Source organism: Panthera onca, chromosome D1 (assembly GCF_046562875.1).
Source record: "Panthera onca isolate mPanOnc1 chromosome D1, mPanOnc1 haplotype 2, whole genome shotgun sequence".
In the NCBI taxonomy this organism is placed as follows: domain Eukaryota; kingdom Metazoa; phylum Chordata; class Mammalia; order Carnivora; family Felidae; genus Panthera; species Panthera onca.
In genome coordinates, this window is record NC_138348.1 from 15860998 (window position 1) to 17002897 (window position 1141900).

General features: G+C 45.4%; 25 protein-coding genes, 6 long non-coding RNA genes, 3 other non-coding genes and 4 pseudogenes across 162 annotated transcripts in view; 22 read left to right on the forward strand and 16 right to left on the reverse strand.

Moving 5' to 3' along the window:
- Positions 1–12779: 12779 nt before the first annotated feature.
- On the forward strand, positions 12780–23365 carry RAPSN (receptor associated protein of the synapse). Of its 3 annotated transcripts, none has more exons than XM_078433452.2 (8): positions 12780–13177; positions 13711–14034; positions 19631–19789; positions 20303–20401; positions 20478–20600; positions 21107–21160; positions 22399–22598; positions 23055–23365. In XM_078433452.2, the coding sequence occupies exons 1-8, from the start codon at positions 12986–12988 to the stop codon at positions 23125–23127; spliced, it is 1224 nt and encodes a 407-aa protein (XP_078289578.1). In that variant the 5' UTR covers positions 12780–12985; the 3' UTR covers positions 23128–23365. The 3 variants fall into 3 exon arrangements, with proteins under 3 accessions (XP_078289578.1, XP_060462615.2, XP_060462614.2); XM_060606631.3 differs by having other exon boundaries at positions 12781–13177; positions 13696–14034; XM_060606632.3 differs by lacking the exon at positions 21107–21160 and having other exon boundaries at positions 13696–14034.
- Positions 23366–24494: 1129 nt separating this feature from the next.
- On the forward strand, positions 24495–30597 carry PSMC3 (proteasome 26S subunit, ATPase 3). The gene is made up of 12 exons (XM_060606633.3): positions 24495–24787; positions 25054–25137; positions 25714–25839; positions 26339–26443; positions 26557–26619; positions 26885–27022; positions 27592–27735; positions 27857–28005; positions 28821–28917; positions 29140–29285; positions 30151–30232; positions 30412–30597. Exons 1-12 carry the CDS (start codon positions 24713–24715, stop codon positions 30520–30522), a joined length of 1320 nt encoding a protein of 439 aa, XP_060462616.1. The 5' UTR covers positions 24495–24712; the 3' UTR covers positions 30523–30597.
- A 2199-nt stretch (positions 30598–32796) lies between these two features.
- Positions 32797–41202, reverse strand: SLC39A13 (solute carrier family 39 member 13). 10 transcript variants are annotated; one of them, XM_060606624.3, is made up of 10 exons: positions 40631–41202; positions 38845–39153; positions 36804–36937; positions 36385–36524; positions 35882–35986; positions 35679–35768; positions 34882–34932; positions 34451–34583; positions 34173–34272; positions 32797–34043 (listed from the first exon to the last, which is right to left on the reverse strand). In XM_060606624.3, exons 1-10 carry the CDS (start codon positions 41185–41187, stop codon positions 33968–33970), a joined length of 1695 nt encoding a protein of 564 aa, XP_060462607.1. In that variant the 5' UTR covers positions 41188–41202; the 3' UTR covers positions 32797–33967. The 10 variants fall into 10 exon arrangements, with proteins under 10 accessions (XP_060462607.1, XP_060462609.1, XP_060462611.1 ...); XM_060606626.3 differs by having other exon boundaries at positions 34455–34583; positions 36804–36917; positions 40631–40866; XM_060606628.3 differs by having other exon boundaries at positions 34455–34583; positions 36385–36509; positions 36804–36917; positions 40631–40862.
- Positions 41203–42191: 989 nt separating this feature from the next.
- LOC132661734 (uncharacterized) lies at positions 42192–56252 on the forward strand. The gene is made up of 4 exons (XR_013550216.2): positions 42192–42454; positions 43533–43629; positions 50136–50276; positions 50907–56252. It is a non-coding gene; the product is annotated as an uncharacterized LOC132661734 (long non-coding RNA).
- Positions 56253–63706: 7454 nt separating this feature from the next.
- SPI1 (Spi-1 proto-oncogene) lies at positions 63707–79197 on the forward strand. Of its 4 annotated transcripts, none has more exons than XM_078433447.2 (6): positions 63707–63990; positions 66887–66986; positions 76843–77030; positions 77134–77253; positions 77877–78039; positions 78465–79197. In XM_078433447.2, the coding sequence occupies exons 1-6, from the start codon at positions 63946–63948 to the stop codon at positions 78782–78784; spliced, it is 936 nt and encodes a 311-aa protein (XP_078289573.1). In that variant the 5' UTR covers positions 63707–63945; the 3' UTR covers positions 78785–79197. The 4 variants fall into 4 exon arrangements, with proteins under 4 accessions (XP_078289573.1, XP_078289574.1, XP_078289575.1 ...); XM_078433448.2 differs by having other exon boundaries at positions 63709–63990; positions 66890–66986; XM_078433449.2 differs by lacking the exon at positions 77134–77253 and having other exon boundaries at positions 63714–63990.
- A 2118-nt stretch (positions 79198–81315) lies between these two features.
- Positions 81316–99526, forward strand: MYBPC3 (myosin binding protein C3). The gene is made up of 34 exons (XM_078433451.2): positions 81316–81447; positions 82526–82792; positions 83336–83449; positions 83539–83631; positions 83722–83870; positions 84702–84819; positions 85329–85377; positions 85560–85589; positions 85747–85800; positions 86746–86766; positions 86990–87153; positions 87656–87788; positions 88061–88063; positions 88202–88326; positions 88415–88520; positions 88616–88782; positions 89212–89377; positions 90088–90194; positions 90284–90313; positions 92508–92647; positions 92917–93000; positions 93700–93859; positions 94130–94234; positions 94324–94512; positions 95832–95966; positions 96149–96316; positions 97011–97099; positions 97234–97429; positions 97588–97727; positions 97952–98111; positions 98225–98361; positions 98649–98835; positions 99024–99060; positions 99211–99526. The coding sequence occupies exons 1-33, from the start codon at positions 81423–81425 to the stop codon at positions 99032–99034; spliced, it is 3822 nt and encodes a 1273-aa protein (XP_078289577.1). The 5' UTR covers positions 81316–81422; the 3' UTR covers positions 99035–99060; positions 99211–99526.
- A 1099-nt stretch (positions 99527–100625) lies between these two features.
- On the reverse strand, positions 100626–140539 carry MADD (MAP kinase activating death domain). 50 transcript variants are annotated; one of them, XM_060606570.3, is made up of 37 exons: positions 140375–140539; positions 139463–139547; positions 136798–136943; positions 135577–136173; positions 134784–135087; positions 134254–134385; positions 133697–133810; positions 132672–132752; positions 130954–131132; positions 130427–130662; positions 130083–130239; positions 129245–129348; positions 128963–129153; positions 128323–128579; positions 127939–128078; positions 127033–127134; positions 125665–125724; positions 125203–125305; positions 124648–124834; positions 124401–124551; positions 123893–124099; positions 122128–122181; positions 121044–121144; positions 120365–120445; positions 119872–120030; positions 117456–117564; positions 117111–117173; positions 116760–116880; positions 116555–116660; positions 115288–115398; positions 112612–112719; positions 106684–106848; positions 106363–106435; positions 106116–106222; positions 103892–103961; positions 101945–101991; positions 100626–101611 (listed from the first exon to the last, which is right to left on the reverse strand). In XM_060606570.3, exons 3-37 carry the CDS (start codon positions 136857–136859, stop codon positions 101507–101509), a joined length of 4944 nt encoding a protein of 1647 aa, XP_060462553.1. In that variant the 5' UTR covers positions 136860–136943; positions 139463–139547; positions 140375–140539; the 3' UTR covers positions 100626–101506. The 50 variants fall into 50 exon arrangements, with proteins under 50 accessions (XP_060462553.1, XP_060462566.1, XP_060462565.1 ...); XM_060606583.3 differs by having other exon boundaries at positions 120374–120445; positions 128452–128579; positions 140375–140538; XM_060606582.3 differs by having other exon boundaries at positions 120362–120445; positions 128452–128579; positions 140375–140538.
- Positions 140540–140728: 189 nt separating this feature from the next.
- NR1H3 (nuclear receptor subfamily 1 group H member 3) lies at positions 140729–149359 on the reverse strand. 8 transcript variants are annotated; one of them, XM_060606557.3, is made up of 10 exons: positions 149268–149359; positions 147770–147849; positions 147067–147255; positions 146320–146586; positions 145868–146076; positions 145583–145762; positions 145336–145435; positions 142595–142708; positions 142286–142380; positions 140729–142095 (listed from the first exon to the last, which is right to left on the reverse strand). In XM_060606557.3, the coding sequence occupies exons 2-10, from the start codon at positions 147810–147812 to the stop codon at positions 141949–141951; spliced, it is 1344 nt and encodes a 447-aa protein (XP_060462540.1). In that variant the 5' UTR covers positions 147813–147849; positions 149268–149359; the 3' UTR covers positions 140729–141948. The 8 variants fall into 8 exon arrangements, with proteins under 8 accessions (XP_060462540.1, XP_060462537.1, XP_060462538.1 ...); XM_060606554.3 differs by having other exon boundaries at positions 149184–149304; XM_060606555.3 differs by lacking the exon at positions 149268–149359 and adding an exon at positions 148857–149177.
- On the reverse strand, positions 146735–146859 carry LOC132662680 (U2 spliceosomal RNA; annotated as a pseudogene).
- A 6313-nt stretch (positions 149360–155672) lies between the features above and the next one.
- ACP2 (acid phosphatase 2, lysosomal) lies at positions 155673–164402 on the forward strand. Of its 4 annotated transcripts, none has more exons than XM_060606564.3 (11): positions 155673–155895; positions 156483–156578; positions 156883–156969; positions 158044–158196; positions 158305–158403; positions 158482–158571; positions 159063–159153; positions 159941–160023; positions 160155–160261; positions 160376–160551; positions 162535–164402. In XM_060606564.3, the coding sequence occupies exons 1-11, from the start codon at positions 155782–155784 to the stop codon at positions 162666–162668; spliced, it is 1230 nt and encodes a 409-aa protein (XP_060462547.2). In that variant the 5' UTR covers positions 155673–155781; the 3' UTR covers positions 162669–164402. The 4 variants fall into 4 exon arrangements, with proteins under 4 accessions (XP_060462547.2, XP_060462546.2, XP_060462549.2 ...); XM_060606563.3 differs by having other exon boundaries at positions 155674–155895; positions 159021–159153; XM_060606566.3 differs by lacking the exon at positions 155673–155895 and adding an exon at positions 155986–156126 and having other exon boundaries at positions 159021–159153.
- Positions 163541–183988, reverse strand: DDB2 (damage specific DNA binding protein 2). 2 transcript variants are annotated; one of them, XM_060606551.3, is made up of 12 exons: positions 183590–183988; positions 183337–183493; positions 182062–182198; positions 181479–181670; positions 168164–168309; positions 166747–166846; positions 166482–166659; positions 166014–166156; positions 165696–165785; positions 164439–164603; positions 164249–164294; positions 163541–163937 (listed from the first exon to the last, which is right to left on the reverse strand). In XM_060606551.3, exons 2-12 carry the CDS (start codon positions 183461–183463, stop codon positions 163891–163893), a joined length of 1371 nt encoding a protein of 456 aa, XP_060462534.1. In that variant the 5' UTR covers positions 183464–183493; positions 183590–183988; the 3' UTR covers positions 163541–163890. The 2 variants fall into 2 exon arrangements, with proteins under 2 accessions (XP_060462534.1, XP_060462535.1); XM_060606552.3 differs by lacking the exon at positions 165696–165785 and having other exon boundaries at positions 183590–183982.
- A 12307-nt stretch (positions 183989–196295) lies between these two features.
- Positions 196296–205092, forward strand: PACSIN3 (protein kinase C and casein kinase substrate in neurons 3). Of its 2 annotated transcripts, XM_060606548.3 has the most exons (11): positions 196296–196490; positions 199924–199996; positions 200253–200342; positions 200482–200638; positions 201381–201616; positions 201715–201870; positions 202662–202837; positions 202983–203103; positions 203242–203378; positions 203797–203918; positions 204542–205092. In XM_060606548.3, the coding sequence occupies exons 3-11, from the start codon at positions 200289–200291 to the stop codon at positions 204655–204657; spliced, it is 1275 nt and encodes a 424-aa protein (XP_060462531.2). In that variant the 5' UTR covers positions 196296–196490; positions 199924–199996; positions 200253–200288; the 3' UTR covers positions 204658–205092. The 2 variants fall into 2 exon arrangements, with proteins under 2 accessions (XP_060462531.2, XP_060462532.2); XM_060606549.3 differs by lacking the exon at positions 199924–199996.
- Positions 205093–205731: 639 nt separating this feature from the next.
- On the forward strand, positions 205732–216386 carry ARFGAP2 (ARF GTPase activating protein 2). 3 transcript variants are annotated; one of them, XM_060606544.3, is made up of 17 exons: positions 205736–205867; positions 206039–206157; positions 206722–206794; positions 207320–207451; positions 207540–207620; positions 208459–208540; positions 208833–208889; positions 209552–209593; positions 209972–210024; positions 210458–210594; positions 210696–210827; positions 212754–212882; positions 212962–213096; positions 214083–214209; positions 214370–214463; positions 214584–214702; positions 215153–216386. In XM_060606544.3, exons 1-17 carry the CDS (start codon positions 205796–205798, stop codon positions 215171–215173), a joined length of 1605 nt encoding a protein of 534 aa, XP_060462527.1. In that variant the 5' UTR covers positions 205736–205795; the 3' UTR covers positions 215174–216386. The 3 variants fall into 3 exon arrangements, with proteins under 3 accessions (XP_060462530.1, XP_060462527.1, XP_060462529.1); XM_060606547.3 differs by lacking the exon at positions 214083–214209 and having other exon boundaries at positions 205732–205867; XM_060606546.3 differs by lacking the exon at positions 209552–209593.
- A 45-nt stretch (positions 216387–216431) lies between these two features.
- On the reverse strand, positions 216432–413349 carry CSTPP1 (centriolar satellite-associated tubulin polyglutamylase complex regulator 1). Of its 4 annotated transcripts, none has more exons than XM_078433438.2 (9): positions 413184–413349; positions 365689–365791; positions 328887–329017; positions 241942–242026; positions 225236–225321; positions 223032–223227; positions 222253–222362; positions 218861–218924; positions 216432–216602 (listed from the first exon to the last, which is right to left on the reverse strand). In XM_078433438.2, the coding sequence occupies exons 1-9, from the start codon at positions 413227–413229 to the stop codon at positions 216443–216445; spliced, it is 981 nt and encodes a 326-aa protein (XP_078289564.1). In that variant the 5' UTR covers positions 413230–413349; the 3' UTR covers positions 216432–216442. The 4 variants fall into 4 exon arrangements, with proteins under 4 accessions (XP_078289564.1, XP_078289563.1, XP_078289566.1 ...); XM_078433437.2 differs by lacking the exon at positions 216432–216602 and adding an exon at positions 217831–218588; XM_078433440.2 differs by lacking the exon at positions 216432–216602 and adding an exon at positions 218480–218588 and having other exon boundaries at positions 218850–218924.
- On the forward strand, positions 263049–282585 carry LOC132661721 (uncharacterized). Its single transcript, XR_009602385.3, has 3 exons — positions 263049–264183; positions 268644–268715; positions 282532–282585. It is a non-coding gene; the product is annotated as an uncharacterized LOC132661721 (long non-coding RNA).
- On the forward strand, positions 293589–293692 carry LOC132662601 (U6 spliceosomal RNA). The gene has a single exon (XR_009602624.1). It is a non-coding gene; the product is annotated as a U6 spliceosomal RNA (small nuclear RNA).
- A 34-nt stretch (positions 413350–413383) lies between the features above and the next one.
- Positions 413384–422423, forward strand: LOC132661720 (uncharacterized). Of its 2 annotated transcripts, XR_009602384.2 has the most exons (4): positions 413384–413473; positions 414430–414504; positions 421305–421442; positions 422102–422423. It is a non-coding gene; the product is annotated as an uncharacterized LOC132661720 (long non-coding RNA). The 2 variants fall into 2 exon arrangements; XR_009602383.2 differs by having other exon boundaries at positions 421305–422423.
- A 424-nt stretch (positions 422424–422847) lies between these two features.
- LRP4 (LDL receptor related protein 4) lies at positions 422848–474420 on the forward strand. Its single transcript, XM_060606541.3, has 38 exons — positions 422848–423121; positions 436462–436608; positions 437739–437855; positions 438132–438245; positions 438640–438756; positions 439073–439201; positions 439449–439568; positions 439976–440101; positions 440660–440785; positions 440977–441111; positions 441515–441640; positions 441977–442207; positions 443267–443423; positions 445520–445737; positions 445898–446074; positions 446449–446571; positions 448216–448424; positions 448617–448698; positions 449254–449359; positions 450698–450899; positions 452194–452383; positions 452472–452603; positions 453777–453917; positions 454262–454348; positions 454455–454626; positions 455429–455591; positions 455714–455939; positions 456290–456593; positions 457624–457842; positions 458007–458141; positions 458972–459080; positions 460947–461091; positions 461389–461502; positions 461962–462097; positions 466185–466252; positions 466819–466906; positions 468444–468585; positions 471023–474420. Exons 1-38 carry the CDS (start codon positions 423070–423072, stop codon positions 471353–471355), a joined length of 5718 nt encoding a protein of 1905 aa, XP_060462524.1. The 5' UTR covers positions 422848–423069; the 3' UTR covers positions 471356–474420.
- A 5886-nt stretch (positions 474421–480306) lies between these two features.
- Positions 480307–592793, forward strand: CKAP5 (cytoskeleton associated protein 5). 3 transcript variants are annotated; one of them, XM_078433422.2, is made up of 44 exons: positions 480307–480417; positions 520881–520974; positions 521471–521664; positions 523370–523576; positions 528707–528878; positions 529515–529647; positions 529880–529980; positions 531741–531854; positions 539400–539504; positions 541997–542086; positions 542199–542363; positions 542928–543056; positions 543612–543794; positions 546514–546627; positions 546918–547028; positions 547984–548076; positions 550740–550925; positions 551848–551942; positions 554617–554674; positions 554764–554889; positions 555505–555644; positions 555836–556010; positions 556775–556888; positions 557955–558083; positions 562209–562403; positions 562781–562916; positions 564225–564313; positions 566786–566911; positions 568161–568310; positions 568589–568792; positions 569003–569138; positions 569581–569774; positions 570944–571116; positions 572312–572485; positions 572708–572828; positions 585126–585305; positions 585786–585973; positions 586724–586799; positions 587513–587701; positions 587790–587927; positions 588423–588506; positions 588602–588761; positions 591826–591977; positions 592081–592793. In XM_078433422.2, the coding sequence occupies exons 2-44, from the start codon at positions 520918–520920 to the stop codon at positions 592324–592326; spliced, it is 6102 nt and encodes a 2033-aa protein (XP_078289548.1). In that variant the 5' UTR covers positions 480307–480417; positions 520881–520917; the 3' UTR covers positions 592327–592793. The 3 variants fall into 3 exon arrangements, with proteins under 3 accessions (XP_078289548.1, XP_078289550.1, XP_078289549.1); XM_078433424.2 differs by lacking the exon at positions 480307–480417 and adding an exon at positions 505147–505265; XM_078433423.2 differs by lacking the exon at positions 480307–480417 and adding an exon at positions 505362–505524.
- Positions 569265–569376, forward strand: LOC132662658 (small nucleolar RNA SNORD67). The gene has a single exon (XR_009602673.1). It is a non-coding gene; the product is annotated as a small nucleolar RNA SNORD67 (small nucleolar RNA).
- On the forward strand, positions 576160–578057 carry LOC132661715 (10 kDa heat shock protein, mitochondrial pseudogene; annotated as a pseudogene).
- A 2679-nt stretch (positions 592794–595472) lies between the features above and the next one.
- Positions 595473–611992, reverse strand: F2 (coagulation factor II, thrombin). Its single transcript, XM_060606521.2, has 14 exons — positions 611859–611992; positions 611322–611485; positions 610590–610614; positions 610254–610304; positions 608719–608824; positions 608474–608610; positions 606777–607091; positions 606325–606450; positions 606115–606241; positions 605258–605425; positions 604558–604731; positions 604156–604337; positions 595874–595944; positions 595473–595731 (listed from the first exon to the last, which is right to left on the reverse strand). The coding sequence occupies exons 1-14, from the start codon at positions 611935–611937 to the stop codon at positions 595588–595590; spliced, it is 1869 nt and encodes a 622-aa protein (XP_060462504.1). The 5' UTR covers positions 611938–611992; the 3' UTR covers positions 595473–595587.
- A 109-nt stretch (positions 611993–612101) lies between these two features.
- LOC132661714 (small ribosomal subunit protein bS21m pseudogene) lies at positions 612102–621049 on the reverse strand (annotated as a pseudogene).
- An 843-nt stretch (positions 621050–621892) lies between these two features.
- Positions 621893–626731, reverse strand: ZNF408 (zinc finger protein 408). The gene is made up of 5 exons (XM_060606520.3): positions 626335–626731; positions 625758–626035; positions 625045–625106; positions 624549–624808; positions 621893–623469 (listed from the first exon to the last, which is right to left on the reverse strand). Exons 1-5 carry the CDS (start codon positions 626381–626383, stop codon positions 621941–621943), a joined length of 2178 nt encoding a protein of 725 aa, XP_060462503.1. The 5' UTR covers positions 626384–626731; the 3' UTR covers positions 621893–621940.
- Positions 626732–626786: 55 nt separating this feature from the next.
- Positions 626787–647021, forward strand: ARHGAP1 (Rho GTPase activating protein 1). 3 transcript variants are annotated; one of them, XM_060606534.3, is made up of 15 exons: positions 626826–626890; positions 627098–627139; positions 630439–630608; positions 630836–630931; positions 632320–632349; positions 638114–638201; positions 642199–642330; positions 642939–643025; positions 643228–643326; positions 643664–643771; positions 643856–643932; positions 644145–644222; positions 644699–644827; positions 645008–645111; positions 645251–647021. In XM_060606534.3, the coding sequence occupies exons 3-15, from the start codon at positions 630476–630478 to the stop codon at positions 645437–645439; spliced, it is 1350 nt and encodes a 449-aa protein (XP_060462517.1). In that variant the 5' UTR covers positions 626826–626890; positions 627098–627139; positions 630439–630475; the 3' UTR covers positions 645440–647021. The 3 variants fall into 3 exon arrangements, with proteins under 3 accessions (XP_060462516.1, XP_060462518.1, XP_060462517.1); XM_060606533.3 differs by lacking the exon at positions 627098–627139 and having other exon boundaries at positions 626787–626890; XM_060606535.3 differs by lacking the exons at positions 627098–627139; positions 632320–632349 and having other exon boundaries at positions 626789–626890.
- A 2408-nt stretch (positions 647022–649429) lies between these two features.
- On the reverse strand, positions 649430–702116 carry ATG13 (autophagy related 13). Of its 9 annotated transcripts, XM_060606524.3 has the most exons (19): positions 701796–702107; positions 701284–701399; positions 675580–675661; positions 674535–674615; positions 673981–674100; positions 671139–671185; positions 669845–669985; positions 664441–664481; positions 663578–663674; positions 663135–663233; positions 662255–662348; positions 658605–658703; positions 657522–657632; positions 656974–657110; positions 655571–655685; positions 654923–655000; positions 654599–654715; positions 653912–654040; positions 649430–651821 (listed from the first exon to the last, which is right to left on the reverse strand). In XM_060606524.3, the coding sequence occupies exons 3-19, from the start codon at positions 675646–675648 to the stop codon at positions 651744–651746; spliced, it is 1653 nt and encodes a 550-aa protein (XP_060462507.1). In that variant the 5' UTR covers positions 675649–675661; positions 701284–701399; positions 701796–702107; the 3' UTR covers positions 649430–651743. The 9 variants fall into 9 exon arrangements, with proteins under 9 accessions (XP_060462507.1, XP_060462508.1, XP_060462510.1 ...); XM_060606525.3 differs by lacking the exon at positions 701284–701399 and having other exon boundaries at positions 702008–702116; XM_060606527.3 differs by lacking the exon at positions 701284–701399 and having other exon boundaries at positions 654599–654673.
- HARBI1 (harbinger transposase derived 1) lies at positions 702108–712956 on the forward strand. Of its 4 annotated transcripts, none has more exons than XM_060606538.3 (3): positions 702108–702195; positions 703510–704340; positions 711047–712956. In XM_060606538.3, exons 2-3 carry the CDS (start codon positions 703671–703673, stop codon positions 711424–711426), a joined length of 1050 nt encoding a protein of 349 aa, XP_060462521.1. In that variant the 5' UTR covers positions 702108–702195; positions 703510–703670; the 3' UTR covers positions 711427–712956. The 4 variants fall into 4 exon arrangements, with proteins under 4 accessions (XP_060462521.1, XP_060462520.1, XP_060462519.1 ...); XM_060606537.3 differs by lacking the exon at positions 702108–702195 and adding an exon at positions 702373–702446; XM_060606536.3 differs by lacking the exon at positions 702108–702195 and adding an exon at positions 702453–702554.
- Positions 712957–718410: 5454 nt separating this feature from the next.
- On the forward strand, positions 718411–896956 carry AMBRA1 (autophagy and beclin 1 regulator 1). Of its 8 annotated transcripts, XM_060606517.3 has the most exons (20): positions 718411–718608; positions 742637–742747; positions 750028–750281; positions 750697–750755; positions 751255–751438; positions 752067–752239; positions 753184–753250; positions 753804–753950; positions 754221–755257; positions 786584–786670; positions 790881–791060; positions 803294–803374; positions 803800–803900; positions 854920–855030; positions 864980–865168; positions 866014–866168; positions 880198–880337; positions 887903–887995; positions 889516–889709; positions 895364–896956. In XM_060606517.3, exons 3-20 carry the CDS (start codon positions 750147–750149, stop codon positions 895867–895869), a joined length of 3639 nt encoding a protein of 1212 aa, XP_060462500.1. In that variant the 5' UTR covers positions 718411–718608; positions 742637–742747; positions 750028–750146; the 3' UTR covers positions 895870–896956. The 8 variants fall into 8 exon arrangements, with proteins under 8 accessions (XP_060462500.1, XP_060462494.1, XP_060462501.1 ...); XM_060606511.3 differs by having other exon boundaries at positions 753804–755257; XM_060606518.3 differs by lacking the exon at positions 786584–786670.
- LOC132660666 (cell division control protein 42 homolog pseudogene) lies at positions 737247–738058 on the reverse strand (annotated as a pseudogene).
- Positions 846181–846287, reverse strand: LOC132662698 (U6 spliceosomal RNA). The gene has a single exon (XR_009602698.1). It is a non-coding gene; the product is annotated as a U6 spliceosomal RNA (small nuclear RNA).
- A 3179-nt stretch (positions 896957–900135) lies between the features above and the next one.
- CHRM4 (cholinergic receptor muscarinic 4) lies at positions 900136–908337 on the forward strand. Of its 3 annotated transcripts, XM_078433435.2 has the most exons (3): positions 900136–900571; positions 904874–904932; positions 905505–908337. In XM_078433435.2, exon 3 carries the CDS (start codon positions 905534–905536, stop codon positions 906968–906970), a length of 1437 nt encoding a protein of 478 aa, XP_078289561.1. In that variant the 5' UTR covers positions 900136–900571; positions 904874–904932; positions 905505–905533; the 3' UTR covers positions 906971–908337. The 3 variants fall into 3 exon arrangements, with proteins under 3 accessions (XP_078289561.1, XP_078289560.1, XP_060485518.1); XM_078433434.2 differs by lacking the exon at positions 904874–904932 and having other exon boundaries at positions 900137–900571; XM_060629535.3 differs by lacking the exons at positions 900136–900571; positions 904874–904932 and adding an exon at positions 904942–905076.
- On the reverse strand, positions 908110–910425 carry MDK (midkine). Of its 2 annotated transcripts, none has more exons than XM_081790268.1 (5): positions 910407–910425; positions 909779–909855; positions 909447–909614; positions 909166–909327; positions 908110–908452 (listed from the first exon to the last, which is right to left on the reverse strand). In XM_081790268.1, exons 2-5 carry the CDS (start codon positions 909852–909854, stop codon positions 908427–908429), a joined length of 432 nt encoding a protein of 143 aa, XP_081646394.1. In that variant the 5' UTR covers position 909855; positions 910407–910425; the 3' UTR covers positions 908110–908426. The 2 variants fall into 2 exon arrangements, with proteins under 2 accessions (XP_081646394.1, XP_078289562.1); XM_078433436.2 differs by lacking the exon at positions 910407–910425 and adding an exon at positions 910172–910289.
- A 1023-nt stretch (positions 910426–911448) lies between these two features.
- DGKZ (diacylglycerol kinase zeta) lies at positions 911449–954553 on the reverse strand. 7 transcript variants are annotated; one of them, XM_078433427.2, is made up of 32 exons: positions 929392–929564; positions 924111–924866; positions 923659–923767; positions 923109–923204; positions 922742–922819; positions 921635–921691; positions 921201–921269; positions 919932–920003; positions 919710–919826; positions 919538–919609; positions 919170–919265; positions 918825–918907; positions 918663–918723; positions 918447–918560; positions 918205–918345; positions 917533–917611; positions 917282–917337; positions 917061–917123; positions 916884–916957; positions 916684–916795; positions 916115–916314; positions 915812–915912; positions 915635–915714; positions 915473–915542; positions 915289–915329; positions 914667–914806; positions 913845–913876; positions 913592–913635; positions 913010–913130; positions 912880–912913; positions 912555–912654; positions 911449–912248 (listed from the first exon to the last, which is right to left on the reverse strand). In XM_078433427.2, exons 2-32 carry the CDS (start codon positions 924845–924847, stop codon positions 912132–912134), a joined length of 3366 nt encoding a protein of 1121 aa, XP_078289553.1. In that variant the 5' UTR covers positions 924848–924866; positions 929392–929564; the 3' UTR covers positions 911449–912131. The 7 variants fall into 7 exon arrangements, with proteins under 7 accessions (XP_078289553.1, XP_078289555.1, XP_078289558.1 ...); XM_078433429.2 differs by lacking the exons at positions 924111–924866; positions 929392–929564 and adding an exon at positions 953778–954553 and having other exon boundaries at positions 922742–922816; XM_078433432.2 differs by lacking the exons at positions 924111–924866; positions 929392–929564 and adding an exon at positions 944665–944855.
- A 9350-nt stretch (positions 954554–963903) lies between these two features.
- Positions 963904–999180, reverse strand: CREB3L1 (cAMP responsive element binding protein 3 like 1). 2 transcript variants are annotated; one of them, XM_060606510.3, is made up of 12 exons: positions 998634–999180; positions 979823–980051; positions 976379–976563; positions 973507–973585; positions 971649–971806; positions 970828–970977; positions 970617–970675; positions 970350–970418; positions 968436–968535; positions 967393–967519; positions 964798–965065; positions 963904–964619 (listed from the first exon to the last, which is right to left on the reverse strand). In XM_060606510.3, the coding sequence occupies exons 1-12, from the start codon at positions 998733–998735 to the stop codon at positions 964583–964585; spliced, it is 1563 nt and encodes a 520-aa protein (XP_060462493.1). In that variant the 5' UTR covers positions 998736–999180; the 3' UTR covers positions 963904–964582. The 2 variants fall into 2 exon arrangements, with proteins under 2 accessions (XP_060462493.1, XP_078289547.1); XM_078433421.2 differs by lacking the exon at positions 998634–999180 and adding an exon at positions 992358–992377.
- LOC132677482 (uncharacterized) lies at positions 984186–993992 on the forward strand. Of its 2 annotated transcripts, none has more exons than XR_013550209.2 (5): positions 984186–984308; positions 986811–986924; positions 988305–988361; positions 992982–993098; positions 993855–993992. It is a non-coding gene; the product is annotated as an uncharacterized LOC132677482 (long non-coding RNA). The 2 variants fall into 2 exon arrangements; XR_013550210.1 differs by lacking the exon at positions 984186–984308 and adding an exon at positions 984978–985094.
- A 27757-nt stretch (positions 999181–1026937) lies between the features above and the next one.
- Positions 1026938–1031796, reverse strand: LOC132677499 (uncharacterized). 2 transcript variants are annotated; one of them, XR_013550208.1, is made up of 3 exons: positions 1031155–1031796; positions 1029751–1029894; positions 1026938–1027039 (listed from the first exon to the last, which is right to left on the reverse strand). It is a non-coding gene; the product is annotated as an uncharacterized LOC132677499 (long non-coding RNA). The 2 variants fall into 2 exon arrangements; XR_009609311.3 differs by having other exon boundaries at positions 1029751–1029891; positions 1031155–1031788.
- On the forward strand, positions 1027035–1098771 carry LOC132661704 (uncharacterized). Of its 3 annotated transcripts, XR_013550206.2 has the most exons (6): positions 1027035–1027654; positions 1048450–1048500; positions 1051610–1051856; positions 1052054–1052178; positions 1084179–1084325; positions 1098591–1098771. It is a non-coding gene; the product is annotated as an uncharacterized LOC132661704 (long non-coding RNA). The 3 variants fall into 3 exon arrangements; XR_013550205.2 differs by lacking the exon at positions 1084179–1084325; XR_013550207.2 differs by lacking the exons at positions 1084179–1084325; positions 1098591–1098771 and adding an exon at positions 1070797–1071293.
- Positions 1098772–1134557: 35786 nt separating this feature from the next.
- PHF21A (PHD finger protein 21A) overlaps positions 1134558–1141900 on the forward strand; it is a 184071-nt gene continuing 176728 nt past the window's right edge. For 5 of the 12 annotated variants that reach the window (XM_081790269.1, XM_081790277.1, XM_081790279.1 and 2 more), the window contains exon 1: positions 1134559–1135112. The gene's annotated coding sequence lies outside the window, so the exon portion shown is untranslated. Of the gene's footprint in view, positions 1135113–1135941; positions 1136343–1136852; positions 1137343–1137376; positions 1138154–1141900 lie in introns of those variants that run through there. The other 7 variants (XM_081790273.1, XM_081790275.1, XM_081790272.1 and 4 more) reach the window with 6 other exon arrangements.

Consider the following 1141900-nt stretch of genomic DNA (forward strand, 5'->3'; position numbering starts at 1 on the left):
CTCGGGAACATCTTCAAACTTTTGTGTAAATCTTCATTTTTGTGCTGCTTCCATTTCTAGTAGCGGCTGCCACGCTGCAGAATTGGCTAGACCAATGAGTGCAGATCCCCTCTCTGGGCTGTGGAGTTCCTGCGCACCAGGGAGGCAGCCAACCAGCACCGAGTCCCAGAACAGGAGACCCGTACTTTCTGGGCCTTTAATGCTCCACCACAAAGTGATTCAGCTCCTGTCCCCTTCATTCTGACCTCGGAACAAGGTCACAGAAGGGCATCTCTAGGATTCCTTGCGTTTGCTACTAATTCTAGATCACTCTCTGAGACTCTACAGCTGGGCCTCCTGAGACATCCAAGGGCTGCAGGCTCAGCATTGGACTGGGAGGCTAGAGGCCTGCAGCCAGCACAGGGGCTGTGGGTGGGCCAGGCCCCGACCTCATCAGAGTCTCTGTTTGTGAGGTGTATCTGGAGGAGCATTTCTCAGTGGGAGTTAACACTGAGTACTAGCCCATGAAATGTTTGATGAAGTAAGAGTTTGGAACGCAAATAAATTTGGGAATAGTGCTTTCTCCTCGTTTGTGTTCATTAAAAATAAGTTTAAAAGCGAAAACTTTGTATTACTCTGCCGTAATTATCCTAGCTAACTTCATTGACTGTTTACCACAATCCAAGTGCTATGGGAAACTCTTGATACATGTTATATGTTCCAATCTTTATAACATCCCTGGGAGGGAGCTACTGTTCCCGTTCTCGTTTTGTAGGTGAGTCAACTGGGGTTCAAAGACATTGGTTCGGGCCTCCTGAGTGTCTTGACTTCAGCTCAGGTCACGATCTCACAGTTTGCGAGTTCGAGCCCCACATCAGGCTCTCTGCTGTCAGTGTGGAGCCTGCGTAGGATCCTTTGTCTCCCTCTCTCTCTCTGCCCCTTCCCCACTTGTGTGCACATGTCTGCTCTTTCTCTCAAAAATGAACATTAAAAAAGCTTCAGTAAAAAGATACTGTGTTGTCTCCCAGAAGGTGGTGTGCACTGAGAACCAAGCCAGGTCTGCCCACCTCCTGAACCCTTTCTCTAAACCACTGCTGAGGAGAAATAACTCCAGAAGAGCAAATAAATGTGCCTTAGTTAAGCTGTGCCTTCTCCTCACACGTGCTTGCACGCTGCCCCCTAGACTCCAGTGGAGGGCACCTGGGGGGCCTACAACTCTTGTGGTTCCCTCAGGTGGTGAACTGTTGCAACCTGGCCCCCACCCACCCCCACCCTTAGAGCAGCTATCTTGGTGTAGAAGGGATTTGCTAATAACTCACTGCTCCCAGACAGATGGTCCGCACGCTTGACAAGGCACCGCTTCCTTGGAGGACTGGGGCACTTTCTGCGCCAGTCCTGCCACAACTGTTCTCTACCTAATGTTTTGTTTCGTTGTGATGAAATATACATACATAACACCAGATGTTCTTAAACCACTCATAAGTAGATAATCCAGTGGCATTCAGTACATTTACAGTCCTGTACAACCATCACCACCTGGTGTAAGTTTGATATTTTAATTCTGTTTTTAATGTACATTGTGTGTTTATTATTATTTTTTTTTAATTTTTTTTAACGTTTATTTATTTTTGAGACAGAGCATGAACGGGGGAGGGTCAGAGAGAGGGGGACACAGAATCCGAAACAGGCTCCAGGCTCTGAGCGGTCAGCACAGAGCCCGACGCGGGGCTCGAACTCACGGACCGCAAGATCATGACCTGAGCCGAAGTCAGCCGCTTGACCGACTGAGCCACCCAGGCGCCCCTACATTATGTGTTTAAATACACATTAAACTACATAACCAGTATGCCCGTAAGGTGTCTTCTCACAGAGGGCGTTTCACACATTGGAAAATGGGGCCAAGGTAGAGAGGGGCTTCCTTTGAGGACTCCCTTCCCAACTGGTTTCCTCTGTAATGAGAGGGTGATTGAACCTGAAGTTCTCTCCCATCTAGCTCAAATTTTTCTGTCACTCAAGATCAAGGTGGCAGATCTTGTCTTTTCAAATCTTTGCCTTAGGACTCTTGTTCTCCTGAGATAGAACCTGATATAAAAATAGAACGTGAAGTACAACTTAACATCTTTCAATTTAACATTGTCCTTAGGATATTGTTTCTCTTGAAAATGTGCAAAACAGAATATGCCAAAGGTAGTTTTGTTTACCTTTTTTTAAAAATGTTTATTCCTTTTTGAAAGTGCGTGTGAGCACACATGTGAGTGGGGGAGGGGCAGAGGGAGACAAACCAGGACAGAGGATCTGAAGCCAGCTCTGTGTTGAAGGCAGAAAGCCCACTGTGGGGCTGGAACCCACTGACCTGAGCCCAAGTTGGATGCATAACAGCCACCCAGGTGCCCCTCAACGTTTTTTTAATGTTTATTTTAGAGTGAGAGTGTGAGCGGGGGAGGGGCAGAGAGAGAGGGAGACGGAAGATCCAAAGTGAGCTCTGCCCTGACAGCAGAGAGCTTGATGCGGGGCCCAAACTCACAAACGCTGAGATCACGATCTGAGCTGAAGTTGGACGCTTAACCGACTGAGCTACCCAGGTGCCCCCAAAAGTACTCTTTTTAACCTTTAAAAGAATATTCAGGCTTGAGATGCCTGGGTGGCTCAGTCAGTTAAGTGTCCAATTCTTGGTTACAGCTCAGGTCATGACGCACGGTTCATGGGATCGAACTCTGTGTTGGGCTCCACGCTGACAGTACAGAGCCTGCTTGAGATTCTCTGTCCCTCTCTCTCTGCGCCTCCACCCCCCCCCCCGCCCCTTTCTCGATAAACTTTAAATAAATAGATAATATAGAGGCTTGTGCACCTCTGTAATCATATAGCTGTATCTTAATTAAAACTGTATTCCTTTTTAAAACCCACACGCAGACACCTTTTATTTTTTAATAGGATCCTCGGACCTAGGTGTTGCCACACTCCTGGTTCCCAGCTCCCCACAGAGGCAGCCTCTGCACCAGCTTTCTCAGCCAGCACACTGCCCTAAGGCTCCCAGGTCCTTCACCTAGTGTGCTCACCTGAGCGTCTCAGTCCCTGATGAAGAAAGGCATTAGGAAGGAAATGAGACCAGGTTTGTGACTTTACCTCTGGGAATGTCATACTAATGTCTGATGGCATTGCCCTTCCAGGAGGGATCAGAGAGGGTTTTTTCTTGGCACCTTCTGCCTCTCTGAAGCATTTTCCTTCTCTCTCAGGAGTCCTTTCCAACCCCCACCATCTGGTGTTTAATTTCTTCTGCATACGTTGACTTTCTCTTCCCCGGTAAAGGCTTCAGCTCTAGGGATGGCTCTTGCTTTTTAAATCAGAGTCAGAGTCTTGGGAGGGGAAATGGAACACAGTTCAACTGAGAAGAGCCATCCTGATGCTCCTGCAGTTGAGGCTCCAGGACTTGAGCCGTGCCTGCATCCCCACCAACACCCCCTCCACCCCCAAGTCGGGGTGGGGGGGCGGTCCCACTGACCTGAGGCCTCCTGAGGTTTTGGTATTTTTAAATAGCTTGATGGAGATAGAAATCTCATAGTCTACAATCCACCCACTTAGCGCGGACAGGTCTTTGGATTTCAGTGTTGTGCAACCATCACCACAGCCTAATTTTAGAACATGTTCATCCACCCCAAAAAGAAACCCCATACTCATTAGCAGTCACTCCCCTTCTCACCTCCTCCTTGTCCCCAGTCCCTGACAACCACTAATCTTTCTGCGCTATAGATTTGCTTATTCTAGATGTGTCCTATAAACGCAGTCATAGAATATGTGCCTTCTGTGTCTGGCTTTCGCTTGGGCTACCTCCCGAGGCCTGTTCTTTCCTCCCCCTGCTTGAAAGCAACTCAGCATTAGGAGCCACCTGCTCCTGCCACTCCTGGTCCTCCTGAGCTCTCCACACAGTCCAGCCACGTGTCTGTAGCCCCTGTCGCTTCCATCTCTCCTGGCTCCTCTGGTTACCTGCTGTACATCTGCCTCCCCCTGAATCTGGCTGTCTTCTGGGCCTGTCTACACTGTCCAGTTCGATTACTCACTAGCCACGGTAGCTGTTTAAAATAAATTTCATTCCTCACTTTCACTCTGAAGCTACATGTGACCAGTGACCCCTGCATTGGACAGTGGAGGGACCTAGAACATCTCCATCATGGCAGTTAGTTACAGTGGTCAGGACTGTTCTAGATGTTACTTTGCATTTCTTTATATATATATATATATATATATATATATAGAGAGAGAGAGAGAGAGAGAGAGAGAGAAATGAGAATAGTGTGAGCTTGAACCAGGAATGGGTACAGAACGGAGGGGAGAAGAATGCCAAGCAGGCTCTGCATTATCAGCACACTGGGCTCAAACTCACCAACTGAGATTGTGACCTGAGTCGAAATCAGGAGTCAGACGCTTCACCAACTGAGCCACCCGGTGCCCCAGCATTACTTTACCTTTAAGAAGACAAAACAACTCCCAAGGTGCCTGAGTGGCTCAGTCGGTTAAGCATCCAACTTTTGCTCAGGTCGTGATCTCACAGTTAACGGGTTCGAGCCCCGCGTCAGGCTCTGCACTGACAGCTCAGAGCCTGGAACCTGCTTCGGAGTCTGTGTCTCCCTCTCTCTCTGCCCCTCCACCACGCACATACACTCTCTCTGTCTCTTTCAAAAATAAATAAACGTTAAAAATAAATCTTAAAAAGATGACAAAATAATTCCCATTTATGGATTGTATCTGTTCTCCTCCACCCAGCACCTGGCAGCATAGGAAGGTGGAGACTGAGGCACAGAGAAGCTACAATTGTCACATAGCTCTAAGTAGGAAAGTTAGGTTTTTAACCCAGGTCAACCTGACTTCAAACTCCCTGTAGAGCATATTCCTTTGGGAGGGTCTATGGTGGACCGTTGTTTAAGTTCCACCTCAAGGGGCACCTGGATGGCTCAGTGGCTCCTTGGAGCCCCAAGGGCTAGCAGGTAAGAGGTAATGCAGGAAACATGTAATGAATAGATGAACAGATACCAAAAGGTGATAGTTGATTTTGGTCAAGAGCTTCTTGGTGTGCTCCCCCTGCCCCCAATTACATTAGAGTTTGATTTCAAAATTTCCACCCACTCCAGAAGAAAGGGGATCCTTTCCTTTCATACCTTGTTTATACATCGCTCCCAGCCAGTACCTGGGTTCAACGTAGGGCCTCAGTGGCCTTGAAACAAATGACAGCCAAGTCCCTTAGAGCCATTTTACAGGGACCCTGCTAATACAACTCCCAAGGCAGCCCCCAGAGGCCCTGTCCCACAAGAAAGTTGGTGCCAGCACCTGCTTGGCCCTGTGCTGCTGGAGAGCCCCCGCGGCAGTCTGGGAACTCCGAGAGAGGGGAACCTACCTGCAGTCCTCTAGCCTTGAGACTGTCCCCGACCCAGTCATCCTTGAATGTGCCCAGAGCCTGACACAATGACCTTTTCAGTTTTTTTTAATTTTTAAAAAATGTTTATTTATTTTGGGGAGAGCATGAGCAGGGGACGGGCAGAGAAAGGTGACAGAGGATCCAAAGCAGGCTCTGCGTTGACAGCAGTGAGCCCACTGGGGGGCTCCAACTCACAAACCGCAAGATCATGACTTGAGCCAAAGTTGGACACTCAACTGACTGAGCCACCCAGGTGCCCCCACAATGACCTTTTTAAAAAATCATTTCAGGGGCGCCTGGGTGGCTCAGTCGGTTAAATGACCGACTTCGGCTCAGGTCAAATCTCGAGGTTTGTGAGTTCGAGCCCCTCATCGGGCTCTATGCTGACAGCTCGGAGCCTGGAGCCTGCTTTGGATTCTGTGTCTCCCTCTCGCTCTGCCCCTCCTCGCCTCATGCTTTGTCTCTCGCTCTGTCTCTCGGAAATAAATGTTAAAAAATTTTTTAAAATCATTTTAGGGTTCTAGTTTTTTTTTTTTTTTTTTAATTAAATAGTTATATAGAAGAAGCTTTAGAGTATGGTGGGAAAAGATTTGTTCAGGAATCTCTTAATCTGGTCGGACCACTAGTCCTGGGACCTTGGGCAAGTAAGTGACTTGATTGTCTCAGCCTCACATTCCTCATGTGCCAAATGGAAGTGAAGACACCCACCCAGCAGAGCTGGGAAGATGAGAGATTGGCACAGGGCCGCCCCTGGCAAACACTTGCTCAACTTGCTAAAAACCCTAAGTATATAAAAGTTAGAAGTGAGCGTTTCCCCATCCCACAGCCCATTGATAACTGTTAAACAGATGGGGTAAGTGTGCTTCCAGAAATTTTCTCTCTATATACAAAAAATATGTACATATATAATTTTTGTTAATAAAAATGAGATCGTGTCATAATGTACAGAATGTTCTGCAGCGTGCAGTTTTTCGTTTACTATGTCACGGGCACCCTTCCATCTCAGTATGTACTCCACCATCTACAGCTTTCAGTTTTAGAGGCTACAGAGCATTTCATGGTTTCTTCACCACTTTCCTACTGGACATAGATTATTTCTAGTTTTTCCACTCTTACAAACAGTAAAAGCCAATTCCAGGAAGGTTCAGTAGGCCCGTTATAGGGGTGTTAGTTCAGTGACTCGTTTTCATAGAAACTACCAGAGAGATGATACCCCAATTTACAACCAGGAAAATGAATGTGTCGAGAGGAACAAACTGCCCAAGGATCCCACAAATCCCGGCAGAGGGGGCCTGAGACTGTCCCCTGTGGTTACATTTGTCATGCTTCTGCAGCAGGGGCCAGGCAGGCAATGCAAGTGAGTGAACAGAGGCCGACCTAACATGACAGATGACACCCGGCCTCAGTGTCCAGGCAAAAACAGTAGGAGCGAGGTGGGGGCTGTGGGTGAAAGAGACATTCCTGGTCTGCCTACCTGACTGGTTGACCTGCAGAATACCAGGACCGAGGGTGTTTGAGCTCCTGTCTCCAGGAGAAGCAGAAAATGCCGAGTTTTATATAAAATCTCCGAGGTAACAAATGTAGCCAACCAACTCAGAGGTCTCCAGCCTTTGCATGCCACATTGAGACCCCTGCTTCAGCCCCAAACTTAATATTCTTTTTTTTTTTTAATGTTTATTTATTTTTGAGAGACAGAGACAGAGTGTGAGAGTGGGAGGGACAGAGAGAGAGAGAGGGAGACACAATCTGAAGCAGTCTCCAGGCTCTGAGCTGTCAGTACAGAGCCCGACTGGGGCTTGAACTCAAGAGCTGTGAGATCCTGACCTGAGCCGAAGTCAGAAGCTTAACTGACTGAGCCACCCAGGCACCCCTGATTCTACTTTTGATTATAATTTTTTTTTTAACGTTTATTTATTTTTGAGGCAGAGAGAGACAGAGCATGAACAGGGGAGGGGCAGAGAGAGAGGGAGACACAGGATCGGAAGCAGGCTCCAGGCTCTGAGCTGTCAGCACAGAGCCCGACGTGGGGCTCGAACTCACGGACCGTGAGATCATGACCTGAGCCGAAGTCGGACGCTCAACCGACCGAGCCACACAGGCACCCCATCTACTTTTGATTGTAAAGCAGGGGTCTAGCATGTGAGGCACGTAGCTTGTACCTGACACAGAAGGCACTTGGTAGAAGCCTCCGTGCCCCCGTGCCACACCACCCTGGGAGGTTAAGTGGCTCCGAAAGGACCATTTCAATCTGTCCTTTTGACTTCCAGGGGCCATTTGTCTGCCTTCACTGCCGTTCATTGGTGAGGAAGGCTTGACTCTTGACCCTCTCCTGAGCCGCCTTTGTATACATTTCTTCTGGCCACCCTGACCAGAGCCTCTGTTCTGTTGTGATTTCTGAAGACGGGTGTCCAATTCCCCTTTACTTTTCTCCCTCTCCCTCCTCCTTCCTGAGACAGTATCATGGTTAAGAGAGGGACTGCTGGGGGGCGCCTGGGTGGCTCAGTCGATTAAGCGTCCGGCTTCAGCTCAGGTCACGATCTCGCGGTCCGTGAGTTCGAGCCCCGCGTCGGGCTGTGGGCTGATGGCTCAGAGCCTGGAGCCTGCTTCCGATTCTGTGTCTCCCTCTCTCTCTGCCCCTCCCCCGTTCATGCTCTGTCTCTCTCTGTCTCAAAAATAAATAAAACGTTAAAAAAAATATTTTTTAAAAAGAGGGACCGCTGGGGTCACACTGCTCAGATCCAGTCCCTTCTCTGTCTCTAGCCGTGTGGTCTTGGGCAGGTCAAGTTACCTCTCGGTGCCTCAGTTTCCTCATCTGTAAACTGAAGGAAATGTTTAGCTCAGGAAATTTTAGTTGTCGTTCTTCCGTTGGTCTCACTTTGCCAGGGGCTGTGCAGGTGCTAAGGGTACAAAGACAAACCACAGCCTTTGCCCTAAAGGAGCATGACCTTGACATAACTGTGCAGTAGTCCGTAAAGGGCTGACTGGGGGACAGAGGGAAACTTTCTCCTGCCCAGTTTTCAAGTTCTGAGATCATGTGAGTTCCCAGGGACCCAAAAGGTACCCAGACTCCTTTGGGGCAGATGTAGGCTGCCCATGTCCTTTCCTTCCTGCCAAAGACCAAGATGAATTCAGGTCTAGACTTTTGAGCGGGAGTGAATCTGCTAGGTCTTTCACTTTCCCTGTGGGCCCAGTTTCCTTCCCCTCTGGAGGTTAACTTTCACCAAGGACCCACCTTCCCAGATGAGAGGAAGATCCCAGCCAACACTCCTGTGCGAATGGCTCCTTGGCTGGCCACCGAAACTTCCTCTCTCCCCCTTTCCCAGGTTCCGTGGTGGGGATTCAAGAGCACTTCCCCCTGGGGAGTGCCCCTGACCTTGCCTGGCCCCATGGGTCTTTTCCCTACATCCTCTCCACCCTCTGCTGCGCTGTGACCCTGGGGCATGGACTCCTGAACTGGCTGTGAGCCCTCCTGCTCCAGATTGCCCCTCTCTGGACCCACGTGCCTCACAGTAAAGAGGAAGCCAGCTCTGCCCACACCTCGGTTTCCCCAGGATGAGGCAGGACATGGCAGATTGGCTGTGAAGCCTGCAGCGGTTGCTTTGAATTTCAAAATTAGACTTTTGTTCCTCCCCCTTTTCCCATTCATTCATTCAGCATGTTCATTGAGTGGCCATGCCTGGCCTGGCCCTGGAGATAGTCAGCGGTGGATGAGACAGAGACATGCCCACACATGTGAGTAGGGAAACAGATGTTAAGCAAATAACCTTATTGATGAATATAAAATTATAGAGGTAAGTCTTGTGTCAGAATGGAATGTGATTCTCCACAAGAGCATAATAAGCTGATTCACCCTAACTAGAATGTAACTAGGCAGAATATTGGGGTAAGGAGGAAGAAAGGAATCAAGAGGTACAAAGGCCCTGGGGCAAACGGGTTGGCAATTCCTCAGAAGTTGAACACCACAAAAAATGAAAACATGGGAGTATGTTGGTGGCTCAGTCAGTTGAGCGCCCAACCCTTTTTTTTTTTTTATGTTTATTTATTTTTGAGAGATAGAGAGCGAGTTGGGGAGAGGCAGAGAGAGAGGGAGACACAGAATCTGAAACAGGCTCTGAGCTGTCAGCACAGAGCCCGACATGGGGCTCAAACTCGGGAACGGTGAGACCATGACCTAGGCTGAAGTCAGACACTTCACCGACTGAGCCACCCAGGTGCCCAACTGTCTGACTTTTGATTTCAGGTCAGGTCATGGTCTCATGATTCATGAGTTCGAGCCCTGCATTGGGCTCTGTGCTGACAGTGTGGATCCTGCTTGGGATTTTCTCTCTACTCCTCCTCCCACTTACTGTGTCTCTCAGAATAAATAAATAAAGTTTAAAAAATTTTAAATAGAAAATGAGAAGATTTGTCCATGAATGTTCATAGCATGGTTATTCTTTACAGCCCAAAAGTGCAACAACCCCCAAATATCCATCAACTAATGAATGGTTAAATAAAATGGTATGTCTATCCAATGGATACTATTCAGCTGTAAAAAGGAATAAAGTACAGTATGGATGAACCTTGAAAACATGATGCTCTGTGAAAGAAGCCAGTCACAAAAGGCGGCTTGTTTTATGATTGCATTTATATGAAATGTCCAGAATAGACAATTCCATAGAAAGTAGATAGTGGGGGTGCCTGGGTGGCTCTGTCAGTTAAGCATCTGACTCTTGGTTTCGGCTGAGGTCATGATCTCACAGTTCATGGGTTCAAGCCCTGCATCGGGCTCTACTCTCACAGTGTGGAGCCTGCTTGGGATTCTCTCTCTCCCTCTCCCTGCCCCTCCCCTGCTTGTTCTCTCTCTCTCTCTCTCTCTCTCTCTCTCTCAAAACTAAATAGACTTTAAAAATTAAAAAATATAATTTTTTAAAAAGACAGTAGATAGTGGTTGTGGGGTGTATTAATTTGCTCGGTCTGCCATAACAAAGTACCATAGACTGAGTGGCTTAAACAGTAGGAATTTATTTTCTGAAAGTTCTAGAAGCCAGAAGTCAGAGATCAAGTGTTGAAAGGGTGGGTTCCTCCTGAGGCCTCTCTCCTTGACTTGAAGGTGGCTGTCTTTTGTCTATGTCCTCACTTGGTCTTACAGTGTGTGTCTGTGTCCTGATCTCTCTCTTATGACACTAGTCATATTAGGTTAGGGCCCTCCCTAATGACTTCATTTTACCTCTTTAAAGATGGTGTCTATGGGGCGCCTGGGTGGCTCAGTTGGTAAGCGTCTGACTTCAGCTCAGGTCATGATCTCACAGTTTGTGAGTTCGAGCCCCGCATTGAGCTCTGTACTGACAGCTCAGAGCCCGGAGCCTGCTTCAGATTCTGTGTCTCCCTCTCTCTCTGCTCCTCCCCCACTCACACTCTCTCACTCCAAACTTAATAAACATTAAAAAAAAATTGAAAAAAAAAAGATGGTGTCTCTAAGTGCATCCCATCTAGGGGTAAGTCTTCAACATATGGATCAGGGAGGGCACCAATTCAGCCATAATGGGGGGGGGATAGAGTGACTTCTCATCAGTATGGGGCTTCTTTTTGATGTGGTAAAAATATTCTGGAAGTAATGGTGATCAATGCACAAATTTGTGAATATACTAAAAACTCTGTTCATTCTGAAAGAAGGATTTTTGCCTTGGGGCAAGAAAGAGCCTGGTGTGCAGAGAAGAACGAGAAAAATCAGGGGAGACGAGCTGGTGGGATTGGCAGGGCCCTGTCACCTAGAGTGTCTCAATACTAGGACCCCCAATATTTCAAGCGTCTGCTCTCTATTTAAGACGTTCTGCTCTCCAAATAGATCTCTATATAAGACAGCTCTACATAAGGTGCCAGGGTGGCTCTTGGTTTCAGCTTGGGTCATGATCTCAGGGTCCTCAGGTCAAGCCCTGTGTCAGGCCCCACACTGGGCACAGAGCCTGCTTGGGATTCTCTCTCTCCCTCTACTGCTTGTACTTTCTCTCTCTCTCTCTCTCTCTCTCTCTCTCTCTCTCTCTCTCTCTCTCTGAGAACCTACTTCTTTAAGTAAACTTATATTCAAAAATTTTTAGGGGCGCCTGGGTGGCTCAGTCAGTTAAGCGTCCAACTTCAGCTCAGGTCATGATCTCACGGTTCGTGGGTTTGAGCCCCGCGTCGGGCTCTGTGCTGACAGCTCAGAGCCTGGAGCCTGTTTTGGATTCTGTGTCTCCCTCTCTCTCTGCCCCTCCCCAACTCGCGTTCTGTCTCTCAAAAATAAATTTTAAAAAATTAAGAAAGAACATTAAACTTATATTCAAAAATTTTTTAATCTAAAAAAAAAAGAAGGGCAGGTGGCTTGGGTGGCTCAGTTGGTTGAGTGTCTGACTCTTGGTTTCCTCTCAGGTCATGATCCCAGGGTTGTGGGATCGAACCCCACATCAGGCTCTGTGCTGAGCATGGAGTCTGCTTAAGATTCTCTCTCTCTCTCTCTCTCTCTCTCTCTCTCTCTCTTTCTCCCTCTGCCCCTCTCCCCCCTTGCATGCTCTCTCTCTCTCGAAATAAAAAATAAAATAAATTTTAGAAAAGATGTTGCCCTTCTCCACAGTGTCTGGCACTAAAGCACATTATTAGGAACCTTTCCAAACTGGGAAGGGGATTGGAATTGGGACACTTTTTAAATGTTCAAGGGTCAACTCCTGTCCCTGGTGGGTAGTGCGCCATGGAGCAGGTGGACACAGCTCGGGATGACCTCTTGCTTTTCTACAGCTTCTTCAACACTGAGTTCTAACAATCCACCGCGGTAGGTAACGGTACTCTTGCCCAAAGTCACACGGCCCACACAGCTAATAAATGGCAGAATCAGCCTGACTCCAGAGTCCACGCTGTTCCCCACTACCCTATGCTGCCTCCTAACAACCCTGTGAGTTAGGGTTTATTAGCCTATTATTATCCTCATCTGACACGAGGAAGCTGAGGCGCAGGGGTGAATCACAAGGCTCGGGTCATACTGCGATTAAGCACTGGGTGTTGGGGACGGTGTGGGCATGTGCGTGTGTAAGAGGCCTCGGTGCAGTGCCCGGCGAATCACAGAAACAAATCCTGGGGGACGGTGGGTCTAGGGGGAAGGTTGCGATGGGGAGGGGCAGGGCTCGGGGCTGGTCAACCGCCTCACTCATCCCTGCTTCCTCAGCCCACCTCTGGAGGCAGCTCCTTGGCCAGCCTCCGGGGAGGGCCTGTCCTGCCAGGGGAGTTGGGGCCAGTTTCAGAGGTGCCGAAGAGACACCCACGGGGCTGCCCAGGGAGCAGGGTGCCTGCATCCCTGGGCAGCCAGCTCCCAGCTTGGGGTGGGTGCAGCAGAGGCCCGCATGACATTGTGGCTGACATTCCTCAGCGGCCACGTGGCCCCAACTGGCAGGGACAGCTGCGATCAGGGGCCGCACCAGCTTTGTTCCCAGGGTGGCGCCTGCTCTCCATCCAGGCCCTGCTCGCCTCCTGCCTGGTGCTGCTTTCCTGCCCGTGGCTCCGTGGGCAGCCGGCACCGTGGTCCCCGCCATGAGTGCCTAGAAGCCCACAGCCACCAGGATCTCTCCGTGTGCCGGGCAGGGCTCTGGAAGGATGGGGCAGGACCAGACGAAGCAGCAGATCGAGAAGGGGCTCCAGTTGTACCAGTCCAACCAGACAGAGAAGGCGCTGCACGTGTGGATGAAGGTGCTGGAGAAGAGCGCGGACCTCGTGGGGCGCTTCCGCGTGCTGGGCTGCCTGGTCACGGCGCACTCGGAGATGGGCCGCTACAAGGAGATGCTGAAGGTGGGCCTGGCTGGCTCCCCCCCACCGCCCCGGCTCCCGACCCTCCCGCCTCCTCAGACTCCCCCGCGTCCCGTGGGCTAGCAGCACGGCCCCGTGGGGGGCTCTGAGTCCCATCTAGGGCCCTGTGGCCTTGAATTTGGGTGTCTGAAACGGAGACCGAACTTCTTAGCTTCAGAGTTCGGGGATCTCCTGGCCAGGTCTGAGAAGGCTCCAGACTTCCCTTTTGGGATTCTGAGTCAGAACCCCAGGGGACGTGGAGATCCAGGTGGAGATCCAGGTTTGGGGCCGGGAGTGGGAGGCCCATGTAGCCTCGGGCCGAAAGGTGAAAGCTATGGATCTGAGTTTGGTTTCAGGGCTGACACTTCTCGCCTATGGCTGGGGAGCAGAGAACTCGTCTGAGGCCGGGCTGGGTCCGAGCCGGGGGCTGGGTCCTAGGCCTCGGCTGTGAGGCAGGGAGGAGGTTTGGGTCGGAGGCTCAGAGTCCAAGTGGAAGACACCTGCCCCCACCCTCCTGGCAGTTCGCTGTGGTGCAGATCGACACCGCTCGGGAGCTGGAGGATGCTGACCTCCTTCTGGAGAGCTACCTGAACCTGGCGCGCAGCAACGAGAAGCTGTGTGAGTTTCACAAGACCGTCTCCTATTGCAAGACCTGCCTTGGCCTGCCTGGCACCAGGGCAGGCGCCCAGCTCGGAGGCCAGGTCAGCCTGAGCATGGGCAATGCCTTTCTGGGCCTCAGCCTCTTCCAGAAGGCCCTGGAGAGCTTCGAGAAGGCCCTGCGCTATGCCCACAACAACGATGATGCCATGCTCGAGTGCCGTGTCTGCTGCAGCCTGGGCAGCTTCTATGCCCAGGTCAAGGTGGGCCTGGGCCCAGGGGGAGGGAGGGCGGCGGAGGGCTCCGGTCCCCTGACACCCTCGCACAAGCCCCGCTCCCCATTCAGGACCTCGCTGAGTCCTCCCACGTAGGAGGGTCTGAGAGGGATGGTAAAGACTCACCAGGAAGGGCAGAGACAGAATTCAAACCTTGGTCTGTCTGCCTTCCTGGGAAATGGGAGGCTCCTGTGTGAGGACAGGCCAGGAAGCCGCACTGCCGTGTGTTTTGCTGTGTGATCTTGGACACAGCACCTTTCCTCTCTGAACCTTGGTAGATGCAGCTATAAAATGAGGGAGAATAGGGCCCACCCTCCAGCATGGTTGTAAGAATTCATTCATCAAATATGTATTGCCGGGCTCTGTTGGCTTGGGATGTAAGCAGGGAAAACAACAACAAAGCCTCTGGCCTTGTAAAGGTTGCATTCTAGAAAACGACAAATAAACACCATCAGTAAGTCAATCATACAGCATGCTAGAAAGTGCTTAGGAGAGGGGCGCCTGGGTGGCTCAGTCAGTTAAGCATCCGAACCTTGATTTCGGCTCAGGTCTTATCTCTCAGTTTGTGGGCTGGAGCCCCACGTAGACTCCGTGCCGACAGTGCAGAGGCTGCTAGGGATTCTCTCTCTCTCTCTGTTTCTCTCTCTCAAAATGAATATGTAAACATTAAGAAGAAGAAGAAGAAGAAGAAGAAGAAGAAGAAGAAGAAGAAGAAGAAGAAGAAGGAGGAGGAGGAGGAGGAAGAGGAGGAGGAGGAGAGGAGGAGGGGGAGGAGGAGGAGGAGAAGAAGAAGAAGGGGTAGAAGAAAGTGCTCAGGAGAAAGGAAAGAAGGAAAAGGGGGTGGGAAGCGCCAAGGATGGAGTGTTGCAGCTTCAAATAGGGTGATTGGAAGGCTTCATAGAGGTGGCATCAGCCTGGTGATTGGAAGCAGACGAGAGGGTGAGCCGTGCAGAAATCTGGCAAAAGCATGAAAAAGGAGACAACAGCTAAAGCAAAACCCTGCTCTGGGCAGGGCAGGAAAGGGAAATAGCTGGCATGTTCCAGGGCTGATGGAGGCCAGCATGATGGCAGCAGGTGTGTGAGAAGGAGGTAGGAGGTGGTGAGGTCCAAGAGGTAAGGAGGGGGGAGGGGAGAAGGCAGATTGCGAATGAACTGATGGGGGCAGTGACCACAGGCTTCTTTCTGGTCCAGTGTTGGTTCTCCTGGGACCCCAAGGCATCCAGGCTGCTCTTGGCCCACAGGGGCGGGGGAGGGGGGGCGTTGATGCCTGGCATACAGTAGATGCTTAATAAATCTGGGGGTAACTGGGTGTGTAAATGCTGAAAAACTGGAGGTGGGGTGTGAGGAGATGAGAGTCAGCCAGGACAACACCGAGGATTTTGTTTGCAGCAACTAGGTGTATGAAGAATCCATTCAGGGCCACCTGGGTGGCGCAGTGGGTTAAGCATCAGACTCTTGATCTCAGATCAGGTCATGATCTTGTGGGTTAGTGGTTAGAGCCCCACATGGGGCTCTACACTGATGGCTAGGGGCCTGCTTGGGATTCTGTCTCTTCTCTCTGCCCCTCTCTGGCTTATACTCATGCTCTCTCTCTCTCAAAATAAATAAACTTAAAAAAATTTTTTTGAAGAATCCATTCAGTGAGATTTGATAGGATGGGAGAGGGACGAGGTGTCTTAAAACCTTTTTTATTACAAAGAAAAGTAACCATATAGGAAAATAGAATACTATAATGAATCTGCATATACCCACTTAGATTTAACAATTATTAATATTTTGCCATAGTTGACTTACATATTTTAACTGAAGTGTTATGATATGAAATTAGAGATATCGTGGTATTTTACCCCAAAGTAGTTCAGTATGTATCCCTGAAAGAAAAAAAAAAAGACATTTTCTTATATAAGGACACTTTCTTACATAATCACAATTATAAATTTCTCTGCTTATGCTGAAAACACGCCTTTACCCTCAGCTTCTATAAATTGGAACACAAGTAAAAGGCACATGTGCAGCAGGAATTACGTCCCTTAAGTCTTTTCCAACAGAAAATTTCTCCCCTTTATTGTCTATGATTTAAAATGTTTAAAAAAGTTTTATTTATTTTTGAGACAGAGTGGGGAGGGAGGGGGAGAGAGAGAGAGAGAGAGAGAGAGAGAGAAGCAGGTTCCAAGCTGTCAGCACAGAGCACGATGCAGGGCACGAACCCACGATCCGGGAGATCGTGACCTGAGCTGAAGTCAGATGTTTAACCGACTGAGCCACCCAGGTGCCCCTTTATAATTTTTATCGAAGAAGGCACCCATTGCCCTGTAACACGTTTCATCTCACTGTCCCATTGCTTCCGCAAGGAGTCCTTTGACTTGGTTTTTTTCTCTCCTTTGCCCCCTGGGAACTGGAACTTAATGACTTGGGAAGAGTCAGGTCACACGTTTTTGGTAAGAAGACTGTGTAAGCCCTGCTGCTTACCTCGTGTTGTATCAAATCCGATAGAGGGGGCGACAGCCTGATCCCTCTGTTTGAGGGGTCGCATTTCTCTTTTCGTGACCAGCAGGTGAGCTTGGGGTGTTGACACTGTGGCTCCCTGTGAATATTCAGTTCTGCAGTAACATTTCCCATAACGGTTTTAGCATCTAGTGATGTTTGTTGTCTGAATCACTTCTCTTATTTCAACTGTAATGAAATGGCGATTTCCAAGCTCTTACCATTCCTTCTATAATTGCTGCCCGGATTTCTCGGGAAGGACGAACTCTCCCCCTTCGCGTGGGGTAATTGGCTCCTCCAAAACACAGTTCCTACAGGAAAGGTGGAATAAGTACCTTCCTCTTTCCTTTCATTACCACTTTCGTAATAAGGAATTGTTGTCATAGCTGCCTTCAAGGATCAGATCACTTATTTGTTTTGCTTTCTTCTTTTGGAGTATCATTATAAAATCCTGGATTTTAAAAAATATTCAATAGTCTTCAGTTAATTTCAGTATTGTTCTTTGCAATGGTCAAATTATCTTTTTTTTTTTTTTTTTTTTTTTTTTTTTGAGACAGAGAGAGACAGAGTGTGAGCAGGGGAGGAGCTGAGGGGAGGGGGACACAGAATCCGAAGCAGGCTCCAGGCTCTGAGCTGTCAGCACAGAGCCCGACGCGGGGCTCGAACTCACGGACTGTGAGATCATGACCTGAGCTGAAGTCGGATGCTTAACCGACTGAGCCACCCAGGTGCCCCTACAAGGGTCAAATTATCTTAACTTTAGTTACCAGAATTCCTTCACTATGGCTCCTGTGTCCTTTTGGCAAGACTTCATTTAAACACTGAAAGTGTTCTTGTTTTCTGGAAGAATAAGCTGTCTCAGGCTCATTTTGTATATTTGCTGCCCCAGACCTGGAATTAGCCATTTCTCTGGGCTGTTTTTAGTGGGAAATTGTATTAAAGACCAAACATGGGTTCTCAAGGTGCTCATTGCAACTGGGTTGTCATGGCTTCTAAATCTTTTTAGTTGCCAAGACAACTGAAGTTTATGCTAATATTTGCAATTCAAATCTAATGTTTCAGGATTTTCCGTAATTTATTTTAATCTTGATTTTCTTTTCTCTTAGGCTGAAAGTGTTGTCTTTTAGCAACATAATTACGTATTTTAACATACAAAATACACAAAGTACTTTCAAAAGACAATACCAATATTACTTAAAAGAAAAAGACAACTGAAAGATGTTTAAGATTTCTTTGCTGTTTGGGGCGCCTGGGTGGCTCAGTCGGTTAAGCGTCCAACTTCAGTTCAGGTCATGTTCTCGCGGTCCATGAGTTTGAGCCCTGCGTCGGACTCTGCTGACAGCTGGGAGCCTGAGGCCTGTTTTAGATTCTGTGTCTCCTCTCTCTCTGACCCTCCCCCGTTCATGCTCTGTCTCTCTCTGTCTCAAAAATAAATAAAAACATTAAAAGAATTAAAAAATAAATAAAAGATTCCTTTGCTATTCTTTTGTCTTTATCATATATTCTACTGTGGATGAACTGTCCAACTACATATATACCAAGGTCATCTGAAATAATTTTTTCTGTGTGGTTATGTTAATATAATACATTATAATGTAATAATATATTATAGAATTATATTTAATATTATATTGCAGTATCATTATAATAATAGTATAATTAAACATTATAATTAATTAGAATATTAGTATGATGATACGCAATTAGGGTCATTTATTTAAATTTTCTTTTTCCTTTTCTTTCTTTTTTTTTTAAGAGAGAGAATGTGAGTGAGGGAGAGGGGTAGAGGGAGAGAGAGAGAAAATCTTAAGCAGGCTCCACGTAAGCACAGAACCCGATGTGGGGCTCAAACCCACGATCCTAGGATCATGACCTGAGTCGAAATCAGGAGTCCAACGCCCAACTGACTGAACCACCCAGTTGCCCCCTTTTATTTAGGATTTAAACAAAAATAAAAAAAATTTGAAGCTGTAAAACATTTACATGGCTTCACATTAAAAAGTATCTAACAAGGGGCACTTGGCTGGCTCAGTTGGTGGAGCATGTGACTCTTGACCTTGGGGTCCTGAGTTCCAGACCCATGTTGCATAAAGATTACTTAACTAAATAAAACTAAAAAGTATGTAACAAATTTTGTGAGGAACTGGTTTTTATTGGGGTTATCGAGAATTCTCTTTCAGTCATATTAACTGGGAGATGCTTGTTAGCTATTAAGCGAGAGATCACACAGATTTTCTATGAGAAAGGACAGAGCAATGGGGCTGTAGCTGAAGGGGGACATGAGGTCAAAAGAAGGTTGTTTGATTTTGATTTATTTTCTCTAATGAGGTAAGAAACACCAGAATGCGTTTGTACACCGATGGGCATGATCGAGTTGAAAGAGACAGGGGATTTGTTCCAGAGCTCCATGGAGGGACTGACATCTGTGGGAGCCAGGGACCCTCCTCCACGGTGGCAGGAGGGAGGCAGAGAGTGGTCGATCTCGCGGGTTTGGTGGAGAAGGTGGAGAGGGGAGAGTCCTTTTTGACTTTCTTCTGTTTTCCCTGAGGACATTGGCATCGCCTCCTGATTTGGAGGTTGGAGGAGCAAGAAAGGACAAGGGAGTGATTTCTTTGCCTCAGTGGTCTGTTCTTCGGAGCAGACTGCGCTGGCAATCGGTCACTGAGCTTTCGGTGAGCACCTGCTCTGGGTACCAGGGGGCAGATGCTAGGGGTGGGGTGTCTGGTACTCTCCCTGCCACGTGTCTCTGAAGCTAAGGGGCCCCACTGGGACCCAGTGAGGAGAATGAGTACCTTCTCATTCATTCCTTCACTCAACAATAGTCATGATGTGTCTACTAAGTGCCAAGAACTGTGCTAGGCTCTTGGGATCCGTCAGCAAACCAGATGAAAGTTCACGGAGCCCACACATTTGCACCGGCTGTTCCCCCTGCCGGGATCACTCTATCCCTGGATTCTCAAAGGAATGACTGAACGCCGGTGGGGCCTGTGGGTACCCCTGATTCCTGGAGAAGCCAGACCCTGGAGCCCTTGACTTAGAGGCAGCTCCTGCCATTCGGTGTGTCCCATCTTGTCCCACCTCCTCTCTGTGTTCCCCGCAGGACTACGAGAAAGCCCTGTTCTTCCCCTGCAAGGCCGCAGAGCTCGTTAACGACTACGGCAAAGGCTGGAGCCTCAAGTACCGGGCCATGAGCCAGTACCACATGGCCGTGGCATATCGCCTGCTGGGCCACCTGGGTAGCGCCATGGAGTGTTGTGAGGTGGGGCAGGAGGGAAGGGCGGCAGGTGGAGGGTGGTGGTGTGGGCCAGGGTGTCCTCCTTCCACATCAGCCCACTGAGGGCCCCAAGATCTGCCCTTGGCCTCGCTTCTGTAAGAGCCCCTGAAGGATGCATTTATTCCACCATCCCCAAACCTCACTCCCTTCCAGGCCCTTCCCTCTGCCCACCCCATACACACCCTCTGTGGGACACTTTAAGTAGGAAGAGAGCCAGTCACTGGAGGTCCACTGACCTGGGTTCAAATCCTAGCATTGCCACTTGCTAGCCGGGTGGCCTTGATCAAATCACTTCTGCTCTCTAAGCCTCAGTGTCCACTCCCCTGGGTGTCGCGAGGCCTCCGTGGTTCAGCGCGTGGGGCCTCAGCACGGTGCTAGGTGTACTGGGCTCTGAGGATGTTGGCGATCCCTGGCCACCCTTGTCAGCGGGGCCCACTGAGCGATGACACCCCAGTGGTGGGCAGATGAGCAGGCCTGAGTGACCAGCCTCCCTCACAGGAGTCTATGAAGATTGCACTGCAGCATGGGGACCGGCCACTACAGGCACTCTGCCTGCTCTGCTTTGCTGACATCCACCGGAGCCGTGGGGACCTGGAGGTGAGGTCACTGGAGAGAGGAGGGAGGGGTTGTAGGCCTGGCCCAGTCCGACTCCACCCTCCACCTGGCTGTGCAGACAGCCTTCCCAAGGTACGACTCCGCCATGAGCATCATGACTGAGATTGGAAACCGCCTGGGGCAGGTGCAGGTGCTGCTGGGCGTGGCCAAATGCTGGATAGCCAGGAAGGCACTGGACAAGGTGAGGTCGATCTCCTTCCTACCGTTCCCGGCTTTCCCCACTGCCCCTATTTGGAGCCGGTGGGTCACCCAGAAATCTGTGGGGCTGGTTCTGGGCAGGACTCTTTCGGACACTTTGTCTGACGTCAGGCTCACCCGAATCCGATGAGGCGGGTACATTCCAAGTCATTTTCCCGACTCAGAGAAGGCCCATGAGGTGCCCAGACCCACAGCTAGTAAAGGGCCAGAACTGGGTTTGAATTCAGGATGCTTTAACTGCTTTCATGATTTCACGACACCCAAAGAGACAGAAATGTTCTTCCTATTCTGTATCTGAGTAAACTGAGGCAGCAGGTGACTTGCCCATAGAGCTCTGCGACTGTGCTCCAGCCTCCTTCTGCTACATGCACACACAGGGCAGCTGCCCAGCTCCCTCCCCAGGCCCACCCCTCCCTAGCCCTCCCTTTCCTGTGAGCCAGGGCCTCTGTCAGACAGCTCTGCCTGCGGCCCTGGCCCCGTGTCTTCCAGGCTCTGGATGCCATCGAGAAAGCCCAGGACCTGGCCGAGGAAGTGGGGAACAAGGTCAGACCTGATTCTGTCTTCTGGGTCTGGAGTCAAGAGCCCAAGGTGGGATCTTGGGTGTGTGGGGAGGGCTGTCCTGAGAGCCCACACATGCCCTGAGCCCTTTTGGATCTCCAGGAGTTGCCCCACCCGTTCCCAGACCCTGGCTGTTTCTCTTCCACACAGAGAGCACTTTAGAGGGCAGGGCAAGAATTCCATAGCTCAGAGGAGATCAGAAGTCCTCAGAGCTTGATGGGCATTAAAACCCCTAACAGTGGGCCCCCCACCCACTGAGAACTGGGCACGCACAGGTTCTTCTGGGTATTGATCCCAGTCATCACTATCTCCCTGCAAGGTGGGTACTGCAAGCCCCATTTTACAGCTGAGGAAAGTGAGGCTCAGAGAGGTGCTCCAGGTCCCACACTTGGGACCTGGTCAGTTGTTTTTTTTTTTTTGTTTTTTTTTTTTTAATGTTTTCTGTATTTTGAGAGGGCATGAGCGGGGCAGGGGCAGAGAGAGAAGGGGACAGATGATCTGAAGTGGGCTCTGTGCTATCAGCACAGTGTGAAGCTTGAACTCACGAATCGTGAGATCATGACCTGAGCAGAAGTCGGACGCTCAACCGACTGAGCCCCCAGGTGCCCCGGGACCTGGTCTGTCTTAACTCCAAAGCCCATGTTCCTTCCATAGTGCATGTGGCCTCTCAAATTTAATAATTGTATCCAAACCTTTAAATGTTGAAAATAGACTCAGTGTTTCTTCAAGTCTTCTAGAAGATGTGAAATCCTCTGGGATCCGGTGTACATCCCAACTAAAATGCCAAATATCTTTGGTTTTGGCTAGATTACACCCAGTTTTACCCACATATCTCAGGTTGGCCAGAAATGCTGATGAGGTGGTGTATATATTTAATTAACAAAAACAGGACAGCAAATCAATTATTACAGAGTCCTTGCAGCAGATTTTGTCAATAAAATGCTTCAAAAACATGGGATTCCCAGCTAGTTCTAGGGGTGAGGACCACCTACTTCATCCACCTGCTCATTCTGCATGAGGGGAAACAAAGGCCCAGGGAGGGCAAGACGTTTTTTCCTGGGCCCATCAGGAAGGCCAGAACGCAGCCAGGACCGGGCCCTGTGGGTCCTGACTGCCTGGTGGTCCCTCGGGGACAGCCTCCGGGGCTGGACAAGGAGGGAGGCTCTCCAGTAGTGACTTGGTCTTGTCCCCTACACCCACCCTCCCGTCCCTGCCGGCCCCAGCTGAGCCAACTCAAGCTGCACTGCCTGAGCGAGAGCATCTATCGCAGCAAGGGGCTGCAGAGGGAGCTGCGTGCGCACGTAGTGCGCTTCCATGAGTGCGTGGAGGAGACGGAGCTCTACTGCGGCCTGTGTGGCGAGTCCATAGGCGAGAGGAACAGCCGGCTGCAGGCCCTGCCCTGCTCCCACATCTTCCATCTCAGGTGAGGGCTCCTGGCCGGTGGGCAGGGGGCACCCAGGGTCCCTTTGGGGTACGCTAGGGCCCCAGCTGGCCTAACCACGATAGTGACACTGAACATAGTGCTCTCTGCATTCCAAGCCTGTTCTAAGTGCTTCCCCTGTTATTAACTCAGTGAATCCTCCCAGCAGCCCTTTGAGGTGGCCATTATCCTCCCCAAAGAGAATTCAGAGAGGCCTCTCAAAGGCCATGAGATTCAGACACCCAGGGCTACACAGGTACCGGCCTCCATGCCCATCTCCTGACTCCTGGCCTTCTGGAAGGCTCGGGACAGAGTGCCAGGGGCAAGCAGGATCCAGGGGGCCCTACCCTCTGCCTAGACACCTTCCCAGATCCTACAGAGGGGAGGGGAGGAGAGAGAGCCCAGGCCCAGGACGGAAGCATGGGTTCAGTGAGTGGACAGAGCCCTTCGCGTCCCCAGGTGCCTGCAGAACAATGGGACACGCAGCTGCCCTAACTGCCGCCGCTCATCCGTGAAGCCTGGCTTTGTGTGAGTCCCACCGGCAGTCTCGGGCTTCTGCTTCACTTCCCCATGCTCCTTCTCCACCACCGTGCGGGGGTCCCCTGACTGGCCATGCCTTGGACCCTCTTTAGTCCTGGGGCAGCCGCCAGGGCCTCCTCCAACCTCGGTCAGGCCCCAGGGCCTGCCCACTGTTGCTCGTCCAGGCTCAGCTGCCCTCGCTGACTCTTTGTACTTTGCTCTTTATAGAAAAATAAACTGTTTGTACTTGACCCCAGCGATTCTGACTCTTTGTGGGTGTGCTGTGGCCAGCACAGACAGGACAGCTTCTTCTTCTCCAACTGGTCTTCTTGACCCCTGTCAGGCAACTCTGACAAGTGTGAATTTGGGGTCAGCAGCCCCTGTGCTGACACTGACTCACCGAACAACCTTGAGCAAGTCACGTAGCCTCTGTGATCGTCCACACATTTATCTAAAGTGGAGAATGATAGGGGTGCCTGGCTGGCTCAGTCGATGGAGCCAGCAACTCTTGATCTCCCGGTTGTGAGTTCAGGGCCCACATAGAGTTTACTTAACAAAATAAAGTTGAGAACGATAAGCCAATCTGTCCACGGGGCAGAGCTGTTGAGAGGATGGAAGAAATGCTGTTATTTGCAGAGGTGGCTTGCCAGCCTGAGCAAGCAGCTGCAAATGCTGTTATTTAAAGAAATTTCTGCCTTCAACTGCTTCCAAGAAAACCATTACACAGATTCTCACTGTATAGGGTTACTTGTGATGGTTTGACTTAAAATATACGCTTACATGAAGTACATTTTAGCGGTGCCCTGGGTCTCACCTCATGGTAATAAGCAGAGATCCTCCACAGCAAGGGACCCAGCTACAACAAATGGGTCTCATAAGATCCAGAGGTCTGCCCTACTCCTTGAAATGACAAGAAACGATTACAGACGTTGAGTCATAATGTTTTTAATTGTGGAGACTGTTGTCAATTGAGCTCTTTCCACGTGGGCAGTTCTGTGGCACCTGCTCAGAAAAGCAGCAGCGATTTCTCTTTAAAACTGATGAATGATTCTCTCAGGTGACCCTGGGCATGCCCTGTTTTTGGCTCGTTGCACACGGCTAGCCTATGTTGTCTATGGTTTGGGAGGCAGAGCCATCGCGCGAATCCCCTAATTCCTAGCTGCGCCAGATTCTGAGGTCAAGTCACCCCTTTGAACGTGCCCTTTCAATTACCGGCCAGATTAACACTACATTTCCCAGACACCCTGCAGGCTCCTTTCATTGCTCCCTCCCCTTCCGGTTTTATATCCAGGCCCCGCCCATTGCGCGCGCCGACCAATAGCGCACCCACCTTTCGCTCCTGGTTTAAACAGGACGAGGGCGGTAACGTTCCTGGAGCAGTAGGGGGAGTGAGGGGCGCGTCCTGCGGCCCGGGTTTTGTCTTTTGAATCGGAGTAGCAGATTCGCTCTGGCCGTGGAGGACGGAGCTAATTCGGTTAAGAGTCAGGACTTGGGGAGAGAGGCCCGCCACTAGTCAGAAGCAGGCCTTCAGAAAGAAAGTATTAATCTCTCGCCGCAGTTCCTGTCCAGTCCGATCTTCGGTCTTCTCCTTTCAGAACATGAATCTGCTGCCGGAACTGGAGAGTCCAGTGACTCGGCAGGAGAAGATGGCTACCGTGTGGGATGAAGCTGAGGTGCGCGCTGGGAGGGTTGGGGCTCCCGGAGCTGGGGCCGGCGGGAAGACGCCCTTGGCGGGAGGGTAGGAAGTGGCTGGGGGAGTCAAGATCTAGCCTGGTCCTGGGGTCAGGGCCGCTTGGGATGTGGGCCAGGGTTTCGACTCCTTCATTCTGGTTTTCTGGGCTGGGAAGCTGAAGCTGTGAGTGGGCTCGGAGGACGCGGAATCCTTGCCCTGAGTTTAAATAAAAAAAAAATTTTTTTGTCTCTTTTTTTTTTTTAACAGCAAGATGGAATCGGGGAGGAGGTGCTCAAGATGTCCACAGAAGAGATTATCCAGCGCACACGGCTGCTGGACAGTGAGATCAAGGTGGGCTCACAGCCCCAGGGGCAGCGAGGCCCCCGCAGGGCAGACCCTAGAGATCCCAGCAGCTTCTTTCACTTTGTTCTCGGCCTTGCCAGGAGGACTTCGGGCCCGCGGATCAAGAAAGAAGAACTAAGCCTTAGAAGGGACTCGAAGAGGGTCAGGGTGGTGGGAGGGCAGGTCAGACAGGAGGAATCATCAGAATGCTCTTTCCAACGAGGTCTTTATTCCTCTTGAGAATCTTTCTCTTAGGAAGTCCCCAGTTTACAGATGAGGAAACAGGTTTCTATTGTGGTGAAGTACCCAGCCCTTAATTAGCAGCAAAAGCTAAAACCTGTATTTGCTTGATTCAGGGCCCTGCTCTTTTTCCTCTGCCACAACTGCCTCAGGAAGTTTCCACACTGGCCTGTTTTGACCTCTGCTGGATGTGGACACAGTCAGGTTCACCTTTCAGAGAGCCTTAGAGCTGACTGAATGGGTGCGGGAGGTCCCCTTGGGCAGCCTGGGCTTCACCAGTTACAGGGTTCTAGGGATAAGCTGAGCCACAGCTGAACATTTTGCTTCCACTTGCCCTCATCCCAGATCATGAAGAGTGAAGTATTGCGAGTGACCCACGAACTCCAGGCCATGAAGGACAAGATCAAAGAGAACAGTGAGAAAATCAAAGTGAACAAGACCCTGCCGTACCTTGTCTCCAACGTCATCGAGGTGTGTGTGTATGTGGAGGGGAAGAGAAAGGGTTAGCGGGGCTTGGAGGCAGGCAGCCTGCGATGGTGCCGTTGGAGAAAAAGTGGGTGAAAGTTTTGAGGCCTAACTTGCATGTTAGAGCTGTACCTCGTGAGGCCCCCTCCCTAGTGTGCACTTCCGGGGCTCTACACACACACACACACACACACGTGTGTGTGTGTGTGTGTGTGTGTGTGTATGATATATATATGATATATATAATATATGATATATATATATATAACCTGAAAAGGCCTCAGAAGCCTCACATGTATCCTCTTTACTAGGGGGTAGAGAGCTGTGTGCAGAGAAGCAGAACCTAAACAGATCTTACCAGTCCCCTGGCTTATCAGCCACACCTTTGCTGGGCTTGCGGCTAGTCTCAGGAGTGGGGTGGATTGTCTTGGCCCCAGAAGCACTGGGCTTTGGGGAGTTCAAGGGCTGAGCAGGGCCTCTTGACCTGAGTTTTTTCCCTTCCTAGCTTCTAGATGTTGATCCCAATGACCAAGAGGAGGATGGTGCCAATATTGACCTGGATTCCCAGAGGAAGGGTAAATGTGCAGTAATCAAAACCTCTACCCGACAGGTGAGGCCAGCTCAATGCTAGGAGAACTGAGGAGGGTGAGGAGTGGATGTGGGACAGGACTAGGGAGTGTTCTTGAGGGCAGTAACAGACTGCACCTGGAATTTTTCATACAGACATACTTCCTGCCTGTGATTGGGTTGGTGGATGCTGAAAAGCTAAAGCCTGGAGACTTGGTGGTGAGTGGTGTCCCTGAGCCCAGGCAGGGCTTTTCCAGTGAGGTTTCTCCCACTGGCTAGCTGAGCCTCTGCCCCAGGCCCAGTTCAGTGTTGGCCCTAAATCTCAGCAGAACAGCCCAGAGAGTCCGAGCTTTATCTGCCTGCTCTTCGGTTCTTGTCTTTCCTAGTCCTGTTTTTTCTTTTCACTCTACAGACACCTATCACCCAGCCAGTTAGTTAGGCCTTGAGCTGGGACAAATCTGAAGACTTTGTGCTCTGTCCCTAGGGTGTGAACAAAGACTCCTATCTGATCCTGGAGACCCTGCCTACAGAGTATGACTCACGGGTGAAAGCCATGGAGGTGGATGAGAGGCCCACAGAACAATACAGTGACATTGGGGGCCTGGACAAGCAGATTCAGGAGGTGAGGGAGGCACCGGCTGCCACTAGTAGCCTCGCCAGCCTTTTGTTTTTCTGATTCATTGATCAGAGCACTTAGTGCCAGTGTGCCTCCTATCTTCCATCCTACGGTGGTAAGAGGGTGGGTGCCCTATGACAGTTTAGGAGGCTGAGGTCCAGAGAGATTAAATGACTTGTCGAGGGCCACAGGAAGGTTAGGGCCAGAGCCAGGACTGGAACTCAGGCTCCTGGTTCTTGTCCCAGTGCCTTTCTACCATATCCTGCTATTTCTGGAGCGACCATAGCCAGCCCTGGTGGGAGTGAGCATTCTGCATCTATTTTTTTAAGTTAATTTATATATATATAAAAACTTGAACTCACAAACCATGAGATCATGACCTGATCTCAAGAGTTGGCCACTGAGCTGAGCCACCCAGGCACCCTGATTCTGCATCCTTTTGATGCAGGGAAGAAGAGAGCAATGTCTCTGAATAGGAGGAGTAGGAGGGTTGCAGGTTGGGGTTGAAGTCATTAAGTGTTAGGCTCGGAGCCCTCAGGGCTTCACTCTCCTCACCCAGGACTTCTTCCTGGCAGCTGGTGGAGGCCATTGTCCTGCCAATGAACCACAAGGAGAAGTTTGAGAACTTGGGGATCCAGCCTCCAAAAGGGGTGTTGATGTATGGACCTCCAGGTACGGGGAAGACCCTGCTGGCCCGGGCCTGTGCTGCACAGACCAAGGTGAGTGCTTTGGGAGGGATGAGGAAGAAAGGGGCAGAAGCTAAAGCGTTACCAAAGGGACTCAAGAGGGACCTCTCTTGGTGCCTTTGGCCTGATATGGATCACCGTGCCGCCTCATCAGGCTACCTTCCTGAAGCTGGCTGGCCCACAGCTGGTGCAGATGTTCATTGGGGATGGTGCCAAGCTGGTCCGCGATGCCTTTGCCCTGGCTAAGGAGAAAGCTCCATCCATTATCTTCATTGATGAGCTGGATGCCATCGGCACTAAGCGGTAGGGGGATGCTGAGTGCCTCCAAGGAGATTGTTCTAAATCCTGTTTCCCCTGCTGTCCCATTCTTCCCCTGGAGCAGTGGCAGCTCTCCTCTCGTGGTTTTGCTTCCTGAATTCTCTTCTAACTGGCTTCCCTGCTGCTTTTCTCCTGACCATCTATTCTCCTCACGGCTTCCAGCATGGTCCTTTCATACCTGCTTGCTTCACTCCCATGTACCCCATCCCTCACACAAACATCCTACTTAAAATCCTCCATGGGCCCTGCATTGCTCCTTGGGATAAATGCTGGACTTAACCAGTCCCCTGTGTGGCTGTCCCTGCTCCTCTCCACCTCATCCTGGACCTGCCTCCGCCCCCACCTCTTCACAGCATCCTTCGGGTTTATAGGCCTGCTCCAGCTCTGTGCTGAGAGAGATTTTGCACTTACTGTTCCCTCTGTGGAATGTACTTTTCCCCTGGTGTGTTTTCAGCCTGAGGGATACTTCCTCAAGGATGCCTGCCTGGGTTTTCCCTTATGCTCCAAGTCTGGATCCCATATTTCTGAGCTATAAGCCCAGTTTGCAGTGGCACATTCATTGGTGGATAGCCCAGGCAGTGGCTAGTTTTGCTCACTGTTTTATTCTCAGCCTGGCTGATCCTAGGAGCCTCTCCAGTGTCTGACACCTTCCTTATACCAGTCCTGGGCTGGGGGCCCCCAGTTGAGTGAGACCTTTCTCTGTCCTGGATGGTTGGGTTAGGCTTCCAGTGGGTGGAGGAAGGGAAGGCTGTCCTCGAGTTGTGGCCTCACCAGTGTCTCGGGCCTCTTGTGTGCCCCAGCTTTGACAGTGAGAAGGCTGGAGACCGGGAGGTACAAAGGACAATGTTGGAGCTTCTGAACCAACTGGACGGGTTCCAGCCCAACACTCAAGTAAAGGTGGGTATTGTCATCATGGATGGAAGAAAACAGGGTTTAGAGGGCAGGGGACCTTCGCAGTCACATAGCTAGTGCAGCTAGAGTTAGAATTGAGATTTAACACACTTGTTGTGTGATCTGGACCCTGGGCTATCTCTCTGCCTGTCATGGCCTTGAGTGTTGTCTGTCTGTCTGGGAGCCCCATCTTCCTCAGTTCAAGTTGATGCTTCTCCTCTTGCTTAGGTAATTGCAGCCACCAACAGGGTGGACATCTTGGACCCCGCACTTCTCCGCTCAGGCCGTCTGGACCGAAAGATTGAATTCCCGATGCCCAACGAGGAGGCCCGGGCCAGAATCATGCAGATCCACTCCCGCAAGATGAACGTCAGGTGAGCAAGGGCATGAGCAAGGTGCTGAGACCTGAGGGGAACAACAGAGCGGTCTCTGTGGCCTTCGTACAGTGTGCCCAGGTCTCTACCCGCCCCTTCTCCCCTCCCTGTTCACACACAACTATTCCACGTGCTGGCTTCCATTTCTCCCCGGAAGCCTGAGATAGAATCTTGCTGGGGTCCAGGCCCTGATTCTGGGTGCTCTGCTCCTTACAGTCACCCTGCCTCCTCCTCCCCCATGATCTGAAGGTGCACAGGCTTGAGGCCCTCCCGTTTCCTTGACTCTCCTGCCCCAGCAGACGAGCACAGCTCAGAATAGCTTGAGCACAGCACAGAGTAGCTCAAGGGAATTCAGCCAGGGGCCAGATGGACTTGGATTTAGATCTGTGTGACCTCTAGTAGGTGCTACCATCTGTCTAAGCCTGAGTTTTCCTCTCTCGTACTTGGGGGTAATGGCACTGCCATTCACTTCCTGCCATTCATTTCCTGGCACCTGAGACTGAAAAATGCTGTGCTGATGCAGGGCTGATGCTACCGGAAAGAGAGGGAGATGACCATCCTTTGTCTCTACAACCTCTTGCTCCCCTGCCGCAGGCTGAATCAGTCCCTGGAATCTCAGGGACTGAGAAATCTCAGATTTCTAGAAAGCTAGACCCCCAGAAATAACCTGGTCTCTGCTTTGACCTACCCTCTTTCCTCCTGTATCTTGTACTGAGAGGAGAACAAGGCATATTGGGGAAGGGACTTGTCGACGTCACCAGGCGAGTGGGCCTTGCTGCCTGATGGGGAGTGTGGGAGGACATCTCCCACCCCTCGCCGTAAGTAACTCAGTCCTGTGGAATCTCTCCTCCACCCCCACACCCAGTCCTGACGTGAACTATGAGGAGCTGGCCCGCTGTACGGATGACTTCAATGGGGCCCAGTGCAAGGCCGTGTGTGTGGAGGCGGTGAGTGCTGGGGTGCGGGAGTGGGTTGCTTTGAGCCTTCTTGCCCCCTTCCCTGAACAGGATGGGGCGTTTGACTGGTGGAGACCGCTGCGGGGAAGAGGCTCAGAGGGCTGAGGCCTCTCAGAGCCGGGCCAGGGGTGTGGGAAGGCACCCTTCGAGCCTGTGTGTCCTGGGTGCAGGGCATGATCGCGCTGCGCAGGGGCGCCACAGAGCTCACCCATGAGGACTACATGGAGGGCATCCTGGAAGTGCAGGCCAAGAAGAAAGCCAACCTGCAGTACTACGCCTAGGGGGATGCCTGCGCACCTGCTCCCTGGTCTCACGCTCGTTACAGTTCATAATAAAGGAAGGCTTCAGGTCCCGGGCACCTGTCTGTTTTCCCTTCCCGGGCTCTGGGTGGAACGGTGGAGCGTGTGCTCGAGGCTCCTTCCCCAAGTGCTGCTGCCTGGAAACCCGAGACCGCCGTGGGCCTCACACCAGTTGTGAGGCAAGGCCCTCCGGGAAGGATAGCCTCGTGCTACACCTGCTGCGTGGGGTCTTCTGGCCCCCCCACCCCCCACCATGTCCCTCCAGATCCTGTTCCCATTCCCTGGCCCCTGTCAGCTCTAGAGGTTGGTGCCTTGCAGCTCCAGGACAAAGGTCCTGACAGAAGCCAGCCTTTCCCCTTTTACATTTTTTACATTTTGGTGCTCTCATCCCTACTCCCAGGTAAAGCCAGGCTCTAGGTGTTTCTCCTTGAAAGTCCTCCCCTGCTTCCTGGCCCCTGAGCCTCCTGTTCCTCCACATGTTCCCATTAGCTCTTTTGGCCCATTTTTCTCTTGCTGAAAAATGAACCTTGAGCAAGAGCAGTGAGAGTCCTTCTAGGCCTAACCTCTGGTTCTGGTGTGTTCTCCCCCAGTCCTCAGTTCTGCCGTCAGCCCCACTCCCCATCAGGCCCCTGTCCTGTTTCCTTTAGGATCTCGTTGGTCCTCTCCTGTTCACTCACCTTCCAGCTCCCCCGCATCGTAGCTGGCCTGGTGTGGTTCGCTGAGGGCTTGTTCTGGGTCCCGTGCCGAGCAGGTCTTGTGCATGGTTTGATGCAGTTATCTTAGCATCCACCGATGGGATAGTCTCCTTTCATAGATGTGTTTACACACCTGGGCCAGGGTTGCTCTTAGGTGGTAGCATAGCTGGGATTGGAACCCAGGACAGCAAAGCCCTTCTTTCCGCTCTGCTGTTAGCAGTTTTGCTGGGCCCCAGAATGCCTTTCCGAATAAGAGCCCCTCGGAACTCTTGTCAGCTCTTGCCCTCTAGCAAAAGCCCCTACATGCACCTTTTCCCTGTACTCTCCCCTGGTGGGGGTTGGGGGAGGCCTACCACAGTGGGCTACTGACTGAGCTGGCCTATCTGAAGGGCTTGGCTTCCTGCTAGCTTCCTCACCCTGGCATCCCAAGGCTTCCACACTGCCTTCTAGAGTGCTGATGCTCCCGGTGGCAATCCCCTTGACTTCTGCCTCCGGCCTGAGGTGCTCCCAGTACAGCCTCTGAGAGCTTCTGGTTTCTGTCCCCTGTCCTGGATTTGGCCACTTGGCTTCTGCACTCTCTGTCCCTTCTAGCCAGTCATGGCATTCACCCTGTGGCACTGTAGTGAACCCACAGGAACCCCCTCCCACCCCACCTGCTTCTTCATCTATAAATGAGGCCCAGCTGCCTCTCTGGGCAGGCTGAGTGCAGTGATTGAATGTGCACCTGCCACCCGCAGGTAGGAGCCCCAGTGCTGCTGAGGAGAGGATGGGGGCTGGTCAAAAAGCTCTGGATTCGCTTCCAGGCCTGGGCTCCCCACACCCTGGATGTGTCACAGCCAGGTGGGGCAGCTCCCTTTTTGCTGACAGAGCTACTGGGTCAGAGCCAGGCACTCCCGGCTGAGGTTGCCACGAATTTGGGCTTCCCAGCCCCCGTACTGGACTCCACGATGGCACAGGCACCACTGCTCTCAGCCAACGGGCTACTGGAGGTTGTCCTGCTTGGTGTGGAGAGGAGAGGGGACTCCGTTTCCCCTCTTCTGCTTTCTTGGGCTAGCACTGAGGGGAAGGAACACCCCCCGGTGCCTGATGCTGTCCTTACATTCAGACATCCAGAGGAAGTGAGGATGTGTGGTTTAGAGTAAGGACCCCCTAGTTTTTCTTTTCTAATTTCATGGAAGCAAAGCTGGAGGTGACCGTGTGGATGGACGTCCCTTTAGTTAATTTGCTCAAGGAACAGGCCAGGGAAAAGCCCCTAGCTCTGTAAAACGAGGACAACCACCCTTGGGGATGACGTTGGCTACAATGGCATACTGCCAGGCTTATAGTGTCGGGATGAAAAGCTAACGAGCCAGGGATAGCATGAGAGGCTATACCCTGTTCTAAGAAGTACTGCAGAGTAATAGTTCAGAGATGAACATGAAGCAGAAGAGCTGAAGGTGGGGGGGAAGGGGATAAGATGCTGAGCTGGGACCCACACAGCCACCAACCTGGCTGGAGCAAGGGACTCCTGGGAAAGCCCTGCTTGACCATGGACTCTGGTGTGCAGAGGAGAGACAACCAGTTTGTATATAATTATTTATTTGCATCTTATCTATAGAATAAGTATTTACAGATAGAAACAGAACCACAGCAAAACTGCTGTAAAACCATTCGGACCCTCTTGACGGCTGCTTCTCAGAACATCCACGGTTGAGCAGCAGGGCTGAGCCCGGCTGTGGAGTGGGCCAGCTGAGTACCTGGGTGTCAGCCAAGGGAAATAGCTGGGGATTATGGCTTCAGCATTCTCCCAGAGCACATTCCTGAGTGCTGACAACGCGGAGCCCTCACCACCCCCAACTCCCCCTCAGCCTACGTGGGACAGGAAAAAGGGGCCTGGAGCCGGGGGGCAGCTGTGGCACCCTCTTCCTGCCCCCAGGATCTCTGCCTGGATCCTGTGCTGGCGTGAGCATCCCTGAGCTGGCCTCAGAGGCCTCTCTGGCCCAGGGCTGCTCCCTGCCCCGCAGGCTGCTGTTTGGCAGCTGGAGGTGGCAAAAGCCGCCGGCGCTGCCAGGGAGCGTTCACCGGGGGGAACGGGAGCCGGCCTAGGGCTGGCAGCCACGAGGAAAAGGTCTTGGAAAGCATCTGCCAGGCTCCATCCTGGGCTGGGTAGGGCTGTCAGTGCTGAGTGGGGTGAGGGGCGACACAAGCACCTGCCTCTCCTTTCTTTGGCCTTAGAGCTGGCAAAGGAAGGGCCGGGACAATGGACACGGCAGAGAGAAGGTGCCCCAGCCTCAGCCCCTCAGCTGCCCAGGGCTTGGTGCCCGAGCAGAGGTCAGGGACTCCAAGGCCCCAGAAGGAGACAGCTTTGGGCCCCCTGAGCTCCCTGGGGAGCAGCCTCTCACTCCCCCTGCAGTCTTGTGGGGAGAGGCCTCCACCTGGGACCAGTGCTGCTTGTCCTCACTGCCCTTTGTGAGAAGTGCAGGGTGACAGGGTGGTCAGGAGAGAAGACCACGGCGTGGCTGGGGGCCGGCGCGGGCATCGGGCCCTGGGCCCAGCGCATGATCACAGTGTCGGTCTCACACATAACTGGTCACACGTGTACGTGTACACACACGCACGCATGCACACACACACACACACCATCCTCTCATCTGGTCAGAGGTGTGCTCTCTCAGGCACTCGCCCTCTGCCTCACACACGGTCACAGAGTGAATCTGAGTCTCTTATTGCAGTGTGGGGGGCATCAGGGACCGTCAATCCACGAAAAGCGAGAACAGCACCATCACCACGATGCCTGTGCAGAGCAGCAGCACTTGCTGCAGGGAGCGCCTGTGGGGAGAGGGGGGCGGCTCAGGGGGGGGGGGGGCGGCCACTGGCTGACGAGGGGGCGGAGCCCAGAAGCCCTTCCCCCTCGAGCTCCCATGAACCCTGTGAGTGGCGGTGGGGAGGGTCACTCACCACGGGTCATCTTCCTCCAAGAGGTCCGGCAGCACGTTCACCAGGGCGATATAGAGAAAGCCACCAGAGGTGAAGGGCAGGATCCAGGCCACGGTCTCCTCTGCAGTGGGAGAAGTCCCGACTGGCTAGGAGCCCAGGGGAGCCACGTGCACCGCACCCACTCCCACAGGGTAGACCGGGCAGATCCTGGCCTGCACACTGGGGCGGGGCAGCTGTGCCCTCTGGCTGGGGCCCCTCCACTGACCGCCACCTGCCACCCCCACCCACCATGCCCGTACCTACTCCCTTGGGGGACTGCGTACAGATGGCGAAGCAGGCGCCCAGCAGGCCCCCCAGTGCCGTCGAGAGCTGCAGCTTGGCTGCGCTCCATCGGTCAAAGCCGGCCCGGAGCAGGATGGCAAAGTCGCCCACCTGAGGGGAGGTCCAGATGATCACTCTGGGCCCCAGGGGTCAGGTACGGACATGCACACCGAGCCCCCTGCACCGGCCTTGCTGCTGGGCCCCCCGCCAAGCCCACATCCCCTAGGCTGGGACCCCAGTCCCCAGGAGGCTGGAGCACAGCTGAGATGGAAGCTGCAGCCTGGTGGACTGAGAGCTCCAGGCCTCCGGAGCCCAGCCCCCAAGGCTGCTACTGCTGGGCTTCCTACCCCCACCCCCTCTCTGAAGCCCCACGTCCCCACTGCCGCCATGGAGAGCCTCTGGCACACACCTCATGGGGGATCTCGTGCAGAAGGATGGCCATGGTGGTCAGGAGCCCAATCTGCAGGGAAGGAGTCTGTGGGGTTCTGGGCCGAGGGCCAGGCACCCACTTGTCCACTCATTCTACAAATATTTACTCTGCTGAGTGCTCTGGCCGGACACCATTTGGCTACTAGAAATACAGCAGTGAATACAACACACAAGGAACCTGCCTTCACGAAGCAGGAGGCAAGGACTGAATGAACACACAAAGAACTGCATGATTACAGTGATAAGTACTGCAGGAGAAGAGATGGACTGGGTGTCATAGACACAAGTGACAGGGGCCTAATTTAGATGAGGGGTCAGCAAAGGCCTCTTTGAGGAAGTGCATTTAAGTCGAAGCCTGAAGGATAAGGAGCCAGTGTTTCAAAGAGTGGGAGGAAGAACATTCCGGGCAGACGGGGTAGTGTGAGGTGGAGGCCATGAGCGGGGAAAGAGCTCGGCCAGTTCAAGAGTAGGCGGACCACTAATGTCAGAGCTCAGAGGACAGAGTGCGGAGGTGGGTGAGAAGCATCTAGAAGCAGGCAGGGCCCAAGCCTAGCAGCCTGGCAGAGGTATGTGATCCCAAAAAGGAGTGTTTGGCTTGGGACAGAAGGCGGCCTCATGCAGGAGCCCTTGGGGCTTAGATGGGGGTGTGGATGGTGGAGGGAGTGGGAAGGACAGAAACTGGAAGCTTATTTTGGGAGGTAGAACCACCTGGTCTACATAGGCACCATCATTCCCCCCAGAAATGCCTGGGTCCCCGCTGTCGCAGCCGCCACTCACCTTCTTGCTCACAAGGAAGCTGGCAGCTACAGCCAGCCCATGAGTGAAGTTGTCTATGGTGTTGGCCAGCAGGTTGAGATAGCCACTGACCTGCATGAGGGGAGAGGAAGCCAGGCTGACCCGAGTGGGCAGGGCTCAGATGGGCCTGCCACTTGTGGGGAGGAACAGCTGCAGGGAGAGGGGACCCTGAGCGGGCCACTCACTTTGATGGTCCGGACCACGGCGCTCACGCCGGGCTCTGCAGCCGGCTGGGCCAGATAGCGGCCTCCATTGAGCGCGGCAGCAGCGGCAGGGTCTTTGCTGGGGGCCTAGGGCCAGGAGAAGGAGGGAGAGGTGACATTAGATGCTCCCCCACTTGGCCAGGGTAGACGCAGGAAAGGAGCAAGAGATGGAGAAACAGAGGCAGGGAGACCCTGGCCCCTTTTGTCTAGCTAGACTTCTCTGCTGCTCAATAAGCCGTGTGTACCCAGACCCAACTGATCCTCTGCCTCCCACACGGCTGCTGCCATCAGTCTATGATAACAAGCCACAGCAGGGCCAATGTCGTCACTCCCCAGATCTTCCCAGTTGGCCCAGCCTCCCAGAGCCCCCAGGGAATGGCCAAGAGACCCACTTTTCAGGGTTCAATTCAGAACCTGGGCCTGCAGGCCCTCAACCACCACAGAATAGAGGCCAGCTTGTCCGGACCCTGGGATGTGGAGCTCACCTGGCTGGTCTCCTCCTTCTCCTTGCTGTCCAGGAACATCTTCTCCAATGCCAGAAAGGTCAGGAAGCCAGCAATGACCCACAGTCCCAGTTGCTGTTGCTGCTGCAGGCTCTGCCCCTCACCACCTGCAGGGGGCAGCACTGACAGGCCAGGCCAAGCCAGGGCCACAGAAGGGGGGCCATTTGGAATGGGATCTAGTCAGGGGCAGTGACAGGGGAAGGGGGACAGGAATGGCTGGTGGGAAAGCTGGGCCCCAGGGACTCCCACAGGGGCCAGGGGATTGGGGCCAGGACACGTTCCCTGCCAGACGCCCAGAACCCCTCTCCCAGTCATTCTGGCAGAGCAGGTAGGGCCTAGGCCAACCTTAGGCATGGGCACCAGCTCCCTCTGCCCTCCTGCCCAACTGCGGCCTCACTCACCAGGGCTGGCACTGCATGTGTAGGCCCACGCCTCAGGCAGCAGGTGGAGAAACACATTGCCCAAAAGTCCCCCCAAGGCAAAGCTGAGCAGCTGTTTCAGACGTCTGGCCCCAGCTACAAAAGAGATTCGGGGCCTGGGGCTGATCTACCAGAACCGCTGGCCCGACCTCTGCCCCACCCAGCTTACTGGGCGCTATGTTTTTCCAACCAGACTGCAAGCCTCCAGAAGGCTGGACTTGGCCTCCTGCCCTTCCTGGAGCACCGACCCCACCCCCCCACCCCCACCCCCAGGCCCAGCACTGGCTGGGTGCTCAACAGGAAATACATCACGACCTGCTGGATGACTGTGGAGCACTAACTAGTGCTTCACAGTTAGGAGACTGGGCTTGGGAGTCCGAAAGGTCCCAGCTCCCCAACCCACAAGCTGGTGACCTTGGGCAGGTAACTTCTGGGATTCGTTTTCCCATCTGTAAACTGGGGATAATTATATCTGATAGGGATCTTGGGGCAATTAAATTGCAATACATATAGCAAGTGCTCTTCAAGTGGGAATTTTTCTTTTCACAGCCACGGTCACTCTTGGAAAAGTGGCAGAGATTTGGGGACTTTTGCAGACTTGCAGCATCCAGAGTTGGAAGTGCCCTAAGAAGTCTATGTCCAAACTCTTGGTTTATAGAGAAACAGGCCCAGAGGGCAGAGGCAGCTTGGTGATCGGGTGGAATCCCAGGAAAAGCTGCCGCTTCCAGGCTGTGTGACCTCAGCCTGATCAAAGGACCCCTCTGTGCCTGTGCTTCCCCATTTGTGAAATGGGGCTAATAATCCAAGTCCTCCCTATGCTGACTCACCGGGACACGGTAAGAGGGGCTGAGAGGATGCACGGGCACAGGCATGACAGCAGGGCCCCACATCGGCCCCATTCACAGCTGCGGCACCAGCCGTCAGCCTGGCACAGGGCATAGATGTGCTCATAACCATCTGCTGAATGAACAGCTCCTGAGCCTCGCAAGCGGCAGAAACCCTTGGAGCAGGCATTTCAAACAGATTCCAGGAGTCTGGTCCAGACCTAGTATGTTGCACTCCTGGGTGGGGCAGCAGGCACCTAGTTTTAGCAGCTACCCATCTAGTCTCTTTAGTTTTCATCACAACATGTCATTTGTGGACAGTATATGTACCTGTCACAAAAGGGCAGCTTCTGCCCATGCCAGTGCCCTGCCTCCCAGATCCCCTCCCCAAAGGCAGGCTGGCTACCTGGGTAAGGCTGACCCAGAGGCCCTTGGTAGGAGGGTCTTTTGCACTATGAGCAGAGACTGAAGGGCAAGGCACCGCATCCCTGTAGCCGGCACAGGGCCCGTGAACACGCTGCCCTTTCCCCTGCACCAGGCAGCCTTCTAAGTGCTTTTACCAATATTAGCTCATTTCATCTTCACAGCAGTACCCATGAAGTACATACTAGGATTATGCCCATTCTTAAAAAACTATTTTTCAAGTTTATTTATTTTGAGAGAGAGACAGAATGAGCAGAGGAGGGGCAGAGACAGAAGGAGGGAGAGAATCCCAAGAAGGCTCCACACTGTCAGCACAGAGCCCGATGCAGGCTTGAACCCATGATCCATGAGATCATGACCTGAGCTGGAACCAAGAGTCGGATGCTTCACCGACTGAGCCACCCAGGTGCCCCGCATTATGCCCCTTTTTAAGGTCAGGAGCCTGAGCCTCAAGTAACTTGCCCGATGCCACCCAGTTGGAAAGTGGCAGGGCCAGGGGTTGAACCCAAGCAGCCTGGCACTCATATTTCCAACCAGTGTCTATACTGTTTCTTGGTGAACGTCTGCTGACTTTGATTCTTTTGGAACAAAGGATGAACGAAGGAAAGAGCATGGCACACCCTGGTCTCACAGGACCAAGGTGAGAAGTTACATGTGTCCCCGCCCTCCACCTGAGACACAATGAAACCTGGGACGTGAGGCCCCACTCTACCAGGGAGAGCAGCGATGTTTTCCACGCTGCTGGCTGCCCTGGGCACCAGAGGAGGGTCACCTACCTTCTGAGCGCAGCGTAGTCCCCATCTCCAGGGGAATCACGAGCAGTGGGAAGACCCCACTGAGCCCCACCATGAGTGAGCCCAGGAGGGAGCAGATCCAGGTATCCAGCCTCTCCCCACTCAGCAGGGCCCCCCAGGATTCGCTTTCTTTGTTGTCTAGGCGACAGGCGGCGGCAGGCCCCCGGCTCCTCAGGGCCTGCTGGGAACCCCCAGCCCCTCCCAGGAGCTCTAGGACAAGAGCAGTGAAGAAGAGGAGCCTCTGGCCCGCCATGCCACAGCCAGGGCAGGGACATCCAGGCATGCCACGTGCTGAAAAACACAAAGGCCTCTTACGTGAGCTGCCACCCTTGGCCGCACACCTGCTTAGCAAACGTGGCATCTTAACCCTCCTCCCTACAAGCAGCCGTGGCATCCACTCTCCTGCTTGCCTTGCCCAGGGCTTCTGATCCCAGTGATGGGTTCACAGAGTAAAGGGGCTCTACTCTTCTACACCCCACTCCCAAGGACCACACATTGTTTCCTTCTGAGCCAGCTCCAGACTGTGTGTCAGCACGTCTGCCTGGGGCTAAACTTTCCCTAATGACGGGGTGAGGCGCTGGCTGGGCTCCCTTCAGCCACCGGCAGGCCCAGCCCAGTCGGGTGTCTCTAGCTGCCAGGGGAGGCCCCGCCGCCAGGACATGCCCCAGTGAGGACGCCCCAGGGGACTGAGGCTGGCACTGTCTAGCTTGATGGGTGACACTGGGAGGCGCAGGTGGGGAAAGCGAGCAGCTGAGCTAGGGCAGAACCGTCAAGAGCTTCTCCCTAGGCAACGAGCCCACTGTCCCCAGGGCACAGAGACAGACAGGACGTAGGGCTGAAGAGAAAGATCCTTCAGTTAGGAACTGCCTCACAGCTGTGCAGAGCACATGCTTCGGAGACCTGCCCTAAACTTTGTGCTCTGCAGCTATGGCTTTTTGAGTGTAGGCAAAGTCCCTGCAGCACCTGAGCCTCAGTTTCCTCCTCTGTAGGATAACAGAACTGCCTCCCGCACAGGCTGCGAAGGCCACGAGCTTGCTGATGCAGGTGAACTGTGCCCGGCAGGGAGGGGGCAGGGAGAGCCCTCCTTATATTGCAGGAGACCTGGGGCACCGGGCAGCAGGAAGGTTCCCAGCCTCTGGATCACAGGATGTGGATGTGAGTCAACTAAGAGAGAAGTTCAATCTGGAAACTCAGGCATGAGGTTTAAATGCGGTCTGCCCTGCCTCATCTGGCCGTGACCTTGAGCTGGCGATGTCCCTGCCTCAGTTTCCTCATCCCCTGATGGCGGTGGGAGGCTGGAAAAGATGCCCGCGTCCAGGACCTCCAAAGGCCCTCACGAGAGACTGAGGAAACCCGCTGGGCTCCACGGGGTCCAAAGGCAGGACTGGGCCGGGCCGGACTTGAGGCCAAGGCAGGGCACGCAGAGGTGAGGGGACCACAGTCTGGGCAGAGGGGAAGCGGAGGACGGAGAGCCAGAGAGCAGAGGGAAAGGAGAAAGCAAGAGAAAGTCAGGAGTGAGAGAGCCAGAGACTGGGAGACGGACACGGAGGAGGAAAGCGAGGGAGCGATGGGCAGCGAGGGAGCGATGGGCAGCGACGTGCAGGGCGACAGGGGAGAAGAGAAGCCCTAGGAAGTTGAATTCCCGGGCTCTGCGCCAGAGGCCCGGGTCTGCCCGGGAGCGGCAGGGCCGGGGTCGGGGTGGGGGTGGGGGGATCGGCCGAGGCGTCCCGCCCGGGGCGCGGGCCCCGAGGGTCGGGCGGTCACTCACCGTGCGGCAGCGGCGGCGGCGGCGCTCCGGGCGGCCCCAGCCATCCAGCTGCGGCGCCGCGCCCCGCCCCGGGTCTGCCCCGCCCGGTCCGCCGCCCGGCCCCCAGCCCGGAGCCGCCCCCGGAGCGCGGCCACGTCACACGGGACTTGTCCGGAACCCGACGCGCGGCGCGCCGCAGGGTCGGGGGGAGCGGCGGTCGAGGAGCGCTTCCGCCTCGCGGCCGTGGGGGACCCGGGAAGCCCAGGCGCACTTCCGCCCGGGAGGATCGGGGGCGGAGGGGAGGGCCCGGCGGAAGTGGGAGCCCCAGGAGCGAGGCGCTCAGCCCCCGCTGGGCGGGGCGGAGAGGGCGGCCCCGCAGGGACCGCGAGCCGCTGGGTGGCTGGGCTTGCGGCTCTGGCCGCCGCTTCCTCTCTCGGGCCGCAGTGTCGCCCACGGCCGCACGAGGGCGCGCTCCGCTGCCAGCCCTCGCAGCCCGGAGCCCGGAGCCCGGCCGGGGTCGGGGTGGGTGCCTGGCTTGGGCGCTCCTGCTGTGAGTCAAACCGGCCTGGCTCCTCCATGAACAAGGGAAAGGGGAAGTGCCCGCCGCAGGGAGGGGCCTAGCCTCGGGAACCTCAGAAGAGGGAATTTTATTCTTACTCATCGAATTATTTTTATGCTTTGGTTTTTCACTGGGAACCTCAGGCCTTTGTCTCCAGGGCTTGTAACCCTTTGGGGTCCAATGCGTGGTGGCTTGACACTTGCTTGGAACCCCAAACCTGGGGTAGCTCCCTTTTGTGCTTGCCTCACCTGGAGGAAGGTAGGCCTAACCTCAGACTAGGGCAGCAAACAATAAAGAGCATTATTATATCTACAATTTACTGGACACTATTGCGTGCCATTCACTCCATCTGCATTATCTCACTGAATCCTCATTCTGCCCCACTGAGGTGGGTACTGTTAGCCCCGGGGTCACGCAGTGGCACAGATGGCAGAGCCAGGTTTCCCCCTGGGTGTCCCTGAGCCCAGAGCATGTGACAGCACCTCTCACTTCCAGGGAGGTGGGAGTCTGGCTCGGAGGTTCCACATTGCATCTTTTGCTGGGAATCAGCCAAGACTGTATAATATTCAGGATGGGGCACGTGGATACCCACTTGGGCAGAGATTGCGACAGGGTAGGGGTCTCCAAACCTCTGACCCTCATTCGTCACCCATGGTAGTTCCCTTCAACTGTCCTGTGTTGCTCTCGCCTACTGGGGGCTCCGAGGGCACATGACTCACATACTGCACCTGATGCCTGTTGACCACACTCCAATGTGTGCCTTTCTTGGACCTCCAGCTCCTTCCAGGTGGGATCAGCTTTCCTCTGAAAGCCCCGTGTCTGTCTCACCACACCAAGCCCATAGGCGAGTTCTGAAGTGAAAGCCTTGGGTTGGTTTTTTTGCAAAGGGAGGAAGACGCCCAGGGATGCTGCTCTGGGATGTCAAAGATGCACCCGCCCCCCCATATGCAAATCACTTAATCATATGCAAAGCACTTCACAATATACAAATGATTTCACAATAAGACAGTCAAGTTAGCTTTCCTGCCTCTGGGGGCTGAGGGCTGCTGGCCCCCAGCAAGAGGGTAAGGCAAGACCCAGCCAGAAACGTCACCTGGCTGCCTTCTCACTGTCCTTTCCTCTCACCTGGCCTGGAATTTCCACCATCAAACTCCCTAATGGAGTAAAGAAGCACACTGGGGGGCTCTAGAAGAGGACCATGAGCAGAGGGGACCAGGTGGAAAGACGGTGTGTGGACTGATGTGTGCTGTTAAAAGCAATGAATTAGATCTGCCAGGGGCTTCCAGGTGAGAAAAGAAAGATGCAGAAATATTTATTTAATACGATCTTCTCTTTTAAAATAATGACAAAAGGAACCCTGTCTAAATATATGTGATTATAGGCATCAGTATATAGAAGACTATGTATAATTGTGAATAATAAAAAATATAGAAGATCAAACATTGAGTGATAACATGGATTCCATGGATGGGTGGGGAGGAAAAATATAAAAGGAAAATTTAAAAGCACGTCAGAACATGAATATGATCACATTTATGCAATTATGTACAAATGTATATACATGTGTACATAAAATCTCAACTTATTTATTGATTTATTTGATGACCTCATAGCTTTATGGTTAAGACAGCCAGATTCTTGTACCAGACTTCCTGGAGCAAATTACTTGACATCCTATGCCTCAGTTTCCTCATCTGTAAAGTGGATTACTGTGTCAGATTGTAAATGAGTGAATACACACAGAGCATTTAGAACTATGCCTGGCATACGACAAATTCTCTTTAAGGCTTAGGTATTATAATTATTTGCATGTGTGGATATATGGGTATAAAGAAAATGTTATAGCAATGAACAGATAACTTAAAGACACAAGGTGGGGACCATCCTCTGTCGTCTCCTTGCTGAGCTCAGATGACGGATGAGTGTTTTCCAACACATTTATCAATCGGTTTGGAGGCCACAGCGACCTCCTGAGTCGTGGCCCTGGGCAGAAAAATTTTAGCAGGGTGGATGGGCCTAGACAGTGCTCAGATCTGTGTGGCTGGGAGGCCTCTGACTGGGGGGCTGCAGACCCGTTTTTCTGACCTCACTGGGTCTGACTTTAACACGTCGTTCCTGACTTTGGTGTCTTTAGTGGGGGCCCTTTTCAACAACAAGGTCTCAGCCCTCTATTTCCAGAAGGGAGGACTGCCTCTGGGCCTGGGCCTGCTGACAAGGTGGGGGCTGCAAAACCATCAAGGTCTGCCATTGTCAATGTTCTGACAACCTCCCCTCCTCTGGCTGCACAGGGCTAGACACTCTAGGGTGGGGGTTGGTGCACTTTTTTTTTTTTTTTTTTTTTTTTTTTTTTTTTTTTGCTTCCAGAGGCCTTCTCCTTTTCAGGGCTTTCTTTGGGTCCACAGGCTGGCAGCAACCTCTTGTAGAGAAGCTTCTGAGGCTCAGGGTGATGAGCTCCTTGCCCGTGAGTACAGCTGTGAAATGAGGCCTGTTACTCTTACAGGGGCTTCAGGCTCAGCCTCTCCCAACTGAATCTGCCCCTCAGGAACCCCTGGCCTTAACCCTCTCTCAAGTCACCCTTCCTAGAGCAGCCTCAGCCCCCTAGTGAGTTTCTGGGGTGCTTTACCCCCCAGATCCTGAGCCCTGGCCAGACGAGGCACTAGCAGCTTCATAGCACAACCCTTCCTGGGCAGCCAAGCCTCACTTCTTTCTGTCTGGTCTCTCTGCCTTTATAACCCACTTTGTAATCGCCATCCCACCCCCTGGCAGGCCTGGCATATTTCTCCCCTTCTGCCATTTCTGTTGATTGAAATTCAGCCCTTTTACAAGCCTTCCCTGAAGCCTTCTGGATCTGTCCAGGCTGAAGGCCCTCAGTGTTGTGTGTCTTAGGGTTTTTTTTTTAGCCCTGTCCCCTGCATGCACAGGCCTTTCCCCCCATTCCATATGGGCTTCTGGAAAGAAAGACAACCTCTTGCCTATACCCTGAATAAAAGTCAGTCTAAATGGCTTTAATGTCTCCCTTTCCCCTTCAGGAGCACAAATGCAGATACTTCTGCATTATGCACAGCCATCTGGGCCTTTGCAGGCCCTCCTTTACTTAATTTATGTGTTTATTGATATATTTGCTTACTTGTCACTCCCGCCCCCGTCCCATCTCCCTGTCTCCTTCTTGGGGGAACCTGAATTTTGTGATGATCAGGTTTTCAAGATCTTTCCTTTTCAAGTTTTTTTTTTTTTTTAATGTTTATTTATTTATTTTGAAAGAAATTGTGCACGTGCAAGCAAGCAGGGAAGGGGCAGAGAGTAAATCCCAAGCAGGTTCCACACTCAATGCAGAGCCCCACAGAGGGCTCCATCTCAGACCATGAGCTCCTGACCTGAGCTGAAATCAAGAGGCAGACGCTTAACTGACTGAGCCGCCCAGGTGCCTTTCTCTCTCTCTCTCTCTCTCTCTTTTTTTAAGCTTTTATTTTTAAGTAATCTCTACACCCAATGTGGAGCTCAAACTCACAACCCGAGATCACGAGTCACATGCTCCACCGACTGAGCCAGCCAGGCGGCCCTTGGCTCTTTTTAAAGCTAAGGAAAATAAAAGTTGTTCTAAAGTTTTCTTTTACTTTCTTGTAAAAGTGATTACAAGTGATTACAGTGATTCTTACAATTGTTTTCATATAGGCCCTGCATAATTATTACTAAGTTTACTTTAAGATATGTTGCATTTTTTTCAGATATTTTGAATAGGATATTTCCCATTACATTCTGAACGATTCGATGATAGCTGACAGGAAGGCAAATTATTTTTATGTATTCCTTTGATACCTGGTAAACCAACTATATATTTTTTATAGGTTCTCATAATTTCTCAGTATTACTCTTGAGTCTTTTGTCATCTCCTAATAACAAAAGTATTAGAAGGAAGGAACCAACATTGCTATTTGTAGAGATATGGTTTGCCTTGGTCTTGAACTTCACAGGAAGGGTATTTGTTTTCTGGGACTGGCTTTTGCACTCAACAGTATGGTGCTAAGATGCATTTATGCCATTATGTGAAACTGGTTCATTTGCTTGCTTAACTGCTGAACTGCCTTATCGCTGCGTGGATGTATCCACTGTAATTTATTTACCCGCTCTCCTTAGTGTTCACTTGGGTTACTCCCAGAGTTTTGCTATTAAGAACAGTGTATCTTTGAACGTTCCCGCCCAGGTCTCTTGGAGCACAAGCCAAGGTCTCTCTTGATTTGATGCCTGGGGGGTGGGGATCTGCTGCGTCTCCGCATTACAAGATAAGGCCAGATTGTCTTCTCCAGTGGTTACACAGAGTTGCTGGCTAGCGATGCACCGGAGATTGTGCGGCTCCACCTCTTCTCCAACACTGGGTGCTGTCAGGCTTAGTTTTTGCCCTTCCAGTGCTGTAAAATAGCATCCCACCGTGGTCGTCGCTGTTGTTCCTTCACTACCAATGAACTTGAGCATCTCTTAAGATGTTCACTTGAACACGTGTGCTTCCTCTTCTTTAAAATGCCTTTTCACGTCGTTTATCAATTTTTCTGCCGGATATTTTGTGTTTTTCTCCCCTATGGATTTGCAAGAGTTCTTTATGTATTCTTGATGCCTAACCTTTGCCAGTTGCACGTGGCGGGCGTCTGCTCCCGTTTGTGGCTTGCTTTTCACTTTCTCTAAGGTGTCTCCACTTCTCTCTTCCCTCCCACATCTGTGCCAGGGACGCCCATGGGCGTTGCTAGTGTGTGCGTGTGCACTTGTGCGTGTGTGTTGGGGGTGGGGGGGGAGTGGGCTCGTGTCCCTCCGAACCCGGTGCAGACCGATCCCGCCTCTCCTCCTGCTTTCCGGCCTTTAGGGGACCCCGCTCCTCTTCCCTCGCAGCCTCTCTCCCAGCTTTGCCCAGGGGACCCCCGCTCGGCCTGGCTCGGCGGGCTGGAGGCAGGAGGCGCCCCCGCCCCCCGGGGTTATTGATCACTTCCGGCGCCTCATCTGGGGGCCGGGCCCCTCTCCGCTCGGCCGGGCAGCGCCCTGCTAGCTCGGCGCTCCCTGGGGGCGGGCGCCGGGGGAGGGGCCCTCGGGCCGGCCCTCCGGAGGCGGGGGCGGGGGCCCGGGCTGCGGCGGGGGCTGGGGTGGGGGGCGGAAGCTGCCCGAGCAGATAAGCGCCGAGGTCGGTCCTGCGGTGAGACAGTGCGGGACGCCGCCGCCTCCCCACTGCCTCCGCTGCGCCGTCCCCGCACCCTCTGTGCCCTACTCCCTCCAACCCTGGCTCGGCATCCTGGGCGGAGCCCCCCGGGGCCCGTGGGGGAGAGGCTCTGGCCTGCACCTTCTGTTCCCGGCCTCAGTTATCTCAGCTGGAAAACGGGGGTAGGAGGCTGCATTTACTCCGCAAGGCTGTTGGAGATGCAACAAATGCAGGCTGGTGAAAACCCTCTGCAGATCTGAGCCTTTTGTAAAGGATAGGGACCCTGATCCCTTCTCCTTGCCCCTGCTGTACCCGCCTGTCTCCCGGCTTCAATCTCGTTGCAGAGATGGGAAAGTGGGGGTCTCGCTTGCCTCAGAGCCAGGGAGCCAGAGGAGGATGGAACACTTTCCACTGTCCTCAGCGTGGGGACAGAGCTAGGTTGTGTAGAGCCTGATGCTTTTACCAGTTGAGGTCCTCGTTAAGAAAAAGACTACAAAATCACAAATATAAATTTGCAGAGGCCTCTGCCAGGGCCTTGGAAGGTGCTTAAACCAGAGAGAAGCTCAAGTCTGGTTTCTCTGTTTCCTTGCCTTGCCGGGAGGGCCCCTACAGGAACTTATAACACCCCTCTGCAAGAGACAGTCAGACACCTACCTGATTGCAGGGTAGGATGGCCGCAAACAATATGGCTGGGGAACTGCCTGGAGGAGTCCCTGCTGCAGCTGGCCCCAACCCCTTGCGTGCCCAGGAAGCCATCCGCAAGCCCAACCCAAGAAGCAAGGGCAGTCAGGCATTTGGGGACTGCACCACAGCTGGGCAGGGCCATCCAGTCATGGTTCAACTCGCCACTCAGGGCCCCTGACCCTGAGGGTTGGTGGTGGCAGAGAACAGTTCCTAGGAGAAAGGAAGAGGAACCTCTCTGAGGCAGTATAAATGCATCTGACTTGTAGTTACACAGGATTGGGGTTCAAGCCCCTGCAGGGCTGTGTGATCTTAGGAAGACTCCTCCGCCTCAGATTTCTCATCTGTAAAATGGGAGTAATAGTACCGACCTGTCAGAACTGTTATGGGGCTTAAATGAGACCATGCATGAAGAGGGGCTGAGCTCTTGGCTTTTAGAAAGAAACTTCCCTTCTGTGAACTCTCCAGGCCAGGAGAGGCATTTTTCTCTCCATTTTAGGGTTAAGTCACTTAGCCAGGGGACGGTCTCTGTTGCTCTACACCAAGGTCTGGCACCAATGTCTTGGTTCTAACTAGCAGGGAACACGGCTCCCTTGAGGCTTTCTCCCTAGGGAGTTAAGTGCCACTGCTGGGTGTGAATTCCCAGGGCAGGGAGCCAAGGAGAGCCCTTGATTCAGCAGACTGCTCACCTTTCTGTTTTTATAACCTCTTTGCTCTCGTGGGCACTTGAGGCCGGAATGTGTCCAACTCTGACATCTTACAACCTGGACCAGGAGAAGCAAGAGACTGTGGTGATGGGGACAGGGCAGGGGAGCCGGGAATGGGCCAGGACCATGGGCCTGGGCAGCGGTGACACCCCAAAAGACCTGCTGCTTTGCTTCATGGTTTGCATAAGATTTCCACTGGGTTGGAGGACAGAACCAAGTTCTCACCTCAGAGCTGTTGCTTTTTGGCCAGCTGACCTTCCTCCCCGCTGAGCCTCAGTTGCCTCATATTTGAAACGGGGATAAGAATACCTGTGAGGATTCTGACCTGTTATGTATGTAAAGCGCCTAGTGAATGCCACCAGTTGTTAAAAAAAGTGGATGGGGCACCTGGGTGGCTCAGTGGGTTAAGCAACGGACTTTGGCTCTGGTCATGATCTCACAGTTTGTGAGTTCGAGGCCCGCAATGGGCTCCCCACTGGCAGTGCAGGGCCTGCTCAGGATTCTCGCGCTCGCTTCCCCTCCCCTGCTCGTACTTTCTCTTTCTCTCAAAATAAATAACTAAATTTAAAAAACAAAACACAGTTGTGGCTGTCTGAGGATGAAAGCGAGGTGTCGTGCGAGGGCAGGAGGTGTGAACAGAAATGGGGAGTCCTGTCAGAGCAGGAGTTTGGGCCTTCAAAGTCTCATCTCACAGAGGGAGCCCCTTGGGGTAGGGCTGGGAACCTCAGCTCTAACACTCTCCCAGATCAGGACAGGTCAGAGCGAGGCCAAGGGCCCTGGGGGGTGGGGGTGCAGAGAAAAGCAGGGAATAGAAGTTCTCACCCCACCTCAGGCAGGTGAAAGGGAAAGGAGGGAGGAAATAGGTGCTTCTGGGAGGAGATGACAGTGTCAGAAGCCACTGTGTGATGCAGGCCCCACGTTCACCCTGTGATCTCCTTTGTCTTTCTTTGCAAATTTTCTAGGTAGGCATTTTCCAAGTGGGGAAACTGAGGGTGGGAGTTACGGTCACACCCTGCATGCTCTTGGATCTGTCTGGCTCGGCAGCCTGGACTCCCAACAGTCACTGCCAATTTCTTATCTTATCTGCCTGACGAGGTCGTGAATGATCTTAGAGGCTCAGAAGGATCCTGGGCCCTGCCAGGCTCTTCTGTTAGCCTTGAGCTCCAGGCTGGTAGCTGTCCAGGAGACATCGTGAGCAGACCCAGGGGTGGGGCTGAGGAGAACTTGCTCGCAGTGAGAGAGAGACCCCTGGAGTCAGGGAGTGAGCACACTGTCTCAGGAGGGCTTCAAGTGGAGGCAGCCTGAGTCTCCACAATGCACCCCAATGGCACTGGAGGAGGGTCTGCTTGGTAGCTGGGTGCATGGCTCATAGAGGCCCCAAAACTAGCAAAATGTTTCTGAAATTCCTTATTTTATCTTAAAAATTCATACAGATTTGCATCTTCCTTTTTTAAAAATTTGTTTATTTATTTATTTTGAGAGAGAGAGAGAGCAGGCAGAAGAGGGGTGCAGAGAGGGAGAGAGAGAGAAAGAGAGAGAATCCGAAGCAGGCTCTGCACAGTCAGCCCAAAGCCCCAAGCGGGACTCAATGTCACAAACCATGAGATCAGGACCTGAGCCCAAATCAAGGGGCAGATGCTTAACTGACTTGGCCACCCAGGCGCCCCTCATTCTCCTTTTTTAATATGGGAGCTTTCCCCCTGCCTGAAAAAAATGTTTCCCCTCCCAGTATCTCTGTTGAGTGGACACTTCAGGAAGACATGATGGGGGGAGGGGACAAACAGTGGCCCCCAGGCCCCTGGGCCCCTTGGTCTGGTTTGAGAGAGTGCAGGAGTTGAGTTGAAGTCAAGGCCCTGCCTGCTCTCACAACACAGGGCTCTCCCCACCTCTGTTCCCTACTCCTGCCACTTGCCTTGGCCTTCCAGTCCCCTCTCACAGACGTTTGTCCTGCTGAGCCCGACTGTCCAGCAGGAATTCCCAGAATGCCTCCCCTCCCTCCCTTCCCCTCTTTCATTTCTTCATCCTGTCCAGAGGGGCACTACCCATCTTCAGCCCTCTCTGCTGGGCAGCCTGACCATTCACTCTCCAAGCCAGCACCCCCCCGCCCCCCCCTCCCCCATGGAGTTCTGAGTCCATGAGGAGGAAACTGAAGCCCCACCTAGAGGTGCCTGGATCCAGGCTGCACAGCAAGAAAGGTTGTTGGGCGCCCAGGAGATCTCTGGGCAGGTGGGGCCCCGAGGCCTGAGAGCAAGCACCAGATCTGGGTCCTGGCCAGGGAGGCAGAAGGGAGGAGGGAAGACCGTGGGGGTGCCGGGGGCTGCTGCCTGGCAGGTCCCTGTGCCCAGGGTAGGGAAGTTTCTTATTTCTCCTGCTCTGACTTCCCCCTTTGATTTATTATAGCCATGAAATGCTCTGCTCTCTTCTCTTTTCCTTGCCGTCCCCGGGGCTGGAGGAGCACAGGCCTCCCCAGGCACCGGGCCTCAGCTTTGCTGCACTCCCATCTCCTTCCAAGGGTTGAGGCCGGGTGGCCAGAAATGGGAGGTGAGTCGGGGCAGGAAGGGCGGGATGAGGGGCGCAGGTCTCCTGAGGGCTAGCCTGGGCAGGACCCCAGGGGCCAGCAAAGTCTCGGTTGGGAAGGGCCGGGGCTGGGCAGAGGGCGTGGCAGGTGTGGACTGGACAGCACATGGCTCCCTGGGGTCGTAGGGGCAGTGGGATCTAGGCCAACTGGGTCAGCGAGGCTTGGGCATCAGGCCCTGTCACGGTCTGAGGGACAGGCACAGAGTCCTCCAGTGCCACCCACCGAGTCAGAGAAATGGCTTCCCTGTGACCCCTGACCCCATATTCTGATTTAATGATGGCCAAAGCAGGCCTAGCCTAGGCCAGTCTGGGATTAGGCTCTAGAATCCAGAGTCAGGCATGAGGCCTGAACCCTAGGGGACCCTGGGCTCCTCAAGGCCACGGCTGGACATTCACCCCGTGGCCTGGCCCAGGCAAGTGAGGGCTGGAGTCTGTCTGTCCGGTTCTTCGGCAGTCCTGGCGGCCGGAGCGTTTCTGCCCGCCACTGTGTGGTGCCTGTGGTAATGGGGCTGTTGGCGTTTTGCAATGGGCCGGGGGTGGGGAGGCTGCGCACACATGCTTCCTGTGGTGACTGGGCGCTTCCTGTTTTCTCAGGCCCGGACTTGCTACTGCCGATGTGGAAACAGGGGCAGCTGCAGCCCGGGCGGCTCTGGGCTGGGCACCCCGACCCTGCCCAGAGGGGCCTGAGTAGGCCTGCCAGGCCAGGCCCCAGACCTGGGCAGTGGATGGCCTGAGGTACCCCCACACCAGCAACCCGTCCTTCCCATACCCAACAGCCTTTGCCAAGTGTGAGGGGCCAGGTGGGGCCATCACTCAAGGCCAAGCTGGGGCCCAGGAGGTCAGAGGTCCAGGGATGGGAGCTCCAGGCCAGGAGTCAGGGCGCGTAGTTTTGGTCTCAGCTCTGTTCTTTGCTCACTGAGTGCCTTTGGCCATCCCTGTCCCCCTGCAGGCGTCGGCTTCCTCTTTTGTGTAGTGATTGTGGCCCCCACGATCTAAAATCTCTCGCCCATTTCTGCTCCAATTCTGACATCCCCCTTAAATTTCATATTTCAAGAGCCTCTGCTTTGGGGACAGGTAGGCACGGAGGCTGGGACCCTCAGAGCAGGGCTTGGCGTAGGCCTTGGAGAGACTAGGGGGAAGGAAAGGGCATGCCAGGCCGGGGGCCAGACTGGAACAAGGCTTGGAGGTGGGAAGGCCAGGACCAAGTCTGGGAGACGAGGTGTTGATGGGACAGAGGGTCGTAGGTGACAAGATTGATCCAGAAGGATTCGAAAGTGGGAGAAAGATTTTAGGAGCCTCTTTATTCCCGCAGACCTTAGGAAGGGGTCTGACACCTCTCCAGAAGTGGTCTTTTGGAGGGTGGGGGCAGGGCCAGTGCTTCCTGTCTAAGAAGGAGATGGATACCCGTGTGGTGGGACATGGGAGCCTCAGGAGGGAGCCACATCTTTCCCCCTCTGTCAGGTGCCTGGAGTGCCACCATCAGGGCCAGGCCTCAGGAGTTGGCATTGCCCTCTTCCCGAACGCATCTTGTTTTGTTTTTAAGCACTGCTATTGCAAGAATGGGAGGGGAGATGACTTTGCTTCTTGTTGACTTTGCTGACAGTGCCTGACCTCTGCAGGAAGAGTTTCCAGGAAGGCCAAGGCATGAGCCCCCTGGGAACCGACCAGTCCACTGAGTTCAGACACCCTCTTGGTCTAGGAGGTTCTGAGGTGCCCACCTCACAAGTACAAGCCCTAAATCTCAAGGCCTGTGCAACACAGCACAAGCACTGGTTCCAGCCAAAGAGGCCTTGGGGATCCCAAGACCCCGAGGCCCAGACTGAGGGACCATCGGCCTGGCCTGGCCCCCACTATCCTGTCCCGGCACCAAGTGCTGAGTTGGCGGTTCAGCAGCTGCCTCTGCCCACGGAGGCCCAGTTATAAATAAGCTCAGTGTGGCCAAGTCATCAAGTTCTGCCCCAGCTGCATTACCTCAGTGACCACAGGTTGGGGCTGCCCAGTGCTGGGCCCACCGAAACCTGCCCACCCAGAGAAAGGCCGGGCCAGCTTCCATGCCTCCTGGGGTCCTCAAATGCAGGCTTTGAATAGCTGCAGCTACTCAGGCCCGGGCCTCCCTGGACACGGGCCACAGAAGGGGCAGGGCCCATCCCGCCTGCACGGAGCCGGCAGCTATTTACAAACCGAAACCGGGAGAAGCGAAGTGGCTGCGGCCAAGTGGCTCCAGGCCCCCCAGCCCCCACTCCCACTCCATCCCCAGCAGCCCATCCCCCTCTCCCCATGGCTTCCTCTTTCCTTCTCCACACAGCTCCCCAGCCTCCCGCTGCCCGGCCAGCTCTGTCTGGACAACCTGCAGGCACCTCACGGTGACGCCCAACCCCACTGTCACAGGCCGATGGGTCCCTTCTCCTCTGCACCCCCCGGACCCCATCAGTCTGGACTCCTTGGAACAGCCCCTCCCACCCGGGCCTGGCCGCCCACCCTGGGCAGGCCCAAGGCACATTCCCACACTTCTCAGTTCCCCTTCGTGCTTGGAAAAGCTCCAACGCCAATGGCTGCCACCATGCTGCCCATCCCTCCTGAGGGTGGTTTCTCTGGGCGTCCTGCATCTTCACAGGAGCCAAGGAATCTGGGGTGGATGGTGGAACTTGGGGCACCTGGGGACTTTGGAGGGCATGTTTCTGCACAGGAGGACCCAGCCACTGCTCTCCTTGGGTTGGTGTGGGGGACAGGCCCTCGTGCGGTGCAGAGGGACACTGGGCCTGAGGCCGCGGCACACCCGGCTTAAGAAGTGGCAGGCTGGATGGTCTTGCAGCAGGAGACCGCTCCGAGGAGAGACAACAGGCCACATAAGTGACACTCATTACTAATAACAGACCAACTCCCTCACATTGGTGCAGAGGTTTCCAGTTGACATCAGTCAGATCTTTCCATCCCCAGAACGAGCCTATCCCATGACCACCATCATAAAGTGGAAACCGAGGCTCAGAGGGGAAACCACGTGTACGGGGCCCCATAGCTAGAGAGCGTCTGGATTGGGATTCAAGGTTTCTTAACACCCTATTCCCTCTTCTCCCTGACTGCCTTTGGTTCCATCTTGTACCCCAGTCTCCCTACTGGCAGGACCAAAGTCTCCTAGCACTGTGACAAGAGCGAAAGCAGGGCTGGTCTGATGCTTGAGAGAGAAGCAGGCTTTGGACGGCATAGTTGCCAGATGGCCACCCCTGGTCAGGTGTCAGTGCCCAGTGCCCCCGCCTCCCGCCAAGTCCCAGCTGAGCAGAAGCCCTGGCCTGAGCCCCGCTCTGCCATAGCCAGCTGGCTGGTTGAGTTTCTCCTAACCTCTCTGAGCCTCAGAGCCCCCTCCTGTGAAATTGGCATTTCACAAACACCAAACACCTACTTGGTGCCAGCTCTATGCTGGGTGCAAGCTGCCTCTGAAGCTACAGCATGACCCCTGGTTACAGTCCTGGGTAGGAGGCAGATGAGTTACAAAATTCTGGGAGCTCCCAGATGGAAACTGAGGCCTTGGGACACGGAAAGGGAGTGATGGTGCTCCCAGGGTGCGGAGGGGTATCACTTGGGATGGGCCCAAAGGACAGGAAAGAGTTCTCCAGAAAAAGCATGGGGGACAGACTCTCATGCTGAGTCACACTCCTGTGCTTTGTAGTTCCCACGGCCTGAGTGCCCTTCCTTCCTCTGGGCCTGGTGAACTCCTACCCATCCGTCAGGGCCCATGGGCACACTGGAGAATGACCAGGCCTGCCCTGGCCTGGTGGCTCCTTACCTTCTTTCTCCCACCCAGAGCCTAAGCAGAGCCTGAGGCCAGGAGTCTTTGGTCACAACACCCTCGCCGGCCCCACCCGGGCAGGCGTCTGCTCCCGGGTTCCAGCCCCCGCCGTCCCCTGCTCCGAAAAGCACCATTTCCCTTTTCTGGGTGACCACACGCCATGCACAGGGAATTTCCATCGCAGCCTGCGGAGCCTCTGATTCACTCAGGCCCCTCATGCAGTTAACTCCTTCCAGGCCCCGCACCTTTAGCTCCGCACCCTGGGTGGTACCCCACCCCCACCCAGGGCCCCTGGGTGGCCTCAAACTGGCCTTGGGCCACAGCTCGGAAGTCGAAGTTTCTCCCTAGCCCTACGCCTCAGGATCCTCCCGTCATATGCACAGAGACCTCTTCCCAAGGACTCACGGCATACACACTGGGCAGCCTTGGGCCCAGAGCACAGGCTTTGGGGTAAAACAAGCCTGGGTCCAGTGCTGAGTCTGGCTCTTTCAGTCCCGTGACCTGGAAAAGAGTCCGCTCTGAGCCCCATTTCTCATCTGTGAAATGGAGATCATCCCTGTCCCATAGCCTCGCTGTAAGGATCCAATGTGCTGGGCCCGTGAGGACGGTTGTATAATTATTACCTTTCCTTTTTCTTTTCAAAGGGCCCCTCTCATCCAATCTCAGGGTCCCTGCTCCAGTCCTGGGCCCCTTTTCTGTCTGGCTTTCCCCTCCTGAGAGCTGACTGCTCACACAGGGAGGGTGAGAGAGAAGTGCCAGGGGGGGCAGAGGAGGGAGGGGTGCTATTGTCCTGGGGCTCTCCTCCAGCAGCTTCCTGGCTCCCCGCATTTCTCTTTTCCCAAGGAAGCTGTGAAGAGGACCTCTGCTGGGATCTTGAGCCCGCAGGGACAGGGTGAGCCTTCCTCCCTCTGGAAGAACGCCGGGTGTGCCCCCCCACCCCTCCCCGCACACGAACATCATACATGATGTCTTGTGGAATTCTCACAACCTCGTGAGGTACAGCCTGTTATTGCCCCCATTTTAAAGGTGGGGACACGTAGGCCCTAAGAAGGGACTTGCCCTCAGCTACACAGCGACTAAAGGGCAGGGACAGGATTCAAATCAAGGTCTCCAGAGCCACACTCCTAAACCTTCACAGGTCCCAGTAAGCGTGTGTGGAGGCCAGTGAGGGAAACGGGCACTAAATGAACCCCTCCTGTATATTAGGTAAAGACCGACAAATTATCCTTTCAGTCCTTTGAACGATTCTGGGAGGCGAGTCTCGCTGACCCCTCTGTGGAATCGAGTTGTCTGAGCTTCCCTAAGGGGAAAGAACTTGCCCAGAGGCCACACAGCCAATCGTGGGGAAGGATCCAGGGGTACCTAGGGAGAGAAGGATGGTGGAGGGGCTGCATGGAGAAGGGGCCTACACCTGGAGGAGAAGCCATCCTATCTTCAGAGAGCAAACGGGGTTGGGGGGGGTTGCTGGGAGGTGCTGCCGTGGTGAGCAGAAGGAAGTCACTGTGGGTGGCGGTGGGTTTGAGGTGCCGGAGGCTGAGTGATGTGGCCGGGAGGTGAGCTCCCAGGCTGCAGGCCTGGTCAGCAAGAGTCAGGGGTGAGGAGGGATGGCCGAGATTTGGGCCTTAGAGGAGGTTGGGCTACTCGGTGCTTCTTGGTTGCTGGGGCTGGGGAGCTGGAGGCAGGGGTTGGTGCAGAGCAAAAGGAGTGATTCAGGGGGGCTGGGGAGAGACGGAGGTAAGGGGGGAAGGGTGTGTCTGGAGGGCAGCCTGGAGGAGGAGAGCCCACAAAAGACAGAGGCCTTAGGGTGTGGAAGGGGTGGGCCTGTGAGCAAGGCCTGGGAGATTGAGAAAGAGGTTCTGGGAATGTTGAGTAGTGTCTTCTGGTTGGAGGTGGGGGTGGGGCTGGTCCACGTGGATGGGAGAGGGTGCAAAGGCGGGCTGGACCCTGGGTGTTGGGGGCTCCAGCATAGGCGACAGAGCTGGACTGCACCCTGTGGACAAGCAAGAACTGAGGAGGATTTTTAGGCAGAGAAATATCCATGGGAGAGACTTGAGGAAGGGACAGCAGCCCCAGGACCACTGCAGTCACCTCCCACCCACTCACCAGCTGTGCGTCCTTGGGTACGCCCCCCCCCCCCCCCCCCCCCCCCCCCCCCCCCGCCTCACCAGAGGCTCTGGCCTCATTTCCCATGCCTGCCTCATAGGATTATGTAAGGGTGGAACCAGTTAATGCCTACTCTTTCCCCTTGCCTTTGTCTTTTAAAGTTTATTATTATTTTTTTTTTATTTATTTTTTTTCAACGTTTTTAATTTATTTTTGGGACAGAGAGAGACAGAGCTTGAACGGGGGAGGGGCAGAGAGAGAGGGACACACAGAATCGGAAACAGGCTCCAGGCTCCGAGCCATCAGCCCAGAGCCTGACGCGGGGCTCGAACTCACGGACCGCGAGATCGTGACCTGGCTGAAGTCGGACGCTTAACCGACTGCGCCACCCAGGCGCCCCTATTATTATTTTTTTAAGTTTATTTATTTTTGAGAGGGAGAGAGCGTGCAAGCAGGGGAGGGGCAGAGAGAGGCAGACGCAGAATCTGAAACAGGCTCCAGGCTCTGAGCTGTCAGCACAGAGCTGCATGTGGGGCTCGAACTCACAAACTGCGAGATCACCACCTGAGCTGAAGTCGGACGCTTAACCGACTGAGCTACCCAGGCGTCCCTCACAAGCACTTTCTGAGCGCCTGAGAGAAGGCACCCTTCGCGGGCACCTCCTTTTCACTCAGTCACAATGAAATTTCACACAAGGTCTGCCACTAAGCCCTACCTGCCCCAGCCCCTCACACTCTCCCCTCCCGGCACACCAGCCCCCTGCTGGTCCTGGCTCATACTTTGCAGGGCTGGGGTCCCTGCCCAGAGCTCTTCTCCCAGAGGTCTGCTCAGCTCACTCCCTCACTGGCTCCCAGAGTTTGTTCAGATCTCCCCTTCTTGGTGGGCATGGCCTGCCCTGCCTTAGCCAGCTGGCCGCTCTTTTCCTATAGTGCTGTTACCTGCTAACCTGCAGTGAGATGCCCTCAAAGATGTGCTCAGCCCTGTCTTTCTTGCTCCAGAACAAACCCCACAAGGGCAGGAGTCTTTGCCTCTTTGGGTCTCCCGGCCCACAGAGGCCCTGAGTAAATATTTATTGGAGGTTCTCAGGCCCTAAAGAGCCAGCCCAGTGCTGGGGAGCTCTGAGGGGCCCAGGCGACACAGACTGGGGCCCGAGGAGCCTCCCCCAGTGTCTCAACCATGAGAGGAAGTTGCAAGACGGCCATTTCTGTACACGGGCTCAGCTTTTTTTGGTCAACTTTCCCAGTGCTTGGTCTGAGGCCTCAGTTTTCCCCTATACTCTGTCAGTCCCCATAGAGACCAGTTGCTGGGACTGTGGGGACGGGGCGCCATTCCCTTATTTTAGAGCTCTTTTGGGATGAGGTTAAGGGATCTGCAAGTTCAAGGTCTTGTCAGCTTCGAGGACGCAGCACCCACGTTTCCTGTTGCCTGCTCACCCTGAGATTGCAATAGTCCCCAGTCTACCCCCTCAGCAGCCCAGTCCAATGAGGGCAAAGGGCCGCCTGGCCCTCCACCACCCAGGCCCGCCTGGCCTCCCTGGCACTCCACAGGGCTGCCCACGTGTCCTATGGAGTGGGTAAATAACACTGTCATATGCTGCTGGTAGGAGGGAAAGTTGTTACAACTTTCATCGAGGGCAATAGGACGTATCTCTATCTCAAAATTTAAAGTGCGGTACGACTAGGGGCACCTGGGTGGCTCAGTTGGTTAAGTGTCCAGCTGGCTCAGGTCATGATCTCACTGTTCACGGGTTCGAAACCCACATTGGACTCCGTGCTGACAGCCTGGAGCCTGTTTCCGATTCTGTGCCTCCCTCTCTCTCTGCCCCTCCCTGCCCCCCGCCCCCACTCATGTTGTCTCTGTCTCTCAAAAATAAACATTAAAATTTTTTTTTAAACGTTTATTTATTACTGAGAGACAGACACAGAGCGTGAGCAGGGAAGGGGTAGAGAGAGGGGGACACAGAATCGGAAGCAGGCTCCAGGCTCTGAGCTGTCAGCCCAGAACCTGACACAAGGCTCGAGCTCACAAACTGTGAGATCATGACCTGAGCCGAAGCTGGTTGCCCAACCAACTGAGCCACCCAGGTGCCCCTAAAAAAATTTTGTTTAAATGCAATACAACTAAAACTAATAAAGTACTATGCATCAATTAGGACTCGATAAAAAAACAACAACAACAACAACAACAACACATCTCCTTTGACGTCAAAAGAAGGGAGTCAAAAATTCCTGTGCACCTATGTTATAGAATCTAAAGTATCTGGTTTTTTTTTGCAGTGAGTTAGAATATGACAGATATGTCATTTTCAATATTACTTATAATTGAAGGGCTTTTAATTTCTATTTTAGATTTTCTGATACTATTTATTAGTGTCTATAAGGAGGTCACGGGTTTTTGATTCAGCTTCCATTTAGTTGTGGTGATTTTCTTTTTCTTTTTCTATTTTAAAGAGAGACAGGGAGAGAGTGCACAAGTGGGGGGAGGGGCAGAGGAGAGAGAGAGAGAAAGAGAGAGAGAGAGAGAGAGAGAGAGAATCTTAAGCAGGCTCCATACCCAGCATGGAGCCCGATGCAGGGCTCGATCCCTAGACCCTGGGATCATGACCTGAGCCGAAATCATGACCCGGATACTCAACAGACTGAGCCACCCCGGCGTCCCGGTTGTAGTGATTTTCTTTCCAGTACCAATCTCTTAACCATCAAGATTAACCTTGAAAAATTAAATATAGAAAAAGGAGAATTTATAGCATTTAACTTCCCTTCAAACATTTACTTCCACAGTAGTGGGCCTTTCTCCTACATTGTTTTCATCGAAGGCAGAAAGTGACGTTCTGTTATTTGTGTTGAACGGTGCTTTTTTAGAGACAAGCAAAAAGCATAAGAGCAGACATCCTGAGTCAGTGTTACCAGTCCATCCAGCCCAGGAAACGTGTAACTCAGATCTTCCCTATATTCCCTCTAGCTTCCCTAAAAAAAAAAAAAAAAAAAAAAAAGACACACACTAGGATATGTGCAAACTAGGAAATTTTATAGACTGTATTATGATTTGTAATAGGAAAAGACTGGAAACAACCCAAATGTCCACATCAATGAAAGACTGTTTAAATAAGATTTTTAACCATGGAATATTATACTGCAATGAAAACAGACCAAGGCTACATGCAACCTGAAGGTAGGAAAGAGAAGCAGGACCCGAAAGAATATTTATACCATTATTCTTTTTATATGAGGTTAAAGTCTGCTAAGATAAAAGCTAAACTGCGGAGATGTTTAGGTAAGTGGCAAAACTAAAAGGAAAAGTGAGGAAATAATTACTAAAAAAGTTAGAATAGTGTTATTTCTAGACACAGGGAGAGATCTGTAAGGGGACCTTTGGAGGATGCTTCTAGAGTGCTGGATAGGTTTTATTTCTTGACTTGGATGGAGGCTACATAGCATATTTTTGCTCCTTAAACTATACAGAAACGTTTTGTGTACTCTTTTATATGAATGAGATCTCTCGTGATTTAAAAATATCACAGTCCAGGGGCACCTGGTTGGCTCAGTTGGTTAAGTGTCTCGCTCTTGATTTCGGCTCAGGTCATGATCGTCGTGGTTCGTGTGTTCTAGCCCCATGTCATGTTCTGCACTGACAGTGTGGAGCCTGCTTAGGATTCTCTCTCTCCCTCTCTCTTCCCTTCCCCTGCTAGCATTCTCTCTCTCTCTTTATGTCTCAAAATAAATAAACATTAAAAAAATCACAGTCCAGGGGTGCCTGGCTGGCTCAGTTGGTAGAACGTGACTCTTGACCTCGATATCATGAGTTCAAGCCCCATGTCAGGTATAGAGCTTAATTAAAAAAAAAAAAAATTAGAGTCCATTCAAACAGTGAAATACTATAGTCATTAAAAAGAATAAGACAGCTCTCTATGTCTGGGCGTGGAATGGGTTTAGGGGAAAAATAGAACCAGAGGTAAGTACAATGTGTTTAGGGTGCTACCTTTTGTGTAAAGTTTTCAAAATAGTATACCTGCCTTTTTGTGTCTCCTCAGACTATCTCTAGAAAAATTCACAAGAATCAGGTAACGGGGAGGGTTGCCTCTGGAAGGAGAACTGGGCAGCTGTGTCCCTTTTTTGTGCCTTTGAGTTTTGTACCATGTGCCTATGTTACCTATTTAAAAAATAAAATAATTTTTAAAATGTGGGTTTTTTTCCTCTCATTCCTTGGAGCCTCCAAGATTTTCGGTTTCAGATCCATTCCTTACTGATGAGAATGAGAGCCACAGCCCAGGTACAATGCATCCTGTGGACCTCCAGCAAGTCGGGGACCCTCTCTGGGCCCATTGCTCCCCTGCAGGAGGAGGAGGCTGTCCCCTCTCCTCTCCCTCTCCCCTCTGCCCTCCTCTTCCACCCCCTTGCCTATTCTCTTTCTTATCTCACCTCTCTCTGCTTCCTTCTTTTACTCTTTCTCCCCTTTTTTCCCCTCTTCCTTTTCAATCCTCCCTTTCCCCCCTCTCTGCCCTCTTGCCCCCTCCGTGCTTGGCTTCTCAGCCTTTTTCCCTTCTTCCTTCTGCTCCTTCCTTCCCCACGGGGACCCAAAAGGCCGATCTGATGCCCCAGCTCTCCACTCACACACTTGACCCTGGGCAAGTCACTGACCTCTTGGGCCTCAGTTTAACAGATCGTTGTCTTGGTTACGTCAGATCACAAGGGTGGAAGACCCAGCACAGTGCTGGGCACTCAGAAAAGTGTCCTCCCCACCCTTTTATGAGATCCTAGGTGGTTGATTATCAGACCCTTCTGGGTCCGAATTGCTTAGAATCTGGGTGCTACTATTCCGAGGGCTTTGAATAACAGCGGATCCCTGGGGGTATAACGTCTAGGGAGGAGGCCTCTGGTACATTTTGGGAGGAGGGGAAATGGGAGGAAGGGTAAAGAGGGCTTGCTGGTATTCAAATGGACACAGATATTGTGACTTACTACACAGAGAGTGAGAGTCATTTTCCCCACTTTTAGAGATTTGGGCCCTGGATCTTTTTGGGGCTTCTGTATCCAGGCCCCTTGGGCTTGGCCAGACTTGGGATAATGGAATCTCTTTCCTCTCCTGGGGCCCCTCAAGACTCAGGCCTCAGGAACACATAGCTGACACAGCATGTTGTCTGCACCGATGGAAATGAGCAGCACACTCCCTGCTTACAAACAGCAAAGGCTCCACGTCTATCCCTGGATGCAACCCAGTCTCCTTGGCCTGACACTCAAGGCTCTTTGCTTTCTTGTCTTGTTTCTAGTCACAGGACGAAGGCTCACTGTTCCTTTGTTCTTTTCCACCTTCTTACCTTTGCCCAAGCTGGTTCCTCAGCTAGACACTCCTCTTCCCTTGCATGCTTCCCTACCTGTCGTCTAGACCAAAATAATCGCTCCCCAATGCACGTAGCACCTCTCTCTTGTTCCCCCACCCCCTGAAAGAACCATACTATCTGTTTAACATGTGTGTTCTCTGTGTGTTCTCTTTGCAAGCCTGTGGACTCCTGGGGGCCCAGGACGTGCTCTCTTCATATTTGTGCCCCCTTGCCAGGCCCAGCACATAGAAGGCCTTCAATAAAAAGTGATGAAATGAAAGAATTAGTAGACAAATAAACATATAAACAAACCAAACCAAGACATGACTGAATGAATGAAGAATGAACACGTCAAGCAGGACCTGGTTCTCATGAGGTAGACCCACCCCACACACATGCAGTCAGCTGGGACGTGGCCTTCTTGATGGGGAAATGGGGAGTAGGAATGGAACTCCTGTCAAGTCAGCCGCCTGTCCCCTACTCTTGGGGAGGGGCCTTGGTCATGTTCCTAGGGAGTCCTAAGGACTTGTGACCTGGACCTCTTGGAGAGTCCCAAGTACAGATGCAAAAAAAAATCAGTGAAGAAGGAAGTGAAATAGATTTAACGGTGAACCTAGACCTTGTGAATCCCTGGTCTTTGCTGCCAGTGAAGAAACACTTGGGGGCTTGGGATTCCACTGATGGGAAGAGGCAGGCTAGTCTCAGTGGGAAGAGGATATAAAGCGGAGGGTAAGACTACACGTGGGAGGAAATAGAATGCTCAAGAAGTTCTTCTGCAGCGAAGTGGACTCACCAGAGGTCGATGGATCAAAAAATGTCTCTATTCATCCCTGGCTTCCAGACTAGATCAGGAGCTCTCTGAAGACAGGGATCTTGTCCAGTACTTACCTACTTTCCCATAACTCAGGATAGAGCCTGGAGCTTAGTTAATACTGGCAGGATGCATAGATGGATGGATGGGTAGATCGGTGGATGGATGGGTAGATGGGTAGATGGGTGGACGGGTGGATGCATGGACCGGTGGACGAACAGATTGAGAGCTGGATATACAGTGGATAAGCAGATGAAAATATAGGGGTGCCTAGGAGGCTTCGGTTCAGGTCATGATCTTGCGGTTTGTGAGTTTGAGCCCTGCCTCGGGCTCTGTGGTGACAGCTTGGAGCCTGGAGTCTGCTTTGGATTCTGTGTCTCCCTCTCTCTCTGTCCCCCCCCCCTCAAAAATAAATGAAGATTAAAAAATTTTTTAAAGATGAAAATATAAAGTGATGGGTCAATCACAGATGGATGGGCTAGCAGATGAGCATATGGATGGCTAGATGGACAAATAGATAAACAGATGAGTGGATGGATGAATAGACTAACAAGTAAATGGAAGAATAAATGAACGGCTAGATAAACTGATAAATAAATAAACATATGGTTGGCTTGATGGGGGGATAGATGGATGGACATATAGACAAAAAAATAGAATGGTAGGAAAATGAATGATGGACAAACAAGAAAGGTTTGTAAACTGGGAAGACTAGACTGACATTCAGGCATTGGCAGGGAGTGGGGAAACTGAGAAATCTGGGCTGAGAATAGAGCCCCTAGAGATTTGGAAGAAGTGGTACTTGGGAAACTGGGAGGGGAAGGCGTAAGGACCCAGGACCATCCTCTGATGGAAGGGGAGCTGGTGTGAAGGAACTCAGAGGGAAGGGACAAATAGCACTATGCTGAGGACCTTGCCCTAGAGCCCAGCCCCAGGCTGGATAGAACATAAGTGTTGGGGACCCTGGACCCAGAAGAGCCAGGCCTGGCACTCTGCTAGATCAGAGCTCTCAGCCAGCCAGGCTGACCCCAGAAAGTGAAGGCCCCTAGTAGCCACCACCACCAGCTCTGACCCCAAGCAAGTGACTGATGGCCACATGGGGGTCTCAAGAGCACTGGGCATTTGTGGGGTTAGGGGTTAGGGGGCGTCAGCAGGGCGTGGGGGCAGCAATGGCCTCCCTGTGGTAGAGCTGGCCTTCCTCCCTCCCGCTCTTTCTCCCCACCCCAGCCTCCAAGACCGCCCCTCACAGTTCCAGCTTCCTCTGGGCAGGGGGCCTGGCCCCCATAGCCTCCCAGGCCAGCCCCTGGAGCACCACCTGCCCCAGCCGGCCAGAGACTTCCTGTCGCGCAAGAGATTTATGCAAACGGGCTGGGGCGGTGATGTCACCCCAAGGGGACTATCTCCCAGTGGCAGGCCCTTCGATAAAATCAGGAACTTGCGCTGGCCCTGCAATGTCAAGGGAGGGGGCTCACCCAGGGCTCCTGTAGCTCATGGGGCAGGCCTGAGCCCTGAGCCCGCCCTGAGTTCGTCCCAGCCCCTGACGGGGCGCCCCATCCTGAGGGGCTCCGCACTGGCCCCCACCGAAGCAGGGGACCTGACCGGCTAGGAGATCGGCTGGATGTTACAGGCGTGCAAAATGGAAGGGTTTCCCCTCGTCCCCCCTGTGAGTACTGGGACTCCTCTACTGGCTCGACCCTCGGCCCTCAGACGCCAGTCCGCCTGCCCTCCAACCCACCAGCCAGCTGCCCTCCCGGTTAGCTATCAGTGGGAAATTGGTGTTTCCTCCCTGGAGCTCCTAGTCTGAGATCCAGCGAGGGGGCCATTGGTTTCTTCAGAGCATGCCCTGGCGGGCTGAGGGCTGGGCTCATGGTGGGGCTGTGATCGGTGGGGCCTGAACGGTTATTTATAGACTTGGGTGCTTTAGGGGCTTGGGTGGCAGGCCGAAGCTCCTGGGCAGGGTGTCGGGGTGGGGATGGTGAGGGCAGTGGCAGAGAGGTGGCAGAGGAGGAGATGGGGAGACTGGCGTGGGGGGAAGCCAGTCCCCAGGACAGTAAAGGCTTAAAGGACAGGAGGCAACAGGCCAGATGTCTCAGTCCACGGCCCCAGGTGCTCTTGGAGACTAAGGCCGCCTTATGTCTGGGTTCCCGGTGCCCAGTCTGGAGCCTGGCACAAGGGACATGGTTGTTGACCCAAAGACCTGGGCCTTGGACCGGCTCTCCCCAGGGGCTGGGGCTGGGGCAGGGGCAGGGGCAGGGGCTGGGCGGCAGCAATGAGTAGAGCGGAGACTAGGACGGCAGTTTGCTTGGTGCCTTGGCCAGGGCGTGGGAGAGGAGGGCAGGCGCTGGAGCTGGGCCGATCCTGGGGCTCAGCGCAAGGGTGCCGGGACAGGACCTGGTCAGTGGATACCGGAGTTCCGGGCGGGGGCTGAGGCTGGGGCAGAGACTAGAGGTGAAGCAGCAGGAGTCCCAAGGGACCCCTGGAGGGGAAGGGCAGGTCCCCACCACTCCTGCTGTCTGTGACAGTTAAAGCCTCAGGCAGATGCAGACCTGGGCCCCTCAGAGAAGACCCCTCTCTCTCTCACACCCCATCCGCACTCAGCGAGGGTGGGGAGCCCTGGGAGAGACGGGAAGGGTTTGGCAGGGCCTGCCCACCTGACTCAGCTTTCCCGGCTTGGAGGCTGCTCCCTCCCCCCACCCCACCCCAGTCAGGCCTCGGGGCCCAGGGAGGCACCCCAGGCCTGACATCCTGCTGTTGGGCTGGGCTGCCTGGAAACCCAGTGCTGGGCTCCTGGCCTGACACAGACCACCCTGGCCAGCCGGCCCTGGAGCTGGGCCCGTCCCACCCTCCCCCGCCCATCACCAAGAAGGAGAGGAGGGGGCAGGCAGGGGGTGACGGAGGTGGTCCCAGGAAGAGCCAAGGCCGCCTCAAGAAAGCCACAGGCCCAGGAGCTGGACCGCAGCGTCTCTGACCCTTGACCTCTCAATCCCTGAACTCCAGACACAGCTAGGCGGGAGGCACAGCTTCTTGGTTTGCTATGCCAAACCCCTCAGAGAAGGGAGCACTCCTGGGAAGGTGGGCTCCCAAGGCAGCCCTGGCCCCCAACCCAAGCTCTGAGGGCCTGAGTAACTGTTGTGCAATCCCTGCACGCACACTGCGGGGGTGGGGAGAGGCCTGAGGACTGTTGTAAAGACTCTGCGTGTGCGTGTCCCTGTGTTGCACCAGGATGCAGAGGAGCGAGGGCTGGAGGGGCAGGAGGGGGAGGAGGCCAGGGAGGCGTGGGGGGGAGGCCGAGGACGGATAGGGGTAGAGAGGAGGACAGCTAAGAGTGAGGTATGGTATAGGGGGAGGAGGGGGAGAGGAAAGAGTGGAGTGGAGGAGGGGGAGAGGGGGATAGGGAGGAGTGGGGAGTGGAGGGGGAGGAGGAAGAGGGAGAGGGGTAGAGAGGAGGACAGCTAGGAGTGAGGGGTATAGGGGGAGGAGGGGGAGAGGAAAGAGTGGAGTGGAGGAGAGGGAGAGGGGGATAGGGAGGAGTGGGGAGTGGAGGGGGAGGAGGAAGAGGGGGAGGGGTAGAGAGGAGGAAAGGGAGGAGTGAGGGTAGAGGGGGAGGAGGGGGAGGAGTAGAGAGGAGGACAGGGAGGAGTGAGGGGCTAGAGTGGGAGGAAGGGGAGAGGAGGACAGGGAGGGGTGGGGGGAGCAATGAGGGGTGAGGGGAGGGAGGGGAGGGGAGGGAAGGGAATATCCCAGTGGGTGTGTCAGGAGGAGGACGGAGGAGGGAGAGGGAGAGGACCAAGGCTCTAGCTGGCCCATGGCCCCCGAGCCTGCCTGGAGAGCACTATACAATCCGTGAGTGTGAACGGCCACTGGTCATCATGAGGGTGCCTGGGCCCGGGCGTGGGCTGTGGAGACTGGCCGGAGGACAAGCATGTGTGCTATGGGGGTGGGTGTGTAAGTGGAGCGTGCGCGGCCATGGCGGTGCGGGTACGAGCCTGAGTTCAAGGTGCCTGAAGGCAAGTGTGAGGATACGTGCGGTAATTCAAGTGACTGCGTGTGCCTACAGGGTGAGTGCGCAACAGTGCGTGTGAGTGTGACCACAAGTGTGTGTGAATGTGAGTGACCTGTAGAATTAGGGCAAAGGTGAGCGTGGGTAGACTGTGGGTGTGAGTTCACACGTGGGAGTGTGCGTGTCACGGGAGCGTCTGTACATTTGGAGGTGTGGATGTGAGAGTTCCCGTGTGAGATGGGGACCTGGGGTGCAGGTGTCCGTGTGGAGTGTGGCTGTGCAGGGGAGGGGGTGAGGGGAGGCCATGCTCTCCTCTCAGCCTTGGTCCTCCTTTGACCTCTGACCTTGGGGGGTCCCTGTCAGCCCCTTTCTGCAGGAGCCGAGGGTCTTGCTCTCCTGTCCCCACTGCGGCCTCTCCTAGGTCAGGCAGAGAGAGGGCTGAAGGCCTGATGCGGTCCCTTCAGTGTGAGAGGGTGGTGTGGCCCCAACATACCGGGGGCTGCCAACCTGACTGCGGTTGTCCCGCCACCATCCGAGTCCTGACTGCCTCCTCTCTCAGCAGCCATCGGAAGACCTGGTTCCCTATGACACGGACCTGTACCAACGCCAGACGCACGAATACTACCCCTATCTCAGCAGTGATGGAGAAAGCCACAGCGGTGAGTACAGGGCCCTCCCCCGCCCCCGCGTCCCCAGCCTGGCCTGGGCACTGAGGGAGAAGGGAAGGCTTCTTTGGGATCCTGAGAATTGGATTAAACTAGCTTTCAAAGGACGTGAGCTTACTACTCTAAACCCCCACGCCCCACACCCCCAGCCTGCATTTATTGAGCATCTTTGGTGTGCCAGGGCACGAGGGTAGCTTCGCCCACGTTTATCGTCTGGTCCAGTCCTTGTGGCCTTTCACAAATGAGGAAACGGAGGCTCGGGGAGCTAAGTGACCTGTACAGGGTCACGCGGCCGGTGGGTGGAACCCAGTCTGTCTGCTCCAGGTCCAGGGCTTTCTCCTCTCCCCCTCCCCCCAGGCCCCTTCATCCTCTCTGTTGTCCTCACCCCCTTGCCCCGAACTCCACGTGGGGCGGCTCTGCTCCCTGCCGTGTCCTTAACTTCCGTTGACATTCGGGGCTGGAGAATATCTTTGTTGCGGGAGCCTGCCCTGTACATGGTAGGCTGTCTAGCAGCATCCCTGGCTTCTACCCACTAGATGCCGGAAGCACCACCAGTCACGACAACCAAAAATGTCTCCACACGTTGCCAAATGTCCCCTGGGGGGCAGAATCACCCCTGTTTGAGAACTGCTCACTAAGGGAAAGGCTCTGAGGTCCCCCTCATTCAGCAGGGGCTGGAGCCCCAGTTTGCTGGGGTGGGAGTGACGACGGAGTACGGGCCAAGGGTCCTTTTGTCCCAGTCTCGCTGCCCATCCCCCGGCCCAGCCTCGACCCTGGAGCAAATTCAGGGTAGACGGGGACAGGCATTAGGTGGCTGGCACCTGGACAGGGCACTGTGAGAGGACACCCAAAGGGGATCTCGGTGTCTCCATGGGACCCCTGAGCCCAAGTGAGAAGGCCTAGTTAGCAGGTCTTCATTGGGGGATTCTCTAGGATTCTGAAACCGGGGCAGGCCAGGCACTGGGGTGTCCGCAGCCCCAGAGGGAGAGGCAGGTCGGGTGCCACAGCGGAGGAAGGTTTCACACTGCCAGGCCACACCTGGGGGCCATGTCCTGGAAGTAGGTGGTAGATATGCCTCCAGCCCTCATGGGGGAACACACAGACTTCTTTCAGAATCCCAGGGCTAGGAAGGTTGTAAAGCATCCTTTTTTTTTTCATCCTTTAAAGCTCATTTATGATTCTGCAAGCAAAACGATCTCTTTGTGGAAAAGCCAGACAATTTAGAGAGAAAGTCTCCCTCACCCACCCCCTCCTCCCATCTCCCCCAGCCAGGATCAAGGGTGGGTCTCTGTGACCTAGAGACCAGCACTGGTGACCCCTGCCGCTAGCAGTTCAGGACCCGAGAAGGTCCCTCTGGCCTTGAGGACTGGCTCCCCCTGGTGGCTCCAGGCAGCAGGACGGCCAGGTCTCAGCAAACTCAGCGCGGCCTGGGACTGCTTCCAACATTAGGGACCTTTTCCCCTCTGGCCTAACCTCCAGTCAGTTTCACTGGGTTTGGGGTCATTTCCTTTGGGCCCGCTGCAGCCTCAGTGTCCCCTCTTGTAATATGAGGGTGTGTGCACGCATCTAGAAACCAGCTAGACCAGGGGCTGGGGCTGATGAAGTGAGCACTTTAGAGAAAGTGCTTGTGCTTTCCTGGCTCGGTGCCCAGGCAGGTCCCTTATATCAGGGCTGGGGCTCTAGGAATGACTCTTGATGCCCGAGCACCCTGTTTTGGTCATGCCCGATTCCTTTGGAGACTCCTCTGGAGTCCGTGGGTGTCCTGGCCCCTACTCCCCACCCTACACCCTACTCCCCCCACCCCCCACACACCCCCTGCCCCATCATCGCCCATCTGGGCATCTCTGCTGATCTGTGCACCTGTTCTGTCCTTTCCTAATGAAGACCCAAGAGTAGAGACACCCCACATTCTTCACTAGTTCCTGCATGTCCTCTGGGTTTAGCCTTTTTTTTAGGTGGTTGAACTTATTAAAAAAGCACTGGGGTTGGACCTGGGTCTGATCCCGGTTCCATCACTCACCAGTGTGTGTGACCTTAGAGCAAGTGACTTAACCTCTGGGAGCCCCTGTTCCCTCATATATGGAAGTGAGAGCATGGAAACACTGACCCCGTAGAGGTGTAATGATTCACTGAGTTAATGCACAAAAGGTGTGAGGGGCTGAGCACAAGGCCCAGTGAGCTTTCGGGTCAGAGTATGTTAGCTTTACTCCTTCCCCCAGCTGGGGGAGAGGAAGCAGCTGGGAGAGTGGGAGACACACAGAGGGCTCTGTGACAGATCCACTGCGTCATTTTCAACTGACCTAGGTGACAACCAACCAGCCACCCACCCCTTCCACCACTCACCCCTGCGGCCACCCACTCATCCTCCCAACACTTACCATCTTTCCTCAGGCCCACTCATCCCCCATTTTTCCATCTACCAAATAGCTTCTGATTGCATGCCATGGGCCAGACACCATTCTAGCCACTGGAGTTTCTGTGATAAGCAAGCCACACAAAGCCACTGCTCTCACAGAACTTACATTCCAGTGAGGGAAAAGGCGGCAGTCAACTAAGCAGACAGGCAATAAGCAGTCTTCTAAAAAGCAAAGTAACATAAGGCAGAGTGCCTGTGTTAGGGGCTACTTTCGTTCGGGTGGTCAGGGAAGGCCTCTGAGGAGGGCAGTTGAGGTGAAATCTGAGTAAAGAGAAGGAACACGCACGCAAAGGTAGAGAGAACTGCAAATGCAATGTAGCATTGACCTTGAGAGAGGGCCTGGGTGGCCGGGGCACGCAGGGAGTAGTGGAGACCCAGGGAAGCCGGAGGGACCTGCGGAGGACAGATCACACAGTGCCTGAAGGCCATGGCAGGAGTTTGGGTGTTATCCTACAAACAATGGGAATGGGAAGCCATTGGAGGGTTTTGAGCAGGGGAATGACATGATCTGAATTGTGTGTGTGTGTGTGTGTGTGTGTGTGTGGTGAAAATCTAAATAAATTTTAAACCCTTAATTTTTGATTATTAAAATAATCAACAACAGCTTTATCAAGGAAAATATTTCCCTCTTCCCAACTTCCCTCCCCACTGATGGCACCTTAGTCAATCCCTGTAGACATTTTATTCCACATTTATGTTCCTGTACATCTGTCAGTGCAGACATACACATATGCACATTCTGCTCACCCCACAATGGAATCGTAGCCTCATGCTATTCTGTAAGCTGCTGCTTTTTACTAAAGCTTATCATCGGCACTTCTTCATGACATAGTGGCCCGGCGGGGATGGATGAAAGCTAGTTGTCCAGTCTTTCTATCACAGCACTAAGTAAATGTGCACACAAAGATATGAAAGAGAGACTTAGCACGTTATTCGTTTATTCACTCATAAGCATTTAATGGGTTCCTTCTATACGCTGGGTGGAGATGAGTCTGGCTTGAATTTTTCATCTTGTCCTATGAAAGATGAGACTTTGGCTCTGTAGTCATTCAGAGCATACACACACTCACCCACACTTCACACATACCCAAATGATTATACAGTAACTTTGTTCCATTTTATTGATGTAATTGATGCACAATGCTGTGCGGGCTTAAGGCGTACTGCATAATGAGCTGACGTATGTAGATATTGTGAAATATCCTTCACCTCATATAGATACAAAAAAGTTTTTCTCCTTGTAATGAGAACTTTTAGGATCTATTCTCATAGCAACTTTCAAATGCGGTAAAACCTTGGACTGCAAGTAACTTGTCCTGCCAGTGTTCCACAAAGCGAGAAAATATTTCTAATACATTTTAACTTGATATACAAGCGATGTCTTGCAATACGAGTCATACGTGACACTGAATGTCACATGATCTTGAAATTCACTTTGATATACAAGTGCTTTGGATTACAAGCATGTTTCTGGAACGAATTATGCTCGCTAACCAAGGTTTTACTGCCTACCATACAGCATTGCTAGCTGTGGTCACCATTGCGACCCAGTACTCATAACCAGAAGGTTTTTTTTTTTTTTTAAGTTTTATTTATTTAAGTAATCTCTACACCCAGTGTGGGAATCAAACTCAGAACCCCGAGATCAAGTATCACATGCTCTTCCAATAGAGCTAGCCAGGTGCCTCTTATACGTAGAAGTTTGTACCTTTTGACCACATTCCTCCAATTCCCATGACCCTGGCCCTGGCCCTCTAGCAACCGCAAATCTGATCTCCTTGTCTATAAGTTTGGGGTTTTGTTTTTTGGTTTAGATTCCACATATAAGTGAGATCATACAGTATTTGTCTTTCTTTGTACAGTAACTCTTGTTACATCAGTATCTGAATTTTCCAGGAGTATGGCCATGTGAAGATTACTCACAGCTGAGCCATATGGTGTTCTTTGACTACCTGTACTTGCTCATCCTTGAAAAAGAGAATGAGGGGCAGGCTAGCAAGGAGATAGTGCCCTCTTCCTGGAGCCAGGCTACTGGGATTCACACCCCATCTCCCCGTTACTATCTGGGGTGATCGTGGGCAAGACATTTCACCTCTCTAGGTCTCAACTTCTTCATAATGATACCTACTTCATAGGATTGCTGTAGGGATTGAATGAGTCACTGTATGTAAAATCCTTAGAACCGTGCCTGGCACATAGCGAGTGCTATGTAACATGGATAGGAGTTGTTATTCTTTCCCCCCCCCCATGTTTATTTGTTTATTTATTTATTTTGAGAGAGAAAGAGAGAGAGGCAGAGAGATAGAAGGGAGAGAATCCCAAGCAGTGTCAGCACAGAGCCCGATGCGGGGCTTGAACTCACGAAGCGTGAGATCATGACCTGAGCCGAAATCAGGAGTCAGATGCTTGACTGAGCCCTCCAGGTGCCCCAAGAGTTGTTATTCTTCTGACAACAGTCTCCTAAGAGACAGTGTGTGGGAGGTACGGTTTTGTTGTTTGCTTTTTTCTCATATCTTTATGATTAACAGGGTATAGAAATCTAGGCTGAAAATCTTGTTTCCCTTAGAATTTGAAAGCATTTCTCTATCTTCTGGTCACTAGAGTTTTTCTTTTGAAGTTGGATGCCTTTTTATGTCCTCTGTTTTGAATGTAGACTAATTTGTTTTTGTTTGTTTTTCTGCTTGTTTACTTTAGTTCTGTCTCCCTGCAAGTTTTCAGTGCCTTCTTCTCCTAACACTTACTGGTTCCACTGAATAAGCTTTTTAAAAATTCACTCTGGCTGCTGTGGGAGAATAGATGGAGAGAAGATCACAATCAGAACAGCGAGAAAGCACTGGGAGGAGACTACTGGCATAATCTAGGCAAGAGATGGCGGTGGCTTGGCCAAAGGTAGTGGCAATAGAGAGAGAAAGAAGTGGACAGATTCAAGATAGATTTTGAAGGCACGGCTCATCAGGTTTACTATTTATTATTATTTTTAATTGTGGTAAAATATACATGATGTAAAATGGTAGTTCTATTTTTCACTTTTGAGGACCTCCATACTGTTTTCCACAGTGGCTGTACCATGCTGTATTCCCACCAACAGTGTAGAAGGGTTCCAATTTCTCCACATCCTCATCAACACTGGTTAGCTTCTGTTTCTTTGATAACAGCCATCGCAATGGATATGATAGGATTTGCTCTTTGCAGTGGGGTTGGTGAAGGAACCAGAGTTCCAACGTATGACTCCTTCCCTCCATCTTTCCATCTTTCCATGTACTCTTCTATCCTTTCATACCACGCACCGTCCACCCATCCACCGATGTGTTCTCACACCCATCTAATCTTCCACTCGTTCAGCTTTCCGATCGTCCTTCCCTTTACCTGTCAAACCCTCCATCCATCTCTCATGGACCTATCCATCCAATAAATGTATACAAAGCATCTTTTGTACACCAGGCACATTGCTAGGTGCTATGGAATCAATAAAACACAAGTCCTACCAGATTTATTATTTTAACAGGGGGAATAACGAAAACTTTAATAATTAGGATACAAAGTAGAGAGTGACAAGTATGATGAAGCCTGGAGCTCTCCACTCTCGGGGCTTCCGGTTCCCTTAATCTGAACAATGTGCGGGAAGGCTGGGCTTCAGGACCACTTGTCCAGTGGTCTGTGATTTCCTAAGAAGGTTTTTGTTTGTTTGTTTTGTTTTATTTTGTTTTTATCAGCCCTTGTCTTAATTCCTTATCTTCCTTCTCTGTCTTGATCTTACTTCTGCTCCCCTGGGGAGAACCCTGGGCTTAAGGCTGGGATTCCTGTTCTGAGGAGATAAAGTCAACTGAATGACACTTAAGGCTTTGATTTTGAGTATGTGTGTTGTTTTGAATATGACTTTATTTTTGTCCTGGTGACGTACAGGTATTAGGAGCACCAAATATACTGAGGAAGAATAGAGATGGGTGGGTAAGACTTTGGTCCCAGGTAATGAGAGGTCAAGATGAATGGGGTCACTGCTGGCAGGTTAGATGATGGATGGATGAATGAAGGGAATGATTGATGATGAATGGATAGCAACTGGTGAGTGCATGATGGATGGGTCGATGACAGACACTGATGGGTGGATGGGTGAATATGGATGAATGAATGCATGATGGATGGGTGGAAGACGGATGATGAATGACGGTGAGGGGTGGATGATGGTAGACAGGTGCATAAGAGCAGTCGATAAAGTCGGCGCCACCATCGGTCTTAATTAAAGCTTTAATTAACAGTCTTGTTCCTCAGAAGTTGTATGGTATACTGGTAGTTCAGGCCCTGGAGGCAGACACAGGTGGGTTTGATCACGACTTTACCAATGGCTGTCTGTGGACAAGGGACTTAATCTGAGTCATTGTTTCCTCGTGTGCAAAAGAAAGATCATACTATAGTGGCCACCTTGTCAGAGTTGGGGTGAGGATTCATGAGAAAATGTGGATTAAGTACTTAGCATAGTGCCCAGTACCTAAAAATACATGTTAAAAGCTAACTCTTATGGATCATTTGATCGAATATTTATGGAGGCCTACTGTGTGCTGGGTGGCCTAATAGGCTATAAAAAGGAGGGTCCAGAACTAACTCCAGATATGCAAATGGAATTATATTCTTTTGAGGTGCAGTGTGGTGCTAAGGAGGCATGGTGCAGGATGACCCGGGGAACCCATTGAAGGGACAAATAGGGATAAAGCAATGCGTTCGTGAAGTCATCTATAAATGAGGTCCAAAGAGCCCAAGAGTGCTGACTTTCGCACTATGAAGGCTTCCTTGTATTGTGTCCCTTCAGAGGCCCCCATACTCAGAACGTTTCTGTCTACCAGACAGCGTTTATTACATAATTGCCTGAACACCCAAATCAAGGGTAAAGGCGAGGTTTCCGTTGGGCCTTTTGAAACTAATTGTAGCTCAAGAGTCCCATTTGCAGCTTTCAGAGGACCCTGGGGCAGGGTTCCAGAGTGTCAGTGAGTGCAAGAACCTCCTTAGGGCCCGTTAAATTCCAGTTCCCAGCGCTTTTGATTCACTGGATCTCTAAGGAGGGACCCAAACCCCCAGAGCGACTCTGGTGAAGGTGTACTGAGACCTCCATGGGAAATGCTGGCCTCAGGCTGGGATTCCAAGAATGAGCTCATGGGTCTCATGCGAAGCTAGAGCAGAGGTGGGGAGCAGGAGGGAAAGAGCAGTCGGGGGCCCCTCACTCCACACCTGGAAGGTTGCAGGCATGCGGGGTCCCCTGAACCCTGGAACCATAGTGGGTTTGAGGGTGGAGGTCGGTGGGCAGGATAAAGCATTGTGCCAAGATCTGGACAGTTCAGCCCAGGGTGGGGGAGGTGAAAATGGGAGGGGCCAGAGTGGGGCCGGAGGGCTGATCTGTCTCTAGAGAGGAGCCTGGATTGGCTCACCAAATCCCAGAGCCCCCAAACAGCCCATCTCTAAAGCACAGAGCCAACTGTCCTGGGCAAGGGGAGAGCTTCTGGGTCCCGTTTACTTGCTGCAAGATGAAAATACAAATTAAGTGTTGTTTTGTTTTCCCTTCAGGTTTAGATAATTTTGTGGAGGAGAGTCAGGGAGAGTTCTCAGGAGGCTAGAATTCATTCATTTATTCATTCATTCACTCATTCAGGAAATGTTCGTTGAGTGCCTGCTGTGTCCAGGCACTGGGAATAAGGCGAGGACGAAACCAGTCACTGTCCGCATGGTACAATGCTGAGGCCCAGCTCTGGCCTCTGGGAGACGGTGGCAGCCAGGCTCACCAAAACTATTTCTCTGGGCCACTGAGATGGCAGGGAACAGGAGGAAGAAGAGGAAATAAATAAATATATATGAAAGTATCTGCCACTTGCTCAAGTGCTAATCCGGGTTCTTTAGAATAACACATTAATTGTATTAGTAACAGGTAATGTTTATTGGATCTAATTTCGTGCCGGGTTCTATTCTAAGCACCTTGAAGGCGTTTGTTCATTTAACCCTCACAACAAGACTATGAGATGGGTATAATTATTAGCCCCATCTTACAGATGAGGAAACTGAGGCTTACAGAAGTGGAATGACCCCCCCAATAGCACACGACAGAAAATGGCAGAGGCAGGATTTGAACCCAGCTCTGTCTGGCTCCCAGATCGTGTACTTTCTCTCTTCTGTGCCATGTAGCCTTGTAGAGGCGGGAGTGTGGGCTGCCTGGATTGTGGGTTCACTACCCAGTCGGGTCCCTACTTTTAGACTGGGGAATTGGAGGATCAGGGAGATAAAATAGCTTGTCTGGGGTCACGCAGGAATGCCACCACAGAGCAAGATTAGAAAGCAAGTCTTCTGATAACCATTCGAAAGCCAAAAAACCACATATTTTTGGGACGTGTGAGTAAATAAGTATGTGCTTGTATGTGAGAAAAAAAGGACGAAGATAGACACACACACACACACACACACACACACACACGGGGCTGGTGGTGGTCCCCATGTAGGGCTGTGCACTTGTCCCCGAGATGCTACTCTGGCCTACCATCTCTTGTCGCTTTATCACCACATCTTCTTTTGGACCCCAGACCGTACCCAGAAACTCCACAGACATGTGGCAGGTTTTTGGTTTTTTTCCTGGAAAAGATGCCCAGAGAAAACATGTCCTAGTCCCAAGCTAGGGCTTCCGATGGCATGTGGCTGTTCCCCAAACTCAAATCCACCCCACCACAGACTCTGAAAGCACCTATGGGGGAGTTTCCAGGAGAGCCCTTAGTCCTGGTAACCTCACTGGAAGACAGACGCAGCTGTCCAAGGGCATGGCTTTGAAGGGGCAGCACCGTGGGCCTGGGCAAGTTCTGGTGTGTGAGGAATGTCAGCCTTGTGACTTTGTCATCACACCTGGGCCATGTGACAAGACCCGTGTTTGTGTGACTATGGGCTCAGGAACCACCGGTTTTCGCAGGAGCTGGGAGGGAGGGAATCAGCACCCCCTGAGGGCCTGCTCTGGGGCTGGGAGTTTTTACAAATGTGAACTCATTTGTATCCTCCCCGTCACTTTTATCCCCATTTTACAAGTGAGTCAACTGAGGCTGAAGAGGCCCATGCATGTGCCTGAGGTCACACAGAAAGCGAACGGCAGAGCCAGGACCCGTGTCCTTGTGACCGCCTGGACACAGGACAAAAGGGTTGCCGGGAATGCCGGCTTTGGCTCAGGCCTGCCATCGACGGGGCCTCTGACTGCGGGCATGTTAGGCGGCCTTGCCACACCTCAGTGTCCTCCTCTGTAAAATGGGGATGGTAAATAGCGAGGTGGGGGTGGGGGCGAATGAATGTCAACCCGGAGCCCGGCCCGGCCTGTGCTAACAGCCCCCTGTGGCCTGACGTCGCTTTTTTCTCCACTGTGGTCGCCTCTTCCCGCCCCGCGCCCTGCGCTCACGGCACGCCGCCCGGCCGTCCCTGCAGACCATTACTGGGACTTTCACCCGCACCACGTGCACAGCGAGTTCGAGAGCTTCACCGAGAACCACTTCACGGAGCTGCAGAGCGTGCAGCCCCCCCAGCTGCAGCAGCTCTATCGCCACATGGAGCTGGAGCAGATGCACGTGCTCGACACCCCCATGGCGACGGCCCACGCGGGCATCGGCCACCAGGTGCGTGCGGCCGCGGCTCCCGTGGGACCCGGCCTGTGGTGAGGCCGGCGCTTCACAGGAAGCTGACACAGGCTCTTACTCAACTCGGCTTCCTGCCCCACAGCGCCAACGGCGGCCGGAGCCCCAACGGCTGCCTCCTGACCCTCTGACTGACCTCGTGACCCCACACCCTTATCTCCTCCGGCTCCGCGATGGACAGAGCCCCGATAATTCCCACCCTCCAGTGAGCTGCCTGACCTCAACGGCCCTCCTGATCCCCACTGTGATCCCCATCCACCGGCCCCTCGTGGATCCTAGTCGCTGGAACTGACCTCCGCTGGCCTCCACCGACCCCCTTTATTGACCCTCCTCAGCCCCACGGACACCCCCACCCCGATCAGTGACCTCCGTTAACCTCTACCACCCCTAGCTGACCTCTGCTGGCCCTTCTCTCACTGTTCACCCACTTATTAAATCCCGGTCGCTCCCATCCCCGACCATCCCATTGGCCCCTCTTCACTGCCACCTCTGATCCCAAGAATGCCAGGCCATATGGCACCTTTGCGCATATGAAGAAAGGGTGCCCTTTCCCCTGGCCACGAGGCCCTGAACTGGGAGCCCAGGGAGGGCCTGATTCCAGCAGCCCCTGGTCCCCCACAACCCACTCCCTGTGTGTAGTTGACCCTGCCTGACCCCTGTAACCCGACTGACCTCCAACTTCCCCAGCCTTCTCCCAAACTTTTCTGCCCCTTGCTGGCCTGCCCCCCTCTTTACTCCCACTTCTCTTGCTCAGATGGCCCCTCCTCAGCAGCTCTGAGCTTTGAACCGGCCCTCACTGACCTCAACCCACTTTCCCTGCCTTTCCAGGTCTCCTACCTACCCCGGATGTGCCTCCCATACCCCTCCTTGTCCCCGGCACAGCCTAGCTCGGATGAGGAGGAGGGCGAGAGGCAGAGCCCCCCGCTGGAGGTGTCTGACGGGGAGGCTGATGGCCTGGAGCCAGGGCCCGGCCTCCTGCATGGGGAAACAGGTAGGGCGGCCCCGCCGTCCGGCCCAGCCCTGACCCTGGCCATAGATGTGCCCCATGCACCCCAGCCAAGGGCACAGCAGTCACACCACAGAGCTGAGTGCGGTGTCCGTATCTGTGAGCGTGTCAACGTTTGCTAAAGTGCGCACTGCATCTGAGACCATCTGTACCTCTCCGTGTGTCGATGAGAGTGCATCTCTGTGACCGAGCCCGGGAGGGTGTATGTGTGTCTGAACCTCTCCGGGCTGCGTGTGAACGGGTGTGAGCGGGTGTGAGTGCCAGGCGTGGGGTGAGGGAGCCCACTCCTCGGTAGACCACCCCCCACCACCAGTCCCTCCCCAGTGACCAGCCACCCCCAGGGGGACCCACATCAGGGGGAGGTGAGGGCGGGAGCCCGTGTTAGGGCACTGACCACCTCCCACCCACAGGCAGCAAAAAGAAGATCCGCCTGTACCAGTTCCTGCTCGACCTGCTCCGCAGCGGGGACATGAAGGACAGCATCTGGTGGGTGGACAAGGACAAGGGCACCTTCCAGTTCTCATCCAAGCACAAGGAGGCGCTGGCACACCGCTGGGGCATCCAGAAGGGAAACCGCAAGAAAATGACCTACCAGAAGATGGCCCGCGCCCTGCGCAACTATGGCAAGACGGGTGAGGTCAAGAAGGTCAAGAAAAAGCTCACCTACCAGTTCAGCGGGGAGGTGCTGGGCCGCGGGAGCCTGGCCGAGCGGCGCCACCCGCCCCACTGAGCCCAGGCCCACAGAACCCGCTGGGCCCGCCAGGCCTCCCCGCTGGCCATAGCATTAACCCCTCGCCCGGCCCGGACACAGGGAGGCAAGCTCCCAGGGGCCAGGGGCAGGACTGTGGCGGGCCGGGCCTTGACTCACCCGTCCACTCCCTCCTCCAAGCCCGCTACCCACGGCCTCTCCTCACCTCCCACCAGGACTCCAGCCCCAGCTCCAGGGGGCCACCAGGGCGTCTGACCGCAGCCAAGGGTCAGCCTTGCTTAGTACAACCTGGGGTGCTTCCTTGGGAGTTCAAAGTCATCAGATTTGTATAAATTGAACCCTCCTTCTTAAGCGTTTCTCCCTTCCCACACCCCTCCCTCGTTAGCTTCCTCAAGGAACAGTTATTAAAGTTATTCTCAGTGAGTCCTCTCGTAGCACAGAGTCTCCTTTATGATTTTTTGGTGCATCTTGTCTGGGCGACCCCGTCTGATCTCTCTTTTTCTCATACGTCCTTTGGGCATTTACTGCCAGTGCTGGGTAGGGACATCAGGACAAATGACACACAGCGCCTGGCAAGGGGTCAGGGCTGGTGAAACGACAGGTCCTTGTTTGTTATCAGGGGAATAAATCATTAAAAAGTCCTCCGCACCTGATGAGTGGCTTTTTAAAAAATTTTTTGTTTAATGTTTTTATTTATTTTTGAGACAGAGAGAGACAGAGCATGAGCAGCGCGGGGGCAGAGATAGAGGGAGACACAGAATCCGAAGCAGGCTCCAGGCTCTGAGCTGTCGGGACAGATCCCGACGTGGGGCTCGAACTCACAAACTGTGAGATCATGACATGAGCCGAAGTTGGACGCTTAACCAACGGAGCCACCCAGGCGCCCCGATAAGTGGGCTTTTAAAAATGCCCCAGTGAGGCTGAAACTCTTCAGGTTATGGTCCCAATGGGGACGATTAGTGATAATGGCTGCCACACTGGATTTTCTGGCCACTTATTACATGTCAACCTTGACAAGCAGAGTCGGATATCATCCCATTTTATAGATTGGGAAACTGAGTCTTGGAGAGGTCAAATGATTTGTTCAAGGTCACACAGCTAGGAGAGGGGCGGGCCAGATCCCACTGCACGTGGGTGCTAGGTCAGCGTGGAGCAGAAAGGCTCAACGTGTCTGGAATGGGGTGCCGTGGAGCACGGCCAGGAGCAGGAATTAAGCCCCAAGGCGTCCTCACAGCATCCATGCTGGCCGGACCCTAGTGCATAGCTGCTGTCTTGTGCTCTCTGGCTTCTAGTCCACAACAAGGGAGAAACAGAAAAAGATGAGCCTAGAAGCGTCTTGTTTGCAACCACAGCAAGATGGGGGGAGCAGACCACCTGGGACTGAGTAAACGGCCCAAAGCAGCCAGCAGGCCTCAGAGAACCCGGACTCCGGGGCCATTAGCATCGGCGCAAACACCCCCAAACACATCCTTGCCCCGAGAGCGAAACTGTGACCTCCCTTCTCAGGGTTCCAAGCCCCAGGAGAGGGTCAATGGTGTTCCGTCCTCTTTAAGAAGGCCAAGGGGAATGCAATACAGTTTAAAAGTAGTTAGAAAGCACTCCACAGAGGCAGAAAAGAATGGATTCCGTGTCTACAGGAATGGTAAGTTTGGACCACGTGGCAATGCTTGTGTACGAATTCCTCCCATGAGGGTCAGAAGGGACAAATGGCCTTTCCTGATATTGGACCTTGTTTGGAGAAAGTCACGTGTAATTTGCTTCTTTCTGTGTAGCAACCGATACCCCTGAGGTGACGGGGTGGGGGGTGGGTGGGTGGGTAGGAAGGGGGGGCAGTCACAGACGGCCAAAGTTCATAGAGGAACAGTGGGGGTGGGGATGGGAATTCAGAATATTCTGGCAGTATTTTCCCTGTGAATCCTTGTGACTTTAGCAAGAGCCATCTCTGCTTCTGGCTTCCGCTTTGAGGTTTACCCCAATACCCTTACCTGCAGACCCCGCCCAGCCCTTCCCCTTGGGTGGCACCAGCCCCCAGTACTGCTCTCTCCCCACATGGCCCTGGACTAAGCCCACCCAGGACTCTGCAGCACGAGGCCAGCCCAGGGCCCTGTGCGCCGCAGTAGGAGAGATATTTTCATTCAGCACTTTCTGTGTGCCTGGCCCCGCTCTCGCCTTTCCATTTATAAACCCACTTAGTTCATGGAACAGTCCTACACAGTGGATGCTGCTTTCATCACCCCACTTTATAGATGAAGGAACTAAGGCACTGAGGTTAAGGAAAGGGCAGCGCCTGGTCTCAGGGCAGCCCGGCCCCAGGATCTGGATCTGTGCCAATTCACCATACAATCTCCCTGTCAGATGAACATATAGATAGGGCTTGGGGTGCCCCTGAGGCTTACCAAGGGTTAGAGGGGCAGAAGCCATCATATTGGACCCAAGGGGGAAGGGACAGGAGATAGCCGGGAACAGTGTGGCCCTGCCATCGCCCTGGAGAGCCTTGCTCTCTGGAATTTGTCTATATTTAGCAGGTGGTTGGGCAAGAGGCAGATAAGAAATCCTGGGGAGGGGGAGGGCCCCTTATATAGTGTGGGGGGACGGGTCCTGCTCAGATCCTCCTTGGGTGGCCTGTGACTGCTCAGATCCTGGTGTGATCTCTCTCAAGATGCCTGAGCCGGGGAAGAAGCCAGGTAGCCGCAGGTCTAGGGTTGGGGCTGGGTGGGGGGCCAGGAGGGCTGGGACATCTATAATTGGGGGGTTCCTGAGTGAGTTCCTGAGTTCCTGAGTTCCTGAGAGTGGGGGCTGTCTTCTGGGTCTTTTTCTGATTCTTGGTTTCTCCTTCCCATCCTTCTGATGAGAGTGAGGGTGAACCAGGGCCAGGGGGTACAGAGTGGGCCATCACTCCAGTCTCAGGACAGAAGAGGATCCCTTCCCTATCCCCATCCCATCTCCTTCTGCAGCAAGATTAGGCCTGGGCTTGCCTTTTGGGAAAAGGCTGCCACAGGCAGGGGCCCGAGTCTAGACTTGAGCCAGTCTCGCTGAATGCTCTTGGGCAAGCCCTTGCCCTCTCTGGGTCTCAGTTTCCCTATCTGTATAAGGAGGAGTTGAGTTGGCTCTCTCCAGTTGTGATAGTCCCTGCTTTAGGAGCCTACATTCCTTTGGCCCTCACACCTGGCGTGAAAATGCCAGTTCTTCTGTTCTGCGAGAGAATGGTCGAGAAGCCCTGATCCTGGGCCAAGGGCAGAGAAAGTCACAGGCCAGGGACTTGGTCCTGGCTTGTGCCCTTACCAAGGTCATTCAGGGCAGGGACCCAGCCCCCCAGCCCCCGGCGCCTCCCAGTCCAGCTTTATCTCAGTTGCTGATTCTCAGCCTGAGGCCCTTGGAGAACAAATTTAGCCACAATTCAAGTGGACAGAGTACCTGCCCCTTGCCAAGGGCCCCAGATGGTGGGGGAGAGAGGGAGTTGGGCTTCCCCAGGAAGGAAGGGTCAGGTATCCAAGGACATACCTAATAAAATTCTTGTGTGGAGGTTAGGACCACGGCCCTGGCTCTTCTGCCTACTGGCTGTGTGATGTTGGATAAGTCACTTGAACTCTCTGAGCCTCAGTGTCCACATGTGAGAAATGGGCATAATAATTGCATCGGTCTCATAGAGCCACTGAAGCATTAAATGAGGTGATGCCTTAAAGTGCTTTAGGAAGAAGGGATGCAGGGATGGGGTGCCTGGGCCAGCCAGTGGCTCCTGCAGCCTCCATTGGCCTATCTCAGTCTCAGCCTTCAGCAAGAAGCCAAGGTCAGTGGAGGTGGCAGCCAGCAGCCCTGCTGTGTTCGAGGCCGAGACAGAGCGGTCAGGAGTAAAGGTGCGCTGGCAGCGGGGGGGCAGTGACATCAGCGCCAGTGACAAGTATGGCCTAGCAGCCGAGGGCACGAGGCACACTCTGACAGTGCGGGACGTGGGCCCCGCCGACCAGGGACCCTACGCAGTCATCGCTGGCTCCTCCAAGGTCAAGTTTGACCTCAAGGTCATAGAAGCAGGTAAGACCCTGGTCCGCCTTCCCTAGGTTTGAGCTTCTGGGGCAGCCTGGCCATCTCTCCCTCACCCAGGGTATAGGAGGAGCCTTCCCACTTTCTTGCCTTTGCTTTGGCTGAGCCGTCTGCCAGGAATTCCCTTCCTCCCTTTTCTGCAGCAAGACCTCACTGAGTGTCCCCATGTGTCTCCCTGGCCTGGTCCAGTCATTGTGGAAGTAGGGAAAGTTCTGAGATGGATAAGGCACCACGCAGCCCTCCCTCCAGACGCCTTCTCACAGATGGGGACTCGGTGGGCTGCGTGCGCTGGCAGGGAAGCCCCTGGTTGCTGCGGGTGTGGAGGGAGCCCCTGGGGAAAGGAGGGGAGGAATGGAGCCTACAGCCGCCCGGGCTGACCCACCAGGGCGTGGGCGTGCAGTCTGCGAGGGTGAGGAGGCCAGATGCACACGCTGCAGTATGTGACCAGCCTGCAAAGACTGAGGGGGACCAGGGGCAAGAGGAGGGCTCTCTGCTTAGAAGCTGCTCCACGACCCCCCACCCTTTCCCTTCCAGAGAAGGCAGAGCCTGTGCCGGGCCCTGCTCCTGCCCCTACTGAGGCTCCTGGAGGCTCCGGAGAAGCACTGGCCTCGACCACTGAGGAGGGAGGAGGCTCCCCAAGTCCCAAAGGTGAGCCGGTGCAGGGAGGGCGGTGCAGGGACGGTGAAGGCCAGCGGATGGGGTGTCCCAAGGCAGGTCACAAAGGCCTCTGCTCACAGGGTCAAGCTCAGCAGCCCCCGATGGCTCTGGTGCCTCTGATGACCCCATCGGCCTCTTTGTGATGCGGCCACAGGATGGCGAGGTGACCGCAGGTGAGTGTGGGCTGTCGCACCCCGGGGTGGGGTGGGGCAGGGCACAGCAGGGCACCCGCCCAGGCCCAGCCTGTTGCCCTTTCCCTGCAGGTGGCAGCATCACCTTCTCAGCCCGCGTGGCAGGCGCCAGCCTCCTGAAACCGCCCATAGTCAAGTGGTTCAAGGGCAAGTGGGTGGACCTGAGCAGCAAGGTGGGCCAACACCTGCAGCTGCACAACAGTTACGACCGGACCAGCAAGGTGGGGCCTGTGGGCACGGCACGGTTCAGGGGCCCCCTGGAAAGAGGGCATGGGAGCCCCTGGGAGGCACCGGGGGCACAGGGGAGCCTGGGGGTCACCCTGAGACTGAAGGCACACAGGAGGTGCCAAAACGAGACCTAGGGAAGTTGGGAAGCAGGTTGGATAGCCAGGGGCACCCGGGGAAAATGGGGAGGCCCAGGAGACCTGTGGGACATGCCGGGCTTGGAGGGCGTGACAGTCTTAAGGGGGCATAATAAAACTTGTGGGGGCAGGGGGCCCAGGAAGGCTGAGGGACCTCATGAAGCATGGGGGAAGGTGGCATCAGCCAGTGAAGATGTGAACCCTCTGGATGGATGAGGATTGGAGCTCAAGGGGCCCTTCATTATACAAAGAAACCGAAGCTTGAGAGGTTGCTGCTGCTGGTCTGATGTCACTCAGAGCCAGGCCTAGAACCTGTGCTTTGATTCCCAGCTTCCGCTCCTCCCACTCTTCCACAGTCTTGGCCCAGGCAAAGGCTCCTCTGGCAGGGCAGGGCCAACACGTTCAGTTGTGTGGGTTGTGCACTTCACAAAAGTGCCTTGTCTTAAGTGAAGGTCATTTGCCTCGTAGCCATCACAGATTTATATTTTATTACCACCTTGTGCCAGCAGATGGCAGTCATGTGTCTTGACAAGGGGCTCTTTTTCCTATTTACACAAAACCCTTACCCACAGGTTAACTAAACCCTGAGGGGTGAAAATGTTGGTGGCCATTAGCCACTCCCAGTCTCCTTTAGGAGTGAAGGGCCTTCTCTTCCGGTCCCTGGTCTCCCCTGATACCTTCCTTCTACAGGTCTACCTGTTTGAGCTGCACATCACAGATGCCCAGACTACTTTTGCAGGTGGCTACCGCTGTGAGGTTTCCACCAAGGACAAATTTGACAGCTGCAACTTCAGTCTCACTGTCCATGGTGAGGGGAGCCCTGGCGTCCTGGGCTCAGGTCCCCATGGGTCTCATCCCCCACATCTGCCTCCATTTCCCAACACTAAGGAGGATGCCTAGTCCCAACCGGACAACCGCTGCCCACATGCCCAGTGCTGCTCATGCAGGGGCACGAGAGAAACCCATGGAGGTTCCCAGGGTTGGGGTGGGGTCTGACAGCCAAGGCCAGATCTCACCTGGATGGTGAGATGGTCCAGGCTCCTGGCACAGGTGAACAGGTGAAGGGTGAGCTGGGAGCTGAGTGGGAGATCAGCCACTGCTAAGGGGCTGGGGACCATCAACTACCCAAACTCCCTGGTACCTCAGTTCTGGAAAGGCTCAGAATGTGGGGTCCTGGGGCAGATGCCCGCTCTCAAGGGTCATGGATGGGCAGGTCTGTAATACTCGGAGACTCCGGGGTGAGCGAGGCTTCTGGGGTGTACCTCGCCCCAGGCTTCTGAAGCCTCTTCCCTGTCTCCTCTCCCTCTCTGAACACAGAGGCCGTTGGCCCTGGAGATCTGGACCTCCGATCGGCTTTTCGCCGCACGTGAGTGGTCATCTCTTCTCAGGGACGGCAGGGAGGCCAGTGCTGGGATCTGAAGCCCCTCGGGGTCAGGGCTGGGAATGATGTTGGGGGGGGGGGCTGTGGGGGGACAGAGCTGAAGTTGATAGTGATGGGGGACAGCAAGCTCCCCTGGGCAGCTGAAGGAACTGGTTCTAACCCCACAGGAGCCTGGCTGGAAGTGGTCGGCGAATCAGGTACCCCTCTCCCAGCCCATGCTTGTCAGACTTTGGGGGTCTGAGATGGAGCCCCCCATCCAGACAGTGTCCCTTCTTCTCCCAGTACCTCTCCCCACCCCCACCTCCCCAAGCCTCTTCCAGTTGGGGAGGTCCTTACTGGGGTCCCTCTCCGTAGTGACAGCCACGAGGACGCTGGAACTCTGGATTTCAGCTCGCTGCTGAAGAAGAGGTGAGCCCCTGGGTAGCAGCTCCTGGGCAGATGGTGAGGCCCCATTTCAAATCCCAGCAATGCGGTTTTCCGGCTGTGTGGCCCTGAGCTGGTTACTGTACCTCTCTAAACCAATTTCCCTGTGTGTCAAATGGGATAATCCTAGGGGTGCCTGGGTGGCTCAGTCAGTAAAGTGACGACTTTGGCTCAGGTCACGATCTCACTGTTTGTGGGTTCGAGCCCTGCATCAGGCTCTGTGCTGATGGCTCAGATCCTGGAGCCTACTTCGGATTCTGTGTCTCCTCTCTCTGTCTCTCTTCCCCTTGTGCTCTGTCTCACTCTGTATCTCAAAAATAAATAAGCATTAAAAAAAAATTTGGATAATCCTGGTGTTGGGAAGAGTCAGAGGGCTCTGCAGACATGATATCTTGTGAACTAAGATCCTCCCAGGGTCCCCCACGACCCCTGACGCTTGAGTCCATGAGAGCTTGCCTCAGTAGGCGCCGGGGACTCACAAGAAGCTGGGAGGGGGCGCCAAGCTGCAGGGATTTCTCCCCCAGCCCCTCCAGCTGACTCTGTGTCCTCTCCTTCTCTCTCCTGGACCCTGCGTTGTGGCTGATGCTGCCGTGGCCTAGAGAGTAAGCATCGGGGGCCGGTGTTTGGGGGCAACAGGGTGTTGGTGGGACTCTGTACCCTGGTGACAGACAGGGCTGGGAATCAGACAGACCTGAGTGTGGATCCCCACTGCCTGGGGCGTCTCTGAGTTTTGGTTCTCCAGATACTCACCTGCCAGAGCTCAGGAGGAACAAACAAGGCCCTGTGTGGGGAAGGCCCTGCTGTGTAAATGGAGGGACACGGGCGTGGGGAGAAGGGAGGGGTGAAGGCCCATGGGCTGTGGCCCCGGGGCCTTTGTGGGCAGGTGGCCCATGCCTCTAATGGTCCACTGCCTTTTTGTCCTGCCCGGAGCAGCAGTTTCCGGAACCTAAGGTGAGTGCCTGATGAAGCCTGCGCCCCCGTCACCCCCAGTTCCACCAGGACTCCCCCATACTGAACTCGAGGTCCAAAGCCAGCCCAAGCGGCACCACCAGAGGGGTCCTGGGCCCCAGGAAGCCCTACCCCAGGGGAGGGCGGGGGGCAACAGTCCTGCCCGCCGCCCCCCCCCCCCCCCCAGCCAGAGGGGATTCCCTTGAGGCTTCTCTGCTGGACGCAGGGACCCGAGGCTGGAGGCGCCAGCCGAGGAGGACGTGTGGGAGATCCTGCGGCAGGCATCCCCCTCCGAATATGAGCGCATCGCCTTCCAGCATGGCATCACCGACCTGCGCGGCATGCTCAAGAGGCTCAAGGGCATGAAGCGAGACGAGAAGAAGAGCACAGGTTAGCCCTCTGCTGCCATGCAAGAGGAGAGGGCACACGCACACACTCACATGCGTGCACACACACACGAAAAGGTAAGAGTCAGCTTAGACCAGAGACACCACAAGAAGAGGACAGAGCACAGCTGGGCCCTCCTCACTGAGTAGAAGCCTGGGGTGTGCTGTAAAGCAGAGTCAAGAAGGAGAGAAGGTCCCTTTGGCTGCTGTCTCCCTCTCCGGCCAAGCTTCTGTCTCTCTAGGAGCCGCTAACCCTGTCCCTGAGCTGAGCAGGTGGAGGGGACCCCAAGGAAGGCAGAAGGACAAAGAGAGAGGAGACAGACACGTAGAACAGACAGAGATAACAAAGAGACAGGCACAGTGGAGATAGAGAAAATGGGGGACACAGGCAGAGTGTGGTGGGAGGACTCGGCCCAGCGGCACGGCCACCAGCCACGGTGATGCGTGTGAGCCTTCTGGGGCAGCAGGGGTGGCAGGGCAGTGGGGGTGCTGACGGACGTGCTCAGCCTTTCAGAAGAAGCTGGAGCCCGCCTACCAGGTGAGCAAGGGCCACAAGATCCGGCTGACCGTGGAGCTGGCCGACCCCGACGCCGAGGTCAAGTGGCTGAAGAATGGACAGGAGATCCAGATGAGCGGCAGGTGCAGTGGGGCTGGGGGTGGGGGGGCAGGTGCAGCCCCGGGAGCAGTGGGGGCAGGGAGGCTCCCAGCCTGCTCTCCGTGCCTCTCACGGCCGGCCGCTGCCGTGTTCTCTGTCTCTGTGTGGCTTCTGCCCTGCGTGTCTCTCCCCATTTTCCTCTCCCTGGGTCTAATTGCCCATCTTTCTGTTTCTGCCTGTCTCTGTTCCTCGCCCTTTTGCTCCGGGTCTCGCTTCCTCCCTCCTGGATGCTCCCGTGGCCCCTTCTGCTCCACAGCAAGTAAGGCCCAGCTCCGGGAAGGAAGGCTCGGGGGTGGGGGCACCGTCCGACGGGAGGAGGGGGTTGGACCGGGCACCTGGGACACACGAGGTGAGTGACGGCTGTCCATCCATGCCCCGCCCCCGGCCCCCGGCGCAGGTACATCTTCGAGTCCGTGGGTGCCAAGCGCACGCTGACCATCAGCCAGTGCTCGCTGGCCGATGACGCGGCCTACCAGTGCGTGGTGGGCGGGGAGAAGTGCAGCACGGAGCTGTTCGTCAAAGGTGGGCCTGGACCGGGGCCCCTGGGAGGCTGGGACCCTGCGGGGAGGGTGCACAGGGCTCGGCCATCTACGTTCTCCTTGCTCGCCAGAGCCCCCCGTGCTGATCACTCGGCCCCTGGAAGACCAGCTGGTGATGGTGGGGCAGCGGGTGGAGTTCGAGTGCGAAGTGTCTGAGGAGGGGGCCCAGGTCAAGTGGTGAGTGCCAGAGGCACGGGGGCGTGGGCAGGGCTGGGGGGCCTGCGGGCATCCCCAAAGGAGGCCTCGGCACTTATTGCCCGCCCCCCGGCCAGGCTGAAGGATGGGGTGGAGCTGACCAGGGAGGAGACCTTCAAATACCGGTTCAAGAAGGACGGGCAGAGACACCACCTCATCATCAACGAGGCGACGCTGGAGGACGCGGGGCACTACGCGCTGCGCACCAGCGGGGGCCAGGCGCTGGCCGAACTCATCGTTCAGGGTGAGGCCCCGGGGGGTGGGGTGGGGGGTAGCACAGGAGGCTTCAAGGCCCTGGGCACCCTCGGCCCCAGCACCACCCCCGGCCGTGTTTGGGAATCAGGCAAACCCAGGATGGAGGCCTGTGTGACCTTGGGCAGGTCACTCTGACACACCGAGCCTCGCCATTCTCATCTGTAAAATGGGGGTGCCGAGGTGGCCACCTCAGAGAGTACTGGGAGGGCCAGATGGGCCTGGTTAGTGTCGCCCCGCACCACACACACACTTGAGCTTCCTCGTGCACACCGTCCCATCATTGTAGGCACACATGAATCACACTCACGCGTGCACACGCGGGTTTTCACATGCCTGTGTGATCTCCACACGGATTCGCGCCCACACCCACACACACCCTCCCCGGCTCACTGGCTCTGCCCTGTCCTCTGCCCCCCAGAGAAAAAGCTGGAGGTGTACCAGAGCATTGCAGACCTGACCGTGGGTGCAAAGGACCAGGCAGTGTTCAAGTGTGAAGTGTCCGATGAGAACGTGCGGGGCGTGTGGCTGAAGAACGGGAAGGAGCTGGTGCCCGACAGCCGCGTAAAGGTGTCCCACATTGGGCGGTGAGTGTGCAGAGCTGGGCCCCAATGCAAACGGGGGCAGGCAGATGGGGAGAGCAGAGACTGAGACAGAGAGAGAGAGACAGAGGGAGAAACAGACAGACACTAGAGACACATAGGGAGACAGGGAAAAACAGGGAGAGACAGAGAAAGAGAGAGATAGAGACAGTGAGACAGAGAGGGACAGGAAGAGACACACGAATAGACACAGGACACAGACTGAGATAGAGAGACAGAGAGAGAGGGAGAGACAGGAGCATACAGAAGAGAATCCTGCAGAGGCAGAGGACAGAAAGAGAGAAGTAGGGAGAGAGACAGACAGGCTGGGAGTTCCCCCGGCCCCCTCCCCGCAGGTCATGGCCAGGGCAGGGCAGCAGGCAGCCAGGCCAGCTCTGGCCAAGGGCCCTCACTCTCTCCCACTCTCTTACTCATGCCTCGAGCATCTGCACTGGCCCGTGCTGGGTCCAAGGTCACAGAGATTAGTGACAGCAGCCCCCGATCAGTCTCTAAAGGCCCAGCCAAGGGGCACTTGTACATTGCCTACCTCTGAAAACACGCGAGGGAGCTAGAAAGCCAAAAATAGAGAAAGAGAGCATTTAAAATACCAGCACCCCACTGAGCTAAGGCGGGGCAGGGGCCCTCTGGAGCCCTGACTACCACGAGACTGGGGTGTGTGGTCCAGTGGGCTCCCCTGAGCCACTACATCCCTGCAGAGTCCACAAACTGACCATTGACGACGTCACGCCTGCCGACGAGGCGGACTACAGCTTTGTGCCTGAGGGCTTCGCCTGCAACCTGTCAGCGAAGCTCCATTTCATGGGTGAGCGGGCGCCTGGGCCAGGTGGGGGCCCCGTCGCCGGGCTCTGCCTGTGCCCAGCCCCGTGCCTCACGCTCTCCCTTCTCTTGCAGAGGTCAAGATTGACTTCGTGCCCAGGCAAGGTGAGTCGCGGGACCTCCTCCCCATGCCCACTCCACCCATGTCCCTCTCCACTCACAGAGGGAAGAGCAAGGAAGCTGGAGTGGGGACCCCAAGACCCAAGCCCCAGCTCTGTCAGTCAGAACCATGGGCCAATTATAATCTCTATGCACCTCAGTTTCCTATTCTCTGAAGTGGGAATCCTGACGTGCCTCCTCCACAGGGTGTAGGAAAGATGAGACGAGAAGATGTGAGATTTCATTATTAATTTTCTGCTTTTAGAAGTACCCCTCCTTCTTTTATTTTTATTTATTTATTTATTTATTTTTTAATGTTTATTTATTTTTGAGACAGAGAGAGACAGAGCATGAATGGGGGAGGGGCAGAGAGAGAGAGACACACACAGAATCGGAAGCAGGCTCCAGGCTCTGAGCCATCAGCCCAGAGCCTGATGCGGGGCTTGAACTCACGAACCGTGAGATCGTGACCTGAGCTGAAGTCGGACGCTCAACCGACTGAGCCACCCAGGCGCCCCACCCCTCCTTCTTTTAGATTAAACATCAAGCATCTATCCTAACTTCAGGAGGGTAGTCCGGGCTGAAGCATGCTCTAGGTCAGGGCTTTCCAAACTAAGTTCATTCATTGAATAGGGATACTCCATTTAAAAAGGGTTCCATGCTCTTGCACTGTTGGTGGGAATGCAAATTGGTGCAGCCGCTCTGGAAAGCAGTGTGGAGGTTCCTCAGAAAATTAAACATAGACCTACCCTATGACCCAGCAATAGCACTGCTAGGAATTTACCCAAGGGATACAGGAGTACTGATGCATAGGGGCACTTGTACCCCAATGTTTATAGCAGCACTCTCAACAATAGCCAAATTATGGAAAGAGCCTAAATGTCCATCAACTGATGAATGGATAAAGAAATTGTGGTTTATATACACAATGGAATACTACATGGCAATGAGAAAGAATGAAATATGGCCCTTTGTAGCAACGTGGATGGAACTGGAGAGTGTGATGCTAAGTGAAATAAGCCATACAGAGAAAGACAGATACCATATGGTTTCAGTCTTATGTGGATCCTGAGAAACTTAACAGAAACCCATGGAGGAGGGGAAGGAAAAAAAAAAAAAAAGAGGTTAGAGTGGGAGAGAGCCAAAGCATAGGAGACTGTTAAAAACTGAGAACAAACTGTGGGTTGATGGGGGGGTGGGAGGGAGGGGAGGGTGGGGGATGGGTATTGAGTAGGGCACCTTTTGGGATGAGCACTGGGTGTTGTATGGAAACCAATTTGACAATAAATTTCATATATTGAAAAAAAAACACTATTTCCAGCAAAAAATAAAAAAAAATAAAAAGGGTTCCATGGTTGGAGGGGCACCTGGGTGGCTCAGTCGGTTAAGCGTCCGACTTCGGCTCAGGTCATGATCTTGCGGTTTGTGAGTTCAAGCCCCGCGTCAGGTCCATGTTGACAGCTCAGAGCCTGGGCCTGCTTTGGATTCTGTCTCCCACTTTCTCTGTTCCTTCCCTGCTTGCACACGCGCGCGCTTTCTCTCTCTCTCTCTCTCTCTCTCAAAATAAATAAATTAATTAATTAATTAAATAAAATAAATAAGCATTAAAAAAGGTATATGTAAGTGATGAGCCATTGGATTCTACTCCTGAAGCCAAGGCCACACTGTATGTTAACTAACCTGAGAATTTAGGGGGAAACAAAAAGGGTTCCATGATGAAGTCAGTTTGAGAATCACTGAACACTCGGGCCACCTCCTGCTGACTCAGAAGCATCTCAAAGGCTCTGGAAAATCCTGTGGTGAAGAAATGTGCTTAACTCTGTTTCATCCAGGGCCTCCTCATCGATTTGGCCGTGGAAACTTCTTTTTCTTTTTTCTGGCAAGACACTGGTGTTCCTCCTAAACGCAGTCTGAGAAATGCTACAGTAGGCGACCCGGTGTTACAAACTTCCCTGGAACTTCCAGGGGGGATGGAAAGGTCCTAGATCTTGACCTGGTGGTGGTTGCACAGGTGTATACAATTGTGACACCTCATCGAGCCGTATGCTCAAATCTTGGCATCTTCTTGAATGGAAATTATATGTCAGTCGAATTGATTAAAAAACAACCACCAGGGGCATGGACTCCTTCCAGTTTCTGCCTCTTTCATGACGCTTGGGCCCCTGCCCCTTTTTCTGACCTATGCCATCTCCCCCCCCAGAACCTCCCAAGATCCACCTGGACTGTCCGGGCCGCAAGCCGGATACCATTGTGGTTGTGGCTGGGAACAAGCTACGCCTGGATGTCCCTATCTCTGGGGACCCCGCTCCCACTGTGATTTGGCAGAAGACCCTCACACAGGTACTGTGGATCCCTCCTCCACTTCCCCATCTGTAAAATGGGTGCGTGGGACCAACGGGTGTTGGCATCGGCTCCCCATCCCACAAGTGCACACCCTACAACTGGCTACCCGCTGGGAGTGCAGAGGCTCAGCTGGCTGGGAGGCGGGCAAGGTGGGCAGCAGAATGTGGGTGGGCAAAGGGGGGCCAGAGGGGCCGCTGGGCAGGGATGATACCCTCCAGGCTGAGTCAGCCCCTCTTCCCCCTGCTTCCCTCCTGCTCTGTTCCCAGAAGAACAAGGTCCCAGCAGGGCCATCCCTGGATGCCCCAGGGGAGGATGCAGGTGACAGTGACGAGTGGGTGTTTGACAAGAAGGTGAGTGAGGCTGATGGTGGGATCCAGCTCGTTTGCCTCCCGTGATTTTCTGCCTACACGGTTTCCACCCTTTGGTGAGGTCTCCGTGAAGCCACCATGTCTGGCCAGCTGTGTTCCTGCCCCAGGGATGGTCTACGTGGGATCCTCATGCCTCGGTCAGGCACAAGTTCCCTGAACATTGCTGGGAAGCCCTCATGACCAGGCTGTTCCCAAAGCTCCCGTCTCCCGGGGCCGACCTTGACTTTGTACTTCTTCCCGACTGGAGAGGGGGTTTCCCTGGCACTTTTCTGTCAGAGCAGCTGCCTGGGCACCACTCGGGTCAGCTCTTCCTCCTCCAGGCACGGTTGACCCCTCCACCCACCTGAGGTCTTTTGGGATCCTCAGCTCTGTAAGGTCATGTGATTTCCATTTGGCAGATGAGAAAACTGAGGCACAGAGAAAATCGGTGATTGCCTAAAGCTCCGTGATAAAGCCAGACCTAGAGCCCAAGCCCCTGGCCCCAGTGCTTTGCCCATGGCGAGCACTAAACAAAGCTGTCTGGACTTGGTGCTCACAAGAGTGCAGTTTCCACTCAAGCTATATCTGCTCCCGGGACCCCGTGCGGAGTTCTGTTCCTATCTCTGGCCATTGCACGGGCTGTCAAAGCCTGTGGTTCTGACTTGGCCCTTCTCCCCCACTTCCCCTCCCCCCCCAACCCAGCTGCTGTGTGACACCGAGGGCCGGGTGCGGGTGGAGACCACCAAGGACCGCAGCATCTTCACTGTCGAGGGGGCAGAGAAGGAAGACGAGGGTGTCTACGTTGTTACGGTGAAGAACCCCGTGGGCGAGGACCAGGTCAACCTCACAGTCAAGGTCATCGGTGAGGCTGGCTGGCCTGGGGCCACCAGGGAGGCCCTTCCATTTACCTCGTTTAGCCACGTGACAAACATCACGGGCATGCTCTCAGCTCCATGGAGAGGATTGGGATGAGGACATGGGGTGAATGTGGGCAGTGGGGAGCCATGAAAAGCATTGGTCACAGGCTGGTGACACGATCAGAACTGCATTCTGGAAGCATCTGTGGGGTGGTGGGGGCAGGCAGCCTTGGCCCTGGGCCCTGGGCGGGGCTGATGTGGGTCCATCCCTCCAGATGTGCCAGATCCTCCCGCGGCCCCCAAGATCAGCAATGTGGGTGAGGACTCCTGCACCGTGCAGTGGGAGCCGCCTGCCTACGACGGGGGGCAGCCAGTCCTGGGTGAGTGCAGGGCACGGGGATAGAGCTCAGGGCCGGGGTTGTGGGGCAGGCTGGGCCCCAGACCAGAGCTCCCGTCTCCCCTTCATCAGGCTACATCCTGGAGCGCAAGAAGAAGAAGAGCTTCCGGTGGATGCGGCTGAACTTTGACCTGCTGCAGGAGCTGAGCCACGAGGCACGGCGCATGATTGAGGGCGTGGTGTATGAGATGCGAGTCTACGCGGTCAATGCCATCGGCATGTCCAGGCCCAGCCCTGCCTCCCAGCCCTTCATGCCTATTGGTGAGCCTGCCTGGCCTGGCACTGCCCCACGCCCTCCCTGGTCAGAAGCAGCTGCTCTGTGGGCGGCCACCGCACTAGGCATTTACATCCGGGTCCCTTTTAAAAGGCTCCCCCGGGGATAATCCTTTTCATTTCACAAAGGAAGTGAGGCTCTGAGAAGTTAGACTTGCTCAAGGTCACCTAGCTGGTAGGGGTGGAGCTGAGCCTCTCACCACTCTGTTGGTGCCTCTCAGGCCTCACTCTCCACATCTGTAAAATGGGGATAATGACAGTATCTACTTCATGGAACTGAGGTTAGGGTGAAATGAGATAGCGCAGGCAGAACATCTGGCATACAGCAGGTGCTCAATAAATGTTAACTGTCCCCTCTTCCCCACTCCCTTCAAGCAGGGTTTGTCATATATGGGATAGGGTGAGGGCACTGGGCGCCTTGGGGTCTAAGAGGCGTGGGTCTTTCTCCACCACCCCCAGGAGGGCCATCTGGGGTCACTGCCCTGAAGTCGCCATTTCCTCATCTGAGTCATGGGGGTCGAGAGGGTGGAAGGGATGCTGACAGGTGTGTCAGGCTCTCAAGGACAGCTGTCCCTACCAGGATGTGGGAGCGGGGGTGGGGGGGTGGCTGTCTGTGGCATGGGCAGAAGCCACCCCCTGCCCAAGGACCCAGCATGGCTTGGGGAGATGGAGGCAAGGGGTGGGGGTGGGGGGGACTGTGGGGAGAAGGGTCCAGGCCTCTCTCTTTAGAGACTGGCTTCCAGTCAGTCAACTATTAGCTGTTAGTCAACTCGCCCGATCATACAGTGCCAGGAAATCTCGTTTCCAGCTAGTTTTTCTTTAACTTACATTTATAGCATTTCCTGTGTTGTCTGACAGAAGGGGCTCCTTCTAAGCATGTTTGTGCTCTTTTGGGTATCTATTCCTATTTAGCGCTCTATTTTTTTTTTTTTTTTTTTTTGAGAAGGAGAGAAGAGGCAGGGAAAGAGAATCGTAAGCAGGCTCCATGCCCGGCGTGGGGCCTGAAGTGGGGCTCAGTCTCACGTGAGACCATGACCTGAGCGGAAATGAAGTCTACCGCCTAACGACTGAGCCACCCAGGCGGCCCTAGGCTCTCTTTTGTAATTGCTGTGTTTGTTTGTAAGCCTATCTAGAGACAGGTCTTTTAGTGGGAGCTGAAATAATTCTGACACCCCTCGAATAAGCCAGACTAAGGGCAAGTGTCCCTGCGTGACCGGTGGCCCGTTGAGGGTCTGGGTCAGAGCCCTTCCCTTTCCCCCAGTGGTGTAGGCTCACTCAGACCCCTCTCTGACTCCGCCTCTGCCTAGGCCCCCCCAGTGAGCCCACCCACCTGGCCGTGGAGGATGTCTCAGACACCACCGTCTCCCTCAAGTGGCGGCCCCCGGAGCGGGTGGGAGCCGGAGGCTTGGATGGCTACAGCGTGGAGTATTGCCGGGAGGGCTGTGAGTGCCCCTGCCCAGCCCCGGGCCCTCACCCAGCACCCTCCTCTGAATTGCCCCCCTCGGACCGGCACCTGTCACCCTGTTCGACCCCTCTTTACGGCAGAAGCCCCAGACAGCCACCGGAGGGCGGGCAGTGGGGCGGGCCCTTGATGTTGATGCTGCCCACGGGCTTCCCCGGCCAGGCTCGGAGTGGGTAGCTGCCCTGGAGGGGCTGACAGAACACACCTCGTTGCTGGTGAAGGACCTGCCCACAGGGGCCCGGCTCCTCTTCCGTGTGCGGGCACACAATATGGCGGGGCCCGGGGCCCCCATCGCCACCAAGGAGCCCGTGACGGTGCAGGAGATACTGCGTGAGTGGCCCTTGCGCAGTCACAGGACAGACCTGCCGCTGACATCCTGGCCGTTGGGGTCGGTGGAAGTGGGGACATCCCGGGAGACCCTACTGGAGAGAGGGACAGGAGAGTCTGAGCCTTTATTCACGCCCCAGGCCCAGGGAAAACATTCGGAGAGGGTTCCCTGGGCTTTTTTGCATCAACCCCTAGTTCTGGGACAGGGAAAATGTAGGCCTTTGAGCTTTGTTCTCTGAGCCTCTCAGTTCAACAGGTAGGTATTGTCCTCGTGTTCATAATTTAGCGTCATTGGGCCATCTGGGATCCACTCCCCATTCCTCTATTCCCAGCAAAGGATCAATCATGTAAAGATTGGTTCTCAAAGCGGAAAGAGGCAGCAGACTGGGGCAGAAACAGCCTGCAGGACAGGGATAGAGTCCAAAAGTCTACATTTGCATCCTGGCCTGTGACTTCCTAACTGCGTGACCTTGAACAAGTTGCTCACCCTCTCTGATCCCTCCCTCTTACAGCGGTGTGGTGAGGTGGAGATAGAAGCAGGGGTTCCGTAGACCATCTGGGGCTGGGATAGGGGGAGCTGAGGGCGGGGCATTTTCCTCAGCCATAGCCTTCTGGGCCCTGCCTCGGGAGGGGAGGAGCTGTAGGGCTCCCCAGGGCTGAGCCCTCCCTTGCTGAGCTGCCCACTTGGCACCCGCAGAGCGGCCACGGCTCCAGGTGCCCCGGCACCTGCGCCAGACCATCCAGAGGAAGGTCGGGGAGCCCGTGAACCTCCTCATTCCTTTCCAGGTAGGGCTGGTCCCCCTCTCTGTGCCCTGGTGTGTCATCCTTGCCTAGTGGGTAGAGGAGTTTCAGGGGCTGACCAGACCCTGAGATGCCACCCAGTCGTGCCAGGCTTGGGGGTGAGCTGTCCCTCCCTGCAGGGCAAGCCCCGGCCTCAGGTGACCTGGACCAAAGAGGGGCAGCCACTGGCAGGCGAGGAGGTGAGCATCCGCAACAGCCCCACGGACACCATCCTGTTCATCCGGGCTGCTCGCCGCACCCACTCTGGCACCTACGAGGTGATGCTGCGGATCGAGAACATGGAGGACAAGGCCACGCTGGTCCTGCGGGTCGTTGGTGCGTGGCACTGGGGCCCCCTCTCTGAGATGCCCAGAGACCCTGCAGAAGGTGGCAGGCCAGGTCCAGGCTGGCGGGGGTGAGGGGGCCTCCCAGGGCCCTCTGTTTGTACTCCAGCAGCCTCAGGAGGTCTGTTCCGGCTGGTCTCTCTCCTGCAGACAAGCCAAGCCCTCCCCAGGATATTCGGGTCACTGAGGCATGGGGTTTCAATGTGGTTCTGGAGTGGAAGCCACCCCAAGATGATGGTAACACAGAGATCTTGGGTTACACAGTACAGAAAGCTGACAAGAAGACCATGGTGAGCCTGGGTTCTGGGCCCCCCATATGTACCCTCCCCAGGGCCAGGCACACCCGGGCCCCAGCTTTCTCCCCTGACCTTAGAATGGGTCTGCTTTTCATCCTTCCTCTCTGATCTGGTTCCCTCCACAGTTGGGGTACAGACACCAGGGGTACCCAAAAGAGGCCCCTGGCAGGGAGTAGGGCCTGACCCCCAGAGACCCTCCCTTTCCTCCACACCCCCAGGAGTGGTTCACTGTCTTGGAACATTACCGTCGCACTCACTGTGTCGTCTCGGAGCTCATCGTTGGCAACGGCTACTACTTCCGGGTCTTCAGCCATAACGCGGTGGGGCCCAGTGACAACGCGGCCACCACCAAGGAGCCTGTCTTTATCCCCAGACCAGGTGCTGTACCTTTACTCCCACCCCCAGGAGGAGCTGGGGCAGGGAGGCGGTAGGAGCAGGGAGGGGGCCTAGCGTGGTGTGGCACTCTTGGTGCAAAGTCTTATCACCCACAGGCATCACATATGAGCCACCCAACTACAAGGCCCTGGACTTCTCCGAGGCCCCGAGCTTCACTCGCCCTCTGGTGAACCGCTCAGTCATTGCTGGCTACAATGCTACCCTCTGCTGTGCTGTCCGGGGTAGCCCCAAGGTAGACAGTTTGGGATCCTGATCCAGGCAGACTCAGGAGGCAGGGTTTGGAGGCTCCAACCTCCATCGGTCCTCTCCCCAGCCTTTCCCTGCTTTCTACTGCCCAGGGGCGCAGGGCCGGGCTCCTCTCCCTGAGCAGGGCCTCGGCACTCTCCATTGGCTCCCTGTTCATTCCCTGCTTAGGCATAGTTTGGATTCCAGCGGGAGCCCCTAGAATACAAACAGGTTCCTGCCAGGTCTCCTGTCAACCTGAGATGGTCTCCCTCCCTCCCATTACCTGATTTATAGCCCAAGGTTTCCTGGTTCAAGAATGGCCTGGACCTGGGAGAAGATGCCCGCTTCCGCATGTTCAGCAAGCAGGGAGTGTTGACCTTGGAGATCAGAAAGACCTGCCCCTTTGATGGGGGCATCTATGTCTGTAGGGCCACCAACTTACAAGGCGAGGCACAGTGTGAGTGCCGCCTAGAAGTACGAGGTGAGGAGCCCATAGGGCCAGGGCCCAGGGTGGTGGAGGCAGGGAACCAGCTGGGACTGTGCTGGCCTGGGCCATGCGGTGGCTCTGAGAGCAATGACCCTGTCTTGTCCAACACGTGTACTGGTTTCTGGGCTTTGCTCTCAGAGCTGAGAAACACACATGTGACGTGGCCTCCTCCTCCCCTACAGTGCCTCAGTGATCCGGCTGGCTCCCGGAGAGGGCCAGGTATGTACTCCAAGTCACCCCGACACCACCACCCAGGTCAGAGGCTGAGCCCTGGCCCTTGGTTCAGGGGCAGCCATCAGGAAGTGGGGGCGCAGGTGCCTCCATGCAAGATTTCGGTGCAGCTCATTCACAAGGGAACCTGTGTTACAGGTGCCACAGGATGCCAGCCCATGTACTGGGAGCCTGGAAGGAAGCTGGACAAGCCGCCTTCTGCTGCTGGATATGTGTGTGCAAGTGTGTATCTTAGGGTTGGGCTAGTGGAAGCATCAGTAGGGCAGTGCAATTAAGGTGAGCGGGCCTGGGGGGCTCGGCACACGGACTGAACTGAGCTCCCACTGGAAGCTCTCAGGTCTTTGGGACAAATGGGTGGTAGGCTCAGCAAATGGTGGTTGGGGACAGGCCTTTCTGGCCTGCCATGTCTTCTCAATGTATAAGGGCAATAAAAGATCAGTGCGGTCACAGGGAACTGACTCTTCTTGTCCAACGCATTTTTCACAAAAAGCACAGGGAAATATACTTGACCTTCAGAGCAAAATCCCAGGTATTCTGTCTCATGAATGAGTTGAATGAAGCTGAGAGTGGAATCCTACATTCATAAAACACTAGAAGAAACCTCAGCCTTCCCCCACTTGTGTATGTCCTTCTGATGAGGAAACTGAGGCGCTGTGATGGAAGGAAACCCGGGGCTCTCCCGCCTGGTCCCCTGTGCTCTGTACTGCCTTTGTCCTGGGGACCTGTGGTTGCAGCAGCCTGGATGTGGGGCAGTGCTGAACTTCCATGTGGTTCTGTGCCCATAGGGTCTGGGAAGGAGCCGCGCCAGGCTGCTTCGGGGTCCCAGTATGCAACAAGTCCACGGCCCTTCCACATCTGCTTCCAGTGGGAGAGGGTGGTCCTGTCCGGTGCAAGATATTGGGAACCAGGGGCCTCCTCTGCTCTTCCTTTCCCCGTAGGGAGCCTAAATCCAATTATCAGTCTACTTTTGGGAGGAAGAAGCCAGCCAGCCGGTCTCAGAGTGCCCTGATAGTGTGGATGGTCTTTCTTGTCCAGGTAGCACCAGAGGATTTTCCATGGCATAGAAAAAAAAATTCCAGGAAGCCTGGTCCTAGGGTTGCTTCTCTTAAGAGTTCCACCCAACCTAAGGCACTCCTGGCCAAGAGCCCTGAGCCCAGGCTCCAGGCTCTGTGAGACGCCCTGGCCAAGTCATGCCACCTCTCTGGACCGCACCTGTGAGGGGCAAGGGGGGCCCTGGTTTTTTCCTTCACTGCTAAATGAATCTCTCTGCTCAAATGTCTAAGCCCAGTTTGGCTGCTTCCTCCAGTGGCCAGTCCTTAGCAGGGCAGCCCTTGGGGGGCTGGGCGGGGGGCATAGGGCAGGAAGCCCCTCCCATAGCCTCTTCCTGGAAGCGGGGTGGGAGGCTGGGGCTTCAGCATGCCAGGACTCCAATGCGCACAATCTCATCTCCCTCCTTCTAGGCCTGAGATGCCTCTGTAGAGTCCAGGGAAAGCCTTCCTCAGGCCTGGGCGGAGAGGAGGCGTCATTAAATACAAGGCGGTCAGGAGCCCGAGGAGAGTTAAGGACATTTATTTCACATTCACACATCTGTACATTTTTTATAAATAATGTAGAGCTGAAATATGTACAATCACCTCTTGCCCACTCCCAGGCCATCCCTCCCTTCCAGCACCCAGCTGCCTGCAGACACGGACGTGTACACTGAGCTCACCTCTCCCCTACCTGGTTCCCGGGCATGGTAGCCAGTGGTCTCTGGGACTCTCCCAGCCCAACCACTCTGATCTCTCATGCCGAGGCAAAGCAGACCTTAGGGAAATTGCTGCTCAGCGAGAAGGAGCCCCTCGGTGCGGCTCCACTGCAGTGGGAAGCCGTGGCAGGCAGCAGCTACGGGCTTGGGAAACGCGTAAGGAAGGAGTGAGGCTGCCACTGACTCTGCTGCCCCGTGACTCTCCCGGCCTTTCCCTGCCCACCCCTTCTCTGGAGGACAGGTCTCAAACTCCCCTCACTCTGCACCGAGTGGGCCTTCGCCCAGGACCCAGTCACGCCGGATCAGAGGAGACGGACAGCCAGAGTCCTGCACTGGAGGGTCATAACACCAAGGACGAGGAACCACGACACAAATGTCTCAGGGACACGCAAGGTTGGGCTCGTACTGTACTCAGAGTTCTTACAAGCCATCGGCCCAAAAGACAGACAGACATCACTCTTGAGCCCTGAGGGGACAGGAGGCTGGTCTCCTGGGAGTGGAGAGGGAGCAGGGGGAGGAAACCGGCTGAGTCCTGTGACAGACACTAAGACACGCTGAAACACACAACTCTGGACCGACTAAGCCACGGCTAGGGGCTCGCAGAGGACACGCGCGCGCGGCACGGTGCGCTTGCGGACGGCAGACGCAAGCACATCCCCCGGGCTGGGGGGCTCTCGACCCCTCCCATCAGCTCGAGACGGGCCGGGGTGGGGTCCTGAGATCTTCCTCACTGCTACGGACTGCGGCCACATACGAGAAGAGACACAACACAGAGTAGCAGATCTCATGGGCCTAGAGGGAAGAGAAAACCAGACGGATCAAGTTCCTGAGATTCCGGCATCACCACGCGTGGAGGTCTGCCAAGCAGGAAACTCTGCCCTCACACGGGGCTCGGGGCTCACAGCTGGCCGGCGGGAGAGGGGATCTGCGCGCGTGTCTCTCTCTCCCAGGGCCGAAGACTGGTTTCGGCTTCAGCTGGACCTGTGGCATCTCGACCAAACTCAGCTCTCAAACCATTCCTAGTGCCCCGTACCCCATGCTCTCAGAGGGCCCACCCACTCCTGTCTGAAGGTCCCCAGGGAGCCCTGCGCACACTGGCCTGCCGGGGTTGGGCGGCACACTCACCATCGGTGTCTTGTACTTGTGGCTCACCACTTCTTTAATTTCAGGAACTAAAACCGGACGGGCAAGAGACAAAACAGAAAGTTCAAAACTAAGAGCGGTAGTGCCAGGCTCTCCCAGGCGGCAGCGCCCGGCACCAGGGTCCCCTTCCCCACCGTGGCATGTCCCAGCGGCTGTGGCGGCTCAGGCCATGCCAGCTTCTGTCCAGCTGCTGCTGGATGAGAGGCCGCTGCCCCAGACTCCTCAGCCAGACCTCTGAGGCCTGCTGTGGCTCCCTGTGCCATGGCTGTGACTCTACCCACTTCCTGGAGAGCCTCAGCAGGGGAGCGGGCTGGCCTCTCACCAGCCTGTTCACTGCCACTGTCCAGGGCCCTGCGGAGCTGCGGTGGGGCGTTCCCATGTTTTGGCTGAGAGTTGTCTCTAGCCTGTGCCTCTCGCCGTGCTGAGATGCCCGAGAACTCATCCCTGTGACCAGCCCGAGACTGTTCATGTTAAGCATGGTTCCCTGCACTCCCAGCCTCTACACAGAGGGTCCTTAGGCTGGATGAAGAAGCGGCATGATACTCAACCCACCAGACCTGTAAGTTTCCTTCCCTGAGTGGCAGGAGAGGCCCAGGCCTGCCTGTGTGAGGGAGAGCGTCAGAGGGCTCTGGAGCAGACACACCGAGCGGAAGACAGGCGAGTACAGCACCCGGGGAGGGAGGTGACAGGGAGCATCAGGCAAAATACACACATGTTCACAGCCCAGAATGCAAGACTAAGAGTCACCCCTGCCCCAGCCATGCAGGGGTTCTGCTTGGCCAGAGGAAGGAGTAAGGCCCCCCCCCCCCCGGGGCACAGCCATCCTGATGGCCCCTGGAGAGGGGAGCAGGGGGGCATGGCATCACCCTGGGGGCCAGAAAAGGTAGCAGGAGAGTTGGCCACACCTTCTTCCGACCCTGGGAGGTAGAACTCAGGGGGACCCAGGGTTAACCAGGGAATAAACTCATCATAGGTAGAGCAAGAAGCCCAGGTCCTTCTTCTGAGTTGAAAGATTCCCCCAAATATCTCTCTGGCAGAAGAGAGGAGGGAGCACACAGGGGAGAAAACTCAGAACGAGTGAGCCAGCACGCGGGTGGGGGGAGGCTGAGAGGAAGAGGGTGGGGAGAAAAGGGATGAGACAACTGGCAATGGGAGCGGCTGGTCTGGTTGAAGGGAGCCCATCCCACCCACGGCAGGGCCCAGGCAGGGGCCTGGGGGGAGGCAGCACGAGCCGAGGTCACTTTACCTGCTGGAGAACGAAGGTTTTCATAGCAGCGATGGGGGGCACAAAAGAATGAAGCACAAACACAGCAGGAACTCAAAGCCCCAGGGTGAGAACCCACTACACCACTTCTCAGAGCCTGGCTGCAGGGAGGCTGGCTCCCAGCCTCCAGCTACAACTGCCCTGCCTGCCTCTGAGGCCCACGAGGCTCCCTGCCCTCCAGAGTGAGTCTGCCGGTACCACCATGCGCCCTCCTCCAGCGCAGAGGCTCAGGGGACACCAGAGCGGCACCAGGTGGCTACACGGAGCACTGGGCTGTCAGGAGAATCGCAGCAGGCGACATGAACACAGTAGAGCTTGGAAACTGCCCGTCTGCTCTGCCCCAGAACTTTCTGATCACCAGCTGGCCAAGCAAGGGAAGGTGGCACCAGCTCGCTGAGCCTTTGTAGGGGCATCTCTGAACTCTAACCCTGTCTAAGGCCACTTGCTCTTCCGGGACCCACTCCCTAGCAGCTCTGGTCTCTCTTTTCTTTCTTCCTCCTTCCCTTTGCTCATCTCGGGTTCCCTTTTCTTCCCTATCGCTCCTAATCCTCCTGACCTCTCTGCAGAGGTGGTTCTTCTCTCTGCCTCTAGTCCCTCCTCTGGAGCTCCGAGGTTTGAGTTACTGCCATGTGAGTCCAGACCTAAGAGCAAAATAGTGTAATTACCAAATTCCTCCAGGACAAAGACGCCTCGAACTGTATTGCACTTTTTAATGTGATTCAGCTCTATGAAAACCTGCAAGAGAGGGAGGGAGGGCGGGGTAAGGCCCAAAGGCTCTCCCCCTGCCCCACAAAGCCCACTCTCCCAGCTCTAGCCCCACCCACACACGGAAGACCTAGTTCCCAAAGGGAGGACCAAAGAATCCACACACACACAACTCAAAAGCGCTAAGAAGCGAAGACAGCAGAAAGGGCATGTACCTTCCGCTCCTGGCCGGAGGAGAAAGCATGGGAGAAAAATGAAGGCGTTAGTTTTAACGGTCAAACCCAACCCGAAGGCCCCTCTGCTGTCCTGGGCTGCCCGCCCATACCCTCTGCCCAGGGCAGCGCTTGGAGGACACGGTGCCCCAGGGGTCTCCCCGCTCAGCCCATCAGCTCTCTACCCTTCCATGCATCCTCCTCCGGCGCAGAGGGCTGGCACGGGCGCAAAGCTCCCCTCAGATTGTCCTTGGGGTGGGAGGTGTTGGTATCTTCCTTGAAACAAAATCCAGCCTCTCCCCAGAAGTACACGGTGATATAGTAACAGCTACCTCTTAGGAGCAGCTACTAGGAGTTCCACAAATACTATTTGTTATCCTTACACCTGTGTGGCCCAGCATGCAGTAGTGCCCTCGTTTTCGAGCTGAGGGCAGAGGATCAGAAAGTTTGTCTGCCCGTGAGTACTGAAGCTGGGCTCTGAATCCAAGCACATCCTGACTCCAAAGGCCCACTTGTTACCCCACTCTGTCGGACTCTCCCAGAGGGTCCAATGCTTCAACTCCGAAGGACTGTTAGGTGGTGGAAGACGGACCCCAGGGCCATTATCTCGTTATCAGTCAGGGTCTGACTCCCCCTATAGGCAGGATCTCTCTTCTAGGGCGAAGCCTTAAACTACAGACCAGCTCGTGCATGCGGTGCTAATGGTTAGACATTAGGTTGGTCCAGAGGGGCTCTGCTGACGCTGGTACCCAGAAGAGGGCATCTGGCTGTTGTTTAACAAGATCTCTTCTTCAGAAGGTAAGGCATCGGGGGAAGCCTCTAAATGCAGTCAGAAGCCCGCTTCCCCAAGAAGTGCTGGCACCTTCATGTTCCAGAAAAGTACTTCAGTGAACCTCTCTTTGGGCTGGCCCTAAGGTCTCAAGTATACTATTCAATACATTAATGTTACTGATAGTAAATATACTGCTGACAGTACACTGCCTGAGCAGCTGTTTCCCATCACACCAAAGCTGCCCGGTTAGATTCCTAAAAGAAGGAGAACTAAAATGGCAGTGGAGGAAGAAAGTCTCAGAGTCCAGATGTTCACCTCCCCTGAGTATCTGCTGCCTGGCCAGGGGCTGTGGTGCTTCACACATTCGGACCTGGCTCAGAACCTCAAGGAGAGGAACCAGTACGTCAGGGAAGGGGTGGGGAAGGCACTTGTGTGAAGAGGCAGAACTGGGAACGGACCTGGGATGATGCGCTGGCCTCAGAAAGGAATTAGCTTAAGGAATGTCCACTGAGAGAAAAAGTATCACTGCGTTAAAAGACCAAGAGAAAAAAAAAGTCAGCTCCTATAGTGAATCACAATGAGAGAAAGATGTATTCTGATGTGCTCCCCAGTCAAGGAAAGGGAGCGGGGCCTGCGGAGCAGGGGGCAGAGTGGGGACACTCAGAGGCACGAAAAGAATAGGAAGAAGAATCAGCAGGAGAAATCGGCAAATAAACACACATCCTCCAGATAGGACAGACACAAGCTACTCACACACACACACACACACACACACACACACACACACACTTCACGCACACCAGCAACACGCGAGGAGATCAGCTGGCCTAGACTCTCAAAAGCAAAACCACCAAGCAAAAGCACACCCTGGGAATAAGGGAAGGCAGACACTGTGCGAAGAAGGGCCAAGTGAGACGCTCCCACTCACACTGTGCTGAGTCTAATGGACGGAGGCAGCCTAGCCACCAAGGCTCCCCCTCTTTCCCAGCCCCCCACATGGGCTCCCCCCTGCACCTTCAAGGTGGTCACCAACGTCACTGTGCCCTCACTCTGATTTCTCTCTCTGGTCCAGCTGCTCCAATCCTCCCACTGGCCCCAAAGGCCCTCAGGCTCACTGGGAAAGCACTGGGACCCGGACACTGAGCCTCACAGCAGATGGAAAAACAGGGCTAGGAAGCCTGTGCTGCCACTGGCACCTACCTGGTTGTGCATGAACTTGAGGTTGATCCCTTCTAGGGTGACCTGCAGCAGGCCACCCTCACCCGTCTTCATGTCCTGCACGGGGAACTCGCCACCTAGTTCAGGGCCTGCGGTGGGGGAGGAGGTTATCAGCTGACTGGGGAGATGGGGAGCCCCACGCCTGACTTCCTTGTCAGGCCTCGGACACGCAGGAGCATGGGTAAAGATAAACGGGAGGCACTTGCTCGGGGGATCATTCTCTTCTCACCGGGTTTGATGCTTTGCTGTCGGGCAGCAGCTCGCTCCATGCTATCCTTTACACAGTAGTACAGCTCCCGACACTGCAGCACACGGGGGAGAGAGCTGTCCTGCCGTCCGAGCCTTCCGGAGTCCCCCTGCTCTGCTCTCTAACAGCTGCCAAGGGCCTGGGCCGATGCCAGGGCGCCACAGACAGCTTCATGTGTCCCACACGACAGCCAGAGGCAAGAGTGGGGCTCTGACACGGATTGTGGAATTCTAACTTCCCTGAAAGAAACTCCAACCTCCGCCCTCAGTGCCCACCCCCAGCTCAAACAGAGCTCACGGGTACCTTCTTAGTATAGAATTTGTTGAGCTGAGTCTCAGAGCCATTTCTACGCCACAAGCACAACACCTTGGTCTTGGGACAGTAGGTCATGTTGATGAGCTTCTCGTACCACCAGCGCTCATACACCGTCCCGATGTTACTACGCAACACCACACAGTCATCACACACCTGCAGGAGTGCACAGAGCGGGGTCAGTGGCGCTTGTCTCTTAAAGTCTCCTTCAGCCCAGGCCACGCTACAGGGAAAGGGTGGGACGGCTGGTCCCGGGAGCATCCCCACGGTCAGGTTTTCTGCCTTCTGTTCACAGTCTTCCTTTGGTGGAGGCACAAACACTGAACTGCTGGGCATACTGTCCACTAGAAGGTTTACTGGAAGAAAAGGAATCACTGGCAGGAGCCTGTGAGCAAGGAGGGAGGCTCAACCAGAGTTTCAATTTTCACTTCAACCAGTGTCTGTTACCTCTTAGATGTTCTAGGCTTAAGAGGGTATCTCATGCCGCCATGTTCCAACCTTAGGAATCATCTCTGTTGACGAGTGCAAAGGCAGAGGATTATGGCAGACTTAACCAAGGAGAAAAAAATGGAACCAATGACTTTCTAATACTGCCTTGATCCTAGTTCTGCATAAATCTTTTATCTTAATTAATTAATTAATTAATTTATTTATTTATTGATGTTTACTTATTTTTGAGAGAGAGACAGAGACAGAACACAAATGGGGGAGGGCCAGAGAGAGAGGGAGACACAGAATCTGAAGCAGGCTCCAGGCTGTCAGCACAGAGCCTGACATGGCGTTCGAACCCACAAACTGTGAGATTATGATCTGAGCCAAAGTCAGACACTTAACCGACTGAGCCACCCAGGCACCCCTCTGCATAAATCTTTTAAGTAATTAACCATACAAGTGACACGTGGGCAATGCTTACTGCAAAAAATATTATACAATTCAGGAAGATATAAATGAAAGTGAATGTGAAGTCCTCCTTCACATTCTTTTCTTGTTCAACATTCTCCAAGATCTGACTGCATTAGGTTTCTGGCTGTCCCATTACTTAGCTGTGTCACCTTGAACAAGTTAGCCTGCATCTACATTTCTACGTTTCCTCATGTGAAGATTAAATAAGTTAACGTGCACAGACTTTTTAGAACAAAGCCAGGCACACAGGAAGTACTCTAGAGTTAGATGCTGTAACGATAATAATAATTACAATATAGAAAATGTAGCAATGATTATTATGACCCCATCAACGGTTCTCAAGTCTTTCTCCACATGAGACCATCTTCCTGAGTTCCTGAATCCCTCTCTTCTGGATGGCTCGAGGCAGCACCTCAATCTCATCATGTCCAAATCTGAAGTCCACATCTCTTCCTGGGTAGATCCTCCTTCTGCGTCCCCTAGTTGAGTAAATGGTGTCACCATTCACCCAGCTGCCCAAGCCAGACATGAAGGAGTGATGCAAGACTCCTTTTGCCTCTCACTACATCACTGAGTCCTATCCATTCTGAGTCACCCTGGAACTCTCCCCCTCCCCCGCTTCAGCCATTCATTCCTACTTCTTCTAAGTCTAAACTCAAAGGTCACTTCTAAGGGGTCACCCATGACTCCTAGACCCTCTGCTATGTTTTCCCAGACTGCCTACTCCCCTGAGCATCTTCTTTCATAACGCTCATCATACTTTATGACACTGTTTCATTAGCTGACTTCCCTGATGGCTTGTCAACCCTGGAAGGGCAAGAGGAACGATGTCTCCCTTATTCACTGCTGTAACCCCATACCCAGAGTACCTGGCATATAGTATGTGTTCCATAAACATTAAGTGAACAAAAAAGGAATACACAGGACTACCAGGTTTAACCTACTATGTTAAGAGTTACTGAGGCTCTAAAAGCCTTATGAAGAAAAAGATGACAGGGGCACCTGGGTGGCTCAGTCAGTTGAGTGTCCAACTCTTGATTTCGGCTCAGATCATGATCTCATAGTTCATGAGTTCAAGTCCTGCAACAGTCTCTGCTGATAGCATGGAGCCTGCTTGGGATTCTCTCTCCCCACCTCTATCTCTGCCTCTCCCCCGCATGCTCTTTCTCTTTCTCTGTCTCAAAATAAACTTTAAAAAAAAAATATTTAAAAAAGAAAAAAAGAAAAAGGTCATAAAATAGTTGAGTTAGAAATTAAAAATTTGAGTTCTGGTCCCAGTCTGACTCCAGGTGAAAAATGAAGACAATTACCCTGACTTCCCATAATCCTTTAAGAACACAATGTCAAGGAGACGGGCAGGACAGGTATTTATAAGAACATAGGATTTCTAGGCTTGAAAGATGATGATAATAAAGTATCATACTTGCCTATGCTGCTGGTGGAGGTGTAAACTGGTATAGTGTTTGGAATGGCAATTTGGCAGAATCTATAAAAATTTTATTTATTAAAAAATCTGTTTTTAATGATTATTTATTTTTGAGAGAAAGAGAGACAGAGACACAGAGTGCGAGTGGGGGAGGGGCAGAGAGAGAGGGAGACACAGAATCCAAAATAGGCTCCAGGTTCTGAGCTGTCAGCACAGAGACTGACACGGGGCTTGAACTCACAAACCATGAGATCATGACCTGAGCCAAAGTTGGACACTTAACCGACTGAGCCAGCCAGGTGCCCCTATAAAAAATTTAAATGTATATAAGCTTGATCCAGAAATTTTCACACTAAGAATCTAGTCTGTAGAAATTCTCATGTGAGTGTGCAAAGACATACAGTCAAGCATATTCAATGAAGCATTATTTTTTTTTAAGTGGGAATTGAGTAACTCGTGGTATACATCCATATAACGCTTGATAATTAAACATCCATTAAAAAAATGGAGACAAGGGCATATGGCCAGCTCAGTCAGTGAAGCATATAACTCTTAATCTCAGGGTTGTGAGTTCGAGCCCCACATTGGGTATAAAGCTTACTTAATGAAAAGAAAAGAAAAGAAAAGAAAAGAAAAGAAAAGAAAAGAAAAAAGAGAAGAGGAGAGAAGAGGGAAGGGGAGGGGAGGGAAAGGGAGGGGAGAGGAGGGAAGGAAAAAGAAAAAAAGAAAAAAGAGGGGCCCTTGGGTGGCTCAGTCAGTTAAGCATCCAACTCTTGATTTTGACCCAGGTCCTGATCTTATGGTTTGTGGGTTCAAGCCCCACATCAGACTGCACGTGCTGTCAGCTTGGAGTCTGCTTGGGATTCTCTCTCTCTCTCTCTCTCTCTCTCTCTCTCTCTCTTTCTGCTCCTTCCCCGCTTGTATGTGCATGCTCTTTCTCAAATAAACTTAAAAAAAAAGAGAGAGAAGAAAAAAGAAAAAAAAGGAAAAACAGATAGATCTATATAATATGTAGACATGGAAAGATGTCAGTCATAAATTAAGTGAAAAAAATCAAATTATGTAACAATATATGTAGTTTGATACCACTTTTGTAAACACTAAACCAAATTACATATAAGTAAATTGTATTTATAGAAATATGCATTTTTAAAAATCATCCCAAACTCTTTTACAGTGGTTACTTCTGAGACCTAGTACTGAAGGAAGTGAAGGGAAACTTTCACTTTTTATTTACTTCTACATGGTTTGAAACTTTCACAACATATACTGTTCTACTTCTGTAATTAAAAAAAAAAAAGGGTAATAGGATTTTTTAAGTCTTTGCAAATTGCTCTCCAAGTGATCATGCGGCCAGGAGGCTGTGCAGAGATGAGAAAGGCTAAATTAGTAAGCTAACCGTAGTGGGTGACAGAGTGAGTGAGGTACAGTCTTATTTGACACTTTAAAGGAGAGGGATCTGGGAGGTGACAGATCCATTCCATACTCCAGGGACTTTGTACGAGGCTCCCCTGTATGGTGGGGAGTGTTAGTCCTATATTTCAAGGGATCTTCTCTATTTATTTTTTCAAAGGAAGAGGGAAGGGCAGGAATCACCTGCTACCTGCATGTGGTACAGACGTCCTAAGTTAGCCCTCAACTCGAGCAGACACCTAGCCAAATTCTAAAGTTTCACGGTGGCATGACAATGACTCCCTTCTCAGCTACACCAACGCGAATGTTCCTGCTTCAGGGCAGAACTCCTGCCTCATGTCTGATAAACTATTTGCTCCAAAAGCTGTGGATGTGAAAACCCAACTCAACTAAACCAAAAGGAAGAAATACTTGTAAAAATTAGTTGATTTCACTACTTTATATGGGAGTTATACTTGGTCCCTACGATTATGTAGAAGAGATTCATTTTAAAATTAAAAATACAGAAATAAAGGTAACATAGGCAACTGCCTTTACAATCCTGGAGTAAGGAAGGTTTTTCTTTTTTCTTTCTTTCTTAATGTTTATTTTTCAGAGAGCGCAAGCAGGGGAGGGGCGGAGAGAGAGGGGGACACAGGATCTGAAACAGGTTCTGAGCCATCAGCACAGAGCCCGATGCGGGGCTCGAACTCACAAACCGTGAGATCATGACCTCAGCTGAAGTCCAATGTTTGACCGACTGAGCCACCCAGGTGTCCCTAGGAAGGTTTTTCTACCTCTGACTCAAAATCCAGAAACTATTAAAAATCAATAGTAAACTTAAAAATTACAGTTGATTAATTCAACCACATAAAACTAAAAAAATTCTGCATGGCAAAAAAAACAACATAAGCAAACTCAGAAGACTCATGAGGAACTTCACAGTGGATGGAGCAGGCTGCCCACATCTAAATCCACTAATCACCAGGAGGGAGATGACCATATGGCACAATAGGCAATATACAGCACCACCTACGAAGTATTCTTGCCAAAATACTGAATCTGAAACTCATCAAACCTCAAGATTGAACTACTGGTTTATAAAAAATACAAGTGGTGGAAAAACACGTTGACACCAAAGAGATGCAGTCAGATGCAATCAGCAAAAAAATCTAGAATGTGAGAATGTGAGATACTCCATATGGCACATTGCTTCAACAAAATAAATGGCAAAGTGGGAAGGGAACTATTATACGTTAGGAGATACTTCAGAGTCAGATCAACCAAGATCATTAATGCATTTTTTCCTTTGGTTCAGTGATGCCACTCTGAGAGTTCTTGGATAACTTGCACATGTGTGAAAGGAAGAAGGCATGGCATCACGCATAGTAGCACCATTAGCAATAGTACAAACGTGGAAGAAAAGCAAGGGCACATATATATTGACTGCTTAAATCAACTATGGTACAGTCACATCATGGAATACTACGCAGCTGTAAAAAGAATGAGAACCAGAGGGAATAGAGTCAATAACATTGTAATAACGTTACAATAATGGTGACAGATGGTGACTGCACTCATCATGGTGAGCCACGCATGATGTACAGAACTGTCGAGTCACTGTGTTGTATGCCTGAAACTAATATAACCTTGTATGTCAAATCTTCTTCAACTAAAAGAAAAAACCCATGAGAACCCTCTGTTTGTACCGACAGAGAGATCTTCAGGATATGTTCAATGAGAAAAGCAAGGTACAGATCAGTGGATATGATGCACTACCTTTCTGTAAGAAAGAAGAAAGATCAGAACTGATGCGCACATCCTATTGTGTGTGTGTGAAGTACCCCTGGAAGAAACAAAAGAAACCAATACAAGTGGTTACCTATAGGAGGGAGGGGCCAAGTGGATGGGAAATTGAGACGGAGGGCTAAGAAAGAGAACAAGGCTTCCCCATGCCTACCATTTTAGTTGTCTTGACTTAGGAACAATGTGACTACATCATCTATTCAATATATATTTAAAAGAAATGATGGGGAATCATATATTATATCATTTGCATAAGAGCCTGACTATTAAATGGATAAATGGGTCACGAAGATGAGTAAGTGGGAGAAATATTCTGGTATCAGTTCTAGAAGTTCCTTGTGACTCCTAAATGTTCCTTTGAGACATCTGAACTAGCATGAACTAGCATTTACCTCCATGAAGAAGATATCTCCATTTGTGTCTGTCCCCGCATGTACCACAAATGTCTGCTTCTTCATGTGTCGGCTGCCACTGGACCGGATACAGAGGTCACGTCCATTCTGAGAAAAGAGAGATCTGTTAGACACATCCATATGTCTCTCTCACAGAACAATCTGGGCCGAGAATTCCGCCCCCACTCCACCCTCCCCCTCCGCCCCTCCCACCCCTCCCACCCCAGCTTCAGCAATTAAATTCCTATCAGCTTACTTAGCACAGTGCCATCTGCTGGCTATAGGCCACTAGGGACATGTTCTCAAACTTTTTGGTCTTGGGACTCCTATACCTCTTAAAAATTGACAATCCCCAAGAGCTTAGGTTTATGTGAGTTAAATTTGTAGATATTTACCATACTAGAAATTAAAACTGAAAATATTATTAATTCATTTTAAAGTAGTTGATCATTCATTAATAACACATCCATTACATGGTAATATAAATAACTTTTTAAAATAACAACCATATGCCCGCCCCCCATCCAAAAATGAGAAGACTGGCACTGTTTTACATTTTTGCACATCTCTTTAATGTTTGGTTTTAAAAAATGGCTGGATTCTCATATCTGCTTTTTCATTCAATCCATTGTGACACATTGCTTTGGTTGAAGTATATAAAGAAAATCTGGTCTCGCAAATATGTATTTGGAAAAGGGAGGAGTATTTTAAGAGAGAGACAGCGAGAGCACAAGTGGAGGAGAGGGGCAGAGGGAGAGAGAATCTTAGGCTCTATGCGGAGCGTGGAGCCCAACATGGGGCTTGATCCCACAACCCCGGGATCACAAAGTCAACTGATAAATGGATAAAGAAGATGTGGTATATATACAGTGGAATATTATTTGGTGATGAAAAAGAATGACATCTTGCCATTTGCAATAATGTGGCTGGAACTGGAGGGTATTATGCTAAGCAAAATAAGTCAGTTAGAGAATGACAGATACCATGTGATTTCACTCATATGTGGAATTTGAGAAACTCAACAGATGAACATAGGGAAAGGGAAGGAAAAACGAAATAAAAACAGGGAGGGATGTAAACCATAAGAGACTCTTAAATACAGAGAACAAACTGAGGCTTGCTTGAAGGGCGTGAGGGTGGGTAAATGGGTGACGGGCATTAAAGAAGGCACTTTTCAGGATGAGCACTGGGTGTCATATGTAAGAGATGAATCACTGGGTTCTACTCCTGAAGCCAAGACTACACTGTATATTAACTAGCTTGAAAATAAATTAATAAAAAAAGAAAAAAAGAGTTGGATGCTCAACCAACTGAGCCACCCAGGCGCCCCTGAACATTTTCTACTTTGTTATATTAAATCCATTTGTCTGCCTTACATTTTGAGTGTATCTTTACTCATACTTGAAGTTGTAACACAGATTCCACACAGTGGTCTTTTGGAAAATACTGGTTTAAGTTATGCAGCTCTTCCAAATATTGACACATTTCATTACAGAATATAAAAAAGATCACGTTCATTAATATCAATCCCATTGCAGCATCTGGATGGCTCAGTTGTTTGAGCGTCCAACCCTTGATCTTGGCTTAAGATTCTCTCTCCCTTCTGCCCCTCTCCCCCTCTTGCAATCTCTCTCTAAAAAAAAAAAAAATTGGGGGCGTCTGGGTAGCTCAGTTGGTTAAGTTTCCGACTTTGGCTCAAGTCATGATCTCGTGGTTCAAGGGTTTAAGCCCCACATCAGGCTCTGTGCTGACAGCTCAGAGCTTGGAGCCTGCTTCAGATTCTGTGTCTCCCTCTTTCTCTGCCCCTCCCCTGCTCATGTGCTCTCTCTTTCTCTCTCTCTCAAAAATAAATACATATTAAAAAAAAAGAGTGTTTAAAAAAATTTTATTTAAAAAAATGTCAATCTCATTAGAAAAGTCTTTAAATATCAGGAAAACTCAAGCCTAAAAGCCTGCCAAATAAATACCCAACTCTGAATAACCAGTTAGTCATTCTTTCAAGTAAAAATGATGTCCCATGACCAAAGTTGACAGTTCACCTTGCAACTCAAACTGTCACAAATTGCTTTTCCTTGAAACAATCATCGTTTTGGTTTGCAACACAAACACTTTCTCTATATTTCTCATTTTGTCACATAAAATATTCAAAAGGTGTATAATCAATGATCAGATTTAATAAAATTAATGAATTTTAACTCTTTCATCAAGAACACTCTTAAGTGAAACTATTATTCATTTTTCTTTCTTTTTTTAAACTGAGAGGGCCCTCCGTGGCTACCATCACACTGCCTCACGGTGTGAAGGTATCCAGGAGTTGTAACTATCACTGCTTTTGTACCATCAGTACAAATGTCAACCTGGTAAAAAAGGCAAAGAACATTTTAGTATTATTATGAAAGTAGTTTTTCAGCTTGTGGATCCTCAGGACTCCACAGACCACACGTTGAAATGGCTGCACTAGGATGGTTTTAGGACAGAGAATCCTATCACAGATGAACAGAAAGACTAAAGCCTCATCTAGACTCAAAACCCTATTTTCAAAACTCTGTTTTCTGAAAATATACAAGCCAAGAAATGACCTATAGGGAAGCCCGTGCACTCGGCGACAAGGCCCAAGCCTGGGAGGCGACAAGTGCAGTGGGAAGGGAGCCTAGGGAACAGCCTGGCTATGCTTACCAGGTTAGCCAGCTGATCAAGCACTTCATTGATTTGCTGGCTGTACACAAGCCCAATATGCGACTTTCCCATCAGGCGCCTCACCTTCTTCCGGATGTCATTCTTATTTACCTAGAAAGTCAAAACAGGATCTTAACGAGGGATCTGCTCTTGCAAATGAGGTAGAGGGAACATACAAGAAAGTTTCCGACCATTTGAGACAATTCAGAGTCCACATCACTGAACAGGAGAGAAAATATTCAACTGTCTATTCTGCCAACAGGCTGGGAAGGAAAACCTTGGTTCTGTGTCTAGATGACTTCTGCAGAAAAGTAGCTTTTAGAGCAGGTCTGGTTCAAGTGGACAGGCGTTCAAGAAGACACCTCCTCCCTATCCCCAACCAATACATAATGTTCACCCCTAAAGGGGCCCTAAAACCCCCTGGGGCTCCTCAGAGTATAGTTCAGAAATGATGCCTTAGAGTAGTGACATTCTGGCTTGGTTGTAGCAGAGACACCTTCCCAGGGTTCGGGATCATCACTCTTTCTCAAGCAGAGTTAACTGGTACCCCTGGAGTTCAATAGAATGGAGTGAACTTACAGCAGAAAATGAAACAAACTAAGTCAGTCTATAGGGTGTTCTCGTTCTCTGCATCTGATCAACCCATCCCTTCATCTTCAGGAGGGGAGAACAGGAGGAAGAGAAACCCAGGGGCTCACTCTCAAAACAACTCTCTTCTACCCACCAACCCCAAACTCATGTTTCCCTTTCAAAACAAGACCCCTCTATTTGGTAACATTCTTCTTCCACAGGTATAACAACTAAGTACAACCAAGTCAAACTAGAACATACCATTAATTTTTTAATGAGTAGCTCTTTTTACATCTATGGAAAATTCTATATGATAAAGGGCTAGTGCTAAAAAGTGAATTCTGACTATCCTTTCTAAGGTTTTAGAAACTAATACTTAAAATTTTTTTTTAATTCATTGTATTCTGTGGGGCGCTCTACTGGGATCCTAGAACTACTAGCAAAGGAAGCCCATTTAAATTTCTAAATAAATAAATGGTATAGAATCACCAATCATCTTTACCACATTCCTTAGCACAATAGCCTGGCAGCTTCAGACAAATGGATCATGTGTGAGCTAGATCTCAAACACTCAATCAGGAAGAGCTCTAGTAAGATGCTCAGAGAACTTCCCAAATGTCCCAGAACTTAGGTCATAGGAAAAAGCCTTCCCCTTCTAACATCAGCAGTAGCTGGACACAAGCAAAATCGACGTTACCTTCATCAGCAGCATGTAGGAGATGAGGTTGTGCAAAAGTGTGGCCAGCAAACGATCTTCATCATCCTCCAGACGCTTCCGGTCATGTTCTCCCAGGGACAGGTACCTAAGCAGGAGACAGGGACAAGTCAGCCCTCAGATGGGAGACCACAGAACTCGGAAAAGGCTGAATTTGCATTTCCCAAGCATTTGCTAAGTCTCATACCTGTCGATCATTTCCTGGGGACCCTGATCCATACCCATTCCTTCTCTCTCCAACATCACAGCATCTAAGAATGCATCTTCCCAGAACTGCATTTGGTCCCACAAAGTAGAACGCTCTTTGCCTGTGTAGAATAGAATTTTTCTAGAGGCTTATTTAACATATAAAGAATATAGCTGCCAAACCAAAATGAAGAGTAAACTCCAGATAGAAGGGACAAATTCTAGGACAAAGGAAACATGAGCCTCTCCACCCCAGAACTAACATCCTGCCACCAGCCCCAGCTCCTCCAAGTGAGGCCCAGCCCCTCCCGAAGAGGAAGGATGCACACAGCACACAAAGAAAGGTGGTTACTTATAGAAAAGGTCTCCATAGCCGCATCCTCTAACTGGTCCCACATCGATCCTTTGTCCCTTCCTGCCAATTTGTGAGCGGGAAGGACCATGGTAGCAAGAAAGGAAAGACAGACAGACAGAAAGACAGAGGCTGTTGATTAATACCAAAATCCAGTCTCTTATAGTGCTCACCTACTGCTATTTGCAGACCTGGTAAGTCACCTGCTTCAGATATAAAAACGCCCTCTAACATCAGCACTGAGATCGGCTTAAAGCTAAGCAGCTAGTTCTTTGGTGCTACCCTCTTCCCCAGCTGAGTCCAGCTTTCTTCCAGGGCAAGAGGCCTCCCCAGTCTGTTTCTCACCTAAGAGTCCCTCGTAGAGATAGACTCGCTGGCTTACATCTTCAGAAGAGCGAACTGGGCTGCCCACCAGCTTCTCCTTTACACTTGGCTTCAAGCTGTGGGCTTTCCCCTACAAAGAAGAGGTACCAGTCAGCTGCCTGAGGTACCGATGGATAGGGTTTGCCACCAGCTCACTAAGAGGCTCACACACCTGTTATCTTCCATTAGCAACATATATTCTAGGAGTCCTGCTTTTGCTACTCTGCTTGCCCCAAGGATTTGACCAGAAGTCAGTCTGATAATGCTGCTGTTACTGCCTCTTAAAACATGCAATCACATTTTCATTTTGCTTATCTTTACCCTTTAGTCTCTATAAAAGACCATTTACTCTAAAAAAAAAAAAAAAAAAGCAAATTCTCTGTAGCAGCATGATGCAGTAGAAAGAACACTGGTTTTGAAGTCGGACTGACCAAGGTTCAGATCGCTGTCTCTCACTAGCTGTGTCACCTTAAGCATAAAACTTAGCTTCTCTGAGTCTCATTTTCCTCACCTATAAAAGGAAGGTATGTATCATCTACCTCACAGGACTATTACAGGAATTAAATTAGAAAAAATATATGAAGCACTTAATCAGGCCTGGCACATGGTGTTGATAAATGTTTATTTTCTCTTTCCTACTGTCTCTTAGAAATATCTGCCCCTTAGAAATATCACTAACTTTATGTGCCACTTCCACAATAGTCGGCTTTCTAATCATTCAAAAAAGATTTTTAACTGGGTCAGAGGCAGGTTTCATGCCCATTTCACAACTCCTGCAACAGCATAAGCAGAGAAGCAACCAATCAAAGATTATTAGGCAATACCTAATTAGTGTGTCTAAATGCCAGTCTCCAGATTCATAGCCCAATTCTTTGTTCAATGGACCATACTGACTTAATCCAATTTATTTCTTACTGTTTAGCCTTTTTTTGAGCCAAGAAATTTAATTGCTCTCAGCAACTCAGCTGTACAAAAACAGCCCTTGCCCACCAGCACAGAACAAGTAAGAATTTGTCCCAGGAAGGTGCCAGGAAAGGCAGCACACAGCTGAAAGGCTTTTTGCAAGACTGCTATCCCATATTATCTATCTTAACTTCCAGAATGGAGACACACGGGAAGGATTTAAAATACTCTCATTAAAATGGTCTATTTAGACTCAAGGAAAGTTAAGGTCCATTAACTTGAATGGCTCTGCTGACTTTCCATCCCATTTGCCACCTTCACTCAGGGATGTCACCTGCTCTATCAGAAACACACACAACAGAAAGCCCTGAGGGTGGGAATGATCACCAGTGTTAAATATTTGATTGCATTTAAATTCCATCTTCCATGCTCCCCACAAAGATAAGGACCTATAAGCTCCTGTAGAGACTATCCATTCTCGACTCTAATAAAGTGACAAGCGTATCAGAGTGCTTAGTGCTGTTTAAAGAGGCACGTATACACCAAAAAGTAGGGTGTCTAAAGGCAAGAACTAAACAGAATTAATTTAATTCCAACTGATTGCTGGCTTTTTATATGATGTAGGGCAAGTTCTTTTTCCCTAAGGCTTTGTTCCCATCAGAAGAGATTAGTCACAGAAACAGTGAATTGCAAACTTGTTTGAGAGTGAGAATCATGCCTTATCTCTCTTTCTTTAGTACAGAATATAGCACTTAGATCACTTAATAGATACTTATTAATGAATGAAAACATCAAATAACTGTTAAAAATATACTAAAATAGGGGCGACAGGGTGGCTCAGTTGGTTAGTGTCGGATTCTTGGTTTCGGCGCAGGTCGTGATTTCACGGTTCATGAGTTCAAGCCCCGCACTGGGCTCTGTGTTGACAGTGAAGAGCCTGCTTGGGATTCTGTCTCCCTCTCTGCCCCTCCCCTGCTCGTGTGCACATTCTCTTTCTCTCTCTCAAAAATAAATAAACATTAAAAAAAAAAAAAACATACTAAAATAAAATAAAAATGAAATAAAATGCTATTTTAAAGCGCTGTATAAATAGAGCAGTGACCAGCATAAAACCAAACTATTCCATAGCAACAGGCTGACTGGTACACACTATAACTGCCCTGACATTGCCACAAAGTACCCATCACCTTGTCTATTGTAAATGTGGGGATTACTGCTACTTAGGATTTGAGGCCCTTATCTGAGTGGGAGGGGAGCCCAACTCCTCAGTGATTCTTGAGAGGATCCTAAAAGCCCCAGATCATGGAGTCAAATAATTCTGAAAAAAGATTTGAGAAACATTTTCTTTGAAGCCAGATATATCAGGATTATTCATTCCTGACTGATTCCTGATATTCTCCTTTCCTTCTAACTGCCCCCTAACTTTTCATTCTTTTCTAATCCACTGCCCTCCCGTGAAAGAGCTGATCTCCTTTTGTTAGTAAACAAAACTCACAAAGATGGTGCTGGTAGCGGAGTTGGTCTCAATTTCACTATCAGACAAAGTGCCCCGAGAGCTGGCCAAGTGCGCGCTGCCCTCACCACCTGCTCCATCACCTGCGTTGCTGCTCAGGTCACTGTCTGCTCCAAGGGTCTCTCCAGAACTATTACTCACCTGGAAAGGAAAAAGGGGTAGTAAGGGATATTCCCCAGGGAAAGGTTCCCAGAAATGCCCAGCTGTTAGAGCTCTCCACTGCCATAGAGAAAGCACTGAACTTCAAAGGTGGGTCAGATAGCCTCTGGAAGTACCTTCTTTACAGGATGAGGTGCCCTGGGTGCAATCTCAGGGTCTGATCCCATGCATACAAACCTAGGACAGGTGAACATCTCCACCATGAGAACCAAGCTGACATGAGACTAAGAGCCTCCATGGGAGAAAGCAGCCCCCTTTTCCAGAGGGAAGCTCACACCCCACCCACCAAGATGCCAGTGTGGTGTTCCCCTACCACGGTGCTAACTTCAGAGTCCTGACTTGAGCTTCGGATCATAACAGCTGGACTCACACCAATGACAGAGTCTGGATCAGTCCTCTGAAACGACACGGGGACTCAGACACATTAGAAGGGGTGTCCCATATAATCCTGGTTTCTCTAAGAAATACTGTATCTTCTTCCTTCTCCCCATCCCCAGCCTACTATTACCATCCCTAAACAGGACATGAGAAATTTATTTTTTTCCTGAATATAAAATATACATAATAGAAAATAATAAAAACTATGTAATAAAAAATAGTAAACACTAAAGAAATACATACTCACTATAGAAAATACAAGAAAGAATAGGTAAACAAAAGCCATAAACCTACCACTGATATTAATCACTGTTAAGGTTTCAGTACATTTCCTTTTAGTCTTTTCTACATACATTTTAAAAATAAAATGGGAATCATACTACATGTAGCTGTGTAAAGCATTTTCCCATGTCACTACATTTTTAAAAACAGTCTTCAATGATGTTAATATCATAGTACATGATGTATTATACTTATTTCATCAGTCCACTATCACTGGGCAAGCATGTTGCTTTGAGGTTGTCTTTTTTTTTTTTTTTTTTTTTTTTTTTAACTTAAAGAAGTATTCTGAGAGAGCAAATTTAATTCTCGCAATTCTTAACAAGGTCGTCACAAACCTGGGAACCAGATGTCAGGCTCACACCACTGTCCGCGCTGATCTGGGACTTTTTCTCTTCTGTCTCACCAAGGTCAAAGACGGGTTTGATTACTTCAGGCCCTGGGTAGGGGAAGACCTCTGTCACCCAGTGCACACACACAAGGGGCAGGCTGGTGAAGGGAAAGGGACAGCAGCACAGCCTGGTCCCAGACCTGTTCAGCGTGTCCCAGTCACCTTTCCAGGGACTGCCCCCACCTCGGGCCCCATTGGAAGAAGTCCCCAGATGCCTTAAGAACCAAGTAGGACAAATTAAACCTGGTCTCAAGGGGTTCTGCAGCCATCTTCACAACCTGAGAAAATTCTGAGCAAATCATTCTAAAACAGAAAGCTCCACAAACAAATGTCTAAACCACATTCCACTACACTCAGAGTCAGAGCTTCACTGGTGTGTACAACCGGTTATGGGTCCCCAGGTCACTCGGTGCTTCCCCAGCAAATGTATCTAAAAGGGGCTAGAAAAGGATAGGCCCAATGCGATACAGAAACACCAGCTGTTTCTGTGGACACAGCCTACCCCAACCCTACTTCTACATTTGAGATAAAAAAAACAAACACACTGTCATTTTTCCCCACCCACCCACAGTAGTATGGCAGAAGGACAGAATGACAGAAAGCAAGAAAGCGTGCCTAGGCAAGCCACCAGAGAGAGCTGGGAAGCTACAGACTCAACACGGAGGGACAGCAACCATCTCTGCCAACTGTGCCCACAGGCCTTCTAATGGGTGAGGGAGATCTCAGCCAATGAGGGGCACTGAAATAGGCGACCATTCTCCCCACCAACTCTGAAGCAATAGAGAACCAAGGTCTAAGGGACTTTACTCGATAGACGCCCTGATTACAGCCTGATTGCTAGGAGGAGCGGGGAAAGAAGCAGCCTACAAGTCACGTACCTGTGAATCACATACCACCTACCTGCTTTCATTCCAAATACCCCCCAAGAGCAAATTTGGGGTGGGGCTGACAAAGAGAGCCTGCCCCAACTGGGCCTGGGGAGTTGGCAGGTATGGGAGATTTGGGAACAGGAAGGGGCATTTGTTCCTTACTCTGTTTTTCCAAAGCTTTTTGCTTTTTCACTTCCTGGTGCTTGTTCCACAATTCTACCCCAGATGCAATGTAAGCAGGAGAGAAAGACAGACAGAGTCAGAGGCTGGTCAGACAGACAGAATGGAAACCCACCCAACCCAAGCTGATTCAGTCTCAGGCACAGGATTACATATTAAGAGATAAAAAGAGATCTTCATTTTGGGAGGTTAAAAAATCAAGAGATCTAATGCCTTTCCCCCACTCATGAACTAAAGACTCTAAATTCCTAACCCAAACCTTAACGTGGTAGTAAAAACCTTGCAGAACGTGAGAGATGGAACTGCCTTGGACCAAGCTCTTTCCTTTTGGCCTGAGAAAACTGATCCTAATGAGGCCGGAGCACTTGCTCCAGATCATGTAACTTAGGATCACCTGGGACCATGCTTTCTCTGCCAAATGAGCTGGGAAACAATTTTTAAAGATTCTAGACAGATGATCACCGCAAGCAGCCAAAGGGGTTCAGAAGTGTGAGCACAAACCTGGCTGATTCACACGACTGGATAGAGGCCACTCATGCGGGTGGTTAGCATCCTTCCTTGTTGCTACCAAAAAATCCAATTCACCCTCAGTATTAGCATCTGCCCTGCCAAGTGACCCGTTCTCAGCTAGTCATCTGGAAAAATGCTTTCAGTAAAGGTGACAGAGAACACTAAATGGTCAAGAATAGGATCTTCATTAGGGTAAAGAAGAGAGAATACTGATCACAGCATTCTTTTCCTGGAAGAACTTGAGTGCCTACTTAGTCCAATCTCTTCATTTCCCAGATGAGGAGACAGAGACCCTGAAAAGAGGAAGTGCTTTGCCCAAAGTTTCATTCCTAGCTGGGGGGCAGATACAGGACTAAAACTCCGGACCTCCAGACTTGCAGGCTGGTGCTTTTCCTAGAGCATCGCATCATGTGGGAGAAAGACTGGGTTGGCTGCCTCTAGGACACTATTCTGCGGGCTAGAGAAGTGCAGTTCCCCAACAAAGGAAACTGGTTCCTCCTCCCCACTTTTGGGAGCATAAGACAACTGCTAATGGTGTGGCAAAGAAGCATCAGCTAGAAGCAAACTGCCCAGGGAGACAGAACCAGAAAAAGAAAGACACAGCCTAGATGGCTCTAGGTCAAGTGAGTCAAATGGAGGTGACACCCAGAGAGCTCACTAAGGCATTGCCTCAGTGGGAACAGAGAGACACCAAACGTAAACAAGCTCTTGGTCGAGTCCAGTGAGAAAAGGTTTGAAGAAAAGCCGATTCAGAAATCTATACCTTGAGGTCCAGCGCCCAGGGAAATGGGGTTGTTGGACACACCCCAGGAAAGCAAATTTGAGGGTAGTGTAATGGTTGGATGGGAGAAAACTGGCCAGACAATTATAATTTTATAGGCCAAAGACGCATCTATAAACTTTCTTATAGCTTCCTGGACCTCACATCTGAAGAAATCCAGATGTAAATAAAAAGTGGGACAAGGAATATAGCTCAGACTCCCTGCACTAAGCCTCACTGGCCCCTCGAAGCAAAACTTCCATTCTTCCTCTAAGATGTAGGTGTGGGTGCCTGTAAAGGAAGCATAAGCGATAAAGAAGTACAAAGAAATTCCATTAGAAATGGATGCAGATCTATCTCCCTCTCTAGAAAGCAAAGCATGGGGAAAAGAAAGGCAGGATTCTGAATGAATTGAAAGGAGGGAGAGGTATTTTAGAAGCCCGAACCCTCCACCACACCAAACACGGTGATACATACCAATAGACGCTACAAAATTCTCTTCCTTTAAACTTCTGGTGTCTAGCTCTTTAGGACCCTTTCCTGCAGCACTTGGTGCCCGAGGTCCTAGCTGGGGAACTCTCAGCTGTGCCATAGCCTTTGGGTCCCCCCGCCCAGCCAGGCCAGGATCCTTGCCAACTGGTGTATTTACGCTCTCTGTTGGACTTCTCTTCCGCTTGTCTGGTTCTAGGAAAAGAGGGAATACAGGAAGAGGTCAAGAGAGACAATGAGTGGGAATCAAGCTGCGGGAACGAGGTGGGAGAAGCAAGGAGGATGCAGAATGGAAAAAGTGCAAGGAAAGAAAAACAGACATCTTATTTTTCATGACAGAAAAACACCCGGTACGTATAAACACGCATTAAAAAAGGAAACCCCGAAGCCTGAGGGGAAACAGCCTGGCACCGGGAAACCTGTGAAGGAACAAGCCTTCTTTGGAGATGAGTGGAAGAGTTGTGGACAGCGCCCGCCCAGCTGGTGCGATCCCTACCTTTACTGTAGTAGTGGGTCTGGGCAATCTCCAGAAGCCCAAAGGTGCTGGCCATGCCTCCCAGGCCCGCGTGGGCATAGGACTGCTCCAGGCTGAGCACCGTGCACTTGAGCAGGTCTAGCATCCCCTTGTACACCTTTCGACTGACCTCCTGCAACAATAACCCAGGGGCTGGAGTGGGCAAAATTGCCTTCGGGGTCCAGGTCCCTCCGGCAGTTGATTCCAGCTCCTCACCCCAGACACTGACCACATCAGGGATGACGTCTTGCCGGGCGTCGTCCTCCGACTGCACTGTGCGGTTCAGCTTGCTCAGGACAAAGACGCGCAGCTGCTCACTCTCCAGCAGCCGGCGCACCTTTTTCATGTTGAGCCAGCCAACGCCCTGGCCGTCCAGCACACTGTGCACCACCTCCTTCAGGAACTGCTGGTTCTCACTACGGGGTCCACACACAGCTTCTGTGGTCATCGGCTTCTTTGCAGAGCACCCCGCCTCTTTCACCAGACTAGATGTTTGCCTCCAGGGGCAAAACGCAAAGCCAAGTCTCCAGGGGTGCAAGTCCCCTGCACCCCCCACCGCTCCGGATCGCCTGGTGTGCCCACATACCCACCACTGCTGTTTCATTCTTCTCACCAGGGTGAGCTACTACTGTTGCATGGGAAGTCAGAATGCGCAGGGCTCCCGAGAACTGATTTCATCCACCCAACTGACAGGTTCTCTCCCACTCCTGAGCCTCCCTACAGTGTGGTACAGGAATCGCTACCTCTATCAGAGATCTTTTGTAATAGCTCAGCCATGGATTACCTAGAATTGCTGGATCGACCCTGAGGTGATGGAGGCTCTCTTTTCACTGTTGGGCTGTGTTTAATAACAGATGACTTCTGGTCCACTAAGGCCCTCCTGTTTCCTATAGCCAGGAAGGTAGGAATGAGAGACATCACTACTGTAGTCCAGCAGCCTTGTCAGCACAGCCCTGGGAAGCCACGTTCCACACCCGTTCCCCAGAAGGGCCGGGTGAGGGTGACCCCAGGGCATCACACATAGGTAGAAACCAGCCATGGCAATGTGGAGGAAGTGGGGACGGAGACTCAGGCCACTCCACATGCACCAGCAGCATGCCCCACGGGCAAGCACGGGCGTCACGGGGGACAGGGCAAGGCAGGTCACCCATGTGGTACCGCTTGCTCCATGAGGAGGATGGCCCTCAGGCAGGCACAGAAGATGCTAGGAAAAAAAGATCATGCACAGCTCACGGGCAAGACCCACCTTCACCACTCCCGGGGCCGGCTTCAGTAACAATCTCCATTAGAGTATTTAGCCCAAATACTGGGACACAAAATACACAATTAGTAGGTGCACCATGATACCACAACCCCTATATCCCTCGATGGAGCTGTAAGTCAGATAGTCTGAGGATTCTCCCAAAGCTTAGTGCACATAACCTTAGTTCTCAGGCACCTCAGAGCTGGAAGCCAAGAGATCAGGAATCAACCAAGGCTCTAGGAAAGACCATTCTTAAGACTATGGCCTCTCAGAGCCAGGGGCAGGGTACATGACACAAGGGACCTTCGGGTACTAAACAGGCACATGCATGAAAGAAGGACCGCTGGTTTTCATGAAACATCTAGCACAGGGTCCACAGGGCTTGCTGGTATGCAGAGAGAGGAGACCCATCTTGCAGATGCTGTCATGGGACGTGGGGTTGGGGTGTGAGGATGGGAGGTGGATGGGAGTGGGAAGTGCACAAATGAAGCATCAGCATGCAATGAAAGCGCTTCAATTGCTCCCCTCCCCAACTGTATCAAATGAAAGCTGGTGACGCTAACACTTTTCTACCCCTAACCTACAGAGTCAGGTGCAGATTGACGCCACAGTGCTAGTTAATCCCCTACGCCACTAGCTATTCTGTCCCTCTGCCCATCTATCCTATGTTCCCAGCCCCATCAAAGAACACTCCTTAGATTCCTGGGATTTTTAATCACTGGGAAGAGAAGTCAGGTGAAAAATATAGGGAGCTGCTTCTCACTATGCTTTCTAGTGTAATTAAATAGTTCAGCACAGTATCTAGAGAAAACAAACAAAAGTCAGAGTAAATGCAGAAGAGCTCTTCAAACTCTCAGCGATCACAAATGAAAATCAAATAAGGTCTTAAATGCCCGGAGAAGCCAACCGATACTACCTGGCCCACCCACAGGCCCTACGTTGACAGGAAGCCAAAGAGGCTTCCTGACGCTGTAACACTGCCAGGCTCTCTATGAGCATCCCTCAGTGGGCCAGCTAATCGGGATGAAGCTTGTCCTACATTCATGCAGCAGGAACCTGGCAGATCACTGGCAGCAGCTGACGATCCCTGTGTTAATTATGTACACCTGACAAAGCTCCCCCTAAGAAGCAGCGGTGATCTCAGTTGCTGTTATCCTAAATGATACGACAGGGCCGTCTCTTCAGCTACAAAGACACTTTCCATCTGAAAACGAGTAGAGCCCATAATGTGCAATGAAAGCCATGAGAAGCGGTATGAGGGGCAACAGCCAGATCAAATGATTCATCATACGCAGGGCTCCTGACAAGCACCCATAGGCCTGAAATATCTTCTGGAGAATCCCGGTATGGCAGAAGGAGGGCTGTAGTTACCTTTCAGACTGGGGAAGGGTGTGGTCTTCTCTCGGGCACCTTTGGTGGGCAGCGTGAGGTTTGAAAGGCTGAAGCTTGTACTGTGGTTCCGATATAGGCTGCCTATCAAGGGGAGGGTGTGAGAGCGAGGAGTTAGGAGCATAAGTGTATCATCATCTCCATCTTCCTCCCTTTCAAACATAATCCCAGTACCTCTGATCTACCTTAGAGAGGACCAAGTCTAATTCAGGGCAAACATGGGGGCCACTGTCAGGATAGCTCAAAACCCAGTAAGAACTTTCTCTGACTACCTCCCATGGGGACGGACAAGTGTCCCATCAACTGCTAACTCAGCATGAAAGCCAGACAGTTAATGCACTTTTGGTCAAAAGTTGGTGCTGTCCCTGTCTGGCTTCTGAGAAAAACTCACAATCATAATTATACCCAATGTTGGCTTTCTCTGGCCCCTGGGCTGTCCTCAACCTTTAACTGATACCACCCCTCATTTCTGGAAATATTCTCTAGGCACAAAAGTCACCTCATATAGATTTCAAAGCATGTTCATGAAAAAGTCCTTCACCAGGCAAAAAAGGTATTAGATATGTACCCAAATCAAATATGACCAGAATATTTCCACAAGATATATGTACAAGTGTATGATTTTTAATATAATGACTATCTTTCAGTTGACCAGCTGTCTTACCCGAAACAGACTGAAATCTCTGGGTATAAAGATAGTGACTACTCTGTCTCTGTCCTTTATTGACTTCTCTTGGAAATACCTTATTCACTATCACCGCAACAACCTGAACTGGGGCTTGATAATGCCAACCCAGTTCTACCTCTGAAGTTCTAAGCAGCATCCACCATAGTCAGGCCCCACTGCATAGAAAACGGGACAGAGGCATGAGAGCAGAAGGCACTTACTGGCAAAAGACATGATGCCCCCGAAGCCCTCGGTGCTGTTGTTGGAGACGGTGGAGGTGGGAGAGCTCGCTCGAGAGTCTGATTCTGCGTCTGAGTCGCTTGCCAGTTTCAAGCTGTTGGGCCGCAGCAGCTTTTGAGCCCTTGAATGCACAGTGGCACCTATGAGCCCCAGGCAGGGGTACCTACTCTTGGAAGTGTGGGCCCTATGCTACACTGTAGTCACTGCTCCCTTCCCACAATTTCTATATGCCTAAATCAAGGCACCACCATGGGATGGCGGGTCACAAGAACATTCAGACTTCTCTTTCTGATTAACCCTCACCCGGGGTCCTCTGTGGTGAGGTCCTTCAGTCACCCACCTAGAAGGAATCCCCAGGCTCTCACCGATTGCCATTGACATGTTGGCTGAATCGGGGAGTGTAACTTTCCCCCTGCTCATCATCATCTTCCTCAGGGGGAAAGCCATATTGGGGCTCGAAGTATGGATTGTCATAGGTTCGCCGGCGCACTGACCCCTCTCCAATTTCTGTCTGACGCCTGTCCGCGGTCGATTTGCCAATGCTGGGAGGCGTGGTAGGGAGGGGCTTGGAAACGCCTACTGCTGCCTTATCATCGTCCACCTCCGTTGAGTCAGCAGGTTCCTAAAGGCCATATTAAATAAAAACTGGTCACCTGGTGCCCAGTGATACCTACCTACCTCAGTTTGGCAAGGCCAAGCCAGGTCTATTAGATTCCCATCTCCTATCCTAAGGGAATGTGTGAGAAAAGATCTCTATGACACTCCTGCTCTCTGTCCCCACAAACCATGCAAAGGGGACCTTAGCTAAGCCCTGAACAAAGCCCGACGAGTTCCTTCTGGAGTCAAAACTACGTCTCTTAGGCTCTAAGCTATGGGATGTATAGAGAGGAAGACAGGAAGACTATGAAGAGGCAAATTAACAGCTTCAGCCTCGCCTTCCTAATGGAGGTATGACCCACATAAGTAACAGTTCTCACTTATCCGCCCTTCCAAGTCCTCACGTACAGAATTAGCTCCATGGACGACGGTGCTGGGGCTACTGCTGGCGGTGGTGCTGGAGCTGGAGCGCAGCGGGGGGTTTTCCTGAGGGTTCTCACTGTCTGGGCCAGGTTCCTCTGATTCCTTCTGGTTCTGCAGCTCAGCAATCTCCACCTCACTGGCATCCCCCAGGGCTGCATGCGTCAATGGATCCACATCTGCCAAAACCCAAGGTGGCAGGTACAGACCACACCATCCCAGAGCCTCCAACCCCTCCCAGAGCTGGCCCATCTCCTCAAGTACACTTACTAGGGGTATCACCATTGATGTCACATTTCATCATTTCACTGACAAAGTCACCAAGGGAGGAGTAAGAAGAGCTTGAGTCATCATAATCCATGCTATCACTGCCACTGCAGAGTGAAGAGCACAAAAATAAAAATAAAAATAAAAATAAAAATAAAAATAAAACAGAATGAAGGGGCAGGAAAAGTACCAGCAACCAGCATTAGGAAAAATAAAAAGGGGAGCATTCTCATACACACACACACACACACACACACACACACACTGGACTATTATTCAGCCATAAAAAAGAATGAAATCTTGCCATTTGCAACAACATGGATGGAGCTAGAGTGTATTTTGCTAAGCAAAGTCAGAGAAAGACAAATACCATATGATTTCACTTATATGTGGAATTTAAGAAACAAAGTAATCGAACAAAAGAAAAAAGAGAGAGACAAACCAAGAAAGAGACTCTTAACAATATAGAGCACATTTGGCTACTGGAGGGGAGGTGGATGGGGGGACGAATGAAATAAGTGATGGGATTAAAGACTACACTTATCATGATGAGCACTGGCTAATGTGAGAATTGCTGGATCACCGTATTGTACACCTGAAACTAACATAACACTGTATGCTAACTATATTGGAATTAAAATTAAAAACTTAAAAAAAAAAAGAGGAAAACTCTTAAGGTCAGGGAACAAGATAAAATAAAGAAGCTAACACAAAACAATCAACCAAAATATCATCAAGGCTTCAAACACTAATGTTTAAGTCCTATGAGGTTCTGCCATAGTGCTCAATAAGGACTAGCGAGAGCCTCTCGGCCTTAAAAAGCGGTTTTGCTGCTGCTCACCTGTCATCAGTAGGGTCCGAGTCAGAGTCACGCTCTGGTGGCACACTCAGTGCCTCCGCCAGCTGGGAATTGCTATCATAGACTCGATAATGGATAGGCTGCAGCTGATGAGCATACCACTTTGGCTTGTCACCAATCAGGGCTGGATCAAACATATCTACCCACAGGGAAAAAAAGAATAGAGTTAGCAACAAGGAGGAAAAAAACCAAGCAAAACATAGAAGAAAGGTAGGGAAATGTCTAAAGCAAAATAGGAATGGAAGGGGCAGATCAAAGATGAGAAAAGGGAAAAGCAAAGGGAAGAGCCATCAGGAGGACAAAGAGGCAGGGGCAGGTGGACTCACTGTTGTGAATTCGCTGGAAGGCATAGTTGGTGGGGTTAAGGACCCATTCGCCAAAGTACTCCACAGCCTGAGTCCTGGCCAGCTTCTCAGCAAAAGGAGTCTGTCGGGGACGTGAGGCTAGAAAGGAGCCAGCTTGAAAAGCTACCACAGGCCGAGGGAAGAGGCGCAGGGTACGCGTGTGCATCTGAAAACCCTGCAGCACGTTGGGGGAGTTGAAGAAGCGGACCATGGCCACTCTGGGGAAGAAGGGGATGGTGAGATAATTCAAGTCCCACACCCTGCGCTAGAAGGATTCCTATGATCCAAGGTGTCAGACCACCTCCCCAAGTCATCATTTCACAGGCTTCCAACATCAGAGGGGAAGGGATCTTAAAGAATCATCAATTTCTTTCTTCACTCAAGGCCTAAAACGCCTGAGAGTACGATGAATTAATTCTTCTTTGCTTTTACTAAGGTGACAAATATACCTAATGAGAGAGCAGAACCCAATCTAAGCACCTGTGATGATCTAGTCGACTTGGTCGTACCTGGTTGCGACATCCACAGAATCTACATCATTGCCATAAATGAGAGGGTTGAATTCAGTGGAAGGTGTGGACTGCAAGTCGTTAGAGGGCCTTCCCAAGAGAAGGGGGATCTCTTGGCCTTCATGGAATTTCTCCAGATTGAGGATGGGCTGGGTGTTGAGACTCATGCTGGCAAGGGCCTGTGGAACAACAAGAAATCCCCTATAGAAGGCAGATTCCTGGGCAGCTGGCCAATCTCATCTCCTAGGAAAGAGCCTTAATCTTTGAAATCAGAATCCAAATACCGTACTTTAACCTTTAGAAGATGATCTGAGTTATGTAGCCTTGCAGTTTAAGCCAGGTTGGTTCAAGGCAACCTGATCAAATCTGAAGTCCAGGGCAATAATTTTCAAATTTATTTTAGCCATGAAATGTTCTTTTTCAACAACATGTTGAAATCTGTATGAAAATATAAACAACTGAGACACGTAAAAGTGAAGCTTCTCTGAAGGACATAAGGAACCCAGAACCTCACGTGCTCAGTGTTACCAGCCTAAATCAGCCCCTATGAGGCACCATGGGGCAGTTTGAAAACCACTGGTCTAGACCAGCAGGGCTTCCTTAAATATTCATGAGCATTGGAGTCATCGGGAATGTTGTTAAAAATGCAGATTTTTCTGGTTCAATATATCTGGGGTGATTCTGCACTTTTAACAACCGCAGGCAAAAGTAACACTGCTGGTCCATGGACCACACTTCAAGTAGCAGGGGGGAAGGACACAGGATTAAGGAGCCCAAGGATCTTAACTCCTACCAACATTTAAAGTACCATTCTATATATCAACCTCTCCATCTCATTAGTCATACTAAAGTAACCATCAAGAATGAAAACACTGCAAAGGAAGACAGAGAACTTTCTCAACTTGCAATCCTCACAGACTCTGCAGTAACAAGACACCATATTACATCAGCAAGGATGATGAGAGGGATGCTACAAAATGACCTATTTACACCAAGCAGAGGTACTGCTTAGCAACTAAGACAACACAGAGATTCCTGAAGACCCTGAAGATGACAACAAGGATTCCTAAAAATAAATACAGAGCTATCTACTGGTGGTTCTACATAACACATACAACAGGGCAAAGGGATTCCTAAAAATAAACACGGAGCTATCTACTGGTGGTCCTACATAACACATACAACAGGGCAAAGGGATGGGGCCTTGTCATATTTTACCTTCAGGTACTGTGTTCAGCATGCAGGAGAGGAAGAAAAGCAATGAAAAAATGTATTTAGGAGATTATTCAAAGAGAGGAATTTTTGAAGAAAGCATTCTTCAGGGACCTAGAGGTCAATTCAGGAGGAAAATATAAAAGGAGCCAGACTATCCAAACAACTAGTTCTTTCCTTACAGGACTGAGAGAACTCTCTAAGCCACAAAGAATGGTACACGTGACAAGAAACAGAAAATGAAGGTTGTTTTTTTATATATATATATATAGTATTCTAAGTATTAGAGGGTGGGAGGCATACAATGAATTAGAAGATATCTAATAGCCTTTTTGAGAGTCATCCTGCCATCCAGAAATGTGATACACCTCTTCTTAAGCCCACCCGAGGCTAAGAAAACCTATTCCACCTGAGGTCCGAAGGGAAACGGGCTCTCACAACAGCTACAGCCTCTGCAGCCACCCTGGAGTAGCTACCGCTCCTTCTCCTCTTCATTCTTCACTCACCTGCTTCAGATGCTTTTTCAGCTCCAATGATTCCGGTTCTGGCAGGATTGGTAGCACTTCTGCATTGGTGGGGGCAATCACCTACACCAGAAAAAAGACAAAAGGCACGACCTTAGAATTAATCGCTCAGGAGTTACTCTTACGTAAGGGTAAGTGGAAGTTATATACACAGTATTTTCACATATATGTGAACATGTATATTATGCATACAAATATATTACATATACACGTGTATTAGGGGCACACATATACATGGCTGTGATATATATACACACCTGAAAAGAAATATACCTCAATGTTATGGGAGACTACGTCCAGACAATAGGACTATGGTTTTTCTTTTTTTTTTTTTCAAAGTTTATTTTGAGAGAGCGAGTGTGCACGTGTGGGAGGGGAAGAGTCAGAGAGAGAGAGTGGGGAGGGGGAGAGAGAGAGAGAGAGAGAGAATATTCCAAGCAGACTCCACAATGTTAGCATGAAGCCCAAAGCAGGGCTCAAACCCATGAACCGTGAGATCATCACCTGAGCCAAAATCAAGAGTTGGACCCTTACCCGACAGCCACTCAGATGCCCCTGGTTTTTATTTATTTATTTACACTTATTTGTATTTTCTAAACTTTTACTATAAACAGATATAAGGGCTTCCTGCTGAAATTTGAGTATATTCACACCACAGAATATTACTGTATATTTTAAGCCTGAAAGGCACTGTCTTACTAGAAACCATACCCAGGAAAACCATGAGATGACCTACACCATAGGCAGTGGTCCCACAACCACAACTGCCTACTGCTTCTAGATGCAGGGGAGCACTTCATTCTGGCAAAACTAAATCTTGTACTCGTTTGGGTCTTAACCAAGGGCCTATTAGCCAATAAAGTAAAAGCTAAGCATTAAAAAAAAATGGTATCAATGAGTCACACAAGACGAATCACCCACCAACTGAGGACCTTCTTGGGAATAACCTAGAAAAACAGAACACAATCCTATTCTGGACTCTATAATATCTCAGTCAAGAACCTCACCCTATTGCTGTCCAGATCCACCAGCCATACATCATCAGGCATTTTGAAGTCCAGTTTGTAGAGGAAGAAGCTGGCAGGGACCCCAATGATGTATGGAGTTGGAGCCAACAGTAGCTGTAGAAAAAAAATAAGAGGGTAAGAAACAAAAACTAAACATATTTCGATCACTTATCACATGAGGATTTTTCTTGATGAGGAAATGCAAGTCCATAATCTCTTTTCCAAAACTCTTGAGCCTAGGTGTGTTTTAGTATTCATAATTTTTCAGATTTTAGAAAGGCGACAGTGTATATTCTGTATATTATGTAACACCTGCAGGAGCATGGCCAGTAACCTATAATGATTAACATTCACTTTGATAAATAAAAACCACAAATAACAAAAGTTTTGCCATCAAATCAGTTCAAAGTTAGGTCATGTTTTGCAGACAAAGAAGTTAGAGTAAAGGATTGAAGACCAGTACTGATTTACAACTTCTTGGCATCGGGCGTTCTCCCTCAGAGCTGGCCAGAGTTGGAAGACAGAGGTGACAAAGCCAGAAAACACCTGAAACTCACCTGTTCTGCCGATGCCATGCAGGTGGGCAACAGTGGGATTACAGGAAACATATACTCCAATGGGTAGATCATCGCCACAAACGCCATCACAGACATGGAAAGGGCATTGTAGTCTCGGGACTGTAGCACCACCTGCCACAAGCCATACCATAAGGATCATTCAACTGCCTAAATAAGGTTTATGGGGAAAGTTTCCAATGCTACAATTTAATTTCCATTTCACCATGTGTAGGGCTCCATGAGCATGGCTTCCACAATTATCCCTGCCTCATGCCTTACTTTTCTGGTTCTTGTTCGCCCAATGCCAGGACCACTCATTAGACTAGAACTACTGATACTTCCAGAGAATTAGTTCAGTCTAGCTAAGGATAATTCACCTAAGTGGCAAACCCTCTGAACACATCCCACTTAATTCAACCCACATCTACTGAGTACTGCCGTATACCTGGCACCATGTTACCTCCTAGAGACAAAAAGATGAAAAAGATGTAGTCCCTGTCCTTAAAGATCTAAAAAGCTGGCTCTCTCACCTTGTGCTCTAACAGGATGCAGGTTAGCACCTGAAGACAGGCATCCACACCCAGAAGTTCCAAGGGAAGGTGCAGTGGGAAATCCACTAGGGTGAATCGAGAAGGGTCTGGAAGAGCAAAGGTCAGAGCTTGTTGGAGCTCCTGGGGTAGGACTTCAATGTCTACTCGCTTCTGCCCAGAAACAGGCACTGGGGAGCGCAGCAATCGATAGATCCAGGCCTCAATCTCTCGAAGGTCATGAAGAAGGGCACTTGACTTCTCCTCCACTAGCAATGATCCAGTAAAGATGCGCCACATAGTGTCCCTGAGGAACAGACAGCAGGAAACAGATGCGTAAGCACCAGGAGCTGATACCCCAAAGCAACCCAATGCAACCATAGAGAGTAAAATGCTGACAACTGGAAAAGCCCACCCTTTGGGCTCAGCTAGGACCAGAGAGAATATACAAGGGTGAAACAAGTATAAAAATGTATACACAGCAGGACTTACTGTCCTGCCTGCCATGAAATGTTGAACTCCAAACATTATTATGGCAGGAAGTTTAACTCTGCAGCTGTCTTTCGCTTAGAAAGGGCTAACACAAAAATGCTTAAATAGGTATGAAAGACCTCAGGCTTTTTTTTTTTTTAAACAAAAGTTTATTCTTAAATATACAACAGGATATAAGACAACACTTCATTCTAGCTATCTGAAGGACCTCAGGCTTTAGAGGCAATTTCCTGCCCCTCACACACCAATTATACCTCATCTCTAACTGCTTCCCTCTCTTCTGACCATCAGTGGCAAAGTGTACCTTTGTATGCCTCGAGGGATGCCTAGTTTCTTGCCCAGCAGCCGCTCACTGCAGCAGTCCACCAGACGTTTGAGGGTGTACAGACATTCTCGGAAGGTGGAGAAGAAAGGGTAGTGGCTGAGCACACACAAGGATGTCAGAGTACTGTTGCGGGAACGGCTTCCTGCCCTGGCCCGGGGTTTGCCCCGAGGAGACTGATTCACCTCAGGGGCAGAGTCAGCATTGGGAGGCTGCAGGGACAAGCCACTCTCCGAGCTCTCAGTACCAACTTCTTCTGAGGCACAAGTGGCACGGGGTCCTTCCTTCCCACGGGACCCTCCCCCACCTTCCCCCTTCTCCTTAGGCATTCGCTTCTGGAAGGAGCGATAGAAGTTAACACAGATGCCGTAACGCGTGACTCCAGTGTCCTTGTCAGTGAGGGTGAAGACGAAAGAAGTGTCATCCCGCAGGCTCATGCGTCGCTGCCTCACACTCAGACAGCCCTCTGGTTGGCAGAAAAACACAACGTCTGGGGGCAGGGGAAACTCAGCGTGGTCCTCCAGCGGGTATCGCCGTAGCAATTCGGGAGTCTGGGCCACACTATCACTGCTCGGGTGCCTGAAGAATATAAAGACAAATTCAGCAGCCTGGAGGGATAGGATGTTGTTTCAAATTTTAACCACAGTCCAGAAATAAAGCTCAAAATGCTATTTTGGATAAAGTAACCTAACTGCACGACCTTGGAAAACTTGGGTGCTGCTTGCCACATTTAGCTGGGGGGCTAAATGAGGTCTGCACTGTCATGAAGATACCCATCCTGAAATGCAAGGAAAATCGCAGCAATAGAATTATCACTAATACATTAAGATGATTAGCACTTTTAAAAGGTGTATTAGCTAATGAATTACCAAAAGAGCATATGTAGGTTGAGAAAGAGCACAGGGTACTTTTTTTTTTTTTTTTTTTTAACAAAATAAGGAAACTGAAGTATACAGGGTATATTTGCCCAAGAACACAAAGATGCTAGATAAGAGCAATTCTGTTCTGTCTCTGTTCCTTTGGGCCAATGCTCTCAATCCACCTGACTGCTATTTTCACTAATGGCATCAATGTTCCTATGAGGGTAAAATAATAGAGAAAGAATGAGATATCCAAAACAATGTGGGCATGGGGAAAGGGAATAATTACAGATGTTGTGGTTATCCCAAAAGACAAGACAAAAACCAGTCTCTTCTTGGTTACCTGGCCCCTACGATCACTAGATAGTCAAGTAACCGAGGACAGAACTTCTTCTTTTGCACCATGATTCCAATTCATCAGTTCATCTCAGAGAAACTTCAAGGCACCGCACAAGGAGTCAATGTTCCCAGGAGGATTTCTGATATTATCTGAAAATTCAAGTCCAATAGGAAAAAAAGTACTGATAAGATCCACTGCTGGGTGTAAGGGACTCATCTCTCTCAGCTTCATTCCAGCCAGGGTCATAGGTCAGAAGACCTTCCATTTCAGTAGTAAAGATGGGGAAACATGACACTTTTCCTAGCCTAGAGCTTGGTCTAAGCTTTTGAACTCACAGGGCCAAATGTCAAGAAGTAGGAGAGGGATGCCTGGGTGGCTCGGTCAGTTAAGCGTCCAACTCTGGATTTCTGCTTAGGTCATGTGGAGCCTGCTTGGAATTGTCTCTCTCTCTCTCTCTCTCTCTCTATCTCTCCCCATCTCTCTCTCCCCCTCTCTCTCTCTGCCCCTCCCCTGCTCATGCTTACACGCACGTGCGCTCTCTTTCAAAATAAATAAATTTTTAAAAAGTAGGATAAATAATGGCTCACTTCCCCATCCCCACAAACCAGCCCATTTCCAGCCTCACTCCTGGTGCTCTGTTTCTGAAAAATAGAGCCCATTAGTCTAAACGGGACTGTCATTATGATAATAAAAACTAAGTCACTTCTAGGACAGCTCCAGGCAGAATCAGTATCAAACCAGACTCTAATCAGTACTAATCTATACTCCTAGCTCTATATGAAAACCTAATTATTTCCTGAACCAACATTCTGCATTCAGCTTCATGGGAAACTACCATATAAATTGTATACTTAATGCACTGAGACAACAACAGTGGGCTACTGTACCCTGTGCAATCTCACATGAGGAATATCCATGCTCCAACTGCTCCATCTAAACCATTTTTCTTCCCTCTTCAAGCAAGAAAGGGGCTCACTGGCTATCGCTACTAGCTCTGCCCTTGGTGCTGAATCATAGTCTTTTTTTTTTTTTTTTTTTTTTTTTCCTCTACTCTAGTCCCAAGATTGGAATCAGTGATACAAAACACACAGATGAGACTTTGTCCTTCTATCTCTAATAGAAATTAAGAATTAGATGCAGAAATAATAGGATTTCTGCAAGGACAGGAAGAGGTGCTCAGTAATTTCTAAACCACAGAGCAAAAGTTAGGAAAAGCTTACGTGGTCTTAATTATAATCTATATCCTGTTGGGTGTCCATACACTTCCCTAAATAAAATGGTTCACTCCACTACAAGCTACCCTCGGTGCATACAGAAATGTACCTCTGTGCTCCACACATGGCCACACTAGGACCTTCTTTACTGTACACACAGACATTCCCATTACACTACACACACACCACTCTCTTCTCTGCTGCTGTGTGCACTTCCATACATAGACATGCACACTCCCTGTATGCTTAAGATTCTATTTGATTTAGATAATGAGAAGCTCTATCTTTTTTCTTCCCTACTTAATAATAAATAGACCGCTCTGCAATACCTCTCAAATCCTCAAAATTCTGCTCCCTCCCTTCTGTTGCTCCCAATAGAGGACCTGCAGGTAATAGGATTCGGGTTTGTCTCCATGGCGACTCTGGCTCCCAGAACTATTTATAGCATAGCCACAGCCCCTCCCCTGCTTGGTGACCGCACAGTGCTAGCAGCTGCTACTCCAGAGTCAGCCACGGCCCATAACAATTCATTCTCTTTGAACCTAGAGACACTTCTTCCACTGACAGCACCCGCTAATTATTAGGTTATCTTCTTCCCTACCTATCTTTAGTTTGCACTTTGTCCTACTTCTGGATTTTGAGAGATTTCTTCTTTCTACACAACCAAAACCAAGTTTCTAAAACATGCCATATGCTCACTTCTAGGTATCACTAACACCCAAAAATCCTTTGGTTCTCTCCAGTGCCATGGAGTCATGAGCAAACCGCAGTAGGTGGGGCACTACTATAAAGTTGATTTCAACTCCTCCCAAGCAGAGTAAGAAGGGAAGGGAAATAGAGAAATGAAAAGGGGCATAGGTAAAAGCATAATTTGTTCTATAAGTATGTGCAAAATACTTAGGATGAGAGCCAATGTATCTCAAAACAGAATTTACAGAGCCAGAGCTCAAGGCTAAGCCTTGAAATCTATTTTACACTGAAAATCAAGAGCCCTTTCCTGCCAAAATCTCAAATATCACACCTGAAGTATCTTCTACTGACATATTAGGGCATCAGGCCTCTAGCCTTGATGAGATCCCAGCCCTCCCACTTGAGAAGCATGTGATAAAACTCAAATCATTATCATGCTCTACAACGTTCATGTCCCTCCAGAGCCACGAGGACCCCAAGATCTTGTGACTATTCTAGTACTAGTGATAGGATAGATGCTTAGCCACACTTCATGTCTCATCAATAGCCACTACCTCCCGTTATTCAGATTGCAGGGATAACCAAGGCTTTTCTCTCCATTCTCCCTCCTCTCCGTAAAGCCTCTAACATCACCTATAACTCACATCCTGTCTTCATACCAACCCAGGCTCAGACTCTGCCTCTTGCTTCAACCATGTTTACTAAGGGGGAGTCCCTGGTTTCCAGCTCCTATATTCCAAAGGCATCAAGCCTTAAACGCATACCTATCTGCTGAAGTCCTCTATCACCATCCACTCCAGATGCAGATTTGGAATCCACAGATCTTTACGTTCTCTATGTCTTTTCAGCCTACAAATGGTAACGTTAACCAACCCTTTGGATTCGTCCCTCGTTTGGGGCAGAATGTCATAGTAAAACCACAGGAACCGGAGAGCGATATGACATCTTTGCTGACGTGAGCACAACAGGAGGCTCTCTCCCCTCCTACCCAGGCAGTGACCTTGCAAGCGCATCAGCACAGACCGGTCAGCGTGGGGGAGAACGAGAGCAATAAGGCAGGCAATAGGCAGGGTTTGGGGGGGGGGGGGGGGAGGCCGGGCAGGAAGAGGAATTTAGAGATGCACGAGGATAGGAAGGGAAGCAGTTGCGGCAAAGATTGAATGGTGTCTCGACCCTCCAACAAGCAGTTTTGAAACACTTCCTCCCCCACCCCACCCCCCATTTTTTTTCCCCAAAGAACCAAACATGGTCTCCAAATCGTGATCAAATGTAAGATGCACACACACATACACACGCGCGCACGCGCCAGGTGCTTATCCCGGCTCGGCCCCCGGGCTGGACAGCTCTGCCCGCCCCCTCACCTGCTGGACAGTTCTCACCCGCCCCTGCCCGGCCGGCAGGAATCGAACCCAGCCGCCGCGAGCGGCGCTGGGTCTGGCAGCCCGCACCCGGTCCGCGGCCCCGAGCGCTCTCACTCCTAGCCCCGCCCCCTTCCCTACGGACTCCCCTTCCTCTCCAGACCCCACGCCCCCCACCTCCACACACACGCCTCTTAGGGCCTCCTCAGAGGCCGCTTCCCCCAGAACCCCTGTTTCCTGTCAGAGCCCGTTCACCCCCGCGAGGAGTTCCTTCCCAAATATCCTTCCAGGGCCCCCGAGTGGCCCGGACCTTCCTACCTCCCGAGCCTGGGGGAACCGGCCAGGCCCAGTCAGACCGCCCCTGGCAGCTGAGCTTCGGTCGCTTGCCGGCGCCGCTTCCAGCGCGCGCCAGTTCCGTGTCTGCCCGGGGGGAGGGGGGGGGCGCGTACCACTCCGAGCCCGAGAGGGAGGGAGACGTTGAGGGGGTCGGGGGCTGTACCATGCACCACTGGGGGGGACAGAGCTGCACCAAGCCGAGCGCTGAAGGGTGGAGCCAACCTCGGGAGAAAGGCGGCTACGCACACACCTATCCGAGTGGGAGTGGGAAGGCGATGGGGAGCGCTGGGCCAGCCCAGCGCCAAGCGTGCCATGGGGAGGACTCAAAGGAATACCTTTTGTTCAGGTTGCACAACGAGATTTTAATTTGACAAGGTAATAGCGTCCATTTCGACGAAATGTAGATTAACCTGGGAGCGACTTCTCAAGATGAAACTGCTCTTGAGACTTTCTGAGCGTCCCCCACACCTCACGCTTCCTCCCCCTGCAAGCGGCTTGGAAGTGCCCAGCAGCCGGGGCTGCAAAGCCGCTGCCCTGGAGGTGGAGCCTACCAACTCAGGGACGGCGGGGGGGACCGAGGCCGGAAGGCGCGGCCCGCTGTCTCACCTACAAGGGAGCGCGCAGAGCGAAGGGGACGTGAACGGTGCCGCGGTGTCCGGTGGGAAATGGAGTCCAGCCCTTCCCACAAGACAAACCTGCAGCAGGGCAGCCTACACCCTGCTGTCAGGGCACTTTTCTTCCTGTCCCACAAGGCCTGAGGCCCTAGAGGATGGGCTGTTGTACCCTCTTTTTTAGGTGCCAACGGAACACCCGAGGCATTATGAGCGCGCCCACGAAGACAGGTGCATGACTGGGGTGTTAGTTCTGAAACTTCAACCTCCTACCCCGCCCCCCCCCCCCCCCACCTTAGAAAGACAACACAATCCCACCTGGGTCACTAAAAGGGAAGGGGGCATCTAAGCCTCAGCATTTCATTTATCCTCATGGGGTTGGTAGTCCCCTCTCACTGCCCAGGCTGTCACTTGTGACTTGTCTCTGTTATGCGTCTGGAGGCGGATCCTAAAGGAGGGTTTCCTCCTCTATGGTGGCCGTGCCCCCACCCCCAATCCAGAGATTTTTTTTTTTTTCTCTCGTTCTATCTTCTTTTTGGTCTTTCTGTACAGACAGCGCCAGACCTATCAGTGAGGCAGCCCCCAGGCATTTATGGCCAAGCCGCAGTGACAGTGGAGAATTTCTCTTGGGGCCCTGTGGGGAAAACAGGAAGTGGTGGAGGCAGGAGGGGCAGGGCCCTGGAGAACCTTGTGCAAAGTGGCCCCCAGGTTCATCCATTTGGTTGGGTCAGTACGATCTTCAAATGGAGCACACTTCTAGCAGGACCCTCACTGCCCAGCAGCCACAAAACTCCCAACCCTTTGACTCTCCTTTAATGCCACACGAGGATCTCCTTTGCCCAGCTCCCAGGAATGTTTGCCCTTCTCAGACAGCTCCACCTGTAGGAGGCAGCCAGGCGCCTCAGCCATCCAGCCCAGAAAACAGAAGATATGGGGGAAGAACAGTCATTCGTGCACATCCCAGATCTCAGAGAGCAGCGGGGGAAGCTTTTTGTCCTGCAGGCGCAGTGCAAACACTTGCTCTGAATGAACACTGCTCAGGGTCCGGAGGCTCACCAATTTCATTAGCATCCTTGGGAACATCAGTCGGTCCTAGGGGAAGAGAGGGACAAATACAGGTTCTGTCTCTCCCCAGGGAAGGGGCAAGGGTAGGGGAGTTGTGAGAGAGGTACCAAATTGTCTGTGCAAGATGTAGTCAGGGAAGGAGTCTTGAAGGGAAAACAGGTGTGTCAGGGGATAAGCCTGTGGGGAGGAGGAAAAAGGGCACCATCGGGAGACTCACATGGGGGTGGTGGATGGAGACGTAGGCATGCAGAGCCTCCACGTATGTGTGTTGTAGCCTCTCTACCTGGAGCTGGTCCTGCACGTTGGGCCGGTCTACAGGTCACCAAGAGAGTCGGGGAGCAAGTCTGGCCACGGTCTTAGTTCCATATCCCAAATCACAACCCCCAAAATAGGGACATGCCACACCCAACATCTCCCAAAGTAGCACGACATGGGCTTCCACCCCCATAATTCCTGCCCCATGGGGCCTGCAGCCCCCTCTTGGTGCAAGTCTCTTGCTCCCTTTCCCTCCTGCCCCTCCTCACACCTGCAGAGAAGATGCTGATGGCGATTAGCAAAGCAAACTCGGCATCATTGAGCTGCAGCTCATTCATGGCTCTGGAGAACTCGAAGATGGGGTTGATGAATTCCACCTGTAGCCCTGGGGAGGAAGAAGGGAGGCGGGGGTATGCAGCATGAGCCGTGGGAGCTTCCTTCTCTCCTCCAACTCCTCAACTTAGGGGAACTATTGGGAATGCACGAAGAAGTCTCCAGGGCTCTGCTGTGTAATGTTAGGCAAGTTTCTTAACTTCTCTAAGCCTCATCTGTGATATGGGAAGCTCATCTGAACTTGTAAGACTGTTGAGACGGCTAAATGATAAAGCATGCAAAGCACACAGTGCTGTGCCTGGCACATAGGAGGTGCTGAATTGAATGACAAGGATAAATTCTTCTATTATTGGCATTTAAAAAAAAATGTTTATTTATTTTTGAAAGAACGTGAGCAGGGAAAGGGCAGAGAGAGAGGGAGACACAGAATCCAAAGCAGGCTCCAGGCTCCTAGCTGTCAGCACAGAGCCCAACTCAGGGCTTGAACCCACAAAGTGCAAGATCATGAACTGAGCCGAAGTTGGACACTTAACCGATTAAGCCACCCAGATGCCCCTATTATTGGCATTCTGGAGGACCCCACATTACTAGAAATAGAGGCAACTCTTATTTTTGTTTACAAAGAAAACTTTTTCACTGGCAATAGGCCTTACTTGTTTGAATACCAGAGATAACATGTTTCACATCCCAGCAAGAACACAGCAATAAGGTTGAGGGTATGGACTATGACAACAGACTGCCTGGGTTGGAGTCCTGGCTCTACCATTTATTGGGTTGTGTGACCTTGGGTAAGTTATTTAAGTTCTCTGGGCCTTGGTTTTTCCATCTGCAGAATGGAGATAGTAATAGTACTCATCTCATGATGGATCCTTATTATAACGTGGCACATACTATATAAGTGCTTGTTAAATAAGTAATAGATTAAAAAAACAGAGCCAGATTTCTTGCTGAGGAGAGTGAAGTTCAACAAACCATGACCTAAAGTCGTGACATCTAAAGAACACTTCTCCCATCACACAGTCTCCCCCACTCCACCCTATCCCCTAAGCTCTCTCAGATTTCTTTTAGCAACCATCTGCTAACTTTTCCATTCAAGGCTTCTTGGTTAGTCACTTCCTGTACTTTCACCCTGATGTTTATCAAGTGTGTGCTAAGACATTTAATGGACAAGCCCCATTTTATAAAGCCTTTCTTGTTGAGGTGTTGAGCCTCCAATTGTGCCGAACAGCCCCTTTGTACAGAGAGGAGGCGGAGGTTCTGGAGATGGTCTGTGCACCCTTGCAGGGTCTGCTCATGTTATCAGGCCACATCATTAGTGGCTGCAGCATATAGTAGTGGGTGTAGAGAGGGATGAAGACCTGACAAAAGAGGGCCCCTGCTCCTCCTTCCCAAGATCTCGCTGACAAAAAGAAATGAAAGGCAAATGTGATGGCATCACAACCGCTTATATAAATGAATCTATAAATAGGTGCAGATTCAGATGGCACAAGCCCGCGAGTGCTGCAGGAACACCCGGACATGAGAATGGCGAAGGGTTCAGAAAGGAGGAGGTTAGGAAGGAGGAGGAGGCCACGCTTGGGAACGACCTGGATGATAAGCATTTAGGGAAAAAGGCAGAGAAAAGGAGCAGGGCTGGGTTTTTAAAGCTGGAAAAAAGTCCTCAAGTTGCCCCCATTAGGCGCCTATACACTCCAGCAGCACACAGGGCACTAGAGAAGCCAGGAGATGTGACAGATGTGCCATGCTCTATAGTTAAGGGAGGCCTTCCTAGAAAGCTCAGAGTGGCCTGTATTGGACAAGAGGCATATGAGCTGGTCTGAGTCACCAGAAACCAGACAATGAGCTCTGTCCTGGAAAGCAGGACCTACCAAACCCCAAGAATGGAGTCATAGCATTGGCCCTATTTTACAGACCCACTCACTCAGGTGTTAAACTACTCGGTCTCCCGTTGAGCCGAAGTTCCAGTCCCTCCAAAACACCCTCAGCCGTCCATTCTTGCCCACCCCCACTCCCATGACACAAACATTACCAGCAACTGAATATGAGGAAGCCAACACTGCTTAGCCTACAAGTAAGGATCAAAGAGCAGCGCTGTGAACGAATTCTTGGAGAAAACATTCCAGGTGTAATGCAGCACGGGGAAGGGAGTGTTCACTCTTAACCTAAAATGGCCCTGAAGTTGCCACGTTTCAGCTTCTGTTCCACAACTCATCAAAAAAAGCATTTGAAAGATAGGGTGAAGTCAGTCCACACGTTCCTTAAAGGGCACCACTGAGTTCCTTATTAAGTACTAAAAGACTCGGTGCAAAATCTTTTCTTTAGGCAAAACATCATCCAGAAGCACAATATTACACGGAGTTTCTTGTTTGGCTCAAGGAAGAAGGACATTCCTCTGCCTCTCTGACCTTCCTCCAGGGTGACAATTCCCCAGAACCCCACCTCAGATTCCTTAGAACACTGTTTGAGAACCACTGGCCAAATGCAACAGAGGACAGGGGTCTATTTGGAGCAGCTGAGAGAGGCCGATCACCATTCCAACTTTCTATCTTGGGAAAACAAGAGAAGCCTTCCCTGAACAGCCACCCAAAGCCTGGGCCTGTGTCTCTGTAGCCACTATGAGCCCAATGACCAAAAGTGTCTCTCCATCCACCCCAATCTTTTCTTGATCTCAGTTCTCACCTGCCTTGGCAAAGTCTTCCCGGTTGTAACTGAAGTCCTTGAGGAAGGTGATACTCTCACTCCCAGGGTTGTACCTCCGAGACGTCTCCAGGAGCATCACCTGCACACAACAGCAGACCTCAAACAGGGACTCTGCAGGCTGGTCTCGGCATGAGGCACTTTCAACTCCCCATGCGGCTGTCGTGAAGCCCCTGCCAGAGACAATCCCGCCCCGGTCCTCCCGTCATCCCTCAGCCTTGCCAGCCACCTCAATCGCAGAGGTCTTCAGTAGGGCGATCTGGTCCTCCCGGCTGAGCTGCAGGAAGCCAGGCAGCTGTTTGGCGAAATCAACGATCTCCTGCACAGAGACGATGGCCAGCTCCGTGAAGTGGGCAAAGCGCTGCTGACGGGCCTCCCGGCTCTGGGGATCTGGTGCCATGGGCCAAGGCTATCCAGAAGGGCAAGGACGGAAGACACAAACTATACTGAGTCGGATATCAAGAAGCCAACCATGCCCTGGGCACAGCCACCTGTCCCCAGCTCCCTCAGTTACCGTGACTCGGAGCCGGTCAGAAAAAGAGCGTCTGTTACACTGTTGCTGGGCAGCCACCAGTTTCTCAATCATGCCCCGCTGTTCTGGGCTGAGCTGGGGCAGGACTTGGGGAGGTGAGGACACCCTTGGGGGCATGGATGTGGCCTGAGCCTGTTCTTCCTCTTGCCGCTTCAGTTTCTTTAGGCGGATCTGCTCTTCGGACAAGACACCTAAGGACGGGGCCGGACGTGAGGAGGGAGGAAAAGGGGGAGACAGGAAGCAAGGATGGGGCACAGGGGTAGTTTGAGGCTCCAGAAAAGCAGAGAGCATTGAGTAAACATAAGGAAGAGATTTTAATCTATACGTAGGGACCACGTAGGAAGGCCCTGTAGGCTCAGCTGCCTGTCTACCCTCACACCCTGGCACCCCTTTCCCAGAAGCCTCCTCCCCCACTCCTGCCCCCAGACACTCACACTCTTCCCGCATGCCAGCCTGGCGGCATTTTCGAAGGCGACACTCCTGGCACTTGCGACGCATGTAGGTGTCCATGGGGCAGTGGCCCCCACTGTGGCAGACATAGCGCGCTCCTTTGATGACGCTGCGGCGGAAGAATCCCTTGCAGCCCTCACAGCTCAGCACGTTGTAGTGGAAGCCAGAGGCCTTGTCCCCACACACACTGCACAGCTCATTCCCCAGCATTTTGGGGGCTGGCCCCTTTTTCCGTTTTTGTGGACGGAGCTCTGGGTACAGGGAAGAGCCTTAGTGTTCTTCTCCAAGAAAAAAGCTTGGTGCCCAGTTGGCCACTGCCCTGAGCACTCAGTGACCTTCATTCCCTTCCTAGTCGGTTATGAGAAAGTAGCTCTCATATACCAAGTGCTATTATGTCCTAGGTATTGTCTGAGCCTTTATATGCATTGATCCATCCTTACAACAGCCATAACAGATAGATACTATTATTAAACTGGTAAGAACAGATGTTACACTTGCTCTTAGCCAAAAGGCCAAGAAGCGATAATACCATTATTACTTCCATTTTACAAATAAGGAAACCGAGACTCGGACAGGCCTAAGGTAGAGACAAAATTCACACTTAGATCACTCAAGTCTAGTTGAATCCAAAGCCTTTGGACTTAACCATGATCTTATGAGGTAAACGGCCCTAAGGTACCTCTCCCAGATCCAGGGAGCCCCTGCCTCCTCCAAATCCAACAGCTCCTCACCTGTAGACTCTGGAGGGGTATCCATCCCGGGGAGCAGGACTATGGGCTCTGCTGCCTCCAGCCCTGCCCCCAGGGAGTCCCCAGCCGACTGGGGCGTGCTGGCTTCCTCCCTGAGGACGCAGTTGCTGACTCCCAGCGCCTGGCCACTTGCATCTTGTGCATCTGGCTCCCACAGCTCCACTGCAGAGTCTAGCCCCAAAAGAGAGGCACAAGGGGGGTCTCTCAGGTCCCTCCCATCCACTTCCTCTGTGTCCTTCTGGGAAACTGCAAACTTGTTTCTACCCCTAGAGGGCAGCAAAATGTTGGCTCAGGCTTCAGGCCCCTGGGGTTCATGTGGGCTCTAGGGCTAGTCACTTACAGTCCCCTGTACCTCAATACCTTAAATGAGGATGTTAACCTCTGTCCCCTTGAGGGGCTGATGTGTATCAATTTCAGAGATCAGACAGAACTCTTCAAAGCCAGTGCTGCTAAGCCCTGGACACGCCAGCTGTCCCCAGCAGCAAGCCCAGATTGGGAGGGAACAGCACCAGAACCAGTGTAGATAGAGGTAGTCTGGGCAGAAGGAGGCAAGCGATACCAAGAACGACTCTAGACTGCTCTCTGGGGTATGGCAGAAGGCAAGTAACGAAGGAGGCTGATGCCTGAGGGAGGAGAAGGGCTGAGATGTGGGATCAGGGGAGAGGGCTGGGATGAAGAAGCTTACCAGGAGAAGCATCAGGCACAGGGGCCTCCAGCCACAAGGACATCTCTTCCTGGAGCCCTGGACATTACCAAGGGACTCTCCTGCAGGAATGATCCATGTTACAGTCTTCAGAACCGGGCTCCTTTCTGGCCTCAGCAACTTTCTCCTCCTGATCTTATCAGTACTGATATATCCGCTAACGTTCACTTGCTGTATACGTACATATCAGCCTGTTCTAAGGCTTTATATGCCTTGCTCTCAATATTCCTATGGATGTCGTTACTATTCTTTCTTTTTTAAGTTTATTTATTTATTTTGAGAGAGAGAGAGAGACAAACAGACAGCACAAGCGGGTGAGGGGCAGAGAGAAGGAGAAACAGTATCCCAAGCAGGCTTCGCGTCATCAGCACAGAGCTCCTTGCGAGGCTTGAACTCACGAACCGTGAGATCATGACCTGAGCCGAAATCAAGAGTAGGACGTTTAACCGACTGAGCCACCCAGGCACCCCAATATCATGACTATTCTTAAGCTCATTTTACAGATCAGGAAACTGAGGTTCAAAGAGATTAAGTAAATTGCCTATGGCTACACAGTTAGGCAATGGTAGAGCCAAGATTCCAATTCTGGTCTGACTCCAAAGTCTTAGCTGTTGACCACCATGCCACCTCTTCTCCCCAAGGACCCCTCCAGGCCATCACAGAGTGTTTGGGCACATCTGCCCAGCTTCTGTCAGAGCCCCTTCCTCTTACTCCAAAGTAAGGACAGCAATGGGAACAAAGTTGGCCAGGACCAGCTCACTCACTGCTCACTCACACAGTAAAACTCACTGCTTTTTAGACACCCTCACTACTGTCACTTTCCAGGGTCCCGGCACAAACCTCCTGCCTGTGGGAGTCACTCCAGTTCACAGCCAGGACCCCCCTCCCCCAGAACCCTTCAGAAGTTATTCTGGGACCTAAATAGAATCCTGGTGCTGCCTGGGCTGCCATCACCATTATCATCCTTCAGTTCTCCCCAGAGACCACTTTCTAAGATCTACAGGGTAACCTCCCTCCCACCCCAGACTCACACACAGAGCCCCAGGCCAGTGCTGAGGAACAGACCCACCGAATCCCCAGGCCACCGGACTTCCAGGCTGGGACAGTCTCTGGAGCCCCCTTGCTGGGAGAGGAGGATGGTGCAATCCCCTGTCCAGAGGCCTCGCTGGCTGGCAGAGGAGCCGGAGCTGAGCAAGTGAAGGACCGGAGCCCCAGAAAAGTAATGTGGGGAGAGGCTGAGGGGAGGGACTGGTGAGGGGTCGGGCCACTTCTCCTTCCTGCTAGGCAGACTGGAGACGACTGACCAGAACCCTGGCCGCCGTCCCCCACACCCACGGAGCAGCTTCCCTACCATGCTGACTCCTCCCCAGCCCGCCGCCCCTCAGCCCAGCCTCACCCCTGCTTCCCTTCCCCCAACCATGACAGTCGCATTTCCCTGTAGACCAGCCCAGTTCCACGTCTCTCCCCTTCCTCTCCTCACCCCGGTGCCTCTTAGCTGCTCTTACAGAAAGACGGCCTCCCAGGCACCCCCATCCCAATCCCGGCAGCCTCCAGAGTCAGTGTTCCCTCCCCTCCATAGACACCTCGTAGAGCAAAGGTCCCTGCACTGCCCTGAATTGCAACACCGAGCCCCAGCCTGCTTTCCCAGCCTCCCTCCTCCTCTCCTGCCTCTGGGAAAAGGCCAAAAAGCTCTCCCCACAAGCCCCGGGCCTCAGCCAAGCTGGTATCACTCCAGAGGTGGAAAGGCAGGTGCTTTTCCTTCCAGGGAGGCTTTCTGAACGTGGGTGCCCTGCAGGGGGCCACCGAAATGTGAAGAGGCCAGGAGAGAGAGGAGGAGCAATGGCAGGCCTGGCAAGGAGGTAGGGGTGGAGATGGCAGGTGACTCAGGTGCCAGCCCAGGATGGACCTGGGAAGATACACAGGTTCTCGTATCTGGGAACCGTTCCATCTGAAGTGATGGTAGGTTCTAACCAGGATGTACTGAGACTATAGCTGTAGTTGTCCTGCCCTGTTGCCTGGAAAATGAGATACACCCCTGAAGGTAGATACCATGTTTAAATTGATTTTATCTCCCCTGTGGCCCATGGAACAGGGCCTAGCATAGAGTCGGCAACAGAGGAGGTACTATGTTCCTGTTTCTTAAATAAGAGAAATAATATGATCCTCTTCTGTACTTGTTAACTCTTGTCAATTTCATCTCAACGTGTTGTTTGGCACCTGAGCTCTGGGCTCAGGTTTTGGGTTCAAATCTGGCTTTGCCTCTGCCTCTTATTAGCTGTCTGATTGCGATTAAATAAGTTACATAATGTTTCTGAACCAATTTCCCTACCTTTAAAATAGCGATGATAATAATAATGGTTTTAGCTACATAAGATTGTCATGAGACATAAACAACGTATCACAGCACAATGTGTGGCACATAGTAAGTGTTCAAGAAATGGTAGCAGCGATCATTAACTTCCAATCCTTTCATCTATAGGTCTTCCCATCACCTGGAATCTCACACTGTTAACCTTCCAGTGCTTGTTTCACTATATCTTTTGGGCCTTAGAGCAACCTCAAGAGGGAGGGAGGGAGGGAGGGAGGGTAAATAACAGGAGCACCATTTTACAGAGAACATTCAGAAGAACTAGCCTCAGAACACTGAGCTCATGGGAGAGCCTTTTCCAAGACCACACACAGTTAGTGGCCAAGCTGGGATCAGAATCCAGATGTCCTCACTCCAGTGAGCACTCCTGTGCTCTTTCTCTTGAATTGGAGTCCAGGATGCTCCTGTCTGGTTCTCTCTCAGGTCAGCTGGACCAGTGAAGCACTAAGATGGATGGAAGAAGCTGGGGCTGGTGGGTTGCTGTGGGAGAGACAGAGAGCCCCGGCGATGCTTCAGTCCAGATGTGGGAGGCTGAGGTTACTGCTGGTTGTTCACCCCCTGCCCCACTCCCAGTTTCCTGCTCACAGGCTCTTCCTGTTTTGCTGTGAACTCCAGTTCCCATGGGCCCCACATTAAAGGATAGAAGGACAGAGGGCCAGGGCAAGCAGCCAGGGGGATGGAAACAGATGAACAGGACACCAGGGAAGAGAGGAACGGGGACAGAGCGGGCAGAGGGCGTGGCAGAACAGGATGGGAGAAGGCCGGAGAAAGCAGAAACAGAAAGAGAGCTTGGTGAAAGATGGGAGGAAGCACAGGGTGGGGTGGGGGAACAGGCGGGGGTTGGAGAGCAGAGGCTTGAGAAGACAGCAGGCTGGGTGGTGTTGCAAAATCTGCCCCCGTATTCACTTTCACATTTCAGAAAAGCCCCTCTGACACCCCCCATCTCAAAGTTCTGCCTCCAGCTTTAGCTCTTGTTCCCTCTTATCACAAGGTCATCCCTTCACGAGGCCACCACCCTTGTCCGAACATCTCTGAGTCATGAGCACAAGGCTCTCCATTCCTCTTGCATGTCTTCCTTTCCAGATTTTCACAAGGCCCCAGCTGTCCTGGAAAAGCAGACACCAGGGACTCCAACCCCTGGGAAACTGGAACCATTCTGTCTCAGCACCCACATCATCCACCCAGTGCCCTCCTCCACCTTTCCCCACCCCCAGAAGCTTCAGCGTAGAAGGACAGTCAGAGATGTCACTGAAACACCTGGATACAAGGAACTTGGGATGTAACATTGATCTGGGGCTTGATGACCTACCTTCTGGGAGGTGGGAAAGGCCTCCCTCATCTACTCCTGATCCTCAGCTCCCTCTCCTGACACCCCCATCTCTCTGCAGTCCAGGACCTGAGACCACACACAAGCCCCATCTGGAGCCCTCTTGACCCAGGCTAGTGCCAGCTGCTGAACAAGCAGATCAGGGCACCATCTCCTCCAAGTCAGGGAGTCTGCTCCTTTATCTCAAGTAGAAGGAAGCATTACCAGTGCTTTACTGCCAGAGCTACCCCTTCAGGTTACAGGGCTTCAGGAGCCTCCCCCCTGTGAAGAAAGAAAGGGAGAGGAAAATGGGAAAACGAAAACCTGTTGGCACCATCGCCAGAGTTTCTGCAGTCCCACCACTGGGACATCTCCCCCAAACCAGAGCAAGTAGTCAGGTGATCAGCAGCTGGGGTTACATGTCTCACTTTACCAGACCCACCCCCACAGTAGAGTCCCACTAGTCCACAGGTATTAGGTGCAAAGCCTCCCAGTGTTGTTTCTTTCCCAGTCTCCTATGTTTCTTTGGCTCCTAGAGGATCCTAGAACCTTTGGGGATCTTCCAGGTCACATTTGTGACCCTAGAACCTCCAGAGGATTTTTCCTTGCAGCAATGGGAAACTTGAAGCAAAAACAGAGGAGCATTCCCCAGTCTACAGTCATATGTACTATTCGATAATTCCCTTGAAAGTACTCAAATTCCCATGAAGCAGGCCACAAGGTACAGTTTGGAGAGACAGACTAAGGAAACAGAGTCTTGCTCTCTCCTTCACCATTCTGCAGAGTGTGGGGGGTCATCTTGCAGGGCACTCAAACAACTTCTGCCCAACCTCCCAATCACAAGATAGAGAAGAACCCAGGAATTTCTGCTTCTCAGGCTTATGAGTTTAGAGATAATACAGAAGGCAGAAAGGAGAAAAGTAACATTTACTACTATGTGTTTACCATTTATCTTTACATGTATTATTTTATTTAGCAACATATATAACCCTAAGAGATAGTTACTAGCAAGTGGGTAAATATCAAATTTGAATACAGGCTTAGCTGACTCAGAATCAAACAAAGAAACACCTCACTCCATTACACAAAACCACCTCTCCAGATCAATAAAATGATTAACTCACCTGGATTTAGGTTTACTTCTGACAACACAGTGGAACAGTGGTTTCCAAACCTGGTCTCATTTTCGTGGATTCTGATTTATTTGATCAGAGATAGGCCCATGTATCCACCTATCTATAAATCTATCTACACACCTCATTTTTTGCATCTGTATTTAGGAACAAAGGCATGGAAACTACAGAATCATCTGGTAGAAAATATGCAGGAGCTAGGGGTCAAGAAACCAGGGCTCACAGGGTGCCTGGGTGGCTCAATCGGTTAAGCGTCTCTGATTTCGGCTCAGGTCATGATCTTGCAGTTTGTGAGTTCAAGCTCTGCATCGGGCTCTGGGCTGATGGTGCAGAAATTCTGCACCCAGCCTGAAATTCTCTTCCTCTCTCTCTTTCTGCCCCACTTAGGCTCTCACTCTCTCTCAAAACAAAAAAATAAATAAATAAAAACAAAAAAACAGAAAACAAAACAAGGCTCAGCTCTTGGTTCTACCATGTACTTGTGCTATAATCTTCACCCTTCCTGGATTTGTTTTTTACTACAGAAATGGAAATAATATCTGCTCCATCAATCCCTCCTACATAGGATACTTGCAGGCACAAAGGATACAGGCATACTTGAGCAAGTGGGAAGAAAAGCAAAAGTTGAATTTGCTCTACTCACCAAAATTTAGTGAGCCGAAGATTTACATTCCCCCCCGCCCCACCCAAGATTTACATTCTGAAATCACAAAGGCCTTGGGTACAAGGCAAGGCTATGTCCTTGCAAGAGTAAGGGGCATTTAGCCATGCCCCATTCAACCCAACCAATGTGAGAAAGTTTCATTAGAAATCTCTTTATTGAAGGCATTTGGGGGCCACCAAATATGGCTTAGCAATGCAGTTTGAGTAGCCTGTGAGAAATAGCCCATTATAAAGACTATCTGGGAATCAGAAAACTTGAGTTTTAATCCCTTCTCCTAAACTCTGTGACCTTGGACAAATCACTTCCTCTCTGTTTTCTTATCCTTTTTTTTTTTTTAAGAACTTTTTTAATGTTTATTTATTTTTGAGAGAGAGAGAGACAGAGTGTGAGTGGGAGAGGGGCAGAGGGAGGGGGAGACAAAGAATCCAAAGCAGGTTCCTAGTTGTCAGCACAGACCCCGATGCAGGGCTTGAACCATGAACTGGGAGATCATGACCTGAGCTGAAGTCAGACGCTTAACTGACTGAGCCACCCAGTTGCCCCTGTTTTCTTATCCTTCTAAAGTAAGGGGACTAGGTTGGATCAGGGATTCAGAGATGCTGAATCAAGAAAACTATTGATGGTCTTCATGAACCTCTTAAGATTATATACAAAATTCCATTTGTGTGTGTGGACATTTTTTTTGGAAAACAGGGCACTAAATTTTCATCTGATTCGTAAAGGTGCTTATGACTAAATAAGTAGGTTAAAAACCATTTGACTACCCATCTTTCAGCTCTCAATTTCTATTCACTCCTCCATAACAATTTTGAAAGGTATATTAAAAATAACTGGATCCAGGGGCGCCTGGGTGGCGCAGTCGGTTAAGCATCCGACTTCAGCCAGGTCACGATCTCGCGGTCCGTGAGTTCGAGCCCCGCGTCAGGCTCTGGGCTGATGGCTCAGAGCCTGGAGCCTGTTTCCAATTCTGTGTCTCCCTCTCTCTCTGCCCCTCCCCCGTTCATGCTCTGTCTCTCTCTGTCCCAAAAATAAATAAACGTTGAAAAAAAAAAAAATTAAAAAAAAAAAAATAACTGGATCTGGAGTCATAGGGTAAAATGATCCTGCTTTCTCCCATAGTTTTTTTTAACGTTTATTTATTTATGAAAGACAGAGAGAGAAAGAGTAGGGGAGGGGCAGAGAGAAAGAGAGGCACAGAATCTGAAGCAGGCTCCAGGCTCAAATCCATAAACTGTGAGATCATGACCTGAGCCGAAGTTGGACGTTTAACCCACTGAGCCACGCAGGCACTCTAAGTTTTGTTTTGTTTTAATGTTTCTTTACTTTTGAGAGAGGGAGAAAGCCTGTGAGCAGGGGAAGGACAGAGAGAGAGGAAGGCAGAGAATCCCAAGCAGGCTCTGCACTGTCAGCACAGAGCCAGACATGGGGCTCAAGCTCACCAAGCATGACATCACAGCCTGAGTGGAAATCAGTCAGACCCTTAACCAACTGAGCCGCCCAGGCACCCTATTCTCCCATACAGTTGTGATCAGGTTTTATTTCTCCAACCATTTGAGGTGATTTGCTTCCAGTGGGCAGACCTGAATCAAAGCATCCCAAGGACCTGTGATCCTGGAGTCATTCCAAGCTCAGTCACAAAGCACTAAGGCCAAATTGGCTGCACCTGGATCCCAATGGCCAATGCCAAGAGGGTCTCCGATTCTGTGGAAACTACACCTACTCCACTTTATGATACACTCCTTCCCCTTATCCTTATGTATCTCCCCATTGGTCTGAAATTCCTCGCCTGTGGACTCGCTGCTTTGATTCTGCAAAGTCTGAACACACTGTCCAACATTCCTTTCGGAGGAGGCATGACATCTTAGAAGACCTCTAAAATTCGGAAGTGGACGGGTGGGAGCGCAGGGAAAGGACTGGAAGGGAAAGTGAGAGGTCTTTTGGAGCTTTGCTCAAAGGCAGGAGCAAGTAGGCTACACTGGGACCAACCTCAAGGACACAGAGAGTCCAAAGAACTGTTGACACTCTGTGCCCTGCACCAAACAGGGCCTCTCCCGGGAACAGGGCCAAGGCTCAAATTCCACCAGAAGGCAGGGGCGTGGAGAAGGGCGCCCTACACTTCCCAGCTCTCGCCCCAATTCTGCAGCGGCTGTGGCTCTGAGCTCAGGACCGGCGGCACCCCGGCCCGAGGGGGCGCTCGCTCTCCCATACACTGGCACACAGTAGGCGCCACCTTGTTACAGGATCTCCGTGGCAGAGGCCAACCCGAGCTCAGGACTCTCTTTACCAAGACGAGATCTTCAGCTCCTTCTGCCACGCGAGGTCGCGCTACATTCCCACGCTCCTCCGCCGCGGCCGCATCGCATTCCCTCCCAGATTCCTCCTTCTCCCACCATCTCTGCCCCTCCTTTACCAAGATGGCGGCGAAGGCACTTCCGGCGTGTGTCCTTACGGGTGCGTCCGGGCGGCTGCTGTAGGTGCCACGCAGCGGGTTCCAGCCGATTTGCTGCATAGTCTACAGCGGTGATGGCGGGCAGGCCGTTTGCATGGAGCGGGGCAGCTCTTCTCCAGCTCCTTCTTGGCGTGAACCTGATAGTGATGCCACCCACCCAGGCCCGGAGTCTGCGCTTCGTCACCTTGGTAATGAGAGACGGGGTGGCCAAAGGGCTTGCCAGAGCTGGAAGGGCACGGCCGGTTGTTCGAGGGAGGGGCGGGGCTTGTGCTGGGGTCGGGATCTGGAGGAGCGGGAGCCGGTTTAGGACGAGACGACTGGCCTGGAGGGTCGGGGGCCCAGTTCGGAATTGATGTGGAGCCCGAGTTATTTTCGGGGACAGGCAGGGTGTAATTAATTACATATCAGGGCATAGGTCGGTGAGTCTGTCTTGGGACAGGGATGTTGTAGAACGGTAAAGGGACTCACCCTTAAGCCTTTGGTGATTTTTCCCCCCATCCCTTCCCCCATCCCCGGCATTGCTTTCATTTCTCCTTTCCTTTCCCATCTGTATCTTTGGCTTCTCTTATGGTCTCCAGTGGCGTTGGTTGGCCAAATTAGAATCTCTGGAACCTGTTCAAAGTTACTGACTTCTGAGTTGGGGTCTTTTGCAGGGGGTAGAGTTAAGGCTTCCTAGAAGGAGTAAGGCATCTCTCCCCAACAAGGGGCAGAGATGGGCTCTTTGTCCCTGTCGAGGAACTCTCTGACCTGTAGGCAAACCATTTTCTTTCCTCAGCTGTACCGACATGGAGACCGTTCGCCAGTGAAGACATATCCCAAGGATCCCTATCAGGAAGAGGAGTGGCCCCAGGGGTTTGGTCAGCTAACTAAGGTGGGTCAGAAGCCAGCCTCCATTCAGGGCGTGCTGTAGAATGAGTGACCTCGAGAGCAGGCTACAGAACTTGGGGCTCCACCAAACTCTCATTTGCCATGTGGGTGCTGACTTTGACCTTAAACTTACTTTCCTCTGTGTCCAGGACAGATGCCATATACAGTCAGCCACTTAGTAAATGACTTCTGTGATCAGATTAACCCACTCCTACTTCCAGACAGGGTAAATTTGGAAAGCAATAGTGCCTAAGCCCTGTGGGCTTGCAAGCTGTCCCTTCCCTCTTAACTCTTGAGTTTGCCCACAGGAGGGGATGCTACAGCATTGGGAGCTGGGCCAGGCTCTGCGGCAACGCTACCATGGCTTTCTCAACACCTCTTACCACCGGCAAGAGGTAAGGCTGGGAGCTCCAAGAGGCAAGGGTAGTGGAATCTACTATCCTCACCCCCTGCCCTCGGGAAGCCTGGGGCACTCTGGCCTCCTGCCATGAGTTTTTGGTAACAACTACAGGACACGACATCCAAGAGCTGTGTAGAACAGAGTCCTAGAGGCCGAGTTGCCCCTCCTTGACTTGGAAGGGGCAAAACTGATCAAGCATCCAATCTCAGACTTTAGGGCCTGGAAAAGTCTTTTCTGATTCTGTGGAATAGCGTAGACTTTCCATCCAAAACACTTACTGAGTACCTACTAAAGGCAAAGTGCTGTGCCAGCACTGTGCATGTAATGGTGCACCACACAGATATGATCTCTGTTTTCATGGAGCTTAGAATGAAGTGGGGGTGACAGACGATAAACCACACAGGGCCAAGACGTAAAGGTAGGAGGGAACACATGTGGAGAAGGCATGTCAGGAAAGATTGGCAAGCGTTCCTGATTCTTGAAGCCCTCTTCCTAGAGCCCGGGGATGGCGATGAATGTTCCTCTGGTTACCATTATCAACCACAGGCTGTGGGGTCCTCAATGTTATTGTTCCCTTGAGGACCATCTCTGTCCTGGTCTTGCCCCTCCCCACTGCTTCCTCCTCCCTTTGCACAAGCAATTAACTGTTCTCTATTTCCTCTCCCTGATCTCTAAGCTACTTTATTAAGGGGTATATGTATGTGGTAGGAGACAGTTTCTGCCTTCAAGAACTCTAGATAGGGAGATAGGCGTTGTTATACAAGCAGACAGATAGACAGACCTGACAGCCTCACTGACTGACAGCCTTATACTTTGGACTGGGAAGGCATTTGAACTAGAGCCATTACAACAGGAGTTCTTCACAGAGTGGTGACAGCTAGCCACTACCTGAGCATTTGGCCCTTTGCTGGGAAGAGGGACAAGGAAGGTCAGAGATGGGGAGCAGGGGCCACCATCTGCTGGGTAACTATCAAGAACAGGTTCAGGTTCTCCCCCTGAGGCCCCAATGAGGGGCCAAAGCTGCCCCACCCCACCCCCACAGGTAAGACTTGTGTTGTTGTCTCTGCAGGTTTATGTGCGAAGCACAGACTTTGACCGTACGCTCATGAGTGCTGAGGCCAACCTGGCCGGACTCTTCCCTCCCAACGGGATACAGCGCTTCAACCCAAATATCTCTTGGCAACCTATCCCCGTTCACACTGTGCCCATCACTGAGGATAGGGTAAGACTGGCCAGCGCTTCCCTGGAGGCGGTGAGAGGGACAACTCTGGCCATGGGCCGGCTGATCCCTGACTCCTTCTCAGCCTGTTTTCCCCACTTTGTTCTGCAGCTGCTGAAGTTCCCGTTGGGCCCGTGTCCCCGTTATGAGCAGTTACAGAACGAGACCAGACAGACGCCAGAGTATCAGAATGAGATCATTCAGAATGCAGTGAGTGGGGCTGAGGTGGAGGTCATCACGCTGTCCTTTCCCCAGGGCAGGACTCATCCCCTGATCCTTTTTTCATAGCAATTTCTGGATATGGTGGCCAACGAGACAGGCCTTACAGACCTGACGCTGGAGACCGTCTGGAATGTCTATGACACACTCTTCTGCGAGGTGAGCCCACTTAGGGTCCCAGTGTGACCTTTCTTCTCTCACACCTCGGCAGGCCCAGGTGACCAGGACAAGTAGGACAGCATGCCTGGATACCATTCCCACTGGGGAGGTCCAGGCAAGCCGCTTCTTGCGAAACAAGGGAACTTCCCTCAAGGGTGAAAAAGAACCTCAGAGTGGGAAATGGTTTATTATCTGTCAGCAGTTCTTGCCCCTCTCCACCCAGAACTCTCGTGCTATCCGAGATTCTGCTGAGTCACGCTTTTCGTGCCTGAGCTTCCTTTCCTGTGTCCTGTCCACCATGTCTCCTGGTTCCAGTCCCTCAGCCTCACCTCTCCTCTCCTCTCCCTCCCTCACACACACACAGGCACCTTCCCGCTGGGGAAGAGAGCTGTCCCCGGAGAGGCTCTGGCCTAGGCCTGGGGAGCTAACCTGCCTGCTGCGATACACAGCAAACACACGGGCTGGTCCTGCCGCCCTGGGCCTCTCCCCAGACCATGCAGCATCTGAGCCGGCTAAAGGACTTCAGCTTCCGCTTCCTCTTCGGGATCTACGAGCAGGCAGAGAAGGCCCGGCTTCAGGGGGGTGAGTGACCAGAGCAGCATGTCACTTCCCTCCTCAGGACCCTACAGCATTAACAACCTGCTCTGGAAGGCTGCTCACACGCTTCCCTCTCCCCCCATAGTCTTCTCTGCCCATTTAGAACCAGACCTCCCATTAGTCACTGAAGCCTTCCCCCGCCCTCCAAATGCTTATAGCTCCTCTGTCACCATATGATCGACCACAGTCAGGTTTGCGTGCTTCTTTCCTGCCATTCATCTTCTTAAGTCACTCGTGTCAGGAGACCCTCTGTCCCCTTAAATGAATACCTCCCTCCAGAAACCCACCAGGGAACGCTTTGCAAGAAGGCTGAGAATAATACACATGTGCCAGTTTCCTGGTCTGAGCACCCAAGGGAGGGCCAGCTGTCAAACCTTCCTGACATCTCTGTAGTTTTCAGAGCCTGCATGTGGCAGAGCTCCCGTATTTGCCACCATCTTATGGGTTTTGAAGCAGTCTTAAGTTTATATCTGTTCCAAACTGGAGTAATTCTTCAGACATGGGCAGGACCTCGTAGCTCACTTATAAAGGGGCAGATCTCTATATCTGTTGAAATGTACATATCTTGTTTTATCTTGCTTCTCTCTGTAAGTTTCAAAGTTCTTAGAGAACAGGGGTGCTGAAGAGTTTCCTGCATGGTTCCCATGCACCTAAAAGTTCCCTGTGCAGGTGATCAGACCCAGGACCAGCAGAGGGTGAAGGGGCTCAGATAGGTCTGATCAAAAGACAGGGGTAGCTGGAGCCACTGACACCAGGATCTCTTCTTCCTTAGGAGTCCTGTTGGCTCAGATACGGAAGAACCTGACCCTCATGGCAGCCTCTTCCCAACTCCCTAAGCTGCTGGTTTACTCTGCGGTAAGCTCCTATACTCCCCAGCATGCGAATGTCGGCCAGAGAGCTGGTTGTCTCCTCTGTTCAGTGCCTGGGGCGGGAGGGGGGTGGGGGTTAGGTGAGGAGGGCTGACAGGGAGCTCCTCTCTGTTACAGCACGACACCACCCTGGTGGCTCTGCAAATGGCACTGGATGTCTACAATGGGGAACAAGCCCCCTACGCCTCCTGCCACATATTTGAACTGTACCAGGAAGATAATGGGTGAGTGGACAGTCTGCCCTCCGGAGGGGCAATTGTGTGGAGGCTGTGGGCAGCCCAAGCACCCAGTTATAGGCCCGCTGAGCAGCTTCCATCGCCTCTCCTGTCAACCCTCAGGAATTTCTCAGTGGAGATGTACTTTCGGAATGAGAGTGACAAGGCTCCCTGGCCGCTGATCCTGCCTGGCTGCCCTCACCGCTGCCCCCTGCAGGACTTCCTTCACCTCACAGAGCCCGTCGTGCCCAAGGATTGGCAGCAAGAATGCCAGCTGGCAAGCGGGCCTGCAGACACGGGTGAGTGGCTGCCTGCCTCCACTAGTAATGTCCCAAAATAACCTTCGTTTCCTGCCCACCGGTCTCCCGAGAGCTGCTGCCCTTCCAGCCATCTCAGTGCATTTCCCTAGACCACCCTGACACCATTGCTCACCTTCTCTCCATTCCTCACTCTCAGGCGATGCCCTCACTTCTCAGATCACTGAGAAAATAACGGTAGCCAGGAGAGCCTGGGCTCATCCTGCAACCAGCAGATCTTCCAGCTTACTTGCTGCTGTAAGCTGCTACCTGAGGCCAGTCTCTGCACTTGTGCTCCGGGTCCATCTCTTCTCACCTCCACAGAGACTTCTGGAGCCTTAGTGTTTTCTCTCTACTGGGTCAGTCCCTCCTTGAGAGCCTTACAAAGACCTCTCAGGGCACCATCTTCCTCCAGCCACCACTGTTTCTCTGTTCCCTATGAAAGTGGAATCCTTCCTGGTTTGCTTTTTCAGTGCCTGTTCTGTCAGACTCCCGATAGAGAGGCTTGTGTCACCTTCCACACCAGTGAAGCCACTTTTGTAAAGGACCAATTACCTCCTCTTACCAAAGCCAGTGACCAATTCTTAGCTTCTTTCATCTCTCTGGGGCATGATGTGATCGGTCAGTCCTTCCTTAGACACTTTCTTGGCTTCTCTGCTTTTTCTTCTGACTTACAGGCAGCTTCCTTACTGGCTTTTTCTCCTGACTAAACAGCGGATGGCCCAGGGCTCACCCTGGCCCTTCCCCATGTGTGCACACTCCCAAAACAATCCCATCCAACCTCATGGCTTTACATACCACCTCCATGCAGAGTTCCATCCTTTTATGACTCAGATTCATGACCTTTTCTCTGAGCTACCGACTCACATATCTGACTGCTGATTGGAGGTCTCTCCATGGAGGTCAGCTAGAACATCTCAAAGCTGCTGTGTCTGAAACCAGACACTCTTGCCCCTAAATCCACTCTTCCTCCAGTCTTGCCCATCTTAGCAAATGCCACATTAGTCACCTAGTTGTGGAGCATAACCCTAAGAGTCATCTTGAATACCCTCTTTCTCACACCCCACATCCAGTCCACTAGCAGATCCCATCGGCTCAACCTTTAAAATATATCCTCTTGCCTCCCTGGTCTGATCTGCGCTCATCTCTTGCCTACACTACTGAAAAGTTTCCCACTGTTCTTTCTGATTCTCTTCTTGTACCTACCAGTCTCACAGTACCACAGAGTTAATTTTTTTTTTTTTTTTGATGTTTCATGTATTTATTTCAAGAGAGAGAGAGAGAGAGAGAGAGAGCAAGGGAGGAGCAGAGAGAGAGAGAATCCCAAGCAGGCTCCTTGCCGTCAGTGCAGAGCCTGACTCGGGGCTCAATCCCACTAACCGTGAGATCACGATATGAGCCAAAACCAGGAGTCAGACTCTTAACAGACTGAGCCACCAAGGCATCCCGAGTTAATTTTTTTAAAACATAAGTCAGTTGACATCACTACCCTTCTCAGAATCTTCCGGTGGCTTCCTATGACATTTGGAACAAAATCCAAGTTCTTTCTCATGGCCTTCCAGGCCCTTCTTGGTCTGATCCTCAGGGCTGATCTCCTACTTGCCCCTCACTCTGCTATAGTGATATTGGCTTTCTAGCTGATCCTAGAATTTGCCAAACTTATTTCCCCATCAGGGCCTTTTGTATTTGCTTCTTGTCGACTCATCCCCTCTGCCCCTGCCCCCAGACCCTCTTCTCTCATATCTGAGCATCTCAGGGACTCCAGGTCTCTGGTCAGATTGTCATTTCCTCAGTGATCCGTTCCCTGACTGACCTACCTTTCCATCCTTTTCCCCTTAGTTTGGTTTGTCTTTCTTTCTACCATTTGTCACTGACCTAGATATATCCCCGTTGTAAGAAGAGCACGTGGTATACGGTAGACAATCAAATATTTGTTGGAGGAACACTGACGTGACCTTTCTGTCCCCCTCCCCAACCTGTGCTCAGAGGTGATCGTGGCCTTGGCTGTATGCGGCTCCATCCTCTTCCTTCTCATAGTGCTGCTCCTCACTGTCCTCTTCCGGATGCAGGCCCAGCCTCCGGGCTACCGCCATGTCGCAGATGGGGAGGATCATGCCTGACAACCACTCAGCCCCCTTCCCTCTGCCTCCTAGGGGAGGTGGGCTGGGCCCTTGCTCCTGACTATTGCTGCTCCCCAGCCCATGGACAGGAGACCCTGGGTTGGCCTCCCTCTGATTATCCTAACCTAGATGAACAAGTGGGGCTCGGCTTGGCCCATGGCACCTGTCGCTCAGCATTCATGTGCCTCCTCTTTACCAAGTACTATGTTGGACTTTGGCTTTCTCCAAACAAGACTTGCCTCCGCCATGCTTCCGAAGGACTAGAAGTGTAGACAAGTATCCAAGTTTCACTCAGGACCTGGGATTGAAAAACTGAAGGAGTTGGTGCTTGATTGCCTTGCCCCCGCCAATCAAGCCTTGCTCTCTCTTCCAGCTTGGAGTCTTTGGCAAATGGTTCAGGGGACACAGTCTTGCCTCTCAGTGCTTATTTTAGTGGGAAAAACTGCACAACATTGGGCGTACAACCATTGGCCACTAAGGAGCTGGATCACCCAAAGGCCAGCCAGCCAAGTTTTCCTTTGTCCCCCTGAAGCCACCATTAGAGTCAGACATAATGCTTCAGGCACCTTTGTCACCCTGCAGCTGGAGCAGGTCAGAAGGGTGTTTGTACTGGGGGGGGGGGGGGGGGGGGGGGGAGTGAGTTGTACAGTTGTGACACTACTATCCCAGTCGGCTAGGCTGGGGTCTCTAGGGACCAGAGTTAAATGTAGGTTGTAAGCTGGACAGCTTGTGGCTGTGGCCCAGAATAGGGCTAAGGCAGCGTCCAGAGAATGAAAGTTTTAGACTCAGTGCTGTTTCTGTGCCTTTTCTTCATTTTGGGGGGCCCAAGGAGCCCTTTGACCAGGTCAGTGCTGTAAAATCCACTCAGAAGCTCAGTTGGGTATGGTTTTATTGGCCATATCAATAGTGAGCACAAACTGAAAACCACTACCTGATCACTCTGCCACTGCACGTCAAAGAAAAGTACCTTGGCCCCAGGCTAGATAATAGCAAGGACCCTTGGGGCACCTGGGGCACCAACTCTGGAGAAGTTTCTGGATCTAAGTCCAGAGCAGTAACATGCCAGTGTCCCAGTCCCACAGTGTCCCATGCCACAGTGTCCCTGCTCCGACCCTAAGACTTGGATACCTTTGGCCCTTTAACACATAGCCGCCTCTTCTCACAGGATTTGTTCTCAGGTGGCTCCAAGCCCTTGCTTGGCCCACACCGTCATTAATGTGTCTCATTTCCGCATCCCAGCTTCCTGGCTCCAAATGAGAATGTGATAACCTAGGAGGAGTGAGACCAGTCTGACTTGCACCTTCCATTATCAGTCTCTGAGAACTTGGGGTTGGCCCAGGGAACCTAGGACTTGGTAAGGAAATACCAGGAAATTGGGACAGCAGCCAGGCATTGCCATGCCCAGGACAAAGCAAGAGGCATGGAGGGCCCAGGCCAAAGAGTCCACGGTCTCCTGGTAGTCTTCTTTACTGACTCCTTCCCTGGGGTGACTGGTAGGGCTAAGCTGAGGAGAGCCTGCACTCAACCTTGGGGAGTAGGATAGGGCTTGGCCAGTCTGAGATACAACCTACTTCACTCACCCATCACAGAGGCCAGCGTGTCCCCCATGGGATTGAACTCATTGAGCTGCAGAGACAAGGGCATAAGCATGAGGAGAGGTTGAGGTACTGGGAGAAGGGCACATGAGGATAAATTTCTGGTCGTTTTTGGTCAATAAAGTAGGTTGAATCCCTGCTTCCTCCCATCATTATTTGAGGGCCCAAACCTCACCGAAATGATACCAGAAGATTCTGGGTCATAGAGCTGATACATCATCTTCCCTGAGCTTCCATCAAACACATCAATGGTCCTTAATTCATGGGGGGTACAACTTTTGAAATTAGGATCTGGGTATCGGCCCACGACAATGAGGTTGTACCGAGGATGCCAGGTTGCCTAGGAGACGAAGAGTTGTCATGAGAGTAAATGCAGAGCACTATCAAGAGGGACATCAAAAGTACCTTTTGTCACTAGCAGTTGTTAGTACAGTTGCCAGCAATTTAATAATGGAGATCAGACCCACATGAAACTATTGTATGTGCGTCTACCATCCCAAATTTTTAATCCCAAATTGGCCTCTCTGGACCTTGGGACACCTTCAGGCCTTCTTTCTCTTTTGCACTTCCTGAGATCATACCAACTGAACAATGTTGTAACATCAGCTTTACCCAGACATTAACCAAAGAGGTAAGCCTACAACAAAGCAAAAAGTCTCTGGTAACCAAAAACCAAATAGGATGGAAGTTCTGAAGTAATCCCTCCATCAATGTGAACGATAAAGAGTTGAGCAGGAGATGGCTCGTGGCCAAGAAAGGGAAAGAAACCTATGTTCCCCAGATTACCCCACTCAAAACAAATCTGGCAGTTAGCTGGAATGACAGGTGGGGTTTTCCTAAGAAATCTCAAGGGAGTTTTGAAGGCGGAAAGACATGGTTAGCGGGAAGGATGAGGTGGTACATGCCACGGCTTGGACATCAGTCACAAGCCCACCTGGGAAGCTAGAAATTGGCCTGGCTGGTTACAAAGTGGGAGATGACACATGGATCAATGGGAACCAGCCAGTGATGAATGCTTGTTCTTAAGAGCTTGGGTTGGATTTGAGGTACGTGGGAGCCTCCCTAATACTAAATCATCACTGTTTATGTAGTACTTACCAGGCACTGGGCATGTGCTTTAGGTATACTGATTCTTCCAACAACCCTATCGGTCAGATACTATTATTCCCTTTTTAGAGATGAGGAAACCAAGATCCAAAATTCAAGCACTTGCCCAAGGATTCTAACCGGAGGTTGTCAGCCTGCCTGAGGCTGGTGCCCCCACCACTATGCTGTCTTGATGAAAGAAGTAGAGACATGAAACCTGGAGGTCTGAAGAAAGGCTGTGGTTCTATAAAAGAACACAAAGCAGGAGAGCAGAGCAATGGGCAGAGCTGAGGCTGCCTGGGGGCATGGGCAGGAAGGAATCAGAAGACTTCAAGACCGTAAAAACCTTGGGGGCTGAGACTGGAGAAGTCATTAGCAAGGCTGAGGTCAGCAGGCACTGAAGTTTGAGGGCAGAACAGCAGGGAGATAGGCTGGGCTGAAAAAAAAACAAAAACAGGAAAAGAGCTTACAGGAGACAGAACCCAGCAAAGTGGGATTGTAGAAGGGGGACAGAAGGGACAAAGAGAGAGAGAGCCAGGGGAAAAGAGACTGCTTTGTGGGTGCAAGATGAGATCTGGGATTAGGGATTCCAGATCTGGCCTTTCTCTACCTTGGGCAGACCCCGTCTATCCCCATGTCATAGCTCCCTGTCTTCATCACTTACCTTGATGGGCGTCAGGTGCTGGAAGTGGCGGTGAGGGTGTGGGATCAGGCTCGGGGGGCAGTCCCACTGGGAGGCCGAGTAAACCCGGAGCTCACTCTTCTGGTCAGTGGTCAGGAGCTGGGCTCCGTCAGGACTGAAACAAGCTGGCGAGTGAAAAGCCCCAGAACTGAAGGAACCACAGGCCCTTGTCCTGGCTGGTACAGGCCTTCTGCAGGGGCGCCCTCTTTCCCACTCCTCTCTAGACCCCGGGTGGAAGGGAGGAGGTGAATCTGGACTGTGAACAAAAACATTCTAGAAACTTAGCAGCTGTTGGGGACCACTAGTTTCAGAAAGTTTCCAAGATACCAACTTGGTTGATGCTATCAGGGTAAAGGGTTTGGCCTAGCAGCTTCTAAATGTTGAGGGGAGACCCCAGAAACGGTTGGATAGGCACCGTGTGCAGGAAGGATGAGGTCTGATATATCACACCTGCGTTGACAGGATGGCTATGCAGCAGCGAGTGGAGGCAGCTGGATTTCCCTTTAACCTGGCGCAGGTCCCAGATTTTCACTGTTTGGTCCACAGAGGCTGTGGCCAGGAGCCAATCACAGCATGGGTTCAGGGCCACATGGGTCACTTTCTTTTTGTGCATTCTCAGATTCCAAAGCTGCAGAGAAGGGCTTGGTTCAGGTGGGGTGCAGGGAGGCTGGGGGTAAGGGAAAGAAAGGGAAGACCAGGGCTCCAGAGAACGCACCTCCCTGCCGTCCATGTTCAGCAGGATCACATGTCCCACATTGTCGCCTGTGACCACCATTCGGCTTCTGGCAGACACATCCAGGCTGCAAAACCAGATGCTGGGGGGAGAGACTGTGCTATAAGATTCTTGGGGACAAAGGCAAGAGCCATTAACTGTTCCAGCTCTAACGTCTAACGGATAGATGTCCAATCAGTATTTGTTGAATAAGTGAATAATTGTCTCACCACGGACTCCCAGTGAGGAACACTCTTACTTGTCTACCTTCCAGAGAGAGGGCACGAGGGTGATGAGGCTCAGAAATTTGTCCAGTTACTGCCGGGGCCAGGATCCTCAGCTGGTAGGAGTCCTTAAGAAGCTGTCCCTTAGAGCCATTAGGCAAGTCCCCAGGCCAGCCTGCCCCCTATAGCCCTGGGTTTTGAGGAAGACATGTTTATTGGTGTCTCTCTTCACTCTCTACCCTCTGGGCCAAAGGAGATGACAAATCAAAAAGGGACTGCCCAGCTCCGGTTGTCAGAGCTGGCGAGAAAAGAACTTCTGCCCTCTTCTGAGCATTTAGGGGAAAAAGCACAATTTAGGAGCTCTGTCTTGCTCTTTTGCTTCTCGGACTACTTGAGGACAAAGGGTTGGGATTGCTTCAGGGATCCTAATGCCCAGCCAGGAGATCTCAGATTCCTATTTTTCCTCTCAAACACTCAAATCCTTGCTACGGTGTCTTTTGTATCCCCTACAAATATCTTTCGGAGGGAGGGTTTCTTGTGGAAGAATAACATGGAGCTGAGTCTATCCCATCACTTGCCCTGATTGCTTGGTATTTCTTACCTCTGTGGGGCAGCCCAGGATAATGTCCAGTGCTAGTTAGAGCCTCCACAGCCTTGATTCCTTAGAGAACAGTTAGAGTCGTGTCTCTGGCTAGAAATCAAACTGACGCGTCTTTTGTAATTTCTCCAGCCACTTGCCCTTGGGGAGTCCAAAGTGCTTTATGGGCACAATTCTATCCCTTTAAGCTTCTATCAAAGAAGTGGTTGGGTCATTACAACTCAGGGATGTAGAGAATGAAATCTCAAATTCTTAGTTCCTGCTCCAACCTTTAAAAGTGGCTTTCTAGGCCAATGCCATGTTAACTAGTGAGAATCAAGGTCTAGTCTAATATATGAATGCCTTACAGAAGAGCTGAAGCCCTTCCCTCTCTGAGAAGAGCTGAGGTTCTAGAATACCTCACCGAAGCAGTAACCCACCTGGAACAGAGAAAGGCAGCTACAGGAAGTCTCAGAAAGAGAGGGAAGGGTGGAAAGGGGCTGCCACCTTGCTGGTCTTTCCCGTGCCAGGTTTGGGTAATACAAACGAGATCCAGAGGCTCTCATCAGAACTACACCGAGAGCCTAGAGGCCCTTTCCCTCCTAGCGAAGCCACTCACTTGCAGGTGTCTGAGCTGGTAAACACTCGGAGCGTGTTGCCTTTAAAGTCTTGCAGCCTAGTTGTTCCCTCCATTGAGGAGGTGAAAAACTGGTTGGTATCAAGAGGGTTAAACTTCAGCCCAGTGACGCTCCCTCCAGCTCCAATCTAACATAAGGAAGAGAAAAACCAGTGAGTGAAGATGGCCCAGGAGAAGGATGAGGCCTGGGTGCACGGAGTCTGCCGACCAGACAGCCGGGCAGGCAGCACGTGCGGCCAGGCCGGCCGAGAGGCCTGGACGCAGGCATGCGCTCCATGGGACTCTTCATTACTTAAGGTTTTAGTTTTAATTGAATTAAAAAAAAAAAATTAACATACGGTACATTTGGTTGTTTTTACCACACACTTCTATGGATGTGAAAACACAAGAGTATAGATTTGAATAACCACCACCCAAATCAGGATGCAGAACAGTTCCATCCCCTCAAAAAAGCCCCCTGTGCTCTCCCCTCGTGGTCACACCCCTTCTCCTCCTGTCACCCCTCGGCCACTGTGGATCTGTTCTCTATCACTGTGCTATGGTTTTGCCTTTAATAGATTGTCGTATAAATGAATCATACAGTATTCATCTCACTCAGCATAATGCCCCTGAGATGCACCCAAGTTACTATGTATACCCAGAGCTCATTCCATTTTATTGCCAAGCATTCCATTATGTGGATGTACCATGGTTTGTTTATTGCCCAGTGCTCTTTAGAGGAGCTTCAGCTCGGAACAGTGCCTGGATTAGGTGGGCAGGAGTCAGATCTGAACTCCTTCCTATTTTTTCCAGATATTCCAGACAATGATGATGAAAATAATCATAACATCAAAAAACATAACCTTATTAAGTGCTTCTTATGTATCAGGCACAGTTTTAAGAACTTTACACCCTCAAGAGCCCCTTCTCTACTTCTTAAGCTGCCGCTATCCCAGCCTCACAGACCCGTACAAGGCCTCTTACACAACATCCACTTGGCTCACTCAGCATGCTAACTGGCACATCCTATCTCCTCTATAAAGGTGACGATGGTCCGCCAAACACTTACTGCTGTGATAATCTTCTGCTTCCAACAGTTGAGTCCTGTGCTCACTAAGGCTTCACCGTGTTTGCTTTTTTTTTTTTAATATTTATTTATTTTGAGAGAGAGAGCGAGCATGCATGCAGGGGAGGGACAGAGAGGGAGGAAGAAAGAGAATCCCAAGCAGGCTCCGCGCTCTCTGTCAGTGCAGAGCCCGAAGCGGGGCTCGATCTCTCAAGCCGTGAGATCATGACCTGAGCCGAAATCAAGAGTCAGATGCTCAACCGACTGAGCCACCCAGGCACCTCCAAAATAAATGTCTTTAAAGAAAAGTTTCTGAAGTCAATGGAGAGCTATCAAGGCATCAAGAACTTGAAGACCAACATCCCAGAGAAAGAAGCAGAAAGATGGACCTGACGTTTGGATGCTGCTTTACCCCTTGAGGTCTATGCAGATTAGAAGGCTGTGGCTTTGAAGCAGAGAAACCAAACTGCAGACAAGCTGATATGAAAGTGGTAGGTGGCTTCAAGGCTGAGAAGCTGGGCTGCGGTTTTACCAGTCTCACACGGCAAGAGAGGCAGAACTGGAGCTCAGACTTGCCAAGAAGGAGAGGTCTTAGAAAAAAACCCCAGCTTTTAGTTAAGATCCTAGACACTCTCGAAATAAGAGCAAACTAGAAATAGCCTGACCCTCACAAAACCTGAAGTCCAGATTCAAATAATTTTAAACTCATTGGATTAAGATGATCTGATGGAGAAAAAAAAATTGTCTCTAGAGGAAAACATCACCACCCAAAACTCAAAATTATCTCTACAAGTTTTCATATGCAATATCTGGCATTACATCTAAAATCATCCGGCATATCAGAAGATAAGGCCAAATAAACAAAAACGAAGAGGAAAAAAACATTTGAAAGATACAGGAGATACAGATATTGGAGCTGTTATATATAGGCTTTAAAATAATTGTGATTAGGCACCTGGCTGGCTCAGTCGGTGGAACATCTGACTCCTGATCTTGGGGTCATGAGTTCAAACCTGATGCTGGGCATGGACCCTACTTAAATACATACATACATACCTACGCACACAAAATAATTGTGATTAAAATACATTTTTAAAAATAGACCTAATTTTAAAATGGACAAAGGATTTGAACAGACATTTTCCCAAAGACATGCAAATGGCCAGGAGCACATGAAAAGATGCTCAACATCATTAGACATCATGAGATACTATTTCACACCCTCTGGGATGGCTATAATAAAAAAGATAGACAATTAGAGATGTCTGGGTGACTCAGTTGGTTAAGCATCTGACTCTTGATTTCAGCTCAGGTCATGATTCAGTTTGTGAGATCAAGCTCCACATCAGGCTCTGCGCTAATAATGCAAAGCCTGCTTGGGATTCTCTCTCCCCCTCTCTCTCTGCCCCTCATGCTCTCTCTCAAAATAAATAAACATTAAAAAAAAAAGATAGACAATTACAGGTGGTGAAAAGACAACCCATAAAATGGGAGAAAATATTCGCATACTGTATCTGATAAGAAGTTAATATCAAAAAATATAAGGAACTCTATAGCAAAAAACAAAACTCTCCCCCAAATAACCTCGTTAAACAATGGGCAAGGGACCTAAATAAACATTTCTCCAAAGAAGACATACAAATGGCCAACAGGTATGTGCAAAGGTGCTCAACATCACTAATCCTGACATCAGGGAAATGCAAATCAAAACTACAATGAGCTATATCACCTTAAACTTGCTAGAATAGCTATTATCAGGGGCGCCTGGGTGGCTCAGTTGGTTAAGCACTGACTTCGGCTCAGGTCATGATCTCATGGTTTGTGATTTCGAGCCCTGCTTTGGGCTCTGTGCTGACAGCTCAGAGCCTGGAGCCTGCTTCGGATTCTGTGTCTCCCTCTCTCTCTGCCCCTCCCCAACTCACTCTCTCTCTTTCAAAAATAAATAAATAAACACGAAAATAAGAAAAAAAAAAGAATGCTATTATTGAAACAACAGAAGATAACAGGTACCAGCAAAGGGGTAGAGAACAAGGTACTCTTGTACACTGTTGATGGGAATGTAAGTTGGTAGAGGCAATGCAGAAAACAGCATGGGGGTTCCTCAGAAAATTTAGAAATACCATGTGATCCAGTAATCCCACTTCTGGGTATATATCCAAAGGAAATGAAATAAGCTTCTCAAAGTGTTATCGTCCCTCCTGTGTTCACTGCAGCATTATTCACAGTAGCCAAGATAGGAAAACAACCTCAGTGTCTGTAGACAGATGAAGAGATACAGAAAAATGTTGTATGTATATAAATGGAATATTATTGAGCCTTTAAAAAGAAGGAAATCCTGCCATTTGTGACAACCAGGATGAACCAGGAGGATGCTATGCTAAGTGAAATAAGTCAGACACAGAAAGACAAATACTGCATGATCTTACTTATATGTGGACCCTAAAGAGATGGAACTCATAAAAGCTGAGTAGAATGGTGGTTGCCTAGGGGCTTGGGGCTGGAGGAGATGTTGATCCAAGGTACAAAGTGTCAATTATGCAGGATGAGTAAGTTCTGGAGTTCTAACGGACAGCACGGTGACTACAGTTATTAACAGTATGTTATATGTTTGAAATTTACTAGGAGAGTTGATCTTAAATGTTCTCAGCTCGTTGCACGCACACAAGGCAATATGTGAGGTGATGAATTAGCTTGACCATGGTAATCATTTGCAAGTACATATATGTTAAAACTTCACACTGTACACCTTAAATATGTACAATTTTTATTCGTCAATTATACCTCAATAAAGCTGGAAAAAAACCCACAAATGTTGTTAAGGATGTGGAGAAGTTGAAGCCCTCCTACGCTGCTGGTGGGAATGTGAAATGGAGAAGTCGCTCTGGAAAACTGTTTGGCAGTTCCTCAAAAACTTAAACATAAAGTTACTGTGTGTCCCATCAATGTACACTCTTGGGCATATAGGCATATACCCAAGAGAAATGAATAAGTATGTTCACATGAAAACTTGAACACAAATATTCACAGAAGCGTTATCCATAATAAAAGAAGGCTAAAAATCAATGATTCAAACATCCATCTCAAGAAGGTATGAAAGTAACAGGAAAATAAAGCAGGAGATTGAATAGAAATGAATGAAACAGAAAACAAATATACTGTGGGAAAATTCACAAACAAAAGTTGGTTCAACGAAAATACTACTAAAATTGATAAATCCCTGGTGAGACTGACCAGACAGAAGTCACAAATAACCAATGTAATAGATCAAAAAAGGGACATCAGTAGAAATCTTAGACATTTTAAACAATAATAAGAGGATATAATAAACAATCTTATGCCAATAAATTCGAAAACTTAGATGAAATGGGGAAATCCCTAGAATTTGCTAAACTGACGGAAAATGAAAGAGAAAATCAGAATAGTCTGATTAAAGGCATTGTATTCACAACTAAAAATGTTCTTGCAAAGTAAATTCCAGATCCTGGTAGCTTCACTGTTGAATACACTAAACATTTAAGGAAGAAATAATATCAGTCTTTTGTTGTTGTTGTTTTCCAACCATCTCAAACTCTTCGAAAAGTTGCAAGACTAGCACAAAGAACTGCTTTTCTGGAAGCATTTGATAATAAATTACCAGCTTGATGTCCAATCACCCTCAAATACTCTACTGTGTATTTCCTAGGCAGAACATTCTCCTATGTAACCACAATAAGACCATCAAAACTTAGGGGTGTCTAAAGCAGTTCTAACTCATAGAAACAGAAAGCATTAATTGTGGTCGCCAAGGGCTGAGGGAAGGGGAAAATGAGGAACTTATCCGATGGGTATACAGTTTCAGTTTTACACAATGAAAAAGTTCTAGAGTTCTGTTATATAATAATGTGACTATAGTTAACACTACTGTACACTTAAAAATGTTTCGGTGATTGGGGTGTCTGGGTGGCTGAGCTGGTTAAGTGTCCCACTCTTGATTTTGACTCAGGTCATGATCTCACAGTTCGTGAGTTTGAGACTGGTGTCAGGCTCTGTGCTGACAGCATGGAGCCTGCTTGGGATTCTCTTGCTCCTTCTCTCTCTGCCCCTCCCTCACTCACACACACACACACACACACACACACACACACACACACACACACTTTTTGTCTCTCAAAAAATAAATAAACTTAGAAAAATGTATGTATATAGGGGCACCTGGGTGGCTCAGTCAGTTAAGCGTCTGGCTCTTGACTTCAGCTCAGGTCATGATTTCATGGTTCGTGGATTCAAGCCCCATGTCGGGCTCCACACTGATCGTGCAGAGCCTGCTTGGGATTCTGTTTTCCTCTCTTTCTGCCCCTCCCCCGCTCATACAGTCTCTCTCTCTCTCTCTCTCTCTCTCTCTCTCTCTCTCTCAAAATAAAAAAACTTAAAACAAATATATATATATATATATATATTTTTTTTTTTTTTTAAATGTTCAGTGATAAATGTTATGTGCTTTTACCATGATTTTTAAGAAGCAGTATTACTTGCTGGAGATGATAAAATTGGAAAGGTTTTAAGAAATGAGAAAAAAAGAAAATTTAAGTGAAAAATTGGAATATAATTAATAAACCAAAACAAACACACAAAATCAATTGGTGTAGCTTATCACATTAGGAGAATAAAGGGGAAAAATCATATGCTGATCTCAAGAGATACAAAAAAGTATTTGATGAAATACAATTTCATTCACAAGAGCTTCTGGCAAACCAGAAATAAAAGGGGAATTTACATAATCTGATAAGGGATATTAAAAAACAGACAATTTTAAAACACAAACAAGCTCCCATGTATATACCCAAAAGAAGTAAAAACAGGTATTCAAACAAAAACTTGTACATGTATATTCACAGCAGTTGCATTCATAATAGCAAAAGGTGGAAACAACCCAAACGTCCATCAACAGATGACTGGATAAATGAAATGTGGCAAATCCGTATGATGGACCATTATTCAGCTATAAAAAAGTAATGAAGTACTGATCCATGCTACAACATAGATGAACCTTGAAAACATTATGCTAAATGAAAGAAGCCAGACCCAAAAGGAAAAATATTGCATGATTCCATTTATATGAAGTACCCGAATAGTCAAATTTTTAAATATTTTTTTAATGTTTATTTATTTTTGAGAGACAGAGATAGTGAGGGGGGTAGGGGCAGAGAGAGAGAGGGAGACACAGAATCAGAAACAGGCTCCAGGCTCTGAGCTGTCAGCACAGAGCCTGACGTGGGGCTTGAACTCACGGACCACAAGATCATGACCTGAGCCGAAGTTGGACGCTCAACCGACTGAGCCACCCAGGCGCCGCAAATACTCAAATTTTTAGAGACAGAAGGCAGATTAGTGCATATAGGGGAGGGTAATAAAGAGTCTTTGTTTAATGGTACAGAGTTTTATTGTGGGAAGATGTACAAGTTCCAAAGATGGTTGTGGTGATAGTTGCACAACAATGTGAAAGTACTTAATGCCGCTGAATTGTACACTTAAAATGGTTAAAATGGGGAGACGCCTGGCTGGCTCAGTCAGTTAAGCATCCGACTCTTGGTTTCAGCTCGGGTCATGATCTTGCAGTTCGTGGGTTTGAGCCCCACATCAGGCTCTGCACTGACTGTGCAGAACCTGCTTAGGATTCTCTCTCTGTCTCTCTCTCTCTGCCCCTCCCACATCTCTCTCTCTCTCTCTCTCTGAAAACAAATTAACTTTAAATTTTTTTTAAAATGAAATAAACTTTTAAAAACTGGTTAATTTTATGTTATGTGTATTTTACAATAGAAAGTAGAAGAAATCATGCTCAATGATAAAATATAAAAGCCTTCTATGATCAAGAATAAGACAAGCATGTCTGCTAGAGTCAATATTCAACAATGTACTAGAATAAGACAATGGAACAAGGCGAAAAAGAAGTATAAGAATAGTAAAGAAAGAAACCCAACTCTTGTGATTTGTAGGTGACAAGACTGTGTAGGACAAAAATGTTAAATCCTCAGATAAACTATTAAAATTAATGGGAATTTCTGTTCCCAACCATGATGGAGTGTCAGAAAACAGGTATATCTTCCTGTCTTAAATAACTAAGAAAATGGACAAGAAAAGTGAAATAGGTTCTCAGAGATTAGACAGCAGGCAGCACAAGACAGGAGGCAAGCAAGAGATAGTCCTACAACTGTCCCAGGTTAGCACTTGGAGAAAGTATCCAGGCAGCAAGACCGAGAGGGAGGACACACACAGCCTAGCAGTCTCACTGAGTTGAGAAGACAGAATTTTAGGAAAGCCAACATAGCAAGAATTTGTGGGCAAAATTCTGGGGAGGAGACACACAGAGGGAACATTCTGGAGATTTTCACAAGGATCCCCTCAAGTCTTTTGGGTAAGTATTAATGTGTAAATGGGTATGAGGAAACTACCCAAGGCTGGGAGGGGAGTGGGGAGAAGCACCATGGATAAATAGGGGAGAATCCTCAGAATAGTCTGTATTCTCACCATCCAGAATGAAAAGACTTAATATACAGAACATTGAGTCTTCAGAAGAGTATTGCCTCAGGATGAGGCCAATTTATACCTAGACTATAGGCTTCCTTAAACCCATGCTGACTGGGGTAGATTAAATAATGGTCCCCAAGATGTCCATGCCCTAATCCATAGACTCCATGAATAATACTCTAGATGACAAAAGGGATTGTGCATATGTGGTTAAGTTAAGGATATTGAGATGGGGAGATTATTTTGGATTGTCTGGGTGGGACTGATATAATCGAAATCAAATGGTCTTTATAAGAGCAACACAGGGGGAGTCAGTCAGAAAAGAAAGCAATGTGATCACAGAAGCAGAAATTGCAGTGATGCACTTTTAAGATGGAAGAAACCACAGCTCAGGAGTTCAGATGGCCACAAGAAGCTGAAAAAAGCAAGGAAACAAATTCTCCCCTCAGAAACTTGAGAAAGAACCAGCCTTGCCAACACGTTGACATTTGTTCAGAAAAATCATTTCAGACTTCTGACCTCCAGAACTGTAAGAGAATAAAATTGTTTTGTTGTAAGATACCAAGACTGTGATAATCTGTTATAGAATCAAGAGGAAATGAATACAGTAACTATATTAACAAAGCTTAAAAGCAAGCCTTGAAGGTATCAAACTGGTTATAAGTACCTGTGTCCCAGAACAAAGCCCAACAATATTTAAAAGAATACAACAAAATCCAACATCCAACAATGTAAAATTCACAATGTCTGGCATCCAATGAGAAATTACCAGGCATGCAAAGAAGCAGGAAAATAGAACTTATAACCAGAAGAAAGCTCAGTGAATACAAACACCCTTACAAGTGACACAGATGATAGAATTAAGCAAAAACATTGAAACAAGTGTTATAAACATATTCTATATGGTCAAGAAAAGTAGAGGAAGTAATGAACATGAAAAAAGAAATGGAAGATATTTTAAAAGGCCTAAATTAAGCTTCTAGAGATGATATACAGTATCTGAAAAGAAAAATACATTGGACGGGATTGATAGCAGATTAGATGTAGACGATCAATGAAGTTGAGACATGAGGTAGAAGCTATGCAAAATAAAATGAGGGGGAGGGGATTATAAAATAAAGTGTTAATCAATGACCTGCAGGACAATACCTAGTAGCCTAACATGTATGTAATTGGAGTCCCAGAGGCAGAAAAAAAAAAAAAAAAAAGAGGGGAGAAACTATTTGAAGAAATGACCTAAAATTTTCCAAATTTGATGACAAACCCATAGATCCAAGAAGTTCAGTGAACCCCAAACAGGAGAAACATATAGAAAAACACACCAAAAAAATCACAATCATTTTTATTTTTATTAAAAAAAATTTTTTTTCAATGTTCATTTATTTTTGAGAAAGAGAGAGACAGAGTGTGAGTGGGGGAGGGGCAGAGACAGAGGGAGACACAGAATCAGTAGCAGGCTCCAGGTTCTGAGCTGTCATCACAGAGCCCAACATGGGGCTTGAACTCACGAACTGTGAGATCATGACCTAAGCCAAAGTTGGGACGCTTAAGCAACTGAGCCACCCAGCACCCCTATTTTTATTTTTAATGTTCATTTATTTATTTTGAGAAAGAGAGAGAGTGTGCATGTGAACAGGGGAGGGGCAGAGAGAGAATCCTAAGCAGGCTCCCCGCTCAGCACAGAGCTCGACAGAGGGCTGGATCTCACCAACCAACAACCGTAAGATCATGACCTGAGCTAACATCAAGACTCGGGTGCTTAACCACCTGAGCCATCTAGGCACCCTCACAATTATTTTTTTTTAAATAAGTCTCTCTGCCCCTTCCCTGCTTGCACGCGCTCTCTCTCTCTCTCAAAATAGTAAGTATACTTATTTACTTGGGTAAGATACAGAATCTGAAGCAGGCTCCAGACTCTGAACTGTCAGCACAGAGCTGCACATGGGGCTCAAACTCAAAAAGTGTGAGATCGTGACCTGAGCAGAAGTCGGACACTTAACCAACTGAGCCACCCAGGCGCCCCAAAGATCATTTTATAATAAGAGTAAAACTAAGTTATCTTCATTTTGAAAATGTAATGTGTTTCCTTGCCAAGGGCCTGAAGATGTAAAGGTCAGAGCCAAGGTCAGAGGACAAAAGAAGTGACAAAATGAGGCACTGCTTCTCCTCCAGTCACTGGTGCCAAATCAACTTTCTGTCAGTATCTGGGAGTAAAGACAGGCAGTTCTCCAGACCACCATACCCTTCTTCTGTTCCAATCTAGCGTCTTGCTAATCCAAAATTCAAATGTCCAGGCCAATCTCCACCATGGTGTGAGGAAACATCACTTAAATGCACATTATAATAAAGGGTGATGTAAACCAAAAGCAGTCTCAGCCTGGCACAAGTTCAAAGCAGATGTCATTCTCCTTTTGGTCAGGTGGCTCTTCCCTGAGGACACCCTTAGGTACTTCTTAAATTTCTCTATTCCCATGTTCTAGATTCCCAGGGGAAAAAACCCAAACAAAACAAATCTCTTCCTGCCTGAGTTCTGGGCTTTGACTTCAATTTAAAACTGCCCCTTCTGGTGGTCACCTGTCTCACCAGCTGGGCAGGAAGCCAAACTCTGGGCACAGCATTTCTCTGGCTGCCTTTCTTCTGGCTTCAAGCACCTGTTTTCTTGAACATCCATCTCATCCCAAGGCTGTCTAACCTGGCCTTTTCTGATGGGCTGCTCTGGAGCCTCCACTTAAGAAAACTCATCCTGGGTTCACCACTGGCCTTGTCTGTCTCTTCTATTCCACTTCTGGGTATATGCCCAAAAGAACTGAAAGCAGGGACCTGAAGAGAGATTTGTACACCCATGTCCATAGCAGCATTATTCACAAAAGCCAAAAGGTAGAAGCAACCCAAGTGTCCATCAACTGATCAATGGATAAGCAAAATGTGGTATACACATGAAGTGGAATATTACTCAGCCTTAAAAAGGAAATTCTGACACCTGCTACAACATGGATGAGCCCAGAGGACATTATATGAAGTGAGATAAGCCAACAGATAAATATTGTATAGTTCCACTTATATGAGATACTCGTGAGAGTGTCAAAATCATAAAGACAGAAAGTAGAATGTTGGTGGCCAAGGACAGGAAGAGGGAAGAATGGGGAGTTAGTGTTAGTGGGTACAAAATTTCACTTTTGCAAACACTTTTGCAGTTTTACCTTCTGGAGACTGGCTACACAAGAATTCCAATATACTTAACACCACTGGACTATACACTTAAAAATGGTCAAAGACGGTACGTTTTGTTTTGTGTATTTCATCACAATTTTTAAAAATCAGAACATTTCATGTAAAAAAAAATATCAAGATTTCAGGGTTCATTTGAAAAAATCAAACCTGATACCACGAGACCTAGATTCTTGCCTGTCAACCATCTCCTGTTTACCACTGATCCCATCATCTATCACTCTTCTTTTTCTTTGGCTTCTTAAGGCCTGTGAGTCTGTGGCTGCTGCTCTAAGCCCAGAGTGTCACTTTTTACAGTAGAGTCCTCCATTTGTCAGCCCCCATCTGGGCAAATGAAAGGTTTTCTCTTTTCAAAAATGAACTATCTGGACCTCATCAAAATAAAAAGCTTCTGCACAGTGAAGGAAACAATCGGCAAAACTAAAAGGCAACTGATGGAATGGAAGAAGATATTTGCAAATGACATATCAGATAAGAGGTTAGTATCCAAAATCCATGAAGAACTTACCAAATTCAACACCCAAAAAACAAATAATCCCAAATAATGAAGAAATGGGCAAAAGACACAAACAGACACTTCTCCAAAGACATCCAGATGGCTAACAGACACATGAAAAGACGCTCAACGTCACTTATCATCAGAGAAATACAAATCAAAACCACAGTGAGATACCACCTCACACCAGTCAGAGTGGCTAAAATTAAGACCTCAGGCAACAACAGATGTTGGCGAGGATGCGGAGAAAGAGGATCTCTTTTGCACTGCTGGTGGGAATGCAAACTGGTGCAGCCACTCTGGAAAACAGTATGGAGGTTCCCCAAAAGATTAAAAATAGAACTACTCTATGATCCAACAATTACACTATTAGGTATTTATCCAAGGGATATAGGTTGCTGTTTCGAAGGGGCACATGCACCCCAATGTTTACAGCAGTGCTATCGACAATAGCTGAAGTATGGAAAGAGCCCAAATGTCCAACAACAGATGAATGGATAAAGAAGATGTGGGGTGTGTGTGTACACACACACACACACACACACACACACACACACACACACACACAATGGAGTATTATTACACAGCAATCAAAAAGAATGAAATCTTGCCATTTGCAACTACATGAATGGAACTAGAGGGTATTCTGCTGAGCAAAATTAGTCAGTCAGGGAAAGACACATATCATATGACTTCACTCATATGAGGAATTTAAGATACAAAACAAATGAACATAAGGGAAGCGAAGGAAAAATAATATAAAAAAGGGAGGGGGACAAAACATAAGAGACTCTTAAATACAGAGAACAAACCGAGGGTTGCTGGAGGGTTGTGGGTGGGGGGATGGGCTAAATGGGTAAGGGGCATTAAGGAATCTACTCCTGAAATCATTGTTGCACTACATGCTAACTAACTTGGATGTAAATTAAAAATAAATAAATTAATAAATAAATAATTATAAAAATAAATAAATAAACTGGCAATATTAGAGCTGAAAAAATAAATAAATAAAAATAAAGGTCTTCTTTTTGGTAGAGGGGCCAACACCTTCAACCCTCAGCAATTGATGATAAACACTAACACGATTAAGGCCATCCCTAGAAAGCGCTATGCCAAACTTTGCCCCGAACACACTCTGCTTGTCCTTTTTCTCTCCATTTACCTAAATATTATTCCTCCTCACTCCCCACTCATCCATGAGCCTTCTCTGTTGACTCTAATTCACAAGGGGTTCTTCCTTCTCTCACATTCTGTAGCATTTAGCATCTATATTGCAAGTTATCTTGTATGTATATATCCCATCTACCCAGTTATACTTCAAGGCCCTCACTCATTCAACAAATATAATAAAGCAGCTACTACTCTAGGCCAAACATTGTTCGAGGCACTGGGGATATGGCAGTAAACCAGAAAGACAAGGTCCGTCTTATCGTGGAGCTTACTTTCCAAAGACATTTGTATGGGCAAAGACACTCAAATAAGTGAAACATTTCAGATATTGATAAACATTGTCGGTGGGGGAAATGAAGCAGGGTAATGAACCAGAGTGAATGAGTCAAGTAGAGACTACTTTAGACAGAGTGGTCAGCGAAAGCTGTTTGAAGAAATACACCAAGTCAAGACCTGAATGGTCATGGCTGAAGGGAGGCAGCCATGAGAAAACCAAGACAAAGAGCACTCCAGTCAAAGAGAAAAGCAAGAGCAATGACGCAGTTTTAGGAATAGAAATAGCTTGTGTGGCTAAAGCATAGGAAGTGAGGAAAGACAGCAGAAGATGAGGGCAAGAGAAAAGAAGGGGCTCGGATTCTGTTCTATGTGATAACTTACAACAGGGTGACCAACATTTTATACCTTCTAATATTTTAAGGGCTGGCACTCAATGAAGATTTGAGTATCATCACCATTTCCTTGTTTGAAAATACCTAGTTACTTTGATCCCAGTCATCTCCTTGTTACTGGATAATTCTCCATCCCTTCAACAAACACTTCTTCAGCACTATTGTCTGGCACAGGGAACTGCTCACCCCTTTAATGAAGGTGGGTTTGTCCTTTATGCCAAAGTTCCAGAGCATGATATCTCCCCCTTTGGAACCCACAGCCAGGGTGCTGGGGTGAGTTGGGTGCCATGCCAAGGATGTGGCCCTCCTGTCAAAAGGGGCAGCCTTTTGGAATATCCGGTAAGAAGCCAGAGAATGCACAAAGGACTGCTGGAGACCCTGACACAGAGAAAAAAGAATTAAGTTGAGTTAAAATCCAAGTCCTGGGTAAACTGTCAATCTCTGCCTCCTCCATAGATGAGCCCTAGAGCCAAGTCCTCCCCCCCCCCCCCCCCAAAGGAAAGTGAACTGCCTGGCTCTGTGTGTGAAAATATTTGCAATGTGCATGAACTAATCTTGGAAAGCAAGGGGGCAGAGTGCATTCCAGATGGGACCTTTACAGCATAAGACTTTTCTACTTGGCTGAATGCCCAGTAGGTCAGTCACCAAGGTAGAGGTGATCTGACCACTCTGACAACCCGCTGAACCAACCGAGCATCTAATTTTAGAACATCCCAATAGTAAAAAGGTACGAGGGAAACTCGAGCACTTCAGCCAGGAAATGCCTCACCTGCTGTAGTGATGGCCAGGCAGCTTTGCCCAGCTTATGGTGGTGAAGGGCCCTGACGATGCTGGTGTATGATGGCGGGACCTGAAGGCTAGCCAACCCCGCCCAAAGGCAGCCTGAGTCAAATCTTCTGCTAGAACCTGCCAAGCAGAACAGACACATATTTTCCTCTCTGCTCTCACGCACGGAAGGGTTTCCTGCTGAAATCTCAGAAAGAAAGCTTTGTTGTTCCATTCTACATAGCCAATCTCTCTCATTACCTCTTAAGGCCTTTCCATGGTCTGCTCAGTCTCAGCCAGCACAAAATATAGTGAGTAGGGATTCAGCCCCTTGCCCCAAACACTCCCCCAGTAGTAATTCTGAAGTGAAGCTAAATATGAAATAATATGAAAACAAACCCTCGCAGGGTTTCTGAGAACGGAACCAAAGAAACACCCAAGAATAAAGTATACACAGAACTCTTCCCAGTAGGTTGGAAAACTCATGGTAGGGTTGGGTGACAATTTAAAAATCACATATCATGTAAAATAAAAAGATTTTAGGGTAGCATGGTAGAAGTGACTGGGAAAAGAAGTATCTTTAAATCCTATATTAAAATAATGTAGAGGTGACCAGTTGTTCGCCCCAAGTCCAATCTGTTCTTTGGGAAACCAGCAGGATCCAGAGGGTCTGGCCTGGCTACTTTTGGAGAGATAGATCCACTTAGAATAGGAATAAAGATGTACTTGAGGATCTGGTTTCTATGAATCCAGCCTCTTGACAACCGATTAATTCCTTTTTCTTAGGGACAAAAAACACTTCATCAACAACACCCTGCTCCAGTGTTTTGTGCCCCCCCCCCCCAGTCCTTATAGCCCCAGGTTCAAGCCCCAATAAACCTCAGAGAATGAGTTTTCTAAGGAAGGAAATTGAAGATTCTCACAGCGGAAACCAAGGACACACAGCTAGCAACCATGACTACCGAAATTCACCACACGCACCACCAGGCAAGGTAGGATTATTTTAAGCAGTCCTCAGTGTGTAAAAATCCTGGTACACAGGAATTTGAAAAGTCCGTTGTGTCTTATGTAATGGAGCTCATCTGCCTCTTCCCATCACCTGAGAGGGGTTAAGCCCAAGCTCTGTGGTGTCAAAGGACCTGCGGAAAAATGCACAGCCCAAGGCATCCTTAAAACTTGGGATAGCCTCAGGAAACCAACAGCACCCACCCCCCACTCCAGCCTCCTGCGTGAGAACCCCCAAAGGCGGAATTATTAAAGCAGCAGGCGCAGGCAGTACCGGGGCCCTTCACACAGAGCTTCTTGGCCTCCGGCTCCAGCTCCCGGGGGCTTCTGCTCCTCCTGCTCTTGGGGCGCACAACCACCTCGGGGGTCTTCTGGGTTTCTGGGCGTTTCCTGGGAGCCATCGCGTCCTCCGTGCGAAAGGGTACTGTGCCCTATGCCGAGATCAAGGAGGGAAGATTGAGAAGCCTCTGGGGAGAAACTAGGCGGGGACCAGGGAACTAAGCCAACTTCCCGCCAAACAGCCTCACCGCGTTCAATCTGGCTTCCTGCTCCGGCCCGCCCCCTCTCAGAGAGGCACGCGAGGGGAGGGGCTCATGGGCTCCCTAGAGAAAGACCCAACGCCTGGCCTCTAAATTGGGCGCGTTGGTGCCCATCAGCTGATCTGCCAGAAATAAAGATGGCCGCCATGGCTAGAGCAGCCAACTTGAAGCCTCTTCAGACACCGCGTTGCCAGGCCTCAGCCAGTCCACAGGAGACCAGGTGCCAATCAAGGCTTCGGCTCCGCCTTCCCTGCCTTTTAATTGGTGATCACGCCCTTTCGGGCTTTAGGATTGGCTGGTCCTGGACATAGGCGGCTTTGTAGAAAGCTCGCCACCGCCCTGTGGTGGAAATCGAGCTCTTCCCGCCCGCCTGCTTTGCCATAGGTGTCCACGCTTCTGTTTCCTCACCTCCCCCGAATGTCAGCTTTTCTGTGCAGAGTGGTTGAAACTTGCAGCTTTCAACTAAATTTTCCCTAAACCTGCTGAGTGTCCGCCTAGGGTGTAAGGGATGGGCTGGAGGGCGTGTAGGCTAATCAGGCTTAGAGGTCTTGTGCCCTGACTTAAGCCAAAGTCCTGGGCATTGGCCCTCGTGGGTGACCCTCCGCACGGCCCCAGAGGAGACAGTTCACATGCATCCTACTTCCTGCGACGATGAGCCAGGCAGGAGCTTCTGTTAGTGGGGGACTGCTGGGCTTTTCATGCTATCCGCCAGGCTCTTTGGAAGGGTGAGAAGAGACAACAATGCATTAACGGCAGATCCTCTACTAAAGGTCAGTTAGGGACAGAAGACATTTCCAAAAGTAACACTTGGGAAGAAATGAATGCTCCAAAAGAAAAATTCGAACATGGTTTCTTAATGGAAAGATGGGAAGATAAAAGGTCAGAGTGTTAAAAAGGGGAAAGGCAAGCTGGTGGCTTTTCCATTGCTGGCTTGTGGCTGTGTTTTCAGAGCTGTGTCACAGATGCAGAGTCGCCCCCTTTATTCACACCAGCCATTAGTTTCACCTCAGCAGGGTGCTCAGGTCTAAGGGGATAGTGAAATGTAGGAAATGACCCTGCCCCTATAAAGATTTGCAACCTACTGAGCAGAGAAGAAAAATACACGTGAAACAAGTCAAACCATTCCAGAGTGAAGGCAGTTGAATACTAAATTGTGGCATGCCAACCAAGACTTTTACATGCATTCAGAAAAGATAATCCAATGGAGAAAGAAGTATTTAGGAAAGCTTCACAGGGAAGATGGAATTTTGTGGAGTTCAATCTGAATTTAAATAGGGTTTGGCTGGAGGAGGGAGGAGAGCATCTGAGGCAGGGGGTCAGCTTGGTAAAAGGAATGGGCATGAGGTTTGAGAAAGAGAGCTGGCCTGGTATCAGTTAGACCTTGATGTTCTGTCGAAATAAACAATTGCACAAAACACCAGATAAGTCCACTCTGTGACCATGATAGATCAAGGCTAAAACATGACCACACATGTCTGACCACAGGAAAAAGTAAGAACATTGGCCAAACCACAAAAATAACCAAACATCTCCCTATTAGTTCGGCTAATATGAAAGCAGCTTCTTGGCCAATCACAGCTTTAGCTTTCCTTCATTCCTTCCACCTTGCAGATAAGATTTATTGATACTCAGTCACAGAATTACCCTCATCTCCTTTAATCCAGAGCAGAGTCCCACTCCCCTGAACCTTATCCAAATCATCCAACACAAACCAAATCCTGTAAGTCCTTCCTAATACCTTCTTACAGCAATGTTTCACCATATGCATTCTCTGTTGCAATGAGCAATAAACCACAAGTTCACCTACAGGGATGTTCTTTTGTTTTGTTTTGTTTTAAGTATTTTTAAGTAGACTTCACTCCCAGTACAGGGCCCAATGTGGGACTTGAACTCACGACCCTGAGATTAAGACCTGAGCAGAAGTCAAGAGTCAGGTGCTTAACTGAATGAGTCACCCAGGTATCCCAACAGGGGTGTTCTTGATGGTGTTTGGATTGGAGGCATTGACATTTACAAGTACGGCAGGCGGCAGCTTGAAGAGGAGAAAGTTGGTCATACTGAGGATCTGTTCAAAGAGAGACCAGATGGAGGGGGAAGTCGAATGGCAGGCAGAATTCAAATTTCATTCATTCTACTGACATTTATCAAAGGTTCTGTTCCTGGCACTATTCCAGTGAAAGAGAATGCTGAAATAAAAAGTGCTCTTTGCCCCCACGGAGTGTGCTTTTTGTTTTTATTATTTTTTTAATGTTTATTTTTGAGAGAGAGAGAGAGAGAAAGACCAAGTGAGAGCAGGGGAGGGGCAGAGAGAGAGGGAGACACAGAATTTGAAGCAGGCTCCAGGCTCTGAGCTGTCAGCACAGAGCCCAATGCAGGGCTCAAACCCACAAACTGTGAGATCATGACCTGAGCTGAAGTCAGACACTTAACCAACTGAGCCACCCAGGTGCCCTGGAGTGTGCTTTTTAATCATGGGGGACACAGGTAATCCTACAACTACAATAGGATGTGATAAGCTTAGTGAGAGAGGAAGCATTAGGTTCTGGTGGGGCTGAGGGTAGGCACAGAAAAAGGACACTAACTCAGCTTGGAGTAAAGTTTAAAAGAACAGTGTCAAAGAAGTCTTCCCAGAGAAGGGGTCACTTAAGCTGAATCTTGAGAGGTGGGAGGGTGGGGAAGGAACATTCCAGGCAAAGAGAGTAGGAAATGGGAAGACAGACGTGGAGGTAATAATTAGCTGTGATGGATTCACGAGCAGAGGAAATGTCCTGCTTAATGCCAGGTTTTCCCAGAATCTGTTTTTAGGTTTGGGGAGCTTTTCCACGGTGAATTAAAAAAACTACGTGTGAGTATGGAAACCTGCCTTAAACATGCCAGTAAAGTATTTCGTTTCAGATTGTGCTTTGGGGTATTTTTACCCTGGGTTTTGCTGTGTTTCACCACAAAATGACTTCCTGGGGACTTAATGTCATCCATTCCCATCTGATGAACCATCAGGTGCAAAGCGGACAAAAATATTTAATAAGTATTTGGGGGGGTGCGCCTGGGTGGCTCAGTTGGTTGAGTGTCGGACTTCGGCTCAGGTCATGATCTCGCGGTCCGTGGGTTTGAGCCCCGCGTCGGTCTCTGTGTTGACAGCTCAGAGCCTGGAGCCTGCTTCGGCTTCTGCATCTCCCCCTCTCTCTGCCCCTCCCCTGCTCATGCTCTGTCTCTCTCTCTCTCTCAAAAATAAATAAGTATTAAACAAAATTCAATACGTGTTTTGTGATGCTGCTAACCTGATAATGAGGTGAATGGTACAGCATTGCTCTGGTTTTATGCCACAGAGAGGCTGTGCTATGAAACTGTTTATAGGTGTTTTGGTCTTATCTGTGACACTACCTTTGACATAAGGCATCACAAGGCAATTCATTCAAAAGCTGCTGCTGAGAGCAAATTAACGTCTCATGTTCACACTGGAAGCCGGGCAGACCACGAGCATGACCCTAAATAATGCCAGTTTCTTTGATCTGCAAAACAATATGTGGCTTATGTGTTTTCCGGAACAGATAATATAGCCCAGTGGGAAGAGCACTGTTCTTACATCATGTATCTTGGGTTCTTCATTTCACTTCTCTATGCCTAAGTTTCATCATCATGAACAAGGAAAAGGTACTCGGTGGTCTTTCAGATCCCTTCCAGTTTTAAAAGCCAGGATCCTGTGACTTGCTATTACAGCAGCGGAAACCAGCGACTGCTTTCAACTCTGGCCTCCTTGTGGAAAATTTCCATCAAGTAGGAATCATTTCTCTGGTGCAGGCCGGTACATGACTCTGATTCTGATCAGGCTGTCTATGGATCCAAAAACTCTGCTGAGTCTGCAAAGCTATCCGTAATCCACAAGGATGGTATGTGCTGGCTTCCCACACACAGTTACTACATCCAGTGGTTTGCAAATGACAGCCTCGAGGATTCTGCAGGGCTTGCAGGGGACCGAGGTTTAAATTCCTCCAAAAGGATTGGAGACAGACGGAATACAGCATCCAGGGTCCCTGTTGTTTGGCATCTCCAAGACGTATTTAAATGCCCAAATATGAATAAATTCTGTAGTAGTGCTAAATGAGAGCATGACTCCTACCCTCTGGGAATAGCATCCATTTTCAAAACTATAGGGGCGCCTGGGTGGCTCAGTCGGTTAAGCATCCAACTGTTGATTTGTGCTCAGGTCATGATCTCATGGTTAGTGAGTTTGAGGCCCACATCAGGCTTTGCACTGACAGTGTGGAGCCTGCTTGGGAATCTCTCTCTCTTCCTCTCTCTCTACCTCTCTCTCTCTCTCTCTCTCTCAAAGTAAATAAATATTTGGGGTAGCTTTGGAAGTGTCAGACAGCTGTGTAAATACCAAAAGAAAGAAAGAAAGAAAGAAAGAAACAAAGAAACAAAGAAAGAAAGAGAAAAAGAAAAAAACCCCACCTTCTGTCTCTGCTGTGGGGCATGAGGCACAGTCCACCCCCTAAATCAATACCCTGTCATGAAATACCATAGATACGGGATGCCAGGAAACTTCTCTAGGCAGCCAGATTTGCAGGGCAACTGCCAGAGTACTGAAATAGTATATGAGAAAGTGCTTTGCAAACTGTAAAGTGTTCTACAAATAGAGCTTGTTATATAATCTCCTGGCGATATGTTATTTACTGATAAGGTCTGATAAAGGTAATGCTCTTTGCCATTAAGCGTTCCACCAGTCAGGTAGCCACCAGTGGAAGAGGGGGGACCAGAGAATCAGAAACCAGGGGTTTGAATTCTGGCAGTGCCTTCTGCTCACTCTCTTCCAAGGACTGCAAAAATCCCAAGTGGCAGGAATAAAAATGATTCTCTCTGTGTTACAGCCAAGCCAGTTGCCTATGGGTGGATGAGTCACATGCTAGTGGGTCTGGGAGAGCTACATCCACATCCCCTTATATTCCCTTCTCCCACCCCAGCCTCCACGGCCCTGCTTTGGCTCTTGTCCCTACTATGACATTGTAACTCCAGGAACATGTGACAAAAAACTGGCCCAAGGAACCACAGCTGAGTTTCTGTCGGGGAAGGCAGTGGGCGGCATGGGGAGCTGTGGTTCTTATTGGTGAAGCCAATAGCCTGGAGGGGATATCGTGGTACAGATACACTCACAGCCTCCCCAACACTTGAGACTTCCAGCGGGCATCCTTGCAGACACGTTTACTGTCCTTTGTGCTTGATTCTCCCTGTGTCATCAAGCCCTGGAGTCTGAAAGTTTTGTAATTATAGGCTGCCTAGAAGACCAAGCCACATGTGTGGGGGCAGCATTGAGGCTGCTGCTGTACTCTGCAAAGAGGCACATTAGTGGAACTGGATGAACAATTCCGAAAGATGGCTTGCTTTTTAAGTTCATGTCACATTTTACAGATTTCCAAGGCTAATAGCTGGCCTGGTGTGGCGGGTCGAGTAGTGGTCCCTGAAAAGAGAAATCCACATCCTAAGTCCCAGAACCTGAGAATGTTACCTAGAGAAAGGACCTCGGAGATGTATTTAAGTGTCTTGAGGTGAGGAGATCATCCTGGATTATTATCCCAGTAGGTCTTAAATCCAGGTCCAAATGTCATTATAAGAGGGAGGCAGAGGTAATACAACATTGTGTGTCAACTCTACTTCAATTAACAACAGCAACAGCAGGGGCTGTGTGGCTCAGCTGGTTGAGCGTCTGAGTCATGATCCCAAGGTTGTGGGATTGAACCCCCTGTTGGGCTCTGTGCTGAGCACGTGGAGCCTGCTTAAGATTGTCTCTCTCCCTCCCTCCCTCCCTCCCTCTCTCTCTCTCTCTCCCCCTCCCTTTGCCTCTCTCCCCAGCTCACACGTGCTCTTTCCCTCTCTCTCTCAAACAATGAAAAACAAACAACAACAACAAAAACCCCACAGCAACAACAACAAACCACAGCATAACGTGTTGAGTTGTGGAATCACTGTGTTGCACACCTGAGACTAATGTAACATTGTGTGTCAACTATAATTCAATAAAAATAAAACGAGTCAAAGAATAAAAACAGTGAGGGGCACCTGGGTGGCTCGGTTGGTTAGGCATCGGACTCTTGGTTTCGCTCAGGTCGTGATCTCACAGTTGGTGAGTTCGAGCCCCACATCAGGCTCTGCACTCTCAGTGCAGAGCCTGCTTCGGATCCTCCGTCTCCCCCTCTCTCTCTGACCTTCCCTCGTTTGTACTCTGTCTCTCTCAAAAATAAATAATAAAGCAGTTATAAATAAATAAATAGGCAAATAAAAACAGTGAGGCAAAGGGGGAATGAGACAGACAGAGAGACAAACACACAGAGAAGACAATGTGAAGACAGAGGCAGAGATCGGAGTGATACACGGTAGGCCAAAGACCACCAGATTGCTGGCAGCCACCAGAAGCTAGGAGAAGGGCAAGATTCTCCACTCCCTCCCCCGCGTTCCCCACCCCCACCTCCAACTCCCTGAGCCTGGGGAGGGAGCATGACCCCGCTGCTACTTTAATTTTGGATTTCTGGCCTCCAGAACTAGAAGAGAAGAAATTTCTGTTGTTTTAAGCCACCTAGTGTGTGCTACTTTCTTAGCTGCAGGAAACTAATATACCCAGTCTCTGCCGTGGGTGTTCAGTCCGCATCACCAAGTGGGAGAGCGACTCACTGGTGGTGGGGTTAGACAGCTCTCACTCTCCCATATCCTTGCTGGGTCTTCGAGAAATCTTAGCACCTCTCTGAGTCTTCTCCTTTGTAAACTGGGAAGAATTAGGCCTCCTGGAGAGGGTTGTTGCGAGGCTCAGAGGCCAAAGCACGGAACACAACGCGTGCCAAGCCACAGACACTCCATGCGCATGCGCATGCCCCCCCCCCCCACCCCCCGCCCCGTGTCCTGCTTCACTGTGGCCCACCTCACCTCAGGCACAGAGCCCCCTGTCTGAGGTTGGCTTGCATGGGTTCTATCCCTTCCCCTGGCTCATGGGTGACGTCCGGAATAATCTGGCTCTGCCTTCCTGACACAGCCACTTGGACATCTCAGCGTCTCAACCTACTGTATCCAAAAGTGAAGTCTTGATTTTCTGCTCTTCCCCTGCCTCGGTCACATTTCCCCTCCCTGGCATTTCTGCCTCGGGACTCAAGGTAAACACCTGCAAGTCATTTGCATTTGTTTTATGTTTAAACTTTTCACTTTGACAGAATTTCAGACTTAACAAAGAGTGGCGAAGAAAAGTTTACAAAGAGTTTCCATTCGCTCTTCCCTAATATCCTGAATGTTACATGAGACGTAACTGCAATACAATGATCAAGATGAGAAAATTACCGGGCGCCTGCCTGGCTCACTTGGTGGACCCTGTGATCTCAGGGGTCGTGAGTTCAAGCCCCACGCTGGGCACAGAGCCTACTTTAAAAAGAGAGAGAGAGAGAGAGAGAGAGAGAGAGAGAGAGAGAGAGTAAGTACTAAAGACACTATTATCTAATCTATAAACTTTATTCCAATTTTCCCAAGTGCCCCGCTAATGTCCTACTCCGGCCCAGAATCCAATCCAAGATCACAGGTTGGGATTCATTTTGAAATGTACTTCTCCCTCACCATCTACATTTAACCCATCATCAAGTTCCATTGATTTTTTCCGCCTGAATACTTCTTCAATCCATACACTGAGCAAGCCCCTGCAACAAGTCCCTATCCCCAGTACCTGGATGACTGAAGCGACCTCCTAATTGGTCTCCCTCCTTTAGTCTCCCTCTAATACAGAGGCCACATAGTTTCTGTGTAAAGGGCTTGATAGTAAATATTTTAGCTTTTTCTGGCCATGCAATCCCCATTGCAATTTACTCCACTCCGCCATTGCAACGTGGAAGCAGCCATAGACAATATGTAAACGAGTGGGTGTGGCTGTGTTCCAATTAAACTTTATGGACACTGAAATTTGAATTCCTTATAACCTCCACATATCACAAAATGTACCTCTGTTGATTCTTTTCAACCATTTAGACATGTAAAAACCATTCTTCGCTCGTGTTCCATCCAGGCTACGGGTTGCTGGTGCCCTGTTCTGTATCTATTCCTCCCACAACATCCAGAAAGACAGTCCGTCACTCTTCTGCTTAAATCCTGCATTCAGAATAAGACAAAGCCTGCAGTGTTTGGGTGCTGCCTGCCTCTCTTACCTCACCCCGGACTTCTCACTCTCTCATTCACCATGCCCTACCCACCTTACCTTCTTTCCCAGAAGGTCAAGTTCCCATTTCAGGGCCTTTGCACACATTAGTCTTTTAGCATAGAGTGCTCTCTCCTCGGTGGTTCCCTCATTACCAGGCTCACTTCCATTTGTCTTTGGGGTCTTTGGAGCCTTTTTTGGGGTAGAGAAGCTGAAACTTCCTGAAAGAGGTCTTCTCTGACCCTCCTCTAACTGAATTTATGTTTCCCCTGTTATTCTCTCATAGCACTGTATCCTAAGTGTTTTTTTTCCTTTAATTTTTTAAAATGGTTATTTATTCGAGAGGGAGAGAGAAGGGAGAGAGAGGATCCCAAGCAGGCTCTGACATGTCAGCACAGAGCCTGATGTGGGGCTCGAACCCATGAACTGTGAGATCATGACCCGAGCTGAAATCAAGAGTGGGATGCTTAACCGACTTAGCCACCCAGGCGCCCCAAATGGGTTTTTTTCCCTTGAGGACACGTATCACAATTTGTAACTATGTATATAGGCCGCGTTTATTTGGTTTTAGTGGACAACCACATGAAGTCAAGGAGCGTGTCTGTTTTACTTGCATTGGGGACCAAGCACCCAGCCTGGTGTCTGGCAGACTGGGTGTGAAAGCTAGCTAAATCAATGCATCCTCCACTAGAATTTCTCTCTGAAATAAGGAGGCCGCCAGTGGTCTTCGGAGTAGGGTCCGAATGAACCAGGGCAGCCTTCCTGAGCAGAACCATCCGCCTACTGAGCTGAAACCTGGACTGGGTATAGTGGCAGCTCCTTGGTACCTTCCAAAGAATCTGCCCCGGGCAAATTCCTGACCCTGGAGAAGCTTTCTCTACAGGCTCCGCTGAAGCCTGCTATGCATTCTTACTCTAATACCATCCATCTGCTGTCCTTCCTGCCCAGAACAGCTTCCCCCACTGAGGTTAACCCCTCTGGATAACTCCAACCAGTTTTTCTACCTGGGCTTGCCGGAGATCTTAAAAACATAGCTGTTGAACCAGAATACTTTACTCAGCTGCCCGTCAGGAATGCTGGGGCAATGTCCAGAGGCCACGGAGAGAAACACAGCAGCCTTCTGAAAAGACAAAGCCTGCCGGCAGCCGTCTCTGCCTGCTCTCCTCTGCCTTCGTGAGGCTGCCTGCCAGAGTTCTTTGGATAAATTTCACCGAGCCCCTCACACGCACACTTCCCACTGCCTATAGGATCAAGTCGGAACCCCTTCAAACCACCTTGCAAAACCTTCACTATTCAATCTCATTTCCCAGCTTCATCTTTCATCTGCCTACACCCCGTCCCGAACTCACTATTCTAGATATTCTTGACCAGAACTGTCCAGTACAGTTGCCACTAGCCACACGTGGCTGTTAAATTTTTAGTTAATTAAATCAACTTAAAAATTCAGTTCCTAACTACAAGTGTGAAATAGCGACAAATAGCGAGTGGTTACGTGTTAGTGCAGCTGTCAAGTGATGGGATGTTTCCATCAGCCTGTCCCCAGAGGGAGTCTGTGGGCCAGGGCCTCTTGGCACCGTTTGGCCGATGCACCTTGGTGACCTGCCAGCCGGCACCCTCTTCATGGACATTAGTTTCCAGTTTTCCCTCACTGCAAACGATACTACATGCAAACATCCTTGTACCTTTTTTGCACTTCTACACATGTTTGTCTAGGGTAGATTCCAAAAAATTGTTGGATCACCAAGTCATATGCTAACACCTCTGGGGCTTGGCACACCCTGGTGTTCCCGCCTAGAATGCCTCTGCATGTGACTAATTCCTGCTCATCAAGATCAATCAAGTGTCATCACCGGGCCAAAGGTGGTCTCTTGCTCTGTTTTCCCAAAGTACTTCCTACCCACACTGTATCACTATCATGCACTTAAGGCTCTGCCTTGTTTATCTCGTATTCTCAATATCTAACATATGGCTTAGCATAGAACAAAAATGCAAATGATTTCTTGACTGGATGACTGAATGAATAAATAAACAAATAAAGGTACAGTGGTTAGCACATTCCAGAAACTCAAGGTGAGTGAGCCCGCGAGGGCTGTGAGCTTGGGCTTTGGACCAATCTGCACCCCCCCAGACCCCCCCACCCCTGGTGCCCTGAACCAAGCTGCCTTTCTAGGTTTCTGTCTATCCAGCCCTCTGATCTAGAGCATCTCATCTTTTTTTTTTTTAAGTTTATTTATTTTTATTTTGAGAGAGACAGAGACCATGCGAATGGGGGAGGGGCTGAGAAGGAAGGCAGACAGACTCCCAAGCAGGCTCCCCCTATCAGCACAGAGCCTGATGTGGGCTCAGCTCCCAAACCGTGAGATTGTGACCTGAGCCAAAACCAGGAGTTGGACACTTAACCGACTGAGCCACCCAGGTGCCCCTCAGGCATCTCATCTTGAACTCCGTTCAAGGTGGGTATTGCCCTCATAGGGCCATGTGAGTGTGCTGGGGCTTTCTGGCTACAGGGCATAGAAATCTGAGCCCTGCAGGCAGCACTAGCAGGGGCCTGGCTTTCCTAAGGCAGCTCTGTCTCCTTTCACCTTTGAAGCAGCTCAGTGTGCTCTGGGTTTTGGTTTATTTTTTCTCCCTGCAGTACCTTAGGGGCATTTAAAATCAGCTGCAACGTTTCTGCTTTCAGCTTCCAGATTTGAATCTAAGGGAACCCAGATGCTTTCCACTCCATATCTCCTTCTCCTTGTGATCTGACGAACAGCCTTGTTTACTGAGTTTGTCTCTGGCCTGGCTTCCCCAGGTGCCAGTCTGGCTTGCAGCCTTTATTTTTAACGGGGTTTTAATAGGCGGTTCCTGTAATTAATTTCATTCTTGTGTTTTCACACTTTCTGTCTAGGTGCCTAAAGGCCTCCAGGCACTAGGTGGGATGTTAACTGATTTAAAATAGTACGGAACACTATAGCTGTCATTATATATTACCCCAGCTCCTCTCATTTACAGCTTTTACGATCATTAATTAGCTAGGGCACATGGCCCATTTGGGAGGTCAGCCGGGTCACACGCAGTGTTTCAGAGAGGTAGAAACAGAAATATGGAGAAAAGTGGCTTTTTCATGCCCCAACAGAGACTAGGTGTTGAAACTGGTTTCAGAAGCCACATCCTGCTGAGTACACACCCTGTGAGCGACAAGGCCAGGATCCACTACTCAGGTAGGATTTGCCAAACACGGTACGTCCTGGATGCCCATTTTCACCCTCCTGCCAGGACTGGGGAGAAACTCAATCCTCAGCGGCTAATACTACCACCTGAAATTACCCTCATTCATTCTCTTCAGGGCCGTTTTCCATTTCATGAGCGGATTTATCTGCGTAAAGAACGCGTCAGTGACTCCTCTCCGATTCAGAAACAACATACTTTTGCTATTTTTAAAGCTGCAGTTTAAAAATCCGCGCACACGCACTCACGCTCCTCAGGGAGTGGTGGAGGGGCGGGGAGTGGGGACCAAGAGTACGTGCTGGAGAGAGAACAGCCTGGCCTTTGGCTTTCCAGAGCACCGCACCGTCCCCCTGGGGGCGCACTCCCTGGAGTCCGAGGCGGCTTCTCATTCCCCGAGGGATTTTGCACCCCCTGGACCCTCTGAGCGCCTGGTGCCTCGGACCCTGCTAGCCCGCCCGTGCCCCCTCTCTTCTGCTAGGGGGAGGGCTCGGTTGCCGGGTCTCCCGGCCCAGAAGGGATCCGCGGGGGTGGGGGGGTGGGGGGGGGGGAAGGGTGGGACCCGGAGGTCAAGCAGGTGGCGATTAGGTCAGCCTCGGAACATTCTTGGACCGCTCCAGTGGATATAAATAACAGACGGGCTGGCTGCGAAAAAATCCCGGGGTGGGGGCTAAGGGGGTGAGGAAGAAGGGACTTATTAAGAGCCGGGTGGTATCGTGGCGATCTGGAAAAATCTACCAAGGCTGGTGACTGACAAAGGGAGTGGAGGGACGAAGGGATTTAAGAATGAATCTTGGTACAAAATCTGGGAATAAGAACACGGAGAGGGAGGAGCTCATGCCTTTTTGCCCCACCCCCATCGCGTGTCCTACCCAGTCCACAGAATGCGCCTCCAGATTGGCAGGCAGGGCTGCACGTGGAAAGGGCACGGGTTTGGAGTTCAGGGTCTTGCCCGACTACAGATCTCTTGCAAGCTGAGGAAGGTCTCTGAGCCTCAGTTTCTGCATCTGTACAATGGGAATCCTAATGCTTAAAAGAGGGTGGTTGTGAGCCTCGCTGGAACGAACTTCTAAGAAAGCTATGCTCAGCAAATAAAATGTAAGGCAGTGTTAGACCCGAGGCCTCCCTCCAAAGGGTGCCACGGCAGGCCCCATCCCTTCCCGCTTCCACGAGTCTCCCAGGCTCTGCAAAGGCCGGTAAGGGCAAAGCCGAAATCTGACTCCTTATAGAGCGACGCGGCGCCACCCTGGGGAGCGGGCCCTGGCGCTTCTCCTGTTGGAGTCGATACCCACGGCCCGCGCTCGAGGAGCAGCCGGTCGCCGCGATGCCTGCAGCCCCTGCGCCCCAGCCTCTGGCGGGTGGGGTTGGGGCCGCGGCGGCGAGGAGAGGGCGGGGCCGGGGGCCGGGCTTCTCGGGGGAGGGCCGGGCGCGCTCCGGGAGGCGGTGGCCCCGGCCCGAGAGCGGCAGGACTCTGGCCGGAGCGTGGCCGGACCCCCAACCTCCGAGACGCCCAGGGAGGACGCGGTGAGTGCTGCCCCGGCGGGAACCACGGGGAGGCGGCGGCGGGAGAGCCCGCCCTCTCCTCCCGCTCCTAAAGTTTGCAATGGGACCGACTCCCGCTCTGGGAACCCGCGGCTACCCAGCTCCGTGCGGGGACAGGAATAGGTGCCGCCGAGTGGAGCGGGCGTCTCATCTGCTGCGCCGCGCACCCCGCAATTTCCCAGGCTGGCAGTGGAGACGGGGACGTCGGGGGTGGAGGGGCACACCATCTCCTGGGGCTTTTCAAAGGCCGCCAAACGCCCTTTGGGGGCCCCGCTGCCCGGGGACCCTTCGCTCTCTGCAAAGAGCCCTAATTCCTGGGCCGCTGTCCCGGGTCACCTTCCGGAGTCCACGGCGGGGCTGGCCGGGCAGGGTGCGCCCCCTCCCCTCAGCGGTGATCGACTGGCCCCACCCCCGCGAGACCAAGTTCAACAAGTTTGGCCAACAAATCCTAAAGCCTCCATGGTTAGGCCTTGGCCCGGCCGCTCCGCGTGGGCTCCACCGGCTCCGAGTTGTGTAGCTCCGGGCCGGCAAGAGGGCCGGTCGAAGGGCGCCGTCCATAAGGGTTGAGGCCAGAGACGGGCAGCCCCTGGGCTCCGAGGTCTGGTGTGGAGGCTCCGGGTTTGGAGTGCGTCATCAGGGAGCAGGCACCTCGGGCTGCAGGTCGGGTTTCCAAAAGTGCCCCTTTGTTATGCCCCTCCCTGGCCCTGCCTCCTCCCCTCTCCCTGCGCCACCCCTTCCCCCACCCTCTGGGGCGGCTCTGGCTGCTGGTCCCAGCCGCTCTAGCCTAGGCACCACTCTCTGGACCAACGGGCCGCCCACTCCTGAGCCTTCACATCTTAGGGCTTAGGGAGGACGGGGAGGGGCTGCTGGGAGAAGAAACCCTTGGGCGCAGCCTGTGACTCAGGAGGATGGGCAGGGCAGGATGGCAGTGCTCCCTCCCAGTGTCATGCCCCCAGCTTCTGGGAAGGGTAGGGGCTGGTCTGCGCCGAGGTGGGGGGTACCTACCTGCCTTAGGTAGGGCGAGTGGGTTCTTCCCTGAGGCTCAGGACTCCCTTACCTTGGCCCAGGCAGTTATGAGGAGGCCCTGCCAAGCCGCAGCAGACTTCTGCAGGCCCAGTAGGTACTGGCTACCCCGGCTGGGAAGCATTCATTATTAGCTTTCTGAGCTCTTGCGGGTGGCAGAGTGTGTTCTGGGGACCAATCTGGGTCTCTGCTGAAGTCAGGAGGCACAAGGTGCTGGCTCTCCTCAACAGGAGCCATGGTTTGCACTGCCCACCCCCACGGCTGGATCTAGCCAGGGCTGCGGGGCCTGGCTGTGCCTGGGACTCTGGGCTTGTGTTTGCTCTGGGAGGCGGGAGGGAGCAGTGCCAGCAAGCACACACAGCTTGCTCTGTTCTGGGGCTAGAGAGAGGGAACGGGTGGGGGGCAGCTCTCCCGGGAGCCAAGCCTGGAGGCTGGAGCAGGCAGGGGGCCCGGGCCCCTGGATACCTCACTGGGACAGCTCCGAAGGCTCTGTGATTTACAGCTGTGGCTCTGTTTCTCTCCATCTGGTTGGCAAGTCCTTTCTGGGTAAGTGGGGCAGATTCAAGAGGAAGCAAGGTGAAGTGCTGAGGACCCTTGCAGACCAGCTGCTCCGTCCCTCTCCTGCTCTGTACCCAGACACCTCTGTCCACTGCAGGCCTCAGCTCTCTCTCTGAGCTATTAGGGCTGGATCCCACTTCAGGCAAGCTTTCTCACAGCTGCTCTAGCCATCAGGTTCCCTGGTCTTTAGGTAGATGTCGTTTGTTTCTTCATTCAACTGCTAACTCCAATGCCTGAACAAACACAAATTGGACCACCTCTGTCAACGACTGGGGACAGATTCTGCCCTGTCAGTCACAATCCAATGGAATATATCATATATAACTGGACTGAGGGCTCACAAGGGGCTGTGTAAATGGGGATGGGGCAGTGGGGTGGGGGAGACTGTGAAGATGCCTCAATTTGAGTTTTGAAGGATGGATAGTTGTTTGTCCGTTTGGAGGGGAGCAGTGTGATAGAGTCCTGCTTTGGGGGCAGAGGGCACATACTGTGTCCTGGGCCTCGTGGTGTCCCTTGGGCCTGCTCGGAGGAGGAAGCAGTTTCCTTCTAGGGGCTTGAGTCAGTGCTAGGGACAGCTGAGACCCTGCCAAGGGTCAGGAGGGGAGTGGCCGCGTGCCATTGTGTCCTCTAACCTCTGGGGTGGTGGCTTTGGGGTTGGTATCCGCCTTGCCCTCCTCTACAATTCTGGAGCACACTCTTACAAGTGCCTGGTCACCTGTCTGACTCCTCCCATTCTGCCCCAGACTCTGGGCTTTTTGAGGGTGGGGCTGAATTACTCATTACTCATGGAGGCTTGTGGGACCTCAGCGGATGCTGTGGAACAGGATGAATGTCCTTTGTGACTGTCAGGCCCTCATATTTCTTGCTCATTGCCTGGTTTGAGTCTTTTTTTTTTTTTAATTAATTAATTTATTTTGAGAGAGAGCTAGAGAGCTCGTGGGAAGGGCAGAGAGAGGGAGAGAGATAGAATCCCAAGCAGGTTCCGCAGCATCAGCACAGAGCCCAACGTGGGGCTCAAACCTTGAGATCGTGACCTGAACAGAAATCAAGAGTTGGACGCTTAACGGATTGAGCCACCCAGGTGCCCCTCCTGGTTTGAGTCTTTTTTTAAATTTTATTTTATTTTAATGTTTATTTATTTTTGAGAGAGAGACAAAGAGCGAACAGGGGAGGGACAGAGAGAGAGGGAGACACAGAATCCAAAGCAGGCTCCAGGCTCTTAGCTGTCAGCATAGAGCCCGACGCAAGGCTCGAACCCATGAACCAAGAGATCATGACCTGAGCTGAAGTCGGATGCTCAACTGACTGAGCCACCCAGGTGCCCCTTCCTGGTTTGAGTCTTAAACCAGCCCTGGCACAGAAGACCAGGAGGCAAAATTTCCATCTTAGGAGGGAGCCAAGGCTTCCTTAGGAGGACAGTAAAATGCACTTGTTCAAGCTTCTTGGCCAAGATAGGATTCGGGCCTCTTGGCCCCCAGTCTGCTCTTGCTGGCAAAGGGAGCTACTGGAGAGTGGCCGGGAACCCTCTGACTTGGCCTTGTCTGGTAAAGGGTCACCTTGTTGTTCAAGCAAAGGCGATGGCGCCTGGCTTGGGCAGGTATCCTCTTTTCTCATCTGTAGTTGGGTGGGGGGCGGGGGCAGCAGGGCCACCTCTGCCCACCACCCACCCCGCCTGCCGCCTAATCCTCTGCTGGATCGTGTGACCCGCCTGGCATTCTCCTGGCTGGAATCTGGCGCTTCTGACAGCAGTTGCTATATCGGGGGAGCTGGGCACCGCCCTGGACTCTCTAAGTCCCTGCCCTCACCCCCTGCTTTGCTTTTTTGCTTTTGTCAGCTTCAAGGCAGAATCACGGTTGAAGCTTTAAGAGTTGGACGCCCAGGTCCCTGAAGTGATCTGTAGGTCCCCGGTAGGTGGAATGAGGCTGGGTGGGGGAGGGGGTGGGCAGACTCATGGCATGAGGAAGAGATTTGAAGCGGCCACCCTTTCTCCTATCCCAGCCCCTCCTGGGGCCTTCCAGACGTCTACCTGCTAAGTCCTAGCTCTGACAGTTCCTTAGATGGTGGGGATAGTAGTGGGGACAAAGCCCAGGGATAGGAGAGGATCTTCTTCTCTCCCCAAAAGTGTATATCTGGCTTCCCTGCTTACCCCTCTGCTCTCCACAGCCCCAGTCCGCCACCATTCCGTGCTGCAGGGACACCATGGCCCCAGAGGAAGACGCTGGAGGGGAGGCCCTAGAGGGCAGTTTCTGGGAGGTGAGCAGCTGGGTCCTAGGTTTGGGGGTACCCACTCCACTCTGGGCCCAGCCACCTGTCCAGGGAGGAGGCTAGCTGTCAGCCCCAGCCCTGGAGGGGGCTTCTCCTGGCGACACTGCCTTTCTCCCGTCTGCCCCAGGCTGGCAACTACAGGAGGACCGTGCAGCGGGTGGAGGACGGGCATCGGCTATGTGGGGATCTGATCAGCTGTTTCCAGGAGCGCGCCCGCATCGAGAAGGCCTATGCCCAGCAGCTGGCTGATTGGGCCCGCAAGTGGAGGGGCACCGTGGAAAAGGGTGAGGCCGCGCTTGGGCCTAGCCAGGAGCAGAGGGCCACTGAGGGTAGGGAGATCAGACAAGGCAGATTCGTTTTTGCACCTCTTATGGAAAGCTTGAGGCTTTCATGTCTGCCTTCCCTTTGAAGAGCGAAGAGCCTCCTGGTTATTCTTACAGTTGTGCTGTTAAGAGTTTGCAAAGTATGGTCATCAGTTATTTTGATATTTGTAACAGCCCTGTGATGGAGACAGTCCTGTTCTATCCATTTTCTAGAGGAGAATCCGGAAGTTCAGAGACGCTAAGTGACTTGCCTGAGGTCACACAGCTAGGAAGAGCTAAAGCTTGAACCTAGGCCTTCTGACTCAAGAGCTTGGATCTTTCCATCCTAACCAGCTGCATTCCTTGAGGGCGGAGGCTAGTTCTTCCCTTTGGGACAATAAAGTATAGTGGTTCATATAGGGTTTGAATCTCAGTTCGACTTGTAGCTGTAATGCTTTGGGCAGTTAACTTCACTTTTCTGGGCTGCTGTTTGTTGTCGGTTAAATGTTGATCACGACATTCTCTGCATGGTGGTGGATAAAGATTCAGTGAGATCTCGTATATCGAGGCACAGAGTAGATACCGATAAAGCAGCAGCTGACATCTTTGTTGTTCATCTCTGCATTCCCTCTGTGCCTGGTGCCCGGCGCAGCACCCAGTGAGAGGGGGTGTGCCGGTTTCTGGTGGTGTCCCTGGCCTGGCCCAAGCCCCTTCCTCCCTGCAGGCCCCCAGTACGGCACGCTGGAGAAGGCCTGGCACGCCTTCTTCACGGCAGCTGAGAGGCTGAGTGCGCTGCACCTGGAGGTGCGGGAGAAGCTTCAGGGGCAGGACAGCGAGCGGGTGCGCTCCTGGCAGCGGGGGGCCTTCCACCGGCCAGTGCTGGGTGGCTTCCGCGAGAGCCGGGCCGCCGAGGATGGCTTCCGCAAGGCCCAGAAGCCCTGGCTAAAGAGGCTGAAGGAGGTGAGCCTGGGAGGGGTGGGTCCCTTCCTGAATCCGCCCTGGGCCACCGGGGCCGGGGCTTGGCGCGCAGGGTCCAGACTTGTCCCCGTGCGTGCCAGGTTGAGGCGTCCAAGAAGAGCTACCATGCGGCCCGGAAGGAGGAGAAGACAGCCCAGACTCGGGAGAGCCACGCCAAGGCAGACAGCGCCGTCTCCCAGGAGCAGCTGCGCAAGCTGCAGGAGCGGGTGGAACGCTGCACCAAGGAGGCTGAGAAGGTACCGGGCGGCCGACATGCCTTTCCCAGCCCTCTTCCTCACCTGCCACCCCTTCTCCAGGTCATCATTTAAAAGAGGACCCAGAGGGGCGCCTGGGTGGCTCAGTCGGTTAAGCGTCCGACTTCGGCTCAGGTCACGATCTCGCGGTATGTGAGTTCGAGCCCCGCGTCAGGCTCTGTATTGACTGCTCAGAGCCTGGAGCCTGTTTCAGATTCTGTGTCTCCCTCTCTCTCTGACCCTCCCCCGTTCATGCTCTGTCTCTCTCTGTCTCAAAAATAAATAAATGTTAAAAAAATAAATAAATAAAAAAATAAAAGAGGACCCAGAGAAAAGATGATGCTTTACCCAGGGAAAGAAGCGGTGCAGTTTTGGGTGTTGGGAGGAGCTTAGCAGTTGAGGAGACCTTCCAGCTCCTTCCACCGCATCCTGCCTGGGACAGGCTCTCATGTGGCCTGCTTTTCCAGAGCACCCGTTCCTCCAGCTCTGCGTATCTGCTGCTCCGTTTCTATCTCCTCCATGAAGCCCTTCCCCGTTCCGCCCACCGCTCCCTATAGGTTGACCCTCACCTCACTCTCCATCCTCGCTCACCAGCCTCTCAAAGCTGCTCTGCCCAAGTGTGACCTCCCTTGTTAGGCTGCCGGGGTCTTGGAAGGCAGGAGCTGGGTCTGTAGAATGATTGCTGCCGGTGCCTAGCCCGGGGTCTCTCGCCCATGGCGGCGCTCAGTAAACACGAGCGGAGTCCTGAGTAGAAGAAGGTCTTGTCCTCACCGGGCCCCTCCTGTCCCACCCAGATGAAAACCCAGTATGAGCAGACACTGGCGGAGCTGCATCGCTACACCCCGCGCTACATGGAAGACATGGAGCAGGCCTTCGAGACCTGCCAGGCCGCGGAGCGCCAGCGGCTTCTGTTCTTCAAGGATATGCTGCTTACCTTACACCAGCACCTCGACCTCTCCAGCAGTGAGAGGTATGGCCTGCGAGGTGGGCCTGGAGGTCTGGGCAACGCTGGGTCTCCTCCATCTCCCCCAGGCTCTGGCCAGGTGCAATGAGTTTGGGGGGGGCGGTGCTGGGGCTCGGGGCTCCCCGGTGTGAGGCTGTGCTTCGGGTCACAGGTTCCAGGAACTCCACCGAGACCTGCATCAGGGCATCGAGGCAGCCAGTGACGAAGAGGATCTGCGCTGGTGGCGCAGTACCCACGGGCCAGGCATGGCCATGAACTGGCCACAGTTTGAGGTATGGGAGGTGTGGGGGGCTCAGCCCGGACCTGAGGAGGGAGGCTAGGGCTTGGGATGAAGTAGGTGAAGGTCTGAATGGCTCCGGCTGCCTCCACAGCCCCACGGCCCAGTCTGAGCCTACGCACTGTCCCAATAGGAGTGGTCCTTGGATACACAGAGGACGATTAGCAGGAAGGAGAAGGGTGGCCGGAGCCCTGATGAGGTTACTCTGACCAGCATCGTGCCCACGAGAGATGGCGCTGCACCCCCACCCCAGTCCCTGGGGTCCGCAGGGTAAGAGCCAGAAACCTGGCTGTGGGAAGGAAAGATCTCTGCCCCCTGCCCTGCCTTCTTTCTCTCTGTCTCCTTCCCTTCATTCCTCTCACACCCAAAGTGGGGTTGAAAATTGGTGCCAGGAACCTCAGGACCTACTCAGTAGTTACAAGGATGCCGGTGTTCATGGTGGTTTAGATTTGCCAGGCGTTTCCCATGGTCCCTCTTGTCTACTGCTCACATCAGCCCTGTGTGGCAGGAAATGCACCAAGCTCACAGGCATGTGTGGCAGAGCTCAGACTGGGATTTTTCAGTTTCTCCCCACCTGCCTCTCCCAGGATTCTTCCAGAGGGTGAGCCCTTGGCCCTGAGTCCTAGGCTCTCTTGCTCAAGGTGGTCCTCGGACCCTGAGCCTGTCCACTTCTGTCTCCTGTCTCTAGCGGTGGGCAGGATGAGGAGTGGTCAGATGAGGAGAACACTCGGAAGGCTGCCACAGGGGTGCGGGTGCGGGCACTCTATGACTACGCTGGCCAGGAAGCTGATGAGCTGAGCTTCCGAGCAGGTACCCAGGGACCCCTTTCCTGTTTCTTTCCAGGCTTCAGCTTCCCCCTTCCTTCCTTTATAACTTGAGCAGGGGTGTGGGAAAGGAAAGCCTAATGTTTACCTCCCAAGGACCAGTTCTCTGATTCTCTCTCTCTTTTTTAATGTTTATTATTGATTAATTTTGGGGGGAAGGGGAGGGGCAGAGAGAGAGAGAGAGAGAGAGAGCGGGAGAGAGAATCCCAAGCAGGCTCCACGCTGCTAGTGCAGAGCCCGACATGAGGCTCAAACTCCCGAACCATGAGATCATGACCTGAGCTGAAACCAAGAGTTGGACAGTTAACCAACTGAGCCACTGAGGCGCCCCAGTTCTCTGATTCTTAAGGCTACTCTGGGTCCAGCCCCCAGGAGTCAGAGTGTCTGCTCTGAGCCCTCACCTGCCTCTCAAAGTCACCAGCTTGGGCCTGCTTGATGCATTCAGGGTCTGAGGTGGAGTGGCTTGCTGACTTTGACCTCCCTTTGCCTGAGACAGGTCTCCTCTTCTAGCTGGGTTCTCCTACTGTCCCCTCTCCCTCAGTCCTTGACCCAGTTGCAGAAGCGAGCTGGGCCAGGGCAATTGGCCGTGACTAATCCCCCTTCCCCCAGGGGAGGAGCTGCTGAAGATGAGCGAGGAGGATGAGCAGGGCTGGTGCCAGGGCCAGTTGCAGAGTGGCCGAATCGGTCTGTACCCTGCCAATTACGTGGAGTGTGTGGGGGCCTGATCTGCCTTGACAGACCTTCTGCAGCGTTTCTCCACCCTGCATCAGAGCCCAGCTTCTCTTGGACAGCCAACCCAAGGACCCTGGACCATGGTGCCCCCTGCTGCCCTTCTGTCCCTTGAGGAGGAAGGAAGTCCTGGGTCCCAGGGAGGGGGGCGGCCTGCATCTAGGAAGGGACTGGTAGGGAAGGGCCAACTGAGTCTAGCCTGAGGGGAAGATAGGGAGGTCAGGAGGTGACAGAAGGGCTCAGGGGTGCCTGGACCTCTCCAGGAATGCATGGGTCTCCCCAGGAGCCGTGGACCCAGTTCCTAGTCTCAGTGTTTTGGGATTCCTGGGGTGGTCTTGGGGTGGTGAGTGTAGTTCTGGGCTAGGAGCACTCTCCTGTGACTTTAGTGTGTATTAAAGTTGGAGAAAAAAAAAAAAAGCACTGTCAGGTGTGTGTGCGTCTTTTCTGATACTCCACCCTTGCCAGACTGCAGAGGGCATCTGGAGAGAGACACTGAGTGGGGAGGTCTGTGGGTCTAGAGTATGTCATGGAAAAAGGTTTGCCAGTTTGGTATCTGCTCTGGAACTTCGGGACCCTAATCTGGGGTGGGAGGTACTCGAGATTGGGTTTGGTGTGAGCCCGCCAAGGCTGGAGGCTGACTACTGAGTTCTGGGGCTGGACGGGGGCCCAGCCAGTTTGTCTTCCCGTTCAGGCCGGTGGGACCATAAGTGCTTGGTAGGGCTGTTAATCATCACTCATCCATCGGGAACTGGCCCCAGCTGAGACCCCTGGCCACCGGCCCCCAGCCTCGCAGCCCTCCCCTTCTGGAAGGTCGCACCACCTTCCGGGGGTGGCGGGGCGTCCCGGTGGCGCTCCGGCACGGTTTGGGCCCGCCCGCGAGCCGTCGCTCCGCCCCGGCTGCGGATTGGCCCCTGGCGTGGCGCGGCGTGGGTCCGGCGACCATTGTAGAGCCCGGGGCTGCTGCGGTCTCCGCTCCGGTTCCGCCGGCCGCTCATTGGTCCAGAGCGGGACAAATCGCTCCGCCCCCGGCGGGTGGGGGCACTGCAGGAGCCGACCCGGTGCCCCGCCTTCCCGGCCGCTGATTGGCCCGCGACAGGACCCGTCGGTCGCGCTGGGGTCTGGGAAGGAGAGAAAATGGCGGCGGAACCGAGCAAGACCGAAATCCAGACTCTTTTTAAGCGGCTTCGCGGGATTCCGACCAACAAGGTGCGCGAGCGGGAGGCGCGCGGGGTCCGGCGCCGGCGGAGATGGGACTCTCCCGTCTCCCCTGGGGCCTGAGGGAGGGAGAGGGGCGGGCGTGGGCTGTTTCCCTGGCGTGTCAGCGCTCGGCCTCGACTCGGGGCCCCTGACCATTGGCTCATCGCCTCCTCCACCCAGGCCTGCTTCGACTGTGGCGCCAAGAATCCGAGTTGGGCCAGCATCACATATGGTGTTTTCTTGTGCATTGACTGCTCCGGGGTGCACCGCTCCCTGGGCGTTCATCTCAGCTTCATCAGGTGGGGTCATCTTGCGGCTGCTGTGCTTCTACTCGGCCGGCCGGGGCTGTGTGCTCAGTAAGGGAGAATAGCTGCCTCGACTGCCCGGCCAGGGAGGGGTCCGGTGGACCAGCACCGGAGGGAGCCGCCTGTGTGGGCCCCTTGTCACATAGGCAGTTTGTCTCCGTGTCTGGGTTAAAATATCCTTCTTTTCTGTTGGTTAAATTTGACACTCAGAGTATTCATTTCGGGGGAAAAGTTAGCTGCACTGACCTTATTGCTGAATGTTGGTCGAGTATGTCTGAAGTGAGACTATGACTGTCCTTAAGGGGAAAGCCAAATCCAAGCTTGAGTGCCTGAGAATTCGACCCCGTTTTGGATCTGGAAAATAATTAGCACCTTTTTGACTAGACAATTGAAGAGCAAACTTTTTCATAGACAAGTTAGAGTGGAGGAAGTAGGGTGGTGGCTGATTAATGTTTCCTGGGCGCCTACTGAAGCTCCAGGCCAAATGACAGGTATGGGTCTGCCAGGGAAGCGTCTCCTGATACCTGCTGGTGGGTGACACGCAGCCCTTGCACACAGGTCCACAGAGTTGGATTCCAACTGGAACTGGTTCCAGCTGAGGTGTATGCAGGTCGGCGGGAATGCCAACGCGGTAAAACTCCTTCTTACCATCTTCCCCGCTCCCATTCTTCTGCTTGGGTACTAACTTTACAGTGTCTTCCTAGGAGGCCCTGTCACTATCTCTTTTCAGAGGATTTTCTGGTCTATACCAATACTGCACACTATTCTCTAAACTTGGAAATTGGTTATTGTTCTTCTCAAATAGGCTTTGGATTCAACAAAACTGGACAGATGTTCTTGGGGGAAAGGCTAAGGGAGTTGGGGCCTCCACAGTCATCCAGATCTTGTGAGCCTAGATGAAGGACGGGCACAGTGGGTATGGCATGCTATCTTCAGGCAGGGTTGAGTGAGGGCTGAGGTTCAGTCAGTCATCTCTGAGGATGGGAGGTTGTTTTTCTGCAGGAATTTCTGAGGAACTTTACCTCTGTGAAAAACTGCCTGTGTCAGTAGGGTGTATTATCATGTGTAAATAATAATTGGACTGTTACAAGGAGGTGCCTCTTTTGCTTTGGGGGAATCACCTCTAGCATACTCTCCTCTCTTCTTTGCTCCCCAGACAGCTTTCTTCCGCCAACATGGATGTACAGCCAGTGATGCCAACACCAAATATAATAGCCGAGCTGCCCAGATGTATCGGGAAAAGATCCGGCAGCTGGGGAGTGCAGCCCTGGCTAGGCATGGCACTGATGTAAGTGCCTGTTCCCTGGGGGCTAGGGTCGTGGGGTGAGTGGGAATATTCAGAGCCCTGTGTTTCAAGGGTGTCTTCTTCCCTCTAGCTTTGGATAGACAATATGAGTAGTGCTCCCAGTCACTCCCCAGAGAAGAAGGACTCTGATTTCTTCACGGAACACACTCAAGTGAGTGCCCACAAGGAATGTTTCTCATGATGTTGGCAGGTGGTTTACTTAACCAAGGCCAAGGCCTTCTGTGATCATGGGCATGGAGTCCATTCACCTTGGTGTAATACTTCAGACAGAGAGTATCTGGGGCCCACTGCTTGGTAGGTCCAGATGTTTCTTTCTCTCATGAGTAGGCGTACAGTATGGCCCTCCTAAGGAATGGACCCCTGTAAACTGGGATAGTAGGGAGGAGGACCAGCTTCTTGAGGGCTCAAAAGATGTCAGGAGTTCCAGACAACTTTTCCTGGATTCTTTCCCCATAAGAAAGCCACTGCAGTTGGGGACAAGGAAAGGATTCTCTCATCAGCAACCTACCCCTGGGAGGAGGTTTCCCATCTACTGGCACTGGGTGCTGAAGTCAGACTCTCTTAGTTTGAATTCCTGCTCCTCCTGTCTTTAGCATTTCTAGGATGGTGGCTAAGTCACTTTACCTGTCAAAACCTGAGTCTCTAAAAGAGATGTATCTACCTCAGAGGGTTTGTTGTGATCATTGAATGTATTTATATGTGAAAAGCCGTTAGACTTGTGCTTGGCATGTGGTAAGTGCCTAATAGTTGTTAGTCGTGAAATTAGGGGAACAGGCTCTGGCTATAAGTAAATAGTGGAAGGGTGGAGGTGACTGTTAATTTCCTGTTTCTTTCTTCCATAGTCAACAGCAGTAGTCATTAAATTCTAGTCTCCTTTTCTCATGGGCTTGGAGGAGAGCCTTATACCCACAAGGTACCTTTAGATTCTTCATACACCTTGCCAGTAGGAATAGCTCATCAAAGCTTCTGTGATCTGGCCTCTTTTTCAGCCCCCTGCCTGGAAAGAACCAGCCCCTGACCTAGCAGAGACCCAGGAGCTAGCCCCTTCTACAGAGATCAGTAGCCTGGCACGTGAGTTCAGTCTGGATTTCAACCAAGTGCCCTAGTCTTGGCAAAGGACTTGGAGCTAAGAATGGGACACCTGGCCAAGGGGATAAAAGTATGTGTATGTGTGGGGTTCCTATATTTCTGAGTGGGCTAGGATTCATTTCAATCCCTTGGAGGAAGTGGTAGGCATTCCTTTCATCTTTTGGTGGCCTCAGCAAGCTGAGGAAAGCCAGTCTTCCCTATTTTTGTCCCATCACTTCCCGTTTAGGGAAGCAAGCTTGTGCCTTAGACCTAATTCCCACCATTGCATCCACAGAGCCGGAGCACGGCCCCAACATGGACCTGCTTGGCACCTCACCCAAAGCCTCTCTAGGTCAGTATGCCACCTGGCGGGTGTGGGGTGACTGAGAGAGGGTGAGCCTCTAGGGCTCTTTTTGGATCTGGTGCTGCCTGGTCACGTGGACTGAGGCCCCAGGAAACTGAGCGTTTGACCTCTCTGGAGTGGGGACTGGGATTGGATTGGTGGCTGTGGCCTCAACTGCAAGGACTTTAGCACCAGGGCCTTTGAATTGATGAACCTGGAAGCTGGTGTACAAGGCCTGGGGTCTGCCTCTGGATTTGGAGCTGGGTCTGGCCAAAGTGTGGGGAGCCAGACTGGACACCTAACCCTGGGGTCTGAGGCAGGATTGGCCTGTCTGGTCCATTTCATGGGATAGGGGTGTAGCTCTCACAGCTGGAGGCAACGCTCCTTTCTCAGCTTGTCCTTGGCCTTTCAGCTCTTTTTTACTTTCCTTAGTGTTCTTTAGTCTCGGTTCAGGTTTGGACAGTATTTGCTGATCTCTGTTGTTCTGTTGACCCTTGGGGGTTGGGGCGGGAAGCTAATGGGATGACTGTGAAACCCCATGAGAAGGCTGGCGTGGCTTGGTCTAAAGTGAGACTCTAGAGCCCTCTGGGAAGAACTTTGGCCTCTGGGCTTGGGAGCTGTATGGAGGCTCTGGGGTGGGCCCCTTGTTAGCTGCAAGTCTTTTTCTCTAGAGTCCATGTGTCTGTCACCTAAAGGGGCCCTTCCTGCCAGAGGTAACCAACAGCTGTTTTGGGGATCTCAGCCCCTTGCATGTCAGCTCCCTGCCGTAGGAGCTGAGGCTGGCATTTAACATCTGCCTCCCTGCCTCGTAGTCTTTGTGTTGGTTCAGGGACTGTGACTATCTCTGGTGCTTTGGGTCTAGGTTCTTGTGTCAGTCTGCTGGGAGTCCGTAACCTCCCCTAACTTTGTCTGTCTTTGGCTTGGACTATCCTAATGCCGTTGGTTGGAACCGGTGGGTGGCAGCTTTGCCTTCCTCTGCCTGAAGCTGTTCTCTGTAGAAGCTCTTGCCAAGAAGCTGCATGGTATGGGTTGAGCTGCTGCCTCTGACCTCCCTTTGTGTTCACTCGTGCCCCGTCTTCTTTCTCACACAGAACCGAGAACCTCCCTCATTGGCAAGAAGAAGCCAGCAGCCGCTAAGAAAGGGGTAGGTGGAGAGAGGCAGTATGGTGGTGGTTAGGAGCTGGCATCAAATAGCTGGATTCACCCCTTGACCCTGCCGCTTACTGGCTGTATGACTTTAGCAAAGGTACTTTTCTGAACTTTCTCTATGAAAGGGCTGTCAAGATGCCTGTCTTCAAGGGGCTCCTGGGAAGAGTCTGTGAGACTGTGCACATTGAGTGCCTGGCACATACTGGGCCTGGTCAGCCCTGAAGCTTCTGCTGTTGTGTGAGCCACCTCATGCCCAGCTCCAGCAGAACCACTGCTGTCCCTCTTGACCATGCTGGCTGGGCTCCTAATTTTTACCTGAACTTAGGAAGGAATGCTTTATTTGTGGGTGTGGCTAGAGGACCCACGCTTGGGAGGAAACCAAAGACATTTTGGTCGGCGAGACCCCCATCCCATGATTCTCCTCCCAGCTGGGTGCCAAGAAAGGCCTAGGGGCCCAGAAGGTGAGCAGCCAGAGCTTCAGTGAGATCGAGCGGCAGGCCCAGGTGGCAGAGAAGCTCCGTGAGCAGCAGGCAGCTGATGCCAAGAAGCAGGCTGAGGAGTCCATGTGAGTGTTTGCCAGAGGGGCCTCAGCTCCCGTGGGGTTGGGTGGGCAGGTAGGACAGGTCAGGATGGGTGTCTGCCCCTGACATGTTTGTTCCCTCCAAGGGTTGCTTCTATGCGCCTGGCCTACCAGGAACTCCAGATTGACCGTAAGAAGGAGGAGAAGAAGCTACAGAATCTGGAAGGGAAGAAGCGAGAACAGGCAGAGAGGTTGGGCATGGGCTTGGTGTCCCGCAGGTGAGGCTCAGCTCTGGGGTGTGGCAGGGAAGCGCCGCTGTTCTCCCCAGAGCAGCTGCAAATTCTTCCCAGCAGTTTGGGTTTTTAGGCTCAGTCTTCCTCCGAGGCTGAACAGATAGATGGTTTTGCTTATTGTCTTAAAGTGGCCTAGTATAATGTTTGTCACAGAGTAGGTATATGCTTAGTGTTTGTCAAATGAAGGAAACACAGGATCAGATGCTTGTTTGATATACCCAAGAGGGTAGGGTGTGTTGTGTAATGGGGGTGCTAATGGCACTTTTGGTGGGACATATCTTTATTTTTCAAGACCTCCCTAAGAATTACAAGGCTTTTAGCATTCTTAATCCCTGTCCACTAAAGGCCATTGCTGCCAGACACGCTAACGCCTGGAAATACCCCCAGACAATGCCCTTTGGCATTGACAATATCCTTCCTATTTCAGGACCACTGGGTTTGTGTTGCTGTGGTTTCTTAAAAACAAAACAAAGACTGCAAACCAGTTCTATTGTGCATTTTGTTTGCTTTACACTAAGAGCTCACGTTTAGAGATTTCGGTAACACTAGACTTTTGATCTCGCTTAAAAATCGGAACATCGGACGGCACTGGGGCCAGCAATCTTGGCTACAGCGGGCTTGTGCTAAGTGCTGGCTCTTTCTTTCGAGGGGGTGTGAGCTCTGCCATTGGCTTTATTTACTTAAATACAACAGTCCTGTGCAGGAGGTATTACTATGTCTTTTTACAGGTGAGAGAATTGACTTATAGCAAGTAAGCAACTTGCCCGAAGCCCATGAATCTAGTAATTGGCACCACTAGATTTTGAACATAGAACTACTGATGGCAAATTCAGTATTCAGGGCCTTTATACTCCACTTCTCTGAAAGAAGATAAGGCTGGCTATTTCTGCTTAATCTTTCAGAACATGTACTAGTTAGATTTAAATTATTCCATTTCAGTCTGTGTGCTGCTTGTGTAACCCACAGCTAATCAGGGAAACATAAAATTTTACTCCCAGGAAGGACTTTAGATCTCCTCCCCTTCCCTGTTTTGGTCACAGGAATTACTGGGTTAAAGGGTATGAACAATTTTTTCAGCTGTTGTTTTCTTTTTTCTTTTTTTGCAGTGCAATAGAATCTTTATTTAAACTCTGCCAACTCTGTTTAATGCCCTATTGTAAAATATTCACTGTTTGGGGTTCTGTCAGCTAAAAGCTATAGTGTTTTTTTGTTTGTTTGTTTTTTGAGATATTTTTTAATGAGTTTACTTAAGTGAAATTAATCCTTAAAATGCCCCTGTGGAGCATGACACAGGACGAAAGTGAGGCATGAAGAGTTAGTACCTCTTGCCCAACTCACTGCCTCTTCTCACTGGGATACCATACAGCAGCCCCAGGGCTTCGTGCATATAGCCAGGCTGTGTACTTTGAAATACTTTCATCTTTCAAAAAAAAGGCGGGGTGGTGTAGGGGTTAGGACAATTAAGGACTCATTCTTTGATGCCATCGGACTCCTTTCCCTGGTTCTGGGGCATTTTTCATCTTTTCCATGTGTATGTGTTCATCTGGGTGAAGGATGCGGCTCATGATACAGCAAGTCTGCTGAGTTGTTTCTAAGGGCAAAAGAGCGCTATCATTTGGTGCACATCCTCATTAAAATTATAACAGGCAAACGGTGCTTTGTGAGGGAAGCCCTGCTTTGAGAAAGCAAAGCTGATGTGTGCACCGTTGAGGGTGTGCTCCAGCTCAGCGGGGTTCCTAGCACTCGCTGCTGGGTCTGGCCCTGTGCCTGTGCACAGGCAGGGGGAGACGGCTCTGGGTGATGCCCAGTGAAAGAGAACCCAGGTTTCTGCCAGCAGCTGGGCATCTTCTCTTGTGTAGTGACACTGTTGCTCACACCTGCCCTTGGGCCTGGCTCTGCTTGTCTCCACAGCTCTGTCTCCCACTCGGTGCTGTCTGAGATGCAGGTGATTGAGCAGGAAACCCCAGTGAGTGCAAAATCCTCCCGCTCGCAGCTGGACTTGTTTGATGATGTCGGTACTTTCGCCTCTGGACCCCCAAAGTAAGGCTGTTGTTGGGGTGCAGACTTGGCCACCATGTTCCTCATCAGGCTTCTCTGAGCTACTCTACTGTCTCACTAGGTACAAGGACAACCCCTTTTCCTTGGGGGAAAGTTTCAGTTCCCGCTGGGATACAGATACCGCCTGGGGTATGGACAGGATGGAGGAGAAGGAGCCAGAAGTGACCGTCTCAAGCATCCGGCCTATTTCAGAAAGGTGGAGTGGGCAGGGGCAACACTGTCCAGTAGGATTTTTCTGTGGTGATGGAAATTCTGTACCTGCACTGTCCAGTGTGATGACCACTGACTGTGTGCCTACTGAGCTCCTCAGATGTGGCCATTGTAACTGAAGAACTGAAATTTGTAATTTAATTTTAATAAATTTAAGTAGCCACATGTGGCTAGTGGCTACCAGATTAGGTAGTACAGGAATTAGGCTTTGGTTTGAATTTTGCTTTATCATCACAGAAAGCCTAGCAGCTTCTTTTGTTCAAGATCTGTTTCTCTGGCAAGAGGGGCCTGATTTTGTGCTTCAGTCCTGAACACTCAGGGGTATGTGTCTCTGGCCACCATGTTCCTTGTTTTTTTAAAAGCCTATTTTATGTCAGTCTGGGCAATGTTTAACAAATTACCCGCACAACATTTGTAAAATGGGGGACATAAGTAATGACTTCACAGGGCCGTTGGAAGGATTAAAAGTAATGAAACTTACAAAGCACCTAGGCCAGTGTCTCTGCTCGTCAGTGGTAGATAGGAGTGACCATACACTTTTAGGTCCACACTGGGATGCTTTTGAGAGTGGAAATGCCAGAAGAGTAGGTATAAACTCAGGCCAGCTGAGACATATGGTCACTGTAGTGTTAGGCCACTTGTAACTAGGAGTAGACTGGCAGTAGTGGTCCTAGGACATCCGAGACTTTGACGAAGCTCTAGTGGTTTGGGGCAGAAGCCTAGTGCTCTCTAAACTGTATTTCCATGCCGCCTAGTAGAGTGAACGTAAGCTGTCTGTGCCTTGGCTTCGGTGTGGAGAAGAGAAGGGCCTTGTCCAGGGGAGAGGGCCCAGAGCCATAGCCAGATGGGCCATTGTAAGCATCCCCAGAAGGCCACTGGTGCTTCTTTTGGCCTCTGTTAGTAATGGGATTAGTAATACTAGGCTCTGACAGTAATGGGAAGGATCAGAGCTATCCCACATCCACCCCTCAGAGTCACAAACAGAAGGGAAGTGGAAAGCCGGAGCTCAGGCCTCGAGTCCAGTGAAGCACGTCAGAAATTTGCAGGAGCCAAAGCCATCTCATCGGACATGTTCTTTGGGCGGGAGGTGGATGCCGAGGTAAGTAGGGTTGTCCACCCTGAGCCTGGAGGCAGCAGGTGGAGTAAGAGTTTCCTCCTTGCCACTGCTTTGGGCTTTAGCACCAGGGTGTCTTGGCCGATAAGGAGTTCTTGACTCATCGGCCAAAAGATCTCCAGGTCTTTCCCTTTCTTCACCACAGCATGAAGCCAGGTCTCGTCTCCAGCAGCTCTCGGGTAGTAGTGCCATCAGCTCTTCTGACCTCTTCGGGGACATGGACGGAACTCATGGAGCAGGTAGGGCCCTGGCGGTAAGGTGCATGCCAGGCAAGGCCCGTGGGCAGAGCTAGAGGGCCCTGTGGGCTGGGAAGGGCTTCCTGTAGGGCTTCCAGACCACCCTTTCCCTTGCTTTTACAGGTAGCGTATCTCTGGGCAACGTTCTCCCCACAGCTGACATTGCCCAGTTTAAGCAGGGTGTCAAGTCTGTGGCCGGGAAGATGGCTGTGCTGGCCAATGGCGTGATGAATTCTTTGCAGGTGAGGCTGGGGCTGCTTGACCTGGGGCGGGAGGGTAAAGCGCTATAGAGTAGTGCTTGGGGGTTGGCCGCCTCCACCACATCCAGACACTGCTGCTGGGTAGCTCCTGAGCCTGAAAGAGAGCCTTTTCTTTTCCTGGAGAGGCAGCTTCCTTCCTTTGAGCTTGGTACCAGGGCTCGGCCTCCCTAAGATGCTGCCATGTCTGCACGGATTTCCACAGCCTTGTCACCTTATTTCTCTCTCTCCTCCCTCCCCAGCTTCGAGATTAGGCAGGGCTTCCCCCTTGGGATCTGGTCACAACCCCTTTCCTGAGTCACAATAAAATACAAAACAGTCTCTGCCATGTGAGATTGGCGCCCGATTCCCCGGAGTACCCTAGTCTTGCAGGGGCGTGTTGCAGGAAAGCTGCAGGTGAGAGACTGACTTTGTTTTTTCTTTCCCCATCCCCAGGATCGCTATGGTTCCTACTGATCCAGGTGCCACGGCTCAGGCATATGGTGGCGACAACAGCAAAACCCCCATGATTCCAAGGCCAGGGGCGCTTGCCTTGTGGAAGCTGGGGAGGAATTGTTACTATATATGTGTTGTGTGTGAGTGGGGTGGCCTTTGAGGATCTCGGGTGAGGGGGATGGGTGGTTCCAGCCTTGACCTCAGCCTGTAGACTGAGCCCTTTTATTCTCCTCCCCTCACACCCCCTCCCCTGTGTGCTAGATTACTGTCCTCTGGTCCTGCCCCCAAGCTGCTGCTCGTCCTGCCACACTGGGAGCGAGGGGAGGAGTTTCCTCAGGAGGGTTTATTCTGGGCCCAGCCCTTCCCCAAGTAGGGAAAGTGAGAAGTGTAAGGCTTTTTGGCCAGCTCTAGGATCCTTCCAGGTTGTCTGGGGTTTGGTCCCCGTCCTCTGGAACCAGTGGGCAGGTCTAGAAAGAGTTCTGCTATAGACCAGCCCCAGGGTAGGGAGGCTGCTCCAGTGGCCTCTTCTGGGTGCCAGGAGAGGGCAGGGGAGGGGAAGGACCTTCGTCTGGGCCTTCTTAAGGGCTAGAAACTTTACCCACTACTGAAAGGTTTCATTTGGGATCAGACTTGAGGCCCGAGTGATCTTCTCCTGTCTCACCACCCCTTTTTACAGTGATCACTTGAGGGATACTTCTCCTGGGTGTCTCGGAGTCCTTCCATACCATCTATTGTGGAGCACAGGACCCTCTGTCCCTTCTTCCCCTGCTTGGTGTGGCCATGGTGGGTCTCATCTGCCCTGTGCCCTGCTCTGGATGCTGTGAGCGTAATGCTGGCCAAGGAAGCAGAGGACATGAGGGACAGAAACAGGCTCTTGGGGCTCAACTTTCTTCTGTGTCATCCTGGTCTTAGGGGGGCCTGGACAGCACCCCACCACTGAGAGCTTGAGGCACCTACAGAGCTGCACGCCTTGCCCCCTGGCCACTAGGCCATGTACTGTGTCATCCTTGGTGCCATCTTCCCCTGCTGTGCTGACAGTCTGGGCCCACCCTGCCCCCTGTGGGTTTGGGGCTGGGCTCCCAAGCAACACAGACCATTCTTCCCTACCTCCCCCCCCCCCCCCCCCCCCCCCCCCCCCCGCAAAGGGACTTGACTTTCTTTCTGGACTGTTTGTATTGAAACAGAGTGGTGTCAAATAAAGCCTTGACAGGGCCCAGGGCCACTGTTGATCTGAGTCAAGTAGTGTCCTCTCTGGATCCTTGCCTCCCTGCCCAGCGCAGGCCCCTGGCCTCACTCTCTGGGCTCCCACCGATATGGGTAGGGCGTCGGTGCTGAAGCTGAGGGCACTCTCTCCAGGGCCTCCAGCTTGTCTCTTCTCTGAAAGCCAAAGGCCCCTGGCTCCTTGGCCCTGTGCTGCCGCGAGGTCCGGTGCAGCCTCGACCTCACCACCCTGTTGCACGCGGAGGAAAGAGCTGGTGTTAGTTGGCCCTTTAACTCATCTACTGAGCCATACTGCTGTGGGCAGGTGAGCAGCCTAGCAGCTCTGGACCTCATCCCAGCAGTCGGCTTGACTGGGGTGTGTTTCTCAGTGGAGTTTAAAGACAAATGAAATGTACAGCCTTAATGGAACCATTTTAAATCCAGGAAGAAAGGGTGTGTGTGTGTATTATCCCCGGGCTTGGCAACTCTTTTCCCTTGTAGGGACTCCTGGAATACATATGGCACCTTAGGGGTCCTCAGGGTACAGGTATAAACCACTGGTCTGGGAGATGGATGATTAGAAAGGATGGGCAGAGGGGGCCATGGGGACTTTTAGTTATTGATTTCCAAAGTGTGGGTCTGGGCCTCCGGCTCTGGAGTCCTCTGGAGGGTTCGTAATCCAGATTTCTGTGCCCCACCGCAAGCTGGAACTTGGTTAACTTGCATCGTAAACAAGCTCCCCATGTGATTCGGATGCACACCAGGATTTCTGAGCTGTCAATCAGCCAGAGGCTGGAGAGGAGGATGGGCCTGGAGAGTTCACGTGACTTGGAGCTTCAGTAGGACTGGAACTTCCAGCTCTGGCCTGGCACTCCGGGGCTCTGGGAGCCAGTTCCTGAAACTATTTAGGGGGGCTTGTCTGGGCAGGGATGAGCCCAGGATAATGTGTGTGCCCAGTGAGATGACCCCTGGCTTAGGAGGCAGGCTGCTCTGCTTGGGTCCCTGAGTGGCTTTTACTTTCTAGACAACTGCCCATTTCAGGAACTTGAAGACCACCTGTCCTTAACCTTCCTCCAGTCTTGGCTGGAAGCTTGTCTTTCTCAGGCCTGTCCACAGCTGCATCCCCACTGTCCCAGTCTCGAGCAGCTGCTTAACAAATGTTTAATGAAACTCTGGCTAGAAGATTCTGCAGTGCTAACCCTTTGGGATCAGCGTCTTTCGAGTTCTGAACCTGGCCTCGAACCCTCTGGGCTTGTTTTTTGAAGGCCCATTCCAGCTGTGAGCATCTTTCCTTTGAGAGGCTGCTGTCCTGTGCCCGAGTTGAGTCCCTCTTGGCTCATCTGAGGCTCGTCTCCAGGCTTGAGTGGTCCCCTGGCCCCTGCCTCCCAGTCCTGCTAGGATAGCTGGGACTCAGCACCCAAAACCCAAACTCGCCCCTTCCCTTCACCCGCTCAGTGTAGTGGCTTTAGACTCACCACTTACTGGATACAAGGGACTTTATTCATTTAACATACTTAACTATTAGACACAGAGGAGACTTGAAGCAGTTTTTGAAAGTGGAATTGTCTTCTTGCCTACCCTTCATCCTATCATGGTAGTGGCTCTTCCTCCAGCAGAAGGCCACCATGTTTATGTCCACCCCATACTTGCATCACTGGTGTTGCCCTTGACCATGCAAGGCCCTGCATGGTTATTCATGGTCTCTCCCCTTCCTGGAGTTGCTGGGAGGAGACCACCTTTATGTGGGGACTGTCAGCAAAAGACTAAAGCCAAGTCACCTCCTGGTGGCTTCAGCTCAGTCTGCTGTCAGCTTGGGGCCTGCCTAAAGCACAGAGGCTGACAGGGCCAAGGAGAGTAGGCCGTTACTTTTCAGGGTCACTGCTTGGCTTGGCTGATACCAGAACCCCTCTGGCTGGTCTTTGGGCTTGGGCGGTTGTTATTCAAGCTTTTCACCAGCAGAGGGCAGCATGGCACAGGAGTGGGAGAGGAGGATGGCTGGGAGTCCCAAGGGCTAGGTAGGTGGGAGCTGGATACAGGCGTTGTGGACAGGACCCTTCAGACTCAAGTCTCGGACTCGTCCGTCTCTTCAGTGGAGCCATCGCTCTCTGCATCCATCTTGCGGGCATGATGGAGGGGTCTCCAGGGGGAGCCAACCCGGGGAGGGGTTCGGGAAGGCAGGCAGCTGGCCTCTGGATTGGCAGTGGCCGAGTTGACCAGGCCTGGGATCTGGACAAGCCTGAAGGAGGGAAGAAGCCCAGAAGGCAGCCAGGTGTTTCCTCTCTAGAGACCAGGACCTCCATGCTCACTCTTGAATCTGGATGAAACCATGGGCTGTATTCCCAAAGGACTCAAAGAGAGGCTACCTCTGGCCTCTGCTGGCGCCCAAACCCTTCCCTGAATGATGGGGATGTTGCGGACAAGCACTGTCACCCACAATAGGACACTGCCAGGTCCGACTGAGGTATAGCCTTCCCACAAGGGGGCAGCCTCTTCCCACCTGACACTTACAGTCGTTCCAGCTCCTCATCCATGGCTGGGTCGTGCATTAGGTCTCCTTTGTCAGGCAAAGCTCCTAGGACAAAATTGGGGGGCACAAAACTTACTCTGAGTGTCTTTCAGGCAGGCTCCAGTCAGCTCCATTCCCAGCAGGTGCCTCCATGCCCCTCACCTTCATGTCTACCTACTCTGCTGACCCGGGGAGGGCTGATCTAAAAGATTTAAGAAAGAGCTCTTTCTAAAAAAAATTTAAAGTAGGTTCCACACCCAGCATGGAGCCCAACTCAGGGCTTGAGCTCACGACTCTTGAGATCAAGACCTGAGCTGAGATCAAGAGTTGGACACAACCGACTGAGCCCCTTGGTGCACCCTAAGGTGTCCCTTAAAAAAAAATTCTTTTTAGGGGCGCCTGGGTGGCTCCGTCGGTTGGGCGGCCGACTTCAGCTCAGGTCACGATCTCGCGGTCCGTGAGTTCGAGCACCGCGTCGGGCTCTGTGCTGACAGCTCAGAGCCTGGAGCCTGTTTCAGATTCTGCGTCTCCCTCTCTCTGACCCTCCCCCGTTCATGCTCTGTCTCAAAAATAGATAAACGTTAAAAAAAAAAGAGTCTAAAAAAATTTTCAAAAAAAAAATTCTTTTTATTTTTAAGTATAGTTGACACCCAATGTTACATTAGTTTCAGGTGTACAACATAGTGGGTCACCGTCTCTACACGTTATGCTGTGCTCACCACGAGTGTAGCTACCATCTGTCACCATACAGCACTATTCTAGTATCATTGACTGTGTTCCCTGTGCTGTCTTTCAATCCCGTGACTTGTTCAAGGGGAAGAGCTCTTAAGAAAAGTTTAAAACGAGAACTGCTGTGGGGGCAGGAAGTTGGGGCTACTAATAAATTCAGTGAACCTGTGCCTACCCTCTCCAACTCGGGACAAGAATCACAGCTATGAGATGTCCCCAAATCTCAAGGTCACTGCACCAACAGGGCAATCTCCTTCCAAGATTAGGTGGTGGGCTGTGAGCCGTGTAGGGGGCTCAGTTCCTTCCTTGAGTCCCCAGATACTGGGCTGAAAAGGAGCCAGAGACACAGTATGGGCCAGCTAATCCCCCCAAATCAGAAATTATCTAGTTTTGTGCCCCCAAATCAGAGTGACCTCACTTTGGAGACAGAATGGTTAATATTGGTGCCTTAGCTCCTCAAGATGGTCTCGGGGGTGAGAAGAGAAGGCTGGGTCAGAATCAGACCAAAGTCTTGCATGGCGGGGAGCTGCCAGGTGGGGGTGGGGGGTGGGGGGTGGGATCTGCCTCATCTCTGCTCAGCCGCAATCTCTCTGAGCTGGTTCCCTCAGCTACAAACCAAAGGAAGTAATGCTTTGATACTGGGGATGGTGAGAGGAGACAGTCTTGGCTATTCCTTGGAGCTGTTAACAGTGGAGGGAAGGGGGAGCTGAAGTCTGCAGATGGAAAGATTCTCGCCAGCAAACTGTTGAGGGGAAAAGCCCACTGGTGGTCAGGACATAGATCTGGCAGTTAACAATGCTGGTGTCCAGAAAGCCACAATCTTAAACTTACCATCTGGCTCCAGTCCAATTCCCTACTTTTCCAGAGCTTTTCAGATGATGCCTCCTGGCCCCTTTTGCTCTTCCTTAGTGGTTTTCAAAGTGTGTCCCTCAGAGCCCTCTCATTTTGTGTGCATGAATGTGTGTGTGGTGGGGGGGGGGGGGGGCGGGCGGGTGCCTTGAGGACTAAGGGAACAGGACAACCCTTCTCCACAACTGGCTCCACCCTGGGGATCTCCAGATCTCTAGTTCCTACACCGGAGATGCAGGTGAGGGCAATGCTTCTCTCCATCTCCCACTCAACCCAGCCCGGCATTAGTGTTGGTAAAAGTGGTTGACTGAGTGATTGCCCCCTTTTTTTTTTTTTTTTAATTTTTTTTAATGTTTTATTTATTTTTGAGACAGAGAGAGACAGAGCATGAACAGGGGAGGGCCAGCGAGAGGGAGACACAGAATCTGAAACAGGCTCCAGGCTCCGAGCTGTCAGCACAGAGCCCGACGTGGGGCTTGAACTCACTGACCGTGAGATCATGACCTGAGCTGAAGTCGGCCGCTTAACCGACTGAGCCACCCAGGCGCCCCTTAGTGATTGCCCTTTTTAAAGGCCCTAGAAAAAGCGAGCACGTGGGGTTAGTCCAGGCTGTGATCTTACCTAGTTAGCTTTTTCTTTCTCTTCCTATGATTGGTGGATTGGTGGACTGGGAGGCAGGGCAGTCAGTTACCTAGGTGTATGAAAGAAACCCTAAGCCAACCCCACCCGCTGTCCCCTTACTCTTGACTTCTGACTCCTATTTGCCTTTCTCCTCTGGTCCAGCCGGTGGTCTTGGCGACAGCGTCACTTAGCTGAGGGGTCCGTAGGCTCATGCACACCCCAAGCATCAACTCAGAATAACGAGGCTGCTAGGGAGCATCACGCCTCAGTGAGCCCTCCATCAGTCCTGCTGTGTGCATCCTGTGTGCATCCCCAGCAGGCTTCATACCACATAAGATCTAAAGCAACTAGTTTGTACTAGGCCTACAATGGCTGGCATTTAAAGAATGTTAAATTCCCTTCCCTTGACCTCATTCCCTCAAGTGGCCGGAGGAAGGGGAAGGTTATGTGTTCTTTGAGACTCAGGAACCTGGGGCCTCAAACACACCTGGATACCTCTTGAAGAGCGAGACAAATAACAATCCCTCCAGCTCTGGTGGATGGTGGCCGGGTGGCTCTTCCCTTGGGAGAGCAGCAGGTGTGAGAGGGAGAAGAGTGGGGTGGGTGGAGAAGGCCAGCCAGTGAGAATAGATGACAGACAGGAAAAACTAGGCCAGTACAGTCCTCTCCCCCCCCCCCCCCCCTTTTTTTGCTCCCTTTCAGATTAATCAGGTTTTTTGTTTTTGTTTTTTCTTTTTCTTTTTTCTTTCCAGCTGGGAAAAAAGGCCTCCCCAGACACACCTTTGCCCTGCTTACAAATGGGATTCAGGTCTCTTTGATATATAATCTCCAAAGCCACCGAGTAAATAGCCCTGTGTCTGCCCAACCTGCAGGCCACTCCCCAAAGCAGAGCTGGGGATTCTCTGGGGAGGGGCCGGCCACACCTCTGCCACGGAGAGGCTGCTTCATGTCGGGGCAGGGCTTTGGGCGGGGAAGGCTGTCCCCTACCATGGGAGTGTGAGAGGCCTAAGAGGGCACAGTCTTTCTTGTGCATGTTCTGGCTCCCTAGGTCTCAGAGTCTGGCCCTGAGAAGTCACGGTGCAGGTGGTGATGTCCCCCCTCCTTCATGGGACCATGTCTGCCAATAGCGGCTGGCTCCTACGTGGCTTAGTATTGGGGGAGCAGGAAAGGCTAGCCATAGCTGGCTCTGGCTTACCCAGGGCTTGGTTGATTCCATGATGCTTTGAAAGAGCCACAAGGAATCCATAGAAGGTCAGTCTCTGAACGTTGCTTAGTACCTCTTTGACAAGTGCTGGGGGTGGACAGCTAGAAGGGAGAATACAGATACGAGATTCAAAGACTAGCAAGTCTGACATCTTTTCATCCATACTTTAAGGCTTAGGAGGATGCCCAAAGCTGGGACTGAGGGACCCTGTGTTCCCTGGGGGTCCTAAAACCCTGGAGGAACATGGCAGATCTCTAGAAGCAAGGCCTTGACTGTGGACAGAAAGGGCTGGCATGTTGCCTAACTGGTGCTTTCACTAGGGGAGTGGGAGGGAGGGAACAGGGAAGAGGCAATGGATGGCAACCACATCTTGGAGGAGACCACAAACTGGCTGCTCTGTCTCTAAGGACACTTTGTGCTACACGGGACAGCTTAACCCTCCCTCTCTGCAGAGTGAATTCTTTGTACAGTGAATGTTTTCCCCTTCTCTCTACAAAGCTAAGGCCAATCTATCTCCTGGCAAGGAGAAGGGGCCCAAGCTGGTCATCTACAGCTTGGAAGTGGAAGTGATCTTCCCTAAGTGAGCCACCTGGGATGTTGTTTGGTCAACAGCCTGGTCTGGGGCGGATGGCACTGTCCTCATTTATATATGACCATCAAGGGCTCTAGAAGCCCCGGATCCATCAGAACATCTGCTAGAGATCTGTTCCAGAGCCAGCAGCCCACAGTCCCTGGGGCTGAGGTGGGGGGTCTACGTACCCATTTCTTACCTGTACTTGTGCCGGTCACACAAGTTCTCCAGGCACTGGTAGAACAGTGATGCCTCCACTCCCTCCAACATACTAGCCTCGCCCAAGGTAGGTCGCTGGCGGTGTTGCCCACTGGATGATGTTGGCACAATCACTGTGTTGGGGTTCTTGCCTGCCAGCAGGTCCTGATAGATGGCAGCCACACTCTCCAGGAATTCTGAGTACCATGATTGGGGGGGAAGGGGGTGGGCAGGTCAGGCAAGGAGGACACACTTTGTCCCTTCACTGGATCCTTCCTTTCCTGTTAACTCAGCTCCTCCCCAGCCTTGGCGCTCAGTGCTTGGTGGCTGGGAGCAGGAGCCCTCAACCTCGTGTGACCACTGCACTCATGAGCAATGATATGAACGTGTGTTTCAGCTCAGTGTCCCTCCTCCGGGGACTTGTTCCTAGACCAAGTAGAGGCCCTATTACATACTTTCAGAGCACCCTGTGCTTCTTTGTAGCGCTTTTCCAACCATGAATTTTCTGAATAATTATTTGTTTGCTCTGCCTTCCAGCTGGAGTGGAAGATCCGTGTATAAAGGTAGGGATTGTGCCTTGTCAGCCTTCCTGCCCCAGCACCTAACATAGTGCTGGGCACATATTAAATTCTATACATACTTTTTTTTTTAATGTTTCTTTATTTTTTAGAGAGAGAGAGAGAGAGAGAGAGAGAGAGCGTGAGCACATGAGCAGGGGGAGGGGCAGAGAGAGAGGGAGACATAGAATCTGAAGCAGGCTCTAGGCCTGAGCTGTCAGCACAGAGCCGGATGTGGGGCTTGAACTCACAAGCGTGAGATCATGGCCTGAGCCGTAGTCGGAAGCTCAACTGACTGAGCCACCCAGGCGCCCTACACGTACTCTTTAAAGAGCTAACGTGTGCACACTTCCACTGGTGAGCCCCATCTCCCTTGCGAGGCCACTTGCTTCTCTGACTCCGGAAAGCATGGCGGAATACCAGGGTGGAAAAGAACGCCACAAGCTGCTCATTTGTTACACATTTGGAAGTGTTTGCAAATGTTAGAAGTCGAGCCAGTGTTAGTAACCAGTGACTTGTGGCCCATTTCACTGCTGACTGGCACACACTGCTGCTGGCCGGTCCTGAGGCATTGCGAGAAGGCCCGGAAGGATCTCCCAGACACAGCTCCTCCTTCTCCAGGGCCCAGGAGCTTCAGGGAAATGGGAAATAGATGCCTGCAGCTGTTAAGAGCAGGTGGCAAGACCCCAGGCTCCAGCCCCTGCCGGTTCAGGCCCTTGGGCTGCCATCAAGAAAACAGAATGTGGCGCCTGAGAGAGGCCAGGGCTGGCTGGGGCCACCGGTTGGCAGGGAGGCCATGTCCAGGCTCCAAGGACAGCCTTCTGTTTACTGGAAGAGCCTGTTTGAAACAAGTTTGTTTACGGACACAGTCAGCAATTTCTGAACCCGACACTCCATTAGATGTCGTTGTGTGCTCTGTGGGAGCTGGTGTCCATTTGTATTTATTCATCTATTTCTATTACACCTGATTCCAGAAAGGATTTAAGGGCACAGCTCGTGTGTATGGGGAGCAGAACGGGCATGTGAGTGAGACAGGGCTGGTGTCTGCTTATTAAAGTTGTGTGGGTGGGAGGATGTGTGCCCACACACGGGAGTCGGGGCCAAGGGAGATCACCGCCCCCTGGCGGCAGTGATACAGCACAGCACCTAAGAGGACCGGCTCTGGAATGGGCCCTCCGTTCGGGTCTGGGCTCCACCACTCACTAGCTTTGAGACTTTGGCTCCTCACCTCTAAGCTTATCTCTGACAGGACCCATCTCTTAGGGCTGTCATAAGGATTAAAGTCAGTGCTCTGCCTGGCACATGGTAAGTTCTCGATAAATGGTGAATCTGTTGCGTACTGTTACAGTAGCGTGCGTTGTTCTAGTCATTGCCATTATCACCCAGGTGGATTTGCCGCACTGCTGACTGCAAACACGGTGGTCTTCCGTGACTTGACGAGGCGGAGAGAGTAGGCTCCGCAGACTGAATCTTGTGACCACCTGTGGGAACTAGACATCCTGCCCGGGCCCCGTGGCGAAGCATGCCTCCACCGAAGGGAGTGGGGGAGGGAAATGTGTGTGCCAGGCACCAGATGGAAAGGGTACCAGGGCAGGACAGGCAGATGTGGCCCTGGCAGGAGCCACATGGGGCCCTGGAAAGCTCTTACCTGAGTAGTAAAACTGGATCTGGAAGGCAAAAAGGAAATCTGAAAAAGACATCAAGCAGTCCATGGCGTCATCCATGAGCACAATCCTGAGGGGGGAAAGAGAGAGAAGATGTGAGAGAATGTGTCTGGGGGTGGGGATGGGGAGCACGTCGGTGAGCTCCTTCTGGGGCTACAGTCTTTCTTGGGGCAGCAAGACACTCGGGAAAGGTCCCCAAAGCCAGCTCCTCCCAGTCACCTCACTTCTCCATCACTTGGGCTCTGCCACCAAGCTGAACTGAGCACACGACCAAGGACAGGCTCCCGGGTCAGTCTCCGTGGCACCAGCTAGCGGATGGAGCATGGGGAGGAAGGAGGCGGGGGGCAGCAAGGAGAGGTGCAACTGTAATACAGCCAAGATTTCTTTTCATATACTTAAGCAGTAAATCCTTTCATCCAGCAGTGAGGACCATTTAGTTCAGAATAAATACAACTGGGCAGAAAAGGCAAAAAGAACAGCCAGGAAGCTTAAAGGGGTCTTGGCAAGTGGCACTGAGATTTAATAAGCTTCCAAGGGCCTAAGCGACTACAGGCACCTCCGTCCTGGGACACAGAAGGCAGACAAGGGAAGAGGGTAGAGAGCTACCGGGGCCTCTGCACTTGAGAGGGTCAAAGAACACACCCCGTCTTGTGACGCTGTGGCGGCCATGCCTCTCCTTGCTCTCTGCTCCCACAAGCGGACCACCCCCTGGGTTCTCATCTCCAGGCCCTCCCACCTCATAGGAAGAAAACCATCTGACTGATCAGACCATGGCCATGTTTATACCGTGCTCAGGGTCTCATCCAGGAGGGCGCAGGAAGGGAAGGAAATTAGCACTTGCTGGGCTCTATCCATGTGCCAGGCAGGGTGCCAAAGCTATCTGCTGATGGGGAGAGGGGCCCCCAACCTGTTTCTGACTGGCCTGACTGGCCCGACTGGCCTTATCTTTCCTTTTTTACAAAATTGTTTTATTCTGCTCTCTTGTGTATTTTTGTTAATCTTTACCTCCTTGTGTCAGAGGATCCCCAAACTGGCACCTGGATCAGCTCCGGAGACAGCCAGCCAGCACTGCTCACCTCGGGGGGGTGGGGGGGGCTTTAGAGGGAACATAACGTAAGGTGCCCCTGCAACTATGCAAGGCAGCTGGCCCTGGTTTCAGATCTCCGCGGAGAGAGAAAATGCTCCTATATCTAGTCTGTCTGTCTGTCTGAATTAATTATTAAGGTAGGCTCCACGCCCAGCATGGGGCTTGAACACACAACCTTGAGACCAAGACCTGAGCTGAGATCGAGAGTCGGATGCTTAACTTACTGAGCCATCCAGGTGCCCCTCTTAGTCTTTAGTTCTAATGACGACAACAATAGAAGCAGCATGTACTGAGTACCTACTTCATAGCAGGCAACTGTGCAAGGTATTTAACTATATTAAATTTTCTCTCACAACATTCCTATGAGGTAGGCCTTGAAATTATGTACATTTTACAGGTGAAGGGACTAAGCAGAGAGGTCACCTTGCTGAGACCACATAGCTGATGAGTTTGCTCGACTCCATAGGCCATGGGACTTTCCATTAGGTCACACTGCCTCTTTTAAAATAAAGGTACAGAATATAAATACTAACATTTTATTCCTTAATTTCTGTGGTTCACTTATCTTCTTTCTTTTCTCCTATATTTTAAGGGCTTACTATTCCTCATGCGTCTCTTGGGGAAGAAAAAGGCTGCCCCAACTACCAGAGTTGAGCATTCAAATTCTAGCTGGAAAAAATTCAAGGCCAGAGGGCGGGAAGGAGCAATGCTGCTGATGGTCACAGGAGGGCGCCCTGGTCCCTCGATCAGCAGCTCTTCGGACCAAATGCTGAGCCACAGACCAGGTAGTTGCCCCCATTTCTTCTAACCCATGAGAACCCAGGCAGGCAAAAAGGAAGCGAGAGGGCACAGAGCCCAGATTCTGATATCCGGATTGGGAGGGAGAGGCGCTAAAGGGCAGAGAGAAGTGGGGTAGGTCAGACCGGGGTTAGCAAAGACACCCAAACTTCAGAGGAAGAGCAAGCTCTCCCAGAGGACTCAGGCGGGTAGAGCCACCCCAAAGTTTTTCCGTCCAGGCTCAGCAGAGAAGAAAAAGGTCCCCGAGGAAGGACGCCAGTGACCTTTCCTTCCTGCCCTACTCCCAGGACAGCTAAGAACCCGAATGGCCTGAAGTTAATTACTAGGGAAGAGCACTGGGCTGAGAACGTCCCCAAGCAGGAAACCACAAAGGGGAGTCAAAGCCTTTGAAGATGTTACTTGGCTTCTCTTCCTTATCATCAACCTGGACCCAGTGCTCCTGTTTATAGCAATTACCTCCACATACTATATCTTTCTTTATCTATTTCTTCATTTATACTGAGATATAATTCAAGTACCATAAAATCCCTTTAAAAGTGTACGGTGTGTTTTAGTATATTCACAAAGTTGTGCAACCACCACCACTGTCTAATTCCAGAAGTTGTAATTCTTGCTAATCAGCATGCTCCCGAGACAGGCCCTGCCACACCAGGGCTTTGAAGCCAATTGCCATAAGCATCGTCGTCTCTCAGCCACAGAGAGGACAAGAAGCTGCAAACAGGCCCGCCCTTCCAGCTTCGGAACTGGCCTGCAGCCTTCTGTCCGCGGCCATTCTGAACTATGAACATTAGCAGCCTCTTCTAAGACAGGCAGCTGGGGAGAAAGGAGAGCAGAGCCGTCAGAGGGCAGGGGACCCACCATGTGAGCGTGTCAGCCTCAGCCCTGTGTGCGCGCTGGTCTCCACCCTGGCTCTTCGGTGGGCTGAAACGGACACCGGTCACGAGGGACCAGCAGGGTGGCTGGGGGAGGCAGACAGTGGCAGGGGCTCTCTTTTTGAGGGACATGTGGCCGGATCCCAGCAGCATGCGTGCAGAGGACAGAGGGGTTTTCTTGACTGCAGGCAGTGCGACTGACTGCCAAAAAAGCCAACTGGATCTCAGCTTTCATGAACGGCAAAACCACCCCCTACTCTGCTCAGCCAGAGACCTGGGAGTCCTCCGGACTTCCTGGAAACTGCCTCCCTTGCCCGACCCACAGCAATCACTCTCCAGGTCCAGCAATCCCACCCTAACATGTCTCTTGAATCTGCTGACTGCTCGCCACCTCCACAGCCACCGCCCGTGCCCGCCTCCGTGTCTTTCTCATGGGCCACTGGATGACCTTCTGCCTGGCTTTCTGCAACTACCCTTGCCTCCTTCTACTTAAGTATCCACACTGTGGTCACAAAAATGTTTTTTTTTTATGTGAACTTGACCACTTTACAATTCTGTTTAAAGCCCTTCATGGGCTTCCCATTGACCTTAGAACAAGATCTGCCACTCTTATCCTGGCTTTTGAGTCCACGTGATCTGCTCCGTCTCCCCTCACCCCCCCCCCCCACCCCTCTAGACGCACCAGAGGCCACAGGCAGCCTCCCTCGCTGTATTCCACACTGACCCTAACATTCTCCCCAGTGCTCCCTCCTTCCTCATGCCCTTCAGACCAGCCAGTCCTTCTACCTGTAATGCTCTGGGCCTTTCATGCCACCCTCCCTACCTATCTGATGCCCACTCATTCTTCACATCACGCCTCTTTGGGAAGCCTTCCCCACTCCAGGCTAGGTAGAGGTTGGCCTCCCTGCTACCAGCTTCCACGGTTCTCTGTGACCTCCTCACACTATTCATGTTTGTCTTTGCCCGCAGACTAGAAGATCTCCAGGTGATAACTCGGTTTCTCAGCTTGTTGCTTGATTCCAGGGTCTGGCGTGTGCAGGGCCCATAGTAGGCACTCAGTAAATATGTGGCTAAACGGAGAAGAGGGGCCTCAGTACTCTTTTCTTTTCTCCTCTCCAGGAGACACCTGGATACTACATTCAGTTCTGGACAGTCCATTTAAGGGGAATAAACTAGAGTCACGGAAGAGGGGGTCAGAGTGCTAGTGAGTCTATAAACCATGATATCAGACAAATGACTGCATTTTGATCCTTCACTTAGAAGAGAACTAGGGAAGAAGCACAGGCTGAGACCTGACTCTTGAAGGCCTGCCCCTGAGGAAGATGTCACAGGGATCGAAAGCTTGGTTCTGGAAGGCCTCCAAACTGCCCGGCTCTGGGATTATGGCTGCTTTGTGAAGGAGCGAGCTGCCTGTTGCTAGAGATATTCAAGCAGAAGCCTGAAGGTTTGTACTACTCAAAAGCATGAGAGTGCTTCCTCCAGCTCTGACAGACTGTGTCATCCCAAGGGTGGCCAGAACTAACAGCTTTGCCGTTAGTGCTGGTTCTGAAGTTTGCTGTTTGGAGGACTGTGGCTGCAGAAAAGTCTGAAAGACTTAGAAAAATGCTCTCAGAAGCATCCTATGTTGCAGTGTCCATCTCCAAACTACTGCTCTGACCCATAAAAATTCTGGGCATCTGGCACTGGAATCTCGGAAGAACTGTGACAAGGCAGGCAGGAGGCTACAGGTCCGTCTTTGCTTTTGGTGACAGGGACGACCCCGGGCTGTGGGCCCTCGGTCCTGTGGGCAGCTCCTTCATCCTGGACTCAAACTTGTCAACACTCCCAGAGGGCTCACAAAGGAATCTCTTGGAAACGAGGTCATCCACATGTGCTGTTCTCCAGTTGATGGCAGTTGGCTCAACACCCCTTCCTGCCAGAGGCCTCCTGCTAACGTGCCAGCTGCTTCTGACACCTGGAGGAGCCGGGCGGCCACTGCTTTGAGGTGGAGCCAACAAGGCGCTGTTGCCAACAAGAGTCTGTACAAATCTGTTGGATCATGGAAGGATCCTTGCAGGCCGTGCCTTAGGACTAGAGAGAGGGACTGTGGGAGAGAAGTAAAGGCAGTCCAGTTCAGGTTGGCTCTGAGCAGAACCATGTGAAGGGTGGAGTCCAGGGCAGGCAACTGGAATGAAGAAAGAACACTTGGCAGGGTCAGAGCTAATCCCGGGGGGCTGGCCCTTCTCTCCCTCCCTTGCTGACTTCCAACAGCTGGGATGGGCTGGCTGGCTGGGCGTTAAGTGGGTGCCAGGGAAGCAATAGCTTCCAGTCTGAATCTACCAACTTGCCAACTTCCTATGCACCCCCGGGTCAGTGTCCCTAGACAAATGACATGAGCTGCACCTGTTTACCTACAGTTCTGGGTTAGCAGCCCTGGGATCAAATCCCAGCTCCACCACTCAGTGGCCACATTACCTTTTCTCTCTGAGCTTCATTATCCTCACCTGAGAAGAGGAGATAATCATAATTCCTATTTTATGGGATTCTTGTGAAAAGTCCCTATGATGTCCTGCGCTTAGTGTATGATGAACACTCACAAGTGTTAGTTGCTATCAATAAGTGTATTCTAGTTGGCTTAAGGTGCTGGAAGAACTCGAAATAGCAAGCAAAAATATAGCTCAGAGGAAGTAAGTGCTACCATCACTCAACCACGCAGAGGCTCTCGGGCGGAAGCCAGCTATCCAGTTTCGAGTCCACTTTGGGGGGAAGCCAGCCCTCGGCCAGGGCCAGAAAGAAGAGCCACCTTCCATGGCTGCACTGCTTTTAGGAGGTCACATGACCAGGGTCTCTCAGGGGTGAGGTGAGTCCCGAAGCCTGTTGGGCTCACAGTGCACCTTGGGGGACTGTCCTTTTGTATCCGGCCATGAGTGAGGTTGAAGCCACACGCTGGCCACCTTCCGCAGGTCGGGGGAAGAAGCTGCTGCCGAGGTTTCCTGGGACACTTCCTTAGGGTTGTGACACTTCCTCTTCTGGACTGTGTGGGATGCACCCCCATGCCGCACAAGCTGCCACAAGTCCAGGCCCGCAGAGGAGCTTGGGAGGTCTGGGTCATTGTTCTCCCCTGGCTCCAGCCTGGGGTACCCCAAACCCCACCTGCCCTGTAGTGCCTAAGCTTGATCCGGGGAGTGCAGACAAGAAAACAACAATGGTTAATATTCATTAGGGGTTTACTGTGTCAGCAATATACAGCCATCATTTCATTTCCTGCTCATACTAATCCTATGAGGTAAGTCCAATGAATATCTTGCTGAGAACACAGAGGTTCAGAAACTTGGCCAAGGTTGCAGGTACAAGTGCAAGAGCTGTCATTCAAACACAGGTCTCTCTGACTCTAATCACAGCTGCACCTGGAAAGAAAACGTAGGCTCTGTGCTCTCGAGTGGCAATAATATCTTCCTGCTGGTGGCGCTGTCTCTTCTCCCACTCCCGGAGTTTGTTAGCAAGTACACAGCGACTGCCCCCAGGAGGGCTGGAAGCTGAGGCCTCATCCGCTACCCCCTGCAGAGAGCTGGAAGGCCCAGCAACAGCCATCCAAACCCCATTATCCCAGCCCCTCCCAAGAAGCCCTTATAGTTAGGGGAGAACTGTTCCTCGCTCTTAGGATAAAGACCAAATCCAACGCATGGCCCTGTGAGGCCCTCATTTCCCCGTCTGGTCCCCAAACTCCTCAAACTCCAGAACCACTGGCTTCTCAAAGCTCCTCTAGGTCAACTGTTAAAAACTGAGAACAAACTGAGGGTTGATGGGGGGTGGGAGGGAGGGGAGGGTGGGTGATGGGTATTGAGGAGGGCACCTTTTGGGATGAGCACTGGGTGTTGTATGGAAACCAATTTGACAATAAATTTCATAAAAAAAAAAAAAAAACTCCTCTAGGTCATGACTGGTGAGAATCTGGCTTCTTTTCCAGGCTGCCGATTTCCCCTAGACACTTTTTTCACCTGCCACTCATCGCTCCCTACCTCAGTGCTACCCGTGCCTTTTGTTTTAAATGAAATATTTAAAGCCTCAGAAAGTTACCCAGAACATCACAAAAACCTGTGTACCCCTGGCCAACGTCATACACCTTAACATTTTGCTCTCCTTGCTTCAGTTTTTAAAGCTTTGTAAAATGTTACACATAACGTTCAAGCCACCTGCGTGCCCTCCCTCATCCCATCCCTCTACGCTTCTTCCTCTGAAATCACCACCGAAACTTGGCGGTTTAGCATCGCTCTACATGTTTCTCAATACTACATGAACTCACACGAATGCCTATATTCTTAAAACATGATCTAGCTTTGTTTTGCTTGTTTTCAAACTCTACGCATCATTCTGGAACTTGACGTTTTGAGACAGATCGGTGTTGGTGCATAGATTTCTACCTGTATCCATTTCTTCAGCTGGTGTACAGAATTCTGTGGATGGTATGATGCTGCTGCACTTTATCCTCTCCGCTGCAGAGGGACTTGCAGAGCGTTCCAGTGGGAGCTGCTACAAATAATGCTGCATATTTCCTTATAACAAGGGACACCTGTGAACTTCTTTAGCTTTGCCTACATTGCCCCAAAGTGATAGTACCACTTTATGCTGCCACCAGCACTTTATGGGAGTTCCACATCCTCACCCACGCTTGTGTTATCAGACTTTAAAATTTTTGTCATTTGATGTGAAGTGGCATCTCAATTTCATTGGCCTTTCCCTGATTACTAGTGAGTTTGGGCATGAAAATATGCCCATATGCTTATACGCTGTTAGAGTTTTCTGTGGATTGCCTGCTCATATGCTTGGGCTATTTTTCTACTGAGGTTCTTCATCTTTTCCTTATTGTTTTGTAGGAGTTCTTTATAAAACTCTTTTTAGAAGAAAAAATTCTGCAGACCAATCTGTTGTTAGACATGCACATAAATCTCCTCTTCTCGTCTCTTACTTGTCTTTCAGCTTTGTTTATGCTATCTTTGGTTGAACTGAAAATTTTAATTCTTTTTTAAAATTTATTAAAAACATTTTTAACGTTTGTTTATTTTTGAGAGACAGCCCGTGCACAAGTGGGGGAGGGGCAGAGCGAGAGGGAGAGAGAGAATCCAAAGCAGGCTCTGTGCTGTCATTGTAGAACCTGATGCTGGGCTCAAACCCACAAAACGGAGAGATCATGACCTGAGCTGAAGTTGGACGCTCAACTGGCTGAGCCACCCAGGTGCCCCTAAAGTTTATTTATTTTGAGAGAGAGAGAGGGAGGGAGGGGCAGAGACAAAGAGAGAGAGAATCCCAAGCAGGCTCCATGCTGTCAGTGCAGAGCCTGATGCAGAACTCGAACGCACAGACTGGGAGATCATGACCTGAGCTGAAATCAAGAGTCAGATGCTTAACCAACTGAGCCACCCAGACATCCCCTGAGAATTTTAATTCTTAATTCCCTGGTAGTCCTGGGGTTTAGGGATGGCTGGGGTTCAATTTGCCATCAGGGAATTCTTGCTTTCTATCTGATAATTCTCTTTGGTCTAGAAAGTCAGCTCTACTGCGGGGCAAGGACTGTATTTTTTCACTGCTCTGTTCTCAGCACCTGGAAGGTACTCGCAATGAATGCTGACTGAATGAATAAATGAATGCAATTTTTTTTTGTGGTCAAGTTGATCAATCTCGTCCACTGGGCTTGGGCTCTTTGTACCTTAAGAATTCTTTTACTACCTGTTGGCCATAAATATATTTTCCTCTATTCTCTTTTAAGAGTATTTTAGTTTTGCATTTCATATTTAGGCTCGTCATCTATGTGAAATTGACTTCTGAATATGAAATTGACTTCTGAATATGATATGGAGTAGGAATCTAACTTGATTTTTCCCTATGTGAATAACCAACTGCCGCATCAATTCTTCTTGAATTGATCCCCTTTCCCTACTGCTCTGCAATATTGCTTCTTTATAGGGGCGCCTGGGTGGCTCAGTTAGTTAAGCGTCTGACTTCGGCTCAGGCCATGATATCACGGTCCGTGAGTTCAAGCCCTGTGTCGGGCTCTGTGCTGACAGCTCAGAGCCTGCAGCCTGCTTCAGATTCTATGTCTCCCTCTCTCTCTGACCCTCCCCATTCATGCTCTGTCTCTCTCTGTCTCATAAATAAATAAAAATTAAAAAAATTTTTAAAAAGTATTACTTCTTTATAGATCAACTTTTTAAAGCTTTAAAAAATTTTTTTTTCATGTTTTTATTTATTTTTGAGTGATACTGTTAGATGGCAAGTCAGAGCTGGGGAAGATATCCAGGCAGAAAGCTATTGTAGGGGAGAGGCATAAAGAAAGACACCAAGAAAGCATAAAGCTGTATTGTCATGCACGGTATGAAGTCTGGCATATAGAAGATGCTTAGGAAACAGCTGAAAAATGAATACAGGAATCAATCCCCATTTACCAGTTATACTTTTCTAAAATAGGTAATATTTTTTGAGGGCTGTGTGACAGGCATTTTACATGCATTATCTCTTTAAATCCTCAAATCAATTTTATGAGGCAGGTGTTGTCATTATTTCCATTTTACAGATGAAGAAACTGAGGCTTAGAGAGACTGCTCACTGTCATAAGCCAGTAAGTGAAAGAATTTGGGATTTGAATCCAGGGCTGTCTGGCTCCAGCACCTGAGTCCTGCCTTTGTGACACAGGGACTAGCTGAAAAGTGAACCTCTTAAATTGGGATGAGTTACTAGGTCTGAACTAGATTCCTTAGGAGTTTGTGTGTTTTCCAGGCATTGTCTGTGTCTAGCACATATTATTACCCACTAGAAATCTGGCCTTCAGGGAGGGAGACGTGAGGTAAATTGTGTTTTAAAATGACAAAAGAGAGAATGAAATGTAAGTCCATTTGATGGGATCGATTCTAAAATGCCAGAATGAGACTGGCTTTCAATGCACTAAATCAATACTCCTCAAAGTGGATGACCATTAGATTAGCATCACTTGGCAAGTGTTTGGAAATATGAGTTTCGGAGCCCCACCTCAGATCCCCTGAACTCTGGGGATGGAGTCTGCCATCTGTGGTTTAATAAGCCCTGCAGGTGACCCTGTGTCAACTTGCACCCTGAACGGGTTACAGGTGTGAGGGTCCTCTTGGCCCAGCAGGGAGGAGGCCAGAGCCTGCAGGCTGATCACAGGCCAAGTCATCTTTACTGACTTTTTGTTATGTGTATATTATTTTCTGAGTGTTCTGAAGTGAAAAAAGGCCAGAAATAACTGCCTTAGGGGGCTGAGAAACTTCTTTTTTTTTTTTTTTTTTAATTTTTTTTAATGTTTATTTTTGAGAGAGTGACAGAGACAGAGCATGAACCGGGGACAGGGGGCAGAGAGAGAGGGAGGCACAGAATCAGAAGCAGGCTCCAGGCTCCGAGCCTCGGCACAGAGCCCGATTCGGGGCTCGAACTCACGAACCATGAGATCATGACCTGAGCTGAAGTCGGATGCTTAACTGACTGAGCCATCAAGGCGCCCTTCTTCTTGTTTATTTTTAAAAATCTGGTAATAATAATAATGCCAACATTATTTTAACGGCAAGAAACTATTACTTATTGAATGTCTACAATGTGCTAATATGCATACATTTATAAAATATATATTTTTTCTAGTTGTTGAAAGTTACACCGTACTCGGAGTGAGTTAGTATTATTCCCCATTTTACAGATATGGACACAAGGCTTAGAGAAGTTATGAGAAATCCCCAAGGTCATCCAGTTAATGGGGCCCCAGTGGCACGTACATCCAGGTCTTTCCAATGTTATGATGCTTGTGCTCTTTATAGGTCAGGGTTAAGACTACTACTTCTAACATTGAAAGTTTACTCTGTGCCAGGCATTGTTTTAAGCACATTATGTACTTCTTCAATTATTACAACTATTATTATTTCCATTTGATAAATGAAGAGAATGAGGCTCAAAAAAAAAACACAAAAAAACAAAAAAACAAAACAACTTTCCCAAGGGCACAAGCTGGTGGACTGTGAAACCAGGATTTGAACTCAAGAAGTCTGGCTCGAATTGCCAGACACGGCAAGGTGCTTCTCACCTTCAGGAAAGCCTTCCGGTCCAGGGAGGAGGGAGACAGAGATGCTGTGGTGATCATTCAAGGATAAAACCTCTTGATGACCCCCCACTGCTACAGGAATGTGCGAGGTGGAGGGCGTCTGGGGCTAGGCCTGTCTTGCAGCCCATTTGCCATCTTTCCTGTGTCTCTGGCTCACACCCGCTGCCCCAGGGCCTGGCCGCGGTGCTTGCCGTCCATGAGTCAGGCACACGTGGAGACGCCATGCCCCCGAACAGGCTCTGCTGTGCAGCTGCGTGTGGATTACATTCTTCCATGCACACATCATCGCAGCCTGGAGCCTCCTTCTGTGGCCTGTCCCCAGACCTCAGGGCCCTGAGAAAAGTAAGCCCAGCCATGACATGGGAGAGTGCGATGCCTCTTCTAGCAACAGTAACTGCCTTGGAGACCTAACCACCTCCATTTGTGACTTTGATCAGAAGCCTGGCCTTGTGTGAGGAAGTTGGGATCTCGATCTTTGGGACAAAGTAAGAATAGCTTAAGCCATCAGAGAGCGCTTTCTGGGATATAGACAAGTTTTGTACCCACACGCCAGCTGGAGTGGAGTGAGCAAAGATTGGCATTGGGGAGGCGGGGTTGACACAAAGCCTAATACACAGGGAGCAAACTAACTTCCCCTGGTTCTGAATTCACCTCTAACTTCCTTTTATTTATTTTATTTTATTTTTTATTTTTATTTATTTTTAAATGTTTATTTTTGAGAGAGAGAGAGAGAGAGTGTGTGAGCAGGGGTGGGTAGGCAGAGAGAGGGAGACACAGAATCGGAAGCAGGAACCAGGCTCCGGCCTCTGAGCTGTCAGCACAGAGCCCGATACTGGGCTCGAACTCATGAAGCATGAGATCATGACCTGAGCCAAAGTCAGACGCTTAAACAACTGAGCCACCCAGGTGACCCTCACCTCTAATTTCATAGCCAGCATCCTGAGGATTGTCCTAGGCCCTTCTGTTGTTTCTACCTGCATTCCCATAATCCCCTCACACTGCTACCAGCATGGACTATCAAACAGCAGGCTTCCTGGAGGGGATAAGCTTTGCTTCCAGCCACAGCTAGGGGGATACCACTGCTGAAGTCTGTTGGTATCAATAATTGTAAGAATCCAAGCATTTTAGATGACTGTGTTACTTCTATTCTTTTTTTATTTAAAAATTTTTAAAATGTACATCCAAGTTAGTTAGCATATAGTGCAATAATGATTTCAGGAGTAGATCCCAGTGATTCATCCTCTATGTTTAACACCCAGTGCTCATCCCAATAAGTGTCTTCCTTAATGCCCCTTACCCATTTAGCCCCCCACCACAACCCCTCCAGCAACCTTCAGTTTGTTCTTTGTATTTAAGAGTCTCTTATGTTTTGTCCCCCTCCCTGTTTTTTATATTATTTTTGCTTCCCTTCCCTTATGTTCATCTGTTTTGTATCTTAAATTCCACATATGAATGAAGTGATATTTATCTTTCTCTAATTTTGCTTAGCATAATACCCTCTAGTTCCATCCACGTAGTTGCAAATGGCAAGATTTCATTCTTTTTGATTGCCGAGTAATACACCATTGTCTATATATACCACATCTTCCTTATCCATTCATCCATTGATGGACATTCAGGCTCTTTCCATACTTTGGCTATTGTCCATAGTGCTGCTATAAACATTGGGGTGCATGTGCCTCTTCAAAACAGCACACCTGTATTCTTTGGATAAATACCTAGTAGTGCAATTGCTGGGTTGTAGGGTAGTTCTATTTTTCATTTTTTGAGGAACCTCCATACTGTTTTCCAGAGTGGCTGCACCAGCTTGCATTCCCACCAGCAGTGCAAAAGGGTTCCTCTTCTCTGCATCCTCACCAACACCTGTTGTTGCCTGACTTGTTAATGTGTGCCATTCTGACAGGTCTGAGGTGGTATCTCACTGTGGTTTTGATTTGTATTTCCCTGATGATGAGTGATGTTGAGCATTTTTTCATGTGTCTGTCAGCCATCTGGATGTCTTCTTTGGAAGAGTGTCTATTCATGTCTTTTGCCCATTTATTCACTGGATTATTTATTTTTTGGGTGTTGAGTTTGATAAGTTCTTTATAAATTTTGGATACTAACTCATCTGATATGTCATTTGCAAATATCTTCTCCCATTCCACTGTTGCCTTTTAGTTTTGCTGATTGTTTCTTTCGCTGTACAGAAGCTTTTTATCTTGACGAGGTCACAATAGTTCATTCTTGGTGTTATTTCTTTTTTTTTTTATTTTTTCTTTTTTTTTTTGAGACAGAGAGAGACAGAGCGTGAGCAGGGGATGGGCAGAGAGAGCGGGAGACACAGAATCTGAAGCAGGCTCCAGGCTCTGAGCTATCAGCACAGAGCCTGATGCGGAGCTCAAACTCACAGACTGTTAGATCATGACCTGAGCTGAAGTTGGACGCTTAACCGACTGAGCCACCCAGGCGCCCCACTTGGTGTTACTTCTAATCTTGAGTGCTTACACATATCAAATTGTTTGGAAGGGTCTGGAAGTTGGGTGGGGCAAGTGTGAAGCTGAGGCTGCTAGGGGTTGAAAATCCTACAGAAGGTCACCCTCATTAACTTGCCACCAACCTTTCAGGAAAGGAGGACAGTAACTGTTCTGGAGTGACAGAAACCAAGGTGAGATGTCACAGAGTGGTGGCAGACAGTGACTGAGGCCCAAAGGGGTCCTCTTCTACACCTAATGTTAAGCTCCTTGAGGGGAAGAACAGCAGCATCTATTCATCACTGTATCCCCAGTGTACATAATCGCTCCTGGCATTCAAGAAATACCTGATGGAATGAAGTTCTGCTACAACATGGGTGAACCGTGAAAACACTATGCCAAGTGTAAGAAGCTAGTCACAAAGGACCACGTACTATATGATTCCACTCATTTTAAATGTCTAGAATAGGCAAATTTATAGAGACAGAAAGTAGATTAGTGGTTGCCCAGGGCTGGGGAGGAGGGAAGGATTGGGGAGTAGTGGCTAAGGACTGCAGGATTTCTTTTGGGGGTAATTAAAATATTCTAAACTTGATTGTGCTGATGGATATGCATATACTCTGTGACTATAATAAAATCCCATTGGATTTTGTTTTAAGTAGGCTTCGTGTCCAGCACAGAGCCCAATGCAGAGCCCAACGTGGGGCTTGTACTCATGACCCTGAGATTAAGACCTGAGCTGAGATCAAGAGTTGGACCAGAAACCCCAAGCTGTTAAAAATTTTTAATGAATATATAAATGAATGAACGAACAAATGAATATAGGATGCAGTGGCTGATGTTTGTTCTTCGAGTTACTGAGAATCATGGACTTTTTCAACTACGTAAAATGCCTGACAAGGGATGTCACTCATATGTTCATTCAATCGGGAGACACTTAATGGAGTGTGTAGCACATATCTAGGTACTGGTCTGGGCAACAGGGATCCAGCAGCAAATAAGACTGGTATAGATCCCGCCTGCCCTCATGGAGCTTACACTTACTTGGAGCTTACTTACACTTACGGTTCCTTTTCTCTGGGAAGATTTTAGTTAGAGATCACAGCTGATTTTTATTATTCAGCTATGTAGAAATCATAGTACCGTCTTTGAGAGTTTTTTTCCCCCAATGTGGGGCTGAATCTTCCTTAAAATAATCTGACCTCAAGGGGCACTATCATTGGAAATCTGAAGGTAACTCCAGCTGGCTGCTCTTAAATTACAAGAGATAATCTCCCACGTTTTATTGTCAACTATGGAAAAAAAAAATCTAAATCTCCTTTGGATAGCAGATCAGTTAAAATGATAAAACCCGAATTGCTGCTTTTACCAGGGGCCAAGTGCCACTGGAAAAGGTAAGTATCCACTGGACAACGCAGGGAAGAAGATTTTGGTTGCGTGACCACTAAACAAGTTTTGCACATGACCAGCAAAACCAGCGTGGGAGCTGTGCACTGCAGAACAGCCCGCCCCGGTGTGAGGCTGGAGTCTGTCGCTGGCAGCGGAGGGGATGGTTGGCTCACCTCAGAAGGACTCAGATGGTTCTTGGTGCAGCGTAGCCAGTGCAGCTGTGGTGTCAGTGGGTCAAACCACCACGCACAAATGATTTCACAAGATGAGCAGGCAGGAGGGTGAGGAGGTTAAGGGCAAAGTCTGTGGATTCAGGCAGCCCTGGGTTCAGGTCATGCCTCTGCTACTTACAAGCTATCAGTAAATTCAGGCCACATACTTGACCTCTTTGAGCCTTAATTTCCTCTTTTTTTTTTTTTTTTTTTTTTAAATTGAGGCATATCAGTTTCCTCTTGAGTAAAATAGGAAGGTTAACAGTTTTTATAAGGATTAAGTGAGGTAATTAAGGTAAATGAATTTAAATGAAATAATGAAGGTAAATGCATACACTATGCTTGAGGTAAGATGGACATTAAAAAATATTATTAAGACTTTACTTTTGGGGCGCCTGGGTGGCTCAGTCGGTTAAGCGGCCGACTTCGGCTCAGGTCATGATCTCACAGTCCGTGAGTTCGAGCCCCACGTCGGGCTCTGTGCTGACAGCTCAGAGCCTGGAGCCTGCTTCAGATTCTGTGTCTCCCTCTCTCTCTGACCCTCTCTCGTTCACGCTCTGTCTCTCTCTGTCTCAAAAATAAATAAACATTAACCAAAAAAAAAAGACTTTACTTTTGGGGTGCCTGGGTGGTTCAGTCAGTTGCGTGTCCAACTTTGGCTCAGGTCATGATCTCACGGTTTATGAGTTTGAGCCCCGTGTCAGGCTCTGTGCTGACAGCTCAGAGCCTGGAACCTGCTTTGGGTTCTGCGTCTCCCTCTCTCTCTGCCCTCCCCGCCCCGCCCTCTGTCTCTCTAAAAAATAAACATTAAAAAGTTAAAAAAGAAAAACAAGACTTTACTTTTTAGAGCAGTTTTAGGTTCATAGCAAAATGGAGGGGAGGTGCAGAGATTTACCACATACCCCCCATCCCCCAACTCTTGCATAGCTTCCTCCATATCAACACCTGCACTGCACTGGAGTGGAACATTTGTTACAATTGATGAAGCTACACTGACACAACATGATCACCCAGAGTTCATACTTTACATTACCCTTCATGTGTACTTTTGGGACAGATGTACAATGACATGTATCTATCATGTGTAGTATAATACAGAGTATTTTCCTAAAAATCCTCTTTTCTGGCAATTTCAGACAACACAATTTTTGAAATTCTTCCATTTGCCACCTTAGGTCAAATTTCGTGTCAAGTAAAAGGTAACTGAGGCACAGTCCAACTACCTCATTTGGTTAAAATGGGAATGACCATGAAATCAAACGCAGAAATAAGGGGGTTCAAACTATTTCTGCCAAGTCTTCCTGGTTCTGGACTAATCTTGAAAATCTTCTTTCAGCATAAATAATATCATTTATCCTTCTCTTAATTGGGCTTTATCACCTCCATACCTTTCCAGTCTCTAACCTCAATCTATGCCTTCATTCACTGGTCACTGCCAACTCTTGCCCCTTCGTTTCTCAGAATATCCTCTAGAGACTTGTGTGTGTGCGTGTGTGTGTGTGTGTGTGTGTGTGTGTGTGTGTGTGTGTCTTCATCTCACCACCCCCCAGCTCTGTCTGCAGACCCTAAGGCCCCCCACAGAAACCACAAAGGATCATTTGGCTTCCCTTGGGAAAGGCAGAAAGTGAGCATTATGTTTTGGGGCAAATCTCAAACAGACCCCTCTCCAAATGCCAGTTTCTCCCTAATGGTTTTGTATTTTTCCTAATGGTTTGCTTGTTTGTTTGTATACATTTCAGGTTTCTCTAAGAAGTCCTGGCCCGCAGAGGGCTGAGTTAGCTTCTAGAGCCCAGGGCACATACCTGGCTGCTTTCTGAGTGAGCTCCAGGGGGAAATCCGGGCACAGCAGTTGCAGCAAACAGTGATATTCTCTCATGGTCAGCAAATCTGAAGTTGAAATGGAGAGGAACACATTAGGTCTCTGCGTGTGAAGTCATTGCTCTTTGTTTGGCCATTTCATGGGTTTCAGACCTAGCCTGGGTAGAGCTGCTCTTGTAAAGGTGAGTTAGTGCTATCTACTAACCTCTGGTAGTGAGATTCTAAGATCAATGTTTCTACAAAGTTTTTCCCGGGTGAAAGGTACCCAGCTACAACATTTTGGCTAACGGAGCTTCCCTGGTTTGAAAAATGGTCGGGTGAGAAGGGAACAAGAGGGATACCTTGATCCACATTCTTAGTCTGGATTTCCTTGTGTATGAAAATCTACAAGAACGAGTCATTTCAAAGCTGGTTAAATCTGCTGAAATTCTCTGGCATGGTAGCATTCACCACAACATGCCCAAAGACCATCCACAGATATCTGGAAGCACTACTAAGGCAAACTCAGTCTTTCAATATATGGAGAAGAATACATCACAGCAACCCACAGACCTTATTACTCTGTCATCCAGTATTGCACAGCCTGGCTTCTTTTGGATGCCTGCACAAAAATCTGGCCATTCTATTACAGGAAACCAAGACAAAGGTTCAAGATATACAATCAAGGCAACCAGATGATTCCTGATATACAGAAGCAGTGCCCTGGGAGAGATGAGCCAGGATGAGGCTCTGTAGCCCAGCAGCAAACCCAGAGATGCAAATCTCAGGGAGGTCTCTCGGCTCCCAAGGGAGAGGAAATACACTGATGTGTAAAGGTTGTTTTGTTATTACATGTACCAAGGCCAAAAGATTTTAGAACAGCCAGGCAATCCGCAAATACTCTGTATACCAAAGCATTTCAAATATGGAAGAACAAGCTAATGGTAAAGCAACAGCAGGCAACCTGGAAGCCATCCTAACTGGGAGAATGAGTGAGACAAGGGAATCCAGAGGGCATGGCCACATTTGGGGAATGAAGATGATGATCATAGGCACTTGGTTTCTTTGGACCCAAGTTAGCCCAAGCCACAGGAATCCAGATCTCCTGCCCTGCTAGTTTGGTTGATGCTTTTCCAAGATAAAAACCCCAAATCTCCAGGGACAGGCCTGGGTTCCTACTACTTTTTCATCAAAGCTCAATTCAAGGTGGGGGCAGAGTTAAACTAACCACACTGCCAAAGTCAGGGTCACCAAAGCAACAGGCTCAGTGCCAGTGTAGGTCAAAGGATCAAGATGGCTTTTGTGGCCTTCGTCTTGGCCACAGTGGGGTGTGCACTTTCCTCTCCTCATTCGCCTGACCTCGGGCACAGCCTGGTAGGAGGTTTTGCTCATCAAAGGATGGTGTAATAGCCACTCACGGTCTTACAGCTTTAAGGTAAGGGGCAGGAAAGGTGAAGAAAGGGGAGAAAAGCTATTGAATATAATGGATTCCCACATTATTTTCACTCCAGAACTCCCCGTGTAAAGAGGAGTGACTTCTGGAAGGAAGTAAATACACGCATACCTTGGAGATACTGTGGGTTTGGTTCAGAACACCGCAATAAAGCAAACATCCCAACAAAGTGAATCAAATGAATTTTTTGGTTTTCCAGTGCATGTAAAAGTAACGGTTACGCTAAGCTGCAATCTATTAAGTGTGCAATAGCATTATATCTAAAAAAAAAGTACATGCCTTAGTTTAAAAATACTTTATTGCTAAAAAATGCTAACCATCATCTGAGCTTTCAGCAAGTTGTAATCACTGATCACAGATGACCACAACAATAATGAAAAGGTTTGAAATATTGTGAGAATTACCAAAACATGACACAGAGACACAAAGTGAGCAAATGCTATTGGAAAAATGGCGCCGATGGACTTGCACAATGCAGGATTGCCACAAACCTTCAATTTGTAAAAAATGCAATGTCAGCAAAGCACAAACACATCTATAAAGGAAAATGCTATCTTTGAATCATCATTGCTTTCCTCGGCTAATTGGTGGATGTATCTGATCATTCTTAGGGGGTCAAAGTGTTTCACAGAAATTCACATTTGTCCCCCAAAGTTACCCATAAGATATCCTTGGGAAGATAAATCAGTGAAGGAATACGGGAAGGCTAGAGGACTGTGTAACTCCCACACTGAGTCAAGAAAGACAAGGTTGGGTATCAATCTCAGCCTCCTGGTTTCCAGACCCTCAGCTCTCTTTAGGTTCTTGATGACACTCTAACTCATGTACTTCAAATAGTTGCTTCCAAAGATAGAAGGATGATTTACAAAAATCATTTTGTATTTCTCTAATGCAACAACAGCTCTTGGAAATACTAAATACATCAGAATAACAGAATACAGCTTGTTCACCACTTCTGGAACTTGACTTTCCCAAATGGAAAATGAGGAAGATAAAGAGATGAATGAAAATCTAGGCAGATAGAGAACTTTTGCCACCTTCATTGTGGAAGACAGCAGTTCTACTTCTACTAATGTAGTGGCTGGATATTTTGAGAGAGAGGCATTTGCTGCTCGGAGATACTCCTCAGTTGAGTAGTGGGTATTTGGGAGAATGGCAAGTGGTCACGCTTGTTCCAAAATCAGAACACTGAGGAGCAAATAGGAGCTGGCCCCTTCCTGTCTCTCAGGCTAGGGTTCAACCCTTAGCTCTGCAATTTACCAGTTACGCAACCGTGGGCAAATTGCTCAATCTCTCTAAATCTCAGTTTCTCATCTATAAAATGGGAATGATGACACTTACCTTTCAGGGTTGAAGTCAAGATTAAAAGAGAGGATGTCTATAAAGTACTTAGCAGAATGTCTACAACATAGTAACACCAAACAGCAGGGGATATTTTAGTTTTGTTTTTAAATGCTGGGGGCAAAGACAGGCGAGAAGAGGAAGGTGTTTCCTGCTGAGTTTAAGTGCTTAAACACCTAGGAGTGGTCTGCCTTGAAATTCTCTGTCAGGTTGCCTGAGCCAAACATGTTTTTAAATACTCTTTGCAGTATTCCTTCATTTCGTATTACTATGGGCCTCCTCAGTTCCAGGCACAGTGTTACAGCGATGAAGAAGCCAGCAGTCTTCTTAGCTCCCGAGACTTAAACTCAGGCACTAGCTAACCCTAAATGCCTACTTTGGGCCCTCTAAGAGCTCTCCAAGATCTCAAAGGCCTTTTCAGGCAACGCTTTGTGCCTCAGGAACAACAGTAACGAGACTAAATAGTCACCGAGCCTTGAATTAGCTCACTTCACCTTCGCAACAACCTTATGAAGTAGACTCCATTATTCCCAGTCCCACTTCACAGCCAAGGACAAGGAGGCTTAGAGAGGTGAAGTAGAGTTGACCCTTGAACAATGTGGGGTTAGGGGCACCAACCCCCTGCACAGTCAAAAATCCATGTATAACTTTTGACTCCTCAACAACTTAACTTCTAATAGCCCACTGTTGACTAGAAGCTGTACTGATAACACAATTAACTTATATTTTGTGTGTTATATGTATTTATATGTTATATTCTTATAATAAAGTAAGCTAGGGAAAAGAAAATGATATTAAGAAAAACATAAAGAAGAGAAAATACATGTATAGGATTGTACTGGAAAAAACCAAACATGTACAAAGGGATCTGTGCAGTTCAAACCCATGTTGTTTAAGGGTTGACTGTCATTTGGTAAGTGATAAAAGAAGGGTTCAGAGCCTGGGGGGACAGGAAGGGAACATGGCTTCCCAGAATAAAACCTGAGGCTGGGAGGGAAAGATGGGGGTCTGAAGGCTGGGTGGGCTTAATGATAATATTAACAGCCGACATTTATTGAGCACTTACTATGGGCCAGGCACTGTTCTTGCAAGGGCTTGTCCTATGTCGTCTCATTTAATCTTCACTATGGTTACCCCCATTTCACAGACACAAAAACTCAGATCACGCACGCGTAAGAGGTAGACCTGGAATTCAGACACAGGCAGTCTGGCTCTAGCGTTTACCCACCTAACACTTTCAGCACCTTGATCTTATCAACCGTAATGTGTGAAGGCTTAGGAGCTTGTTTTTCCCTCCAAACAAACTGCGGGAACTAAATAGCTCCAGGTGAACTGGATCAAGGAGACAATTCAAGTGATTTGGGATTTTTTTCATGTAAGAAATTTAGTCTGAAAGGTCTAATTACTGTCAACAGGAAAGACTTGCGGCTCCAGCAGCACAGCCTGTGCTGGGCCACAGGCCACGGGCGGGCGGGGGATGGGTGCACCTGTGCTCCTGGCCTTGCCGCCATTTCTCATCCCCGCCCACCTGCCAGCCGCTCTTTGCCCTGGCAGGTGCAGGGAAGGTAAGTGGTGTGTACGGACAGACAGACGCCTTCTCTAAAGGAACCCCACACCCCCAACTAGGAAAGCATCAGCCAGCAGGTCCTGAAAGATTAAAGGCGAAGGCACAAGAAGGGTCTGGTATAAGATCAACATTAAAACATTCTCCACAAATTGGTGCTTCTCTTTTTGTGGGTGGTCAGAGCTGTTAAACATTCTTATTCTCAGCATTGTAATAGTCCCACTGACCGTGTGCCCGGCTCTGGACCAGAGGCGTTTACATCCTTGGTTCTCTTCTCTCCAGAGGCAACACAGCGTAGCACCGTGGCTCATAGCATAGACTTCAGAGTTATCCTGCCTGGGTCAAAATCCCAGCTTTGCCACTGATTTCAAATTACTTGACCATTAAGCTCTCTGTGCCTCAGTTTCCCCATCTGTAACATGAGGATAATGACAGTAGCACCATCATACAGTTGTTGTGAGTTAATGTAAAGGGCTTAGAACAATGGCTCATCAAAAGTGCTCTGTTACTATTTGCTATTATTATTTTAGAAATAAAAAAACTAGGGTTTCTTTAAAGGTTGATTACCTTCTCAAGGAAACAGAACAACTTAGAGGAGGGAAAACGGTGATTCGGATGTAAGCCCAAAGGATGTCTAGCTCCAAAGGTCCTTCTAGTTCTCACCAGCAGGTGAGATCCGGCTGGTTTATAGAGGACTTGACTTCTGATGTAGGATTGTTCACACCAGGTGACTGACAGGCTTTCTATTGAAGTTAAACATACAGATACCCTGCAGGTGGGCCACATTAAACTGGGCAGGGCAGTTGTATTAGTGGAGAGCCCAGACTTAGTAATCAGGCGACCTTGCTTCAAAGCCTGGCTCCACTACTTAACCTCTAGTGTGATCTGGACAAGTTGCACAACTTCTCTGAACCTTGGTTTCCTCTTCTTAGAAATGTGAATAACCACAGTACCTACCTAGTGAGATTGTTGTAAAAACCAAATGAGGCAATTTAAATATAAGGTACTTTTCTGAGAAATTATCGAAGTACCCAGTAAGTGGTAGGATTATTTTATAATTATTAACTGATTAAAACTTGAAGTCCTGAAATTAAGGAATCTTTAGACTTAAAGCCCTTAGCACAATGCCTGGCACACAGCAGTAAATATTTATTGAAGGAATGAATGAATAAAAACATGCATTACATACAGACCCAGAGGAAAATTCAGATGGACAGATTTCTGGTCACTGGGTGAACTACCGAGATGGGGACTCCCCAGGCACAGGAGGCATATATACAAATTTAGGGGGCCACGAGGAGATGTTGGAGCTGTAAAGTGCTGAAAATGGAAAACGTCCTGTTCACAGGTACCACAACTCTCAGTGAACACAATACGTCCTGGCAGGGGGACTACACTCCACGTGCTTGTTGACTCCTAGCACCTTCTTATCAATGTTAAATCCAGTCAGCTTGGATATTTGTTTTCATAGGATTATATCACCAATTTTACCATGAAAACCAGAGGAAACCTAAGGTTTACTTCATAATAATTCACTTGACCACTGTTACAACTCTTGCAGGAATACTGTATTTTTCAAGATAACCAGCCCCTGGTTTAGAACAGTCTTTTGTTGGTTATCTCTAATCCCAGAGGGTGACAGGTGAGGTTATTTTGAATAAGAAAATTAGTCTAATCAGAAATTGCTGATGCCCAATAATCAAGGACTAACTTGTTCTCACCTCCTTCTTTCTTGGAAAAGAAGGATGAAGGTCTCCTCTTGTGTTTTCTACATCTGGTCTGCCTTCTTGCTGTGGAAATTCCTGTTTCGGAAGCTCCTGTTTCGGAAGCTCGGGGCAGCTTAGTCATCTCTACATCCTCCTCCAAGACCACCCTGTGTGCCCACACATTTGCTCAGGAAGAACTGCGGTGGTGTGGTTGTAGACTCAGATGCCTTTGCTCTTCCTGGGAAATGGTGCCTTTTCCAGGGTCAGAGCGGTGTCATTCAAGGAGACCAGTGGAGGGCGCCTGGGTAACTCGGTCGGTTAAGTGTCCTGACTTCGGCTCAGGTCATGATCTCACAGTGTGTGGGTTCCAGACCCATGTCGGGCTCTGTGCTGACAGCTCAGAGCTTGGAGTGTGCTTTGGATTCTGTGTCTCCCTCTCTCTCTCTGCCCCTCCCCTGCTTGTGCTCTCTCTCTCTCTCTCTCTCTCTCTCAAAAATAAACATTAAAAAAGAAAATAAAGGAGACCAGTGGAGGAGTGCCAGACAGAAGCAACTAGCGCCATATCTTTGTCCCTCACTCGGAGAAAGCCCAAATCAAGCATTTTTAGCACCAAAAGGATGGGGGATGAAATGGGCTTTAGTCTGGATTTGTTTCTGTGACTGCCTACAAATGTTGATGGCTGGGTGAGCTAGTGCTAGGACCAGAGCTAGAGATAATGAAATGTTACCAAGCGTTGGGGAATCCCAGTGGACTGGACAACCTCTAGTTGGTTGGCTGCATAATCTCCATAGGAGGCCACAGAGGCCAGAGAACACCACAGCCCATGAGTGGACTCTCCAATTTTCAGTTGCAATTGTTTTTATGTTCTGTTCTGCAGGGCTTGTGGATGCTCATTCTAAATGACACTCACCCTCAGCCAGCCTGCTCTGCCAAGAGATGCTCGGAAGGACATGGATAGTTTGGGGCATGACCACACCACCCCTTCCTAACCCCCAGTGCACTGAGGCTTTGGTACCAGTCTGCAGCTGAGTAAATACTACTCTGCAAGAAGGGGGATGGGAGGGAAGGAGAGCAGGGAGGAGAGAAGAGGAAGGAGGCAAGACATCTGACAGCTTCACTCCCCACGTAGCATGTAGTCCCACAAGTCACAGGAAGATTGCTGACATCCTAGAGCTATGTTCCTGTCAAGCAAACCCCGGAAGGAGAGCAGGCTGTGTTCCTAAATTTTATCCCTTTTGAGAGCACTGTTGTTTTATATTATAAATGGAGGGAAATCATAATTAGTTCACCGAAAAGGAAATGATTTCACAAAAGGAATGAGAAGCACTGGCTTCCACTGACACCTGTGGGGTAAAGTAGTTGGGCCATTATTAACACCATCCTTTGCGAGCTCATTATTCCCCAGAGCCTGTTCAGTGTATTTAAACCAGGGCTGAAAGCCAGACTCCCTCTCTTTCTTTCCTTCATTATGACTGAGCCCAACATCAAATGATTATTTCTGTTTGACCAGTATATGCATTCTAGGCAAAGTATTAAATCAGACACGGTAACAATTGCATGGCAATTTTTAGAATGAACAAAAGAACCCCCCCCCCCCCCCGGAATTGTTTATATTAACCAAAGATTTAAAGAAATATGAGCATTTCTAATCAGCGTCTGAAAATCTGCAGGGATCGTGTATGGCACATCATGGCAATCTGGCCTGGTATTTAGGCTACCCACGGCCATCCCTAGCTCCCACAGTGGCACCGAACCAGAGGCCCGGTCTGACATGACAAGAATCCCACATACCGTGTTAGAGCATCTTTTCTGTCCATCATGATGGGGCTGTTGGGAGTTCAAGGACTAAGGCGAAGCTTGGTTCTGGGGGAGGACACTGTCTTAGACAGCTTTGATGACACGAACCACAGCAGGTTGCAATGCCCAGGACGGGCAACCCTATGGCGTTGTGGAAGGAGGCACCAGCGCCAGAAGACAAGAAAGCCTCTGTCCAGTAGCAACGGGGCCAGCTATTCTGGCACGAGCACAGTCTCCTGACAATTTATTGAGGAAGCTCAATAAATTGAGCTTTGGGAGGCAGCTTTGGACACCAAAATGTGGAGAAGGATCTTGGCACCATAAGTTCTTAGAGGGCCCAGCAGCTTATCAAGTTATTTCAAGCTTAGTATCTGCATCCATTCACATGTAAAAAACAATGTGTATTTATTTATTTTGAGGGAGAGAGAGAGTGAGTGGGGGAAGGGACAGAAAGAGAGGAGGGAGAGAATCCCAAGCAGGCTCCATGCTGCCAGTGCAGAGCCTGACAAGGGGCTAGATCTCTTGAACCGTGAGATCATGACCTGAGCGAAATCAAGAGTCAGATGCTTTTCAAGAGTCGGACGCTTAACTGACCTGACTGAGCCATCCACACGCCCCCACCCATTCACATTTTAATTCAGAGACCAATGTCCAGCTCTACGAGGTGTTGCTACTTTTTTTAAATGTTTATTTATTTTTGAGAGAGGGAGAGAGAGAGAGAGAGAGAGAGAGCGCGAGCGCAAGTGGGGGAGGGGCAGAGAGAGAGGGAGACACAGAATCTGAAGCAGGCTCCAGGCTCTGAGCTGTCAGCACAGATTCTGATGTGGAGCTCCAACTCACAGACCATGAGATCATGACCTGAGCTGAAGTCGGCTACTCAACTGACTGAGCCACCCGGGCACCCTCAGATGTTGCTACTTTATGCTTTTGGTTTGGAAACAGGGTGATAGGAAGTGCTCTTTGACACAGAGACTTTAGAGCCAAGGTGTAATTCTTATCCAGGAAGAAGCAAGTGCTGTCTCAAACTCCTGTGACCCAAACCTGCTCTTAACTGGACAGAAATGGTTAAACAGGCATAAGAGCTAAGGTGGAGACAGAACTTCAGGCCCCCCTCATGGTAACTGGAGGTGAGAGGAAACATCCTGCCCTCTCAGTGGTGGTATATCTGGAAAACGTCACTCAATCTTTGAAAAAGAGGCGTATTTTACACTTCCTCACATGGGTTTTTATAACCAGAATGAGGGTTTTCATGTTGTTCTGGAGGAAGGAAAGGTCTGTTCTCCCACAGAGGCAGGTTATAATATAGACAAGAGAACTCAGCCTGAGTTCTGCAAAGAACTAACCACATTATTCTGGGCACAACTCTTCTGGGCCTCCGTTTTGTCACCTTTAAATGAGAAAGATGTGGTACGTGAAGGTTGAAAAAATTTTTTAAACAGATATACTTTTTTTTCAATGGAAATCTTATAAGGAACCTCAATGTATAACAGATAAAGCAAAGCCTTTCTTACTCGACTTTCTCCTCAGTAGCCCTCACCTAGTCTAGAGGTGTGAGGAATGAAGTGGCTGGGAGAGAAGGCTCGAGGCATTGCTTTAAAATTCTAGGGCTCTACTGAGATGGCTTGAAAAGCCCTGGCTCTAACCCCTAAGTGGGTCTTACGCCTGCTTACCTAGTGCAGCCTCCTGGATCGGCCAACCAGGGTCCAAGTCCTGGCTCTTTGGCTAACTAGCTGTGTTGACACTGAGCAAGCCACTTAGAAATGAGAGTGAATATTAATACTAATACTAATGATACTAACAGTATGAACAATACTGTTCCTAATCAGGAGAATCTTTGAGAGGATTAAAACAGATGATTAAAAAAAAATTTTTTTAATGTTTATTTGAGAAAGAGAGAGACAGAGTGCGAGCAGGGGAGGAGCAGAGAGAGGGAGACACAGAATCTGAAGCAGGCTCCAGGCTCTGAGCTGTCAGCACAGAGCCCGACGTGGGGCTCAAACCCACAGACTGCAAGATCATGACCTGAGCTGAAGTCGGACGCTTAACCGGCTGCACCCCCCAGGCACCCCTGGAATAGATGACTTAAAAAAGAGAGCGATTGGTAGCTACTGAACAGAATATAACGTATACAGACGTTGAGTCACTATGCCGTACTCCTGAAACTCTGAAACTAAGGTCACATTGTGTGTCAACCGTATGCAAATAAATAAACAAAAATTAAAAAAATAAAAGAGATGGTAAATTTAAAGTGCTAGTATACGGCCCAGGGTAAGTATTCAATAAACAGTACCTGCTCTTGTTACCACGGCTTTTGAGGCACACAGGTGGGATGGCACCTGCATAACAAAAGGCACAATTCATCCAAGTTCAAGCTCAAGCCAGTGGGTGGCTAAAACAATCTTATTCCTTATCTCATGATTATTTTATCTTGCCTTTGTTCTTATTGATGAGAGAAGAACAGACTTCCTGCCCCAAGGCAGGTGCACACCACTTTCCTTGAGAGTCACTACCCTGCCAATCCTCTATCATCTCACTAGTGAAAGTACTGATGAGTCATATTTATAGACAGACTGTATAATCATGCAAACCATTTTCATACGCATGATCACTTTTGATCCCCATAAGAACCTTGACAGGCGGGGAGAGGAAAACAGTATTATTCCCATTTTTATGAACCAGGAAAATGAACCTCAGTAAGGGACAAAAAGTACCAAGTAAATGGTAGAGCCACAATCTAATCAAGCCTTCTCTTTCCAGGTCAGGGCCTCTCTCCACTACACAGGCCAGTTCCTTATGATGTCCTTGCTTTCTTGCTATATGGTTCCTGGGACTTCAGCCCGCTTTTATTTCTTCCAGGGATGAAAAACACCTGGCATAGTGGATTCCATAATGAGAGTGCAGTAAATGTTAGCTGCAACTGCTGTTATTGTTATTATTACCGTTAATATTTAAAACTGCTGCCAGCTAGCTCATCTCTTCCTATCCTCCTTCTCCTAGACTGGCTCCAGGGTCAGATGTGGTCTACCTGGCTCCCCGCTTCCTTGCTGCCCCTAAAACAAACTGACAGACCCTTTCTAATTTAGGAGACCGCTGTTAATCTCTATAAGAAAACAGAGAAGGAACAACAAAAATAATAAACACTTTAAGCCATTATAGGCCCGTATCTGCAATTTGAATAGGACTAAACATAGATTAGCAAAGTATATTTAATGTACACACAAAAATTACTTCCAACTACCTTTTTCCTTTCCAATTTAAAATCAGGCTGACAGTTGGGATGGGATTTTATTATTATTTGTTATTTACTAAAAAAAATTTTTTTTAGGTAATCTCTATGCCCAACTTGGGGCGTGAACTCACAACCCTGAGATCCAGAGTCACATGCTCTGCTGACTGAGCCAGCCAGGTGCCCCTGGGATGGAATTTCAAAAAAGCGATCAGCAAAACTGATGGCCTGTCTGAGAAAGCAAGCCACAGAAAACAAAAACCAACAGAAGTATTTCTCTGGGCTTTCCACTGTCCAAAGTAGCCATAGAATAAATAGGAAGTGGAACAGATTATGCATTTGATTTGCTTAAAATGCATTTTCCTTTTCTTCTAAATAAACATAAAAAGAAGCAGTGGCTAACAGAGTTACTCACTAGGAGTGATCTGAACCGAGACAGACTAAAAATAAGAAAACAATCTAAGTCCCCGGTTCTCGATGATTGTGTGAGTAGAGGAAGACCGTTGCCAGCACGTAGGCGTATTTATAAAGACCACAGCCTGTTCTCTTGTCAGAATCTACTAACTTCCACCAATGATGACGGATTTATGGCTACCCATCAACTAAAAAAATAGACTTAAGAAACAAAAACAGCAAGAACCAGAAAGAAGGGTGGATATAGATAAACACATACATCTTTTCAGATGAATCCACCTTTGTCTTTCCTGCTGCTTTCTGTCTTTTGTGGGCATATATAATGTACCCTATCTATAATTATATGTATATGTGTGGGTAAGAGAAAGAGGCGGCTAGAGACAGAAGAGTGGTTGACTTTTTTTGGGACTGGAAATGGGATGGGAAAGGAAATTGACATTAGCAGTTACTGTTCCTTAAAGCCATCGACTTTGTTTTTGAAAGTATGGTTTTCCTGTTAAAAGATCCTTTGCCTGTAATGTGAGTGAATCACTCATCTTATTTTAATAAAAATGTGAACCAAATGATAGTGGCTCTGCGTCCTGGGAAATGACACAATGGTTAGGCTTTCTGGACCCTGATCCTTATCTTTCAGTGGGCCTGGCAGGCGTACAAAAAGAAAGGAAAAAAGATGAAAAATATCCCAGTGGCATCAAAGGATGAACCCACCCAATTTCTTTCAGGCACCAGTATTCTAAAAAACAAAGTCTGATCTTACTCACTGGGGTTTGGACAAGGTACCTGGTTTCCTCATTGATGGGTGGCCTTTAATCAGACACCAGCTCTTTCTGTCTCAGTTTCCTCTTCTGTCATGCCTCATGTCTAAATGATCAGGGTGGATTAGATGAAGTTAAATCTACTTTAAAGTACGTAAGATTGCACACCCTTTTGAGCTTTTGCATTTTGTCACCTCCACGTATATAACCCACTTGAAAAATTAAGAAAACAAAAGTATAAGCACCAGGAAGACATCAAAGAGTCTTAAAAAAAAAAGCATGAGCATTCAGAATTATAAAAAAGAAAAGTGCAAACTTCTTGTCTCAGTAATCCTCAGCGTTGTATTTGGGTCTAAGATTCTAGGATTCTTTCACTGTAATTCTCTGCGATTGAGGCAGGAGCACAAAGAACAGGTAGGACATGATTTGGATGCAGGTAGCATGGAACTTGCTAGAAGGGTAGGAATGTTACACAATCCACATTGCTTCATTCTAGTGTGGCACACGTAGTAGCTAAGAACATGAGATTTGGAATTAAGACGGTCTTGGGTTCAAGATGCCTCTGTTACTTCCTAGTTATGGGGCATGGGCAAAATTCTTTAAGCTTCAGTTTTCCCATCTATAAAATTGGATTATACGTCTTCTTTCTTAGACTCTACACGATGGGGGCCCCTGCTATTGCTCTAACTGCATCTCCTTCTACTCATTCCTTGCTCAGACCATTCCAGCCACAATGGCTTTGTAGTTCTTGAATACGTCAAGCATGTTCTTGTCTCAGGCTTTTGTATCTGCTCTCCCCTCTCCCCCAGATCCCTACATAGCTCTTTCCTCCTTCAGGTCTCTTCTCAAATGTCATTATACAGTAAGGCCACCCCTGGCCATGGTATTTAAAACTGCAACGCTCCCCCTACTTCCTGCTTAGTTTTTCTCCAAAGAACTTATCGTTGTATGATCTACTATATATTCTTCAACCATATTACTTGTTTCCTTCCTAGAATGTAAGTTCCAAGAAATCAGAGATTTTGCCTCCTTCATTCAGTGTTGGTTCTCAATAACTGTTAAAGGAGCAGGACTGCTGGGATAATTAAGTGAGCTACTACTTATGAAGCTCTTCACATTCACCGTCTAAGACAGAAATGGCTGGCAGACAGGCTTTGTTTGGCTTGAACTTATTTTTTTTTAATTTGGGGCTGAAACATTAGAAAAGTCAAGACATTTCATGCAATACAATCTAGATTCCAGATATCTCTTTTCTAAAAAAAAAAATCAGAGGCCCTGAAGTCTCAGACCATCACTCCTGGACAATCAATCAGCTGGGGCTGAGGCGGAGGCTATCCTTGTAAGTCAGCCATGGCCCCCATTGCTGTTCACTGAATGACACCTGTGCTCCTTACATTACCTGTCTGGTTTTTGCAGGCACTTGAGTTTTCAACCACAGATGGAGAATTTCTCTCAAGAAGAATTTACAATAAAGATTTAATTCATATGACTAAATGAGTTTCAAACGAAAATACACAAACTTAGGTAACCTCATTACGCTAAGAAGAAAGAGCAAAATAGAAATCGCTGTGTACAGTATGATTCCTTCTTTGATTTCAAAGAAAACAAAAGGAAATAAATTTGCATAGGAAAAAGAATGGAATATACCAAAGTGTTAATAGTGGTGGTCAACTCTGCATTTGGGGATTATGCTTTGTGTTTTCTTACAATGGGAAGAATAAATAGTCACCTAGATTTACAGCATGAAAATTATATCTCAATAGAATAGTGGAAGGAAGGAAGGAAGGAAGGAAGGAAGGAAGGAAGGAAGGAAGGATGGAAGGAATAAAAAGTAGGAAGGAAGGAAAGAAGGAAGGAAGCCACCTACAGAAATGGTCAACTTGGCACCTTCCTTCAAAAATCAATTTCTAGGGGCCACCTGGCTGGCTCAGTCAGAACAGCATGCAACTCTTGATCTCAGGGTTGTGAGTTCAAGCCCCGCATTGGGTGTAGAGATTACAAGTAAATAAATAAATTTATTTTATTTTATTTTATTTTATTTTATTTTATTAAAAAAATTTTTTTAACGTTTATTTATTACTGAGAGACAGAGAGACACAGAGAGTGAGCAGGGGAGGGGCAGAGAGAGGGGGAGACACAGAATCTGAAGCAGGCTCCAGGCTCTGAGCTGTCAGCACAGAGCCCGACATGGGGCTTGAACTCACAAACCGTGAGAACATGACCCGAGCCGAAGTCAGTCGCCCAACCAACTGAGCCACCCAGGTGCCCCAATAAATTTATTTAAAAAAAAAGAAATAGATTTCCATGTCCCCATTCTCAGTGGCTCTATGTTCCCCCTCAAAATCACCTTGTTTTATCTACAATGAAAAGAGGGTGCAAAGCTGATCATCATATTTTATAATACTTTATATGCTTATGGATTTTATAATGCCCTTGGTCCTTCTTTGTATGTGCTCACAGTCCAGGCTTATGGGGGGGGGGCACAGTCAGGTTATACATCCCTTCAAATGAGGATGGGGTGGGAGGAAAAACACTTATCAAAGTCAAGGCTAAAACTGATTTGTTACAATACTAACAAGATTTCATTTTTCTGACTTTAAAAAAAATGTTTATTTTTGAGAGAGAGAGAGAGTATGTGTGTGTGTGCGTGTGTGTATGTGTGCATGTGCATGAGCAGGGGAGGGGCAGAGAGAGGAACAGAGGATCCAAAGCGGGCTCTGCACTGACAGCAGAGAGCCTGACGTGGGGCTCGAACTCACGAACCATGAGATCATGACCTGAGCCAAAGTCAGACACTTAAGTGACCTAGTCACCCAGGCGCCCCGTTTTTCTGATTTTTAGTGATATTTATAAATGGTTTTCCTTCCTTTCCATAGCCCAAGGTGATTCTCTGTTTCCTCCTGGGGACAGTGTGGCTGAGCAGAAGGAAGTCTCAGGAGACTCAGAATCCTGCGTTGGCTCTGCTGGACTACCGCATCAGAGCAAGCTACTTACTCTTTGGGCCTTAGTTTCTTCTTCTGTAAGATGGAGATAACCATCAGTTGTCTACTTGAGAGCAAAACGGCCAGATCTATGATCCTATGATTCCCTAAGCTCTTTGAAGTTGTGGGGCCACAGAATGGACGAACTTCCAACGCTGAGAACAATGAAAATGGTTTCTCCAGGTGTCTGTAGCCTGCATGTTAATACCTAACGTATTTAAAACTTAACTAATAGGCAATCTCAACTATCTAAATGCCAGTAAGTCTCTAAGTAGGCCAAACAGATGTCACAAGGTTCACACATTAAAGCTTATGTGGTTAACTTACAGGCCTCTGAGGTAAGCTCTGATTAGACTCAGTTTTAATGCACCGGGCTGTCTATTTTCTAAGCTCAATGCTGACCAGACACAGTAAACCGAGAGAGGAAAAGGAACTATAAAAGGCAGGTGCAAGATCAGCAGTGAGAAATCAGGCATTAACAGCACTGATAGGAACACAGAAGCAGGAAAAAATATTTAAAATGAAATCTGGATGTATTTAGGGTACACTTCAACAAACTCTTGAAGGCAATGATGTTTTCCAGCATAATAAAATAATTTATGTTTGTAAAGATGATACTTAGATGCTAAGATAAATTATATTTAAGAATGCAGGGAAGGGTAGGAGTGCCTGCGTTGGCTCAGTCAGCTGAGCATCTGACTCTTGATTTAGGCTCAGGTCATGATCCCAGGGTCATGGGATTGGGCCCTGTGTTTGGCTCTGTGCTGAGCATAGAGCCTGCTTGGTTCCATCCTGCTTGGGATTCTGTCTCTCTCCTTCTGCCCCTCTCCCCGGCTGGTGGGCATGCTCTCTCTCCTTCGGTCTCTCTTTAAAATTAAAAAATTAAAAAAAAAGTAATGCAGGGAAGGGTGTTATATATATATATTTAAATATATTTTGAAAAGATTTTGATATAAATTATATTAAAAACTACAACAAAAAATTGGAACCCAAACCCTAATTGTAAAACAGTAGGCTGTAAAACTGGAAAACTTTCCTGAGTTTTTCTATATTTACTGTCTCTAAGCCATTTATTTATCATTTCTTATACACTATAAACTGCCTCCTGGTGTTGGTTATGTGTTTTTTAAGCTACCTTCCTGAGTGCTGTACGCCCTTTATCTCATTTAAGTCTGCCTAACAGTCCTATTGGGTAAATACTGTTGTTCTCATTTACTTGCAGACACTGGGAGGTTAGGTCACTTACCTAGTTATATGACTAGTGGTGGTAGCATGTTCAGGCTTTGAACCATGGGTTTGCCTGAATCCAACGCATGTGCTTTAAAGCACTCTGTGATTTATCAATGGTCTAATTATGATAAATGTATCTGTATCATCATCACCAACACACTGAGTCTTGAGAGTAAGGACTTCATCTTACTTGCTTTTCTATGTCTCAGGGACTGGTACCTAGGGGCACTCCGAAAATGTTCAACAGATTTTATCTTTATGCTTCCCTATGTAGATTCCAAACGTTAAAGGAAATGGAGTATATCCCAATGTTTCCCCAATTATGATTCATGGATCATCTGTATCTCAGGCCTACAGAATCAGAATCAGAATCAGAATCAGAATCAGAATCAGAATTCTCACGGTCAAGGTATGCAAATGTGCACTTAAACAAATAGCCCCAGTGACTCTTAAAGTTGGAGAACTATTGACCTAACTTGAAAGTAAATTCTTCGGAGTTAGTCATTCCCAGCTCTGCTACTTCCTAGCTGAATGATCTGGGGCAAGTTAGTTATTTCAATTCTTTGAGCTCCAATTCCATCATCTTTAAAATGACTCAGTCAGGTGAGTGTCTCACTCTTGATTTTGGCTCAGGTCATCATCCCAGAGTTGTGGGATTGAGCCCTGTGTTGGGCTCTGCACTGAGCGTGAAGCCTGCTTGAGATTCTCTCTCTCTCCCTCTGCCCCTCTCCCCCACTGGCTCTTTCTCTTTCTCTCTAAAATAAAAAAAAATGGAAAAAAATTTTAAAAAATTTATACCTATCTCACAGGGTTTTTGAAGGGACGAAGTTCATTCATTCACCAGGAATTACAGAGCGTCTACAGTGTGCCAGATATTGTTTTTCAGGTGCTTAGGATACATTAGGGAACAAACAGATAAGCTCCTTGCCCTCATGAAGCCTACCTCATGAAGACAGATATTAAGTGATAAATACAACAGACAAGTAAACTAGATGGTAAGTTAGTGATACCTATAATGGAAAAAACAGAATAGAGCTGTTCAAATAGGGAGTGTGACATGGCAGTGGTGGTACAAGTAACACCTAGACAAAGATTTGGAGGAGGTTAGGAAGTAATCTAGGTGGACATCGAAGGGAAGAACATTCCAAGCAGAGGAAACAGCCACTGGGTGCATGTCTACTGGGTAAAAGGAACAGCATAGAAGCCAGTGTAGCTGGAGCCAACAGCATGAGAGAGAAAGGAATAAGACATGAGGTTAGAGAAATACCTGGGGCCAGTTCATGTATTGGCCTTTCAGGCCTGCAAGTAAGGATTAAACAAAACAGTCATGTTAAATGTTTGGAACAGTATATAGCACATAGTAAACATTTAATGGATGGTATCCACATCTGTATTTACATTAATATCTTCTGGTCCCACTTTCTTACACCACACACAAAAATAAACTCAAAATGAATGAAACATAAGACAGGAAGCCATCAAAATTCTAGAGGAGAAAACAGGCAAAAACCTCTTTGACCTCGGACGTAGCAACTTCTTACTCAACACGTCTCCGGAAGCAAGGGAAACAAAAGCAAAAATGAACTATTGGGACCTCATCAAAATAAAAAGCTTCTGCACAGCAAAGGAAACAATCAGCAAAACTAAAAGGCAACCAACAGAATGGGAGAAGATATTTGCAAACGACATATCAGATAAAGGGTTAGTATCCAAAATCTATAAAGAACTTATCAAACTCAACACCCAAGAAACAAAGAATCCAGTGAAGAAATGGGCAAAAGACATGAATAGACACTCTTCCAAAGAAGACATCCAGATGGCTGACAGACACATGAAAAGATGCTCAACAGCACTTATCATCAGGGAAATACAAATCAAAACCACCATGAGATACCACCTCACACCAGTCAGAATGGCACACATTAACAACTCAGGCAACAACAGATGTTGGTGAGGATGTGGAGAAAGAGGATCTCTTTTGCACTGCTGGTGGGAATCCAAACTGGTGCAGCCTCTCTGGAAAACAGTATGGAGGTTCCTAACAAAATGAAAAATAGAACTACCCTACAACCGAGCAACTGCACTACTAGGTATTTATCCAAGGGATACAGGTGTGCTGTTTCGAAGGGGCACATGCATCCCAATGTTTATAGCAGCACTATGGACAATAGTCAAAGTATGGAAAGAGCCCAAATGCCCATCAATGGATGAATGGATAAAGAAGATGTGGTATATATAGACAATGGAGTATTACTCGGCAATCAAAAAAGAATGAAATCTTGCCATTTGCAACTACGTGGACGGAACTAGAGGGTATTATGCTAAGTGAAATTAGTCAGAGAAAGACAAATATCATTATGACTTCACTCATATGAGGACTTTAAGCTACAGAACAGATGAACATAAGGGAAGGGAAGCAAAAATAATATAAAAACAGGGAGGGGGACAAAACATAAGAGACTCAAATACGGAGAACAAACAGAGGGTTGCTGGAGGGGTTGGGGGGGGGGGATGGGCTAAATGGGTAAGGGGCATTAAGAAATCTACTCCTGAACTCACTGTTGCACTATATGCTAAGTAACTTGGATGTAAATTAAAACATGAATAAATTAATTAAAAATATATATCTTCTGGTCCCTAAACAGAGCTAGTCTGGAAGGTCAGGCTAAAGGGACTATAGCACCTTTTATGCACTTTGGTGGGGTTATAGGGTCCTTCAACATTTCCCAAAGCACCGAAATCAGATCAAAGGTGATCCCCAGCAGCAAGTAGAGATGGTTAATTCTTTGCAGGTGCTCAGAAAACTAAACTAACAGAGACACACAAAGTCAACACAGCATCAATAAAAGACGGAAAGGATGGGGTGTGGATGGGGTGGGCTTGGCTAAAGGCTGAAGCCAACAGAAGAGTCATCAGCAAGGTACGAGAAAAAGTAATGGAGCGTAGAAGCATCACCTACAGCAGTTGAAGCCCATGCTAATATCAATGAGACCACAAAGTCATGAGAATAATGACTACAAACTGGTGGGGAGTGAGCCAGGGAGCCCAGCAACATGAATGCACTTGCATGGGGGAGAAGACAAATTAAGAGATTCAGGCAAAACTATTCCCTTTCCTGGTGGAGGTTCTTTAATCTTTAATCTCCCTCTCTTGACACTAGGCACTGATCTTGCCCCAACAAGACAAAGGATAACTTCTGAGGAGCGAAGGGCCTCTCAGGAGGCAAGTGCCCTGTGTCTGCCAGGCTAAAAGGACAAGTTTTCTTGGTCACAGTGTCTCACAATTGGGCAGATCAGAGCTAAGACACACTTACCCACCCTCCATGGCTCTCCTAACAAAAAGAACTGCAGGGCCTCGGAGCTGTGGAGAGGAATGTGGTCTCTTTGGGAACTGGAGGCAGGCAAGAATGCAATGAAGGCTGGATGAAGATACCCAGAGTGGGCTTTAAATTGCTTTAAATTGTTGTGCCAGTTTCTTCTGGCACCTGCCCTACGGAAAGCAACGCCAGGCACCGTCCAGTGGAAATCTGGAAGTGGGCATCCTTTGTGGCTTCAAGTATGCCAGCCTGGCAAGGAAGAGTGTAGTACTTGGTTTCCATGACCCTGACTTAACCTACTCAATAGGGAACAGTTTCATCTGAGTCAGAAAAAATGAAGAGCGACTCAACTTATGTGATCTTTTACTCAATACATTCAATTTATAATTAAAACCATTACGAAAGCCAATTTGAGAAACCTTGTATTTTTATTCCTTTACCTCAAACTATTCAACTGCCTACCTCTACCATCTCCTGACAGCAACCACTTATTAACCTTGGGAGTTCTTTTTTAAAAATTTTTTTTTAACGTTTATTTATTATTGAAAGAGAGACAGCGTGAGCAGGGGAGGGGCAGAGGGAGAGGGGGAGACACAGAATCCGAAACAGTATCCTGGCTCTGAGCTGTCAGCACAGAGCCCGACGTGGGGCTCGAACTCACAAACCGCGAGATCATGACCCGAGACGAAGTCGGACGCTTAACCGACTGAGCCACCCAGGCGCCCCAACTTTGGGAGTTCTTAATGGCTACATTCTTACCTGTTTATTTTGCTAATAAATATTAAGTGCCAACTGTGTCCCAGAGGCCATGCTAGGGTCTGGGGGAATAGCAACAGATGAGATAGACAAAAATCCCTATTTTCAGGGAACTTACATTCTAGTACATGTGTGGGTGGAGAGGTAGACAGTAAACAAGGGGACAAATAAATAAAATGCTTGTAGAAAGTGATAAAGGCAGGGGTGCCGGGTAAAAATGCTTGTAGAAAGTGATAGAGGCAGTCGGTAAGCACCTGACTTCAGCCCAAGTCATAATCTCACAGTTAGTGAGTTCGAGCCCTACATCGGGCTCTGCGCTGACAGCTCAGAGCCTGGAGCCTGCTTCAGATTCTGTGTCTCCCTCTGTCTCTGCCTCTCCCTGACTCACACTCTGTCTTTCTCTGTCTCTTTCAAAAATAAAGATTAAAAAATTAAAAAAAAAAAAAAAAAGAAAGCGATAGAGGCAATGACATGTGTAACACAGCGTGGTGTGATAAGGAATGACTGAGGGTGGGACGTTAGATGGGGTGGTCACAGATAACCTCTTTTAGAAGCTGGCACTTGAGCTGAGACCTAACCCAGAGGAGAAGGAGTCAGGCATGCAATCCAGCAAAGGCAGACCAGGAGGTGGGACCTGGCAGCAAGAATGTTCTGCTTGCCACTTCCCTATTCTGCACACAAATGCAGTTTCTCTGTCACTGGCATGTTACAATCTGCTGAAGAAATTGCTCTCTGAGGCCTGGGAAAGGAGTAATAAATATTGAACGGAACAGGATTCCAAGGTGCACCGACTGCTAGAGAAACATACCGGCACTGGGGGAAGGTGCGAGAATACGCAGGTACTTTGATCCCAGGGTCAAGATAAGGTGAGGGCTGCAGAAACCGCTCCCCCACCCCCGTAATGCCGAGTCTCACTACCATGGCTAATTGGCAGAGCAGTCCTGGTGAACGAGTGCAGGACGGCCAAATCACAGCGCTGTTTCACACAACGTCATTCCAAGTCACCAAGTGACAGGATTTAGCACTCTGTGTCTGGCAGCAACCAGCAGCGAAGCAGAGAGAATTCCACTGGATTATCCAAAGCATCTGACCCGCAAATGAGGAGTGAGGAGGACATTTCTTAAAAACAACTCCTGAGTGGTACAGTGAGCCAATTCGACATTGAACAGAGACACACAAATATCCAGCCGCCTCTGAGGCAAAAGGTCAATTTCTCGTGCTTGGCCCTGTTCTTCAGGATCCAAGTTCTTGATCTATGCTCAGGTCCTCGTTTTCCTAGCCAAAAGGGGAGACGTGAAGTAGACATGGGCCAGATGGGCAGCGCAAGGCCCAGACTCCGTCTCTGACTCCAGAGGGGCATTACAGCTGAAGTGGAGAGCAGGGTCAGTGGGAGAGGAAGAAGGTGCCGTCAGAAACGCAGGCCATGTCTCCTAGAGATAAAGTTTCGATGGGTTGGTTTTTCAGTTGAAGAAGCTGGTATTTGCAGCCGGATCTCGATCTCTGGCAAGCCCACCACAGATCCCCGGTTAGTGACGAGGGGACAGAATGAAGGAAAGAAGCAAATTTCCATTTAACAAGAAGTGGATAGTCCTGAACCGCCCTGCCTTATGGACTTCTGAACTTTTTCTTTCTAATTCTCTTAACCAAGTCCTGAGATTCCCCACGCCTCATCCTTCTCTCCTCCAAGCGCTTCTCACACAGCTGTTAGGTAAGATTTACTAGATGGAATGTGTTTGCAAAATCTGTTTTGTTCATTGGAACATGTTTATCTAGAAAGAAAGAAAAAAACCTGTCCCTTCTCACTATTTACTTTTTGGTGACTGCCTTCTGGGATTTGGAACTGGATAAACAGATGGACTTCGTGGATGGATTCAGGCGGAACGCCAGGGTGTGTATATAGATCTTGGTCTCAGTGTATATATGGCAAATAGGCCTCACCACACAGCTGTGCTGGTTTTGGAGGGAAGTGAGGGGACAGCATTTTCTGGATGAGAGGTCTCCCATTGCTCCAAGGTGTACCTCCGTGGGGAAACTTGGGGCTACGGGATGCCAGATGGTTTCTAGAGTTCTAACCCCAGATATACGACCCCAATTTCATTTTCTGGCCTCTGGCTGTGGTAATTAAGAGGTTTGCCAGATTCAAAGCTATTGCTTATGATTTGTCCTGGATTTGTATGATACATATACATATATATATATATATATATATATATATATATATATATATATATACAGGCGCCCTTAATGTGCTGAGTGTCGCACTGTCTATGGTGATTAGTGAGCTTCGAGCACCTTTGCAATATGCTGGCTGCCTCTGTGTAAAGGCATGCCCACAAGGGGTGTGGTTGTGTTGTGTGTGTGTGCGTCTGCCCACAGAAGTTGTGGAAGGCCTGAAGTACAATATATTCCAGGCCACAGATAAAGTGTAACTGCCAGAGGGAGCAGGGGACAGAGGTCACTCACATGATGGCATGCTGCTGTGGAAAGCGGGTTGGGAGGGGCGGTAGAGAAGCAGGTTCCCTCCTAATGTTTTGACCTACTCCAACATAAATCTTTCCTGCAGAGAGTGGTAGTGGAGGAAGTCAGTTTCTCCTAATTCCATAAATTTCAATTCTAAGATTTGAAGAAATTTCGTTATGTTGTAGGGGAATCTTCTGAGGGCCAGAAAAAAAAAATCTTCCTTTGCTTCACAGAATAGGGTTCAGGTGGATGTTTTCTTCTTTCCTGGCAAAATTCCTTTAAACAGCCATGAAAAAACAAAAAAAAACAACAACAAAAAAAGAGGACAGTACTGCCCAGAGAACTGGTACCAAACAGAGCCAACAGAAACAAAACCAAAACCAAAACCAAACAAAATCCCCCAAACCCCAAACCAACCAACCAACAACAACAACAACAACAACAAGAACAAAAAACCTCCCTGAGATACAGGGGACCATGTTCATTAGGTTCAGGCAGCTCAAAGACTAGAACATTCAATAATTAGGCTCTAACAGACGAAGGTGCTGTAGGTAATGGGACCTCAAAAAGACAGAACAAAAGATCCTGTTTCTAACAAAGGTCCTGCAGACCTTTATACTACAGTGAGCACTGGGCATGAGGGATGCTGCCCAGGAAATGAAAGGACTCAATCGTTCCTCTTCAGTGAGCGGAGCCCAGAAGGAGTGTTCCAGGGCGCTCTCACAAACACTCTTTAATAATACCATCCAGAGCCTTTGATTCAAGGAACATGCTGAAGAATAAACAGCCTATTAATCTGAGTTTTCTGGTGTGCCTGGGTATACAAAGCAGCAATGAACTAACCCCTTGGCTCTCGCAAACATCCCAACTGCACACCAGCCGCGGCTCCACTGCACCGCTCAGCTCTTCCTCTCCACCACTGCATGCAATTTGTCCCTGGAAAGGCTTCAGGGTTTGGGGGCCCTGATGATTTCAACGAAGGATGCCCAGGCCGAGCCCAGGGGGCAAAGAACTGGAAACAGCGCACCCTTGTTTGGCCACAGCAGCATACCCATGTGACTTCAGGCTCAAATGAGAACTGTGTGGTAGTGTGACTGGGTGAGGAGACAAAGTCATCAGTCTGCCTCTTTCTGAGCCAAGTTGACAGCCACAGGCCTGGGAAAGGAAGGCCCAGTTTCAATTGCTTCCCAGTCTTGGTTACCTTGGTGGCAGGAAGGGCTCCTGCATGGGTGGGCTTTGGGTGCCATTCTGTGGAAACATTCCTGGGCGTTTTGCCTAAGTGAAAATTACCAAGTAAGGTCCCTAAGTTTTCAAGGAGGAAAGGAGAAGAAAGATGAGTGACTGTTCCACTCTCAGATGCTTTCACTATGAGTTAGTTCTTTAAATAAACAATCAGGTGTAACTTCTGTGGTAACGACCATTGGGTGAAGCATCAGGTTCTCCTTCTGGCCCCCAATGAAATCACAGATAAGGAGCTGACAGTATGAACTTTAAGTAATAAGTTTCAAGTGTTGAAACTGTGTGATCGAGGCTAGGATCATAGGTTCAAATCAGCCATGGGAGCCAGGCAGTTTCTTTGTGTTGCAGTCACTGACCGAGCACGAGGTGTGTGCTTAACCATAAAAGGAACTGGCTTGACGAGGTGGACAATCAGTATCACTGCTACCAAACACACACAAAATCTCAGAGCACATATCCCACTGACCCCAAATTTATAGACCAAAAAAAACCCCACAATAACAACCACAAACCTCATCTAGTGGCAGTTTCCTTTCTGAAAATAATTTCAAAAATTTAATAGTAAAGTCCTCCAATTCTACTTTCAGAGAACTACTTTGTGTTTGGTCTCTTGAACTGCAGAAGAAAGGGCACGCATCTTACAAAAGCAAAGGAACAGCACAAAGGCTCACATACTTGGCATGAGTGAGTCTGGGATGCCATAGAATGTGGCGATTAAGAGTACAGGCCTTGCAGTCAGTCAGACGGAGGCCTGTTACTTGCTACCTGTGTGATCCTAGACATGTTACATAAAATCAAGGAGCTTCAACTTCCTCACCTGTGAAGTGGATTCACCCTCACGGGATTAGTGAGAGGATTATACAACAGTATCAGAAATGTTTAGTGCACCTGGGAAAAGTAAGTGTCCAAGAGATGATAGCTGTACTTACTACCCTTCGAATCTTCCAAAAACAGGCACGGGACTCAAGTGTGGCTCTGTGGGGGGACCTGATGGGCGGTTGGCACATGAGCTACACAAAATGGGAGCTTTTTCATCTCTTTTTCAGGCAGGGCTTAGAAGATCCCAGATCTTTCCTCAGTGCACTGGCAACAAGAGTTTGAGTTCCACGGGATTACTGAGGAAAGGCAATGAGAGAGCAAATCCTAGTACTCTGGGGACCTGAGTTTTTTTTTTTGTTTTTTTTTTTTTTTTAATGTTTATTTATTTTTGAGACAGAGAGAGACAGAGCATGAACAGGGGAGGGGCAGAGAGAGAGGGAGACACAGAATCTGAAACAGGCTCCAGGCTCTGAGCGGTCAGCACAGAGCCTGACGTGGGGCTCGAACTCACAGACCGTGAGATCATGACCTGAGCCGAAGTCGGACGCTTAACCGACCGAGCCACCCAGGCGCCCCTGGGGACCTGAGTTTTGACTTGGGAGCTGCATGCAGATTGACCTGGAGTTTTCCCACTCCCACCCGAGTCTGGCTTAGCAGATATAGCCTTCTTCCTCTAGGCTCCCACCTGTTGAGACAAACAGATGTGATGTGAACACAAGAGAGGCCTTGCAAACACAGATCTGGTATCAGACGGTCCTTCTCTGTAGCATTCCTGGGGTTGGAAAATGACAAACATTCCAACAGGCTGAATCTAACCCTTCTTGCCCTGTAACTGGGGCCTTAGGAAACCCGTTCTTGTGATTAGAGCCATCAGTACCTCCCTCCAAGGCTGTGAGTTGGACTTCATTAATATTGATGAGCTGCAGCTCGTTAACCTCATTTGATGTTTATTTACAACCATTCTTCTCATATGCTAATGGATGACACTGGGCTCTTCAGATAGAAAGGAGAGAACTGGACCCTCTCTGCCAGCATCTCCTTGGCAAACTCCTGTCCCTTGAAACAGAAGTTTGCACAGAGGGAATGATGCCAAATGGAGGGAATGCAGCAGAGGGGACAAAATGATGTGAAAAGAATGTCTGCAATGTGATGGGGGAGAGAGAAGCCCAGCTGCTGGGGCCACGGTGTGACTGAGGTTTGGTTACACCCACCCAGGGGGTAACAAAGAGAAGCTGAAGGGCGGGGCTCTGCGGAACTATGAAAGGAGCAATATGTTCCATTTTAGAATTGGGGTGGGGGGGTGGAGACGAGTGGGCCCCATGGGTGTCAGGGGACTTGAAGGCCTCTCTCCAACTCATTTAATTTTCTTCTATGATCTTAAGAAATCAATAAACAGGGGGTTGGGGTAGATTTCTGTAAGGCGGTTAAATGCCACAGCAACTAATGCTTAGCAATGCTTGGCTTGGACAAAGAGTAAAGCTCATTGTCCAGAGCGTCACTGGGAAATGGGTAAGCAGGGAGGAATAGTCACTGTTTCTCTTTCCCCTAAGTCATGGTTATGTCTATCAAAGAATAGGATGATTAAGCAAAGAAGAGTCAGAGGCTGCGGGAAAATATTTTTCTTAAACTATGGCCATTCTATCATTTCAGGGCTGCTGAGCTTAATGGAAAATTTCACAGTACACAGCAAGTCAATTTTGGGTTGTCCCACCCATTCAAAAGGTATGAAAGGACTATATGACATGTGAGGGGCTGGAGGCAAACATATTTTGGATATATAAATGCTTATTAATATCAGCAGCAACATCAAACTTAAAATTTCTTAAATATGTAAATGCCAATTCCCATTGCATTTCTTATCTTCACCGCTTGCTTTGCACTTTACATTACTATTTAGATAATTCTTCCCTTCCTGCCTGTGGGGTCCACACCCTCTCCTTTCTCCCAGTCTGGCTTTTTCAATGAAGTACTTTGAAGATCATTCCTACCCTTGATGTGCCTTTCTAAAGAAGCAGGAGAAAAAAAGGAATCTCTTACCCTGAAGATTTAACCACATTTCTTTAAGTACAAAGTATTGGTTCTAACAGGTAGATTTTATGTTTGAGTTGTTTGTCTGAGATCATTACCCCTTAGGGTATAAATTTCAGCTCTTTCAAGTTCTCTATGAACTCAGTTGCTGTTGGACTGAAGGAATCAATAGCAATCTGTATTCAACCTGACAATCTGCAGCTCACCTATGTTTAGGAACAAACATGTCTGGAAGGGTAATTAATGGCAGCAGTGTTTCTCAACCTTTTTTTTCCCCTCCATTTCCCCCCTCTCCCCTGCCCCACCAGCCTTCATAGATATTTTTTCCCAACTGTCCACCCCTCATGAGATTTCCTCTCAAAGAACCCCTTGGGGGCAATATTGCTCCCACTGAGAATGCATGTTCTAGAGACTTTTAAAAGTACATCATCTAATAAAAAAATAAATAAAAAAAATAAAGTAAAATAAATAAAAGTACATCATCTAGGGGCACCTAGGTGGCTCAGTTGGTTAAGTGTCCAACTTTGGCTCAGGTCATGATCTCACCACTCAAGAGTTTGAGCCCTGCGTCCAGCTCTGTGCTGACAGTTCGGAGCCTAGAGCCTGCTTCAGATTCTGTCTCCCTCTCTCTCTGCCCCTCCCCCACTCACACTCTGTCTCTCTCAAAAATAAATAAACATTAAAAATAAATAAAAGTACATCATCTGATTTCATGTGTTCTGGGATTGAACCTAACATTCTCCCAAAGTGAACCATCAAACACAATTACACCTCTGTTCTGATTTTAAAAAAAGAAAATGAGAAAAAAGGACATTTTTGTGTCTATCTAAGTGATAGTTCTTCCAAAGAAGAGATCAAAATCCTTTTTTTCACACTGGACCTGATCTATCCACAGAATAAAGGGCTTCCTTTTTGGCAGTGGATTGGCTTTTTACAATAGTTCTATTTGAGTGTGGGAAGAGGTAATAGATTGCCAGGTCCCTTAGGGACCCCCAAAAAGTTCACTCTCCTAAAAGTCAACAATACATTCCCTTGTAAGAGTAGAATTAAGTTCATTATCTCATTAAATTTCTCCTAAACTCCAGAGGAAGATAGTGATTGGTATTGCTATTCCCCTTTTACAAGCAGAGAGCCGAGGACATGAGCGGTTCAGTAGCTTAATTTAGGTCACAGGGACTGAAGTTTCTTCATATAGATATCTTAGCTGTCACACAAGGTCACTCTGAGGATTTCTAGACCCCATGTCTTTTGGTTCCTGCTTTAATCTAGGATCTTCGTACCCTGCTGGAGAAATGTTTATAAAGGTTGTTCTGCCTCTGCCTGCCACTGTCTCCATCTGACAGCGGAAAAGCAAAAGAAGGCGCAAACAGAGAAGAACTGACTAAGCAGGAGAAATGAAGTGACCTCAGGCTATTGTCCTAAAGGTTCCTGTTTTCACAAGTAAATGGCTTAGGCAGCATAGGACACCATATTGGGGAGTACACAAGGTTTTTCTTTTCTAAGATGAATACCACCATCTTTGCAGGGCTCAAATGAGATGTATTAAACCATGATGCACTCCTCAGAAGATACAAAGACCCAAATCCAGACCTCCCACAAATAGGTCTTCAAGTAACATGAGGAATTCATATTTTATTTAGCAATCATGGAAAGTGACCACATCTTAGAACTATCTATACTTGAAACTCACACTAAGCGAGTGGGAATTAGCGTCTGGCAAACCAAATAAAAAATATTACCTACAGGGCTCTTCTCTGTAAACTGGCTTCGGGCTCATTTAATTTTCCCAATTAAGCTAGTGTTAAAATTCCCACAGAACAAAATAAACTTATTTGTTCTAAACAGTAAGAGACTTCAAGAGATAACTTGTCTATCTCATGCCTTCAAGTAGATCTGTATGTAATCTATTCCTCATAACCAGACTCCATTCTTCTAAAAATGAAACAAAGAACTCCAAAGAAGACTATTCTGCAATATTGCTTAGGAACCCAGTATGACATTAAATAACATCATCTCTAATAAATTTTCCTCATGTGTGACCTCAGTCCTTCACACTGCAATAGAAGTTAGTTTCCTTTTTTTGTTTGAAGAGATGGAGAGGAGCTCATTAAGGGTTAAAGGCTTTAACTTTAATTCAGAATGTTCAGAGCCAAAAAATACACCCTAGATCAACACAAACACATTAAAGCAAAGATCAAAGTATATATGTTTAGCTCAACTAGCTTCTGATACAGAAATGTTATGCTAGTCCTTCTTTTGCTGTAAACCAGGAACAAAACTGAGAACAAATTTATTTGAGAGAGGGCAAAAACAAACAAACAAACAAACAAACAAACAAACAAACAAACGAAAAACAAAGAAGACTTCACAGTTTGTCTCAAAGAAAATGCAACTATAACTATCCTGGACTAAAACAGAAACTAGGTATGGAAATCTAAAAATTGACTTTGTGTTACAGAAGAGGCAGTTAAATGAAAAACCATTTCCTGGGGCACCTGGGTGGCTCAATTGGTTAAGCATCAGACTCTTGATTTCGGCTCCTGTCATGATCTCAAGGTCATGGGTTTGTGCTGTCAGCATGGAGCCTGTTTGGGATTCTCTCCCTCTCCTCTCTCTCTGCCCCTCCCCTGCTCTTGTGTTCTCTCTCAAAATAAATAAACTTAGGGGCGCCTGAGTGGCTCAGTCAGTTAAGTGTCCGACTTCGGCTCAGGTCATGATCTCACGGTTCATGAGTTCAAGCCCCACACTGGGCCATCAGGCTCTGTGCTGACAGTTCGGAGACTGGAGCCTGCTTCAGATTCTGTGTCTCCCTCTCTTTCTGCCCCTCCCCTGCTCATGCCATGTCTCTCTCAAAAATAAATAAACATTAAAAATAAAAAAAGATAACATTCCTTAAGAAAAAAAAGAAAGAAAAACCATTTCCTACTGGATGCCATAAAACAGGAACAAATAGGGGGTGGGGCAAATCATTTAAAGTCTTGGACATCATAGCAAGGGAATTACACTGAAAATACTCCAACTTGGACTAGGTGAGGCAAGAAAGCGAGCCCCACCGAAACCACTGAGCCTACAGTTTACAGCAGCTGTCAGTGAATTGGAATGGGCAGTGAGGAGACATGAGCATCGCCATGGTCCAATCTTGATTTGTTAATGTCAGCATTTGTCTATCTTGTTCTACCAACAGAACTAGTTAAAGAAAAAATCCTAGATTCAGGAAAAGACTAATCTTTTTCATTGGCAGGTGACCAAAGAAAACACATTCTCCAACGAGCAGTATAAAGCAATGAAAACAAGACTGTACTTATCAAACATTTTTATCTGAAGTGCTCAAAACATTTGCCAATATTATACCCAGTTCCCACTTCCCCTTCACCACTTTCCCCACAGCTGTGGGAGGAAAAACAAGCTTTTTGTAGGAAGGATGTCTCCTCTGCACATTGATGTAAGTCTGAATACAACTTTAGGAAAAGAACCTCCCAAAGAGGGTGTGGGTGGGGATTCTCCAGGGTGCCAGGTCCTCTAAGCACCCTGGTAAAAGCTTTGCCCCAGCACTTCAAAGGCAGTGTGGTAAAGTTCGTCTTGGCAGCTCTAGATGCTGTCAAGGAGAGCAATTCTTCATTTGGGCCAGGGACCAAAAGGGAGGATTCAGAAGGAAGAATAAGAAGGTATTTTCCCATCCAGATAGAAGTAAGGAAACAGACCCACTGACTCACTAATCCTTTTTTCCGGAGGTGGTCTTATTATCCTGGTTTTATGCTTAATGAACAGGAGTGTGGAAAGCTGGTGAGGATAATGTGCTGAAAGTTACAAAGTAGATTTGTGACAAGGAGTGGTAGAGAATCCAGCAGTCAACTGAGAACAGTGATAGATGTAGGTTATCAGAAGAGCCCCTGGAGGTTTGAGAACTAAAAGCTAGAATACTTCTTTTTTCTTATAATGGAGAACAGGAATGAGTAGGAAGACCTATCAGACTAATACACATAGTACAGTAGTCCAACCTCAGGGGAACAGACAGAAAAAACAATTTTGCAATGCAAGGTTTAAGTAAGCAACAGGTAGTACTATTTGTTTCATAATTTTGCACAAAACACATCATTAGGTGCTATCATACTATATAACTGATGGGTCAGACATGCTATCAGTCAGTGATGGTGGTGATTATGTTACAGATAGTTGGCCTTAAAAGTTTGAGAAATACAGTTAAAATAAACAAAAAATCATCTCTTTTGTCTGTATTTCAAGTGGTGGGTCTTTCCTGGGCATAGATATCTGATGGCCTACTCCAGACAAGATAAAGGGACTTTTTCCCCAGAGTGTTATGCTGGGCACTGAAGAAGTTCCTTCTTTACTGGGACATCTAGAAGAAGCCAAAAGGGCCTCAGTCAAGTATTAAATCTTGTGGATAAGATGATTTAAAATTTCAAATTTATGATGGCTTTAAGGAGATAAAAGACACCAGAAACTCTTAATTTTTCTTTAACTTGGGAATGATTTTATTTTTTTTATTTTTATTTTTTTTGTTTTTTTTTTCCAATATATGAAATTTATTGTCAAATTGGTTTCCATACAACACCCAGTGCTCATTTGGGAACGATTTTAATAGTAGTCTCCTTATTTCTTTTCTGCTGGGTCTTGATATTGCAGAAAAAGCTTAGAATGATATAATTGAGATGGGATTTTCAAAAAGATGCTTATTAATTTTATGAGAAAATCAGATTGAATATTGACTAATCAGTAACCATTTTGAATGAATAGACTTTATAATAAACACATAGGTCATGTGAAAAGTAATTAGGATAAAAGGAATCTCTATGATTCCATGAAACCAAAGTTTATAAACTGCTTGAGATAAATCTAGTAAATCTGAATGTGACCTTGGCTTGTCACGTCAAGGCACCCAATTAATGTTTGCTTCCCTTCACCCAGACTCATGCCTCTAGGCAAGAAGGCAATTAAACTTCCATTAAAAATCAATTATCAGTCCAATTTTATGGGGTACCTAGAATAGGCAAATTCATTGAAACAGAAAGTACAATAGAAGTTACCAGGGGCTAGGGGTAGGGGAGGGAGAAATGGGGACTTGTTTAATAGGTACAGTTTCAGTATGGGATGATGAAAAAGTTCTGCAAACAGACAGTGGTGATGGTCGCACCATACTATAAATGTACTTAATGTCACTAAATTATACATTTATCAGTGATTAAAAAGATCAATTTATGATGTATATTTGACCACGATTTTTAAAAGAGATCTTTTTTTTAAAGTTTATTTTTTGAGAGAGAGCACAAGTGCATGCACGTGCTTGTGGGTGGGAGAGGGGCAGAAAAAGGGAAAGAAAGAATCCCAAGCAGGCTCCATGCTGTGAGCACAGAGCCCCATGTGGGACTCCGTCTCATGAACTGTTGAGATCACGACCTGAGCCGAAATCCAGAGTTGGATGCTTAACCAGCTGAGCTACCCAGGTGCCCCTAGATCTGTATTGTTTTAAAAAATATCCAGATAAAGGGCTTGTCAATCATTCCTTTATAATAATGTAATCTATGCAGTTTCCCAAATTTATCTGTTCATCAGAATCACTTGAGGTGCTTATTAATTTATATATATATATATATATATATATATATATATATTTATTTATTTGAGAGAGAGGGAGAGAGCGAGGGAGAGAATCTTAAGCAGGCTCCAGGCTCAGCATGGAGCCTGATGTGGGGCTTGATCTCATGACTGTGGGATCATGACCTGAACTGAAATCAAGAGTCAGAGGTTTAGCTGACTGAGTCACCCAGGCACCCTGAGGTGCTTATTAAAGTTACAGGTTCTCTGGCCATACCCCAGACTGGCTATTTGGGAATTATTGGGTCCTAGGGTAGGCTCATGAAAACATGGTTGGATACTGTCTGTACTGGGGGGACCGTGGTGCCAATTCAAGAAGCTTACTAACTCTTAGACTTCTTCCCCTGTCCTGTGTTATCTTTTGTTTTTGCTTTTTTCAATTTTTTTATTGTGGTAAAATACACATAACAAAAAATTTACCATCTTAACCACTTAAAAACAATTTTTTTAATGTTTATTTTTGAGAGAGAGAGAGAGAGAGAGAGACAGAATCCGAGTGGGGGAGGCACAAAGAGAGTGGGAGACACAGAATCCAAAGCAGGCTCCAGGCTTTGAGCTGTCAGCCCAATGCAGGGCTCGAACTCATGAACCGTGAGATCATGACCTGAGCCGAAGTTGGATGCTTAACTGACTGAGCCACCCAGGCACCCCAGCCATCTTAACCATTTTTAAGTATATAGTTCAGTAGTATTAAGTACATTCATATTGTCATGCAACCATCACCACCACCCATCTCCAGATGGATTATCTTGCAAAACTGAAACTCTACACCCATTAAACACTAACTCCCATTCCCACCCTGGCCCTGGCAACCACCATTCTACTTTCTGTCTTTATGATTATGGATACTCTGAGTAACTCATATAAGTGGAATCATATAATATCTGCCTTTTCGCTACTGGCTTCTTTCACTCAGCAGTGATATCCACAGGGTTCATCCATGTTGTAGCATATATCAGAATTGCCTTCATTTTTAAGGCTGAATAAAACTCCATTGTATATGTGTACCACGGTTTCCTTATCCACTGATCCGCTGATAGACACTTGGGTTGCTTGCACATTTTAGCTATTGTGAATAATGTTGCCACGAACATGGGTGTGCAGCTATCTCTTTGAGACTCTGCTTTTAGTTCTTTTGAGTATATACCTAGAGATGGAATCACTGACTTAGTACATGGTAATTCTACTTTTAATTTTCTGAGGAACCACCATACGCCTTCCCATAGTATCCATGCCCATTTTACAATCCCACCAACAGTGCACGGGATTCCTGTTTATCCACATCTTTGCCAATGCTTGTTACTTTCTCTTGTTGTTGTTTTTAATACGAGCCATCCTAGTATGTGTGCGAGGTGGTATCTCATTGTAGTTTGGGTTTGCACTTCCCTAATGATTAGTGATGTTGAGCATCTTTCATTGCATCCTTTCATTTCATTCATGGCTGACTATGATTTATATATTTTCTTAGGAGAAATGTCTGTTCAAGTTCTTTGATCATTTTTTAAAATATAACTTATTGTCAAATTGGTTTATGTACAATACCCAGTGCTCATCCCAACAAGTGCCCTCCTCAATGCCCGTCACCCATCTTCCCCTCTCCCCCACCTCTCCCATCCACCCTCAGTTTGTTCTTTGTATTTAAGAGTCTCTTATGGTTTGCCTCCCTCCCTCTCTGTAACCCCCTTCCCCTCCCCCATGGTCTTCTATTAAGTTTCTCAAGATCCACATATGAGTGAAAACATATGATATCTGTCCTTCTCTGACTGACTTATTTCACTCAGCATAATACCTTCCAGTTCCATCCACGTTGCTGCAAATGGCATGGTTTCATTCTTTCTCATTGCCAAATAGTATTCCATTGTATATATAAACCACATCTTCTTTATCCATTCATCAGTTAATGGACATTTAGGGTCTTTCGATAATTTGGCTATTGTTGAAAGTGCTGCTATAAACATTGGGGTACACGTGCCCCTATGCATCGGCACTCCTGTATTCCTTGGGTAAATTCCTAGCAGTGCTATTGGTGGGTCATAGGGTTGTTCTATTTTTAACTCTTTGAGGAACCTCCATACTGTTTTCCAGAGCGGCTGTACTAGTTTGCATCCCCACCAGTAGTACAAGAGGATTCCTGTTTCTCCACATCCTTGCCAGCATCTATAGTTTCCTGATTTGTACATTTTGGCCACTCTGACTGGTGTGAGGTGGCATCTCAGTGTGGCTTTGATTTGTGTTTCCCTGATGATGAGTGACGCTGAGCATCGTTCCATGTGTCTGTTACTTTGCCCATTTTTTAATCAGGTTGTTTGCTTTTTTGTGTGGTTGATGTCCTTGTATTTTAATAGTTGCCAGATTTAATCTACCTAGAGAAGGATCTGGTTTGAGCCTCCAATATAGAAGGCATTTTTGAGACATCACATGTTATTGTTCAATTAAAGTTAAATAGTGCAATCCTATCAAAATAACACTAGCATTCTTCACAGAGCTATAACAAACACTCCCAAAATTTGTATGGAACCAGAAAAGACCCCGAATTGCCAAAGCAATCCTGAAAAAGAAAATCAAAGCTGGAGGCATCACAATCCCAGACTTCAAGCTGTATTTCAAAGCTGTAATCATTAAGACAGTATGGTACTGGCACAAGAACAGACACACAGATCAATGGAACAGAATAGAGAACCCAGAAAGAGACCCGTTAGTATGGCCGACTAATCTTTGACAAAGCCGGAAAGAATATCCAATGGAAGAAAGAGAGTCTCTTCAGCAAATGGTATCAGGAAAACTGGACAGCGACATGCAGAAGAATGAACCTGGACCACTTTCTTACACCATACACAAAAATAAACTCAAAATGGATGAAAGACCTAAATGTAAGACAGGAAGCCAACAAAATCCTAGAGGGGAAAATAGGCAATAACCTCTCTGACCTCAGCCACAGCAACTTCTTACCTGACATGTCTCCAGAGGCAAGGGAAACAAAAGCAAAAATGAACTACTGGAATATCATCAAGACAAAAAGCTTCTGCACAGCAAAGGAAACAATCAGCAAAACTAAAAGGCAACCGATGGAATAGAAGATATTTGCAAATGACATATCAGATAAAGGGTTAGTATCCAAAATCTATAAAGAACATATCAAACTCAACACCCAAGAAACAAAGAATCCAGTGAAGAAATGGGCAAAAGACATGAATAGACACTCTTCCAAAGAAGACATCCAGATGGCTGACAGACACATGAAAAGATGCTCAACATCACTCATCATCAGGGAAATACAAATCAAAACCACAGTGAGATACCACCTCACACCAGTCAGAATGGCACACATTAACAACTCAGGCAACAACAGATGTTGGTGAGGATGTGGAGAAAGAGGATCTCTTTTGCACTGCTGGTGGGAATGCAAACTGGTGCAGCCACTCTGGAATACAGTGTGGAGGTTCCTAACAAAATGAAAAATAGAACTACCCTACAACCCAGCAATTGCACTACTAGGTATTTATCCAGAGAATACAGGTGTGCTGTTTCAAGGGGGCACATGCACCCCAATGTTTATAGCAGCACTATCAACAATAGCCGAAGTATGGAAAAAGCCCAAATGTCCATCTATGGATGAATGGATACAGAAGATGTGATATATATATTCAATGGAATATTACTTGGTGACAAAAAAGAATGAAACCTTGCCATTTGCAACAATGTGGATAGAACTCGAGTGTTTACACTAAGCACAATAAGTCAGTCAGAGAAAGACAAATATCATATGATTTCACTCATATATGGAATTTAAGACACAAAACAGATGAAAATAAGGGAAGGGAAGCAAAAATAATATAAAAACAGAGAGGAAGACAAACCATAAGAGCCTCCTAAATACAGAAAACAAACTGAGGGTTGCTGGTGGGGTGTTGGGTGAGGGGAAGGGGTGAAGGGGTGAGGGGCATTAAGGAAGACACTAGTTGGGATGAACACTGGGTGTTATATGTAAGTGAAGAATCACTAAACTCTATTCCTGAGGGAGAAAAAAAAGTTAAATAGTTAGTAAGAGTCCTCCCTGTGTCAGGCATTGGGTTATTCACCAGGATTACAAAATTCAATAAGGCATGGTCTCTGTGCCCAAAGAACTTTAATGGAGAAGACAAACAACTGATTTCAAAACATGTTGATAATGTACTGGCAGAGAGCTTAGAACATAAAGGACAAGGGTTAGCCCACTTGGTAGGGGCAGGTAGAGGACTGCTGAGGGAAGGTGTTCTAGAGAAGGTGCTACCAGTAATGAATACTGAAGTCGGGTTTTTTCTGGGTGAAAAGATGGGGTGGTAGTGCTACTGGCAGGGCCTAAACAAAGGCATCCTGATGGGAAACAACATGTGAGATGAGGGGAACTACTGTAATTGAGTTCAGTAAAACTGAAGAGATTTCAAGGCAAGGGGTTGCTGGAAATGAGGCTGAAGAGGGAGGCAGAGATCAGGTCGCAGAAAGCTTTACATGCTTCATTTTGTAGATGATGGGGGTACCTTTAAATGGTTTTAAGTAAAAGAAGAATATTGGCACAGTCAGATTTTCTTTGTATATAGGTCACTGGACTCTGAAGGGAGTAAAATGGGTAAGAGAGACTGTAAAGGTTCAAGTAAGAACTGGGGTGATGATAATGGGAATCAAAAGGAAAGGTCAGAGATTCAAGAACTATTCTGAAGGTAGGATCAGTGGGACTTTTCATTTTTTATTTTACTTTTAATTTTTTAACGTTTATTTATTTTTGAGAGAGAGAGAGAGACAGAGAGAGAGAGAGAGAGACAGAGAATGAACGGGGGAGGGGCAGAGAGCGAGAGAGAGAGACACAGACTCCAAAGCAGGCTCCAGGCTCCGAGCTGTCAGCACACAGCCTGACACGGGGCTTGAATTCAGGAACTGTGAGATCATGACCTGAGCCAAAGTCAGACACTTAACCAACTGAGCCACCCAGGCACCCCTCAGTGGGGCTTTTTAGCTGACTACATGTGAAGGGAGAGAGGAAAGGAGGAGTCTAGAATGAGTCTATAGAGTCTAGAATGATAGAGCGGGGAACCCAAGAGGAGACGCAGATCCAAGGATGAGGGTGAGAAGTTCTGTTTCTGACATGTTGAAATGAAGTGACTGTCAGACATACAAGTAGAGATGTACGAGCCTGATAGGACCCTGGCTGTATGCGACTGGTGCTCCGGGGGTATTCAGGGCTAAAAATACAGACTTAGAGGTCATTTGCCTAAGGCAGTGGGAAAGTCAAGAGATAAGACTGCTCAGTAACTATGTGTAGTGAGTAAAGTAATGAGCCCAGTATAGAACACTGGGCAATGACAACATTTAGGATGAGGAACAAGAGACAATGGGAAGGATTGGTCAGAGAAGAAGGAAGAAGTAGTAGAAAGGGTATAACTTTGAAGCCACACAGAATCAGTTTTAGAATTTCTTCTCCACTACCTATTGTATGTCCTTGAACAAATTAGTCATGAGCCTCAGTTTTCCTGTCTATTATATAGGGACAATACAGTAGTAACCCCCTTATCTGCATAGGATACATTCCAGGACCCCCAGTGGATGCCAGAAACCAGGGATAGTATTGAACCCTATATATGTTTTTTCCTATACGTACATATCTATGGTAAAGTTTAATTTATAAATTAGGCATAGTATGAGATCAACAATAATTAACAAATAATAAAATAAAATAATTATGACAATAAACTGTAATAAAAATTATGTGAATGTGGTCTCTCTCAAAATATCTTCTTGTACTTTCACCCTTCTTTTTTATTTTTTAATGTGTATCTATTTTGAGAGAGAGAGAGAGAGAGAGAGAGAGAGAGAGAGAGAACATGCACGTGTGTGCACGAAAGTGGGGGAGGGGCAGAGACAGAGGGAGAGAGAGAATCCCAAGTAGGGTCCTGGGATCAAGACCTGAGTCAGGCTCCACGCTCAGCTTGGGATTCTCTCTCTCCCTCCCTCTGTCCCTCTCCCCCAACTCATACTCTAAATTATGTCTGTAAAGTAAAGTCAAATAAATAAATAAATAAATAAATTAATTAATTAACAAAATAAAATAAAATAAAATTCTCATAAAAAAGATAATTAAAAAAACAAATAAAAATAAATAAGTAAAAAGTGCCTTTCACAATGCCTACCTCACTGTAGGCACTTAACAAATGTGATTTCCTTTTTTTGTTAGTCTGGCCCTTTTATGTTTCCCTGCCGGTAAGTGACAGGAAGTAGGCTATCCTTAGTTGTTAAGTAGTTTTTAGCCTTATTTTATTTTATTTTTTTTTTGAGAGAGACATGGAGCTTGATCTCACAATTGTGAGATCATGACCTGAGCCAAAATCAAGGGTCAGATGCTTAACCGACTGAGCTACCAGGGCACCCCTGTAGATTTTAGCTTCACCAAGGGTCAAATTGGGAGACAGCCCGGTCTCTGCCAATCTACAGTTACTCTCAACTGAAGCCACAAAGATGCAAAAAAATTCAGGTTTGTAATGGTGCTCTCGATGCCCATAGAACTACTGCGCTTCTTCTGTGTTATTTCTGCTTTTCCAGGACACTAGTCCTTGGGAGCAGCTCCACAATGAAATAAGTGAGCAAATAAGAACATATTTGAAATGGGCTAGGAATTCATAGTTGTTAGAGGTGACACCAGCTTCATTTTTGGCTCACGGAATATAAGGGCGTTTTGTATATGGTAGGCGATGAAAAGGTGCTGGAATGCCCCCAAAATACTAAAATTAGAAAAGAAAAATTCTTCATGACTCAAAGATTAGTGTGGTAGAGGTTTTTTTTTTTTTTTTGAAACTAAAACATGTATTACATCATCCTGGCAGGCCTGTTTTTAATGATCTGTAAGCTTCAATACAGCAAGTATCATTTAAGGCTTTGAAGGGAGAGGAAAAAGGGTGTTTCAAGTCCCTCAAACAATTTACTGCTCCAGTATTTCTAATAATCATGTGAGTATTTTTCCTTTCGACTGGCGAGCAAAGGAAGACGGAAACCTGTGGAAACTGGAGTTGGACAAGAAAACAAAGTTCACAGATGAAATCCTGTCTTATGTTGGCTGCTCAAACGAGACTCACCCCTTAGGGCTTTAAAAAAATTCATCCAGCACAGTCTCTTTTGTTCCCCTCAGTGGTTAAGTGTCACAGAAGCCTACTCAGGCTGATCTAAACAATCATGGGAAAGTTCCTTCAGGAAAAAGAGGCAGGGATTACTGTACTTTGTCATGGTCATTCATGCCAATGGTAGGCCATTTCCCCTCAGAGATGTATTTCTCTAATTAGAGCGATGGGCTGAAAACAAGCAATTTTTAAGTCAATCAATACAATTAAAATGTCTCCAAATAACACAATAGTTTTATTTCTGTGGTAATTACCTCCCTTCCCTTGAAAATGAAACTGTCTTCCCACTATTAGTGCATGGTTAAAACAGATGACCTTCGGGAACCTATAAACTAGTGCCTGGCATACAGCAGGCACTCAATAAACACTTGTTGAAGGGCACCTGGCTGGCTCAGTTGGAGGAGCATGCGACTCTTGATCTCGGGGTCATTGAGTTCAAGCCCCACATTAGCTGTAGAGATTACTTAAATAAATAAGTAAAACTTAAAAAAATACTTCTTGAATGGAAGAAGGAATGCATAGGGCGAAACAAACACCTTCTCTTGAAGGCCTCTGTTCTTTTTGTATTAATCCAAGGCTAATTTAGCTTCTTTAGAGTCACATCATCCTGTGCTCAAGACTCAGTTCAAGTCTCTTGCTATTTTATTGTTAAGGTCCATATTATCATGACTCTTTTTCTCGACCAATTTTTTCAATTGGGCATTTTTTAACTCACTTTTTACTTACATTTATTATTTTATATTTTCCCATTTTAGTTGTAGAATGAGCTTGTTGCTCCAGCCTGGAACACATCTAACTGGAACACAGAGGTAAGAGTTACATATGAACAACAGACTAGCTTCTCGGTCCTCTTGGCATCCTCTAAATCACCTTTCATGATACTCTTATATTACTTAGTCATTCGCTCATTTACTTATTCAACAAATATTTACTAAGTCTTAATATGTGTCAGGCACCATTCTCAATGCTAAGGATACAGCAATGAACAAAAGGGACCGAAATCCCTGCCCCTGTGATATTTACAAGCGAGTGCAGGGAAGGTCAGGCAAAACAAGAAAAACATGTCATGAAAAACAAAACAGTAGAGGATTTATTCCAGATTACAAGAAACCAAAGAGACGTTACCAAGTACAATGTGTAAACCTTGATTCTATCCGGGGTCAGAAAACAAACAGCTAAATATATTTGAGAACAATCAGGGAAATTGTAACTTGCATTAGATGTTAGATGATGTTATGGAATTATTGTTCATTTTGTTAAATGTGATAATGACATAGGGATTATGCAGGAGAATAGGAGAATACCCTTATTGTTAGGAGTATGTAGGGGTAAGGTGTCAGGATTCCTGTAACTTAGTTTCAAATGATCTATCTATCTATCTATCTATCATCTATCTACCTACCTACCTACTTACCTGCCATGCACAAATGTAACAAAATGTCAGCATTTGGTGAATCCAGGTAAAGGGCATAGAGGTGTCTTTATAACTTTCTTGTAGGTTTGAAAATTTTCAAATAAGGAGTGGTGGGAGCGGGGGAAACTTATTCCATTTCTAGTCAGAAATGTGACTCATGATTAATTAGTTTGACTCTTGTTGCTCCACATTTTTCTATAAGTGGGTTGATCCCTCATCCTGAAGTATTTCCTTTCATCATATACCTAGCAACACTTTCCCTTTTCTGTTGTGGCCAGAGGAAAGGATAGGATATGGGATAGCCACAGAATATTCTCTCAAAATATCTCTTTGCTATGACTTTGTTAAATTAACATTAAGTGGAGCACGGGGTGCCAGAAGGTGAGTCTTGGTTCAACAGTAGCCCACAAGAGAAACTGAAATAGATACATGTATTTCTGACAGGTCCTGGAAGAAGCACAAAGCACACTCTGAGGGATCACAGGGGGAGGTCAAGGCAAGGTGCAGACAGAAAGCGATAGGACCTGGGGCAACATGCCTTTATTAGGGTCTGTGGGAGGAGTGCTTTGGGGTCCCCAGGCTAAGGCCAGATTGGTCAATTCAAACCAAACAAGTGAGGCTTTAGTGAGTTCCATGGGGGTCTTGTTTAAGGGGCGCACCAGGGGAAGGCCCTGGGAGGTAGGGGAGACTGCTGATCACAAGGGTTGTTAGGGAAGTCACATCAGGAACTCAATTGCTTGTGGCTCTTCCAGCTGTTATCCAGAGCATTGGATTGCACAAGGGGACTAGTGTCAGTTTAAGGTCCCTGCAGGCCAAACAAATTGGATGCTGAGGCAGCAATACCATGGAGCAGCTTAGCTAAATTCTGTACACTCTTCCTTCAACTTGATCTGAAATAGTGCTTTCACATATCTGTTATTCACACACTTTATAGCTGAATTCAAGCTAGTAATAAAATAATTACAAAGTACAGGAAAAACACAAGGACGAAGTAGGAAGCAAATTAGCCATGAAGCCAGTAATATAGGGTGTATATTAGATTTCTATGGTTGCTGTAATAAAGTAGCACAAACTTAGTGGCTTGAAACAACTGAAATTTATTTTCTTAACAGATCTGGAGGCCATTAGTCCACCATGTGTCTTACAGGGCTAACATCAGCGTGTCTGCAGGGCTGGTTCCTTCTTCTCTAGGGGAGACTGTTTCCTTGGCTTTTCAGTCTTCTAGAGGCTGTCCTTATTCCTTGGCTTGTGGCCCTTTCCTCCCACTGGTTTTGGCTTTCACACTACTTTTTTCCTCTCCTGTCATCAAACCTTGTCTGCCACTTACAAGTGATTATATTATCCAGGATAATCTCCCCCAACTCAAGATCCTTAACTTAATCCTATCTGCAAAGTTCTTCTTGCCAAATAAAATGACATTCACAGGCTCCAGGCATTAGGACCTGGGTATCTTTGGGTGCCATTATTGAGTTTACCACAGCATGAGAAAGGGTCATGTAAATAAGTAAGAAATAAAAGAGAGGATCCTCACTAATTCTTTGAAAATAAGTTAGAAGGTATCATATCATTCTTCCTCAGAAAGGGTATCTCTCATCACCATAAACACTTAGACTGAGAGAGTAAACCGGGATGGAGGTACTCAGACCTCATATTGCTTCCGGGATCTACCACTTATTTAATGTTGGGCAAATTACTTATCTGCTATGCTTCAACTCCCTCGTCTTTAAACCAGAGATGGTAATATTTTCTCAAATGGTGGTTGAGAAGATTCAATACTATAATGCATGAAAAGATTTAACACAGTTCCTGACACATTTAAATAATGCCTGTTATAATTATTTTATTATTCATGGAATAGGACGTGCAACCCTCCTGATGCTGATCAGTACACAGTATTTCCAGGGGCCGCTAGTGACCCCTTCTATGTTCATTCTACAGCATTCTATGTAAGATAATAAGTAAAAAGCTTACTCAAATGTCAATTTTTTTTTCCCAATTTTAAGCACAGTGGATAGGAGTATCTCTAAACTGCATCGCAAACTTCCTTGTCTTATTAAAAAATAATAGTAAACATAGTTACCCTTTGCTTATTAATTCTGACTCAACATTATAAATATGGCTTATTGTCCTGGAACATAATAGAAAGATATCCTCAAGGAGAAAAAAGATTCATAAAATCATTTATTTGACTGCTACATGGTAACTGACCTCAAATACCATTTTTATTTGTTTTTTATTTTTTTATTTTTTTAGTATGAAATTTATTGTCAAATCGGTTTCCATATAACACCCAGTGCTTGCACTGTGCAAACACCCAACACTGTGCTTCTGTGGATCAAATACCGTTTTTAATTTGGATTTTCTCTTCACCGCTTGGGTCTCTAGTGACTCTCTTTTCTGATAACACTTATCACAACTGTCAGTGTGTGGCTGTGATAATGTGATTTATAAAATATATATATATTTGGTCATTGGGATGACCACAATATATATCTCGTATGTATTTGGTCTTCATGCACAGTTCCTGGTTCACAGCTCCCAAAACACTTGGAATTTCCTAAGTGTTCAGAGTGATCAAGGTGTCTTTTGTTATGTGAATGAGTGACTTTTGAAAGCACCTAAGGATGTGGCTGCCAGAACCGACCTTGGGATTAGAGGGTTGGAACTTTCAGTCCCATCCCCCTACTGCCAGGGAGGAGAGATGGGCTGGAGATTGAGCTCCACCTCCAGAAGCCAATGATTTGATCAACCACACCTATGTAATAAAGCCTTCATAAAAACACAAAAGGATGGGGTTCTGAGAGCTTCTGGGTTGGGGAATATGGGGAGCTTCGGGGAGAGTGGTGCAACTGGAGAAGGCAGGCAAGCCCAGCGCCCTTTCCCCATACCTTGCCTTATGCGTCTCTTTTATCTGCTTCTGAGTTAAATCCTTTCAGAATAAACTGGTAATCCAGTAAGTAGAATGTTTCTCTGAGTTCTGTGAGCTGCCCTAGCAAGTTACTCTCAAACCTGAGGAGGAAGTACTGGGAACCTCTGATATATATAGTTAATTGGTCAAAAGTACAGGTTAACAGCCTGGGCTTGTGACTGGCATCTGAAGTAAGGAGGTGAGGGGCAGTCTTGTAGGCCAGAACCCTTACTCTGTGGAATCTGATGCTATTTCCAGGTTGATAGTGTCAGAATTTAGGTGAATTAAGATGAATTCTTGGACACCTTGCTGGTGTTGTGTGGGAAGCCCCCACCCTCCATGTCTGAAATCGGTTCTAGGAACTTAATTGAGTGGCTAAGGCTAGCAACACTTTAGACTACTCTCACTACTTTTTATCTGCAGCTGATGACCTATCAGTATTTGAAGATTATGCATTCATAAGAGGTTCCCTGGGAAACGCTTAAGAGACTTCCTGCCCTGCCTACTAAGACACATGTAAACCCTGTAAACACTAGCTCTTCAGGGTCCATTTTTACTTACTTTCAAATTAGTGACTATATTTTGAACACCTTAGTAGTTTGACCTCTATGTTGTTAAGATATTAAAGAGTTCAACCACGTCAGACACTAGCCTGAGGATCTGTCTAATGTTTAATGCAAATCAAAAGACTAGAAAATTAATCGGCTTAAGGTGTGAAAATATCTTCACTTTAATGATCGTATCTTATCAAAATGACCCAGTAATTGCTCTGTCTACCTGAAGTTACAGAGTTCTCATGTTTTTGTTTACAGTGAACATCAGACAATCCTTAAGGCTACTGACGGACATTCTGTACCCATATAGATACAAATGTATATGTAAACAGAGGAAATCTAGATTACCCAGTGATTTAGCCATATTAATTCTGGCTTCTACATTTTTACTGTCAACATTAACGCTCCTGCTTAATTGAGCCCTTTGTTGATAAAATACTTTTTTTGTTTGTTGGTTTATTTCTCCCCCAAATTGCTTCTTGCCCTCAGGGAAGGTGTGTGAACTAACAAGTCTTATCTTTGCTGTAGACTGGGGCCTCTCTGTCAGTTTTAGCTGTGGCCCATTTTTTGTTTTTTTTATGTTTATTTATTTTTGACACACACACACACACACACACACACACACACACACACACACACACAGAGTGTGAGTGGGGGAGGGGCAGAGAGCAAGAGGGAGACACAGAATCTGAAGTAGGCTCCAGGCTCTGAGCTGTCAGCACTGAGCCCAATGTGGGGCTCAAACTCACGAACTGTGAGATCATGAGCGTAGCAGAAGTTGGACGCTTAACCAACTGAGCTACCCAGGCGCCCCAGTTGTGGCCCATTTTTAAGTGGAAAGGAGACCAGAACCCTCAGACAGACAAGTTGGTATAGTACACAATTAAAATTCAATGAATTCTCAGATGAGCCATACCTATATTTAAGTATAAGTATAAAATTCTTAATAAAACTAACAAAATCAATTTTGGGGTGAACTGTCATTCAAATTATTCATGTCACTGGTATTTGCAGGATGACAAGACATTTTAGGTACACCTATTAAGTGTTACTAAAATGTATTTTTATCAGTACTGTTCTTCATGCAACATAGTCCATTCATGTTAGCTTACAAAACAGATGTAATGAATATAGTGATACATGGTGCTTCTTTCTCTGTATTTGCCAGGAATCTGAAGAATCATGAGATTTTCTTGTCCTGCCCACAATGGCTTTAAAGAGCACATGTATTAGGTGTATACCAATAATAGTATAATAATAGGTGCCATATATGGGGTACCTACTAAGAGTTAAGCACTATATAGAGTGCTTTTTATATTGTGGTGGTTTTCAGATACATCTACAAAATCTTTTGAAGGTGGATCCCAATTCTTTTCCCCTTGAGTATGGGCTAAACTTACTGATTCATTTCTAATGAATAGAATAGAATGAAAGTGACAGTGTGTGACTTCAGAGACTAGTTCATAAAAGGCACTGTGGCATCCTGCTTGCTCTCTCTGAGATCACTTTTTCTGGGGAAGTCACTGCCATAATCATGAGGAACATGTGAACTGCTGAGGCCTCCTGCCAACAGTGATACAAGTGAGCAAGCCTTCAGACGGCTGCAGCCCCAACCTAAATCTTGATTTCAGTCTTATGAGGGAGAACCATCCAAGCAAGTTGATTCTGCATTCCTGATGCTTAGAAACTGTGTGAAATAATAAATGTTTATTGTTTTAAGCCTCTAAGGTTTGGGGTAAATATATCACATAGCAATAGATAACTAATACATACACACACACACACACACACACACACACACACACATTTTATTCTCACAACTACCAGGAGACGAATGGTATTATGAGGAAACAAAGGCTCAGGTGGTTACTTAACTTACTCAAGGCCACACAGCTAGTGGTTGCAGACCCATGATACTACGTCCATATTTGCTCCACTATATTATACTATTTCTTTTCAGATCCTGTTTCTTTTAGGCAGCTTCTTAGCTATCCCTCCCAACTCTGATTAGCTTGCCATCAATGCTCTCATTCAAATAATGGATTAAGAAAGAAAAAGAATGGCTAAGGACAGAGCCCAGAATTCTACTTCTGGAGATGTCCCTTTAGCATGATCGGAACCCATTAATTAGCACATTTTTGGTATGATTTTCAACCACTTATTTATTACCCATCCTCTATTCCTTTTGCTTATTCATAAGGATATCATGGAGAGGGTGCCAAGGTCCTGCTAAGATTCAACTAAACTAAACAAATATTATGAATATAGCCATGCTAAGTATAGTTTTCTCCGGATTTACCAGTCTTGTAATCCCTTCACAAAGGGAAGAAGTTTGCACTGGCTGTGTCATTCCCTCCTCCTTCAATGTTACCGCCATTAACATCATGTACCATTGCTCCTGTCACTTCACAGTTATCACTGATTTTGAGAAATAAATAACCATTTTAGACATATTATTTGATTTAAACCTCAGGACTACCCTATGAAATAGGTTGTTCTCTTATTATTTCTAGTTCACCAATTGGGAAATGTGGCTTATAGAGATTCAGTAACTTGCCCAATGTCATTTTACTAAGAGGTGAAAGAGCTGGGGTTGAAACCAGGTCTTCTTACCCACCAAGCATGGGCTCTCTTGCTTTCCTTTTCCCTCTTCTCTTCTCCCCTCCATCCCACATCCTCCCCCCTAACTTCTTCTTCAATAAACTCTGATAGACTTACAGTTAACACAACTTCCTTTTCTGAATAGGTATAGATATTGATTCTTTTTAATAAATAGTTGAAGAATATCACCCAAGATAGATGTCAAGGTCACCAGGCTTCAGTCTGCTGAAATGACCTTCTGAATATTGGGTCCCTGCCTCTACATTTGGAACTTCTCTCCCCTTCCCTCCCCATGATGGGCACAATTTCCTCTTTCTTTCTTTCTTTCTTTCTTTCTTTCTTTCTTTCTTTCAGTTTACTTATTTTGAGAGAGAGAGAAAGCATGAGGGAGGGAGGGGCAGAGAGAAAGGGAGAGAGAATCCCAAGCAGGCTCCATCCTGTCAGCACAGAGCCCGACACAGGGCTTGCTCCCATTAACCATGAGATCATGACCTGAGCCGAAATTAAGAGTCAGATGTTCAACTGACTGAGCCACCCAGGTACCCTCACAATTTCCACTTTTAAACACTGCTGGCAGTGGTTCAGTCAGCTTATCTACTAGGCCTCGGTACCTTGGAATATAAACTAGATCCAGAAACTTAAGTTCATTTAAAGCAGTTAGGTGATCTCTTATAATCTCAGTTATGTTTGATTTTATTCCCTGGAACTACTGTTCATTTTATCTTTTCCAGTCCAAAGAGCACCCTCTTTAACTGAGAAGAATAAATGAAAATAGGAGGTGAATTTTCTTTTCTTTTCTTTCATTTATTAATACAATACCATCCATCTAGGGTTCATTGTTCTTTTTGCTGCAATGTAATTTTTTTAATAAGGAAGACTTTTATATACGCACCCCTATGTTTATTGCAGCATTATTTATAATAGCCAAGATGTGCCAACTCGTGTCTATCAATAAATGCATGGATAAAGAAGATGTGGTATATATGTGTGTGTGTGCATATATGTGTACCAAATATATATATATATATATATATATATATATATATATATATATATATACACACACACACACATATATATATATACACACATATATATATATATATATATATATATATATATATATATATGATGGAATATTATATAACCATAAAAAAGGATGGGGTCTTGACTTTTGTGACAACATAGATGGACCTAGAGGGCATTATGCTAAGTGAAGTAAGTCAGACTGAGAAAGACAAATACCATGTAATTTCACTCATATGTATAATCTAAAAAAAAATTAATACACAAACAAAAGGCATAATCAGATCTATAAATACAGAAAATAAATTGATGGCTGCCAGAGGGGAGGAAGGTATGGATATGGGAAAAATGGGTGAAGGGGAGTAGGAAATATAGGCTTCCAGTTATGGAATGAATACATCATAGGAATAAAAGGTACATCATAAAATATAATCACTTATATTATAATACTTGTATGGTGACAGATGGTAACTACTTGTGGTGTGCACAGCAAAACATACAGAGATGTTGAATTACTCTGTTGTACACCTGAAACTAATGTAACATTGTGCATCCATTATGCTCAAATAAAAAATTAAAATAAAAAAATTAAAAGGAAAACTTTTTATATTGTCTTCAGTATTTTGCCACAATTCTCAGTTTTCCTAGTCTCTTACTTTCCCTTTAATTTAATGCAATTCAGTAAGTATTCACTTATATATACCGTGAACCAGGCACTTGGCTAGATGCTAGGAACATAGAGTAAGCAAGATAGATAAATGCTTTCCTGGAACTTATGGTCTAATAAGAAAGGCAGAATTTTTTTAATGTTTTATTTATTTTTGAGAGAGAGAGCAAGCACAAGCTGGGGAGGGACAGAGAAAGGGGGACAGAGGATCCAAAGCGGGGTCTTTGCTGACAGCAGAGAGCCTGATGCAGAACTCAAACTCACGAACTGCGAGATCATGACGTGAGCCAAAGTCAGATGCTTAACTGACTTAGCCACCCAGGTGCCCCAAGAAAAGTAGAATTTAAGCAAATAATTATATGTATGAGAAATGTTAGGAAAAGAGCTTACAAGAAGCAGATTGAACCTAACTTAAAAGTTCAAGTCTTCTTAGAAAAAGAGGCACTTAAAAAAAATTACCAATCTTATATAAACCCTTTCAGAAAAGATAGGAGGAAATACTTCCAAACGCATTTTATGAGTTTAATCACAATGTTTTTATGATTAATGATTTAATGTCAGAATAATCCTGACACTCAGAACAGACAAGGATATTACAAGAAAAGAAAACCGTAGCCTAAAATACCTCATTGGATAGATGCGAAAGTAATTAATAAAATGTTAAAGAAATCCAATGATATGTGAAAATGATAATAAATCACGACTAAGGTGGATTTATCCACATGAACATCAGAAAGGGGAAAAATTATATGTCACTCAATACATTCAGAAAAATAAAAGATTGAATACCCATTCATAATAAAAATTCTCACCAAACTAAGAATAAAAGTAAATTTCCTCAACCTACTAAAGGGCATCCATGAAAAACCTCATATTTAATTCTAAAGACTGAAAACTTTCTGGCCAAATCAATGTTATCTGCTCTTACCACTTCTATTTAATATTGTAATGAGGTCCTACTCTGTGCAATAAAGAAATTAAAAAGAAAGACCCTTACCAAGATGGTAAAGGAAGAAGCAAAACTGCCTCTATTTGCATGTGACATGATTTTGCTGCAGAAAATTCTAAGAAATCTACAAAGAAACTATGAGAACTAATAAGTGAATTTACCAAAGTCACAGGATATAATGTACAAAAGGCAATTATATATATGTAATTTTTTTTTTTTTTTTAAGTAGGCTTCATGTTCAGCACAGAGCCCAGTGCAGGGCTTGAACTCATGACCCTGAGCTCAAGACCTTGGCTGAGATCAAGAGTCAGATGCTTAACTGACTGAGCCACCCAGGTGCCCCTATATTTCTATATTCTTAAAATGGAAAACCGGTAAAGAAAATAACTTTAAAAAATAATACTATTGGGGCATCTGGGTGGCTCAGTCGATAAAGCGTCCGACTCTTGATTTCAGCTCAGGTCATGATCTCACAGTTTGTGAGTTCAAGCTCTGCATCAGGCTCTGTACTGACAGTGCGAAATCTGCTTGGGATTCTCTCTCTCCCTCTCTCTCTGCCCCTCCCGTCACTGGTGCTCTCTTGCTTTCTCAAAATAAATAAATAAACTTAAAAAAAATACTATTTATAATGGGAGAACAAAACAAAATATTTAGGAATAACTTTAATAAAATGTGTAAGATCTGTATATTAAATGCTGTAATGCATTGCTGAAAGAAATGTAAGAAGATCTAAGGAAAAATGTACTATGTCCATGGATTGGAAGATTCAATACTGTGAAGTTGACAATTCACCCCGAATTGATCTACAGAGTCTTCAAATCTCAATCAAATTCTTGTCAGGCTTTATTTACTTTTCTTTTTTTTTTTTGTAGAAATTGACAAGTTTATTCTAAAAGTTATATAGAAATGCAAGGGACCTCTAATGACCAAAATAATCTAGAAAAAGGCAAAGTTGAGCTGTGTACACTACCTTATTATAAAGCTAAACTAATCAGACTAAAGTTTAACAAATATATCAATAGAACAGAATAGAAAATCTAGAAATGCACCCACACATATATAGTCAATTGTTTTTGTTTTTTGTTTTTTGTTTTTTTTTTTAACAAAGGAACCAAAACAATTAAGTGGGAAAAGTGAAGTCTTTTCAACAAATAGTGTTGGAATAAACAACTAGCTATCCAGATGGTACAAAAAAGGATCTTGACCTCAACATCAAACCACCCACAAAAATTGATTCAAGATGGATTATAGACCAAACATAAAAGCTAGATTTCTGATGCTTTTAGACGAAAATGAAGGGTAATACTGTCACAAACTTAGGGTAGCAAAGGTTTTTTAACACTGGACCCAGAAGTCATTAATCATAAAAGAAAAAATTGATCAAATGTGGACTTTAAAAACTTCTGCTCAATGAGAGCACCATTAAGGAAATAAACAAGCCAAAGAATGGTAGCAATATTTGCAATAAGCATATCTGACTTACAACTAGACTGGTTACAAGGAGCTCCTACTACACAATAATTAAAACAACCCACCCAAAACTGAGCAAAAGATTTCAAGAGGCACTTCACAAAGAAAATGGCTAATAAGCAATACAAAACTGTTCAGTGTCAGTAATCATCAGGGAAATGCAAATTAAAACCACAATGAGACACCACTTCATATTCACTAGAAAGGCTAAAATGAAAAGTCTGTATTTGCTTTGGCAACACATATATTAAAGTTGGGACAATACAGAGATTTGCATGGCCCCTGTGCAAGTATGACATGCAAATTTGTGAAGTGTTCCATATTAAAAAAAATAACCTTATAGTGATAATCATTTCACAATATATACATATATCAAATCATCACATTGTATATTTTAAACTTATACAATGTTATCTGTCAATTATATCTCAACAAATTATATCTCAATAAATAAGCTAGGGGGGAAAAGAAGACTGACAACACCAAATGTTAGCAAGGATATGAAACAACTGGGATTTTTCAGACATTGCTGGTAGATATGTAAAACAGTACAATCACTTTGGAAAAAGTCTGCCAGCAAATATCCCTTAGATATTTACCCAAGAGAAATAAAAACATATGTCCATGAAGTTAAGCATCCTTTCATGAAAAAACTCGGAACAAGCTGGGTATAGAAGCAACGCATTTCAACAAAATAAAGGCCATTTATGTCCCACAGCTAACGTAATAATGAAAGACTAAAGGCTCTCCCTCTAAGACCATGAACAAGATCACTCCTTTCCAACATAGTACTGGAAGTCCTAGCCAGAGAAATTAGGGAATAAAAAAGAAATGGAAGCCATCCAAATTGGAAAGGAAGAAGTAAGGGGCGCCTGGTGGCTCAGTCAGCTAGGTGTCCGACTTCAGCTCAGGTCATGATCTCGTGGTTTCTGGGTTCGAGCCCCATGTCAGGCTCTGTGCTGACAGCTCAGAACCTGGAGCTGCTTCAGATTCTGTGTCTCCCTCTCTCTCTGCCCCTCCCACAGTGTGTTCTGTCTCACTCTGGAAGATAAATAAACATTAAAAAAATTTTTTTTAAAAAGAAGTACAATTGTCTCTGTAGATGATATAACTTTATGTAGAAAATCTTTAAAAAATCCATCCAGGGACAGCTGGGTGGTGTAGTCAGTTGAGAATCCGACTCGATTTTGGCTCAGGTCATGATCCCAGGGTCATGGGATTGAGCCCTTCGTCAGGCTCTGCACTGAGCGTGGAGCCTGACTGGGACTCTGTCTCTCTCCCTCCCTCTGCCCTTCTCTCTAGCTCGTGTGTGCTCTCTCTCTTTCTAAAAAAAAAAAAAAAAAAATCCATCCCAAAACTGATAGAACTAAAAAATCAATCCAGTTAAGTTGCAGGACACAAAATCAACATACAAAAATCAGTTGCATTTTTGTACACTAACAACAAGTTATCTGAAAAAGAAATAAAGAAGACAATCCCACTTACAACAGTATCAAAAACAATAAAATACTTAGGAATAAATGTAATCAAAGAGGTGAAAAATCTGTACACTGAGAACTCAGACTTTGATGAAAAACACTGAAGAAGACACAAACAAATGGAAAGATATCCGTGTTCATGAATTGGAAGAATTAATGTTAAACGTTCCTACTCCTCAAAGCTATCTATAGATTCAATGTAATCCCTATCAAAATTCCAATGGCATGTGTCATAGCGGTGGAAAAAAATCCTGAAATTCATAAGAAACCACAAAAGACCCTGAAAAGCTACATCAATCCTAAGAAAGAAGCAGAGCAGGAGGCATCATTCTTTCTGATTTCAAACTATATTACAAAGCTAATGTAATCAAAACAGTATGGTACTGGCACAAAAACAGATACACAGACCAATGGAACAGAATCAACAGCATAAAAATAAATCCACACATATACAGTGAACTAACTTTGACAAGAATCAAGAGCATAAAAATAAATCCACACATATACAGTGAACAAACTTTGACAAGGGAGCCAAGAATGCTCAATGGGGAAAGGATAGTCTCTTCAATAAATGGTGCCAATGCCAGGAAAACAAGTTATTCATATGCAAAAGAATGAAATTGGACCCGTATCTTACACCACTCACAAAAATTAACTTGAAATGGATTAAAGACTTAAATAGAAGATCTGAAAACTGTAAAACTCCTAGAAGAAAACATAGAGGAAAAGCTCCTTGACATTGGTCTTGGCAATGATTTTTTGGATGTGATACCACAGTGCAAGCAACAAAGGCAAAAAGTAAGTAAGTGGGACTGCATCAAATACAAAAGCCTCTGCACAGCAAAATAAACAGTCAGCAAAATGAAAAGGTAACTACAGAATGAGAGAAAAGATTTGCAAACCATATAGCTGATAAGTCATCAATATCCAAAATACATAAGGAACTCATATAACTCAATAGCAAAACCCCCAAATAATCCAATTAAAAAATGGGCAGAGAACCTGAATAGACATTTTCCGAAAGAAGACGTATTAATGACCAACATATACATAAGATGCTTGTGTTAAGGGGAATGTAAACTGGTACAGCCATTCTGGGAAACAGTATGAAGTTTCTCAAAATGTTAAAAATAGAACTATCATATGATCCAGCAACCTCATATCTGGGTATAATATCCATAGGAAATGAAATAACTATCACAAAGACATATCTGCACTCTCATGTTCATTCAGCATTCTTCACTATAGTCAAGACATGGAACAACCTAAGTGTTGACGTACAAATGGATTTAAAAAATGTGGTATATGTATATAGTGGAATACAATTCAGCCATAAAAGAGAAGGAAATCCTGCCTTCTGCAGTAACATGGATGGATCTTGAAGGCATTATGCTAAGTGAAATAAGTCAGACAGAGGAAAACAAATGCTATATGATCTCAAATTATATATGGAACCTTAAGGGTGCCTGTGTGGCTCAGTCAGTTGAGCATCTGACTCTCGATTTTGGTTCGGGTGGTGATCCTCAGGTTGTGGGACTGGGCCCTGCATCAGGCTCAATATTGAGCGTGGAGCCTCCTTGGGATTCTCTCTCTCTCTCTCTCTCTCTCTCTCTCTCTCTCTCTCTCCCATTCTCTGCCCCTCTCCCCCACTCACACTCACTCTCTCTAAAATAAAAAAAATTATATATGGAATCTAAAAAAGACAAACTAATTGAAATAGTAGAATGGTGGTTGCCAGGAACTGTGGGGTGGGAGAAATGGGGAGATATTGATCAAAGGGTATAAACTTCTAGTTATAAGATCAACAAATTCTGGGGATGTAACATATAGCGTAATGACTATACTTATGAATACTGTATTATATACTTGAAAGTTGCTAAGAAAGCAAATCTCAAATGTTTTCACCACCCAAAACAACAACAACAACAAACCCACAAAAAAACCAGGTGCTTATGTGAGGTGATGTAGGTGTTAACTAACCTTATTGTGGTGATCATTTTGCAGTATATATATATATATATATATATATATATATATATATATGTATCAAATCATCGCTTTGTATACCTCAAACTTACAATGTTATATGTCAATTGTATCACCATAAAGCTGGGAAGAGATATGTGCACAAAAAGACTTGTAGACAAATGTTCATAGAAGCTTTATTGATAGTAGCCAAGCACTAGATAATTTACCTGTCCATTAACAGGTGAACAAAAACCAAACTGTGTTATATTCATATCATGGAATACTACTCAGCAATAAAAAGAAACAAACGTGTTGATACATACCACAATGTAGATGAATATTTCTCCAAAGAAGTTGTACAAATGACCAATATGCACGTGAAAAGATGCTCTACGTCATTAGTTATGAGAGAAACATAAATCAAAAGCACAATGAGATACTACTTCATACCCATTAGGATGCTTATGATAAAAAAACCGATGATATCAAGTGTTGGCAAGAATGTGGAGAAGCCATAATTCATACCTTGCTGGTGGGAATGTAAAATGATGCAGCTACTTTGGAAAACAGTCAAGAAGTTCCTCAAAAAGTTACACCAAGAATCACCATATGACCAAGCATTCCACTCCTAGGCATGTACCCAAGAGAAATGAAAGCATATGTTCACACAAAAACTTGAATGCAGATATTCATAGCAGCATTATTCATAATAGCCAAAAAGAAGAAACAACTCAGATATCTGTCCATAGATGAGTAGATAAACAAATGTGGTACATCCATACAATGGAATATTATTTGGTCCTAAAAAGGAATGAGGCATGCATATACACTATAGAATGGATGAACCTTGAAAATATTATTTTAAGTGAAAGAACCCAGACACAGAGGCCCACATATTGTATGATTCCATTTATATGAAATTCTCAGAATAGGCAAATCCAAAGAGACAGAAAGTAAATTAGTGGTTGCCTGGGCCTAGGAGTGGGTAGGTGGGGGAAAAGTAGTAAGTAATTAGTAATTAGAGTTACTGCTAATTAGGTATGGGGTTTTGTGGGAGAATGGGGGGAATTGGTGATGAAAATACTCTAAAACTGATTGTGGTGATGATTGTACAACTGTATATGAATATACTAAAAGCCACTGAATTGTACACCTTATTGGTTTTTTTTTTTAGATTTTTTAAAAAAAAGTTTATTTTTGACAGAAAACGCATATGAGAGGGAAGGGGCAGACAGAGAGAAGATCTGAAGCAGGCTCTGCATCAACAGCAGCCTGATGCGGGGCTCGAACTCACAAACCATGAGATCATGACCTGAGCCAAAGTCAGATGCTTAACCAACTGAACCACCAGGCACCCCAGTATTTTTATAATTGATTTTTAGGAACTCTGTATGTAAGGAAATTGGCCCTTCATCTGTAATATAAGTTGCAAATATCTCTCCATGTTTGTTGTTAATTTTTTGTCTTTATTTATAGGTTTTTTTTGGTCAAGCCAATTTTTCATTCTTTTTTATCTAATGAAATACATCAATAGTTTCTTTTATGGCTTCCAGCGTTGTTTTTTTTTTTTTGCCATTCATATTTAGAAAGCCTTTTCTCTCTGTGAGATTATAAAAACATTTTCCTGTGGTTTCTTTGAGTATATTTATGGTTTCAATTTTTACATTGAAATTTTTGATCCATCTGGAATTTATTTTTATATAAGGTATAAGGAAGAAATCCAACTTAATTTTTTTTAAAGATTGCTACTAGTTGAGCTCATTGATTTCACATGCCCTCCCTACCCCAACATAGGTTAATTCCACTTTCACATTTGGGTCAATTTCTGGGCTTCTCGATTCTGGTCCGGTGATTTTTACTTATCTATTCCTGTGCCAACAATGAATGTTTGTATAGCATAGTGATGAAGAGCATGTATACTGGAGCCAACTTCCTGAGTTTAAATTCAACCTCTGCCACTTACTGGCTCTGTGAGTCTGAGCAAGTTCATTGTAATGGGCTGTTGTGAGGATTAAAGGAATTATTTTATCTAAAGGACTTAGATAAAGGAGCACTGACAGTTTTATGATTTTTAAGTCTTCCTTTCCAAGAACATAGTATGCCTTTCCATATGCCCAAGTGTTTTTTTTTTTTTTTTTGGTTCTTCAGTAGTGGTTTTTTAAAAATATTTTTTAAATTTTTATTTATTTTTGAGAGAGACAGAGAGCATGAGTGAGGGAGGGGCAGAGAGAGAGGGAGACACAGAATCTGAAGCAGGCTCCAGGCTGTCAGCACAGAGCCCAACGTGGGGCCCGAAATCATGAACTGTGAGACTGTGACCTGAGTTGAAGTCAGATGCTTAACCAACCGAGCCACCCAGGCACCCCTCTTCAGTAGTGTTTTAAAGCCTTCTTCATATGATCTTGCATATTCTTGTTAAGTTTATTCATAGGTATTTTATCTTCCCTTGCTATTATAAAAAGGGACTTTTCTTCTTATTTGAATATATAAAGGCTATTATTTTTAAATAAATTATTCGTTTTAGTGTATTTTCTCTTATTGCCTTGCTGAAGTTTTATAATATTTATAATAGATTTCAGTTTATCTTGGGCTTTCCAAGCAATTATATCACTTCCAAATAATGTAATTTTCCTTCCCCTTAAAAATTCTATGTCTCTTATTTCTTTCTTATTTCTTTTTCCTGCCTAATAGTATTGACTGGAATCTTCAGAAAAGTATAAATAAGAATAGCAAATAGTAAAGAGTTGAAACTGTTAAAATTTTTTTTTAAAGTTTATTTCTTTATTTTGAGAGAGAGAGAGTGCTAGCAGGGTAGGGACAGAGAGAGAGGGGACAGAGAGAATCCCAAGCAGGCTCCATACCATCAGCACAGAGCCCAATGCAGAGTTCGAACTCACCAAACGTGAGATCATGACCTGAGCTGAAATCAACGGTTGGACGCTCAACAGACTGAGCCACCCAGAGTGAAACTGTTTTTATAATTATATCTAGAACTCCTATCTCATGTTGCCTCCTTCTGAGATAAAGATAACATGAAGGCAAATCAAAGATTTAAAATTTTAAAGAAGAAAAAATAAATAAAATGAAATTTAAAAAGACTTTAGATATATATGAAGATATATATGGGATATGTGAGAATTATACATGAGAAAATGCTTGTACATTTAAAAAAAGGTTATACAAATGTATATTTAGCATAATATGTATTGTGTAAAAACACCCATGTATATAGAAAAAATTAGACCAAGGAGAGAGGCCTCAGGAGAAACCAAACCTCCTGACCCCTTGATTTAGACTTTTAGCCTGGAGACTGTGAGAAAATAAATTTCTGTTGTGTAAGCCAAAAACCCCACCAAAAACAAAAACAAAAACCCCCAAACAAGCAAAAAAAAAAACAAAAAAAAAAACCAAAAAAAAAAACAAAACCAAAAAACAAACCAAAACAAAACAAAAACCCTACTAGGAATAACAGCAAGTATATAAATAAATGGTGAGTGCTGTTAGTAGTGGGTTTGGAGGTGATTATTCTTCTGCTTCATTACACCTTTCTGGTCTACTACATTTCTACAATAAGCAAGTATTCCTTCAATGATCAGAAAAACACAAAGGAATCAAGTATACTGTTTTCTGGCTGAATGTGACTTTGAGCTTATGTCTTGACATTTGAAATCCCTATCACCATACTCTCCTAACTCAGTCCAGTTTTGTGATGTACATCAAAAATGCTTAATCTATACCTTCCATCTGGCTAGGTAAACTACAGTCTAATCCCACGATGATGTCACTTCTCTTCTGCTCTTCTTTTATCTGAATCCAGATGTTCTCCAACATGCCCCCACCCTCAGATGTGTGTCTAGATATACAAGCAGCTATAGATCTTTTTGATACCAAACTGTTTTGCTTCTCTTAAGTCTCTTAAGTATATTTCTTTTTCATTGCCCATGATTCTTCCCACAAGACCTCTGAATGACCCACAGATGGAAGTATCCCACAAGGCAAGTCTGTTCTTTGCTACTCCTGAGCATTAACTCTCCTTGAGCAAACATTTTTCTCAAGTTTTTGAACCCTGGGATCTCCTAAGACACTCCAAGGAAACCCTTCTCCCGCCAAGATGATGACTAATACAACTTTTGGAGATACAGCGTTCTTGGAGGAAGTCCAGAAACCATATTGATTGGCTTTATTACAAATTCATATCTAACCTCAACTGGATGCTCATGGCTACTGGGTAATCCTTTTAGTCATCTCCTTCTGACTTTGTATTACATTCTTACAACAGCTGCCCCAGACATTTTCCATTCTCAAATTTCCAAACTAACCCTTTGCCCCAACTCCCAACCTTAAGCAGATACACTGTTTTATTGTGAAGATCAAGTCACCTGATTATTAAGTCCTTCAATTTCCTTCCCCTATGCCTTAATATTTCTTTTTGTCTTCAGTTATCCTCACCTCTTTCTTTCCTCTCTCAGAGAAAGAATCTTTCCTGTTTCTTACTAAGATTAATCTCTCCATCTGTGCTCTTGAGTCCATATTCTTTGTTTCTCTGGGACCTCGCTCTATCAATTATCCCCTTACACTTGCATCTTTAACCTTGCCTTTTCCATTAACTCTTTGCTATCTACTCACATATGTTTAAGTGATCCCTTAATCTAAAAAAATTTCAAAGACTATTCGCTAAAGCTACTTTTTTTGTGGGGTGGGGGTGCAGAAACGGTGTTTTACTAAAGCCCAGGACAGGACCCATGGGCACAAAGAGCTGCCTTCTCCTTTTGTTTTTCAAAGCCAAATTTCTCAGAAGGGTGTGCTATATTCATTATCTCTTTCTTACCACCCATTCATGCACTCAGTAATCCTTTCAATACTGCTTCCATCACTCAACTAAACTGTTCTCTTGAAAGTTATGGGTGATCACTCAATCACTGTGGATTCGAAGGGTCTTTTCTTAGTTTTCCACCTGTGACAACTGATACTGTTGCTCATCTTTTCCTTGGAACTCTCCTCCTTGGCTTCTGTGATGTCATACTATGCCATTTCTTTTCATACATGCTGACTGTTTCTTCCCTGATTCTTCTTCCTTCTTCACCCTTTAAATATAAGGATCCCTCAAAGTTCTTCCCTTATCTCCCCTCTCACTACACTTTCATTCCTCAGCGATCTCACTCATTCACATGATTTAACTACTGACCATATTTCCTCTTCCAATCTCTGTATCAGTCTTGAAAGCTGCTGGACAAGCTCATTTGAAAGGTTCACTGGCTTTTCAAACTCAGTTGACTCTGAATCAAGCTACAGCAGCAACTCTTAACTAATTCCATTTCACAAACTCACCGAGCCTTCTGTTTTCCACTTTTCATTTTTTAACAATATGTTTATGCTGCTCTTTATCAATTTTTAAGTTTTAGACATCATCTTTGGACTCTTAGTTGAAGATGACAAATTATCTTTCTTACCACCTACGCACACTTCCCATATTCCAATCTTTCTAATATATAGTGCTAATTTTATTATTTTTTATTTTTATTAAATTTTTTAAACATTTTATTTATTTTTGAGACAGAGAGAGACAGAGCGTGAACAGGGGAGGGTCAGCGAGAGGGAGACACAGAATCCGAAACAGGCTCCAGGCTCTGAGCTGTCAGCACAGAGCCCGACGCGGGGCTGGAACTCACGGACCGTGAGATCATGACCTGGGCCGAAGTCGGCCGTTCAACCGGCTGAGCCACCCAGGCGCCCCTATATAGTGCTAATTTTAGCTTAAAATGTTCAGTACTTATATTTTTATGCTCTATAAACATTATTCACAGCCAAGCCACAGAGTATATTATTAGCACATTTTTTCTTATACAACTTTTTTTCTTGGAATACTTACCACTTTCTTGGTTTGCTTGGAGTTTCTAAGTATTAATCATTACTTTTTTTTTCTAATTAAAGATTTTATTTTCAGGTAATGTCTACACCCAATGTGGGGCTCAAACTCACAACCCCAAGAGCAAGCGTCACATGCTCCACCGTCTGTCTGAGCCAGCCAGGCACCCCTAATTGTTACTTCTTTAACTGAAGTATTAATCTCTACTTCTCCAAATGAATGTAATCTAAAAAGTTTTATCAGTTCTATTTTTTATATTCTTATACACATTCCTCTAGGAGTTTTCTGCTCTCCAATCTGAATTGTTTGTTTTCTAGCTCTCCTGCACAAATGGTCGTCTGGGACTGTCATTCATTATCATCCTACGAATTCTCTTTACCTCTGCCCTGTGTTGTTGGATCCCTTGTTCCTAGATCCCATAATTCTATCTTTTTAGATTTAATCCCATTTTTTGATGAAATACATCCTCCAGCAGTTTCATGAGAAAAGGTTTATGGGAGTTAAAATTTATAAGCTCTTGCCTATCTAAAAATCCGTATTCTATCTCAGAGTTGGTTTGGTACAGAATTCTAGGTCAGAAATAATTTTCCCTTAGAATTCGGAAAGCATCGCTCTATTGTTTTTTAGCTTCCAGTGCTGCTATTAAGAAACCTGATGGCATTCTAATTCCTCTGTTTTCTTTTTCTGGAAGCCCAGTTTTTTTACTGTTACACTCCTGGGGTGACAGCAGAGAACCCAATGTGGAGCTCAAACTAACGAACTGTGAGATCATGACCTGAGCCAAAGTTGGACACTTAACCAACTGAGCCACCCAGGCGCCCCCAGACTATGAACTTCTTAAAAAGAGAACTATCTCTATCCTTTTAGTTCCAGCACCTAGAATAACAACCTGGCACTGAGGACACACTCAGCAAATACTGCTGAGTAAATGAAGAGATGAATGAATGAGTTCTCTGCGTGCTTTTCATCACCCAGCATGGCGCTTTGAACACTGAAAGCATTTAATAAATACACGAATTCAAAAAGGAAAGCTTTATGACTGACATTTTGTATTTAAAATGTCAAATATATGGTTCTCAGAAAAACTTGTTTGCATGATAAGTATAGTTTACATAGCTACAGTATTTTGCGAGTTTACTACCAACGTAATGCAATCATGTTAACCAAGTAACTACTGAAAGCGAATCCTGACTCCATTGTTTGGAAGAGTCTCATTCTTAATGTCCTTTTCAAAAATAAACTTTTGTTTTTGTTTTGGCCCCATCCTTCATGTCCCACTCTTTGATTTTTTTAATAGAAGAAGAAAGGGGTAGGAATATGTTAATTACAAATTATAAGGCTGTACAAAAAGCCACTGGCTGAATTGAGAGCAAGCTTCTGACAGAGATGACAGGATTACAGGGTACACATACTGAAGTCTTTCATCCTCAATACACTAACATAATGAAATGTTCCCAGCGGTCCTAGTTTTTATGTCACTTTAGGTCAATATTCAGAATTCAGTTTTCAGTTTTCAATATTCAGAATTCATTTACTCTTCTAGGATCTGCTTTTTAAAATGCTCAAGTATACTAAAATGTAGTTTGTAATAGATCCAAATAAAGATAGCTTATGGAATAAGTTTGGCAAGAGAGTAAATTTCTCTACCACAGATCATATTTGCTTATTACTCCAGATAAGCTGGTTTCCTCACTGTCTTTCCAGATACCTTTATCACCTCAGTGCTCACGCTGCCTAAAATGCCCCTTTCCTTCCTCTTAGTCCTATTCAGCCATCTTTCAAGGTTCAACCTGAGCCAACTGTCTTTAATGAAAGCTTCCACGTGACTTCCTCTTCCTGGTGACCTGTAGCACTTCTTTGAAACACGTATCCTGACACCTGATTACACTATACCACTCTTTTTAAAATTTAAATGTTCTTTATTTATTTTGAGAGAGAGACAGAGATAGAGAGCAAAAAAGGAAGGGGCAGAGAGAGAGAAAGAGAGAGAGAGGGAGAGAGAGAATCCCAAGCAGGCTCCCTGCTGTCAGCACAGATCTCACAAATCATGAGATCATGACCCAAGCCAAAATCGAGAGTCTGAGGCTCAACCGACTGAGCCACCCAGGTACTCCTACACTATACCACTCTTTAGTTGTCTTCCCAACGAGACTGTACGCATCTCAGTGGCAAGGCCACAGTCTTTTTTTCTACATCTAATAACTCCTAGTACCACTTTGGGCATAACAAATGCTCAAACAAACTTTTCCTTTTTTTTCAAAATAAAAATAGCTTTATTTTCATTGTGATTGTGAAAATGTTACATGATCATTATAAAAAAAATTCGAACACTATAGAAGAGTGTGAAGAAAAAAGTAAAATGCCAGCACTGAGAGAAAACCACTAATATTTTGGTAAACCTCTTTCCAAACATCTTGGTATACACATAAACATGCACAGACATAAAATATATATAATTTTATATAAATGGTATTATGCCATTCTGCTGTCCTGCAACTTGAAATAATAAATGTAGATTTTTCAGTGTCTCCCTAGAATCTTATTATTTCCTTGTCCAGCATTGCCTCCTGATTTAATTTTATTTTAAAAGTAGAAATATGCTTGTAAGGAATTATTGGCCAGTTAGCAAGACAAATAAGGTTGTGAAAACTGAAATTATATATTTTTCAGACTACTAATTTTTTGTCACCAGACCCACTGTGATTATAATGTGGCTAAATTCATCTATTTGTAAATATTTTTTTAATGTTTATTTATTTTGAGAAAGAGACAGAGCATATGGGGGAGGAGGAGGGGCAGAGAGAGGGAGAGAGAGAGAATCTCAAGCAGGCTCCGTGCTATCAGCACAGAGCCCAGCACCGGGCTCGATCTCAGGAACTATGAAATCATAACCTGAGCTGAGATCAAGAGTCAGATACTTAACCAGCTGAGTCACCCAGGAACCCCTATTTGTAAATATTTTAAAAAATATTGGTCACCTGGTAAATGTCTTTGTGGACTACCCATTAATCTTTGTATGTTTTGTTACACGTCTTTCCCAAGGTTTCAATCAGGTAATACAGTCTTACATTCCTTCTGCAAGTGACAGAGGTGGTGATAAATACTTTCCGGTATCAGTTTCGTCCCACTTGTATGGCCTCTTCACACTAAAATACTTTTAAATGATAGTGCTGATGGTAGAGCCTACTTTATAATTTGTTCATGTGAAATGCATTAGTATTGGTTTTCTTGAGAAATAATACTTTAAAGCTCCTAAAGGTCCTTTTTGGTTCCTATGTGTCTAGAAAAACAGCATGCAACCCACGAAGTTCCTTTTCATCCATCTCCATGCCAGATGCGAATTTCCAGAACTGTTTTTAAAATCAGGGCAAGGAGAAAAGAACAGGGCAGGGAATCCTTGGCTGCAAGAACCGGCTTCAAAGAATTCAGTGTGCCGGGAACAGCAGCCAACTGGGTGCGACTGACTGCACCCTTGCACCAAAGCCAGAGAACAAAGATGAAGAAGGGTGAGGAAATTAAGGAGATTCTTGAAGTGACTTCCCAGGAGGAATCTTAGACCAGCCACACCCAGTCCCTTCATCTTGGTAAATAACGCAGCAAAACTGCAAATAGGCTTAGCAGAGTCCCTGCCGAAACCTCTCCCACAGAGTGGGGATTTCTTCCTTATTGCTGTTGCATGCAACTTCCCAGACCCGCGCTTGCCTGCAGGGGAAGTGTGTGCTCTCCCCAAGTCATGGCATGTTTATCAGATGAACAAACAAACAGCAGATAGCTCTTGGAGGGTTTTCCCTATTTCTGGCAGCAGCAGGACAGCAGCTGTTGTATGGTTAAACTGGGGATTCGGTCTTTTTAATACAGCTTTAAAGGTTTGCAGTAGAAACCCTACTTTCTGTCCCTATCTGATGGTTAAATGGAGATTTGAACCGTTCCTTCCAAGACATGCTGAACTTATTGGAAATGGACTGTAAATAAGCATGCCCATCCAATCATCCAGCAGGCATTCATGAATTTATTCACCCAACATTTAGAGCACCAAAAACAAGCAAAGGCATTGAATGAGGATTCAGAAATAAGATATGCTGTCTCTGCCATTAAGGGAGTAACAACGATTCTTATCACAATGACACAAGCAACTGGCATTGATGGAGCAGTTATTATGTGCCAAGATTACTAAACGCTTTAATCTGTTATCTCACTTAGTTTTCACAACTTTGAAGTAGTCTACTCTCCATTTTACAGATGAGAAAGTTAAGGCCTGGAAAAAGTAACTTGACCATGGTTGCATAGCTATGTCTAATAAAAAGCCCACCTGAACCTGGGACCATTTAATTCTAACAAGGCTTTCTCTGTAGTGCTTCATGTGAAGTTGATGCTACAAATTTACAATCTAGATAGGGATGTAAGAAGGACATAAAAATCCATGTCTTCTTAATCCCATATGATATCTTAGGAAAGAGATTCTATGTTTGCCACTAACTACGTAAAAGATATGATAGAATAAGTGCCATAAGAGAGATCACCTTTGAACGGAGGTAAGGGAGGCCCAGGGAGAGAGGACGTGGTAATCACAAGGACTTTGAGATGCATCTCTTGAGCTGGGTCTACCTGAGAATGGGCAGGAATGTGAGAGACTTGCAAGAAAGCTCTTCTGCGTTGATAGAACAGTAAAACAAAGGTGTGCAAGGGGAAAAGGATAGGAGTGTGGAGGGGAAAGTGTCTTTGTGTAATGGTTAGGGTCTAGGCTATGAGTAGGAAAGTAGTGGCTGGAAAGGCTGAGGTTAGATCATGAGTGGCCTACAATGTAAGCAGGTGGAATTCATATTTCCTTAGGAGGCAACACAGAACCATGGACATTCTAAGCAGGGCTGAACAAGCCCAGGGCTGTGCTTTAGAGAATTATACTTATAAGAGGTCTTAACAGTAAAGTAGTTCTCAAGCGTCAATGTGTATCAGGATCACCTGCAGAGCTTTTAAAATGTGTGGGCCCCACAAAAAGTTCCAGAGCCACAGGAACTCTCGTAAACTGCACTTAAATGTGGAGAATGGTACAATCACTTTGGAAACCTGGGAATATGTGGTAAAGCTGAACATACGCATTCCCAGCAATTTCACTCCTAAGCGCATACCTAACAGAAATCTATATGCCAAGCACCATATAAAAGTATGCTTATAGCAATGCTGTTTGTACCAGCCCCAAACTGAAAACAGCCCAAATGCCACCTACTGTAGAATGGATAAACTGTGGTTTATATATAAAATGGAATTCTGTACAACAATGAAAAAGAACAAACCGCAGCTAAACCCGGCAACAAAAGAGAAATATAATGTTGAGCAAAAGAAGCCAGACACAGAAGAGTGCATGCTCTGTGATTCTAGCTACATAAAGTTCAAAATCAGGCACGTAAAGGTTATGGTGATAAAAGTTAGACTAGTGATACCTTAGAGGAGATTAATGACTGGAAGGGGGCTTGGGAGAGGTGTCTGTAGTGCTGGTAATGTTCTCTATCTTTATCCAGATGAATACGACATGTTTACTTTGTACAAATCCACTGAGCTGTACATTTATTATTTTGCACTTTTCTCTGCACATGTTATATTGCAAAACTTTTTTTTTTACCTAAAACGTTAAGAAAAGAACAAAAAGCATAGGCCCCAGCCCAACAGATTCTGATTAAATTGTTCTGGGATGGAGCCTAGGCATCACAATTTTTCTCCCTAAGTTAACTTGATACGCAACCAGGGTTGAAAAGCACTGATGGAGAACAAGGACTGGAGCAAAGAAAAAAAAGTTCAAAAGTTATTCAATGTTTCCCACACTTGACTGATAATAAGAATCACCTGAAATGCTTGCAAAAGAAAGAAGGAAGGGAGAAAGAAAGAAAGAAAGAAAGAAAGAAAGAAAGAAAGAAAGAAAGAAAGAAAGAAAGAAAGAAAGAAAGAAAGAAAAGAAATTCCCAGGTCCCTCCCTTGCTGACTCATTTGGTAGGTTGGAGATGGGATCAGGGAATCTGTCTTTTTGACAACCTCTCCAATGTTGGGTTAATTAGGACAACCTCTCCGATTAATCAGGGTTCTAAATTAGGGTCAGGTGGTGGCAGTGGGAAGGAAGAGCAGGTTATGCCAAGCAACATAAAACTGGAAAAGATTAAATTTTCAACACTACTTACACTTGCTTTTATATACTGTCAGCTTAAAATCCACCAAAACAACCAAATTTGAGTATGGTTTATTAAGTTGACATATTTAACCTAAGATGGTTTTATTTTGATTCATAGTGTATAAGTTGAAATTAGTCATTTATTTTTGTTTCTAACAGAACCACGAAATCAAGAGATTTCAGAAGCCTAAGGGATACCATTCTGTCTTCTGGTACACTTACTTTAGAGAATGGGTTTAATACCATCACATAGTACAGTCTCACTTCAGCCTAACTTTAAAAAAAATCCTTGGTTATATTTTCAGAGAACTTCCAGATTCTGTTTATTATGTCCTTCAAAGCATGAGATACATAGTAAAGCAAGTACTATACTTCCCCCAGTAATAAGAATCATGATTTTTAAACTTTAAATACAAAATGGAGTAACTATCTTTTCTCTTGAACACATGTAAAATGGAACTTGAAATTAAAGAATTTGTAGCTACCTATCAGGTCATGATCTTGTGGTTCGTGAGTTCAAGCCCCGCATCAGGCTCTGTGCTGACAGCTCAGAGCCTGGAGCCTGCTTCAGATTCTGTGTTTCCCCCTCTCTCTGCCCCTCCCCTACTCACTCTCTCTCAAAAATATAAACATAAAAAAAAAAAAGAACTTGTAGCTACCCTTCCTCCATCTATAAAGTGATGAAAGATGATCACAGACAAATGCAATACATTCTTATGCCTTAACTCCTTTGATGGCATTTTAGGCTTTCAGCAAATTATACACTGATCTCAGAAACTAAATGTCATATTTGTGTTCATTTAGCATCAGGGCAAGAGCACTTGACTGAGAAAATGCCTGAACTTAGCAACTGGCTGGGAGACATTGGGCCCCAAGTTTTTGGAGGAGCCCAATTTTTTATTAATATGATGGGAGAAGGGTTGATGTACATCAATAGTTTTCTAACCAGAGCCTAAAAATTTTCAGAGGCATTTAGAAGGTTCTATAAATGTTTAATTTTCATATTGTTCTTATTAAAGACATACCTTTATTTAAAATCTATGAGAAAAATAAAATGCATACTAAATCTGTTACATAGTAAAATTTATTTATTTATTTATTAAATATTTATTTTTGAGAGAGAGAGAGTATGTACACATGTGAGTGGGGGAAAGGCAGAGAGAGAGGGAGAGAGAGAAAGAAAGGGAGAGACAGAAGATCCGAAGTGGGCTCCATGCTGACAGCAGAGAGCCTGACGTGGGGCTTGAACCCATGAACTGTGAGATCATGACCTGAGCCAAAGTTGGACACTTAACTGACTGAGCCACCCAGGTGCCTCTAGAGTAAATTTTATTATATAGACACTACAACCTGTGCTTTCAGTTAACTCACTGTGGAGCTTCTTCTGCTCCACAAATGTGTATGTGTATGTATGTATGTGTGTGTGTGTGTGTGTGTGTGTGTGTGTGTGTGTGTGTGCATACATACATACATATAATATATATTATATATATTATATTATAATTATATATTATATTATACTATACATATAGTATACTATATATACTATATATATATACTATACTATACACTAGTATACTATATTATACTACAATAATATATTATATATATTACATATTATATATATTATATATTATATAAATAATATATATAATATATAAATAATATATATGTTATATATATATATATTTGAACCTGTAAATATGCCACTGATTAGAAAGCTTTTTATCTGCCTTGGTCTTTTTCTTTTCTTTTTAATCCAGGTCTATATTGATATAAAGGCTGAAATTACATAAAACCTTTAAATTCTGCTGGGTGAGAATACAGATGTTATCAAGTCCTCCTCTTACTTCCTTCTATGTGATGTGGTTATGGAACAAAAGCAGACTTTTTACTTTATAAAATGTTTGATAATTATAAAACAGAAGGCTCCGAGTGTTAAGATAGTAACAAAGAGGTAAAAAAAAAAACCAAAAAACAGTCATGTTTGTACTGTGACTGGAAGAACAATGGCAGAGAAAATTTATGGAGTAGTGGATCATGCAAAGGCCAGGCCTTCAAAGGTCCTCAGATGCTGTGTAGATAAACACTAGCAGACAAAATTAGGTGAGCATTTTTTTTTTAAAACACTATAGGATAAATGTTATACAAACTGATGGACTGTAAATTTTATTAGGAGAAGGCTTTTGGATTGCAGACCCTTCAGACTTATCAGTAGTGATACCAGAATTTATTCTTTTATACTAAAGTTTTTTAACTGACATAAGGCAGCTGTCAGAACAATAGTCAAATAAAATTAATTGCTATCATTTCTACCTTAAATAAATAAATTCATTAAATATAGGTTTATCAACCTGGAAAGCTTTCTGATATCTTACATAAATCAAATAGCTCAGTTAAGGCTTACAACACTGCCATACTTATGGCTTCCGATAAAATGTTAGTGATAAAATCAAAACGGGTTTTGGGCTCAGCATGCAAAATAAAACTAATTTTTCTCTGCTGAAACTGAGTAAAAATGATGGCCTTGGTATTTGTCTGCTTGGGCTGCCATAACAAAATACCATAGACTGGGTTGCTTAAACAACAGGCATTTATTTTCTCCCAGTTCTGGAGACTGCAAGTCTAGCAGGGTCAGTGTCTGGGGGTGTCTCTCTTTGGTTGAAAAAGGCCACCTTCTCATTGCGTCCTCACACAGCAAAGAGAGGAGGGCACAGGCTCCCTGGTGTCTCTTCTTGTAAGGACACTAATCCCTTTGGATCAGGGCCCTACCCTTATAACTTCATATAACCTTAATTACATCCTTATAGGCCCTCCCTCCAAATATAGTCACCTTGGGGGTAGGGCTTCAACACACTAATTTTGGGGTACACAATTCAATCCCTAGCAGCCTCAGAGGTATCTGATTCTTTAAAGAAATAACACCAGTTATTTCATATATAATGATATAAGACACATTTATTCTTCTCCAAAGAATAAAAATTTTAAACTAACTGAGAAAACTTTTCATTGATTTCTCCAGTGATTACTCAACAATTAGGAATGTGAGCAATTGGCAGGTCCATTGGTTGTTCAGCTTTGACACAACAATTTACTATCACTCCTTTTTGGAACATTTAGACATATAACTAAATGAAAAAAAATTTTTTTGACTGGATGTCAAGATGTTATAAAACAAATCTGTAAGTATCTGCAGCTAATAATCTATGTGAATCACAATTTTCTTGACAAGCTTTTATCTTAAAACCAAATACTGGAAAGCTTTCCATCCAACATCAGGAACAAGACAAGGATGCCTGCTTTTGCCACTTCTACTCAACACAGCACAGGAAGTTCTAACCAGAGCAATTAAGTGAGAAAAAGAAATAAAAGGCATCCAAGTTGGAAAGGAAATGGCAAAACTATCTCTATTTGAAGATGACATCATCTTCTGTATAGAAAACCTTAAGAACTTTCTCTCTCTCTCTCACACACATTATTACAACAGTAAATGAATCTGCAACGGATGGGTGATACAAAACAGCATACAAAAGCCAATTACATTTCCATAAAGTAGCAATGAAATGTGAGAAGGAAACGAAGAAAAACAGTTTCATTCACAATTGCATGATAAGACTAAAATACTTAGGAATAAATCTAATCAGGGAGGTAGAAGACTTGCAGATTGGAAACTATAAAACACTGCTGAATGAGTTCAAAGAAGACTTAAATGGAAAGACATCCTTTATTCATGGATAGGAAATGTTAAGAAGAAAATCATAGGCCCCAAATGGTGTCACTTATGTTAAAGTCCCATATCAGTAAACCAAGACTTAATACCTAACCTAAATGCAGTTTCAACCCCCCCAGAAATGTAACTTTTAACCAGTAAACCATGGGAATTACTGGGTCAGTATAAGGAAATTTACCGATAGGCCCCTTCTGGTCCCCTTAGGAGAGTGAGCCTTGCCTAAAACAATGGATTTTTTGCTAATAATTTCCTTTTTTCTGCTCCCTCTTTACCTTTAAAGACATTTTTTATTTTTTTGTTTTCAGCAATTCAACAAAGCTCCCCTAAATTTGTTAGAAGGGATAATGCCTGATTCATGAATCTATTAATAGAGCCAGTTAGATCTTTAAAATTCACTTAGTTGAGTTTTTGTTAAATAACAGAAGAATTAATATTGTTAAGATGTCAATACTATCCAAAGAAATCTACAGATTCAACACAATCCCTATCAAAATTCTAACAGACTTTTCACAGAAACGGAATAGCTGATCCTCAAGTTCATATGGAATTGTAAGGGGCCCTGAATATCCAGGACAATCTAGATAAAGAAGAATGAAGTCAGAAGACTCAAACTTTCTAACTTTGAAACCTAAAACAAAGCTACAGTACTTACAACAGTATGGTGCTGGCATAAAGACAGACATATAGACCACTGGAATAGAAGAGAGAGCCCAGAAACAAACCTTCACATCTACGGTCAATTGATTTTCAACATGGGTACCATTCATTGGGGAAAGGACTATTCAGCAAGTCTTTCCAGCAAGTGGTGCTTGGGAAACTGGATATCCACACGCAGAAGAAGTTGATCTTATATAAAAATTAACTCAGGGCACCTGGGTGGCTCAGTAGGTTAAGTGTCCAACTCTTGATTTCAGCTCAGGTCATAATCTCAGGGTCATAAGGTGGAGCCCTGCTTCCAGCTCAGTGCTGGGTATGGAGCCTGCTTGGGCTTCTCTCTCTCTCCCTCTTCCTCTACCTCTCCCCCAGACCCCAGCTCTCTCTCTCCCTCTCTTTCTCTAAAAAAACGAAAATAAAAATTAACTCAGAATGGATCAAAGACCAAACTGAAGAGCTAAAACTATAAAACTGTTAGAAGGAAACAACCCAATGTCTTCATAACATTGGATTTGACAATGATTTCATAGATATAACACCAAAAGAGCAAAGAATAAAGGGAAAAACAGATAAACTGGACTTCATCAAAATAAAGACCTTTTATGCACCAAAGGATACCATTAAGAAGGCAAGAATACAAAGGCACCTGGGTGGCTCAGTTGGTTAAGGGTCTGACTCTTGGTTTTGGCTCAGGTCATGATCTCATGGTTTGTGAGATTGAGCCCTGCGTTGGGATCTGCACTGACAGTGTGGAGCCTGCTTCAGACTCTCTCTCTCTTTCAAAATAAATAAACTTAAAAAAACAAAAGGCAAGAAGACAACCTGCAGAATGAAGGAAAATATTTTCACGTTATACATCTGATAAGGGATTCATATCCAGAATATATGAAGAACTCCTACAACTCAACAACAAAAAAACAAACAATGTTATTAAAAAATGGGCAAAGGACTTACACACTTCTCAAAAGAAAACATACAGATGTCTACAGACACATGAAAAGATGCTCAACATCACCCATCATCAGGGAAATGCAAATAAAAACCGCAATGAGATATCACTTCACACCTGTCAGAATGGCTAAAATCAAAAACTCAAGAAACAACAAGTGTTGATGAGGATATGGAGTAAAAGGAACCATTGTGCACCATTGGTGGGACTGCAAAGTGGTGCAGCCATTGTGCAAGACAGTATGCGGTTCCTCAAAAAATTAAAAATAGAACTGCCCTATGATCCAGTAATTGCACTGCTGGGTATTTATCCAAAGAATACAAAAACACTAATTTGGAGGGATATATGTGCTCCTATGTTTATTGCAGCATTATTTACAATAGCCAAACTATGGAAGCAACCAAGTGTCCATCGATAGATAAATGGGTAAAAAAGATGTGGAATATTATTCAGCCATAAAAATGAATGAAATCTGCCATTTGTGATAACATGGAGTTTGAGAGTATTATGCTAAGTAAAATAAGTCAATCAGAGAAAGATACTACCATGTGATCTCACTCATATGCAGAATTTAAGAAACAAAACAAATGAGGGGCACTTAGATGGCTCATTTGGTTAATCATCCAACTCTTCATTTTGGCTCAGGTCATGATCTCACAGTTTGTGGGATCCAGCCTGTGTCAGGCTCTGTGCTGACAGTGAGGAGCCTGCTTGCGATTCTCTCTCTCCAATCTTTCTCTGCTCCTCCCCCTGTTCGCACACTTTCTCTCTCAAAAATAAATAAATGAACATTAAACAACCTCCATTAAGAAAAAAAAGAAACATGGGGCGCCTGGGTGGCTTGGTCGGTTAAGCGTCCGACTTTGGCTCAGGTCATGATCTCACAGTCCGTGAGTTCGAGCCCCGCGTTGGGCTCTGTGCTGACAGCTCAGAGCCTGGAGCCTGTTTCAGATTCTGTGTCTCCCTCTCTCTCTGCCCCTCCCCTGTTCATGCTCTGTCTCTGTCTCAAAAATAAATAAATGTTAAAAAAAAATTAAAAAAAAAAAAAGAAAAAAGAAAAAAAAGAAACAAAACAAATGAGCAAAGGAGAAAAAGAGAGAGGCAAACCAAGAAACAGACTCTTAACTATAGAGAACAAACAGATGGCTATCACAGGGAAGGTGGGTGGGAGGATGGGCAAAATAAGTGAAAGGGATTAAAAGTACACTTATCTTTTTTTTTTAGGTTTATTTATTTTGAGAGAGAGAGAGAGAGAGAGAGCACAAGTGGGGGAAGGACAGAGAGAGAGAACAAGCAGGCTCCACACTGCCAGTACAGAGCCTGACTTGGGGGTCAATCTCATGAACCACGAGATCAAAACCTGAGCCAAGACAAGAGTCGGACACTCAACCAAGTGAGTCACTCAGGCACCCCAAGAGTACACTTATCCTGCTGAGCATTGAGTAATATAAGGAACTGTTGAATCGTTATACTGTACACCTGAAACTAAAATAACACTGTTTGTTAACTACATTGGAATTAAAATAATTTTTTTTTAAATGCAACTCATAAAAAAACCCCCCAAATAACCAACAAGCACATGAAAAAATGTTCAACACCATTACTCACTGGGGACATGCAAATCAAAACAATGAGATACTACTTTGTATCCATTTGGATGCCTTTTATCAGAACAACAGGAAATAGCAAGGGTTGGTGAGAATCTGCAGAAATAGTACCCCTTGTGAATTGCCTGTAAGAATGTAAAATGGTGAAGCCACTGTCGGAAACAGTCTGGCAATTCCTTAGAAGATATTAAACACAGAATTATCATATGAACCAGCAATTCTACTCCTAAGTATATGGCCAAGAACCAAAGACAGGGTATTCACATAGCTACTTGTATACCCAGGTTCACAGCAGTGTTATTCACAATAGCCAAAAGGTAGAAGCAACACAAGTGTCCAGTGACAGATGAATGGATACACAAAGTATGATATATACACACCATGGGTAGGATGGGAAGAAATTCTTTTTTTTTTTTTTTTTTAATGCCTACTTATTTATTTTTGAGAGAGAAAGAGACAGAGAGAGAGAATCCCAAGCAGGCTCTGCACGGTCCGGTCAGCACTGGGCCCAACGTGGGGCTCGAACCCATGAACTGGGAGATCATGACCTGAGCTGAAATCAAGAGTCGGATGCTCAACTGAGGGAGCCACCCAGGTGCCCCAGAAAGGGAAGAAATTCTGACCCATGCTACATGGATGAGCTGTGAAAACATCATGCTTGGTTTAAGAAACTGACACAAAGGAACAAATATTGCATAATTCTACCTATATGAGGCACCTAGAATAGTCAAAGACATGGAGACAGGAAACAAAATCTGGGGCTAGAAATGGGCAGTAATTTCTTAGTGGGTAAAATATTTTAGTTTGGGAAGATGAAAAAAGAGGGAGATGGATGGTGGTGATGGTTGCACAGCAATGTGAATGTAGTTAATGCCACTGAACTGTACACTTAAAAGTGTCACGGGGGCGCCTGGGTGGCTCAGTCGGTTAAGCATCCGACTTCGGCTCAGGTCATGATCTTGCGGTCCATGAGTTTCAGCCCCGCGTCGGGCTCTGTGCTGGCAGCTCAGAGGCTGGAGCCTGCTTCCAATTCTGTGTCTCCCTCTCTCTCTGTCTCTCCCATGCTCATGCTGTCTCTATCTCTCACGAATAAATAAACATTAAACAAAAAATGAAAAGAAAAAAATGGTTAAAATGTTGGAGCACCTGGGTGGTTCAGTCAGTTGAGCATCTGACTTCAGCTCAAGTCATGGTCTCATGGTTCGTGAGTTTGAGCCCCATATCGGGCTTGCTGCTTGTCTGCACAGAGCCCGCGTTGGGTCCTCGGTCTCCCTCCCTCTGTCTCTCTCAAACACAAACATTTTAAAAAATGGTCAAACTGTTCAATTTTATGCTATTTATATTTTATCACCAAAGAAGATTTCCCTATTTAAAAAGTGGTCAGAATGACAAATTTTATGTTATATATATTTGACCACGATCAAGGGATAAATATATTTTAAAACCCTTAGACCTAGTTGCAAGACAAGATGACTGCTAAGGTCCTTTCCTGTTTGAACATCTTTTGAGACATCATGGTAACAAGGAGAAAAGAGAAACTGAATCTAGTGGAGGAATCAGCTCCTGACTCCTCATTCTGAATTAAGCGTGTAACTCTACCTTTCAAGAGGTTACAAATGGACCAAGGCATTGTAGCAATGGTAGCAAACTCAAATGCCTACAGGGGCCAGGCAGGAAACATAAGCAGATGAAGCAAGGCAGCTGGGGATGGCGGTAAATCTGAGGCCACCACATGCCCTGTCTAAAGGCAGCAGCTGCACCTCCGCCCCGGGGAAACCGCCTCCCTGTTGGAATGTGGGCGTGGTATCGGGATGATTTTCCATTCTTTTTTTTCTTTTTTTTTTTTTTTAATTTTTAATGCTTATTCGTTTTTTGAGAGAGAGAGAGAGAGAGAGAGAGAGAGCGAGCGAGCACGAGCAGGGAGGGGCAGAGAGAGAGGGAGACACAGAATCCCAAGCAGGCTCCAGGCTCTGAGCTGTCGGCACAGAGCCAGACATGGGGCTCAAACCCACCAACCATGAGATCATGACCTGAGCTGAAGCCAGACACTCAACCCACTGAGCCACCCAGGCACCCCATGATTTTCCATTCTTTAAGTGAAGTTGAATTGAGATTTTTATGTTAAAGGTTGGCATCTACTTAAAAAAAATATTCTTAACAGTGCAAGCCAAAGAAAATGTAACTGCAGGCCAAAGCTTGTGTAGTCAGATGACCACTAGTTTGCGATTTCTTTCACAGCATAAATGTGACACCCAGAATACAAAAGAAATGGAGGTAGTACTATTAGTTAGATCCTCACCAATGTTTAACGTTTGCATACAGATCATGATCTAAATCTTTGAATCGTTGTTTGGAAGCACCAGAGGATACTGAATATTATTTTAATTAGGTGTCAATTGATATTGTATAGCTTTGAATGGGTCAGTTTTTTTTTTTTTTTTTTTTTTTTTTAATTTTTTTTTTCAACGTTTTTTATTTTATTTTTGGGACAGAGAGAGACAGAGCATGAACGGGGGAGGGGCAGAGAGAGAGGGAGACACAGAATCGGAAACAGGCTCCAGGCTCCGAGCCATCAGCCCAGAGCCTGACGCGGGGCTCGAACTCACGGACCGCGAGATCGTGACCTGGCTGAAGTCGGACGCTTAACCGACTGCGCCACCCAGGCGCCCCGAATGGGTCAGTTTTTAGAGGGGCACTTTGAACATGAAATTTAGTGCCTTGCATATAGTAGGTGATTAATAAGTAGCAGCTATTATTATTTTAAATCAAGGCTCCGATACAAATTTGAAAAGAGTATAAAGTTCTTTCAAAAGCAACCCTACCCTCTAATATAAGAGATGATAATATAATCCATTCAATAATCACAGATTACATAGGGATTGGGAAGTGATGGGCCTTCGTATTAAATAATATAAAAGAAATCATTTATGTATGTTAGGTGCTAAGAGTACAATTACTGGCAAAGCAAACAAGCTTCTTACCCTCATAAAGCTTACAATTTGATAAGGGAGGTGGACATTAAGTAAAGGGCCATTCAAAAAATATTTAGTCTGAAACTGTAATAAACAGTATGACTAAAAGTTACAGGATGATTTGCAAAAGAATAATGAAGGCATCTAATTCAGACCAGGAAGGGAGTAAGAGAAAAGGTCCTTTAAGGAGCTGACCTTTAAACTAAGGCTTAAAAGGATAAAGAGAGTTTAGCAACCTAAGGGTATTATGCATGGAGGGCACAGAGGGTGGGGTACGAAAGGAGGTGGTGACAAAAGCATTCCGGGAATGCTTGTGTGACATGTGTGGTAGCCCCCAAATAATTGAAATAGAAAAAAAAAATAAAGGAACATTAAAAAGAGGGAAAGATGAAAGTTACTAGAGGTAGAGAGGTGAAAGATTTGAGGTGACATCAAATGTCAATGTTCTCCCTGGAGAAAAGGTTTTGAAGAAGGAAGTAAAAATGGAAAAAGAAAAGAAAATCAGAATAGAGAAGAAATAAGTAAAATGGGGGAGAGGAACCAGGAACTTGGGGTTGAAGAAGTTGTTTATTGGCCACATCAGGTTTCTGGGGCAAACATGGAGACGTGGAGCTCTTGGGGGAGCAGGTGCAGAGGACGGGCCAAAGGAAACCACAGGACCGAAGAGATTACATGGAAGGATTTTTATTTGTTTGTTTAAAAAAATGACTAAAGTAACAAATACTCTTTAATATTTCAAACAAGACAGCCACCCACTCGTGAAGTAAACACTGTTAATCCTCACAGGATGGTTTTTAGTAGTGAGGATGAGGATTAGTGACCAGCAAAATCAGGTGGAAGTTTGAGGCAGTTACACAGAGAAGTCAGACCAAAAGCTTTATTTCAGCCTAAGTTGTCTGCATTTTCCCTTGAGATCACTTTGGCCACCATAACAAAGGTATTTTAGGAAAAACAGTTTTTATCATATGATTTATATAGACCGACTGTAAGTCTCTGATTCCCAGAATGTGATCTTCTTTCATGAATGCAGGGATTTTTTTTTTTTTTTTTCAGATCTCTGATTATCAGACCACAAATTCCATGAGAACAGGAATTTCTGTTCCACTCACTGCTTTATCAGTAGCAACTAATACATAAATGTTTGTTGAATGAGTGAATATACCTAGACCATGAAGACAAATCACAGTAAATTCAGGATAAAACATAAAAAGTGAAAGAATTAAAACAAAAACAAAAACAAAAAAAGGAAAGGAAGAAAGGAAGGGAGGGAGGGATGAAATCGGCAACAATTTAGATTCTGGCATTCATTCTTTTTTTTTTAAAGATGTTTGTTTATTCTTTTAGAAAGAGAGAGCATGCATGAGTCGGGGAGAGGGGGAGAGGGAGGGAGACGGGGGCGGGGGGGGGGTGGGGAGAAAATATCAAGCAGACTCCACGCTCAGCGAGCACAGAACCCAATGCGGAGCTAGATTCCACGACCCTAGGATCATGACCTGAGCTGAAATCAAGAGTTGGAAGCTCAACTGACTGAGCCACCCAGGTGCCCCGATATTTTATTTTTAAGTCATCTCTACACCCAACATAGGGCTCGAACTCACAACCCCAAGATCAACAGTTGCTTCTTCTGACTAAGCCAGCCAGGTGCCCCTGGCAATCATTCTTGACTCTTCTCTCTCACACCCCACACCCAATCAGCAAGTCCTGTCAAACCAACCTTAAATAGCTCTTCATCTCCCTTCCACTTCCTGTTCTGCTATACTGGCTCCTAAATGGTCTTACTATCCCCGCCTTTCACTCTATTTTCCATGCTTTTGCCAGTCTCATATGTGAAAATACCACACAAATTGATAAGGCCGTACTGACTGGCTGTGATGATGTTTCTTTCTTAGGCACTAAGCACCAGCCACAATGAATTTCTTACTGCTTCCCAAAGGAAATATTTTGTTTCATGTCATCATACTTTCAGAAACCTTGTTTTTTTCTTGCTAGAATATACTCCTTATTTGCTTAACAGCTTTCTACTACTCCAAGATCCACCCCAACTATCTTTATTCCTTTATAACCTTTCCTAACTTCTGCAGAACTATTTCTGCCCTTGTACCATCACTGAATCTTTTACATGGCTTTAATAATCACTTATACTCTGGGGAAACGATTTCCAGACTATTTTACTGGAATATGAGCTCCTTGAGGGCAAGTATTGTCATTGACTCAGTTGTATCTCAAGCATCTCACACACTATTTGATGGAGAACACATTAAAAAAAAGAGTACTCCTTCTAGTCAGGTTTCTGGCTTCTTCAGCATTGGTTTTTTTCACTTACTAGGTCTGTGACCTAGAACAAGTTCTTTAACTTTCTAAATCTCAGTTTCATTTTCTGTGTAAAAGTGAAAATAAAAGTATCTACCTAATACATAGCATTATTGTGAAGAAAAATTAGATATTGTATATATGAAGCAACTTAATAAATGTTAATTGCTATCGTTATCATTATTTTCATTTTTGATGTTGTATTTTTTATGTCTAGAAAGTCCATTTGGATCTTTTTAGTATCTTCCATTTATCTCCTAATTATATGCATGTTTTCCTTTACATACTTGATTATATTTATATGATTTAAAATAACTATTTGAAGGTCTTTGATTCTGGGTCTGTGTTTCTACTGATAGATTTTTCTCCTGGTTATGGGTCATATGTTCCTATTTCTTCTAATGTCTGGTAATTTTTAATTGGATGCCAGACATTGTGAATTTTATGTTATTGAGTGCTAGATTTTACTGTCTTCCTCTAAAGAGTATTGAATTTTGGTCTGGTATACAGTTAACTTCCTTGCAGAGAGATCAGTTTAACCCCTTCTCTTTTGGGGCTGCTGAGGACTCTATCAAATGTCAATGCCCTGTGTACCTTGAGGTTTCGCCACTTTGGCCGGTAGCAGTGTGAACTATTCTTACCCCTGAGCATACTCCAGGAATTGTTTAGCCTACTGGTTTCTGGTGGTTCTTTTTCCAACCCACACATGTGCAGAGTTTGTAGCCAGAGACTCAAATACCCACTTGTAGCTCTTTGGAGCTTACTGAGCAACTCCTTCCTCTTTGGTTCTCTGCCCTGCAAATTCTGGCCACTTTGGCTTCTCCAAACCCCAATCTCTGCCTCCTCAACTGAGTAAGACTGCTGGGCTCTTTAGATCTCCTCTCCTATACTGCTGCTTGGCAACTGCTTCTCAGAGACCACAGCCCCATATTAACTGTTCAATGTCTCAAAGAGTTGTTTCAGATACATTGTCTAATTTTCTAGTTGTTTATGGCAGGGTGACAATTCCCTTAGTAAGTACTTCCTCAATGGCAGAAGAGGAAGTGCTCCTCATTCTTTTTTTTTATTTTATTTTACTTTTACATTTATTTATTTTTGAGAAACAGAGTGAGACAAAGCGTGAGCAGAGAAGGGGCAGAGAGAGAAGGAGGCACAGAATCAGAAGCAGGCTCCAGGCTCTGAGCAAGAGGTCAGCACAGAGCCTGATGCAGGGCTCGAACCCACAAACTGTGAGACCATGACCTGAGTCGAAGTCGGACGCTCAACTGACTGAGCCACCCAGGTGCCCCCTCATTCTTTTATTAAATGAAATACGCGCGCGCGCATACACACACACACACACACACACACACACACACACACACACACTCATTTGTAAAAGCACAAAGCTCAAAATTAAATTCTAACAAACTGTAAAAACAAACCTTGGACAAAAGCTCTTTTGAGCTAATATCCCTAAGCAGAAGTGAAGATTTCCTTCAGGGAATTTTAATCTTTGCCAGACTTGAAAATTGAGATTAATTTTTCACATTGAAAGAAATACCAAAGTGAGAAGTTGAATTTTAAAGTCTTATTACATATGAATAGATCTTTTTGCTTCCAAGACTCTAAAGTTGCCTTGATAGCAGGAGGTTCACTATAATCTTCATGAGGTTATTTGAATTTCAGACACAGGAAAATTAGCATCATTCAGGACTCAGTCATGCAGAAATGACATTACATCCCTATACTTGCTAAAAACTGGGACAAACTGTTTCTTGCCAGAAGGGATCAGGTCCTTAGTTTTCCACAGGTGGCTTCATTTTTAGATATGTTATGCTGCAACTCTGCTCTTCTTTTGCTGTTTCCCAGAAGAGCTAATTTCTTCTTGATAATGCTAAAATATGTACATGATGTTCTAAGGAAGTTATCTGCAGAAGAACAATAGAGTAGCAGCTCTATCAAGCAGGAGCCGAGTACGTGGCATTCTAATTGAGAAAATGGGGCTTAATAAGTACTTTCTGTTGGAACTTTGCCTCTGAGTGTTTTTGCTCATTCTGGATTAAAACTGGGGACTCACACATTCCAGGACTGAAAGATGTTCTAAAGTTTCCTGGAAGAAACTGAGAATATGTTAAACATGGCTTAACCAAAGATTTTAGGATCACCTAGATGCAAATGTTGCATTTGGTCTTTAAGAACTCAGAGGCTGTCTGATTAAGAAGAAGCATAACAATCGATATCCAGCATAAAATCTAGATCTTGTTTATGGCACAGGAAAAACAGGGAGAACTTGGAGCTGCTTCCTCTTAGCAGCTGGATGAATCACTGGCAGCTGCTATAAGAAAGGTAAAGAAACCCACATCTGCTCAGAGTCCAAATGCTATATGGATCCCTTGTGATAGTAAATACATTCTTGAAGAGGCCCCGCTTCCAAATCAGGAAAAGAATTGAGGATGCCTTAAGACTGCTTTCCATACTTCTCTCCATGTGCCTATTTCACAGAAACCAGCTCTTGCTGTATGTACCATTCTGCAATATAGTGAGTATTGAGTAAATATTTGCTGACCAGCTAAGGGACTGGGAAAGCATTGGGAAAAACGGGTTCTGAGGAAATACTACAGACTTCACCTGTATACTCACAGCTCCCAAGTTTTGTTTATGTAGAGACCAATGGGTTAGTTTCTCTGAGGTAGTTCACTTAAAATCGAGTCCACTTTGATTTTTGTCCACTAGTGCATATCTTCTGTAAAGGAGATGATGCTATTTTCTCAGTACACTAAGTACTTTCTGTACAATAATGTAATTAAGATGGATAATCTTGGGGCACCTGGGTGGCTCAGTCGGTTGAGTGTCCGACTTCAGCTCAGGTCACGATCTCACGGTTCGTGAGTTCGAGCCCCGCGTCGGGCTCTGGGCTGATGGCTCAGAGCCTGGAGCCTGCTTCCGATTCTGTGTCTCCCTCTCTCTCTGCCCCTCCCCCATTCATGCTCTGTCTCTCTCTGTCTCAAAAATAAATAAACACTAAAAAAAAAATTAAAAAAAAAAAAGATGGATAATCTTTTTTTTTTTTTATCTTTTTTTTTAGTGTTTATTTATTTTTGAGACAGAGAGAGACAGAGCATGAATGGGGGAGGGGCAGAGAGAGGGAGACACAGAATCTGAAATGGGCTCCAGGCTCTGAGCGGTCAGCACAGAGCCCGACGCGGGGCTCGAACTCACCGACCGCGAGATCGTGACCTGAGCCGAAGTCGGCCGCTTAACCGACTGAGCCACCCAGGCGCCCCTAGATGGATAATCTTTTAAGTTACATGTCATAGAAGTCATGATTGGAGTAATAAAAATAGCAGAAATAGCATATTAGCATATTTGTAAATCTGGGTTCTATTTCCAACTTTCTTACTTACTTACTCTGCAATCCTTCTGCAAGTTACACAATTTATTTATAAAATGGGAACAATAATACCTACCTTACTTATTTCTTAGGATAGTAGAAATGATCTAATAAAATACCAGGTAGACAGAGTTTTAGGAAAAAAAAGGCTTGGATCTTTCGTTAGGTTTATTCCTAGGTATTTTATGCTTGTTGGTGCAATTGTGCATGGGATCAGTTTCTTTTTTTTTTTTTTAAATATATGAAATTTATTGTCAAATTGGTTTCCATACAACACCCAGTGCTCATCCCAACGGGTGCCCTCCTCAATACCCATCACCCACCCTCCCCTCCCTCCCACCCCCCATCAGCCCTCAGTTTGTTCTCAGTTTTTAAGAGTCTCTTATGCTTTGGCTCTCTCCCACTCTAACCTCTTTTTTCTTTCTTTATTTGTCTTTCTGTTGCTTCATTATTAGTGTATAAGAATGCAACTGATTTCTGTACATTAATTTTGTATCCTGCGACTTTGCTGAATTCATGTATCAGTTCTAACAGACTTTTGGTGGAGTCTATCGGGTTTTCCATGTATAATATTATGTCATCTGCAAAAAGTGAAAGCTTGACTTCATCTTTGCCAATTTTGATGCCTTTGATTTCCTTTTGTTAAACAACAGTGGTGAGAGTGGACATCCCTGTCGTGTTCCTGATCTCAGGGGGAAAGCTCTCAGTTTTTCCCCATTGAGGATGATATTAGCTGTGGGCTTTTCACAAATGGCTTTTATGATGCACCAAGAATCATAAAATACCTAGGAATAAACCTAACCAAAGATGTAAAAGATCTGTATGCTGAAAACTATAGAAAGCTTATGAAGGAAATTGAAGAAGATACAAAGAAATGGAAAAACATTCCATGCTCATGGATTGGAAGAATAAATATTGCTAAAATGTCAATACTACCCAAAGCTATCTACACATTCAATGCAATCCCAATCAAAAGTGTACCGGCATTCTTCTGGAAGCTAGAACAAACAATCCTAAAATTTGTATGGAATCACAAAAGACCCTGAATAGCCAAGTAATATTGAAGAAGAAGACCAAAGTGGGAGGCATCATAATCCCAGACTTGAGATTCTACTACAAAGCTGTAATCAAGACAGCATGGTATTGGCACAAAAACAGACACATAGACCAGTGGAATAGAATAGAGACTCCAGAATTGGACTCACAAAAGTATGGCCAACTAATCTTTGACAAAGCAGGAGAGAACAGCCAATGGAAAAAAAGTCTCTTTAACAAATGGTGCTGGGAGAACTGGACAGCAACATGCAGAAGAATGAAACTAGACCACTTTCTTACACCATACACAAAAATAAACTCAAAATGGATAAAGGACCTGAATGTGAGACAGGAAACCATCAAAACCCTAGAGGAGAAAGCAGGAAAAAAACTCTCTGACCTCAGCCGCAGCAATTTCTTACTTGACACATTTCCAAAGGCAAGGAAATTAAAAGCAAAAATGAACTATTGGGACCTCATGAAGATAAAAAGCTTCTGCACTACAAAGGAAACAATCAACAAAACTAAAAGGCAACCGACGGAACGGGAAAAGATATTTGCAAATGACATATTGGACAAAAGGCTAGTATCCAAAATCTATAAAGAACTCACCAAACCCCACACCTGAAAAACAAATAATCCAGTGAAGAAATGGGCAGAAGACATGCATAGACACTTCTCTAAAGAAGACATCCAGATGGCCATCAGGCACATGAAAAGATACTCAACGTCATTCTTCATCAGGGAAATACAAATCAAGACCACACTGAGATATCACCTCATGCCAGTCAGAATGGCTAAAATGAACAAATCAGGAGACTATAGATGCTGGAGAGGATGTGGAGAAATGGGAACCCTCTTGCACTGTTGGTGGGAATGCAAACTGGTGCAGCCGCTCTGGAAAACAGTGTGGAGATTCCTCAAAAAATTAAAAATAGATCTACCCTATGACCCAGCAATAGCACTGCTGGGAATTTACCCAAGGGATGCAGGAGTGCTGATGCACAGGGGCACTTGTACCCCAGTGTTTACAGTGGCACTTTCAACAATAGCCAAATTATTCAAAGAGCCTAAATGTCCATCAACTGATGACTGGATAAAAAAATTGTGGTTTATATATACAATGGAATACTACTTGACAATGAGAAAGAATGAAATATTGCCTTTTGTAGCAATGTGGATGGAACTGGAGAGTGTTATGCTAAGTGAAATAAGTCATACAGAGAAAGACAGATACCATATGTTTTCACTCTTATGTGGATCCTGAGAAACTTAACAGAAGACCATGGGGGAGGGGAAGGGAAAAAAAAAAAAAGAGAGAGAGAGAGAAGGAGGGAGCCAAACCATAAGAGACTCTAAAAAACTGAGAATAAACCGAGGGTTGATGAGGGGTAGGAGGGAGGGGAAAGTGGGTGATGGGCATTGAAGAGGGCACCTTTTGGGATGAGCACTGGGTGTTGTATAGAAGCCAATTTGACAATAAATTTCATGTTAAAAAAAAAAAGAAATAAAAGGCTCGGTAGCTATATATAAAGTAGCAGTAGCATCATGAGAGCAGGGTGGAGGATGTTGTCAAGTCAATGAGATCAGGGCATGTACCTGTTCACTTACTATACCCCCAGCACCAAGCATGTGGTAAGTCTACCAGAAATATCTGTTAAGTAAATGAGGAAATAGTTTAGGCCTTTCTCTACTCTCAGGTAGGGTCACTACAGAAACTGCTTTATTTAATAGTTATTTCAATCAGTGTTTTTTTTTTTTTTTTAATTTTCCTTGGAATATAATCATAGATGCCAAACCAAAAGTACGCAAATATAAAAATTACTTGTATTTTCTAGTGCATTTAGCTCTTGTCTCAAAGATTATAAGGTGAAATGAAAATCTGGTATTAGTAAACTTTATTCTACTTCCCCAAATCTGTATTTCTAGAAACTAATTTGTATTACCTGCTGCTTCATGGAGTGTTTTCACTGTGTCCCTAGAAATTTCAACTTTTCAAAAACTTAACATGCCATTTCATTCACATTAGTCAAAAGGAGGGAGCAACCCAAGTGTCTGTTGATAGATGAATGGATAAACAAAATGTGGATACATACAATGGAGTGTTCTTCAGGCTTAAAAAGGAAGGCAATTCTGACACATGTCACAACATGTATGAACTCTGAGGACATTGTGTTAAATGAAGTCAGTCATTCACAAAAAGGGAAGTATTACATGATTCCACTAACACGAGGTACCTAGTGTAGTCCAATTCAGAGACAGAACGTAGAACAGGGCTTGCCAGAGGCTGGGGGCAGGGGAGGAAATGGAGAGTGCTTAATGGGGAAGGGGAAGAAGTTCTGGAGATGGATGGGAGTGATGATTTCGGCACAGTGTGAGTGTACAATTACCTGGAAATTTATCAGGGCTCTTCTCACTCACCTTATGTGCCAAAACCAATCGCCAAATCCTTTGGATTTGATCTCTGAAAGCGCCCCTTCCGTGGATGCTGCCTTAGTTTTGGCTCTTGTCATTTCTCACGACTGCAAGTCTCCTAACTAACCACGCTCGCTGCCTCCAAACTCACCCTCTAAGCCATTTCGATAGGAAATGGCCTTTCAAATGATCTTTCTCGAATTCAGATATCATCACACCACTCTTCTGAATAAAATCCTTTAACCTACAGCATAAAATTCAACTTCTATTTTTACGGCAAAAATGGTCTTTCAGGACCTGACTATTCCATTCCTTCGCAGGCTCATCTCCCCTAATGCCCTTCACAAACTCTAGCCATTCTGATCTTCTCAGGTTCTTTTATGCCTCTACATCACAGCACATGCTCCACTAGAATGTCTTCTCTCCTTTATCCATGTGGATAACTCTTACTCTTCCTTCCCACATTAGACCAAACAACCAGTTCTCAGGAGAACCTCCTCTAATCTACTTGCTCCCCTTTCTCTAACCATAGGGTCCCCTCACCCCCACTCAGCAGTTTCCTTCTTTGTATTCGCACCGTTTCTTCAATCTACGGCATGGTATTTTAATATTTACCAAGAGCAAAGGCTCTGGAGCCAGACTGCCTAGGTAGGGATCCCACCCCAGCATGTGCTGTACAACCCTGTCAAGTTACTTAACCCCTCTGAGCCCTGGTTTCACTAGTTATAACGGGGATGATAATATCTACCATGGAGAGCTGTTGTGAAGAATAAATGAATGACCGCACACAAAGTGCTAAGAACTCCACTTGGTTCCTAATAGGTAGCCTTGTGATGACGATGGTACTAGTAATGGTAGTAGTGTCTGTGACACAGACAGATAGCTTCTCAAAAGCAAGGTGTTCCTAGAGCCTCAAATAGCAGTCACTCAAATAGTATTTATGGGAACAAAAGAGAGACAGAAGTTTAGAAGAAAGGAAGGCAAGAAAAGAATTTGGGAAGACTCACCGCCATTTTTGCCCACAGTTCGGAAGCATCTCCAGAAGGCCCGTAAGAATGATGCCCGGTTGTGAGGGGTTGCTTGGATGAAGCTGAATTCCCGAAAGAGAATGTGAGTTCCCTGACACACACTGTTAAAACTGCAAAGAGAAAAATCAAGGAATCATTAGATGAATAGTTTTTGGAAGGCTGGAATCAGAGTGAAAACTCAAGACCAGACAGAACCACTGCCCAAAAGGAGGAAAATCTTTTTTCTCCAACAAACTCTGAACTACAGATTAGATGAAGTCTTTCAATGAGGAAATCTCTTCATATAACCACATCCTTCTGAAAACTCTTGGAGTCCAATTCCTCTGTGTGCTTCCCACCTCCGACATATATGTACTGAGGGACTTTTCATCAGTCACTGGAACACTTCAGATAGAGGGAAATGTTTCATTCTTTAACTGGATGACACTGGCACTTGTATTTTTGGGGAGAATACTTCTCCTGCCACATTTGGAATTATATTTCCTTAAAGATATTGTTTCTGTACTGTCTCTGATCTACATCAGCTGCCATGAGAACAAAATGGCTCACAGGGACATAACTGGATTGTCTGTTCCAGTTTGGGGGTGATGTATACCTCTTTGACAATAACCTCACAGGCAAGTCCATGTGCCAAAGGAAATGAAAGGTTGCAAACAGAACACTAAAGGCAAATAAGAACAAGGGTAAAAAGTGGCCCCTGAATGACAGTATGAAGCAAAGCCCCAGAGCCCAAGTGAGTCATTGTTTAAGCTGGGCCGGGGAAGGGGAAAAAAACATACTCCATTGCTTTTGGGTTCTTCTGCCAGAGAAAGAAAGGCTGTAGAGCCTGGCGTAATCTAAAAATGGAAATTCCACCAAAGAATAGGCAATTATCCAGTAATCATCACAACCAAAGGCAGACTTCAGGTTCCAGAAAACTCCTAAATTCCCTGACAAGTATATCAGGAGTGGAAAATGTGTTAATCTTTGTAGAGAAACAGGCATTAAACTAAAGATGGCAAAGCAATAGAGAGACAGTGGAAATTCCAAATGCCACTTTTCACTTGCTGACCATTTAAGGGGGAGGGGGGGAGGGGAGGGCGCAGGAGGGAAGGATCTGAATCTCTGAACCAAACAGGAAAAAATTTCAGGAGGCATCTGTTCCATTTTCCTTTTTCCTGACCAAGTTCTGAGGGGAACATCTAACCTGTCTTTAATATAGAGTGTGTTATCACTTAAGATAAAATTAGCTTCTTCCTGGTAATATTAATAACACTATGAAAAATCAAATTACCTACTCTTCTCCCCGTGGAAAACTAGCATAGAAATCTACTTCTGAGACACTATGAGGAAGTATGAGGAAAACATCTGGTGAAGGATTAGCTTAGAGGAACAATTTTTAAAAAGCAATGAAAGTGTTAACCTAACCATGCAGTTTGCAATGCTATTGTCTTGAGCAAAGGAAAATGAAAAATAAAGCAAATGAGCTGTTACAGGTAAATGGGGTAGGTCACATTTCTAGCAAATGACGTCTAAAATGATAACAATCTAGTCTAAATTTATGAAGCTATCGAGAAAAGAATTAGTCCCAAAGTATGCTTCATACCCCCCATGGGAAAAAAGCTGGTGTCTAGGTCATAGTCTAGGCTGTAAAGAAACTAAGACTAGTGAAATTATATCCTTAGTGTAGCTTTTTTAAAATATCTTTTTTTAAAACTAGGGAATAATTTATGCATTGAAGACTCTGGCTGAGACTCATTGTACAGATAAGAATTTACATAAGAAGTTATAAAATCAGAATTTTAAAAAACAAACTGATAGGCCAAGGACATATAATACTGAATACAGTAATAAGATTTATAATTGTATTTACATTACTGCCTTTAGATAATCCCTACCAATAAAATTCAGCTGGTCAGTATGGAGATCACAATCACTTTACTTAAAGAGTCAATAGACAATCTTAATATAATCAGTGGAAATTATTTTACATAAGATGGCTGTAACAAAAAAGCAGAAAATACAATATATTGCTCGAGGCTTTACTGTTTCTCTTCAACCTGAAATATCTTTTCCCTATCTCCATCTGTTGAAATTTCTATCCAGTTTTTCAGGACCATCTCAAATGCCACATTTTGCAAGAAGTTTTTTCCCCGATTCTACACTCATGCCCAATTCCCACCACGACTTACTTCTCACTACTGCTACTCACAATCTGCTGCCTTTTTAAAAAGTTATTGGACTGGGGCGCCTGGGTGCCTCAGTCGGTTGAGTGTCCAACTTCGGCCCAGGTCATGGTCTCATAGTTCGTGAGTTCAAGCCCCATGTCAGACTCTGTGCTGACAGCTCAGAGCCTGGAGCCTGCTTCGGATTGTGTCTCCCTCTCTCTCTGCCCTTTCCTTGCTTGCTGTCTCTCTCAAAAATAAATAAACATTAAAAAAAATTTTTTTTAAGTCATTGGACTTACTTCCCCTACTAGACTATAAGTGCTATGTAATAAGCAATTAGGTTGTACTCATTTTAGCCTCCATTACATTATCTAACACATAGTACATACTACTCTATAAATCCCTTTGGCAGTTGATCTAGAAAGATCAGAAAAAAATACACAATACTAGATAGAAATTATCAGATTTATATTTATAGTTAGCCACACTGGAAATACTTAAAAGTTGGCATTTTATAAACTTTTTAAAAGTCCAGGACTTTGGGGGCGCCTGGGTGGCTCAGTCAGTTAAGCGTCCGACTTCGGCTCAGGTCATGATCTCACGGTTCGTGAGTTCAAGCCCTGCGTCAGGCTCTGTGCTGATGGCTCAGAGCCTGGAGCCTGTTTCAGATTCTGTGTCTCCCTCTCTCTGACCCTCCCCCGTTCATGCTGTGTCTCTCTCTGTCTCAAAAATAAATAAATGTTAAAAAAAAAAATTTTTTTTTAAATTAAAAAAAAAAAAAAGTCCAGGACTTTGGTCTGCTATTTGTATTGTAATATTGCGATACTCAACTGTGTTTTGATCAGTATTTGCCTGGCATATCTTTTACCGTGCTTTTTAATTTCCATTCTCCTGGGTCATTTTGTGTCAGATATTTCTCTTGTGAGTAGTATATAGCTGGATTTTTTTTTACCCAACCTTACAGTCTCTGTATTTTAAAAAGCGAGGTTTTTAAAATCTATCTGATTAATTTCTGCCATCTTATTTTATCTTTTCCATAAATTATTCTTCTTTGACTTGTTTTTCTTTTCCTGCTTTCTATTGTGTTAGTAAAGCTTTTTCTTTTTCACTTTTCTCTCTCCCCCCGCCATTAGATCGGAAGCTATGACAGAATCTGTAACTTCTTAGAATTCCTCTTAAACATTAAACATACATATTTAGCTACACATTTTTTTAATTGAAGTATAGCTGACATACAATGTTACATTAGTTTCAGGTGTACAGGACAGTGATTTCGACAGTTCTGTACATCATGCAGTGCTCACCGTGGTAAGAGTAGTCACCATCTGTCACCATATAAAGTTTTTACAGTTGACTATATTCCCTATGCTGTACTTCTCATCCCCATGACTTATTTATTTTATAACTGGAAGATTGTAACTCTTAAACCCCTTCACCTATTTTACCCATCTCCCTCCCCCTCCTCTCTGGCAACCATCAATTTGTTCTCTGTATTTATGAGACTGTTGCCGTTTGTGTATGTCATGAGCACGCTATGAAGGTACACACACGAGTTATGTGTTTCCACGATGTCAGCTTTATTCAGTCATAAAGCAAGGTTAACATGATTATAAAGCAGGTTCAGGATTCCAAACTCAAATGACATTTCACCATGTGATTAACTTGGCTTCTTACACAACACACAGAGCAAAAGGCAAGACAAATCACACAACAAACAACATAGCGGGTAGGAAGTTAACGAACCAAACTTGAAGTCAGTCTGTGGATGTGTCCTTGAGATAAGGCCACGGTCCGGTCCAGTCTGGTCCGGGTCAGCTCTCAGCACTTACTGCTTATTCTGTTCAAGCCTCAGACGATCCCAGTTCTGTTCAGAGATCAATCGGACAGAGCTTTCGCAGATGCTGCCTTTTTAAAGTGGTCAGACATAGAGGGGTCAGTGTCTCCTCAATGTCTGAGGAGTGACATTTTGCTGCAAAAATCTTCCCCTTTTAAAGGGATTTAATCAGTCTTGGGCCCCTGCAGACTTCCTCTGCTTCTGCTTGTTATCAGTTCTGGGGTGTGGTCAGCTGGTGCTGGTCTGGCTGATACCTGGTAGCTACAGTACCCTTAAATGTTTGCATCATTGCTTGACACAGGCCCCTGCTTGACATGAGTGACTCCATCTTACTCTCCACAGTGTATGTGTATTCGTTCATTTGTTTTGTTTTTTAGATTCCACATATAAATGAAATCATACGGTTTTTGTTCTTCTCTGAGTTATTTCACTTAGTGTAATACCCTGTAGGCTCATCCATGTTGTCAGAAATGATAAGATTTCATTCTTTTCTATGGCTGAGTAATATTCCACTATACGTGTATACCACATGTTCTTTATCCATTCATCCATCAGTGGACACTTAGGTTGCTTCCATATCTTGGCTATTGTAAATAATGCTGTGATAAACATGGATGCATATATCTTTTCAAATTAGTAGCTACACATTTCTTAAAATGCCAAATCACTCATCATCTTTGTTACTCTCCAAAGCAAGACAAGAACCAAAGCACACTCTAAATAACCCAGGAGCACTCTTCTCATCTTCTGATATTATTTTCCAGAATTTGACTTCTATCTTTTTAAATTTAAAACTTTTTTTTTTACTGTGGTAAAATGTTTATAATATTTATTATTTTAACCATAACATGACATTTGTCATTTTAACTGTTATAAGTGTACAATTCCGTAGTTTTAATACATTCATGATGCTGTATAACCATTACCACTATCTATACACACAACTTTATCATTATCCCCAACAACAACCCTATATACATTAAACAGTAACTCCCCCCTCGACCTTCCTCCCATACTCTCGTAACCTCTATTCCTCTCTGTCTCTAGGAATTTGTCTATTCTAGGTACCTCTTATAAGTGGAATTGTACAATTTTTTCCCTGTGTGTTTGGCTTATTTCACTAAGTTTTTAAGGTCCACCCATGTTGTGATTTATATGAAATTTCATTCCTTTTTAAGGATGAATAATATTCCATGTATGTATACCACGTTTGCTTATCCATTGATCTGCTAATGAGCACATGGGTCGCACTACTTTAATGAATAGTGCTTTAATGAACATTGGTATACAAATATCTCTTCTTCAAATATCCTGCTTTCAGTTCTTCTAGGTATATACCCAGAAGTGGAATTGCTAGGTCATACAATAGCTATATGTTTAACCTTTTGAGAAACCACCAAACTGTATTTCCTGGTTGCTGCACCATTTTACATTCTCATAGCAATGCACAAAGGTTCCAATTTCTCCAAATCCTCACCAACACTTTTCCTGTGTGTGTGTGTGTGTGTGTGTGTGTGTGTGTGTGTAAATAGTCATCCTAGTAGGTATGAGGTGGTATCTCATTGTGGTTTTGATTTGTATTTCCATGTTGAGCATCTTTTCATGTACTTATTGCCCATGTGTATATCTTCTCTGGAGGAATGTCTAAGTCCTTTGCCCATTAAAAATTTTTTTCTAAATTTTTTTAATGTTTATTTATTTTTGAGGGAGAGGGAGAGAGAGAGAAAATGAGCAAATGGTGGAGGGGCCAACTGGAGAGAGGGAGACACAGAATCTGAAGTGGGCTCTAGTCTCTGAGCTGTCAGAACAGAGCCTGATGGAGGGATCAAACTCATGAACCACAAGATCGTTACCTGAGCCGAAGTCAGACACTTAACTGACTGAGCCACCCAGGTGCCCCTAAAAAAATTTTTTTAATGTTTATTTTTGAGAGAGACAGAGACAGAGCGTGAGTGGGGGAGGGGCAAAGAGAGAGGGAGACACAGAATCTGAAGCAGGCTCCAGGCTCTGAGTTGTCAGCACAGAGCCTGACGCAGGGCTCAAACCCACGAACTGGGAGATCATGACCTGAGCCATAAGTCGGACGCTCAACTGACTGAGCCACCCAACTGCCCTGTTTGCCCATCTTTTAAGAACTTTTTTTGTTGTTTAGTTGTAGGAGTTCTTTATATATTCTGGATATGAATCCCTTATAAGATATATGACTTGAAAACGTTTTCTCTCATTCTTCAGGTTGTTTTCTTGCCTTCTTGATAGTACCCTCTGATGCACAAAAAGTTCTTAATTTTGATGAAGTCCATTTTATCTATTTTTTTATGTTTTTCCCCATGCTTTTGGTTTGCTGTCAATTATAATGCCATGAAGACATTCAGTTATTTTCTTCTCATGGTTTTATAGTTTTAGCTTTTAAGTTTAAGTTCTTGATCATTTTGAGTTAATGTTTATATAAGGTATAAGGTATGGGTCAACTTCTTTTGCATGTGGATATCTAGTTTCCCCAGCACCACTTTCTGGAAGGACTTATCGAACAGTCCTTTCCCCAATGAATGGTACCCATGTTGAAAATCAATTGACCATACATGTGAGGGTTTGTTTCTGGGCTCTCAATTCTATCACAGTAGTCTTTATGTCTGTCTTTATGCCAATACTATACTGTTTTAAGTACTGTAGTTTTTGTATTAAGTTTCAAAGTTAGAAAGTTGGAGTCTTCCAACTTTCTTCTTTTTTAAGATTATCCTGGCTTTCTGAAACCTCTTGCAATTCCATATTAATTTGAGGATCAGCAATTCCATTTCTCTGAAAAAGTCTGTTAGAATTTTGGTACAGTTTGTATCAAATCTGTAGATTTATTTGGATAGTATTGACATCTTAACAATGCTAAATCTTCCTATCAATGAACAATGTCTTTCCAATTTTATAGGTATTTTTAGATTTCATTCAGCAGTGTTTTGTAGTTTGCAGGGTGCAAATCCTTTGCTTTCTTGGTTGGATTTATCCCTAAGTATTTAATTCTTTTAGATGCTATTATAAATAGAATTGCTCTCTTAATTTCCTTTTGATGACTGATTGCTAGTTTATAAAAACACAATGGACTTTTGTATGTTGATTTGATATCCTGCATCTTTGCTGATGTTCATTAGGTCTGGTAGCTCTTTTGTGGATTCTTTGGGATTTTCTACATGTAGGATAATGTCATCTGCAAATAGATAGTTTTACCTTTTCCTTTCCAATTTGGATGTGCTTTATTTCTTTTGACTTCCATCTTTTTAAATGTAAAAAATAATTATTTTTAAAGATCAATAGTTAATTCCACTTATCAACATATCATATTACCTCGCTCACTATTGTTTCTCATTCTGTTCCTTCCCTCTTGGTTCAATTGTTTTCCTGCTAAAGTACACCATCCTTTAAGACAGGTCCACAATCACTTATCACTTTGGACCTCTCTGTTTTGGAATCGACAAATTTTTGGATTTTATAAAGGCAATATGCTGCACAAACCAGATGTGATATAGCACCACCAATGGGGCTGGGGTAGCTGCCCATAGTCAAGCATATTAAAATTTCCACAGCGAAACATATCCTTACACTAAGGACTATAAATAAAGACCAAAGATAGCCTCATAAACTAGTCCAGATCAAGTTTGCCCCCAAATGAGTTTGTTGAAAAATCAGCAAAAACAACTTCAGGTTTTCTAAGCTTTTTTTAACTTCAAATTGTGAATTTCTGAATATTCACAGGCCTGCCGTTTCCACAAAAGGCTGTGGGTGGTAAATGCTCTCAGTTTTCATCTTCTTGAAAATATCTTTATTTTACCCTCTGGAGTAATAGTTTAACCAGGTGGAGAATTCTGGGTTGTCATTTATCTTCTCTTAGCACTTCAAAGATCCTACTCCATTGTCATCTGGCATCTATCATTGTTGTCGAGAGACCATCTGTCAAACTCCTGCCATTCCTCATGGAGTTAATCATTCTTACCATTCATATATGCTATTTTCTTTATCATTAATGTTCTGTGGATTACACCACGTGTCTATCATGTAGGTGTATTTTTAGTTATCTTGCTCAATACTTTAATCTGACTTACATCTTTTGTCAATCCTGGAAAATAGTCTCAGCAAGTATCTTTTAAAATATTGCTTCACTGTCATCCTCTCTATCCTTTTCTTCCCCTAGTAGATATACATTTAGCCTCTCTGTGTCTTTTTTGTGTCCGTTCATAATTTTCATCTTTTATCTCTGTGTTAACCTTAGTATTATCTTCCAAATTATGTACTCTTTATTCTATTATGTCTAGTCTAAAATTTATTCTCTCTGTTGAATTTTTTAATATGTCAGTAGCTTTTTTATTTCTAGAACGTTTAATTGGCATTTAAAAAAATTTTTTTTTTGCTGTTTATTTATTTTTGACAGAGAGAAGGACAAAGCATGAGCAGGGGAGGGGCAGAGAGAGAGAGAGACACAGAATCCCAAGCAGGCTCTAGGCTCTGAGCTGTTAGCACAGAGCCCAATGCGGGGCTCGAACCCACAGACCACAAGATAATGACCTAAGCTGAAGTCGGATGCTCAACTGACTGAGCCACCCAGGCGCCCCTAATTGGTGTTTTAAAGAATTTACATGGTTTTTTTTTCTCTCTCAAGTTTTTATTTAAATTCCAGTCAGTTAACAGAGTGTAATATTAGATTCAGGTGTACGATTCAGTGATTCATCACTTCCATACAACACCCAGTGCTCATCAAAAGTGCCCTCCTTGGGGCGCCTGGGTGGCTCAGTCGGTTAAGTGTCCGACTTCGGCTCAGGTCATGATCTCGTGGTTCACGAGTTCGAGCCCCGCGTCGGGCTCTGTGCCGACAGCTCAGAGCCTGGAGCCTGCTTCTGATTCTGTGTCTCCCTCTCTCTCTGACCCTCCCTCCATTCATGCTCTCTCTCTGTCTCAAAAGTAAATAAACGTTAAAAAAAATTAAAAAAAAAAAAAAAAAAAAAAAGTGCCCTCCTTAATCCCCCCCACCCATCTAACCCATCCCCCCACCCACCCACCTCATTCTGGTAACCATCAGTTTGTTCTCTAAAGTTAAGAGTCTGTTTCTTGGTTTGCCTTTCTCTTTTTTCTCCCTATGTTCATTGGTTTTGTTTCTTAAATTCCACATAGACTGAAATCATATGGTATTTATCTTTCTCTGACTAACTTATTTCACTTAGCAAAATACTCTCTAGCTCCATCAACATCATTGCAAATGGCAAGATTTCATTTTTTATGGTAGAGTAATATTCCATTATATATACATACCATATCTTCTTTTTTTTTTTTTTTTTAACAATGTTCATACGAATACCTGCACACAGATATTTATACTAACTTTGTTCATAATGGCCCAAACTCAAAAGCTACCAAGATGTCCTTTACTAAGTGAGTGGACAAATAAACTGTAGTAAACATGGACAATAGAATATTTTCAATGTTAAAAAGAAATGAGTCATCAAGCCACAAAGACATGGAGGAACTTTAAATTCATATTGCTAAGTCTGAAAAGGCTACACAATGTATTTTTCCAGCTATATGACATTCTGGACAGAGAAAAACTATGGAGACAGTAAAAAAGATCTATAGTTTCCAGGTTCTTGAGGGAATGGGGAAAAGAGAGATGAATAGGTAGAGTACAAGATTTTTAAGGCAATGAAGCTGTTCTGTATGATGTGATATCCATACCATATCTTCTTTATCCACTCATCAGTCAATGGACATTTGGGCTCTTTCCATAATTTGGCTATTCTTGATAATGTTACTATAAACATTGGAGTGCATGTATCCCTTCAAAGTAGTATTTTTGTATCCTTTGGGTAAATACCTAGCAGTGCAATTGCTGGATCATATGGTAATTCTATTTTTAACTTTTTTAGGAACATTCATTCTGTTTTCCAGAGTGGCTGCACCATTTTTCATTTTCACCAACAGTGTAAGAGGGCTCCCCTTTCTTCACATACTCACCAACACCTGTTGTTTCCTGTGTTGTTAATTTTAGTCATTCTGACAGGTGTGAGGTGATATCTCATTGTAGTTTTGATTTGTATTTCCCTGATGATGAGTGATGATAAACATCTTTTCATGTGTCTCTTGGCCATCTGTATGTCTTCCTTGGACAAATGTCTATTCATGTCTTCTGCCCATTTTTGAAATGGATTATTTGTTTTTTGGGCAATAAAACAGATCAATGAAACCAAGAGCTGGTTCTTTGAAAACATTAATAAAATTGATAAACTTCTAGCCAGACTTATCAAAAACAAAAGAGAAAGGGCCCAAATAAATAAAATCACAAATGAGAGAGGAGAAGTCACCTCTCAGAAATACAAATAATTATAAGAGAATATTATGAAAAACTATATGCCAACAAATTGGACAAAGTGGTCCTAGAAACACATAAACTACCAAAACTGAAACAAGAAGAAATAGAAAACAATAACCAGCAAAGAAACTGAATCAATGATCAAAAATCTCCCAACAAGCAAAAGTCCAGGGCCAGATGGCTTCACAGGTGAATTCCGTCCAACACTGAAAGAAGGATGAGGGGCAGCTGGGTGGCTCAGTCAGTTATGTGTTCAACTCTTGATTTCAGCTCAGGTCATGCATGATCTCATGGGTTCATGAGACTGAGCCCTGCATTGTGCTGTCAGCACAAAGCCTACTTGTGATTCTTTCTCTCCTCTCTCTATGTCCCTCCCCCTGCTCACATTCTCTCTCTCTCAAAATAAATAAATAATTAAAAAAATAAGGAAGAGTGAATACCTATTCTTCTCAACCTATTCTGAAAAATAGAAATGAAAGGAAACTTCCAAATTCATTCAATGAGGCCAGCATCACCCTAATACCAACACCAGAGAAAGACTCCACTAAAAAAGAGAACTATAGGCTAATATCCCTAATGAACATGGATGCAAAAATTCTCAACAAAATACTAGCAAATCAAATCCAACAGTAAAAGAATCATTCACCATGATCAAGTGGGATTTATTCCTGGGTTACAAGGATAGTTCAATATTTGCAAATCAATCAACGTGATACACCACATTAATAAAAGAAAGGATAAGAATGATATGATCCTTTCAGTAGATGCAGAAGCATTTGACAAAGTACAACATCCATTCATGATCAAACCCTCAACAGAGTAGGGTTAGAGGGAACATACCTCAATATAATAAAGGCTATATACAAAAAACCCACAGCTAATATCATCCTCAGTGGGAAAAAACTGAGAACTTTTCCTCTATGGTCAGGAATAAGACAGGGATGTCCACTCTCCCCATTGTTACTTAACATAGTACTGGAAGTCCTAGCCACAGCAGTCAGACACACAAAGAAATAAAAGGCATCCAAATCAGCAAGGAGGAAGTCAAACTTTCACTATTTGCAGATGACATGATGCTATATGTAGAAAACCCAAAAGACTCCAGTACAAAATTGTTAGAGCTGATACACAAATTCAGTAAAGTCACCGAATACAACATACATCAATCTGTTGCATTTCTATACAAAAATAATGAAGCAGCAGAAAGAGAAATCAAGGAATCAATCCCATTTACAGAGGCACCAAAGCCCATAAGGTACCTAGGAATACACCTAGCCAAAGAGGTAAAAAATCTGTACTCTGAAAACTAGAAAACACTGATGAAAGAAATTGAAGAAGACATAAAGAAATGGAAAGACATTCCATGCTCATGGATAGGAAGAACAAATATTGTTAAAATGTCTATATTACCCAAAACAGTCTACACATTTAATGGAATCCCTATCAAAAAACCAACAGCATTTTTTCACAGAGCTAAAACAAACAATCCTAAAATCTGTATGGAACCACAAAGGACCCCGAACAGCCAAAGCAATCTTGAAAAACAAAAGCAAAGCATCACAATTCCAGACTTCAAGTTATATTACAAAGCTGTAGTGATTAAGGCAGTATGGTACTGGCACAAGAATAAACAGATAGATCAATGGAACAGAACAGAAAACCCAGAAATGAACCCACAACGATATGGCCAATTAATTTTCGACAAAGCAGGAAAGAATATCCAATGAAAAAAAGACAGTCTCTTCAACAAATAGTGTTGGGAAAACTGGATAGCAACATGCAAAAGAATGAAACTGGACCACTTTCTTACACCCTACACAAAAATAAATTCAAAATGCATTGAAGACCTAAATGTGAGACAGGAAACCATTAAAATCCTAGAGGAGAACATAAGCAGTAACCTCTTTGACATCAGCCATAGCAACTTCTTACTACATATGTCTCCTGAGGCAAGGGAAACAAAAGCAAAAATAAACAATTGGGACTTCATCAAAGTAAAAAGCTTCTGCACAGCAAAGGAAACAATCAACAAAACTAAAGGCAACCTATGGAATGGGAGAAGACATTTGCAAATGACACATCTGATAAAGGGTTAGTATCCAAAATATAGGAAGGACTTATAAAATTTAACACTCAAAATACAAATAATCCAGTTGTTCCCTCCCTCCCTCCCTCCCTCTCCCACTCTCTCTCTCTCTCTCTCTCTCTAATAACAACCATTCCTTCTTTTACTTCCCTGAGGATCCTTAACTTTATTTCAAACTCAATTTAAAATAATTATTAGTCTTATTTTCTCTGGAGTACATTTATATTTCAATTGTTGGGTTTATTGGCTCTTTCTTAGCATTAGTTGTTCCCATATATTTTGGAATTTCAGCGTGTAGACTCACCTAAGTGGGAGGCTATCACTCTCTCCAGCTGTCCTGAGGACAGATCCTAGTCTAGGACCAGATCTTATATTGGATGAGGTAAGGCTCCATTCCCAATGATATTGGGGATATCACAGAGACTGTCACTGGACCCCTGAGTAGCTCAGACCACTCAGGCCTGGTTGCAAGGCTGTCTGCTTCCTTTCATTGTCCCAGGTTTTATATAAGCCACTTCCCAGGTAGCAATCATACTTTTAAAAAAATCTCCCGCCCTGTGTGTGACACAGCTGGTCTCTACTATTCTACAAGAGATGAGTTCTCAGTTTCCTATGCTTGCTTCTGAACCCAGATCACAGGAGGTCTGTGGTTTGAGCCCCATTAGCATTGTGGTTTGTTTAATTCCTGGTCCATAGATGAATTTATATTGACTTTACACATGGCTATGTCCTTTAAATTTTCTCTTCAGAAAATTTTATGTATCATTACCATGTGTTTGTAATGGATAAGACGGCCAAATCATAAACACTGTAAGCCATTACAACCAGAAATCCAAAACAATTTTTCTACCTGCATAAAAATGCATTCTTGCTATTTTTCAGTGTATTTAACTAAACCAAAAAGTTTTTTTTTAATTTTTTAATGTTTATTTTGGAAAGAGATAAACAGAGAGCGAACAGGGGAGGGACAGAGTGGGGGGGGGGGGGAGGCACAGAATCCGAAGCAGGCTCCAGGCTCTGAGCTGTCAGCACAGAGCCCGACACGGGGCTCGAACTCATGAACCGTGAGATCATGACCTGAGCCGAAGATGGATGCTTAACCAACTGAGCCACCCAGGCGCCCCGCAAAAAGTTTTTGTAATAGACATCAATCTTCTAAAATTGAACAAGAATGTTCTTAAAAATATTTTAAAGGCTACACAGAAGTATACTCTATATCTACCTCAAATATATTTCTCCAAAACCAGTATTCAAATTTCATTGAGTAAACTCTTTCATTCTTTAAGTTGTTGGGTTTTTTCTCTTAAGATTTCAATTTTTTTTTATTTTGACATAATTTCAAATTTACAGAAAAGATTCAAGAACAGCACAAAGAATTCCTGAATACCCTTCATCTAAATTACTCAAATATGAATATTTTATTACATGTGCTCTCAAACTCTTTCTCAATCTCTCTCACATACACACATATAAATATTACTATTTTTCAGAACTGTTTAAGAGTAAGTTATAGACATGATGCTCCCTTACCCCTAAAATACAGCATGTATATCCTAAAAAAATAAGGAATTCTCTTATATGACCATAGTATAGTGATCAAAATCAGAAAATTATAATTGATACAATATTGTTATCTAATGCACAAGCCTTATTAAGATTTCACCAGTTGTCCCAATAATGCCCCCTTTATAGGAAAAGAGAATTCAAGATGGATACATTGCATTCTGTTGTCATGACTCTTTAGCCTCTTTTAATCTAAACCATTTTGTTCTTGAGTCTTTGTATTTCATGACATTGACACTTTTAAAGAGTACGGATTACTTTGCAGAATGTACTTTAGTCTGGGTTTGTCTGATGCTTCTTTGTAATTAGATTTAGGTTAAGCCCTTCAGACAAAATTACCACAGAAGTGATGATGCTGAGTTCTTCTCAGTGCATTATATCAGAAGACACTTTCTGTTCATTTCTAGTTACTGGTGATGTTTATTTTGACCATTTGTTTAAAGTGGTAAACTTACCTTTGTAATTACTAAGTATCTTGTGGGTAGATATTTTGAAGCTGTGGAAGTATACTGTTACTCTTTAAACTTTCATTTACTAGTTTCAGCATCTACTGATAATTCTTGCCAGAGCAATAATAATTATAATGGTTTTGCCAAATGGTAATTTTTCACCCCTAATTATGTCACTGCATCTACATTTTTATAGGTTGACTTCCTACAGTAAAGAAGAGCTTATACTTTTCATCAATTCTTTATTTATGTATTTATTTATTTACATTGGTCTGGACTTTACTGGATTCTTTTTATTTTATTTTTTTAACTTACCTCCAAGTTAGTTAGCATGTAGTGCAACAATACTTTCAGAAGTAGATTCCTTAACGCCCCTTACCCATTTAGCCCATTCCCCTTCCCACAACCTCTACAGTAACTCTCTGTGTGTTCTCCATATTTAAGAGTCTCTTATGTTTTGTCCTCCTCCCTGTTTTTATATTATTTTTGCTTCCCTTCCCTTAGGATCATCTGTTTTGTATCTTAATGGACTTTACTGGATTTTTCACTCAATAGGTTATAATCCTTTATTATCATTATTTATTTTGATGCTCAAATTATCCCAGACTTGGCTATGGAAGCCCCTTCAAGCTGATTTTTTTAAAGTAAGCTCTACGCCCAATGTGAGGCTTCAGTTCACAACTCCAAGATCAGGAGTCACATCCTCTATTGAATGAATGAGCCAGCCAGGCACCCCAAGCTGACTGCTATGTCCTTTTGACATGGCCACACAATTTTTTTTTTTATCACTTCCTTACTTTTTAATAGAAAAAGATGTTCCAGATTCATCTTGTTTTTTCTCTACCCAATCCTGGAGCCAGCCATTTCTTCAAGAAGACAGAGTTGCTTTTATTAGAGGACAGTGTTTAGAAACCAAGATCTAGGTAGATGCTGGATGTGCTCCAAATGTATCATTGCTTGTAGGCTCTCTCAGAAGTCAGGGTTAAAAAACAAATGAAGATTTATATATACACACTCTACATGTGTGCATATACACACACACACACACACAAACAGGCAGACACTCATACTCATTTCTATATATCTAGCTATCTATATTTATTAAAACCCATGAGTATACCAGTTCCATTCCAATTCAATGCTACAGGGTACATTCTATCCTTTCCCTTTTTCATGTCTGAAACTTCCTAATTCTCTAGTTGGTGCTATTGGGGAGTCAGTGTTTAATGAGTACAGAGTTTCAATTTGGGAAGATGAAAAAGTTCTGGAGATAAACAGTGGTGATAGTTACAGAACAGTGTGAATGTAATTGATGCCACAGAAATGTACACTCAAAAATGGTTAAAATGGTAAATTTTACATTATATATATTTTACCATGACAATAAAGAAAGAAATTGGGATATTGGTGTCAAATATCCACTATGTAACTTTATAGAATTGTCTGATGGGATAGTTTGGAAACTATAATCAAAACATTTTTTTTTTAGAGTGGTTCTGAAGTAAGATCACTATGGCTTTGCTCCTGGAAGAGTGGACCAAAGATATCAGCATTGGTATCACTTAGAAGCCTGTTAGAATCTCAGGCCCCATCTGAGACCTACGAAATCCAATTCTGCATTTTAACAAGATTCCAGGTGGTTCGTGTGCACGTTAAAGTTCAAGAAGCACTCATTTGGGACACATCCTGCCACTTCCTAGTTTTGCGACTTTGGGCCAGGTACTTAACCACTCTGTGCCTCAATTACTCTTTATCTATAAAATGGTGATAACAGGAATGAAGTTGCCACAGATTATTAAATGTGATAAATAATGCATGTTGTAAAATGCCTGCCTGGCATATCCAGGGACTATACGCTATTATTATTACTTCGCTCAGTAGAAAATCTGTGAAAGTCGGTTTCAGGGACTTTTCTAAAAATAGCAAACTTAGGAAGTCAATGTTTTCAGGAGGATGTGAAGGGTGCTTGGCTTTAAGACATAATTGGGGGAAAGGATATATGGGAGATAACAGTTTTGGCCAAATATGAAGACCCAATATAGTCGAGTGGAAGGGCCACATTAATTCAAAATAGGGCAATTTTTTTCCTGTTATAGTATGGTAGGACCGGACAAACATTATTTACAAAATATAGATGGAATAGAAGCAGCTTTTAATGAGACAATGTCATCTTTTTCAGGTATTTCGAAGCCTAAGTGGTGTGTTTTTCACATGTCTGAAATCCCTGTGCGAGATACAATCTTTCCGCTGAAATATCACTTCTGTTTGACTTACACGATAAAGGACCAGAGTTGGTTAAGAGTGCGAGATGGAGGAGTGTGCAATACTGACAAGGTGGGGAGACAAAAAGACAGCCATACAGGCCCGCATGAACTGTTAGCATTTGGGCCACAGCACCCAGAAGATGTCGTTGAGTTCCTAACCTAATTTCTCTGGCAGGAGATCTTTCCTTGTCCCAGAAAAGACTTTGAAGACAGAGAGGATTAAAAAAAATAATATTGTTAAGAAGTGAGGCTGCTGGGCTTGCACTTTACTAGCCGGAATCCCTTTATCTTTCTTGAGAGCCCCCCAGATCTCTTTTATTCTAGGTCAGTAATTTAACACTCTCAACTCTCAATTCAAAGCCTGTAATGACCTTGCTGTGCTGAATTATTAGCCCAGGATATAGAAAGAGAGAAAGAGAGAGAGAGCGTGCGAGAGAGAGAGAGAGAGAGAGAGAAGGGAAAAAAAAAAAAACCCTTAAAAACAACAGAGGCCTTTTGATCAGAGCACCAAACTGCAGTTCGCTGTAACTCAAGCTGCCCATTCTTATATGGCAAGAATTAAGGACTCCCCCTGCCAGGCAGGACCCTATTAAAAGACAATAGCTGTTTGAAAAGGGTAAGCAAGTTGATATGGATATAATAGGCCACATATGGGGGCCCCTTTCTACTCTGAAATAAAGCTCCTTCTTAAGAGTTGTGAGCTGGGAAATCCAGCATTCAGTAAGGCGGGAGGAGGAGGTGTAATAGAAGAGAGTGAGTGGGTAGCCATGCAGAAATGCTTGAAGGTGCTTCAGGAGAAAGGGAGGAGGGCTTTGGGGAGCCTGCAGAGATGAGCATCAATCACTGAGGATAGAGGCTTTCAGAATGGCCAGGTGCTCGTTGGTCCCCAAGAGGTTTTTAGGAGCAGTGATGACAAAGATTTGGCTGGAACCAATATAGTGGTTAGTTTCTCTAATGGGTTAACAACAACAACAACAACAACAACAAAACAAGCAGGAACCTAGTAAGCTCTTGCCAGAATGGATGCAGCTGGCAAAAAGTAACCGTGTCTGCCTTGTTTTATACAATTTAACATGTCAACATCCTAAACTGATTAATACCATCTAGTGCCACTATACATTCTTGTTATCTTTAGGACGTGATTAAAAAAAAAAAAAAAAAAAAAAAGCCTTGTAAAACAGGTACACTGGGCCCCAAAGAAACTGCCTCTCGCCTATAAACTATACCTTTTCTCAGATAAAGTATAGAGAGGTAACCACAGGACACAGTACTTCTTACTCCATTAGCTAATCCATGTTTGCTCATCTATCACCTACACACTCGGCCCATTAGCAGATGTTGCTTTTGGAGGATCCTAAATCCACAACGCAATTTCCCGACCACTGTTTTAGGTACCTCTAAGATCTTGTTAGTATGTTACAAAACAAGGAATGATTTAAAGTGATTCAAGGTATTTAAACACACTAATCTAGCTATCTATGCCTAAATTCTGAATTCTCAAATTCCTAAGCAAAAATATCAGAGATATTTTTCTTTCTTTTACCACCCTTTGCTAACTGCCAAATGAACAGCTCTCCAGTTCCCATCCACTGCAATTAATGGGCTAGTTGGGTGGAATTTACAACTAAAGAAAAAACACAAGGGATCTCTCTCTAACACTTGCGTGTTCCACTGAGTGGTCAACGGGGCACTAAACTGATCTTTAGCAAATTAAAGGGTTTTGCTGATTAAAGAGAAGGTCTGGATTCCCAAGAAAAAAATCTTGCATCGCTACTCGGCTTCAGACTCCAAAAGAAACATATTATTTTTACAAAAGTCATTAGAGATAATTGTTTCCATAAAATACTGCAATTCTAAACTACTCTCCAGTATGTAGACTCCTTCATTTAAGATGGGGTCATCATGTAGGAAAGGAAGGGTGAGCAATGCAGAGCACCAATATCATGCTCATTCCCCAATTCATTCCTTAGCACATGGCAAACATATTTTCAGAAGTTCAAATTGGGACACACAGTCTAAAAAGTTTTTACTTGCAGAGTGCCTGGGTGCCTCAGTTGGTTGAGTGTTGGACTCCTGATTTCAGCTCAGGTCATGATCTCACAGTCTTAAGATTGAGCCCCAGGAGCACCTGGGTGGCTCAGTCGGTGGGGTGTCCGACTTTAGCTCAGGTCATGATTTCACGGTTCATCGGTTTGGGCCCCACGTCAGGCTCTGTGCTGACAGCTCAGAGCCTGGAGCCTGCTTCAGATTCTGTGTCTCCCTCTCTCTCTACCCCTCCCCTGCTCATGCTCTGTCTCTCCCTCTTGCTCAAGAATAAACATTGAAAAATTAAAAAAAAAAAAAAAAAAAAAGACTGAGCCCCGAATCATCTCTGTACTGGGCATGGAGACTGCTTCAGATTTTCTCTCTCTCCCTCTTCTTCTGCCCCTCCCCTGCTCATGCATGCACACACACTCTCTCTCTCAAAAAGGAATATTAAATAAATAAATAAATAAATAAATAAATAAATAAAAAGTTTTTATTTGGTGTGTGAGCCACTTAAGGGTGTGAGAACACTAGTCAGAGTGGCTAAAATGAACAAATCAGGAGACTATAGATGCTGGCGAGGATGTGGAGAAATGGGAACCCTCTTGCACTGTTGGTGGGAATGCAAACTGGTGCAGCCGCTCTGGAAAACAGTGTGGAGTTTCCTCAAAAAATTAAAAATAGATCTACCCTATGACCCAGCAATAGCACTGCTAGGAATTTACCCAAGGGATACAGGAGTGCTGATGCATAGGGGCAATTGTACCTTAATGTTTATACCAGCACTTTCAACAACAGCCAAATTATGGAAAGAGCCTAAATGTCCACCAACTGATGAATGGATAAAGAAATTGTGGTTTATATGTACAATGGAATACTACGTGGCAATGAGAAAGAATGAAATATGGCCTTCTGTAGCAACGTGGATGGAACTGGAGAGTGTTATGCTAAGTGAAATAAGTCATACAGAGAAAGACAGATACCATATGTTTTCACTCTTATGTGGATCCTGAGAAACTTAACAGAAGACCATGGGGGAGGGGAGGGGAAAAAAAAAGGTTAGAGAGGGAGGAGCCAAACCATAAGAGGCTTTTAAAAACTGAGAATAAACTGAGGGTTGATGGGGGGTGGGAGGGAGGGGAAAATGGGTGATGGGCATTGAGGAGGGATAAGCACTGAGTGTTGTATGGAAACCAATTTGACAATAAATTTCATATTAAAAAAAAAGGGTGTGAGAAATAGCTTAAAGATTTTATATATGTCAGTATAATGATTGGGTATGTTAAAATGCCATATTAATTGATAAATATTCAATGTCATATTTGATAAATCTTAAAGGATAACCAGCCTATGTAATCTGAAAAATAAAAGTTAAACAGAACAACATGTGTAGTATGATACCATTTATATAAAATTACATATGTATGTGTGTATATGTAAGTAGACAGGATGTTTGAAAGAACAGAGAAAATGGAGGGAGGAAAAACTATTGAAGAAAACTTCTCAGAATAGAAAGGCATGACGTTCCCAGATTAAAAGGATCCTTGTAAGCCTAGCACAAAGAATGAATATGGGTGCACATGAAGGCACGTCTCTGTAAAAACTCAGACTCCGTATTTTATCGGGGGCATGGCAAGATCACTTTGTAGATCACATGGGACAAGAGATACTGGTGCAGCTATCTTTGGAAAATATAATCAGCCACAGTTGCCCTCTGGTCACAACAATTTATATTCTTCCCAGATGCAGAATACCCCCTACACACTGAGACCCCAAAAGTCTAATTCCATTTTAGCATCAACCCAAATTCTAGGACCTTGACATATAAATCAAGTCCAAGTATAGAGGAAGTTCCTCAAGTACAATTTCTTGGGTACAGCTCCTTGTATAATTCCTCATTCTGAACACCTATAAACTAAAGAGATAGGCATGCTCTCACATGCCCAGTATGTAAATGGTAATAAAGGGATAGGATAACCACAATAAACTTCCATCCAAAAAGGGGGAGAATGGGAGGCAATATAGTAATCGTTGATTCGTTGCAATTCTGAAATCCATCCACCCACATGTCTTATTTCCTTGATTTAAGCCTAGTACTTCTCCCTGGTAAACACTTTCCATGGCTTTTGATTGTGTACTCTGGGCTTTCGGTTTCATCTTCTGAAACATACTTTTATTTCCACAAATCATAGTCTCTGTTTGTAGCTGAATAGCTTTCTCAGCTTGCTTCCTGCCTGTAGAAGTCTGGGGGTCCAAAGGCCACTTTTTATTTTGTATTATTTATATCTTCTTTAGTCCAAGCTAGTGAGGTTTCCATAAATACAATTCTCTTAAAAACGATGGTGATGGTTTTTCTATTAACTTTATTGGGGTTTACTCCATTAGACAAAAGCTTTGTCCACGAATCTCGTTGAGACTGGCTCTTCCCTATTTGGGCGCCCTATCAGGCTGCTGTGGGACAACACCCTTTAGATCCTTAGGCCTATTGGCCATCTGAAAGAGTCTATGAAGCTCCAGCTAGAACCCTTGCTAAGGTTTTAACAAAGGGTTCATCTTTACCCTTAGACCACATTTCTATGCTACCACTCTGGATTTGATCTGTGTCTTAAGGCAGTTTCTTACTTTTGAATAGTTTTTGCTGGTTTGAAAGATTGTCCTGAGCTCTATTTCCTCTAAATTCTACTTGAAAACAAAATAGTTTATTCTTTAGTTCATCTCTCTCACATTTTACTGTAGGTAGCTAGAAAAAGATAGGCAGTCCACTGGGCACCTGGCTGGCTCAGTCAGAAGAGCATGCAATTCTTGATCTTGGGGGAGAGGGGGCAGAGAGAGAGAGAGGGAGAGAGTGAATCCCAAGCAGGCTCTGCTCTGTCAGCACAGAGCCCAACACAGGGCTAGAACCCACAAGCCCTGAGATCATGACCTGAGGTGAAATCAAAAGTCAGCCGCCTAACCAATTCAGTGACCCAGACGCCCCTGATCTGTATAGGTTTTAGTCCATAGACTCCCTTGCTGTAGCTTCTCATTTGGGTTAAAGCCAGAGGGAGGTATTGGCAAGAGACTGAAGGGTGGGAGGAGACAGAATGAGCTTGGGGTATTGTATTCTCTTCCTGCCAGTCAGCTGTGGGTTGGGGTTGGCTCTGTTCCTCTACTGAAGGTCACAGCTCATGTTAGATGGTTCCTACTCTTTCTAGATTCAAGAAACCACTCCCTCCACTTGTCTCTTCAGGCTTGGGGTAATAACAGATCTTAACTGTTGCTAGCTCTGGGGTAATCCACTTTCCCTTAATCCTTTCCGCACCTTTGTAAATATTCTCTTTTTAAAACTTTCCCCAGATACCCTTCTTTTCTTCCTTTCTTTTTTTTTTTTTTAATGTTTTAATCTTCACTTTTGAGAGAGAGAGAGAGAGAGAGAGAGAGCGAGGAGGGGTAGGGGCAGAGAGAGAGGGAGACATAGAATCCAAAGCAGGCTCCAGGCTCTGAACTGTCAGCACAGAGCCCGATGTGGGGCTTGATAACGAACTGTGAGATCATGATGGACACATAACCTACTGAGCCACCCAGCGCCCCCCCACCCCACTGCCAGCTACCCTTCTTAAATGTATTATCTGTTAACTGCCAGGACTCTGACTGAAGCAAGTACATTGATATTTGTATGTATTCATTCTCTCAGTTTTATCTTCTTAAAGATGTCTACTTGAGGCCCATCAGACTTCCACTGTCAGTCTCCTCAAGGTCCTTCTGGTTTCTGCCTATTGTCTGGTCTCAAAGCCAATGACATATATTTGAGGTTTTTGTAACTGTAGCACCTCACTCCCAATAACAAATTTTGTTCCAATCATCTATTGCTGCACAACAAGCCATAGTAAACTTAGTGGCACAAAAAAAAAAATAACAGTTTTATTATACTCATGGATTCGGTAGGTCAGAAAATATACAGAGTACAGTAGAGATAGCTTGTCTCTACTATACATCTGGACCTGAATTGGGAAGACTTGAATCAGCCATTTATTTTTTAGGGAGAAAATTATGTAGAAGCTTCTTCCTCACATGTCAGACACCTAGACTCGAAGACCAAACTTATAGCTGGGCTTCTTAAAGTTTGGCAACTGGTCAGTAGAATCTTTGGCAACTCCCGAGAGGGAGTGTCTGAAAAGTGAGTTCCCAGAGACCAAGGCACAATCTACATGGCCTTTTGTGACTTAGCCTTAGAAGTGACATAGTGTTAGTTCTCAGCCTTTACAAGGTGCTGTCGTTTGTCTTTCTTCTTATTTCAACATAATTGAGCCTCCCGTAAACCGGCCCTATCCTAATTATATATTTCCTTGTTTGTTGCTTTTCAACACGGACTAGTCCTCCACAAGTCAATTTAGACTCCTTTATGACCTCTTTCTGTGTATATTTTCTACTTCTGCTAATATAATTACATTCTGCTAGAACAAAAGTCCGAAAATACTTCCTTTTACAATAAAGGTAGACTAGGTAATTTAGACCAACATTTCTGGCTGAGGAAAACTAGATGAATTATTAAAAGGATCTGTTTGAAGTATGAGAGAGCCACCAAGGCAAATGAAGAATGACAAGGCCAAGTTATGAGAGGAGAATAAAACCCAGAGAAGTTAGCCTAGCATTTGGTGCCACTTCTCCCCATAAACAGGAATTCTAAACAGAAGAGTCCATGGATTGAATTAAAGGAATACACAAACTTGGATAGAAAAAGATTGCATCTTTATTTTTATAAACCATTAACTGGAATTTAGTATTTCCTTTATATATATATATATATATATATATATATATATATATATATATATATACACACACACACACACACACACATACATATGTGTATATATGTATATATGTGTATATATATGTGTGTGTGTATTTATACACACACATAGAATTAGCAGCATGTGTGATTTTGTCAGTAATACAGACCTCAAACATTTTAAAAATATTTTTATTTATTTTTGAGAGAGAGAGAGAAAGCCTGAGTAGGGGAGGGACAGAGACAGAGGGAGGCAGAGGATCCAAAGCAGGCTCTGCACTGATAGCAGAGAACCCAACGTGGGACTCAAACTCATGAACTGTGAGATCATGACTTGAGCTGAAGTTGGATGCTAAACTGACTAAGCCACCCAGGTGCCCCAGAAACCTCAAATATTTTCATATCACATTAAAGTTAGCCCAGAACCTCATAGTATCATTTATACTCACCACCCCTTCAAAAATAAGATATCATGACACCCACTAGTAGTTTCACGGGCTTCTGCTGGTCCTGAAAGAGGAAGATGATAGACTGAACAGGTAATAGTTTTTAATTAATGTTAAGTTCCTGAATTTTCAAATGACTCTTGAGGCTTGGCAGTCAAAAACCTGGAGCTCAGAACCCAGCCAGACTGGGTAGAGGGACTGTGGTGTATCCCTAAGGATCTGGTTGGCACCCTGAAAGGCTATATCTAAAAATAGATCAGCCCATGGGGCGCCTGGGTGGCTCAGTCGGTTAAGCGGCCGACTTTGGCTCAGGTCATGATCTCGCGGTCCGTGAGTTCGAGCCCCGCGTCGGGCTCTGTGCTGACCGCTCAGAGCCTGGAGCCTGTTTCAGATTCTGTGTTTCCCTCTCTCTCTGACCCTCCCCCGTTCATGCTCTGTCTCAAAAATAAATAAACGTTAAAAAACAAATTTTAAAAATAGATCAGCCCTCCCTGATACTTAAGCCTAGCTTCAAATTATTCCAACCCCTTGACTGGATTGAGGTAATCCAGGATTGCTAGTGTTCAAACCATCTGTCAGAAGCAAATATAAATCCTCTCTGAAGAAAGATAATAGCATTCTAGGCTTTACATTATCTCTAGAATTTTTCATATACAAAGTACAACACTCAACTGAAGGAAAACAGTATGCTACAATTTAAGACAATGGAGTAAAAACTCAAGAGACAGAATAGGTAATAGACACAGACCCATAAGGAATCCAGATTTTGAATTATGGACTTTTAAATAAGCTTGCTTTACCATGTTCAAGAAAATGAAGGCTAAAAATTTGTAAAGAACCATAAAAAAACTGAATGGTAATTCTTGAACTAAAAAATACAATAATTGGGCACCTGGCTGGCTCAGTCAGAAGAACATGCAACTCTTGATCTCAGGGTTGTGAGCTCAAGCCCCACACTGAGTGTAGAGATTACTTGCATAAATAAAAGTTTAAAAATCGGGGCGCCTGGGTGGCGCAGTCGGTTAAGTGTCCGACTTCAGCCAGGTCACGATCTCGCGGTCCGTGAGTTCGAGCCCCGCATCAGGCTCTGGGCTGATGGCTCGGAGCCTGGAGCCTGTTTCCAATTCTGTGTCTCCCTCTCTCTCTCTGCCCCTCCCCCATTCATGCTCTGTCTCTCTCTGTCCCAAAAATAAATAAAACGTTGGGGGAAAAAAAAAAAAAAAAAAGATATTAAAAATAAATAAATAAGTAAGTAAATAAATAAATAAATAGGAAAGGTTATAAACTGTATGATTTCAAGTATACAATATCTGGAAAAGGCAAAACTATGAGGACAGTAAAAAGATCAGTGGTTGCTGGGAATTGGGTGGGAAGACGGGATAAACAGGAAGAACACAGAGAATTTTTAGAGCAGTGAAAATACTCTGTATGATACCATAATGATGGCCATATGTCATTAGACATCTGTCCAAACCCATAGAATGTACAATACCAAGAGTGAGAACACTAAGGTACACTGTGAACTTTAGGTGACTGTGCTTTGTCAATGTAGGTTCATCAATTGTAACAAATATGCCATTCTGGTAGGAGATGTTGGTAATGATAATAAAAATAAAAATAAATGTTGCCTTTGCATTTTGGGGGCAGGGATACATAGGAAATCTCTACCTTCCTCTCAATTTTGCTGTGATCCTAAAACTCCTCTTAAAAAAAAAAAAGCCTCTAATAAACAAACTAAAATAGTAGTTTTAAACTATATAAGGTTTTCATAATAAACTACGGAAAGTAAAGTAAATTAAAATCTTTGAGGTGCCTGAGGTGGCTCAGTCAGTTAAGCGTCTGACTTCAGCTCAGGTCATGATCTCACGGTTTATGAATTCTAGCCCCCATCTGGCTCTGTGCTGACAGCTCAGAGTCTAGAGCCTGCTTCAGATTCCATGTCTCCCTCTCCCTCCCCCTCCCCTTCTCTTTCTCTCTCTCTCTCAATTAAATAAACATTAAAAAAAATTTAATAAATAATAAAATCTTCACTACTGGGAATAAAAAAGAAAAACGAAGATGTACTATGGGAAGCAAGACTAAGAGAAGTATGAGAAACACTAATAAACAAATCCTAAGGTTTTTCCAAGTCACTTTCAACATTCACAGTTTCCCCCAGCTTGCAACTTTCCCCCTCTTTTGTATTTAAAACAGACTGATTAAAAGTATTACAGTAAGATATTTAAAAAAACAAACAAAAATAAAACATGAATTGGAATTAATAACTCAGTACATGGGTTTAACAGCAAATTACACATAAATGAAAAGGGAATTAATGAACTGGGAAATAGGTCAGAAAAAAGTATCCATAAGGAACCATATAAGACAAAATGATGAAAAATGCAGAGAAGTACATAAGAGGTCTAATGTTTATATAATTGGATTGTATAATTGGAATCCCAGAAGGAGTAAAGATAGTGGAACAGAAGCAAATCTGAAAAGCTAAAAATTGAGAACTTTCAAAAACTGATAAAAGACATCAAATTACAGGTTTGAGGAGCACTAAGAACCCTAGGTGGTTTAAATATAAAGAAAAGCAAACCTAGGCACATTATAGTAAAACTATCAAAAACCAAGACCAAGGAGAAATATCCAAGGAGTAGCCAAAGGACAGATTATTTTTCAAAGGTGTAAGAATGACTGATACTTCTCAACAGAAACAGCGGAAATTAGAAGATAATGGAATAGTGTCTTCAAAGTACTAATATAACTGCCAACCTAGAACTTATACCAGAAAAAATTACCCTTCAAAAATCAAGGTGCAAATTCTAATAATGTCCATAGATAGTTAATAGTTTTCAATGAACTGATTTTCAAAATTATACTATAGTTAGAGAAGATGTTAACATTACTGGAAGTTGGGTGAAAGGGATATGGTAACTCTATGTTATTTTTACAACTTTTTTATAAGTCTAAAATTATTACAAGAGGAAAAAAGGTAAAATACAGTTTCAGAATGAAAGCTAATGTCAGAAGGGAAGCTCCATGAAAGCTGGGATTTTTTTTTATCTGTTTTTCATTGCTGTATCCCCCAGTGTCTAGAATACTGACTAACACAAAGGCATTCGATAAATATTTGTTGAATGCCACAAACAACAACAGTGGCAGTAGCTACCATTCATTCAACACTTAGTACGTCACAGATAGAATACCAAGCACTTTATATTCATTATCCTTCCAATAATTATGCAACATGGAACTTTCTATTTTATATATGAGTCTCTCTCTCTTATAGATGAGACTAAGCAACCTGCATAAGCTCACATACTAGTAAGTGGCAGGCCCTCGCACATAGATCTGACTACAAAGTCTGTGTTGTTAACCACTATGCTATAGCACTTTCATGTCACATAAAAATATTTCTTTCTTGGGGGCGCCTGGGTGGCGCAGTCGGTTAAGCGTCCGACTTCAGCCAGGTCACGATCTCGCGGTCCGTGAGTTCGAGCCCCGCGTCAGGCTCTGGGCTGATGGCTCGGAGCCTGGAGCCTGTTTCCGATTCTGTGTCTCCCTCTCTCTCTGCCCCTCCCCCGTTCATGCTCTGTCTCTCTCTGTCCCAAAAATAAATAAAAAACGTTGAAAAAAAAATTTAAAAAAAAAAATATTTCTTTCTTGTTTGCTTATCCAAATTCTATTCACCTTTCCAGGTTGTATTAGTCAGTGTTCTCCAGAAAAACAGAACCAGCAGTAGAGACATACATACAGTTGATGCTTGGCCAACACAAATATGAACTGTGCTGGTCAACTTATACACAGATTTTTTATAGTACAGTACTCTGAAATTGCTCTTCTTTGTGATTTTCTTAATAACATTTTCTTTCCTCTAGCTTTATTGTAAAAATATAGTAAATATAACATACAAAACACACGTTAATCAACTGTGTGATCAACTGTTTAGGCTTCTGGTCAACAGTAGGCTATTAGTAAAGTTGTTCAAGGAGTCAAAAGTTATACATGGATTTTTGACTGTGATGGGGATTGACATCCCTAACCCTGTGCTGGTCAAGGGTAAACTGTATATACAAGAAGAGAGTTAGCTTATGTTTTTATGGAATTGGCTCACGTGAGTATGGAAGCCGAGAAGGCCCATGATCTGCCATCAGCAATGTGGGGAACTAGGTGAGTCAGTAGCGTAATTCAATCCAAGTCTGTAAGCCTAAGAGCCAGGGGAGTCAGTGGTGTTAAGTCCCAGTCTGAGTCCAAAGGCCCAAGAATCAGAGGGACAATGATGTAAGTTCTAGTCTAAATTCAAAGGCACTGATGTCCGAAGGTGGGAGATAATGGATGTCCCAGCTAAAGCCAAACGAAAACAAAAAACAAAAAACCAAACAAAAAATTCACTCTTCTTCTACCTTTTTGTTCTAATCAGGTCCTCAAGGAACAGGGTGATGCCCACCCACACTGATGCGAGTGGATCTTCTTTAAAGTCTACCAATGCAAATGCTAATCTCTTCTGAAAACACCCTCACAGGACTACTCAGAAATAATGTTTTACCAGCTGTCTGGGCATACCCTAGCCTAATCAAGATGACATATAAAATTAACAATCACACAAGTCAAGACACACTCTTCTATGATGCCTCATTTAACTTCTCTAGTACCCATTATTTCTCCTTATTCTCAGACCTCGGAGCACAACTTAGTGCCATTGTATAAGGTCTTGAAATGGCTCTCTAATTGTTTGCTAATCAGTAAGCATTATCTCCTTAAGCAGATTACATCCCCTTCTAGGCAAGGGACCATATCTTACAGTCACATTTGAAACTATAAAGATACTTGATGTTTTGGTAAAGAGATAAGAAAAACATGTAGTTGGAAAAACCATGCAAGGAACAATGTTATGGGATGCTTTAGAGACGGGGTCTGTATGGTTCAAGATTCTAAGCATCAAATTTGACTCAGAAAAAACACTACCTTAAAAAGGTGGTTTTTACATCAAATTTTCTATAATACCTCTTTTTCCTTATGGCAAGTACTATATAGTAGGTGTTTGGGGCATTTTGGATATAGCAGTACAATTCTCCTGGTTAAACCCCCTTGAGAGGGCATATATATTGCATAGAAGGTGCAGTTTGAGAGTGTGCAGATGAGCAATTATCCCCACACATGTAAACTGTAGCTTGTATGGCTTGTATGGTGTAAATATACTCTCCCTGCCTGGAACTGCCTGTGTAACGTTGTCTCTTTGGGCTCTGTGGTTTCTCAATACATTCCAACTGTTGGGAGGCTGGAGTTTGGCTCAGCAAGCACAGATAAACAGCTTCCTGCAGCAGGCTGCCAGCATGAGGAGCCATGACCTCAGCAGAGAACGTCTGCTTTTCATTACCCTGAGCACATCCCTGTACCGCTAGAGCTTAGAGTAGGAACAATGCAAGTTGGATAGACTTGACTAGCTCAGGTCTCCTATTACACCTTGAAGTTTTTCATCTTGGCAGCCAGAGAGAAGAGGGTATAGCCAGGAAGTGAGAAAATGGCTTAGTGGTGGGAAAAGGGAAGACAGAAAAGCTTTCCTAGACCTTTCTCTGAATGAACCAAATGATGAGTAAAGTGGCTAACACTAAATGGCTAATGGTGATGCAGAAAATCATCAAATGTCTTTAATCTCCAAAAAAGCACACAAAAGGCAGAGTAAGCAAGAGGTATTACAGAAGACAAGAGAGACTAAAAAGTCCTCAAAATCTTCAATTCTAAGACCATTTGAAAATAAGAATGAATTCTAGATAGCCAGCCATTTTATACATGTCATTTTACTTCATTTGTACAACAACCCTGTGAGATAGGTATTATTATCCCTAGCATGATCTCGACCTGGAAAATATAACACGAGGACATTAACAAAGACATTTGCTGTTGATGTTATTTAATGACAAAGGGATGAACTCAAGGCTGCTTCTCTGGCCACCCCAGAAACAGCATTACTGACTGTCGCAGCCCCAGAACTCAGCCAGAACTCAGGTCAACGTGTCCCTAACGTAAATGTACATGCTCGTGACATTTTCTGGTAAGATGGTTTCCACTGTGCTGGTCAGACTGCATCTGATAGTTGAAGGAAGGAATCACAGTTATGGCCTTCGGCAGGAAATTGGTTGGACATGACCCCTGTTGAGGGATCCTGAGAAACAATTTGTTTTGTGGGGAAGTCACTGACTGTAAAGATGCACCTGCCATGGGGCTGGAAGCAAGAGACAGACAAACATCTTAGCAAATCATAGTAACAGAGAGAAGCTTCATTTGACTTTCATTTCACTTTTCTCAGGGAAGAAGAATCTTTGTGTGGCTGCCAAAATCCTCACTGTCCCTCCGCCTTCCCTTCCATCCCCTCCACCCCCATCCCAGTTCATTAAAGACCTTCTGGCTAAAGGTGCCAGAATGTGTCATTCTTTCCTGCTCTTGTGCCAGGCCTGTGCTGCCAGCACCACAGATCTTCTAGAGTTCTAAGCAAATTATGGAAGAAATTAGAAACGCTGTTGAATTTAAATGGTTCTGCTGTTGATGAACTAAAGTTTCTTGACTTCTGATGAGCTATTTCACATTTCTAATAGCACTACTGATCTGTTCATTCAGATTTGTGTGTGTCTACCTGATTTCCAGAGAGGGACTCAGGGAATTATCAGAGCGGTGGAATAAGAAGAAAGATCAGCACGTGGATTGGACCAAGTAAAGATTCTTTGTATTACTTATAGATTAAAATAAGTCAAGTAATTTCTCTAAGGGGAAATATTTTTGGGTAGAAAATTATACCTAAATTTTATACTAGCTAGCTATAAAAGCAGCTGCCATGAAAACAGAAATAATATCACTTGTTCTTGAGAATACTTCAGCCAAGGATGGAGTTCCTTCATTTCCTCTTACTGAATGGTTTCACAACAGCTAAGTTTCTCTTAACTTGCAGAAGGGAAGAGGTGGGCAAGTAAGGTCTCTCCTGACAGGGAGAATCTGGGCCCAATTATTACTTCCACAACGTTTGACTCTGACTTCTAAATGAGTCAGGGGACCAGTGGGCTGTGAAATGGCTTCCTCAGTTACCAGGTCAAGTGCTGCTGGATGGTTTTCCTGTAATCAAAACATGAAGGGACTGAAGAGAGTGATGGATTCTAAGCAAGTAAGCAGCTGCTTATATCCTTGATGAACCTGGATTTTTAAGTTTCAAAATCGATTTTGGTGACTCTCTACTCACCACTATGTCTCTCTGGAGTACTTCTGCTATAGGATACCCCTGGTAACATAGAAAAGAACCAGAATCCTCTATAGGTTTTACAAATGACATCTTAACAGAAGCGCCTGAGCCAATAACAGTGAGGACAGGATTGCTCCAGCTCAAGGCAAAATCTATTCTTGGCAATTATCTCAGTCTGTGAGAATCCAGATGCTGACAATGAGAAATGGGTCATTTTCTGTTATAGTGTGTCAACTCCAGCTAAGAACTGAACTATGGAAAAAAGATGGGGGGGGGGGGGTGGTTTGCAGGGAGAAGCAATACCCTTTTGAAGAAGCCTATAATAGGATTAGTCACCATTACTTCACCACAGCACATTTGGCTCAATTTAACAACAATAAGAAGGGAAAACATGGAGCAGAAATGGCCCAGAGAAGTCTCAAGTCCATCCCTCATTCAAAGCTATGAACCTGGAAATCCATGAAGTCCTGATTTGTTCTGATGTGTTTCTTGTTGCTCCAAAACTGCTCCTTTGTTACCATGGGCACAAGAAGAACCCAAAACATTACTTAAATCCTGGATGATGGATAATCTTAAAAAATCTGCCAACTTTAGAACTGCAAGCTTATACTCTGACTGTTCTAGATTACCTAGGAGAGAAGTGGGTCATCTTTCATAGGGCTTAGAGCACCTGTTTAAAAAAGGAAGAAACAATACATATTTTATAATCATGGGTTGTTTTCGTTAGAGTTACATTTTAAGTGATTTAGGAATATGCACTCTTGGAACTTCCTTTTTGTCTCCAGGAGTGAATTAGTGTTCACATTTCACGGATTTATTCTAATCAAAACAATAAAGAAGGGAGGATTTGATGCCAGTGCTTTTTACTGCAAGAGTATATAAAAAGAGGTATGCAAATTGCCAAGTGAATTCTGATGATTAATATATATCAAGATATAATTATTAATGCTCTTTTTCTAAACACTAAGATTTCAATCTTCATATTTCTATTACATATTAGACAACACAGGTAACTTTTATGTCTAATTATTTTATTACTTTCCCTTATGATAAATGATTGATGCATAGGGAAGCCAATTACTTGTAACGTGGCTTTTCCCGGATCACTGCCTATTACGGTTATTCCATTCTGGGTAGCAGGAAATACAATCAATCAAATGATTTTTTTGGAAAGCTTAGATAACAAAGGTAGACAAAAAGAAGGCGAGTCACCTGAACAGACATAACTTATTGGCTCTTCAATGCGATGAGCCAATCATCCCTGGGAGAAGCCCTCAAATGCCATTTCCAAGAGGTCTTCCTGGCTATCCTGTATATCACATCACCCTAGTGACTTCCGTGTTATTTGCCTTGATGTGGCCATCAGCTGTGTAACCTTGGGAACGTTACTTTTGTGCACCTGCGTTGCCTGATGTGGAAAAAAATGAAGAGAATATTAAAACCCCAGCTCATAGTATTGGGAGAATTCAATGAAATAATACCTTTGAAATGCTTCGAACAGCACCTAGCACACAGCAAGTATTTATTACCTATCAGCTTTTGCTATTGTCCTCATCAGTTTGCTTATTCATTGACTATCTCCCTCACTAACCCCTTAGGTCCATGACAAGAATCACCTTATTTATCTTGCTCACTACTACAGCTCCACTGCCTACTACACATAGGTGCATAGTAAGTACTCAAAAATAATTATGGAATGAATTCATGGGTGCATGCTGTCTTATATTCTTACATAGCCTTAAAATAAACCTCTATCAATGAAGGTAATCTGTGTACTTGCAACCAAAACAGTCATCATGAAAGCGTCCCCAAGAAGCTAAAACCATCATTGAAAAAGAAACAAAAACAAGACACTTGATCATAAGAAAGAGCCCTCCTGGGCCCACCAACCAAGACCACAGAGCATCATTCTTTTCTATATTAGTATGTGGAGGTCAAGCTCCCTGATGCCACAGTGTTGTAACTATCAATTTAGCCTGTGAAGAATAGTTCCCAATCCTGATAGGAATTCTCAGATTTCAGCCTGGTTTTCTCTCATCATTATTTTCCAGTGTCTTGAAAAACCACATTTCTCATTTTATCTTTACCACAAGAACCTGGTCACACTCTGCTGTGGTTTCTAAGTTACAGCTACTCTGGCCTCATTTTCTTGGATGTACTTCTTCAGAGGTCCTGACCCCACGCTGACACTTGGTCTATTCTTAGAGTGGCACCTCTTGCTATTAATTCCTTTTACCTTCCACTGGTTGAAAGACAACATTCAGAGGTAGAGGTTGCATACGACATAAAAGAAAATCCTCTGGGATTTAGTATCCTTCTTTCAAGAGTGTCCAGAGGAATATGATCTAAAGAGCTCACAGTCTTACAGACATACACACACAGTACAGCTTAGCTCCTTGTGTTTTGCAGCTTACGCAGATTTGCTGGAACAATCATGGATTTGTTGGAAAACACCACCAACTGAGGAATGACAGACAGCGCAGGTGAGAAGACAAGCAGACCCACAGAAGAAAATCAACAGAAAAGCATTCCAAAAACAATTTGAAAGAGTACTTTTATCATTGTTTATAGGTAAATCATCCATCATTAAGTGCACGAAAATCCCAAGGTATGAACTTGAAACCGAGAGATGGAAGTGTACTGTTAACGTATTTTCTAAAAAATCCTGCTTCCTATTATTTGGAGCCAGTTCCAATTGTATCCCCTAAGAAGGCCAATACTAAACATTTAAATGGCAATGAGCTAAGGTCAACAGACAAGGTTATGTGATAACCTTTGTGGAGTATAGTTCATAAAGGAAATTTCAAAGAATTTGGAAACTATAGCTAGAAGAGACCTCCAAAAACGATCTGGGTAGGTCTCTAGCAATGTTAGGCAGGATAGTGACTTAGAGGCAGTAGAGAATAGTAGCCTTTGAAATACTCCAGACGAGACTTGATTCCCAACGCTGTCACTTACGAGTTTGTGATCCCAACTCTGTCACTTACTAGCTTGTGAATTTAAAGAAGCTATTTTAACCTTTATGAGCCTTGGTTTCCTTATCTATAAAACAGAGGTGATAATAATAGTACCTACTTCAAAGAATTATAGTGGCTGAGACATAATACGAGTTTCATTAAAAACTGCTCATTATAGTGTATAATTGCTACATTGTTATTATTATTAGAACAACAGATTTTATTATACCTATATCATAGCTGTGGCAACTGAAGCCCAGAAAATGCAGAAATTGCCCAAGATTATAGAGTGAGGACTGTTAAGAATAAGGAACTCTTCTTCCTAGGGCACTGCTCTTTTCCCTACATTATACTGCTACGAATTGGTACAAAACCGAGGCCTAAGGAAGAAGGATTTTCACTGGATAAATAAAATTCATAATCAAAGAAAATCAGGAGCTTTTACCACCCAGGTCTCCTTGTCTACCAAATACCACCTTCAATTTCATCGTATGTCTGCACCTTTCAAGTTTTTTGTTTGTTTTTTGGTTTTAAGATTTTTTGGCTCGTTTTTGTTTTTAGTTTATTTATTTATTTTGAGAGACAGAGCACGAGAGGCGAAAGGGCAGAGAGAGTGGAGGAGAGAGAGATTCCCAAGCAGTTTCCATACTATGAGCACAGAGCCCAATGTGGGGCTTGATCCCACAAACTGTGAGATCATGACCTGAGCCGAAACCAAGAGTCAGACACTTAAGCAACTGAGCCACCCAGGTGCCCCAAGAGTTTGGAGCTTTGACGCTAGTTCATTTCTCAAAATAACTTGCCTTGGGCCAATATGATTTCTGAAAAGTGTCAGGTGTGTGCCACTCACACACATCTTGTAAGTTTTAGTTTCCTGAGGGCAAGAAACAGCTTACTTAGCAGCTAGATTTCTATCAGTGCTATGGAAAATCTTAATATATTTTTCAACAGTGTACTGGTGGATAAAAGCTATAGTTAATAGCATTCGATAGCATTTTGAAACAGTTATAAGCTCTACTATTTGCTCTACAGAGTTCAGTATCAGTTATAGAGACCAGCTGGGTTCACTTTTGGAGTGCTACATGTACGGTATACAGCTTCTTATATGGCAGAATAGAGAGCTTTATCAAAAAGAATCAACAAAATAGAGAGAAAAAGCAAGAGAAAGTCCTTATTACTTATTATGATCAAGAATAAGAGTAAATAGTATGCAATAACTTAAAATATAGATACAGCTGTGTATTCAACAAATATTCACCTACTGTCTATTATGTGCTAAACATCATGCCAGGCACTAGGAACACAAAGATGAGGAGGACATGATGCCTGCCCTCAGGGAACCAACGTGGCAGGAAAAAGACTTATACAGGAGATGGTGGGGGTGAGGAGGAAGGTAGAGTAAAATGGGGAAAAACAAAACAAAACAAAACAAAACAAAACAGGAAGAAGCATTGCCCCCAGAAGAATCATATTTCACTTGGCAAGAAGTCTCAGGAGTGCTGGTACAGATTAAATGGCCTAGAAACTTGACCCGTAGGCTTGTCAGTTCTGTAAGAGCAAGCAAAGCTATTCAATCTCAGTCTTTATTCCCTGCCCACCTCATTTGCTTCAGCCCACACCATGGGAACAAGGAAAATTCCTTTCTTGATCCTCCTTTAGAGGACTGGGAGAAGGGACCAGCTCTGTGCCTACAGAGCCTCTTTTTCCTGGGGACTTGAAATTCCAATCCATAAGACATCTAGATTTTATTTGAAAGGCCTATAGCTTGGCAAAAGAGCTAGGGAGAGTCAAGAATTCCCCTAACAGTAAACCAGGCTGTTAGGCTGTGAGAAAAGCTGTCTGATCTTCAAAGAGGCTCTGGAGCACAGAAAGGAAAAAAATCTGTTTTCAAGGAGGATGGACTTGAGCTCATGATTCCTCTGAAATAGAAGCCTGTTAGAGGCTACTCTTCCTTAGAAGACTCCCAGCAAACCATAAAAAAGGGAAGGAGAATCCAAATTATTAGACAAATATGTGATGGCATTTTGGAAATAAAAATAACATTTTCTATTTCTTTAGCACATCCTTTCATGAAGACCAAGGTATTTAAAATGGATTCTCTTTCAGCCTAAAAACAGTTCTGTGATATTAAAAAAGCAGTAATCATTTTGACTTTTACACACTCCAAGCATGCTTTACAAAGAAACACAACCTTTCAAAGACATAAACTATGAAAGCTCTTCTGCCTCTATAAATACTCTTAAATCATTAGCTGATTGACACAGCATCCTGTAGGAAGAAAACTGCAGAGGGAAACCATCCCAAGCGTTTCCATGAGAAAGGCCAGCTACAAAAAAACACGGGCTAAAGGAACACTGACTACAGGCAATCAAGACGGAGTATTCTGAATAATGGAGAAAGTTAAAAATTATAAGAGGGACTTAAAGAAACAGATCTAACTGATCAATTAGTTCTTGAGCTACGATAGTCATGACCACTCATGAGACTTAACCACTGGACAAAACTAGCTGCACCAAAGGCATATTCCAAAACATGTTTGGGCAGCCCTCAGCCGACCTGCCAAAACCAAGCATTCACTGCCACTGCATAATCAACAATTTCCTGCTCTATTCTTCCTGTACCTTGCCCGCTTCCAAGGGCCTTCTCTGGGCTCACCCTATTGACAAAGCACTCAGGTACTTACTATTCAGTGAAGAACCTGGCAATGCCGTACTGGCTAATATCTTCCTTGTTCTCTAGCAGTTGGCACACTGCATCTTCCATGTACGTGAGGACATGTCGCTGGGCTGAAAGAAAAATGAAGATAAAAAGAGAAAGTGAGAGACATAGAAAATGAGTCGTCCTAGTCCTACTAGGAGGCCATAAAAGTCCATCAAGATGTTGGCTCTGCCCTAGAAAGTAGACTGGAATAGGCAAACCAAATTTGTTGGCCCTAACTAAGCTAAGGTCTCACAGGGTAGGATGGGAGACAATGTAGAACGTGACCTATTGCCATCTGATTGGCTATTAGTATTTTTAAAATTTTTTAAAGTTTATTTATCTATTTTGAGAGAGAGAGAGAGAGAGAGACGGGGAAAGGCAGAAAGAGAATCCCAAGCAGGCTCTCTTTGCACTGCCAGTACAGTCTGACGTGGGGCTCAAACCCACCAACCACGAGACCATGACCTGAGCTGAAATCAAGAGTCGGACGCCTAACTGACTGAGCCACCCAAGCACCCCTTGGCTATTAGTAGTAATATCAACCCTTCATTCTTTTCAGTGATGAGAGTGACATTAATGACAGTGAGGAGCTTGAGCACCATTTAACACCATTCTTTTCTTTCTGCCTCTTTCCACCCTCTTCCACTTCTGCATGTCTCAGAAACTTAATCCAGGGAGTAGTGATGCCATGCCCAAAACATGGATGATCTGCTTGCAAAGAAAACTCAATTCTTTAATAATAAAAAAGTTCCCTGAAAAAGTTTAAGGAAATTTAATGAAAACTTCAGTAATGCTTTAAAAGTTACTTTGTTGTTGTTGTTGTTTACTTTTATTTTTATTTTTGAGAGAGAGAGAGAAAGCATGAGTGGGGGAGAGGGGCACATTCAATGCAGAACCTGATGAGGGCTCAATCCCACGACGCTGAGATCACAGCCTGAGCAGAAATCAAGAGTTGGATGCTCAACCAACTAAGCCACCCACATGCCACATGGTATAAGTTATTAACCTTAGGACCATGAAATCTGTGTGGCTCAATTTATCAGAAATCACGTTTTCTGCATTTGTTGTGACTAGAAAATGTGTGAATTAATCATGGGCTTATGTATTAGAATTAGACAGACCTGGGTTGGAATCATGGCTCTGTCTTTTATAGCCTAATTTTGGATAGTTATTTAATCTACATCTCTTTTCTTCTTGATAAAGAAGGTATGGGAAAAAACATAATTTAACCCTTTCTCAAAATATGGTGAATCAACTTCGTGATCTGAAATCACCTCAGATACCCTGTTAAAATGCAGATTTGTAATCTGACACCATACCAGACTAAGTGACCTTAAATTTCTACTTGGAGCCCAGTAATTTTTTTTTAAGTTTGGTTTTTTTTAATTGCAGTATAGCTGACATACAATGTTATGTTTGTTTCAGATGTACAACATAGTGATTTGACATTTCTACATATACTCAATGCTCACCACAGTGAGGGTAGTCACCATACAACGTTACTGCAATATTATTGACAACATTCTCTATGCTGTACTTTTCAAGGAGCCCAGTAATTTTTAACAAGTACCTTGGTGTTTCTTATGTACCCTGAAGTTTAAGAATCTCTAGTTAAGGGGCACCTGGGTGGCTCGGTCGGTCAAGTGTCTGATTCTTGATTTTGGCTCAGATCATGATCTCACGGTTCACGAGATTAAGCCCCACGTTGAGCTCTGCACAGACAGTATGGATACTGCTTGGGATTCTCTCCGTCTCTCTCTGCCCCTTTTCTGCTTGTGTGTGTGAAAGTGCTCTCTCTCTCTCTCTCTCTCAAAAAATAAATAAATAAACTCAAAAGAACAAAACAAAACAAAAAACCCACATTCCTGAAGTCCTGGCAGTCCAGTGAAACTTATAAAGCAAGTAAGTTTACCTACCAAAGCTGTATTCAGGAGAGTCTTCATTTGACCATGGTGACCTAAGGTTTCACCACGTTTGCATGGGCCTGGTGTCCAGATGAATGACATGTTTACATTCTGTGACTTATTTTGTCAATATGAGCACTTCCCAAAGCTAACAACCATCAAGCACTGCAAACATTCCCTCGCCCCCCACCTCCAAAAAAGAAGTGAAAACAAAATCAGTGCTTAGGCAACAGGTCATCCAACCGGAAAACGATTTCTCCAAGAAATGGCCAAAACTGAGAGTGAAGAGATAATACATGCTGATATCTGGCATTGTTTTCTACCTTAATATATACATTAAATTGGGAAGAAAAAGGCCAAACTCACATTAAAATCAGTGACACTGTCACCTTTGTATTCTCCTTCCCTTTTTCTACCCACTTACCGTAGTCTTACAAAAAGATCCCTTCCTTGGACTAGATAGGCTTTTTTTTTTTTTTTTTTAACTTAGATCTACCTAAGGCTAATCAGGATTGGGGTATTTTGGTTTTGGTTTTGATTCGACGGTAAAAATGAAAGAGCTCTTACTTAGTTGAAAATCTTGCTGCTTCGCCTCCTTAGCTTCAGGGACTAAATGTCAATATGAAAGCCTTTTGAGTGAGAAATATTTTCAGAGCAGTTAGAATCAAAGTACTTTTGTCCTGTTTGGGGCAGGGGATTTTCTGGAAAACTACTTTGCACCAAAAAAAGGTGGGGGGGGGGGGAGGAAGAAAGGAGGGAGGGGAAGAAGGAAGGAAGAATGAAAGAAGAAAGAAAGAAGAAAAAGGCCTATATCTGTTTAACATTCATCTACAAATCTGATGTTTACAGATTTTAATAATAGTACATAAAATAACAATAACAACACGCCACACTGCCTCATCATTAACATTTTGTGTAATCCGTTTTCGAGTAAATACGATCTTTATTTTACATACAGCACAAAGGCAGGTGCATCGGTTGATAGCAAAATCATCTGAAAAATGTGGTTTACATGTGTGTGTGTCTGTGTGTGCGTGTGTGTGCATGCCAATCAGCATTTGTGTGAAGTCAGAATTTGTCATCGAATTTCAAAATTTCTTATAAAGAACTGCAAAATATTCACCCCACCTATTCCTAGTTTACAATGTGGAAACAGAAAGCCCTGGTGCTCTTTTTATTTGTGGGTAAAGGGAAGCAGCTTAAGAAGAGCCAGGAAAGGCAGGGAAAAGTTCCTCCGTGCAGAGAATTTCTCACAAGCCAAGAGCGAAGAGCTCTCTTTAACCGCTACTCCCCGGTGGTTTCCTTCACCTGCAGCTCTTATCAGTCCAAAGTTCCCTCTGTGGTTAAGTGCACCACCCAACCCTGGAAGATCCTTGCAGTTTATCAAACTTCAATGAGACAGAAGTTCAAAGCTCTTGCCTGGCAATAAAACATGCAGGGTGTCGTTTTATATTATTTTTTAAATGCAAAGGAATAGGCTTTAATTTATGTGATGATTAAAGAATAAAAACTGCACACCTGCATCCCCAGAGGGCAAAGATATCTGGGCACCTTAGCTGCCCTCCTTGGAAAAAGAAAAACATTTCAGATTGGCTTTTCCTCTTCTGCTTTGCCGTGATTCCTACAACATGCCCGGGATTAAGTTTTCCAGCATGTACCAATGAGGCTCTATTGTTCTGAAATCCACACAAAGGCCAAGGTCCTGTCTTGCTCAGATACCATCACTCTCTGAGATAAGCACTTATAACTTCAACGTGCTGCACTGAAAAATCAAAGTGAAATATATGTAACACTGTATGATTGTTATATGAACCTTGCAAAGGAAGGCAATTGTGGATCAGAAACTTCTTGGTTCTGTTTACTTGCCCCCTGCTGATGGCTTAATCTCTTTATACCACAGTCATTCCTGCTATAAAATGTGTATGATTCTAAGAATGATATATCTAGGGCTGCCTGGGTGGCTCAGTCGGTTAAGCATCCGACTTCGGCTCAGGTCATAATCTCGCAGTTCGTGAGTTCAAGCCCTGCGTCAGGCTCTGTGCTGACAGCTCAGAGGCTGGAGCCTGCTTTGGATTCTGTGTCTCCCTCTCTCTCTCTGCCCCTCCCCTGCTCATGCTCTGTCTGTCTCTCTCTCAAATAAATAAATATTAAAAAATAAAAAAAAAAACAGAATGATATATCTGATAACGAACTACTTCTTTAGAAAATATTTGGTATATACAAAAAGTAACACATTAATGATTATGTCAATACTGCTACATACTGATTCTACAGATTAAAATGACACAGCAATGTTTTGCAATGGTTAAGAACATGGACTCTGAAGTCAGGCTGACTGGGATTTGATTTTTAGCACTGGCACTTATTAATTCTGATTTTAAGTAAGTTACCTAATCTCTCTGCCCTTTTCTATAAAATTGGGGAATAGTACCTCACCTAAGCTTAAAGTGAGAATTAAATGAAATATGTAATAATCTTGGCATAGTGCTTGGCACATAGTAAGTACACAATAAATATTAGCGATTATTTTTATTATTGTTGTTAGCACTATAGTTGTTACTATGTACCACTCCCAGCCATTGCAAAACTCACAAGACAGTAGGTTTTCTTTTTTTTTTTATTTATTTTTATTTTATTTTTTTTATTTTTTTAACGTTTTTATTTATTTTTGAGACAGAGAGAGACAGAGCATGAATGGGGGAGGGGCAGAGAGAGAGGGAGACACAGAATCAGAAGCAGGCTCCAGGCTCTGAGCCATCAGCCCAGAGCCCGACGCGGGGCTCGAACTCACAGACTGTGAGATCGTGACCTGAGCCGAAGTCGGACGCTTAACCGACTGAGCCACCCAGGCGCCCCAAGACAGTAGGTTTTCAACACTAATAAACCACCAAGCGGCCAACTTACAAAAGCCACCCCCACTCACTTAAAGTTCTGTTTGCCCAACCAAGGATGCTTACAGATTATCTTCAAGGATTCCTGGGTTATATAAACCCTACACATATAATAATATACATAATCATATGCCCATTTCAGCTATAACCTTTAAACTTGTAGGAAGCATTCACTTATTAACTGCTAATTACTCAAGAGGCTCTAATTTACATGGGGAAAGTCCAGAACTATTTCTTTTTAACTCTCTTCCCAAGCATAAATACCATCAAAGTATTAGCTTGTTTGTTTTGCAATCAAATAAAGGGTCTCATTTAGAAATTATTGCTTGAGGGGCCTAGAATTTCCACCTACATTAATTAGACCACTCATTTTATTATTATTATTTAATACAGAATCCCTATACTAGAATAAACAAGTCTCACTGGGAAAATATTCACATGAACTACTACATATGATATTAATAGATACACATAAAAGCAACAGCAGTATATGTGAAAAGCACAGTATATACATATATTCAACTTTAAATCTGGCTTTTTCCTCCCTTGCCAGAGTCCTCCTGAGAAACATTTTAGTTTTTGAAGCCTCTTGAGATTCAGATGCTGGCTGGCACACATGTTGAATTAAATTAAGACTGTTTGTTCTCTGAGATAAGAAAAGTAACCCTGTTAACCACACAACTTGTCATGTAAACTGTTTCGAAGCTTCAAGTTCAAGATCATTTATAAATCACTAGCATGATTTGATTTGATCCTGTGAAGTGCAAATAGATGGCTTACTCGTTTAAAATGTTAATAGGCCTCTAAAATTAATTATTTACCATCCTCCGTCTTTACTCAGATGTCCTGACGCAGGGATACAGTATGTCCTGGTGACATATTTTATCACCCAGACAAGACCATCTTTGATCTTAGACCACACTACACCAATTTCCTCTGACCAAAGGAGGTGGGAAATGAGGAAAGCCAGTACATGTAATCCTTATACAACTCAACGAGGTAAGTAATAGACTTTTTTGAAGCTCAGAGAGATTAAGGAACCTGCTAAAGTCTTAACTAATGGCTGATCTAGGTGTGCATGCCAAAGCCTGTACTCTTCCACTATAACCCACGACCTCTCAAAAACAAAAAGCAAAACAAAATAAGAAAAATCCAAAACCCTACAAAGTGTCCCATTTTTTACTGTATTATCGAGAAATTCTGGCTATCCATTATAAATACTAGAAAAGAAGCTTAAATTGGTAAACCAGACACTTAAAAGCATTTGTATGGTCTTTATTTTTTTTAATGTTTATGTCTAATTACACATGTAATTATTTTTAAAGATTCCAACAGTACAGAAAAAGTTAAAAACCAATCCCTGTTCCCATTGACAACAGTTGTTATCAGGTTGGTATGCACACTTTAAAAAATACATAATTTGTGAGCTTGGTTTAGTTTTGTTTTTAAATAAATGACACATATTTTTCTGAACCTTGCTTTTTTTTCACTCAACCATGTCTGGAGATCATTTATAAAATAATACGGAACCAACTTACCCCTGCAGTATTTCTCAATGGCAAATATTTCTCTATTAATAAATATTTAAGTTGTTTTCATATTTTCACTATAGCAAATCTTGCTGTGTTGAACATTCTTGTACATGGTTTCCTGTGCATATGTGGAAGTTTTTCTATGAAATTGGCATGTGACAGAATGCACATATCTTTGTGGGTTTTTTTCCAGTTTTATTAAGAAATAATTGACAAACATCATCCTATAAGTTTAAAGCATAGAGAGCAAGTTTGATTTACATATATTATGAAATGATTATCACAATAGGTTTTGCTAACAGTCATGATATAGGTACAATAAAAAGAAAAGAAAAAACATTTTTCTCCTTGTGATGAGAACTCTTAGGATTCACTCTCTTAACTACTTTCCCATGTATCATACAGCAGTGGTAACCATAGTCATTATGCTATACATTACATCCCCAGTCCTCATTTATCTTATAACTAGAAATCTGCACCCTGCCTCTCCTCCACCTCCCTCTGATTCCCTCTCCCACACTGCTTCTGGCAACCACATGTCTGATCTCTTCTTCAATGAGTTTGAGTTTTCGTTTGTTGTTTTCTTTAGAGTCCATATATAAGTGAAATCAAACAGTATCTGTCTTTCTCTGACTTATTTCACTTAACATAACACCTTCAAGATCCGCCCATGTTGTTACAAATGGTTGGATTTCCTCATTTTTTTGTAGCTGGATAATATTCCACTATATGTATACACCACAACTTCTTTATCCACTCATCCACTGATGGACATTTAGGCTGTTTCCATGTCTTAACTGGTGTAAATAATGTTGCAATGAACATTGGGGTGCAGTTATCTTTTTGACTTAGTGTTTTCATTTTCTTTGGATATATTCCCAGAAATGGAATTGCTGGATCATAGGCTAGTTCTATTTTAATTTTTTGAGGATCCTCTATACTGTTTTCCATAGTGGCTGCACCAGTTTATCATCCCACCAGCATTGCACAAGGGTTCCCCTTACTCCTCATCTTCATGTTTACTTACATATATACAATTGCTTTACAAAGAGTTATTCCAATTTATATTCTTCCCAGCCATGAGAATATCTGTTTTCACTATCCTTGGTCCAAGACTTTGTAATTTTGCCAATTTAAAGTTATAAAATAGCTTTTCACTCTTGTTTTAACTTTAGTCTTCTTAAGTACAAATTAAGTTAAGCATATTTACATGTTTATTTGTATTTCTTCTTCTGTGAATAATCTGCTAGTATCCTTTGCCCATTTTCCTCTCTGGTTCTTCTTTCTTCTCCTTTATTTGTAGTTTTGTTTTGTTTTTTTTTTTTTTTTCTAATTCTATATATGTTGGAAATATCTATCTATCTATCTTATGGCTTTTCTTTTAATTTGTTTGTGGTATCTTGCATTGTACAGACATTTTAAATGTTGAGATAGTCAAAAGTATTTTACTGTGGCTTTTGTGCTTTGTGTATTGTTCAGATAGACCCTCTCTACTCCAACTATTTTTTTTCTAGTATGATCTTTAGTTTAAGTAACTGTGTCCCTTACCAAATCATGAATCCACAATTAACATAGTGAGCATAATATAAAAAGAAATTTAAAATTTACCATAGACAAAAATAAAGTAAAAGTGTTAACCCCAAATCAGGCCTCTTCAAACATTAACTAGCTCCAAATATAAAACAGCTGTGTGTCAAGTTTAACTTTGGGAGCCCAGAAAAAATTATAAGTGAATCACACACTGCATACAAATATCCTGATAAACATCCTTGATATAAATGCAGGAGGCTTCCCTTCTCTAATAGCTCTTAATCATTACATGGTTTGCTTACTGGTAGTTAAACCTATAAATATAATAATAACAACAGCTAACATTTATTAAACTCTCTGTGCAAGACAGCCTTCTAAGCATTTTATGGCTCTTAATTCATTTAATTCTCACAACAAACCTATGAGATGGGTACTTTTCTTTTATCTCCATCTTATAGATGAAAAACGGAAGACTCAGATATGTAACTTACCCAAAGGTTAACGGTCTAGTGAGTAGCAGAGACAGGTTTGAATCCAGGCCTGTGGTCAAGACTGCACTATACCACAGCCCTTAAAAAGCTATCTATCTATGCAGCATGACATGTGTCAAATGGAATTTTCTAAGGACAGAGCTACAAATTAAGAAAAGATCTTTCACATTAAAAGTTCATTATAAAACACACAAAACTAATAAAATGCATTTGGGCATCCAAACCACCACAGTGCTGCTATACAGCTGGTCAAACTCAAATACTAAAAGACATGCTGGGGGCAAACAAAACATCACACATATGTTAACATCACCTGTGACAACCAGAAAACAAGAGGTCACTAAAGATCTTTATGTAAAGTGGAGGACGGAAAACTGAGGTCTATTTCCCTCAACCAATAGAGGTATTGTACAAGTTAACAGCTGTGCAAAGCTGAGTGCTTTGACATTCAAAGAGTCTCTAGTCAGCCATTAATCCTTCCTTCTTCCCTTCTTCCTAAAACTGGTGATTTTTGATATTTGGGGGATGTCAATGAAGGCTAAGTACCTACATCCTATTGTTTCAGTATTTCTAGCCTAAATCTCATAATACAGAATTAGTAGTTTGGAGTCAATTTCATGTGCCAGAAGCTACAGAAAAAAAAAAAAAAAAATTTAAGGAGGCATTTACAGAGATCCAAACTTAAAGTACTCAGCTGACCATAACAAAGTGTACTGAGAACATCAGAGAAATCTGAAGTGGCACTTAAGTTTCCCACAGTTACAATCTATGGGACACATGAAGAACCCACGTAATAATTGTCATGACAACAGCTTTGCAAAAACAGTTACTTATAGAGCAGTATTGTTACCAAATCAACTCCATAAACATTCATAAAACCACAAGTTAAATAAAACCCTATAAACTGACAAACACGGAGTAAATCAAGTGCCACTCATAATGAATGTCATGTCAGGCAGGGAAGCATTAAAGTTACAAGGTGAGGGGCGCCTGGGTAGCTTAGTCAGTTAAGCGTCCAACTTCGGCTCAGGTCATGATCTCACGGGTCATGGGTTTGAGCCCCGCATCGGGCTCTGTGCTCTCGGTCCAGGGCCTGGAGCCTGCTTCCGGTTCTGTGTCTCCCTCTCTCTCCGCCCCTCCCCCCGTCATGCTCTGTCACTGTCTCTCAAAAAATGAATGAACGTTAAAAAAAATTTCTTAAGTTACAAGGTAAAAATTAATTGTGCTGTATAGTCATCAAAGGTTGCAGCCTTTGGGGAAACCCATGCATTTACAGATTATTAGCAATTTTATTTGGGATGCAATTAACTATGAGTATACAGATTAGTGGTTTTGATGCAACAAGGTACTAATGCAATAACTTATCAATTTCTTGGCATTTTGCATTCAAACTATTTCACAGGAACTAGCTGGCACTCACAACAGCTCATATAACAATAAAAGGACCTCATTTAGTCTAATGGCAGAAAGGTACAGAAATAAGTTCTAATTTAAGGCAGCTGAAAACTCATGGGCTTAGAATTCCTAATCCTCTCTCTTCTGCTTGATACTGCCTCCCTATGGAGGTAGGGATTCTCTTTCAAATGAGAGTCTCAAGTGTCAAATCCCCACTCAGAACTCTGTCTACACCCTGCTTATGAGATATGGCTGTAATAATGCCCAATAATCCCTTTGAGTTACTATTTTTGTGATGAAAGTAAAGATACTATTGTAGATATTTATAGAGACTCTAGAGGCTGAGGCCAAAGTGTACAAAAGTCATAGGGTGAATGGAACAGCATAGGCTAGGCCAGCCCTAATTTAGTTTACACAGAAAACTCATTGCAACGCATACCATATCATCTAAATTAATAGCCTAAACACCAAAGTACCCTATGGAAATATACTTAGGGACCTATTTTACCAGACCAACATCATTTTTGACTCATCATCACTCTCAGCTACATTGCCATGTCCAAGCCTCCCTTTCCTGCCAAGCTCAAGTCAACTGCCACCTTTTTCGTGAAGCTTTCCCTGATTCTCCCTGATCCAGAAGTAATCTTTCTTTTCCTGATCTCCCTAAACACCTATTTTAAATATTTCCAATGGCACTTTCTACCTTGATACAGAGTTATTTGTGTTCTACATGTGTTACCTTCTTTGTTAGACTCCCTACTCCTTAAAGACTGATAGTTACCATGACTCATTTATCTTTTATCCCCTTTAACACCCAGGACCATTCAGTGTCTTCCACATACCAGTCATTCAAATATTTACTGAATGAATACATAAACTGTATCACTATTTATACACTGTGGTGTTATTCTTTATTCAACTCAACCATTTCAGGATTGTGCCTCCCAGGTGGGAAACACTAAGTACCAAAACACATTCTGTTACAATATTAGGGTTCTTACAGGAAGCCACTTTTGTCCAGTTCTCAACCCCTCCTTCTGTTGCCTTTTTACTGTTCCTTCCCTCTATTCCAATGAGAAAGCACTTGTTCCTTCCATTGTTACTAAGAGCCTCATTATGTTCAAGGTAAAGTGAAAAAATGCATTCGATGCAATTACCAGTTCCTCACAAATTTGGGGGCTGCTTGTCATTTCAACATCCAAGACTTGAATAAAAGCAAGTCCAAATTCTTTTCACTCCTAAGAACGATTTTCTTTTTTTCTTTTTAGACAAAATGGAAGCACCCAGCACAGGAAGCAGTCCTCAGTAAGCCACCGTTCATAAACAGCTTTGCGGCAAGCATAACAAAAGTTCTGTTGTGCTCTTGCGTGGCAGGGCCAGTGAGCAGCAGGGGCAGATGAACTCTTTAAGAAACAAAGGTTCTGTCTTCATGCAAATGTTTGCATTAATAAAAAATGAAGAAAAAGATATAGAAAATGCAGGCTAGCTGGACATAATAGGTCTCTAAACGGGAGGTTTTTCACATTTTTCAGGCGGAGTCAGCAGGTCTTTTAAAAACTTTGTCATTCTGAACATTTCACAGACATCACAAGAAAGACATGCAAATAACAGAAGCAAATCAAAGGACATCCCGCTGCTCTGCTGGCGCCTCCCTCATCCATGCCTGGTTTGTCATTTTCTGTTAACCCTAGTGCTGGCTGCTGTTTTGTTGAGGAATGGAGTCCCTAGCCCATGTGGCAGTACATGTTCAGCCAGCTGGCCCCTGCACTGATGACATTACAATGCAAGCCATGTACTACCACTCAGGGACACGTGCTGCCAGGCAACAAGTTCCAATGTGGGTTTTTTACACAGCCGGCTTGCAAATCTGCATGGGAAAGAACCTCTAAACTAACCACTTAATAAGACATGATCTTCTTGAGTGTGAGGATCACTGAGTGGTTCTCTGAAGATGGACCAGTCTTTCAGAATAAAATGGACAATAAGGGCCTTCAAATAAATATACAAAATCTAAAACCTGTGAGGGGAGAGGTACTGTACCATGTGCTCCAGCTGTGTTATCTCATTTTACCTTCACAACCACCACTTCAGTTAGATATTTACTATCCCCGTTTTACAGCTAAGGAAATCGAGGTTTACAGAGGTTATGAGCTTGCCCAAGGTCACCCAGCTAATAATGGCAAGCCAAGACTCAAAACTGCCTGATGGCAAATTCTGCTCTACTCTATTCATTTTCCTCACCCCTTACTTCTATGTCTTGTGATTGAAACCCAGCTGACCATATCACAATGACCATATTTACCCACTGCAGGGTCACTGAAGTGTCCCTTTTTCTCCATCTTAATCATTAGGAGTCTTTATCATTCATTTCTAGATTTTCTTCTTTTTTTTTTTAATGTTTACTTTTTGAGAGAGAGAGAGAGAGAGAGAGAGAGAGAGAAAGCAGGGGAGGGGCAGAGAGATAGGGAAACACAAAATCTGAAGCAGACTCCAGGCTCTGATCTGTCAGCACAGAGCCCGACATGGGACTTGAACCCATAACCCATGAGATCATGACCTGAGCCTAAGTTGGAAGCTTAACCAACTGAGCCACAGGCACCCCATTATTTTAAGAGTGAGTGGCTTTTTTTTGGGGGGGGGGGGTTAGGTCATGATAAGAATCTACTTAAAGCTGCAAATACTTTCTCACAGAAAAAATGCATATAATTTAATATGTTCTACATAATTTAGAGCATTTGAGAACCTCCTAAGGTTCACCTATAGCTCCCCTGAGAGTTCGTGACCTACATGTTAAAAAAAAAAAAAAGAAGAAGAACCCAGAACCCACATCTCTCTTCCCAGGAGAACATGGTGGGGATTCTTTCACAATGATGGCCTATCAAATCCCCTGACCTGAAAACTCCTTGTCCTCCTCCATGTCCATTGAACACACTATTCCTCTTCACTAGGACTTGAAATCACTTACGTCCTCCCACAGATTGTCCCACTGGCCTCTCTTGGTTGTACTAAACTTGGAACCAGTAGCCAATCACTTCATTACTATTCTCACCACTGCTCCTGAATTGCACAAGCTTAAGGAGTGGAAGGATTTTAAGATCATACTGTTCAACTCCCATTATTTTATAGATAAAGAAATTGAAGGGATGCCTGGCTGGCTCAGTTGGAGGCGCCTGTGACTCTTGATCTCAAGGTCATGAGTTTGAGCCCCACATGAGACGGAGACATTACTTAAATGGAACTTAAAAAAAAAAAAAAAAAGGAAATTGAAATCCTTCCTCATTCTTTTCACTCTTGATTCAGCAATGGAAAGTACTTGGGCTTGCTCAAATGCAGTTCTGAAGTTCTTCATATTTCCATCTATAACCACATTGCCAAAGTTTTTGTTTATACAAAGCAAGCAAATAAGTCATGGCAAAACTAAATTATTTTCAAATACTTTTTTTCATACTATGGACCCAACCTTCTAACAATTTTTTTAAGTGTTTATTTATTTATTTTGAGAGAGAGAGAGAGAGAGAGAGAGTGTGTGGGGGGGGGCAGAGGCAGAGAGAGGGAAAGAGAGACCAAGAGCATGAGCAAGCAGGGAGAGGGGAAGAGGAAGAAAGAGAATCCCAAGTAGGCTCCGTGCTGTCAGCACAGAGTCTGACATGTGGCTCGATCCCATGAACCTTGAGATCATGACGTGAGCCGAAACCAAGAGCCAGACGCTCAACCTACAGAGTCACCCAGGTGTCCCTGAACCTAACCTTCCAAATGGAATAGTCAAATTATATTATCCTGGCTTCTTTTATCCTACTGATAGTCTGTTGAGATCTCTTGTACCAATTATAATCCAGGAAAAGTTATAAATAAATTTTGTCTTGTTCTGTAAGTGACAAATGATAACAAGTATTACAAAGAAAGTGTTACCTTTATTTAATATAATGGTTGGCTAGAAGATAATCTAAGTACTGATAATCAGACCACTGGATTATACTAAGACCTTAGTTTGGAGACAGCCAAACGAGGCAAATTATTACATGCCTTTATGATAAAGGCAGAAAAAGAGTGCATTTTAGAAAAAGTAAAGAAAGAGGTTATATCAGAAAAAAAAAATGGCTTAGCAATACTGGAAACTTAGGAGAAACAAAACATAATCCTATCATATAGATTTAAAAGAGCTAGTTGAGGGGTGCCTGGGTGGCTCAGTCAGTTAAGTGTCCAACTTCTGCTCAGTTCATGATCTCACAGTTCACAGGTTCGAACACTGTGCTGGGCTCTGTGCTGACAGCTCAGAGCCTGGAGCCTGTTTCGGATTCTGTGTCTCCCTCTCTCCCTGTCCCTCCTCTGCTTGTGCTCTATCTCTCTCTCAAAAATAAGTAAACATTAGGGGCGCCTGGGTGGCTCAGTCGGTTGGAAGTCCAACTTCAGCTCAGGTTATGAACTTGCTTTCGTGGGTTTGAGCCCCACGTTGGGCTCTGTGCTGACAGCTCAGAGCCTGGGGCCTGCTTCGGAGTCTGTGTCTCCCTCTCTCTCTGCCCCTCCCCCATTCACACTCTGTCTCTTTCTTTCAAAAATAAATACAGTATGTGTGTTTTTTTTTTTTTTTAATAAAAGAGCTAGTTGAATAAAAGCAGTTGTCTACAGAGCATACGAGAGGAAGAAAGGGGTAAATTGGGACAGAGTGGGAAGAATTCCTCTCAGTGCATGTCTCATTATATATTTTTTGAACCTCTGAATGTATGACCTAGTTAAAGCATATGTATACATGTACAGTATATATAGTGTATATTAAGTATGTATATATAAGCATATATTAATACTGTAAATGTGCACAGTTAAAAAGATTGCAGGTTGAGACAATGTGGATTCTTTTCTTTTTTCTTTCTTTTTATTATTAAGTGAACTCTTACCCCCAATGTGGGGCTTGAACTCACAACCCCAAGGTCAAGAGTCTCACGCTCCACTGACTGAGCAGCCAGGCATGCCAGTGGATTCTTTTAGTAACAGCTTTATTGAGATATAATTCTCTCACCATAAAATCCACCCTTTTTAACATGTACAATTCAACAGTTTTTAGTTGTGCAGCCATCCCCACTACCTAATTTCTTCATTTCTTCAACCCTCCAAAATAAGTACCCATTTGCAGTCAGTTCCTATGCCTTCTTCTCCTAGACCCTGGAGACTATTCATCTATTTTTTTGTCTCTACTGATTTGCCTACTTTGTCATTTCCTATAAATGGAATCATACAATACGTGGCCTTTTGTGACCGCCTTCTTTCATTTAGCATCTCATTTTTGAGGTTCATCTATATCGTAGCTTGTGTCAATACTTCATTCTTTTTCTTGCTGAACACATTTCATTCTGAGTTTGCCACCTTTTGTGTATCCATCCATCAATTGTATTCACCTTCTGGCTATTATGAACAATGCTGCTATGAATATTTGTGTACAGATTTTTGCACGGACCCTTTTAATTCTCATGGGGATACACCTAGGAGTGGAAGTGCTGATCATATGGTAACTGTATGTTTTATCGCCAAACTGTGTTCAAAAGTGGCTATGTCATTCTATAATCCTACCAGATACGAATGAGCGTGTAATTTCTCCACATTCTTGCCAATACTTGTTATTGCCCAACTTTGTATTTTACCCATCTTAGTTTGAAGTAGTATCTCATGGCTTTGATTTGCATTTCTTTGGTGAATAATAATATTGAGCACTTTTTCATGTGTTTATTAGCCATATGTATGTCTTCTCCTGAGAAAGGCTTAGTCAAAGTCTTTCCTTTTGTTAAATTTTATTTAAGGTTTTATTTTAATTTCAGTATAGTTAACACATAGTGTTACATTAGTTTCAGGTGTACAATATAGTGATCCTATGTAATTCTATATATTGCTCAGTGCTCAGTATGATAAGGGTGCTCTTTAATCCCCATCACCTATCATCCATTCCCCACCCCTCTCTCCTCTGGTAAGCATCAGTTTGTTGTCTGTTTCTTGGTCTGTCTGTCTGTCTTTCTTTTTTACCTTTGCTTGTTTGTTTTGTGTCCTAAACTCCACATATGCATGAGATCATATGGTATTTGTTTTTCTCTGGTTTCACTTAGTATTATACTCTCTAGCTCCATCCATGTTGTTGCATATGGCAAGATTTCATTCTTTTTTATGGCTGAATAATATTCCAGAGACCATGCAGATTCTTATAGGCAATATAGTAGTATTTTTTAAGCTTATTTATTTATTTTAAGAGAGAGTGTGTGTGTGATGGGGGAACAGGAGTGGGGGAGGAGGAGGAGGAGGAGGAGGAGAGAGAGAGAGAAAGAGAGAGAGAGAGAGAGAGAGAGAGAGAACCCCAAGGAGGCTCCATGCTCAGCACAGAGCCTGACATGGGGCTTGATCTCACAACCATGAGATCATGACCTAAGCCGAAATTAAGAGTCGGGCACTCAACTGACTGAGCTACCCAGGTGTCCCTACAGTAGTATTAATAAAGCATTTATACAGTGGGACTTTGATTTCCTCAGAGATGAGAAAAAAACTAAAGTAAAAGGAACTAAAGACATGTATAGATTAAAAGGTTCAAAATTAAACCAATATACCCCTTGTATTTTCTTGGGTTTTTTTCCTTTCTCGTTTTTCTTTCCTTTTTTGTTTACTTAATATTATATTTTTAAAAATTTAATGTAGTACTTTGTTTTGACATTGTAAGTATTCCCTTATACAAACATTACTGAACATAAAAATATGTCCCTAGAATTTTTAGTTTTTCCTGCGCAAATCACTTTGCTATTTTCCCTATTGGAGATATATCTCTGTGATTCCTTCCCTAGTTCCTCCAATTTCCAGTGATCTCTTTTTTTTCTGAATTCCTATTACTTATTACATAGCACTTGATAGCATACTGACTGTGTTACACTTATTTCATCTGTAAATGTCTTCAACTATATTGCAATGCAATTGAAAACATTGCTTTATTTGTTTAATAATTATTTATTTAATACCTAAGTGTTGTCTTTGTCCTTGAGGAGCTTACCATCTGTTGAGCAACAGACACACAAGTTAATGATTATAATATAGTATGATAATTGTTATAAAGGAGGTATATATAAAAAGTGTAAAGAGAAAGAGTTGCTTTGTTGCCTTAGATAAAGAGTTTCAGAGGAGGAATATTTAAGCTGAGAAAGGAGATGAAAGAATTTGCCACGTGAACAAGTGGAGGGAGGATATTCAATAGAGACATATCAGCACATGCAGAAAGATGAAGATATTTTTTTTAAAAAGTTAAGTTAATTTATTTAGAGAGAGAGAGACAGCACAAGTGGGGGAGGGACAAAGAGAGATGGAGAAAGAGAGAATCCCAAGCAGGCTCAGTATTGCCAGTGCAGAGCCTTATGTGGCGCTCGAACCCATGAAGCGTGAGATCGTGACCTGAGCTTGAAACCAAGATGCCACCCAGGTGCCCCTTAATTTTTTTTTAATGTTTGTTTATTTTTGAGAGAGACAGAGCATGAGCGAGGGAGGGGCAGAGAGAGAGGGAGACAGAATCCGAAGCAGGGTCCAGGCTCCAAGCTGTCAGCACAGAGCCTGACGCAGGGTTCAAACTCACGAACTGTGAGATCATGACCTGAGCTGAAGTCAGACACAACCGACTGAGCCATCCAGGAGCCCCAAGATATTTTTCATATTTGCATGGCAGATCTGAAAAACTAAACACAGTTCAGTACTGCTAAGATATAAGCCTAGACACCATCATCATTACAAAAGGCCTTATAAAGAGCACAGATTTGGGGAAACCACTGAAGGATTTTGAGCAAGAAAGTAACAATCAGAATTCTATTTCTGAAAGATTATTCTGGCAGCACTGTGGAAGAACTGGAGGGAGAAAGGTACAGATCCAAGTACAGAGGCACAGATATAACTCAAGCAGTTGTTGAAATGGTCCAGGCCAGAAATAACAAAGACCTGACTTAGGGAAGTTGCAGTAAGAATGACAGATCAAAACAAAAGAGGGATAACCAACAGAAGTTGTTAATTGATTGACTATGAGAAGTAAAAGATGAGAGGGAATTTAGGATGATTTCTGGGCTCCCTTCTGGGGCATTTGGGAATACGATGGCTCCATTTACTAAGATCAAACAAAGGAGGAAGAGTCTATATTACATCCCGTATAGATCTTTTGCAGTATCAAGCATAGTGCTGAGTACACATATAGTCACTTTATTCTGTTGACCAACTGGCTATACTGAAAAAAAACCAGAGAGCTTTCTGCTTACTGATCTCAACTGACCACTCTCCTGAAGTTGGTATTAATCACCAAGCATCAGCATCAGAAAAGAACTTCTGGGCAGAGGATCACCGGAGTGGACTAATTTATCCAGGAAATAAAATAGGCAGTGTATATGTGAATGTGAGAGGTGTGTGTGTGTGTGTGTGTGCGTGTGTGTGTATACACATGTGCACCTGTATGCACGTGTGTGTGTGCATGCATGTGCTGGGGAGGAAAGGGGAGGACAATTTATAACAGAAGACATCCATATATTTATATAAGGCTGTGACAAAGACTGCTAGTTGCCTACCTCTTCCTCTTTAGAAACATACTCCAATTTTTACCTGGGCTCATGGCCACTGGTATAAAAATCATATTTTCTCAGGGGCGCCTGGGTGGCGCAGTCGGTTAAGCGTCCGACTTCAGCCAGGTCACGATCTCGCGGTCTGTGAGTTCGAGCCCCGCGTCAGGCTCTGGGCTGATGGCTCGGAGCCTGGAGCCTGTTTCCGATTCTGTGTCTTCCTCTCTCTCTGCCCCTCCCCTGTTCATGCTCTGTCTCTCTCTGTCCCAAAAATAAATAAAAAACGTTGAAAAAAAAATTAAAAAAAAAATCATATTTTCTCAGCTTCTTTTGTAGCCAGACTTTAGTCATGTGATTAAGCTATAAAATAAAAGTACAATATTGTGTGGGTCTTCTAGATAATACTTAAATGGAACTGATTCAGCTGAAAGATGTCCCTTATTTACTACTCATGGATCGTGAGGTAAAAGATGGAATCTCTGGTTAAGATGTTGGAGCAAAAAGATGGAAACCTGAGTCCCTGATTATACCTTGGAGCATACCATACCAGTCATGGACTCTTTTCCACAAAAGAGGAATAATCTAACTTGTTCAAACCATATTATTTTAGGTTTTTCTGCTGTATCCAGACAAACCTGCTGTTAACATAAAGCATCTATATATTTTCCCAAAAGTATCAATGGAGGGATCAAATTAATGTATCAATCAGAATGCTCATTGGCCTATTCATGGATCTAGGTTAGTGCATATGAAAAAGGCACACAGCGTTTCAGATACTTTCCTAGCATTTGGAGAGATGTGCTTACCATTGCTGCAAACAGGTAAGGTCTTAATGACTTTCATAACTTGAACAGTAATATTTCTAACACCCCTGAAAGTTTACTAAATACTTTCACATACATTATCTCTTTGAACCTTGCAACCAGCCTAGGGGTCAGATAAGACAGGGATTATTATCTCCATTTTACACATGAGCAAATTGCCCAAGGTCACACAGCTTGTAAGTGGTAGAACAAAATTTTGAACTTGAATTTCATGAGTGTAAATATTTTCCACCGAATCATAGAATTAGGGTAATTCTTACAGAAATTTAGAAAGTTTAAAATGACCCCAATTAATACCAAATAAGTGATATAAACATGATTATAAAACAGACCACAAATCAGTGTGTTGGTATTTCATAGAACTTACATAAAGACTTTACTTAAAGTTAATTTTTCCACCTACTGAGGAAACATTCTGTTCAGTTTTAGAACTGATGACACACCATGTCCTTCTGAGATGCTGTATTTTGCAGCAGAGTGAACAAATGAGGGGCTGCACATGGATTTAGAAGTAGCAAAGGGGAAGTAAGCAGAACTTCTCGCTAATGACAACTTCTCTTCGGACAATCTAAGTCAGATTCTACTCAGTTCCACCTGTTGGTGGTATTAAGATGCTTCTACAATTGCTTCCAGAAATTGTTCTTCAGAAAATGTATACGGCTTAAATAACTGGACTCATGAAGGAAAAGCAAACTGACCTTCAGTCCAGCTCTTAAAAAAGTGAATTGATCTCATTCCTGCATTGCCATGCTACAGAATGGCATCCAGGCTCAACAGCACAAGTAAGGGGGTCTCATTATAATCCCTGTCCTACACATGCTTCCTTGGGGTATTATGGAAGGTATTTAACCCTTCAACTTAATGCCTTCATTAGATTATGGGGGAGAAGGATATTTTACTCCCCAGAACTATCTGGAAGGGTGAATAAGCAAAAGTAAACATGTTGCTTGTAGAATGTTTAATATAAATGGACATGGAGAATGAAAGTTACTACATTCTTGGGGCGCCTGTGTGGCTCAGTCAGTTAAGCAACTGACTTGGGCTCAGGTCATGATCTCATGGTTGATGAGTTCAAGCCCCACATTGGGCTCTGTGCTGACAGTGTGGAGCCTGCTTGGGATTCTCTCTCTCTCCCTCTCTCTCTCTCTCTCTCTCTCGCCCCCCCCCCCGTCCCTCCCCCAACTGTACTCACTCTCAATCAAAATAAATAAATAAACATGAAAAAAAAAGAAAGTTACTACATTCTCTTCTTTTTCTCTAAATTTTTATTTTGTCTTTCCAAAACAAAATGACCGGTAGAATGCCTCATTAATGGAAATAGCCCAAGGAGAATGTTAAGCTGAGAAGAATCTGAATGGTACTAGAGGGAGAAGGAAAAGAAGTAAAAGAAACTTTACTTTCAGTTTCATTTTCTTGAGATTATAAAAGCATGGAGCTGATAGCAATCTTATTAGGTCATCTAATACTTTTTTTTTAAATCAGAAGATCAATATGTTATCGCATTTTAAAACATTTAAAACATAAATCAGAATTCCTTTATCTTAAAATAGTAAGGATTTACATATCTTTGTGGTCCATTCTTATCAGTGTATATACAGGTTTGTATTGGAGTTCCACTTTTCCCAAAAAATTCATTTCATATGCTTTTTCACACACATATAAAGTCTTCTTGGGAATTATTTAGTGATATAATATTCTACTGTTCTTTATCTACTTCAGTTTGCTTCTGGATTATTTCCACTTTTTCCTTAAAGATAATATAGCTATAAACATTTTTATACAAACAATTTCTTTTTCTTTTTGAGTTACATCCTTGGGATATATTCCCCGAAGTAGGGCTTTAGGATCAAAAGATATGCTCATTTTAACAGCTCTTGTTATGGATTGCCAAATTGCTCTCCAGAAAGATGTTATCCCCTTTAAGAAATAGAGAATGATTTCTTTGCAGACATCTCAATATAAAGCTTTAACTGACTCAAAAGGGTCTTCATTTTCAAAGCTTAAATTATTGGTGAACCTGAATACATAGTTAGGTTATCTTTCCTTTTATACAGACTTTTAAAATTTAATTGTAAAAGCAACACACAAATATAATAGAATACAGACGGGTATGAAGTAAACAGTAAGGCTTCCTAACTTGTAAATACTCTCTTAATTCAATCTCCTAGAGTATTCACTGTGAAAAGATTGTTATACATCCTTCCAGAACTTTTTCTATATGTGATCATACATATATTTGCAAATGTTCATGATTTTTTTACAGAAATGTAATCACACTGTACTCTGTAACTTATTTTTTCACTTAAAACTTCACATACATCTTTCTGTGTTAATGAGTGTAACTCATTTTTTTAATGCTGCTTAGGAATATCTATTATGTTTATTATACCTATTAATTTATTAACCATTCTCTTGATAGCCATGCAGACTGACCCTAATTTTTCACTTTTGCAAAGTATAGTGCACACGAACAAACTCTTAAGTAATTTCCTTATGCCCTGAAGGGACTTTGTTACTGTAACATAAATTTGTACCATTTATTTCCTTTACATGTCATATATTAACTTTTAGTTCCATATTCATTGTGATTTTCTCTATCTTGTCACTTTCCTTTTATCTTTGTTATTTGTCCTACAGAAATTAAAAAAAACAAATTATATCTACATATCCATCTGTTCTCAAACATTGGTTTATGTCATAAAAGTATGTCAGGGGTATGTATACTTGATTATTTTTTCCTGGATATAAAAGTATTTTAACATTTTAATTCAACTAGGGGTGCCCGGGTGGCTGAGTCAGTTAAGAATTGGAATTCTTGATTTTGGCTCAGGTCATGATCTCACAGTTCCTGAGCTACAGCAATGAGCCTGTTTGGGATTCTCTCTCTCCCTCTGTCTGTCTATCTGACTGTCTCTCTCTCTCTCTTAAAATAAACAAACTTAAAAATAAAACATTTTGGAGCACCTGGGTGGCTCAGTCGGTTAAATATCCGACTTCAGCTCAAGATCAAGATCTTGATCTCACGGTTTGTGGGTCCAAGCCCTGCATCAGGCTCTGTGCTGACAGTACAGAGCCTGCATGGGATTCTCTCTCCCTTTCTCTCTGCCCCTCTCCCACTCATGCTTTCTCTCTCTCTCAACATAAATAAACTTTAAAAATAAAAATAAAGATACAAATAAAAAATAAAACATTTTAATTCACCCAGAATTCATTGTACCATAAGGTAGAAGGTGCGAATCTAAATTTATTCCTTCTATAGTCCTTCCAATGATCTCAACTAAGAAATTTTTCACATTATTTGCTACACTGTTTGTCACAAAGTACATGGATATGTATTTTGGCATCTATTTCTGGGACCTCAATTCTGTTTCACTTTTTTTTTTTAATGGTTATTTATTTATTTTGAAAGAGAGTGAGAGTGGGAGAGGGGCAGAGAGAGAGAATTCCAAGCAGGCTCCACACTGCCAGTGGGGATTCAGGGTTGAAACAAACTGCAAGATCATGACCTGAGCTGAAATCAAGAGTCGGATGCTTAACCAACTAAGCCAACCAGGTGCCCCTATTTCTTTTTTAAGTTAAAAACTAAAATAATTAAAAAAATTTTTTTTAACATTTATTCATTTTTGAGAGACAGAGACAGAGCGTGAGTGGGAAAGGGGCAGAGAGAGAGGGAGACACAGAGCCTGAAGCAGGCTCCAGACTCTGAGCTGTCAGCACAGAGCCCAACGCGGGCTCAAACTCACAGACTGTGAGATCATGACCTGAGCTGAAGTCATATGCCCAACCGACTGAGCCTCCCAGGCGCCCCTAAAATAATTTTTTAAAACATTCTATTTCAGTATGACAATATTCACAAAAGGGTGAATTTGCACTTGTAATGAGCACCCTAGATGATCTCCTGGAGCCTCCTTCCAGCTGTACCCCCTAACCCAGGATAAATACATAGATTAGTTTTTCCTGTTTTTGAGATATATATAAAATCATACAGTGTGCATTTTGCACCTGGCTTCTCCCATTCAATATTATGTTTGTGAGGTTCATCCATAGAGTTGTGAGTAGTTGTTCATTAATTCTTGTTGCAGCATAATAGCCCATTGTTGACGATACCACGATTTATTTATCAATTTCCTTATTGACAGCATTTTTTAAGTTTCCAGTTTAAGCCTATTATGAATGACGTCACTATAAGCATTCCAGTACGAGTATTTAGTAAATATATGCCTGCATTTCAGTTGGTTTTGTGCCTGGGAGTAAATGGTTGAGTCATAGGGTAAGAGTATGTTCAGCTTTAGCATAGACTGCCAAACAGCTTTCCAGAATATACCCATTTACACTCTCACAAGCAGTGCACAAGAAAAAACTTTGATCGTTTATAATTTGTGGTCCTATATTCATCTTTAAAAAAGAATTCAGGTCTTCATATCCAATACTACAAAAAGTAACCATGGTTTGGGGTGCCTGGCTGGCTCAGTCAGTAAAGCATGCAACTCTTGATCTCAGGGTTGTGAGTTCAAGCCCCAAGATGGGCATAGAGCTTACTTAAAAAATAAACAAATAGTGGTGCCTGGTTGGCTCAGTTGGTTAAGCGTCTGGCTCTTGATTTAGACTCAGGTCATGATCTCATCGTTCGTGAGTTTGAGCCCTGTGTCCAGCTCTGCACTGACAGTGCAGAGCCTGCTTGGGATTCTCTCTCTCCTTCTTTCTCTGTCCCTCCCCCACTCACACTCTCCTGCTCTCTCTCAAAATAAATAAACTTTAAAAAAATAAATAAATAACAGTGATTCTAGGATCACTGTTTTGTTCTTGTTTTTTGAGAAACATAAACCTAATTTTTCTTATAGTTTTAAATAAATATTTTAACAGAGGTTAGAAATATTCTATTTTTAGTTGTTTGAGGGTTTATCAAGGTTAGAAACTTCAAAAAATTAGATAATCAATTTTATCAGATAAATCTTAATATCTATTAATATGCTCCTAAGGGTATATCCAATTATATTTAATAAATATTAAAAAAATATTTTTGAGAGATAGAGCATAAATGGGGGGGAGGAAGGGAGGGAGAGGAAGACAAAGAGAGGGGGAGAGAGAGAGAGAGAGAGGAGAGAGAGAGGAGAGAGAGAGAGGAGAGAGAGAGAGAGAGAGAGAGAGAGAGAGAGAATCCTAAGCAGGCTCCATGCTCAATGCAGAGCCTGACACGGGGCTCGATCCTATGACCCTGGGGATCATGACCTGAGCCAAAATCAAGAGTCAGACGTTCAACTGACTGAGCCACCCTGGCACCCCTATATTTAATAAATATTTTAGAAGGAAGACTAGTATTGCATTTCTGCCACACTATTTGCTAGAAATTTATTAAGGATTTTTCACACTTTTGTTTATATCTTAAAATAGTTTATAGTCTCCTCTTTTAGGATTATTTTTGCCAGGTCTGAGGATGATTCAACGTACCATTACCCTTTTAACTGAACTGAAAAAGAATAATAATAGCCAATATTTATGGAGTTCTATGTGCCAGGAACAGTTCTAAGAGTTTTATTCGTTTAATCTTCATAATGGTCTTATTACTATTCATTTCACAAATTAGGAAACTGAGCATAGACAGGACAAGTAATTTGCCCAAGCTCACATAGCTATTAAGGAATATCAAATCATTAAAACAATTTTGAACAAGAACAACAAAATTGGAGGTCTTATTCTACCTGATTTCAAGGCTTGTGACAAAGACAGTAATTAAGACAGTATGGTATTAGCATAAAGATAAATATATCTAGTTACGAAATAGAAGAGAGAATCTACAAATACATACATATAAATATGACCAATTCATTTTCAACAAAGAAGAGGAGGTAATTCAACAGAGAAAAGATAATCTTTTCAATAAATAGTACTGGAACAATTAGATATTTATAGGCAAAAAAAAAAAAAAAAAAAAGAACCTTGACCATTACCTCATACCATTAAAAAAAAAAAAAATCAACTCTAAAAGGTCACAGACCTAAATACAAGAGGTAAAACTAACTTCTAGAAGAAAACACAGGAGACAATGTTAGTGACCTCTGGCTAGGCAAAAAATATCCTAAATAGGGCATAAAAAGCATAAAGCTATTAAAGAAAAAAAATTATAAATTTGACTATCAAAATTAAAAATTCTCACTCTTCAAAAGACACAAATGCAAGGCAGAGGCTGGGAGAAAATAACTGGAAATCATGTATACAACAAAAAACTTACTACAGAATATACAATGAAATCTTACATCTCAATATCAACAAGACAAACTACTAAAAAATGGGCAAAAGATTTGGATACATCATCATACACAGATGACAAATACATGAAAAGATGCTCAACATCATTGGTCGTTACGGAAATTCTATTTATTTTTTTTTTTTTATTTTTTATTTGAAGGACTTTTCTAAAGTTTTTATTTTAATTCTAGTAAATTAACAAACAGTATTATATTAGCTTCAGGTGTATGATATAGTAATTCAACACTTCCATACATCATCCTGTGCTCATCACAAGGGCACTCCTTAATCCCCTTCACTCACTTCACCCAACCCCCAACCCCCACACCCCTGCCAACAATAAGTTCTCTCTAATTAAGAGTGTGTTTCTTGATTTGTCTCTCTTTCACTCTGATTTTTTTCCTTGTGTTTGTATTGTTTCTTAAATTCCACATATGAGTGAAATCATATGGTATTTGTTTTTCTCTGATTGACTTATTTTGGTTAGCATTATACTCTCTAGCCCCATCTGTGTCATTGCAAATGGCAAGATTTCATTCTCTTTTATGGCTAAATAGTATTCCATTGTGTATATATGCCACATTCCTTCCTTCCTTCCTTCCTTCCTTCCTCTTTCTTTTCTTTTCTTTTCTTTCTTTCTTTCTTTCTTTCTTTCTTTCTTTCTTTCTTTCTTTCCTTAAAATAGGTTCCTAACCCAGCATGAGGCTTGAACTCACAACTCTGAGGTCAAAAGTCAAATGCTCTACTGACTGAGCCAGCCAGATGACCCAAATACCATGTCTTCTTTATCCATTCATCAATCGATGGACACTTGGGCTGCTTCCATATCTTGGCTATTGTAAATAATGCTGCTATAAATATGGGGGAGATTCTATGTAAAAACATAATGAAGTATCACTATATACCATCTAGAATGGCAAAGATGTAGAGCAGCTATAATTCTCATCCATTGATGATGGGAGGTAAAAATGGTTCAGTACTTTGAACAACACTTTGTCAGTTTCTTATAAATTTAAGGATACATTTACTGCATGACCCAGCCATTCCACTCCTTTGGTATTTGCCCAAGAAAAATGAAAACATAAATCCATACAAAGATTTGTACACAAATGTTCATAACAGGCTTATGCATAATAGCCAAAACCTGGAAACAATCCAAATGTCTCTCAACTGGCCAATGGATAAATTGTGGAGCATTCATATAATATAATAATAATATCCAGCAATAGAAACAAATTATTGCAGAAACAGACATATGCAGCAATATGGATAAATCTCAAAAGCATTATAAGTGAAAGAAGCCAGACACTAAAGACTTCTTAATGTATGATTTCACTTATAACACAAAACTATAGTAACAGAAAGCACATCAATAGTTGCCAGGGAGCTAGGGGACAGGTCTGGCTATATAGGAATGTATACAGTCAGAGTTCTCCAGAGAAACAGAACAAAAAAGACATCTGTGTGTATATGTATGGATAGATTATGGGCAAGGAGGGGAAGAGATTTTGACAGAAAGAGATTTTGAAGGAAAGAGATTTATTATGAGAAGACCCAGGAAAGCCAGTGGCATAGTTTCAGTCCAAGTCTGAAAGCCCGACAACCAGGAACACTGATAGTGCTCATCCAAGGGCAGCAGAAGACTGGTGTTCCGGCTCAGGAGGCAGGCTGAGAATTTTCCAAATCTTTAAGTTCTGCTTCCTTTTTGCTTAACAATTCTGTCTTCAATTCATTTCTCTCCTCTCCCATTTTACTATAAGCATTCAGGAAGAATCAGGTCACTCTTTCAAAACTTTGCTTAGAACTCTCTTCCGCTAAATATCCAATTTCATCACTCGCAAATTCTACCTTCTACAAAACACCAGAACACGAACACAATTCAGCCAAATTCTTGGCCACTTTTAACAAGGATTAATTACCTTGTCTCCAGTTTCCAATAACATTTCTCATTTTCATCTGAGACTTCATCAGAATTACCTTTTACCATTCATATTTCTGTCCATATTTCCTATTTACTATCCAACATTATGTTCATGACTATGCATTCTCTAAGAAGATAGATGCTCTCTCTCCAGGGCTCTTTTCTTCCTGGACCCTCACCAGAATTCCCTTAAACAGTCCCTTCACAGCAATATTGGCCTTCCCTAGCATGCATCTCAAAATTCTTCCAGCCTATACGCACTACCCAGTTCCAAAGCCACTTCTACCTTGTTAGGTATTTGTTATAGGAGCACCCAACTCCTTGGTACCAACTCTGTCTTCATCAGTTTGAGCTACTATAAAAAACATCATAGACTGGGTGGCTTAAACAACAAACATTTATTTTTCACAACTCTGGAGGCTGGGAAGTGGAATTCAAGATACTGGCGGATCTGCTATCTGCTGAGGACCCTTCTCCTGGTTTGTAGATGGCCACCTTCATGCTATATCCTCACATGGTGAAAAAAGAGATCAACTGTCTTATGTCTCTTCTTATAATCTCATGATGAGGGCTCCATCCCCATGACCTAATTACCTCACAAAGGCCCCACCTCTAAATATCATCACATTGGGGAGCAGAGTTTCAACATATGAATTTGGGGGCAACACAAACATTTAATCTATAGCAGAATATAAGGAAACCTTTTCAGGTGATGAAACTATTCTATATCACGACTGAGGTAGTGATTACATGGCTATCTACATTTATCAAAGCTTACTAAATTTTATCCTTAAAACCATCATTTTTATTGTATATAAATTACACATCAATAAAGGTAACAGGAAAAAAGATCACAGTTTTTTTTTCTGGGTTAATAAACTTTGTAACTTATGAATTATTTATTTCTGAAAGTTCAGACAAAATCACTAGCAAATTTGTTTGCTTATTTCTACTTTTATTATTTAGTTCTATTTTCTATTTTCTTTGGTTCATTCCTTTGTTCCTTTTCTAAATTCTTTAGGTATAGGCTTAATTATATTTTTCTTACTAATTTAGGTATTTATAGCAATAATATTTCTAAGTACTGCTTTTGTAAATGCCTATAGATTTTAATTGTGCCAGGGTTAAAAAATAGTTTGCTGTTTTTCCAATTTATTATCTGACCCAGTTATAAAGGAAAGTAATTTTTATTTTTATATTCATTTTTTTAAAGTTTATTTCTTTATTTTGAGAGAGAAAGAGAGCAAGCAGGGGAGAGAAAGAGGGAAAGAATCCCAAGCAGGCTCCATGCTGTCAGCACAGAGTCCTACTTGGGGCTCAATCCCACAAACCTGTAAGAGGATGACCTGAGCCGAAATCAAGAGTTGGATGTTTGACCAACTGAGCCACCCAGGTGCCCCAGGAAAGTAGTATTTTAAATATCCTTACGGTTATGGGTGCCTAGCTGGCTTAGTCAGTGGAATGTATGACTCTTGACCTTGGGGTTGTGAGTTGGAGCCCCATGTTGGGTGTAGAGATTACTTAAAAATAAAATCTATTAAAAAATAAATAAAATATCCTTATGGTTAGGTACTTTTAAATTATACTTTCACTATCTCTAATTTTATTGCACTGTAGTTTAAGAATATAGTATATATAATTTCTGCCTTTTATTTACCAAAAACCTCTTTGTATCTTGCCTATCTTGCAAAAGATCGATATTTTTAATTTCCAAATTTTCCCATTTTGTCCTTTTCTTAAATGTTTTCATTGTACCTCATTGTGTATAATGTCCAAATTTATCAAAAAGAGATGCTAATCTTTTTCATAGCTTAGTTAATTTAGTTAAGACAAATAAAATAATATACCTCAACATATCTTACATAATAAAGTACTATACAAGTATCAGTTATTTATGTTTTGGTAATAGTCTAATCTATTTAAATGTAACATAATACCTGTTTAGTTTAGGCCCATGCTTCATTCACCTACTCACTCATTCAAACATTATATTGAACATCTAGTAAATACTAGGCACTGAGAAAATGAAAACAATTTAAAATCATGTTCTTTGTATTTAAAGAGACAAGCAAAGTGATAATGACAATAAAGCACAGTGAAAACTATAGTAAAAGATGTATGTATACAATGAAAACCTAATCAAAACATAAAGGACCAAAAAAAGGCTATTTAAAAGACGACATGGCTGAGCTGAACCCTGAACAAGTAGAGACTCACCCCAATACTCATCTGGAATCTCAAGGGACTCTGAACACCAAAACAATCTTTAAAAAGAACACAGCTGGAAGATTCATACTTGCTGATTTCAAAACTTACTACAAAGTTATAGTAATCAAAACTGTGTGGTACTACCATTAAGACCAAAAAAACAAAACAAAACAAAACAAAAAAAAACAAAAAAGACAATAGACTAGAATACAGAGCCAAAAATAAGCCCTCATGTATATGGTCAAATAATTTTTGACAAGGTTTCCAAGACTAAGAATAGGGGAAAGGACAGTCTTTTCAACAATTGGTGCTGGGAAAACTGGAAATCCACATGTAAAGAAATGAATTTGGACCCCTGTCTCAAATCATATACAAAAATTAACTCAAGGGGTGCATGGGTGGCTAAGTTGGTTAAATGTCCAACTCTTGGTCTTGGCTCAGGTCATGATCTCACAGCTCCTGAGTTCAAGCCCCACCCCCACCCTTTTGGCTCTGCACTGACAGCTCAGAGCCTTCTTGGGATTCTGTCCCTCCCTCTCTCTGGTCCTCCCTGCTCTTACACTCTCACAAAAAAAAAAAAAAAAAAAAAAAAAAAATCTTTCTCCCTCTGTCCCTCTCCCCCACTTGCACACTCTATTTAAAAAAAAAAAAAAAAAAGACAAAATGACAACCCAATTAAAAATAGGCAAAAAATTCGAGTAGACATTTCCCCAAAGAAAACATACCAGTGGCCAACAAACACATGAACAGATGCTAAACATCATTAGTCATCAGGGAAATGCAAACCAAAACCCGAGTGAAATACCTTCACATTTGCCAGAATGACTATAATCAAAAAAGACAAATAATAACAAGTGTTGGAAATGATATAGAGAAATTGGAACCTTCATACATTATTGGTTGGTAAAATGGAGGAGCCACTTTGAAAAACAGTCTCGCAGTTCTTCAAAGAGTTAAACATAGAGGGACGCCTGGGTGGCTCAGTTGGTTAAGCATCTGACTCTTGGTTTTGGCTCAGGTCATGGTCTCATGGTTCAAGAGTTTGAGCCTCACACTGGGCTCTTCGCTAACAACATAAAGCCTGCTTGGGATTCTCTCTCCCTCTCTCTCTGCCCCTTCCCCACCCGTGCTTTCTCTCTCTCTCTCTCTCTATCTCAAAATGAATAAACTTAAAAAAAAAAAAAGATTATAGTAAAAGAAAAAGTTATATATAGAGGTTACAACAATTCACTCCCAGGTATATATAAAAAAGGTATTTAAACAAATACTTCTACATAGGTGTTCATAGTGATATTATTCACAATATCCAAAAATCAGAAACAATCCAAATGTCCATCAACTGATGAATGATAAACAAAATGGGGTATATCCATACAACCAAATATTATTCAGCCATGAAAAGGAATCAAGTACTGATACACACTACAACATGGATGAACCATGAAAACATGCTAAGTGAAAGAAGCTAGACACAAAAGACCACATACTGTATGATTCTGTTTACATGGTGTCCGGAAAAGACAAATCCATAGACATAAAATGAAGATTAGGGTTCTCCAGGGGTTGGAGGTATGGGGAAGTGGGCAGTGACTGCTACTTGGTATGGGGTCTCTTTTTGGGATAATGAAAATTTTCTACAATTAGTTTATGGTGGTGGTTGCACAATCTTGTGAACAGAATAAGAAACACCAAATTGCATACTTTAAAAGGGTGAATTTTATGGTATGTCAATTATCTCTCAATAAAAGAAAACACAGACTCATAAAAACAAAGAATTGAAGATAGGAGCAGATAAGAAATATTAAGAAAATTGTAGAAGATGAAAATCAGGCAAATGATAACTATAGTAGTAGACTAAAAGAAGCTAAAAATTAAATGGCTGCATTAAGGAAAAGTGACAAGAAGCAAGTCTACCCTCTTATATATACCAAAAGGAATTAAATAATCGAAAGGTTTAGGAACTACAGGTACAAGTACCTGTGAAGGCATGCATGTCAATACAGGGGTTAGAGTTAGGGACTGAATGTTTGTATCCCCCAAATTCATTTGTTGAAATGTGGCTGTAGGTGGAATAAGAAATTATAGTAAAAAGAGGTCAGAAAGGTGGGACTCTGATCCAATAGGAACTGTGTCCTTTGAAGAAAAGCTACTAGAAAGCTCCCCTCTACACATATGTATCTGACAAAGCTATGTGAGTACATAGCAAGAAGTACATAGCAAAAAGAGTCATCACTAGAAACCAAATCCTGCTGGACCTTGATCTTGTACTTTGTAGCCTCCAGAACTGTGAGAAAATAAATTTCTGGTGGTCAAATCATGTAGCCTGTGATCTTCTGTCTTGGCAGCCCAAGCTAACTGATATAATTGGGTCAAAATTGTACATAAGAAGCAGTTATATTTCTAGAACCTATCCCCAACCTTGTGTAGGGACGTTACTACCTTTCCTCCACCCACATATAATATTAAAGGTTTATTCTCCATTAGAAGGCTGAATCATTAGCACTTTGCACATAGGAACACCAACAATAGTTGAAGGTAGAGGTGCCCTACTAAAAACAAGATGATTGCATTAAAGTCTACATATTGATCTGTCAAACCCTCCCCCACTTAGCACCTGAACTGAAATCCAAAAAGCTCAAAAATCCCAAGGAAAGCTTCTTACATGAAAAACACATTAAAAAATAACAAACTAAAAAAAAAAAAAAAAACTCAGGAGAAAAGAAAAAAATGCAGGAGACATAGATACAAACAAAACAAAAGAAAAAAATACCAAAATTAATAGAAAGGCAAGATAAGATCTTGTATTCCTAAATTCAGAAAACAAAAATTAAGTAAAGAAATTTAAAATATAACAGTAGATATTTTAAAAATTCAGCAGGATTGGAAAGGTCAAAAATATTCACAGTAAGAACAACAACCAAAAAATATGGAAGAGAGAAAGATAAGAAAATTAGAGCATGAAGCCATAAGGTCCAATGCCTGAATAACAACAGTTCCAGAGACAGACATGAGAAAATATCAAACACATAATTCAGTAAAACTTCTCGGAACTGAAAGATATCAATTTCTATGTTGAAAGGATCTCAAGACAATAAATGAAAAAAGATCTACACCAATAGACATCTTTATGAAATATCACAAATCAAAATGGCATTAAATTTCTTAACAGCAATATAAAAAGCTAAAAAGGGAGACATGCCTTAAAAACTCTAAGGGAAAATTATCTCCAACATAGAATTTTATACCTACACAAACTATCCATCAAATGTAAGGGTAGTATAAAGACATTTTCACGGACACAAGATCCTCCAAATCTTATTTTGCATGCACCTTTTCTCAGAAAGCTACTGGAGGATGCCACATAACAAAAGGAAGGAGTATATAAGGAAAAAGGTAAACACAGGCTTCAAGAAATATGGAATATAACTTGAGAGAGATAAGTAATATACATGATAAGGATAGAAGATTTAGAGAGCAACCAGACAAGACTGAAGTAGGAGGACCACTTAGGTGAAGGAGTGCTCCAGGAGAGTTCTCATATAGAAAATAAATTGAAACTTGGAGAACACCTGATGTGTCTGCATAAACTGAGAGAAGACTGACCTTTTGGATGGAGTTTAGGGATAAATTAGAGACAAATTTATACAAAACCGACCAAATAAAAGACAAGGCAATTATTAACTACAGGAAAAAGGGGAAAAAAAACTATGTAAAAAGGGTAAATGTAATCATAGTGTACTACATAACTAATATATACATACCATTTCCATAGTCATAATAAACACTGAATACTGACTTAACCAAAAATCATAATTTTATTAGAAGGATAGGAGAAATGGAAGTTTTGGGGGTATAAAAGCACTGAATCCATCACAGGAAGTCATTAGATCACATCTAAATCTTTTTTTTTTTTAATGTTTATTTATTTTGACATAGAGAGAGAGAGAGAGAGACAGAGCATGAGTGGGGGAGGGGCAGAGAGAGAGGGAGACACAGAATCTGAAGCAGGCTCCAGGCTCCGAGCTGCCAGCACAGAGCCCGACAGGGGGCTCGAACTCACAGACCGCGAGATCATGACCTGAGCCAAAGTCGGACGCTCCACCAACTGAGCCACTCAGGCGCCCCTCATCTAGAGCTCTTCTTAAAAGAAGCGGCTTAAACATGCTATTTAAAAATATGCAGCAGGGCACCTGGGTGGCTCAGTCGGTGGAGCGTCCGACTTCAGCTCAGGTCATGATCTCACAGCTCATGAGTTTGAGCCCCGTGTTGGGCTCTGTGCTGACAGCTCGGAGCCTAGATCCTGTTTCAGATTCTGTGTCTCCCTCTCTCTCTGCCCCTCCCCTGTTCATGCTCTGTGTATCTCTGTCTCAAAAATAAATAAACGTTAAAAAAAATAATAATGACATTGTATTATGTTTTATAAATATATAAAAAACATTTGTCCATATTTGAAGATCAATAAAATTTGTTGGACTCAAATATTTTTTATATTTATATTTCATTTATTTATTTATTTGAGAGAGAGAGAGAGTGTGTGTATGTGTTGTACAAGAAGAGAGGGGGAGAGGGAGAGAGAGAATCCCAAGCAGCCTCTGTGCTGTCAGCACACAGTCCAACACGGGGTTGAACTGTGAGACCATGACCCGAGCCGAAACCAGGAGCCAGACACTTAACCAACTGAGCCACCCAGGTGCCCCTAGGACTCAAATATTTTCAAAGATCTTAAAACAGTTTAGAGATTAGGCAGAATGCCCATAATGCCTAATGGATAAATGTGGCCCTGGTTCCCACCTTCAAAATAACCTTTACCTCTAACGTAAGAGAAGGGAAACAAAAATAATATAAAAACAGGGAGGGGGACAAAACATAAGAGACTCATAAATATGGAGAACAAACAGAGGGTTACTGGAGGGGTTGTGAGAGGGGGGATGGGCTAAATGGGTAAGGGGCACTAAGGAATCTACTCCTGAAATCATTGTTGCACTAAATGCTAACTAACTTGGATGTAAATTAAAAAAAATAAAATAAAATAAAAAATAACCTTCACCTCTGCCCTTGATCCCAAAGTTCCTTCTCACCTCTTCTGAAAACATATTCAGTGAATCATCCTTTCCTTCTCCTAGATCTTCCCTCTGTCCTTCTAAAATGGCTCCTTTTCCTTCAGCCTATACACATATTCCAGTCTCTCTCATCTAAAAAGCTAAAAACAACAAAATCTCTCTACTCTTGCTTTTCCTTTTCCTTCTCCTCTCCTTTTCCTTCCCCAAACAACCAAACTTCTGGGGAAAAAATTTTGAACCTACCTATTGTCTCAACTCATTCGCTCTTCCCCTTTACTCTTCCATCCAGGAAAATCTGGCATCCTGCCACACTGCTCCAATGAAACTTCTCGCCTCATGCCACTAACAACCTCCTTGGCAGCTCTTATCTTGTTTGACCTCTACGAGGCAACTGATATTACTGAACACTCCCTCCATCTTGAAACTCACTCCACCTCCAGTTTCTGTGGCATCACCTTTTCCTCGTTCTCCTAAATCTTCTACTAATCATTCTGAGTCTAGGAAGATTAATATCTTTATATATTGTAAAACAGGCTCTCTGAAGACAAGATTTACACTCCTACAATGGGTCTCTAACTCCCAATTAAAAAAAAAAAAAATGTGGCAGCAAAGTAACCACCAACACCGAGCAACCAACACAATTATAAAGAACTAAAACCCTAACGTTACATATGCTCACGAAAGTGTACAAAGGGACTATTCTGATTAGTTGGAAATGTCTACGAAGGACAGAGAACTGATACAAGAGAAATGACAAGAGACAGAGTTAAGAAAGAAAAAGAATGGAGAACAAGGATAAGGGATGAACTATCTCTGTACTTTGAAAGGCAGAGGTAGGGGACAAAAGTTAAACACCCACCAGTGCATCCATGCTTCAGCTATGAATCAGGGCAATCAGCTACCAACAATATACCTCACTTTCAGTGGAGGAGACATCTCCACTGTACACACTAGGTACGCCAGATTACAGTTTGCTTCCCCCAAAATCTGTGCTCCCATTCTTGCACATGATTGGCTGAATTTCAATTCCCAGGCTCCTTTGCAACTAGAAAGTCATTTCTCACCTATGAAATGTGAGCACAAGGTGTGTTTGTAACTTCTGCCTGACTTGCTTAAAAGGTGTTTACCCTGGAGTCCTTCCTTCTCCTTCGGCTTTCTATTGGCTGGAAGTGGCTACAACGGAGGAGTCCAAGGAAACCTTGTGTCTCAAATCTTACGAAAGTACTACAACGGAAGAAGAGATGTCAGTGATAACTTTGTCATTAAAAAAGAGAGGGGCGCCTGGGTGGCGCAGTCGGTTAAGCGTCCGACTTCAGCCAGGTCACGATCTCGCGGTCCGTGAGTTCGAGCCCCGCGTCAGGCTCTGGGCTGATGGCTCGGAGCCTGGAGCCTGTTTCCGATTCTGTGTCTCCCTCTCTCTCTGCCCCTCCCCCGTTCATGCTCTGTCTCTCTCTGTCCCAAAAATAAATTAAAAAAAAAAAAAAAAAAGATAAATTATTTTCTGGTGTCCCTTTTCTAAACATAAAAATCAAAGCTGTGTGTGTGTGTGTGTGTGTGTGTGTGTGTGTGTGTGTGTGTGTGTTTTACTTGGCTGAGTTAAAGAACTTTCCACTTGAGGAGACTGATGTCAGGTCCTTCAAAAATAATTATTTTCCCTTAACTACTAGGAAATATGATAAGAAAAAGTTCACAATGTGAGACAAGTCAACTACTTCTTTTCCTTGTGAGTTTCTCCTTTAGAAATATGAAATCAAAAACAAATATTTACTGGAAGAGCAAAGGTCAAAACAGTCCCTATGTCCAGACATGGCAACAAAGATTAGCAAGACTTCACAGGCTATTCATAGGCATAACCTTGATGAGAAAAAAGGCAGGACCATTCTCCCTGAAGACCTAACCTATTTTCTTCTACTTACATATTTATAGTTCTGTACACGCCAACCCTTGAAGACGAGGCAAAAGACTGACTGCGTATGTAAGGCTTTGTAAGTTAACCATGAGTCTAAATATCAGGCTTGGTGGTTGACAGACTATCAAAAAAGACAATTTTGGGTCTTATTAAATAGCTTAAGATATTTGATATAGATTAATTCATCCTCTCAGCTCCCTGTGAGGTGGGTTTTATCAACTCCATTTTGGGGGTAAATTTGATCAAGGAGAATAATAGCCTTTTCCATATACAAAATGCCTTCCTTATAAAGAGCTCCACATATTTATTTTCTCAGTATTCTAACATTCCTGCAAGGTAGGTGGTAGTATTACCTTCTCCTTTCTTATAGGTAAAATGCTATGGCTCAAGGAGCTTGATGACTTACACAGTAGCCTATATTTTACCCACTAACTAGAACATACTGCTTGGGATTGACACCAGACCACGGACTCAAGTTTGAACTGCACATAATTCAAAAGTGTCAAGCTTCTAGTTTTCTCTATAGCCATCTTTCAACACATCACATTCCAAAAAGGATTGGGGTCATGCTTGTTGTTTAAGCTCATGTGTGCACTGTTTATAAAGCTTATTATCGTTTCTCTAAATTGAACTATTTAAGTTTTGTCTAAATGCCCAAAAGCTAAATTATTTTTTGTTTACTGTCTGTGCACTAGCATTGTAAATGATGTCATCAGGAATGTACAGAACTCTTAGACAAAGCTGCAGGGCCGATAAAAGCAACTCACTTTGGGAAAAATGCATTTCTTCTTCTTCCTTTTTTTTTTCTTTTCTTCTTCTTCTTCTTTTTTTTTTTTTTTGAAGTAGGCATCACACAAAAAGATGACTCATTAAGCCCAAAAGGGTTGACTCCACCATGTGAGGGCTTCTTATGCAGCCCTCTACAAAGAGACCTGAGTGGCAGCATGAGGCCTCCTCTTCTGTGCATTTCCCTCCAGGCAGAATGTGCATTTGTGTGGCTACATACACAATTATAATCTCCCCTGAAAGGCAATTCCTTCCATATGACAGGCTGAACAGTGGCCTGAGTGCTAGCCTCATGTTGCCTGTGCAGTTAACATGCTGACATTCCAGACACATTTAATCTCTCCTTTCTGAGAAACTAAGATGGAACAGAAGAAGTGAAGCTGGAAAAAAGTCCGCACAGAGAGAAAGGAGGCCAGCCCGAGCGCCCAAATTCACTTTCTCAGGGGCTCAGCTTCTTTGTGTGCTGTCTACTTCCGTGTCAACTTGCAGGACTTTGGGGCATGAGAACCATGGAGCCGAGTGGTTCTGGCAGCCTCTCCATTTGACAAGCAAAGCCAAAGACATGTGGCCTTTGGTACATTTCACATTCAAAAGTGTGATTGTTTCAAACATGCCTATTTTTAAATATGTAATTTTCCTATTTAGCACACGTTGAATATAAGTTGGCCACAGGAGGAATACTGCCACACAATTAAGGGGAAAAAAAAGGCAGTGGCTCTGATGCAGCCCTATCCCTGCCAGATACCTCTGTTTACTGGGGGCAAGTGGGGGCTATCCCAGGTGAGAGAAGTCTGAGTTTAACAAACACCTGATAGGAAGGCCTGGGCACAAACAGATTTCTGTCTGAGATTACAGAAACTGAAGCTTGTGTTTTATCACAATTACCTGTAATCTCAGGGCCAGATAATAGTATTAACAAGACCTTGAGCTACACAATAGGACAGCTGGAAAAAGGCTCTTACTCTCCAAAGAACAGTGCTTTTAAAAAGCTAATTCAATGAAGAAAAAGAAAGGACTCTGAAAGTGCCTTCTCAAACAATATTTACTTTTACTGGGTTCCTACTAATCAAACAAAACTTAGTCAAAAGCTTTTATGAAAAATACATTTGATGATTTCAGCAGTAATTGCTTTGTTCAAAGAAAGGTGCTTAAGAGAAAACATAGCTAATGGGATCAGTAATTTGGTAAGTTCAGATGTGTTTGGGAAAATCCCTCCTCTCTTTGATAAATCATTAAAATGCTGCTCAGATAAATGTGTTTTGACTTGAAATTCCAATCATAGAATGAGCTATTTCCTACAGCCCCTAGGGAAGCAGTACAGGGGCAATCCCAACACAGAGAACCCAGAGATTAGTTTGTGAGGGTAATTCCAGTCTTAATCAAAGCATTTTATTCTGCCCAACTACAGGATGGGATCTCATGGAGATGCCCCAAGAGTGTATAAAATGTCCTTCCTTCTTAAAATACCATTTTTAAAAAATGGGTTAAATCTTACTATTATGTAACCAAACAGTAGAAACTATGGCATAAACCATGAAACTATCCTTAGGGATAATTAGAGTATAAAACCAGAAGGATCCGGGGCATAAAACCAGAAGGATCCGGGGCATAAAACCAGAAGGATCCGGGGTATAAAACCAGAAGGATCCGGGGTATAAAACCAGAAGGATCCAGGGCACATTTTAACCAGTCATCCTTTTTTGCTCATCCTTGGAAGGAGGGGAAAAAAGCCTAGTGTCTCTCCATAGTAGAAATGTAATAACTATTTGTTGAACTGGATTTTTCTCTCTCTTTTTAAGAAAAAAATTATTCTGCTACTTAAAGCAGACCATCCATTTAACAATTGAGCACTTAATTTGAGCCAAGCACTGTGCTAGATTTTCGAGATACTGAGAGAATAAGCCTGCCTTTATCACTTACATTCTAGTAGAACGAGACAATAACCAAGTATACAAATAGATAAGATAACGGTGATAAGTGTAAGAAGGATATAAACAGGATGATGGACTTAATCATTTATCTCTTCTCATCTTTAATTACTTTTTTAAATTTTTCTTTATTTATTTATCTTGAGAGAGAGAGAGAGCATGAGAGAGAGAGAGCATGCATGAGTGGGGACGGGCAGAAAGAGAGGGAGAGAGAGAATCCCAAGCAGGCTCTGAGCTGCCAGTGCAGAACCTGACTCAGGGCTCTATCCCATGAACCATGAGATCATAACCTCAGCTGAAACCAAGAGTTGGTTGCTCAACCAACTGAGCCACCTAGGTACCCCTACTATTATTACTTTTTAAAACTTCACCAACTGTGCCTCCTAAAATTACTCCTTTAGCAAACATGATATTTGTGTAAACAAAAGTGATGTCTAACTTTTGGGACAGCAGTTGGAGGAAAGATTTTAATATTACTTAAATATATAAATGATAAGGTCAAAAGTTTACAGAATTGTTTGAAGACCCCGGAATAACAATGAAATCATCTGCAATTTAGTTACCTTGGAGAAACGGGAGTCGGGGGGAGGGTCAGGAACAACATGCCTTAGAAGTCATTTGCTCTTTTTTTCCCCCAATAAAAACATATTTATCACATTTATCAAATGGCTTACAGAATCCTTGGAAAGGCAGAAGAAACAGAGTCTAGGCTGAACATCCAGGAACAACTCCCAGAGGCACATCCCAGACCTGGGCCACTTAGGGAGCCGCTGCCCTGCCATGACTGAGAAGCTGCCAACCGAACCGGGAAAGCAGCAAGACAGCAGCACACATGCAGCCCACCCCCTCTACAACAGCACTCATGCCACTGTCACCTTATGTTACTGTCATCTGTGAGTATGTCCCATCTCCTATGTATGGCATTAAGTTTCCCAGGAGGGACGCTTTATATTCATGTTTTGCTATATATATAGACAGGGTATTCAGGAAAGAAGGAAAGAAGGAACAATTAGGAAGAAAGGAAAATGAGAAGAGGGGAAAGAAGAAGTGATTTTGTGAACATGTTCGTTACTATTTTAAAGTGATCAGTTCTGGGGCATCTGGGTGACTCAGTCGGTTAAGCGTCAGACTCTTGACTGTGGCTCAGGTCTGATATCAGGGTTGGTAGATCAAGTTCCGTGTCTCCGTGCTGAGTGTGGACCCTGCTTAAGATTCTCTCTCTCCCTCTGCCTTTCTCCCCTGCTTGCGTGTGCACTCTCTCTCTCTAAAAAAAAAAAAAAAAAAACAAAACAAAACAAAAAAAAACTTTTTAAAAACCTTCCAGTTTTTAAAGCAACTAGTTTTATCTAGTTTCTAAAGATTCAGGAAGTCAGTGTAACATCTATAATATTTTATTTCATTTCCTTTCTGCAACAATCCAAGCACTTTAAAGCCTTAAGCGCATTTCTGCTAGTTTATTACAAATAGCAATGTTTCCTAGCATATGGTTGGGTTTGGAAGATTCATTAGTGATATTCAAATAAAAATAAGTTTTCTTATCAGGATTCATCCAAAAGCAAAAAAATTAATTAATTAAAAGTGTCTGGCAGTAAGACAAGTATATCATGTGCTACGATATCAGCAAATACAAAAAACAGTAATAAGATTACTAACACGTAAGAGTCTTCTACATAGAAAGAATTGTATGTCAGAACCTCTGCCAAGGCTTGAAGAAATTGTATTAACCTTGAGGCTGGAAGGGACTATATTAGTGACTGTTGGATGTTGTCTTAGTCCAGGTACTCTGAGAAGCGACACCAAGACAGGATCAGACATGCAAGAGATAATACTGGGGGGAAAACCCACAAGGCAAATGGGGAGGGAGCCACAGGAGGCTGGGATTGCTGACCGATGACAATGATCCTTTAGAGTGAGAGAGAGAGAGATGGAGAGGGAGAGAAAGAGAATTTAGACTACAGTGCAATGGGAGTCTTCCAGGCAAAGTCACCATCAAAAGAATCAGTCACATATCTCATAGCAGTGGGTCTGTCCAGCCCAGCCACTGGCTGGAAGCAGTTTGCGGGAAGTGTGACCTCAGTGTGAACAAGGTGTTGGATTCAGAGCTGGGGTTGAAAGTTAATTATCCTCCCTTCCCCACAGCAGGATATCTGAGAGTCACATTTAATGGCTGCCACAGATGCATTATATGCTTTTATAAAAAGTATAGTTATAATAATTGTTAATATTTATTGAGCACCTTCGCAGGTGCTCTAAAAGAAAAGGTATCTTACTCATCTTTGTATACTCTCTTTTCACAATGTAGACACAATGCAGCAGCCAAGCAGTGCTCTAAAAGTTCACATGTATGGATGCGGTAAGTACTGTTATTATCTACAGCTTGCAGATAAGGAAACTAAGGCGCAGAGAGGTTAAGTAACTTCTTCAAAATCACACAGCTACCCAAAGTACACAAATTACCCTCAATAAAACTCTCCCGAATAGATTACTTTTAGAGGTGACATTCTTCATTGCTGGCCTCTGCGAGATGAGTCTTGTGGCAAGAGAGAACTGGAATTTTACTATTCCCAGACCCATCCTGATTCTTAGGATGCCCCCTCCTGGCAGAAATGTTAAATTAAGCACTTGAAATCACCTGAACTTACTCCAGGATCCATGCATAGGTCTATATGCAATAGTTGGAGCCACAATTTTGGAGTCACTCAAGATATTTATAGCACAGAGTTTAACAATATGGACTCAGATTACTGGGTTAGAATTCTGCCTCCTTGACTTACTAACTAGCTTTTCAATATTTTTATGCTGCAGTTTCCTCATCTGTCAAATGGAGATAACAATTAAAATTATCTTCATGTGCATTAATATATGTAAAGCACTTAAAATGTTACTGGTGCATAATAAATGCTTAATTCCTTTTTTTTTTTAGTGCTTAATTAAGTCTTAATAGTTGCTGCTAGCTGCTGACATTTAGGGTACCCTAAAATAAGATTATTCACATTTGATTTAACATATGTTTGCATTAAGTGTCTACATTGTGAAAGGCAAGTATACAATGATGAGTAAAATACAATTCCTGTTCTCAGGAAACTTATTTGCAACTAATAAACTTTTTTTTTTAATGTTTATTTATTTTTGACAGAGAGAGAGAGAGAGAGAGAGAGAGAGAGACAGAGCATGAGCGGGGGAGGGGCAGAGAGAGAGGGAGGCACAGAATCTGAAGCAGGCTCCAGGCTCTGAGCTGTCAGCACAGAGCCCGACACGGGGCTCGAACTCGCAGACTGTAAGATCATGACCTGAGCCGAAGTCGGACGCTCAACCGACTGAGCCACCCAGGCGCCCCACTAATGAACTATTTAAGAGCTCCATTCTTAACAGAGAAGCAAGTATCACTGCCCTTTGCAGGCAAGTAAATGTTTTGGTTTGTTTATTTGTATCTTGTTGGTGGAGAAGGGAAAAAAAAGGCTAAGGAATCGACAAACGTGGGTTTGAGCCCTGGCTTTGCTATGCATCATCACCTATATGACTTTGTACAAATGAATGAGCCTTTCTAAGCTTCAGTTTCCTCATTTGTAAAATGAGATGATATTAATAACTACCAAATAGGGGCACCCGGGTGGCTCAGTTGGTTAAACGTCCGACTGTGGGTCAGATCATGATGTCTTGGTTTGTGAGTTCGAGCTCCACATCAGGCTCTCTGCTGTCAACACAGAGCCTGCTTCAGAGCCTCTGTCCCTCTCTCTCTCTCTGCCCGCCCCCCTGCTGCGCTCTCTCTCAAAAATAAACAAACATTTTTTAAAAATGTAAAAAAAAAAAAAAAAAACACAACAACTACCAAATGGGACGAACAATACCCACTTTGTGTCATGGTTGTGAAGAATAAGTGAGATAAGGCACGGTGCTAAGTACGTACAAAGTGCTTAAAAACCGTAACTTAAAAAAACTATCCAACTTACTGTGATTCCTCTAAAAGTAGAGCCTCCAAAGGAAAGAGATCATCTCTGATTTCCTAGAATTATCTATTATGCCAACCTAATACCAAACTTAGTGAGAGTAAGCAGTTTCCATGGAAACTGAAGAGGCAACTTGGAGCATGAGTGAAAGCAGGCACCTCACCAAATTAGGTGAAGTAAAAAAGAAACTTCACACCCTCATGCTTATACTCAGGTCAGCACGTAGGTGGTGTGTTTTGCAAACCTGGGACCAGAACAGGCTGCCCTTCGGCTCTAGAGAGTTCTCCACACCCAACCAGATACACAGACACACCTCAGCCTCTGGCAGAAGCTTCCAATAAGTAGATTTCATAAGGCTGGAAATCTTTCAAGCGTTCTATCCTTATATCTCCTTACCAGACTCTCTTCTATTCAGCCCTCGGCATTAACACAACTTCTGTCATTACATTCTGATGACTGCAGGCATGAACATCATTGAGTTGCTTCTGTAATGATGATCTTAAGATCCTAAGCCATTCCAGGCCATGATTACAGGTTCCTAATCCACAAAGTCAGCAGGGAATGGATCAGTTTACCCAACTGATGAAAGACTGTTTTCTTCACTAATAGTCAAAAAGGCAAATATAAGGCCTGGTTAGCAGACAGAAAGGGAAATTTGCAGATATTCACTGAATAGACATCACTGTAATTTCTATCGTAAAATTAAAAAGAGATCTCCCGACACACGTACCAAGGGGTGCTCAGCTTTGGCTTTTCTGTTTCACTGAATGCCTAGAGTTTTCCTGTCCTTGCAATTTTCTTTTCTCTATATGTATTTTCTTCTCTAGGCCTATACACGTAAGTGACTTTATAACTTATAAGAGAAAAAAAAAAAAAGAAAGAAACCAAAAAGATAAAACTCTCTACAGGTATTTAAATTTTTTAAACCAGGAAATATTTTATTAATCCACGAAGAATGTTTTCAGGGCGCCTCGGTAGTTCAGTCAGTTACGTGTCTGACTCTTGATTTCAGCTTAGGTCATCACCAACCATAAGATCTCATGAGACGGAGCCCTGCTTCAGGCTCCGTTCGCTGGGAGCACACAGCCTACTTGGGAGTTTCTCTCTCCTACTCTCTCTCTTCCCCTCCCCCGCTCACACGCTTGCATGATCGTGCTCCTTCTCTCCGTCTCAAAATAAACATTCAAAAAAGAGAGTGGTTTTCAATGGTCATTCAACTGAGGGTGAATACTTCAAAACAGCCTATACGTAAAATAGAGCAAACTATAATGGATAGAGGTTGTTCTCAACTAAAAACAAACGCATTTCAGTTGTAGGGTTTGATGAATCATGAGGAGGCCAGTGAGGAGTATGACTTTGTTTAGGGCAGTATGAATGTCCAGATGCTGAATGGCACAGGGAGTTAAGACACTTGAATATGCAACAGAGCCTGAAGAAGCACTTGCTCAGGGTTCAAACATTAGGTGGACAGGTGGAGAGTGAAGCTTTTTTTAATCAACTTGGGACTTTGATTCTGTTTGTAGATTCATTATCAGCACTGCCACTTGCCACTGAATTAGTCTTCCTGAAAAAGTCACTATGGAGGGATCACCAACTTCTATTCACTAAAGCACTATATATAAAATATGCTAAACCTGTGAGGTATATCATTTAAACAGCAAACATCCAAAGGACTGAACAATGGACCAGGCTTTTCAAATATTATATAGATTCATTGAATACTGGATAAATAAGATAAAATACATAAAATCCTTTGCAAAAGTCTAGGCATTGCTAGACACTGATATTATTATTCATTGGATACAAAATTACCTGTGATAAAACTATGCCCTTTTGACTAATTAATGGATGTGGTCAAGTAACCTTTTTCTCTCTCTCTCCATATATACATACATATACATATGTATATACACATATCTATACACTTCTCTCTATATATACCATATACCTTTCAAGAAACAAAGTTAAACTTGACAGAAAGATGCTCAATTGCATAAAATAAATGCACACTAAATCCACCCTGGGACTATTTGCCACTTAACAGGTTGAAAACGTTCAAAAATTTTATACATTTTGTTGGAAAGACCATGGGAAAACAGGCATTCTTATATTGCTGACAGCCTCTATAAGGGGCAATTTAGTACTATCTATCAATATGTAAAATGCATATACCCCCCCAAATAAATAAAAAATAAGATAAAATGTATATGCCTCTGATCCACCAATTCTACTTTGTGGAATTTATCTTTGTGGATATACTAGTAAAGGAACAAAATTGCAGGTTATTCAGTGGAGTATTTTTAGTGATAGCAAAAGGCTAAAAATAACTTGTCTACCAACAGAGAATTGGTTAAATTATTTAAATACTATGTAGCTAAAAAAATTTAATTAAAAAAATTTTTTAACGTTTATTCATTTTTGAAAGACAGAGACAGAGCATGAGTGGGGGAGGGACAGACAAAATCCAAAGCAGACCCTAGGCTCTGAGCTGTCAGCACAGAGCCTGACGTGGGGCTCGAACTCACAGACCGAGATCATGACCTGAGTGAAGTCGGACGCTTAACTGACTGAGCCACTCAGGCACCCTCAAAAAAATTTTTTTTTAAGAAGGAAGCTTTTGGGGCACCTGGGTGGCTCAGTCAGTTAAGAGCCGGACTTCAGATCAGGTCATGATCTCACAGTTCATGAGTTCAAGCCCCACATAGGCTCTGTGCTGACAGCTTAGAACTTGGAGCCTGCTTTGGATTCTGTGTCCCCCTCTCTCTCTGCCCCTCCCCTTCTTGTGCTCTGTCTCTCTGTCTCTCAAAAATAAATAAACACTAAAAAAAATTTAAAAAAAGAAGGAAGCTAAGACCGACATGTAACTTACTCTAAGATCTATTAAATGAAAAAAAGTAGGCACTATATTCTCCCTTAGGTACATAATAAACTAATCTAGAAGGATACGTAGGAAGCCCGCAATAGTGGTTACTGCTATGGTGCTAAGGGTGGAGGAAAATTGGCATTAGGGGAAGGGAGGTGGGAGGAGACTTCACCATAAACTTCTTTATATTTTTAACCCAATTTCCATATTACCAATTTAGAATTTTAAACCAGAACGTTTTTAATTTAAAAAAATTTTATAATACATCTATATGACTATTATTCAGTGATAAAAAGAAATGAGCTATAGAGCCAGGAAAAGACATAGAGGGCCTGAAATGCATACTGCCAAATGAAAGAAGCCAATCTGAAAAGGTTGCATACTATAGGACTCCAACTATATGACATTCTGTAAAGCTTCAGAGATAGTAAAATAAGATCAGTGGAGGCCATGGGTTGGGGGAGGGGGCAGGAGAAAGGATGAATAGGTAGAGCACAGAGGATGTTGAGGGCAGTGAAACTACTCTGCCCATACCCTCACAGCAGACACATGACATACATTAGTCAAAACCCGCAAAACTATACAACACAAAGAATGAACCCTAATGTAAAGCATGGACTTTGGTTAGGTTCATCAATTATAACAAATGTACTCCACTAATGTCAGATATTAATAATAGGGGAAACCGAGTCAGGGGGAGAGAGTATATGGGAACCGCTCTGTGTATCTACTTGATTTTATGTAAACTTAGAACTGCTCTAAAAACTAGCCTATCATTTTTAAGCATAAGCGTATATATACACATACATATACGCAAACATATATACATCCTCTTTTCATCCAGCAAAGGCCTCACACATCGAAGGTGCTCAATAAAGTACTACAGCTACTGCCTTAGTGGTCAAGAGCTCAAGCTCTGGAGTGGCCAAATGAGGCTCTGATTCTAGCTCTACCATTTTCTAACTGTGTGGCCTTATTTATCCAAGCTACCTCTTCAGCCTCAGTTTCTCCGTCTGCAAAATGGAGGAAAAACATCGTATTTCTTCCTAGGGCTGTTGTGAAGATTAAGTAAAAATGCATGCGAAATGCTTGATTAGCACAGTGCCTGACGTAAAAGAAATGCTCAAAAATGCCAGTGGCGGCTGTAACGGTAAAATGATTGTTCACAGAATGACTGATTTGGCACTTCAGGTTCCAAGGTTACTGCACCACCAGCATTATCTATAAGATCTCCAAAGGGCCCCCAAATTCTCAACTCCAACCTATCCCCCTTTGAACACCATCCACACTGCCTGAGCCCCGGACACTTCAGACATGCTTTGACCCCCAGATGCTGTTTTCCCCGCAAGTCCAGGCCCTGGAACGCGCCCCCTCCCGGCCCCTCCCTACTCCACCCGGCCCGGGCCCCACTCAGGCCCCGCCCCGCCTCCTCCCCCGACCCTGGCCTAACTGTCTGCACTTCTTTCCTTCTGCGAAGCTGAAGGAAGCTCCTACCCAGATACTCGTAGTCCGGTAGGGCTAGGCGCTCTGGACTCAGCATCCTTTGACCACGGTAGCTTCCAAAGCTCTAGCTCTCCGGCTTCCGGAACCCAGGTCGCCGGCTCTCTCCGTTGCCATGGCAACCACGCGGCGGGAGGAGGCGGGAGGTGGAAAGGGTGTCTCGCCAACAGTCTCCGTATCGCAACCCCAAGCTGGCCACACCGGTTCCGGGAGCAGTCGCTTCACGGCGGTCGAGTTTTCTTAGGACTCCCATTCTTGAGGAGCTGGTTTTAGAGGAATTTGAGGTGGAGATTCCCTTGAATCTGTCACATTTCCCGGTGTCGAAAAGTTATTGCCAGCCCTCCGCGTCCGCGATTTCTGAATTTCATAACTGCTATTTCTGCTTTATACAGCTGTTATCCTAACTTGCAGTAATAGCTCCCACCCCTAAATTCCCATAAACACTTAATGCCCCATGACCTATGTTTATCTCTTTATTATTTGCTGCCTTAAACTGCTACCAAGTGCTTTCACAGGCGTATATCTTGGCTGCTCCTTGAGGTCAGGAATGTGTCTTTTCAGCCTATATCCAGGCTGGACACGCAGAAGGTGCTTATTAAATCCTCTAGTTCATTAATATATCCTCTCAAAATCCTATTTATCTTTAGTCCCAATTTCTACTCCTATCCCTTACTATTTGATACCCTTCCCAAGTGTCTTTCTTTTTTCCTACCAAGACATTTCATTTCTTGAGGGGATGGGGTGCACAAACAAGGACACTACCAGATTTTTTCCCCCTTTATATGCCTAATTGATGACTTCTCTTTTAAGAAAGGAAAGCATTCATTGGTGTTTAACTTCCCAGATACCCAGATATTTCTTTTTGCTCCTCTCCACTCCAGCAACAGGTTAGTGGTCTGTAGTTCCTGTCACAGTTGAAACCTGGTAGGAAAAGCCACTGTATCCTCACTTTTTAAGTTAGTTCCCACAATATGAGATTTTTGTGAAAAAAAAAAAAATGAGAAAGAAGTGAATTAAAGAAGGAAGAAGAAGATATGGAAGGCAGGTAGGAAAGAAGAAAGAAAAATCATGCTATGGGAGGAATATCCATGAAGCCAGTGGACCACCTACACTGGGAGGAAAGGGAAAGAGGACCTTCTTCTCTTTGTGTCCGCGGTCTATTCTTAGCCTTCTCCAGCAGGAGCTTCAAACCTCCTAATTCTCCCTTTCCCTTAAAATTGTATATGTGTCTTATTTCTAGGCTCCTGTGAGTCACTCTGAGTTTGGATGTGGTAAGGATCAGAGCCAAACTAGGACCTGCATTTATGATCTCGAGGTAATGAATTTACTAATTTGGTATTTAATGTCAGGTCCTGCAAATTTGATAAAAATATTTGCTTTCTTCCTCGATGCTTGCCTCTTGCCCCTCCCCCCCCGTGCAGCTTGAGGGTATAGAAGTTTCATAACTTTCACACCTGTGACTTATTACTATGCTATTAATAAAGTAATAGGATAGTAATTATTAAGGTTTACAATTTTATTTCCAAGCAACCCGAAGCTATTTGCAGATCATTCATTTGTCCTCATAAAAACTTCCTAAGGTACTTCTCCCTTTTTTTTTAGCAGAGAAACTGAGGAACATGGCAGGAAAATGACTTATCTAGCATCATCCAGCCAATCGGTGAGAGAGCTAGAACTGGATCACAGCTATCCCAACCTCCAGGCTAGTGGTCTGACCACTAAACCACACAGCCTCTTTTTTTAGGGTTTGTTGGCTTGGTTTTTTATTTATTTATTTTTCCTTTTGCTCTGCCCTGCCAGTAACTGGAAGCTCCCAGATAAAAGAAGAGAATTTCAAGTCCAGGCTGAACATTTGACATCCTCTTATTTGTGGAGCATTATCCTGGGACTTGGAGGGTGCTGCTGTTGGGATCTGTGTGGTGGAGCTGGGAACCAGCCCCAAGAATATAGCTTTGTTTGGGCATTAACCCATTTGCGGTTATAATAATGATAAGTTTCAGCACCAGTGGCGCCCGACTGTTAATGACTCAAAGAAAGCTAAATAAGAACAAGATGTCATCTCTGGAGCAATTAGTAGCTTTTTCCTACAGCTCCATCCCTTCCATAAAAATCCTAAGGACCCTTATATTTAAAGTCAGCCTTCTACTCTTAATGTCTTGAACAGTCTATTGAGGAAGAAAAGGGTAGGAGGTTGCTAGACTAAGGCTTCAAGAAAATTTGAGGTTGCACAGAAATAACAGGTAGCCTTACTGGTGTTGGAATTACTGACTGTTTTATTTTTCTTCTTTATACTTTTATATATTCTCAAAATTTTCTATAATAGGTATGTATTATAACTTGAAAACAAACAATAAATGACTTGAAAATCTTCAAAATATTTTTAAAGCAGAAGTGATGACCTTCCAGATAGTATTTGTTTTTCCCAAGAAGGAACAGCTACTTTTAGACTTCTCTTCTACCATAGAGTACATGATAACAGATTTTGGCCACACTTCAGTAGCAGAGGACATTTTTTAGTGAAATAAACACAACATGGGTCTTAAGAAGAGTGGAAATACGCAAGACTTGTTAAAAGCAGATGTAATTCTGTGACCTTGTTGAATGTTAAGGAAAGAAAAAAAATGTCAACTTTCAATTTGGATGGGTTTTCAGATTCTTAAATTATCATAACATACTTCTGAAAAGGTTACCTAAGCAAATAATCATCCCGGTAAACAACCAACTCAGAAGACAGCTCCACAACCTGAGAGTAAGCAAGCGATATGAAATTGATGAAAGCATAGGGAAGGTACCAGATGTTAAAGTCATTCCTACAGCATAAGGAACAGAAACATCAAGGTCAAAGCAATCAGAAAAACACCTACAAGAGATGATATGTGGAGACATTAGTTTATCAGATTATAATTCCTAATTATAAGGAGAAAATTAATAGACATCTCTGGCTCTGCAGAGGACCTATGATGAGACTGACACGGAAGAAATTTCTCCCTTAAATTGAGAACTACAGGAAAGCAAACATGAATGTACTAAATAGTTTTAAACTTCAAGGAAACAATAAGGAAAGAAAAAATGCAGGCTGAATTATTGCTACAAAATAGGTTCAAGAAACTAGGACAAGCTTTTATCGACTCATCAAGCAGAAAAGATGCTAAAGGCAAAGTAGCTACTAAGAAATGCAGGTCATGAAATTCATGCTGAGCTCTTCTTAAAAGACTTATCTTCCGTAAAAGCAAAGCAGAAACTAAGTGTGATGCCACTGTATGGGATTAACATGTTCAAATTAAAAAATGCTATTTACAGACAAGTCATTTTGAACTGCTACAGGTCAACAACCCAGAGATTTGGGAGAATTTGCAAAGAAAAGAAAAAGAAACATTCACAAACTCTTAGTTAAAAATAACTAATGCATTACAAGCAAGTGGTTATGAGGACATGGCTTAAATTGAACCGGAGCTCAAAGGTGATTACAGACTTGAACCTTCTTGTTATATTATATTTTCAAATGCTGTAAAAAGAGTTGGGAATTATACTTTCATACAGTTTGAAAGGGAAAGAGATTTTCTGATCTTTCTTGGTAGTTCACAAAACTTAGCTGTGCCTTCCTCTGTCCTCGAGTATGCACTTGATAAGCATTTATGTCATTAAAAAAATTCTTTGAACTGTCCTACTAGATTGTGAGTTCCTTGAAGGCAAGAGACAATGTTCACTCATTTTTAAGTTTCTAGGACATGCATAGTGCCTGACAGAATAAATACCTGTTAAGTAGACTCCCCCCCCGCCCCAGATTAAAAGCCTAGAAAATTAAATCTATCCAATCCATAGGATTTATGGTTTCCTCATAGGAATCAATTCATGAAATAAATTCATTAAACAAAAAGGCCAGCAAAATGCAAGGCGTTGTTGAGAAGGGCATTAAAAATCAAATAGAGGGGCACCTGGCTGGCTCAGTTAGAAGAGTGCAGGGATCTCAGGGTTGTGAGTTTGAACCCCAGGTTGGGTGTAGAGATTACTTAAATAAATAAACTTTTAAAAAATCAAACAGGAGCACCTGGGTAGCTCATTAATCAACCAACTCTTGATTTTGGCTAAGGTCATGATCTCAGTTTGTGAGTTTGAGCCAGTCTTCGGGCTCCGTGCTAACAGTGCCTGTTTGGGATTCTCTCTTCCTCCCCTCTCTTTCTCTGCCCTTCCCCCGATAGCTCTCTTTCTCTCAAAATAAATAAGTAAACTTAAAAAAAAAATCAAACTGGGGCGCCTGGGTGGCTCAGTCAGTTAAGCATCTGACTCCGGCTCCAGTCATGAGTTCGAGCCCCACATCAGGCTCTGTGCTGACAGCCCAGAGCCTGGAGCCTGCTTTGGATTCTGTGTCTCCCTCTCTCTCTGCCCATCCCCTTCTCATGCTCTGTCTCTCAAAAATAAATAAACATTAAAAATTTTTTAAAAAGCAAACAGAGCATTGGCATATCCTTCATATACCTAAATGTTGTGTGTGAGAGATCACTGCATGTTAAGAAATGCCCAGAAAACAAAACAAAACAAAAAAAACAGCAAACAAAAGGCATATTGAACAATGCCGCATGTGGACAAGCTAAGAGAATTCATTCAGGATGAGAGGGAATATACTAGGAATAACTAAATAAACTTAGGATATGAATTGTAAGTTCCCAAACTTTAGAATCTTAGGACAAAAAGCTACAGTCTCTGCATTTATTTTTCCCCCAGTTCATCCCTAGATTGTTACAAGAGTTTATTGTTCTAAAACTCAAATCTGACCAAGTTACTTCGATACTTTAAAAGCGTTGCTGGGTGCCCGGGTGGTTCACTCAGTTAAATGTCCAAACTCAGCTCAGGTCATGATCTCACAGTTCAGACTCCCACAGTTCAGTTTTCATGAGTTTGAGCCCCTGTATCAGGCTCTGCTGTGAGTGCAGATCCCACTTTGGATCCTCTGTCCCCCTCTCTCTCTGCCCCTCCCCCACTTGCACAGGCGCACGCGCTCTCTCTTTCTCTCAAAAATAAACAAAACTAAAAATAAATAAATAAACAAACAAACAAATAAATAAATAAATAAATTGCTGACTCACCATGACTAGGATGGAGCAAATTCCTAAACATGCAGACAATATATATCCCTTCACAGTCTGGTCCCAACCTATTTTCCCAGCCACCTTGCCATTTACTCTTCGCTACATATGTAATACTCCAGCCATACTTTCCTACTCACTCTTCCCAAGCATACTGGCTCTTTCCCACTCCCTTGCTTTGGTATAAGTTTTTCTTTCTACCTAGAATGTACCTCTCCCACATTTTCTGCCTAGTAAACTTTTGTACATCCTGTAAGACAAAGGCCAATGCCATCACCTCGGGAAACCTTATCTAACCTCCTAAATAAAATAGGGTAAAGGCAGGGAGGGAGAACAAGGCAACTTTAGGGTGATAAGATGAGGTTTCTCTGAGGCTGGTATGCTGTGCTGAGATCTGCCATGGGAGGGCCTGGGGAAACAGTAGAGGAGGTAGCTCATGCAAAAACTCGAAGAAATGATAGCATGTTGCAGAGCTGAAGGAAAGCCAGTGTGACTAAAGCAAAATGAATAAGGGGAGAAGTGGTCAAAGTAGGAGGCAGAAGCCAGATCATGAAGGACCTTGAAAGCCACATGAGAAGTATGGATATGATTCCAAGTGCAATAGGAAACCATCAGAAGGTTTTAAGCCCAGTAATGACATTACCTGATTTATGTTTTTTAAGAAGTCACTCTGGTTTCTGTAATGTAGAGAATGAATTATAAAGGGCAAGTGAAAACGGAGAGGCCATTTGCATAGATGCTTGATATATGTTTGTTAATTAAATGAGTTTTTATTCATTGATCCATCTGTTTATCCACCATTCTAAATTTATCTTTGCTGCTGAAATAAACAAGACGGGCAGAAGTATTTGCTGCAAAGGCTCTACTTATACATGCCAAATACGTGAATATCAAGCTTTCAGGAGATAAAAAAAAAAAAAATGTGCTTAGAATGTCTCACTTTTCAGGGTGGGCCCCATGTTAGGCCAGGGAACTGAATCAGCCATTGTCCCCCAGCCCCTGATGTGAGTACCACCACTGAGTTAGATATGAAAAGTACTGGCTCTAGAAATGGTGGCGTGAAGGTTTGTGATTAAAGAAAGCACAGAAATGCCAATCAGACCCTTTCTTTATACTTTCATTTTTTCTCCCTTTCTCCAGTAGTAGCCCCCTGGACTTAGATAAAAGCACCCATTGCTAACAGTTAATGATACTTTCTCATAAATACTCGGGACTCTTTCCTGGCTCAGGGCCTTTGCAAATGCTGCTCCTTCTGCCTGCAACAAAGCTCTCCCCATCCACTCCCAGCCTGAAGACTCTTACTCAGCTTAAGTGTCAGGGCCTCTAACAGGCCTTCCTTGCATCCCCAATTCTAAATCAAGTCTCTCCTTTCATAGAACTCAGTACTTGTCCTTGAATGTCCTTATCACTTACAGCTTTAAAGTCATTTGTGGGATCATTCTTTCAATGCCTCTGCATTGTGTCCCCTCCCAATGCCAGCCATCAGTCTGTAAGTTCTAGGGACCCCATGTATATACTTACCACTGCCTCTACATTGCCTGGAACATAATATGCCCTTAATAAGTACTTACTAAGTGAGCAAATACCGGAAGTAAGCCTCCCCAGGCAGAAGAAGCAGGTGTAGGACCCCTTAAGCTCCTTTAGCTGTGCTTTTGTTTTGTTTTTCCTTCTACAGTTTTAAGAACTCTTTCCCTCCATTCACACTGCCTTGACAAAAAAGGTGATTCTGGAGAAGAGATGGAGAAGTTCGTCACAGACTCGTGTTCTTAATCTTTCAAAGCAGGGTCTTTCAACATCAGCAATATTAAAATTTGGGGCTGGATAATTCTTTGTCATATAATTCTTTGTGGGGAGGGATGTCGTGATCATTGGAGGATGTTTAGCAGTATCCTTGGAGTCTACCCAGTATTTGCCAGTGGCACTCACGCCCCAAAGTGTCTCCTGGGATCGCCCCGTGGCTGGAAAATCACTCCTGATTGAGAACAACTGTTTTCAAGTGTAAAACTTCAGGCCTTTTACTCTTTCAGATGAATTATGTCTAGAAATGCAGGTTGTTGAGTGATGCCTAGGTTATAAGAGAATTCTGCCAACCCAATTGGATCAAAATAGTGCCCATTTCTATCTGGTTTCTGTAGCACTCCCTGTGTTTCCTTTGTAAAGGCCATTAGTGATGGTCTAATTCAGGGCAATATTCTGATTTTGGAAATTCAGTTCCCTGGTGTGTCCTGGAAGGATGAAGGAAGAAGGTGGTGTTTCTGAGGAAACTAATGCCTCTGAGACCCCTCTGGAATTGGCAGTCCCCTACAACTTTGCTAGGGGCATGTCCCAAAGGACAATAAAAAGGAGACAAACAGCCCATTCTGGCATCCTTTTCAGGATCTCTCACTCCAAACAAGAAAGTCTGAGAGGCCTGGTAAAAATAAATATAGCTTAGCACTCCTGGCATAGGAGCAGTTTCTGACAGCCAAGACTTAACTCACTCTAGGGGGTGACCCAGGCAGGGACTATGCACGAAGTTCATTCGTTTCTACCCATTGATATTCTCAGTGACTCACAGCAGCCAGGGATGGCTCTGTGCACCAGAACCACACTGAACCATGGAGGAGGGGGACTTGGGATGCGCACACAAAATTCAGTCTCTTGAGCCTGAGTCAGACAGGGACAGCCAGCCTCCCCCTTCCTCCCCAATCCCAGGAAAACAACATAAATCATGCCTTCTGGAAAGAAACCTATCCTTCGCATACAGATGTTTATAAATTCTTAATCCCCTGACATTGAAAGTATGGTGACTGCCTGTCCTGGATTTTTTGGGACAAATGTATTCATTATACCACATGTCCTTAGTTTTCCTGTGGAAAAAAAATATGGTCTCCAGAATCATAAGATCTTTCTCAACAGGTCGAAAAGCATATAAACAGCATATATTGAAACCCTGAGACAAACCAAGGTCGCATCACAAACATTGTGAGGTGGGGGAATGTGTGTTGAAAATCAGGCTCTACTTTTCACTTTTTTTCTCCTTGGATTTTAGGCTGAGGTGCCATAGGTCATAAAGGTGGACTGTCTTTCCCAGCAGGAAGATCACAGAAACCTGACCTGACTCGACTGCCGCCTTCAGTCAGCACGAAGAACTACACACAGAGAAAATGCCTCAATATTAGTTACCATGGTGATGCTAGTTCAACCACATTTCATCTGTGTAAAAATTTCAGGCAGAACAGTATACAGAAGTACTGGCTAAAGGACTTAACACTTTACTTTTTGTTGTTGTTGTTGTTGCTGTTGCAAAGTTAACGTTAGCTTTGGTAAAGGATGATAATTTGAAGTGAAATCCTTTGAAAAATTGAAAACAAGCAAGGATGAAATGTCAAACTTATCCATTGGAGAAATCTCCTAATAGCCACTTTTGCACTATACCAAATTACTTTCCCCTCAGCTAACATGGGGCATTTGGGGCTTCCTGATTCTATTTACTAGTAAGAGGAAAGTGGTTTAATGAGATCGCAGAAGATCCAAAGCCAGGAAATGTTGGCATATCAGCTTGGAGGGAAAATTGATATATAGGACCCTAAGGAAGTTAGGGGCTTGGACAAAAGTAACAAGACGAGATTCAACCAAGAAACAAAACTAACCCATGTTACTAATCTGCTCTGGGGAGAGGATAGAGCCTGAAGCTAAGACAAGAGAATTTATAACTTTCTATAATCACCCAAAAGTTAAATACAGCTGGAAAGCCCTACAGACAGAAGCCTGGAGGAGGCTGAGGTCTTTGTGAAAGTGCAACTACAAGTAAAGACTTACTTCCTTACCCCCTTCCTTCCTTGCCAGGATCAGAAAGTCAAAGAAGGTGAAGAGGCTAACACCGCTGATTTACAAAGACAGCGAGGAGGAACTATGTCTAGGCCAATTCTGGACGTCTGAGCTGGGGCGACAGGACCCAGACAACCACCTCAGGAAATGAGTAAATGAAAAGGGGGAGTCGTGGAATTATTTAGCCCTAGCACAACGCTGCCTAGACCGGGGTGGGGGTGGAGCAAGAAGAAAATCTCAGAAAAGGAATTTTGACAGTGAGAATGCTAGTTAAGATACAGCACTCCAGGCCCCCTGATGTCCCTTGTTTGATGTTAATAAAGACCTAGAGGATTATGCATTAGCAAGCCTTGCGTATTCTGAGACATCAATAAAGTCTGGGCTTGGGGCTGGTAGGGGGGCAGGGGTCACGTCCAGGAGACTTGGGTCAGCCCGGGTGCTCCTCTCTGGCACAGAGTAGAGTGAGAGGGATCGAGAGTTGCCGCTGGGATAGTTTTTTTTTTAAATTAGGGACATTTGAGCAGTAGTAATGGGGACACGGAGGGGGGCTCTCTCGAGGACCAGGAATGTGGGGGCGGCCTGAAGAGGAGCGAGGCCAGCGCAGGAGGCGCTAGCGGGTGGGGGCCCGGGGAATCTAGCGGGGGGCGGTGGAGCGGGGGGGCGGGGGGGACGGGGGCCGAGGGCGGGAAGGGGCCGGCCCGGCGCTGGGGGCGGGACCAGGCGCGGTGGCTGTGGCGGGGGCTGCGGCGCGGGGGGCGGGGCGGCCAGGCCCGGGACACCCCCTCCCGGTCCCCTGGCGGGGCGGCTTCGGCTCCGGCAGCACTGGAGGCAGCAGCGGCCGGAGGGCGACTTGCGGGGCGCGCCCGCCGCCGCGGACCGGGACGCTTTCCCTTCGGGACCCTGCGCCGACTCCCTCCTCCGCGCGGTCCCGCGGGAGCCGGCGGGACCCCCGGCCGGCAGGGAGCGCCGGCGGCGGCCGCGGCACCATGAGGCGGCCGTGGGGCGCGCTGCTGCTTGGCGCCCTGCTCTGCGCACACGGTAAGCGGCGCCGCGGAGCCCGCGCCGCCCGGCCCGCCGGGAAAGTTTGTCCGTGGGTCCGGCCGCTGCAGGACTCACCTCCCGAGAGCGGGGCGGCGCGCGGGCTGGGGCCTCAGACCCCGCGCCCTCACTCCACGCAGTAACCCTGGGCGTGCTTTCCGGGGAGGGAAGCAGGAGCTCCCCCAGCCCTTCCAGCGGGAGAGGGTCGGCCGTGGAGGAACTCCCCGGCTCGGATCTGGGCCGGGCTCAGGGAAGATCCGAGGCGCCCGCCGTCTTCCCTCGCCGCTGTTTGAAGAGCTGGGGGCTGCTTCCCTTTCAGGTTAAGACACGGTCTCTGGGTCCTTGGTGCGAATGAATGTGCGCGAAGAAAGGGAGGCGGGGAAGGATGGTTGCTAAACCATAAATTGTAAAAATCCCTCCTTGCAGGGGCCGGGGGTCTCGGGCGGATTGCGGAGCGGGGCTCCAGTGGAATGCTTAGGCTCTGGGGAGTCCTCTGTTCGGAGAACAGTTCCTCGGACTCCAGACCTTGCTCCCACCGAGGGTCTTCGGGTACTGCTTGCTCGCAGCATCTCCCCTTAGTGTGTTTTGGGTTCCCTCTCCTGGCTGCGACCAATCAGCTTCCTGCCCTGGATCCTTCCCGGTGGGGGAGAGGGGGAGGAAACCGGGCTGGAAAAGGGGCAGAGGAGGGACACGGGGAAGAAACTGCTGGAAGGCTCCCGCAGGTCCGTCCTGGCCCGGGTAGTGGGGCGGGTATCACCGAACATCACAAGGCAGCCCCCGTGTCCGCGCGGCGACCCTCGGGGGAGCTGGACGGATAGCAGCAGAAGTGCTGCTTCATCTGCTCCTTATTAATAACTTGTTTGGTGCCCGTGCGCAACTGTTGTGTGTGATTAGGGCTCCACTGGAATCTGTTTCTCCGCAGCCTCCGAAGCACCATGGGTGTACCCCTTGATTTAGCAGCTGCCTCTAGTTTGTGCCCAAAGATCAAAGAACTTTGATCTTTGAACCCCAACCCTATTCAACCCGGGGGGGGGGGGGGGGAATACGAATCTTCTCAGTCTCGCAGCCCGGATGAGGGGGTGGGCTCGGATTGGAAGGGTCTCTAGACCCTGGCCTTGCTTGCACCGATTCTTTTCTTTAACGTACGGGAGCTCGTGTGGAAACAGTGCAGATTTCGGAACTTCCCTGGCATGGCGTGGAGATGCCTGGGCACTCGTTTTAAAGATTGGTTTACCTCCCAAATCCAAAACAGAGTTCTCGTGTCTGTTATTTAAACTACCCGTAGGTTTTAAACGACTTTTTCCATGCCCTCTCTAACGCCCACTGAGCTCTTTCTCTCCGCTCTCGGCTCTTCCTCTCCGCGTAGTAGCCTGGCGGAGCCACGTTCCTGCTCGCGCTGTGCTCTCCCCCTCCCGGGCTCTCTCCTAGAAGGTTATTTGTAGCCTCTTTGGCGTGTCGGGACAGCGGCCCTACTGGGGTAGGAATGTAGCTGCTCTTCCCACCACATGGGCCCCTTAAAGGGACAGCTATGCTTTTTGGGGGGTTTCCCCCTTCGGGCTGCGAGAGAAGGAGATGGAACTTTCCTCTCGGCCCCCTGGAGGAAGTTTTGAAAAAGATCAAGGGAAATGGCAAGGCACTGGGAAAAAAGGAAAAAAAAAAAAAAAAAAAAAAAAAAAAAAGTCTAAAACGGATACCAACAAAACCAGAGAGGAGATTGTCGCCTTCTGCCCTAGGGAAAGGGGAGCTGGAAGGTTCTGGGCTGAGACTGGCCAAGAGGATTTTATTGCTCCAGAGCTGTCAAAACTGCATATGCTACATCTGCACTGACAATGGGGGTAGAAAATTGAGTGTATTTAATGCTTAACAGAAAAAGGCCGAGAGGGTACTTCATAACTCTTTTGGGTTCTTTTTAAGGACAAAAATTTAACAGAAACTTCTGAGCGCGGGAGACTTTCAGTGCACATGCACAAGGACACTCAGTGATATGAAGAATGAAACTTCCCCTAGGCTAACACTTAACCATCCTTGGGGGTGAAGGGGGGAGGTAGGAGAGAGAGGATAGATTCGTGGTTCATCAGTGAGACTGAGCAGTTCCTCAACCAAAAATATCACCAAGAGAGTCCCTAACACAATGTTTAGGGGCTCAGGGAGAAGACCGTGTTTTATAGTAGGTCAATGACCACGACTAGGAGTGGATTCAAGACACTAAGATTTAAGGCGCTTATTTGGATGCTTCGAGTCCTGTGGGCTTTTCCTAGAGCTTATGTCTTTGGCCTGAGCTAAACAGGTTGGGGTTGACACTCCAACTTTATAGATTTTAGAGGGAAATTTGATTGCTGGTGATAGCCCTGGGTATCTTTCTCTTGACGGTTGAGGTGAGGCCTCAGGCAGTCTACCACCATTGGAAGACCGGAAACCATGTTTGCTATGGAGGTCTCTTCCACGTAAGCAAAAAACTGAAAATTCTGCCCAGGGGCTTAGGTAGATAGAAGACTCTTTCTGAGATTGAGCGCAAAGGAGGAGAGCTGAGACTGGTCTCCTTTCCATCTATCTCTTGTCCTGGTGCTTGGTTGACCTTGTCCCTCGTCTCATTGGACTTGTGAAAGATGCTTGGCTTGTCACTGATTTTGGATTTCCTCTTCTGTCCGCTGTTGAATATCGGATGACATCTTTGGGACTGGCACATGGTATTAAGAATGACAGGTGCAAGGGAACCAGTCTGGCTGTGTCTGATACAGAACACGTTGGGCATGTCCATCGTCTGGGCCAGCAAAGAACACAGAAGGTCACAGAGGACAGGGTATTTGATAGGTCTTTGCTGACTCTACTGATTGCTAATCTTGATCCCTAAGAAGAAGAAAAGTGGGAAGGATTGGCTATGTTGTTTCTTCTTGGAAGAGACGAGCAATACGAGGGGCTTCTTGAATAGGGAATTTCGGGAACTATGTGAAGAAAAAGACTTGTCTTTTTGAATGATTGGGCACAACTCATAATTGTGACACAGTTCCATGCCCTTGGTGACTAGGTCTGTTAGCCTATTCCAGCCATAATCTCTAACTTCCTTGATGAATCCTAGCCGCAAGTTTTGCCACAGTTGCCTAGGTGTGGGGCATCTGGGCCCCAGACTGTGTCTGGATTACCATCTCATCTTCAGCATCGGAAGCTCTTCTCCCCTTCTCAGTGTGGTGGGATTCAGTGTCCCAGGAAAGACTTCCTGCTGACTAGTTGGCTGGCAGAGCCCAGGTTTAGCCCTATAAATAGCTCTGATGAATGTCTGTAGCTGCCACTCTCCATCCAGCCTAGAGCTGACAGGGTCAGGTTCTTTCTCTGAAATACACTCAGGAGCATCTCCTAAACTGGGTTCTGCACTCATTCATTTGTTCATTCATTCAGCGAACACACATTTCCCAGGCACTATTCTTTTTTTTTTTTTTTAATTTTTTATTTATTTTTGGGACAGAGAGAGACAGAGCATGAACGGGGGAGGGTCAGAGAGAGAGGGAGACACAGAATCGGAAACAGGCTCCAGGCTCTGAGCCATCAGCCCAGAGCCCGATGCGGGGCTCGAACTCATGGACCGCGAGATTGTGACCTGGCTGAAGTCGGACGCTTAACCGACTGCGCCACCCAGGCGCCCCTCCAGGCACTATTCTTAATCACCACATATATAGTTCAGTGATGAAGAAGCACAGGCACCAGGCACACCTAGGTTTAAATCTGTGCTTCGACACTTCTTGGTGACCCTGTGCAAAACCCTTAATCTCCCTGAACTTCAGGGTTCTTACCTGTAAATGGGGCGGGGGGGCGGGGGGCAGAACTGGAGTAGTAATAAATTTTCATGTGAGACTATTATAAAAATTAAATGAGATAATAGTATATTCAAACCACTCAGCACAGACTGCTCTGTTCTACAGGCTTGGATAAAACGTTAGCTGTTTGTTAGCAAGTCTGCATAAATAGATTAGAGATGGTTCTTCCATCTAGACTATGGGAGACAGGTAAATCATTACACTAACTACAGTGCCATGTGCTGAAATAGAATGAAGTTTAGCTCTTCATTTCAGCTGGTTTTTTGCTTTTCTCTTTTAAAGATCTTGCTCCTTCTTCCCACTACCCCCCCCCTTGAAAACCTAATGAGACCTAAGCATAATTCCCTCCTGTCCACACATCCAGAAAAGAGATCTGTTAAACTATATCATGAGTCCAAGGAGCCCACTCCACCTTAGTTCTCCTGGGAGAGGTCCTAGGAGATGGGGTTTTCCTCTGGGAGCTTCCTTGTTAAAAGCTCTGTGGTCAGGGATGTGGCCAGGCACCTCACTCTAAGGTTGCCATGACCTGGGGCGAGAGGTGCTGGCTGAGGTCTCTTGTAGCTGGAACAGTTTAGAATTCCAAGCTCTCCCTCCCACTGGCCTGGGAAAGGAGTCAGGCCCCAGAGCTCATAAGGTAGTAATTGCCCCAATTTGGGGGCTGGGCTGTTGCGGAGCCGCCTTCCTTCATGACTACCGTCTTCAATCAGGAGTCCTGTCAGTGTGCAGGGATAATTGATGTGGGTCTCAAGCCCATGAGTCGCCCCCAGCCCCCAGCTCCTCCACCCCAAAGTTTGACCCCTGTTGTCTCTTTGTTTCTTCCTTTTAAGTTGGTGCCAGTGATGTCATGTTTTTGGGGGCTGCGGAAAGTTGACCGTAACCAAGAGCAGCCGTTAAGAAGAGCTGATTCACTGGCCTTCCTGGCAGTCGTTTGACTCCATTTTCTGCTCTGTATTTTTGATTTAGCAAGAAAGAAACATCTTCGGTGCCCTTGGGCACCTCTTACGCCCTTTCGAGCAGACTTCGTTCTTTCGCTGCACTTAGGCATTCCCATCGCTGAGTGGATGGACTGTAGGCGTCCCTCACACTCATTCCCTTGCGCGTTTGGGTCGGAGTGAGGCAGGGAGAGGCCCCGCCTGAGACCCAGCTGGGGAAAGCCTCACTGGGATTTGCTGCAAGCCCTGACTTGGCCTACAGGAGTTCCCCCCCTCACCTCTGTGCGGAGCCAAGGATCTGAGCTCCGAGCAAAGCCGGAAACAAAAGACTGGGAGCAAACCTCCCATCTGGCTGGGAGGCAGCGACACAAAGGTGCTGCTGCATAATTTATCACCAGAGGTTTTTCTGGGGCCGGGAAGCTCCCGGGCTCTAGACAGAGCCTTTTTGGAGGAGAGGGACCCTCCCTCCCCCTGTCTTGGTGTCGTGTTGTGTCCTGTCGGGCAGGTAAGGAGTAGGATACTGGGAGAGACACCTGATTAGCACGTGAAATAAAGCTTGGAAATTGTGCCTCTCCAGGCTCAGCAGCTCCATTTCCTGCCAGGACTGCAGGGCGGGGGTGGAGAAAGCGTTCCAAATGTTCCCTTAGTTGGCCCCAGCCTTGGGAGCCCGACTGCCACCACCTTTTGGGTATGGATGAGGACAAGAGATAGTTTCTGTGTTGGGTCGACTAGAGCCTTCTGGAAACCAGATACAGATGCCAGGTTATAATATCCATAAGCCTAGCAAATAAGAAAGGGGAGTTCCCTTTTCCTCTTTCCACTCCCCCTACCCTCCCACACACCAGGCCTTTTAAACTAGACATTTCAACCATAGTCTCAGAGAGGCAGTCAAAGTGAATGGTTCCAAAATGTATCTCCCCCAAATAAGAATTTGTGTTCTTCAGGGAATAATTGCTGGTAACCACAGTTTTACATGTAAAATCCAGTTTTACATCACAAACTGGGACATGTGGTCTAAATACCACAAAGGTACTTTGGGGGGTAGTTTAACATCTTAAAGGCTTTTGCTATATCCCTTTTGCTATAACACTGTGGTGTTGACCTCGTCTTATCACATTTACCCCTCACAGTGTCCTTATGAGGTAGGTACTGATAGGTTCCTGTCTTACAGAAAGGAAACTAAGGCTCAGAGCAGTTTATATCACACAGCTAGTGGGTAACTGACCCAGGATTTGAACCCAGAGCCTAAGCTGTTAAGTTTCCAACCCATACTGTCCCTTAGTATGGAATATTTTCTATCTAAGCTATTAAAAAAGATCTGGGTTGAGACTATCTATATTTTATCTCAGATTGACTTTTCTGTTTTCAGTCTTCATCTCCTCATGTAACCTTAATGCACAAAGAATTACTTTTCTGTGCTTTGCTAGAGGGAGGCTTTAAAAAGCTCCCAGGAGGGGCGATGAGGTTTGTTGCCCCTGTGAAGCCATGTGTTCTTGTGTGGGCCTTGTGTTTTGAGAGGTAGAGGAAAGCAATATGTTGAGCAGCCCCCTCACAGAGCACAGCCACATTTTGGATTTGTGAGATCTGTTGACTGAGCTGCTGGGCAGGGTAAGTAGACTTTTGAGGACCTGGATGGAAACAGCCTGGTATCATAGCTACTTTACAGGGTTGAGAGAAAGGAGACATCTAGATGAAGATGACGGGATTACCAATGAAAACAACAACAGTAATAGCTGCTTACTGTGTACTTCATGTGTATTATTTCATTTAAATCTCCCAGCAACCAGCTACTATTGGTACTGTTACTACCCCCATGTTACAGTAGAGGAAGCTAATCCATTTCTGAATTGCTCTGTGATTTAGGTTCTGCGTGCTCTTTTCTATACTTGCCTCCTAGGAATCGGTTGATGATAAACGGGGCAAGGGTAGAGGATACCGTATGCCTCAAGCTCCTCCAGAGAAGCGCAATAATAATGCAGGACTCTTGCCACAGTACTCTTGTCCACCTCTTCCCGTGGCCATTCACACCTCCAGCTTAACCTTTGGGGCTGGCCCTGTAGCTTGGCCCACAGTAGGGCTTTAAGACATCTCAAGCCCTGAAACAGCAGGGCTTAATCATGGGGTGGCTGGATGAGACAGTTCTGGGTGGGTCAAATTCTATCATAGTAATAGCAAGAGCTATGGTTTACTGAGAGCTGAGTATGTGCCAGGCATTATGCTAAGTGCTTTTTATGAATTAACTAATTCTTATAACGTCCATGTGAGATGGGGGCTATTCTTATCCAAATTTTCCTGGTGAGAAAGGTATAAAGAGATTTGAATAATATGCCCCGCGTCAGACAGCCAGGAACTAGCTTAGTTTTTGTTCCCATGCTCTTAACGCTATGTTCTCTGCCTCATAACTTTGGAGGCTGACCATTAAGAACTTCTTTTCCGGGGCGCCTGGGTGGCTCAGTCGGTTAAGCGTCCGACTTCAGCTCAGGTCACAATCTCGCGGTCCGTGAGTTCGAGCCCTGCGTCGGGTTCTGGGCTGATGGCTCAGAGCCTGGAGCCTGCTTCCGATTCTGTGTCTCCCTCTCTCTCTGACCCTCCCCCGTTCATGCTCTGTCTCTCTCTGTCTCAAAAATAAATAAACTTAAAAAAAAAAAAAAAAGAACTTCTTTTCCATCATTAGGAGTGGCAAGAGAGGGCTGAACTTGATGGGACCAGTAATCATGTGTCTGACGCTACCCCTTAGTGAGGCGCCCACTAGGAGAAGACTTCACTTGGTAGATTTTCAAACTAGATGAGGTTGGCTGGCCTCTAGGGATTTAGGGGCAGAACTAAGTAGAATCCTAACATGTCAGTATCACTGCTTGACAATACAACCAGTGAAAGGAACTCTTGTTGGAGAAGGGAGTGAACTTGACCTGGATAGGACTAGGATGCCACCTTAAAAAGAAGATTCCTATTTTCTTCAGTAAAGATTAGGTAGAAAATAACTATTTTATTTTTGGTATTCTGGGCCTCTCTTTTCCTTTGATTCCAATCTCTCACAAGAATCTAGCTGAACATGTCATTCATTCATTCTACAAATTTGTATTGATCAACTACTACATACCAAGCATTGAACTATGCATGGTGAATACAAACACAAAACTCCATATTATACAGTTCCAACTGCCAGGAGACTGAAGAGCACCTGGTCCGTTAAGCAAACAATGATCCCACAGTGAGCTAAACGCTACCAAAAGAGGAGGCACAAAGGGCCTCTGGAGCACAGACCAGGGGCTTTCAATTCATCTGGGGCCGCATGGGTCCAGGTGGGGCAGCATCAGGAAAGGGTTCGCTTCCTGGCCTCCTTCTACCAACCATTTACCTTCTTTGGTGTTGGTTCTGATGTTTTCTGTGTAAGCCCTGCCCTTTGAAACGGGGGCTGTTTTATAGGCACCCAGAGTTCTCCTGGTTCCAGGTATCTCATGGATGAGGTGAGATTTCCAAGTGGCCCCTTGCTGTGACTCCTTTTAGTGATGCCATTTTTGTCTTGCTACATGGGCATCCCTTTCAGTTAGAGACACTGACCACTGCCCAAGGAGCTGAAATCAGTGGATTGGTCCCTTGATTGGCCTGGATGTGTAGTTCAGGGTCATTTCAAATAACTTATCTTCATTAAATAAGGTTTATATCCTCACCATTGCCACCAGTGGACAGGAGGAGAGAGGAGAGCTTTGGTGTGTTACAAGAAGAACCCTTCTCTGCTATGAATGATGATTCTTCCCTTTCTGTTGTAATCTCTCCCCCACTGGTAACTGTCCTATCCCAGCACTCACAGGACACTCCTTCAGCCTTCTCATGTCTGGTTCAACTTGAAAAAGCTGCTCTGTAGCTGTGTATAGTCACTGTACACTTTGGGCCTCTACGTGACAGGTGTAGTCCCCCTTCAGTTGAGTGTTCTATGGGATGGTGGAGAGCTGTGCCTCTCTAACCTTAGCATGTATCAGTGTCATCTGGGAAGCTTGTTGAAAGTCTGGATTCTGAGGTCCCATTAAAAGAATACTGGTCTAGGGGCGCCTGGGTGGCGCAGTCGGTTAAGCGTCCGACTTCAGCCAGGTCACGATCTCACGGTCCGTGAGTTCGAGCCCCGCGTCAGGCGCTGGGCTGATGGCTCGGAGCCTGGAGCCTGTTTCCGATTCTGTGTCTCCCTCTCTCTCTCTGCCCCTCCCCCGTTCATGCTCTGTCTCTCTCTGTCCCAAAAATAAATAAAAAACGTTGGAAAAAAAAAATTAAAAAAAAAAAAGAATACTGGTCTAAGGGTAAGAATGGGGCCGCCATCCTGGCTGTCCTACTTACCCCATGACCTTGACCAAAGCAGATGACCTCACCTCTTAAGTGGGGCCTGCAGTAACTACTTAGGGTTATTGTAATGATTAAGGGTGAATGCAAGTGAGTATGCAAAAGCAGCTTACAAACTCTACAGAGTAACTGCAAAATATAATTCTTTGTGGTCAGAAGCTCTGTTCCTTTCTGGACCAGCACCACACTGAGGCACTGGTTCAAAGGGCTAGGGCTCCAGACTGTCCCTGTTTCACCACTTCACCTTAGGGCAAGAGACATTGGTCTTTAGCCGGAGCAGTAACCAGAAGGAAACGTTACTGCTTTGAGATCCATAAACTCACTGTGTATTTGCTAATCGAGATTGTGTAAAGGAGAGGGATCCAGACGCCCCAGTGTTATAAATTCCCCTTTTGGACCTCAGGGTTTTGGAAATTCTCATAATAGCGATACCACTTATTGGGAGGCAGGGTAATGAAGTGATGAAGAGCAGAGGCCCTGGGATCAATCTGCCTGGGTGTGAATGCTGGCATCAACCCATAGTACCGGTGTGACCCAATGGCAGACTTCTCTGTGTCACCTCCCAGGGTCGTTGAGAGCATTCAATGATGTAGCATATGAAAAGCAGTTGGAAAAGTATTTGAAGAGCACCTCGTAAATACATACTCAGTAAATGATGCTTGAACTATTACGAAGCTTTTGTCATGTACAAGTCCTGTGCTAATAAGCAGTTTACATGGATTCCCGTTTTATGGATGAGGAAACTAAGGCTCAGAGACCTTAAGCAACTTACTCAAAGTTGTAGAGTTGGCGGTAGAAAACAGGATTTGAACTCTAGTCTCTCTGACTCCAGAATCTGTGCTCTTTACTACAATGATACACTGTACCTGGTACACCAAATGGATGCTTCCCTTCTTTCCTTCACAAGAAAACAATGAGTAATTAATTGGTAAGGTGACTGAGGCAAGGGAGGTGAGGTGTCATAATGGGATTTTGGTTAACCTCCCAGGAAGACCCTTTGAGCACATTCACATGTATCCCAAAAGCTGGACGACTCGCCTATCAAGGGGAGGGAACATTTGGGGAAAGATCTTTTCACTGTTGAGTAAAGGCTGAAGGCTGAGGGAGTGTGGCTGTAAACAGCTTTCAAGGCCAGAAGCATAGCTGAGTACTCTAATTTAACACTTTCCAAAGTGAAGCCTGCCTATGCCATCGCCCCCCCCCCCCCCATTTGTTTCCTTTCTTCATTCATCATTCTTTTTTTTAGAAAAAAGGTTAAAAGCTGTCCTTTCTGCTCACAGCCAGGACTTGACTGAAAAGGCAGAATTCCACCTCCGGGGATCCCGAGGGGCAGTGGTTCTCTAGAAGAGCTGGCTTTCTGGAGTGTGATGTGTCTGTTTACCGGACAAAAGCCCAAGCCAAGGGTTTGCCTGACCTTCACGTGCTGACGTTCAGATGTTGCTCTGACATGGAGGAAGTCCTGGCTCTTCAGCTGCTTGCAACTGACTTGATGCCCACCCGATGGAATGCTTTGTTCCTGAAGTCTGCTGGGAGAAAGCAGGACTTCTTTTATCACTCCGCCAAAAGCGGGGGTGGGGCCCTAGAAAAAATCGACCCGGGTCTGAAGGCTACTCTACCTTCAGTATTCTTTTTGACCTGCACACAACACCAGGATAGTGCTATTCTTTTTAAAAAAAATTTTTTTTAATGTTTATTTATTCTTTTTTTTTTTTTAATGTTTATTTATTCTTGAGAGACAGAGAGAGAGACAGAGTGTGAGCAGGGGGAGGGCAGAGAGAGAGAGAGAGAGAGAAGAGGGAGACACAGAATCTGAAGCAGGCTCCAGGCTCTGAGCTGTTGGCACAGAACCCGACACAGGGCTTGAACCCACAAGCTGCGAGATCATGACCTGACGGACGTCGGCTCCTTAACCGACTGAGCCACCCAGGTGGCCCTGGAAACTGCTATTCTTGATCTCCTAATCCCGGTGCTCAGGTTTTTAAAATCAAGGCCTTTTGGAAAAAAACTAGTCCCTGCATCTCCCACACCCTACACCCCCAGCCTGCATTTATTGAGCATCTTTGGTGTGCCAGGGCACGAGGGTAGCTTCGTCCACGCTTATCGTCTGGCCCAGTCCTTGTGGCCTTTCACAAATGAGGAAATGGAGGCTCGGGGAGCTAAGTGACCTGTACAGGGTCACGCGGCCGGTGGGTGGAACCCAGTCTGTCTGCTCCAGGTCCAGGGCTTTCTCCTCTCCCCCTCCCCCCAGGCCCCTTCATCCTCTCTGTTGTCCTCACCCCCTTGCCCCGAACTCCACGTGGGGCGGCTCTGCTCCCTGCCGTGTCCTTAACTTCCGTTGACATTCGGGGCTGGAGAATATCTTTGTTGCGGGAGCCTGCCCTGTACATGGTAGGCTGTCTAGCAGCATCCCTGGCTTCTACCAACTAGATGCCGGAAGCACCACCAGTCACAACAACCAAAAATGTCTCCACACATTGCCAAATACCACCACCACCACCACCCCCGCCCCCGGAGGAAAGACTGTCCCTGGTTGAGAACCACTGAGTCAGTCTTACCCTTCCTCTTCACCACCCCTCCCTGCACAGGGGATCTACATGTTGGGACGCCCACTGAATGGAGTCCTTTGGAATACCTAGTCTTTGCGGTTTCATCCAGCCAGAGTTCCTGAGAGTGGTGCCTATAGCTGTGATGAGCTGGTCACACTCCAAAAGTTGCTCAGGGTCTGAGTGAAAAAAGCCCCTTCCTTTATCGGTGCTTTCAGGATAGGCCCAAGAGGCTGGGGCTGGGACTGGGGTAGCCGGGTCGTCAGTGCTTCCCTGGAGAAGGATCCTCTGTTCTGCACTTGCAGGGAGACCTGGGCAGACAGGAACCCTGGGCTTGGAGTAAAGCCTTCCTGTGAAGAGATGCTGCACCCCTCAGACAGATTCCTTCGTTTTCCACAGGAAATCTGGCATCTTTTCTAGGGCAGCCAATTCCCTTAGCTTGCGGTGGGGGACAGAGGGGTCTCATTTGAGAATCTGGTGAAATCTGTGGTCCGTTACTCCAGAAATGTACATTTTGCCTATAGTTTCAACAGCTCACTGGTCCCAAATGCCAGCCATCTACCCACCCAACCATCCATCCATCCATCCATCCATCTGCAGGTTAGGAACCCATGCGTTATACTCACATTTACCCTTGGAGATTGAAGTGGAGAGGGAGGGCTCCAGGGCTCTCTCCTTGCTTTGGGGAGTGGGGGGGTGGATGACAGTACACCCTTTCATTCTGGGCCCTAAATCCTTCCCTGTTCCCGCACAGCCTGAGGGCAGGGCCCAGCTAAGGGGAGGAAGGAGAGAAGAAAGCAAGGGGGAGAGATGAGCAATGAGCAGTGGCCCCCTTCTTTCCCAGCTGCAGCAGCCCAGCGGGTTAGATGAATGTGGGGAGGGGGGAAGAGTGACCCTGGCAGAACCCTTTGTTCCAGCTGAGGCTGGAGCAGGGGCACTGAGCCATTCACACGCCATCCCAGGGCATCCTGCTGGGCACGCTGGGGAGGGGGCACAGCAGCCGGTCATGGGACTTGGCCAGGCAGATAGCTCGATGCTCAATAGGGAAGGCCAGCTGCGTGCTGCTGAGGATGGGGGAGGGGCTGCTTCTGCCATCCTTCCTCTAGGCTGTAGCCTGTCCCACAGATGGGAAGGCTCTGACTGCTCCCCTCCCCCTGGAACCCCACTTCTTCTGGTCACCCTCCTTAAAGGTGAGTTCTGACCTGGAGACTCACAACAGCCTGTGTTGCTTCCTGTTCCCCTGTGTGGGTTCCCTACTCCAAAAGGGGCTCCAGCATTTTAATTCCACTATTTCTTGCCCTGCCTGGCTAACAGCCAAGGGCCTGGTCCTGGCCAGATGCAAAAGCGTCCATATCTCAACCTAGCTTTGGAGGGAAGGGTCTCAAGGTCTCACAGCATCACCCTTTCTGTCCCCTGCTCCTTTTCCCCAAAGGCACCAACTCCCTGAGTGGCATCATTCGTCTCTTGTCTCTTGGGGGTACTGGGCAAAAAGCCCTGTCATAGAGAAGGTACTGGACGTGTTATGAACCTAGAGTCACAGGTTGTCTTCTTGACCATTAGTGTCTTGGAGGAGGGGAAAGGCATGATTGCATGGTCTGCATCTCCCTGTGGTATCCCGTGGCTCTCTTGGTAACAGTGCCCCGAGATGGGGCTCTCTACTCTCTAGAATGGGCTGTGGTTAGGCAGGAGCTGAGCCCTCATTGGTTCCTCTCCCCTCTGCACAGGGCTAGCCAGCAGCCCCGAGTGTGCTTGTGGTCGGAGCCACTTCACATGTGCGGTGAGTGCCCTCGGCGAGTGTACCTGCATCCCCGCCCAGTGGCAGTGTGATGGAGACAACGACTGTGGGGACCACAGCGATGAGGACGGATGTAGTAAGCACCTCCCTTCCCAGCCAGGGAGTGGTGGGAAGTAGTAGAAGAGGGGAGGGACCTGGGGATGAGGGCCTGATGAATGTTCTGTACACTTGCTGTATCAGATGCAGAGCATTGGACTCTTGTGAGAGTGACGGATATTGACAGATGAGTGGTTTCTTCGCAATATATAGGGCTCCAGTCCTCTTGTATTTCCATGCATATATGTCCAATAAAACAAACTTTGTGACAAGTATGGAATAAAACACCCTTGAAACTATAGGCAGTCTCTTTAAATGGATCTCTGTATTTACGTGAATATATGTTTGTGTATTTTTGTGCATTTTTTAATGTGCATACTATACGTGGATGCAGATTATTTCTGTGTTTCTTATGTTAGTGTTCTGTATAATCATATCTTTTTTTAATAATACAGGTTTTAGGAAATATTATATTCTCTTTAAACCTTCCTTTCCCCTAGTGTAGTAAGTAATATAGGCACAACAGGCTAGGGCCTCCTGCCTCAGATCTATAGAAATATCACTGCTGAGCCAGCTGTCTGGGTTTAGGGATGCTAGCTGTAGCACCTGTGTCTGAAGGTGGCTAATTAGTCTAATAAGATTGAAGCTACAACCTGGACCTTAACCCTAACCAGTTCAGCTAATTGTGATGATACATGGCTCACCTTTCATGTAGCACTGTCATGTGCATTATCTCAAAAGACCTCTGTGAGCCAAGTATAATTACCCCCATCGTACAGTCAGACAACCTGTGGCTCAGAGAGGGTAACTGACTTGCTCGGCGTGGTAAGTAATGAGTTCTAGAACTGGAAATTGAGCCCAGCTGTGTTAATCATCATTTAACAAGAGGAAAAAAAAATACACTTCTTTTTTCTTGCTCATGTTTCTCTTAGTGGTTTTGAGTTCCTTGGGCTGCCCTGCCCTGTGAATCCCTCGCCGCTGTTCCCTGCTAATACGCTGGCTTCTTAGCTGTGGTTTCTGCCTAGCTCCTCCATCAGGCATGGGAGTCTGTGAGGAAGGACTGTGGCTCACACAGGGAAATGTGGGATAAGGGGTGTTGGGAAAGGCTTTCCGGCCCAGTGGAGCCTGCCTCAGACAGATTCCCTGTTCCCTTCTCTTCCTGGGACTCAGTGCTACCCACCTGTTCCCCTCTTGACTTTCACTGTGACAATGGCAAGTGCATCCGGCGCTCCTGGGTGTGTGATGGGGACAACGACTGTGAAGACGACTCAGATGAGCAGGACTGTCGTGAGTGCTGGTGATGGGCACCAGGCGGGCTCCATCAGGCTCTGTTGGGAAGGGATTTTCAATCAGAAAATGATGCCCCAGACCCACATCGCTTCCTGGGTCTTTGTTCTTTGCCCCTCCTTTCACCTTCCCTCTTGGTTAGATGAGCCTGAGAAACTGCCACCTGCTTCAGATCCCTCTGGGTAGTGTAGAAGTGACTGCTCTGGTCCATGGGGCTTTCTTTTGGGTCCCTGGCCCCCGCTGTCTGCAGCAGCCTGACTGCTCTGTACCCCACAGCCCCCCGGGAGTGTGAGGAGGACGAGTTCCCCTGCCAGAATGGCTACTGCATCCGGAGCCTGTGGCACTGTGATGGTGACAACGACTGTGGGGACAACAGTGATGAGCAGTGTGGTGAGTGGAGCTCCAGGGAGGTGGGCAGGATGCCTGCTGGTGGTCTGGCCATGGCGGGGCGGGAGGAGGGGGGGTTGAAGGGCAGCAGTGGCTTTAGCACTGCTACACCTTGAACTGCCCAGACGTCTGGAGCAGCTGGAGGAAGACGGGAGGGGCAGAACAGTCCAGACCCTCCCCCCACACACTCCGAACCACCACGAGGGGAACAGGAACCCAAGGCCCCATGTCTCCAGGGCTGCGGCTTTCCCCAGACGGTCTGCACCAAATCCGTGGTGTCTTCCAGGGATGGGGTCAGACCCACAGGGGCAGTGTGGGTGGGAGTCGGGGAGGATCTTAGGAGGGCGGCCTGTCCTGTCGGGCTCCCGCAGGATCGCTGTCCCATTGCGTCCCCCAGACATGCGCAAGTGCTCTGACAAGGAATTCCGCTGCAGTGACGGAAGCTGCATCGCTGAGCACTGGTACTGCGATGGTGACACGGACTGCAAAGATGGCTCTGACGAGGAGAGCTGTCGTGAGTGGCCCCAGAACTCGGGCCGGGGCAGGAGGCAGCATCCCGTGGGCAGAGGGGTGCACGTGCAGTGGGCCAGGAGGGCAGGCTCTTACGAAACTGTTCCTCCGAGGCTGAGCTAGGGTGGGAGCAGATTCCTCAGGTGCAGAGGGAGGGTCCCCATGGCTCCAGCAGCATAAGGAAGTCTCACAGGGCTGTCCCACGTGAAACCGGCTTCCCTTGCCTGAACGTCTTCCGCCTTCTTGGAGGAGTCCGGGCCTCTGAGCTCTCTCTGGGCCTGAGCGTGCGCCCCTCCCTGTCCCCCACGCCTGCCTTCCAGCCTCAGCAGTGCCAGCGCCTCCCTGCAACCTGGAGGAGTTCCAGTGTGCTTACGGCCGCTGCATCCTCGATATCTACCACTGTGATGGTGATGATGACTGCGGGGACTGGTCTGACGAGGCCGACTGCTGTGAGTGCTCCGGCCAGCCCAGCAGGGTGGAGCTGGGAGGGAGGGGGAGGCCAGGCCCCAAGGAACTCCTGGGGTGGTAAGGCACAGGTGTCAGCTGGGGCCGGAGCTCAAGGGAGGAGCTTCTGGATTCCCTGGTCCCTGTAAGGCAGAGAGGGAGGAGCCGGGTGCTGGGGCCCGGCTTTCTGCTCTGCTATGGACACTGTGTTCATGGACAGGCTAGAGACAGAAGTCTGTCCTGTTTCCCCAGCCTCCCACCAGCCCTGCCGCTCTGGGGAGTTCATGTGTGACAGTGGCCTGTGCATCAACGCGGGCTGGCGCTGTGATGGCGACGCGGACTGTGACGACCAGTCTGATGAGCGCAACTGCAGTGAGTGGGGCCAGTGTCCAAGGTCTGGTCTGGAAGTAGGGAAACGGCTTGTGGAGCCAAAATGGCCACCGTTGATAAAGACAGATTGGACAGGATTGTCCTGTACAGTGGTGCGGGTTGGGCACGGCACAGAGGCGCTATGTCCAAAGCGATGCCAGTCACGCGGGAGACTTACCTATTCTATGATTATATAGATTTATATGTTCATCGTGGCAGTTTTCTAGCAGATGGTGGTGAGGCATCTTGAGGAAAGGTTGCCTTTTTCTGACTTGCACAGAGATGCCATTCAGAACAACCGTGACAAGAAGACTGGTGTGAATGCTGCCACAAAATGCATTTTGGGGTGGCCGGGTGGAGCTTCGGGCCAAAATGGGGTCAGCCTTTCATGAGGCCTTTGCTCTGCCCAGCCACCTCCATGTGTACCGCGGAACAGTTCCGCTGTCGGTCAGGTCGCTGCGTCCGCCTGTCCTGGCGCTGTGATGGGGAGGATGACTGTGCAGACAACAGTGATGAAGAGGACTGTGAGAACACAGGTGGAGCGCCCCAGGGGTACCCCCAGGCCCTTTAACCCATGATGGGATTGGAGAACAGGGGTGGAAAGAGGATGTTGCTGCTGCCATCGGGCTACAGTGATGCTTTAGTCTGATCTTGCCTGTGGCCTGATTTTGCCCGCCCTTCTCGTTACCGGTGTCAAATCCAGGTGTACCTGCTGCAGCCTTATGGCCTGGACCACAGTAGCAGCAGCCTCTCACGTTCTAGCTCATACATGGCCTGTTGCTCTGGCCCTGGTGAGCAGGGACCATTCTCCGTGGCTGGCATCCCCCACCACCCTAGCCACACTGGGTGCTGGACACACAGGCACACTCTCTCAATCTGTCCCACGTCCTCAACATCCCACCGTGGCGTCCTGGGGGGAGAGAACGAATGTAGACATTCAGCCAGCCCTGTCTGAGCTGTTTCCTGCCTTGGACCCCGACCCTCCCACCTTGAGTCTCCTCTGTCTCCAGCTCGCCCTGGAAAATGACAGGCTCCCATCCTTTTGTTGACCCAAGCCCTGCCCTGCTGTGACCTGCCTCTCACTCCCTCTCTAGGAAGCCCCCAGTGTGCCTCAGACCAGTTCCTGTGCTGGAACGGGCGCTGCATCGGGCAGAGGAAGCTGTGCAATGGGGTCAACGACTGTGGTGACAACAGTGACGAAGGCCCACAGCAGAACTGCCGTGAGTGTCCCCGGTGGGCGGGCCTGGCCCCTGGTGTGTGGCTGAACCCCACCCATGTGGTTCAAAGAGAATCCTCCCTAGGGATTCTTGCAGCCTCGGGAGCTGTTCTTCGTGGTCCAGGTGGAATGCCAAGTTGGCTGTCTGGGGGAGGATTCTGGGCTCAACTCCCATCTCTGGCTTGGCTGGCACAGGGCCCCGGACGGGTGAGGAGAACTGCAATGTTAACAACGGTGGCTGCGCCCAGAAGTGCCAGATGGTGCGGGGGGCAGTGCAGTGTACCTGCCACACAGGCTACCGGCTTACCGAGGATGGGCACATGTGCCAGGGTGAGCTGGGACCTGGTTTGGATCAGGGGCAAGATCCTGGGCAGGGGCAGCGGACAGGCAGCTATGTTTCCTCTGGGTCAAACATCTGACGGACGTAACCTCGCTTCATCATCACCCTAGGAGGTGGGGACTGTCCCTTCTGTTTCACAGATGGGGAGACTGAAGCTCAGAGAGGTTAAGTAACTTACTGATGGCCACAGAGCCGGTGATAGCAGAGTTGGGATTCTAGCCCGGGTCTCCATGCCCTTAAAGCCCTTAACCACTTGTTATATAGCCTTCCCACTAGGCCTGGAAAGTAGATGGGTATGTGGGCCGGGAAGCAACTAGTCAGCCTGGGGGGTTGTCGGGGGGTGGGGGGAGGATGGCAGAACGGAGATCTCCTGACCCTGCTCGGTCCTCCCAGATGTGAATGAATGTGCGGAGGAGGGGTATTGCAGCCAGGGCTGCACCAACAGCGAAGGGGCCTTCCAGTGCTGGTGTGAAGCAGGCTACGAGCTCCGGCCCGACCGGCGCAGCTGCAAGGCTCTGGGTAAGGGGTGTTGGCGTTCGGCTAGGTGGGCAGAGGGCCAAGCATAGAGACATCCCGGTGTTCCAGTACTTGGGCATTTGCTGAGAGGTAGAGAGATTTTTCATCCGAGTAAAACAGAGCTGTGAATTGCATTCTGAGCCCCAAGAAAAACTGCTGGGGAGGGGCGGGTAGGGGAGTATGCTCTGGAGGCTCCTACTCTTCTAGTACAGATGCCAACAGTTCTGGACATGGGCAGGGGGCCCCACTCATCAGCTGAGGAGCTGGGGATGCATGACGAGGGGTGTCAGGAGCAGCTCTGGAGCCCAGTGGTGGCCCCATTTCTATGCCACGTCCCAGGGCCGGAGCCTGTGCTGCTGTTCGCCAATCGCATCGACATCCGGCAGGTGCTGCCGCACCGCTCCGAGTACACATTGCTGCTCAACAACCTGGAGAATGCCATTGCCCTTGACTTCCACCACCGACGCGAGCTTGTCTTCTGGTCAGACGTCACCCTGGACCGGATCCTCCGTGCCAACCTCAACGGCAGCAACGTGGAGGAGGTTGTGTCTACAGGGCTCGAGAGCCCAGGTAGGGAATGAGGCCCTGTGGGGAAGGGCAGGGCCACACCATGTGCAAAGTAACCGTGGAAGGAACAGGATGATGGCTTGTAAACCTTGGGCAGCAGAACGTCTCTTTCTTCCAGTGAACTCTTGGATGGAATTCTAGTAGAGAAAACAATTTTTAGGAGGCGCCTGGGTGGCTCGGTTGGTTAAGTGTCTGACTCTTGATTTCGGCTCAGGTCATGATCTCACAGTTTGTGGGTTCGAGGCCTGCGTTGGGCTATGGGCTGACAGCTCGGAGCCTCATTGGGATTCTCTTTCTCCCATTCTCTCTCTCTCTTTCTCAAAAGAAATAAATAAACTTAAAAAAAAAAAAAAAGAAAACATTGAAAACATTTGTTAGTGTACATTAATTTTATGGGTTCACGTTTATAACATTTGCTCATTATTGAGATGTTTTGATGAATGTAATAATTTGAAATCAGAGATTTATGGATAACAGTTACAATTTGCTCTCAGTCTTAGCATTTGTTTTAATTCAGAATTTTGTTTTGATTGCTTACTATTAAGAATATTCTGCTTGACCCACGTAGATACATCCAAATGTTTACAGATAAAAAAAGAAAGAAAGAAAGAAAGAAACAAGAACTCACTCAGTAATCTCAGGCCATTCTACAAGCCAGTGAAGTGGATTAGAATTCGGTACCATGCACACTTGACTCAAATGCTTATGGCACGTCTCAAGTGCCTCTGCAAAACCTTAAGCCACAGTCTGCAAATTCTGGAGCCAGTGTGGTGGGTGTGGGTCAGGGAGCCAGGATTCAGGATGTGGAATATGGTTGGCTGAGAGGAGGAAATGCCTGACCTTGGACAGCTACTTGACTTCTCTGTACCTTGATTTCTTCATCTCCATGGGGATTTCAGTATCTAGCTCATAGAGTTGTTGTGATGATTATGTAAGTTAGTATATGTCACGTGGTTAGAACACCACCTAACCAAAACCCTGTGCAAGATTTTGCACTTGTTATTGTGGCACAGAGGAGCCCTGGCTGAATCCCTGACCCTTCCTACTGCCTCTTTCCGTCAGGGGGCCTGGCTGTGGATTGGGTCCATGACAAACTCTACTGGACCGACTCAGGAACATCAAGGATTGAGGTGGCGAACCTGGACGGAGCCCATCGGAAGGTGCTGCTGTGGCAAAACCTTGAGAAGCCCCGGGCTATTGCCTTGCACCCCATGGAGGGGTGAGTGAGTTGTGTCTCAAGCTCCCAAATCCCTCTTGCACCCCCTAGAGACAGTTCCCAGGCCACCTGGGCCAAACTTTGCTGGGGAGCCTCTTCACAGTGTGGTGTTAACAGCCTGGGCTCTGTACCCAGACACACCTGGATTTGAGTCCTGGTTCTGTAGTAGTTGGCTGTGTGGTCTTGGGTCAGTCTATATCTGCCTCCATTTACTCACTTATAATTGGTGAGTAAAAAACATACCTGGTGGGGGCGGGGAGGGGGGGCGGCATGGTGGGGTTTGCCTGGGTGGCTCAGTCGGTTAAGCATCCGACATCAGCCCAGGTCATGATTTCACAGTTCATGAGTTTGAGTCCCGCAATGGGCTCTGTGCTGACAGCTGGGAGCCTGGAGCCTGCTTTAGATTCTGTGTCTCCCTCTCTCTCTGCCCCTTCCCGACTCATGCTTTGTCTCTCTCTCTCTCAGTCTCTCTCTCTCTCAAAAATAAATATTAAAAAAAAAAAAGAAAGAAATGAATAAACATTTGGGGCACCTTGGCGGCTCAGTCAGCTAAGCGTCTGACTTCAGCTCAGGTCATGACCTCAGCACTAGTGAGTTTGAGTCCCGCATTGGGCTCCCTGCTGTCAGCGTGGAGCCTGCTTTGGTTCCTGTCTCCCTCTCTCTCTGCCCCTCTCAAGCTTGTGCTTTCTCTCTCTCAAAAATCAATAAAAACATCAAAAAATTTTTTAAAAAAGAAATGAACAAACAGTGAAAAAATTTAAAAAAAAGAACCATGCCTGGACACCTGGCTGGCTCAGTCGGTTGAGCATGCAACCTTGATCTTGGGGTTGTAGGTTCGAGCCCCATGTTGGGTGTAGAGATTACTTTAAAAAGTAAATAAGTACGATCTTTAAAAAAAAAAACCACGCGTACCTTATAGCTGTATGAAGATTAAATGACTCATTTTTAAAGATTGAGGTATAATTGATGTATAACTTTATGTTAGTTTCAGATGTACAACATAATGATTTGTGTATATTGCGGAATAATCACCACAGTAAACCTAGTTAACATCTGTCAATATATAGTGGTTACAACAATTTTTTCTTGTGATGAGAACATTTAAGATCTACTCTCAGCAACTTTCTGGTAATACAATATTGTATTATTAACCATAGTCACCATCCTGTACATTACATCCCCATGACTTACTTATTATATAACTAGAAGTTTATACCTTTTGACCCCCTTCACCCATTTCACCCCCCAAATGAGATGCATTTTAATTTTTTTTAAATGTTTATTTATGAGAGACAGAGACAAAGACAGAGCACGAGCAGGGGAGAGGCAGAGAGACAGGGAGACACAGAATCCAAAGCAGGCTCCAGGCTCTGAGCTGTCAGCACAGAGCCTAACACGGGGCTTGAACTCACCAACTATGCGATCACGACCTGAGCCGAAGTTGGACGCCTAACCGACTTAGCCACCCAGGCGCCCCAAATAAGATGTATTTTAAATGGCATAATATACTTAGATAGTGGTAAGTTTTAGTATTTTTATTATTAGTTCATAGGATTGAGCTGAGTTATAAAAATTAATGGTAATTTTTATTATTAGAAAAAAAGTCTCCTTAAATTGAAGTTCTTCTGGTTTATAAAAATTCAATGCAGTCAATTGAGGGCCGTGTCCTCTAAGTCAGCTGTTTTAAAAACCCTGTGTGAGTGTGAGTGTGTGTGTGTGTAAAATACAAAAGGCAGTGATAGAGATTGTGAAAAAGAAAAAAGTATCTGTCCTAACTAATAATATAATATATTGTTAATTCCACAAGGGTTGGGATTTTTGTCTCTTTTGTTCATTGCTATACTCCTACTCCCTAAGATAGAGCCCTGCAGGTACTACCAAAAAAAAAAAAAAAAAAAAAAAAGGTTAAATGAATAAATGCCCTGCTAGAGACATTTAAATTCAGACATTGAAAAAACACTCTGTGGACTAAACAGAATGTGTCACCTACCAGTTGGGGTCCCCTGGGTTAAATGGATAAAAGACCTCAGTCTGATTGTTATCCTTGTTACTACATGCGTTCTGCTGCCTGTCTCTCAATGTCCTTTCCCTCTTCCTAGTACCATTTACTGGACAGACTGGGGCAACACCCCCCGCATCGAGGCCTCCAGCATGGATGGCTCTGGACGCCGCATCATTGCCGACACTCATCTCTTCTGGCCCAATGGCCTCACCATTGACTATGCCGGGCATCGTATGTACTGGGTGGATGCTAAGCACCATGTCATCGAGAGGGCCAATCTGGACGGGAGTCATCGCAAGGCTGTCATTAGCCAGGGTGAGGCCCTTTCTGCACTCTCCTCCATCTCTCATCCTCCTTCCCCAGTCCCAGCCCCTAGAAGCCTTGGCAGAGGGTGAGATTTGTGCAGTTGCCAGGCCTGGGCCCAGAGCCCATGGCAGGATATGTCTGGACTGAAGTCCTTCTGGACTTTCCCCAGGCCTCCCCCACCCCTTTGCCATCACCGTGTTTGAAGACAGCCTGTACTGGACAGACTGGCACACCAAGAGCATCAACAGTGCTAACAAGTTTACTGGGAAGAACCAGGAGATTATTCGCAACAAACTCCATTTCCCCATGGACATCCACACTTTGCACCCCCAGCGCCAGCCTGCAGGTAAAAAACTACCCACCTGGTAAACCTCTGGTGCCTCTGAGAACCTTCCCTGCACCTGTCACAGTTGCCATGGTTTCTGGCAGGGAAATTTGAGGTTGGCATTGATATGGGCTAATTTCTCCCTCTGCTGGACATTTAGGGTACAACATCGATACTCCTGAAAATCTGCTTCACTGTCATTTAATTCATGCAAACATTTATAGGATATCTCCTATGTCAGGTATTCACTGTGCTTGCAGCTGGGGCAGCTATAAAAAATAAGACATAGTTTCTCCCTCCAGAGAGCTCACACCCTAGCTAAACTCCTACTCACTAGCCTTGGGATGGACTCTGCAACTCTTTCCTGACCCTTTTGCTCTGGGCTCTTTGAACAGGGAAAAACCGCTGTGGGGACAACAATGGAGGCTGCACTCATCTGTGTCTTCCCAGTGGCCAGAACTATACTTGTGCCTGTCCCACTGGCTTCCGCAAGATCAGCAGCCACGCCTGTGCCCAGAGTAAGTGGGTCTGGGACACCTGCCTCAATGGATGTGCCTTGTGATGGTGGGCGGAAGGAACAAGAGATAGGAGTCTGAGGGATTTCCTGTCATGGGGAAGAGCCAGCCTCCTCAGGTAGCCCCTGGAGAGGAAGAACTTAAGAGGCTGATAGCTCTTATATCAAAGCTGAGGCCTGGGGGCTCAGTGGTACTACCCAGTCAAGTATGAATGCCTGCAACCAGGCTCGTGTATCATTCCACCAGGTAGGATGCTTTATCTATAGGTCGCAAGAAGGTTCCAGGCCCTTCTAGAAAGCAGGGGTTTCTATTTTTTTTTAACCTTTAGCCTCACCCTGTTAAAGACTTACTTTCAGCCCCTGAACAACAGAGCCGAGATTAGGACCTCTGGTGATACTCTGCATATGTAGATGCTGGATAAATATGTGTTTAATGAGTGAAAGATAATGGGATACCCCAGTCGCTCCCTGAACTATTTTGGCTTCCACTGAACTGCTGCAGGGTCATTGCTTTGAGATGGTAGCCCTGTCTAGCTCAGAGTCACAGGTGACTTTTCCTAAGAATAATCCAGAGAGGAGTGATCCAGGCATATGACATGACTACCAAGGGGCTGAGGGTAGTTCCTCGTATGTCAGCAGCTGCTCTTATTTACTGCTGTGCACCCACTGACCCTCTTATTCCTGATTAAAATCAAATTTCTCTTGGGGTCTGGGTCATTTCCAGAAAGTGAGATCAGGGAAACTATGCAGAGTAACAAGGACTATTTGTTCAACACTCGTTGACTGAGAACCTACTTTCCTTCAATTCTTCTAAGTGCCCAGCTTTTTCCATATTGTCTCAGAGAGGTGCATGAGGTTTCCCCAGGAGCTCCCCCTTAAGGGTTTCCCTCCCAGAGCTTAAAAGAAGACACTTGGTGAAGTTAGGCAGGAAGTGCCTTTCCAGGCAGAAATGCATAGTGGGAAATACTCAGACCAGAATGGAGCAAGGGACAGAACAGAGCCAGCCAGGAAGAAGCTGTGTAGGGGAGTGTCCAGAGCTCCTTCTCTGGAGTTAACCTGAGTTCAAGTCCCAGCCCTGGTGCTTTCTAGTGAGAGGAAGCTAGGCAAGCTACTTGACGTCTGTTACCCTCAAGGTGGCTCATCTAGAAAATGAGATTAAGAATGACATAAATCACAAAGAGTTGCTATGAGCATAGAGGAGACAAGGCAGGAAGTCATTGTTGGCTAAAGTTGGTGAAGAGAAGAGCAAGAGAGAGGATCTAGGAGATGGAGTGGAGCAGCAGCGGCCTGAAGCAGAAACAGAAGTCCGTGAGGTCGGCTGGGGGCTGATGGTGATCTAGCCAGTGCACCGGAAGAAGCTGAGCAAAGAGGAGAGACAAGGAGATGGAAGCTGACAGATGCTTAAACAGGATGCACTTCTGGGCCCTGGCGAGAGTCTGCTTCCTAGGCCATTGATCCTAAAGTCTGAGTCTGTCAGCATGGGCTGCCAAGGGCTCAAAGGGGACCTGAGGTGTGAAGAGTAGGGGACAAAGGGCACCAGATCCCAGGAAGTGTGATTGAACCAGATGTCACACAGGTGAGCGTCTGTGTCTGTCACTGTTACTGGATTTAGAGCATTAAAAGAAGACCCCTTTCGGCCTTTGATCAGGTCTTGACAAGTTCCTGCTTTTTGCCCGAAGGATGGACATCCGTCGGATCAGCTTCGACACAGAGGACCTGTCCGACGATGTCATCCCACTGGCTGACGTGCGCAGTGCTGTGGCCCTTGACTGGGACTCCCGGGATGACCACGTGTACTGGACAGATGTCAGCACTGACACCATCAGCAGGGCCAAGTGGGATGGAACAGGACAGGAGGTAGGGCCCATTGAGGGCACAGGCCCTTGGGGAGGGCAGAGATTGAGGGGTGGAATCCACCCTGTCCTGGGTAAAGGCTTCCCATACCTTTGCCAACCTTGAGAATTGGTACAGTTGGGTCCCAGAGCTGAGGTACAAGTCCTCAGCTTTGCTTGAACAAAGTTTGGTGATACAGCTTTTCTTCCTGTCCAGGTGGTGGTAGATACCAGTTTGGAGAGCCCAGCAGGCCTGGCCATTGATTGGGTCACCAACAAGCTATACTGGACAGATGCAGGTATGTATAGGGCAGCCATGGCCTGGCTCTGTGGGATTCCCCTTATTAAAATTCTAGTCTCAGGTACAAGGGGCCCAGTGCCCCTCCTAGACCACTTGTCTTGGCCTGAAGTTCTTGGTAGGTCAGAAGTGGTGGGGCTGCTGCAGAGCTGAAGCTAGATGCTCATAGCTGAGGATTCGGCATTTGCCAATCAAATGGCAGCTCCTGCCTCTGTGTAGCTGGTGCTCAAGAATGTTTTGAGGCATTTCAGATAAGGAAACTATGCCCTGTGGTTTTCGTTCTATCACTGTCTTAATAAAACAGGTATTTTCGATGAGCCAGGTGAGTGAGTGTGGGAGGTAAGAGGGATGCCTTATACCAGAGCGCCTCCAAGTGTGGTTCTTGGACCCGGAGCAGCATCTTCTCCAAATTCAGGTCACTAAACATCCGTTGCTCATCTATCGTAAAATATTTCTTGAGTGTTTACTGCGTGCCAGGCTCTGTGCTGGGAGCGGAAGGTAGTCGGGTGAACGACCAAGCATAGAGTTAATATCTTTGCCCCCGATTTCTTGGTAGGTACAGACCGGATTGAAGTGGCCAACACAGATGGCAGCATGAGGACAGTTCTCATCTGGGAGAACCTTGATCGTCCCCGGGATATCGTGGTGGAACCCATGGGCGGGTGAGCACCTGTTCCTTTGGGACGAGCTCCACCTGTCCCACAGCCAGGAGCACTAGAGAGGAGTCTGGAGGTTAGCAAGAGCAGCCAGATGTTATGGGCACACCAAGGCAGCAAGGGCAGCTACAGAAACCACAGAAGGCAGTGGCAACTCTTTCTCCCTGGTGGACAAGGAAACCTTTTACATTTTTTCCTCTCGGAGCGCCTGGGTGGCTCAGTCAGTTAAGTGTCCGATTTGGGCTTGGGTCATGATCTTGCAGTTTTTGGGTTCGAGCCTCGCGTTGGGCTCTGTGCTGACAGCTCAGAGCCTGGAGCCTGTTCAGATTCTGCGTCTCCCTCTCTCTCTGCCCCTCCCCTGCTCACGCTGTCTGTCTGTCTGTCTGTCTCTCTCTGAAATAAATAAACATTAAATAATTAAAATTTCTCTCTCTCTTTTTTTGGTCTGCTTACAAAAGTAACTCATTGTAAATAAATAAAACAAATAAGTAAATAAATCTGTAGGAAGTGAAGATTGCCTACAATCTCACTTTCCAGCAGTAACCATTGCTAACAGTTAACAGTTTAGGGTATTTTTCCAGATTTTCTTTTATGTGCATATATACATTTTGTGGTGGTGGTAGTGATTTTGGATCTACAGCAATGGCATACTGTTTTGTAACTTGTCTTTTTTCACTTAGTTATAAATCTTGACTATCTTTCCATTTGATAATATAGAGTTATCTTGTTCTGTCTTTTTTCAAAGTTTATTTATTTATTTATTTATTTATTTATTTATTTATTTATTTAAAGAGAGCATGCATGTGCACAAGCAGGGGAGGGGGCAGAGAGAGAGAGGGAGAGAGAGAATCCCAAGCAGGCTCCATGCTATTAGCCCGATGTGGGGCTCCTTCCCATGAACTGTGAGACCATGACCTGAGCTGAAATCAAAAGAGTTGGATGCTTCACTGACTGAACCTCCCAGATGCCCTTTGTTCTTCTTAATGGTTATATAGAATTCTGCTAAATTTACATACCATAACTATTTAACCCATCTAATCAAGGAAAGATTGTTTATACCCCATTCTTATTTGCCTTCTTTCTTTATTCCCACATAGACCTTATTTGCTAAACACTCCTTGAGCCCGTAGGCTCTGCCTTTATTAAAACCCCAGGGACCCTTTCTATAGTGATAGAAGATAAGAGACTTTCAGAGACAACTCTGAGCCCAGGATGGGGCTGGGAGCTGAGGCAGGAGGCTGGGGCAGCTATTGCAAGCAGAAACACTGAAACCCTAGGCACCCTGAATCCCTACTGGGTGTTGTTAACTAGAAGGCTGGTAAGACCTTCCTTGCCTGTGCCCAGGTACATGTATTGGACTGACTGGGGTGCAAGCCCCAAGATTGAACGAGCTGGCATGGATGCCTCGGGCCGCCAGGTCATCATCTCTTCCAATCTGACCTGGCCTAATGGATTAGCCATTGACTACGCGTCCCAGCGGCTTTACTGGGCAGATGCCGGCATGAAGACCATTGAATTTGCTGGTCTGGATGGCAGCAAGAGGAAGGTAAGGGTGGCGGTAAGGCATCCCCTCACAACCCAGACAACCTCTAAGACAGCTTTCCCTGGCTGGCAGCTGGGAGGACCCAGGGGCAATGGGACCAGCGTTAAGGCATTTGCTGTTCCTTTGAAGCTGTGACTGCCTTCCAGAACAGAGGCGGGATGGATGGGGGATTATTGCATGATGATGAAGGGAAACTAGGGATTTGTGTAGATGGTGGGCTGGGGGTATAAGTGCACAGATGGTATAACCATCACAGCTAACACGATTTAATCACCAATTGCATTCTAGACCCGTGATCGCTCTCTTTCTTTTTGTTATTGTTTATTGGTATAATTTCAAACTTACAGAAAAGTTGTAAGGATAGTCAAATTGTTGAACCATTCTGTCTATACACACACACATGCGTATTATTATTTTTCTGAACCATCAGAGATTAAATTGGAGACGTCCTGCCCTTGACCCCAAAATACTTCAATTTCCTAAGAACAAGAACATTGTCTTTAGTAACCATGGTGCAGTGATCAAAATCAAGAAATTTAACACTGATACCATATTACTGTCTAATTCACGGTCCATATTCAATTTCACTACCAATTGCCCCAATAATGTCCTTTAATAGCTTTTTCCCCCCTTTTTTCTTTCTTAGGCCAGGATGCAATCCCAGATCAAACTGTTTAGTAATCATGTATCTTTAACCTGTAATCTGGAACACTTCCTCATAATTATTTAACCCATCCAGTCAAGGAAATAAGTCCCTTCTAGGCCTGTCTTGATCTTTGTATTTTTAAAGAGTAAATGCCAGTTATTTTGTAAAATTTCCCTCAATTTGTCTGATGTCTCCTTGTAAGTAGATTCAGATTATGTATTTGGGGCAGGAATACTACATTAAATAAAGTCGTGTCCTGAGTGCTCGGTGTGTCTCATCAGCAGGCACAGATGTCCGCTTGTCCCATTATTGTGGTACTAACTTTGCGTGGTTACGGTGGTGTCCACTGTGAAGTTGCTGTTTTTCCTTTTGTAATTAATAAGTAACTCGTGCAGAGATATTTTGACATTATGTAAATCATACGTGGTCTTTTACAATCATCACACAACCCTTGGAGCCAGGCACTGTCATGGTCCTATCCTAGATTGGCAAACCAAAGGTCAGAGAGATTTTATAACCAGCTCTTGCTCAAGGTCACATAGCAGATGATAGTAGAAGAACTCCAACCTGACTCCACACCTGAGTTCTTGACCACTGTTCTGTGCTATCGGGCCTGGATGGGGGATGACACAAGTGCGGGGGCCCCGGCAGGTGCTGATTGGAAGCCAGCTCCCCCACCCCTTTGGGCTGACCCTGTATGGAGAGCGCATCTATTGGACTGACTGGCAGACCAAGAGTATACAGAGTGCCGACCGGCTGACAGGACTGGACCGGGAGACCCTGCAGGAGAACTTGGAGAACCTTATGGACATCCATGTCTTCCACCGCCGGCGGCCCCCAGGTGAGCGGCCCTTGCCCGCACCGGCTTTTCCTTGGTCCTCCTTTGCCATAGACGTCACCATTGATTCCCCCTCCTTCTCCCTACCCAGTGTCCACGCCATGTGCTATGGAAAATGGTGGCTGTAGCCATCTGTGTCTTCGGTCCCCAAATCCAAGTGGCTTCAGCTGTACCTGCCCCACGGGCATCAACCTGATGCCCGATGGCAAGACCTGCTCACCGGGTGAGTTTGAGCATCACAGACCTGGATAGAGCTTCTCTAGGAGGGGCAGTGGCTCTGTTCCTTCCCTGTAGAGGGACTCCAGTTGGGCTGAGAAACCGTGGGTCCTGGTACTCTGAGAGGCATGGGGGAGACCAAGAAGTTTTACAAAAAAAGGAGAAGTCCAGGGATGCCTGGGTGGCTCAGTTGGTTAAATGTCCGACTTTGGCTCAGGTCATGATCTCATAGCTCGTGAATTTGAGCCCTGCATCAGGCTCTGTGCTGACAGCTCAGAAACTGGAGCCTGCTTCTGATTCTGTATCTCCCTTTCTCTCTGCTCCTCCCCCATTCATGCTCTGTCTCTCTCCGTCTCTCAAAAATAAATAAACGTAAAGAAAAAGAAAAAAGGAGAAGCCCAGGAAGCGGCCCAGGGGACCAGGTAGACAGGATCATAGGCAGAGTCTAATTGGTTCTTATGGTGTCTCTATGCATATTAGAAAAAGATGCTCTGTTCTCAGACACTTTCACTGTTGGAAAATTGTCATAATATACTGGTTTGGTTCGAACAAGTCACTTTAGTTCTATGTGCCCATAGCTGGTATAATACATATTAAAACATATGATCTCTCCAATGTCATGGTACCTCCGTTGGAGGTGGTGCTTTTGTGAGCATACAAGGTATGTGACAACCCTTCTGGAAGGTCCCAGAAGCAGGGCCTGGTGTAGCCGTCCAGATGTTAGCAGTTGACGTTTCTCCCTAGGGGATGCTGCATGGCAGGCTGCATTTGAAACCTAACTTTCTTGGGAATTTGAATGAGAAAGGATCTGTGAATCGGGCCTCCCAGGTTATAGGGAGAGCCCTCTTTAACTTAACATGAAGTTTTTCCAACCTCATGGTAAAAGTTCCTTCAAAGGGAGTCACTTCCACATATTAACAAAGAGTTGTCATTTATGGTATGTGTCAGGCCTAGTGCTGAGTGCTTCCTGTGCATGATCTCTTTTAATCCTGCAGATACCCTATTATCCCCATTCTACAGATGAGGAAGCGGAGGCTTAAACAATTTAAATCACTTGCCCAGGATAACACAACTAGAAACTGACAGGGACAGGCATGAACTCAAGTTTGCCTTGCTTCAGATCCTCTTGCTGGCTACACTAGGGTGACTGTCCTCTTTCTTTTTCTCCCCACCTGGGCAGGCATGAACAGTTTCCTCATCTTCGCCAGGAGAGTAGACATACGCATGGTCTCCTTGGACATCCCTTATTTTGCCGATGTGGTGGTACCTATCAACATTACCATGAAGAACACCATTGCCATTGGAGTGGATCCCCAGGAAGGTCTGTGTGGCCCTGCCCTCTGTCCCTTACCTACTGCAACTGCAATTCTTCCTCCCCCACCACCTGTTTCCTGCTAAGAGCCTGAGGCTCCCTGTTCCCTCTGGCACAGCCCTGCCCCCATCTCCACAACACTTTCTCTTTGGTAATGAAGGCATGGTTTGGGGCCTTCCTTTCCACCTCTGCCAAGAACTTTTACTGCTATGATATTTCCATATTTCCCTTGGTTTCCTCTGCTCAGCAGTATGGGGCTCTCTGACATGCCCTGGTGTCTCAGAGCATGAGTCCGCTGGGGGTGTCCATTGGAAAGGTGAGGGTCCGGGCTGAGCCAAGCCTTTCCTTTCCAGGAAAGGTGTACTGGTCAGACAGTACACTGCACAGCATCAGCCGTGCCGATCTGGAAGGCTCACAGCATGAGGACATCATCACCACAGGTGAGCCTTGCTCCCAGCCCGGGGACCATGTGTCTGGCTACAGAGCTGGGGAAATAGCCCATCTGTTTTAAGGCAGGAGCCAGTGTGTGCTCTTGACTTCCTGCAGGGCTGCAAACCACAGATGGGCTCGCAGTGGATGCCATTGGCCGGAAAGTGTACTGGACAGACACGGGAACCAACCGGATTGAAGTGGGCAACTTGGATGGGTCCATGAGGAAAGTGCTGGTGTGGCAGAACCTTGACAGCCCCCGGGCCATTGTGCTGTACCACGAGATGGGGTGAGAGCCTGGGGTGAGAGCCGGCTCTGCAGTTCTGGGCAGGGGTTGGGAGCTGGCTCAGCTGGGGCCCTGGCAGGTGTGAAAGTGGGCTATGAAGTGCAAGTGTGCCCCACCTTCCTGGGGCTGTTCCACTCCTTGTGACTCAGGGTGGTAGGATGATATAGAGGTAAAAAGCACCAACCTTGGAGTCAGGAACCCAGGATGCATCTTTAACATCTGATCCTCTGTTTCCTCACCTGTAAATGGAGGGGATAATGAAAATGTATATACCCCATGGCTCTTGTGAGACTTAAGTGAGGCAGTACATGGAAAGTTATTTTTTTTTTTTCACTTGTGGTAAAAAACAATATAAAATTTATCATCTTAACCATTTAAAAAAATTTTTTTAATCTTTATTTTTGAGAGAGAGAGAGACAAAGTGAGAGCAGGGGAGGAACGGAGAGAGAGGGAGACACAGAATCTGAACAGGCTCCAGGCTCTGAGCTGTCAGCACAGAGCCCCGACGTGGGGCTCGAACCCATGAACCTTGAGATCATGACCTGAGCCGAAGTCGGACGCTCAACTGACTGAGCCACCCAGGCACCCCTTAACCATTTTTTAAGTGTATAGCTCAGTATAGTAGATTCACCTTATGGTGAAACAGATCTTCAGAACTTTTTCATCTTGCAAATCTGAAACTCTAAGCCCATAAACAACAACTCCACCTTTTGCATAAAATACTTTTTGCAGTGTTTGGCAAATTGTCAGTACTTACAGTGTTTAGGAGCTCTGGACATAACAGCTAGTATTTTTCCTTGCCCAGGTTCATGTACTGGACAGACTGGGGGGAGAATGCCAAGCTAGAACGGTCTGGAATGGATGGCTCAGACCGGACTGTGCTCATCAGCAACAACCTAGGATGGCCCAATGGGCTGACCGTGGACAAGGCCAGTTCCCAACTGCTCTGGGCTGATGCCCACACTGAGGTGAGGATACTGCTCCTGTTGCTTCCCGGAAGCCTGGGAAGACAGGAGAGGACTGTTGAGGATCTCCACTCAGGGCTCCCAGTTGACTCACGACCACCCCCCACCCTCTCCTTCCTCTACAGCGAATTGAGGCTGCTGACCTGAATGGCGCCAGTCGGCACACGCTGGTATCTCCCGTGCAGCACCCATATGGCCTCACCCTGCTTGGCTCCTATATCTACTGGACTGACTGGCAGACCCGTAGCATCCACCGTGCTGACAAGGGTACTGGCAGCAATGTCATCCTGGTGAGGTCCAACCTGCCAGGCCTCATGGACATCCAGGCCGTAGACCGGGCACAGCCACTGGGTGAGAGAACCCCCTAGGGCTGTGAGCCAGAGCTGGCTTTCCGGGAGGGTGGGGGGGGGGTGGGTATCTCAGTGACAGAGATACATCCAGAGCACAGAGATCCTTTTAGAATCTCAGAGACAAGGACCTACCTAAGCCCCCTTCCTGGATCAGGCTTTGTTCCTTCTGGGTGTGGCTGGTGCTATAACTACATGATGCTGTCACACCTTCAAAGGACTTCTTCTACCTCATCCCTGTTGGGTACCAAATTCTGTCACTTAGAACAGCAGAGAATCAGGCAACTAGGGCCCTTGTAGGATTCCCACAGTATTCCAGGCTGGGTGTCAAAGCTCATGTTCTCGCCTCACCAGGTTTTAACAAATGCGGCTCTAGAAATGGCGGCTGCTCCCACCTCTGCTTGCCTCGGCCCTCGGGGTTCTCCTGTGCCTGCCCCACTGGCATCCAGCTGAAGGGAGATGGGAAGACCTGTGATCCCTCTCCCGAGACCTACCTACTCTTCTCCAGCCGCGGCTCCATCCGGCGTATCTCGCTGGACACCAGCGACCACACAGATGTGCACGTCCCCGTCCCTGAGCTCAACAATGTCATCTCCCTGGACTATGACAGTGTGGATGGAAAGGTGTATTACACAGATGTATTCCTGGATGTTATCAGGTAGGAATATCCCTGAAACCTCCAGAGGACACAGATCTGTGTTTGATCCCTGACCGGGTGAGGTTATGGTCTCTGTTGACCTCTAAATAGACTGAGTGATTTGGCAGCTTGGATAGTGAGTTCTGATCCTGACTTGTTTGCTTATCACTCATAACAGAGTTTAAATTTGACGTTTTTGTTTGTTTGCTTGTTTCCAGATTAGCAGAGAAGCCCAGTATGTAAAACGGACATGTCAGGCTGGGGACCTGGAGCCTTTACCCCACCATTGGGCCCTGTGGGGGCTCCAAGGATCCCCTAAAACTCATTGATGAGTAGGCCATGTAACTAAACCATGTATCTGTATTATAATACAGGGGCCCTGGCCAAATGCCAAGGCTTGTGATGGTTTCCAAGGTTGTGTTTTTGTGGTTTTAAAAATATTTTTTGTTTTATTTTACTTTTTATTATTCCTTCCATTTTTTTTTTTACCCCACCATAGCTGAGGAATGTGATTCCTCCCACTAGTGTGAGGGGTTTACCATGACAGAGATTCTCAAGTGAAAGAATAGGGGCATTCCCTGCAGTTATCTCTGAGGGGTGTATTAGGGTCTCATGCTGGGGACAGGTGGGAATACATAGTTTAGAGAAGTCCCCTAAATGTTTGTGACATACCCCCACCCTGGTGTAGGGCTAATGGAAAAATGTACAGGTAGGTTTTGACAAATTTGCCTTTCTTATAATTACCACCTAGCAATCTTTATCCCTAAGGTATATAGGGAATTACTAACCCATCTTCTGTAAGACATGGGCCCAAACATCCACTGTTAATACCAGGAAATACTCTGTCCTCCCAAGAATTTTTTATTCATTAATTCTGCTAATATTTTGAGTACCTACTGTTCTAGATGCTGAGGAATGTACTTACAGAGATGTGGTCTCTGCCCTTCTGGAGCCTCTAGTAGGGATCCAATTATGGGAACATGGATTAAAGGGACTTCAATCTATTTCTGGTCAATCCGGTCAGTCACCCAACCCTGAGCTGTTCCCTCAGGCGAGCAGATCTGAATGGCAGCAACATGGAGACAGTGATCGGGCGTGGCCTGAAGACCACCGACGGGCTGGCAGTAGACTGGGTGGCCAGGAATCTGTACTGGACAGATACGGGCCGAAATACCATTGAGGCATCAAGGCTAGATGGTTCCTGCCGCAAAGTGCTGATCAACAATAGCCTGGATGAGCCTCGGGCCATTGCCGTTTTCCCCAGGAAGGGGTAAGTTTATGGCCAGCAGAAAAGAGACCCAGGGAAGAAGGGCCTGATGAAGGGTCCCTTGGAAGATTCCTCTGTATTCATGGTATCAGCGTGTCCCCTGTATTCTGTCAACCTCTGGTACCATCTTCCCATGCCTTGGTGATGATGGCAGTGTTGTACCTTAGGTACCTCTTCTGGACAGACTGGGGCCACATTGCCAAGATTGAGCGGGCAAACTTGGACGGCTCTGAGCGGAAGGTCCTCATCAACACAGACCTGGGTTGGCCCAATGGCCTTACCCTGGACTATGATACCCGCAGGTGGGAATCCTGTCCCAATTGCTTTCTGGAAATTGGGTGGGCACAGGAGAAGATGGTTGAGATTCAGATAGTGAAAACAAAAGAAAAATAGAAAGCTCCTTGGTAGGTGAGGAGGGAAAAAGCAGTGAGAAGGATGAGGGAACATATTTTTAGAGCAAAGGTTGCTGAATATAGCCCTCAATCCTCAGATGGATTTTGTTTGTGTGGTTTATATGTTTTTGATTTGAGTGTCTTTAGCAGAGCACGTCCTCTGGCTGGACCATACGTCCCATGACCCCTTATTTGTCGGAGGCTGATTTTTTGCACTTGTTGCTTTTCTGATCCCTTTGCTCATTGGAATTTGCAACTCCTTGCCTAGATAAAAAATGCTAAAGGGCAGGAAAAGAGGGTGAAAGGGGATTTGAGGCAGTTTCTCTTTCTGCCCCCAGAAGAAGGGAAAGGAATCTAAGTCACCTGGAGAGTTGGGATAACCTCAATGAGCTCCTTATAGACCAAGATCTCTTCCTTAAAGAGTGTTCATAAGAATTTCGGCTTAGATTCTTGGGAAGGAGCCAAAGGGTGATCAGGTTGCTGAAGATGAGCCTGCAGGGTGGCTCTTCAGAGGTCACTAGGCTTTCTACCCCGCCCTACACAGCTCTGGCCCCCCATTTGAGTCCCCAGCTTCCCCTCTTCAGCATTGGGACTTGCAATGACCTCTCATCAAGGGTGCTTTATGACCGCTCACAGCACCTACTAGTTAGCTCAGGAGGGAACAGATAGCTCCTTGCGGGGAAGGACTGGGCTTCTTGGCAAGCATTTTGAGCAGCCCTCTTCTCACTTTTCTTTCTCAGGATCTATTGGGTGGACGCCCATCTGGACCGGATTGAGAGCTCTGACCTCAATGGGAAGCTACGGCAGGTGTTAGTCAGCCACGTGTCCCACCCCTTTGCTCTCACTCAGGTACTGGCTCAGGAGAGAGGTAACTAAACCTCCTTGATGGGGGGTGTTTCCTCGGGGTTCCAAGTTGGGAGCCTCAACCCTAGTTGCTACTTAACGATCCTGCTACGGAAGCTCATTTTAGGGGTATTTCCTGTACACTGAAGCCTTGCCACCATGTGCCTGCTACTCCTGCAACACCACTCCATGTTCTAGCATTTGAAGGAGTGGCTCTCAAATGTAGGTTCCTGGGCCTTGGCATAAAAAGAATCTACTTCATGAGGGTTGGGTCCAGGAATGTGCATTTTAACAGGGTCCGTAGTTGATCCTAGTGCTGTGTTCCCAATATCTGAGTCCAGGCAGCTGGCTTAGTGGCAGTAGGTTGCAGTGGCTAAGAGCCAGAGTTTTGAGGCAGCCAGCCAGTTGGTACATGCTTACTGAGTACCTCTAATCTGCCAGCTCCATGGGTTCAAGCTCTGCCTGCGTCATTGAATGACTGCGACTTTGGATAAGATACTGAACCTCTCTAATACCTGTAGAATAAGTGAGTTTAATAATAGTGTCCTCCTGAAATATACACAAAGCATCAGCACAGTATCTGGCACTCAGTGTGTGTTATTTTTAATCTTTTTATTTATCACTGGCTATCATTTTTGAGTTCTTATCCTGTAAAATAATTCAGGGAAGGGAAAGAGGAGATCTATCAAGCCTGGAGCCACAACAGGGATTCTCAATTATTTAAAAACCCTTGTTCTTTTTTGACAAACTTCCACTTATCTGTCTTGTATATTATATCCTACCAGCCAATAAAAGTTTGGCTCTACTTAACAATAAGTTCCCCACCCCCGTACTCCAAATGTAAAACTATAGGATGATAATGAATGTGGTTTTTCAATCTATAAGTTTCCCCTGGGGTTTCTGATGTATACCTGGGAGCAGGAGGGGAACCACCTTCATTGCCCTCCCCACCCCTGGTTGAGAATCTCAGGATCACTAAATTAGAAGGCAGCTTCCCCTAGGGACACCTGGGTGGCTCAGTCGGTTAAGCGACCGACTCTTGGTATCGGCTCAGGTCATGATCTCACAGTTTGTGGGTTCGAGCTCTGCATCACTGTTAGCTCAGAGCCTGCTTGGGATTCCCTCTCTCTGCCCCTCCCCTGCTCATGCTCTCTCTCTCTCAAAAAAAAAAATAATAAATTTTTTTTAATGTTTATTTATTTTGAGAGAGAAAGAGGGAGACACAGAATCCGAAGCAGGCTCCAGGCTCTGAGCTGTCAGCACAGAGCTTGACACGGGGCTCGAACTCACCAACTGTGAGATCATGACCTGAGCTGACGTCAGACACTAACCAACTGAGCCACCCAGGGGCCCCTAAATAAATAAACATTTTTAGAAGGTAGCTTCCCCTAGAAGTAACCAGAGGATTTGGGCCAGGGCTCTTTGTGAAGGGCCCAGAAGAGCAGCGACCTTAGAAGGACCCCCTGGCCCTAAGTTACTCCTATTTGCCAGGTACAAGAACTCATTTATTCATTGAGCCACTCAGCCAACTGACTGGGGATGAAGTGTTAGTACTGGAAATTGAGAAGGAAATGAAAGACATTTCTGTCCTTGAAGAACTTAATCTTACATGTCAGACATGTAAACAAATGACCGTGGAGTGCCAAAACTCACTTGTAGAAGGCACAGAAAAGCATGGAGGAACGAATCCCATACGGGCTGGGGGAGATTTCCTGGACAGTGCGATATGGGGGACACACAGAAGTTGGCATGCTGGATAAGAGACACAGGGCATTTCAGCAGAGGAGGTACGCATACCAAAGCACAGAAGCTGTACCTGAGGTCAGACTGTTGAATAATATTTACTCTTTATGGGGTTTCCCTGTTGAGTAGCAGGACAGGTGGATCTACTGGACAGACTGGCAGACCAAGTCAATCCAGCGTGTCGACAAGTACTCAGGCCGGAGCAAGGAGACGGTGTTGGCGAATGTGGAAGGGCTCATGGATATCATTGTGGTTTCTCCTCAGCGGCAGACAGGTGGGCCCCTGGGTCCTGAGCCTGCTTGCTTCCTTACCATCGGTGGGGTGGTTGATCATCCCAGTGACTGTATTAACAGTCCCTGAGTTAACAGACTGAGACATTAGAGCCACAGGAGAGCCTTTTGGTTCCCATTGTAAGCTCTTCGACCTTTTCAGCCCCATGTGGTTATGCCCCTTCTGCCTTACTGTCCCTTGGAGTGAGGTAGCTGTGGAGCTCCTCCTTGAAGAGAGGTAGGTGTCAAATTGGGAGACCCGATTCTAGCCCAGACCAGACACATACCTGCTTTGCCTCCAGGGACCAATGCCTGTGGTGTGAATAATGGAGGCTGCACCCACCTCTGCTTTGCCAGAGCCTCTGACTTCGTGTGTGCCTGTCCTGATGAGCCCGATGGCCGGCCCTGCTCCCTTGGTGAGTTGGACTGAATGACGCCCTGGAACAGCAGGGTCCTTGGAGTGGCAGAGGATCATTAGCCTCGGTTTTGTCCTTCTGGGTGGGATCCCCCTCGGGGAGTCTTACAGCTGAGTGAGAGAACAATGAGTTTGAGCTTTGGAATAGCACAGACCTGAGTTTGTCCAGCTTCTGGCATTTACAAGAATGGAATTCAGGTCTCCTGAATCTCTGATCCCTGCGGTGGCCTGTGAATTGCTGTCTTTTCCTGACCTTTGTGCACCAGCTAGCCCATCCAGAGCTATTGAATATTGGAGTCCAAATCCTTTTTATTTACAGTATGAAGAGCCTCTAATGAGGATGCGTAAGATTAAGGCAGCTATAAGATGGCTCTGTCAGGTAACCCAGGATGCTACTCTTGGATCATACGTAGAGATTTGGGGCTCTAGTGGCTCACTTCAATCCTCCTATTCTCTTCAGTACCTGGTCTAGTGCCCCCAGCTCCCAGGGCTACCAGCATAAGTGAAAGGAGCCCTGTGCTACCCAACACACTTCCTACCACCTTGCGTTCCTCAACCACCCGGACCCACACATCTCTGGAGGAGGTGGAAGGAAGGTAAGTGAATTCAATATGGGATTGAGGGCTCCTTTCTCCAAATCACCATCTTCCACCGGCAGAAGACCACAGTCTTAGCTCGATAATTCCGGCACATGGGAAGTAGGTCACATCATGAGCTACCCGTCCCTGCTCTTTGGAACTGGAGATGATATATAGACTTGTAGATCGTTGTAAGTGGATCTCTTTTTAGCTCTGAGGGCGAGAAGTTTTAAGAGCAGCTTTAGAGAGAGAAATCACTCAGAGGAGTTCCTACATGGCATTCCTCCTTCCTTTTGGTGACATTTGTTCTCATAACACATTTAGTGTATGGTCTTGTCCTACAGTTTGCTTAGAAGCTGCCAAGTCATAGTGGTCTCTGGGCTGTGGCTTTATGACTTGGAACATCCCCAGGGATGTAATGACTTTAGCTTATAATGACCTCAAACACACATGCACGTACATGCACGTGTACACACACACACACGTATACACACACCTTATTATTAAATAAGCAAGCATAAACATGAACAGTTCTCAAATCAAGTATAAAATGTTTTATTTAATTAAGTTGATGGTGCTATCCATTTAAGATGCATCCTGATTTGAGGCGCCTGGGTGGCTCAGTCAGTTAAGCTTCCAACCTTGGCTCAGGTCATGATCTCGTGGTTCTTGAGTTTGAGCCCTGCTTCGGGCTCTGTGCTGACAGCTCAGAGCCTGGAGCCTGCTTCAGATTCTGTGTCTCCCTCTCTCTCTGCCCCTCCCCAACTTATACTCTGTCTCTCTCTCTCAAAAATAAATAAAACCTTAAAAAAAAAAAAAAAGATGCATCCTGATTTGAGAGTTTCAACTGAAAAAATGACCAACCTCAACTATGAGATGCCACTGATTGTAAGACACATTCCTGTTCCGGAGATGTTGGAATAGAGAACAATACAGATCTTAAAATTGATTAAATATGATATTAGATTCAATTTAGAAAAATTCTTATGTTTTTTATTTATGCCTTGCAAAAAATAATCTGAAAATGCAGCCAGGAATAAAGAAGAAATAAGTACCCATGTATAGTTCCTCTTAATATTTTCTATTTTATATATGTATACATTTCAAAATGATTACCACAGTGAGTTTCGTTAACATCCATCACCACACATAGCTACAAAGTCTTTTTCTTGCGATGAGAACTTTTAAAGATTTACTCTCTTAGCAATTTTCGAGTGTATAATACAGTATTATTGACTATAGTCACGATACTGTATATTACTTCCCCAGGACTTATAACTGGAAGTTTGTACATTTTGACCACTTTTACTGATTTTATCCACTCCTCCTACCTTCCACCTCTGGCAAGCAGCAACCTATGAGTTGGGGATTGATGTTGTTGTTGTTGTTGTTGTTTTTAGATTCCATATATAAGTGATAATTGCACAATATTTGTCTTTTTCTCTCTGATTTATTTCACTTAGCATAATGTCCTCAAGGTCCATCCATGTAGTCACAAATGGCAGAATTTCCTTTTTATGGCTGATTAATGGTGTCTATCTTTCCAGACATTTTTCTATTTACAACATTTTTTTCCATTGTAATATACCAGTCTCTTTATTCTTATTATCAACTTTAGCTTAAAAGATAATTAACACTTGATGTCAATTCTGAAAGCAGAAACATAATGATAATCCCAGAGGAGAACTCTAGATTCATGTCTTTAAAATTATAAAATTTGGGGCTTCTGGGTGGCTCAGTTGGTTAGGCATCCAACTCTTGATTTCGGCTCAGGTCATGATCTCACGGTTGAGTCTGAGCCCCACATCAGGCTCGGCACTGACAATGCAGAGTCAGCTTGGGATTCTCTCTCTCCTTCCCTCTCCCTCCACCCCTTCCCTGCTGGAGCATGTGCGCATACGCGTGTATGCTCTCTCTCAAAGTAAATGAATAAACTTAAAAAAAGAAAGTTAAATAACAAATAAAATAATAAAATAAAATAATAAAATTTGTGCAGTGCCTGGCTAGCTCAGGTGGTAGAGTATGTGACTCTTGAGCTCAGGGTCATGAGTTTGAGCCCCATGTTGGGCGTAGAGTCTACTTAAAAAATAAGCTAAATAGGGGCACGTGGGTGGCTCAATGGATTAAGCGGCCAACTTCGGCTCAGGTCATGATCTTGCACAGTCCGTGAGTTTGAGCCCCGTGTCAGGTTCTGTGCTGACAGCTCAGAGCCTGGAGCCTGCTTCAGATTCTGTGTCTCCCTGTCTGCCCCTCCCCCGCTCACACTCTGTCTCTCTGTCTCTCTCTCTCTCAAATAAACATTTACAAAAAAGTAAATAAAGTCTGAGAACTGGAATTGGGGGTATAAAAGTAAATAAAATAAAATTATAACGTTTGCACATGAGCAAATCTGTCCTATTTGCCCCATATTCTCTTTTTAGAAGTTTGTATAGAAAAGCAAATACCCAGACATAAACACGTATTTTTCTCATTAACTTTTAAGTACTATCAATCATGATTAATCTGATTTTCTTTAGGATAGTTTAGAAAACTTTCGAACCCTACTCAGTTACTTTCTTAGGGTCACAGTCTATTTGAAGACTCCATGCATCTTGGTTTCAAATGTTCTTGCAAGTAGCTTTTCTCTAGCCTTTTAGGAGATGCCTTATTTATTTACTTATTTATTTTCTGAGAGAGAGAGCACATGCACACACAGGGGGAGGGGCAGAAGAAGAGGGAGAAAGGGAATCTTAACCAAGCTCCACGCCTAGGCCCAGTGCAGAGCCCGTTGTAGGGCTGTATCTGACAACCATGAGATCTTGACCTGAGCCAAAATCAAGAGTCAGACAGGGGCACCTGAGTGGCTCAGTTGGTTGAGCGTCCAACTCTGGCTCATGTCATGATCCTGCTGTTTGTGAGTTCGAGCCCCACATCAGGTTCACTGCTGTCAGCACAGAGCCTGCTTCAGAGCCTCTGTCTGTCTCTTTCTGCCCCTCCCCTGCTTGTGCTCTCAAAAATAAATAAACATTAAAAAAAAAAGTCAGATACTTAACCAACTGAGTCACCCAGGCACCCCAGGAGATGCCTTTAATTGATTGTTCATAATGTGCCACAAAGAAATTACCTCCTTAGCATTTCAAGTTGGTTCCCTGATCCCTCCCTCTGGATGTCTTGCATATTCTCTTTTGAAAGAATGAAGAGAAGAAAAACAGGGGTTTTTTCAAGGTCTGTTTAGGCCTTGTGATAATCTGTATCCAGTCAGAGGTTTGCTTGGCTGGTAGTTTCTTCCAGCTCATCCTGGTAGCTTAATGAACCCTACTATTGATATCCTTAGTGTTGTCTCAGCAGACTTCTAGCTTACTTCCAGACCTGCTTCTCCTTTTTAGAGGAATCTTCTTTACAGAGTACATATTTTGGGGTGCCTGGGTGGCTCAGTCAGTTAAGTGTCCAGCTTCGGCTCAGGTCATGATCTCACAGTTTGTGAGTTCGAGACCCACGTCGGGCTCTGTGCTGACAGCTCAGAGTCTGGGGCCTGCTTCGGATTCTGTGTCTCCCTCTCTCTCTCTCTCTGCCCCTCCCCCACTCACACTCTGTCTCTCTTTAACTCAGGAATAAATAAACATTTTTAAAACTTGTTTTTAAATTAAAATAAAAATAATAAGCGTACATATTTTTTTTTAACGTTTATTTATTTTTGAGACAGAGAGAGACAGAGCATGAATGGGGGAGGGTCAGAGAGAGGGAGACACAGAATTGAAACAGGCTCCGGGCTCTGAGCTGTCAGCACAGGGTCCCGATGCGGGGCTCGAACTCACGGACCGCGAGATCGTGACCTGAGCGAAGTCGGCGCTCAACCGACTGAGCCACCCAGGCGCCCCTAAGCGTACATATTTTAAAACTCATTTAAACATGATATCGCATCCCGAAGACAGTGACTCACACTGATTTCTCTGTATTTCCTGGTCTGTGCTTCTGATGTCTCCCATCAGGTACAATCAAATATCAGCAAGCCCCACTCCAAAGCCTTTCCCCCTGTCCTTCCCAGGACTTTCCCCCTTTCCTAGAGGAAGGCAAGGTCTTTATCGAATACAAGTAACCTTCACATTCAGTTTTCTCTGCCCCACAGATGCTCTGAAAAGGATGCTCGGCTGGGCCTCTGTGCACATTCCAATGAGGCCATACCTGCTGCTCCAGGTGAGCCCTGAGTGCCCAACTGTTTTAGAAAAGAAGGTATAAGGAATCCGAATTTCCACTGATACCTTCCAAAACCTTCATAGGGACTCTTTGGGGTTGTCCAACCCATTTCTCAGGCTGAATCCATAGAAAAAACAATCATTAGTTAGCCACCACTTACAGAGTACTTTCCATATGCCAACCATTTGTTAAGCTGTATATATGTGTGCCCGTGCACACGTGTGCATGTGTGTATATGTATATATACAGTCACGTGTCATTGCCAGCAGGCTAGGAGCGGTTTATTATCGCTCATCTAACTATCTCCTCTAACTGATGAGAAAACATAGGCTTCAAGTTAAGCATCTCGCCTTAAGTCACATGGGTAGTAAATATTGGAATTGGGATGAGAGATAGGACCATAGATCTCTTCTCAGCCCCCTACCCTTACCCCTGCGGCCTCTTCCCTGGCTATCCTCAGGTGGTGTGGGATCCAACCCCTACCAAAGGAACCCTCGTCTTCCCAGCCCTCACGCCAGCTGGAAGATTGTCCGTGGCCCCCACCTAGTGTCTCTCTGTTCTTCTAGGGGAAGGACTTCATGTCAGCTACGTCATCGGTGGGCTCCTCAGCATTCTGCTGATTTTGGTGGCAATTGCAGCTTTGATGCTGTACAGGTAACCTCAGCCTCGCTGCAGGGGCCACATGGTCACTGGTCCTCATTATCTGTGCTCTCCTGAAGCTCCACATCGTGCTGATCTAACCTCTGACCAGCCTCACGTCGAAGATAGGTCCCTGGTCAGAGCGAGGTAGAACCTGAACTCTGATCCTTCTTCACCATTCACAGCCCAAGTAGGTTTCTCCTATTAGGACCACAGCAGCCCTCGGGATTCTCTTTATAGACGAGGATACAGAGGGCTTTACCCAAGGTCACACGGGAAGAGACAGATCTGGGACTGATGCTGCCATCTTTGCTTCTCCTCTGCTCTGCCTCACCTCAAACCACCGAAGGTGGAAATGATCTTCTCTTCACATAACCACGGCCTTTACCCCAATATTGTTTGATATGTCATTGCTCAGTAGGGATCATCCTGGGAAGGTGGAGTGTGTGTCATTTTCAGTTTAGAATCCTTTTTATGACCCTCTGTATATTTTCTCCAAATGCTTTAAACACAGCTTGCAGCAAAAATACCAGGATTTTGCTATGCTGCTGTGGCTCCTGCTTCCAACAACAACAACAACAACAACAACACTAATAATAATAGTAACCGTTACTATTTAGTGAATATGTATCAATGCTACATAATACAGGTATTATTACTCCTCACTTTACAGATAAGGATCTGAGGCTCACAAAGCTTAGATTATGTCTACCAAGATCCCAGCTAGTAAGTAACAGATGTGGGATTGAAACACAGATCTGTCTTGACACAGTGGATTAGCTATCTATTGCAGATTATTCCCAAATTTAGCAACTTAAAATGACAACCATTTATTATCTCACAGCTTTTGTGGGTTAGAAATCTGGGTGCAGCTTACTTGCATGCCTCTGCCTCAGGGTCTCTCCCAGGCTACAGTCCAGGTATCAGCCAGGGTTGTGGTCTTATCTCAGGGCTTGACCGGGGAGGGATTCCCTGCCAAGCACATGCGTGTAGCTGTTGGCAGGATTTAGTTCCTCACAGGCTGTTGGACCGAGGGTCTCAGCTCCTTGCCAGCTGTTGACTGTAGGTCACTCTCATCCGTTCCCTGCCTTGTGGGGCCTTTCCAAAGGACAACTGGCCACTTGGCAGCTTGCTTCCCCAGAGCTAGCATAAGAGAGAGTAAGGGCAACCTAAGACAGAAGCCACACGTTTCTCTGGAACCTAATCTAGCATCCGTCACTTTTGTATTTTCTGTTCTTCAGAAGTGCATCACCAGGGGCGCCTGGCTGGCCTAGTCGGTGGAGGGTGCAAGTCTTGACCTTGAGATTGTGGGTTCGATCCCCACCTTGGGTGTAGAGATTACTTAAAAAATAAAAAAATAAATAAAAAGAAGTGAGTGAATCATCAGGTGCGACCCACACTCAAGGAGCAGGGATTCAGAATGTGGGAGAAGCAGGAGGCGAGGATCTCTAGAGCTGTCTTAGAGGCTGCCTACCACATTGAGGTTACAACTTCCCCAGATATCACCCCGATAAAGATCTGAACTAATTTCTCATCACCTTTCCTCCTAAAGACACAAAAAATCCAAGTTAACTGACCCGGGAATGGGAAACCTGACCTACAGCAACCCTTCCTACCGAACTTCCACTCAAGAAGTGAAAATTGAAGCAATCCCGAAACCAGCCATGTACAATCAACTGTGCTATAAGAAAGAGGTAAAAATTAAAGTTTATATTCAAGGTGGTTGTTTGTTTGTTTGTGTTTGTTTCTGGAGGGGGGAAGGATACGCTCCAGTTGCCTGAATGGATCAGTGAGGGATACCGGGTGGTCCCATCTACCATTTTGGAAGTCATAGTGCACAGAAGAAATGAATGTGATTTGGGTTTCTGGACAGATGTAGACTCTCTGAGGGACCGGCTTGAGGGATCTTAGTGAGAGCAAGGTTAGAAAGCAGATTCCAGAAGGTCTGAGTCTGAAAGCATGGGAGTGTGCGCCTCCCTGCCAGGAGATATTTTACTAGGCTCATAGGTGTTTCCTCATTTAGTCATCATTCCCCTGCAGTGAGGCCCCTGTGAAGCACCCCAGACGCCTAGACAATACCCCTCAAAACCCAACAGCTCCTGGACTCTCCCTTTTCTAACCTCTGATCCAAGTTGTTGGCACCTATGGCTGGCAATGGCTGGGTTTTTGTTGTTGTTGTTTCTTTTTGTTTATGTTTTTGCTGTTCTTCCTCTTATCACAGAATCTTAAGAGATTTCTCTAGAATTTTGAAGGTTTACATGCTTTTGCTCTCTTAACTCCTTTGTTGCTTCAGTGAAAAATTATTTGCTGAGTGTTTAGGCTTGAAAAATAGTCCCATTTCCACAAGGAATCAGTAGCCTGGGATTTCAGATTTTCCTAGTCTAATACAACCGCTGCTTTTTCTAAAATCCTGTAACCCTTCATCAGAAGTTATATCCTTTATGAAACCCTAATCGTTCTACTCTCTTGGCCTGTCTAGCACAGTCAAAACTTGCCCTCATATCTACAGGGCCACCATGCATAATGAGTGCACTTTACATAATAATCCCATGCTTTCTGGCTCCATGAGTTTCCATATTAAAAGAGCTTCCACTGTAAGCCAAAACAGAACCTGCAGGGATAGTTGTCAGTTTTAGGGATGGTAGATCCCATTCTCACTTAGTATCTTTGAGAGACTCTTGAGTCTTAGGTTCCTAGAGTGTCTGATGCCCCAGAAAAGAACCATAATAAGGTTCACAGGTTAGAACTTACAAGTGTGTGACCTCTTTTCTTCTGTTGTGTGCTTTTCCTCAGCAGCTCTTTCACCCCTCTGACAGTCTTTCACCCTTTCTCTTCTGATTTCCTCTTGATTTCAGGTACCTGTTGCACTGTGTTTGTAGAGGGAGTGGTGTTCTCCTCCCCCCCCCCCCCAAACTGCCAGTGCCGTGTCCCCCACCTCTCCCTAGCTTACCCAGCGTGTCTCTGAGGTGAAGACACTGCACGGCTCTCTCTAATCTTATGCTAATTTCAGCTTGGAGGGTGTGCTGGGGGAATGAGTGTGTGTATACGCACGTGCACATGTGTGCTTGTGTGCTTGTGTGCTATCTGTGTCTGTCTCTGCTCTATTGAGGGAGCTGTCACTCCCAGAGGGCAATCAGCAAAGTATCCTCTTTAATGCAGGGGCTCAGTAAATGTCTGTGGAGTTGAATTGCTACTAAAATAGAGGAACATTTGCAGAGCTCTCGGTGGGAATACTGTCCCAGGACAGAATCTCAGCCATGGTTCGTTGTGTCCTGGTAGAGGTGGCATTTTGGTTGGTATCCCCCAGAAACCAGGAGTAAGACTCCTCTTTGAGAAATCCACAAAGGGAGAAGCCTGAGTAGAACTTAAGGCTGTCCTTGGAACTATCCCAGGTTGCTTGAGAATGGCCCCAAGGCTTGTGGGAGCAGAGCCAGAGTAACCTCCCAGAAAAGGTTATAGGGTCCCAAAGGATTGGCACTCAAAATCTAAATAAGGAGATTTTCTAGATTCCTCCTGTCTTACCTCCCAAAAGTTTTCTCCTTAACAAAATTAGGAAGAAGAGAATTAAGAACAAAAGAGCACAGGAGGAGTTTAAAATCCCAAATAAATGCACATTGAATTGCCTTTGTCAATTACTTTTGGCCATGCATATCAGCTTGGTGTCCCATTAATAACTCACAATAACAATGTAACAATACCTAACATGATTTAACGTATCTTACGTGTCAAGCACCTACTAACTGCATTATGTGTATCACCTCATTGAACCTTCACCGCAACTGGTTATGAGGTATGGATACTGTTATTCTCCCCACACTGCAGGTGTGGAGACTGAGTTTAGAGATGCTGAGTAATTTGCCCAAGGTGACATAGCCAGTGAGTGGATGATGCAGGACTGGAAGCCATGGTTCTCCCTCCTCCCTGTCTTAAGAAGGGTAATAATCATCCTAGCTGCTACTCTCCTTTTAGGCTGACTCATCTGTTTGCTCTCTGACCAAGTCTCCCCATTTGTTTGTGGGACTTTGTACCCCTCACACCTCCTCTCACCCCATCTACTTCCTTTTCCGGTTCACCGTGAGATCCTTTTAGAGAGCCAGCCGACTGACCGTGTCTCCCCACCCTCCACCCTAGGGCGGGCCTGACCATAACTACACCAAGGAGAAGATCAAGATTGTAGAGGGAATCTGCCTTCTGTCTGGGGACGATGCTGAGTGGGACGACCTCAAGCAACTCCGCAGCTCACGGGGGGGCCTTCTGCGGGATCATGTGTGCATGAAGACAGACACAGTGTCCATCCAGGCCAGCTCTGGCTCCCTGGATGACACGGAGACAGAGCAGCTGCTGCAGGAAGAGCAGTCTGAGTGCAGCAGTGTCCATACCGCAGCCACTCCTGAAAGACGGGGCTCTCTGCCAGACACGGGCTGGAAACATGAACGCAAGCTCTCCTCAGAGAGCCAGGTCTAAACACCGTCGTTCCCTTCCCTCCCTGCCTGTTCCCTCTCCTTCATGGACTTCCGGTCCTTGTGCTCACTTATACAACAGGCCCCCTTCCTATGTGCTCGTCCTTCTCCTCCACCTCCCACCCCATAACCGCTCCCGGGTCCTCCGCGGGAGCTGTTTCCACCTGAGTCCATAACTACCTGTGCACAAGAAATGAGGGTGCATCCCGAAAATTTAGACCTGGATTTTACCGCCAACTTCACCTCTTGCACCCCATCCTGAGCCCCCAAAACTAGGCTCAGTAATGATTCCTCCTCAGTACAGAGCTTTTCCCTGGTACCCTGCCTCACAAGAACTGATGATCCAAGACTTCCCTCTCTCCCATCAGAGCCAGCCTGGCCGCTTCTCTAAGAGAACTTGCCCATCAGGGGCTGGGGCAGGGGTCAAGGGTAAAGAGAGAGATGAAGGATAGAGGCTGAGAGAGGAAGGAGGAGTGAGCCCAGCTGGTATGGGCATCTGGGAAGCCTCCAGCCTCAAGTGCATTGGTAACATGAGAAAGCTTTTAGGGTGGTTGGGCCGCGTGTCCTGTCCATTGCTGGCAGTGGATATTATTCTTGCCCTAAGAGCTGCTGTTGTTGTTTTTTTTTTCAGCTGCCGATATTGGTGAGATCTGGGTGTGGCTCAATCTGTTCTTCCTCCTGCTAGTTTGTCTGGAAGCTTTTCTACCTTCCGATGACAGGGTCTTTACCGCATGGCAGCAGCTAATATAAATTCCCCCGCTGGTGCCACTGCTGGCCAGTACCCTTCCTATGTCTTTGACTCTAAGTCACCAGGTTGTGAGCAGGGGCTTGAGGAATGTGGGGCCCCGAGGGCTAAGTCTTTGCAACATCTTACCAGCGCTGTCTAGACCCAAAGCAGCATATCACCTGGACCTTCACGTTCTGCCACCCTCTCCCCGCTCATTCTCTGGGATTCTGAGCATAGAGACCGTGAAACAACTTTTCAAAGAAATGGCCAAAAGTCTTCATAAATGGTCAGGAAGAGAGATTGGGTTATAGACTTGGGGCACCCAGGGCCTAACAGGAAGTATCCATGAGGTTGAACCTCCTGTGTTGTCTCTCAAGTGCTCAGGGATCAAAGTTAGTGGACACAGAACCTGTGGCTGTGGGGTGGTGAAGTTCCCATTCCAACTCTTTTCCCGGCTAAGTGACTGACTTTCCATGCTGTGATGCCATCACTTGGTTCGTGCCCATTCACACAAAGAGCGTGTGTCTCGTGCTAGCATCAGGGGAGTTGAGACCTTTTTCTCTGCCCTAAACCTTCTACATAGCCCCCTCCTTCCCCTCACCCCCCGCCCCAAGTTGCTTTCTCTGACTTAGCCTTGTGGTGGTGAGGAGGGCTAAATCAAGACACAAAAGTAGGGGGCAGGATGTAGAAAGGTAGAACCGCTGATGAAGGGCTCTCAGCCTGGAGCAGATCCAGACCTCCTCCACCCAGGAACAAGAAGCAATAGGAGAGGACAATGGGCTGAGAAGAGAGGCGAGGGCTTGTAGGGGAAGTTTCCTGATTTGAAACCTCTCCTGTGGTTCTTGGTATTGAGAAATCAGCTGCCAAACATGTGAGTAAAAAAAAAAAAAAAAAAAAAAGATACGAGCAAAGTTTTTCTGGTCACTTCTAAGGCTGCTAGAGACAGGTGCCAAGCCCTTAGCCCTGTTGTTAGTAACCAAGCCAGGTCTGGGCCCACACAGGACGGCCTGGCCAGGCCAGCAAGTCTTTTCCAGTACACAAAGTGGGAAAGGCGAGGTGCCACTTATGGGATGAAAGGGGGACATTTCACATTTGACGGGGCAGGAAAAGAGCACTTTGGGTCCTCAGACTCTTGGTTGAGGATGAGGAGAAAGTAGAAAAGTGGCATTTTCTTGATTGGGAAGGGGGAAGGATCTTATTGCACTTGGGCTGTTCAGAATGTAGAAAAGACATATTTGAAGAAATCTCTATTTGAGCACTGATTCACTATGTAAAAAGCAAAACCTCTCTTGTCCTAAACTAATGGAAGTGATTCTCCCGCGCTCATGTGTAATGGTTTTAACGTTACTCACTGGAGAGATTGGACTTTCTGGAGTTATTTAACCACTATGTTCAGTATTTTAGGACTTTATGATAATTTAATATAAATTTAGCTTTTCTTAATCACTGTGCCTGGCTTGGAGTCATGACTAATCATTGCACCCGCTCTGTCTGGCAGACCCATGCTTTCAAAAACCTTCTTGCAACATCACCTTTAAGTCCTTGGGGGACGTGAGGATGGTGAAGAACAATAAAAGGTGTGAGGTTCCTGGTTGAAGGGTCAACTCATCTTGAGGAGACAGGTCAAGACCAGAATTCATTGGCTTGTGAAATCCTCACTTCCTCTAGAACAGGGATGGCAGGTTTTAATCTCGAGTGTTGACTCTGATTGGTTGGCAGTGGCTGCCTGAGGTCCTGGGGAGACTCCAAGGGGAAAGTGTCATGATTATTAGTGACCTCTCCAGGCGCTGGAAGGAAGTATATGACATATATACTATATATCTTCTATTTCTGTTCTAGGTCTATGAGGACTTCATTGTCACAGAATTTGACTTTGCCTTGTGATGACAGTCCCTGGCAAGACTGTCAGATATAGTAAGAAAAGTACTGGGGACAAGGAAGGTTCATTAAGGCCCAGATATGCTACTAGCTCTTTTTGATCTTAGTAAAGTTTCGTAGTTTCGAAGAATGGATCAAATCAACACTAAGATTCCTTTTATTTATTTTTATTTTCTTCCTTTTATTTTAAAAAAGCTTCCTTGTTATAATTTATCCACTACATCTCAAGGCTAGGACAGGGGGTTGGGCTCCCTTCTCAGGTTCCTAATGATGATTAGGAATCATGGAAGTCCCGTGCGAGATGTAGAATTTTATGTCAGAGCCCAGTAGTTGATTTTCTAAACCACAGACCTTTTATAGAATAATGCTTCCGTTAATTCGTTTATCACTTACTGTGGGCCAAGCCTGACCACAGAGCTTAGAATCTAGCAACAGCCTCCACCCCCACCCTACATACCCCCCCCCCCCAAAAAAAGAAAGAGAAAGCAAGAAAGACTGAAGCCTCTTGTATTTAAATGACAAGAGATCTGACACTAATTTTTTTTTTTTTTATTTTTTAGATCTGACACCAATTTACAGTGTGTAACTCTTTCAACTTTGGTAAGGGATATGTGCACCAGAACAGAAATAAGTGGAATAGTTCAAGGACAACTATCCCCTCGCTCAACCATTCTTTTTTTCTTTCTTTTTTTTTTTAATAACTCATACTGAGAGAAAAGCATTTTAAGTGATGAAGTCCAGCCTAAAGTATAAGCCTATATACCTGTAGAAAGTACCCCCTCCCAAAGGCTCGGGGTTATGAGCCAGGCCATGAACAGTGACCACTTGAGCTGAGAACTCAGGAAGAACTTTTCAGATGACAAGAAAAATTAATGCGTTGAGCACACACCGTTTGCTTGAAAGCCTGGGAGATGTTTCTGGGAGAACTAAATTTGGTGACTACATTTTGACACCTTGTGACCACATGAGCCAGTGTAATCAGGTATTCAACACTGCCTGAGCCTTAGAGATCCCACTAATCTGTGACTGTCCTGTCACTTCAGCAGGAAATGGGAATGGGAGAAGAGGCTGGGCCTGGTGGCCCAGGTCTTGACAACAATCTGGCACTGGGCAGATGAGTCAAGGACTAGCAACCTGTTTTCGGGTTATGCACATGCCTTGGCTTTTACTGTCCTGATGAGTAAAATGAAAAGGTTGAGCCAGATGATTGCTAAGGTTATTTCTGGCCTGAAACTTGTTTTTATGTTCCTTCCGAGAAACCTTAAGGATGAAACAAGAGTTGTCCTTATCTGGTTCTCTAGATATAAAACCTGAAGCTGATGAGTAGGGAGAGAGTTAGTCAAATTCTAACCAACTGGACATATTTTTATAAGCTAATTATGTTCAAAACATAGTCACTGCCCTTCTTTCTATATTGCATGAACAGATGATGGATCCTAAGATGAAAAGATCTCTGTGGCCCATAGAGAGGTCTCCAAGGCATGATCTGAAGCTTTCACCAAACCTAAGCCTACAGCAAAGTCAGTGCTACATAGGAACTTAGAAAAGGCATCTGCAAGAGCTGAGGGTGTACAGGGTTCTAAGTGTAATGCACTGACATTCAAGAACATATAGTAAACTTCAGTTATTTCTACCTATGGACATAATGATTACAAATGGAGTTGAGCCCTTTTTATAGCTAAAAAAAGTCTGTATGAGTGTGTCTTTTCTTCATATGTGAAAATGACTCAACTGATCCACTTAATAGGATGTGTGTTTGGGGATGTTTCAGGCAGCCTTTGTTTTGTAACATTCCCTCACTCACCCATTTATTTTCTCTCTAGATCATTCTCCCATTAAGCAGCTGGCAGAGGCTAAGCAGAGCTCAGCTTGCGGAACAGAGTCAAGGCTCCAACTCACAATTTTGGACTCCTTTGACATGATGTTAAAACAGATCCAGACAGCCTAATTAAGGGTCTGAGTTTAAACCCAAGGCTGAAGTTAGCCCCAAGCTACGCAATCTGCCTTTTTCATTTTACAAGACACAGAGAGCCAAGAACTCTCACTTATCTTGCCCTTCTCCGTAGTTTTCCCTGCAGCCCTAAAAGCCTGTTGACAGCCTGCTAATGAGGTCCCTATCTCTCCCTCTGCCTCCTTCCTCTTTGGTGGAGCTGATGCTTCTGTGGTCAGAGTTCTTGGACAGCCTGAATTTGGGGGGCTATGGGAAAATGGGCTATGAGAAAAGAAAAAAGGGTTATTCATTCCTTCATTCACTCAATACCTATTAAATGCAACCAGTGAAACCCGGGATAGGCTCAGAGGCCAGTCAAGGCACAAAAACCCAGAGCCACTTGAGACCTGTGTTAATGTCACCACTGCTGTCTCCAGGGAATAATGCACTAGGTACCTGGACTGAAAGTTGAAAGGAAGTTAATCATTGAAGCCGTTCCTCTTAGGCTGGAAATCTGGGTCCACGTCCCATGGTAGAGCTGTTTCTCTCCCAGAAAGCAGCTTGTGATTACGATGGAATGAGCACTGTCCCAACCCTTGGCAGGCTTTTCAGAAATGCCCAGCACATTTATTCAGCAGCCACTATGTTTGGCATCTGTTTACTGCTTCCAGTTGCAATAATACAGTGTTTGCCTTGATCTCTAATGCCTCCAAGGGGTTCACTGCCCTGTTAATATTTTCCTTATGTAGAACTACTGAGAGGCCCTTGGAATAAAGTAAGCACACGTCACTCTAATAAATACATAGATAAATGCTGTTTGGTGATAATCCTGGACTGCAAAAGATGACTGGCCAAACATTTATTGAACACCTACTATGGAGCAAGATATTATGTTAGGTTTCTACAAGGCCTTACAGGATCTGCCACTCCCCTGCCCTCTGTTGCCTATCAGACCTCATCTCCTGCTACCCTCCTGCCAACTACTCTGCTTCAGCTATACAGGCCTCCCTGTTTCTCTAACCTGAGAGGCGTGTTCCCAACCTAGGGTCTTTGCATAGCTGTTTCCTCTGGCTTGCACTTTCTTCCTCTAGATAAATTCATGGCTAACTCCTTTGCCTTCCTCAAGTCTTTGCTTAAATGTAACCTTCTGAATGAAACCTACTCTGATCACTCTTTATAAAATTGCAGTCTTTCTAACTCTACTTCCCAATCTCTTTCACCGTGTTTTACTCTTTTCGCATTGCATACATTGTTTAATAACATACTATATAATTTATTTATGTGTTGATTGTCTATGCTTTTTCACTATAATGTGAGTACCATAAGAGGGACGTGTGTGTGTGTGTGTGTGTGTGTGTGTGTGTGTGTGTGTGTGTGTATTTTGTGCACTGATTATCCCAAGTGCCTAGAATAGTCCCTGCACATATTAGGTGCTCAATAAATATTTGTTGAATGAACGAACAAATAAATGCATGGAATCAGACATCTAATGCCCACTAGGGCTGCACCTAAACCATATAAGACAAAAAGGGATTTGCCATCTTGTTCTAAAGCTCTCCAGGATCCAGATTCCATACATCCTTTATTGAGCAAATTCCAGTTTACCATCTTGCTCTCCTTATAAATGTAATCTTCAACTTATTTCCGATAATATTTAAATAAAGTAAACATACCAATGACTGAAAAAGACTATTTGTATATGTTCCTAACCCATTTCTCAAAGGTTTCTGTGACCCTTGTTTGCTCTGTTAGGTTCTTTTCTCTTTTCCCTACCGATGGATCTGTTCTCACGTCCCTCCTTTTCACTCTCCACTCTCCCACTCTGTGGTCTCATCATGTTTTCTACTCTATGGAGGTGATTCCTAATCTTTTCTCACAGTCCTTATCCTGTATTTCCTAGATCTACTTACAGATTCTGTTTGGATGTCTCATTGGTACCTAAAAGTAAACAGGTCTAAAACTAAATTCCTTGCCTTCCTTTTGAGACTGGCTTCTCCTGACTTTCTACTTCCATTTGGGCAATGACCCCTCCCAATCCCTAGGTTCAAATCTTGGCATGTTTTTTGACTCATCTCCCTAAATGGGCCCCATCCTCACCTTTGCACTAAGTTGGTTGCAAAATCCTCCACTCTTTCTGGAATCTGTTCTCATCATTCCCACTGCTATCACCTCATATCAGACTCCTAACTGGGCTTCCAACTCTAACCCATTTTAGACAAACAAGCTAATTAGTTTTCCTAAAGAGAAGTTCTGATGTTGTCACTGTCTGATTCAGAAACCTTCAATAGCTCCCCATCACCTACCCGAAGTACAAATTCCTTACCTTTAGTATTCAAGACCCTCCGAGAATTGTTCCTTTCTCTGTCAACCTTGTATCCCATTACTTCCCAACATGAACCCTGTTCGAAAACCAAACTCACACGTTCAATTCCCTACCTATAATGCACTTTCTTGTTTCTGTGCCCTTCTCTTCCCACTACTAGACATTCTCCCTATTTCTATTTTTTTAATTAACATGTCAATGGCAAAAAACAAAAAACAAAACAAAACAGTTGTTTCCCTCCCTTCCCAGTTCCCCTGTTGGTTTCTTGAAATTCCAGGAATGTTCTAATCATTTTCAGGCATGCGTACAAATACATATGCATTTTATAACCACATATAATAAAATGATTCCACATACGCTTTTCTTCAACTTGCCTTTTTTCAATTAAATTTGTGCATTTTTCTATTCCAGTACATATAGCTTAACTACATTCTTTTTAACAGTTGGGTAGCGTTCTGTTGAGTAGATATTCTGTAACTTATGTAATAAGTTCCCTATGAATGGACATGTAATTTCTAGGGTTTGGATGGTTTTTGGTTTTTGGTTTTTCCGTATCTTAAGAATTGCTGCAGTGAATATCTTTGGGCATTTTTCTTTGAATACTTGCATAGATCTGAAGAACAAATTCCTAACAGTGGCATTACTGGGCCAGAGATTATACACACTTTACATTTTAACAACTGCTAAATCATCCTTCTAAAAGTTTGCACCAGTTACACTCTTACCAACAGTGAGTTTGAGTGTCTGTTTCTCAAAGTCTTGGCCAACGGCTGTCAAACTTTTTCATCTTTGCCAATTTGATAGATTAAAAAAGAATCATTTTATTACTTTTTTATTACTTTTTTACCCATCCCCTCTCCATTTTTTAGTCTGTTGGTAATTACGTATCTTTGAATCCCAGATTAAAAGTCCATCCCTTTTAGGGCACCAGGGTGGCTCAGTTGGTTAAGCGTCAGCCTCTTGGTTTCAGCTCAGGTCATGATCTCACGGTTCATGGGCTTGAGCTCTGCACAGTCTGTGCTGTGCATCAGCACAGAGCCTACTTGGAATTCTCTCTCCCTCTCCCTTTGCCCCTCCCCTGCTCACACCTTCTCTTTTAAAATAAAATAAACATTAAAAAAAAAAAAAGAAAAGCCCATCCCTTTCACAGATCCTCCCTTAGCAAATTTCCCCCTTCTGTAAGCATCTACAGCTTTTTATGTTGTTCTCATACTGCCTTGAATTTTAGTGGCTGACTAGCCTATATGTTTTATTTCTCTGACCAAAGCAGTTTGTACATTTCTTGGGAGTAAGGCCCTTATCTTATTCATAGAAACATAGAATTTAGAGATAAGCAAGACTTATTTTTAAGATTTTATTTTTAAGTAAGCTCTACACGCAACTTGAGGCTGGGACAAACAACTCTGAGATCAAGAGTTGTACTGTGCCCTGAGTGGTGTAGCCACCCCCCCCCTTTTTTTTTTTTTTAGGATTTTATTTTTAGAGCTAAACAAGACTTTTAGAAATCATATTAACCAAGCCTGTCGTTTCTATAAATAATAGAAGTATAAAGCTTTTGCAGAATGCTTACTGTTCAAAGGCCTTTCCTAGACATTCAATTAGCTATATTAAATCCTCACATTAAGCTTGTAAGGGAAACATTGTTACCTCGTTTTGAGGAAACTAAGCTACAAATAATTTACTGGGAAAAGTGGTTTACTTAGAACAGGTCCAAGACCAGAATCCAGTATCCTGGCTCCATTCGCTGCTCCTTCCACTATATCCCAGAGCCTCTCTTTTCCCTCACGCACTTAGCTGCACAATCAATATTTGCTGAATGAGAGAGGACTTTTTAAAAAATTGCAGGTGTTGACAGTCGCTTGAATAGCCAAAATTAAATAAAGCAAACACGCTGATGGCCGGAATGCACAGTTCTCCACACATCTATCGCCTTTCTTTCGAGTGTGGGTGTGTGGGGTGGGGGTGGGGGGGTCGCCGGTAGCTTTTGCTCTGGCGACCTTCTTTCTCCCCGCCCGACCAGACACGGCCGCGCGCGGCCCCTTTAAAGCTGCGGGCGGCGCGTGCACACAGTCCTTTCAAATGGACCAATAAACGCGCGATGGGCGGTCCGCCGAGGACCAATAAACAACGAGGACACTGCGGGGTGTGCGGCGGCCCAAGCGGTTTCAAACGGCTTAGAGCAGGCCCCTCGGTTCTGACCCGGCGGAGGTGAGTGGCCGGTGGGCCCGACCCACCCGCGTAGGCCCTCGGGTCCGGGCGTCGCGCGCGCCGAGGGATCTTGAACCCCGAGCGGGGGACCTCCGTGGACGCGCCCCTCCCTCGCCGCACGAACCCGGCGGTCTGAGACGGCGAAGCGGGGCGGAGGCCGGGGGACCTGCGGCTGGCAAGGCGGGGGGCGTGGGCGCTCGCGTGGGGCCGAGGCCGGGATCCGGGTGACCCGAGCGCGCCGTGGCGGAGTGCGGGCGGCAGCGTCCGGGAAATGGGGGCGGCTCAGGGCCGCGCCTGGCGGCCGAGGGTGTTCCGGGACTGGGGCGGGGGCCCTGCGAGCCGGCCCTGCTACAGTGCCCCTCGCGTAATTGTCAAATGAATGAATGAGTGAATAAGAGTCTGGGAGGGTTGTCGTGGTTGTGACGGGCTCCGTCGTCTGGAGCGTGACAAGGACTGCGGTACCGGGGCCTGCCCGCGCACCTGTGTCCCTGCTGGCTTGCTGCGGTTTTAACAATTCCGATCATACCGCTCCGCCCTCACGCCTGGCTTTCTCTCTCAAAAGGTGTCAGTAGAGTTCAGGTATCTTTCTAGCTCTGAAGGTTTGGCGGACCTATACAATAGCCAACCAGTGTAGGTTAGCTTAAGCAGGCCCTGCTACTTTACGGTGGGGGCTCGGTAAACTAGATTCTTACTTTTTAGCCCTTACCACTCTTAAGCTGCTGAGAGATCTACCCTGCAGTGGTGGTAACTGTCAGGCAGGATTTAAATGCATCCTGTTTTGTTTCTCGGATAGAAAACGATGAAAGCGATGTTGCCAGAGTGGCTACTGTGTGTTAGAAAATATATTCGTGTTGATGGATCCTAACAATGAGTTTTTCATTCAGCATCAATAGAGGGTAAAGTGGTTTTTACAGAACTTGCCCCAAATTTATGCTTGGCTCTAATTCTCACGGGGAACTAAGGCATCAAATCTTGGCCCAGAAATGCTGCCTGTCTTATTTTATGCATAATTATAGTAATTGAAAACTCATTTTTAGAGAGGTGAACTCCTTCTTTCTCCATTTTCATCACCCTGAAAAGTCCTTCTTTGACCTAAAGAGCCAATATATTAAGCTAACAATCCTTTGCAACTTTTAAGAAGTCTAAAAGATTTGAACTTTTCTTTGGTGATTGAAGAAACCATAATGTTTATATAAAATTTAATGATACAGAGAAAGGTGAAATCATTTTGTTTTGCCAGCATAAATGAAACTTGGTCAACTTGTGAGAAAATTTTTTTACACAAGTTTTTAAAGTCTGTTCTATGGAATAATGGCAAGCAAAGTATTCCATAACAATTAATATACCTTATACTTTATTATTACTTTTAACATTTTGATCAAGTTTGAATTATGAACAGTAGTATAGCCTTCGATTGACAGCTTAATGTTAGCAGCAGAGCTTTTTAATTGCAATAAATTTGGGTCCGTTAATATTATGAAGCTGTTCTAGACTTTGGGGAGGCAATTAGAAATAATAAAACATCTTTAACAAGGCCTTAGGATATTGTTAATCTTGATGTGGAATGAAAACTTTCCTTTATTTTGAAGTAAAGCCAGGCTCTCGTATGCTCCTTTGACTTAATGGAGTCTCATTGATTGATTCAACACATATTGAGATAGATGCCTACTGTGTGTTAAACACTGTTCTGGATTCTGGGGATACACTAGTGAACCAGAAAAAGACAAAGCTCCTGACCTAAGGGAGTTTGACAGTTTTATCTCTGAAACAATTTGCTGTAGCAAATTGTATTTTCTGTAATCCCTCTGGCCCAACTCTGAACATTGAGCAAAATAAATACTCAAATACTTTTATTAGCAGTAGCTAACGTTTATTGAATAGTCACTGGGTGCCACATTTTGTCTTTTTTAACCCTCACAGCTTTTTATAGATGAGGAAACTGAGTCTTAGAAAAGCTATGCAACTTGTTCAAGATCATACAGCTGATAGAATCTGAGTTTGAACCCAAGTCATTCTGTCCCCAGAGCCTTTGCTTTTAAGCAACCTATGGTTGTGCTTTAGGAAGTAATGAGATCTGTTAGGGAGAATTCAGGAGCAATTTCTGGGTAGAATACCCACCTCCTTTTTTTAACTACTTCTAGCAGAGCCATGATTAAATATGAGCGATAAGCATGGTAGTTTTTAGAGGGGAGATGGGGAAGTCCAAAAGACAGTATTTACTGGACAGCTGTGACTTTGGGGGAGACTCTGGGAGAGCATAAAATTGAGATCTTGAGCTAATTATCATTGATAGTTTCCTGGTGGTTAGTGTTGGAATGGTTCGAGATGCCTAAATGAGTTTTGTATTTTTACCTCTGGAGTTCAGAATCTGTTCGCTCATTCCTATCAGGGCAGTTGCCCTGTTTACTTGAGATGTCTCAGACACATTAAGCTTATTCTTTTTGGCTTTTGCATTTGCTGTCCTCTTTGTATACTGGCTGCACTGAGGTCTCAACTCAAATGTCATCTCCTTAAAGAGGCATTTTCTAAGCTCCAATTAGAGTAGCTGTCTTGGTCATTTTTGCCTCACTTTCATTTTTTATTCACCTCATAGCATTTATTGCTGGCTGATGGGTCATTTATTGTTTGTTTGTGTGTTGTCTGACTTCCTCACAGAAATGAAAGCAGAGCGTAGATTTTTTTTTTTCTTCTATTTTTGAGGTTACCACAATGCCTCGAACAATACTTGGAACAAAAAAGGTAGTCAAAAAATACTTGTTGAACAAAATTGGCCAAAACTGTCATAGTCTTCTCTATGTGATAAAGTGATAAAGACAGTATATAACTAAAGCTGGCTGTGTTACTGTGTCTTTGGATGTGAGCAGTATTTCAGCAGACTAATTTGGAAAGTCTTCAACTAAGAAAACTGGAAAAATGATAGTTTTATGTTTGTGCCAACTGGGGGGAAAGGAAGGTTTGACTTCTCCACTCCTGTCTTTGTTGTTCTTATTACTATTATTATTTAAGTTTTATTTATTTATTTTTTAAGTAGGCTCCACGTCCAACGTGAGGATTAAACTCATGGCCCTGAGATCAAGAGTCACATGCTCTACTGACTGACAGCCCCCCCGCCTTGTTATTTATTTATTTTTAATTTAAATTTTTTTTCTGTGAAAGTTTTTAGGGGTATTGGTCAAGTATATTTTAGGATGTCCCTCTACTGGAATTTATCTGATGTTTTTGTTATGATTAGATTGGGGTTATAGGTGTGATCACAGAGAGGAAGTGCCATTTTCATCATATTAAGGGTTCATACTATCAACGTGATTTATAACTGGTGGTATTGACCTTGATCGCCTGGCTGAGGTAATATTTGTCAGGTTACTTTTCTCCCCATTCCGTACTGTCCTCTTTGGAAGAAAGTAACTGTGCTGCCTACATTTAAGGAATAAAGAGTTATGCTCCCTGTTCTTTGGGGTAGAGTACCTACATAATTTATTTGGAAGTCTTCTGCATGGGAAATTTGCCTCTCTTTCCTCATTTATTAATTTAGGCAAGTATTTACTTCTGTCATTGTGGAATGAAGGATCTCTATCTTATACTTTGAGTTATATTCCAATACTACTTTATTGCTCACATTATTCCAGCTTTGTCCATTGGGAGCTTATTCAGTTGGCTCCTGTACTGTGCCCCTTTAACATACCGACATCAGTGTGTGTATATATATTTTTATGTAATTATTTTTTAACACTCACTCACTTTCTGGCTCTACAAGATGCTCTAGGCTCATCTTGCATATTTCTTGTCACAGTGCTAAAATCAGCTATTTCTCCATGGAGTTCTAGTTCTTTTATTGAAGAATGGTCTGAGAAACCAAGATGTGGACACTAAGTATTATTGCTGCCAGGGTTTTGTTTCTTGTAGGCCCTCTCAGCTAACAGAGCAAAGAGTTAGTTTTATGCTAACTCTTGTATATAAACATGTCAGTAAAATATTTCTGTGTGTAATCATCTGTAACTATATTAAGTTAAACATGAGTTCTTACTGATATCTCCAGTTCGAATCCATTATCACATAGACCATTCTAGCCTTCTCTGTTTGCTGTTCTGTGAATTTCCACATCAACAGTAGAAACCTTGCTTCCACCATCCATTTACTTAACTGGTCAATTCCAATAAACATGTATAGCAGTATCAGAATTGTTCACCCACACTCTCACGGGAAACAACTTTATCAACTACAGTACATATGTATAGTTCCTTTTGCATTCAGTCTTAAAGATTCCATTAATTTCCGAGGTTGCCTAGGTCAGCACCTTCTCCCTATCCCCTTCAGTGAGGTTGTTTTAACACGTTTGTAATACAGTCAGATTCTCTTGTCACAGACTGCATTCTTCTCTGATTCCCCGATGTCTTAAATGACTTTTTGTTTTTAAGTTTTACTTGCTTATTTTGAGAGAGACGGGTTGTGGGGAGAGAATCCCAAGCAGGCTCTGCGCTGTCAGTGCAGAGCCTGATGTGGGGTTCAGATTTCACCAGCCAAACCATGAGATCATGACCTGGCCTGAGTCAAGAGTTGGATGTTTAACTGACTAAGCCACGCAGGCGCCCCTAAATGACTTTTTAAAATTAGCATACATTAAAGTTCACTCTTAATGTTGTAAAGTTCTTTAGGTTTTGACAAATGCATAATGTTACTTATCCATCATTGTAAGAATAGTTTCACTGCCCTAAAAAAATCCCCTGTACTTTACCAGTTCGTTTTTCCTCATTCTCCCATCCCTGGGCAACTGCTGATCTTTTTACTGTCTCCATAGTTTTGCTTTCTTCCAGAATGTTATACAATTGGGATCATACAATATGTACCCTTTTCAGACTGGCTTCTTTCACTTAGCAGTATCGATTTAAGGTTCTTCCATGTCTTTCTGTGGCTTGATAGCTCACAACCATTGTGTGGTTGTGTCACAGTTTGTTTATCCATTCACCTGTTGAAGGATATCTTGGTCATTTCTAGTTTTTGACAATTATGGACAAAGCTGCTGTAAACATTTGTGTGCAGATTTTGTGTAGATACACATTTTCAATTCAACTGAGTAAATACGTAGAGGTGCGATTGTAGGATCATAGGGTAATCAGTATTTACCTTGTTAAGAACTACCAAACTGTCTTCCAAAGTGGATGTATCACTTTTGCATTTTCACCAGCAATGAATGAGAATTTTTGTTCTACATCTTTGTCAGCATTTAGTTTTATCAGATATGGGTTTGTTTGTTTGTTTTTTGCCATTCTAATAGGTGTGTAGTGCTCTCACTTTTAGAAAATTTTGTTTTTTCATGACATTGACTTTTTTAATAATTTTTTTTAATGTTTGTTTATTTTTGAGACAGAGTGCAATCAGGAGAGGGGCAGAGAGAGAGGGATACAGATACAGAATCTGAAGCAGGCTCCAAGGCTCTGAGCTGTCAGCACAGAGCCTGAGGTGGGGCTCCAACCCATCAGCTGTGAGATTATGACCTGAGCCAAAGTCAGACGCTTAACTGACTGAGCCACCCAGATGCCCCATGATACTGACTTTTTTGAAGAGAAAATTAAAGAGTCTTTTAGAGGAATTAATTTAAATAAACTTTTTGTTTTGTAATAATTTTAGATACTCAGAAAAGTTACAAAGATGATACATAGAATTCCTATATACCTCTCACTCAGTTCCCTATTGTTAATGTCTCACATGGCACATTTGTTAAAACTAAGAAACCAACAACTGATACATTACTTTTTGCTAAACTCCAGATTTTGTTTGAATTTCTACAGTTTTTCCATTTGTATCTCCTTTCTGCTTCTGGTACAGTCCAGGGTAGCCCCTTGCATGTAGTTTTTGTCTCTCAGTCTTTTCTTGTCTTCATGACTTTGACAGTTTTGGGGAATACTGGCCAGTTATTTTGTGTAATGTCCCTCCTTTTGAGCTTGTCTGATATTGTTCTCATTATTAGACAAGAGTTGTATGTTTTTGGAAAGAATGCCACAGAATACCATCATTTCATATCGGGATATGTGACATCCATATGATAATCACTAATGATGACTGATCATTTGGTTAAGGTAAGTGTTTGCCATGTTAATATGTGAGGTTACTGTTTTTCCCTTTCTTTTTTTTTTTTGAATATATTTTCCCTTATTTTTTTAAGTTTATTTTTTTTCCCTAAGTTTATTTACTTATTTTGAGAGAGAGAACCAGTGGAGGAGGGGCAGAGAGAGAGAGAGAGACCGAGGATCCAAAGCAGGCTCCATGCTGACAGCAGACAGCCTGATGTGGGGCTCGAACTCATGAACTGTGAGATCATGACCTGAGCCAAAGTCAGACACTCAAACACGACTGAGCTACCCAGATGCCCCAACTATTTTTCCTTTTCTATACTGAATTCTTTGGAAGTAGATCACTAAGTCTAGCCCACCCTCAAAGTGGGTGGAGGACTTAAGTTACACTTCCTGGAGGGAAGAATATCTGCATTTATTATTTGGAATATTGAAAGGAAGATTTGTCTCTTCTCCCCCACTTATTTCTTTATTCAACCATTTGTCAGTATCAGTGTATCTGTTTTGTACTTTAGTTATAATCTAATTCTGTATTTTTTAGTTTTTTGCTCAGTTTTCCAGCTTTGGCCATTGGGAAGTCTTTCAGGTTGGCTCCTGTGTCCCTTTGATATGCCTCCATCCTTTTTTTCATTTTGAGCATTTCTTTACTTTCTAGTACTACAAAATGCCCCAGATTCATCTTATATTTTCCCTGCTCCAGACCCAGAATCAGCCATTTCTCTAAGGAGCCTTGGTTCCTGTCATTGGACAGTGATTTATAGAAACCAACATCTGGGTGCTCCATGTGCTCATTGCTGGGGTATCATTATGCCTAGACCCTCTCAATGGACAGAGCTAGGTAATATATGTATGTTTGCTAACTTATGTATATGTACACACATATAATTGTTTCTGTATCTTTCTATCTGTATTTATATTAGGCTAAGCATGAATACCTACAGTTCTCACCAACTTTTAGAGGAAACCTATGTCCCAAACAAATGTCCTCTTTATAATTGGCTTTTTACTGAGATCTAACTTTTCCCCCCTGATTAACACTTTTTAAGTGCTACAGAAATCATTATTTTTCATGACCTGGTAATAGCAGTTGTTTGACCTGGGATATGATCTTTGGAAATGCATTCAAAGCATAAATTCTGACTTAGATAGAATGGTCATATGTTTTTGGCATCGATATGGTGTCAGATAAACCATGGTGACCTCCTGTCTCTTGACCTTGTCTCTTCAAGCATGATTTTCGTTATTTTATTAAGAAATAAGAGCCCTACTTCTTTGATCTTTTAGTTATATTTCTTACGGATTTGTTATTAAATAAAAGTGATTTTTAGATCCTTTCTATAAAGATGAGGAAAAAAAATGGGGCACCTGGGTGGATCAGACTTTGGCTCGAGTCATGATCCTGTGGTTCATGGGTCAAGCCCTGTGTCACGCTCTGTGCTGACAGTTCAGAGCCTGGAGCCTACTTCAGATCTGTGTCTCCCTCTCTCTCTGTCCCTCCCCTGCTCATGCTTTGTCTCTCTCTCTCTCAAAAATAAATAAACATTTAAAAAATTTATAAAAATATGAGAAAAAATGAATAGTTTCAAGTATTGAAATTTATTTGTTTAATGTGGATGACTTCTTTTTTTCATTTTTCAGTCATAAGACTTAAAGTAGCATTTTATTTATCTGAAAGTCAACTACCAGGAAATAAACCACAAAAGTCTTTTCAGCAGCCTAAGTAGGTATCTCAAATTTTATTGACTTCCCTCAGGTAGATCCTGCTCCCTCTTATGCAGTTTCAGCCTACTTGGTTCTTTAAATCAAGAGCTAAAATTAAAAAGGCAGCACTGCTACAAGCTAACTAGAAGTGTTAGCTTGATTAAAAGAGTTGAGGAAGGAAAGCTACAAAATGTAAAAATTCAAAAAAGACATTGGAACCATTTAGATTTGGTGTAAGAGTCCTTCATATCTCTGTGGCAGTAGTGGATTCTCCTGAAAAGTTTAAATGATTGTTAGTATACTTTAAAAAGACTGGGAAGCTTAGGTGTTTTCTCCGATTTATATGAAAAAAAGTTACACAAAGTAGTTGTTTCAGGGATAGACCTTTCCTTTCTGGCCACCTTGGCTGTCTAGAACACTCACTCCCTAATCAATTTTGTTGTTTTACGTTTTATTTTTCGTATTTATTCCACAGTGTTTTTTAAAAATGCATTCTTTTTTTTTTTTTTTTTTTTTTTTTTTTTTTTTGAGTTTATTTTTGCAGAGAGAGAGCGAGCATGAGGAGGGGAGGGGCAGAGAGAGAGGCAGATGCAGAATCTGAAGCAGGCTCCATCCAGGCTCTGAGCTGTCAGCACAGAGCCCGATGCGGGGCTCGAACTCATGGACAACGAGATCATGACCGAGCCGAAGTCGGATGCTCAACCGACTGAGCCACCCAGGCACCCCTCCACAGTGTTTTTTAAAAATCATTTTGTGTCCTTATCTACTTGCAGTATGAAGTCTCTCATTTATAGATTTTAAGAATGTTTTTTTCGGGGTGGCTGGGTGGCTCAGTCGGTTAAGCATCTGACTTGGGCTCAGGTCATGATTTCATGGTTCATGGGTTTGAACCCCACGGTGGGCTCTGTGCTGACAGCTCAGGGCCTGGAGCCTGCTTTGGATTCTTTGTCTTCCCCTCTTCCCTGCTGCCCGCCTCCACCCAACTCACACTCTGTTTCTTTCTCTCTCTCAAAAATAAACATTTTTTAAAAAGTTAAGAAAATTTTTTCAGTACTGTAATAGCACCCTTCTTTTTTTTTTTATTTTTTTTTTTTTATTTTTGAGAGAGAGACAGAGAGTGAGCAGGGGAGGGGCAGAGAGAGGAAGAGAAGGAATCCCAAACAGTCTCTGATAGCCAAGAGCCTGACACGGGGCTCCAACGGTGAGATCTTGACTTGAGCCGAAATCAAGAGTCTGATGCTTAACTGACTGAGCCACACAGGTGGCCCCCACACTTTTTTTTTTTTCTTAAGGTCTCATGAAAACCTCTTAGTCTAGAACTAGCATGAGTGCTTCATTTAGTAGTAAAGACTAAATCTCCTATCAGAAATCTCTGTGCAGTAAATAAAATCATTTTTTACATTTTAGAGGACTGCCTGCTTATTTTGAGCAATGTTTAATATGGGAAATCTGTCCAAGCAAAATATGGACAGTCCCTTTGAGTATTATAAAATGGCATTTACTTTTTAATTAATGGTAAATCTGTTTTCTATAGGATAAAAAGGAATAGATTACTTGCATACTGAAAGAAGCAGTTTGTTTTAAAACAGAGACTTAATGTTTCTTGGTCCTAAGAGTTCTTTGCTAACTTAGGTCCTTCTTGGACCAGAAGACTGAAATATGGGGTTAAGTCTGAACAGAAACTAAAATCTCTGAATGACTGGGATACACTTACAACAACACAATAATGGTAGCTACCATTCCTTTCTCTCTTTCTTTCTTTCTTTCTTTCTTTCTTTCTTTCTTAATGTTTATTTATTTTTGAGAGACAGAGACAGAGCACTAGCTGGAGAGGGCAGAGAGAAAGGGAGACACAGAATCCAAAGCAGGCTCCAGGCTCTGAGCTGTCAGCACAGAGCCCAATGTGGGGCTCGGACCCATGGACCGTGAGATAATGACCTGAGCTGAAGTCAGACACTCAACTGGCTGAGCCACCTAAGTGCCCCTAATGTTTGTTTATTTTTGAGAGAGAAAGAGAGAGAGGGACAGAGTGTGCACAGGAGAGGGGCAGAGAGGGAGACGCAGAATCTGAAGCAGGCTCCAGGCTCTGAACTGTCAGCATAAAGCCCTACATGGGACTTGAACCCACGAACCATGAGATCATGACCTGAGCCGAAGTCGAACGCTCAACTGACTGAGCCACCCAGGCGCCCCTGGTAGCTACCATTTCTTGAGTGTTTAGTATTTGCTAGGCATTTTGTTAATAGTCTTCCTTGCATAAGTCACTGGGTTTGTATAATATGGCCCTTTTTAGCCCATTTGGTCATTTGAGTTACATTTCTGTACTTTTGTTCATCTCTTTTGGGTTTTCACACGCATGCCTGTAACATTCTCTATTATCCCTGTGTATTATGGCTTTGCCTGGCTAACTCCTATTAATTTCCTTTAGTTCTCAGCCTTAATGACAGGCATACCTCAGAGATACTGCAGGTTCAGTTCCAGACCACTGCAATAAAGTGAATATCACAATAAAGTAAGTCATGAAGTTTTTGGTTTCCCAGCACATATAAAAGTTATGTTTATACTGCACTATAGTCTGTTAAGTGTGCAATGTTAATATCTAAAAAAAACAATGTGCATACCTTAATTCAAATATGTTGCTAAACAATGCTAACCAGCACCTGAGCTTTTGGCAGTCTGTAATCTTTTCACTGGTAGAGGGTCTTACCTCAATGTTGATAGCTGATGACTGATCAGGGTGCTGGCTGCTGAAGGCTGGAGTGGCTTTGGCAGTTTCTTAAAATAAGACAACAATGAAGTTTTCTGCATTGATTGACTTTTCCTTCATAAACAATTTCTCTGTAGCATGTGATGCTTATTGATAACATTTACCCGCAGTAGAACTTCTTTCAAAATTGGGAGTCATCCTCTCAAACCCTGCTGCTGCTTTATCAATTAAGTTTATGTGATATTTCAAATTCTTTGTTGTCATTTCAACACTTTCACAACATCTTCAACAGGGGTAGATTCTATCTCAAGAAACCACTTTCTTTGCTCACTCATAAGCAATTCCTCATCCATTAAAGTTTTATCATGAGATTGCAGCAATTCAGTCACATCTTCAGGCTCCACTTCTGATTCTATTTCTCTTGTTCTTTCTACCACATCTGCAGTTACTTCCTCCACTGAAGTCTTGAACCCCTCAGAGTCCTCCATGAGAGTTGGAATCAACTTCTTCCAAACTCTTGTTAATGTTGGTATTTTGACCTCTTCCAATGAATAATGAATGTTCTTTTTTTTTTTTTTTCCCTAAGTTTATTTATTTTGAGAGAGAAAGGGAGACAGAGAATCCCAAGCAGGCTCTGAACTGTCAGTGCAGAACCCAATACAGGGTTTGATCTCACAGACTGTGAGATCGTGACTTGAGCGGAGATCAAGAGTCAGACGGTTAACCAACCGAGCCACCCAAACACCCTGAATCACGAATGTTCTTAATGGCATCTAGAATGGTGAATCCTTACCAGAAGGTTTTCATTTTCAATTTACTTTGCCTAGGTCCATCAGAGGAATCTTATGGCAGCTACAGCCTTATGAAATGTATTTGATAAATAACAAGATTTCAAAGTCCAAGATACTGCTTGATCCATGGACTGCAGAATGGAAATTGTGTTAGCAGGCATGAAAACATTAATCTTGTATCTCTCCATCAGAACTCTTGACTGACTAGGTGCATTGCCAATGAGCAGTAGTATTTTGAAAGGAATCTTTTTTTCTGAGTAGTAGGTCTCAACAGTGGGCTTAAAATGTTTGGTAAACCATGTTGTAAACAGATGTTGTCATCTAGGCTTTGTTTTTCAATTTGTAAAGCACAGGCAGAATAGATTTAGTATAGTTCTTGAGGGGCCTAGCATTTTCAGAATGGTAAATGAACATTGGCTTTAACTTAAAGTCACCAGCTACATTGACCCCTAACAGGAGTCAGCCTGTCATTTGAAGTTTTGGAGCCAGGCATTGACTTCTCCTCTCTAGCTATGTAAGTCCTAGATGACGTCTTCTTTCAATAGAAGGCTGTTTCATCCACACTGAAAATCTGTTGTTTAGTGTAGCTACCTTCATTAGTAGCTAGAACTTGTGGATAACTCTCTGCAGTTTCTCTGTCAGCACTTGCTGCTTTACTTTGTCCTTTGGTGTTATGGAGATGACTCTCCTTAAACCTCATGAACCAACCTCTGCTAGCTTTAGATTTCTACAGCTTTACCTCTCTCAGCCTTCATAGAATTGAAGAGAGTCAGGACTTGCTCTTGATTAGGCTTTGGCTTAAGAGAATGTTGTAGCTGGTTTGATCTTCTATCCAGACAACTAAAACTTTCTCCGTATCAGCAGTAAGGCTGTTCTGCTTTCTCATCATATGTGTATTCACTAGAGTAGCACTTCTAATGTTTTTTCAAGAATTTTCTCTTTGCATTCACAATTTGGCTAACTGGCGTAAGAGGTCTAGCTTTTGGCTTATCTTGGCTTTGGATGTGCCTTCCACACTAAGCTTAATCATTTCTAGCTTTTGATTTAAAGTGAGAAACATGCGGGGCCCCTGACTGGTTCAGTCGGTAGAACATGTGACACAGGGTTCAAGTCACATGTTGGGTGTAGAGTTTACTTAAAAAAAAAAAATGGATGGATGGATGGATGGATGGATGGATAAATGTATTAAAGTGAGAAACATGCAAGTCTTCCTTTCACTTAAATACTTAGAAGTCATTGTAGGGTTATTAATTGGCCTAATTCCAGTATTGTTGTGTCTCAGAGAATAGGGAGGCCTGAGGAGAGAGTGAGAATAGGGAGGTTCTAAGAGAGGCCAGTTGGTGGAGCAGTCAGAACACAACAACATTGGGGTGCTTGGGTGGCTCAGTAGGTTAAGCATCCAACTCTTTTTTTTTTTAATTTTTTTTAATGTTTGTTTATTTTTGAGAGAGAGAGAGCGCAACTGGGAGAGGGGCAGAGAGAGAGGGAAACACAGAATCTGAATCAGGCTTCAGGCTCCCAGCTGTCAGCACAGACCCCAACGTGGGGCTCGAACCCACAGACTGTGAGATCATGACCTGAGTCGAAGTCAGAATGACCTGAGTCAAAGTCAGACGCTCAACCAACTGAGCCACCTAGGCGTCCCAAGCACCCAACTCTTGATTTTGGCTCAGGTCGTGATTTCACAGTTGTGAGACCGAGTTCTGCGTTGGGCTCTGCACTGGAAATGGAGCCTGCTCTAGATACTCTCTCTGCCTTTCCCCTGCTCGCTCTTTCTCTCTCTCTCTCTCTCTCTCTCTCTCTCTCAAAAAATAAAGAAGAAAGAAAGAAAGAAAGAAAGAAAGAAAGAAAGAAAGAAAGAAAGAAAGAACAACATTTATCAATTAAGATTGCTGTCTTGTATGGGTATGGTTCGTGGTGCCCCAAAACAATTACAATAGTAACATCAAAAATCACTGATCCAGGGGCGCCTGGGTGGCTCAGTCGGCTAAGCGTCCGACTTCAGCTCAGGTCACAATCTCGCAGTTCGTGGGTTCGAGCCCCGCGTCGGGCTCTGTGCTGACAGCTCAGAGCCTGGAGCCTGTTTCAAATTCTGTGTCTCCCTCTCTCTCTGACCCTCCCCCATTCATGCTCTATCTCTCTGTCTCAAAAATAAATAAACGTTAAAAAATAAATAAATAAAAATCACTGATCAAAAAAAAAAAAAACAAAACAAAAAACCAGATTACTGATCACAGATCACTGTAACAAATATAATAATAAAAATGGAAAAGTTTGAAGCATTGTGAGAATGACCAAAATGTGACATAGACATGGGGTGATGTAAATGCTATTGGAAAAATGATGCTGATAGATTTGCTTGATGCGGAGTTGCCACAAACCTTCAATTTGTAAAAACCACAGTATCTGGAAAGTGCAGTAAGGTGAGGTATGCCTGTATCACTTTTTCAGGGAGACCCTCCCTGACCCCTCGGTGTAGATTAGGTGCCTCTGTTACACCCTCATAGTAGCTGGCCCCTGGGCTACTGTATTGTACTACCTGTATTCAGCACATTAGCTGAGTGCCTAACAGTAACCTCACCTGATCTGCCAAGCACGTGTACTTGTGGAGCAGGGGAATAATGTGGATATTAAGGGAGGATTCTTAACATGTATAAGGCCAAATTTCATTTAATTTTTACAACATTTAGTTGGATTACCTTAGGCAAATTTGCTTAATCTCTTTGCCTCAGTTTCTTTGTCTGTAAAATGGAGATAATATCAGGTTCAGAGTTCTAGCAATTTAAATGAGTCAGTAATTTAAATGCTTAGAATAGTGCCTGGCCCATGGTGAATGCTCCAGAAGTGTGTATTAAATAAGGAACCACACGAAGGTGGTACTGTTAGGACAGATGATGAAACTGAGACTCAGCTAATGTGTGACAAAGCAAGTTTTAGAATTCAGATCTAACTTCAGAGCCCAACATGACAGGTTTAGAGACTGGAGCTCTGTACAATTAGATTTATTGCAAACAACTGTTCTTCTGCCCTGGCTTTGCCAAAGTGAAAGATTCTAAAATTAAAATTACCCTCTTTTAATGGATTTTATAATAAAAAAAAAAAATGGGTAACCAAGAAAACAGTGGCAAAACTCATAAAATTTCAAAATTTATCGCTGAGTGATTTCTCACTTTGAAAAAGTTTACTTCAGAATTCCATTAAATATATTGTTTTCCTGACATTTGAAATACACATTCAACATACAAAATTCTATTTATAAATAACTCAAGGAACACATTTATTATATATTTAAGACTTCTATGGTTTGATGAAATGATGCCATTTTAGGAGTTATGTTAGAGTGCCAAGCACTCTGCTAGATGTAGGGTAATAAACAAAATTTGGTTGCTTCTTTCAAAGGAGATATGATGCCCAAAAAATGTTAAGGGGGAGAAGTGAGGCTTAGCTTATGGGATGAGTAGAGATAGAACCAGCTTCAAGGTTCCATGCGGGAATTTTAAAGTTTTAGAGCTTTTAAAAACATTGAAGCTTGTTTTTGTTTTAAAAAGAAATGGCTAGGTATGAAAGTGAAAAGTAAAAGTTCTTCAGCCAGCCCCTTAGATGTGCTGCTTAGAAGTAGCCATCGTTTTAACAGTTTTCTGTGGATCCTTCCAAAAAATGTGTATGTGATTTCAAACATGTACAATGTTGCATTTGTTTTGTATGGCTGCTGTAACAGATTACCACAAATGTGGTGGTTTAAAACAACAAAAATTTTTTCTCTCACTGTTCTGGAGCCCAGAAGTCCAACACAATTTAGGATGAGTCTTCTGGGGGCTACAACTAAGGCAGGGCCATGTTCCTCCAGAGGCTCTCTGGGAGAATCCCTTCCTTGCTCTTGGGTTGGCTGTTGGTATTCCCTAATTCGTGTCATACCACTTCAGCCTTTTCTAATCTTGCTCTTCTCTGCCTTTATGTGGCCTTCTCCTACGTGTGTGTCAAATTTCCCTACTTCCCTGTTACAAGGATGTATGTGATTGCATTTAGGGCCCATTCAGATAATTCAGGATAACCTCCCTATCTCATGAGCCTTAATTTCATCACAGCTGCAAAGACACTGTTACCAAATGAAGTGACATTTACAAATTCTAGGGATTAAAATCTAGTATTTTGGAGGGTCGTTATCAGCCTACTACCAATGTGTACAGCCCTCTATATGGTTTTACTAAATGCAAAAATGACTTCATATACAGCCTTCCAATTTTCTTTTAAAAATTTAATATATTTCTTCCACATGAATATTTATTTAGTCTTCATCTTTTTTTTAATAGTTGCAGAGCATTTTGTTGAATGCATGAGTGTCTCACTTTTTAAAATTTATAAAAACATGCAACACACAAAAACTACCATTTTTAATTAAGTACATTTTATTTTATTTTATTTTATTTTATTTTATTTTATTTTATTTTATTTTAGTAGGCTCTATGCCCAGCACAGAGCCCTGAATACAGAGTCCAACAAAGGGCTCGACCTTACGATCCTGAGATCATGAGCTGAGATCAAGAGTCGTCTGATGCTTAACCAACTGAGCCACCCAGGCACTCCATAATTAAGTACACTTTTAAAAATTTTTTTAATTTATTTTGAGAGAGAGACAGAGAGAGCAGGGGAGGAGGAGGAGGAGAAGGAGGAGAAGGAGGAGGAGGAGGAGAGACAGAGAGAATCCCAAGCAGACCACCAGTGCAGAGCCCTTCTCAGGGCTAGAACCCATGAACCACGAGATCATGACCTGAGCCGAAGCTGGAGGCTTAACCAACTGAGCCACCCAGCTGCCCCTAAGTACATTTTAAATTAAGTACATCCACATTGTTATGAAACATATCTCCAGAATTGTTTTCCCATCTTGTAAATCTGAATCTATACATTCTCTTTCCCTCTTCCCCCAGCCCCTGATAACCGTCCTTCTACTTTATGTTTCTATGAATTTTACTAGTTTAGATACCTCATGTAAGTGGAATTATACAATATTTGTCTTTTTTGTGACTGGCTTATTTCCCTTAGTGTAATGTTCTCAGAGTTCATTCACACTGTAGTGTGTAACAGGGTTTCCTTCCTTTTTAAGTCTTGTATTCCACTGTATGTATGTATTTTACATTTTGTTTATCCATTCCTTCTCCAGTGGACATCTGTGTTGCTTCTACTTCTTGGCTATTGTGAATAGTGCTGCTTTGAACATGGGTGTACAAGTCATGTTGAGACCCAACTTTTAATTCTTTTGGATATATATATATATATACACATATATAAACACATATATATACACATTCAGAAATGGGATTGCTGAATCATATAGTAATACGGTATTCAATTTTTAATGTTTTGAGCAACCTCTACCATTTTCCATAGCAATGGAACCATTTTACAGTCCTACCAATGGTGTGCAAAGGTTCCTATTTCTCTACATTCTTGCCAATTATTATTATTATTATTTAATATAGTAATTATCCTAATGGGTGTAAGTTTATCTCATGGTGGTTTTGATTTGTATTTTTCTGATGATTAGTGATGTTGAGCATCTTTTCATATGCTGTTGGCCATTTGTATATCATACTTGGAGAACTGACTATTCAGTTCTTTTGCCCATTTTTTTTAGGTGGGGTATTTGGGTTTTTGTTGTTGTAGGAGTTCTTTCTGTCTTCTGGATATTAACCCCTTATCAGATATATGATTCAGAGATATTTTCTTCCGTTCTGTAAGTTGCTTTTTTACTCTGTTGTGTCCTTTGATACACAAAAGTTTTTAAGTTTGATGTCCCAACTGTCTTTTTTGCTTTTGTTGCTTGTGCTTTTGGTATCACATCTAAGAAATCATTGCCCATTTCAGTGTAATGAAGCTTTTCCTCTATGTTTTTCTTCTAGAAATTTTATAGTTACAGATCTTACATTTAGGTCTTTAATCATTTCAAATTAATTTTTGTATATAGTATGAGATAAGAGTCCCAACTTTGTTCTTTTGCATGTGGATATCCATTTTTTTCACAGTGCTATTTCATAAGGAGTCTGCTTTGTCCCCATTGAGTGGTCTTGGCACCCTTCTCAAAGATCACTTGACCCTACACATGAGGGTTTATTTCTGGGTTTTCTGTTCTATTGGTCTATTTGTCTGTATACTAGTAACACACTGTTTTGATTACTGTAGCTTTGTAATGTTTTGAAATCAGGAAGTATGAGTCCTCCAGTGTTTTTCTTTTTCAAAATTATTTTGGCTATTCGGGGTCCTTTGAGATTCCATATGAATTTTAAGATGAATTTTTCTATTTCTGCAAAAAAATGCTGTTGGGGTTGATAGGAATTGTGTTGAATCTATTAGGAGTATGGACATCTTAGTAACTAAGTTTTTCAATCCATGGATGTGAGATGTCTTTCCATTTATTTGTGTTTTCTTTAATTTCAGTTTCACCTCCTGGGTTAGGTTTATTCCTAACCAAAAGCATTGTATTCTTTTTGATGCTATTTTAAGTGGGGTTGTGTTCTTAATGTCCTTTGCAGATTGTTCATTGTTAGTGTATACAAACACAATGTGTGTTTGTGTGTTGATTTTGTATCCTGCAAGTTTGCTGAATACATTTATTCTCAGATTTTCTTTTGTGGAGTCTCTAGGGTTTTCTACATATAAAAGTATGTCATCTGCAAACAGATAATTTTACTTCTTCCTTTCCAATTTAGATGCCTTTTATTTCTTTTTCTTGCCTAACTCTTTTGGCTAAGACTTCCAGTACTGTATTGAATAGGAATGGCTACAATAGGTATCCTGATCTTATAGGAAAAGCTTTCAGTCTTTCACCACCGAGTATGATGTTAGCTATGGCTTTTCATAAATGGCCTTTATTATGTTGAGGTAGTCTCCTTATATTCCTTGTTTGAATGTTTTCATCATTGAGGGTGTTAAATCTTGTCAAATGCTTTTTATTGCATCAATTGAGATGATCATGTGGGTTTTGTCCTTCATTCTTGTAATGAGTTATGGTGTATTATGTTGATTGATTTTGGTATGTTGAACCATTCTTGCATTCCAGGAATAAATTCCACTTGGGCATGGTGTATAATGTTTTTAATGTGCTGTTGGACTCAGTTTGGTAGTATTTTGAGGATTTTTGCATCAGTATTTTATCAACAATATTGGTCTGTAGTTTTCTTGCAGTGTCTTTGTCTGGCTTTCATATCAGGGTAATTCTGGCCTCATAGAATGAGTTTGAAAATGTTCTCTCCTCTTCAAATTTTTGGAAGAGTTTCAGGATTGGTGTTAATTCTTCTTTAAATGTTTTATAGAATTCTCCAGTGAAGCCGTCTCTCCTGGGCTTTTAATGTATCACTTTTAAATCCCCTTTGAGTGATGGTTGATAGTAGAATGTTTCACTGGGTGTGGTGCCCTGAGTAGAAGCCATAGGAAGGAAGGCCTGCTCTGAAAGTGATACTGACTTCTTGGTGCCACAAATTGTGCTAGATGTGACTAGATGACTCAGAAACTGTCCTTGCCAGTATTCTGTATATGGAGAAGGAAATATAGTTCATATTCCTGACTTCTTGAATCAGTGTTTTTATCTTTTACCACATTACTTTCTTTGCCAGGCATAAGAGACTGATGATTAAAATTGTGCTTTTTGAGTGGCTTGTGTGAATCCCTTCTTTTTGGCCTGGGGACAAAATCTATTCTACCAGGGTGAGATTGCCTGGAAAGGGAAAATGATGGTAGAATCCACATGTATGCAAACTGTGGTTTTGGATTATCTGTACAACCGATACCATCCCTTTGTAGTAATTTAACCAAGGGCCAAAGAGAATGAGGCTATGAGATTTTACCACTGAAGTAGAAGCACTTTCCAAACATTTAACATTAGCTGCAGATATCTTAGTACTGAAGAACTTGGAATTGCAAGCATGTTGTTTATCATATACAAATAGTGGTTGTGGAGCATGGTCTCAAAAGTTTAGAGGTGGGAGAGCTGTTAATACAAACTCCTTGTCTTATGCATGACAACACTGAAGCCTCCAAAGATTCAATGACCTTCCTAAAGTTTCACAGCTTTATGGTAGAAACTAATGGTAGAACAGGGATTTGGGAATATAAATTTTCTTCTTTCCAGCCCAGTACTCCTCTCATATTGGAAAAAAAAAAAAAAAAAAAAAAGTGCCTTCTTACACTTCTACCTGAACACTATGGAATGTAACTTTTTAAATTATAAAATCCTACTAACAAGAGGCAGAGCTTTTTTTTTCTTTCATTTTTAAACTCCTGGAGTATTTAGTATATTTTAAATATAATATATTATTTATGTTATAAATTTGAAAAAGAAATACCCATCATCCTACCACCCAGTTTAAGAAATAGATCATTACCAATATCCTGTGCAGTCCTCCTGGATTGCATCCTGGGTTTAATTCCCTGCTTTTTTCACTATGCTAAGTTTTCGGCATTATCCTCCTTATACTTTTCTTTTAAATTAAAAAAAAAATGTATACATTCCTAAGCAGTATATTGTTTGGGTTTGTGTAATCATACTGTATGCTCTCTAGTACTAGCTATGGTTTGTGAAATTCATGCAGGTTTTTGCTAATAGTTGTCTTCATTTGTTTTCACTACTGTATAATATCTTTTCTGAATATACCACAGCTTGTTTATCCATTCTCTTGTCAGTGAGTTTTTTAATTGAGATATAATTCACATACCATAAAATTTATCCTTTTAATGTGTACATACAATTCAGTGGCTTTTAAACATATTCACATGGTTGTGCAACCATCACCAGTATCTAATTCCAGCACATTTTCATCACTCCAAAAAGAGACTTCATACCCATTAGCAGCCATTCCCCATTCCCTCTTTCTCATTCTACCCACCCCAGCCCCTGGCAACCGCCATTCTACTTTCTGTCCCTGTGGATTTGCCTGATGTGTGCATTTTATACCAAAGGAATCACACAACATACGGCCATTTGTGCCTTGCTTCTTTCACTTAGCATAATGTGTTCAAGGTTAACTTATGTTAATAGCATATAATACTATTTCATTCCTTTTTATGGCTGCATGATATTCCATTGTATGGATAGGATATTCCACATTTTGTTTATCCTTTCATAAATTGGTGGATTTGGGGGTTGTTTCCACTTTGGGGCTATTATGAATAATGTTGATATTAACAGTTATGAACCAGTTTTTGTGTGGACGTAGTGCTCTCAGTTCTCTTGGGAATGGGTTGTTAATACAAATATTTTCCAAAACGGATGTACCAGTTTCTCCATGCTAACCAACACTTACAAACAAATTCCACACCTCCTTTTTAAAGCATTTTTTTTGAAATAGTAGACAAGTATTTATGGTAAGTTTTAAAATATTTTCTTGAAGCTTCTTTTTGTTTCCTACTCAAGAGAATTATATTTTGATAAACATGTTTAATTTGACTTGTTATGTAATAAGATTGTTGAGGAATTTTACTTAGGCTATGGATAAGCCCATCTGAATGTTGGAAAAACAGTTAAACTGACAGATATATAATATATGCTTTGGTTTGTTCTGCTTACTCGGAGTGCTATTTGTTTAGCCTTGTAGCTTGTCGATCCAGATAAAATGACTAAATTTGACTGCTTTTGGATGGGATTTGAAAGACTAATTTTCATTGATCTACCCCTTTGAAAGTATTAATAAAGTAGCATCTAAGATTCATACCAAATGATCAACGACTGGTTTGTAAATGGAAGAGGACATTACAAACCATTAAAACTAAATTGCAGAAAAAAACTGGCTTTAATTCATAGGTATAAAAATATGGAGCCATACTAGAAATTAGTACTAAGTAATGATACAGTTACACTTGAACTCTTAGACATTGCTGGTGGAGGAAGATTGCAGAGTGGTTCATATAGCCGCTTTGGAAAACATTTTGGCACTTACTTATAAAATTAAACATACATTTACCATACCACTCAACTTTCCCACTTCTAGGTTTTTGCCCAACAGAACTGAAAACTTATGTCTGTATAAAAATCTGTAGTAGTCTTTTTCACAATTGCTAAAAGCTAGACACAACCCACATGTTGGTAACTGGTAAAATTGATGAGCAAAATGTGTTAGATCATACAAGGGAATATTACTCAGCAATAAAAAAGGAACAAATTGCTGATCTGTGCAACAACATGGATGATCTCAATTGTATTATGAAAAAAGCTGTACTCAAAAGACTATACACTGTATGATTTTTTTTTTTTTTTAATATGGCATCGTGCAGAAGGCAAAACTATAGAACAGCATACTGATCAGTGGCTGCCTAGGGGAGAGGAGTTGACTACAAAGGGGGCACTGGGAAATATTTTGGGCTAAGGGAGATGTTCTTGATTGTGCTGATACTCTGTGACTGCCAAAACTCCTAGAACTATGTACTAAAAAGAGTGAATTTTATTGTATGTAAGTTATACCTTAATAAACCTTACTTGAAAGCTCTCAGCTTGGGGAATCTCTCCTCCCTCTCTAAAACTGAGTTATTATCTCTTTCTGACAGCTGGGAACACAGAGAGTTGGGAGCAGTTGATGGTATGCATTTGCTTTTTAGTTTTAAAAGGAATGTGACAGAAAAGGTAGACAGTATTTGTTGAACATTATATTTTTTATTTCTCAAATACTTGTATATAGCACTTTATTATAGGCACTGTCGTAGGTGCTTTATAAATATGATAAACTTAACTGGTTTAATTCTCCTAATGACTGAATGAGGTAGATATTGTTATTTTTCCCATTTTACATATAGAAAACAGAAGCACAGAAAGGTAGCAGCTTGTCTAAAGCCACACAGCTAATAAATGGTTCCAACCAGGATTTGAACTAGCATTCTATCTCCAGAGTCCATACTCTTAGTCACTAACTTGGCTTCTTTCTTTCATTAAATATGATCTAATGAAAATTTCCAGTTAATGCTTAAAACTTCCTTTTCCTGGGGTGCCTGGCTGGCTCAGTCAGAAAAGTATGCAACTCTTGATCTCAGAGTCATGAGTTCGAGCCCCATGTTGGGTGTAGAGATACTTAAATAAATAACACTTTAAAAACAAACAACCCTTTTCCATTGATGGTTATGCACACATTAGTTTTCTTTTCTATGTTAATGTGTTACAGAGAAAAAAACGGTACAGTGAAAAAAGAGATATACTTTTTTATTTTAGAGAGAGAGAGTATGGGGGCAGGGGAGAGGGGAGCAGAGAGAGAATCTTAAAGCAAGCTCCACGTTCATCATGGAGCCAGAGGTTGGGCTCAATCCCTAAACCCTGGGATGAAAAAAGATATTTTAAAAGTACAAGAAATCCCACCTTCCTTTTGTTTTTTTTAAATTATGCTTGTGGATTGAAGTTTTTTTTAAGTTTATTTATTTTGAGAGAGAGAGAGCACATGCACAAGTTGGGAGGTACAGAGAGAGAATCCCAAGCAGGCTCCACACAGTCAGCACAAGCCCCACACAGGGCTCAAACTCACACAGTGAGACATGACCTGAGCCGAAGTCGGTCGCTTAGCCAACTGAGCCACCCAGGCGCCCCCCCCTCCCGCACTCGACCTTCCTAATACATGACTTGTTATCATTTTCCTATGTTCTATATATAATTTTTACCAAATCATTTCCTAAACAGTTTCACATTCCCATGTTATGGAGAAGACTACTAACTGGTAGTTGAATTGTAAAGGTTTTACATGTCCAGTTTACTCTCTTCATGGTATAGTAAAGAAAAAAGCAGTAACCAAAATAAGATGGCCTATATTTAGACCATATTTGGTAAAATATCTAAGAATTATTCAGGAATATTTATATAAAATGTGTATTTGAGACAAGAGATATAAATCTGTATAATAATAATAATAATAATAATAATCTTGAGCTCTCATGTCTGAGATCGAGCTGTACACTCAGTGGATTTCTTTTCTCTCTAAATTTTTAATTCACTAACACGCATAGCACTGGGTGTTAGCCATTTGTGTGTGTGCATGCACACCTGTATTCACTGTGCTATGCTTATTGACGGTTGTCTGGACTCCTGTATCAAAGAAAGCGTTGGTCATAATTTTTGTGATAAATATTTATTGAATATTCATTTTGTATCACACTGGGAGAAAAGGGTGATTAAGATACATTCTAGCCCTTGCCCTTGAGGTGCTCACAATCTAATGGGGAGGCTGATCTGCAAACCATTACCCTCAGAATAGTGTGATATGCTTCCTGGGGATAGAATGAACGGTCTTAATTACCTAATTCAAAAGTATCATTCACAGTTAAATGCACTTTAAAGTGAGATTTTCTTGGCAGTTGAAAATCAGACTATTCTAATCTGAATCCATTTCTCTTACTGGCAGCCTGATCCTAGAATTCTCTAAGACCTTCAGAGACCTTCAGAATAGAAGTAACCTGTCTGTTCCCTAGTAAGCAGAGCAGTCTTGCCTGTCCTTTGGAATCTACATTTTCACTTGAACCCATGTTTGAAATGGAGGATGTTATTAGGGCACTTAAAAAATGGTCTTTTGCCTCACTAAATTGATTCCCATACTTGTCTGGTGGTGGTTTAAGGCTTTAATAAGGTGTGTTTATTCAGCTAATATAGGCTTAATATATTCCTGACAGTACGAGACACAAAATGCAGTCGAACCTTGTAAACTGAGATTGAGGAAAAATTCCTCCTATGAAAAGAAAGTTAAAAGCCACTGATAACCTATGGAGGGCTCAGAGACCATTACTTAACTCCAGAGATATTAATCCAGTTTCTACTACAGTTTTCTCAAGAACTCTTCATATTAAATTGCATGGCTGCACATCACAATTGTATTTGTGTGCAAGATTTCTTCATCTACGTGGACATGTGGTGAATTCTTGGTCAGTTTTTGAATTCTTGTGCCAGTTCTTGGCACATTTTGCTCACAAGAAGGAGAATGTTTTCCATTTCTCCTCCTATTGCCTTCCTACCCATCTTCTATCATTGTCTGGGATTTCCCCTGTGGTAGAGAAAGGGTGAGGTGGTGAAGCAGTGCAGGCTGCCCAAATTCCTTTCTGGTTCTTTCAGTTGCCATTTGAAGAACACTAACTGCTCAAATTAATGGAATAAGCATCTTACATAATGGGGGCTATATATTTACCCAGATACTTTGGCTATTGCCTGCAGCAATTTTTTTTTTTCCATCCCTGGAGGAGGGATTAGGATTGTGATAATAAGAACTGGTCACCTCCTTTGTTTCAGGAACGTTGCCTGTGTTGCCAACAAAAAAAGAGGCCCACCCAACCGGGGAGGAGTCTTTCTAGTTGGTCCTTCTTTTGCCTCATGCCTTGAAAACCCTGTGGGCTAGAAGCAGCACCCTGAGTCCTGCAGACCTCTGGACTAAGATGCGGCTCCTTTAAGCCTTCAGTGGGTGTTGGGAGGGGCACCGAGGTGGGGCGGGCACTCTGACAGAGAGCTCTGGGCCCCGCCCCTGGAGGAGGCGTTTCTCAGCAGCCCTCCGCACCAATGCCGCCACGGCCCGCCGGGTATTCCTGCTGATTCTGCTCGGACCATAGGGCCCCCAGACCTCTCCCTGCCCAGGGAGCGTAAGTGTCAAACTGCGGGCGGGGGTCAAGCATCCCGTGCCCGTGCCGGAAGTCCTGATGGACAGTGCAGGGGACTTTCCTGGCCTATCAGAGGCTTAGGTGGCGAAAGAGCGTAAACAATGCCGGCTGCAGTGAGCTAAAGCCTGGGGCATCTGCTCTACTTCTGGGTGGTGACAGCGGCCCTAGGGTGCTTGTTTGGATATGCAGTGGTTGAGCTGTGTCCACGACCCGGCCTTGCCCCAGCCTGGTTCCTCTTGCGGTGAGGAGAGGTTTGCTTTTACTCGAGTGTAACCCCATTGAGCTGGATGGGTGGAGCTGGATCTAGTGTCCTGGGCCTTGGGTCCTTCGCCTGGGATTTGGAGACCTGGGTAGTTTAGGGATGAGTAAGCATTAGATTTTCAGGTACCTTGGTAGAGTTGAGCAGTAACTCTCCAAGTTGACCTAATTCACAGCCAGGTTTTAGTTTTCCAACTCCCCAGAGGCCTGTGTGGCTGTGGGTCCCTCTTTTGGAGACATTAACAGTGATCATCTGCTCCAGAGAGTTCAGTTAATCTTCTGTCCTGCTGATATGAATAGCAGGATGTGTAAGAGATCGCTCAGAGACAGCTCTTTATCCTTCCCCTTCAGAAGGAATTTATGAGAGGCCACCATCCCAGGACTAGGACAGCAAGCACACCCAAGTTTCCTGAGATAACTGCTAGTGAAGCAGTTCAGATTTCTGGAGAATACTCCAGCAAGAGGGTAACGCTTGTCCTTGGTAGTGGGAATTACCTGAGGGCAGTGAGGTTTTTAAATTTAGGGGGAAGGGTTTGTCTTTTTGTTACTGGTACTTAGAGGTGAGCTTTTGTCTGGGTTGGCCAAGTAATAAAAATCTTAACTTTTCTATGACAGTTACATAATTGTTATGCTTCTTTAATCCATTTGTCCTTTCTATATAAGGTTTGAGTAAAGCTCTCTGGGCTTGCCTGTGTATTGTTTTATCCCTATTTCCCTGTTTTATAGTTCTTTTCTTTTCTTTCTTTTTTTGTTTGTTTTTTGTTTTTTTTTTTTTGTTTGAGTCTATTATCATACTTCATTGGTCATTCAAAGGAGTTGCTTTTGGAGTGGACATTTTCTTCAGATTTCCCTCACACTTATTCTATGCTTCTGCAGTAGCATTTCCTTAACCAGAAGTGAGAGTCCAGGAATGGTAATCAGATCCAGATCTCGTGTATTGTGATAGCGAAGAGCTTTTGTAGGTCAAGAGCTTGGGAATTAGCCATAAAATGGTTTCACTGCCATGGCTTCTTCCCAAGTAGAAAGCTGAAACAGCCTGTTTAGTAGCTTTATGATCATTCTTATAGACTGTCAAGTTAGAGAAACTTAAAAGGATACTCCAGTTGGACCCATGAATGGAACGGCCAAGTTGGTGGACTGAGAGAAAGGAGATCTAGGTTGTAGGCCCAGCTCTAACATTACTCATGACTTGATCTCTTGGTGCCTTACTTTTAGCTGATTGATGAATGAGAAAATGCAGATTGCTTGAGTCTATATGTTATAATAATATATACTTAATAGGTAATTTGTTAATTGAATACTAAACCAAAAAATCGGTTCAAAATTTATTCTAAGTTCTACCTTTAATATGACCTTGGAAACATTTCTTAATCTCTAGTCTAAAAATAAACAATTACATCTAAACCTTTTCAGCAGCAGTGTGGATTATGTGGTATTTGAGCTGTTTGGAAGATGTTTTAGATACAGTAATATGTAAGATTATAATATTTCCGTGGAATAGACTTATTTTAGCTGGCCTCCTTGCTTTTGCTTCTGTTTCATGCTAGTTGTAAAGGCTCCTGAGAGCTCTGAATAATTGAAAGTTATGAACGTTTGTAGTATGACTAGATTGAATGAGCCATAGCAAGCATCATATATAGTTCAAATTAATTTTATTAATGCTTCTCTTTGTTGGCAGTTTTATTTACTCTTAAAGCATCAAACCTTGTTATACAATGACAACTCGGTTTCCTATGTCTGTGTTTATAAAATCCAGAATCCTCTGTTTAATCCTGGTGCCACATTTTCAATCACTTGAAGATCATATTTCTCAAGTCTAAAACTAAACTCATCATATTCCTCACCTCTTCTCCATTCCCCAAAAATAAACAATCCAGAACTCCCGACATTTTTATGTCATTGACACTACTGTTCTCCCAGTCACCTAGACTGGATCCTCCTACTAGACTCTAACTGCTCCCACATCCTTATTTGCTAAGGCTTACGGATTCTCCTTCTTTAATGTAACTCCCTTCAGTCTCCCCTGCCCATCCTTTCCATCCCTAAGACCCCTAATTCTGGCTCCTATTTATCTTTGTCCTGGAGTACTGTGATAATTTTCTAGCAAGATTCTATTTTCTCTTCCTTCCCATCCATTCTACATAGAGTTATCTTTCTGAAGTAGATAGGATTATGTCATTGCCCTGCTGCAGTCATCAGCATCTGCTGCTTAGCTTAATATTCAAGATTCTACATGACCTGACCCTAGTCTACCTCTCTGGTCTTAGACTATGGTAAATGGAGCCATTCATTGTTCTTTGAACATGTTCTGTACTTTCCTGTCTCTAAGACTTTCCCTTTCTTATTCTCTCAGCCTAGAATATCTCCTCTTCTACTTCTGTTTGTCTGTTTTTTTGGAAATCCCACCTTTCATTAATCACTGAGTTCAGATACCATCCTTTCTGTGAGATTTTCGCTGACCATACCTCACTTACTGGTGGTTAATCCTGTCTTAGGGAGGCCTGGGTGGCTCAGTCGGTTGAGCATCCAACTTCGGCTCAGGTTATGATCTCACAGTCAATTCGAGCCCTGTGTCAGGCTCTGTGCTGACAGCTCAGAGCCTGGAGCCTGCTTCGGATTCTGTCTCCCTCTCTCTCTGCCCCTCCCTGGCTCATGCTCTGTTCTCTCCCTCAAAAATGAATAAACGTTAAAAAAAATTTTTTTTTAATCCTGTCTTAGAACTCCCATAATCCTTATTTATCCCTTGCTTAAAGCAGTTTCCACACATAATATATTTTGTATTATGATTATTTGTTTAAACTTCTTACTTGTACTCCTGTGAACTTAGGCACCCATAGGAAAATTCAGTGAATGTGAATGCTTTAGGTAAAATTGGAGTAGACTAATTCCTTATTATTAGAAAGGACTCTTAACCTCTGCAGCCAACATATGCACATGTAAAATGATCAGTAGCTTTAACATATCATTTTTTTAAAGTTTATGTATTTATTTGGAGAGAGGGAGCAAGCGAGAGAGAGCAAGAGCGTGAGTAGGAGAGGGGCAGAGAGAATCCCAAGCAGATTCCACACTATCAGCGTGGAGCCTGATGTGGGGCTTGAACTCACGATTCATGAGATCATGACCTGAGCTGAAACCAAGAGTCAGACATTTAACCGACTGAGCCACCCGGGCACCCCAACAAATCATTCTTATCTCCTAAGGGCTTCTGTTAGTAAACTTTGTTAGTTTCTTTTTTTTTTTTAAACAGTTTTAATGAAATATAATTTGCATATCACTCACCCATTTTGAAGTGTACAGTTTGGTGGCTTTTAGTATATTTCTAGATTTGTGCAGTCATCACCACAGTTTTAGAACATTTTCATTGCCCCAAAAAGAAATCCCACACTCTTGGGGTGCCTGGGTGGCTCAGCCGGTTGAGCGACCGACTTCGGCTCAGGTCATGATCTCAGAATTTGTGAGTTCGAGCCCCGCGTCGGGCTCTGTGCTGACAGCTCAGAGCCTGAAGCCTGCTTCTGATTCTGTGTCTCCCTCTCTCTCTGTCCCTCCCCTGCTCATGCTCTATCTCTGTCTCAGAAAGAAAGAAAGAAAGAAAGAAAGAAAGAAAAGAAATCCCACACTCTTTAGCCATTACCCTTTTGATAGCCCCAAACACCTCACTCGTAGGCAACCACTGATCCACTTTTTACTTCTATAGACTTGCCTATTCTGGACATTTCATGTAAATGGAATCATACAATATGTGGTTCTTTGAAACTGACTTTTTTTAGTATAATGTTTGCAAGGTGATAAAATACATATACCATAAAATTTACCATCTTAACCATTTTTAAGTATGCAGTTCACTGGTATCAGATACCATGTCAGATTATGTTGTACAACCATCACCACCATCCATTTCCATAATTTTTTTCACTTGGAAAACAAACTTTACACCCATTGAACATACCCCAATCCATCTGTTCACTGGCAAAAACCCTTCTGCTTTCTGTCTCTCTGATTTTGACTGTCTCATTTAAGTGGAATGATCTTTGTGGCTGGTTTATTTCACTTTAGCATAATGGCCTCAGGGGTCATCCAGATTATAGCATATGTCAGAATTATTTCTTTTTTAAGGCTAAATAATATTCCATTGTATGTGTAAACCACATTTGGCTTGTCCACTCACCCACTGATGAGCACTTGAGTTGCTTCCACATTTTAGCTATTGTGCATAATGCTGCTATGAAATGAACATGGGTGTACAAATATGTCTTTGAGACCCTGCTTTCAATTCTTTTGGGCATATATACCCAGAAGTAGAATTGCTGGAACATATGGTAATTCTGTTTTTAATTTTTTGAAAAAGTGCCATAGTGTTTTCCACAGCAGCTATACCAAATTACATTCTTTTTTTTTTTTTTTTTTTAAATGTTTATTTATTTTTGAGAGAGAGAGACAGAATGTGAGCTGGGGAGGGTCAGGGAGAGTGGGAGACACAGAATCTGAAGCAGTTTCCAGGCTCTGAGCTGTTAGCACAGAGCCTGATATGGGGCTCGAACTCTCGAACTGTGAGATCATGACCTGAGCCGAAGTCGGACACCCAACCGACTGAGCCACCCAGGTGCCCCCCCCATTTTATATTCTTAACAACAGTGTACAAAGGTTTCAGTTGCTCCACATCCTTGCCAACAATTGTCTTTTTGTTTTGTTTTGTTTTGATAGTAGCCATCCTAATAGATGTGAGGTGGAATCTTAAAATTTTGATTTACATTTCCCTAATGATTAGTGATGTTAAGCATCTTCTCATGTGCCTATTAGCCATTTGTAGATCTTCTTTGGAGAAGTGTCTAGTCAAGTCCTTTGCCCATTCAAAAAATTTTTTTAAGTTTATTAATTTCTTTTGATAGAGAGCATGTACGTGCGTGTGTGCAAGCAAGCAGGGGAGGGGCAGAGAGAGGGAGAGAATCCCAAGCAGGTGTGGGGCTCCACATGGGGCTCCATCTCAGGAACTGTGAGATCATGACCGGAACCAAAATCGAGTCAGACTCCTGACTGACTGAGCCACCCAAGCGTCCCCTTTGCCCATTTTTTAATTGGGTTGTTTGTTGTTGAGTTTTAGGAGTTCTTTATAGTACTTCATTTCTTTTTATTATTGAATAATATTTCATTGTGTGGATTTTCCATATTCATCAATGGATAGACATTTGGATGGCTCCCATTCTTTGGCTATTGTGAATGTTAGTTTGGTTTCAGTTTGCTGTGTATATTGAAAACAGTACTACATTCCTCTAAAGAAATCATTCAGGCCTTTAACTTACGTGACTTTTCATGAAATCGTTACATTTAATTTTACATGTGTTCTATTTTATACTGACTCTGAGGTTCCTCTTCATTACTTCCTGTATATGTTCTAGATGTTCCCAAGGTTTTTATTTTCCTTTGTGACAATGACTAGTTAAAATTTGCAGAGTTCAGCTTTCAAGCAGTGGTCACTTTAAAGACCACTTCCCCAAATGTTCTAGAATTATAGAAATTTAGAATGAATATGAACTATAGCCATTGTAGTCTAGCATCCTTTTGTTTTTTATTAATCTCAAGGAAAGTTTTTTTGTTTTGTTTTGTTTTTTTGATCAGTTAGTAGAGCCATCTCTCAATGGAATAAGAGCTTTCAGGGGTAAGGGTTGGACTGCATGAATAATCCCAAATTACAATTAAAACTGTAGTCATTCCATTCTTCTTATCCAAAGGCAGGTTAACAGTGTTTTAAGGCCCAATTGGGTAGGTAGGCTTGATTATTAGAGGCAGCTGCTGATTAGGGATGATTTCCCCCTTACCAGCTAACTGTATTTTAAATTTCTCTAAGTTACCTATGTCCTTTTGAAAGAGTCAGATAAACTTGTTTTTCACATTATGCTCATTTACTCTTTTTTTTTTCTTTCTTTCTTTCTTTCTTTCTTTCTTTCTTTCTTTCTTTCTTTCTTGTCTTTATATCTTAACTGAATTAGGTAAGGGGTGCTTGGTGGCTCAGTTGGTTAAGCGTCAGACTTCACATCGGGTCATGACCTTGCAGTTCATGGGTTCGAGTCCCCCATCAGGCTCTGTGCTGACAGCTCAGAGCCTAGAGCCTGCTTTGGATTCTGTGTCTCCCTTCTTTCTGCCCCTCCCCGCTCACCCTCTTTCTTTCTCTCAAAAATAAATAAAAACATTAAAAAAAAAAAAAAAAAAAGACCTGGGTTAGGTAATCACCAAAATAAATCATATTATTTATAAAGGTTGAATAGTTTTCACTATAGATCATCTAGAAACCATATGTAGATAAATTTTAAGAAATTCACCAAACTAGCATTCAAGAAATCTCTTCTAGGCCAGTCTCTCCTACTTAAGTGACCTGGGTAAGACATTGAGCCTTTATTTCCATATATGTAAAAAGAGGATAATTACATTTGCTTTATCCCATGTTGTTCTTTGAGCATTGTGAGGATAGAGATTATTAAGACAAAAAGTTCTTGCTCAAGAGAATCTTACAGGTTAGGAAGAAAGAGCTCATAACTTAGAATAATAGAAAAAAGAAAGAAAACCCAATAAGGTAATAAAACAGTGTGCTTGCATTTACATTGTGAAATGCGTAGAAGCAATTAAATATCTTCCTCACTAGATCCTCACATAAGAAAATTATTGTAAAAATATTTGTAAAATATAAAGTATTATTGAAATATAGATTGGTAGTAACTGTTTTAGGTAGAGACTTTGGGACTGTTGTAAATAGTGCCCTAAAGTCTTTGAAAGTAAAGAGCTTTCATGTGACCATAAGATTTAGAAGGTTGTGTAGACCAAGAGATTTTAACCTGGGGTTGGAATTCAGGGACTCTATGAACTTGGAAGGAAAAATAATTGCATCTTTATTCTTACCATCTAACTGAAATTTTAGCATTTTCTTCAGTGAAGAATGTAGGCCATAAGCCACAAGAATGACCTGTGTATTTGTTACCAATAGAAGTAATTTTCATAATCACATTATGTGATATATCAAAATATTTTTGTCCAATATAACTTCAAAATTATAGTAATTATAGTAATACACCTGCTGCTAGATTTTATTTAATGTATGGAGAAGTTCGTTTAAAATGTCATTCACATTTTAAAGTAAATATTTTGATAAAATGTAATTAACAATTATGTTTCAAAATTATTTGACATAATCTTACATATTTTATTTTATGCATTAAAAAATATTCTGAAGAAGGTGTCTGTGACTTTACCAGAGGCCTATGGCACAAAAAAGAACCCCTTTTGTACCCTATTTTTTTTAATGTTTTTATTTTACTTTTGAGAGAGAAACAGAGCATGAGCAGGGGAGGGGCAGAGAGAGAGGGAGACACAGAATCCAAACCAGGGGCTCTGGGCTCTGAGCTGTCAGCACAGAGTCCGATGCAGGGCTCAAACTCACTGAGATCATGACCTGAGCCAAAGTCAGATGCTCAACCGACTGAGCCACCCAGGGCCTCCTCCCCCCACTTTTGTACATTCTTAAGACAAAGTGGCATGTATATGTATTAATTCCATTTTACCTTTAAGAAGGAAAGACGGATAGTCTTGCCATCCTCAGGTGCAGGCCACCATCATCTTTGATTTAGATCACTGTATTCTAACTGGTTTCCCTCCATTGTTACTGCCTTCCAAAGCATTCTTTACATTGCTTTTTACATGTACAACATATGGTCTTCAAAAAATGCAAGTTTGGGGGCACCTGGATGGCTCAGTTGGTGAAGCATCCGACTTTTGATTTCAGCTCAGATCATGATCTCATGCTTCATGAGATTGAGCCCTGCATCGGGCTCTGCACTGATGTCACGGAGCCTGCTTGGGATTCTCTGTCTTCCTCTCTCTCTGCCCCTGCCCCCTTCAAAATAAATAAAACATTTTTTAAAATTTTCAAAAAAATGCAAGTTCGATAGCATATGTAATATTTCCTATTTAGAATTCTTCAAAGTTTCATTTTACATTTAGGATAAAGTCCAAATTCCTTAACATTGCTCACAAGATCTTCCAGGGTCTGATCTTGACTTACTTTCTAGCCTGACTTTATATCCTTTTACTTTCTGTGTTGCATTTTATTCTTTAGCCTTGCTGAACTTTGTTCAGATCCTCAAACCACCATAATAAAAGAAGTTAGGTGCTATGGCAGTTTCTAAACCACTATCTCCATTTCTATACTTGTCTCTGAATGATAACGTTTGTGATCCAGTACAGTCCTTTGTACCACATTTTGAGTAGTTTTGAACTATAGTACACACACACGGATGAATTTTACAAATGAAATATTGAATGAAAAAAGTAAGTCATGGAAGACAACACACAGATAATATTTTTCTACAGCTAACAAACAAGCACAGTTAATTTTGTTGTTTAGGGATGTGTGACTGTGACTATGGCGTAGAACTAAACGAACTCCAGGAAAATGCTTCTGTGGGAGAAGGATGGAGTAGGAAAGAAATGCCCAGGTGAAGTAATAATAATGGTAGTGTTCTGTTGTGTGTGTTTTTTTAAGTTTATTTATTTATTTTGAGAGAGAGCACAAGCAGGGGAGGAGCAGAGAGAGAGAGAGGGAGAGAGAGTATCACAAGCAGGCTCTGTGCAGTCAACGCAGAGCCCAACATAGGCTCAAACCCACGAACCACGAGATCACAACCTGAGCCGAAATCAAGAGTCAGACACTTAACCAACTTAGCCACCCAGGCACCCCAATAATGGTAGTGTTCTAATTTTTAGATTGGGTGTTATGTCAATGGGTCAATTTTATTGTAATGCTTCCTAACTCACAAACTGTATATATTTTCTTATAGATGTAAAAAATTAAATTCTAAAGTTAATTTTAAAATGAAAATAATTAGGGAAGAAAATTAGTGGATAAGGCCTTTTTTTTTTCTTAATATATCAATCCTGCAAGAAGACCAACACAAAGAGCAGGAGTTCCCAGTGCCACATACATAACACTATATCCATTATTTCAATGGCTGGGGAAGTTTGGGTATGAAGCATGCCTTTCTTTTTAATAGAAAGCAAAACCATAAACACCAACTTTTAAAAACTCAGGCAATAAAGTAGTAGAAGCCATTTCAGAATATATAACACAATGTCATCTAAATTTTACATGAGGCAGTTGGGTTAGATATTCTTTTTCTTAATGGTTTCTAAAAAGCAACCAACAAGAAAAAAAGAAAAAGTATTGCAGTAATCTTACAGAATACTGAAAGATACTGACAGTTCACATTCTCTTGGTTAGAAAATGTGTTGAAAGCTTTCATTGAGTGTTTCTCTTTTTAAAAAGTCAGATAGGAGAGATTGCTTTTGCAGCTCAAACTTATGCCAAGAAAATAACTTTAGAAGTTTTTAACCCAGGCTGCACATTAAAATCACCTGAGAACTTACAAATTTTTTTTATTGAGATGAAATTCACATTACATAAAATTAACTCTCTTAAAGTGAACAATTCAGTTGCATTTTGAATACTCACAGTGTTGTGTCAGCACCATCTCTTTCTAGTTTCAAAACATTTCCATCACACCACAGTAAAACTCCTTACCCATTAAGCAGTTTCTTCCTATTCCTGCTCTTTCTCCAACCCCTGGTACCCCACAGTCTGCATTCTGTCTCTAAGGATTAATCTACTATAGATATTTCATATAAGTGGAATTCTACAATATGGGATCTTTGTGTTTGGTTTCTTTCACTTAGCATCATGTTTGTGAAGTTCATCCATGTGGTAGCCTGTATCAGTACTTTATTCCCTTTTATGGATGAATAATCATTGTACTTACACACCAGAATTTGTTTATTCATCCATTGATGGACATTTGGGCTGTTTATTGGCCCAGGTGACTAGTACTGCTATGAATATGCATGTACATGTACTTGTTGGAATACCTGTTTTCAATTCTTTGGGTATATACCCAGGAGTAGAATTGCAGAGCCATATGATAGTTCTATGTTTAACTTTTTACAGAACTACCAAATGTTTTGTTTTACATGGTGCTTGTACTATTTTCTGTTCCCTTAGGGAACTCTAAAAATACACAGATCTAATAATTTTTATTGTATTTTACAAACATATTTGTGTATAATTACTTAAAAATTTTTAAATAATTGATTTATTTTTAAATTTACATCCAAGTTACTTAGCATATAGTGCAACAATGATTTGAGGAGTAGATTCCTTAATGCCCCTTACCCATTTAGCCCATCCCCCTCCCACAACGCCCCAGCAACCCTCCGTTCTCTATGTTTAAGAGTCTCTTATGTTTTGTCCCCCTCCCTGTTTTTATACTATTTTTGTTTCCCTTCCCTTATGTTCATCTGTTTTGTATCTTAAATTCCTCATTATGAGTGAAGTCATATGATCTTTGTCTTTCTCTAATTTCACTGAGCATAATACCCTCTAGTTCCATCCACGTAGTTACAAATGGCAAGATTTCATTCTTTTTGATTGCCGAGTAATGTTCCACCATATATATATATATATATATATATATATATATATATATATATATATACACACCACATCATCTTTATTCATTCATCCATCGATGGGCATTTGGGCTGTTTCCATACTTTGGCTGTTGTCGATAGCGCTGCTATAAACATTGGGGTGCATGTGCCCCTTTGAAACAGCATACCTGTATCCCTTGGATAAATACTTAGTAGTGCAGTTGCTGGGTCGTAGGGTAGTTCTATTTTTAACTTTTTGAGGAACCTCCATACTGTTTTCCACAGTAGCTGCACCAGTTTGCATTCCCACCAGCAGTGCAAGAGATCCTCTTTCTCCTCATCCTCACCAACATCTGTTGTTGGCTGAGTTGTTAATGTTAGCCATTCTAACAGGTGTCAGGTGGTATCATTGTGGTTTTGATTTGTATTTCCCTGATGATGAGTGATGTTGAGCATTCTTTCATGTGTTGGTTGGCTCTCTGGATGTCTTCTTTGGAGAAGTGTCTATTCATGTCTTTTGCCCATTTCTTCACTGGATTCTTTGTTTTTTGGGTGTTGAGTTTGATAAGTTCTTTATAGATTTTGGATACTAACCCTTTATCTGATATGTCGCTTGCAAACATCTTCTCCCATTCTATCGGTTGCCTTTTAGTTTTGCTGATTGTTTCCTTCGCTGTGCAGAAGCTTTTTGTTTTGATGAGGTCCCGGTAGTTCATTTTCGCTTTTGTTTCCCTTGCCTCTGGAGACGTGTTGAGTAAGAAGTTGGTGCGCCCGAGGTCAAAGAGGTTTTTGTCTGCTCTCTCCTCTAGGATTTTGATGCTTCCTGTCTTATGTTTAGGTCTTTCATCCATTTTTGAGTTTATTTTTTTGTATGGTATAAGAAAGTGGTCCAGGTTCATTCTTCTGCATGTCACTGTCCAGTTTTCCCAGCACCATTTGCTGAAGACACTGTCTTTATTCCATTGGATAGTCTTTCCTGCTTTGTCAAAGATTAGTTGGCTATATGTTTGGGGGTCATTTCTGGGTTCTCTTTTCTGTTCCATTGATCTGAGTGTCTGTTTTTGTGCCAGTACCATACTGTCTTGATTACAGGTTTGTAATACAGCTTAAAGTCCAGGATTGTGATGCCTTTGGTTTTCTTTTTCAAGATTGCTTTGGCTGTTTGGGGTCTTTTGTGGTTCCATCCAAATTTTAGGATTGTTTGTTCTAGCTCTGTGAAGAATGCTGTTATTTTGATAGGGATTGCTTGAAAGTTTTAAAAAGATTGTCATTAAAGAGTTTGAGAAGCATGGCATAGTTCATTCTTTTTCATTGCCATATAATATTGCACTCAGTGAATATTCCACTATTATTCATTCTCTTTTTGATGAACCTGTGAAGTGTTTTCAACTTTTGGCTTTTATGAACAACATTGCTATGAATATCTTGTATAGATCTTCTAGTGCAGGGGGCATCCATTTCTAGGGTATATACCTAGGAATGAAGTAGAATACGTGCATCTTCAACTTAGGTAATGCCATACTACTTTACAAACTGCTGTACTACTTTATCTCCCACCATTGCTGCAGAATTGCTATTAAGGTTTGACTCATACTCCAAAGCACACTGCTATTGTTTCTCAGGGTTCTGGGGGTTTTGGAGAGAAGTCTTAATAAAAGTTCCATGTACTCTAATAAACTTAAGTCTTTTGAGTATACAGCTTTCACTGGGATATTCCCTACTTTTTTATGGGAGGGAACAAGTTGTAAAGAGGCGTAGATTTTGAATTTTTAATGTGATCCAGTTCTGTTGTTTTAGGCAAATTATTTAAACTTTATGAGCCTAGTGTGTAAAACAGAGAGAATGTCTTTCTTTCATGTAGTTGTTGTTAGTACAAAGTGAGTCAACATGTTTAAAAAATACTTCACACAGTACCCAATTCATAGCAGACACCATCAAGGTATACATTAAACAAATATTTATTGAAGGTATATTTTATGTCAGACTGGGACTGGGGATGGAGAGATAAACAATATCCTTATACATTATATATAATCCTGAAAAATTGGAAACAAATGTCCACCATCAAGATTGGTAATTTTGGTACATTTATAAAATGGCATGCTATACAACCTTTAAACATCACGTTCTCGGGGCACCTGGGTGGCTCAGTTGGTTGAGCGTCCGACTTTGGCTCAGGTCATGATCTCAGGGCTTGTGGGTTGGAACCCTGCGCCAGGCTCTGTGCTGACAGCTCAGAGCCTGGAGCCTGCTTTGGATTCTGTGTGTGTGTGTGTCTCTCTCTGTGCCTCTCCCCTTCTCCTGCTCTTTCTCAAAGATAAACATTAAAAAAATTTTTTTTTAAACATCATGTTCTCAAACATGGGAAAATGTTCGTGGCTATATGAGAAAAAGATTCCAAGAGGATTATACTTGTCTTTTTCATATAATTTATACATTGCATGTTTGTTGAAAAAACTCTGAAAGAATTCAAGTGGATATACATTTCAGTGCTCATCATGGTTAATAATTGGTGGTAAAATTGTGGAGTTTTTTAAATGTTTATTTAGAGAGCACATGCATGCACAAGCAAGGGAGAGGCAGAGAAAGAGAAGGAGAGAATCCCAAGCAGGCTCTGCGGTGTCAGCACAGAGCCCAGCTCAGGGCTTGATTCCATGAAGCATGAGATCATGACCTGAGTCAAAATCAAGAGTCAGATGCTTAACTGAGCCACCCTGGTAAACGTAAAATTGTGTTTTATTTTTTTTATTAAAAACATTTTTTTAGTTTGTTTATTTTGAGAGAGACAGAGGTAGCATGAGTGGGGGAGGGGCAGAGAGAGAAAGAGAGAGAGAATCCTAAGCAGGCTTTGCGCTGCTAGCACAAAACCCAACTAGGCTTGAACTCATGAAACCGCGAGATCATGACCTGACCTGAAACCAAGGATCAGACGCTTAACCAACTGAGCCATTCAGGTGCCCCTAAAATTGTGTTTTAATACTTTTCTTCCTTATGTAGTTTCTGTACTTTCCAGATTTTCTACAGTTGACATATATTACTTTTATAATCAGAAAAAAAGTTGTTATCAGGGCACTTGGGTGGCTCAGTTGGTTTAGTGTCTGACTCTTGATTTCAGCTCAAGTCATGATCTCATGGTTTGTGGGATTGAGCCTCTGGTTGGGCACTGCTCTGACAGCATGAAGCCTGCTTGGGATTCTCTCTCGCCCTCTCTCTGCCCCTCCCCCACATGCACATACACACATTCTCTCTAGAATTAAAAAAAAAAAAGAAAAAAAGGTGTTATCTAAATGAATAGCATAAAGCTTTTACAGGAATGTTGCATATAAACCTAACTAAAAAGGGATATAAAGTTTATAAAAATATAGTTCATTCAGGGATTTAATTTTTTTTAATGTTTATTTTTGAGAGAGAGAGAGAGAGACCGAGTGCAAGCAGGGCAGGGGCAGAGAGAGACGGAGACACAGAATTGGAAGCAGCCTGCAGTCTCTGAGCTGTCAGTACAGAGCCTGACACAGAGCTCAAACTCGGGAGCCATGAGTTCATGACCTGAGACAAAGGCAGACACTTAACTGACTGAGCCACCCAGGCAACCCTAATTTTTACTACTTTATATAATCATATTGTCTAGAGTTATGTAGAGAGCTGGGTAACATTGAGATTTTTTCATAATGACTATTGTCTGAAAGAATTTTAGGTTAATAGTTATAAGTATGACTTTCTTTGAAACTCTTTTCTCGCATTTTAAAGGCCAAGTAGCTCTTCAGTTTTATTCTGGCTTTGTTATATATCTAGGAGTTTCCCATTTGGGAAAATATATAATCATTTGTGTTTTTTTTGTTTTTTTTTTAATTAAAAAAAAATTTTTTTTAACGTTTATTTATTTTTGAGACAGAGGGAGACAGAGCATGAATGGGGGAGGGTCAGAGAGAGGGAGACACAGAATCCGAAACAGGCTCCAGGCTCTGAGCTGTCAGCATAGAGCCCGACGCGAGGCTCAAACTCACGGACCGTAAGATCATGACCTGAGCCGAAGTCGGCCACTCAACCGACTGAGCCACCCAGGTGCCCCAATCATTTGTTTTTAAAACACATATCCATCCTTTCTAGATTCATTTAGATTTTTTTTTTTTAGTTTTGATTTAGTTTGTTTGCTTGTTTTAAGTAAGCTCTTTCCTCCTAGCGCCTGGGTGGCTCAGTCAGTTGACCATCCGAACCATGATCTCATGGTTCATGAGTTCGAGTGTAGCATTGGGCTCTGCACTGACAATGCAGAGTCTGCTTGGGATTCTCTTTTTCTGCCCCTCCCCCATTGTCTCTCTCTCAAATGAATAAACTTAAAAAAAAAAAAAAAAAAAGCAAACTCTACACCCAATGTGAGGCTTAAACTCATGACCCTGAGATCAGGAGTTGTGTGCTCTACCCACTGAACTAGCCAAGTGCCCATATGTAGGGTTTTTTTTTAATTTTTAAAAATCTTTTATTTATTTTTGAGAGAGAGAGTCTGTGAGCAGGAGAGGAACAGAGAGAGAGGGAGACAAAGAATCTGAAGCAGGCTTGAGACTCTGAGCTGTCAGCACAGAGCCCCACGCGGGGCTCCAACCCAAGAACCATGAGATCATGACCTGAGCCAAAGTCAGACACTTAACCAACTGAGCCACCCAGGCGCCCCTTTGTGTAGATTTTTTTTCTAGTAACTTTTTTCTTTCACTTTTTAAAGATTCTGTTAATGGAATTAAATGGACATTTGACCAAAAAATGAGCTTTTTTACTCTTATTGGTGCATGCATGATAAAATAATAGTCTCAGAAAAATCATTGTGTCTTACAAGACTGCTTGATTGTTAGATTTACTAGGTACTGATTTTTGTCTGACTAGGAATTACTCTTAATTCTGAGGAGAAACTGGAAGCACGATGGGAGATGACAGTGAGTGGATGAAACTGCCGGTTGATCAGAAATGTGAACACAAGGTAAGACTTTTCTAGAGCTCAGATTTTAGTGTCATTGGCTTGTTTTGTGAGCATTCCCACGTTACAGGATAGTATAGAGCTGCCTAATGATTACACAATACAACCGACAAACAACATGCTTTGGAGATTAGGCAGTTTCAGCAGGGTGATTTTTCATTTTTGAATTGTTACATCTTTAATTACAAATTACATATTACACGGAAGTAAAAACTAACACTTGGATACAAAGTGAGATAGACTTATAGTGGCCTGTTAGGAATTCTGGATGGCCTTGGAAGAATATTGCAAATATTAAACACTTATAAGAATGAGTTTATTAGCTAATTCTCTTTGAAAACTCTGAATTTCTTAAACTCCTTTTTTGTTTCTAATCATGGGGTCCTTTGTTCAAATTACTTGGTATAGGGTAGTCCTTCCCCGCCCCTCAACTTCTCCAATTAACAGTAGATAATAATCTCATTAAATTGTATTTTGTTTCAAAATACTTTTCTTTTAGCTCTGGAAAGCAAGGTTAAGTGGATATGAAGAAGCCCTGAAGATCTTCCAGAAAATAAAGGATGAAAAGAGCCCAGAATGGTCCAAATTTTTAGGACTGATCAAAAAATTTGTGACTGATTCCAATGCAGTGGTTCAGCTGAAAGGGTTAGAAGCTGCACTTGTGTATGTTGAAAATGCCCATGTAGCAGGAAAGTAAGTAGTTTTTCCAACTCTTCTGGTAAAAGCCCTCGTCTGGTACTGTGTGGGTTAAGTTATGTATATTTGTGGGTCATTGTCCTTAGTTATTAGCACTTTTGGAAGATAATCATTTTCTTACTTCATAGCTCCTTGATACTTGTTTTTCATTCGGGTTTTATCTGCTCTGAGAAATCTAAATAGTACATGAGATCTCTAAAGAGAAGCAAATTAGAAGTCTTGAGTTTTTTATCTTAAGGTTTGATGAACAAGTGAATTTCCTTTTGAGCCTTTTGTAATGGGTATTACTTTAAACTAGAGAGAAAAATCTCAAGAAGCTTGTAGAAGAAACTGGAAGGTGTTAGGAAAGGAATTACCAGAATTTCACTGAAAACATTTGGGCATTACAAAAATTTCTTTATACAAATCTTCCCGGCTAGGTGATCTTAGAAACACACCTTTCTTTCTGTGGTCATTAGGCATTTTTCTCTTTTCGGAGAGGTGGTGCTAACTAAACTTCCATGGCTCCTGGCCCATTTGACTTGAGTTGTAGATGATAGAGGTTTCTGATCACCCACTCTCTCATACCTCATAGACCTGGTTTTCTAATGGTATCCCGATGTCATTGAAAGGAGCCCTCCGTACAAGTAAAAGGAGGGGGGAACCCTCTACTTAAGTGCACAAGAAATATATACTTGACTTCAAAGATGATACACCATCGATCTGACAGTTTTGTTACCAGCATCACTGTGTTTCCCTTGCCATTAGTGGGACCATTCCTTTTTTTTACTTTATTTTTGATTTCCAGTGGTCTAGGTTTTATTTAATTTAGAAGAGACACACAGCAGTTAAGTTACTATAAAGTCTTGCCAAGGAGTTAGGAGCAGCCTTTTGTTTAAAGGTACATATCCATTCCCTCCGTGAAGAAATTCTCTTGTTCTAAGAAATGTTTAAAATGACCTTTTAAAAATTTTTCAAAAAAGCAACAACTCTGTAATCCTATTTTTGTGAAATATATCTGTATATATATATTCTCTATCTGTCTGTCTGTCTCTCTGTCTGTCTATTTTCTATGCATATATAGAGAGAGAGATCTGGAAGGATGGATACCAAATAGCTGAAAGTAGTTTTCTCTGGGTAATGGGATTTCAAGGGATTTTTGCTTTCTTGTTCGACTTTTCCTATATTTATAAACAGAAACTATGGTTCTGTGTCATTGCCTGGTGTGATACATCTTAAACTTTTATGATTTGCATTAAGTTTATCTTTCATGTTCTTAAACATAAATTTAAAAATTAGAGGGGCGCCTGGGTGGCGCAGTCGGTTAAGCGTCCGACTTCAGCCAGGTCACGATCTCACGGTCCGTGAGTTCGAGCCCCGCGTCAGGCTCTGAGCCCCGCGTCAGGCGCTGGGCTGATGGCTCGGAGCCTGGAGCCTGTTTCCGATTCTGTGTCTCCCTCTCTCTCTCTGCCCCTCCCCCGTTCATGCTCTGTCTCTCTCTGTCCCAAAAATAAATAAAAAACGTTGGAAAAAAAAAATTTAAAAAAAATAAATAAATAAAAAATAAAAAAAAATAAAAATTAGAAACTCATTTACTTTGTTTCTAAACATCTTAAAAAGTATTTGTCATTGCCCCCCGCCCCCATGATCTTTTCCAGCTCTTTCTACTGAAGTGTGTTTTTGTGTGTGTGATGGTGGGGGTGTTTTGTATTCTGTATTACAGAACCACAGGAGAAGTTGTGTCAGGTGTCGTAAGTAAAGTGTTCAACCAGCCCAAAGCCAAAGCCAAGGAGCTAGGCATTGAGATTTGTCTGATGTACATAGAGATTGAGAAAGGAGAGGCTGTGCAAGAAGAGCTCCTAAAAGGCCTGGACAACAAGAACCCCAAGATTGTAGTGGCCTGCATAGAGACACTGAGGAAAGCCTTAAGGTAAGATGTTTTGCTTTGGTTCTGTTAACTAGAATATCTCAATTGCGTTTGAGTTCCTGGCTTAAACGGAAGTGAAAACTGCTGGACTTGGCTTGGCATGCCACACCAGCCAGGAAAATTGACCCGGGAAAGCTAAAGTCATTCCTCAAGTGTGGTGCTTTCTATTCAGTAGTTTTAGCCTTCAAGTGGTGTTGCATAGTCATTTTATCTAAATCCCCTTCTAATGAAGATGAACAGGGAATGTTTCTGACCTGTTCTCCAATTATGAATTGGCCTTTTTGAGGAAAAACTCCTTAGAATGTTTAAGCAGCTCTTCTTTTGTTATCCCCAAGCATATATTTATGTACTTTGGAATATTGGCTAAAGACAGTTTATTAGCCAAAGCAAACCTTTGTTCAGATGCCTTTTTAGTAAAGTAGAAGGAAATGCTATATGCCTTTAAACAGAAGCACAGCAATAACAAATAGAAAATAACTTTTACCCTTATGTAATAAGTTATTTTCAACACTAGAATGAAGTTTTTCATGAATGAGATCTCTTTCAGGAACAAGTGTCTATAATCTGCTATGGAAATCTGAACACTAGTTTGTTCTGATTTGGCAATCCTTCCAATCTAACATCCTGTCTCCAATGCTGTCCACATGAGAAGCTTTAGAAAGTTCAGTTATAGTGAAATCCTGAATGTGTGACCTATGGGAGTAAAGATCATCCCAAGTTAGCTCACTTGTGATTTTGTGTATGACCTACTTCTTGGAGAAAATGCTTCTTTTGGTGTTTATCTTACATGGAAATATCAAAATTCTTAAATTTTGTTAAATGATCCTCAATTTAAAAGTCTTAAATTTTATGTTGTCTTTCACTTGGTTCATAATGTTCTTTTGTAAAGTTAGACTTTCACTTAGATTTTTGTGTGATAAATTTTTCCTCATTTCAAGCCTAGTAGAGTGTATAGTAGGTATGTTTTTATGACTAATAAATAGTGTGCTCATTTTTATCATTTTAGAAATTTAGTGAATTGACTTGGTTATCAAAACTGCGCTTATCTCAGTAAATATGTTGTGGTCCTTAGTAATGGATCTCTTAATAAAGATATATATTGTGCTATAATCTACCTTTAACCAAAAGATTCTAATCGAAAATGCTGTAAATTCTGGTTATTTTACTTTTAAACTGACTGGCAGAATAAGTGTAGAAAAAGAGCAAGTTAGGTATATCTTCTTATGTTTTCCTTACAGATGTAGCTTAGTTCCATCCCTGTGTAGTTCTTTATTTGTCTTAATGCATCTCAGAATCTATATAGTATAATTAGATAGCTCTCTGGGACCTTAAAAAGGCCAAACTGTTCAATCCTGGGTTTTGTTTTGTTGTTGTTGTTGTTGTTGTTTTTAATGTTTATTCATTCCTGAGAGTGAGAGAGACAGCGCGGACAAAGGAGGGAGAGCAGAGAGAGAGGGAGACACAGAATCTGAAACAGGCTCCAGGCTCTGCTCTGTCAGCACAGAGCTGTCAGCACAGAGCCCCATGCAAGGTTTGAACCCACAAACTGCAAGATCATGACCCAAGCCAAAGTCAGACGCTCAACCCACTGAGGCACCCAGGCGCCCCACCCTAGCTGGTTTTCTGTAGTAATATATTTAGTATCAAGGTTAGGTTTTGTTTGTTAAGGTATCTGTTTTCCATGTAGACCTCTTCCATAGGCTTTTCTTACATATTTCAGTAGGCCAGGAGAGTGAAACAAAAAAAAATTCAGATGAAACCATAGTAATGTAAAGGAAGACTCAGAGATCCCAAATGTTAGGTTCTTCAGGCATGGTGATGATTATTTCATAACCCTAAGTTCTTATTTTTCCTTTAGTCTTAAAGGTTAGCTGAAGTTAAATGTTCTTTTCTATTAAAATAAAGGGGATTTTAAAGGAAATCTTGGAGATCTAGTTTATTTTCATGTTATATCTATATTTAAACTATTTACATAACCATGCTGTGGTTGATATACCAGGTTATTTACATAATCTCTTTAAATATAATTTCTGAAGTAGAGTATTTGCCATCTTCTCCAACCTGTTGGAATATGTCAGTAGCTATACTGAAAATTTTTGTAGCATTTGTGTATAGAAGATAAAATAAATAATAGATAAATAAGTTGATCCTTGAACAACACAGGGGCTAGGGGTGCTAACCCCATGCAGTCAAAAATCTGTGTATAACTTTTGACTCCCCCAAAACTTAACTACTAATAGCTTACTGTTGACTGGAAGCCTTACCAGTAACATAAACAGTCAATTAACATATATTTTGTATATTATCTGTATTATATACTTTATTTTTAAAATGAAGTAAGCTAGAGAAAAGAAGATGTTTTTAAGAAACTCATAAGGAAGAGAAAATACATTTACAATATTGTACTATAAAAATTCCATGTATGAGTGGAGCCGCACAATTCAAACCTGTGTTCAAGGTTCAACTGTATATGAGTTCTACTATAGAATGTCAGTGTTCTTTCATAACTAAATCCCTCTTGCTCCAGAATTTGCTATGCAGAAATGTTAGCAATGACTCAGAAAGCTAAATTTGGCCAGTTAGGAACTTAAAAATATAAAATGTGACAGATATATAAGGTTAAATGTGCTACCTTTTTAAAAGAAGTCAGAATGCAGCTTTTCTGCATGAAAAACTAAGCAAAGAGAGATTTAGGTTGCCTGGAGTTACAGGGTGATAGCTTCGAAGTCAGGAGTGAAATACTCTGCCAGGATTAGTAAGCTGTCAATTTTGAGTGAACTACCTTAATCATAAGAACTATTAAAAATTTATCGAAAGTAGATTTCACTCATCTAAATGTGTATAAAGTGATTTGTTTATGTTTTTAAGCTTTTATATGTATACACATATATATTTAAGATATTACACATTTGGTCCTTTATAGATGTGAATTATCCCCAGTATGGTTACCTAGAAGGTTAGTTTAAAATTTTTATATTATTCTGGACCCTAGACATTACATAATACTCTTGGAAGAGTGACATCTAAACATAGATATGGCAAGGGAAACAAAAGCAAAAATGAACTGTTGGGCCCTCATCAAGATAAAATATTTCCGTACAGCGAAGGAAACAATCAACAAAACTGAAAGGCAACTGAGGGAATGGGACAAGATATTTGCAAATGACATAGCAGATAAAGGGTTAGTATCCAAAATCCATAAAGAATTTATTGAATTCAACACCCAGAAAACAAATAATCCAGTGAAGAAATGGGCAAAAGACATGAATAGACACTCTTCCAGAGAAGACATCCAGATGGCTAACAGACACATGAAAAGATGCTCAACATCACTCATCATCAGGGAAATACAAATCAAAACCATAATGAGATATCACCTCATACCTGCCAGAATGGCTAAAATTAACAACTCAGCTAACAACAGATGTTGGCGAGGATGCAGAGAAAGAGGATCTCTTTTGCACTGCTGGTGGGAATGCAAACTGGTGCAGCTACTGTGGAAAACAGTATGGAGGTTCCTCAGAAAATTAAAAATAGAACTACCCTACGAGCCAGCAATTGCACTACTAGGTATTTATCCAAAGGATACAAAAATGCTGATTTGAAAGGGCACATGCACCCCAATGTTTACAGCAACACTATCAACAATAGCCAAAGTATGGGAAGAACCCAAATGTCCATCAACTGACAAATGGATAAAGAAGATGTGGTGTGTGTGTGTGTGTACATATGTGTGTGTGTGTGTGTGTGTGTGTGTGTGTGTATGTACACACACTCACACAATGAAATATTACTTGGCGATGAAAAAGAATGAAATCTTGCTGTTTGCAACAACGTGGGTGGCACTAGAATGTATTATGCTAAGTGAAATTAGAGAAAGATAAATATATGATTTCACTCATATGTGGAATTTAAGAAATAAAACAGATGAACATAGGGGAAGGGAAGGAAAAATAAGATAAAAATAGGAGGCAGACCATAAAAGACTCTTAAATACAGAGGACAAACAGGGTTGCTGGTGGGGTGCTGAGTGGGGGGATGGGCGATGGGAGTTAAAGAGGGCACTTGTTGGGATGAGCACTGGGTGTTAAGTGTAAGTGATGAATCACTAAATTCTACCCCTAAAACATTATACTATATTTTAACTAACTTGGATTCAAATTAAAAAATAAAAACAAAAAACAAATGGGGGAGGCTGGGTGGCTCAGTCGGTTAAGCATCTGTCTTCGGCTCAGGTCACGATCTTACAGTTTGTGGGTTCAAGCCCCTCATTGGACTCTGTGCTGACAGCTCAGAGCCTGGAGTCTGCTTCAGATTCTGTGTCTCCTCTCTGCCCTACCCTGCTCTCACTCTGTCTCTTTCTCTCTCAAAAATAAATAAATATTTTTAAAAATTAAAAAAATTACATGGTTATGAGGTTCCTTTTTCTTCTGTTTTTTTTTTTTCTTGGCCATTTTAAAATAGCTCAACCTGTGTAACTCTGTTAATATATAATAAGTACAGGGGCGCCTGGGTGGCTCAGTCAGTTAAGGGTCCGACTTCAGCTCAGGTCATGATCTCGCGGTCCGTGAGTTCAAGCTTCACGTCCAGCTCTGTGCTGACAGCTCAGAGCCTGGAGCCTGCTTCGGATTCTGTGTCTCCCTCTCTCTCTGACCCTCCCCCGTTCATGCTCTGTCTCTCTCTGTCTCAAAAATAAATAAATGTTAAAAAAAAAAAATTAAAAAAATAAAAAAAATATATATAATAAGTACAAAACTGTGTTTGAGAAGTGCATGGGTGGTTCAGTCAGTTAAGCGTCTGACTCTTGATTTTTGCTCAGATCATGATCCCACGATTTTGAGTTTGATCCTCACATTGGGCTCTTGCTAGCAGCGCAGAGCCTGTTTAGGATTCTCTCTCCCTCTCTCTGTCTCTCTCCTGCCTGCTTGAGATTCTCTCTCTGCCCCTCCCTCGCTTGCACTCTCTCTCAAAGTGAATAAACATCAAAAAAAAAAAAAAGTATAAATAGCTCTTTATAATTTAAGTATAATGGCAAAAAAAAATTAGAAAAAAATGAAACGTCTATACAAAAGAAAATACTACCCAAGTAGATTGCAGGCTGACAAGTTTTTTTTTTACAATTTTTACATCTAGTGAATTTGGTTCCAAAATCATCTTGCTTAAGCCAATTATCAAAGTGTTGCCAAAACTCTTTGAGTCTCGAGAAAAGGCTGTTCGAGATGAAGCAAAACTAATTGCTGTGGAGATTTACAGATGGATTCGGGACGCTCTGAGACCCCCATTACAAAATATAAACTCTGTCCAGGTGAGACACAAAAAAATTTTTTTGGTTGTATTTGCATAAGGTTAATATGAAGATATTTCCTTCCTGTTGCTGATATTCTGTCCTTACAAATAATTATTTTTTCATTTTTAATTTTGAAATCCTTTTTTTTTTCTCTCAGATAACTGTTTCTGATGTTATTTTGTCTTCTCAAGTTAAATACCATGCATTCAGTGATTCTAGTATGTCAGTGTTGAGTCTATAGCAGTTTAAAAGATCCCTTTATCATGCTGTTGGGTAGCAGGACTTAATATCTATTTGGACAAAGTGCATTTTATCTGTTTTTTGGACAAAATGCATTTTATCTGTTTTTTATTACAGTTAGTTTCAGAGACATTATCTAATACAAGTATATCTGAATTCATGAACTAATGAGTGTTCTAAAAAGTAGATTTTTTTCTAAGTGCTTAGTCCTACATCTTAGGTAGTAAATATGTCAGTTTGACTTATGTCAAACACGTATTTGGTATATACCAAATATATACACTTTAAATGTATATCGTTTCTTGTTTGCCTTGTTAGAACTACATAAATAAGAAATTGGGTTCTGATGTTAGTAAATGTTCTGTAATGGTGAGGATGTAGGCATATTTTAAAAATATTTTATGATATTTGTAGTTGAAAGAACTAGAAGAAGAATGGGTCAAATTGCCAACAGGTGCTCCTAAACCAAGTCGATTTCTGCGTTCCCAGCAAGAACTAGAAGCGAAATTGGAACAGCAACAGTCTGCTGGTGGCGATGCTGAGGGAGGTAAGCCAGTTTTTAAAACACCGGTTTCTCTGAAAATAAGAACAGGCCCTACCCCAAGAACATAGGCACGTTTTGTAGGACTGCCATTTAATACAATAGAAGTTGTTTATAGCATTAACAACGGATTCTTCCTATACAGCGATTTCATTAGGTTGTGAAAGGAGTGATAACTTTTTGGTAAGTAGAAACATTCCATCTGTTTTTAAGGTTTGTTTTGTTTTTCTTCTGGAAGGTGGTGATGATGGTGATGAGGTGCCACAGATAGATGCTTATGAGCTATTGGAGGCAGTAGAAATTCTTTCCAAACTTCCCAAAGATTTTTATGATAAAATTGTAAGTAACGGTAACCTTCTTTCATTTATTTCATGTTAAACAGTTACTAGATTATAATTAGAGTGTTCTATGGAGCCCTTGCCCGGTATGCCCCCTTCCACCCAGTATCTTCCCTAGGAGAATGAATCAGTTGCTTCTTTGTTCCCATACTACTTTGTATATATACCTACTGTAGCACTTTCTTTTACTTGTCTTGCCAAAAACCAGAACATTATTTTTGACTTCTCATTTTTCCTCATTGTCTTCCTGGTTTTACCTTTAAATATCTCTCAAATTCATCTCCTTTTCTCCATCCCACTGCCAGTAATTTACCCCAGAGTTCCTTGACCTTGGTACTGTTGACATTTTTTGCCAGATAATTCTTGGTTTTGGGGGGCCGTCCTGTGTATTGTGGGGTGTTTGCCAGCATCTCTGGCAGTTACCCACCTAATATCAATAATACCATTACTCAAGTCAATCACAATGTCTCCAGACTTTACTAAATGTACCCCAAGAGACACAATTACTCCCAACCGAGAGTCTTATCCCAACCACCACCACCATCTCTTGCCCTACGTGCTGCAGTAGTCTTCTTATAAGACTGTCTCTGCTCTTGCCTCCTTCCATCATATTTTCCAATGTAATCAAAGCTGTCATTTTTGAAAATAAAAATCTTCCCATATCATTGCTTCACTAATGTCTGAAATCATCCTATGGCAATTGAGGCAAACTATGACACGTTTGAGGCCCCTGCTTATCTTCCAGCCACTTCTCTAGTTACTGTCTAATTATTGTGCTCCCATCATACTGAACTCCTCCCAGTATCAGATATGCCACACTTTCCCCACTAAACTCTGCACCTTAATATATGCTGTTCTTTCTGCCTATAGCATTCTCTCCGATTCACCCCATGATACTTCTTGATCTTCTAGGTCTTACCTTAAGAATCACTTTTTAGGGGAGATCCTACCTGTTAGCCTAAAGTAGATTAAATCCTCTTGCTGTAACACCAAAGCAGCTTGTACTTCTCTTTTCATAGTGGTCCTGACCTAGGATTGATTTATTTATTGAAGACCTTCCTAGCTCTGCCATCAGCTCCTTCAGTCCCCCATTAACTTCTGATTAACAAATATTTGGTAAATTGAATTCCACTGTAATCTCCTCCAGGGTGACAAGTTTGTCATCTTCTTTATATCCCCAGTTCTTTCAAATAGTGGGTATTCAAAATTATTGAATGATTAATTGATCTCTAGTGAAGTATTTTCTGCTTTATGGTTATCAAACAAAAGGATTAGCATTGTAGCACCAATGTATAAAACTGATCTCCAATATTAGAACAATTTTGGCTGTTGGTTGTATGATGGTCTTTTTCTAATCTTTTTAATGTTGTTAGTATGGACATTCCTTTCACCTGTGAGATATGCTAGAAATGCTTTCTAGCAGTGTTTTCTGTTTAATACTTGTTTACTAACATTTGCCTAGAAAATGAGAAGGAAAAGTCTTTGGTATCCCATTCTTTTACTTGTAGAACTTTTAGGGTTATGAAATGTTATGAAAATACTTATTATGTATGAACAAAATTTTATACGTATATATGAGCAAATCATTCTGATTTGCTGCACAATTTTGCAATTTTATTTTTTAACCAGCTTTAGAAAAAAATTTCTGAAAACAAAAAATAATTATGTATCTTTGAATTAGGAGCATGCAAGAAATAGACTTTTATTTTCTTATTTTGCCTTATTTTCTGTTCTATAAGTGACTCATACTATGTCTTGCAGGAGGCAAAAAAATGGCAAGAGAGAAAAGAAGCCCTGGAGGCTGTAGAAGTACTAGTGAAAAACCCCAAACTGGAAGCAGGCGATTATGCAGATTTAGTAAAAGCATTAAAGAAGGTAAACATGAAGAGTGTCAACATTGGTACATTGGTATCTCAACAACAGACCAGGCCTTTGAATTTCTCATCATCTGTCGTTGTTTTTATCACAACTACATTGCCATTTAAGGAACACTATTGATGGTTTTCTAATTATAGGCATACCCTTTTTTTTTTTTTTTTTTTTTTTTTAATTATGATTTTTTTTTGAGAAAGAGACAGAGCATGAGCAGGGCAGGGGCGGAAAGAGAGAGGGAGACACAGAATCCAAAGCAGGCTCCAGGCTCTGAGCTGTCAGCACAGAGCCCGATGCGGGGCTCAAACCCACAAACCATGAGATCATGACCTGAGCCAAAGTCAGACGCTTAACTGACTAAACCACCCCAGGTGCCCCAGGCATGCCCTTTTAAAGGATTGTTTAAAGTGACTGTCCTATGTTAGTGTGGAGGGATTGTGTCCTATGTTAGTGTGGAGGGATTGGTTTTTATTCTTTGTTTATTATCACTTACTCTAAGTATGCTGTCTGATAGCATATACAGACCTCAAGAAAAAGAGGGTCTTTCTAATATAGAACCAAATATTCCAGTTTTATAATTCCATAGGATGAACTATTTATTTATTTTTTTTTAATGTTTATTTATTTTTGAGACACAGAGAGACAGAGCATGATCAGGGGAGGGGCAGAGAGAGAGGGAGACACAGAGTCTGAAGCAGGCTCTAGGCTCTGAGCTGTCAGCATAGAGCCAGACTTGGGGCTTGAACTCACAGACTGTGAGATCATGACCTGAGCCGAAGTCGGATGCTTAACCAACTGAGCCACCCAGGCGCCGCTATTATTTTTTTAATTTATTTTTTTAATGTTTATTTACTTTTGAGAGAGAGAGAGAGAGAGAGAGAGAGTGCAAGTGGGGGAGGGGCAGAAAGAGAGGGAGATACATAATTTGAAGCAGGCTCCAGGCTTCGAGCTGTGAGCACAGATCCCAACGCAGGGCTCAAACTTACGAACCATGAGATCATGACCTGAGCCAAAGTCCGATGCTTAAGTGACTGAGCCACCCAGGCGCCCCTGTAGGATGAACTATTTAAATTGGCTCTATTTAATGGGACGAATACTAAATATGAGGCATATTTTTCCATTAGATAGCTAATGATGCCACCTTGTATATCTGCGTGCAAAGTAAAGGATGTAGGGAAATGTCATTATAAAGCAGGCAAGTGCTAAATAAGAAAGAAATGTTTTTAACGTTTATTTATTTTTGAGACAGAGAGAGACAGAGCATGAATGGGGGAGGGTCAGAGAGAGAGGAAGACACAGAATCTGAAACAGGCTCTAGGCTCTGAGCAGTCAGCACAGAGCCTGACGCGGGGCTTGAACTCACAGACCATGAGATCATGACCTGAGCCAAAGTCGGACGCTTAACCGACTGAGCCACCCAGGCGCCCCAAGAAAGAAATGTTTTTAGAAAACACTTTGGTGTTTTGGTTTGGTGTTGCTTAGGTTTAACCAAGTTGAATGCTGTTGGTGGATAAATTTATATGTAGTGGCTTTCCATAAAATCTGAAAATATAGATCAAACACTGTGGACATAGGTGTAGAGCTTAAGAACAAACTCTGTGAAGACATGTTCTTAAATATAGAAAACTTTGTTTCATTTGCTTCTTCAGCCTGAAATTACAAAGGATTAGAATGGTGAGAGAGGAGGTTAATTTTTAATTATATGCACATGTAAGTATAGTTATTCTTATTATTCGTGGTACTTATGTTCTGTAAAGTCACCAAAACACTGAATAGCAAATACCAAACCATTGCTCCTAAGGGAACACAGGGCACAGGGCTAGGGTCCTGTGACTCTTTGGTCTCAACATCTCAACAATATCAACCAGTCAATACATAACTTATTTTATTCTGTTTGAAGATGTCTCATTTAATATATATTATTGATGCATTAACGGTGAACTCAGGGCCAGCAGCACTATAACTCATGCCTTGTATAAAGCTTATTTAACACACATAATTTCTGCGTGACACATATCACGGCCTTTTTGTGCTTAGGAGCACTAGACAGCACTTCACTGCCCTTGGGGGCCATTTTAAATAGTGAAAGCAGCAGCGAAAATCACAAAAATGAAAAAAAAAGAAAAAGAAATGTGGCACTAAACAGACCATGAAAAAGATACTGTTTACAGTATGAGAGCTGAAAGAAGTCAGAGTGTTGCTTTGTTCATTCTCAGCTGGGAATGTGCACACCAGGCAACTCAGATTTTCCACAGCTCTTTGCTTGTCTGAATGACCAGGAGAGTGCTGCGAGAATTGATTTTGGGGGTTATAAATAAACGTTAACGAGTAGGTGAATTCGCAAATATGAAACCCGTGAATAATGAGAACGGACTATGTTTTCTCACTGTGAGCCTCCCACACTTTCTTCCAAGTGAGATTTGGAGGCAGAGATATGATTTGTCACAATCTTTTAGTCTTCCATCTTCCAATCCTGAAGAACCCAGACCCAGGCAGGATTAGTGAGAAGGGAGTTGCCCAGGGGGAAAAGATTTCACCAACCTGGAGCTTGGGAGGAAAGAGGAGGGGTAAAAAGGCACTAAGAGAAGGAAATGAAATTCTAATGGCCTTGAGAACTTCAGATTCTCTGTGAATTCCAGCGTATAATTTTTATCAGGAATCTTAGTACTTGGCCCTGAATTCTCAAAGCCTCAGATAAAAGCTCTTATTTTTTCTTATCTAATGGTACAAATATTAGTTGATACTTTCCACATGGATTTCCTTAGGATATTAGCTTTTCAAATAGTGTTCTGTGATTTCCATTGGCATTATGAATATAAATATAATCTTTTGCTGATTTGCAGATAGGATCATGGATTTTATATTTAGGTAGACATAGAGACAATAGATTTCTGTGAGAAACTTCTCCCTCTTCACATGGTAAAGTGGGGGGCAGGGCGATCAAAGGCTACAAACAAATCAAAAGAAATTTAATTTTGTGGTTAAAATATTTAAAACAATGAAAAGTTAACTTCAATTGTATAAATTAACCTGAAACAAGGCATTAAAATTTTTTGTGTGTGATTTTACTTACATGTAAACACAAACTTCATATTCATATTATATTGACTTAAGAGAGACCTATCAAAAACGTGGAAATGGTGAAATAAGAGAATGAGATTGAGTAGGCTACAGACCGATCACTCTTCCCTCCATAGTCTTTTCTCTCTATTGTCTATATTGAGTAATCCCAGTAATTTCCCTATTTTTTGCCTTTAATACAAGTAGCAAAGAACTACTCATTTGAAATTCCTTATGGTATTCCTGAAATTATTTCTTAAGCTGTCTTCTTTCAAGCTGTCATCTGACTTAGCATATTTTATGGACTTTCCTGTTCTCACAAATTATAGGTTCCTTCATTTATAAAGATACCTTCTCCCCTGCCCCTTACTCCTACCTCCCCCCAATATCTTCTTTGACTTGTCAATTACCTATGGATGTTGGTTGATATCTTTAGATTAAGATTTGGGTTTTCAAGGTGTTTTTATTATATACTCTACAGACTTATGTGTTATTAGACTTTTTTCACTTGGTTTTTCTATATTTCCCCCCTTATTGCTTACATTCATCATAGTTTTCTTTTTTTTTTTTAATTTTTTAAATGTTTGTTTATTTTTGAGACAGAGAGAAAGAGAGAGAGAGAGAGAGAGAGAGAGAGAGAGAGAGAGAGAGAGACAGTGAGAGTGGGGGAGGGGCAGAGAGAGGGAGACAGAATCTGAAGCAGGCTCCAGGCTCTGAGCTGTCAGCACAGAGCCCGACGTGGGGCACGAACCCACAAACCATGAGTTCATGACCTGAGCCTAAGTCGGATGCTTAACTGACTGAGCCCCCCAGGTGGCCCCATCATAGTTTTCTAAACACAATAATCATGGTGGATTTAATTGACTTCTCTCTTTGTCAGCAGAATGTTTTTGTTCTGGTTACTGTTAACCAGTAGCTTACATTGCTAGTTAAAGATAAATACTAGATGGTAACTAGAGTTGACCCTTGATGAACAATACAGGTTTGAACTGCATGGGTCTACCTACTTACACATGGGTTTTTTTCAATGAATATAGAACAGTAGTGTAAATGTATTTTCCTTGTGATTTTTTTAAATAACTTCTCTAGCTTACTTTATCACAAGAATATAGAATATAATACATACACAAAATATGTGCTAATCAATGGTTTATGTTATCAGAAAGGCTTCTGGTCAGTAGTAGGCTATCAGTAATTAAGTTTGGGGGGAGTCAAAAGTTATATGTGGATTTTGACTGCATGGGGGGTCAGTGCCCCTAACCCTCATGTTGCTCAAGGATCATCTGTACTTAAAATCTTATTGTAGGCCTAGCTTAAAGGGAGAAGTGACAGCACTTTTAATTATAGAATATTTCCCATTATTTAGGTTAAATTAACATTGTGAGCTAAAGCTTCCTTCCTATAGTCTACAACAGAGTCACAGAGTGTTTTCAAATCTGGAATGGAGTCCTTCCCTGCATATTCTATTTGTCTTAAAAATAAACACTTCCCCACCTCCCTCACTCCCATTTCCCAGTTTAGAACAACTTTAGTCAAACTGGGATGTTTGACATGTGTTGATAGGCAAATAGGCCTGATCCATTATTCACCTATAAGTTCATTCAGTCCTTTACCATCTTGAATTATAGTAGGTTTACAACATCCTCTTCAAAACTTTCCTAGGACCATCAGTGTCTAGGATTCAGCTTCCACTGGTTACTGCTCTAATGGTGGATAAGGAGAACTATTCTCCTAAGAATGGGATTGATCGATGGCCATCTGCTTCTGAATTATGTTAAAATACTGGCTCCAAATCCCATCCCAGATTCATTGAACTAAGATTTCTTGGAATGGGGTCTGGCATGTTTTTGATGACCATTCCTAGAATATACATGTAGATGTTAAATCTGAAGCCTAGCACCTAAATAATACCTGAGAGTTCTTTTGGTTAAAAAAAAAAAAAAAAAAAAAGTAATCCAAACATTTACAAATGTCAATAGTGAATTTATTTTTATTTTAATGTTTATTTATTTTTGAGAGAGAGAGAGAGACAGAGTGCGAGCAGGGACAGGGCAGAGAGAGAGGGAGACACAGAATCTGAAGCAGGCTCCAGGCTCTGAGCCGTCAGTACAGAGCCCGACGTGGGGCTTGAACTCACTGTGAGATCATGGCCTGAGCTGAAGTCAGACACTTAACCAGCTGAGCCACCCAGGTGCCCCACAAATGTTAATAGTGAATTTAATACACGGGGCGCCTGGGTGGCTCAGTCGGTTAAGCGGCCGACTTCGGCTCAGGTCACGATCTCGCGGTCCGTGAGTTCGAGCCCCGCGTCGGGCTCTGTGCTGACAGCTTGGAGCCTGGGGCCTGTTTCAGATTCTGTGTCTCCCTCTCTCTGACCCTCCTCCGTTCATGCTCTGTCTCTCTCTGTCTCAAAAATAAATAAATGTTAAAAAAAAAAAATTAAAAAAAAAAATAGTGAATTTAATACAGAACTGAAGGGAGGGGTGCCTGGGTGGCTCAGTCGGTTAAGCATCCGACTTCAGCTCAGGTCACGATCTCACGGTCTGTGAGTTCAAGCCCTGCGTCGGTCTCTGTGCTGACAGCTCAGAGCCTGGATCCCACTTCAGATTCTGTGTCTCTCCCCCTCTCTCTGTCCCTCCCCTGCTCATGCTCTGTCTCTCTCCGTCTCAAAAATAAATAAAAGCATTAAAAAAAAATTTTTTTTTAATTAAAAAAAAAAACTGAAGGGAATTTTTTTCTCCATGGATTTACAGTAGTTAGGGATTTAACAAAATGTTTATTCGGACCCTGATCTCATTTTCTCATAAGGAAAATGAATTTGCCATAGCATGAGTTTACAGCATGAATATGCTTTAGCAAAGAAAGCAAAGCTTTGGAGTAGAACTGGATTTAAATCACATCATATCACATTTGCTAGTTCTTACCTCAAGCAAATTAATCTATATTTAATTTTTGAAATCTATAAAATTTGCTAATATTATCTACAGGGTTTTGGGTGAAAAATTAAATACGGATTATAAAGCACCTATAAAATTATAACATCTAATTTGTTTTTAATAAATGTTAATCTTAACTCTTCATCCTTACTCCTCAGCATTTAGGGAGTGCAGCTAAATGCCATCTAGAACTTCCTGGCATGCTATCCATTAGGGGTTGTTTAATTCAGGGAATCTGGAAGGAAGCATTCTACTTATGGAATATCAGATCTTAGAAACGAAATAAAATCCAAAGTGGAATGGAAGCATTACTTCTACTTGGGAAAAAAGTGAAGAGTGAAAAAAACAAGGATCTGAGACATGTCAGAATAAAACAGCTTTTGGGGGCACCTGGGTGGCTGAGTTGGTTAAACGTCTGACTTTGGCTCAGGTCATGATCTCATGGTTCGTGAGTTCGAGCGCTACATTGGGCTCTCTGCTGTCAGCACAGAGCTCACTTAGGATCCTGTCTGTCTGTCTCTCTCTGCTCCCCCCCTCAAAAATAGGTAAACATTTAAAAAATAAAATAAAGTAGCTTTTTAACATCCAACTGACTTGAGCAGTACACCGCAGTAAAATCTTAGCAGGAAGGCACCCAGACATAGTCACTGTCTTGCTTAATTGACACAGGTGCAGCTACTACCTCTGAGCTTTGATAATGCTGGGTTTTGTGGGGCATAGTGTAGGGGGATGGTAGTATAAATAATGCTGGAGGAGACTCTGTTAAGAGACTGTAAATGCACACTTGATGATCATCAGGTAATATGGCAGATGCAAGGGGGCTCCTGGGTGGCTCATTCAGTTAAGTATCCGACTTTTGATTACAGCACAGGTTATGCATGACCTCTCGGTTTGTGACAGCATTATCCTTCTTGGGATTCTCTCTTTCCCTCGCTCTCTGCCCATTCCCTGCTGATGTGAACTTTCTCTTGTCCTCTCTCGCGCACGTGCACGCTCAGAATAAATAAATGAACTTTAAAATGGCAGCTGCAAAGCCAGAAGCTCCCTCAGAGGAATGGTTGCAATGGCATTTGCAATTTAGAGCCCCCACGGACTTCTGGAAGGTACCGAGAGCAGTTTCTACCAGTGCTCCTTTAGTATAAATGTTGGAGCTGCCGCCTTGTGGTGTCTTTCCTCTGAGATACACTGTCTTTTGGCTTTTCCTGCCCCAGAGCAAAGTCAGCAAGCCTCCAGCTTCTCTGCTAGTGTCGGAGTCCCCTCCTACACAGTTGTGCAATGCTGACAGCCCAGACGACCACTAATGGAGAGTTAACTATTTGAAGTTGTGGTTTAATGTATGTTATTGGTAGAACTTTTAAGGTAAGAGACTAAACAGAATGAAGGGAAGCCCCCAAATTTGGTATTGTCAAGGAAGACTTTTTCCTCTTTTGCAGGAAGCAAAATTGGCTGTCCATTAGCGTAACAGGGTACAGAGTTCTTTTAAGAAAAACTTTTCAGTCCCCTTCTCCTGAGTTGTGACTATTTTGTTTTCTTTTTTTTCCTCCCTTTGTAGGTTGTTGGAAAGGACACCAATGTCATGTTGGTGGCTTTGGCAGCAAAATGTCTTACTGGCCTAGCTGTTGGACTAAGGAAGAAATTTGGACAATATGCAGGACATGTGAGTAACACTCCTTTTTAGATACAAATCAACAACATTAACAAGAATGACAGGCTAGTTTGCTTTAGGATTTAAAATAGGTCTTTATATATTGGGCAAAGTGAATTTTTCATTAAGTTTTATTAAAATTGAGCATAATTCCTCAAAATATTTCAATAAAGATGTCAGTTATAACTAAATTCATTAGCTTTATATAGAAAATTGGGCATATGACCTAAATATTTAGTTGAGTTGATTTGCTTATTATTTACTTATTAATATCCTGCTTTGTTCTTATAAGATTATGTGTAGTATAACAGGATTAAATGAAACTGGTGATAACTAACACAGAGTAAAATTGAAAGTAGGAAAGGCAGTATAAAGCCAGAAGTGAGATGAATATATAAAATGTATTTTATAGCATTTTCCTATTTGAAAAATAATAATCTACTTACATACTTGAGACATTTTCTATAGATTAGACTCTTGGTAGTGTATCAGTTTAATTTATTCTAAGAAACCTGACTGAAAACATTTGTTGAATATACTGTCTTTGTGTAAATTTAGAAGCACTCAAGTTTGATAACAGTTTTAATAAACTGAGATGTTTTCTTTAACTGTGGCATTTGTCAGTTGGCCTCTAAATCTGGTCTGAATTACTTAGAGTGGTTCAGCATCCTGAAAATTGATCATACTGAACTTTAGGGTTGAACTTGCTAGCCACTTGATCATTTGATTCCCTAGATTGACTTTTTAGAGACTCCTTATAGTTTGTATTTATGTTGTGAAGTTAATGTCTAACCTCAGTTATGGCATTTGGAGCTTGCTTACTCATAGCATTGAACATAATTTCAGAGAACTTAACTGGAAGAAAAAAAAAAAGGACTCTACTAAATAAAAATACATCATGACTAGCTTGTTACCAGGGAAATAAAAATATGGGTCCATAAAACCCTTAACATGTAACCCATGTAAAATCATGTAACATGTAAAACATGCAAATCATGAATTGGAATAAAATGATAAGCAACATTTTCTAGCAGTCAGTAGTATTTATTATGCAATACTTGTGTGCTTATGTGATGGTGTGTTAATTAGCTTTTGGTCAGTTTTGTGCTACTTACTAGAATATTTTAAAAAGAACATACTTTTGTCTTAATAATAACTTTTAACCTAGAAAACCATTTTTAAGATACATTTTAATTTACTAAATCCTAGTTGACTGATTACCTGGCCTGGTTTGAATTCTGATTCTGGCTTTGTGACATTTTGTTATGCAGCTTAAAGTTATAAAGCTTATAGTTCGGAGTATTTCCCCCCCCTAAAAAGTAGATCATATATAGTGTTTGATATCAAACATGTTAATAGTTCATGTTTACTTTCTTTAGCTATTTATAAGCTATTTTTTTTTTTTTGGTAAAAAAATATATATATATAAAAGCATGCTTGAGCTTTATAACCATTAAAACATTTTGATTTTCAATAGTTTATAACTAACTCCTAGTATTAAAAAGTCTTTTATATTTCTCCATGGAAACTGAATTCCTTCTGGTCTCTATCACTTCTGTGAAATCTTAAAAAATATTTTTTGAATGCCTTTGAGCTTTGCTATATCTTTTTGACCTCAAAAGACAACTTTAATTTGCCTGTTAGCACAGTGCCTGGCACTCAATAGATATTAAGTATTCAATAAATATTTAATAAATTAGTGATAGTTTATAAGATAATTATAAAAATTCCAACTTTATTGATCTAAACTTAGTACATCCTTCTGATCAAAATTGCTGTAATTTCAGTTACCATTTCTTTGTCTTTAGTGTAGTGAAAGGGTGGGAGACATCTCAGTCTGGTGAAGTATATCGGAATCTTAGAGGGGAAGAGAAATTACACACTCTGTCTATTCCCGTATCCTAAATCCACCTAGTTGAGAATCTTTTTGTCTAATAAGAGATGGTACTCTGATAAAAATGACTATATGGTTGCATTAAGGTGTAGATGCAGAAAATGGGTTGAGAAGCACTGCTACAGTGGCACAGAATGGGAACCCTTAATTGTTCCAGCATAAGGTTCTTGTGCCCTTAAGAAAAAAAATGACTTTTTATTCAACTTAGACGTTCACTTTGTTTTGGTAGCACCAAACATTGCTTTAGTAATGGCTGTATTGAGATATAACTTAAATACTGTAAAATTCACCCTCTTAAAGTGTATAGTTGAATGGTTTTAATATATTCACAAGGTTGTGTAACTATCACGACTGTTTAATTCCAGAACATTTTCATCTTCCCCCAAAAACCTTTATGCCCACTAGCAGTCACTTCTCACTGGCAGCCACTAATCCAGTTCTGTCTCTATGGTTTTGACATTTCATGGCATCATTTAAATGGATCATACATAAGCCTTTATGACTAGCTTCTTTGACTTGGCATATTTTCAAGGTTCATTCATGTGTCATGTCAGTAACTCATTCATTTTTGTTGCCAGCAAAATAATATTCCAGCTGTTCACTTTCATAGGTTGTGCCAACCATTTTGGAAAAATTCAAAGAGAAGAAGCCTCAGGTGGTGCAAGCCCTGCAGGAGGCAATTGATGCAATTTTCCTTACTGTAAGTGGACAGCATGAGTTTGCACTTTTGTCTAAAGTAAATTTTGTCAGTGTAATGTTTTGATTGTTCTTATAGTTGAGAAAAGCTCATTGACCATGTTTTCTTTTTAAAGACCACACTGCAGAACATCAGTGAGGATGTTTTAGCAGTAATGGATAATAAAAATCCAACCATCAAGCAGCAGACATCTCTTTTCATTGCCAGAAGCTTCCGCCACTGCACTGCTTCTACCCTCCCAAAGAGCTTGCTAAAGCCCTTTTGTGCTGCTCTACTTAAGGTATAGACTCTCTTTGGAACTGGGGGAATTTTTTATGCCTATGGAAGATTTTTTCCCATATTAATTATGTACAATGACTACTTGACTTTCAGACTGTAGATTATGCTCTTTTGAGGAGCAGACCCTCTGTGGCTTTGGAAACTGAATCCAAATTCTTGTACTCTTTGTGTTCCTGTTCTCAAAGAAAAGCACAAGTTAGCTTTATGATTCCACTAACTGCTAAACGTTGTTTCTTATTTGGCCCATATACTGGTGTTCAGCTGGATCTGGCCAAGCACAGGCATACAATTTGGAGTCTTTGAAGATCATTTGCATGTGAGGCATTTTAAATAGAGGGTAGGAGGAAAAGGAAGCACTTATTTGCTGAATGGATTACCAAAGGTTTCCTTGACCCAAAAAGAATTTGTGAAAGAGTAACTGTTGGTTGGCAAGAGGAAAACTACACTTAGCTTCAGTGAACTGTAAAAAGCAAATTCTTTATCCAACAGTCATCAATCTGAATTAAAATCAGTAATACCTAAAATATCTTATATTAAGACCATTTTGCTTACTTCCGGACCACAGCACATCAATGATTCTGCTCCTGAAGTCAGAGATGCTGCATTTGAAGCACTGGGCACTGCTTTGAAAGTGGTGGGTGAGAAAGCAGTAAATCCATTCTTAGCTGATGTGGACAAACTCAAGCTTGATAAGGTAGGTTAGTGACAGATTATAATGCAATTGGACAACAATCTTATCTCTGTGCATTATGGTTTTGTTTCGATTTCATTCGTTCTATTTCATGAAGATAAAAATGATGATATCAGCTTGTGAAATTTATTTAATTTGCCACTGGTGGTTCAGATCTGGAGTGTTGAAAAGATAGCTTTTGAGGATGTAAATTTCATCTTAAGCTGTAGTGGTGATATTTGTAGAGATGGCTTTCAAATTATAAAAACGCAAAGAAAAGAAAGCTGAGTGATCTGTCCCTAGAGAAGGTGAAAAGGATATTTTCAGATAAATTTGTTTCTAATACCTAAAAAGTTACTTTTCTAAATATGAATGTTTTCTATCAAAAATGTGGTTGTTGAATGTTTATTATAATTCTAATTTATGTAGAAATAAAATGTAAGAAAGTAGATTGTTTATTTTTGCTTAAGCAAACTGAATTCTCATAGAGTTGTGGTTTAGATAACTTATTAAGTAATAATGTAGTGATTATATTTCAAAGTTGGGCTTAATGATATTCATTTCAATTTCTTTCTCTAGATCAAAGAATGTTCAGAAAAAGTAGAGCTGGTACATGGTAAGAAAGCTGGACTTGCAGCAGACAAGAAGGAATTCAAGACTGCTCCTGGAAGGACTGCTGCCTCAGGGGCTGCAGGAGATAAGGACACAAAGGACATTTCAGCACCCAAACCAGGACCCTCAAAAAAGGCACCTGCTACTAAGGTTAATAGATGACTTGGAAAATATGGTTCAAAAGTTAGAATTTAGTAAGACAGGGTTGGAGTCTCGGATTCATGGTTATCCTTCCAATATGATTTCATTTGAGAAATGAATGCATTACCACATTTAAAATATAGCAGAACATCCATCAACAAAGAGTATTCCAACAATACGTTTGGTTATGTAAACTTTAATAAAGCTAAAAATGGTAATGAAGGTACAGGAGTGCATTTTGAGTGATCTTAAAGTATTATTAAATAAAGAAATAAAATGGCAAAGCACTTAACATTAATAACATCACTTTGGTCATTTTGCTGATAATGCCGTTGAGTTGCATCACCAAGTCTACATACCAGTCAAGGTCTTGTTACTTTTATACAGTGTGGAAGGGAAATGCCTAGAGACAAATGTGGCATTCTTTTAGAGAACATTTGTCCTGTGGACTCTCTTAAGCATGAAATTATCTACCATGGATGTAGAAAGTTTATTCTCTTTTCTCACCCGGAACACCAGCATGAAGTCAGGGGAGAGAACTGGTATTTAATAAAGCATCATTTGGGAAGCATTTTACCTAAATAATCTCATGTAATCATCAAACAACCCTTGAAATAACTATTTTGAGATCCCTATTTTTCCAGAAAGGGAAATGGAGGCTCAGCAAGGTTAAGTATTCTACACATGCTCTAACAACTCTGATATCTATGTTGTTCATTTGTTTGTTTACTCTGACACCCCCAACCCCCCCACCACCACCATACTGTAAACTTTAAAGGGTAAAGATCTTGTCACTGCTCACTCCCCCATGCATAGCCGAGTTTCTGGCAGACAGCAGGAACTGGGCACACGTTTGGTGAATGGCCAGAGTGGCAGAACTGGTATTTGGACCCAGGTGCTTTTAACTACAGTCTTTGTACTTTAGTTCATCTTCTGCTGTCTCTTCCAGCTTTCTAATGGGGGGTTAGTAGCTAGTCTCTTCTGTCTCACCAGCTGTTGCCTCTCTGGATAATGACGTGGGCACAGTACCTTAAGGCCTTTTCTTATCTGGTTGACTTTCTCTTATGAAGAATTTAAAATAAGTAAGTGGGGAGCAACCTGCTTCATTTTTCTCTTTAATAGATAAGTAGGACAGTATTACCAATACACCTACTAAGCCAATAAACATATATGTCTGTGAAAGAAAAAAAAAAGATAAGTAGGAGATTTGTTAATTGAGGTACCTCTCTATACAGAGAGTGCTATTTATTATAGAAAAGGATCCAGAAGAGGTGTTCTGGTTAGTCAAAAAGTATAGAATTTCCTATTTTGTCGGCCAGAAAACAATTAAATTTCTAACGGGTTGTTATTATGAACCAACAGAATCATACTTCTGATATGAACCAGCAAGTATTAGAGGTTTTCATTTCATTAAAAAACCAGCATCTTAGTTTTGCTAACTATACCTTAAAAGCTTAGATTATGTTCAAGATGACATTAGTTTCAGAAGAAGTCTGGATGTTGAAGACAGTCTGGCCTTCTCTCATTTTATTTTTTCTTTCTGGTTTGGGGCATTGTTTAACAAATACCAAAATAGATAGAAGGAATGATGTGAACAGTGATATGTGTTACCATGTTAATGTTACTGTCAGTTGTGTGCCTTGTGATAAACTGCTATTTTCTTCTGACCTTTCAAAACTGGAGTAAAATAATTGAGATGTTTAAGCACAGTATTAGCAGATAGAAACCAGCAGGTATAATACAAAGTGTGACCAACTGAAGTTTATTCCAGGATTATAAGGATGGTTCAATATTAATATTAAAAAACTTATAGAGATCAAAAGAAATCTAATTTCAGACATTGAAAAAGGAATATAGTAAATTCAACATATCTTCATGATAAAAATTCTTAATACATAGAAATAGATGGATTCTTTGACATGACTAAATATCTAGAAATAGATCTATAGATAGCAGTAGACTTCGCAAACCAAAAGTCAGCATCATGCTTCATAGTGATGAAATACTAGAAGCATTACTGTTAAAGTGAGGAGTAAAGCAAAAAATGCCTGCTGGTACCGTTATTGTTTACTAACTTCATACAATTAAATAAAGGAATAAAGTAAGACCAATGCTAATATAAGGAAGGAAAAGGCACAGTTATAATTTTTGTAGATCATATGATCATATACTTGGGAAATACAAGTAGGTCAAACAATAATAAAAAGATCCAGTAAGGTGGCCATCTTCAACATGGTTAAGCCACTTACTGCCATTGCCATAACAACCACTTTATTCCTTCAAAATTACATGGTTCTACAGTGAGTTAATGTATTTTTCTGTTATTGGGGTGCCTTGTGGTGAAGTATGGGGTAAATGTTAGAAGTTACAAACTGTCCTTTACTAATGCAGGAAAGATTTAGAGGCATTTAAAGGCATCAAATGTTAATTCTCAAATAAAATGTCATATAATTCCAGTCCATTTTCATTTCATTTACCTCATTAGCTCATTCTGAATTGAAGGTTCTTAATAGTGGGGTTCTGCAGATTTCCCCATGAATGGTCTTCAGGAGCTCTATCTGCCCTTGGAAGTGTTAAGTTCTGTGGGCACCAAAAACACAGGGGTTTTTGGTCGGTTGAGTGGTCCCTCATTTTAATCCAATTTTTAGGGAGTCTCTGGCCCAAAAATGCTTAAGAACCACTGTTCTAAATCCTTAAGTGGTTTAACTTTCTTTTAAATTGCTTTTAGGCTGGTGGGCCACCTAAGAAGGGGAAGCCAGCTGTGTCAGGAGGTGCAGGGGGCACTGGAACCAAGAATAAGAAAGGACTGGAAACCAAAGAAATCGTGGAGCCTGAGCTTTCGGTCAGTATTCTACAGGATGCCTCAAACTCAGAAAACCACGGAAAGTCAATTCCTGGGAGAAGACTTGAGTTCTTTGCTGAGTTCTACAACATAGAGTTAATTGGTATTTTTCACTTAGTGAAACTGTGCCTTGGACGACCTTCCTTCCCCTTTATGGTAGTAGAGTAGAAAACTCGGGTACTATAGGATACCTATGGGAGTGTTCATGTAGTTCGGCCTGCAGCATTTTTACATTCTTGTCATCTGTTTCCTTAAGCAATTCTTAATTTTAATGTTTTTGCATCTTACAGATAGAAGTATGTGAAGAAAAAGCTTCAGCTGTCCTTCCTGCTACCTGTATACAGCTTCTAGACAGCAGTAACTGGAAGGAAAGGCTGGCTTGTATGGAGGAGTTCCAGAAGGTAGGTGCATGGGGATGAGTTGAGTGTGAAAGAACATTACATTACAGAGAAGTGATGACATCAACAAAGTACTTGTCCTACTTGCTGTATTTTATAAACAGTGACCATGTTTCAGAGTGTTAACTCTGATGAGCGGGGGGTGAGGGGATGGGGAGGGACTGGTTTTTTAGCTGCATAGTGTATATCTTTTAACATCTGCTTTCTGTGGCTTCTATAAGCTCATAACTTAGTACTTAATCAAGAAAGTTAGGTTTATTCTGAATTATAGGTTTAGATGAATTTTAATATTATGGTATTTAATCATTAAACTTACTAGGCAAACATATAACTCCACTTAAACCACCCCTCTCCCCTTTCTCTGCTTTCCTCTTTGTTGTCATGATTCTTGGAAGAACAGATATTATTCCTTGGTGTGAGAAGCTCCTTTCAGAAATCTGTGTTGGAAGGGAGCATGGAAGTTCCTTTCGGCATATACTCTATGATTCTGATGAGGAGGGTGTGGAGGAACCACAAGAGCACTGGGACTTGAGGCAGGAGACCTCGCTTCCAGGCCTGCATGTGCCATGCATCAGGTTTAGACCTGAGTTTGCACATCTTTGAAATTTAATACTTAACCACTTCTAATCTGTTCTACTTTGCTCTATGTTTTTAGGAAAATCAGATAAGTCAAAATATGTATAAGCAGTTTCTGCCTCAAACTAGGCAAATGAAAACTGTTACTGTTACATTCCTTGGACCAAATTCTTTGTGAAACCTGAAATGTGGAGGGAAAAGAGTATCACTGGTATTACTATAACAACTGTACATCAGATATCCAACTTAAAAAGCACTATAACAAGCTATCTAAGCTCTCTCTATAACCCTCCTTGCTTCCATTCTTCTCTCTCCTTCAAGTCACCTGTTTCCCTCACTAATCATTAAACCCTTAATTCTGATTCTCTTATTTTACTTCAAGGCTGTTGAACTAATGGATCGAACTGAAATGCCATGCCAGGCATTAGTGAGGATGCTGGCCAAGAAACCTGGATGGAAGGAAACCAATTTTCAGGTAATTTTTAATTGGAGATTTTAGTATCTTTTATTCAAGTAATTTCTATCATATCATCTATGGAGTAAGAGAGAGAGAGAATTTTGGTAATGATTTTTAGCTTTTTTTTTTTTTTAAATCACTCAGCCAGTATGTCATCTAACTTTAAATGTGAACAATGGAGTATGTGCGTTTTGATTAAACATAGAACTATACCTTTGTGTAATTGGGAGTTTATATATATGGAAGTATTATCTATATTGTTTGTGTAATTTATGTATATATATTTTTTTCTCCTCATTAGTTAGGCCTGGAATCCCCCTAATCTTCACATATGCAAGGGAGGGATAAACAGTGAGACAGGTTTCTTATTTGTTTGGATAAAAGATAAATGGTCTTTAAATTACCAGTGAAAAATTGCCACATAATTTAATGCATTAACTGGTAATAGAGATGAAATTTTGCAGTGCTGTTATTTAGTCTAAAGCGTCCGTGCAAAGGGAGGTTTAGGAAAGTGATATAGGAAGGAAAAGGAGAAAAGTTTCCTTGTCCTCTTCAGATATTCACAGACCTTGTGGGAAACAAAAGTTTGAAATATATCAGGTTTATTTTTGGCATCCCGCTAGTCTCTTTTTTGCTTCTCTTCTGCCACCTCTTGTTCCCTCTATAGGATCCTTGGCTCCTTCACACACTGTGTTCCCTTAGCACTGTTAACAGCACCTCAGCCATACCGTCCAGTACCACAAAGCCTTCTTCTGCCAAGAGGTTCTCATGCTGGCCTCCTCCCCCACACACCACGTTGAAAACCCCTCTTTATGCAGCTTCTAAGATCGGTGAAAGAAGCATCCTTGATTTGAGCTTATACCTTCCTATGTGTTAGATCCGTAACAAAGGATAATTTTATGTATGTATTTTTCTTTATGACAATTTTATTGAGGGAGTATAAAGCTCACCCTTTGAAAGTGTACAGTGCAGCAGTTCTTAGGATATTTGCATAGTTCTGCAACTCCTACCACTCTGTAACTTTAGAATATTTTCATCACTGCAGCAAGAAACCCCATACCCGTCGGCAGTCACTCTCTCTTCCTCCACAAATCCCCCTCGCCACCCACAGTCCCTGGCAACTATTACTCTACTTTCTGTCTCTATACATTACTTCTCATGGACATTTCATAGAATGAAGTGTCTTTTACTTAACTTAGTCTTTTCAAGGTTTGCCCATATCGTAGCATGTATCAACTCTACATTCTTTTTTTTACGGCTGAGTAATATTCCATTGTATGGATATAGAACATTTTATTTACCCGTTTGTGTTGCTACACATTTTGACTATCTCTGAACATTGCATGTACAAGTGTTTGTGTGAACGTGTTTTTCATTCTCTTGGATGTATACCTAGAAGTAGAATTGCTGGGTCATATGGTAACTGCGTTTAACTTTTTAAAGAACTGCCAAACTTTTCCAATGTGACTTCACCATTTTGCATTCGTACCAGCAATGCAAGAGAATTCTAATTTCTATACATCCTCACCAACTCCTGTTATTTAAATATTCAAACAGGACAGAGGGAGATACTTATGGGCAAAGGCGTCTCAAGTGCCTTACATCTAGCATCTTCACATTAACATCTTTAAATTGTTTTCACAGCTTCTTCATTCTTCCACTTAAAAGTATACACGTTGTTTGAGTCTCTCAAGTTCTGTTGTGTGTGGTGTGTGCATGAGGGTTGTAGTTTTTTGCAGATAACACTAGTGGGAATGCTGAGTTATACGGTTAGTATGATCATTTATTATGTATTTCAAGATGTGTGTTCAGTACTATTGCAAATAACCGTGAGAGGAGAATAGAGAAATTAATTTTTTAAATTCATAAACTTTTAATGTGCTAACATTGTCATTATTTTGAAACATTGAGTATTTGGTTTTTTCTCTCTTAGCTGTCACTTAGCTACTTTAATTTTTTTTAATGTGTATTTTATTTATTTATTTTGAGAGAGAAAGAGCATGAGTGAGGAAGGGGCAGAGAGAGGGAGAGACAGAATCCCCTGTCAGTGCAGTTGACTGGGGGCTCAAACTCACAAACTGTGAGTTCATGACCTGAGCTAAAATCAAGAGTTGGATGCCCAGCCAACTGAGCCACCCAGGTGCCCCAGCTACTTTAATTGATAACAAGGATAGAAATTATTTTGTTTCTTTGTTTAAAATTGTTGTTTTTAGCGGCGCTCAGCTGGCTCAGTCAAGAGCATGAGACTCTTGATCATGAGTTTGAGCCTCATTTTGGACACAGATTACTTGAAAAATAAATTAAATAGGGGCACCTGGGAGGCTCAGTTGATTAAGCGTCCGACTTCAGCTCAGGTCATGATCTCACAGTTCAGGAGTTCAAGCCCTGCATGAGGCTCTGTGCTAACAGCTTGAAACCTGGAGCCTGCTTCAGATTCTGTGTCTCCCTCTCTCTCTTTCTCTGCCCCTCACCAACTTGCTCTCTGTCTGTCTCTCAAAAAATAAATTTAAAAAACAATAAAAAATATTTTAAAAATAAAACAAATAAATAAATTTATTTGTCATTTTTAGTTTGGTCATGTTCTTAGTTGTTCCTGTATTACATCTTCAGGCTGCTATAAAAATAAGTAAATCGATGTCTTTGGCTTACTCATAACTTTATGATGCTTATCCTTTGTTCAGGTGATGCAGATGAAGCTTCACATAGTTGCTTTGATTGCCCAGAAAGGGAATTTTTCCAAAACTTCAGCTCAGATTGTCTTGGATGGCCTTGTGGACAAGATTGGAGATGTAAAGTGTGGGAACAATGCAAAAGAAGCTATGACAGCAATAGCCGAAGCTTGCATGTTACCGTGGACAGCTGAACAGGTTAGTAACAGAGCTCTCTTTCCCCAACTTTTCCCAGATTTTTCCCAAATGTTAATTTAAGGTTCCTAGTTAAATGGTAGTCCTTTTCTTCTCAAGTCAAACCATTTTTATATTCTGCATTTTTATCCTTACCTTTAATAATATACTGTTGTCTGATAATTAGAATTTATTTTGGCCAAGATATTCTGTTTAAAAATGAGAGGGGCACCTGGGTGGCTCAATCGGTTGAGCCTGAGACTTCGGCTCAGGTCGTGATCTAACTGTTCGGAGTTCCAGCACCACATCGGGCTCTGTGCTGACAGCTCAGAGCCTGGAGCCTGTTTCAGATTCTGTGCCTCCCTCTCTGTCTCTGCCCTTACCCCATTTGTGCATGCGCACTCTCTCTTGCTCTCACTCTTTCTCAAGTAAATAAACATTAAGAATTAAAATAAAAAAAGATGAGAATAATTTTCTCCTAAGGCATTATAATCCAGAGTGATCACTAAGGAAAAGTTGTAAAGTCAAGAATGCTTTTTAATACTCCTGTTACAAGGGAGCCTGGGTGGCTCAGTCAGTTAAGCATCCAACTCTTTATTTTGGCTCAGATCATGATCTCACGGTTGTGAGATAGAGCCCCACATCATGGATCCTGCTTAAGACTCTCTCTCTCCCTCCCTCCCCTCCCTCCGTCCCTCTGCCCCTCCCCTGCTCACTCACACTCTCCCTCCCTCTTGCTCTCAAAAAAAAAAAAAAAAAATACTATGTCACTTAAGTCATTTTCTTGTGTGAGTTAAATATTTCATTCGTAAGGCATTCTCGTAGTTCTATCGGCGTTGGAAAAGCCACTCCTAATCCACTTCTGCCTTAATGCCATACCACATTTCTGTGAGAAATATGAGAAAAAGCACATATTTGTTTTTGTTTTTTCCCTCTTTCACTCCAGGTTATGTCCATGGCTTTCTCACAGAAGAATCCCAAGAATCAATCAGAAACTCTGAATTGGCTATCAAATGCAATAAAAGAATTTGGTTTTTCTGGGTAAGTCAGAAAGAAATCAGGTACAAAATAATTAAATATTTTGCTAATCTCTAACTGGTGATTCTGTTTGTTCAACTATCTCTGCTATTTCTGAGAAGCCAGAGCTTTTCATATCCACTAACTTTAGAGTTCTCTAAGTTGTTTTTCCTTAAGTGTTAACAATTGTCCCACAGAAAAGCCAGTTCTGAGAAGACCGAGTCAAATGCATTTGGAAATTCTTACATGTAATCACATTTGTTTAGAGAACTATCATGCACCTTGGTGAATTAAGGGCTCTCAAGGTCAGGCAGCAGAGAAGCTTATCTAACTTATTTGCATTTGAACATACTTGTTTAACAAAATTTTATAGAGCTTTCTTTATGCCAGGCGCTTTCTTCTTTTTTTTTTTTTTAATGTTTTATTTATTTATTTTGAGAGAGAACGTGAGCAGGGAGGGGGGGCAGGGGGGCAGGGAGGGGAGAGAGAGAATCCCAAGCAGGTTCTGTGCTGTCAGTGAGGAGCCAGATGCAGGGCCCCATCCCCCAAACTGAGATCATGACCTGGGCCAAAATCAAGAGTTGGACATTTAACTGACTGAGCCACCCAGGTGCCCTTATGCCAGTCACTTTCTAAATAATAATTCCTTTAATTTCATTCTCATAAAAACTACCTACATGAGGTATTGTTATTCCCATTTTATAAGTGTGGAAATTGGGGCACAGGAAGCTGAAGTAATCTGTCCAAGTCACAGTTCAGAAGTGGCAAAGCCAAGATTTGAATCCAGGCATTCTGTCCAAGAGAGAATACCATAACTGCTATACTGTGCAGCCTTTCTACTATGTGCCATGCTGCTTGTTACAACACACCTCTTAATGTCTTGTAAAGTAGTTTTCTATGTTCTACCAAATGAAGAGTTACTAGTCTCGAAGTTATTCAGGTGTCATTCAAGCAAAGGCTTGTGTGTCTGTATTTATAGTTGAGGGTATTGTTAAAATCCCTTCAAAATTGTATAATTTTTGGTGTAAAACTAATCTCCTGGCATGGCATAAAAGCCAGGTGAATGTTTTCCTCTTTTTTTTTTTTTTTTTTTTTAATTTTTTTGTTTAATGTTTATTTATTTTTGAGACAGAGACAGAGCATGAACGGGGGAGGGTCAGAGAGAGAGGGAGACACAGAATCTGAAGCAGGCTCCAGGCTCTGAGCTGTCAGCACAGAGCCCGATGCGGGGCTCGAACTCACGGACTGTGAGATCATGACCTGAGCCGAAGTCGGACGCTTAACCGACTGAGCCACCTAGGCGCCCCTGTTTTCCTCTTTTTAATTTGTCCATGATCTTTCATTTATTCAACAACTACATATTGAGCACTTTATGGTGTTTCAGTCATTTGTTCTAGTCCCTAGGAATACATTATAGACAAGATTAAATTCTTGCTTTCATAAGACTCATATTTCAGTAAGAGCAGATGACGATATGTAGTGAAAAGAATATCCGGAGGTACAGGGACAATGGAATAAAAATAAAGGATAAGAAGTTAGGTAGTATTACCTAGGAGTGGTTGGGATGGTCCTTCCTGAGAAAATGACATTTGAGCAGAGACCATTAGGACCTGAGGTGGCTAGCTGTGACAATCTGGGAAAAGATCATTCTAGGCCAAGGGAACAGCAATTGCAAAAGCCCTGTAGTAGGAGCATGTGTGATGTATTTAAAAATAGCAAGGAGTGATTGTTTTTCAGTATGTAGCTGAAGGGGAATGAGTTGGGTGGTAGGGAGGAGGAGGAGACAAGATGCAAGAAAGAACAGGGCCAGGTCACTTAGAGCCTCAAAGCTTTGAGTAAGTTCGAAACCACTAGATGGTTTTGAGCAAAGGAGTAGTAGGATCATTTGGACTCTAGTCAGAGAGAACAGATAGTGAGACTCAAGGAGACTAATTAGTAAGCTATTGGCATAATCCTTTAAGAAAATAATAGTGGCTTAGGCATAGTTTGTAGAGATGGAAGCCTTAGGAGTCAGAATATATTTGAGAGAACTGAACAGGAAAATGGGTATAGGAGAGAGAGGAGTCAAGGATGGCCTGAGCAAATGGAGGAATGATGTAGTTCTTTGCTGAAGTAGGGAAGACCGTGGGAAGAATAGGATTTGGGTTTAGGGTGTGGACAGGAGTTTTGACCTTAAGAGATGTGTGACACCTACTAGACATTCTAAGGAAAATGTTTCAAAGGCTACATGGATATATGAATGGAGTTCAGGAGAGAGGTCATCAATGGGATTTAGGAGCAATGAGCATGCAGACAGTATTTAATGCTCACTTTAAATGAGTCTAGAAACAGAATAAGTGAGACTTGGGGACATAGCCAAAGGGAGCCAGTCCTAGAGTCTTGGCTTTATAAAACTGTTGAGTAGCGGTGCCTGGGTGGCTCAGTTGGTTAACCATCCAACTCTTGATCTTGGCTCAGGTCATGGTCTCATGGTTTGTGAGTTCGAGGCCTGCATCAGGCTCTGTGCTGACAGTGAGGAGCCTGCTTGGGATTCTCTTTCTCCTTCTCTTTCTGCCCCTCCCCTGCTTGTGCGCATACGCCTTCTCTCTCTCTCTCTCTCTCTCTCTCTCTCTCTCTCTCTTTCAAAATAAATAAAAATAAAATTCTGTTGAGTATTTTGAGGGTTTCATTTGTTAATTCTAAATGTTATTTCTTCTAGGCTGAATGTGAAAGCTTTCATTAGCAATGTGAAGACAGCTCTTGCTGCAACAAACCCAGTGAGTACATACCAGCATATGCAGGAACATTGCAGCCATCCCTGTGGTTCTGTTCTCATTTAGAAAGTTCTTTTTGCTCTGTCTGCCAGGCTGTGAGGACTTCCGCCATCACCCTGCTTGGTGTGATGTATCTGTATGTTGGCCCCTCTTTGCGAATGTTCTTTGAAGATGAGAAGCCTGCCCTCCTCTCCCAGATAGATGCAGAATTTGAGAAGGTAAAGTTCCCAGAAATGATACAATCCATTGGTAGACATGAGAATGCTCATATTAGTTAAGTGTAAGCTTTTAACCCTTTGGAATGAAGAATATATATGTATTTATTTTTATATGCATAAAATACCCTGGGAAGAGTTCATAAGAAATTGATGGCTTTGTCTGTGAGGCAGCCAACTGGATAGCTGTGGTACAGGAGGGGAGATTTTCCTCTTTAGGTCTTTTGTACTTTTGGGTATCAAACATTTTGAATATGCTGCCTATTCAGAAAGCATACTAATTAACATTTAAAATAATTTTAAATAAAAGAAACTTGACCTTCCTTGAATAAACTTTTTAATTGAAATGGCTGAGTTTGGGCAGACTTGCTCTGTATTTCTTGGGCTTACAAGTCAAAAGACAGCTTTATGATTGAAAAGTCAGATTCTAATAGGTTTGTATAAAAATGCCTTTTGCTAGATAGTCTCAAATTTGGAATCTAGGAATTAAAATACATACTGTGTAAATGTTAAGTAGTATGAAAGAGTAGGAAAGTTTGACATAGTCCCATTCTCTAACTTGTTTGCTCTCATACCCTTCATCAAGTTCATTGGACTCACTGATTTGTTTGTGTGTAGATGCAGGGACAGAGCCCACCTGCTCCAACCAGAGGGATTTCCAAACACAGCATAAGTGGTACAGATGAAGGAGAAGATGGAGATGAACCAGATGAGGGGGGCAATGATGTTGTGGATCTTTTGCCAAGGACAGAAATCAGGTAGGTTTGTTGCAAATGGTTTATTGGATTTTTGTAGCAGTTTTTTTGTTTGTTTGTTTGTTTTGTTTTGTTTTTTGTTTTGTTTTAGTGAATTCCTAATGGTACCTTCTCTTTCTCAGTCAAGAGTACTTCTGTGACATAATTATTTCTTTAGGAGTCTGGAATTAAAGATTCCATCCTTGCTTTTTCAGTGATAAAATCACTTCAGAGTTGGTGTCTAAGATTGGTGACAAGAATTGGAAGATCAGGAAAGAAGGTCTAGATGAAGTGGCAGGTATTATCAATGAAGCCAAATTTATCCAACCGAATATAGGTGAACTGCCAACTGCCTTGAAGGGTCGACTCAATGATTCAAATAAAATCTTGGTACGTAGAACATATATACCTGTTCTTTTTCTCTCCCTCCCTTCTTCTCTGAAGGAAGTCCCTTTTAAATACTAACCTTCATCTGCAAAAAAAAAAAATGGGTGGTCACTTTATTTTCTTTGAACTAGAAATAGCTTCCTTTAATCTCTTAAGTGTGCCTCCAGATAGGTTGGTAGACAGCAGGTTTATTAATCAAATTTTCATGAATCTCAGATTTGCTTTTTATAGGACTCTAATATTAAATATCTTTATATAAAACTGCTCGTAATACATATAAACATGCTTAATTTCTAATTTTTAAATTTGGGTTTTTATGTGAGAATTTTCTTAAGCTAGGCTTTACCTTTAAAATTATAAAATTACCCTCTCTGTTGTAAAATTCTTTTTTTTTTTTTTTTTTTTTGTTTATTTTTGAGAGAGAGAATCCAAATCAGGCTCTGCGCTGTCAGCACAAAGCCTGACATGGGGCTTGAACCCAGGAACTGTGAGATCATGACCTAAGCCAAAGTCAGACACTCAATTGACTGAGCCACTCAGATGCCCCTGGTCTAAAATTCTCGTACTCAAGCTTTATGAACTGATGATGAAAGGCCACCACCTAAAAATTAACCATAAGCTAATTAGAATAGCATCATAACAAACTGACTTCCCTGTCTCTTAAATAGGCCCAAAACTTTCTATTGCAATGACTACTTAGCAGCAAACTTAAAAAACTTTGAACATAGCCTGCTCATGGTTTCAAGTGTTGGTTCTTTCCCACTTAGGTGCAACAAACATTGAATATCCTCCAGCAGCTGGCCGTAGCAATGGGACCAAATATCAAGCAACATGTGAAGAACTTAGGCATCCCTATCATCACAGTCCTTGGAGACAGCAAGGTAAGCCTGACTCCTGACCTCACTCCTTTTTGGAATAGGCCAGACATGTTCGTGGGCTAAGAATAATTCTTAGATGTACATGTAAGAGTACACATACACAGTCTATAAACTTTGCAGGGAAGAGAACATTAGAAGGAAAATAGTAAACATCTTTACCTCCAGGAAATATGAAGGTGAACAGATAGGTCACTAGCTTTGTGACCCTTAGATAAGTTATTTATCTTCTTTGAGGTTCAGTGTTGTTATCTATGAAATTTCATTGCTATAGAACTAAATAATCTGTACCTAAGATACCTATTAGTGTCTCCTATAGTGTGCACTCAAAAAATGTTGGCTATTAGGATTATGACATCGTTGTTATAAGTGCTGTTAAAAAGAGTGAATAAGTTTATGAATTTGGGGGTCCTTTATTTTCCACCTTGTTCTGGACCACTGGAGCAGAATCTTCCAGTACTTGCAGTTTCACAGTCCTAGAATCAGTCTCCTTGAACGTAGCAAGCCTCATATTTAGCCCTAGATTGAATATTTGAATGTGTCTTTATTTTTGTGCAATTCATTTAATGTGATATTTTAATGGGATATTTTAATGGGATATTTTAATGGGATATTTTAATATTTTTCATGTCAGTAAGTCCTCATGCTACAAATGCAAATTAATAGGAAAACGTAAGTGTTCGGGCAAATTGTTAGTAATTTGATTCTAACTCTTGAGTTTTCTACCATGTGGAATTACATTCTTTAGCAGATAACCATGGATATAACAGTCCCAGAGATTCAGGGAACAGAACCTCTGAGTTAATTCCTCTTACATGATATGTTATACCCAGGTGACTGTTTTTGTCTGATTTAACCGACAAGATCTTTACAATGGAGTTTTATGTTTCTACTTTAGATTTTCAGCACAACCATAGAACTAGATTCTGTGTCAGAGAAGTTGATTCCAAGTATGTTCATGTGGACCTTAGAGAAACCTCCATTGTTCATATCCCCAAAGTAACAACCTTTTTCACTCCCTATCTCCAAACCATAACTGATACTATCTTTACTAATTTTCTCCTCCCTTCAGAACAATGTTCGGGCGGCTGCCCTAGCGACTGTGAATGCTTGGGCAGAACAGACAGGCATGAAGGAATGGCTGGAGGGAGAAGATCTTTCTGAAGAACTCAAAAAGGAAAATCCTTTCTTGAGGCAAGAGGTAAGTACTACATATACAATGTGTTTACTCATGTCTTTTACCTTCTTAGGTGTGGACCTGCCTAATAAATATGCGTGTAGAGGTAGAATTGAGTTTCATTATGAAACAGTTAATAAAATGAAACCAAATTCCTGGAGCTTTTATACTCATGTACCTCTTTTTTTCCCCCCTTTCATATACTTTAAAAAAAATTTTTTTTTTCTTTTTTAATTTATTTATTTTTGAGAGAGAGAGGAGACACAGATTCCAAAGCAAGCTCCAGGCTCCGAGCTGTCAGCACAGAGCCTGATGCGGGGCTTGAACTCACGTATTGCAAGATCATGACCTGAGCCAGAAGTCAGATGCTTAACTGACAGAGCTACCCAGGCACACCTCATATACTTTTTTTAACAATAAAAATTAGTTTTTGAGAGAGAGGACACAGTGAGTAAGGGGTTGAGAGAGAGAAGAGGGGTTTACCAGAACTTGTGTTTTACCCAAAGTGGGGCTCAAACTCACCTCATGTGGGACTCAAACTCACAAACTGTAAGATCATGACCTGAGCCAAAGTCAGGTGCTTAACGACTGAGCCACCCAGGCACCCTAAAAATAGAATTTTTTAAAGGACTAGCCTTTTTGTGAAATTTTCTCTTTTCTTGAACTCAAGGTTCAAGAGGTTTTAATCAGAACATAAAAATAGAATTCAACATTCAAAAATCCATCAGTACCAACAGGCCAAAGAAGAAAAATCATATAATTGTATCAGTTGACACAAAAAAAGGATTTGAGAAAATCCAGCATCTATTCATGACAAAAACTCTGAGCAAGTTAGTAATAGAAGAGAACTACGTCTTCTTGCTAAAGTGCATCTACAAAAAACTTATGTAGGTAATGTCATACTTAGTGGTGAAAGACTGAATGCTTTCCTCCTACGATTAGAAATGATATGTTTTCACTACTGTTAATCAGCATAGTCTGGCAAGTTCTGGGCACTGCAGCGATGCAAGAAAAAGAAATGGAAGACGGGGCGCCTGGGTGGCTCAGTCGGTTGAGCATACACTCTTGATTTTGGCTCAGGTCATGTTTCCAGGGTCATGGGATCGAGCCCTGCTTTGGGCTTCACCCTGAACACTGAGTATGGAGCCTATTTGAGGTCCTCTCTCTTTCCCCCTCTTCCTCTTTATCTCTGCCCCTCTCTCCCCCCTCTCTCCCCAAAAAAGGAAAAAATTAAAAAAAAAAAAAGATGAAAGGTTGGAAAAAAAATAAGTGAAACTATCCTTAATTGCAGATAACATGACTGTCTACATAGAAAATCCTAAGGAATCTACAAGTAAACTCCTAGAGCTAATAAATGAGTTCAGTAAGACTGCAGGATACAAAATTAACACACAAAAATCAATCACATTTCTTTATAATACAGTGTATATACAGAAACTGAAATGAAAGACAGGACCATTTACAATCACTCCAAAGAAAATGAAATCCTTACATGTACACTTAGCAAAACAACTACAGAGTGAGTGTGTATACTGAAAATTACAGAATACTGTTGAAAGAATTCATCTATTTAGGAAGACCCAAATAGATGGAAAGACATGCCATGTTCATAGATGGGAAGGCTCAATGTAGCAGGGATGTCACTTCTCCCCAAATTGATCTATAGGTTTAATGTAATTCCCACCAAACTTGCAGCAAGTTTTTTTATAGAGACAGGTTTATCCTAAAATTTATATTCTAGCTAAAACAATCTTGACAAAGAAGAAAAACATGGAAATAATCACTCTACCATATATTAAGACTCACGTATTGTTAACATAATCAAGAAACTGGTATGGGTGGTCGGGGGAGGAGAGGACAGACACAGGTCAATAGAACTGAAGAGGAAACCAAGAAATAGACCCACACAAATCTGATCAACTAATTTTTGACTAAGTTGCCAAAGTAATTTAGTGCAGGAAGGCTGGCCTTTTCAACAAGTGATTCTAGAGCCTTTGACATCTATAGATAGAACAATAAACCTCAACCTAAACCTTTCATTTAACACAAAAATTAACTCAAAATGGATCATGGACTTAAATGTAGAACATAAAACTGTAGAACTTTTAAAGATAACATCAGTGAAAACCTTCAGAATACAGAAATTCTTCAGGCAAAGAATTCTTAGACTTGACACCAAAACCACAATCCCATCAAAGGGAGAACTTGGTAAGTTGGACCTCATTAAAAATTAAGAACTTTTACTGTGCAAAAGACCATGTGAAGATGATGAAAGTCAGCTACAGAGCAGGAGACAATATTTATAAACTTTACATCCAATAAAGGACCATTACTTAGAATATGTATGTAAAGAATTCTCAAAACAGTTAAAAAAAAAAAAAAATCTAATTAGAAAATGAGCAAGGGGGGCCTGGGTGGCTCAGTCGGTTGAGCATCCAACTTGATCTCAGCTCAGGTCATGAATTTGAGCCCCACGTTGGGCTTCACGATGGGCATGAAGCCTACTTAAAAAAAAAGAAGAAAACAGAAAATGGGCAAAAGATGGGGCATCTGGCTTGTTCAGTCAGAGAGCATGCAACTCTTGATCTCAGGGTCATGAGTTCAAGCCCATATTGGATGTAGAGCCTACTTTTAAAAAAAAAAAGGAAAGGAAATGTGCAAAAGACATGAACAGATGTTTTACAGAAGAGGATATGCAGCTGGCAAATAAGCCCATGAAAGTTGTTCAGTAGTATTAGCAATAAGGGAAATGCAAATTAAAACTACAGTGACACATCCCTATGCAACTATCAGAATTACTAAAATAAAGAAAGCAATAATACCAGATGCTGGCAAGGATGTAGAGAAATTTGAACATTCTGTTAGAGGAAATGTAAAATGGTACAGCCACTCTGGGAAAAGAGTTTAGCTTTTTATAAAACTAAATATGTAGTTACTATATGACCCAGTGATTTTGATCTTATACATTTATTCTGTAAAAATGAAAATTTATGGGGGTGCCTGAGTGGCACAGTTGGTTAAGCTCCCAACTCTTTGATCTCAGCTCAAGTTATGATCTCTCGGTTGGAGTGTTCGAGCCCCACATTGAGCTCTTTGTGGATAGTGTGGAGGCTGCTTGAGATTCTTTCTCCCTCTCTCTCTTTGCCTCTCCCCCACTTGTGCTCTCTCTCAAAATAAATAAAAAATATATTCTTAAAAAAAATAAAATCTGTGGTGGCAGATGTACTAACGTGTGATAAAAGTGTACAGAACTAAATGTACACACAGTCACAAATGAGAATAGTAAAGCTGGGGATGTCTGAACAAGATCAGTGGATTGTATCAGTGTCAGTATCCTGCTAGTTATACTATAATATAATTTTGTATACAGCTACTGTTAGTGGAAACTGAGCAAAATGTGCACAGGATCTCTGTATTAACTTCTTATAACTCCATGTAACTATAATCATTTCAATAAAAACTTCAGTTAAAAAATAAATACAGGGGCGCCTGGGTGGCTCAGTTGATTAAGCGTCCAATTCTTGGTTTTGGCTCAGGTCATTCATTCTCTCATAGCTCATAGGTTTGAGCCCCATGTCGGGCTCTTGCATTGCCAGTGCAGAGCCTGCTTGGGATTCTATCTCCCTTTCTCTCTGCCCCTCTCCCGCTTATGTGCACTCTCTCTCTCTCAAAATAAATTTTAAAAAAATTAATAAAGACTTAAAAAATACATACAGATATGAATTATTTTAAAGGAATAGAGAGAAACTGTCGATGTAAGGCTGAAATAGAAGTTGTAGTAGAATTTGTCCTCTTCTGATCAAATCAGTGTTCTGCATCTTCTCTACTGAATAATTCTTAGAAATTTTAAAGAAGTGAAGTGAAAGTTTTTCATCTTTAAAATGCATTAACAACTATTAAAGCTTTATAATTTAATGCCCAACTATGGTCCAGGGAACCATGTTTTTATCTGTAGGAAGATTATCTTCTTTGTGTCTATTATTTAAGTATAGTAAATTTCTTGAACAATAAAAATTACTGATTTTATTTTGGAAAGTTGTAGTGTAAGAACTCATTCAGTGTTTCGTACTGATGGAATCATTAAGCCTAAGATCGTAAGTGATACTTTCCCACTTGAAGTGTGTCACTGGTCTTTGTTTCCTTTGGCAGCTTCTGGGCTGGTTGGCTGAGAAACTGCCGAGTCTTCGTTCCACCCCCACAGACCTCATCCTTTGTGTTCCTCATCTCTACTCCTGCCTGGAGGACCGTAATGGAGATGTGCGGAAGAAGGCCCAAGATGCCTTGCCATTCTTCATGATGCACTTGGGATATGAGAAAATGGCCAAGGCCACTGGGAAACTAAAGGTACTGCTTCCTGTTGTTGCTGCTGTTAAAAGCCATTAGAAAAATATTGAACATGAATTGATATCGGCAGGAGATCATATTACCTCCTAAGAGTTTCACTTGAAATCCCAAGGCAGCAAAAATGTAATATTTAACAGTGTGTAGAACTCAAAGAACCTTACTCTGCAGAAAATTGTGACCTTCTAGAATGGTAGCTAATTTAGTGTGACTTCATAATGTGTGTTATTTCTCTTGCACTGTGTGCCGCCTCCCTTATTTCATTGATATTTCAAAAGTAGGAGCTCAAGGATGTGTTTGACAGCAGCTCTGTTAGTAAGCATAGTATGAGTGTATCATGTCTGTGACCTCTCACCTCTCCTGTTACATTGTCTCCCTAGCCAACTTCTAAAGATCAGGTACTGGCCATGCTAGAGAAAGCCAAAGCTAACATGCCAGCCAAGCCTGCTGCATCTGCTAAAGCAGCTTCCAAACCGATGGGAGGGTCAGCTCCAGCCAAATTCCAGCCAGCTTCAGGTAATGGTATTTTGAGAGGGTTAAGCCCAGGGGAACTCGAAAAAGAAATCAAGCTTTCATTTTTTACCATTTTCCCTAACAGCTTAGATCGTAGGCCTGCCCTCCCGCCCGCCCTCTTTACCCTCCTACCACAAACACTTGAGAAGTTTTATGCTATGAACTATGCTGAAGGTATGAAGATGATTAATTTGGTTTCCAAGTCCAAAAAAGGGGTTTGGAATAATGTATTGAAATACTCCAGAAAGCAAGTGCTCCATCTTATTTTTAAGGTTTCTATACTGTTTTCTGCTATTGGATATTATAGTTAGAGGGGGAACTGGGACCATCTAGTTTAATCCCCTTTATTAACAGATGAAGAAACCCAGAAGATCAAGTGACTGGTACAGGGACGACCAGTCAGTGCCTGAATTCACCAGCATAGAATTCCTCTTTCTCATTCCCAAATGGGTCCTCCTTCCACTGCACTGCCCATTTGTTGATCCATTCTAACATTTACTAATCATTTAGAGAAAATTCTTGGTTTCTTCACCCTGATGTTAAAATTCCATTGTGTATAAATACAACTCTACTCTTTAACCCCTTCTCTACTATTTTATTATTAAATAAAATAATATTATTCTGTTTAGGGGGGTAGAAACTGTTGATGCTACAGAGTTAGAAATCTTACATGTGTAAAACTGTTGGTATCAAAGTATGTATTCAATTACACCATTTGTTGGAATCTTTCTATATGATAAATACCGAGTATCAACGATGACAGGCCCTGTCCTTAAGGATGTATCAATCTAGGGAAAAGGTTTCTTAACTGCTATTTAGAAAATAGTTTTAAAACTTCAGCTTAGGGGTGCCTGGGTGGCTCAGTCGGTTAAGCATCCGACTTCGGCTCAGGTTATGGTCTCACAGTTCGTGGGTTCAAGCCCCCCATCGGGCTCTGTGATGACAGCTTAGAGCCTGGAGCCTGCTTCAAATTCTGTGTTTCCCCCTCTCTCTGTTCCTCCCCCACTCATGCTCTGTCTCTCTCTCTCTCTCTTTCACAAATAAATAAAAACATTAATTAAAAAAATTAAAAAAAAAACTTCAGCTTAAATGTTGGCAAAGCAGATGTAGATTTATTGAGTTAATTTCATAGGGTTATGCTTAAAAAGAAGTCAGGCTGAAAAAAGATTAGGAAAAAAAAATCTAACTGAAAATGCTTGCTAAATTGACACATTTAAAACTGTAGGCCTTCTCGTCATTATATATTTAACCTGCTCAGAACAAAGTGATACTAGAGTTTATATTTATAGTAGATCCCTTTTTTTCTCAAAGCACCTGTTGAAGATTCTGTTTCCAGCACTGTAGAACCCAAGCCTGATCCAAAAAAGGCCAAAGCTCTAGGAGTTTCCTCTAAAGCAAAGGTATGTTAACTCTGCATACTTAGATGTAGAATTGCTTTTAAGTGTGTTTTATGCACAATGTCATTCTATTAGGAAAGATCATATTATGCATGAAAAACATTACCACTCTTGATCTTATCAAATTATAAAGTTAATTATTTATGCCTGTTTCTGTGGCTTGTTTTAAATAAGGCCCCAAAACAGAGACATCCTGCTCTCAAGAGGTGCTGTCATGGGTTTTGTCATGCAGACCTTTGGGGAAGATTTGCAGTAGTGAAGAAAGAAGTCCTATGTAGCTCTGGCAGAATCACTTAGGCTGAGTCTGATTTAAGAAAAGGAAGGTAGTGATCAGCTTCCTTCAAACTTGGCACAGTTAAGTCATCGTGCTAGAAGGTATCCTAATTAGTCTACAAGGAAATACCGTCTGTCCCTGCACCAGTGGGACTTATTTTGATGAATCACCAGTCCCTTTAGCATCCATGCAGAGTTGGACATTTAAAGAAATATATGTTCAGGGGCACATGGGTGGCTCAGTCGGTTAGGTGTCTGACTCGGCTCAGGTCATGATCTCACAATTCATCATTTTGAGCCCCACGTCGGGCTCTGTGCTGACAGTATGGAGCCTGAAGCCTGCTTTGAGATCTGTGTGTGTGTGTGTCTCTCTCTCTCTCTCTCTCTCTCTCTGCCCCTTCTCTACTAGCACTCTGTCTCCTCTTTCTCAAACATAAATAAACATAAAAAAAAAAAAAATTAAAAAGATAGGGGCACCTGGTGGCTCAGTCGGTTGGGTGGCCAACTTCGGCTCAGGTCATGATCTCATGGTCTGTGAGTTCAAGCCCCGCATCGGTCTCTGTGCTGACAGCTCAGAGTATGGAGCCTGCTTCAGATTCTGTATCTCCCTCTCTCTCTGTCCCTCTCCCACTCATGCTCAGTCTCTCTCGCTCTCAAAAATAAACAAACATAAAATTAAAAATAAAATAAAGAAATATGTTCGAATGCTTAACTTTAAATATTTCGGGGAGGGGGCAGAGGGCAGAAATCTCCTGGGAATCTTTTTATTTCATTAAGTTTTTGAATCACAGCAAATTGTCATCAGTTTCTATACCAAGATTCAGAACCTATCACCGTATTCAGAGTATTGATTAAAACTTATATAAGAAAATTGCAGAACTGTACGGTTGGTAGTAAATATAATAGCAAATATACATAGAGAAAACCATCTAATCAATTACATGTAACTAATGAAAAAAATGCCAGACTAAGAACCATTTTATTACCTAGTGCATTTATTATTATATGTCAGATACAATGGGCACTCTGGCTATTCATCTGAATATTACAGTTATTTTTCCATATGCATGGTCCTTTAACTCAATGAGTTAAATAGGTAATTATCTTCTAAGCTGTCCAATGAAGCTGTTCTTTTCCTGTCCTCCCCCACTGTCCTCATCCCAAATTTAACAAGTGCTTATTTTAGTATTTTGGTCACATGTGCTTTGAAGTATTTTTGACTCTGTTCTTAATGCTATACCGCCCCCCCCCCCCCACAAGTCTTTTGCAGTTTACAGTTTCACATAAATGATCTCATACTTGTTTTGACTGAATGACTTCAGTGTTTGAACTAGAAAGAAATTCTGGCCTACTAGAAATACTGGACTCTTCCTACATTTTTGTTAATAATGGTTCCTGTTTTAAAATTAAATATACATAGTGAGGTTCACTATTTTCTTTTCCATCTGATACAAAAATTCAAACTCTTGGATTATTTTTCAAAACCACTTTAATAACTTAAAATGTTTCTAGCAAGTTTCCCTAGAATCAAGTTCAGAGACTCTCAGGTATAGCTATATGATAGAGATATATTTACTTTTATTTTTTTAAGTTTATTTATATATTTTGAGGGAGAGGGAGAGAGCGTTGGGCGGGGGGGAGGAGCAGAGAGAGAGAATCCCAGGCAGCTTCTGTACTGTCAGTGCAGAGCTCAGTGCAGGGTTAGAACTCACAAACCATGAGATCATGACCTGAGCCGAAGTCCAGGACGCTTAACCGACTGAGCCACCCAGGTGCCCCTAGAGATATATTTTATATTCAGAGAAACAGAAAAGCTTTCTCAACTAAATGATGTGAAGTGTGTGAATGTCATTCAAAATGTCATTAATATGGAAGTCATTAATATGGAAAACCATAAATGGTGTTGAAGATTTCAAGAAAGAACTGTCCAATAAACAAAGGCTGTGACCCAAACCAATGACAGGTAATAGAGTTTTTCCAGCTATGTTGCGTGCCAGTCTAAGGACTAACCAACAGTTACCTGAGAATGCTATTAGAAACATTTCTGAAAAACCTGTACAAAAACATAACGTGCACAATTCTGTGACTTATCTGTTTCTGTCATGGAGAATACAATGTGGAGAGTGTATGGTTTTTATAGTGCGCTCTTACTGGGCAGCACCATCACATTCCTAACCAGTATTCCCTGAACCTTGGCTGTAGAGTGCACAAGGAAAGAAAGTGCCCAGCAAAACCAGCTTAAAGGAAGATGAAGACAAATCTGGTCCTATCTTCATTGTTGTTCCAAATGGAAAGGAGCAAAGAATGAAAGATGAAAAAGGATTAAAGGTAAGAAAGGGGTAAGAATCCTCAGTAGGTTTTTGCTTTTTTGTTTTGCTTTGTAATCAAGAATAGCTTTGCTGTCTGGAATTCATTTCATTGTGAACTATGTAACAATGAACTAAATCTTTTGCTTATAAATTATGGCTTATTTCTCTAAGACGGCTCTATGGGAGCATTAGTTCCTACCAAAGGAACTATGGAATGGAGCTACTGCCTATTCTTCCTCCAAATGGAAAGAAATAAAAGTTGTTTTAATTTTTATAATTGAAGAATGGGAAGTATTCATTGATTTTTGTCAACTACACATAGGTAATAGGCCACTCGTTTAATCCTTCTTGTGCCTGATATCATAAAAGCCAGATTTGGTGACTGTATCTGCTTAGTTCGGTCATTTCTCTTTTGATTTATTTTAGTATTAGGCAGTTAAATTTTTTTTGTTACAATATATACATGTTGTTGTTTTTTCTTAATTCAAACAATATGAAATATGCAGAGAGTAGTGTGAGAAGCATGTCACCCCTTCTAGTCCTCCTCCATAGGAAGGACATTATTACCAGTGCTCTTGTGTGTTACTCCAGAAGTGTCAATATTTCATACAATACGATCATATATGTATAAATATATGGCCTGCCTTTTATGCACAGGGGAACATGCCATATTCTTTGTTCTGTGTTTTATTCTTTTCTTTTAATGATGTTCGAAATATCTTAAAGGCTATTCATATCTGCGTGTTTATATGCATTCATTCTTTTTATTGGTACATCATATGTATGTACCTTTCTTTATCCCCAACCTACAATGTAAACATTTAGGTTGCTTCTAGTCTTTCAGTGTTATAAACTACACTGTCATAAGCATCTTTGAATGTAGGCATTTGTGCATATGTGTGAATATATCTTTATTAAACTCCTCCTAGAATGGTGTGTATTTTTTAAATTTTGATAGCTATTTCAAATTTTCCCCTTATTGAAATTGTACCAACAGTGTCTACCATGTTATACAATAATAGAGCATTGGTCTTTGTAGTGAGAACTGCTGAATGTTATTCTATTCCTAGATTTTAAGAGTTAAGCTTCCAGAAGTATGACAGCTCAAGAATACATTTTGCGCTCATATTTAATTACAAATTAATCTTGTTGAATTTTAAAATATCTTATTTAATTGATTTCTGCAGCTGCTTTTAAATGGAGTTCTTCTCTGCCTCATTTCAGTTGAACATCTTACAATCCCTTTTCACTGTTGTTTTTTTTTTCAGGTGCTGAAGTGGAATTTTACTACTCCACGGGATGAATACATTGAGCAACTAAAGACTCAGATGTCTAGCTGCGTGGCTAAGTGGCTACAAGATGAGATGTTTCACTCAGACTTTCAGCATCATAACAAAGCCCTTGCTGTCATGGTTGATGTAGGTTTGCAAGAGATAAATATGATTATCTCAGACCCGTGAAAATACTGAGCCTTGTGAATACCCAGAAATTCACATGACTTGAGAGGGAACTAGAATACAACATGTTCTCTGTTTTTAGAGCTGTTTTATTGTTTGATAGAATAAATGTCTATAATTTTAGGTCCTAAATAGCTCAAAAAGCTATTATTTTCTTCTTGGACTCTAGTAAAATTTATAAAGGACTTACCTAATAGAACTTACATTTTTATACAGTCTTATTTGTCTTTTGTTTTAAGCACTTGGAGAGTGAAAAAGAGGGTGTAATTGGTTGCCTGGATCTCATCTTAAAGTGGCTTACCCTGCGGTTTTTTGACACCAATACAAGCGTCCTAATGAAAGCCCTAGAATATTTAAAATTGCTCTTCACACTGCTAAGTGAGGAGGAATATCATCTGACTGAGAACGAAGCATCTTCCTTCATCCCTTATCTCATCCTCAAGGTAATGCGTTGTTCTCACTCTGGAAGACTGCCCAAGTTCCCGGCTGACCTCAGTTCCTATCCTTTATGCCCTCGCCCTTTTTCATTCATTCTGTGAAGATACCTTCTACCACTTACTCCTGTGCCCCTATTCTTCCAAAAGGTAGTGACTCATGGGAGGACCCTTTGCTACTCAGGAAATGCCTCAGTCGTTATTTTCCTTGTCGACTAGGTTGGAGAACCAAAGGATGTCATTCGTAAAGATGTCCGTGCCATCCTGAACCGGATGTGCCTTGTCTACCCAGCCAGCAAGATGTTCCCCTTCATCATGGAAGGAACCAAATCCAAAAACTCTAAGCAAAGAGCAGGTGAAGCAACAATTTAAATAGAAGCATGAGTCTATGCAGCAGTGATCTCTAAAAGAAAGAGTTTGTAGATGAACAAGGACAATTCTTCAGTGTCTGAGTGATTGATTCCAATCTTCTGATTTGGACTGTGAGAATGATGAGTTGCACACTGGTGGTGCCACAGTGTCCGGTGACACGGGCACCACTCAGTTACCACCCTGGTGACAAAATCAAGTGCACAGGGGCCATCTGACTCACAGGCATCCCTTTCTTCCAGGAGCACTTGCTGTAACATCATTATTGTGTGTTTTATCAGAAGGCAATAAACAAGGAAAAATTCTAGGTAGAACCAGTATAAGATTTTAGTCTTTTATGTATGCCAAGGAAATTTTATCTAGCGAAGATAAGTCTCTATGACAAATGTGTGTTGGGTCTCATCAGTCTAATCTTCCTCCCCCATCAGAGTGCCTGGAAGAACTGGGGTGTCTGGTCGAGTCCTATGGCATGAATGTTTGCCAACCAACCCCAGGGAAAGCCTTAAAGGAGATAGCAATTCACATCGGAGACCGTGACAACGCTGTGCGCAATGCTGCCCTCAATACCATCGTCACCGTGTACAATGTACACGGGGATCAGGTGTTCAAACTGATTGGAACTGTGAGTGACTTTTTGTGGACATTTTTAACATGTTGTGAATTGCAGAATCACTTAGGTGTTCAGCTTTCATGCCATCTCAACTCTAGCTAAGTTGTTACCACTTTTTATTAAACTAAACCCATCAATGTGTCTTAGAGTCCAGATAAACCCTTGAGGGTGTCTCTGACTGTTACAGTACATTTATATGTGCCTTACAGGAAATCAGATTTTCTTTTCTGAGCCTTCTACTCATACAGTTTGCTTTAGAAAATGAAAGCTTTTTTTTTTTTTTTTTTTTTTTTTTTTTTTAAGAGAGGGAGAGCAGGAGCAGTGGAAGAACAGAGAGAGTGAGAGGAGAGAATCCCAAGCGGGCTCCACTCTGTCAGCACAGAACCCGATGTGGGGCTCAATCTCACGGAACATGAGATCATGACTTGAACCAAAATTAAGAGTCGGACACTTAACTGACTGAGCCACCCAGGCGCCCCGAGAGCTAGTTTTGAATCAGGAAATCCAGAACTAGTCTGGGATTTATAGTCTGTCTAGAAATCTGCTCTGTAATTTTCAGTGCATTTACTTTGTAGTGAACAAGTACTCGTGTATGATGTAGAATCTGGTACCTGTCACATCAAAAGAGTCCCACAGCCATAAGCCACATTCTGCAGACACGTCAGGTGCTGTTTCAGATTCCTTACTGCCTTTGAGCCATTTGCTTGTGCTTGTACCTCAGTCCTTCATTCCAGTTACTTCCTAGTATTTACACTGTGTTTATGTATTTTTAGCTGTACTAATCTAATTAAATCCTCACTACAGGTCGGCAAAGGAGATAAAGCAGATGGGAATTTTATAGATGGTCACAGGTGAAGCTTCTTACCTGTAGTTCACATAGTGGTGACACAGCAAACATGAGGAAGCATCATTTAATCTTTGATTTTTTCATTTAGAGTTATTACTGGCCTTTCTTTTTGTATCCTTTCCTTCTTTCATGTATTCTCTTATGATAGCAGGTTTTAACAATAGTTGATTTAAAATGTAGCTAGTATTTTGAAAATGAATTTACCCTAACATGGCAGGTTCTGTTTGCTTCAATATGTGAATGGATATTGACTCTTTTGAGTGTTCCAATCAGGTTTTTAATTCTCCTCATATTCTAGTAGAGTATGTGGTAATAAATTGGCTTCTTCTTATAGCTTTCTGAAAAGGATATGAGCATGCTCGAGGAGAGGATTAAGCGGTCAGCAAAGAGGCCTTCTGCTGCACCAATAAAACAGGTGGAAGAGAGACCTCAGCGCACACAGAGCATAAACTCCAATGCCAACATGCTGCGCAAGGGACCAGCTGAGGACATGTCCTCCAAACTCAAGTATGTAGATGGAGATAATTGTCTAAGAACGTCTCAGTGGACTTTGCCTTGTGTGCTAAGAGCTTATCCTGTAACATAATCTTGAGTTCTTGTAGCCATTATCATGCATGACAGAGTGTCTGGGTAAATGTCTTGTAGCCAAATGTTTAATCCTTCAGTCTTCATTGTCTTTGTCTTTGTCTCAAAACCACTTCTAAATAGTCTTGTGCCTTCTTTCACTGCTTTTCCGTGGACAGAATTATGTATCGCACTTATAGGATGTAAGTACTGCCTGCTAATTTCTCATTAGCAGGGCTCTTATATCTTTCTAACTTCTGACTTGGATTCATCCCCTCTGGAGGGCAATTGATTTAGAGTTTATAACTCTTAACAGGTTAGGGGTGTCCATAAGTATCCCATGTGTCAAGCCTTCCCCAGAAGTCCACTGGCTAGCAGAAGTGGCCACTCAATGTCATGTGGCTAAATTATTGGTTCACCTTCTTCCTTGTGTTATACTTGGTCATATTCAGGATTCTGTTCTTCAGATAAGGCTGAGTAAATTGCATGCAACCCAGAATTGGCTTAGGGACTCAAAATACTACCATCTAAGAAAGACAGCTCTATTTTGGGCTGTATCGTTCGTCTAATTTTAACCAATTTGAATTTGAAAACTTTAAATACCTATTGCTTAGATGTAATGCTGGCCCTGACCTATCAAGAGTGAATATCCCTAAAAAGAGATGACTGTACCTCAAAGTTTAAAATGTACTGAACACTGCATGGATGAGTGCTTATGATTAGAAGAACTTAACACTGGATAATTTATCAGAAAAGAACCAGCCAGTCTAGATTTTTCTTAAATTTGTGACCAAGTAGAGACCTTTGAGTCAGTATAAGTATATTTTATGAATTATTTTCTGCCCCCTCTGGAATAGCAACACAAGGTTTGTCGGCTTTAGTGAACTGGAGAGAATACTTATAATTTGGAAGCTGCTACAAATACAGGTTAAAACCACCAGCTCTGAGGATATTCATGAACATAAATTGCGGCCCATTGAAGGCATTTGCCTTAGACTCAAGGACTCAAATAATTCAGGGGGGCTGAAACCAGAAGTTGAACATCTGTCTTGAAGCTTTGGGGCAACTGGCAGTGCTACTCTTGTCCTTTGTTTCAGAAGTTTCTTTTAGTTCAGGAACCTCCTTTTGCTTCCCTTAGCCAAGCCCGAAGCATGAGTGGGCATCCTGAGGCAGCCCAGATGGTTCGCCGAGAATTCCAGCTGGATCTAGATGAGATTGAGAATGACAATGGTACAGTTCGATGTGAAATGCCAGAGCTTGTTCAGCACAAACTGGATGACATTTTTGAACCCGTCCTTATTCCTGAACCCAAGTAAGTGAATCTCTTTCATTTCAGTGGTGAGCAGTGCATGATCAAAAGAGTGCATATGTGAAAAGAGCTCTCTGTACAATTAGAATGTTTTAGAACTGATCACTGTATGGCTGGGAGCAGTTCTTTCCTAAGACCTGGAGGTAGCAGAGAATTGCATAATCCCAACTCATTGAGATGTCTCCTAACAAAGATTGAATTTTTTCCCTTTGCTCTGCTCTCTAGAATCCGGGCTGTTTCTCCACACTTTGATGACATGCACAGTAATACAGCATCCACAATCAATTTCATTATCTCCCAAGTAGCCAGTGGTGACATCAACACGAGCATCCAAGCTCTGACACAGGTAATGGGGGTATTACACACGACGGTAATTCCATCATCAGCAGAGGCTGTACGAGTGGTGGCTGCATTCTGGTCGCAGATTTGACGGAGGCAGGCAGCGTTCAGCACTGCTCTGATGAAAACGTGCACAGGGACCCCTCATTGTCATCACTGACCTCCCAGAATATGGCTGTCATAGAGCCTTGCTTTTTATTTTACACTTGCATTCATTCGCCAGAGGCTGGAAATAACAGCAGTAAGTAGGAACCAAATCTCATGGAATTTACTTAGGTTTTAGTGGACAGAGAGAAATAAGTAAACAAGAAAATATCAGATAATAGCAACTACTGTGTAAATATAACTCCAATGGGGTGATCAGAGAGAGGAGCTGAATAGTTACTTAGATTGGTGGTCAGGGATGCAGGCAGAGGGAAGAGAGATTACAAAGGCTGTAGGAGAGGAATGAGTTTGGAATATTCAAGGAATTAATGCAAGGCCCCTGTGCTTGGAGCAGAGTGGGCAAGGGGGAGAATGGTACAGAATGAGATTTGAGAGGTGGACAGAAATTGTATCATGTAGACCTTTAAAAGCCCCAGGGTAAGTTTGGATTTTATTTTAAATGTGATGGGAAACCATTAGAGAATTTTAAGCAAAGAAGCTATATATTTTCTAAAAAATCAGTCTCTTCTTCTGCTTCCCTTCCCTAACGATCTAGTCCTAAAGCCAATAAGTTGGTAGAGCAAGGTAGGCATCTACCTTGTGGCAAGGTGGTGGGGGTGGGGAGCCACAGTGGCCCAGAGCGAGGGTCTCAGAGCCCAAGCACTGTGAGGATGGTGTCATACGGGAGAGGTGATGTAGAGTCAGGAGTCAGAGCCTACATGGGATGAAGAGGATGTCCACGCAGGCAGTCAGTCTGGCATGATAGTGGGATCTGAGGCAGGGTAAGGATATCCACGTGTGTTGGAGGGGGCAGGCCAGTACACAGGTGGCTCAGAACTGGGAGTCAGAGCTGGAGTAGGCATCTGCATAGGGAAGAACTGGTGGCAGAGATGGGAGATTGGTTATATGCAAAAAGGTTGGTCAAAGAAATATAAGGAAAATAGAACCCAAATTTCTTACTGTCAGAAAAGCACTACAAATATGAAAGGAAAGCGAAATAGAATAAACTGTGGTGTTGGAATTAGATGTGTCAGTGTGAACTCATGGTTTTCATTATAGAGATGTAGAAATTAATATCAGTGTCAGTGTATATGTATGTATATATGTGGTATAAATGTGTGTTATATGTGTATATAATATATATATATATATACATGTCCTAGTTGAGAGGACCTGAGAACAGCAATACCCCAACAGCAGTAAGCACTCTCAAATCTTATCTTCTGAATACAATTTTCCACTAAAAGGGAATGAGAGCTCCTTGGAGAAGGAGCAGATTCTAGGGCTGAATTAGAAAAAGTACAGGGTAATACTGGAACATCGTATTGTACCAGACAGGAAGGATAGGCTCAAAGAATGATAGGGACATGTCAGAAGGACCCAGGGGCCAACGGGAACAGATGCCTTATGTTTGAAGGGGACAGTTTGAGCATCAAAGTAAATAGTGGTGGTAATGAGGTATAACCTAATACACTGAATAAAATTCAGGAAATTTATTAAATTCAAAAAATAATAGAAATAAAAAATTTGAAGAGAAATGGGATATTTGCAGTTTCATAGTACCTCTCCACAAAATACAAAGGACAAACACATAAGAAGTAGCCAAAAAATAAAAAATACTTTGAGAATTTGACAGTACAGAAGCGTAGCACACACCACCCTGGAAGATAAAATCATGTGCCACCTCATAGGATCCAGTGAGAATTCAGCATCACTTTGTTCACATTCCTAATGTCATCTAATCATGAGGAAATCTCAAATAAATGCAAACCAAGGGATATTTTACAAATGTCAAGGTCAAGAAAGTCAAGGAAAGACTGAGGATTGGTCTACACTGAAGAGAGACTAAGAGACATGACTAAATACAGTGAATGATTCTGAACTGGCCTTTAGCTATGAAGAACGTGATCGGGGCAGTTGGAGAAAATGGAGCCTGAAGATTAGATGGTAGTAACATCCGTCCTAACTTCGATTTTGAGTGTTGTCTCATTAGACATCTCCATGAAGACAGATGATTGGAAATGGTGGAATTGGAAGTCTTAGCACAAGGTTTTTGCTATTGTTCTACAAAGAGTGTCCTGTTAACGGTTTTGGTATTGGAGGGGATTTTGGAAAACAATGACTCGAATGCATGCATCCCTCTTGCCTTTCTCCATCCCTTTCAATCCAAACCCATCTGCCTTTTCTGAGCAGAGTAGCTGCTAGGTCAGGTAGGTGGTGTCTGAAGTATGTATAAATGTCAAGCTCTGTGTTGTATAAGTACAAGACTTTTCCACATACAGGCCTTCAGGAAAACCTGAGGTTCAGTAGTGCAGAGCCCAGGGAAAAAGATTGAGACACCAAAATTCCTGGGAAGACTCTTTTTGTGGAGATCAGCATATCCCCTAAAGAAAGGGCAGTGGTGGTCCGTATGAGTGTTATTAATAGGAGGACCTGGTGTTCTCCCTGGCCCCCCAAGGCACTATAAGTTGCCGAACCAAAAGCCTGAATTCACTGTCTGAGGCTGGAAGTCTCTAGCTTTTGTACCTTCAGAGACAGAAGAGCAGAAATGCCCACTCTTGGTGCTGTGCCATATGACTGATAGATTGCCAGCTGGCATACCACAGACTTAGAAGGGCAGAAACTGCTATGTCTCCCCTGCTCAGATTGCCATAGTTGAGGATTTCCAAAAAGACCCAAGAGTGAATCCTGACTAGATAAAGAATGATAACAAACCACACCGTAAGGGACTCAGTAATTGGGAAAAGGAATAAAACAAAATAACCAGAATGGGAATTTCCTAGTACAGGGAAACTTGAAACTGCTGGAGGGGACTAGATGACCATGGGGTTAGGGGGGAGGGGGTATGTGGAAAGAGTACTTAATGAGGATTATTTATTACATATATTCTCTCCAGCAAAAAAAAAAAAAAAAAAAAAAGTTTTAGAATTTTAAAATTGAGTAGTCCTGAAACCAAATTAAATGACAGCAGTGACAAGACCATTCAGTGGGGAAAGGATAGTCTTTTCAACAAATGATGCTGGGAGAAATGGATATCCACATGCAAAAGAATGACGTTGGACTCATACTATATACAGAAATTAACTCAAAATGGACCAAAGACATACATGTAATAGCTAAAGCTCTAAAACTCTTAGAAGAAAACATGGCGGGGGCAGGGCGGGAGGTGGAGGGAGGGTTCTCCTTGTGGTGGTGGCAGCTCAAAAGCAAAGTACGAACTGCAGCAGCCAGTCATGTCAGGACAGGCGTTTAGAAAGTTTCTTCCCCTCTTTGACCAAGTTTTAGTTGAAAGGAGTATAGCCAAAACTGTAACCAAAAGAGGCATTTTGCTTCCAGAAAAATCTCAAGGAAAAGTGTATGGATGGGGCTCTAGAGAAAAGAGGAGAGAGATTCAACTAGTTAGCGTGCAAGTTGGAGATAAAATTCTTCCAGAATATGGAGGCACCAAAGTAGTTCTGGATGACAAGGATTATTTCTGGTGATATTCTCAGGAAGTATGTAGACTAAAATAAATCATTATTGAAATGGCATCATGTGAAGCTGCCCATTCTAGTGAAGTGAAATCTTCCATCAAGTAAATAATTTCTATGTCTCTCTTTTATAATAACCTAATGGTATCCCAAACAAAACAAATAAAACATAGGGGGAAATCTTCATGATATTAGACTTGGCAGTGATTTTTTGGATATGACACCAAAAGCAATGGCAACAGAAGAAAAAATAATAAAATTGAACTTTATCAAAATTTAAAAGTTTTATGCATCAAACAAAGATCACTATCAAGAGAGTAAAAAGACACCCCACAGAATGAGAGAAAATATTTGCAAATTATATATCTGAAAAGAGATTAATATCCAGAACACATAAAGAATTCCCACAATTCAACCACACAAACAGAAAGAAAATTCAAAAATGGGCAAAGGACTTAATCAACATTTCTCCAAAGAAGATACACAAATGGCCAGTAAGCATGTGAAAAGATGTTTGGCATCTTTTAGACATTAAGGAAATGCAGATCAAAACCACACTGAGATACCACTTCATACCCCAGTAGGATTTTCTTTTTTTTCTAAAAATGGGAAATAGGGCACCTGGGTGGCTCAGTTGGTTAAGCAACTGACTTCGACTCAAGTCATGATCTTGCAGTTCACTAGTTTGGGCCCTTCCTCCGACTCTGTGCTGACAGCTCAGAGCCTGGAGCCTGCTTTGGATCTCTCTCTCTCTCTCTCTCTCTCTCTCTCTCTCTCTCTCTCTGTCTCTGCCCTTCCCCTGCTCTCGCTCACTCGCTCTTGAATAAAAACATTAAAAATTTTTTTTAAAAAAATGGTCAATAGTATTGGCAAGGATGTGGAGAAACTGGAACCTGTGTGCATTACTGGTAAGGACATAAAATGGTACAACCATTTATGGAAAACACAGTCTGGTGGTTCTTCAAAAAGTTAAACAAGAATTACAATAAGATCCAATATTCCCACTACCTGAAAGCAGGGACCCACACAGATAGTTGTGCACCAGTGTTTATTATAGCAGCATTCTTCACAGCAGACAAAAGGTGGAAAACAACTTAAGAGTCCATCAGCATGTGAATGGATCAACAAAATGTGGTATATACATACCATGGAATATTTTTCAGCCATAAAGATGAATGAAATTCTGATGTATGCTATAACATGGATGAACCTTGGAAATCTTATGCTAAATACAATAAGTCAGACACAAAGGGACAAATATTGTGTGATTACACGTATATGAGGTACCTAGGATAGGCAAACACACAGAGAAAGTAGAATAGAGGTTACCAGGGCTAGGGAAGGGCGGCAGAATTTGGAGTTATTATTTAATGGGTATGGAGTCCGATTAGAATGATAGCAAAGTTCTAGAAATAGATAGTGGTGATGGTTATATAACATTGTGAAGGTACTTAATGCCATTGGATTATATGCTTAAATGGTTAAAATGGGCACCTTGGTGGCTCAGTTAAGCATCCGGTTTGTGATTTTGGCTCAGATCATGATCTCATAGTTCATGTATTTGAGCCTTGAGTCAGGCTATAGTGCACAGCCTGCTTGGGATTCTCTCTCTCTCTCTGCTCCTCCCCTGCTCATGCTCTCTCTAAATAAATAAATAAACTTAATAACATTATTTTTAAGAGATAGTTAAAATGGTAAATTTTATATATTTTTATTATAAGAAAATTAACAGGGGTGCCTGGGTGGCTCAGTTGGTTACGTGTCTGACTTTGGCTCAGGTCACAGTCTTGCGGTTCCTCAGTCCAAGCCCTATGTCAGGTTCCGTGCTGACAGCTCAACCTCGGATTCTGTGTCTCCCGCTCGCTCTCTGCCCCTCCCCCTCTTGTGTTCTCTCTCTCTCTCTCTCTCTCTCTCTCTCTCTCTCTGTGTCTCTCTGTCTCTCTCTGTCTCAGAGAAATAAAAACATTTTAAAATATAAATAAATAAAGATTTATGAGAATATTAAAAAAAAGAAAACCGTCAGTAACAAAAACATTTACATAGGAATAAATCAAGCATTTTATATGTAAAACCTTTATAGAGGAAATTGAATGACATTAGAGAATTTCCAAATAAATGGAAATATAATATGTTCACAAGGTTTGGGGTTATCAAGATGCCAATTTGCCTCAAATTTACCTATACAGTGAAAGCCATTCTAATCAAAATCTCAACAGTTCTACAGTTACGAAATTGATGCTGAAATTTATTTTTTTTTTGAAGTTTTATTTATTTTTGAGAGAGAGAGCGTGAGTGGGGGAGAGTCAGATAGGGAGACACAGAATCTGAAGCAGGCTCCAGGCCCTGAGCTGTCAGCACAGAAACCCACGCAGGGCTCAAACCTACAAACCACGAACGAGATCATGACCAAGCCCGAGTCAGTTGCTTAACTGACTGAGCCACCCAGGCACCCCAGCAGTCAGTTTTTTAAGACAGTTTTTTAATTTAAAAAAATTTTAAATCTATGTATCTTTTTTAAATTTTTTTGAGAGAGCACATGCACATAACCAGGGGAGGGGGGCAGAGAGAGAGAGAGAATCGTAAACAGGCTCCACACTAAGTGTGGAATTCATTGCAGGGTTCATCCCACAACTCTGGGATCATGATCTGAGCTGAAATCAAGACTTGGATGCTCAACTGACTGAGCCACCCAGGCACCCCAAGAAAGTTTTTTAAAATTATAACACAGTGCAGAGGTCCTTTATCACTATACATCAACAGTAACTACAGAGCCACTGTAATTAAGATTGTGCAGTATTGGGGGCACCTAGGTTGCTCAGTTGGTTAAACCTCCGATTTCAGCTCAGGCCATGATCTCACGGTTCGTGGGTTCAGGACCCACATCAGGCTTTCTGCTTTCAGTGGTGAGCCTGCTTCAGATCCTCTGTCCCTCTCTCCATCTGCCCATCCCCTGGTTGTGCTCATTCTCTCTCTCTCTCTCTCTCTCTCTCTCTCTCTCTCTCCCTCTCCCTCTCCCTCTCCCTCTCCCTCTCCCTCTCCCTCTCCCTCTCCCTCTCCCTCTCTCTCTCTCTCTCTCTCTCTCCCCCCCCTTCCTCCCTCTCTCCCCCTACTTCTCTCCTCCCCCACCCCAAAAAAAAGGAACAGAAAAGACATTAAAAATCCCTTGGTAAAAGCTGGATTAATCAGTAAATGGTGCTAGGACTGGTTATCTTCCACGGGAACAGCAGTATAATTAGATTGCTATTTCCTACGCCAAAGTATATTTCAGATGGATTAAAGACCTAGATGTGAGAAGGAAAACTTAATAGGAGAACATTTTTTACTTCACATTATGTAAGGATTTCTTTTTAAACTAGACACAAAAAAACATAAAGGAAAAAATAGAAATCTTTTACTACTTTAACATTTCTGAAAACATCTGTTTATCACAAGATACTCTGTTTATAACAAAATGAAAAACCAAGCAGGGCACCTGGCTGGCTCAGTCAGTAGAGCACACGACTCTTGATCTCAGGGTTGTGAGTTCAAGCCCCATGTTGGGTGTAGAGCCTACTTTAAAAAAAATAAATAAATAAAAAGACAAGTTATAGGTTGAGAGAATTGGGACAGATGTAGTAGATGAAAGATAAGGACATGGGAATGAAACAATTCTTAACCAGTTAGAGGTCAGAATGTTTTTTTTTAAAAAAAGGAAAAGCCAGATAGAATAGTAGTAACCCCTGGTGAAAGGCAGGATACCAGCTTACCAGCTTGGAGGGGCAGGAAGAGGGCTTTGGGTGCGACCAATGTCCTATAGCTTGTTCTCATGGCAGATATACAGATGCATATGCATAGAATTTCATTAAGATGTACTGTTAGGATTTGTATATTGTATTATATTAACGTTGTTAAACCTTAATAAAATAGTAAACAGTAAACCGGACTTAATATATGTGTACATAGAATTTTACAGTCTCTGAAAATATCTATATTTTTTTATATCTTAACAACTGTTGTAGTAAAAGATATACTCACCAAATTCTTCATTGGTAACCCAACAGACTTTTTAATAAATAATATCACAAAAAATAATGGCCACTTGGAAAAAGTATGAAACACCCTCCTGACTAACCCTTTGATTAAAAAACCAAAAAACTCTTAATAGTGAATAGTAGGAAAGCATTTCCCTCTAAACCTGTAGTGAAACTACTGAACTCAGAAAAATATATTGCTGGCACAAAAACAGACACTCAGATCAATGGAACAGAATAGAGAACCCAGAAATGGACCCACAAACGTATGTCCAACTAATCTTTGACAAAGCAGGAAAGAATATCCAATGGAATAAAGATGGTCTCTTCAGCAAGTGGTACTGGGAAGACTGGACAGCGACATGCAGAAAAATGAACCTGGACCACTTTCTTACATCATACACAAAAAGAAACTCAAAATGGATGAAAGACCTAAATGTAAGACAGGAAGCCATCAAAGTCCTCGAGGAGAAAGCAGGCAAAAACCTCTTTGATCTTGGCCTCAATAACTTCTTACTCAACACATCTCCAGAGGCAAGGGAAACAAAAGCAAAAATGAACTATTGGGATCTCCTCAAAATAAAAATCGTCTGCACACCAAAGGAAACAATCAGCAAAACTAAAATGCAACCGACAAGAATGAGAGAAGATATTTGCAAACAACCTATCAGATAAAGGGTTAGTATCCAAAATCTATAAAGAACTTATCTAACTCAACACCCAAAAAACAAATAATCCAGTGAAGAAATGGGCAAAAAACATGAATAGACATTTCTCCAAAGAAGACATCCAGATAGCCAACCAACACATGAAAGAATGCTCAACATCACTCATCATCAGGAAAATACAAATCAGAACCATAATGAGATACCACCTCACACCTGTCAGAATGGCTAACATTAACAACTCAGGCAAGGACAGATGTTGGCAAGGATGCGGAGAAAGAGGATCTCTGTTGCACCACTGGTGGGAATGCAAACTGGTGCAGCCACTCTGGAAAACAGTATGGAGGTTCCTCAGAAAATTAAAAATAGAACTACCCTACAACCCAACAATTGCACTACTAGGTATTTATCCAAGGGATACAGGTATGCTGTTTCAAAGGGGCACATGCACCCCAAAGTTCATAGCAGCACTATCAACAATAGCCAAAGTATGGAAAAGGCCCACATGTCCATCTATGGATGAATGGATAAAGATGTGGTATATATATATACAATGGAGTATTACTCAGCAATCAAAAAGAATGAAATCTTGTCATTTGCAACCACGTGGATGGAACTGGAGGGTGTTATGCTAAGTGAAATTAGAGAAAGACAGATATGACTTTCACTCATATGAGGAATTTAAGATACAGAACAGATGAACACAAGGGAAGGGAAGCAAATATAAAAACAGCGAGGGGGACAAAACATAAGAGACTCTTAAATATGGAGAACAAACAAAGGGTTATTGGAGAGGTTGTGGGAGGGTGGATGGGCTAAACAGGTAAGGGGCATTAAAGAATCTACTCCTAAAATCATTGTTGCATTATATGCTAACTAACTTGGATGTAAATTAAAAAAAAAAATTTTAAGTATAATATAGCTATAGTAATTAAGACAATGTGATATTGACATAAAAATAATGAACTAGACTCAATGGAACAGAATTAAAAAACCCACAAATAAATACATGCATATAGGCGCAATAAATTTATAACTAATGTGTCACTGAAGTGTTCAACAGTAAGGAAAGGAAAGTCTTTTCAATAAATTATACGGGGACAATTGGATATCCACACACACAAAAAGTAAAAAGAAAAAAAATGAAAAATATATTGCCTGAAATGCATTTGCTATTAGAAAAAAGCTAAAATGAAGTAACTTAGTACTTACCAGAAGTTAGAAAAATAAAAAATAAAAAATATTTGAAAGGAGATAATAAAGCTATAGTTCATGAGATGGATGTTTATTTTTTCAAAGTTTGTTTATTCATAATGTCTATACCCAACATGGGACTCGAACTCACAACCCCAAGACCCAACAATCACACGCTCATCTGACTGAGCCAGCCAAGCGCCCCTAAGATGGATTTTTAAAATAACAACTCTTTATTTGTTTCTTGTAAAACAAAACAAATTCCTTAATAGACTGACTAGAGAACAAAAATATGTATCAGGAATGAGGAAGGAACCAACCATAGATGTGGAAGAGATAAAAAAAAAAAAAGTAACCCTGTGAAAATTTTAAACAATTCATCACCCCCCCCTAAATATTTAAAAGAACCAGGGGATTTGGGGGAAACATTAAAAAACAAGGAAGGAAACCTAAGAATAAGAAAAGACACATTCGAACATATAAAATTTTAAGATTTTAATCTGCAGAAATCTACCATATACTATCAGTAAACAAGTAGTATATTGCGTACATATTGTGGAATATATTTGCAGCCCAGATGACCAATAAAGGATTAATAGCTACACTAAATAGAGCTTTTATTAACTCTTGAGAAAAGGAGAACCCAATAGAAAAATGACTGAAGGATGTGAATAGGCAAATCACACAAGATATCCAAACGGCCAGTAAATATGTGAAAAGAGGTCCAGGCCCTCCTTTGCCACAAAATGCAAATTAAAGTAACAATAAGGGACCCCTGGGTGGCTCAGTTTGTTAAGTGTCTGACTGTTGATCTCAGCTCAGATCTTAATCTCAGGGTCATCAGTTCAAGCCCTCCTTTGGGCTCCACACTGGGCATGGAGCCTAAAGTAACAATAAGATAGCATGTTTTGCCATCAGAGTGGCAAAAATTAAAAAGCGTAATAACATACAGCCAGTAGAGCTTGTGGAAAAACAGTACTTGTGCATTAAATGTAGAAATGCAAATGCAATGTTAGTGCCTTTATTTTTAATTTGAGAGAGAGAAAGGATGAGTTTGCGTGTGAACAGGGGAGAGGGGCAGAAGGAGAGAGAGAGAAAATGAGAATCCCAAGCAAGCTCCACTCTCAGCACAGAGCCCAACTCAGCTTGATCCCATGACCCTGGGATCATGACCTGAGCTGAAACCAAGAGTCGGATGGACGTTGCATGCCACCCAGGCGCCCCAATGTGCCTTTTTAAAGAAAACCACACAGTAATATGTATTATGCCATCATTTGAAATGTATCATTCTTTTAGAAATAAAAACACAAGTATATTAGGATACATGTACAAAGATGTTTATTGAAACCTTATTTATAGTAAACAAAATAACCAAACCGGAAACACATTGAAAGTTAGTAAGGGAACAATTGAGTAAACTTTGGCACATGCATATGTGGACTGTTAATGCAGTCTTTAAAAATAGAGCTATTCCTATGGCCTTTGGGGAATTTCATAATTTTCTGTTGTGCTAGAAAAGCTAGATGCAGAGAAGTGTATGAACTATAATCCTCTTTAAAATAAACAACCTAAACCTTGACCCCATTTGTGCATGCACATGTGGTTGTATATGACTCTGTGAATGTGAAAGGATGTGGACCAGGTTGTTAATGTTAATTACATTAGAAAAAGGGTAAGCTTCCCCCTGGGGGGAAAAAAAGTATTTTTTATGGTGTCTTTGTTGACACAACGTTGTTAAACAGCCCCAGTTATATAAAATTGTATGTGCCAATGAGGTATGACACGCATAAAGATGCAAATGAAAGTAGGACTCCTGGCTTCCACAACACCAGCAGGCACCACTCCCACTGCAGTCTGTCCAAATGGTGCTCCCTGGGGTTGCACAATAGGACAACCCTGCCGGAAAGTAGGGTCATTAGGGGTGCCTGGGCGTGTCAGTCGGTTGAGTGTCCGACTCTTGATTTCAGCTCATGATTCCAGGGTCTTGGGACAGAGCCCTGAGTTGGGCTCTGTGCCAAGTGTGGAGCCTGTTTGAGATTCTCTCACAGTGTGTGTATGCCTCTCTCTCTCTCTCTCTCTCTCTCTCTCTCTCTCTCTCTCTCTCCCACCCTCCCTCCCTCCCCCCCCCCCCCCATTCTTATGCTCTCTTAAAAAAGATGGGGGAGGGGGCGGTCATTGAAGATTGACATATTTGTCTCTGGGTGGTATTTACGTAATCATAAAAATAAGGTATTTTTACAGTAGTGAATGGGAAATACGTGTTTTACCCACAGTAGTGCATTTTACTGTTAGTGACAACCAATGTACCAAACCAAAAAGAACACCAGAATCAGGATGTGGGAAAACTTGAGTTTTGAGTTTGGACTAAGTAGTCTGATCTTTCTGAGCCTTGCTTTTCTCATGTAGTAAATGGAGATCTTACTAACTTACCTTACTGATTCTCCAGAGCTGTTGAATGGTCAAATGAGATGATGGGTATTCACTTTAATAGATGAGACATTTAAACATAGGGATTATATTCCCTAATCTTCTAGATAGTGAACCTTTTACAATAGGATCTGTGACTAATTTACCTAACAGTATCTTGCTCAGTTAGTATCTGCTGAGTGTTTGAATCCCTAAGGACTAGTTATTTATGTGTAAAGTGACTGGATTTTTTTTCTAGGTTAGATATTATTATAAGTACTTTGCTGAGAAATATTATAGACATAACATTTTCCTGCTACTTCTAAGTATGAAGCTTGGAGACTGTATCTTGGGGGTTGTTTTGTTGTTTTTGTTTTTAATTTTAGTTAACATATCTTGGGGTTTTTGTTACCAGATCGATGAGGTCCTGAGACAGGAAGACAAAGCTGAAGCTATGTCTGGACATATTGATCAGTTTCTGATAGCCACGTTCATGCAGCTAAGACTCATCTACAACACACATATGGCAGATGAGAAATTGGAGAAAGATGAGATCATCAAGCTTTATAGCTGTATCATTGGCAACATGATTTCGGTAAGGCCACCTCTACAGAACATGAGCTTCTTTTCAGTCTCATCCTACCTGGGTTCTAGAACCTGAATCTGCGTAGATGTTCCGTTGAATCCTACATCACTTACAGAGTTTTACTTGCAGACTGCGGACTACTTTCATTAGATGTTGGGTGCCTTATTGTTAGAACACAAAACAGAATGCTTACATACTACCTAGATTTCTGCTTCCTGCCAGTGTCTTCATTAGGCATGGTAGGACCCCTGGTTGCATTGTCACAGATAACTACTCACACAGAAAGTACTTTCACAACAGGAAGGAAGAAGCACTCCGATTAGTTTTGGCTATTTCTGGAGATTTGAGGAAGTCTGATGGTTTTTTTCCCCCTAATACTCTGCATTTTTTTTTAATACAGTGTAACTGTTTACTAGAATGTGCCACCCACATTTATCTTCTTTGTTTTATATATTGGCTTTCATACCTAACACAAGTATGATTGGATAGCTGTTTCAGATAGAAAGCCTTGCCCGGGAGGCCTCCACTGGAGTCCTGAAAGACCTGATGCATGGCCTCATCACCTTAATGCTGGACTCTAGGATTGAAGATCTAGAGGAAGGACAACAGGTGATCCGCTCTGTGAACCTCTTGGTGGTGAAGGTTCTGGAGAAGTCAGACCAGACCAACATCCTGAGGTATATCCATGCTCTCACCATTTGAGCCTGAAACAGCCTCTCTTTTTTCTACCCATGGAAACCAAAGTCACTAAGACCAATTATAACTTTAGGTTTGCCTAATAAGTTTGTTTATTACTCTTCTCTTCCTCATGAACCTAGTGTTCTGACCCGAGACAGCAGCTAAAACTAGTAACAACTTAGTAAGCCAGCCAGCATCAAGACTTTTCTAGAATAGGGATGCCTGGGTGGCTCAGTCAGTTAAGCATCTGACTCATGGTTTCTGCTCAGGTCATGATCTCATGGTTTCATGAGTTTGAGCCCCACAATGGGCTCCAAGCTGACGGTGCAGAGACTGCTTGGGATTCTCTGTCGCCCTGTCTCTGTTCCTCCCCAACTTGCACTGTCTCTCAAAATAAATAAACTTTAAAAAAAATTATAAAGAATTTTCTAGAATAGAACTATCATGTTTGTTGATTACCTCTCCTTTCATGTACATTTCAAGTACATTTCTGTCTCAGCTACCAGTAACAATGAAAAATAGTGACAAGCTTTACCATTTACCAAGTAGTAACTGAGAAAGCTTAAATGATTGATGTTTATTTTCTTTATAGCTGAATGTCAAGTAATCAGAGACAATCCTGATCCATAGGCTCTCAATTTGTTAGATGGATACAGAATATTTACACTTGGCCTTTCAACTATTGGTTTTAATTGGAATGCACGTTTGAAACTTATTAATGTTACCATGTTGGGATTTTTTTTTTCTAGTGCCCTACTTGTTTTGCTCCAAGACAGCCTACTAGCAACAGCCAGTTCTCCCAAATTCTCAGAGCTTGTTATGAAGGTAAAGTTGAAATAATTTGGTCTCTTTTCTTTCCAAGATGCAATACTTGTTAAAGTGTGCAGAGAGGGGAGTTGAAAGTAAGACATAGACTCAAATCAACCAAGGAACACCTGAAAAAAATATACTTGGTCTCGAGTTTATACCCCAGGCTCAGGCCTGAACAGTTTTTGGCCTCAAACAATGAAAAGGGAAAGACGGATTATCCTAGAAGCAAAAGGCAATTAGTTTCATGAGACAAATGTTATACCTTTTTGGGAAATAGTAAGTATAGCCCTGTCCTGTAATATTTTAGCCTCTTGAACGGAAAACCCTAAGTGAACGTATCTGCAACATTATAACATTGTTATTACACTGTAATTGAGTCTGTGTCCTTGGGTCAGGTTTGGTTAAGCTGTATGAACTGCTGTACTGTTGGGTTCCGCACCCGATTCTCCATCCCTTCTCACCATTCAAGGCCCCCGTTTCCAGGGAGTGTGAAGGAGGTGTGGGGATGATTACATGGACGGCTGGTCACACTCTTGCCATGATGTGCTTGAAATGAGTGAAATTGTTCATGTTTTAGCAGCTGAACTCAAAAGGCATGGTGGTGTTCCACACTTCTATCCCTGACCATCTTTTGGAAGTGACCACAGAGCTTGGGACAGGTGAATGGTACCAGGAGTGATCCTCATTCTTCAGCCACTCCTCCTAACTTTGTTTCCTTTTTCCAATAGTGTCTCTGGAGAATGGTTCGACTCTTGCCTGATACCATCAACAGCATTAATCTGGACAGAATTCTTCTGGACATACATATTTTCATGAAGGTCTTCCCCAAAGAGAAACTGAAGCAATGCAAAAGTGAATTTCCCATAAGGACCCTAAAGACGCTGCTGCACACTTTATGCAAATTAAAAGGGCCCAAGGTATGTGAGAACAGCAGCTGGTCCCTGAGGGAGCTTGAGAGAACATCACGGCATTGCTGCCATTTCACTGTGCGTGTGTCTCCCACAGATCCTAGACCACCTAACAATGATTGACAACAAGAACGAATCTGAGCTGGAGGCCCACCTCTGCCGGATGATGAAGCACAGCATGGACCAGACCGGGAGCAAGTCTGATAAGGAAACCGAAAAGGGAGCGTCTCGAATAGTAAGTGTCCTGACTCGAAAGACTAAGGTTGGTGATCCTGTCACAGATGTAAACGCTGGAGCCCATCTTTCTGAGGGTCTAAGGTTAAGGCTCAGGGATGGGGCCACTCTCCTGCTGAGGTGTCATGACCATTTTCCACCCTTAAGTTTTCAAATATGAACTAGTTCTAACCATGTGCCTCTTGGTCCCTAAGAAAGGTTTCTGTACTTGTGCTTAAAGCTTTGGTTGCCAGAGAAATCCACTGTGAGCTCTACTCAATTAGGGAGGAATGGGCCAAGGTCCTTCCTCCTCAAGTTTAGTTGAAAAGCTGCAGCTGGAGGCATTCAGTAACTCAGAATGTTAGTGTTTTCCAGTGTAGACATTGGTGCTTCTGTTAGCCACAGGAACACACCAGTAAGGTCTGGATTTTGAGATATCTTTAGTTCTTATCCAACCATGGGGGGTTCCTAATTAATAACTCGGGTCTAGCCGGTCCTTTGTGCCTTTCAATTTCAGGATGAAAAATCATCAAAGGCCAAAGTGAATGATTTCTTGGCTGAGATTTTTAAGAAGATTGGCTCTAAAGAGAACACCAAAGAGGTAAAAGGGAAAGGGTCTAGCCAAATGGGCTTCTGCTTTATAGAGAAGGACCGCTGACTAATTTCTCCCTCCTCTTCCTTTTTCTTATTAACCAGGGCCTAGCAGAGTTATATGAATATAAGAAGAAATACTCAGATGCCGACATTGAACCATTTCTGAAAAATTCCTCCCAGTTCTTCCAGAGCTATGTTGAAAGAGGCCTTCGGGTGATTGAGATGGAGAGAGAAGGCAAAGGCCGTATTCCCTCATCAACAGGTATGGTTTCCTCTAGTAGCTTCAGGGATGAGTTCAAAATATCTCCCAGCTCAGGAACTGGAGGCTTTGACACATTTAAATTAATGCCTGTGTTCCTCAATATTTAATGGTCACCAGCGATGTTCACATGGCTACAGACAGTGGTCACCTCGGTCACCTGACTTGACCCATCATCAGTGTTTGACAAGGACAGTGTTCCCTGCCCTTGAAACCATTTCTTCCCTGGGCTTCTAGTTGTCCATGCTCTCTTTGGTCTCCTCCTACGCAGCCTTCCTGGCCTCTTCCTTCTTGGTCTCCGATTCTTCCTCTCCTTGAACTCTTCATGTTGGCGCTCCCCAGGCTTCAGTCGGTAACCATCTCTTCTTAACTCTCATTCCCGTAACTAATCCGTGTAGTCTCATCACTTGAGATACCATTTACGTGCCAGAGAAGCCCCGTGTTGTTTTGGGTCCAGCTCAGACCTTCTTCCTAATCCCAACAGATACATCCTGCATGATGCCTCCACTTGGGTCTCTGGTAGGCATTGTAAACTCAACATGTCACTGCTAAGCTCCAGATATTCCTCCAAGCCAGGAGGAGACCTGCTGTTTCCTTCCTTGTCCATCTCAGGTGATGGCAACTTTGTCCTTCTAGTTTGCTTAGACCCAGAGCCTTTGAGTCTTGTCTTCCTCTCTGTCGGGAAATCCTTTTGGCTCTGCCTGCAAACCATGTACAGACTCCACGCACTCTTCTCATGACCTTCACGACCACTGCCCTGGTGTGAGAGTCGTCATCTCTCACCTGGTTTATGGCACTGTTCTTCATGCTGACCCCTTGCCTCCACTGTCGCCTTCCCATTTCCACGCATAGCACCAAAACAGTACTTCTCAAATGTTTCCCAAAGGCTCTCCCTTTCTCAGCAAAAGGCCTTCTAGAGATCTACGAGGTCCTACGCGTAAGGCCACCACTACAGCCGCGTCTTCTACTCACTCCGACTCCCATTCCGAATACTCCAGCCCCCACCAGCCTCCTTGCTGTTCCAGAACACATCAGGCATTTATGTACCTGCTTAGACCTCTGCACCAACCGTTTCTTACATGTAGATTGCTCTTCCACAAGATGGTCTTATGACTGGCTCTCTTTGTTCCATCAGATCCTTGTCCGGACACCACTGTCTCAGTGAGACCTTCCTTAAAATGTCATCTACTCCCCACCCCTTGATCAAGCAAACCACGGTATGTCCATATGTAGACATTCTGCTCATTACACTTCAAGAAAAAACACTCTTAAGGTCTTGGAGAGGCATAATTTAAGGTGTTGAGAAGAAGAGAAAAATAATTTCAGAGAATATAACTAAAGCTTCAGCCCAGCAACACACATGGTGAGAGAGAACATGACTGGAATCTGAAAACCACAAAGGATGGCTTCTCAGCCTTTTGGCTAAGATCAACTGTGAAAACCACAAAGGAACACGGTTTTTCAGGCAAACAAATTTGGGAATGTTAGAGGAGGAGTTTCACGGAACTCACAGAGAACTAGATGCAGGACAAATGTGAGAGCTCTACTCTGCATGGTAACAGAGATCTCTCTTTTGGTTTAATAAGGCCCTTGACAGCTCTTTTCTATAACTGACACCTTCAAGGTCTTCCTTTGTCTCTAGATCCTATGAGCAGTAATTTGCAGATACTTGGCTTTTCCACTGTGGGGAAGTAATGTTTCAGCTTAACATTCAGAGAAGCTTTCGTTCCTATCACTCAGCAAGTACTGTTGTGTGTGCCAGGCAGCAAACAGAGAGAAGCCTCTGCTAGAATTTCACATCCACTGGAGTAGGGCGCCCGGGTGGCTCAGTCGTTAAGCATCTGACTTGGCTCAGGTCTTGATCTCACAGTTGGTGAGCTCGAGCCCTGCTTTGGGTATAAACACGAGCCTCGAATGAGCCCCACTTCTCTGTCTCAAGTACATAAACTAACAAATAAATAATAGATAATAAATTAATAATCCACAAGGGTAGAGACAGACGCCGAACAATTAACCTAGTAGATACTGTGTTATGTGGGGTGTTGGAAGTGGTAAGCGGACATACCATAGTTTGCTTGATCGAGGCAGAGCCCCCTTTTCTCACTCCCAGAGTCCTTTCTGGTGACATCCAACATTTGATACTTTGGGCCTGAACAGCACATCTGCAACACACGTGCGTGTCCCCACTGATGCCTGAGCGGTTTTGTGTGGAAAGCATTCACACGTCCCTCACCGCTCCCTCTCACGTCCTTCTTCGTTCACTCTCCGTCAGAGCATTCTCCTCACGTTTACATTAGGGATTCCTATTTTCCTAGAGGAATCTTGTGTGCGACTCTTCGGTTTACCGTAAGGAAGTTTGTCGTCCCAGGACCTTATCTTTTTGGTTTAGATAATGCATCTTGTAACGCATTATCTTTGGGTGTTTTAAATGCCTGCATTTTGTTATTGTTCCTTCTCGGAAATTTAAGAACTGTGACAGATTTTTTTGGTTTCTCCCCCTCTCCTGCCAGAATATTGCTCTCCACGCTGGGGTGACAGATGCTCCCGTTCCTGTCCCTTCTTTGGGTGTTTGTAGGACACCTCCGTTTCCGCCTCTTCCCCTTGAATACACTGTAGCCTTCAGCTCCTGCTCTCTCCCCCGGTTTGAATAAGCACTTCCTCCTGTGTGTCACCTCGTCCAGACCTCGTCTAATCGTTGCCGACATTTAAAGGCCTTAGGTTCCTCGGCTGGACACTTCCCGTGGCCCCAGCAGTGGCGCGGGCCTTTTGGATGGCCCAGGTCAGCGTAGGGTCACAAGATCCAACCCCCGCGTATCCCAGATGTAGATGGCCGGCCCAACTGACAGTCTGCTCTTCTCTGTTGACTCCTGAAGCTCTCGCTCGGCTTATCTTGTGTATTTCAGAGCACCCTTTATCGCCAACTCCAGATGGACTCTTCTGGATTTTTCAGTCTTTATAATGGCGATATCTAGGTCCCAAATCGTTCCCTGTGGTGGCAGATCAACCAGGCCAGTCTAGAAGTGGGACGTGGGTACATTCGAGTGTCCTTTCCACGCTTCCTCTCTAGGCATCTCCCCTCAGACGGAGGTCACGTGTATGTCTGCTCCCACAAGCACAGTGTCCTCCATTGGTAACACAAACGGAGAGGAGGTGGGACCGTCGGTCTACCTGGAAAGACTCAAAATCCTCCGACAGCGGTGTGGTCTGGACAATACAAAGGTACCGCTCCTTTCCTTCCGTGTGGCTCGGGGACGGAGTGGCCGCTGCCGTTCCAGAGCTGCGCACCGACCCGCTTTACCAATGTCTCCCCTTGTCTCCACAGCAAGATGACCGACCTCCGTTGACCTCTCTGCTCTCCAAACCAGCAGTTCCCACGGTTGCCTCTTCCACAGACATGCTGCACAGCAAACTCTCTCAGCTCCGGGAGTCCCGGGAGCAGCACCAGCACTTGGACCTGGATTCTCACCAGACTCACTCTTCGGGAACCACGACCACGTCCTCGTCCTCCACGGCTAACATTGACGACTTGAAAAAGAGACTGGAGAGAATAAAGAGCAGTCGCAAGTGAAGCCGCCCCAGCCCCCGGCACCCCGCAGCTTCAGTTCACTAAACTCGGAGTCCTCCTAGTCGAAGGGCCTCGGCAGGCCTAGCACACAGACTGGCCGGCTGTACACACCGCGGGTCCGGGAGGAGCCGCCGCGGCGCGAGTCGTTGTACATACTCTGCTTCTCCGCCAGCGCCCTGCCTCTAGAAGACTGTCCGTGTAGTAGTTTAGTGTACAGACTTGTAAACAGCTGCCCTCCTCTCAGCTCCGACTAGTCTCCATAGCCTTTGTCTTTTATTTTTAACTGCTCATTTGTAAAGTCGTCCTGATCTTTCCTAGCTTTTAACTATTAGAAACTTTAATAGTTTTTCCTTTGAGTTTGTGAGCTCTTCTCCCTGTAGCCCTGAAGGGTCACTGTATTCTGTATGAATGCATGGCATGATACAACTAATTTAAGAGTCTTTTATAAATAAAGTTTGCATTAACTAGAACCGTCTCCCAAGATGCTCCGTATCTGGGCAGCTCTGTCACGGTTCTTGGGCCCGGCCGGCAGCCACAGAACGGTTAGGGAGGCCCCCTCACGGAGCAGCGCTGGGGCCGGGTGCACAGGCTTGGGCTTCTGCTCCCTTGGGAGGAGCAGCAGAGCACCTTTCCTGCTTTCCACCTGCAGCCCCCGGGAGAGCAGAGGAGTCCCTTTCTTCCCCATTTTGAGGTCCAGGTCATGACTTCCCTCCCACCAGCACTGTGGTTCCAAGGAGCTCTCGGGCTTCCTGCCACTTTGCACGCGAGATGGGCCCCGTTCTGGCCGGGCCGCGGTGCCTCTCACACGGGGACTGGATTGGGGAGCATCTGACTCAAGGAGGTGGGGGGACGTTCAGGAGTTTCCTGCCTGGTTTCTGGCATCTGAGTCTAAACCCACAGCTGCTTCATGCTCAGTCTGAGGACCAGAAAGGGAACGGAGGAGTCTCCTCTGGGATAAATTCCCCAGGGCCTCCCTCCACAGTCAGAAAAACCCTTTAGCACTAAGAGGCTCTGGATTCACACGGGCAACTTCTTGGGCAGCCAATGGGGTCAAGGAACTTTTTTCTAGACTAACTTTCACTCAGCTGGCGCTCAAGAAATGAAAGGCTGGCGGAAAGTTGCTTCTAGTGTGGTTCTCAGGTGGCCCCCGTGCTGCCTGGAATCACACTCGCCTCTGCCCCCCGCAGTGGGAACGTGGGAGTAGGCGCTCCCTGGAAGGAAGACCGAGGAGTTAGTTTGCTGCTGTGCTAGGACAATGTTTTTGGAAAGAGTGGCTGTGCTTGGGTCAGCAATTTGTATGCTGACAGCTGTGTTGAAGGGAAGCGATCTTGAGAATGTGTACCCTTGTTTCAAAAGCAGAGTTGGGATACTCGAATTCCTAATCCATTTCCCCAATCTGGTTAAAAGCTCTGGGCTGGGGGCACCTGGGTGGCTCAGTCGGTTAAGCGTCCGACTTCGGCTCAGGTCACGATCTCATGGCTCGTGAGTTCAAGCCCAGCGTCGGGCTCGGTGCTGACAGCTCAGAGCCTGGAGCCGGCCTGGGATTCTGTCTCCCTCTCTCTCTGCCCCTCCCCCACTCACGCTCTTTCTCGGTCTCTCAAAAATGAATAAACGTTAAAAAATAAATTTTAAAAAAGCTCTGGGCCATCAAGGTCCTGCAAACTCACTGACTTCCCGGTTTTCCCCCTGCTTTCTGGTCAACCAGAACCAAACAAGGGCAAAGGAACTCAGTCCCAATTCTCTGTTCCTGAAAGTATTGAAAAACGGGAAGGGAAAATAAAGAGGAGGGAAGGGGGCAAAAGTACTTACCTTCAGTCCCTTCCCACTCTAAACCATGAGGTTTATAGATCTTAGTTGAAGGTTCTAGGTCACAAATGGTGATCATGGTGGCATCCATGTTCTTCCCCCAACGAGCTCAGGGATGAGACTTCACAGCACAGACCCCCAGAGAATTATCAAGTGATCGGCATCTCACGCCAGCCGACACTCAGTGTTGTGCCTGTTGCAGGCTGTGGTGCCTCACTCCCCAGCCACAGATGCACCGAACGGGAGTGGCAACGGGCCATGGTGCAGCCGGAAACTCGGTGGAGCCGCGCAGAAGGGCAGTGGTGCGTCCGCCGTGCTCCATCCCAGACCAACGACCTCCGCCAGGAGCAACCTTCGAGAACATGCTGTGACTCTTAGGACTCGGACATTCGTCCAAACCCTTTCTGAATCTACTTATACACCCTCTAGGTCCCATCTCGTAGAGAAACAAATTGCTCGGGTCTGATAACGATGATGTGAGTAGAAATCCCAGGAAGCAACAACCCCACCAACGTGCTATTTGCAGGGGCCAGAGGAGGGGAGTGGCAGAGCAACTCTGATCACACCAGGCAGAAGTGAGCATACAGGCGGCCGTGATTTATGCACAGCTTACCAGGTACTGGGCACTTGGCTAAGTACACCATACACGTTACCTAAATTACTCCTCAAAACCTTACTGAGGCAAGTAATGTCATTGCGCACATCTTCCATGTAAGGAAACAGGCTCACGGAAGTCAAGTGCCTTGTCCGTGGTTCTCCCTTTCCTATCCCAGAAGACTGAACCCAGACAGTCTGACGCTGGGGCCCACACTCCGAACCACCATATCCCACGAGACTCTCAGATGAAGGCACTTCAAATAACTGAGCCTGTTGGGGGCATTAATCTGATGTCATTTTAATGACGTGCAGAAGCACATAGGGACTTCCGAGGAAAGCGGCAGGTAAAGAGAAAGGTGTACCTACTCATCCCTCATCGCTCCGGTCTTCCTCCCGCCTCTTCTCTGGTCCCGGGACAAGCGCTTTACAGACAGCAGAGCGACTGAAAGCACAGGTTTCAGTATCTTCTGTGCTCCAAGTCCAACTCTGGCCCTTCTTAACTGTGTGACCTTGGACAAGACGCTTCTCCTAGTTGATTTCCTCACCTACCTCTTACGACCATGAAATGAGCTAACCCACGAAGGCCCCAAGTCCGGAACATTTTCAGTGCTCCTACTCTCAGGCCACCACCTCCCCATCACCTGCCCCGCCCCCCTTCTGTGACTGGGGGACCCGCTAAGTCCTGTTCATCCAGTCGGACTGGCTCTTCCAGAGCTGCCCACGAATGGCACTGGGAGCGCTGAGGCTTGTTGACAGGCACTTTTATTGAGAACTATACTTTTAGGAACAAAGCACAAAAATAATTCCTCCGACTTGGTTTCTGTGATTTTGCAGCGAGGAGCCTAGAAGGTGAACGGCCCCCTAACTTCCAGACTGATCAATGACCTTCCGTATCCACTTCTTCAGGCGGAACACGTGTGTGTAGAAGCCGTATTTTCCATCCCTGTCACAGCCTTCGCCCCATGAGACGATGCCCATTTGGTACCAGCGGTTGTTAAAGGGGCTCTGAGGAAGAGACGTGGGGATTCCAACAGAGTCAAGTCCAAGGCAGTGGCAGGCAACTCCTCCTGAAAACTGGGTCTGTGCTTACCCCCCCTGCACCCTCAGAAGATCCAGACACCAGCTCCTGGCCTTCAGTGATGCTTACCTTCATGACAAAGGGTCCCCCGCTGTCGCCTTCACAAGCATCCCCTCGCTTCCCTTCATTGGGCTTGTAACCTTGAGAAAGAAGAGTAGAGCTCAGGCGCAGAGCTCGTGCTCCCTCCACTCCTCTGGAAGAGACAGCTGGCGAGTGTCCACTTGACCCTTTGTGGTCATCCTCGACTCCTCACTTCCTCACCCCTCACGTGCAGTCCTTATCACGGCTCTGTCTTCAGCACGCATCCCAGTCAGCTACTTCTCACCGCCTCCATCCCTGGTCACAGCACAGGCATCTCTCCCCTGAACTAGTTTGCCTATCTCACGCACGCGCACACATGCACACCATCATCATCACCGGAATACGGAAAACACCCAAACTTCAAGTCAATTGAGTATATTTAATGGGCATCTAATATTAACACTTATGTGGAGAGGAGAATGTAAATATCTACTAGATAAAAGAAGTGGGTAGAACTGAATTGGAACCTTGTAAATGACACCAAATCTACAAAATGAATGGATGACAACTAAAGAGATCCATACCAAGATACTAGGGAAACAAAAAATAAGAATAAAAAGCACCTTGGCTAATAAAAATTCTCCCCCCAAACAACTATGAAACAGAGGAAAACTAACTGAATGAAATTTCCTCAAGCAAAAGTGTAGGATGTAACAAAATACCTTGAATCAGACATCCAAAAATTTTATTTTTTATTTTTTTTAACGTTTATTTATTTTTGAGACAGAGAGAGACAGAGCATGAATGGGGAAGGGTCAGAGAGAGGGAGTCACAGAATCTGAAACAGGCTCCAGGCTCTGAGCTGTCAGCACAGAGCCCGACGCGGGGCTCGAACTCACGGACCGTGAGATCTTGACCTGAGCCGAAGTCGGACGTTTAACCGACTGAGCCACCCAGGCGCCCCCAGACATCCAAAAATTTTAAATAAATGGACAAATCAGTAGGAAGAAACACAAAGGGACTGAAGTAGAACTCAGACCAAAGAAGAAATCGGAGTCCCTTAAAAGAAAAATCAGACCTTGGAACAAAACTAATATGTATTATATAATCCAAGAAAACTTACAGAAATAAAATAAGATTAAAGGTATACATTGAAAGGATCCACATGGGGTAGCTGGCAAAAATGACCTGAAACACTCAGCTCTGGGACATATCCCAATAAAACTTCAAAGATGAAGGAAAAAAGCCTCCAAGCACAAAAGACCAAATACCTCACAAGTTCTAAAGAATTACACCAGCATCAGATTTTCAAAACCAACATACAAAGTAAGTAAGCAACAACAAAGCTATACTTCTTTTAAAAATTCAGGGAAGGAAAACGTAAGCCACGGATTTTATACACAGCCAATCAGAGCTTCCGGTGTCGAGACTACAGAAAAACAGTTAACAAACACAAACTCAAGAAATTCTACCACCATAACCGTTGTTGAAGAACCTGCTTCATCCAACCAAGAGATGAATGCTTTAGCAAAAGGGCTGATTAACTGTTCTGACAAGTAGAAAAATGAAGCTAAAAATATCAAAGATCCTGAAGAGGAGTGTAAACTCATTGATTGTTGTATAGCCAACAGGTGGGAGTTAAGAATTAATAGGTCATATGAGAAAAGAAGGAACAAAAGGCATTTCAAAAAGGTAGAAGCCCAAAGATAATCACTAGAACAAAAATGCAAACCTTCGTATATATTTAAAAACACAAAGAAAAGATCACATGGGAAAAAATACAGCAAATGAAACATAATACACGTAATAATCACAAACTATGAATACAAATTCAATCATATCGATAAATGTGAATGGGCTTAACTCACTTAAAAAAGAAAAAGATTTCTTTTAATTCTTCCTCTCTTTTTGTTTTTAAGTTTATTTATTTTGAGAGAAAGAGCGTGAGCAGGGGAGGGACAGAGAGAGAGAGAGAGAGAGAGAGAATCCCAAGCAGGCTCCAGGCTCTGCGCAGAGCCCAATATGGAGCTCAATCTCACAATGGTGAGATCATGACCTGAGCCAAAATCAAGTCAGACATTTAACAGACTGAGCCAACCAGGTGCCCCTCCCCAAAAATGACTTTTAATTTGACTCACAAAGCAGGACCTAACTATGCTAGATATAAGAGACAAAACAAAGTGATTCATAGAGGCTAAAGTTGGAGGGATGGACAAAGGTATATCAAGTGAATGGAAACAAAAAATGAGGAAGAAACAGTGATCCTGAAGTTGAAAATAATTTAAGGAAGTAGTACACTTTTAATGCTAAAAGCCACAATTCATAATGAATAAATATCAATTACCACTACCTGTGCTAAACAGCACAACAACCACATTTATAAAGAGACTGTAAGCAATGCGACAAGACAGAAATACATTAATAGAATTTAACACAAACTCAGTAAAAGATCAAGTGAACTGAAAATAAATAAGGATATAAATGACCTAAATAAGAGGGCACCTGGCTGGCTTAGTCAGTAGAGTCTGCGTCTCTTGGTCTTGGGGTTGCGAGTTCGAGCCCCACACTGGGTGTAGAGATTACTTAAAAATAAAATGTAGGGGCACCTGGGTGGTTCAGTCTGTTAAGCGTCCGACTTTGGCTCATGTCATGATCTCAGTTCGTGAGTTCAAGCCCCGTGTCGGGCTCTGTGCTGACAGCTCAGAGCCTGGAGCCTGCTTCGGATTCTATGTCTGCCCCTCTCTCTACCCCTCCCCTGCTCACGCTCTGTGTCTCTCTGTCTCTCGATAATAAATAAACGTTAAAAAAAAATTATTAAAACACAATATATAAAATAAGGTGCTAAGGAGTAAAAAAAAAACATAATAGATTGTAGTACTCTAGAAAGATACAACATAGACTTGAGCAAATGGGCAGACATTTCTTGTCCTTGAAAAGAATGACATCAAAAAGATGTCACTTCTCCCTAAATTAATTTATAAATTTAACACAATCCCAACAAAAATATCCATAGGCTTTTTTTTTTTTTAATGGAGCTAGACAAATCGATACCAAAGTTCATACAGAAAAACAAACATGCAAGAATTGCCAGGAAAACACTGGAAAAGAAAAACAGGAGGCAACAAACCCTACCAGATATTAAAACATACGCTAAAGTCTCTATAATTAAAACAAGACAGTACTTTAATAGAATAGACAACAGACCAGGAGAACCAAATAGAATGTCTTTGAATAGAAACAGATTTGAATACAAATAGAGCCTAGTATGTGACAAGTGTGACATCTCAAATCACTGGGGCAGAGGCGCCTGGCTGGCTCAGTTGGTACAGCACATGACTCCTGGTCCTGGGGTTGTGCATTTAAGCCCCACGCTGGGGGTAGAGCTTACTTAAAAAAAAAAAAAAAATCAAATCACTGGGCAAAGATAGAATTTTTAATAAATGGTGTGGGGACAGCTGGTTAGCCATTTGGACAAAGAGAAGTTAGATCCATACCTTGTATCATACCCAAGAATAGACTCCAAATGACTCAGGGGTCCAAGTGTAGAAAAATGAAACTAAGTACCAGAAGAAAACATGAGTGAATTTCTCTATGACCTGGATGTAAGGAAAGTTTTTCTAACTCCATCAAAATCCAGACGCAATAAAATATTAATACCTTTGGCTACCTAAAGAAAATTTTTAATTAGAAATGGTAAAAGGTTGGGGCGCCTGGGTGGCTCAGTCGGTTAAGCGCCCGACTTCAGCTCAGGTCATGATCTCATGGTCTGTGAGTTCGAGCCCCGCGTCGGGCTCTGTGCTGACAGCTTGGAGCCTGGGGCCTGTGTCTGCGTCTCTCTGACCCTCCCCCGTTCATGCTCTTTCTCTGTCTCAAAAATAAATAAACATTTAAAAAAATTTTTTTTTCAAGAAACGGTAAAAGGTTATAAACGTTAAAAACCAAACTGGGAGAAAATATTTGCAACATATATCACAAAGGCCTATACTGCCAATACATGAAGAACTCTCAACAATTGACGGGAAAGGGACAAAAAATGGGCAAAAAAAACATGAATAATTCATAAAAAATACTATAAAAATGGTCCTCAAGCATCTGAAAAGATGTTCAATTGCAAAATATTGACAACAATCTAAATGCCCCCACACAGGAAACAGTTGAACAAGCTATGGTGCGTCTACATAATGGACTACATGGTGTGGCTTTTTTTTTTTTTTTTTTTTTTTTTTTTAAGAATAAGGAAAACAAGGGGCACCTGGGTAGCTCAGTCAGTTAAGCATCTGGGACTCTTGATTTCGACTCAGGTCATGATCTCACAGTTTGTGAGTTTGAGCCCTGCATCAGGCTCTGTGCTGATGGTGTGGAGCCTGCTTGGGATTCCTCTCCCTCTCGCTCTCTGCCCCTCCCCACCTCAAAAATAAACAAAACATTAAAAAAAAAAAAAAAAAGAAAAAGGAATAAGGAAAAAAAGTCTATAACCAATATGGAGTGAATTTCCAGGATATATAAACTGAAAAAAGCAGGGTGCCTGGGTACCAGGGTGCCTCAGTCCATTAAGCGTCTGACTCTTAATTTCAGCTCAGGTTATAATCTCACGGTTTGTGGGTTTGAACCCCACGTCAGTCTCTGCACCGACAGTGCAGAGCCTGCTTGGAATTCTCTCTTTCTCACTCTCTCCCTCTCCTGCTCTCTCTCTCTCTCAAAATGGTTAAGTATCCAACTCTTGATTTCGGCTCAGGTCATGATTTCACGGTTCATGGGTTCAAGCCCCACATCGCCTGGAGTTTGCTTTTGATTCTGTGTCTCCCTCTCTCTCTGCCCCTCCCATGCTCATGCTCTGCCTCTCTCTCAAAAATAAACAATAAAATTTTTTTTTAATTTTTTAAAGTTTTTGTAAAAAGTGAAAAAAGCAAAATACAAAAGAATGTCTACAGCATGCTACAGTGTGTGTAAAAAGAGGGAAATAAAAGGGGCGCCTGGGTGGCTTAGTTGGTTGAGCATCCGACTCCGGCTCAGGTCATGATCTCGTAGTTCATGAGTTCCAGCCCCGCGTCGGGCTCTGTGCTGACAGCTCGGAGCCTGAAGCCTGGTTCAGATTCTGTGTCTCCCTCTCTCTCTGCCCCTGTCCCCACTCACGCTTTCTCTCTCAAAAATAAATAAACATTTTTTAAAAATTTTAAAAAGGGGTGTTTGGGTGGCTCAGTCAGTTGAGCCTCTGACTTCAGCTCAGGTCATGATCTCAGTTTGTGGGTTCGAGCTCCACATCGGGCTCTGTGCTAACAGCTCAGAGCCTGGATCCTGCTTGGGTTTCCATGTCTCCCTCTCTCTCTATCCCTTCCCTGCTCGTGCTCTCTCTCAAAAATGAATATACAATAAAAAAAAATTTTTTTTAATTAAAACAAAGCGGGGGAATAAAATACATATGTGTCTGCTCATTTGTGCTAAAAGAAACACAGGAAGAAAAAAAAACCACAAACTAGTGCTATGGGGTGACTAACAGCCTGGATGGCAATGGAGTGGAAAGGATAAGGGGGTAAAAGGATAGAAGGGAAAGGGGAGTGTCACTGTCTGAGTTTCAGAAGCATGTTAATACTCCAAAAATAAAAATGACAAAGATGGGATTCAACAAAGTTGAATACAATTAGAAACTAAGCCTAACTGTATTTTAAATAAAAACACAGAGAAGGGAAGAAAAAACTAACCCATGTTACTTGAGAGAGAGACAGCATGAGCAGAGGAAGAGAGTCAAAGGGGGGGAGAGAGAGAGAATCCCAAGCAGGCTCCATGCTGTCCACATAGAGCCCAATGCAGGGCTCGATCCCAAAAACTATGAGATCTTGACCTGAGCCAAAAATCAAGAGTCTGACGTTCAACCAACTGAACCACCCAGATACCTCCCAAGTTACTTTTGAACACAGCATTTCACTATGCATCCGTAGGCTGAAGACAGAAACACTGTGAAGAAATGCTGATCCTTAGTAGGATTGTTTTTCACTGTGAGATGGATGGGTGATTCTGAAACAATGTATTCTAGTATTGATCAAATAAGTTAGTATCATATGAATAATAGGAGTCAAATTTATCCCTACAACAGAGAGTTACAAATATGGAAAGGGAGAAACTAAAATTAATCCTGCTGGATTGCAGTAGGCAGGTTCAGATAGAGAAACTGATAGATGATAGAAAGAAAAATCAATCTAGATGTTGGTGTATGCATAATACACACGTTTTCTAGATCTGTCTGCTGAGAGGACATGGAAGCAATGACATCCCAGTAGCAATGTGCACACCTAGCACCCAGATCTTGGTTTCTAAGCACTGTTCTCCACTAGAAAGAAGGTGGGTTGAATCTGGAATATCTCGCTCTGCCAATGTAAGAAAGTACTCAGGAATGACAGGGACATCAAAAGTCACAGAAGCCAGGCTGAAGGGACTCCCGCTGGCCAAACTTGGCAAATTTGAAAATCAAAATAAATAATGATAGTAGCAAATTATAGCCCTTAGAATAAAGACCCAGGAGTCCACACTGACAGAATGAAAGAAAGGAGAGGGCTCCCTTACAGTGAAATAACTAATAAATGTAGAAGGAAAGACAGAATTAGAAAATCACCATTAGGCAGCCCTCCAGAGTTGGAAGAATGGTTTGATGAGAAACAGAATACATAGTGTCAAAGTTTCTCCCCACAAGATAGTTATTAGCAGAACCTCAGAGTGAGAAACTGGCCAGATGCAGACACTACCTTAACCAAGAAGTCAGAGTTAATCTCACCAGGTATGGGACAAATTGATGTCACACGTCTGCTAACGGAGCAGACTTAGAAGGACACAGCATGGCTTAGCCTGAATCTGATCACAAGGAAACCAAAACCTTAGATAAACTGAACTGAGAGCCAAGCTACAGATTCACTGGGCTGCACTTGCCAAATATGTCCAAGCCATGGAAGACAAAGAAAAAAGATTGACAACTAAAGACGGTGTGTGACCCTGGATTGGATCCAGATGAGAAAAACCTTTTCCCCCTTTGCCTTAGAAGACATTAGTAAGTAGGACAACTGGAAAACATTTGAATAAGGTGCACAGATTAAGTAATGGTATTATATCATTATTAATTTCCTGATTTTAACAATTGTACTTGTTATGTTAGAGAACATCTTTGTTTTTTGGATCTATTCAACTATGTGGGTAAAAAGGCATATGTATAATTTACTGTCAGTGTGTGTATATGTGTTTATATGTCTATAAATACACACACAAAGTGGGGGACAGAATCTTGATGACAGTATACAGGAATTCTTTGAATTATTTTTGTGACTTTTCTATGAGTCTGAAATCACACTAAAAAAAAAATTTTTTTTTTTAAAGTAAGTTCTGTGCCCAATGTAGGGCTTGAACTCATGACCCTGAGATCAAGAGTCCCATGCTCCACCAACTAAGCCAGCCAAGCACCCCTAAACTAAAAATTTTTAATTAAGTTAGACCATCTATTCACCTGTCCCCAACCCTCCAAAACTTCCTATCTCAATAAAAGCCAAAGTCCTTCAAGGCCCTAAAAGAAGTGCCCATCTATGGCTGCCTCCCTCCCTCCCCTCATCTACTGCTGCCCTGCCTATGTTTCCTGCACTCCAGCCACACTAGCCTCCCTGTTGTTCCTCAGACACACTAAGCACACTCCCACCCCAGGGCCTTTGAACCTACTCTCCCCTCACCCTGAAGTGCACTTCCCCTAGACTGGCTCTTCTTCACTTCTTCTAGTTTCTTTTCAGAGATACCTTCTCCAGCCTTGACCAACCACTCTCTTTAGCCTACCCTGTCCCCATCTCTCTCTCCCTTACTCTGCTTGATTTTTCTTCCTAGCAGAGGTTGCTATTCTACATCTGTTTACGGACACTCTCTCCTAGGAAGGGAGCTCTCTGAGGACACAGGCATTGTGCTTGGGTCCTTGTTGTATACTGTAGAATATTGATCACAATAGGCATTCAATAAATATTTGCTGAATGACTGAACAAATGGCTTTTCCTCCACCCATGGCCTCATGCTGTGTGGACTTATGTCTATCAACAACTTAACCAGTGACTAGCACACCTAGTAGTTTATAATATAAATATCACACACATACACACACACAATCTAATCTAACCCTCACACTACCTTACAGGATAGAGACTTTCATCTCCATTTTACAGAGGAAGAAACTGAGCCTCCGAGAGGTTACGCAACTTTGCCCGAAGCCATTTGGCTTGTAAGTGACCAGATCCAGGATTGGAATAGGCCTGCGCCCTTCACATGTCTCAGTCCCCCCCACCCTGAGGCCCAGAAGCGCCCGGGGGACTTGCCAGCACAGAACATGTTGTCCGTCATGCGGATCCTGGTGGACGCCCTGCAGACCCGCTGCTCCACAAGTGGCAAGTTCACCACCTGCAGGACGCTGGGCTGTACCTCACCAACACTGGCCGTCCACGTCTCCTTCAGGTTGCCCCAGCCTGTCACCCGCCCTTTGTATCCAGTCTGGATCAGTCTTTGGGGAAAGGAGAAGGACCTTGTGAGAACTGGCCCCTCCAGGAGCCCCCTGGCCTCAACACTCCCTTGGAGACCCGAATCTAAAACACCGGCGCAGAAAGAACTTCTGGGTTTACTCTGAGCCCCCGAGGCCTGGAAGGGGAAGGAACTTCTGCAAGGCTGCAGTGTCCCCCAGGCCCAGAACCCAGCCCGGAGACCCCCCACCCCCCGAACCCCACCTGGCCACTGTGTCCTTGTCAGGCAGGCACACGGGGTGGATGTAGCTGCTGAAGGTGATGGGCTTCTTGAGCTTCAGCAGGGCAATGTCGCGGTCCAGGTTTTCCCTCCAGTTGTACCTGGGGTGGATGTAGATCTTTTCCAGCATGGAGATCTTTTCAATGCTTCGTTCGTACCTGCGCAAACCCCAACAGGGAGACGGAGAAGCTGTAAGCCACCTGGTGGGGGGCAGCCAGTCCCTGAGAAGAGAAACCGCCTGCCCTCGGGGTCCAGGAAAGGGGCCACCCTCAGGCCACCAGTGAAGGGAGAGCACTGGCTCCTGCCCTGGCAGCATCTTCCGGCCTGAAGCTGCTCAGGGCTTTGGAGTCAAAGAGTCTAGGCAGGTGGGGGAGGAATGCAGGCTGCAGGCCCTGGTCCAAACAGTCTCTGTTCACAGCTCACACTTGGGCCCCGTCCTGGTGCCTGGAGGGGAGATGGAAACTGGCCAGGATTTCATTCTCTGCAAAGCCTTAGTTTCTCTGTCCCCAGCTCCAAACCTCAGCTGAGACATGGCCAAATGGACCTCACAGCAGAGACTGCTGGGTGTTCTACTGTGGGACATGTACAGATATATCCCACATGCCCCAGAGCCACCAGAGCCCCTCACCATCACTCTGAAGGACTCTGAGCCCTGGCAGACATCCATGGGCCCCCATCCTGTACCTGGTGCGGGAGTGCTTGCCAATGCGCACCAGAAGGTCATTCTCGGTGAAGTTCTTGTCCCAAGGCGGGTACAGGAGGCAGTGGGCAGCGGTGAGGACCCAGCGGTCACTAATGAGGCTAGCCCCACACAGCAGTTCCTGGGGACTCTTCCGGAAAAGCATTACCTGCCTGGGAGGGGGAGTGGGCAGCATTAGGAGCTAGGTGGGCTGCCTCTCCACCTGCCCTAAAGTAGAAAAGTCCCAGGTTTAAGAACTAACTGGACAGGGGTGCCTGGGTGGCTCAGTCGGTTAAGTGTCCGACTTTGGCTCAGGTCATTATCTCTCTGCACCTGATCTCGCGGTTGGTGAGTTCAAGCTCAGAGCCTGGAGCCTGCTTCGGATTCTGTATCTCCCTCTCTCTCTGCCCCTCCCACACTCATGCTCTGTTTCTGTCTCAAAAATAAATAAACATTAAACACACACCCATACACACACACACACACACACACAACAACTGGACAGAGCTGCCTGCTAGGCCTAGAACCCAGCTTGATCTGGTTGCCCTTGAGAACTGGAGCCTCCACATGACCCCAAGGGGCTGCCTCCTGATATCTGCACCCTCCCCAGCTTCTGCAGGTCCAGAATTTGCACAGCCTGGCATAGCTCTGGGGTCAGAGAAACTGACTGAAGTAGGCAGACCCCTTAAGCTCTCTGGGCCTCAGCTTCACCCTCTGCGTGTAAGAAGCAATACCCGCAATCTCAGAGGAGTGTCAGCTGTCCTGAGCTGGGAAGCCCAGGCCTGTGAGGTAAGAGTGCCCCGGCGGGTGTCCCCACAGTCTCCCCCCCCCCCCCCCCACCCAGGCTGTCCCCACGACGCACCAGGGTGCAGTGCCAATCTCTGCGTCCCAACCCTCCACGATGCGCCCGTCGATGTAGGAATCCAGAAGCTCCTTTTCTGTTTTGTCCTTCAACGACTTCTTCTCGAACAGAGGCCGCAGCCCACAGTCTGCACAGCAAGCCCGGTGTGAGGAACCGAGCTGTGCCCCGAGCCCCACGCCTCTCCCCACCCCGCCGCCGCCACCACCTCACCTGCCTCCCCGGCGCCGAAGGTCTTCTCGTTAAAGAAGGTCTGGAACTCCTCGGCCGTGGTGCGTCCCTCGATGGGCGCGTCCACGTCCTCGGCCAGCCTGTCGCTCACGTCTTCCACCGGCTCCTCTGCGGAGAGCAGGCGCGGCTGAGGCCGGGCCAGCCTGTGCGCAGCCCCTTCTTAGCCTCCCCAGCACCCCCCACCCCCTCCCCGGGCGGCCTCGGAGGCCCTTGGGCAAGAGGCTGAGAGCCCAGCACACCACGGCCTCGGGAACTCTGCGTCGGGCCCGAGCAGGTTCACCTGCGCGTGGGGCCAGACCGGCCCTGCCGCCGGGAGGAGGCGCTGCCGCGGACCGCGCCCCCTAGCGGCGGGGCAGCCCTGAGTCAGAAGAGGCGCTGCTCGGCTCCGCCCCCAGGCTCCGCCCCCAGCCTCAGGCTCCCCGGCGCTGCCTCACCGCAGTACTCCAGGTTGCAGTACTCGAAGTCACCAGGCTCCCCGGACACATAACACCACACGCCCTCCTCATCCCCGTCCGGGTTGCGGCAGAAGTTCTCCTCCAGCGGCACCAAAGGGTTGAAGTCCTGGTTCTTGCTCAGGGCCTTGGCCTGACTGCTGTCCCAGGCCAGGCAGGGGGACCCATGTGTGGTCACCGCCAGGCGACCGTGGTAGTACCGGCCACGCTCAGGGATGCAGGAGTCCGATGGAGGTGGCAGATTCACCGTGGAGTTTCTGGAGCGTGGGGTCGGCTGTACAGTGACGCCCCCCTGGCCTGGTGGGTGGGGAGGCAGGGGAGCAGGGTGGGTGGAACCACACGTGGAGCCAGACGCATAGGGTTTGACTCCCTGCCTTGCAACCTTCTTCCTATGTGATCTCAGGTCACTTGACCTCTCTGAGCTTCACTTTGCTTGCCTATAAAAGGGGTGACTAATGCCATTCTTGCAGGGGTGTTGAGAAATTTAAACAAAATACATACTGTAAGGGTGGGGTGCAACATGGGCCAGAAATAGCAACTAGGTTTCACCTCCTGGGCTATCTGCCACCTGTTGGTAGTGGCTGCCTGGAGTATTTAAAGAAGGATTCTATTTTTATAGGGGCACAGCAGGAAAGGTAGCTGGGCTGAGTGAGGATGCCTGCAACGTGGGGGCAGGGGGCAGGCTTGTGTAATGGTAGCTGCTTTTGTTACCATGACTAGTAATTTGCTGTAAATCCCAGGATCAAGTATTGGGTCCAACAGGAATGCATGAAAGACAAAGAACACCAATCCATATTTGGTGGACGAATTCTTTACCCCTGCCTGGCTCCACATCCTTTGCCCTGTGATTTTATAGGCAAAGGTGTACTTGTCCACCTGGTGACTTTGGCCTTGATCATGTGGCTCACCCTGGCCAATGGAATGTGACAGACTGATACCCCAGCTATGAGTCTAGGCCTGAGACACACTGTGTGTTTCTACTCAGTTTTGTACCTCTACCGTCATCTTAGGAGATGGTGACTTTCAGCCTCAGCCCCAGGATGAGTAATGTGGAGCAGACCAGGATCCAACCCACCCAAGGAGCCAAGCTCAGGTGGACCCAATGTTTGAAGCCGAACCGGCAGCCAAGCCCAGCCTGCATAAGTGGCTACCACAGACACAGGCAAGCACAGCTGAGATCAGCACAGCACCCAAGCTGACCCTCAGACACATAAGAAATAAATGCTTATTGGTGTAAGCCCCTGAGCTTTTGTGGCTGGTTGTGATTTTGTGGGTGTTTGCAGCTTATGATGGCTAGAGCTAACTGACACATCATGCAAAAGAATAACAACAGAATCATTCTGGGCTGGACATATGAGGCTGGACGTAAAGCACTCTGTAGTGCTCAGAAAAGGGCCCATGGACTGAAATGGTTAAGGAGGGCATCCTGAAGGGAAGAGAGCCTCAAGCAGGAAGGAAAGCATTTTTGGAATGAGCCACAGCCTGGGTCATAAGGAAGCAAAGACAGGGGAGGCAGGTCAGGTCAGCTCTCTCTGGGCTGCTGACTTCACTGACCCACAGGCCCAAATATGTTATAAATATCTAACCCATGCCTAAAGGTAGCCAGGCTCTCACTTCCTGTCCCAGGCTGCTAGGCACCTGAGTCTTGGCCATGGGCTGCCTACTCATCCCCAGCTCACCACAGATGGGGATGCTGCACTCTTCCCTCCGCACGGTGGGGTCTGTAGTATAGCACCAGGGCCCAGTGGTGCTGCCATCTGGGTTGCGGCAGAAATTCTCCTTCAGGTCGGCCCCAGGGTGGGTGGTATAGTTGATTCTGGAATAGGGAATTGCTCAGCAGAGGCCATGCCCCCCCCACCCCCGCCCAATGTCTCCTAGCCCCATATGCTCAGCCCCGCTGGCAACAGGCCTACCCATCACTCACTCAGGCTTATGTGGGTAACGACTCCTCCATAGCTGGCACTCGATGCCTGACCGGGTGAAGTTCACATTCCCTCGGTAATTCATACCCAGACCTTCAGCACAGTTACCTGCAGAGACCCCAGCCCACATCTCTTACCCTGAGGATCTGTCCCCTCTCCCACTTAGCAAAGCTCTGTCTGTCTACCTCCTCCAAACTACTTCTGCTCCACAACCGTTAACCTGCATTTCCTCAGCCACCTCCTCTGTACCCAGCAGTTCACCAATCTATTTAACAATACTCACCTAAAATTCACTGAGTACCCACCATGTGACACCCATGTGACAGACACTGTGCCAGGTACTAAGGACATCGTGAATAGTAAGACATAGTCAGGGTAGGTGCCTGCCCTCGTGGAGCTTATAATCAGTGGCTCCTCAGGGCCAGTAGGATGACAAAGTGAACAAGGTCCTTCTAATCTTGCCCTGGTCTATCTGTCCTGTTATCTTAGCTCCTCATGCATCAGGGCCTTTGCACATGCTGTTTCCTTTGCCTTGGAATGCTCTTTGGTTGGTTCATCAGTGCTTCCCACAAATTTAGGTGGAACTCTGCCTCTTCTGGGGGGCTGTCCCTGATTCTGCCAGCAAACTAAATGTTCCTTCTCCTGGCATTGTCTTGGCACCCGGAATAGAGCTTTTCCAGCAATCACACTGATATTTTGTATTTTTGTTTCCCTACGAGACTGTGAGATCCTTGGCTCTCTTAAAATCCCCAGCACTCAACATAGTGCCTGGTATGTAGCAGAAGCTTAGTAAAATGTCTGTTGAATAAGTTCTTTAACAAATAAAAGGCCAATGGTTAAAGAGTTATTGTTAAGAGCTAGGGTCTGTTGTTATATAAAAGATGTATTCAGAATGCTGTGGAGGAGGGAGGAGGCTCCTTGCAGGCTTAGCAAGGTGATGGCTTTGAACTAGTCCTTGAAGGATAGGCATGTTTTCAGTAAGTGGTGACAGTTGCTCCAGGGGAAGATGACAATGAAAGCAAAGGCCAGGAAGTAGAAACATCTTGGCATGCACAGAGAAGTGCTTGCTGTCTGAGTAGCTGGGGGTCTGGGTCTACGGTTGGTACAGTGGGAGATAAGGCTGGAAGGGAAGGTTAAGGCCAGACCTGCAAAGTTTGCCAGGCTAACAAGCCTGTGCTTTATTCTGGGGGCAATGGGCACCCCTCAACGTCCTGAAGAATGAATGTGACATCATCAGAGCTCTGCCCTGGGAACCTGGGGAAGACGGACTGGCATGGACGGAGGCTCGGATGAGAATAGGCCTTAAATATGAATTCATTATCTATTCATTCATTTGTTCCTCCAACATTAATCATCTAATTCATTGCTGGGTACAGAGCCAGGTGTAAAGATACATCCTTGACCACAGGAACAGAAAGGCAAGGTCAGGTGCTAGAGGCTACCACTGCTAGGCCACAAACCTTAACCCACCCGACCTCGCTCTTCTCCCAGGCTGCTTGCTCACATCCTGCCCCCCACCCGCGCATTAGCTCCTCACCTTCCAGACATTCCACGAGCTTGTCTCGAGGTTTCCTCACTGACTCACAAGCTGGAAAAGACCCAGAAACTTTTGGGATTGGGGTGGGGACAGGATGGGCTCAAGTAGAGGGTGGGTGAGATGAAATGCAAAATCAGAGAGAGGGACAGGCAGATGGTAAGAAGGAAGGGAGGGAGGGAGGGAGGGAGGGAGGGAGGGAGGGAGGGAGGGAGGGAGGAAACAGGCATGGGTGGAGGGACGGATAGGTGCATGACCAGAAGATTCTCCAGAGTAGAACATCCTCTCACTGGGGTCCCCAGGACTTCCTTCCAAGAGCAAGCCCTTCCCAGTGCTCACCTGTGTACTTGGCCCAGAATACATCCTGAAAAATAAGGGCTGGCATGAGGTTGTGGCACATTCTGTTTTGTTTCATTTTGTTTTTCAACAGACTTTATACTTTCTCCTTAAACCTTCTTCTTCCTCTCACCCTGGTCACACAGGGGGCAGGCTCTGGGGAGGTTTGTGGTAGTTTTCCTATTTTTGTTTTCAGAAACACAAGCCCACTAAGGAGAGGAGTATTTGAGGAGAGGGGAGTCCCTCCCTCAACCAACCAAAACCATGGGTGGGCTAGACTGGAGAAAGGGCGTACGTGGGGCCCAGGCAGAGCCCTGGGGAAGGGAAAGGTTGCACCAAGCACCCAGAACCCCGAGGCCTCACCAGAGTCCCACACTCCACAGGCCACTGCTCCACCGCAGAAGAGCTGGAGCTGAGAGGCCATGTGGGCCAGGGCCAGGGCCCCCAGAGACCTCAGTGCACATGTGCAGACAGACATATGAAGACAGAGCAGCCCCTGATGGTCTGGAGCCTCACCGGGCCACCAGATCTTGACACAGCCGGGTGTCGAGCCCTCCAAGAAAGGCTGAGGTCGCTCATCTCCACAACCCAGCGAAATGGGGCCCAAGAGGACCTGAAGTTACCAATAGCTTAACAGCCGAGGTGTCCCTTGCTGCCTCATTTGTGGTCCCAGAGCTGGGCCCGCCTGGATGGCCCCTGCCCGCCCCCCCACCCTGCCGCGTAGCCGGCCTTCACCGTGGCAAAGGAAGACTCCAGGGCCTCAAAGGCCTCCTCGTAGCTGCACAGCTCCTCCACACACTCTCGCTCCAGGTTGCCCTTGCGCACTTCCTCCAGGAAGCCACTGTTGGCACGTCGGACCCGCTGGAGCAGCGATAGTGCTTGCTGAGGGGCCAGGAACACTGCAGGAGGAGGGGCGTGGGACAGCGGCCTCAGCGAGCCAGGCCGTCTTGGCCTCTGTGGTGGCAGGAAGCGAGCCTGGCTTGCCCCGCTGGCTTCCGAAAGGGATGCCTGGGATAGCAGCAGGACCCAAAAGGCTGCTATCAGTAGCCTACCAGCTCCTCTCCATTCACTGGACACCCCACTCCCCATCCTGAAGGAGGGGAGCAGTCACTGGACATCCAGACCTGAGCACTCGACTCCTTCCCTAAGCCGTATGCTGTAGGCTGAGACCCACTTGGGGTTGGCCCTGTGTTCTCGGTCAAGGCAGGAGACCCTGGCCCACGGGCCCATATCCCAGGCTATCAGCCTGTTCCACCTCCAAGCCCCTCTTACCATGCTGGCTGTGCACAAGGCTACACAGGGCAGCTAGGACCAGGCAGCCAGGTAACCACAGGCCTCGGATGTGCGCCATAGTGTGTCAGCTCCTGGAACTCTGAGGGCTTGTCCTGACCCCTCTGGGTTAATGTTGAACTAACATGAAGAAATCAGCCAAGAGGGAGAGGTCACCAAGTCAGGGCCATGGGACTAGTGGAGATAGTCCACCCCCCACCATCCAGGAAGACAGGCCCTCCTGGGACCAGGGATAGATGGTCTGAGAGGAAGTCACAAAGGAAAGGTAGTGTGCCCACCATCGCCCAGCCCCTCCCTCCTGGAGACATGGGCCAACTGGGGCTAGTGGGCACACCAGATCTTCCTGAGGCTCCTTCCAATCCTCACACATGGTGATGGTTGCTTTAATCTCCATGAGCCTCAATGTCTGCATCTGTACAAGGAGAACAGGACTAACGGCAATTATGAATGTAATGCCCATGAAATGTAATAAGTGCTTAATAATCAGCAGGCATTATGTATAAACCCGTGGGAGGTTTATGTAATCACAACACACAGATAAATGAAACCAGAGACAAGGGTGTGGCCAGATGAGAGCTGCCCTCCTTGCCCCAGCCTTTCAACCACTTTCCTGCCTGGGAGCTGAGGAGGTGTGGCCACCAGTAGTGGCTGCTTGGGAGGAGGAGCCGGATCCAGGGCCTTTGGGCCTCTGGTTTGTTTCCTCTCACCTCCTAGGACCGGCTGCTGGCCCCAGAACAGGGACCAGCCCAAATCCTTGGGACTCCTCGGCAGGGCCCCTCCCTCTCCTTCTGCCTATCTGTCCTGGGCCAGGCCTAGAGTGACTGCTGGCCCTACCCTGCCCCTCGCCCAGCCCTACTCCCATCCCTCCCCCATTTTCTGTTTGCATTCCACAAGGTAAATATTAGTCCTGCATCTATGAGGACAGAAGGACAAAGAGCAGGAACACAGGGAGCACAGGTTCCTGTCTTGCCATCCTTCAGGCCTGGCTGTTTGGGTCTAGACTGCCATCATGTAGAGTCTGGGAAGATCACAGGGCAGGGCCCAGTGCCAAGCAGAGCAGAAAGACAGCTGGCACAGAGCTGGGGGTCAGGACTCCCACAAATCAGTTTTATTCGTACACACACACTGAGAGATCATGACCTGAGCTGAAATCAAGAGTCGGAAGCTTAACCGACTCAGCCACCCACGCACCTGTTGATTGTTTTTTAAATAGAGGTTTAACTTATATGCAGCAATGTTAGAAAAAATCTAAGTGTTTAGCTCACATTTTTATGCATGTGCCCATGTAACCACCAGATCAACATTTTTAACCCCAGTCCCTCGCATGCTGTCCCTAAGTGTCACTGTTGTAACCACCATCACCCTAGAACAGTTTCGCCTTTTTTTGAAATTAACAGAAATGGAAACCTACAGCATATACCTCTATGTATCTGGCTTCTCAGATTCATCCATGTTGTGTGTATCAGTGAAGCTGCCATAGCATCTCACTGCCTGAATAGAGCACGTTTTATTTATCCATTCACCTGTTGATGGGCATTTGGATTAGTTTCCTGTTTTGGCTATAATGAATAGTGTGGCTGTAAACATCCATGTACAAGAGTAGATTTGCTGGGTCATAAGGCAGGCATACGTTTTGCCCAAGTCGCTATGCCAAACAGTTGTCCTGCGTGGGGGTACTGGTTTACACTCCCACCAGCAATGCCTGAGAGCTGCAGTCGTTCAGATCCTCACTAACCCTCTATATTATCCATCCATTTCGTATTATCCATCCTGATGGAGGTGCAGGTGTCTCGTTGTGGCTTTAATTTGGATTCCCTGTTGACTAAGGATGTTGAGCCCACTTTTTTTTTTTTTTTTTTGAGTGGAATATTGAAAAGATCTTACTTCACTCATTTCTTTAAAAATTACATATTGGGGCGCCTGGGTGGCTCAGTCGGTTAAGCGGCCGACTTCGGCTCAGGTCATGATTTCGTGGTCCATGAGTTTGAGCCCCGCGTCGGGCTCTGTAATGACAGCTCAGAGCCTGGAGCCTGTTTCAGTTTCTGTGTCTCCCTCTCTCCGACCCTCCCCTGCTCATGCTCTGTCTCTCTCTGTCTCAAAAATAAATAAACGTTAAAAAAAAATTACATATTAAGGGAAGGGCTCTCGAGAAGTGGAGAGAAGACAGGTGTGGCTTCATCCTTCGTGGTTCAAGACAGGCGATCCTCTTTTCTTCCGAGGATCAGCTGAGGCCAGTGCTGAGTCAACCAGGAGAGAGAGAAAAGGCAAGAGGAGAGGGTGTTTGGCCAGGAGGACAAAACACACCACACATAGCAGCTCTTCCACTGAGGGTTCAGAGCTAGGGGCCTGCTGACCGCCCCCTTGCTCCCTCGCTGGCAGAATCTGGACAGACAAGCACTATAACGATAGAAGGGAATGCTGGTTCGGGAGGCCCGGTCTGGGTTTCACCAGCTGTAGAATCTGAATAAGAACAATATTTGCCTCACAAGCCTGTTGCTGAAAAACTCATACTGGCCTCTTTGAAGACTTGCTCAACCTATGGCATGCTCATGTGCAGACATGGCCATTAACAGACAAGCCTTGGGTCACATCTTCCTCAGGCTCTTTGCAGATGATATTCCAAGGCAGAAAACCTTGGTTCTCTAAGCACTGGGAAGTAACTGAAGCTTTCTGCTTAGATTTGGTTCCTGCTTTCCCAGACTTATGCCTGGGTTTACGTGTCATGATGACGAAATCACACACCATGGTACCAGTGGCAAATCCAATTAGCAGGGAGAACTTTGCTGATGAGAACTTCATTTTGTTTTTTGTTTTTTTGTTTTTTGATGGGTGTTTCAGTAGCAAAATTTATTCCAAATACATACATGCTTCCTCTCCTTTTATCTAACAGTTGGTGGGGAGGGACAGTTCAGTAAAGAGTAACAGGTGCTTTTCCAATAATAAGGTCTTGATTTGGGTTTTGTAAGAACTGGGTAAGAAATCATAGATCTATTCCGCTGTATTTTAGAAAAGTTTCTCACCTCTCCTAGACTACTTAAATATTATAGCTAAATATACACAAAATTTGCCATTTTAACCATTTAAGTAAGTGTACAGTTCAGTGGGATTAAGTACATTCACATTGTTGTGTATCACCACCATCTGTCTCTGGAACTTTTTCAGCATCCCCATCTGAAACTCTGTACCCATTAAACAATAATTCCCCCCTCCCCACTAGCCCTTGGTAATCACCATTCTATTCCTAGACTACTTTTTGACTCAGTTTCTCTTTCACTTACTAAAAGAGAGGGTCCATTGGTAACTATGGGATTGCTTCTATACATGCAGGCTTTCTTGCATATACGTGATTGAGTTTATTACTATAAAAAAGGGGAGAAAAAAATGGGGTTGAGATAGGAAGGAGACAGCTGGAGAGGGATTTTCATAGAGGGCCTACAATCCACAGGCCTCAGCAGCCCTGCCATGGGTCTGCCCGATTCTTCAGGCATCAAGAAGTTGCTACTGCAAGCCATTTCCATGTTGTGGATCCGCCAGCAGGTTTCATAGCTTCCCCTCTGTCGTCGGCGACAAGGCTTTTCATAGTACTGCCGTCGCTTAATGTCCTCAATGAGCCCATCCATGGTGAGAATTCCGTTTAGGGTCCTGTATGCACCTTCCACGTTTCCTTCCTGTATCATCACAGTCCTGGCAATGAACTTCAGATGTTTTGCCATAACCTTGGATTTAAATATTCACTCTGCAGGATCCCACGCCCTCCGGAACCAGCTGCCGGGACATGAACTTCGTTTTGAAGAGTATGAGTCCTGGCATCTTGTCATGGCAAATGCTGGACCCAACCAAAATGGCTTCCAGTTTGTCATCTGCATGGTTAAGATTGATGGGTTGGAATGGCAGGCATGGGCTCTTTGGCAAGGAGAGAGACAGCATGAATACTATGAAGGCCATGGGAGCTTTGGGTCCAGGAATGACAAGACCAGCAAGAAGACTCTAGGCCATTCTGATAAATTTGGTTTTGTGTTTGATCTGATCTACACCATTCCTTTTGTCCCTGCAAAACCACCCCCAGCTCTCAGAGCCTGTGATCTTTGGATTTGCTGCAATTCTTTGGATTCCATATACCCCTTGTCTCCCTCTGATCTAGCTGGAGTCACAGTTAAGTTTATCACTGTGAAGTAGATACTAAGCTACCCCTTCAAAGCACATCATAATGTTTGTGAAGCATTACAGTGCTTGCCACAAAGGAAGCGCCCAATAAATGCCACTGTTATACATGATGGTACAGGAAATACATGACGCTGCCTGTGAAGGGCTCTTCCTAAAATAGTGGAACTGAATTAAACGAACCTCTAGCTTTAATTACTAGTTTATAGGAAATATAGGTGATAAAAAGGAGTACCTTGTGGTATCCAGTACCACAAGGAATGATGAACATTCACCAGGACAAATGGCTCCAGTTTCTCTGACAAATTCATGACACAGAAATAAATAGGGTGGGTTGGAGAGACCGTTCAGGATAATAGAAGCCAAGGAGAGACCTAACACCCAAATGCACAAAAGGAATAGAGGGACCATGATTGGTTTAGACTTTTGAACCAAAGAACTATAAAATGACTTTTCCTTGGACAAACAATAATAATATAGATTAGGTATTCAATGATATGAAAGAGTTACTAATTTATAAGTGTTATATGGGCATGTGGTTATATCCTTTCAATCCCTATGACTTACAGTTATACAGAAGAACTTACGACAGATTAAACAAGCATGGCAAAATGTTAGCAATCATTAAATCTGGGTGGTGAGGGGATTGGGTACATCATTCTTTTAAACTTCTAAACTTTTTGTGTTTCAAAATTTTCACAATGAAAAGTAAACTTAATTCTTTAGTAAGTGGAGGCTAGTATTATTAAGTAGGTTCCAGTAGAGCAGCCTCTGTTTTCTTGGGTGAGAGAAGACCACACTTACCCCTTCCATTTTACAGAGATGATCGAGGGAGAGCATCCCCTCTGGGAAAGTAGCTCTGGAAGGATCTGAGAGTTCTGCCAGACCAGGGTGGCACCACCACGGGTGAGCACCGAAAGACCCAGCACATCCTTAGGCTTCAGGGTTCACTACCAGCTCCCCGGGTACCATGCAGCTGAAGGTCCTTCTTGCTTCTCACCCCAAGCACATGCCTGCACATGTAAAGGGGATCGTGTTTCCCTCTAAGCACAAGGCGATGATGAGGGGTTGCGTTTCTCACAAGCTGGTGTCAAACAGAATCATGGGCAAGGCCACTGCTATGTTGTAAAGTGAAGCTCTGTAATCACTGAAAACAGTAAAATTATGTTCCAAGACAGAGAGTTTCAGAGCTGGAAAGAAGGTCAGATATCATGAAACCCAGATGTTTTGAAGCCTAGGGCTCTGGGCATATACTACAGGGTGACCTTGGCCTTTTGTGTATTTTTTTTTAAACCCTCAAAAATTGTAAATTTACCTTAAGACAAAAATATATTTTTTTTTTCCTTTTTGGCTGAAATTATGTCTTTTGAGGTGGCTAATTACCTTGGTTTTTTTTTTCCCCCCTCAATCTGATCAGTGTTTAAAAATGAGTCAATTTCTATTTAATTAAAAGCCTTTAAAATTTGGGTCCATAGAAGAAGCTAGCAAAAGGGCTCAATGTTGGAGCCGAGATTGAGAAGCACTGATCTGGTCCAATTTCCCCAGGTCACTGTAAGGAAAGGGAGTCTCCTAGGTGGCAAGCTAATTGATCAAGGTTGTAGGGTTGGTGATGAGCCAGAACCCCTGCCTCTCAAGACCACTGTTCTTCACCTCGCATGACCTTCATCCCTTGACATTCTGCTAGAGTACAGCCTCACTGTTCTATGAAGCACACCCACTGAACATGCACCTAAAGTACAGAACTACTGGGAGTGATGCTGACCTGCCCCAAAGAAGCAACACCTAAGGGAAACATGCAAGCACCTTAATCTCGTCTTCCAACCTAGGAAGGCTGATTACAGTACTACTACTAACCAGCTAGAATTTATTAACTGCTCACCATGTGCCGGGTACATAGTACTGATGAGGTAGGTACCATAAGTATCCCTGTTTTACGGATGAGGAAACTCGGGCACAGAAAAGTACTTTGTCTGAGTTTATGCAGTTAGTCAAGAGCAGAGCCACAAGCCACACCTGAACCTGTCTAGAGATGGAACTCTTTACAGTCCATGATGCTTTGCATGGTTTGCAGGTCCCTAAACAGGACTCAAATTTTATTCTACTGTAAGATTTTCGCATACTATTAAAGTTGCAAATGGGGATAAAAGATCCTTCATCTCCTGCACCTCCGATTTTGGTTCAGCATCTATAGCTATAGACCCCACTCAGTTAAGCTTGCATCCAGGTGTAAGGTGCCCAAGCAACATTTTTGTAGCACATTTGCCCACCTGGCCAGAAGCAGCATTCGAATTCAGCACTATATACACCAAACTGTTAAGTGACTTTATCTAGGGGTGCCTGGGTGGCTCAGTTGGTTGGGCATCTGACTCTTGATTTTGGCTTGGGTCATGATCTCACAGTTCACGGGTTTGAGCCTCACATCAGGCTCTGCACTGACAGTGCGGAGCCTGCTTGGGATTCTCTCCCAGAATAAATAAATATTTGTTAAAAAGATTATTTTTTAAAAAGTGACTTTATCTGGAAATGGAGGAAAGAAGTAGGGAGTAAAGAGATGTCACCATTAGGATTACCAAGAATTATTTTGACATCAGGGGAAAAGATTTCCCTAACGAGCATTATTCCAGTGATCAATCTTTTCAAGTAGTCACTGCATTTTAACTGGAAGAGCACTAAATTAGGGATCAGACCAGGGCCCTGTCCTTGTTCTGCTACAAACTGGTCTCAGGCCTTGACAAATGACTTGTCTCGAGGCCTCTGTTTCCTCATGTGTAACATGGGGAGCTCAGACAGAGCTCTCTGATGCCCACTCTCCTCTTAACCACAAGTGTTGGCAGCGCAGAGGTTCCCAAATCACGTACCTTTGGATGTATTGCCTTTGATCTGATGCTGCTCTGCATCACTAGACAGGCTTCATGGAGAGAAAAGTTCTCTACCTGTGTGGGGGATGTAGGTAGGGGGTGTGAGCATCCCAGGTTTTGGCCTACGCATCCCAGGGGTGTGGGGTGACAGGCCTCTCCAGCAACCCAAACCATGCCCAGTTTGCCCACATAGTCCACTACGAAGCGATGAGTATGTCCTTCCCTGCACAGGTTGGTATCGAGTGATGAGAAGGTCCCCAGAATACCTAAAAACACTGGTCTGACACTGACTGTTAAGCAGTCACCTGAATTGGCATGACCCTGCCTGAAGCAGGAGCTGGAAAATAGGACTACCAAGCCTCACTCAGGCTCCAAGAAAGAGTTGGCTGACTCAAAACTAAAGTATTAGCTGCTACTTTTCAAGCCCTTGGACTGTGTGATCTTTCCCTCCATAGATTGCCTCGATTTCCTGCTATCCTCACTCCCCATGGATAATTTCAGAATGCTGCTTTATCAAGAAGTTATTCAGATTGGGCAGGTGCTGGGTAAATGCCAGTGGCAAAGCAGGAGACACGGGGCTGCCTGTGATGTTGTTGTCAAGTGCTGGGAAGCCAGAGAACACTCAACGTTTCAATCCTGGCTCTGCTGTTCACGGATTGTGTGATGTCGGCCAGCTACTTACCCTCTCCAACCCCTAGTTCTCCTCAGCTGTGACACAGGTCACAACACCTGTTCTGCAGGACAGAAGAACGGAACAAGAATATAAGTTCTTCCTGCCTCTCTTGCCACCTACTCACTTCAGAACAATCCACTGTGGTTTCCCACTGCCCTCACTCAGCTCCTCAGTGACCTCGCAAACCTCAATCCCCTCAACAGCAGTGGACATTCTTACTCACTTTTTTCGTGAAATGCTTTTCTCTCCACTTCTGCTGACACATAATCTGCAGGGTTTTCTATCTGGTTGGATGCAGATTTCATGTCCCCTGCAGAGCCTTTCTCCTGCAAGTGAACCTGGAGGGCAGCGCCTCTCTCCTCTGCTCCCGCTACTCCCACAGCTTCCATGCCCACCTTGTCACTAGTCTGCTGTGATTCCCTCTACGGCAGACTTTCCTCCCCCGACTCTGCTGACTTCTGGCAGCTGGTTTGTGAGCTCTACTGCAGGCGCTTTAGACTTGGTGCCTTCCCAACCAAAATCCTGTCTCGTTCCCATCTCAGTGCCACTCAACATACTAACTCAGAAACGGGGCGTCAGCTCTCCCTTCTCCCCTCAGTTCATGAATTCTGTCCCTTCTCCCTCTCTGGCAATGTATCTGCCCAAAGTCCTCACCACGGCCTACAGTCCCCAGCCTGCCCTCACCCCTTTCCATCCTCTGCCTTGGCCACTCTGCTCCTTGCTCTTGCTTGAACCCGCTGGGCCTTGCCAGTACTGTTCCCTCTGCCTGGAACCCAGCTCCTTCTACAGACATCAAGCTCGCTCACGCCTCTCCGCAGTTCAGGTTTCTGCTCCTGTTCGTGTTGTTAGAAGCCTTCCCTGACCACCCTCTGTAAAATCACATTCCCCATTTTAACCTCTCCTCCCGCGTGACTTTTTTTCACTGCATTTACTATCATGTGGGATGTATTTGTTGTCTGCCCTGCTCCTCAGGATGTAACCCTGAGAGCAGGCTCTTTCTACACTACATCCCTAACTAGCATACATAAAGTGCACACGTATGTGTCAGATAAATAATTCCATTTCTCTGCATTTCTACTGCTACCACCCCATTCCCCGCCACCTCAGCTGCCTCCTGATTTCCCTACAACCACACCTTGCCAGCCGATCCATTCCTCCGGCGGTCTCTTTAAACATAAATCTAGTCGCGTCATTCCCCTCCTCAAAACCCTTCCAAGAGCTTCTCAATGTTTTGAGAATAAAGTCCCAACTCCTAAAGCAAGGCCTGTGTGACCTGGCCCTGCCCCCTTCCCTCTCTGCTGCAGCCACACTGGTCTGTTGTTCACATCACCGGACTCTCACTCCAGGGCTTTTTCACACACACAGCCCCCCGCACCCCCACTCTCTCTCGCACCCTCCTATCCACCAGATCACAGCAGTGCCAGGGTTAACAGCCTTACTCCAGCACTGGGCCAGGAGGGTCCGAGTCTCAGCTCTGCAGCCTAGCAGCCGTGCCACCTTGAGTAGGACACTTAAAGCAGTTTCCTCACTTGTAAGACCAGAATGCTACCACTACCGACCACACAGGTTGCCACGAGGATCATATAAACTCATAGAACTGGCCCACAATCAGGGTGTTTATTTAATCATTATTATTCCTTGCGGACACTGTCCCCGATGCCCATCTGTAAAAGGCATCGCTTCAGTCTTGCTCACAGCTGTATCCCAGCACCCAGGGTGCTGGTTTATGGTCTATGCACATCAGGATGTGAGTCTGTGAGCAGACTCTTTCTTGGGTGGCCCAAGCCCACAGAAGGGTTCAGATCTGGCCCTAGCTGCCTCCAGTGAGTCTGGTGTCTATCAGCACAGAAAGAAAACCAACTTCACAGCCCCTAGATGGTGAAAATGTTTGCCAAAACCACCTACAGCCTGAGTTAGAGGGAACTATGAGCTGAGCTCAGCCTCTGGCATTTTAACCCTCCAATCATTCCGTCTAGTTCTAGATGAAAGTGCCTGTCCCTCAGGGAGCTCGGGGGGAGCGATGATGCCAGCACTAAGCACCCGGGCAGGGCAGTCCTGCTGCCAGCTCCCTGACTACCTCACTGGGTGCAGTCACTTCCGTTGTGTTTAAAGAACAAGCACCCTGAGCAGTTCCTGGTGAAGGAGGCAGAACATGCTCTACCGGAAGTCAGTAAAAAGCTCTTAAATCTAGAACAGGTTTACCTTACGGTCTTGGGAAACAATGTGGTAGTCCATAAACAGGAAGGGAAATCCCTGACCTGCTTCTCAGAATAGACTAGACTCCGTCGGGCAACCCAAAGAGAAAGACACAGGCGCCCGGCAGCTAGAAAACACTAGCTTTATATAAAACTCTGCTGAAGGAGGTGAGGGGGTCAGGTGCCCGTCTCCACCTCCACCACTTCTGCCCAGGCACTAAAGCCCATGTCCTTATGAATGAGCACCAGGCTGGAGGCGGGGCCTGGCTCCTCAGGCACCACAAAGCACTTCTCCTGGCTCCCAGAAATGGTGACCTCGAAGACGTCCCGGGCTGGGGAGACGTCCTGTTCGCTGCATGTATCTAGCAGTTCTGGCTCAGTCTGCACCAGTACCACGGTGGGCTCGGAAGCAGCAGGTGGCACACTGGGTGGGCTGGAGGGTGCCCCAGGCTGGTGACTGAGCTGGTGCCGCTTGAGGCTCTGGGGGAGGGTGTAGCCCATGCCACAGGTGGGACAGCGATAGGGCTTGTCGGCCAGGTGGGACTTGAGGTGGCGCCTCAGCTTGGTGGCCAGTGTGTAAGCACGGCCACACTGGGGGCACGGGAAGGGCCTCTCCCCTGAGTGCAGACGCTCATGAGCACGCAGTGTATGTGGGTCTCGGAGGGCCTTCCCACACACAGGGCACAAGTAGGCCTCCCCGGTGTGAGAGATAAGATGGCGCCGCAGCTCAGGCAGCTGCGGAAAGGCATCGGCACAGTGCGGGCAGCGGTAAGGACGCTCCCCCGTGTGCAGCCGCAAGTGACCACGCAAGGTGCCCCGCTGGCGGAACGCCCTGCCACAGTGCGGGCACAGGAAGGGCTTTTCTCCTGTGTGGAGTCGCATGTGGTTGCGCAGAGAGCCCTGGTTGGCCAGGGGGCGCCCACACACAGGGCACGGGCACGGGGCAGGGGCAGCCGGCACCTGGTGGGTCTTGCGATGCAGTCGCAGGGAGGGCCGGCGGGCAAAGGCCTTGCCGCACTGGTCACAGGCAAAGGGCCTGGCACCTGAATGTACCACCTGGTGCTCTTTGAGGTCTCGCCGGGTGCCGTAGGCCTTGTCGCATTGTGGACAAGGAAAGGGTCGCACTCCACGGTGGCCCAGCATATGGGCTTTGAAGCTCTCCTCTGAGCTATAGCTCTTGCCACACTCAGTGCAAAGGAAGGGTTTGTGGCCTGTGTGCACGAACGCATGCTTCTTCAGGTGGCACAGCTGCAGGAAGGCTTTGCCACACTCCCCACACCGGTACCGTCGTCTCTGTTTTGGGGGGCTTCCTCCTGGGCCAGGAGGGCTCCGCAAGCATGCAGGGAGGCCGGCCTGTTGCTGCTCCCCAGCCTGCTGGGCCCTGAACTCCGAGGTCTTTGCTCTGGGTGGGCACTGCTCACTGGGGCCACATAACTTCTTGACCAGGTAAGCATGCAGGTGGGTGGCCCTGGCAGAAGACGAGGAACTGGCCTCACTACTCTCTGGGCCCTGCTGGGTAGTGGAGCTGCTCTGAGGTTCAGGTGACATCTGTGTCTGGGGTGGATCCTCCTCATCCATGCTGCCACCCCGAGGGAGCCGGCCAAGTGGTTGGCTCTCCTCGGGAAGTTGATCCTGGGTTTGAGGCTTAGGTCCGGGGCTTACCATATTCTCTGCCTGGATGCTGGGGGGTGACTGGTGACTGGGATCTGCAAGGCAAGAGTGGGGGCGCTGGGGTTAGTAGAAACTGTAGCAGGGGGTGGCAGTGGTGTCACTAGGAAATTCTAAGAATATGTGTCTCCTCCTACTCAGCCCCTGAACCTGAACTTCAGCAGGAGCAATGACACCACTCTCTTCCCTGGAACATGAACCATGTGCTCTGTTTATCTTCATGTTCAGTCTTAGGTGCCTCCTGGGGAAGCACTCTTGGGAACCCCAGTGCCCCAAACCTCTGGATAGTCCTAGAACAAGGCTCTCCTAGGGGCTCCTATTTTCCCTCTGGAGACGCACACTTAGGATGAATTAGGCCACCACCTCCTCGCCTTAGTTCATCTGAAAATAAAGGAACCTCTACACCCACCCCAGATAAAAGAAACATGAGAAATTGGAAACCTTATATAGAGCTTGCTGTCTTCATCAACATGACCTTACTATTCCAGAAGACTTACTCAGGAAGATAAAAGTTGCAAATATCAATACTATTAATTCTAAGGAAAAGACCCAATCACGCTGCAATAAAAGCATCAAGGGGCGCCTGGGGGGCTCGGTCGGTTAAGCGTCCGACTTCGGCTCAGGTCATGATCTCATGTCCGTGAGTTCGAGCCCTGCATCAGGCTCTGTGCTGACCGCTCAGAGCCTGGAGCCTGTTTCAGATTCTGTGTCTCCCTCTCTCTCTGCCTCTCCCCTGTTCATGCTCTGTCTCTCTCTGTCTCAAAAATAAATAAACGTTAAAAAATAAAAATAAAAAAAAAATAAAAGCATCAAATGATAGGTCACACCCCAAGACTCTCTGAGCCTTTTACTGAAAATTCTAGCCTTGTATCTACAAGTCCTAAGCCATTATGTCATGATCCTTATTCAATCTGATCAAGCCCTGTCCCATCTACACTGAAAGATCTACCAGACTTCAAAATTTCAATAAATATCCAGGCTTTGCCCTTCCATCTCAGAGAAACTATTAAAAACTCTGTGATGCTCTCCTTTACCTCCCTGAGCCACAGCTTTGCCTTGTCATATCAAGGTTGATTTGGTGATAATTTCGGAAGCCGGCGTTGTATCTGACACATACCTGTCCAAGGTTCTGCTGCATCCTCCCCAGGGGAGTCCACTTCCTGCTGTGAAGCGGAGTCCACTTCTGTCACCACAGCCATGGCTGCCTCTTCTTCTAGCCTGGGCTGGGTGGGGCTCAGGCCATCAGACCGAGGCTGGGGCCACAGCAGCAACTCAAAGCCTGGCAGCACAACCCGGTACACCTGCAGATGGAGCTTCTCGTTGATCCGCACCAGGGCTACGTTTCCCTCACCTTCCAGCCTGCCCTGCTGCACCAGACTGCAAAGCAGAGGAAGAGCTAGCTCAGGAGACCCTCTTCAAGTGACCCTCCCTAAAGCCCCAGCTCCTGGGCAGTCTGAGTCCTAAAAGACCCCATGCCTTTGGAACACTCACTGCAAACAAACAAACAAAAAAAATCGCTGGGTGGGGAATTACAGTGGGCTTCTGGTTCCAACTCATGCCATGACAGAAAGCCTCAAAGGACCATCTTCACTACATACTCTCCTGTAACTTACCTGATCCAGCCTGAACTCTGCTCACAAGCACACACGTCTCCCCATGGGCCTAGTGACACGTCCTGAAATAAACCAATAAGAGTCCTTCTCCCATGTGTTTGGGGAACCAGAATCGGGGGCGGGGGGGGGGGGGGCGGGGATGTAACCTCTCCTGAGACAGATCTAATATGAAGCCCCTGGAAGGTTAACGGTCTCTGGTTCTTCTTCTACAGGACTGTGTTGTCTGATTTTTCATTCAGTAAAGACCAAAAGACTCTCCCCTCACCTCCCTCCCAATATGTGGAATATCACAAGTTGAATACATTACTGCCTTCCAGTGAGTGTACCAAACAATAAAAAGTTGTAAGAGGTACATCAACTTTTCTTTACTTTTTAAGACTTACTATGCAATGAAACCCTTTACCCACACTATTTCATCTATTGCTCCAAATAACCCTGGAAAGTTGGGGGGGGGGGGGGGAAGGAAACAGCTATTTTTTAATTTTACAAATGAGTTAAATGAGGCATGCCATTTTATCCAGCTTTGGGCACTTTTCGCACCTTGATTCCTTAACTATTGCAAGTGAGGGGAAGAGGCAGTCCTGGAAAGAAGGGGCATAACCATCTCCTATCCCTTGAAATGCCCTGCTTCTTCTAACAAACTGAAGAGCTGTTTACAAATGGCTGAACCTATTGCAAGATCTGTCACGAAGACACGTCCTATCTTTCAATACCTCCTCCAGCCGTAGTTTCACTCCTTCCTCCTTCTGCTCGGTGACAGACTCCTCTTCCAGAGGCCCCCAGAGCAGTCCCGGCTGCAGGGGCTCCCCGACACACCAGACCCCCAAACACGGTTCCTCGGCGAGTGAAGGGCCAAGGGCCAAGCCCCGGGGAAGGCTCTTTAGAGCGAGGAAGGCCCGGGTCGGCCCGGGCGGGAAATCTTTGAGGCCTCGAGCAAAGCCTTGTCCAGAAGGGATCCATCCTAATTCCGGGCCCAGGCGCGGGTCGGGGGCTGCAGGGAAATGGGAAGGCAGTAAGGGAGCCAGTCCAAAGGGTCATGAGGGTGGGGACAGATACGGGGGGAAACCGCAGGTCCAGCAGGCCTCGGCAGTCTGAGGGATGTTAGAGCTCTAACGGAGCCCCTAGGAGGTTTGAGGGTATTCGAGGACTCTTAACCCCCCAGAGACATCTGAGGGCACCGGAGGATTCCAGGCTAGGGAGGAAAAGGGCCTGGGGGTAGAGAGTTGACCAGGGAACAGCAGGTCCATCTAAGGACGGGGCCGAGGGTCAGAGTTGCCGCAGGTCACTAACCGCACTGCAGTCTCTCGCCCCCAGAGAGCAGCTCCTCTGCCTCCTCCATCCCTCCAGAAAAGCCTCCTTCCGCCGGAAGTGAGCGTCTTCTTCTCCGCTCCTCCCGGAAACAACCATTGGCTTCCAAATTTCCTGTCGGGAGAGAATCCGAAGAGTCTGACTCATTGGTGCACAGAACCGGGAGTTGGGGAATACCGGCGAGGCAAAACTCCGTCTGATAACAATAAGAACCACAGGATTCCAGCGGACCACTAGGGATTCGAGCTCCAGGGAAAGCGGAACTAATTGTTCCAATCACCTCCTTTTGGGAGGGACGGGTCGGACACTTATGCTGTCCCTCTCCCAGGCGGGCATTTAAGCCAGCACGTGCAGGAAAGTGGGAGGGGATCCTGGAAAGCCATGTTTGGACCTGGCAGCGAGCCGGAAGTGGGTTGGAGGTGTGGCGGAAGTGGTTGGGGAGTGAGGAGCCCCGGAGGGGGCGGTTCCCGTTCTACCGCGGAGCCGGATGTTTGCCGAGCTTTGACAGGCGTGGCACAGGGAGCAGTGCCCGACCACGGTGAGCTGCGGAGCGCGGGGGTCTTCCTGGGTGGTGGGGGGGAAAAGGGAGGGACTAGACAGGTCACTTTAAGGCATAGGGTCAGGAGGGGGATGATTCGAGCGGATCCTAGGAAGGGAGCAGGAGTGGTATGGGGCCTGGCTTTCCCTCCTGGGTCTGCACCGAGGTGACTTGTCTCCTTTGCTGCTTTCCTCCTGCACTTCCCAGGGCAGAGTCTAGGTCAGATCCCTGTCATCGAGCAAGCCCACGGTAAGGGGAAGTCTCTTTGGTCCGAACTGGCGAAGAGCTAAGAGCGAGAAATTTGGGGGAAGTATCCAGCCTGCCACTAATTAGGCCACGCTTTCATCTCTATTTCTTAATCTCTGAAATGGGATAATTACACCTATTACGGGTTTTGTAAACCACGAAGCTCTGTACAAATGCATTTGTAGTCGAAAGTCTCGCTGTTGTATCATGGGATTTGCATTTTCGCAATTTTGGAGCCCCAACTAGGAGGGCGGTCCCAATGCCAGAGAATACGATTTCAGATTATCTCAGTTCTTCGTGAAGATTAGGGGAGAGGCTTTACTTTGTTTTTTCATGGCACCTCTCTGAACCTTCAGAATCACATGAATGACAGTCATTTAAAGAAGTGTTGAGGGACTGACCTGCATCAAGAGACCACTTTCTACAAATATAGATTAAAATTTTGACTCAGCTGTATGACCCGCCTAAAGAGTTTGCTTATCTTTTCTGGCCCTGACTTTCCTCGAGCAGTAAAATGGGCCTGGTAATGCAAACCTCATGGTGCTGTTGTGAAGTTAAAAGGTAATTTGTCTACTTTATAGCACTATATAGGCTCTCAACAAATATTGGTTCCCTTCTCCATTTAGGAGACGAATTCACTCATTCAGTCATTCAACAAATGACAGCATCTGTGTGCTGAATAGGTCAGGGATTCTTAGATTCTCAGAGGGCCTTAAAATTGCATAGAAGATTTCATGCATGTGCTGAGTTTTCTTAGGGAAAAAGTCCACAGATTTCATCAGAATTTCAGAGAAGTCCAGAGGTGAAAACCTCTGCCTAAAATGATTCTCAAAGATCTTTGTAAAAGTAGATATTACCTGTGGAGAAGAGAAATACTAATCTCAGAGTAAGGAGTATTTTGCACAGAGTGGAACAGGGCTTGTAGGTGACTGGAGTCTTAGGCAGCCAGGATACTTCATGGCCACCCCTTTATATTAGAATTTCCCTGAGCCAGCTTCCCTTACCCTCCCACTGAGTGGGAGCTAAACTTCAGGGTTCACAGGGGAAAGCAGCTGTGGGTTGGAGGCCAGTCTGGCTGGGAGGTGGAAACAACTGTGATTAGTTATGCTGGAAAAGGAGGCTATGGGGTGGGGGAGGGGTCAGTTTTGGAAGAACAGACAAAACAGAGGAGCAGTTACTGGAAAAGAGGTGGAGTTCAAGTTCAACTCCCTTTTAGAGGGTGTCCCTCTCCTTCCCTCACACATACTTCAGCTCGCAGCTGTTCCTTCTAACCCTGTTGTTCACTTCAGTGTATCTTAGAATACTGGAGAATTATGTTTCTGGAAGGAGTCTGTGCTTTTATAGATAAGGAGGTGTAAGTCTAGTTAGGAAAAGACTTGTCCAGCATCTTTGCAACTCATTGGCTCCAGCAGGACTATAATCCAGTTCTCCATATCCCTCATCCCATGCCTTTTTTTTTTTTTTTTTTTTTTTTTTTTGAGTTAAGACCCACTATTGTGCAGAAAGACTTCTCTGGGATAGCTGTGGGCAGGGCTAATAGAGCGCTTGGTGCCTGGTCAGTGACAGAAGAGAAGGCATGAAGAGAAGACTCAGGCCTGATAGGGGTTACTTTGTGCTGAATTCTGTCCGTTACCCAGTGGAGTCCCCTTTGGGGAATCCTCACAGCCATCTGGTTGAATGGGAGGAGTTTGTGGATGAATCAGGAGTGGATTCCTCAAGACTTAGAGTTGCCTGCATTGGAGGCTTGAAGGGCAATGGGAGAGCAGGGGTGTGGGGCACAGCAGCACTCACTGAGAGAAGTGCGTTCCCAGATAAGAGAGGGTCATCTTTCTCTGTGCTCATGGAAGGGATTTCTATTTTGGTGGTAATCAGCAGTAGTGAATAAGTGTAGCAGAGAAGAGGCCAGAGGAAAGGAGGAGAAAGACTTTCTGGATTTTGGTTTTTGTTTTATGGCTGTTTGGCTATTTGGCTGCTTGGCTTTGACTCAGGAGCTTGGAACAGCTTTTGCCACTGAATCAGTGTGGTTGCCCTGGTAACAGGGTGGTTGTTGCTAGGCACAGGGAGCCGGGTTTACCAGCCAGAGTCTTCGGCTGTGATGTGACGTGTGCAGGAGGTTGTCATGTTGCCTTAGAGCCCAGAGGTGTTTGGGGTCTGGATCCTAGCTAGCAGTTCCCCCCTCTTCTCCCTCCCTGTGCCTGGTCTTGTCTGGACTCTATCTGCCCTGCTGATTCTCTGACTATATATGTCATTTTTGGGCTCTAGGAATGTAGGCTGCTTAAGAGCAGCCTCTTCTCTGGGGTTGGACTGAGTGGATTCAATCCCCTCCCTGACCCACAGGGTGAGTTTGGAACGGAAGGGGATTGGCCTCCGTTTAGGGCCAAGGGCAGAAGGTACTGCTCTCGGGCTTCATGGGGCCACATCCTTGCTGCCAGACCTAGACCTGGGCAAGCCCAGCTTCCGAGCTGGCTCTTCTCCCTCTCAGTCTGCTGTGACTGCTGGTCTGTTTTTCGACTCCTGTAGCTTAACACTCTGAATGCCATGGGATTCCCACTTTCCCATCTGTGCTCTCCAATGCTTGGCACTGTCTGTTGACCTTTCCCACCTGGAAACTAGCATTCAGAGCTCCCTGCAGTTTAGAGTGGGCCTGGGAGCCCCCAAGAGCCTGAAGATTGCCCACTCTGACTGGCAGGCAGATTCCATCCCATTTCTTGTTTCTGTCCTGGGGCAAACCCAGCTGGGCACCTTGACCATTGACTTTTTTCTGGGACCCTGTGGTCTCTGGCCACCTCCTGTTCCCAGGACAAAAGTGAGGGATGGAATAGACAAGGCCACAAATAACTTTTCATGTGGAATAGCCCTGTACTCCGTAGATGCTTGCAACATCTCTACCCTCTAACTGCTGGCACCTAGGAAGCTTCTGTGCTCTATGAACCCTGAGGACGGGGTGTAGACTTCTACTCTCTGCAGTTGGGACTGCATTGCTGAACCAGATAGGCAGTGGGCAGCATGGGCCCTGGCACGGCTCATCCCTTATCCAACTGGACGACCTGAGGGCACGCCCTGAGCTGCACCATCCTCTGCCCCAGCTGCCTTTTCTGGCATCATGCCTGTGGAGAGCCCAGGGCTACATGGAGCTCTTGGCAAGGATGCAAAGTGTTGAGGAACAGGAACAGGGGACACTGCGGGAGGAAAGAGTGAGATCAGGAGGGCTCGCTGTAGAAGTCACAGGGGAAAAGAGGGTGCCCCTGACTTGCTAACCACCCCCCCCCCCCCCCCCCCCCCGCCGCCCGGTTTCTCTTCAGGTTCTGTGGAACGAAGCTGTGAGGGACAGGCTTGGTCATGGACCCGCTTTCAGAGTTGCAGGATGACCTGACCTTGGATGACACCAGCCAGGCTCTGAACCAGCTGAAGCTAGCCTCCATTGATGAGAAGAACTGGCCCTCAGACGAGATGCCTGACTTCCCCAAGTCAGGTGGGTGCTGCCGGATCTCAGGCAGCCATACATGCCTTAGAAGGGGAGACTCCCTTCCTGTTGGAGGAAGACCCCAGGAGAGTAGGAGGAGGGCAGGGAGACCAGCCCCAGGGTGGGACTGGTAGCACAAGTCCTATGGTGGAGATGGGGAGGATCAAAGAACACAGGTCTTGGGGAGAACACTTCCAGCACCCCAGATTACCCCCTGCCTTTGCCGTGTTCCTCAGATGACTCCAAAAGCAGCTCCCCGGAACCTGTGACACACCTGAAGTGGGATGACCCTTACTACGACATCGCCCGGCACCAGATTGTGGAGGTGGCAGGTGAGCACAGCCAGCAGTGCACCGTTTTCCTCCTGGTCTCACCCCCGGCCTCTCAGGGGGTAGGGACTGGGGGACGGGCGGGTGCCCACTCTGTGGTCTGACCCCTGACCCCGGGGCTCCTGAGCACACGTACTATTCTTTAAACTCACACACTTGATTGTGATGGCCACTTGGCCTGTTAACCTGCAAGCACATCCTGACCTGTGACCCGGTTGTCTCTATTGGCCAATGGCGTGTGGGAGGCAGTGTGGCTTAGGAGACTTTGAAGTCAGAAAGCCCCGGTTTGATTTCCAGCTCTGCTCTGTGAACTCATGTCTTCCTCAAAGGGTCACTGAGAGGATTACAGTAGTGACCGTCTATCAGGGTCTAGCCTGGAGCCGAAACATAGTTGGCCCTGAATGAGTGGCAGTTGATCCCCCTTCCCTTTGTCCTGATGTCAGCCTTTCCATCCCATCAGTTACTGGGGACCAGGGAGGTGCCAGTTCCTGTTGGGGAAGCCCTACCTCCAACGAAGTCTGGAATGGCAGAGTGTCCTTCCAGAAGTTAGGGACCCCATGACCCCCTGGAGCATCAGGTCCCAGGAAGATGTGCTACCTTCGTGAGAGTGGGTATGAGCCCCGCCTTGGGTCTCAGCCTTAGTGAGCTCCCACTTTCCTGTTCTTAACGCAGGACCCAGAGTAGGGGAGGTCACAAGGATGCTGGTGACCTGATTTCTGCCTGTAAGGTTGTACTACGAGAAGAGGAAATTAGAGTGATAGGATTCTTTGTCTTTCCCCTAATGGTCATCCTCACTGGTGAGGACAGGCAACTGTAAGCTAGCATGGCAGCATGGCTCTGCTCTGAGGCATTGGGGTGGGCAAAGGAGGCCAGGCAGCACATGGCTCTGGAGCCCAGTGGTGCTGGCTTAAGGGGGCCCCAGAGGCATCTGGCCGTAGGGAAGCCATAGGGAGGTCCATATCTCTGAATGCTGGGCTCAGAGAGGGATGGGGCAGTTAAAAGAGTTGCCCCTAATGTCAGAGGCATTTCCATGGCATTTGTGTTCCTGGTGCCTGCCTGGTACCCAAGCCTGGGTTGGAAGCCTTGGCTATGACTTCTTTCATCCATGCAGAAGCAAGGCTGAGAGTTCTTACCTGGCCGGGTCCTTACCTGGGCACAAGAGAGTCACCCAAAGGTTCAGAACTTTCTCTCCTCACTTCCAGAAATGGACCTGATTGGGGCATCAGGAGTATCTAATGTGGTGTGACATAGTCTCTATCCTCCTGGCCTATGTGGCCAAGACACAAAACAGAGCGGGGGGGTACCCACCCCCATTCCCACCCTCACCCCGGCACCTGGTGACCCCCTTTCCCACTACAAAGCAGAGCTGCAACATGTTTCTGTTTCCCCAGGGTGTGATGAGCCTGAGGGGGCCCAGCCAGGTAGGTGTGTTCCTGGCTCTCTGTGCTTGGCCTCTGGGCTGTGGATCAAGAAGGGCTCTTGGTGGAAGCCAGGGGGGGCCAGCTTAATTGCAGCCCCACTTCAGGGAGCTGGGAGCTGGTGGTACCTGGGAGCCGGAAATAGCAAAAGGTTTACAGGAGGTTTGATAGGGTGGTGCCATGTGGGGACACATCCGGAGCCCAAAGGGAAAGGGGCTTCTGGGGAGGGAGGGCCCACGTCCCTGGGGGCAGGAGGCTGGCTGTGAACAATGGCTTGGCCTTAGGGCTGGCTCAAGGCCCCTCTGGTGGGGGTGCCCCCAAGGGTGTGCCTCTCTAACTGCTGAGAAGAATTTGGATTGGTACCATCAGAGCAGGAGTCATTTGATGAGACCACGATGATGTCCTGGGAGGCCAGTTTCCTGGCATTAGAAACTGGAGAAAGAGCCCATGTTGGAACGGAGGATGGATTATGTCCCTATCTCCTCTGCAGCCTGTGTTCTCTGAGCTGGTAGTAGCTGTCATTCTCCACAGTCAAATTTGACTCCGTCCAAGTGGTTCTTTCCAGTGGTGTGCTGATAAACGTTTATCAGTTGGCTCTCTGGGAAGGCGGGGTGGGGGTGGAGGGGAAGGCTATTATTTATTTGTAGCATTTGCAATTTCGACCACAGCAGATTTCAAGCACCAACATGATGTCAACTGGCTACAGTATCCTCATCATTTAACAGTTTAACAAACGTGTGAGCCGGCCCCAGCACAGTGCCCCAGCCCCCACCTCCCATCTCCTTGGCCTGCTCTGCAGGTTGCGGGCGGGTGGTGGCTGGTCTGGCGGTTCCCAGAATGCCTGCTAGAGGACTGCACTGTTGCTGATTGATAGCCTGGGCACGTTCCTGATTGGGATCTGGGGAATGTAGAGTCTCCCTTCTCAGGCCGCTGCTCTTTTCCTGGTGCTTTCCACAGTCTCTGTGTCTTCTCATTGAGTCCTCACCCCCAGTGCCCTGGAGACACCAGACTCCTTCTCCCCCTGCAGTCTCCAGGGCAGAAGTCTGTTCTCTTCTGAGAGCAGGAGTAAAGTTCTTGTAGCAGCAGTTGCCCTCTCTGCTGGCAAATGCCAAGCCACCCAAGGGCTTGAGCAATGGGACTTAACCTCAGGGAAGGGAGGACAGGGGCTAGACCCTGGGGTCACCCACATCTCATTCTTGCTTGTCTGAGAGTCTTGCCTTGCAGCCCCTCACCGATCCCCCTTTTGCTCCATCCCCATTCTGACTTCATTCAACATGCATTTGTAGAACACCTACTCTGGAACAAGCCCTGTAGTCAGCACTGAGGATTCAGTGAGGAAAAACACACATCACCTCCTTCAAGGAGCACACAGTCCAGTGAAGTCGTTCTTAGAACTGGTCAGAGCCCTCTTTAAGAATATGAGTGATGTGGACCTCTTCTCCTAGGGAACATGTGCATGTGTTTGTAATATTTTTCATATCACATCTTGGCCTTGGTAGATGCCCATTGGTGGAGCCGTCGTTGAGAACCCAAAGTTTCCCATTTACAAGGTGTTGACAAGGCCAGCCATGATGGAGCCACAGGCCCCTGGCCCCTCACCTCAGTTGTTTGCTTAACCAGTTACTATCTCTTTAAATTCCAGAGCCCTGTGAGCTCAGACGTCCTGTCCCTCTCCCGCCAAAGTCCCTATATTTACCAACCAATGAGGGCTGCATCGTCCGTGGGGGGGGGGGGGGGGGGGGGTGGGGGATGGTGGTGGCAGGATGAAAAGAATCTTTTGGAACCTCCATGCTCCTCCTTGCATTTTCCTCTACATTCCAGGCCTTTCCTCTGCTTAGAGGGGAATAGGCAGATGTCCCTCCCCTCACGTGCTCATGGCAGAAGGTTCCAGATTGTACATGAGGCTGGATCAGCCAGGCTGATCCTTTGTCCCTGCCCTACCACTTTGCTCTTGCTTCTTCTGTCAGTCTATGGGAAGGGATTGGAACAGGCCTGAGAGCCACCCCCCACTGGACTGGAGGGAACCCAGTACCTCGGGATCTAGGCTAGGGTATGACAGCAGGTGGTCTTGCAAAATAGACCTGTTGCTGGATGAGATGAGGCTGCACCTTCTCCTCAGACTGGCTTGCAGAGGGCTCTCTGCTTGTAAGTTTGGAGAAACTCTGTCCAGGAAACCGTCTAAAGCAATCTCGTAACCTAGATATCATCATGAACAAATTCCAAAATAGAACCATGCATACCACGTAATGCTGACCTATGACTTTATGCAGGCTTCCAACGTTTCTTGAATATCTGCCACATGCTGGGCTCTGGACCAGCACTGGAGTTTCAAAGGTGGATGAGCCATGGCTCCTGCTCACAAGCCAGTAGAGGAGACAAGCACATAAACAATTATACAGAAGAGTCAAAGTATCACGGCAGAGGAACAGCTAACCTGTCTCGGGGAAGGAGGGGAGGACAAAGTCTTCTGGAATGAGTCTTAAGGATTTCAAGGAGTTAGCCTGGAGGAGGGGAGCAGAATTGTCTCAAGGAAGTTCTGTCTGACAAAAGAAACAGCAGTGTCCCAAAGCTGCCTGATGTGGACTGAGTTGCAAGCATGTCTGTGTTGAAAGTGTGTGAGCCTGGAGAATCCTGTGAGTCATTCCAAAGAAGGGGCTGATCTAGAAGTTGGATATGGTAGTCAGACAGCTGGGAGTGAGGTGCTAAATTAGGCCAAAGCACCAAGCCATGCAGCCAGCAGGGCCTGGGGCCATGCTGCCCACATTCCAGAAGCCTCCTTCAGCCCCTCTGAGTTTTGCCCCAGCCCTGGAGAAAAGGGTCAGAGCCTTGGCAACCACTTCGGAAAAGCACTGACTCCTGGGTTAGGTCACTGACCGAGAAGAAGCATCAAGATCATGGCTTACTAAATATGGAGAAGGGCAGTCAGCAAGGCATGGGGCCGGGGGGCAGGGGGGGAGGGTTCCTTAATCCTCAGAGGTAGGTGGAGGACAGATGCAATGTGTTTCATGGATTGTGTAAGTAGTCTTCTCATTTGCCCCTGAAGCAATGGGGATTAGGCAGTTGTGGTTTGGTGTCTCTGCAGGGTTGTGAAGGAAAAGATGTAGGGAAGGTCCCTGGGACATGGGGCAGTGAGGACCAGGCCTTGTCCTCATTGAGCTTTGTTTGGGGTGAGTGCTGTGCTGACCCTGCAAGAGCATCTCACCTTGGAGGGCAGTAGGAGATGTGTCAAAAGCTGCCCTGCTGCTGCTGCTTCTGCTGCTGCTGCTTCTTTTAGTGTTTATTTGTCTTAGAGAGAGACAGACAGAGCATGAGCAGGGAAGGGGCAGAGAGAGAGACACAGAATCTGAAGGAGGCTCCAGGCTCTGAACTGTCAGCACACAGCCCGGCGTGGGGCTCGGACTCACGAACTGCGAGATCATGACCTGAGCTGAAGTCGGATGCTCACCTGACTAAGCCACCCAGGCACCCCAAAAGCTGCCCAGCTTCTTGACAAAGCCAGATTAGACCATCAAATAGTGACCAGTTTGGGGCAAACACCCCAGTGATTACTGCCAAATGAGCATTCTTGCAAAGCATTTCAAACTCCTCTGAACTCCATGTTCTTTAGAATATCCTTAATGAGAGGGACACGTGGGTGGCTCAGTTGGTTAAGCGTCTGACTTCAGCTCAAGTCATGATCTCGTGGTTTGTAAGTTTGAGCCCCACATCGGGCTCACTGTTGTCAGCCTGTCAGCACAAAGCCCACTTCAAATCCTCTGTTCCTCTCTCTCTGCCCCTCCCCTGCTTGCACTCTCCCCCAAATAAATAAATAGTTAAAAAAATAATATCCTTAATGAGAAGGGGTATGATTTTTAGGAATGTCTAGGAGTCAGTCAGAACCAAGTGTGGTTAATAATTCTAGTAATAAAATCAGAAAATGTGATAGTGGTCAAAGATGAGACTGGACCATTAAGTAATCACACCCATTTCCTCAGTGGCCTTGGACTTGCTCAGAAGGTAGTTTCAAGAAGTCTCCCAAATACGCTGCTCAGAGAGGGCACTTCTGGAATGAGCATTGGCTTTTAAGATAACTTGCTAGATAGCAGTTGCTTTGATGGGCATGACTTTCAGTTTTTTTAAGTTAAGGTGACATTTAAATAACAAAATTAACCATTTTAAAGTATGTAACTGGTTTGTGTTTTTTTTAATGCTTATTTATTTATTTATTTTGAGAGAGTGTGAGCAGGGGAGGGGCAGAGAGAGAATCCCAAGCAGGCTGTGTGCTATCAATGCAGAGCCTGACACGGGACTTGATCCCACGAACCTCAAGATCATGACCTGAGCCAATATCAAGAGTCAGTTGCTTAACCAACTGAGCCACTCAGGCGCCCCTACAGTTGGTGGTGATGAATACATTCACAATGTTGTACAACCACCACCTCTGTCTAGTCCCACAATTTCATCCATACCCATTCTAAATCCTATAACCATAAAGAGCCAATCCCTAATCTCCCCTCTTCCCAGCAACTGGCAACCACCAGTTTGCTTTGTTTATGTGGATTTACTTATTCTAACATCTTTTTTTTCTCCTTTTATTTTTATTTTATTTTTTTTTAATTTACATCCAAATTAGCATATAGTGCAACAATGATTTCAGGAATAGATTCCTTAATGCCCCTTACCCATTTAGCCCATCCCCCCTCCCACAACTCCTCCAGTAACAACTCTGTTCTCTGTATTTAAGAGTCTCTTATGTTTTGTCTCCTCCTTGTTTTTATATTATTTTTGCTTTCTTTCCCTTATGTTCATCTGTTCTGTGTCTTAAAGTCCTCATATGAGTGAAGTCATTTGATATTTATCTTTCTCTGATTGACTAATTTTGCTTAGCATAATACCCTCTAGTTCCATCCACATAGTTAGTTGCAAACGGCAAGATTTCATTCTTTTTGATTGCCGAGTAATACTCCATTGTATGTATATACTACGTCTTCTTTATCCATTCATCCATCCATCGATGGACTTTGGGAGAGTATGACATGGACATTTGGGCTCTATCCATACTTTGGCTATTGTTGATAGTGCTGCTATAAACATTGGGATGCATAACATCTTTTTTTTAACCTTTTATTTATTTTTGAAAGAGAGACACAGAGTGTGAATGGGGGAGGGGCAGAGAGGGAGACACAGAATCTAAAGCAGGCTCCAGGCTCTGAGCTGTCGGCACCGAGCCTGACACGGGGCTCAAACCCACAAGCTGTGAGAATCATGAACCTGAGCCGAAGTTGGACACTTAATTGACTGAGCCACCTAGGCGCCCCGGATTTCCCTATTCTAGATAACTCATATAAGTGGAGTCGTACGATATGGAGGCATTTGCATCTGACTTCTTTTACTTAGCATCACGTTCTCAAGGTTCATTCATAATGTAGCATGGATCAGTACTTCATTCCTTTTTATGGCCAAACAATATATCTGCTGCATGGATATACCACATTTTCTTCATGCGTTCATGCGTTGATGGGCATTTGGGTGTTTCCACCAGGTGTGACTTTTTAAAAAGCTGTTATTTTTTTAGACCCCAGCTCAGTAGCCCTGAGAGCAACCTGTCCCTCTTTCTTCAGTGACACATCCTTGAGTGCAGACAGCTGCCCAGAGGTATGTCTGCGTTAGCCCCTCTGGCCCCTGCACTATGTGGTACAGGTCTCCAGGCCCGGCACCTTTCAGTTCCTCAGCCCGCTTCTCTCGGCTGATCTGCCACCCACTGTGCTCCATCTTTCTCCACACCTAGGAGACGACAAGTATGGGCGGAAGATCATCGTGTTTAGTGCCTGCCGAATGCCCCCGAGCCACCAGCTGGACCACAGCAAGCTCCTGGGGTGAGTACCCCTGGGCAAGGTGGAGGGACCTACACCCAGTATCGGCTGATGCCATTCTCCTTACCGTCACTTCCCTCAGTGCCTCTCCTCTTCTCCCGTGGGCGCTATTTTACATTGTGGGGAGAGCACTGCACTAGGAGTCAGACCTGGTTTCTAGTCTGGGAAACTGCAGCCTTAGAAGGGTGTCTTCATCTCTTCAAGCCTCTTTTCATAATCAAGCCCTCCTTCCTTGTGGGAGATACTGCACGCGGATGTGCCTGGAAAAGTTAAATACTATCCACACAGGAGGACTGATTATTATGATGTGGTGCTTCTGATGTGGTTGCAGTTGTTCATCATTTAGGTGAATAATCAGTGAATTTTGTGTCAGATTTGGTGCCAGTGGCTTCTGTACCTATCTGGATTCTGTTAGCCAAATATATGTCATAGCTCTGATTGGTCTAGAAACCTGATAAGTGTTCACTGCTGAGCCACCACTGGGCCCCGGGCATGTGGACCCATGGGGACCGGGGCATGTGGTCCTGGGCGCAGGACCTCCGTGGATGCCGGGCCAGAACGGTCTTCTGAGGTGCCTTAGTGTGTGTCCAGTTACCATCTTGCACTTCTCTCCTGATCTCTACTAAAGCACTCCCTGAAACTGATACCAGCTCTTTGGGATCCTGAATGGTTCTGTGCATGTAGGGGGTGGTGAGGGGTCGGGGCAGGCCAAGGGCGCGGCTGCAGAATGGGAAAGGGCCTGAGTGCAGCATCTGCAGTCCTGGTGAGCCAGGCCTGAGTCTCTCCGGCCTTGTGTGAGTTTCCTCTCTGGCTTCCTGAACCCTTCTCCTGCCGCCCCTCAGCCAGGCAGGCTGAGCCTTGTTCAGGCCCATCACATGGCTTAGCCAGGAGCAGGCCAGGGAGCTCAGCCTGAGGGTAGCTGAGTCACACCCCTACCCTCTGATTTAACACAGCCCGTCTGATTTGGCAGGTGACAGACTCCTGGCCAGATAATAGTCTGAGTGGGAGAAAATCAGAGGAAGGAGATGGGAAAGCACCCAGTTTTCAGGAGAAAGCTTGCTGAGTGAGGCTCCACTACTCAGGAGGCTTCCTCTGATTTCTGGAAGCCCCCTGCATCCATCCTGTCTGTCCTCCACCCCTTCCCAAAGGGGTCTCCCTGCCCCCATGCAGCCTGCACGGCAGCACTTTCAGTGGGGATCAATCACATTATCTCAGCCTTGGCCTTTCCCAGCTGTCCAGCCAGATCTGGGAGGTTGAAATAGAAAATGCCCGAAGCTTGGATTCAGCTGTACTCCTTACTAGCTGTGTGCTTGGGGGCAGCTCTTTTCTGAACCCTATAAAAATAAGAATTGTGCCCACCTCATAGGGTTGTTGTGGGCATTAGGTAAAGGTAATATACATGAAATGTCATTGTATATCATTGTAAAGTATTACAGATTTCAAGAATTTAGAAAAACGTAAGTAGCTATAAAGAAAAAATACAAGGATAAATAAAATCTCCCATAAACCTACCACCCAGAGAGAAAACTAGTGTTAATATTTTAGTGTATTCACTTCTTATTTTTTTCTATAATATATACAGGTGTATAGTCCCCTCTGTATCTTATATAACATCTTCTGAGCATTAAACATTCTTCAAAGATATCCTTTAAAAACATGTTATTGGCATACGTGTGCAGAGAAAAGTGAACAAATTATGTATACTACTTGATAAATTTTCAAAAATGGAATACACCAGGGGTACCTGGGTGGCTCAGTCAGTTAAGCATCTAACTTTGGCTCAAGTCATGATCTCGCGGTTTGTGAGCTCGAGCTCTGCATCAGGTTCTGTGCTGACAGCTCAGAGCCTGGAGCCTGGTTCAGATTCTGTGTCTCCCTCTCTCTCTGCCCCTCCCCTGCTGTCTCTCTCTTAAAAAATAAATAAACATTAAAAAAATAAAAAAATAAAGAATTTCCAAAAATGGAATACACCAGGGGCGCCTGGGTGGCTCAGTCGGTTAAGCGGCCGGCTTCGGCTCAGGTCATGATCTCATGGTCTGTGAGTTCAAGCCCCGCGTCAGGCTCTGTGCTGACAGCTCGGAGCCTGGAGCCTGTTTCAGATTCTGTCTCCCTCTCTCTCTGCCCCTCCCCCACTCATGCCCTATCTCTCTCAAAAATAAATAAAACATTTAAAAAAAGCTTTTTTTTAATGGAATACACCATGTCATCCACACCCACAGACCTCCCTTTGCTCTTCTAGTCACTACCCCAATGGGTGACTGCTCTTCTGACACCTAACTTCACAGATAGGTTCTGTCTGCAGAAACATCTTGTAAGGTTTTCTATTTATAGATATCCTGTATTTTATTTAACCAGTTCCCTGTTTTTGGACAGTTAGCTTGGTGCTCAAAAAATTTTTTTCCATTGTAAAACAGGCCACATGCAATGAACAGCCTTCTACAAAAATGCTTCTGTTCATTTCTGATTGTTTCTTTAGCATAAATTCTTGGGTATATTTTTATAGGATCAAAGAGTATGAACATCTTTCAGCTTCTGATACACATCACTTTACTGCCCTCCAAAAAGGCCATAACATTCATCAAAGAATGACTGTATTTTCACCACAATTTTTGCTATTTTATAGTTACAGAATGGCATCTTTATATGTGACAGCTCTTTGCAGACTGCAAAGTGCTCAATGTGTACAAGGGGTAATTACCATGTAGCAATAAGGATTGGAATCACAGTAATAATCCGGCATTAGATACTTCACATGCCTGCCTGTGTGGGCCAGACCAGCACCCTGGGCCGTGATATAGGGCACCGTGTCTGGGTTAGGTCAGGCTGTATCTGAGCACTTACTCAAATCCTTGAATACCTCCCCCGGCACCATCCCTCCCTCCCCCCCCCCCCCCGCCCCCCCCAGAAGTCCTTAGCCTTCCTGTAGGCCCAGCCTCTCAGCCTGGAGTGGTGTTCTGCTGGGGTCTGAGCATGGTTCGCCAACCAGAAAGAACTTTCCCTGGACTCCTTTCCCATTCTAGAATTCTTATCTGTCCCCTTTGTACTTATCCACTTTAGGTGCTCAACACCTCTGCATGTATGTGCTTCTGTGGGGTGGTAGGTACTATGTTGTGAGCATGGGGAACTTGAGATGTGGCTCTTTGGTCCAAGAAAAGCCCAGTGACTAGAGCAGGGGAGGGGACCCTCTAGTCACCCCAATCCCCTCTCATGGGCACAGTGCTTTATAGACTATGATGGGAGGTTGAGTATATAAGCTGCCCTTTGGTCAACAGGACCAAACATTGGAGTTAGCTCATCTCCAGGCTCCACCACAAGCTGTGTGACTTTAGATAAGTGCTTGACCTCTCTGAGCTTCACTGCCCTCACTTGTAAGGAGGAGATAATCTCAGCCCCAATTATGAGGAAGGCAGGAGATATTGTATACAAAGTGCTTGGCAGACACTAAAAGCTAAATATAGATTTTTTTAATGTTTATTTTTGAGAGACAGAGACAGAGACAGGGACAGACAGAATCTGAAGCAGGCTCCAGGCTCTGAGTTGTCAGCACAGAGCCTGACGCAGGGTTCAAACTCTTGAGTGGTGAGATCATGACCTGAGGCGAAGTTGGACGCTTAACTGACTGAGCCACCCAGGCACCCCTAAAAGCTAAATACTGATGAATGGTGACTGTCGTCATTATTACTGACTCAGGGCAATCCTGCAGAGAATGTTACTGCCATTTTTACTGCGGGTATGTGAGAGGGCTCAGTTACAGTCCCGATCTCCTGATTTCTGGCCTGGGCTGTTACTACCATTCTTCTTCCTCCGTGCAGCCCAACCACTAGCCTGAATCTCCTCCACGACAACACGGTGACTGATTATGCGGCCAGAATAGGCAGTGCAGGAGAGGGGCTCGTGGGGAGGTGTATGATACAAGCAGAAGACTCCTGGGGTGCCGAGTCCTGTCTCAGGGGGCCCCGCCTGTGTCGAGGATGGGCCTGAATGGGCTTTTCTCTTGTAGGTACCTGAAGCACACCCTGGACCAGTATGTGGAGAGCGACTACACACTGCTGTACCTGCACCATGGCCTGACCAGCGACAACAAGCCCTCCCTTAGCTGGCTCCGGGATGCCTACCGAGAGTTTGACCGCAAGTGGGTTGGGGCCTGGGGACAGGTCTGGAGCTAACAGCTCTGCCGGGTTCTGGGCTGCCCTCTGCTTGCTCAGGAGCTTATATCCAGTTCATCTCCAGGCTCCACCGCAAGCTGTGTGACTTCGGATAAGTGCTTGACCTCTCTGCGTCTCCCTGCCCTCACTTGTAAGGAGGGGGATAATCCCAGCCCCAGTTGTTATGAGGAAAGCAGGAGATAATGTGCTTGGCAGACGCTAAAAGCTAAATATTTTCTTTTTAATTTTTTTAATGTTTGTTTATTTTTGAGAGAGACAGAGTACAAATGGGGGAGGGGCAGAGAGAGACCGAATCTGAAGCAGGCTCCAGGCTCTGAGCTGTCAGCATTGGGTAAAAGCAAAGAATCTGAAGTTGGAACGTCCTGGGTTTAACCCCCAGTTTCTCTACTTATTCACCCTGCCCTTCCCTGTTACTTAACCTGAGTCTCCGTTTCCTAATCTGTAAATTGGGACAACAGTGGCACTTACCTCTCAGGTTTTCCATGAGTACTCAAATCAGAAAATGCACACGAAGAACCTAGCTGTGTGCCTCTTCCACCACGCCCACTGCTGAGTTCCTGTTCTGTCTCTGCAGGTACAAGAAGAACATTAAGGCTCTGTACATCGTGCACCCCACCATGTTCATCAAGACCCTGCTCATCCTCTTTAAGCCCATCATTAGGTGAGCAGCTGATGGGGGAGAACAGTGACCTCCCCACACTTCCCTCTCGGCTCTGAAGCACATACCTGAGCAGGCCAAGAATCCTGGAGACAGACCGTTTTGGGGCTCGGCCTTTGACCTTGGAGGGGCTGCCGAGGGGATAGTGGGGGTCTGCCAAAACGGGCCCTCCCCCACTGACCCACGCCCGTTATTTTGCCGGCAGTTTCAAGTTTGGGCAGAAGATCTTCTATGTGAATTACCTGAGCGAGCTGAGCGAGCATGTGAAGCTGGAGCAGCTGGGGATCCCTCGCCAAGTGCTCAAGTAAGGCCTGGGCCCTGTGTGTGCCCGCCGGGCACGGGTGTGCTTGTGTGTCATGTTTGTGGGGTAGGACATGCCAGCCAGGGGCAGAGGAAGCCTTGAGAACCCCAGGAAGCAGAGGAAGTGAAGGTAATGAGTAAGAGACAGCATATGGGGTCAGAGAGTGTGAGGTCAGATCCCATTCCTGTCACTTAAAAAACTCTGTGACTAGAGCAGGGCTCCTATGAGGACTGAATGAAGTGACCCACGTGCAATAGCACAGGAAGTACCCAACACACAAGGTTGCCAACGTGACGACAAAGCCAAGTCGAGGGCCTGACCCTCCCCTCTGCTCTCCCAGGTATGATGACTTCCTCAAATCCACACAGAAGAGCCCTGCGACGGCCCCCAAGCCCATGCCACCACGGCCCCCTTTGCCCAACCAGCAGTTTGGGGTCTCGTTGCAGCAGTGAGTATGCAAAAGGTGGGCAGGCCTGGCACGTGGGGACCGGAAAGGGCTTACAGACCCAGCTCACTGCTCTTGTCCCCACAGCCTCCAGGAGAAGAACCCAGAGCAGGAGCCCATTCCGCTTGTGCTCCGGGAGACTGTTGCCTACCTGCAGGCTCACGGTGAGTGCCAAGGCCACTGGCCGCAGGACCTCCAGGACCTGCTTCTTCCCCTGCAGCCGAAACCGTAGGTCCCTCCTCAGCCCAGTCTCCCAGCTCCCCTTGGGGAGCATCAGCACCCACACCGACCCTCACTGGAACCCCAAGACAGAACAGGTCGAAGAGTCTGCACACTGCCCCAGAGCTGAGACTCACCAGGCCCCACTGTTTCCCAGCTCTCACTACTGAGGGGATTTTCCGGAGATCAGCCAACACTCAAGTTGTGCGAGAAGTACAGCAGAAGTACAACATGGGTGAGTGCTCTGGGGTGTGCCTGGGCCCGCAGTGGGAGGGGCGCGGGGAGGAGATGGGGCACGGGTGTCACTGTTAGGGCACTTCTTTGCCTTCTGCTGCCTGGGAAGCAAGGGACCCCCGTTCTGTTCCGGTCAGAGGTTTCTGTAGCATTTGGTGTGATTACATGGGTCCCACTCCTGCCTGGCTGTCCCAGGCCTGCTGCCTCATCGGTCAGGCTTCCGGGTCCTGGGTTTAGATTCAGAGATGAAGAAGAACTGTCATGTGTCATGTGCGCTGGGGGGCCCCATTCAACCCGGTCCCCTCATCACAGAGGAGGAGGGGAAGGCCTGTGTGAAAGGGCTCTGTGGGAGGAGGGTGTTGTGCAGTGGCTGAGGGTGATTGGGCAGTGGGGTCTGCTCGGCCTCTGGATCGGCCATCTGGGTGGGCCGCCGGCCTCCGTGCTGGGCCCAGCTCCTTCTCCATCCCCACCCCCCAGGGCTGCCTGTGGACTTTGACCAGTACAATGATTTACACCTGCCGGCAGTCATCCTCAAGACCTTCCTCCGGGAGCTTCCTGAGCCCTTGCTCACCTTTGACCTTTACCCCCACGTTGTGGGCTTCCTCAGTGAGTGCCCCTGTCTTCCCTCCCTAGTTCTGTGCTTATTCTGCTGGGTTGGGGTCAGGGCTGCACTCAGAGCAGGTAGATTTGGCCTGTCCTCCAAGGAAAGTCTGGTTGGGGTCTCCCTTCTGGCCTCGTGTCGGCCCAGGCCCGGGCCACTGTGACCTAGGCCCCAATTCCTTGTAGACATTGATGAGAGCCAGAGAGTGGGGGCAACGCTGCAGGTGCTCCGGACGCTGCCTGAGGAGAACTACCAGGTGCTTCGTTTCCTCACTGCCTTCCTGGTGCAGGTGAGACCCGGCCTCAGCTTCTGCTGTTCACCTGGAGGAGGGCAGGGGGGTGGGGGGAAGAGCTGCCACCCTTGCAGCTCTTCGGAATGGGAAGCAGGCTCTCTGGCTTCCTGCTGCAGCCCCCTGATTCCCTCCACAGATTTCTGCCCACTGTGACCAGAACAAGATGACCAACACTAACCTGGCTGTTGTCCTCGGCCCTAACCTGCTGTGGGCCAAGGATGCTGCCATCACCCTCAAGGCCATTAATCCCATCAACACGTTCACCAAGTTCCTTCTGGATCACCAAGGGGAATTGTTCCCCAGCCCTGACTCGGGAGGGCTCTGAGCCCTGCCCCACCACCCTTCCCAGCTTCAGCCTTATGCGTCTGGGGCTCCTGCCCAGGAAAGGGGCCATGAGGCCCTGGGAGCTGGAAGCTGGAGCCAGCCAGTTGGGCAGCTCTTCCTCCCCTTCTGTCCAGCCCACCTGGCCAGCCCTGGAGACCTCGCTGTAACCACGAGACATTTTTCTTCGCCTTATACTTCTCACTGCCTCCTTGGACCCCTGGCTCCTTGCCAGGCTCTGCAGATCTGGCGGCCTTTGGCTCTTCTAGTATGAAAAAGACTGGCCCCAGAAACTGCTGACCCACTTTCTCCTGCCTCTTTTCCTGGCAATTGCAGATGCCTCAATCACTGCCGGCTGGGCTGGTAGCTGGGGCTGATCCTCCCTTTTCTGGCTGCTGGGGAATAAGAGGCCATGCTGGCTTGGGCCTGCCTGCTGAGGCATCTCCCTGGGTGAAGGCCTTGTGTGCCAGCACCTGCTCCTGTCCTCTCCTCTAATGGTTCAGCCTTGTGTTTTTACACAGCTAAGGACGGGCAAGGCTGGGGTCTGCTTCCTATTTCTGCCTCCTTCTCGTCCTCACATCCTGGGTCAGGCTTTCTGAAGTGATACTGCCCCCAGGGTGTTCTAGCCCCCTGTTCTGGCAGCTTGGATGACAGGGCTGAGTCCCAGCATCCATTTGAAATATACACCCCATTCCCGCCCCAAAGCCTCTTGGCAGTCTGTTTGGGCCAGGGACAAGCAGTCTCCTCCCCCCTGCCCCATGCCTTGCCTCTCCTCTCTACCTACTTAGGCAGATCCTCAGTATAGGGCTCTTGTGGACAGGTCTGTTGTGGGGTCACACTGGTCCCTGCTCTGGCCAGAAGTGACTCAGTGCCTCAGGATCTGTGGGTAGGGACTCCCGGAGGGGCTGAGCAGAGACTTTGCCAATTAGATCAGTCCCTGCCAGGGGAGTTCTAGCAACCTCCCCCAGGGACTACAAGCCCCAGGGCCCTGTCATCTTTCAGAAAACATGGACCCCAATGATTGGTACTTCTCATTCCAACTGTGTCCCTTAGAATGATACTCCTTCCTGGTGAACCCTGGGGACCCCACTTCCTGCAGCCTTGTCCCCTGGCAGCAGGATACTAGATGCACAGTGGCCCTGCCCCCACAGCCTTGGCCAGAGCCTGTACTGGGGTGGGGGGCCTTATTGACCAGACCAGCCCCATCTGTGAGGGGGGTGCAGCCTGAGCCCCGACCTCGCTGGGCTCTCTCCTCATGATGCTAGCATGTCAGGACTCCCAGGGCCTGGAGTGGCTGCTGGTTCCCTGATGGTCCCTGCATCTCTAGCCCAAGCCAGGGCTTCCGCTTTCTGCCCTCCTGTGTATATCAGGTGTTGCTCACAGCCCCATTTACTGGGGAGCCTCGTGGATCTCTTTGGTCTTTCTCCTGTCCCCTGTCCCACTGGTCTGTACCTGCGGGGAAAAGGGGGGGAGGCGGGAGTACTGTGAATCAAGTGTTCACATTCACTTAATGACTTCCTTGGCACCAATCATGTATTTCACCTTTGCACTTTTTGTATTTCAATAAAAAAGGAGATGGAAAACTACCCACCTGAATGTTAGGAAGTAGGCCTGGAGTCTCAGAAAGGGGTGGGAAGTGTGGTGTGGTTGTGGAAGATGAGCAGGTAGGGCCTCAGGAAGTTACCTCCCCAGTCCATCTGACCCCTTCCTTCCTTCCTTGTCTTGTTCCTTGGGGAGTGGGTGTGAAGCCAGCTTTCTGACATCTTCCAGGCTTGGACGTGTGAATGGTCACTCTCCATGTTGTAAGTGTGCCCCATTCCAACTGGCCACCAAGTGCTGTATCCTATGACCAAGGCCTCTTCTGTCCCCAGAATGGAGGGGACCGTGGTGAAAGCAGTGTGGGCTTTAGAATCAGACCTGATTCAGTGTGGGCTTTAGAATCAGTCCCATCACCCCTCCCACCAGCTCCAAATGGTAACAGCCATATAATCAGCCCACATGAGACTGTCTCCTTATTTCTCTAAGGATCAGAAATGATGCACACAGGATGTAACAGTGAGTGCTCAGTGGTGATCAGAATGACCGTCATTTCAGAGGAATGAGATGGTCCCAATTTTGTGGAGCAGCTGGGATTGGAAACCTCATGTGACCATTTGCTTCTCTTGGCCCTCCTGTTGGCCTGAAAGACTTGGCTATTTCCACCTGCCACCCAATCCTATAGAGGCTAGGAAATATCCAGTTTTCCCTTCCTCTCCTGAGCAGGTTTTGCTGTGCTTTTAAAGATTAAGATGGTAAAATTTAAGTTATGTGTATTTTACCACAAGTTAAAGATAATGGTTTGTCACTTGTAGGGCAGACCAGAATTTCACTTGGCATGATGGTCAAGGTCAAGTTCCACCTGTCTGCTGCCTGCCTGTTGATTGCAATCAGGTTATGGTGGCCTCAGCTGAGCCTGTTCTTTTTTCTCCTCGTTGCCTGCTCTGGCTGGGGGAGCCAGGGCAGAATTGCAGGATCAAGCTGTGGTGTTAAGATGCTGGTTAAAAACACAGGCACCGAGCTGCAGGAAGCTAGTCCCATTGCACAACTGGCCCTCACCCAGTTAGTCCAACGGAAGGCACTGGCAGCCTCTCTCACTGGCTCTGTTCAGCTCTATGCTGGGTGACTGTTTGGAACAGAGGGACAGTATCCTAGGGAAACTATGAGAGGGGAGCCAGAGACCAAGAGAGTTGTTCACTTGGGCTGGGCTCCTGGCAGGGCCTCTGAGTGACGCAAAAGCCAGTTTACTGCTGCCTTGGCAACAGCAGGTCTCTGGGGGCAGGGTGTAGGGAGATGCTTTAAAGGGGTAGGACACCATCATGAGACATGGGGCAACTGAACGCTTTTAGTTTGCTTTTGGGGGGGATCCCAACTGAAGGTAAAGACACTAGGGACAGCCTTTTCACCATTTCTGATGTGGGTTCGATGACTGTCCCAACTGGCTGCACAGTCAGGTATCATGGCGAGTATCATGTGCAGTTAACTAACAAGCTAGGGCTCCGAGGGCCCATAACCATGGCAGTGGGCAGCCTCATTCTTTTCAGCCATAGTTTGCGCTAAATTTAGAATTTTCTAACCATTTACTGCCCTGGCTTCAGCCTGAAGGGTGTAGGGAGGCAACCCACACAACAGTTGCCTAGGTCTGTCAGGCAGTTAGTCCCTTGCTTCTAGAACCATTTCTGCCTCTGTGATACTGGCTCTACCTCTCGCTCCCATCCCCCAGTGCAGTCACAAGTTAGGAGGCAGGAGCCAGCTTTACCAGGGCTGAGATGTGTGCTACAGAAGCACACAGGGGGCCAGGCAGGAATAATGTCCGCGGGGTTCTTCTACTTGTCATGGCTCCTTAGAGACCACACCAGGGCCTCGCTCAAGCTGTCAGATCGGAGCAGCTAAACAAACTTGACGGGCCCTTGACTTCCCTATATTTCATTCAACCCCTTCCCCTGTCTGGTTTGCTCAGCCACAATTCCTCCTAGATCAGCAAACAGATACCGGGCAGCTTGGGAAGCCCCACATTCCCTGTCTGCTTCTACTGGAAACATGGCGGAGACCTGCCAGCTGTTTCTCACTCTGAGCCTCCAGGCTGAGTGCTGGGCTGGGCTGGGCTGTGTAGGGGGCAAGAAAGAGCTGATAGTGATGCCATGGCCACACTTCAGATGCATGTCAACTTCATGCACGTTACCTCACTGACTATTCACAGATAAGCCCTCAAAATGGGAACAGTACAGCCAAGGAAAATGAGACTCCAAGCAGTTTCCTGACTGGCCCCAAGGTTGCACAGCTGCTCGGTGGCCAAGCCCCAAGACAAAACAGCCTGCCTGACTCCAAAGCCACTCTGCACTTCATATCTACTGCTCTTTCCCCACTTCCATGGAGGGGGCCCGTCAGGGACCAGGATCTTCACAGAAGTGGGATGGGGTGGGTTATCTTTTTACAAAACTTGTAGGACAGGAGGCTGTAAAGTACAGAAAAAATTTATTGGAAATTTCTTGAATACATTTTAAAGTATAGCTCAATATTTCCAAACAAGGTGGGATGGAGGCGGGGGAGGGACTCTGTCACCTGGAGATGGGTGACGGGTCCCAGCCCTGTCCCAGGGGGTGCTGCAGGAGTCAGTCTAGGGCTCATCCCTGTCACTGTATGGGGCTGAGGGGCAAGGGCCAGCCTTGACAGTTGCTCTACTCCTCCCAGGCTCAGCTCAGGTCTCAGCCTCCCTGCCCTTTCACTGATGGGGGTCCTAAAGGAAAGGCTGCTGCCTGCAAAGGCCAACAATTAGGAGCCAAAGAGGAAAATAGCTAACAGGCCGTTCAGTGCTCAGCCTCAGGAGGAGGACAGCGGCTGAGATATTGTGGCAGGATGGGGCTGAGGGCATGGGCAATCAATAGCTTACCAGGGCTTCACCCTTCTCAGCACTGGGGCCTTGGGAGTAAGTCTGGATTGGTTTAGCAGGCCATGGGTGCACACTGGCCCAGATAGGAGGGCCATTTGTACACCACTGCTGGGAACATTTCTTTGTGGCAGCAGAATGCATGCAACAGGGGCAGAAGGGCTCCAACTGCCTGAGACGGCATCAGAGCCCACTCCAGCCCTCAGAACTCAGTCTTGTAGGTGGGACCAGTGTCACATGCATTTACTAACAAGCAGTTAAGGACCACCTGCTCCATTGCAGAACAGCTGCTGCCAATGAATAGCCCAGGTGGGCCAGGAGGAAAGGGGTGGGCCTTGTTTTCCTTGGCCAGGACTGCCAGTTAGGCTGGGAGAGGGACAGATGGTAGGTGGGTGAGGCTAGGCACTTGACTTACTCAAGTAACGATACCTAAAAGGTTAAGTCAATCATATGCCTAGCTTTGGTTTCTCAACAAGGAACCAATCCAGCCAGGAAACCTCAGGGTGGTGTGCAGACCCTGGGATTAAAGAAAGGTGGTGGCCAGGCCCAGGAGGAAGGAGGAAAAGGCCCATAACCCAGCCCTGAGAAACAGGAACAAGCGCCCCCAGAAGGAGGGGCCCCTCCAGCCCTCCCCGTGGCCACAGCGGGGCACATACATGCACTGTATGTGCATGGTACAACTCTAGCGAGTTGTACACACAGAGTTGTACACATTTAGCACCCAAGATTTCCTGGGCTGCCAGAATGGAGTCAGTTACTCTGCAGAAGCTGGGAGAGATTCAAGACTCTCACCAGGCATATGTAGGAGTCAAAGGTAAAGCCTGTCGTCAGTTCAAGTGCAGCAATTCTGGGAGGTTCTGTCGCCCCCAGCCAGCCCTATTCTTGGATCCCACCTTGTGTAAATAGGAAGTAAGACCCTCACAGCAGCAACCCAGAAGCTGAGGAACCTCCACAGGAAGAGGCCCTACTCCAGGAAGAGGCCCTCCACCTTCCCCAAGTGAAAACATCCTAACCTGAAACATATTTTCTCTATAAAATATCTGATTTCTATGAAAGTAATAAATATTTACCATGTTTTTTAACCAAGGAGCAGCAACAGGGGGGAAAAGGAGAGAAAAAATTTTTGCTGTGACTCCCAATGACAGAATCCTGGAGACGCAAGATTCTTGTTTCCATGGAGCTGAGGAGCTGCACAGGCAGCCACCAGGGCTGCTCGACCCTCTGCTGAGGGATGGGCTAGCACAACCCTCAAGGGTGGGAATGGCTGACTTTGGAGTTCTTGCCACCTTGGGCAGGAGGCCTGTCATATTGCCAAAAGTATAGGCACAGGGGCGGAGAGAGGGAGAGAAGAAGACACCAAACCAAAAAGGGAAAAAAAAAAAAAGAAAAGAAAAGAAAAAAAAGAGCCTGAAGGAGGCCTTCCTTCTTCCTCCCGGTACTGTCTCCTTCCTCTTTCTGCCTCCACACCAGGCTCTGGGCCACCAGTTGGAATGTCAAGTGGTTGACAGTAACGGCAGGTGGACAAGGGGCCAGCTGCAGGGTGGACCCAGGGCAGGGGGTGGGCAGGAAGAACGGGATGACAGCCTTTGTGAAGCAGTTGCTGATGGGCGGCGTAAGCAGACGACCTCGAGGGCCCTTTTGTTAAAAAGCATCTTCCAATCTTCAAGACCAAGGGGTGAGTCCTCTCAAATGCTATCACTGGGCTTGACTGCCGCCATGGAGTCTCCAGGAGGTGCAAGAACAGAGACTTCTGGGTCCCCATGGGGGAAACCAGCCTTTCCTCCACCTGGAGCAAGATGAGGGATGGGAGCAGCTGATGAGAGGGAGGCTCTGGCTCCTGGGACCACAAAAAGGGGATGCTGCTGGTACTTGAGGACACCAACTTTTACTGCAGAGTTTCTACAAAGGCATCAAATTCTCGGACATTCTTCTCGTGCACAGCCAGCTTCTCTGGTAGTGAGTCCTGTACCGGGAGGGGAGAGAAGAGCTGCTTACTCAGGTAGGGTCTTGAAGAGGCAGCTAGCCCAGGCACCTGAGCTGAAGACAGGGGTGCAACACAGAGCTCGGCTCAGCAGTGCTGGCCGGTAGAGCAGGAGATGCAGGACAGTGGGGCAGGCACTGGACAGAGGGCTTGTGTCCAGCAGGGTTTGTGGGGGGTCAGGGGCTTTGGCAGAACAGTCTAGAGAATGCAAGCAGGCCACACACTAAATGAGCTAGAAAAGGACCATGCCAACAACAGGATGACACAGAGAAATAGACGTGAAGTATCTTTGGCACAGATCAGACTAACACCAGAATAAAACAGTAGGCTTAGCATGCTACAGATTGAAGCTTACAAGAGGTTTCTTCATGGCCTGAGCTGGGCACCAGAATCCTCTGGGGGCACATGAACAAGGTAGTCCCAATCAGGCTCCCAAGAGATTCTGACTCAGCAGGTCTGTGGTGAGGCCTATGAATCTGTATCTTTACATCAGTTGAGGAAGGGGTGAGTTAGAGAGTTGAGAGAAAACAGTAACAGGAGAAGAAAACAGAACCTGAGGAGTTAAGTTTAACTGCCCTCCAGTATCAAGTATTAATAAAAATTTGACCCTAATCAGGTGCTCTGTCTCCACTGATGAATTTGCATCTGAAGATCGGAATCATCACAGACAGGAGATTTCCTGGCAGGCATGAGGTGCGGTTAAAAGCTTAACATTAGGAGCGCCTGGGTGGCTCAGTTGGTTAAGCGTCTGACTTTGGCTCAGGTCATGCTCTCACGGTTCGTGAGTTTGAGACCCTCGTCGGGCTTGCTGCTGTCAACACAACACATTCCCACCTCAGGCAGAGGGACCCTGACATCTTGTGGCATTACAGTAAGCGGCTAGTTAGGTTTTAACAGGAAACATGGAGACCAGCAAAGGGGGGGTGAGAGACAGCTAGAGGGAGAGTCAGAGGCCTATCCTGGCTGGCAGCATTCCAAAAACAGTCACAAGAAGCCAGGTCAAACCAGACAGGCCAAATACAAAGAAGGCCAGAGTCCCTGGCCAAGGGAGAAAAGGTATGAAACCCTGCTCCCAAAGACATCCTCTTTCCAAGTAATAAATATTCCATCCCTGGTTAACAGCTGTAAGATTAGAGACTCAGAGGTGCCTGGGTGGCTCAGGTGGTTAAACATCTGACTCTTGATCTCAGCTCAGGTCTTGATCTCCAGGGAATGAGTTCAAGCTCTGTGTTGGGCCCTGCACTGGGCCTGAAGCCTACTTAAAAAAAAAAAAAAAAAAAAAAAAAAGCTAGAGACCCAAACCCTGGAGTGCACAGCTCTCCTTTGAACTCGCTCATTCTCACATCTGGAGAGTGTCCTCCAATAAATTCTCCACTTACACTGCTCAACCACTGTGTCTGGTCCATCTTTGAATTCTTTTTTTGCAACAAGACTAAGAGCCTCCAGCGACATCCCAGTGACTCAGTGGAGTCAGGCTCGGTGGAGGCGTCGGGGGCCAGGGGTCTCCCTAGTCCACTGGCAACAGTGGCATAGGGCACCAAGGCATGCCTCTGCCCTTCGGACACAGGAAATACACAAAGCAGAGATGTGGTAATTACAGCCAGTATCAGGACATCTGGCTAAACATAAGAACCACTAGCTGAGTCAGGAAGGAGCTCTCCGAGGAAAGGGTAAGAACACCAATACTCAGGACCTTGCGTTTCTTCTGCCTGACAAGCTGAACAGCCAAATGCAAGAGCTACGGGAGCCGCTTGGCTTAGTGGCAGCAGCAAGCAGAAGACATCAGGCACCGAACGGCAGGAATGTGTAAGTAATGCTGCGCATGCACAGAAGAGGAGGAAGTCAGCGCAAGCAAGTTCAACATAATGACTGCCAGACACAATGCAAATCTCGAGTGTGATCAACAGAACATAATGATCTAAAGTGTCTCTTTCCTGTTACATAGAGGATGGGAGGTGTGGGAGTGGGGGGAGTAACACGAAGAAACTTCTAGGCTTTTGGAGCAGGAATGGCCATCAAAAGAGGAGAGGAGGTCAGAGGATGAGGTACGGCAGGGGAAGGAGTTTTCATACCAAGTCCTCAGCCATGGACTGTGCCCCGATATCTATGGAGAGGCTGCTCAGCTGAGGGGGATTTTGAAATTCACGATAGAAGGTCCCCAAATCCATCGGAAGAATGTCATCTTTAGAAAAAGCCGGTTTCTTCGAAAACAAGACAGACTCAGTTTAGCTTGCCTTAGATCACAAAGGAAAATCAGGGGAGAGAAGCTATGAATGACCCTCTTCCCTTCCAGTAATCATCAAAGAAAGGGTTCCTCCAGGCTCATCTTTGGAAGAGGAATCGTTATACCCTTCTCTTCTGGGCAGCTGAACCCTACCTCTGGTGATAACACCCCTCTCCCCTGGGAAGGTTTATGTCCCCTTCCCTTAAATTCCTTTCCTTAGCAAAAGGCCATCCAATCAGACAGGAATAGGACCTACAGGGATACACCTGGCAAATACCCATTTAGAGTTGAATTTCAACCAATAACATGGCACAAAACGCCTTCTTGTTCATGGACCTTCAAATGTGTCCCCAAGCAGGATATGAGGGCAGGTTCCCCATATGAACTGCACAGCCAAGTGCCCACCTGTCCCATCCCCACTGTCTATACCAGGCCATCTGATCCTTGTGAAGGATGTCCTGTCCAAGGGCCCTGGATGCTTCTAGGTTTATCTACCCTAGGGCAGCAAAGGTCAAGAAAGGTGATGGTAACTTACGAAGTCGATCATAACAAAGTCATCATGGGTATTGCCACTGCTACCCCCACTGGAGCCATCAGAGTGCAGGCTGCCCTGGAGAGGAGATTCAGTCTCTGGGGAATCTGGAGGATTCACCTGTTTCAGAATAAGGTGGAGGTAGGGGCTGGTTCCATGCACAGGTGCAAGTTGTTGTTAATAATCAAGGGTTTTGTAAGAGACCCAACAATGGCTGAAAATGTGTTAAGACCAAGAGCATGGCTGGCTGATGGTCTGTGGAGGAACAGTAACTCGCCCAGGAAGATGATAAGCACAACACCATCTTACCATCAAAGGGGGACTCACCATGGGATCGGCATCCTCCAACTCCAAATTCTTGGGAGCAAACATGGCAAAGGGTATGTCCAAACTGGTCAGGGTCACCTGAAGAGACAGAAATGTTACTGCCCATCCCTGCCCCAGCCTACAGGCTTCCTCAGAGGCAGCCAGAAGCCTGCACGTTCAGTAGATTAGCACACCCACGCTGCCCATGCTGATCTCAGGTTCCTGTCGGAGAACCCCAAATCTCCTCCGCCTCCCACCATACACCCACAGCACAAACAGGGGTAGGATTCCCCAAGACCCCGGGAAGCAACTTTGAAAGCCTGACCCACAGTGACTCAGTAACAACCAACGGTTGTGCACTGGCAGAGCTGGGGAGGAACTTCCTATTTTGAGTAAGGCTGAGGCACGGACACTTCAGTGCAATGTGTCTGTACCAAATGGTGCCTAGTCTCCTTCTCCTTTGGGAGGCTTAAAAGATCACAGAACAACAGTCTGAACTTCTCCTGGAGGGGTGTCACAGGTTATTAACCCTCTTCACAAAAAATTCATACACACACACACACACACACACACACACACACAATTTTAGGGGTCACACAGACCCCAGGTTAAGAGCCCTGCCCCTAAGGGCTCAGACATTCTCACAGGTGGCAGTGCCAGAAAAATCACCTGGTTGATGGGCTTGTTGACAAAAGCCCCCACTTTTCGGACAAAGATGGTTTCCAAGACATCATGGGGGGAAGCCCGGCCCTCACTGCCGTTTGATACAGTTTCAGTATCCTCACTGGAGAAGAAAGATAGTGTTGTTACTCTGGCACAGCAGAGCCTACTTGGCTCCCCATAAACCCACTGTCCAGCATAGGACTGGCCACTGGCCCACCAACATGGGAAATGGCAAGGAGCTCAAGGTGGGGAGGAGAACTGTGCAGTCTAAGCGGACTCTTGGACACCAGCCAGCAAGGAAGACCAGCACTGAGGAAAGGCCTGAGCTTTGACAACCATTAAGAACCCCTCACCTTACAGAGATAGGTTCCTCTATCTCTAGCTATCCCAGACATGCCCCAGGAATCAAGGCTCAGAAAACTAGAGTGTAAAATGACTACCAGGATCTTCCTTTGATTATCTGACAGGGGGAGGGATAAAAGGATGGAAGTTTGGGAAACCAGGAATGAAAGTATTTTTCCTGATGGTGGCACAAAAATATCTTCTCAAATAATTTCCCTCCCACTGCTCCACTGTGGGAATGAAAATTTTTTTTTCTATTATCCCAAAGTTCATTTAGGATGCAGTGGGGCAATCCACATCATCATCTCTGGGGCCTTGTGGTCAAAGGAGGGCAGGGCAGGACAGCCTCATCTTCCCACGGGAGAGCTCGGAGTATAGGAACAAGGAGCTCAGCTTGCGCCCAGCCATTTTGTGAGCTGAGTGCTCTTTGGCAAATCACTTAACCCTCTGAGATCCTCTCATCTTTGAAACAGCAGTGACAGTGGTGATTTGTGCAGAGTGGGATTATGAAAACTTTCATGTTCTACCTAACCAATGTCTCCTTAATTTGAAATCTACAGAACTAATCACTTCTGTGATCAGAAAAGACAAACATTTTAAGAAAATTTTAATGAGGAAAGCAGTTATTTCTAAAGAATCTCCAGGAGATACTAACATAGCAGACAGAAAAAAAAAAAAAAAAAAATCAATCCTAACTACCACCATAGGTACAGTATGGCCCCAAACGTTAGGATTATAGCACACACCCTGCTCTGGTCCTCAGGAAACACTGAAGGTGGACCCCAAGGGAATAAATCTTGGGGTAAAATAAAAAACATATCTGAAAGGTCCCTTCAGTGGATGAAGGTGCTAAGAACTAGGCCCCTGTTGTTGGCTGTAACAGCAAACCCAGGGCAGCTTCCTTACATACCAGCTGCAATATGTTGAGAACTTTAAGAGTTCCACATTTGGGGCATAAATGTCAAGCCCGAGGCAATGGTGAAAGCTACTCTTTACTGACAACGGATAAGCACGTGTGTTGGGGGGATGGGCCCCTACTGACCCGAGCAGTCAACACGTGAACCCACCTGCTGGAAGGTGTGGCAGCACAGCGGGCCCCATCAGAAGGGGTGTAGGTCGCCAATCTCTCCTGGTCGGCCTGAGCACCGTGTGCAGGCTGGTTGGGAGCGAGGGGTACCCCACCTTCCTTCCCAGGAACCATGAGCTTTGGGGGGAAATGGAAAAATACCGCGAATAATGGCAGTGTCAGGCAGAAGGGGATCCAGTCCTAGCATCATGGTAGCTGCTTTTGAGCTTTTCCACCACCAATGCTGCCACCAAGTGGGCAGGAAACCTTGGATCTGTGTCCTCTCTGGGACTCCACTAAGGGGAGACATGCATGGTAAGGAGGACAGAGGAAAGGAAAGAGAGGGAGAAAACACTAGAAGCCCTTCTTTCCTTTCGGAACTCTCGGAGGCCCTTCGTCTCGGAGTCACCTCTGGTCCTCTAAAGTTACAGAAGAGCTTTGCTTCAGAGCACTTAGAATGACACTGGGGTCTCAAGAGGCCCCTCAACTGCCTCAGGGCAGGGGAGGTAGCACAGGAACCCCCAGGGTCTTCCCCATCTTGAAAAATACCTGGTGAGGGTGTGTGGCGTTTAAGCCAGCAGCAAACACTACTGGGTAAGCCAGGTCAGCTGATCCAACGCCCAGGGCAGCAGGCTGATAGGAAAGGCGAGAGCTTGAGAGCTAAGCAAGAGAAAAAACAAAGAGGGGCAGAGGAAAGGAGGAGGAAAAACGAGGCAATCCTAGAGTATGACTAATGATGAAGATCGTGGAGAAGTAAGGAATAGATCCCAGCCCACATCCTCACAGTGCAGGGGGCCTGACATAAGGGTTAAAGATAGACCAGGCCATCACTTTTTAGCTAAGAAAACAGACTTGTTTGCAGTGGGATTGAGATTCCCGGGCCTGCAGCCTTCCAAAGGCCTCAAATGAGTTCCCTGCTCCCTTTTCCCAGGGACTCAGCTGTTTAGTAGGTTTCCGGCCCAGCAGATTGTGGAATATGAGCCCAGGCAGAACCTGCAGCCAGTCATTGGTTTCTCCCAGGTCATTCTATTTTCTCCTTTGTCCTTGAGGTCCCTTTGAAACAGAAGGCATCTTCTCTAATCATACCCTCTATCACCCCTCGGAATGGGAGGGTTCCTATTTATATTGAAAAAGAAAGAATGACACTCTTGGATTGTTTATTTGGAAATAAGATATAAATAACTCCATGTATTTTTTACATCAATGGCAGAGGATGGGCAAACGAGAAATCCTATTTTGGGCTGCTGTGCTATGGCTGCGTCCTGTTAAGAATCAATTACCAAGCCTCAAATAACCCCCAGAACACTTGGGGACTTTTACATAACTATACCCTGTACTTTATTTATAATTTTTAAATAAAAAGATGCCGAGGCACCTGGGTGGCTCAGTCGGTTAAGCATCCGACGTTGGCTCAGGTCATGATCTCACGATTTGTGAGTTCAGGCCCCGTGTCAGGCTCTGTGCTGACAGCTCAGAGCCTGGAGCCTGCTTCAGATTCTGTGTCTCCCTCTCTCTCTCTGTCCCTCCCCCGCTCGCGCTCACTCTCTCTGTCAAAAATAAATACACATTAAAAAATTTTTCAAATAAAAAGATGCCATCTGCTTATATCCCCTTCTCCCAGTATGGACTCACTTGATGGGAAAAGGCCAGTCCTGCCATGGGGACCCTCAGAGTGTCCGTCACCACAGGAGTAGGGGTCTGAAAATGTGCCTTTGTGACAGTAAACACACACTGTGCACAGATACACACAGAGACAGGAGAAACAAAAAGAAAAAAGAAAAGGGACTTGAGAAAGAAGTGAAAAAAACTCCGGAAGGGGCGGCAGCAACAGGGGCTGAAATGCACACTGGAAGTCAGGAATGAAGTGGGGAGAAAGCTGCATGGATGCCTTCCTAAAAGGGCAGCCTGGAAGGGTCTGAAGAAGAGACATTTGTCCCAAGGGGCTCCACTGCATGCTTGTCTCCTTGATGAGCAGGTGGAAAACAAAGTTGAGTCAAGCTGGTTTGACTTGGCAAAACAGGGAAACCTGCACCAAGCATTAGTGTGTCCTTAGTCAAAAGCAGGTGGAAGGGTGTTAGAGAGTGGTCTCCAGCAGGAAAGGCCCAAGAGCAGGTGCAAGGCATGCTGAGGATGAATGAAGATGTTGAGGTTATAATGCTAGACTGAAGGCCTTTTGCTGGGGACCCAGGATCTGCAGGGGCAGGTTGAAACAACTGACATTTGTTGGCTGGAACTTGAAGATGCTCAGGTACCCACCTGCATACTTTACTATACCATCCCAGGCAGGATAAAGGGGTGTGTACAGGTGTTGGCGTGTGTGTGTGTGTGTGTGTGTGTGTGTGTGTGTGTGTGTTTTACAGCCCCAGATGGTGAAGGACAACTTGATGCAGTAAAAGCTGGAGCACTTTCAAAACTCTTAGGTTTCAAAGCTAATTATGATTATTTCGGGTCTTGCTGTTCCATGTCTTACCAATTAGCTAGTCAGTGCTTAGAACTGGAGGTTGGACCTGAAATCACAGTAGCAGGTTCAGGGTCACAACTATTTCTTGACTCAACTCTGTGCCCACATGACACAATGGTCCTTATTTTGTGGGGAAAACAAACACCACATTAACATGCATTTACTGGACTCTAGCAAAAAGCTAGAAGTTGTTGAACAATGACGCAATTCCCTAGGCTAAATCAAGGAAGAAACCATTTCAACACTTACAGGAATGAGACCTGCTGGCAAAGGATTTTCTCTCTCTCTTCTACCATTAAGGTTCAAAATGAATACTGCTGCACCAAACCGTACCAGCCTTGACTAGAGGTACTCAGAGGGTAGTGACAGGGCTCACCCATGGGATGCTCAGTGTTGATAAGAACTTGGCATGATCTACTTTCAAACTGTGACAAGACACAGCAGGCAACTGATACCATGAGAAAGATAGGCTCCTCTTACGTAGGTCAACCAACCGTGCAAAACACGAGATCAGGAACTACTTAACTTCCCCTTACTTTTGGGGTCGGGTCAAATTTCCACTGTATCCAAGAAAGACAAACTGATTTGTTAAGACCCAACCTCACCATCTTATCTCCCAAGTCACAATTTCATTTACTGTTTATGAATTTATCACTTGTACAATAAAACTTCAATGAACACCAAACTTGACATATTCACATTTTGATTATCTAAAAAATAATCTACTTCCATTAATGTGCTCTAGTGGGCCTTCCCCTCTTTTGTGGTCTGTATTGCTCTATGTCAGTAAGTGTTCCAGAAGCTACCCTCTCCCAGAGCAAAGGTGACACTCATGCCTACATACATTTATGGGGGAGGGGGAAGGGAGTAACAGTTCTCACCCCCGCCAAACTTAACTGTCTAGGCAGCTTTACAAGAACCTCCTTAGCTCTAAATTGGAACAGCAGAAATAGTAGTGAGCCATGGATTTCATAATTTCCTTTACAAAAGACATTAATCTAGCTTTTGTGTCTAACTTCTGCTTTTGAAACAGATCAGAACCATAATTTTAATCCAGTATCTCCTAAAAACTTAGAATGAAATAAATTTAAATATTTTCTTTCTTTTTTTTATTTTTTTTGAGAGAGAGAGAGAGAGGGCGAGCAGAGGAGGGGCAGAGGGAGAGACAGAATCTTAAGCAGGTTCCACACCTAGCGCTTCTAAATATTTTAATTAAAAAACACAGGGGGTCCCTGAGTGGCTCAGTCAGTTAAGCGTCTGACTTCAGTTCAGGTCACTATCTCACGGTTTCTGAGTTCAAGCTTCACATCAGGCTATGTGCTGTCAGCACGGAGCCTACTTTGAATCCTCTGTCTCCCTCTCTCTGCCCCTCCCTGGCTCACATGCTCTCTCTCTCTCTCAAAAATAAATACACATTAAAAAAAGAATGGTTTCCAAAAAAACCCACAGAAAATAAAAATTTATGTATGGGTAGTGAATTAATTTGTTGGGCTTCCCAAATAAAATGGTGAAAGGCAGAGGTGCCTGGGTGGCTTAGTCAGTTGAGTGTCCAACTCTTGATTTCAGTTCAGGTCATGATCTCACGGTTGTGGGATCAAGCTATGCATGAGCACTCCATGCTCAGCATGGAGACTGCTTGAGATTTTCTTTCTCTCCCTCTGCGCCTCTCCCCCACTTGTGTGCTCTCTCTCTAAGAAAACAAACAAACAAACAAAACCCTAAAAATATCAATCAATAAAGTGTAAAATAAAAAAATGGTGAAAGGGGATAATCTGGGACTAATTCAGAGGAACACAGAACTGAATTAGGTCTAGAAGTAAGTGTCTAACGTGAGAGTCAGAGAGGAGAGGAGTGACAGAGACGAAGAGAAGGCAGACCAGCTAGTTGCAAAGCCATGAGGTGGGAGATGGATGAGTCGGGTGGAAGGGAAGAAACACACCCTGAAGTTCAGTCATCAGGCAACAAACAACTTCTTGGCTGAAGCAGACTTGTACCACATACATTATACAATAAGGCCACACAGGCATGTCCACTTGGGAAGCTGTGAACACTGGAGCCTGTGTTTCACTGAAACTGGGTTTGACTCAAGTGGAAAAGTTAATGGTTAAAAATGTTCACATAGGGGGCACCTGGGTAGCTCAGTCTGTTAAGTGTCCGACTCTTGATCTCGGCTCAGGTCATGATTTCACGGTTTGTGAGATCAGGCCCCACACTGGGCTCTGCACTGACGTGGAAGAAGACCCTGCTTGGGATTCTCTTTCTTCCTCTCTCTCTGCCCCTCCACCGTGCTCATGCTCTTTCTCTCAAAAAAAATAAACATTTAACAACACCACCACAAATGTACAGATAAAGAATGCAGATAGCCAGAAATTTGTGTCAACCGTTGCAAAAACTGACCTGCTGGCTTCTTACTGGCATTTTATGCTAAATAATTATTGGCTTTTTCTGTGCTCTTTCCATTATCTAGGAACCATATTTATCACTTCAAAAGTGAACTGGCTACCAAATCAACAAGTGTAGGGTAGAATATCTCTCTGGTATTGGAGTGCATTTGGAATCCTGTGACTAATTTTCTAAGGAATTTTAAGATGTCTCCAGGAAAGTAAAGGTTATGTGTAATCTTGCAGGTTACGAATGGTTATAGATCAGAAACACTGAAATATTACCTGCTGGATAAGAAGGCTCTCCCTCACCTCTCAAAGTAATCCTCTAGAAACAATCACCACCACCACCAAAAGAGGCTGTATCTAAATTCCGACACCATTTCATAAGGCCCATATATGTACCAACTACAGCTACCCCAGAACCTGTTTCCCCCTACCTGGGAAGGAGGGGAGGTGGAGAAAGAGGTGGTACACACTTCTTGAGAATCTTCCACAGAAGGATATGTTCCTCCAGTGTCCTCACCAGCAGTTCTATGACGGGAGAAATAAATCATGAATTTTATTGTGATGGCAGTTGATTTTGGAAAGCATACAAAGGGAGGTTAGATATGGATGCAACAGTGACAAGAACTGTTTCAGGCGGAGCTCACTCTGGCAAGAGAGACCATAATGTTGAGTCCTTGATAATTTCAAATATTTAGAGGTTGACCAAGCTTTTTATTTTTAACCCAAACACCTTACCTGACATATCATTTGAGAATATTTTCTTAAGCCTGACCAGTGTGGGGCCAAAGAATTGTTAGCAACAGAGATGCAGTGAAACAAAAGTCTAGACTCAAAAGACAAACTTATCCAACTTCAAGAGTCCTTCACATAAAGGCAGTATCCTTCCTGATACACATCTGTTCCAACCTCTATAGAATTCTGTTTTCTGGGATGTAGGCCTGAAGAATTTGATTCTAATGTATAACTGAACTGTGCCAATGATGACCAGAAAACCATTTAATTTGTGAAGGACATTCTGTTAATTACTGCCACTTTTGTAGTCTCTAAGGAAAATCAAATTGAAAGTCAAATCACTGCCATCAAAATCCAAAATGTCCAAGAATTTTTCCGAGATAGTCTGTATATTCCAAGTCTTGATGTGCCTTACAGGTAGCAGCAAGAAAGGAAGCTAACTGCTCCATTTCTCTCCATGTGGGGTTTCCATCACTGCCTCTGCCCACTAATGAATGCTGATGAAGGTGCGCTATGTACCTGCAAGATGAATACTTCTCCCTAGCTGCAGTTTGGGAAAGTACCTTTCACATTCCTCACCTGTAATTGCAGGGGTGCATGGGTGAGGAGCTGGGATACGGACGGTCCACAAAGTGATCAATGATAATCCCCATGATAGGTGGGGTCCTCTCAAATTGCCTGTAATGCAATAAGGAGATCACAATATTTGTTAGAATGCCTTGACAGCCCCCCTGAAGTTTTCAGAGGACCCCTCACCTTATAGCTATAGGTAGGAACCATCAGAGCCTTACCTATTGTATCCCTAAATATAAACCACAACTCTACATTAGTGGCTCTGACACGCTCAGATTCTCCAGTCAGGAACCTGGGCTCTCTCTCGATTTTATTCTTCAGAAGGGGACTGATTTCAGCAATGGCAAAGCTGAACTGTAGGCTTAGCCATGGAGTTTGGGGGAAAAACAAACTTTAATATCTTTAACATCTTTGGAAGACTCCTTTGGGTTCCAAGGCTCTTTCCTCACCTGGTAGACATAAATGCCAAGTTAATTCTGTAAGCACAAGAAAGAGTGATGGTGCCCACAGGGGTGCCTACTGTCCCAACACGCACTGTCTGGAAACCTAGGAGAAGAAAGAAATAATTAGCTTTTCGCCACAGAATACTGACACTGTCCCCAGTCTGTCTTTCCCTGAATCATTCAGCCTATCATACAATCTCTGGCATTATCTACTTAGTATCATGAGTGCAGCTGCCTCAATTTCTCATATATATATTTTTTTCTTTTGATTTATGTTGACCTAATATTGGAAGGGAAAACAGCATTCTATTTACAGATAAACCTACCTTCAAAGAGACAAAACAACTGTTTGTCCTAAAGTTTGAGCAAATCCTAACCAACCTGGCCCAAATATGTCATGTGCCCAGTGAGACAGTAAAGGGCCCTCGGGGTTTGTCACACAAACACCTTAGTTTACGTAGGTGCAGAAGTAACTGCACTTCTATTCATGTTCCTATCCAGAACTAAGTACAGAAAAGAGGTGGGGACTTGCAGGCAATACTTCCAACAAAGCTTTCTGGTTTTCTTGGTTTCATTTCCAGTTTTTCAAAATTGCTTATGCTCATCAGAAACATTTAACATGCTTATAGAAAATTAGGAAAACAGACAATAGTATAAAGAGTAAGAAAGAATACTGAGTTACTAGAACTTGGGGGAAAATCATTCATTCATTCCCTGGCAACTCTTTGGACTACCTCCATGTTTTTTCCTTACTCATATCACACATACTAAAATCACAAGCTACATATTATTACAGGCAGCATCCAAACCCATCTCTGAAGTCAGAAGGGCTCTGAACACTACAAGTGTTTTTCACCCTTGATACATACCTTCTCCTAAACCATTCAGCTGAACTTCCCCAAAATATATCCTTAGGAAAGAAAGAAAAGGAAATGATTCTTTATTCTAAGGGCCTCTATAGCCCGAACACCTAGAAACAAAACAAACAGAACAAACCCTCCCTTTCTTATTTTCACGAACACCTTTCTTAATGGAGCAATAATATTACTGTTTCAATAAAGCTGCAGGCATAGGAATGTAAACGGACAGAACTGGTTAAGAAATGAGAAAAATAGGGGTGCCTGGGTGTCTCAGTCAGTTAAGCATTTGACTTCAGCTCAGGTCATGATCTCACAGCTCCGCTTGTGGGTTCAAGGCCCGTGTTGGGCTCTGTGCTGACAGCTCAGAGCTTGGATCCTTCTTCAGATTCTCTGTCTCCATCTCTCTCTGCCCCCTCTCCTGCTTGTGCTCTGTCTCTCTCTCAAAAATAAATAAATATTAAAAAAAAAAAGAAATGAGGAAAATAATAAATTGAGTCTGCAATTTCAGTTTCTTCTTCCTGTTCCTGCAATGTACTTTTTAAAAAATTTTAAAGTGTTGGGGCACCTGGGTGGCTCAGCTGGTTGAGTGTCCGACTTCCACTAGGGTCATGATCTCACCGTTCATGAGTTCGAGCTCCGCATCAGGCTCTGAGCTAAGAGCTCAGAGCCTGGAGCCTGCTTCGTATTCTGTGTCTCCCTCTCTCTCTGCTCCTCCCCTGCTCACACGCTGTCTCTCTCTCAAAAATAAATAAAGATTAAAAAAAAATTTTTTTTAAATTTTGAAGTGTTTATTTTATTTTTGAGAGAGTGACAGAGCATGAGCAGAGATCTCACTCACAGATGTGAGATCATGACCTGAGCTGAAGTCGGATGCTTAACCAACTGAGCCACCCAGGCTCCCTTCCTGCCATGTATTTTTAAAGTGTAACTACTGGGAAATAAATACTATAGAAATAAGGTTGGCAAATAGATCTGGAACTACTACTAGAAAGTACTAGACTTTTTTTTTTTTTTTTTAGGTATGTTCAGCATACAAAATTATATTAGTATCAGATGTAAATATAATGATTAAATATTTAGTTACATTACAAATTATCACAGTAAGTCTAGTTAATATCCATCACCATACAGACAGAAGCTTTTTTCCTTGTGATGAGAACACTGAAGATCTCCTTTCTTAGCAACTTTCAAATATGCAATAGAAGGTACCAGATTTTGAAGAGTGGTCTTCAATTAATGGGAGTTCTCCATGCTTGTCACAAGTCATTCCAAAGTGAACACACTAGAACACCATGGGGTGCCTGGGTGGCTCAGTCAGTTAAGTGTCCGACCCTTGATTTCAGCTCAGGCCGTGATCTCATGGTTGGTAGTCCAGGCCTCGCACTGGGCTCTGTATTGTCAGTGCTTCAGATCTTCTGTCTTCCTTTCACTCTGCCCTTCCCCAGCTCACACAATCTCTCTCTCTCTCAAAAATAAATAAACTTAAAAAAATTAGGAAATCTTTTCCACTGTAGAATAATTACATAAGACTATTCTGAAAATATAAAGATAGAAGCACAGCAGAACCTTTCTTTGAATTGCCCTGGGAAGGCCTATCTATATTAGCTAAAAGTGTGAGCTATAAAACATTACAAACTATACTACATAACATTATATTTTTCAAGTAATGTTAAAAATTAAACACAGACATGGCAGTTTGTTCAATTAAACGCTAAGCTCTAACAATGTATAAAGCCCTATGGTTAGGTGTTAGGCATGAGATAAGGAGAATGTAGGGATGAGATTCAGGATAAATCTGAAGCCTAGGACTCACAAATTATAATCTGTAATGGGAGAAAAGAAATGTATATAAATATCTGAAATACATGCACCAAAGTGACAGATACCATAAAACAGGGGTCAGCAAACTTTCATTAAAAGGATCATATATTTTAGGCTTGTGGGCCATATAGTCTGAAGCAGACTACTCAGCTTTGCTGTTGTCCTGCAAAAGTAGCCACTGATAATACACAAATGAAAGGGGTGGCTGGGTTCTAAAATAACTTTTATTTTGCAGTACCTGGCTGGCTCAGGTGAATCTTGGGGTCATGAGTTCGAGCCCCATGTTGAGTCTTTTGTAGAGATTAAAAAAAAAAAAAAAAAAACAACTTAAAAAAATAATAAAATAACTTTATAAAAACAAACAGATGGTCTGCTGCCCACAGTTTGCTGATTCCTGCCATAAAGTAATACAGGAATGATGTCAATGAAATGCTGCAAACATATTTTGCTAGTAACCTTCTAATAAAAAAATATTCAGTACCCATTTGGGGGCACCTGGGTGGTTCAGTCAGTTAAGCATCTGATTCTTGATTTTGGCTCAGGTCATAAGCTCACTGTTGTGGGGTCACGCCCTATGTTAGCTCCCCCGCTGGGCATGGAGGCTGCTTGGAATTCTTTCTCTCCCTCTCCCTTAGCCCCTCCCTGCCTGTGTTCTGGCTCTCTCAAAAACAAAACAAAACAAAACAAAACAAACCCTAAAAAAAACCACACACACACACACACACACACACACACACACACACACCAAAAAAACCTCAATACCCATCTGAATATTGGGTACAGTGTTCTAAGTAACCTAATTATCTAACCTTTTTCTTGACTATATATTTTTTAATGTTTATTTATTTGGGGGGGGGGGCAGAGAGGCACCAACTGAGCCACCCAGATGCCCCTATTATTTTTTTCTTTTTATTTTTTTATTACGTTTCTTTATTTTTGAGAGGCAGAGAGAGACAGAGCATGAATAGGAGAGGAGCAGAGAGAGAGAGAGACACAGAATCTGAAGCAGGCTCCAGGCTCTGAGCTGTCAGCCCAGAGCCCGACACAGGGCTCAAACCCACGAACTGTGAGATTGTGACCTGAGCTGAAGTCGGACATTCAACCGACTGAGCCACCCAGGCGCCCCCCCTATTATTTTTTTTAATGTTTATTTATTTTTGAGAGAGAGAGAGCACGCATGTACACACACGTGTGTACACACACACACACATACACACACGCACAGGGAAGAGAGAATCACAAGCAGGTTCCACTCCACACTCAGCACAGCACAGAGCCTGACGTGGGGCAGGGCTCCATCTCACAACCTCAACAAGATCACAACCTGAGCTGATATCCCCAGTCAGATGCTTAACTGACTGAGCCACCCACATGCCCCCTGGCTATATTCTTTATACCATTCAGATGCTGAGTAAAAATTTTTTTCACAGATAGTAGACAATAATTTACTTTAATTCAGTCTTGATGAACAACAAATTCAGAATGAATTCTTATAATGATGTAATTCTAAACTGACATGATCAAATCTGTAGGGCCAGGGAAAAAATGATAATATAGCTTAAAATAAAGAAAAGGCTATTATTCTTTAATGATATAAGACTATACTGTCACCCTGGGTTTTTTAATTCTTTTTATGTTTATTTATTTTTGAGAGAGAGACAGAGCACGAGCAGAGGAGGGGCAGAGAGAGAGGGAGACACAGAATCTGAAGCAACTCCAGGCTCTGAGCTGTCAGCACAGAGCCTGACGCGGAGCTCAAACTCATGGACAGTGAGATCATGACCTGAGCTGAAATTGGACACTTAACTGACTGAGCCACCCAGGTGCCCCTACCCTGTTAAAAACAGTATAAAAAGGGAGAAAAAAATAGACAATTCTACATCTGAGACCACCGATTTCTCTATGGTTTATAGTTATCGGTATCCAAACGCACTCATAAATGATAAACTGTAAGCAATAAATACTGTATTACTGCAGAGACACAGACTAAAGGAAGACTTTAAACACTGGTAATGAAAAGGACTAGGAGTCCTAGTTAACTAAGCTGATAACTAGTAGTGTAGTATGGCTACTTACAAAAGAACCAAAGTGAAGAGGGCTTAGCATAAGAGTTAGAAAGTGATCTGTTATATTTGACTAAAAGTCCAGTAATTTTCAAATGGAATACTCAACCTGAAACTTGGGAAGACTACAGAGAAGACAACAAAAATATTTTAAAGATGTTAAAAATAAACACAAGTATGATTGCTAGATTACTGCTAAGAAAATTACAGAATGACTTGATAACTATTCTCAGGTAGTAAATTGTTTCAACGTAACTAGTTAAGTCTCTAATCCTTAGTCCTTCCATCCTGCTATACTAATTTCTCCTCACAATCAGCTCTATACATATAAGCCAAAGGCTTACAAATGGCTCATTACTAATATGCCAAAAGAGTCTTGGGTGATTTGGGAACTCCTGGCTTTCCATGCTCTGCTCTCACACTTTCCTACTTACCCGTTTTACCACCACTCAGGTCCATCTGACAACCTGAGTACAGCTCAGATCCCATCCCCCACTTCTATGCCTTGCTATCTTTTGCCCTCCTTACCTGGAATGATCATTCTCTCTCAGTTCTACCAGCTGAAATTCTCTCTGCTTCAAGGTCTAGCTTGAATGCCACTTTCTCCAGGAAGCCTGTCTGGTTTCTCCCACCTGGAACAAACTTTCCCTCCTTGTGTTCACCTAGTACTTTTTTCCTGATACTGCTATGTAGTTTTCCAATCCTGCTTTTTATTAAAAAGCTGTTTCCCCATTAGATTAGAAACACCTATAGGGCAGGGTATCTGTATAATTCTTCCTTGGGCCTAGCACAATGCTTGCATTAAAAAGGCACTCAATAGGGGCGCCTGGGTGGCTCGGTCGGTTAAGCGTCCGACTTCGGCTCAGGTCATGATCTCACGGTCCGTGAGTTCGAGCCCCGTGTCGGGCTCTGTGCTAACAGCTCAGAGCCTGGAGCCTGTTTCAGATTCTGTGTCTCCCTCTCTCTCTGCCCCTCCCCTGTTCATGCTCTGTCTCTCTCTGTCTCAAAAATAAAATAAAAACGTTAAAAAAAAAATTTTTTTTAAAGGCACTCAATAAATATGTGTTGAGGTGAACTACCAAGGGAAATACTCTCAGAACTATTGATGAGTTTTTTATATCCACAGACAACTAATTAAAAACAAATTGAAAAAAACCAAATTGAATTGGCAGGCTGTTAGACAAAATTTAATTCCGAAATGTAGAAGGCTGTGGAATCTTCCCAGGATAGCCTGTTTTAAAGTCTTAAGCTACTTTTTCAGCTTTGAGATGTGCATCAGTAGAACCGCAAAATCTACTCCACAGGACTCATGACTGTGCACAGACAAAAGGACCAAGAACCTGGTAGCTTCAGAAAACGGAGCTTCACAAAAGAGGAGGGATAGATAATCATAGTAAAGCTATAGCATCAACTATCCAAGAAACCATCTATTCAAAATTAATCACAGAATACCCATATGCTGGTCAGACAATGTGCAAAGTGACAAAGCTAATGAGTGAATCGAGAAGGTGAGCAGCTACGTTGTTTACCTGTACAATATGACATATTCATGCCCCTGTTTTCTGGAGAGTCTGTAAGCCGGTGTGACCCTAGTTATGGCAAGGAGGGACTTCAGCAGCAGTGACAGTCTGTTGTACACCGTGTAGGAAACTTTAATCTCTTTATCACACCTGAGAAACACACAGACACTATCAGCATTCACCTATTCAACTAACATAAAACCAAGAAATGCACAGACACAGAGGTGTTAGTTATGTTCTATCTAGTGACTGAGATTAACCTGCTAGTATTATTCATAAATTCTGACAGAATATAACCTGCTTTGCAGTCCAAATATACCTTTCACAGAAGATTGCAGTCAACAAAGACAATTGCAAATTAAGCATGGGAACTGTGTAAGATGAAATTTATCATTAAAATATGTTCTGAACTAAAAGTGCAATTAGAGTTCTATCAGTTTATCAACAGATTATTGATGTAAGCAAAAGTTTTTACTTTCTCATACTCTAGAACTAGGCAGATAGACCTCAAAAGGCACCTACTGTATTTCTTTCCTGATTTGAAGCAGTTATCTAAGAAATAAAGCTACAGACTTAAAAAAAGTAATTCAACACTGCAATTATACTATTGAAGGTGCAAACAATTTCAATATGCTATCTTATGAGCTATCTACCTCTATACATCTAATAGGAATCTGGAGAAAGTGTGTTTGGTATTAAAACTTTGGACTATAACCTGTCAACTGCTTTCTATTTAAGAAAGAAAAATAATGCCCACACCCCACATACTTATTAAGATTTTTCTTTTGATGTGTTGCTATTTCCTCAATTTTCCTATATACTGTTCTAGAAAACTAAAGCTTCAGGCAGGAAGCAAGCTAATCTTCCTTGAAAGAAGAAAATGGAAAAGGAAAATAACAGGCATTTCCAATCCATGACCAACACAGGGTGTAAAAAAAGGAGTAGGGAAGGGAAATCTGCCACACAGAAAAAAAGACAAAACAGAGCAGTCATGTTACAAGAGTTCGCAAGGGATTTAATCAGAGAACTAGCTGTACTCTGGGAAAACAACAAATCTTTTTGAGCCTTTGCTCTGCTCCTTTCCCTGTGGTGTCTGAGTCTGGCCGGACTGACCTCCCTCTGAAGGTCATCTCTGTGCCTGGGCTGGAAGCCAAGCATGAGGCAAACTGTAGCAAAGAGCTATTGGCTTTGTTAAGTGGGAAGAACACCCTCCACAACTGATAACAAAGCCCTGCTTTTCACATGATGTCATCTGTTTTATTCTCAGCTACCGCAACCACGGACCCTAAAACAGAGTACTTACTTTTCATTCATTTCAAGACACCAAATTTCTAGCTCCATGGAATCGCCCTGTGGATGGGACATTGAAAGATATTTCAGTTTTATTTGGTTTTTTAAAATTATTTACTCTTATTACAAAGCACTATACAGTCACTATAAAAATGTGGAAAATATAAATAAAGCAAAAAAAAAAATCAATTTATAATCTAATCAGCTACTTTAATAAATGATGTGAGGGGCTCCTGGCTGGCTCAGTTGGAAGAGCATGTAGCTCTTGATCTTGGGTGTAGAAATTACTTAAACAAATAAACTTAAAAAATAACGTGAGATTATACTATATATGCTATTTTTATCATTTTTATTAATAAATGTAACATGAAATTTCCCTATAATTAAAAATTCCATACCATTTTTAATGGCTGCATAGTATTCCACCATATGAGCATCATTTCATCAAATCAGTCCCCCTGTACGTGGACATATAAGTTATTTCTAATCTTTCGCTATTACAGACAAAACTGTGATAAATATCCTTGAGACTAAAGCTTTGTCCTCACCCTGAATTAGTTTCTTAAGGCAAATTTTCAGAATTAGCGCTGTTAAAGAGCATTCTTTTTTTTTTTTTTAATGTTTATTTATTTTGAGAGAGGGAGGGTGAGCAGGGGAGGAGCAGAGAGAAAGAGAGAATCCCAAGTAGGCTTCTTGTTACCAGTGTACAGCCTGATGCAGGGTTTGATCCCTGAACTGTGAGATCATGATACGAGCCAAAATCAAGAGTTGGACACTCAACCAACTAACCCACCCAGGTGCCCCAAGAGTATTTATGCTTCTAAGACTTTTGTTATGTATATCCAAATTGCTCTTCAGAAAGGCCAATACTTCAAATGATGGAGACAGCCTTTCCCTCCAATTCTACAGGGGATATTTTTAGGTGACGCCCACAGTTAAGGAATACCTTAACAAGCTGCTTGCTTAAAAATCTTTTTAGCTGTGTAATGTCTTCAGCCAAACTGTTCAGTCTTTCTCTGGTACTCTGAACAGACTTAGCCTAGTGGGTGGGAAAGAAAAACAGACTAAAGCCAGAATCCCTCAACCCTGTAACACTCTTGTGTGCCACTCAGTGAGAAGAATAGTCACACACTTTTGAAGACAAGTAACCTTATTACCAATCAACTGGAAGAGAGCTGTTCTTTTAGGTTTGGGAGTAAGCTTAGGTTAGTTTGTGGAATAGCGAACTTGTTCTAGATCAAACTGAAATATGTACCCTTAATATATCCTTTTCATCATACTGTCATTTTTAAATGGCATGATAAATTTTGAATTCCCCTGCTCCCCAAAATCAAGGGATGGCTAACTAGTCGGAAGTATCCAAAACAAGTTGATGCAGTTTGTCTAGGATGATCAGAACATTTTATACTCAGATTGTACCTGGAAAAGGAAAATAATTCTTCTAGAGATTCCTTTAGGACTCGCTATGGATCACTAAGGAAAATAATTCATAGTACAAACTGGCAATTCAACGAAGAATAGGAAGTTTTGTTTTTGTGGGGTGCTAAAGTTTCCATGGAATAAGTACTAACATCATTCATTCAACAAAATTCATGGAGAGGCTACTATGGGCCATCCCAGGCACTGTGCTAGGCATACATAAGAGATGATTTAGTTACATCCTGCTTCATTTCAAAAAGAATTTAAGGGGTACCTGGGTGGCTCAGTCAGTTAAGTGTCCGACTTCAGCTCAGATCATGATCTCATGGTTCATGGGTTCAGGCCCCACATCAGGCTCTGTGCTGACAGCTTGGAGCCTAGAGCCTGCTTCAGGTTCTGTGTCTCCCTCGCTCTCTGCCCCTCCCCCACTCACATTCTGTCTGTCTCTCTTAAAAATAAATAAACATTAAAAAAAAAAAGAATTTGAAGAACTACAAAGATAAATAAGATGTGGTATAACCACTGACCTCAAGAATAAAAGTGTTTGTAAAGTATGAACAGGAACATGTAATGATCACCTACTTTATGTTAGTTAGGCACTTTATAAATAAGTATTAAGTGAGAAAATAGGGGCACCTGGGTAGCTCAGTCGGTTACGCATCTGCTCTTGATTTCGCCTCAAGTCATGATCTAACAGTTAGTGGGGTCGAGCCCTCATTGGACTCTGCACTGATAGCATGGAGCCTGCTTGGGATCCTCTCTCTCCCTACCTCATGCACATGCACATATGCTCTCTCTCTCAAAATATAAATCAATCAATCAATCAATCAATCAATCAAATAACATAGCCTTGTAAGACTATGAAGTGTCATGTTAGTTTGGTGGTGTTGGTGGGGATGGAGTTAAGTAATTTGGCCAAAGTCACTCAGCTAGGATCTGAACTTGTGTCTGTGTAGCTCTAAACTCCAATTGCCTTTTATTATACCATGCAGCTTCACAATCTTATAGTGGAAATAGATGAATAAACATACTAGTAACAATATCTGCCTCGATCCTGGTGTGAAATAAGGTAAAATCACAACACACCAGGAAAAAAAAACCTAGAAAAATCACAATACATCAAGTTATACTTTAGGATCAATGTAAATAAAACACATAGGAAGTCTAAAAAAAGTAGTTACCTCTCCCCCAAGAATCGGGGGGATTTTCAAGAGCATGTGAGTCTTAAAAGATAAGTAAAAACATTCATCTATAGAGGATATATATGAAGGACAAAGAGCCTACTCCAAGTGTTTGGGAGAATAAGTAAAAAAAGCATGACCTCCTCAGAGAATGCTAAGTTCAGAGAGAGAAGGGGCAGGAATGAGGCTGAGTTGAAACTGGAATGTGAAGACCTCTGGTGCCAAGTGAAAACACCACCCTGGTCATAACCTTACCTCAGAAGTCTTGAGTGAGATCTCCACACACATCGATCTCCCAACGGCAGGCAGCTGTCCTGCCAGGGCCTTTTTTGCTTCATGTGTAACCTCTGGGATATCTTTGATTGCTAAATTGAACTAGAAAACAAAAGAGACTGTGTGAAACACTCACAAAAAACATTATGGAACCATAAAGCAGTAAGATGGTTATGTTGGGTAATGCATGCATTGCTTTGAGTGATTGAAGCCATTCATTCATTTCTCTCTTGCCCAGAAGAGACATCCTACATCAAAGCCCTAAAACTCAGGTTGAGAGGGCTAATGACTTATTACAAAGATTAGTTAACAAGATATTTTTGTTCTCTAAAGTCTAAGCTTTTCACCTACTGCAGCAGAAAGCCGAGAACCAAACAAACCTAGGACTAACATTTGACCTAGTGAATGGATCAAATGGAATTACTGTTTTAATGTTATGATTTAGTAATACTATAGATAGTATTCATTCCTACTGCATTAGGATTCCTTGTAACAGACACCATAGTATATCCCTTAACAAAAAACGGGAATTTTACCCAGTCTGAACCCGTCGGGGATGAAGATGAACGAGTACAAATCTTCTCACCAAGTCGAGCCTGGACAATCACTTGGACAGTCTGAAAAAAAGCAAACAAACAACCAAATCAAAGATGAAGAGTCTTAAATTGATTTGGTTCACAATCAGGGTTCACATCCTCTGAATGCAGGGTTAAAAAGATGCCAATGAGCATAACTATACTGTAGGAAAGGGTAGGATTTTAAAATTGAAGGACAGATAGAAAAAACACTATACAAAACTAATACTGCAAATATTCTTGAGGGCATAATGTCACCAACTAGAGGAATTTTAGTTCAAGGCTTGGGATCTATAATATTCTCACATGGCAGAAGGAAATTTGCACATGGTGTCTCTGACTTTCATAAAGAAACAAGTCCAACCATAGGTTTAAATATTCACTGCCGTACACTTATGTAATCATAGTAGATTTAAACCAAGGATTCCACAATTATTCATATCATTTGGCCCATATGGCAAAAGTCTCCCAACTAATTTTACAACCAGAATCTACAGCATGGATTGTTTTTTTACATGGTAATCGTGAGAAAAAGCGATAAAGGTGGAAATGATTTTTAGATTTAGGAAAATATAACTTCTAAAGCATTCAAAATTCAGTTTTAATTCCTCATTTATCCAGAAGGAAATAATAAATGGAAGTTGGACATTTCAGAGTTAGTTGACGGTTTGGGAAAGATGCCCAAAATGATGTCCATTCCAGTCCACAGTCTTTGTTCCCAACCCAAGGGAACATACTGTGCCAATAACCTGGCATAATAGTTTGACATTTCTGCAAACAGCCTTACAAAAAAAAATTTTTTTTTGAACAAGTAGCTGTGGAAAATTGGAAGTTACTTTTTAGTTACACCCCCAGTACCACCCCCAAACTTCACAGTTTGGTTTACAACAGACAGAAGTATCCCTTAAAATGGGCAAGCTGCAAGCTGTTATTCTATATTTCCAAAAAGGGAGAAGCACGGAAGTTATTTCTAACAGTTCTGAGTTCAAGAGAATAGACATATTACCTTGAGGGCAAAAAATTTAATAAACTTGTCCAGGTCCTTTCTGTCCTGGGAATTGAGATCAGTTTCCATTGCCTATAGGAATCTAAAACAGAAAAAAAAAGTGTTGAAAAATGTGACTAATATCTTTTAAATTCAAAGCATACAGAGATGGTATTGTCTAGCTGTGCAAACAATCATGTGGGAGGGGAAAAAAAAATCTCCCCCTAAGATACCAAAGTAAAAAGTATTAAGATACTATCTTGTGAGGAAAATAAATTCCACACAAAGAAATAAATCTAGAGACCTAAACGATGAACAAGACAAGCCATTTTACCTGCATCTGAAACTTTAAGCTTGAAATATAACTTATTGATTAAAAAAAGTTCTACTACCTAGCATACTGAAGATGTTTATTTAATTTATTAAATATATTTTTAATTTTAGAGAGAGAGAGGAGGGGAGAGGGGTGGGGAGAGGAAGAGAGAAAAAGAGAGAGAAGGAGGGAGGGAAAAAGGAAGGGAGAGAGAGAATTTTAAGCAGGTTCCATGCTCAGTGTGGAATCCAACACGGAGCTCAATCCCATGATCCTGGGATCATGAGCTGGGCTGAAATCAAGAGTCAGATGTTCAACTGACTGAGCCACCCAGATGCCCCATGAAGACTGTTTTTTTGCATTTTTTTTTTTAATATTAAAAAATGTTTGGGGCTCCTGGGTGGCTCAGTCAGTTGGCGTCTGACTTCAGCTCAGGTCATGCGCTGTGGCTTGTCAGTTCGAGCCCCACGTCAGGCTCTGTGCTGACAGCTCAGAGCCTGGAGCTGCTTCAGATTCTATGTCTCCTCATCCCTCTGCCCCTCCCATGCGTGTGCTCTGTCTCTCTTGGTCTCTCAATAATAAATAAACATTAAAAAAAAATTTTTTTTTTAATGTTTATTTTTGGGGGGGTGCTGAGAGAGAGAGAGAGAGAGGGATAGGGAGAGAGAGAACTCCAAGCAGGCTCCATACTGTCAGCACAGAGCCTGACGAGGGGCTTGATCTTATGAACTGAGAGATCATGACCTGAGCTGAAATCAAGAGTTGTACACTTAACCCACTGAGTCACCCAGACGCCCAGAGGACTAAATTTTAACAAGATAAAAACTTTGTTAAAACAAAATGAGATCATTTATATTCCTTCAAAGGGCCACTAAATCAGTTGAACTTTTGGGGGTTTATGGACCCCTTTTGATAATCTGAAAACAAGCCTTTCTCCATAAAAATGCACATATATAGAAATGTTTGGATATAATTTCATGGGGTTCTTGGATTTCATGGGGCACACCATAGCCCCCTCAGGCTGAAATTGTTTGATATGGGGCTGGCATGAGGAAAAAAGCATTTAGGGAGAGAAGAACTTGAACGAAGAATATCAGCGACAGAGAACAAAATGGATTTGGGACGATTAAGTATTCCAGTTTTCCAAAGAATTGTGTATGGATAGGGAAGCAGTGTGGCTGGCTGGGGCCAGATCATGAGAATCCTGAATGCAATGCTAGAGCCTGATGTGCACCTAGTACACCAGAAACGGTAGCCTCCTCAAGACTTAGGAGGGAAGGAATTAACATAGTGAGGGTGCTAGCATCCTCTGAATGGTGCTTTAGAAAGATAGCTTTGCTGCCATGTTGCAGAAAAGGTTTGAGTATGAAAAGCAGAGAAACCGTTAATTCCCTGGTAATAATGAAGGCTTGTGGTCATGGCTAAAACTCTACTACAGACATGGTTTCAAATAGTATGGATGGAGATACTTTAAAGGAAGAGCCGGCAGGATTTAAGGACTGACTACAAAAAATTTAACTGGTTTCAGTTAACAATAAGCAAGGAAGCCAGAAGGAGAGCTAGTTTCAAGGAAAAATATAAACAAAAGAAGAGAGGTGAAACAGGAAAAATTTTAAATTGAGGTATAATACCGTACACAAAATTAAATTCAAAATGGATGAAAGACCTACATGTGAGACAGGAAACTATCAAAATCCTAGAAGAGAATACAGGAAGTAACCTCTTGGACTCTGGCCAGAGCAATTTCTCACTAGACACATCAGTAAAGGCAAGGGAAACAAAAGCAAACATGAACTACTGGGACTTCATCAAGATAAAAAGCTTCTACACAGCAAAGGAAACACTCAACAAAACTAAAAGGGAACCTTCGGAATGGGAGAAGATATTTGCAAATGATATTATCTGACAAAGGGTTAGTATTCAAAATCTATAAACAACTTATCAAATTCAACACCCCAAAAACAAATAATCCAGTGAAGAAATGGGCAGAAGACATGAATAGACATTTTTCCAAAGAAGACATGCAGATGGTTAACAGACACATGAGAAAATGCCCAACCTTGGGGCGCCTGGGTAGCTCAGTCGGTTAAGTGGCCGACTTTGGCTCAGGTCATGATCTCTCGGTCCGTGAGTTCAAGCCCCGCGTCGGGCTCTGTGCTGACCCTCAGAGCCTGGAGCCTGTTTCGGATTCTGTGTCTCCCTCTCTCTGACCCTCCCCCATTCATTCTCTGTCTCTCCCTGTCTCAAAGATAAATAAACGTTAAAAAAAAAATTAAAAAAAAAAAAAAAAAAAAAAAGAAAATGCCCAACCTCACTTATCAGGGAAATACAAATCAAAACAATGACAAGATACCACCTCACACCTGTCAGACTGACTAAAATTAACAACAGGAAATAAGAGATGTTGGTGAGAATGCAGAGAAGGGGAAAACCTCTTGCGCTGTTGGTGGGAATGCAAACTGGTGTAGACACTCTGGAAAACAGTATGGAGGTTCCTCAAAAGTTAAAAATAGAACTACCCTATGATCCAGCAATTGCACTACTGGGTATTTACCCAAAGGACACAAAAATACTGATTCAAAGGGATACATGAATCCCCATATTTATAGTTGTATTATCAACAATAGCCAAACTATGGATGTCCATCGACTGATGAATGGATAAAGAAGATGTGGTATATACATGCAGTGGAATATTACTCAGACATAAAAAAGGCTGAATCTTGACATTTGCAACGACATGGATGGAGCTACAGTGTTTTATGTTAAGTGAAATAAATCAGAGAAAGACAAACATCATATGATTTCACTAATATGTGGAATTTAAGAAATGAAACAGATGAACATAGGGGCGAAAAAAGAAAGAGTCAAGCCATAAAACAGACTCTTAACTATGGAGAACAAACTTAGGGTTGATGGTGGGAGCTGGGTGGGGAGATGGGTTAAATGGGTGACGGGGATTAAGGAGGGCGTTTGTAGTGATGAGCACTGGAAGTTACTCCTGAAGCTATATTACATTCTATGTTAACTAACTGGAATTTAAATAAAAACTTGAAATTACAAAAAAATATAAAAATAAAGATGAGGTATAACTTACATGTAGTGAAATGTGCAAATCTTGGGTATACAGCTCAAAAAATATTTTGTTTTCATTTCTATTTCAACACATAATACATAATTTTGTATATATACATGCATATAACCACAAGTCAGATCAAGTTATAGAACATTTCCAATACTCCAGAGGGCTCCTTTGTGTCCTCTCAGTCAATAAACTCACCAAAAAGGAACCATTATGCTTACCTCTATCATCATAGATTAGTCTTATCTATTTTGACAAATTGTTCCATTTATATAAATGGAATCAAACAATATTAACTCTTTTGTGGGTAGCTTCCTTTATTCAAATCATGCCTGTGAGATTCTTTTATAATGTTGTATGTAGCACTTTATTCTTTTTTCACTGCTATGTTGCACTCCGCTTCATGAATATACCATAAACTATAAATTCCAGGCTGATAAACATTTGGGTTGTTTCCTGTTTTTAGCAAGATTTTTACACAAGTCTTTTGGTGGATGTAAACACTCACTGCCATCAGATAGAAACCCAGGAGTGTTAATGTTGGGTCACAGAGTATACATATTTAGTGTTTTTTTAAATGTTTACCTTTGAGAGAGAGAGAGAGAGAGAGAGAGAGAGAGAGAGAGAAAGAGAACGCAAGCGGGGAGGGGCAGAGAGAGTGGGGGACAGAGGCCTACATAAAGCAGGCCCTGCATCCAACAGGCCTGAGGCGGGGCTCAAACCCATGAACTGGAGATGATTACCTGAGTTGAAGTCATTCAACCGACTGAGCCATCCAGGCACCCCCATAAACTTAAACAGACACCGACAGTTTTCTAGAATCTGTACCAAGGTACACTCTCACCAGCAGTGTATGAGAGTTCCAGCTGCTCCACATCTATACTACGCTAATACTTGGTACTACTAATTCTTTAATTTTAGCCATCCTGGTAAGGGTGTGGTAGTATCTCATTTAATCTGTATTAAATGATTAGTGATTAAATGACCACTGAATTTTCCCTACTAGCACCTTTTCATGTTTACTAGCCATTTGGAAATCCTCTTTAATGAAGTACTAGTTCAAGCCTTTTGCCTATTTAAAAAATTAGGTTATCTTTTTCTTACTGAATTGTAGAAGTTTCTAAAATATATATAGTAGATATAAATACTTTGTTGAATATATACTGTAAATATCTTCTCCCAGTTTGTGGTTTGCCTTTCTTACATCTTTTTCATGAGAATCTGAATATACTAACAAAGGCCAGACTACATATATAAAAATAGAGCTCTGACTGACAACCTGCAGAAACCAGCCCAGGAAGGAAGCCAAACTAATATCTCCACCACCTAGTGCAAGAAGCCAACCTACTACCTACAGTAACCAGTCAAGGAAGGCAGACTATCTCTAGCAAGTAGTCCAGGAAGCCGAACAATAACCCTGTAAAGAGCCCAGTCAATACCTGGTTAATAACTGACAGCTTCCCCAATTTCTGTCCCTGCTTCCAACTTAGGAAAGCCAAGTATGCATCCCTAACCAACCACATCCCTAACCAAGCCCCAACTTGTGGTTAGGCTGCCTACAGTGTTCCTATGCCAATAACCCCAAATCAGGACATACCTGAAGCTTTGTCTTTTTTCCACTTTTTTCCACTGGTCTACCTGCCTGTGAGTCTCTGCCAGTGCAAGTGATGGTGGCTAACTCCCCTGCCATGACAAGCTCTGATTAAATGGCCTTCACCTGTTCTTAATCTGTGGCGTTTCTTTATTTCTACATTAAAAGCAGCCTTACTGAGGTATAACTGGCAATAAACAATATCTGGAAGTGTAAGACATGGTAGGTTTTGACATATATTTGTAACTGTAAAACCACTACCACAAAATAGTGAACATCTCTATCCCTAAGTTTCCTCATATTCCTTTGTAATGACTCCTTCCGGCCCCTCCTCAATGCCCCATCCCTAGGCAATCGCTGCCACGCTTTCTATCACTATAGATCCCTATCTGTATTTTCTAGAGTTTTATACAAATTAGACCATACAGTATGTACTCTTTGGCTTCTTTCACTTAGCATAATTATTTGGAGGTTTACCCATGCTGTGTTCCACGTTCATAGCTTATCCCTTTTTATTGCTGAGTGGTATCCTCTTATGGAGTCTTTGAAAGTGATTAAAAGAGGTTCTTAAACTTTTTAAGTCCAATTTCTCAACTCTTTTCAGCACTCCTTTGTGCTCTGTTGAAAAATTTTGCTGATCTCAAACTCATGAAAATCTTCTACATTTTCTTCTAAAAATGTTATTGTTTACATTTCATGTTTCGATTCATGATCCATCATAAATTAATTTTTCTTGTAGTATAAGTTTGGGGTTGAGGATCATTATTTTTAGTCTTAGCCAGTCAGCTCAGACTATATAATAGATTGAATTAGAAACACCAGAAGATCTATCTGAAAATGCCCAATTTGTAACTAATGAAAAGACTAAGACTGAGGTTAAAGTAGGAAGGGAGAAGTAGAAGAAGTAGACATTCTCCAAAAAGAAGAAATAGTTTAAAAACTATAGCAGTACATAAAATTACCATGGAAGATAACAGAAAAAAAAAAAATAAAATAACGAAGGCCACCAGAAAATATTGGCATAAAAGAACCATAAAGAGAAATGCAAGAACTAATCGGAGAAATAGGAGGCAAAAAGACTTCTGAGCTGTTATTACTGAAATCAAGAGGAAATAAGTTTCAAAATTGAAGCGATGGCCAAATAATATAAAGCTCTTGTGGAAGAGGCAAAACTTTACCTCTACCCATCGTAGGTTTTCAGCTGGGCCTCTTTAACAAAAAGACAGATTAATAAGAGGAAAAAAACAATTTATCAACACCTGCAGTGCACATCTCACAATAGAAACCTCAACAGAAAAATAATTCAATACGGTGGCTTAGAACTGTTGCTTATATGGGATCTTCAACAAAGAATGGTAAATTTCTAGAGAAATGATGGGACAAAGGAAAGCAGTTCTTCCAAGGGCAGCAAACTGTAGGAAGGTATAAATGTATGGGAGGAAACTAATGGAGTAAGGGGTGTTGGCAGATTCCACTGGTACCTTCTCTGAGCTGATAAGAGTCTGCCTCCAGGAAAAGGAGAATTTATATCTCACCTTTAGGCAGAAAAGCAGAAGGTAAAGAAAGGTTCTCCTCCATTTGCTGCTTAATTGCCTTAATTTTGATCTGTCAAAATAATTTTTATATCGAAGAGACATATTTTGGAGGGACACATTCTGATTTCCTTTATTCTTGAGGTGAGAAAAAGGACACTGGACTTGGCGGCATGTTGCTAATAACCTTTGAGAGGATTGGTTCTTAGAGTGGTGGTGATTCAACTGGCTTCTGAGAAGTTGTACAGAAAAAGACCTCAAGGTGTTGAAAGGATTTTCTCTGTAGCACAGGGCTATCTGAGCAAATTTATGTGGGGTGGGGGGAAGAAACCAATGAAGGAGAAATAAAATACCTGAGAAGAAACAATCCCCGGACTCAGAAGCCACAGGAGAGTCCACTGGGAACAAGGACAGGTTAAAGCCTAAAGTGATGCAAATTATAAGGGACTTACCTTTTGGAGACTACCATTTGTATGTCTGACAGCGTTTAAAACATACCACCCACCTTCAGACCTTCCTAATTGTGGTTAAAAATAACACAAACAAATGTTATGCTAAAAATTAAAAAACAAAAAACTTTTAAAGGGCTAAACTGCTTACAGCCCTGAAGCAACCCAGCAACAGATCTGAGATAAGAATAGTCCTGGAGGATTGCACTGCCCTTATTTTATACTGAAGTGGGGAACTGTGTTCCCACCACCAGAACTTCAACCAATGCAAACATAATAGCACAATGACTCTTGTGACTTTTTGTACCACTGTAAGCACTAAAAGGATTATGTAGCTAGAGTTAGTTACTGAGCCAAAAGGGTGAGATCTCGACTGGGGAAAAAGTTATCTATCTCACAGGTATCAGAGTTTGTTGTTCCCTCAGGCCTTGTCTATCACACAGTTAGTTCACAGGCTACAACAGGAATGTAATACAAAGTCTACCTAACGTCTTACTTTTTGCAAAATCCCTTGAGTGTTCCAAGGAATACAAAGGGGAAATTTGGAACAAACATTAAAAAGAGACCTACAATTGAATTCTGTCCTTTTTTCTGCCCTTTGTTAATACTAGCCATTACTAAATCCTTCAAGCTCTTGTTTCTGCAAACTCCTTTATATTTGCTACTCTTTCATTTCCAAAGATACCACCTTAATCCAAGTCTCATTTCTTATCTGGAAGAGACTCACTTGGTTAGTTACTCTCCATTTGAAGAGGATCAGGATATGCCATCCCAAAATAAGCCACTTTGGCAAAAAGTTTATTTTTAGCTGAAGACATTTGAGATTCAACAGATGTAGAAAGAAACCTTCTCGGGCTTCCCTTATCTGACTAAAAGCAGAAACTTCAGAGAAATGAGGACAGCCATAAATTCCCATTTCAGGTTGGCATCTATTCCCAAGAGAGAGATCAGGAGTAGACCTACCATAAATCCTCTCTCTGGGGGAAGTTTCATGGTCATGAAGAAAAGGGAAAGACCATTTGCACCTACCTAAACAAATATCATCACAAACTTTATCACCCATTTCTTCTCCTAAAAACTCATTTGTTTTTTCGAAAAAACCTTTTTTGCTCTTCCCATAAAAGCCTCTTCTCTTAGGCACCTTTCTCTTATTCAGTTAGGTATATAAGTCCCAAATTCTAGCCACCTGGGTTATTCATCGCTGAGCACCCCTATGGTTGCTAATTAGTCTTGTGTCAGTTTACGTTGCAGGCCCCCAAGTACTAAATGTAAGAGTGTATAGGAAAAGTTTTCCTCCCCAACACCTTCTAGGTTACACTGTAAACCTCAGGCAAACTGCTAAAAGACTAGTCTAAGCATGATGTCATTATATTGCTCCTATGCTCCAGAAATTTTGACAAACTCCTCAGTCTGACCTTCAAGATTCCCCAAGCAAAGTCAGCAGGAAAAACAGGTGAAGTGATTTTGAAACGGTGATCAGAGGCTTACTGGCACATTTAGGAAAGATCTCGGTCGCTAAAACTACCAAATAAATGGTGATCCAGAACCAGTGTCTAGTCCTTGTATGTACATGCTCAGAAAACTAATTTTGTTAGTTCAGTCGAGGTTTTGAGAACAACTTCAGTTACAAGAGACTGCTTATACACCACAAATCCAATTATTTGAAAAATAAAATTGCTAAGTGGATGGAAAGAGAAGCATCAAGATATCAACATACTGCCTTTCCTAAAAGGAGACAATTTTGCGAAATTAAAATCATGTTGGATGGCTAACTGGTATCATCCCAGTATGAGGTCCATGTATCTTTCTCTCCCTCAGGGACAAGCAAGTTGGAATTCGACCACCAAGAACCAAGAGAACCTTCTCACTTGACAATGTATGTATTCGACTTTCTTTTAAGACACTGCCAACCATGGCTCAAGTTAGTCATTGTCACCAACAGTTACAACTGCCAAAATACATTAAGGGTGGAGGCCCTCTGATAGGGTGGGTTTTAAGGCAGTACATCAGCTGCTAGAGGACTGAGGCAAAGTAGGGCTTTTATGTTATCACTTAGTTCAAGTCAAGGCCATTTTACCAATTAGCATCCTCATCTCTCAATTACATTGCAAACTCTGCTGCAGACTTTTAAATTTCTTATCCCTTTCCTGATAATATGCTGAATATGTAAGTTAATTAGAGCTCCTTACCTCTTTATTAAATTTTTCGCCCTAGGGACATAACCTAATTACCGTATATAATTTCGGATATTTACAAAAAATTCTATGTGGTTCCCACCAACATAAATTTGATTAAATTTATCAAGTGTCATCTTTTACAAAATGGCTTAACTAGGTCAAAAATATATTTACACATCATAATCCTCCAACAATTACTGCTTCCCATCAAGCTTAATCAACACCTATTTTCCCCAGACTCACCACTTACAGCTTTGCCTTCCTGAGAAATAACCTCAGTTAAGGCCTTTGTTCAAGATTTGAAACATTTAAGAAATAACAAAAAATTATTTACCGGGCCTTGAATAGCAATTTCAATTTAGCAACATTCTCTGCACATCATTTTCATTAATAGAAATTCAAAACAACAAATAAGTCTTTGAGGTTACCAAAGTGTTTAGAACAGGTAGAGACTTATACCATAATAAATTGTTTTTAAACAAGTACCAAAAATATAATAAATCAGAATGTGTGGTGTATATATGCCATGGAATATTATTCAGCCTTAAAAAGGAAGGAAATTCTGGGGTGCCTGGGCGGCTCAGTTGGTTGAGTGTCCAACTTCAGTTCAGGTCACGATCTCACAGTCCATGGGTTTGAGCCCTGCATCGGGCTCTGTGATGACAGCTTAGAGCCTGGAGCCTGCTTCAGATTCTGTGTCTCCCTCTCTCTCTCTGCCCCTCCCCCTCTTGTGTTCTCTCTCTCTCTCTCTCTCTCTCTCTTTCTCTCTCTCTCTCAAAAATAAATAAACATTAAAAAAAAAAAAAAAGGAAGGAAATTCTGACACATGCTACAACATGGATGAACTTTGAGGACATTAAGTGAAATAAGCCAGTCACAAAAGGACAAATGCTGTAGGATAGCACTTTTATGAGGCACTTAGAGTGGTCAAAATCATGGTTAGAAAGTGTAATAGCGGTTGTCACGAGCTGGAGAGGAGGAGAGAACAGGAAGTTAGTGTTTAACAAGTATAGAGTTTCAGTTTTACAAGATGAAGAGATATGGGGTTGGACGGTGGGGATGGCTACATAGCAATGTGCATGTATTTATTTAATACCACTGAACTGTACACTTAAAAATGGTTAAGGTGGTAAATTTTACATTATTCGTATTTCAACACAACAGCAACAAAAGAAAATATGCCATTAAATTAATTCTCCCATTGTTATGTAATGGATGTAGGTAATCATCAACCTCCAAATACTAGACAGAAGGTTCTTTATCACTGCTCCAGTGCAAAATATATAATCAACTAAGGGAAAAGCACACTTAATCCGATAGGCAGGTTCTCTAGATCTTTTACTTTCAAACAAATGCTAATTTTAATTTTAAAAAAACTGTTCTACTTAAAATAGGCAGATAAACATTTATCTCAACTATTTTCCCAATCTCTAGTTAAAAACACAGAACTATAAAGGTTGCAAATAAATATTTCCTTTTATAGGAAATAACAAATGAAAGCTATCAACAAAACACTGGGGAAAAAAGTAAGCAGACTGGTTAAGTATAAAGGTTTCCATGCTTATGTTTACTTCTGCTCACTCCTAAAGCAAAACAACAAAGAATGGGGGAGGGGGTGCTTAAAAAGCATACACACAGATCAGAAGATGTGGCATGGAGATATCAGGCATGGAGATGACAGCATCACAGTTCTGGAAGATGGAAACCGGAAGAAACACATGAGTGAGGAGTGCAGAGCTGATATTCCAAGCCAGCCACAGGGCAAATCCAAAACAAAGCAAGTTCATCTGAACCAAAGAACCCAAGAAAGGTTAAGGAATGAGAGGTACCAGAACTCTCTTAATGTAGAATGGCAGATGGGGCTGAAAACAGGAGGATTATCTTAAGAGCCCACAGAAGAAGCAGTCAGACCCTACTCTGAGCCCTACCCTCCTTTCATAACTCCACTCAGGGCAGAACTGCCCTTCCTCTCTAATTTTAGAGGACCGGACATTAATTTTTTTGAAACCATGAATCAGAAAACATGCTGGACTTCAGGGTGATTGGGTGGCTCAGTTACCTAGGCGTTTAACTCTTGCTTTCGACTTGAGTCATGATCTCATGGTTTGTGAGTTCGAGCCCTCAACAGGGCTCTGTGCTGACAGTGCAGAGCCTGATTCTCTCTGCCCCTCGGCCTCTCTCTCAAAAATAAACAAACATTAAAAAAAAAAAAAAGCATGCTCAGGGCACCTGAGTAGGTCAGTCAGTTAAGCATCTGACTTCGGCTCAGGTCATGATCTCGTGGTCCGTGAGTTCAAGCCCCACATCTGGCTCTGTGCTGACAGCTCAGAACCTGGAACCTTCTTCGGATTCTGTGTCTCCCTCTCTCTCTGCCTCTCCCCTGTTCACACTCTGTCTCTGTCTCCCTCTCAAAACTAAATAAACATTAAAAAATTTTAAAAAAAAAAGCATGCTGGACTTCAAGGATCAGATCCATATGAGGCACTCCCACTCCCATCTCCGAAGCCCCCTTCTTCACTTAGCTTGAAAAACACTGGCAGCCATGTTGGAGGCTTTCATCAAATGACTGGTGATCCCTTGGCTGTCCCATTCACACTTGAACATGAAGCACCAAAAAGACAGCAGAAACTCAGGTATATGAATGAGGTTGGTTAACTGGTGGGGCTCACAGAGGATCATCAGGAACAAGCTGCCCCCCCCCCCATATTTTCAATTGAAAGAAACCTCAAGTGTCAGTATATAGAGGTTTGGCCCTCTGAGGACACTGAATTTTCCCCAGAGAAGCTTCTAAGAACCCTTGTCCTGCTGGGGACAAGTTTTCAATTCTTTATATGGTAAGCATATGTTTAATTTTGGGTAGGGGAATGGGTGAAACAGGTAAAAGAGATTAAGACATACAAACTTCCAGTTATAAAATAAATCACAGGGATGAAAAGTACAGCATAGGAAATACAGTCAGTAATACTGTAATAAATCTATATGGTAACCTTGAATGTATATCTCATTTCATGAATGACATACAATGCTAAGTATCTTCTCATATAATTCTTTGCCATTTGTGTATCTTTGATGAGAGGTCTCTTAAGGTCTTTGGTCCATTTTTTTAATGGGGTTGTTTTCTTATTGTTGAGATTTAAGAATTCTTTGTATATATTGAATAAGTCTTTCATCAGATGTGTCTTTTGCAAATATTTTCTTCTAGTCTGTGTCTTGTCTTCTAATTCTCTTGATAACTTTAGTTCTTTTTTTTGAAAAGCAATTTATATATGGAACTAATCTAATATTGAACAGTTAACACTTCCTTGATTTATTTTAAGGATGACTATTATTAACCAAATTCAGTTGTTTTGAGTAACGACTCCTGACAAACTAACAATATTGCTTTCATATTTATATAATGCTTATTTCTATTCACATAAATTACAAAATAGTAACCTCAAAAACTATTTTTTAAATGTTTATTCATTTTTGAGAGAGAGAGCATGAGCAGGGGAGGGGCAGAGAGAAAGGGGGACAAAGGATCTGAGGCGGGCTCAGTACTGACAGCAAGAAGCCTGATTGCGGGGCTCAAACTCACAAACTGCGAGATCATGACCTGAGCCAAAGTCAGATGCTTAACTGACTGAGCCACCCAGACACCCTAACCTTAAAAACTACTAAAGAGTAATGGTTGGGGGGGGGGGGGGGTGGCCCGGGGTGGTTCAGTCAAATATCCGACTCCTGATTTCGGTTCAAGTCATGATCTTGAGGTTCATGAGTTTGAGCCCACATGGGGCTCCACACTGACAGTGCAGAGCCTGCTTGGGATTCTCTCTCCATCTCTCTCTCTGCCTCTCCCCTGATCATGAACACGTGCATGTGCTCTCTCTCAAATAAACTAAAAAAGAGAGAGAGATAATAGTATATTTTGCCTATAATTAAAAAAATAAATTACTGGGGCACCTGGGTGGCTCAGTTGGTTTGAGCAACTGACTTGATTTCGGCTCAGGTCGATTTCAGGGTCCTGGAATGGAGCCCCACATTGAGCTTTGTGCTGAGCATGGAGCCTGCTTAAGATTCTCTCTCTCAGGGGGCACCTGGGTGGCTCAGTTGGTGAACCATCCAACTCCAGCTCAGTCATTATCTCATGGTTCATGAGTTCAAGCCCCGCCCATGTCAGGCTCTGTGCTGACAGCTCAGAGCCTGGAGCCTGCTTTGGATTCTGTGTCTCCCTCCTTCTGTGCCCCAACACCACTCACGCTATCTCTCTCACAAATAATTAAATAAATAAATATTTAAAAAAAAAAAAAAAAAAAGATTCTCTCTCTCGGGGTGCCTGAGTAACTCAGTCAGTTAAGCCTCTAACTCTCGATTTCGGCTCAGGTCATGATCTCAGGGTTCATGAGTTCTAGCCCTGCATCGGGCTCTGTGTTAACAGTGTGGAGCCTGCCTGGAATTCTCTCTCTCCTCCTCCCCTGCTCTCCCTCTCTCAAAATAAATAAACTTAAAAACATAATAAAATGTTAAAAAATTAAACTCATGTTTACATGCAAGAATATGTAGATCTGTGGAGCACTGAAATTAAAACTCACAATTTTATATTTACTTTTCCAGCTAACAGTGAAAGATCAAAGACAATCTTTTCTTGCCAGTCATTTTTTCTACAGCAAGTATTTTCACATTTTCCTCAACAAAGGTTTCAAAGGCAGATGTATAAGAAATGGGTGAAGATTAAATACTTCTTCACAGTAGATTGTCAGGTAATAAGTGTATAATAAATAACAAAATTACAAAAATCACCATTTGCATCTATTATAGAATAAGTGACCCAAAATATCACCAGTGGATGATAAAAATCACTGGGTGAAAGTTTGCTGGCAAATGGAATATTTACACAATCTTCCCACAGATTACTTGTTAGTTACAGAGAAGTCTGGCCGTCAGAATCTTAACAAAGTGATCAAAGAAACATACCAACAATTGAAAAGTTGACATTATATTTTTCTTGATGTGATGTAGTAGGAAGGACATATTACCTAGGTGGCTTTCCTGCTAAAACTATGTAACCTGAATGTAAGCATGAAGAAGCAATCAGATGAGCTTAGGCATTTTATAAAATAATGGGCTTGTAGCTTCAAAAATGTCAATCTTATGAAAGACAAAAATAAAAAAAAGGCTCAAGAACTGTTTCAGACTAAAGGCAATTAAAGAGGTTTGACAACTAAATGCAATGTTTGATTATGGACTTTTTTATTTTTTTATTTTTAATTTTTTAAATGTTTATTATTTTTGAGAGACAGAGAGAGGCAGCATGAGCCAGGGAGGGTTAGAGAGAGAGAGACACACACACACACAATCCGAAGCAGGTCCCAGGCTCTGAGCTGTCAGCACAGAGCCTGATGTGGGGCTTGAACTCATGAACCCATGAGATCATGACCTGAGCAAAGTCAGCACTTAACCAACTGAGCCACCCAGGCGCCCCAATTATGGACTTTTAAAAAAGTTTCTATTAAAGGCACCTGGTTGGCTTACTTGGTAGAGCATGTGACTCTTGATCTCAGGATTTTAAGTTCAAATGTAGAGCTTGAGTGTAGAGATTCCTTAAAAATAAATAAATAAATAAATAAATAAACAAACAAACAATATTGAAACAATTGGTAACATGTGAATGCTGACTATATACTAGGTAACAGTATTGCATCAATGTTAAATTTCCTGGCTTTGATACAATTACACTTTGGTCAATCCTCTTGTTCTTCAGAAATACAAGTAACTTTTCTCAGGGTCCAGCCAAAAAAAAAAAAAAAAAAAAGGAAGGTGTCATATACTATTATATCATACAGTTTATGACACATAGATATATACTGTATGATAAGTAAAGCAATGTGCCAAAGAGTGAACAATGTGTGAATGTATGTGAAAAGTATATGAGAATTCACTGCAAAATTCTTATAATTTTTTTATTAATCAGATAGTTTTCAAAAAAAATTTTTAATTAACAAATAAAATCCATTCTCATCAAATGGTCTATAACAGGGCAGAGAATTTAACTAGCTTTTGCCCAGTGTAAAATTTTCTAAAATTAGGTCTATCTCCTTGTGGGCCTATTTCAAACACAAATTTTCAAACATCTGAAAGACTGCTCTAGCTGTACTTCCAAGATTCTGTCACAGAATATCCTTGCCTTGGAGTAAAGTAGGCAAAGAGTTTAATGCACTGTGCCATGATAGATGTCAGTTTAAAATCTCTCAGGCGAACATCCAACAAGGCGGCTTGAAATGATGTTGTTAGTCCTCCCTCCCGCTACGCATAAAAATGCAGATAAAATATGACAATATAAAGGTTTTGACATACAACTGAATAAGAAAGATTGAGAAATCCCGGGTTCCAGAAAAGGGTAAGTCAACACAATAGATGTAAGGGGAAAAACTGATGTCAGGGAGCTGAGGCCTATGAGCAGCAAGGTCAGGTTCTTCTAATGAGTGTATCAGAACATGCATGGGCATGGAAGATAGGACCTCAATGTTACAGGCAGGTAGAAACCCAGTACCCTGCACAAAACTGCACAGCCAAGTGCTCGTTGATCACAGAGGCCAGAAGAACCCTAAAAAAGCAATAAAGAGGTTTGTCATCTATCATAGCAAGGCTCAGAGGTAGGAAAGTCACTCTCAAAACTTCAAAAGCATAAGCCAGTAAATTACATGGACGTAAGATCCAGCATTATACATGCATAGTAAGGAAACAAAAAGCCAAGAAATTAATCTAAAAACTGGTTTAGAACCATTGTAACCCCTAGGAACAGGCAGAAGCAAGCCTGGGAGAAGCTTTCACAACCTTGGATTATCAAGAGCCTGCTGCCAGGCCACAACGCTCCCTCCCAACTTTTAGCTAGGTGAATTCATAATTTAAAATTTTAAAGACTGGAGCACCTAGCTGGCTCAGTCGGAAGAGTATGTGACTCTTACTCTTGGGGCTGTGAGTTCAAGCCCCATGTTGGGAGTAGAGATTACAACAAAACAAAACAAAACACCTTTTTTAAAATTATTAAAAAAATAAAAATTTACAGTCTGCACATGGAAATAAAACACCAAGAATGCAAAAGAACAAGACAATATAAGAAACTACATATCTGAAAGAGGAGAGTGTGCAAGTTGAAAGAAAATACACTTACTTGTGAATTTGGTAAACACGTAAAAGAGAAAGCTTATGGGAGCTACAGAACGCTAAGGCCCAAATCATCAGGAGTCTGTGTGGGTATGAAAGAACCACAGTTGTAAAGATCTGGGTATAAGGTGCAAGGAAAGGTAGTTTTGGAAAACTACAGAGTGTACAGTATTGGGAATGGAGAGTAGCTTTGAAGGACGGGGACACAGACCTGGAGCTTTTGAACTGGAGAAGCAGGGGTGATTTAGGATGTTGAGAAAGGCAACTGGGTGGGTTAAAAAAATTATTTCATAAGGTTTTTCTTAAAAATTGAGATGTACTGCATGTACCATAAAATTCACCATTTTAAAGTGTACAAATCAGTGCTTTTTAGTATATTCACAAGGACGCACAACCATCACATTTTCATGACACTAAAACGAAATCCCGTAGCTGTTATCACTCACTCTCTACTTCTCCCTCCTCTTTCCAGTCGCTGACAGGGAGCGCTAATGTGCTTTGTAGTTACGGACGTGCTTATCCTGGACATTTCATATCAAGGAAATTATACAATATGTGGCCTTTTTGTGACTTGTTTCTTTCACCTTAGCATAATGTTTTCAAGGTTCAATCTATGTTGTAGGTCTCAGTATTTCATTCCTTTTAATGACTGAATAATATTCCATGGCTACACCACATTTGGTTTACTGATTCATCAGTTGATGAACATTTGAGCTGTCTCTACTTTTTAGCTATTATAAATAATACTGCTAAGAACATTCATGTACAAGTTTTTGTGTTAACATATGTTCTCAATTCTCTATATATACCTACAAAGGGAATTACTGGGTCATATGGTAATTCAACATTTAACTTTTTGAGAAACTGCCAAACTGTCTTCCAAAGCAGCCATACCATTTCACATTAGGTAACAGGTTGAATTTTTTTTTAATTTAACTTTATTTTTGAGAGAGACAGCAAGGGAGGGACAGATGGGGGCGGGGGGAGAGGATCAGAAGCGGGCTCCGTGCTGACAGCAAAGAGCCCAACACAGAGCTCGAACTGTGAGATCACGATCTGAGCCAAAGTCAGACACTTAACCAACTGAGCCACTCAGGTACCCTTAATAGGTTTAATTTTAAGATCAGCACACAAAACGAGCACAAAAGGGACAGAGATAACACGTATTACGTATAGGTCTTCTTTTCCTTTTTCTCCAAGTATTCCTTGTTCTTCACAGTCCATCTCTGTTCCTCCTTTCCATTTTTACCCATAATATATATCCCAGATAAATTTATTATTGCTGTATTAATTTCTTTTTTCTTGGACCTAGAGCTTTATTTTTTTCAAAATTTTACTTAAATTCTAGTTACTTAACATACAGTGCAATATTAATTTCAGGAGTAGATTCAGTGATTTCTCACTTACATACATACCCAGTGTTCATCCTAACAAATGCCCTCCTTAATGCTCATCATCCTTCTAGCCCATCTCCCACCCACCTCTCTCCATTAACCCCTTAGTTTGTTCTCTATCTTTAAGAGTCTCTCATGGTGGGGCACTTGGGTGGCTCAGTTGGTTAAGCATCCAACTCTTGATTTCAGCTGAGGTCATGATCTCACAGTTCGCGGGATCGAGCCCCACATCGGGCTCTGCGCTGACAGCATGGAGCCTGCTTGGGATTCTCTCCCTCCCTCTCTCTGTCTTCCCCTCCCACACTCACATGCTCCCTTGCTCTTTCTCTCAAAATAAATTAAAAAAAACATTAAAAAAATCTTAAAGAAAAAAGTCTCTCATGGTTTACTTCCCTCACTTTCCCCCCTCCTTTTTGTTCATCTCTTTTTGTTAAATTCCACATGAGTGAAATCATATGGTATTTGTCCTTCTTTGACTGACTTATTTCACTTAGCATAATACACTGTAGCTCCATCCACACTGTTGCAAATGGCAAGATTTCATTCCTTCTGATGACTGAGTAATATTCCAGTGTGTGTGTGTGTGTGTGTGTGTGTGTGTATCATATCTTTATCCATTCATCAGTCAATGGACATTTGAGTTCTCTCCATAGCTTGGCTATGTTTTAATTTTTTTTTTAATTTACAAAAACAGTGGATATTTTTTTCTCTCAGAAAACAATTAAATGTAAAATTGTGTGACTTAAAGCTAATTTTTTAAGTTTCTATTGTGAAAAAATTTAAACATCACTATCTCCAATAATGTGGGATAAGGTCTGCCCTTAGCCTTTGCCAGAACCGCATTTAATTTCTCCCTGGAAGAAAATAATGTCACCCTAGCCCACAAATTGCCTCTACAATTTTTCATATATAGTATCTGGCACATATTAAAATAAACTGGGCATTCATGGAGATAAACCCACATGACCAAAATCTAACAGATACAACATTAGAAATACACTAGAAATACATTAGAAATACATTAACAAAGTTATCAAGACAGAGACTTAAATATTACCATGCTTAATATGTTCAATTAAATAAAGCACAAAGTTGAGGATTTTGACAAAGAAATACTGCAAAAAAGAGCCAAGTAGAAATTCTAGAACTAAAAAACAAAAGAAAAAGCCCCCACTAAATTAAGGACTCAGTGGTTACTAGGAATTTATCCACAGGATACAGGAGTGCTGATTTGCAGGGGCACCTGTACCCTTATGTTTATAGCAGTGCTATGACAATAGCCAAATTATAGAAAGAGCCCAAATGTCCATCAAGGATGAATGAAGATGTGGTGTGTACACACACACACACACACACACACACACACACACACACACTGGAATACTACTCACTGATGAAAAAGAATGAAATCTTGCCATTTGCAACAACGTGGATGGAACTGGAGAGTATTATGCTAAGTGAAATAAGTCAGTCAGAGAAAGACATACCATATGTTTTCACTCCTATGTGGAATTTGAGAAATTTAACAGAAGACCATGGGGGAAAGGAAGAAAGAAATAACTTACAGAGAAAGAAGCAAACCATGAAGAGATGCTTTTTTTTTCTTACTTTTTCAATGTTTATTTTTGAGAGACAGAGACACAATGTGAGCAGGAAAGGGGCAGAGAGAGAGAGAGATCTTAAGAGACTCTTAAATACAGAGAACAAACAGACTCTTAAGAGACGTTAAGAGACTCTTAAATACAGAGAACTGAGCGTTAATGGGAGTGGGGAGATGGGGCGGGGAACAGGGAAAATGGGTGATGGGCATTGAGGAGGGCACTTTTTGGGATGAGTACTGGGTGTTGCATGTAAGCGATGAATCACGGGAATCTACTCCTGAAGCCCAGAGTAAACTATGCACTGTATGTTAGCTAACTTGACAATAAATTCTTTTTTTTAAAAAAAGGACTCAGTGGTTGAGTCTTTGGGCACCTAGCTGGCTCAATTGGTAGAGCATACAACCTTTGATCTCGAGGTTGTAAGTTTGAGCCCCATGTTGGATGTAGAAATTACTTAAAAATAAAATCTGGTGGGGTGACTCAGTCGGTTAAGCATCTGACTTCGGCTCAGGTCATGATCTCATGGTTGGTGAGTTTGAGCCCTGCGTCCGGCTCTGTGCTGACAGCTCAGAGCCTGGAGCCTGCTTCAGATTCTATGTCTCCCTCTCTGCACCCACCCCCCCCCCCCCACTCATACTCTGTGTCTCTGTCTCTTTCTCAAAAATAAATAAAACATTAAAATAAATAAATTAATTAAATAATTAAATAAAATCTTTGAGGGGCACTTGGGTGGCTAAGTCAGATGAGCCTCCTGACTTGATTTTGGCTCAGGTCATGATCCTAGTGTTGTGGGATCAAGCCCTGCATAGGCCTCCACACTGAGTGTGGAGTTTGCTTAAGATCCTCTCTCTCTCTCCCTCTCTCTCTGCCCCTCTCCCCTGCTTACACTCTGTCTCTAAAATTAAAAAAAAATTTTTTTTAATACAAAATAAAATAAAATATTGAAAAAAAAAAAAAAAAGCAAAAGAACTCAATGGTTGGGTCTAACAGATGAAACCAGAAGAAGACAGAAATAGTGAACATGAATATAAGCCAAAAGAAAATATCAGGAATGAACTACAGAGAGGCAAAAGGATGGAAAATAAAGAAAAGTATATGAGAGGCCCAGAATGACCATATACTTTTGGGGTATTTTTGAAAGTGAAAGGGCACTATTTAAGGTGTTTTTTAATCATACCATGACAATAGGTACATAATGCGACGTGAGGTTGTCTGAGACATTGAGAACACAGGGAAAAGTCTAACATATGTGTAATTGGAGGCCCAGAGGGAAAGGGGAAAGAATAAGGAGAAGAAGCAAAATTAGGAAATGCATCCCTGAGAATTTTCATGTAAAGGGGTAAGGAAAAATAAAGTGGGTAGGTATGGTCTGGCCAGATTATTGGGGAATGATGAAAGTGAGCAAAAAGAGACTCTAAAAGATTAGTAGGAAGTCAGTGCAGATTTTTCTTTGGATAAAGATTTAGGGACATTAATCTAAATACAGAGTCGTGGGGGATAAAGTAAAGGGACAAAAAGCAATGAGACCAGCTAGGAAGCTACTTCAGCAATCCAGACAGGGGTTGGTGATAACATCGGATTTAAGGTGATACAGGCAATAAAAGAAAAAAAAGGGCAAATAATTTCAAAGAAATAACTGAATAATTTGGCAAGAGATTATATAAATATGACTCCAGATGATATCTTTCGTCCTTAAAATTGGGAAAAGTTAACTAAAAAAATAATCTGTTTTCCAGTTGTTCTTGTTTTTGAGAGGGGGGACACAAGTGAGCGAGGGGCAGAGAGAGAGAGGGAGACAGAAAGAATCCCATTAGGGGCAGAAAGGGAGAGAGAGAAGCTGGACTTACCAAAAGCTCGAACTCATGAACCGTGAGATCATGACCTGATGCTTAACTGACTGAGCCACCCAGTCACCCCTGTTTCCCAGTTTTTGACATGGAGTTTTTTAATATTTTGGATTCAGACTTAAAAACTCAAGATGGCAAATCAAGAACAATAAAGAATAGATAAGTACAAGTACAAACAGAACAAAACAGTAATCTTCCCACTTTCCAGGCATTAGAATTATTATTAAATTGTAGAGATCCTCTTTTCCATTTAGAAAGTTCTTTGCAGACAAATGATGAACAGAACAGAAAGGTTTAAACAACTGAAACAGTCTTCCTACCTAAAAGAGTTACAAAGAAAGTTTGGAAATAAAAAACAGAAATATACTCTGCTTAAACAAAAAGAAAAAAAAAAAGAGGAAGACGAAAGAAAGAAAAGTAAAAGAAAGGAGAAGTAATAATATTTATAACAGGATTCTGGGCCAAAAGTGATGAAATAAAATTAAAAGGGATATTGAGTAATGACAAAATACTCTCTGAAAATATAACAGCCATAAACCTTTATACATAAGCAATATAGTAATAAAATACATAAAGCAAAAGTTCTTAGAGATAGTAGGAGAGCTTGATAAAACCAAAACTGTACCTGAATATTCAACATAACTTTTTGACAGCTCAAGTAGATATAAACAAAAATGTAGAAGAACCGAATAATAAAACCAAGTCTATATGTATGTACTGGTATACAGGGCAAGTCACTCAATCCTTCTGTACCTTATATTTCTTTCTTATAAAATGTCAATAAGTGATACCTACCTCACAGGGTTGAGGATTAAATGAGATAGCTCCTGTAAAGAGTACTTGCTACATATGAGACCCTCAATAAAGCTCTTGTTATCTAACTTAACCATTCACATTCTCTCAGGTTCAAGGAACATGATAAATTAATCATGCTTTTGACTGATAAAATAAATTTTCCAAGATTTTTTTGCCCATAATCCAATAAAACTAGAAATATACATGGGGCGCCTGGGTGGCTCAGTTTGAGTTCAGCTCAGGTTATGATCTCTCAGTTCGTGGGTTCAAGCCCTGTATCCGGCTCTGTGCTGACAGCTCAGAGCCTGGAGCCTGCTTCAGATTCTATGTTTCCCTCTCTCTCTACCCCTCCCCTGCTTGTGCTTTCTCTCTCAAAAATGAATAAACATTAAAAAAAAAAAGAAATATACAATAAGAAGTTAATCATGTATAAATTAAATCATGTATAAATAAACACTTAAATAAAAACCAAAGTTACAATTACCTAGAAATTAACAAAATGGAAAATATCTGATGACAAAAAAGAGATACAGCAAAAGGAGAATTCAGAAGAAAATGTAGAGCATTAAGTAATTGTATAATTAAAAAGATTAAATTTAAGTATTCAATTTAAGAAACCAAAAGTAAAATAAACCAAAAGAAAAGGAAGGTGGGAATAATGATAAAAGCCATGCTTGTTAATTATTTATACCACAGAATAAATAAGGCCAAATATCTGGTTTCTTGCAAATTCCAACAGAAATAGATTCAGGAGTAAAAACACCCTTAAACTTATATTTAAAATAGGACAACTAAATCTCAATAAGTATTTCTCCGTATAATCTCTTTCCTAATGACCTAATAGTTGTGGGCAATACAGAAGAAATTGGAGGGGGCAGGGAACAAACAAACCTCAATATTAGAGAGAATATAAAATGATTTTTAACTCTGTATTTTTCACATTTGTATGAATCGAAAGTCAAAAGTGAAAACAGCCATTTTCCAAAGTAACAATATTAAGTTAACACTTCTATAAATTCTTTATTTACCTTTATTTTACTAAGAAGCTACTACTGACTGATAGTCAACTGTGAGTTGTTAACGGAACTATTTTTCTAAGTATTGGTCCCCTTCTCTTGTAACCAAGGACATATAGGTGACACCACTAGGGCCAAACAAATTTCCTGTAACACCTACACTGGCATTTAGAAGATTTTTTTAAATAAACTGGCCCACAGTTTACTCTACAGTTAAAAACAACTGATTATTTAAAATTAATTTTAAACCTGTTTAACGATTTAAAATCTATTTTAAAGATTTAAAACCAATTTTACATTTCTGTAAGGATTTAAAATCCTTTTAAATTTAAAACCCAAACTCAAAGAAAAGTTTGTTGATGCTCCTTGCGCAGAGAGGACTAGATAGCCTCCTTTGCATTCTTCCTGGCTGCACTGTCCTTATCCTATCAGGGACAACCTGCAGTTTTTACTGGTGTCCACAATTTGACTAAGAGGAAGCAAAGATGAGCAACTCATACACCCTTTCCTCTATTGAACTCATGCTTGAAAAAATGGGGCCTTGCTCAGTTCAACACCCCAAATTGGTGTTGAATTACTTCCAAGTAATCCACACATAAAACCCAGATAACCTTTGTTCAAGAATTTTTAGAAGAAAAAAAAAAAAGAATTTTTAGTAATGTATACATATTTGAAGACTCTCAAGTCAGCATACAAGCCAAAAAAGTCTTAAGGAATATGAGCTCATTCATTAGCTGAACAGGCTGCATTTCTTAGTGAGTCTCTACACATTTACTGCATTAAAAAATAAAAACAAAAAACTACGTTAAATAATAAAAGGTCATAACAATGAGGAATTTTTTAGGTGTACTCTTCATCCTCTAATCTAAGCAGCTCTCCAACCAGTGTTATGAATGCAATTATTCATCTCTTCTATAATAAAGTTTTAAAAAGAAAAGAAATATTTGGGGCGCCTGGGTGGCTCAGTTGGTTAAGTGTCCGACTTCGGCTCAGGTCATGATCTCATGGTTCATGGGTTTGAGCCCCGCGTCCGGCTCTGTGCTGATGGCTCAGAACCTGGAGTCTGCTTCAGATTCTGTGTCTCCCTCTCTCTCTGCCCCTCCCCTGCTTGTGCTCTGTATCTCTCTCTCTCAAAAAACATTTAAAAAGTTTTAAAAGAAAAAGAAAAGAAATATTTAAAAGTGAAGTTTCAGGGGTTTTCAGGTATTGCCAAGGTTAAATAACTTCTCTCCAGACAAATATTCCAAAACAAATACCTTTCACTCCCACTTGAGCAAAATATAAATGCAGAGTATTGGGGATGTACTTTATCAAGTGGGTGCAATAAATTCTACAGTGGGTACTTTTTTTGAGTAGTCAAAATTATCTTTACTCATACAGTAGGACTTGGGACTCTGAAAGCTCAAAAGTCAATGTCTTCTTTTTGCATTTAGACTCTTGGCACCCTACTCTGAGTCATGGAGGTCATAAGCTACTAAGCTAATGCAGAGTGGATGGCAGCAGGAGAGACAATGGAAAAAACAGAACAAAACATTTCTTGCCTCCACCTCCATATAGTATAATTCCATTATGCATATAATGCATAGCTCCACTGTGTCCAGCTGATTCTTAGTCCTTAAGTAAAACACTATAATGGACTGTTGACTAGCTGAAGATCTGCAGTTTTTGCTTCAATTTTAATAACCACTCTTGAGAAAAAAAATACAAATACGCAAAAAGAATTCTTAAATTTAAGTACAATAGTTTAAAACCCAGTGGTTTGCCAATTTTTAGGTAATGTGAATCTCAAAAGTTGCCATACCCTTAACTTTCTATCCAAGGGGATACAATTGGAAAAGAGTGCATGAATTAACTACATTCATCTTATTATACAGACCAGTATGTTTGACACTTGCTTCAACACTTACTCATCATCCACTATGCATTAAAAAAAAATTTAATATTTATTTATTTTTGAGAGAGCGAGACAGGCAGAGCATGAGCAGGGGTGGGCAGAGAGAAACGGAGACACAGAATCTGAAGCAGGCTCCAGGCTCTGAGCTGTCAGCACAGAGCCCAATGTGGGGCTTGAACCCACAAACTGTGAGACCATGACCTGAGCCAAAGTCAGATGCTCAACCGACTGAGCCACCCAGGTACCCCTAAAAATATTAACTCAGGGGGTCCCTGGGGGGCTCAGTCAGTTGAGCATTAGACTCAATTTCGGCTCAGGTCATCATCCCAGGGTCCTGGGATGAAGTCCTGACTCTGGCTCTATGCTCAGCATGGAGCCTACTTAAGATTCTCTCTCTTTCTCTCTCTCTCTCTCTCTCTCTCTCTCTCTCCCTCTTCCCCGCTTGTGCTCTCTCTAAAAAAAAAAAAACTTAAAAAAAAGAAAATTAAAAAATATTAATTCAGGATTCCATTACACATTCATAAGGCATCTGCTCAGCTGAAAATGGAGTTGAAAACAAAAAAAAATTGTAATTTAGTTGAAGCTGCAATATCCACACATAAAAAGGACTAACATTCATGAAACACACAAAAATCCAGATTAATTTAGTGTAAAGGAAGGGTCTGTTCTTTCCTATTATTGCACATTTCCCACTGAAACTGTTCAATAAATTCTATCTTAAGAGATTAGTTTTAAACTAGGTATAATGATCCAGCTTTCTCTCTCTAAGGGGAAGATACTAAAAGTGAAATACTACGCTCAATTGACAAGGCAAACTGGAAACTAACTGACTTGGAAAGTGAAAACGTAGACAAGTTAGTGATGAACCCAAAAAAGGTGCTTAGCCACTTACCCAGAGATTTATTAAATGAGAATAGATCGCAGGTTTCCACAGGTCGTTCCAACGACAGTAAGAAGATAGTCGTGAACTTTAGGTCCCTTTTTTCACTAGTCAACAGTCACCCTCACCTACACGCGGAGTGCATATTTGGCACTCAGCAAATCCTTTTTTTTTTTTTTTTTTTCTTTTTTCTTTCAACAAATCTTGATTGAATGGAAACCTGCCTCCTTCGAACTGGTACCAACCCCGGAGTTACGGTTCCACAATTACCTCAAAAAGCCTTACAACACAACCCAAAGAGCGGAGAAAGTAGAGACGAAAGCTTTGGGGATTTCTGTTAAAACTTAGAGCCATCAAGAGCCAACAGGGCCTACACCAACTCTACTTCCCAAATAAAGCTCTGGTGACTGTACTGCGGCTACCCAGCTGCTTCTTCACAAGGAGGTACCGGAAAGGCCGCAGATCCATAGCCTCCCACCCGGGGGCGCTGAGTGATCTGGGGGTATTCCCACTAAAGTTAGTACCTGCAAAGCTGCGACACAGAGAATGGCTCGAGGCTCTCATTACGGAGGCCGGGGCCTGGGGCCGGCCAGTTGCGCCTCCTGGCTGAGGGCTCGGCGCTCCGGAGCTGCAGTGACAGCAGGGGTCGCAGATAGATACCACACGCCTCAGGAGGCTCGTGGCTCGTGGACCCCGGGTGTTTCACTCCCAGAATTGCGCGAGTTGTCGCACTCACATTGACCGGCGTTCTTCAAGAGTGCCCTCACAGCTCAAGCGATCACTCCTGCCTTAAGCCCAGCAGCCGGTCCCCTCCCGGCGCCGCCATCGTTAGTGTTTGTTTTCATCCGCTCGGATGAAGGCGGGGGGAGCAAGAGGGCTATGGGTGAAATACAGCTGCCTAACCTCATCCGCACTTTCGCTACGGTATGGACGCCCTATTTCATCTCTTTCCTTCGAATTACAAAAAAAGTTGATTATATTTTCATATAAATCTTTCTCACCAATTTTTCCACGTGTCTCTGAAGGAAACAAGGCGTAAAGAGGGGGGTCCTTGAAAGGGCGAGAACTTTTGGGCCGGGGGTGGAATGTGCGCCGCCTTTCCGCACGTAGTGGTGGCAACGGCAGTTGAGATGTGGCGTAGGGAGGACGCTGACGCAAGGGGGGCGGTGCCTATGGTGAGCGCCGTGGCGGCTAGTGCCAGGCCGCCGGTTCCGGAGGAGGGCAGGACGGGGCTGGGTGGGTGGGTGGGTGGGGAATGCTGGTAACCTGGCAGCCGCGGAGAGGTGGGTGATGGGCCTTGGCTGACTTTGAGTGGCCAGCGTAATCAGACTTCTAAGTTTCTGAGGTGCCTTTTAAAAGCGGCAGTGTCGCCTCCCAGCTCTAGCTATTCCAGGATCTTCTTTTTGAGCCTACCTTCCAATCTGTGTGGTCTTCCCTACTTTCTGGTCCTCAGCCTCAAGATTTGGATTTAGTGGGGAGAAAGGAAAGCCTGTTGTTAAAGCATATGACCTGTGTCCACCAGGCTGGGCTGTGGGTAGTTTTTTGCCCCTCCTCTCTTGTTAGACTGGTTTGAGCACCCCTCACGTCCATCTTGTACTTAACAGGTGGAACCAGAGGGCTTGGATAATGAAACCCGCTGGAACCAATTCCTGCCCTGAATAGTTATCAGCTAGTTCGTGACCTGTGTAGTTAGGAGCAGACCTCTTTTACCTTAAGGATAACTTATGCTGTCGCCTCCATTCATTTTTTTTTTTTTTTAAGATCTTATTTTTAAGTAATTTCTACACTCTACCTGGAGCTGGAACTTAAAACCAGAAGATCAAGCATTGCAGGCTGTACAGACTGAGCCAGCCAGGCGCCCCTCCAACATTAAGCTTTTGCTTTAACCAGTTCAAATGCCAGGCATTAAGTGAGCCACCAAAATCAACTTCCATGATCTATCTATCTTTTTCTTTTTTCTTTCTTTTTTTTTCTTTCTTACAAACCCTTGTATTGAAATGACTTTCAATAGATAGCAGTGAGGGAGCTGCTCTGCTACATAGGAAACAACTCCTATTATCTTTCAAACCAAAATGAGCCTATTGGGCAGCCATGAGCTAGTGGAGAAAAACCCAGTTACAGGTGTAGCACCTTTTGCTTGGACAGAATGGAAATCTGAGAAAAGGAACTGTTGTAGCCTTTGAATCACTTTGATGCCTTTGGTCGGTTTCTAATGCTTTTTTCTTCTTACCTTTACAGAGAGAAGATTACAAATGCCAGAACCATTTAACTGATGGATGCTGAACCATTTAGCTGCTGAATGCTGACACTTCTTTAAATACCTTCTTGCACCAACATCTTCACTGGGAGGAATTCAGGAAAAGTAGCAGAGGGAAGGAGAGATCACATTTGCATGTACCATGGCTATACCAATAACAGTGCTTGACTGTGATCTCTTGTTGTATGGCCGAGGTCACCGGACATTGGACCGCTTTAAGCTGGATGATGTGACCGATGAATATTTGATGTCCATGTATGGGTTTCCTCGACAGTTCATTTATTACTTGGTAGAACTCTTAGGGGCCAGTCTTTCTAGACCTACTCAGAGATCCAGGGCTATTAGCCCAGAGACACAAATCCTTGCAGCACTGGGCTTCTATACTTCAGGTTCCTTCCAGACTCGGATGGGAGACGCTATTGGAATCAGTCAGGCATCTATGAGTCGATGTGTTGCCAATGTCACTGAAGCACTTGTGGAAAGAGCCACACAGTTCATTCGCTTCCCAGCTGATGAAGCCTCCATGCAGGCTGTGAAGGATGAATTCTATGGGTTGGCAGGGATGCCAGGGGTGATAGGGGTGGTTGACTGTATCCATGTGGCAATCAAGGCACCAAATGCTGAAGATCTCTCCTATGTGAACCGCAAAGGTCTGCATTCTTTAAACTGCCTGATGGTGTGTGACATCAGAGGGGCATTAATGACTGTGGAGACCAACTGGCCAGGTAGCCTACAGGACTATGCTGTGCTGCAGCAATCCTCCCTCAGTAGTCAGTTTGAAGCCGGAATGCACAAAGATAGCTGGCTGCTTGGTAAGTCTGCAGGTGTGAATGCTTCATTTTGTAGCTATGGAAAAATTATGTAGCAGAGTAGGATGAAATTTGAGAGTATAGACCTGAGTCTCGGTCCTGTCCTTTTTTTTAATGAGACGTCAGGGGCACCTGGGTGGCTCAATCAGTTTAGTATCTGACTCTTGATTTTGGCTTGAGTCATGATCCCAGGATCGTGGTGTCAAACCCAGTGTTGGACTCCGTGCTGAGCGTGGAGTCTGCTTGGGATTCTCTCTCATTCTCTCTCTTTCTTCCTCTGCTCCTCTCCCCGGCTTGCACTCTCTCTTGAAAAAAAAAAAAAAAAGACCTCAGGTGAGAATTCTCTGAGCCTTAATTTTTTTTTTTTTTAATCAACACTTAAAAAGACATTCATGAAACGTCATTTTAAAACATAGCATTTGACCCAGATCTTCACTTCTAAGGATTTATCTTGGGGCATTTCTTCATAAATAAGAACAGTAGTTGGGATGTCTGGGTATGTCAGTCAGTTAAGTGGTTGACTTTAGGTCAAGTCATGATCTCAAAGTTCGTGAGTTCAAGCCCGGCATCCAGCTCTCTGCTGTCAGTGCAGAGTCTGCTTTAGATTCTCTGTTCTCCTCTCCCTCTGCCCCTCCCCTGTTCATTCTGTCTCTTTCTCTCTCTCGCTCTCAAAAATAAAATAAGCACAAAGAAAGTGTATTCAATAAATAAATATGAGTAGCGGTGATGTGAAATAAAATAACATTGCAGCAGTGTTTTATAGTTGGAAACAAAAGCAACAACAACCCTACAAAAACATTCCCCTTAAATACAGCCAAAATATTTAATCAGTACAGATCTGGTTAAATACAGTACACCCATACAACTAAGCCTGAATTCTTATGTGTAAAATGTTAAAAATAATGCCAACAGTAGTAATACCTCTTGTTAAGATCAGGTGATATATACGAGAGTTCACTATAAAGTATTGTGCAAATATAAGATTTGTGTGATATAAGACACTGTGGTGTCTGTATGAAAATGATAGCAGTGCACTTACACAGTTCTTATGGGAACTCACTTCACAGATCTGCCCAAATGCTGTTGGGAAGCCTGACTTAACGATGTAAGTAGGACACGAACCCATTCAAAACCGAGCAGTGCACACTGAGGTGACTGCACAGCTGGGAGGAATGTGGTTGGGTAATAGCGATAATACCCTTGAGCTTGGCAGCTTAGTTCTCTTTGTTTGTTTTGTTTTTTTTTGTTTTTTTTTTTTTAATTTTTTTTAACATTTATTTATTTTTGAGACAGAGAGAGACAGAGCATGAACAGGGGAGGGTCAGAGAGAGGGAGACACAGAATCTGAAACAAGCTTCAGGCTCTGAGCTGTCAGCACAGAGCCTGACGTGGGGCTTGAACTCACGGACCGCGAGATCATGACCTGAGCCGAAGTCGGCCGCTTAACCGACTGAGCCACCCAGGCGCCCCTCTTTGTTTGTTTTAAAGCACTACTCTTATATGAGCAGTAGGACAAAGGTTATCTTCTATACAACATACTATGTGAGAGACAAAAAGAAACCTGAATGATTGGAAGACCTCTCTTTCAAAACCACTGATCATATCTGCACTGCATGTACTTATAACAGTGTTCAACATGAAATAGGCACTCAGGAATTATTTCTCTTTGATATCCTTTTATTTCTCCCATGTTCCAAGTGGGAAGAGACTGCTGTCACGCTGATTGGTTTAAGGCTGCTGGGGTACCACATGCAACGTCTTGGAACTCTGATTTTCTTGAGTTCTTGCTTCTACACACCATCTTCAGTTACCACCTTCTCTTTACCCTACCAGACCTTTATCTTAATCCCACCTTGTGCCTTTTTTGAACTTTCAAAGTTTTTTTTCAAACAAGTCACACCAAGACATGAAAGAAAGTCTGTTTTGCAAGTATCTCATCTAGTTACTTCTGCAGCTGTGAGACTTCTTGGTTCCAAGCTCATTTCTTATGAAATCACTTTGGTACCTCTACTATAAAGCCAGCTAAAACATACTGAGCACTTAGAATTTGTCAGGCAATGTTGTAAGCACTTTGCATTAGATTATCTCACTTAATCCTTATAAAAACTCTTAAGGAGTTAAATACTAATATTACCAACATTTTTGTGGATGAGGAAATTAAGGCAGAGTATCTAAGCCACTTGTGGTTAACTTTTAAAACTAGGTCACATGAAGAATTAACTCTATTCAGCAAATACTCCCTTTGCTAAGGACCTCAAGGTCATGTAGGAATTACTTACTCAATTTTCCTTCACCCTTTGGGACCCCAGATTCAGTTGAAAATATGGCTTTAGTTTTTTGAGGTGTTTACAGGACATAGTTGGAAACAAGGAAAAACTGCCATTTTTTTTTTTTTTTTTTTTTTTTAAGTAGGCTCTACGCCCACAGGGTTTGATCTCATGACCCGGAGATCAACAGTCGCATGCCGTCATGAATGAACCATCCAGGCATCCCAACTCTGACAAACTTTTATATACTTTTCTGATTCCCTTCTTTACAGGAAGAGTGAAAGTGGGAGAGATGGATATGGCAACAACATCGAAAAAATGTTTATTAAGCCGGTTTTGGTACCGGCTACATGCTAGGTAGGCACTAGGGATGAGAAAAATATACCCATGTGGAAATTGATTCCCTTAATACTAGCAATTCTAGCACATACCCCTTGCAAAGCCTCCATGAACTCTAACAAGAAAACTAGTTTGAAGAGCCCTGAACTAGTACAGTGTTTCACAAATTTTCCAAATCAAGAGTTATCCGGAGAATTTATTAAAAATACACATCATGGGGCCACATCAAACTTTGGGAGTGAGAATCTTCAAAGAAAGCTAGATCTCCTTTTTAATAGATCCTCAAATGATTCATACAAATAGATAAATTTAGAAAACACTGGTATCTAAAAGTTGTGGGGATAATATGGGGTAATAATTTAGGGGAAGATTGGCAGGATTAGAAGAATGGCAAGATGTTAAAAAAGAGAAGATGGCTGATTGGAGGGGCACCTGGGTGGTTCAGTCAGTTAAGCATCTAACTCATGGTTTTGGCTCAGGTCATGATCTCATGGTTCATGAATTCAAGCCCCATGTCGGGTTCTGCACTGATAGCATGGAGCCTGCTTGGGATCCTCTCTCTTCTCTCTTTTCGCCCCTCCCCTGCTCATGCTCTCTCTCTCTCAAAATAAATGTATATATATATATATATATATATATATATATATATATATATATATATATATAAGGCTGATTGTATCTTAACGCCATTAGATTTGTGGAATAGTTCTGTTTGCCAAATGTAGAATTAACCAGATTCCTTTTGTTGTTGTTTTTAATTTGTTTTATGTTTTGTTTTTAGTATGAAATCATTTTTATAAAAATTTAAAACCAAGAGCAATATTATATTGCTTAGATACAATATAAACAAATGGGGAAAAATGACAAAATTCAGAATAGTGTTTTCATCAAAGGGGTGTATGGGAGATCCTGTGTGTGTGTGTGTGTGTGTGTGTGTGTGTGTGTGTGTGTGTGTTTAGCATATTTTCACCATGGGTGTCATCCCTTCGTGTCATTCTCATGTCTCCCTTCAGAACTGCATTACCTAATTCCTCTTCTCTAAATGTACTACAAACGATTCAGCCTGAGTTCTTATTTCTTCAGCTCTTGGCCTAGTATTGTTAAGCAGCTTTGGGTAAGATCTGCCAGAATGTCTTGTGGATGACTGATCATGTAAGCAATTGTAATCTGTTTAACAATTCTGATCCTAATCCCCTCCTGAGTGTCTGATTTTCAGTGGTGCTCGGATTATAACCAGTTAATAACGATGGAGCATTTTATGAAAGGTCTGCATTAAGTAGCTTGTTTTTTATGTCTCCACATCTAATGCTCATACTATTTCTTAGAGAAACGTTTAACAAATACCATTTAGTATCTGTGTGCTTTGGCATTCATCTTAATGTTTATCTTACTCTCTTTTACAGCATTACCCCATTGTTTTCCTGACTCTGAGTCTGACATTAGTGTTTAGTGACTAGCTCCTTCTCTTTCCTTTGCCTGGCATATCAGAGGATGGCTGACATATATTTTGATCTTCTCATTTATAAAATGAGTTCAGTAATATCTTACCTGGCAGAGTTGGGATTGGATAATAAGGAATAATACTTTTGAAGTGCCCAGCACGGTGCCTGCTACATAGTAGGTATTCAATGAGTCACTGATACTATTTTCATTATTATTTTCAGCATCAGTTTCTTAAATTCAGTATTTAGTAGGTGGAGCTCAACTAAGATAGTTTGTACTTAAGGAGGAAGTCAACTAAATGTAAAATTTGAAAACGTTATTATGAGGCTTCTTAAATATTTAAAGCTAATCCGGTACACCTACAAATAATACAATGTTGTATGTCAATTATGTGTAAGTAAAAACATTAAAAAAAAAAAATTTGGTGGGGTGGGGCACCTGTCTGGCTCAGTTGGTAGAGCGTGCAACTCTTGATCTTGGGGTTGTGGGTTCGAGCCTCATATTAGATGTAGAGATTACTTAAAAATAAAATCTTTAGGGGTGCCTGGGTGCCTCAGTTGGTTGAGTGTCCGACTTCGGCTCAGGTCATGATCTCATGGTTGGTGGGTTTGAGCCCCGTGTCAGCCTCTGTGCTGACAGCTCAGAGCCTGGAGCCTGCTTCAGATTCTGTGTCTCCCTCTCTCTCTGCCCCTCCCCTGCTCTCGCTCTGTCTCCCTCTCTCTCAAAAGTAAATAAACATTAAAAAATAAAATAAAATCTTTTAAAAAATAATAAAAAATAATTTTTTAAAAGTTTATTTATTTTGAGAGAGAGCTCAAGCAGGAGAGGGGCAGAGAGAGAGGGAGAGAAAGAGAATCCCAATCCACACTGAGAGTGCAGATACAATATAAACAAATGCAGAGAAGTACCAACTTGCACAATAGCTGTGTTCCTGACCCACTATCAGTTTTGGTATGTAGTTACGGACTGTTCAGAGAGTCAGGGCACTGTTCCAAAACATACACAACTCCTTTCTCTCATGAACCATGAGCTGAAATCAAGAGTCGGATGCTTAACTGACTGAGCCACCCAGGTGCCCCTAAAAAATTTTTTTTAAATAAAGTTAATCCAGTTCTTTAAAAGGTAAGCTTCTGAGAGAAAGGAATTGTGTATGTTTTGGGACAGTGCCCCGACTCTCTGAACCGTCCATAACTACATACCAAAACTGATAGTGGGTCAGGAACACAGCTATTGTGCAAGTTGGTACTCTCAAGTTGTATCAGATTTCTAAGGGGTTGTGCCTCTGTGTGAGACATTTCATCCCCCAGGCCGGCTGTAGTGAGTCAGGACAATTAAGCATTATAGAAACATTGTACTGTTGTAACAGGACATTGCATCCCAGCCTTGTATTGTATTTTGTTCTTAGCGTTGCCTGAGATCATTTGATAAGCAAATCACCTTAGGAAAATGCCTTGCATAGGGGCACCTGGGTGGCTCAGTCGGTTGAGCGGCCGACTTTTTTTTTCAGGTCATGATCTCACGGTCCGTGGGTTCAAGCCCCGCGTCGGGCTCTGTGCTGACAGCTCAGAGCCTGGAGCCTGTTTCAGATTCTGTGTCTCCCTCTCTCTGACCCTCCCCCGTTCATGCTCTGTCTCTGTCTCAAAAATAAATAAACGTTAAAAAAAAAAAAATTAAAAAAAAAATGCCTTGCATATATTATTTTAACTGACTTATGATCTGATTTCCTTATTGCTGTTACTATTTGTATCATTGTATTTATGTGAAATTCTACCAGTTTCTGTTACAAAGCACGGTTCTGGCGAATGTAATATCTAGGAACACCTGAGTTCTGATCTCTGCCACAGGTGCTGGGACTTTGATCTTGTTCTTAGCACTGGGAGGATGAATGATTATTGTCCATGAGATATGCACTCTGAAATCCGTAGGTAGTGCTTTCAGACCTGACACTGTAATGGTAAGGTTAGAAATTTTCCTCACAAGTGTTTGGAGCTTTCCTGGAAGAACTCTTTCTCTCTTGTACTTTTTCTCTTTGGAGATTTTGAAGGTTTGCTTGCTATATGATAGTTTTTACTAACCTTTTTCAAAATTATTTTTTAATGTTTGTTTTCAAGAGAGACAGAGACAGAGAGTGAGCAGGGGAGGGGCAGAGAGAGAGGGAGACACAGAATCTGAAGCAGGCTCCAGGCTCTGAGCTGTCAGCACAGAGCCTGACGCGGGGCTCAAACTCACAAACTGCGAGATCATGACCTGAGCTGAAGTCGGACCTTCAACCAACTGAGCCACCCAGGTGCCCCCTAATCTTTTATTAAAGAACAAGATCTCTGAGTAGAAAGTCAGGGATTTTATTTCCTTCAGTGCCTTCACCTTCTTCCCACATTTTTTTCAGACTTGGCTGTTTGTTTGTTTGGTTGTTTGTTTTTAAAGCTGTCAGCCTTTTTCTGTGTTGGTTTAAACCAAGGATATTTCCGGCCAAGACCCATGTCTTACTGCTCGTGATCCTAGCATGCCTTCTTTTTACCACAACATTTCCCTCTTGGTTTTTCTGGGGCATGGTGGCTCCAGAGTCTGTTGCATCCATTCTCTATATATGTTCCTAGATTTTCCTTTCTGTTTGTATTCCAATTAGAATGACTTATTGTTTCTTTGGACCTTCCCCACAGGTGACAATTCCTTCTTTCTCCGTACTTGGCTCATGACCCCCCTTCACATTCCTGAAACTCCAGCGGAATATCGCTATAATATGGCCCATTCTGCTACTCACAGTGTGATTGAGAAGACCTTCCGAACCCTCTGTTCCCGATTCCGCTGCCTGGATGGATCCAAAGGGGCACTGCAGTACTCACCAGAAAAGTCCAGCCACATTATCTTGGCTTGTTGTGTCCTCCACAACATCTCCCTGGAGCATGGGATGGATGTTTGGTCCTCTCCAATGACAGGACCCATGGAACAGCCCCCTGAGGAAGAGTATGAGCACATGGAGTCCCTGGACCTAGAGGCTGACCGAATGCGTCAGGAGCTGATGCTCACTCATTTTAGCTAATGTGAAATCTGGGGGCGCGGGAAACTTTTCCAGGAGGAGTTGGGACAAACTTTCGCCCTCACCGCCCCATACAGAGTCCCATCATCTAGCATGAATGAGTATGCGGACACTCGTCACAAATCGACATTTAATCTGTGTGTTTTAGAAGGGTTGTGGCTATGGCAGGATATCTTGATAACGTTTGCAAATATATTAGCTAAACCAAAAACAAGACAATAAATAGTTCCCTGCTATCCCGTGAACTCCAGGTTGAGCCCCACTCATTTGAAAACTCACTAGTAGTAGACATTCATGATTGTGCCCACAAAATCAAAGCAAAGGGGAAAACGGCACTCAGCCAGATATTTTTTGTCTGTTTCTTAAATTATGTGGAGATTTCAAATGAAAACTATATGTGTTGGTCCTGAATTATTAGGTGGGATTATTAGGTGGAACTTTCTACTTTGCTGCCTATATAGACATCATCTGAGACAAGCGTAAAGAGTAAATGTGAGTTCGGGAATGGTTTTCGGACATAAGTGAGTGGCTACTAATCTGAGTTTGCAGCCTTGTGTTTTTAAGAGGATGCTGGGGACAGTCTGAGACCTCCATCTTTCTGTAGCAGTTGGACTGTGACTTGGAGTGGGTTTCTAGGGAGAACATCTGGATTCCAATCTCCTCTTTCCAACCCAGAGGAGGAGTTAGAGGATAAATGGGTTTAAGACCCCAATCAGCTCAAAGAAGACAAGTAAAATATAGATAAAATAGCAAGTTTACACTTTACAGATCTAAAGACCCTGGTAGATTGATGGACAGAGGAGATTCACCCAGGTTTTGACAGCTCACATCTAAATAGATCACATTTCTTATGTTCATGATGTTAGAATATCCATTTGGCCATTCTGCTCTGAAATTCATTGTACAGAAAGAAGACTTTGAGAATAAAAAGGTACATGAAAGTAGTAAGAAAGTGAAGTAAAAAGAACATAGTTTCTTGGTGTGAAATGAATTTTGGCATTAGACCTATTTGGATATCTTGCAAAATCATGGACAGAATTTCCCAGGAAATGAATAATCCCCACCAAGTCTTATTCTAAAATTACACTGATATAAAAACAACCTAATTGGAATAAAGAAAGTGTGAATTAGGTTCACACATTGGTGCCTCTGCTGGGACAAAAAAGAGACTTTCCTGAGGATTGTCTTGTTCCTGGTTTCTCATCAACTCACCATGTGATACCTCAGAATTGTCCTCTTGGATCATTTCCTACCTGCCTTTGGCAGTGTTAATCTGGTGATTTTCAAAGTAAAGAAATGAACAGCTGATGACAGAAGAAATTTGGAAATAAACTGAGGGTGACTCATCCCCAAGATTAAAAACAATTATGGATTATTATCTGCTGTTTATTTCTACTCCAAATGCTATTTCCCATCATCATTCTACTCTATAAAGAGTGGGTCCATGTGGCAGGAGGTTGAGCTTGATGTGTACAATGATGTCATTGAGATGACAATGGACCGCAAAGAGGTGCCTGAGAATGTTAGTTCTACTCTTTCTGTAGAGGTGTCCTGTTACATATTCTTCCTTTGTAAAAGCTAACCTGTGACCAAGCTTGCTCTGTCCCCTTCGTGAGGCAATATTTTAATTCTTGTGGTCTTTCCAAGCGTCCTGAGATGGGTATTTTTCCCTACAGAGTTTTGGTTCTGTTGTGCATATTGCATGAGGAAAGGGTTACTTGACATCCACATATCATAAGTGCCAAAGTGGAATGTGAACTTAGAAAGTGTCTGGCATTTTAGCCCGAAAAACTACATTAAAGGAAACTTGGGACTTTTCACAACTTAACTCACTAGATGGTAACATGAAGCCTGAGTGGGAGGGACAGTCTTGGAGAGATTTCAAAAGTAATTTTAAGTCTATTACTTGCACACCAAAGATAATTTCTAAGTGCTGAAATGACTGAATATTGGCTAGCAGTGCTTTTCCCTGGGAGCATTTTATTTCCTAATAATTCCACAGAGTAACTGTTCGAATCTATTTATTTAATCTCCTTTCAACCTGAATTTTTACAGGCCAGGATTTTTTCAGTCCTTGGTTACAATTTCCCTAAAATGATCTAGGGGTGGGATCAGGGTCTGTACTTCGATTGCCAAGGGTTTGCCCATAGGGACTTTTCATAAGTGCCTGAGAAGTCTTCTCTTGAGGTCCTTACTGTGGATTTTTAGTATCTTCCTGGTACAGTTTTGGGAAAGAGTCAAGGATTATGCCTGTCTTATGTAAGCTTCATCTTCCTGTAGATGATGCCATCTGGTCAGCCCAGAAGTTTTCCAGATTTGCCCTTAGATGTTTCAAGACAGCAAAGTCCCAGGATATATTAAGATAAAACCACAATATTGGGTCATCACTGGTTTGCCAATTTCAAATTCTACACAAGAGAGACCACAAACATATTCTTAGTTTAAAATGAACTGAACAGAGATGGGTCTCCTTTCCTGACCCTTGGACTGTAAAGGATATCTAGCAAGTTAATCTAAGTTGAGACTAATGGGGTCATATAGTAAAGACATATAAGAGGCGGGAGGGGTAAAATAGAAGCTAGACAGATAACAGACACTGTGATTGTATCCCAACCTGAAATGATAAAACAGCTCTCGGACTGAGCTTAGCAGTTGCTGTCCCTGACAATGGAAGGCAAGTTAGGAAAAAAAAAAAAAAAGAAAGAAATCAAGGATACTTAATCATTGTGTGTACGCATAACATGTCTTCAGGGCCCATATTGCTCTGTAGATCCCACCCAGATTTTACGAAATTGTGAGAATAAGATAACAGAGTTAAGTGAGAGTTGGTTGATCATGAGAATGTCAATGCAAGAAGGAAAGGAAAATACTAGCTGAATGCTGGGAACACTCCAGTTCCCTAACACATAAAATTCACAGGAGTTTTTATTGTTTTCATGACTACACTTTAAACCCCCTTTGTGATAATCAAATGAGAGTGATGAGATCTCTGATACTAGAAAGGAGCAAGGAAAATAAACCTCGAAATCAGAAGCTAGTACATTTCAAAAGAAAAAAGATCCAGGGGCTCCTGGGTGCCTCAGTCGGGTAAGCATCTAAATGCTGATTTTGGCTCAGGTCATGATCTCACTGTTTGTAGGATCAAGCCCCACGTCAGACTCCACGCTAACAGCATGGAGCCTGGAGCCTGCTTGGGGTTCTTGCTCTCCCTCTCTCTCTGCCCCTCCCCAACTTGCACAGTTGCACACTCTCTCTCTCTAAATAATAAACATGAAAACATTAAAAAAAAAAAAAAAAGAAAGAAAAACAGTCCAATTGAAAGCAATCTCTATGTGTGTCCAACAAAACAGTAAGGATCTATCATTCTGTTGAGACTTTAACCCTTACATATATATCATAAACATGTTTATGAAAGGGCTGATTTGCCATTCTAGAGTCTTAACATGTTCATATGATTCAATCTATTGATAAATTGTGCCACTGAAAGCTTATCCTGTATAAATAATTCCGAAGAAGGAAACATCTCCTATAATTCTACTGTGAATGATTTACCCGCTGTTCCGGGATCTCTCTCCTTCACTGGGCTGCTCCTATATCATTACCCTGCTTCTACCTTTACCATCCAGCCCAAAGTGTGTACATTACCCCAGAGTGCCATAAGACCAGGCTACAAAAGAACAGAACAGAATTGCAACTACAACTGGCTTGTCATTTGGCTGCTCAAGTCCCAATTCCTCTTCCTGGAATTCCTAATAAGATGACTCATGGTACTGCTACAGGGTTCTTTCATCCTAGGTTCAGGCCTGATTTCTATTATGCAGAGTGTAGTAGATGTTTCTTAGAGCCCAGAGCCAATACAAGGAAGTTTCCTTCCCTTCTCTCCTTTTCCCTCCTTTCACCCTTCATCCCAGGCAAATCCTCCATGTCTACAAGTGCCAATCCTCTTTTCCTGGCTTAGTCTTTACAAGTTCCTTACGTGTGATTGACATGGATTTACAATCCTTATAAGTGGTTGACAGTGGCTATGTCCATTCTTAGGGTAACCAACTGTCCTGGTTTGCCCAGAGCAATTGCAATTGCAGTGTTAGCATTGAAAGTTCCCTGTACTGGGAAACCCCTTAATCCTCAGCTCATTGGGACAGATGGTCACCCTACTTCAGGAGAAGCGTTATCTTACCTTCAACGGGGTGGCTCCCCCAGGAGAATCCAATCATAATACAATAAGCAATAACCAACATAATAATGAATTATTAAGTCTTAACACTGATATGTAAGTATCAGTGATACATCCCAGTATGATCTTTACTCTTCCCACTTGGTTTAAGTCTCCCTCAATGTGAGGACATTCCTATAGGTTTGAGAATTTCAACTCTTGATCTCTTGTGATCTACTCTTCTGTCCCACTTGACTTTTGCATAAGAGCCAGCCGTAGTTTACCGTCACACTGAATCCTAAATCCACACTTGAAAAGAAACAGTTCTCTAGAGAAATTTATCTATAGAGATGCAACTCTGCCTGCAGAATAAATCCTCTTTTTCATGGTTTCACAGAGCAGTTTAGCCTCAACTTATAAAATAGCTCCATTTTCAGGTGATGGTTTTAGATTTATATTTGCATACCCTTCAGGTGTTTTTCCCAAAATAAAAGTCTCCCATTTTTGAAGACTGAAAACTTCTTGTAGCCTTGAAATTCGTTTCTTTAGTTTTTCTCACTGAAATCAAGGTTTCAAAATAATGTTGTTATTTGGGTCAAATTTGAATGAGGGCTATAGCTTTAGATGCTTATGCCCCACAAGCCTTTCTAAGAAGAAAGCTTCTCTAAAACATGTATTCTGGGAATAGAATCTCAGTCCTGGATGACAGCAAAGGAAAGTCTATTTGTTGCTCCTCATCTGGCTTCAGGAATGTGGCAGAGACTGCTTATTTAGTTGACACTTAGTATCCTTTTGCTCCTGACTTTGAGAACTGCCCAGGATAAAGACTAATTCCCAATTAGGTGTGGCTATGTGACTAAATTCTGGCCAGTGGAATATAAGTGGAAATGTCCTGTGCTATTTTCAAGATATGTCCTTATGGCAGGAGACATGCCTTTCCTCTTTCAGCTTCCTGCTAGTTGGAATGTAGACATGATGGCTAGAATTTGAACAGCTGCCTTGGACCTGGGATAAAAGCCACTTATTGAAGATGTCAAAGGAACAAGATGGAAGCCTGGTCCCTGATACCAAATAGGCACACCTTACCCTAGGCTGTGTATCTCTGGATTTCTTTTACATGATGGAGAAATACACTTCTACTTTGCTTCCTCACTCTTTTTGTTTAGGTGCAATAGGTCCTAATTGTAAATAAAAAGGTTACAATTATCTCTTTCCAAGAGCAGCAATACCTATTACACAGAAAATGTTTGGAGGCAACATACACATCCAACAATGGGGAGCAAGGTCAGTATATCCTCTCAATGGAATATTGTGCAATTGTTAAAAATAACAACTATTAAAGATTTAATAGGGAAATGATACAATGCGAAACAATAACACTTGTATCTCTGCTTAAACTTTAAAACATTATGCAGGCTATTTCTTAGGACTGCATGGGAACATGAACAAATTAAAACTTGGTGGTTTTTTTTTTTTTAAGTTTATTTATTTTGAGAGAGAGAGAGAGAGAGAGTGTGGGAAGGATAGAAAGAGAGGGAGAGAGACAATCTCACACAAACTCCACACTATCAGCACAGAGCCTGATGAGGGGCTTGAACCCACAAACCACGAGATCATGACCTGAACCCAAGTCAAGAGTCAGATGCTCAACCAACTGAGCCACCCAGGCACCCCAAAACTTTGTGTTTTCGAAGTGGATTATTAAATTCTTTCTTTTTTAAGACTTTCATAAATGTTGCTATGTCTCCTCATTTTTAAGTCCCCTAAAACAGTAGTAGGCAACAAAAGCCCGGTGTTTCATCCTCATATTATGGATGCTGATTCTATCCTGCATTATATATGTGAGTTGTCCCTTGAATATTGTCATGGACTTAAAGGAGATTTTTAAAAATTATAATAAATTATAAATAAAGGTAATGTTGTAAGGATGTGACCTTTCACTTTGATTAGATTATAAGCTCTTTAAGGGCTTGGACTATCATTTCTTTTTTATGACCTTACTCTCCCCTTAGGGGGGACTTAGGGTAGCTGTATGATTGCTCACACTTGGTAATCCATATTTGGAGTGATCTATGTGATTTATTGAATTGTACCTAGGATGTACATATTAATTCACACTTGTGCTGAGAATATTAATTTGTCTACTACAAGACTTCAGAAAGGGACTATTGCTGTGATGATGAAAATTTCAACTTTTGCAGGTTCTGAACCCAAGGAAAATTTTGATCATCACGTAAGAAGCACACCCGTGGCTCCAGGCCTTTGAAAGAAAATTTTAAAAAGCATACGTGTATTTTTTTTTCCTGCCTTAAGTTCAGCCTACAAACCCCTGAATTTTTCCAACTTCTTTTTGCTGTGTTTTATGGGACCTAAAGTGGAACTTAAACAGCGTTGACTCACTTTGTTTCTCAGTCTGGATTCTCTCTCATTGTCTCTCTGTGCCTCTGTCATGTACATGTATGTTTATTTTTATGTACCTCACTGTCCGTGAGGGAACTAAGAGTCACACTTGCTCAGTTGGGATAATGTTGGGAGTCCATAACTTAGTTGCTGAACTGGTAAGTGTTATTGTGCTATGCCTTGATCTCCAACACTCAAGAAAAACTCCGGTGCTCTAAACAACTTCGCTGGCAAGCAACACAGAAAATGGCAGAAGCACCGGCTACTTTACTCCGCCGCTTATGATCTGGGTTTGTTTATTCATGCCTTGGCCAGGAGTCGGACCTAGGGTTGGAGCGGAGCAGTTTTTCGGCGCTCGACTGCATCTCCTTGAACGATTGGCTGGGCGCTCATCCTATGATGTCTGGGCCGTTCGTGCATTCGGTGATCTTTTGCGCCGTCTTCTTGCTTGATGTCTCCTGAGCGGCGGCGGCGCCGGGTCGAAGGCTGACTTATCCGCGAGGCCCCGCGCTCAGGCTGCTTTCTTCCGCTGGTCGGTAGAGCGGACCCCTTGCTTCCTTCCTGCCTCTTCTTCTTGTCGGTGGTTGGGTCCCGTCGCTGGGCTGCAGACGGAGCCTCCGCCCGCCTTGCAGGTAGGCCCGGGAGGAGCCTGGGAGGCCCGGCCCGGCATCCTTCCGCTGGCGGGTTGGGAAGACCTTGGCGCCGGCGGGTGGGCGGGCGGCTTGGCCGCGGAGACACGGCCGGAGGAGGAGCTACCCGGCGGCGTTCGGGGGCGCGGTCGGAGAGGCGGCAGGGCACTGAGGGAGAGGCCGGAAGGAGGGAGAGATGCTGGGGCTGCTTTACGCGGTTAGGTAGGGAGGGGATGTTGGGTCTAGGGCGGGTGTTGGCACCCTCAGTGTGGGGGGAAATCGCCTTCCAGGAACGGATAGAGCTTTGCGCGCTTGCCCCTCCTCGGTCTCCCCTCCCGCCTCCCCACCCCCAAGGCCCCGGGTGTCATGACTCAATTGCGCTGGGGACCTCCTCGGAGTCCGACCTTTGAAGGGACCCTCGAGTAGGTGGAAACAAGTGGAACACGGCCCCCTGGCTGCTCTGAGCGAAGTGTCATGTTCTTGCGTTTTGGGGATAGGGAAACTGAGGCAGCGTTCTGGGACTTGACTTTTCCCCACGTCCCAAATAGGTCTTTAAACGTACCATGAGTCGTTTTTTGGTCATTTGCAGGTTCGGGTTTTTTTTTCCCCCTCCCTCTCTATTTACCAGTCACTTTATGTACACAGCGATATGTCGTTTGTGATCTCTCCTACCCGGGAATACAGATTCTGTCACTGGTGACTTCAGAAGTAAAGGGACCATGCTGGTTTTGTTTGTCAAAGTCTGTATCATTTTAGTGAGAAAAGCAATGGCAATTCTGTTTCTTGGATAGAAAATTTTGTTTGCTGACCAGTTTGCTTTCTGGTTGATACTTATTTCTTCCCCCCCCCCCCCCCCCCCAGCTTGTTCTCAATGGAAATCTTCCAACTATGTTGTTAAGTGGTTAATGTCCAAGCATGGAGGATTGGTGAAGATTTTCAAATCAGATATTTGTCCTGAAGAGTTTGCTTTCTAGGAAGAATCCAAAGGAAACCCAAGGAGTCGTTTTCAGAACAATTTTATCATATTCGATTAGTGGTTTAGTTGTGCGTATACTAAACAGCCATTGTGTAGGATTCATTCAAATATTGAGATATTTAAATTTAAAGTTAAAATTCTGGCATCTCCATTATGTTTTTCTTTTCTCTCTCAACTTAGAAACTTTGGGGACTAAGCGTTCTTACTCATTTTATTTTCATTGGATTCAGTGTCACGATCCTAATTTGTGTAGCTTCTTTGTCGAAAAAAAATATTCAGGCTAGAGGTGGTTTTAGGTTGAATAAGTATTTCCATAGTATGTAAAATCAGTAGGACAGTGGTTTTAAAGAGAGAACAGATTAAATTTCTAGTCCTTGGGTGGAAACTATACAAGTATGTGTTTTGTTTTGTTTTTAACAATTTTAGAATTCTAATATGAGTTGTGGAAAGGTTATTGTTCCTCTAATGTTTTTGATTTTGAGGTCAGCAATATCTAAGCGTGGGGTCCTTGGTCATCAGTGATTTCCTAGTTATCAGGACCTCAGAACTTCCAGAAAGGGATTAAAGAAGAGCCACCAGACTGGTGAACCTAGATTGGGAAGTTAGGCTAAGAATGTGTGCTCTCTGAAAAAGTTTTTACGGTAGAAGAGAACGTTTATCAGAGGAGAGCATTTAGTGAAGGAAGCGACGTTATCTCCTGGGAATTGATTCTGCATAGAATTTGTAGTTAATGTAGTATCTCAGTGACTCCTAACGAATGCTAAATAAATAAAGATGGAGTTTGCTAGGAGTGTCACAAAAAATGTTAGCAACATTTTGTTACGTTTCTATAGGAAATAATTAGCAGAGGTTTAAGTTGAATTGACGAAGACAAGAAATTTGGTTGTGGTGCTGGTGGTGAGGTCATAGGGATAGAGCTTATTGGCTTCTACCCTGCTTTGTGATAGAAATTCACTCCACAGTTTACCTTTCTTGGTTAAATCTTGCGCTGTTCTGTCAGTGTCAGATCAGGCTCTCTTCTGGCATTTCCTTTCAGAAATTTATGGGTTCAGGATGTGACTTAATTGTTCTATCTTCTCTTTTCGTGAGAAAGTTCTTGAGGATTATTAAAGATGTGAACTTCTTTGAATATCTTCTATAGCTTGTCCTGGAAGGAGTTATATTCTACCTTGGAAAAGATTAATTATATGTATCACTTGAAAACTACTGGTTATTTTTATTAACTGTAATAATTTGGTTTTATATTGTATAATTTTCAAATTATTTTCAATACATGTTAGGAAGCTTATGAAACTTTTATTCTTTTTCTTTCTCTTCTCTTTTTGTAAGTAAGCTCCACATCGAGTGTGGGGCTTGAACTCACAGTCCTGAGATCAAGAATTGCGTGCTCTTCCGGCTAAGCAAGCCAGGTGTGCCAAAACTTTTGTTCTTTTGATCATGCTTCTTTCTGCTTCTTATTAATACTGAGTCCATACATTTATGATCTTCAAGGATCTTCATGAATGTTGACAACGTATCTCACTATTCCCATTTATCCTGCTATGAAAGCAGTTTGAGAAAAAGTTTTGTTGTTAGTACACTGAAGTCTCTTTTTTTAAAGATACGTCTCAGCCTTGATAGAGTTATTTTGGAATGGGATGCAGATCTTTTTGCCCAGTGGTTTGGTTTACCAAAAAAAACCCCAAACCAACAAACAGAACAAAATAAACAACCCCCCCCCCGGCCCTCAAAACTCCTTAAGTTCCTTTAATCATAGTCATTCTTGTTTCCTTCTCCAATTGTTCCTCATAAACCCAGAGAGAACTTTCTGTTTCTTGTCATAATTTCTGTTTGTACAGAAGTACTATGGTACAACTTGTCCTGTGGCTTGGGGGTGATTTATACTTTATATTTTCAAGCCCCTTCTCCCCCCACCCCAAAGTTAATTAGATCTATCTTTCCCCCTTTTTGCAAAGCTAAAATTAGTTACTGATAGATAAAAATTTTGTGATCAGTAATTGTCAGAATGTATTTATGTGCCCAGTAGTATGTGGCAGTCTGCCAAAATGATGTAGTGTGAAGAAAACAGATTAAGGAATCAGGAGACCTGGATTTAAGTCCTAGGCTTATACACTTCATAGCTGAGAAATCCTTTACAAATTATTTAAGGAGACTGTAGGGAAGGTTGCTCCCCTTTACTGGGCATTTACTATGTCATGTTCTTCACAGGCATCATCTCATTTAATACAACAGTCCTTTAAGGTAGATATTATTTTCCCAGTGGATACTGAACTCAGAGTACATAATTTGACCAAGATCACACAGCAAGCATGTAGCAGAGTTGGGATTTAAAAACAAGGCTTTGAATACTTTTATGAACCTGTGTTTAGAGAATGGGAAAGATAATACTTTTATCATAATATTTCTATTGAGAAAAAAGTATGTGAAACTGCTTTAAAAAGATAAAGTGCGCTTTAGATATTAACTGCTATGCTATCTTACAGCAATGGCGAGCAGTCATCTAAGTTCTTGGACAACTTGTTTCTTTCAAGGCAACATTATGCCTGACAGTCATGGAGGATAGAGGTGACAAACATTAAACCAGCATTGGAGGAGCTTAACTAATATGTGTGTGGAAAGGAGTGAATGCCTGGAAGTGCCAGTGAAAGAGAAGTTTTAAGTGCTGTATGTGTAGATGGGGTGAGGCTGAGAATATTTACCCCCCCTCTTCCAGTTAGTCCTGCCTGTGTGTCTATAGATTAATGTAGTATCTTTTCCATTTTGTTCTCTGTCTTTTCTTAGGGTTGATAATCTCCACTTCTCCACCTAAACTTTTTCCTTTCTTTGTTGAGTATTGTTCTTGTGCTGTGTTGTTTCCTAAGGTACAATGTATTCCTATCAGACCTTTTGGAACTATTTCTTTTCTTTTTTTCTTTCTTTTTTTTTTTTTTAATTTATTTTGAGAGTGATAGAGAGCAAACAGGGGAGGGACAGAAAGAGAGGGAAACAGAATCCTAAGCAGGCTTCAGGGCTTCAGCACAGAGCCCGATGCAGGGCTTAAACTCACGAACCATGATATCATGACCTGAGCTGAGATCAAGAGTTGGATGCTTAACCAACTGAGCCACCCGGGTGCCCCTCTTCTTCTTCTTCTTCTTCTTCTTTTTTTTTTTTTTTTTAAGTTTGTTTGTTTATTTACCTTGAGAGAGAGGGAGAGAGCATGGGGGAGAGGCAGAGAGAGAGGGAGGGAGAGAAAACCCCAAGCAGGCTCCACACCATCAGTGCAGAGCACAAAGGAGGTTTGATCTTACAAACCATGAGATCATGACCAGAGCCCAAATCAAGAGTCGGACGCTCAACCAACTGAGCCACCCAGGTACTCCAAGTTTGTTTATTTATTTTGAGAGACAGAGAGCAGCCGTGTGAGTGGGGGAGGGGCAGAGAGAGAGAGAGAGAGAGAGAGAGAGAGAGAGAAGAGAGAATCCCAAGCAGGCTCCATGCTGTCCGCACAGAACCCCATGTGGGGCTTGATCTCACGAACCATGAGATCATGACCTGAGCTGAAATCAAGATTCTGATGCTTAACCAATGGAGCCGTCCAGTCTCCCCTATTCTTTTTTTTTTTTTTTTTTTAAGTATATTTATTTTGAGAGAGACAGTGTGTGTGGGCAAGAACTGTTGAGTGCATGCATGCATGTGTGAGAGCAGGGGAGGGGCAGAGAGAGAGGGAGAGAGAGAATTCCAGTTTCTGCCCTGTCAGCACAGAGCCCCACATGGGGCTCTATCTCATGAACTGTGAGATCATGCCCTAAACCGAAATCAAGAGTTGATGCTTAACTGCCTGAGCCACCCAGGTGCCCTGGAACTATTTCTTGATTGTTGACTCTGTGTTTCAACCCTTTCCTTTTCAGACTTTTGTTCATCTAGCAAATATTTATTGAATGCTCATTAGATGCTGGGATACAAAAGTAGACATGAATATTCTTACTCTTATGGAGTTTATTCCAGTGGGGAGCAGAGTTGACCAGGAATCTGATGGATATTGAAATTTAGGCTGTGCTCTGAAAGAAACAAGGGCTGACAGCAAGATGAAGAAGTGAGGAGGGCACTGGGTGTTCTTGGGGAGATTGGAGTCTTCAGTCATGGCATCTTTAATCCCGTTAAAAAGTTGCAATCACAACATATCATGATTCAGTAAATTAAGGTTCTCTTTCTGCCATCACAGTGGAAGTCTTCATTTAAAATTGCTACATGTGGGGTGCCTGAGTGGCTCAGTCTGTTAAGTGTTTGATTTCAGCTCAGGTCACGATCTCACACTTTGTGAGTTCGAGCCCTTCACCGGGCTGCACTGACAGTGCAGAGCCTGCTTGGGATTCTCTCTCTCTCCCTCTCTTTTTGCCCTTCCTCCACATGCATACTCTCATGCCTCTGTCTCTCTCTCTCTCTCTCTCTCTCTCTCTCAAAATAAACAAATTAAAAAAAAGAAGATAAAATTGCTCTATGTAATATTTGTTACTTAGTGTTTGGTGACACTGGATATGGGATAATAAAGGATCACTATGACTTAGAAATGTCCAGCATGCTTGGCTAATGAGTTTAATTTTTACTTCTAATGTGACCTGAATTTAATTAGTTTTCATTTGTTAATTTTTTCTAAAATAATTATTCTTTGGAATTTGAGTTCAGTGAATTTAAACACTGGATACATGACTTCAGATTTATTTGTAGCAGAGACTAAGCTGAAGTACTTAGCCTTATATAAGGGGAAAGATTTAGAAGGATTGTAGTGAAATTGAGAGAGGGAAAATGTAGGCTGCTGCTGCTGAGTATGTGTATATGATAATACGTACTTATAATCTTGTTTAGTACCTTTCTTTCAAGATATTAAAGGTGTTTTGTAGCATTTTTTTACTACTGCTTATTGGAATCATATGTCTGTCTGTCGAATTAACTGAGGCAAATTTCACATTTCATTATTTCATCATTTGTTTATTTCTGCTTCCCAGGATAGAACGTGTAGTTTCCCATGAGTTAACATTGTTTTGTTTTAGGTGTATATGCTTATGATATAATGAAATATTTGAAATTTTGTTGGGTTGCAGAGGATTAATATGCCTGTTTGATTTGGGGGAGAGATTTGGAGTATTTCAGCCTAGCTGACCAGTGAAAACAGGATAGAAAAATATGTCTTCCCAGACTCTTGAATAACAGCCTAGTGGCACTGATTCTTGGAGCCAGGCAGTCTGAGTCCAAATCTCAGGACCACTATTTACTAACTCTGCAACTTACGTAAATACTTAATGTCTCTGTGCCTTTCTTCATGTGTAGAATACCATACAATTGTGAGAAATGAATGAGAGAATATATGTAAAGCATTTAGAACAGCAGATAGTGCTATATATGCCACCTGTTATTGTTTTCAATATTATTATTATAACACCTTGAAGATTATATGTTCCCCAAAAGGACAACAAACAGCAGTGATGCTTAGATTGAAGTTCAGTGTCTTCTGAGAAAACTTAAACAGGAAACAGGAAGTTCAAGCAGTGTATTTGTTTCTCCTTTCCCTCAGGGTGCTTCAAGTTAAAGTGAGAGGGTATGTCTTTACTGGGAGAGAGAAACCTAGAAAGCAACAGTGTCTGAAAGAATTCCAAGTAGAAGAGACATGACGGAATTTTGAGGAGTCTGTAATATGTATGGTAAAACAGGCCAGAGCTATTTTAGGAACAGAAAAACATTTCTTTGCCAAACAGGTAGAAAATTTTAGCATCTGAATTTTACCATGTATTTGAACTGTGATTAGTACTTGAACGATTTGGAAGAAGTTGTCTAAAGGCATGGAAGAGAATGATATTTAGGGAAAAGTCGAAGTTACCAAATCAACTTGGGTAAACTTTTGGAAGAGTGAACTTGTATTTCATATAGTGGTACAGGAATGCAGTAGAGTTAGTTTTTTATTCCTCTTGTCCCTTTATGCCATCATAAATTGTGGGTGCTTCAGTCTTTACCTTAACTATCCGTTTTTGTTTTCCTCTCTGAAGTCTGTGTCAAATTCCTGTGCTGTCATTTAAAAAACCTATTTAATGAAGATAGTGGAGTCTTGTTTTTTTAATTAATTAATCCATCCATTCATTCAGTAAATGTTGTCTACCACTGTGGTAGGTGTTACGAATACCATAATAAGAGCTGATCAGAACCGTGCTTATTGAAGTGCTTTGTGCCAGGTACTGTACCAAGTGCTTTGTGTCATTAATTCTTTTCATTCTTACAGTTTTGTGGTGTAGGTACTTTTATTTTCCTCATTTCGTAGATGTGGAAATTGTGGCACAGAGAGAGGTTAAGCAGTTTGCCCAAGGTCTTAGAGCCTAGTTACTGGCAGCACCAGGATTTGAATCCAAGCAGTCTGGCTCCATAGTCTCCTGCTCTTAAGCCCTAAATTATACTGATTCTGAACTACTTTAAATAATTCTAAACTCTCTAAACTACTACCACTGTACTAAGACTAGAGTGACAAAAATAGACTCTGTCCATGCTCTTCTAGAGATTGTTGTCCATAGGGGAGAGAGATGGTAAACAAAAAATACGCTAATAAATGTGTAATTGCAAAGTGTATCAAGTCCTATGATGGAGAAGTAAAAAAGAGATTATAGTAGGGGACCCTGAATTATATTGGAGCCTTGGGAAAAGTTTCCTGAAGATGTGATATTTAAGCAGAGATTAGAAGGCTGAAAGGGAAAGGCAAAGGGAATAGCATGTATGAAAGCCTCGAGGTAGGAAGGAACGTGGCACAGTTTGAGAAGCTGGAAGAAGGTTGGTGTGGTTGGAGTACAGTGAGCAGTGGGGGAGGAAGGAGAGGGGCACAGGATGAGGATAGAGACGTAGGCAGGGTTGTGTTAAGGATTTTGGACTTTTTTCCTAAATATAACTGGAAGCATTGGAAGGTTTTAAGTATGAGTGTTGTGACCCTAATATATGATTTTAAAAGGTTGCTCCAGCTACATTGTGGAAAATTTTGGAAATTTGTGGGAAAAATTTTGGAATTTGGAAAATTTGAAAGAGAAGTGGGGGAAGTATGATAGTTAAAGATGTCTTTTTGTGGTCCAGGCAAAAGATGACCATATCATGGCTTGGACTAGGCTGTAGGCAATGGAGATGGGAGGAAGTAGAAAAATTGAATAGATACATTTTTTTTTTTTCCCAATAGATATTTTAGAATTAGGACAGGCAAGACTTAATGATGGATTGAATATGTGGGAGGAGGGAAAAGTCAAGTATGATTCTCAGATTTCTGGCATGAGCATCTGGATAGATGAAGTTGCCATTTCTGAGATGGAAACATTTGAGGAGGAGCAGATTTTGACTAGAGTTGGGGAGCAGGAGGAAGACCTCAACTTAAGCCCTGCTGAGTGTGAGCTTTCTGTTAAAAACATGTGGAGATATCCAGCAAGGAGCCTTTGAGTGCTGCTGGCAGGGGTGCTGGCAGTAAATCTGATGCTCTTAGTAGAGAGGTGGTATTTACAGTCAAGGAAAATGGTAAGATTACCTAGAGAGAATGTGTGTATAGACTAGCAGGAGAGTGTTCCCAGTCAAGATCCAAAGAATTTGAGGAAACCTCAGAAATCCACTGAAGTGGATTTAAAAAGTGGGACGGGAGGAAGTGGAGATGGTCTGTATATTTTGGTAATTAGCCTGTCTTCCCAGAAGAAGTAATACTTTAAGAAGAAGCAATATAATGTCCATGAAGATAGGAATGATACCTTTTTATTTTCTTCTTGGTGGCCTAGCCTTGGTGTCTTGCCAGGAGGTTGGATTAAAGGAGAAAGAGGTTTAAAAAAAGCTGGGGGGTGGGGGGTGGGGTGGCGAAAAGAGGTCAAGGAATGAGGGTAACTGCAGAATGGAAAGAGTAGTGATTCTCATGATTTGTATATGTGGCCTTGGAATTTAAGGGTTTATGTACTTTTTAGTTTTGCTGTCATTAGCTTCTCTTTTCAATTCCCTACTTAATGTGTCTTTGTATTTTGGCTTTTAAAATTTATTCCTTACTTTTATTTTTTCTTATTGCTTTCCTGTGGTCATTGTTGCTATAGTCAATTTGCTCATGTGCTTGGTTATTTACTTTATCTTTAAAAAAAATTTTTTTAAATGTGTTTATTTATTTTTGAGACAGAGAGAGACAGAGCATGAGCAGGGGAGGGGCAGAGAGAGAGAGAGGGAGACACAGAATCTGAAGCAGGCTCCAGGCTCTGAGCTGTCAGCACAGAGCCGGACATGGGGCTTGAACTCCCAGACTGTGAGATCATGACCTGAGCTGAAGTCGGACGCTTAACCGACTGAGCCACCCAGGCGCCCCTACTTTATCTCTTTATTCAGTCACGTATTTATTGGTTCTTACTGCCATATAGAGTACATATAAATGTGACTCTAGACTTTATTTTGGTTTCTGTTTTGTTTCCCATTTACATATTCTTTGCTTAAGAGTCTAATAGGCTATAATGAGATAATATTAAACGTTTTGGCTACCAGTCTACCTAGAATTTTATATGATGACTTTTCTGGGAAGGGCTAAGCATTTTATGGATATTGTCCCCACTAATTCTTCTAGCCTTCCCTTTTTTTTTTTTTTATTCAGGTGAAATTCATACAACGCAAAATTAACCATTAATTAATTAATTAATTAAAATTTTTTTCTTAATATTTTTTTATTTTTGAGAGAGAGAGACGGAGCACAAGCAGGGAAGGGGCAGAGGGAGAGAAGGAGACACAGAATCTGAAGCAGGCTCCAGGCTCTGAGCTGTCAGCACAGAGCCCAATGTGGGACTTGAACTCACAAAACACTAGGTCGTGACCTGAGCAGAAGTCAGATGCCTAACCACTGAGCCACCCAGGCACCCCTTGTTTATTTATTTATTTTTTAAAGTGTTTATTTATTTATTTTGAGAGAGAGAGAGCATGAGCAGGGAGGGGCAGAGAGAGAGGATCCCAAGCAGGCTCCGCACTATCAGTGTAAAGCCTGATGTGGGGCTGGAACTCATGAACCGTGAGATCAAGACCTGAACCAAAATAAGAGTCTGACGCTTAGAGGTGCCTAGGTGGCTCAGTTGGTGAAGCGTCCAGCTCTTGGTTTCAGGTCAGGTCCTGATCTCGTGGTTGGTGAGTTCAAACCCCTCATCGGGTTCTGTGCTGATGGTGCGGAGCCTGCTTGGGATTCTGTTTCCCTTTATCTCTGCCCCTCACTTACTCTCTGTCTCTGTCTCTCTCAAAATAAACTTTAAAAAAAAAAAATTGGACACTTAACTGACTGAGCCACCCAGGTGCTATTTATTTACTTTTTTTTTTTTTTTAAGTAGGCTCCATGCCCAATGTGGGGCTTGAATTTATGACCCTGAGATCAAGAGTCGCAAGCTATACTGACTGGGCCAGCCAGGCGTCCCTTAAAAGATTTTATTTTTAGGAGTTCCTGGGTGGCTCAGTCTGTTAAGCTTGGGACTTTGGCTCAGGTCATGATCTCACTGGTCCAGAGTTAAAGCCCCATGTCGGGCTCTGTGCTGACAGCTCAGAGCCTGGAGCCTGTTTCAGATTCTGTGTCTTCCCCTCTCTTTGCCCCTCCCCCACCCATGCTCTGTCTCTTTCTCTCAAAAATAAACATTAAAAAAATTTTTTTTTTTAAATTTTATTTTTAAGTAATTCTGCAAACCCAATGTGGGGTTTGAATGTACAACTCTGAGATCAAGAGTCACATGGTCTGCTGACTGAGCCAGCCAGGTGCCCCAGAATTAACCATTTTAAAGTGAACAGTTCAGTGGTGTTTAATACATTCATAATGTTTTGCAACCACCACCCTCTATTTAGTTCCAAAACATTTCGATTACTCCAAAGTAAAACAGTTTCTCTTCATTTCCCTCCTTCCACCAGCCCCTGGAAATCAGCAGTCTGCATTCTGTATCTATAGGTTGATATATTCTGAATTTCTTATACAAGAGGAATCATAACAATATGTAACCTATTGTATATGTATATATCATAATTTGTTCCTTTACCCATTGAAGAACATTTGGACTGTTCCCACCTTTTGGAAATCATAAATAACGCTGCTGGAAACATGCATGTACGTGTCCTTGTTTTCGGTTGTTTTGGGTATCTACCTAGGCGTGTAATTAATTGTAAGGCTATCTGGTAATGTATTATTGTCATGATTCTTCCTAAACCATAGGGATCAAGCCAACATCTGCAGCTTCCACAGAGTGAGTGATTTGAGAGTTGTTGGCTGGGCTTAGATTGGGATTGAGAATCTCTTGCCTTTATATTTAGTTTTTTGAGGAACTGAGTTCTCCTAACATACTGGTTTTATCATTTGCATTTTACTGATGGGGTAATTGAGGTACAGCATCTGCATGGTTTTAACTTCCTATCATCTTCAGAGCAAGTCAGTGATGGAACTGGGAATTTAAGACTCTTAATCATGTTCTTTGTCTAAGATGACCCATTTAAAGCCATGTTGCATTTACATGAAGCTGTTTAAAATGGGCTTCCTATATTTTATAATCTCTTGAAGGGATATTGTTCAGGTGGTATTAAGCAGATGTTCTTTTCCCATAGAAGACAAGAGGGAATGTGTTTTAATTGCAGCAGAAGGGATATAGATTACAAATTAGAAAGAACTTCCTGACAACAAGATACTGGGATATTACTGAGGAAGGTTGTGAAATATGTTCTTCAAAGACTCAGTAACTGTCTTTGTAGGATGACTCAAGCATGGGCTTGTTAAGAAATGAAGGAGATGAGAAAGATGACTTCTGAGGTCCCTGGTAACCAAACCCCAGGTAGTTAATCAAAACAGTATCTCTGGCATTGTAATGAGTATATTTTCATTTTCTTTATGAAGAAATAATCAGTGGAGACTAGGTAAATTGCTCAAGGTCTCCTAGTAAAATGGAAGATTAGCATTCTGAATCTTCTTGGCTCCCATGTTCAACGCTCAGGGATGTGTTCTTTATCGTAAAGGAATCTTTTCATGGCTATGTGATGTATTATTGTTGTGATTCTTCCTAAACCATAGGGATCAAAGCCAACATCTGCAGCTTCCATAGTGTGTGTGATTTGAGAGCTGCTGGCTGGGTTTAGATTAGGACTGAGAATCTTTTCCTGTAAAAATTGTTTTGGTCTCCTGTTACACATGTAGAAATGGGAACACATTATCAATAATAGACTAAGGTAATAGATTCTTAATGACTGTTTAGAAGGGCCAGATTAAAATTGCTTAAGGAAGGTGCACATGACAGATGTATTTTTGTTTTGTAGTGCTTGGAAAAATAGAAGCCCAGAAGATGGGCAAATGAGCGAACATTGGTTCATGCTGTAGAACATAAATATAAAAATATTCATTAAATGTTGTATTAAATTGCCAGTTTATTTACTATTATTTTTTTTTAACATTTATTTATTTTTGAGACAGAGAGAGACAGAGCATGAACGGGGGAGGGTCAGAGAGAGGGAGACACAGAATCCGAAACAGGCTCCAGGCTCCGAGCTGTCAGCACAGAGCCCGATGCGGGGCTCGAATTCACGGACCGCGAGATCATGACCTGAGCCGAAGTCGGCTGCTCAACCGACTGAGCCACCCAGGCGCCCCTACTATTATTTTTTTAATGTTCATTTACTTTTTGAGAGACAGAGCTTGAGTGGGGGAAGGGCAGAGAGAGAGAGGGAGACATAGAATCCAAAGCAGTCTCCAGGCTTTGAGCTGTCAGCACAGAACCCGAGGTGTGGCTTGAACTCACGAGTCTTGAGATCATGACCTGAGCTGAAGTCGGATGCTTAACTGCCTGAGCCACCTAGGCGCCCCAAAATTGCCAGTTTAAATGCTCAGCTCAGGAAATGCCAAAGTTAAATTACTGAGAACATTAACACATTCACCTGACACTTTAAGGTGTACATTAAAGAATCTCGTCTATTGTTAAAAAACACCTTTTGAGGTTCATGGGTCATTGACTGGGAAGCTAAGCTGGGAGGGGGTATTATCATTGGTAGGTTGCTTTAATGGAGGATTTATTATGTCTATTTCAGTTGAGCTGTGGGAGCATTTACTTGTTCACTTCTCTGCTACTACAGATATCATCAAATATACTTATTGAGCTTTCTTGAATTGGCAACAACTGTTACCTCTGCAGGATAAAAGAGAGGGGAGCCAACTTTTGAATACTTAACATGTACTGGGAATTTTATATTTGTTCCTCCATGTAATATTCATAACAAACCAATGAAGCTCTATAAAATGGATGGTAGTATCTCTATTTTAAAGGACAGGAGGGGCGCCTGGGTGGCTCAGTCAGTTGAGCGTCCGACTTCGGCTCAGGTCATGATCTCATGGTCCGTGGGTTCGAGCCCCGCGTCGGGCTCTGTGCTGACAGCTCGGAGCCTGGAGCCTGTTTCGGATTCTGTGTCTCCCTCTCTCTCTGCCCCTCCCCTGGTCATGCTCTGTCTCTCTCTCTCTCTCTCTCTCTCAAAAATAAATAAACATTCAAAAAAATTTTAAAAGAAATAAATAAAGGACAGGAAAAGTGAAACATTTTCTTGCCAAAGGTTATACAGATGGTGAATGGCAAACCTGAGATAGAGAAGTTGGAGTCTTTAAGTTAATGTTATTCTTTTTTTGTTTTATATACTATCACTTCTTTCTTTCTTTCTTTCTTTCTTTCTTTCTTTCTTTCTTTCTCCTTCCTTCCTTCCTTCCTTCCTTCCTCCCTCCCTCCTTCCCTCCCTTCCTCCCTCCCCTCCTTTCCATGCCCATTGTGGTCTTATGACCCTGAGACTAAGGGTTGCATGCTCTACTAACTGAGCCAGCCAGGTGCCCAGAGTTAAGTGTGTTCTTTGGAGGTGCCTATGGGGTGGCGTGAGAGTCAGGAAGAGTTTTGATTCTCCCACTCTGCTTAAACCAGAGCAGCTCATTTTGATCTCTTTTATATGTTAGTGTTTTCACATAAGATTTCATCTGGAAAAAGGGTTCTGCTTCTTAAAGAAAAGAAAGCAACCTGGAAGGCCACTGAGGAATCATGAAAGAAAATTAGTTAAAAAACGTGAGGATTGAAAAGTGGCTAAATTACATAACTGCCAGTCGGGAAATTATGTCAAAATTTTAAGTGACTTGATGTCCCAGCCACATATGCAGTGCAATTATTCTGTCCTTAGGGAGTGTGGGATAGTGGGAAAAGAGCAGGCACTCTGGAGTTGGAATTAGCCCCTGGGGTGGCTGTGGAGTTTGGGAATATTTCTATAAACCTAGTATGTGCAAACACCTCTCTTTCAAGAGTGGCTGTAAGGATCAGAAAGAACCTTCACCTTCAAGTTGCCTGGCTCATAGTGGATACCCCTAAAATACTAGCTGTTGCTGAGATGATGATGATGTTGTTGATGGCTTTTTTAATTTTTTAAGAATCTATTGACATCCCCCCTCCCCCCAAATACCTGAAGAACTTCTTCCATACCAAGGATAGGCAGTCCTTTACCTCTATATGTACCTCATTATGGTGTTCAGCATGTTTGTTTTTGATAGTTTTTGAACTGTGCATGATTACTTATTCATGGATGCATCTATTGTTGATGAAAAGAGAAAACCTGAACTTCATTAAGTTCGTTTTCATTGAACTTAAAAGAAAGAAGCAGTAGTGAAAAGGAACCCCATACAGTGACTTGAGAAACCTGGGCTTTTGTCTTAGAGCTACCCTTAGTGAATCTTGTAATGATGGACAGGTGAATTTAACTTTGTAAGATCTTATGTTCAAAATGATGTCTTCGTCAGTTTAAATTCCGTACATCCATTGTTTGACCAGAAAGGTTAAAGATACTTCATTTTCATTGCCAAAATTTTAAAAAATTGCATCATTACTTTTAGAGAAGGAGCTTTATGCTGACCTGAGTTGGCAGGCCTTCATTTGTACTTATTGAGTATGACCAAAGCAGTGTTTTATATGGAAGGATGTTGTATATCAGAGCAGAATTGAAATGAAGAGCAATTAATTGTAAGGAAGCTAATGTGAGAGATTATCATTTGCTTTTGGGTGGAAGCTGGATTCTTCAAACACATAGCACTTTGTACTTCCTTGTGGGTAGTACTTGCCACATTTCAGTAAAGTAGCTATATAGTTACAGTGTACAACAGTTGCAGACTCCCTACCAGACTGAGAGCTCTTTGAGGTTTTGTTTACCTTTCTGTCCCTGTTACAATAGTGCTACATAGTATACTGTCCCCAAAATATACTAAATGGGGGAAAAAATTGGATCAAAGTCAGCAGACATATGTGGAAAATGGCTTCTGCCTAAATACACTAAAAACACTAAATACAGTGTTAAATTTATTGACTCTCTTCTGTTAGTATGTGGTAATATAGAAAAACCGGATAAAGTAGGAAAAGCACAAGTTTTATAGCTTTGAACACCAACTTTACCGTGTACTCACTGTTTGACTATGGGTGAGCAATTTCACACTGAGCCAGGTTTTTGTCTGTAAAATGGGACTGGGGTAGGAGGGAGCTTTAGAGATAGAATATATAAAACATTAGCACTCAATAGAAGTGGTAGTAGCTATTACAAAAATGGATGTTTTAAAAATTATCAACTGTGCATTTTGCACTTCTGCTTGAAGGAGTAATATATTTTCAGAGAAGTTTGTTTGCTTTGCCTTGAGTATGTGGGAGAATTATCCCCTCTAGCACTTTTCTGCTGAAAAGAAATCTTTTAGCATTTCTTCCTCTGTGGGCCCCCGAGGATAGTTCCATGGAGGAGGCATTTGGGATCCTAGAATAGCTGCTGAAGACCTTGCATTTGTGCGGATCTCTTTACAATACTGCTTCTGTATTGTATGGAACTCTCTTTTTCACTCACTAAACGATGCTGTCTCAGCTACCGTATATTAACATGATAAACATTGTCAGATTTGTACCAGTCAGAAAATATTCTATACCTGCCATCCTGCTTGGCACTTAAAAGATTTTTTAAGCTCTTTATGATACAGTGATAATAGGTGAAGTAGGTAGGTTGCAGGGTAATATGTAGTATATATAATCTCATTTTGATACACAAAACATCTAATAAGATGCCTACATGTTTGTCTAAGCAGTGAGTTTGCATAGTTATCTCAGGAGGGTGGAAATGGGAGGGTTTGGGAGGGCGATTGATCAGACTAATTTTCACTTGTTACTGAGGAGCATATGTTACCTTTTTTTTTTTAAGTTAAACTTTTATTTTGAGATAATTGTAGATTTACATGCAGGTTTAAGAAATAATGTGAGAGAGAGAGATCAAGTGTACCCTTTACCCAGTTTCTCCCAATTTTAATAACTTACAAAACCAGGATATTTCCATTGAAACAAGATACAGAACATTTCCATCACTACAAGGATCTCCCTTGATGCCCTTTTATAGCCACACCCATCCCCAATCATAAATCATCAGGCAAGTGCAATGGGTAAAGTTGCAGTAAAGCTTTCTGCAGAGAATCAAGGGGAAATACCCATAGGAGAAGGCGGTCCATCTCCTACTTCCTTTGCCCTATCTGTAATCCGCACCCCCCCCCCCCCCCCCGACTAATCTGGTCTTTGTTATTTCAAGAATTCTATGTACATAGGTCAACTACAATTTAAAAAGGATGTAATTGTATGTCCCACTGACTGAGCCAACCAGGTGCCCCCATATGTAGCTATTTAGTTATAAAAAGTTCTTTTTTTTTTAACTTCATTTATTTTTGAGAGAGAGAACATGAGCATGAGTAGGGTAGGGACAGAGAGAGAGAATCCCAAGCAGGTTCCATGGTGCCAGCACAGAGTCCGAAGTGGGGCTCAAACCCACAGATCGTGACATCATGACCTGAGCATATGTAACCTTTTAGATTGGCCTTTCCACTCAGCCTAATTCCCCGGAGATTCAACTTGGTTGCCTGAATCAATCAGTATAGTTCCTTTCTTTTTAACTGCTGAGTAGTATTTCATGTTTTGAATGTTACACAGTTTGTTTAATCATTTGTCCATTGAAGAACATCTGAATTTTTCTCCAGTTCCTGGCTATTAGGAATAGAGCTGCTGTGAACATTTGTGTACAAGTTTTTGTGTAAGTTTTGCATTTCTCTGGGATAAATGCCTGAGAGTGTGATTGCTGGGTTTTATGGTATGTCTTCTTTAAATTTAAAAAAAAAAAGGGAGAAATTGGGGTGCCTGGGTGGCTTAGTTTGTTAAGCATCTGAATTCGGCTTGGGTCATGATGTTGAGGTTCCTGAGTTCCAGCCCCTTTTTGGGCTCTGTGCTGACAGCTCAGAGCCTGGAGCCTGCTTCAGATTCTATGTCTCCCTCTGTCTCTGCCCTTCTCCCACTTGTGCTCTCTCTCAAAAAATAAACAAACATTTAAAAAAATTAAATAAAATTACAAATATTAACTAATACAACCCTCCAGGAGGCAAGTAATGGTTAGCTGTGGTGAGAGTAGTCCCTTTTATGGATAGGTAGGTTGAGGCATGGATGTCAGGGTATATAGCATGAGTCACTGTGTTCTGACTCAGATTCATTTGAATTTATTCATTCTCTCTTCTGAATCAACTTTATAATTATGACCTGCTAGATGTGAGGACACAAAAAGGAATTTTTCTGGATCTGAGGTTTAATGCCGATTCTATAAAAGCAGTGTGTATAGTGGTTAGAGCATGCACTTTGGCAACTTATTTGGATTTTGAATCTCTTCTCCATATGGGCCAATCGTTTCACTCCTCAAGCCTCAGTTTTGTGATTTGCAAAATGAAATGGAGATAATGATAGTACCTATCTTTGTAGTGTCATTGTGAGAAATAAATGAGATAATATGGAAGAGTGTTTAGCACTGCCAGGTGTGTAGCAAATGTTCAATGACTGTTAGATAAAAGTATTGCTTTAAATGTATGTTATGTTCTGCCACTTTCGTTTATCAATTGGCCATAATTGGATAAATATTCGGATTTTTCTGCTGTGTACTTACAAGGCTTTAAGATCACTGTTTACTTTTGAAGTAAAGGATTTAAATGCTACTTAAATTTAGTCTTATGTGTAATTAACAATAGGAAGTAATGTTGGATTGTATTTATTACAGTATTAAGTTACATGAAAATACTAAAAAATTTCTCCTGACTTACTCAGTTTCTCAGTCTCCCTCAGAAAAATGGGAAAAGATGCTCAGCTACTGATTTCCTCCCTTTGATCTGCCCCCCCAAAAACATTCCTTTCCATATTTTTTTAATGTTTATTTTTGAGAGAGAAAGGGAGAGAGCGCAAGCAGGGGAGGGGCAGAAAGAGAGGGGGACAGAAGATCCGAAGTGGGCTCTGCGCTGACAGCAATGAGCCCGATGTAGGGCTCGAACTCACCTGAAGTTGCAGCTCAACATACTGAGCCACCCAGGCGCCCCATCCTTGTTTTCTTCCTAGCGTATTGAGTAATTGAGTAATTGAAAATATCCTCATTTTTTTTTTTTTAACATTTATTTACTTCTGAGAGAGAGATAGTGTGAGCCAGGGAGGGGGAAAGAGAGAGAGAGAGAGAGAGAGAGAGAGAGAGAGAGAGAGAGAGAAACCGAAACAGGCTCCAGGCTCAGAGCTGTCAGCACGGGTCCCAATGCGGGGCTCGAACCCACGAACCGTGAGATCATGACCTGAACCGAAGTCGGATACTTAACTGACTGAGCCACCCAGGCGCCACTAAAGTATCCTCTATTTATTTATTTATTTTTGCAAAAACGAATTTTAATTTTTAATCTTAAGTTTGATTTAACGTTGCTTTTAGTACGATGCTGACACCAGCTGTGCAGAAAAGGGTCTGGAGACGTCCATAGCATCCCACCCCTGCGGGTCTTCTTCAGTTCTGGAGGCCCCAGGGCAGCCAATATTGCTTCGTCAAATACGTTCTTCACGCCTTTCTGTGTGAGTGCAGAACACTCCACATACTTGACCGCCTTCAGGTCGCGAGCCAGCTTTTCAGCAGTCTCTGGAGTGACAGGCTTCTGTTTGTTCTTGGCAAGTTTCTCAATCTTGGGTCATCGCGGAGATTAATTTGGGTCCCAACAAGGAAGCAAGGAGTCTTTGGACAGTGGTGAATTATCTGAGGCACCCAGTTCTCCTTCACATTTTCAAATGAGGATGGAGAGACCACTGGAAAACAGACTGGAAATACATCTGTTTGTGGATAACTCAGCGGTCATAACCTGTCATGATCCTCTTGCCCTGTGGTATCAAAAAGTCCAAGGGTATATGGCTCTCCACCAATCATAACTGACTGCATAGCTGTCAAAAACAGTCGGTACCTACTCCAGTGGAAATTTGTTTGTTGTGTAGGATATCAGGAGGCATGTTTTACCAACGGCACTATCGCCCACAACAACACCCTTAATTGTCTGCATTGCTGAAACAGTTTTGTATCCACTTTAAATATTTCATATTCATTGATGACCTCAGCTTCTCCGCCGGGGTGTTGGCAGCACTCCTCAATTTTTTTTTTTTTTTTAAATGTTCATTTATTTTTGAGACAGAGCATGATCGGGGGAGGGTCAGAAAGAGAGGGAGACACAGAGTCCGAAACAGGCTCCAGGCTCTGAGCTGTCAGCACAGAGCCCGACGCGGGGCCCGAACCCACAAACTGCAAGATCATGACCTGAGCCAAAGTCGGACACCCAACCGACTGAGCCACCCAGGCGCCCCAATTTTTAATTACATAATGACATAAGCGTCTTGAGGGCAAGGATGTTCAGTTAAGTATTCTCAGTGCCTAGAATAGTGCTGAGTACATAAGTAAATGTTCAATAAACATTTCTTGGCTATCATTGCTTTTGCATCTTTCTCCTCCCCTTCCTTTTTTAAAAATCTTTAAAGTTTATTTATTGTGAGTGAGTGGAGGAGGGGGGAAAGAGAGAGAGAGAGTGAGAGAGAGATTGAATCCCAAGCAGGCTCTGCACTGCAGTGAATTTATGAAACCGTGAGATCATGACCTGAGCCGAAACTGAGAGTCAGTCGCTTAACCGACTTAGCCAGCAAGGTGTCCCCTTCTCCTCCCCTTCTTTAACTGTTTTTTTATCCGGAAAGTTGGGGAAATGGAATCCAGGTTCTTAAATCCAGTGATTTATTATGATTGGGTGAGAAATGTGATTGGCAAGATGGAGGGGCATCTGGACCTTTTAGCATAAGAGCTCTACATTTACTAATTTGACTTCTTTTCCTGAAGCCTTGAGGGAGATTTTTTCTTTCCCTATTCTGGTCAGCCAAGAACCTGACCTGGGCTGACTCTAACATTGGAGAACACCGAACACTGAACACAGTATCTGCCGAGCCAAGGACTGGGAGTCAAGTTCTGATACTATCTGAAGAAAAAGCCTGAATTCAAATCCTGCTTTGGCTACTGATGCCTCTTGCAAAGCTAGATGCATTTCGTAACCTCTTCCAGGTTTTATTTTTCTTAAATAATCTCATCTCAATAATCTCAGTAATCTCATCTGTCCTGGGGTTCGTGAGGATTCTTGGTTAATGTTCTCCAAGCTTTTAACAATACTGTTGCTATGGCTCCTGGGGTTTCCAGGAATCCTGGGGGCAATGTGTTACTGTGGGGGGGGGGGGGGGAGTTGCACTTCTTTTTCCCAAAGACTGTGCAGAAAACAGAAAGATGTGATCCTTCATGATTTGAAATCAGCTTTACTTCAGCCTCCTAATATTGTGGGTGGATGAAAGGGATGTTGTTGCCAAAGTCATTAGGTCTGTTTGCCTGAGGCAGTTGGGGTCAGTTCCCAGTTCTGGGGTTAAGCTGTTTTTGCCTCTGAAATTTCTTTCATCAAAAGCTACTCTTTTTTCTCTGCTTACTAATAGAAAGTCTCTCGCCATTTTTGTGCATTTAAGGCTAACCTTCCTGGCTTCTTGATTCTGTTGATAGCTTGGGACTCAAAAATTGAGCTTCACTTTCTTGTTGGTTCAGTGGTTTCCTCCTTGCTCTTCCTTGAGTTTCCAGGGATTCTTGTATTCTTAGTCCGGTTTCCCCAGAATAGTTTGCAGATAACACTTCATTCCTTTTTTCGTTATCCTTCTGAGGTAAGTGACAATAAGGAAAACTGTCAGTCTCAGATTTGGAACTTACGGCTTTCTGTTTCCAGTTTTGATCACACTTTGTGAGTACAAACTCTGCTGTGTTTCAGACATTAGGTCATGTTATTTTTACTTTAGGAACCCTAGTAAGCAAACTCTGCAGCAGAAAAGCTAGTGCCTTTTCCTCCTCTTTATTATAAAAACAGTAATTAGAATTTACTTAGTTTTGTATCTTCAAAACATTTTGTAAGGCTGTTAGCCTATTTGTGATATACCATGTAGAAGTGTGCCTTATTCTGAATTGATATATATAAAAAAACATTGGGGGTGATGGTGGATATGAGAACAAAAGAGGTCGTATTGCTTGCTTATCTCTTGGTAAATTTGGGCTGACAGTCTTTGTACCGGGTACTCAATTCATTACCGTGTCTTAGCCTGGCTTTCTAGGTGGAGACAATTGTATTGAAGAGTTTTGTAATTCAGAACATAGATGTTGTGCATATCTGCAGTAGGGGTGTAGGTTCTGTTAGCGTTTTATCTCTGGGCTTTTGGTTCTTATGAAGAATGTGTCTGATTTTGATTGCATTGGTTTTGATTCTCTCAAATTATTTGCTTCTAATCTGTCAGGTGATTAATTAAAGGTCTTCTCTGATTCTGCTTCATGGCTCTTGTAGCTTCCTTTGCACTGTCTCGTAACTGAAGGTGCCAGACTTCTTTGTACGAACTCCTGTTTATTGTGCACTGTCCTTATTGTTAGTTCTTAACTTGGCTTGTACTTCCAAAAGTAGTAACTCTGCCTTGAATGTTTTGTAACCCATTTCTTCTGATGTTCTCCAAGGACATGACTCCTTTAAGTTACAAAAAGGGTATTATTACTTTCAGTTTGTACCTGGAGAAAAATGAAATTCAGCACCAGTGTGATTTGTAAAAGATTATATAACAACTCAGTGGTAAGAGTCCGTCATTGAAACTTCTTATGTCTTTGTCATATCTCTACCCATTAAATCACATCACCTTTATATCTGGCACTTTCAAGCCCCCAAAATATAATATCTCATATTCCCTTCCCTGCTCTCAGAATGTCCACTGCCTCTGTACTTTGTTCTGAATATGCTGTCTTTCAAATATGAAGCTGCCAGCCCTGGAACTGACACAGCCCTTCAGCCGTATTCTGTGGTCAAAACAAGTCACAAGTTCAACCCCATATTCGGGTGGGGGGGTGGGGAGGGCGATGAGAAATATGTTATCCCTTGATGGGTGGGGCAGCATGGGAGTAGAGTAGGAAGGATTTGATGGCAGCTGTCTTTGGAGAGAGTCTAGCACAGGCTGGTAAACTAAGTTGATTATAGAGAATCTTGATTTGGAACTAACTCTGGCAGTGCAAGGAGGTCACTAGCACTTTGCCCGCCACATGGATGAGAAAGGGTTGGCATGAGACCATGCATGTAAGAGTCCCCTTCTTTTCTCAGATGTGTTTATGTTATAGTTCATGTTTGACAAAAGAGTATACACAGGTTTGACTGAGTACGCAGAATCATATCTTCTGTTGATTAATGTTTTCAAGATTTATGTTCTGGCCTAGCAGCCAGACAGAAGTAAATTTGCTGTGGCATCTATCTCTATTTCCTGTTGATAAGTAATTTTTTTTTACTTTGATGGAGTTGGTAGTTGTGTAGGGTAAATACAGAGTGGCTGAATTTCATGATATACTCTCATATGGTATTTTATCAAATTCAGAGTCATTTCTCGTCAAAGACTTTAGAGTCCTTTTTTCTCTCAAAAACCATATATTGATGTAAAGGAAGGGGTGAGAATTTTTTCATTTTCCTTGCTGTCATTCTTTAATTTCTTCTCCTTTGAGGAAATGAACATTACAAATATTAAGCAAACAGATTTCCAATTGATTTTGTAAGGCGGTAAAACAATTATTGAGGGGCTAATACATGTGAGGCTAGTAAATGACTAGAAGAGAGACTGGCTAGGCAGTTCTATCTCAGGCACTATGGAGTTTTCTGTAGTAATTAAGTATTTATACTCTGGAGCCAGACTGCTTGGGTTTGAATCCTGAATCCAGCACTGACAGTGTGACTTGTTCCCTTGGGACCTCACGAACCTGATGGGGTGGCTGTGAGGATCATAAATTAGTTTATGTAAAGTACGAAGAACAGTTCCTGGGACATCAAAAGCACTGTGAAAGTGTTGGGTATTGTTATTTTAACCATTACCCTGTAGTTTTATTTTTTTAAAGATGTCAGTACTCAGATCCTTTATATGAAATGGTTTGGAGACTGCTACAGTGGACAGTTTCATTTCGCCTGAGAGAATTTGCATTAAATTTCATTTATCTGATTTAAAAAATTTTTCTTACTGCTATTTTAACATTTGCTTTTATTTATTTTGAGAGAGATAGAGGGCAAGCAGGGGAGGGGCAGAGAGAGAGGGAGACAGAACCCCAAGCAGGCTCTGCACTGTCAGCACAGAGCCTTATGCAGGGCTCGAGCTCACAAACTCTGAGATCATCACCTGAGCCAAAATCAAGACTCGGACGCTTAACTGACTGAGCCACCCAGGTGCCCCTCTTACTGCTATTTTAATTTTAATTCTTCATGGTGGAATGAAATTATTATTCTAGTACAAGCATTGGCATTCTAGAATAGTGAGCACTTTTCATTTGGTAAATCTTTTCATCTTCATGGTAACCCTGTTATATACCTACTCTCAGTGGTCACATTTTATAGACGAGGAAACTGAAGTATAGGCTGGTTCAGTAACTGTTTCAAGAAACCTTCTTTTGCCAAGAAAATGAAGAGCTGGGATTCAGTTGGCCAGTCTGATTGCAGGGCCCATATACCGCTATACCAGGCCAGCTCTTATTTAGAAATTATGGATTAAAAAATTACTTAAAATTTCTCTATCTGGATTTAACTACATTTATCACTTTGGCATATTCTAGGGTATCTTTTATTTTTTAGTATTTATGCATTTTATGTATTTATTTATTTTTAAGTATGCTCCATGTCCATCGTGGAGCCCAACGTGGGGCTTGAACTCATGACCCTGAGATCAAGACCTGAGCCACGATCAAGAGTCGGATGCTTAAACTGACTGAGCTATCCAGGTACCCTTAAGCTATCTTTATTCTATTTTATTCTATTCTATTTTATTTTATTTCATGTATTTTATTTATTTTGTTTTAATGTTTATTAATTTTGAGAGAGCAGGCATGCGTATGCAAGCTGGGGAGAGGCAGAGAGAGAGGGAGAGAGAGAGAGAATCCCAGGTTGGCTCCACACTCAGCGTGGAGCCCTGCTCAGGGCTTGGATGCTTAACTGACTGAGCTACCCCAGGTGCCCTGCCCCTAGGATATCTTTTAGAAGTCCATACCTAGTACTACACAATTCAGGCAATAGATGAAGTTTTTCTGCTTCCAGGTGTGCTTGCCTTCAGAATGTGTTACCTGTGTCTACCTGTTCTAGATTGGTGATGCTCTCCCTGAATTTTCTTGCCCACCTCTAAGCTCAGTCTAGTCTAGGAGTCAGGCAGGGCTGTGTGGAAGTATTCTAGTCTGGTTGCTGGCTGTGGCACTCTCATTTTGGATTTTGGATTTGGATCCTATATAGTGTCATTTGAAGTATCCTAAAATGTCTTGCAAAAAGTCCTATTAATGAAAACAAAGCTGCCAATTGTAGAAAACTGTGTATATTTCCACCTACGTGGAGTTTCTAAAGAGTACTGGGCCACTTTTAGGCCTCTAATTAAAGGCCTGACATTCTGTTGCTAATTTTCCAGTTGTTGGGAGAGCTTTACTTATGCAAGTAGTCCTAGATTTAGTATTTAAAGAACTTTTTTTTTTCTTGAGAGAATTAACCTTGGGATGGATCCTCTGTGTTATGGAATGTGTGTTGGTATTACACAGTTGATTGGACTCCTAGACTGCCTACTTAGTGCAGTGGAGAGAGATGCAGATACTCAAGAAATGAGGTGATTGGACTCATTTTAACAGCCCGTTCGAGGTCTGTTAGTTTTCTGATTCACACTCCTGGAATGCTATTGGAAGGTAGGATTTTGGGTCTGAATTTTTAGCCAGGTTGCAGATACAGTTCTGAGTTAGTTCTGTTCTTATTTTTATTTTTATTAGAGAGAGTGAGTGTGTGTTTGTGTGTGTGTGTGAGAGAGAGAGAGAGAGAGAGAGAGAGGGAGAAGGAGAGAACAAGTGGGAGAGAGGGGCAGAGGGAAAGAGAGAGAGAATCTCAAGCAGGCTGCACACTCAGCACAGAGCCCAACACAGGGCTGGATCCCGCAATTCTGGAATCATGACCCAAGCCGAAATCGAGAGACACTCAATTGACTTAGCCACCCAGGTATCCCTGGTTGTTTTTTAATTCACTTGACTTTTGTAGAGGTAGCTCATATCTCATTTAATTATTTTTGCCACACAAATAATCCTTTATTTTCCTGAGTACTTTTTACTTTGTTGTCTGGTAATAGCCTTTGAAGTATTTCTTAGAAAAATCTGCTACTCTTGGGAATGGTGGCATCTTGGGTCTCTGGGGTTTTAGTTGGCTGTATTGTTTGGCGAAGGAGACCACGGTGAACCCTGAGGAGTATTCAGTACTAGTGACAGCAGTAACAGCAATAGTTTTGACACTCCACCACTCTTTGTGTGTTGGAGCCTCACCACAACCTGATGAAGCAAATATTGCCATTCCTGTTTTACAAAGAAGGAAACTGAGTCTCAGGGAGGTTAAGTAACTTGCCTGAAGTCCTCTAGGGAGAAGGTGGAGTAAAGTTTCTGGCATTAGTCAAATTGCTAGAGGAACCTTTAAATCTAACTTTTAGTTCCCACTGGGTTGTGGCATACTCTATAGGTGATTTTTGTTAGTAGTTGTTAAATGCAATTATGTCCTAGAATTAAGAAGAGAAAGTCTTTAAAGGTGGGTTATCTTCCCATCTTTTTTGAGTGCTCAGTCATGTCATGGGGGGTGGGGTTTGTACACATTTCTGTGTGTCCTTCTGGTTCTCCTTGCATAAGGCTTTGGGGGACGGAGAATTGATTCTGGGGACTGTGTAATGGCATCACAGAGACTATTCTTGGCACCCTTTGTCTCAGCCTGCTTTAAGGGACAGATTGGGAAACTTGTTTCTTCCTCCTTTTTAAAAAGAGGAATGAAAAACACACTTGACTGGCACTTCCTCCTCAGCAACAGGGCCTGTCTGGCTTCAGTCTGATTTAGCTCCTTTTGTTCCTTATAGAGAACAAAGTAAAGTCTCTTCTCAGGTAGCTGTAAGGAGTGGAAGTCTCTTATCCTTTTCAAGAAACAGAGCAAATATTTTTCTTCAGACAAAAGAGGGACCGTGCAATTGTTTCAGGCCCTTTGACTTCTGGCATCAGTCCAGCTTTCTCTTGTTTGAACTTTTAGTGTGTCTGGGTCCTTGGGAATTGATAGATAAGCTCTTTGCTAAGCTCAGACTTGAGTTTTTAGTTTTCTTGATAACTGGTATTTGTAGTAGCTCTTTCCTCTTCCGATTCCTGTAGGAACTTCAGGTCATATCACAGTTTTCTGAATCATACGATGTTTGTGACCTATATTTTCTTCCTCTTGAGTCACACAGGTTCAGAAGGTCAGATTTTTTTGGTATGAATTGGACTGCTGCTATTTTTACCACATTAGAAGATTGTAAATGGTTTACTTATCTAATTTTTTTTTTTTAATTTTTTTTAACGTTTATTTACTTCTGAGACAGAGAGAGACAGAGCATGAATGGGGGAGGGTCAGAGAGAGAGAAGGAGACACAGAATCTGAAACAGGCTCCAGGCTCTGAGCTGTCAGCACAGAGCCCGACGCGGGGCTCAAACTCACGAACCGTGAGATCATGACCTGAGCCAAAGTCAGACGCTTAACCGACTGAGCCACCCAGGCACCCCTACTTATCTAATTTTTAAAGTGTATTTATTCTGAGAGAGAGAACGTTTGCGTGTGAGTTGGGGAGGGACAGAGAGAGAAAGAAGGAGAGAGAGAATCCCAAGGAGGCTTCATGCTGTCAGTGCAGGGCCCGATGCAAGGCTCGATCTCACTAACCCGCAAGATCATGACCTGAGCTGAAATCAAGAGTCAGATGCTTAACTGACTGAGCCACACAGGTGCCTCAAGATTATAAATGGTTTAAATGTATTTCTGTGAAAGTAGTTTTATGTCACACTCTTAAGACAAGGGCCCCTCAAAACTCATTAAAAAAATTTTTTTTTAATGTTTATTTTTGAGAGGGAGGGAGAGAGATAGAGAGCGAGCGAGCAGGGGAGAGGCAGAGAGAGAGGGAGACACAGAATCCGAAGAAGGCCCTGGGCTCTGATCTGTCATTGTAGAGCCTGATGCAGGGCTCAAACTCATGAATGGTGAGATCAGGACCTGAGCAGAAGTTGGATGCTTAACCGACTGAACCACCCAGGTGCCCCAAAATTCATTTCTTCTGAACTTCTCTGTATTAGGTAAAAGAATTATAGGCTCAAAAAAAAAAAAAAAAAAAATTAGACTCAGTAAAGGATTAAGATGAACTAATGGGAACTGTATTTCTGGCACCTTCCTGGTTAATGATTATTCAGCTGTGTGGCGGTTTAACTTCCAGACTTTTGGTACTAAACCGTGAGTTGTTAGGGTCACCAAGTAGATTATTTCCTTCCAGTTACTTCATCTTTAGTTTATTCAGGAGGTTGGCCTGCAGAATGTTGACATGTTCAGTGTGTACATATTTATATCGTGCACTAATGAGGGATGAGAGCTGTCCCGTGAGGATATAGGCTAGAGTTTGTTCCTTCATCACTCCTTAGGGAACTCTGCTGTATCCGTCTAGGAACTTGGAGTTGTGTCTTTCTGTAGAGTCTTTCTGGCTTTTTACATTTTAATATGCCAGGGAGAAAACTCCTTTCAGCACAGGCTATAAATATTTTCCCTTCTGTCTGTGTTTGGATACGTCTAGTTGTATACTTTTCATATTGCAGCCATTTGTGAAATGTAAAAAGCCCATTGTTGTTTCACTTTTACAATAAGCATTTATTACTTTTTAAATTTAAAAAGTGAAGAGAACATTACCTCTTCTAAGTACTAAGTTACTTATAGTCCCACCACCTAAAGACAAGCATGGTTAGTTGTTTTTTTTTTTAATGTTTATTTATTTTTGAGAGAGAGAGAGAGAGAGAGAGAGAGAGAGAGAGAGAGTGTGAGGAGGGGAGGGCAGAGAGAGGGAGACACAGAATCCGAAGCAGGCTCCAGGCCGTCAGCACAGAGCCTGACGTAGGGCTCGAACCCACCAACTGTGAGATCGCGACCTGAGCGGAAGTTGGATGCTTAACCAACTGAGCCACCTACGTGCCCTAGTATTTTTTTTTTTTAATGTTTATTTATTTTTGAGAAGGAGAGATAGTGCATGAACAGGGGAGGGGCAGAGAGAGAGGGGGACAGAGGATCCAAAGTGGGCTCTGTGCTGACAGCAGCAAGCCTGATGTGGGGCTTAAACCCATGAACTGAGCTGTGAGACCTGAGCTGAAGTCAGATGCTCAACTGACTGAGCTACCCAGGTGCCCTGGTTAGTATTTTTTTTTTTATATTTCTTTTGTATCACTGTTCTCCAAGATCTTTTTTTTTTTTTTTTAACAAAATAGGGATCATACTATATGTGTAATTTTCTATTCTGCTTTTTTCACTGTATTTTTTCACGTCATTAAATATTTAAAAAATAAATTTTGGAGGCCCCTGGGTGGCACAGTTGGTTGAGTGTCTGATTCTTGATTTTGGCTTAGGCCATGATCTCATGGTTTGTGAGATCGAGCTGACAGTGTGGATCCTGCTTGGGATTCTCTCTTCCCTTTTCCCTCTGCCCCTCCCCTGCTCACGAGCTCTCTTTTCTCTCTCTCTCTCAAAATAAATAAACATTAAAAAAAAGAATTTTAAAAATAGATTTTTGAGGCACCTGGGTGGCTCAGTCAGTTGGTTAAGTGTCCGACTCTTGATTTCAGCTTAGGTCATGATTTCGCAGTTTGTGAGTTCAAGCTCCTCGTTGGGCTCTGACAGCTCAGGGCCTACTTGGGATTCTCTCTCTGCCCCTCCCCTGCTCTGTCTCTCTCTCTTTCTCTCTGTCTTTCAAAAATAAATAAATACACTTAAAAATTTTTTGAATAGGTAATGCATTTCAAAAATAAAAGTGACACAAAATGAAAACATTTGAGAAGTCTTATTTCCATATTTATCTCCATTCATTCTTTCCCTTTAGTCCCTAACGAGTGACCATTAATTTCTTCTCTTATTCAAAAAGTTGCATTGCTATGCATATTGTTTTGTACTTTGCTTTTTCACCCCTATTAGCAATATTTTATTTTGGAGATTTCTTGTTATCAGTACCCAGAGAATCTTCCTTATTGTAGATTAGTCATCCAGTCCCCTTTTTACATCGACACTTTAGTTGTCCCCAGTTTTTTGCTGTTACAAACAATAAGACAGAAGTAGTAATTAAAGGGGAAAAAAAAGCATTTGCTGTGCTTCAGTTATTAAGGAAAAGTTCTTTCCAAAGCAATGCCAGCTAGTAAATGTAGAAATAATGATGGAATTTGAGAATCTACGTTTTTTCAGCTCCTAAAGGAAATAATTCAAGAAGGAATCATCAGTGACTGCTAAATCATTAAGCAAAAAGTTGAGAAGGAACAGGATATTCCATCGAGGCCAAATATTAACCACAGATGGCTAATTATAAAGGGGAGGGATGTACCTTTATAAAGAGAGCTCTGGCAGTTACAAACTCAACCAAGTGGTCATATTTTGCCAAATGATCACATAATTTTCCAAGTCCCACCAACTCAGTCTGAGGATATGTGCCACCTGATAGGCTTCATTGTAGCAGGGGGTGGGGCTTGGGAGGGTGATACATAGATACTATCACCTGTGAAGCAGGTGCCAAAAATACTTCACCTAAATCTAATCAGTGTTTTAGACCTAACCTTCTATTTATAGTAAATGTGAGGGATAGAGAGGTAAGCTAAATGGCACTGTGAAGAAACAATCAGACAAAACTAGTATGTAAGACAGTCTCCAGGTACCTGTCCTGGGATTTTAAAAAGCTTGTGAATAAGTAAAGGTAAAACCAACCAAAGCAAAATTTGGAGGCCATTCTAGAATAAAAGAAACTAAAGAGATATAACATCCAAACTAATTGCTTGAGTTTTGATTGGATTTTTTTTTTTTAAGGCAACTATTAAAGCCATTTTTAAATAGTTGGGGACATTTGAATGAGGACTGAGTATTAGGTGATAATCAGTGTACCTAATGGTATTGTGGTTATGAAGTCAAACGTCCTTATTCCCTGCAGATGCACAGTAAGGTAGATAGGGTTAAAGCATATTGATGCCTGATGAAATAGTGCAGAAAAAAATAAAACAACACATATATAGTGTTGTCCATAGAGACAGATAAAGCAAATGTGACCAAATGTTAACAGTTCTTGAGTTTTAACTGGTGAATACTGTGTTTATTGTACTGTTTTTTCAACTTTTCTGCACATTTGAAATGTTCCATAACATTTGAAGAAACAGTGCTACAGTGAATAACATTTTACGTGTATTCTTCTGAAATGCCATTTTATTGGACTGCATATTCCATTGTATAGAGGAGCCACAATTCTTTAATTGTTGCACATGTGTATATATATATTTTGCTGCTAGTTGACCTTTTTTTTGTGTGTGTGTGTGTGGTGATAGTTTTATGCCCTTATGGCTTGTGGTGGATGAGAAAAAGGAACTGAAATTTTTTTCTTCTGTTTTCTCCTCTCTGTACTACTCTGGAACTTTTGTGGAAAAGAGAAAAGGAGAGTGAGAAAGATACCCCCAAAGTAGTCCTTATGCACATGCTTTTAGGGAGGAGATAAGAGTTGAGGCTGCTGCATAAGAACCAGCCCTCAAGTAATAAATAGCCTTTTAGAATTGGTTACCTGTTCTTTGGTTTGGAAGCTGCCCAAGTGATGGGGGGGGCGGGGGGGAGAAGCTGGTGACTAAGGAGGCAGTGTGGCCCAGAAGGGGAGGGCAGGTGCTGTGTTTTGTTTTTTGTTTTTGACAGGGTTTTAGACCTTATTTATTTTTATGTGTAACAAAAGTTCTTATCTGATAAAATAATAACAGAGTAACTGCTTTAGAGAATGGCTTATTCTTTAGATATAAGGCTGATCTATTGATGATATGAAAGGAATTTAAGGATGAAATATTTTTGGAAAAAAAGTTCTGGGAGAAGGGTCTTTTCCTGAGAAAGTGTCATTAAATTAAAACACAGAACTTTCCTCTTTGAGCTAGAATCATGTTTTCAGTGGGAAGCTTCTCTGATTGCAGAATAGATATTCTTTAATTTCATGTCCATCCTTTAGATTTCCATGAAGACAACTTACAAGGACCTGAATGGCCTCAATTTAGCTGCATCAGCTTGCGGAGCTATTGCTTGCTCCTTCACTTCCTGTGCCTGGTGTGACAGTGGCTACTGAACGCCATGAAGGTTGTTCCAGAGAAGAATGCTGTCCGGATACTCTGGGGGCGAGAACGGGGCACTCGGGCCTTTGGAGCTCAGCGGCTTCTGCAGGAGCTGGTGGAAGATAAAACCCGGTGGATGAAATGGGAAGGCAAGGTGGGAACAATGGATATTTTTGACATAAGATTTTTAGGGGTAGAATGGGATAAGATTTTTAGGACAGTAGAGTGGGGTTTTAGAATGGGCTAATTATGTAGAGTTGGGATACCATTTATTTTGTGTGAGAGAATTGATATATCTAACCTACAGAGTTTTAAAAATAAATTTGGAAGAATTCATGGGCTAGAAATATCTTTTGTCTTTAGAACTAGACATTTTTCTTAAAGGTAATTTGGATTTCTCTTTCAATTTGTGACTTTGATCACTGTTTCCAGTGTTTCAGCTTATACTGAATACTGATCTACTATGGTTCATGTGCTTTTGAGATAGAGTAGGTCATAGTTTATAAATAATGTGTTTTAATTTTTTTATTTTTTTTTATTTTATTTTTTTTTTTTGGTTTGTTTTTCAGAGAGTAGAACTGCCTGATAGTCCACGCTCTACATTCTTACTGGCCTTCAGCCCAGACAGGTACCTAGTACTTACCTATAACTTAACCTAAGACTTGTGATAGCATTGCTTTATGTATATTTGGTCTAGCTTGGTCTTCCAAGTTACATCCCTAAGGGTTCTTTGAAACATTGCTTGAATAGAGCTTTGCCAGTGTATCAGAAGGGGAAAGAAGGTAGATGAGCTGTGCTATCCATAGAAATAATAGGAATAAGCAAAGGAAACAACAGACATTGAGGATCAAAACTTGGGAAGTTTCTCAATTACAATCCTTTGCCTGTGTGATATAGGCCACTGATGGAGTGATAATTTTCCTACCTGGAAAACAATATTCTCTGAAGGGGATGTGTGGAGAAGCCAGAGCTTTCAAAGATCAGAATATTTCGGTTGTTTGTAATGCCTAAGGTGTAGTTTTTTCACGCTAGGGTGGAGAATATTCCAAAGCCAATTGTCCAGAACTGAGAAGGTTGGTTACCCTCCTGTGTGCTTCACATTCACGTCCTACTCTTCAATCCTCTAGGACTCTGTTGGCCTCCACCCACGTGAACCATAATATCTATATTACGGAGGTGAAGACTGGCAAGTGTGTTCATTCTCTGATTGGACACCGCCGCACTCCGTGGTGTGTCACTTTTCATCCCACCATCTCAGGCCTTATTGCTTCTGGCTGCCTGGATGGGGAGGTTAGGATTTGGGATTTGCATGTAAGTATTTCCATTTCCTTGATACTCTAAATGCAGAGAGTTGTTTACCATTGAGTTCTTAACTGGAGGAGAAACTAGCTAGGTTCTTAGGACTACATGTGAGTAAGCGGTAGTCATTGCCCACTTAAGTAATAGGAATAATATTCCTCCATTCTAAGGTGAACACCCTGTTTAACTGTTTTTCCATCTGCCCATCGTGACATAGTATAGGAGGTTCTAAAACGTGTTTGGGATAGATGCCTTTTGTTTTAGAGCGAGGATTGTATTATATTCTGATCATGATCACCAAAGCAATATGCTTCCTGACTTGCTGGTGGTTTTTTGTTTACCATGTCACGCACCAGGCTTGTGTTTTCACAGGCCTCAGAAACAGGAATTGTGTGGATACTCATTGCTTTGGATTATAGGTGACTTGGGAGAACTGAGCTGACAGTAATAATTTTCTGATAAATTGGTGACACTGCCAGATCACTGATTTTCTACACTTTACAGAGGACATATTTAAAGTAGGCTGTACAAGTGGTCATTTTACCTTAAATGGTCCTTTTTTTTTTTTTTTTTTTGAAATTGACATCCTAACCTCCTGCTAGTTTGTAACCGGAGACTATTTGGATTGGTTCATTTATAGGGTGGCAGTGAAAGCTGGTTCACAGATAGCAACAATGCCATTGCTTCCCTGGCTTTCCACCCTACGGCTCAGCTCCTGCTGATTGCCACTGCCAATGAGATCCACTTCTGGGACTGGAGTCGACGGGAGCCCTTTGCTGTGGTGAAGACAGCTAGCGAGATGGAACGGGTCCGGTGAGTGCTCTGCCCACTAGTGATGTTTGGCATAGGACTCACATGGCAGAGAGCATTTACACTCGCTGTCACCTCAGGAAGCAGTTTGTTACGCCTGTTCAGAGCAGGGGGTTATCTGTGAGGCTCCTCCTACTTTTTAAGTTGCTGGCCAATCAACAGTTCATTTTAGCTGTTCCTTATTGGCCTCCTCTTCTGGGCTCTGTAGACCAGGGTTGTTAGAAGGTCTTTTAGGTTCAAAGCTATCTGGACTTGGGGTAGAGCCCTTTTTTTTGTGTGTGTGGGGGAGGAACACCTGAAAGTTGTTCAGGTAGAGGTTAGCTTGGTAGGTAGTTGCTAGCCCCAGTTGTCTGTGTTTATCAAACTGGAAAATGGAGATGTAAGTATGTATCAAATCTGCTGTGGATATTTAGCCCCCAAGATCAAAACACACATTGCCTGAATTAAATACAGATGAGGCATTGGTTTCTTTGGTCCTCTTGGTATCGCAGCTGGATATAAGAAAATTTTCTGGTCTCAGCCACTTGATGCTGAGATAGTTCACTGTCACACAACCCCTGCTCCTTGCCAGTGGAGCTGCTGTGTGAGGGAAGAAGTAACCCTGTGGCAGAGTTTGGGAGTGACCTGTGCTTTACTGTGATGATAGGCTCTTAGATATGAGCCAGTATGTGCTTAATGTAGTTGCTTCTTGGGATGAGAGCCTAGGTGCTTTTTGAAATTATTTTTGTGATACATATTCCCCTATTCTGGCAAGTGTGAGGAGGTAACAAGAAGTATTGAACTTTATTATTTTAATCTGTTTGAAAGTTTTGAAAGCTTCCAGCGTGAAGTGGATACCTGGGTAATCCCACAGTTATTAGTAATGATTGCTATAAATTTGAACACAGGCTTCCTCTTCTCAATTAACATCTATGTGTGTCTGTCTTTTTCTTCTTCTGTGTTTTCAGTCTGGTGAGATTTGACCCTCTTGGACACTACTTACTCACAGCAATTGTTAACCCCTCTAATCAGCAGGTAAGTTAGCATTTCCAACTGCATCTCAACTGTGGGTTGTTTTCTCAACTAGTGCTCCAGTTCTGATTATTTGGACTTGTCATTTGTAATGGCCAGGTGTTTCTTTTCTAGTTGGAATTCAAAGCTAGTTTCAGACTGTGTGCTCAAAGTTATAGCCATAATCTTGACAGGGGAGTCAATTCTGAAACCCCCAGGTGATTGCCTCATTAGAGTCACCAGGCTGTGTTGGATAGCTTGTCATTATGTGCCTTGGGCTGGTTGACATTTTCTTCCCCTCATTGCTTCCGTCATAGAGATGCATTTTGTAATAGAATTGGCTTGCCAGCTGTACTCATTCAGAAATGTTGCTAATCGGAAATGAATAATGTGATACCATATGATGATTCTGAATCTGAAGCCGGTTGGTCCTCAGTGCTTCCGGGGTAGAGTTGTTGTCTATCCATGAAGGTTGTTTTTCGAGGATGGTTATCAACAGTTAATCTTTCTTAATTTACCTGGAGGTTCTACCTAACCGCCTTGCTCTACCCCTGCCCCGCCTTGCTCCACATCGCAGGGTGATGACGAACCAGAGATCCCCATAGACGGAACAGAGTTATCCCACTACCGTCAGCGTGCCCTGCTGCAATCACAGCCAGTTCGCCGGACGCCTCTCCTCCACAATTTCCTGCACATGCTGTCCTCCCGCTCCTCTGGCATCCAGGTGGGAGAGCAAAGCACAGTGCAAGAGTCTGCTACCCCCTCACCCCCACCGCCTCCCCCTCAGCCCTCCACGGAGCGCCCCAGGACTTCCGCTTACATCAGGCTCCGACAGCGGGTCAGTTACCCCACAGCTGAGTGCTGCCAGCACCTTGGGATCCTGTGCCTTTGCAGCCGCTGCTCTGGCACTCGAGTTCCTTCCCTCTTGCCACACCAGGACAGTGTTCCCCCTGCTTCTGCCAGGGCTACTACCCCTTCCTTTTCTTTTGTACAGACCGAGCCCTTCCATCCCCCGGAGCAGGCCTCGTCAACGCAGCAGGACCAGGGCCTCCTGAACCGGCCGTCTGCCTTCAGTACAGTCCAGAGCAGCACTGCCGGCAACACGCTCCGCAACCTCAGTCTGGGTCCCACCCGTCGCTCTTTGGGAGGCCCTTTGTCCAGCCACCCCTCTAGGTATCACCGAGAAATAGCTCCCGGGCTGACAGGGTCCGAGTGGACCCGGACAGTGCTCAGTCTGAACTCCCGCTCTGAGGCAGAATCCATGCCTCCGCCCAGGACCAGTGCCTCTTCGGTGAGTTTGCTGTCTGTGCTGAGACAGCAAGAAGGTGGCTCTCAGGCGTCTGTGTACACTTCAGCCACAGAAGGGAGGGGTTTTCCAGCTTCAGGGTTGGCAGCTGAGTCAGATGGAGGAAATGGCTCCAGCCAAAACAACTCAGGCAGCATTCGCCATGAGCTTCAATGTGACCTGAGACGCTTCTTTCTGGAATATGACCGGCTTCAGGAGCTGGACCACAGCCTGAGCGGGGAAGCCCCCCAGACCCAACAGGCCCAGGAAATGCTCAATAACAACATTGAGTCTGAGAGGCCAGGCCCCTCCCACCAGCCCACCCCGCACAGCAGCGAGAACAACTCCAACCTGTCTCGTGGCCACCTAAACCGTTGCCGCGCCTGCCACAATCTCCTGACCTTCAACAACGACACCCTGCGCTGGGAAAGAACCACACCCAACTACTCCTCTAGTGAGGCCAGCTCCTCCTGGCAGGTCCCCAGCACCTTCGAGGGCATGCCGTCAAGTGGCAGCCAGTTACCACCCCTTGAGCGGACTGAGGGCCAAACGCCCAGCTCCAGCAGGCTGGAGTTGAGCAGCTCTGCTAGTCCGCAGGAGGAGAGGACTGTGGGGGTGGCCTTCAACCAGGAGACGGGCCACTGGGAAAGAATTTACACCCAATCCAGCAGATCTGGAACTGTAACACAGGAGGCCTTACATCAGGATATGCCTGAGGAGAGCTCCGAGGAAGATTCACTCAGGAGGTAAGCAGGTGCTTTCTTGTCTTCTCCTGTATCCCTTACTTTTCTCCTTCTGTCTCTTCCTTCAGTCCTGTAGATGTTGTGGCTGGATCTGGAGTGTCTGGGACCCATACATCTGGTTCTGGTCTCCCTAAGGTCCATTGCATCTTCCTGGAAAACTTGCTCTGGTGGCAGAGATAGGATGGGGCCTAGCAGTCTAAGTCACCTGGCTCTGCTAAGTTCATGAGACTGTTAGCCTAAAGGAGAGTGCAGATCAGGTTAGGGATGTAAATGGAGGTGGAGCCATTGACTTCCTCTGCCCTGTTCTTTGACCTTCTTGGAGGATTGTATGTGCAGCGCTGGTTATTGTGGAAAAAGAAAATGGTCCACAGTGCTTAGAAATAGGTAGTAAAAGAGAACCTGCTTAGTACAGATTAGTATATTGGCTTTTTTTCAGTTGTGTCTCTTTGGACAACTGTGTTCACCTTCTGGAGCATTGCAACTTGACAAAGGAAAAAGAAAATAATACGTGTATATATGTGTTGAGGAAAGTCTGCTTTAGAGATACATATTTTTTGGATAGCAAGTTAGTTGCTTAATTAAGATTCTTTGAGGAGATCTTCCAGATGGACATTCACCTCAAGGTGGGGAAGAAGAATAATTCACGGAAGGAAGGCCTCTCCATACTCAGATCGGCATCCCAGGCAACTCTTCCATGGAAGAAACAGAGTGGGTGTAGTTACCCGCCCACCACATGTTCCATGTATGGCTATGTGAGCATCTATCTTGATTTATTAGGGACTTCTTTCTGTAATTCTGTAAAGGTCACATCTAGCGTAATCACCAACTCCCAGAATATGCCTGTTGGATCCAAACAGCATATTGCTTTGCATTACATCCTCTGTTGAAGCAACTGAAATTTCTGACATAAGCTTCTAACAAGGGTGGGAATATGGATTGTGCACATAATGTACTTGTTATTTTGGGAGAATGCTTTAGAGAGTTACCCAGTTAATAAGTATTTGTTGAATGGTTACAATTTTTCCAGCACTGTGCCAGGCACTGTAGGGAATACAAAAGAAGTATAATACCTGGTCTTTACCCACTGGGGGTATTAATTATAGAGGCAAGACTTATTTACATACAATTATATAAAAAATGTAGATGACCCAAATGCTTCATTGTGTGGTACTCAGATTAAATGCAGTCTCATTTCAGAGAAAGGGAAGTACCATCAAAGAAGGTTATACAAAACCAAGCCTTGAAAGATGACTAGGATTTGGAAAGGGAAAGACCTTTTTACTTTAGGGGACCAGCAGATCATAAGGCATGAAAGAGCATGTTGAATGCCAGATGGTTACTAGGGGGTAGTTGCTAAGGGGAAGATAGGGACACTTGGTTGGATATGAAAGATACACTGATAGAGGTTGTTACTATGCTTAAATAATTGACACCAGTTCTGAGTTAACATCTCCTAAATTCCCAGCTTTGGAATATTTTGTCTTGCTCAGAGGAGCCTGGGACTGTTACTCCTCTTTGTCAAGAGAAGTGGGAAGGGAGCAAGCACAGTGCCTGACGCAGAGCAGGCATACAAAAAGTTTGTGAAAGGTAGCTGTAAAGGGACTGTCTTCAGTTACTGCTCTAAAAGTAGCTGAAGTTACTACGAGTGCCTGTCTCCAAGTACCAGTGGGCCTCTGGTCATCCTTTGTCCATTCAATTGTAGCAGTGCCTTTTCATGTGTTCTTGTTTGGAGAAATACCTGAGTGGTTTAAAATAAACTCTACTGTTTGATAATAATTAGAGACACCAATTACTGAGGGTCGCTGTATATTAGGTACTGTGTCTGGTGCTGTGTCTTTGTATTAATTCTCATTTCCACCACAACTCTGTGCAAGGCACGTGTTAAATTTCTCATCTTACAGCTGAGATAAGTAAGGCTCAGAGAAGTCAAGTTTCTTGTTAAAGATCTATGAGTAGTTTGCTGAGTGGGGATTTGAATTCTGGTGTGTGTGACTAAAGATTTTTCTAAACTGTCGTCCGTGGTATGTTCCTTGCTGTGATACCTCATTTTTAGGTGAACCATTTTTCTTTTCCTTTAACTTTTTATTATGATAATCTTCAAACATATAAAAATGAAAAGTATAATAAATTTCATATACATATCACCTGACTTTAAAAATTATCAACACTTGGCCAGCTTTCATTCATGTATATGCCCTCTTTGTATAAGTGCATCTGAAAATAATATGTTTCTCTAGAGAAATGCCATCCAATAAAACTTTCTACAGTGATGGAAGCGTTTTGTATCTGTGCTGTCCAGTGTGGTAGGCACTAGTTACATATGGCTAGTGTGAGCTGAGGAACTGTGTTTAAATTTTTAAATTTTAGTCAAATGTAAATAGTCACATGTAACTAAAATGTTAATAACTTCTTGATAAAGTAGACCATTTAAAACCCAGAATCTATGTTTGTGTTTTAAATTAAAAAGTTCAAACATTTAAAATTGTATGTTGTAGGGGCGCCTGGGTGGCTCAGTCGGTTAAGCGTCCGGCTTCAGTTCAGGTCACGATCTCGTGGTCTGCGAGTTCGAGCCCTGCGTCGGGCTCTGGGCTGATGGCTCAGAGCCTGGAGCCTGCTTCCGATTCTGTGTCTCCCTCTCTCTCTGCCCCTTCCCCGTTCATGCTCTGTCTCTCTCTGTCTCAAAAATAAATAAATGTTAAAAAAAAAAATAAAAAAAAAAAATAAAATAAAATTGTATGTTGTAGTAAATGAAATCCCTTGTCATCTTGCTGTGAACAATTGTGCATGTATATTTTTTCTTTTAAAATATGCAAATAATGCATGGTTTTATTGTAAAATACAGTAGTTACGTTATTTATGGAGTCGCTTAAGATGAGCCAGGATGAAATGCACTGTGAAGGCTGACAGCCTGCTCAAAAGTGAGGTACATTTGTAGAATGTTCCAAGTGCACACCCTTTACAGAAGGGGCATCACTTCCTCGTGATTTGAGTGGCTGCCTTGTAGTGTAAATTACTAATACATACAGGTGCTAATTAGCCCCTTCTGCCACCTTCAAAAGGAACCGGATGTTCTCTAGCTGATGAGCCAGCCCTTGCTTTTATTTCCCCAGCAGGTGTCACTGTTGGGCTGTTGCTGCCGCTCGGCTAGGCTGGCTGGCAAGAAAGGTGTCCTTGTTGTGTGCCTAGACTACTTGAAGGGAGAGGGTTTATTCATTTGACTTTGTAGTAGGAGATAGACTAAAGAGGCATATTTTGATCCTCGGTGCTGCTGATTTAATTCATAGTGTTTGCAAATAGCGAGAATATTAAGCACAAGAGTATATTTCAGTATAGCTGTATGGTGCTGAGCTGTATTAACCAGTTCATGGTTTGTCTCTTTTTGCCCGCGGGCAGTAGAAGGCAAGCTGTCTGTGTAGTCCTGACTCCAGCATATAACTTGTAACTTGAGTGGCAGGCCCTTTCCTCACCACCAGAAACTTTTTGGGTCTCATAGCCCAGAATCTAGCAGATCAGGGTTTTGTGGCTCCCTGCAGCTTACAGCAGGAGTCCCTATGAGTTTGAAAGGCTGGTATTAGGAAAAAGAGAAAAGTATTTACGTGGCATCTTAAAACTGGAGAAACCCTAGAGTTTATTTAGTCCAGATTTTTTTGTTGTTGTTGTTTTGTTTTTAATGAGAAAACTTAGATGCAGAGAGGGGAAATGACTTTTTAAGAGGTGCTTATTGCAAAGGTAGATTCAAACCTCTAGGTCCTAAAGAGGGCACTCTTTCCTCCTCTTGAAATTAGTGCTTTCACATCAGTTTTCTCCATCAGAACCTCTGTTGCTCATGTAGATCATTGCCTGGGGGTGGGGGTGGGGGGCTCTTCAGTCAACTCTCTGTAAGAAATTGGAGGTCTGATAGATCATTTGTAATTATTGCCTCCAGGTAGAAATGTAATCAACACAGTATTTCTCAGGATACATGAGAAAGAGTGTTTTAGTTATTTGTCATAGAACTGCATTGATTAGTTTGTGGGTTTTTTTTTTTTAATGTTTGTTTATTTTGAGAGAACAGGAGCTTACATATGCGGGAGAAGGGGAGAGAGAGGGAGAGAGAGAGAGAGAGAGAGAGAGAGAGAGAGAGAGAGAATGAGAGAGAATGAGAGAGAATGAGAGAGAATGAATGAATCCCAAGCAGGCTCTGCCCTGCCATCACAGAACCCATCCAGGGGCTCAACCTCACAAACCTTGAGATCATGACCTGAGCCGAAATCAAGAGTTGGATGCTTAACTGACTGAGCCACCCAGGTACCCTTGATTAGTTTTTTTGAAGTCATTCCAGTTAAGGAAGCACTGTAAAAATCCCAACGAATGATGGGGGCTCCTGGGTGGCTCAGTTGGTTAAGTGCCCAACTCTTGGTTTCAGCTCAGGTCTTAGGGTCATGAGTTCAAGCCTGGTATTGGGCTCTGTGCTGAGTGTGAAGCCTGCTTTAAAAAAAATAATCATCCCAACGAATGGGAGATCAAAATCTGACCTAATCCTCCTCAACTGAATTATTTCTGCATTCTTTATCCTGATAGGTGACAAGGCCTTTCGTCTGAAGTATTTAATAAGATTGAGTGTATTCTGAGAACTGATGTCTTTTGATCTGCACTTTTCCCTTATCAAAGAAGATTGGGGAAATTTGGCCCAGAACATTGAAGGTTAGAGTTAGAAGCCCTCATTTGATTTATCGGGTATTTTTAGACTTTTGTGAAGGAATTGCTTTGGAATTTGGTGAGGCTTTATGGGCCACCTAACTTGTGTGATGCCTCAGCTTTAGTCACATGGGGATTTTCCAGGGAGCTCTCAGCAGAAACATCATTGATGGAAGAAAATAAATGGATATATCTGCAAGGCTAGTCCTGGATCCACAAGAGGGTGACCTAGAAATTAGGAAAATAACAGTCTTTAAAGCTTCATCATAATATAGAGAGAGAGGTCCATCTTTAGTAGCTTTTCTGAGCCATTGACCTTACTGGGACTAGAGAGTTTATATATACGTATGTACATATATATGTGTATATATATGTATATGTATATACGTACATACGTATATATAAAATTATGTTCAGTTTCTTTGGATGGGAGTACACTCAATTTATTATTCAAAACCTCATACCTCTGTCACTTTTTCCTTTTACTAAAACTTCCCTGAATGCCCCCAAATAATCACTTTATCTTTGTTGCTTGTACGAGATACAGATACTTCCTTGTAATATTGCACCCGTGACAGAAAATGTTTCCCTTTCTGTCATTGAGCTCCCTGAAGTCAGTGATTATGTCTATATTCCTACAGTCCCTAGAATACTACCTGGCACATAGTAGGTTCTCAGTAAATGGTAGTTGAATTCAACAAATGGAATTGAAATTATATCCCCTATGATTCAGTATGAAGTATACGTTTTTTGGCTTTCTTTTTTTTCTTCTTTTTATTTTTTTATTTAAAAAAAATTTTTTTAACGTTTATTTATTTTTGAGACAGAGAGAGACAAAGCATGAACAGGGGAGGGTCAGAGAGAGGGAGACACAGAATCTGAAACAGGCTCCAGGCTCTGAGCTGTCAGCCCAGAGCCCGACGCAGGGCTCGAACTCACGGACCGCGAGATCATGACCTGGGCCGAAGTCGGCCACTTAACCAACTGAGCCACCCAGGTGCCCCTTTTTGGCTTTCTTAGTAAAAAAAAAAAAAAAAAAAAGACCCATTATTATATTACATCTTGGCTCAATAGTTTCTTGTTGAATAAACAAAGTGGCATTACCTAGAGTTGTACATGGAAGACACCTACAAAAACTTGAGCTCAGGTGACCTAGAACTTGTTCCTCTGATGTTTCATTGTTATGCCATCTTTCTTTCTTTCTGCTTATTTTTGAGGTAGGGGGGAGAGAGAGAGAGAGTGGAAGGGTGGCAGAGAGAAAGGGAGACAGAGGATCCAAAACAGGCTCTGTGCTGACAGAAAGCCCAAAGTGGGGTTCAGACTTGCGAACCGTGAGATCATGACCTGAGCCAAAGTCGGATGCTTAACTGACTGAGCCACCCAGGCGCTCCTTGTCATGCTGTTTCTAACTTGTGTATTGCTTGTCCTGAAGCCTTTGATAAGTCGTATTGCACCTGATCAGCTGTCCTTCATATTGGCTCCCACTGACTCAGGGCCTGCATATTCCTCGAGTGCACCAGCATCATATAGTTTCTTGGTTTTTTGTTTGTTTTGTTTTTATGTTTTTATTTTAATCCCCTGGTGCTCATTACAAGTGTACTCCTTAATCCCCATTACCTATTTGACCCATCTCCAGCCTCCCCCTGCTCCACCCATAGTTAAGAGTCTGTTTCTTGATTTGTCTGTATTTTCCCCCTTTGCTCATTTGTTTTGTTTCTTCAATTTCATATAGGAGTGAAATCATATGGTATTTGTCTTTGACTTATTTCACTCAGCATTATACATTCTCGCTTCATCCATGTTGTTGAAATCGGCAAGATTTTATTCTTTTTCATGGCTGAATAATATTCTAATGTATACATACCACATATTCTTTATCCATTCATCCAACATAGGGGTGCATCTGTCCTTTCAAATTAGTATTTTTGTATTCTTTGGGTAAATAATCAGTACCATGATTGCTGAATTGTAGGGTAGTTCTATTTTTAATTTTTTTTTTTTTTTAAATTTTTTTTTTCAACGTTTTTTTATTTATTTTTGGGACAGAGAGAGACAGAGCATGAACGGGGGAGGGGCAGAGAGAGAGGGAGACACAGAATCGGAAACAGGCTCCAGGCTCCGAGCCGTCAGCACAGAGCCTGACGCGGGGCTCGAACTCACGGACCGTGAGATCGTGACCTGGCTGAAGTCGGACGCTTAACCGACTGCGCCACCCAGGCGCCCCTCTATTTTTAATTTTTTGAGGACCCTCCATACTGTTTTCCAGAGTGACTGTAGCAGTGTTGCAGGAACAAGTGTTCCTTTTTTTCCACATTCTCACCAGCACCTGTTGTTTTTTGTGTTATTGATTTTAGCCATTTCTGACAGGTATGAGGTGATATCTCATTGTAGTGTTGATTTGCATTTCCCTGATGATGAGCATCTTTTCATGTGCCTGTTAGCCATCTGTATGTCTTCTTTTTTTTTTAAGTTTTTATTTATTTATTTATTTATTTTGATAGAGAGAGAGGGAGGGAGATGCAAGCAAGCGGGGGAGGGGCAGAGAGCGGGAAAGAGAATCCCAACCATGCGCCAAGCTGTCAGCAAGGAGCCCCACGCAGGGCTCTGCCCCAGAAACTGTGAGATCATGACCTGAGCTGAAACCAGAAGTCAGATGCTCAACTGACTGAGCCATCCAGGCACCCTCATCTGTGTCTTCTTTGGAGAAATATCTGTGTCTTGTGTCCATTTTTAAATTGGATTATTTGTGAGTGTTGAGTTTTATAATTTTTTTTTTATAGATTTTGGATGCTAACCCTTTATCTGACGTGTTGTTTGCAAGTATCTTCTCTTATTTCGTAGGTTGCCTTTTAGTTTTGTAGATTGCTTCCTTCCCTGTGCAGAAGCTTTTTATTTTGATGTAATCTGATAGTTTATTTTTGCTTTTATTTCCTTTGCCTCAGGGGACCTATCTAGAAAAAAGTTGTTCTGGCCCATGTCAGAGAAATTACTGCCTGTGCTCTCTTCTAGAATTTTCATGGTTTCAGTCTCACATTTAGGTCTTAAATCCATTTTGAATTTATTTATGTGTATTGTGTTAAGAAAGTGATGCAGTTTCATTCTTTTGCATGTAGCTTTCCAGTTTTCCCAATACCATTTGTTGAAGAAGCTATCTTTTTCCCATTGGATATTCTTTCCTGCTTTGTCGAAGGTTAATTGACCATATAATTGGGTTTATTTCTGGATTTTCTGTTCTGTTGATCTGTGTATCTGATTCTGTGCCAGTACCATACTGTTTTGATTACCACATCTTTATAATATAACTTCCAGTCTTGGAACTGTGATGCCTCCAGCTTTGCTTTTTCAAGATTGTTTTAGTTGTGTGGGTCTTTTGTGGTTTCATACAAATTTTAAGATTGTTTGTTCTGGTTCTGTGAAAAATGCTGTTGGTATTTTGATAGGGATTCCATTATATGTGTAGACTGCTTTGGGCAGTATAGACATTTTAACAGTATTTGTTTTTCCAATCCATGAGCATGGAATGTCTTTCCATTTCTTTGTGTCATCTTCACTTTCTTTCATCACCGTTTTATAGTTTTCAGAGTATAGGTCTTTCACCTCTTTGGTTAGGTTTATTCCTAGGCATTTTATTATTTTTGGTGCAATTGTAAATGGGATTGTTTTCTTAATTTCCCTTTCTGAAGCTTCATTATTGGTATATAGAAATGTAACAGATTTCTGTACACTGATTTTGTATCTTGTGACTTTAATTCATTTATCAGTTCTAGCAGTTTTTTGGTGGAGTCTTTTGGGTTTTCTATACATAGTATCATGTTGCCTGCAAATAGTGACAGTTTGCTTTTTCTTTACCTATTTGGATGCCTTTCATTTTTTGTTATCTGATTGCTGTGGCTAGGACTTCCAATACCATGCTGAATAAAAGTGGTGAGAGAGTGGACATCCCTGTCTTGTTCGTAACCTTAGGGGAAAGGCTCTCAGTTTTTCCCCATTGAGGATGATTCTAGCTATGGGTTTTTCATATATGGCCTTTATTATGTTGAGGTATGTTCCTTCTAAACCTACTTTGTTGAAGGTTTTTATCATGAATGGATGTTGTACTTTGTCAAATACTTTTTCCTGCTTCGGTTGAAATGATCATATGATTCTCCTTCCTGTTTTTGATATGACATATCACATTGATTGATTTGTAAATACTGAGCCGCCATTGCAGTCCAGGAGCAAATCCCACTTGATTGTGAATAATTTTTTTAATGTATTGTTGGATTCAGTTTGCTAGTGTTCTGTTCAAGATTTTTGCTTCTGTGTTCACCAGAGATATTGGTTATGCAGCTTCCAGTTGATACCATTTTGTTAGTCTTTGGCTTGGCCTCTCGTCGATACCAGTACCTCTACCCAGTGTTGTCGTTGTTTCTCCTTAAAGACTACGCAGTCCTGAGGTACCTGGTTGTGGCTCACTTGGAAGAGCATGTGACTCTTGATCTTGGGGTTGTGAGTTCAAGCTTCATGTTGGGTGTAGAGATTACTAAAACAAAAAAACTCTCCGCAGTCCCAGTGATAGCATACTTGGTCTTGATAAGCTCCGCATAAGATGTGAGTAAGCCAAATTAAATGTGAAGGTTCTGTTTCCCATTGGTGCTTTATGTTTCTTTTGTTTCTGTGGAAGGCTTCCACTGAATCTGCTTACAGTAGGATGCTTCAAATTTGAGAAAGTGGGTGCGCGCTCTCTCTCTTTTTTGGGGTATCTGAGCATTAAAATTACCGGAATTTTTTAGTTTTGAGATGATTTTAGGTTCTTTTTTTGTGGGGGACAGAATCCATATTAAGAGAGAATTTTGATTTACCTCTAATTACGCCCCTAAAAAATTGGCAGAATGATTGTCTTTGGTATTCAAGTTACAATAAATCTTTTCTAACTTTTGAATTCTTATTCACAAGTTTGGCATTTGAGGACAAGTAGGTAAGAATCCTCAAGCAAGAGAAATTAATTTGTGATATGATCAAATCATGACTTGTTCTGGGAAAAGAGAGAACCAGGTAGTGAGAAATCAAAAAGGAGACAAAACTGATGGTGGAATAAGAAGCTTAGTTTTTAAATTAAAAAGATATTTAAAAAATTTTTTTTAATGTTTTTTTATTTTTGAGAGAGTGGGGGGGGGGGGGAAGGGCCAGAGAGAGAGGAGACACAGAATCTGAAGCAGGCTCCATGCTCTGAGCTGTCAGCACAGAGCCTGATGCGAGGCTCGAACTCATGAGCCGCGAGATCATGACCTGAGCCGAAGTCGGCTGCTCAACCGACTGAGCCACCCAGGCACCGCTAAAAAATTTTTTTTTAAGTGTTTATTTTTGAGAGAGAGAGACCGTGCACAAGCGGTGAAGGGACAGAGAGAGAGAGAGAGAGAGAGAGAGAGAGAGAGGGAGAGAGGGAGGGAGGGAGGGAGACACGGAGGGATACACAATCTGAGGCAGGCTCCAGGCTCTGGGCTGTCAGCACAGAGCCCAGCATGGGGCTTGACCTCATGAGCGGTGAGATCATGACCTGAGCTGAAGTCAGACGCTTAACTGACTGAGGCACCCAGGTACCCCAAGAAAGCTTAGTTTTAAGAGAGGTGAAGGGGAAGGTAAGCCCAGGCCTTATAGAAGGGAACTGAGGAGTATGGCAAGGGCTGTCACATGCATGAGCAAGGCTCTTAAACCTGGGGCATTGGGCTAGTGAAATAATTACATTGATTGATGGATTCATTCATTCAGTTAACAAATGTTTACTAAGCACCTGCTGTGTACCAGACACTATTTAAGCACCAGCAGTAAATCTCTCATTGTGATGGGAGAAAGACAATAAATTAGATAAAATAGCTAGCTAGTATGCCAGATGGTGATAAGTTTGATGGAGAAGAATATTTTATTTTTATTTTTTAATTCTTTTTTTTAATGTTTATTTTTGAGAGAGAGTATACACGTGTGTGCATGCACATAAGTGGGGGAAGGGCAGAGAGAATTCCAAGCAGGCTCAATGCTGTCAGCAGAGAGCCCAATGTGGGGCTCAAACCCACGAACCAGGAGATCATGACCTGAGCTCAAGTTGGACGGTCAACCGACTGAGCCACCCAGGCACCCCTGGAGAAGAATATTTTAAAATGTAGGAGATGCTGGGATGGCAGTTTGCATTGTTAAATGGGGGATCAAAGGAAGTCTGAGGAGGTGACATTGGAGCAGAGACCTTAAGGAAGTAAGGGAGTAAACTCTATAAACATTAGGGCCAAGGGCATTCTAGCTAGGAGAGAGAAAGGCAAATGCAAAATCCCTGAGAAGCTTGGCTGGAGCACAGCAAAGGATGGCGTGATAGAAGATGAAGTTAGAGAGGTAATGGGGACCGGATTATGCAGGGCCTTCTAAGCCATTTAAGGGATTTCACCTCTTACTCTGAGTGATTTGGAAAGCCATCGGAAGTGGAGTAGCATGATCTCATATTTTTAAAGGATCATTGTGGTTGCTGATTGAGAATAGACTGAAGAGGCTCTGCTAAATAGGGTAAATCAAAGTTAGGTAATATCACACCCTTTTAGAGTAATTTGTGTCTTGAGACTGGTAAAAACCAGAAGGCGGAAGTCAATAATTTATGTCAGAATTAGAAAGGCCTTAAATGTTTGGAGGAAGAGTGGCTAAACAAATAAAGAAGTAAAGCCTCTTTAGCGGGCATCTTATCTGCAACAAAGCCTTGCTATCCACCACTCTGCCCCCTCAAACTGTAATGGCATGTTATTGAAACTGTAAGAAAGGGAGAGCTTCAAAAAGCTATAGTGAGCAAGAGATAATCAGTGGACATTTTGAGGTCTGTTTTTTCTGCTTATAAAACAAATTCATTTGTGAAAATTAAAACATTACAGAAATGTCTGATAAAGAATGTCCTCTGCGGTGCTAATCAGTTAACAATTTATGTGTTAACTCCAGAGTTGTTTTCTGTGAAAATCAAAACCCATTTTTTCTTTTTCTTTTAATTCTTTTAAATGTTTTTGTTCATTTTTGAGAGACAGAGAGATACAGAGCACTAATGAGGGAGGGACAGAGAGAGAGAGAGGGAGACACAGAATCTGAAGCAGGCTCCAGGCTGTGAGCTGTCAGCACAGAGCCCGACGCGGGGCTTGAACCCACAAACCACGAGATCATGACCTGAGCTGAAATCAGACGCATAACTGACTGAACCACCCAGGTGCCCCCATTTTTCTTTATTTGTAAAAATGGGGTTATACTAAATTTGCTGTTCTGCCACTTACATATTTCATTTAATACGTTGTGGACGTTTCCCTATGTTGGTGTATATAGATCTCTTGCATTCTTTTTGGCTGTGGCATAGTAATCCAGTACTACAGTTTATTTAACCAGTGCCCTATTGTAGAATCTGGATTGTTTCTGGTTTTTGCTTTCACAGACAGTGCTGCATCATCTTTGTGTACTTATGCAGGTGTTTCTAGAGGAGGATGAATTTTTTTTTTTTTCAACATTTTTTATTTATTTTTGGGACAGAGAGAGACAGAGCATGAACGGGGGAGGGGCAGAGAGAGAGGGAGACACAGAATCGGAAACAGGCTCCAGGCTCCAAGCCATCAGCCCAGAGCCTGATGCGGGGCTCGAACTCACGGACCGCGAGATCGTGACCTGGCTGAAGTCGGACGCTTAACCGACTGCGCCACCCAGGCACCCCTAGGAGGATGAATTTTTAGAAGTACAATTGCTGGGGCCAAAAAGTATGAACATTGTTAACGGTAAAAGAAAATTGTATGGTATTGATTGTTACTAATTTAAGATATTTCTGTTTCCTATTTTATTTTAGTGAATATAATTTCATAGATTGGGACCCCCAATCCTGGTTTGCTGTTTTGTTTTTGTTTCTGCTCCCAAAAGGTTGTTAAGTTTCTCAGTAGTAAATTCTCCTACCACTGGGTATTCAGGAACCTGTTCCTCAAGGTTGGAAAGGACTTTTGTTTTATTAATTCTAGATATCTGCAACCTGGACGTGTTCATATACTTTTCTTCTCCAGCAGTCTTGTATGAGGGAGACAGAACCTTGGTTCCATCTTTGACATTCACTTACTGGCTTTTGGCCATCTAGTCTTTTGGGTCTTGTTAAGTAATTGGGAGAAACCAGGCATCTCTTGCCCTATCATAAGGCAATAACATCTAGATATTTGACTTATTTGTCTTCACGGGTAATTAGAAAGCCCATTTCTTTCTTTGGCAACATGAAGATGAGGATAGGGTGGAAGAGGTATCAGTGTTAATTTTTTTAACCTTCGCTGCTCACCTGCCCAACTAGGTCACTCTATATTTGAGCCTCTTTGAATTCTGAGCATGATCCCTGGTTATATCTTCTATATCAAGGGTTGGCAAACTTTTTCTGTGAAGGGCAAGATAGTAAATATTTTAGGCTTTGTAGGCCATACGGTCTGTGTTGCAAACATTGAACTCTGCCATTGTAGCTTGAAAGCAGCCAGAGACAACATGTAAGTGAATGAGTGTGGCTCTGTTCCAATAAAATTTTATTTTTGGACACAAATGCAATTTTCATATAATTTTCACGTGTCACGAAATAGTCTTCTTTTGATGTTTTTCAGCTACTTAAAAATATAAATACCGTTTTTAGCTCATGGGCTGTATAAAAACAGGCAGGCAGCCAGATTTGGCTGACAGGCTGTGGTTTACCAGTCCCTACTTTAAGTAAACGTGATTTGGAAGAGAGTCAGGTGCCATAGTAATAGAAGGCATTCTGATAATGAAGGCCCTAAAGAGGTAGGTAGGGGGCTTCTGCACTGGTGTTCTCTCTCTTCTCTTCTCACTTCTCTCTTCTCTCTGCTTTGTACTAGATGTCCTAAGTATTGGCTCTTGGTAAGATTCTTTGACGGTTAAGAGCTGGCATAAGTGCATAAAGAGTTTCTAGTTTCCTCTCCTATCTGCCCTGAAGCAAGGTTTTCCAACCCTGCTCTTTATCTGTCTTGGGGATTGTTTGCATGTGAGAAGGTTTGCCCTGGTGTGGGGGGCAGGGTGTGGGCCTCTAGGCCCTCCAGGCAGCATGCTTGACTGGCAGCCCTTCTCCCACTGCTCCCGTCAAATTAGCACCTGTTAAGACTGATCTAAATTATTCCCCATCGGCCCTCTCTCTGGGGCTGAACGGCGTAGAGCTGGCTGTGTGCTTTGTGTACATACTGAGAACTTGAAAAGATGTAATCGGTTCTGTCAGCTCAGAGTGTTGGAGTGTTACAGGGACTACAGTGGGATCTACGTGTGTGCTGCAGATACACTAGTAACAATTTCCCATGTACCCACTCTTCCCCCTGCAGATCCCCTTCTCTACTGTATCTGTTCATAGTAGTGCTCCAATGGGCGCATTGGAGGTTTTGCCAAGACAGTAATACCAGGTGTTTGGGGGTCTGTTTGCATAATGCATTTTGCTTTACTCAGACCCAGCTCTTAAGAGCCATGTAGGTAGCTTCTCCTCCTCCTCCTCCTCCTCTTGGATTTCTTCTGTGTTTACGGGGAAGGGAGGATCCAGTACGTGTTACTTCTTTTGGGAGCATTCCTGACGACGTGTTCATGTGAGCAGATTTGGCTTTAGTTGGCTGGCCTGTAATATTGACCCAGAGATTACAAAATAACTTTCAGGTATGTTTGTTTGACCTTTATAGTGTTTAAAAAAAATTTCAGTTTTTTCCACATAAGTCCACATTTCTGGATTCTATTGAAAAAAACCAAAACAAAACAGAAGATCTGGTTTGTATTCCTACATAATAACTATCAGTGGGAGTTGTGTAGTTATTGCCTGTTTAGTCAAGGCATGGAACTTCATTTGTGCCTTAATCTACACTGGGCTGTTTCTTTTCTTTTTTTAATATAATTTATTGTCAAATTGGTTTTCATACAATACCCAGTGCTCATCCTAACACGTGCCCTCCTCAATGCCCATCACCCTTTTTAATGTTTATTTAAGAGAGAGAGAGAGAGAGCGCGCTTGCAGTTGGAGTGTGAATTGGGGGGTGGGGCAGAGAGAGAGGGAGACACAGGATCTGAAGCAGGCTTCAGGCTGTAGGCTCTGAGCTGTCAGAGGGGGGCTCGAACTCATGGACCACGAGATCATGACCTGAGCTGCAGTTGGACGCTTAACAAACTGAGCTACCCAGGCGGCCCTGCACTGGCTTTTCTTAACTTAATTTCAATTTTGTGTTGATTACCACTGCATTAGCTCAAGCAGATTGTGTTGATGATTTTGTGTAGGCAAGTGTGTTTTTGTTGTTTTTTAAAGTAGGCTCCGTGCCGAAATTGGGGCTGATGATTCTACCAACTGAACCAGCCAGGTGCCCCTGTAGCCAGTTGTTTTCTGAGTGCCCTACCACTCAGCTCCACCAGGGAGAGGCACTGGGCATTGCACTATCCTCTCCTCTATCCACCCAGTTGCCTAATTCACCCACAGGGGTCCCCTGCTGGCTTTGGGTTGACATGCTGACAGCCCCCTCCCCTGAGAAGCTGCCTGACTTTTTAATAGCAACAATTAATAAACTCCTCCTCTGTTTCCACGAGGGAAAGTGGGGGTGCCAAGCTTATTTGCTGGTCGGGTCACACTTTAATGAGCAGCTTTCTGTTATGTCAGGTTATGCAGTATGAAATCAACCTTCCTTTGATGACGGACTATGTGAAATCTTGGAGAATGGCTGCACTCTCCCTGTGAGCAGAGGACTTCGGGTAGAGGAGTGGGTTCAAGCAAAAAGGCTGCTTGGATGCCACCTGCCAGGAAATTAAAATCAAGTTAGAACAGGAGTAGAAAATTCTGATCATAAAGGAATCAAAGGCTGAAAGCATGACCTTGTCATAAAAAGAGAAATTGCAGTTTGTTAACATTGTGCCCTTTTCCTTTGGTGTATCACACGGTACAAGTGGGAATCTTTTTACCTCTTTTACTCTTTCCCTCCCCTACACATTCCTATACATTTCTGTTTGTTTCTTCCCACTGTCTCCTTGAATCACTTCGCTTCAGCAAGGTGGCTTTTATCCTTTATTCTGGTGGCAAATGGGACCTCTCCCCTTTTTCTGGTCTTTCTTATTGTGATAAAAAAAAAATACATCAATTTACCCTCTTAATTTTTTTTCAAGAGAATATTAAATCGTTTATTGATTACACAGGATAATGGATGATACACAAGCTTTAATCCCATCTTTATTTTTATCTTTTATTCATAGATTTTAAATTTATGAATACCATAATTCAATTTACATATATTGCATAGGTTGTGCCAACAATCATATTAATAACCAAATAAACTCCAGGACTTTGCTTGGGTGACCCTTTTAATGGTGAATTCCAGGTCACAACACATTAACTGTCAGTTCAACCACACCAATGTTTGTGGAGACAATGGCTTCTGTGCCCAGCAGGTTGCAAATAAATTTCAAATGGAACCTGGCATCACTCTACCCTCTTTTTTAAATGTACAGTATGTTTAAGTGTTTACATATAGTTGGACAGCAGATCCCTAGAACTTTTCTTCTTGCATGAGTGGAACACTGTACTCCTGGAACAATTCTTCATTCTCCCTCTCCCCCCCATCTCTGGCAACTATCATTTTGTTTTCTTTTTCTATGAGTTTGATTACTTTAGATACCTCATTTAGGAGGAGTCATGTAATATTTGTCTTTTTGTAATTGGCTTATTTCACTTAGTATAATGTCCTTAAGGATCATCCATGTTATAGCATATGACAGGAGTTCCTTCCTTTTTGTTTTTTTATTTTTAATAATTATTTATTTTTGAGAGAGAGGGAGAGAACATGAGTGGAGGAGGGACAGAGAGAGAGGGGGGGTCAGAGGAGCCGAAGCAGGCTCTGCGCTGACAGCAGAGAGCCCCATGCAGGGCTTGAACTCACAAACAATAAGATCATGACCTGAGTCGAAGACGGACACTCAATTGACAACCACCCAGGCATCCTGGATTTCCTTCTTTTTAAAGGGTGAATAAAATATTATGTGTCTATGTATGTATGTATACACATTTTTTTAATCCATTCATCTGTTGATGGAAATTTAGGTTGCTTCCATGTCTTATCTATTGTGAATAATTCTGCAGTAAACATGGGAGGGCAAATATCTCTTTCAGATCTTGTTTTCAGTTCTTTTGGATATACACTCAGAAGTAAGATTGCTTGGGGCACCTGGCTGACTCAGTTGGTTAAGGGTCTGACTCTTGATATCTGCTCAGATATGATCTTATAGTTTGTGAGTTTGAGCCTTGCATTCAGTTCTGCACTGACAGTGTGGAGCCTGCTTGGGATTCTCTCTCCCTTGCCCCTCTCCTGCCATCTCTTGCACCGTTTTTCTCTCAGAATAAATAAATTAAATAAACTTACAAAAAAAAAAAAGAAGAAGAAGAAGTAGGGGTGCCTGGGTGGCTCAGTTAGTTAAGCATCCTCCTTCAGCTCAGGTCATGATCTCACAGTTCGTGGGTTCAAGCTCCATGTCAGGCTCTGTGCTGACAGCTCAGAGTCTGGAGCCTGCTTCATATTCTGTGTCTTCCTCTCTTTCTCTGCCTGTCTCCTGCTCACGCTGTCTCTTTCTCTCTCAAAAATCAATAAACATCAAAAAAAATTTATATTAAAAAAAGGAAGTAAGATTGCTGGATCATATGGTAGTTCTATTTTTTTTTATTTTTTGAGGAACCTCTATACTGTTTTTCACAGAGGCTGCATCATTTACAATCCCACCAACAATGCGCCAATGTTCCAATTTCTCTACACCCTTACCAACATTGATTTCCTGGGTTTTTTTTTGTTTTTTTTTTTTGTTTTTTGTTTGTTTGTTTTGGCAGTGGCCATTCTAATAGGCATGAGGTGGGTATCTCATTGTGGTTTGATTTACATTTCCTGATGATAAGTGTTGGTTATCTTTCATATGCTTGTTGGCCATTTGTATGTATGTCTTCTTTGGGTAAATGTTCAAGTCCTTTGCTCATTTTTTAATTGGGTTGTTTGACTTTTATTGTTAAATTGTAGGAGGTTTTTTTTTTTTTTTTTAAGTTTGTTTATTGATTGATTGAAAGAGAGAGAGAGAGAACGAATGAGAGCAAGCGAGGGGCAGAGTGAGAGAGAGAGAGAGAGAGAGGGAGAGAAAATCCCAAGCAGGCTCCTCACTGTCTGCACAGAGCCCTGTGTGGGGCTCAAACTTACAAACCGCGCAATCATGACCTGAGCCAAAATCAAGAATTGGATGCTTAACCGACTAAGCTACCCAGACATCCCTAGGAGTTCCTTATATATTCTGGATATTAACTCCTTATCTGATAAACGGTTTGCAAATATTTTCTTCTATTCTGTCAATTGCCTTTTTACTCTTTTGATTGTTTCCTTTGCTGTGCATGAGTTTTTTAAGTTTGACACAGCCCCATTTGTTTTTGTTTTTTTGACTGTGCTTTTGGTGTAATATCTAAGAAATCATAGCACTTTCTAGTGTCATAAAGCTTTCCCCCTATGTTTTCTTTCCTTTTTTCTTTTTGTTTGTGTTTCCCTTCTGTGTTTTCTTCTAGAAGTTTTTATAGTTTCAGGTCTTACATTTAGGTTTTTCATTTTTAGTTAATTTTTATATGTGGTATGAGATAAGGGCCTATATTCCTTTTTTTGCATGTGGATAGCCAGTTTTTCCAGTACCATTTGTTGGAGAAACTATCCATTCTCCATTGTCTATGTAGTCTTGACACGTTTGTCAAAGACCATTTGATCACATGTGCAAGGGTTTATATCTGGACTCTCTATTTTGTTCTGTGTGCCTGCCTTTATACCAGTACCAAACTGTTTTGATTATTGTACTTTGTAATATGCTTTGAAACCAGGAAGTGTCAGGTGTTCAGCTTTGTTTTGCTTTCTCAAGATTGTTTTGGCTATTGCACTGTATGTTAACTAACTGGAATTTGAATAAAAACTCTTAAAAAAAAAAGAAAAGATTGTTTTGACTGTTGGTCCTTTGAGATTCCATATTAATTTTGGGATTTTTTTTCTCTTTCTGTAAAAAACACCATTGGAATTTTGATAGAGATTGCATTGAGTCTATAAATTGCTTTCAGTTAATATGGACGTTTTAACAATATTAAGTCTTTCAGTCCATGAACCTGGGACGTCCTGCCATTTATTTGTGTTTTTTTAATTTTTTTCAGCAGTGTTTTGGTTTCAGTGTGCAAGTCTTTCACCTCTTTGGTTAGATTTCTTCCTAAGTATTTCATTCTTTTTGATGCCATTGTAAATAGCATTTTCTTAATTTCCTTTTCAGCAGATGTAATCCTTTTAAAATTAAAACAAGAAGGAACTCTCTCTCTCTCTCTTTTTTTCTTTAAATTTCTCCAGTCTAGTGTCCCAGAAGTCCAGCAGTCTTCTCTGCATGCTTTTCTTTAATGTTTATTTATTTTTGAGACAGAGACAAAGTATGAATGGGGGAGGGTCAGAGAGAGAGGGAGACACAGAATCTGAAGCAGGCTCCAGGCTCTGAGCTGTCAGCACAGAGCCCGATGCGGGGCTCGAACTCATGGACCGTGAGATCATGACCTGAGCCGAAGTCGGACGCTTAACGGACTGAGCCACCCAGGCGCCCCTCTCTGCATGCTTTTCTGATTCCTTCTCACACTTGTCTCATAAAGAATTGAGGCAGAAGCTGGGCTGGTCGTTTTCTGTTTGCTCCTTGAAGGCAAAGGAGCATTGTTGTAATATTCATCCCAACAGAGTTGCTGACTATTAGTCCCTCATAGAGCCACTAAATTTGGCAGTTGTGTTTGATGGCACTATTTTGGATATGATGAGGTCTGAGAGAGAAGGGTGCATATATCAGAATGTGTTTATTGTGAGCTCTTTGGCTGGTGGTTCTCAAAGTGTGGTCCCCAGACCAGGAACATCAGCATTTCCTGGGAACTTGCTGGAAATATAAGTTCCTGGGTTCACCCCATATTTACTTAATCAGAAACTTGGGTGGGGGAGCGGGGCCGGCGGTGGGGGGGTGGGGGGGATGTAATGTGCTTTTTTAACAAGCTCTCCAGGTGGTTTTGATACACTCTAAGTTAGAGAACACTGTTTTAGACCATCTGGGAACTCTTTTGACACCTCCAAATCTCTATTCCTCCAAATCTCTGTAGTGTACTAAGATCCCTTGTATTATTCATCACCTTTTATTTTGCTTTCATTCTGTGTAATGATATGTTGCTTTAACTCTCACAGTCTCCTCAGGTTCCCTGTCTTCTCTCTTCTGGTAACGCGTTCTAACAGAAAGATGTGGAGTTGAGAAATCCTGGATTCGATTTCTAGCTCTGTTGTGTGACCTTGGGCAGCTAAGGAGCCTTTCTGAAAGTCAGTTTCCTCAACTGGAAAATTATGTGAGGGTAAATGAGTTAAGTATCAGTTGGTTTTACAAGGTTAGACGCTCAAGAAATGCCTGCTCTTTTTCCCCTTTATTCTATTACTTTGCTCAAAATACAAAACAAAACAAAAATATCCCTTTGCCGTGGCATAATGCTTGCAGGTTGGACTTCAGGCTTTATGGGGTATCTTTGAGATCTCACCTTATAAAATTTGAGTAAGCCAAGTTCATAAAAAAAAGTGAGGTGCCTATAAAGGGTGGATAAGGAATGGCTATTGCGATAGAGCTGATGCTAGTTACTTCCATTAGTCACTTGCAGCGAACACAGTGAAGTTCTTTATTAGAAAGCTCAATAATACAGAAAGTAATTGAGCCCATAGCAGAGAATAGGGTATTATTTTCATTTTTCCTGCACTCTTAAAAAAAAATTTTTTTTTAATGTTTAATTTTTGAGAGAGAGAGACACATAGAATCCAAAGCAGGCTACAGGTGGGGCTCAAACTCACGAACTGGGAGATCATGACCCAAGCCAAAGCTGGATGCTCAACCTTCTGAGCCACCCAGGCACCCCTTCCTGCACTTTTTTATAGTGATTTGTGCAAAAAAAAAAAAAACCAAAAAAAAACAACTGGTCCTGCCTCTTGATAAGAGAGGGAGCATAAATAGCCTTAATTTCCCCAATTCTAAGGCTACCTTCTACATTAAGAGGGAGCCGTCCAGGGCAGAAGTATGTTTCAGAAAGATGGAGAGCCAGACTGGGATAGGGAGGAAAGAGTAGCAAGGTTTTCTAAATTGACGTTGATATTTCTGACCAATATCAAGAACTTATGCTTTGGACACTGTGAGCAAGTTTGCATTGAGTTTCATCGTTTAAGATCTGTTTCCAAATGTCTTATTTGGTGTCCTGTTATAGTAGCCAGGGCTCCTTTGAGTACAGATGTGATTACTTCTGGCTTGTAATGAACTTCATCGACTTAGTTCTAATGCTGCTGTCGGGACTAGCTTGAATGTTCTTCAAGATCAGGAGCTGTTTCATTCATCTGTTGATGTATAACACACCACACAACAAAACTTAGTGACTTAAAATAACAATTTTATTATCTTTCATTGTTTTTTGAATAGAGTGGGCTCAGATAGAAAGTTCTGCTGGTCTCGCTTGGGGTTTCTCTAGAGTCACCTAGAGGTTCATTTGGGACAGCTAGGCCTCTTCCTCTCCATGCGACTTCTCCAGCCAAATAGCCAGACTTTTTACCTAGCAGCTTAAGGCTTCCTCCCCAAGTGACAGTTCCAAGAGGGAGGAAATGGAAGCTGTCAGTTCTTTCAAAGGCTGGGACCAAGACTGGCACAGCTTGCCACATTCTCTTGGTTAAAGCAAGTAACAGACTGGTCTAGGTTCAGTGTGGGAGGAAACCAAACAAGGGCAAGAATACTAAGAAGTATGGTTCTCTGGGGTCCATTTTTGGAGACTACTATAGGGACCCTATCTAACCTATATACTAATATATACCCAATGGTAGACAATAAGTACTCGTGATTTGAATCAGTGGTTGGATAGACTAACAGACTGGTAGATAAATGACTGCTTTTATTAGTTTGGGTGAGGTACATGTGATCCTTAGGGTTCATATCTTAGGGTTCATATACCAGTGTTTATGCCTCTACAGTACTCATCCTTCTCAACACATGTCTTTTTTTTTTTTTTTTTCCCTGAGGAATCACCTTTTTGAGCATAGTGACTTGAGTGGCCAGAGTGCCCTGCAGACACTTTAGGAGTTGTAGTCCAGGGAAGAAAAGAATAGTCGGTACTTTTTGGATTGTGTGATGGCTACTATATTTTACATACGTTCTTAATTATGACAACTTTGTGAAATAGGGATTCCCCTTTAAATTTGGGCATTGAAGATAATGGACTTTCCCAAAGGTCGCATAGCTAGTAAGTGAAACAAGATGATGAATTTAAACTGCATTCTGATTCTATAGCTAAAACACAGACTTATGATATATATTAGTTACTAAGAGTTTCTCTTGGTTAGTCTCCAACCATTAAGATGTATTAGAGAGTTTTTCAACAAAAGTTAATAGTATTAACATTTGGGGCTGGGTAATTCTTTTTTTTTTTTTTTTTTTTTTTTTAATTTGAGAGAGAGAGAGAGATGGAGAGAGAGAGAAGGAGGGAGGGAGGGAGGGAGGGAGAAAGAGAATCCCAGGTAGGCTTCATCTCACAAATCATCACAACCTGAGCCAAAATCAAAAGTCGGATGCTTAACCGACTGAGCCACCCAGGCGCCCCAAGTCTGAATAATTCTTTATTGTGGGAGGCTGTGCTGTGTGTTGTAGGATGTTTAGCAGTATCCCTGACCTTTATCCACTAGATGCCAGTGCATCTCTCCACCCGTTTGCAACAACTGTCTCCAGACATTGCCATTTCCCTGGGGGAAGTCCCCTCCATTAAAAATCACTGATAAGTTATTTCATGATTTGCTGTCCTTCAGTTTTGCTGTTTTTTTTTTTGTTTTTTGTTGTTGTTGTTTTTTTTTAATGTTACTTCTCACAAGGAACTGGCAGTGTCTTCAAACCATTTTATAATAGCCTGGTTCTGATGATCTTGAGTCTTGCCTCTCTCTCAGTGCCTTTCTCCACTTTTGCTTTATCTTTTTGCTTTTGTCTGCGAGTCCCCTAAATCAAATGCAGCTGGATAAAGTGGTGTTTGTAAGGACTTTTTTTTTTTTACACAGGTATTGATTTAGCAGGCGTTCAGATCTCTGAGATTACAAGCATTAGTGCTAGTGAAAAGAAGGCAATTTACATCTTCTAATTATAGTAGAGGGGGAAAGGCGTAATATTTAGTAAGCTGAGAATTAAATGGCTTCCAGGCTCCACAGAGTTAATCTTCAGGGTAGTGTTGATTGACGTGCCGGAGGACATTAATGTGCAGTTCTTTTGGGGAACGGGGGAGGAGAGTGGAAATTGCCGTTTCTCTACTAATTGTACTTTAGGTGTCATTTATGACAATTTCATGTTGTCTAGACAGAGGGAAATGGTGGAGAAATTATTCCAGTGGAGTCAAATGCTGAGTCCAAAAGGAATCAAGAAGGTTGCTGAAGTCAGGATCAGGGTGGAAGGGCAAGCAGTATACCCTAGAGCCGAATCAGTGAAAATCAAATGTTACTAAGAGAAGCAGTTCAGAATGAAGCCAGGATATAAGAAAAGCGGTTGTACTCTGAACTTTGTGCTAGCTCAAGGGCTAACAGTGGATTGTTTGGGGGCTCAGCTAGAGTCTCTGCCCCTCGTCTATTTCTGTAGATTCCAGAAACCTCATTACTTGAACAGACATGAGCCAGGAAGGCCGCCTCTTTGCCTTTGGTTAGTAAATACTCCAGCCACTGTGTATTCTTTTTTCCTTGTTCTCTTGTAAGGCTTCATTTACCAAGTCTCTTTGCTCTCCTGATGTTACCCCTAAGGTTTTACTTCATTTTATAATATATAGTGTTTGCAGTATACCAGGGTCAGTGGCCTGTCATTTAAGAACAGATGGCTTTCGTCGAAGGTTTTTTAAATTTCAGGTTGGGAATATGAGTGTGAAAAATCATCTAAGAAGAAGTGTATGGATTTGCTGTTATTGAAGCAGTAAATGATTCTACCCAACATATTCTTTGTAAAATTAGTTGGTCTAGAGTAGCCTTTTTGAGGATTGTCTATTATTTTTAATAAAATTAGCTGAGAAATTAGGATTATTGGATTTTGTAAATCTCTTCTTGATTTTGGGGAAAATAAGTCGATTAGGATGCACTGCCTCTTAATTAAAATCTAAACCTGTATATCACAGCTGTTGCTTCTCGGGTATCCGTGCATGTGAGTATCAGAACTAGCTGTGGGACTTGTCGTCATTGATATGTTCTTATTCATCCTTTGGTGAAAAGCCTCTGATCTAAATTTGTAATTAAAAAAAAAAAAAGTCTGTGGTCTTCTGTGAGCAGACCTTCCAAGTCTGCCAGAGAAAATGAATTTGGAGACAGTATAAACACGTCCATGTAGATCACCTTGGGCCTTTGAATTCAGATGCTGACAAAAGTGAGTTTTTATTATAAATTGAAATATTATAAGTATAGTCTAATGTGTTGAGGATATACAAGAGCAAAGCATAGTGCCAACCAATCATTTTATAATTGTATTAAAAATAACCACCCACCAAACGGTTAGCAGAGGGTCAGGTTTTCCCAGAGCATTCTGGCTGACTTTTCAGGTAAGACTTTGTATAACTAGATACACGGTTGTATACTGAATATGAATTCTGTTTCCAGCTTCTTTCCTTTTGGTGTGTTGTGCTCTGATGTTTTACTGTCTGCTGCACAGAGGCATTGAGGAATACGTTAATGTTTTGTAAAGAGGTTATGGTGAAAGGCATTGTTTTGAGCCCCGTGAATGGTTTATGCTTGATGATAGTAAAATAAGGCCAATTCTTAGGACAGGCACTGTGAGTTCTTAATATAGTATATTTGTTTTCTTCTCTGATGGTATTAGTCTTGTAGCAGTGCCACCTTGCCTTGGTCTACCCCATAACAGGGGCAGGAGTTGCCTGCCAGGCTCCACTGGCAACAGCATGGTGCTGTAAGAGCACCCCTAGAAATAGGGGGCCCTGCAGTGATCAGATGAGTGCCTATTGTTGGATAACTTAAACGATAATTGCCAGTGTGTGAAATGGGGAGGCTTGGATGCCTCCGCTTTAAAGCAGAGATGTCAATTTGGAAATCATAATAGAGGTGTCATTTCAGAACACACAATTTTTTTTACAAAGAATAAGAGCTGTCATCTCCCAGCCCAGGCATGCGCCAAGGAGAGATCCGAGGCTTGCAGAGCAAGATTCAAAAATGAATAAGGCAATAGTGCATCCAAGTTTCTTTGGCCTCCTGCCCCTCCATCCCCCTGAAATCATTGCCCTCTTTCCCCTATGAGGTCTCTTTTAGCAATATACCATCCAGGAGCATCTGTGGTAGTTTCTCAGGCAAGTAGCCAGCCTCTGACTTTCTGATTTAATAAGCCTCTCAGGGACCTGGCTGCACTGCATTTGTCAGTACAACTATGTCAGCACTTCAACCTGAGCAGCTTAAGTGACCAGAGGGATGAGGAGTGATGTAAGCAGTTTCTGAAAACCTTGTTCCTTCAGGAGTTTTAGTGTGAGTTTTTGGACATCTAGCATCCTTGTCAGAAAGTCATGGGGTCAGTGAGGGGCAGTCAGATCTTCTTATTTATTCTTCCAAATCTTACGACTGCTGATTTATTCACAGATATTATTATTGGTCTCCCATTACATGTTAATTAGGATAGGAGTTTTAATGGGGACAAAAAGATAACTTGGACCCAGTACTTGCTTTCATGTGGGTTGTAGTCCAGCAGCAGAGACAAAACATACTTATCGGTAAGTGTAGTACAAGGTGACTTGGTAGAGGCCTTTGAAGGGAGGTTTCAGAATGCAGTGGGGGTCTTGGGGAAGAGAGTATAAACTTTTGGATGGAGGAGCCTTAAAGGATTTTGAGGCTTAAAGGATTAAAAGGATTTTTTAAGTTAGAAATGAGGAAAGAGAACTTTCCAGAAAGAAGCAATGGCCAACCTAAATGCATAGATGAGATAGTGAGAGTGTGTTTAGTTTAGCTAGAGCAGTGGTTCTCAAAGTATGGCCTGGGGTCTCTGAAGTCGAAACTATTTTTGTAATAATGTTGAGCTGTTCTCTCTCTGTTTCACAGGTGTTCAGTGGAGTTTTCACTGTGTGACGTGTAACAAGGTTATTATGATTATCATGGATGATGGAATGTATGCTTGTGTTAAAAATTCCTCACTTTCAATTTCAAATATAAATATTGATAGATAAAACCCATATAAACAAAAGCTTCTTGGGGTCCTCAGTAATTTTTAAGAATGTTAAAGGAGTGCTGAAACCAAAAAGTTTGAAAACCATCAGGCTAGAATGTATCATATATCTAGAAGGAATGAGAAGTTTGGCTACAGAGCTTTGGATACCAAGCTGAGGAATTTGGATTTTATTTTCTAGGCAGAAGGGAGCTATTAGTTTTGGGTTTGGCTTCCCAGAACTGAAATAGCAAATACCACCCAGACATCAAAGCCAGGCCGGGAAATTACTCTTTGGGCATGGGGCATCAGTGGCCTCTTAGATTCTCAAAGCAGGCTTTACGTCTCATAGGTCACCGAATTCTGGCAAGTTGATATTTTCCAGTGATTAGAGAAGGTTTGCACATGTCTGTTTGCTTTAGGATATTGATTTTTTTTCTGTGATCTGACAACTAGTTAAAAGAATATCTTCAGGACATAATTGTTTAGTAAGGAAAAGTTGTCACCAGCTTACTCATTCTGTCTAGACTAGTACCCAAAAGGTTTGCTTCTTCTCAACTCTGATATCCATTGGATTTGAAACGAAAGTTCTTTTTTTTTAGATGACCCATCTCACCTGCCCTGACAGCTTTGTTCTTTCCCAGAGATCTCTTCCACTTTTTTTTTTTTTTTTTTTTTTTTGCTTTCTTAGTCATCAAAGGATCTAGGGGATCTAGGGAACCCCCTTGCACATATTCAGAGTATTAATCAGGGAAGGAAGAAATAGCTATGGTCATTTAAAATGCAAGAGGGGTGGTGCGCCTGGGTGGCTCAGTCAGTTGAGCCTCCTGACTCTTGACTTCAGCTCAGGTCATGATCCCAGGGTGGTGGGATAGAGCCATGTTGGGCTTCACCCTGAGTGTGGAACCTGTTTAAGATTCTCTCTCTCCCCACCTCTGCCTCTCTCCTCCACTAGTGCGCACGCTCTCTCTCTAAAAATGAAACAAAGTAAAATAAAATGTTAGGAATTTTACAGCCTGGATTGTGTTTCTATTGACTAATGATTTTAGCGGGGCTTAATATTAATTTTGATAACTGATTCTAGTGTGTAATACTTTGATTTCAGGTTTTTCTGTTCCATTTCCTAGTGACTCCACTTTATCTTTCAGAGGATTTTATGTAAGCAAATATTTTAGAGCAGGGATGGGCAGATTTTTTTTTCTGTAAAGGACCAGGTAGTAGGTATTTTAAGGCTGTTACTATCCTGATAGTACTTAACTCTGCCTTCCTGGCTTCAAAGCAGCCATAGACAATATATAAATGAATGGATGTGGCTATGTTTGAATAAAACTTTATAAAAACAGGCAGCTGACTTGGGGCCTGTAGTTTACCAAACCTGCCTAGGGGCATTAGGGCAACTTGATACTTGAAGAAATCCTTTTTAAGAAGTGAGCAATTCTTTTGAAAATGAAGCATTTTCTTTTTAGTTTTCAGTGGTTTACTTTTCAATTTTGTATGTTGAATGTTTTTAATTTTGAAATAATTTCAGAAAAGAAGAAAAGTTGCAAATAATAGTGCAAAGAAATCCCATGTACTCTTTACCCATATTCCCTAAATATTGGCATTTTACCACATTTGCTTTATCATTCTCTCTCTCCTGCTCTATGTATGAGTATGGTTATGTTTTGCATAATTATGGCTCTTATATTTATATATTTGCGCATATTCTTTTAAATGTGGAATTTTCTTAAAAGTAGGATATAGTTTGATAGAGCAGTGGTCTCCAGACTTTAAAAAATACTTCTGTTAGTAAAGGCTTTTTAGCAATCCATGTGTGTTATACATTATGGTCATACATTATAAAACAAAAGTTCTGATATTTTCTTTCTGTTCTCCAGTGGATTGAAATAGCACAACCCTTGTGTGTCTCACTTGGATGCCACTGATACAGAGAACGAACCAGGCAAACTTGTAAAGGAAGAGGGTTTTTGTTTTTTTCCCCTGACAGGGGTTCAGTGACTCTTTAAAAACCTTTCTTGGGGCACCTGGGTGGCTCAGTCAGTTAAGCATCCGAATTCAGCTCAGGTCATGATCTCACGGTTTGTGAGTTTGAGCTCCGCATCGGGCTCTGTGCTGACAGCTCAGAGCCTGGGCCTGCTTCGGATTCTGTGTCTCCCTTTCTTTTTCTCTGCCCTTCCCTGGCTCTCACCATCTCTCTCTCAAAAAATAAACATCAGGGGCGCCTGGGTGGCGTAGTCGGTTAAGCATCCGACTTCAGCCAGGTCACGATCTCGCGGTCTGTGAGTTCGAGCCCCGCATCAGGCTCTGGGCTGATGGCTCGGAGCCTGGAGCCTGTTTCCGATTCTGTGTCTCCCTCTCTCTCTGCCCCTCCCCCGTTCATGCTCTGTCTCTCTCTGTCCCAAAAATAAATAAAAAAAAAAAAACGTTGAAAAAAAAAATTAAAAAAAAAAAAAAATAAACATCAATAAATAAATAAATACATTTCTAAATTGTGATCACAGGTCAGAATGAAAAGGTAGCTTCAAGCTTGAATAAGCTTGTGTGAGCCCCTCCTAAGTCCTACCTGATTTCCTATCGTTGAATTGCACGATAGATGGTTAATTCAAGTCACATTTGTGGTGGCCAGTGAAGAAGGCACACAGCTGCCATCTCATCGCATTTTGTATCATTTCCCCATGGATGGCTCTTTGTAGGAAGCTAACTGTAGGAGAGAAAGGTCTTTCTTAGAGGTTCCTAGGAGTGGTGGTCATGTTTACTCATCTAGTAGCTCTTGTTCTTTTCTCTGTTCAATACCAGTTGAAGTCTTTTATTCCTTCAGATAGTACTTGTAATTGACGAGAACTTAATGTTTAATCAGTGATAAGTGTGTGAGGGTGCTATTCATAGTAATTGGCTCTCCTGATTTTGTGTATTAGCAGTTAAAATGCCATGTATATATATGGCTTGCCAGTCCATTGTATTGCCTGGGGAGCAAATGGTGCTAGCAGATTCTGTAGTGAGTAGGCACAAGGGATGCATGTTCCAGAAGAACCTCATCAGGGACTCCCCAGAGATACAGCTTAACATTTTGGTTTTACCCTGATTTAAAGAAGTCTTCTTAATTAAGATAGGAAAGCAAGGTGGGAAGTAGACTTTGCAGGATTATAAAACGGAATCATTAAAATTGAAATTATCTAATCCAAACTCTCCCAGTTCAAGAATCTCCTTTATAGCATTCTTAAAAAGTCATCTTCTCTCTCTGAATACTGACACAGCCTTAGTTAGCATAGAAGTAGGGGGTAATGTTGGCTTCCCAACTTAGTAGCATCATTTTCCAGGCAGAAGTACTTAAGAAGGATATGTGTTGGTCCCTCTGCAGGATGCTCTTTGCCAAAGGGCTTCTGCTTACTAAGCAGCCATTTGGAGGATAACAAGCCAGGGCTGTTATGGCCAGGACTGACTCCAGAGCCCTTTGGGATGGAACAAACCTCTCGGTGTTCCAGGGAAGTCAGCTGCTCCCAGGTCTTGCTTCTATTCTCCAAGCTTCCAATTCCTAGAACTAATTCATTAGTAGTGAACAAGTATTTATCTAAGATGGCATAAAAGTCCTGAATAGATACTCCTCTCGAAATTTCACTTTTCTTCTTTCTCCAGTCTGTGTGCCTCTCACTGCCCCTTCCTCTAACATTCTGTGGTGCAAAACTCCGAGACATACCATTATTTTAGTCATTATTTTATGTGACCCTAATGAAAAGAAAAAAAATCCTGCCAATTAAACGGCGTCATGCATTTATAAGATACATCCCAATTTCAGACATATTATAAATGGGAGGGTGGCTCTTAGAATTGATGAAACATGGCATTTTTGCTGCTGTAAACAGTGATACCATTGAAGATTCAGGTTTTCAACCCGAGAGATGTATTTTATTGCTTTCTTCTCTGCCTCATTGGTTACATTGTAATGTTCTCTCCCGTCAGTAGTAGGACTGTGTAAAGGGTCTTATGTGTGGGGGTTATAGGCCTTGTCTAGATAGAAAGCATCATGTAACAGTTGGTTGTCCTGGGCAGGAAAGGTAGCAAGCCAGCTTGACGGGGCCTCTGCTATATCTCTTTTCCAGGCTGTTAGGGGAAATGCTCTGGTGAGCCAGTTGCTGGGATAAAGTGACTGCACATGACTATACCTAAAGCCAGCTGGTTTTAATAACAGTGAATTGAATTAACTCAATTGGAAAAGATTGGTAGCTGCTGTCCTTATCCTGCAGATCTGCTTTAAAGAAGAGTCTGGCAGGGAGCCGGAGACCTGTTCCCGGGAGAGCCAGGCAAGATGCTGCTGGAGAGGAACAATATGCATTTCTTTCTGAGACCATTTCCTTTGAAATGTGTTCTCTGGCAGGAGCTTGATTGGCTGCCAAGGCACATTTGAATTGGGAAGCAGTGTGGCAGACATGGCAAACTAGGGGGTCCCTGGGCCACATTTATCAGATGTGTTTAAAGTGGCCCCTGTACAAAGAGGGAAAAAAATGTTTTAGCTAAACTTTAACTGTCAGGAGATTACATGGAGAAGTCCAGATTTCTGGCTTCCCTTAAAAAACAGAAGAGCCAGTGATACAAAGCCCACCTTCTAGCTTGGACTCACAGTGGATACATGCACACTTTTTACCTGCCTGGAGCCTACAAGGTCCTACAGTATAGCATCCTGGTTTGAAGCATTTTGGAGTTCACAGAACTTCATGGAGTCCTGGTGCTGTCATTTAATAGCCCTGTGCCACAGTGCCATATGCTTAACTTTTAGGCCCAGTGTTCTCATGTTTGTATAGTAATGCCTCCCTTTCCAGGTTATGGTGAGATTTAAGTAAAGAAATATATGTGAAGTGCTTAGTATTCACCTGGCTCCAAAAAAGTACTCAATAAAATGTGGGTGTATCATATATGCTCAGTTGAATTTATGATTGGGCTAGATTATATAATTAAAGATTTTTGTCAGTTGTTAAGAGAGCCTGAGGAGTACTCCTTCTCACAAAAAGGGTGTAGGCAGAGCAGAATGAGTAGAAGATAAGGGAATGTGGATTAGGGTAACATGGAGGAACTGAACACCAAGATAAATGTTGGCACTACATGATAATCTCTGGGTATGCCTAATTTCCCCCTCCTGTGTTGATCCCCACCTCCTATTTGTCTGCTGGAGATACTACAAATAGAAATAAGATCATGTCTCTGAAGCACTTGTTCATTTCTCACTGAAGAGCAGTATTCAGCATATACAGTGGCCATACCCAGTGTGGGAGCTCTGTAGCTCATTTATTTATTTATTTAGTTTGTAGGAAGGGTGTGATCCCAGATAATAGGTGTCCGTTAGCTGCAAAGGGGGATGTTATTTATCTCTCCCCCTATTTTTCCTTATGAATGACCTCTGAGTTGGTAATTGACAGGGATTATTGCCATTTTTTTAATCTCTGCTAGGAGGCTGCTGGAGTCTTCCCTCATTTCATTATCCCGTTATGATGGAGCAGGATCCAGAGAGCACCCAATTTACCCAGACCCAGCGAGGTAAGGCCAAAGTGAGAAATGGCACTAAGTGGGGGGGAGGGGCTGCCCTTGGGGTTGCCAAGCTGTTGGAAGCCCCATTCTGTGCCTCTCTGGTCCTGGTGCTCTTTTACTCTTCAGTTACAGTTTTGAGACAGGTGGTTCAGGTGATTGGGAAGTGTTGCAGGTAAGTGAACAGAACCTCTGATGACAGGGAGTTGTGACTGAGCTCTTGTCCTTTGGGGCTCATTCCTATAAGTGGGGCACTTAGAGGAGGGACCTGAGGAGGCCACTGGCAGAGTCACAGGATACTTCTTTTTTGCTAATCAGGGAGGCTGTTGCCATTCAAAGGGACAGCCAAAAGGGAAACAAGTTTTTATTAGTAGGGAAATTACTTACAAATTAAAACTAACCAGCTAACAAAAAATCCTACTTGCTCTCATTTGAGAGAGAATTTAGATCATCAAAAGGCAGAAATCAAGCTCATTCAGATGTTCAATTTTTGGATGCCACCTAAAGGAAGAGATGACTGACAAAAGGGTAACCAAAAAGAACAAGTTGCCATTTTATTAAAGCATTTACCTTACACCGATTAGAAGGTATTTGAAGAGTTCTTGAAGGGATTTAAAAAACAAAAGAAAACATTTAAATGAGTTCAAGGCCCACCCTTACCTGATACTGGAAATTGAGGACCAAGGATGGGGTGCCAAGTTGATGTATAACATTTATATAGTGAGCAGTCCTTTGGTGTTGTTACAACCAGACTTAACTGATTCTGTTAATGACCTCAAAAAGGGATAACCTTCACATCATTTAGGCAACACTAGAGCTCATTGTGAGGCTTTGCCAAAAGAAAGAGTAATTTATAATGGTGGGGTTGGCAAGTTAACAAATAGAGGTTAGATAAAAGCTAAATGAGCTTTGCTTTATTTTTATTTGTTTTTTAATGTATTCTTTAAGGTTATTCTTGAGAGAGAACGAATGGGGGAGGGGTAGAGAGAGAGAGGGAGACACAGAATCTGAAGCAGGCTCTAGGCTCTGAGCTGTGAGCATAGAGCCCCACGTGGGGCTCAACCCCACAAACTGTGAGATCATGACCTGAGCCAAAAGTCGGGCGCTTAGCCAACTGAGCCACCTAGGCACTCCAGTGAGCTTTGCTTTAGATTAAGAATTTCAAGTCTGGAAAGGCCTGTAGATAAGGTTCATTCTAGGGATATTGAGTGATTTTGTTGTTGGCCACAGTGGTGTCATGATACTGAGTGTTCTTTCTGAGAGACTAATGAAAAGATTCCCCATTACCCTCTTGCTTCCTTTTCCATACCCCAGAAATGGCAAATCGAAGGACCAGGGAATATGGGGAGGCAGCTGAGATGACGGCCAAACATGGAAGTGTATGTCTCTAATCATACTTAAAAGTAATAAGTCCTAAATAAAAGAAAGAAATTTTTGGCATCAATCAGATGACTCTGAAACACTAAGACAGAGAACTTCTTGCTATAAAATAGTTTCTTTTTAGGACAGCTATAGGAATCTCATCCCCAGAATTTTTAACCTGACAAAGTTTAATGGTAATTCTTAAAGACCATTATTTGTCTTCCTTTCATGTAATCTTTTATTTACTCCCACTCAGATCTCTTTATCACAGAAAGTGTCATACTTTGTGGTGTTGCTATTTTTACATTTTCCCTCTTAACACAAAATAGGTTTTCTTGGAGGAGAAAATATTCTTCCTTGAAGAAAACTTGCAATTTATTAAACATTAAAAATATTTGCTTGGAACACTTCAGAGTTTGGTGATTATACAGCTCTTCAGTAAGAGGATGATTGCTACCTCATTGCTGGTTGTTTAATTAGTTTTTCCTCTTAGACTTCACCCTACACAGTATATATAGGTCAAAGTGTTTGTGAGATGATTCAGCATTCAGATCCTTAGCTTCCCTCTGGCTACCTACAAAGACGAGGCCAGGATGTACTTGTATTTAATAATTGTGCCAGGAATCCCTTTTTCTTTGCCATTGATGCATAGTTTTGTAGCTTAGAAGGAATTCCTATGCCATAGTGAAATTAAACAATTAGGTTACCTAGTGCTAAAATTGCGCCCTTACATAAAAGGGCAATCTTATTGTCTGCATCAACATTCTTTCTACTTCTGTCGCCAATAATATAATTTTCCCATTAGTTACTAGGGTGGGTTAACAACTGAGAAATGTGTATACTTACAGACACTTTTCAGAATCCATTCCAGAAGAAGAATCTTCATTCTGCTCTTGAAATGTTTTTTACACTCTTTTCTAGTCTGGTTGACTTGACAATTTAACCATCAATGGCTGACTTCTGGAAAATTTCTGTATATTTAGTAGGTAAAGGAACAACTCAAGAGTGCTGACTTTTGTCTCTTGAAAATTTAAGATTCTTGATTCATCCTTGCAAAATGCATGGCAACAGGGGCCCACATGGATAATGGAAGCTCCACACATTGAGACTTTTAAGAAATGATTCTTGTACTCTGATGATCTTGGCCAAGACATCTGTGTATCCCATGCCGACCTGCTGTATGATTTGGATTCAGTGATGCCAAATGCAGTATATTGTTCTGTAGCAAAGACTTTTGAGTTCCAAAGATTGTCATTTGGCCTTCTTGGGAATTCCATTTGATGATTGCCCAGAAGGATACCACCTCTGATGACTGGCATTTCAGAGACAGCCTTAGTTCCTATAGCAGGTGACTGCAGAATCTCCTTTGTTCTGAGTCAGTAGACACACTGAGGTTTTCCCAGAAACTTTGTTTAGGGGTAAGGAAATGTAGGGCAGCAAGATTTTGTAAATTCTTTCCCTACCATTTGGATGTAACTGTTATTATTTCCATTCTCAGTCAGTTTTTCCAGAATTCCATTAAATATATATGTGTTATGTGTGTGTACACACATACATACTTTTTTTCCTTTTATGTTCAAACATTATAGAAGTTAAGATTCCCAGGAATCCTCATTAGAATTGCTGTGTTTCCTTTAGTTTTTTGTTCTAATTACAGAAACATATGTTTTTGTGTACATATTAGTATATGCATACCATTCTTCAGTTTTTCTCCCAGTTAAATTTTTGTTTTAGAGGGTTTTCTTGTGTGTGTATAAGGATGATTTATTCTTTTTAATAGTTACATAGTGTTTCTTTGTATGGATATAGTTTATTTCTTTAACCTCTTGGTGGGCATTTGAGACATTTCCTAGTTTTTCACTAATGCTAACAACATGTATATATCCTTGTGTTTTTCTATATGATAAGATTCCTAGTGGAATTGTTGAGTCAAAGTGTACTGTTCTTCTCTCACTTTCTTAGTATATAGCAGTCTTGTGAAAGATGGAGGAAAAACTTGAGAAAGGGAATGTGGTAAATTGTAGGAGACACTAGGCGTTTTCAGGGGTATGAAGACACTAAGACACAGACTAGAGGTCTAGACTAATTCATTGAGAATAGCCACAGTAAGGAAGGAGAAAAAGGAATAACTGTTGCCTCCTGTATTGCTTAGTGCCCATGTCACCTCGGATGCTCTATTGTAAGAAATAGAAGAATCTTTTCTTCCCTGTGAGATTTTGTTTTCCTGAGTATATTTTACTCTCTTTTTCAATCCTGAATATTTTCTCTGTGTTACGAATGTCTGTGAGTAACCCATTAGAGCTGAGAGGTTCAGAGAGCTCACTTTAGGGAGCTAGGGCAAATATGGAGCTATGTGGATCTGTTGGAGAAGAAAGAAGACCTGGTGAAGATAGTACCTTCTCTGGTCATGTCCATTTTGCCATCTCCTGGCCTCTATTCTCTTGTATAAAATGAAGGGAGAGCTGGCCTTTAGAAGGTGGCTGTGGTCCCTTTTCGTTTCTTATATTTTGAGTCTGGATGGTTGAAGAAGGCTGTGAATCTGTATGAATGGCACCCTGAGAGGCTAAAATGGGTCCCTAAAGAAACTAAAAAAGGAAGGTCCAGTGTTATCCCCTTGGGAGGGGGCAGCTATTGAGCAGATGATGACTGATTACACAGCCTCTTTGCCTCCTCTCGGAACAGAAACACGGGTGGTAGTCTAATAAGCATATTGTGCAGTACAGACCTCCTGGTGAGTTAAATGCCCTTTATTTTTCACGTCTCCGGAGTTCGCCTCAGCAGGGAGAGCTGGATTTACTGTCTTTCACAGTATTCCCCACATTAGTGCTAGTTTGTGTTTGTCCATCTCTGTCTCTCTCAGATTATCTCCTGCCGCATACTACGCCCAGAGGATGATCCAGTATCTCTCACGGAGAGACAGTATTCGCCAGCGCTCCATGCGCTATCAGCAGAACCGGCTCCGTTCCTCCACCTCCTCCTCTTCCTCAGACAACCAGGGCCCATCAGTAGAGGGAACCGACTTGGAGTTTGAGGACTTTGAGTAAGTACCTACTCAGCTTGCTTTCTTCCCTGTCCTCCCAAGCTGTGTGTGCTTCTAAGTTGACCACTGTCCAAGCAGCAGTGGTTGGCCTTTCTTGCTTCAAACCCCAAAGTTCTTATGTATGAGTAGCAGGATGGGGTGAGGGGAAGGGGGTTAAAATGTGCAGGGTACTGCCACCTCTGGCAGTTGTGCTGCTGTTTCATGGAGCCCGTGGGAGAGATGGCCCGTTGGCCCCAGGCCAGGCTGGAGAAGATGGCTGCTGCTACATAGGCAGCACCGTTATTTCCCTTTTGCATGAACAGTGGCTATGGAAGTGCTTCTCATGGCCTGTTTTCACAATGTCAGAGAGAAAGGATGGTTGATATTTTTTATTAAGCGGAGTAGGTATAGAGATTAGAAATAACAGAAATATCTGGGGGTGCCTGGGTGGCTCAGTCAGTTAAGCGTCCGGCTTTGCTCAGGTCACGATCTCGCGGTCCGTGAGTTTGAGCCCAGCCTTGGGCTCTGTGCTGACAGCTCAGAGCCTGGAGCCTGCTTAGGATTCTGTGTCTCCCTCTCTCTGTGTCTCCAAATAATAAGTAAACATTAAAAATTGAAAAAAAGAAAAAAAAAGAAATATCTGGATTTCCCTAAAGACAGGTCCCTTCGTACCCTTGAATCACACTGATTCTTTGAGGTCCTACTCCATTGCTTAAACTATCTCCCTCCTGCAACCTCCCCCATTAGGATCCTTTGGAAGTTGCCTGTCAAACTAATGTGGTAGTTTGAGAGGTGATTCCTTGCTCTTCTGGTGTTTTTGAGTGGTCGATTGGATGATGGGGGTGAGGTAAAGGAGCAGGGTCAGCCCTGTGCACAGGATTAAACACCCCAGTGTCACTGCTGTGTTTGAACTCTCTGACCTCCTGCTCCTCACCTTTCTAACCATTCACTGTGTTTCTTTCCATTCTGAAAGAATATCCATTCCTGGTTTATATCAAATAGGACGCTTAGCTCTTGTTTTGATTCCTATATTTTGATACTCTCAAACATGCAAAACAAGAGAGAGAGAGAGAGAGAGAGAGAGAGGTGGTTAAGCATTAATTTTTTTCTCCTTTTTTTGCTGACAGCATTGGAATAGGACAGCCTGTCAGTCATTTTCCTTTTTTTCGTTCTCTATCTTGACATCACCTGGTCAGGTCTGGGATGTTAAGAGTTCTTGCCTCCTTCTCAACCTTCCTCTTCCGTGAGCTGAATGGATAGTTCCCCAGGAGCCACCTTGCAATAGAGCTTTAAGATGTGTTGGAGAAATCTTTTTGCTAAAGATGACTAAGGAGGTGGAAACAACCTTTATACCAATTTGCCTTTCTGATATGGTCCTTAAACACGCTAGCAATTGTGTACTTGGAAGCAAAAGGCCGACTGAATAGGCGGTTCTTTTGTCTGGGGAAGAAACAAACATGAAAGAAATGCAGGGATGCCCTGAAGCCGCGGTGGTGGCTCTTGGAGCAGGGGCCCTGATCCTCTCTCATCGGCTGCCCTCTGGCTCCCAGCACATGTCATTCTCCCTTCAGTCCACTCTAGGGGAAGGTGGGTGCATATACCAGCAGTGAGGGAGAGTCTCCACTCCCTTACCCAGACAGATACCAGTAGTGAAATATGTTCCCCTGCAGATATGATCATTTTTCCAGCTCTGGGGTCTATTCAGAGAAGCAGTTTCAGGTATGTGCCGACACTGCTGGGACTGAGTACTGCTGAAAAGCCTCAGTAATCCTGGGGAGCTCTGGGAGTCAGTGCAGGTTGCATAGCCTCCCTCCATGCACGTTTGGAAGGCTGTGTAATCTCTTTGCAGTGGTGAAACGTGGGGCTTATGCCTTTGAGCTGTATCTTGCCTCGTGACTTGTCCTTCACAATGGAGTTCTGGATTAGTTTAAAATGTTCTGTTCTCATCTTACCTTCTCTTTCTTCTGCTACCACCTCCTCCCTCTCCCCTTCCTTCCCCCTCGATTTTCCTGTGTCAGACTCGCTCCTCCCTGTGCTCCCCACAGCCCACCTGTGCTCTCACCTTCCCCCTGGCTTCAGCGCGACCTGAATTTACATTGCCTTCTTCACCTTTCATGCACTGACTTACCATTATTTCTCCCTAGGGGTCTTCTGTTGCTCCCTGGTTGGTAACAATGGGCTGATTTCTCTAATGCTCCTCTGAAAGTCCCTTGCCGGGGTGTTTGCCTTTCTTTTTGAGCTGATGCAGACTGTAATCTTGTTTTTAATAGCAGCTGTGGATTAGTCACCTCAATATTAGTAGTCCAGGTCTCCTAGTGAAGGATGTTGCTGGCTGGTTGATGCTGAGTTCCCGTCTGTTCATTCTTTCTCTTTCCCTGCTCTCCTCCCCCTGTTGTAAACTGAGTGCTGCCTGCGGCTGCTTCTCTTCTCTTAACTTCTAGGTACTCTAGGAGGGAATGAGAGAGAACTGAGGGAATGTGTCAGCCCATTGTTAACCATTTTTTTAAAGTTTATTTATTTTGAAAGACAGAGAGGGTTCATGGGTGCATGAGAACAGGGGAGGGACAGAGAGAGGGAGGGAGAGAATTCCAAGCAGGCTCCGCGCTGTCAGCACTGAGCCCAACACAGGGCTTGATCTCACAAACCACGAGATCATGACCTGAGCTGAAATCAAGGGTTGGAAACTTAACCGACTAAGCCACCCAGGTGCCCCTGTATCCACCCATTTTAATTTCTCTGCCTCAGTCCTTTTCCTTAGCTTTGATAATAGAAGGAAAGTCAGAAGCTCATATGATCATAATGTATAGTTCTTTCAGGTACAGAGAAGCAGGTAAGTTAGACAGGACCTGGAATCTTCCTAACACTTAGGGGGCTGTTAAGAGAAACTGCTCTACTGGTTTCCTTGCCTGCACAACACGCCATGCTCCTGCCTTTGCCATCCCACTTCAACATCTTCAGTTCTCACCCCATTTGCTAAGCCGGGAATCATTTTGGTGTTATCTACCTTTTCCCTTCCAGGTGTATAGAGTCCCCAGATCCTATCTTTTTTGATTCTTTTCCATCGTCTATCACCTATGATAATATTTTTCATATGTATTCTATAACATATAAAATATTTGTAATATATAAAAATATATTTATATATATAAATCTTGTTTAATTCTTTAAAAAAATTTTTTTTAATGTTTTTATTTTTGAGAGAGAAAGACACAGAGTGGGAGCAGGGGAGGGGCAGAGGGGGTGGGGAGGGAGACACAGAATCTGAAGCAGGCTTCAGGCTATGAGTTGTCAGCACAGAGCCCAACGCGGGGCTCAAACTCACGAGCCATGCGATCATGACCTGAGCCGAAGTCTGCCGCTTAACCAATTGAGCCACTCAGGCGCCCCTCATTTAATTCTTATAATAACCTAATGAGGTATTTACTCCACTGTAGTATTTTTTAAAATAAGGATACAGAGACAACCAAAATCAGACATGTCTGAGATTTGAGAACAGGAGTAAACATATTTAGTGTCTGGCTTTTATTGTCCTGCAGATTTAAAAACCTTTAAAAATGATGTAGAACCACATTTGAGCTCTTGCTCCCTGAGCTTGCTGTGGAAGAAGACTATCTAGATTTATCTCTAGGGAAGATAACTTTGAAGGTTGGTCGGCAGCAGGTTAAATTTTCTGTTCTTTTGTGGTCTGGATTAATGACCATCTATCCAGGCAGACATCATCTCCTGCCATTCATCTCTGTCTGTGGCCAGAATTGAGACTGCAGGGTCCCTGTGATTATCAAAATGCACAAACAGGGCATCCAGAAACCCGCTGTCAGAAGGTCTGTCCTGAAGCGTTCAGCATCTGTCTTTGCATAAAGATATTCACAAGCAGGGTAAAGGTGTGGCTGTCGCTGACATTGCTGTCTGCCTGCTTTTGAGCCCAGACCACCTGCTAGAATGTAGAAGGCAAATAAGCATAAGGAAAACTGCCATTTTAATTTTCACCATCCCTTTGGAAAGAGAGGGAAGCTTTTTTGAAGCCCTGTGGTTAAGTGCTGTATCCCAGAAGTCGCTAAGGCCTGCACAAGAGGTGGTATATGTCTATTGTTCCTGTTATCCTCACCCCCTTCCTCATGTTATCTGTTACTCTAAATGTACGTATAATCCCAGAATCATCCGTAGTTCATTTCTTGCCCTTCTTGCCTCTTTTTGTAACTGCTTTGCCTTCCAAGGCAAAGAATACCCAGAGCTGATGACAACTGGAGAAGCTTCAGACTGGATCAGTCGCAAATATCTCCACCACACATCCCAGCCACAGGGGAATTATATTCACTTCAGGTTGTTGCTAGCTCAGAAGAGAGCAAGTTCTTCATTCACCGTTGTGACATTAGGCTTACTTTGGAAAAACGTCTCAGTGAGAATTCTAGGCTTTCAGCCTTAAGATTGAAATCACTTTAGATCTATTACATCTGTTTTCTTCATTTTTCTAATTTATCTGGTTGTGTTTGAGTTCCTTTTACCCAGAAATCCATATTATGACCAAACAGGCAAAAATGTTTCATTGTATGACAGTAACTTCTGGGTGCCAGAGATGGGTTCTGGTTCCTTAGTTTGGAATGAAGTGTTCTAGCAGTACCCCATACACACGTGCAGAGAGCCTCATACAGAAAGGACTACTCCTTTAATGGTCCCCTTGCTAGACACCTTCTAGCAAGGAAGTTGTTAAAAGGTCTTTTTGGTGTATGATGTAGCTGAGAGTTCTGAAGGCTGTCACTCAGCTCTACCATCTGATTGGGTTGACATAAGAGGAGTTGCTTGCTTTTAGTTCAGAATTTAATATTCTTCACCTGCCCTTTTGCCGTAACTGAAATTTAGTTGAGTCATAGCAAAGAAAACACGTTAGAAACCAAATAATACTATTCTTATCGTCTGTCTATAGGCGAAATCCTGGCAGCTTTGTGAGGCTCATATACTTGCTTCAAGTTCTCGTGACTAGAAATTCCAGTGGAGTGAAGCTACATGCCATTGGTAGTACTTGTTCTTGCTCTCTCTTCTGTGCCCAGAATTTCCGGGACTCTTGTGGGAGTCTGCCTGCTAATAACAGATACATAACTGTAGCCAAGAAAAGGAAGAGTAAATCTTTGGAGAGTGTTCTCGTCTACTTCATTTTGAAGAAGAGTTGCTTTTGTTCTTTTCTTTAACTTACAAACCATAGACTCTTTGATGTTAGAAGTAGAAGAGAAATTCAAAGGAAACACACTTTAAAGCTATTCTCTTTATGGACTGCAACCTGTTAGAACAGTCAGGAATCAGGCAATGAGCTGTATTTGGTGAGTGGTGGTGTTATACAGAAGTCGTTCTTAAAGTGGGATGAGATAAGGAACTGTTCTCTTCCTTTTTACCAGAGAGTTTTCAATAATTTCACTTACTTGATTTTTGTAGTGGTTGATTGCTTCTTTTACAAGGTGGGTTTATTCATTTTTTTTTATAAGTTTTTATTTATTTATTTTTGAGAGAGAAAGTGTGAATGGGGAAGGGGCAGACAGAGACAGAGAGAGAGAGAGAGAGAGAGAGAGAGAGAGAATCCCAAGCAGGGCTCCACACTGTCAGCACAGAGCCCGATGCAAGGCTCAAACCCACAAACCGTGAGATCATGACCTGACCTGAAGTTGGACCTTCAACCGACTGAGCCACCCAGGCGCCCCTACAAGGTGGGTTTATAAAAGAGAAAGTTATACATATTACAACAGGTCCTTTACTTCTAGACATACTTGGGAGAAAGACAAATAAATGCACAGTCATAGAAACGTGAAATAGCATGGAATATTTCAGAAATTCCCTTGTTGATAAGTTTGACTAGATTTTAAAGTCCAAGATATGTGGCAGGAGATGAGCCCTGAGACTTAAGGTGGCACCAGATCTTTGGAGAGTCTCCTGTACCTTGCAAAGGAGGTAAACTTTATTTTGTAGGTGAAGGGAGTCATTGAAGAGTTTTAGGCTATGAAATAACGGGAGCAGATTTTTACATAATAACTTCCGAGACAGACTGTAATAAGGTAGCACTAAAATACAGAGCAGCGTTCTATGAAGGGAAGAGAGTATTTGGGGAGATGTGAGGAGGCTCCATGGGTTTCAACTGGGTGGGAAGACTGCATAGGACTTAGATGAAGTGATGTGGAGGATGAAGTTAGGGTACAGGAGATAGGTACAGTAGAATCTAAGAGATTCAAAGGAAGCAGCGTAAGCAAAAGCCCAGAGATAGATGATTTACAGGGGACCCTGAATAAATCTGTGGCTAGAGCTACAGAATGCTTGTAATGTGATAGAGAAGATCAGAAAGGCCTGAACTGAGGGCCAGGAATGTCTGGCTGAAAGTTTGGACTTTATTATTATTTTCTTTAATGTTTATTTATTTTAGGAAGGGAGAGAGAGCGAGTACAGGGGAGGGGCAGAGAGAGAGGGAGACAGTGGATCTGAAGTGGGCTCTGTGCTGACAGCAGAGGGCCTGATGCAGGACTCAAACTCACAAACCATGAGATCGTGACCTGAGCCGAAGTCAGACACTTAACCAACTGAGCCATCTGGGCGCCCCTGGATCGTATTTTTATCTGGGGGAAGTTATTATTGAAGATGTATTTGAGGCAGCTAATTCGGACAGCATTGGTTGGGGTGACCTAAAGTGGCAAGTGTATGGATGCAGGAAAACCACTTAGGAAGCAGTGGGCGAAATAGAGGAGAGAACATACGAGGACTGAATGTTAAGTATTGGGTGTGAGAGGCTTGGTGTTTTCTAAGAGTGGGGCCTGTTTGTGAATGTTCCTGGGAAATGAGCTGCGAAAGCTCAGCTGTCTCACTTCCTACTTCTCCAAATGAAATGTTGCCTGAGTCCTTTTTGACTCCTACTTGAACCAGTTTTGAACTAAATTGGTAAAACAGCAAGTGACTCCTAGAGCAGCTGCGGTGGGACCTGGGATCACTCATCAGTGCCTGCTGCCCCCTTAGCCTGACAACTCCTGTGTAGAGAGTGGCCCGGGTTCTAGTTTAGGCTGAGTCAAATTTGTTGCTTGACAGATTTGATCTTGGGCAAGTCCCTTTCACACCCTATGCCTCAGTGTCTGATTTGTAAAATCAGAGTGGATAATTTCTGAAGTTTACCCCTAAAGTGCTCAGATCTTTGTTGGAGCTAACTACCTTAGATGAACCTGCTTTGTGTTCAGCAGAGGCAGAATAATGAAAAGTCTCAGAGAAGTGGGGAGACTTCCTGGGGATCAGGAATAGGATATCTGGTACCTGGAGAGCCCCAACACATTTCTAAAATATATGCCTATCTAAATTCTCGCTCTTTCCTTGAGGATTTTGAGCCTATTGCTTAGAAGTATAGGCTATTGCTCAGCAACTTTAGAATTAGCATTCTTTCTGGGCCAGTAAAATACATATGAATATTCATTTTGAGGAATGCTAGAAGAGAAGGAAAAGGGAATATGTGTGGATTGTACTTGGGTATAGAAGGGGAAAACACAGAAGGAAAGAATTAAACAGCCGGTGGGGGGGGGGGGGGGGAAGGAGGGCATAACCACTTAGAGATATAGATTGGTTTTTTGTTTTTTGTTTTTTTAAATTTTTTTTTAACGTTTATTTATTTTTGAGACAGAGAGAGACAGAGCATGAACGGGGGAGGGTCAGAGAGAGGGAGACACAGAATCCAAAACAGGCTCCAGGCTCTGAGCTGTCAGCACAGAGCCCGACGCGGGGCTTGAACTCACGGACCGTGAGATCATGACCTGAGCCGAAGTCGGCCGCTTAACCAACTGAGCCACCCAGGCGCCCCTATAGATTTGTTTTTTAATGTAAAATGCACAGTAGGAATATGGAATATGTGCAGATGAAATGAAAGGTAGAATAAGGGAAGAGAGAAATTTGTAAATGGTATTATCTATTACTGTTCCTTAGGGAAAAGTTAAAGCTCTGCAGTTCCAAGGGGGCCGTGCTCTTAGTTGTCCCCTGTGAATGATACCCCCAGAGCCTGAGCCTTCCTCCCAGATATCTAAACCCTTACACGTGTGCACAGTCCTTGGCATAGAGATGAGGGCCTCGGTTTCTTACCAAGAGCACCTGGGTAAGGAAAGGACTTGTGCCATCCAGGGACAGGAATACCAACTAGGCCTTCTGTTGTCTGGAAGTTGAATAAAAACAGAAGAGCATAGGGAGACACTTATTTTTTTAATAGTCTAATTTTCAGCAAAGTCAACTGTGTATTGTCGAGAGGACAATGGCCTTTTGAGCTTTTTGCTGCAAGAGCCTCATTTATAAAGGCCCGAGTCAGAGCCATTTGTCATGAGGAGGAATGACAAGCTGACTGTCTGGTCAGGACTCAGCCGGCAGTCTGTAGGTGTATTTTTCATTCCTTTAAATTATAGCCTCTCTCTGAGGCAATTAATCCCAGGCATTTAGCAAGAGTCGCTGCTGTGTTTCTCTCCCTTGTTCCAGAGAAGCATTTTCTTATATTTGGCATTTGTCTTGGATGCCTTATTGTTTGAAGGGTGTTTTTTTTTTCCCTTATAAAATCTTTTATAAGAAAGTCTTATTCCCTCCACCCCTTGTCCTTCCCAAATACCCCTCTGAGAGTTAATCAGAGATGTACAGAGTTCAGCAGCTGGGAAAGCCATTAATAACTCTGCCAGCTTCTGTCCTGCTGGCTTAAAGGCACCTTCTGGCTGATGAAATTGATGAGGATTTCTCTTGGTGTTTCCCTGAAAAGCATTCTGGTGACAAATAGTCCTCCTGTGAGGGAGGAGCAGAATCAGCATATTTGCATACTCTTCCTCATGGCTTTTTTTTTTTTTTTAAGTCTCAGTATGGAAGGGCACGGGCTGTGTTATGTTAGGCCCCAGTACGTAGCACCATCCACCATTCCTAAGGTAAACCGTCTCCCTGGGTCTGCCTTTACCTACTGCTCATTTGACAGACCTCCTCCAGTCCACTCACGTCAGTCTCTGCCTCACTAGTTTTGCCTCCTTCAGCTCGTGCAGCCTTGCCTCATGTTGATCCTGTATCAGCACTGATGTGAGTGGCAGAGTCTGTGTGGTTTTCTCAGTACAGCATTATTTTAAGTACTTTTAACTCCTTTGCCCTTTTCCTGGAACTCTTACCACTCTCCCCCTTCCCTGCTGGCTTCCCATCCCCACTGGGGATAGGCTGTGCACTGAGTGCACTGACTGTGCACCTCAGTCTAACTCCTTATTTCTGAATCCTCCCTTCTTTCCAGACTACAGAATGCGGAGTCATTAGTTGCTCTCTTCGCCTCTATTTTACTGGAGCTGTGCATTTAGTTAGGGATTTCTGTGGCCAGTACTAATGTCCAGGGCCTTTTTCCCTCTTCTTGCCTCACTTGAACATTCTGGTCTTTGCCACCTTACCCATTCCTGTTTTCAGGGTTTTTCTTAGAACGGTATTTAAGCTGTTTTTCTCCTAGTGAAGGCTGTTTTCTCCTAGATGTCCTGTGCTGTTTTCTCCCATAGGTAGCACCTCATCTGTGTGTTCACCACGTTTCAGTTTTCTAGTCGTTGTGAGTCCCATGATGTTACTCCTCCCCTTTGCTAGAATTCTCAGTGCTTTTAATTTGAAGTCTTGTCTACATTTTATTGAGATGCCATTTAGCTCCTGCTTCTCTATCATTAGTCAAGATGTGAAGCTGAGGACCAGCAGATGCATCTCTGCTCAACATATTGATTCTTTTATGGTGCCAAATGTGACCATCAGTCTGAGACTTTGTTTGTATCTGAGCCAGCTGATCTCATTCGTATTTTCCTGTATATCCTCCAGTGATCTCTAAATACTATAAAGCCATTATCTCTGGCCATGTTTTGTGTCTCACTCCCCCCCCGCTTTTTCAAATGGAAGGAGAAACTGAATCAGAAAGTTGGTTGTTTGTAGGTGTTGGAAAAGAGGCTTGTGAATTATGTCGAAAGAGCCCGGAAATTTCCCCAGCCCTGGTGTGTTTGTTCATTTTTCTAAACTGTCTTCTGGTGTCCTTTCACCAAGCTCTGTGCCGTCTTTGAGCACTGGCAACTGCTGAGCAGTAGAACGATCTAGCACACTGGCTTCTCCTTCCCTCTCTTCACCAGATAGAGTATTGTTTGTTGTCCAGAGGGAGAGGCATCTTGAGACCTTACAGAAGCCAGTTGTCAGCTCCACAGTGTGATTCTGGGAAGGCCAGCTCTCTCTCCTAGCTACAGAACAAGTACTCACAGTTACCCCATGATGTTTCTTTCTACAGCTTAGTTTTTAACCTTTTTGAGGCTTGGGACCCTTCTTTTCCTTAGGGCCCTTTTTAACTTCAAAATGTTTGCTAACTTTTCTCATGATAATTAGCTGGACTTTTAGTGTCCTTTGAGAAGTAAAATACGCTGTTATGAAAAGCTATCATGAATTCATTTGTATTTTTAAGTGAATTGGTACTTTGATCAAAACTTGAAGCTGGATTTATTTGAAAATTAATAATATGCTAAATTTGAGAACTAACTTATTTGTTTGATATTCATTTATTCCTTGTGTACATGTGGCTGCCAAAATCTTATAACAATTTGTGGGCTTCCCAGAGCCATGATCTACTGTTCAGGAACTCCTGATTTCATTGTTGTTTTTAATAACCTTTTTACTTTCCATATGGTCTTTTCTCTCTCTCTCTCCCCTTGCCTCTCCCTTCATCTATAGAGTTTCAAGTCAAAGGGATATGACATGTTAAGGAAAATAACAGTATGCCTTCTCTTTGGGGAAAATAAAGACCGAGTACTGACTTTTAATGGATCAGGTTCCAATATCCCTGATATTGATTTCTCTGTTAATGTTCAGCATCCAAACCCACCAAAATATAAAAACCTTCCTAGGCTTTCATTTCTGGCTTGTAAAGCTCCCAGTGGCCCATTTGAAAGCCAGAGTATTGTCTTAACTTTGGTTCCGAGGCCAGTTTGAAGGTGATCTCCTTAAGTTGAAGATAATCCAAACGGAGAACTCAGAAAAAATACCAGATCAAGCTTTCAGAGGTTCATTTATTTTGTGGAGTTGGTTAAGCAGCTAATTAACTGCTCTGTCCAGCCAGTGCCCTTTGGCTTATTGTTCCTTTGATGCATTGGAAACTAAGCCACGTGAAGTCCCTGTCTTCCCTTTTCTTGTAGGAGGCAGCAAAGTATAGGGGAAAGAGCAAGGGCTTCAGAATCAGATAGATACTCCTTGAATTCTGCCTCAGCCACTTACTCGTTGTGTGACCTTGGGCATTTGCCTCTCTGCTCCTTCATTTCTGTATCTATAAAACAAAGCTACTAATAATACCTCATGGGGTAGTTAGAAGGATTAAATAGAATAACGTATTAATAACCTTTATATTAGAACTTAATAGATATTTAATAAATGGTCGTTATTACTATTGTTTTAACAGACCATAAAGAAAAACACCTAGACTTTTTTTCTTTTTACTCAAATGCTTGGGATTACATTGTCTAATACTCTTCATCATTGCCAATTTCGCAGTCCCTAATAGAAGGGACTGCTTAGTCTTTTTGTTGTGTTGTTTTTCTTTCACTTTTCATGAGTGATTTTTCCACACCAAAGGCCTAAACAGATTCATTTAGAGATAACCATTTGCTGAATGAAATCAATGGGAGGATTCCTTCAGGATCCCCCAAAGCCAAAATTTCTCTGTCTTTCAATCTAGAAAAAGTTTATACATTTCCATTCCAGGTCCCTTTAGAGGACTTTTGGTTTCAGTTTCAGATCAGAGATCACATTAACTCGTGAAAAATCTTCTTCCTTCTTACTGAGCTGTTAGAAAATGTTTATAAATCTTCTGGTTGGGGTACTCCAGAAATGTATATATTAAAAAGAATTTTGTAATGTTTATTTATTTGAAAGAGAGAGAGATTAGTGAGTGCACGTGCAAATGGGGGAGGGGCAGAGAGAGAGAGGGAGACACAGAATCCGAAGCAGTCTCCAGGCTCTGAGCTGTTGGCACAGAGCTTGATGTGGGGCTTGAGCCCACAAGCCACGAGATCATGACCTGAGCTGCAGTCAGATGCTCAGATGACTGAGCCATCTAGGCTCCCTCAGAATTGTAGTATATTAATGTGCCATCCAAATTAGTAAGCAACCAGATGACTCATTTCTCTGGGATCTTCACCTAAGTGTAGGAACTTAGTTTAGGGGATGTTTGTCTTTTGGGCTATTATCTGGTTCTGCTTTAATGACTCTCTTATATGTAGTCTTTTTGTTTTCTCCAGGGACAATGGTGACAGATCCAGGCACCGAGCTCCACGCAATGCCCGGATGTCTGCACCTTCACTTGGACGTTTTGTCCCAAGGTAAGAACTTGGTAGTTAGCCTTTATGAGGGAGCCTTTATGAGAGCCTCGTTTCATTTTTAAACCTACTTTCTGAGCTTTGGATTCCATATCTGAAATTATTTCCTAGTGAGCCTATAATCCAGCCCTGCCACCTAATGACTTGACAGGAGATGATTGGCCACAATGAAAAGAGATGGACAAGTGGCATTGGGAGCATCCTATTCAAGATTAGAAGCCCCGCAAAACTGCAGAAGAAAGATCAGGAAGGAGATACAAATCTGCAGAAGGATAAATCCCAGCAATTTTTACCCCGTGTTGGGCTTCTGTGGATTCCTAGGTTTAGTGGATCCCTTAGCTTTGATTTTTTGGGGTAGGTGGATAGTGTATCTCCTTTGTGTTGTTGTAGTCTTTTATAGGCTTTTCACACGTGGTTCCTTCTTATAGGCGTTTCTTGCTGCCTGAGTACTTGCCTTACGCAGGGATTTTTCACGAACGTGGACAGCCTGGCTTGGCTACTCACTCTTCTGTTAACAGAGTCCTGGCAGGTAAGGAGGTGTTTCTTTGAATTTTGAAAAGCTGAAAGGGCGAGGAGCCAGATAAAGCTGTCCCTTCCTTTACTTATGTGGATGTGATGGCCTCTTGGCATCTGGCTGAAACTGTTTTGAGGTCTTATACTCAGTTCCTTACTTCAATGCAGGAAACTAGGATGGAACAAAGCTGTTTATCTTGCCCATTCCCACTTTCCTCGTTTTTTTTTTTTTTTTTTTTTTTCAAAAAATTGTTTAAACTACTTATTTCTTAATCCAGCAATTAGATTCTGGCTATGCTTTTAATTGAATGATAAAGGTGTCTTGTTCATGTTTTGGTTGGTGAGATACTCATGAACCAGATCCTGTGATTTAATTAGGAGCTTAATGCACACCTCTTCAACCCTTCACTCATCTGCCAGTAGATGGAGTTTCCAGGCACTGTGGAATCTTCCAGAGAAGGACGAGAAGAGACCCATAGAGCTGGCTCAGAGATCTCAGAAACAGAAAATGGGCTGGACAAGCCCAGCTGAGGCAGTTTTATGGTGACTGAATAGCTTAGTGACCCATGTTTATGGGCTAAGATATATGATGTGACCAGGCTGTCATACATGGTATATGCTCCTGCTTCTGGGCAGTGTCTAGAGAAGGAAACAAAGCAGAATTCTGGTTTTTCCTGACAAAGGTTATTTCCCCATCATGCACTTTCCTCCTTTTCCCCCTCACCTCCACTGCCAACCTCTGTATTTATGTATGTAAAGGCATAAAAGGTATAAAAATGAATCCACATTTATGTGTGTCTTTAATAAGCATCTATTAAAAATTTCATAAAGACATTATGTTTTGGAAAACCTGGTCCATCGTGGTGGTTAAAGGTAGGAAGGGATCTCCGTGAGGCAGTGGCACTGTCAGCCCAAGAGAATGTGATTTCTAACCAAGCTACTGTGACATCCGGAAGGCCATGGGATCTGGCCTCCCCTAGGCAGGACTATCCTTGACCCCAGTGTCAAGGCCTAGAAATCCCGGAAACCTCAGTGGTTTCTCTGCTAGACACCAGGACTTTGTAGGCCCACCTTGCCAGGGGAGCAGACTATAGCATGGTCTCCTGACAACCTCGTCCTAGGACCTCTGGCCCTATTTGGTAAAAGACCCCATGCCTCTATGCCTCTCCATGCTTGGTGTTTCTGTGTGGCTTGGCTAATGGCACATAGAAGCTCCTCCCTGGCAGATAATCACTTGCTGCCAGGCAATACTACAGAGCTCTTCTCCACCCTTTGTTCCAGACATCTGCCTCCACCACCCCACACAGCACCTCCTGCTCCTCTACTGCTGGAAAATCTATTTCCTTGGCATTTAGCTTTTCGTGGGAACAGCTGTATGTTTTTTCTTCTTTTGATTTAAGAACTCTACCTACATTTCCTGTTACCCTACTTTATGCCTAGAGGTCTGATCCCCATACGGCCCACTTTCACTTATGAATACTTTTGACTATTGGGGTTGTGTTCTAGCAGGCAGTTGTTTAGAGATATGAAATCTACTGAGAAAAGTTCTCTAACAAAGGATGCCAAGTATCTTAAGGGGAAGGAAATCTAGATTCTTAAGAATCTCACTTGAGTTAGGTTAGCAGATGATTTCCTTTCACAATTAACTAGTTTCTTCTGTTTTCTCAAGATACATGTTACAGAGAACCTATTGGTCTTTTCTTAAAAGCCTCATCATTTGTAGATACAGGTTTCCTCTGCTATTCAGAAGTAGAGTGTTCCTGGGGAACCCGGGTGGCTCACTTGGTTACACGTCCGACTCTTGATTTCGGCTCAGGTCATGCATGATCTCTGGGTCCGTGAGATTGAGCCCCACATTGGGCTCAGTGTGGAATGCGGAACCTGCTTGGGATTCTCTTTCTTTCTCTCTCTCTCACTCTCTCTCTCTCTCTCTCTCTCTTTCTCTCTCCCTCTCCCTCACTTCCTCCCTCTCTCTCTCTCTCTCTCTCTGCCCCTCCCTTGTTTGTGCTCACTCATGCACTCTCTCTGTCGAAATAAATAAACTTAAAAAAAAAAAAAAACGAAAAAACCCCGGAGTGTTCCTTTAAAGCCTTTCACAAGCCAAAATGACACAAAGCAAAGGAGCAATTACCATTAATTTATATGGCAAAATTTTTTAGTGTACCCAGACCCCAAAAATAACCTCTCTCAGGCTTTTCTCATACTTTAAGACACATCTTGCTAATGGATGCAAAAAATAGAGATAAAGCACAAATGTGCTCACAGACACAGTTCAAAGCTATGGCAGCTTGATGCCCAGGGTGCATGCTGCCTCTGCAATAGCTCTCTATAAAACAAACGCTGAACGCTATTTTCACTTTTGCCTTTTTTCATTAAAGTGAAAATCAGAATCCTCTTTGGATTTTCTTCAGTTAGTGAAAACAAATACGATTGTAGGCCTTTTGTAAAAGTGAAGCGGTGTAACACAGACTTTCAGGAAATGGGGGTACCTGTAGTTTGGGTGTCCCTCTAGATTCTGTTGACAGCTGTATTACTTTTATTCTTCTCTTGAGAACATTTTAATAATAATAATAATAACAGCAACCCCCAAAAGTCTCTCATTTATTGAGCACTTGCTGTATAGTAGGGAGTATTTTAAGTGCTTTACCAGTAAATCAGTAATCCTGAGATAGGTGCTATTACCTAATTAACAGTGGACAAAACTAAAGCCCAGAAGGCTAACTTGTCCAGAGTAATACAGCCAGAAGTTGGGGAGCCAGGACAAAACCAGGCAGCAGGACTCCAGAGTCTCCTAGTCTGCTTCCCTACAGTTATTTTAAAGGACAGAGCGTCAAAATAGCGTTCTTCTTCAAGGACCTTAATCTAGAAGAAGTTATTCAGGGTTTTTCTTACTTGCTTTAATTCCTCTGTTTTAAGTGATTTCTAGATGTAGCCTTTTATGAACCAGCAGTGCTTGCTGAAGAAAATCATTATGTACTAGCCTTTTCTCTAAGCCTTCTTGCCCTCCTGGACACAGATGTTTTGCTTTTTATTACACTTACTGCGATCTTGTAATAGAGCTCCTAAAGTAATGACTTTTTTGGGCTTTTAGCAGTAAGCGCTCCTAGTTTTCCTGGAGAGGCACCTTTCACTTGTGTGATTGGATTGCAGTTGTGATGGTCTCAACACAATTATATTCAACAGGTATTTGTTTTGTAGCTATGTACCAGGCACTGTTCTAGGCTACCAGAGTGAATAATAGGCATGGCTCCTGTGCTCCTGTAGCTCAAAGGCTAGATGGTTGACCATCCCTGAATCTTGCTGTTTGGTTCTTAGCTCCAAACATAAAGCCAGACCCTTTGAAAGGTGAATGCCTTTTTGCAGAGGTGAAGCATATACACACCTTTAGTTTTAGGAGGTGTGACCAGTACTGTTGTGACAAATGAGTCTCCAGTGGATGGTAGCCAAAGCCATTCAGAGTCATCAACAAAAACGGATTTGCAGAAAATTAAGATCCATTCTGCCTACTTCCTCCCACATGAGCCTGAGAGTGATAATAGAAAACAGAAGCTACTACAGAGAAGTGTTTTGATTGTTAATTTTCATCTCTTCCTCTTTATCTTGGTGCCTCCCCCCAATTCTGTAGGTTGCCAGTGGCCTCCAGTCACCCATTTATCCACGTCTTGCCTCTTCTTTAGCAGCACAAGTTCTGAACCTGTACTTAAAGAGATATAAGTGAATTTAAAGCTACTGCAGCTCTACCAGGTATATTTTTTGGGAAACACACAGAAGTCTGGGGAGCTCCCCCTGCTGACTTTTTAGTAATAACAGCCACTGATAACAAAGAAGGACATGAATTAATGACCGCTTACTATGGGCCACGTGCTGTCCTAAGTGCTTTCCCATGCATGACCTCCTATAAAACATTGTGGCAACCCTGTGAAGTAGATGGTGCAGTTCCATTCTGCAGGGAAGAAAACTGACATTCAGGGAAGTTAGGTCACTTGCCCAATATAACACGGTGAGAGGCAGACCTAGAACTTTAAACCAGGTCTGTTTGCCTGACTCATAATCTTCTGTGCTATGTTTTGTCTGAGTTCAAGTAGGGAGTAACTGCCAAAAGGTTCATAAGCTTACAGTATTTTTCTGCATGTTTGAGGTCTCATAAAAGTGAAATGAGGAGTTCTGGCTTTTGACATCTTCCTGGTAATTACTGGAAGAAAAAAAACTTCTGAGGGATAGGGACCTGGATAATGTAGGGTATTAGTTATATGTCCTGCCTAATCTTTTTGACTTTTATCCTAATGATCATCTGTTCCCAGCACATGTGGGCCTGATGTACTTAATTTAGTGTTTTGATTAAAATCAGTGGGAAGTGTCAGGATTTTCTTGCTCCTTGCCACAGGTCACTGAGACCTGGTCAAGTGCCCTGGGCTAGAGATGGCTTTGCGCCCAGTCATCCAAATTTTTCTCTTATGATTTCTTCTTTGACCCACTAGACGTTTAGGAGTGTGTGCTTTGGGGCGCCTGGGTGGCTCAGTCGGTTAAGCATCTGACTTCAGCTCAGGTCATGATCTTGCGGTTTGTGGGTTTGAGCCCCACATCGGGCTCTGTGCTGACAGCTTAGAGCCTGGAGCCTGCTTCGGATTATGTCTCCCTTTCTGTCTGCCCCTCCCTGGCTCATATTCTCTTTCTCTCTCTCTCAAAAGTAAATAAACATTAAAAAAAAAAAAAAAAAAGGAGTGTGCTTTAATTTTCACATATTTGTGAATTTACCAAATTTCATTCTGTTGATTTCTTACTTAATGTCACTGGGGTATATGATTTCAATTATCTTAAATTTATTGAAACTTGTTTTATGGCTTAGCACATGGTCTGTCCTGGAGAATGTTACCTGTGTGCTTGACAAGGATGTGTGTTCTGTTTTCATTGCGTGGAGTGTGCTGTCGATGCCAAGGAGATCTACTTGGTTGATGGTGGCGTTCAAGTTTTGTATATCATTGCTGATTTTCAGTCTAGTTGGCCTGTCCTTTGTTAAGGAAATTTCCAGTTATTACTGAATTGTGTATTTCTCCCTTCAGTTTTGTCACATTTTACTTCATATATTTTGAGACCCTGTTGTTAGGTACGTATATTTTTATAGTTGTTATGCCTTCCTGATTAATTCTTTTATCATATAAAATATTCCTCTGTCTTTAGTAATACTGTCTTGAAATCTAACTTTTCTTATGTTGGTATAGCTCTCCAGCTATTTTATGGCTGTTGATTATGTGATATATATATTTTCCATCCTTTTAACTTTCAATATATATTTCTGAATCTAAAAATCTAAAGTATGTCTCTTATAGAAAACATATACAGTTGACCTTTGGACAATACAGGGGTTAGGGGCATGACCCCGTGTAGTCAAAAATCTATGTATAACTTTTGACACCCCAAAACTTAACTACTAATAGCCTACTGTTGACTGGAAGCCTTACCAATAACATAAACAGTTGATTAATACGTTATTTTCTGTACTGTATACATTATATACTGTATTCTAATCATAAAGTGAGTCAGAGAAAAGAAAATGTTAAAATCATAAGGAAGAAAAAAATACATTTATTTTTTATTATTTTTTAATGTTTTTTGTTTGTTTTTCAATGTTTATGTTTTTGAGAAAGAGAGAGACAGAGACAGAGCAGGGGAGGGACAGAGAGGGAGGGAGACACAGAATCTGAAGCAGGCTCCAGACTCTGAGCTGTCAGCACAGAGCCTGATGTGGGGCTTGAACTCGCGAACCACGAGATCATGACCTTAGCTGAAGTTGGCTGCTTAACCGATTGAGCCATCCAGGTGCCCCAGAAAAAAATACATTTATAGTACTGTATTGTATTTATCAAAAAAAATCCACATCTAAGTGGACCCATGCAGTTCAAACTTGTGTTATTGATTTTTGTTTTTTATCCAGCCTGACAATCTCTACCTTTGATTGGATTATTTATTTCATTCACATTTAATGTAGTTGGTATAGTTGGATTTTTGTGTACCATTTAGCTATTTTCTGTATTTCTCTTGTCTTTTTTGTTCCTGTTTCTCCTTTGCTTACTTTTTTAATATTAAGTGGATATCTTCTAATGTACCATGTTAATCTCTTTACTGATTTTTAAACTGTCTTTTGTCAGAATCTATTTCAGACTTAATACAGACTTAATTCTGGTAAGATACAGAAACTTTGCTACACTATAGTTGTATTCCCTTCTCTTTCCTTTGTGCTACTGTTGTTATGTATATTGCATCTATATATATTACAAACCCAGCAATGCAGTGTTAGAATAATTGCTTTATATAATCTCATGTCCCAGGCATCCTTCTGTTTATTGCCTGTTGTGGGTAAGACAGAGCTACCTCTTTTGTAAGACTTTTATTTTCCTTGTTAACTTTATTTTTGTTTGTCTTTTGCCTCTCTCCTCTCTATTAAAAACACTTGTCCTCTCTCTTAGATGTTCCCTATTTCCCTGGTACCTCAAGGAATTACTTGTAGGAGGCCTATCTGCTCTAGTTTGGCCATTTGGTGAGCATCTGGGGCCTTGGGCTTGCTGACTTTTAGGAATTAGCTTGATTTCTCAACCCAATATCATAGTGCTTTAATGCAACACATTGTCTAATTACTATATACTAGATCTTTGCGTAAATTGACAAATCTGGGAAAGATGAACAGTAGCGAGTGCATTTGAGGGTCATCATGGCATACTTAAATGAATATGAAGAGAAATGAATAATAGTTCTGGTGTTAGACCCTTTATCTCCATGTCCTATACCTCTCTGGTACCTAGTAGCCAGGCAAATAAAGTGAGTGACACATTGCAACTCAGCATCAATTAAGATGGCTGTTTATAAACCCCAGATAAATGGACAATTAGTGGTGGTGGTCGTAGCTAGTGCTCCTTTAATAATTAACCCAATTACCTTTCCTTCTGCTCCAGTGATGAAAGTGAAGGCCATAAGGGGCTGGCTTGGTTGCCTGGGAAACAGAGAAGTAAATGCAGCAGCCCTTCCAGAGAACCCAGCCTTCCCAGATGCCTTACAGGACCCAGGACTTTGACTTACTTGGTGTCCACCGGTCCTTGGAGTGTCTGGGTCCATTCTACCCCAACGCTTCACTGCATCTCCTTAACACCACTAGTGAAAAGTGTGCTTACTGAGACCCTGGGTCTTAGTTTCTAAGCTGAATTGCCTGTGCTGCTTCAGGTTTTTCTAGAGGAAAATATTGGGCTTTGTCAATGAACTTTTCTGACCCTTTTATATTACGTGACTAAGTTTTTCTGTGCCTCTGTCTTTCCCCCAGGAAATTTCCTCTGGATCTTTCCCCACTGATGCTTCACACTAAACTATGCCCTTCCTGTACTGTCCTTTTGAAGTGTGTGTAGCACTTTCCAAATGCTTAGCGTTTTTCAAGGCACTTTGGGTCTTATGAAAGAATTCAATAGTTCTGCCTTTAGGGAGTTTACAGTCTAGCCAGGGAGTGGCCTGATTTTCTATTTGTTTTGGCCCTGCTACTAAAAAAAAAAACAAACAAATTTAATAAATCCCCTAGGACTTTAACTGCCAATCCTGATTAGTTAAGGAGGATACGGCTCAAACCTGGCTCGGACCAAGGATTTATGTCTTTTGCTACAGTTTGAAGAACTTCTCAACATGTCCCCATTTTTTTAAAATAGGTCTATGAGGATCAATAAGTGAAGTTTGGGAAGGACAGCTGCCGGTTACAGTATATACTGCTTGGGAGGCAGTATAGCAAAATGTTTAAGGGTTTGGATTCCAGAGCCAGACTGTCTAGGTTCAGATATTCATTCTGCTACTTCCTAACAGTATTAATTCAGTTAATTTATTTTACCTTTTGGGGCCCCGGTTTCTTGATCTGTAAAGTGGGCATAAGAATAGTACTTAGCTTATAGGATTGTTTTAAGGATTAAATGAGTTAAATGAGTGAAATTAAGGAGACACTTAGAATAGTATTTTTTTGGCACACAATAAATATTGAGTAGATGTTAGCTATTATCATTACTATTATTTTTATTATAAATTTTGGAGACCAGTATGAATTGGAGCGGTGCCAGTCTCCTCACTGATTAAAACCTTGCTGATCTGCCACTGTTCTGTCTTCTCCCAAATGGTGCTCTTCCTGGGTCCCAAGCAGAGCTTTTCCTCCTTTTGCTGTGGTCAGTGAGTTGAAAATACTGTGGGCCTTTTGCTGTATGGCACCAACAGATGGTAACCTGAGAGTCCTTGTGTTGATAATTTGACAGTCTAGTGTGTCACCTGTTGCCATTAGTCATGTCACCCAAGTGGGGAAGAATAGAGGAGTTTGCATATGACAAACTGTTTTCTGTCCCTGACTTGTATTAATAAAATAAGCATTTACTCAGCAGACCAAGTGTTTGCCTCTGTGTAACCATGGCAACATGAGATACTCAAAGTGTACTTCCTGGACCCCGTAGCATCATTAGCTGGGAACGTGTTATAAATGCATATCCTTGGGCCCTACTCCAGACCCACTGAATCAGAAATTCTGATTGTAGGACCCAGGAGTTTGTGTTTTAAAGAGTCTTTTTGGTGATCTTGGTGTATTTTAAAACTTGAGAACTCACTGAGCTAGGAACAGATGCAGAGACAGAGGCATTGGGAAGAGATGAGGTGGTGGTAATACCAGGAACCCAACATACATTAGTGCTGGTGAGCCCCTGTTGTATAACTCTTCTTCATGTGGAGCTGTTAATAATGGGGAAGAATGAGTGAATACACAATTACCTGAAGGGTGCTCAGCTGGTATATCAGCCATTTTGATTCAGTAAGCATTTATTAAGCTTCTGTTGTTTATACAGCACAGTGTTAGGTATCCAGGTATCCAGGTGAACACGACATGATCTCTGCCCTCTAAAAACATCTACTAAGTTGGTATTATGCTATAAATGCTAAACTAGATGTATAAACAGAAGGCTGGCTGTGAGAGTTCAGCACCTTACAGTATTTCTGCAGCAGAAAGTAGAAGGACTTGACCTATAACCTCTCCCCCAACTTCTTAACTAATTTCCCACCTGTTCCTCTTTCTCCTCCCCAAAAGAGAAGTATTAGCATCCGCATATCTGGATTGAGACCCCACTGTTTACTTGTACTTTTAAGTTCTCTGTATTCTGAGGCTTCCCCAGACCTAGAGTGATCTCAGAGTTTATTAAGACCCGTGGTTGTGTGTACTCCTCAGAAATACTACTCATTTTGAAGGTGCCACCTGAAGACAGCCTCTAATCTGAAGTATTCACTGTAATGCCAGAACCTTTACTTCCCTCTTCTTAGGTTCTGATTGGTTTTGCTTTGACATATTTTGCAACCCCTCAAAACAAATGATATAATATAGAAATCTACAGAGGGGATGTGAGGAAAGAAAAAGCTAAATGTGAGGTCAGTGCCCATATTTCCTAGTGGACACAGCAGCCAGACAGTCTCCACTTTATTCAAGATTAGAGATCTTCCACAACACCCGGAAAGACTTGGATCAATCCTTATGCTGTCGCATCTACTCCATCAGTTTTACCCACACGATCAATGTAAAGGCCGAAAGCTAATAAACCATGCTAACCTTCCACCTCCTCCTTTTAAAAACTCTGAGCTCACATTAGCTTTTCTTTCTCTTTCTCTTTTTATGAGCTCAAGCAGCCTCATTTATTCCAAACTGGCTGGAAATGCCATGGGAGCTGGCAGACAGCACCTCTCACCCTCTTTACCAAAGTAGAGCCAACCTGTGGGTGTTAATTTCCTTTCTTTAACAACTGCTGATCCACAAGGCCAACTCTTCCCCAGGGTCCCTGTGCCACTCAGCTGGAAGCCAAGAACAAGCATGGATATCTTGGTATAAGACATAATGTGGAAAGAGGCACCTACAGATGGGTGACCAGGGACATTTTGGAGTGTTGAGACCCCCTGGAGGTGTTTCTTTTGGCTAGGAGTTAATTTTCACCCCAGAGCCAGATAGTTATCCTGTAACCACAGCTTTTCATTATTACAGGGCTACTGAAATGAGTCCCTTGGTTTGTCCTAAGCCGATCTCACTGCAGCTATATGCGCCATGCAAAAGGGACCCAGCTTCACTCCTGTTGGCTTGAGCTATGGGACTGTATTCTTGGGGTATGCCTGCCTGGCAATAAACTCACGATCTTTATTTTTGTGGCTTATGGCTGGTGAAGCACAAGCCAAAAGCATTTTCTCCTAAGCAGAGAATTTAACTGGTCTGTCCAAGGAACAGACAGAAAAGTGGACAGAATGTAGAAGGTCAAAGTTCCCAGTGGGAACAGGGTACTGTTGAGAAAGGTGAGGTGTACGTTACACACGTGAGGAAAGTATATCCTTTGTTTTCATAAATAAATCTGGCTAGAAAGGTAAATTTTCTCTAGAATCTGCCATATTACCAATGGCTCCTTTTGGTAATGCCTGCTAGTTTTTCAACAGCAAGATTCCACAGCAGTCTTTTATTTTGAGAGAGAGAGAGAGAGAGAGAGAGAGAGAGAGAGAGAGAAAGAGAAAGAAGAGGGGGGGAGGGGTAGAGAGAGAGGGAGAGAGAAAATCTGAGGAAGGCTCCATGCTCAGTGGGGAGCCCTACATGGGGTGTGGTTGCATGACCATGAAAGCATGACCTAAGCTGATGAAATCAAGGGTCAGGGAGGTTCAACCAGTTGAGCCACCTAGGTGCCTTTGTGATTCAACTGAGCCACCCAGGCACCCCTAACAACAATCTTTTTATTACAGTTTCCCTTGGACTAGTAACATAAAGGAATGACATGGAAATACAGTCACTCCGCCAATTAGAGTGAAGTTTTACCTGGGCATATAGCTCAGAGACTGTGCTAGTTCATTAACAGCACTTAAAATTATCCAACATTACCCTGCATGCTGAACTGGCAAAAGGGGTTGTGGAAAGAAAGAACATGGTAAGTCAAGCTTAGATTTGACCATGAGCTGGTGTTAGATCACATTTGCAAATGTAATGGCCGTGGAATATGGTGTTTCAAATGTGCTTTAAGACATACAAACAAATCCAAGGGCACTTACTATATGTCAGGTACTATTCTAAGCACTTCTTACATGTTCACTTAATCTTCACAACATTCTAGTATGTCCTGTTACTACTCATTTTTGCAGATGAGGAAACTGAGGCATAGGGAGATTAAGTAATTGGCCCAAGACCACAGCTAGTACTTGACAGAGTGGGAAGTGGGACTCAGGCAGTCTCGCTTTAGATTGGGACTTTTCAAATAGAATCATCATGGGGCATGGGAGACTCCTTGTTGGTAGAAAAACAGACTGAAATTTAAACTCTGGCTTTACTTTAAGAGAACAAAAATAATTTGTTCGGCTCCCAAGACTACTACTGGGGAGGGGGCTACGAATTCTGTTATATTCTTGTTGCAGCTCCTTTCCCCTACAAAGGGGGCCCTGTAGAATTACATTCCCAAACAATGAATCCTGAAGAGGTAATTACACTGTTGCCATCCCATTGGGAAGAAGGCTGGGGCGGTGATTACATTCCAAAACAAAGCTGTTCGGGTATAATTGCACTGTGCTGCTCTTATCAGTCTGGGGAAGGCAGGCCTCTGGTCTCCATCCTCATTTGTTTTTGAGATGAAATCCGAATAGCATTCAATTAATAGTCAAGACCCAGGCGCAGGGAAGTCAGCCAAAAGAGCAAAGAGGACATTAACTTGCTATTGGCATTTTCCTTCTACTTAAGTTTTGCAGACCTTTAAGTATCAGCAAATTTGAGGGAGAGCCCATTTGAGAAAATGTATTTGCTGCTAATGAAGGGTTAGAGACCCCTGCTTAGAGGCTGTGCCCCGAAGCCCTCATTGGCCTTTATGTAGAGGAGAGATGGTTGGGTAGCAGTGAAATTTCCCTCTTCCATCAACAGCTTTTGCTCTATCAAAAGATGGCCCTGGGATGCCTGGGTAGCTCAGTCAGTGAGGCACCCATCTCTTAATTTCACCTTAGGTCATGATCTAACTCCTCGTGAGATCGAGCCCCTCATTGGGCTCTGCACTGACAGTGCTGAACTTGCTTGGGATTCTCTCTCCTTCTCTCTCTGCCCCTCCCCCATCTGTCTCACACATTCTCTCTCAAGTAAATAAACTTAAAAAAAAAGATGCCCCCCCTTCCTTCAAATCTTTCTCTAAGGCTTCTAGCGTATATGTTTTTTTTATGTATGTGGCTTCTGGTCATGGATCAGAAAGCTTCTCTATGGTTCTATTGAGATAATAAGGCTGACTCTTGTTACATTTCAGCAATAATCTCTAGATCTGGACTGGAAGAAGAAGCAACACTAATTTAATTGTCTTGTGTTATGATTCAGAGAGCAGAAAACTGCTGGTGGCCTCTTAGACATGCTTGTTGAACTAGAGCAGAGAAGGGGAAAAGATGGATGTTATCAGGTTGTGCGTTGCACAGACCCCTCTGAAGTGGTGTAGCCTTGGGGCACCTGCCTGGCTCAGTTGGTAGAGCATGCAACTCTTGATTTTGGGCTTGATCTCAAATGTGAGTTTGAGCCCGACATTGGGTGTAGAGATTACTAAAATTAAAATCTTTAAAAAAAAAAAAAAGAGTGGGGTAGCCTTGGCCATTGCATCAGTTAGCTCTTCCTGCCTCACAAACCACCCCAGACTTTACTTGCTTAAAACAGCATTTCTTCTTCTCGCAACTCTGTGGGTTCGATGTGTAGTTTATCTGGTCTGGGCCAACTTGGCTACTGTCTGTGGTCAGTTGATGGCTTGGCTGGGTATGCATAGTCTTGGTGTATAGGCAGAATAATGGCTTGCCAAAAATCTCTACATCGTCATTCCTGGAGCCTGTGAATATGTTACTTTCTGTGGCAAAAGGAACTATGCAAATCTGATTGAAGTTACAGATTTTGAGGTGGGGAGAGGAATTATCTGTATGGACCCATTCTAATCACAGGAGCCCTTAAAAGTGGAAGAGAAAAGCAGGATAGTCAAAGACATTGCAGTGATAGAAGGTGAGAGTGGCCCCAGCTAACAATGACAAGGAAACAGGGACCTCAATCCTACCATTGCAAGGAGCTGAATTCTGCCAGCAACCCAAATGAATAAGGAAGAAAATCCTCCCCTAGAGCCTCCAGAAAGGAACACAGCCCTGCCAGCACCTTGATTTTTAGCCCCATAGGACCCATTGCGGATTTCTGACCTGCAGAACTGAAAGCTAGTAAATCTATGTAAAGCCACTAAGTTTGTGGTAATTTCTAATGGTAGCCATAGAAAACTAACATACAGATGACTTCATGGACATATCTGGCAGTTGGCAGGCTGGTTAGCCTCAGTTGAGATGATTTATCTCTTTTCTGTTCACCAGTAAGCTAATTCCTGCTTCTTCATTGTAGCATCTCAGGATTCCAAAGACAAACAACAGAAGTCAGGCCTCGGTGCACAGGCCCTTTTCTGGTCTCTGGTTATGTCACCTTTATTGTTCTTCCAAAGCAAGCCATGTGGCTTAAGCCTGGAGTCAGAGAGGACGCTCTTCAATGGTGCAAATACAGGGAGGGCTCATTAAGGGCAATTACTGGAACTTTGTACCACAACTAAGTAGATTTTTGAGATCTGTGGTAGCCTGGTAGCTGACTCTAAACTAGTTGCTTCTTTAAGTGTCCTTACATATACTTGAAAGTTTCAGCATACCAAAAGATACAGATGTACAGATTTGGAACTTCAGAGAAACATCTTGGCTTAGATCAGTATTTGGATTGTTCTGAGAGACATGAATTTAGAAATGACATCCAGATAGGAAACTGGATCCTGGTTTTCTAGACATAATGTTTCAGAGAAACTACCTTATCTTTTCTCTTTTCTTGGGTGTTTTCTGGGATATATTTTTCTGTGCTAGAGGGTGAAAAGATGTTCAGAAGAGCTCTGTGGGTGGTTGGGCCCCTTGGGGCCACGTGTATTTCTGTGTAGGAGTAAGACTGGCAGAATTAACAGTACGAGCACTTACTAAATTGGCTGTCAGTGAACCTGTACCTGTGGCATCATTTATAATCCACAGCTCCTCTAACAGGAGCAACTTGGAAGAAAAGTTCCTGAAAACTGAGGCAAGGGATCTTTGTGTGCCCAGTCACTGTGGCACACTGTGCTTTCTTACACCAGCAGTTGGGAGAGACTAGAATTGAGTTCCTCTCAAACACAGGACTTAGCTTTCTTTTGACCTGATTGATGGGGCTGAGAAACACAGACAGACACACACACACACACACACACACACACGCACACGCACACACACACTGATTTTATGGGCTCCAAATGTGAATGCGTGGATTGGACCTCAGGCACATAGAGACAAATTTCATGCTCACCAGTGATTCTTTTAGGACTTCCTTGATGTTCTTTCAGAACCATCTCAATGGCCGGTAGGATGTACACTCTGCTGCTTGTGAGCCCTGGATTTTGTGGTGGGCAATTTTATTCAAAATAGGGCAGCCTATGAACAAGAGAGGTGTGTACTTATCATTGGAAATTTCAGTTGGCTTTTATGAGATCATCATCATCCAGCTTATTAAACATCTCTTCACGGGGCACCTGGGTGGCTCAGTCGATTGAACGTCTAACTCTAGATTTTGGCTCAGGTCATGATCCCAGGGTCATGGGATCGAGCCCTGTGTTGGGCTCCATGTGCGTGGAGCCTGCTTGAGATTCTCTCCCCCCCGCCCCCCGCCCCACCTTTCTCCCCCACTCCTGCTCTGTGTCTCTAAAAAAACAAAAAAAGCTCGTTGCCCTGCCTCAAAGCTTAGCCAAATTTATGAAATGACCATGAAGCAGAAAGGGAGTTGCTGCCACTATTTGAAATGTGTGTGTGTGACCATGTTTGCTGCTGGAAAGTGAAGAGAAGTGACATGCTCAGCTGAGCCTGGGAAGGGAGGAATGCAGATTCCATTCCTAAGAGGAGGTGGTGCCGCGGTGCGCCTTGGAAAGGAAGAACAGCACTAAGAATGGAAATGTACGGACTGTGCAAAGAGCTTATCTCCTCTTGCCTGCTAAGAGGCCCCGAGTATGTGGTGATGAGATCCCACCACTGTCCTTCCTTTTTCTGCCTTTGGTCTTTGGGTCCCCTTCTCCTCCTACCTTTACCTTTATCTGTGATGGGTCACAGAATATGAACTTGATTTTCTTTAAGGCAAAATGAGTACAGCTAACGTAAGAGGTATTTGAGAGCTTATAAAAGCCACAGAGTGTTTCTTGGTCTAACTATTTTCATTGATTCTGCTGAAGTGAGGTGACGGGGGAAAAGTGGTAAAATGCTCCGTTGCTTATTAGGTAAACTAATTAAAACTGAAAATATCAGTGCAAAGCTGAAATAAGTTTTTTCAAACACCCAGTTTCTCCACCCTCCTGTTCTAGGTGAGGAGACTACAGAGATAGCTTAGGAACACCTGCTCTGAAGAAGTTTCCAGCTATTCTAACCTATGTCTTAACCTCAGAAGAATTTTAAGGTCTTATTAGGGATATCCGAAGCAGGCAGCACCAAGGGTTACCTTGGGAATCTTTAGATACCTTTCTACCACTACTGTCCAACCCAAGCCACCCCTAAAATATGTCATCTAAGTGAAAACAGTGAGCTTGCTTTGATGGCAGTTTCCAGACCTCACCTGTCCCCACCTGACCCATTAAACTACTGTCCTTAGGACTCCATTATAGAATTTCTCAGGCTGCCACTTGGTGGAAGTAAGAGAGAAATTAGAGATTATAGTGGTGAAAGAAAGGCTGACTGGCTGTTCATTCCCCTTAACTTCATGTCCCTTTCTACTATTAGTTCCAGGTACTCTGTGTTTTAAGCTTGGTTAGCACAGACTTACTGGTCTTTGTTTTCAGGCACCAGGTAGAGTTGTCTACCTTTTCCTTCATGTTATTAGTGTCTCTCCCAAGTGGGAAAGGGGCTTTTTTCAGAAAAGCTAATGCAGTTCTGAAGAGAGAGAGAGACTGTGCTCTTTTCTGACACCCGAAGAAAAGCCATTAGAGTTTAGCAATCCTGGAAAAAATAATCTTGGTATTTTGGGATATCCTTTATTTTAAGATGCCTGCTTTCAGAGCGTCTGGCTGGCTCAGTCAGTAGAGCATGTGACTCTTGATCTTGGGGTCGTGAGTTCAAGCCCCACATTGGGCATAGAGCTTACTTTAAAAAGAAAAAAGGTTGGGGGTGCCTGGGTGGCTGAGTTGGTTAAGCAGCTGGCTCTTGGTTTCAACTCAGGTCGTGATCTCACGGTTTGTGGGTTTGAGCCCTGCATTGGGCTCCATGCTGAGCCTGCTTGGAGTTCTCTCTCCCTCTCTCTGCCTCTAAACAAACAAACAAACAAACAAACAAACAAACAAAAAGATGCCTGCTTTCTTTGCTCTCCTTATTCTGAATGTCACAGCCTCCCATTGCACCTCCATCCAGATCTGAGACCTTAGAGTAAAAGTGAAAAGTGTATGGCAAGAAATTATGGGATTCTATTGTATTGTATTGTATTGTATTGTATTGTATTGTATTGTATTGTATCATTTCATTTCAAGTGTATTTATTTTGAGAGAGAGAGAGAGTGTGTGTGTGTGCACGTGTGCATGTGAGCAGGCACACAAGCAGGGGAAAGGGCAGGGAGAAAGAGAGAGGGAGAATCCCAAGCAGGCTCCATGACCTGAGCCAAAGTCAGATGCTTAATTGAGCCACCCAGGCGCCCATTATGGGATTCTTATATCAAGAGATAAGCAATGTTGGTCACAATTTGACTATTTTACATTTTACAATTTATGTGACTCATAACTTGTGTAGGGAGTATAACTGAAACAAACTATCAAACTGGGAATGGCCTAAGGAGCCCTGTCTCTGAAGGAAAATGTGCGGGAGTGCTTGGGTGGCTCAGTTGGTTTAGCTTCCAACTCTTGATTTTTGCTCAGGTCATGATCGTGGCTCAGGTCATGATCTCACAGTTCTGTGGGTTTGAGCCTAGCATCAGGTTCTGCACTGACAGCTTGGAGCCTGCTTGGGTTTCTCTCTCTCCTTCTCTCTCTACCCCTCCCCTGCTCATGCACACACACTCTCAATATAAATAAATAACCTCTAAAAATAATAAAGGCCAATGTGAGACTTTTTAATCTTGAAGATTTTAATTGTGACAAATTGAATTATCCTCAGAGCTCCTCTTATGTCTTCCCTTGTCTTTCCTTCATTTGTGTTTGTGTTTGTGTCTTTCCTTCATTTGTGTTTGTGATGGGAGGGGCTTTTTTTGTAAGATTAATAAACTCAATCAAAGAATACTATAAAACGAGTACAGGTGAAATTAAGATTCAGCCTACCTCCCAGAGAAATGGATGCCTCTCTGTTCCTTCTTCAACCTAGGACCTGGGTGTTAAAACTGTTGATTATTTCACTTATGATTTTCTTTGGCTTGGTATTCTTAAATGTTGAACATTGGGAAATATCAAGGAGTCACCCATACTGCTTTGTTTTGAGAAACCAAAAGTTTGAATTCTCTTAATCATGATTAATCCTTTGAATCCCAGATTATACCTAGCATTGGGCCCTGGAGGCTGCCTGCCACTTAGGTTGACTAGGGTTTAAAGTTAATTGGGTTACTATTCCACTCTCAGGAGGATCTAATATACTTTATTTATTTATTTTACTGCTGTTGATAAGAGGTGTTTTTCCATTTAAAGATGTATTCAGGGTGGCTCAGTCGGTTAGGCAGCTGACTTCAGCTCAGGTCATTATCTCATGGTTTGTGAGTTCAATCCCCATGTCAGGCTCTACACTGACAGCTCAGAGCCTGGAGCCTGCTTCAGATTCTGTGTCTCCCTTTCTCTGCCCTCCCCCACTTGCACTCTCTTTCTCTCTCTCTCTCTCTCTCTCTCTCTCAAAAATAAGTAAACATTAAAAAAAAAAAAGTAAAGGGGTACCTGGGTGGCTCAGTTGGTTGAGCATCCAACTTTGGCTCGGGTCATGATCTCACAGTTTGTGAGTTCGAGCCCTGTGTTGGGCTCTGTGCTGACAGCTCAGAGCCTGGAACCTGCTTCAGGTTCGTGTCTCCCTCTGTCTGCCTCTCCCTGGCTCACACTCTGTCTGTCTGTCTCTTTCTAAAATAAATAAACCTTAAAAAAAAAAAAAAGTAAAGATGTATTCAGTCCATCCCCACTCATTTTCTCCACTCTTCTCCAGGTTCTCAGGTTGAGCCTATGAGAACATAGTGTGATCCCTCCTCCTGTTACAGATCTATGGACCATCTCAAGCTGAGTTTTTAAATTTCCATTTCTCAACTATATACTTACTGTATGGCTGCTCTTTTGACTTTTTTTTAAATAATTTTTTTAACTGTTTGTTTATTTATTTTGAGATACAGAGAGAGAAGCCCAAGCAGGCTTTGCACTGTCGGATCAAGAGTCAGATGCTTAACTGACTGAGCCACCCGGGCTTTTCTGCTTTTCTGAATTTCTTGACTTTTCCTTCCCCCTCCTTCATCTTTCTGGCTCTAAAGACCATGTCCAGGATCTCCTTAGATAAAGGTAGATGGGGATAAGGCATCCTCAGTGAACCAGTATTGTGTTTCTCTCCTTGAGCCTTAGTCTTGTCTGCTAGCCATAGGGAAGAATCTAAAATGCGTACTAATGCTTTGTAGGTTCCTCCTCCCTCTGTCCAACAGACAGTATAGCTCCAATAGGTCAAAGGGTAGAATTTGAGATAGAAATTAGACTTTCTTTTTGTATTGAGAAGTATATGAATGGATCTTTTCTGTTCATATTTATCATATACCACAGAACAATTACTCGTTTATTCTCTTATTCATTGGAAACTATTTTACCTCAGTTCTAGTATTTACTATCTTCATTATGAAATTAATCACCAGGAAAAAATACCAAAACTGACTGATTTTACTACTCCATCTGTTGCTGTTCAAATGGATCATATAGTCTTGTTTTCAAGTTTGTAGGTACTAAATTCAGTGGAATATCGTTTAAACTTCTGTGTGCTAAGTCCTATGCTAAGTGCTGGGAAATATTTAAGAATCCTTCCAGGTTCTGGGAATGCAAGCTGGTGCAGCCACTCTGGAACACAGTATGGAGGTTCCTCAAAAAAACTAAAAATAGAACTACTCTACGACCCAGCCATTGCACTACTAGGCATTTATCCATGGGATACAGGGGTGCTGTTTCAAAGGGACACATGCACCCCCATGTTTATAGCAGCACTATCAAAAATAGCCAAAGTATGGAAAGAGCCCAAATGTCCATTGATGGATGAATGGATAAAGAAGATGTGGGGTGTGTGTGTGTGTGTGTGTGTGTGTATGTATGCATGTATGTATGTATACATATATGTATACATATGTATATGTATACACACACACAATGGAGTATTACTTGGCAATCAAAAAGAATGAAATCTTGCCATTTGCAACCATGTGGATGGAACTGGAGGGTATTGTGCTAAGTGAAATTAGTCAGAGAAAGACAAAAATCATATGACTTCACTCATATGAGGACTTTAAGAGACAAAACAGATGAACATAAGGGAAGGGAAATAAAAATAATATAAAAACAGGGAGGGGGACAAAACAGAAGAGACTCATAAATCTGGAGAACAAACTGAGGGTTGCTGGAGGGGTTGTGAGAAGGGGGATGGGCTAAATGGGTAAGGGGCACTAAGGAATCTACTCTTGAAATCATTGTTGTACTATGTGCTAACTAATTTGGATGTAAGTTTAAAAAAATTAAAAATTAAATTAAAAATGTATACTTCATAACTACTATCAAAACTTCCAAGAAAATTAACCTGGTCCACTTAATGATGCATGTAATTTTGCACTTGCTGTTCCCTCTGCCTGGAACACTCTTCCCTTTAGTTCTCTACACTACTGATTCTCAGGCTTCACACTCACCTCATCAGAGAAGCCTTTCCTAACCATCCCCCTTCAATCCCTCTATAAATGTTATTATCTTGTTTGTTTTCTTCAAAGTCATTACCACAATTTGTAGTTATCCAGTAACTATTTACTCTTTATCATTTGTGTGCTTCTTTCCAGAAGAATGGACTAGAACCTTGTCTGTCTTATTGTCACATCCCCAACTCTACTGAGCGTCATTCAATAAATATTTTTCAATGAAAAAAAAAAGCCTTCCAGGTTCAATTATTTTTTTTACCTTTCCGTACTTTGAATCACTGTTATTAACTCTGTATCCAGAAGTACTAGATTTTATATGATTCCTACCCCTGATCGTTACATCACCGTATTTCCCCCACAAGTAACAGGAAAATAGTTAACTTTGTTCTGTTACAAAGCTTTACCCAAAAGATGTCAATAGAACATTTATTCTATAAGAGAAATGTGTTACAGAAATGCAAGCTATCAGTTCTCTAATTTTCCTTGTGTCTCTTAACCACACCTGAAGTTCCTACCACTCAAACCAGACTTCGGTAGTCTCCTTTTCCTCAACAAGCTCTTTTGGAGAGGTATAGTGACCTTCCAGCTTTGGCTTCCATAGATGAAATCAGTTGTCTCTTCGTGGCTCACAGGGGCTGTCATTCTGATGTGATACAGGTTGATACAGTCCTTAATGAGTGCCTTTGGCACTGCTTGTCAATTGATTGTTTCCCTATGATGTTGCATTGAAGTTTTAATTAACCACTAAATTTGAGTTGACTTCTTAGTTGACAGCTTTGCTTTCCTGAAGGCAGGCTGTTGCATAGCCTAGCATACTGGCATGCTGCTGAGTTTAGATCAGCGTGTACAACGCACTTTTGCTTTAAAAAAAAATTGTTGATTTAGGGGATGAGGAAATCACACATGTGTTCTAGAGTAGGATACAAGTTGGTATGAGGGGGTAAGAGGCTGGTGCCAAAGGAAGAGCTTGTGTTTTCCAGAGCATGGGAGAAGTTAGCCTGGTGAGTAGGTGAACAAACGGTCAGGGCTTGGGAGAATAGTCTCTTCACTGACACAGAACCAGAGTCCACTAGATGGGCACCCTGAGGCACTGTCTTATTGTAATAGTGACTGCATTTTTATTATTGCTGACTTCAGTGTTGTGTTGTCTTTTAATCCCGTCAAATATACTGCCTCAAAATATAGTACCCAAATGTATGTTGCGGACACAGAAAGACTTGGGAACTACTGATGTTGTGTGTTAGAAGCTGAACTAGAAAGTTGACAGCCTGGCTGTTGTCATTCTGGCTCCTTTAATAATTCACTATATAATTTTAGTGAGTCATTTAGTCTCTTTGTCCACTTGACAGGAGAGGATGTGGTGCTCACTGTCATGTTCCTTCCAGGGATTGAGTAGGAAGAAATGGCAAAGCACTCTGACTTTCTTTGGAAAAGATGTTATCTGAAGTCAAAATGGATAAAAGTAGATACATGCCTTAGCACCCAGGTTATTTGCAGTACGTGAACTACTTGAGACACAATTGGGACTGCCAACTTTAGATGTTCCAGTGACAGGAACACCTCAATGCTAAGAGGTGGGCTCAGGTGGCTGAAAAGGATCCATCCCAGCTTAATAAAAGGAGTCACTAAAGGGCATCTGTGCTAGGCACCCTTGGGACATAAAATAAATACGTCTTGAACAATATAGAGGTGGGTAGTCACAGCCACAGTAAGGAGGGAGGTGGGACCTGTCCAGGGTTTGTGCATCATCTTCTCATAGGCTGAATGTAGTCCATGAAATGTCCTATCCCTGGTTCATTATTATTTTGTTCTCTTTTCCAAGAATCTATTGTCAGCCGAAGATCTGAGGCCACTCACGACTGCTTTATAAAAGTTACTGTGGGTGTGAAATGGAACCTCAAATACTGAAATAGAAAGTTATTCCTTAACCCCTTTGGGAGATTAAAAATACCAATATAATCTTAAGGAAATATCTGCTAAAGTAAACTTTTATAACTGAATTTATTACTAGCTTGGGGAGAGGTCAACTTAATAATAAGGGCAGCTGAATTTAAATTTCCTCTCACCTCTTACTAACTGGGTGACCTTGGGAGAGTTGTTTAACTTATCTGAGCTTCAGTTTCCTCATTGTAAAAGAGGGATTTCAATAAGGCCTTTCAGCAACTACCCTAAATTGCCAATCCGCCACACCTTGCATTTTCCATTTCTCTTCCCTGTTTTCTAGTTCTCTGTGGTACCTGACATAATTCAGCATGCCATGTGGTCAACTCATTTCTGTTCTGTTTCTCCTCCTCCCAGAATGTAATTTCCATGAAGGCAGGAATTTTTGTCTGTTTTGTTGATGGTCTGACATGAAGTAGGCACTCAATAAATATTTGTCTAGTGAATAACCACACTTCCTTTAAGGTAATTATGAAAATTTAATGAGAATCTTTTATTGAGTGAGAATTTACTATGACATTTGGCACATGATAAGCATCTAGAAAATAATGAAGTTTTCCTCAGAAGATACTATAGGTTGTACTTGTATAACTGATTATTGTAAAGGTATTTTGCTATATAGTTTGGAAGAACAAGCATAAATCACAGTGATCAGTTACATCAGAATACAAAGTATGGATGTTAGATGGCTATAACTTTAAAAAATGAAATCTGTGTTGCTGTGTCTTACTCCTAGATTTATTTTACTATCAAGATAACTTACCTTCACATTGTGCTTAGGGTGTACAGTGCATTTTCAATATTTTCCCTGTATTCTCATATTTGCATACATATCTTCTCTCTCCTGCTAGATTATCAGTTCCCTCAAGTCAGGAACCTTGTCTTTTTCATATTTTGAGTCTCATTGCTTCTGCCACAGCCTGTTTCGCTGTATATAACTCAAGGGTTACATTCCTAAAACATTCATAGTAATAAAAAAAAAATGCTGTCATGAAAATGGTGGTTTCATTGTGGGAAGGAAGGGTTGGGAGCTAGAGAGTTTAACATACAATAAAAACTTTTACCTGGGGTACTTAAAATTGCAATATGTTACAGCTGTGTGTTTAGATGTACAAAGCCTAAACCAATTGAATTGAACATTCGATTACATCTTCCTTTTCCTTCAGAGTGATGTATGGGCCTTCGTGTTTTTTATAACTGCTAGCACACACTGCTTATTGCACATTCTTCTCACCATTGTTCTTACAGTTCACATACCCACAGAAGGCAGCACTGTTTTTCAGCCAACATTCCTTCATTCAACACGTGTCTGAGGACTTCCTATGTATTTTGCACTATTCTGTGCCCTGAGAGTGTAACATTCATGTTTTTCTAAGTCAACTGAATGTTCGAGGTTTGGGTTCCCTAATTAATTGATGCAGTGTAGGTTGTAAAACTTTGCAGTTTGGTTAAGTTCCTAGATATTGGTATCACTCAGTGCATACTATTAAGTTAATTAAAAGCTCACAAAACCTTTTCTTTATTCCTTACTAAAGTGATTTTAGAGCTGATTCAAATTCTTGGGACAGATATTTGAAGAATATATAGTTAGGCTGAGTGTTCTAAGCGGTTTTTTTTTAAGATTTCCTCTTTACTCTGGTTCTGTTGACGTGCTCTCCACTGATCTATAAGAATGTGGATGATCTCTTACCTTTTTTATTCCTTCACAGTGATTTAGCTCCTCAGTTAGCGACTTTCCTAGTCCCCATCATTCTCTTTAATTTCTCTCTTTTTAAAAAAAAAAAAAAAAAATTTTTTTAAGTTTATTTATTTTGACAGAGACAGAGTGCGAGCATGAGCTGGGGAGGGGCAGAGAGAGAGAGGGAGACATAGAATCAGAAGCAGGCTCCAGGCTTCGAGCTGTCGGCACAGAGCCTGACACGGGGCTCAAACTCACAAACTGTGAGATCATGACCTGGGCTGAAGTTGGACGCTTAACCGACTGAGCCACCCAGGCGCCCCAATTTCTCTCTTTTTTTATTAACTTAGATGCAAGTCACATGTAAAATTAACCCTTTCCAAATGTACACTTCAGTGGTTTTTAGTATATTCACAGAGTTGTGCAACCATCACCACTGTTTAATTCCAGAATATTTTTATCACACCACAGAGAAACCCCATACCCGTTAGCGGTGGCTTCTTATTCCTCTCTTGTTACCCAGTTCCTGGCAGCTACTTCTGTCTCTTTTGTTTTTGCCTCTGGCGGACATTTCACATAGATGGAATCACACAGTATGTGGCCTTTTGTATGTGGCTTCTTTCACTTAACATAATGTTTTCAGTGTTAATCCATGTTGTAGCATATGTTAGTACTTCATTTCTTTTTGTGGCTGAATAATATTCCATTGTATGGATATACCACGTTTTATTTACCCATCTATCAGTTGATGGACATTTGAGCAGTTTCCACTCTTTGACTTGTTATGAATAATGTTGCTGTGAATGTTGATGTACAAGTTTTTGTGTGGACATGTTTTCAGTTCTCTTGGGTATATACCTAGGAGTGGAATTGCTGGTTCATTTGGTAATTTTGTGTTTAACGTTTTAAAAAACTATCCTCTTGGCGTGCCTGGGTGACTCAGTTGGTTACGTGTCCGACTTCAGCCCAGGTCATGATCGCACAGTTTGTGAATTCGAGCCCCACATCGGGCTCTGCGCTGACAGCTCAGAGCCTGGAGCCTGCTTCAGATTCTGTGTGTCCCTCTCTCTCCATGCCCCTCCCCCACTCACACCCTGTCTTTCTCTGTCTGTCAGAAATGAATAAATGTTTAAGAAAAAACAAAAAACCAAAAAACTATCCTCTCTTAAACAGTGTTCACTTGCCTTTGAAAGCTTTCCTTTCCCAGCTTCCCTTTCCTCCCGACCACCAGCTCCACTCCAGCTTTCCTATTTGCTTTTGTCTGCAGTTTTCTGAATTGTCACTTTAATGAAAATAACAGACATTTTAATGAATTCTTTTCACTTGTGATGGCCTGCAGTCATCTTCTATTTAATGTGTCAAAAACCAAACTTTCTTTTTTATAGTGTTCTCCCCCTCCTTGTTTTGCTAAGGCCGCCAACATTCTTCTTGACCCCAGGTGCTAGTATCCTTTTATGGATACTTACTTCTCTCCAGCTCTGCCATATTCTGTTTCCTGCCGTGTTCAGATGGTTCATCTCTGACAGAATCTCTCATTGTTCTTTCCTTTCTTGTGTCGCTGTTCTAGCCCCGATTCTGGCTACTGTCATACCATTGCAGTTTCCATTAACTGGTGGCGCTCTGTTTATTGTCATCCCACCTCTGAAATACTTGCCAGAGTACTCTTCATAAAATGTGACCAGAGACTTTTGGTAAACATGAAGGAGTGAACACCTGTGTTTATCTCCATCCTCTCTCTCCCAAAACCCCTCTAAAATGACAGCAAAGGAATTAGACAAAAATATGTGCACATTGTATAAAGAGAATGAGAAAAGGAGGGACATGAGCAGAGAGTGACAACAGGAGCATTTCTCCTGCAGAAGAAACAAAACTGTATGTGAGAGGAAATACAAGTTTACTAGACTGCTCTGTATGCTGTGGATATTTATATAGTTGTAATACTGTAAATAATTAACATTATTTAACCTAAAAATGTGTTATAGCTATTTTGGAAGGATGGGGGAGGAAAGAGGGTGGGAGAAATCATCTCCTATCATCGGGAGCCAGAAGATAATAGCCGAAATTGAAAATTTAGTGACAGTAGAAATATGACAGTTAATTATCAGAAGAAAAACAGCTAAAAGATTTGAAAAGTAATTGCTTCTAGAGAGCAGAAATCAGGGGAGAAGATGGGGCAAAAGGCTGCTATTTGACTTATTAGTCTTGTAATACTCTTTAACTGTTAAAATTATGTGTATGTAGTGCTTTGATAAAAATTAAAATTTAAAATCTATCCACTTTGTAATTCCCTTCCTCAAAAATTTCAAAGGATTTCTGTTTCCTGCTGCACAGATGACAAGTTCCTTGTCTTTTTTTCAGCCTTTTATATTCTTCGTATGAGCCTTTGCTTCCACTGAACTGATCATAGCCCTTGAATTCTGAACTGCTTGAGCAGTAGCCTCTTTCTACCCTGAACCCTTCTCCTTCCTCTCCTAATTTCCAAATCCTATTGCTTCTTCCTTTAAGCTAATTTCCACACTACGTTTTCCAGGTCTCCCCTCCCCAAGCTCAGTAACCCCTCCTAAATGGCTGTGGCTTTAGTTGTCAGTACCACTCATTAGACACTTACATTGTCTTTTCTTGTTTGTGAGGTTTTTGATGTAAGTCTTATCTCCCCAACTGGATTATAGGCTCCAACCAAGCAAGAAAGGACGTCTTATTACCATTTTATATACATTGTCCACAGTGCTAGGTTTGATAGATATCTGTTTAATATTCAGTACTCACTTAGCCATCAAAAAGCTTTCTGTTTTGAGATCACTATTCTTTATTCTGGGCACGTCTCAAGACTCTGTACTTCGGTCTAAAAAATCCATCTTTGTCAGCCTTAGTGAGGTTGAAGGCCAAGACTTTATCTCTTTGCTGGTGATATTGTCGTTGATGGGTGCAGTGTGCTAGTCATTTTATAGAACATAACATAGACAGTCTCTAATCTCCCAAACCCTGTGGATGCTTAAGCATTTCAAAAGTTTTCTATTATTTGAGAGAAATGCTAATTTAGCATTACCATCACCACATCAGGGATTTATGAACCTTCTCCCCTTATACTCCCTTGCCTTATGATCCCCTGCACTGCAAAGAGCCAAGAAAAACAGAAAATAAACACAAAGACCTCTGCAATTTCCACTGTTTTTCTTGCCACTCTAAGAATAACCACCTGGCTTTACATGTGCCCTAGAAAGGCTTCATCGGTGATGTGTCCTCTACCGCTAACTAGAGCCCCAGTGTGATCTGAAGCATCTAAGTCACTAGTTCTTAATCTTTTAGAGGACAGTGAACTCTGAGAATGTGTGTTAAGAACTTGGACCCTCCTCTCAGAATACAAGGTATATACGTAGCTGTATTAAAGTGTACCCAGGATTTTGGTTTTATTTAGGAATGATAAGGCCAGCAGATGAGGAGACAATGCCATTTAAAAAAGGTGGTTTGTTACTTAAAATTCCCAGAGTAAAGGGACACACCATACTCTGTAGGGCCACATGGGGAAATACTACGGTCAGTCAGGAGGCAGAGGAGGTGAGGGGAAGGCCTGAGCCAGAGCACCTCTTGGGGTTTTCAGAAGGGATTAGTGAGGCAGAATAGGTGTGCAGAGTAAGTTTAGCATTAGGTAGCCTGAATAATTTTGTTAGGCTCTGGGCTGTGAGGTGATCCCTGGTTGTCCGTACCTGGCGCTGGGGTGATTTAGGACAGAGGAAATACTGGTTTGCTGTGTGATAGTTGGATAAAGAAAGTGGTTGTTGGTATGGGCTCCCTTAGTTGATTTGCATGCTTGCAGGCAAGTTGTTTGTTATTTCCAGGAATGATTTGGCCCAGGGAGGGCCTCAGTATGCAAGGCAACCAAGATGTCAGAGCGCAGTTAAATGTAGAAAACAGAATACACAGTTAATAGAACATTGCACACACACGATTTTATTTGCTACGTTAGTTAGTGCCTTTTTGACCTCCTGAAGCCCATCTGCAGACCCCAGGTTTAAACCCCACCTTGGGCTCTGGGGGCTCCTTGCCTTCGAATACAGTATTTGGGTTTACGTTTCCTTGTCACAAGAAGGTTTGTAGTTAATTATCTATTAAACCAACAGAATGTAGCAACTGCTCAATTTTTTATGGTAAAGCTTTTCTTTCTGCTTTCTTTTGAGTTTCATACCAGGAGTTTATTTGTGGATATTTTGTGCCAAGAGGGATAAGCCTGCACTCCTAATTGCTGCATCAAGTCTGTGCTCACAGGGCGTCCTGATGACATTTTAAATACATGGAAATTTTTGAATGCATGAAAACATCTAGTGCTGATTTCTCTGCTGCATTTTTGCTCTGGCACCTGCTCCTCTCTTCTTGGAATTTATCTCATTGCCTAATTCTGTACATTGTCTCCAAACCTTTCATTAAGCATTGTTGGAAATTTTGCTTTTTAACCTCAGCATCCCCGCTTATCTTTTGAACAAAAACAGAACCATCTCTGACTACTAGGCATTTCCTCGAGTGAAAAGCTCCCCATCTTGCCTTTTCTGACTTTTCAGAGCATGAAATGGCTATGCTAATCCTGTTGGCCTTAAGGCAAGAGCCTTGCAGAGTCAGACAAAGGGGGACCGCCTGCTCCCAGCTTGGATCTTTCAGAGGCCAGAGGCGGAAACTTTTTAACATTATACCAACTTGAAGTAAAAAATCTGCCTACCCTTGCTTTGTTTTGGCTGCAATTATGAAAGAAGTAAATTCTTGGAGTGTTTCCTCTGGATGTAACCATCAGTTTCTTAGTGCCCTGAGGACTATATTGTATACGTTTCCGGAGGTTGGGTGCTTTTCTCAAGTTTTAGCAATCAAACAAAAGGGGTTTTAGGAATTCTGGAAGTGTCCTTCTGCTGGTTGAGTGGATATTTCTCAAAGCCAAAGGTGCTTTGGCTCCAAGTCATCAAATTGAGTTGCAACTTTGTGCTTTGTGCAAGGTGCTTTGTAGGACACAAGGACTGAGTGGTACTTAAATCTCTCAGAGGGATTTAAGATAGCCCTTACTCGTTAAGGGGCTAACAATTAGTAGTGAGAGTCACACATGTTCAAGTAACCATTTGTGTCTGTATTTAATACGGAGTTACTATATACCTTCTGTGGCAGAGCAGTCCAGAGTTGATGGGGGTGGAGGTGGGGCAGGGAAAATGGGAGATGGCCATTGAGGAGGGCACTTGTTGAGATGAGCACTGGGTGTTGTATGTAAGTGATGAATCGTGGGAATCTACTCCAGAAGCCAAGACTATACTGTATATACTGTATGTTAGGTAACTTGACAATAAGTTATTTTAAAAAAAAGTGTACACTTACCATTATGAGCGCTGAATAATGTATAGAACTGAATCATTGTATTGTACACTAGAAACTAATACAACACTGAATGTTAATTTTTCTTTAAAAAAAATAATTAAAAATAAATTAAAAAAAAAAGACCTTCATCTAAAAGTGAGAAAATTGAGGGCTTCTGGGTGACTCAGTCAGTTAAGTGTCTGATTTTAGCTCAGGTCATGATCTCGCGGTTTGTGGGTTCAAATCTACAGCTTGGAGCTGTGCTGACAGCTCAGAGCCTGGAGCCTGCTTCGTATTCGGTGTCTCCCTCTCTCTCTGCCCCTCCCCAGCTCACACTCTGTCCCTCTCTCTCAAAAATAAACATTTTTTAAAAAATTAAAAAAAATAAATAAAAGTGAGGAAATTGTATATGTCCTTCCTTCCAAAAGAATCCATTTACAGTGTACTATGGGGATTCAGGTTCAGGGAAAGTTTTGAGTGGGAACAGAAAAGATTTCGAGTTGGATCTCTGGTGGACCGAATTTTATACCTATCCTCAAATGGAATGAATAATGGCAGAGAGTCCTGGGAGATGAGCAGAAGGAATATGTCAGAATAAAAGAGATAAAATGCTATGGGGCTTCCATAGAGTTGATAATATCAGGTTAGTGAACTCAGAAAAGACTTCCCGGAAAAAGGGATTAAGAGAGTCCTTGAGCAGGGCTATGGGATCAGGGAATTTTAGTAAACATTTATTAGTGGAGAGAGGAAGGAATCTACATAGTAGGAACAATGTGAACAAAAGTATAAAAGTGGGGATATATTCAAAACCTATTTCTGGGGCTCCTGGGTGGCTCAGTTGGTTAAGTGTCTGACTGTGGCTTAGGTCATGATCTTGCGGTCGGTGAGTTTGAGCCCCACTTTCGGCTCTGTGCTGACAGCTCAGAGCTTGGACCCTGCTTTGGATTCTGTGTCTCCCCCTCTCTCTGCCTCTCTCTCTCTCTCTCTCTTTCTCTCTCTCTCTCTCTCTCAAAAATAAAATAAAAATAAACATTAAAAAAACATTTTTCCAAAATGATATGAATAACAAGCAATGGGAGATAGGCACAGAAAGGTTACGGACAGATCATTGAGGGCTTTGAGTTACAGACCAAGGAATCTTGCTCATTTTAGGCCATGAGGAGCCATTAAAACTTTTTGAGTAGAGGGGCGTCTGGGTGGCTCAGTCGGTTGAGCGTCTGACTTCGGGTCAGGTCATGATCTCGAGGTCCGTGAGTTCAAGCCCCGCATCGGGCTCTGTGCTGACAGCTCAGAGCCTGGAGCCTGCTGCGGAGTCTGTGTCTCCTTCTCTCTCTGCCCCTCCCCTGCTCATGCTCTGTCTCTGTCTCTCAAAAATAAATAAACATTGAAAAAAAAAAATTAAAAAAAAAAAAAATTAAATAAAAAAAAACTTTTTGAGTAGATGAGCAACACAGTCAAAATTCTGTGTTTAAAAATAATCAATCTGGCACTGAAAGATGGATTGGAGCAAGAAGAGTAGAGGGGGAAGATAGATGATTTTGTAAGGGACAAGGGCCCATGGCTTAAAGTTAACTGCGAAATTATTTCATGATGTTAACTCCTACCCCAAGGGGCTTATAGAGAAGTTGGCAGCTTCTTACGCATCCTTTATGATGACCAGCAGCACAGTCTTGAAAAGGTGTGCGCTCCACCATGCTCACTGGCTTGCAGGCATTCCTGAAGTGTTAGGGCTGGCCCAGTATTTTCTGAGAAATGCGTATAAGCAGTTTTGGCAGAAAAGACAAGACTAAAATTTCCTGTCTTAATCTCCTTCTGCTTTCCCTTGTGAAGTACCTCATTTTAAAAGAATTTTGCCACAGGCCTCTTTCTGAAATGTATCTAACCTGGCATTAAAAGTAGGCCTTTCTTGGCTTCGAGGTAAGATGTTAGAAGGCATCAGGATGGCCTCTAAGAGAAAAGCTTGGGGCTGGGCATCTGTTTGTATGTTTCATTGATGCAGACAGACAGTTTCTGTTATGCACCCCGGAAGCCCATGGCCTTAGAGTCTCTGCTTTTACAAAGTTTGTGTGACTATCTGCCATTCATAGCTGCCTGCTGGATTGTTTCACCAGTGCAGTAGCTCGGGCTTTACGTGGTGTAAACATGATTCATCAAGACTCAGGACATGTTTCTGTGGGCAAAATCTCTTATGTCAGGAATTCCAAGTAAACGAAATGTGGCCATCTCTGCTGCCCACCTTTGGAATTTTATAGAACTTCATGTCCCAAATGATTTCATTTTAGCCAATTACTGCCTCTCCCATACCTTGTTGGGCAAGGATTAAAAGATTGTGGGAAAGCATGTAAAGGTCTTTCTTTTGTGTCCCCAGGTGCTTGCTTGTTTGTTTACTTCCTCCTTTCCTACCCTCTTTCTCCCTCCCTTCAGTAGTAAGACATTTTAACAATGCAAAAAAGCATAATGCATATATACAGGCACATATGTATGTAACCAGCCTTTGTCCTCCCACAACTGAAATTCAAGAGTTACCAGTTAGCCCTGTTTGCCTCAATTTTTAAAAATAAAATCATTGAGGATAAAGTTGAAGTTACCTTTTTTTGACTTCCTTAAGTCTATTTCCTGCTCTACATAGAGGCAGATCTTATCTTGAATTTGGTTTATGTAATTGCAGTCCATCTTTTAGAACTTAATAATAGGAAATAATTGTTTTGTGTTTTAAAAGTTGTATTTCTACAAATGGCATCATATCACATGTATCTGTATTTTACAACTTTTAAAATTCAGTATTCTGGTTTTATTGTCCGCATTGACACGTTTTGATTGATTTGTCCATTTTAATTGTTACATAGTATACTAATATTCACTTACACACATTTTATTATCTATTTCCTTACTGATGAACATTAAATTTTCTAGATTTTTACTGTCACAGCACGTCTCAAATTTTTTGACGTATCTCCTTGTGTATATGAATGGCATTTTCTCAAAGATATTTACGCAGAGATGGAATTGTACTGGCTCCTTGTTAGTCCATAGCACAGATTATTTGGCTAACCAAGGCATAACTTCTTAGATGTTGAAGAGTGTCTCAGGGCACCATTCTGACTGGCACTCAGTGAAAATGGAAAACTTGAAGTTTGTGTATTTTATTGCATACCCAGAACCAAGAGTTTTTCTCAAGTCCTCAACTCATTAGCTTCATGGAGCAAATAAATGCATATGTTAAATATAAGGGATATTAAATAGTAAAATGTATAACCTTTTAATAGATCATTATAAAGGTGACTCATCACTCTTCCTGCCCATTTATTTATTATTTTTAAATTTAAATCCAAGTTAGTTAACATACAGTATAATAATGATTTCAGGAATAGAATTTAGTGATGCATCACTTCCGTATAAACACCCAGTGCTCATCCCACCAAGTGCTTATTCAACAAGCTCATCCCCTCAATGCCCATCATCCATTTAGCCCATCCCCGCCCCCCCCCCCCACAGTAACCCACCAGCAACCCTCAGTTTGTTCTCTGTATTTAAGAGTCTCTTACCGTGTGTGTGTCTCTCTCTCTTTCTCTGTTTTTATATTATTTTTGTTTCCCTTCCCCTCTGTTCATCTGTTTTGTTTCTTAAATTCCACACAAGTGAAATCATACGATATTTGTTTTTCTCTTATTTCACTTAGCATAATACACTCTAGTTCCATCCATGTTGTTGCAAATGGCAGGATTTCATTCTTTTTGATTGCTGAGTAATGTTCCAGTGTGTGGGTGGGGGGTGGGGGGTTGGGTGTGTGGGTGGGGGGTGTGCACACCCCACACATTCTTTATCCATTCATCAATCAGCAGACATCTGGACTCTTTCCATACTTTGGCTATTGTTGATAGTGCTGCTATAAACATTGGGGTGCATGTGCCGCTTCAAATCAGCATTTTTATATCCTTTGGGCGAATACCTAGTGCAATTGCTGGGTCATAGGATAGTTCTATTTTTAATTTTTTAAGGAACCTCCATATTGTCTTCCAGAGTGGCTGCACCAGTTTGCATTCCCACCAGCAGTGCAAAAGTGTTCCCCTTTCTCCATCTTTCTGCCCTTTTAAAATTCGTAAAGTAATACAGACCCATTGTAAATAATTCAGATACTATGAAAATATGCACTGTAAAAAGTTTAAATGTCTCCTCACCATCTTATTCCTGGTTGGTTTGGAACGTATCTTTCCAAATTTTCTTATATGCATAATCAAATACACACATCTATTTACTCACCTGTATAGTTTTTTCCATTTTGATTTTTAAGAGAGATGAGATTGTACAGAATAATAGACCAAGGACATTTTTCTGTGTCAGTATGTGCAGATTCTTTTTAATGGCTGTACGGTGTTTCACAGTGTGATTGACCACAGTCTCATTGTTCTCTTTTTGATGGATGTTTAGGTTTGTTTACAATTAAAAAGAGGCTTTTTTTTTTTGCAAGCTCTTTTTGTAGTTGCTTAGTCCCATTCCTGGATGTATATAATGGACTGCAAATTCCCTTCACATATGAGTTGGTTCTTTATAATTCAGCCTGTCCCCATAGTAGATAAAAGCAGTAAAGACTGTCTAGGACATGTTTTCTCACTTGCAGAAAGAACAGTTTATATGTCTGGCAATGACATTCCTTGCAGTTCCCATCAGTGTTCCTCCCCCTTGTATATTTCATAGTTTCTATATGAATGGCAGTACTTTTAAGTCCCAAGTCCCATGATTGTGCAATATTAAAAATGTGAGTAAAAAGCTGACCCACCCTTCTGCCATCTTAAAAAAGAAGGAAATCTACAGTACCTACTGAAAATTGATGGCTAAGTGTACACAGAGATATAAACACTTGAACTCAGAGCAAACTTTATGTACTTATAATCACAACACAATGTTTTGCATTATGAAAATAGCTAATATCATGTGGGCAGAGATTTCCGTCTAATTCAGAAAAGGTTTCAGGAAGAGATAAGATTTTATCGAGGTTTACAGACTAGAAAGGCTAATCTGGATTGTTATTTAGCTTCTAGGTACATCCTTTTAGCTGTGTCTCAATGTGGGGCTCATTAATAATGCTTTTCCACTTTGTGTCTGGTATTAATGTCTGAACAGTGGATTTTAATTAGAAACGGTTTCAAATTCACGATCTTTATGGGACAAATGTTGATCTCCTAGGATCCCACAGCATATGCATGGCTCTGGGGACTTAAGCTTCTGAGCAGTTTGTGGTTTGCAGCAGACCCAGTCACCACTCCCTCTCCCACTTATTTTTGCTCCAGACTTTCCACTAGTTGGTGCCTGCACTTTAAAACAAAGGTCTGGAATCTTTTTCCATTTCAGGATATAGAAGGAAATAGCCTGGCTGGGCCAGTAGAGCAGAGTGTCTTTTCAAATGTCTTTCTTTTTTTAACATTTATTTAAGTAATCTTTACACCCAGTGTGGGGCTCGAACTCATGACCCCGAGATCAAGAGTTGCATGCTCCTCCAACTGAGCCAGCCAGGCGTCCCTGGAATGTCTTAAAGGATCTAGTTACTAAGATTTTTGCCAGGCCTGCTTTTAGCAGAATCAGGATGTAGGTTGGTTTTTTTTTTTTTGTTTTTAAACAAAACTCCAGCCATCTTCATATAAGCAGCTGCCACAAGCATTAGGAATTGCTGACCTTTTCATCTTACTTAAAAAACCCTAGTCTTGTTATAAAAACCAAGTCAGCTGGATGCTTTATTTCAATGTCACAAGTCCCAAAATACACAATATTTCCCTTGGACCTACTTGTGGGAAACCTGTCAGATAATCAACCTTTTCAGGGTTTCTGTCATTCCAAAGTGAATGTGAAGCTGATACTCAAGACTGAGTGTTCTGCTCCGTAGTTCACTTTCTGATCTGACTTTTCCTTTGACCTCCAAGCTCCAGGAGCTTCTTTGTTAGCCTTAGCCTTTCTGTCCCTGGCTCAACAGGAATGATGTGGCAGTGGTTGCTTACAGTGACAACACACTGCCCTTAGCTCTCCAAAGTCTTTTTTAAACTGAGGGAGCCAGGCTTTGGGTTATAGAGCTTCACCAGGGGTTTGTGCCTTCCCCTCTGGGAGCAGCCCTGGCCTCCTTCTTAAACCTTGGCCCCAACTGACTCAGCTGGGTAATGCTGTACCCTGAAATGTACAGGTGTGATTTGACAGGAGCTTTTCACCCTTTACAAACTGGGCTCCCTAATGAGAATGTAGGCTCAGAGAGCAATCATTCACGTGTAGGTGGCCTGTAAGGAAAGTTTTAACAAAAGAGTTGGTTAAGAAGCTGATTTATTTTCTTGCTTTAACTCTTGTCATGTGCTGAGTGGGGGCGGAAGAGGAGGGGAGGGTGGGGAACAGCACTGCTGAAAGCATTTATCTTCATTTCTGCCATCTCCCAGTGTTTATTACCCTGTGATCGACAGATGAGGAAAGCTGCCAGTCAAACCCACGTTCAGCACATTTCCATTTCCCTTCATTGCAGATTTTAGGCTTTGGAAATCTGCATCCTCTTTGCAGCAATAAAGGTCGTTTCCCTCCTGCTGACAAGCCTAGGACCCTCGGGTCCAGTTCTACTCACTTGTGCTTCCACCAAACAGTAAAAGCTGCAGGAGTCTCAGCAATTTAAGACAAGTGGTTGGTGAGAGCCATTCAGTGTTTGAGTCAGTCATACGCTCTGTTCATCTTTCTCTCTCACCTCTTTCTCCCTCAGTCCTTCTACCCTCCCCCCTCTGTGCCTGTCCTCTTGGTGCTGAGGCACTCCCTTGAGCAGCTCCGTCGTGCAACAGTGAAAGGATGACAGCCTCCCCGATTTCTTTCCTGGCTTCTCTCAGGGACCTGCCAAAGCCAGTGTCCTCCCAGCAACAGAGGTTGTGGGATCCTGGAGTCAATGGCAGGTTTGGGGGATGTGGAAGCAGAGGTAGAGCAATTCTGAATGCTGTTATGCACCTGCTTGTCTTCCGTCAGAGGTAGACACTTTGAGGAAATCCTGCCTGGTGGGAGTGAATGTTAGGTTTTTAACTTCTGTTTTTGTTTGGGGGTTGTTGGGGTTTTTTCTGCATCTCTCTTGAACGCTGTGGGTTTTGGAATGTTGTTCCCGATAATCTTTCAGTAGCATGTGTTCTTGTGAGCTTATTTGTTTTTGTCTTAAATAATGTTTGTGGGTGGAGGAAAGGTAACGATATTCATTTCTTTGAAAATGGATGTTCTGCTTTCATAATTACTTGTCCCAATTACATCATTAGTGTAAGTGTTAGATAATTGCTTCATTAGGATATATATTTGAAGAAGGGCAGGTCTACGGGATGGTGATGAAAATGGGCCTCAGCCTCTTCATCTACCCACACAGGAGCATCTTAGCTTGACTTCAGAGAGCTGGGAGGTACATTTACCCTGCTAACAGTCGAGATTAATCCTGGGTTTTAATATAATGGGAGGAAGGAGTGAGGACCTGGTGAAGAGCAGTTTACTCTTATTGTTTTAGGGTGCAATACACTGCTGAATTCCAGGTGACCCTGGTACATTCACACCGGTACATTCACAGCAACATGATTGAATCGTTGATGATCCCTGAATTAGAAAGCAAAGTATCCTTACGGATACTTCACCACTTTGGGCTTTTCTGAAAGTCACTAGGTGTAGTGGCATGAGCCCTATGCCATTTGACCCCTCTGAATGGCTTTTTAAAGGGAAATGGCCATACCCACTCTAGAGGTTACCTTCTCCCATCAGAACTAACTGCTTCCTGTAGATTTGAGTGTGACCCTGATTTCACACTTTGAGAATAACTTTGGGTGCATGCCTCTAGTTATGCAACTCTTCTTTCAAGAGCATGTTAAAAACTAATGCCATTACTTCCACTCACGTGAGGTCTCCAAAGTAGTCAAATTCATAGAAACAAAGTAGAATTTGGGTTACTGGGGGTTGGGGCAAGGTAAAAGGGGAGTTATTTGATGGGTATAGACTTTCACATTTGCAAGATGAAAAGGTTCTGGAGATCCGTTTCACAACTGTGTGAATATTATTTAACACTGCTGAACTGGGTTAAACTACTAAACACTACTGAACCACTTAAAAATGGTGAAGACGGTAAATTCATGTCATGTGTTTTTCATCACAGTTTTTAAAAACATTAATCCCAGATTCTTTGTATTACTGATGCTGGATAGGAAGGCTCTATCCACTGCTCTGGCCCTAATGAGTATAAGATTAGTATCTCTTCCTCTGTCGGCATGTTGTAAACTTACTCTGCTGTAGTCACATAGTTCTGGTTTGAGTGTTGTTTTGAAACAGTTTTTGATGAAGCTGTGATATGTGAAATAGTTCATAGCTGTTTCTTCTCCCTTCCCTACACATGTTCTGTACTCCAGCCAGGCCTTGCTGATTTCTGTGTTGAGCTCTCAAACTATCATTTACTGTTTTGTTGGCCTCATCCAGTGCCTTTGACCTTAACAATAAGGCATTGCCCTCTCTTTCTTGGATCTGCCCCTGAAGTTCATGATTTGTGTGTGGACTGCTGCTACCCTTGTTCTTAGCAGGAGCTTTTAGAGTCTTTAAGAGTTTATTGGACAATAAAATTTTGTTGATTTAGGGGCCCAGTTCCTACCAAGAGCACATATATCATTGATATCTCTATCTATAAAATATTTACCCTTTATGTTTAATATTTAGTTTATGTTAAATACATTTCAAATTCATATTGTATAATGATTTATCTTCATCAGTTTAAGTGACCAGTTAGAGCAGTTATTAAACAGCCTTATCTGATAGGCCACATACCTTACTCAGAGCATTTTCTATGTCAGAATTATAGACATCTACATAATACCTGTTTGGTTTTATTTGGGGGTTTTTACAGAAAATAGTGTTCTCTAATACTTCTATTTTTTATTTTAGCCTCAGGAAAATTGAAGACTTGGTTTCAGCTATCGGTAATATACTCAGAATTGAAAACCTAAAAACCTCCTTAAAAACCTACTTTTTCCCTCCAGAGGAAATCATTGTGTTTCCCTCAGACAATTTTATGATTGCTGGGTTTCATGCAGTGTGTTTTCTATAAATAAAAACTATTCTATTCTCATGCAAACCTGTAGTTTGCATATAAACATATGGTGGAACATTCTTCAGCCATAAAAAAGGAATAAATGACTGATATATGCTACAGCATGGATGAACTTTATAAACATGGTGCTAAATGAAAGAAGCCAGACACAAACAGTCACCTACCTGTGTGATTCTATTTAGATGAAGTGTCCAGCCTATGAAGTCAAAACTGTAGAGACAGAAAATAGATTAGTGGTTGCCTAGGGCTAGGCCTAGGGCTAGTGGGGCAGAGTGGAGGGGAGTGACTGCTAATGGGTAAGGTGCTAGGGGTGGGGGTGGGGGGGGATGATGAAAATGTCCTGAAATTAGATAATAGTGATGGTCCTTATAAAATTGGTTTTGATAATGGTTGCCCAATGGTATGAATATACTAAACACCCCTTGTGTTGTATACTTTAAGTAGGTGAATTGTATGGTATGTGGATTATATCTCAATAAAGCTGTTGTTTTTAAACAAACTATATATCGTTTGGTCCTTTTCTTCAGTGTCAAAACTGTAAATGAGCATGGTAAATGGGAACTAGGAGAGACTTCTACCCTTGGAGGAAGTCTTGTTATCTGCCATCGGGGACTCTTTCCAGGCCCCCAGGCTATAGAATAATTGTCTGTGGTCTTAGATGAGATTTTTTAAATGGTGATAAGGTGACAAAGTGAGTATGACAGAGTGCTTAGGTATATTTCCTTCTTAAAGCAGATTTAAAGACTGCATTTGAATGAAGCTTTCTGGACAGAAGAGTAAGTGTTCTTCCTAGGATGCCATTCCATATATACTTAAAGAGGAAGAATGCTGTTTATGTCCAAATAATCCTGTGTTGTATTTCTCTAAGAAGAATTATTTTTCATAGACAGAAACCAGTTTATTCATTTACAAAGAGCTTAGACAGTCTGCAAGAAAAAACTTAAAACAACCAAACATAAAAATGCACGTAAGATGTGGGTAGGTGCAATACATGCTAAAAAAAAAATACAGTGAGCCAATCAATAAAAAGATACTCACCAATACTTGACATTATTAAAGAAATGCAAAGGGATACCAAAAGGAATTGACCAAATTTATATTGAGTAGTATTTTCTATCGTTTAAAATTTTTTTTAATGTTTATTATTTATTTTTGAGAAAGAGAGACAGAGCGTAAGTGGGGGAGCATTAGAGGGAGAGGGAGACACAGAATCCAAAGCAGGCTTCAGGCTCCTAGCTGTCAGCACATGGCCCAGTGTGGGGCTTGAACCTGTGAACTGCGAGATCATGACCTGAGCCGAAGTCGGATGTTTAACCGACTGAGCCACCCAGGCTCTCCGATATTGAGTACTATTTTTTTTAATAATGGTCTTATTGAGATATAACTCACATATCGTATAGGTCACCTATTTAAAGTATAAAGCTCAGTCCTTTCTAATATATTCACAGAGTTGTGCTTCCATTGCCACTATCTGTATATTTCAGAACATTTTTTATCACCTTCCCATACCCATTAGCAGTTACTTCTCCCTTCCCCCTTTCCTTCCCCTGTCTCTTCCCGCCCTAGGCAGCCCCTAATCTACTTTTTGTCTCTATAGCTTTGCCTATTCTAGACATTTCATGTAAATGGGATCATACAATATGTGGTCTTTCGTGACTGGTTTTCTAAAAAGAACTTTGAAAAGTTGATAAATTGTTCAGTTGGACCTGCTGTGGAGTTTCCGGTCTCTGTTCTACTGATCAGTTAGCAAGCTGGTTTTGGCTTTATACCACAACGAAGCAGAAAGATAGTAATTGTGTATCCAGGCTGATGAGTCTTTGGCCCCCAGCCCCATTTTTGTTCTATCTTTCCAGCAGCATCACAGTCAGAGATGGCCATTCTGAATTAGGCAGCCTCAAATGGAACAATTTTATAGGACTGAAATATAATTTAATTGTTTCCTTCTTTGTAACTTGCCCTTTTTTACCCTCTCGAATTAGCTTTTCTGATACATTTGCTAATGATTCCCATTGTTCCGTATTTTCACTGTACTGTTGAATCATACTCTTCACTTTCCTACTCTGAGAACAGATCTTGGAGAGAGGCTGAAAGCTGTTTTTGAAAAAAAGTTTCTAATTCTCCTTTCCAAGCAACAGAACAGAGGAGTCTGAGAGAAGCAGAGGCAGGGAGAGACATCATGCAGGCTATCAGGTTTGGTAGAGCTCACCTACCACATAACTGTCATGACTATTATGATTTTATCCCTAGGGGCGCCTGGGTGGCTCAGTCCGTTAAGCATCCAACTTCAGCTCAGGTCATGATCTCACAGTTTGTGAGTTCGAGCCCCAAGTCGGCTCTGTGCTGACACCTCGGAGCCTGAAGCCTCCTTTGGATTCTGTCTCCCTCTCTCTCTGCCCCTCCCTTGTTCATGCTCTCTGTCTCTGTCTCTGTCTCTCTCTCTGTCTCTGTCTCTCTCTCTCAAAAATAAACAAACATTAAAAGAATAAAAAATAGAAAAAGATTTTATCCCTAGACATATTCCCGATGCTTCCAGCCTACAAATTGAAGACCTGACTCAGAGAATGAGACTTGACAGCTTGGTTTTGCTGTTCTCTGATGGTTGGCCAGGATCACTGGATTTAAGTTCTTTTCCTCCTTATTTTGTTTCTTGTCATAATCATCCTTATTTACTCTTGCTCTGAGGCTCCAGGGAAAGAAGTCTGTGGTCATATGCTAGAAAGTGAACTGCCGTGACTGCCAGTATCCTCATAGACAATTGCTGTTTCCACTGTCTCCTAGAGTATGAGGGAGAGTCTTGGGCTCAATTTTTTTTTTCCAATTAATAGTCTTTTTTTTTTTTTTTTTTTGAGCAGTCTTAGGTTTAAAAGGAAAATCAAATGGAAAGTACACAGAGTCCCCATAGCCTCCCATAGACCCCCCTCACCATCATCATCCTTCACCAGAGCAGTACGCTTGTTATATATAACCGTGAACCAACGCTGACACATCATTATCATCCAAAGCCCATAGTTTACATTAAGTTTCACTTTTAATGTTAAGTTCTATGAGTTTGGGCAAATGTATGATGACATGTATCTACCATCATAGTATTATACAAAAATAGTTTCACTGGCCCCAAAATCTCCTTGGTGCTACAACTATACCTCCCTCTCTCCCCTAAACTGCTGGCAATCACTGATCTTTTTGCTGTGTCCATAGTTTTGGCTTTTCCAGAATAAAGCATAGTTAGAATCACAACATATATAGCTTTTTGCTTCTTTTAATTAAATTTGCTCTGTGTCTTTTCATGGATTAATAGTTTATTTCTTTTTGGAGTTGAGTAATATTCCATTGTATGGTTGTACCATCGTTTATTCATTTTCCTGTTAAAGGACATTGTGGTTGCTTCCAAGTTGTGGCAGTTATGAATAAAGCTGCTATAAACATCTGTGTGTAGGTTTTTGTGTGACATTTGCTTTCAACTGATTTGAGTAAATACCAAGGAGCATGATTGCTGGATCATATGGCTAAGAGTATGTTTAGTTTTGCAAAGAAACTGCCAAACTGTCTTCCAAAGTAGCTGTACCATTTTGCATCCCCACCAGCAGGGAATGAGAGTTCCTGTTGTTTTGTAGCCTTTTCACCATTTGGTGTTGTCAGTATTTTACATTTTAGCCATTGTGGTAAGTGTGTAGTAGTTTCTCATTGTTATTTTATTTTGCAGTTCCCTAATGAGAAATGATGTTTGAGCATCTTTTCATATGCTTATTTCTTTGTATCTTCTTTGGTAAGGTGTCTGTCCAGATTTTTTTTTGCCAGTTTTCAAATCAGGTTGTTTTGTTGTTGTTGAGTTTTGAAGGATCTTTGTGGGTGCCTAGGTGGCTCAGTCAGTTAAGCATCTGACTCTTGGTTTTGGCTCATCATCTCGCAATTTGTGGGATAAAGCCCTGAGTTGGGCTGTGTGCTAACAGGGCAGAGCCTGCTTGGGACTCTCTCTCTCTCTCTCTCTCTCTCTCTCTCTCCCTCTCTCCCTCTCTCCCTCTCTCCCTCTTTCCTGCTCACCCTCCTCCTCTCTTAAAAGAAATAGATAAGCTTTTATTTTTTTTTAAGAATGTGATACTTTTATTTTTTTAATTGTTTTTAAGTTTATTTATTTTGAGAGAGAGAGAGCAAGCTAACAAGGGAGAGGCAGAGAGAGAGGATCCCAAGCAGGTTCTTCACTGGGCACACAGCCCACTGCGGGGCCCGAGCTCAAGAACCATGAGATCATGACCTGAACCGAAATCACTCAACTGAGTGAGCCACTCAGGCGCCCCAATAGATAATCTTTTATTTTTTTTTCTTTTTCTTTCTTTTTTTTTTTTTTCTTCCTCCTGGCCTCTCAAAATATGGAATGCTTCACGAATTTGCGTGTCATCCTTGCACAGGGGCCATGCTAATCTTCTCTGTATCGTTCCAATTTTAGTATATATGCTGCCGAAGTGAGCACGATAATCTTTTAAAGAAAATATTAAAAAATAAAAGTTCTTTGTAAATTTTGGATACTAGTCCTTTATTGGATAAATGTTTTGCAAAGATTTTCTACCAGTCTGTGGCTTGTCTTTTCATTCTTTCTTAATACTGTCTTTCACAGAGCAGAACTTTTTAATTTTAATGAAGTCAACTTTGTCATTTTTGTTTTTCATGGATTGCACTTTTGGTGGAAAAGTCTTTGCCAAACCCAAGGTCACCTACATTTTCTCTTACATTATCTCCTAGGAATGTTATAGTTTTCTGTTTTACATCTAGGTCTTTGATCCCATTTGAGTTAATTTTTGTGAAAAGTACAAAATTTATACCTAGATTCATATTTTTGCATGTGGATGTCCAGTTATTTCAGCATCATTTATTGAAAAGACTATACTGAATTGCTGTTGTGCTTTTGTCAAAGATCAGTTGACTTAGGGTTTATTTCTGGACTCTTTATTCTGCTCCATTGATCTATTTGTCTGTTCTTTCACCAGTAGCCACACCATGTTCATCACTGTAGCTTTTTAGTAAGTCTTCAAGTCAGATAGCATCAGTCCTCCAATTTTGTTCTTGGCTATTCTCGATCTTCTGCCATTCCAGATAACCTTTAGAATTTTTCAGTATTCATAAAGGAATGTTCTGGGATTTTGATTGGGATTGCATTGAATCTATAGATCCATTTGGGAAGAATTGACATCTTAACAGAATTAAGTCTTCCTATCCATGAACACGAAATATCTCTCCAATATTTATTTTAGATCTTTTGTGATTGCTTTCATTGCAGTTTTGTAGTTTTCATCCTATAGATTTTGTACATATTTTGTTAGATTTATATCTAAAATTTTTTTTCATCTGATGTAAATGGTATTGTATTTTTTATTTTATTTTTTTCAATATTTTTAATGTTTATTTTTGAGAGAGAGAGAGAGAGAGACAGACACAGCATGAGCAGGGGAGGGGCAGAGAGAGGGAGACACAAAATCCAAAGCAGGCTCCAGGCTCTGAGCTATCAGCACAGAGCCCGATGCAGGGCTCGAACCCAAGAACTGTGAGATCATGACCTGAGCTGAAGTTGGACGCTTGACCAACTGAGCCATCCAAGCACCCCTGTATTTAATTTGTAATTCCAATTCCAGTTACTCATTTGTTCACTGCTGGTATATAAGAAAGCAGTTGACTTTTTTTTTTTTTTAACCTTTATTTATTTTTGAGGGGGGTGCGGGGGAGAGGCAGAGTGTGAGCAGGGAAGGGGCAGAGAGAGAGGAAGACAGAATTTGAAGCAGGCTTCAGGCTCTGAGCTATTAGCACAGAGCCTGATGCGGGACTCAAATCCACAGGCTGTGAGATCATGACCTGAGCTCAAGTTGGATGCTTAACTGACTGAGCTACCCAGGTGCCCCAGCAATTGACTTTTTCTGTATTAACCTTGTATCCTGCAACCTTGATATAATTGTTTAATAGTCCCAGGAGTTACTTTTATTATTCTTTGACATTTGTAATAGACAATCATGTCATCTGTAAACAAAGACAGTTTTGTTTCTTCCTCTCCAATGGTATATACCTCTTATTTGCTTTCTTATCTTATTGTATTAGCTAGGATTTCCAGTACAGTGATGAAGAGGAGTAGTGAGAGGAGACATCCTTGCTTGTTCCTGATCTTTGGGGGAAATCACATAGTTTCTGATCATTAACTATGATGTTAGCTATAGGGTTTTTGTAGACATTTTCTATCCAACTGAGATAGTGCTCTCTTCCTAAGTTTCTGATAGTTTTTATTGTAAGTGTTGGGTTTTGTCATAAGCTTTTTCTTTTTTTTTTTTTTTTTTTTAAATTTTTTTAACGTTTATTTATTTTTGAGACAGAGAGAGACAGAGCATGAACGGGGGAGGGTCAGAGAGAGAGAGAGAGAGAGACACAGAATCGGAAACAGGCTCCAGGCTCTGAGCTGTCAGCACAGAGCCCGACGCGGGGCTCGAACTCACGGACCGTGAGATCATGACCTGAGCTGAAGTCGGCCGCCTAACCGACTGAGCCACCCAGGTGCCCCTGTCATAAGCTTTTTCTATCTGTATCTATTGGTATGATTATTTGATTTTTCTTCTTTGTCCTGCTGATATAACGGATTGTATTTATTGATTTTCAAATGTTGAGCAAGGCTTGCATAGCTGGGATAAATCCCACTTGGTCATAGTATATAATTTTTAAAATATATTATTGGATTTGACTTGCTAATATTTTGTTGAGGATTTTTGCCTCTGAGATACCAGTCTATAGTTTTCCTTTCTTCACTGTCTTTGTCTGGTCTCAGTGCTGAGGGTAATACTGGCCTTATAAAGTGAATTTGGAAGTAGATCCACTTAAGTTTTCTGTAAGAAATTGTAGATTTGATGTAATTTCTTCCTTAAATGTTTGATAGAATTTACCAAGTGAACCCACTTGGGTCTGGTGCTTTCTGTTTGAGAAGGTTATTAATGAATAATTCAACTTAGTAAGTATATGCCTATTCAGATTATCTATTTCTTCTTGTGTAAATTTTGGTAGACTCTGTCTTTCAGGCAATTAGTCCATTTCTAATAGATTACCAAATTAGTGGGTATTGAGTTGTTCATAGTAGTCTTTTATTATCCTTTTAGTATCCATGCATCAATAGTGATGGCCCCTCTTTTATTTCTGATACTAATAATTTGTGTCTTCTCTCTTCTTTAGTTAGCTTGGCTCAAGGTTTATCAATTATATTGATCCTTCTAAAGAACCAGCTTTTGGTTTTATTTTTTTCTATTGATTTCTTATTTTTAGTTTCATTGATTGCTTCTCTAATTTTTTTTTCTTACATTGGATTTCATTTGCTCTTCTTTTCTTATTTCCTAAGGTGGAAGCTTAAATTATTGATTTTAGATCTTCTTTTGTCTTCCCAAAGAAGATTCTTTTTTAAAAACTATTTATTTATTTTTGAGAGTGAGAGTGCACAAACAGGGGAGAAGGGGAAAGGGCACAGAGGGGGAGAGAGAGAGTGGAGGGCGTGGGGGAGAGAGAGAGAGAGAATGAGAGTGAATCCCAAGCAGGCTCTGTGCCATCAGCGCAGAACCCAACATGGGGCTCAGACCCACTAACCACAAGATCATGACCTGAGCTGAAACCAAGAGTTGGACACTCAACCAACTGAGCCACCCAGGTGCCCCTATTTTTCTTCTCTTTTAATGTATACATTTCAGTGCAGTACATTTCCCTCTAAGCACTGCTTTTGTTGCATCTAACAAATTTTAATAAGTTGTATTTTCATCTTCATTTAGTTCAAAATATTTTAAAATTTCTCTTGAGATGTCTTCTTTGAGCCATGTGTTATTTAAAGTGTGTTGCTTAATCTCCAAATATTTGGGGATTTTCCAGTTATCTTTTTGCTACTAATTTCTAGTTTAATTCCCTGTGGTCTGACAGCATACTTTGTATGATTTCTGTTCTTTTAAATGTGTTACAGTGGGTTTTGTGGCCCAGAATGTGACTGTCTTGGCCTAGGCTGTTTTTCAAGGAGAAAGTTACTACAGAGTCTAGGGGCTTGGCATTTGACCTTAATTCTAAAGTTAAATGCTTCTGTCTCTTGGCCCTGGCACATAATTTGGACTAGTCTCTTACAAAAGGACCTGTATCTTTGACTTGTTGATTACAGAGCTATACCTGTAGAGAAAAAGCATATAGAGAGTGGAATAAATGTTTAAAATTATTTTATTTTATTTTTTTAATTTTTTACAAAATGTTTATTTATTTTTGAGAGAGAGACAGAGCATGAGCAGGGGAGGGGCAGAGAGGGAAGGAGACACAGAACCTGAAGCAGGCTCTAGGCTCTGAGCTGTCAGCACAGAGCCCGATATGGGGCTCAGACTCACTAACCACGAGATCATGATCTGAGCTGAAGTCAGGCGCTTAACCGACTGAGCCACCCAGGCACCCCTAAAATACTTTTAATGGTAGCCATTTGTTAGACACTTACTACTTGCCATTGCTTTACATTTACTGGTTCAGTAAGTTCTCTCAATGACCCTATAAATTGTCAGCATTATCATTATACCTGTTTTACAGGTAAGACAACTGAGGTTCAGAGAGACACATAGTCATACTGCAGTAGATGCTAGCAGGCAGTATCAAAATCCGGTCCATCTGATTCTGAAGCCTGTATTCTCGGACACCATACAAAAAACAAACAAACTACAAGCCATAATATCCCAGTTCAAGCTAGTCTTTCATCTATGACAGAAGTGGGAAACTAAGTTTGCTAAGGGAATATGTGTATAATGCTATGCCTTTGATTAGTTTCTTTCCAAAATCAGTATCACTAACAGTTCTGGTGACTTTAGTTGTGGACATTCTAATAGTGGTGCTTCCTGAGAGCACCTATTTTGGAGTTAAAAATGTAGGCTATATTTATTTAGCTTGGCGGTTTCTGACCAGGGATGATTTTGGTCCCAGGGAACATTTGGCAATGTCTGGAGACAATTTTGGTTGTCACAACTGGGTGAGGGGGTAGTGGGCAGAAGCCAGCAATAGTGCCAAACACCTTACAAAGCCCAAGACCCACCACACCCCCTAAACAAAGAATTATCTGGCCCAAAATATCAGTAGTGGAGGCTGAGAAACCCTCAGTCTAGCTTGTCTATCCTGTTATTACTGAGAAAACCTCGAGGCCTCAGAAATCTCTCCACAGTCTCTCAGGATTTAGCTTCTGAGGCTAAGTGCCTCCTATGTAAATACTTCGGAGCTCAGCCCATTAACTCATTCTGGCACATTTCCTATACCTTAAGCTTAGTGGCCAGAGGCCTACTAAATGGTTGGGGCTTTTTAATAGGGTGATACTTTTTCTTCCTGATGTTTCCGAGAGACAGGCTCAGCTGGCTTGCAGCTCTTGCAGAAGAGAACCTGGTGACAATACGCTAATCTGTTGCTGGCATCTTTTCCTCCTAATCTATGTTTACACGGCACTGAAAATCGACTCCCTGGTGCCAGGCTCCATTTCTCCTAAGCGCTCTGGCACCATTGGCCGAGAACACCTCCCCAGTCTCTTCCACACAGTGCTACCATACATGTTTATTATATTGCACAGCTGTTCTCCAGAAGACATTTCTGGAGGCGTGGACTGTACAGTAGCTTCTGGAGCCAGGGGTTGGAGTCTTAATCATTATGTTCCCAGTTGCAGATCCACAGCACTCTTAAAGCCTCTGGTTTTTCCTTCCTTCCTTCTTTCCTTCTTCCCTCCCCCCCTCCCTCCCTCCCTCCCTTCCTTCCTTCCTTCCTTCCTTCCACGTTTATTTTTTTAATGCTTTTTTAAAATTTTTTTTTAACGTTTATTTATTTTTGAGACAGAGACAGAGCATGAACGGGGGACGGTCAGAGAGAGAGGGAGATACAGAATCTGAAACAGGCTCCAGGCTTTGAGCCGTCAGCACAGAGCCCGATGCGGGGCTCAAACTCACGGACCGCGAGATCATGACCTGAGCCGAAGTCGGACACCCAACCGACTGAGCCACCCAGGCGCCCCCTTTAATGCTTTTTTAAATGTTTATGTATTTTTGAGAGAGAGAGAGAGAGAGAGAGAGAGAGAGAGAGAGTGTGCACAAGTGGGGGAGGGGCAGAGAAGAGAGGGAGACACAGAATCTGAAGCAGGCTCTAGGCTCTGAGCCATCAGCACAGAGGCCGAAGTGGGGCTTGAACTCACAAACCACGAGATCACGACCTGAACTGAAGTCAGACATTTAACCAACTGAGCCACCCAGACTCCTTGCATCTGATATTTTCCTTAACTGTTTTCCTAATTGTAGCTCCCATCCTCTCCCCTAGATTTTAAGCTCCTAGAATACGGAGTCTGTTTCTTCAGTTTATTTTCTATCCTTCAGTTTATTTTCTACTCTCTTGCTATTAGCAACTAACATTCCATTCACCATCTATTGAGAAATCAATTTACCTTCTATTATTTTGTGTTTTATGCTTTTGTATTAAAAGTTGGGAGGACAGAGGCCCCTGGGTGGCTCAGTCGGTTGAGTGTCCGACTCTTGATTTCGCCTCAGGCCATGATACAGTTGTGAGATCAAGCCCCAGTTAGGTTCTGCACTGGCAGCGCAGAGCCCGCTTGGGATTCTCTCTCTTCCCCTCTGCTCCTCTCCCTGCTCTCTCTCACTTTCTCACACACACAAAACAAATAATCATTAAAAAAAAAAAAGAGAAAGACTCTCTTAGCTAGGCTTGCTTGCTCCATTAAAAAAAAATTTGGAGGACATGATAACTACAATGGTGTGAGAGAGACTAGTGGTTGGAGGGCAATGTCAGCCATCTAGATAAGCAAACCAGGGAACAGTTCATAAGCTTAGTGATGTTGAGCCTGGATTAGAGTGAAACTGAGTAATTCTTTCCAGGGAAGTGGTAGACCTTAGAACTTAAAAGTTATTTTCATTATCAAGGGGGCCTAGAAAAATCAAGAAAGTTCCTATTAAGAAAATCCAGTAGGGGCACCTGAGTGGCTTAATTGGTTAAGTGTCCAAATTTGGCCCAGGTTATGATCTCACAGTTCATGAGTTTGAGCCTCCCTTTGGGTTCTCTGCTGTCAGTGCAGAGCCTGCTTTGGATCCTCTGTCCCCCATCTCTCTCTGCCCCTCTCCCCTGCTTGCATGCACTTTCTCTCTAAAAAATAAATAAATAAATATATATATATATATATATATATATATATATATATATATATATATTTTAAAAGGTCCAATATGTAGGTTACCCCCTTCAAAACCCAGAGAAGTTCAGCAAAGTTCCCAAGTCAGGTGTAATTATTATAGGATATTCTATAAAGGTTAAAATTATGAGGAACATAGATTTACCTCATTTGAGTGATATGCCACAGGGCCCTCAGTAGGGGTTTGAGGTCAGTGAGCTCACTGTCAGCACTGCCAATGCTATCTTTCTCAGGCCTTCCGGGAGATCATGACCATTTGGATCTATGTCTTTGTAAGATTTTAGAGAATTTTGTTGTGGGGGTATTGGTTTATCTAGAACAGTATTTCGGAGCCCTTGCAGACATTTTTTTCCAATCATCCCCCCTCCCGTGAAATTTTAATATTACAGATATGCTGTATATCTGTCACGCACTGCAGTATTTTGGAGGCAAGCTAGTGATTGCACTAAGATTTCCCCATGAACCAATTTTCACCCCCACGGGGGCAATATTGCCCATGTTGCAAATACGTAATCTAGCAATATTATCATCTTGGAAATGAACTGTTATTTTTACCTTTCTTTACAAATTGAAACTGGGACAAGGACACTATCAGTAAACTAGTGTAGAAAAGAGTCTTCTTATGTAGTGGCTTGCTGCAACTGGAGAAGAGTGAGAACGGTATTTTTCTGGCTTGTATGGAGGACATTTTCTCTGAACAGCCTCTTGACCATTTGGGGAAAGAACAGGAAAAGACCAGGAATGGCAGACAGACCAATCAATGCAGCTCACCAAAAGGAAGACAAAAGTACAGGTGACAAAACCGTTTTGCCAGGGATATGCTGAGGAGGAAGGTGGTGAAACTGAAGAATCTAGGTATAAAATAGTCTGTTGTTCCAAGGCTAGTAAGCTCTAACCAGTTCATTTTCTTAAAGTAGGAGGTGATTTGCAGCAGAGAATACCATTTAGGTTGTCTAGCATGCAACAGTGTTCTATTCTCCCAAGAGGGTTTGGCTTGTCTGATCAAAAGGGTGGTTGTGTATGAAATGCACCTCAGAAGGAGGAGGAGGAAATGACATGTTCATGTAAATGAAATACAACTGCAAATTAAAGTGTCACCCTGTTAAAAAAAAAAAAAATCCATTTTTCATTTAATTGGTTTCCAAAGGAAAAAAATGTCATACAGAAGTGTATATCTCAGGGAAAGTTAAACCGTGAGGTGTTTCAAGTGAATTCGGATTCAAGGAAGTTCTCATGGGGTGGGGAGAGGAGGGGTTTATAAAATATTGCCCTAATAAAAATATTCTGATACTGAAAAGCTAGGCTTATAAATTTCTGCTGTCGTTACATGCCAGGGGTCCAGAAGAAATTAGCAAATAATGACCTCATTTGTTCTTTACCGTCTCTGTGTATCTAATCAGCTGTATACTGGCTGCCTCTTCCCTGGAGGAAGCTTCCTTTTGTGATGTTTTGTTAGGGAGAAGGTCATGTACAAAGGAGGAGACACTTTCTCCCAAATAGCTCTGCTTACTACAAAGACATCCAGGAATGAAATGCTTTTCTGTAGGTCCTTTCTCTGTTAATGTTGTCCTCCCATTTTTCACTCCCCCCACCCCTCAATTTTATGAAAATTTATCTTTCTCTTTACACTGAGAGCCTACCAGACAGGACATATATGTTACCTGCCACATTGTTGGCACCAAGGAAATGTTAAATAATCATGGGACGAGCTGATTAATGGGATTATGTTTCCAGTAGAATTGTTCCCGAGAGGCATGTCTGGTTTCTCTTTGAGATGGGGATTTAGCAGATGGTTCTTCCTCTTCCCCCTCTCCTGCTAATCCCAGTACATGTTGTTTTATGTTTACAGAGGAAACATGGATAAAGACTATAATGTGCTCTCTTTGTCTTCTCCCCCAACCAGGGGCAGTGATTGGTGATGGACAGTCTGCTGTGGCCAGTAACATTGCCAACACCACCTACCGGCTCCAGTGGTGGGACTTCACTAAGTTTGACCTCCCCGAAATCAGTAATGGTAAGCCAAAGTAGAGCTGGTAGTGGTGGAAGGGCTGTCTCTTATTGGTGGGTCAGAACTCAGAAGCCCATGGAGCACTGGAGTTCTCATGATATTGTTGAGCAGCTGATTGCCAGTTTCTACAGTTTCTCAGTTTCTTCAGTTCTCAGTCGGTAGTCAGCAGACATGTTTTGAGCGCCCACCCTAAGCAGCGAACCATGGTGGCTGTGGTGCCAGGGGCAGTGCCAAGATGGACACAGAGATGAAGGGGTCTCTACTCTGGGGAGTTCACCAACTAGTAGCTCATTGTCCTAATAAGCCTCAATGTTTAGGTGGAACTGAGAAGAAAAGAAAGAGCAAGGAGTTTAGGAACTGAGAGCTAGCCCTTGTGACCCTTGAGGAGAGACTGTGGTGATGTTAAACTCATTTGTTAATCCAGAACTGGATGGAACACAGTGAATGGCACAGTTGGACTGTGACTTACAAACATATCTGTCTGGTAGTCCATTTTCCCAGCTTCCTGGGAAGTCCGCAATCCCATGTGTCAGTGGTTTATCACAGCGTTTTAAAGAACTTCACTTTTTATCGAATGAAGGACTTCTGAGAAGTAGCAGTTCGGCCTGTGTTTGAATACTGCAGATGACAGGTCACACTGTCTGACAAGATGGCCTAATCCATCACTGATAAGTTCCTGTTATTGTTCCCTTGCTGTTATTTCCTCCCATTGGTCCTGGTTCTACCTCTGAATCTCCATAGAATAAGTCTAACATACCTCTTGTGATGGTCCTCCAACTATTTGAAGATAAATTGCCATTTTCCTTTCCTAAATCTTTCTTCTCAGGCCAGATTTCCTTCCTTGAGATTCCTTTTACTGATCCTGGTTTCCAAATCCTTGACAATTTTTCTCATCTTCCCTTTTGATTTTGGGGGGCCAGAACACAGTTAAAAACTCCAGATGGGAGCTGTCCAGTATGTAGCACAATGGTGGTTTGGACAGTGTTGATTCAGCATGAGATTTCAGCAGCTTTTTCTGAAGCCACTCTTCAGTTTGCGGTCACTTCAAATTCCTGGATAGTTAATTAAGAAACCAAGACTACTGTTCTATACTTACTTGTACGCTTGAATCTTTAAAAACCAAAACAGGTTTGGGGCACCTGGGTGGCTCAGTTGGTTGAGCGTCCGACTTCAGCTCAGGTCACGATCTCACAGTTCATGGGTTCGAGCCCCGTTTCGGGCTCTGTGCTGACAGCTCAGAGCCTGGAGCCTGTTTCAGATTCTGTGTCGCCCTCTCTCTCTGCCCCTCCCCCGTTCACGCTCTGTCTCTGTCTTAAGAATAAATAAACATTAAAAAAAAGTTAAAAAAAAAAAAACAGGTTTGTATTTGTTTCTATTAAATGTTATCTTAATAGTGTCCATTGCAGTTCCTGGCTCCTCCCTCTCAGTGCCTTTTTGAACTTTGATTCAGTACTTTTCTCTCAGTCTTACATCATCTACTAATTTGATAAATATGCTTTCTCTGTCTTCCTTTGGATTACTAGCAAAAATGGTGAATCAGTCAGGACTTTATACCAGTCCTTGTGTTATGTTGCTGTGGACTTTCTCTGTGTCAGTTTTGGTTCATGAATTAGCACCCAGCCATGATGATCACAACTGAAGCCCACATTTAAAAAAAATCTTGTCTACAAGGTATTGTAAGAGTTTGTCAGATGCTTAAAATAATCAAGATGTTCTCTGTGGCATTTCCCAATCTGCCAGTCTTGGTATCCTTGTCAGACCATGAAAATAAGGTTAATTTTTCATGTCCTAATCTTAGTGAAACCACAGTAGCAATCATTTATTTCTAAGTACTTATAAGCCACATGTTCAATAATCTTTTTGTTTAAGTCTGCTGGGAATCAACTGCAATCTACTTTTTCCTTTATTGAATACCAGGTTTGCTTGTTCAGCTCCAGATTTCTGACCCAGATCTTATTTGCCATAATTTATTTCAAGTTATTTTGTTTATATTGTTTACTTTGTGGAAATGTATTCAACGTTCAAAATTTTTTAAACTATAAAATAATATTACAGTGGAAAGTTTACCAACCCTGCTCCCAGGTACCCACCACTCCTCCCCATTGGCAGCCACAATTAGCAGTTCCTTGTATATCTTTTCAAGGATACCTTATGTGTGTATAAACAGGCAAATGCAAATGTATGTTTTCTCACCTTCTGTTTGACCCAAATGGTAACATGTTATACATACTCTTCTTTCTGCACTTTGCTTTCTGTACTTTATAATGTATGTTGGTCATCTTACATATCAGTATATGAAGAGTTAACTCTTTCTTTTTTAATAAGTGCCAGTATTCCATTGTCCAAATGGAGTCTCTTGGTTCCATTTTTTAACCATTTTTCAAACAGTCTTCCTCCGAGGAACTTTTAAATTGTTTTCAGTCTTTCGCCATACAAACCGTGCTGTAGTTTGTTGTTTTGCATACATGCAAGAATATCTATAGGATAAATTCCTAGGAATAGAATTGTAGTTAGGAAGAGTACATACATCTGTGATTTGGGTAGATGTTGCTAAGTCACCCTCTGTAGGGTTATGCCGATTTCTACTCTTCCCTGCAGCCTATGTGAATGCCTGTTCCCTAAACTCTTGCTGGCAGAATGTGCTAACCGTATTTTTGGATATTTGCATTTCCGATAGGTAAAAAATAGTATGTAGGTATTTTAAGTTTGTATTTCTTATATTACACCAGGTTGTGCGCCTCTTTATACACTTAGCTATGTGTATTGCCTTTTCTTGACCTGTCCATGTGCTTTACCTGTTTTTCTATTGTGTTGCTGATCTTTTCCTTATCGGGTCTACAGGAGCTCTTTCTAAATCAGAAAATTAACTTCTAATAGGAGCTCCCTGGTTGTCATTTGTCTTTTGACTTTGCTGAAGGTTATTTTTGTCATAGAACTTATTTTAAGTAGTCAAAATTATCCAACTTTCCATTTATGGTTCCCAGATTTTGTGTCATCATTAGGAAGATCAGTTAGTACTTTTGTATTTTAGTTCCTTTACCTTCAAGTCTTTGATTCACTAGAAGTTTAACCTAGTTCCAAATAGCAGAATATGATCCAGCTTTTACTCCATATGGCTACTCATTTGTCCCAAGTTTATAGACTAATGCATTTGTCCCCATTGATTTGGAATGTCACTTTCATCCTATTTTTACTTTCCTGTGTTTATTTAGATGTATTTCTAGACTATACATTCTATCCTAGTGATCTGTGTGATTATTCATGTGAGAGTACCACATGGGTTTGTTTTGAGGCTTTGTGTTTTAGAATCTAGACCCATCCCCTCTTGTTGTTGTTGTTGTTGTTGTTGTTATTATTTACGTAGGCTTTATGCCCAGTGCAGAGCCAGACACAAGGCTTAAATTCACAACCCTGAGATCAAGACCTGACCTGAGATCAAGAGTTGGATGCTTAACCAACTGAGCCACCCAGGTGCCCCTCTTATTTCTTTAATCCAAATTTTCCTGTCTGCTCAAGCAGTTTTGTTTTCCTGTATGGACTTTAAAACTGTTTTACTTCTTCCCTTCACACCCCCTCCGCCCTGAAAAAAACCCTGTAGTATAATTATTGCAATCACATTAAACTTATGAATTAACTTAAGGAGATTCAACATCTTTATGGTATCTTTTTAGTAAGAATGTGGTATGATTTTCCATTTCTCCAAGTTTCTCTTGTGTTGTTAGGAATGTTTTCTTCATATAGATCCTACAGAATTCTTAAGTTTACTATTATAAGCTTATTTTTAAAATCCTACTGTCTTACTGAATTGTTTACTAGTTATAGTTGTTACTCAGGTAAATCTCATGGATTTTCTAGGTGTGTTATCTGTAAGAAGTGATAATTTTACCTTCTCCATTCCAAGTTTTACATTTGTGATTTCTTTCCCTTGTCTATTTGCATTGGCTCCTATCAGTACAATGTTAAATAATAGCAGGCATCTTCATATTGTTCCTGATTTTATTAGGAAAACTTCTAGCTTTTTCCCTATAAACATATTGCTGGCTTTTAGGTTGAACCAGAACTAGTTTACCATGTTAAGGAAGTCATCTATTCCTATTTTATTGAAAGTTTTTATCGAGAATGGATTTTGAATTTAGTCATGGCCTTTCAGCATCTATGAAGATGATCATATATTTTTTTTCCTCTCCTTTGATCTAATAATAAAATCTTCATATTAATGGATTCTGTAATATTGAACCTGTCTTTACATTTCTTGAAAAAAAAAAAACAAAAAACACCTGGTTGGTGGAGTATTCTTTAATGTAAAATTCTTTCCATGTAGCTTACTAATAGACTTTTTTCATTGATTTTTGCAAGTGGGATGGCCCTGTCCTTTCTTATAATATCTATGGATTTTGGTGTCAGTATCATGCTTGTATTATAAATATAACTTGGTAGGTTTTCTTTGGAGCAGTTTAAATACTATTTGAATTGCTTATGCTTTTGTATTTTAAAGGTCTGGGCCTAATGTCTGTCTGTCTTCTTTCTTTCTTTCTTTCTTTCTTTCTTTCTTTCTTTCCTTCCTCCCTCCCTCCCTCCCTCCCTCCCTCCCTCCCTTCCTTCCTTCCTTCCTTCCTTCCTTCCTTCCTTCCTTCCTTGCATAGAGGGAGGTAGTTCTTTGATAACTTTCTCTGTCAACTGTCCTATAAGGGGGTAAGCACATGAACTCTTATGACACGCTGTCCAGGTTCAAATCCCTGGTCAAGCCACCTTCTAGCAGTATGACCTTGGTTATTTAATCTCTCTCCACCTTCATTTCCTTGTCTATAAAGTGAGAATTATAATAGTGCAAACCTCATAGGGTTGTTCTGAGAATTATATTAGTTAATAATGTCAGGCACTCTGAACATTACCTGACATATAATAAATGGTCAGAAAGTGCTAGCTATTTTTATCATGTCTTTTTCTAGGAAATTGCACCATGATTCTTTGAGAGTATGGCCATAACTCTATAAAGTCCCACCTGCCCCCATCTTTAGTACACTGGGATATGTATTCTCCATCTATGGAGAGTAATGTTCATGTAAGTAAGATATTGCTCTCACCCCATTGCCTTATCTGTAATGGGCTTCCCATCCTTCTCAAGCATGTTGTTTCTACCCGGTTGCAGGTCATTTGCCTTGATAGGAAAACAAAATCTTCAGAAAACGGGCCTAGGATATGTTGCTGTCGTAGCTTTGATGGCCTTTTTGGTTGTCCCAATGTGTTTTGTATAAGCCTTAACTTGTTCCAACTACAACTTCCTATAATTCTCCTTCTGTGTTTCTTCTTGCATCTTTTGATTACAACTCTTGTAAAACCTGAGTTGATCCGAGAGTTTCATGTAGAACTGGATTGGCTCATTTAGTTTGGCTCATGCATGGGGTTAGAATTCTGCTTTTTTAAGAGTGTCCTATTTTTCTTAGAGTTCTGACCTTGGAAAACAAACTGCGTTCTGGTTGCTTAGGGCGTATATGTCTAATTATAGTCAGTGTTCCTTCCCATGGTATTACCCTCTAGAATGATAGTCACTTTTACCTGAGTTGCCTGTGGTTTGCTGGTTGGTCTGAATGAACTCTAGTTACAGTTTGCATCTTCACTCTTGATAGATTCAGCTGTGAGAAGAGTAAGTAGGGAATTTCTTTTGCTGTGGGATTCATTTCTGAACACCACGTACCTCTCTGTCAAGGGTAGCCTTTGGCTCTGGCACAGCCTGTGCCTGCCAGCCACTGGGCTTGAGTTTTACTCATGTGTTCAGCAGCCACTATATTGCTGGTCATCTGACTTACCGAATTGCATTTAACTTTTTTCTGGAGTTAAAGATTCTTGCCACATGTTTCTCTCAGTTGGGATGCAAGATTAATGAATTCCTCTTTGTAAAGTTTAGAAGCCGGTGAAAAGGCCTCAGACGTGTAGTTAATTTTGAAAACACTTTCATGAAAAAGTAGCTCATTAGATTCACTCTTTTTTTGTTTGTTTTTAACATTTATTCATTATTGAGAGACAGAGACACAGAGCGTGAGCAGGGGAGGGGTAGAGAGAGGGGGAGAGACAGAATCTGAAGCAGGCTCCAGGCTCTGATCTGTCAGCACAGAGCCCGATGCGGGGCTCCAACTCACAAACTGTGAGATCATGACCTGAGCCGAAGTCGGTCGGTCAACCAACTGAGCCACCCAGGCGCCCCTCACTCTTGTGTTTTAAGAGTGAGCTCTTATTGGGTAAAGAGCATTGGTCACTAGGTCTTCCTGCCAGAACTGGCCTTCAGAAATCCAGTGGCTGAGTGGTGTAAGGCAGACCATACCACAGGAGATGTAGCGATTGGTGCCTTCAGGGAGGGCTTGCAGTGTCATACGTAGTTCTGTGAGGAGGTCTTACTCTGCAACCAGATGGGCTCAGAGCCAAAAGGAAATTTCCCTGCTGATTTAAACCCCTTTGAGTTTTCCAAATCAGTATCTAATGCATTTGCAAAAGCACTGCAACTGCTAATCGCTCCCATGGCCTCATCTGGCCAGCCAGCAACAGGCTACAAATCGATCTTTGTACAAGGTGTTTGTTTATAATTTATGGAGCTGATAGGAAGGCAGAGCCATCTGCTCCTCCAGGCATCAGTATTTCTAACCCCTCCCATTCCCTGCTAGGGCATTTTCACTTGGAAATCATTTATAATTAGGAGGAGATTACATTGCGGAGTCTGGAACATGGCTTCCTGCTGTCTTCTGCATCATTTTTTCTCCCCCTGGAGCTGCCCCCTGAAGCTCTTAAGCAGCTTTGATTTGAAAAATCCTTTCTTTCCTAACCTTTATTTCCATTCTGAGCTGCCCCATCACCCTTCCCCACATGTGTTTTTGCCTTTAAGTGCAGGGCAGGTTGCTGGAGCTACAGCTCAGGAATCAGGGACTGTTTGGTAAGGCAGCAGTTTTCAAGTGTGGTCCCAGACCAGCAGCATCAGAGGCATCTGGGAACTTGCTAGAAATGCAAATTCTCAGGCCTCACCCGAACATTCTGTGTTTTAATAAGCCCTCCAGGTGATTCTGATGCATGCTAATACTGGAGAAGCACTGTGATAAGGCGAGGCAGAGAGCAGAACAAAGATTTCTACTGGTGTGTGGGTTGCCAGTGTCTTAGGCTTTATTTCACTTCACCTTTTTCTCTACCTGCTTACATTATTGTTCAGTCCTGAAAGGGTGAGTTGTCCTTGTCATGAGTGCATTACTTTCCTAAGGCCCCAGAAAACAAGAAACCTCTCCCTGTGTAAATTAACTCATCAAAATTTCAGCCTCATGAGGAGAAGCTACACAAGTGAATTGAAGCAGTGACCACTCACCATTGTAACTGAACATTTCCATTTCCATGTGGGAAATTAATAGACAACGGGCAGCAAATGTAAGCCACTAATTGGAACTTTGAAATAAAAATGAAATTGTAAACACACCACCCAGTGCTCGTAGAAGTGAAGCTACCAAATCACTGTGTGCCTGCCACATCCCCTTCATTAGGACAGGAGTGAAGCCCCGGGTCACTAGCTGCACAGTTGCTGCGATTAAACATACGCCTGGAGAAGCTCTGCCTGAGTTTTCGGCATTCTCTTTTCATTTGTCATTTGCATGTCTGTCTGTGAGCTCCCTGCAGTGACTGGGAGCACTTGTGAAACTGGGTGGAGTTGGTGGAGAAGGAACAAAATTTGGGAGGTGGCCATTGATTTGGATTCATCATAATGTAGTAAACACAAACACAGTGGCTTGGACTGGAGGCTGACAAAATGCTTTTCTGTCTATACGCCCAGTTTTTCAGCGTTTTAGAGCCAGGCTTTCCAGAAGAAGGAAAACCTTACTTGTACTCTCCTTGCCACCCTGGCTCCCCTTAGGAATTAATCTGACAGTAAGCAGTTAAGTGCTTTTTATTTTATGTTGGTGGTGAGTTCTGAGGGTCACTATAGATTTCTATATGTTCAACTGAGTTGTATGTGAGCACACATGAGTGAGATCTCTGTATCAGGGAGATAAGAAAGCCTACTTTCATAAAATAGCCATCATGCGTTTTTAAGATATTAAATGTGGATAAAATGGTAATTGTGCAAAACTGTTTTAAAGTTTGTTATAGTCTCAATTGTCAGTTTCTTTTTATCTTTCTGAGGGTTGTGCCAGCCTCAAGTTTAGAAGATCAAGATGGACTCACTCCCGAAGCTTCCCCCATTCCTTTGTTTTTTTCTCTTTTTTATATATCGCCAATTGGAATCATGTGTCAGCCTAGGGAAGGAGGAAAAGATTGTCATTTTTTGGCACCAGGCTGGGGACCCTGAGTAAGGAGCAGACGGTCTCAGTGCTAACTAGATAAATCTAGCCACACAGGCTAGAGCAGATGGTGGGTTGGAAGTTGAGCAGTACAGAGCCCTAATGGTGATAGCAGTGAATATTTGGATGTCATTATTTTATTAGTTAGCAAACAGAACCATCCTTGTGGTCCCTCCTCGGTTTTATGTGTAATGGTGCTGTAGGTGTCAGCCCCCAAGAGTTGGCACAATAGCCTAATCAATGTGTTCTGATGTCTTTTTTGATCTACTTTGTCGTCTCTGTAACTTCATTCACAACACACAGGGAAAGGAGGATGAATATAGAGTATTAGAAATTACTGTGGGTCTCTGAGCCCCTAAGCCTTAGGCCCCTGAAAAGCAATTCTTTGTTTTGTTTTCCTTAATTTCATGGGGAAACTTGCCCTTGACCTTCCTTCCAGGGCAGGCCTTTTGACTTCCTGGAATAGATCACCTGGAATCTGGTGAGTGCAGCTGAGCTTGAATTTTTTTTTTTTTTTTTTTTTTTTTTAACCATAATGCTTTTGACAGTGGACATTCAAGTAGTCTCCTTCAAATAAGAGAAGGACTGAAAAGTTTGTTTCATGTGCACTTGAAGTAGATCTAAGTGAGACAAAGCCCAGAGGAACTTGGTCCCTTTGGATGTGTTGTGCCGTTCTGCTTGTGCCCTTGGTGTGGGCATTCTGCTCCCAAGCTCACATCAAGGGTAAGCTGCTTCCTCTTGGCAGGGAATTACACAGTGGGCTTCGGAGATTCAAATGAAAACCCAAACAAAGCGTGTAGGCACAGGACCAGTGCTGGCCAACATCTCAGTCCTGTCACATGGAGCAGATCCTCCCCACATTCTTCCACCACCCCCACCCCCACCCTACTCCCTCCTGCTGAGCCTGCTGCCTGGCTGACCCTGTGCATAATTCTTTGTAGCTGCCAAGTACAGACTGAGGCTGCCCCTGGCTGTTTGCTTATGGCATTGGTAAGGCCTACGGCATAGTGAGAAATGAAGAGTTCTAGCCATCCAGCCACAGCTGGACTTTGTTTCTCTTTGTCCTCTCTTGTGGAGTTAGGAACAGGTGTTAGCAAGGACCTGTCCAGAAGTCTGAAGTCTCTAAATGTTCCATTTCCCTTAAATGAGAAAGTAAGGCACAAACTCATGAAATGACTTCCTTCTCCAATGTCGCATAGCAGGTGTGCAGTAGGATCCTCACCCCAAGGAAGCTTTACCTGTATCACCTTTCTCTTGGAATCAGTGGTTTTGCATTTTCATTCATCTTAGTTTTGATCTCTTGGACAATAACAGCTGCTGAGTGGCTCTCCAGGAACAATTTTTAATAACTTTTTCCATATCTAATCTCTCAAATGATGTTTCCAAAGTGTGAGCTAAGACTCAGCAGGTGGTTGTGATTGTGTTGACTATCTGTCGTTTCCTATTAAAATGGTAAAAGAGACATATCTTTCCAGTCTCTTGTGTTGCTTCTTCCATGAAATTTTAGTTTGATTGACAAGGCAGCCTTTAGCGTTTCTAGAGAGGGTTCAGGCCCTTAGGAAAGCCCCCAAATTTCTTGGCCCAGAATTTTTTACACCATCAACTCCAAACTCTCTTACCCTCTTTTCTTTCTTTGTCTGATGCAGCCTCCGTGAATGTGCTGGTGCAGAACTGCAAGATCTACAATGATGCCAGCTGTGACATTTCTGCAGATGGCCAGCTCCTGGCAGCTTTCATCCCTAGCAGCCAGAGGGGCTTTCCTGATGAAGGCATCCTGGCAGTGTACTCCTTGGCCCCCCATAACCTGGGTGAAATGCTCTACACCAAGCGATTTGGTAAGGGAAAGAAAGCCCAACCTAGTGACAGAGGGATGTCGGTGCCTTTGCATGGGCATTCCTAGGTGAAGCATAGCTTAGGTTGGAGTACTGATCATATCCTGCCCCTGCCTCCTTAGAGCACAGGCCAGAGGAAGATTGCTTGGCAGGAGTCTTGGCTGGTAGCATTACAGAAGAATCTCAGAATAAGAGTCCTTCCTGCCATGACAGCATCACCAACATGCTTCTGCTGTGATGGCCATAGATAAAGGAGGAGCTTTGGTCATGGCTTGGGGAAGCTTATACACCGTGAGGCAGTTTGGCCTTGTGTATTAAAAGCCCCTAAAATGTATGTTCCCTTCAATCCAGGAATCCCACTTCTAAGGAAATAATCAGAAAACTATACAGAGATTTATGTACGAGGATGTTCACAGCAGTGTTACTTATAGAGAAAAATGTCAAATGGTGAAGAATTGCTTAAATAAATAAAGGTGCATTGATAGGGTAAAATACCATCCGGCCTTTAAAATGCTCTTATAGAAGAATATTTAATGGTGGAAAAAATGGTCCTAATGTATGAGGTGAAAATAGATTTCAAAATAGTATTTTCAGTATGGTACCAGTTTTTTTAAATGTGATTCTATGACGACAGTGGTGAGCATTTGTTAAGTACTTTCTGTATGTCAAACACTGTATTCAACACTTGAGACACCTTCTCATTGTACTCCTCACTGCACTCCTATGAGAGAGCCCCTGGGTAACCAAAGACGCAAACTGAAAATAAAGAGAAAAGACTGAGAGGGAACATTATTGCCTTGTGATGGCAAGAACTCTGGGAAACATCTCTCTGTTCTGTTGGCTCTCAGGTCCCAATGCCATTTCGGTGAGCCTGTCCCCAATGGGCCGATACGTAATGGTGGGCTTGGCCTCGAGGAGGATCCTGCTGCATCCCTCCACAGAGCACATGGTGGCCCAGGTCTTCAGACTGCAACAGGCCCATGGTGGCGAGACCTCCATGAGGGTGAGTGCCACGGCTTATGCCTCCACTGTCGGGCAGCTCTCCAGGCTTGGCAGGGTAGTGAAGGGCAATGGTGTGATCTCCCAGCCTAGACTAGAGGTAGCATGTTCGTAAAGAGTAAGGAAAGACTGCAGTCCGGCCCATCCATGACCAGCTTTTGGAAGCTCTGGACTATTAAAAAGCAGGAACTTTCTCACACCCTCGTTCCTGAGCTGAGCTCCCCAGAGGCCTGAAAGTGTCTTTGGATGAAGACCAAACTGAGTACCTCCTTACCTCAACACGAGACCTTTAGTCTGGAGATACATAAAGGACCCAGTGAAATATTTATGCTTATTTTAAAAAAAATTTTTTTGAAGAAGCAAACTATAAAAATTGATAAATGTTATACTATGAAATGTTCTTTTCCGTGGGTTGTAATCATGTTGGAGGATGAGGCCGCTGTGCTCTTAATCATCTCGTCCATTTCACTACCAGAGAAAGGTCCTGTTGGGGCCCTGTCTTGTCTGAGGTGGACCTCTCTTATACTGCCGTAAAAGCCTTCTGGGCATCATGGGGTTAGTGGCCTTCTGAACTCAACCATACTAGTTTCTGACTGAGTTCCCATGGGGGCTGATTTGCTTTTGCTGAGGGGAATTGAGCATTTGAATGGTTCTCTAATTAGATGGTATTTAAGCTCTGTCTCAAGCTAAGAACCCATGAATTCCCTTAGCACTTTGTGCTGTGCCATTTATAGTTTTATGCACTTGTTTATGTGTTGTTTTGTGTTTTCTTTAGCTGAGTGGTGTGTATGTTTAATCTGCCCAATTAGGTTCAGTGTAAGCTCCTTAGGGGCATATCCCCCAGGGCCCTTCATTTAGTGCTGTGCATGTAGATGTTTGATGCCTGGAATGGAAGCATTTGTTTTTTTAAAGAAAAAAAAGAGAGAGAGAGAGATAGGATCCACTGTGTAGAAAGTGACGGAAAGTGGGTGGCCTAGCATGGTTGTCGCCAGCCTCTTCTCCCTCCCATCTCCTACAGGGACCCTCTATCCAACTCTGCTGAGCCACTTCCAAGCACCCGGAATTTCAGAAGGTTCTTTCTTGTCAGTGTGCCTTTACTTGGACTGTCCTCTCTCTCAAACCCAACGTCCGTAGCTCTTCCCCTTTTCCAGGACCTTTCCAAATCACTCCCTCTTTGTACCACCATTGTACCTGGCTACTGGCACGCGTATTAACACTCATCACATCAGACTGCACTTACTTCTTCCCATGTCATTCTCCTCTTTGGAACTGTGAGCTCTTCGTGAGCAAAGACCATATCCATTTCGCCTTTATGAAGTTCAAGTACAAATAAGGAACTTGACATCTAGGAGAAGCTGAATGAATGAAAGAGGGTCTCAAGGCAAGCGTTCTCCTTAGCATTTCTAGGTGGTATCGAGCAGAACCAGTGATAGGTGCCAGCATATTCCACCAAGCCTCTGAAAGGGGTGAAACATGAAACAGGCAGTCTGCCCTTGAAATCATACTGCCAGGGAAGTCCCAATTCTTGAATTCCAGATGACTTTGGAAATATCTGATATTAGGTGATTGGGAGAAGACATTCTGGGACGTTCACAGGCCTGTTTTCTTACCTGGACATTTGAGGATGGACATTAAGGTTTAGTTTAAATATTCTTATTTTGCTTCTCTTCAGATTCGGATGGTAAAAGTACCTGGTGTCTGCCTTGCACCACCTAGAATCCTGGTCCCAACAGCTGTTCTTCTAAATCCTTCCTGCCTAATTGTGGAATAATTGTTTATAATCATTAAGAGACAGGATCTGATTTCGGCAACACTAATGGACATCTCCAGCCTCTTCCGGAAGCCAGGGCTCCTGCCCAGCTCCTGGGCATAGCCTGCCAGTCCACCATCCTAGCAAGGTTCCTCTTTTCCATAAGTAGCTTAGAAACATCTGGCTAAGGGCAAACAGCTACAGGGCAGAAGCCAAGATGTTGTCACGTATGGGGCTGGCAGCTCAGGGAATGCAGTTGGAGGAGTCTGCTGAGGAGATATGGTGATCCGTTGCTGTCCTGCTAAGGGGCTCAGGGCAGCTAGCCAGCTGCTGCATGCCTCGTGACAAGAGCTATTTCTCAGGCCTCCTGGTGAGGCTTTTTTGATTCTCAGTAGGCACCATCTGCCACTTAGGGAGCTGAAGTGACTAGAAAGCTCCCATTTGGGAAGTGTTCCTCTCACCTAAGAGACAGGATCCAGGCTGCTGAACAAGGTTTTGCTCACCCTGTGTCCACCACATCTGACTTTAAACCCCTGCACTACAGAAAAGTTTCTGGTTTTCCAGGTCTTGGTTGCCCCTTAACATCCAAAGGCACCAAAGCACTCAGAAAATATCCCTGAATTCAGTCATTGGTGGAAGGGAAGACACCAGCTTTTTTGGATAGCTATGCTGTACCACCGTTTAAGTCAAGGAGGGCCTTTTTGTCTGAGATCAGGGAGCGAGGGTTTAATGGGACAGTAGAGCATCTTCCTCTTTGCACAGGTAAGTATGGGTGGGTGTCTCCATCTGTAATGTCAAGCTCTGTCTTTGAAGGAATGCTTTTGTGGGTGATGGGCCTGTCCTCAAGCTTCTCTACCCAGAATTCATTCCCCTTCTTTTTGGTGGTCCTTCTTGGAAATCACCGTGATGTAATATTCAGAGGGGTAAGCTTGTTGGGTCAACTGACATTCCAGGAGAACATCCTCCAGAGCATCGACTTACCTTATTTTAATTCCCACTAAGTGACATCTCTCCCCAAGAGATGATCTCTTACCCAGCCCCATATGAACACTCTTCTGAAAATGAATCGCTGATTGCTGCTTTGCCTTGATGCATTTATTCTAAGCAGTTTTCAGACCTCTGGATCAGTGCTTCTCAAACTGTGTTCCTCCAACAACCTGTGTTAGAACACCTGGGGTCCTTGTCAAAAACAGACTACATATCTGCATAAGAATGGGGCGCGAGGGGTATCTGCATTTGTACACCAAACTTTCCAAGTAATTCTGATAACACACTTGAGTTTGAGAGCCGCTGTTCTTATGGACTCCTTTCTTCATTTTAGGTTTCTGCCCGCAGCCCCTTCAAGCAAGGGGGAGAGACACAGTCTCTGGTTTACGTGTGGTTTTATGCATGGGGCTTGGATCCTTGGCTAATCCTGTCACAGGCACTGTGGCCTTTGTGCTCCACTTCCTGCCAGACCTTACTTAGCTTGTTGGCTCTCTGTGCTTCCCCTCCTGTCTTCTCTCAGTTGTTGTTGCCTTCAAGAGCTCTCCCATGAATATCTGCGTTCTGGATTCTGTTCTGCCCCCATGTTGAGCCATTTTAATTTTTACCTTTGTTTCTAGGATCACGGTCTTTTTGATATTTCCCTTCTCTGCTTCTGAGACTAGGCTCAGTCTTCCCAACTTTAGTGTGGTTGGCAAATCTGGAAAAGTAAGACTGAGCACATATTTGATCATCCCCTCCCTTCTGCCCATTCCAGGTTCCTCCAAGCTGGGTATGCTATTCTGTGACTCAGGGTCTTATTTGTGTCTGGCTACCTTATACTTGAGCCGGGGAACGCTCTTTGCTAGTTTCTGTTTGGTTTTTGAAGTTAGGCATTTAGAGATTGCTGAGCTCAAGTTTTGCTAAATTCTCAAAACACTGAACTGCCTGTGTGCCCTCTCTGCTTTCATTTTCTAATTGGAATAAGGCATAATATTGTCACAGAAAACTGCAATTAATTTTCTAAAATAGTGGCAACTTGCACATTGTAATAACTTTGGTTGTAACCAAGTGAAAGCATAATAACAAAAATATAAAATTGCTAATGACACCAGAAATAGTCCTACACCAGACTGTTCTTCCATTTTTATATCAGTAATAAGTGCTGTTTTACCTAGGGCAAAAGTCAGCAGCTGTAGGGGCTGGGGAGTGGTGCTGGGGCATTTTGAACTGGAAAGCAAGAATAAGGATTAGTGCTTTCAACACCGGAATTAAGGTGCTGTGTATTCTTTTTCGCAGATGCATGGACCATCCCCCCAACAGGTGGGGGTTGGGGGCATAGAAGTGGTTCAGTAAGAACCGAAGAGGATCCTTGTTGTGTAATCCCTACAGGTCCTAGAGGCACTGGTTGCTTGAATCTTCCCAGTGCTGGTTTGGTTTTCTCTCTGGTCATTTTATTGGCAGAAGTGATGGATGAGGACACTGTCATTTGACTTGGATGGGAGAAGCTCTAGGAGAGAAAGCAATTTAGCTCTCCTTTCTCTGTGGAACAGCATTGTGCTTTTTAAGGCAAAGCCTCAAATACTTAATAAGGTCCACTTTATTGGAAGCTTTTTCTTTGTGGTTATGTGGTAAAACTGCATTTAAGTGTTGAGCAACTATTACCTAGACAGATTGTTAGTTTGGAGGGGGTGTTGGAAAGAGAGGCAGCTCCTCTCTCCCCCTTCTCTCCCCTTTACTCCCCTCTCTTCCTCTCTTCTCCCTGTCTCTCCCTCTTCATTCCTCTCCTTCCCTACTTCTTCACCTTGCGAGTTCTGTTCTTCACTGGTGGACTGTCCCTATGTATATCTTCTTCCTCTGGGGCTCTGGCTGTAGAGATCTGCATCCCCCTTATTCTCTAGGCAGCGGGGAAAGAACACAGATTTGTTACCATTTTTTACAGACCTACGATCTACTCTTAACTAACTGGACTGTAGTTCTCAATGTGTACTCTGCTGAGACCACATCAACATCATCAGAGAACTTCGTAGAAATTCAGATTCTCAGCCTCATGTGAGGCCTGCTGAATCAGGCTAGGGGTGGGGCCCAGCCTTCCTTGTTTTACCAAGTCTCCAGATGACTCTGCCCACTCAGTCAAGATTGAGAACGGATCATTGGCTGCATGGAGATTCTAGTTAGACGTCACCTATCAGTATAACTTTGTCCTTTTCCTTTTTGCTCTCACCGTCCCTAGAACCTCATCTGGTTACTTCCATGGCTCCTAATAACAGTATCTTTCAGATACTTCTAGCAAGTTGAGAAATTGATGTGTATCTCCAGCCTAAAGCATTCTGCATCATGCTAACATCCTAGTGGTAGTACTTTAAGAACTAATGCTGTGGGGTGCCTGGGTGGCTCAGTCGGTTAAGCGTCCGACTTCGGCTCAGGTCACGATCTCACGGTCCATGAGTTCGAGCCCTGCGTCAGGCTCTGGGCTGATGGCTCAGAGCCTGGAGCCTGCTTCCGATTCTGTGTCTCCCTCTCTCTCTGCCCCTCCCCCGTTCATGCTCTCTCTCTGTCTCAAAAATAAATAAACGTTAAAAAAAAAAATTAAAAAAAAAAAAGAAGAACTAATGCTGTGAGGCCTTTTTCCATTTCTGATTAAAATTCTTACCTGCCCACATTTGACTTTCCTTGAGCTCTTAACCGCAAGGCCTTGCCTGCTTGCCTGCACGCTATAGAATACAGAGATGCTTTGGCTTAAAAAGTGAGAAGCAGTATCTTTATCTTTCTCTCCAGGCCCTTCCCCATCTAAAGGAGTACTTCTTCAGTTCCTTTTTCCAGTATTCCACTCACTGTTATCCTTGGATGGGAGACATCACTATGATGCCCATTAATGGATGTCATCTTGGTTATAAAGAAACATCAGTTGTCTTTCTTTTTATAGCCATTTTCTGTCACTTTTATAGCCATCTTCAGAGAGCCTAGTGACTGATTATTATTATAAATTCATTAAAATCAACCACAGCAAAGGCTTGATATCCAGAGTGTTCAAATTAGTCATAACTAAATTGTAGCTTAGATCTTAGGGCAGCATGGGTGTCCAGCGCTGTCAGCCCTGGCCAGTGTTTATGTAACTAACGTGTACAGGCTCCTTGGGTCAGTCCTAGCTCCATGCTTCAGTATATAATCTTCACTATAACCTCTTTGCCCGGAATTTAGCCTGTGACATAATCTACTCCTCTCTACTTCCCTAGATTCTGAAAGTTTGATTTTCTTTTTTTTTTTTTAAGTTTTTTTTTTTTTTTTTTTTAATATTTATTTCTGAGACAGAGAGAGACAGAGCATGAGCAGGGGAGAGGCTGAGAGATGGAGAGACACAGAATCTGAAGCAGGCTTCAGGCTCCGAGCTGTCAGCACAGAGCCCGACGCGGGGCTCAAACTCACAGATCGCAAGATCGTGACCTGAGCCGAAGTCGGACGCTCAACTGACTGAGCCACCCAGGCGCCCCTGAAAGTTTGATTTTCAAAAGTCACCTAGAACTCTAGTCAATCTAGAGTATTCCCCAGAAATCTAAGGGAATGAGCCTTTCTTAATCTTGTCTGGCCTTGGGAGTGGCAAAAACCAAAAATAAAGATATTTTATTTTTGTACCCTGGAAGGAAGGGTACTATTTCTTCAAGGGGGGATTGGGAAAAAAGAGAGACAGCTTTGTTGTCAGAAATGATTTACTCTTTCCTAAGATTTTGTCCTCATTAATTTTCTTAAAGCCGCCTGTCAGTTGATTAAAAGCTGCTTCCGCTGCAATTATCTTAAAGTTGACTTCTGAGATGTGACACAAAGCATCTATCCTCAAACAGTGCCTTTCTTCAGCACATTGCAGGAAAGGGGGAGGGAGTATGGGAGAATTCAGGGGTGTCTCTGATGCACTTTGTCAGAGAAGGGAGGGGGCAAGATAAAACATTAAAAATAACAGTAGAGCTGCAATTAGTTTCGGTGAATTTTTCCATGACAGATTTCTCTAAAGTAACTCTAATGATTTCTTTTCTCATGGTCTCTCAGAGTGCAGCCTATTCTGTGTGTTATTCTTTTCACTCAACAAAGTTTAATTGAGCCCCTACCATGGGCCAGGTACTTTGTGAGGTCTGGGAAGGCAGTGCATAAAATGGACCTGGTCCCTGCTCTCTTGCTACACAAATGGCAGCGGCTGCTGCTGCTGCTGCTTCTTTTTCTTCTTCTTCTTCTTCTTCTTCTTCTTCTTCTTCTTCTTCTTCTTCTTCTCCTCCTCCTCCTCCTCCTCCTCCTCCTCCTCCTCCTCCTCCTCCTCCTCGTTCTCCTCCTCGTTCTCCTCCTCCTCCTCCTCCTCCCCCTCCTCCTCCTCCCCCTCCCCCCTTCTTCTTCTTCTTAATGTATGTTTATTTTGAGAGCGAGAGCACAAGAGGTGGAGGGGCAGAGAGAGAGAGAGAGAGAGAATGAGAATCCCAAGCAGGCTCCATGCTTCAGTGCAGAGCCTGACACAGGGCTCAAACTCACGAACCGTGAGATCGTGACCTGAGCCAAAATCAAGAGTCAAATGCTTAACCCACTGAGCCACCCAGGCACTCCCACAACGGGCTTCTTGACTGGTCTTTGCACTGCTGTATTCCTAATCTTCCCTGCACTTGGCACACAGGAGACACTGAGGAACATTCCAGGAATGTGTGTCCCTTTGATACCTTGTGCGCTGTGTATTTCCTACATATGTGTGAAGATATACCCCTTCTTACAGCCATCATCAGTGTGTCTAGCACATTTCTCCATAACAGTAATTGAAACTATCAAGGAGATAATCCTTACGAAAATAGGGAGCGTCCTGCTCATTTCACAATTTTGCCCAATATTGGGTTCTTGGAGTGCTAGTCCCAGCACTGAGACATGGTGATAGATTCCCAGTAGATAGCTTCAAAAGCGAAAAGCAGAACAGTTTGGTTTTTTTTTCAAGAATTGGTAGGAGAACCAATTCTTGCATTTGTAAAAGCTAAAAGTATTTTAATGTATTTCAAATATAAAATACAAAGTATTTTAATGTTTAACTGTCCTCAAAGCGCTTCCAAACATATCAACTAAAATGTATTAAATGTATTGGAATATATTGAAAGACTCTCTTATCCAAGGTGAATCTCTAGAATAACTTCTCATTTGGCCATTTCCTTTGAGATTCATGAAGCCAAGGAAGTTTAAGAACTTGTGCTGTGCACAGACATGTGGGAATAGGAGAAAATAATTATTTTAATTTGTTCTAGGAGCGTTCAATGCCTTGGTATTTCATTTAACACCAAAGTAGATCCCGCAGCTGAAGTAACCTCTGCTTTGTCCTAATGGCTTGAGATGCCTTTGGAAAGGCATCAGGCCAATTGAAAACTAAACTTCTTGTCCTCTGACTGCTCTTTGGGAGCTCTTTGAGAGGAATGAGTGAATAAAACAGAGTTTTCAGATCCCAGCAAATCACAAGAAGTTGGCTAGAAATGACTTCAAGGGAGCAGATTATCAATGGCAGCAGAGGGCAACACATTCCAAGAGTTAAGTAAAGGGGACCCCAGGCAGGCTCAGTTGGTAGAATGCGCGACTTGATCTCAGGGTGTGAGTTCAAGCCCCACATTGAGCCTAGAACTTACTTTAATTTTTTTTAATGTGTTTCATTAAAAAAAAATTTTTTTTTAACATTTATTATTGAAAGACAGAGAGTCAGAGCATGAGCAGGGGAGGGGCAGAGGGAGAGGGAGACACAGAATCTGAAGCAGGCTTCAGGCTCTGAGCCGTCAGCACAGAGCCTGACGGCGGGGCACAAACTCACAAACCACAAGATCATGACCTAAGCTGAAGTCGGATGCCACCCAGATGCCCCTAATGTTTTTCATTTTTGAGAGACAGAGAGAGAGAGCAAGGGAGGGGCAGAGGGAGACACAGAATCCAAAGCAGGCTCCAGGCTCAGAGCTGTCAGCACAGAGCCTGATGTGGGGCTCGAATACATGAACGGCGAGATCATGACCTGAACCAAAGTCGGACATTTAACCGACTGAACAACCCAGTCGCCCCTAGAACTTACTTTTAAAAAAAAAGTTAAGAAAAGGAGCTGTCGCTCTTCTTTTCTGTTGGGAGAGCTTTGGTTTAGGACAAGGGTGATCTAGGCAGATTTGTTCTTGCTTCAGCTGAATAAAGGGGAGAATTAGGTGAGCTCATATTCTGATTCTTATTTTTAAATGGTCACTTTAAAAGCAACCTCCTACAAGTTCTATACTCCAAAGTAGAATATAAAGAAGGCTTAGAGACAGTAAAAAAAATTAAAATTGCTGGAAAATGATCAGATTTTCCTAGGGATGAAGACACTTAAGTAATTCATGAATCTAAGTAAATCAACAACTTGAAAGGAAGAAAAGATAAAAGGTGAGCAGAGTCTCCCTCCCCCTGCCTGCTCTGGGACTTGTGCATTTCTCAGCCTTGGACAAGATGGGTAGTCATCCATTTCCAATGGAAAGGTCAGCTGTCTCTTAGCATCTGCTTTCCATTGATTTTTTCCCTCTTCCCAGAGAGTTAATTTTCCTCTAGTAACCCTCTCTAAAGGCTTAAGGCCTCCCTTGATCTCCATCATTACCGAGAAGGCATTTCTCCTCCTCACAGTTCCTTTCCTCCTCTTGGCTTGGGTCTTCTCTTGTGGCCAGTCTGTTTCCAATTCCAGTCTGTTTCTTCCTACCACCAGCTTCCATCGTCTTAGTTAAAACAGGGGAGATCTGCTGAGTGCACTCGACCTCTTGCCGCTGTGGAGCCGTTCCAATTTTACAGATGATGAGATTCCCCAACACAAACAAGATAACCACAAAGTTTTTTCTTTCAGCTTCTTATCTGAGCTGATCTGAACAATGCAGTTTGCTACTCAGACTAATGGTCTGAGCTTTATTGATATGCAGCCAAAAAGAAAACATCTTCTTGAGGGCAGCAATACATTTTTCGTCTAAATTTTAAAAGGGTGGAGAGGAAGGTTTCCCACTGAGCAACTCTGGTTGCCTCTCATTCTTTTCCTGTCTTTGAACAAGAAACAAGATCCCTTTAGTTTTGATCTGGGAACTGTATTCTTTTGCTCCTACTTCTGTTAAGTAGAGTTTGGGGGATGGAAAGGCAGGTGGTACACGAGATGGTCTTGGACCCCAGAAGTGAAAGAATCATCCTCTTGTCCCACTCTCTCAGAACCATAAAGACCTTGGCGACCTGACTCGTTCTCTGGTAATGTGCCAATATGGCACTGGCTCTCCTTCTAGTACATTGATTCCAGTTCTCTTCATAGAGTTTAGACAGAAAGGAAAACAGTCTGCTTGGGGAGGGGGTTGCTGTCAGCTTTTGTCATATACCAGGGAACATCTGTAGCCAAAGCTGGTGAAACCAGGTCTCTGCCAACATGAATCAGCAGCTGGATTTTGTATCCCACCCCACAAAGGGTCTCCAGGTCCTGATAATCCTTCTCTAACGTAATGGAATTTGGTGGTACAACTTCATGGGGTGTCTCTCTTGTCAGAGGGAGAGAGGGATTTTTGGCAGGCCACCCAGCTTTGTCCTTGACAAGTGGTAAGGAAACCTTTATTGGTGATATATTTGGGGTGTCTTTAAGTGAAGGCCAGAGCTGTCCCTTAACACTATCTCAGATCTTCTTTCTTGTCAGTGCTGATGAACCTTGAGTGTACAGAGCCAGAGCTAGACCCCACTGGAATCTCCCCCAGTCACTGGGCCAGATAGACTGATAGTTGAAAGCAGAAATGTTGGGAGAGTGGCCAGAGGAACCGTCTGTCAGCAATGGGGAACTTGTTGGGCAGATACTCTTTTTGTCATTACGGCTGACTAATTGTGAGGAGAATACCCCCCTCTGTGAGGTGCTTTGAGAGCTCCAGCCAGAGAATGGAGCGGAAAGTCCATCTCTGGATGGTTCTGAAGATGGGCCAGGTTCTCATTCCTCTAGGCTCCTTTAATTTCAGGCATGTGTGAAATCAGGAGTATTGGACCGGATGGCCTCTCAGGACTGTAAATCAGAGTCCTGCCCATCTGGCACCCTCTGTGCTCTTACTACACCCCCTCCCCCATATGTTTTGCTCTCATCTCCCTCCTTCCTACCCCCACATTAGAGTGTGATAAGCAAGCTGGTGCTTATCAGGAGTCCTGGAGGCTGCTGATCCTCACGTGGGATCTTCTGGCTTCCTGCCACAAAGCAGGATTTAGTCTAATACCCAAACACTAGAGGAGATGGGCACTTGGGAGCTGCCCTTTCAACGGTGTTTAAGGACTTGACGGGGTGAGGGGCCCGGGGGAACTGCCATAGAGAACAAATTGATGTCCCATGACTACTATAGCCATAGAGGTTGTGACTATCTGTGCAGCAAGGTCTAGGGTTCTCAATCTTTAATTACTTCTCCCCAGTGCATTTGACCTTGTCTCACCTGAGCTGGGTCATCCATCATACTGGTCTTTTGAGGGTTTTGTCTCCAAAGTAGGTTCCTGTGCTTAGAAGCAAATTGATAGTATTTGTTAATTTTTCTGCAGCAACAGACTATAAAAGGTAAACTTGTGACATGTGAGAGGCTTCTCTGCTTCTTTCCTGGTCTGGAACATTTCTGGAAGAATTCTCTTCCTCTTTGAGACCCATCAAAAAACTCAGCACAACCTTAAAGCATCTACTTTACTAACCTTATTACTCCCCCTTCTTACAAGGCTACTTTCTCTGCCCAGCTCCCTGAAGTTAGGAATGAATCATTGTGACTTCAGCTGAGACTCCCTTGTGAAGCTTTGTAGAACTGTCACAGGTCAAGACCGAAGCTCCCCTAATCCAGCCCACTAAAATTAACACACATCCCTCCTTAACCCTGGTGTACCCCACTCATGCCATCTAACCTTGGGGTGAAGGGAAGTTGAACAGTCAGTGATCCCAGACATAGTTGTTTGTCCTTTGAGTGTGTGTCCCAACTCATTTAACCATGTGGCCTGCCGGTGGGACAGAAACTATTGATTTATCTTATGGGAAGGAAAACCTCTGTGAGAAAGGGTAAAGGCACCACACCCCATCCCCTGACTTGAAGGAAAGGGTTGAATAGGTGCAAAGGGAAAAGACAGGTATTGCCACCTCCACAGAGAGTCAGCCATTGAGGCTGGTAGAGAACGGAGCAATGAGTTCGTTCAGAGCGCTGCTAGATACGTGTGTGCAAGGAAGAGACTATCCAGAGGTCAAGCAGCCATGTTCTACATGACTCGTTTAGAAATTCATAAACTCCATGGGGCTCTTTTTTTAGTAGTCTCCTCAGTTAGACCAAAGATTTTTGCTAATTCTTACATTTGGAGTTGAGTCAGAAAGAGAGGGCACGGGAGGTTCTTAAAGCAGCAGCTGTGGTGCTGTCAGTCTTCTGCCTCAAAACACAGCCAATTCCGTATCTGTAAGAGACCCATTCAACCTCAGGACCATTGCAGGGCCGTCCGGGCGGTGTGCCATTAGCCGCCCAGGCACATTTCTCAGCGCCACAGAACCTGGAAAATTATTCATAACAGGATTCTCTGTGTATGTGTCGGTATGTTGAGAACTCGTGCTGCTGTCCTCTCCATTCTGGAGCCCGTCCTGGTGAAAGCATTTCAGACAGATAGACACCAAGGCACATGAACAAGTATTCCCACATCCAGGGCTGCTTATCACTTCATTCTTATACGTGCAGTGGACCCTTAGCTCAATTTTTACTTATTTCCTCCTTTTTTTTTTTTTTTTTTAATTTTAAATCTCTCATCAGGATAATTTTAAAAGTAATAATTATTGTACCACCCTAAATTCCTTGAATATTACTTTCTAAACCACATCTCATTTGGTCTTCTTTGTTTTTTTGTTTTTTTCCATCAGGGGACAGGGAAAAGCAGATCATCCCTACTTTCATCCCTACTTTAGATTAATCCCTGAAGAGGCTAAAAGGGAAAACATTGACTACAACTCCAGTCGATAGATTCTTGGCTTCATGTCCTCTTTGTAGACCCGAACCATCTTTTTTGAAGCCCCAGATGCAGATTCCTGATAATAATAGCAGCAGTTACCATTTATGAGCTTGCACTGTGCTGGACATTTTATACACATCATGCCTTTTCATCTCTCCACAATTATTTGGATATTGGTGTTGTATCTTTTTTTTTTAATGTTTATTTTTTTTAAGAGAGAGACAGAGCACAAGCAGGGAAGGGGCAGAGAGAGAGGGAGACACAAAATCTGAAACAGTCTCCAGGCTCTGAGCTGTCAGCACAGAGCTGGACATGGGGCTCGAACTCAAAATGTGTGAGATCATGACCTGAGCCAAAGTCAAACGCTTAACCAACTGAGCCACCCAGGGGCCCCTGGTGTTGTATCTTTTTAAACTGAGATCTGGAGAAGTTACTGTTCTAGAGAAGTGTCAGGACTCCAACCCAGGGCTTCCTAGCTCGAAGGAAAGTCCCCATCCTTCATTCTCCCAATGTCCTGCTCTCTGACTAAAGTTGCTGTGGAATGTCGTGCAGCTCAGAGGCCAGAGAAATTGGAGGCTCTCTTTCGCCTACTCCAAACCCTTAGCCACAGCTGAGCTGCCTCCTGAGAAAATAGTAGCTTTGGAAATAAGCCTACTATTGAAGGGAGATTCTCCCTTGGAGAAATGGATATGATCTATTTAATGGTGATTTATATAAGCTAGAAAGAAGTCATGTACCTGTGTGTTCAAGATTCCCCTCTTCCCTGCTTCCTACATCTTAGCGCACCTTTTAGGTTTCCTTAACAATAGCAGTTTTAACATTGCTTTTAATTAGATGAATTAAGAATGTTCTCTGGTGTTATCACCCCCTCCCGCCCCCCTATCACCTTCAGTTCTCCATTGCTGTAAGAGCTGTGATTTCCATGGTAACGGGACTCCCAGTTGAGCTTGGCTCTCACTGGTTTGTCTGGTCAGGGGAAAGTTAGGAGCAGACCTTCCTGGGGAGTGGAGCTCTGATAGCCTTTCCAGGGGGCTACCGTAAAGCCACGAAATGAGAAGAGCTAAAAGGCTGTTATGTTAAGGAGAGCATGAGCAAGCTTCCTGCAGAAAAGCCTAAGTGACCCCTAGCCTTGCTGGACAGAGTTGTAGCCTTCTCCTAAAGTAGAGGGCCCCAGGCTCCCCCTGCCACCTCAAGTTCTGCAGTATGTGTAAGAGGCCTTCTGTTCCCAGCCTAACTGGCTCCTTTCCTCCCTGTGGTTAACTTGCTTCCGGCCATAGAAGGGACTTGGTTATTCTTGGTGACAAATTGTTTCTCCTCGAAATCTCTTTTCTTCCCTCTTTTCTCCCCCACCCAGAGAGTTTTCAACGTCCTTTACCCCATGCCTGCCGACCAGCGGAGACATGTCAGCATCAACTCTGCCCGTTGGCTGCCCGAGCCAGGGCTTGGCCTGGCCTATGGTACCAACAAAGGAGACCTGGTGATCTGCCGACCAGAGTGAGTGGCTCAGGGCGGGCGGCAGCACGGGTGGGAGGGGGTCATCCAGGCTGAGGATGTGAGTAATCAGCACCATCTGTGGGTCTGGCCGTGAGGTGGGGTCTTGTAGAAGGGAAATCGAAATTCTGCTAGAGCCTGCCTCATTCTCTGCGTCACTCCATGGAGGGTCCTTTTAACTTGAGGTTGCTAGCGTTAGCTCTCCGTCCCAGAAATCTTCAAAAGACTGGTTTAGTTATTATGTCTTCTTAAACCTAAGGCAGTATTTTTTTTCTTTGTTTTCTCTTGTTCTCTGGTTCCCTAGTGATAGTAAAATTTCTCTGCAGGCAAAAGCATAGATATCAAAGATTCTTTTCTAAACGCTTTTTGAAAAATTCAACAGGTGGTCTTAGGTTTGTATAAATGCCATAGTCATAACTTAAGAAATAAAATTGGAAATAGAGTATTGTTAAAGCCCTAATTTGTCAGGCCACTGATCTCTAGCAGCCTGGCTCTGTGTCCTGCCTGTTTTCCTTTCTGCTTGTGCTTCATAACAGTGAAGGCAGATTGGAAAGCTCCATTTAAAATCAAAATGATTATCCGGTCATTTTGGGGTAGGAGGGGACAGGGAACCATAGCACCTCTGTGTTGGGTCCTGATGACACCCCTTCCCCTTGTGGTGTTTTGGAGGACAGAAGTCTATTCTTTCACTTGAGACCCTGGGAGTCAGCCAGGTCTGTCATCAGTTTCCAGACCCAGCCAGGTGGGGCGCGTGAAGCTCTGTGCTTCAGTGCAGATCAGGCTGATTGCTGCGTGGGCCGCTGCAGGGTTCCAGCAGACTAAATGCCACTTCTGCCTCCAGACCGTCCTAATGCTGTCCTTCACTTGGTGCAGCGCCTTCTCCCAGGGTGTTCTGCAGATCACAGAGCATGGCGTGACTGGTCTGGTAGGGTCTCTGGCTGTTGGAAGTGTCCACTTTGCCTTTTAATAGGGCCTTTGGTGGTTTTTCCTAGGGTGTGTATTTGGGTCAGTTCTTGCAGCCTCGTAGATGACTGGTGACTGAGCCCTTGTCAGCTGAGCTAGGGCAGTAGCTCAGGAGAAAGGAAACCCGGTTCTAAGGGGAGCTCTTTCATTCTATCCTGAATTTTTGGAGCCCCTCCCAAAGAGAGGCTGCCATCTGAGACTGTGGTTCTGCCAGCTGCACTGTCCTCAGGCTCTGTGTCCAGAGAGCCCCTTTCGCTAGCTCCTTGTGCCTTTCCAGAACTGTGCCTGCCTCTCTGAATGACCATGCCACTGTTAGCCCCGTCGCTGGGTCTGTCTGTCTCTGCCCTCCCTCTGGCATGACCGTAGCCGTGGAATCAGTCTGCTCTCAACTCCCTTCTTTTTCCCCAAAACACATGAGACTGCTTATCTTATCTCTGCCTCTTAGACATTTATAAGAGGACTCTAATAGACATCTTCTCCAAAGCTGGCACAGAATTCTGGACCATAATTTTATTCTTAACAACACTGTAGTTATAGGCCCTTCTTAGTCCCCATTTCCCCAAGACATCCTTCCTCAACATTATTGTCTTGTCTGTAGCTCCAGCCACTGACCTTTGTGCCAGGCAAACTCCCATCCCCTTCCCTTGCAGAAGTGGCCTGCCCCTCCCGAGGCACAGTCTCTACTTCCAGTTTATCGTGGTCCCACAAAGGCTTTTGTGTCTGAAACCCCGGCCTCCGCACTTGGTGTGAGTCACAGACACCTCAGCCAAACATGAAGCTGGCTTTGGCCTCTCTTCTCTCTTTTCTCCCCATATGTCGTCTTCAAGATCCAGCTTCACTAGGCTGGAGCCATCCTGGACTGCCTGGGGTACTCTTAGCTGCAGGAACTCAGGCCTCTTCCAGGAGCAAGGGAGCCACCAGTATTTGACAGCACGAACAGCGTCCCATCGCAGACCAAGTTGCGTTGGCCTGAGAGAAAGAGAGCTAGCTTGGCCTACCTGTCTTGGGGTTGCTGTTTTTCCTGATTTCTTGGGTCCTTTTGGCAAATGCCCCAAATCTTAGGGTGCGTATTTAAGGGAACTATGCAAATTAAGACAGACATGACTCTGTCCCAAGTTGTTCAGAGTTTCTCTGCTTCTCAGTCCCCTTCATATCTGTGGGATTTGGCTTCAGGCAGGGAAGCCCGAGCAGTATTCCGGTAAAGAAGGGAAGACTCAACTCAGGTCTCCCAGCAGATCAAAGACAGAATTAGGCTTCCTGACTGTCCAGTCCAGAGCTCTTTCCTACAGCTGGTTTTTGTGGGGTTTTTTTTTAACCTTTTTTCAATCACAAACACCTTTGAAATTCTGATGGAAACAATGTACATTTTTCCACAGAAAAACATACCACAAGAACACACGATTTCATAACTCTGTTAAGACCTCAAGTAAAGAATGCAGCTCTAGGTTACGTTGAGGCATTTAAGCGGTCAGATGATGGGGACACAGTGGGAAATGAGAGAGGAGTGAGAATGTTCACATCTTTTGAATAGTTGGTGGTTGGTCTCTGGCCTAAAATGAGGAGAACAAATGAATAGGGAAGTAGGAGCTCAGGGTTGTGTCTCCAGTAGGCAGATGCCTGAGGCTCACCGCCCATCCCCTTGTGATACAGTTCTGGCACACCCTTTCCCGAGGGCACAGCAGCCAGCCAGCCAGCTGGGCCAGGATTACAGCCCTCCCTCTAAAACAGGTGGCCGTCTTTGTCCACAGACACAGGCAGCTGCACCTCCGTTTTGTGCTTTCAGTCCTGCTCTTGATTTCTCCTCCATTGTCTTAGCCTCCACACTCTGTCCAAGCACAAAGACAGAGGTCACAAGCCCCCGGGGCATCTGGCACTGAAAACCCACTGAGGTAGAACAAGGCCTAAGGAAATCCCCATTGCTCCAGGGTAGGAAATTCTTAGGACAGGTGAGGAGATGAACAGCTGGCCCTGTAGCCCCTGCACAAAGCCAGTAGGGTGGCGGATAGCCCCGTCACCCCACCCTTCCCAGCAGTGAGGCGCTCCTTTCTCCTTTGCTTTGCTCCCCCACCCGCCACTCCTCCCAAGCTGCTGCTGCGCCTCTGGCTGACTGCCAGCCCAGCCAACACCCCCAGTGATAACCATAGTGGGCGTGAAGTACCAGATTGATGTGAGGGGGTGCTTGCTCACTTCCGGCTTCATAGATCAGCCCTACAAATGGGGGGGAGGTGTTGCTGGGAAGACCACTGCTTCTCAGAGTCAGCTCTGAAGACAGAATTGAGGGACTCATGCCAGAAGAAACTAGGCCAGGACCGTGGGGCATCTGGCCCCCTGGCTGAGTGTGGGGCCCTGTCAGCTCTGTCCCTTAAGAGGGAGCTACCACTGTAAACAGTGATTGCAATCAAGCATCACTGACCAAGGAGGGAAAAGGCAGATCCCCGAGTCAAAAGAGGAGCCACAGAGACTTCATGTTTCAGGCTGCCCCACAAGAGCCAGGTGCCAGCTCTTTCCCACTTTGCAGAGATAGTGGGGATAGATGCCTGTCCTTCTTTCCAAAGAGACAGCCATGTGGGCCAAGCCTCTGCAGCCATGTAAGTGACAAAAGAAAGAAGGATGTTCTCAAAGGGAATATTCCCTAGATGTTCAGAAGTTCAGGGGTGCCTGGCTAGCTCAGTCAGTGAAGCATGTGGCTCTTGATCTCAGGGTTGTGAGTTTGGGTGCCACTTTGGGTGCAGAGAATACTTAAAAATAAAATCTTTAAGGGCATCTGGGTGGCTCAGTTGGTGAAGCGTCCGAATTTTGATCCTGGCTCAGGTCTTGATCTCACAGTCGTGAGTTTGAGCACAGCTTACAGCTGCTACTGAAGGAACCCAGGCGTGAAGTGGAAGTCCATTTGAAAAGGCTGACGCTGGGGCGCCTGTGTGGCTCAGTCAGTTAAGCATCTGACTCTTGGTTTTGGCTCAGGTCATGATCTCACGGTTCACAAGTTCGAGCCGCACGTCAGGCTCTGTGCTGACAGCTCAGAGCCTGGAGCCTGCTTTGGATTCTGTGTCTCCCTTTCTGTCTGTCCCTCCCTCACTTGTGCGCTCTCTCTCTCTCTCTCTCTCAAAGATAAATAAACATTTAAAAAAAAAAAAAAGGAGGGAAAGATTGACCCTGATTGGCCTTCCATGCTTCTTCATACTTTTGTGTATTGGTCTGGCTTCCAGGAAGAACCTAAGGCAAACAGTGACTGTTTGATCCTAAGACCCAAGGAGAAAGCAGATGAGTCGGGACCATTCTTCAGCTTGTAGATGGAAATCAGTGATACTGGGTATTGAAGGCCAACAGTTCCAGTAGCTAGAGAGTGTATCTTCAACTCTGATCCTTGGTACAGTACCTGGAATTCTATCCAAACTTTCAAAAACATGAGCTTGCTGTAGTCGAGCTGCTCTGACCACAGAAAGAACAAATCAGGGTGAACAGTAGACCTGTTGGTGGGGGGGCAGAAAGGAAGGAGGGCCTGGACGGCACATCTGCCAGTCTCCATTGCCTCCTTCTGTTGGCTGTTGACCTCATCACTGAATGTCCCGAATTCACAGTTCTGAGCTCACAATGCATGCTGCCAGATGGAAAGTGTTTAGGGGACCCTTTCACCATCAGCATCATGCTAACAGTTCCAGCTCATAGAATGGGCCTTCAGGTGGCTGGTCCTCTGAGACAGGAAGGAAGGTTCTTGGTCACGCAGTGCATAGCTCGGCGTAGGTTTAGTGTGAACAGTTTGTTGTCACTAACCAGCCCTGGCTAGCAAAAATTACAGAGGAAGGATTTGGCAGGGACCCGGATGGTATTGCCACCTGTCAATAAATCTTGACAAGTTTGTAAATCAAAGGCTCCCTGGCAGCTGGCTTCACATGGTGCCTCATGCAGCCAGGATTTGGCTTATCAGAAGCTATAGTGATGACTTTGTTTTTGGAGGTCTCTGCTGTTGACCTCTAGCCATTTGCCTCTTCCCTAATGGAAGGTCCTCTCCTGTCACCTGTGCCCTGCAGCGCCCTGCTGTTCTCAGACAGTGCCCACAAAAATAGCTGAATGTTCCAAAGGGGAAGGAGTTGCTCCTTCTTAAAGGGATGGTTTGAAGATCACACCAAATCCGCAGCCCAGCAGGCCCTCAGGAGTAGCCAAGAGGGGTTAGTACAGAGCAGGGAATGAAGGGTATTTGTGTCTGGCTGTGGCCCTTTCCCTCCAAAGATGCTGGTGTGCCCTCAGGTGAAGCCCAGTCCCCAGAATCTTCATGACCCTTGAAAGGGGCTCAGGCCTAGGTTGGTTTCCTTTCACCTGTAGTAGCACAGCCTCCTGACACACAGTCCCTCCTCATCCGAGCCCTGTCAGGTGCCTGTCCTGGCTAATCTTGTTTAGGAAGGAAGCACCTTACCTCACTCCCCCACAGCTGTCTTTCCTGGCTTATCCTCTTGACCCACTGGCTTTGATTTCTCTGCTCTTTTTTTTTTTTTTTTTAATGTTTATTTATTTTTGAGAAAGAGAATGCAAGCAGGCAAGGGGCAGAGAAAGAGGGAGACACAGAATCCGAAGCAGGCTCCAGGCTCTGAGCTGTCAGCACAGAGCCTGATGCAGGGCTCGAACCCATGAACCGTAAGATCATGACCTGAGCCGAAGTCAGACACTTAACTAATTGAGCCACCCAGGTGCCCCTGATTTCTCTGCTCTTTATTGAAGAAGTTCTGCCGTTAAAGGAAAATGACCTAGGCCTCTCAGTTGAAAAGCTAGCTTTCATTGGAGCTTGTCTTAGCTTGGGCATCCAAAGCAGACCACCACAGACTGGAGGGCTTAATCAACAGAAATTTATTTCCTCACAGCTCTGAAAGCTGAAGTCTCAGATCAGGGGCCAACATGGTTGGGTTCTTGTAAGGGCTGTCTTCTCACTGTGTCCTCACCCAGTGGTGAGGAGAGAGAGAGCGTGCATGAGATCTCTTTCTTACCCTTCTTCTTTTTTCTTGTTTTTTTGTTTTTTTGTTTTTTTGTTTTTTTGTTTTAGACTTTATTTTTAAGTAATCTATACACACAGCGTGGGTCTTGAACTTTACAACCCCGAGATCAAGAGTCACATGCTCCACTGACTGAGCCAGCCAGGCACCCCATTTTCTTACTTTCTTATAAAGCCACAGCTCTGTTGGATTAGAGTCTTACCTGCATGACCTCATTTCACCTTAACTACCTCCTAAAGACCCTATGTCCAGCTATAGTCACACTGGGGGATAGTGTTCCGATATATGGATTTGGGGGGGTACAGTTCAGTCCACGGCTGTGCTCTTCAAGCACAGTGCTCATGCCCTGTCTCATTTAAGAGCAGAACTGGCTGTTTTGAGTATCTCTTAACAGTCTCCACAGGGACACCAGAGTTCTGGTTTTTTTGTTTTTTTGTTTTTTAATTTTCAAGTGAGGTCTGTGCCCAGGGTGGGGCTTGAACTCATGATCCCGAGGTCCAGGAGTCTCATGCTCTTCGCACTGAGCCAGCTGGACGCCCCAGGGACACCAAAGTTCTGATGGGCCCAGACACCTCTTCCTTATCTCCTATTCACACCTTCAGCACAGCACCCCACCCTCAACCACAGTGACTGCTAGGTAACACCTCTTCCTGGAAAGAATCTTTAAAAGCAAAGCAGTCTGTGTAACGGGGCTGCTGCCTGTGATGGTAAGTCATCATGGAAACGTCAGAAGCCACTGCTTCCCTCCTGGCAGCGGTGCCCTATGACACTGGCAGAACCGCTTGATGGTCCATTACAGGGAAAGGAGGAAGCAGGGCAAGGTTGGCAATCTGGAGAACTGGACAGATAGAAACTCCTCTCCGCTGTCAGCAGTGCGGCCAGTGGCCACTCAAGGGTCTCTCTTCTACGCCAGTAGGAAGTATGGGGACACTCACAGGGCCGTCTTCTCTAGGAGCACCTTTCCCCACTGCTAGCCCAGCCTGCCCTGGCAAAGGAGGCTCTAGGTCTAGAATAGAAAGCCTTGTGGACTATTCTGGCTCAGTGGGGGCTTTTCCCTGCTTAGACTTCTGAGCTCCAGGCAAATTAAGAATGGCAAGATGCCCTGGTTTTCCTTCCTCCCTGCCCCACGGCAGCAGGGAAGACCCAGTGGCAGGAGCCTGTGCTTTCTCTATTTCGGATCACTAAGCCCACACTTGAGGCAGGGCTGTCTGTGGCACCCCGTCCCTCCAGGGCCTCCCCAGTCTCTCATTTGCTATCTTAGCTCCTTTCTTTGTGCCTGAAGAACACTCAGCCCACTGCCTGCGTACAGTGTGGCTATTTTTTAGCTATCTCTTAGTCCTGAGGAGGAGCTGATGAGGCACTGTTCAGAGGAAGGAAGAGGCTAAAAACCCACCACTACAGGCATTTGGGCTGTTGGAGATTTGTCCGCACTGCTCCAGCACTGCGCTTCCTGGTGGAAATCTCCAGTCCTTGTCTCAGCTCAGCCCCAAGAGAGACAAAGGAGAGATGAAGGAGGGCTACCAGGCCACAGGCCACAGAGCCTAGGAGGTGTAAGGAGTTCTGGCCATTCTCTTTCTAATGCTCTCCACCTTTTCTCCTCCACCCTTCCCAACTGCTTTTCAGGGCCTTGAACTCTGGTGTTGAGTACTACTGGGACCAGCTAAACGAGACTGTCTTCACTGTCCATTCCAGCAGCAGGAGCAGTGAAAGGCCAGGGTGAGTTTGGGAAGGAGGAGGGCACAGCTGTTGGAGGCCTGTCCCTTCCTCCTGTTTCCAGTGGGCTCTCAAGCAGTGCCCTCAGACTGCTCCGGGGCTCTCTGGGTGCCTCTCCTCAGCCACAGCAGCTCCTCTTTGATCTGCTTCATGCATTGAGCTTTTGCACACAGTTGGATTCGAGAAAAGTATTCTATGGCAAAGGACAAGAACATGCTCTGCTCTTAGAGTCTTGACTGAGAATAAGCTAGGACATCCTGTGGGCTTCTCCCATCCTGGCCATGGTATCTGGGCACACTGGGGTGACGGGAGAAGACAGAGCACTAGGGAGGGATGCTGTCCACAAGAAGAGTGCTGGGAGCCCAGGGAGAATCTGTGGACAATACCGCAGGTGACCAGGGCCTCAGGGACCAAGCTGCCCAGAGCTAGCACCCAGGGACAGACACATTCCCAGGGGCCAGTTAGAGTAGGAACCTGGTACTGATCCTCTTATCAATGTATTAAGGAAGACTGAAACATTATGAGAAAAAAGTGATGGGTCAGTAATACATGCAAGGGCATCACTGCTTCCTAGAAGAATTACAGGACATGGCTAGAAGAATAGTCCCCAGAAGCAGCTAGAAATGAGTAGCTGGTGACTGTCATGGAAGTCCTGGGCCCCCTCTGCTGCCAGCTGTATCTATCCCAAGGGTCAGTGCCTGGGAAATGCGCAAGGAAAGGGGTGCTAGCTTTGGGCCTGGGCGTTATTCATAGGTCAGCTGGGCTGCCTACCTTCAAGGGTCTGTTGTCAGAAGGCCCTGAAGGAGGAGCCCAGAAGGGCCTCATAAGAATCCTGATACTTTTTCTCCAAAGTGGAGATCCAGTGGAAATTCCAGGAATTTAAACTGGAATCTTGTCAGCATATAGTTAGAAGGAAGGAAGGAAAAGCTAAGAGAAGAAAGGTCCCTTCTACTGCTCACCCTTTGTCCCACAGATCTCAGCTGGTGGCTTCCTGAACGTGGATAAGAGGTGTTCTGGTTTTTTTTTTTTAATGTTTGTTTATTTTTGAGAGAGGGGGAGACACAGAATCCAAAGCAGGCTCCAGGCTCCAAGCTGTGAGCACGGAGCCTGATGCGGGGCTTGAACTCTTGAACCACGAGATCATGACCTGAGCCGAAGTCAGATGCTTAACCGACTGAGCCACCCAGGCACCCCTAAGAGTCTTAAGATGAGCCTTCTCTACCTCCCCAGAAAAATCCTCATTGTTTAAGGGAGTGACTGCACTAACTGGCTTTGCAAAATTGGATGGTTCTGCAGCTTCCGCTCATTGTCCCAGAGCTTGCCCTGATCTGGAGGAGAAAGGACACAGCTGAGTTAACTACTTTTGGGAGGTAGCTGCAGCAGCACAGGGCTTCTTTCTCGTCTTAGCCTGTGGGCCCTGGTCCAGGGGACTGTTCCCTGAGGAGTGGCATGGAACAAGTAGAACTCTATGAGGCGTACTGTCCCAAACCCTGCCTGACTTCAGTCTGCCCTTCCCTCCCTAGAACCAGCAGAGCCACGTGGAGGACTGACAGAGACATGGGTCTGATGAATGCAATTGGGCTGCAACCCCGGAACCCCACCACCTCAGTGACATCTCAGGGCACCCAGACTCTGGCCCTTCAGCTGCAGAATGCAGAAACACAGACGGAGAGGGAGATACAGGAGCCAGGGACAGCAGCTTTGGGTCCTGGTGAAGGTAAGAGTCACGTAACACCAGAGGGGAAATATGACTGGGAATGGGCAGTTGGGACCTTCATCACCCCTCCTGGTCTGTCCGCAGAGACCAGGTGCTGAGAAAGGGCCCTCCCCTCTCAGAATGACTACCCTCTGACCTGCTTGGGGAATGTTCCCCTGGTGGCGTTAGGAGCCTCCTCAGGCAGGAACAGCATCTCCCTGATCTGGGTCACTGTTTCCACCCAGTGGAAGCTGAGTTGCTCTTACAGCTTTGCTCCACTCCCACCAAGTACCCTGACCTCCTCCTCCTCTGAAACTTGGAGGACCCAGGTTGTTCTTCCAGAGAGAGCACACAGGAAGTAGTGTAGATGGGAAAGACTGCAAAAGAGACTCACTGGTGCGAGCTCTTATTCCAGGGACAAGCACACCAGACCTTGGGCTTCCAGGGCCAGCCCACAGGATAGCTTGTCAAGCTGCTATTACACCCATGGCTCCTTGCCCTTCTGGCTGCAGCCGGCATACCAGCAGCCCCGTCCTTCACCTACCTCAGGTGTAGCTCAGCCAGCATCAGCCCTGGCTCTGTGCTGGCCTCACACTTCTGAGAACCAATTAGCACTTCCCAGCGGTAGAGCTCGAGCCACTTTGGAGTCTGTCGACAGCTGTGTTAAGCAGGCTGTTCTCACTCAGTCACTCTCCTTACCCCCACCCCAGCCCCCTTGCCGGTTGGAGCTCCAAACAAGGCAGCAGCCTCCAGCCAGACACATATGCTTTAGGTCTGTGTTGAGCCATTTGCTCAAAAAAACGTCCACAGAAGGAAAAACCATGGTGTGCATGAGGCGTGTAACAAATTCACCTGTGTCTCCCCCAGGGAATAGCTTTTCACACTCTAGTCACCCCACAGGGCACTGTCCCTCTCACTGTCATCAACTGAAATTTTTTATTTGTTTTTTAATTTTTATTTAATTTCTAGTTAGTGAACTGAAATTTTTAAAAGTTGAATCCTTTTTTGGTCTGTGGCCCAGGCCACCTCCCCAGCTGAGGCCCGTGACTCTTTGTGGGGTTCTCACCAGTTTCAGAGGCCTGAACCTCATTCCCTTCCTGTCTCCCCCGCCATAAAGGAGAGCAGGTGGTGGAGGGTGAACCATTCAGAGGCCAGAAGCACTCTTCAGCAAGAGTAGCCATCTGGCGCTGAAGTGTGGGCAGAGTAGGCTTGGATAGCTCTCTGCATCTGTTTGAGGCCCGGTGACCTTTGCCTAGAGCTCGGGAGCACAACCCTTCTTAGCATCGCAGTCCTTTGCAGAAGACCCTCACCTAGACAGAAGTAAGGGAGAGGTGTGGGTTGCAGGGAAGGATGTCACTGGCCAGCCTCATGTCTCCTGGGGCCAGGAGCCTTGTTCTGAGGTGCTTAATTACCCCACTGGACCACCTACCACTCCTACCACTCTGGTAGCAAGGCAAGGGACCAGGAAGCAAGAGTCTCCTTGGGTGCAGATGTCCTCCCTGGCCCCCCCATCCCCTTCCAGCAGGCAGGCATGGCAGCTCTGCACATCCCCACCCCCACCCCTGCCTCCTCTCTCACCTTACTGGCAAACTGGTGGCCACACCTGCCGGAACATGTAGAAGAAACCCTTAGTTAAGTTAGCTAACCCTTCTTGTTGGCGTAGCTAGGAGGTGGGGCCAGGAGGGATACGTCCCTACTCACTAGAAGCCCAGCTAGATTAGTGGGGCAGGCAGCTCTACCTGAGTAATTCACACTCTGGGGCTGCCCCTCCCTTAGCCCCTTCCCCGTCAGCACCAAAAGATTCCCAGGCTACTACTCATTTTCTTGCTCTATAAAAATTTGATTAAAACCTATTCCGCTCATTCTAGGACGTCCAGGAAGAGCCTTCCCCAGGGGGAATTTGCAGGTGTCAGCTTTTTAGCTTGTCCACCTTTAAACCTTCCCTACCCTGTCACTCAGAAAGGGAGGGGTGCGTTCCCAGGGCTCACTGCTTGCTCCCCTCAGTGAAACAGTGCCCGCCTGGCATACGGTAGGTGCTCAGGAAGTGTGTGGAATGAATGGACTTAACGGAGCAAGGGCCCACCCCTGAGCGTGGCTGTGCTGTACTCTTCTGTCTCTGACCTCGGAGAAGGCTTGCCCGGGGCTCCTTCTTGTCTGGTGAAAATGAGAGTTATTAGCCCCACTGCAGTAGCCTGGGCCCGGGGCCAGAGAAAAGCGAATGTGGAAAGTGAGGGACTAGAAAGCCAGCGGGTCCCCTGAGGGCAGGAAGCACAGCTCCTCTTCCCACTCAGCCTGGCTCCCCTCTTCTGGTCAGTGACAGCCCCAGAATTAAATGCAGTTACAGGGCATTTATGGGAACTTGCTGATCCCATCCTGGCATCCACATCCAGAAAGTACCTTAGAACTTGCCAAGGAAAAAATGTCCTGTCAACACTAACTCAATTTCCCATTTTTCAAAGACAAAAAGAAATGCTTTTGCTAGGGAAAGAGACAGTAGAATTAACCTCTGTGGCCACCACTGCTCCTCGAGCTAATAGCTTGGATCCCCAGCCACGGCTGCCTTTTCCCTTAGGCCCCAGTGTGTTTTCTTGTTGAAGAATGTGCCAGCTGCCTCCAGTGCCAGCTCTTAGCCTTGGCTTAGGGTTCCCGAGAGAGAAGCACAGCTCACAGCTGTGTGCACAAGCATGAGGAAGTCGTCCATGGGCACAGTTTAACTTCTTCCATCCAGTCTCTTTTGAACACTTACTTTATGGATGATACTGTGTTAGGCACCATGAATCCAAAGGTGTTGCAGAGAGAATCCGATTCAGAGATGAAGCCATCATCTCTCCCTTCAAAAAGCAAGTCCAGGGGCAACTGGGTGACTCAGTCTGCTGGGCGTCCAACTTTGGCTCAGGTCACAGTCTCATGGTTCTTGGGTTTGAGCCCCACATTGGACTCTGTGCTGATAGCTCGGAGCCTGCCTGGGATTCTCTGTCTCAGTCTCTCTCGCTCTTAAAATTAAAAAAAAAAAAAGTCCAGAAAGGAAACAAACACGAAAGTACTTCTCCCATAGCAGAGGAGCGACATGTGACTAGGTTTCAGAAACTGCCTTAAGTCTGAAGCACCTGTAAGCAGCCTGGGAGCCCTTTTATTCAGCCACACATTCACGTGACAAATAGACACCAAGTGCAAAGCCGTGCATTAGACACTGGACCCAAAGATAAATAAAACTTACTCTGAGACCTTCAGGGACTTGGAGACCAGAAGGGAGATGCCACAGCCACAGATAACTCACACAGAGAAGAGTGGGACACTGCGAGGGCTCAGGGAGAGAGCCGGTGGGGCGGTATTTACACTGACCTTGACATCCACAGTGTGTCCCTGGTGTACATGAGCAGGGGATTGGAAGGCACACAGAAGTGCCTAGTTGGGTTTGGTGTGGTCATTGGTGTAGGAAGAGGGGATAGTCTGGGAAGTGGCTCGGACCTGACCAGAGGGCCCTTAAATGTAATGCTAAGGCATCCTGACAACTTTGAGGGCTTTTGTTGCTGCTGGGTCTTAAACAGATTATGGACTTAACCAGAACTCAGTGAATCCGAGATTAATTAGAATGGTAATAGCAGCGTGGAGTCTGGGTGGAAAGGGGAGAGATCAGCAAGATCAGGGAATACAGCCACAGTCATGGTGAGAGGTGGCCAAGACCAGAGCCATGGGTGCAGTGGGAAAGGGCAGGCGGGGCTGGGCTCCCTGAGGGCCTGGCTGTGGCACCTCCCTTAGGGCACCAACGCAGCCCTGTCCTGCCCCTGGAAGTGAGCTACATGAGAAGAGCTGATAGTTCACCAGGCACAGAGCCCAGCACAATGAGTTCCAGTGCCAGCGGGCCTTGGGCCAGCCCACTGCACATCCCAGACCCAGCTGGGGAGGCCCTCAGTGCACAGAGTTCTTGGAAAGCAGTGGGGGTGGCAGTGAGCACAAGGAGGTCCCCAGGGGGCCTCGCCAGGCAGCTCTTTTGGCTCACAGGGTGGTAGCTCTGCTGGCACTGAGCCCCTAGGTTGACCTTTCCTCTTACCCTCTGCCCCCCTGTGGGAAGGCTTCTCCCCCTGAGAGAAGTGCTGAGAACCTTTCAGATCCTTTTCTTCTGCCCTGGGAGTTGGCACTGAGCTGTCTGAGGGGGAAGCTTGGAAGGGCAGCCACCTTGAGGGCCGACGGGTGGCGGGGGCAGGGGGCGGTGGATAAGTAGAGTGGACTGGGAAAAAAAGCAAGCCGCACATAAGTGAAAACCCAGACGGAGTCCCCACTGCTTAATGTTGATGAGAATCATCTAAGACCCATAACATGAGACTGCCAAGCACTAACAAGGAGGGAAAGATCTAATGGGGCTTTAGACACCATGAAGCTGTGAAACTGGCTGGAAATGCAGCTCTAACAAGGAAAGCAGAGAAAAGGGACTGGACAGGGAGGGAACAAAAAAAGTCTTACAAAAATAGCTGTTGACAATAAGTACTCAAAAAAGAAAAACCCTCACCATCAGCGCCCCCAAATCTGCAAAATCCCAAAATGGCCAGCAAGTAGCCAAAGAAAATAAATTGATAGTTCAGTAGTGCCAGCCCTAGCAGCCCAGGAGCCTTGATTATAGTTGCCCACAGCCTCAGATCAGCCCACCGAGGGCTGAGCACAGGTGGAGGGAAGGTCCTCAGGACAGAGCCCCACTCACAGACCCCAGGTTAATCACTACAGCCACCACTGACTGAGTGCCCACTGTGTGCCATTATCTCATTTCCTCTGCCCTGTGTAAGCTAGTTGTTTTCATCCCTTTTATAAAGTCTGGAAACTGAAGGAGGTGGATGTTAAGCGACTTGTTCAAGGTCACACAGCTAGTGAGTGCGGGACAGATTTGAGCCTAAGTCTCCTCTGCTCCCACACAAAGGAATGCTCAGGCCTTTGGGGAAGGAACAGAACCTTCTTTCTCTCCCTGGAGATGCGGGCTGAAGCCTCAGGTCTGGGCAGTTGGCGGTCTCCAGGGGAAGATGAGGGTATCAGGCATCCAGCCCAGCCCAAGGAGAATAGTAAATGGGAAACAGCTTGGGAAAGCTGGTGGGGAAAGGAGGAAGAGAGGAGACAGAATACCTTCTAGGGAACAGTTAAAAATCCAGTCTTCCTTGTGGGCTTTTAGAAAGTAAACAAAACACAGAAAAGACAGCAGTTTTGAAATGAAGTAGAGCAGACTGTTTGCTTTTGGGCCATACCCTGTAGTTGCCCTCTCTTTCTACAGACCAGGCAGCATGCCCTGTCCGGGGCTGGGTCTCCCAGGTTACCCAAGACAGGCAGAGGGCAGACAAAGCAAGCCATCTGCATCCACCTCAGTCCCCTTCACTCGTGTGGTAATTAGTCTGCCACTTATGTCGGAAGGGTCTTCTGGTCCAGCTCTGCTTCTTAACTGGCTGAGTGGCCTTGGCCACCTCATGCCATCCTAAGCCTCAGTTTCCCCACTGGTAAAACAGAAATGGAAATGACGATCATTTGGGGAGTCTTGTCTAGCTTTCAAGTCTCTGATTCTCAGAAGGAGGGAATTAGACTCTTCTCATTTTTGCTTTTGGCAAAGAATCCCCCAGCTCCTACTCACAGTGGCCTGCCTGCCTCAGAGGCCCCGGCCAGCCACGAATTCCCTCTGTCTTGTGTTCCATGCCTTCCAGGTGAGGGCTCGGAGTCTGGTGCGAGCGGGGAAGATGCCCTCAGCAGGATCCAGCGGCTGATGGCAGAAGGGGGCATGACAGCTGTGGTGCAGCGAGAGCAGAGCACCACCATGGCCTCCATGGGCGGCTTCGGCAACAGCATCATCGTCAGCCACCGCATCCACCGTGGCTCCCAGACGGGCGCTGAGCCCGCGGCCGCCCGCGCCTCCTCGCCCCGGCCCTCCGCCTCTCGGGGACTGCTCCCGGAGCCTGGGCAGCTGGCAGAGCGGGGCCTGAGCCCCCGGACAGCCTGCTGGGACCAGCCTGGTGGTGTCCCTGGGCGGGAGCTGCCCCAGCCCACCCTGCCCTCTTCCTCCCCTGTCCCTGCCCCCCTCCCCCTCCCCCTTCCCAGCACTGAAGGACCAGCCCTGCACTGCGACCTGACCAATAACAACCACCTTGCTGATGGCGGTGGTGGCAGCAGGGGGGAAGCCGCAGGCCCCAGCAGGGAGCCACGGAACAGGTAGAGACACACGTGTGTACTGGTGCTTCCCCTCGAACCGCTGAGCAGAAACCGGACCTCACAGCTGACTCGGAACTGTACACGCGGAAGAGCTGCGGGCTGCATCAGGGAACAGGAGCAAGAGGGTGGGGGGTCGAGAGGAAGTCAGAGTCAGTGGGCATGAGGCAGTCGAATGGGCAAGGCTTGCCTCAGGGGACTAGAACCTTCCAGGATCTGGAGCCCAGGGGAGCCATGCTGCTGTGCTACGTGTGAATGGAGGAGGAAGTGGCTATCCCTGCCATGAACCCCCCCCCTTTCTCTTAGAAACATGGCTTAAGAGACTCGCCCCTGGGCAGAGAGCCTTAGAAGGGTGAACCGTCTTCCAGATCTGGGCCAAACCATCCTGGACAGTGGCCAGTGGGGCACCTTTGCCCTGACTACCTGTTGCATGGGCAGAGCCACTAGGAGCCCAAGAGCAGGAGGAGCAGCCTGGCCCCCAGGAACCACCTCCATCTCTGAGCCTTCCAGAGCTTCAGCCTCTCGTATCATCTTATCCCCTAGAGACCACAGTTAGGGTCAGGCCAGGCTCCCAGATTCCTGAGGACAGGGACTTCCTGCACTTACTGATGGGGGACAACCATGGAGTGAAGGGAGGGGGGCAGCCTGCTTGCCTGATAGAGGATGGAGTCAAGGGATGGTGGGCAGGTCCTCACTCAGGAGTGGGGGGTGTAGGCTGGCCGGCCCCCAGGGCTTGTCCACCAGGCTCCTCTCCCCCGGCCCCCAGGCCCTCAGAGCAGCACCTGTGGGTGGCAGTATTAGCTGAGCCTAGGCCAAAGCCAGCCCAAGGCTGGGGGAGGGGATGAGACTCCAGGTCAGAATGTGAGGTCTCGGTCTGTGATTTAAGGTGTTGCATGTGGAATCTTGAACTGTACGTGTAGTTTCTAGTGGAGAAATCAAGGCTCTGATTATTTTGTTTTTAGTATGAAAATGTGATTTCTTTTCTGTTTGTAACTCATCATAGAAACATTGTGGTGGGAGGAGAGGGGATAGTCTGACTGCTAATGAGGGAAACACCAAAGATCTACATCATTAAAGTGATGACATGGCCCTCACCAGGCTCTTCTCTGTTTGTTTCCATGGAGGATGGAGGAGGGGGTGGTGATCGGTAGGGGGCAGGGTCATTGAACCAAGCTGGGCCCAGGTTCTCTCAGGCACTGTTTCTGGGGCTGCTGTCCTACGTGGGGAGCCCCATCTGTCCCCTCAGAAGAAGCTGGCTTCATACTACGTCTCTGTACCGCCACCCCCTGCTTGCCCCAGGTCTGCTAACGATTAGGGCAGCCTTAACAGTGACAGGTGGGTATGTAGGAATGACAGAAGGTCACTGTTGATTGCTTCCTACCCAGGACTGTGGGTCTGGAATGAAGATGTGACTGGCCAAAAAGCCGGGTCCCCTCTAGTCTCCAGAAACCACCCATAATGGGTGTCTGGGCTGGCCAGGAAGGGAGCTTGGTCTTGTCTACAGGCATCCCTCAAAATGCCATTTGCTAGAAAGTAGGGGAAAGATATTTGCCCCACTCTTTTACAGAAGCGTACAGGAAAAACAGAGCCACCCCAGGGATTTTTGCCAGCAACAGCTATTTCTTGACTATCTCCTGTGTGCCTCTGTCCCAGATGCTATGGGGCATGTAGAATTACAGATTCTATCCCAACAGGGACAAAACCAAAAGATCAAATGGTTGAGCAAGTAATACAAAACAGTGTGAAAATGTGAAGAGTTATTACATAGTCACAAACACTGGAATTTTCTAGCAAATTGTAAGAGTGGACTCTGGACTAAAAGACACATCAGCTAGCTGTGTGACCTTGGGCAAGCCTTTTCTTTGCTTCGCTTTCCTCCCTTGTAGTAGGATACAGGGCTTGTATTATGTAACCTCTTAAAGTTACTTGCAGCTCTATAATTTCGAGTCATTCGAGGTCAGAGAGCACTGGAGTGGTTAGGACCAGGCTTCCTTGAAGAGGTGGGGATATGAGTTACTGAAGGATGGAAGAAGAGCACCGCACTGCAATCCCTGCACTCTACCTACATATTCCACCCCCCCCAACCCCACCCACCAGTGAGAGGAAGAATTCCTTGTTTTGACAGTAGGGACTATGAATTTGTTTAGTGTAAACCATGCGCCAAGGATTCTTATTTTGATTCTCATCACAAAAGCCCTCTGAGATGAGTACTGGTGTTACCCCCAGACCACACATCTAACTGATGGAGCCAGGACTTAAACCCAGAGGGGAACCCTACTTTGTTATTTTGGAAAACAGGGTATGAAGAAGCCTTGTGGATGAGGTGATCCAAATTTGGTCCTGTCTGCCTTGCGTCTGCCCTGTCTGGCCAAGGATGAACCCAGCAGCTACCTCTCAGAGGCTCCTACAACCTTTCCGTCTCCACATCAACCCCTTTCCTTGGAAAGCCCTTGCCTGGTGGATAGAATCCTCTACTAGTAGTAAAGCCTCTGGGCCCCTTCTCGTAACAAGTTGGGTCAGCAGGGCAGAGCTTGGCAATCCCATCTAGAGACAAGGAATTAGGTTCAGAGAAGTTCTATGGACCCAAGTTGTCTGTGGAGCCAATTGGGCCCAAGGACCCAGGACAAAATTAGGTCCCTTGGCTCTCCACAGTCCTACTGTCGGTTCTGAATTGGAGGGGTCAACCCCACCCAATGGTAAGGATTTCAGGGAAATGGAAGCAGCTTTGCCTGATACAGTTTCTTTGGAACTCAAGGCAACGGTTGGAGACATCTCTGGTTTCTGTGGCTTTCCGTCCTTGGCCTGGCTTGTTTCCCTTGTTTAACTTTTTAAGTATCTGGCCTCCCCAACCCCTCCATTCCACACACACACAACACTACCACCTTCCTAGGAGCGCTACCCTGTCCTGGACCCTAGGAGAGATATGACAAAGTGGAACAAAGGCAGGACTGTCATCTGATTGTCCTAGGAACTAACTGAGCCTGTTTCCTCACCTGTGAAGTGGGGGCAAGAACAATAGCTTCTTTGGACATTGGTTATGAGGCTCATGGGAGACCAGATCATTCATGTAACGGACGATGGCTTCTCACTCTTACCTAGACAGCCAACTCCAGCTGCCCTGGGGAGCACTGGTCTGGACCTTCACCTCCTCATTCAGCATGGAGAACACACCAAAAGCCCCGCAGCGCTGGCTCTTGCCCCAGTTCCTACCCCTTCTCTGGCAGCTCCTGCCGCCTCTCCTCCCACTGCCTTACCTGCCTCTGCAGTCCCCCTCACAGCACCCCCACCCTGTCCTGGAGAAAGGCGGGGGGGGGGGGGGGGGGGGGGGCGGGACCTATGTTGTTTTTCCAGGGCAAGGAGTCAGCGGTCTGAAGGTTAACCGGGTGTTTGTGCTCAAAGAGTTTGGGGGTGACAGGCCTCAGGGCCTAGGCGTGGGGAGACGAATCCAACCCTGGCTGGCCCCAGGAAGGGCCATCTCCGATGGAGGCGGAAACGCCGGTGTCGCGTCGGTCGGGCGGAGCTCTCCGAGGTGCTGAAGCCACCGACTCAGTCCCGCGGGCGCCTCAGCCACAGACTCCCAGGCCCTCCCGCTTCGCGCAGGCAAGGCCCCTAATCCTCAGGCTCCGGCCACTGAGGTTCGCGGAGACCTTAAGAGACCGGCAGCTCGCCCTCTGGGGTCTCGTTCCGGGCTCCGCCCCAGGTGACCTTGGGCAATCAGCTTTCCCTCACAGGCATCAGTGAACTCGCCCACCAGGCCGCGGCTGAATGGGTTCGCGTCCCATCCTAGGACTGGAGGGAGGATGCGCACCCCTTCTCCGGCCTGGAGTTCGGGAGCGGGGAGCCAGGCGGTGGGGGTGGGGGGCCAAGCGGGCATTGTGCGCGATGGGCGGGCTTCTTTCTCCCTGGCGGACTGTTGCCTGTCTTCTCTCCAGCTCCTTCCCAGGCCCCGACGGCCCCTCTTCTCTGGCTGCCCGGCGGCCAACATGCTGCCCTGAGACTGGAAACTGCCGGCCCTCGGCTCTCCGCCCCGACGGAACCGTGACGGCTGAGCCGACCCCACCCACCCGTAACCTCTCGTTGGGGTCAAACACTCGCGCCTCCGAGGTCCCACTGTGAGCGGAGACCCGTAGGGAGTGAGGTCCGGGCTGGGCGCAAGACCACCTCCGGGGCCCGGGTGTTTGGTCAGAGCGGAGGCGGAGAGCGCAGCCAGACGGGGCTGCCAGCTCCCTCCCCACCCCGCGAGGGGGCGCCGCGTCCCCATGACAACGCGGACACCCCACCCTCCCCCCATCTCTGCCTCCCGGGAGGGCAGCGCCCCCCGCTAAGCCGTACTGTTGACCGTGGGCGGTGCCCCACCGTGCCCGAGCTGGGAGCTGCCGGCCGGTTCCAGTGAGGGGCGCGCGTAGCTGGGGTCCCCGACGCCCCGGGTGGTGCCCCCCGAGCGTCGCAGTTGGGTGGCCGGTCCGGGGCGGGCGGCGCGGCCCCACCAGGATTGGCTGCTTCCCCGTGACATCACGCGGCTCGGGGAAAAGTGCGAGCGTGAGCGCGAGTCGAAGCCACAGCGCCGGGAGCTGCGGGCGGAGCAGGGGCCGCCCCTTGGCACCCCGTCCCCGCCCCCGGCCCGGCCGTGCGCCCCGCCCGCTGGCCCACGGGCCGCCCGCTGGTCCTGCCGTCTGTCAGGTGCGAGGGGACCGGGGCGGAGGTGTCTGGTAAGTGACTCCGCGGCGGAGCGGGGGCGGGGGGACACGGTTGCGAGAGAAGGACGCGGGGCTCTCGGACCCTCTGAGGCTCCCCGGAGGCGAGTCCCACTGGGACGTGTCCCCAGGCTCCTTTGGAGGCGAGAGCGTTGCTGGGAGCTGCACAGGGCCGGTGGGTGAGGGGCCCCGCTGGAAGAAAGACCCAGAGTCTCGGAAGCTTCTCCAGGTGCGCCTCTGGGAAGGAATGGACATTCAGGAGGTCGGGGGAGGGGGTGCCCGCCCACAGCCCTCAAGGCACCTGGAGCAGCCGTCGGGGGCGGGACCCTGCACTCCAGCCCTCCCACTGGCAGCTCTGGAGGGCGCCGGGCGCTGGAGCCCTAAGGAGCCTTTTTCCCGCCCGTCTCCCCGCCCCCCACCCCCGGAGCTGCCAGCCCACTCCGGTCCACGAAGTCCTCCATCCGCGACCTTGAACCCCGACGGAAACACCCCTACCCTCTCCCGGTGCCCCTCCCCCACTCCAGGACTACTCCCTGCGGTTGCCCAGGCTCCGAGCCCGGGAGAGCCAGAGCCAAGCCCCAGGCCCAGTGGCGGAAGTGTCAGCGCAATGTCGATTCCAAATTTCCTGAGCTCCTTCTCCCTCCTGTGAACTCTTGAATCTCTTCTCCCGCCCCAAGGACGGATTCAGGGGCCACAGCCTTCCCAGAGCCCTACAGTGAATGCCTAAGAACCAAGGACCCACACCCCAACCCCCTCCCCACGTCGTCCAGAGCACGCGCTCCGTTCTCGTCCGGAAAAGGGGGGGGGGGGGTGCTCCAGAACCCGGGAAAGCATGGTGCCCACGCCCAGAGGCTGCAAGAACTGCGTGCTAGGGCTTTGGGGGGAGGGCGGGGCACCAGAGAGCCAGGGCCCCATCGACCAGGACGGAGACCTGGAGGAGCCTCTGGAGGGGCCTCTAGATGAGCCCAAATAATACCCTCCAGGTCTTCCCAGGCCCAGGGCTTGAGAAATCAGGTGCCCACTCAAGATGCTGGGGCCAGACAGTGCCTCTCTGGTGGGGTCTGGTATGGGAGCGTTAGAATATTACACTCAACTGACCCAAGCCCTGGCTGGGCCTCCGCATTTTGGGGTGCTGCTGGTACACTCTCGCGGGCGGACTGGGCACCTTTTGGGCATAATGCTCCGCGGGCAGGCTGAGCTGAGCCTGGTGTCCTGTAAGGCTAGTGGGGCGACTCAAGCAGCGGCCCCTCGGCAGAAGTCAGTCACAGGCTGGGACACCACCCACACCGCAGCGTTGGGACCGGGGACACCACTGGGTGCCAGCTAAGGCAATGCCCCAAGGTCAGGATACCGTTGCAGCCCAGATTGTAGTCTAACCTTGCTGTCCTGGCCACGACCCTTCCCCACCCACGAGCGGAGCACGATCCAGACACTGGCTCTTGACTTGATTTTCTCTGCGCTGAGACAGCCAAAGTCTGAGCTGAGTCTCCTGGCAGGGGCTTTTGGACCGGAGTCAGGTCACCTACTGTGGACCCTGCCTTTGCTCCTGTACACAAACTCACAGGGACAGGGCACACTCGAATCGTGTGCATCCCCCAGGCCACAGCACTCCGGGACCGCACACGCATGCACAAGCACGTGTCCACATGGCACGGGCCTGCTCACGCGCACACGGGCACACTGGTATCCAGGCGTGGCCGAGCGCGCACACACGCACATGCAGCTACTAGCTTCTACTCGCGCTCCCCAGTAATCACACACAAACAGAACTCGCACTCGCCTTCCCGCCCACATGTTCCTCGGCGGGGGCCGAGTGTAAGTCGGGCGCCCTTAACTTTTCCACCACTGAACCCGCGTGGAGTCGAGGGCAGCTCCCAGGCGGGGCTTGGCGGGGGAGGGGGTGAAGGGGTGGGGAGAACCGCGTCCTTCCCCTGGGAGGCCCTGCCCTGGAGCCTCCTCTGTGCTCGCGGTCGCGCTGGAGTTGGGGGCGGCGGCGAAGAGCGGCCGCCCTCCCGGAGTCCGGAGCTGGTACCCAGGGCTCGACATTGCCATCTAGTGGTGTGCACAGCCCTGGGCAGCGTCTCCCTCCTCCCCACATCTCGGGCGGGCCTGGATCACAGAGAAACGCCCCCAGAGAGAGTTGCTGTCTGAATGCCTCCGGGAGACCCCCCCCCCCAGAAAGATGGTGGTGTGGGGGGCGGGAGACACCATACCTCACCTTTTCTGCCGCTGGCAGCTTCCCCAAGAGGACCCAGAGCGGAACTAAACCACCTGCCACCTCCTTGGAGACAAGATGTCCCGGAAGGAGACAAGAAAGAGGTCTCTTCTCTTCTGGGAAAGCCAAGTAGGGGGGCCGGCAAGGAGTGGGAGGGGATCCTTAGTTCTTTGGTTTTGAACAGTGGAGAGTAGAGGCAGGAAATCAACCTGAGGCGGGTTGAGGTTGAGAAGGTGGCTCCTGGGTTCTAATCCTGCCCCTGCCCCTACTTACACACTGGATGACTTTGGGCCAGCTAATTAACATTGTCCTCATCTGTAAAAAGATACTTACATCAGTGAGATGGGGATACTATTAGTACCTGCCTTATCAGGCTTCTGCAAGGATTAAACCAGATAATCTATATAAAACACTCAGAGGGGTTCCTGACTCATAGTTAACACTCAATAAACCAAGGCTATTATGTTTTTCATATTTGGCACCTCCAACCCTGTTCCCATCTCGCTGGCCTGCGTCCTGGCCTGGGGAGGTGAAAGCAAGGCTCTCCTTGGAGCTGGCGGACCATTGCCCACCCTGCACCTGCCTGCATGTGCCTGGGGAGGGCAGCCTCTCCATGCTGGCGGCCCAGCTCCGAGGGCGACACCCGGAATCTCTCCAAGCTGAAAGGAGCTGTCAGAGACCCCAGGGAGGGTGGTGTTCAGTCTTTGCCCTTGACTCGTTTGTGACCTTGGAGATGGCCACACCCCTCTTTGAGCCTTTCCTCCTGGGAACCAAGGGTTTGGACAGGTGAGCATGAAATGCCAGGCTAGGAGGCTGGGGCTATGTCTGCAGTGGTGAATGAGGGGGGTCGAGGCCAGGCTTGGGCAGGGGGAGTCACCCTGACACCTGCCTTCAGCCTGTGGCACATTTTCATGCTGGAGATGGAAAGTCTAGTTGCTGATCCCCACAGCTGCTTGGGCGGGGTCCCAGGACCCAGTCGTCTCTATATAGTGAATGAGCAAGAGAAGGGCAGGAGGGTGAGGTGGCTTGTCTAAGGCCACACAGCTACACCCTGCTGGCCTTGGAGCCTGGGCTGCAGTGGGACTGCTCCTTGCTCCACACACCCCGCCTCTCTCTCTCTCTCTCTCTCTCTTCCTCTCTCTCACACGCGGACGCTGTGTATACGACAGTGCTCAGGGCTGGCGGGGCTGGGAGGGGGCCCGTGTGCGTGTGTGTAATGGTGTGCATGTTGGCGGGTGTGAAGGAGGCTGGGCTGAACGGCTGCCCTGGCACGGCGCGCCGGGCGTGGGCCCCTCTCACGTGTATGGGAGAGGAAGGCGGGGGAGAGATGAAGAGGAACCTGGGTGGGAGGGGGCGCAGGCCGTGTGCTGGGGGGGGGGGGCACTGGTGTGCTGGTGGGCCCGGCGGCGGGGTCGGGTGGGGGGGGCTCTGGCTGCGACAGACTCCCCTACCGCACTGCCTCTCTTCCCCCTGAGACGCTCTGGGTTCCCTTCGGGCTTCCTTTGGGTTCTCGGTCAGGGTGAGGGCTGGCCCTGGCCCCTTGGAAGCCATGTGTGCCTTTGCTTGGCTGGCAGGCCCTCTAGGCTTCTAGGCTTCTGATTCCTCACGTCCTCAGCTCCCACCACTCCCGCTGGCTGTGGACAGTCCCTAACTCCCCTGCACTGAGGCCCCCCCCCCCCCCCCGCACTGGGGCTGGGAGGGAGGGCTGGTGGGGGGATGTCTCAATGGCATGTGCCTCCCGAGCCTCGCTACATGGCACTCTCCTCCTCATCCTTGAGGCTTCCCTCTCCGTGCCCCCTCTGGTCATCCCAGAAGCCCTCCCCGAGGTGGGACTACTGCCTCTTCTGGCTCTCTGGGCCTCCTTCTGCCAGAATCCTTAGCTCTGGGACAGCAACACGTCAAGGACTTTGTGGAACCTTGGTCAGGTTATTTAACATCTCCGTGCCTCAGTTTCCCCGTCTGTAAGTAGTGAAAAATCAAGGATTCTACCTCACAGATTTGTCGTGAGGAAGAAATAAATTAATATTTATAAAAAGCACAGAAAGTTCCGGACACTTAGTTAAGTATTAGCTGCTAATATGTATCCTTGCCTTTGTCCTCAGTACCTTCTGTAAGGATTGAGAACAGGTCCCCTGGTGACGTTTGGTTACAGAACGAGGAGGTAAACGAACACTTCCGGCTGGAGCCACATGCTGACCTCTGGGACCACTCAAGCCGTCCCCATTGCTTCTGTGGGCCCTGCACACACTGGCCTGTCTGTGCCCCACACGTGCCTCAGGACCTTTGCTCTGGCCATTGGCCCTGAGTAAGCCACCTCCGCAGCTCTTCACATGGCTGTCTCCTCGCCACTGTCCGGATATCACCTCCTTGGAGAGGCCTTCACTGATCACCCAGCAAGGCAGCATCCCTCTCTGTCCTCTGACTCCCTCACTCTACTGTTGCCCTGCCTTGTTTTCGTTCTAGCACTTTTTTTGTCGCTCACGTGTCTGTGTGTCTGCCCTGATCAGGCTGTAAGCTCCGTGAGAGTGGGGGCCGCGGGTGTCTCATTCACGTCCGTAACTCCTGCACCGAGAACAGTGCTTGCACAGAGTAGGCACTCAGTAAGAGATGAACGAAGGGATGGGTCGGAGTTCTCTAAGGTTCTGCGCGATGATGTCCCTCTGTCACCTTGAGTTACCTCTGCAATCCAATTCTACAGCTCATCCTTTTCTCTCTCTCTCCTTCCTTCTCCAGACACCGCCCGCCCACTACCGCTAACCAAAATGGCGAACTTCACACCAGTCAACGGCAGCTCGGGCAACCAGTCTGTACGCTTGGTCACATCGACCCACAACCGCTACGAGACGGTGGAGATGATATTCATCGCCACGGTGACAGGCTCGTTGAGCCTGGTGACTGTCGTGGGCAACATCCTGGTGATGCTGTCTATCAAGGTCAACAGGCAGCTGCAGACGGTCAACAACTACTTCCTCTTCAGCCTCGCGTGTGCCGATCTCATCATAGGCGCTTTCTCCATGAACCTCTACACCGTGTACATCATCAAGGGCTACTGGCCTCTGGGCGCCGTGGTCTGTGACTTATGGCTGGCCCTGGACTACGTGGTGAGCAACGCCTCTGTCATGAACCTTCTCATCATCAGCTTCGACCGGTACTTCTGCGTCACCAAGCCCCTCACCTACCCGGCCCGGCGCACCACCAAGATGGCGGGCCTCATGATCGCCGCCGCCTGGGTCCTGTCCTTCGTGCTCTGGGCACCTGCCATCTTGTTCTGGCAGTTTGTGGTGGGCAAGCGGACCGTGCCAGACAACCAGTGCTTCATCCAGTTCCTGTCCAACCCAGCAGTGACCTTCGGCACAGCCATCGCTGCCTTCTACCTGCCCGTGGTCATCATGACGGTGCTCTACATTCACATCTCCCTGGCCAGTCGCAGCCGGGTTCACAAGCACCGGCCCGAGGGCCCTAAGGAGAAGAAGGCCAAGACTCTGGCCTTCCTCAAGAGCCCCCTGATGAAGCAGAGCATCAAGAAACCCCCACCGGGGGAAGCCGCTCAAGAGGAGCTGCGCAACGGCAAGCTAGAGGAGGCGCCCCCACCGGTTCTGCCACCGCCGCCGCGCCCGATGGCCGACAAGGACACTTCCAACGAGTCCAGCTCCGGCAGTGCCACGCAGAACACCAAGGAACGACCACCCACAGAGCTGTCCACCACAGAGGCCACCGCGCCTGCCATGCCCGCCCCTCCCCTACAGCCGCGGGCCCTCAACCCGGCCTCCAAATGGTCCAAGATCCAGATTGTGACAAAGCAGACGGGCAACGAATGCGTGACAGCCATCGAGATCGTTCCCGCCACACCAGCTGGCATGCGTCCGGCGGCCAACGTGGCCCGCAAGTTCGCCAGCATTGCCCGCAACCAGGTGCGCAAGAAGCGGCAGATGGCGGCCCGGGAGCGCAAGGTGACACGGACCATCTTCGCCATCCTGCTGGCCTTCATTCTCACCTGGACGCCCTACAACGTCATGGTCCTGGTGAACACCTTCTGCCAGAGCTGCATTCCCGACACGGTGTGGTCCATCGGCTACTGGCTCTGCTACGTCAACAGCACCATCAACCCTGCCTGCTATGCCCTCTGCAATGCCACCTTTAAAAAGACCTTCAGGCACCTGCTGCTGTGCCAGTATCGGAACATCGGCACTGCCAGGTAGGCAGGCAAGGGTGCCCCAGAAGGTGCTGGTGGTCACGTGTGTGTGCTGAGCCATGTGGTCTCTCCCGTGGCTGTCAGGGAGAGATTTGGAAGCATCTCTCCGTGTTCACGTTCGCTGAAGAGAACTGAGGTCCCCAAGACCCCGTGAGGCTCAGGAAGAATCTCTGGCAGGATTCAGAGAGACCAGATCTCTGCTCAGGCTGAGGAGGGTCAGCCCCAGAAGCGTCTGAACCAAGACTGCCTGGCCCACCTCTGTTGCCCTGCCTCAGGGAGCTGGGAGGCACTGGCCTCCTGGGGCACCTGCCCCACTGTGACCAACCAGCATGGCTGAAATAATGACATCTGGAGGGAAGTAAAAGCCCAGGATCCCCCTTGGGAGGAGCAAAGGAGCCACTGCTTTGGAAAGGAGGCTTGGGAAGGGAGTGGAAGGCTGGGGTCCCCCATTGTGCCGTAGTTGGTGCTTTCTCCCTGCTGCACCCCGCATGTAGGCTCAGCCCCTCCTCCCGGGTCCCGTTCCAGGGGCAGAGCTCTCCCCTTGCTGCAGCTGTTCAGCCAGGCTCTGGGTGGGTGGGCTCTCAGGGCCCCTTGCCACATGCCCCTCGCAGCCCTGCACGTTCAGGATGGGGTAGCTGGGAGGTCAGGGGTGCACACTCAGGAACCGAGATCTGGCTTCCTGAGGTCCCATGCTGAGCAGAGAGGCCCAACGGATTCTGAAGAGTTCTCCCAGCAGGCTTCTGCAGTGAGGGAGGCCTGGGTCACAGGCGAGAATGGGGGCGGACTTGAGTGTCACAGGCTTCAGTGACAGCGAGGGCCGGGGCCGTACCAAAAGGCCTTTGGTTGAGTGTGGCTGAGATGCGGAGTGTCAGTTCTAGGGAATCTTCCAGGTTCCCTCCCAGTCCTGGTGTGGCCCCTGGAAAGACCAGACTGAAAGGCTCAGGTGACTTGATGGGGGTCCCCTTTCAGGAGTCAGTAGGGGCCCTGGGAGAAATTTTCATAACCGTTCTGCTTTTCCCATGAGCTCTGGGGAGCATTCACCGCCAAGCCCCCCGGCCCCTAAAAGCCACAGTTCCCACAGCCTTCCCTTTCCTTCATCAGTTCCCGCCCCAACAAATTACCACAGCAAACTCCCTGGGAAGGGGCTTTTATATATTAAAAGAAAAGCTTTTATTGGGGGGAAAAAAACACAACGGTTTATTTGTTTCTCAGTAATGGCATCTTTGTGGGGAAGGACAAAAGGGGGTACCGGGAATCACATCCCTCTGGGGCAGGAGGCTCAAGTGGTCCACAGTCCCTTGTTCCTCCCCATTTGGGACACTTGGGGGTGGAGAAGTGAAAGGGAAGAAGCAGGGTATGATTGATAAAGCTAATGAGTAGACAAAAGGCACTGGTAGGTTCGATCTTGGCCCCGTGGGAGGGAGGGCACGGGTCCCGGGCTCCTTGGCATCCAGACCCGGCCGCTAGTCCTTTCCCTTCCCTTTCTTGGCTGTAAAACAAGTGAGAAATAATGCGTTAGAGGAGTCCCGGTGACCGGGAGAGACCCCCTGCACATACATCAGGGAGAAAATTCTGCCCCCTAGTGGCTCTGGATCAGCTGACCTGGTGGCCAGGGGGACAGTGCAGCCATATTGATGCTGGACCTGCCCCACACCAACTTATACTTTCACGGGGGTTCAGAAAACCTTCAGGCTCTTGGTCCCAGCCGCCCTCAGTCTCGGCCTCCTCACCTAAGATGTGGGCTGATTCACCTCTGCCCTGATGGCCTCTCTAGGCTGCTGTGAATCAGGAAGGAGCTAAGGGATAGCACAAGTGTGGGCTGTGAAGTCCTTTCAATACTGGAAAGGACCCAAGCTGACCCAATGCTCCCTCTGGCTGGAGAGATGACAAAGGCAAGTCCTTCCAGGTCAGTCAACTTCCCTGAACCCTAAGCAAAATGCTCCAACACCACAGAGCGGGTTTGTGCTTCCACTTGGGCCAGAAGATTTAATAACCCCTGAGTACCTTCCGCGGCCCCCCCTCGGTATGTGCCCCCTAAGCTATCTCTACAGACAGGGAAACCAAGTGCAGAGATGTCAAGAAGTCCTTCTCCAAAGTCCAAAACTTCAGGTTTAACCGTTCCCTTTCACAGGTGGTGCAGCACCGCGCCCCCCCCCCCCCCCCCCCCGCTATGACCCCGCAACCCTCTCCCACTTCCCTGACCTTTGGCCTTGGCTTTGGTCTTGGGGGTGCAAGGCTTGGTCACGCGGATGGTCTCCTGGCACTGGGCATTGTACCGCGCCTTCTTCAGGGTGCCTTGGCGGGCCTTCGTGCCTGTGCCCCCATCACACGCTCCCCAGCTCTCAAACTTGTACTTGCAGTCGGCTGGCGGGAGAGTGCCCAGGATCAGCGGGGCGGCCCAGTGGCTGGAGGCCACAGACCTGCCCAGGTTTCAGTGAGGCCGTGCCCCCCTTTTCCTGCCCTCCGCCTGCGCCCCGCCTCACCTCCAAACTCCTTCTTCCAGTTGCAGGGCACCCTGCACCGGACGCGCTGGGTCTGGGCCCCACAGGTACCCTCGCGGAAACCCACGCCGCAGTCCTTGCTGCTGGGGGTGCAGGGCCCCCAGGTCCACTCCGCGCACTCGTTCCCCGGGCCGCCCTTCTTCACTTTGTCTAAGACACACGGGGAACGGAGCTCAGGACCTCGCGGCACGAGAGACTCACTCAGGGGCCGTTTCCTGGGGTCCTGGCCTCGGAACCCCGGCGGCCAGGCCAGAGGTCGCCAGCCTCGCTGGCCCGTCTCCAGCCCTCCTTCAATCCCCCACACCCCGTATCACCTTTCTTTTTGGCCACCGCGGTGGTGAGCGCCAGCAGGGTGAGGAGGGCGAGGAGGAGGAAGCCTCGGTGCTGCATCCTGGGGGTGGGGGTGGGGGGAGAGGTCGGGTCAGAGTCCCCCCGCCTGCCCCCTTCCCCACGTGGGGCCGCACGCGCGCACCTCCCACCCCCGTCCCCACAGTCCAGGCCTTCGGGCCGGGGCGGCGGCAGGATTCTGGGGCCGGCCCCTCGCCGCTAGCCGGGGCGCACAGCCGGAGGCGTCTCCCTGGGGAGGGCCTGGAGCCCAGGACGCAGCTCAGACCCCCACCCTGCCTCCGGCCCCCAGGGCGGCTGGGGCCCAGCGGGCGAGGGGCCGAGGCCGCCGCCGCACGCCCGCCGGGACCCCGCGCGCTCACTCGCTCGCTGCCCGCGGTGCTGCGCTCCCTCCCGCGCCGGGCCCGTCCCGCTCCGGCCGCCGCGGCCCCTTTTGTCTCCAGAACCGGTCTGAGCCGGTCACATGGGCCCCCGCCCCCTCCCCGCCCCCCCCACCGAGGAAGGACCCGCCCCGCCCCCTCCCCTCAAACCCGCGCCGCCCCCAGACCCCGGCGTCCCCGCCTCCGCTCCCGCCCCGCGCGTCCCGGGCGCTTCTACCCCGGCTTCCCGCCGCGGGTCCCCGCACCACCCCCCGCTCGCCCCGCCCGGGCCGTCCGCGCTCAGACGACGGGCTCTGCCGGTCCCCCGTCTTCTGAGCCCGGGGTCTCCCGGCCCCAAGCTTCTGCCCTGCCTCGGCACCCCTGGCCCCTGCCCGAGCCCCAGGTTCCCGCCCCCGCCCCCTCCCCGGGGCCGTCCTCTTTCCCCGCTGGACGTCTGCCTCTCCTACCGGGGAGGGGAGACTGGGAGGATGCAGACTGGGAGGGAGCTGGTAACCCCGGGGTTGTGACGGGTTCCGGCGCTCGGCGAGGGGCCCGCGTTCCAGCCTATGTGCGGCTCAGTCCCCCGATGACTAACCCCGTCGAGGACCGGCCCTTTGCGCCCCCTTAGCTGCTGGGGAAGGAGCGCAAGCCCCCACCTAGGGTCGCTCCTTAAGTGAGCAGGGAGATGCCCCGCTCAGTGTTAGGGGAGCCTGGGGACACTGAGCCCCCGAGAAGGCGCTGGGACGCAGGGGACGCCGTGCCTTTCCAGGAGCGCAGGTTTTCGGGGGCGGGAGCTGGGGGGGGGGGGGAGTTGTTGGAGGAGGAGCCCGCAGGCTGGATTTGGTAAGGCTAGGGAGCTGACGAGAGCCGTCTGAGAAGTTCCAGATGCAGCCACGGCGGCAGCTGCAAATGCCCACCCCTTCCGACCTTGGGGGATCACCTCACCCGATCCCCTAAAGAGTAAATGCGACTGAGGCCTGGGGGAAGGAGCTTGCCCAAGGCCATAGGGCAAAGGGGCCAAAGAATACAGGCCTCACCCCCGCCCCACCTCTCTTTCACTTTCATTGTTATCGTCCCTGCGGGAAGCGGGAAGCGAGAGGAAATCAGCTCCTCCCCCCGGCCCCGCAGAGCTAGGCAGCCAGGCAGAGGTCAGGTCTCGGCCAGGTCCTGGCACGCCCCCCTCCCCAAAGGGGTCTAGGTCCAGGGTGTCCAGTCCCCCTCCACCAGACCCCACTGCTTCTGGAAGACCTTCCCAGCCAAAAAAAAAAAAAAAAAGAGCAGAAAGGAAAAAAATCCACTTTACTGAGTCACACCCAGCTGTAAACATGTCACCACGAGAGCCCCACTCCAACCCCCAGGCCACACAGTCGGGCATCGATGAAATGACTGAGTACATAGGGAGGGTCACCGGGGGTAGGTGCCAAGCAGGGCAGCGGGCAGGCAAATGCAGCAGGCTGTTTCTGGAAGGAAGCCCTGGGAAGGGTGGAGTCGGGGCAGGAGAGAGGGCCCAAGCTGCCAGGAGGCTCGGGGTGGGGCCCCTAAAGGAGCAGGTGGCTTAGGAAGCCTCTTCCTGAAGGCTCCCTGATAGGGCCTCAAGCCCCTCTGCCCTCCCCCTCTACTCCTAAACCCCACGAGGGCACCTGCTGCGGTGAGGGCGAGGGCTGCCCTGAAGTGGTCCAGCCCCGTCCCCCAAAGGCCTGCCCAGCCCAGTCCAGTTTCCTGTTCCCCCGTAGGCCCCGGGTCGGGCTGGGGCTCAGGGGGACAGGTGAGACCCCCCAGCTCCTCAGAGTCCAACCCTCGTCCGGGGCGGGCGGCTCCTCAGGGGGCAGCACGGGGCTCCTTCCCTGGGGCACGGGTCCCCCCGTGGTAGTCCGACTGGAATGTGGCAGTGAGGTGGGCGATGAGGGGGCTCGTCCTCAGGCTGGCCCTGTCCCTCCTCGCTGCCCTGGTGTCAGCCTCACAGCTACACAGCCGTCTCTTGGTCCTCCCGCTGGATCATCTGGTAGTGCTGCCGGTTCTCTAGGTAGGCGGCGAGCTCGGTGTCCTGAGCCTTCTCGGCCCGCTGCCGGGGGGTGTCACCCTGGATGAGGGGGTTGCCGCCATCAGTTCAGGGACCTGTTGACCCCCCCCCCCCCCCGGGCTTGGGAGAGGGCAGGGAACCTTCCCTCCGGGCTGCCAGTGGGGGAGGGAAAAGCCTCAAAGGCCAGGCAGTCATCCACCCCCCACCCTCCGCTGGCCCAGGTTTCTCAGGATCCCGACTATGCTGGCTGAAGGACAGCTTCGGGTCCCGAGCGGCGGCCCTCCCCTGTGGCTCCCCACTTACAAGGGCCCGAGTTTGGGAAAGGGTTGGTTTGTGCTGGTGTGGACTTCCTGCTAGTCTGCTCACCTGCTGGTCTGTCTTCATGAGAGAGGCCCCAGCCTCCACGATGTAGTGGCAGATGGTACGCTGGCCTAAGGCCGCTGCCTGGTGCAGACAGGTCTCCCCACTGCGGAAACAGGGGCTGGCTGTGGACCCCCATCCTGTTCTCAGGGCCCTCTCGTCTGTCTCCAGAGGGCTATTAGAGCACGAAGCTCAGAGCTGTGGGGCAAGGGCAGGACAGAGGTGGCCTGGAAGGGTTTATGGGCTCTGACCATGAACCGAGTGGGAAGGGCTAGATGAAGACAGGGCAGGTTCCAGAGCAACCAAGGTCTCCCGATGCCCAGATACTCACTTCTCCTCCACAGCATCAAGGATCTCTGGGGGCGCTAGAGAAGAGGGGAGGGGGAGGTCAGAGAGGCCTGACGCCCTTCCCTCCTCCCGCTGCGGCCCCCGGCCCCGGGGCCCCCAGTGGCTCAGCTCACCGTGGTCCAGCAGGTAGCGGACCACTTCCTTGCTGCCCGTGCTGACCGCATGGTGCAGGAGCGTGCGGCTCTGCTCGTCCCGGTGCATGAGGTCACCCCCAGCTCGGTGCAGCTCCTGGAGCTGAGGGCAGGAGGCAGAGAGCAGGGCTGGGGCTCCTCAGGGCTACCCCCCTGCCAGCCACAGAAACGCCCCATCTCATACAGGCCGCAGGCCTGACGCTACTGTGCTCACACATCATCCCTCTGGGGGTCTTTCTGGAGCGTAGGGGAGAGACACTGGGCTTCTCACACCCCAGGGGCCCATGAACTCCCCAGGACCACTGATGACCAAGCCCTGGAGCCTGCGGTTCCTCTAAGACTTGCTCCTTTCTGAGCACCGGGGACAGGCAGGCTGTGCCAGGAAGCCCCTACGAAGGGACACCGGGAGCGGGACAGGGACGGGAACAAGGTGGAATGGGACAATCACCATGGAGATTCTGCAGCGGGCCAGTGGCTGGCTCCCAAACAGGCCAACCCTTGGCCCCACCCCGAGGACCCACCCCACATGGCACAGAAGGGAGAAGCCGAGCCCCTCGCTAGTACCTTACAGAAGTTGTTCCTCTTGGCGGCCTCAATCAGCTCTTCACCTGCACGGAACACCTGCCTGTTACACTCTGGGGCCGGAGGCCCCGGCTCGTGTCGGTGCACGAACGTGCTGTGGGGAGGGCGGGCCTGCCGGGGCACGTGTGCTGAGGGCTCGGCTGTGGTCCGTGTGACCGTGCGGACCTTGCCGGTTGTGGGAGGATGTGTGTGGGCTCCACCCCACCTGGGGCCGGGGAGAAGGGAGAGCCCTCACCTTTGGGGGGTGCCACATCCCCTGGCAGTGACCTGCAAGCAGAGCGGGGTGAGATGTGAGCCGGCGACGGCACAGGCCCAGCTGGTCCCCCTCCCCGCCCCAAGGTGCTCCCTGCGTTCCTTCAACAGTTTATTGTTGCCTACATGGCAGGTGCTGTTCTGGGTGCTGGTGATACAGCCGTGAGCAAGACCGAGAGCTCGCTCGCAGGGAGCTTACATTCCAGTCAGGGAGACGAACAAGTCAACAAATATATAAGGCGTTCTGAGAGTGGGAAGCGCTGAGGAACAGAGACAGCGCGGTGTGATCGCACAGCAACTTCAGCTGGGGTTCCTGGGAAGACTCCTCTGAGGAGGAAACTCCCAAGCTGCGGTCTGAGTGGAGGGGGCAGCTCGATGAGGAACGGGGGAAGTGTCTGAGGCAGGAAGGACAAGTGCAGAGGAAGGCAAACTTGAGGCCTGGACAACCTGGGCAGGGCACTGTGCTGGGCAGCGGGGATGGAGGGTGGGTGGGTGGAGGGGTGAGGTTGGAGTGCTCGGATGTTGGGGGATGGGGAACAGGACTCATAGAGAAGTGGGGGGGTGGGTGGGGGGAGGCGGGGAACCCAGCGCCGCAGGATGGTCAGTGACGCCACTTTCCTGGGGTCAAGGGACTGGTCAACTGGGTGTGGCCAGGTTCGGTTCTCTGCCAATGACTCAGCCTGTGGGGACCCAGCAGCTAGCTTGACACCGGACATGTGTCTGGTGTTGAAGGCGGGACTTCAGGAGCTTCTGGCTTGTGGGTGGGGTTTAGAGCCAGGGGGGCTGGAGGAGCGGCAGGACTCACCGGAGTGTGGGTGAGCAGGGGGAGGTGGGAAGAGGGGAAGTGGGGGTTGGGAGGTCAGGCCGGGCCGATGCCCCCAGAAGCTCAGGGTCCAGAATATAAATCTCATCCTGTGCGATCTCAGTCACATAGTTGAGGTGTTCCTGTGGGTGGGGAGGTCAGGGACCAAGGGTCAGGATCTTCCAGGGCCGCCGATGGTGGGGGTGCAGAGGCAAGGCCAACGGACCTGGAGAAGCCTCTGCTAGGAGCATGAACGCGAGCAGGCGCAAGCCGGGTGAGGGGCCTTCCCAGCCCCTTCCCACTGCTGAGCCTTTACCCAGGCTGCCCAGCCTCTGGGCAGAAGTGCCTTAGCATCTGTGTCTCGCTGGGCGGCATCTGTGTTCCCAGGCCCTCGCACCCACCCAGCAAGACTTTTCTGGGAACGCCAGCTCCCTTCACTGTTGGCGGCGTGCGTGCCAGTCTGGAGGGCAGGGCCATGCCCTGTCTGCGGCCCGAGCAGGTGTGCGGGCGCGACACAGTATGAGGACTAGGGGGTGGGGAGCCCATCTGTGGAAGTGTGGGCCAACAGGAGAGGGCCCTCGGGTGGCTCGGAGCCAGCGATGGATGGAGGGCGGCGAGTGCTCACCTGGGCCCGGTCGATCCTGTAGAAGCGGCTGGCAGTGGTGGCTGTGGGGAAGGCAGAGAGCCGGCTGAGGGGACAGGAGGCCCTTGTCCAGGCCCAGATTTTCTGCTGCCCCACCAGGAGCCCTGAGGGAGGGGGCAGGACACAGCCCGGGACTGCCAGGAGCTGGTCCTTCAGGGCCACTCACCGTCCAGGAAGCACCACTTGGGGGACAGTTTCTGGCAGGTGGGGGACTTGGCTCCAGCACCTTCGTGCTCCTGCTGAGAGAGGCGGAGGCCGGGAGTTGGGAGAGAAAGGAAACTGCAGCAGCTGGGCACAAGCGGGACGGACTCCTGACCCCCTCCCTCACCTGCTGGAGCCTCTCAATGTGCGCCCGGCAGAGCTCTAGGTCGCTGTCTCCTGGGACCACCACGGTGCCCAGTGGCACGGCTGGGGGACAGAGCAGGCCGTCAGCAGCTGGCCGTATCCTCCTGCCTCCCCGCCCCACCCCGGCCTCGGCAGCTCCTTGCCCCCAACTGTCACTCACAGGCCTCCTTGAGCTGCTCCTTATCGTAATGCAGGGCCTCGTAGTCATGCATGCTGACTCTGCTCACCTGGATCCGCAGCTGCTCAGGCACGGGCTGCTGGCTGAGGCACGGGGCAGAGGGTGGGAAGAGGGCACATGGCAAGGATCCTCAGCCAACCACTGAGGGGCAGACTGAGGGGCCCTGCCCAGCTTCCCTGGGGCAGAGGGACTGGAGGCCCCCTTTCCGGCTGGGGAAACCAAGGCTCAAGAGAGGGGCAGAGTCTGGCCTTGGGTCCGGGGCAGGTGGCCGGGAGGGGGACGTACTCGCTATGCAGGGGGGCGGCACTCCGCCGCTTGGCCTTCTGCACCATGGTGGCCTGGTTGCGCAGGGCGATGCGAATACGAGAGGCCGCGAGTTTGCAGGGCTCGCCATCCACCTGCACCGGGATGGCCTTAGACGTGGTGAGCACCACCTCGCGGCACTGTGTCAGCCGCTCACCGTGCCCGCCCACCTGCAGCGCTGCCTGTGGGTGCAAAAGGCTCAGGTCAGGCGCCAGGGCAGGGGCAGTGGGGTCCCCAGCTCTGTTCCCCCCAGGGATGCTCTGGCCAGGGAACACAATGACAGTGACCCCCCAGACAGAGAGCAGAGAGGGAGGACAATACCCCAGTCAGAGAGCTGAGGGAAGAGTGAGACCCTGCTGGGGGAAGGGAGGGAGGGAAGGGGAGACCCCAGCCAGGGAGATGAGCATGAATTCTCCTATCTCAGCCAGTGAAAGGAAGTTCGGTAATCGCCCCCCTTCCATCTTGGAACAGTATTCTTGGTCACTGTGGGGACAGACCCAGGGGCAAAGCAGAGCCGGGGCTCCAGACAGGTCCCTTGCTGGCCCACTCACCAGGGACGTCATGGTAAAGCCAATGACCTCGAGGTAGCCATCATCATGCCGCTGGGGCTCAAAGTCGTGGTGCTCCCCAGGGTGGCCCCAGGGCATGGTGCCTGCGCAGTACCTGGAGGGGAAGGCAACACAAGGGCCTTCAGAGGACAGTCCTGCAGGATGGAGACAGCTGGGCCCACACAGAGCCCTCCCCTCCTCACCTGGGAATATTCAGGAAAACAATGCACTGGGGCTTCAGGTCCTGGATCTTGGGGGTCAGGTCGGTTCCATCACACTGGAGGCAGGAACAGGGGAGGGTGTAAGCTATACAGCCGTGCCAAGGCAGCCTCCCTCTCTGCTGGGCCCACCCACTCTGCCTGCCAGCTTGGTCCATTTACCACCACTCGGATGTGCTTGGCCAAGTCCTTAGAGCTGCCCATCAGGAAGTCAGAGAAGGCTGTCTGTGGGAGACAGAGGGCATCACCATCTGGTAACAGAGACTTTCCCTTACCACTGCCCAGAAGGGGTCCTGTGGCCTAGCAGACACAGGTGGGCAGGGGGCTTAGGTGGTAGAATAGTGGGCATGGTGGGGGCTATTGCTGGCAGACCCCAGACTCACCCCGGCGTAGAACATCTTATTTCGAAAGCGGCTGTTGAATTTCTCTGGGTTGGCCTCTGGGTGGCGATAAGAAACAGGGGACAGTCAGTCATTCTGAACTTGCTGGGGCTTCCCAAGCTGGGGTGGGGAGGAAGGGCTGGGAACAAGTGCCTTTCTTTTACTGCTGGGGGCAAGTTCTGACCCTCTCAGGGACCCTCCTGTGTCTCTTCCTCCCCAGCCTCCCAATGCCTCCTCAGCAAGAGGTTGCCAACCTCGAGACTCGTGAAACTCCAGGGTGACGTGGGCATCGAAGCCCAGGCTGAAGTAGTTGTTGAAGACATCCAGGGGCAGCTGGAAAAAGGTCACGGGGCCAGCATCAGGGCTGCGCCTAACAGACCCCTCCCTGCTCTGGCCTGGCCCAGGCCAGGGGCCACCAGGCTCGCTAAGCCCATGCACTTTTGGAAGCCTTTCCCCCAGTTAAGAGGATCTACCACAAATTTCTTCCTCCAGCCAGTTCCCCGCCTGAGGCTCTGCCCTCTCAGCTTCCGGCTCCGGTGAGGCTCCTCCAAGCGCCCCATACACAAAACAGCCCCAGCTCTGCTGACACTCTCTTCCCTGGCTTTCTGTCCCCCATGATGCTTCTTCCCCAAAGTGCCATATTCTCTAGGAGCTCTGTGAGAACAGGGACTTTGCTTGGTTGCCGCTTAAAATGGTGCCTGGCATGTGGCAGATATTCAGTAAATATTTGCCAAGTGGCTGAATAACAACTAGCTTGTGGAGTACCATTATTACCATTGTACGGAAGAAGCTGAAAGTCTGGAGAAACGAAGAGATTTGCCCAAAGTTCCTGAACTGGCAAGTGAGAAAGAGGAGGCCAGCCCGGGTCTCCCGAGACTGCCCCCCGCCCCCACTGTAGCGGCTGCCCCTGGCCCTGGCCGCCCTACCCGGTCAGTGGCGCCCTCGTCACGCTCCTCGGGCCCCGCGTCGGGGTTGGGCTCAGCACGGAGGTCCCAGCGGTCTAGCTGCACTACATTCCCCTCCTCCACGTGGGAGAGGATCTTGGACACGGGCTCATCCGTGTAGCCCTGGTGGGACAAAGGGCTCAGGAACCGAGCCTCTCCTGGGGAGAGGCGTGCAGGGTTGCACGGCCCACCCCCAGCTCTCCTACCCTGCTGTGGGCTCTTACCCCTCCCCAGTTGAGGGTACGGGCCAAGTCATTGCCAGTGCCCAGGGGCAGAATGGCAACGGGCGGCGGTGGTTTTAAGCGCAGCTGGTCCAGGGTGGAGAGGATCCAGCCGACCTGGAGGGGGCAGAGCACAAGAGGCCAGGTCAGACCAGCGGGGCCCAGGCTCAGGCCCCAGAGAGGCGGGAGACTCGAGAAGCGAGCAGCGGGAGAACTCACCGTGCCGTCGCCTCCGCACGCCAGGATCCGCAGGTTGTGCACTTTGCGGTACATCTCCAGCCTGGGGTCGGAGGACCGGAAGTGTCAGGGTACGTACACCCTACCCTGAGTGCCAGGCAAGCCCCCTGCCACTGTCCCCACGGAGCCTTGGCAAGTACTTACGCCTCCTTGGGCCCTCCCTGGCTCAGGTCAAAGACTTGTCGGGGATTGAGATACCACAGGAAGGACTGGATGATCTTAGCGCCCTGCGGGGGACCGGGGGGGTCAGTCAGGGCTGGTGGGCTGAAGTGGGGAAAAGCACATGAGAAGGCTGTGGCTGTGGGAAGCAGGCCCAGCGAGGGGCAAGGGGTGGAGACAGAATCAGATCTCCTCAGTATCTCTGGGAAAGAGGGATGGGGCAGGAGCCTGCCATGGAACCTGGGAGCAGTTGCTGGGGAGGGGAGGGGTGCAGAGCCGGAACCCGTTCCTCCCCCAAGGCTCCCGGTGGAGAGGGGAGGCTGTGCGTACCTGGTTGCCCCCACTCTTGGGGTTCACAAACACCAGCAGGGGCTTCATGAGGGGGGACGGGGTGGGCCTGATGATGAAGGGTCTCCAGCGGCCCTCCTTGGAGACAGAGAGACAATAAGGCTCTTTCCTGTCTTGAAGACCTTACCCCCATTTTCGGCAGTGCGCCCTCATACTACCTCCAGGTCAGACCTTAAGTGGGCCTGGCCATACAGAGGCAACTCGGATCTGGCCTCACACCCTCCTCTGGGGCCCAGAGCCCAAACTGACCCACCAAAGGCTGCATCATCAGCCCAGGGGCCTCAGTATTCCAAGAAACAGGCCCCTCTTTCCTGTTCCCCTCCAGTGGCCCACCCAGCCCCAGGACTAACCTCTGGCCCTTTCTTGCTAGATTTCCTCTTAAAGGATGCTCTCTTTTTCTTCTTGCTTGCCTTGAGGGTATTCTGCGAGGGAAGCAGGGGCATTGGTGACAAGGTGGAAGGGCTGGGGTAGCCAGCAGAGCCCAAACGTGGGAGTGGTGTCAAGGGTGCAGGCAAGACTCACCTGGGGCCTTCGAGCGCGAAGGATCCAGGTGGGTGGGATGACCACGGCAGCGTGGACCCCCAGAGAGCACGGCTCCTCGATCTGCTGCAGCATGAAGCAGGACACCTTGCTGTGGTACTAGAGAGGAGGGGGCACAGCTGAGCCGGGCTGAGCTGAGGCCTGGGGACCCCCACCCAGTGCAGCCCAGGGGATGGCCTACGGCGGGGCAGGGCGAGCACTCACTGCTTGCTTGCACCAGGAGCAACTGATGGCCACGATCTCCTTGCTGTGGAAGGTGAACTTCTGCTGGAAGCCCTAGGGGGAAGGGGGTGGTTGGGGCACCAGGGACCAGGTCCAGAGCAGCAGGCCCAACCCCTCTTCTGTTGCCAACCTCTCTCCACCCCGGGAAATTGAGCACATTTTTTAAAATTAAAAAAACAATGGGGTGCCTGGGTGGCTCAGTTGGTTAAGCGTCCGACTTCGGCTCAGGTCATGATCTCGCGGTTCGTGGGTTCAAGCCCCGCGTCGGGCTCTGTGCTGATAGCTAGCTCAGAGCCTGGAGCCTGTCTTCAGATTCTGTGTCTCCCTCTCTTTCTCTGTCCCTCCCGTGCTTGCTTTCTCTCTCTCTCTCAAAAATAAATAAAACATAAAAGTAAATAAAAATAAATAAAATAAAATAAAAAACAGAACAAAATGACCAAAAAAAACCCTGTAAAATAAGCCCCTGGAGCAGGGAGGCTTATGACTCTCTGAAGTTAACTGCAAGGCGTTGGGTGCACACATGTGATCTGCTCAAAGGATCCACAGCTAACTCCTGTAGGCTGAGATGCCCTCCTCCCTGACCCCAGACCCCCAGGCCCCTGGGCATTTCCAGCGCTTCACGCTTCTTCACAGTACCTATCACATTCATACCCTTGTTCGCCCTACAAACGTTACCGAGGGCCTGCTGGGTGCCAGGCTGTGCTTGGCACTGAAAGTGGGCAAAGGAAAAGAGGGACAAGGCCCCTCGACCTTCCATGGCCTATGCTTACTGACAGAGACTCACAGGAAGCAGACAATGACTAAGTGACCACCACACTGTGGACTGTGCTCAGGAAGACTGCCTGCAGAGTCTGTCTTCAAGCCACACCCTCCTCCTCCAGGAGGGCAGGGACCCACTACCCACTACCCAGTGGGGCTCAGCACCCAACAGGCGTTCAACAAGTATCTGCCGAGTTACTAAATGAGTAAGTCTAATTCTCAGAGGGCTCACGTGTAATTTCCAAGCAGTCCAGATACCCTGCACTAGAAGATAACTTTCTTCCCTGCTCTCCTGCTCTGTCCAGAAGCCTAGGTGTTTTGGAACTGAATGGGCACCTCAGCCAGGTTGAAACAGAGCCCTAGGACTCTGCACTCAGGAGAAACAGTCGGTGATGGGCAGGTCACACTGGATGCACAGCCTGAGGCTCGGGGGCCACAGGGCCCAGGTCCGGTGGTCATCAGGCTGGCCAACTTCCCTGGGCAGGGCCTCACCTTCCCACAGTGCCGACACTTGCCATCCTGGCGTCGCCTGTGTACCCAGTGGTGGCGCACAAATGTTGGCTGGTGGAGGAAGAGAGAGTATCACCGGAGTGAGGGGTGGGGCTGCAGGAAGCTCTCTGCAGGAGTGTGTGTGAGGTGAGAGGGCTGGAGACTTCTCTCCATGGCCTCAAGGTGGGGACTGAGGCTCGGGGTAGGGGAGAAGAGTGAGGAGGCACAAGAGGCAGGCAGTGTCCCATCCACTCTGCAAGCAGGGCCTGCCAGGCCTTCCCCATTGAGACGCTCTCAGAGCCTCAGCCCTGCACCTCCCTGGGCCCCAGAGCAGCCTCGAAGTTGCTGAGTCCCCTGGTGGCACTCTGGAGACACTGTGGAGAAGTCCACTCAGGAAACTTGGGGCCTCCTTACCTGTAACTACCCTGGGCACTTACCTCACGGATGTTCCTGGAGCCTGATTCACGGAAGGACGGCTTACAGCGGAAATTTATCTGTGAAACATTGCAATGACCACCCAAATGTCAGAACCTCCTTTCACGGAGTCAGGCATATAGCCACCTCCTCCAGGGAAGTGTCACTCACAAGGTAGAGATAGCCCCAAATCATCCTGGGAGCCCTCAGAATGTGAGACACCTCTTTTCAGAAGCCCTCCTGCATCCCTGCCTCCTCTCCACCATAGCCAGAAGGACTTTTTCCTCCCTCTGTTAGTATCCTGGGATGGGGGAGACTTGGAGTTTTGTGTCTACTCCCCCACCATTAAAAGGCAGTATGGTTTACCCCTCCCACATTTTCCCCTTACCCTCGAATGCTCCCAACCTAGGCACGTGCAGGCACCCTGATCGGTGCTTGCAGACTTGTGCTGGCTGGTCCCTGGAGACCATTAGCTCACTTATGAAAACTGGTGTGATCCCATCTTAGCCTCTGTAACACCTGGGGCTACGTTTGTCTCTCTTTTCCCAACTGTCCCTGCTTCAGCCTTAGCAAAGTTGCAGGGAAACCTCACTCTATGAGTCAGGGGCTGGGGCAAGTGACCCACATTAGCCTTGCTGATGCCACTCCTAGTCCTACAAGCTTTCCCATGTGCTGATCGGGGTTTCTGCTGCCTGGGGAGCCCCCCACCCTTGGCCTGGATCTGCCTGCTCAATGTCCCCTCTACCTTGCTTTAGAAGCACGGGCCAGGGCTACACAGGAGTGGCCTAGCTTCGGCAAGACCATGGCCCCTTCTAAATGTTAATTTAGGTGCTAATAAAACAGGGTCTCGGCCATCACTCATTATTCATCCATAGTGAGCCCCACTCTGTGCCAGGCTTGTTCTGGGCAGTGGGGATACGGTAGCTAATAAAGGAGAGGAGGGAGACAGGACTCAAATGCAGGCATTTCAGCTCGAGGGTCTTTGGCTCTTCACCACCACGCAGGCCGGGGCACTCTTGGCAGGCAATGCTTGTAACATGAGTATCAGTGCAGAAATACACATGTGTGTTTGCTGAGGGGCTTCAGCACCCAAAGGGGAGGGGCAGGAAAGGCTGAGCACTCACACTTACCTTCTCCAGTTGCTCAATGCAGGGGGTGTGCACCACGATCTTGCAGGCTGCACACTTTCTCCGGGACACTGATTTCTGCTGCAGAAAATGAAGAGGAGGCCCTGAAGCACCAGGTAACTCCGTCCAGAATGCTGCCCCAGGGCCAGGAGAGAAATCTTTCCATCTTCCCTCTCTGTTCACTGGGAACCCCCGATCCTGGCACCAGAATACAGCCCCCGTTCCTCCTGCCATCCTCAGGCAGCCCACAGCAGGCGCTCAGGTGACAGTCCTGTTCCCACCTTCCCAAGAAGGCCAGCAGAGGTCTGTCTACAGGCTTCTAGACCCACTCTACCAGCAGGGGGCAGCATGCCGCAGAGAGCTCACTCACCAGCATCTTGGCTACACAGTACTGCTCCCCAACATAGCAGAAGTCCCCTGACACGTTGGTCTCGAACCAGATGTGCTCCCCATAGGTCGCGGACTCCTAGACCGCGAGACAAGCGTGCTCAGCGCGAACCTGCTACCCAGCCCTCCAGTCAGTCCCTGTGCTGCCCCACCAGCCCTCCTCTCTCCCAAGACAAACCTGCTCCAGCCACCACAATCTACTTTGCTCCATCCTGTTTCCACAATGTCCCTACTCTTTTAAGATTAAAAAAAAAATTTTTTTTAAGTAATCTTTACACCCAGCGTGGGGCTTGAACTTACAACTCCAAGATCAAGAGTCGCAAGTTCCTCCAACTGAACCAGCTAGGTGCCCCTCCCACTGTCCCTACTCTTGAGGGCTTGGCTCAAATGTGGATACCCTAGGAGGTCTGCCCTGACCCGAAGGCCCATGGGCTCCTCTCACAGCTGCCCCCAGCACCTCCTTCCATCTCTAACTGCTGCTGTGGCTCCAAGCCCATCCACCTGTCCCTCCCTCCTAGCACCCCGCCACTCACGCTCCAGTCCACAGTGCTCCGGATCTGCCGCTCTGGCTCGCTGCACAGGGCCCCGGGAGCGGGAGGAGGGGGTGCCAGGTGCTGGAGGCCCGACTTGGTGATGGCTTTCCTACAGGAAAGGAGATCGCTGAGGCCAGCTGAGCATCTGGTGACTCTGCTTCCTTCTCCCCTTACCTGGGATCTCTGCCCTCACTGTGACTTTAACCCTTGGCCAGGACAGGGACCGCAATGAGGAGGGTAGATGCCCCAGGACAACCTAAGACCCTGAGAGGTTCCCTGCAGGAGACTCAGCCCTCCTCACAGCCCTTGGGGAGCGCGCTGGCTTCCAGGCACTATCCAGGGCCATTCCCAAGCGGGGTGCCCTCAGGCCAGGCACAGTCCTCAAGGTCCTTCCTCCAGGCCAGTCCCCTTGGGGGCCACACACTCGCCCTGCCGGCCGCAGCTATACCTACGCAAGCAGGGCACTCCAGGTCTGGGGTCCCGCTGACTTGCGCCGTAGGGCTACCTGACGCCTGCGGGACAGCGGGCGCACACGAGCAGGCATCACAGGGCCAGCTGTGGTGCCTGAGGCTCTTCGACCCCCAGAGCCAGGGTGTTGGCCTGGGGGCCACTGCTGGCTGAGGCGCCGGTAGTAACCGTGCAGGCCCCAGAGGGCACGGTCGTACACCGCGTCGGCGGGGAGCAGGTGGGAGGAGGCACGGCGGCGACGGCGCAGGTAGCGAGGCACAGGCAGCAGGGTGCCCCGGTGTGAGGAGGGGCCTGGTCTCCTGGTGCCTGGCTGGGTGGCACTCAACGGTGCAGCTGTCACGTCTTCCTCCCGAGCTGCCTCCTCCTCCTCATTCGTGCCCATAAGCCCAGCCAACAGCAGAGGCGTGCCCAGAAGCTGCGCCCCAACAGCAGCAGGCTGTGGGGCGGGCACCTCATCCACGAGGAAGCGGGGGTTGCAGGCAGGGGGCACGGTGCTGGAGCGCCGGCGGCTGGTGCCCCGGGTCCCCACCCCACAGCTCAGGAGGCAGCCGTGGAGCTGCGCGCTGGAGCGGCGCCGCTGGAGCAGCGAGGAGGAGGCCTGCCCGGCAGGGGAGCGGCGTCGGACCTTGCCTGTGGGCAGCCCCACGCAGCCGGGCCGCCGCTGCCCCTCCCCAGGGCCTGGCGCCTTCCTCTGGAAGTGTCTCCTAAAGAAGGTCTCCATGGCAGGGGCAGGTGGATGGCTGTTGGGCAGAGATCGGGAGCATCAGGAGCTCGGTCAGGCCGTGGCCCATCCTGTGCCTGGGAGCCCAGTCACAGCCTCAGCCCTCTGAGCAGAGAAGGGACACAGGGAGGAAGCGGGAGGATCCGTGGCCTCTGACCCCCATAAACGGGGTGTTTGAAGGTAGCACAGAATCCTCAAGGGAGCCCACGTTTACCACTGTTGGAAGCACTGGCGCTCTCCCCAGTTATACCCTATGCTGCTCCCGCAGTAATGGGTACAAGGGGCTTCCAGCTACCCATGTGGCTCCCCTGTCCAGGCACCATAATCCACAAAGCCCTGGCCTCTGCCTCCCTCGCCTGAGGCTGATGGAAAAGAAAAAATGGGAGCTGGAAGTCTGCAGTCCTGGGTTCCAGTTTGCAGTCAGCCTCTATGGACTGAGGAACAAAGGATAAGCCTCGTCTTTTCCTCTCACTGGGCCTTTGTTTGGCTACCAACTCAGGGCAGGTTTTAGCTTTCGGTGTCCCCTCCTAGGACACAGCACAAACTAAGCTATGGTAATAAAATGAGGCGCTCTGAAAAGAAACCCATGGGGCATCTGGGTGGCTCAGTTGGTTGGGCATCCAACTCTTGATTTCGGCTCAGGTCGTGATCTCATAGTTCACGGGATCGAGCCCCACATTGCAGTACTGCCCGTGAGGAGCCTACTTGGGATTTTCTCTTTCCCTTTCTCTCCGCCCCTCCCCCACTCGCGCTCACCTTTGCACTCTCTCTAAATAAACAAACATTAACAAAAAAAAAAAAAGAAAAAAAAGGAAAGGAAAGGAAAGAAACCCAGTCTAGATAAGACCCCCAGACTCTCAGCCCCAAGTCATGGGGTCAGGCTCAGAGTGGCACTAGAAATGGAGAGGATCTGATTTAGGGATCATAAGGGCCCTGGGGAACAAGGCCCTCAGAACTGGAAGGGGGCTGCACAGGGGGAAAGCCACTCCAGTCCTCACCCAGGGGGACTTTGTATGGGGAGCAAAGAGAGGCCCGAGCCAAGAGAAAAGCCTTCTGGGTGGGTTCTGGGTGTGCATCTCTGTCTCTGGGGGGCTAAAAGAACTTTATTGGTACTAGACTGCTCTGTGTTACCCTTCTGGAAAGGCCTAGTATGGACCTCCCAGTGTGGGAAAGTACCAGGTGACAGGTGCTGTCTGAAAACCCTTCCAGCCCTGCGCTCAAGGGAGGCTGTGAACTGCACCTTGACCTAGGAGCCAATACTAGAAGCTCCAACTCTCGGCCCCAGAGCTCTCTCCTGCAGGAGGCAGAACCCATGGGGCCCATCCTCACTCAAACCATCCTTTCCTTGACCTGTTCTGAACATGTGCCCAGCTTCCCTCACCAGCTCACCTACTCCCGGCTGCCCCTTCTTCACCGGCTACTGGTATTTCTACATCCTCAGCTCTTCCTGGTAAGCTGGGGCACGGGGGATGCCTCCAGAATGCCCAGGGATGCCTGTGCCCCGCCATCAGGTGACCTCCTGGGCCCTGGTAGCCACAGAGAGGTCTGAGTCACAGCCATGGGACATCTGCCTGCTGAGGGCCCAGCAGAAGTCACACGTGGTGGGTGACAGCCTTGGACAAATGACGGTAGATGATAGGTGGAGGACCGGGCCGCATGTCTACTGCCCATTCCTCCCACCGCCCACACACCCACTCTTTAATTTGCTACCATCCTGTGAGTGCAGCAAGCCTGAAGCCCTGGATGGGGGCAGATATTAGGGGAGAGGCAGATGGGGCCAAGATGTCCAAGCTCCTGTGATCAGTGAGCAGCTGAGGCAGCGTGCCTGGTGAAGCAATGTTTGAGACTGCCTGGCTCTTGGTCTCTGCCTGCTCCAGCCCCCAGCCTCTGCAGGTGACAGGGAGAAGGGCAGGAGTTAAGCTCTGAGGGCAGGAGAACGGGAGTGGACAGAGAGCTCTTGGCTTCCTACTAAAATCAGCATCAACACAGCTAACATTTACTGAGTGCCCACCGTGCGCTAGGCACTCTGCTAAGCCCTTTACAAACACACGTATCATTTTATAAACCACAGCAACATGAAAGGACAGGTACAGCATCATGCCGTGTTCCTGATGGGAAACTGAGGCACAAGGCGGTAACCTGCCCAAAGTCTACAGCCAGTCAACGGGGGGCCAATGATGGAACCCAAGTCTACCTGAAGGCAAAGCCCATATCCCAGAGCCGTAGTGGAGAGCAGCGTCTTTCCTTTTGGGCCACGAGGCTGGGACTAAAGTGAGATGGTGTAGGGAAGGGAGCCCTAATAAGAGCAACAAAGGCCCCAGGGTGGTCAGGAGCAGAACTAGGACTTGAACCCAGGTCTGCCTGACTCGGGTCTGCTCTGCACCCGGGAAGAGAAGCCTGAAGGCCCAGCTGCCCACTGCTGCCTGGGCACTGGCTTGCCAGCACTCCCCCAGGGTGTCAGCTTTCCCCGCCCGTCTGGTCAGGCTGCCCTGTGACAGCTGCCCAGCCTGGAGGAGATTAGTCACCCGGACACACCGCCTGATGCTAGTGTCACCCAGAAAACAAAAGGCCGCAGTCAGTAGGGGGAGGTGTTCCAGGCACTCTGCGGGTAGTGAGGAGGTCTGGGCCCTGCCTGCTGCCCCAGACCCACACTGACAAGAGGGGCCAGGAGGCAGAGGTTGCCTCACGACATGTTCCAGCCCACACACTTCCGGGCAGCCCCAAGTTCAACTGTCCGGGAGTCTCATCAGCTGCCTGGTGGTGCGGTCACTGCAAGGGAGGAGCAAGACAGGCGAGGCGAGCCAGGCCAGTGTTCTGTGACCACGTGCAAAGCTGTCCCCACACGGGCCTCAGTTTCCTTGTCTGTCTGAGGAGGCTACGAGGCTGGCCGAACTGACATTTTATGACAAGTTGTCCTGCAAAGCACCCATGCCTCTATGTTCCCAAAGCCCCCTCCCTGCAGGGCCCGTGCTTCCTGCTCCTGTGGTCTCCATAGAAACCTCTGTCCTCTGGTCAGCAGTAGCTTGACTCCTGACTTCCTATCTCTGCTGAGGTTTCTCCTGGTCCAGTCAGAAGCTCGGCCTGGCCTCAGGCCTGTCCCCGCCTTTCCCCACAGCTCAGCTCTGAGCGGCACTGTCTTCTCACCTCATGCTCTGTCATCTTCTACATACCACACAGTACGTGTAAAGGTCACTGGAAGAAGCCCACAGCAGAGCAAAATGGCTGCCCCTCAGCTTTCTGGTGGGGAGCCTGAGCGGAGCTTGTCACACCCAAAGGGGTGGGATGGGAAAGGACTCAAGGGCTCCACGAACCTCCAGCTGGCTGTTGAGAGCCTAGGGAGGACAAAGGATGCTACAGGAGAGACACTCATGGTGGCATCTGGCCTTGTGCCCTTGACGAATAGCAGCGAGTGTGGCTGTGGGCAGCTGCCAGGGGGTGAGCAGGCATGAGCGTCCCAGCTTCACTGGCTACTGGCTAGAAAGAACCGGACTCCTGGCCTCTCAGCCCAGACCATCTCACACCTTGTGCTAGTTAGTTTCCAGTGGAAAAGCCCAAGGGCTTGGGAATCCCGCGTCTGCCATTGCTTTCCCGGGTGGGTCAACTAAACTTTCTGATCCTCAATTTTCTCATCTGTAAAATGGGGATGATACCAACTAGTTCAGAAGGCTGGCATAAGGCAGATTCTGAAGAGACGATGGTGTAAAGCACCTGACATACCTGGCAGAGTAGGGGCATGGCAGGGCCTACACCCACAGCAGACGCAGGGCATGCAGATCATGCCATCTCCCGGAGTTTGTCTCTGCCCATGGCGGGAGTGGGAACCCAGAAAGGGAAGCAGGAGAACCCAGGGTGGCCACCACCCGCTGCATGAAGAACAGAGCCCGGCAGCCAGAGCCACCTGGGTAACTGCTCATGCTGGAAGAAATGCCCTCTGCCCCTGGTAGCAACCAGGCCTGGTTCCTAGAGGTGCTCACACAGGACACCCCATGGGATTCAGCCAGGGTTCCCACTCCCAGCTGTGAGCAGGGCTCCACGTGCCCCTTTCCTCAGGGAAGGCTCAGAATGGTGCTCGGTGGCCCCACTTCCAAGTAGCTGCAGGGCAAGGACCTGGAGGCCGCCTCCCAGGGGGCTAGTGGTCAGAAGCCACCTCTGGCTGCTCTGCTCTCACAGCCCGGATGGTCAGAGGGAAGGAGCTGGAGACAGCTGGGGGCCGGTAAGGGAGGGTCTCAGCTCTCCCAAGGTCCTTACTTGCTAAGAGGAGCCCGCTCAAAACAAAACAAAACAAACGCGCAGCAGGGAGCAGGTGGGCCAGGGTTGCACGGTAAAGGAGGCCAGCAGGCCAGTAATGTTTACTTCACCAGGGTCTGGTGGCGGCAGGAGCCCAGCCTACCCTTTCCCTTCCCTTCCCTTTTCCATCAGCTTCAGAGTCTCATCCAGGAATGGTGGTGCCAGGGCCGACCCTGATCTGCTCCTCCCCAGACCCACCCAGACAGATACAGGAAGGAGGAAGCAGAAGGCAAGGGTTGGGGGCAGTCCCCTTTGACCTGATCTGGAAGGCAGGGTGGCAGGCGGGTGGTGGGTGAGCGGGTGGGGCCTGGGGTCCCTGTAGGCAGGCGAGTCCAGGCTCTGGCTCCAGCTCCAGGCTGCTGGCCTCTGGCTGAGCAAGTCCTAGTTTGGAGAGCAAGCCGCTGTGGCTGCTCCTCTGCCCCCTCCCCCTCGTCACCCTCCCCCTGTAGCCTGAGACAGCCGTTATGAAAATAACCCGATTGGTAACCAACTGCACTTCCTCTCCCAGCGGCCGCTCCAGGCCCTGCAGCAAGCAGGCGGCCTGTGGGCGGGCAGGCACACACGCACCAGTCCTGCCTCCTGGCTTCTCTTCCCAAAGTCCCCAGAGCCAGGCTGAGCAATAGCCCAGTAGCCTCCTCTCCACCTGGCACTCGGTAGAGCACACACAGCGCCTGCCTTGACTCCTGGAGAAGATCTGGGAAGACAGAAGTGGGGGGGAGGGTAGGTTTCCTTTGGGAAGGAAAGGAGGACACCTAATGTCCTCTCATACTCCCTGGACAGGTGTTCTGGGGTCTGGGGAAAGACAGCTAATCACTGGCTCCAGTCAAAATAACCACAAAAACAAATATCTGTTGAGTCTTTGACAACTTACAAAGCACTTTCTCACAGGCACTTTCAGGCAGAGGGTTTATAATTCTCCTGCATAGGCAGCATTACTGTCCCAGCTAAACCAACAGGGCACCTGAGGTTCCTGGAGGCCTGTGACTACCCAAGCTCAGAAGTGGCTGAGCTGGGACTCTCAATCCTGCATCTCCCAGCCCTGCTGAGGGGGCCTGGCAGAACTGCCCTGGCGTGTGTCCAGGAGAGGTCAGCCCACGTCACACCCATTCTGGCCAGAATGCCACCCCTCTCCCAGCTTACACTCCTGGCTTCTCTAGGGTCTAGAGTGGCAGCTCTCAAACTCCCTGGCCCCGGGACCCCTTTACACTCTTAAAAATTACTGAAGATCCCCAAAAGGTTTGGTTTATGGGGGTTAGAACTATTACTACTTACCAATATTAGAAATTAAAACTGAGAAATTTTAAAAATATTAACTCATCTAAAAACAATAAACCCATTGTAATGTTAACATAAATAACATACTTTTAATTTCTTTTAATATTTTATTTATTTTTGAGAGAGAGACAGAGTACAAGTGGGGGAGAGGCAGAGAGAGAGGGAGACACAGAATCCAAAGCAGGCTCCAAGCTCTAAGCTATCAGCACAGAGCCCGACGTGGGGCTCGAACTCACGAACTGGGAGATCATGACCTGAGGCGAAGATGGACACCTAACTGACTGAGCCACCAAGCCACCCCAACATATTTTTATTAAAAAAAAAAAAAAAGGAAAAGCTAGAAGAGGGGCACTGTTTTAATTTCTGCTAATCTCTTTAATTTCTGGTTTAACAGAAGACAGCTGGATTCTCATATCTGCCTCTGCAGTCAATCTGTCATGGTATGTTGTTTTGGTTGAGTATATGAAGAAAATTCTGCCTCACACTGACATGCAGTTAGAAAGGGAAGAGTATTTTAATAGCCTTTTCAGGCAATTATGGATGTTCTTTGCTACTATATCAAAATATGACAGGTGGTAGTTTCTTAAAGGTTAGTGGCTATTGGAATCTGAAACCCTATCAATGAACTTTTCACTGGTCTATCTTGCATTTTGAATTTTGTAACAGGAAGCATTGGAAAATATATTTTACTGAGTTATGCAGACGTTCCAAATTTTGACACGTTTCCTTATACAAAATCAAGAAATCACACTTGCTAACATCACTACTGGTCTCATCAGTAAAGTCCTAGGAAGCTGTCGGGCTCTAGACAGTGGATACAAGATTTCTAATTTTTGCTTTCCAAAGGCTCAAATTTTATCATTAGCAACAGATCCTGATAATGTTTTTGAAGTGACAAGCTCACTACATTCATTTTTGAGAAAATGTCTGTCAAATACCCAAGTCTGAAGAGTTTTTTGGTCAGGTGTCAAGTAAAGAGGAAGAGAGGGAGCACGAGCAGGGGAAGGGCAGACAGAGGGAGAGAGAGAATCCCAAGCAGGCTCCGTGCTGTCGGCCAGCATGGAGCCTGCTGCATGCGGGTCTCGAACTTAACAAACCGTGAGATCATGACCTGAGCCAAAAGCAAGAGTTGGACACTTAATGGCCTGAACCACCCAGATGCCCTTATAATGGTGTTTCTTAAAAACTGTAACTAGTACAGCTCGCAACTCAGCAGCAAAACAGCTTTTTTTTTTTAAATTTTTTTTAACGTTTTTATTTATTTTTGAGACAGAGAGAGACAGAGCACGAACGGGGGAGGGGCAGAGAGAGAGGGAGACACAGAATCCGAAGCAGGCTCCAGGCTCTGAGCCATCAGCCCAGAGCCCGACGCGGGGCTCGAACTCACGGACCGCGAGATCGTGACCCGAGCTGAAGTCGGACGCTTAACCGACTGAGCCACCCAGGCGCCCCGCAGAACAGCTTTTCCAGACAACCATCGTAGTCCAGTTCGCAGCAAAAGTGCCTTAACGTACACTTCACATTTCTTCACACGGAATATTTAAAGATGTATACCGAAGGATCTGGGTGTTATAAAATAAATACTTCCTACTGCATTTGTTGTTGTTGTTGTGAGTGTGAAGAATACAATGGCTTCCAGTTCACGTCCGGGCCGTGCCTTGGTTTGTGCCAAAGTTCCAGCCACTTTACGCTGCCATTGCTTTTGCACCATCAGTACAAACATCAACGGGGTGAAAAAGGCATGAACCAGAGCGGCTCTGAAAGTATTATTATGCAAACAGTTTTGACCTCACCAATCCTCTGGAAGGGTTTAGGGCGTCCCCAGGACCATACTGTGGGAACCACTGGTTCAGAATGAAGTCCAAATCCTCAGGCCTAGCAAATGTGGCTTCTGCTGTATGGCACTAACTCAGCCTCCTACGCCCTGACACAAACCCTTGGGCTCTAACCAAGCCAACCTATATTCTGTGTCCCCCAGTCTGGCTGTGCCCGAGCTCACTGCTGTGAGCTGCTGCCCGGAATGCTGGCCCCTTCCCACCTTATATCAAAATCCCACCTGCTCACAGCTGCCCCAGCCAAGAATTCATTACTCCCACTGGTAACTTCACACTTCTTATTTGGCTTTGCTGCCACTGGACCTGGAAGCCCTAATTCTTTCAAATCCACATGTCTCGTTCCTCTCACCCACCAGGCCACAAGTTCGTGGGGGCCAGGGGCCAGGTCTAGTGCATCTGGGCATGCCCAGCACAGTGCCTGGCCGGGAGTCCAGTGTTTACCCCTGATCAGCTTAGGAGGAAGGAAAAGGGAATTCCGTGGGGGAGGGGTGAGAGCCATAAGGGAAGAGAAGGGCTTCCTCTGCCTCGGGTACCGCACCCAAGGCCTGACCACAAGGCCCGGGCTGGCCCAGGCCACTTCTCTTTGTTGGGCGCAACGGGATGGCAACAGCCTTTTTTCAGCAGCTACCTTCCCTTCCTCCGGGGGACCTAAAGAGCGACAGCCGAGGCCCCTTTCTGGGCTAGGCACCACTGCCCACTCCATGCTCTCCATGGCTTTGCTTACGAAACCTGGACAGCAGGACTGGCCAACATGAGGGAGGTGGGCAAGGAGGGGAGAGGAACGACTCAGGTGCTTGGGAGCTGGGCTCGGGCTCTAGCTCCGAGCTCCTCGCTAAAGCTCCTCAGTCTCTCTTTCACGTCCCAAGTCCTGTCTCAGGGTCGGGCTCCTGGCAAGCTCTGGAGAAACGTCTGTGGAATCAATGACTGATCCATTCCGGGAGGGCCACCCCCCTCAAGCCGTCCTCCCACAGGTACCACAGCTCATTCTAGAGTGTCCACTTGCTCCTGATTGGCCGTCCACTCTCAGCTGGGCAAAATGCAAGCCCTGGGCCTGGCACTCAAATGGCTTCTCAGCCTCCTCTCCCATCTCTCCTGTACTTTTTACATTTTATTTGACAGATACATAACTCATTCTGTGCCAGGTACCGTTCTAAGCATTTTACAAATATAAACCCATTGAACTTCATAAAAATGAACAGTATTATTATCTCCTTTTTACAGGTGAGGAAACTGAGGCACAAAGAGATGAGATAACTTGCCTGTGGTCAAACAGGCTGCTGCTAGTAAGTGGCAGAGCTGGGATTCCAACTCGGACTCTGCTCTAGGGCCATTCTTGAAATCCCTCTCTCTACGTCTAGTAGGTCTCTTTGTGGCTGTGCATTTGGCACCCAGCAGTCTATCTGGAATACCACTCCCCTCTGCTGCTTAGTGACCTTTCTCATCTTTTTCCTCTTGTCTTTTCACAGTTGGCTCAGACATGGGCTCTGGTGGAAAGTTCCTCCCAGCCCCCTCTCCCGGGGGGTTAGCAGCTCCCACGCTCAGGCCCTCTCTCAGTTATTCTCGGCCATCAGCGCTAGTCTGCAAATCTGTTTCCCCCTCACCCCCCAAACTGTGAGCTCCTGGGACTATGAACTGCTCATAATTGCATCCCCAGGGTCTAGAAGTGCAGGACGTGGTTTGATGAGTGAATGAAGAAAAAGGGAATGGTCCAGGCTCAGTCTCATGGATTAAACTGAGAGCAAAGGGTTTCAGGCACAGCGACCCAGAGGCTGGCCAGCTCCTGAGGCCTTCTTGCCAGCACTGGGTGGGGGAGTTGCTGGTTTGGGCTGAGCTTTTGTGTCTTAGAGGCACACACTGAAACTGATCCCAGATGGGATTGCTGATATGTCTCCCAGTCTCCCCGCTGGCCCCCAAGTCCTTCTTCCCTCGTGACTGGTCCATCTTGTTGCCTTCTCCTATATCTGTAGCAGGTCCCCATTCCCCATCTGCCAGAGCAGCATTATGCCTTATCCCTCATTCAAAATTTAACTCCCTCTCTGAGCTTTCTGTCTGTGTTGCTCCCTCCTCCGCCCCCTAGAAGATCTCAGAATCAGCTGTCAGCCCCAGCACCCCCTCGCCCCCTGCCCTGCTTCCATGCACCACACAGAGGGGTTTTTTCCTGCCTTTGAGGCAGATACTGTGTCTAAAATCTCTTTGAGAGGTTGCAGGAGACAGAACTTTTGCGAGGGTTTATAGACTCAAAAGTCCAGAGGGGTTCTGCATGTGACCAGCTAGAGGACCTCAAGTCAAGTCTCTTACCGTGTCTGAGCCTCAATTTCCTCATCTGATAAATGGGGATAAAATGCACCTTGTCTTCCTCATGGGAGCTTGAAAGCTTGTTCATTGTAACCAGTTTTTCAGTTGACCAAAACTTTAAAGAAAGGAAATAACTCCAGAGGCCTAAAAATTAAGACAACCACTTTGGGGCATAACTTGGCAACCACTATCTAAGTGGAAGATAACACCACTCTGTAACCACACGCTGGTAGACCGAACACACAAGGAGCTGTGTACTCGAATAGTCTCTGAAGGATTGCTTGCAATGGCAAAAATACTGCCAACAACCTAAATGTCCATCAGGAGGGTACCGGGCAAACAGCTTGCCATACAGTTACAAAAAGGAATAGTATATAGGAATCAAAATGGGTTCATCAGAGCTCATGTTTCAAAATGGTTAAATCTCCAAAACAACCTGGAGAGAAAAACCTAAATTCAGAATATGTACAGCATACCATTTAAATCAAGTGCAAAACTACACAAAACAGTACTATATGTTGCTGTGGATAAATGCCTATGCAGGAAAAATGTTTAAAAGACACGAGAATACAAACATCAAAAAAAAATCAGGATTGTGGTTTCCTCTGAGGAGGGAGACATGGGGCTCCCATCTCTGTCTAAAGTAAACATGGCACAGTGATAAGATTTCACCGAACTAAGTGGTAGGTGCTATGCTATTCTGTGTACTTTTTTAAAAATTTATTTTGAGAGAGACAGAGAGAGAGTGAGAGAGAGAGAGGGAGGGAGGGGGAGAAGGGGAGAGGGGGAGAGGGGGAGAGGGGGGAGAGAGAGGGGGGATGGAGGGAAGGAGGGAGAGAGAGAGAAAGAGAGAATGAATATCCCAAGTAGGCTGCTCACTGACAGCACTGAGCCCAATGCAGGGCTTGAACTCACGACCATGAGATCATGACCCAAGCTGAAACCAAGAGTCAGATGCTTAACTGACTGAGCCACCCAGGTGCCCCTTTTCTAACTGTAAAATAATTTGTACTTTTTAAAAGATTTTAAAATAATTTCTTAATAGAATAAATTAAAAAAATTTTTTTAATGTTTATTTAATTTTGAGAGAGAGAAAGAGACAGAGTGTGAGCAGAGGAGGGGCATACAGAGAGGGAGACACAGAATCCAAAGCAGGCTCTGGGCTGAGCTGTCAGCACAGAGCCCAATGTGGTGCTCAAACCCATGAACTGTGAGATCATGACCTCAGCCAAAGTCAGACACTTAACCAACTGAGCCACCCAGGTGCCCCTAGAATAATTTTTTTTTCATGTTTATCTATTTTTGGGGGAGAGAAAGAGTGAGCAGGGGAGGGGCAGAGAGAGAGAGGAGACAGAGAACCCCAAGCAGGCTCCACACTGCCAGCACAGAGCCTGACACAGGGCTCGAACCCACGAACCATGAGATTGTAACCTGAGCCAAAATCAAGACTCAGATGCTTAACCGACTGAGCCCTCTGGGTGCCCCGAGTTTTAAAATAATTTCTAAAAAAAAGACAGCTCTCTCAGGTCACCCTGGGTCTTCCATGTATGGGTCTCAACAGTGGCATGGAACCCCAGCTGTGTCCTTTTCACTGTCTCATGGTAGGAACCCCATGTCTGTGGGGCCGGAAGGTCTCCCCCCAGAGGATGTCTTCCAGAGGAGGGTGAGCGGGTGGCAGGTTGTGTCAGTGGGGTGTCTGTGTGGGCTGGGGAGCAGGAACCAGCTTGCTCCCTTTCACAACCACCCCCGCCTTAGTAAAATGTCAGCAAGCTGGGGAAGGGGGGGCGGAGAGCCAGGCAAGCTGTTAACCCGCGAGATGCTGATGCCGGGGCGTGGGTGGTGCAGGCCCAGGCTCCCAGACAGCTATTTTGGCATGTGCTGTGATCGGGCTCAGCCCTGGCAGGGGAGAGGCCTCTACGTGGGAGCTCTGGACTGGCACTGTGCCAGGCGCAAGGGGGAGGAGGTCTCTGAAAGGGAGGGAGAGGGCTCTGGGGCCCTTCTCTCTTCAGACCTCTCACCGTGAGATGCTGAGTACAAATGAGACCCAGCGCACTGTGCTCTCTTCCCTAGCACCTCTCCCCAGGCCACAGGCCACAGGCCACCCAGTGACCTCAGGGCAATATCAAGGGTTCCTTTGAAAATGTCTCGAGCCTTCTGCAACCTGCATTTTGAAAGCAAGATAAAAGATCACAGACTTGCCCCTCCACTCCACACCCAGCCAGGAAGCACATGACAATCTGCTTTTACAACCCGTTCTCCCTCATACTCCCATAGTCCCATTACCAAGGGTCCTCCCACCCAGCCTTGAAGCTAGGGTCCTGGTGGCAGTTCTCCCTTGGGGTCTAGGAGAAGAACATCTCATGGGTCTCACTCCACTCCCATACCAGACAAAAATCTCTTAATCTCACAGAGCGCTCAAACCCCTTTATAGGCTCTACCAGTTTGGAGATGGGAAAATAAAACAGAAGAAAACAGTGCTAGTAGGTAGGGTGGCCTATGTTGTGAAAAGACCCAGCGGGAGCTGTGTGATACCGGGCCAGGCCTCTGACCTCTCTGAGCCTTTGTTTCTGATCTGTAAAATGGGAATAAAGCCAACCACACGAGTGTTGCAAGGATTACACGAACCGGATAGATTTACAGGCTTCGGGCATCTGTTAACTCTGCCGAAGATGAGTTGGTGCATCACTCACCTGGATGCAGGGGAGGGTAGGGGAGGGTGGGAGTGCTCCTGTCCTCAGCTTCCCCCTCTTCTCCCTCAGCCACGGAGCCCTGGACCTCACTCAAGCCTGATCTCCATCACCTAACCAAGTCCCTGGTGTCTCAACTGAGGAAGGGGGCAAAAAACAAAGATCGATAATGACAGACTGCTCCTCAAGGGCATCTGGTCACTGCTCTGTCCACTCTTCCCATTCAGAACTGCCTTCCAAGGCTCACACCTGTGACTAGAATGCCAGGCGGGTCCCATGTTGAGAACTATGGAGGCAGTTCTGATACCTAAGGGTATCAGGGGCTCCACAAAGGAAACTGAGGAAGCAGTCCTGGGGAGCAAGAAATGAGTGCTTGGTAGCACCCAGAGGTGCACCCACTAATCTCGCCCAGGAACGAGGAGAGCTGGTGAGCCTAGAGGCAGGTGCTCCCTCTTCTCATCTACACTGCCTCCCATGCTGACGTACAGAACTGCTCAGGTGGCAGTGGCAGCCTCCAGAAGGAGAGGCAGAGGGGGAAGGGAGGAGGGCAGGTTGGAAGGCACCAGAGGAGGATTCCGCAGAAAGCAAGGAAGACTGTGGGGTCCTGAGCTGTGGTACAAATTGACATGATCCTGGGGTTAGGGGACCAGTGTTGGAGTCCCAGGTAACCCCTAGCTATCCGTGAGACTCTGGCCCAGTCAAGGCCACATCGCCAGGCCTCAAACTTTAGGGAGAGGGAGGGGTTGGGCCAGGTGATGTGAAAGCTCCCGCCTAGCCTGCCCTCTGCCTCATTCTGATTGGCTCGGCCCTGGCAGCCAGAGTGGCAGGTAACTCGCCAGTAGGAGGTATCCGTAGGTCCACCCAAAGCAGGTGTTTGGTACAAGTGGACTAGCTGGAAGGAGAATCTCCCCTCCCACCACCCTCTCCACAATGGTAGCTGTCGCCCCCCTGTGTCGCTATAGAAATACTGCAAGGACAAGTTGCCCATCAGCTTCTGGACCTTAAAATTCTCTCTTGCCTTCATAGGGATATAGGGACCCAACCCCTGCTTCACCTAGAGCCCAGCACAGGCCAAGCCTCAGGGCCGATATGCCCACTCACTTCCTCCTCTGCTTGGGGGATGACTGGTGAATTCTGGAGAGGTCTCCAGGAAGCTGAGGAGAGTCTGATTCTTTTTCCCCTACCTCCAGCTGCCCAGGGCTTAGGCTTTCTTTGACTAGGGTCACTCAGTCCTTTCTCTGTCCTTGCCTGGGAGGACACCCACTCTCCTGTTCTGCCAGCTGGGTGGCTCTGTATCCTGAGATTTGACCTTTTGGGAATATGGCAGGAGACAAAATGACAAGAGTCGCCCAACCCTTCCCCCGACCTGTAAGCCAGAGAGACTCTGGTGGGTGTGTGGCAGCGGAGGAAGACTGTGAGAGTCCTGTCCTGGTTCCCAACCTCAGATGGATCCACAATGGCACACAATGTTGCATGGTGGGTGGGCAGAATGGGGTGAACTGATGCACAGCTCAGCCACTGGGGTCCCTTCTCAAGCTGGTAGGAACCCAGGGACCCTAGCTTGCACCTGGTCCTCTGGACACCTGGGCCACTCCCAGCATCAGCCTAAGACAAACAACTCAAAGAGGTTCCTTTGCTCCCAGATATCCTGGTGCCACAGACAGGGGTTCTCGCCTCTGCATGAGGCATCCCTCAACATGTGCCTCCCCAACCACTGCAAAATCAACCCAAACTCCAGCTCAGGCACCCCAATGGGCACCCTCTACCAGTCTGGACTTCCGGACCATGCGGCATCACCTCTGAATGGGACCTATTGTTTCAAACTTGTTCCACAGGTGCGTTTCCTGCCCTCTGGGAACGAATGACATTGGCAGAGCCAATGATCAGGCTCCCAGGGGCTCTGTAGGCCCAGGCTCCTTTACGTCTAGGTGTGTGAAGTGCCAGGTAATTTCTGATGCCCCTGGGGTGCAAAACCAGTTAATCCACAAGCTGCGTGACCTGCCTTGGGTCAGGCTGCTGGGACCGAGCCAGAGGATAAGTGAGTCCTCTCTCCAGGTGGGCCATGAGGAGGAGACAGAGTCACCTTCCCTCTCACTTCTGACTGACCCCCCCCCCCCCCCGCCCTTAGGCCAATAGGATCTGAAGGGTAAGAACAGAGGGAAGAAAACCCATATGCCCTGGGATTTGGGCAGGACCTATAACCTCCTCTTCCAGGAGGGGCTGATGGTTCCCAGCAAGGACCCATAAGGTGGGATGGAGCTTGGGAGGATCATGGCCTAGCTTTTTGTCTTACTGCGCTGAAAGAAAAGGGATTCTTACTGCTCCCCAGGTTTCAAGAGGGTGAAGCCAGTTGTAGGGGTCTCAGATGGGCTTCAAGGACAAGCCTCTTTAAGGAAGATGCAAAAGAGGCTGTCATTCAGAGACCGTTGTACCTGACCAGATCAGCAATGATGAACACGCGGCCCATATACCACCACTACCCCTCCCAAGCCCACAGCAGAGCGCCGATTATAGAACTCAACCAATGAGCCAAGATCCGAATGCAGAATTCCCAACCCAGCTTTAGCAGTCACCAGCAATCTGTTATCCTCGGTCCTCCCTTCTAGCCACTGACAATTCACTTACCAGGTCCCTCAGCCCCAAGCTCTAAGGTGTGTACTGGATGGAAGGGGAACAGGATAGGGTGAATGCAGAGGGCGGAAACCCAGTGAGCAGCACGAGAGCCTGGCTAAGGATGAGCACGGAGCCTAGGGAAAAGACGGGGACGCTGGCTTCAGCTGGGGCACCGGGACCTTTACCCGAGATGGGCAACCAGCGAACATGGCTGGACCAAATAAAAAACATTAAAGGGGCAGTGCCCAAGGCAAGTGCACTATTCCCAATGTTTGCCCCCCTCCCTCCAATCAAAGCAAGGGGTGGGGGTCAGCCTCAGTGGGCATCTGATTCTCGGGAGTTCCCAGGACTATCAGGGAGGTCTTTTCCTCCACTGCCCTCTCCCTGACTCTACTTGGTTTTCCAAATACATTAATTTCTGAATGCCCCAGTGCCCCCAGCACAGTGCTACTATGCAGAGACACTCCTTACATGCTTCCCGAGGTGCTGTTTGATTTCCTTCTTATTAAGCAGCCTATCAGATCACTTACCATCCCCAGAGTGATGTAATACTGTGGTTCTCAAACTTGGTCGCACGTTAGAAACACTTGGGAAGCTTTAAAAAACACCCAGGCCCAACCTCCAGACCTGATGAGTCAGGCGTGCTAAGGATAAGATCTAGGAATCTGAATTTCCTAAAGCTCCCTAGGTCATTGTGATGTTTTGTTCAGGAACCTGGTATAGAGAAAGGGTTCTGGACTAGAGTTACAACTCTATCTCTGCCTCTTACTTGCTATGTGACTCTAGGCAAACTACTTATCTCCTTAAGCTCGTGTTTTTCCTCATCTATAAAAATGGAAAAATAACACCTGTTCTGCTTATGTCAGAGAATTATGTAAAGTATTTGTTGATTTTCTTGCTTCTTGTTCTTCCTCCTGAATGTGCCTGAAGTTCACCTCTACATGCACAAACCTGTGCCCTTCAGAACCGGCACAGCCACAGGTCACAAGAGCTCAATGCTTGGTACCCTGTGGGCAGGGACAGGAAGCCTCTGGTGGAGCCCCTCCCTCCCCCTCCGGAGCCTGCGAAAACTGGAGACTACATCCTGCAGAGCTGGGTGTAAACTGCTCCATCTTGCAGGGCTGTGGGTGACAAAACAGAGGTACGAGAAGCCTTGCTCCCTGCCCTGTTTTATATGACATTGAAGCCTGTGTGGCTTCACAAGAGCCCACAGAGCTCCATCTGCCAGTGTGAGAATCCTGATCTCTGGGTGTGCTTGGTGACACAGATACAAGGAACAGAGCCCTGGCCAGGGTAAGGCTGGCAGAGGGCATAGGTCAGCATTACAGGGACGCCAACCCGCACAATAGGAGAAAACTGTCCACATTATTGGTGGGTAAAGTCTACCCCGGGAAGGATCAGGGCAAAGCTCAGAGAGGGGGTTGTGCTGAATGCCTTGAAGCCTGGGCAACCAAAGAAAAGTGAGAGGGAGGCCTTGGGCAGGCTCCAAGGGATCAGAGTCCAGCCTGAGTTGGCTCTGGGGTCCTTAGCTAATTGGCTGCAAGTTCCCCAGCCACTGGAGAAGGGCAGGAGTCAGTTAAGAAAAAGCCCAGGGAGCCAGGTGGGATACTCATGGGGCCCCACCACCTTCCCTCACCTTACACCAGGGCTGCATGGCTGGAAGCGGCTCCAAGCCAACACTGGTACACATGCCATGAGCTGCCTGCACTCAATCTTTCCACACCCCTCCCCAGCTCCTCACCAGAGTCCTGGTCAAAGCCCTGTCCCAGGCTTTGCTGATGACATTTGGTGTGCCAGTGGAGGGGGCAGGCTGGGGCTTGAACAGCCAGCGCACGTTCCAGACTGCAGCCCACCCCATCCCTTTCCCAGCAAGGGCTGGAAGCGGGTAGGGGGAGAGATGCCTACTGCCTAGCAGAGGTAGAGACTGGGGTCTCTCCACCAACTAAGAGCAATATAGAACACAGGTGGCCAGGCACCCCCCAATCCCAGGGAGAGGCTTAAAGTGATGAGCAATTAGCTCAGTAACCAGCGCTCTGGGACAGCCATGTGTTGTGACAGTATCAACAGAGGCCATGTTCTGCAAATGTCATGCAGTGATGGTAGGCAAACGGCCCCACCGAGGCCCGGGGGGCGGAGGGGAGGAGGGTGATGGCGTGACCCCCACCTCACTGTGGCCAGGAGGCTCAGAGGGGGCCCTGTTCTCTTCAGTGCCAAGAAGGGGTGAGTGGCCAGCCACGAGGGCCCTACCTGCTGGTGCCAAGGGGCTTAGGTGCTTCTCTCTCCCTGCAGGCAAGGTGGAAGCTGACCCTGCCTCGGTACCACAGAGGAGGCACGCTAAGCTGCCGGTGCCTGGGAAAGACCTCCGTGCGGTGCCAGTGCCGGGACGCTGAGGGATGACCCCGACGCGGAGCCAACCCAAGGCAGCCCGTACCGCCGGTGCCCGGGGAAGACCTCCACTCGGTGTCAGTCCCGAGACGGCCGAGGGACGCCTGCCGGTGCCAGGAGCGGTATCCGCCCGCTACCGCGGTGCCCACCCCGCCGCCGCCGCCGCGCTCACCTGTGCCCGAAGAGCCGCAGCCCTGGGAAGCGCCGCTTGTTGAGGCGCCGTGGCGCCTTGTCCGGCTCGGGACCGGCGTCGCGCTCGGAGCCGCTGGACGAGGCGGAGGCCGACTCCGAGTCGCTGCTCCGGGCCTCGGGGCTGCCGTCCCGCGGCTCCATCCGGCCCTAGCCCCGGCCGGCGGCGGGCCCGCGGGAGACGCCCATGCCGGGCGGGCGGCCGGGGCTCAGCACGCCGGCTCCGCGCCGCCTGCCGCGGCCATGGCGCGCCCTCGTTCCGCCCGCCCCGCGCCGCGCGCCCCCGCGTCCCACGCCCAGGTGCCCGGGAAGCGGCCGCCGCGGCTCCAGGAAGTGCCGCCAGCCGCGGCCGCAGGACCCCGCATAGCTGGCCGGGCCGCTGCCTGCCCGTCGCCGAGCACGCCCCCTCGGCTGCGCGGCGGCACCGGCTCGCGGCGCCCTCTGCCGGCCACCGGCCGCGCCGCAACCTGCCTCGGTGGGGGCGGGGCCAGGAAGGGGCGGGGGCACGGGGGCCCCGCCTCCCCATCCCCCCCGCCTCCCCATCCCCTGGCTGGTCCGCCTGGATCCCACATTATCTCCTCCGGCCTGACACGCCCGCGCTGAGCGCAGCCAGACGCACACGATCTTTTCCTCCCCGTAGCTCCTCCCCGAACAACCTACATAGTCACAAGTGAACACTCGCGAGGGCAGCTGTCACCCCCCCCCCTTCCCTCCCACAGCCACACCGGTATAGACACCTCTCTTGCACCCCCTGTGCCCACTCACAACCACTCATACCGTCTCCACACTTACCCCCTTGGCTCTCCCAAATCACACCCCCCAGGAACAGAAGTCACACAGTGCTCCCCATACACAGAACAAACACGCCTCTCACACACACTTAGGCTCACTCATTACTTAAGCTAACACTTCCCACCCCAGCCTCTCACACTCAGATATATATACCAAGGACCAAAGTCACTTCGTGACCCTGGCACACACCAGCAAAGAACATACACGTTTCTCATACAAGTTAATCTCTCCTCAGCTATTCACAGTTGTTTCCAACCCTTTCACACATTCCTAACACAGTGTTCTCCCAACACAATACCCAGTGGGTCCTGTAGATCTCTGACACTACAGGAGTCACCTGCACACTTCTTACACACTCATACACACATACACACAAGGACCACACTCTCATTCACCAACATGCACACCCACAGAGGACGTACACATCTTTCTCCTACTCACGAATACCCCCCTAGGACAACAGTTACACGTTGCCACATCCCTCTTATACACACATCACTCACCCAGAAATATGCCTTGCAAACACACCCCCAAAGGCAACAGAGATTGTCCCCCTCTAGAGACGAGGAAAGCAGTTGGAACCAGAGCAGTCAACTGGGGTGGCACAACCAGCACACGTGCTTGGGAATCAACGGCTGGGGCAGCTTCTGACAGTCCCCACAGGGCTGACAAGGGGAGGCCAGGAACCCGGAGATCACGGTCCTCTTCCTCCCAAACTGTGTCACCCCGATGCCCACATCAGTTGCCCGCTGTTTCTGTTAGCACTCCTTTTGCAAAGCCACATCCTGTGTCACCTTCACTTTCACCCTCTTCTCTGGGGTTCTGGCAGCCCATTTTCCAGCCTTAACCAGCCACATATAACCAATGCTCGGGGCAAACCTGTGGTTTTGAGAAACAACCAGTGCCCAGAAGCTCAGAACCTTCTTCCAGTGTCCTTCAAGGTTCCTGTAGGCCCGGAGAAAGTGTGACCAGGGAGGTGGGGGTACCAGCCCTCCAGCCAGCACAGGTGCCAGGGTGGCCAGGAGGAGGGCAGTGAAATCCCCAAATGGGTCTGACACTGTCCTCCTGGGGTGTATGGTTCCCTCTGAGGATGTTTCCCAATGGTTCTGACCCCAAGCTCTGACAGTGTCAGACCGGAGGCAGCTGAAGACCCCACGGAGTTTGCACACAGCGTTACAACACCCAACGCCACATTCCTGTGGGGGCTGTGCTTCCCAGATCCTCCTGTTACTAGCTCGCTCAACTCTTAGCCTCCCACCACACTGCCTCCCAGCAATTCAAACATCAGAACTCCCCTCACCCTGTCAAGAACACTTTGCCCTTTGCTGAGCCTCTGCAGAGCCGCTGGACAACGGGTGGGTAACCTCACTTTTGCCACCCCCCCCCCCCACCACAGATAAAGGACTCAGAGAGGGCCAGACATTGCTATGCCCATTCCCGGGCCACCTCGAGTACCTACTGTGTCTGGGGGGCCTCTGCTGGGATCTGTGGCACGTCCCAGGAACGGTAGCGCCACATCTGCCTCAGTGCCCCCGGCCGTTCCCTTTCTTCTGTCCCCAGCGCCTCCGCGGGGCCCAGAGCTGTGGCCTCATCGCAGCCTCCCCCGGTTCTGTGGCCAGCCCCCAGTACGCTCATCCTGCCCGGCGACTCTCTTCCTCTTTCGGCACTTCCTGATTTGGGGGGGGGGGCCCTGCGAGAGGCCAGCGGGCTGCCCCAGAAGAGGACCACAGGCCTTGTAGGCGCCTTCCGCTGACTGGGGCAGGAGAATGGCTGGGAAGAGAGGCTGCATGGGAGGGCAAGAGGCAGGCAGGTGAGGACAAGTCCAGCCCAGCTGCCAGGAGACAGCCGGAGTCAGAGGCCGCCTGGCTTGCCTGGGCTGGAACCCGAACCTCAACCTCAGTCTGGCCTTCCTCTCCATTCAGCCTCTCGGATCGTCACCATTTGGTCCTGCTAAGATCTCTTCATCACAACTATGAGGCTACATGGCGGGCAGTGCCTAGCCCCTACACACCTCTCTCTCCTTAACACCTCTGTCAGCATCAGACCGGGGGTGGGCACACGGGACAGCGGTGGAGTGAGAAAAGTAACCAGAACAGAGTCAGAAGATGTGGGCTCATGGTCCGTTCCTGTCATTTACTGAATCAGATCAGAGAGGGCTACTTCTCTGAGTCACGTTAAATCCTTTCTGGAGTAAGGTGGGATAGAAACAGAAAAACTGATGAATATATATCTCGGAGCTTTTCTGGGCCTCAGTGTTCTCATCTGTGAGATGGAAGGGGGGCAATAGTAATAACTGGGCCCATGGAGTTTGGTGGGGATTAGATAAGAGGTAAAGGGTTTACAAATTAATTCACTCAGTGAATATTTATTGAGTATCTTCTATGCATCGAGCACTATATCAGACCATATAGCAGTGAGCAAGGAAACAGGCTTCTAACCTCACAGAGCTTAGATTCTAGTGGGGAAGACATGTAGGAAACAAATAATACATGACATAATGTTGGGTGTGCTATATAGAAAAAAGAAGCCAAAGTGAAGGGGAAAGAATTTGATGAGGAAAGAGTTTGGTCTCCTGCTTAGGTAGGAAATCAGGGAAGGCCTCTCTGAGGAGGTGACATTTGGGAACAGACCTAAATGAATCGAGAGAGCAGACGACGTGACTATCTGGGAGAACAGCATTCTGGGTGGAAGGAACAGAAACAGCAAAGGCCCTGAGTAAGGAATGTACTTGATGTGCCTGAAGGATAGCAACCAGGCCTGCTGGACTTTGAGGCCATTGGGAAGATTTAGTAAATAAATAGTAAGGAATACACTTACTTTTTATCGTTAAAGTTGGTTCTGGGATGGAAATCGTCTCTTCCTCAAGCATTATTTAATCACACTGCTCTATCACACTCTTTAATCACACTGCTCTTTAATCACACTGTTCTTGAGCTTTCTATGTGTTTGTTACCCCAGAAAGGCTGTAAATTTCTCGAGGACAGAAAGGGTGTCAGTTCAGTTCAGTTCAATCACTATTTACGCTACAGAACTTGAAGACACAGGAATGCACACAACGCCATCCCAGCTCTGGGAAACCTCCATCTGGTGCTGTAGTGACCTCATGACTGGAACATATTTCTCAATAAATATTTATTTAATAAATCATGCCATATCATGAATAATTAATACTCAGCATTGATAAAATAATAGCTAATATTTCTTGGACATTTCTGTGCCAGAAACCTCTGAACCCTTGTACCAAACTTATCCTCCTGTTATTTTCCTCCTGTTACAGATGGGGAAACCAAGGCACAGAGCTACCAAGCTCATCTGTCCAAGGTCATCCAGCTGGTAAGTGGTAGAATTAAGAAGCTCACCCCAGAGTCTGTATCCTTAAATAAGACATCCCATTGCCTCTCTGGGGTTGAGACATAGCCGGATGATTACTCTGAGGCTTGGCACCCCCTTTTTCCAGCAGCTCTCCCTCGAACCCATCATCTCGGAATCCCTCAAGGCAGGTCCTGTATGCTGTGGCCCATCAGAGACACTGCCAGCCAGGTCAAGGCCTATTCTAGAAGGAGGCTGTTGCAGGGCCATGTCATGTCCTCCTCTCCCAGGGATTTTGCAAGTAGCTCGAGCAGTTAAACAGAGGAAATGGGGCTGGGCTTGTTTTTAGTCTGAGGCTTCTGGCAGACCTGGAACAGCGGAGAGCAGGAAATGTGACTCTTGAGGGGAAGCAGGACAGGCTGGAGGCTCTGAGAGGCAGAGCAATCCTGACTGGGAGACCAGGATCCCCTTGGACTTGTGCTCCTCCAAGCTCAATACTTCCCAGGCGGGCTGGAGAGGACGAGGCTGGAAGGGACAGGTGCACAGTGCTGGGGAGGATGCCCTTGGCAGTTGCTAGGACAACATGTGCCAGCATTGGGGAGCTGGGGACCCCTCAGAATCCACCCAGATACACACAGGAAGAGGAATCTGGGTAAGAAAATTATTCTGGGCTTTGTTGAGGCCCCAGAGGGTGAGGTGTTCTACTTTCAGTGGCCTGGATGAGCAACTGGGAGCTGGGGAAAAGAAATGTACCAGGGCACGAAATGCTCTACCCACGATCTGGACAGCCTCTGCTCTCAAAACCAGCCAAGCCAGCCTCCTTGGCCTGACCTTCGAGGCTCCTTATGCTCTGGTTCCTTCCTTTTTTGCCTCTTTGTCCAGGCTTTCCCTGTGGAGACTTTCTCTCAGCTCACACCACGCTGGTGCCTGCCTCCCAGTAGGTGCTCAATAAACATTGCTTCTCTCTTTTTTTCACACTTCTTTTAACATGCCACCCTCACCCTTGCCAATCCATTCTGCCTATGGTGCTCTCCTTGCCCTGTCTGCCCGTAATGCTTGACCAATCAAAATCTCCATCCTTCAAAACCCAAGCCCAAGAAGCACAAGTGGGAAGGTGAAAAGAGCCCCAGACACAGAATCCACTGGTTCAAACTCCAGCCCTTGCTGTGTGACCCTGGGTGAGTCACGTAACATCTCTAGGTTGGACCAGATGATTTCTAAAATCTCGTCTGCTCTGATTCATTTGAATCTCCTTCCCAACCTCCAGGTTTTTACTTATCCATTCATATGACAAATATTTTATAAACACCCAAGTCTCGAATGCTGCCCCAGGGCCAGCATTCCCACCCCACTGATTTATCTCTGACACTCACTTCTGTTCCCAAGAACATTCCTATGTCATGCGACCTTGTGTGCACGTCAGTCTTGTCTCCTTGCAAAATTCTTGGACCCTATGCTGCTCCTAGGTCGGTGCTGGGTGCACAGTATGTGTGCTCAGTAACTTCCCGTGGAAGTGAGGAGAGGAAGCTGAGCAGAGGGAGGGAGATGGGCTTCCTGTTTGCACTAGTGGCTGTGGTGAGGCACAGGGAATTTTTTGAATCTAAATCCCTCCTCAGCAGCTAAGCCTATTGTCCAGGTACCTGCTGAGGGCCTTGGGAGCAGCCCAGAGCCCAAAATACCTGCTGCTCCCTGGCCTCTGCCCAGGTGCTGGGCCTCTGCCCCCACAGAGGAGACTGATGTACCTGAGTGGGGCTGCAGGTTGCCCCTGGCTAGTGACAGATGGAACTTTGATTAGACCCCTTCTGGGCAGGCTCATTAAAGCGGTGTGCAGGAAGAAATCTGGAGGAGGGGCTGGGTTCCTCTCCCCCTGGGGCAAGAGAGCTGTGGGTATAGGACTGGCACTCTGCAGTCAAGGGTGGTCCCTCAAACCACGATCTCTCTCGGAAATTGTCCTTTGGCACACCCCAGGTCCCCAGGCTGGAGGTGAGAGGAGCTTGGGTGGTTCTTCCATTATTCTGGGTCAGCTGCATCTGCCCTAAGGAGCTCCCTCCCACCCCTACTGTAGCCAAGCCCCCAGGGCAGGATCAGCAGACTTCCTGCCCTTCAAACCTCCTACCCCTGTGTACTGGGTCATAAGCCCTGATTGCAGAAGCACCCTTCAGTCCTCATGCCTCCAGTCCTATCACCCCCTCCTGGAGATAGATGCACTTAGAACCAAAAGAAAAAAGTCCCTAAAGATGAAAGCCCAGGCCCTTGGAAGGCTGACAGAGTAAAAAGGGCTTTGGGGTGAACTGTCCAGTAGCCCTCAAGCCCCCACCTACTCCGTGAATCCTGCTTTGTCTTCCTTCTGCAAATATCTCTAGGCCAAGAACACTGGTCAAACACAGTAGAGCTCATCAGAAGCCAAATCTAGTCCTAATGCCTTCCCTACCCACTTCATATATCCTTGAGGAGAAGCCTTTCCTAGCCTTTGCTAACCCTTGTCCTTGGGACCTGGACCTTGAGGGGCCTCTCTGAATGCTCTGTTCTGGAATTGTACAAATTGAAGCAACAATGAGACTCTGACCCAGGCGTCCTGATGCCTGGCCCTTGGGCTACATTTTCAGCAGCACACCAGAGAAGCACCTGTTCAAATGGCTGTGCTCAAACTGGTCCTCCCAGCTTCCGTCCAAAGTGCCCAAATGGCTTGTGCTCCCCTGGTGTGGGGGTAGGGGGCATGAGCTGCGGGGGGGTATGTCCCAAATGCTATGTGCCAAAACAGGACCCAATAAGCCCCTCTCTCTGGGATCCCAATCCCTGCACTGTGCCTGGCCCCACCTCTGGGCACTGCCCTCCTTGGCCTTTGACTCACTAGTCAGCAAGAGTCTCAGGTCCCTGAGGGGAGGAAGGATCTCCAGTCTGGGCCTTGTCCCTGCCCTTCCCAAAGGAAGGAAAATGGATAGACTCCCCGCTTCCAGCTCCCTCTGTCAGCGGACCCCCTCCTCCAGCTCCAGCTCAGCTCTCTGCCCCCGGTTTTTGCATTTTTAATTCAGGACAGAATGTGATCTCTTGCAGCTCCTTGCTTTATTCTGTTGCTATTTAAATTACAAATCGGCCCCATCTCCCCTGTCACTCCAGGGTTATTTTTAGCTGCTGGTAAATAGCAGCAGGGAGAGTTGGATCAGGTGGCCCTCCCTCAAGGAGCTGTGTACCCGCAGCCCCATGCCCACAGGAGGGGCACCCTTCCCTGCCAGTTGGCGCCTCCAGTCGCTTCCTCCCCACCCCACCCTTCTCTGGGGACGGAGGGGGTCTGGGGAGGACTGTAGTCTGGGACAGGCATCGTGCTCAGTTCTTGCTTAGTCTCCGGGGAAACTCCACCACTCCCAGGTCTCATTACCCAACCATCACTCAGGGTCAACCTCCTTCAGGGGCCTTCCTGGACACCCCCCTCCCCCAGAGGTCCAGCTATAGAGGCCCAAAGGTCTTCTGACTTGTACATCTCTTATCTTCTTCAATCTTCCCAGCCATTCTCCTGTGTGGGTATTATTGTTCGTGTTTTCCATGTGAGGAAACAGGGTCAGAGGTAAAAGTGACTTGCCCAGCTAGGAAGGGCCCGGCTGGAATTCGAACCCAAGTCTCTCTGACCCCAAAGACTGCATACATGTGCACCGCAGTGCCTCTATTGGTGCAATGCATGTGCCCTCTTGCCCAGTGTCCAGGTCAATTCTCAGTGCCTACCGTCCCATCCCATCTATCTATTGGATCAGGGATTGGCAAACCATGGCCAATGGGCCACATCCGGCCTGCTGCCTGTTTTTGGATGGCTGTGAGCTAAGAAGGGTTTTTACAATTTTAAATGGTTGGAAAAAAAGCAAAAGAATAATATTTGTGACAGTGGAAATGATATGAAATTTAAAGTTCAGGGTCTATAAATAAAGTTTCACTGGAATGCAGCCATGCTCATGCGTTTTCAAGTTTTCTGTGGCCACTTTGGTGCTACAATGGCAGAGCAGAGTGACACAGACTGTATGGCTTGCAAAGCCTAAGATATTTACTGTTTGGCCTTGTACCAAATCATACTTTTGGCGAGGGAAAGGACCGTGTCCCACACCTCCATCTCATACAGTACCTGGCCCAGGGCCAGAACTATAGACAGAGGTACTGGTCCTCCTTCAAGGTCCTGTTGGGGCCACAAGAGCGCCCAGCACAGGGGAGCCCCTTGCCAGCCACACCCCCGTGATTCGGCTCACATGTTACCTCTCTTCTTCAGCTTCTTCACAGGTTTCTAAACCTGCTTCACCCCCAGAATCACCTGGGAGGGGTTTTTAAAGTTGAGATGCTCAGGCCCAACCCCAGACTACTTATATAGCAGGATCTCCAGGGATAGGGCTTTAGAGATGATTTAAAAAGAGATCCCCAGGTGATCTGTTTTGGGAACCACTGGGCTGAGCTCCAGAGGTCCAAGCTGTGCATCTTCTGACCCTTTCAGACCAAACCCAAGTTCCTTGTACCCCTCTGGCTTTTCCCAGGCTGGAGGCTGCCCCCCAGTGGTCTCTTGAGTCCAACCCTGGATGCTTAGGACTTTCTCAAGTGTATGGATACTTTTCCTCAAGCCCGGATGTAGATAGAAGCTGTCCCCCGACTTCCCTTGCCCACCAAGAGTTACTACTGGCACAGACCTGCTATCTCTCCATCCACCTAAAGCAGCTGCCGGCGCTGCGTCCAGCCCACCATGGGGCTGTGGGAACCCTTTTCCCAGAAGCCATCACATCCCTAAAAGCTTCTAGCATCCTCCTGAAAGCCCCCCCCCCTCCCCGTCCTCACTTACGTCAGAGAAAGCCAGGCCTCAATCCTGCTTCCGTTTCCACCCCTCGCCCTCAGATTTTTTTACCCCCGCGTTTCTGTCTAAAAGCCTTTTCTCTCCATGAAGGGCTTTCAACCGCTTTTCTTAGCAACTCCTCACAGCGGGGTGGGAGGTTTATCTGCGAGCCAGAGCCACATGGAACTCTGGCAGGCGGAGGATGTGGAAAAGGCCACTGTGGGCCTGAGCTCTTGTCTGCCCCCCGCAACCTGTACAAGGAAGTCATCAGGCCATGCAGAACTGGAGGCCAGTTCCGGAGGCCACACGGGAGGGCTTAGCCAGAAACACAGCTCATTCCACTGGGGTTCCCCTCAGTTGGGGGCTTGAGGAAAAGTATCTCTCATATACTTGAGAAAGTTCTAAATACTCAGGGTTGGGCTCAGGAGACTATTGGAGGGCAGCCTCCAGCCTGGGAAAAGCCAGAAGGGTATAAGGGACATGTGCTTTTCCAGACCTTCTTCTGCCCTCTCCCCAGGGGGCTCTTCTTGCCTTGATGCCTTGTGCTGCTCTGGTCCTAAGTTTGGGCTCCTGGCCTAACTGCAGGGTGTAAGGAGGTGCCTTGCGTGATCTGTCCAGGGGTGACAGCTGGAACCCATGTGGGCTGTCTCCTGTAGCCCTCACATAGGTGGCCTGGAGGTTTCCTTTACAGCCAGAGATGAACCGTAGTTTATCACCCTGCATCCTTCATGACTAGAGGCCTCAAGTTCGGGCTGTGGAGGGGTCTCCATTCAGGAACCACCCTGGGGGAACCCAGTCTTTGCCAATTGCTTCTGTAGGGAGGTGAGGAGGGGGGCACACGCACACACCTTCCATCTCAGCCCTTTCATTATTCTCTACTTCTAATCCTCTAAGCCTCAACCCCATTCTGGCCTCCTTTCCAACTTCAGATGCTGTTTGTCCCTGCCCCAGAGCCAGGGAAAATCTTGGGGTCATCCCCTAATGTTACAGATGAAGAACTGAGGTTCAGAGACAGAGAGATTGTCTAGCTCAAGGACATACAGCAAGTTACCGGCAGAAGTGAGATGTAAGCCAGGCTTCTGGATTCCAGACTAATATTTCTTCCAGGGTTCTATAGTCTATGTCCATTCCCCATCAATCCCTGGTACTCTCTCTTCCCCGAGGGGACGTTCAGGGGCTCTTCTATCTGCAACCAGAAGGCAGGGGACAGTTGATGCCCTCCTCTCAGCCTGGTGTTCTGGAAGAACTGGAAATGGAGCCCAGTGGACCCCTGACTCCTTACATATCCCAGAAAGTGAAGGTAGGGCCCATATGAACCCAAATTACTTCCTATTTATTCTGAGCATCTCACTTCATACTGGTGAAGTTTCCTCCCCTTCTCTCATGGACTAATGGCCTCATAACCTATTCAAGCCCTTCAAGCTCTCAGGGTTGGGCCAGTTTTATGAAACATCTTCCCAGAAGCCTCAGGGAGAAGCCGGGCAGCCTGAGACACATCTCAAGTCCCTGGGTTGTAAACAGACAGGAAACTTATCCTCTCTAACCAGGCTGATGTCTTCAAGGACTGCAGATGCCTCAGTGTCCCTGCTGGACCCTCCAAAGGAGGTCACTCTGGTCTAGAGGGTGTAGTGGGGCAGCGAGTCCAAGTTGAGGCTGTCGTCTGGGAGAGAAAGAGGAAGGGAAGGGCTGCCCTTGCCTTCCCTCCACCCACTCCTCAGACCTCTCCTCTGTGTAACTTACCCACTCTTGTTTGATGGGCAGCCCTCCCTCGCCCCATCCTAAGTCATAAACCTGGTCCCTGGGGTCCACTGCAGCTGATTCCTCCAGGAAACCCCCCAGGGCAGAGAGGGCAGGACCAGGGAGGCTGGGAATCTTTCACAGGCAGAAGGCACTTAAGAAGATTCGTGGAAAGTGCGAGTTTCAATCTGCCACTGGGGATGACAGTAAGGACTTGTTGGGGCAAAGGGCTCTGGGAGGGCATTCCTTCTTCATCTCTAGGCAGCAGGGTCTCAGCCCTGGTGGCAGGGAATGCCTTAGCCACTTCCACAAGCCAGTGCCTAGCACACAGTCAGCCCACAGAAAAGTTCAGGTAAGGCCTATTAACCGGTAGGGGGTCCCTCTTTCCCCCAGAAGCAGGGCCAGGGGTCATCTCCTGGATCTCCTCAGCAGATGGAGGTCTGTGAGGATCATGTCTTGGTTATTTCTCTCCTCAGCGCCCGGGACAGTGTCCGGTCCACATTTGGCATCAGTAATTCCATGTCGAATGAGTAGGACGGTTCACCTAGAGAGGGGCTCCCAGAAGCACCCCCTTCCCCCTGCATACGGAGGGCAGAGACCCCTTGGTGGTCGTTTCTGATCCCCAGGGCCTAGAGCAGCGCCAAGCAAGCAGCGGGTGCTCCGTACATGTTGACCGAAAAGGGGGGTGGTCCCAAGCGTCGCGCTCCCCTCTGCTCCCCTCTCCTTACCTGTAGGACACCTGCTTGCGTAGGTGCATCTGGCGGAACCGCTCCTCCACCGGGGGCGCAGCGGCCATGCCCCGGGGTCCCTCGGGCCACGGCTGCGAGACCTCCGCCTCCTCCCCTCGCCGGCAGCGCCGCCGCACCACCTCCTCCTCGGCTGCCCGGCCGCCGCCGGCCCCGTCCCCGCGGGGCCCTCCGCCGCCCGGCCCCTCGGCCATCCCGCGGCCGTCCTCTTCCCGCGGCTCCTGCGGCCTTTCGGGCTTCCCCGCTAAAGTTCAGTCTCCCTTCCTCCTGGGCCCGGGGACGCGATGCGGGCAGGGCTGGTGGTGGGGGCGGGGGGAGCACTGGGGCCCGCACGTCCCTCCCGACGCCGGGGCTCAGACGACGGGAGCAGCGATTTGCCGGGCGCCGGGCCTGGGGAAGGCCGGCGGGGATCCTCCCGCGCCCCGGGGGTCCCTTGGCGGGTGTCAGGGGACTGCGTCGTGCGCGCTGGGGCGCTCCTCGGACGGCCGGAGCCGGAGCCCCAGCCCGAGCCCGAGCCGAGCCGGAGCAGGAGCGGCGAGCGCGCTCCTGCCAGCCGCGCACCGGAGTGTCACCTCTGAGACACTCGCCTGCCCGCGGGGTCCGGGGGGTAGGGCGCCGCCCCGCCCAGCCTGCCCGGCTCGGGGCAGGGAAGGAGCGATCCGGGTGCTGCCGGCGGTGGGCACGAACCCTGCCCCCGGCCGAGGCTGGGGGTGTGGGGCGCCCGCCAGAGCCCACCCCTGCACCAGCTCCCCGGTACCCTGCTGCTCGGCGGCTGCCAATCACCGCCCTGCCCGTCAATCAGCTGCTGTGAGGCCCCCTCCACTCCCCCCCCACCCCCACGCCGTGTCCCGCGCTTTCCGGCTCCGGCATTCGCTGAAGCGGCGGGCAGGTGGGGTTTGGCGGGGGGGGGGGGGTGGGGGGGGGGTCGGGGGCGGTGACATGAGCTGGCTTTAACCCTGTCGGCGCCACGGGAATTTAGAGACTCAATTAGATTTGGGGAAGGGCACAGGAAAGGGAACATGTTCTGGGATGCATTAAATTTGGGGACGGGCCTGATTGCGGGTAACACTGTCTATAGGCCTAGAGCTCTTCCGGACCGTGCAGGGAGAGAGACCCAGCTGGGGGTGGGGGTGGGATGGAGGGCTTCCTGACCCTGGAACCCGGTGGCCTCAAGGCCCAGCTGCCTCCTAGGACCTTATGCCCCCTGAGGCTCCTGGGCCAGGGTCTTCCAAAAGAATGAATCAGGAGAAGCCGATGGGGGGCGGGGGGGGGGGTCAATTCAGAAAGGAAGGGCTAGAAGTCTTCTTGGAGTCCATTTTGGACTCCCCCCTCTTCTTCTCCCTCTAAATCCTGTAGTTCCCCCTTGCACCCTCCCCTCTTGTCCTTGGGGTGTTCACCATCTGAACCTTATATCTGGGTGATGGTGGGACCCTGGTTATCTTCTCAGATATAGCCCATCCTATTCACTGCCCCAGACTCATCTTTCTGAAGCTGGCCTTTGACCACAGCATTTACTCTCTGAGGTATTTAAGGTCTCTCTTTGCCTATACTTTAGCCTGGCATTCAGGGTCTGCCTTGATCTTCCCACATCCTATGCTCTGATCCCATCTATTTCCTCCCAGTCATCTATGCTCCTTATTCTTTCTGGGAATTGGCATAAAGCCTGTACAGCATTGTTCATCTGAAATCTCCTCCTGTTTTTTAAAATGTTTTATTTTTTGAGAGAGAGCGTTAAGTGGGGTAGGGGCAGAGAGAGAGGGGGACAGAGGATTTGCGCTGGACTCTGCACTGACAGGCTGACAGCAGTGAGCCCGACGCGGGGCTCGAACTCATGAACCATGAGGTCATGACCTGAGCTGAAGTCAGACGCTCAACCGACTGAGCCACCCAGGCGCCCCTGAAATCTCCTCCTGTACTTCACATTCGGGGGCTCTACTCAAACGCCCACTCTTCCAGGAAGTCCCCCTGGATGGTTCCAGTTCAAAGGCACCCTCCTTCCTCCCAGGCCCCATTGCTGTCTGCACCAGGTGTTATCTAGTCTGTGCCTTACCTTTTGCCACTGACCGTGAGCCCAGGGAGGTGGGAAGGACCAGACTCCCAGAGGTGGAGAATGGGCTACAAAGAGGGTCAGCTGCTCGAGGTTCCACCAATCTCACCAGGCCTACAGTGGCTGTCCCCCTCTGTGCCTTTGTCCAGGTTGTTCCCATTTCCTAGAGCATGTCCTTGTCTCTAAAATCCTGTCCATTAGTCAAGGCCATTCTCAAGCGTTGCATCCCCCATGAGCCCCTACCTGATGCTCTGCAACAGATGCCACCTCCCTCCTTCAGCCCTGTAACTATTTCCTGGGCCTCTCTCAGGGCACTCCCCTTCACACCCTAACAATAACTAACATTTCGTTTGATTCTCACCACAACCCTGGGTGGTAGATATTATCACTTCCTCCATGTTACAGATGAGGACACGGTGATGTCATTCAAGTGATTTGTTTGCTCAAGAGGTGAATCGTGGGGCCAGGATTTGAATCCAGGTCTTTTAGCCGCAGAACTCGTACCCTTTTCCACTCCTCCTTGCTGCCTGCCACACAGTAACAGCCCCGTGTTTGCCGGTTTTTATCATCTTAAACTCCCAAAGGGCAGGAACAGACTTGCCTCATCACCGCCTCCCACCCCTCTCCTGGCCTGGCACTTCCATGTTGGGTTAATTCCATGTTGGAATAAATGGAATTGCATTAAACTTCCTATTTTAAAAAAGTTTATTTATTTATTGTGAGAGAGAGAGAGAGAGAGAGAAAGAGAGAGGGCAAGCAGGGAAGGGGCAGAGAGAAGGAGAGAGAATCCCAAGCAGACACTGCCCTGTTAGGGCAGAGCCCCACAACATGGGGCTCCCTCTCACCAGCCTGTGAGCTCATGATGACCTGAGCCACCCAGGTGCCCCTGCATCAAACTTCTTGGCCATAGGGGAACTTCCTCCCTAAATCCAAGTTCTAAAGAAGCCCACTTGTTGGGGGAGGGGGCAGGGTAATTGGGAGGGAACCCCTCTACCTGTCTCCCCCCCCCCCCCCAGTGTGCCCTTGAGATTGCTAATTTTCCAAGCAGCTTGGCCCAGCGTAACCTCCTATACCATGAGTTATGGTAGTTCTATCTGGATTTGACATTCCCTCACCAGCTGCCTAGCTGCTGGGTTTCCACGTTGGTTTTTTTTGTGCAGCTCTTTCCTGCCGAGCTCTCCCCACTCAATCCTTTTTAAACTGAAGCATCTCTCCTCCGTCCTCACACCTCCCCTACTTAGGACCAGCTGCTGACTGTGTTATCATTGAGCCGTGGCTCTCACTTCCTGAGAATCCAAGGGAAAAATGAAGGCCTCTCCCCTGACCAGTCTGGCCACCTTCTGCGGCCTCTCCCAGCTGCCGCTAGCTGTTTTGATCATCTCCAGCCCACTGCCTGCCTCTGCGCTCAGAAAATAATAGCTAATGCCTTTTAGAATGTTTACTGGATAGCTGACCTTGTGCTAAGAGCTTCGTGTGCAAGCTTTCACTTAGCCCTCACAGCAACTTTATGAGGGTGGGAACTATTTGATAGATGAGGACATTGAAGCTTTGAGAGGTTAGGTAACTCGCCAAGGTCACACACTGAAGTGCAGCACAGACATCAGCACCTCTGCTCTTAGCTGCCACTCTGATGACAGAGAAACTATGCCTCCTTTGGAGGTGAGTTCCCAGCCTCTCTCCCCCAGTGACCCAGGAGCACCGGTTATACCCCAATTTGGCCGGATGGCTCCTGGGGCCATCCAGCGCTCTGGAATGGGAACCTTGTCCTGGCCTATTCCAGCTCCAGGCATTGCCCACAGTTGTTCTCCCTGCTTCTAGAGGTTTGGTTTCCATGTGTAACAAAGGGTTTGTTGTGGCAATCTGCACAGGATGACTGGCACCCTGAAAGCCATCAGATGTGGGTAGGGGGCAAAGACAGCTGACAATAGAATGTGAAGTTTGCAGATCCATCACCAGGGACACATGGGGGATGTGCCCCCCCCCCCCTTAGGGACAGTGACACATGGCCCTGAAGAGGTGGTTAGTCAATAAGTGGCTTGTGCAAGGGGATTAACCCTGCGTCCTTACATAGGCAGGAAAGACTGCCTTGCATGGGATGCACAGGCAGAGGTGGTGATCACAGATGACCTCACTTAGACCAGTTCGCCAAACCCTGGGCTCTCTGGGTTAGTCGTCCAGGAAGCTGCAATATCCTTGGAACTACTGCAAGAATAAAAAGCTGGGCTGAGAGGAAGGGCATCTAGAGGAGAGGGGAAGGGGCACTGGAGAGAGAGCTGGAGAGCTGGAGGGGCAGCATGAAAACCAAACAGGCCTGCATTCAAATAACATCTTGGCCACGTACTGGCTGTATGACCTTGGTCAAGTCATTTTACCTCCCTGAACCCCACTTTCTTAGTCTGTAAACATACCCAACCTTTAGGGTTATTTTGATTCCTAATGGGGACACGTAAAATGATCAGTTCAATGCCTGGCAGATGGTTGCTGGTCAACAACAGGAGAATGCTAGATTTCAACCCCTTGGGTATCAGGAGCCGAGTCTTGTCTGTGCTCCAATGTTAGCGTGGTGCCTTGCATATAAGGGATACCCTGTAAATAGTTGTTAAATGAATGAATGAATAAATGATGAAGGGTCCCCCCCAAAGTCAGCCTGGTTTCCCATTCCTCTGAGCTGCTATTTCAAACTTTCCCCTTTCCCCCCAATTCAACTCCCATGCCAACCCTCACCATTGCTCCCCAGGTTCACAGCCACAGGATGGGGGGCTGCCTCAGTTTCCTGTCTCCACACATTCTGCATCTGCAGAAATGCTTTCCCTTTGTCCGGGCCTCTCTGGTCCAGAGTGGACCTCTCCATCTCTTCTATGGATCCTTGCCCCATGCCTCTCATCTGTCCTCTTCCCTCTCTGCTGGTTCTTTGTCTTCTAGAAATAACCATGGTCAACTCTCTCCCATCTAAAAGAATCATTATATTACACACCTGAAACTAAAATCATACTGTACGTTAACTAACTGGAATTTAAATAAACGCTTAAAAAGGGGGCACCTGGGTGGCTTAGTTGGTTGAGCATCAGACTCCTGATTTTGACTCAGGTCATGATCCCAGGGTCATGGGATCGAGCCCTGTGTCGGGCTCTGCGCTGAGGCACTGAGCATGGAACCTGCTTGGGATTCTCTCTCTCTTTCTCTCTCTCTCTGCCCCTCTCCCACTCATGCTCTCTCTCTTAAAAAAAAAAAAAAGGAAATCTTTAAATAAAAACTTAACAAACAAAAAAAAGAATAGCCCCAAATTGCTCTTGATCTCACTTATGTCCACCCTCCAGTTGCCACCCTCTGTTCCTTCATAGTGGAGCTCCTTGAAACAATCCCCTGCATCCCCCGGGGTCTCCTCACCCCCATCCCATCCAGCCCTCCTGTTCTCACTTCCGCCTCAGCTCTCCCCAACACAGCTCTGATCACGGTCACTGGTGACCTCCTCTTGTCAAAATGAGCAGACGCCTTGTCTTCTTCTCATCTTTCCCAACCTCTCAGAGGCCATTGGACTCCCCTGGGCTCCACTCCCGGAGGCTCTCCTCTGTCAGCTTCTGAGATGCTCTCCTCTCCTGCTTTTCCTCCCCTCTCCAATCATTTCTTCTCAGCCTCCTGGTTCACTCCTCTTCTTCCACTGTTTCTTATTGTCCATCTTCCTGGAGTTCTGCCCTTATCTCCCTTTCCTTTATGTACACGCAAGACTCTAACATACCACCTGGGTGCTAACAAAGTCCTAATCTCCACCTGGCATCCCTTTCTCCCAAGCCCTAGACTTCCATGTTGATGTGAATATTCTCTAAGCAACTCAAATTCGAGATGTGCTGAAATGAATTCTTTTTCTCTCCAAACCTGCTCCTCCCCCTTTATTCCCGGTCTTGGCCAACGATCTCATCATCCACCATGGCCTCCACGTCGGACACCTCAATGTCATCCCAGGCTCTGCCCTCGTTCTCACACCCCATAGCCAATTTGATGTCAAAGCCATTGATAATTCTTTCTAATTATCTCTGGACTCTGTCTCACCCTTGCTATACCCCCTGCAGAGCCCTGGGACAGGCAGATCTGATGATCTCACTCTCTGGCTTAAAAATATGTAGTAGCTCCCCATCACCTTCAGGATAAAATGTTGTTTGTTTAGATCCTTGAAAGGGCCATCCTTTTCATCAGGGCCAGAACTAAGTAAGGTGAGGCAGGTTGGGTGCCTGGGTGCACCATTTAAGGAGGGCTCATTCTCAGGCTTGTTGGTACAAGCACCTCTATGCATTTTGCAACCTAATGGCCCCCTTGCCTCCCTTCAGTCCTGGCCCTGTTTTTCATGGCTCCATGCCGTTGCACTTGGCCATTCTCTCCACCCCAAAACCCTGACCCCTCTCTACCTTACCAACTCCTACCCATGCTTTAATGCTCCAGTCAAGGGCCATCTCCTCTGAGTTGCCCTCCTTGACCCACCCAATCTGAAATACATGATTCTCTTCTGTTCTCCATCACACTGGCCATCACACTGTGATGTGATCCTTCCATCACACTGGCCGCGAGGCCGGTTTACTTTCCAGCCTTGACCACCAGCCTAGCGCCTTTGAGGACACTTTGTTGGAGACTGATAGAGGGAATGGATGAATCTCAGGAAAGAGGTCTGCTGAAAGTTACTGTTAATAATAAGAAGAGGGGTGCCTGGGTGGCTCAGTTGAATAAGTGCCTGGCTCTTGGTTTTGTCTCAGGTCATGATCTCATGGTTGGTGAGTTTGAGCCCTGCGCTGGGCTCCGCGCTGACAGCACGGAGCCTACTTGAGATTCTCTCTCCCCGTCTCTCTTCCACTCCCCTGCTCATGCTCACTCTCTCAAAATAAATAAATAAACTTAAAATAATAATAATAATAATAACAACAGCAGCAGCTTGGGGCCGAGAGCCCAGGCTTTCATGGACTTGCTGTAGAGAACTGAAAGCTCTAGCAGTTATAACTGATGCCCAGCAGCAGGCAGCAAAGTCCCCATCAAGTGGGCTAGAAGCGGCTGTGGAGGAAGAGGATGAGAGGATGGGGCCTGATGGCCAGTTCTGAGGTTCCATAGTCCTGTCCGGTCTTGTCCAGCTTTTCCAGGGGCAGCCAGTGTAGGCATCACTCCACCACCATGCCCTGCTTCTGAGTATGAAAGTGTCATGCCTGTATAATAAAGTGCAAATGCCTCTTAGCAAGGCATTCGAGGCCCCTTGGGGTCTGGCCCCGGATCACCAATCAGGCCTCAGCTCTCTGCTTCCTTGCTCTCTACCATCCAGCTGTTCTAAACTATTTGACTTAAAAAAAAAAGTTTATTTATTTATTTTGAGAGAGAGACAGAGAGACAGAGAGAATCCCAAGCAGGCCCTTCTGCAGGGTCAGTGCAGACCCTGATGGAGGGCTCGATCCCACGAACCACGAGATCATGACCTGAGGCATTATATCAAGACTCAGACACTTAACTGTGCCATCCAGTCGCCCCTTGAATTTTCTTGAAGTTTTCCTGCTCTCTCCCATCTTGGGGGCCTTTGCTCAGGCTGCCCCCTTTATCTGGAAAGACCCTTTCCTCTCTCTTGACCACTTCCAACCGTCCATGTCGCCTCTTCCAGGAAGCCCTTCCTGCTCAAGTCTGGGTGAGGTACCCTCCTTTGTGCTGTGATAGCACCCCTAGCTTGGCCCTTAGCCCTCTGATTGATACTGCCTCTAAATGCACAGCTAATCTCTCTTGGAGTCACCATGGGCCAGGCCCTGTTCTAAGCACCTTATATAATTTACCTCACTAAGTTCCCACAACCACCTCATGCCTTGATGTTATTTATATCCTCCTTTCACAAATGGAGAGATGCGGGGCACCTGGGTGGCTCCGTCGGTTAAGCATCCGACTTCAGCTCAGGTCACGATCTCATAGTCTGTGGGTTTGAGCCCCGGGTCGGGCTCTGTGCCGACAGCTCGGAGCCTGGAGCCTGCTTGGGATTCTGTGTGTGTGTGTGTCTCTCTCTCTGCCCCTCCCCTGCTCGCACTCCGTCTCTTTCTCTCAAAAATAAATAAACGAGGGAAAAAAAAATTCAAATGGAGAAATGGAAGCTCAGAGAGATTCCGGTTACGTAGTATCTTACTTTCCTGTGCTGTGTAACAAATCACCAGGAACATGGGGAACATGGCAGTTTAAAACAACATATGTATGACCTCAGTTTCCATGACTCAGAGCACAGCCTAGCTGCGTCTTGAGCTCTGGCTCTCGCCAGGCTGCAGTCCGGGTGTTGGCTGCCCTGGGGTCTCATCTGGAGCTGAGGTCCGCTTCCAAGCTTGTTGAAGTGGTTGGCAGAATCCAATGCCTTGCCACTATAGCTCTGAGGCCCTCAGCTCCTCGAGGCCACCTCCTCTGTGTAGTTCACAACACGGCTGTGTGCTTCAAGGCCCCAGCACCGTACTATTTCTTTTCAGGAGATGCTCAGTCCCTTTTTTGTTTTTTAAGTTTATTTATTTATTTGTTAACGTTATTTATTTCTTTTGAGAGAGAGACAGAAAGGGAGAGAGAGGATCCCAAGTGGGCCCCACACGGTCAGTGCAGAGCCCTACATGGGGCTTGAACCCATGAACCACAATCATGACCCTAGCTGAAACCAAGAGTCAGACGCTTAACTGACTGAGTCACCCAGTCGCCCCTTTATTTATTTTTGAGAGAGAGAGAGAGAGAGAGAGAATCCCAAGAAGTCTCCACGCTGTCAGCACGGAGCCTGGATGCAGGGCTTGAACCCATGAACCGTGAAGTCATGATCTGGACTTAAATTAAGAGTTGGATGCTTCTGACTGAGTCACCCTGGCACCCTGCCCAGTCCCTTTTTATTTTTTTTAAAGGTTTTTTTGTTTTTTTAAGTTTATTTAATTTGGAGAGAGACAGAGATAGTGCAAGTGGGGGAGGGGCAGAGAGAGAGGGAGAGAGAGAATCCCAAGCAGGCTCCGCACCATCAGTGCAGAGTCCGATGTGGGGCTCGAACCCACGAACCGTGAAATCATGACCTGAGTTGGACACTTAACCAACTGAGCCCCCCGGGTGCCCCTGCCCAGTCCCTTTTTATTTTATTTTATTTTTATTTTTTAATGTTTATTTATTTTTGAGACAGAGAGACCCAGAACATGAACGGGGGAGGGTCAGAGAGAGAGGGAGACACAGAATCGGAAGCAGGCTCCAGGCTCTGAGCTGTCAGCACAGAGCCCGATGCGGGGCTCGAACTCACGGACCGTGAGATCATGACCTGAGCCGAAGTCGGACGCTTAACCAACTGAGCCACCCAGGCGCCCCTGCCCAGTCCCTTTTTAAATGGCATTCACCTGATTAAGTCACACCCACTAAGGATAATCTCCCCTTTGATGCACTCAAAATCAATTGATTTGGGATCTTAATTACAACTGCAAAATCTCTTTACTATTGCTATAAAAGGTCACCTAATTACGGGAGTGACATCCCCTTATACCCTAAGGGAAGGGATTAAACAGGTGTGTACCGGGGTGGGGGGAGTGTGGGGTCGGGAGGCTTGGAGGCCACCTTAGGCCATGTCACACACAGCTGGTGAGTGGCAGCTCCGGGAGCCAGTCAAACACAGCTCCTCCTCCTCTGGAGTCTGTACCTTCAACCCAGCTGAGGCAAAGGATACAGGAGCTGAAATGCTGGCAGGTCTTAGGAGGACCAAACTGGGTCCTGCATGCGAAGTGTGTGGCACAGCGTCTGGTCCAAGGAGATGCTTGACACTTGCAGTTCGCATCCCCAAAGGCCAAGACGGTGGCTCATCTGCTCTTCTGCCTCCACAGTCAGCAGTAGGAGGAGGAGCCGTGGGGTGGGGGGATTATAGCAAGAAGCTTTTGACCATCTAGTTTGAATCCTGCGCCCGGCTGGAAGAGGGAGCCCAGAAGAAATGCCTCCTCATATCCCCATGCTCCCAATCAGACCCTGTCGGAATATAAACGTCCCCTTCTCACTCCCCCATCCCTCAGTCTTTGTCGCCTCCCCCCCGCCCCCCCATGAAGAAAGGCACAAAGTCGGGAATTGATGCTGCATCTTTTTTTTTTTTTTTTTACTTTTGCCTTCTTAAAGCATGTGCTGAGCTGATGGACGAAGCAGTTTGGCAATTAAAAAGGCCCAGCGGCTTGGGCAGCAGCAGGGGAGGCCAGGAGAGGGCCAGGGAACGGCAAAGCCCGCACTAACTTCATAAAATATAAAACAAGGGAGGGGTGAAGGGAGGATGGAGACTTGTAAAATACAATATCTTAGGGGATTGGCAATAATAAAAAATAAGGTTCATTATTTACAAACAATTTCTGTTCTTGGTCTCTGTACAGTGGGGCGGGGGTGAGGGGTGTGTGTGTGTATGTCGGTATGTTGATGTGTATGTTTGTGGGGGGGGCAGGGAGGCAGTGGTCGTGTTGGTCATTATGAGAAAGGAAGGGGTTAGCCCAGTGAGTGGTTTATCTGAGAAGGACGGATGGTTGTGGGAGGGTGGGGTGAGAACAGAGTGGTCAGCCCAAGGGAACAGTCCGATTGTGGTGGGGAAAGGAAAGGCCCTGGTAAAGATTGGGGCAAAGAGGGTCTGGGGAAAAGTGGAACCCCTTCTCCTGGGCTGGGAGCCCAGGGGGCAGGGGTACAAGCTGGATCCGGGTTAGAGAGCAAGACCACCCCTCTTCTGGGCGCCAGGGGGTACGTCCTGTGTCCTGGGTCTTGGCACGGCCTAGGAGAGTTTGATGGTGGTATTGGGGCCCAGATCCCTGGAGAGAGAACAGAAATCAGGGTGAATCTGTCCAGTGAAGGACCCTCTCACCCCTCTGCATGCTGGATCAGGAGGCGGGAGGGATGGGGCCTTGGGAAAGTGTGGCTGACACGGGGACCAGGGCACAGTGTGGGTGGAGACTGGGACGCCAGGAAGGGAAGGGGCCACCCACTCACCTCTCACGGAACCACTCCTTGGGATGAGAGAAGTCGGGGCTGGTGCCATTTCCACCGACGTCTTTTGGCCAGGCCTCACTCAGGTACTTGGTGGTCTCGTGGGTGCTGTCCAGGTGGTCAAGCTGCAGGTGGTCCTGGGGCCGCTGCTCTGCCGGCCCCCCCGGCTTGATCTCCCAGCCATCTGGGGGCTCCACAGGCAGCAGGGCACTGCGGCCATCCTCCCACGAGCCTGCCCCCTCATCGTAGAACAGGAGGCTCCGGGAGGGCACTAGACAGAGAGCACAGGGTGAGCCTCAGTTGTCGAGGCCCCCTCCTCCCAGCCACGTTCCTGGCCCACTAGTTAACGATGAGGGTCCTGAAATCTTGCAGACCTGAGTTTGAATCCTAGCTCTAACATTTCCAATTTGCATGACCTCAGGCAAATCAGGCCTTTGCTTTAGCCTTTCTGAGCCTCAGTTTGCTCATCTGTAAAATAGGGATGCTAGGGCCAACCTCAAGTAGATGTGGTTTAATGAGACAATATAGGGAAAGTGATTGGAACTGTTCATAGTAAGCACTCTGAGAAAGTAGTTCTTCCTAAGCAGAGGATACCGGGGCGGGGCATCTGCGAGCTGGATTCTAATCCCACCTCCACTATTCACTTTCTGTGAGACCTTGAATCAATCTCTTCCCCATTCTAGGCCCTAGTATGCCCTTCAGGGAAATGAAGGAAAAGAAAACAAATTTGTTGGATATCGACCTTGTTTTGTTTTGTTTTGTTTTGTTTTATGCAGGCTTCATGCCCAGTGTGGAGCCCAGTGCAGGGCTGGAATTCACAATCCTGAGATCAAGACCCAAGTTGAGATCAAGAGTTAGACGCTTAACGACTGAGCCACGCACACGCCCCTGGATATCTACTTTGTGCCAGGCATCGTGCAAAGCCCTCTGACCTGTATCAAATCACTAACAACTCACAGAAACTCCTGGGAGCGAGATATTTTTAGCCCAGTTTCACAGAACAGGTAACCGAGGTTCTACTTATCGGGGACCTTGGCCTACGCTAGAGGTGAGAGGCAAACCCAGGTCTGCCTGGCTCCAGCCCTCAGGCCCTGACCTAAGGGCCTGTGTGAAAGACACTCCCTGCAATTGAGCGATACACCAGCTCTGAAAAGCCAGTTCCAGAAGCCACTTCCTACCACAGATGCACACAGGGCCTGCCACGCACTGCATTCACTGCAAGGGGCTCCTTCATTCCCTCGCCTCCTCTGACTCTGGCTTTGTTCATTAATGCTGCCCCCACCCCCAACTTCCATCCCTTCCTCTCCTGGGGTTTCCTCTACCTCCAAATATACAAGAGCCCCTCTGCTCTTGGAACATGGATACGTGACTCGCAAGCCCTTACACCCCTGTGGTCCACCTCCCTTAGCAACTGTCCTGTCTTCTCAGGCCACCCTTGTCCAGGGAGTGGTTTTCACTCACCACCTCCACTTCCTCTTCCCCTAACCCTCCCCACCCCTTCCTCCCCTCAAGGCCCTGCTGGTCTAGCTCATTCTCCCTGCATATCTCTCCTTCTCGAATCTCACTCCTCCCTGTCCCCTCCCTCTCTGACCTCCCATCTGTTTCCTCTTCCTCCTGCCCTGCTAGATAAATTCGTTCCTGGTAAATGATGAACAGCCAGAAAGTTCCTCTGTGGGTCTACCTGAAGTATCTTCTGCCTCTGGAAATCCATACTGTTCTCTGCTGCACCCTCTACCAGTTCTCCCCCTTGCCACCCACGTATTATACCTTTTCTCTCCTCTCGTGTGGTCTTCGAAAAGGTGGCAGTGTGCTCATTTAGTAAGTGCTCGCTCTACACCAGACACTGTGCTAAGAGTGTTTGTGCACCTTGCCATCTAGTTGTCACAACAACCGTGCTTGGTAAGAGTAGAGCTGTGACTCCCGCGTTTCAGATGAAGAAATTAATGCTTAGAGAGCTTAAGGCACATGCCCAAGGTCGCGCAGTTAGCAAACGGCCACGGCAGGTATGACCGACTCTGAGGCCCCCCGCTCTTAACCACTGTACCTTACAACCCCCTATGGGACGGTAAATATCTGAGCTTACACCACCATGGCCCCTCTTCTGCCCAAGGTAGACATTACCAGTGGGTCTTGGCACTCCTTCCTGCTGCTCCTGAGTGCTGTGTCAGGGTGCTTCAGACAGCCTGTGCTGTCACATAGTGCTTCAGACAGCCACCACCATCTTATTGGAAAGGGCCCTTGAACTGAAACTCATTTGCCATCCCATTCGTGAAATACTAATGGTATCTAGCAGATGCCCCATGACCACCGGTACCATAATTCGTCAGGGCTAGGGTGGGAACATTCCTGTTAGCCCCTCTGAGCCACTCTTGGGTGGGTTGGGATTAGGGGGTCTGCACTGCAGTCCCAATTCTACAACTAACATTGAATAAATCATATGCCCTTTCGGAGCCTCAGTCTCCCCATTTGCAAAATGAGGACACAGAAGAAGATAACGCCCACCCAGAACCTGGCTCCATTCTCGTGTCTGGCTTCTGTCTGGAAGTTGGTGTTGAGGGAAGATGGCCTGGCTCAGGTAACATAGCCTGGCCCACTCACTCTGACTGGCTGTGTAGACGCTGTCAGCGGCCACGGGGTCTTCCTTCACAGTCTGGGAGCTGGAGGAGAACTCAGGGAGGCAGGGCACAAGGGAGCCCAGCACCAGAACGAAGCACAAGGCCGCCACCTGGTAGTGGAGAGAGAGCGGTGGTCAGAGCCACCCTCAATCCTTCTGCCCCCAAACCAATAGGTATAAAAGGCTCTGTGTTTTTCCAAAAAAGCAGCACCCGGAGCCAACTACCCCCTAGATGTGGGCTCTTCTACCCTTTCTGGAGAAGGTTGGGGAGACTGCTCAGAGCATCGCAGCTCATTGTAGGGAACCGCCATAGGCAGCATTAGAAAAAGAGGAAAGTGGTCAACATGGTTATAACCTATAAGGTGGAGGAATCAGGACAGGGAGAAAGGAGTAGGTGGCGGTTTGGGGGGTTAAGGGAGGGGGACAGAGCATCATACCAGGTTCTCACAAGAGGAGCTGAGAGTCACGCACCAGGAACCGAGCCCTGCCCACAGGGTGACTGCCACCTGACAGTGTGAGGCTCTCGGAGGGCCTGGGGAGTGATCAGCCAGGGGGCAGCAGGCCGCACATTTCCAGGACAGAGTGAAAGAGGGTCTTGCAGAGGCCTGAGCCACACCCTGCATATTCTTTTGGGTTTCTAGAGATTTGCTCAACCTTCTCCTCGCTATTGGTTCCAGAAAGAAAGAACCAAGTCCAAACTTCCTTGTGTTTCCTTAAGCCCTTTCCTCCCCAGCGGCCTTGTAGAAGTGGCCTCCTCAAGGGACTTGCCCTGCTATCCCCTAGCTGGGTTCATGTGAGCCACTACACATCCACACAGTGTTAGAATTCATCACGGAAGGTCATGTTCTAGAAGGCTTCATGGGCTTGGTTTAAGAGGCTGGGGTCTGCAGGAGCCAGCTCACCAGGCACTAGGATCGTGTACCTTGGTGATGTGGCCAATCCCTCCAAGCTCTGCCTGCTTTCCTAGAAAGCCAGCCTGGGGAAGTCTTGTCCTTGTGTGGCCCTGGGGTGAGGGAACAGCACCTACCATGAGGCAGGTCCCAGTCTGGGTGGCGGCCATCTTGTAAGGTCTTGAGATCTTGTTGGTGACCAGAGTCTGGAGTTTCTGCAGCTGCTGCAGCAGGGTCCTGAGGAGGGCACAGTGGTCACCTGGCACGCTCTGACCCCGCAGGCATCTCTGCCTCCTGGAGCTCTCCCAGGGTGCACCTGGGCTGGCTCCAGCCTTAGCCTCCACACCAGGTGTCCATTTCAGCCACGACAGAAAAGGTCACCTCCCGCTTGGCTCCTCTGCGGTGTGGCTTGGGGGGACCTGGGGCCTGTCTCATAGTGAACAGCTGGGTCACCCTATGGGAGTTCAGGGTTGCTCCTCAGCAAAGTGGGGGTGGGAGGAGGGTCTACCCCACCTGGGCTGAGGTCACCTTTTTCTTCACCTACACCAGCCACAGCTAAATTGACCTTCCTGTCTTTGAACCCCACAACTCCCTGAGCTGATAAGACGGCCACGTGTGGCAGCTGTCTGGTGTGTAGTGAGGGTCCAGTAAATGGTAACTACCATTTTCGTTGATTTTGTTTTGTTGCTTTTATCACAGCACCTGCAGCACTTCGTTTATTTACGGATTGCCATGTCAGTGTCCTTCACTAACTGTGGGCTCCCTGAGGGCGAGGACCGGGTCCCACCCAACGTGGAATCCTCCGGGCACACACAGGGGGGACTCAGCCCATGCTTGGTGAGTAACAGTTTAACCATCGCTTTCCTCCACCTAGCCGGGCAGTGGGGTTGCAGTTACCAGAATGTACAGCAGGTGGCGAAATAGCTCCAAGGGCCTGGCCCTATTTTGGGCCAGAGAGGAATCTGGGCCAGAGGTAGAGGGGTGAGGGGTGCGGACTCCCGCCTCCCTTCCCTGAGTGGGGGGCATTCTCCAGGTCAATCAGGGGAGTGGCTGGATCCTGCTGGAGAAGCTGGGGGAGAAGGGAGGAAAGAAGGAAAAAGCCTTCTGTTGAGCACCTGCGAATGACCAGCTGTCATCTACGTCATTTTAATTTACCCCAGCAAATAATTATTAAAGACCTACTGTGGGCTCATGGCTAGGCACCATCAAGAATTCAGAATAACCATTAAAAAAAGAAGAAGAAGAGCTGACATGAATTCAGCATTCTCAAACGCCAAGCACAGCTCTGGGCCCTTTACTTGCACTGTCTCATCGAACCTTCACACAAATCCTGTGAGACAGAGCTTCGATAATCCCCATTTAGACAAAGCAACTGGGGCCCAGAGAGGTTTAATGGTTTTCCCAGAATCGCAAACATGGCAGAATGGGATTAAAAAAAAAAAAAAACAAAAAACGAAACAAACAAAAAACCCAGGCTGTGATTTTATGTGGCCACCAGGCCCTGTGCCGGCTCCACGCTGATGTTTCTCAAACTTAATTGTGCCTGTGAATCACGGAAGGATCTTGCAGAAATGCAGATTCTGATTCTGCAGGTGGTGCCGATGCTGTTTGTTGGTAAGAAGAACCCTGAGCAGCAACACCTACACCAGCGGTTCTAACTTTAGGGTGCACCAAAATCACCTGGAGGGCTTACTAAAACACAGGTTGCTGAGCCCTCCCCGGGGAGTTCTTGGTTCGCTAGGTCTGGCTTGAGGCCTGAAAATAAGCATTTCTGAAAGTTCCCAGGGGCTGCTGCTGCTGGTCTGGGATCACACTTGGAAAGCCACTGCTCCACATCAGCTCATTTAAGCGTCGCACCTGCCCTGTCATAGCATATAGAGCTATGTGCGGATGAAGAAGGATGGGAGGCCAGGGGTCCCAGGCTCTGCAGGGTTCCTGTCATCCTGAACTCAGTTACCCCGTCTCTCTCCTGCCTCCCAGAGCTATGCCAGAGCCAGGCACTGGCTGCAGAAGGGTGGGGGGCCAGGGAGGAGACAGGTGGGACAACTCACCTGTTGGCATTCTCCAGGGTCTCTACCTTCTTCCACAGTTCATTGTTCTCTGATGTAAATGTCTCCACCCTGAGGGGGCCAAGTAGGCAAAGGCTCAGAGGCAGCCTCCAGACCCACTGCTGCCCGCCCCCCACCCCTGTCCCACCATTCCCTGTGGCATCCCGCTCCCCCCGCCCTCTGCTCTGGTGCCCTTTGAGAGAGGACCAGGGAGAGCGGGGCAGGCTGGGGAGTGGGTCCCAGGCCTGCCACCCTGCCCAGGATGCTTACTTCTTTTCTAGACATTCCACGTACTCCTTCTTCTTGCGGCGGCTCTCCTGGGCCGAGATCTAGAGGGGCAAGCCCCCGAACAGGGGTTACCATAGCCACGTAACCACTTCCTGGGTATCCTCAATTTTAGGGCTGGCATCACCTGGGGAGCAGAGGCTCCCACCCACCAAGGAAGTCCTAGGGAAGGGGCTGAGTCCAGCTCATGCTTTACCTTGTTCTTGATTTTTCTCCGGACCCTCTTTAAGGCCTTTTCTTCGGCTTTGGTGAGGGGGAGCTTCGTGGGGATGGGGTAGCCCTCAGCAATCAGGGTGCGTTTCTCCTCCTCTGTCAGGAGCAGCGGCCCTGATGTCCCCTGTAATTTCTGTGGGAAGTACGACATGATGGTTAGGAACCAGACAGCCCTGGATTCCAGTTCAAGCTCTGCCATTTACTCTTTGTGTGACTTGGGGAAGGTACTCGACTCTCTTAGCCTCAGTTTCCCAATCTGAAAAAGGGTGGGTCTGAATTAAATCCAATAACATGAATCAACAGTGCTGCGAGCCCAGCATGTTAGGCACTCAGCCTATTGTGGTGGCGGGCGGGGGTGTCCCTAGATCCCATTCTGGAATCCACAGCCTCAAAGCTTGCTTGCCCCGAGCCCCTAAGCAGCAGCCCCCTCATGTCCCTACAGTCTCCACTTGGGAGGCTCCACACTCATCCCAGGACTCAGGGCCTAGCTCCATGTTTCCTGGGGGCTTTTGGGCCTCCTAGAGCCTGGGCCATCCCCCTAGAGGTCAGGAATGTCAAGTTCTAGTCCTGGCTCGGCAACAGTGTGGGTTTGGCAGGCCTCTTGGACCTCTCTACCTGGTTCCTCTTCACCTCAAAGCAGGATTGAAAGATTCTCACTCCCATCTGCCAGGCAGGCACCTCTCTGAATTCTGATAGGGATGAGGATCAGGCTTGGGGCTCCCCAGACCCTTCCCTGCTGGTCATGTACAGGGTGGACTTACTCAGTTCCTTGCCTCTAGGGTCAGCCCACCCCCAGCTGCTTACGTGAGGGGCGGTGAGAAGGGGGGAGGTGGAGATGGCCGTGGAGGAGCGGGCCATGGGCCGGACAGGGCTGGAGGGGGGCAGAGAGCGGGGACTCTGGGAGCCGTCACTGTCGCTGCCGTGGCTGCTGGGGGGCGTCAGAGGCATCTGCACCAGGTCCTCTGGGGAGAGCGGGGGAATCCAGGTTAGCAGGGTTGTGTCCCAGCTCTGCTTGGACATCAGAGGTCAGCCAGCCCTGACACTGTGGGGAACGGAACACTGGGGCCTTGACCAGCTGTAACATCACAAGTCCCTCTGCCATGTCACATAGATGAGCTGACATCCCCGAAGTTGCTTCCTGAGTGCCATCCCATCTCTGATGCCACAGAGGTCTGGCTCCCTTAAGCCTGGTCCTTGGTGTGGATATCATGGAGGCCAGATTCTTGAAGTCCCTCCCCCATCCCTGACTTCACAGGGTCCAGACCCTTTGAGCCTCCAGCTTGGTAACCCCAGAGGTGACTGGAATCTGCCTGCAGTCAGACCCATGGGGATCAGGCTGGGCAAGCAACAGCCTCTGTCACTTCTTTTTTTCCACTGCAAAACTTTTAGCCACATCAACCCCAGGGGTTCCTCTTTCAACTTCAGGGTAACAGGACAGCATTGGGCTTTCGGCAGACCAGCCAGGGGCACTGCTCTCCCCAGCCTCCCCACCCCTGTTGCTTCTCTGTGGCCACAGCATCAGGAAGACTGACACTTGAAGCGGTCAGGAAGAAGCTTGGGTAGAGCCATGAGGACCGAGAGCCTAGCTGCAGGGAGAGCTCCCAGGTCGGCACAGAAAGCCCAGCTAATAGCAGGTGTGGAGACCTGAAGGCTCTGGGCTGAGGTTTAGGAAGAACAGCTGCATCCTTCTAGGCTCCGCCCCAAACTGCCCCCTGCAGGAGTCCTCTCTCCTTTCCCAGACTTTGATCTGCCTCTTAAAGAGCCCTGAACTTGGAGCCAGAGAGCCCGAGTTCAAGTTCTGCTGTCACCTGCCCCAAGTGTGTGGCCTATAGTCATGTTTATTAGCCTCTCCCAGCCTCACTTTCCTGTTGGAAGGGAGCCACGAGGATGGAATGAGCTAATGTTTGTAAAAATGCTTTACGGATAGAAGGGCACTCTACAAGGCGATGTGTTTTCACAGTGGCCCCTTTCTGCCTTCTGTGAGTCTTCTCTCCAAGGAAGTGAGCAACCTGAGGGTGAAACTGGGGCCTTATTCATCCTTCTAAAGCATGTGCTACTGAGCCCAGGGCCTGATACATAGTAGATGCTTCATGAATGTTTGATGGATTAATGGGGTGGGACTGGAAAGATTCAGTTAGCCTTTTCTCCTTCTGGCCAATCCAAGAAGCTTCCTCTGTTCCCTTCCTCCTTGTCAGATCTGGGAGGCTTCCAAGGCCTCCCGGGATCTGCCAACTTTAATCCATTTGGCTGCTATGATATTGGCCCTCATTACTCTGATCTCCTTGGGCACAGGAACTGTCTTCTCTCTCTGCTTCCCCAGCTCCTGGTACTGGGACATGCACAATGAACTCACTGGGTGGATGGATGGATGGATGGATGGATAAATGGATGGAAGGATGGATGGCTACAGAGTGGGCATCATCAGTGAATGATGGGAGGGGGATTAGCAAACAGGGTGAGAGAGTGTCAGTAACAGAGATGACAGTTGTAGATTGGGTAAGAAGGGGGCTTGAGGAAGGGAAAGTGTGAAGGGCAGGGAGGAAAGGATATTCTCAAGAGAGATGGGAGTTGTCAAGGGAGATGGGTGGGCTGGGCCAAGGGAGTAGGGATGCTGTCTGCCCAAGACTGGAGAGAGGCAGAGTCCCCTTCTGGACATACTTACCTGGTGTCACTTTGAGGAACTGATTCACCTCCTGGGGCTCCGCTTTGATCACTGGCAGCTGAGTCATCTCTCCTGGGGCCTGAGGAAGACATGGGTCCGTCTCCATCAGCTGTCCTTGGGGCTGTCCCCACCATGCCATTCAACCTCCCACCCTCCCCTGAGTATGGCAGTCTGCTCTGCACATAAGGAGGTGGCGGCGCTCAGTGTTCCGAGCACAGCCCAGAGGGAGCAGAGGCAGGTTTTCAGGCTTGGAGAAGCCAAGTCAGACCTAAGAGAAGAGAATGATGGTCAAGTGGTTAGTGTAGTTTATTTTTTTTTTTAAGTTTTTAAAATGTTTTTATTTATTTTTGAGACGGAGAGAGACAGAGCATGAGCAGGGGAGGGGCAGAGAGAGAGGGAGACACAGAATCGGAAGCAGGCTCGAGGCTCTGAGCTGTCAGCACAGAGCCCAATGCGGGACTCGAACTCACGGACGGTGTGATCATGACCTGAGCCGAAGGCGGACGCTCAACTGACTCAGCCACCCAAGTGCCCCACTGTAGTTTAGACCTTATGCTCAGAGAAGGAGAGCTTCTTGTGACCTCCAAGGCCAAGGCCATTTTTTTAGTGGAGGCTGCCCTGCACGGACTGTGAAGGCCACGTAGGCGGTAGGCCGTGGTATGGTGTTATGTGGTTTGCTATGTGGTTTGCAGAGTTTGCGGAAAAGATGAGAGGTAACGTCTGGCACATTGAAGCTGTTCAGTGAGCGGTAACAATAGCACAGACTAAGAAGGCATGAACTGGCTGGGGGCTCAGGGTAAGTTCCCTCAGCCACTGAAGTTTGAAACGAGTCCTGAAGTATCAACAGGAATGTTCCAAATAAAGGATGGGGCCAGTGGTGAGGGGAAAGGCATTCCAAGTGCAGGGAAAAGTATCTGCAAAGGCACAGAGGCCAGAGAGCATGGCTGGATCCGGAAACTCAGTATTCAGGGTGTCCAGAGGGTAGGGGTGTGTGCCAGGGGTGGAGGGGTAGGAAACAAGATCAGATGGCTTGGCGAGGGGGTGGCGTGGGGGTGGTGGGAGGATTCACAGAAGGTAGAAAGGGACCAGACAAGGAAGTTTGAAACAATAAGGAGCCCCTAAAGGGTTGGATTGCAAGGGACTAACAGAACTAGATTTATGGTTTTTTAAAAATTTTTTTTAACGTTTATTTATTTTTGAGACAGAGAGAGACAGAGCATGAACGAGGGAGGGTCAGAAAGAGGGAGACACAGAATTGGAAGCAGGCTCCAGGCTCTGAGCTGTCAGCACAGAGCCCGACGCGGGGCTCGAACTCACGGTCTGCGAGATCATGACCTGAGCCGAAGTCGGCCACTTAACCGACGGAGCCACCCAGGCGCCCCTAGATCTATGTTTTAAACAAACACGCATCCCTATTTCTTTATATTCCCACTTGCTGCTACAGAAAGGACATCAAGAACACGCATGGCTGCCTACACACGACGATCAACATGCACCTAAGTGGTGTTCTCTTTGAGGAAGGCACTGTGTTGTTGGGTGCTGAATTTCAGGACCAAGGCTCCCCTCTGGTTCTGCAGCCAGCAGGGAGAGGTCATGATATTCTGGGTGGGACACAGAATCCCCAATTTAGGCAGATGAGTAAGAATCGCAGAAGGTTCAAATTGGCAGAGACCTTGGAGACTCCCTGGTCTGCATCCTAGCTCAGCCCTCAAGTGACAGAGAAGGCATTGTGATGGAAAGGGTGGGTCCCACAGCCTGTGACTGACAATGCCAACTTCTGGTTCCTGTGCCTTCCACAAGGGTGTTGTGACCTCACTAGAGCGGGAAGTGTGGGCTTCTGGGTCTTGCAGAGTTTGGAATGCCGTTCATTATTTCTGACTGTGTGATTCTGGGCAAGTCGCTTAGCTCCTTGAGCCTCAGTTTCCTTCTCTGAGGCACGTGCCCAACCTCCAAGACTCTGGCGGCTGCTGCCGCGCCTTCCCTTCCTGCTTTGCCAAGGCCTGAGGAGTCGCTGAGCCAGCCTTGGAGGTGGTCACAAAAGATCCTCCACCTTTGCAGCGGACCCTTGGTCCGACGGGTTGATGGTGGGGTAGGGAGGGGCTGAGCTTGCCTTTGGCCACATACATTTTGATTGGGTGAGATGCGTGGCCAGCAGGGGGCAGAGCTAGTCAAACCCGTAACTAGGGATTTTAAGATGGCCCTTAGATTGTAGACTCCGGGCCAAGAAGCCTTTTAGAGCCAGCTCCTGCTCCCATTTTACAGACAAGGAAGCTGAAGGAATAAAAAGAAGGCAACGTGCCCAGAGACAGGACACAGGCAGGGCCCAGAGACTTGGCCTGGCATTCCCAGGAGGCTCTTCAGATGTTGGATCTATAGCTGAATGCTGTTATCCATGTATCGTGGAGGGTGGTGGTGGTGGGAGGTGGTGGTGGTGGGGGGGTGATGGCATGAGTGTATGAGGTAAAAAACGTTGATCTCATGAACGTATACAACTGAAGTACAGCAAAACTTTTGAATTCTCATATTTGGTCTTTCCTTTTTAAAGTCCTGATGCTCTGAGAAAATAACACGGCCTGTGCCATGTCTATCTCTGAGACCGTGGACCAGGCCCCTGATGCTCAGCCCTGCCTGGGTCCTTGTAAACTTCCTTCTGCACACGGTGAGGCCCCCAGCTTACTCCGAGGGTGCTACGGTTTGTGCCCATTCTAGGAAGGTGAGGGGGTCCATGGGAGTTCTGACCCTCAGTCCCAAGGGTCACGTGGCTCCCAGTTCGCGTAGTCCTGGGGTACACAGGGCTTTGAAGGCCTCTTCCCACAGAGACCCACCACCCTGCCTCCCTCCCTCAGCCCCTGGGAACCGTCCCCAGGCTCACCTGGTGGGGGACAGGCAGCCTGGACAGGGGGCTGAGGCCCAGCAGCGGGGTGGTGGCCATGGCAGCGGCAGCAGCCATGGCTGAGGAGGCGGCCAGAGGGTCCACGGGCAGCTCCGGGCTCTGCTCCTGCTTCACCATGACGGAGCACAGTTTGTGTCCCAGCACCCATGCTTCCTGTTCCACGTCTGGGGAAGGGGGCAGGACCAGGCTCAGGGGACTCCCCGAGCAGAGGGCTCTGCCCCCCTCCTCCCCCTGGGAGCTCCTCTGGACTGAGATGCCAGGGAACAGAGGGCGGCAGGCAGGCAAGGGCAGAGGGGGGTGCTTGTGACATAGGCTGGGGCCAGAAGATGTGGGGCATCTTCTTCATTCAGCAGCTCACACAGCAGGTGTGGACAACAGATCTGGACCCCTCCTGACTGGCTGTGGGACCTTAGGCAAGTTGCTTAACCTCTCTGAGCCTTAGCTTCTTCATCTGTAAAAGTGCCCGGCAAGAAGTAAATGTTCAATAAAAGCTAGCTATGGTCACTACAATGGCTGCCATCCAGAGAACATCTGCTGAGCACTGTGCTAGGCGCTGGGGACCTAGTGACAGTCACAAGCAAGTTTAGGGCAGCTGGAATGGAAAGGAAAGGGGAAGATGGGCCAGACTTACAGCTGTGACTTTGTCCTAAAGGTAATGGGGAAGCACTGAAGGGTTTTAAGCGCACTCAGATTTGTAATATCAAAAAAAAAAAAAAATCATTCTGCGTGTGTGCATGCATTGATTGGACTGACTGCAGGCAAGACAGAAGCAGGGAGACTCTCAGCAGGCTGGTGAAATAGCCCAGCGAGAGAAGATGAAGCCTGAGGAAAGGAGGCGACAGTGGGGATGGAGAGGAAGGGACATATTGGGGACAGATGTGGAAGGGAGAATCCACAGGACCTGGTGATGGGGGTGGGGGTCATGTTGGTGGTGAGGTGTGATGTTCAGGTTTCCCATGGCAGTGTCCTTTTCCTGCCCACTTAGTGGGGCTTTGGCCTCACCTGGACCACAGGGCTGGCAGGCATCACCCCTTTTCCTGATGAGTGTCTATAGTCCTTCACCCTAAGTCAGCCCTGCCCACGGTGGCCCCAGCAGGCCCCAGGCAGTGGTGAGGTGAGGCGCAGATCTGGGGAGCCAGTGTGCAGGGAAAGGGCGAGGGGGCTTTGGCCTTTGGGGCCTGCTGTGGGTAGGGAGAGGGGTCAGTGGTGCCTGGTCCCACCTCAGAAACGAGGCCCCACCCAGCTGGGAGCCTAAACGCCCTGGCTCTGGGCCACAGGCTGCCCCAGGGCTCCAGGAACACCCACAATCTTCCCAAATTACAGGGCCAGTTGTCCGGCCTCCGGGAAGCTGCCCCTGCAAAGGGCCCACAGACAAATTGCTCTAAAAATAGACTTGGGGAGGCCAAGGAGCTGGGCTAGCCTAGCGGGGGTGGATGGAGAACCTGCCATGAGAGGGGGTCTGCCCCATATGCTGCCTTTCTCCAGGGTGGGGCCTAAGGACTAACTGACATGACTTCCAGAGGCTTGGCTGAGAGGCCAGGGCATGTCGGGAAGCTAAGACCTCTGCAGCCACAAGCCCTGCAGCCATTTAAAGCCCAGGTGGTGGCCCTGCCCTCAGGGGTGACAGGAGTGGGGTACAACATCCCATCTCTGCCCCTGGGGAATCTCAAAGACCCTCAGAAGCAGCTAAGTGCAGCTCTTAGCCCTCTATACATATGAACTCATTTATCCCTCCCGATAATCCTATGGGGCAGGCACTATTATTATCATCCCCATTTAATAGATAAGAATATTAAGAAACTCATTCAAAACCATTGTCCTCTGAAGCGAAAGAGGAATTAAACGTTCATTGTTTTAGTCCTAGGTTCTAGCCTAGTCCTATTAAATAGGACTTTTATATGCACAATTAAAATGGCCACTAATTCTTTTTACATATTATGTACTGGGCACTAAACTGGGTACTTTAGGTATATGTTTAAAAATTCTGGCCAGAGTTCTTTTTTTAATGTATGTTTATTTATTTTGAGAGAGAGAGAGAGAGAAAGAGAGAGCAAGTAGGGGACGGTCAGAGAGAGGGAGAGAGAATCCTAAGCAGAATCTGCAGAGCCTGACTTGGGGCTCGATCCCATGAACTGCGAGATCACCACCTGAGCTGGAATCAAGAGTCTGACAGTAAACAGACTGAGCCACACAGGCGCCCCACCCCCACCCCAAGGCCAGAATACTTATGGCACATATGTTATCTTCATTTTATAACGGAGGCCCAGAGAGATTAAGCAACTTGCTCAAGATCACACAGCAGCTAGTGGAGGCATCAGGATGCACACCAAAGCCTGTTTGGGTTCAAACCCAGTACCCCCTGCTGGCCCTTGAGCCAGAAAAATGTGGTGGCGAGGGTGTGAGGTTTAGTATCAAGGAGCTTGCTTGCTCCCAAGTCCCTACTATGCATTTTACTGTGTGTGTGACCCAAACAGCTTAGTTTTCCTGAAGCCTCATTTTTCTGATCAGACAAACGGGGATTACGATAAAAGTGAGAAGAAAAAAGTGTGAGATAAAGATAAAAGTGTGAGAGATAAATGAGATAATTAACATGAAGATACTTTGTAAACCACACAGTACTATAGAAATATTTATAGTTATTCCCATTTGTAGATGAAGAAACCGAGGCTTTATAGAGGCTAAGAGATGTATCCATGATCACCTAGCCAAATGTGAGGGCCAGGACCACCTGTATTTGAGGAAACATCCAAAGGGGCCATTTCTAGGTGGGGCACAGTCTGGGGATGTCCAGTGTTGGTTACCAGACAGGAGGGACTCAAAGGGCCCTTTGCTTAAACAGGCAGGACGTGGTGGTGGTGGTGGTGGGGGGGTGGTTGGAGGGGAGCTTTAGGGAACTATACCTTCGGGAATAAAACTAGGGTGCAGACATCTCTCCCAGGCAGCATTTCAGAGGACAGTGCAGTATCAGAGGATGGCAAGGTTCCAGAGTCTCAGAAACTTGTCCACATTTATGACTTAGTTCCCCCCACTGTTTCCTCTAAGTCAGTGGTTCTCAAACCCAAGTGTGCATCAGAATCACCTGGAAGGCTGGGCCCTACCCACATGGTTTCTGATCCAGCAAGTCTGGGCGGACTGAGAATCTGCATTTCTAACAAGTTCCCAGGTGACTGCTGCTGGTCCAGGTACCACCCGTTGCTCACAACTGATCTAAGCCAGCAAAACAGCCTTTTGAGAAGTGCCCGTATGGGTTTGATATGAGCGAGCACCAAAAGGCAGGAGGCCGAACTCCTCTGAGAGGTGTTTGTGGGTGACTCCCCCGTGTGCCTCTGGGAGTCTGAGCCTGAAGGCCTCCCCCACAACCCCTCACAAGCTTCCTCCCCTCCTGGGCCCGTGCTGTCCTTAGGTCCTTCTACCCTGTTGTACCTTGGGTGGTGTCCTCCATCTTGATGGGCACAAGGGGGCTCTGAGGTGCCGAGTCACCGCTCAGGGAGTAGCTATGCTCAGCCTGGATGCCTGGTGTGGGGGAGTCCAGTTCCATGTCCAGTAGAGGGCTCTTCTCGTCCAGCACAGGGTCATCAAAGAAACTGCTGAACAGGTCGTTAGAGAAGTCCTCCATGTTCTCCGCGAAGTGGTCTAGGTGCTCAGGGAAATGCTAGGGAAGGAGGAGGGAAGCAGGGACAGTGAGCTTAGCCTGGGAAGGGGGCACAGGTGCTGCTGTGCTGCCCCCCACCTCAGGCCTGCTACCACCACCGCTGTCAGTGCAACCTGCCCGTTATTCTTCCTGCCATCATTAATGCCACCGCCATTGCCACCAACCTCCCCACTGCCCACATCCTCAGGACCAACTAGTATCGTTTGTATCATGACCATCGCCGCTGTCACCACTTCACCTTCACCACCACCGTCTCCACTGCCACTTCCAGCCTCACTGTCGTCATTCTCAAGAGTGAGATGTGGAGGGCGTAAAAGCATTCCTGAACAGGTGACCGGATGCTATGCTGTAGTTCTGGCTCTGAGACCTTGGCTCAATCACTCAGACTGCCTGAGTCTGTTTCTCTGTCCACCCTACTTCATGGGAAGACTAAGTAAAGAATGTGTGTCTATGCCAGCACGTTTGCATCTCAAAGGCAATATTAATGACTTCTGTACTATCTTTTTGCTAGAGTGAAACGTGGTGGGATTATCAAGGCTTCTACTCCCCTCATTAGCACAGCCCTGCCTGTCCTCACGCCACCAGACTCTCCCCTTTCCAAGACATTCCTTCTTTATGCCAAGAGATTAGACTCTGAAGCCATGTTGCTTGGGTTCGAATCCTGACCTTGATACTTCTAGCTGTGACTCAGTGCTGTTCAAACTGTGGGTGGTGACTCATTAATGGGTTGTGAAATCAATTTAGTAGGTCACAACCAGGATTTAAGAAAAAATAAAACAGAAAAAATAGAAAGTATCAGAGTGCACTACACACAGTGAAGTTAAATACCTGTGAGGTTTTCATCTTGTCTGTGTGTGTGTGTGTGTGTGTGTGTGTGTGTAGGTACTTGGTAATGAAGTGAAATATATTTCTCAGAAACACAAAAGTCTGAAAAATACTTGTCTCTGAGATCTTGGGAAAGTTAATTAACCTCTCTCTGTTTCATTTCCTCCTTTGTACAGTGAGACTGATAATAGTTTGTTAGGATTGTTGTAAGAATTTTTAAGAATTTTTAAAAATTATTTCTGAGACAGAGAGAGACAGAGCATGAGCGGGAGAGGCTCAGAGAGAGAGGGAGACACAGAATCTGAAGCAGGGTCCAGGCTCTGAGCTGTTGGCACAGAGCCTGATGCGGGACTCGAACTCATAAACCGTGAGATCGTGACCTGAGCTGAAGTCAGATGCTCAACCAACTGAGCCACCCAGGCGCCCTAGGATTGTTGTAAGAATTAAATTGGTACATATAAAGCACTTATAATGGCCCCTGGTACATAATAATTACTCAACAAACATTGCCTCTTATTATTAATAAAGCACCCAGTGGCTAGCACATAGTAGGTGCTTATTGTTTTTCTCTCTAAAGAATTATAAACATGTAAGGACATGCTCCTGCTGTTCATTATTTACTGACTGAATGAATTTGCTGGTGGGTTGGAAGAGATGGTGGGAGGGGGTTGCTTCAGGCCCTGGCATCCCACCTGGTGAGTGGTTAATGACTGGCTTCTGGGGGATTGGTTCAAGGTCTGGAGCTGTTGGCCCTTTCTGGCGTGGAATACTCAAAGCCTGCCCCAGTCCTGAAGGGATGAACAGAGAAGCCCTCTGAGAATAAGGCTCAGAGCCACATGACCATCTGTGCAGTCAGATGGACTTGTTTTTGATTCTAGTCCCATGACTTGCTAAGTTATTCGCTTCTCAGTGCCTCAGTTTCCCTATCTGTAAAGGGGAAATAATAGTTCCTATTTTATAGTGTTGTCATGATGATCAAATATTTGTTGGGTGCTTAATATTCACCTTATAGGATTATGAGGGTAAAATAAGTACATATAACATTTATATATAGAACACATATACAGTGAATACATATAACAGGATGGTGCCTAGTATGTAGTGAGTACTCAATGGTTATTAGCCATTATAAGTATGGAAACTGCAGTTCCTAAAAGCCTAACTCCAGGCCTGAGCTGAGCTGAGCTGAAGAATGATCAGAGAATCAAGGACAAAATAAATGTGGAAAACTATTGACTCAGGTACTCTCCCCTTTTCCCAGTTTGCCAGAACTTATCATCACCTTATGGTTTTGTTGCGATTTTAACTTTCCGAAGTGCTTTCATATGCACAATTTTTATTTAATCCTCACAATTACCCAGTGAGATAAGGAAGTTGCGTATTTGCATTTGACGGATAAGGAAACTGAGGCCCAGGGAGTCAAGTACAACAGGAAAGTGTCCACAACCCCTCATTGCCCAGTCCTTTCCCAATTGTAGCAGACATTCTTCTGTTCAAGAATTGCCTGTTTGCCAGACGGAAAAATCCCTGAGGCACGGTCTGTATCTTGTTCCCCTGCTGGATCCTAGCACCTGGCCCATGATAACCATCGGTGGAGGGACAGGTCCTTGTTCCCCAGAGGGCAATGCCATCAGTAGGTCATTTATCTGTCAATGTCTGGGGTGAGACAGAATCAGGAGGTCAGAAGCATCAGCTAAACACATCTCTAAGAATAACTGTGATCCTACACTAAGGCCGTTTACAGGGCATCCCCTCCCCACCCCCTCCCGCCAACCAGACAGCCAGCCACAGGCAGGACTGTACTAGCTATACCCTCTGCAGGGCCTGGGCCAGCCCAGCTGGGGGCGCTTTGCCCCTGCTCACTCTTCCAGGGTCTCTCAAAGGCCTGGTGTGGGGCCCAGTGGGAGGGGGTTGTGAAGAAGGGAGGACAGTGAGTCAGTGGCTAAGGTATTTCTCCAGCAGCTGCTTCTCAGGCGATAAGGGTTTGCCAAGCCCTTTCCCGGGGCCTGGGAGAGGAGAAATACTTTCCTCCAGTCTGGGCTGGGGTCCCTGAAGGCCTTGGCTCCAGGCAGAATAAGCCAGGTCCTTCTCAGAGACCCCTTTTGGGGTGCCCACAGGAACCTGCTCAGGGAGCTCAGCTGGCCCCCTTTGGTGAGCAGCCCCCACCCCACCTGCTGGAAACAGCAGCCAAGGCCTAACAGGATGGAGCTTCCAGAAAATGAGAGCCAAGTGGAAGGGGAGGGCGGCCAAGGGGCAGGCAGGGTGGGGGTGGAGGACACTCAGAAAACCCGGTCCTCTTTGCTCAGGGCTTCCTTATGTGATGGTCGGACCTCTGGTGGCAATGGTGGGCATGTCTCATCACCTCCAGGCCAACTTCCTGCTCATGCCAGCATGCCAGAAGGGACTGGCAAAACCCTTCAGAGGGTTTTGTAGCCTTACTTCTTCTATCTGGTGCCTGGTCTGTCAAAGCAGCTCAGTTATGGTTGGTTTATATCATCAATACATTAGAAGCAGAAGGGACTCGAGAAAGCCCATGGTCCTCACCTCCCATTCACACCCCCATCTGCCAATGAAGAAAATGAGGTCCAGAGAGAGAAAGCCACCTACTCAAAGTCACAGAGTTGGCAATGTTGAGGGAGGGGTTCAAGCCCACTCTGGGGACCTCAGGCCTCCTCAGCTCCAGCATGTCCATGTTTCCCCCAACCACACCCAGCTCTACCCCTAATTCACACGCTAAAAGCTGAGGTTTCAGACTATCTGAAGGAAATTATTGCCCCGGGGAGGAAGGAGGGTTAAATTTATGAACATCAGGGGGTCGTGGGTCAACGTTCAGAGGGGGGACAGGGTTCTTTGGGGGTAGGGGGTGAGAGTTCTGGGGTGCCTTGCCAGGCAACGGGGATGGGAAGCCAGAGAAGGAAATATTATGATTTGTTTCCCTCCTCGTTAAAGACTTTTTCCTACAGTCATGCCAATACAAGCTCCTTCTCGGAGGCCACGCGCAGTCAGCCCCGGCTCCTCTCTCTGCTCCTCCCTCTCGGAAGATTGGTATCGCACTCTCCTGCTCGCACCCCCGCGCATACGTCTCCTGGCAGCACCCAGCCCGGCAGCCAGGTCTCGGGCGCCTGCCCTTTAAATTTAAATAAAGAAGGACCCGGTGCCCCCAGCCGCGCTCTGCGGGCCTGAGATTAAGGCCGGCGCGCTGTGGGGCCGCCCCGAGCCGGAGTCCGGCGTGCTCATTGGTGGAGCCCGCGGAGCTCCTGGCCAATGGGAGGAGGCTGCGGGCAGCCGGCGGCGGCGGCGGGGCGCAGGCGGAGGAGGGTCCCGTGCTTCGCCGAAAGCCGGGGCGTGTGAAGGGCCTGCAGCGCGAGGTCCGGCTGTGTGTCCCTTTCAGCGCTTGGGGCCGAGGCCGGGATGGCTCCTTGGAGCTTCCAGGTGGGCCCAGCAGCCCCGCTGTCCCAAGACCCTTATCGGTTGCACGGCTCCTGACCCCGCGCGGCGAGTAGGGGGAAGTGGAGAGGGAGGGTCTCCCCCGACGTCCCTGGCTCCAAGGGAAGGCCGGGCACCAGTCCTTAAGCCCCTTCACCGATCTTCCGGCTCACCTCCTTCCGTCCCTCTTGGAACAGTGCTATCACAGGGCGCACTGATGGGACAACGCGGTCTCGGTCCCTGGTCGCAGGGAGTGGCGAGTGGGGACGCTCCTGGGGCGGTAATAGGACCATCTGAAGCTACTCTCAGTTCCCCTCCCGTAATTCCCCCACGGGGGTCAATGCAGAGAGACGGAAAAGCTCTGGGGCTGCAGCTGTCTGCTGAGACAGTGTGTGGGAGAAGGTTCTCCCTCGACCTGGGGCAGCCTCAGAGCACTCACTTCCCTTGGCCCCTAGCCCGGTGGTGCCTGCACCCCCTGTTCCTGACTTCTGCCTCTCCCCTGGCCCGCGCTGATTCAGTCTGTGCTTGGGGAAAGGAGGGAGGAGACCGGAGTGGGTCCAGGCTGAGCTGTGGGATAAGGAGTGGGGGGGAATCCCAAGCCCGGACATTCCTTCCGAGAGAGTGAGCTCTGGAGAGAGATGGGAGGAGAGTCCTCTCACATTTCCCTCTTCCCTTCCCCCGCAGGCTGGGCCCACACGCGCCCGCCCCCGACCCATACATTCCCGGACGGTTACTTGCCTCGTGGTCACTAGAAAATCGACCCCATTTCAAGCTGAAGGGCCACCAGTCTGAGTCAGTGCTGTGCCCTGAGTGTGTGTGTGTGTGTGGGGGGGGGGGGGGGACGGGGAAGGGTAGGCTCAAGAGAGAGCAGGGAGGGGAGGTGGGCCCCTGGGTATCCAGTTGTCAGGCCCTCCTTGTCCTTATGCATCACCATCCAGGCATTTGGGTGTCCCTTTCCCAGAGCCGGAATCAAAGGCTGTCCTTTGAAGGGGAAAAGGCCCTGGACTCAGACTCGGGATGCGCCCCCCCCCCCCCCCCCCCCCCAGTTCAAGATCCAGCTGTGCTCTGAGACCTGGGCAGGGGCAGGTGGTATCTCTCCTCCAGGCCTCAGTTTCCCCATCGGTTATAGACTGTGTTCCTATTGGGGCAGGGGTGGCAGGCAGGGACAGGGTGAAGTGAACTAGTCTTCAGAGAATGGGCTCTTTTCCTCTGCCCTGGCCTCCCTGGGGACTGGGAAGGGATGCAGCCAGTTCTCCAGTCCCTGGAGCCAGTCCCTCCCTGAGCTTTCCTGGCAGGGGGGGTTAAGGGGGGGCGCATTGTTCCAACCTCCAACCTCACTCTCATCCCCCGTTCCCCACAGGCCCAGGGACGGCGGCTGCTGAGGTTTCATATTTTCCCCCTACCGAACTATTCACCACAGAGCCCAAGTCCAAATAAGCAGAAATGCTTCCCTCTGTGTGCATGTGTGTGCATACGTGTGGATGTGCTACACAGACGTGGGCTGTGGGGTTCCTTCTTACATAAGGAAACACCACTTCTCCGACACCACCCGCTGTAAGATCCACACCCATGGGCACATTCCACGTACAGCCTGGGGCAGGTCCTCTTTTGCACATACACACGCTCATGGGCTCACCTAGGCTGACACTGGCAAGCACCAACACAGGCCCCAAGTGGACACACTCCTCAGACGTGATCAGACAGACACACAGTGTCCTATGCAGACACACATATGCACGGCCACCCCAGGGATGGTCATAGACGTAGTCATGCACGCTCTCACTTGAACACACACAACATCTCACACCACCACAGAACTAAATGCTGACTGTGCCAACCCACATGCCTGAGTCATATGACCCCCAGCGAGGGAGCTCTGGGAGCCCCAGGCTCGCCTGGGGCTGGGACAGTGAGGGCTGGGACTGGAGGAGGGGCAGGATGGGAATGGAGCTTTTCTGTGAGTGTGCTGGAGGGAGGAAGGGAGAGAGGAAAGGGCAGGCTGGCATCCACCACAGGCTGCTTCTGTGCAGAGCAGGGCCTGGGCGGGGGCACGGTGTGTGCACTCTCTCTAGCCCCCAGCCCCGTTGGTCTGGCTCTCCAGTTCCCTCTCCTGACACTGGTAACCCTTCCCTGCCCAGGCCACAGATGCCTCAGGAAAGTGGAGAGCTGGCCTGCAGGTTCCTGGCCAGCCCCTGGCATCTTCTGACCAGGCAGCCCATGTACCGTGGCCCAACCCTGGGGTTAGTGCCAGGTGCTGTCTGGGCAGGAGGAAGCGATGGCAGTGAATGCCGCCGCCCAGGGCTGGGATTAGCTGTGACTGGCCCCAGTGAGGGCACGGCAGCCCACGGTCTGGCTGCTGGAGATGTTGGTCCATAGGCAGTGGCCAGAGGATCCCTGTGGGACAGCTCAGGACACTGACAACTAAGTGCCAGGGCTGGCACTGGGGACCTCTGGAGAATAAGGGTGTCTAATCACATCCATTTGTTCATCACTTTTGCATTTCTCCAGTATTTACTTAGCACCTACTACGTGCCCAGCCCTGTGGATACAGAGATGAACAAAGCCTAATTCCTGCTCACAAAAGACTTTCTGACTAGTGATGCGACTACCCTGTTTATGAAGGTAAGCTAAGGCTGGCACTCCGATCTGTCTCCTAAGCATTCCCCACCTCCATCAAGAGGGATCTTCTAACACAACATGACTGTGTGACTCTCTTCCTCAGTGTCCATCAATGACTCCATACTGCCCTTAGGATAGTTTCCAAGTGCCTTAGTATAGCTTGAAACGATCCAGCCGTACTGCTTCTGTGTCTTGTTGTGTCCAATTCTCATGTGTATCTCCAAAGCCTAGCATTGGTCCCAGCACATGGTAGGTGCTCAGGCGTTTGCTGAGTGACTGACCGATGGACTGAATGAGTGGGTGAATGAAGGAATGTGCCAGTGAGTTAATGGACTGAGGCCCTTTTTCTGTAGCTGAGCCTCCAGGAATGACTGCCCTGAATTCCGCTTCGGTGCCAGCTTGCTCCTGCTCCAGGCAGAGTTTCCATGCTCCTGGACTCCTTCCCTCGGCTCCTCCCTAGTGGGGCCTATTGTACCCATTTTCCAGGTTATTTTTTCCCAAGGCCTTTTTGTTCTTAAGCCCCAGACAGACCAGGTACCTGGGGACCACAGTCCCCTGCTTAGTGCTGGAGGAGCTGCCCCACGGTTTGGTTCGGCCCAAGAATGTCAACAGAGCCTAGTGGCCACCTGGCCAAGCTGTTCTCCCGGCCCCTGGCCAGCTGGAAGGCCCTCCTCAGCTGGAGCCTGCCACCCGGCTCTGGCTGGAGTTCCCTTGGCCTCTTCCTCTCTCCAGTGCACTCAGCATTCGGCCTCTGGCTTCCTCAGCTGTCCTGGCCTGTCTGAGTTGTCCTCAGGTTTTATTTTTGGAAGAAGCTACATTCTCTCTCCTTATTTACTCCAATCCTTCAGGGAAGGTGTGGGACCCCTGGGTTCGGCTGGAGATCAGGCTGTGGCTCTAGCCTCTGGGGTTTGGACCTCTCTGGGACTCCGAGGGAGGGGACCTCCAAAGACTCCTGAGCCATCAGATGCTTCAAAGCCAATTGCCTCTGTTCTCCTTCCCCCACCCAGTGTGTGACTAATGCCTGCCCCTGCCCTTCTTGAAGAGCCCCACGATAGCCAAAAAAAATCATTACAATTTTCGAGCTGAAAAGAATTCTGGCATCATTAGGTCCGCCCCCTCTTATTTACAGAGACAATGTAGTTCAATGATTAAGAGCAAGGGAGGCAGACAGATCTGGTTCTAATCTCGGTTTTGCTACCTACTGCGTAGCCCTGGGCAAGTTACTTAACCTCTCTGAGCCTCAGTCTCAGCTGTAAAATAGGGGTACGTCTACCTAACTACTAGGTTGCCGTGAGGATTACATGAGATGATATTTGTAAAGTGCTTGATACAATGCAGCACACAGAGAAGGGTCTCACTGAAGTGTAGCTGTTGTTATTACAGAGAGAAAAACTGAGTGCCAGGGAAGGAGCAGACAGGCTCAGGATCACACAGCTTGAGGTAAGCAGCCATTTTCAGAGTCTCTCCTCTGTCTCTATCTCCCTTGCAAGGAGAAGGGAGGGGCTGGCATCAGCTCCAAAGAGGAATCTCCTTGAGTCAGTTGCTTGGGCAAAACCCTAGGTCTTCTGTGTTGGCCTCCACCCGCCATGCCCAGGCCCTCCTCCAGGCTAGGGGTTTCCTCCATGCCTCAGGGGCCTCGTCCTTGCTCACTGAGAGTGAGGGGTCTGGGGAGGAGACCCCAGCACTCAGCCCCAAGGTGGACCTCAGGCCAGTGGGACTCTGAGAGGAGGGGGGACTGCTGGGTCCTGACATCACAGAGCAGAGAAGCTGGAGCCACAGCCTTGCGGGCCAGCTGGGGCTCTTCCAGAGCGTCCAGATGTCTCAGGAATGTGCTGAGCTGGGAACTACCTCGCTCCTTCCCTCACCACCCCCAACCCTTCATCCCCTCCTATGCTCGCTCAAGCTCTGCCTCTGCCCCACCCCCCTCTACCCTTTCTCTTTCATCTCTCCCTGAGAGGGCCTCCTGTCCATAGTCCCTCTGGTGCCTTGCCATAGTCTAGCTCCCTCTCAGCCCTCTAAAGGGGTCACGGAAGGCAGGAGTCCTTCCCCTTCTGCAGACCCCATGGGCTGACCATGTGGGGTGGGGGGAGATGGGAGCCTGAGCTAACTGGGAGGGGAAAGTTCTGAGCAGATAGTGCATGCCAGATCCCGAATGTGGAACTGATTTGCAGCTCTGGGAGAGGAAGGGGTGAAGGCCTTGGGGCAGCAGAGGGCAGGGCTGGGCCTCCTCTCTGGGAGGATGATGAAAAGGGCTCTGGGCATCTTGTCCCAGTTGATGGCTGGGAGGCCCAAGGAGGTGAGGTGCCAGGCTAGGCTGGCCTCAGAAGGAGGGCTCAGATTCTTTGAGACCCCTGGGCACAACAGGGACATGGCTTACCTGAGAGTGGAGGGTCTTGAGCTATATGAGGGGTGGGGGAACTCCATTAGGGCCCTGGGGTTAGGCCAGGAGGAAGGGCATGGTTCACAGACTGGAGCTCTCAGCTCCAAAGAGAGAAGCCTGTTCCTCTGCAAGGGTGGAGTTGCCTTGGGCCTGGCCCTGAGGGCTGGGGATGATAGAGCCTGATGGGAACTGGTACTCCTAGCCCAGTGTGCAAGTCACATCGGGTCGCGGGATGGAAGTCAGAGGAGAGAAGGGACCTGGGGTCAGCTGCTGCTTCAGGCTGCCCCAGACTCAGGGAGGGCTCACAATTCTTTCTCCCTTTGGGGAGGGTCCCTTATCATCCAGACAGGCTGACAGCTCATTCCTAGTGGACCCTAGACCTCCTAGCACTGAGACAGTTCAGAGTTGCTGGGACCACCATTGTGTCCAGCTCAGAAATATCTCCCACCTGCTGAAAAAACTCCCAGCTCCTAAGAATGGTATTCAAGGTCTGTTATAAATGAGTCTCAACTTACCACTATAGATGGAGCCCCTCATCTTTCTCTTCCCTCCATCCTAGTTGGATGAGCACTCCTAGCTCCTCGAAACTGCTGTGAACTCCATTGCCATAGGGCCCTTGCTTATACCAATCCTTGTGTCTGGAATGCCTTTGCCCTTTATCTCTCCTCATTCCAACTACTATCATCCTTAAAGCCCAATTAAAATGTCACTTCCACTAGGAAGCCTTCCTTGACTGCCTACCTGTACCAACTGTTGAACCACCATAGCACTTATAGACTGTTGGGTCACTGGCTAATATCATGTCTTGAACTCTAAGTAGGGACAGTGGGACCCATCTCTCCTTCTAAACTTTCACCTCCTTGAGGGTAGGATCCAGGATAGAGTTCATCTTTGAACCCTCTGCTGGGCGTCACACAGGGCCTGGGATATAGTGTGCCTAATAATAATAATAATAGCTAATATTTATGTCCTAGGCCCTGTTCTAACTCCTTCCATGTGGTATATCATTTTATTTTTCAGAAGGTAAGTTAGCACCGCCGTTTAAAAGTTGAGGAAATTGAGGCACAGAGGAGTTAAGTAGCTTCTCCAGGTTCATTCATTTAGCAAAAGGCTGAATCAGGATTTGAAGCCAAGACTTGATTGCAGAGCTTGTGCTCTTAAGCACACATGAAAACACGGGTTGTTGAAGGAATGGATGATTTTCTGCTGCCCCATCCCAACACCTAGTACAGGACCAGGTACAATATACAGCCCCAAACTCCATGCACCGGGTCCTCCCTTGGGGCCCTGATGTAGCTCATCCCTGGCCATCTCTCTCCTGAAGCCCAGAAAGAGCCCTGAGAAGGGGTCTGGCATCTTTTTGCTTTACCCAAAAGAGCCTTCCGGCTCCAAAGAGGTCAGACAGATAAAAAAATAAAATCCCTACAACCAGGGCTCATCACAGGGATGGAGAAGGTGGGCCATTCCTCCAAGGGCTGTCCAATGCTGGGGGCCTTCCTTTCAGGCCATGACATTGACAATCAGAATAAAACCAGCAGTAGCAACTATAGTTTTTGGAGGATTTACTACGTGCCAGGCACTGTGCGAGGCTTTATCTAATTGAATCCTTGTAAGAACCCTACGTTCTATGGTCATACTTTATGGATGAGGAAAACAAGCTGGGAGAAGTTAAGGCATCTGTCACAGGGATGACAAATGATGAGAGCCAGGATTTGCTCCCAGGTCTGAGAAGTTAAAGGTGACCATTAATGGCCATCACACCCCACCTCAGATATGGCTCAGCTCCCCAGTGTTTGTTGAGGTATCGCTATCTGACTTGTGCACTTGCTGTCTGGACAAGTTGGGTCTGGGAGTAGTCACGGGGTCTCAGGACATCCCTGTTCAGAATCTTCCCAGAGTGGAGTGGTTTCACAGTCTACAGCACCCTTCTCCCTCAAACTCATGCAGCTTTGAGAGTTCCAGATATTCAGGGCCGGGTCTATTTCTTCAATGAGGTGGTGAGTACACACGTATCCATTTTATTATATTTTATAATTTTTATGCGTGCGTGATATATTCTTTTATGATAGAAGAGGCTATTATGGTAAAGTGAAAGGTAGGTGTGGAATTTAGGTTAAAATTCACTACCTGAATAAAAAATAAAATCCACTTTTTAAAAAAGTACCATTCAAGCTAGAGGTGTGGAAGTGTCCTTTCTTCCACTGTCTGTTTATCTACCTGTCTATCCATTCATCACCCCTCCCTCCCTCCCTCCCGTCCATCTGTCCGTCCTTCCTTCCTTCCTTCCTTCCATCCATCCATCCATCCATCCATCCATCCAATAAATAAGCATTTCCTCAGCACTCGGTCACTATAGCTATAACTAGCCAACAGACAAAAATGATCGTCTGTCATTCTCTGCTCTCAAAGAATTCTCAGTCTAGTTCAGCAGTGAGGAAGCCAAGGCCCAGAGAGGGGAAGTGATTTGCCCAAGGTCACATGGGGAGTTAGGGAAACAGGGTGAGGAGAGGTGAGGACAGTCGGGGCAGAGGGACACATACACGGGCAAAGGCTCGGGCCTGCCTGCCTTGGAAGCAGGTCCCCCTCAATCACTGCTGTAAAACTGCCTCCTGGCTCTCCGTGAGGGCCCGAAGAGCCTGCCTTATTCCTTTGCTGCTTTCATTTTTGTTTTTCTTTTGGAAGGGGAAAGGGGGGACAGCTGCTGCCGTCCAGCTGTTATGTTGGACCACACAGCCCAGCCCAGATGTGTCAGCCTCTCTGGGATGGGTGAAATGGCTCCTGGGCCAAGAGCCAAGGGGCAAGGAAGCTACAGCAGGGCTCTGTCCTGGGAGAGTTGGGAGAGGAGGCACACTGAACCTGGCAGCAGGGAAGCCTACTATTGCCCCGGCTGTCAAGCTGGCCTTGGTGATGATATGCTATGTCCAGGTCATGGGGATCAGGACCTCTGACACTCCAAGGAAATCAATCCCTTTGATATATTGTCTCCAACAGTCAGAGCTCTGGGCCATTTCTTACCCCTCCCAGCTTTTCTGGAACCAGACCGCCCCCATGCTTACCTTCTCCCTTATCCCGGTCAAGGGTCCTTGCCACTTATCCTGACTTCTAGTCTGCTCGAGGGGGTTACATAGTGTTCTAGCCAGAGCAATGCTCATGGTCTTGACTTAACTCCACCCAAATCTTCCTCCTCCATCCTGCCCCCTGGAGCGCAGAGACTTCCAGAAGAACAGCTTGTTCTTCAGCATCTGGAGCTGGTTTCTTGAGGGAGGTTCAGGGGCAAGCCAGGTCCCAGAGAGGGATGCTCCGGGAGGGACTCTGTACCAGGACTTGCAGGAGGCACATGGTATGGGGAGGGGGAGACACAAGATGGGTGTGTCCTTCATCTCTTCTCTCCTGGCACAGCAGCCAGGCCAGGCCAGACATAAATAGACCCTCTTGGGGAGCCCCGGGAGTTACAGAGAGCAAAGGTCCAAGTTCCCAGGTGGGCCGGGGAGCAGCATCCCAGAGTGAGTATGAGGACAGGGCATGGGATGGGATGTGGGGCCTCTCCTCTCACAGGCCAGGCACCCTGCTGTCTCTGCCCCTAATGCTCTAGGCATCCATGGTGCTCTGAGGATGGCGGTGGGTGCAAATGAAGGCGGGGCTCCTCTGATATCTGAGAGCCCAAATTTTTCTCACCCTAGCAAAGTGCGAACCAGAATGAGAGGAAGAGAGAGGGAGAGACGGAGAATGAGAGGGAGAGGAGGTGGTTCTCTTCCCAATTTGACCCACTCCATGGGACTCCTGCCTCGAGGACAGAGGTGAGAGGTCCCCTCCTTTCCAATCTCAGAGACAGTGCCTTCCAGAAACTCCTTTGCCAGTGGGGATGGAACCAATATGGAGGGAGTGTGCCAGGTCACCTCCTCTGAGAAGCCTTCTGTGACCTCCACCCCAGCTGGATACTCCTCAGGCTCCCGCCCTGCTCAGCTCCATTACGGCACCCTGTGGTGCTGCCACTGTGATTCCCTCTCTCTCCTCTCATTTGGCTGTCAGTGGCTGGAGGTCACCATGCATAGTGACCAGCATAGGGCTCCTTCAGTGCCCATTTGGTAAAGAACTGTATTGAAGAAGGACCAAGCAAAGTCCCAGCTGGTCCAGGGAAGCCTGAGGGACCTCATAGTAGATTGGGGTACAGGCAGAATTTTTGTGGGATCCAGTATCCCCATCACCCTCAGGGCTGGTCTGGCCAGGACCCTGAGAACCCTGGGGCCCCTTCTGGAATTATCAATACATTTCTTGAACACTCAGGCCTGTCTTTTTAAAAAAAAATTCTCCCGGGGCACCTGGGTGGCTCAGTCAGTTAAGCATCTGACTCTTAATTTTGGCTCAGGTCATGATCTCATGGGTCATGAGATCGAGCCTCGAGTCGGGTTCTGCACTGACAGGGCAGAGCCTGCTTGGGGTTCTCTCTCTCTCTCCTCTCTCTGCTCCTCCCCTGTCTCGTGCATTCTCTCTCAATCTCTCTCAAAGTAAATAAACTTCAAAAAACAAAAAAGCATTCTCTCCTTCCCTTATAGGGACTGCCCTGGTCTGAAGTAATTTCCTCTACAAATTTCAAGTAAATCCTTGAAATGGAGCAAAGTCCACTCCAATGCAAAACTTGTCTCTGTTCTGCGTGTGGAGCCCATCTCAAATAAAGGTGGGCGAAGCTCTTATCTCTGGGCAGTGGATAAAGAAGTGACTGTCTCGTGTTCCTCTGGAGCTTTCTCAGGTTGGTCTGCCGCATGTAGTAAGGTTTCACAATCTTTACTTTTGTGCTTTTTGTAATAGTATGGACCCACTCAAAATGATTGCTTTTTCATTGATCCTGAAGTCACATAACTCCACATTTTACACAATTTAAAGTTTGGACTTGGCCCGTTGCCTTATGATGGAGTTTTCTACATTAAGCCCCTATTTTGTCACGGCACCAGGTTAGGTTTATGGAAATGAACAGAACTGACAGGGTCTCTGTTCTCATGGAACTTGCAAGCTTGCTTTCTTAATGGAGGAGATGGACAATAAGCCAATAAGATGTCTGCACACTGGAATGAGGGCTGTGAAGAAATCAAAGGACTGAAGTAGAAAATAGGAGGTCCCACCTGAGGTGGTCAGGAGGCGGCTCTAAAGAGGTGACATTTGCATTGAGGAAGATGAGATGGAGAGAACTGGAGGGAAAGCATTCTAGATGTCAGGAACAGCATATGTAAAGGCCCTGCAGCAGGACTAGAAGAGACTTAGTTTTAAGCTGAGTGTGGATCTAGGAGTCCCAGAGCAACCTGAACAAGAGAAAACTGGGAAAGATGGAAGCCCCAGAGCCAGTGTTCAAGGGCGAGGCCTAGGCCACAAGTTCAGATTTGCTGCGGGTCAAATCATTATAGACTATCCTAGTCTGGGGGCTGCGGGGGTCCATGCCATAGGATGGGGATGGCTCAAGGCAATGACAACTCATTGGAAATTGTGGAAATCCCTTCTGAATTTCAGAGACAGTATATGGGCTGCAGGATCCTGATGGCTGGGAATAGGTGAGCTTAAGCACCCTTTTTCCTCCTCCTTAAAATATGTGAGGTCTGGCCTGGGCCCCTTTTCCTTTATTTAGCCATGGTTGACTGAGGCCTCCTTTGTGCCAAGCACTGTACTGGGCACTGGGGATATTGCAGTGAACAAAACAGATAAACCCCTTCCCTCAAGGAGCTTGTATCTCAGTGGGGGACACAAACACAAAACAAAAGACCCTTACCCCAAACAAACTCAGTGTTTTGGGAGAGGACTAGGTGGGGAGATCTCCCTTCCTGAGTTGGAGCCCTAAGACTTTGGCTCCTCCATTAGTCCTTTTTCTAGGGGATTCTACTCTGAGACCAGAGTGCCTTGGCCCTTAGGTCCTCTTTCCTGTTGGTGAGAATTTAAAGAGAAACACACACACACACACACACACACACACACACACACACACACACACACACCCCTCCCCTTTTAGGGGCTGTTAAAGGCCCACACACAGACATAGGAACACCCAAATGCACATACTTCTCTAATCTCCCTAATCCCCCAAGGCTGGGGTGGTGGTTGTAGTGGTTCTCTGTTTCTCTATTTAGCTCAGGAGAAGCCAGGCTATGGGCCTGGCTTAGCCCCCGCACCCCCCTTCCCCTGGGCCGGTGCCTGGGTCCCAGTCATTCCCACACCTGGCCTGGGAGGTAAATGAATGTACTGAGCAAACATCCTTGCAGCTTCCTGCTGCTCCCCTCTGAGACAACAGCACTCCTCCTTCTCTTCCTCCTCCCCACACCCTCCCAGTTGGGGCATCTCTGGGATCCAGAGCCATTTCCCTCTAGAGAAACCAGAGTCATCCCTTTTCCTTAGCCAGAAGAAGAAGGCAAGATGCACACAGCCCTAGTGTCTCTATCTGGAGACACAACTTGTTCTCTCTCTGGCCCTTTATCTCAGCTTTCTGAGCACCAGACCCTCCCTCATGCCTGCCCAGGGGGTGAAGGATATAGGATACAGGGGATGAGGGCTCTCCAGTGGCCACATCAGGAACTGTGGGAGAGGTAGAGGGAGGAGAAGCCCCCCTCCCCCACATCTGGTAGGAAGGGCAGCCCCTTTGGAGGGGTGTCTCTGAGAATCACATAGATAAGCTGGGACCAGCATAAAGGGAGAAATAAAGTACCCCTGACCACCTCCAAGCACACTGGACTTGAACTGCATATTCATTCTGTCTCTGTCCAAGCAAAGGTGTATTTCTGACAGAGTTGTGTTCAGGGTGAGCATAGTTTTTTATTCTTTTTGCACGGAGCAACAGAGCACACACATTTCTCACATGACTCTATGGCTTTTATCTGATTTTTAAGAAGGATAATGAATACCCTATTCTCCATCTTCCAGACTGAGAAGCACACAGACTCCATCCCTTCCCATCCGTACCTTGGAAACATTTTCCTATCCTCATGCAGAAGGAAGAAGGCGTTGGGGGGTAGGGTTGGTACATGGTCCCAACTGTAAGGGATCTTAGACATCTAAGTGGAGGTACCAGAGAAGGAAAATGACTTGCTCAAGGTCACACAGCAACTCCTGGATGAGTGGGTCTTACCACAACCCCATCTAGTTTCTGGAATAAGTTAACTATAGAAACTTACCTGCCAGGCACGTTCCTACATTCATTGTTAATTAATTTTCTCACTAAATCTCTATAATAACACTATGGGGAAGGATCTGTATCTCCATTTTTAAGATGAGGGAGCCAAGGCCCAGAGGAAGAAAAGTCACTTGCCTGAACCGCCCACTTGGCTGGTGGCAGGACAGCTATAGAACCAAATCTCCTGATTCCCAGCCCAGGAGTTCTTGGTCTCTCCTCTTAGAAATCCTTTCCTTTCTCCCTGCCTGGCCTGGCCTTGCCTAGGTTCAAGGTCAGGAGTTTCCCCAGCAGGGCTTTCCCTCCCCAGTTCCAGGGCTGGATACCACTGTCTGATCCTGCCTCCTTTCCTGCGCTGGACCAAGGCCCAGATGAGCAGCTGGGGACACAAGGCTGAATGGAGCAGCAGGAAGAGGCTGTAGGCGGCAGAGTTCATTCAGAAGAAAGCCCTACTCAGAGCTGCTGAGGGCACTTCATGGTGGTAGTGGTGGTGGGGGCTCTACCACTCCCCCCTGGCTGCAAGGGTACAAACTCCAACAAACCCCTCTCCCTCTGACCAGTATCTGTTACCAACTTCAGGAAGGGGGTATGGAACCCTAAGTCCCTGCCATTTTACTCCTAGGATCTGTGCCAGACCATCCTTAGAAAGACTTGATCCAACCTCTCCCCATTTTATAGATGAAGAAGCAGAGGTGCAGGATGGAAAGCTGGTGGCATGGCCCAGGCTCACAGGGGGAGGCAGAAGCAGAGGCAGGACTAGAACCCAGGTCTTCCCACTACAAGTCCTCTCCCCTCCTCCACTTGGCCTGTGTGCAGCAGTGTGCTCCCTTTGACTGGGACCGGGGGCCGTCCTCAGAGAACAGGGTGACCCAGATCTCCTTAATGGAGGGCTGGGAGACCTCACACCCCACGCCTCCCTGACTCAGGTTCCTGTCCCTTGGCTTGTTTCCCCACAGTCAGTCTAGCAAATTGGGACAATTTAGATGGAAGTCCAAGATGTACAACCCTTGAAGTCTCTATGCATTTGGCTCTTGTCTGGCCAAGTTCATCTTAGTCCCAGGAGGTAGAGGCCAGCCAGCACCCCTTAGATGGTGTGTGTGTGTGTGTGTGTGTGTGTGTGTGTGTGTGTGTGTGTGTAGAGGGAGAGAGAGAGAGCAAGGCGGGGTAGGGGGGAGAGTAGGATTGACATTTCACTGCATGGAGGGGGGGGACCCACAAGATTCAACCCAGCAGGCCCTTCTGAACCCAATATTTTCTTGGGTTGCGGAGCCCATGCCCCTCCCCTCAGCAGGGCTTTAGGGCTGAGCCTGAGAGAAGGAGGAAGGGAGGGAAGAAGAGAGAGGAGCCACGTTTCCTTAGGGAGGGAGGGGAAGAGAGAGAGGAGAAGGACAAGCTCAGAGACAGAGACAGTCATGAAGACACAGGGAGAGAGAGAAAGTCAAGGAGACAAGAGGGACAGAGAAACAGACCTAGAGACACAGAGATGGGGGGAAAGATCTCCCTCTTCCTGAACTATCACCCTGTGCTGCTCTGATCATCTGAGCGTTAGTTCCCTCCCTGGGGAATCTCAGGCTGACTCTCTGGGGCTGCCGCAGCAGCACCCTTAAGTTTCCAAGTCTGGCTCACAACACGGGTAGGGCTCTGGCCCCCCAAGGCGCGTCGGGTCCTAGGCCTTCCGAACACTTCCCCGTGCGCCCCCCAGCGGAGAACCAACCGCGGAGCCACCGAGGTCCTAAAGGGGGCGCAGGAAGGGGCGCCGCCACTTTGCACCCAATCTGGTCCCGGAACCCGGGGGTGGGTAGAGGACTGCTAGAAGACGTGGGCGGGGGCGGGGGGGGCAGGACTGGTGTCTTTCGGGCTCATATCCGAGGATCCGCTGGCCCCGACGCCTCGACGTCCCCTTCCCCCAGAAGGCGGAGGTCAACGTACCCGCGGACAGAGCCCCCAGGAGGGGTGTGCACTGGCGCAAGCTCAGAAGCTCCGGTCCAGGTTCAGGGACTAGGGAGGTGTCGAGGTATCTAGTCTCCAAATCTCAGAGCTCTATACACGTGTCCTTCTGGGACCCTGCACCGAACCCCCTCCCCCGCTTCTGCCCAGTGATGTGTAGTCCCGTCCTTCCGGGGGGCCCAGGCGCGCCGCGAAGAGGGGTGCGGAGTGGCGGAAGGGGGACGCAGACCCTTCATCTTACCGCATTGTTGAGGAAATCCGACTCGTTCAGATCCCCCAGGTCCAGGAAGCTGGATCCGGGGAACAGCCTGTCGGCCGGGAAGGGCTCCAAGACGGCGTCCATCGCGGCCGGCTCCGGAGACCCTCTTCGCCTGCTCTTCCCTTACTCCAGGGCGGCGGCGCACCCGGCCCAGAGCTCCTGCCTGAGCAGTGGCTAGCGGGCGGGGGCAGGTCCGGGGCGAAGCCCCGGGGAGGGGCGGGCGCAGGCGGCGCAGCCCCGGGTAGGGGGCGCGGGGGCCTTAGGGCAGAGGCGCGGAGCTGGCTGGGCTCTGGGGCCCCGGGCTCACCGCGAGCATTTAGCCGACTCCTCCTCCTCCAGCTCCTCCTGGGGCACAGCTGGCTTCCATGGGGAGCCTGGGAGTGGGGCTGAGGGCCTGAGAAGCCCCCCGGACAGGGTGGGAGCCGGGGGTGGGGGAGCTGAGCGCTCCCCCGAGACTGGGTGGCTGCCCGGCGCTCCGCTCTCTCTGCGCCTCCCTCTGCACGGCTTCTGTCACTTTCCTCTCAGTGAAACCGGGAACCCCTGGCTGGTTAGCCCAGCTGGCCGAAGCGCCACGCCCCCACATCAATATTCACGATAAATTTCATATTAATGAGAAGAGGGAGAGGCCTGGGGAATGGTCCCTCCTCTTTTAAAGAGACATCTTCAAGTTAATGTTTTGCCAATGTGTCTGATCTCTAGGGTCTGGAAGCAAAATTAGCCTGGAGCCAATAACTGCTCCTGAAACCTCGGCATCTCGTTAAGACTTTGCCAGCCACTCTCAAGTTCATGAGGGAGCTGAGTGACTGCCATTCTTCCAGCCCTTATGCTAGAAATTCAGTCAGGGAGTTCCATCTATGGGCCCCTCAGCAGGTCTCTGGATGGGGAGATTTTCACATATCTCCTCCTCCAGGAAGACTTCCCTAGCCTGCAGGCTGGAGCAGGTGGTATCCTATATACTCAAGGGACACAGTGTGCTTACCTCCGTGGCGAGTCTAAGGTGTTACTGTCATTGCTCACAAGTCTATGACCCCATTGGACTCTGAGATCCCTCAGGGCAAGGACTGTACCCAGCTTTTCTGTGTGCGAAAGGACCCAGTGAACAGCAGAATGAGGCGAGGACTCCTTTTCTGTTCAATCATCTCTTTAATGGCTCAGGACAGAAATAAGTTGGAGAACAGTGGCATGGATCCTGCCAAGTGTGGCTGGCTGCACAACCCCATGGTCACCAAACATCCCCAGGTCCCCTGGATCCATTACCTAAGTGGCTTGCTCAGGAGTACAGCTTAATCTTTTGAAAGGGCTGATAAACAATCACCAGGCACCTGAACAAATGGAGGTGGTTCAGAAAGCCGCTCCCTGAGAGGGCTGAGCACACTGGTTCTTGCCCACAAGTCATTAATAGGATTAAGTGTGTTCTCTCTGTCTGGGGCTTTTAATTAGCTCAGGAACCAAAAGGCCCTAAAGAGGCAGAGATGTCACTGCAGTTAAGCCAGAATGTCACCGAAATTGTTCTCTCAGTGCCAAGGTGGGCGCACACACAGAGGCTGAGATAGAAGCTGTTTGCTTGCCTGGGGCGGGTAGGCAGGCACATGGCGTTCCCTCCATCTCATGACCCAGTTGACATAGTTCTGGAGAATAAGGTTCTGACCCTCCGGGCTGTCACATGACTATTAGCTCCCAGGCCTCCTGGAGAGCTTGCTCCTGAAAAACTGAGAATACAGCCCATGCTTTAGGGACTGGTTCACCCAGCAATGCAACTCAGAGCAGACACAGTGGGTCAAAAAGCAATCGGTTAACTCTCAAAACAGTGACAGGTAGAATTAGGGTGCTGAGACCATGGGTGTGCTTCCCAAATGCATCACATCTGGCCAACTGGGGAACATTCCAACACAGAGAATGTGGCTGATCCCTTTTCGAGAGGGGGGCGGGATGCAGTCTCTGGCTGGGTCATCATGCCAGTCTGTGGTGGGTGAGCAGGTGCCTGGGGTCCTGGTTCCCAACCTGGAGTTCCTGCAGCCCCCAGGAGGAACAAAAGTGTCCCTCTGCCTGAGGTTGGCTGGAAATTGTGCCTGTGTTCCTCCCAGCCAGCTCTGTAATTAGAGACAGAGGCACCATTTAAGTGATTGGGGAAGATTATATAGTTTTAGATAAATAGGATTAGAGTGTCCTCTCTTTCCTGATTCTTACCCAGGTGAACACCCCAGGAAACCATTGAAAATAATCCTGGGGAGACATTCTGGTTCCGGCACTGTGGGGTCTGAGAGGCAGAATCTCCCAGGAGAAATCCTGGGGAGGGGGAAGGGGAGAGAGAGAGAGGGAATGGGCAGTGCAGAGCCTGTCTCGTAGTAGGAACATGATCAATTTTTTTTTTTTTTCTGGGATGGAGGGAATGGCAGGGGATTTGGTCACACATTCTGCAGACACTATTGAGCACATATGAACCTTCCCTAGACCAGGCACTGGAGATATAGCAGTGATTAAGAACTTTTCTGGAGTGAAGGAGGAAAGAATGGGTAGAAGAAATTTAAGAAGCTGATTTCAGATAATGGGAGGACCACGAAGGAAATAAAGTAGTACGATACAATTAAGGGGGGAAGGAAGTCCTCTCCGAAGAGGCAATGTGTGAGCTGAGAACAGAAGCCTGAACTGAAAGGTAAAATGGGGCAAGATGGAAGGAAAAGCATTCCAGACAGAGAGAACAGCAAATAGAAGAGAAAGACTGGGAGGGACAGGCATTGACACGGGAGTGAGATGGTGAATGTGAAACCCCATGCCCTACACAAGCCTGCTATGTGCTATCACACTGAGGCTCGAGATTCTGTGCTATTCCAGCACTGAAAAGAATTGTGCCAGTTCAGATTAGAAGGCCCACCTGAAGCCTTCTGTAAGCAGTGCATCCCTTCTCTATTTTCTCTTACTGATTTTCTGGGAGAGGAAATTAGACAGTCTACTGGGTCTAAAGTTGGGTTCTAAGCCAACTGGGAGGGTCTGCTCCCTCCCTGCCAATCCCTGGACCTGGTGCCACAACCCAGCCCCTCTCAGGCCCCTTTTGTGCATCTGAAGGGTCAGGGGAAGGAGGCTGAGATTGGTTCTGTAAACACCCCAATCCAGGTCAAGAAAAGGACAGGCTGTAGCCCCTTCTATTATGGGTTCGGGAACATCTGGTTGTTGCTCTTCAGCAGCTGCTTCAGATGTGAAGTGAAATGAATAAATATATCCCAACCCAGGCAGTGACGCACAGGAGAGAAAGGACAGAGATAAGCTTCCTGCCTGTCCCAGACACGGAAGGTCAGGTGGAGAGAGGGGCTCCTTGTCAGGCTGAGCTGTGAGCAGGGATGGTGTGTGTGTGTGTGTGTGTGTGCATGTGTGTGTGTGTGGGGGGGGGGGGGTGTGTATCTTGGATGGGGACTGCCACATTTTGAATCCCCTGGAGGGTCACTGTCTTTCTCTGGGTCTCAGTTTTCACATCTATAAAATAGGAGACATGTAATGACCCATAGGGTCCTGTCCTCTCCAAGGACCTTCCAAATGTGCCTATACGGAGACAGGTCTTGTTAGAGGGTGGACTGGGAAGGGGTAAAGGAACTGCGTCCTTAGGAAGCCTGGCACTCAGACTTTTCAGGCTCCTGCCCGGATCCTCCAGAAGGGTGCATGGCTGGCTATTTACACTCAGCAGGCAGGCCCTGGGTGGTGGTGAGAAGGTCACCCAAAGTAAACCTGCCTTGTTTGCCCGGATTGTAAAGGGAAAAACACTTTGGCATACTCTAACAGGAACTTCTGAGAAATGAAAAGGTATTCATCCTGGAGATTAAGCTGACTTCCGGGGCACAGATGGGGCCCTTTGTTCTCTTGTGGTTCCCTAAAATGGACTTCGTGGCTGCTCTCCCTGTGCCCCCTGCTGGGGCTAGTGTCCCTGGGGTGGCACCCTGCCAGGGGGGTGGGGGTGGGCTTCAGACCCAGGCTCTCACTCTTCCCCATCCCCTTGGCCTGTGGTTCTTCCCTGTTCCTCCCTGAACCATAAAAATACCTGACATTTATTGAGTACTTGCTTTGTGCCAGGCACTAAATACTTAACTTATATTATCGCATTTAATTCTTAGAAAAAGCTTGTGAAATAAGTATCATATTCATTGCTTCTAAGATGCACGTTTTAACATCACTGAAATCAGAGTGTGTCTTGTAATCAGTGGCGTGTTATAGTTGTTTTTTCCTTCTCAATGTCCATAAAGTAGCGGTGCATCATACAACTGATGACACAGATTCTCATATTCAGTGAAACATGATTTACTATCATCACCAACCCTCAGATGAGAAGACTGAGGCTCAGAGAGCTTATGACTTACCACTCTTTTATTTTACAGGGAAAAAAGGCCTAGGGCCATAGGACGCTTGCCTTAGGTCACCGGCTTCAGTGGGGCAGAGACAGGGCTGAAATCTGGGCCTCCAGTCTTCTTACCCAGGGCCCTTTCCACTCACCCCAGATGAACTGGCTTTGCTCACTTGGGAGAGGCAGGAGCCGAGGGGAGGGCCTTCCAGGACCTTCCTCAGCAGCTGGTGAATCACCAGCCACCCTGCCTTGGAGAAGGACCTTGAAGATAGATTTTTTCCCTCTCCAAATTCTCTGAAGACTGAAGTTCCTTAAGGACTAAGAAAACACTTGCCTCCCTTCCCACTCCTTTTCCTGGTAATTATTTTAGCTTTGCTTTCCCTGAATTTCTGTTCTACTGTCCCATCTTTGGACTGGAGGCAGGCCCGCCCCTTGGCCCTCTGTCTGCCTGCCGCCTGGGGAACAGCTCCACCCGCTTCCTGCTTTGCTCAGTCCTGCTCTGAACTCACCCTTCTTTCTTCTACCTCGAGTCACCTGCACCAGCTCTGATTCTGGATGCCTCTCTAACCCAGGCCACTGGCTCTAACCCCAGAGACATACACTCAGGCATATAACCTCCAGCCCCTTTGCTTTCTAAGTCTGAAGTCAGGGGAGAAAAGTCAACAAAGCCAGGCTTTCCTCTTGCCTCAATGAGCCCTCATGTTGTTGGGGACACTCCCCTGCAAATCCTGCCCCACTGAGGCCTGGCAGAGCTGGAACTATGGATGAAAGGAAGGACAGGGGTATGGAAAGGCAGAGACTGAACCCTACCCGTTATCTATTGCACTTGCTAAGTTCACCCCCTGCCTGCTCCCATGCCTCAGTTTCCCCAACCTCCAAGGCTGACAAGGCTGAAATGGCTCATCACCAGGAGGTACAGAGGCAGCATCAGGCATTTAAATCCGAATCTTTGCTAAAATGCACCCAGGCAGTGTTCAGTTTAGTGGGGACTGATAACAGTCAAGGTTAAGCCAGGGCTTCAGATTCTTTTCTGTAAAATGAGGGTTTTGGACAGGATGGTCTCTCAGATTCCCAACCTATCAGCTCTGAACTGCCAGGATTCTGTCTCCTTCTGTCCAGAAAGCAAATGTGGGCTTTGTGTGTGAGGAGCTCATGCGTTCTCTGGGCATCGATTGGCCAGGAGCTGAGTGTCCAGCCTGCAGAGGTGTGACCATGCATGTACACCCTGTTCAAGTGGACGATCCTGTGCGTGGAGGTGTGGACCCACATGTGGGGCTTCTGCCGTTTGTGCCCTTGTGCAAGTCTCTGGGGAGAAAGCGCCAGCTCACACCTAGGAGTGGGCCCACCCCTCTGTGCACATCCATGCCAGCGCGTGCGGCCGCAAATCTGGTTTCCATCTTCTTCCAATAGGCAGCAGGGCTGGGGGAGACTGAGTGGAATATTAATTGTGCTTTTGCACGTGGCTGAGCTCCATGAATGTGGTGGTAGGAGGGAGCAGCCTGAAGCTATGTGGGGAATGAGGGGTAAGCCACAAGAGCAGGGTTCCCTGGGGTTTATAGGCGTGCTTGGGAGGAGGCAGAGCCCTAAGACCCAAAAGGGTGGGTGGCAGGAGAAGGGAGAGAGCTTCTGAAACCAAGAATCTGGGGACAGCAGGGAAGATACCAGCTCGGTTTAGAGCAATTCCCACATTTGCCTAACCCAGAGCTTGGCACATAGTAGGTGTTCAATTAGTGTGTGATGGATGATTGAATAGCTGACTGCTGCATGCGTGGAAGATCTCACAGATAACTCCTTACCTGGGAGAAAAGAGAGGACTGACTAGGAGGAAGGAAGGAAGTGAGCACATATTAAGCACCTACCATGTGCTGGCCACTCTAAGGGTTACCGCCAGGCATTTAATTTTATTTCAAACACACAAAAGCCCTGGAAGCTAGTATCCCCATCATTGTGCACACATTCCCCCCTTCCCAACTTGCCCTTTTTGGAGGGTCCAGGAGAGAGATTTCCTTTGACTTCAGGGCACAGAAAAGCTGGTTGCTTCTGAGTGGTGGGTCTATTTTTAATCTAATGGACGCTTTGGATTTTGTGTCTCATTGAATTTCCTTCTTTATTTGGGCTGTCAGGAAGCTCAGAGATGAATTTGCTGGAGCATACCTCTTGCAACAGGATTTCATGGGGGTGCATTTCACAAACTAACTGCAGCTCTGGCTTTATCTTAGTTTTTTTTTGTTTTTTTGTTTTTTTGAGAGAGACTTCGCAAGTGGGGGAGAGGAGTGGGGTTGGAAGGGGGAGAGAGAGAGAATCTCAAGCAGGCTGGCTTTGTGTTCAGTGCAGAGCCTGACATAGGGCTCCATCCCACAAGCCTGGGATCATGACCTGAGACTAAATCAAGAGTCAGACACTCAACCAACTGAACCACCCAGGCACCCCTATCTTAAGTTTTTATCCCCCTTTCTCCGTATCCTTTTCCCTCTATTAAAATCTTTCAAATTCCTTTGTCTGTAGGCTTTCTCAAATACCTTTAATACACGCTGAAGTGATAGGTATAAATACAAAAATATTTTTACTTTTATAGATGAGGAAGGCTCGGAGAGGTAATGTTATTTGTCCAAGATCACACAGCTATTAAGCAAGAGAGTTGAGAATTTGATCTTGGGTCTGTTTGACTTGATCTTTCCACTGCACCAAACTCTGGGACTGGACAAGTTGCACAGTAATTGGGAGCTTCCTGGGGAGGAGCCTGGGGGCTTTGCAGACTCAATCTTTTAACTCTCAGAGGCCTCATCCAGACTCCTGTCCTTGACGAGCAGGTCCAGGTCAGGGCTCCCATCCTGTGTCATGAACAGAGAGAGGACTTTGAGGGCCACGGGCATCCCCCAGCCTCAGGGACCAGCCCCAGCTCCCGTGGCTAAGCAGAACAAATAGAAAACCAACAGAGTTGGCCTTGGCAATCACCAGTTAAAGGAAATATATATTCCAGATGCTCTGAGGAACATTTCTGGAACCTCCAGAATTGAAGGGCGGACTAATTCCCTGGAGAAGATGAACGGATATGGGCCCAGGGGAGCCACATTTTTTCTCAGCTCTATAGCAAACAAGCACCAGGGATCCACAGATCAGGGTGAGGGGCTCCGATGGTGTGTATTCTGGGCCCTGATCCCTTGCTGTATCCCTTTGGGCCTGCCCATCTGGAGTCTGTCTCTCCTGGGAGCCCCTGGATGAAGACTCAGGGATTCCCAGGTTAGGCCTTATACTTATCCATTAGTGAATTCATTCCTTACCGGAGCTGGCACCACACATGTGCTCCACAAACCTGGGGACATCTGGGGAAGACAGAAAGAATGAGTCTGGTCTAGAGTGGAAGGGGCTGTTGTTGTTCTGAGAGCTGAAGTGGAGAATGACAGTCCCTGGCAACCCAGGGGACGCTGGTAAAGAGACACAGTGACATAGAGCCAATGAATAAAGGCGCCGTTCCTTGGGCCTGTCCAGATGAACCCTGGGGCCTCTAATGTGGGAAGCCGGCAGATACTAGCATGCATGGCCCAGAGGAGACATAATCATAGAAATGATGGTTCTCACAAGCTGCCATTTATCATGGCCCAGTTGTCCTTCAGTGCTCTGCCAATTTGCAGTGAGTATCTCCGTCTTCTGAATCTATAAATTGCTCCTATAAATCAATAAGGCAAAGGACAACAACCTAATAAATATATTGGCAAAAAATATGAACAGTGGGTCTGGTACATTTATACAATGACATTTATCACGTCTCAGGATCTATGCTAAGCATTTCCTATGCCTTTTCTCATTTGAGCCTCATTATAGCCCTTGGAGGCAGATACCAGGATTATCCTGTTTTCCTGAGGCTCACACAGTGACTTGGTCTGATTTCATAGTCCGTGCTTATAAAGTATGGGTTGGGATGACAGCCACCACAGTCTGGGACCTGTGACCTCAGGAAAATATTGGCAGGGCCTGAGGAGGGAAAGTGAGGGAGGGGGTGCCAGCTGCTACAGAATCTTCTCCACCTAGTAACTTGGGAAAAAGCCTAGAAACCCCCATATCTAGGTAATCTAGGTAGATGGGGTTTGGGGTGGTTTTTTTTTTTTTTTTTTTTTTTTTTTGGTCTTTTTGAATTTGTTGAATAGATAATATGTTACATGACTCAAAAAATAAAAATAAAAAAGGAATAAAATGACAGGTGATCTTCCCATTCCTATATCCTCACGCTACCTTCCCACCCTTAAACAAACATATAATCAATTTTATTACTTCCTTGGGTATCCTTCTTTGTGTGTGCGTGCGCACACGCGCGCGCGCGCGCGTGTGTGTGTGTGTGTGTGTATTTTTTCTCTCTTTTTTTAACTGAAAAGAGGCATATTATATATACATCTGTATCTTTCCCCCCCCATTTTATCTGTTTTGGAGATCTGCCTATATTAGTACATAGAGAGCTTCCTCATTCTTTTTTTCAAATACCTGCATAGCTATCCATTGTAGGACTCTATAATTCATTTACCTGTCCCCAACTGATGGACATTTGGATTGTTTCCAAGTTTTTACTGTAACAAACAATGCTGTAATGATAGCCTTGTTCAAGCACTGTATACCTGTAGGGTAAATTCTCAGGAACGGGGTTGCTGGGTCAAAGAGAATGTGCATTTGTAATGTCGACAGATATTGTCAACTGGTTCATATCAGTTTACACCCCACCAGCAATATACAACCGTGCTGCTTTCTCTACAGTCTGTCAAATAGAGGATATTAGTAAATTTTTGAATGGTTTCCAGATTGCATTATATTAGTGAGGTTGAGAGTCTTTTTAGAAGCCCTAGAACACTTTACGTTTCCTTTTCTGTAGACTCTGTTCATATTCTTTGACCTTTTAAATATTAGTGGTTGGTCTTGTCTTATTGATTTTTAGAAGCTCTTTATATGTTAGAGAGATTGTGATATGACTTACAGGGGCAGTGAGGTCACAATTGGCATCCCCTCTGGGAAAGACTGTAGAGGTAGATTCTTCCCCACACCTCCACCGTCTCACCCAAGCTCAATCATCTATTCAACAAGCATTTATTGAGTAGTACCTCTTGAGTGCTAGGCTCAGTGCTTAAGTGCCGGAGACCAAAGGTGAATAGACAAAGCCCTTAGGTTGCTCAGAGTCCATGGGGGTCTCAGATCTAAAATCAGGTTGTGTGTCAGTGTGAGATGAACTGTAGTTCAGGGGTTCAGAATGAGTGCTTCAGGAGCATGGGAAAGGGAGCAATAGCCTCTGCCCCCCAAGAGACTCTGACATCTGTCTCCACCTGAGGCTGGCTCAGAGCTGCTCAGGCTTCGTCTGCCTCCCTTCTCCTTGTGGGTTTGGCCCTCAGACTCTGATTGCAGAAATGCTCTGCTCCAGGAAAGTGGCTCTCTCAGTACGTATTTACAGAATGCTTACCCCATGCGAACCCTCCATGAGGCCACCTTGTCCAGTCTGACTCCATGCGGCTTCCTTCCCTGCCTCTCGCTGGTGCTCACCGTCTGATTCCATCCTGTCTTGCATTGCTTACCACCTGTTTCTAGTGTGCATTCCTCCACTTCTCAGAGGATTGTAATCTCCTTGATGGCAAGACTTTCCTCTGGGTCCTCTCTCCTTGGTACTTAGCATCTGGTGACGCTCAGCAAAGACTTGTTGGATGATGGACTGTCAGATGACTTGTTGGATGTTAGGGAAGTTGGAAATCATGGCTCACCTGAATTGGAGTGTGTGTGTGGGGGGGGCAGGCAAGATTGGCACATATTGGGCACAGGAATAGATGATATGCCAAGCTGAAACCCCAGCATCGGGGCCCAGCTGGGAAGGGGTTAAGCTTGCTGGAGTTTTGTATATGAAATGGCACCAGAAAAAAAAAAAATGTGCAGACTAGCAATTGAGCCCTGTCTCATCCTGGTTCAAATGACATTGTCTGAGCTTCCCCAGCCTCGCCTCCTGCACTAATTACAGACCTTCCTGGGGAGGAAGACTGGGGCCAGGAGGTCTTCATTACAGGCTCCTTTGCTGGAGGGAGCAAACCCCAATGACCGAACCCAATGACCAAACAAACTCTCTTGAAGAAAAGCCCTGGGGTTCCTCTGATGAACCTCCCTGCTGCTGCCCCACTGGGAAAGGGTTAAGAAGGAGGAATGGACTGGAGGACCAGACCAAAGTGTGATACCGGGGGGGGGGGGCAGTCCCAGGCTAAGCTAGCCATCCCTGCCTTCACTTGCCTAGGTTTGGGCCCCCCTCTCACCTCTTGCCCCCCAAGATGGCTGTGGCCAGTGCTGTGTCAGGGCCTCCCCTCTGTGGTCGCCTGCCTGCTGCCTCTCCCTGTGGCCTGTGGAGACCTCGCCTTCTTTAATCTTCCATTTATCTCGAGGCCTCGCCCCTCTGAGATTGGCTTTGATGTGGGGCCTGCTCCCAGGGGGGAAATCAAGGGTTTCTGTGGCCTGGTCTGGACTCTGCCCACTGCCCCCAGCCCAGGAGGGGCCCAGAGGTCTCTTGGCCACCAGGCTGAGACCCTGAAGGCGACCCTTGTGGACAAGAGGGCAAGAGCATTGGTCCTTGATCTTTAAGAACATGAGGGGGTGCCACCTGGGCCCCAAAGTAGAGGAGAGGGCTCAGAAGTAAGAGCTTTGTTACCACACTATATAATTTGTTTTTGCACCTGTATTGCCCCTTGCTCCCCCGCCAACCCCCCAATAATAACAGCAATAACAGAAATAACAGTATTATTGTGTGCCAACTATGTGCCAGGCCCCAGGCTAAGCGTCTTCTATTTATAACATAATTAATCCTTATAAGTCTGTGTTGTAGTAGGTATCATTTTATTTTTTTAATTAAAAAATTTTTGTTTAATGCTTATTTATTGTTGAGAGAGAGAGAGAGAGAGAGAGAGAGAGAGAGAGAGAGAGAGTTGGGGAAGGGCAGAGAGAGAGGGAGACACAGAATCTGAAGCAGTCTCCAGGCTCTGAGCTGTCAGCATAGAGCCTGATGTGGGGCTCGAACTCATGAACAGTGAGATCATGACCTGAGCCGAAGTCAGATGCTTAACCAACTGAGCCACCCAGGTACCCTGCTACCTGTATCATTTTAAAGGGGAGGAAACTGAGGATTATGGATTCATTCCTGGTCATAAAAATTTACTGAGTTCCTACTATGTACCAGGCACTGTTCTAGGTACTGAGGGTGTACTAGTAAACAAAATGGGCACATTCCTACCCTTCTGTACTAGTAGGAGAGACAGGCCATGAGCAAATGGTCAAATACACATAGTATCATGTCATGTAATATGAAGATACTACCTTGAAGAAATGGATAGGGCCATCATTTTGGACTCAGGGTGTCCTCCCGTGGGAAGACACAGAGACCTGAGCGGCAGGAGTGTGTTAGCTGTGTGACTATCTGGGGGAACCTTCCAGGAGAGGGAAGAGAAGGTGCAAAGTTTGGAGGTTGGAGGTAGTTGTTTTGCTGCAGGCACGGCCAGGAGGCCAACGGGGCGAGAGGTGGACAGTGATAGGAAGAGAGCTGGGGAAGGGAGCAGGAGCTGGGGCATGTGGGGCACCGCCGAAGAGTTTGGATTTTATTCTGAGGGTGATGGGGGCCACCAGAGGGTTTGAGCACGAAACGGGCTCGATCTAATTTATGTTTTGAGTCAGAGACTCAAAAACTCTAAGTTGCAGAGCTCACACGGCTAGTTGTAGTAGTAACATTGAGATTGACACCTTGAGGATTGCCATCGTGCTGTTGTCTCTCACTAGGGGCAGGGGCTGGGTCTCATTCTCCTTGGCATCCTTTGCCCCCAGCAGAAGGCCTGTCACAGGCCTAGCACATTGACACATTGCTAGCAAATGCTTGGGGAATGACAGGTCAGTTCCGGTATTTCCACTGACCAGGCAGGCAGCAGGGTGGGGCAAGTCATCTAAATCTCTCTTGAGTCTCAGTTTGTCCATCTGGAAAGCGGGGAGAAAACAATATATCTGTCTTGTCTGGAGGACCCCACCTAGTGGGGATCCAGTGAGACCTGGTGTGCAAAAGCTGTGTGAAGCATCAGGAAATGCTCTGTGGTCTGATTTGATCTGTCCTTGCACCCTGATGGCTCTTGACATGATCACTGAGGGGTGCAAATGTGTCTGGCCCCATGGGGCCAGGCATGCCCATGTCACCTGTCTTGGGTATGTGTGTGTCTGTGTATATGTCCGTTTACCTGTGTGAATAGCTCCTGGAGGGCAGCTGCCTCGGTCTGGTTGTCTGTGGGAACTTGGGCTCCAGAGTTTGGGGGAGAGAGAGTGGAAGACACAGAAGCAGAGGCCTCCCTCTACTTCCATCCATATCGTGGTCCCCGGGATTCCCATAGCTTCTTCTACATCTTCTGTCCCAGCTCAGTGAAGAGTGTGGGAATTGCCTGTATACCTATCATTCTATCCCACCTGTCTGTGGGCTCCTGAGGGTCAGGGCTGCATCTTATTCTTTGTACTCTAGGGAGCAACACAGTATCTGGTGTATGACTGGTGCTTAGTAAGGGGTGGATGGGTGAATGAATGAATGGTCCCTAGTCTCTGGAATCCGAAGGGCCCGGAGTTATAGGGCTTTAGGACTCTACTTTAGCCAAGTCACTGCTCCTACCTGGGCCTCTGTTTTCCTTTTCTATAAACAGGATATCTGTCTTCATTCATTCATTCATTCATTCATTCATTCACAGTCCTCCCTTGTGAACATTAGGCGATATGTTCTGGGCATGCAGAAATTATTTACAATCAGTGCTGCCCTCAGGAAGCTGAAAGGTGTCACAGGCATGTGTTGCAATAATTGCAATGTCAAGTGATAAATGTCTTTATGGAGGGTCCCGAAGTGGCTCAGAGGAGGGAGTGGCCTGCTCTGCGTGTGAGGGGAAGACAGGAAGATTTCACAGTACAGGGAGTTCTTGATGTGGGTCTTGGAGGATAAGTAGGTGTTTCCTAGGCTTTCTGGGCAAAGGGAACAGCATGCCAAAGATCCTGGAGGTACGGCAGAGCCTGGCACCCTGGGGGAGAGTGCTGACATTAGGGTACTAGCCAAGACTTATCAAGGCCGGCAGGGCGTGGTAAGATACAGGGCTGGAGAGGGCAGCCAAGGGCCAGATCATGCAAGGCCTAGGCCCCTCCAAGGAATTCTAAGAGTTATCCTGAAGGTAAATGGAGCCACTGGCAGATTTTTTGGAGAAAAAGAGCATGATCAGGATGCATTTTCAATAAACCACCCTGCTGTGGTATGGGCAATTGATTGGAAGTGAGCAAGACTAGAATCAACGAATCAGGTAGGAGGCTGTGGCTGTTCTATCCAGGTGGGTTAAGATAAGGGCCTGAACAAAAGTTAACAATAGCCCACAGTTGTCCAGCGCTGACTATGTGTCAGCCAGGCTCTATGTTAAACATTTGCAAATATTATCGCACTTCATTCTCAGGGCCACCCTGCCAGTAGGTGCTGGTATGATTCCCTCTTTCCCTGCAGGAGTTTTGGTTAAAGGGGCCCCATTGCCCCATGGTGAACATTTTTGTGTTCCTTTCCAGGACCCTGCTGCACCCGCCCCCCACCCCCCCCACCCCCCCGCCCTGCCCCACAGGGCACTGCTAGTGTGTGCACTGGGGGGTGGGTCAGCCAGCCCTGGTCATCTCAGGGCCAGACTCTGAGCCGGACTTGCCTATCTCCTTGGGCTCTGTGGACTCCCACACCAGGGCAGAGCTGAGTCTCCTCAAAGAGTCTGGCCCTCGGGCCAGAGTTGATGGGATCTGCTTCCTAGTAAGAGGTTTCCGACTGGCAATGTGGCCTCTCTTTGTGCTTCCTCTCCTGGGCCACAGTTTGAGATGCCGGCCTCGTCATATAGCTCTGTGGACTTTTCCAGGCCTAGTAGCCAGGTGGGTCATCTGACGTCAGAAGACGGGTGGCCTGCGAGCAGTGTGCTGATTCACCTCTGCCACGGTCGCCCCGGCCTCTACCTGTGTGTTGCTTTGTCCTTCACAGGTCAGGGCGTTGGTTTTCTTTTTAAATAAATAAAGCTGAACTTGACTCACAACTCAAGAGAGGCTGCCGCTCGTTCAGAGCCATCAGCATCACCATGGTAACCGCGCCATCCACAGAACACTTGAAAATGTAGTTATCAACAGCCACCCTGCCTCTCCCTTCTTGCCTCACGGCAGTCCTGGATGAGCACAGCTCCCTGACCCTCGGTGCTGGGTGAATGGCCCAGGGCTATGCCTGGCTCCCCCAAAAGCAGGGGGTTGAAAGTAGGGACTTGAGGTTCTCACTCATGCTGACCTGTTTGCCCATCCTTCTGGAAGGCCCTGAGAAAACCTCTTTCATGCTGGGGCAGGCACTAGGGGTAGACATTAAGTCTACAATTCAGAGCCATGAATCCATGGCTTCATTCATGATTCCTATTAAGAGGACAAAATTGTGTGGTGGGTACAGCTTGCGGAGATGAAATGCTTGCCTAGAATTGAAATGGATGCGGGGATGTAGGAATAATAATAGCCATTTATTGAATGACTACCACCATAAGCCATGTGTATAAGATGCTTTATATAGCTTGTCTCCTGTCCCTCACCATAATTACTTACCTAGAGACCATTTAAATTAACTTAATAATAAGATATAGCATTTGTTGAGTGCCAGACACTCTGCTAAGCACTGAGGTTTATTTTCACACGGGAAGCACATGATTATTCCCATTTTACAAATGGGAAAACTGAGTCTTAGGTTAAATAATTTGCCTGAGGTCACTCAGGATGAAACTGAGATTTGGGTTCAGATGTATCTGGAAGGTGTCCTCATTTTGTTGTTGTTCTTCTTCTCCTCCTTCTCTTTCTTCTTCTTTTGTATGTATAAAGAGAGCACGCACACACAAGACAGAGTGGAGGAGGTGCAGAGGGGGAATCTTAAGCAGGTTCCACGCTTAGTGTGGAGCCCTGCAAGGGACTCAATCCCACAACCCTGGTATCATGACCTGAGCCCAAATCAAGAGTTGGACGCTCAACTGGCTGAGCCACCCAGTTGCCCCTATTTTGTTATAGCTTAAGGCTCAGTCGAGATTCAAGCTACATACTGAGCAGATGGAGGCTCCAGGTTTGCCTGGTTTAGAGACTTCCTTCAAATGCTTAGACTTATACTTCTCCATCAAAATGGTTCCTGGTCACGCTCATCTGTCACCTGAGGGGACTGAAAGACAAGCAGATTCTAGACTCACCAACACGGATTGCATCAGGTATTCGGGTGTGGGTCTGAGGATTCTGCGTTTGGGGCAACACTGCAGGCTGAACTCTAACATTTGAGAATTTAGACTTGACGAGGCTCCTGGAGAGCAGGGACGGTCTTTCTCTGAGACATTTCTCAGACATTGGCACAGGGTATGACCCTGAGTAGGGGCACAGAAAGCATTGGTTGATCTTGAATGTGAATGAGTTGGGCTCCATCAAGCCCCCTAAGCCTCTACAGGACCAGGTCTCTCCTGGCTCCTGAAAGTCCATGGTCTCCTCTCACACACTCCCTATCCCCACCCCCATCCCCTACTCTTCGTCTTTTGACGAATATTTAATGATGGGGTCAAACACTCACCAAAAAATAAGAGGAAAAAAAGGGACATAAAACTATGTGCACTGGAAAGATGTTTGTAAAATGTGGCAGAGAAGTCAGTCATCTATAGCAAATAAAAGCCCTACTTAGATAAATCACCGCTACTATTTCCCGGGGTTCTGTGGGACTTAGATCCCGCTAGTGGGGTATGAGCAGGTGTGATGCGTGTGGATTCCAGGAAGCGTCCTTTGAGGGGAAGGAGCTCTCTTTTCTGCTGCTGCTTCTTTCAAGGGCCACCTTGGGCCACTAGAGGAAGGCATGCACTTTGGATGGAGAGCCCCAGGTGGAAGGGGCCTGTGTCCCTGATGGTCACAGGGCTGCTCTACCAGGCTGGGCCACTTACCTCTGGACATCAGTTCCTAGAGAGAGAAATTAACATGTGTTACTTTGGGTTTTCTGTCATTTGTAGCTGAAACCATCCTCATCCATGTAAGATGTATTGTTAAGTAGACAAAAAAATTTAAAATAAAAAAAGTTAAAAATAATACGAATCACATGATTCCGATTTTACTGTAAAATGTGTGCTTTCATATATATGAAAGCCTATATGCCTATGTACATAAAAACATGGACAGGAAGGTTAAAAACAAAAATGTTAGCAAGGGTTATTTCAGCGAGGTGAGGCTGCAAGGGTTTTTATTTTTCCATGGTCACTTGTTTGCTCATCTGTATTTTCTAACTTTTCCACCACAAAAGTATACTACTTTTCAGATAAGAAAAAATAATACGTGGTATAAATGGTATGACCCTAATGGGATCCATATGGATCCCAATATAAAAAATATAGCTTATTCATGATTACACGGGAAAAAAACTGAAGTGTACTACAGTAAATATTAATGTCAGGGGGGCCTGGGTGGCTCAGTCAGTTAAGCGAAAGACTTGATTTTGGCTCAGGTCATGATCTCTTGGTTCGTGGGTTTGAGCCCCATGTCGGGCTCTGCACTAACAGGGTGGAGTCTGCTTGGAATTCTCTCTCCCCCTCTCTCTGCCCCTCCCCTGCCCATGCTGTTTCTCTTGCTCAAAGTAAATAAATAGACATTAAAACAAAGTAAATATTAACATCCAAGGGTATGGGAAACTGTCCAAAATACATTGTGAAGGGGGATAAGAGATCATTAAATAATATAATTCCTTTTTTTTTGGGGTAAAAAGATTAAAATGAACCTAAAGTAAATACAATGTTACACGTCAATTATATTTCAATTAAAAAAGAATAAAAGGACATAAATATATGCTAGAAAAAGGACCTGAAGGAGATTAAGCCAATAGATAAATGATCTGGTTCCAGAGGAGAGATTCTGGTGATTCTTACTTTTATCTTTCTACTTTTTGGTATTTCCTGTATTTCCCCCCAATAAGCCCATATGAATCTTATTGACTTAAAAATATTTTTATTTAGGAGTGCCTGGCTAGCTTGGTGGGTAGAGTGTGTGGTTCTTGATCTCAGGTTGTGAGTTGGAGCAACCGTTGGGTGTAGAGATTATGTAAAAATAAAATCTTAAAAAAATGTTTTTATTTGGGGGCACCTGGGTGGCTCAGTCAGTTGAGTGTCCGACTTTGGCTCAGGTCATGATCTCATGGTTGGTGAGTTCGAGTCCCACATCAGGCTCGTTGGCTGTCAGCACAGGGCCTGCTTCAGATCCTCAGTCCCCTTCTTTCTCTGCCCCTTCCCTGCTTGCGTGCTCGCTCTCTCTCTCTCTCAAAAATAAATAAGACACTTAAAAAAATATATAAAAGGGGTGCCTGGGTGGCTCAGTCAGTTAAGCATCCAACTTTGGCTCAGGTCATGATCTCACGGTTCATGAGTTCAAGTCCCAAGTCAGGCTCTGTGCTGACAGCTCAGAGCCTGGAGCCTGCTTCGGATTCTGTTTCCCTTTCTCTCTGCCCCTCCCCTGCTCGTGCTCTCTCTCAAAAATAAATAAACATTAAAAAAAGTTAAAAAGTATATAAAAAATATTTGTATTTAGAGCAATTTGGGCAATTTTTACAATACAGAAAAAGGTGTTACAAAAACAACAACAACAACAATAAAACACTCATCCCCACTGCCCGGAATTAAAATGATTCATATTTTGTTATATTTAATTTCTGTCTTTGTTGTTAAGAAACAACAGGTAACAGTAAAGTCTTCTTTATGGATGTCTATCAGGATCATTAAAGAAAATTTAAATTAGAGGGCACTTGCCCTGTCTGGGAAGGCCAGGGTGGAGCTGTGGAAGGGCAGGAGAGAAGCGGCATTCAGGGACTTTTAACTTCCTTCTACCTTCAGCCAAGGGTTTGGCTCCAAGTGCCTATTTCCAGGATGGAGGCGGCCTGGGTGCAAGGATGCCAGGTTTGCCTGGCACTTCCCCTGGAACATAGAGCAGTGGGCAGGGCTGGAAGAGGAGGGTCCCGGGCGAGCACTTCCGTCCTGAGGTCAGTTGGTGCCCAACTGGTGTTTACCAAGAGGGTGGGGCCCCAGTCGCAGGGCTCTGAGGCCTTTGCTCTCAGGGGAGCCGGCCCATGGAAGGCCACAAGGAAAGGGTGGCAAAACCACTGTCTCCTGGGAAGCTCTGAGGCCGGGCCACAGCTGGGAGGATTCTGAGAAACGAGGGCCCCGAAGCTAGGCGGTAAAGTGGTCAGTGGAGGTTAAGGAGAGCCAGAAGGAGGAAGGAGAAAAGGAAGCAGTAGGAGTATTCACACTGACTGCACCTACCATGGGTGGTTATTACCCCCATTTTACAGAGGAGGAAACAAAGGCTCCGAAGGGTTGGGTCACCTGCCTCAGGCCTCATGGCGCCTATCAGTCCGGGCTGAAATTCCGATGACCCCAAGGTTCACGCTTCTCACACCACGCCAGGCTGCATCCCGTGGGACAAGTATGCGGGAGCCATTCTGCAGGGCTCAGAGTCTGGGGTGAGGCTTGCTCTGGAGCAAGGTCATTTGGAAGTTGATTTTCAGGAGCTAGTGGGACCTGGGGATGAAGTGTTCTGAGAGAGCCTGCCCTCACTTGACCCGAGTCCACCATCTGTCTTGGACGCTCAGAGAGGCAAATAAAGTCAGAACTGATTCTGGAGAAGTTTGCCGGCGCCCTTTTTGACTCTGTGGAGACCAAAGGCCTCCAGCCCCGTAGCCAGCTTTCCAGGAAAATATCAGAGCCTCTCCCAGGAACTGAGGTGGGGATGACAGTGGAGCCACCAGCCCTTCCCACCTCACCTGCCAGGAGAGAGTCCTTCCCCACTCTCTCCCAGGCCAAGGTGGAGGTTGGGCTCGTGGGTCTACACGTGCCTGTGGGTGCAGGCACACACACACACACACACACACGTGCACGCACACAGGTGTTCATACAAGCGCCAGCAGAGGCAGCCTCCTAGTGGACCCCCTTTCCAGGCTTGCCCCTTGTCTCCAATGTTTGGAACAGGCCTGGAGGCCCAGGCTGGGTCATGGACGGGCTCTGCAAGCAATCCATTTCCTTGACTCAAATAAGTGCAGTGCCCTCTTGATGCCAGAGCCACGGGCAGCAAGACTCACATTAAATCATCCTGGAGAGGCTGGAGGCTTCTATCAGATAAAGTTCGTTGAAATTCTGGCTCTGCCACATTTTGGCTGTGGGACCTTGAGCAGTGTTCTCACCTTTTCTGAGGCCTTTATCAAATGGGGATGTTTCTGTTGATGCTGATAACAGACACATACCTCCTCTCCTAATGGCTGGAGGAGTAAGCCCCATGGTGCACAGTTAGTGTCTATGTGTTTTTGCACAGAGCCTGGCATATAGCCAACACCCAGTGACAGCATCTGATACTTGTGTGGCCCTTTGCCTCTCCCAGCTCTAGCACGGTTTAAGGATCCAGTCTTCACTCTGGAGTGGCAGGGGAGGCCCCAAACCCCCACCCCCTTCTTAAGCATTGAGTATTCCCTTGCTCAGGACCTTGTCAACTACCATGTCTCAGGACCAGCCGGAGGAAGAATTGTGGTTGAGGCTGAGGTGCCAGAGAAATAGGTACCAGTCCTTTGGGTGGGGAGAACAGCAGGTGGCCCCTTGATGCACTACCCAGATCCTGCTGCTGCCAGGTTTTACTGCCCCACGCTGGGCAAGACCTCATCTCTTCTGCTCCTGCTCTGCAAAGATCCTCACAGATGGGTCACCAAATCTTCTAGTGCCGCCCAGGCTGTTATTAACAACAACGATGAGTGCTGCTCCCAGTTACTGGCCACCGGCCCTGTGCCAGGCACGGCACTGGGTGTTATTTCACTGGCACCGCAACCGTGGGAAGGGGTACTATGTTTTCCCCGCAATGCAGACGAGGACACTGAAATTCAGAAATATTAAGTCACTCGGTCATCAGGGAGGAAGTGGCCCTGAGACTGTGTTGAGACTGGGAAGACCTGAGTGGCAGAATGGATCCTGCTGGGCGGGAAGACTTACCCATCACCAGGGCTCCTGGTCTGGGACCCATGGGGGATCCTGCCAACTAACCTGGCACCCAAGGGGCACCCTGGTGGCCTGGCTGCACGATAGACTTCTACTCTGCCTCATGCTCAGGAGTTTCTTGCCTGCTACAGATTCAGTGTTGAAATCCTAATGCTCATGTGATGGGGTTAGGGGGCGGGGCCTTTGGGAGGAGCTTAGGTCATGAGGGTGGAGCCCTATGAATGGGATCAGGGCCCTTATGAAAGAGACCCCATGGAGTTCCCTGGCCCTTACACCATGTGTGGACAGGGCAAGAAGTTGGCAGTCTGCGACGCAAAAGAGGGCTTTCACCAGAACCTGACATACTGGCACCCTGATCTTGGACATCTGGCCTCCGGACCTGTGAGAAATAAATTTCTGTTTATGGGCCACACAGTCTGTGGCATTTTGTTATAGTGGTCCAAACAGGCCAAGACACTGCTGTTCTGCCCAGTGAGACGGCCCCATCCACAGCTGGGGTAGGAGGTGAGGACTCTGACCGTCTCCCGGCCCAGACCAGGCAAGGTCTAGTCAGGAGACAGAACCATCCATGTTCAGTAGCAGGAATGGTTGGAAATGCTGCAAGGGCCTGTGGGAGTGAGGATGCAAAGTAATTAGTGGCAGTGGGGAGCTGCCACAGCCCCTGATGCTGGAGAACCGCAGGGATGAGGGGTTGGTAGAGAGTCCAGGGCTGGGGCTGTCCACCGGAAGCTGGAGCCAAGGAGGGGGCCGTGGTGGGAGATGTTGCCTGAAGCTGGGGGCAGGAGAAACAGACTTCTCTCTTCTTCCCGCCCCGCATCTTCCTCCAGCACCTTTCATTGGGTAAACCTAGTCAGAAGCCAGTTGGCAAGGGAGTCTGGGGTATCTCATTCACCTTCTGAGATGTTGGGGAGAACAGAGAAAGATAAGCAACAGAAGTGACAACAAACAAAAAACAAGTGAGCAGGATACAGACCTCTCTAAGGTGACGTCCTGCTCCTGTGGCCAACCCCAACCTGCTGCAGGGCTCCTGCTGGCTAGCAGGTGGGCAGACTCCTGATGCTGATGACTATCCTCCCCGTTAGGAAGAGGACCTCTGCTCACTACTGGTTGGGTCCAGTGGAGCTGGCCACCCTCCTTATATTTGATTGGGCCTGCCTGGTGGTCGTTGCCAGCCTTGCCCTTCACTCCAGCGACTGCGTTTCTCTCTGGCCCTTCTTCCCCATCAGCACTGACCTCACAGGGCTGGGGTCTTCCCCCATGCCCTTCCCCCATGCCTGCCCGAGTCAGAAGACCAGAGAAGATGCTGCCAAATCCCAAAGGTCTCCCACCAAACTCTCTGGTTAAGAACCAGAGGTCAGATCCAGCTCTGTGGCTTACTAACTCCAAGCAAGCAATTTCACCTGTCTAAGCCTCAGTGTGCCTATCCATGACATGGGAGTAGCAACAATACCTACCCGATACCTACCCGCAGAGCTGCTGTGAAGATTAAATGACCTAATCCCAGTAGAGTGCTGAGCATAGTGCACAGCTCTTAGTGAGTGTCCTATAAAGGCAACTTCAAAAAGCACGGGAAGGAAAGCTTGGAGTCACTGAAGACTGGGGAGGAAGAACCTCTTGGCCCTCAAGATCCTGGCTGCCAGGGCCCATTACTGGTCACTTTCCTTGAGATTAATTCTCCCACATTGCAGGGGGCTGGGTAATGAGGCAGCTCTTTCCCCAGTCCCATGGAGCTCTCATGGCTGGAAGGAGGAAATGTTTTGCCTGGAACTGGCCTGCACTCCATTTTGGGCAGCACTAATGGCCACACTAATGGGCACAGGAACTTGAGTGTCCTTGCGGCAGGACCTGCTGAATGTCCGAACATTGCAAGGCCCCCTCCCTGCTGCCTGCCAGTTTCTCGGGTCTCATCTGGAAGGACGACACTGTGACAGTCCAGACCCTCCCAAAGCCTTTATCTTTTGTGTTTGGGTCAGGAGGTCTAGCAGCCAATCAAAAATGTCTTGTGCTTAGCATAGTAATATAGTATCTTGGGCCTTCAGAGCTTGAAAAGACATCAAACTGAACCCTAGACCGTTAGTGCTGGAAGGGGCCTCCTGTGGAACTACAGGGATTTGAGGCAGGAGCCCAGGGGGAGCTCTAAGTAGACTGTACATGGTTAGCGTTAGATGGGTCTTCAGTCTGAGCACAGAATGACTCCTTCAGAGAAAGCCCCAGGCAGAGCCCGAGTTGGAAAATGTGCTAGATGTATCTAATTCAACCCTCTCATTTTATAGCTGAACCCTCAGCTCCTTGGATAGATGGTTAGTTAAGGGGAGGGGGTGGGGTCTGAGAAGAGTCCATGTGACTATTCTCGATGTTTAGGCTGGGGCAGAGAAAGAGAAATGCTTATAGCTTGTCTGTGAGGTAGTCATTACGGGTAAGAGAGAAAAATAACGACTGGGCATTCGTTCCACAAGTATTTATTGACTTCCGTACGAGGCCTGGCAAAGATAGGAAGAGCAGTACAAGGCTGTAAGGTAAAATGTGACAGAAAGCCAACCCAAGCTGGCTTAGACACAAGGACATTTGTTGGCTCACATAACTGGAAACCCAGAGGTAAGGTGGGTGTTATGGACTGAATTGTGCCCCCATCCCCCAAATTCCATACGTTGAAGGCTTAACCCTCAGTGTGACTGTATTTGCCGATAGGGTCTTTAAGAGGGTAATAAAAGCTAAATAAGGTCATATGGGTGGAGCCCTAATCCAAATAGGACTGGCGTCCTTATAAGAAGAGGAAGAGACACCAGCACTCACTTTCTCCTTGCAAACACAGAGAGAGCTCATGTGAGGACACAGCGAGAAGGTGGCTGTCTACAAGCCAGAAAGACAGGCCTCACCAGAAACCACCCCTGATGGCACTGTGACCTTGGACTTCCAGCCTCCAGAACTGTGAGAAAATAAATTTCTGTTGCTCAAGCCTGGAAGTCTATGATATTTTGTTATGGCAACCCGAGCCAACTAAGATAGTGGGTTCAGAGTTGTTTGGTCCAGAAACCCTGACTCCATTTTCCTGCCATTCTCTCAGCTCTCCCTTCATGTGTAGCCCCATTTTTAGGCTGGTAGCAAGAGGACTGCCATAGTTCTAGGCCCAGCAATGTCCAGAGGAAGAGAGAGAGAGAAGGTTGGTCCATGATGCTCCCTCATAAAAACAAGAGAGCGCTTTCCAGAACCACCTGCCCGCCCCCAATCAAACCTTGCCTTCTATCTCACATCTCACTGGCCCTAAATAGACCACAAGCCCAGTCTTGAACCAGTCCCTAAGGCCTAGGGAAGCCAGGCCCTGTGTATTTTGTAGAGCAAAGGAAAAGCTGCTGTAACAAGGAGACTCCAAATACAGAAGTGTAAGCAAAAGAGAAATTTATGTCTCTTTCATATCATATAAGAGTTCAGAGAAAAGTCATCCAAGACTGATAGAAGGGTTCCATCGTCCTCCAAATGTGGTTTCTCTCGCTAGGTCCAAGGACACTGCTTCAATTTTTATCATCTCCTAGTCAGGGGAAAGGGGTGGGAAGGGCCAGGGAAAAAAGCACAAGCGCAATCCTTTTGAGAGCACAGTTTAGAAGTGGTAGGATCATTTCTGCTCACAGTCTGTTAGCGAGAACTTAGACTCAAGGCTGCATCAAACTACAAGGGAAGCTGGGAAATGTAGTTCTTACAAGGCAGCCATCGGCTTGGCCAAGAATCAGGAGTTCTGTTATTAAAGAAGGGGACTATTGACATAGGGGAAAGCAGAAAAGCCTCTACTGCACACAAATTAGTTTAGACCCAAGTTTTGGAACCAATTCTCAGAAAGGATGTTAGGCCTGTCCCAATGGAGCTGGGCATGGGCTCAGCTTCCCCTCAGGCACATGGGCTTTCTTAAGCCACTGTACTCTGGGTCTGTTGGTTATAGCAGCATAGCCTGTACCCTAAATAATACACTGTGCCTTGCATTTCTCTGGCCTCTTTTAGGAAGGGAAAGAATGGGTGTTGGGTAATCAACCAGTAGTGAACACTTACGTGACCTGCCTTTGAGGCCCTCTGTCTCTGGGGGGCAGGGACGTCTTTAAACAGATAACTACGGGTCAACATGACAAATGGTAAACTAGCAGCTATATATAGATCTCAATGAAAACAGAGGGAAGAATTAAGAGAAGGCTTCTAAGAAGGGATAGGAGAGTGTAATGAGTTCATTTTGTCTAAGCCTCAAAGGATAGGTGGGAATTCCCCAAATGATTTTGGTTGGGGAAGGACATTTCAGACAAAGAGAACAGCAGAATCACAGCGCTGTGGGGGCCCATGGGGTGTGGCTGGTGGTGTGGAGAGTGGCTGGAGAGTTGGGGATGGGGTGGGAGGTACACTGGGGACAGTGCATAAAGAGTACCTGGAAGTCACGGGGAGGAAGCAGCCTGTCTGAGAGGCCTCTGGAAGCCGCACAGAGTGTTTTAACCCAGCAGAAACATGGTCTTTGTCTCTTTCTCCGAGGTAGAGACTTGAGGATGACTAGTTAGGAAGCTATTTCACAAATCCAGCTGAGTAATGGAGAGGGCCTGCATCAGCGTTGTGGTGCTGGGAATGGAGACAAGGAGCTGGTTTGCAGAGATTCTGGTGGTAGAGCTCACAGAACTTGGTAGCTGGGTGAGTGAGGGGGTTGAGCGAGAACAAGGCGGGGTTAGATTTGACCCTAAGTTTATACGCTTGTGCTAGAAATCTGGAGAAGGAGTATAAGAAAAGCAAGTTTGGGGGTGAGAGGAGAGAATGACTGGTCCATCACACTGTCCGAAGCCTGGTCTATGACAGGCTTCTTTGGGTTCCTTGAATACACGACATTTCTCTCTTAACTCAGGGCTTCTGAATACTCTGTCCCTATTTCGCCAAACATTCCCTCACTCTCATCGCCAACTGGCTAACTCCTCATTCCCTCCAAGAGTCCTTCTTGACCCCCTGACCTAGGTGAAAAACCCTCTTTGATTTTCTTATAGTACCCCATTTCTTCTCTCTATGTGCCTCTCACTCAGGGTTGTTTAATTTCTGTCTTCCCTGACTCAGCCTGTCATTTCCATGAGGACAGGGGCCATGTCTGCCTTGTTTGTCACTTTATTCTCAACACCTCATATAGTGCCCGGCACACAGTAGACACTCATGCTGGGCTTGAAGTATTCACCAGTTGTCATTGGAAAGAGGAGTTGGCCAACAGTTTTTATCAGGGTCCATTCAGATGCAAGACAATGAGGCTACCATGGGGGACAGGTGATGTGATCCTTTCATAGACCTGGATCACTCTAGACCAGTGGTTCTCAACCAGGGGCAATTTTTGTCTCCCAAGGACATTTGGCATGTCTAGAGACATTTTTGGTAGTCACGACTGCGTGTGTGTGTGTGTGTGTGTGTGTGTGTGCGCGTGCTCACGTGCGCGCATTGCTGGCATCTAGAGGGTAGAGGCCAGGGATCTTACTAAACATTCTACAATGTTACAAGAAAGCCCCCCACAATTAAGACTTATGCAGCTCAACATGCCAACAGTGCTGACGCTGAGAAATCCTGCTCTAGGGACTGGTGAGCCAACTGGATGGTTAAGTTCCCATTTGGCCTGCTGGTTGCTATGGCCCAACTGAATGAGAGCAAGAGAAGCTTAGCGGCTGTCATAAGAAATATGGACTTGTGATGTACAGCCAGGAACCACCTTGGATCAGGCCTCAGTCAAAGGCCCCAAAAACCTTGGGCAGTTTCCCCTTAATTGAACTCCCTCCCGGCCATAAGCCCAGCAGACCAGCCTGGCACTCGCCCCTCTCTGACTCACTCCATTGGGTTTCTCTTGCTCTTTGGTGGAAGCGGCCACCACACTCTCTTCCCACCCCATCTGCCTCACTGATTATTTTCAGCTTGGCTTGCAGAGGCTCAACGCTACAATTACACCCCAACCTCAATGGCTCCTTCTGAAAATAACATTTGGGTCGAAGAAAACCTCAGTCTGGTGGGCTGGATTTTATACTAAACAGTTAAAGAGTGGGTGTGGGCATAGGGGTGGGAGTGGGGGGGGGAGACAAGGGAGTGGTACAATTAGAAGAAGAATCTGGAAGGAGGGGAAGGAAGAGGAAGTGAAGAGAGGAAAGGGGTGGTGGTGGTAAGGGCTGTTGCAGAAAGAAAATATACCTCCTGGACAGGGGTCAGCCATCTTTTAGAAGTCTTATGCCAAGTCTTCATTTATGCCTCTAATTGAAGGTTTTGTTTCTGAAATAACTTGCCCCCACCCCCAATCACTGAAGCCTGGGAAATTCATGTCTGCCTGGGGCCAGAAGAATTAGTCTATGGGCATACCAATCTTTATCCAAGCTAGTGACCAGATTTTCCAACCCCAAAATAGGAGCCACATGGTTTGACATAGGATTTTTGTTCTCTTTCCACGTGAGAATAGCAGTCTGGGAAATGTAGTTTCATGATGCTGGTAGGTGGAATTTCTAAGTTCCATGGTCAGTGGAGAAGAGTGGCTAGGACCTTTAAAGTAGAGATTCTCATGGATATCAGAGATTTATGGGTTGTTTTCATTCAGAGAAGAGAAGGAAACAGTAGAAAGAACCTCTGTCCCACCCTGGGAGTGGGGCGGGGGGGGGGGGGGGGGTGTGGGGGCGGGAGGGAGGAGATGTAAGGGGTGAGGAAAGAAAAAACTTGGACGCACCTTTTGAATTCCAAAGGAGGCAGACAGATTTTAAAAGGCTGTATGAGGTGAGATCTGGGAAAATAGGAAAGAGTTCCACACAGTAGTTAAAAGCTCAGTTCTGGAGTCAGACTGACTTAGGTTCAAATCCAGACTATACTAGCCACCTGGGTGATCTCCAGCAGTAACTTAGCTTTTTTGGATAGGCCAGCAGTACAGGCTCTAGAGTGAGACTAGTGGAGTTTGCATCTGGGCTCTGTGATATTAGGCAAGTTATTTAACCTCTCTGTGCCTCACACTTTGCCTTTGTAAAATGTAAACCAACTCACCTTCTAAGGTGTCATAAGGATTTAGAATAAAGTGCCTGAGACATTGGCAATCACTCAACATATGTTAGTTATTATTATCACCTCTGGAGTTTTCCTCCAAACACAGTAGGCAAGAAACTTTAAGCTAACATACACATCTCTTTTTATCTGAATAGTTATGAATTTACTTTCAAGTGTATTAAAATAGATGACTAACATATCAAAGGTGTGATCTCGCTAATGTTATCGCTTAGGGCAAGGCTATGTGGAAAAAGGGAATCGATTTAAAGCTAATTTAGAGAATAAGGAAAGTTAATAAAATAAGTCAATTAAGATATATAATATAGATGGAGCGCGGGTATGAAAGAAAACCATGCAGGCAATACCTGAATTGCTGAAAAAATGGGAAAATAATCCACGATGCCTTCTGCTAATAAAACCTTTTAAGGCTCTTGGGTGGAGAAATGAGGCAGGGAAGATATCGATCAAGACGTTATCATACGAACGTTACCTCTTTCCCCCTCTGTAACCACTGTTCTTCCCTTTTTAAGAAATTGGTAGGAGGGCACAGACAAGCGAGGCCGGACGCCCTAACGAGATCCTGTAACCCGGATTAACTGTGGCTTGGGGGGTTTGGGGAAAGGAAGGCACAATCCAAAGGCCCAGCTCTGGAAACCGAAAGCCAACTCCCCAACTTCTCTCTCCCGTCGCGTTTAGGGCGATTCGGGCCTCTCTGATTTTTTTTGGATCACTGGGTCAATCAGTCAGCCAATGCCTCGGGAGAAGTTTAATTAAACTCAGATCACCGGCGCGAGCTGCCAAAGGCCTCCCAGCCCGCCCGCGCCCCGCCCCTGCCCGCGCCGTTCAGCGCCCCCCCCCGCACATCTGGTGAAAAGCTTCTCCCCAGCCCGGCCCGGCGGGGCCGCAGTCCGCGCATGCGCGTCGGCGGGGCGCCCAGCGCCCCGCGGCAGGCTCCGCTCCCAGAAGCGAGCGTTGCAAACTGTTGCATCAGACGGCAAGCAGCCGCCCGGCCGCCAGGGTTTCTAGGAAGATAGGAAGGGTTTGAGATCCTCTGTGGTCGAATGGGAGCGTTGGCTGTCACTCACGGTGTTTACACGCTGGTAACACAATCCCCTGAAACCTCAAGCTTGCGCCAGTCCGGGGAGGGCCTTAGCCACAGGTGAATTCTCTGAACTCCGCCGCTTCTGCCCCCACCCCACCGCCCCAGGCTGGACCAAGTGAATTGGACTCGGTCTGCTTTATTAATGGCATGGGCCCTAAAGGAATGAGCTGGGTTTGATTTCTCTTCCCAAGTACAAGAATGCCCCTGAGGAATTTCTCACTCTGTGAAAGCGCAAAACTAATTTCCCCAGACAGGCGCTGTTGCCGGTTCCCAAAAGGGCTTGGAAAGATCCTAGCAGGAATGCTCAGTGGTTCCAAATCTCTTCACCCGAGCCGCTGGATATGCAGACACTGACCACCAAGAACTTCTTGGTAGGTGGACACACGTCCTTCCCAGACAGGCCTTCTTTTTAGAGTATCTCAGGCCCCCATGTTATGGAGATTTTGGAATCAGCCAGAGAATGCACAACCACGAACTCATACAGACACAGCACAAATGTAACAGTTCTCTAGATTCAAGTGGCTCTGCAACTCAGGTAAGGGAAAAGTTTTCCTCACTACTCTCCTTCATTCTTCTGGTCTCTGGGCCTCTGCCTTCCTCCAGGGGAGGGAAAATGATGCTGTAGCTAGCAGGGATGGGACAGTCTTGAGGGCTGGGATATTCAAAAAGAATGAATATAATTTGGAATCTACTCTCTACAGGGACTTCCAGGGACATAATCAGAATCCTACAGTTCAAACTCTCTCCTTTAAAAAATTTTTTTTGGAATGGGTGACAACCAAGTCATTGAGTATTAATTAATGAATGTTCCAAAAAGACAAAAACTAACAATGCACCTTAAGCATTCTGTCATAACTATGATGTTGATGTTGAAAATCGATTCCATTTGAATAATCTGGAAAGCTGAAACAAGGCTAGTGTTCTTCTTTCCCCTCATTATTATGAATCACTCAATCCCAAGATTCAATAACAAAATGACCTGAAAGACTCGTAGCATTATCCAACATATCCACCACTTGCCAGACAGTCACTGTGGTTTGTTTAAGCCAAGATTTTCCTTTGAACAGTGGGGTATTATGGGACTGTAGGATTTTTTCATTGTAATAGATGCTTCATAAATATGGCCCAAGCTATTAAGGTTGTCAACAATGATCATACGAACTGAAGGCATGACAATGAGGGAAGAGGTATGGGCAAGTGCTAGACCTGGAGCCTTTTCAGGCTCTGCCTCTGAGGGTATATGTCGGGACCCAGACCTTCTGCCAAATGGATGTCACCAAGGTGGTATCCTGAGGTCACAGGGTGTGGTCTCCTGGAGCTGCCAGGAGCTACCAGAATGTCAGATATGTCTGAGCAGTTGTCCCACTTGGAGCAGCAAGTCATTTACTATTGTGGGGCCTCTCCAGGCACGCAAGTTGTAGCCATGAGGTCAGGAGCCAGGTGGGAAGTGGAGAAAGTGAGCTCATGAGCTCATGTTGGGTTCTCTGCTGTATCAGTAGCACTTACATATAGTGGGTTCTCAATGCATGTTTGTAGAATGAATGCACAGAAAAAATGAGGGAAGCAGCAGAGAGAGATAAGGTCAAAGAAGTCCAAGAATTTTGCAACAGGCAGCCTGGGATGTCCAGGGCTTGTTTGTGTTGGGCATGGGGGAACCATTCTAGTTCAAAGATAATAGGGCAAGAGAATCAGAACTGTGAAGTGACAGTCTCCTGAGGTCCCTTCTGCCTTGGTTTCCCTGTTTGGAAAAGCAGGGAAACCAAGCTGGTGATTCCAGAGCTGAGCAGTCATTCTGTTTAACCAAGCCTAGTGACATCATCATCAATAACAATTGCCTCACCTTGACTGAATTCCCAGAGCAAACTTCTGGGAAAGTAAGGAGTCTGGGGGAAGGTGTGTGACTAAGATCCAGGGGACAGGAAAATCCCTTAGAAGCCACACTCTAAAACCATAAGCAAAGTGGTGGCCCAGATGGTTAGATGATGCAGACATAAGCCAAAAGTGTGATTCGTTTTCCACATTTCATGGGCACTCACCGATTCTAGGCACTATACCGAGCCCAAACCCAGACAAAGCTCCCGTTCTAAGGGCTTATGATCTAAGTTCCTTGTGGAAAGTCTGTCTTTCAAATGTTTAAAGCACCTCATTTAATCCTCATTTCCCCTTCAAGTCATGTACCTCCTTCCTGAGAAACCCACCAAGTTTGAAGTGTGTAGCTGGCCTTCCTTCTGTTTTTGTGATTTATGTGCCAATTTAAAGGGTGGGGAGAGCCACATTAATTTAAAAATAAAACACAAATAGCCATATGAGTCTTGGTTAAAGTAAAAACCACAGAAGGCATTTTTTTTTCCTCTCATATTTTTCAGATTTTCCTAGAACCACCTTTATTTCCTCAGAGCCCAGTCATAGAAAGTGAGTGGGCCTCTCAGGATGCTTTTCCAAGCAAAAGTGAAAACCCTCATTCCTGTTCTCCTCTGCCTGCCCTTTTAGCTTTTGTTTTTTCTTTTTTTAGACACTTGAGTCCCAAACTGGGCTCACAAAGCAATCGAAGCCCCTAATTCACCTGTGTGTAGTATTGCTAAGCACTCTTGGAGCAGATTTTGGTTTGCTGTTGCTTGGTTTGCATCTTACCTCTTCTGTTCAGTTGGATCAGCTGATGGGAACATGGCTTTATAGTTAGGTCTTCCTGGGGGTGCCTGGCTGGCTCAGTCGGTAGAGCATGTACCTCTTGATGTCAAGGTTGTGAGTTCAAGCCCCACACTGGTATGGAGCCTACTTAAGTAAAACAAAAAAAAATTTTTTTTTAAATAATAAAGTTAGATCCTCCTAGTGGATTCCCAGCATTGCCGTTGTGGCCTCTTTTATCAAAAGAATAATGATGCACTCCTCTGGGCTGTAGTGAGGATTGAGGAGTCAAGACACAGGAAGGGCTCAGCACAAAACAAGCTCTCAAGACACTGTAGCTATTAAAAGATATAGATCCTTTCATCAATCTGCTCCTTCCTTAACCAAGCCCCTCCTCCTGTTTCGGAGAAGAAAATTAGTTATCTATTCCGAGATGGTTTATCTCCATTTTACCTCACCAAAGGGGCCAGGAGAAGGGGAGACAAAGCCGAGTATGACTTGCAAACACCTGAGGTTTTTAATGGAATGGGATCAGTGTTCCAGCCTTTCAGCGAGAGGTAACTAAATCAATGGCGCAGGGACTGGGGAAGACTTGAAAACCCATGGTGGGATGGCAGGACCACAGAAAACGGGGATTAGTCAGGAAAAGCGGGCCCTGGGCTGAGATGAGGGGTCAGAGGGGGGCCAGACGCCAGGAAGAAGGGGTTCCCACTTGGGGCGTTCCGAGTCCAGGCATCCGCAGGCGGAGGCTGCAGGCCTCGGGGTCTGGTGACCGTGGGACCCGAGGCGCGTGCGACAGCGCCCTCTGCCGGCCGCGCAGAGCAAGCCGCCAGCCCCGCCGCTCTGCAGGTGGGACCAGGGATCCCTCCCGCTGCCTCCGCCCCCGCTCCATCCCTTCTGAGGACCGCGCGGCCAGGTCCCGACCGGATTCCGGGAGACGCGTCCCTATCTGACGCCTGCGGGCTGAGCAGAGACGATGCTCCGAAACATCCGATTCACCCGGGGATCGGAGGCCGCGGGAACCCACCCATACCCCGCAGAGGCTGCGCCTCTTGGGACCCGGGGCCAAAGCCTGCTGGGCTGTCGGAGGTGGTTTGGAAGTGGCATCGCCTATGGCCAAGACCGCGGGTTCTGCGAACAGAGAGGAGCCCTGGGTTCGCTTTCTGCCGCATCCATTTTCCAGCTAGGTGACCTTGGGCAAGGTACTTAAATTTCCATGTGCCTTAATTTCCTCATCTTTAAGATGGAGAGATTGATCCCGACCTTATGGGTTGACATGAGGATTACATGGGATCAGACAGCCTGGGTTGGAATTTTGGCACTGACATCAGCTAGCTGTGTGCCTGGGGCAAATGACTTAACCTCTCTGTGCCCCAGTTTCCTTAAAATAGGGATAATAACGGTACTTACCTCCGAGGGTTGTTGCCTGCAAAGCGCTTAACACAGTGCCTGGCACAGAGTAAGCGCTCAATAAATGGTGGCTCTTATGGTTGTTGTCGTTATTACTGTTCTTAAGAGCGCTGAGCACAAGAGCAGAACTCTAGCGGGCTGCTATTATTAGTCTCTTTCTTGGGTCCGGCTATTTCTTTCCGGGCATTGTTAAAATCTTTTACCATGAGCTCGCGTCCTTATCAGTAGCCGAAGGACAGCCGGCCTTCCTGAGATTGGAAAATCGAGGTTCCCCTGGAGGAGGGCCAAGGACGCGACCGCGGGCTGCAAGGACCGGGACCTCCCCGGGGGACACCCGCGCCAAGCCGCCTCCGCCCGTGCCTCCATTAGCGCGCGTCAGAGCCGCAGTGACGTCGCCAGGTCCCGGCGGTGGGGAGGCGCGGCGCGGGGAGGCGCGGCCTGGGCACGCGGGGAGCCTGGGATGCCGGGGGTTGCCGGGGTGCAGGAGACGTCCGGGGCCGCGTGGTGCCCTGCTGTCCTCGGCCGCTGCGGCCGAGGCAGCCCTAGGAGCTGTGGGAAGTCCGCGGCTCTGGTCGCCTGTCCCCCCCGCCCGCCCGCGCGCCCGCGCCTTGCGCTCTCGGGCTCCGCCTGCACCCCGCGGGGGAGGCCGGCGAGGCCAACTCCCGGCCCGCCCAGCCCGCGCGGGGCTGGTCTCCCGGCGGCCGCTCAGCGTCTGCGCGGTCCTCCCCCCTCCCCCTCTTCTCTTCCCCCAGCCCGCCCCAGTCCCATTCCTTGTCGTCCCCCCCCCCCCCCCCCCCCCAGACCTGCTCACTTTCGTCTTCCTCTGCCCTCCTTCTGGACCAACTCATTGGCTGTGAGCGGTCAGTAAACGCCCGCAGGAGGCGCCTCCTGCTCCCAGCTGGCGGGAGCCCTTGGCGCACCCTTTCTGCTGCTCATAGGACAGTTCCACTTGGTGTGCCCTGCACGCACTTGCCCCTATTATTGTCCATGTTGGCGGTGGCCACCCAACCATCGTCCTAGATGTCTCGCCTTCCCTCCTAAATACTTCTTCGGGCACCCCTCACTTCTTCCAGGATGGATGGCTTTCTAGTTCCAGCCATCCTGGTTTAGGCTATTAGCATATTTCTCTCAAAGATCTCCTTGTCTGCACCCAGCCTCCTTCAGATCCATCCTTCATACACTGTTAGAGCAAGCCACCTACACCCATGTCTGGCCATGCCTCTCTTGGCTTGAGGCTGCCCAGCCTGGGACCTCAAGCCTTCTGTGTTCATGGCCATTTCCTAACACCTCTGGAGCTAGTCCTGAGTGTATGACCTAGGCGGGACCATGCTGTGGAAGGTCCTCGGGGTCTTTTTATTGCTGTTTGGCCCTCTTCAGGGAATTTGCACCTCACTCCCTCCTCCTCCTCTTTCTCCAATTGGCTTCCTCTTACTCATTCTCCACAACTCAAGATATGAGTCATCTCTGACATGAATGCTTTCCCTGTTCTGCTATCTAGCTAAGAGAAGTCTCTCTGGGCCCCAATGCTTTCCGTCCTTGCTGCTTTCCTCATAGGGTAAAAACCTGATCTTCAAGATATCCTATGAGGCTCTGCATGGTCTGTGCACCACCCCCCCGCCCCAACTGCAGCCCCCTTTCCCCTCTGCTCTGGCCACAGAACTGGGGGTCTCAGTTCCCAGTCTCTGTGCTCACCCTCCCACCCCAGGGTCTTTGCACAGCTTGTTTTCTCCGCCTGGTACACCTTTCTGCCCTTCCTCATATTCAGTTTTGGACTGTCATCCTAAGTAAGCATCATGTCAGTTGAGACCCCTCCCCCAACCCCACCTCCAATTCAATTCTCTGATAGATCAAAGCACATAAAAAACTACAGAGAGTAATATCATTAACACCTGTTTATTCTGCACCCATCCCATGCCCCTCCAGTCTTTGCCAAAGCTTAACATTTGCCACGATTTCTTCAAATCTTTTTTTTAAGAACATAAAACATCTTTCAATATAGAGCCCTCTGAACCCATGTCTGTCTCTCTCCTAAGGTAACCACTCTCCTGCACTGGGATGTGTCATATTCCTATACATGCTTTTGTATCTTTACTATATATGTTTGTGCCTATAAACACTTTATAGAATTGTCTGGCATGTTTGCAAACTTTGGAGAAGTGGCATTATACTGACTATATCATTGTGCAACTTGCTTTTTTCACTCAGCTTAGGATTTCAAAATGCATTCACATTGATTCATGGAGTTCTAGATCATACATTTTCACTGCTCGTCAGGGTCCCATTGTATGAGTTCACCGCACTTTATTCACCCATCTTTTTCTGAAGGACGTTTAGCTCATTGTCGCTTTTGTGTTGTTAGAAACAATGCTACAATGAATGTTTGTTATACCTATCCCCTTGAGAGAAAGGGAGCCATCGGGTAGATACTTGTGTGTGAAATTGCTGGACTTGGGTCACGTGAATTGGCAGCTTTACCTAGCCTGGCTGAACGGTTTTTCAAAGTGGTTGTACCAATTTACACTTTGATAGCAATATGTAACTTGGAGTTCCCGTGCTTGGCATCCTCAACAACACTTGGTAATGTCAGACTTTAAAAATTTTGCCAAGCTGATGGGTATAAAATGGTATTTCAGTGTTTTATTTTTATTTTTTTTTTTTTTAAATTTTTTTTTTCAACGTTTTTTATTTATTTTTGGGACAGAGAGAGACAGAGCATGAACGGGGGAGGGGCAGAGAGAGAGGGAGACACAGAATCGGAAACAGGCTCCAGGCTCCGAGCCATCAGCCCAGAGCCTGACGCGGGGCTCGAACTCACAGACCGCGAGATCGTGACCTGGCTGAAGTCGGACGCTTAACCGACTGCGCCACCCAGGCGCCCCAAGTATTTCAGTGTTTTAATTTGCAACTCCCTGTTTACAAGAGAGACGAAGCATACTTTCCTTTGTTTATTGTTCATTTGCCGTTCATCTTTTAAAAATTGCCCTTGGTTTGACAATGCTTCTATTGCATTATCTCTTATTACATGTGGGAACTCTTTATATGTTCTGGATACTAATCCTCTGTCAGGTTGTCGTCCATCTGGTGTCTTCTACTCCACTCAAGTACAGTTTAAATCTGTGTGATTATTTGATTAATGTCTGACTTTCCCACTAGACTATAAGCTCCATGAGAAGAGGGACTATCCCCTGTGACTAGTGCAGTGTTTAAGACATAGCAGCAACTCAATAAATACTTCTGGACTGAATTGCATTGACATTATTTGTCTTTTTATGTGCTTCTGCTCTGCCCTCACCCTCAACCATTCACGAGGCTATAAATTCCTTGAGAGCAGGAATCTGGCGCTATTTTCTTCATCTTCGTATCTCCATCTTTCTATCTATCAGAACCCAACACCTCTAGCACAAAGTATATATCCTGTCATTTTTGCTTAATTAATTTTATTTGAGCTTTGTCTTTCCTTTTTCCTCAACCTTTTGTCTCCAAGCCCAGTCATATATTATCTATAAAATGAATGATTAATAAAAACTTCCTCAGGTGTTTGTGAAAATCCCATGGTATAATGTATGCCGGTAAGAAGAACAATGCTTAGCATACAGTTGGTGCTCAATAAGTGGTGACGTCTGTTGTTCCCACAACAATCATTTGGGCGAATAAAGATACACTCTGTTTAATTTTAACAGACAGAATTCTTTCAGAGAGAGAATAAAAGTGAACTTCCTGAAGATCTGGTGAGCGTTTTTTTTTTCCTTTATTGGCATTTGACCCATTATATAAGGCTCAGTCCCAACATGATCTCTGAAAAGCATCAAATATCATTCTTCTCCTTCTCTTTTATAAATTCCAGACATATCAAAGGCATATGAACCATACATAGAATTCAAACCTTTAAGTGGAAACATATAAAGGCCAATTTCACGTCTTTGGCCAGAAGTCAGAGAGCAGAAAGGAGGTCTGTCAATGATACCAGGGGTGGGATTTAGTGGCTGCAGTCAGGGACAAAAGGAGAATTCTTACATCTGTTTCCTACATCTGCCATTGATTGTGTGACCTTTGATCTATTTATAAAATGAAGACAATAATTCTTGCTTTTTCTGGACGTTGAACTTCATTAATTACTCATTTAAAAATGCTTTGAGATCCTCAACATGAAAGGCAGTTTGGCTATATTTAAATCGTGCTCCCAAGAGGTAAATGACCCAGCAACATCTGTCCGTGCAACACAGGAATATGATCTCTATTTTACCAGAAAGTGAGGCCCGGGAAGGTGGATTTGTGTGCCTGAAGTTGTAAGCTGCCGACAGACGGAGGGTGGGGGGGACCCCCCTCCATCTCTGGCCCCAAGCTTGAAGGAACGAGAAATCTCAGGGCAGCCTTATTTGATCAAGATGTCATACTCCGCCGAGGCCCGTCATCTCTAGGGTTTCATCTCTGCCTGAGGAAAGCAGGTGTCTGCACTGGGCCGACTGCAACGTGAGCTCACCAGAGAGAACAATTAGAGCCACAGTGACCGCTGGCGGCGGCCTCTCCCCAGAAGGCCCCAAAGGAACTTTGCTGAGGGATGTAACAGAAGAAGGTGGGCTGAATCCAGAAGGCAGTTTAGGCAGGGCCCCTGTGGAGCCTGACCTTCTCCTCAACTCTGAGGTCTGGGAGAGGGACCTGAAGGCCCGGAGAGGGCTGAGATCCCTGTCTGACAACTCCGTGTGGTAGCATCTGGGGGTTACGTGGCTGTTGGAACTGGCAGCGACACGTTGCAATTGTCTGAAGAGAGAGCCCTGGAACCAGAACACCGGGCTTTAAAATCCAGCTGCAAAACTTACTCGCTGTGCGACTTGGCCACTAAACCTCTCGGAGCCTCAGCACCTCACCCGTGGGTAGGAACTGATGACCGCACCCACAAACACCAACCTGTCGGAATTGGTGGGAAGATCAAGAAAGAAAAAGCATGGGACACCACACCACTGAGGAATGGGTTAAGTCAATCCTTGTTAAGAAGATTAAAACACTAAAAACCCACTCTCTTAAAAGATTTTTTTCTCTCTATTCTTAAGGTCATACGCGTACATGATTTAAAAAACAAACAAACAAAAGCAAACCCAAACCAAAACAGCCTGAGAGAGAATACAGTGAAAAATGAGCATCTCTGCCATTGGAACTTCTTGTCACCCATTTCCCCTCCCGTGGTGGCAATAAATATTCAATAATGTTACCAGATTCTGGTGTATCTTTCCAGAGGTAGCCTGTGCACATATGAAGATCTATGTGGATTTGAAACTGTGCCTCCTTTTGACACAGATAACATGCTATCTACACTCTTCGTGTACTTTGCATTTTATTCCCCACTAAACAATGTTCCTTGAAATGAATTCCATATGAGTATGTAAAGAGGCACCTGTCTTTTTTCTTTTTTTACAGGTTTTGTTTTTAAGGAATCTCTATACCCTACATGGGGCTCAAACTCACAACCTCGAGATCAAGAGTCGCATGCTCCACCGACTGGGCCAGCCAGGCGCCCCTGAGGCCCCTTTCTTTTAAGCCTGCACAGTATTACACTGCATTTTTTTAGCTAGTTCTCTGCAGACAGACGTTTCGGTCTGTATTAGTTTCCTCTTGCTGCTGTAACAAGTCACCACAAATTCGGTGGCTTAAAACAACAGAACTCTGTTATCTTCCAGTTCTGTAGATCAGAAGCCTGAAATGGTTCTTGCTGGGCTAAGTTCAAGGTGTTGGTAGGATTACCTTCCCTCTGGAGACTTTAGGGAAGCATCAGTTTCCTTGCTCTTTCTAGCTTCTAGAGACCACTTGGATTCCTTGACTTGTGTCTCCTTCCTCCATGTTCAAAGCTAGCAACCGTAGGTTGAGTTTTTTCTCAAATCACCCGATTCTCACTCTCCTTTTCTGCTACGCTCCTTTGTTTCTGAGGACCCTTGTTATGATATTGAGCTAACTCAGGTAATCTCCCTATTTTAAGGTCAGCTGTTTAGTAATCTTAATTCCATCTGTAACTTTAAATCCCTTTGCCATGAGTATTCACAGGTTCTGGGGATTGGAATATGGAATTTTGGGGTGCCGTTAGTCTGCCACAAGGCTATTTCCTGTCTTTTGCCATTACAAACAGAACAGATGAATGTCTTGTATAAATGTCATTTCCTACCTGTGAGTTATGTGTGTGAGATAAAGTCTGAGAAGTGGACTATCTGTGTAAAAGGACATGTGTTTTAAAATTTTTTGGAAAGTATTGTCAAATTTCATTCCAAAGGGATTGTACCAACTTACATACCTACCACCAATGTATTTGTACAAGTTAAAAAAAAAATTAGTAGCTTTTTTTTTTTTTTTAGAGAAGTTTTAGGTTTACAGAAAAAATGGATGGGAAAGTAATGAGTTCCCACATCCCTCCCTCCCTCTCCCATAGTTTCCTCTCTTATTTACATGCTGTATTAATGTGGCGTATTTGTTATAATTGATGAACCAATGCTGATACTTATTATCACACAAAGTCCATACTTTATTTACATTAGGGTTCACTCTGTCCTACAGTCTATGGGTTTGGATAAATGTATAATACAGGTATCCACACTGTAGTATCATACAAAGTAGTTTCACTGACCTAAAAACCCTCTGTGCTCCATTTGGTCGTCCTTCCCTCTCTTTTGCCCTCAACCCCTAGCAAACAGTGATATTTTGACTGTCTCCATAGTTTTGCCTTTTCTAGGATGTCGTATAATTGGAATCATAATCCTTTTCAGGTGGGCTTCTCTCACCTAGCAATATGCATTTAAGATTCCTTCGTGTCTTTTTGTGACTTGATGGTTCATTTCTTTTTATTGCTAAATAATATTCCATTGTATGGATATACCACAGGTTGTTTATCCATTCACTTATTGAAAGACATCTTGGTTGCTTCTGAGATTTGGCAATTATGAATAAAGTTGCTATACTTGAAGAATGCAGGGGTTAGGGGAGCAGATCCCTGCACAGCTGAAAATCTGAGTATAACTTTTGACTCCCTCAAAATTTAACTACTAATAGCCTGCTATTGATCTTACCGATAACATAGATTAACACATATTTTGTGTATGTATGATATGTGTATTTTTACAGTAAAGTAAGCTAGAGAAAAGAAAATGTTATTAAGAAAATGATATGGGGGCACCTGGGTGGCTCAATCGGTTGAGCATCTGACTTCAGCTCAGGTCATGATCTCGCGGTCCGTGAGTTCGAGCCCCACGTCGGGCTCTGTGCTGACGGCTCGGAGCCTGGAGCCTGTTTCAGATTCTGTGTTTCTCTCTGACCTTCCCACACTGTCTCTGTGGGAAGAGAAACCTTCCCACTCTGTCTCTGTCTCTGTGTCTCTTTCCCTCTTTCAAAAGTAAATTAAAAAAAATTAAAAGCACTTTTAAATAAAGAAAAAAGAAAAAGAAAATCATATGGGGGCACCTGGCTAGCATGGCCGGTGGAGCATGTGGCTTTTGATCTGGGGGTTGTGAGTTAGAGCCCCACACTGGGTGTGGAAATTACTTAAAACTAAAGTCTTTAAAAAAAAAGAAAAAAAATCATATGGAAGAGCAAATACATTTACAGTACTGTACTATATTTATATTTAAAAAATCCACATCTAAGTGGACCCACGCAGTTCAAACCTGTTATTGTCCAAGGGTCAACTGTAAACATCTATGTGCAGATTTTTTTAAGTTTATTTTGCTATTTTGTGAGGGGGACGGGAGGGACAGAGAGAGGGAGAGAGAGAGAATCCTAAGCAGGCTACACACTCTCAGCCCAGAGCCTGACACAGGGCTCAAACTCACGGACCATGAGACTATGACCTCAGCCAGAATCAAGAGTCGGATGCTTAACGGACTGAGCCACCCAGGCTCCCCTGTGCGCGGATTTTTGTATGGTTATAAATTTTCAATGGCACCACTTTTTACACATCTTTGAACATACAGTATTTTAGAAACCCTTTTCACCTTGGCTAATCTGATAGATGAAAAATGGCATCTAGTTGTTTTAATGTACATTCCTTTAATTAAGAGTGAAATTTGACATCGTTTCGTATTTACCCTTTTATTTCTGGAAATGGTCTGTTCATGTTTGTTTTTCTATTGGGTTGTTTTTTCTTAGTGATACAAACAATTTTTTTATATAAAAAGGAAAATTGGAAACGTGTTATATTTTTACAAATATTATGTCCAGCTTATTGTTTTGTCTTTTGGGTTTTTTTTCCATGTAGAAATTTAGAACTTGTTTAAGTCAATGTATACCTTTTCTTTCTTAAGGGCCTTTGTGTTTGTGTCTTACCTTTCCTACTCTCAGATTAAAGAAGAAATCCTCAGTTTACTTCTAATGTTTATTTTTAAAAATTTTTATATTTTATTTTATATTTGAGAGAGAGAGAGAGAGAGAGCAGGGGAGGGGCAGAGAGATGGAGACAGAAGCTGAAGCAGGCTCCAGGCTCTGAGCTGTCAGCACAGAGCGCGATGCGGGGCTTGAACTAACGAGCAGTGAGATCGTATCCTGAGCCGAAGTTGGACACTTAACCGACTGAGTCACCCAGGCACCCCTACTTATGTTTTTATGGATTTCCTTTTGACGTTTAAGTCTTTGATACATCAGGATATATTTAGGTGAAAGGAACAAGGCGGGGTTCCAAATGCTGCTCTTCCCCCATTGTTAACCTATCCAGGAATGTTGGTCCAGTATCATTTTCCAGATAATCCATCTTTCCTCTTTTTGGAAGTGCCACCTTGATTATATACTAAATTCTAGTGGGTAATTGTGTTTATTCTGGTCTTTTGAGCTGTTTTGCTTACCAAAGTTTTACATTGTGTTTTTATTTTATTTTAAAATATTTTTAATGTTTATTTTTGAGAGAGAGAGAGAGAGAGAGAGAGAGAAAGAGAGAGAGATAGGGAAGGGGCAGAGAGAGAGAGAGGAAGACACAGAATCTGAAGCAGGCTCCAGGCTCCGAGCTCTCAGCACAGAGCCCAATGTGGGGCTCGAACTCATGAACTGTGAGATCATGACCTGAGCCGAAGTCAGATGCTTAACCAACTGAGCCACCCAGGTGACCCTTACATCATGGTTTTTAAAACAACAGCTTTATTGCGATATAATTCACATGTGATAAAATTCACCCTTTTAGTGAATTCGGTTTTTTGCTAGCTTCAGAGTTGTGTAACCATCACTGCTATCTAATTCCACAACATTTTCATCACCCCATAGAGAAACCCTGTATCTGTTAGCAGTCATTCTCCACCCTTTCCTGCCCCCAGCTCCTGGCAATCACTAATCTACTTTTGGTTTTGATGGATTTGACTATTTTAGACATGTCACATAAATAGAATCATACGGTTTGTGGCATTTTATGGCTGACTTCTTTATTAGCATGATTCTCAGGGTTCACCCATGTTGTAGCATGTGTCAGTATTTCTTTCTTTTTTTTTTTTTTAGTGTTTCTTTCCTTTGTATTGCTGTATAGTATTCCATTGTGTGTCTAATACCACATTTTATTTATCCATTCATCTATTGACGTACATTTGGATTGTTTCCATTTTTTGGCTATTATGAATAATGCTGGTATAAACATTTGTGTTCAGATTATTGACTATTATGAATAATGCTGGTATAAACATTTGTGTTCAGATTTTTGCGTAGACGTATGTTTTCAATTCTCTTGAGTACGTATATGTAGCAGTGGAGTTCCTGGGTCACATGATAACTCTATGTTGACCTTTTTGAAGAGCTGTCAGACTGTTTTCCACAGTGGCTGCAGCATTTTACATTCTTTCCTAACAACAGTGTATGTGGATTCCAATTTTGGCACATCCTCACCTTGTTAACGTTTACCTTTTTGATTAGAGCCGTCCTCATGGGTATAAACTGGTATCTGATTGTGGTTTTGATTTTCATTTCCCTAATGACTAATGATGTAGGGCATCTTTTCCTGTGCTTATTAACCATTTGTATAGCTTGTTTAGATAAATGTCCATTCGAATTCTTTGCCCATTTAAAATCGGATTATTTATCCTTTTTGTTTTTTGTTTTTTGCAGTCGTAAGAGCTCCTTATATGTCCTGGATACTAGTCCCTTATGAGATATATGATCTGTAAATATTTTCTCCCATTCTCTGAGCTGTATTTTCACTTTTTTTTTTTTTTTTTTTTTTAATTTTTTTTTCAACGTTTTTTATTTATTTTGGGGACAGAGAGAGACAGAGCATGAACAGGGGAGGGGCAGAGAGAGAGGGAGACACAGAATCGGAAACAGGCTCCAGGCTCCGAGCCATCAGCCCAGAGCCTGACGCGGGGCTCGAACTCACAGACCGCGAGATCGTGACCTGGCTGAAGTCGGACGCTTAACCGACTGCGCCACCCAGGCGCCCCTGTATTTTCACTTTTTTAAAGTTTTAAAATTATTTAATTAATTATTTATTTTTTTGAGAGTGCCTGAGCAGGAGAGGGGCAGGGAAAGAGGGAGACAGAGAATCCATGCAGGCTCTGTGCTGTCAGTACAGAGCCCAGCTCAGTGCTCAGACTCATGAACAGTGAGATCATGACCTGAGCTGAAACCAAGAGTTGGATGCTTAACCGACTGAGCCACCCAGGTGCTCCTATATTTTTCACTTTTTTAATGGTGTCCTGTGAAACACAAACTTTCTGAACTTTGTGGGTTTTTTAATGTCTTTAATTCTGATGAAGTCAAATTTATCTATTTTTTTCCTTTTCTTTGTGGTTTCTGTGTCGTATCTAAGAAACTATGTTACGTTTTAGTATCTGGTAACAGAGTCTACCCTCACTGCCCTCCCCCACACACTCCCCAGGCTGGTCAGGCTGTTCTTGCATGTTTATGTTTCCACGTGAACTTTAGAATTGGCTCATCTTATTCCAAAAGCAATTCTTTTTTGTGTATTTTAAATTTTTGTGTATTTTAAAAATTGGAATCACTGTAAATATAATGACTTGTGAGAACTGACATCTTTACAATAGCACATCTTCCTATTCAAAAGCCGGATATATGTTTACATTTATTCAGACGATTAAGTCTAGTATTCTAAAGCTTTCTTATAGATTTAGCACATTTGTAATAGTTGTGTTTTTGTTGTGGCCCATGTGAATGGAATCTCGTTTTATTTTATTTATTTATTTATTTATTTATTTAATATTTATTTATTAGAGAGAGAGAGAGAGCACAAGCTGGGGAGGGGCACAGAGAGAAAGAGGGGGACAGAGGATCCAAAGTGGGCTCCTTGCTCACAGCAGAGAGCCCGATGCCGGGCTTGAACTCAGGAACTGTGATATCGTGACCTGAGCCAAAGTCACCCCTCTTTTTGTATTTTTTAATTAGTTGATGATTGCATATAAGAAAGCTACTCACAGGGTGCCTGGGTGGCTCAGTCAGTTAAGTGTCAGACTCTTGATTTCTGCTCAGGTTGTGATCTCACTGTTAGGGAGTTCAAGCCCCACATCAGGCTCTTTGCTGGTAGTGTATACAGCCTGCTTGGAATTCTCTCTCTCTCTGCCCTTCCCCAGCTTGTGTGCGCTCTCTCTCTCTCTCTCTCAAAAATAAACTTTAAAAAAAAAGCTACTCACTTTTGTTTATCATATAATCAGTTTACCTTATTGTATTGATATGAAATAATTTTATTGATAATTCTTGAGGGAGTTATCTTGCATTTTCTAGATTTACAGCCATATCATCTAAAAATAATGATAATTTTACTTTGTTCTTTCCTGTTTTTATACTTCTTGGGTTTTTTTTTCCCTTGTTGTATAATTGCACAGGCCAGTACTTCCAGAACAATGTTAAATAATGATGGTGTTAGTGGAAATCTTTCTTTTGCTCCTGACTCTTAGGGAGATGTTTGCACTGTTTACAGATTTGCAGAGGCAGCTTTCCAACATCTTTCTTTTCTTTTATTGTGTCCTTTTTGTCAGGTTTCATGCACTGTTATGTTGGCTTCATAAAAAGAATTTGGAAGTTTTCCTGCTTTCTCTTTGCTCTGGAACAATTTAAATAGCAGGTAGAATTCACCCATGAAACCATCTGGACCTGACACTTTTTTGGGGTATAGCTCTTTGAAAACATTCTCAATGTCTTCTGCGGTATTTAATAGGTTTCAGGTTTTCTTTCTTTCTTTCTTTCTTTCTTTCTTTCTTTCTTTCTTTCTTTCTTTCTTTCTTTACTGACTGTATCTTTAAAAGTTCTCTGGAATTAGCTGTAATGTTTTCTATTTTCCTAGAAAATCTGGGGCACCTGGGTGGCTTAGGGGCGCCTGGGTGGCTCAGTCGGTTGAGCGGCCGACTTCGGCTCAGGTCATGATCTCGCGGTCCATGAGTTCGAGCCCCGCGTCGGGCTCTGTGCTGACAGCTCGGAGCCTGGAGCCTGTTTCAGATTCTGTGTCTCCTTCTCTCTCTGACCTTCCCCCATTCATGCTCTGTCTCTCTCTGTCCCAAAAATAAATAAACTTAAAAAAAAAAAAAAGAAAATCATCTATTCTATGCAGGGTTTAACCATTTTTGCTTTAGGTTCACCCAGGTGCGTGCTTAGGATTCTTTTAGTTCATTTAGTGTCTATGGTGATTTCTCAATTCTCATTTCTTATTTTGTGTATTTGATCTTGAAAAAGTGGGTGGGAGGTCTTTTCCTGCAGGACTGTCTGTTTCTACGGCCAGTCTGAGGCTGAGGGTTCCCAATTATGAAATCCCCCGCCCTCCAGCTGGTGTGATTCTGTTCAAAATGGCATAAGACCAATACTTCTTCCTTTACCTGGCTTTAGCTGTGATGGATTGTTTGCCATGTGCCAGGCACCATGCTAAGCTTTTTACTTTTGTTTTCTTGTTGAATTCTCACACCATCTCAAGAGATCGGCGGAACTGCGTTTTTCCTATTTTACCAACAAGGAAAAAGAGACTGAGTGAGAGTCAGTAACTTACCCAAGGTCCCACAGCTAGTAACTGGCAAAGCTGGGTTTCTGATCAGGTCTGTCTGTGTCAGGACCCATCGGAAGTCCTGGGCTCCTGCCCCACCCCACTGCCATTCTGCACTTGCCTTTCCCCTTGCCTGGGATATCAGCAGCATAGGACTGCCCCAAGGTAGTGGACTTCTAACTTAGGCCCATGTTTTCTGCACTTCTGGTGTGCCTCATAGTGTGAACCCTTTCCATGTCTTAGATATGTATATTTTTAAGTTTATGTGTTTATTTCGAGAGAGACAGAGTGTGAGTAGGGGAGGGGCGCAAAGAGAGAGAGAGAGAGAGAGAGAGAGAGGGAGGGAGAAACCTAGGCAGGCTCTGCATGGCGAGGGCAGTGCACAGAATCTGACTCAGGGCTTGAACCCACGAAACCATGAAATCATGACCTGAGCGGAAGTCAAGAGTCAGACGCTTAACCAACTGGGCCACCCTGGTGCCCCAATATGTTTTGAGGGCTTGCTCTGTGCTAGCCACAGTGCTAGGTGCTGGGAAAACAGCTGTCAGGTGTCATGCTTATAATCTAGTGGGGAAGGAGCTATGTCACCAGTTGAATGAAGATGCTCATTTAAATAGCTTTTCCACCCTCCTGCCCCCCAAAACCCAGTCATCAAATCATAGTGCCTTGAGGGACAATTGTAGAGAGAGCCCTGGACTGGTTTGGATCACAGATGTCTGGCCCTTAGTAGGTTTGTGACCAAGACTTGCCACTTTGTTCCTCTGAGCCTCCGTTCCACATCTCTGAAACGTGGATAACATCACACATTTTTCACATGGTAGGCATACATCTTTTGGTTGATGGGTGTCTCTCAAGGATGCTTGACAGTGTTGTTCCATTTTTTTCTCTCTTATTGTAACATAAAATAATAGCATGTCCTATGGATGGTCTTAGATTTGATCACATACGACACATATGACACATGGTTGTTGTAAGAAGGACGTGGCATAAAAGAAAGAGGAAAGTCCTGTGTAAATTTCAGTTAAATAGTGCAGAAAGCACGGGTTGGGATTCTCATCCAGAGTCGGCCACCACTGCCTTGCTGAGTCACTGTGAGTGGGTTTTACCTGGACTGTGTGGTCCCTCAGATTTCCTTCTCTGGTCTTCCTTCTCAACAAAATGAGAGACTTATTTAATTTATTAATTCAGCCAACATCTCCTGAGCACATTTTCTAGGCCAGGCACAGTGCCCCTGGGCCACGGGAGTGCCTGGCTCAGCAGCATGCCGACAGGGAGCAAGATTTTCCTTGGGAGCAGTGCTATGACAAAAGTAGAGACAAGAAGGGTGAGCTGGTCTCATGGGGTTTTTCCAGCTTTAAATTCTGTTCTTCTGGAAGTAGGAGGGCCGGATAGGGCAGGTGCGTTTGGAGAGGCCATATGGTATAGGGGCTAATACACAGGCTTTGGGGTCGGACAGTCTTGGGCCAGCACTTTCTAGCTGTGTGACCTTGGGGCAATGAGTTAGCCAGGCTCAGCCTTAGGAACCTTACCGTAAAATGAGAGTGAGAATAGTCTTCATCTCATAGGATTGTCATGAGTATTGAATGAAATACGTAAGTCACTTAGCTCAGCACGGAGTAATAATAAACAACTAATGAATGGTAGCCTTCCTTTCTTCCTCCCTCCCTCCCTCATTCTTCCTTTTCTGCCTCACCCTCCTTCTCTTCTCCTTCCCCAGTTTACTTTCTGTACTTGAGAAGCAAAAATCTATTTGTGCAGGAATCCTTTGTCCAAAATTTCCTACTTTCTGTCTGGAGGTTGGCACAGAAAAAAACGACTCTGGTGGATAAATTGGCCTTTCCTGCTGCTGGTCTTTGCAGTGGCTCCTGTCCTTGCTGACAGTTTCTAACATCTGTCTGTCTTGACTGCCCACTGGCCGAGGGGACTCAGCCAGGGCATTTTCCTCAGCGAGGCAGGAGAGACACAGAACTCAAGGCCTAGGTACTTTTTCAGGGCCTAGGAAAAAGTTTGAAATCCAAAAAAAGTTATTGGCTCCAAAATGTGAAAAGGAAACTGTAAAATCAAGAAATGTTTAATTAAAAACCTATTAAATGTAACACCATGTTAACATTATTAATTGTTGAAATTTACTGTTTCTTTGTGTTTGAAAACAATTTGCAGGTTGGATTTTTCTCACTTTGCAAGAGTTCCCAAATATGTACAATAGTTACTGAGAAATTATAGCCAATTATAAATTAAGTGAGTTGTTCACCAGTTGTAATTAAATGAGTATGTTTAGCCAGTTTCAATAGCAAAAGTTATAAAAGGCCCCTTCAAAAATTTTGTAGTTAAAATTGTTCTTATGGAATATGTTAAAGTGTTTTAAACAATGTAAGGCCTCTCTAGGGCCTAGGAAAGTCTTTAAAATGCTTATGCTGTACTTGGGAGGCCATTAACCCTCTTTTTAGTTGTTTCCCTCCTAGGATAGCTGATTTCTCTAGCCCTTTGCCAGACATCTAGTATTTAGAATTTGTAATAATTTTTGAAAATATTCATAGTAATAATAAAAAATTTCAGGACATTAAACTGTAGATCAGTTTGATCTCAAGTAGTTTAAAAAATTCATACGTACATTAACAAAAAACACTAGAAAGAAATATACTAGAATGTTAATAGACTCTCTTGGTAGAACAACATGCGTAATTATCTTTTCTTTTTTATAGTTTTCAGACTTTCCAAATTTTCTACAATGAAAATGCATTACAATCAGAAAAACAATTTTGGTAGTTAAAAAATTTTTTTCTTACTACAAAAGTAATTTATGCTCATTATAGAAAAATCACAAAATACATATAAGCATAAGGAAGGAAAAGAAACATGCAAATTCCACCCACCCAGAGACAACCACTGGGTCCTTCCAGACCTTTTTTATGCATACATAAACATTTATATTTTTGTCACAAAATGGGATCATTCTGTACATAGTACTGTTTTGAAACCTGCTTCTTTCCCTCACAATGTATATTGAGAACATTTTTTTTAATGTCAACAGTACATTTCTGTAAGATGATTTTAATGGCAGCAAACCACATTTTGAGGATTAACCATAATTTACATAACCTCTAATTATTAGACATGTATATTGCTTCCAAATTTTCTCTATTACAAAGAATACTGTAAAGAAAATATTTTAAGGCATCTAAGAAGTCTTTATTTTCATAAGGAAATCATGGAACACTACCCCACAGACATTTATTTTTGAATGATGCCAGGCTAAGGATCCAAAGGAGTTTGAGCAGTGATTCATGTTCTGGAGGAGTCCCCAGTTCAGGGGGAGACAGTGGCGGGAGTCATGAACTCTGCCTGAGAAGACCAGGGAGGATGACTTCTCTGGAAGGATGGCATTGAGCCTGGGACTTGAGGATTGGGTAGGAGTTCACCAGGCACCCACCAGGGTGGGGTGAACAGGGAGACCTTTACAGGCACGGACAACAGTTCAGGAGAAAATGGGAAGGTAGCCTTTAATTTAGAGCCCGCGTGATGTACTGGGTACTTTTACATACGTTTTCTCATGGAATCCTCACATCAACTTTGCAAAGGAACCATTATCATTCTTATTTCCCAGCCAAAGAAAGTGAGGGTACGTGTTTGTTTCCAGAGGGAGAGCCAGGATTTAGACGTGGGCTCACTTTAAAGTCCAAGCTCTTTCTTTCTTCCTTTCTTCTCTTTTTCCTGATGGTAGCCGAGGCAGTTCTGTGCTCCCAGGGAAGGTAGGAAAAGGCCTACTTCGTTTTCTTTTCATGTGACTTTTCTTGGTAGCAAACATCCCAGCTATTTTAAGGCCTGCGCTAACCCTGCCACATAGAAGGACTTAAGTCCCAGTGCTCTTCGGTCTCTAATCCTTACAGAGTTTGAAAGAGAGGTGGGAGCATCCATCCGCCATCTTGGGTGCTGTCCTTTGCCACCCCTTGAGTGAGCCTATCTCTTCACTGTACCTCATTTGTCTTGGCGGGGAGACACAAAGTTAAGTTCAGAGGGGCATGTTTTAGGAATGGTGAGACATTAAGTGGGGAATGAGCATGGGGAAGGGGGTGGGGAGAAGTAGAAGCTGAGGGCCAGGGAGGTGAGCCAGACAGCTGGACCATGCTAAGGCCTATGTCCCTGACGTTCCATGCTAAGGGACTGACATGGTCAAATGGCTCCTTAGAAGAAGAATCAGACTGCTCTGGAAAGGATAGTTTGTCCTAGAGAGATACAGGTGTTGGAGAAAACATGATATGGACCCAAAATAATAATAGCTAACATTTTTTGACTGCCAGGCACTGTTCTATGCATTTAAAATATTCTTAATCCTTATGGGGTAAGTGCTACTATTTATCCTTGTTTTCCAGGTGAGAAAATTGAAGCACAGAGAAGTTAAGGAACTTGTCCAAAGGCACTGAGTAAGTGGAAAAGCTGAGATTTAGACTAAGGCAGCCTATTCTTAACCTTCCATCTTGCATAGTTGTTGCGGAGCTGAATGAAGCAACCTGTTAGCTCCGCTTACAGGGGGCCTGTAAGTCTCATCATCAGCTCAGAGTTGAACTTGTGAAACATGGTGCACTGTCAATAAATGGGATTTGTTAATATTTATTATGATATTATAGTTATGTGTAATATATTTCATGTATACTATTAGAATTACAATATTAATTGCATTAATGGTTCACTGTGGAAGAGATGAATATGAACTAAAATGGCAGCACAGGAGTGGAGAGGAAGAAATGTTTCTGAAGTAGAATTGGTGATACGGTGTGGGGTGAGGAGTGGAAGGGGAGGATTTTGGGTAGGTGACTGGGTTTCCAGGTTGGACAGCAGGAAGAGTTTGGGGTCAGTAATGAGGGCTGGCCTGGGGGGGTTGTGGAAGAGAGTTATGCTTGGGCCATATTCATTTGAGGGGGTCCATGGGCCTTAACCTTGGCCCTGAAGAGCTCCTCTTGTGAGAATCTTATAAAGTTTATTCTTCGGATTTAGATAGCAAAACTAACAGGTTTACAAACTTCTCACATGCTAATTAAAAAACTAATTAAAACCCATCAGTTCTAAAAGGCATATGGTTTATTTAAGGTTGATCCAAGCTCGATGTTTGGTTAAACAGTGTTTTAATAAATCATAAAACGAACTGGCTCTAATGATACGAGTATGGTTTTCCAATTTACTGGATATGCTTCACATGTGTTTTTTTTCCCATTTGAAAGACATTAAATGATACTTTTGAATGTTCTTCTCTATCTTTAAACCTGATAGATAGATAGATAGACCAGATCGAAGATTTTATTTTTTGTGTGCTGTTTATAAAACAAACAAACACACTTAAGAAAGACATTAAATGAGATAGTGTAGATAAAAATTCCTACTATCTCACGATCATTTTAAAATTAGTTTCCTTGGGGTGCCAGGGTGGCCTGGTTGGTTAAGCTTCTGACTTTGCCTCAGGTCATGATCTCATGGATTGTGGGTTCGGGTCAGGCTCTGTGCTGACAGCTCAGAGCCTGGAGCCTGCTTCAGAATCTGTGTCTCCCTCTTTCTGTGCCCCATCCCTGCTCACTCTCTGCTTCTCTCTGTCTCTCAAAAATAAATAAACGTTGAAAAAAACTTAAAAAAATATTAAAATTAGTCTTCTTTTCCTTGAACCCCTCAGCAACTCCGTGGGGTAGGTGTGGTCTTTACCCCCATTTCACAGAAGAGGTAACAGGCATAATCAAGAGAAGTGAAGGGACACATACAAGATGGCTTTGCAAAGAAGTTGAAAAGTCAGAACCCATACCTAGGTCTCCTCCACTGTTGTGTATAATAAATTATCCCCAAATGTAGCAGCTTAGAACAGTAAATATGTATTATCGCCCAAAGCTGGTAAAGGTCGGAGTCTGTGAATGGCTTAGCTCGGGGGGTCTGGCTCAGGGTTTCTCAGGAGGTTGCTCTCAGGCCCCTGCCAGGGACTGCAGTCTCCAGGGCAGGAGGTGCCATCTCCAAGCTCACTCAAGGGGCTTTTGGCCAGAGGCTTTGGCTCCTTGGCAAGTGGGCCTTTCTGTGGGGTTGCTCAGGACACAGTTTTATCCAGAGTCAGTGACCTGGGAAAGAAAAAGAAAGGTCAAGGGAGGGGGAGGGGCGAGGGTGGGGAGGGGTAACAACTAAGTTGGAAGTCATAACCTTATCTCCGTAGTAACATCCCATCAGTTCTGCCACGTTCTACTCCTTAAGAGTGAGTCACCAGGCCAGCCTACACTCCAGGGCAGGGGAGTGCACAAGAGTGTGGGCGCCAGGAGGCAGGGAACCCCAGGGGCCACGTTGGAGGCTGCCTACCACAGGCACCTTTCCCACTCCATGATATCATATCTTGTCATCTTCGCAGCTACTCCCAAAAGGAGTACTTTATGAACTTCCTGAAGTTGCAATGTGGCCAGTTTGGGGGGATTTATATTTTCTGTAGACAGACAATAGCATTGAACTACTTAGCAAACCAGGAAGTGGAAAGTGGTTATAAAGGAATCCAATTACTTTCATTGCCAAGGCAGTGTAAAATGCAACATGTAAAAATGGACTTAATTGGTGAAAAATTAATTAGACGATTAAACTTATTTCTGCTTAAATACATTTAGGTGTTAATTGGTAATTTGACTTGAGGTTTATTTTAAGGTGGATTTGTTATCCTGACTCTGTCCTTTAAGAAATGATCTCAGTTTAATATGCCAGGAGCACTCCCGGTCTTGCTAAGAAACAATGTCTAGTTCATTGTCATGGTTCTTCTCCAGATGGGACCGATCAGGGTCAGATTGGCCCAGAGAGCAAAAAGGCATTTGCTTTGGAAGCCCCATCAAGAGGAAAATCTTTCTGTTGCCTGAGGGGCTTTTCTGGGAAGGCTGAATGGTAGTGGGAATGGCGTAGGATTACAAGTGGAAAATAGAGGGACTCCTTAGATTTCTCTACTCTGTGACTTTGGGTGAGTTACTTATGCTGTCTGGGTTTCGTTTTCTACATCTGTAAAATGAGGTGGTGAGAGTACATAATGTCTGAGGTCACTTCACCCATAAAATTCTATGATTGTCAAGTACAGTGCTCTCACTACAGGAGGGAAACTCTGCAAGGGTTTTCTTTTTCTTAAAAAAAAAGAAGAAGAAGAAGAATTCTTAGCCTTATCAGTTTGCAAGAATTTGTTTCACAGGGTATCTTATGCTCTGGTTAAACACACTGGGTTGAATACACGTTTACTTGCAAGTTCTCTTAAAATCCCATTTAAATGGACAAGGAGAATGGGCAAAGAGACATCAGTGGACAAGAAAAAGGACGGTAGGAGCAGGTACTCAAACCCTGCAGGGAAAAATGCCCACAAGAAGTCAAAAAGCTTGCCTAACAGAATCCCAGAAAGGCCCAGGCATTTCAGGGAGTCACAGAAGGAGGAGTGAGGGTGAAACTTAATGATGAATTAAATTCGGTAGGAATGGGTGAATGAGCGGTGACATCCCCTTCGCTCCACCTCCTACCCCCACCTCTTCCCTCTCTCACCACCTCCAGGCAGGAGACTGGAAGATTCTTCTCTGGAAAAACTAAGCAATCCCAGAGGAAGGAGCTGCCCCGTGAAAAAGCTAGTGTGCCACCAGAGCACCTAACAGTGAACTCCACCAGTTGACAAGCCCCAAGTCACACACAGAGCCCTCCATCAGCCTGTAGTGCCTCCCTCTCAGTGTAGATCCTCAGCCGAAGATCACCAGGCATGTGAACAAAGCTTCCTGACAAGGAAGATGTCAGGAACTTTCTTCAGGTAAATGAGGCAATGCTCATTCAGATTTCTGCTCAAATGTCACTTCATCAGAGAGACTTCCCCTGGACAGAAACTTCCACTACTCTCTACCCCTCACTCTGCCTAATATCAGAGAGAACAGAAAAATGGAAGGGAGAACATTATTAAAATAAGTAATAGGAACATTTTCCCCAGAACTGAAGGTTATGAATTTCTAGTTTGACAGGGTCCACTGGGTGCCAAGCACGATGACAGAAAAAGACCCCACTGAGGCATATCGCTGTGAAATTTTAGAACCCTAGAGATGAAGAAAAAAAATCCTAAAAACTTCCCAAGACACAAGGTAGGTTTCTTGTTTTGTTTTTGTTTTTGTTTTTGTTTTTACAAAGAATCAGCAATCAGAATGGCCTCATAATGCTCAATGAAAACATCAGAAGCTGGAAGAAAATAGAGCAAGCTATCAAAATCCTGAGGGAAGATGATCCCAACCTGTAATTCTGTATTCAGTTCAATTATCAATGAAAAGTTGAAGGGAGGTAAAGACATTTTTAGATAACGCAGCATTATTTTTCTCGGAATAAACCAAGCTAGAAGGTGACATGGGATTCAGAGGGTCTAAATCAGGAGAGTGGCGAAGGAAGCTTCTAGGATTCGAGGTGCTGGTCAATGGAAACAACCAGTACAGTGGAAGGAAAAAGCAGTTAGGGAGGTCTGTGAGAAAAAACGGAATGAGTAGAGATGATCTGAATTGCTTGGTTTGAGGAAATGTCAAAGTGCTGTTAGAAGGCCTGAGAAAAATAATTGCTTGGTATCCAGAATACTAAGCAAGTGAAAAAAAAAAAAAAAAAAGAGGTAATTATTAACTTCGGGGTAAACAAAAAGTTGTCCAAGAAGAGAAGCATATCTTGGTACACTAGCTCAAGTGAGGAAAAATGATATAATCATAATAAGGTCAACATTAAGTGTTAACGTAAGCAAGAATTATAACCACCTTGAGCATAAGAGGGGAACAGGTACTGCTTTAGAAAAGCAAACTCCTCCTTCATCAGGCTGGCCAATAGTTGATGGGGAACTCGACAGATGGAGACATAGCATCTAAGTTTGTCCTTTAGAGTTATGAAGGTAAACACCAGAAAAAATATGCAAATGAGTGATCATGGTGGCCTCTGGGGTGAAGAGGAGCTGATTTTCATTAAAGGTGTATTTAGCAAAATTTAACTCCTTAAACTAAGAGCAATCGTTACTTTGAGAAAGATAAAAGTGAAGTTTTGAAGCTTTGCAACTCTTGTATGCACCCCTCCTTCATCAGCCCGTGTGAACAGAATAAAATCTCCACTCGAGGTTAAGACCTGGCTCAGGCTTACCCTTCTCCCTGAGTTTGATGTGAGGAGGTCTGGAGAGGTAGTCTTGCTCACAGACCTCACCCCTGCTGGTGATGGATGTCTACCATGTGGCAATGGTGGGGAAGAGAGAGCAGTGGACTGGGGTTAAACGATTTGGGTTCAAATTTAGTTTCTGCCGCATGTTAGCCACTTGGTGTTAGAAAAAAACTCATCTCAAATATTCCCTGTGCACCCACAAGACAGCTGTTAGACACTGGGGGTACACATCCCTGTCTTTGGGGAGATTAAGGAAGGGGATAAGTTAGCTTCCTCATGGATAGGGGCTGCTGGCTGGCTCAATCAGTAGAGCACATGACTCGCTCTCTCTCTCTTTTTAAAATTTCAATCCAAGTTAGTTAACATAACTAGTGTAATAGTGATTTCAGGAATGGAATTTATTGATTCATCACTTATATATAACACCCAGTGCTCATTCCAACAAGTGTCTTCCTTAATGCCCATCACTCCCTCTTAGCCCATCCCCCCACCCAACACCCCAACAGCAACCCTCAGTTTATTCTTTATGTTTAAGAGTCTCTTATGGTTTGTCTCTCTCTCTGTTTTTTATATTATCTTTGCTTCCCTTCCCTATGTTCATCTGTTTTGCATCTTAAATTCCACATATGAGTGAAATCATATATTTGTCTTTCTCTGATTGACTTATTTCACTTAGCATAATACACTCTAGTTCCATCCACATTGTTGCAAATGGCAAGATTTCATTCTTTTTGATTGCTGAGTAATATTCCACTGTGTATATATACCTCATCTTTTTTATCCATTCATCACTTGAGGGGCATATGGGCTCTTTCCATACTTGGACTATTGTCGATGGTGCTGCTATAAACATTGGGGTGCATGTGCCCCTTTGAATCAGCACTCCTGTATCCTTTGAGTAAGTACCTAGTAGTGCAATTTCTGGGTCATAGGGTAGTTCTATTTTTAATTTTTTGAGGAAACTCCATACTGTTTTCCAGAGTGGCTGCACCAGCTTGCATTCCCACCAGCAGTGCAAAAAGGGTTCCCCTTTCTCTGCATCCTTGCCAACATCTGTTGTTGCCAGAGTTGTTAATTTTAGCATCCTGACAGGTGTGAGGTGGTATCTCATTGTGGTTTTGATTTGTATTTCCCTGATGATGAGTGATGTTGAGCATTTTTTCATGTGTCTGTTAGCCATCTGGATGTCTTCTTTGGAGAAGTGTCTGTTCATGCCTTTTGCCCATTTCTTTACTGGATTATTTGTTTTTTGGGTGTTGAGTTTGATATGTTCTTTATAGATTTTGGATACTAACCCATTATCTGATATGTCATTTGCAAATAGCTTCTCCCATTCCATCAGTTGCCTTTTAGTTTTGTTGATTGTTTCCTTTGCTGTGCAGAAGCTTTTTATCTTGGTGAGGTCCCAATAGTTCAGTTTTGCTTTTGTTCGCTTGCCTCTGGAGACATGTCAAGTAAGAAGTTGCTGCAGCTGAGGTCAAAGAGGTTGTTGCCTGTTTTCTCCTCTAGGATTTTGAATTTTTCCTGTCTTATATTTAGGTCTTTCATACATTTTGAGTTTATTTTTGTGTATGGTGTAAGAAAGTGATCCAGGTTCATTCTTCTGCATGTCGCTGTCCAGTTTTCCCAGCACCATTTGAAGAGACTGTTTTTTCCATTGGGTATTCTTTCTTGCTTTGTCAAAGATTAGCTGGCCATACGTTTGTGGGTCCATTCTGTATTCTCTATTCTGTTCCATTAATCTATGAGAGCACATGACTCTCATAGTTATGTGGGTCATGAGTTCAAGCCCCATGCTGGGCATGGAGCCTCCTTAAAGAAAAAAAGACATATGGGGCGCCTGGGTGGCTCAGTCGGTTAAGCATCCAACTTCAGCTCAGGTCATGATCTCAGGGTCCGTGAGTTTGAGCCCCGTGTCAGACTCTGTGCTGTCAGTTCAGAGCCTGCAGTCTGCTTCGGATTCTGTGTCTCCCTCTCTCTCTGCCCCTCCCCTGCTCGTACTCTCTCTCTATCGAAAAATAAATAAATGTTAAAAAAAAGAAAAAAAGTAACAATTTCGTCATAGATAAAATAGGAACTCATTTTTTCACTTATTCAACAACTACTTACTGAACATCTTTGTGCAGGAGCCTGGCTCTGAGCTGGGATAAAACACCAGGAGAACCTGGCTGCTGGGGAAGGAGTAGCAGTGACTATGGCTGGGGCTCTGGGTTACCAGACTTGCAGAGCACACGAAGACTGCAGGATAAAGAGGGACCAGAAACACAGCATCTCAGGGCCAAGGCCCAGACTCAAAGCCCTTTTACTGGAAGGTGGGGTTACATTAGTGGTAGCTAGCTCTACCCTACATTGTACCATTATATTTTCCTTCTTAGGACTATCTCCAGAGGGCTAGGATTTCAGGGTTTTATAGATGAGAGCCTTAAAAAATGTCTAGGGGGTACCTGGCTGGCTCAGTTGGTTAAGTACCTGACTCTAGATTTTAGCTCAGGTCATGACCTCACAGTTTGTGAGTTTGAGCCCCACATTTGGCTCTGTGCTGACTGTGCAGAGCCTGCATGGGATTCTCTCTCTCTTTCCCTCTCTCTGCCCCTCCCTGCTCTCAATTAAATAAATAAATAAATAAATAAATAAATAAATAATCTAGGCCACTAATTCCTACACTTTTCCAATTCATAAGTCAGTAACATCACCAAACTGATTTGGTGGGCCAACAGAGAGTTACCAACTTCTTACTTGCTAAATGAAGACATGGGAAAGAAACATCCAGGAGAAAAACCCAGCTACCATCTACCATCATTTCACAAAAGAAATGACAGCTTACTATAAAAGGTAGGAAAGACATAATCTTAGAATAAAGGACAGACTTTTACACTTCATGAAGTTAACTTCCTTCATGAAAACATACAATGTTGGCTTTATTTTTCTCATTTCACCGCAGACCTGCACTGAACCAAGGCCAGCTTCAGGCACCCTTTTACTCACCAATCCCTTCGTGTTATGGGTAAAGAGATCACGGGTCAAGCCTGGATCAGATGTCCGGGATTAAGAGCCAGGACTCAGAGCCCTGTCTCCCACCCTCTTTCTCAGCTTCCATTTGTACTACAAATCCACTCTGGTGGGCAGGAAAGAGTGGAATCACTGACCAGCTCCTGCCCTGATGAAAGGAGAGAGAAAAATTTAAGGAGAATGACTTCCCAGTGAGTCTACTGTCCTCTCTCACACCTTCCTGACACCTCCACCCCCCAACTGCCCACTCTCCAGGCCCCCTCTTCGGCCTTCCTCTGTGACTCGTGACTCTTGTAGGATTGGACGCATCTGACACTGTTGACGATTCTCTCTCCTTGAACCTCTCCCTCTCCTGGCATTTTGCACCAGTGTCTGTGGGTTCCCCTTCTGCTTCCTAAGTAACCCTTCCTCCTTCACTCATTCCTCTTTCTGTCTTAGAAATGTAGGTATTCCCTGGCATTCCCTCATTGATCTCATTCATTACCATTTACATGCGGACAGTTCCCAAACTTTTACTAACCCCAGTGCTGTCCTTTCTTCCGAGCTTCAGACTCATGTTGTTAATGGATATGTTGATATCCACCTGTAACTCTGGAAGTCACCCAAAATAACATGTTGCAGTCAGAAAGCTTCCTTTTCCTTCTAAATCTGCTCCTCCTTCCCTTTTTCCCTGCCTCAGCTACAGCTATCGCCCTCCACTCTACCTCCAAAGGTAGAGATTTTGGAGTCAAACTTGACACCTCTTCCTTCCTTCCTGCCACTTTTGGATCTGGCACGCATCCAACCTATCCTTTCTTAGAAATGTCTTGGGGCGCCTGGGTGGCTCAAGTGGGCATCCGACTTCGGCTCAGGTCACGATTTCACGGTCCATGAGTTCGAGCCCCACGTTGGGCTCTGTGCTGACAGCTCAGAGCCTGGAGCCTGCTTCGGATTCTGTGTCTCCCTGTCTCTCTGACCCTCCGCCGCTCATGCTCTCTCTCTCAAAAATAAATGTTTAAAAAAAATGAAAAAGAACTGTCCTTCTAATCTTAAATGTCTTTAAGCCCATCCTCACTGCCTGACAGTGTCGTTTTATTTCCTTTGCTAGTGCGACTAGTGCAGCATTTCCCTAATTGGCTGCCACACCAGCACTCACCCACTTCTTTCGTGCCCAACTGCTCTATTATCTAAAATTCAAACCTGAGCATGCCACTGTCTTTCTTATGAAACCTCTATTAGAATGAAAAAATTTTTTAAAAAGGAGAATTTTAAAAAGTATGATCCTCAATGCTGATGAGGATGCTGTGAAACCGTCAATCTCATTTATTGCTAATAGAAATGCAATTTGTTGAATCATTTTAGAATGCAATTTAAGGATACATCATAAAAGCTTAAACATATTCAGTCTTTGACTAGTAATTCTACTTTTGAGAAGCTGAGGAAATAACCCCATCTATGAAAAAGCTTCATGAACAAAGATATTTATTACATCATTATTTATATGGAGAGAAACTGGAAAGAGCCTAACTATATTACAATAAAAGTAATCTATGATACTGGATGGCCTATTATACAGCTATTAAAAATGACATTTACTCATAGAAAAAAGACAAAATAAAATACACTAAAATGTCTGTAATGATTATTTCTAACTGGTGGGATTATGGATGACTTTAATTTTCTTTTTTTTTATAATTTTCTATATTTTCCGAAGTTTCTACCATAAATAACTATTATAATTAGGTAAGAAAATTTAGTTTTAAATACTGCTTAGAATAAGTTTATGATAACTGAAAAAAAGAGCAGCATATCAAATTGTACATAAAACATGATCTCACTACAACCACAAATGAGAGTATAAGGAAATACAGCAAACCATTCATACTGATTGCCCCGTGGTGATAGCACTGTAGGAATTTTTTTGTTGATTTCACCTTCCTGCTTTTCCAACTACAGTGGAAGAAGAGTAGACACACACACACACACACACACACACACACACACACACACATCCCCCATTGCCTGCAGGATTTAACCCACATACCTTACTATGGCCTAATTGACACAGGGACCCTGGATGACATTTAAAAAAAATTGAGCTATAATTCGCATACCATAAAATTCACCTTTTAATTTGTACACCGCAGTGGTTTTTAGTATATTCACTAAGTTGTACGACCTAATTCCAGAACATTTTTATCAACCCCAAAAGAAAGCCTGTACCAATTAGCAGTCATTCCCTATTCCCCCCTTTTCCCATCATTAATCTACTTTGGGTTTCTTTTTTTTTTTTTTTTTTATTTATTTTTGGGACAAAGAGAGACAGAGCATGAACGGGGGAGGGGCAGAGAGAGAGGGAGACACAGAATCGGAAACAGGCTCCAGGCTCCGAGCCATCAGCCCAGAGCCTGACGCGGGGCTCAAACTCACGGACCGCGAGATCGTGACCTGGCTGAAGTCGGACGCTTAACCGACTGCGCCACCCAGGCGCCCCTACTTTGGGTTTCTATTAATTTGTCTATTCTGGACATTTCATACAAATAGAAGCATAGAGGATGTGGTCTTTTGCATCTGGTTCTTTCATTTAGCATAATGCTTCGGAGTTCATCTGTGTTGTAGCCCATGTCAATACTTCATTCCTCTTAATTGCCAAATAACATTTCATTGTATGGACATACCACATTTTGTTTATTCATTTATCAATTGATGGGCATTTTAGTTGTTCTCACATTTTGGCTATTGTAATTCTTGCTGCTGTGAACATTCATGTACAGGTATTTGTGTGATTATGTTTTCAGTTCTCTTGGGTATATGTATAGGAGTGGAATTGATGGGTCATGTGGTAAGTCTATGTTTAACTTTTTGAGGGACTGTTTTCAAAGCAGCTACCGTATTTTACATTCCTACCAACACTGTATGAGGGTTTCAATTTCTCCACATCCCCACCGACACTTGATAATGTCTGTCTTTGTTATTGTAGCCATTTTAGTGGGCATAAAGTGGCATCTCATTGTGGTTTTGATTTGTATTTCCGTAATGAGTAGTGATATGAAATTTTTCATGTACTTATTTGGTCATTTCTTTGGGGAAATATCTATTTAAGTCTTTTGCCCATTTTATTTTTTATTTTTTTTAAATTTTTTCCCAACGTTTTTTATTTATTTTTGGGACAAAGAGAGACAGAGCATGAACGGGGGAGGGGCAGAGAGAGAGGGAGACACAGAATCGGAAACAGGCTCCAGGCTCCGAGCCATCAGCCCAGAGCCTGACGCGGGGCTCGAACTCACGGACCGCGAGATCGTGACCTGGCTGAAGTCGGACGCTTAACCGACTGCGCCACCCAGGCGCCCCTTGCCCATTTTAAAATGTAAGGTTGTTTGTCTTTTCACTGTTGAGTTGTAACTGATCTTTGTATATTCCAGTCTCTTATCAGATATTAATTTGCAAATATTTTCTCCCATTCTGTGGGTTGTCTTTTTAGTTTGATGGTCTCCTTTAAAACACAAAAGTTTAAAAGTTTTTTTTAATGTTTATTTATTTTTGAGAGAGAGAGAGAGCGTGAGTGGGGGGACCGAGAGAGAGGGAGACGTAGAATCTGAAGCAGGCTCCAGGCCCGTCAGCATAGAGCCCGAAGCAGGGCTCAAACTCACAAACTGCGACATCATGACCTAAGCCGAAGTCGGATGCTTACCCGGCTGAGCCACCCAGGTGCCCCAAAACACAAAAGTTTAAATTTGAAATTCAATTTATCTATCTTTTCTTTTCTGCTTTTGGTGTCACAGCTAATAAACAAACCATTGCCTGATCCAAGATGATGAAGATGTGCACCTAGGTTTTCTTCTTTTTTTTTTTTAAGTTTATTTATTTATTTTGAGGTGGGGGGGGGTGGAGAGAGAGCAAGGGATGGGCAGAGAGAAAGAGAATCCCAAGCAGGCTCCATGCTGTCAGCTCGGAGCCCAACACGGGGCTCAATGCCCCTAAACACAAGATCATGACCTGAGCCAAAACCAAGAGTCAGACACTTAACTGACTGAGACACTTAACTGACTGAGACACCCAGGTGCCCTGCACCTGGGTTTTCTTCTAAGAGTTTTCGTTTTAATGCTTGCATTCAGGTCTTTGATCCATGTTGAATTTCCTTTCGTATGTGGTGTGAGGTGGGAGTCTAACTTCATTCATTTCCATGTGGATGTCCGGTTGTCCCTGCACCATTTGTTAAAAAGACTATTCTTTCTCGGGAGATCGAGCCCTGCAGAGCCTGCTTGGGATTCTCTCTCTCCCTCTCTCTCGGCCCCTCCCTTGCTCTTGCGTGCACATGCTTATGCGTGCTCTCGCTCACTCTCTCAAAAACAAATAAGTACATTTTTAAAAATTAAAAACAATGCTATTCTTTCTCCACTGAATTAGTTAGCATGCTGGTTGCAACGAGCTGACCTTAAATATCAGGGCCAGATGACATTTTAGCTTATCTGCTAGTCTTCATCAGACTTCTGTTTGCTAAGCTTTTCTCATCCTTGATACCTGTGGACAGGCTGGTCCTTCACCTAACATCCACTTGTGTTGGTAGCTGACCATCTTCATTCTCCAGATATTATCTGTACCCACAGCCTTCCCTTCTCCCCCCAAGGCAGTCAGCTTCTGTGTCCCTGGAGCATTTTGCTCATATCTCTCTCTATCATTGCTCTATTCACCTTGTATTAACGTGATTTATTCATGAATTCACCTGGATATACTTTGAGATTTCTGAGAGCTGCACCCATGTCTTAATTCTCTTTGAAGCATGCAGCACGGCACCTGGCACTTAACAGGTATTTCACGAATGTCAGTTGAGTGACCATTGACTGAAATTTCTGAAAATAAGCACTATGCTGAGGACTTTAATGGGAAGATAAAGGAGCAAATTATTGGATCAATGCCTCTCACCCTCTCCCCTTCAATTCCAGAGACTAGTATTTGTTCATTCATTCATTTGTTCAACAAGTTTTTATTAAGTACCTGTTCTGTGCTAGGCATTGAACTAGGAGCTCAATGTGATAATGTGGTGAACGCAAGCAGACGTGGTCCCTACCCTTAGTGGTGTGTACAGGGTAGTGCGTAAATCAACATTAATAAAATAATCATATAAACACAAAAAATGCAAGCACCTGTCATCAGACCATCTCTTGTGCTCTCTACCTACCTCCTGCTCATGTGTTCATTGGTAATTTGACCACCGGGCTCACTGACTTTCTCTGTACCTCCACTCGTGCCATTGTGGTGACCCTAAGACCCATGTAGATGACATCTGTTATCCTGCCTCTTGTTTCTTGATGTTTCAATACCATCATCGTCTCCTCCTCCGCACCTCAGCCATAGTCACACACAGACCTTGCCACAAGTACAGAACCTCTAAACTTTCCATTCCAACCATCCCATTCAGATCATCACCATGGATCTTCCCAGCTCAGTGATCCTAGGACTACCGTTCCAACGATTCTCCCACCTATTGAGGTCTTCAATCCCCTGACCCTCTACCATATTTTCCTGTCCTTCACCACATAGGTCCTCCTTTCCTCCTCACCCAACCTAGACTCTATGGCCTAGTATTGTGATTGTTCCATAACGCCCATGCTCCCTGTGTCCACCTACCCAAACCCCAACCCTGGTTAAACCCTGTGGAGCACCTCTTTTGTACTTGCTCCTGGTCACAGGAACATGGCTGGAGAAAACAGTAGCAACTGCACAGACAGGTCTTGTTTTACATTTAAGTCCTCAAATAAGTGGACTGCCTCAGCACTGCCCAGCGATCCTACTACCGTCCCCAGTCAGTCTGCCACCCTCCAAGGTGTACCTTCTCCTCTTTTCTCCAGCCTCAGTGCCCTTCTCCTGCCTAGTTCTCAGCTGATGATCTCATCTTCCTATTCACTGAGAAAACAGAGGCCATCAGAATGCTCATTATCCACCACTAAACTGACCAGCCTCCAGCATCAATATGTATGTGCTGTGCCCTCTCCTGTCGCAGATTACAAATTGTCCCCGTGCATGTGGAGCGCCAAGCTCTCCACCTGGACCCTGGACCCCATTCCTCCTCATTTATTGGAGGACTGGTTGCAGTGATCTCTCTCTTGTGAATCACCAATGTCATCCTTCCTACTGGAACATTCCTTTTAGCACACAACTATATGGCAATGCTTCCCATCTTAAAACAGAGTAAAAACCCAAACAGAAACACCCTCCAGAATGCTCATGTGTTTCCCTGCTCCTTGTTGTAGCAAAATTCCTCAAAAGACTTGTCTAAATATCCTCCAGCCTCATGTCGTACCTTCCCAATTTGCTCTCTCAATTGTAGCCACATTGGCTTTCTGCTGTTCTTTGGACTTACTAAGTTCATTCCCGCCCCAGGACTTTTGTCTTTGCTGTTCCTTTTGTCTGAACTCGTCTTTCCATTCACCTCTTCATGGTTTGTTCCCTCATTTCACTGAAGCCTCATTTTAAGTGTCATCTGTTCAGAAAGTGTCATCTTCTCCACTGCCCTTATCTGAAGTGCTTACCTCTGCTCCTGCCACCACATTAATCCTTACCCAGCCTTCTCTTCCTCACAGCACTTACCACGGCCTGATGTTCTAGTAGGTGTGTATGTGTTTGTTTGCTTATTGCCTCTTCTTCTGTTAGAGTGGAAGCTCCCTTGGGACTTCTTTGTTCACCATTATATTCCTCACCTCCAGAATGCTGTCTGGCACATAGTAGACACTCAATAACTATGAATTAATAAATAGATGGATGGCTGAACATGATTCTGTGAGGATGTAGAAGGGAAGGATTTACCCAGTCAGGAAAGGTAGAGAAAGCTTCCTTGAGGATGTATGATATTGGGACAAAAAGAGAGGGCTAACCAAGTGAGCTAGGGAGGGACAAATATTCCAGACATCAGGAGTGTGCAAAGGTCCTGGGGCTGGAAGGAGTGCAGCAAATTCAAGCTGAGAGAAGGCCTGCATGGGGCACAGGGAATGAGAGGGAGCCGGTATGAGGTGGGCAAGAGCCAGGCCCTGCCATTCTTCCTACAAAAATGCCATGAAGGGCCGGAGGCCTGGGGTATGCTCTGGCTTCTGTCCTAACAGCAGTGGGAGGCCTTGGATGAAAGGCACAATGTGATTAGATTTGCATTTGAAAAGCTCCCCCTGATGCACTTATTATTGCTAATAATGATGATATGATGATGATGATAAATGCTTGCATCTGGATAGTGAAAGGTCTTTTCAAAGTATTTTCACACTCTCCACCCGAGCCTCAGCCTCTTGAATCCACCAGCAAAGCTGCTGAACCTGAGGATGTAGTGTTCTACTGTTACAGGGATCAGGTTTTCTGAATCCCAAATCAGGGCCCATGGTCTGAGAAAGGACATTCTACCCCCACCCCTCCTTATTTTTTTTTTTAAGTATATAAAAGCTATACATTCCAATCACATTTAATTACACACTTAACAAACTGTCTCCATTAAAAAAATGCCCAGATATTGAGACCGTTCCAGAAAGTTAGGGGGAAGTTATTACTGTAAGCAGCCTCGCATCGTCAACAAGACATAGTCACACTTTTAAAGTGATATGTGTCCTAACATGGTTGGGCTATAAGTTCAATATATTAGGACAATGATTTAAAAGTCAGCCAAAGTTCTTCTCCCTCCTCCCCTCAGTAAAAAGGGAGTCGCTCCTGTGAGTTTGGAGGTCCTGTTCTGATTTTGGGGGGGGTGGGCAGGAGAGTGGAGAGAATGCTGAGGCCTTGACCTTTTGGGAGCTGGGGGCTCAGGGGGTCATGAGCACAATGTCCCTTCAGGGAGATAACCCAGCTAACATATGCTGCTGTTGCTGTTGTGTATTTTGAGTGATGGTGAACCTGCTGAGTTTATGAATGGGAAACAAACTCCAGGGAAGGCAGGAGAGGATGGTGGGTAGGAACAGAGGCAGATGAGGGTAGACAAAGATTCTCTGATTCTAGAAATAAGTGTGCCTGTATACACACAAATACACGGGAAGATGCTAAAATCAAGTCTTCCCCTGAGTCTGTTTGGGAGATGGGCAGAGGGACTCAGTGTGATCTTACAAATGGAATGATGGGCCTTAAGATGTCTTTCTAGAAGTCTCCTGGAGGAAACCAAGAGGAAAGGGTGACTTTCTGGGCGATGACTGTGGAGAATGGTCACAAAAGAGAGGCGCAGTGAGCCCTAGGGACCAGGGAATTTATGGCAATCAGCCATCAGAACTAGAACGTGAATGAGTCACGTTCTTTCCTTCTGCTATTAGTAACTGGCATCACTTGGCTGGGAAATAAAAGGCCGAGATGTGATTTTATAACTGCTTTCAAGTAGGGAGAAGGTTTTCCTTTGGAAGATGGTCATGAGCTGTTTTCAGCCCTTAGGAGGGGGAAACCAGCTTATTCCCATGCTGGGTGTAGATTTCAAGAGCTTTTCAGTTTAAGAACTGCCAGACGCTGGGGCTGGCTCTGGGTGAAGACTCAGGAAGTCCCCAGAGGGTCCTGAGGTCTCAGCATGAGGCTTTAGAGTTGGGGGTTCCATGGGGGTGTGCTGTCTTGTTCCCTAAAGCCTCCTTCTCCAGGTGTGGGGCAGTGGTATGTGGGCTCCATCAGCACCTGCCCACAGCTCTCCACACTCTGGAACGATCCTCAGATGGTGAACCTGACCACATCCTGGGAAGGCCAGTCTCCTCACGTCTTGGGGAAGATGGTTGGGTTCACCATCTGAATCATGAATGCAAGAGGCCCATGTCCTTTCCAATGCCATCTGACGTGAGAAGTATGACAGAAGGGAAGTCGAAGTGGAAAGAGACAGTCGTCGTAACCAATTGTTGTTAACATATTTTACAAAAACACATGATGGTGTAAACTCATTACCAGGCCCCTCTAAGGGCGTTGCAAGGGGCTCATGCAAGTGTGTGTATATGTGTGTGTGTGGGGGGGGGGGGGGTGGGTAAACCCCTGAAGTTTCATTACCTTCAAGGCAAATCCATCTTTGATGCCCAGCACTGTACATTCATGACTTTATTGAATCTTTACAATATTCCTGTGAGATAAATACTGTTCTGTCTCCATTTCCCAGGAGACCGAGACTTGGGGAAGTTAGGAACTTGTCACACAACTGGGGTGAGTGAACAGGGGTTTGAGCCCATTGATCTAACTCAAGGGTTAGCATTTATTTCGTTTTCTTTTAAAAAGAATTTTTTTAATGTTTATTTTTGAGAAACAGAGAGACAGTACGAGTGGTGAAGGGCAGGGAGAGAGAGGGAGACACAGAATCCGAAGCAGTTTCCAGGCTCTGAGCTGTCAGCACAGGGCCCAATGTGGAGCTCGAACCCACGAACTGTGAGATCATGACCTGAGCTGAAGTTGGAAGCTCAACCGACTGAGCCACCTAGGCACCCCAGGAGTTAGCATTTCTTTTTTTTTCCTTTTTTTTTTTAAATTTTTTTAAGGTTGATTCATTTTTCAGAGACAGAGACAGAGCGTGAGTGGGGGAGGGGCAGAGAGAGAGGGAGACACAGAATCTGAAACAGGCTCCAGGCTCTGAGCTGTCAGCACAGAGCCTGACCCGAACCCACAGTCCATGAGATCATGACCTGAGGCGAAGTCAGAAGCTTAACCGACTGAGCCACCCTGGCACCCCAAGAAAACTAATTTTAAAATGATCATGAGATAGTAGGCATTTTTATCTACACTATCTCATTTAATGTCTTTCTTTAAGTGTGTTTGTTTTATAAAAAGCACACAAAAAGGCTCCGATGTGGGGGCCGAACTCATGGACGGCGAGATCATGACCTGAGCCAAAGTTGGACGCTTAACCGACTGAGCCACCCAGGTGCCCCAGGAGTTAACATTTCTAACCACTACTCCCCACTGCCTTCTCTTACCCTCCAGGAGCATATATTCCTAGAGAAACCAAGCACATGTATGTAGTGTCCTACCTTCCTTCCAGTCTCTGCTCAAATATCACCTCATCAAAAAGAGCTAACCGGGTGAGGTAGGGAGGGACAAGCATTCCAGACAAGAGGAGTGTGCAAAGGTCCTGGGGCTCAAAGGAATGTGGCGAACTGGGGAAGCCTGCCTAGGGGAACAGGGAATGAGAGGGAGTTAGTATGAGGTGGGCCTGCCATTCCTTTTTACAAAGAATGGTCACCCATCCTTAACCCTGTTCTAATTTCCTCCAGTGCGCTTTTGATCAACTGACATACTCTATACTTAATTTCTATCAACTTCCTTCTTGCTAGAATGTGAATTTCATGAAGGCAGGGACCTCATCTGTTTTATTCATTGCTGTATGCCCAGTGCCTAGGATGTTATCTGGCAATTCAGGTGGGCATTTGATATATATTTATTGAATTAACCAATTACACGATTAAATAGTTACACTACCAGCCCTGTTCTTCATAAATGGCTGGAGCGTGTTACAGCCAACAGGTGTTATAGTGGTTAGAAGACCGAAAACATTTCAAACCAGGAGATTATCAGACAGGGTTTCCAAAAGGAGGTTGGCCCGTGAAGGATGGCTAAGCTAATATATATATTTAGGAGGCAATGGCGGGGGAAGGGATAGGATTGGGTAGCGGTCCAGCAAGCTGCTTGGCATGCCTCCCAGCCTCTGCCAGGCTCCTTGGATGTGGGCCTCTGTGCTATATTCACACATCATCTAAGTGGGTTGTGAAACACTGGCACTAGCTACCAAGGGATGCTATGGTTTCTCCTTCCTTGGAGATCTTTAAAAATAGGAATAAGCAATCAACTGTCCTAAATTCTTTAGGAAGGGAAGCACTGGCATTGTTGGCTCCTACAGTGTATGAGGTAGTTTAACTTTTTCATCTTCTACAAGCATCTCAAGAACTTGTGAGGTTGGTACTATTATTATCCCCATTTTATAGATGAGGAAACCATCTAGGAAGGAAGCTCATACACCAGTTATGAGATGTGTCTCTGTGACTGCAGAGCCTGTGGGCTCCCCGCTACCCCCGAGGCTCTGACGCTCTGTGCTCCAGCCTGTCCTTTTAGGATGTGTGCATCCTGTATTAGAATAGCACAGGGTGCTTCCTAAGGCTGACAGTAACCAGTAGACGTCTCATAATGGTGGGGGCAAAAGTGACTCCTGTCATGTGACTGAATTTTATTTGATCTTAGGGCAGGATTTCTTTGAGGCAGGAGGTTGGACCAGACGACCTGTTCTTGCCTCCGCTGCAGTGTTGTTTTAAAACGTTGTAAAGAGGTGGGATGAGTAGCAGCGATAGCTTGCTAGTTCAGGGGACTTCGGATTAAAGCACTCACTGAATTAACGCCGGGTGCCCAATGTGGAGGGGTAGTTACATCAGTCCAGTGATGTATTGTTCCAGCCCTGCAGGTAGACAGGGCATGGAGTAGGTATGCAAGAATTTTATAGGGAAGAGGCAGATGGCGGAGAAGGGGAAAGTCAGGACTTGGAAGGCACATGAACTTAACCCTTTATGCACATCCTTTGAGAAGTGGCCTGGGGCTGTGACATTAGCTTTGGGTTCAAAATTCTCGCTTGGCCATTTACTGAGCTGGGCAGTCTGGGGTGAATCGGATAACATTTCTCTGCCGGCCAGCATTCTTTGGTTGCATGCAATGGAAACCAACTGTGGCTGCCTTGAGCGGGGGAAGGTCACAGAATGGGCAGAAAAGCCCCAGCCACTGGCCTCAGGAAGGGCTGAGGGATGAACTCTTCAGAGTGGTGTTCAGGGCTTTTCATCACTGGGTTGAGAATTCCTCTGTGCAGGGTGAGGGCTGCAGGAGAGCCCTGGGTCCCACACCACCCTCTGGGCAGGAGGGCAGGATGCTTTGACTGTCGGTTTCATCATTACAGTATCCAGTGATGGGGGGAGCGTTCCCTGATGCAGAATCAGGGCAGAAACATTACCTTCCCTGCAGAGGTTTCTTGTAAGGATTTGCGTTAATATATCTAAACTGGTTTGCACAAACAACTTCCAGGAAACTGTAGTTATTTCCGTAATATGGCCAAATCTTTGTTATCCCTTTTGCAGACTGTCCATGGTGACTTTTATTTATTGATTTGTTTGTTTGTTTATTTATTTATTTATGAACTCCAGTGTGCACCTTTAGAAAAGGAAGAACATATCCCTCTATAACTAAAATAATATCACAGTTAACACAATTAATAACGATTCTTTTATATCACCTAATATGTCCATATTGAGATTTCTTTGCGGACTGTTAAATCTAGCCCGATGGCTGCCTTGCACAGTCTCTCTCTGTGGGCTCAGGGAGATAAGCTCATTGTAATATTCGCCTAAGCCAACCAGAATTGGAAAGGTACATCTGTTACAGGAAAAAAAAAATCATGGACTGTATTTCAAGTCTAAATAGAGTCGATCTGGGATTTCCCTCTGTTTTGGTGTTATTCGGGTCACCACTCCCCCTCATTAGTATCGACTGTATTTAACACTGCCACAGTTAATGAAAGCTTTAGCAGTTAAGCACGTACACGAAATCCCCTATTACTCCAGGGTGCGTGTCCAAGTCTTCCAGTGCAATTCAACAAACATTTATTGAGTGCCTACTATATGCAAAAGATTTCTCCTTATAACCAGCCTCATGGGCCAAACTTCATTTTTTTTCCCCCAGCAAATTTTATACATCAGGACAGATTTGGCTGTCTAAAGTGGGAGAGAAGGAGCAGTCACACTACAGAATTACTTATCTATGAATTTTAAGATCTACTAAAAGGAATCCTCCTGGTTCCTTTGGGGACAAACATTTCATAATAGAAATGTTTAAAAATCATTTTTAAAAAGATTTTTTTTTTAAAAGGTTAGCCTGTTCGTTTCTTCTCGCCTAGTGACACTTTTCCTACCAAAGACAAGGGCAAAGAGATTTGCAAAGGAGTGTCTTCTGCAGAATCTAGGAAACCACAGCCTTTGGGGCTTTATTGTAGCAGGGAAAGACAGCAATTCTCAACCTGGAGTCTTCCCCAAAGGCTGCTGTTTCCAGTTCCTTGAGTCAGAAATCACTGTCTCCAAGACAGCAAAAAGAAAAAGAGAAGTTGTGAGGCAGGGTTAAAAAGGTACAAAATATAGTGTTTTATAAGACCGGATGTGAGCAGTAATGTGGGGAAATGGCCCTCTTTGACTCTGCTGGCGGGAGCGTAAGTAGATACAACCTTAATGGAGGGCAATTTGGAAATACTATCAAAAGCCCTAAAAATTATTGTGCTCTTGGAATTGATCCCAAGGAAATAGATAGGGCCATACTCAAAGATTTATCTATTGGAGTAGTCATTGCAACATTGTTTATAATAGTGGAAAATTGGAAATAACCTAAATGTCCAACCATAGGGGACTGCCTTGGGTTGGCTCAGCAACTTACAGGGCATCCTTCCATGATGGAATATTATTTGGGCATTTGAAATGATGGGGCTCTCAGGGTCCATGGTTCAGGGAATCTCTGTAATTAAATGCCAAATCATGCATGTGTATGTGTATGCAGGCATGTTCTGGTGAAAGGGGAGGATTCTATGGATTTTCAAATTGATACATGACCCAAGAGAGTAACAAATCACCATTGTGGGAAACACTTCAAGCAGAAGGATGTTGACAACAAATTATTACATTAGAGAGTGAAGGGTGGGTTAAAAGCACATATAATATAATCTTATTTTTGTAATACATGTGTATGCACGTATGTGTAGGAAAAAGATGAAAAAATTATCCACCAAAATGATAATCATGGTTATCTCAGAACAGTGAGATTATAGGTGATACTTATTTTTTCTTTGTTGTATTTTCTAAAAGTTACCATTAGCATATATCACTATTACCTTAAAAAAATTTTTTTTTAACATATGAGTATCGACTCTGCAACCTTGAACCACACTGCCTTGTCCCAACTGGCCAGCTGAAGTGTGTGTGTGTGGGGGGGGGGGGGGGGGAGGGGGGTCTCTGGCGAGTTTCTTAACTTCTCTAGGCCTTAATTTCCTCATCTGTAAGGTGGGGATGGTCATAGTTCATATTAATATATGCCAGGGCCTGGCACAAGGTAGGTGCTCAGGGAAGGTTGGCTACTGTTAGCAAAACAGAAGTGAGGCAGGGTGGTATGTGCATGAGCTTTGGAGACACACAGGCTTGGGTTTGAACCCAGGTTTGCAACTCCTTAGCTAGTGATCCCCTTGTGTAAGCCTTACTTTTCCCATCTGTAAAATGGACACAAAATACTGATCTTGCTGGGCTAATTTCAGCACTGGAGAAATACATTGTGCCTAATCCATAGTGGTGGCCTGAAAGATAGGAAATTTCCAACTAAAGTAGAATTGTATTCTTTGGGAACTGACAGTCAATGTTTAGAGAACTAACCCTTTGGCTTTCTTTCACACCTTAACACAGATCTTCACCTCAAGCTTCAGGCTGTGACACTACAGTGAAGATGCTGGCCTAGCACATGGCTTCTTCCATAGCACATGGCATTCCGCCCATCTAGCTAGTATTGCCACTGTGATTAGTAATAAGTGTTACTTGTGGCGTTATTATCATGTACTGGTCCTGGGATGAATCATTCTTTTTCTCTGTTCGTACTTTATCTCCTCTCTCCAGAACTGAGCTGCTGACCACAAGAAAATACTGCATACAAAAGAGGGCTTACTGGAGTTGACTAGAGCTTAGCCACCCTCTACTTTCGAGTGTTTTGGTTGTCTTGAGCCCTACCCCCACAAGTTACCTAATGAAGACATTGCCTTGTGGAGGACCATCATCTTTTCTGAGATTTTAGGGGATTTTGATATTTGCCTAATGTCTAGTATGTGCTTGTCATCATACGACGTCATTGTCTCATGGCGTCTTGCAGAGGCCGCGTACTGATTCTTCTCTTGTCTTCATGTTGCACAACCAATCCGTTGGCGATTCTCTTGGCTCTTCTGGGGGGTGCCTGGGTGGCTCAGTCGATTGAGCAATTGAGCATCAGACTTCAGCTGGGGTTATGATCTCGCGGTCCCATGAGTTCAGGATCTCAAGGTCTGTGAGTTCGTTGGGTTCTGTGCTGACAGCTCGGAGCCTGGAGCCTGCTTCGGATTCTGTGTGTCCCTCTCTCTGCCCCTCCCCAACTCGTCCTCTGTTTCTCTCCGTCTCTCAAAAATAAATACATGTTAAAAAAAAATTCTGTTGGCTCTTCTTTGAAAATATACCCAGAATCTAACCCCTTCTCCCCACTTCCAGAGGTACCACTTTTGCCCCAGCTGCCATCAACAGGATTTTTAAAACACAGACTTGATTTTTTAGAGCAGTTTTTGATTCATAGCAAAATTGAGTGGAAAGTTCAGAGAGTTTCCCTATACCTCCTGCCTCTGCCTCCACAGGCTCCCCCATTTATCGACATCCCTCAGCAGAGTGGTACGTTTGTTACCATTAATGAAGCTACATTGACACATCACCGTCACCCCAAATCCACAGTTTACATTAAGGTTCACTCTTGGTGATTCAAATTCTGTGGGTCTCGACAAGTGTGTAATGACATATATCCCATTAGAGTATCATACAGAATAATTTTACTGCCCTAAAATCCTCTCTGCGCTGCCTATCCATCCCTCCCTCCTACCTCCCCCAGCTCCTGGAAACCATTGATCATTAAAAAAAAAAATTTTTTTTTAATTTTAGAGAAAGAGAGGGGGGGAGAGAGAGAGGAGGGGGGAGAGGGGCAGAAGGAGGGAGAGAGAGAATCCCAAGCAGATTCCACGCTCAGCATGGAACCTGATGGAGGGCTTGATCCCATGACCTGGGATCATGACCTGAGCTGAAATCAAGATTGGGACACTCAACCGACTGAACCACCCAGGTGCCCCAAGCATTGATTGATCATTTTACTGCCTCCATAGTTTTGCCTTTTCCAGAACATCATATAGTTGGGATCATACAGTATGTTGCCTTTTTAAAGTGGCTTCTTTTACTTAGTGATATACAGCTCAAATTCCTCTGTGTCTTTTCATGCCTTGATAATTTTTTACTGCTAAATAATATCCCATTGTCTGGATGTATCACGATTTATCCCTACTGAAAAGCATCTTGGTTGCTTCCAAGTTTTGGTAATTATGAATAAAGTTGCTCTAAACAGGTTTTTGTATGGACATAAGTTTTCAGTTCCTTTAGGTAAATACCAAGGAGTGTGATTGCTGGATCGTATGGTAAGAGTATGTTTAGTTTGGGGGCACCTGGGTGGCTCAGTTGGTTGAGTGTCTGACTCTTGATTTTGGCTCAGGTCATGATCCCAGGGTGTGGGATTGAGCCTCATGTCAGACTCCAAGCTGAATGTGAAGCCTGCTTAAGTTTCTCTGTCTCTCGCTCTCTCCCTCTGCCCCTCTATCCTGCATATACTCTCTCTCTCTCTCTAAAATAAAAATTAAAAAAAAGAAAAAAGTATGTTTAGTTTTGTAAGAAACCGCCAAACTGTCTTCCAAAGTGGCTGTACCACTTTGCACCCCCATCAGTAGTGATGAGAGTTCTTGTTGCACTTCCTTAGCCGTGTTTGATATTGTCAGTATTCTGGATTTTGGCCATTTTAATAGATGAGCAGTGGTATCTCATTATTATAATTTCCCTAATGGCATACGATGTGGAGCACCTTTTCGTGTGCTGATTGCCATCTGTATATCTTCTTTGGGGAGATGTCTGTTAAGGTCTTTGGCCCATTTTTAATCAGGTTGTTTGTTTTCTTATTGTTGAGTTTTAAAAGCTCTTTGTATATTTTGGATAATAGTCTTTATCAGACATGTGTTTTGCAAATATTATATCCCAGACAGTGGCTTCTCTTCACAGTGTCTGTCACAGAGCAGAGGTTTTTAATTTTAATGAAGTCCAGCTTGTCAGTTATTCTTTCATGGAGCGTGCCTTTGGTGTTGTATCTAAAAAGCCATCGTTAAACCAAAGATTATCTAGAATTTCTCCCATGTTATCCTCTGGGAATTTTATAGCCTTGTGTTTTCTATTTAGGTCTCTAGTCTTTTTAAAAATATTTTTAAATGTTTTTAATTTATTTTTGAGAGAAAGAGACAGACAGAGCATGAGCAGGGGAGGGGCAGAGAGAGAGGGAGACACGGAATTTGAAGCAGACTCCGGGCTCTGAGCTGTCAGCACAGAGCCTGATGCTGTGCTGCACCCCATGAACTGCGGGATCATGACATGAGCTGAAGTCAGACACTTAACCAACTGAGCCACTTAGGCGCCCCATAATCTTTTTTTTTTTTTTTTTTTTTTTTTTTTTTAATGTGCCTTCAGCTACTTTATGAGCCGTTTCCAGTTTCTTTTTGAGAGGGGTGTGGGGTCTGTGTCTAGATTCAATTTTTTGTCATGTGATGTCCTGTTGTTTCAGCACCATTTGTTGAAAAGACTATCTTCTCTCCATTTGTATTGCCTTTTCTTATTTGTCAAAGATCAGTTGACTATATATTTTTTTTTAATTTTTTTTAAACATTTTATTTATTTTTGAGACAGGGAGAGACAGAGCATGAACAGGGGAGGGTCAGAGAGAGGGAGACACAGAATCTGAAACAGGCTCCAGGCTCTGAGCCGTCAGCACAGAGCCCGACGCGGGGCTCGAACTCACGGACCGCGAGATCATGACCTGAGCTGAAGTCGGCCGCTTAACCGACTGAGCCACCCAGGCGCCCCAATCAGTTGACTATATTTATGCAGGTATACTTTTTGGCTCCCTGTTTTGTTCCTCCTATATGTACTTCATATAAAACTTGTACACATTTTGGTAAGATTTACACCTAAGTATTTCATTTTTGAAGAGTACTCATATAAAAAGTATCTTGTTTTAGGGGCGCCTGGGTGGCTTGGTTGGTTAAGCGTCCGACTTCGGCTCAGGTCATGATCTCACGGTCCGTGAGTTCGAGCCCCGCATCGGGCTCTGTGCTGACAGCTCAGAGCCTGGAGCCTATTTCAGATTCTGTGTCTCCCTCTCTCTCTGACCCTCCCCCGTTCATGCTCTGTCTCTCTCTGTCTCAAAAATAAATAAACGTTAAAAAAAAAAATTAAAAAAAAAAAGTATCTTGTTTTAAGTTTCAAATTCTACTTGTTCATTGCTGGTACATAGGAAAGTGATTAATTTAGTATATTAACATCGTATCCTGAAAACTTGCTGTAATGGATGATAAGTTCCAGGAGTTTTTTGTTGCTGTTGAATATTTCACATTCTCTACATAGACAATCATGTCATATGTAAACAAAGAGAGTTTTGTTTCTTCCCTCCTAATTTCCTTTTCTTGTCTTATTACACTAGTTAGGACTTCTAGTATGATATTGAAAAGGAATGGCAAGAGGGGACATCCTTGCTTTATTCCGGATCTTACTGGGAAATCTTCCAGTTTCTTACCATTAAGTATGATATTAGCTGTAGGTTTTTTGAAGATATGGTTAATCAAGTTGAGAAGATTCCCCTCTATTCCTGGTTTGCTGAGAGTTTTTATCATGAATGAGTGTTTGATTTTGTCAAATACTTTTCCTTTGTTTACCAATATGATCATGTGACTTTTCTTTAGCCTATTGATGTAATGGGTTACATTAATTGATTTTTGATTGTTGAACAAGCCTTGTGTACCTGGGATAAATCTCACTTGGTCTTGGTGTATAATTCTTTTTATACATTGTTGGACTAAACTTGCTAATACTGTGTTGAGGACTTTGCATCTGTGTTCATGAGAGATACTGATCTGTAGTTTTCTTTTCTGTAATGTCTTTGTCTGGTGTTAGTATTGGGGTAAGGCTAGCCTCACAGAATGGGTTAGGGGGTATTCCCTTTGCTTCTATTTTCTGAAAGAAATTGTACAGAATTAGTATAATTTCTTCCTTAAATGTTTACTAGAATTCACCAGTAAATCCATAGGAGCCTACTTTCTGTTTTGGAGGGTTGTCACTTACTGATGTGATTTCCTTAATATTCATAAGCCTGTTTGTATTGTCTATTTTTTCTTGTGTGAGTTTTGGCAGATTCTTTCAAATAATTAGCCTGTTTCATCTAGGTTATCAAATTTGTGGGCATAGAGTTATTCAGAATATCCTTTGCTTATCTTCTCACTGTCCATGGGATCTGTAGTGATGTCTTCTCTTTCATTTCTGATTTGTATCCTCTCTCTCTTTTTTTTACATAGCCTGGCTAGAGACTTAACAGTTTTATTTATCTTTTCAAAGAACCAGATTTTATCAATTTCTCTATTGATTTCCTATTTTCAACTGCATTAATTTCTGCTCTAATTATTATTATTTCTTTCTTTCTCTTTACTTGGGATTTCATTTGCCCTTCTTTTTCTAGGTTTTTAAAAAGTGGAAGCTTAGATGACTGATTTTGGATCTTTTCTTTTTTTTCTAATACATGCATTCAATGCTATCAATTTCTCTCTAAGTTCTGTTTTTCCTGCATGCCACAAATTTTAATATGTTGTACTTTAACTTTTATTTAGTTCAAAATTTCTCTCAACAGTTCTTCTTTAGCCTATGTGTTACTTAGAAGTATGTTGTTTAATCTCTAAGTATTTGAGGATTTTCCAGTTATCTTTCCATAATTGATTTCTAGTTTAATTTTACTGTGGTCTCAGAGCAGATACTGTATGATTTCTGTTCTTTTAAATTTGTTAATGTGTGTTTTATGTTCCAGAATGTGGTCTATATTGGTGAATGTTCCGTGTCAACTTGAGAAGAATGTGAATTCTGCTGTTGCTAGATGAAGTAGTCTATAGATGTCAATTATATACAGTTGATTGATGGTGCTGTTGAGTTCAACAGTAGTGATTTTTAGCCTGTTGGATCTGTCCATTTCTGATAAAGGAGTGTTGAAATCTCCAACCATAATAGTGGATTCATCTATTTCTTTTTGCAGTTCTATCGCTTTTTGCCTCACATATTTTGACACTCTACTGTTAAGCATGTATACACTAAGGACTGATATGTCTTTCTGGAGAATTGACCCTTTTACTATTATATAATGCTCCTCTTTTCCCTGATAACTTTCTTTGCTCTGGAGTCTATTCTGTCTGAAATTAATATAGCTATGTCTGCTTTATTTTTATTAGTGTTAGTATGGTATATCTTTCCCCATCTGTTTATTTTTAATCTATATATGTGTTTATATTAATGTTGGTTTCTTGTAGACAACATATTGTTGAGTCTTATGTTTTGATCCACTCTGACAATCCCTGCCTTTTAATTCATTTATTTAAACCATTGATTTTTTAAACATTTTTAAAAATATTTATTTATTTTTGAGAGAGAGAGAGAGAGAGAGAGCGAGCACAAGCAGGGGAGGGGCAAAGAAAGAGGGAGACACAGAATCCAAAGCAGTCTCCAGGCTCCGAGCTGCCAGCACAGAGCCCAACACGGGGCTCAAACCCACAAGCCATGAGATTGTGACCTGAGCCAAAGTCAGACGCTCCACTGACTGAGCCACCCAGGTGCCCCTAAACCATTGATGTTTAAAGTGATGATTGACATAGTTGAATTAATCGCTACCATATTTGTTACTGTTTGTTATTTACTATTCTTTTTCTTTGTTCCTATTTTGTCTTTTACTTCTTTTCTTCCTTTTGTGGTTTTAACTGAGTATATTATATGATTCCATTTTCTCTTCATTCTTAGCATATCAGTTATACTTGTTTTTTTTAACCCCTTTTAGTGGCCTAGAGTTTGCAATATATATTTACAACTAATCCAATTCCACTTTCAAATAACACTGTACCACTTCATTGGTAGTGCAGGTATTTTATAATAACAAAATAGTTCTAATTCCCTCCTCTCATCCCTTGTATCATTGCTGTCATCCCTTTACTTACACATAAGCATGTGAGCACACATACACACCTACACAATTGAAAACATTGTTGCTATTATTATTTTGAGCAAACTGTTGTGTAAGATCAATTAAGATAAGAAAATTAAACATTCTTATTTTTACCTTTACTTGTTCCTTCTCCCATGCTCTTCCTTTATTTTTGTAGGTGTAAGGTGTTTTAAAAAAACATTTATTTATTCATTTTTGAGAGAGAGAGAGAGAGAATGAGCAGAGAGGGAAGGGACAGAGAGAAAGGTAGAGAATCCCAAGGAAGCTCCACACTGTCAGCAAGGAGCCCAACAAGTGGCCCATCCCATGAACCATGAGATTATGACCTGAGCTGAAACCAAGAGTCAGATACTTAACTGACTGAGCCACTCAGGCACCGTGTAGATATACATTTTTGACCCATTTTATTTTTCTTTTCTTTAAGAACTTCTTTTAATATTTCTTGCAAGGCAAATGTACTAGCAACAAATATAAACCCCTTTAGTTTTGAAGGATAATTTCATAGGGTACTGAATTCTAGGTTGGTGAGGGTTTTTTTTTTTTTTCTCCCTGTATTTTAAATATTGCATTCTACTCTTTTCTTTTTAAAATTTTTTTTTTTAACATTCATTTGTTTTTGAGAGAGAAAGTGACAGAGCATGAGCAGGGGTAGGGGCAGAGAGAGAGAGGGAGACACAGAATCCGAAGCAGGCTCCAGGCTCTGAGCTGTCAGCACAGAGCCCGATGCGGGGCTCGAACTCATGAACCATGAGATCATGACCTGAGCTGAAGTCGGACGCTTAACCAACTGAGCCACTCAGGCGCCCCATTCTACTCTTTGCTTACTTGCATTGCTCTGAAGAGATGTTGGATGTATTTCTTACCTTTGCATCTCTATAGGTAAGATGTTTTTTTTTTCTTCTAAGTTTTTTTCTTTACCTTTGATTGTCTGAATTTTTAAAAGTTTTATTTATTTTGAGAGAGAGAGAGAGAAAGAGAGAGAGAGAGAGAGAACAAATGGAGGAGGGACAGAAAGAGGTGGGGATAGAGGATCCAAAGCAGGCTCTGTGTTGACAGCAGAGAGCCTGATGTGGGGCTTGAACTCCCAAACTGTGAGATCGTGACCTTAGCTGAGTCAGATGCTTAACTGACTAAACCAGCCAGATGCTCCAATTTTCTGCATTTAGTATAACATGCCGTAAGTACAGCGTTTTGGTTTTGTTTTGGGGTGGTTTTTTTTGGCGGGGGGCATTTATCCTTGATGCCTTCTGAGCTTCCTGGATCTGTGGTTTGGTTTCTGATATTAATTTGAGGAAATTCTCAGTCATTATTGCTTCAGATATTTCTTTTTCCTTTCTCTCTTGTTTTTCTCCTTCTGCTATTCCCATTACATGTATGTTATATTTTTTGTAGTTGTCACACAATTCTTGGATATTCTGTCCTGTTTTTTTCCCAGTCTTTTTTCCTTATTTTTTTAAATGTTTGTTTATTTTTGAGAGAGAGAGAGCAAGAGAGAAACAGAGCACAAGCAGGGGAGGGACAGAAAGAGGGAGACACAGAATTCAAGCAGGCTCCAGCCTCTGAGCTGTCAGTGCAGAGCCCAACATGGGGCTCCAACCTATGAACTGTGAGATCATGACCTGAGCCCAAAGTTGGATGCTCAACCCACTGAGTCACCCTGGCGCCCCCCCACCCCGCAGTCTTCTTTTTTCTTTACTTTTCTTTTTTTTCCTTTTTTATTTTTTAAAATATATTTTTTGAAATGTTTATTTACTTATTTTGAGAGAGCGAGTGAGCGGGGGAGGGACAGAGAGAGAGAGGGAGAGAGAGAATCCCAAGCAGGCTGCATGCTGCCGGTGCAGAGCCCCATGTAGGGCTCCATTTCATGAACCATGAAATCATGACCTGAGCTGAAATCAAGAATCAGCACTTAACTGAGCCACCCAGGCACCCCTCCTTACTTTTCAATCTCAAAAGTGTCTATGGAGATCCCTCAAGCTCAGTGATTCCTTCCTCAGCTGTGTCGATCTACTGGTGGGCCCATTGAAGACAGTCTTCATTTCTGTTACAGTTTAAAAAAAAAAAATCTCTAGAGCATTTCTTTTTGATTCATTCTTAGAACTTCCATCTCTCTGCTTGCATTTCCCATCTGTTCTTGCATGCTGTCTATTTCATCCACTAGAGCTCTTAGCATATTAATCGTGGTTGTTTTAAATTCCCAGTCTGATAATTCCAGCATCCCTACCACCATTGAGTCTGGTTCATGTTCTATCTGATGCATGTTCTATGTCTTTAAGCTGTGTTTTTTGCTTTTTAGTATGCCTTGTAATTTTTTTTCTCGATGGCTGGACATAATGTAAGAGGTAAAAGGAACTGTAGTATGTAGCTGTGGGAGGAGGAAAGTGTTCTAAAGTTCTGTGATTAGGTCTTAGTCTTTTATTGAGCTTGTACCTTTAGACTGAATTTTACAAGTGCTTCTTAGCCCCTCACTGCCTTAAGTAGGACAGGATGGCTAGAGAGGCTGGAGTTGAGTATTTCCCTTCCTATGTGTTGGTTAGGCTCTTGGAAAATCTCCCATAGTTTAGGCTCTAGTAAAACAGTTTCTCTTGAGGGAAAGCCTCGTTCAGAAGAACACAATACTCTGGCCTATATCAGATGTTTTTTTCCTTAACCCATGCCAGAAGCCGGAGGGAATTTTTCTCCAACATTTACTATGAGAACCTGGTTGAATTCCTGGAGGTAAAACTCACAAAAGTGTGGGTACCCCTCAGAGACATGGTCCCCCTGGAGTTTTTAACTTTCAGACTTGTCCACACAGAGCCTCCAGCGGTTTGTCAAAGTATAGGTTTTCCTACCTGAGCACTGGTTCCCATAAGGTTTCTGCTGGTGATCTCTGCTCTGATGAGTTGTGATTATATTTTTTCACCTGCATGTCTCCCCAAATTTTGGCGGCGGTGGTTTGTCCCGAGACCTTATTTCTCTGACAGATCTAAGAAGGATCATTGCTTTTTCAATTTATTCAGCTTTTTACTGATTGTTAAGACAGAGTGGCAACTTCCAAGCTCTTTACATGCTGGGCCAGAAACTAGAAGATTCACATGGATTTATGCTATAGTTCCCTAACCAGTTTTCTTCTGCTGCTCTTGTCCACCACACAGCAGCTCAAATTAGCTTTCAAAATTTAAATTAGATTGTTACTCTCCTGCTCAGAACCTTCCAGTGGCTCCCCATCTCACTCAGAGTAAAAGCCGAAGTATCAGGCCCTATGTATTGGCCCCATCTCCAATACTCTGTTCTGACGTCCATCTTCTCTCCAGCTACAGACTCACCTCCTACCGTCCTGGCCACCTTGGACTATCCAGTTGTTCTCTCATGACCAGGCCTTTGCACTTGCTATCCCCTCTGTCTGGAATAGTCTTCCCTCAGACATCTGGCTAGTCCAGTTCTTCCCTTCTTTTATCTCTTGGTTCAAATGTTTCCATCAGAGCGAGGCTTTCCCTGATCATCCTATAGATTACAATGGTTCTTCCCCAATCACCTGCTGGCCTCCTGCCATGCTTTATTTTCTCCATAGCATTGATCACTATGTGATATGCCATACATTTTACTTTTGTGTTGTTGTTTATAAAATGTAAAGTCCATGAGGGCAAGGTTTTTAAATCTATATTGGTCACTATTATATGACCAGTGCCTAAAATAATACCTGGCATTTAATAAGTCCTCAATAAATATTTGTTGAATGGATTATTACCATGCTTGTAAAGATGAAGCAAGGGACGTGGCTAGAGTTCAAACTCAGGTCTTCATGACTCAACGCTCGTGTTCTGAGCGACTATGCTACATTGCCACTCAATTCTGTGTTGAATATTGAATATCTGATGCGTTCTTCCAAATGGCTATTTCCTACACCCTGGCAGTTTTCTATTTCTTGGCTCTCACTGGAGTTGATTTTTCTGAGTTAGTAAGAACTCTCTATGAACTGCATCCTAATATTTCCTCAAGATCATTGCATTGCAAAGTAGGTTGAAAGGAGACTGCCCACTGCATTACCTGCAGGGCTATCTCTCCTTCATCTGGCTTCACTGCAGCACATCTGCCAGCTAGGGTCAGAACCGCACTGCTTCTGGCCAAACACAATCTCAGGTTAAGTAGTTGATATGATGCAATCTGTAAAATAAATTATAAAAACCCAGACAGACCAGTAACAGTCCTTCAGGTTTGCATGTTTAACAACCTTCAAAGTGCCTTGAAGTACACTATCTGTTTTGATGTTTATAATGACCTGCTGGATAGATCACTGCTTATCTCATTGCTTAGATGGAGAAACAAAGGTCACAATTAGTAGCAGTGCTGGAACAAGACCTTGGGTCTTCTGACCCCAAAAGCCCAATTTCTTCTCCAACCGAGTTTCCTTCAGCTGGTTTATGCCCAGCTTCGGTTTACAGTTCTGCCAACTTTTATACATACACAGCACCTGGAATCTAAGTGAGTTATGTAAGTGGGGGAGAAAATGGGGGTGTTTTAGACACGTGTAAGTTTTGGCTACACTATCCAACTTTTCGGTCTACTATTCTGCTTCCTTCTTTTGGTAACAAAGCCATTTTCAGTTTGGTACAATTACTTGTGCCCCATTGGTTGCAGTCTCAGTTGGGCTATCAATCAAGTTGGCAAAGGAGACGGCATTTTGCTCAAGCCAAGCCAATCAGATTCAAGGACTTGGGATCTTCACCAGAATGGCAGAAAGATAAAATAATGTTGTGAAAGAAGCAGATAACAGTGTTCTAACAAGATGGTTGATTGGCTCCTACTCCAGGATGTCATGGCTGTCATTGTTCCCAGCTCCACCAGCCTCATTGTTAGCTGTCTCTTGATTATGTGAGCTGGTCTCATCCTCCCAATACACCCCCTTGCCGAAGTTAGCCAAGGTTTATTTCTGTTGCTTGCAACCAAATAATCCTGCCTAGAGTAGGGAGGAATTGTGGGAAGGCTGGCCTCCTCCAGCAAGACTGGGACCCTCCTCCTCAAGATGAACTAGGGTTAGTCAGTAAGTGCACTGTGGTTCTTTTCTTGGTCAATGGATTAGTGAGTGCCTTCTCATCTGGGACCTCACAGCCTGGCAAGGCCCTGAAGCAAATGAAAGGGCAGGTTGGGGAGAGATGTGAGTGGAGCTTTGGGGTATTCCTCAAGGACTTGGGGAGAGAGAGCAAGGAGGCTCAGGGTGTCTTAATGCAGCTACAGGAGTTGTCCAGGCAGGAAGAATGACACCCAAACTTGGAGAACAACTTTTGCTTTGCTGAGAAACTTTTGTGATAGCCAGGGCTTCAGTAGCATGTTCTCATGTGCCTGTTTCCATATTTTAGATAAATGGCAAAATTATTAGACAATTATCATGGAGTAGAGAGTGGCACTGGTAGATTAAAGGAGGATTCATTGCTGCTACCTCCAACACACAGAGAGCAGAGATATTTCTCTAGGCACCCCCTGGCCACTTGCTGCTTCTCTACCTTTCGGCCCTCCCACTGGTTCTTTTTTTTTTTTAAATTTTTTAATGTTTATTTATTTTTGAGAGAGAAAGAGAGAGACAGAGCACAAGCAGGGGAGGAGCAGAGAGAGAGGGAAACACAAAATCCGAAGCAGGCTCCAGGCTCTGAGCTGTCAGCATAGAGCCTGATGCGGCACTCGAACCCACGAACTGCAAGATCATGACCTGGGCCAAAGCTGGACACTTAACCGACTGAGCCACCCAGGCGCCTCTTTCCCCACTGGTTCTGATGCCCACCACACATCTTCTCTGCTATGGACAGAGTATGTTGAATTTCCCTTTGCTCATTCTTATGAGTCAGATTTAAAGCACTAAACTGTCTCTTCCAGGCACTCCTTGCTATTTGTTGGAAAGACACTGTACTCTGAGAGCCCACTGCATGCCAGGCATGGTGGTCAGTGTTTTTACATAAAATATATGAAGTTATTTAACTCTCACAGCAACTTTGTGAGGTAAAAATATTACCCCTGTTGGGGTGCCTGGCTGGCTCAGTCAGGAGAGTGTGCAGCTCTTGATCTCAGGGTGTGAGTTTAAGCCCCACTCTGGGTGTAGAGATTACTTAAGTAAATAAACTTAAAAAACATAAGGAGCTCTCCAGTGCTCAACACTTAAAAGATATATTATCTCTGTTTATAGATGAGGAAATCAAAGCAATGAGAAGTTAACTAACTTGTCTAAGATCACATAAGTAAAAAGTGTCAGAGCCTGGCCTTAAACCCAGATGTGACCAATTTCAAAGCTCTTCAGGAGTCTGGACGTTTAGTCCTACCTTTGCTACTTTTCAGCTCTGTGACTAGATCCACAAATAAATCTCTTAGGTCCTAGAATCATTTATGAGTAAAATAATGGTAGACGTTGGAGATGGAGATTGGTTTTATATCCTGTGCCAACTCTGGTTAATTGCTTAGTGGCGGTCAGGAGGATGTGCTGAGAGAGATCCAGAGACTATGCTAAGTTCCTGGGGAGAGAGTTCTGTGATCACTTGGTGATGTCTGCCATGGGCCTGGAAATGGAGAGAGAAGGTATTCAGGTTGCTTATTAGCCATTCCTGGCCTAAGTGATCATGAGGAAATTTAGGCTGTTAAATGTTATAGCTCCTTGATTTAAACATCCTGAACTTTAAAGTTTATTTATTTATTTTTTGCAATTGCTGCACCCATCATGGGGCTCAAACTCAAGACCACAAGATCAAGAGTTGCATGCTTTTCCAACTGAGCCAGCCAGGCACTCCTAAAATCCTGAACTTTAAAAATAAGCCCATCCCGACTAGGTTCTTTCCTGTCCTCTTTTGGTCTTTCCTCTCTTGTGTCTTCTCAGTTTTCTACAACTGTCCAAAACCCATTGTCATCGATTCACTGCCAGTTGTGAAAGTATCTCCTTCCCCTAGCCTGGGCAGCGTAAGTGTATCTGTTATCTATTGCTATATAATCAACCATGCCAAAGATTAATGGCTTACAACAGAAGTGATATATTTCTCATGATTCAGTGGCCTGATTGGGTAGCTCTGCCCCACATGTTGCTAGTGAGGGTCACTTGTGTGGTTGACCACCGAATGTGGTTGAGAACTTGACTGGGCACCTCGCTTCTCCATATGTGGCCTTATGCATTTCCATGTGGTCTCTCTCTCTCCAGCAGGATAGTTTGCTGGACTATCTTCCCACATGGCAGCTGCATTCCAGGAAGGAGCATTCCAAGAGGACAAGCCCTGACATGCAAGCACTTATCAAGCCTCTGCTTGTGTCACACTTGCTAATGTCAAAGGCTCTGGATAAGTATAGAGTCAGTGTGGTATTACTGTGAAGGTATTACTCAAGGGCTCAACTACCAAGAGGCATGGCTCATTGGGGGCTGCCAATGTAACAATCTGTCATAATAAAGCAATTTCAATATTTCTAGGAATTCTTACCATGCATTTAAGTAATCACGAAGCACTTATTGATATATTAAGTGCTAATTTATAAGGTAGAAGACATAATCCTTGTCTTTGTGGAGTTTCCCATTCAGTAGATAATATGGAACATACTCTGAAAAAATGAAGCAATATAAGTTAGAGGGAATGGATTCCAACATACTGTTGTGTGTTCCAAAATTTTACTGTGGATCAGTTATTTGGAATATTTTGTATATAAACAAAATGGCTGGGCCACAAAAAACCTATTTAACCCGTAATGCAGATAAATCCTGGTAGAGCTTCCTGAACTTCACATGTTTATGCACCAAGTTCATGATTTTTGCTATCAACATATACACTGGAACTGTTACTTCATATTTTCCTTTGATACAACTTACTTTTTAAGACCTAATTTTATTTTATTTATTATTTAATTTTAATTTTAAATTTATTTTTGAAAGAGAGAGAGAGAGAGAGCACAAATGGGGGACTGGCGGAGAGAGGGGGAGAGGGGAGAGAGAGAGAGAGAGAGAGAGAGAGAGAGAGAGAGAGAGAGAGAATCCCAAGCAAGCTCCACATTGTCAGCACAGAGTCCTACTCAGGGATTGAACTTACAGACCTTGAAATCATGATCTGAGCCAAAATCAAGAGTTGGACGCTTAGTTGACTAAGCCACCCAGGTGCCCCCCCCAATTTCCTTTTTAAATAAAGTTTTATATCACCGCTATAAAAGCAAAACGAATACTATTTGCCATAAATATAAGAACATTATAAATAAATAAAATGGTAATATACATAAAAGTAAATTCAGTTAAAATGAAAAATAGTGATAACACCAAATGCTTTTGAGATCAGTCATACATTGCTGGTACAAATATAAAATGGTAAAGTCACTCTGGAAGATAGTTTGCCAGTTCCTTTCAAAACCGAAAATCCACTGTATAACCTAGCAATTATACTTGTGGGCATTTAACTTGTGGGCATTTAAGGAAGACTTATTTTCATGCAGGAATTTGTACATGAACATTCATATGTTCATGTATTGGTAATAGCTGTATTTGTAATAGCCAAAAAGCTGGAAACTACCCAAATGTCCTTCAGTAAGTGAATGATCAAACCAGTTGTGGTACATCCATACAGTGGAATACTACTCAGTAGTAAAAAGAATGAACTGATAAATACAACTTGGAGGAACCCGAAAGAAATCATACTGAGAGAAAAAAGCCAATCCCAAAGGTTACATACTGTATGATTCCATCGATATAATGGTTTTTGAAATGACAAAATTTTAGAAATGAAAAACAGAGTTTAGGGATGGGAAAAAGAGCCTGTTTGTGCCCATAAAGGGTTAACATAAAGGATTCTTGAGGTGATGGTTCAGTTGAGTATCTTGATTGTGGTGGTGGTTATGCAAGGCTGCATAATGGTAAAATTATCATTTTTATAATAAAATCATGGCTTTATCATATCTCACACACACATGAGTGCGTATAAAGCTGATGAAATCTGAATAAGCTCTATGGATTTTACTAAAACCAATTTCTTGGTTTTGCTATGGTACTATTTGTATGTAAGATGTTAATGTTGGTGAAGATTTGGAGTAGGATCCATGGGGCTTTCCTGTCCATTTCCTTGCAACCTCCTGTGAATCTGAAGTTATTTCAAAATAAAGAGTAAAATAGGGGCACCTAAGTGGCTCAGTGGGTTGAGCATCCAACTCTTGATTTTGGCTGGGGTCATGATCTCACACTTTGTGAGATGGAGCCCTGCTCCTGGCTCTGCGCTGACAGCAGGGAGCCTGTTTGGGATTCTCTCTCTCTTCCTCTCTCTCTCTGCCCCTCCAAATCTCTCATGCTCTCTCTCTCTCTCAAAATAAACAAACATTTATTTAAAAAAATTATTTCAATGTTTATTTTTGAGAGAGAGACAGAGACAGAGCATGAGCAGGGGAGGGGCAGAGAGAGAGAGAGGGAGACAGAATCTGTAGCAGGCTCCAGGATCTGAGCTGTCAGCACAGACCTGACTTGGGGCTTGAACCCACGAACCATGAGATCATGGCCTGAGTTGAAGTTGGACACTTAACTGACTGAACCACGCAGGAGCCCCAAATAAATAAACATTTTAAAAAAAATAAATAAAAAGTAAAACAAAAGTTAATTCACAACAAATAAAAGGTGTTTGTCAGGATACTTCCTAAAATACCTAAAGTCACTTCAAACATCACCAGTGGTACATGGATCCCACAGTGGAAGATTCTGATCTGAGGAAATAATAGAACTAACCTAGGTTTAAGGAATGAGGGCAGGACGCTACACAATATTGGTGACAGTAGCAACAATAAGCACTTAAACAGTGCTTACTCTGTGTCAGGCACTATTCTAAACCCTTTCCAGATACTAATTCATTTAATTCCTACAGTGACTCTGGGTAGAAGTGTTAGGTTCCATGGGAGACAGACATTGAAGCAGAGATTTGCTTGCAGGAAATGGGAGTGCTCTCAGGAGCACCTGTGAAGGGTGTCGGACACCCTTAAACAGAGGGAGTGGAACTATTACAACAGAGGTGTCGGCAGATTGTGGGGGTGGTGCTGGAGCTGGGATGGCCCTGCAGAGTTGTCACAGTTAAGAAAAGGGAGCTGAATTATTTTACCTCCCATTAGCAAGTCACTAGATGCAGGCTGCCTGTAGGGAGAGGACATAAATTTGAGCAAAGCAGCTTCCTTTGATGGAGGACAGTGCCTGGAGAGGAACTGAACTGTGAGTGGTCAGCAACCAACACTCAGCCCTGAACGGGAAAGGGTCATATGTCTCATACAGTCCACCCCTTGTGCTCAGATCTACTTGCTTAATATAGTAGGTTTGCCTCCTCAGAAGCTTTCCAGGAGTCTCTTTCTGGGAAAACATAGGTGAGAAAGTTTGTAGGACAAAAAACTGCTCTGACTCTCCAGACTGCTACTTATATTCCTTGCTGCCTCCTTTCTATGCATTCCAGATTCCCCTCACTCTCAGCACCTCTGCTGGTTTAGGCAGCTTATTTGGCCTCAGGCTGTGGTTGCTGCATTTGTCCATTTACTATTGATGTTGGACATAGAGTTTGAAGAGACATAGAGTGTGTCCCAGTGATCATCTGGTGTCAAATATCTTCTTTGCTTTCATTCTACAGTAGCAGTCCCTTTTGTTGGTAACCTCCTTTTGATGGTAAGTGTCAATTGCCCCTTCCAATATGATGATCCCTTTCTTGCCCCCTGGTCTGTTGGCACAAGAAACTTAAAGTGATAGGGTAGCCTAACATTTAATTGGATTACTGCATCCTTGATAGAAGGGACCTTCTAAGAACCAAGACCCCTAGGCTCCTAGAGTTGAGGTCACTGGGACTAATGATAAGCAGAGCCACTCCTACTTCTTGCTCCCCAGACCCACATATTCTACCTACTTGGGACATAGCACCATATAACGGTCATTGATTTCGGGTCTAAATTATATCCTGGAAGATGGTATGCCATCTTCACAGGGCATTTTCTCCAAGCTGTACCTTAGCTGTGTTTTCAAAAGGCCACTCCATTACTCCGTGAGGCCAGAAGCTTCTGGGTGGTGCAGTATATCATGGACCAGGGGATCCTGTGATCATACATCTACAGCCATACCTCCTTCATGGGCTCTTTGGTGTCATACAACATTATGTGAGATGCTGTTCCAGTGTAGCAAACATTCTGTAAACTCTCAGAAAGTGGTGTTCCTTGAGGCCTTGTAGTCAGACAAATTCATGCATGGAATATTTGTTAATTCTAGTCAGCTTCCCCTATCAGAGTGGAAGGGTTATAAAGTAATCAGTTTTCCATCAAGTTCTGGAAGGATGGGGCCATGTAAGGTGCCCAGTGTTGGTCTCTATTGATGGTAGGTTGATGTTTGGCAGTAGCTGTAGTGAGGTTGGCCTGGCTGTGGGCTCATGCACAGCTTCTGTCCCTGCCATTATGGCTACTCTGTTCATGCCAGTATTGGGGTGGCTAGTGGTAGAGGCTAGCTGACATCAACTACCTGTGAAATTCTGCCTACTTGATTGTTTGGTGTCCTTTACATGGTGGATGACCTGTGATGGCTGTTAACATGCAGCAAGGTCTTCACACTTCATGCACAGTCTCACAGGTTCATCTACCTACCACTTTCCTAGATCAGTTTGTTCCTAATCTTCCAGTCTTTTTCCTTCCAGACCCTTGACCAACTAATCAAGCCAGTCACATCTGCCTATGAGTCACTATGTAGTCTAAATCTAAGGCCATTTTTCTTTGTACACGGTGAAGGACTGGGTGCACCATCCAAAGTCTGTACCTGGGCACCTGGCTGGCTCAGTTGGTGGAGCATGCAACTCTCGATCTCAGGGTTGTAAGGTCAAACCCCACGTTGGATGTAGAGATTACTTAAAAATAACGTCTTAAAAAATAATAAAGCTCTGCATTGAAGGATTTCCCTTTCACTGTTACCTTTCAGTACCACCACCTTCCCCCACCCCTCACTGAGTGGGGCTATATGCAGCCATGGTCCATTTCACTTCGCACCCACATACTGAACTGACTCATCTGTGACCCACGCTCAGCCTTTTCCCTTTGTCATCTGCTGACCATAAATGATTCCCCATGTGGCCATTGGTGTGAACTGAGGGAGAGGTACTGGTGCAAAAGTGGGAAGTGACATGGGAGACCGAGCCACCTACTCATGCAGCTTACTTATTCTCTCATGCTCTGCCCAGGCTTGATCCTGGATACCACCTCCATCTAATGACGGAGAGCTCTGAACCCAAATGACTTTATGATTTGGTGAGTCTGATACACCCAGCTTGTGATGGAGATCTCTGGCTTCACGGTCACTTAATGTCCCATAATCAAGTGCTCTGTGTCTACCAGGGCTCAGTAGAACACAGGTTGCTGTTTTCTGAATAGGATATACAATCCTCTGTTATAGATGGCTTGACCTTGATCCAGAATATTAGGGATCTACTTTGTGACTCTTTTTGGGACATGCCATACACTCCATGCAGTGTCTTTTCCCATCATAGATGCCTGTGATGGGTCACTTGCACCATAGCCTGCACCTGCTGAAGAGCCCTTTCTTGGTCTGGGCTCTGCTAAGAGCTGACAGTCTTCTTTGTCACTAAGTAAACGGGTTGCCACAATGTCTTCAAGTATGGAAAATGTTATCTCCAGAACCTGACAATGTCTATGTCAGATTGTGGCAGGCAGCCTCTAAGGTGGTCCCCAGTGACCCCTGCCTCTGGCACTACACCCACTCATGTATTCTCTCCTTGAGTGTGGACTGGACCTAGTGGTTTGCTGCTAATGCATAGAAAATGGCAGATGGGATGGGATGGCACATCCGAGATTAGGGCACAGAAAGGCTATGACTTCTGTCTTGGGAGACTCCCTGGTGCCCTCCCACTCTCATTCCCTGCCTTCCTCCTTCCCTTCTATCACCAGCTGCTATGTTGAGAGGATAATCAGGACACAGGGAGAGAGGTACAAAGGCCTACCAGCAATTGCAGGGATGAGCTTGGAAAAGGATCTTCTAAGGCCTGCAAAAGTCATGAGAATGAGCTTGGACAGATGCTCCAATCTTAGCTAAACCTCGAGATGACTACAGTCCTGACCAGTCTTGCCTGCAGCCTCATGAGAATCTCAGGGTCCCATTCTTTCTAATCAGGCTATCCACCTTGGCATAGCAGAGTTTCTGGAGTTGAGAATTCAATCTTCTTTGGAGTCCTGTTCTTCTTATAATTAAGTACTGGGCTTGATCCTCCATTTTCTCTGCCCTCCAGTGCAGGAGATGAGAGTCTTTCTATATGCTGTCAAAGATGGCTTCAAGCTCTTACTCTCTGCCTTATATTGGTGATTAATCATTCTGGACCTTTTAGCGTCTTTCTTCAATGAATCAATCCCCTGCCACCCCTAGCAACAGCCATCTCATTCTACAGTCTTTACCAATAGTACTTACCAGAACCTCTGAAATGGTTGATATGCTGCATCCCACGGCATCGGTGTCCACCTGTGTCCCATCCCAGGTCACTGCCAGTGAAAGTTCTAGCAATTGCACTCTAGCCACCTGCCAGGTTTCTCAGTGTTCCACCTGCCATCAGTAATGGGGTCCTCAGAGCCAGTCAGCTAGCAAGCAATTCTGCTCCAAAATCCCAGTTTTGAGACTGCTTTCCTAGACCAACCACCTGTTGTAGGTCAGGTTTCCTGGGAAACAGACTCTGAAGCAGAGATCTGCATGCAGGCAGTTTATTGAGGGGTAGTCTGGGGAACAGCACCTGTGAGGGAAAGGAAAGGGAGCTGGAGTGGGCAGAGAGAGAAGCTGGCCTCTCATGCAGTCACAGCAGGGACATCAGTGGATTTTATAGGGAGGTCAGAAGCGGGGATGCCCCTTTGGAGTTGCCTAGTCAAGGCAAGGAGACCAGGCTTTTATAACCTCTATTGCCCCATCACTGGAAGCAGACTGCACAAGGGAGGGGACATAATCTTGCACAGTGCAGCTTCTTTTGGTTGAGGTCGGTTCCTGGGAGGGACTCAGTGTGAGCAGTCAACGGCTATCATTCCTGTAGCTGGGGAGTAAATGTCTCAGTCTTGAAGGGGGATTACTGTGGCACACCACCATATCCATTCCAGAAGGTACTAGGTCAAAGGTAAAGGGTTGCTACCTCCCTTTTACAGATGAGTAAAATTGAGGCACGGAGCAGATAAGTAACTTGCCCAGCCAGGAATTAACAGAGCCAGAGCCCATGCTCTTAAACACCATGCTCTATGCCTTTCTAGGAGGAGGGGGAGGGAGAGAATCCTTCCCCCATTCCTGGGATCATGGCCAAGCCAAGTTAGAAATGCAAAATCTGCTTTTGATATTCCCCAATCTCCATTTTGGTGGCTTTCTCTCACTTCTCAGAGTGTCTTTCCCAGACCTTGAAGTCAAGGGAAGAACATTCCAGGCTTGGGAGTGGAGGAAATGGTATTGTCTGGGTGGGTGTAGGTATGACCAATATGGAGGCAATGAATAGGTTGATTTGGCTATTGGAAAAAAAAATTTATTTGTACAGGCAAGTAGGGAGAGATAAAGGACTAAAGGCCACCACAGAGGCCTTAACAGTCAAGCTGAGGAATTTGAACATCACTTTGTGAAGTGGCAAGGGAGGGGAGGGTCTGAACAGAGGCGGGTGGGTGGGAATGACGTGCAAAGGGTTGTTTGAGGAAGATTTAATGTGTCCCCAGGGCCAAGGATGAACTGGCAGAAACAGAGACTGGAGGGAAATCTGCTAGGAGGCTGTGAAGAGGCCAGAGGAAGCAGAGACAGGGAGGATGGAAAAGAAAGGCAGCGGGATAGGCTTCACGAAGGAAGCATGTCAGGATTCTGAGTATGTTAGAGGTGATTGTCTTAGAAGGTACCAGCAAGGACAGCGGGACTTCAGGTGTGCTAAGCAAAGGGTCCTAGAGCAAAGCTCCAGAAATCTGAAAGCTCTCTGGGTTTTCCATGGTAAAGGCCATAGAAAGTGCTTTCCCACAGTGGAAGTCTGAATATCCACATGACAGCTAACATCAAGAGAACATGAGGCATGCGGGCAGAGGAGAGAGTATTTGTCAGTCTGAGTAAAGATTTTATTTGACAACCGATGGGATGCTCGCTGTATGCCAGGCACTGTTCTTTTCAAGAAGAGCAGCTTATTGGGGCGCCTGGGTGGCGCAGTCGGTTAAGCGTCCGACTTCAGCCAGGTCACGATCTCACGGTCCATGAGTTCGAGCCCCGCGTCAGGCTCTGGGCTGATGGCTCGGAGCCTGGAGCCTGTTTCCGATTCTGTGTCTCCCTCTCTCTCTGCCCCTCCCCCGTTCATGCTATGTCTCTCTCTGTCCCAAAAATAAATAAAAAACGTTGAAAAAAAAATTTTTAAAAAAGAATAGCAGCTCACTTGGAGCCCCTGGGTGGCTCAGTCGGTTAAGCATCCGACTTTAGCTCAGGTCATGATCTCACGGCTGGTGGGTTCGAGCCCCGCGTCAGGCTCTGCACGGACAGCTCAGAGTCTGGAGCCTGCTTCGGATTCTGTGTCTCCCTCTCTCTCCCTGCCCCTCTCCCGCTTGTGCTCGTTCGCCTCCCCCCTTCAAAATAAATAAATAAACATTAAAAAAAAAGAATAACATCTCACTTAATCACTTTTGAACATTACAACCCTATGAGGTAGGTGCTATCATTATCTCCATTTTACAGATGAGAAAACTGAGGCATGGAGAGGTTAAGTCATTAGTCCAGGCTTATCCAGGAAATGGAGGATCTGGGATTCAAACCCAGACAGTGCCTCCGTATTCCATGCTCTTAGCCACTGTGTTCTCCTCATGGCACTTCATGATTAATCATGATAAATCTTAAAGTGGGAATAAAAAAGATAATCACCAGTTTACTGGTATGTGCAGTGAGACTCTTAAAATCCCCGGGATTTCTCATTTTTGTTTTAGAGCTGACTACTTCCCCACTTTGACCTCATCTTACCTTCTCTGTCAGATCCTCAATTCATAAATATGTCTTGGGAAGCCATGCCCATTACTAGATCATAGGTAGACAGTGAGTCAGGACAGCCCGAAGTGATCTCATACATTGGCAATGACAGAAGGGGTTTGGCATCCTTTGTTTATTTGCGATGGTCATTTATTCTTCACCAGGTGCTTCTTTCATATATACGGCAAACGACTACCCGGTATCTACTCTGCACATACAGTGGGGTTGAAAGTTAGAGATATGGGCATGCATTAAGACATGGCCCCTGACTCTGAGGGACTTGTATCTTCTGTTGCCTCCCTGAGCTCTCCAACCCAGAATTCTAAGAGCAACTAACAGTCAGGGATGCAGAAGAACATTCCGTGGCTGTAGGAAGCAGTGGGGGGTGGAGGTTGGCTGGATGGGTGTAAGGCGACTTGGAGCAGTTACTCTGCAAGGGCAAGTGATGCATGCCAGCGTCTTGTCCTGGTCCCCTTCTTTCCGACCTGACCCTCAGATGCTTGTCAGCTATATTCTCACAGTCTTGGAAGAAGCTCAGGGGGCCCATTTTATTGATGTTTTGCTGCATCAATGAAAGAGGCGGCTTGCTCCATGTAGGTGGAATTCTCTGTCCTCCAATTCCATCAATTTCATTTCTACAAAAGATGTTTGATAGATAAAAGAATACATACAGTGTATACCTAAGATACAAAGCATAAGAATAAAATGAACGTTTGTAAACTGCCCAATGTAATAACATTTCCAATTCTGTTAGCTACCTGTGCACTTCTCGGTCCCACCCTCTGCCCCTGCCCTCAGAGGTACCCACTGTCCTGAATTTTGTGTTTATCATTCCCTTTCTTTTTTAGGATAGTTTCATCACATGCGTGCACCCCTGAACAAATTAGTGTTTAGTTTTGCTTGATTTATTTAGCTTTTAAAAAATGGTTTCATTCAATCTAGAGTTGACTGTGATTTGCTTTGTCCACTCCACATTGTATTTCTAAGATTCATCCAAATGGCTCATTTTCACAGCTGTTTATTAATTCATTCAATAAATATTGATTGGGCCCCTGTAATATTCTATTAGGTGAATATATCACTATTTGTTTAGCTTCCTGTTGATGGATGTTTGGGTTGTATTCTTTTTTTTTTTTTTTTTTTTTTGGTTTCTATGAATAATACTACTGGGAATATTCTTTCACATAGCTCTGGATACATATATGCAAGGATTTCTCAAGAGCACTGGTTTTCCAACTGAGATTCATGATCTTTAGTAGGCTGTGAAATCAATTTAATAGACTCAACCAGGATTTTTTTTTTTAAGTGAAAGAGAGCTATAACTACTTTAGTGCATTTCATGTGAGGTATTGCTTCATGAAGCTTCCGTTTCAGTTATGTTTGTGTGTCCCAGGCTGTGATGTGAAGAATTTTCTTACTGTGGGCTTTTAGAAAAGTTTGGAAGCCTTTACTCCAGGGTGGTGTCTCTTGAACCGTCTACGGGTAAATTGAAATTTTTTTCCCCTGTCTGTTACAGACTGGCACTTATGTACGATACCATAACAATACCGTAAACGTGATTACTTGGAAAATGAAATTTTATTATATCGAACAGACATTTTTCAATAAACATGGTGTGGCAATTATTCACAATAGACAAAAGGTGGAAACAATCCCAAGTGTTCATTGATGGCTGAGTGGATAAATGAAAGGTGTATACATTCAGTGGACTATGGTTCAACCTTAAAAAGGAAGGAAATCCTAACACGTGCTCAAGGATGAACCTTGAAGACATTATGTTAAGTGAAATAATCCAGTCACAAAAGGACAAATACTCTCTGATTCCACTCGGGTGAGGTGCCTAGAGTAGTCAAATTCATAGAGACCATAGTAGGAATGGTCGCTAGGAGCTGAGGAGGCGGGGAGAATGAGGAATTCTTGTTTAATGGGCATCGAATTGCAGTTCGGGAAGATCAAAAAAGTTTTAGAGATGGATGGTGGTGATGGTTGGACAACACTGTAAATGTGCTTAATGCCACTGAACTATATGTAGCATAAAAATGGTTTCAATGGTCAGTTTTTATGTTATGTATATTTTACCGTGATAAAAAAATGTCTGAAAAATCAATATAAGGTGGCAGCATCAGGTTGCTATTAAATCTTCTAAGTGCTTACTTCCAGTTTTGGTACGTGTCTCGTGATGGCTTATAACAGATCTTTTGACACCGGTTTGTGGACTGCACTTTGAGTGGCAGTGTTCCGGGGTATAAACCTAAGAACGGAGAAACTGAGATGTAGGCTAGGCACATGTTCACCTTTACAAGACAACCACCTTTACAAATTGTTTTCGAAAGAGGGAAATAATTTACACTTCCATCAGCAGGTGTATTAAGAGTTTCCTGTACTCCTCATCCTTACTGATACTTGGTATTGTCAGAATTTTTTTTTTTCTTTTCAAATTTCTATTGAAATTCTTGTTAGTTAACATGCAGTGCAGCATTGGTTTCAGGAGTAGAATTCAGTGACGCATCACTTACAGACAACACCCAGTGCTCATCACAAGTGCCCTCCTTAATCCCCATCCCCCATCTAGCCCATCCCCTACCCACCTCCCTCCCTAAACCCTCAGTTTTTTTCTCTATCCTTAAGAGTCTCCCATGGTTTGTTTCCCCCTCTTTTTTTTTTTCTCCAGTATTGTTAGAATTCTTAATGTTTGCCAATCTGGTGAGTGCAAAATAGTATCTCATTTTGGTCTTATTTTGCATTTCCCTGATTATTCATAAATTCAAGCATTTTTTTGTATGTTTATTGACAAGTTGTGTTTTTTTCTTTTCTTTCTGAAATGCCTTGTGCCTTTTGCTGATTTTTATATTGGGTTGTTGGTATTTTTATTATTGAGTTGTAAGCGTTTGTTTAGTCAACACATATTTATCGAGCACCTGCTATGTGCTCTCTTCTATATGCTGGGAACACAACAGTGAACAAAACAGACCAAAATTCCTGGTCTCATTTCAGAGTTTATAGTCTGCTGGGGAGAAGGGGAGATAGGCAATCAAATTATTTAGTCACATATATAGTATGTATGGTAATGATAAGTGTTATGGCTAAAAATAAGACAGGAAAGGACAATAGGCAGGGCCAGGGCGGGTGGTGAGCTTGCAATTTTTTAAACAGTGGTCAGGGAAGGTTTTATTAAGAACATGACATTTGAGTAAAGGTTCTGAAAGAGACAAGGAAATGAGCATGCAGACAGCTATAGGAAAAGTTTCTTATAGATTCATTGGTCAGTTATATGCATTACAGACATCCTCTCCCAGTTTGTGGCTTGCCTTCTCACTTTCTTTAAGCTATATTTTGATGAAAGAAGGTCTTATTTTTAATATGGTCTAAGATATCCGTCTTTTATTTTATGGTTAGTGTATTTTATACCTTGTTATACCTTGTATAAGAAATCCTTCTCTTTCTTGATCTCATAAAGAAACTCTATGTTTTCTTCTAAAAATTTAAAAGTGTTGGAGCACCTGGGTGGCTCAGTTGGTTAAGCGTCTGACTCTTGGTTTCGGCTCAGGTCATGATCTCCCGCATGAACTCTTCGTGAGTTCAAGCCCTGTGTCAGACTCCACGCTGGCAGTGTGGAGCCTGCTTTGGATTCTCTCTCTCTCTCTTTCTCTCTCTCTCTCTCTCTCTCTCTCTCTCTCTCTCTCTCTCTCTGTCCCTCCCCCACTCACACTGTCTCTGTCTCTTTCAAGATAGATAAATTAAAAAATTTTTAGAAGTGTTGCCTTGTATGTTTTGCTTTTAATTTACACAGGATTCATTTTTGGATATGGTGTGAGATAGGATCCATTCCCCACCCATGCACCCACGAACAATAAATTGTGGGCACCATTTAATGGATAATTTATCCTTTCTCTGGTGGTCTGCTGTGCCCTCTCTGTCATAAATCAAGCTTCCATATACCTGTAGGTCTGCTTTGGAGTATTTTGTTTAATTCCCTTGAAAAATTTGTCTGTCTTTGTATCTATACCACACTATATTACTTACTATGGCTTTATATTATGTTTTTATATGTAGTAGAAAAGATCCCTCCCTCTTATTCTTTGTTCCAGGATATCTTGACTACTCTTAGCACTCAACCCTTCTATGTAAATTTTAGAATTAGCTTGTCAGGTTACTTGCAAACTTCCTCTTGAGATAAGGACTTGAGATGACTCAATAGATCACTTGAAAGAGAATCGATGTCATTTTCATATTATGACTTTTATCCATGAATATGGCTCATCTCTCCATTCACTTAAGTCTTATCCAATGTCTTTCAATGAAGTTAATTTTTTTAATTTTTGTTTAAAAATTTTTTTTTTACCATTTCATTTAATTTATTTTTTAAATTTATGTCCAAGTTAGTTAGCATATAGTGCAACAGTGATTTCAGGAGTAGATTCCTTAGTGCCTCTTACCCAGTTAGCCCATACCCCCTCCCACAATCCCTCCAGTAACTCTCTGTTGTTGTCCATACTTAAGAGTCTCTTATGTTTTGTCCCCCTCCCTGTCTTTATATTATTTTTGCTTCCCTTCCCTTATGTTTATCTGTTTTGTATCTTAAAGTTCTCATATGAGTGAAGTCATATGATATTTGTCTTTCTCTGACTAATTTTGCTTAGCATAATACCCTCTAGTTATATCCATGTAGTTGCAAATGGCAAGATTTCATTCTTTTTGATTGCCGAGTAATACTCCATTGTATATATGTACCATATCTTCTTTATCCATTTATCCATCGATGGACATTTGGGCTCTTTCCATACTTTGGCTATTGTTGATAGTGCCACTATAAACATTGGGGTGCATGTGCCCTGAAGTTAAATTTTTTTATAAAGGTCTTCCATACCTTACATCATGTTTATTTCTAAGTACCTTAATTTTGGTTGCTGTTATAATTAGTATGTTTAAATCTTTTTTAAGTTTATTTATTTATTTTGAGAGAGACAGAGACAGTGAGAGTGGGGGAGGGGAAGAGAAAGAGGGAGACAGAGAATCCCTAGCAGGCTCCGTGCTGCTAGCACAGAGGCTGACATGGGGCTTGAACTCATAAAACCATGAGATCATGACCTGAGCTGAAACCAAGAGTCAGATGCCCAACTGATTGAACAAACCAGGCACCCCGATAGTTAGCATCTTTTTTTTTTTTTTTTCAACTTTTTTTTTTTTTTTTTTTTTTTAATTTTTGGGACAGAGAGAGACAGAGCATGAACGGGGGAGGGGCAGAGAGAGAGGGAGACACAGAATCGGAAACAGGCTCCAGGCTCCGAGCCATCAGCCCAGAGCCTGACGCGGGGCTTGAACTCACGGACTGCGAGATCGTGACCTGGCTGAAGTCGGACGCTCAACCGACTGCGCCACCCAGGCGCCCCAGCATCTTTTGAAACTATGCTTTCTAACTGTTTATTGCTGGCGTTTAGAAATGCAATTGATTTCTGTTATCCACCCACCTTGTTAAACTTTTAAGAATTAATTCCAGCAATTTATCTATAAAGTCTTCTGTGTTTTCTAGTGAAATAGTAAACTTGTAACTATATTATCTATAATAATGTCAGTCTTGTTTTTTCTTTTCTGAAACTTATACATTTTTTTTTCTTTTCTTATTGCACTGGATAGGGCCTCAAGTACAATGCTGGAAAGAAGAATTGATGCAGACATTTTTGTCTTGTTCCTGATTTTTAAAGGCCTTCTAACATTTCACCTTGAAGAATGATGTTTGAAGAATGACGTTTGCTGTAATTATTTGGTTAAAATAAACTCTATCAGGTAGGAAGTTTCATTATGAATTGATGCTGTATTTTAGCAAATGTTTTTTTTTTCTACACTTGTTTAGATAATAATAAAGTTTCATTCATTATCCATTAATGTGGTGAATTACATTATAGCTTTTCCAATGTTAAATCACTCTTGCATTCTTAGGATCAACCCAGCTTGATCATGATGTATTATATTTTTTACACATTGCTGAACTCAATTTGTAGGATTTTTGCATCTATGTGAATGAATGAAATTGGTCTCTAATTTTCTTGACCAGTTTAATTTTTTTTTTTATATTCCTCCAACAGATCTGTCACTGTAGCTAAGTATATCCAAATTAGAAGGTCACCTCATGGCTTTTCTATCCCTAACACCAATGCACTGATGCCTGAGTACCAACCACAGTCAAGGCCAAACACAGCCTCTGGAGGTCAACGGTAGGCTGGAAGAAGGCCTGGCTGGTTGTCAGTCCACATCCCCTTTCTCCCATCTTGATTACCAGCCTGTGATCTACCTTGAGGGTGCGGACCACATCTTTTCATCTCTCTATCCCAAGGGTCCAGCACAATGCCTGCAGAGTAGCTGCTCATAAACACTTGTGAAACAGAGTTTACCGAACCCAGTAGTGAGCTCTTCTTGGTTCATTTGACCTGATCTTAAAAACTGTTTCTTCATTGTGGTCTTGAGCCTTTTGGTGCACACATTGCACGCATATTCTCTGTGTCCCAGGACAGACAGTGGTTGGTTTGCAGATAAGAATTGTGTCTACAAGGAATTTCTTTTGACTTCCCAATTTCAGAGCCTGCCCTACCCAGAGCCCCGAGTCCCCTGAGTCTTGTCCCATCTGAGTGTTCATCCACATTCTTCCTCACATGTTGGAACTCTAAGTAGGCCTCATTCTTTAAAGTTTCCAGGTGAGCCATGCTTCTGACCCATACCTTTGCCTGGCATGCCCTCTCTCCAGCCCTTCTTCTCATGAGCCCCTTCTCTGTTTTTCACACTGTACTCAATTGTCAAATCCTTGCTGAAGCCTCTTTCCACTCTCCTCTTCCTCAACCCCTTGAGGTCAGTCTTCCATCCTCTGTTCTCTTCAGATGTTGTATATACACCTTAAAAATTTTTTTTAGGGGTGCCTGGGTGGCTGAGTTGGTTAAGGGTCTGACTCTTGGTTTTGGCTCAGATCATGATCTTGCAATTGTGAGATTGAGCCCTGTGTGGGGCTTGGTGCTGATAGCATGGAGCCTGCTTGGGATTCTCTCTCTCCCTCTCTCTCTGCCCCTCCCCACTGGGGCTCATTTGCCCCTCCTTCAAAATAAATAAATAAACATTAAAAATATTTACAAAAATTTTAATGTTTATTTTATTTTATTTATTTTATGTTTTTTTTCAACGTTTTTTATTTATTTTTGGGACAGAGAGAGACAGACAGAGCATGAACGGGGGAGGGGCAGAGAGAGGGAGACACAGAATCGGAAACAGGCTCCAGGCTCTGAGCCATCAGCCCAGAGCCCGACGCAGGGCTGGAACTCACGGACCGCGAGATCGTGACCTGGCTGAAGTCGGACGCTTAACCGACTGCGCCACCCAGGCGCCCCTTAATGTTTATTTTATTTTTGAGAGAGAGAGAGAGACAGAGCGTGAGCAGGGGAGGGGCAGAGAGAGAGGGAGACACAGAATCCGAAGCAGGTTCCAGGCTCTGAGCTGTCAGCACAGAACCCGACACGGGGCTCCAACTCACGACCTGGGAGTTCATGACCTGAGCCAAAGTTGGACGCTTAACTGACTGAGTCACCCAGGTGCCCCTGAAAAAATATTTTTTTAATACTGAAATACTGAAGTGTATATTTCTTGAGATCAGGACATTTCTCTTACAGGGCTGCAATACAATTGTCAAAGTCAGGATATTTCACTTGGCTACAAATACATTATCTAATCCACAGTTTATTTAGAAATTGCATCCATTATCCCTTTCTTTAACTTGATTGTAACAATTGTCACATAGTTTTACAGATATTTGTTCACGTTTGTCTGCCTCCTGTGCACTCACACGCATACAATAACCCTGTGAGTTTGGGCTTCTATCTTTTATCCCAGCTCCAGTAAGGTGCCTTGTAAGTTTTGTTTTCTGTGTGTGTGTGTGTGTGTGCACATGGGTGTACATGTTTAATTAGTTAACCAAGTTATATGGCTTGTCTTCAGTTCCTCTGGTCTTCCCAGGATGGCCCTCCCTCCTACAGACCTGTGTCTTCTTGTTCTCTCTCCTTTCTCTCTAAACCCTTCCACTAGCCTTATTTCTGAGCCTTCATTTATACTAACTAGTAAATGACTCATAGTGGCTTGCAGTGTCCCTCTTCCTAGGGGTAAATACTGAGGGATAAAAAAACAATCACTACACCCCTCCTGTCTTCAAGGACCTCCATTTCTTATGTCCTGTGTATTTTTGTTTCTCCTGCAGAGGCCAGTTTGGTCAGTCTGTGCTTGGTGACTGCTGGTTTGATGAATGAATGCAAGCATGCAGAGATGGCCCCTGAGAGCCCGGGTGCAACCACTCTCCAGTCGGGCCACTGGGTCACATAATCAATGGCTGGACACAATGTTTCAAACCAGGGTATTCTATTACTTTCCTTTAGCTCATTTAAATTAAAAAAAATTTTTTTAAATGTTTATTTATTTTTGAGAGACAGAGTGAGCCGGTGGGGGGGCGGGGGGGGGGGTGCGGGGGGAGGAGAGGGAGAGACAGAGACAGAGAGAGCACAAGTTGAGGAGGGGCAGAGAGAGAGGGAGACAGAATCCAAAGCAGGCTCCAGGCCCTGAGTTGTCAGCACAGAATCCAACGAGGGGCTCGAACTCAAGAAACCCAAGATCATGACCTAAGCCGAAGTTGGACACTTAACCGACTGAGCCACCCAGGCGCCCCCGCTTTGGCTCATTTAAAGTCAACAGGCTGTTCTGAGAAGCATGTCAGACTAAAAATTTGGACTGCCCATTTTACGAGGGAAAAAAAATCACTAAGAGGCCAAGGAGAGAAATTGAAAAAACACTGAAATGCTCCTCATGAGGGTTGTCACTATTTTAAAATGCTCAACGTCTTAGCTGGCCTCGTTTGTCCTTTAAGTGCTTGGAGCTCCATGGGGAGAAAATTCACCCAGAATCTGTAGTCAGATTCCCTGCCCTCAGTATGCTCATCACTTATACCAAGTGGCTTGCCCTAGGCCTCTCATTATTCTTTGAGTCTTTCTATCTTCCCATTGTTTTTATATTTATTTAGTTGCGCTATGATGATACACCTTTGTGGCACACCAATGATATGCATGACGATGCAAGAAACTTGAAATTAGGTCCCAGAAGGCTTGTAACACAACCTTCACTGGGTTTCTCTGTTTTTCCACCTCTATTGCTTTTTGTCCATCTCCCCTCCCACCCTGGGCTCAGTGCATTCACAAGGAGCTACCTACCCTTCACCTGCTCTCTTCACATCGCCAAGTTCTAGACTCTCCCCCAAATCCACATTTCAGCCTTTGACCTCCTATACCACCTGTCCTGTTTTCCTCATTTAGGGATTTCAGGACAAGGACCTGCTCTTCAAAGGTTGGGGCAAATGGTTTGATCCCAGTGGAAAGCAGACAAAGACCTTGGTCTTCTATCCTCTTCTGGGTATCAGGGCCCAGGCATTTCTAAGGCAATTTTAGGGGTTTCTAAAAAAAACACACACACACACACAAAACAAAAACAAAAACAAAAAAAAAAACCACACATAGGCAGAAGTTTCCAGAGGCTGCGTGAGGCCAAAAGTTTGCCCGAATCTCACCTTTCTCTGCCTGCAGAGATGGGGAACCCCTTGAGCTGGCCGTTAATCTTGGGACAGCTGGTTTTGGATAAATAAGCCTGGGTCATCTGATCCCCCACAGGTCTCACGGGGAAAGGCTGTGAGGGCCTGCTCTGTCCCCAAGATCCTTCTGCAGTGGGACTGGTTTCTTGGGGATAATTAGTGCTCCTCTGTCACGGCCCAAATCAAACTGAGCCGGGCTTGTGTTATGACACCTTGTGATATTTGTTGACACTGTTTTCCTCCTCAGATTGTCATCCTATCTTCCTGAGGAGAAGGAGGAGGGAGAGAACGTGTGGAAGAGGCAGGGAAAAGACTCGGGTCACAGATCATCTTCCCACGGGGCCCAGAATGGGGCTGCTCCCCACTGCGGCTCTTCTGGGCTCTTCTGACATTTTTGCCCAATCTCCTCTGTGTCTCTACCCCCACTGGGGTTCTGGCCGCTTCCCCTTGGGAAGTGATTTTTCACAGTGAGTCCGCTTGTCCCTGACTTTGGGCTTTTAACACACTCTTCGTTCCAGCCATTGTTTCGTCTTTAAATGTACATTCAATAGCCTTTCGCTTTGGTTCTTTTCACCTTTCTGGTGTTTGTAGATGGCATGATCATCCTTGATTTATGAGTTAGCTAAGCTGTATAATTATTTCTTCATCTTTACTCATGGATTCTTCCATCCCTTAATCACTCTTGTTTTTCCCTAGACTGTCACTGTCTTTACATTTGTCTGGTAATGAGGCAGCCTCTGCCGTGTCCAGATCCTGTCCTGAGGACTCGGCGTCTGAAGAGGGCAGTTAATGTGCTCAGGACCCGCCCCTGCCCCTTCGCATTATGAATCAGCTTGTCCCTGACTGTTCAGCACTTAACACTTTCATCATTTCAGCCAGTCGTGTTTATTGAAAGTGCATCGACCACAGAGTACCGTAGTACATTTCTCTCTCTCTCTCTCTCTGTTTGTAGACGGAAGGATTGTTTCTGATCTCTGAATGTGTTTGTTTACAGAGGCTTCTGAACAAGGCTGTACCCCTACGTCAATTTTAGATGCTTTTCTGAATCTGCCATTGCATGAGGGAATGCGGGAACAGACATTGTAAGGTGAAGGAACCACTCTGGACGGAGTTTCAGGCAGCCTGAGTTCACATCCCAGCTTTTCCCCCTCCCCCTTCCTAGCTGTGTGGTCTTGGGCAAGTCACTTCACCTGCAAGAAACCTCACTTCCCTGAATCATCACATGAAAATACCATCACTCTCACCACAGCGTTGTCACAAGGGGGGAATGAATGGCTTGTGTGAGCCCAGCAAGGAGGAGGTACCCAGTTCACATACATCTCCTTCGGTTCATGCACCAGGCTGCCTCCTTTTCTAGGAGATTCCCAGACTTTTGTAGCTTGGAGACTAGGAAAATCTCAAAATATATTTTGATGAGCCTAAGTTTGCCAACTTTTTATTTTGCCAAGTATAACAGTATATATAAAAAAAAAAAGACACAACTAACCTCCATCTATTTTCACTAAGTTTTGTAAAAGAATATTTGAAAACAAAAAGTAAAGAGGACATGATTTAAGAGTTAAACATGGAATACATTTAGCGTTACAAAAACCTCTCTGTATTGTTCTTGTTTATCTTACCTCACCAGGGATGCATGAAAACTTGGTTCACAGATCAGTATTTGAGAACTGTTGCGTTCATTCGACAGCTCAGAAGGGTTTTCCAGATTAGGGTTTCCTGCCGTGGACACCTCACCCTGAGGTGGGGAAGAGTAGGGGGGAGGATGAGGGAGAAGTGCATTTTTCCATATTAAGTTTAAGGAACCGCTGAGGTGTGGCTGCTGAGTCCAGGGACCTTGGGACAATTAGAGATGCGAGCAGGTGTGAGAAGTTGATGTCACGATATAAAGTTTGTGAGGAGAGCAGAGGCATGGCATTTCATATCTGAGTTCCACGTAAAATAATGGCCGTATCTGCATTTGGTGTTAAAAAAAAAACAGATGCAAGTCAACAATGAAAACTTGCCACGTCTGGTGGCTGAAATGTGTTCGTTTGGGCCCATGATGATTTCACTCTGACCTGTTCTAAATCACTTGTGGGTTTTCAGAGACACATCCCCTCAAGTATACTTTAGGGCTGAAACATTCTGTATCTGGTCTAAGTGCAGAGGTGAAATGTTTTTGAGAAGTTTGAGTTAACTCTGCTCAGCTGGTTTTGCTTAGGGGAGTGTGGAAAAATCCTTGTTCCTTTCTAGGAGAAAACACACACACACACACACACACACACACACACAGATAGACACCTCATGTGGGGGTCTTTTAAGGTTGGGCTAGCTCATAGCTGGGTGAGAAACCTCAGTCAGACAGAAAACCTTAGCGGGCAACATTTGAACTTCAGTGATGGATCTGATGTCTGGAAGCAGGCATAGAGCAGGCCCACATCATCTCTGTATCCACAAGGGAGCACGCTGCCCTGTGTTAGGGGCTACTCCTGACCCCTGTGTACTGCTGACTTTGCAGAATGAAAATCATAGCAACTTACCATGTGTTGGGTGCTCTGCAAAGTGCCTTGTGTGGATCATCTTGTTTAACCGTCACTCAACCCTCTAAGCTAAGCATTTTGGAGGACCATTTTACAAGTGAGAAAACTGAGGCTCACAGTGCTGTAGGCAAAGTTGTCCAAAGGTGCACCAGAGCTGATGAGTGGCAGAGCTGGGATAGAAACGCGGGTCTTTGTGACTGGTGTTTCAACCACTAGGATGTTTAGCTCCTAAAATCTTAGGTCTGACGTGAGTGGAAAATGGACTTGAACTGTCCCTTCTGAGATGGCATTTGAGAAAGGAGACATTGCCCCACCACGTACACACATACTCTTTAAACTCTCTGAAGCACTCCTAAAACATCTAGCATTTCTCCTCTTTCTTTAGAAAGAGGCGCCTGGGGGGCACCTGGGGGGCTCAGTCGGTTGAGTGTCTGACTTCAGCTCAGGTCATGATCTCACGGTTTGTGAGTTTGAGTCCCACATCGGGCTCTGTGCTGATGGCTCGGAGCCTGGAGCCTGCTTCAGATTCTATGTGTCTCTCTCTCTCTGCCCCTCTGCTGCTCACGCTCTGACTCTCTCTCTCAAAAATAAATCAACATTAAAAAAAAAATTAAAAAAAAAAAAAGAAAGAGGCGCCTGCGTGGCTCAGTCAGTTAAGCATCGGACTCTTGATTTCAGCTCAGGTCGTGATCCCAGGGTCTTGGGATCAAGCCCCACGTCAGGCTCTGAGGTGAGTGTGAAGCCACCTTAAGATTCCCTCCTTCCCTCTTCCCTCTCCATCTGTTCCTCCCCCACTTGTGCTATCTCTCTCTCCCTCTCTCTCTCTGCCCCTCCCCCAGTTGTGCTCACTCGCTCTCTCTCAAAATAAATAAACATTAAAAAATTATTTAAACAAATTTTAAAAAAAAAGGCAATCTAGGAAACTTTCTGGAGAATAATTTAGCAGTATTATCAAAAGCCTTGAAATGATTATGCTCTTTGACCCAGAAATTGCCCTGCTGGGAACTTATCCAGTCACCAGTATGCTCTGGGCTCTCAGGCCCATGCGTACAAAGCCGCAGTGCTCAAGGTCACTTCCTCCAAGGGATCAGACCAGCCCCACTGGTGTGGCTTTCCTGTTCCCCTCACCCTTCCCTGTCGTCTTCCAGAGAACCCACCTTCGGGTGAAATGACAGCATGGAGCTGTCATGGAAGAGGAGTCCCATGACAACAGGGATTTTTCTGTTTTACCCCTGCTTTATCCCCAGTGACTAACAGCATCTGACTCATGGAAGGCCCTCAACGGAGGTTCACGCAGGAATGAGTGAGCTTGGTTGCATAAAAAACCTCAAGTCTCAAAAACTCTGCTTGTCTGGCAGCAGATCTGGTATTTTATAAATGTCCCACTCTCCCACACTAAATAAGTTGGTCCTGGTCATCCCTTATCACCCTTGCCCTTAGGTGGAGGGGGACACTCAGTCGTGTCCCGGAGACCACAGTCCTCCAACCCAAGTCGTCCGGCAGCCTCCAAGAGCTCCTCCTGCCATGTAACCTGTGCCTGTTGTCCTCCCTCTCCCCCAGTGCTGCCTCCTCTTTGAGGTATCACGTTACTGCTGGTCCTGCCAGGACTTGAGGCTCACCCCTTGGCCAGCAGCCCACCTTAAGTTGCCTTGTGTAAACCTCTGTCCATTTGCATGCACAGCGAGGCAGCCACGCTTTTGCCAAGTTCTGTCAGGGAGTGTTCTGTGCCAAAGGTGCCCGGGCCCCAACACTTTATAGCCCTCTCCCCGCACCCCCACAAGAGACATGTGGCAAAGCATCTCCATCCAGCCTCAGGGCATGCTGGGTACGGGGGTATCCTTTGTGCCTGCAACCTCCTTTTCTCCAAGCCCAGGCCCTGCCGCTGGACCGATTCGGCCTGAGAGATCCCCTCTGTCCTCCAGCAGTAAGTTGAGGAGTGGGGAGGGCACATAGCGGAATCTGAATTAGCATCTGTGGATGGTGAAAGGGGGGAGTGAGAGAGGCAGCAGAGGCCCTACCCCCTTCCCTGAGGAGGCCCGCCCACAGTGGGCGGATCCCTCCCTGCCTACTCCCTTCTCAGGGTTTTTCCTGCATACTGGACTGAGTTTTGTTGGTTTCTTCTTCTCCTTCTTCTTTTAATGTTTATTTAAAATGTTTATTTTGAGAGAAAGAGAGAGAGAGAGAGAGAGAGACAGAGAGAGACAGAGAGGGAGAGCATGAGAGTAGGGGGTGGGAGGGGCCGAGGGAGGGAGAAAGAATTCCAAGCAGGCTCTGCCTGTCAGCTCAGAGCCCGATGTTGGGCTTGAACCCATAAACGGTGAGATCCTGACCTGAGAGGAAATCAAGAGTGGGACGCTTAACCAACTGAGCCACTCAGGTGCCCCAGTTTTCTTTAAATCGACTTTATTGAGGTGTACTTTATATACAATAAAATGCACCCATTTCAAGTGCATAGTTCAAAGAGTTCTGACAGATGTATAAACCTGGGTAATCACTGCTACATTCAGGATATAGAACATTTCCATCACCCCAAAAAGTTCCCTTGAGCCCCTTTGCAGCCAGTCTCCCCTACCCATCTAACCCTTCCTGGGGACTAGTTAGTTTTCTATTCCTATTTGTTAGTTTTAATGGTTGTAGAATTTTATATATATGGAAACTGTGTTGGATATGCTCTTTTGTATCTGGCTTCTTTTACTTAGCCTATTTCTGAGATGCTTCTATATTGTTACACACATCAGTAGTTCATTTCTTTCCATTGCTGAGTAATATTTCATGATCTGGATTTACCACAATTTGTTTATACATTCATCTGTTGATGGGCACTGAGACTGTCCCAGTTTTTGGCTTTGATAAATAAAGCTATTATGAATCTTTGGTGCTAGTGTTTTTGGCGGACATATTTTTACATCTCTTGGATAAGTATCTGAAAGTAAAATCTCCAGTCATAGGAAAAATGTCCATTTAACTTTATAGCAGGTGCCAGACTACTCTCCAGTAGTGGCTACACAGAAGGAGGTTTGGTCAAGATCCTTTCCCTGGCTTTATAGAAGTTCCACTTCTGGGGTACCTGGGTGGCTCAGTTGGCTGAGCATCCAGCTCTTGATTTCGGCTGAGGTTGTGATCTCATGGTGTGTGGGATCGAGCCCCATGTGGAGATCTGTGCTGTCAGTGCAGAGCCCCCTTGGGCTTCTCTCCCTCTCTCTCTGCCCCTCCCCCCCCCCATGCATGCATGCATGTGCGCTCTCTCCCTCTCAAAAATAAACTTAAAAAATATATATCAGTTCTAGTTCTGCCTTTTTCTAATTCAAACGAAATCATCAGCTAAATATACTCATCTGTATATTTTCAAGGATGTTCATGGCAGTCTTGTTTAGAAATTGTTAAAAAAGAAATCCTGGAAATGATCTAAGAGTCAAAAATGAGTACACAGCTAATTCTGGGACCAGGGCAGGAAATATACAAGGTAAGCTAGGAGCATCTAATGAGGCCAGAAAGTAAGGAAGTGCTCAAGGAAAGAAACAAACAAAGACTATACTCACAGTGCTAGCGGTCTGTCAAAGAGTCACAGGGGCCAAATGAAAGAGCTGCCAATGGCTAAAAGTGGAACAGTTTGAGGAACAAAATAAAGTAGTATTGGATTATAACCTAAAGTATAAAATAAATAGCCACCAGTCCATACTGGTATTAATGATTGAATAAAGAAGTGGAAGAGAAGACACCGATCTCTCATGAGGAAGAATGTCAAATAATTCATGTAGATCCTTTGTCCTCAACGAGGGGAAGCAAGCTCCTTACTCCAGAAGCATGGGCTTCACATAGTGACTTTCTTCCAAAGAGTACAGCACGGAAACGGGAAAAAAGGGAGTAGCTTTACAGTGGAAAAACATGACAAACACGACCCGAGCCAGATGATCAAGCTCAACATCAATAGTGATGAGTCATATGGATAGTAGGTACCCTTGATATGAGGTGATGAGAGTGGCAGTTTACTTCCATGATCTTCCTCCCCAAAATGTAACCCCAGTCTAATCATGAGAAAAATGTCACACAGGGGCGCCCGGGCAGCTCAGTTGGTTAAGCATCCGACTTCAGCTCGTGACATCATGGTTTGTGCGTTCCAGCCCCTCATCGGGCTCTGTGCTGACAGCTCAGGGCCTCCTGGAGCTGTGTCTCCTTCGGATTCTGTGTCTCCCTCTCTCTCTGCCCCTCCTCTGCTCACACTCTGTCTCTCTCAAAAATAAATTAAAAAAAATTTTTTTTTCCAAAATAAATTTAAAAAAAGAAAGAAAAACATCACATAAATCCCAGTTGAGAGGCATTCTACAAAAGACCCGATTAGGACTCCTCAAAACTGTCAAGATCATCAAAAACAAGTCAAGTCTGAGAACTGTCAAGCCAAGAGGAGCCTAAGGAGACGTGGCAAGTAAATGTAATATGATGTCCTGAATGGGATCCTGAAATAGAAAAAGGATATTATGTAAAAACCAAGGAAATTTGAATAGTGTGGACTTTAGTTAATAATGATGTATCAATAGGCGTTAATTAATTATAAAAAATGCACCATACTAAGGTAAGATGTTAATAATAGGGGAAACTGTTATTTAGTTGGCATGAGGAATATGGAACTGTCCGTACTATAAACTATATACTCTGTATATGCACAGTTGTCTTGTAAATCTAAAACTGTTTAAAAATAAAAAGTTTTGGGGCACCTGGATGGCTCAGTCGGTTGAGCATCCGACTTCAGCTCAGGTCACAATCTCACGGTTCGTGAGTTCAAGTCCCACATCGGGCTCTGTGCTGACAGCTCAGAGCGTGGGGCCTGCTTCGGATTCTGTGTCTCCCTCTCTGCCCCTCCCCTGCGTGTGCTCTGTCTCTCTCTCAAAAATAATAAATAAAACATTTAAAAATAAATAAATAAATAAAAATAAAAATAAAAAGTTTATTTAACTTACCTTGCCCCAAATAGTGGACTACTTAAATAAATTATAATAGTTTCATAAATTGGAGTATACTACTACAGCCTTTAACGTGGACACAATAGATAGTTATGTGTGGATATAGAAAGATTTTTTCAAAACGTGTCAGAGGGGAAAAAAGTCAGGAACAGAATAGTATGTATGCCATAATCCCATTCACAAAACTACATACTCATATGGGAACAGTGTAGAGGGCTAAATCAACACATTAAGAGAAGTTATCCCTGGATGGTAGCATTTCAAGTTATTTTTTATTTTCGCTTACTTGTATTTTCTCATTTATCTATGATGGCTCAATGTAAAATTATGATGTGATAGGCAGAGTTCTAAGATGGCCTCTAATGACCCTTGTATAATTTCTTCCCCTCCAGTGTGGGTGGGACATGTGACTATGATGGCCACCACTCCTTTGAAAGGTTACATTATATGGCAAAGGTGAGGGGATTTTTGCAGCTGTAATTCAAATCCCTAATCAGGTGGCTTCGAGTTAATCAAAGAGAAGCTCATCCTGGGTGGGCCTGACCTAATCAGCTGAGACCTAGACTGTGCGAGATCAGAGAAGATCCTACTGGTCTTCAAGAAGCAGCTGCAAGGAACTGAATTCTTCCAACGATCACATAAGCTTGGGAGAAGACGCCGAGTTTCAGATAAGACCCCAGCCCCAGCTGCTTTGCAGCCTTTTGAGCCCCTGAGCAAAGAACCCAGCGAAGCCATGGCCAGGCTCCTGACCCACAGAAACTTTGAGATCATAAATGGGTGTTGTTCAAGCCACTAAATTTGTGATAAGTTATCATGCAGCAATAGAAAACCAATAGAGATGCTAACAAGCAACAAAACATGAAGGCAAAGGGCAACTTAGGACAAATAGGATGAGATCGTTTTACTTCCAAACAACCAAAAAATGCCATTCTTATCCAGCTTTTTGGGGCCCATTTGTTGCCCTCTTGCTACTCAGTTTTCATGGCTCCTGACTCCAAAGTCTTTCAAACAATGTAGGCAAAGTTGTTTGCATTTTATGCCGATGGATTAATCAAACCAAATGTGATGGATGAGAGGACAAATACTCTTAAACTTTATCTAGCTGTCATCCAGTAAACTCAAGTGAACAGGAAATAACTCCGCTGTGAAAGATGAAGGCAAAGATGGCCGTTAGAAGGTCTGCTCCTTTCCCCCCAAAATGAAAAAAAAAAAAAAACCTCTATTTTTTTAAATAATATATAATCATTATTTTAAAAATCTAACAATACAGACAAAATGGAAGGACATCCTTCCAGGAAAGTCAGTTTTAAGATTAAGAGATAATTTCGAGAAGGACGGTGTGTAAGGAGGATTATTTTACGTATGTGAGTCAAGAGAAATGGCTCAAGTCCCTCACGGGTGCTGGGCCCTGCGTCCCAGGTGGCTCCCATAACAGCTGACATCTCTGTCATCATCATTAAACATGCATGCAAGCCCTTTTACGTCCCAGACGCTGTCTTGTTTGTTAAGCAGGGAAGAGATGGAAGTTTGAGAAAAATGAGGTGAGAAGCCGGCAGCCCCAGAAGGTTTCTCTCATCAGGGTCGACATCCATCTGGGTTTTCCCACCTTCAGGGCAGGCTTGCCCTGTGACCTAAGCAGGATGGGGGCCAGGCCAGGCTGGGGGGATGCTCACTGACTTCTAGGAGTCATCAACTGCTCAAGTGTCCTTTTGACTTTAGAAGGAGCAGAAAAGGAAGCTACCTCTGAGGTGTGATTTAGAAGTTAGGGATAGGGGCGCCTGGGTGGCTCAACCAGTTAAGTATCCCAGTCTTGATTTCAGCTTGATATGATCTCACGGTTCGTGGGTTTGAGCCCCACGTTGGGCTCTGCACTGGGAGCATGGGGTCGCTTGGGATTCTTGCTCTTTCCCTCTCTCTCTGCCCCTTCTCTGCTGTCTCTCTCAAAATAAATAAACATTAAAAAAAGGTTAGGGATAAAACTCTGGCCCCCAAATTATTTCAATGATTACCTTTCACTGTGCTCTAATTCACCATTAAAGATTCATCTTTGGGGGATTTTGAAGGCCTTTCTCTTTTCAAGAAGCCTTTCATACACACAAATATCCTTGGAGGATAACGCTTGAGAAAAGATTAAATAGTGGTGCCTGGGTGGCTCAGTCGGTTAAGCATCTGACTCTTGTTTTCAGCTCAGGTTACAATATCGTGGTTTGTGAGTTTGACCCCTGCATCAGGCTCTGCACTGTCAGTGGGATTCTCTGTCTCCCTCTCTCTGCACCTCTCCCCCTCTTGTTCTCTCTCTCTCTCTCTCATAAATAGACATTTAAAAATAATGTTTATTTATTTATTTTTGAGAGAGAGAGAGAGAGAGACAGAGCATGAGCAGGGAGGGACACACAGAGAGGGAGACAGAATCCAAAGCAGGCTCCAGGCTCTGAGCTGTCAGCACAGAGCCTGACGGAGGGCTTGAACCCACAGACTGGACCGTGAGATAATGACCTGAGCTGAAGTCAGATGCTTAACCGACTGAGCCACCCAGCCACCCCAATAAATAAACACTTAAAAAAAAAGATTAAATAGAACCAGCCGATAGTAAAAAGAAAGGTGGAGAGGTGAAAAGAAACAGAAATAACTGATGGAATTTCTGGAAAAGGTGGACAGGCTTTGCCTCTTCTGCCTGGTAGATCTAAGAGGCACATGTGCAGTCAGCCTGTGTTCCTTCCACCTCAGACATCGCTAATGGATTGTGATGCACTTGCCTGCTGGCCTTGAACATCCTTCCCAGCATAGCTACTCAAAGTGTCAATACCAGTCAGCTGAGGCAGGCTGCTGAAGTGAAGCTTCCCTGTGGTGAAACCAGGTCCTGAGCCCGCCATGGCTGCTTGGGATGAGCACTTGGAGAGGTCATTTCAAGATGCAGGACAATAAGTGAGCTATCGGGCCCCGGGACCTAGTGTTAAGATAACATTAGTGACCACCTGAGTGGTATTTGTGATACAATATCATCTCATTTAATCCTTACAAAACTCAGTGAATAGACAGATAAGAAAAGGCTTCAACTAGTACATGGTGGTACCCGGATCGCCATCTGAGTCTTCTGATACCTCAAGCTCATATTCTTTCCATCCCTTTCCACCCTACCCCCCCCCCACCCCACCCAAGAGCCTGGCTCAGACACAGCTGCCATAGATCTAATGGGGATAGTGATAGAATAACAGTACATAAGTTAAACAGGAAAACCTCTCCAATAGGGTTTCCATCACTATCAGCTCATCCCTGGATACGACCTACATAAAACTCATCACCAATAAGCCATGTTTCTGAATGCCATGAGCATGAAAACACAGAAGCTTAAACAATTCGCGACTAGTTTTTTGTTTTAAAAATGCAAACCATTCCAAAGTAAAAGTAAGTCTTCCTTCACCCTTCCTTACTAACCCTAGAACACTTTCTAGGTCAATCATTGTTAACAGTTTGCCAAACATCCTTCCAGATCTTTTTCTATGCATTTATACACATATAAATCTAAATGTGCAATGTAAAGGTTTTTAAACATATACTGATTGTATTTTATTATATATGTTTTTCTATGACTTTTTTTTTTCCATTTCCCAGTGTCTTGGGGAGCTTTCCATTTAAGTATATATAAATTTATGTTATTCTTGGGGTGCCTGGGTGGTTCAGTTGGTTAAGTGTCTGACTTCGGCTCAGGTCATGATCCCATGGTTTGGGAGTTCGAGCCCCGTGTCGGGCCCTCTGCTGTCAGCGCAGAGCCTGCTTTGGATCCTCTGTCCCCCCACTCTCTCTGCTCCTCCCCAGCTCGCGTTCTCTCTGTCTCTCAAAAATAAATAAACATTAAAAAAAATAAACTTACATTATTCTTTTAAACTGCTGCCTGGTATTTAATAGTATGTGTGCCATTGTTTTCTTTCCACCAAAGGACATTTACGTTGTTAACAGTTTTTCAGTTTTACACACAGTGCTGCAGTGAACAGTATTGTCATCAGAACCTCTTGCGCGTGAGTTGAGTATCTCCCTGGGATAGACCTAGAATCGAAGTTACTGGGTTAAAGAGTATAGATAGCTTATATTTTGATAGATACTGCCAAGACAACTCAAAAAGTTTGTACCTTTACATTTCTACCAACAGGATGTGAGATTAACCCTCCCCCCCGCATCTTTGCCCACACTGGATATTATTAATCCTGAAAATCTTAACCATCTGGTGGGTAAACAGCGATATCTTATTGTTTTAATTTGTATTTCCTGATTATTAGTGAGATTTGGTGGGTTTTTTTTGTTTGTTTGTTTTGTTTTGTTTTAGTTCATTGTTGGTAATCTCTCCCTAAAATTCTCTCTTTCTTTGGCTTCTGTAACGGTCCATAGCACACGATCTTGCCTTTGTTTCTACACCTCTGGCCACTCTCAGTTTCCATCTCTAACTCCTCTATCTGGCTTTAAATATTGATGTTCCTCAAGGCTTGCTCATAGTCACCTCTCCCCTAACCTCCTCCCAACACACAGATCTCCCAATCTACATTCTCTCCCCAGAAAATATTCAGGCCCATTCAGGCCTCAAATACTGCCTGTATACCAATGACCCCCAAATTTTATCTCCACCTTCTCTGGTCCTCTTGCTCTAGACCTGTCTATTTCACATCTCTACTTGGATGCCTAAGGGCACGTTAAATCACCGTTCCAAAACCGAACTCAAGATTTTATTCCCCCAAACTTACCCTTGTTTAGAATTCCCAACTCAGTGACTGTCTACCAACATCTGGTTGAACAAAAAGAACCCTAGAATTCCTCCTTGATGATTTCCTTCCTGTGATTCTGGTATCCAATATGTTCCAAGTCCTATTGGCTCTATGTCCTAAATATCTCTGGAAAGTGTCCATTTCTTTCCATTTCCACTGGCTACATCTCCCTCAGAATTTTCAATGGCTTCCTAACTGTCTGCATCCATGTCTGGCCTTGGCCAACCTGTGCTCTACAATATGACCAAAGTGATTTCCAAAAAGTAAATCTGATCATGTCATTCTCGTATACAAAGATACAGCCGCAACTTGTTAAACACAAAATTGTTTGCAATTGTTGAAAGGAAGAAAGGTAGAAAAAAGAAAGGAAAAAATAACCTAAAATATTGGTTAAACACATTTAGTTCATCTGTTTGATGGGACAATAAGCAGTTGTAGAAAAACAAGTGTAGTTCTAGCAAGTGTTAAGTATCAGATAATTGCTGTTCTGTAAAAATGTAGGGGTGCCTGTGTGGCCTGGCTGGTTAAGTTTCTGACTCTTGATTTCGGCTCAGGTCATGATCTCACGGTCTCGTGAGACTGAGCCCCGTGTCAGGCTCAGTGTGGAATTCAGAGCTTGCTTGGGATTCTCTCCCTCCCTCTGTCTCTCTACGCCTCCCCCACTGATGCTCACTGTCTCCCTCTGTCTCTCAAAATAAATTAATAAATGAAAACAAACTGAGGGTTGATGGGGGGTGGGAGGGAGAGGAGGGTGGGTGATGGGTATTGAGGAGGGCACCTGTTGGAATGAGCACTGGGTGTTGTATGGAAACCAATTTGACAATAAATTTCATATTTAAAAAAAAAAAAGTAAAAATCTAGAGCAGTGTAGTCCAATAGAAATATAATGTGAACCTCATATAGAATTTAAAATTTTCTAGTAACCACATTAAAAAGTAAAAAGAAAAGAGGCAATTAATTGTAATAGTATAATTTAATCCAGTATATAAAAAATATCATTTCAAAATATGTTTAATAAAAATTATTAATGGGATATTTTACACTATTTTTTCACACTCCTTGAACTCAGAGTGTATTTTACACTTAGAGCACATCTCAATTCAGGCACTAAATTTTCATCAGAAATATCCATCTCTAAAGATTTAGATTTCATGAAATTTAGAGTTGAAAAGTAGATTCACATACCTACATTATTCCAAACATACTAAAAGTTTTTCCAGTAGCTGAATCGAAGATTGGCTTTAAAAATTTTTTTTTAATGTTTATTTTTGCCAGAGAGTGGGAGCTGGGGAGGGGTAGAGAGGGGGGGACAGAGGATCCAAAGTGGGCTCTGTGCTCAGAGGGGAAAACCTCATGTGGGGCTCAAACCCATGAACCGGGAGATCATGGCCTGATCCAAAGTTGGTGTTCAACTGACTGAGCCACCCAGGCGCCCCAAAGATTGGTTTTAAAATTTAAATGTAAGTTAAGTTAAATTAAATTAGAAATTTAGTTCCTCAGTTGCAGTAACCATGTTTCTCTCTCTTTTTTTTTATGTTTATTTATTTATTTTGAGAGACAGCATGAGTGAGAGCAAGGGAGGGGCAGAGAGTGAGGGAGAGAGAGAATCCATGCTGTTAGTGCAGAGCCTGATGCAGGGCTTGATTCCACAAACCATGAGATCATAACATGAGCTGCAATCAAGAGTCAGATACTTAACTAACTAAGCCACCCAGGCACCCCAGCAGTGACCACATTTTTAGTGCTCAATTGCCGCACATGGTTGGTGGCTACTATATTGGATAACAGGATTTAGAGTAAGGTAAAGATTGCAAATTCCCTAATTCACTTATAAACTTTGCAAATTTTATTATAAAAATCCTTCAAAGGCTATGGGGCACCTGTGTGTTTCAGTTGGTTAAGCATCTGGCTCGTGATGTTGGCTGGGGTCATGATCTCCCAGTGCGTGGGCTCGAGCCCTACCTGGGGCTCTGCACGAACAGTGCAAAGCCTGCTTGAGATTCTCTCTCTCCCTCTGTCCCTGCCCCTTCCCTGCTTGCTTGCTCGCACGCGCACACGTGCGCTCTCTTTCGAATAAATAAACGTAAAAAAAATCCTTCAAAGGATAAAAGATACAATAGCCTAACCTCTCTTGGGAACAAATGCTAAATAAAATATTAGCAAATTGAGTCGAACAATGTTTTAAAATAATCATAACCAAATAGGGTATATTTAAGGAATGCAAGAATGGTCCCTCCTTGGCTTTTCTTTTGGCGTGAAAGATCCATTCACAATTGCGTAAAAAAATAAAATACTGGCAAATAAACAACAAAAATGGATATTTCTGAAGAAACTATAAAACCTTGCTAAAAGGACATGAAAGGAGACTTGAAAAATGGAGAGGCATACTCCACGGGCGACTATTGGTAAAGACGTGAAGCCTTCTAAAATGAATCTGTAATTTTATTTTATTTATTTATTTTTAAAATCTAGCGTAATTCTAATGTAATTCCAACCAAAATGCCAAGAGATAACATTTGTGGGAGTGCGGAGATGACCAGTTAAACTTATTCTAAAGTTTATCTCGAAGAATAAGCAAATGGAGAATAGCCAAGAAAATAATGAAAAAAGGTTAACTTGTTCTGCCTAACATGAAAATGACCCATAAAACTATAGTGATTAAAAACTGTGGTACGATGGAAGAGGTAAGTAATGGAGATAGGCCCATGAATATAGGGAAGTTTGATATATAATAAAGACAGTATTTCAGTGCAGTGGGGGGAAAGTATTGATTATTATTATTTTTTTAATTTTTTAAAGTTTTATTATTTATTTTTGAGAGAGAGACAGAGAGAGTGAGTGGAGGAGGGGCAGGGAGAGATGGAGAGAGAGAGAATCCCAAGCAGGCTCTGCGCTGTCAGCACGGACCCCGATGCGGGGCCGGAACCCACACACCGTGAGACCATGACCCCAGCCTAAACCAAGAGTCCGACTCTCCACCGACTGAGCCACCCAGGCGCCCCGGAAAGTATTGATTATTTAATAAAAGTTATTGGTATCACTGAATATCCTTAGGGAAAAAAGTAATCTCAACCACACCCAAAAATGAATTCCAGAGAGTTCAAAGATTTGGAAATTAACAAAATGAAACCAACAAAGAACCCAAAAGTTCAAGAAGATAATACTGGAGTTCACTTTAAAAGAACCATTTGGGTGGGAGGGGCCTTTGGCAACGTGGTAGTAAGCCACAAGTCATGGAGGAAATGATTGACAGGTTTGACTATTTTGGCAGACATTACCGGTTACCAGTGAGATGTGAGTAAAAATCTGCTGGGGACTACTGGGAAAGATTTTCCTTCCTGATGAGATCACAGATCTCTGAGATGGAAAAAAAAAAAAAAAAAAATGTGTTGTCCTCATCCTCTGCCTTCCCAATTGGACTATGGGAGGATGTAAGATTTGGAGGTATAGTGGAGGCGTCTCATCCTACAAGGGGAGACCCTGCCAGCACGGTCTGGGTGGACTGCAAGTCTGAGAGATGTATGTAACAAGATGGACGATACCACTGAACCCCCACACCGATTCTGGGGCCAAGTACTTCTGGATTTCAGGTGAATTAAAAAATTAATGTTTTCTGGTGTAAGCCCCTGTTAACTTGACTTTCTGTTACAATACTGGTAACAGATATATACAAACAAAAACTGTCTATGGCAAAAAACACAAAGAACTAAGGGAGAGAAAATAATTTCAACATAGATATTCTGGTTAACGGCCTTTAATATATGAAGGACGTTCACTAAGCAATAAGAAAACAAGGGGGAAAAAAGGGAATACTTCAATAAAATAGAATGGGCAAAGAACATAAGTAGATAATTCATACATTAAATTCAATGACAAATAAAGATATAAAAACATGCTTAGCCTCACTAATAATCAAAGACTTACAAATTGAAACCACAACGAAATGTGATTTTCGGCCATCCATACCGGCAAAGGTAAAAGGAAGGACAAGGGCCAGTGCTGGAGAAGGTGTGGAGAATCATCCTAATTCACACATCTTGGTGAGATATAAATTGGTACAACTTTCTACAGTACATTTTATTCGTATGAATCGGATTTTAAAAGACACATCCTATTTTCCTTTTAGGAATTTTTCAAAGGGAACAAATCAGCCACATGACAAAGATGTATCTACAGTGATGTTTAGCGATAATAGTAAATAATAGTAAAAAAAATTGGTAATGACGCACATGTTTCCAGCCATAGGTGATTAACTTACGAACATTCGTTCAATGGAATGGGACTCTAGGTAAACACGAAGAAAGGTGATGCATTATATATATTGGCATAGAACAATGTTCATGCCCTGATGATAAGTAGTAAAAAGCAGGTTACGAAACACTATGTGTTATGATTCTCTTTGTGGAAATGTGTGTTTATATATGCACAAAAACTTGGAGGATTTATTTTTAATAACAGTGGTTATCTTTGGGAAGTGGGATTATGAGGGAAACTTTATTTTTCTGTATTGGTTGAATATTATAAACATCGGAAAAACAAATTTGATTCCAGTTTAGGAAATAAAATGTTTCCAGAATAATATGCAGTGATGTGCAAAGACACATATGATATATTGCTAAGTTTACTTTTATTTTATTTTTTTATTTTTGGGGGGAGAGAGAGAGAGAGCACGCGTGTATGCAAGCAGGGGAGGGGCAGAGGGAGGGGGAGAGAGAATCTATGGCAGTCTCCCCGCCCAGCTTAGAGCCCGGCTGAGCTACCCACACGCTCCTGATATATTGCTAAGTTGAAAAAGAGGATACAAGTCAATGTTATAGTAGTGTTATTTTAAGAGTGGGGCTAATGTAATTGAAAATTACCTAGAAAGCTGTACATCACAATGTTAACAGTAATTATCTCTTTGAGTACAGTGGAAATTGCAATGATTTTTATTTTATTGGTCATGAAAATTTTTTTAATCTTTATTTTTGTGAGAGAGAGAGAGAGAGAGCAGGGGAGGAACAGAGAGAGAGGGAGACACAGAATCCCAAGCAGGCTACAGGCTGTGAGCTGTCAGCACAAAGCCCGACGCAAGGCTCGAACTCACAAACCATGAGTTCGTGACCTGAGCCAAAGTCAGACACTTACTTAACCGACTGAGCCACCCAGGCGCGCCCCCACCCCCATTTAAAAATATTTTTTAAAAGACATTTGTATTGCTTCTAAAGAAAAATGTTACTCTTGAACAACGAAAGAAAGAAAGAAAGAGAAAGAAAGAAAGAAAGAAAGAAAAAGAAAGAAGGAGAGAGGGAAGGAGGGATGGACAAACCAAGGCTAACTTGGACCAAGCCCTCTTGGAGGACAGCTAGGATCCTGAGAAGCCTACAAGACGTGTGTTGATCTGATGACATTAAATACAAACCCTGACATTTCTTTAATTTTTTTCTTTTGTCGTGCCACAAAAACTGAGGCAACTCAAAAGAAAGATATGATAAATCAAAAAATTACAAATAAAAAGATATCAGGCTCGAGGAAAAGAGCAATACACGAGAACGACAGGATCGGAGGAAAGCACACTTTGGGGTCATACGCGCTTATGAAAGGTGAGCTCCCTCCTGGACTACACAGTTTTGGGGCCCTCTGCTCGCCAGACTTGCAGCAGCTGGACATCTACACAGAGTGAGCCCCCAAAGAGGATAGTACAGCAGACGCACTGTGGGGTATCCGTCTGTGCAGCCCATAACGACCCCTTTTCTTCTGCATCCGTCAGGGGGCTTGCAGTATTGCAGTCAACTGTGCTGGGGTGAACCTCTGGCCCGAGGGGAGCGGGGCAGAATCTCTCTCCCAGACATTCAGAACTGGGCCCGAGAGCCGGCTTCTCAGAGCAGAGTGCACTCCTTAGTTGGGGCCTTAGAGCTCACTTGTATTTTGTAAGGCTCCTGGTGCCTTAAGAAATAAAGAAACAAGGTTACAAAAATGATGGTATATTTTTTAATGTTTATATTGAACAAATTAATGCTTTTAACCCAAAAACTAGAGTGCCACAAAAATGTTCTGTTCACAAGATAATTACAGGATTTATTAAAAATATTAATTCAGGGTGCACTACAGGCGGTGTGGTCCAGAGCCAAAAGGCCTGTGCCAACCTCCTGCTCCCCTCCCGCCACATGCCCCTGAGGCTGTGAACTCTGGGATGAGCTGGGAGCAGGAGGAAACTCAAGTGTGGCTGGCAGCAGGCAGACAAGGGGAGCTCCTACTCCTGCCTCTCCACCCTTTCCAGGGCTCAGTTCCAGGTCCTTCTGAGGCCCACTGACCTGGCCCCACGAGACACCTTCATTTCCTTCCAGTGAGGTCCTCGTCCCTCCTTCACTAACTCTGCTTGATGTGGATTTCCACCATCGGCACCCAAAAGAACTTTGCCAGAGACAACTTGCAGATAGCCCAGGTTCTTACTTTTCACGGGAGGTGTGTTTTTTCACTTGCGATGAAATCCCCTCCCAGGGAGAAAGGGAATTTTCAGCCTCTGCGGCCCTAGCCTGCAGAGAGTTCATGCGTATTCTCCCAAGGTGGAGGAGGATTGTTTAAAAGATGCTGAGTGGCAGGGAGAATGTCACCTCAACATCCCTCCGCCAAAGCCGGGAGAGGTTTGGCTGCGTCTCAAGGACGCCGGTTCAGACAAGGGCAGGCCTGGCTGCCTTACTGAGAGCCAGAGTCATTTTCCTGGTGCTGGGGAATGTTGGGGAGCCTTGGGGTCCTGTTTCAAGGCCTCTCCCCGAGCGGGATGGTCCTAAAACCGGCTTCAGCGGGGAAGATAGCGAGGTGAGGTATCTGGCCTCTAAGAGGCTGCTTGGCTAACTTTCCTCCGTGGAAAGATAGAACAGTGGAAGCTGGTTACACTTATGGATCGTATTTCTCCATGGTTCCCACGGTGCCTACCAGTGAGCCTTAAATAACACAGACACGCAGTAGCTCTTTGTGGTCCCCACTGCTGTGGCAACATAAAGTCTTTTTCCTGTGCTCTCTGCTTAGGCAGCTGTGGGAGAATGTTCCAGGGCTCTCCTCCTCCCCTCCTAGTGCAAGTGGGAATTCATTCATTTAGTCAACAAATATTTCCTGAGCACCTACTTTGTGCTAGGCTCTGTCTAGGTGCTGGGAACACCGGGGTGATGAATAAGATAGCCATGGCCCTTTCTGTATCAGAACACACGACTTTTCAAGCCACCTTTTACCACTCACCTCCCATATACATAAACAGAAAAACACACAAACAAGAGCAAATTTTGTCGTATTTCTCTTGACCCACCAAAGAATACCAACCAACTCATTTCAGAGAGAGAGAGAGAGAGAGAGAGCACGCATGAGAGAAAAAGAGGGAGAAGGAGAGAAGCAGTCGCTAGAGAGGAAACTCCCAGTTTTGTGGTAGTCTCCCAGAACAAGGGGCCCATTTTTGTCATCCCTTGTTCAAAAATCCCATGTCCCCCACTCAACGCACGCACACACATACATATGTTCCCCGCACAGTTTACATTCATAACATGTACAGCTGGAGAGCAGTGAAGTCTGCCTCCCACATTATACAGAACGGATTGGCAGCTGGGACTGAAGGCGATAGAAATAAGCTATTGATCAAGGGTTATAAAAGTACTGCCACTGGGAGCCCGTGATGCTTGCAAGCTGAGGGCAGCAGTAAAGTGCTACACAAATGCAATAACATTTATAACCCCAGGGCAAGTGCTTTTTACATGAAAATAAAAAGCTGATCCTCTGTTTAATTCTTCCCCCCTCCTTGGGCCGGGCTGGCCAAGCGCTTGGACAGGAGCTAAGCAGGGCCATTCAGGATGGCCTGGCCTCTTGCTCTCTGGGTGAGTGATGGGGTCTCTTTTCCCCCCATGCTGGTGCCTTCTGGGGGGTTGGTGGTGGTGATGTAGGGAGCACCTGCACTTTTTAAGCTTCTCTGGCAGGAGGGAAGCAGCAGCAGCCGTGTCCTGCCATCCTGAGGGGCCCAGTCATGCCTTGGCCCCATGGGTCTTCCTTGGTCAGCTTTGTGGGTGTTGCCTTGTCCTGTTGGGAGCTGAACTTTTCACTTGAATGGATGTCAGAAATTGCTCTTTAGAGCTTCATTCTGTGACATTTGTGAAGAGGAGTCCTACTTTCGGGAGAAATAAACGGAGAGGAGAGACAGCTCTGGAGGTACGATGAAACAGTGAGCGCGTCATGATGACCGAACCTGAGGAACCCAGCTCTTTCTTCCAAAACTCACCGGATCAGTGCTGTTTTATTATTATTTTTATTACTTTTTAAAGTTTATTTGTTTTGAGAGAGAAAGAGACAGAGCATGTGAGTGGGGGAGGGGCAGAAAGAGAAGGAGAGAGAATCCCAAGCAGGATCCACACTGCCAGCGCAGAGCCTGATGCAGGGTGTGAAACCATGAACCGTGAGATCATGACCGGAGCCAAAGTCAAGAGCACGCTTAACTGACTGAGCCCCCCTGGACCAATGCTTCTTAACATGTGTTCACAGGAACGTCAGTCTATAAGATGCTCCATAAAAATGGGACTGTATGGCCAATAATTGGGAAACGCTTCCTCTTAGGGATTCCTATTGCATCTTTGCAATTTTAAAGGCTCTGAAAAGTCCTGTAGTAAATTTTAGGAACAGTTTGATTTTGTTCTAACAGCATCTCCCAGGTTTACTTGACTGCCAAACTGTCCTCTCACTTAGAACTTCTTTCGTCTTTTCCCCCCATTACCTAATGCCTCCTAACAGCACATTTTGGAAAAACGCTGCCAAGGTACTTCTGGAAGGATATGATATATTGCCTGCCATGTATTGTATGCCTACTGTGTGCAAGGTGCTTGACGTGAATTATTTCTAACCACGAAAACAACTTGGCAAGTGTTATTACCCCTGTTTCACAGATGAGAAAAATGAGGCTAAATCACCTGTCCAAGGCCCCTCAGCTAAGTAGTAGGTGAGCCAGGATGCTCGTGTAGGCCATTCCGATTCCAAACTCCACATTTTCTGTTATACCCTGTGTCTCCCTAGGTGGACTAGAGACTGACTTCTCTTCTGGCCACAGTGAAGATAAGTCTCTTCTTTGGAGACCCTTGTCTTGGAATCCATTCATTCTTCTGTAAGCCTTGCCTGATTCATCGCTCAGCCTGGCTCTAGCCCATCCTGCCTTCCTTGTGGCTCATGGGAATTCCCATTAGAAAGCAGAACCTGAATCTAAGTAGCCATGGGCAGGAGTCCCAGTTTTGCCATTTACTATTTATGTGACTTCAGGCAATTTACCCAACCCCTCTATACCTCAGTTTTCTTATCTATAAAATTTTAAGTGTGCACAAAACATCTGGCCTGGAATGCTTAGTAAATGGCAGCTGTTAAGTTTACTGTTAATAATCAACAGTAAGTCTTCGTTGGGGGGAAAACAAGCACATGAGGAAGATTTTAGGGATCCCTCCTTTAAATATGGTAAGATAAGATGCAGACATTTTTGTGTTGAAGACGAAAAAATTGAAACCCATTAAGCCAGTGACTTTAAAAAAAAAATTTTTTTTTTTAACGTTTATTTATTTTTGAGACAGAGAGAGACAGAGCATGAATGGGGGAGGGTCAGAGAGAGAGGGAGACACAGAATCTGAAACAGGCTCCAGGCTCTGAGCTGTCAGCACAGAGCCCAACGCGGGGCTCGAACTCACGGACCGCGAGATCATGACCTGAGCCGAAGTCGGACGCTTAACCGACCGAGCCACCCAGGCGCCCTAGCCAGTGACTTTTTTAAGTGTATGGGCAGCGACTTGCAGAACTGGGACCCGGGCTCCCAGTTTCCAGAAACCTAAGACACCTGGTGTGTCAAAGAGCTAAATGCACCTGAGAAGGCGGAGACATTTAGACTGAAAATCTTGGGAGCTATTTCCAATTGAAGGCCAATCAGCCCTGAGGATAAAATGTCTCTGAAATTGTAAGTTCGGTAAAATTAAATATGGGAAACTTTAGTTTTAAAGATTAGATTCAAAATTAGATTTGGAAGTGGGGCCCACTTGTCTTAATTACTATCATCTTTTGTTTGTTTGCTTGTTTTCTTCTGGCTATGTACAATTACTCATCCCAAAACATTTTTCTTTAAAGTCATTTTTGTAAATTGACTTAGGTTCTAATAACAGATGAGCACGAGACCTCTGTGCTAATGTTGTCATACTCTCAGTTGGTTTTGCTCTGTGATCTTTTTAGTTTTGTCTAGGCTGCTGAGGCAGGGACACTCCAGGATGAAATGAGCTGTCTTTAGGCACAGTTAGTCACAAAGCTTAGGTTGGAGCATTTCAGCTTGGGATGGGTCTGTTCCCATCAACCCACTGACGTTTATCAAAGGAAATGTAATATTCATCCAGATTGGAATTGGAATGAGTTTTTCTTTTCTATTAGATGAATTGTGACAACACAATGTACTTGGAAAAATAATAAGTTTGAGCTTCTTCTAATTGAGGAAAGCATTAAAATAAAGTGTTCATGGCCCTGAGACTCATGCCCTGCACCCTCGGGGAGTCAAAAGTCCCCAAGTGGCTATTGGAAAATGCTTCTTGTTTTCTTTTGTTGTTGTTGTTGTTGTTGTTTTTAATTCTCACTCTCAATACACTAGGAGAACATAACGTTTCAGGTCCCTACTTCTCAGTGTTAGCTGCATATCCACCAATGCAATTCTTAGCCCAAAGTCCCTAACCCCCTACTTGTATTCACTCACTCAGATGCTGGGATGATAGAGGTGGAGTTATTTTAAATTTAATTAATTCCTCTTTCTTTCACTCACAGCACCAGTCTTCAGTGAACTCGGCCTTTTGCAACTATTATGTGACTGGTTCTCTGCAGGCAGAGAGCGAAAGGAGTAGTATGGCGTGCTCCATACTCCAAGGACAGTGAATGGGCTGGACTTAAAAGGAGGGAATCATATCTAGGCCTTCTGCCTTTTCGTTCCCGCCACTTTGGGGTGTGGTTCTCTGAGTGTTCCAGCTTGGATGCACACAGTTGATTAGTTTAACACTAATGGGTGTCAAGTTCATCCAGAGAGCATGACCTCAGTATGTAAATTATTCAGCAACGAGGTTGATGTGACTATTTATAGGTCATAAATCAGTTATAAACTCAGAAATATGAGAATAGGTCCCTAAATAGAGAAGCAATTGTTACCTATCCAAGGCTTAATTTCAATATTCAGGGTTGAAGCCAGACAAATTTCATATCTGATACCCTTTGAACTGGGCTTTGGGAGGCGTGGATAAGGCAGGTGTATTACTTACAACAAGAAATGAGGGGTAAGTTCAGGTATGACAAAATGGATTCAGGTCATGGCTGCCTAGTGCACTGGGTTGAGAAGGTTTCTGAGGCCGAGTTCAGGCTCTGGGAGTTGGTTATTCCTAGCTCGGTCGTTTCATACCCTTTATTCATTAGTGACAGATGTTTCATGAAAGTGACGACACGGGGTCACGCACGGGTTCACCAAAATTGTCCTGCTGAACCTTATATATCGATGCATCCCCTGCTATACCAGTCAAGGAAAAAGAAACCAGACTCTTAGAGCACTGCTACTCCATTTTCAAGATTGGGATGATGAAGAAGAAATAGGGACACTCGAAGGTCCAGCTGCGACCTGTCAGGTTGCTGGCTGGATTCGGGGCAGTTCCTTGCTGTCATCATCCAGAGGGGAGGTTTCCCTGCCATGTCTAGGTTTTCTGAGACTCAGCCTGCCTCCATTCTGCTTTAGTAGTGCCTGTTTCCCTCACTCAGGATCCAAGTCGATTCAAGTGCACAATTCCACCTTATTTCAGGGTGAAGGAATGCCAGCCTGACAATATACACTTGAGGTCATTCCTAAAGCTATAAGTAGCTCCAGCCTCGTAACCTTGGATAAAGCCCTAAAGGAGTCCCCTTCCTTCAATGCACAGGCCTTTCAAGGCTCTGACCCCCAGGATTATGATTCCCATGGCTGCTGCTTCTCTCGTTCCTCTCTCTAGGCCCACATCAAACAAACAATCACTCCTAGACCTTACTCTGGTCTCTGAAAAATCAGGTCATGTCCTGTTTGGATGCCAGGCACACCCCTGTGGCTTTCTGTTCAGAAGTGCACTATCTTTACAGCCCCTTGGTTCATCACCCTGCCTGCCACCTGCAGGTACCCTGCTTCTCGCAGGCTTCATTTTCTAGCCTTTGCTGGTCCCGGGGCTCAGTGATAGCACCCCTTAGCTGTTCTGATTCAGCTCCCCTTCTGTGCAAAATTTCCCTCTTTTCTAAAAGAATTCTTGTGATCTCCATAACTTCCCTATTGTCCCTTGGGAAATCACCCTAAACAGGAAATCATTTACATGTATGAAGAGCTTATGTGCCGGAACTCATCCAAACTTTTACAAGCCATTATTTCATTTATTCCCAGTAACAATTCTGTTACTATCCCCGTTTAACAGATGAGAAGACCGACGCATGTGCAGTTGTCCAGAATCATATATCAAGTGGTAGATGGCGATATGATTTTGGCAATCTGATTCCAACTTATCATTTTGCAATATTGCTGTTCGACGATTCAGAATCACATTTGCACCGCAAAGGCAGTTATTGTCTTGTCTGGGATATCTCCACTGTTTGTTTTTTTTTTTCAAATTCATAATAACCTTTTTTTAACCCCCTAATGATAAAACACACGTTTATTACAGGATTCTCTAACCTTAAAAAAAAAAAAAACAATGATTACATAATTGTGTTTGCCTTGTGAAAATTTACTGCTTTGTACAACCTGTGATCTGTGCACTTCTCTGTATGAATGCTATACTTTAATTAAAAAGTTTATATAAAAGATTCCTCCAGATCCCTTTATATTTTAACTTAGGAAACACCTCCCTGCGCCCCATTGTAGAACTGCAGTGCAATTTGCCAATGCTTTTGGGGAAGGTGAATTTCGCAACAGCACCTAGTCAGGTTTAAATGTTTGGGACTGGACACATATTATGCTAGCTGGGCATGCTATCTATGCCTGACCCCATGTGTTTTATGGGATACAGAGGTTGTAAAAACCTTATTAGAACATCATTTCAATAAGGGGAAGAGAACCTTATGCTATTGCAACAAACCTGTGCCCTAACTGATTTAACATGAAAGATGGAAGGTTTCACACTAAAGTTTAATGCTGCTTTCACTTGGTTGGAATTTGGGAAGCTCCATATTTATAACAGGGTTTCACTCATGTAGGTGTATTAATTGTCCTTCCCAGGTTTCAATGTTCACAGAAGAGGAGTAGCAATAAAATGGTATGTATTTGTACAACTTGATACAATTTACCAAAGACCAATAATAATATTTACCCAGCGCATATGACACATTATCTCATTTAACCTCCGTAACAACTCTAGGAAGTGTCGAATGGTTATTTCTGCATTTTGCACATAAGGAAAGCGTGACTTGCAATAGTGCATTGTTTGCTCAAAGTCAACCCAGGACTCTATGATTCCAACGTACCTAATTCCTCAAGAATAAGCCCTGCTACTTCTCACTAACAGCTTGGACCCTCACAACAATCCAGTGGATTAAGTATTATTGTTTCCCCCATTTTGGACAAGGAAATAGACCTGGAGAGATAAAGTGATTAACTACACATTTGCAGAACTCAGACCCAAGCTCCGGTTCTCAGACTCCAAATCTGGGAACGTCTTCCACTAGATAACGTCATTGCTTAGGCCCACAATGCAATTTATTTATGTTGATAATGGATAATCTAAAGGTGGAAATAATAAGATGATAAAATTCTCTTAACATCTCCAGTCTTGGAGATTCTTCTTGTGATATTTTTAGCAGCTCGGCAGCTTTAAGGCAGACGTTTCTACAGTTCTAATTGCAACCATTTTTGTTTTTAACAACAGGTCCAGCTTAGGCCCCCTGATCTATATCAGTTACTTTTGGAAAAGGAATTGGGATCTGCTTCTGCGTGGAAGGCAGAGTCACGTACATGCAAATACGCATCTAAATTTGTTCCTGGTGTTTGGTCTAGTTCAGTGGTTTTCGTCCCGCCTCCCAAGCCCCCTGCCACCCCTGGTGCAATTTTACCTTCCTTCCCCCTGCTTCACCCCACCCCCCTCCCCCCAACACGCACATACGGGACATTTGGCAACGTCTGGCGATATCTTTAGTTGTCATCCCTGTGGGGGGAGATGCTATTGGCATCTAGTGGGTGGAGGCCAGGAATGCTGCTAAACATCCTACAGTGCTGCCCACAACAAAAATTATCTGGCCCCCAAATGTCAATAGTGCTAAGGTTCAGGAGCTCTGGTTTGGTTAATTCTTTTAAACACACACACACACACACACACACACACACCTGATGTTGCTTAGGATTCAATTGACCTTGGAGATTATGGCGAAAGTAATGAAATTGAAGGTATTCTCGAGAGAGCCAACTGCTTATCCACCAATATTTATTTATTTACAAGTTATACCTGATCCATCTCCAATTATGATTTTGGCTTTCCGTAAATGCACACACAAGGTAGTTAAAGTGAAGATTTTTAAAGGATCAGAAACCATTGAGACGGTAGGGAGAAAGAACATACATTCAACTTTGGCTAGTCACTGGGGATTTTCTGTCATAATTCTTTAAAAATCACATTGCTAGGCTTCCTCTACTTATCTAAGCACTTTGTTGGTACAAGCCAGGTTTCCATTTATTCTAGCCCAATAAGAATTAGAAAAGAAGAGCTGGTGAACTCCCATAGTTACTGCTCTGCCTCAGTGAAGGAGGACCCTCAGGTCTTAAGACAGTTCAAATCTCCTTTAGGGTGACCTTTTAAGAGACAATGGGCTTACTTTTCAGTCTAACAAAAAGGATAGTAGTTGAGTGAAGGACGGGTGAGGGGAGTTGGATAAGAAAGCTTGTTCAGGGGCCCCTGGGTAGCTCAGTCGATTAAGTATCTAGCTTCAGCTCAGGTCATGAGGTCCTGATTCTTGAGTTGGAGCCCCTCTTCGGGCTCTGTGCTGTCATCTAGAAGCCTGCTTCTGATTCTCTGTCCCCTTCTCTCTGTCCCTCCCCTGTTCATTCTCTCTCTCTCTCTCTCTCTAAAATAAATAAACATTAAAAAAAAAAAAAAAAAAGAAAGCTTGTTCAATTAGTCCTTTGGGGGGAGGTTTCCTTACCTGGTTTGAAATATTCTCAAATACTGTCAGAATATCAGAAACAATCACATACAAATACAAAACAGCTTACTATCTATGGGTACAGTGTGTACTAGACTATTACAAAAACTGTAAAATAAGAAAATTTATAAGAGACTTTGTTTTGTATTATAACACATAATGCCTCCATATAATATTAGAATATATAAGCTTCTGTAATATTTTTCCTACATTTACAGTATCTCTGCATTAGACCGATAGTCCTCATAGGGGGCTGTTTTATCATTTTGAATGACATTTTATATTACCCAATAGAATCCCAATATTAAATATTTTCTATCAAACAAAAGTTATTTAGATTCCTACCTCCTTTCTCTTATACCAAAATATATCTATATCTACATCTATATCTATATCTATCTATATCATCTATATCTATGTCTATCTACATGGTAACAAGGCAAATGTAAAACATAGAAGCCATAAAAATACAAGAAGAAAATTACACGTATTTTTCTAATCTAGGACTTTGGGTGGCCTCTGGAAGCATGGAACGAAAGGCAGGATATATATAGACATCACAGGTAGATTTGACCATTTTTAGAAAAATGTAAAAACTGTACTCCAATATTTAAAAGCATTCAAAATTTGAGTTTACTGTTTATTCAACAGGGTTTTGATGGTTATTGGGGGAGTAAACAGGTTTAGGAAAGCAAATTCTAAGTTACTGTGCACCTGCTATTATGTCATTTATGTCTAAAAGTTGAATGGTTTACTTCAAAGGAGCTTCTGATGTAAACTTTCAATTTTTAGTTTATTTCTGGGATTTCCACTAACATACTAATTGTTAGCTTTTTTTTTCTTTAGAATTTATGCTATGTAACCCTTTCAAAAATCCAACGAGGATTATCTTTAATTTGTGCATGAGAAACACCAAGGTTCAGATGGTTTAAGTGCTGTTTAAGGCCATATAGCTAGTGTGTGTTTACTAAGTGCCCATGACTGGCATGCTTAGAAATTGAGAAAGACCCATCAAAATGTATCATAATACCAGCCTCACAACCTTGACTCACCCAAGAATCCTTGGACCTCATATGCCACATCTGTGCTCACAAGAAATTGGGACGTGTTCACCCTCTCCAGAGTTATGTTAACTCAGGAAATGAATTTGAGGGCACCGGGAAAACATGTATTATATAGTCCCATGTACCAGGCACTGTACCAAACATTTCACATGAATTATTTTATTCAATCTTCTCAACAACCCTACAAAACAACAACAGCTTCATTTTACAAGGTAGGAAAACTGAGGATTTGAAAGGTTAAGGAACTTGCCCAAGGTGTCTTAGTTGAAAAGGAGTGGTACTGTCCGGTTGTCTGAATCTGGGTCGGCTTGGTTCCACTCCTCCACACCATGTTAGAGAGGGAAAGAGTATGTAAATGGAATCATCATCTATTCGTGAATCACAGCTCTTCTTTTCCATAGAGTTTGATAGTTATAGGAGTGTTAATACAATTAGTTAAAATATTTTATTAAAAATTTTTCTTTAATGTTTATTTATGTTTGAGAGAGAGAGAGAGAGAGAGAGAGAGAGAGCAAGCTGGGGAGGGGCAGAGAGAGAGGGAGACACAGAATCCGAAGCAGGCTCCAGGCTCTGAGCTGTCAGCACAGACTCGGGGCTCGAACCCACAGACCGCGAGATCATGATATGAGTCAAAGTCGAACACCACCGACTGAGCCACCCAGGCATCCCTGAAATATTTTAATTAGATATAAATATCTAAAACTCGATTTTGCATGACATTGGGGTTTGATTGATAAACAAACATCTTAATGTTTGTCAACTTTAGTCTTCTAAAGCCAGGGTCGGTAAACCACAGCCCATGGGCCGTCCTGCTCACCCCCTTGGTTTAGCCCACAAGATAAACATGCCTTAACATTTTTCTTTAATGGTCGAAAAAATTAAAAGAATATTTTGTGACACAAGAAAAGTACATGAAATTCCAATGTCAAGGCCCATAAATAAAAGCTTTATTAGAACATAGCCAGGCTCATATGTTTACATATTTTCTATGGCTGCTTTTGTGCTACAACTACATAGAGTTGAGAAGTTGTGACCAAGGCTCCATGGTCTGCAAAGTCTTAGATATTTATTATTTGGGCTTTTACAGAGAAAAGTTGACTGGCTCCTCTTCTATAGCATTTACACATTCAGGCACCATTTGAGTTTCTAAATTTTTTTTTATGAAATTCGGAAACATTTTTAACTTTTTTTCCAGAAAGCACACTAAAGCAGTCTTGCTCTGAAAAAATTTTTGACAGCCTGGGCTGATTGGAAATGACCCCATTAGGTTGTGGTTCTAGTGCCTGGTTGGTCCAGTTTGAGAGGCCCTGCCTTAATTCATCTTTTAAATACATTAGAGTTATCTCTAGGTGGCAAAGCTGGGTCTTACTACCCAACCTGTCCTTCCGTTATTCATCTTGACTATGTTATGGGTTCGGTTTCACAACACTATGAGTTCATCCAGGCTTCTTGAATCATTTATAGGGATTTTCATTTTTGCTCTCAAACTCTTACACACTTTCTCTGCTGTGAATTTTTTTGAATATAAAGCTCAGAGTACTAAATGGCTTACACATGTAAAAGAAAGCCCATACTTTTTCTAAGCTTTAAGAAATCAGAATTAAACAATTTTTTTTCTTGAGAAAGTCAACTTAATTTTGCAGGTCACAGAAGTAAGAAAACACCTTCATATCCAAGGATCTCAAAGCACCTCTGGTGGAAACACATAGCAAGGTAAAGGACGTCTGTTTATTTTTAAATACTGTTTATTTCTTGGAGGAAATACTATTTAATGGGAAAGATGTGACTAGTAACAAATAGAGTCTAAGGCTATTTCTGGTTCTGTCAATGACTCACTTTGACTTTGGGCAAATCATCTCACCACTGTTGCTCTTTATCTGCAAAAACTGGACTTCATGCCTATGGGAGTTGCATGGCTAATCAATGCCTGGAAAATGCGTAGTGGCAGATGCTACAAAAGTGCTGAGCCTTAAAAACAAAACCACCCCCACCCCCCATTTGTATTCAGTTGAGGCTGGGGTTTATTGTTATTTAACATTCGAAGGCCAACACTACGTTAAGTCCATCGTGCTGCACAGACCAGATAATATCACTGTCCAGTAGGGATTTTTTCCTTTAATGTAGGATTCTGGACTTTTCTTTTTCTTTATTGTGGTTGAGTGTTATTTTAGAATCTAGTAGTATATCCACACAAAAACATTAAGCTTTAAGTTGAAAACTATCGATTTGAAAATCTAAATAACCCCCCACCAAAAATTAGGGGGGCCCCTCCCCTCCCCGCCAAGAAATCTCTCAAAACAAGAATTCCTCTGATGTTTTTTTTTTTTTTTTTTCCTCCCTGCAGTTCTCCATGTTACAGTCCTTGGAGGTAGAATAGGCATAAAATACTTTCACTAATAAAATATGACAAACCGCCGGATTATACGTGGCCGATTCCCAGTGATTGCCCTGCTACACAAAGCAGAAAAGTAAATGCCATCATCCCCCTTAGAACAAAAGAACTTAGGAATAAAAAACATGGAGAGGGGGGAGAAAGCAGCAATAAATAAAGGTGAGGGAAGGACCCCGTCCCCCGCCCCTCCCCGACGCGAGTGTGGGACTAAGTGTGGCTAATAAAGTGGTTCAAGGGTAGTTATTTGGAAAGGGGGCGGGGTGGCGAGGGGAGGGAGCGGGTGAGCGGCGGCCGGGGATTGCATGTTGCATTCGACTTGAGGTTGCATCTTTCTCCTGTTGCCTGGACCACGCTCCCCCATTGCAGTGCTTCCCCATTGCTTCCCTTCGCTCTTGCCCTCGCGGCTTTTTTCCCCCCTTAAAACTGCTGTTGCACGGGAGGGAGTTGGGGCCGCTCCGGAGCCCCTTTGCAGCTCCTGCCGGCGGGAGGGGGGGAGTTGGGCTCGGGCCGCGGAGTTGGGGGGGCCGCAGCGGGCTCCGGCCTCGCCTCGGCTGCAGCTACATGGGAGCCGAGCTGCGGCGCTGCACGGGCCCATCATTGCGGCGGCCCCGGAGTTTGGCCGCCGCCGCTCCGTGCTCAGCCCCATCACCGCCGCCGCCGCCGCCGCTGCACTGGAGTTTGGCTGCTGCTGCCCTACTTCACTCTAGTTTAGTTTCACTCACTTTACATCCGGGTTTTTTCCCTAGGCAATGGGGGCCGCAGCACACCCCGTTCCTTAGGCAAAGTGAAATAAATTCGCCGCACCGACACGTCAAGTAGTCCGCCCGCCCGAGCGCCGCCGCGGGCCCCCGCCGCCCCTCCCGCCGCCGCCCCGTCGCCCCCGGGGGGGCCCGTGCGGCCCAGGAGCCGCCGGCGGAGACGCGGGGGCCCGGGCCGGCCGCCGTACAACTCCGCCCGGCGGCCCCCTCCCTCCCCGCCGTGCCCCTCTACCCCGGCGTCTCCTCTCCCCCCCGCCCTCGTCCCCGCTTTCCCAGCCCCAGTCCCTCTCGCCCGGCTCTCGGGAGCGGCGGGGGCGCGCACGGCGGCGGCGGCGGCGGGCCGGCGGGGCCGCGCGGCGGGCTCCCGCGCGGGCGAGTGTGTCTGGGCCTGGGCGGAGGGATCCCCGGGCTGAGGCGGCGGAGGTGCTGCGGCCCGGGGCCGGGTGGTGAATGGGCTGGTGGTGCTCGCTGCTGCTGCTGAGAGGAGGAGGAGGAGGATGAAGAGTTGGGCTTGTTTGTCTCCCACAGTTTCTCTCCTGCTGCTCTGATTCCCCCCCACCCCTATTCCGGCCCGGGGCCTGTGTGTGTCTCTCCTGGAGGAGGAGGAGGATCCAGTTCCTCCCCCCACCCCCTCCTCCCCACCCCCCCTTGCCTGGGGAAGAGGAGGAAAGAAACAGCCCAGAGAGAGAGAGAGGGAGAGAGAGAGAGTGAGTGAGAGAGAGAGAGAGGGAGAGGAGAGGAGGAGGAGGAGGAGGGAGAAGGGAACAACCTACCATCTTAACACACTAATATCTAAAAAGTGCGAGAGGCCCAGAGCAGCAGCAGAAGCAGCAGCAGCAGCTCCAGCTTCTTCCCTCCCTCCCCATGAAGAAGAGTTCCCTCCTCCTCCTCCTCCTGCTTCTCCTGCTCAGAGTTCCTGCCTCCAGCTGCCAGGGGGGACAACCAGCCAGCAGCAGGAGGGTGCAGTATCCCAGCTTTTCCATTCTCTCTTCTCCTCACTCTCCTCTTTTTTTCTTGAGTAGCTCTCTTTCCCCTCCCTCCCCCCTTCCCCCTCTCCCCCTCTCCCTGTCTCTGTCTTGTCTCTGGTGTTTGTCTCTGGGAGGAACTGGGGCTGCCTGCTTGGAGTTTGTTGTGGGGGGGAGGTAGGGGGAGGGGAGGGGTGTGTGGGAGGGAGGAGGGAAAGGGGGGTGTTCTCGTCAGGACCCCTCAGTCAACTTGAGATTTGAGCAATAACTTCCCCTTCGGGGCGCCCCCCTGCGTGCCCTTCCTATTCCTCCCCCCCTAAAAAAAAGACAATGGAAAAACCTTGTCTCCCCCTTCCTTCCCTCTGCCCTCCACCCCTCCCCAGGATAAATTGGAAGTAAGTTTATGAGCAGCCTCGGGAGCCTGGGCGCTGAGTGCTGGGCCGAAGCGGGTGACAGAGGCGGCGCGCCGGGGGTGGCGGGGAGGGGGCGTCACATTGTCCCGGCGGGGGGCCGGGGAGGGGGCCGCCGGCGGGGGCGGGGGGCGCGGAGCCTCGTCCGCCCCCTCGGCTGTCCCTCGGCCCGGGGATGGTCGCCTTGGCTCCTTCATCACCCTGCCCCCCCTCCCCCCCCCCGGGATGCTGTCGGGGGGAAGTTTTTATTATGATTATTTAATTAATTAATTAATTTTTTTTTTTTTTTTTTTTTTTTTGGAAAACCATCTTGTTTGGTGACTGAGGGATCTGGTTAAAAAAAAAAAAAAGCTGCGGCTGCTGACGCTGCCGGGCCCGACTGTGTGTGTGTGTGTGTGTGTGTGTGTGTGTGTGTGTGTGTGTTGGTGCATTTGTCTTGGGTGGCCGGAGCAGCGTTGGGGAAATTCCGCTTATTCTTCTTCTTCTGCAACTTGTTATTCCGGAGAGTCTGCCTGCACCCCTCACCCCGGGGCCGGCCCTCCCGCACTCGCCCCCGCCGCCTGCGGCCGCGGGGCGCCCCCGGGACCCCGCGCGGGCCGGGGCCGGCAGGCCGCTCCGAGAGGGGCCGCGGCCGCCCCTCCCCCGCCCGCGCCCCCGCCGGGGGGAGGGGCGCGCGGAGTGGGACTCTTTCCGTTTGGTCCAGCCCCGTCGTGCACGCAGTTCCCAACACTTCTCGTCATCCTCTCTTTGGTCTCTTTATTCTGCTGAGCGGTGCTGTTAGGATTTCTTTTTTTCCCCTGACCACGTTCTCTATGGTGGGTAGCAGCAAGGTGGCCCTGGTAGGGGAGGGGTTGATACCGAGATTGGGCACCAGGGGAAGAATGTCTCGGTTCAACTTTGTCTGTGGCTTGCGCCCCCGGAGAAGGCCACACGCCGGTTGTAGGGTGCAGATGTGCTGAGAGTGATTTCTAAGTAGTTGAGTTGTTGAGATGAGGGTAGGACTGCTAATGGTAGGCAGGTTTTGTTTTCATTGGTGAATCCGGTGTCATCATATTCAGGGCATATGTTGAAATATTCTTTGTTTAGGTCTTGAAGTAGAGGATCTCACTCTGCACGTCCACATTGTGTTGTTTTTAAATGATGTCTGCAAGTGTGGCTTTCTAGAATTTCAAATGTGAGTTAAGGTCCGGGCGTGTGTGGGCCTCAGCATTGGCCTTGACAGTGAACTTTGTGGCTGTGTTTTGGATTTCAGAGATTTGCCCCATAGCCGGGATGTAAGCTGTACGTTTTTTGTTAATGGTAGGTGTCAGGAATGTAGATGCTTAAGCTGGGGACGTTAAAGGGAGAACATTCCTGTATTAATAATTGATAGCTGAATATTAGAATCAGATTAATTTGGGTTGTGAAAGTTTTTTTTTTTTTTTTTTCTCTTTTTGAAGCAGCTGTGCACTCTAGGAAGGAAGCCTTTTCATAGGCACACTTTATAGGAGTTCTTTAGGGCAGGGAGCTAGAATATCTCCTTTTGGAGAGGATACTCATGAACGTCTCTGGCTTCATCGAGGGCCTGGTAAGGGGACTGAAACTGGGACTAAGACATCTAAGTGTACTTTTCAGTGTTTATGTTGTTTGTTTACATCTGGTGTTGTCTCACATTTGGGCACTAGAAATAAATAGGTCAGTTTTGCTTTTGGTTTTTGAAGAGTAGCCCCCCCCTCCCTTTTTTTTCTTAAGTTTCACAATTTACTTGGTTTCACAGCATTGTAGGAAACTGTTACTACATTTTTACTGGAAATACTATTATTCATTTTGATTTTGGTAAGTTCCTTTCTATTCTTTTTTTCCTGTCTTCACTTGTAAATGGACTCTACGTTGTGGGCTTAACACTAGCTTATTAGGGGCTATTAAAAATGTCTGAAGAATACATTTTAAAATATCAAGACATACTTCTTGATGGAAGGAGGAAATTTTTGTGTGCAGTTATACTCCTGTTTCAAAAAATTTCTGTACTTAAAACTTAAGTAGATAGACAACTATCCTTAAAGGGAGCATAGTAATAGTGCAGAAAATTCTCAAAACACAAACTTCTGGCTAATATGTTAAAAATATTCCAGGTGCTTTTTTTTTTTTTTTATATCAGACTTTTGCTTTTGTTAACATAATGGTATTTGAATATGACTGGCATTGCTTGACTGGCCGTAATAAAGTCTTTTGCTTGAGTGCTTTTGAAGGCTTTTAAAGGTAGTTTGGAGATAATTTTGCAAGCTTTATTTAAGCATGTTGCACTTTGGACTCAGGCAGGTCTTTATGGAACCAGAATAGTGATAGATTAAAAAGAGTCGTACCAATGCCAGATTTTTCTCTTTAAGAGATATAAGTGATGGACCGGGCCCTCTTTCTTTTAGCTTTGAAGGGTTCATCCTTTTCCCCATTCAGTCATCTGGGAGAAGCTGCCTCAGAAATACTCTTCTTCTGCTTACATGAAGAACTCTAAATGCTATCCAGCAGGAGGTGCTACAGCAAGATAGAGCCAATCTCTGAATTCTGAGGGTCTTGCTACTTACTATAGCTCTATTAGCTTCAACTAAGCAGCAGGATTAACACTTTAAAGTTCCAGAAAGAACTTTGAGTAAGTCCATTTAAAAAAGTCCATTAATAAACTGTTTGTTATTTGATACTGAAATGTTTGATTGCTTTTTACCTGCTTACAATATTATGCAAAGTAGCTTTGTTATTGTGGACACACTTACGTACAGAGTGCTCTTAGAATTATTTTGATGATCAGTTAGTTTTGTATTGGTGAGTGGGGTGTTGAACACTTATGTGAAAAAATTACCGTGCACTGGCTATAAACAAAAGAAGTTGGTCTGACTTGGGGCTTTAGGTTTTTGTGTCATCCCTGTAATATTAATACATTTAGGATATTGGGTACTTGAAATTCTGGAAAGGGAGATACTGCATGGAAAAATTTTAATTTCTGTGTTTATGTCTCACATCTATGGACAGTAATCCTAATGGATAAATCTTAGGCACTCACCTTCATAAATACATGTATGTGGTTGATGTCTTTGAGTTGGTCTCCAAAGAGATTCTTGAACTGTAAGTAAAGTTATATCTGTGAGTATAGGTCGTTGCTGATATGTACATTAGTAACAATAACTGCATAAAGGTGAAAGTAGTTTCATAGCATCTACAGCACATGCTCCTTTGAAACTCTATTAGTGTTAGGCGAGTTGATTTATCCCTGGAAATATGCGACGGTGGTAGCTTGCAAAGTTTTATATCAAAGTTTTAGAAAGTTAGTAATGGGTAGAAAATCTGATGAACCTGCTTTGCATTTCGTCGGTTTTCTAGGCATAATACTGTACTTTTTTTCTCAGTAAGATCAAATGAGATAATACATTGTAAAAGTTCTTTGTAAATTATCAGAAGCCATGCAGATGTTGAGATGGGTAACTAATTAATACGTGGACAGAAACTTCTGTCTTTAAAATGTTAACTTTATCCCCATGATTTGGGAAATGAGCACGTTAAAAGTGTACCCCCCAACACTTTCTGATTTTTTTTTTTTAATGCTACTGTGGTTACCAAAAAGCTCTTTGTTAACAGTCTTGAAGCTTTGTTTAAAAACTGCTGTGGAGGCAGTTTCTCATAATTAAAAAATAAAGATCATTTTTCTTTTTGTAGATCCTGTGAGATGTGTATCCTCCATTAAAATTTTCCTTCATTTTTTCATTGATGTGATAGTAGTTGATTTTAGTGAATATTTAAATTCCTGGATTCTTCTATAGACTCTCATTAACACACAGAGTAACAGATGTCACAGTTAAGGTTTTGATTGTTTTGAGGGATTCTGTTAACTTTCTGAAAAATTCGTACTAACTAAAGCCTTCAAGCTTGTTTCAAAGTGAAAAAGAAGTATATCTGTATGTATTAGTATTAGGTACATGTGTATATCATTTTGCCTCTTTTAGAGGGATGCTTGAGGAAATGACTACTCAAATCTAGAGGAGTGCACTGAAATGTTTTTTGCGCAAAAATAACCCCAAAGTTTAAAACTCAGAGCCTTGATTTGTAGCTTTTTTAATAGACTCTGCTCACAAATTTGTACTAAAATAAAATAAAATAGAGATAATTGGGAGTCCTGGTGTTTATGAGCATTTCAAAAGGTTTAGTATCTTAAATTTTAGAAGTGACTGCTCTTTATGAAATAGCCCCTTTAATTAGAAATTAAATATAGAAACTTGTTTCTGTGTGAAGTGAGAAAAACATTTGACTGTTTAGATAAAAATGAAACCTCCCAGGGTAGTATTAACTTTTTTATCCTACGGACAGTGAATGCTTAAATTTGGTTTTTTGTTTTTTTGTTTTTTGTTAAGGAAATACTGAAGTTAGGGTTATGGTAATATGCTTTTAAGTTTTGTATCCTTAGTATTTTATTGCCGAAGTCTTTTGTATTTAATTGCTATTCGAAGGGAGAAAAGGAAGGGATTAAAGTTTTAGGTCTCTCACCTTTGACAGAATTCCTTCATATCTATATTCAGACTTGATTTCTTGAAGTATGTTTGAATCTTCATGTTAATTTGTCCTGGGAAATAATCGTGATTTTTGTTGACTTCTCAGGAACTTTTTGTACATAGGCTTTTCAGTAGGCTCTAAGTATTCTTTAGGAGCATAGCAGTATATTTTGATCACTTTAACTTTAGCAGGTGTGTATTTTTGCTGCTTTGAGATTTTTTTTTTTTAAGGAGGTAATATGCTAATGCTGTTTTAAATTTATTGTAGATAATTACTTCTTAAATAGCATATGTTTTCTTGTTGTGTGTATATGTGGCTTGCTCTTTTTTAGGCTTTCATATAATTCTTATTTGTGTATTAAATTTTTGGAGTTATCTTTTGTGAGAATGCTGAAATAGATGTTTAAGAATAACTTTTGATTTACTTGTCTATCAGTTCAGTGTTAAACTGGGGGTGGTGGTGAACTCTTCCCTTTTCGAGATAATATATGAGGTTCAGTCAACCTTTGGGTTTTCTATAGCAACTTTCTTACACTAGACACTTGTGTGGCAGTTTGAATACCCCTCCATTTCTCTTCCTCCAATACATTGCAAGGCCTCCCCCTGTTTTAAGAAATAAAAAATAGCAGGTCTCTGTTGAAGGAAACTGTTCTTTCCTATATTTTGGAATCATCAATGGAAATGTTTTCAGTTTTTTTAAATAGACAAGTGAATCGGTAATAGGGTGATAGGAAGGGAATGGGGCCTAACAGGTTGGTGATCTAGGCTTTATTTTGACTCTGTGGGCCTAGGGGACAAAAAAGAACTTAAACACAGAAGCCAAAAAGATGGGTTTTGTTTTATTGTTTTGGCTGCATTGAGAATACAAACTGTCAGTACTTGAGGAGAAGGAGCAGCAGAAAGGAATTGATTTTTTTCTGCTGCAGATCCAAGTATTGTTAACCATGTGCATCTCTAAAGCAGCATACTTGCAAATCAGACAGTAGTTGATTCATTCATTCAATTAACAGTCAAACCCTAGACTGTTTTTTTTTTTTTTTAGATTTTTAAATAAGTACCAAAAACTTCAGAATAATGACAATAATTTCCTGATAAAAGTGGGTGATAGTAACCATGGCAACTGCTATCTCTGGCCTTATGGACAGTATGTTGTATTGATGAAGCTTCAGATCCTGTAGTAGCCTGTCACTTTTATGGTGAAATGTAGTAACATGTGTTGCAGGTGATTTTTAGCTGGATTGTGTTAAATTTGTGTGCCAGCTTATCTTTCCTTGTTAGGAATTTCTTGGACTGTATTCCACAGCATGTTTGTGAAGGTGCTGTTGCCTGAAAATAACCCACCACCTGTGTTAGGCCTCCTGATGCAGATTGCACTTAGTTTTTTCCCAGCCTCCTTCCTCAGTCTTGCAGAAAATAAGGATGTGTGTAGAAACTGTAAATACATAAATAATGGCTCAAAGTTACCTGTTTGGGTTTGGACATGTTATTGATAGGCAAAAAAAATCTTTTGTGTTTTCAGAAGAGGTCAGTGGATGAGAGAAATGAGTCTGTACTTGGAATATTTTTTTCCTAAGTGTTCTTTCTGGAAACGTGTATGTGTGTGAAATGAGGGGCTAGGAGTGGAGGGCAAAAATAATTGAGTAAGGACTTGACAAAAGAGAAACTTAAGTATTATTGTTTTTGTGTGTGTGATGGTGTTATGTGTATGTATTACTTTAAGAATATATTTCCTAATGTGCATTATTAGAGTATGGTAAATGTTTTTGTATGAGAATTTTCTGTGAGAAAAATTACATATAAAATATAACTTGAAAAACTGTTAAGAGAAAACCTGATAAAACAATTAAAACTTTTTTGGG

Bases quoted from the DNA above. Each gene is read 5' to 3' on its own strand.
- RAPSN (XM_060606631.3), top strand. From the start codon at position 12,986: ATGGGGCAGGACCAGACGAAGCAGCAGATCGAGAAGGGGCTCCAGTTG. The intron at 14,035-19,630 runs GTGGGCCTGGGC...TGTTCCCCGCAG, and splicing joins GCTTCTATGCCCAGGTCAAG to GACTACGAGAAAGCCCTGTT. The intron at 21,161-22,398 runs GTCAGACCTGAT...TGCCGGCCCCAG, and splicing joins CCGAGGAAGTGGGGAACAAG to CTGAGCCAACTCAAGCTGCA.
- PSMC3 (XM_060606633.3), top strand. From the start codon at position 24,713: ATGAATCTGCTGCCGGAACTGGAGAGTCCAGTGACTCGGCAGGAGAAG. The intron at 25,840-26,338 runs GTGTGTGTGTAT...TTCCCTTCCTAG, and splicing joins TTGTCTCCAACGTCATCGAG to CTTCTAGATGTTGATCCCAA. The intron at 27,736-27,856 runs GTGAGTGCTTTG...CCGCCTCATCAG, and splicing joins CCTGTGCTGCACAGACCAAG to GCTACCTTCCTGAAGCTGGC.
- SLC39A13 (XM_060606624.3), bottom strand. From the start codon at position 41,187: ATGGAGGAGCCAGGCCGGTTTGACTCACAGCAGGAGCGCCCAAGCCAG. The intron at 36,938-38,844 runs GTAGGTGACCCT...GATCAGCCCCAG, and splicing joins GACTACGCTGCGCTCAGAAG to GCCCCGAATCTCTTTTGTAG. The intron at 34,273-34,450 runs GTACGGGCATGG...CTCCCACTGCAG, and splicing joins GCAGTCCCCCAAGGGAGTAG to AGGAGACCGTGGCCTGGATC.
- SPI1 (XM_078433447.2), top strand. From the start codon at position 63,946: ATGTTACAGGCGTGCAAAATGGAAGGGTTTCCCCTCGTCCCCCCT. The intron at 66,987-76,842 runs GTGAGTACAGGG...CCGTCCCTGCAG, and splicing joins TGATGGAGAAAGCCACAGCG to ACCATTACTGGGACTTTCAC. The intron at 77,031-77,133 runs GTGCGTGCGGCC...CCTGCCCCACAG, and splicing joins ACGCGGGCATCGGCCACCAG to CGCCAACGGCGGCCGGAGCC.
- MYBPC3 (XM_078433451.2), top strand. From the start codon at position 81,423: ATGCCTGAGCCGGGGAAGAAGCCAG. The intron at 87,154-87,655 runs GTTAGCCCTCTG...GGACGTGCTCAG, and splicing joins AGACGAGAAGAAGAGCACAG to CCTTTCAGAAGAAGCTGGAG. The intron at 93,860-94,129 runs GTGAGGCTGGCT...CCATCCCTCCAG, and splicing joins CCTCACAGTCAAGGTCATCG to ATGTGCCAGATCCTCCCGCG.
- MADD (XM_060606569.3), bottom strand. From the start codon at position 136,859: ATGGTGCAAAAGAAGAAGTTCTGTCCTCGGTTACTTGACTATCTAGTG. The intron at 128,079-128,322 runs GTGAGAGCCTGG...TGTGCATTCAAG, and splicing joins CAACATGTCAATGGCAATCG to GGCTCAAAAGCTGCTGCGGC. The intron at 124,100-124,400 runs GTAGGGATCGCA...CTCTTTTCCTAG, and splicing joins GACCCACTACTACAGTAAAG to AACCAGACAAGCGGAAGAGA.
- NR1H3 (XM_060606557.3), bottom strand. From the start codon at position 147,812: ATGTCCTTGTGGCTGGAGGCCCCTGTGCCTGATGCTTCTCCTG. The intron at 145,436-145,582 runs GTGGCTGGCAAG...TGTTGTGTGCAG, and splicing joins TGAAGACCTCTGCGATTGAG to GTGATGCTCCTGGAGACGTC. The intron at 142,709-145,335 runs GTGAGAACTGAG...CTTCCTCCCCAG, and splicing joins GGAAGACTTTGCCAAGGCAG to GGCTACAGGTGGAATTCATC.
- ACP2 (XM_060606563.3), top strand. From the start codon at position 155,782: ATGGCGGGCAGGCCGTTTGCATGGAGCGGGGCAGCTCTTCTCCAGCTC. The intron at 158,404-158,481 runs GTGAGTGGGGCT...CTTTTTTCATAG, and splicing joins ATGAGATCATTCAGAATGCA to CAATTTCTGGATATGGTGGC. The intron at 160,024-160,154 runs GTAAGCTCCTAT...TCTCTGTTACAG, and splicing joins AGCTGCTGGTTTACTCTGCG to CACGACACCACCCTGGTGGC.
- DDB2 (XM_060606551.3), bottom strand. From the start codon at position 183,463: ATGGCTCCCAGGAAACGCCCAGAAACCCAGAAGACCCCCGAGGTGGTT. The intron at 165,786-166,013 runs GTAAGTGATGAA...TTTTTTTTTCAG, and splicing joins AGCACCTGACGCCCATCAAG to CCCAGCCTATCTCCCTGCTG. The intron at 163,938-164,248 runs GTGAGTGAAGTA...CACTCCTCCTAG, and splicing joins CACGCTGGCCTCTGTGATGG to GTTATCACATTCTCATTTGG.
- PACSIN3 (XM_060606548.3), top strand. From the start codon at position 200,289: ATGGCCCCAGAGGAAGACGCTGGAGGGGAGGCCCTAGAGGGCAGTTTC. The intron at 202,838-202,982 runs GTATGGCCTGCG...TTCGGGTCACAG, and splicing joins GACCTCTCCAGCAGTGAGAG to GTTCCAGGAACTCCACCGAG. The intron at 203,919-204,541 runs GTACCCAGGGAC...CCCTTCCCCCAG, and splicing joins TGAGCTGAGCTTCCGAGCAG to GGGAGGAGCTGCTGAAGATG.
- ARFGAP2 (XM_060606544.3), top strand. From the start codon at position 205,796: ATGGCGGCGGAACCGAGCAAGACCGAAATCCAGACTCTTTTTAAGCGG. The intron at 207,452-207,539 runs GTAAGTGCCTGT...TCTTCCCTCTAG, and splicing joins TGGCTAGGCATGGCACTGAT to CTTTGGATAGACAATATGAG. The intron at 208,890-209,551 runs GTCAGTATGCCA...CTTTTTCTCTAG, and splicing joins CTCACCCAAAGCCTCTCTAG to AGTCCATGTGTCTGTCACCT.
- CSTPP1 (XM_078433437.2), bottom strand. From the start codon at position 413,229: ATGCTGAGTCCAGAGCGCCTAGCCCTACCGGACTACGAGTATCTGG. The intron at 329,018-365,688 runs GTAAGTACCTGA...TTCTCTTTGCAG, and splicing joins GCCAGGTTCTTCACTGAATA to TTTTAACAGTGTGTGTCAGG. The intron at 242,027-328,886 runs GTGAGTCTTCCC...TTTCAACTTCAG, and splicing joins AACTGTGGGCAAAAATGGCG to ATTTGCTGACCATGAGAGAA.
- LRP4 (XM_060606541.3), top strand. From the start codon at position 423,070: ATGAGGCGGCCGTGGGGCGCGCTGCTGCTTGGCGCCCTGCTCTGCGCA. The intron at 438,757-439,072 runs GTGAGTGGCCCC...CCTGCCTTCCAG, and splicing joins CTCTGACGAGGAGAGCTGTC to CCTCAGCAGTGCCAGCGCCT. The intron at 455,940-456,289 runs GTGAGAGAACCC...TCGCCTCACCAG, and splicing joins AGACCGGGCACAGCCACTGG to GTTTTAACAAATGCGGCTCT.
- CKAP5 (XM_078433422.2), top strand. From the start codon at position 520,918: ATGGGAGATGACAGTGAGTGGATGAAACTGCCGGTTGATCAGAAATGT. The intron at 555,645-555,835 runs GTAGGTTTGTTG...TTGCTTTTTCAG, and splicing joins TTGCCAAGGACAGAAATCAG to TGATAAAATCACTTCAGAGT. The intron at 585,974-586,723 runs GTATATCCATGC...TTTTTTTTCTAG, and splicing joins GACCAGACCAACATCCTGAG to TGCCCTACTTGTTTTGCTCC.
- F2 (XM_060606521.2), bottom strand. From the start codon at position 611,937: ATGGCGCACATCCGAGGCCTGTGGTTACCTGGCTGCCTGGTCCTAGCT. The intron at 606,242-606,324 runs GTGAGGTGGTGG...CTTGCTGTGCAG, and splicing joins CTTCGGCGCCGGGGAGGCAG to ACTGTGGGCTGCGGCCTCTG. The intron at 605,426-606,114 runs GTGCGTCGTGGG...TCCCCCTCCCAG, and splicing joins GAGATTGGCACTGCACCCTG to GCAGGTAATGCTTTTCCGGA.
- ZNF408 (XM_060606520.3), bottom strand. From the start codon at position 626,383: ATGGAGGAGGCAGAGGAGCTGCTCTCTGGGGGCGAGAGACTGCAGTGC. The intron at 624,809-625,044 runs GTAAGTTACAGG...TCTGCTTTGCAG, and splicing joins CAGAGTTCAGGCTGGATCAG to TCTGGTGCAGCAGGGCAGGC. The intron at 623,470-624,548 runs GTATGTGTCAGA...CTTGCCTTGCAG, and splicing joins TGCAGCAGAACCTTGGACAG to ATCCCAGTCACCAGTCACCC.
- ARHGAP1 (XM_060606533.3), top strand. From the start codon at position 630,476: ATGGACCCGCTTTCAGAGTTGCAGGATGACCTGACCTTGGATGACACC. The intron at 632,350-638,113 runs GTAGGTGTGTTC...CTCCACACCTAG, and splicing joins GCCTGAGGGGGCCCAGCCAG to GAGACGACAAGTATGGGCGG. The intron at 643,933-644,144 runs GTGAGTGCCAAG...ACTGTTTCCCAG, and splicing joins TGCCTACCTGCAGGCTCACG to CTCTCACTACTGAGGGGATT.
- ATG13 (XM_060606525.3), bottom strand. From the start codon at position 675,648: ATGGAAACTGATCTCAATTCCCAGGACAGAAAGGACCTGGACAAGTTT. The intron at 674,616-675,579 runs GTAATATGTCTA...GCTTTTTTTCAG, and splicing joins TTAAATTTTTTGCCCTCAAG to ACTGTCCAAGTGATTGTCCA. The intron at 662,349-663,134 runs GTGAGGAATGTG...CTCCCGTCATAG, and splicing joins ATGCACCCCTGCAATTACAG to AACTGCTGGTGAGGACACTG.
- HARBI1 (XM_060606538.3), top strand. From the start codon at position 703,671: ATGGCTATACCAATAACAGTGCTTGACTGTGATCTCTTGTTGTATGGC. The intron at 704,341-711,046 runs GTAAGTCTGCAG...CCTTCCCCACAG, and splicing joins CAAAGATAGCTGGCTGCTTG to GTGACAATTCCTTCTTTCTC.
- AMBRA1 (XM_060606511.3), top strand. From the start codon at position 750,147: ATGAAGGTTGTTCCAGAGAAGAATGCTGTCCGGATACTCTGGGGGCGA. The intron at 887,996-889,515 runs GTGAGTTTGGGA...TTCCCTCCCTAG, and splicing joins AGGAGCAGTGAAAGGCCAGG to AACCAGCAGAGCCACGTGGA. The intron at 889,710-895,363 runs GTAAGAGTCACG...CATGCCTTCCAG, and splicing joins AGCTTTGGGTCCTGGTGAAG to GTGAGGGCTCGGAGTCTGGT.
- CHRM4 (XM_078433435.2), top strand. From the start codon at position 905,534: ATGGCGAACTTCACACCAGTCAACGGCAGCTCGGGCAACCAGTCTGTA.
- MDK (XM_081790268.1), bottom strand. From the start codon at position 909,854: ATGCAGCACCGAGGCTTCCTCCTCCTCGCCCTCCTCACCCTGCTGGCG. The intron at 909,615-909,778 runs GTGATACGGGGT...CGTGTGTCTTAG, and splicing joins CGCGGTGGCCAAAAAGAAAG to ACAAAGTGAAGAAGGGCGGC. The intron at 908,453-909,165 runs GTCAGGGAAGTG...CTTGTTTTACAG, and splicing joins GACCAAAGCCAAGGCCAAAG to CCAAGAAAGGGAAGGGAAAG.
- DGKZ (XM_078433427.2), bottom strand. From the start codon at position 924,847: ATGGAGACCTTCTTTAGGAGACACTTCCAGAGGAAGGCGCCAGGCCCT. The intron at 921,270-921,634 runs GTAAGTGCCCAG...TTCCTCCACCAG, and splicing joins GCTCCAGGAACATCCGTGAG to CCAACATTTGTGCGCCACCA. The intron at 918,346-918,446 runs GTAAGAGCCCAC...TTGTCCCACCAG, and splicing joins GTACCCTCAACTGGGGAGGG to GGCTACACGGATGAGCCCGT.
- CREB3L1 (XM_060606510.3), bottom strand. From the start codon at position 998,735: ATGGACGCCGTCTTGGAGCCCTTCCCGGCCGACAGGCTGTTCCCCGGA. The intron at 970,978-971,648 runs GTAAGCAGCTGG...TACTTCCCACAG, and splicing joins CCCTTCTCACCGCCCCTCAC to AAATTACAGGGGACATCAGG. The intron at 970,676-970,827 runs GTAAAGCATGAG...TTGCCCCTCTAG, and splicing joins GGAGAAAAATCAAGAACAAG to ATCTCGGCCCAGGAGAGCCG.